Raw genomic sequence first — 1,153,433 nt, forward strand, 5'->3', positions numbered from 1 at the left:
TGCAGCATTTTTAGCACCTATATTTTGTATCTCTCTTCCCCAATCCAAAAAGTCACTGGGAGAGCACTGTTGTGGGGTGACTCTTTGTGACCCCATGGACCAGAGCACGCCAGGCACTCCTGTCTTCCACTGCCTCCCGCAGCTTGGTCAAACTCATTGGGAGAGCACTATGCACCATTAACTCAAAAAAAGGAAGCCGCGTCTGTGAAACATTGCCTTTTTGTTAATTAAGTCTCTTCCTGCTGGAGGAATGAAGAATCATTAACTGCTGATATTGCCCCAAGGGCATTGGACTGCCTGAGATCTCGAGGGATGCTACAGATAAAAGCCTGTTTATTTTCCTGCCTTAGTTTATCCAATTATTTCATGTAGGAAAATGCCCGAAGAGGATTAGTTGGAGTCAAATAAGGGAAAGATTGTGAAATTGTCACCCTTTTGAGGTCATCTGTGAAACTGACTGCTATTTTCACCCCCCTAAAACCTTCCAATTCAATGAAGTGCAAATGATGCTGTTAAAAAATTATTTTATGCAGAAAGCTAATAAAAGGCCTTTCTCTGTGTCCTAACAGATTTTTCTGGAGAGTGAGGTGGGGGGTGTGTGGAATCTAGTTTCCTTTAAAGGATTTCAATCTCCTTGGAGTGTGTCTTGCTGCAGAAGACAAGTCAGACTTCAGTTTCCTTGTGAAAGTCTTTATATGCATACCATAGTCCATTGATCCTTGGCAACTTATCTTGCTTTTGTGTGTGAGAGTGAGAGAGATGTTTCTGTAGGCAAATAAGAACAATACCCAAAAGATGACATTGAAAAAGATTAAGATGAAAACTCTCTGTAAGCCTTCCCCTTGATTAAGCTTGATTACTACTTTGGGTAGAAGGGGACTGCTTTCTCTATTTATGCAAATGAGGAAAATTGCAGATAAGGGAGTTCTGGGTCAGAGGGCCACAGGCTGCGATCTTAACCTATTCTGATTTTGTGGCTTATATTGCCAGATCAGATCTTGGCCTGCCCTGTGATGGCAGGTATACATTCATCCAGCGTAGTATTATCACAAATAAAATTAGCACAAGTACTGGCCGTGAACCTTACCTGTCCTATCTTATTTGCTGTAGGCCTCATGCCTCTATGAGCACTTCTCCAAAACAGGACAGGATAACAAGGAATATGTGCGAGCAAGAAACATCAGAAGAATTTAGGAAGAAGTAGTCGACCAGGTTTGCTGTGGTGGTTTGCAGGGTTTTTCCAAATGTCTGATTTCCTCTGATGAAAATAGGGATGTCCTACCATACCATCCAACATTTCTCTGGAAAAGAGGGATGTCCTAAGGAAAAGTGGGACATTCCGGGATCAAATCAGAAACCGGGATGGCGTCTGTAAATCTGGGATTGTCCTGCGAAAATAGGGATACTTAGAGGGTCTGAAGTTGTTGGGCCCAACCCAACTTTTTAGGAATGCAAATGAAATACTGTATAGTCAAGAACTATCAACATTTATTAATCATCAATCACCATAACTAGGGATTATAAAATGTAAAAAAAAACAAACTAATAAGTAGTTCTTATGATTGTGATTATTAGCAATGTGATCTCTGTCAATTATACTGCAATATTTATATGAAATCTCATCTTAAAAACAAGGTATCCCAACAACATTTTGAATACAGTGCCTTTCAAATTTTAAATTACAGTCTGCTCATACAAATTACAGAAAATGAAAAGCTCAGTGTTGTCCCTTTGTTTCCCAAACAGCCCCATTGACTTTCTCTTCTCCCTGCCCCCCTTGCCTTGGTCTTTTCTTGGTTTCTATTTGATTTTACAGCTCAGAGACCCCCATTCATGACCTTAATTAATAAAGGCCAGATACTGCCCTTGATTTGAGCATGACTCATTTGAAACCAGCTGGTGTTTCTTCAGTTGCTGTGAAGAACTGGGGGCAATGCAGGCTTTCAAATGTTCCCCTGCATTGCAGCATAAGTAGTCAGTCCTTGGATGATAAAAATTGAAAGGTGGCAACATTTATTTTCCATGTCTTTGTTTAATAACACCATAGGCGTACAATTGTACATGAATCCTTGCAATGTGGCATATGCTCTGCAGAACTGTAATGCAGAGATGGGTTCATACATAATAATGTTTCAAATGGAGTTTGGAAAAGATAGAGCCATAATCCACCTTGTGATTAGGTAGCAGAAACTGCCAAGGGCAGCCACATTTGGTGAAATATATATGGTTGTGAGAGCCTTTTTGGTGGTGGCTCTTCTCTTTGGAATGACAACACATACACCCCTTGAAGGCTGTCTTTCCCCAGCCTTTAGGTGCCAAGTAAAAACCCATCTTTTTGCTGAACTTTTAAAGACTGATGGGTTAAGCCATTTTTATGATGTTGTTAATTATATGTTATTAGATGTATTTCAGTGTTTCTGTTTGTTTTGTATTATGGATTGTATCCAGGGCTGTGTAAATTCAGTTCTGCTTAGGCAACTGGACTTTCCTCTCCTCTCCCTGTGTCCATCCCCATCTGTCCCCACAACCGTCTGGAGAAGATTTGGAGAGTGCCCAGGGGTCTTCAGGGGAGAGAAGGGGAAAGTTCTGTTGCACAAATCGAAGTCTGTTGTGCAAGCAGAATGGCAGCAATAGATTTAACCCTATGTTTTAATATTGCCTTAGTTTTGTAAACCACACTATGACCATTTTTGCTCAAGGATCATATAGTCGTTGCTTGGTTGACGAACATCTTGCGACTCAAACATTTTGGCTCCCAAACCCACAAACCCAGAAGTGAGTGTTCTGGTTTGCAAACGTTCTTTGGAACCCAAATGTCTGACATGGCTTCTGATTGGCTGCAGAAGCTTCTCCTGGACACGTGCTGCACACCCCTCATGTGCCAGATGCCACGCCCCCACAGGCGGCACACCACATCCCCAGAACATGCACCACACCCCTGTGGGTGGCGTAGCATGCCCTGGGATGTGCGCCATGCCCCCGGGGGGCACCAGCCACACCCCCGCCTGCTCTCTGCCCCCAGTAGTGGAGCATGCAGCTTCACCACTGAATGCAGGTTAAGTTTATTGAAAAATAGAGGCAAGTAACAAGGAAACAAAGAACCCACACCAAGGAGGTCGGAGGTTGATGGCTGAAATGTTTTTACATCGTACTGTTTTATTTTCTTTCTTTCTTTCTTTCTTTTTTGTGAGTTATGTGCTCTGTGTTTTCTTCTTTTGTTTTCACTGTGTGTCTGCTGTTGATTATAAACCAATAAAGATTGAATTTAAAAACCAAAACAAAAACACATGCCACAAATTGCATAATTTGTAGGGGAAAGTGTTGATGACACACTTGCACATAATCATCCGTAACCGGAAATGTAGCTTTAAGGCATCATTCCAATTAATACAACTTGCTTATTAATTGGGAAATGTAGGGAACCCAATAACATAAAGCCACTGCCACCCTCTGCCCACGCTGTCTTCTTCTTACCTCACTAGCTGGCAAAGTAAGGATGAGGGATTAGATGAGTCTGGGCATAGAGCAATGTTTGAGTTGCTAGGCACCATTTGCCTTCCCTGAGTGGGTGATGGCTGTGAAGGTAGGCATTGCTGAGTGACACTGATTATCAGGGCCCATTTCAGTCTGGCTTCATTTTAAGATGGAGCTACCTTGCTCACCACGGTAAATGATCTGTGCCAGGAGACCACTGTGGGAAAGCAGGATATAAATAAATGAAAACGTTTTATTGATCACACTTTATACATATAAAAAGAACTGCTTATATAAAGAAGGTACTTTCAAATTTGATGATCAGCTGGATATAGATAACTGAATATAGGTCAAGGTTTCTGATCCTGTCTCTCCTACCAGGCTGCTTCAGCTCTCCAGTCCTGTTGTGAGAAAAAAAGATAAAATTCAAATAGCTCCTGTTACAAAGGGGTGTGTGTGTGTGAAGCTCAGATGATGCCATACAGATATGCATGCTGGGAAGTGTCTCATTTGAAGGAAAAATGAGATTGCGAACGGCTCAAAGGGAGGACGAGTCTTTCAGAGTGTTAGAGAGCCTGCCGAGAGAGAGAGAGAGAGAGAGAGAGACGGAGAGACAGAAAGAGAAAAGCACCATGCGGCATGGGAAAACCATCCTTGTGCAAGCACATAAGAAAAGGAAGCCTGGCAGCCAGGAATGAAAAGGAGCATCAGTAGCCTTGGCAACATGCCTACTTGGGCAAGCAGTGGCGAGGGAGTCCCAGCAGCTGCTCACAAAGTCAACTCTAATTCTCAGTGAAATGCTTTTTTTGTTGGTTATATGGGGCTGGCAGATAATAAACCTTGGTTTGCTACCCCAAGACTCTCTCTTTGAAAAGGGTGCTTTCACAAACAGTGGGATTCAACCTCTCTCAGCGCTGTTGTTCTTTAAGCACACCTATTCCTGAGTTTCTTTACTGTCTCGTAATGTAGGTGCATGCATGCATGATGATGGAATGGGCATGCAGAGCACCACTGGAAAGGTTTACCTCTTTGACCTTTGGCTTGGCAGACAAAATGCCGCATGAAATCCACAGCTCTTGCATGCGCCGACAAGTTCCTTTGCCATCAGGCAATGCACCCATGCATGCTATCAGCGGCAACCCTGAAGGTTGTTTCAATATGCTGAAATCAAGGAACGAGCACCATTTGCTGCACACTTTTCTCTTCCCACTGCACACTATTTCACAGACAGATGCCTGTATTTTCCTCACACACATTATCGCCCAACCCTCCCCAGGACCGGATTCCTGGTCCATTTTGATTGTGTGGGCTGCATCAGCTGGCTGGCACTGTGGACTGGAGGGTTTTGGCAGGCAGGGCAGAGACTGAGCAGAGCAGCAACATGAGCAGAAGGGTTGGCATTGTGGTCCGAAACATTTGGAGGGCTCCGGGTTGATGGAACCTAGGCTATGCTTATCGTCACTTAGTATGGCTGCTGGAAAAGATATTTGGCATTAAAATGGCCATTGTTCATTCTAACCACCAATGCATTTCTTCCTGTAGAGAAGAGGCAGAGGTCTTTCTCTCAACAGATGATGAATGACAAACTGATACCTTTGCTATAATTTATTTAGTGCATCACATAACCTGTGGCTTAGAATAGGTTTTTGTTAAATGTCATTACTCAGCATGATTTCTAGACTGAAAACTAAGGAATGGCTGAGACAGAAGAAGCTCCTTAGAAAAGCAAAATGGCAAATTACTGGCTGCTGACAAATGTAGGCTATATATAACTCACTATTTTTTTGGTGGGTGGGTGGGTGGGTGGGTGGGGGAGTTACACATTTCCTTGTTTTATAATATGCTCTGAGGAAAGTTCCTGTTGCATATTGCATTCTAACATTCTTTTGAATTAAAAGGTGGAGGTAAATGCTTTGAGGAATCAATGTGCATGGAATGTGGGCACATTTTTAATCTCTGTAGCATGCTTTGTTGTGTTTAGGCACTAAGGACACAAAAAGATCCTTGCTGGGTTAACGGTCCATCTAACCCTACATCCTGCTTCTAACACTGGCCACAATATTCTTCTGGAAAGCTGACACACAGGTGTGGCACACAGGTATGAAAGCAGGTACCAGTCCCCGTTGCACATTCCCCACTTTGAACATGGAGGTTCTCTTCAGCTATCATGGTTCACAGCCACGGATGGACTTCTCTTCCAGAAATTTGTCTCAGTGCCCTTGAAAGCCATCCAAGCCAGTAGCCATCACCATAACTTTTGATTCCAGAAGTTAATTATATGTTGTGTGAAGTACTCCTCAGTCTACTGCCCATCAGTTTCATTAGGTGACCTCAATTTTTAGGATTATGGAAAGGCGGGGAATCGACCTCCACTTTCTCAACATTGTTCACAACATTTAAAAGCCTCAATCACGCCTATCTTTAAAAAAACCAAAAAACCAAACTAAACTTAAAAGCCTCAAAACATTCAGTCATCCCTCTGAGGGGAAAGTGTTCCACCCTCCTGTTTTTTTTTAGTTGCTGTTTTCTCTACCTTGTAGAGTGCTATAATATCTTCTCTCTTTTTTAGGTGGCACTGTACATAGTATTCAACATTAGTCATGGGTGAATTCTCCTTAGTCTCCCTTTTAAATCCATTAGGTGTTTGTTTTTTTTAAGTATCTCCCCACCAGAAAGCTAATAGAAGCACAAAAGCACATTCTCCCATCCTGTGCCAGTTTCCCTGTCTTGTTTCCCAAGCAAAAATACACCTCAATTTTAAAAAGGGGAATGAGCTTCTAACAGCAAGAAATGGAAAATACAAGCTCCAGAGCATTGTTGGCCCATCATTTACTAACAGGGAGTCATTTTCATTATTATTTGATTTATTTATTCTTACATTTATATCCAATCTTTTCTCCAAGGAGCTTAAGGTGGCCTGCATACATACTCTTTCCTTCCGCATTCATCCTGATGACAATCCTGTGAGGTAGGTTAGGCCAGGGGTCTGCAACCCGCGGCTCCGGAGCCGCATGTGGCTCTTTTACACCTTTGCCGCGGCTCCAGGGCGGATACTAGCGAGGGGAGGAGGCGCATTGTGCGCCCTGACACTCCCCACTGTGACGGGCGCTGTACTGGCTGTGATGTCGCATGGGGGCGGTGCGTGCGTTAGTCACGCACTGTCCCGACGTCACCTTCCCACCCGCTGTCAGATCGCGGCTCTGGAGATATATTTGTTTTAAATGTCGCAATGGTTTTGCGGCTCCCAGTTTTTTTTCTTCTTCGGAAATGGGTCCAAGTGGCTCTTTTTGTCTTAAAGGTTGCAGACCCCTGGGTTAGGCTATGTCCCCAGTAAGGATATTTTTCTCCTCAGGAAGAATCTAAGGCACATTCTGCAGGAACTGGTATCATTTATTTTGTCCTGTTCACTGTGGCTATATTTCCTCCCTTTTCTCTAATACTACATTTCTCTCTCTCTCTCTCTCTCTCTCTCTCTCTCTCTCATATCTATCTATCTATCTCTATTCAGTGCTAGGCAAGGCATATTGTATTAGTATAGTGCAAGATCACAGTCCCAAATGATTATGGTCATAATCCATGAATAGCTGTACTCCATGATATTTTTGACTCAAATTTGCATATGAGAAGGGAAGACACTCTCTCCTCTGTTATTTCTTAAGATGGTCTCCAGTTAGAATTCAGCATTTAAAATGGAATTTGGGGCTCGTTCCTTGTTCAACTTAAGCCCTGCTTAATTACTAGGTGGTCTCCTTTGATCAAGTTTCCTTGCTCTGAACAATAAATAGGCAATCATTTCCCCCTAGCTGGCCATGACTGAAGCTACTGCTTTATACAACACACCTCATCCAATGAGCTAAATGAGTAGGAATCTGCGTATCCGGTGTAAAAGGAATGCACATGTACATTTCTTTCCACACATAGCTTGTTGCAATTGGAGCAAAGGGAAGGATAACAATTATCTGATGGTACTAAAGGTCCTTAATACTGGTCTTGCATAGCCATGAGTTCTTATTAGTCAATACAGACTAACAGATATTTTTTCCTAAAGTGTATGGTTGGGGCTCCCTGAATATTCCAGCTCCCAAGGTGAAGAACAGGAAAAACATTTACCATCTGCTTTTAGACACTTAAAAGTCTCTCAAATGGATATTTTGGTGTTGCTGAACCACTGAGGGAAGCATCGCAACAGCTGAAGCCTCCTCATATTGGTATACTATAATGAAAAGGAAAGTTAGCTACCCATTATCCAGGGAGTGCATGTCATAAACAGCAGTGTGGCTTTTGTATGCACAATGGTCTGCCAGCTTTTTTTCCTGGGCGGATCCTTAAAAGCAGCATAACATGCAAATGAAGCAGTTCAGTGTCTTCCTATGAGCATCACTAAGGAAAAGTGAAGTGTAAAGTTCAGGTCCACTAGCACCAACTCCAGGGCTCCCACAATTTTGTTGTTGTGGGTGCTCAGGGCCTTGGATGCAACATCCGGTTCCCATCCAAGGCTTCAAGGGGCCTTGGAAATAGTGTCCTAGGCCTCACAGGGCCTCTGACGCCCCTTTTGATTCCTTATGAGGGCCTGCGGGGCCTGGGATACCACTTTCAAGGCCCTGCAAGGCCTTGGATGGGACCTCCAGTTCATCACAAGGTCACGGGGACTTTGAAAGTGGTGTCCTAGGAATCACAGCACCTCTGGCACCACTTCCTGGGGCAATGTCACATTATGTTGGCATTGCTGGGCGCTGATGATCTGGGGCCCAAGTCGGCGCCCCTGCTCAGGTTGTTGCTTGCTTTCAAAAGAGTGAGACTCGGTGAGCTTACTTCTGATGAAATATCCATTGGATTACCCTGCACATCTATGCAACTTTCTGCATGTCTTGTTAATGGCACAAGAGCAGCGTGAAGCTGATTTTTATGGATCAGCTGTAATCAGAAATACATAATTCACGTTGGACAATATGCACTCGTGGTTTTGGCTTAGTTTCCAGCACCTATGAATATCCCTTCCTGAAAGAACTGTGTCCTCTGTTAGATGATTCACACCTTTTAAAGCTTTGTCAGTACTTGGTGGAGTTTGTCCAATGAAGAGCTTTGTGGCACTTTAAGGACTAACAGATTTATTATGTTGTAACTTTTGTGTACTGGAGTTCACTTTAGCAGATTCATCCAACAAAGTGGGTTGCAGCAGAAAAGTTTATGGCGCAAAACTCTTCGTTGGTTTCACAAGCCAACAAAGTTATCCCCTCTTGAATCCACCCAGGGAAAGAAACCTTACATTCATATGTAGCTATGGTTGATGATTTACAAACAAAGCAGGATATTGAGCCATTGTTTAATGTCCTGGCTTATTTGTAAGCCATTAACCATAGTTTCTGGCTATAGAAAGCTACAGAAAGTCGAATCCTGCCTTGTACAGCGGCTTGAACGAAAGGATGAGTGAAATGGCTCCGAAGGATCGCCATACATCCATACACCAACTTGTTCATGTCTGAAGGCAGCCCTGTTTAGGGAAGTTTTTAATATTTAATGCTATATTGTTTTTAACACTTGATTGGGAGCCACCCAGAGTGGCTGGGGAAACTCAGCCAGATGGACGCGGTATAAATAATAAATTATTATTATTATTATTATTATTATTATTATTATTATTATTATTCTATCTGCCTTATTAAACCGGGAATTGCTCATGCAAACCAGGCCACTTTTGCTATCCTCTTTACTTGGATCATTGTCAGGATCTGCTAATTGTTTGCCTAAGAAAAGTTTCAGACATGAACCATGTTAGCTTGTATTGTCTATCCTCAGTTGTCTTCTTCTGATTGTCTTCTAGCTGCAGTAATATTGTTTCTGGTTTGTACACATTTCCCCAGAGTAATGAAAAGTTGCATAGATTAATATCCATGTTGAGTGTGAAAGTTGATTGCATTCTGGTCTGTTTTATGTGATTAGATATGGATGCATTTGATTCTCTATTTAGGCAGGTAGTAGCTTTGAATTTTCAGATGCAATTTTGATGATTTAGCAGTCACTGCCACTGGATAATAAAAGCTGGTAGTATTATGTCAAAATAGCACCAATATATCTAATGTGTTTAAAATGGGCAGATATGTGAGGTGGAACTAGAAAACCCAGCCTTTGTTATATAAAACATTTCAAAGAAGTTGTTGGGCTTTAAACAACACACAAGGGACAATGCTTGCCTCTAACCAAGAAGTGCTGAATTGCTAAAGATGGTAATGGCTCCTTAGTCATCCTTCCCCTGTGTATAGTCTCTGAGATTCCTATAAACAGTAACGTTTTAGCACTTGCTGAACACTTTATCAACACTTAGAAGGCGTGTAGCTATGAGGTTACAGCTATACACATCTTGCTGGCTGTGCAAATCAGTTTTCCCATCCTATGTTGGGAGTAAGAGAAGGAGATGGGAATGATGTTTAAAAATAGCAATTTGTTTTACTGAGGGCACCCTGTAAACTCATGTATAACTGTGATGTTATACATTGTTCTATAGACATTTTTAGCTCTCCGCAGAGATCTTGGCCTGGACACATGGGCAAAGGGATATATAGGAATGGGGTGTGTATGTTCGTCAGCCAGTGTCACTGGACACACCTCCTCAACTTCCAACCTTTGTGTGTCTGCCTCCTCCTCCTGCTTTTTCACTCCCAGAGATGTAGGAGACTGAGGCAACGGAAGCTCCCTTGATCATCTCTAAGCTCAGCAAGCTCAACCTACCTGGTGTGACTTCAGGACCCATGTATGGGTCAGGACCGGCCAGTTGGAGACATTGTGTTTCCTTTCATAATGTCTTGTGGTTCAATGACCTGATCACCGCACACACACACACACCCGACTCCAAACCTCATGGCTGAGCTCTTCCCTGTGATGACTCCTAGCTGATTCCAAGCTGAAAATGAGGCGGAATGGCTGGCACAGCAGTAAGTTAAACTGCAAACCACACCCCCTCCAAGCCACCCGTTCGGGTGCTTACCCGTGGGCGTGGTGCGCCAGCCAGGTGAGTGGGGCAGGGGGCGTAACGTCCCCTGCGTGATGCATAAATCGCGTCCCACCCACAACATCTCCCCTCTAGTATGAGGAGAGGCTTTCTCAGTCACCCCTGACTGTATGCTCAGAGACACTCTCTAAGAACTCAAAAGGGTTAGTTAGGTAGGACTACTCCTGCAAAAAACCCTAAGATCATGGCCAATGGTCCCATCACCTCCTGGCAAAGAGAAGGGGAAGAAATGGAGGCATTGAGAGATCTTAGTTTCTTGGACTCCATGATCACTGCAGATGGTGACAGCAGTCACGAAATTAAAAGACGCCTGCTTCTTGGGAGAAAAGCAATGACAAATCTAGACAGCATCTTAAAAAGCAGAGACATCACCTTGCCAACAAAGGTCCGTATAGTTAAAGCTATGGTTTTCCCAGTAGTGATGTATGGAAGTGAGAGCTGGACCATAAAGAAGGCTGATCACCAAATCATTGATGCTTTTGAATTATGGTGCTGGAGGAGACTCTTGAGAGTCCCATGGACTGCAAGAAGATCAAACCTATCCATTCTTAAGGAAATCAGCCCTGAGTGCTCACTGGAAGGACAGATCCTGAAGCTGAGGCTCCAATACTTTGGCCACCTCATGAGAAGAGAAGACTCCTTGGAAAAGACCCTGATGTTGGGAAGGAATGAGGGCACAAGGAGAAGGGGATGACAGAGGACAAGATGGTTGGACAGTGTTCTCGAAGCTACAAACATGAGTTTGACCAAACTGTGAGAGGCAGTAGAAGACAGGAGTGCCTGGAATGCTCTGGTCCACGGGGTCATGAAGAGTCAGACACAACTTAATGACTAAACAACAACCCCTGCAGAAACCATGCTGGTTTTCCTTCAGTAAGACCTGCTCTTGTTGCATACAGTGTATAGAATAAAAGGCCCAGGCAGAATACATAATGTGCTATAAATGTAAAGTGTGGTGCTTTGTGCTACTTTTCTTGGCCTATTCAGGAGCAGAATTGTTTCTACAGTGCTAAAGCAGTCTGTTTTGAAAATCCTTGCAGTTGTAGTGAGCTTCTTTTATTACAAATTATTGTCAAAGGATACTTGCCTGCAATCAAGGCGAGAGATGAAATGCTAGAGAATATAAAGAGCAGGCAGGATGCAAAGATAATTAGGGCCCAAAGGGAAAGAAGTCTGCTTTTGTGTGGTCTGCTAGGTCAATTGCATTTCAACAAATATAGCAAATGCATGTATCTTGCTACAAAGCAGAACAAAATCTCATTTCCTCTTGACCTTTTAGACAATAAAGATGGACCACTGTTTTGTCCGGAAGAGTTCAGGCTATTATTTCTGCATATTTATTGATATAGCAGCATATAATATTGTCATCTGCAGGTTTCAGTTTGGCTAGCCACTGTACCTTGTAATCCCATTATTAAATGCCGAAAAGAACAAGAACCAATGGTAAAAAAGACTGTGATGGATACATTTCCATCTAAAGAATGCAGCTCTCTGCAGATCAAGCTGGCAAAACATTGCCCTTTATAATATGTCAGCCTGTTTCTTTTCCCCAGAAAGCTGTTCATGCTTGAAATATCTACAATGAGGAGAGGATAATTTTCTGACCTTACAACAGTAGCCTGTTTTCTTTATTTGGAAATAATGGCTACTTCTTTACAAAATTGAAAGTGCTATTTTTATTTCTCTGGGCTTGTTTGATACACATAAGCTTTCTTTTCATTTAATTTTTATCTGCAGTTTGTCTGTGAATGATGCACTATATCTAAGTTCAACATTCACAAATAGGGTTGCCAGACACCATGGGGTGACCTGAAGTCTCTTGCTTTTCCAGCCCCCAGCCCCCATGTGGCAAGAGGAGGGCTTGAATCTCCAGGTGGGCAAGAGAACCTTTATTTTATATATATACACACACAGTGCATGCAACTGGTAAGCTTCAGCCTAGCAGGAGTCAGCTCCTGCCTCCCCCTCCCAATTAACCCCCATCTCTAGGGCTCAATGGTGAAATGGAGTGCAGAGGAAGAGCTGGGCTGGAGGAGCAGGGTTATGAGTGCACATGCGTGCCTGGCATGATATGTAGGGCTGCAGAAGTATGCAGAGCACATGAAGAGCACCAGCAGGAGCCGAGCTCTGTTTCCTCTGCTGCTTGCAGCAGAGATGAAGACAAAAAATATCTAAGGGAGACTAGAGTGCTATGCAACAGGAGTGGAGAGTCTGGACTGGAGGAGATATTTATTATTATTTCTCATTTGAAGTAGAGTGGAGGCTAGATGGCTCATTTCAGGGGGGAGTGGGTGGGGTGTGGGGTGCCTCGGAGGTAGAAGAAAAGAAAACTATGGATTGGAAAATTCCCAATCCCATTCCAGTATTCTCTCCTTCCACTTCCAAACCAAACCGTTGCTCCCTGCTGAAATAATCCAATTGGGAATGCTAGGAATGGACAGAGGAAATAACTATTGATATGGAGAAGAATGGAGAGGCGGAAAGGGAGGAAGCGTGTTTGGGGAAAATAGAGTTTTCTGAACTAAAATCTGGATTAAAGATTGTTTTTGGCTCCCCATCTTGTCTTAAATGCTTGGGGAATGAATTGTGTCCACTTCTACTGGATTGTTTCCCACTTCTGCCAGATTGCTTTACATGCTAGACAAGTAGACCTGCACAGTTCATCGTGTATATGTTGACATTAATGTTATATGTTCCTACGAAGTCTTAAATGTGTTTTCTTTGTTTTGTTTTGTTTGTTTTTGAAAAAGCAGGAATGTTATGTTGCACCTTAAAGAGTAACAAATTGTATAATGGCAGAAGCATTGGTGAGGGGGCGTGTTTAGTGTGGTCAGGGGAGAATTAAATGCATATAGTATTTATGGCAAGCAGCCATATTGTCAGCCAGTGCTTGTTATTTCTAAATCTCAACAATAAAGGTCCTATTTGGGGCAACTTCAGAAATGTGTGCCCAATACTGCTGATAGGTACAGAGTACAGTTCTTATTGTTACCCTCTTGTTTAAAAAATATGTGCAGTATATCCTGTAGGACTAACACCATGACCAAAACAAAAAAATTCCTTCCAGTAGCACCTTAAAGACCAACTAAGTCAGTTCTTGGTATGAGCTTTCGTGTGCATGCACACTTCTTCAGATACCACCATGACTTAAGGGTCAATAGACCCTTCAGGAAAATTTCGATTGTCTAAAATGTAGTTCAGGAAATCTTAATGTCCTCTCTCTGGTACATTGTGACCATCCCATGAGAGGCACTGAAAGAACCTAGCCTATTATCCGGACTTTCCATAAATACAGCCACAGTGTCCTAGATGCTATTTCCAAGACTGTGGTGGCACAGTTTTTATAGGTCACATGCTAGGCTCTCTGAGCAAAGTCCTTCCTTGGGTTGGTTAGCATCCCCAAGATAATATTTTAAATGTCTGTAGCATCTCTTTTGGAAACATAAACTGAGCCCTATGTTAAGTGATAGGGACACGGGTGGCGCTGTGGCTTAAACCACAGAGCCTAGGACTTGTTGATCAGAAGGTTGGCGGTTTGAATCCCCATGACGGGGTGAGCTCCCTTTGCTCGGTCCCTGCTCCTGCCAACCTAGCAGATCGAAAGCACGTCAAAGTGCAAGTAGATAAATAGGTACCGCTCCGGCGGGAAGGTAAATGGCGTTTCTGTGCGCTGCTCTGGTTTGCCAGAAGCAGCTTAGTCATGCTGGCCACATGACCCTGAAGCTGCTCCCTCGGCCAATAAAGCGAGATGAGCGCCGCAACCCCAGAGTCGGTCCCGACTGGACCTAATGGTCAGGGGTCCCTTTACCTTATGTTAGGTGATAGCAAGGCTTAAATCAGACCAAATTCAATTGCCTTGAAATCAAAGCAACATACTGTTTAGGCCACTCCAGTTCCAGGCTGGGGGTGGGGGGTGGGATGAGCTCAGGAAAGATAATTTCCCCTCTTCAGGGGGCTTCATCCTCCTTATTGCAATTGCTGCTACTGATTGCTTGCTGCTGGTTTACATAAGAAGAGTGCTGCAGCTGGATTAGACCAAAGGTCCATTTAGTCCAGATTCCTGTTTCCCAGAGTTGGAGCCAGGACGCCTCCTTGCTTCACTCCTCATGACATTTTTAAAGAATCAGTCAAACCACCATTTCAACCTGCTCTGGCCCTCATTTCTGTGTTGCTGTGTAGTTCTTGGATCAATAGCAGTAGTCTGCAGTTGATGCTGGCAATTTGAAATTTTTCCCAGTCTAATTTGATTAATAGTGCCAAATGCAGCAGAAAGATAAACAAAGGCTACATAAAGATTATTATTACTGTTCTTAGTATATTTTCTTATATTTTCAGGGTAAAACATTGATCAATGGTAGTGTGTCCTCCTCTGAACCCCACTTGTTCTTTTGGACTGTTTATAACAATGTCTAGAGCTTTCTAACTATGAAGGTGTGTGAAAAGGAAAAGCCCCAGACCAGGCCTGATCTGTTTTTGTTGTTGTTTTGTTGTTGTTCCTTGCTTCAATTGCTCGTTATCGCCTCTGGACCTCCAAACAAGTAGCAACAGGAAAAAGGAGGAAAGGTGAAGCCAGGTAATTCTGGGGTGCATGGAGCCTTTGGGGGCATGTCCCCAACCTTGCCAGTCCCTGATGGCAGCCCTGATTCAGACTCAATGATTGCATAGCAACAATAAAATTCTTCACCCTTCACATCTTGTTTTACAACCGAAAGCTGTGTTAGCAACCCCCAGCTGAGTGACTTGTCTAGAATATTCTAGCATTGGGCCCGTTTCCCCTAAAGGACACCAACTGCTGTTATCAGAGATGAGGTGACTGAGACTGCCTATGTGCAGGGCAGTCACAAAGTCATGTCTTCCAGAGGAGTAAGTTAAGTGCCAGGCCTACAATGGGGCCTTGTTGGTTGAGACAAGGGGTGGCCAAAGCGGCAAAGCAATATATTCACAAAGGCTAAAAGGAGTTTACAGAATAGTTCTTTTATTCTCTAGAAAAGTCAGAGGTTTGCTGGCTGCCAATGATAAACCGTCAGGCATAAAGCACGACACAGTCTCTCTATGCAGCAATATGGATTTATGTTCTTTAGCAAATGATAAGCTTTATGTTTGCCCATTAAATCACAGATACATCTAGGGACACCAGATCAACTGAAGGACAGGTTAAATATTCCCCTTCTTGGAGCGAAAAGCATATAATTTCTGTTAATACTAATATTAAGCTTTTATAAGGTTAACTGAGCTGGGATCACTGTAATTAATTGCCTGCAAAGTTCTTTGTGGTCATTGATTTATAAGTGCTGTGTAACTTGAACAGTGGTACCTCTGGTTACGTACGTATTTCGTTCTGGAGGTCCATTACCTGAAACTGTTCTTAACCTGAGGTACCACTTTAGCTAATGGGGCCTCCCGCTGCTGCCATGCTGCTGCCGCACGATTTCTGTTCTCATCCTGAGGTAAAGTTCTTAACCCGAGGTACTACTTCCAGGTTAGCAGAGTCTGTATCCTGAAGTGTTTGTAACTCAAGGTGTTTGTAACCCAAGGTACCACTGTATCCCAAGAACAATGTGGTCATGATGATGATGATGATTAATTGAATTTATATACCACCCTATACCCGAAGGACTTTATTAACCAGATGCCCTTTCTCAAGTTTTTGAAATCACTAAAGTGTGGGATATTTTCATTTCACCACAATGACTTGCAAGTGGCACAGGTCTCCAGGAAACCCCAGGTAGACTTCCAAAAACCAAAGTCTATAGTTGCCATTGCCATATTTTAGCTTAAAGGTATCCAAGAAAGAAAGAAAGAAAGAAAGAAAGAAAGAAAGAAAGAAAGAAAGAAGAACATAGGAAGTTGCCCTGTACTGAGTCAAACCATTGGGTCCAGTAATGTCTACACTGACTGGTAGTGGCTCTCCACGATTTCAGGCAGGAAGTTTCTCCCAGCCTTACCCAGATATATTGGGGACTGAACCTGGGACCTCCAGCATGCAAGGCAGTTTTAACACTGAATTGTGTCCTTTCCCCAGAAAGCAAAAGGGTGGGTAATCTTGGACAGCTGCTGCTTAAGTGGACATTATATGTAACCAGACCCTCCAAGTGTCCCTATTTTCCAGGGACATCCCTGATTTAGAGAAGCTGTCCCGGTTTCTGATTTGATCCCGGAATGTCCCACTTTTCACTGGAGAAATGTTGGAGGGTATGGAGTTATCCGACCCCGAGCCATCTGAAAGCAATCCTGTATAGGGAAGTTTTTTCTAATGTTTAATGTTGTATTATGTTTTTATATATTCTGGAAGCTGCCCAGATGAGCTGAGGCAACCCGGTAAGATGTGTGGGGTATAAATAGTAAAATTATCATTATGGAATGGGACGTCCCGATTTTCATGGGAGAAATGTTGGTGGTTATGCATAGCTAGATGGATGACAAATCATGTGAGCCGGTATAAACTTCCCATGAGGTTTTGTGCTATTAACAGCTGAATAACAGGCATTCCTGTGATGAATGTACCACACCTCTTTGCATGACCTCCAGCTGTTAAACACATAGTGCCTCTGTTGTAAAAAAAAAAAGGAAAAGAAATCAGGTTCATATGGCCTTCCTTGACAGCAAATAATGTTATGACTTTGGCTGTCTAGTTTTGCATAATATGGATCCTGGATCAAAGGAGGTTGGTAGACTTGAATTGCTTGACATCTTTCAACAGCCTTGCGAATGCCACAGCCTCCAATGAGTGGGAGGGACAGAGAAACACCCCCCTCCCATTTCAGTTTGGGCTAAGATTGGTGTGATTTTGTAAGCTGTTGGCTGAAGTCAAAGCACCCTTGAGATGCATAGAACCTGATGCATAGAATATAAATCTGGTTTCATCCAATATAATTTGTTGCAAATTAACAGATACAGTATTTCAAAAATACTGTCACCTTCCTCCTCGCTCCTGAGCGACACCTGTGTCCCTACAGCAAGGACTAGATGTAACTCCCCCTTGCTAACAGGGGCCTGGACCGTGAACTGGACAAGCACGCTGTGGCCCTACTGGGGTTCAGTGTTCACTCCAGTGCCCATGCCTAGCCCATAGGTAAAGGTAAAGGGACCCCTGACCATTAGGTCCATCGTGGCCGACTCTGGGGTTGCGGTGCTCCTCTCGCTTTATTGACGAAGGGAGCCAGCGTACAGCTTCCAGGTCATGTGGCCAGCATGACTAAGCTGCTTCTGGCGAACCAGAGCAGCACACAGAAACGCCGTTTACCTTCCTGCTGGAGTGGTACCTATTTATCTACTTGCACTTTGAAGTGCTTTTGAACTGCTAGGTTGGCAGGAGCTCATCCCGTCACGGGGATTCGAACCGCCGACCTTCTGATCGGCAAGTCCTAGGCTCTGTGGTTTAACCCACAGCGCCACCCACGTCCATGGGTGACCCCAAATCACTTTGCCAGCATTGCAGTGAAAAGTGAAGGAATGCCCAAAATGAGCCAGGAATTTAAGCCAAATGTCTCAAGTTTTACCTTCTTACTCTGACTAGAGGCCAAAAGAAATGCCACTCTAAACAAGTGTGACGTAGGTGAAAAAGAGGCATTATGGACCAATTAGGGTCCCCCCACCCCAGAAATTCCTACTTGAACTCTTCAACAGGTATCTAGTTGTTTTAAGGGAGGGAGAGGGCACTGCAAAGAAGAGGAAGAGTTTGGGTAGGGGCAGACTTATAAAGGAATCTCTCCTGGCGCCTTTCTTGGTCATTGGCCACAAACTGACCATCTCTAGCCCCCCACCCCCAGGATAAACCAACTTGAACCCTTCTTTAGAGGGGACTCTTTCCCACCCTAGAGGGGGAAAGAATTTGTCTGTCATTATGTGAAAAAATGGGAGTGTCACTTCCTACCACATGGGAAAATAGGATAAGCCTTTTGTGACTGGGGGCTGCCTAATAAACTCTTGACCAAGCCAATAATTTGACTGACCTACCAGGCTAAGCTGAACCACTATATTCAGACATGTTCAAGTCCCTTAGAAATAAATAGAAATAAAGCACCCAATTAAGCTATTAACGAAACAGCACAATTTCTTTTCTGTGATGTTGACAGCATTAGTGGATGTGGTAAGCACACAGTCTGGACTACCAGACCTTTCCTTCCTTTCTTCACGGCTGTCAAGTTCCCTGAGCAGAACAGGGGCATGGAAGCACAGTGAACCAGTTCACATGGCTATTGGAACATGGCTGCTACTGGAAATCCACGTGGAATGATTGCATCTATTGGAACAAAAGCACATGATCCATCAGCTGGGAAGTCTGTATGAGTCATACTATGATCCTGCTTTTAGCATTAGAAGAGCCTGCTGAATCAGGCCCATCTAGTCCAACATCCTGTTCTCACAGTGGCTGACTAGATGCCTGTGGGAAACTAGCAAGCAGGATTCCAGCACAGGAGCACTTTCCCCTCCTGTTGTTTCCAAAAACTAGTATTCAGAAGCACTGCTGCCTCTAACTGTGGAGGCACAGTATACACATCATGGCTAGAAGCCATTGATAGCCCTCTTCCCCCATGAGGGGACAATCACTAATTCCTTCATCAACATGTTTACTTGGAAATGAATCTTGCTGTGTGGAGCAGGAATTGCTCCAAAATAAATGTGCATACGTTTGCCCTTTAAATTTGCTACTTGTGATAACAAATAAAGGACAGCAACATGCATTTCAGAATAATTTTCAGAATACTTTCCTTGGAACTTCAGATGTACCGTAATCCTTGATCCACAGCACCAAGTGCATTTTTCTCTGCACTTCTGGACCTTTAGCATGTAGTATAGTTTTCTCTCAGCATATGAGAGCTATACCTATTCCTAATTATCTTCTTAATGTCTACTAAAACACTGCTTTAAGCACTTTTAAAAGCATACGGTGCAACAATTCTTGAGCTGTAGTGGTTATTGATCATTTGTCTCCAAGTAAAATTTCAGCCAAGACAAAGGCCCTCTGTTAAAGTGAAAGCTCATTTTTGCTCATTTTGTTTTGTTGCAATTAACACTTTGCTGTTTTGCATATAATTAACATGTACCCTACCTAAATACTCATAGCACCAGAACAGACATACTTAGGAGGCGTGGGTGGGGAAACTGTGTCTTCTGTTGCTGGACTACAATTCCCATAATGGCTTGCCATTGACCATGTTGACCAAAGCTGATGGGAGTTGGAGTCTAACAACTTCTGAAGTGCCCTAAGTTTCCTACCCCTGCACTTGGTGTTATGCCAGTCCAAACATCCACAGTTGCTAGTTTGAGCAAAGGTCAGCCAGGAGACAAGACCATTCCAGAGTGGATTGGTCAGTGCATGGATTCAAGAGGGAAAAGTGGCAGACACACTAAAAACCATCGGTCGAGAAATCAAGTCCCTTATGTTGAATCTCATTGAGATACATCTCTGGTTTGAGTATTTTCTTTTCCAAGCAGAGAATACTACATCTATTCCTCTTACAATCAGATTAAATCATTCATGCCTTCAGGCTTTACTACTGTAGTTTCTTCAAAGATGGTGTAGAAGCTAGAGCTGACATTTTGTTTATTTTTAAGCTACTATTTGTATTCTGGAATCTTACTGTAATAGCACTTCAGAGCTTGATCCAAAGTAAGCAGGCACAGGTTTGTAGCCTTAGTTTATTATGCTGAGAGATTTGTTTTTGTCTTACAGACAATTTTCTTAGAATCATCTCAAGGATCCTCTTTCCCCATATAAACCAATCTGGACCCTGCAATCCTCATCTGAGGCCCTTCTTTGTGTGCCTCCTCCATGAAAGATTCGGAGGGTGGCTCCCTGTTTGTGGAATGCTCCCTCAGGAGACTCGCCAGGCACCTTCGTTATATATCATTGGGCGCCAGGCAAAAATGTTTCTTCATAACCAGGCTTGATTAACATTTTATGTCCTTTTAAATGTGTTTGTGGAAGGGGGGAGTTAGTGGCTTGTTTTGTGTTTGTTCTTGTTTTTATTATATATAGTTGGGTTTGTATTTTTATGCCGTGAACTGTCCTATATTCTTCAGATGAAAGGTAACGTACAAATTTAATAAATAATAACAATAATAATCACCACTCCTTTAAGACTGGCACTGAAGTCAGCTGGAAATTTTACATGTGTCAAATTCAGGAGTCTGTCCAAAGTGCTTTTGAAAAATTCAGTGTGCTGTCATCTTTGTCCCCATGTTAAGTTGCAGTTTCTTCCTGTCTGGCACGAACATCAGAACATTTCCCTCCAGTTCACAGCTTTCTGGATCTAGTTTCTGTTCTACCCTTGGCTAGAAAAAGAAGTGTGACGATGCACTTGAGCTGTACTGAAAGTGTGTCTTTTGAAATCAATGTAACTGCTAGTTAAGCTCACCAAAGTCAATAGGAAGTAAAGGTTGGTTAATGGATCATGTCAGAAGACTTTGGCATCGACTCTGAAACCTAGAAATCTCTTATACCAGTGTTGTCTCTCATTAAGGGTGAAATCACCCAATCATTTTTGACAGGGAAACGCCACCATTTGGTGCACTGGTCTTAAACTAGTGCATTGGGAGCCAGTAGAACAGAGCTTTCCAAACTTTTCATGTTGGCGACACATGCTTTAGACATGAATCATTTAGCAACAGAGCAATTCAGCTTTACTAGCAAACCAGAGGTTAAACTAACCCCTTTCCAGCCACGGGAAGAGCATCAGGAGCGTTCACTCGACACACCTACACACTGCAGCTGAAACACTAACGTGTCGTGACAGACAGTCTGGAAAGCTCTGCACTAGAGGACCATGGCCTGACTCAAGTTGGATTGTAACAGGATTAAGCAGTGGGTCTCCAAAGGTATATTTGGCATAAAGGATGAGGCTGTGTATTCCAATCTCCTTTCTAGGACAACTGCATGTACTTACATAGGAAGCTGCTGGGTGAAACCTCTTGTCAATCTAGCTGCTATACGGACTGGCACAGTTTCTCCAGGGTTTCAGGCAGGGAATCTTTCCTAGCCATATCTGGGGATACTGGAGAGTGAACTGGGACCTTTTCATGCAAAGCAGCTGATCTCCCACTGAGCTCTAACCCTTTCCCAAATAAGTGAAAGCTACGACTCTTCCACTTATTATCGCACCTGCATGTTACTAGGTGCCCGACACCTATTGTTGCACATGCATTTGCATTGCAGCCCATGCGGCTGGCAGGGTGTTGCTGTGGTTCTGTACCAAATTATTCTGTAAATTCAACCATGGTTGAATTTAGTAGAGCTAGAAGGCATTACAGAAACTTATTTTTCACTGCAGTGGTAAACTTGTCCCCGGGCGATATTACTTCAGATTGCATGCGGCAGACAGATTGCAGATTGCAAAATAAAGTAGCAACCCTATATATAGAAAAATTAGGTCAGGAAGACTTGGCTTTGTTGTTGTTGTTTAGTCGTTTAGTCGTGTCCGACTCTTTGTGACCCCATGGACCAGAGCACGCCAGGCACTCCTGTCTTCCACTGCCTCCCGCAGTTTGGTCAAATTCATGCTGGTAGCTTCAAGAACACTATCCAACCATCTCATCCTCTGTCGTCCCCTTCTCCTTGTGCCCTCCATCTTTCCCAACACCAGGGTCTTTTCCAGGGAGTCTTCTCTTCTCATGAGGTGGCCAAAGTATTGAAGCCTCAGCTTCACGATCTGTCCTTCCAGTGAGCACTCAGGGCTGATTTCCTTAAGAATGGAGAGGTTTGATCTTCTTGCAGTCCATGAGTGGGATTTTATTTTATTGGTGTGGAGTATTGTTCAGTTATTTTGAGTTTCTACCTAAAGTCTGAATTCAGTTCGTGAAGGTTTGGTAGGGCATCTGTTTTGCACATAGAAGGTCCCGGGTTCAATCTCTGGCATCTCCGGGTAGGGTTGGGAGAGACTCCTATCTGGAACCTCAGAGAGTTGCTGCCAGTCAGTGTAGACAATATGCAGCTAGATGGACCAGTGGCTTCATTGAGTATAAGGTAGCTTCTTGCATTCCTGTGAGCTGGTACATCCCAAGGACAGGTTATTATTTCTCATCTGTCTCTAGACTTAAACTCAACTAGGTTCTGTGTTGCAGGAGGAAGAACTGAAGGAGGAATTGTATAACACACTTTTGCACATACAGTGGTACCTCAGGTTACAAACGCTTCAGGTTACATACACTTCAGGTTACAGACTCCGCTAACCTAGAAATAGTACCTCGGGTTTGCTTCAGGATGAGAACAGAAATCGTGCTCCGGTGGCACAGAAGCAGCGGGAGGCCCCATTAACTAAAGTGGTGCTTCAGGTTAAGAACAGTTTCAGGTTAAGAACGGACCTCCGGAACGAATTAAGTACTTAACCCAAGGTACTACTGTATACTGTAGTTCCTCATCCAGTTAGTTACATCGAATCAGGACGTGTGTTGCCACCCATTTCTCTGGGAAACAATAATTGCAGTGTGACCTACTTCACAAATTTTGTCATGAAAATGAATGTGAGGTCTAGTAAAGGCTTTCTGCTTTTTATAAGGTGCTATAAAATTATGAACAACACACAAGTACGGAGTGCTGTTAAATTGCCACTCAACACTAGCGGTAGCACAGTGTGGGTTGAATTTCATGCTACTTTGGCAAATACGTGTTCTAAAAGCCGAGATGACATTCTGATGGAAGTAAACCTTCAGGGAATTTGCTGGAAAACAGGAGTGAGGTGTGTCTAACCCACCCTTTGGTTGCCAGTGATTTTTCTCTCCGGCTTAACTAACTAACAACAATAACATCTTCCAGTTTTGCAGCCTGGCTGAGCCAAACAAAAATCCTAAGATTTTCAGGAGAGAGCTGGTGAGGAAGGGACTGCTCATGTCCTCCAGTTCTCTCTCAACCCAATCCATTTGGCTTACAGAAAGGGCTGGCTTGGCGGCAGCAAAGGAAGTGAATGGGAGAGAGCAGCAGCTTAGGACACCCCCCAAACCAGCTTACCTGTAACTGGTGCTGGCAAAGGGAGAATTTAAGGCCAGCCTGTGGGGAACAGCAGAGGGGGCAGCAATGGGGCTTTCCTTTTTGGTGTGTGATAAGGGCCAGGATAAGGGACGCGGGTGGCGCTGTGGGTTAAACCACAGAGCCTAGGACTTGCCGATCAAAAGGTCAGTGGTTCAAATGCCCACGATAGGGTGAGCTCGTGTTGCTCAGTCCCTGCTCCTGCCAACCTAGCAGTTCGAAAGCACATCAAAGTGCAAGTAGATAAATAGGTACCGATCTGACGGGAAGGTAAACGGCGTTTCCGTGCGCTGCTCTGGTTCACCATAAGCAGCTTAGTCATGCTGGCCACATGACCCGGAAGCTGTATGCCGGCTCCCTTGGCCAATAAAACAAGATGAGCACCGCAACCCCAGAGTTGGACACGACTGGACCTAATGGTCAGGGGTCCCTTTACCTTTACCTAAGGGCCAAGATATCTTGGGCCAATCTTGGTTAGGAATTCCATGTTACCCTTGCAGAATCTATCTCCATTTGGTATTGCATCATTTTGCACTGTTTGTAACAGCAACAAAGGAAGTCCAAGTGATGATGATTTTGAGTCAAATGCCAGTGGTCTGCAAAGGGTACTTGCTAATTGGACTGAACTAAAATCAAGAGTCTGACCAAACTGTGGGAGGCAGTGGAAAACAGAAGTGCCTGGTGTGCTCTGGTCCATGGGGTCACGAAGAGTCGGACACGACTAAACGACTAAACAACAACAAAAAAAAAATCAAGAGAACCCCAAGAAGTTTTAAGGTTGACATTGATTTCAAGTGGAGATTGCATTTATTTATGCTTTTATGTTTGTGTATTTTATCCTACATGCAATTGCCTATTCATACAAGCAATAAATATTTATGCTATCATGAGCAACTATTAAAGAAGCAAATTAGAGCGGGAATTTAGTCATTTTCAGCCGTACTATGCTAGAGATAGTTATCCCTTTAAAAATTACAACCTTTAAAATGGGCATTGGTTCATGGGTTTTCCTCGCAGCGTAAATCCCTGGCACATTGACCTTTAAAGCCATAACATCTGAATGAATGTAAAGCAGGGAGGGGAGGGGGGTCATATTTGTAGCTCAGTCACCCAAAGGTCAGTGCACTGGAGCTAGAAATCCCACTGCTTTGTATACATTCATCTGTTCTGCTTTGCAAGTGATATTTATGGAGAAATAATGGTTTGGAGCAGCTGTCATATGGAATCGCTTCTGAAAAATAAAACTGGCAGCTGAACAGGTATGATAGTTTTAAGCAGTGAAGAAAGTCTCGAGGAAATAAGAATGTGTGACCAATATCAGTCACTTTCTAAATGCCACTTTGAATGCACTTTCTTCCTGGGATGGCTTCAAGGCATTCTGACAACCAAATCAATGAAACCAATATAGCTGTAGTAGGACAGGAAGGTGAAATATATTTCTGAAACAGAGGGTCATATCCAAGACATGAGTTCATTGTAAAGTTGTTTTTAAATAGCCAAACAAACTTCAGCCAAGAAAACAAAGCTATATGCTATTTATTCTTATTATTCTACCTTACTTATACATTTTCCTTATGCAGCTGCTGAACAGAGACATGGTTGATTGGGGCTGCAATCCTATACACACTTAAAAAGGTAAAGGGACCCCTGACCATTAGGTCCAGTCGTGACCGACTCTGGGGTTGCGGCGCTCATCTCGCTTTATTGGCCGAGGGAGCCGGCGTACAGCTTCTGGGTCATGTGGCCAGCATGACTAAGCCGCTTCTGCCGAACCAGAGCAGCGCACGGAAACACCGTTTACCTTCCCGCCGGAGCGGTACCTATTTATCTACTTGCACTTTGAGGTGCTTTCAAACTGCTAGGTTGGCAGGAGCAGGGACCGAGAAACGGGAGCTCACCCCGTCACACGGATTTGAACCGCTGACCTTCTGACTTCGGGGTAAATGTATGGAGCTTATTGAGTCTTACTTCTGAGCAGCTACATATCATATTGCACCACTGTTGTTTTCTTACATGAACACGTCATGCACCTATGGACACACACAGTGAAGCTTCAGACCCTGCATAGACATCCAATGTCCCAAATGGAACTTCCCCTTCCATTGCTTATCCCTGCAGTCCCCCTGCCCGCAAAACATGGCAGGAGGAGGAGAGGAAGGGGAAGTTGTATAAATGGAAACCATTTGCACCATTGAGTGTGCATTGTAGTTAACGACAACAAACACAGGAAAGGGTAACAGATATTCAAAATTCTGGAATTATTTTTATTGGGAAAGTTTGAAGTGAAATTTGAGGGACTGTAGCCTGCTGAACCTATCAGATCTATGGCTATTCCAGTTGACCTATTTACTGAGCATTCATCCTGATTTGCTTGTGCGAAGTGTATGTGGATGTTAGACTTTATTGAACATTCATTCTGATTTGTTTGTGTGGTGTTTATACGTCTTCCAGTTAATAACTTCTTGATCCCAACAGCTTTCAATGTATTCCACTGTCACTTTCCTAACCTTTTCCCTTTTTTTTTAGTGGATCTGTTGTACTAGAGTGACAGAGCACTTCAATCCTCTTTAATTGCACAAAGTTAAGTTTTCTGGTGCTCGAATCCCTGCCACAAAATACTGACAGGATCTGGAGGTAAACCTAGGCTGAAGCAAATGGTTCAGTATTAAGTATCAATGCTTCATTGTTGGATTGCACTAGGTTGGAGACTACGGGCCTGATATTAGTAGACAGCCACTACTGGAGACCTTGTTCAAGGACAAGACCTATCAGTGGCTGCTTGCAACTCAATTTTTGCCTCCTGCTCGAAAGCAGAACTTTAGTTGGGTTACACTGAGGTGAATATGATACCCCAACATGGTCTAATGTGGAATGGTCTTCCTCAATTTTGGAATGTGGAATGGTCTTCCTCATTTTTGGTGATTGTAGCACAGTTCCTTTTGGTTGTTAGAAGCTCCCAGAGAGGGTTGAAAAGATTTTGGAGGAGACTGTGAAAGAAATCTGAAGAGCTCTGAGGAGAGTCGCTTGTGCATTGCCAAAATATAGGGCCTCATCCACTCAGAAGAGGTCAGATATATGCATAGTTTTTGCATATGCAAATATAGAAATAAGAACTATGATAGAAATTCAGTGCATCTCACCATAGTGGAGATGGCAATGACAAAGTCATCTGTGTGCTCACTCCTCTGTCCAGCTGTTAACTATTGAGAGGCAACTAGTGGTGGGTGTACTTAGTGGGGGTAGTCATTAAACATGTTAATTAGTCACATAGGCATGTAGGTGCTGGAAGTAATGAGGTAGAATGGGTTTGGTGAGCACTCTTAGGAACCTTTAAAGTTGAAGGTTGTGATTCTGAGATCAGGACGGTGGGGCCCACTTCCATGGTCAGGAAGCACCTTTGGGGTCAACATGTAAAAGCACCCTGGACCTGTGGGGTCCAGAAAGGGGTGCAGCAGGAAGGTCTCCCTAGTCATTTGAAAGGGTGGGGACTCTGAATTACCCTGTGTAGTTGCAATGTGTATCCAGCAGCAGGTCCAAAGCAAGAGCGTGATAGAGACTGAGCCCAGGACTATGTCTAATGAGAGTCAGTTCTGAGAGATACCAATCACCCAACTGTGGATAGCTAAATTATTGCACTCCATCCTTCTTCCTCTTCCTTTCTTTTCCTTTCTTTTTTGTAGATTAAAGGCATACCTTATCTGGCAGATTCATCTGAGTTGCTCCTTTTATACTTCATCCTTTCTTCTCCTCTTGTCAAATAAATTGTTGTTGTAGTCCATTTGGTTCAGTTGCTCAGTGGTTTTTCTTTACAACCTCCATAGACTAGGAGCACCAAACACTCTTTGGGGGCACTGGAATTCACCCTCCTACATCTCTCTGCAGCTTGAATACTGGTCCCATAGTTCCCCATACAAGGGTAGCTTCATGTAGGAATTGGGGTTACAGTTCTATTCAATTGGTCTATCTCCCTCTCTTAAAATTGTATTTTGAGAAAACTACATAGATGACAGGCAATTCAACAGATTTCATCAGTTATAGCAGAATGGCATTTTTCTTCCTTTGAATGTCTGACAGACTTGGAAAAGGGATTTCCAAGATTTATCGTCTGAGTTAATTGTTAACGGCTTATTCAGTCTCGAACTTCTGGCAATTATTGCTTTTTCTCACAGAAGAGAAGTTATGAACAATTGGAAAGGTGGCCCAAAATATTTGAAAAAAGAGATTATGATTAATGATTTATTTTGATCTATTTTCTTCTCCCTAGGACATTAAAGGAAAAGGGAAATGAGGAAAATCATTTCTTGTGAAGTGATGACTTAGAAATCTTGCCTTTTGTTCTTTGAAAAACTATTTCTTGCAGGGCTTCGAGCCTTGAGCATATTTGCGCCTCCAAAACAAAAGTAGGCAATGGTTTTAAGTGGTTCAGTTTGAGAGAAAAATCCCACCTATGCACCTCTGGGGCCATAGACAATTAAGCTCAAGGGAGAAAGAAGATATCGTCCGATTTAAAATGTGATCTGGAATTTAGCAAATAATTTTCAGACTTTCCATTCAAGATGAGGATAATTTGGGGAAAATGATGTTATGAGCCAGTGCAAAGCTTGCTGGTATGGTGGTCTGAGTTCAGCTGTGAAGGAAGGTTTGCAGAATGGCTGAAGAACGCAGTAGCTATTAGACCTTTATAATACATTTGTTTTCACCCTATAGAGAACCCCTCCAGCCTCTTTTTCCAGCCATCAGACTCTCCTCTGGTCACATTTCTCCCTAGCCTACTGGCCCTGCTTCACATGCTCTCCAGAGTCTTTGGCCTGGCTGGAATGTGTCCTTGAACTGGGATGAATGCCTCCAGCTTGCCCAGATAGAGGGGTGTCCATAAAAAGGCCTCATCCTTAGAACAGGTATGAGGAACCTGTGGCCCTTCAGATGTTGCCAAACTGCAACTCCTATCATCCATGGTGGCCATGCTGGCTGGGACAGATGGGAGTTGAAGTCTTGCAACTTATGGAGGGTAAGTTTCCCATGCCTGTTCTAAGGATATGGTCTGTCCATGGTAAAACAATTTTTGTTTTTTGGGGAGGAGTTGAGGATGTTTTTAAAAACAAAATATCAATGCATCCACAGCTGGATACTGTGGATTTCAGCCTGTTCCTTCAGTTAGATCCACTCAGAGGTTAAGCATGCAGGGTTTGTTCAGTAAATGGTTTGGGCCATTTTATCAACACATCCTGCGTCAGAAGCCAGGCCAGGCCAGGCCATTTCAGGGCAAAAGGCTGCAACATATGACACAGCAGGCCCAGCAAAATGTGCTAGTTGGACATGGATTAAAGCAATTATCGATGTAAGAATAGGAGTTTCTAAACACACACCCAATGCCTCTATTGTTATCTGTGAAATGATGGAGGATACAGATCTGGTGCTGATAAAATTTACATTTCTGACAGCAAATTTAATTCTCTTTTGCTTCTACATCGTATTTCCCTTTTCCATACACACTGGGCATTCTCTAGGCATATGGTACACGAACCTGTGTGTGTAATATCCGTTATCTCCACTCCGGCAATGTATAGCCAAGGGCAGTACTGACCGAAGTCTGCTTTATCTTCCCTGAGTTGTTAGTGGAAATTAAACGTTGCTTTCCAATAAAGTTACGGCTTCCCTTGAGGAGTGCCTCAGATTGCATCGGAAGCTACTGAAAATATGGCCAGTGCTGCGCTGCAGCGTAAACTGCAGCTTGGGGTGTAAAATGAAGGGCTATCAAAGTGCAGACTTTTAATGTTCTTAAGTTATAGGCTGGAGCATTAGGCTATAAAGACGGGAAGGCATTTGAGCTCCTGAGAAATAGTCATTTAAATGGGGGAAGTTGGTCGGCAACCTGAACACAAGTAAAGAAGAATGCCAGTTTTCAATTTTTTAACACTCACATTATTACCACTGGTATTGGCAGTATTATTTATTGAGCAGAATTAGCATTATTCACCGTGCTCTAATTTTATTAACAGCTGCCTGGAACGCCCTTTAGGTTCCAGCTCCCTCATCTCTCAGAATTAACATCAGCTCTTTGGGCAGCTCAATAGTGGTTAAATGATATATTCTTTATAGGTGGATTAATCTAAGTACTGTTGTCGATACTGACTGCATGGTACACAAGAAACTTGGTAGACGGAACAGCACCATTTCAAGTTAAAATTGATAGGAAAAGCAAGAAAGAGGAAAGATTTGTCTATAAATATATGACCCTTGGATCAGGGCCAGGTCACGTGATCAGATGTGTAGCCAGATGCTTCCCATTCTCTTTACTTGCCCGGATCGCACACTTATAATGCATCATGGGAATAATTGGCAAGGAGTGCAAATCAGTTTGTCATGTCACCACTCGTTTGGAATGATGAGCTGGAAAATTGAAAAATAATAATACACTCATGACAGAATAGGCAATCCACTTGCCAGAGGAACTGAGCAGCATGATGGACGGTGAAAGCACACAAGCTATGTGCAAAATTAGTTATGTGAACTGTCCTATTAGGAAAAGAAAAATAAAGTTAGGCAGACAATAGTGTTGCAAAGCCATTGTGGAAAGAACAATTTGGAGTACCGTATTTTTTGCTCTATAAGACTCACTTTTTCCCTCTTAAAAAGTAAGGGGAAATGTGTGTGCGTGTTATGAAGCGAATGCAGGCTGCACAGCTATCCCAGAAGCCAGAACAGCAAGAGGGATTGCTGCTTTCACTGTGCAGCGATCCCTCTTGCTGTTCTGGCTTCTGAGATTCAGAATATTTTTTTTCTTGTTTTCCTCCTCCAAAAACTAGGTGCGTCTTGTGGTCTGGTGCGTCTTATAGAGTGAAAAATACAGTAGTTAACAATGGAGGTCTGAGGAGGAACATATAGGAACATTGAGGATTATATGGGCTCTTTCTGTGACTATCACTGGATATCCACATTTTTTTTTTTTTACCAAGAATCTAACTTAGTGCAGGAAGCTGCCACACAAATCAACTGAATTCTAGGACGGGACAGCTAAACTTGTAGGAAACATCAACTTCAAATGGAGTTAGATGATGGATTATGTTACACCACCACATGTAGAAGTCAGCTTTTTCTTGCTCTATGTGGAAGCTGACATCAAATGGCAAACTGTTCACACACTGTGGGTTAAAAGGCACCTAATTACATGGATGTTGCTGAACTACAACTCTCACAAACCCCAGGAAGTATGGCCAATGGTGAACTATAATTCAGAAACATCTGGTGAGCCAAAGGTTCTGCACACCTGCCTTACCCCGCACTCCTCAGTGGCTCTGTTCCACACTGTCCCCGAGTGCTTTTGCCTGGTCGGAATGCATCCCTGAACTGTGAAAATGCTTCTTGTTTGCCTGGATGGAGATCTGATGTTTGCACAGCTGGAATGTAGCTTGCTGTACAAAGGTAACAATGCTCCACTTTCGCCACTTGCCTACCCACCGGATAATGTGGTCCTCTGCCTGAAAACATCTTCCCATCTCTGCTCTAGCCCTTTCATATAGATGAAGGGCTGAATCAGGCTTGTGCCCATGTATATGTTCAGAGGAAAGTGTAGCCTACAGGGATACAAGCTCTGTTAGTTTTCTCAGCACAGACTACAGTACTGCAAAAGGCCAGACACTACTGTCACTCTGTGTAGACTGAACACATGGTCTGTTAGCACAGTCCTGTTCTCTCCTCACCTGATCAGCAATGAGACTAGGTAATGTGAAAATGATTTTGACTGCACATCAGATGAGCATGAAAGGCCTCACAAACATTCAATTAATGCTATTTTTGCAATGGGACTATAGCTTTGCTTATTGGGTAGTGAACGAGAAGGTGGCAGATTTAGGCAGTAACAGAAAATGGTTTATTGCATTATCTCTTGTACACACACAGTTGCACACCCCTCCATATGGTGGCTGTTCTATATGAAGCAGCCTCAATCTTCAAAAGTTACTTCTACAAATGCTTTTCTGCTCAGCATTCAACCGCCAGTTTCAATAACCGTGTGTTGAAGTTCATTACTTTTACAGATGGGAAGGAAAGCCAGGCTTTTAATTGGGCATCACAATAAATGAACAAAATTGCATTGGGCCTCATCTTCTTCAGTGTGTCAAATTACATTGCACAGGAAAAACTAGAGTGGCATTAAGGGAGATAGCTTTCATTTACTCATGGCAGAAAAAGAAGTCAGCAAGATAGATTATAGTGAAGGTTGAAATTAAAATTCCACTTGCTGAGTTGCTTGTGCTTGATCTGAATCATACTGACATAATCATCAGTGGCCCTGGTCTCCAAGGGAGAGCTCTTGCAAAAAGAGGAAGGAAGTTGTTGAAGGATTAGAAGGGAAACAATCCAAAACAAAATATAAATAAGTCATTAACAAGAATCTTTTTGTGCCTTGTGATGTCCTGCTGAGCTGCCAAACTAGGAGTTTCAGAGCTTATGCTTGGGGTTTTTTGGGTTTTTTTTATCAAAGCCTTTAGAAGCAAGGCAGGTTATTCTACATATGCTTAAAGTAGGGTTGCCATATTTCACAAAGTAAAAACCAGCACACCCCCAAAGTTGTTGAGCCAAAAAACCACCCCAAAATGCAATTTTTCGATTTACTTGCCTAAAAGCACCACCTCCGTTACTGGTGGATGCAGAGAAAGCCTTCGACAGTGTGGCCTGGAACTTTCTGGTTCACACTGTGGAAAGTTTGAAACTTGGGAACAAAATTTTGAATGGTATTAAAGCGATTTATGAAAACCAGAAAGCTAAGTTAATAATTAACAATGAAATAACTGAAGAATTCAAGTAGGCAATGGTTTTAAGTGGTTCAGTAGGCAATGGTTTTAAGAGGCACCAGACAAGGATGTCCTGTATCCCCACTTTTGTTCATTGTGACACTGGAAACACTCCTAATAGCAATAAGAAAGGACCAAAAATTGAGATTAGTCTAGGTAATAAACTATATAAAGTTAAAGCATTTACGGACAATGTAATTATTACTACAGAAAATCCAGAAGAAAGTATACAAGAAGCCTTAAAGAAATTGAACTGAGATGGAGGTGTATCAAGCTTCAAGTTAAATAAAGAAAAATCTAAATTATTGATGAAAATATGGGGGTAAAGGAACAGGAAGAATTGGAAAGGGTAACAGACCTTAAAATCACCACAAAAGCTAAGTATTTGGGGATCTGGATTACAAATAAAAATACCAATTTGTACAAGGATAACTATGTAAAGAAGTGGAAGGAAATAAAAGGATATTTAAATAAATGGAATAAATTGAACTTGTCTTTATGGGGTAGGATATCCTTGATTAAAATGTCAATTCTCCCAAAAAATGCTCTTTCTTTTCCAGATGATCCCAATAATTATTGGGACAAAATGTTTTAAAGGCTGGCAAAAGGAGCTTTCTAATTTTATTTGGCAGGGTAAGAAGCCAAGAGTAAGGTTCAAAGTACTGATGGAGCCCAGAGAAAGGGGCATGTTCACGGTCCCAGACCTCAAGCTGTATTTTGAGGCAGCATGCATGATGCGACTGAAAGATTGGATGTTACTGACAGATACGGAAATCCTAGACCTGGAGGACTGGGACAAAGTTTTTGGGTGGCATGGCTACCTGGGTCATGATAAAATAAAACACATAGAGGCTTTACTAATCATTTGGTGAGAAAGGCCATATTTGAAGTTTGGGAAAGAAATAAAACAGTAGTAACAGTCAAAACTCCCTGGTGGCTATCACCTATAGAGTCATCAGCCATGCATAGAAATAATATGAAAGACAATTGGCTAACATATAGGGAACTCGTAGAAGAGATAAAGGATTGCCCGATTGTGAAGAAGTTTGAAGAATTAAAAGAGAGGGGGGTGAATTGGTTAGAATTTTTCCAATTAAAAACAATATTTGAGAAGGATAATAAAGGATAATAAACTTAAGGGGTTTGATAAAAAAAAATCTTGGTATGGGAAAAGGAAATCAAATACAACAACCAACAGACTCTCTCAAAAATATATATTGTTACAAAATGGGAAAAGGATGAAAAAAGTGACACTATTAAAAAATGGGAACAAGATCTGGGCCACTCAATTGAACATAATGAACGGGAAACACTGTGGACAAAAAATATAAATTTCATAGCATGTTACCTAATAAGAGAGAACTATATGAAAATGCATCATAGGTGGTACCTGGTGCCAGAAAGGCTGGCAAAAAGGAATAAAACATATACTAATAAGTGCTGGAGATATAAGATATAAGAAACAAAAAGGAACCTTCTACCATATGTGGTAGACATGCCCCGAAACTGGGAAATTTTGGAGCATGATTCACGAAGAAATAAAGAAAATACTAAGAATATCATATAGTAAAAAGCCAGAAGCATTCCTTTTAGGAATTTTAAACGATATTCCAAAAGACAAAACTAAATTTTTCTTATACGTTACGTCTGCAGCAAGAATCCTGGTGACTAAGTATTGGAAAGGGAATCAGTTACCCACTAGGGGTGAATGGTTATGTAAGCTTTCACAATATTTAGAATTAGCCAAACTGAGATATAATAAGACAAAAACCAAAAAGTGAAGTGAAAAAGGAATGGGAGTGCCTAAACGAATACCTTAAAAGCCAAGGTTCAAGGACAGAAATCTGGCTAAGTCTGGAATAACCTTGTGAAGTGAAAGGATAAGAAAGAGGGATTTATATCTAGATGCTAGGATAGAGATGATAAGGGAAACAGGAAGATACAATGAGAGGTAAACGAGGTGCTGTGGGATTGGTGGAAGTCAATGTTTTCCTTTTGAGTGTTTATATTATTAATTTGTAAGATTTGGATGTTTTTCATATGCTCATTTTTGTGTTTTGTGTATTGTTATTTTTCATTTTATTTTTGTAGTTGTGTGGAAAATACTAATTTTTTTTACTAATAATAATAAAAAAACACCGCCTTTCGGATATTCCCCCCTGGACGTCAATTCCACCTTTGAAATCCTGGTAATGTCTGTAAAAATCCAGACGTATGGCAGCCCTAGCTTAAAGGCACTCTCTTGTAATTATTAATTCACATGGTTGAGACATGAGAACATAAGAGTCAACTTGCAGAAGCCAATGGCCTATCTAATTCAGCATGATATTCTCACAGTAGCCACTCAGATGCCTATGGGAAGCCTCAAAGCAACAGCACTATCCCACTCCTGCAGTTTCCAGCCATTGGTATTCAGGAGCACACTCCCTCCAACAGTGAAGGTAGAACATAATCAGCAGGGTTGGTAGCCACCTGGATTTATCTAATCCTCTTCTAAAACCATCCAAGTAGATCACCACCACTACTGCATGTGGGAGTGGATTTCATAGTTCAACTATGTGAAGAAGTACTTTATTTTGTCTGCCTCAAATCTTCCCTCATTGAGTTTCACTGAATGGCCACAGAGTTTAGTATTGTTATGAATTTGTGGTGTTAAAACTGGGACCAGATCTGTGTGTTTTAAGACACTTCTAAATCCCTGGAACTAGTAAGTGTTAGAATTCAAGGCTTCTAATTCTGGGAAATGGCCAGACCACTATAATCTCTGGATCCAGCAAAGTGTTAGAATCCAATCAAGCCTTGGGCTGTTAAATAGAGTGATAGACTACTTTAATCCCTTTAATCTGAGTAATACCCCTCCCCACCTTCTCACTATATAGAAGGGTCTGGAAACTTCTGTTTCAGTGTATCTGAAGAAGTGTGCATGCACACGAAAGCTCATACCAAGAACTGACTTAGTTGGTCTTTAAGGTGCTACTGGAAGGAATTTTTTTTGTTTTAATCCTTCAATTCAGCAAGTGTTAACAGCTAATTAAGCCAAGCTAGCCTCCTGGTTGATGAGCCATTAAAAAGATAAAGCATCGGACTTCCGGAGGCGGCGCGAATGGTAATGGCTGCCCTCTTCTAACCGGGAGAGGGAAGCTCCGCTGAGAAAGGGTCGTCCGCTGCGGCGAAGCGGAGACCCACTTTGAAAAACCACAGGCGGCAGAAGCCTGTGGTCTCGGGACCCGGCGGGCGCCAGGAGCTACCTCCAAAACGTTGAAGGAACCCCGTAAGGGGCTCCGGATCGCGGAGGGGGTAGCGGCGCTGTGGGTCGTTTCGCAATCAACGGAGCGAAGCCGCGTTGCTGTTGCCGGTGAGCGCTGACCTCTCTTCCTGAAACTGCTGATTCGGAAAACAACAACCCGTGAGTAAATAAGGACTTTACAAAATTTAGAGGCTCAAAAACATTGAATTTGGCTGAAAGCGGAGTGACGAAAAACAGGAAGTCCGTCTTCCGCTAACACTGAACTTGAAAGTAAAGAGCTGGAGGAGTGGAGGCAAAGAGTGAACTTTTACTTAACTGATCTGGGCATCCATGGAAATTACTCTTAAGCAGAATAAGGACTTTAAGCAATTGATTTTATGACTTCCATCTGGACTGTGTTACCTTTCTTCTATTTGGATTACAACTCAAGCAAGAAACCCAGGTGCTGGAACTGCCTGAGTAACTGAGCAGCCAGTCTGCAGGGTTGGATACTTTGAACTTAAACTTTGAAACAATCTGAGGGAGTTTGAACTGGATACTTTGAAGCACCTCTTGGAATACCAGTAAGCACTGTTTGAAACATTGTGACTTTTTAAACACTAACTCTGCAAAATCTACTTTATTGAAGGTTCCTGGACATTAAATTAGATTTTATTAACTTTATTGGAATTGATCTCTTCCCTAAAGACATTTTAAGCTCCCCCTAGAGGATTTGGGATTTATAGCAGTGACATTGTTTTATTTTCCTTTTCCCGGCCTCCTGTTTGACTGCCACCATCTGGGCCGCTGTTTTCTCATGGGAACAACTCAGCTTGACCTTGACTTTTAGATAACTTTGGAATGAGTGGCGCTAGAAAAAAGGGACCAAGAACTAGACAAACAACTTTAACAACTTTAACCGCAGTCTCTCAGGTACGTAGATCATCTGTGCCTACTTTGCCTTCGGAGGAAGAAGCTGCTTCTCTGCCACGTGCAGGGGAGGGAGAAACTGAGGAATTACAATTGGAAGATATGGCCTCAGGAGCAACTGGCTCTATTTTAGAGAGAATTCTAGAAAAATTGGAGTCTTTGGATAGAAAAGTTGATCAGCAAACAGCTAAAATTGATCAAAATACAGAATGTTTAAATAGACTATCTGGACAAGTTGCACAGAATGCTCAAGCAATTGGAGAACTGAAGGAGGCTGCAGGTGAAAATCAGAAATTGGTTGAGGATACCAGCCAAAGACTGGGAGAGTTGGAAAAAGAGGTAAGACCACTCAGTAAACAAGTAGGTGAACATCAGACCTATCTTTCTATGATAGAGCTTCGGAACAGGGAGACCAACTTAAGGATAAGGTCGATACCAGAAGTGGAAGAAGGTAACCTAGCTGAGTTTTTGACTAAAGAATTCTCCAAGTTTTGGAACCTAGAGGAAAAAGACTTTAAAATTGTATCAGCTTTCAGGCTTGGAAGACTTATAAAAAAAGAGAAGCCCAGAGACTGTTTGATTACGTTGAGATCAAAGGAGGAAAGGGACAAGATTTTGGGCCTGCATTACGGAAAGTCACTGGACATTTCGGACAAAAGAATTGAAATTTACAGGGACATCCCTAAACAACTGTTGGACCCTAGATCTGATTATTTGGAACTAGTAAAATTGTTGAGGAGCAACTCAATCATCTTCAGGTGGGACTTTCCCCAAGGATTATCTTTCACTTTCAGAGGGAAGAAGATCAAAATTAGAACATTGGAAGATAGAGATAAGTTCCTGACTGCATACGGAGAGGACCTTCATAAAGGACTTGAACTACCCGCGGGGCCTGAACTACCAGGGGTACCTGCACCATTGGACCCTAAAGACCCGGAGAACAAAGTACCACCCCAAGGAAAATAACCAGGTTTATTCAGGATGTCTCTGCAACTTTTAAGTTGGAACATAAATGGCTGTAATATTCCGGAAAAAAGGAGGAAAATTTTTCACATATTAAAAAAGGAACAATTGGACATTATTTGTTTACAAGAAACACATGTGACTAGGCTCCACAGAAAAGTATTAATAAATAAAAGGCTTGGCCAGGAATTCATATCTTCGGACACAGTAAAGAAGAGAGGCGTGGGGATATATGCAAAAGAGAGTCTTTCACCCAAATTTCTATTTAAAGATGAACATGGAAGAATTTTGGCAATCGAAATACAACATCAAGGAGAGAAAATCCTGATATTAGGAATTTATGCTCCGAATGAAGGTAAATCGGAATTTTATAAGAAGTTGCATGAGATTATGCTGGACTATCTGGACTATAACAACATCATAATGATGGGAGATATGAATGGGGTCGCATCAACTAACATGGATAAGTCACAAAGCCAAAACGTCACAAAAGACGGAAGACTACCAAAGACCTTCTTTGAAATGACAGACAATATGGATTGGATTGACATTTGGAGAGTGAGAAACCCCTTGGGAAGAGAAGGAACATTTTTCTCTGAAGCCCAGCTGACTTGGACAAGAATCGACCAAATATGGATAACTAGAGGTCTGGCACCCAAGGTCAGAAAGGTGGAAATCTGCCCAAAGACCTGCTCCGACCATAATGCACTGAAAATGGATATGACACTATTACCAACCGGTTCGTTTAGATGGAAGATGAATGACAACTTGTTTAGAGATCAGGAGATCATTAAGAAGGCCCAAAAAACTCTGAAGGACTACTTTGAGATAAATATGAACACTACGGTGGAAAAAAGAACTATTTGGGACGCAAGCAAAGCCGTGATGAGGGGGTTCTTGATACAACAGAATGCTGTAAAGAAAAGGACACAAAATGAGAGGAAAGACAAGATTTTGGAGAAAATCAAAGAATTAGAAAAGAAGTTAAGATTAAATCCGAAGTCACAGCCGATTCTGAGAGAAATTAAACTTCATCAAGCACAATATTCTAATCTGATAAATCAGGAAATAGAGTGGAAGATTAAACTAATGAAACAAAAAACCTTTGAATCGGCAAACAAATGTGGGAAACTGCTAGCGTGGCAGTTGAAGAAGAGACAAAAATTAAATACAGTTACGAATTTGGAAATTGAAGGAAGAAACATCCAGAACCCCGCGGAGATTAGAAAATGTTTTCAGAAATATTTTAAAAAATTATACACTCAAGGGCCGCAGGATGAAGTAGAGATTAAACAATTTTTGGAAAAAAAATGGACTTAAAAAACTCTCACAAGAAAATAGATCACTCCTGAGTAGTAAAATAACACGACAAGAGATTGAACAAGCCATTCAGAACATGCAATTGGGCAAATCTCCAGGACCAGACGGGTTGACCTCCAAGTATTACAAGACATTAAAAGACTATCTGATACAACCACTGATGGAGGTCAGCAATGAAATTATAGAGGGGAAGAGGGCGCCGGAATCGTGGAAAGAAGCTTTTATCACATTGATACCCAAATCGGAATCTGAAAAGACACAACTCAAGAACTATCGTCCCATCTCCCTTTTAAATGTGGATTACAAAATATTTGCAGACGTTTTGGCAAGAAGATTTAAAAAAGTTCTAAATGAAGTAATCCATAAAGACCAGGCAGGCTTTCTCCCAGGTAGACACATGTTTGCTAATACAAGAAACATTATTGACATTTTGGAACTTTTGCAAACAGACATAAATATAAAAGCAGTCTTAATTTTTATAGATGCGGAGAAGGCCTTTGATAATATCTCTTGGAAATTTATGAAGGGAAATTTAAAAGAAATGGGAGTGGGATGGGGTTTTGAGAATGGGATTGATGCAATATATTCAGAGCAGAAGGCAAAATTGATAGTTAACAATGTGGTTACAGAAGAGTTTAAAATTGAAAAAGGTACACGACAAGGCTGCCCGATTTCCCCTTTGCTATTCATTTCGGTCCTGGAGGTGCTCTTGAATAGGATTAGAGGGGACCGGTTGGTGCAAGGGATTCAGGTCGGAGCGAAACAATATAAACTTAAAGCTTTTGCAGATGACCTAGTTTTGACCTTGCAGGAGCCAGAATCTAGTACAAAAAGAGTTTTACAACTGATTCAAGACTTTGGTCAGGTGGCGGGATTTAAACTAAATAAACAGAAAACCAAGGTGTTGGGGAAAAACTTGACAGATACAGAGTCAGAACGGTTTCAGAGAGAAACAGAACTAACTGTGGTTAAAAAAGTAAAGTACCTAGGGGTAAACATAACAGCAAAAAATCTGAGTCTATTTAAGGACAATTATGAAAAATGTTGGTCTGAAATTAAGAGAGACTTGGACAGTTGGTCAAAATTGAAGCTTTCTTTGCTAGGCCGAATTGCTGCTATCAAGATGAATGTATTGCCTAAGATGTTGTTTTTGTTTCAAACACTTCAAATTGTGGACAAGACGGAGTGTTTCAGGAAGTGGCAGAGAGATATTTCTAAATTTGTCTGGCAGGGCAAAAAGCCCAGAATTAAGTTTAAAATATTAACTGATGCGAAAGAAAGAGGGGGCTTTGCCCTGCCAGACTTAAAACTGTATTATGAAGCCGCAGCTTTCTGCTGGCTAAAAGACTGGCTACTTCTTGAAGACACTGATGTGTTGGATTTGGAAGGTTTTAACAATGCTTTTAGTTGGCATGCATACTTATGGTATGACAAAGTTAAGATCAATAAGGCCTTTAAGAACCATATTGTCAGGAAAGCAGTATTTAATGTCTGGATAAAATACAAAGACTTATTGGAAAATAAGACTCCGAGGTGGCTTTCGCCTCTGTAAGCTAAGGCCCGAAAAAGACCCAATATGGAAGCCAAATGGCCAAAATATTGGGAAATATTAGAAAAAGATGGAGACAATTGGAAATTGCAGAGTTTGGAGAAAATGAAGGATAAAGTGCGAGACTGGTTACATTACGCTCAGATTAAAGAAGTTTTTAAAAATGACAGAAAGTTAGGGTTCCAGGTGGAGAAATCGAAATTGGAAACAGAATTGCTAGAACCAAAGACTAAGGTACTATCTAGAATGTACAACTTGCTGTTAAAATGGAATACACAAGACGAAACGGTTAAATCGGCTATGATAAAATGGGCACAGGATATTGGGCATAACATTGTTTGAGAACTGGGAAAGGTTGTGGACCACTGGGTTGAACTTCACCGCATGTAATGCTCTGAAGGAAAATGTAATGAAAATGATGTATAGGTGGTACATGACCCCAGTTAAACGTGCCAAAATATATCATTTATCTGACAATAAATGTTGGAAATGTAAGGAAAATGAAGGAACATTCTTTCATCTCTGGTGGACTTGCCCTAAAGTGAAGGCCTTCTGGGAAATGATATATAATGAGTTGAAAAAGGTATTTAAGTATACCTTCACTAAGAAACCAGAGGCCTTCCTTTTGGGTATTGTCGGCCAGAAGGTGTTAAAGAAGGACCGAACTTTTTTTCTGTACGCAACAACGGCAGCAAGGATACTTATCGCCAAGAACTGGAAAATGCAAGATCTACCCACATTGGAAGAGTGGCAGATGCAGCTGATGGACTATATGCAACTAGCCGAGATGACTGGCAGAATCCGAGACCTGGGAGAAGAGAGGATTGAGGAAGACTGGAAGAAATTTAAGATGTATTTACAAAAACATTGTAATTTGTTTGAATGTTAAGAAGGATGCTAGATTATAAATAATTGGCCACCACTAAATTAAATCTGAATTTGATTATAAGTGAGGTTAAAGAAAACACAAACCTTTTGGAGAATTACTAGATTGCATTTAAATGAGTGGATATAAGATTGTAAACAAGTTGATAATTTGCTTGGAAAAACTTTTTAACGATGTAAGTGGGAGCGGGAGACGTGAGAGAGTCCAAAGAAGTGATGAAACCACGTTTTGATATAAGCAATGTTGTTTATTATATGGGTATTTGTATCAAAAAACCTTAATAAATATTTATTTATTTTTTAAAATAAAAAGATAAAGCATCAAAGAGCTCGTGAGAGATGGCAAATGGGTGGATAAAGCCAGTGTTTAGAGTAGAGAGTCAGAAGCAATCCGAGTTGGAATCTTAGGTTAGGAAGGAGTTATGTGACTGGGAAATGAAAAGCAGTAGGCAGAGCATGATGTTTCATGTCTGTTTGGATCCAAGGCTACACCCATGGCGGAAGCAAGGCTTTCTTGGAGTGTTAATGCCATGAATCCCTCCATTGTAGGCTCAGGTTGTACAGGCTTAGTCCTTTAAAAGAGGCCCCGTGGATACAGAGTACACATGTTTTTAAAAGACTCACCCTGTATAAATGGGTGAATAGATTCAGGTAGGTAGCCATGTTCGTCTGATGCAGTTGACATATATATAAAAATTGTCCGGTAGCACCTTAGAGACCAACTAAGTTTGTTCTTGGTATAAGCTTTTGTGTATCTGAAGAAGTGTGCATGCACACAAAAGCTTATACCAGGAACAAACTTAGTTGGTCTCTAAGGTGCTACTGGACAATTTTTTATATTTTTAAAATATATTTCATATGTGTAAATAGTTAGACCTTAAGAGGGGTATGAGGGTATGGCAGCGGTGGTCTTGCACAGACGTTTTATGCATAGTACTGACAACAGTACGAGGGGGGTAGGCAAGAATTAAGAGCTTTTGGTGTTTAAAATCACACCTACTGTTTCACTCTCAATATATGAAAGCACACTATCTCTATCTATTGAACTAATTTCCTTTTGTTGTAAAGGCAGTTGCACCTGCACTCTTAATCTCTCTCTTTGACAAGCTGCCTAAAATGTTCAAAGCCCTAATTCTTTGGGATTTTGTGCCTTCAAATCATGTTTTCATGTTACTGGAATAGAAGAGACAGAAAAAGGGGGAAAGCTTTCAGCAGCATCTGCTGAATATCCTGATATATCACATCAATGTTGCACATAACCTCTGGTTTCTCGCTCACATCAGAAATAACTCTTTATGTAAGAGCAAAATACAAGCTTCTAACTAAAGATTGCCTTTAGCGCAGAGTTATTGGCATATCAACATTTTAGGAGAAGAATAACTTGTGTTACCGCAGGAGAGCAATGGAGGAAAATTTGGATCACATCTAAATGTATACATGTTGTATTGTCCTATAGAACAATCCTAAGCCCATTTACTCAGTAGTCTGTCCCATTGAGCTTCATGGGCATTAAGCAACCCACGATAGCTTGATTTCCTTCTCTTAATGAAAGATACCATTTGTTCCAGTTGGAATGTTGTTCATACACTACAGAAAGAAAAACACTAAACATACTTTTGATGTGACTGTAACATAACAAGTTGTGCATTCAACATACAAAGTTTTTTTCTTCCAATGAAATACCCATCCATAGATTGTTGGTTTGGTTGTTTTTTGTTTGTTTAATATATAAACCAACTGTGACTAAAACTCACATTTGATAAAATAGATTTTTTAGGAAAAAAATGAAATCTAATTTGACCCAGAGACCCACAATTTTATATAAGATTGGATATATTTTATGTCAAAACATAATCACCCATTAAAGCTGGTGATGCAACTAAAAAGATACATTATTGCGATTGTTCTAAAAAAAAATAAACAGAACAAAAACTATAATTTATTATACTTCTGTCTTCATTCTATGCCAGGTGTTGGTGGATTACACAGAAAAAAATTAAGTTTTCTTTAAAAGTTTCTACTAAATATAATAAAAGAGCAATTAACATTTAGTTTGTTACATTGAAAAAGTGTACACACTTAATTGCTTTGTTAGCTTTACCTAAGTCTCTTCAGCTATAAAAAAAGAAAGAAAAAAACCTGTTGTTCATAGTCAAAAAACATTCAAATCAGTTGATACAACATTACAGTACAGCCAACTAACATTGTTCAAAATCTTGTCATTTTATCTCAAGTAAGAGAGTCCTTAGACCAGATTATGACAAAGCTGGTTTAATGTATTTTCAAGTTGGTCGAGTTAAGATTTTGCAGGACACTGTACTTTCTGTTGATGGCTTCAGAAGAAAGGGGTCATGCGACTTGTAGATCAAAGGGCAATCCCAGCCTTCCATTCCCCACCCCGCAATCGTTAGAACAGCATTGTTAAATTAAGCAGAACTAAAAAAAATTGGAAGCTAAGTGAAGCTGCCATTTGTGTGTGTCAAAACAATTGCGATACGCTATACTAAAAACATTTTGAAATATCCACCTGTCCTCACCACTCTGCCACAAAACCAGCAAAGTCAAAAAAATACAAAAGTCTTCAAACTTGTCACTTTTGCAGAATAAAGCAAAAAAGTCTTTGTGCTCCTTACTACCAGAAGCAAAATACCATCTGAGTTACCACATATAATAGCTTCTGGACGTGTCAACTTGAGTTGGCTTGGTTTCTGCAGTGCCCTCCTTGTCTTTTTCACTGTCACCTTCCCAGAGGTTAATAAGTGGAGGATATAGTTCATTCAGAGGGATGGAGGAGGTCTTTTGCATATACTTTTTCAGTGAATGGTGGTAGTTTTTCCTCTTAAACCTCTTAGCAACATAGACAGAAACAGAGGCAAGACTAATAACAGCAAACATGGATCCCATGACTGCAGCCAGAGCTGTGCTTGTTTCTTGGTCAGTAATCTCAAGGGAAAACGCTGCATTTTTTGTTGTAACGTTAACACAGGACTTTTGAGTTTGCTGATGGATGTTAGATACAGTGAGACAGACTTCGTAATCTGTGGAAGGTTGCAAGTGTGTGAGGTTGTATTCATGCACATCCACCGGGACCCTAGCAGTATAGGTAATGTGAGGATTATCAATCTTCATTGTAGCGGATGACCATTTCAAGTTGGACGTCATTACGTTAGAGTTAACCTTCCAAGACACCAAGATTGAGTGAGATTCTGCTTGTTTGACATATATTTTCAGAACTTGAGTACCGTCCAGCAGTGTTCCATTCACTCTAATTGTAGCTACTCTTGTATCTGCTCCTTCTATGTTTTGAGCCACACATGTGTACCTCCCTGAATCCTCGGTCTGAATATTTGATATTTCCAGAGTCCCTTCACTGCTAAGTTTGTATTTGTCCGAAAGGGTTTCAGCAGTTATTTTATTCCCAAGTGGAGTTACCCAATAAATTTCAGGTTCTGGCTCTGCCATAGCCCGGCAATCCAAGAAGACAGTCATGCCGATGTCCAAATTCAAATGATTTGGAAATGTGTCATGAGAAATCATTGGAAGACATTGCTCACTGGAATCCTGTATTAACACCTCCTTGACTTGCTGCCCTCTGTATTCTGGTGGCATAGCACAGAACATTGATAAGGGCTCCATGAAACGGATATTAGTCTTGTTTGAGTTTATCCAGTGGATGACACAGTCACACCTGAGGGGATTACTGTGAATGCTGATCTCACGCAAGTTTGGCAGGGATTCCACTGTTTTTTGGTAGACTGCATTCAAGGCATTATTGTTAAGCATCAGGCTTTCCAGAGCAGGAACATCCCGAAATGCTAAACGATGTATATAAGATAACTTTGGGTTGTTCGTTGCTTCAAGCTTGGTAAGTTCAGGAAGATTGTCTAGTGCATACCTGTCAACAGAGACCAGCTCTCCCATATTGTTGATTCCAAGTTCTTTTAACCGAAGCATGTTTTTGAAGTCTCCTTCTTGGATTTTGTGGATTGGGTTTTTGTTAAGATCCAAAAATTTTAAATTTGGAACTTTCTCAAGTGCAAGCTGAGGAACTTTAACTAATCTGTTGTCATAAAAGGAGAGACTTTCAAGACTATCCAAGCCTACTAGAGCATTTCCAGGGATGTCAGTCAGATACATACCAGCCAGAACCAGACTTCTTAAATTTGAGAGTGGCTTGAAATTCATATCTAATATCCCAATGACAGGATTTTCCCCAATCATCAGAATTTCCAAGTTGGGTGTAGAATCAAACCAGCGACTGTCAATAACTTTTAATTTGTTGGAATTAAGATGAAGTCTTAAAAGGTTCTTCAAGCCTGAGAACGCATTTGCAGAAATGGTACTGATTTGGTTATGGTTTATATAAAGTTCCTGAAGATTGCACAGATCCTGTAAGCAGTAATCTGTCATCTCCGTGATCTGATTCTCCTCCAGATGTAAAGTAGTGAGCTGAGTAAGATTTGACAGCCCCACATCTTTTATACTAGTAAAATTATTCTGCGAAAAATCCAGTTCTGTTAAATTGAAAAGCTGTTGGAGCTCATCAGTGGTCTTGGCAATGTTGTTGCTTTGCAAGAGAAGAACTTGAGTATCACTAGAAAGATTACTGGGGATTTTTGTTAAACGAAGATCGTTGCAGTCAACTGTTGTAGCTTCTCTATAGGTCGACTGGGGTGTAAACCACGGCCTTATCTCACAGACGCACAATTGTGGACATTCATTATTCGGTATGGAAGATGCACTAAATTGATTTATGAGTAATCCCAGAACCAAATGGCAAACCCTTAATGTAAAATTAATCCCAGCCATAGCGGTTTCCTAGTAGGTTCTTCTGGTTTACTACTTGCAAGTACTAGTAGATCAAATGCTTAGGCATTCAAAAGATGGAAGATGTTATTTTCTTGTGAACAGTTAGCGATGTGATGTCTCTTCACCAAGCCTAGTTCTTTCACTTTACGGAAGCTATGTTCCTCAATATATTGGGATACATCTGAAAAGAAACAAACAGATATGAAATGCATGCCATGTATTTCCTAAATTAAAGCCTTCTGTCTTCTGGAGACTTTATTTTCAGTACACTATCATTAGAGCTTTTCTATATGCAGCCAATATTGATTTAATGAACTTCTAAAAATGCCTGACTATTACAAATGTTCAAAATTGCCATTCAAATATTCAGTGGTTTTCTCTTAATCATAAACAGAACAGACAACATTTGGATTGGAGTTCAATGTCGTAAAATATTTCCCCAACAATGGTATTTCACTGGTATCTCTCCCCACACCGATTCTGGTCCCTCTTGACTTTGTTTACTCATGTAAACTGAACTGCTTCTTACTGCATAGGATGACAATTTTGAGTAGTCTCCAGTGACATGATTGGGGAAAGGGGTTGTAATTCAGTAACAACAGAGCATCTGCCTTGCATGCTAAAGTTCCCAGGTTCAACTCCCAGCATCTCCAGGTAGGGCTGGGAGAGAACCCTGCCTGAAACCCTGAAGAGCCACTGCCACTCAGTGCAGACAGTGCTGAACTATATGGACCAATGGTCTGACACTAGGAGCAGCTTCCTGTGCTAATGTTGTGCTTGCTTGAGCGGCCAGATGTTAACATATGGAGATGCATCAGATATATAACAACATGGAAGTTTCTATGGAGCTACTGGACCATGGATAAAGGAACCTCTGGTCCTCCAGCTGTTGCGGGACTTTAACTCTTCACCATCCCAGCCAGCAAAGCCAGTAGTCAGGGGTGATGCGAGTTGCAATCTGACAACATCTGGAGGGCCAGAGTTTGCCCATCCCTCTACTAGTCCATAGTTATGTATTTCCAATCCACGAACACACACACAGTTAATAAATACTGTACAAATGAGGGATGCCCACTGACAAAAATTCTTCCAACCCAATTCAGAGCATTAGAAAACAGTCTGCCTTGGTCCTAGTGCTTCATAGGTTGCCCAATTCAGCTTAGGGTCCATATCTCCATTTCCCTGCCTATTCATTCCGGGAAATCAAAAGACGGCAATAACTTTGTCAGGAGTGGATAACATTTACAGGAGTAGTAACACCGGTCTTGAAAGACCTACATTGGCTCCCAGTACGTTTCCGAGCACAATTCAAAGTGTTGGTGTTGACCTTTAAAGCCCTAAATGGCCTCGGTCCAGTATATCTGAAGGAGCGTCTCCTCCCCCATCGTTTTGCCCGGACACTGAGGTCCAGCTCCGAGGGCCTTCTGGCGGTTCCCTCACTGCGAGAAGCCAAGTTACAGGGAACCAGGCAGAGGGCCTTCTCGGTAGTGGCGCCCGCCCTGTGGAATGCCCTCCCATCAGATGTCAAAGCGATAAACAACTACCTGACATTCAGAAGACATCTGAAGGCAGCCCTGTTCAGGGAAGTTTTTAATATGTGACATTTTAGTGTATTTCTCATCTCTGCTGGAAGCCGCCCAGAGTGGCTGGGGAAACCCAGCCAGATGGGCGGGGTACAAATAACAAATTATTATTATATTATTATAGTATTCCTCCACAGTGGATAAAGCCAGCCTAATTACATGCAAATAGGTCCATGACCCTGTTTATGCTAAAGACCTTTAATTGTGAATGATATTATCTATAACTTCTTTATTTTTAGGTAGAAATGGATAGATTTTGCAGCCACTCACATCTTCAGAGGGAATGAATCCCGCAAAATTTCAGCTGGAGTGGTTCTCCCATTGCAGTTTTGTGTTGGTTTTAAAAAAAAGGAATCACTTGACCTACCCATACATTTTGTGGGCAATTGGTCTGAAAACTTCAGGCATGAGAGATGTGCCCCCTGGGTAAAGAACCTACCAAACTGCAGGCAAATAAGCCTAGTGGGGTTTGTGCTAGCCACCTTCAAAGCTGATTTTGGGAGGATTCATTTTCCCTGACCTATAACATCTGATTCTCCCTCTGCTTTCTCCTCACTTTGCTGCTTGCTGTGACTTCCCAACAACATCCCACGTGGGTGTGATTCTCTGTACAGTAAACTGCAAGAAATTACTATTGCTTCGAGCAAACAACTGTCTGCAGCATTTTGATGTCTGGATCATCAAACTTGTGTAACTTTTTACAGATCCCTCTTCATTTCTAGCAAGACCAAAGTCCCTCCAAGGCACTGTCTCAGGATTCAATATTTGTCCAGATGTGATGCACACTCTATGCACGTTGCATGTACACAATATTTGTGGTAGACTTAAACTGGCTATTTTGCTTCTACCCAAAAAGGAAATCAGCATCATTTTGCGAATTCAGTGCGCTCTCTCTCTCTCTCTCTCCCTCTCATCATCTAAGCCAATTCTCAAGGGTTCCATATTCAGGCACTCCCCACTGTACATGCAGATAAATTCATCTCATAAATATGAATGGAAAGCTTCTATAGATGTTGGGCGCTAGATGACTCCTAATAACTCTGTTAATCCACGAAGTATTTTTCTTCCTTTCAGATATCATTCACTAGTTTACAGTAATTGATTCCATGAATATAACTTCTATTCAGCAAGGAGAATGATTGTTCTCAATTATGTGCTTAAAACTGCTCTGGCTATATCTGTTTATGGAGACTTATCTTATACAAAGCCTATAGTAAAACATATAAAGCACAGCAAGGTTCAGGATAAGCCGCAAATTCAAATCGATTCTGGTGTTAATGTTTATATCCTATCAACTGCATATCACATATTGTGCAACTGTACATTTCTGTACAGAATAGCAATTATTAAGCATTTCATTATTTTTATGTCAATAATCTGAATACCACTTAATCACAGTCTTCTCTAAGCAGTGTACAGGAGACTCAAACGAGTTAAAACTAAGCCTGCTGGAATAAAAAAAAAATACTCAGTAAGTACCGGAAGTTCAGCAGGGAGGGAGCCTATCTGTCCCGAACCGAAAGAGAGTTCCACAAAAATGGGCCCACTCTGAATGTGTGGCTCCTTTTGTTTCTTAAAATAAGTGATCTCTTACAGAAGGAAAATGTAATTTTCTTTTAACTGGGAAAATGTTCTTTATGAATAATGTGCATACTAGGTTTTTTTTCCTCTCTCTCTAAACAATGGCTAGAAGTGATTGATTGTACATATCTATTAATGAAAGTCTGTTTCAGTTTTAACACAGTAAATTGCAATTACTTTCACATGCCGTGCTCCATTTTAATTTTTGCACTCAGGTGAACTGCAGTTTAGACTGGAGTGCAAAAGCAGTTTAGAAGGAGGAGAGTAAGTCAGAAATCGTGGGAGAGAGAGGAAAAGAAAGAAAAAAGAAGTGAACTCTACACTGGACTTTTGAGTACTTTTATAAGTGCACTTTTGAGTACTTTTAAAAGTGCACTTTTATAAGTGCACTTAATACCTTTTAATGTATTAAGTCTCTGGTCTGTAGTCTGAAATAAAAATCTAGATGCCAGTTTACCTAGCCAACTTTCATTTAGCAATGAGTCTATAGGAAGGAGGCCAGGTTTCACAAATACACTGCACTACAGATATGGCACCAAAACTTCTGCTCAGGATGATGCTGATCTGTGGCAGACTGCATTATGTTGTTTTTGTTATTTGTATACCACCCTTCATTTGAAGATGACAGGGTGGTTCATAACATAAAAATACAAAACGAGAACACAAAATGCATAATAAAACAAAAACAAAACATCTCCCACAAAGACATTTTAAGGGACATAGAATGTTTAATCAGCTAAAGTCCTGAAACGTTCTTGTCTATCGCCTAAAGATATGTAATGAAGGCACCAGGTGAGCCTCTCTGGGGAGAGCATTCCGCAAACAGGGATCCAATGCAGAAAAGGCCTGTTATTGTGTTGCCACCCTCCAGGCCTCTTATGCAAGGGGGACACAAAGAAGGGCCTCAGATGATGACTGCAGGATCCAAATCAGTTCATATGGGTAAAGGCAGACCTTGAAATAAGGATTTTGAAGGCAAGTGCATGCCTATCATGGTAGGCAGTGGTTCAAAGTGGATTAAAACATTGCTTTGTTGCAGAGTTGTTGCAAAAATCAAATGGGAAGAGTGATGCTGTTCTCTACTGTCCAAAAAGTGGTATTGTATTACTAGGAATCTCGTGGTATAAATAATAATTACAACTCTGGCTCAATGCGAGTAAAGGTAAAGGTAAAGGTACCCCTGCCCGTACGGGCCAGTCGTGTCCAACTCTAGGGTTGTGCGCCCATCTCACTTAAGAGGCCGGGGGCCAGCGCTGTCCGGAGACACTTCCGGGTCACGTGGCCAGCGTGACGAAGCTGCTCTGGTGAGCCAGCACCAGCGCAGCACACGGAAACACCGCTTACCTTCCCGCTATAAAGCGGTACCTATTTATCTACTTGCACTTGGGGGTGCTTTCGAACTGCTAGGTGGGCAGGAGCTGGGACCGAAAGAAGGGAGCTCACCCCGCCACAGGGATTCGAACCGCCGACCATGCGATCGGCAAGTCCTAGGCACTGAGGTTTTACCCACAGCGCCACCCGCGTCCCCTCAATGCGAGTAGTGATCTTCATAATGTAAATCTCACTTGACAGGAGGATAGGAGGGAGGAATACTTGGCCCCAACACTCATTGCTGACTTCATGGGGGGGGGGGGGAAGATTGATAAAGTCTGGAATGTGATCAACCAGATGCCACAAACAAGACACAAGTGTAACAGCATTCTTGTCACTTGTGATTCCTGGCAACTGGTATAAGAGGCACGCTGCCTCTCAGACATCTTAGCAAGTAGCCACAGATATCCTTAACTGCCATGGTATTATCTAATCATCTTTTAAAGCTATCGCAGTTGGTGGGTATCGCATCTTGTTTGAGCAAATTCCAGTGCACTGTTGTGAAGAAGTACTTCCTTTCGTCTGTCCTGAAGCTTCATTGAATGGTCCGAGGTTCTAGTATTATGAGAGAGAAAGACACCTCCCTACCCACCTTCTCTACATCATAATTTTACACACCCAAATCATGTCCCCTCTTGCTCACATTTCTCTAAACTAAAAATACCCAAGCGCTGCAGCCTAAGAGAACTACTCTTAAGATAATTGCTCCAGCCCCTTCATCATTTTCATTTTGCTTTTCTGAACCCTTTCCAACTTTAAAATATCTTTTTGGAGGAGCTGTACACAGTATTCCAAGTGTGGCCACACTTGTACAATGGCACTGGCAGTTTTATTTGTAACCTTTTCCCTAATGATCCTGAACACTCAATTCATGTTTTTCACACAGCTGCTGCACACTTCGTTGACATCTTCACTGTGTTATCTAGGAAGACCCCAACATTTCATTCCTTGTCAGCCACCACTTCAACCACAAGCGTATGTATGAAATTTCAATGGTTTTGCTCCAATTTGCATCTTTCTACACTTGCTTACAGTGAATTCTGCTTGCCATTTTACTGCTCATTTACCCAGTTCTTTAAATATTTTCAGGTGGATGCCATCCAGACCCAGTGATCTACCAATTTTTAATTTGTCAATGAGACCTAGAACTTTGTCTTTTGTCACTTCTATTTATTTTTGTTCCTAAGGCAGAAGTTAGCTCAGGTGGATCTGCCCTACGTCCTCTGCTGTGAAGACAGATACAAAAGATTTCATTCAGCTCCTCCAAAATCTCCTTTAGCACACCTTTGACTGCCCTGTCATCCAAAAGTCCATCTGCCTCTTCCTATCCAGCTTCCTGCCTCTAATGTATTTTTTTTAATGGTTGGTCATTCATATGTTCTTAACAGTTTGCTCTTTGAATTCTTTTTAAAGTATCCCTTATTGTTTCTTGAAAAGTCTTTTCCAATGTCTATGTTCTTTAATTACAGCAGGAACTGGTTTCTAACTGAAGAAATAAAAAGTTGAAGACTTCTCTGCTACTAAAACTTTGTCTTACCCCTGGTTGCTCTCAGGATGGTAGCTTTCAGGGACTAATTTATGTTTGCATATAAATGGCTGTGTCTTTCATTTTGTGGTACTTTTGAGTTACCTCACTTCCTCTGCATTATCGGAAATTAATGGAGAACCCCAGGAAGGAGTGGTCACGATCAGTGAGCTGGCAAGGGATAATAATAATAATAATAATAATAATAATTTATTTATACCCCACCCATCCGGCTGGGTTTCCCCAGCCACTCTGGGTAGCTCCCAACCAAATATTAAAAACATAATACAGCATTAAACATAAAAAACTTCCCTACATCTATACATTTTCCCCCATATAGACACTATATGATAATATTAATGAATACTATATGGCAAGTTTCAAACAACTGAAGTGGGCCATCATACAGTTAGATTTTGGCCACAAAATTATTTCAAAAGCAATTGTTTTGCTAGTTACCCATCTTTGGGAGAAATTTAAAGAAACAAGATAATCAGCTGCTAATAACCTCTCTCTCTCTTTTCCCCTGTACACACCACCAACCCCTAACCTTAATTAGAGCTTTGTAATTTGTTTTTACAGAACACACAGTCATAATAAAGAGTCAAAACCATCCATACAATAAATTATCAGCACACAAGTCCTGAGGGTTGCTGAGATTCTCAGTACAGGTACACACACAGGACCTGCCTGTGAATGGCAAGAAAGAAATAGGTCATTTCAAAACAGAAGAAACAACATAATCACAACTCCATGCAACATTCTACACAAATCCAGTCACTGAAATCACTCTTTGATTGCCACTTGCTCACACTTTGATTACACTAAATTAAAATACAAATATCAAAAAAAGGGAAATAAAGCAGCTTCAAAAATTATGTTAAGATATTGAAAATCTATCTATAACTGTCTGGTTAGAGCCCAGGATGAGGAAGTCTATATTTTAAAATATTATTGCATATTGTTTTATAACTCATAATATTCATTAAGGGCTAGGAAGAAAACAATTACACAAAAAAGGAACATAGTTTGCATTGGCTGCATTTGAAATCCAGTCTCGGTTTGCAAAGGCTAATAGAGTTTTCTTCAGGGGGATCATCTGTGAAATTATTAGACAATTTATTTGAATAATGGTGTATTATGCTAAAGAGTGGGAGTTCTGATGTTTGAACACTCTGGCCAACATGATTGTTAATGTAATTATTTGTACTGTTGTTGATGCTATTGAAATGGCCTCTGGCTAAAGCAATTAAAGAAACTGTATAATTTCACATGGCAGTTGTTTGTATCAAGTTGGTTTATGCAAGCCGATTCAGAGAAGCAATTACTCACAAAACAATGTATGGAACTGCTTTAACAGATTTCAGGAAATAAATAAGAGAAAACTCTTTTGTCTAAAAGGCTCTGAAAAGATGGATTTAGACCAAACACCACAAAATTGATCCCTGGGAAATGAAATGGGGAACTGCCTTTGCTTATCTACCTTTCCCTTCATCATTGTTTTCGAGGAAAGGAAGGAACAGATCCAATAATGAACTCAAAATAAACTGGACATTAGTATTTCCCCATTTATCCAAGAGAAAATTTAAGGATAGAATTGAAAACCATTACAAAACTGTATTTCTCTTTGTAATATCTGAATCAGGAGCTGCTGAGCAAGCCCTGGGCTGGTGTCCAGATACAGTGATGGGTTGGATGGGAGCTAATAAACTGAGTTTGAATCCAGACATGTCAGAGGCTCTGTGGATGAGTGGTTTTTGGGTCCAGGAAACTAGTACGTTGCCTGCTCTGGATTGGGCACACTTTCACTGGAAGAACAGGTCCATAATCTGGGGGTGCTCTTAGATCCAGCTCTGCTGCTGGAGGAACAGGATTCTCCAGTGTCTGGAAGAACCTTCTGCCCATTTTGGCTGGTAAAACAGGCATGGTTGTTTCTGGATTAGGACGGCATGACCACTAATCATCCATACATTGATCATCTCAAGGTTGGATTACTGCAATGTGCTCTATGTGGGGCTACCCTTGAGGGTGGTCCAGAGGCTGCAGATAGTGCAGAACTCAGCAGCTAGAGTGCTTGTGGGGGGGGGGGCAAACTACCATTGACATATAACAGCTTCCCCCCCTTTTTTTGCAAGATTTGCATGGGCTGCTTATCTGCTACTGGACCAAGTTCAATATAAGGCTTTATAAGGCCCTATAAAGCTCAGGATCAGGTTACTTGGAATACCACCTTATCCCTTATATACCCAGTACATCCTTGTATTCTGTAAGAAAGCTTTCTCCTTGGAAGTCCCAAATCAGAGGATTTTAGTGACCACTGTGAGAGAGCAGATGCTAGACAAGATTAATCTTTGGTCTGATCGCCAGGGCTCCTCTTATGTTAAAGCCTCTGTGTTATTACTTTTATTGGACCATGTAAGATTAATGTATTGTCGGCACAGCAACTTTGGTGTTTCTTTCTCTGCAGCAAGTTCTTATAACTGGAAGTCTTAAAATGCAGCTACTGCATACTGGCATTCTGCAAAAGTCAACCAGGGAATTGCAACATTGCTCCTTTCTGTCATTCTCTAGCTATGTATATGTCATTAGCAAAGCATTACCAAATCATCTTAGAAACTTAAAAAATAATAAGTGCTTGCAAATAATGGGCTGTCAAATTATCTACTATACCAGATTGCTTTTTGGTTTTGTTTTCAGTGGAAATAAAATATGCCCTTGTTTAAAGACTACGGGGTAAAATGACAAGACAAATGTAATTGTGTAATTGTTGACTTTACGATGAAGAACCACCTTCAACTATTGTGCTCTCTCTGTGCAATTACGTTATGGGCTTTCAAAACAGCATCTAAACAGGCCAAGAATTTCATAAGATGTTCTATGCAGCAGTGAGCAGAAGCCAGTTGATTAGGTGATAAATGCTGCTACAGGCTTCTTGAATTCTTCCCAACTCAAGATAGGACGTGGACTGCCATGCACTAAGAACCATCTTGAGAGAGGTACACAAAATGAAGCCTCAGCTACCCCTTCAGCTGGTACCCATTAAAAAGGAAACATATCCTAATTATAAAAGTTGTACCAAACCTTGAATGACAGGAAGATGGGTGCTGTGCTAGCTTCATGTTTCTTATATTGCTAGGTTCCAAGTGGTAGCACAGCTCACAATTTTAGCTATCAGATGCAATCAGGAACTCATTCTTTCCTATTGCACACAACCAAGAAAGTGCTCACTTTTGTGCCTTACTCTTTCCCACTTTAACTAACCAACATGATTCAAAGTGCAGCCAGTAGATGATCATACAGAACCACTCAATGATCATACAGTCCACTCAAAAGCAAGGAGACTCTGAAATATATGCGTTGTATTTACATGAAATACTGTAGTTTAAGTTGTGTAATGACCGGCTTGGATCTTAAATTGCTTCTCTGTTCACGTAAGGGACATGATTACCGTATTTTTCGCCCCATAGAGCGTACCTGCCCATAGGACGCACCTAGTTTTTTTGGGGGGGGGGAATAAAGGGAAAAAATCCCCCCCAGGCACGGGGCTGGGGCGGGGGATGCCCGAGCTTCCCCCGACCCCAGCCCCCAGAACAGGCTGCTATCCACAAGCCTAGGGAGCCCGGTGGGAAGTCACGCCGGTCTCTCCAGGCTTGCAGATATCTGTCCCCTGAGCTTGTGGGGCTGGCGCTGGGGAGAAGCGCGCTTCTCCCGGCACCAGCCTCCAAACCAGGTCGGGGAATAGTGGGATGGCGGCGCTCCAGGCTTTGGGATGCAGGCTGCTATCCGCAAGCCTTGGGAGCCCGATGGGAACTCCCGCGGAGCTCCCAAGGCTTGCGGATAGTTTCCTGAAGCCTGGAGAGCGAGAGGGGTCGGTGCGCACCGACCCCTCTCGCTCTCCAGGCTTCAGCGAAAACCTGCATTCACCCCATAGGATGCACACACATTTCCCCTTCATTTTTGGAGGGGGAAAAGTGTGTCCTATAGGGCGAAAAATACGGTAACAAACCTTTTCCAACTGCAGCAGCTCCTCCCCCGCAATATCTAAAATAATTTTTGAGTGTCCCCCAACAGCAGCAGATTTGGGGAGAGCAGAGGGGGCTGCAGAGGAAAGGGAAAGTCAGGAAAGCTTCATTGCATGGGTGTGTCCTCTGCACCACTCAGGGACAAAAGTATGAATCAAAGCCATTATGAAAAGGCAGATCCAATGTTTTCTGTCCTGTGACTCCCGTTGCAGTCACAGAAATGCCTTTTGTCCAATGTGTAAAAACTCCAAGCTGGGTTTTGTTTTCAAATTCTTAGGGTACAAGAGATTTTTTCTAAATGGATATTTGGAACCCCACAGACAATGCCATCTCCCTGATCTCAGAATCTGTTCCAGGATGCCTGATGCTTACATGCTACTATTCTGTTTGTAGTGACTTTCATTCTTCACTGCACTTTCTCTCCAGGGGCTTCCCCAGTGTCTAGGAAACCCTTTGCTAGGATGCTGGACTGTAAAATCAAATTTAACAACAGTTTCTAAGTGTGCATTTATTAAATTAACATATTAATGACAAAGGCTATCGAAAAAACATAAAGCTTGTGATAAATACACGTATAAACAGTTAATCCATTTTTATAGCTTTGACTCTTCAACAATACGATAGCAAAAATGAAAGCGCACAAGGATTTATACTGGTGGGGGACCTAAGTGTTTTCCCCAATATAAAGCCATGTGCCCTTTCATTTTTTGCAGAACAGCTGAAAATGAGGGAGGGGGGGGACCTAAATGGCTCTTCCTCTTATTTACAGCTCTTCTGCAATAAATTGGTCAGTATTGCAATTAAACATAAAATAAAATGGCAAATCGCAATTGCCAGAATTCGCTACACACTGGTGCAGTCACCAGGAGAGGAACTTCCTGTTGTGACCCATAACACTGGGCTCTGCTCCATGATGACACAGAGCAGGGCAATAGTGTAGTGTTCTGGAAATTCCTTCTGGTGCATATTAGATAGGTGCCAACCATTTGGGCACCTGTTGAATATCTTTTTATTACATCAGGCCTTCCCAGAAGGCTAATCTGGGCCTGGATGCTTTATTGTTTATATACTGTTGATTTTGAAACAGTATCATGCTATTTCAATAGGCTTTCATGTAGTTCTTAATCTACTGTATTGATCTGGTTCCTGTTTGGTATATTTGCCTTGAGGTTCTTTTGAATAGATACAGATTTTTAAAATTTGTTAATAAATAAAGATCCCTTGATTTGCTATAACTACATTATTATGGAAATTGTTATTATTATTATTATTATTATTATTATTATTATTATTAGAGGACTTGACTTCTAGAATTCAAGGTTATTTTGCTGGTTATTAAAAATCAGGTGAGTCAAAGGTGATGCCTATACATTTTCCCATTATCCGTTATTGAAAATAGTGGCAAGACCCTGATGTTGGGAAAGATGGAGGGCACAAGGAGAAGGGGACGACAGAGGACAAGATGGTTGGATAGTGTTCTTGAAGCTACCAGCATGAGTTTGACCAAACTGCGGGAGGCAGTGGACGACAGAAGTGCCTGGCATGCTCTGGTCCATGGGGTCACGAAGAGTCGGACATGACTAAACAACTAAACAACAACAAAAGCCTGCACCTTGTCCCATAAGTCGATGTGCAGTGTCATGACTGCCACACTTCCACAGCTTCCTTACATGACAGTTTATATCTTTTTTAAAAAATATGAATTCAGCTTCCCACAATCTACATGCTTTTGTCTGGAAAAGACCTGAGCTACCCGTCATCTATTGTATAGCTCTGTCTTTTAAAATTAATTCCTGATTGCTTGACTGATTGCTTGATTTTGGGGGGGATAATTTGTATATAACCACCAATTAACCCCATCCATCAACAAAGCTACCCCCATTTTTCATAGACTTCACCTGCACATTGTCCACCCACTCACCAAAGACTAATTTCTTTCTGGTGAGGAATACATGGTTGTTTCTGACTATGCACATCCTCTGCTACTTTACAAAAGCATGGAAATCTCCTGAGGTTCTCTCGCTCCCCGCCCCCTTTCCTACTCATCTCTTGGATTAAGATAAAACAGGTGAAACTATACATATTTAGCATACTTTGTGAAACAGGAGGCATTCATCACAGTCTTCCATGGAGGAAACAGGCACATGGTGATAAAGGTTTTAAGATTTAATACCAACCCAGATTAAGGGATAAACTGAAAAATAAATACATTACAAAGCGCTGGTAGATACATATCCTCTGGGCACACCTAACTCTATGGCCATGCCCAATGAAAGTAGCACAAGCCCACTGATTTCAACAGGTGTACTCAAGAGTGTGATTTCAATAGTGATTTAGTTCACTATTGTCCAAAGCTACGGTAAACATCAGCCAGGCATCCTGAGTATAATTAGGAAGTGTTACCAGCACAACTGAAACCACATTTGTTTTGCAGAACACCTGCATAGGTGTAAGTAGCACCTGTGTGCATCTGTCTGCTTCACTCATCAACCCTACCTTGCTTAAGATACTTACCTCCCTCCCTTCACACCTCACCAAACCTCCGAAGCTCACCTGGGCCTCCCGCCTGCCCACTCTGCCTTCTATGTCAGAACTTTGTAACTTTGCCTCCAAATTTTGTCTGAGCAAAGCAGGCATCTTGAACAGAAATTGGTACAAATGCTACAACCGAGGGGAAATGTCATGCCTGCTGTACATAATCAACACAGGCCAAATAATGCTATGGCTTAAACTGACGTCCTGGAGGAAGTTATTTGAAGAGGCCTTCTACCAGTGTGAAAATATTTACTGCTGCATTTTGCCACTTGCCAACATGGACATACACATCATTTGTAGGTTTGAAACAGTGATAAAAAGGGTATTCTGTGAAGGTAACAAACTTTGGGAACAGCACATACAACTGACAGTACTCAAGTTTAGTGTATTTTTCTTGTTTGCTTGGCTTTAAATCACTGCAATCTCCATATATTCTAGAAATACCCAATATAGTGGCTTACAAACCAGCTTAGCTTCATTAAGGTTTAAAGGATCTGGTCTGAACCTAGATGGGAGACCAGGTGGGAATTCCTGTTTGTCACCACCTTGAGTTTCCCAATGGAAGCAAAGGCAGCCAGGATATAAGTGTACTACAATAAAATAAAGTAAATAGACCTACTTTTAAAAGAGGCTATGTTCTGCAGAAGAGATCTATCATTAATCTTTTATACCAAGAAAACAGCACTTGCCCTGGGAGCTCAAGAGTAAAGGGGTGTATGGGGAGGACTGCCATGGCTATCCTTGTGCAACTTGTCTGTTTCACTCTACGTAATAGGGGTTTCAGCTCTGAATAACAACCCTGGGAACTGAACTGGAGATCTTAAAAAAACACACCACAAAAATACATTAAGCATTTTACCCTATGGCAGCCTTCCTCAACAGTGCCTCCAGGTGTTTTGGACTAGAGTTCCCAACATCCCTAAACATTAGCTATGTTGGTTGGGGCTGATTGGAGTTGTAGTCCAAAATATCTTGAAGGTACTAATTTGGGGAAGGCTGCTCTTTAACATGACTTGATTGTTTGCTGATGCTTAACACCTGATGCAACAGTGCAAACCTATTTGTTGGAGGACAGAGTTTTGTGTACCACATATCCTGGCCTGCACTCTGTAAGGTAGCCTGAGGTCCTCAAGTGTGGTGGATTACACTGTCCTGTCACCACAGGGAAGGTTCAACTGCCTGTCCAGTCATTCTCTATATGTGAAATGGGGGGTGAAGATGTCATCCTGTCCTTTGCTTTAGACAATTTGTGTGTGTGTGTGTGTGTGTGTGTGTGTGTGTGTGTGTAATGGTTCATTGTCATTCTGGGGGGAAAGTGATACGTGGGGTGCCACAGGGTTCTGTCCTGGGCCCCCTTGTTGTTCAACATCTTTATAAACGACTTGGACAAAGGAACTGAAGGGATGCTCATCAAATTTGAGGAGGACACCAAGCTAGGAGAGGTAGCTAATGTCACTGAAGACAGAATCAAGATTCAATATGACTTTAACAGATTGGAGACCTGGGCCAAAACTAACCAAATGAATTTCAATAGGGACAAATGTCAGGTTCTGCACTTAGGCAGGAATAACCAGCTGCACAAATATAAGATGGGGGACACCTGGCTTGCCAGTAGTACTTGTGAAAAGGGTCTAGGGGACTTAGTGGCCCACATGCTTAACATGAGTCAACAGTGTGATGCAGCAGCCAAAAAGCAAGAAAACAAACAGAAACCAATGCTATTCTAGGTTGCATCAACAGTAGTATAGTGTCTAGGTCAGTGGAAGTTACAGCACCACTCTATTCTGCCTTAGTCAGACCCAACCTGGAGTACTGTGCCCAGTTCTGGGCACCACAATTTAAGGAGGACATTAATAGGCTGGAATGTGTGCAGAGGAGGGTGACAAAGATGATCAAGGGTCTAGAAACCAAGCCATTGAGGGAACTGGGTATATTTAGCCTGAATAAGAGGACACTGAAAGGAGATACAATAGTCATCTTCAAATATCTAAAGAGCTGTCACATGGAAGATGGCACAAGCTGGTTTTCTCCTGCTCTGGAGGATAGAACCTGAACCAATGACTTCAAGTTACAGGAAAGGAGATTCCAACTCTGTCAATAGAGGTTTTTAAGCATCTGTCATGGCCATCTGTCATGGCTGCTTTAGTTAAGAATCCTACATTGCATAGGGTTGGATTAGATGGCCCTTGAGATCCCTTCCAACTCTACAATTCTATGATTCTATGCTACTTGCGTAGCCAGAGTCCTGATCTGACAATGCATGGCAGCACCTTACTCAATGCATGTCTACATAAGTCCTGTCCCTGGTTTTGCTGTTCTATCATTTCTCAGTAGTTGAGAAGCACTCCGGTGGTTTCACATTGAGGTGCCTTCACTTACAAAATTGGTAGCTTTTCATGAACCTTCTATTTAAACGTGGCAGTTACCTACAGCTGTCTACTTATGAAAGCATGTCATTACAGTTTCCTAACTTTCAAAACTCTTTTGGAAGTTATTTGGAGACCAGAAATAGTTTTATTTTCACCATGACGTAGAACTGTTTAGCTGTACACCCTCAACAAGGGACAGTGTGCAACGGTGTTGCCATGAAGTCCTGTTGGTTAGCAGATTAGCAAAGGTGTGCAATCAAAGACTACACCAAAGTTTGCACAAAAGACTGGATCCCTAGGAGCACCTGCACCACTTCTCCTGATCTCTGAAGTACTCTAATCCAAGCAAAGTTCTGCAAGTGCTGTTGACAAATGTTTGGTGTATAGTGCAATGCCACTTAAGGTGAAAAATGAAGGGCATTAATGACAAAACTGCCATTGATTTCATCCTTTTCAGTATTTCATTTCTTATACCTTTTAAAGGATCTCTCTCGCAAACAATCTAATATATGATATAGTGAGATAAATCACTTTATTGCAGGACAAATTATGTGACAGAAGTCACGAAGTTACACAACAAGTACAAGGGGCTGAAACAGTGATTTACGGTGTTCAACACATTTGTATGCCACTCCTCAGTTAGCAAGAATGCCCAAGGCTGCTCACAACAAAACAGTATGAAGCATGTGACAGATGACCCTTCCCTGCCTGTGCCCTCCAAATGTGATTAGACTCCAATTCCCACCATTCCCAACAAGAGGCCATACTTGACTGAGGCTGATGGGAATTGGAGGACACCAGATCGGGGAAGCTGGTGATCAGTAGAGGATGCTCACTCAGGGCAACATGGAGCTTAAGCTGAAACAAAAATAAAAAGCTTCTCCCCAAATAACGCCCTCCAACCCCCCCCCCCCCAGTTTTCTGTTCCCTGCATATTCCCTAGCTTTCCATTTGAACTGTTGCAACCATTTCCATCCATCAGTTATTTCCACTGCTCAGCCAATCCTAAAACAATATGTGCTAAATGAGAAGTAGTGATGAATTAGAGAAACATGTAGCTAAACCTGAACTGGAAATTTGTCTATCTAATGTGAAGGTGCTGCAAAACAAATTGTGGGCTAATCTAGTATCTTTCTGAAGGACAACTTTTGATAAAGGCATGCGCACTTCAAGCTTGTTACAGAAGCTGTGTTTCTTCCTTGCCATTGTCAGTAATTTAGTAGCTGCCAAATGAATGAATGGATATTAGACGCATGATTGGCTTGTATGAACATAAGCTTGACATCGTCAGCATCACTACTGAATTTGCATCCTAGGCTTTCTCCTGAAGAAGCCCGTGGTAGCAAGTAATGTAAGGATGTTACATGTAACCAAGACATGAACCAATACTACAAATCTTTCCTTGCATTTTAGCTGTAGTTCTCCAAAAGGCAGCTTGTTCGTGGACAGCAGTAAAGCAGCTGCGAAGGCACTTTTTTTTTTTTTTAAAAAAAGTTACTGTTCTTATTAAATATAGAAATTCCTCACTGGCGAGGGAGGTGCACATTGTATATGCTTTTTCTCTTTATTTCTGAGGCACACAGTTTGTAAGTAGGCCTCTTCTGCCTGCTTAAATCTGTATGAAGATGCTGTGGGTGACCTGGAATGGGTTGGTCCTTCATCTCTGTTATTTGCACATTTTTCTTTTCTGGAAGCCAACTGGCAAGAGTCTCATCTTTATACTCCCCACCCCCAAACCAGTGCACTAGGTAACAGAATGTTGATCGGGGACCATAATTCCTTTGCTATAGCCTCTTTGTATGGTGCTACTGTTGGGTAAATTACTCTCAGTATTTATATATAAAATTGTCTGGTAAACTTTCAAAGGGGTAACTATCCACCTAGCTGCCACCTACAGCAGAGTTGAAAGCCAGCAAATGTCTTGTTGTAGGATTGGGTGTTTGTTTGTTTGTTTGTTTAGATGATATACTGGCTCTCCTCCAAGCTTGTGGATTTGTTAAGGTGGAAGCACTGCTCTTTTCGTTTTGCTAAAAATTGCATGGTGGCCAACTTTGCATGGTTGTTGCAAGGATACACTTTGGCAAAATTAAAGTGCTGTTACAAAAAGCAGAAAGCTGCAGATGAGAACATTGTGTACAGAGCCTAAACACAGTATAGGCACATGGATTACACGTGGCTCGCACAACTCGCCCAGTCAAGCCTGTCCCAGCAGACATCCATCCACACATTGGAATTGCTATGGACATGCATGTAATATCTAACATGACTAGGCCATAATATCTTGGTTGTGCCCCAAATTATTTTTCCAAACCTACCCTCTCCTATTGCCTTCAAAAACAGGGCGAAACATGCTGAAGATCATCATCTTCTTTGCATTTATACCTCCCCTTTTCCTCCAAGGAGCTCCAAGTGGCACTCATGATTTTCCTCTTCCCAATGTTATCCTCGCAACAACACTGAGATGCATTAGGCTGAGAGACCATGTCTGACTCAAGGTTCATGGCTGGGTAGTTTTAACCCTGTTCCCTCAGATCCTAATCCAATTAATATCACACGACTTTACAGATTATTCTTTAAAATTAGATCTAGAAGTGAACAAGCTGGAGGAGGGGAATAATATTTTCCTATAGGTCTGGAAGTTTATGGGTTCTATGTGGCACACTTTGAACTGTGTGGCACACCACTGGCCCCATCTATGAGACCTCATAAGTCCTGCCTAGTTGCCTGACAAGGTCCAGCATCCACCAGTCACCCCTGACTGTAACAGAGGAATATGTGGGTATGCACATATATGGCTGGTAGTCAACAGCTAAAATCAGCTTAGGTGACATACTGGAAAAGGCTGGCCAAATGAATTGGTCTTAGTGACAACATAATCAACTTCAAGATACAGTGGTACCTCGGGTTACATACGCTTCAGGTTACAGACTCCGCTAACCCAGAAATAGTGCTTCAGGTTAAGAACTTTGCTTCAGGATAAGAACAGAAATCATGCTCCGGTGGTGCGGCGGCACCAGGAGGCCCCATTAGCTAAAGTGGTGCTTCAGGTTAAGAACAGTTTCAGGTTAAGAACGGTCCTCCGGAACGAATTAAGTACTTAACCCGAGGTACCAGTGTATTTCAAATGGAAGGTTGCACCATTACAAAGGTCCTATGATCCAGTCACAACCCACAGAATTTGCCAGGCAGGAGAACACTGAAGAGAGCTTTGAAGATTACTGCAGCATTCAAGTAAGAGTCCTGCAGGACAACATGGTGCTTGTTTAGAAACCTAGATTCTAAACCGTTTAAAACCTTAAAAGGTTAGCACCATCACTCTGAATTATGCTTGAAAATGGATTGGAAAACTGCACTGTTGTTTAAGAACAGGGAAGGTGAATTTCTTACAGGCAGGCCCAGTTAGAAACCTAGCAACTAACTACAGCTTCTGGGTGGAAAAGTACTTCAACAGGAACACCAACCATAGCAGTGGGAAGCTCCCTGAGAGCTTTCAGGATTTCATCCAGATGCATAAGCATCTGAAAGGATGGACAATTCTATGAAGTCTTATTACTGCAAGTCTAAACCTCAGCGGGAGATGATACATAATAATGGTACAGCTTATATCTTCCTGAAATGTGGGGATTTCCTGTTAGTATTATATTACTATTAAGAATTAGGAATCACCTTTCACCCTTGCTTTTGCCATACAAAATAAGTCCAAACATCATTTACAGCCTGGTGATCAAGAAAGCACCATTTTCAAATCAGAGTTCTTACTTTCAGCTAAAACAGGATATCATGCCCTACAGCCAGCGGTGGAGGAAGCCACTCAGGCACCTGGGGTGGTGCGCCCAGGGGCGGGGTGAGCCACCCATAGGGGCTGGGCGCACCGCAGGGCCTCCGGAGTCTGCCTTCCTCCTCTCACTCAGCCACCCTACAGCTGGGGGTGGGGGGAGGCAGTGGGTGGACCGTTTGGGCAACGTGGAACCTGTGCGCGCCCAACCACTGCGTCTCTCCCAGGAGAGACGCATGGCTTGGGCACGCTGTAGGCCCTGCAGTGAGTGTTGTCACCCCCTTCAGTAGCGACACCATGGCAGTCCGCACCCACTACACAAACCTTCCTCTGTCCCTGCCTACAGCCATCTTGGCAGTACCAAATCAGAACTGGATGAGATCCTGGATGAGGAGGCGGCTCTAATTACTTGCTATTTATGTTGCATTCTTATACACCTTTTTTCATTTTTTTTTTAAAAAAGGACCTCAAAGAAGTTTACAACACATCGACAGAAATCACGAAGACTTGATAGAAATATTAAAAACCAGCAATAAAACCGCATATAATTATAAAATGCAGAAAGACTAGAGGCTAAAAAAGTTAAGTCAAACAAAACACAGGGCGTACAAAAGCTTTTTAAAAAATCAAGTTAGTCTTCACAAGGCAGCAGAATCCCATCCATTTCATGACCATCTGTGCCTCCGTGAAATTCCAAAATTGGGCACCACCGTGGAAAAGGCCCTACTTTGGGTTCCCACACAATGGGCCACACATTAGCAACCCCCTCCTCTACTGATCTCAGGACTTGGCCTGGTTGATATGGGGAACAGCATCCCTAGTACTTAAAGAGGATGGATGGGGAGGTGACCACTACCATTAGCATTCCTGAGCCCACTACCCTGAAATATATCTGTTGGAGGATGTTTCAGGCTTGGAAGAACAAATCCAATCTGATTAGTCTCACCGCTGCCCCCCCCCCCAAAGTCCTGAAACTGACATATTGATTTTCCCTTCCACTGCTGTCAGTGGGAGGCTTCAGGAAAAACCCCTCACCACCCTTCCACCACCTCCCTGCTTGGAGCAAGCCAGCAGGCTTAGGAAGTGGCAGTTCTTCCACAGAATCCTTTACCCAAAACCTTAAGATTTTAAACCTCTGGGCACAGAGGCCAACCCCACTGTGTTCAGTACTTTTAATATTTTACTGAACAGGGAATGGAGATGGGTTGTGGGCAGGTGACTCTCTGTCACACTATGAAGCCAGGAGCCAAGGAGAGTTTTAAACCCCAATCCAAGTTCACCATTCCTTTTGCTGGACTATGCGACCTCTTGGGAGTCAAGTTGAACATTTCATATATAAATATCCTGTAAATCTTGAACGCCAGGTAAAGCTTACTTTGTGACACAACAGCATAAATCAGCCCCAGATTCCTGAGCCTACAGGACACCTGCAAACCCACATTAGTGTGGCAGCTTGCTGGATGAAGTGCTTAATTGGCTGGAGGCCTGCAATTAGCTTTTGTTAAACTAAAAAGGAGAATTGCAATAAATTAACATTGTAGAAAGTGAATTAAAGGGGGTGCTTTAAAAAAATGTTTAAAGTCACCCTTCCCATAGGTTTGTCCCCCTTGCCTGGCAGACATTTTCTAGGCACAGAACTGAGAAACCCTTTTAGCTTGGAAGGATGAAGTACCACACGTGTATTGTTCATGTAACTATGGTAACCTACAAATGACACCAGTGTTTCTATTTCATACACAAATGAGAGGACAGCTGTGGGGACCACATGCCTGCCAAAGAGTATTATTGGTGAACTGGGATGGCTCGAGTCTGAAAATTACAGTTTGTTTTTATTAAGAAAAGCTCCAAAATTAAAGAAATAATAAAGGAGCTTAAAGTAGCACTAGAGAAGACAGATTTTGTTACTACAAGTATCTTCATTATTTCTGTTTTTTTTCCTTTTCCTTAATGAATGTATATATTAAACTAATATTCTAATGTCCTTTGTTAAAGGTTATTCACCTGTTCCATTTCCTGTTCCCTTTCTTTAAAGCTATTCTCAAGCCCTGACCCTACCTTAATCCTTCCTGGTTTTTTTACCTATTCAGATTGCAAATACACATCCTAGGAAAACTAAATCCTGGTATGTGTATTTGCAAGCCAATTTCCTTAGAAGAAACATTCTCAGGACATCCTCCAAAGACTACTTGATCTACAAAGGGTTGCAGTGACACCTGAGAATCAGGTCCCTAAGGCTAACCAAAAGAACAGAACTAAAAAAATACAGGTGCAAACCTATACATATTTATCAGAGTAAATCTCATTGACTGCAACACCTCAAGCACCGCCTGTCCCCATATGAACTGACCTGGACACTGTGATCATCATCTGAGGCCCTTATTTGCGTGCCTCCTCCATGAGAGGTCCAGAGAGAGGCAACATGAGAACGGGCCTTTCCTGCAGTGGCTCCCCATTTGTGGAATGTTCTCCCCAGGGAGACTTTAGGTGCCAGGCAAAAACGTTCCTCTGCAACCAGGCCTTTGGCTGATTAACATTATATGTCCTTTTAAATGTGTTTGTGGAAGGAGATTATGGATTTGTTTACTTTTTGTTTTTATTATGTTTTATTATGCTTCAAAGCAGATATGCACTGTAAAACTGAAACTCCCTCTTTGTTAAAAATTTCAGGCATACTTACAGGGTTTTGGTTTTTTAAAGTTCTTAGTATGTGCAATAGATTTCAGTTCAGCTCTAAGATGAGCACAAAAAATTAAATCCAGATTTTCAATAATTTGGGTGCACAATGCTTTTAACTACATATTTATAAAATAATGGGGCCTGAAAGAATAAGGGACCTTTTCCTCTTTTTAAGAAACCTTGCTTCAGAAGTGAACGGAACAAAACTGCATTAAGGAAAATAGTTTCTCCTGACCAAATATGCATCTGATTATGTTAAAATTAATGCCTGATTTGACTTGTAAAGTTTGCTACTTGTCTTAAAAGTTTCAGAAAACTTAAATGATTTCCCACACTAAGCTGCAGTTATGCAAGTTGATTTACATTTAATCTTGCACTCGTAATTGTTTATTTTTCATACTTCTCTTAATGTTTGGACAGTTCTAATTATTGTATTATATTACACTTTACAACACAATGTATTAAGAGAAACAGACTGCAGAACAGGAAGTTTGTGGACTCTTAAATTGTCTTGATATATTGTACTAAATTACAATGCTATTCTAGTACTTTTAGCTTTGACTCACCTAAAGTACTGCTGAAATACACAGACCATCACATTTCTTCAACTAAAAGTAACAGCGGAAAAGAAATAGCAGGTAAAGCAGTAATTGTGACTACCAGCATTGAAAGTGTCTAAGCCTGTGACCTGGATTGTTAAAATTAGTCATACAGGCCTCTTACGAGCAAGTATGCCATCTTATTTTCATGAGCCATGAACGACATCTTCCAACGCAGGATTCTGAAGTCAAAGCAGATTCTATATGTGTGTAAGTATCAATGGTTCAGTTAGAAATTGGGGTACTTTAGGGGCAGAAAAGCCTACTTTCACATTGCTGCTCTACTGAAGAGCAAACACTTTAAAATTAAAGCATAAGTTGGGAACCGATGGCTCTCTAGATGTTGGTAGACTGCAAACACCCACCCTATCACTGACCATGCAGGCTGGGGCAAATGGAGCTGGAAGTCCAACCACATCTGGAGGGCTTCAGGTTCATCTGCCCTGGGTTAGAGACCATTTGTCCTGTTCTGCTGGGGCTTGGAGACCACAGGCAAAGTGAAAATTAATGCCAGAGCCACCAGCTCTGTTCCACTCCACTCCAGCCCAGCAGGATGAGGGAAATCAGAACCCTGGGCAGCTCCCAGGGGCTCTGCTGGCTGGGTTTTGCAAAGGTTTGGAGCCTTTAAAAGATTGGCAGGGTTTGACATTGCAATGGCTTTGCCACACCTGCCCCCCTTTTGCAATATTTAAAGGGGAAATGGCTCATCTAGGGCAGTTTATTCCGTTTCCCCATAGTTTCCCTAACAGATCTTTTCCCCATTGCACTTGAGCTTTCTCAGGATGTAAAAGCCACTTCTGGAAATATAGTGGAAAACAGCACAAGTTTAGCACTCTTTCCATGTTATTTGGACCCAGAAAAAAAACAAAAACTGTTTCCAAATGACATGGAAATGAGCACTAAATGTTTCGGTTAGGCATGTGAATACAGCCCAGATCAGTCAGGAAGTAAAGGAGAGGAGCTTGTGTGGACTGTGAAGAATCCACGATCCAGAACTCACCACAAACACTGCAAGCATAACTTTTCAGGCTTTCATAAAATATTGTTTGCAACATACTAAAAGTAGTAGGAAACCTCAAAAACAAGCCAGACTTCCAAACAGAGAGTCATCCATAGGGAGGGAGGAAATGCATCTTTATACAAGTTGTCACTTTTATGCCACAAATGTTGGATGCAGCTACATAAGGAGAGGTGGGCTAGTAACTTTTCTGGATTTATTTGCAAGGCTTTAACAAGAGGTATGTAGAAACCCTACATGGGATGGCTATCTTATGAAAAGCTTGTGTACACCATCACCTTAAAACAAAACAAAACAGGCCAATAACTTCAAATTCACAATTCACTGAAAGTATAAAGGCAATATCTGACTGCATGAAATAATAGCCCTCTTTAGATAGGATTCCTGCGAACAGGGCAAGTGTGGCACAAAGCGCTTGCTTCAGCCTACCATGGCTCTACTTGCCATTGCTGTTTGGGACTATAACTTTGAAAAAAGGGAGCCTGCTCTACACATGGGGACTCCACAGTTTGGGAAACTGATCATGAAGGATTCTAAATTGCACAGGAAGTCCTCAAATGTAGAGCAGATGTCATACTTCAGAAGTCATAGTCCAATGCAGCAACAACCGGAGTTGCACAGGTTTGGGGGTGGGGGCAGCTAAATGCAGCCACATTTACCCCACTAATCATCTTCTTGAAGGCAACCCCTGAATACGTATTTAAAAGCACTTCCTTTCCACTTTTTAATAAGTTAATGGATGCATTGAGTAGCGAAGTAATTTCACATGGGATCTCACAAAGAAGAAAATAACGTACAACCTAAAGAGTTTTCTGATGTATTCCTTGGCAACTCCCAAACAGTTTGGGGGGGGGGCTGATCATTCAGTGGTGATGTTTCTTTCTCCCACCTGCAAACTGTACTGCAAACTCTTCATTTGATTCTGCCTCTTTTTCTAGCCAGTTGCTCGCTGGGAAGCACGCAACGAACCGGCACTAAATAACTTAGCGAAACATGTAAAATAGCAGGCGAACATCTGTTGTCCAGCCCGAAACAATGCCAATACAACCAATACAATGCCTTCTTTCCCGCTAGCTCACTGAAACGCCTTCTTCAATGAAACCGTGGAACCCAAGGGTTAGCTGCTTTCTTGGTGAATGGGGTCTTTTGCTTTCGGCTATGCAGCTAAACAAAAGAGGAGGCAACTGGTGCCTGGCACACAAGGAGGTATATTCATCCATGCTCACGTGTAGTCCACACCACAAGTCTGTGATGAGGGCTCCACAAAGCCAGAAGGTGAAATGCGCCAGCTGCTGTCTACCAAACTAATGCCTGAAAGGGCAGAGGAAAGGGCATGCTTTGAAGACGTATAAATTGCCTTAGTATTTTCTAGCATTTCACACTGAACCACACTGAATGCTTTGTGGATGTGGTTTTGGTCCCCCGCCCCTTAAGCACTTCAAAGTCTTTAGAGGTGCGCACAACAATTTAAAAAGATTAGGTCACCATTAAAACCTACTGACTCAGGATCTTGTCTTATCTGGCCTGAAGGCAAGGAAGCTTAGTGAATCCTTTATTTGATGTCAATGTCATGAACAACACAGAGAAAAGGAGGGAACTGCAGTTTGTCTTTAAGAGCAAAGCTACATTCGGTTCAAACTTAACGGAAAACAAAGTAATCTCTCCCCTCTGGAATGCAGTTGGAGAGAAAAAGTTCTGAACATCTGGAAGGATATGAAAGAAGCAACTCTACCCTTTTACTTGAAGCTCTCAGATAATGATTGCACAGTTTTATATAGAACAGTAATATAGAGAGATAGATTGAACTCCTACTCATTTGATGGTTTCCAAAACAGGCTGCTTATTTCTGGAATGAGACTAGGCAGAAACTGAAAGACCTGGAAATAATATCTAAGGGTAGAGCCCTGCCTCAATTCATGACAGGAACATAGGAAGCTCCCTTATAACTGGTCCATCCAACTCAGTATTGTTCGCATTGCCTGGCAGTAGCTCTCCAGAATCTCCAGTGGAAGTATTTCCCAGTCTTATCTGGAAGGTCAGAGACTGAACCAGGGATCTTCTACAACTTTGTTAGGGCCCATCCCCAAAAGGATTACTACATTCCTCCCCTCTGGGTGCAATTCAGAGATCTCCTTCCCCTCACTGGAGAATGACTTCCTTCAGAAACCGGATTCTCTTGAGGACAGCTCTGTACCTCTAGCTTACTGGCTAGGTGACCTTGCAGAGGGCCTAAAGTCCTCGCTGTCTAAAACCTCAGTAACAACTCCAGGACTTTGTACTTTTGGATGCTCCTTCTTCTCACATAATGGCTCAGACACAGGCACACCAGTTTGTATGTGGATGTTGGTCTTCAAGTTGCCAGGCTGTCTGGCCATCAGTTTCAACAAATTTGGGGGAAGAAAAGCCCTTGTTGGATCTTGTATCCTACCTGGAATCTCGCGGTTGCAACAAACTTCTCCAGAGGGAGCATATTTTACCCTATCATGGTCAGATTACTAGAGACAGCTTGCCATATAAATGTCCAAAGAGCAAGGGGAGCTGGTGCAGAAGAGTGGGGTGGGGGAGCAAGCCTCACACTAAGCCTTTATACCATTTTCTTAAGGTCTATTGTTAAACTGAAGACTCCTTGTCTTTTCAAATTCCTTCATGTGAATGGATGAGGCAAGACATCTGCCAGGGTGCATTCCCATTTGCATGCAAATCAGAGATTTAGGGGGACACACAGCACCAGCCTCCTCCTCCCCATGAGAAATGGGAATCACAGAAACTTCAGCCTGGTACTTTTCCCATTGCCTGTGCCTTAGCAGCTCAATGCAGCAAGTCCATTAAAAATCAGAAGGAAGTAAAAAAGAAAGAAAGAGGACAAAGTTAAGTAGTAAAGTGTTTCTTAAGAGCAAGACAGAGGAAGGTAACAGAAGTCATTCAGGCATCAGAGGATATTCCAGAAAACATCTTATTGACTTTGACTATTTTCACACACATGCTTTTCTTCTTCTTTTTCTAAAGAAGAAGCCTCCCCTGGAAGATACACAAACACAGTCCCAAAGTCATGAAATAATCACTGGGCATAACTTTCCTGACAGCAACCAGTTCCCCAATGCAGAGCATGACAATTGCAGATTAAGCACATGCATCCCACTGAAGTGCTTCAAGCCTCTGCAGAAAAAGACAAGGCGGGGAAAGAGTTTCATGCTTTGGCTGAAACCACAAACTAGCAAACTGTCTGGCTCAGGTAAGATTTTTTTGGGGGGTGCAGATTTTCATCATAGCTGCTACCAGCCAGCATCCTCTTCACCCTCCTGCCTTGGGAGAGGACAAAGGACACTAGCTGGCAAACTTTCCATACTTGGTCTGCCTGGGCTAGATGAGAGACGGCAACAGCAAAACACACACACACACACACACACACACACACACACACACACACACTTTTTTGTCTTCTAGCCAGCTGGATGGAGTCAGCCAGCCTTTGGAATCAGCACACCTATTGCAAAAAAGAACAACAGCTAACACCCAACTGCTCCCTTCTCCCCCCCCCCCTTTAAACCAGGTTAGATCGACCTTTGTTTCTTCTTTCTAGGGTCTCCAACCGCAAGTCAACACTTAATAAAAAGAAATTTTGGGGCAAGGGGGAGGGGAGAGAAGACAATCGTCCCCTTGTTTACCCTCCTTTCCCCTTCTAACCATGGCCAGAAATCCAGGGCCAGAGGGCAGAGTGCTGTTTGCTCCATCTGTTTTGCCCATTGCTTATCAGCCTTCTGGACGCTCTCCGCTAGGCAACGCTCTCTAAGCGTCCCAATTCCCTGCGCAGCCTTTCCAAACAAAAGCAATCCCTGCTAGGTGACATCTCAGCCTCTGCTCCCTGGAGGGCTCGCTTATCGTTCTGCCCAGTGAAATGCCACCACCTCCCAGCCCACAAATTCCCGGCACTGGTGGCTTGGTGGCATGCTAGAGATATAGCATATATACTAGAGAGCATTTCTCTCCCTGCTTACTACTCCATAGCAACTTGGCTTCCGCTTTAACCCCTTCCCCGCCCAGGTAACCCATCTCCCTTCCTCCCCGCTGCCCAGACGGAGGACACACTTACCCAAAGAGAGGGAACAGCGGCCGCTAGGAACGAGCCTGGCTGGCCCTCCCCCCCATGCAGGACGCAAGAGAGGCTCCTTAAACCGCGCCCGGAAAGGCACAACAATCCCCGGTGGCGAGGAGGCTCGCTTAGCCAGGCTCCGGCAGCTCGAGTTTCAAACGCCACAAGTCTGCGGCCAGAAGGACGGCGGGGCGCGCCCCCCTCTCCTGCCGCCGCCTCTCCTTTCTCCGAGGCGACCGCGGCTGTAATTTCCACTCGGGGCCCCCGCGGCAAGGCGCGCGCTCTTCTTCTTCTTCCTCCTCCTCCTCCTCCTCCCCCCGCTGGCCGGGGGTCTCTTCGTGCTCGCGGGCGCCTTCCCTCCTCCCGCCGCGCGCACTTGCTGCTGCTGCTGCTGCTGCCTCCTCCTTCTCTCTCCTCAGCTCGGCTTTGCACAGCCCGCAGCCGGCGTGCACCTGGTGTAAGCAAAGCAGGTCAGCTGACGGGCTGCCTCGCCATTGGCCACTCGCCGCGCGCCCTCCCCCCCCCCCCCGCGTCCGCTTCGCAATACACCCGAGACCCGAGCAGGGCACCATCTGTAGGGGCTGCTAACAAAGGGGGAAGGCGAGGGAGCCTGTTCGAGGGGGCCGCGAGGGGCTTCTGCCCTGCTGCCAGGGCTGCTGTGGGAACGGCGGCGAAGGGTGGGGTGGGCGACAGGCAGCGACAAGAGCCCCCACCCCCGCCGCGTCTCGCAGACCCCTTTTCACTGGGGCCTGAGCAGGGGGACGGAGCGGGGAGGGAGGCTGCTTCTTTTGGATGCTGGAACCAGGCAGACAATGGGCGCACAAAGGAAACCGCTTCTGCTCGGCGGATTACCCCCCCCCCCCCATGGAAGAATGTGCAACACGTTAGCTCGGTCTCTCTGTCTGTATTTGCCTTCTTCTGAGCAGGTGGAATTGTAGGGCATTTGGCACTTCCCCTTTCAGTCTCTGCACCAAAGAGGTGTTTCCTATACATGGGTAGCAAGTCCCATTGAACTCAGTGGCGCTTGTTGCCAAGTAGGCAGGGTTGCGATGTTGCCTTTGTGTGCGTATCTGGCCCTCCTTTTAGGTCACGGCTTAAGGGTAGGCAATATTTTTAAAATGTTGAAAGCAAAGCAATCTGACAAAACCAAATAGAAACAACATCAGAGTGTGGGTGCCCGCAATAAAAAGCATGGTGGAATCTACCAGATCCATCCATCTATCTATCTATCTATCATCTATCTATATCTACTTTAGGAAGTGCTTAAAAGCTAAAGAGAAGAGGGGGGTAACTAAAGTTCTCAGGAGAATGGTGGGGCCACATCTAAAAAGACCCTTTCGTTGGTTTCTGCCAGTCTTAAAAGGTAAAGGACCCCTGCCAGTTAAGTTCAGTTGCGAACAACTCGGGGGGTGTGGCACTCATCTCGCTTTGCTGGCCAAGGGAGCCGACGTTTGTCCACAGGCAGTTTTTCTGGGTCATGTGGCCAGCATGACTAAGCCGCTTCTGGCAAAACCAGAGCAGTGCACGGAAACACCATTTACCTTCCCACCGGAACGGTACCTATTTATCTACTTGCACTTTGACGTGCTTTTGAACTGCTAGGTTGGCAGGAGCAGGGACCAAGCAACTTTAGGACCATAAGAACAGCCCTGCTAGATCAGGCAGATGGTCCACATAGTCCGGCATCCTGTTTGCACAGTGGCCAACCGGATGCAAATGGGAAACTCATAAGCAGGACTCACTCAAGTGCAAAAGCATCTGTGAGTCTCAGAAACCAATTTCTTACCTCATCATTCTTTGTGGTACTGCCTAAAGCAGAACCACCCCTTCAGCCACACTCTCCCCATTTGCAATGCCCAGAAACTTGTGTTCAAAGGAGAGGAATAGTGATGTTGCTCTTACCCTCTGCTCCTACCCTGTGCTCTTCCCCTCCTTGTTTAGGCCTCTGGGGTGTCTGCATAAATATAGGGCGTGCACTGCAGTAATGTGCAATGCAGTAATGATTGCTGTGCATTCAGCCTAATAATAAATTCTTCCACAGTTGCCTGTCTATAAATGTTTTTGCTTGCTTGCTTGACTACACATATCAATGTTAGTCATTTGTGAAAAGGTGTGAAAAACAACATCAACTTTTGTAAAGTTTCGCTGCTTGCATACCTGGAAGCAGTTCTTAACTTACCATACCTGGCCAGGGATGCAGCTATTCCCAAGTCTAATTTGGCACTAACAATGTGCTTTAGGGGGAAGTGCCATAACTCAGTGGCAGAGCATGTGCTGTGCATGCAGAAAGTCCCAGATTCAATTCCCAACATCTCTATTTAGGACTGGGAATGTCCTGTCTGAAAACTCATGTGATGGCTTGGGAATCTGATTCAGAGGCTGAACTTGAGGAATCCCAGCCTGCACAGGAGTCCCCGCCTCCACGGCTGGCTGAGCCGGGGCTGGGGCTTGAACCTGAAGGGCCCTCACCTGTGCCAGATCCTCAGGAGCAGACACCACCTGAATCCGCTCTGGCTGATCGAGGACCCATTGCCTGCAGGTGCTCCTCTCTCAGCCCTGTCAGGGGAAGGTGAGGTTGCCTCTGGGTCCAGTAACCCTCCAGCCTCTCTGGAGCTGCAGAGGCTCAGGGCAGAGAGGTGGAGGGAACTAAGTTCTGGCAGGAGGAGTGCTCGCCTCCAGGCCAGGAGAGGCGAGTCACCTGTGGACCGGGGCCACCCTATGCCTCAGAGGAGATAAAGACCAGTCAGCCCAGACCCAGGTTGCTGGAGCAACATCGTTGGTATCCTGTTCCTGCCGGCACCCTGACCTGCTCTCCTGAGTTCCTGACCACGCCCGACTCCTTGCTTTGGACCTCGCTACACCCCTGATGGACAGCCTCCTTACCCTCAACCTAGGACCGGACTTAGACCACGCTGTACGGTACACCCCCCCCCGGCCACACCTCAGGGAGCCACTGCCAATCACGGTTAAGGTAAGGTAAGGACCCCTGGACGGTTAAGTCCAGTCAAAGGCTACTATAGGGTTGTGGCACTCATCTCGCTTTCAGGCCGAGGGAGCCGGTGATTGTCCACAGACAGCTTTCCGGGTCATGTGGCCAGCATGACTTAACTGCTTCTGATGCAACGGAACACCGTGATGGAAACCAGAGTGCACAAAAATGCCATTTACCTTCCCGCTGCAGTGGTACCTATTTATCTACTTTCACTGGTGTGCTTTCAAACTGCTAGGTTGACAGGAGCTGAGACAGAGCAATGGAAGCACACCCTGTTGTGGGGATTCGAACCGCCAACCTTCTGATCGGTAAGCTCAAGAGGCTCAGTGGTTTAGACCACAGCGCCACCTGTGTCCCAATCACTGTAGACAAAACTGGATGGACAAAGGCAGTTTTCTATGTTCTCTCATTAATTTATTTAAAATATTACTAGTTCACCTCACCACATGCTTGTAGTGGTTTACAACAAGAGAAGGAATCTCAGCAACAAATGACTAAAACCTTATCAACTATAAAAACAAATATATAATTACAGGTTTGTGGGTGCCCTGCCACCCTCTAGGTTTCTGGGTGCTGAGGTAATCAAGTGCTGCTGGGAAGGAGGACAAGGAAATGGGCAGAACTCCATGCAGGGACTGAAGGGCAGAAGTCATTGCGGCCTGACTGGAACAGGCTGTTACAAAGAGGCTCTGAACGATGCTAGCTTTTGCTTTGAATCCGTGGTTCAGGACAATGCTGCTTGCTAGTTTGGATAGGTTGCTGCTGCGGAAGCTGGCTCCTTTTGGACTGTGAATGTACACCCTTCCATCCTACAGGCAGCAATCATTTTGTGCACATTTGATTGCTGCACAACAACTGACGTGTGCGCTGTTTTCGGCCCCAGAAGGGGGCAGAACGGACTTATGCGCACCCTACTGATGCACACGATGATCCAGAATGCAACCCTCACACAAACGGGGAGTTGCCTGTATATGTGTGTATAAAGACACCATGGTCTCCAAAGGAAACACAAACCCTGGTTAAATGCCAAGACCCTTAGAATCTTACACTGCTCAGGGATTGGGATGGCTGGTAACAATATTTTATAAAAGCACTAAAATTAGCTAAAGAGGTTAGCTAAAGGGCCAGTCTATTTGCTATGATAAACACACATCTTAAAAACTTGCTTAAAACACGTTTTCATGCCAGATCAGGGGCCCTCACCAATTTCCTGCTGAAAATTCTTCCCCTCTGTTTCTGCCCACTGGCTGCTGTTTGCTCCCAGTGGATGAGTAAATACTACTTTTGGGGGAAAATAGCAGCCTGGGGATGATTTTTAGCAGGGCCCTACATTTTTTTTCTTCCAAATAAAAGTGGCCAGTTTCAATGTGCTGTTAAAATGTATGCTTATTATAATGTGTAGCGTGGCTCTCAGTGTCACCAGGCCAATACTTAAAAGGCAAAATGCTCCTACTAGTCCAAAATTACCATTCATTACTTGCTTCTTTAGAGGTTCGCAAAAGTTCACAAGCACAGAAGAGTGAGGGTACGGCACAGGGCTGGAAGGTGGTTGCCCAAATGATGGGGGTGGTGGAGACGCTTCTTTATCTTTCAGTCCTGTGCTGCAAAGTTGTAGCGCAGCAAGGGAAGTGAGAGGAGAGACCCGTCTCAGCAATACAGAGACTCTTTCCCTGCCCCCCCCATCCACTCCCTAGTATATGAGGAAAGGAGGAGGGCTGCTCTGTAGCCTACAAAAGAGACTGCAAAGTTACCCGCATAGCCCTACTGAAAGTAGCAGCATCAACTAGGAAATCCTAAACCAGTGTCAGCAATAATTCAGCAGTGTAGCAAGGCTAGCCTATAATGACAAAAATTGTGTAAACCAAGTTGACCTTGTATTGTTTCCTAAAGGCTAAAGTAAATATTAATATGCAAACCAGTAACAAGAGATAATTCAATAATTTAGGGCTGCAGCTGATAAAGCCCCACTCCTGGTTGTGGATGTTGTGACTTTCCCAAAAGAGGAAATGTTCAATAATGCTCTATACAATTACCTTAAGTGGTGAAGGAAGGTTCATAATATTACTGGGCATATACAAGACACAGGAGTTATTTGGTCCATGCCTGGAAGATATCCAAACTGGTGCTATTTTTCTAGAAAATGAGGTGTGGGATCTCACCATGAATACCTCCCTTGCTCTCTTAGAATGACAATGGTGCCCAGTGTGGTGTAGTGGTTAAGAGCGGTAGATTCGTAATCTGGGGAACCGGGTTTGCGTCTCCGCTCCTCCACATGCAGCTGGCTGGGTGACCTTGGGCTAGTCACACTTCTCTGAATTCTCTCAGCCCCACTCACCTCACAGAGTGTTTGTTGTGGGGGAGGAAGGGAAAGGAGAATGTTAGCCGCTTTGAGACTCCTTTGGGTAGTGATAAAGCGGGATATCAAATCCCAACTCTTCTTCTTCATCAGAGATGTCCGGAAGTTCCGGATTGAAAAAAAGCCTTGCAGGTGATGCAAAATGGTAGTTTTTGCAGAAACCTGAGGAGTTCAGTGTTTTAATGTTTATAAATGTCACACACTGTTATCTTGCAAAAGCATGATTATGGTGTACCAAAAGATTTGAAGGGTGTATTGATTTGAAGGCCATAAATTCAGCACACTTCACAGTCCCCTAATTCACTAACCCCTGAGCCAACAATTTTAAAATTAATCAAACTTATTTTTTTGGAAGAAGTTAGGATGTAGTTCTCAGAAATACCACAATGTTTATAGGCAGCTGTTGCTTTTGCCATTGGAAAGATAATGAAATCGCCAGCAAGGTGCTTTCTAGGAACCAATTAGAGAAGAAAATCAGTTCACCACTGATATTAAGGAAAGTTCTTCCTTTTAATCAGATGAAGATAAATTAAATCCACAGCCAATATGGTCTTGGCTTAATTATGCCTCAAGCTTTGAGGCAGTATTGCATGCCAGAGCACCAATTTTATTTTTTGAGGTTTGAAAGGTTACTTGGGCTATGCTAAGAATGCACTGAATTTTAACACGTGAGCATATTGAACAGAAGTCATCACTGCCTTTCTGAATGCTGCTTTCTCTTCCATTGCCACTTGAATTCTCATCAGTCAGTCTCTGTGTTACTTTGCTACTATCCATCATGTGTAATTGGTATAAACGGATATCATATTTGAAGCTTCCTTTTGCAAAACCTTCTCTGTTGTGAATAGATTTTCATCCCAGGAGCTATCTTTTTTTGGATTTATTATACCATTTTTAATGGAATAAATTTCCCATTTCTGTCACAAAGCATTAGATGAATAGCATAACACTGCACTATTTTTTAGACCAAGAAAAAGAATTGTGTTGCATAGAAAGCAAAAGATATGCAATGCCAGCAAAAAGAAAGATGTTGCTGCTTCCTTGTAGACCTTTTACAGGCATTGCGATGAAACCTTTTTGTATTACTTTCAAATCCGCAATCTAAACATCTGGAAAAAGCAGCCCTATTTTAAATAATGCAATACATGTGTTTGTGTGTGTGTGTGTTTAGCAATCGGAAACAGCTGTCAAGCATATTGCTATAGGGGAAACACTGCACACATATTTGTTTTTAATGAAGAACTAAGTACTCATCTATGAAATCATTGGGGAATATGCATCTACTGAATTATTTTTTCTTAACTTTTAAATTTGCTGTGCAATACAGCATAATCTGAAGCAGCTCAGACAAAGCTCATATTAAATGGTCAAAACTGTTTTGGTAGGCACACAAGGAAGCTGCCATAGACCATCTTAGTTCATTGGTCCATATAGCTCAGTGTTGGCTACATCAGGAGAAGTCAACATGGGGGCTTTGGACTATATTTCTGTCAGTCCCAATCAACATGGCCAATGTTTAGGGATGATGGGAGCTGTAGTCCACAATATCCTGAATGCACCATATTGGTCTTCGCTAACTGGCATCTGCCCTCCAGGTGTTTCCCCCCAGCCCTCCTACCTGGAGGTACCAGTGATGAGAATCTGGGACCATTTGTATGCAAAACATAAGCTCAAATACCGAGCTAATGAGAAAGCCAGTGAGAAGGCACACTGCTGGCTACTACATTGAATTCATATTATTGCTCTCATAAATGTTTCTGCTCTGAACCCCTGGAGAAAAGCCCATTTACTACCATTCATTGGCTCCTTATATGCGACAAAAGACTCTTTACAATGGGCATTAATATAGCCAGCCTAGCTAGTACTCCTGAAAGATAGTTTGGATCTTTGCATGGGTTCGTAGTCAAAGGAATTTGCACACGAGATTTAGAAAGCGGCTCTTGCTTTTAATAAATTTCTGATGCAAATGTAATACCTACCAGTGGCTGGAGCGCTCATTCACACTACATATAAAATGTGTCTCCTCCATTTTCTCTCCTGCATTAACAGTGGTACTGTAGCTTCACACAAGAGATACTTAAAGTATAGTAAAGTCCTATGTGAGAGTGCTTGACGATTTCTCACCTTAAAGACTAATCTATTTCTTCTCCAACTTTCATACACACATTGAACTGGCCCAGGTCAGAAAGGTTGGTCTGTTAATCACAGTTATGAAATTAAAAGTCAGCCAATGAAAGGGCCACACAGGGCCCTTCACACAGGGCCACACACAATTCTCTCTTTCAGCCTACATATGGATCTGGGTAAGAGTCTTATACCTATCTTTGTAAAATCAACTCTTGGTATACTAGCAGCTCATTAGACTAAGGGCCACCTGGAATAGCTCATTCCCTGGGTCCCTTCCAGCTCCATCATTTTATGACTTTTTTGTGATTGGAGGTATAATAGTTGCTGTTGCATGCAGCTGTAACTGTCTGACACTTCAAAATGAGGAGGGTGTATTCGTAAGTATGTATGATGAAGGCTCTTTCACATATTGTACACTAACAAGCCCAAGTTTGCCATTGACAGTATGTGTAGTCAGCTAGGAGCAGGATCCAATCCCAGCTATCAGATGTGTGCCTCTGCAAAATACAGGGGCTTCCCATATTCACACTTAATATTTTTGGATGTTTTAAAAATCCATTTGGCATATGCCTAAACAAATGTAATTTGTGAAGAGGCCCCATGTGTTTGATGAATGAGGTGGCCTTTATGACCTCCAGATGTCTAAAACAAAACATGGCTCCAGTCATATGGATAATTTTTTTCTCTTTTGTGTGCGTGCTGGTGTTCCACAAGTAATGTTTGTGCAGAGTTCTATGCAACATAGAAATGCTGCCTCAACAAAATACCTCAGACTCTCTAATGAAGATGAGAAGTGGTTCTGTTGTGTGTTTGGTATAGTATAGCTCCTTGCCAAAACAGTGGACACTAATCTGCATAAAATTTGCATGTGCTAATTTATATGTATAGATGAAATACACATTTAGAAACAGAATTTTTAATTTAGAGTTTGCTGATCAGAAATTCTGAAGAAGTTATACTTCCCCCTCTCCTAGGCAGCCCCCTCATCTTCCCTTTCTACTGCTAGTTTCTTTGCATTATTACTCTTACTATTATCATTGCTGTTATTGCCACCATCATTTAACATTTTACTTCATTTGCTAATTTCCTTCAACACCTCCCTCTGGCCCTTTCCACTCAGAAGAGAGAGATCTTGCCTTCCTCCTCCCCAAAACTTCCCTGTCTCCTGACCACCTTTACCCAGAATGTAAAGTTGCTGCTGCTGGCCCTGATCCAACCAAAAGGTCTATGGCACAGATAGCTGGGGCAGGAAAGTGAGGCACTGGGTGGCTGTGGCACTGAGGCTGGCCCACAATTTGACAAACACTGGTCTAAAGATAACTACAGTGCAGCCATACTAACAAACTTACTAACACAGGCTTTTATTCTGCTTCAGTCCTTCTCATTTCACTTTCTATACCATACCATAAGGCCTTCTATATCATACCATAAGGAGTGTATCAAGGCACTCCTGTCTATTTAGGATCACATTTCACGACACCAAGTAGGACACACAGCAATCCTGTGGAAACTAGGAAATTGGTACATCCCAATGTACCAGTGTGGTGTAGTGGTTAAGAGTGGTAGTCTTGTAATCTGGGGAACCGGGTTTGCGTCTCTGCTCCTCCACATGCAGCTGCTGGGTGATCTTGGGCTAGTCACACTTATTTGAAGTCTCTCAGCCCCACTCACCTCACAGAGTGTTTGTTGTGGGGGAGGAAGGGAAAGGAGAATGTTAGCCGCTTTGAGACTCCTTCGGGTAGTGATAAAGCAGGATATTAAATCCAAACTCCTCTTCTTCATCATCCCAGCTCCTGGTTATGAGTCCCTAGCCAAGGCCTAGAAGTCACTTTAAGAGGAGTTTTCAAAGCAGTTCAGACAATTCAGGAAAGCATCATTATCTCTGTTCTATCAACATGCCTGAAGCTTTTCCTTCACCTGATGTTCCTATTCCCCAAACGAACATGGCCCTAACGTTTCATGAACAAACCCCATTTGACTCTATTAATAGAAACTCCATCAGCTCTCCAGATAGGCACTTAAAAACACCTAGCAACTTTAATTACAGCCCTATCTTTTAAATCTAAGAACAAAAGCCATGATAAACAGAGCATAAATGCTGCTTCTCCCTTGCGGACTCCATGTTCAGCTAGCTGAACAACATGCAAGCGATAATTTCAGCAATATATGGAAGTGGCAGTGATTCATTATATTTTGCCAAAAAAAGTCCATTTCTTAAATTTATTCTTATCATGAGGCAGTGCTTAAAGAAAGTAAGGCAAGTGACTAGCAAGTCATAATTTAAAGATGTGGAAATGAGGAAAGGGGGATCTGGTAGCTGGATAAACAGAGTGATTCGCTACATTTACCAAAGGCATGGCCACCTCATGAGAAGAGAAGACTCCCTGGAAAAGACCCTGATGTTGGGAAAGATGGAGGGCACAAGGAGAAGGGGACGACAGAGGACGAGATGGTTGGATAGTGTTCTTGAAGCTACCAGGATGAGTTTGACCAAACTGCGGGAGGCAGTGGAAGACAGGAGTGCCTGGTGTGCTCTGGTCCATGGGGTCACGAAGAGTCGGACACAACTAAACGACTAAACAACAACAACAACAACAACAACAACAACAAAGCATTAAAACTGCACAATGGAAACAGTACGACAGAGCAGGGATGAGTACTTTTTTCAATCCAGGAACCAATCTGAGAACCAATTCCTTTCTGGGGACCACATGCCACTGGTAGACAGGGCCAAAGCAGAGCAATGAATGCAAATATAACCTTTGTATAGATTCTACACAAGTAACCACACACACATACATCTCTCTAGTCTCCCTGCAGGCAAGCAATGGACATTATCAGAATCCAAGGACATATTACAGCACGCAAATAGCGTCAAGAACAGTGAAGCAGGATAGTCGTGGGTAGGTGGTCTGTGGGGGGAGGAATCCTGAGGAATGGCTGGAGAGGGCCTTATTCAGTTTGCAGGCCTGAGATTGGTGAAGCCATACTGGTTAAGTTTTATCTGCTGCTCTTTCCTTCCTTCCTCCTTCCTTCCCTCTGTTTTGTATACTGCCTTGTACTTGCAGGTCTCAGGGAGGTTCACAGGATAAAATCACAATATAAAAACACAAAATGCATAATCAAAATAAAAACAAGAACAACCCAATAACACACACACACACACACACACACACACACACCACACACAAACACACAACTTAACATGGTGTTGCTGCCAGGGGACTTTTTTGTGTAAGAAACAGAAAACCTTGCCTTGGATTGGTTTAAAAAAATAATAATCGGCATCTGAATTCCAGCAACATCTGTAGGGCTGTAGGTTCCCCATCCCTGCTCTGATACGTCCTTTTGTTGTCCTAAACCTGCTTTTATCGGTTTCAGTGTATTGCCCTGATTTTTTGTATTTCAAAGGAGTGTGGTGGCTAGGTGCATCCCTGGTTCAACTTCATCCTAGCCACAAACTCATTAGCTGCTCTTGAGTAAGCCACTATTCTCCCTGCCACTTCCTGACTCCAAAATGGATTGCGATGCTGTCCTACTTTACAGAGCTTTTGTAACAGTTAATGGCATAATATATATTTTGCTTACTCAAAATACCCTGTAGTAATTCTAAATATCACTTCTGCTTTGGTGCATCCATGACTGAGTGCCATCAGGTAATGGGGGGGGGGGGGGCAGAAGGAGAAAGAAGGTTCAGCCAAGGTAACCTGTGCCCGTTCATTGTGTGCCCATCACAAACATTGGCCTAGCCAGAGCTATCTTGGCTTATCTTGTGATGCAGTTTGATGGCTTTGTCTTAGAACCTGGACGTGCAAATACTGTCTGATTTCAAGCAGTCTAGTGCAGAATCAGAGACCTTTTGATATGACCTTTAAAAACTCTGTCCATGTGTTCCCTTTCAGTTTGCCATATTTTGGGAGAGCGGTTGACAAAATTATGCTACCTTATTTTATAGAAGTTTTATATAAGCGTTATATATTACGCTTTTGGAAGTTGCGGGAAATTCTAATTAGAGAAACAGAAATGGCATCTTGATTATTGGAGCTTTACCAAAATTGCAACTCTGAACAGGCTCTGACTCCAGCGTAGCTGCACTAAATACATAATACGATGCTGCGTTTTCATAAACAAACACCAAAACAAGCATATTTATAGTTTAAACACTATTTTGCATTTAATCCATCAGTCTGTCTAGGCTGGTATTTTACTTGTAGAGATAAAGCCAGCAAGCTGAGATCATAGCAGTCGTGTCCTTTAAAGCTTTATAGAAGGCTATTGCTTTTTTAAAATCCTCCTTTCCCTGTTATTTTCCTACCAGTGGGTAAATCCGGTGGCAGAGAAAGCTGGCACCGTGTAGGACAGCTGCGTAATGCTAAGTAGTCGGCAATCCTTCTGTTTGTACAATACTCAGCACACATTTTAAATGTCAATGTCAGCTGAGTGTGTGCCCTGCATCATTCAAAATAACTCATTAATACTCAACAGAGAATTACGCATGTGTGCGCTCACCTCTTCAGACCTCAGTATTAAATCAGAATGTATAATCGTACTTATCAAATATAGGTTAGGTAGGATGCTAATGCCACCCCCCAAAATGATGCCTCGTGCTGTATCACATACAATGGTTTATTTGCGATGGTTCTCAATCTTTTTTCTCTGGGTCACACTTTCAGAATAAAAATTTGCTCATGCTACACCAATTTTTTTATTGATAAGAAATACATTGGAAAACAAAAAGGAGCAATGGTGCTTGAATTATAACATAGAACACCACTGCTTTATAACACGATCATGGGACACCCAGAAAGTACGGTATAAAAAAAAAGGCAGTTACATAAGAACATGAACCAATCCCAAAATATAATTAAAAACTAGCCTCTTGAACATGTACCTTAAGTATATATACAAACTCAATGAGAGGCGTGAGCTTGGTTTTGCTGGGTAATATTATTTATATTAGGTCTGATTTGAGACAAGCAAAAACTCTCACCTCCTCATCAATTTGTCAAGAGTTGAAAATCCCTGCTTATAACAATATGTTGTGGAGAACTGTGGAAGAATAGCCAACGCTCTTGAAGAGAGGTGTTGATAGTGTTCCTGGTTGTATATCCACACTACATTGAAATGTTTAAATGCTTCTTTGTCCTTGAATCTTCCCACCTCACTTGCCATCCTCTCTTGCCACACCAGTGTGGCAGACCACACCCTGGTCGATGGACTTGTTATATGGATGATACCCTGCTTTTCCATCAAGAGCTGATTAACAGTTAGCATATGGTTCCAAGATGGTTGTTACATCTAGCTTAGTGGGAATGACCTGCTTTGCTTCAGCAGTAGTGCTGTGTTCAGATCCCCACAAGACCATGAAATGCGCCAGGTAACCTTGGACCAGTTCCTCTCTCTCAGACTATCCTGTACCTCACAAGGGTAATGACACATAACTCTGAACTCATTGGATGAAAGCTGAGGTGTTAAATATAATACATATCCACCTAATCTAACCTGATGTTTGTTACATGGGAAATTAGCTAAAGAAATACAGAAGCAGAACTTGCCACAATAGATTCAGACGGCGCTTCAGTGCAAATATGCTATTTTTAAAAGTGGAATTCTTAAATAAGAAATGAACTTCTTCTATAAATACTTGATTTAAAGCCAGTTTTATCTCGCCCTAATTTAAATATTAGGAATTCAACATGCTAAATGAATCCTCTAGGCTATGTGCTTTGAAAATAGTGAGTCAGAAACTCGGAGAAACTGCAGTCAGTTTTGGATTATATGTGTGTTCCTATGAAATGCAAGTGATGCCTTTCTGAGTGTTACAGCTGGCATTGGAAAATACTGCAGCTGCTGGTAAGTCTCTAAAGTTATTCCCTGAAAATTCCACTATCTGCAACAACAAATAGGGTTTTGAAATGACTGGAGAAGAGTTCACCATATTGTTAAATGTATTTGGTCCCCATGACATTTAAGCATGTTCATTTGCTCACTGGATTCCATTCTTAGGTCCAGTCATATTTTGAGGTCACGTGTGAAACTGCTTTAATGTCTCTAGTGACAAAAAGTGGTATATAAATATATTAAATAATAATAATAGCAGTGGCAGAATCTGGGCTTTAAAATTTCAGCAGCAAGCTTTGTGACAACAAAATTTGGTGCCCTCCTACCTCCCACCTTCCGTTCTAAGACATTGTTGCAGCACCCCCTGTGGCACCCTCTTTGCTCAGCAATTAATGTGGGCGAAGTAGTTGTGCTCCCTTAAATCCACCTCTGACAATAGTAGTAATAATAGGTATTAAATTCTCTTTAAGTTCAATGGCCATGCATTTGGGTTGGAGATCCTTCAAGAGGATTAATGCATCATACATGATATTCTAGGTCTTCTTCTTTGGAGATCACTCGTAGCTGAGTAAGATTGTCTTCCATAAACACGGTTTTAACAGTGAGTCCATAAGTGACTGTGGAGGCCAATTCTGGATCCACATGTCCTTCCACAGTGGGGACATTGGTTTCTGGGCAGGAGTTGATCACGGTGTGGATTTGCCAAGCGTGTCTTCCTCTTAGCTCATTTCTCCCTTGTGCCCTGAGTTTGAGTGTCTTCAAAGCCCACAACAACGTTGGTAAGGCTGTTCTCCAACTGGAGTGCTCGCAGGCCAGTGTTTCCAAGTTGTCAGTGTTTATACTACATTTTTTAGATTTGCCTTGAGGTATAGGTAACTGTGTACAGCTTCCATCATCCACTGGCCATGATAGCAGGGGCTGATGGGTACTGGAGACCAACAATATCTGGATTGCCATAGGTTGTCCACTCCTAAATTATCCCTTATGATATTTGCAATGGCCCTGGGAATGAGTAGTTTGGATTCAGGCCTCTTGAGTTAGTCTAATACGCTATCAACTTTCTTTATTTAATTCCATAAGGTGCAGAGTCAGAGCAGCTTGAGATCATGCCTTCGGATTATGCTATTTTTTTATAGATGTTATCAGTAAGGAACAATAACTGTTTTGAATGGGTTAATAAAAATAAGCTTTAATAGACCCAGGTTGAGAGTGACATATTTGTTTCAAAGTATTCCCTGGAGGGACATAACTTCTTGAGTGAATAAGAACAGAGCATGGTCTTTTAACCTAGAGCTGAAGGGAGCATCAAAGCACTATCCATTTAAGAATGTGACAACAAAAATATGTATTCTTTCAGCCATAATAATTTAAAACAACATTTTGTTTTCCTGCTTTTCCTGACTATACTTTTCTTGCAGATTGCCTGAGGGTGGCAGGTCCCCAGCTTTTCTCAATCACTTAATTTTTTTTTATCCCCCAGGGAAATGACTTTAAGCCTGGTGTTAGAACCTTCAAAGTCAGTATTTTACTATCAGTCAATCCATAGTTTATCATATTAACCAAAGGCCATAACAATTTCAACCATTACAATTTGCCACACTGCACATCATCACACACAATATACAGCAATTACATGAAACAAGGCATCCATAGCTTGAAGAAAGACAGTCAGAATTCATAAGTATCATCTGCTAGCCTATACCAAACTTAACTTCCATTAGACCTCAAAATGTTCTGTGCAACTTATTGCAATGCTGTCTAGCTCTCTCTTTCTAATCTGTCTTGCAGACAGAGCATGAAGTGCCACTATATGTGTCAAATCTGTTAGTATCACACACAAAAATGAACTGTTTCTGCCATAGTGAGCCTGCTTCCCAGAGTTAGCAATGGTTTCAAGAATCGATCTCTTAGATTTAAAGCCAGATCAAAAAGTAGCGTGTGATGTCTTCCATCTGAGGTTGGCTGCATATTCAGAGTCTGTCATCGTATGGAGCCCTGTTCCAGTGTCCATCTAAAACTGCTGTGGGCACGATTGGAATTGGAGCTCTGTGAAAGCATGAGTTTGGTCAAAAAACATTATCTGAAATGCTCTGTTTTCAGAAGTGGGAACCATGGCGAGAATCTAGAACTCCTAATTAATTGCAAAATGCTTTTGGATTCTGTCCAGAAGAGCCAATCCTAATGTTTGTTATTCACAGTCACAGCAGAATTCAGTTCTGAGATGTAGTAACTATCTATAAGGTTTTGACATATGGACTTCCTGTGTTGATTATTACCCTATTCCATATAACACAGAGCAGGAAAATGTTCAGTTGGCAGAGTTGCATTTTGTTTGATGCAATTTAGCTTGGCGCAGTCAGCTCTTGTCTTAAGTTTTGGCCACCCCAATTCTGAACATAAGAGAGCTCCTGTCTCAGCGACGTCTACACTGGCTTGGTCATGACCACAGGATGGAAGGTGGCAGGATCTCCAAGGACATGCTCTACGTGGAGCTGGCTTCAGGCACCAGGCCAAATGGCAGACCAACTCTGCATTCCAAAGATGTCTACATACGTGACATGAAGCTGGCAACATTAACCCTTGCAGTTGACCACAGTGCCTGGAGACAAGCAGTCAAGTTGTGTATCCACAGCAGTGACCAGAGGAGGAAGGACTGCTGGGAGGAGCGCAAAAAGAACAAACACCATAGTTTTTTTCTGCAGCAGCACAACTGGATACTTTCATCTGCCCCAACTGTAATAAAACACATCTTCACCCCTGAAGGCACACCCATCTACTGCCTCCCGAGGCAGACGAATGCCAGCCAGGAACCAGGAGCAGTCTGCCTACAACTGCGGAAGCAAAGCATAGCCATTGATAGACCTCCGTTTCCTTTCCAAAGTCTAACACCATTTAAAACTAAGGGACGTTTAATGCTCTGTATGCTCAGCTGCCTGTAGTCCAGGGCTGCTCTAGGTTGGAAGCTTGGCAAGGTCTCATCTTAAGTGGTGTCTTCAAGTCTCAACAGCAATGTGTATATCTCCTCCCCTGTCCAAATGTTTAGATTTTAAAATTACAATTGGGCTTTTTACAGTGGCAGCCGGCTTTTTTAAACAAAGCTACTCCTTTTGCCAGCATGCTCTTTCAGCATTCCTTGGCCTGGGTTGTGAAAAAGAAAGAAGCAAGCTGGCAAAGAACCTATGTTGCAGCTCACAATATGATGCCACCTATTGCTGGAGGTAGCACTGATTCTCAAGAGTGCTGGGTTTATGGTCAACTTTTTCTTATATTGGCTGAGTGCCAAGCTTGGCCATGCCTGGCTTATGGCAAGGGCATCATATGATTGATGCATACCACTTCAGACCAGGTCACAAAGACAGAAGCTTTTGCCTACGGTAAAAGCATCATATGACTTGTATCTGCCTGCAGATCTGTGTTCAAGTATCCCTGTGTGGTTTTTTTACAAAAATATTTATCTGTCATTAAGGCTGAAGTCCTATAGAAATGCCTGCCATGAAGTAACAGGGTTTGATTCTGAGTAGGTAAGCACAGGATTGTGTGATTAGGATTCTTTAATAAAATCTACACTTCTATCCCACTCCAACTTTTAAGACGTGAACTTTTAAAGTTTCCATTCTATAATCAAATGCCATTAGCTGTGATATTTCAAGTACAGCGTATGCTTCAGCGTAGACCGAACTTCCAGCAGAGACATTCATCCATAATGGTCTCGTATGACCTTTTTTATGATGAAAGAAAATGCCCGAGTATATAAAGAGGAATAGGAATTCAACACTTTGGGCAAAGCTCCATGCTCTCCTACTCACTCATACAGCCGCAGCTGCCTTTCGGCACATATCTCAACAAGTGGTATGCTTAATGGCAGTAGCCTGGTAAAAGGGCATTTGTGTTGTTTACCTGTGAGAAAATGATGGATTTTTGGCTTTGCCAAAAATATCGTCAGATTTTACATTAGGAAATGAGATGGAAAAGGAACTCCGGGGCGACACATGAACCGAGTTGAGCGGAGTGGGATGAGGATTGTTTAAGGGTCCACTTATCTTTAGCTCTGTCTGTCAGTTCCTATCCCTCCCCCCACCAAGTCCCTGTGCATTGTGTTTATGCTGGTATGATTTTCAGAGCTTTTGAAATGAATGCTTCCTGAAAGAAATATGTTTCCCTGGGGGCTTCGACTGCTTTCAGTCCTGCCTTTGTGAAGGTGAAGATCTCTGCTTTCATTTAGTATTTATGAGATGGGGCATTCGTATTACCCAGTGACTGGGAGATTGTGTGCACTTAAGAACCTGCAAATGAGAAGCAGCTCATTATTTTTTAATGTAAAGAGGATGGTTGCATATTCTTCAGCAAAGTTTACAATCAGAGATATCGAACTTGACTGCAAAATATAACCAACAACCTCCCTCGGCCCCCAATAATTCAAGTAGCCAGTGTGCGAGGCACAGTCTTCAGCTTGCTTGGCATTAAAAAATAGAGCTCCATTGCAATGAACATTGAACAGTTTTGTTTTGTTCTTGTTTTATTGCCAAACATGCAAGGGCTGTCGTTCAGTGATACAGCATCTGCTTTGCATGCAGAAGGTCTTTGGTTCAATCCTCCGGTGTCTGAAATCCTGGACAGCCGCTGCTACTCAGTGTAGATAATCTGAGCAAGTGGCCCAATGGTGTGGCCTAGGTCCCTTTTGTCTCTAACTAGTTTATCCAGTATGGGGCACTAGACGTATCCAGATGGCAGTTACATGAATGAGTGGCGGACTGATTTTGTAGCCGTTCCAGAGAAGTCGGGCTGCTCTGCAGCACAAAGCACAGCAAGGAAGCTAAATGGCTACTCTTGACGGGGGGAGAGGATGGGGAGGGGGAGTTGGTTCCGTTCACATTCAAAGGCGAATCTATCAAAGCTCCACTTTCTATCCACTTTCTAAAGCAATATGAGAACCACAACACAAACGTTCTTCAAAATCCACGTTTATCCAAACTCTGTGATGTGGTTCTCCAAGCAAGAGATGTTTACAAAAATGCAAATGTCAAGGGCAAGTGTGCATAATAATATGTGTATATAAGTGAAAACAACTTCTTAAAATGCAGTAAATTAGGGGGAATTGGGTACCTTAATAAACTGCATACAAAAATGTATTCATCAGGAGAAATTTGCACTAAAATGTTGACAAATTTTCAAAGAGGAGAACTGAATTTAAGATTGGAGAGATCATAAATTGAGAGAACCAAAATTAACAGATCCTTCCATCCCTTGATGAGAAGGACCATAGGTCAGTGGAAAGAAGGCGCTATGTATCCCAAAGGTCCAGGGTTCAACCCCTGCATCTCCAGTTTAAAGAGTCAAGAAGCAGGTGATGTGGAAGATCTATGTCCAAGATTCAGGAGAGCCACTGCCAATCTTAGTTAGATGAACAAATACTCTTGACTGGTATAAGGCAACTTCCTATGTTCTACTCAGTGCAGCTTAGATTGCATGGCTTCTCACTATACTGAAGACAAATGGGTCTCTGTTGCAGAATGGACGACATCGTACCAAAGACAACGGAAGCCTTCTCCACCACACACATTGCCACTATACAGTAGTATATTGTATATCAGAACCTACTGTGTGTGTGTATCTATCATCTATCCATCTGTATGTGTATATGCGTGTAGAGATGGTACAACAGAAAAGGAAAGAGTCCACCAGGCTTTTATTAAGATATATACAGAGGCTCTGTAGACTGTACATATCTCTATTACACAGACGTTGACATCTCATGTCTTGATAGATTAGGCAGGCACCGCCCGCTATATATCTTCCCTACTTTTCATTCTGCGGACAGTGCTAACACTGTGCCTTCTTTTCTTCCGCTGTACAGACAATCTTTTCTTTGGCAGAAGTGTCAACAGGTGTGATCATGTAAAGAGGGAGCAGTGGGTGAAAAATGTTTCCTACCACAGAGGGAAAATACAGATGTACAAAGAAACTATCGAAACATCGCAAACGATCAATGATTAGAAAAAAGTGCCTTGTTTTTTGCTGGGTGCTCTTAAAAATATATCTTTATATTGTGGCTTGTGCAAAGTTATTTTGTGTGCTAGATGTGACACATCCCTCACTGGAGAGGATCTGCACACTTCTTCAGATACCACATGCGTGCACACGAAAGCTTATACCCAGAGCAAGCTTAGTTGGTCTCCGTTTGGTCTCTAAGGTGCTACTGGGCAATTTTTAAATTTATTTTGTACTGTGTCAGGCCAACACGGCTACCTACCTAAATGGAGAGGATATGGTGGTGATGTGGTGGTGGTGGTGTCCAGGGCTTTAAAAGAAGCAATCGTGCATCCACTCCTTAAAAAGTCCAGCCTGGACCTAACTACTCTGTGATAGTTATTGACCAGTTGTTGAAGTGCTGGTTATTACCTATACAGCTTAGGTCCAAGCTCTCTGAAAAACCTTATTCCCTCATATGAACCCGCCTAAGTTTTGAGATCTTCAAGGGAGGTCCTTCTTTTTTCCTACCACCCTCACAATCACGCTTGGTGGGGACACGGGAAAGGGTCTTTCGATTAGCTGCTCTCAGGCTTTGGAACTGCCTTCCTAGGGAAGCGAGATCAGTTCTCTCCTTGTTGTTCTTCCTCCAGCAGGTGAAGACTTTTTTGTTCTTACAGACTTTGGGGAACTGACTGCTTTTAATGAAAGGGCTGGTTCCATGCTTATTGTAATTATTTGTATGGTTTTAGCAGATTTTATATATGAATGTACTTTAACTTCTAACAATGTAGAATTGTTTTTTAAATTATTGTTTGTTTTGTGTTTTTAGCAGTTCTCATTTTTATATGTAAGCCACCTTGAGTACTGTCAGGGGAAAAGGCGGGGTAAAAATAATAAATAGTAATAATAATTGTGACTACACTTTTTCTTGGGGAGATGATTGAGAGGGTTGTGGCAGAGCAGCTACAGGCATTTGTATAATGATGAGGATGTAAGTGCTCATGCCCCCTGCAAGTAAACAGGGTTTGCCTCAATGTGTTATTTCTGCATTAGGATTTCACTTTCCAGAGGTATCTTGAGAGATGAAAAGAGCTCATGGGAGCAATGGATTTCAGCAAAGAGCAAAACAAACTATTTTTATAGCACTTCTAGTGCACAGTGACTTATTCCCATTTTATAGATACGGAAATTTAAACAGAGACAGCAAGATTTTCTCAAGTTGAGCTGGAGAACTCATTGCCAAGAAAAAATCAAGGCAGTAAGCCTATGGGGGATGCCAAGCAGCTAGCTTCTAAGGAAGGTTCTAAGGCATACAGATATGTAAGAGGTTGCTCTTAGAAATGGCAGATTAATTACACCATTAATTGCAGTCCTGAGGTTACTCAGGGAGGCTTTTTTCACCACCTTGGTCTCTCCCCCCCCCCCCCAAACCAGGACTGTCACTCTCTCTAGGTTGGCTTTATAGTTTGGAGGACCTTTGGCCCTCTAGGTATTTTTGGACCACACCTCCTATCATCCATGACCTTTGGCCATTGTGGTAGGGGCTTGGCTAGTACTGCTGCTATTACTAAAACAATCAGATATACTCTTGTTGCTACTTCTAGTAGTGATAATTGAATGTTCATTCATATAGAATATCAGTAATCAAATTGGGCCAAAAATTCTATCACTATTCACTAGCATCCGCCTGGGAAAGAAATGGTCGAAACGAAAATGATTGAAAACATTCTGATTGGGAATGGCAAGAAGAATATAGGGAAATGGCTATTGGTACTTTGAGTTAATTTAGGACTTTGGTTTTACTTGTGATCTTTGAGATCCATGCATGGAAAAGGATTGGACCGTAAGTCACATTTGCTGTACTAATAACTAAAGTAACATAATTTTCCTGGCTCAACATAGCTTAAAATGATTGGGGAAATTATCAGGAAAAACCCCCACCCTATCTCTAAACTTTCTGGTAGGAATCTAATTTATCTTAGAATCCTTAGAAGACTAAAACAGCTTAGAATCATGGAGCATAAATTTATCCAGTGAAGCAGAAGGTTCTAAGAGAAATGGTTCTTCCAACTTTGACCAATAAAGGTATTCCACTTTGAAATCTGATACCACTTTTCCCACTTGGCACTAGGCTGATAAATGCAAAAATATTATTGTTGTGGGAAATTGGGAAAGAGACATTTGTAGTCATTTGGGAAGGAAGGAACTGATATCAAAGCAATCTGAACATTCCTTTGCCACTTCCAGAGTCCCATAACATCATTATATTTGACCTTGTGTCACTTTCTGCATTTTTTAAGTCCCTCGGTTGAATTGGATAAAGCTTTGTCTGCAATGAGCCTTATGAGGAAAGGCAGCAGATTGAAAATTAGAACAGGTTGTTAACTGCTCAGAGAAAAAGCACTACCAAACTGTAGTCTTCAGGTCAGTGCGGCACTTATTAAACTATTTCTTCTGAAGACATTTAAACTGTTAATCCACAAAATGTAGTTTGAGGGCTGAGCTTTAAGTAAAGGATGAGGCACTAATGCTTTCTTCTTTTTGATAACTAAAAATAAACACAAAATATTGCACCAGGCTGGTGATCCTCATTCTATGGCAAGAATTTCCAGAAGGGGAGCTGTGTCAGTCTTTTGCAGCAAAAACAAGAAAGAGGCCTACCGTGACAATCAAGGAGTACCTCAAGATACGCACACATCTGTTATTATGAGAACAGGGTCTCTTATTCCAACAGATTGCCCTCAGTCTGTGGGAACTAACCATTTTAATAGATTATCTGACCCTACAGGGGGACATTGCCATTGCCAGTCAAATCTATGGTCTCCATGATCATGAATTCAGCCCTACTTTGTTTTTTATACCTCAACATGTTGAATGTGGCCAAATTAAGTTGCAGAAAACAAATACCGGCATGCAGTAAACAAAAATCTCATTCATATGCACAGGCAATTCCATTTGTGTGATTGTTGAGCTGATGTGTCCCACCATGTCCAGATATTCTAAGCAGAGGATTGATTCAAGTGATTCTCCTGTGTCAAAAAGTAAAAGAATCCTCTGAATTTGGGTTATGCACAAATAGACTGTTTATCTGAAAGCTGGCTTTGTATTTTAATCAACCAAGTCTTGAGGCATCTTAAAGATTAAGAAACGTATTGTGGCAAAAGCTTTTGTGTCCATCAGATTTATTTGTTGGAAACTATTAGGAATCACCCAAAAACTTTTATGTACTACAGGCCAATTCATCAGATGCCCAAAGTGTTATCTTAAATTTCAGGATCTAGATACTTGTGGGGGGGTGTGTGTATTCCTGCAACTCATTAGTCACTTGGTTGGACGTTTGCTTGTGGTGAGTTGATCTTCTGTTTTCAAGGATGTTTTATTATTTACTTATTTCAGAATTTACAAACTGCTCTGCATTCAGAGAATCCCTTCTAAATGTAGACAGGGGTAGCTATTCTATCTGTCACAGAGCCTTGCAGTGCTTTATCCACTTTGCTAGAGGAGTGGCCTTTAGTCCACAATAGGTTGTGCCCTTTGTCTTTAAAGTACTACAAGCCTCTTTGTTGTTAACTGAAAATGGGAGATGGGGAAGGAGGCGGGATGGGCAGACAGCCGCAAAGTGATGAGTTGAGAACAAAGATCACAAATCAAGAAGCTTTACTTTCTTTTCGGTTTTGGAAGGCACACATGGTAATCCAATTCTTCAAGAATATGTGTGTTCCCCTTTTCTCAACAGCAGCAGGATGTTAAGTATTTAACTATATAGCTTTAGGCTGAGGAGAGGCCACAGGGGTGAGCTGTTCCCACTAAGGCCCTTAAACCTCCATGCTGAGACATAGGAAGTGTACTGATAAGTGGCAACAACTGCAGCTTTAGAGATAGGAGTCGGACTACCCCATTATATTTTTATTTCATTTCCCACTCATAATTCCGTCTTCCACCTTGACTGACGATAGGCAACCCCTCTGAGTTTCCCAAACAAAGAAGCACAATTACAGCCTCTGATTTAAAACAAAAAACCCCCTCCACAGCATGATGCTTGCAAATCAAGATAAAACATTTATCTGCAGCTCTTTGTGCCCTGGGGAGGTGGGGGACATAGGATCAATCTTGGTTCAGATTGTGAGAATATTTGCTTGGGTCAAGCTTTAAGGTCCAGATGGAGAAAGGCCGAGGCTAGTCCTGGATCTGCGAGTGAAGATAAGGGCTGGATTTACTGGGAAGGCTGAATTCAGAACTTGCCAATTGCCAGCTGCAGATAATAATACATTTCTACAGTGTCTAATTTAGTAACTGGTGGAATAACCAGGATTGATTTTAGGTGTATATTGTTCTAATATGTAGATTATTGGCCTTCTAGAGCTTTGTGTTTGGCCAGATATTAATTTCTAAGTACACAAACTGATATTTTTAAAAAAGATATCTAGTTCACATTTTACACAGGAGATGTACCATATTTGTGTTCCATGTTGATGGGTCCTTGTGGCACTTTCAAAAGTAGCCCATCTGTTTCATTGGTCACAATTAACAGGGGAATCTATCACTGTTTTTGTATTTATTCAGACAAGTACAAGTATAGTTACAATGATATATCCAAATTTTTGGTGAAGCTGTTTATGCAAAAAATATTTTACAGGGGGAAACCTATTGTTGCTAGTGTGGAAGTAAGATTCAGTGCTAGTCTACTGGAACTGGGAAGGGAGCATCTTCCCCAAATACCTTGTACCAGCTCTGATCCCACTAACTTCCATTTATTTTAAAATTCAGTAAATGCCTAAGGAAGCAATGGGATGTTTGCTGTCAATGCAAGAACATTTCTTTCTAATCAGATGGTTTTGGCAGGGGAATTTTTGCTTGCCTAGCTTTCTAGAAACAATAGAGCAGGTGATTTTTTAATAGGGTGGAGTCTTTTGCATCTATATCATTTGCTGAAATGCAGACAAGGCAGAAAAAGTGAGAATCATCTCTTGTCACATTGCATTAGTTTGATTTCAAAACAAAGCAACAATATTGTCAAATCCAATGTACAAAACACATTGCAGATACAAAATTCTGCTAAGTTATTCACATTTTCTGAAATCCATGGCTCTGTTTAACGATTGCTCTCTCTCAGAATGAAACTAAGGCCAACTAAAACAGACTGAGGTTAATAGAACTATTTGGGAATAACAGATTTCCAGCGTTTTATCTACAGTATTGGTGGCTACATGAACGGAGCTCCAGAATGAATTAAGTTCTTAACCCGGGGTACCACTGTACACCTGGGAGACAGCTTTGGTTCCATACAAGTCTAAGGTTTCAATCCTGTAATACTTACTTAGGAGTAAGCCTCATTGAACTCAGTACATGATTGTGCTATAAATTAATTGATGTTTATCTCTGTTAATGAAATAGAGCACACTGGCAAAAATAATCCAAATGACATTTTCCTTTTTTTAAAAAAGAAGGGAGGAAGAAAAGGCTGATTTTTGACATTTTCAAAATGCTATTCATCTTTACATTTTAAATCATTTGGAAAACTTTAGAAATGTCAGAACTATTTAACATTGACATTGTTAATTGGAAATTTTGCTTGCTGCCGTTTGTGGTGCCTCCAGACTATTTTGTGGGAGAGATTCAAGAGCATACCGGAAATTTAGGTTTGTACAGTTATAGTGGGTTAAAGTACTCTCTCTGCCTAGTGAATGCAGGGCTCAGTCCCAAGCCTTCAGATTTTGGTTTAAGATTCTTTATGCTAACACATCTTCGGGATATTTGACCCTCCTTCAGAAAGATATTTATGTTAGCTTCTGGTCCAAAGCTTTCAGTAATAAAAAACACCAGTTAGTCCTTCCTATAAATTTTCTTCATACTCAGGGCCATTGCCAGGCAAAAGTTATTCTTAGCCTCCATATTAAGGATACCAATACACTGTATTCCATGTCAGCTGCTAGTAAAATCCGCTCTCTTAATTCATCTTGGTTTGTCTTTTGACTTTTCTAAGGGTCATGTCAATTATTTGGATAATCTGAATCTCCCAAATATTGGCTGGTCTTTTCTAGGGCTAAATGTAATTGTATCTCTTCTCCCGCAATGGATGGGTGGTTTTAGGGTACTCCACATAATGAATGACTTTGCTCCGGTAAGGAACAGAAACGTTAATTCATACTCTTTTTGTATGTAACTTTAACAGAGATGAGAAAATAGATTTTTTTATTCCAAGCTAGAGGTTGCACCAATAAAATTAATACAGTATCTTTGCTACATAGTTATCCCCAGTTCACATCACATCAGACGTCAGAAGTTTCTCAAAGTCCAGCTGTGAGAGTTAATAGTGAAATTAAAAAATTGCCACATATAAATCTAATGGAAAATAACAGCGGTGCTGTGCATAGCTCTGTATCTTTTCAACATCCAGATACATAGATTTTTGTTCTTTGAAATAAAATGTCATGAAGATACTATTTCCAAGAATATTCATTCAATGAATGGCCTAGAATCTCTTAGTTGACTTAAGAGAAACAATCAAATCTGGGTCAAAGTTAATAAGTAAATAAAATGCTGTGCTGCCTAAAGAGTCAATAATACAATCAATAACTGGTCATTTGAGAGTCCTATACAATTATTAGAAGTTCCTGTGCTTGAATCACAAGAGCACTCACAGATGCAAGATAGAGTGATCCATATTGATACTTACTGTATTTCAAAATCACATTTGTCTATTGGCTAATAAGTATAATTGTGCACTTACATTATGAAGGAATTATATACATGCCTGCCAACCTTTTGTTCACTAATTTCAATAGAAGTCAACATCTTAAGTGGAAAAATAGATGGGCCCATTCTCTATTATGGATTGCTTCCTGTCTTGATATGGACAGATTTAAAGTGCGACACAAAAAGCCTCTTCCTAGTGGCAGGAGTTTGCTCCTTTAAATGCCTGAGAGGTTGGTATTGGATTAGATTTAAATTTATTAAATGTATGAATTGCTTTATCTGGCAAATCTCCAAGTGCTGAATCATATTAGCCTATAATAGATACAAAAATCACATAACATACCAAATTAAAATGCAATAAAATAATCCAATATTTTGAACACATAAGAAAAACATACCTCACTCTACAAAGATCTTCCACAGCTATGACAAGACAGGAAAGGGATTGAAAATAAAATTGCTGATATCATAAAGCTGTTGTACAATCCTTCAGTATAGCCACATCTGGAAAACTGTGTACAGTTCTAGTTGCTATACCTCAAAATAGGATATTGCAGAACTGATCAAGCTCATGGAGTGAGTCTCCTATGATGAGAGGTTACAGTACTTGGGACTTTTTAGTTCACAGAAAAGGCAAGTAAGAAGTGGCATTCTAGAATTTTCTAGAATTACGCATGGTATGGAAAAAGTGGAGAAAAGTTTTTTCCCCCTCTCCCTCTCCTAACACTAGAACATGTGGACATTCAATGAAGCTAAATGTTGGAAGATCCAGGACTGATAGAACTTCTTCACACAAGTGCATAGTTAGACTATGGAGCTTTCTACAAGAAGAGGCTGTGATGGCCACCAACTTGGATGGCTTTAAAGGAAGATCAGACACATTCACATAGGATAAAGCTATCAGCAGCTACTAGCCATGATGGCTGGTTTCCATCTCCATGGTCAGAAGCAGTAATGCTTCTGAATACCAGCTGCTGGAGACTGGAGGAGCAGAGGATGCTCTTGCGTTCAGGTCCTGCTTGTGGGTTTCCCACAGGCATCTGGTTGGCCACTGTGAGAACAGGATGCTGGACTAGATGCGCCCTGATCCAGTAGGCTCTTTTATGTTCTTAGTATCAGGAAACAGATCAGAAACAGGCTAAACAAAACTAAATCAGTTTGGGAAGGGTACAAGCAGATACTCTGACTCAAAAGTTTAGGATTTGGTGTTTATGCTTATCCACCTTTCCACTTTTCCCACTGCTTTCGCCCAGGGGAAAGAGCTCTTTTGCACTCAGAGCAAATGGCAATTTGGGTTTTCTCCAGATTTGCTCTGATTTAAAGCTAATGGATAGGTTTTCCCTGGGAAAGGAGTGGGGCAAGGGGAAAACTGCTTGGATCGATGCTTTCTAAGCACGAGACAAGTGGAAGAATGGAAGAGCCCTTTGTCTAAATGCATCCCGCTTTTTCTGGAGTATTCAAATCACCAGATGATCTCTACCATGGTTAGCTTTTATATGTCATAAACAAGTTGGCTTATCAGACAGTGAAGTGTTTAAGCACCAGCTGTTGCAGAAATGATTGTTTTCTTCCAGAGGGCAAAATAATTGGCAACCTTTGGCTCTTCTTTGAGTATCTCAGTAGGTTCAGAAAACATAAACAAGCTTGAGAGCTGAGAGATTCCCCCCTGTGGCTTCTTTCTTTAAAAAAACTAATAATGCAAAGAATGAAGGGAAGCATCCAGCTGTCTGCTACTCTAATGGGAAGTGGGTGAATTATATTTAATTAAAATACACACTTATTTGTTTGTGTTCCAACAAACATTCATGAAGGAAGACCCAGGTAACTACCGACTGGTGAGCTTGACATTGATACCAGGGAAGGTCTTAGAACAGATAATTCAACAGTCGGTCTGTGGGCATTTAGAAAAGGATGCTGTGATTACAGCATGGGTTTCTCAAAAAGAAGTCATGCCAGACCAATCTGATTTCTTTCTTCTTCTTCTTCTTCTTCTTCTTCTTCTTCTTCTTCTTCTTCTTCTTCTTCTTCTTTGATGGAATTACAAACTTGGTGGTTCAGGGAAATGCTGTGGACATAGCATATCTTTATCAAAGTCCCCATGATATTCTCATGAGGAAGCTGGTAAAATGTGGGTTGAACGAGCTCACTGTTAGGTGGATTTGTAGCTAGTTGACTGACTGAATCCCAAGAGTACTCATTAATGGTTCCTCATCATCCTGGGGAAAAAGTAGGGTGCTGCAGGGTTCTGTCCTGAGCCCGTTGTTGTTCAACGTCTTTATAAATGACTTGGATGAAGGGATGCTTATCAAATTTGCAGATGACACCAAACTGGGAGGGGTAGCCAATGTCACAGAAGGCAGAATCAGAATTCAAAATGACCTTAACAAATTTGAGAACTGGGCACAAGCTAACAAAATGAGTTTCAATAGGGACAAATGTACGGTTCTGCACTTAGGCAGGAAGAACCAGGTGCACAGATATAGGATGGGGGACACCTGGCTTACTAGCAGTACATGTGAAAAGGATCTAGGGGTTTTGGTGGACCACAAGCTTTACATAAGTCAACAGTGTGATGCAGCAGCAAAAAGAGCTAATTGTATTCTAGGCTGCATCAGCAGAAGTATAGTGTCCAGATCAAAGGAAGTAATAGTACCACTCTATTCTGCCTTAGTCAGACCACACTCGGAGTACTGTATCCAATTCTGGGCACCACAATTTCAGAAGGGTGTTGACAAGCTGGAACGTGCGCAGAGGAGGGCAACCAAGATGATCAGGGGTCTGGAAACCAAGCCTTATAAACAGTGTTTGAAGGAGCTGGGTATGTTTAGCCTGGAAAAGAGACTGAGAGGAGATATATAGCCCTTTTCAAATATCTTAAGGGCTGTCACATGGAGGAGGGAGCATGCTTGTTTTCTCCTGCTCTGGAGGGCAGGACTTAAACCAATGGCTTCAAGCTGTAATAAAGGAGATTCCGACTAAACATTTGGAATTTTTTTCTGACAGTAAGAGCTGTTCAGAAGTAAAACAGACTCCCACGAGAGGGGGTGGACTCTCCTTCCTTGGAGGTTTTTAAACAGAGGTTGGACGGCCATCTGTCATGGATGCTTTAGCTGAGATTCCTGCATTGCAGGGGGTTGGACTAGATGAGTGTTGGGTGCCTTCCACCTCTATGATTTTATGATTCTGTGTCTTGAATTCTGCTTCAAAAGAAATTGCCATGGGAAATTATTTGCTCTCTGTTGCTTATTTAACAGCCTGGGTCAATAATTACCGTAAATTTCGCTCTATAACACGCAGATTTTTTCTCCTAAAAAGGAAGGGGAAATGTCTGTGCATGTTATAGAGCGAATGTGTGGTCCCTGGAGCTGAAAAATCAAGCAAAAATCAAATCGCGGCGCTGCACGCTGCACGGAGAAGCGAAACCTGAAAAGAGGAAGCGGCTGCTTTCCTGCATTCTGCCTCAGGGTCTTACTGCCCACCCTCCTCTGTTTCCTTGCTGTGTTTGCTGAAACGGAACAAAGAGCAGGGAAAGCCCCTCCCCTCCAGGCAAGCTCCGGTGCTGCTGGGGGAGAGGGAGAGAGAGGGGGGAAGGGAGCGAGAGAGGGGGGAGGGAGAGAGAGAGGGGGGGAGGGAGCGAGGGAGGGAGGGAGGGGGAGAGAGAGAGAGAGAGAGAGAGAGAGAGAGAGAGATGGCTGGCTGGCTGGCTGGCTTGGGTGGGGGAAAACTTTTGCCTTCCTTTCCTCCCTACCCCTCTCCTTCATTCTTAGCCAGCTGCTTCTCTGCACACCCCTCTCCTGCTCCTTGTCCCTTCTGTGTTTTTCCTTCCCTCCCCACTTAAAATGTGGTTACAAAGCATAGATCCTCAGGATCTTTGCATTGGGTCACCCCAAATTCACCATCAGATCACATAGCATGTCCATGGCTACAGCCTGCCCCCCCCCCCCAAATCACGCACCCACTGTTGCCTGGGGCTGCAATGGTGCAAAAACGTGGTTAAAAAGCATGGATCCACATGGATCCTCAGGATCTTTGCATTGGGTCACCCCAAATTCACCATCAGATCACATAGCATGTCCATGGCTACAGCCTGCCCCCCCAGAATCGCGCACCCACTGTTGCCTGGGGCTGCAATGGTGCAAAAATGTGGTTAAAAAGCATGGATCCACATGGATCCTCAGGATCTTTGCATTGGGTCACCCCAAATTCACCATCAGATCACATAGCATGTCCATGGCTACAGCCTGCACCAAAAAAATCACGCACCCACTGTTGCCTGGGGCTGCAATGGTGCAAAAATGTGGTTAAAAAGCATGGATCCACAGGGATTCTCAGGATCCTTGCATTGGGTCACCCCACATTCACCATCAGATCACATAGCATGTCCATGGCTACAGCCTGCCCCCCCCCAAAATCACGCACCCACTGTTGCATGGGGCTGCAATGGTGCAAAAACATGGTTAAAAAGCATAGATCCACAGGGATTCTCAGGATCTTTGCATTGGGTCACCCCAAATTCACCATCAGATCACATAGCATGTCCATGGCTACAGCCTGCACCAAAAAAATCACGCACCCACTGTTGCCTGGGGCTGCAATGGTGCAAAAACGTGGTTACAGAGCATGGATCCACAGGGATTCTCAGGATCTTTGCATTGGGTCACTCCAAATTCACCATCAGATCACATGTCTGTGGCCACAGCATGAAGCCCAAAAATGATACATCCACTGTTTCATTCAGAATGTTTTTTCCCTTGTTTTCCTCCTCTAAAAACAATGTGCGTGTTATGGTCAGGTGCGTGTTATAGAGCGAAAAATACGGTACCTGCCATTTAAACTATTATCATTTGATGATTACCAGTACATGGGCAGCGTTTATAATAAATATGACAGGTGGGCGCTATATTTGCACAATATTGGAGTCTTGCCTGAATATGAACAGAACAGTAGCTCCAAGTTGCCATTATCCCAAATGAAAAGTTGTGGCATGATCTACTTATAAGTGGTGGTGACAGGCAACCATTTACCAAGAGGATCATAGGTTTGGAAAGGACCTTGGAGGTCATCTCATGCCCAAGGCATGATCAGCAATGCAGGATGCAACTACAACCTGTGTGATCCTTCCTCTTGTTGAAATAACCCTTGTGAAGGACAGCCCACTAACTGTTTAACAGTTGAACAGTCTGCCTTGAGAGGCAGTTTATTTCTTTTGCTGGAGGTATTTCAGCAGAGGCTGGGTCTATCAGGCATGCTGCAGTTGCATCAGAGATCTTGCTTTGGGTAGGGAATTGAAGCTCCCTTCCAATTCCAAAAGCCTATGATCTGCTTGGAAAATGGCTGTCTGTAGCCACATTATGTAGTCAATGCACAATTGCCATCTTACTGCATGTTTACTGCACACAAATAGCTGCTGTTAATATGGGCAGTGTCTGAAATGGAAAATGCCTCAGCAGAGTATAGTAAGGTCTCCTGAATCCCACGAGTACAACATAGCTTTCCAACTAAAGGAAGAGAGTGTTGAAATCCTTATTGGTTCCTCTTGCTGATTTAATGAGAATTACCACAAATTGATTTTCAGAAGCCACTAGGTTGCTTACAGCTCTTGGCTATTTGTAAAATATGCCAAGTCCTCACAATTGTACTTTAGTGAGCTTCTATTAGCAAGGCGGTTATTATTATTTTTTGCAATTCTTCAATTCTAAGTTATTTGACTTGTTCATAGCCTTGGATTAAAAGAAAAAGACAATTAAAACAACAACCTCCACCCCCCAAAAATCCAGACATTCAAAATATGTAATGGTTTATCACAATCAATGATAGGATCTCTGGATGGACAGATGTTTCCCACGATGCACTTTGATGTTATATTGATGTATGCAATGATCTGCCTGTACCAAAATAACTCCTGTTCCAACATTTACTCGTAAAATGTCACAGTGGGATCCTTTGTTTACTATTTCTCATTTGTTTGCATATAAGCTCACGCTCAGGAAATGAAATAAAATGAAAGAATGTGGGTATTTTTTAATTCAGCCTACCTCTGAAGACTCTTTTGGCTTATTTTCATGGCTGTCTTTCATTAATTCTGATTTCATGGGGATTTATTGCGTATCGTACCAGCACCTTTTCATGCAGTGAGACTTGGCGAGTGAATGTGCATAGTCAGTGATTCTTGGTGAACATGCCTCATCTTTCCTTTTGCCATGACTGGTCCTGGGTCTGCCTCCTGATGACCCAGCAACCAGTGAGAGCTGGTGAAACCATCAGCTAGCCAAGAGAGAGAACGTGGAGTTTGAAGTGAGATTCTGATAATTTAATTGTTAGATAGCCTGGTGGAGCCAGGAAGAGCTGGGCGGAAGGACTCTTCTGCTCCGTCCAACCCCTGCTTCCAGCACAGTGGACTGGGAGTGGGGTTGGGTTGATCTGATAGTACATTACATGTGAAGGCTTCCACTGTGCCCTAGAACGTTTGATCAAGGAACTGACCATTGAGGAATCAAAATGGTGGCAGCAGTGCTATCAAATTCCATCTCTATTCAAGGCACTACCGCACAGTAATATTTGACTTTGAAAAAAGAGAAAGTTCAAAAATAAATAAATATGGGAATTAGTCAGAAGAAAGCTGGAAGGGAAAGTCACAAGGCTCATAAATCTCCAGAACGCTTGGGATTCTTCAAAGCCACAATAACAGAAGTTCAACTGGAATATCAGGAGAGGCACCACTAAATGCAGGAGGATGCAAAGATGATTAAAATTTAGGGAGCGATTAGAGACAAGAAAAAAAAATGAAGTCTTGCTCAAATATGGATGGGGAGGGGCACAAACTTGTACCCCTTCACACAATTAATGTATGAAGAAGCTTATATTTAATGCACTGCATTGATTGTCCTTTGCATTCATGTCAAATCCTGCTATCCTCTGAGCATTCCTTTTATCCATGGGATGGCTACTTATGTTTGCTGTGCTGGCAGATAATATTGATTTATGTCTCAATGCAACAAAGTCTTCTTTACTGTCTTGAGCAAAGGAGCTGTGCTTCTTTTACACAGGATCTCACATGAGTGAAAGGAACAAGTCAACCAACAATACTTTTATACTGTTCACTAGTGACGATTTGAATGAAAGCAACACTAAGACCACCGTATTATGTGTGTGGACCAACTTGCCGCTAGGAATGTACACTTCGAACCTGCAGTTTGTTGCATTTGCAGCTTTGATATATGTAGATGTCAAAGCACACCTTGGAAAACAGACTCAGATATAACTCAGTGCACCTGTGCTTTCACGTACGGGTCTATGTAAGGCAATTGCCTATCTGGCAATTTTAATATGGTAGTATTTGACATAGCTGCAACACTATATTATTAATAGCACCCTCAAGAGCAATCCTTTTAATTTAAGGGCTTTCTGCATTGCAAATTCATTGTGCTGGCAGCAGGCACAATGTAGGGTACTGTGATTCACTTTTCTGTGGTGAACAACAGCTACTGATACACTGCTTAGATGAAAAGATCAATCACCAGTCACCACTGCTTTACATGCATGCTATAAGCATATGTGTTCTTCACAAGGTATGTTCTGCTAAGTGAAAAGGCCAGTTTAAAATTCACACCAGTGACTTCTTCCTATATACCAGTGAGAAAGAATAATGAATTTTAATACTACCACTAAATAATTTTATTTAGAAATGAGAGAACCGGCTGCTCAGGGCTATTCCAGAATTCCTATATCCAGCTGTACCACAATGTTTGTATAAGAACAGTGGCTTTCTGCAGCTCTTGAACTTCTTCCTTTTGCCACCATCAAAGTATTCTGGATAAGCTTAAAGTAACAATGAACAATGTTCCTTTCTGACCTTCATTAAGTGGAGGAAGCAAAAAAATGCCCATGTTAGTTTTCTATATTCTTTAGATTGGCACCCTCAAAAAACCTAACACCAGTGTACAAAAGCTTTTAAGGGAGAGGAGAACTCCTGGTGGTTTGAACAGCTCCATACAATTTGCTGTTCAAATCCTCAATTCCTTGAGCATCCTTGTTAAGGCTGTGTCAACAGTTATTAGTTCTATAAAAGGCGTCATTTCACCTATTTGTCCCTAACTTAAAGTGTGTGAAACTGCCCTTCTTTTGTCAAGACGGAGCAGCTGCTGACTTGCTGAAAGCCTCCCACTCATAACTGCCAAGTGTTTTACTAAAAATATTGTTCCCATTTTCTTTTTCACCTGATGACTCAGGCTAGCCTCTACACTTTGGCTCACTTCCGTCTGCCTTTGTCATCAATGGATGGAGGTGTTTTTTTTTCCTTTCCCATCACTGCTGTCCTGTCAGGAGAGTTTTTCAGTCCTTTACAAGCAGGTCATTGATTTTGATGGTCTAACTTGCAGCAAGAAAAGTCCTTGCTTATCAAAGTGACCTCTTTGTTTTGTTTGGGTCAGGAGGGCAAACTTTCCCATGGGAAGCTTCCTCATTAGCTTTTTATAAAGAAGGTAACATCAGCACTAATGACAGACACTGAGGTAGCTGGCAGAATATGGTGTTTGCTGAGGGTGTAAGGCTGAGTGAGCTTCCCGTTCAAGAAGTTAAAGGTTAATCATGCTCTTCAGTGGAGACACTTGAGAACTTTGTCATATCATGCGGTTAGATTCTGAATTTCTGGAGAATGGGTTTTTAAAAAATAATCTGCACTCCTAAGAACATATACTACAGTAGCCTCATTGAGTTCACCAGCATTTAGGGGAATGTAATCAATGTACACAATGTCACCTAGGAGGAAGGACACACTCTCATTAGCTGATCTTAATATCTCCAATGAATCAGAATCTGGTATTACTAGCACATGTCCAGATATCTATCAGAGACCAGGCTGAGGAGTACTGCGCTAATGAGGAATGGTGGGAGCCTCTCCCTCCCCCTGCTCCTGACCAGGATCTTGAAGCTGCCCAGGAGCAGTGGAGTGCTATAGATTCGGAACAGTGGTTTGCAGATGGGCATAGTTCTGAAGACAAAAGTTGGGAAGAATTGGGGGTGAACAGCAAAGTGAAGAAGAATAGGAAGAGACAGAGCTAACAAACACTCTCTCGCTGGAAAGTATTCAGCATATCAGTCCAAGATCACGTAGAGTAGATAAGGTGGCTGCACAAAAAGGTTGTGATATCAGGTTGCAAGCAGTGGTAGTGACTCGGGGGGGGGGGCAAGTGGATGGAAACCTTAATTGGGAGACCTTTACTCTGAGATGGACTCTTTGTTCTTGAGCTGTGATCATTAAAATCTCTTTAAATGGTAAGAGAAAAATGGAAGCAGGAAGAACTCTTGAGGAATGGATAATGAAGTTAACGGACTATGCAGAACTGGACAAACTAACGGGAAAAATAAGATACCAATGAGATCACAAGTTCATTGAGGACTGGGGAAATTTTTCAGAGTATTTGAAGAGTGTATGTGAGGAGCAAACAACGCTAGTGGGTTTTAAAGAAGCTTTGTGAAAAAAATAAGGAATATTGCAAGAATGCAAATATGTTTGTAAAGGTATCTTAAAAGGCAATACTAAATTTGGGGAATGCGTAGATAAAATTTAAATACGGATGATTGTCAGAGAAGCTGAGGGAAGTCCAAAAGATGAAAACATGTTATTTGGGAAATTGTTTATTTGGCGATATTTGTGTAAAACTTAATAAAAATCTATCTAAAAAAAATATTAAATGGTAAGAGACAATTTTTGCTTTGTCCTGCTTATCTGCGGCCAAAGTGGGGGAAGAAGCTGAGTCCCTGGAGCCTGGCAATACCCCATGGACATTCACAAAAACAGTCTAATTTGCAATAGCAACACATATTTACAACAAACTAGAGGACTCTTTTCTTTCAGTAGAGGGTAGATATTCCTTCTCTCTCACCTAAACTCCAGGACTTAATTAGAATCTCAGTACGTATTTAAGTGCCAAACTTGAGCACAACATCTCAAAGAAGCAAAAGCTATCTGAGCTTTGTGAAAAGTGTTGTAAGGCCAAAATAAACAACACACTGGGATAAGCATAATACTACTCCAAAATCCTTTCAAACAAAAACCTGAAATGCAGCTACAGGGATCTGTGAATGTGCTCAGGACACTGTAAAGTTTAGTTTGTATGTATGAAAATACGATAATGTCCCAAAGATAATCGTTCTTCTTTACATTAATAAATCACAAACCACTGCAGCTTGTTTGGGTATGAGTGCAACAAGTCTCTTCAACAAATCTCTGAATTGTCTACTTCAGAAAAGAAGCACAACCACAGAAATTCACAGATGACTGCAAAATTCATATCTGGCTAAATTTCTGCTTTAGAATCTGCTTTGTTTCTTTTTGGAAAATAATTTCAGACAGTGTGGTAAATAAAACTTGTTTCAGATTGTAAAAAGTTTAATGGGTCTTTCAGATTTAGGATGTAAATAACCTACAATTTAGTTTGATTTTTCTCCTACATTTGAAGGTAAAATTTCTATTTGTTTTTCTAGATGTAATCTCCTATAAATAACAGCCACAGTATGGATGAGTTTGTGCATAGACTCTAAGAGCGTGATGTGCATATTCAACCCTAATGCAAACAACTCCCGCTTGGTGCCAGTGTAAACAGATTAGATTGAATTTGACATTAATGTTCCAAAAAATCTTACTTCAAACATTAGGTGCTAGGAAAAGACAAATCCAAAATATTAGCAGACCAAAAAGCCATTTTATTCTCCCACAAAAATTTGGAAAAGTGAAAAAAAACCACACACACATTATGATGGAACACAGATTAACCAAACTCCAGTAAATGAGTTACATTTATGAGTTTCCTCAGTGTCACCCATAATATGAGGGTGGAGTTTCAGGTGAAGTTCCCAAATTACAATGGACTGGAAAAAAACATAGACCTTTTTTTTGCAAAAGAAAATGTGGCAAAATAATAAAATATGTTAGGATGCCTACTTTATTGGCACTCCTACTATATATACTTTCCCCCTCCTCTCCCTCTGTCTTTCCTCCGTGATAATAAATCGCGTGACCTGAATAATTGCATGTCTAGAGTAAACATCTTGATAATCACGCCTCAAGAATGGCAGCTGAATGCTGTGGATAGTTCAATCCATCCTAGTTTCCCTGCAATATCTCCCCTGTGTAGCACATTCTGTCCATTCCTTAAGGAAAGTACAGATTTATACCAGCATATGGTCAGTTTGAAATCAGCTTTAGGACTGTAAGAGTCTTAAATGGGAGCCTGGTGTAAGGCTTTCTGCAGGAAACACGTACACAAGAGCGAGCCTCAAATCTCAGGACAAAAGGCTGGAAAATTGAAAATGCTGCAGAAAAGTGGCCTTTAAAATGGTACTCACACAGGTATGAGTGCCAGTATGAGCTAGTGGTTAGAGTATTGGACCAAGTTTCCAGGGATATAGGTTTAATTCTCCCCTCAGCCCTGAAGCCCCCTGTGTGATACCCAGCTAGTCATTTTCTTTTAACGTAGCCTACCCCACTGGTTCTTGTGAGGATAAAATGGCGGGGGGGGGGGGAGGAAGCATCATATACACCACCTTGTGCACCTGCTGGAAGGTTGGAAGGGAAATTAATGAATAGTTTTGCAGAACCAGTATATTCTCTCAAACAGTAGGTGTTTTCAGGCATGGTCCATCACTACTGTCAGCCGTTGACCACATGTCATTTTGTCATTTTAAAATCTAATGGTCAGTTGGATCCTGGGCTGTGGGGGGGGGGGTACAACATCCTTCTGGTAGAGACCAGCTAATCACACAAACTAAAAGTAGTGAAGACCATATTACCACATCTGTAATTTATCAGCAGGGAGTGGAAAGACATTTGAGGACTGCGTTGTTTCCCTAAAGGCCTGCCTGTTAGCCAGTACTTTACAGTACTTAATATGTGGGAGTGAACTATTAATTCCAAGTAACCAGTTTAGCCAGCTGGATAATAATCATGGGGAATCTGAATTTCTACAGCCCTTGCTGCGCTACGTGGAGGAAAATAGATAAAAGGAATAAGAAAGGAATTTTAAAAAGAAAAAAGAAAGAAAAACACCCAGGATGGCTTTTCTGTAGCTAATAGGGTGAGGGGAAAGAGTTCATAGCATTATGAACATCACACATATAAGGGGTACTTTTCCTGGTAAGACACCTATGTCTTGAATGGCCACTTAATGCAGAAAATTCAGCAGGGAAGCAATTTACAGTGTAATCCTGTGCATGTCTATCCAGAGTTCAGTGGGGCATACTTGCAGGAAAGGGTGTACAGCAAGGGTAGCCAATATGATTCCATCCAGATGCTTTGGACTACATCTCCCATCATCCCTCAACATTGGTTGTCATAAAGGCACAAAACAGTTGCAAAGAATGATGTCTATGCACAGCTGGGAATAAGAATTAAGGAGAGGAGCCAAAGACAGTAGCAGATAGCGTTGAGGGCTGTACCCCTTACCTGACCTTCCTCTGGCTGAGTCGCTGTTGTATACTGGGAGCGACAAAGCAGCAGTGAGGTTAGTGTGGTGTAAACACACCAGAAGAAGCACTGGATCGGCTCTGCTGACATGTTTGCATTGCACCAACCTTGCCACTGCTTTACCCTTCCTTCTCTCCTGCAGTGACTCAGACAGAGGGAGGCCAGGTAAGAGGTGCAGCCCCACTGTGCTATTCAATATGGCTTTGGCTCACCTTCTTATCCACAACATAACAAAGCTTCAAGTACATGGCCCACATTTTTTCCTCCTCTCCACTATCTGTGGCAACCTGCCTGTACTGTTTCCCCCACTCTTTCCAATGTGCCATCTACTACTGGCAAAAGGCCAGGTGGAAAGGGCAAGTTTTGAGGACAGACTTAAAGGAGCAGAGAGAGGTAAGGCAATGAACTGGCTGTGCAATTTGTAACAAACCCCACAAGGGACCAGGGCTGTTGCTTTAAGAGAGACAAATGATACTATTCAAATACTACAATGAACTCTTTACTAAGGTTGCTGTGTACATTGAGCTGGGAGTAAGAACATGTGAATAAGTATACTCATTGAAGGAGAACATTTCAAGCTCTTTCCTTTCAGTCCAGTAAAAAGTGAATTGTTCAAACTTAAGCTTTAATAAAAACATACCTATTTTTAAAAAGGAAATATTTGTCCCAATCCTTCACTCTAGAGGGTTAACTGGGGCAATGAGCTCAGAATGTTGCTCTGTTCCCGTTTTTGCCATAATCCAAAATATATGGTGTCATTAATGAATAATTATTTTTAATCTCCATCACAGCAAGGTGGTAAAAACCTCATCACGCTGCTGCTTCCATCTGCACTTAATACTCTGCAAGTTATCAAGGGGTGAACTGAAAGTCTGAAAAAGCTTAGCAGCAGAGCATTTAATATGCTAAATAAGTGTTTCTTACCTTCATGACAAACCTCTGAGACAAGCTCCCATTATTCACATTTTACAGTCTTAGTTCTAATATCATCGCAAAGAAAGGGATTTCCCCCACATCAATCCTTTGTCCACAGTTCAGCATAAAGTTGTGTTTGAGTCTGTTGAAATAAAGGAACTTTTGTCAACTTGGATAATGTTGCATGCTGGAGTTCCATGTTCTACTTCACTATCAATGGTTTAGGAATTTTATCCTTCTCTGTATCTGGTTGCCCACTTAGAAGCAAATACCCATCTGCACCATATATTTAAAGAAATACCACTTTAAATAGCTGTGCCTTCCCCAAAAGAATCCTAAAAAGTGTATTTTGCTAAGGGTGCTGAAAATTCTTAGGAAATCCCTATTCCCCTCACAGAGCTACGATTCTCAGAGTTTGACCGTCAGTTCCTCTTACCCAGGGAACTCTGAAATTATAGCTCTGTATAGGGAATAGGGAGGTCTCCTAACAACTTTTAGCATGCTTAACAAATTATTATTTATTATATCATTTCTATACCACTTTATATTTTTAAGGAAAAAAATCTCAAAGCAGTTTTTAACCTACATTTAAAACATCAGGGAAAGAAACACACTCCAGAACAAAATATTACTGGGGAAAGTCAAATATAGAGTATACATTCAATGCAACATAATTAACAGGAGATTAAAATATTATCCTAAAGATTTCAAAATAAAATATTACTAAAGGATATCAAATATAAAATGCACATTTAAAACAGCATGATTAGAAAGAGAATAGACTATTATCATAAACTACTCTCCCCAGGATTTTTTGGGGGGAACCATGATTATTTAAAGTGATATGATACCACTTTAAATGTATAGTGCAGATATGGCCTAAACTTTTAAAACCATGCAAAAACCACTCACATCTTTATTGAGAAAGGTTGCCATACTTCTGTTTGCTAACACACAAGCACGCACATGGCAAACAACACTACACAGAATTTGGGAGAATGTAACCCTTACATTGTTCTGACATGCAATGAATCTGTACTGTTAACACTGATTGAATAAACCATTACTTGAGTTGTATTGACATCCAGAGGCATTTACTTCCAAGTCTAACATGTTTCATATCTGAGGGCAAAGCTTGACTTTATAGGTTCTGGACATGAGAAGTTTAACCCCAGTGGTTCTGCAACACGTCTGGAATGCAAGCTCCACTAAATATGTTGGCTCTCCATGTTGAAGCACATTTATCATTTCCTCTTGAAATTGCCAAATGCACATAATAATCTGGATGCCACAAGAGGTCCAGATGAAACATTAAACTCCTTTCATCTTCCTTTTTCACTTTTGTTCCACCTATGCGATCAAAGATACTGAACCCTTCAAAAGATGGACATAGGATTAACTAGACAGATCATAAAGTCTGTGCATACCTATATATTTCACAAGATGCTTTTAAAAAACCCCATCCTGCAATATGTATTAAAAATTGATCCTCCCTTGTCACATCAACAAAATATTAATACATTACAAAAGTCCTTCCTAGGAAGAATAAACCATAAACCTCTCTCTATTCTTAATTAAAGTAATTGGGAAAGATGATACAGAACATTCAAATGAACTCACCTGTTGTTCATGTCACATAATGCTGCCAATTTGTTCTTTGTTAGCTGTGCAATGAGGTATTGTTTATTCAGGTATATACACCTAATTCTACATAGCTAAACTACAGAAGACATAGAAGATCAGTGCAATTTAATAGCCCTCCTCCCCCAGCCGTTCTGTTACCACACTATGTGGAGCTAAACTATGGTTTGGCCTGACATTAACCAAGCTGTAACTGTGATTTGTTCTAAGTAAACTGCTTGTGGTTTGACATGGGGACATGAACCATGAGCCCAGATTCAGACATAACACAAAGCCAAACTATGGATTTATCCTAGATGGTGCAGCAACAGCTGTGGTTACAATCTTAAGTCTGAGGGAGCTGTAGAACGAAGGAGGAGGCAGAACAGCCTGTTTCATTCAGTCAAGTTTGTCAGGATCTGAGCTATGATGTTGAAAAGTCTCGTGGAACTTCTTTTCTCCTTAGGTTGAAAGATGAGGCGCTAGTGCTAAATTTATTGTGCCACCAACAGGAGACTTCACAACGGAGAAAACTAAGTAATGGAAAAAAACCTTGAGCACTTGGCCAGCTCTTTGGATGAGCAAGAGTTTACTGGTGTGTGACATTTCCCCCCTTTAAGTAACAATGGGATGCAACCCTTTCTTGAAGGAACATTGGAAGCTTTGATTTATTTATGTTCTCGGGGATACAGCAAGATGCTTCCTTACCCTTATGATTTGAGTAATGTGCTATGGCCTGTAGAATGGTGCTGTAGGATTATAAGCTGAGAATGTGCTTCCTTGAACGCTGGCTAATGTGCAACTGCAGAACATGTAATTTCACTTTAAAGGGAGCTGTTAAAAGATAAGGGCAATCAGTTACCAAACACAGATGGTACACTTGTACTAAAAACATTCTAGAACCAAGGAAAGAAAGACAACAAACATGATTTACCATCATGTGAGAAAAACAGATACAGTACCTTGGACAGATATATGAACAATTAGATGCCTTGTATGCATTCGTAGATGGTTGGAACATTGAACCCAGTTTAGTCTAGTCTTTTCTACTACCTTTTAACGGAAGGTGCCAGTGACTAACTATTCATGCACAAATGTATCCTCTCATTTATTATTAGTTAATTTATTTATTTTAATGTCAATATCTATTTCATGAATTAAAGGTGCAGCCAGACATAATCTGGAAATCCATGACTTGGTTCTCTTGTGCTTTTGCTAAAAGCTGAACCTGTAATATTCCATTGTGTCTAACCTCTTATCCATGAGAAATAGATTTTACTGATTCGTAAGGAGATCTTGATTCATAACACCCAGTCACATCCTTAGCCCATGTTCTCTGCCTATTTTGCTCTGACCTTCCCATCTCTTCCCTCAGCTACTGGGTCCTGCATAGGACAAACTTCTTAAAGCTAAATTTTATAGTTAATTAGCAGAATGCAACAATCCATTAAGTGTGAGGCATTGGAGCAGATTAATTGTGCCTCTTGGTTTCAATTCCACTTTGTTAAACTATCAGCTGATATAGTACTATTTTATGTGTAATTCAAACTCCTAGTATGCTAGAATTCTTGTGCAATCATTTCCACATGTATATGGTGGGGGTGTCATGTGTAGCTATGGACAGGGTTCCAGCAATGGCCTGAACCGTGTCGGGTTTTTGCATTTATTTGATTGGAATGGTGCAAGTAGCAATGTAGAATGAGCTATGCAGGAACTGCATGGCAGTTCATTCATCTCATGTTGAATGCTAAAGAACAAAAACCTTGTCACTTGACGAGTACATATTGACTTGTAATGAAAAGTAGTTTCAGAGTTTAGGTATCCATATTCATAAAATTCACTTTCAAAATTAAAACAGCCAAAGAGTTAATTACTGTGGTTTTCTGGGCAGACTTTTGAAGTAATAATAATAATAATAATCAACATTTCAGTAAATATGAAGGTCAATGTTAAGAATGCTCTTAATTAAGAATAAGTGGCACATTTTTGGCGACCTTGGTCTTATTCAGAACTGCACACATGTGAGAGGTACGCTCTGTTATTTATTTAAAAGACATCTGTCCATCCCTTAATCTGAAGATCTCAGAGCGCTTTATGTGGGGCTGCCCTTGGGCCTGGTCTGGAAGCTCCATCTAATGCAAAACGCTGCAGCTAGACTGTTTATGAAGACAGATCATCACCAGCACAAAATTCCAGAGCTCAAAAGTCTGCTCTAGCTGCCCATGTGCTACCTGTCCAGGTCCTTCATTATTTGGGTCCAAGATACCTTAAGGACCACCTAATCCCTGACATCCCTGCCTCATCACCAAGGTCTTCATGAGAGTCACAGTTTGTGGTCCTCCATGCATCCGATGCACAGGTCATATCCGCCAGAAGACATGCATTTAGCTTTGTGAGCCCAGTTTTATGGAACTCCTTTCCAGCTGAGGCCAATCAAGTCCCCGTCCTCTTGCACATTTATTCCAGCAGGCGTTTTAACTGATGTTTGACTTTTGACTTTTAATTCATTTTTATTTTTGTATCGTCTTTGGAAGCTACTTAGAGACTACTGTAGCTAGACCGTATATGTTGCTTTTTTAAAAAAAAAAAAAAAAACCAAGTGCATTTACATTTTATGGCTGTCCGATGTGGTCTCTTGCTCTCAAAAGGAAAGTTCTTCCCATTTGCTTCCTTCTTTGCTTTGACTGAGGCAGTGTTAGGGTACTCTGTGGACAGCTGGGCAGGTCTCTCCCTGGAAGCCTGGATGGATTAATTGCCCACATTAGCAAATGGAGCTCTGCAACTGTGCTAATGAAACCTAACAGCTTAGACCACAAGCTGATTGCCTGGGGAGGTCAGCAAAAAATACTCTCACCCACATATTGCTTACATGATTGCTTTACTTGTGTGTTGTCAAGGAACACAGATGTATTTATATCATTAAGTGTGGAGACTGCAGCACAACAATAGTGCATTAGTCTTTGTTAGCAAATTTGTATTTTTATTTTTTTAAAAATATATATCAGCCTCCTACAGCTCTTCAGCGGTGCTTGTTTTATCATTTTATTACCTTTTGTTTTCACTTTGCTTGCAAAAGAAAACTTTCATTGTTCCACTTCTTGGTTCCTCTATACACAGAGCTCCCAAAATAGCCAGTGTCTGTCACCGGGAAATAGCATTGATTTACATACTGGTGTTTTATTAGTAGCATCGACTGTAATGTTCCTACTAGAGATGGATGAAATCTGAATTAAGTTTGGACTGCTGGATAAATTGCATAATTATCTGCCTGCCATTTTCAGGCTCCTTCCACCACCCCAGCTTTGACGGATGAAGGTCCAGTGACATTGTTTCCAGTCAAAATGGGGTGACACACACAGGTGCTGGTTTGCCGGCATATGACACTCTTGCACATTGGTTGGCATGGAAGTGCGGTATCTGAGGGCTATTGAAGACCACCTCTAGTCTCACTAGCCTAGTTTTCTGCTTGTTTTGGTCTCCACCCTCCCACCCATTCACTACTGTGGAAGATTGGCTGGCTAGGTAAAGGTGAAATATGATTTATGTACTTGTTGCCTGCCATCCAAATTGGCATAGGGAGATTTGTTCTGCATACCTTGGGGAGATTGGCTATTAGTGCTGAGGGTGTGCTAGTAATATGAGAAGGAATCCAATCACAACAGGCCAGTCCGTACATGGAAGTCAGTACTAAGTATTGTCATTAGTGACCACACCAAGGGATCAGGATAGTGACTGGGGATTCTCTAGCACTTTGGGACTCCACTGGGCTTTGCCTGTTTCATATACCCATGAGTGTTCTTTTTGTCATCCTGGCTATTATAGTTTACTTGTCTCAGACTGGATGTGTTGTGTTTACCCGTGTGAAAGAGGTTCTTATAGCCCTATTTTTAGTATCTTTCAGCTTCTGGATGTGACTGCACGGGAGTAAATCAATAATATTAGATCAAAACGCCGGTTTCAATTTCAGAAACAGCCAACTACCAAGAATTACTGATTAATCAACATTTTAAAACAATTTACAGCCTACTATAAAAATAGCCACGAAACTAAATAAGCAGGAGAATTAAAACTCAACATTCTAAAACTTCAGCAATCCAAATAAAACTATCTTAATTAAAAGCCAGCTGAAACAGATGGCTCTTCAAGATATATATATATATATTTACAGGCTTGTACTGATGAGGACAGCTACACATCCTAAATGTCCAGATAACTCCCCCCACCAGTTTAAGATATTAAACAGTGCAGAGGACAGAAGAGAGCTCTGGGACACCCCGTATACCAAAGACCATAAAGCACAAATACCCCCCCAGAACCACCTTCTAGGACTGTCTCTCCAGGATGAACCAAAGAGCCACTATAAGATTGTACCTTCTAAGCCCATCAGCCTGGTAACCCAGAAGGAAACCATAGCTAAAATAGTATTGAGTTTCCTGAGGCTGGACTAGACAAACCTTTGGGTCCTTTCCAACTCTACAATTCTATGATTCTATTAATATTGCCAAGAAATTCAGAAGAACCTACAGGGCTGCATAAAGGGGACGCGGGTGGCACTGTGGGTAAAACCTCAGTGCCTAGGACTTGCCAATCGTATGGTCGGCGGTTCGAATCCCCGCGGCAGGGTGAGCTCCCCTCGTTCGGTCCCAGCTCCTGCCCACCTAGCAGTTCGAAAGCACCCCTAGGTGCAAGTAGATAAATAGGTACCGCTTTATAGCGGGAAGGTAACGGCGTTTCCGTGTGCTGCGCTGGTGCTGGCTCGCTAGAGCAGCTTCGTCACGCTGGCCACATGACCCGGAAGTGTCTTCAGACAGCGCTGGCTCCTGGCCTCTTAAGCGAGATGAGCACGCAACCCCAGAGTCGGTCACAACTGGCCCGTACGGGCAGGGGTACCTTTACCTTTTTACAGGGCTGCATTTCCCCCATCTATTCCCTTTTATAATTCACCCAGCAGGACAAACTGAGCAACATTTTCACCACCAAACCAGACCTGAAAACTGATCCAAATGCTTAGTATCCTCTAGGACCATGTGGAGTAGATATGACAGAAAATTATCCATAACTATCATTCCCCATCAACTGGAAGGCTTGTAAGGCCACTTGGGTGCCGCCCCCCCAAATCAACAGCAAAATGAGAAGAACTGCTATAAAGCTTGGTTCTTCTTTGCTTGCTCCAGCCAAAGTTTTAGTTTCCCCTTGCTATTCTAATGAAATCCTTTTAAAGACGCTAAGTAATGTAGGCATAGGTGCAAATTTTTGTCACAGTTGGCACAACTTGTTCTCTGAGCTCTGAATGAGGCTTCCCAGCTCAACACTGTCTCCAGTGAGTGTGTTTTCTTCCATTCTAAGCAATTAGCTTCATCCTTTGCGTCTGAGAAAAGGCTTTCTGAAATATACACCTTGTTGTGATTCTTAGAACAACTGGACATTTGCAGCATGCAGAAAGGAATGATTGATTTTGCTATTCTTTCGCCCTCTCTCTGGTGGGAGGGTGAGGTGCAAACAAAGCACTGATGGATACTGCGTTCAGCCACGGGTTGAGATGCACTGCCATCACTGATGCTCTGCATGGCTGGAGTCATCTGCTCGTCTGCAGTTTTTGAACTGGTTCCAAAACTCTTTCCTGTGCCTGAGATTATACAGCATTCTAGGTTGCCTTCCAGCTGACGCTATCAATAAACAGAATGTAACCTGAATGCAGCCAAGATACAGGCTTGAGTTTAGGAAAAACATATGCTGAGCTATTGGGGAGGACAGGGTCTATATTCCAGCTAACTGATATTTTACTGCACATTTAAAGGACTATCCAACTGATTCTGGCCAAAGATATAACCAGAGCTCCATGTCTATGGTAAAGAAGTACTTATGAATAAATGCAAATCGAAAATCAAAGGAAGATGCTGTATCTAAGCACCGGGATTCATGTTATTACAAGTAAAATTAAGACGTTAGTAAGATATAGCAATATCAGAATTATTATGGGGTGGAGTGTGTGTTTTGGGATGCAGCTGAGGTTTACCTCCATTCAGCTGAGCTTCACCAATGTGTAGGAGAAGCTCCACAGCAAAAAGCAAAAGGAAAACAACTGCCCACTACATTTACACTGGTTGAGCAGCAATGGCTCCACTAGTCATTCAGCTCTGCTATTCCCCTAGTCAGGAGTTACGTGAAACACCTTCCCTGGTTTTGTGTTCTTTTTCCTGAGGGTCAAAAAGTATCTTCAGCATCATTTGCATTTTTTAATAATAATAATAATAATAATAATAATAATAATAATAATAATAATACCACCATTAACTGCCATGAGTGTGCTTTTTCTTGATGATGTCATCTTCCTCTTTGCTGATGTCATGGATGCTTATAACCAAAGTCATATGGATTGATGCAGCCAAGTGGACTATAGAAAATCATGTGCTTCACAACAGCCAATTCAGTTAAAAGGTAACCTGGGTAAATGAGAGGGCAAGAGCAAAGAAAGAAACGGATAAAGAGGACCAAATTACTCATGATGCTATTTTTAAACAAATTGTAGGTGCAGTGAACCAGAGCTAGATCAGGGCCCTGATGTGTGTGGGGGGAAGCAGGGGGTGAGGGGGTTTTAACCCTCTCCCCTGGCCGTGGCCCAGATCCAGATTGGGTGGGTGGTGCTCACAGCTACTATTTGTATTATGGAAAAAGTTCTTATTCAATCCACTGGTGGTTTTTCTCCTGTGGAAATATCTGGCAATGAGGAGAGGAAATGACATGCTTTTACTAATGGATTAAACTATTCAAAATCCCTGTTGGGGCAGCCCAACTTGTTTTAAATTGTCAAAAGACTGCTCACAAACTTTCACCAGAAAAAGACATCTTAAAAACAACAACGGTCTGCTGGGGGATTGAATTTGTTTTATTTATGTATGTTTAGAGTGCCTACTTTACGGCAGCCCATTTGTTTGTTTACTCCCAGGCTTCCATGTGGCTGCTTTCAAAAATAAATCATTTCCACATTTCTAATTTTGAATATTGCACATAAAGGCTGTGAACGTCTATAAAAACTTCAATCGTGCATCTAAGCACTCAGAGCCCCAGCTATATTCCCATCGCTATAGATAATCTCTCTCAGTTATTTTTGACTCACAAATCCCCAATTCAAAATAAATTATTCAAGTAACAATGCCCAAGTAACTGATTTCCAGTTTAGATTGTGCGATTTGTTAAAATCATTACATTTCAATGGAAACAAGGCATCGTACAAATATACAAGTTGCCCTCTCCCAGAACAAAAGTACAGTTAATTTTAAACAAGCAGATAACAGGGGAACTATGCACCCAAATCACTGGATAAAGCAGGAGTGGAGACCCTCCAGATGTTGTTAGGCTCCAACTCCCATCAGCCCAAGCCAGCATGGCCTATGGACAAGGAGGATGGGAGCTGCAGTTCACCAACATCTGGGAGACCACAGGTTCCCAACCTCTGGCGTAAAGTAAGCCTTCCTGTTAATTAGGATGAATATCTCTTTAATTTTTTTAATAAATAAATAAATAAATAAATAAATAAATAAATAAATAAATAAACCCAGCTGCACCCTGTCCTTTCACCAAGGAAGTCACAGTGGTGTACAAGGAAGTTCTGCCATTTTATCCACAGAACAACTGTATCAGATAAACTAGGCTGAGAAAGTGCAGCCGATTCAAGGCCAGTCAGTGAGTTTCGAGGCTTGGTGAGGCTCTGAATCCATGTTGTGGTTGTTGTTTTTTGTTGTGCTATAATTTAAGAAAGTTTAAAATTAAAAATTCAAAGTACCATTTCATTGGGGGGGGGAGGGAACTGTTTTGTTTTGTTTTTGATGAGCAACCTTAGGCCCAGGGGCCAAACCCCGTCCATCTGACTGGGTTGCCCCAGCCTCCCTGGATGGGGGGATCAATCTGAGAGGAATGTGGGGCATGCTTCCCCCCCATCCCCATATGATCGCTAATTGCATGAGTGTTGATGACAGAACCAGGTGGAAAACTGTTCTGTGTCACAGGAGTTCACTGCATATCTCAGCACCTCTACCAAGTCAATTCCTGCATTTTTTGTCCTTTTGCTTTCCCCTTTTGTCTTCCTGTTTTTTGCTTCTTATTCAGCTTGTTAGCATTCTAGTTCCACTTTTACTCTTAGACTTGAAACATTTTTATCCCATATTTTGGAATGAATGTCCAAAACTAAAAGGAAGGAAATGGATCATATTTTGGTTTTGTCCCATTCCCTCCCTCCCCCCTCCCTTATTTCTCTCTTTTCCTCTTCACATTCTGAACATGTTATGTAAAATGAAGCTGTATTCATTTTGATAGCGATCACATTCAAACAATCAGAGCGCATTTCATCAAAGAAGCCTGTGCCCCAAAATTACAACAATGTGTGCTGTCTGCCAGCTAATTAAAAGACCGAAATTTGCTGTTTACTGTTCCCTCATTTGCAGGAGCTGTAAGTCACAAAGTAATTAGAGAGCTAAAACAATATCATGAGAAATTGATGCTTTCGTTCCTGTTCTGTGAAAACCTCATGAAATGGATCAATGTGTTTAAAGCATAATAATATGGCCATTGTGCTAGAGCAAGTTGCCTCTGATGGAGGAGAAAATAACTTTAAGCAGAGATAGATGTTGGGTGTTCTCCCCCCACCCCACCCCCCATGTTGTAAGTAACACTATAGTTCAACAGGGACGGATCTTCTGTTTGAGGCTATTCCAGCCAGAAATGAATACAGTGCTTAGCCAGACTAGAAGGGAGTGAAAAATAGGATTGTGCTGGAAAATAGAGAGCTACTTTATCTTTGCCAGGATTTGTCTCTTCAAGTCACAGTTAGGTCACACAAGAACACAGGTGCAAGCACCAATTAAAAGTTATATGGGGAGCAAGGAATAGCTTGGCAGCTCCCAGCCTTCGGCATCAAATTAAAGAGTCACCATAGAGGAATAAAAAAAATGTTCTGTATTCTGAAATCTTCCCAGAAGTGCTAAGGTTTTATAAAGCCCCGATCCAAACCACAGACATCCTAAGCTCATTGATGTTTGCTACTGTTTTGCTCTCCTTCTACAAAATTCTAGACAGCTCTTTCCTGGGTAAGTTTCCTGATATTGCTGCCTTCTTGGAATACTTACTCTATCATCTATCTATCTATTTCTATCTATCTATCTATCTATCTATCTATCTATCTATCTATCTATCATCTATCTATCTATCTATCTATCTATCTATCTATCTATCTATCATCTATCTATCTATCTATCATCTATCTATCTATCTATCATCTATCTATCTATCTATCTATCTATCTATCTATCTATCTATCTATCTATCATCTATCCTCTATCTATATCTATCTATCTATCATCTATCTATCTATCTATCTATCTATCTATCTATCTATCATCTATCTATCTATCTATCTATCTATCTATCATCTATCTATCTATCTAATCTATCTATCATCTATCTATCTATCTATCTATCTATCTATCTATCTACCTATCTATCTATCATCTATCATCTATCTATCTATCTATCATATCTCTCTCTCTCTCTCTCTCTCTCTCTCTCTCTCTCTCTCTCTCTCTCTCTCGTATCTCCCCACCTGCTCAAGCACCTTGTCCCCAAAGGGGAAATTTGCCACTGGATGATAATTATTTAGCATTTCTGTGTCCAAGGAGGTCATCTTAAGGGGGGGGGCATGCGCCACCAGCTCTTTCAAGGCAGATGGTATGTTCCCCTCCTGCAGTGAAGCATTGATCACTGCCTGGGCCCACCCAATCAACAACTAGTAGGTGCTCATTATAGGATTACATTGCACATGGCTGGCATCTTACTTTTGTCTAATGGTTGCCTCAGATTTGCTGCCTAAGGCAGCTGCCTTCACTTTGCCTAATGGAACGAACAGCCCTGATTTTTAGAGCTTCTTCCTATACTACTGCGGTTAGTAGCTGATTAGTAGCTAATATAATCAGATTCCAATGTGATTGATTGATTACATTCTGCATTTCTTTAACTAAAACAACCCAAAGTGGCTTACAAGCTAAATCTCATAAAACATCATTATCAAGCTAATTTGTACACAGTGCTAACAAGAATTAAGAGTACAAAACAACACATTTTCATTGAAATTAGCAATGGAAATATGTCACTGTTTGCATAAAGCAGCTTTAGGCTGCCATCTCATACATATTTCCTTGGAAGCAGGCTCCCTTGAACTGATGCTGGGGTTTACTTTGGAGTAGTTCTGCAATGGATTGCAGGGTTCAGATCATTAAGAGAACCATTGAATGTCCTGAAGAGGAAACGTTCTAATGGCACTTAGAGGTTTTGATGATTAAGCCTGTTAAATAAAAATAAATATTTTTGTTTTTTCTTGTTCCTGATGTTCAATAAAACCTTTTGAGGAAATAAAATAAAAAAAATGCTGCTGGAAATTGCTGGAGTCTGCAGTTCAGAGGCAAACTTGATGTTTACTAAATGTGGGTTGGGGAATGGCTGGCTTGTAGCTCCTCCCCATTTGGCCTACAAGGTTGCTTTGGCTGAGCCTCACCCACATGCTCTTCACAATACATGTCAGGAGAGGCCAGGTAAAGATAAAGATGGGTTGCCATACACCTGGAATTTCCTGGACATATCTGGAATACTGCAGTCTGCAGCAGTGCCCAGGTGGCAGCCCATGTCGGCAGTGTTGTTTTTGCTAATTTTCTGTAAAAATTGCTCAAAACTGGCATTCCCCCCCCCCCAATTGGCAACTTTGCCAAAAAGAGCTCAACAACTTTCTGGATTTTCGCTGTTTCACTGTGCCTAGATGATCAGCTGATTGCTGGGGTTTGCAAAGCGCCATACCTTGCACAGTTTGATTCTTCATAATAATAATAATAATAATAATAATAATAATAATAATAATAATAATAATATCTTTATTGTCATTGCCCCCTCTCGGGGACAACAAAATTACTTGGCTGCTCCATCCACCCAGGTAGGGCACTCCACTCAAAATCAGAACAACTATAAAAACACTAATTAAAACAATATAATATAATACAGCAAGGAAGATTAGATGACTTTCAAAGTCCAGGTTTCCCATTCAGGGCCGAGATCGCTCTGGAGAAGAAGCTGTTCTTGAGACGGCTCGTTCTTGTCATCATCGTCCTGTATCTCCATCCCGACGGCAGGAGCTCGAAGAGACAGTGACCAGGATGCGATGGATCTTTTACTATGTCCAGTGCCTTCCTATGGCACCTTGTGGCATAAATCTGCTCTAAGGTGGAGAGTGGGCAGCCAACAATGCTCTCTGCTGCCTTCACAACTCTGCACAACACCATCCTGTCCTGGGTAGTACAGCTTCCGTACCACACACATAAGCCATAAGTGAGCACGCTCTCAATGGCACAGTGATAGAAGGCAAGCAGAAGTTTCTGCGGAAGATGGTTTTTCCTTAGGATTCTTAAAAAGTACAGTCTCTGCTGCGCCTTCTTCACAAGCCCCCTTGTGTTGACACTCCAGGACAGATCCTCTTGTAATTCAATACCCAAAAATCTGAACGTTGTTACCCTCTCCACACAGACCCCATCAATCAGAAGTGGCTGGACATTGCTCTTCTGTCTCCTGAAGTCCACCACAAGCTCCTTTGTCTTCCTTGTATTTATGAGCAAGTTGTTAGCTCTGCACCACTCTGTCAGCCGCTCCACCTCATCTCTATAGTCCGTTTCACCCTCCCTTTCAGAGATGAGCCCAATCACGGTTGTGTCATCTGCAAATTTGACAACCCTATTACTAGGGTGAGCAGCGACACAATCGTACGTGTAGAGAATATAAAGGAGCGGACTAAGTACGCATCCCTGTGGTGTTCCTGTGTTAGTCTTAAGTGTATTAGAGGTATCAGGGCCCAACCGAACCCTCTGGGTGCGGTCTGACAGAAAGTCCAATATCCACCCACAAAGTGATAACGGGAGCCCCAGATCTTCCAGTTTAGACACCAGACGTTGTGGTAGAATGGTATTAAATGCCGAGCTGAAATCTAAAAAAAGCAGTCTGGCATAACCCCCCCGCTGCTCCAAATGTGCAAGAACGGCATGGAGGGCAATCGCCACAGCGTCCTCTGTCGATCTTTTCATTTTATAAGCAAATTGGAATGTGTCCAGTCCCTCTGGTAAACAGGCAATGACATAATTTCGTACCAGCTTTTCAAAGCACTTCATGATTATAGGTGTGAGTGCTACTGGACAAAAGTCATTCAGATCTTCCGGGTTAGATTTTTTTGCTATTGGAACGATAGTAGAGGACTTTAGGCAGGATGGAACAATAGCCTGGGCTAGGGATCGATTTAAAATCCCAGTGAAAACTCCTGCTAGTTGATCTGCACAGTCTCTCAGTACCCTTCCAGCTACCCCATCTGGCCCTGTGGCCTTCCTTGGGTTGATTCCCTTCAGCACCTTCCTCATCTCTTCTTTTTCCACAGAGACTACCACATTCCTTTGTACTGATGATGACGATGGTGGTGATGGTGGCAAAGCCTTCACAGGGAGTGGTGGTGGTGGTGGTGGTAAAGCCTCAGCAGGTGTTGCTGCAGATGTTACTTCAAAACGGGCAAAAAAGGCATTCAGATCCTCTGCGAGGGATGCCCCTCCCTCGTCTGCCAGGGAATCCTTGGATTTATACCCTGTTAATTCTTGTACGCCTTGCCACACCTGCCTGGTGTTGTTGCCTGGTGTTATGGCATCCAATGATTGACAGATTGGTGGCCCCTTCAGTTGGACCCATGGGAGTGAGTGGGAGAGATCAGGATCCACCCACAGGCCAGTTCCACTTCCCCACTCCTGGCTTAATATATAACATGGAGCTATGTATCTTATTTTTCTTTAAATTATTACAGGCACTGGATGGGGAATTCTTACTGAGAAGGAAGCAGGCAGGCAGGAAGGAGAGGCCAATCTACTGACTCCCATACTAGAGCTGGAAGAGAGATCACCCCCCCCCCAACCTCCATGCAGCTTAGCGGGGCAGGGAAAACCCGATTTAAAACAGGGCATTCCACAGAATAGGGCTCCTGTGGGAAGGCCCCACATACCTCTCAGGTAAGGGGACTTTTCATCAAAACCTCAGTTTATGATTCTGAAAGCTCAGTATGGGGAGAGGTGTTCTTATTAAACTAGTAGCTTCCACCACATTTGATCTCATTCTGTAAAGGAAAAAACCTTGCTCTGGGCTGTAGTTATGACCAGGTCGGCCAGGAAGATAATAAAGCATCACCGCTGAATGTGCAAAACAAAGACAAATTGTGTTGCTATGGGTTCCTAGGCAACACAATGCCAGCAGCCCGCAATCATGTGTAACACAGATTGCAGTAAAGCAGAGAGTATACATTTTGATCGTTGTCTGCAATGTTTTGTTGCAGTTATGCCGTGCCATTCAAAGCAAAAAAAAAAAAAAAAAGCCCTGAGGGAATTATACAAAGGAAACGAATTTCTCATTTTGTTAAAAAATAAATGAATCCTGGAAAGAGGAACATTTTAGCAGATTCCTGCCTGGCTGCTGGCAAAGCCAGCCCTGTCATTAGGCAGAAGGTGGCGGCTCCCTAAGGCAGTGGATGTACCGGTGGAGATGGCACAAAGTGGCAGCGAGGTGTTGGAGTGGACAGGGTCACATGTGCCTGCATAACATGCCCTGCATTCCCTAAGATAATCTGCTATGCTCAGGTGTGATGGAGAATTTGCCCTACCTCCAGTGCTGAAGTAAGTTTTGGTCAGCTTCTGTACAGTATGTGGATTGTCCTTTGCTTCAGGCAACAAAATCTCTTTGGCCAACCCTGATTGAACATTTTTTATTATTATTATTATTATTATTATTATTATTATTATTATTATTTGTATATTTCCCTATACCCGTAGGTCTCAGGTCAATTCAAAACACAAAATTACAGTATAGAGTATTCCACAGCTGTGGAATTTTTTATGGGTAAACCTAGCTTTAGTTGGGAGTTTATAAACTGGAGTTGAAGGCCAGGTGACTGAGTATGGGTAATTCAATTTTATGAAGCTATCATGTTTTTTTATTAGGGTGAACACACCTGTGCCTGTCCCCACCACATTAAAATCTTGAATTTCTCCATTCATTACAGTGGGCAATTCTCACTTCTGTCTCTGGGGGCATTTAAAAATAGCTTTTCATCCATATATGTACCATAACTTGACTTATGAGACAAATAAGGATTATGAATCAGCATTGATTTGGGGGAAATATAATTCTCCCTGCTGTCTCAAAAGCCGGTCAACGGTAGATATATGTTCCAATCTGATGGACAGCTCACAGCTTTGCTTCAGAGTCAGTCTTGATATATCAATATGCACTTGGGGCAACTTTTGGGCCTGGTAAGGATTATTACAATTAGCTTAATTGGTTGTTGCTACTTCTGATTTATGTTGTAGATAGATGGTGAAAACCTCTTCTTACTCACCCAGCATGGGAGTGCAGCATTGTGCCAGGGGAAGGACAGATTGCTTTTTCCTTCCTTCCGTGGTTTACTTAGTATCCATGCTTAGCAGGGAGAAACATGCTTCTCAATTTCCCCATGGCAACATGGGGGGTTGCTAAAGGAGGAGCAGAACATTCTTTCCCTCCTGGAATATGTAATGTAGAGCGTGACCTTATATCATTGGCCCACCTGGCTCATTTCTCTTGGCACTGGCTGGCTGCAGCTCTCAGCGGTTTGGACAAGGAGCCTTTCCTGGCCCTCCTTGGAGATGCTGGGGGGTTAAACCTGATACCTTCTGCATGCAAAGCATGTGATCCACCACTGAGCCATGGCCCTTCTCCATTCCTTCTCTAGCAGCTCTCTGCGCTGTTATGCTGGGCATGGAAGAAAAGGAGTCTCTTTCTCCTTTCCTAGCATGGAAATGCATCAGGCCGGGAGCTCACCTGGGTGATGTGGATGAGGAAGGGGAATGGGGCCCAGAAGATGCCACAGCTCTGGCCTGAGGTACAGCGGTTCCCCACACCTGTCTGAGTTCTCTGCTCGTCAATAAAGTCTGTTACAGACCTGGAAAAGGAGTTTTCCAGCCCCTGATTGAAGAATACTAGCACACAGAGTGCAATGAGCTTGAGTGTTTGTGGGAGGCAAGGAGGCTCAGTTAATTTCATTGTACACAGGTTGTGTACATTGACAATAAAGGTGTTGTTGTTGTTGTTGTTGTTGTTATCATCTTCCGCATGTAGGCCACCCTCTCTGGCCGAAATCAAATTTCCTTTTGTACCTTCGAGCCATGACAGCATCCTAGTATGGCTAGGGTTTGGTCATAGCTAGTAGCCAATTTGACCAGAGCTGGATCAGACCAAAAGGACCTATGTCATTCTCAGATATTCCTCCTTCCCTCCCTTTTGAAATCTGCTTGAATTAACAAGTGTCTGCCTTTAGTGGCTAGAATGGTATTTTAGCTCATTATTCATTTTGAAGAGGGCCCTAGAGATTAATGAATAACATGATTCTGGTGGTGCTGAGTGTCTAGACTTGCTCTCTGAATGTTATATGGACAAATGGAAATGACAAATACACTTTACATGTTTATTTTTGGACTGTTTTGTTGTTTAGCGAATATACAGTGTATGAGAGTGTGTGAGAGTGTGTTAAAGAGGCTTTTTCACATTAATCATTTTGGCTACCTGTGATTGTTTTTGGAATTTCTACCCTATCTCAGTGGCTGATGTCGGGAATGAACTGTTGAAAATATATAATCACTGGCATTTTAAAGAAATAAATCCCATGAACCTTATCAGTCAGTGTTCATACAGGGACTTCCCAGCTGGAAATATCTCAATTTCTAAAGAATGCAGAATATATACCACTTGCTATATTTTGATTAGCACCGGCTTGGCATGTGGAAATCACAGATCTGCTCTCAGATTTGATAACAAGAAGAAGGATGGCTTGACAATGTGTTGGGCCCAAACTGTTTTTAGAAAGTTATAGGTTTAGATTTGTTAGATTTGTATATCTCTTCCCACTAAGAAAGTCCTGAAGCCATTTACGATCAAAACTGATAGGAAACAAGTGTAAATATGGGAATACTGGAAGATGGGTGCTTGACTTTCTCGTTCACACATCCCACTGACTGTCACTCTGCAACAGGATGTGGAAAAACAGCAGAAACTCCACTCATTCCTTTATTACACAGTGTGACCTGAGCTCTCTACTTGTATGGCCAATTATGCACCTGTCTTTATGCAGAGTACAGAGTTCTCATTGAAGTGTGTCTGTGTGGTAGAGGCGAAGATGTTGCCATTGCTTGGAATGAACTAGTTCAATTGAATAAAGTTTACTGAACTACAGTAGTTCAAAAATCTCTGAAGTATACCTGAAAGTAGTTCCTATAATTACCAAGTGAACTAAAAGTGTATTATGTTCACTTTGAGGTAAAGCTTTGAATGATTTCTAGTTCATCTTCACATTACTTCTGCCCCCGCCTCTAAGCAGGAGGCCCAGACCCTTAACTTTCATTAAAAATAAATAAATCAGTCAATCCAATACCTAAGAAAGTTAGAAAGCAAACTGTGGAGACTTATTAGGCAGATGTGGAAGTGCTGCTGTTGCTAAGGATGCTTAGTCACTGTTGCTAAGCAACCAGTAGGAAGGAATGTGAGACATTTCCTGTATCTTTATTGCCGAAGAAATTTGCTTTTCTAGTATGCAAATACAACTGTGAGGAAACCTCCATCTGTTGCAATTCTGTCTGTCAGACATCTTATTACTTGCATGTTGCCCCAATTTAGATTTGGACCCTATGCTTCAGCACAGTGTCTCGAAACATTCTGAATGTGGTGTGTGTGTGTGTGTGTGTGTGTGTGTGTGTGTGTAGCCAAATATGAACTTTTTGAGAATTAAATATTTCTTCTGGACAGACATGAACTTTTGGATATGAACTTGAACTAGTTTTTTTTTTAAAATGAACTTTTCAAGCACTAGATTTTATACACTTCACCACATTATTGTAGCATGTATACATGCCTAACTACATCTTCAGTTCTCTACATTTCCAAATCAGTTTGCAAGGTTTTTTGGGTTTTTGTTTTTTTAAAATCCCATGCAAATTCATTAGCCTTTTATCCTAATGCACACATTTTTTGTATGCAGTTTTCCTTAATGTATACTTATTTACAAATAAAATTTCCCAATAGTTTGCTTTTTGTATATTATTTTCAATAACCTGTGCATTTTAATGTATAAGGTAAAGGTAAAGGTACCCCTGCCCGTACGGGCCAGTCTTGACAGACTCTGGGGTTGTGCGCCCATCTCACTTAAGAGGCCAGGGGCCAGCGCTGTCCGGAGACACTTCCGGGTCACGTGGCCAGCGTGACATCGCTGCTCTGGCGAGCCAGAACCGCACACGGAAACGCCGTTTACCTTCCCGCTGGTAAGCGGTCCCTATTTATCTACTTGCACCCGGAGGTGCTTTCGAACTGCTAGGTTGGCAGGCGCTTGGACCGAGCAGCGGGAGCGCACCCCGCCGCAGGGATTCGAACCGCCGACCTTTCGATCGGCAAGTCCTAGGCGCTGAGGCTTTAACCCACAGCGCCACCTGCGTCCCCATATTTTAATGTATACTTTACTATTATATGTGCATTTTTGAACACATTGCTTGGTTGGAGAACTGTACTGTAAAATTTGGAGAAGTGTGATTTTTGAAGGATGGCTGTGTTTTGGTCCATGTATGGTTTCAGAAAGTGTTAGTTACAGGTAGGTAGCTGTGTTGGTCTGCCATAGTCGAAACAAAATAAAAAAAAAATCCTTCCAGTAGCACCTTAGAGACCAACTAAGTTTGTTATTGGTATGAGCGTTGGTGAAGGAATTTTTAAAATTTTGTTTCAGAAAGTGTGCATGAGATAGATGCATCTTTAAATGTGAACTGAATGAATTTCTCCTCCATCCCTAGCAGGCACACTGGTCTTCTGGTACCAATATTTTTATTTTAATTATAGTAATTCTCTCTAGAAGTGCATCTCTATAAATTAGTATATGTTAATTCGTGTTCTCTTTCCCCCCTGTTTTTTTGTTGATGCATTTTTTCTTTTAAGATGATGTGTAAGTAGCCACACACATCTTGAATTTCAACTCCACCAAAACACATATTGTATATATAAATGCTTCTGAGGTTTTTAGCATTCAGAGAATATATATATATATATATATATATATGCAGGTTTTGGTGTCCTCGGGTGTCTTCCCGTGTAAAAGTTGGGGTGTCTAGGCGACGTTTCGACGAGGTCTCACTCGTCATCTTCAGGCTGGTGCTTTCGGCTTCTTGTTACTGGAACAGAGCGGGATCTCAATGTTTGAGTTCCTATAAATACTGTAGAGGGGGTGTGGTGTCTAGCCTCCAATGTTCTGGGCAGAGAGGAAGTTCCCAGGCTAGTGTGCCTTTTCTTCTTTTGTTCCTTAATTACTTGAGAGATACCTTGAGTGATTTCTTGAGTGATATCCTGAGTACCACTTAGGTGGGTCATTAGGTGTGGATTAGTTGCTAAAGTCTTTGTGTCTTGACCTCTTGAACTTTGTGAAGAGTTTTCCTGAGAAGATGGCTGTATTGCACTTAGTTGTGCTTTGGCTTGGCTTCGTGTATAGGGGCGAGCTGTGGTTTTGTGGCTTGTGTCAGCCAGATCTGTGTAGGGATTGCAGGGGGGTGCAGCATCCGGAGGTGCCACCATGGATTGGCTACTGGATGGTGTCAGTAATTCATCTGACGAATAAATGCACGTATCGCAGAACACAAGAATGCCGTCAAAAAAGAAGAAAAAACTTCCTCTCTTTTCCAACACATGAAAGAAACAGGACACGAAATTAATTTTGCAGATTCCAAATTGCTCTTTAACACGGAACATCACCACAAGAGAATAATCATGGAAGCCATCGAGATAGAGAAACACCCTCACAACATGAACAAGCGTGACGACACATCCCGCTTGCCAGACATCTGGAAATTAGCCCTCCCCACAAAAACTGACACCAGATCCAGAGGCACACAGAACGCCAACACCAATCAACCACACCAGACCCAAACCCAGACCCTCTCCACAGATGAATTACTGACACCATCCAGTAGCCAATCCATGGTGGCACCTCCGGATGCTGCACCCCCCTGCAATCCCTACACAGATCTGGCTGACACAAGCCACAAAACCACAGCTCGCCCCTATACACGAAGCCAAGCCAAAGCACAACTAAGTGCAATACAGCCATCTTCTCAGGAAAACTCTTCACAAAGTTCAAGAGGTCAAGACACAAAGACTTTAGCAACTAATCCACACCTAATGACCCACCTAAGTGGTACTCAGGATATCACTCAAGAAATCACTCAAGGTATCTCTCAAGTAATTAAGGAACAAAAGAAGAAAAGGCACACTAGCCTGGGAACTTCCTCTCTGCCCAGAACATTGGAGGCTAGACACCACACCCCCTCTACAGTATTTATAGGAACTCAAACATTGAGATCCCGCTCTGTTCCAGTAACAAGAAGCCGAAAGCACCAGCCTGAAGATGACGAGTGAGACCTCGTCGAAACGTCGCCTAGACACCCCAACTTTTACACGGGAAGACACCCGAGGACACCAAAACCTGCATATATATATATATATATATAAAATTTTAGTGGGGAAATTAAGACCCTGCCATGCTCAAAATTACCTTCACTCTTTTATAGATAAGTTTTCTTTTCTTTTCTTTTCTTTTCTTTCTTTCTTTCTTTCTTTCTTTCTTTCTTTCTTTCTTTCTTTCTCAAAAAATGTTTTTATTGGTTTATCAAAAACAATACAGGCAACACAGGATCCATGACTGAAAACAAAGCAATGACTGTAAAGAAAAACAATACCAGCCAAAATACAGTAAAAATTTGACTGTTTCAAGGAGACATGAAATAGCCACTCCATTGGGAGGCGTGAGTTGCCAGGAAGGCCATAGTTTGCATTTGACCTATTAATAAAGCTTAAAAAGGGAAGGCAAATTTTCCAGAATCAATTTTACAGAATCCCTCCCCCACAGTTTTTTTTTGTGTGTAAATGGTTTAAAAAAAGAATACCCACCCGAACTCCACATAAATGTCTTTATGACCTTATGTCCTAGTCAGAATTCATATTCACCAGCTTCTGCTTTACAGGCATATTTCCCCTTCTTGCACTGTTCTGCGCGTTTGAACACACTTTGATAACCTTTCATTGAATTGTTTCATTTCTTTCTCTTTGTCGTTAATGTGTGTTCCTTGACAGTTTGCAGGGCTTGTATAAATACTTGGACTCACAGCTGAATAAAGGAGTGTTCTAAAATGTCATCACTAGGAAGGAAAAATCCTTCAGCTAAATGAATTTTTAAAAAGCGACAGACTTCACATTCACCATTGATTACCGTCAACAAGTGAGAAGGGAATTGTTTTCTCTCCCCCCCTCGCTTCTTCTTCTTTTTTATTATTTCTTTCATTCCGCTATTCACTCCACTATTCCATTGATTTCCTCTTCCCTCTGTGCCTCTAAGCAGCTTCTTCTCTCAGGCCTGAAGGGCAAGTGAATTGCTTTTCCATCCTAGTTTTTTGCTTGTCTAAGAAGCAAATACCTCTGCCTAGGGTGACAGATTCCATTATCCTCCACAGCCGCTGAGTACATCACCTCAGTGACCTGCTCAGCTTCCTCTGCTCAGTGACTAAGCAATCCACAGGCCCCCCTTTTCCACATGTGGCTTGGCTGCACAAATCTTATTATGATTCGCTTTTAGAAAACTTTCACCAGGTGATTTGAGTGTACGTGCGATATGATTCCGCGCCAATAATGTATTCTGAGGCTGTGCCAAGCAACAGCGGTGTTTGCACCGTCTGCATCAAGGACTAATAGCTCGGCGCAGTTGTCTTTAAGCAGTGAGTGAAATTAGTCAGCTCTCCCTCAAAAGATCTGAAGAATAATTAGCTAGCAATTCCAAGTGTGTGTTAATTGAACAGAGCTGTCATATTATGACATGACGTTTTATGGGTACCGCACGCCTACGACAGAGCAACGTCCCAATTGCCCTATGGTGGAGCTGGGAACCTCATGCTCACAAGAGAAAAGGCAGAAAGAGAGGATGCTGAGCAGGACCTGCCCTGCCATGCATAAAGGTGAAGCAACCTGCTTCAGGTGGCACCAGTGGAAACTGGACCATTAGAGGAAGTGGGGCACTCCCCCACCAAACTCAGCCAGCCCCCTAACTGCCTAGCTTCTTACTTACAATCAGTCCGAAAGGTGGCACAGGCTTTCAGCCTCCTCCTTAGTGTTTATGTTTTCTTTATAGGACTCAGCAGAAAGGAAGCTGTTGCCTTCTGATTTCCCGGTTCCTTTGCAGAGCTACAATGTTAAAGCACCCTGAGAATTGTAGCTCTTTGCAGGGTATAGTCTCTCTACGACTCTCAGCATTCTTAACAATCTACCATTTCCAGGATTCTTTGGGAGAAGTGGTATAATTCTGATTTAAATGTATAATGCAGGCCAGGCTGTTGTGTCCTTTGTTATGTATCTTTATGAAATTTATGAATTTATCCATTAAGGGAAACACCATCTTTTTCTGACTACTCCCTTACAGATGGTATTGTTTGTAATATCCATCTATTTGCATATAAAACCCTCACAGCAGTGGCCATATAGGACGCTGTTTCTTCATGTTCTATTTTTAACAAAGCCATTCATGTAATTTAACAAGAAGAAAACAGAAGCTTGTGCGACTGGATATCCTAATAGTTTTTTCATTAGGTAGTTAAATTTCAGTGTTTTGCTCTTGCTGTTTTTAAGACCACTAAGTACATAGTGACTGCTTTAAATTTTAGCGCTTCCCACATTTGTAGCCAGCAGAATGACTTCACAATGCTACGCAGCCCATTCGAGTTGGCACTGAGAAGAAGCAACGAATCGGTGATCATATACTGAGCAGGATGACATTACAAAGACTAATCCTGGAAGAGGCAAAAAACAATGCAAGCAGAATGACGCAGAAGGAGCAATAAGACGCAATGCCGGTGAACAAGATTTCCCAGCAAATGGGATCATGTCATAAAAATATGTAGCTAATAATATTTAGTGAGGTGATTTATGTTACGAAGGACAAATCAGTCCTATTGAGATGAACGGCATGATAACTAAAGGAGACAAGACAGATGAGTAGGTGGATATTTTCATAGGCAGTCCATTAAAAATTGGCAAAAGAGGCCCTTCTCAACCCTGCCAAAAATGTCCAAATGTGCTAATAATTTTGACTCTGCCCTGAAATGACACCTTTAGGTGGAAATCCTAAAGGTGTGGGGAGATAGAGGAGAAAACTGAAAGCAATCAAACTGCCTCATTCAGCTCACTCCAATGGGGTGGAAATGATATATAGGAGTGGAAGTCTTGCACTCCTTTTACTTTTGTGTAGTTGTTTTTAACCAAAGCAATATCCCTCCCACCATTCCCAATAGGATGGAAATCCATACCCCAACTCCATGGTTGTTGTGTCCCCCCCCCCCCATTTGTAGGGCCCAATGGGGACTTTCCTCAGCAACCCACTGATACATTCCCTAGCATGCCTCTGTGAAGCCTTTTCCCACTTCAGAGCTTGAACAATGGAGAGGCTAATCCTGGGGAGGTTTCTGCAGTGGTGTGGAAGGGCCTTTCAAAGTCAAATCTCCTTTTACAAGGGGGGACTGCTCTTTCTGCCCTTGAGAGGGAAACCCAAAAACCCCATGGTCCCTGCTTTCTCCCCCCAGGGATCATAGAATTGCAGGGACCACGAAAAAAATAGGTGCTTTTTCTAATTATAAGTATAGCAAGTCTTCTGTACTGTGTGATAAAACATAGGAGACTGCAAAGAGCAGATTCCAACTGTTCTGAGGTTTGTTTGTTTGTTTTGTGGTAAAATATTCAATTAGGATATAAACAGGAATGTAAAAAAGCATCCCATACTCATCGTACCCAGCTCTGTTTCTGTTCTACTGCAGCTCAGCTTGGGGGAGGGATATCTCACTGTCTCACTACAACAAATTTTACATAATTAATTATGCAATTATTTATGTTAGCATGGCATTATTCCACACACCATCCATTTAAAAGCAAAGGGAACACAATGCAAATTAGAGGAAAAAGTCACGTGTCATTAAGTATCATTTGGGGACTGAAAACAGCAACAACAGTGAATACCGTACTAATCTTATTCACTGGATTGATTTCCATTCAAGACATGGGAAATTTCTGTTCCCTTTTCCATGCTGTTGAAATTCTCTGAAATCCCTAGATATGTTTAGAGAATAAACAATGGGATCTTTTTCTATATAGCTCCCCCCCCCCCAAAATATATATATATATCTCCAGGACCTCAGGATAAAATTAATCACAAAGGTACTTGAGGCATATTGTAATGGAACTTTCTTGGGATCCCTTGGTATGTAGTGCTAAAGGTCTGTATCCATTTACTTACTTTGCAATGCAATCTTATGCATGTCTACCCAGAAGTCAGCCCCATAGAGTTCAGTGAGAAATACTCACAGATCTGTGGGTATAGGATTTGCAACCTGACTTACAAGCTTTAGAACAAACATTTCCACCACTGAAGGAAGCTTTCAGTAAACAATAAAAAACCACTCTCCTTTGCAATAAAAACCACAAAACAGATACAAGACCTCTTGAAACAGGTAGTAAATGATAAATCATTCATAAGAAAAATATCAATAAAAATAATAATAAAGCTTGGACAAAGGAAGAACATTCTTTCAAAAGCAAATCTGCCTGGAGAAGATGTTCCATAATCCAAACCCAAGAACTACAATGGGATATCCATCGCTTCTTGACACACCAGGGCTATGCCACTGTCCACTCCGCAGCCTGGCTCATCTGGAGATATCCCTGCATAAATCCCTCATTCTGACTCAGCCAGCGAGCTGAGACCAATGAAGCTTATGATGGCATTAGCCCTGAAAAATGGGCTTTCTGGAGGATTGGCAGGGGTGGAACTGGGGGGGGGGGGAGGATGACACATATGCCACCAAATCCTAACTCTACTCAAGTCGTAACATGACCTGGCAACCCAGCAGAATTTACACCAGCAGAAAAGTCCAACTCTGTTTTAAAGACGCAATTTCCCTCTGCCAGGCTTTGGCTAACTCAGATGGTGGTGCTCCAGTTCTGAACAGAATTTGAAAGAGGGGCAGTTTATGACAGCTTAAGTGTCTGTCCTTAGAATTGTTTTGCCTAAAATTGAAACAAGCAGAACTACAGGAGTTAGGATATGGTGAGAGGATGACATTCTCAGATTATGTTTGTGCCAACCCTCTTGCCTCCATGCCTCCCCATTTGGCCCATGAGGTGATTTTTATGGAGGGAAGTCTGCGCCGCTTGCACATTACCTGATGTCATATGACACTAGGTGCTGGACAAGTGAACCTGTGCCACAAAATTATAAAGGAAGAATCCTTCCTGTCCAGTTGCAGCTTCAGTCCTAGCACTTCTTGAATTTGACACGTCTTTTGTCACCCTGCCCAGCAAGAGCAAAATGTGATAAATTCAAAATGTGATGAATTCAAGCCCAAAAGGAAGAATTGGCAGCATACTTAGAGTGATGATCACTCAGGTGATTGATAGTTGGGAGGTCTTGCTCACCTATCAAACTGGGTCATGGAGGATATAGGTCAATTTTGGATATGGTCCAGTGGCCGGATCCAATTCCCTATCCCTGCTCTTGGGCTCTGATGCCAATTTAATTCCCAACGGAAAACTTCAAAGAAGCAAAGATTTGCATGGAACATATAGTGGCATGCAAGAAAAAGAAAATCTCTTGTCAATTTTGCACAGCACCTGTTGGCCCCAGCAGCTGACGGGGCTGGCAGCCTATTTTAGTAAAGTGAGGAATGTGTAGCATATTTGATGAAATGGTTATTCTAGGAAACAAGGGCCAAGTGAAAGAGGTTACTGACAGCAAACCCAATGCCTGTTCACTGAGCACTTAAAATAAAATTGCCATTGGCGGGGGTCAGAGGAAGGGGCAGGGATGCAGGCTTAATATTGATAAAGTCTAAGAAGACCTGTAATACTGTATGTAATTAAAACTCCATTTATCATAGCTGACATCATTTAAATGAATTCTTTGTCCCAGAAATTATGAAGTTCTTGGAAAAGTGATCAATAATCAATTATAATGGGGGGCGCACACTCTTAATCTAAATATCAACAGCAAAACAGAGGAATCTGCCTAATGAGTTGTATATATTATTTCTTACGGGTGAACATAGTTGAAGTCATTTTTAATACAGTGGTACCTCGCAAGACGAAATTAATTCGTTCTGCGAGTTTTTTCGTCTTGCGAATTTTTTGTCTTGCGAAGCACGGTAAGTTTAACTTACCAAATGGCTGCAAAAGAAGTTATGAGTTGCTATGAATTGCTCCTTGAAGTCAAGTCGCAACTGCACCTCTTCAAGCAATGCAGCCTGGGTATTAATGGTTTTAAGAAAAAGGAAACAAACTTGCAAGACGTTTTCGTCTTGCGAAGCAAGCCCATAGGGAAATTCGTCTTGCGAAGCAACTCAAAAAATGAAAAACTCTTTCGTCTTGTGAGTTTTTTGTCTTACGAGGCATTCGTCTTGCGAGGTACCACTGTATCTATATTGCCTGAACTAAGGGGAGCTTGGAAAGATGTTAAGCATCTTGTCTTAAAAAATAATAATACTCTGCAGGCCATCTTTTTCTCTTTATTTTTCCCCTAAGGATCTTATTTGCTGTAAGAACATATGATTGCTTGTTGGTTCAGACTAAAATCTAGCATACTTTTTCCCGTGAGGTGCCTCTAGTTGGCTCAGTGCAGGGCATGACAAAGATACCCTTAGTCTCTTGTCTGTCTCATGCTCACAGATATTATGCTTCTCAAAGCAGAAGGTCTCTTTAGCCATTATATTCTCATACTATGGACTGCTATTGCAGTTTAATACTACCTAATGCTTTTTAAAGCCTTCTAAGCTAGGGGCCACTGCCGAATTTCTTGGTTAGTGAATTTTGTAAATGAATTATGTGCCGTCCATATAAATCATGACTTCTTGGAAGCGGCAAGGTGACTGTCCTTTCTGTTTAAATGCACAACTTTGGGCAGTTGGCATTATCTTTCTACACATTCCCGTTCCTGTCTACATTGGGTGCCTGAATTCTTAAAACAAGAGCAACAGGTGCCTCTCTACGGGGGAAACAAACAAATCTCTAAAGGACACCTTTTCTCTGTCTTCAAAAAACTCAGGAAATGTGTATTCAAGCAACTCTCATTCCACGTTAGCCTGCATGTTGATGTTCAGCCTACTTTTGTCTCACAGAGTTGGTGTGTTCCAGGGATATGGAATGAACTGGTTTGATCGCTTTAAAGTAACGGATGGGCTGCAGTTTTTTCCTGAGAGCTAAAAGCATTATTTTGCGAGATTAGAAGACTGCAACTTTACCCTCATGCACCAACACATAGAGTGATCTTTCTGCCTTCTGCATCAATGGAGAAAATAGCAGCACCAAACAGAAATCCTGGAAAAGATATGGGGATGTGTCATCAAAATATGAAACTATTAAATGCCAATTTAATATACCTTTGTCACTGGTACTCCCAAACATTGCTGTGCTTACTTGTCTATTGATCATGTTAGCAATGAATGCACCACAGAACGACAAGCTTCTTACTTTTTCATTTTTATTCTTCTTTTCATGTCCCTTTCACTTTCCTTACAGTCTGCTTTTTCAGTCTGCAGGAAGAAGTGATCTTATAATGAGTCAAGACCATTGACTCATCCAGCTCCACATTCTTGCACACATATGCAGACAAATGCAGCACAGCCTGGCTCTGGCTACAAAAGGTGGCATTTCAGGAGAACGCTTGCAGGGGAGATTACCTTTGAGTAATATATGGACCTAGTCCCTATATTTAACATAGGAACACACTTGTTTAACACTATGTACATGTGTGTACACTAAGGCCAAGAAGCCTTTCCCTCCATTCAGAACTGTAACATCTAGAGACCAAAGTAAAGGATCTGGCACAGGGCCAGATTTGGGATTTGGCTGTTTTGAAGAACGCCAGGGGTTTGTGTGCTGTTTTTATGCTGCTTTCCCCTCCAAGACTAAGTATGCATAGGTTAAAGTGGGCATTCTGCTAGTGTAGCAGTGATGTATATCTTCCCCTAGTATAACGAGGATATAGGATTGCTCTGCCCGATAACAATTCAATTTTATGAACTAAAAAAAAAAGTTAAAGTATTTTCTTGCCTCCTCTGCTAATAAAAAGCTAATGACCCTTTAACATATCTCCTCTGACAAGTATAGTGGGTGCCTATTATTGCATGTTTCCTGGTGATTTATCTAATTTACTCTTTACAAGGCCATTCGTAGTCTAGTAAATTCATCCCAGAAGAAATATAGTCCTTTTTCCTAGCTTGCCTCTTCCGATGCTCAGTTTTTCATCACGGGGCTTTTAATTATTGGGTTGTACAGACCTTTAAAGGTTGCTTCTCTCTCCCACCAAAGTAATTCTTCTCCAAGTAATTGCATAGATTTTGTCTGAGCAAAGATAACCAGCAAGAACGCAAGCACAGGCTTGGAAAGAAATCTTTGCTTGTGGATTTGTTAAATAGATGTAACATTTCTATGAAGGTAATGGGTGCTACAGTAGATATAACTTTTTAAAGACGTTAATTAGTGATCTTATTGGATTGTTGTGTGGTGTTCTTCTTTCTTGTTGCTTGCATTTTTAACTACATTTCAAAATAAAAATCCGTGTCCAGACGCTTAATAAATGGAACTAATTTGCATAGAAATCATTGTGTTTTTTTCCTGCCTTAGGACGCAATGAAGTACAATACAATAAAAAATATACATCTCTGTATGCAGTCATAAAAATAGAGACCTTTGTATATATAATGTTAATGAGAAATACAATATGTTATTTCAACGCAATTTTAAAACTTCTAACATTATATCACACTTCTAAACTACACTGCATTTGTAAATTAAATTATGCTGCTCTCCATAGTCACTATCAGTCAGTAAAGTATTTATACAGGGTTGTTGTTGTTTTTTCTTTTACAGCAGCTCTTGCAAAGTACCATATACTACACCCCATTCATCAAAGGCACCTGATACTGTATGGTTCATTGACACTAATTTTCATGGTGTAGAGGATCATGTTCAGTAATGAGTCTGGCGCGGGACTCCTCCATTCTAGAGTTCCCCATTCACATTTTTCTAGGATCATCAACGTTGCCACCTAGTGATGCACTGCAAATATATACACTGTACTATTCTGTGTATAAGACTGGGCGGTCGGTCGATTTGCAGCTATCGGCAGTGAGCGGGCAGTTGAATCCCCCCCCACAAAAAAAGCTCAAGAACTCTGGGCAATCCCCCCCCCCAAAAGCTTAACAAGTCTTGGCAATCCCCCCCCCCATTTTCTTAATTTTGAGTCCTCAAAAATAGGGGGCGTCTTATATATGGGGGCATGTTATATACAGAAAAATAAGGTAAGCAGCAGCCAGTAATGTGGGACATTTTCTGACTAAAGCTGAGTGTCTGGAGATGGTTGGAGGATGGATGGCGGCTAACAGATTGAGGTTGAATCCTGACAAGACAGAAGTAAGGTTTTTGGGGGACAGGGCGGGTGGGTGTGGGGGATTCCCTGGTCCTGAATGGGGTAACTCTGCCCCTGAAGGACCAGGTGCACAGCCTGGGAGTCATTCTGGACTCACAGCTGTCCATGGAGGCGCAGGTCAGTTCTGTGCCCTGGGCAGCTGTTTATCAGCTCCATCTGGTATACAGGCTGAGACCCTACCTGCCCACAGACTGTCTCGTCAGAGTGGTGCATGCTCTAGTTATCTCTCGCTTGGACTACTGCAATGCGTTCTATGTGGGGCGACCTTTGAAGGTGACCCAGAAACTGCAACTAATCCAGAATTCTGAAGCTAGCCTGGTGACTAGGAGCGGCTGCCAGGACCATATAACTGAAAGACCTACACAGGCTCCCAGTATGTTTCCGAGCACAATTCAAAGTGTTTGTGCTGACCTTTAAAGCTCTAAACAGCTTCAGTCCAGTATACCTGAAGGAGTGTCTCCACCCCCATCGTTCTGCCCAGACACTGAGGTCTAGCACCGAGGGCCTTCTGGCAGTTCCCTCGCTGCAAGAAGCCAAGTTACAGGGAACCAGGCAGAGGGCCTTCTCAGTAGTGGCACCCACCCTGTGGAACGCCCTCCCATCAGATGTCAAAGAGATAAACAACTACCAGACTTTTAGAAGACATCTGAAGGCAGCCCTGTTTAGGGAAGCTTTTAATGTTTAATAGGTTATTGTATTTTAATATTCTATTGGAAGCCACCCAGAGTGGCTGGGGAAACCCAGCCAGATGGGCGGGGTATAAATTATTATTATTATTATTATTATTATTATTATTATTATTATTATTATTTGCAGTGGTGAATGCATTGCGTGCAGTGGCAATTTTCTTCATGCAATGGCCATATCATAACATATTCAGGCTACATATATTCATAGTTTCTCATAAAGAGACTGGTACTTTGCAACCCATTTGTATCACTTCTCCTGTGATCACATTTAATTGTCACATAATAGAGATAACCAAGCACATAACATTTCAGATTTACTCTTATCAAACAAAGCAGTAGTATGAACATCCAGTTCAAGTGTGCAAAAAGATGATAATATTACATCCCCTCTGAATGGCAAATTCTTCCAAAGGAGGGCTTGTTAGCTTTCCTCATACACTGTGTAAAAGAATCATTTCAAATAATGACTGGCAGTGATGTGTAGAGCTCATAAATTGAGTTATTTCTCTCTTTTTTACATGATTTCTGTAAAACCATGTTTATCCACAAGGTCATCAGGTGGGCACTAATATAATGGGTCACACTGCCTATAACAAATATCTTTCTTCAGCAGTTTCATATTTTCTTTCACTCATATTTCTTCCATGCACTAGTCTTGCTCAATTCTTGGTGCAGGGATATGAAGCCTGTAACCCTCCTGATGTTGAACTCTGGCCCTCATCAGCCCCAGCCCATATCTTTAATGGGCAAAGATAATGGTTGCTGAATTTGTTAAGTAACTCTGTATATTGTCATATAAATCCTATCATGCACTGAAAACATGCAAGGGAAGGGGAGATATTGGGGTTGGACCAAACAATCCAATTTCATCAGGTATCCACACAACAAAATGTAGATACCATTTTTATAGTCATTGGCTTGTTGGTGGACAACCTGTTTGTCCTAAATCTTGAAGGCATTTCACACACATAAGAATATTAGGCAATATAATGAACATCTATAGCTGAGCTTCATGCCCAATGAAAAGTATTGAATCCAGTGGGTTTGGTGGAAGGGTCAGAGCAGATGTTCAAGAAGATGAAAAGGTTTGGGGGGGTTGACATTCTGAATGTATTGTTATTAGCATTTCAAAGCCCAAATGCCTTGTTCTCTTTCCCTATGCATTCACTAAATTGCTCATGAAGTAAGGTACTAGCTGGTGTGAATAAAGGGAGCAAAAATAAAGCATAAGTGTGTGCAAATGTTAATGGAATTCATGGAGAAAATGGTTAAAAAAAACCCATTATATTTCTGCTTTCTGTAATACCATAATGGGGTTGGTTTCTGATTAAAATAGGCAAGGGACTAGTCTGAGATGATAGATTGCATTGATGTGATGACTGCATAGTCCCAGTGCATGGAAATTGTCTTTAAGTAAGTTTTAATTTGCTAAGCCCTATCAAAAGGCCACTGGCATTATTGGAAATCTGTACTCTGATTGTTGTTGGCTTCGAATTTAAGTCCATATTGTCAGCACCTCTGTGTAACTCAGTGGCATCAAATTTATAATAATACCAGAGTGGCTTATGCTCCATTCAGCCTTCCCATTATGTTCATGGAAGAATTTTTCAAAGAGTAGCTTGATGCATTAAAAGTGATGACTCTTTTTCATTGCTTGCTTTGAAAAAGAAGAAGAAGAATACAGTTTTTCTTCCCCTCACAGACATGCACATCCAGCAAGACATTTTGAAAATGGAAAAGAACCATATTGATGTCTTTCTTAGGCGGTGCCAAATTAATGATTGATGTTTGCCATTTATAGATTTTGCAAGATTGCTGGGAGTATTAGCAGTAGAAAATGCCCTAATCATAACAGCTGCAAATTAGACCAAAAACATTGCATCAAAAATTGGACAGTGTTTGATTCCTGCCCTCCTGCTCACATTTTGCCCTTCAAAGGAATTTGCCTCTGGGGACCTGACAAATAATGATAAATTATCCCTCTGGAGCTTTCTTCCTGACTGAACTGCTGAAGTGACTAAATTAACTATATAAACTAAACATTCAGCTTTGGACACTAAAATCATGTGCATTACTCTTCTCTTTTTAATCAGGTAGCAGTATCTGTCGTGTTGAAATGCTCTTGTTAGTGCAGACATTAGTAATTTGGGGAGGTTTAGTTAAGATTAATCAGCTATCACTTTATATCTGTATGGCTGTTTGTTTTAAGTTTGCCAGTTTGATGGGTATTATTATTATTTATTGAATTCATTTATATATCGCCCTATAGCCAGGGGTACCTAAAACCAAAGATGGTCCCCCCTCCCCTTTCCCCATCCAGTTCCTACCCTCTATTGTGATGGAAATGTTACTTGATTAAAAATAGTCCGTTTTGAAAAATGTCAGTCTACAGCTACCAGAAATATTAAGGCAATCTTTCCCACTGGTTATCAATGTACACATCCTCCACCCCACCCACAAGAGCTGAGAAAGAAAACCAGTTTGTACTAGATGCCAGATCATTGTACTTAGATGGTTCCATGCTCCTGTTAAGCAGTGGGTCACCATGTTCTGCACCAAGGAAGTATTTAGGGACAGTGCCACCCAAAATATATTTCAGTGCTCTATATGTGAGACAACAAAGACGTGAAGTATAGTTGTTAGGCCCACAGCAGACTGAAGGGAGGCACACTTCTTAGTAGATTGCCAAAAGTGCTCTTGGCCACTGCAAAAATACAGCACAGTAATGGATCCAGGAAGATGCTGGAGCTGATATTAACCAGTTAATGCCAAATCACAACCACAGTCATTCTCAGACCTAACGAAACGCTAGATCGTGCCAATCATCTTCTGTCTAACTTCTCATTCAGCCATGTGGCTCCTATACAGTGACTCTTCACAACACCATAACACTCTGAAATGTTGTTTGACTTGCTATCTTTGACAATGAATCCAAACAGAATTCGGAAAGAATGAGATGATAAAGTGCCTAAACAATTTATAAGTTAACTTATACAAAATAGCATGCCTAAATCCCATCTGTTGGTGGAGACGTCTGCATATTTTTTGATGGAGATTGATTACTGAGCCATTTTAACTTTCTGCAGTGTTGTACTGTATGATTATTAGAATGCTTGAATTAGGGGTTTCTAATGAATGTTTTACTTCATATTATGCTGAATTGTTCTTTTAAATTAACCCTGTCCTTGGGCCCTGTAGCAAAGAGCAGATTAGAAATCCCAGTACTAAATAAATGTGCAATATGAGGGAAATGGATAGCCCAGATGATAAAGATCAATGAACTTATGGTAAGATTCAGTATCACATCAACTCTGCAAGCAAATAATTCATTTTAAATGACTACAGTGAATATTATTTCAAGCATACGTCAAAGGATTTTTGTATGAGCAAAAGAGAAACTTTAACCAATACAGTTTATTTTTGGAGAATCGACAGGATATTACAATCAACACACAGTGCAATTCTCCGAAGCAAGACCAACTGAGCTCAATAGCACTTACTGCCATATAAGTGTGTATAGAATTGCCACTATAGTAACAGAATAACGTTGCTAATTTTTCTCCTTTCCATCTCCATGCCTTATTCTTGCTCTTTTTTTATTGGGCAAGAAATCCCTACGCCGCTATCAAATCTCTGTGCAGCCCTGTTAAAAAAAACACACAAAAAACTGTTGTATGGTGAAACCCAAAAATGGTTGTCTTTGTTACAAGCCATTAGCTGGCAAGACATATATAAGGTTACTCACTAGATGCAACTGAAAAGATGTATGGAAATAAGTACATAAAAGAGTTATAAATCTTTCATTGGCCACATATTATATTAATGCATTTTTCATTTGAAGGAAGTAAAGAAGATGGCTCAGCGGTGTAATTGTTGGCCCTCCCAAAGATAATAGTTTCAGAGAGCTTAGTTTTATTGGCTGTCACAGAGTTTATCTCAAAGGTAGGCAGGATTAATGTGTTCCAAGGGAGAAGATAATTTGTGGGTTCTTGTCTTATTTTGTTCATGTGCAGCCACTAGTGGTCCAGAGTGGAGATGCTTTATAGAAAGAACAATCAGCATGTTCACTGGGGCCTGGAGGAGCAGGGCCGTCTTTACCCAGGGGTGCAAGGGGTGTAGGGCACCTGGGTGCCAAATTCTGGGGTGCTCCAGGCACCCGCCGCTGAAACTGCCTAAGCATATTGTATTGAACTGCTATGTGGCAGCTGACCCTGAGTGAAACATTGCAAATTGCATTTTAATTTTATCACTTATAGTTCAAATTTGTTTAGAGAAATTGTTAACAAAATAATGTTTATTTTCGCTAATTGTTAGTATTTTCTTTGACTAACTACTTAGGACTTAGGACTCTACTACACATGCGTTTCAGCACGCGATTTTAGTTTTCTGTTTCCGCAAAAACACGCCTAGAGCACACACTATGAATTCTACGAGCTGCATTTTTTCTTCATTTTACAACGAATGCTAAGCGAGAAACACATTTTGGAGTAATTAGAAATACATTCCAAAATAGATTTTAACAAGACTGTGTGCTTTGTAGCAGTAATTTAGGGGGGGAAAGAGCTCTCTGGAAAGTCTCACTCACCAAAGCCGGAAGGAGGGGGAGTGACAGGAAAGAGGGAGAGACAGACAGAAAGAGAACGTGCCCATCTAGCAATGGGAGTGCACACAGACTCTGGAACCTTCCCAAGAAGAACTCGTATATGCGCGCTTGCAAGGGCCCTCCTAGCTCCTCCAGAAATAAGGTTGCTCCCACAATGAAAGGCTGCCCAAGATGGCTCTCCCATACAGGTGCACAATGCCCGCCCACCTCATCTTTCAGACACCTCCCTATGACCGTAAGTGCATGCATGGAGCCTTTACACCGACTCCCAATGTGTTCTTTGTCTTCTTTAGAAAAGCTGGTTTTAAACAAACACACACACACACACACACACACACACAAAACTCCTTTTGGAGGCACGAACCGTACCCAAATCTGGAGTGGAGTTCCTAAGGTGGTTGGATGGCATATTGTCTGCCTCGTTGCAGCAACTCCAGCAGCCAAGCTGGTGCCAAACGTATTGCTCTGTTTTCCTTTCAACCACATCAGCGAGGCTGAGGGGGGGGGGAGTCTTGTCATCTGGGCAGCCCATGACCTCCATATACACTGCCCAGGCTTGTGCCCTGGAGAGGTCATTTTGGTGCTACAACACAGCAAAAACAACACAGGAGGCAGCAGTTACAAGCTACCAGTTTCTAGAGCCGCAGCGCACTTGACACTGTCTTTTGAGACAGACAGCTGCCAACAACTTGCAGATTTCCTGAACACTGTAGAATCCAACCTATGCTATCAAGTATGTTCTTGGGTGGGGGAAATCAATAAAGGTATCACCCTTTGAAGGAGCTGGTATTGCTCCTTTGGTAAATGGAACCAAACTTTTACACATGTGTAGACTGATGGTGGTGAAGAAAGTATGGCGGCGAAAGCATCCACGTTGGCTTATACACACACACTTCCAAGAAAGTGTGCAATAGGATTGCAGCAAGGTTCACATACATTAAAATACTGCCTATTTTAATGCTCTGTGTTTTGTTTGCTATTCTGTGGCAGACTTTTCCAACCTAATGCCCTCCAGATGTTTTGGGTGACTCCCATCAGCCCCAGCCATGCTGTCCAAAGGGTTGCCAGTCTTGGTATTAAGATACCTTACAGCAGTTGTGCTCCATAGAGGAAGAATCTGTAGACTTCTTAAGTTGAAGGAATGCACTGCAGGAATCACCCATCTTTATACTGAGGCCTGCTTCTGATATGTGGATCTTGCCTCTAACTGCTTGCTATCGTGCCCACTCACTGCTGCTGAGTGTTTCTCTTTCCCCAGCTGAGATATATATATATGAGTACATTTCACCACTACTGTGCCAGATACCTGGCAGTCGGTTGCTGTCTTCCAGCCAAAGGAAGAGGAGAAGGCAGAAAGCAGATGAGGAAGTTGGGAAGAGTAACAGCGACATATAGGCAGTTGATTCTCTGGTATGCTAGAGATGGATGTTAATATAAAAAGAGAGCGGGTGGCATATTCACAGCCCCATGAGCTCCTTCTACTATATTATGTCTATCTTCAGTCTTAATTATTCAGTAGCAGATGGATTCTTCTGGGTTAGTTCCCACAGGATTAAAGAGTTTGCTGCTGACATATGGTTTTTATAAAGTAGATAACCATTGACGCTTTCCTAATTCTAAAAGGGTGTGTGTGTGACTGCATACAATTCCAGCTCTTTGAAAATGTTTGAAGAATTATTCCGTCAAAGCGGGCATTTTATTTTTCTTTATGATATAACTACGTTCCACAATGAGATTTCCTTTACATTAACCTCTTCCAAAGTTCTGCCCTCCAAAACCTCTGGAGTCAATATATATTGTTGGGGAGCCTGTTCTGTGGCGTTGCTCCATGGCGTTGCAACCTTCTCCTCCTCTGCTGAACTACCTCAGGGTTTGTGGATATGGAAGGTCGCAACCAGGCAGGCCCCAACACAATCCTGACAGGTCTAGCCTAGTCAACTCTTGACTATGCATCTGCTTTTCTTAGTCTAAATCCAAGGCACTGAGGGGAGAAACAAACATGTAGGGGCTTGTAGGGAAATTATGTGGGCCTTCCTTGGAATTAATGCCCCCACATTTCTTTCTCCAGATGAACTTTATAGGAGGAAACATTACACAGAATATAGCCAAGAGAAATTGAAGAAGTTGGAAGAAAGCTACAGCCATGACTAAAGACTGACTGGACACATCTAGCTGTGTTGATTCCAACTCTACAATACAATGTGTAGCCCAATCTCAGAGTGGTTAAAAAGAAATCCCAGGATTCTCCACACATCCCTTAGCTTTGGCTTCTTTGAAATGATGGCCTCTGGAGGCTTCTGGTATTTTCTGTGATTTAGGGTTTTATTCACACACACACAGGCTGAGCCTAAGATAGAAGGTCTGCAGCATTAACACTCCCCGATTTAGTTTCTAGACGGGCTTCCCAATGTGTCAGCACTGGCTCCAGCACAGAGAGCAAGCTGGGCCTCTCCATCGCTTTTCAGCTCCGGTCCCAGTATGGACTGTCCAAAGAGCAGCCTGTGTGGTTGGGCAATGCTGAAGAGCCACCTTTCTGACACAGGATTGCTGCTGCTTATTTTGACAAGGCAACAATGAGCGTTGAGCTGGGAAGGGACCCTTGTGGCATCAGTGCTGTTCTTCCCACAGAGTGCTCATTCATTCCCAACTCCACCAATACTCTGACTTAACCCTACGCTGTCCAGGTATGAAGCAGTGATGCTGCTGTCAGGAGAGCAGCAGCACCCGGCCACACCAGCTGTTCCTAGGCTGTTCTTTGTTTTCTGTCAGGCACAGTTTGATAACACCAAAAAGCTTGCCCCCATTCTGCTCATCTTTCAGAAGGCTTCCCAGCTATTTGCTTCTGACACAATATATTGCCTTAGCTGACATTACGGAACTTATTTAACAGGCCTGACTAGGCTATTTACTTAACAAAGAAACTGGGATGACCATTTTAATGGTCTATCTCTGCGTGCCCCCCTCCTGCCAGAATCCAATCTTACAGCTTTAAAATCACAAGATTGGCAGGGTCCTCTAAATCCATTTAGTCTAATTTTAAACTAATTCTACTATGCACCTGCTACTTCCTGCATGTGTGTCCTGAAAGCTTGCGCGCTTGGTATGCTATCGGTTAGAACCATTCAATAAAAGAGTTTATATACCTCATAATGAATCATCAGACTATTCCAACCAATCCCCACTTGATTTTAAAACATCAGACTTCTTACTTGTAGATCTCCAATCAATGATGCTATCACGAATTTCAGTTTGGGGGAAAGAGTTCTATCGGAATATGCACATGTGGAATTTTAAAGTTCATATCTAAGATGAATCATTTGGTATTGAATATTGAGGTTATGTGGTAGATGTAGGCTTGTAATTAATTGAGTGTTGTGTCAGAGTGCATAAAGGCATGGTCAAATCAGCCTTAAACCTGTGGACTCAGTAATGACTGGATTGCCATGAATCTGAAAGTTTTAAGCATCACAAGGATGTCAGGTTTACAAAAGTCTAACTACGGGGCTAGGTCATGCTACTTAAAGTTTTTGGTCATGTTTTGTTTTGTTTTAGCCTTGAGATCTTCTTTGAAGTTGAAAACTAGAGGACAAATGGTTGATTTGTAGCATGAGCAGAAAGCTTTCTATGCTTAAATAAAAATCACTGGTTCATTTCCTCAGTGAGTGAAGTTGCCAGGAACACTTTGTTTTAAATTCCCTCTCTCTGCATCCACCCAGATTTCCACAACATGCCAGAGACATTTCTCCTACCTCCTCAATCCCTTTGTGCAAACAGTGTTATTCATACGTTTTTCAGCTTTCTCATTGTCTACCACTCGTATGAAGTTTCAGTCCTGGTCTCTGTGGCAATACAATCACCATAGCTATGTTTTTGTCACCTGCCATTGCAATATTTTATAACTGTTACGATATATTTGGTCTCTGCCTTGCCTGCTGATCTCTTGCTTAACATTGGGGGATAGAATTTGTACCTATAACACTTTGGGTTATAATTTATAACACTTTGGGCAAGAAAAAAAATATAAAGAACTAAGTTTTTTATATATGCAAATAAAGACGCAACTTTTCTGTGCAAATATAAGTTGCTTTAAGAAAATTTGTTAGTGAACAGATGGCCGCCAACTCCCATTCATATTCATGAGTGCATTTATTTCATTATGCCTTCCCCTGGGAAAATGCCATGCTTCAGCTTTTATAAGTTTGTATGGCCATCAAATTGAGCAGTCAAAAGCCCTCTGTCAAAAGCTGTGCTGCCGTAGAAATTGGAGGAAAGTATGTGAAAAGCCTTTTCCACTTTTTGTCTTGACTTTTATCGCCTCAACACCTGTTATTTTCAGATCTCAGAGATTTTTATCAGGCGTAATAAATGCTGCATTTTGATAGATAAGCAGACATTTTCATTTAAATGGTGCTGCTCTACCTCACATTCATGTGATTCTTCTAATTAAGTGTTAACAATTTCGGGACCCACATAGTTTGTCTGTGTTATATGATTCCCAAACCATCTGATGCTGCTCTCCAAAACTGCCAAATGCGTATTTTGCAGCGAGAGGACATTTCTGGGCACAGCTCCACAAACACAAGTATGATGCCCACCACAGATTTATAGTTGTTCTTTGCTTTCTGAGAGAAAGTGAGAAACCTTTTTTGAGGTGCAAAATGCAAACCGTAAATAAAACAGATCAAGCTAAGTATAAAGATTCAAAGCAAATAACTACAAACCAAATTGATTGCAACTTTCCTTGACAGAAAAAGAAAATGCACACCCAGATGAGCAAGGATAATGAAATTTTTAACATACAACAAATAGGTCTGTGAACATGATTTATAAAATGCAGTGGAGCAGATTGCATGCAGGACCCAGACTGTGACTTTGACTGTGACTGCTCCCACTTATTCTTCTTTCTTGAGCCCACCTAATGTTTGGAATATTTGCTTTCTTCCTTATTGTGCCCCCTGGAATATTGGGAATATTTGCTTCCTCTAGCAAACAAAAAGTGGTGTCCCATTTGTTATGTTTTTGGTTATATGAAGATGGTCCTCAATGCAGAAGAAACACTATTTTCCTTTGATTGCTTGGGTCAGTGCTGTGCAGACAAACACATACACATTCCTGCCCCCGCCATCCATGCTATCTCACTCCAGTTAACCATTTCCATAAACAGGAGGGGCTTTCAGTGAAACATATATATATATTATGGTTGCCAGATGTCTCTTTTCTAAAAGACTGCCCTTATTCCAAAGGATGTCAGTCCCATAGGCTATAATTGAATATAATGGGTGCCCCTTATTTTGGAGCAGCCAAGGCATCACAGAACAAAGACTGCAGCTCCATGGTGTCTTTTAATTATGAACTCTCAATCTGGTAACCTTAATTCACACACACAACTGTGTGCTAGACTATAGGCATATCATATGCCCCACCGCATCCCACTGAAATACAAAATATCTAACAGAGGCAAGCAAGATTTATTTTTCACCTTCTTTTTCTAAAGGTTTGCAGTTTAATACTGCAAATTTGGATCCGGCAGTCATTTCTCTGTGTATCTGTGGAGGTAGGAATTGCTTCTTGCATGAGTAGCAGTGACAAAGTTGAGCTTGCTGTTGTGACTTGAGAGGTACTGGAAAAAAATTATACAGGGGCTAGAAGGCTCACGGATTTCTACTGATTATAGTCACCTATCTGATCTCAATAGGATCTTTTACACATTATGGTTGTTATCCAGGAGCTCATGCATGCACTGAGGAATTTGTCATTTTCTTCTATAGGTGAGGAATTTTTATCCATGTACTGGATATGTGCATGTGGATCTGTAGGTCATTGTACCTACCCTGTTTAGTTTGCATCCCTGTATTTATTTCGCTCTTTAAGGAAAATGCGAAGGGAATAGTATGCAGCAAACAACAAATAGTAAAAAAGAATAGGATAAAAAAAATTAAACTCCTATTTTAATCTTTTAAAGGCCAATTAAGAACGTGTAAGCATATCATCAAGCAATCCCATAATGTCCCAGCTAATAATTTCGGGGAAAGCATCTTTCACCCATCAAGGAACAGAACAGAAATGTTTCTAAATTCCCCCTAAGAGTTAATAAGGAGGGAGATAGACACACTTCAAGAGAAAGTGCATTCCATAATTCAAGAGCCACCACCAAAAAGGCTCTGTCATAGGTCAATGTCACAGGTCCTCCCCTGCTGACCAGAGGGCACGAGATAGTTGATTTTGGGAGACCCACTCTTTCGCTGCTTGGGTTCTCTTTCATTTAGGGCTTTGTATGCATCTGTTGATATAATATCTTGTGATCAGCCCAGCAACACATCAGCAGACAACTCAGTGCTTTCAGTATGAGTGACACAGAATCCCATTGGACTGCCTCAGTTTTTACAGCACAGGGTGAGATTTCATGGTACTAAGTATTTTTCAGTCCTCACAGGCGAGCACGTATTCTGTCTTGGCCAAACTCCCCTAAAGAGGTAGGAAACCAATGAAATTAAACATCCTCTTTTAAATTAAACCAGCTTCCAAAGCTTAGAGAGATATGGACAGGAAAGCAGGATGACATTAAGAAGTTTTCTGCTGAAAGGCTAATCTGACATGAACTGGATAAAACACTGAAATGTTCTTTTGGGGAGCTTTACTTAAACAGAATCTAATCACAGCCAACATAATGTTACAATTAAAGCTGTCAGCTGTCTGAACAGAGTCTAAATTTTGCCCTTGGCAGTGAGCACTTGAGGTGAAAAGGTGCTTTATTATTCTATCCTGTTTTCTTCTTTAAATAAAATATAACAAAATATGGTTAATGTCTCACCATTTGGCTTAATTGACAAAAGAGTGCTTTTTAATTAAATAAAATGTTCACAGCTATAGTGCTTTAAAAGAAGAACTGTTAGATGAACGAGCTATTCCAAAGGGTGCTCAAAGGTTCATTTAATTTTAAGATGATTGTAGACTGAAATAACTTAAAAGGGAGAATGGTACATTTAATCAAAGAAGGTAGCTGCTAATATAAAAACAAATTGTTCGACCATGGAGAATGTAAAAGCTGGAGAATCTTGCAAAACCAGCAGGGAAAATACCTTGAATATAGGTCTGCCCTTGTCACTGTGGGTTGAGTATTAATATTATTGAGGATACAGCAGAGGGAGTTGCCTACTGACACAATGGAATGAATTCAAAGAGCTCTGGGAACAGGTAGGAAACACATCCCAATGGGCATTGAGCAGCTGTTGGCTCCCCCTCTCCCCAAGCTGTATCTTCTGTAGAGATGCTGGTGATGCTTGCCGGGTTCAGCCCTTGATGTGGGCTTACCTCTAAGAAGTGGCCTTTGTAGGAATCCCGTATTCTTCTTCAGCTTATATTAAAATCTGAGCCAAGGAAGAATTCCCAATTTACTAATGCACTAAGTGCCCACTGATTTCCAGCTCCTCTCCTGCTTCCCTGTAAACAATGCGTACCAGACAGGACTCAGCTAAACTGGTAAAGAAAAGGCGTTTTATATGTGTTGTATATGTGATATAACACTGTGACACCAGATGGCGCTGTGGAGTCCTGTCTTCCCCTACAGGATTTCCCTGTACGATTTTACAACGTGCTTAACTGAACCACTTATTTGTCATGTCTAGATCCAGCCTGTGGCAGCTGATCTCTCCTTCCTCTCTCAAGTGCACTGGTAAAGCATCAGAAAAAAAGGCCCCCCGTGAAGTTTTCTCAAGGTCAATTTCAGGAATGATGGTGAGTAACTCTCATAGTTTGATTGGCTTTAAATTATTTCTGATTGAGGGCAAAGGAATAGCTTGGAAATGTTTTGGGAGACTATTCCTTCCTAGTCTATATAGGGTGTTTTGTTCTTGTTTGTAATGTCAATGATTTCCACATTAAATTATACAAAGGCCATGATCCAACTGAGGGCACAAGGAGAATGGGACGACAGAGGACGAGATGGTTGGACAGTGTTCTCGAAGCTACAAACATGAGTCTGACCAAACTGCGGGAGGCAGTGGAAGACAGAAGTGCCTGGCGTGCTCTGGTCCATGGGTCACGAAGAGTCAGACACGACTAAATGTCTAAACAACAAAAACAAGTCAGTTGGAGAGTTAAATTTGGGCTGATTTTAATGGGAGGGATCTAAGTGCTTAACACTTGCAATGGGACTGAAAAGAGCTTACATTTTGGTAGATTTGTGTCCCCAATGTCCAGCTGTGTGCATCTTTTAATTTTAATTCACTTGCCCTTTGATCTTTGCTCAAAAGCGGGCTTACTTTCATGTCGGTATAAAACGGAAGCTTAACATATGAGATTCTTCCTCATTGGCCATTGTTTGAGAGCTTTTTCTGCACATTACGCTTCGTGAAATGGTTGAATAAGGTGGTAAAATTCTGGACTGTATTTCTTTGGAGAGGAAGTGAGAGGGATTGCCTTCATGCCCTGCCTATGGGCTACCCTAATGCATCTGGCTGGCTCCATCTACATTCTCATTCCACATAATTATTTACTTATTTTCCCCCTGCTCCAGTAGCATCCTCCGAAGTGCAACACAGCCATGGAGATGCTCCCTGACAAAGTGCCGGATTTACGTATAAGTTAAACAAGCTATAGCTTAGGGCCCCACTCTCTTAGGGGCCCCAAAAATATAAAGAAAAAAAAAACCTGGATGTATATTTCCAAAATATAAGATAAAAAACAAATAAAATAAAACAACAGTGTTTTGTGTTGTGTAGGCTCCTATGATGTAAGTAATGGGCCCCGTCTGCTAGCCTGCTCCCTAAAATATCACTGGTATGCTCATTTCTATACACAGTGATACCTTGGGTCTCAGACTTAATCCATTCCGGAAGTCTGTTCCAAAACCAAAGTGTTCCAAAACCAAGGTGCGCTTTCCCTTTGAAAGTAATGCAAAACAGATTAATCCATTCCAGACTTTTAAAAACAACCCCTAAAACATTTTATTTCACTATTAATAAACTTCTTCAACAATTACTTTGATAAAATACATATTTTGTTTGATAAAATACATACTTTGATAAAATACAAATGGCTTTAGATACCTATTAGCTCCATAAATTACCATATAGCATATGGTATCTGAAGAAGTGTGCATGCACACGAAAGCTCATACCAAGAACTAACTTAGTTGGTCTTTAAGGTGCTACTGGAAGGAATTTTTTTTGTTTTGCGTATAGCATATATTCAACACCAAAAACAGTGACAATTTGATGCTGACAAAGGACAGCTGGACATATAAAGGGCCCCATTACCTGCAGTAGCTTAGGGCCTCGTCAAACCTGAAGCCAGCCCTGCCCTGACACCAGTAGCATTGCTGCTTCCTGGATGGGGAAGAGGGACAGTGAGTGCAGTAGCAGAGCTGCATGCTCTGGCACCGGGAGTGGAGAGCAGGCAGGGGGGTGGTTGGCGCGCGTCCCAGGAGGCGTGGCGCACATCCTGGGGCATGGCCCATGATGGTACCCCCCTCCCTGATGGTGCCAGGGGCGGTGCACTCCCCCGTTCCCCATTCCTCCACCAGTGAGTGTCTTGCCCCACTCCAACTGTGTTCAGGTAAGCTGCAGCAATGCTGCAGTCAGTGGGTGGCTCTGCCCTACTTTTTAGCCAAAAAGGCTCCCAGAGCAGGCTTACAGATTAAACCCACACACCAATATAGTCCCTGTTCTCAGGTTTGCAATCTGAAAGTAAAAGAGATGGAGAGATAGAAAAACAGAACTCACATTTGCTATAAAAATGCACCTCAACGTTTTAAAGAAATATACACTGTCATATACCATGAATCACAAACTATTGGGATATTGTTCTAATATTATTCTAATGATATCGGCCAACTCCTGCTCTTTCTGCACTCTGCATGGACCATATAAATCCACATTCAGAAATGAAATCTACCTTAGGTCCCCCCCCCCCATGACTGCCTATGTATTGTGACCTCTTTAATGAGACTTTGATTTTCCAGACATTTTGGAATGATTGATTAATACTGAATTCACAAAATATTTAATTACTAAGCTCAAATCCACTTAAACTTTCCTGGCACACACACACACACCTCTTTAGAAAGATAATAAATGAGCTGGGAGTGAAGATTTTGCCCTCATAAATCAAAATATAGCAGTACAGTTGTTACTCTGCACAGATCAATAAACTGCCTTTTGGAAGTTAAAAGTACTGGAAGAGTCATAAAATGGAGCTGCCAAACCACAAAAAACCTGATGGTATTTATGTATTTCTCACCAGGAAAACTCTTAACACAAATGAGTCATAGTATTTATAATTGCAAAGTTAAGATGCTATTTGTATGCCTTGCATCCAGAGGTTCTGTTGAATTATGCTAATATTTCCAAACAACATGTTAACGGATATCTGGACAAGTGAATTTCATTCTTGATACATCACATTTTTGAAATTTCATGAATGGTCGAAAGCCGTGTAGTTAAAGACTAACAAATTTAATGTGGCATAAACTTTTGTGGGCCAGAACCAATTTCATCAGATGTTCTGTTGCGATAAGCATTCTTTGTCTGAAGCCTGTCTGATCATAAAATTCTTAGTCTTTGACAGGTTTCTTGTTTTTATTCACAGCGGACTGTTACATATGTCTACTCAGAAGTAAGTCCCATGAAGCTCAATGGGACTTGCTCCCATGTAAAATGTATGTACAGTGGTACCTCGATTTACATACACTTCAGGTTACATACGCTTCAGGTTACAGACACTGCTAACCCAGAAATAGTACCTCAGGTTAAGAACTTTGCTTCAGGATGAGAACAGAAATCATGCAGCAGTGGCGTGGCAGCAGTGGGAGGCCCCATTAGCTAAAGTGGTGCTTCAGGTGAAGAGCAGTTTCAGGTTAAGAACAGACCACCAGGACAAATTAAGTTCTAAACCCGAGGTACCACTGTATTGGATTGCAGCCTTATAGTGCAATCCTACCCCATGAAGTAAGGGTGGTGAAGTTCATTAAAAGTGAGCAAACGGGCAACTTCTGGAAGAGCTTGCACGCTCTGCCAGAAACCTGTCTCCTGCCTTATATGTGAGAGCTCACAATACCAATATGTCAGTAAACTTTTCACCCTGAACTTCCCATCACTGTTCATGATTTCTGAGATTAAGCTCATAATTCAGCTCGCTTTTTATACTGTATATTTGACCTGCCTGTGCACTCTTGTTACATTTAGGTGATGATTTGTTACCCTGTATCCTGCACTGGTACTACACAACAAACTTACAGAAGCGATAGATAGATAGATGATAGATGATAGATAGATAGATAGATAGATAGATAGATAGATAGATAGATGATAGATAGATAGATGATAGATAGATGATAGATAGAGATAGATAGATGATAGATAGATATAGATAAATAGATAGATAGATAGATAGATAGATAGATAGATGATAGATAGATAGATAGATGATAGATGATAGATGGATGATAGATGATAGATGATAGATAGATAGATGATAGATAGATAGATAGATAGATAGATGATAGATAGATAGATAGATAGATAGATAGATAGATAGATAGATGATAGATAGATAGATAGATGATAGATAGATATAGATAGATAGATGATAGATAGATGATATAGATACAAATTCTATCTACTTCTGTCAGCATTCAGCAACATGCATTACCAAAAGCAGAAAATAAAAGAAGTAAACAAGCTTTGATTGCTAAAAATGTCATGATGGCATGCATCTATTTCATTTATAACAATGCACACCATTTGCACCTATTATCCCTCATTAGCTATAATCTTATACTGAATTAGAAAAGTTTTGTATTAGTTTGAATATCTGAAACTTTCTTCAGAAAATATACTTTGTTTTTAGGAAGTGAATGTTTTTCCAAGAAAAGTCAAGGCCGATTAAGTGCATACTTTTACAAGAGTATATATTTTACATATTTTGTATTTGTACCTAAAACTTGAAATTGGTCATTTGATTCTAATTGTGCCATTATTCTCTTTTCCAATGCAGCAAGATAAGCTAACAATTATGTAAGATTCACATTAAATATGATTGAAAAGTTCCATAGTGCTGGTCATTGACTGAATTCAGCTCTAGGTAGACCTATTTAAATCAGTTAGTTGTGCACGTTAATTTCAAAAGATCTGCTCTGAGTATAACAAAATTGGATACAACCCAATGAATGGCTAACACTCGCAAACAAGTCTCGAAATTAAAAGACCGCTGCTTCTTGGAAGAAAAGCGATGACAAACCTAACAGCATCTTAAAAAGCAGAGACAGCACCTTGCTGACAAAGGTCCCTATAGTTAAAGCTATGGTTTTCCCAGTAGTGATGTATGGAAGTGAGAGCTGGACCATAAAGAAGGCTGATCGCCGAAGAATTGATGCTTTTGAATTATGGTGCTGGAGGAGACTCTTGAGAGTCCCATGGACTGCAAGAAGATCAAACCTCTCCATTCTTAAGGAAATCAGCCCTGAGTGCTCACTGGAAGGACAGATCCTGAAGCTGAGGCTCCAGTACTTTGGCCACCTCATGAGAAGAGAAGACTCCCTGAAAAAGACCCTGATGTTGGGAAAGATGGAGGGCACAAGGAGAAGGGGGCGACAGAGGACGAGATGGTTGGATAGTGTTCTCGAAGCTACCAGCATGAGTTTGACCAAACTGCGGGAGGCAGTGGAAGACAGAAGTGTGTGGCGCGCTCTGATCCATGGGGTCACGAAGAGTCAGACACGACTAAACGACTGAACAACAATAACAGTGGTGACTGGCGTCCCTTGGGTTTGGCGTGGTGGAAAGCAGGGAGCACCACAGTTGATGGAGCCAGAACCCAGAACAGGCAGAGCTACCTAATTCTAGTTATCGTACCAATCCTCTTCCATACTAAGTTCTACAAGGGCAACATTGAGCCATAGAGGTGGAATCTGATAAGCGGTGCCATCCCCTGGACAGGTTGTGAGTAAGAAGGCAGGCAGGAGGGAACTGGCTGAGGGCAGATTGAGGTTGGTGGGGCAGTGTCCCATTTGCCCTAATGGACCAGCCACCACTGTACATAATATCCCTTCATAAGGTGAGAAGTAGTTTTGGAAAGTATTAATCATATTTCTTGCTTTCTTTATGACGGAAGGATTTCATGAATTAAAAGTGTTTAGAACACTAGTCAGAAACCAACAATTGGAATGGATAAATGCAGCATATAGATTTGAGGAGACTGCTGTAATTTCCTCTCAAAGACAGATAGAGCATTGAAAAATACAGTTAAGAGAGTACACTATGCACACGCAGCATAATGAGTCCATTGTAATAATCTGGCTCTGATTTTTATTTCCTTGGCTGTCATGTATTGTTTATTATTAAACGGGGTCTTGGTTTTGCTAATTGGTTTAACGCAGAGACAGGCCATCCTTGTCATCGTTTCCTTACAAACTGTCCATGTTATGATATCAAGCTTGTTTTTGAGTGAAATTATTATGTCAATTCAAAAGCTCTCAGAATGATTTAATTAAAAATGATTTGTTTACTTTTTGGCGGGGAATGTATGGGTCATAAATATGAGATAACCTGCCATCTGCTCATTATGCATTCTTCAGTGATAAATTTGTGTGCCAAAAAAAAGCGCTAATAGAAACACTATGCATTCCCTATGCATGCTTACTCAGAAGTAAGTCCCTTTACTACTCCCAGATAAGCATCAAGGGGATTTTTTTTTAGCTTTAGTAGGTTTTGTCACCTTTCTATTTAAAAAAATAATTCAAATCAGCAATAACTAAAAACCAGATTGAAACACATGTCAGCATTTACCTGTTTGGATAGGCTTTACCAAGCAAAAATGTTTTTAGCAGACGCCAAAAAGAATACAGTAAAGTTGCTTGCCTGATGTCAATAGGCAAGGAGCTCCCAAGTGCAGGTGCTTATTTGATTTATTACAAATGTGGAATGAACATTACGTGCATGTGTAACAGTGCCAGTTCTACAGATCGAAGCAGATGAGCAGGTATATATGCGGTAAGGTATTCTCGCAAGTAAACGGGTCCCAAACTGTTAAGAGCTTTATGTAGCAGATCAATAACTGGTGCAGGTTTCTGAGCAGAGGTGTTATATGCTGACAGGGTCTCACTTCTGTCAGCAATTGTGCTGCAGCATTCTGCATTAACTGCAGCTTCTGGAAGGGAAGTACTGCAGAGCAGATTGCACCAATCCAGTTTTGAAGTAACCAGTGCATGGACTACTGTGGCCAAGCTTTCCAAGTCCAGGAACAGTCACAAGCTGTCCATGGAGAGCCAGTGTGGTGTAGTGGTTAAGAGCGGTAGTCTCGTAGTCTGGGGAACCGGGTTCGCGTCTCCGCTCCTCCACATGCAGCTGCTGGGTGACCTTGGGCTAGTCACACTTCTCTGAAGTCTCTCAGCCCCACTCACCTCACAGAGTGTTTGTTGTGGGGGAGGAAGGGAAAGGAGAATGTTAGCCGCTTTGAGACTCCTTTGGGTAATGATAAAGTGGGATATCAAATCCAAACTCCTCCTCCTCCTCCTCCTCCTCCCCCTCCCCTGCCCCTCCTCCTCCTCCTCCTCCTCCTCCTCCTCTTCTTCTTCTTCTTCTTCTTCTTCTTCACTTCCATGTTAGACTGCTGCAAAGCACTAAAAGCTGGCAAGATTCCTCCTCTGATTGGAAGGACACCACCCCCATCATGAATAGAGAAGCAATTTCTACGGCTTTCAGAATGGTGAGGTGATGCTTTGTAACATCTTCAAGGTGGGATAGGCTTGCATAATATTAAGGTCATGAGCTCTTGCCCGGTTGCTGCAAGTATCTGAGCCTCCTGCTGAGTTAGAACATAAGAAGAGGGCTGCTGGATCAGGCAAGTGGCCCATCTAATACAGCATCGTCTTCTCACAGCAGCCAACCAAATGTCTATGGGAAGCCTGCAAGCAGGACATGAGCAGCCTCCTCTCCTGTGGTTTCCAGCAAGTGATATTCAGAAGCATTACTGCCTCCAGTAGTGAGTATATGAAATCAAGTTGCACTTTCCAGGTGGTTTTTCTTTCCTGGAGCCAGAAATACAGCTTGGAGCCTGCAGATAGGATGACTATGTGACATTTAAAGCACAGAAGATTTTATATATTTTTTGGGGGGGGGGACAAAGGCTTTTTACATTTAAACTTTCTCTGCAGTGCTTATCCGTCCAGGGCAAGGAGGCTGACCATGTGAGGGTTTGATTTTTCCTCTTCTCCTTTTGCCCTTTAAATCTCATGCACTTGCCCCAAAGAAAGATGCACAGCTGGAGAACTGCAGCGAGAGCTGAGGGGTGACTAGGATGAGTGTTTGTTTTCTTTCAAAAGTGAAGCTCAGCTGAGAGGATTGGTGAGAGACTTACAGAGGCTATGTAAGGATTTTGTTTTGTTTTGTTGAGCAAAGAAAACCATCCGCCTTGTAAACCTTGTCTTGTAAACTGCCCTAGGAATGATTGATAAGATATATAAAATTGTTGTTGTGGTGGTTGTTTAGTTGTTTAGTTGTGTCCATGACCCCATGGACCAGAGCATGCCAGGCACTCCTGTCTTCCACTGCCTCCCACAGCTTGGTCAAACTCATGGTGGTAGCTTTGAGAACACTGTCCAACCATCTCATCCTCTGTCGTCCCCTTCTCCTTGTGCCCTCAATCTTTCCCAACATCAGGGTCTTTTCCAGGGAGCCTTCTCTTCTCATGAGGTGGCCAAAGTATTGGAGCCTCAGCTTCAGGATCTGTCCTTCCAGTGACCACTCAGGGCTGATTTCCTTAAGAATGGAGAGGTTTGATCTTCTTGCAGTCCATGGGACTCTCAAGAGTCTCCTCCAGCACCATAATTTGAAAGCATCAATCCAGCTCTTACTTCCATACATCACTACTGGGAAAACCATAGCTTTAACTATAGGGACCTTTGTCAGCAAGGTGGTGTCTCTGCTTTTTAAGATGCTGTCTAGATTTGTGATTGCTTTTCTCCTAAGAAGCAGGCGTCTTTTAATTTCATGACTGCTGTCACCATCTGCAGTAATCATGGAGCCCAAGAAAGTAAAAGAATTAAAAAGTAAAAGAAAGTAAAATCTCTCACCTATATTTAATAATAAGCAAATTACAGCACCATAACAAGAAGCAATCCACTGTGGGTGTTGAATGGGGGTGGGGGAGTCTCCCTTCACCTAGTCTAGGACACCTTTGTTGGCCTCAGTCTATGGAGTGATGCAGAATTCCCTCTTCTGCCTACCTAAAGTGATGGCAGGCAGAAGTACCACCAGTAAGCTACATAATGGAGCATTCCAGGGAAGGATCTGAGTCAACCAGGATCCACCAGGTTCTGAGCTATCCCCCCTGCCATCACCTGACTGCATTGGTCCAATCACAACTCGTGTGACAACTGTGCAATAAAACCAAACACCTGGAAAGATCTGAAACCTCAGAAGCTGCTTTGTGCCAAGTCAGGCCACTGGTCCATCTAGCTAGTTATCATCTACTCTGAATGGGAGGGGTTCTTCACAATTTCAACAGCTGTCTTTCTCAGCCTTACCTGGAAGTACAGAAAAATAACTCTGGGACCTCCAGCGTGTGAAGAATGAGCACTACAACTAAGCTAAGGAAGTTTTTCTTAAAGATTGAGTAATCCTGGGTCTGGAATTCTCATGGCTCAGGCAAGTGCATTAAAGTGCAGATAAAAATATGGCTCTGACGTTTGCTTATGAGAATTTAAAGAAATGGTCAACTACATACTGATTTTGAGTTTTTTATTACCCTTTTCTGAACTGTATGCTTGTGTCTACGTGTGCCATATTAGCAACTAGATATACAATCTACAATTTTGACCATGATTTAGATAGAGAAGCTGTGTGTGTGTGTGTGTGTGTGTGTGTGCGCGCGTGCATGCACCCATTTTATTCATCATGCCAGCTGTCATTTAGATATTTTTTTTTAAAAAAGGAAAGATTAAAAAATGTTTTAATTTAAGGATCAAAACAGAATGAAGCAAAACCCAGTCTGCCGTATCTATATGTTACTTACTTTGATTTTATTGTGGATAAGAGGGTTATGCTAAGACTTTGGAAAAGCTCTTCATTTCCGAACCAACACTGACTTAATGAGAGAAAAGCCTGCTATTCAACAAGGAAAGCAACAGGAAAGTGAATAATAAAATCTGGAGTTTTTACAAGAAGCTCGGTGAAACACCTACGTGAATGCTTACATTTCAAAATGGTCCTTTTCTCTGATACTAGAGCATTAAATTATGAAGTTTACATTTGTGTGGGTGAGTGTTTTCCTAGCGGTGAAGAAGAATTAGAAGTAATCTCAAAAGACATAGGGGAGGGCACTGAGGGACTGTGGTGGAGAGAGCCGAGGTGGGAGGTGGGGAATCTTTTTGGGTTTGCGGGTCAAATTTGATAGGTGGGAGGATCGCCTGTCAGGCATCTGGTTTCACACTCACATCAAGTGATTGAGCACTTTGAAGTCCCTCCATGGGGCTCCAAGTTAGCAAGGGTGGGGTTGATCCACAATGTTTTGGCTCAGCTGATAAACAGTAGAGCCCAAGCCCGCTTTCTGCAGGCAGCATATGCCTGAGGCAGTTCCCTATAAGCTCTCTTCACTTCCTTTTCATAACATCTGCTTCAGGTGACTGCCTCACTTTGCCAAACAGTAGGGTCGACACTAGCATTAACCTCTCTCACCTGCTGTCATGGCAAAATAAATCATGCCCAGGGATTTCTAAGAGTTTTGCAGATTTTCTCACACCCTCTTCTGAGTTTGTTTTCCTCTACGTCACCCACTTCCATATTTTTTGAGACTAGGAGAAGAAACGCACACCTCAGGAAGCCTGTCTTCCCAGGCTAATTGACTTTGTAAAAGGACTTCCAGACCAATCCTTTACACTGTTTTTAACATTTGATTAGGAGCCACCCAGAGTGGCTGGGGAGACTCAGCCAGAAGGGCGGGGTATAAATAATAAATTATTATATTATTATTATCAGTGATGGCCAAACTTGGCCCTCCAGCTATTTTGGGACTACAACTCCCATCATCCCTAGCTAACAGGACCAGTGGTTAGGGATGATGGGAACTGTAGTCCCTAAACAGCTGGAGGGCCAATTTTGGCTATCACTGCTTTACATGGTTGCTCCTAATTGTACCATTGTGAGCATATGATTGCTGCTTCAGCCACTGAGTCCAGCACACATTGATTTCCCACCACTGATATGAATGGGAACTGCTTCAAAGTAAAGAAATGAGTTATGAGTCTTTTTCCTTCCTGCCATCTTTCAGTTTATTGTCTTTTAAGGATTTTGTGTCAGGTGTGCCTTCAAAACATTTCCTAATTGGAATTTATTGTAAGCTGTTGCGTTTTGTGACTTCAGCCTTTATCTGACGATCTACACGCAATCTTTTTGTCTGTTCCTCCTTGTTTTCTTTGTTTGAAAAAAAGAAAGCACAACAGATAGATTGAAATAGCTTGATTGTGCTTGATTGTGCTTTTAGCTCAGCGCTGCGGCAGATGCCTTCATGCTGTAAGACAACTTCACTCCCTAGGGTGGCCTTTCAGTATATTTAGCAATTCCCTTTAGTTGACTCTCAAATAATGGAAGCAAGTTAGTGGAGGATGGCTGATTCCATCAATTCACAGAAGAATATCTTAAGACTGTCATTGTGAATGAGGCCTCAGGGCACCCCTCTGGGCTTTTCCAAAGTGGCACATAAGAAACTAGTTAGGAAATAGCAAGGATAAACAATGGAAAAGAAAACAAGAGATGGAACTAAAGCTCTGCTCAAGTATAGACACCACTCCATGGCTCTGTTATGTGGCTAGTATTTGCCTATATTAGGGTGGGTTTACAGCTGAGATTTCCTCTGCATATTATGCCTCAAGCACATATATAGCCTCATGTGAACTGCCCTGAGACCTCCAGGTATAGGGCAGTATATAAATTCTAAATAAATAAATAAATAAATAAATACTGGAAACATCAAAAGGAACGGCTAAGGGAGCTGGGCATGTTAAGCCTGGAGAAGAGGAGGTTAAGGGGTGATATGATAGCCATGTTCAAATATATAAAAGGATGTCAAATAGAGGAGGGAGAAAGGTTGTTTTCTGCTGCTCCAGAGAAGCGGACACGGAGCAATGGATCCAAAGTACAAGAAAGAAGATTCCACCTAAACATTAGGAAGAACTTCCTGACAGTAAGAGCTGTTCGACAGTGGAATTTGCTGCCAAGGAGTGTGGTGGAGTCTCCTTCTTTGGAGGTCTTTAAGCAGAGGCTTGACAACCATATGTCAGGAGTGCTCTGATGGTGTTTCCTGCTTGGCAGGGGGTTGGACTCGATGGCCCTTGTGGTCTCTTCCAACTCTATGAATCTATGAAAGTAGTTGAGAAACTGGATTAGTGTTGAGTGAATTTCCCCCTGCTCAACTGAGAATGTGTGTGAGAGAATAAAAAGCTGCCCCCTGCCATGATCAAAACCCATAAAATTCTAGCTGCTCAGAAGGCCTCTCCCATTGTGTTCCCAATGACACCACCTGAAATTAGAGCAAAGGTCCAAATGCCTTCCGGCCCTCAACCCCTTTCTGTTTTCTTAAGCAACCTGGTGGTGGTTTTGGCGGCAGCAAGAAGGTCCTCTCAAAATGTTATGTTCTGAAATGCTGCCTAGTGAAACCCCAGGAACTGGAAAGAAGCTATGGGTAATGCTATTCCTGCATAGCTCCTGGAGTCCTTACTAGGTTCTAAGCTAGGGAATCCATTTCCAAAATCCATCATTCTGAATCTCGCTAAACAAATTAGTGTTAATTCTCTCTTTGTATGGGAAAAGATGTAGGCGGTTATTAGATGCAAACCACTGCTAAATTAACCTACTTATTTTGAATTCTCAGCAAGCAGTCAATGCATATTTAATGGATTTTTATTGTTCAGTACTTCTTTATTTTGCCTCATGATTACCCTTTCTGAAAGTAGCATGTGTGATATAAGGTATAATTTTAGATGAATGGAGTGTTCATTCAAGCATGCAACCGTGCACATGATAGTCCTCTATGTAACTCTATAACCCCAGTGCAAAGTAGCTTTAGTGCCTTCATGTAAAAAAAAGGGGGAGGAGTCTTCACAGACACATAAAGAGCACAAATCAGGAAGAAATGCATGTATCTCGGTCTTGTAGGAACATCTGAGACTCAGTTTAAATGTTGAGACCAGTATGTGGTACAGTCCTCCACAACGTTATATAAAGAGGTTTAAAAGAAATCTAAAAGGAACCATGTCAACTTTCAAACAAGCAATGTGTTGCATGTTGGGTTGTTCTCGCTGAACATTTGAGGTGTGAGTCACATAAACAACTTTGCGTGTCGAGGTCCCCAATACACCCCAAAGGAAAACACAATTGACACTTAATTTTTCTTTAATTTTTTTGGCATAATTTTGGTCAAAACTTTATTCAAATACAGCAATGTGAGTGGTTGCTTAGGCATTGGTAGCACTAACTGCCCCCGCACAGGGACAGCTTTGACATTCGCACCCCCCGCGAAGTCAGGAAGGGTAAGTCACCTGGGGAGAGAGACAGGACTGGGAACCATGCCTCACCTCTCCCCAGAATGCTCCCAGGGGCTTGCGTGGCCTAGCCCCTTGCCAGGGGGTTTTGGACAAAAGCATGGGGGAGCCCCTGGGTTCCTTTAATGGTAAAACCCTTCAGCAGCAGCATTTTGGGGGGCAGGCACAGCCAAATCCATACCCCCCCAGCAACCAATTCCAGACCAATGCCTAACCGCAAACCTTACAAGTTGTGTCAATTTGCTACACGGTAGGCGAAAACCAAGTGGCACACACTAATCAGCCAAATGGCAAAATTCCTACCGGGCCCCTGCTCCAAAGCTGACGACCCCATGACAGGCAATAGCAAGGTCAAGCAAACAGCCTAACATTAGGGAAGGGAGGGCGGGTGATCCGAAGAACGCAGCGAAAGAGGACGTCCGTTGCTGCGTGCCTTGTATTTAACAAATAGGGCTGTCAATCACTAAATGGCAACATGTAATTTTCCCCAGTAACAGCCCGCCCCTGCTTACAAGTTGGCCAAACCATCTGCCCAGAAACAGCAAGGTGTCTTGGAATCCCCAACCGCAACACGTGCTCTCCGTGATGGAGAACACGCTTCATCATTTCTTGTCCTTTTATGACCTATTGCCCAACAATTTTCAGCTGAATGTGTCTTGACTGCCTCCACTGAAAAGCCTTTTGCTTAAGGTGATGAGAGTTGATATGAAAGTTCTTGTTATGACCTTTCAACCATGATGGCTGCTTCACTAAGTTATGAACATGTATGTGCAAAACCAGTTCTGCAGGTACACATCTGCAGGGACTAGATAACAGCAGATGGCTGCCACTTTTTAAAAGGCAAACAGTTGTGGACACCACTAAGGGCAATTTCATATAGTTTGTGTGGAGACAGATTAATGAGTGTACACTGGCAGGAATCTGTAATTTGTCCTGACTAACTGATGACTTTCCATTGTAGGAAACACAGATTTGCAAACACATTATGTTTCTTTCAAGTTTTACAAAAGATTACATAATGAAATATCTTATACGTCACTTAAAAAAAGTAACAGGTCCAATTCCATGTGCCCACTACCAATAAGCCTGCTATATTTGCTTAGGTATTGTTGTTTTATTATTAAACTTAATGGTTTTTAATAGAATATGCAAGTGCCTAAAGACATTTTTGTATTCGGTGACAAATAAAACGAATAAATGAATAAGGCCTGTGTTGACTATTGGGAACAATTGAAGGCTACAGTTGTTCACTCTAACTTATCCCAGAACTTAGTCAACTCTTCAGCTCTTGGTATGAAATCCAGAAGCTACCAGAACAGCAAAGAAGCTACAGAGCTAGGGGTCTATGGAGCTTGGACAATCCCTAGAGGAGTCCACCTAACCAGTCAAATTACTTTTCTAATTCCTTTCATCTCTCCTCAGATAAATATTTCTTTCTTTTTCATCTGAGATAGTTGCTGGTTTTAGAAGTGAGAAGGAAGTGCTATCCAGGTCAATGGGAAATACATTTGATTCACTTTACACTTACCCGATCCTTGAAAATTAGCACTTCCCTGAATTTTACAGAGCAATTCTCCAGCCAACTAATGGGCACAAAAATGTATATGCTGGGGTAAAGTGTGGGTAAAAATGCACATATTAGTGAAGACGGAATACAAAATGCATTACATTAGGGGGAAATGTGTATATTAGGCAAAATTGCATATAAGATGTATGCATTAAAAGAAATTCGCATCAGAAAGCTGATGAACTTAGGGCTTTTTAGTTTTATTTTAAAAGAAAACTGATGTAGAATTGTGCAGAACTAAAGTTTGGGGGAGGCAGAGAGAGAAACTGAAAGAAATCAAAATTGACAGCTTCACCCATCTGGATATCCAGGTTGATTTGTATTCAAGAGTTTCCAGATCAAAATTTGCATGTTATTTGGGTTAGGACTTGCTCAGGCTACTGCTGGGGGAAGAAGTGTTGTATACAATGTGCAGATGGCTCCATCCATATCTCTCTCTCTCTCTCTCTCTCTCTCTCTCTATCTCTATCTCTATCTCTATCTCTCTATCTCTCTGTGTAGCTGGAATTGAAATTTGTTGAAATTTGTCCTTCCTGTCTCATTTGATGTTCCTTCAGATACAATATGGTTTCCCTGTGTCAGGCATCCTTATCATCCTCTTGAGTTGCAGGGCTGCCAGCAGAGCTATGGATGTGCCAAGCCATCATTTTACCAAGGCAGGTGTTGACTGCTGCTCCTGCAAAAGCCAGTTCTCAGCCACTCAGCAAGAGCATCTGCTTCTGCATTTAACTCCCTGCAGCGTGTGAAGTTAATGTTCTTCATAAAAGCGCAAGAATTATTTTTCCCCTCCCCTGCCTCATCTGGGCCTTATGATATCTGACTGCATATTGTAAATTGCTGCTCATTCCCCAGAATCATAAAACTGGATGATAATTTCCTGGCTCGAAGGATCTGTGGTTGTTATTCCCCGCCCCTTACTTCATTTAGGGAGGTGATGTCAACCATTCACCAAAAAAAACAAAAAACAAAACCCTCAGCAAATGGTGTGGCAAAATAAATTTACCTGGAAGGAAAAGTACTGCTTTTGGCTAGAAGCCAGGAGTGGAATGAGCAAGCTAAAATGCCCTCTGACAGAACTGAATTTAAGTGCAAGCAAACCATGTCAAGGTGGTGTTTGCTTGTGAGTAGTGTAACTTATATAAAATGTACTTTTAAAGGTGGATTCCTGCTGTTCATGCTATCCTCCTGTTTCTGCTATTTCTGTTCATAATGAGTAATGGGGAGGGGGGGAGACAATTTAATGTGACCTGCAGTATATCTCTGGGAAGGAGAAAGGCCAAAGAAAAGTCCTCTCCTCTGGTCCATATTTATTGCCAGTGTTGCCCTTGTTCTTTACACTGGGAGAGATAAAGGGGGGTGGAGATATATAAACTCGTTGTTCCCTTTTAAATGATAAAAATTAGTGTTATTTTGAGCCTCAAACCAGTCCAAAAACAGAACTAGATAGGTGCTTCCATCCTTTGGTCATTGTCTGCCTCTGATACAGAATAGGTGCACATCAAAATATGTCCAAGAGATCAGTAAGTTCTTCATTTGCTGCTACTGTGACATGTGAATTTCTTCTTTGCTCTGTGCATAATAGTGGTAGCTTGAAATGCAAGGGGGGGGGAATACAAACCATGGGTACAAGGGGAAGGATCACAGTTTAGTGGGAGGTGGCAGGCTCTGAATGCAGGGGGACCTGCCCCATCTTGTTACCTTAGGCCAAATGGGAATTGTCACCATTGCTATGCCCTGCCTCTCGCTGAACTCAGCAGGATCCAAGGCAGTCCTCAGAGTGTTGCCGATCAGCTTCCCTCTGCTCTGAGGGAAGCTGAACAACAATAAACATGCAGGAATACCCAGGCTCTTGCCAAACTTGGTGGGAGCCAGGGCACTCCTCAGAGTGTTGCTGCTCACTCAACTTCTCTGCCCAGGCACAGGGAAGATGAGTGACAACGCTGTGCACTGAGACACCTTCCTTTCAGCAGCGGAAAGATTGGGGTGGGTGGAGTGCTGCCACTTGCACTTCAGACACCCAGTTTCAGACTTCTAAATTTCTTAACGAATTCCAAACAGAAGAACAGAACATCTATTCTGGAGCAGGTCAAAGGCCTATCCAGTCCATCATGCTGTAATTAACAATGGTCAACCAGCTGCCTATGGCACTTCTGCAAGTACAATCGGAGTGCAATAGCATTCTTTGGACTTGCAACTGGTATTTAGAGGCTTACTGAGTCCAATAGCAAAGGTAAAACACAGTCATCATTATATGAATTTGTCTCTTCTCCTCTCCTACAAATGGATTGGTGTTTTGGAAGATTCATTGCAGGGACCAACCTATGCTCATAAATTGTAGGACTACTTGCAACCTAGTAAACATATCTCTCCTGAACTAGGCTATTGGCAGAAATCTGTATTCAGGTAAGAGGACTATATTTGCTTGTAGGCTGCCTGCCATTGTTTTTAGAGAATTCAAATAGGTAATAGAAAGTCAAAGAACCATAGAGTTGGAAAGGGCCATGAAGGTCATCTAGTCCAAAGCCCCAGCATTGCAGGAATCTTTTTCCCCAACATGGAGCTCAAACCCACAACTCTGGGACTCTGAGATTCAGAGTCCCATACTCTACCCACTGAGCTATCCCAGCTTCTGATGTTCTCAACTGACTTGCATTAGACCAAGAGTCTAGAAGATCCACTGAATCATGGATCTCACCACAAGTAAAAATAGAGGTGCTGCATGTGTCTGAATGCCAGTTTCTGGTGAAAAAACAGTGGGAGACACCTACTGACTTCCAAGAAGCAAACGGCTATATATTTTTGGAAACAGAATGCTGGAATCGTCGATTCTTTGGTCTGATTTTTCAAGGTCCGTAAAAATCACAGCAGCTTTGTGGGTGTCTGTTTGTGTGTATGTTCATTTGGGAATAACTTATCAGGAGAGGCCATTGGCTCCTCTCTTTCTTATTACTCTGATCATTATATATGCTGCTATTACAGTAAGCCATCCTACAAGGTACATAAGGTAACAAATATAATCCTAAAATGGTCATCAGCTCTAGGGCTGTGTGACTTTTCTGCCTGCTGCCACCCTGCACTGACCACAGCACAAGAGAATATATTCTCTTGCATATTGGTATTTAATAACTTCATAAAGCTAAAACAAGAATAACGTACTTAATGAATTAAAACATACTTAGCTTAAATGACTAGAAGCTCCCAGTTAATTACTTAGAAAGGAAACTACAATCCAGTTTTTATAGGGACTCCAGGATGTCACACTAAAAAAAATGCTCTTTCAATCATATCCCCATTAAATTGGCCAAAGATCTCAAACCTAGCATTGGGAAATATGCTTTTCTTTGCATGTTATTCCAGATGATATCAATTATATGATTTGCTACCCATGAAAAACTTGGAGACAATAATACTTGTCAAGTAAACTCCCAATGAAATAGCAAAAAAATCCCCAAAATTGTAGCTACACAAGTCATTGAAAGTACTCCAAATAGGTCTTTAATGTGAAATGCCCCCATACTTCTCTTTCTATCCTTTAGGCCCTTAGGGTTTTTGAGGTGGTTCAATTTTTATGTAACCCCCACCACCACCACCGCTGCCGCCTAAAAAACACCCTATTCATTTGTCAACAGTAGGGAACACAGAGCAGTTTAAGCATGCAGGTAGGCTTAGCTCAGGGATGGGGAACCTGTGACCCTTCAGTTGTTGTTGGACTCCAATTCCCATCAGCCCCAGCCAGCATGGCCAATGGTAAGAGATGATAGGCTTTGTAGTCTAGCAGCAGCTGGAAGGCCAAAGATTAACTTCCTGGCTTGCAGGGTTGAGATGCATCAGCATAAGAAAGTAGACAAACTGGTTTATTGTTTGGAAATCATAACATGCTATTCAGTAAGAAAGAAGGCATCTCAAAATCTGGTTGAAAACCTAACTTTCTTTAGCCTAGGATAATATATGGGGGGAGGGGAACCTTAGCTCATTCTTGAAAGATTGCGATTTAAAAATCCACTTCCCAATTTCATGGCAAGTACATAAAACAGCTTCCATTATGCCCAAGTAAATTTATTGTGCTGGTTTATCCAGCCAGTCAAAACTGTTTCCCAGGGTGTGGCCATTGTCACATGCTGACAGCTTCAGCAAGACACAAGTGAGAGTTGAGTGCAGAGTGGGGACTAAAGCTGGAAAAACTACCCCAGAAGGAGCACATTCCCCACCATGCAACCCCAAAGTCTTGTCTTAGAAAATTCAGGCAGATCTTTTTGTCCTCAATCACATTGCATTCCTATGATTCAAAGAGAAGAAACACAAGGCGGGTGGTTAGTTGTCTCATTAGCTTCTAGCACCATAAGAGGATGATGGGAACCTCTAGTGCCATAGGAAAGAGGATGATAGACAGCTCACCATACCTCGCTGTCCTAGATCCCAAAACTCAGTGGGTGGAAAGATTTCGCACTTTTCCAACACCTGCTTGCTTTTCTGCCTTAGAAAGTCCCAACTATACTGACAACCATGAAATGAGTTTGGTCAGGCTTAACAGAGCTGCATCTTCTGTCGCTAGCAAAACAGCAACAACAATATTTTTGTGCAAATAACAGGATGCAATGTTCCATAGACAATAGTAAGTAGCCTTAAAATAGGAAAATACATAAAGGGGTGTGTGTGTGTTTTAAAGTTAGTTAAAATAATTGCATTTCAAATTGCAGTACAAAAAGCAAAAGGAAATCATGTGGAATGTGAAGTTTTAAAAAACTTAGACTGTTTTCCCCCCCAACCCCCCCCCAGTGTAGATTAAAGGGAAGAAAAGGTCCACAGATTCCCACTTGAAGCTGAAGATAATGATAGAAGCATCAGTATAATTGTGAATTACCTGACGTCCCACAGTTTGGGGAGACTGCTATGAGTTATCATTTATTCTGAAGGAAACAGTGCTTAATATTTTGGTGTTGCTAAAAAAAGAAAAAGAAAGAAATCCATTGTTGGCTCCCAAAAATAACAGAAGATCCTGGTGATACATCTTTTGTTCAGAGCAGTCAAAGATTTTCTGAAAGGACCAAAAATCAATTAAATCCTTTTGCTTTCCTTTGTAGCTTTTGTAAAGTCGGTAACCATGCTCTCTGACATCTGTAGCACGCTCGAAACTTTTATATATTTATATATATACACACACACACACACACACACACATTGTGAAGATTATGACCTGGTTTTCACATGCACACACACACACGTCAAAACCAAGTTACAGTAATTTCAAAACCATCTTCACAATTTTGGTTCTTTTGCTCAGATGTCTAAAAAAAAGAGAAAATAAAAATAAACTGCATATCAACATCAGGCTACTCACTATAGTAATTTCCACAGAAGGAAATGTGGCTGTAGTTTTCAAAGCATCCACCTAATTAACTGTCACAAATTTAATCTGTCATAGATTTAAGACTGCACAGTAAGACTTAGGGTTATGCTCAATGGGACTTGCTTTTGAGAGTATATGCTTAGAATTCTGCTGCAGGCAATATATTATCCAGTTATTATGTCCAAACAAAATGATTCATTCATTCAGAAAATAGTGCCACTGTTTTCTCTCTGTGTGTCCCCCCCCCCCCCGATGCTGTTTAAATTAGATTTTATTACCATTTATATTTTTTATTTATATTTCTTTTCTTTTTAAAAAGTCAACTGCCCTTTCTGTTAATGGGCAATATATAAATGTTGCAAGAAATAAATAAATAAAGTTAAATAAATAAAGCCCGTATCTCCGAACAGTCCATTGAACATGGATGTTCTTGTTGGCTCTCTTGGGAGAAAATGGAGGAGTGTGCCTTCTTGGGGGGGGGTGAAGTTAAACTGCTGGAGAGTTACAGCATCTGCTGTGGCTGTAGAGAGCAATACAGCAAAGACATGTTTTGTTGTAGCTGGGGCAGATGAAAGTGTCTGGTTGTGCCGATGCAGGTATACCATGGTGTTTCTTCTCTCTGCACTCCTCCCAGTGGTCAGAATGGAAGAGCATCGGTGCCCAGTGTGGTGGTACTGGCCCAAAATCTGCCTCTGTTAGGGATCCTGGATGTTTAAAGGGGAAATTTGATAAAAGGCAGATCCACACCCAGGGCTGGCTTCAGGTTTGAAGAGGCCCTAAGCTACCGAAGGTAATGGGGCCCTTTATATGTCTAGCTGTCCTTTGTCAACAACAAATTGTCACTGTTTTTTGTGTTGAATATATGCTATATGGTAATTTATGGCCCTAATAGGTATCTAAAGCCATTTGCGCATAACAAATAGGAGCCTACACAACACAAAACACTGTTGCTACATGTAGGTTTTTTATCTTATATTTTGGAAATGTACATTCAGTTTTTTTCCTTTAATTTTTTTGGGGGCCCCCAAGTGAGTGGGGCCCTAAGCTATAGCTTGTTTAGCTTATACATAAATCTGACACTGCTTTCAGTAAGATTTTTAGCCCACAGTGTGTCCTGTTGGAAAGATACAGAATATATTGTTTTTAAAAATGTTTAAAGAGTGCTCAGAATGGACGAAGCTGCCTTATAGTGCATGAGATTCTTTCCTTCAGTTAATGTGGTGGTGCCTATGATATTACTCACATGCAGACCTCTCTTGAATCCCTCACCTAACACTCAAGGCAATATTGAGTGTTCCAGCAGGCGTGCCAATCCTGCTGATTTCAGTTAAATTTACAATCCTGCCGGTGGATTAAGGATTGCAGTCATAATACATATGGTGGCTGGATATATTTAGAAAGGTCAGGAGCTCAGCATTCACCCAGCCAGCTGCAGCTCCTTTATCACAGGATTAAGGCAGATGAGACGGGATGCATGAGGAACATTGTATTGCCCTTCTGATTCTTTGAGTAAATGGAGAAATTTAAATTGCAGTAGCATTTATCCAAGCCATGTCTCAAACTGTTAAAATGAAGGACTAAAACAAGAACAGATGGGGAGGAGGAGGGCCAAAATGACAGGCGTTTATGAACGCAAAAGGAATATGAGCTCCGGTACAGGTGTTAACATGGAAAAAGAGGTTATCAGCAGAATTTGCACCGGTGAGCCGAGAAAACTCTCTTGGCTTGGCAAATGCAAAAGTGCTTGAGAGATATTTGAAAGTACGTGTCAGGGTTTCAGGGACAGAGAGCGAGGGGGAGGGGTCCCAGGGTGACGAGGAAGAGGACGACGATGACCCGAGGTTGTCAGTGAGTCCGTCAAGTGAATCCGAGGATTCCCAAAAGGGAGCCCCCCTGGTCAGGCCAAGGGGCAGTAGAGAGGGAAGCAGTCAGAAGCAGGGGAACGAAGAGGGAATTCCCAGTGGGGGTTGGAGATCGGGACCGGCCTCTCCGTCGGAACGGAGTGAAGGGGGTGGAGTTACCAGTGTGTCAGAAAGAGCAGAACAGGGAGCAGAGAGGGGAAGGAGTTCGGAGCAGAACGTCCTGCCGGAAGGGGAGGAGTGTAGTACCGAGAGTAGCGTAACGGTCGAAAGGAAGGTCAGAGGCAACGTACGCGCGCCAAGTTCAAATGTGGAGGCGCGCGGAAATGAGGAGAGCCCTGAGGAGGAGCCTGGTCCCAAAGCACGAAGGAGGGGGGAGCAGGTGTCAGAAGACTCAGCCTCGGGGGAGTCCCGAAGGGAGGGAGCACAGGGGGGCAGGAAGACCCTGCGGAAAAGGAAGGAGAGGAAAAGGTGGAGCAGTACAAGCCTCTTAAGCTGGTGCAGGGGCGGGACTGACTCAGAGGGGACTTCAAACATCTAAGGGTAACAGATGCTGAGCCACGGAGCTTGGATGTAACGACAACAATGTTCTTCAATAAAACCTTTTGTATATAACTTGGACTGGATTTTGGTCTCTTGTGAGCTGGGACCTCGGGTGGCTCTGACAGTACGTAACAGCAATAGGAACCGTACAAGGTTGCAGAACACATTTGCTTTATTTTGGGCTGTTTCCTTCCAGTAGTAGTTGGTATTTCTAGCAACAGAAATGGTTGATCATGTGATGTGTGGTTCGTTCGTTAGCATCCTGCTCAAGTGTGGCCCAGACTAAGTGCTCCATGACCTTCTTGGCTGTTTCTTTTCTGTCCTCTGAGGTTTTGTGAAACTACCCATACATTGTTAGTGTTGTTGCTCCAGTGGCACATTATACGTACTGCTTACCTTGAATGCTAAATAAGTTGAAGGTCACACACAGCAAGATATGATCAGAAAATGGATGCTGAAGCTATGGTTGAATATCCATTTTTGTTAGCGGTCTGGCTTTTTCTGTTGAAACATAAAATAAAAGAGTGTGGTGATAAAAGACATTTAAGGGACAGGGGGCTTTATCCGCACCCTGCTGTGCTGTAAGCCTGCTCTCTTTTTATACTAGCCTGGTAGGCACAGGTGACCAGGAATTTCATGCAGGTATGTGGGTGGACTTCCATGTGGTTGAGTGTGCTGGTGGCAGAGGAACAGATCACTCCGTTCCTCCTTATCAAGTCTGTTTGAATTCTATGTTAGCTGGAGTAGAAGAGAAGTTTGGCCCTTCACAACCAGCTTGAAAATGGTGTGGACTGACAGGAGAGATTTTATCCTTATTATTGATTTGATAATTCCATTTATCTCACTATAATTCTTTATTTTACCCTCTAGCTGTCTTGAGTACCATTTGGTAGAAAGGATAATAATTTAGTGAGCTAACAAATAAGTAAATGCAGGCAAAGTTAAGCACTTTAAAATTTCACAGATTTCAAAGGCAGGCACCCTCCCACTGAACTCAATGAGACTTAAAAGTGTTTAACTCTGGTGGGATCACAACCTGTCTCTCTTATTTGGGTCTGCAAATCTGTTTAGGCAGTCAATCGTGCATCCTAATGTACTCTACCTTGTTTATATATCAAAGTAGCAATAAAACAGAGTCAATTATAACTATATATTTAAGACAGGGACCCATCTTCAGCTCACAGAAGTACTGTAGGCACTGAGGATGTCCCTCTCCAGCAGTGACAAATTACTCCAGCAATCCTTCGATGAGCATAAAAGCCACAAACTCAGTAGGCATCTCTCCAGGCATGCTGTCAGCATCTGCTGATGAAAAAAGCTGAAACTGATTTCAGCAAGAAGGACCAAATGAGACAAAGGACACCTTCAACTCTCATTGTGGCATCTAAGTTGGGCTGGATGTGTGCAATTTTATGCAAAAAGTTTCTTCTAAAAGTGCAACAGCCTGTCACTGCTAGTGAAGCGAATGTAAGGAGAGAGAGAGAGATGGTCACTGCTGGTGAAGAGAAAGTGGGGAGAGGGAGACTCTTTACCAGCATCAAGCAGGCTCTGTCATGCTCAAGGATGCTTGCATCTGTAATCCAGGTATCTGGGACTGCAGAGCCCATCAGTGCTGGCTGGGGCTAATATGAGTTCTTGCACAAAACATCTGGAGCTCACCAAGTTGAGTAAGAGTGGTTTAGCTCTTGTGTTGAACCATGCTATTTTATTCTGTGATCTAACAGTTGCACAGCATAGCCTGCTAATTATAGATGGAATCCGATCTGATGAATTTATAAATGCCTTTGAATATGGTGCAGCAAAATACCTGTAATGAATTATAGCTAATTAGAACAAGGGCAGGAAAGAGGAAGTTACACTTGGCAAATGACACCATGAAAACAAGAAAGCATCCAATTGATTAAAGAACAGAAAGGAAGGGGAAGTGGGATATTAGGAGCTTGGGTGCTGAACGTAGACAGAGCAAAATTTCACATCAGAGGAAACCTTGGATCTGAAGGGTATTTGTCAGCCTTCGTTACTTTGACTGTGGGAATTCAGCTGCACTGCTTAACATGGTGTGCAGGTCTAGGTCAACCTGAGAAATATATTGACAATTATAAATCCTTTTATATTTAAATTTGCCTTCTTCAGTGAATGGAAACTACACTGTGGGAAGAACTGAGGCCCTTTCGGGCGCAAATTATTGAACCAGCTTCGGATGTGATGCAATTCAGCAATAAATTTTCTTATTGCTCCCAGGTTCAGAGAAACGTAACTTAGAAAAACTACTGAAACAATAACTTCTCCTCTGACAAGAATCAATTCTAGGCTTTCCCCCTTCCCAGCCACAACTATTAAAATTAGGGCTACTGTACTAAATGGAACATGGCCTGCCATGAAATAGTAAACAAGATTTCTTCATTGATATACTTGTATGCTCTTAGTGAGGTCATGTTTGCGGTGCAAAATGTTAGCAAGCTGTGAAATTGGAATTTAATTGTGATAAGATCCTCTCTCTCATTTCAGTGTGAAAGAGAACCTTAACACTGTTCTACTGGCAACTGGTTTTATTTTAATTAAATGCAATTACACACACAGCTGAAGTGAAGCACAGGTTGTGACGGTGGATTTGGCCCCCATCATATGCAGACTTACTTCATATATTCTGTCAAAACTAATAGTGTTAACTTGCACATATACTTAGAAGTGGATTCTTTTCTGCTGCTCATTTGGTTTTTTAAACCCTCCCTTTTTAATGTACATCACCTTGATAATAAAATGAAATCACCAGCTTTGGGGCTATGATGAAGCCAGCTAGGGAACCAATGGAACCAAATAATGACAGGGTTGCAAGGGTGACATAATAAATTTGATTTTCATGCTTTCTGAAATCTACTAATAACTTGGATCAATTGGCTCTGAAAGTTATAATTAGTGATATAGCTCAGCCAAACCCATAAGTATATCGTGTTCATAATCTGTGTGTCTCTAAATGGGGCTAGATTTTGCTTGGTGTAAAATCCTTGTCTCCCTCCTTCATGTAATTTGGCAAAACAGCTGCCTGACACCAGCTGAGAAGTTGGCTCTGTGCAATTTCTGTGCTTTAAAGCCTTTCTTTAAAATAAATAAATAAAAATAAGCCAGCACAGCATGATTATGCAAATCATGGAATCCAAGGACATTACTAAAAACATTTCACACTTGAAGTTCTTGGTGATTATAATCTGAATTCAGAAAACCAGCTTGAAACAAGGCCTTCTATTTCAGTAATCATTACATCTCTCATCAAGTTGTGAAGGCTTATGCACTGCTTAACAAGACTTGCTTCACTGTGGTGTTGAAGAAAACCACCACATCATCCGTTATAGTGAAATCTAACTTCTGTGTGCCTTCCCTTCTTCTCATTCTTCTTGAAGACGACTTTCAAAATGTGAATTGCAGTGTCTTCTGCTGCAGATGACACTGAAAAGAATTTTGTGAAATTTGGTGTGAATTCACTGGGGCATGGTAACATAGAGTACACTATATATTATGTGGCTAATAAGAAGTTCGACCCTAAGAGGAGAAAGTTCTTCAAATTATATGAACAAAACTGAAGGAGATACAAATAAATCAGACTAATGCACTAATGCTCCTGGTGTAGTACAGGGTCAGGTTTAAGGTGCTGGTTTTGACCTTTAAAGCCCTATGTAGCCTAGGACCCACGTACCTACGGGACCGCCTCTCCTGGTATGCCCCGCGGAGGACCTTAAGGTCCACAAATGACAACACTTTGGAGGTCCCAAGTCACAAGGTGGTTAGATTAGTCTCAACTAGGGCCAGGGCCTTTTCAGTACTGGCTCTGACTTGGTGGAACGCTCTGTCACAAGAGACTAGGGCCCTGCGGGACTTGATATCTTTCTGCAGGGACGGAGCTGTTCCACCTGGCCTTTGGTTTGGACTCAGTCTGACCCTTTTGTTTCCTTCCCCTTACTGTTTTGACCTAGGGCTACTTTAAAAAGAGGCTGCATTTTAAATTGCATTTTAACCTGTATTTTAAATTGCTTTATTTATTTTTCTATTATGTTTTTATTGTAATTTTATTGGTGTTAGCCGCCCTGAGCCCGGATTTGGCCAGGGAGGGTAAGGTATAAATAAAATTTATTTATTATTTATTATTAGAATGCATCATTTCTTCTTCATATAACCCTTAGGGGGGAATTTAATGTGAAAGAAATCAGGGATACTTTTCAAAATGATTGATGGACTGGAAATTGTATAGATTTTCTGAGTCAGCAAATGCATCAGTGTCATAAGAGGATTTTTTTTGGGGGGGGTGAGAAGACCTCTGAGTTCTTTGGAGGAAGGATAATATAATGTAGAAGAGATGTGTCAGCAAAACTGCAGCTATTGTTGAAAATAGCTTCTGCATCTCTTGACCCTTCCACCATCCTTCTTTCTTCAAAATATTACATGTTTTCTTGCCATCCCCGTCCCCCAACTGCAGACAGGCAATGACGCAGAGGAGGGGTGGGAAAATGCAAAAACATGGGAAGGACTGTGCCATTTAGTGCCATCACATTACAGAGAGGGCTATTGCAATTGGGAAACACAGATGGGAAGAGCAATTTTGAGTTCAGGTCCTGCTTTTGGCTTCCCAAAGGCATCCAGTTGGCCACAATGAGAACAGAATGCTGACTAGATGGGCCTTTGGCCTGATCAGCAGAGGTGTTCACATGTTCTTCTGGAAAGCCAAAGTTTCATCCTGAAATGTAGATTATCTGGTTATCAACTGGAAGCAAAAACTCAATTTTGTTTCAAGGAAAAATCTTGAAGGTTCCCCAGTCATAGAGTCTTAGACACTCTAAGTTCTAACATATGCAAATACACTGATTAAACTATCAGGGCTTGTGGATTTACTTTTAATTCAAGCATTTCTGTGTCTCACTGCTTTCTATAAAGGCTATGGACCTCTTACAGACTGATGCTACCATGTTTGCTCTGAATAATGGCACAGCTTTAATCAAAAAGTATATATTTGAAGTGACTGAGCTTCAGGAAATAATAGTTTTATTCTACACACCTGAGATCACAGGAGAAAACACTATTTAATTATGCTCAGCATTTAATGATATTTAAATGACTCAAATAGTTTCTGTAAATGAATACATTATAAGGTTCGTGTTCAAATACCACAATAAACTGTAATGGGCTTCACAGCTTATTAGTTCCATAAATGTCACCTTGTTATTAACAATAAAGGTAAAGCAATTTTACATGAGGTTCCATTATCATCTGGACAATGAAATACTGTACTTGACATGTGGAATATTTAGAAATATCCATTTACTATTAATGCATTTCTAAGCACAGCGCCAATAACTGTACATTGTAACAAACAGTAAGTTACAGTTCCCAGACTGAGTCCTGTGATAAATTTGCTAGCATTGTGCCTAGAGAGTCAACTGATCCTTTATTCCTTCAATGGACTAGCTGCGATTTGTTAAATTACATATATAGTGGAGGTTTTTTTAAAAAAGAAATCATTGCTGTAGTTAAAATTTGAGTATTCTATCATTATACACTGGAGGGTAAGAACACACTAGAAATCCTGAGAGCCTCTTGACATGGATTCTGTGCATATACAGTGGAATACTACTCCCAATTGCCTTTTTAAAAAAACCCACTGATAGGTACTGCAAGATGCTTTCTGTTAGATACTCCTGCTACAAAAATGTAAAGCCCAAAGGGCTTTGTGGAGTTCTAAATTTCATACCTAAGCCCCTTAGCTTTTCCACGCACCCTATTTGTATCTAGAAAGCTACCTTTCCTTGCCAGGAAGTGACAGCATCAGCAAAATCGTAAACAGGATGTTCTGAATAAAACAACTCAAGTTATATTTAAAAACTCACCTGGTGGCCTCAGGTGATCAGGAATTGCATGCAGGCAAGTGCAGGTCGACAGAGGCAGGATGTGTTTCCTTGGCCCTACTCTGCCAGCCTGCAGGTTGTTGTCCTAGCTGCAGAAGAAGGAAAGCAGGCTACTGGCCTATTAGCATGCTAGGGTGTTTCATTGTTTGATGATTGTGATGATTATCAGTAGCTGTGGGTGGGGTTGTGTGGGTGGAGATGCACGGCTCTCCTGTCTTCTGAATGCAGCGGATTGTTGTTTCTTACCAAGAGGAAGAGGGGCAGTGGCAAGGCAGTGGCTCATTCACAGGTGCTGGACAACAGGTAAGAACATTGACCATACCTGAAAGGGACATCATATCTGGAAGGGACAATGTTTCACTACCATGCAAGAGGGAGTAAGATTCTCTTTCTTTCCTCTTGCATGCTACCATAAGGTTAAGACTTTATGAAAGCACAGAAAAATGTGGTCAAGTGTGTGATATCGTCAGTTAATTAATATTCTGCAAAGTGCTCTGAAAGGGGGGGAAAGCACTAAATATCTAGTTTTATGAATACATAACCATGATCGATAAAAAGAAATCTGACACAGTTCACTGTGTTTCCTTGGGGATTATTCCCCAAGCAAATTAAGCAATGATATCAGATTTGATTCTCAAATTAATCTTATGGTATCATGGGTAGTTTTGGATCTACGCTTCTCAGAAATATTAAGCTTAAGAAGTCTAAATCAAACATTTAAAAGCCATTTTTTCTCAGAATGACGATGAAGGTCATTGTGACAAGTATCCTGTTTTTCTAAGCCTCATCTCAGATATGAATATATGTGTGTAATAGGGGTGAAAATACATTCAGGAAAAGCTATTTATTTTCTTGAAATTCTATCAGATTCCCTGTGAATAAGCTAGAAAGATAGATTTGGGGGGAGGGGGATGTGAATGGCACAGATAAGCTTTTGAAACTTAAGACTGCAAACCTAAACACAGTTACTAGGGAACCCATTGAACACACTTCTATGTGTTACTTCTATGAAAAGATGAATAGGCTTGTGGTATTAGGCTGTGAATCTAAAGAATAATTCCTGAGCATTTATACATCACTGTGGCTCACTACTGAGGAATATGTTTTGGAATGGGATGTTAGGATGCTGTAAAACCATAGCAGGTTCGTATTATGTTAGCATTTTTTAAAGATGAAAATGCATCCAGACATTAGAGATAATATGTGAACAGGAGTTTATACTGTAAGTCTTGGGCAGAAACATCAGCATCAGTTTCCACACATACCCTGTCCATTTTTTGGATGTGATCTGCGTCACAAGTTGATGAAAATTGTAGTCTGTATACTTCACTGGGCATAGGGATCATTACTGGCTGATGTAGCGGGGCAGGGGGAACCAACTCTTTAACCATTCGTTCAGCTTACACACAAAAAACAAGCCAACTCACAGCTCAGCTTACAATGGAGGCATGAATTAGCTTGGGATGAAAAAATAAAACTCTCCTCTGCTTTAAGGTAAAGGGACCCCTGACCATTCCAGTCGTGGCCGACTCTGGGGTTGCGGCGCTCATCTTGCTTTACTGGCCAAGGGAGCTGGCGTACAGCTTCCGGGTCATGTGGCCAGCATGACTAAGCTGCTTCTGGCAAACCAGAGCAGTGCACAGAAACACCATTTACCTTCCTGCCGGAGCAGTACCTATTTATCTACTTGCACCTTGACGTGCTTTCGAACTGCTAGGTTGGCAGGAGCAGGGACCGAACAATGGGAGCTCACCCTGTGGCGCGGATTCGAACCGCCAACCGTCTAATCAGCAAGCCCTAGGCTCTGTGGTTTAACCCACAGTGCCACCTGCATCCTCTGCCTTAAGTGCATATTAAATATGCACAGCAGCTCTTTTGTGCATTAAAAGCATGACAGTCCTATGTGATTAAAGGGGCAGCAGTTTTAGACCACTGACCCTACAATTCCCCAGCCCCCAACAGCAAAGAATTGAGAATGGGAATCAGGATCATAGCTGCCTTGGAAGTTTATTCATGTAGAGGTTTCTGTTTGTAGGTTTCTGTTTCTTAAACATCAATGCGCATGGATAGTGGGATGGACAGCTATGGAATCTCAGGGGTGGTGTGTTTCCACTACCCCTTTAAACCCCATGAATGGGGCTATGAAAGGGGCTATATTTAGGCTTGTTTGTTTCTTAACTCTCTTCCTAGGCATATATGGGGAATATATCAGTGAGAGACAATTACAGTAAGCATTATTTTTTAAAAGCATGATTAGTACTAGTCTCTTTCTTGTTTCAGGAAAGATCATGGCCCTGATCTTAAGTACTCTGGCTTCCATCACAGTGTTCCGTTGTTCCAGAAGCGGTTTAGTCATGCTGGCCACATGAACTGGAAAGCTGTCTGTGGACAATCGCCAGCTCCCTCGGCCTGAAAGCGAGATGAGCGCCACAACCCCATAGTCGCCTTTGACTGGACTTAACCATCCAGAGGTCCTTTACCTTTCCCCCCCTTTAAACAGGATTGTGGAATTTGAGGAAAGTGCCTATTCTTTCTTTGCTGTACCATTTGCCATCAAAAAAATTCCCACTACTGCTGTTGTTTCCCCTCAAGATTTTGTTGACTGTAGTTAGCACTTTCAGGTGCAAAGAGCAACAGTTCTCTCTCTGACAAATTGGAGGATTGAATTTCTGTTTGCAGCATTACCATATATGTCTTGAAGTAACGACACCTTAACATTGTGAATTTCCAATCCAATTGCAAGCACTGCAAATGTGAAGAGCTAAATTTGTAATACACAGATGCTAGTCACATAGCTACTGAAATCCAAGTTCTCTTAAAATATTTTGCATTTAAGAATTATTCCCACCACTATATCAGTGGTATAAATGCACTTCTGCCTAAAAAGGTCCCACCCCCACCCCCAATCTAAGAAACATAGATTAAATTATGGTGTATAGTAAAGGAGCATCATTTTAGCATTATATATTCTGAAGTACCAGGGAAATCAGTGGATTGCAATTAAGTTCTAAGCATGGCCTAATTGAGTTACACCTAGGGAAAGGTGTACAGGATTGCTGCCTCCTTTTTATTTTATTTTTAAATTTCAAATATTTATAACCTGTCCTTCACCCAAGGGCCCCAGGGAAGGGTACCTCAAACATTTTAAAATCTCAATAAACAATATATAAAAACCAAACCAAAAAAATCATAAGTCAACATCAGCAGTCACATAAAATGGCAGAATGGACACATAAAAATACAGCCCCTGCTTTTCAAAAACTTGCAGTTGTTTAGGGTCAAATAGATAATTAAATGCAAGCACTTCATTTCATCACAGAATTCATTGTTCATTATTCTCTTCTCCAGAAGAAAAAGCTTTGAAGTAGATCTGCAGGTGATCAATACCTGTGTGATCGCGTACATGCACATGGAGTCAAACCTGGAAGTGACCCAGAAACATAATAAAAGACATCACTAAAAGGGCAGAATGGGGTCAGGGCGGAGGCAGAGCAGGGGCAGGGTGGAGCAGCAGAGTGTTTCAATTGCACACTTTTTCGCAGAAGCTCACAATGACCAGGAACTGCACCCCACACTGATTGGGGGTTGCTTAGATTTTGTTGCATGTATTACATTGACTTTCCCTTCAATTACTAGAGTTGTGGGCTCATCCACATTTATCTTTCGCCTCGCATTTCCTGGGCACAGGTCTGTATCTCAGCATCTCTGCATCTCAGCACATTTTGTTTTCGTCCCGCCGCTTTCGCCAGGAAAACCTGCTCTTTAACGCTAAATCGGAACAAATGGCAATTCAGGTTTTCCACAGATGCCCTTTGCTCCAATTCGTCTGTAAAGAGTGAGATTTTGTGGAGGAAGTGCAGCTAGGTCACGGAGCTTTAAAGAGTGGACGTGTGTCTAGAAATGTGGCGCAAAAGGCAGCCTGGATGAGGCCTCTGTGTACATCCTCATTGGCATGAAAGAAATGATAGCTCTTCTTTAAGCATTGCCCTCACCAGTCCTGAACACAGTTGCTTCAGGTGGCAGCGACTGATTTTAGTAACACTTACTTCCGAATAATAATGTGCTTAGGACAGCACCAAGTAAAAAACGCATTTGAGGAAAGAAATCACATTTGCACAACAGGTAGCTGTGAACTAAGCAGCCGGAAACTCATTAGTAAGGGTTGTGCAATATGCACTCCTTTCATTTCTGTTTTCAAACTCATGGAGTCAGTGCGCCATTGCATATTTTTATCCTTGAAATGGAAATTTAAAATGACACCCTTGCTGTTGCCTGGAGCTCTCTCTTTCCCTCTCTGATATACAGAGATGGATATTGGATGCAGGAAATTGTGTCCACTCTGGAACCTGCACCCTGAAGCTACTGTTTCACATGTTGCTCCATGGCAACCCTGACTCACCATGGCCATTTGGACAAATACTGACTACCAAATGCAATCCTGTTGCTAATTTTTTTTTTAAGGAGTTATTCAAAGTGATACACTTGAAATGGATTTTTCCCCACTTAGCAACCTGGAATTCAACAGGAAATGACGTAATTGGGTATCATCTGTCTGCTTATTAAATGAAAACCATTTATCTGTTTGGAACAAAAGCTTGCAAGCTTTTCGCTTATGTTATCTTCACCTGTCAGAACAGCTGTCTAACCAATACTCTCTCAAACTGTGGAAAACTATGCCCGCCCATCCCCATTCATACAGAGAATTTAAGGTTTCAGTTACTGCTGTTGCCTGTTAATTTGCATGGAAAATGTATTTCATATCCCTGTGTCCCGTCAATTATACATAACTGATATTTTAAAATCAGATTGTTTTTGGAAAAAACCAAACAGTTTCTGCATCTTAATTACCTTCACTTCTGTAAAAAAAAGAGCTATTTTATATACTTAGCAACTTGATAAGAGGAGAACATGGCATTCCATTATTATATTTTAATGTATGGCTAACTCACAAAGGCACTTTGGTGCTGGGATTTATAATGTTAAATTAAGCACCTTTATTGTCTCTGAATTTAAATTATTTAAATGGATTATAATTTGTTGGGTATCCATGCAATGGGAATCTCGGGGGGGGGGACACCACTTTTTATTTATTTTTATTACATTTATATACCACTCTTCCTCCAAAGGGAGCCAAGAGTGACAAGCAGCAAGTGATAAAAAATAAAAATATCTTTAAAACAATTCCAATACAGGTGCAGACTAGGAAGCATTTCATCTTAAAAGGTTTGTTGAAAGAGGAAGATGTTCAGCAGGTGATGAAAGACTATAGAGATGGTGTCTAAAGAGACCTCAAGTTTTGTGTTTTTAAATCTCCAACAACCACTAGAAAACTTTAATTGTCTCTTCATGTTAGGCATATGGCCAGGGCTGCCACTTGTCTCTTTTTTTAACCTGGACAGAACAGGAATTGAAAATCCAGGTTTTGTATTCAGATCCAGCTACTCAAAATCCAGGGAAGGCTGAGAAGAAAGAGTCCTGTCTCCAGTCCAAAACATGTAGACAGAGGCTCTTGTAAGTAAGAGCCAGTGTGGTATAGTGGTTAAGAGCGGTAGTCTCCTAATCTGGGTAACTGGGTTCGCGTCTCCGCTCCTCCACATGCAGCTGCTGGGTGACCTTGGGCCAGTCACACTTCTCTGAAGTCTCTCAGCTCCACTCACCTCACAGAGTGTTTGTTGTGGGGGAGGAAGGGAAAGGAGATTGTTGGCTGCTTTGAGACTCCTTTGGGTAGTGATAAAGCAGGATATCAAATCCAAACTCCTCCTCCTCCTCCTCTTCTTCTTCTTCTTCTTCTTCTTCTTCTACAGATCTTTATCCAGGCAAGTAAACGACAGGCTCTGCAGCAGACACAGTGCTCAGGTATCACGATTCAGAAGTTCGGGAGCAGAGCAAGAAGGTCAGAACCAGGTAGAAGTTTTCCCATTTGTCCTGCCAAGCTTTCAAAGACAAAACATGGAGTGGTGGACTATTAAAATGGGAACTTCATCTCCTCCCTCCATCAGTCTACACACACAACCAAATTAGGGTGGTAAATCAGAATCCTGGTAGTAGAACGGAAAATATAATTACAGGCTGCAGATGGGAATTACATTGCTGAGTGCTCCTCTATGTAAAAACACCCTGCCATTGGGTTGTTGTTTTTTTAACATGCAATGACCTTTGTTTGATGCAACAACAAGGGAAAAAAGTTGGACTGGCTGAAGGATTGCAAGTGGTTGTAATAAAGCAATTTTAGAAACAATGGTGCCAGGCCAAACATTCCTTTTGAAATGCCCTGCCAATCTTAGCAGTAGCAGCAGCAGCAGCAGCTCTGCATGGTACCAACCGAGCTCAAATATTGCTGAACAGTGTGTCCTCCGGAAGAAAGTTACTGCTGCTTCATGATTCATTTGGCATCCTCTGTGAACACTCTGGTAACCTTGCACACTTCACCAGAGAGCTACAGTTAAACTGGAGGTCATTATTTCTGAAAGTGGTGCCCTTTAATTACCAGCCATTATAGACAGCTGGAAAAATCAAACCAAGCAGCTCGTGCTACTTTCATGCGAGCCCTAAAATTTACCATTGTTTCTGATAATGTTGCATCATGGTACATAAATTCTGTAAGGTGACCCATGAGTGTTTGCTGGAATTTACTTTAGGTTCACTTATTGTCGCTTAGCAGACTAAACAAGAATAGATGGCTCTTCAAGCAGTTATAGTAAATTATACTTATGGCAAACCCTAATGCCTCATTAACTTGAGTCAAGGTCTATTTCCTTTTTACAGCGTTAACCATTAGAAAGCGTTGTTTTTAATTTATGAATAAGGGTGTAGAGGAACCTTAGCTCTCATATTTACATAAACACAATGTACAATTAATCTTCTGTAAAATAACCAGAGCACCATTTGGAGAATAATAGTCTCCTTTGGAAGCCCATCTAAAAAGATGCTGGTAGGGAACTCGTATTAGTGTGTGCTTATGCATCAGCAGTAATTCGTGGGATGCATTAATATAAGAAGAATGAGCACTCATTCTTTGCGGGATTGTGTGCGGTGCTACAGTTCCCTGGGAACCTACTGGCAAATAGGGGCTGGCCTGCCTCTCGGTGTTAATTTTGGAGGTTCACGCTCAGCCTCAGTAATCAAGTTTCATTGCTGGGAGGTGGGGCCAGTCCCATATATATAAGGGGGTAGAGCCGACAGTATCCAGGCAGTTGGCTCTGGAGATTCACCCTCCCTACGTTTAATGTTTTCCTGTTTGCAGGTCAACTTTTTCTTCCTCTTTAGTGGGCGCTGTTGCGGTCTTTGACTGGTTGCTGTTGAAGGAACGGGAAGAAATTTTCCTGCACTGGCAGGTTTTGTCTTCCCTGTAGCAATTCATCACAACTTTGGTGGTTATGGCCTTGGGTGGAATCCTTTAGTCTTTTCTTCCCTATAATGGGGGGGGGGGTGAAGTGGTGACTCACCCCCCTGCGGCGGCGATTCCAGGGTCCCCTCTTAAAGGGGTTACATAAATGGGTGTCACTGACCATACACTGAAAGGTTGTCAGTGAACTACCCTGCGTGTGAGGATATGAGCTTGGCTGCCTGCTACACTTACATCTCGCAGAGCACCCCCATATATCATTTACCCTGATGAGCCCCAGTTCCCCCGGCTGGGGAGCTGGGAGGGATACATGGCCAAGGCCTAAGCCAAGGTCTTCCTAAATTCGGAAGTTTAATAAAGTTGTGGCCTAATTTTAATTCCATATATCATTGTCAGAGTCTTTATTCCTTCCTTATGATCCCTGGGGGCTGGGGCTGTTGCCGCCTGGTCGCACAATGAAAATCACCTTTAAAAAAAAGTGAATTGAAGAGCTGGTGGGGTCTGAATGAGTTAGGTCCATTTTTATAACCCCAGGTAGATGTTTTTAAGTAACAAGTTGCCATTGCCCTTAATGACTGAGTCATGCAATTTTGATTGCACAGACCCTTAAAGACGTCCTATTATTGCCATAGCGGATTGTGGTGGATCACACTCCCTTCTAGGGTGGTCACTTGTCCTACTGTACAGCTGTCAGTCTTCTTTTTAAAGGAGCCCTCTGTTTGAAGGGCTGCCGCATCTGATTTAAATACGAAGTACCATACAAAAGGAGCACTGCTGCCCTGAGGTTGTCACACAAACAACCGGCACCTGGACAACAGAGTGAGCAGGCACACAATCAAACTGGATGGCTACCAGATGAAATGGGCCTTCTGTTTTTCTCACTAATAGCCATTTTCCAGATCTGTTTTCCTACTTAGATACAGCATAGGGGGCAAAGTATAGGGAGAAATAGCATCCACTTTTTTTGATGCCTGGCTACATTTTTTAAGCCCTCATGAGAGAGGAGGGGGAGGGAATCTACACTGGCATAACTGCTCTGTGGAGAAATCAAAGATGGTCAATCCCAGTGCTACAGATCAAGCCATGGGCTGCTCTTTTCAGACTCTTTTGACCAAACTTTCTTGCCTTGCACAAACAACTAGCACGATTACAAGACACCGCAGTCTCTGCTGTACGTTATTCCACAGGAAACACGAACCCAATGCAGAAGTGTATTGAAAACCATGTTATCTGGCCAGGCTCTACATCATCATATAAGACCACTGACAAGATCAAGTCAGATCCCTTCCAAAGAAGAGCACTGATGCCATGAAATGTGCTGGGCCACAATATGTTGCTCTCAATGCCCCTTTAAGGCCTTTATTTTTCACATCAAAACCCATGACATGAAAATATTTTTTGCCTGTCTTCCGCAGAAAAGGTTTCAGATAGGGCTGTGTGCTTGTGTTGTGCTTTTTCAAAAGCTGCTTTTAATTACCACCACTGGTCGCTTAATCATTTTTCTTTTATAATCTGAAATAATTCCAGTTCATTCATTCTGCTTCACGCAGCCCTCGCCCCCATTTTATAGAATACATCACATGCCAGAGCTCTCAGCCTTGTATTGATTGATTCCTTGCAATGGACCTTAAAACTCCATTAAGGAAGGAGTTGGAAATGTGAATTAATTTTGCATTCTTTTATTTCCTTACTTTCTTTTCTTGTATGGCAAGGCTAAGAGAGGTTTGAAACAATTAATCTTACCTCAAAATACTTCTCTAACTTTAAAATCAACTTGAAAGCAAAGCAGAGGGTAAAAGTGAGGCAAAATAGATCGTTTTCCCCCTGCGTGCATGAAACTTTAATGCAGTGACAGAACAGTATTACCTTTTTTTTCCCCTCCCTGGTGCATTATGCTGATAGATAGCACCTTGCCACATTGCCTTCTGTAGCAAAATGAAAGACTTAAGACTGTACTTTAATAGATGAGGTATGTCACCAGGTTAAAACAAAAAAAACCCCCAAACAGTAAGACAATAAAATGTGTGCTGAGGTGACAGCATTGATCACATGAAACCTAATTTAAACCACCCAAAGCCTCTCCAATGTTAATTATCAACATTAATATTTCATTAAATGGCCTATTCACTCTCTGCTCCCCAGAACATCTCGGTCATAAAAAAATGAAGTTACAGAAACTTTAAACACAATGTGAGGTGCAATAGAAATTATATACGATAGTGCATGGCAAAAAAGGTAAAATTTCAACAGAAGGAAGTTCTGCAGATTTTAATATGTCCATTTCCATTCATGTCCCAGTAAAAGATTAGAGTGTTTAGTTGCAGGTAGCTCTACAGTTAATGATATATTTGCACATGTGTTCCTCCACAAGATTTTTGGAAGATGATGTCTTTTAAGAGGGAAGTAAAGAAGTCACAGAAGGGACGCGGGTGGCGCTGTGGGTTAAACCACAGAGCCTAGGACTTGCCTATCAGAAGGTCAGCAGTTCGAATCCCCACGACGGGGTGAGCTCCCGTTGCTCGGTCCCTGCTCCTGCCAACCTAGCAGTTCGAAAGCACATCAAAGTGCAAGTAGATAAATAGGTACCGCTCCGGCAGGAAGGTAAACAGCGTTTCCGTGTGCTGTTCTGGTTCGCCAGAAGCGGCTTAGTCATGCTGGCCACATGACCCGGAAGTTGTACGCCGGCTCCCTCGGCCAATAAAGCGAGATGAACGCCGCAACCCCAGAGTTGGTCATGACTGGACCTAATGGTCAGGGTTCCCTTTACCTTTACCTTTAAAGAAGTCACAGTTAGGGTGTTTGATTGGATGCTGCAGACATTTCGAATCACTATGGGAGGGGGGCAGAATCAACAGAAAGTATATGATCATAAAAGGCCTGAGTATCTAGAGGATGGGGGTTTTATTAGGGGGAGGTGGAAGCATAATCATTCTAGTTCAAAGATTTCTTTTAACAACAAATATTACATTTTCCCTCCACACTTCCAAACATTGAGAGCCAGTTTGGTGTAGTGGTTAGAGTGTTGGACAAAGAACTGGGAGACCAGGTCTCAAATCCCCGCTTGGTTAGGAAGTGACCTTAAACCAGTCACTGCCTCTCAGCATAAACAACCTCACAGGGTTGCTGTGGGGATTAAATGAGGAGGGGGAGAAGCACCTTGAGGTTCTTGGAGAAAAAGTAGAATATAAATGATATGAATAAAAAAATAACATCCCTAACCATTTTCTTCTCATGACAGTCCTGTGAAATAGCTTGCTGAGAGAGAGTGACTGGCCTAATATTGGACTCCCTGCCAGGGTGGAGATGTGATATATATGTGTGTGTGTGTGTGTGTGTGTGTGTGTATTCTGAACTCTTGCATCTACAACTTTTTAATTGATTGGGAGACATCTAATTTTAAATAGTAATACAGTAAGAAATCCCACATCTCATTTTGCCTTGTATTGTGTTTGTTTGGCTTCTATTACCGTTCCACAGTGGTGTGTCTAGGTTGTGCTACAGTTTCTCTGAGTTTCCATCTTCACTTGTAGACATCTATCTTAATTTTCCCCCTTTGTGAAGGTTGTGCATCCAGATTGGGTAGTGCCCACTAAAATACGGTAAGTGACTCAATGAAGCTAGGGAGACTATAGATGATGGAGCTTGATGGTTGGAATGGGATGAGGTTTGTGTACAAATAAAAGGGAATCTATGTTTGCCTTCTTTCCAGTTTATGCATTTAAAGCACAAGTAAAAGAAAAGCAAGGAAGTGGATACACTGGGATTCAATTCAAAATAGAATATTAAATTAAGCCAACAGGAATAAATCAAGTATAGATTTAACAAACTGTTCCAAAGCAGCAAATTTTAATTTCATGAGCTCTTTAGTATTATTAAATTATCCACATTCATCAAATAATCTGAGCTGGGTGAAATGAATTAAAAGCCAATACAATTTGCTCATCAGGCAGCTGCTGATTTGGATACCATTAGAAACAAAAAACAAAACAAATATGTGAATTGGAAATTTAAACTTTTGCAGTCTGAATCTAGGCTGTAAGGAAGTTCCAGGGACGTGTGAGATTCAGTTGCCAGGATGCATGCTTAGGACTGCAACCTTGGAAACCCGTTCTGTTATGTATGGCAAGCCACACTTTATGTTTTTAATCCATTGCAGCTGAGCAAACTCCAAAGGAAAAAAAAACACCACTTAAATTGGTCTTTATTTGCAATAACGACAAGCTGGGGTGACATCGTCTCTTTTGAAATAATCTAAAATGCTTAGAACTCTGTATTCTGGGGTTCTGAATGGAGTACTGATACCTTTAGGATCTGATATAAATTCCTTCAGAAACATTTCCTTTTGTTTATTATTACTAAGCAAGGGTGGACTATTGATTATAACAATGCTTCAGAGGTAGCGAAGCAAACCCTTAGCAAAAGAAGTAGTAAATCAAGCTGTTGATATTTCTTTGTGCCTAGCCTCTTAGCACCAGTATGCCTTAAGTATATGTGGATAGTATTTGAAATTGTGCTTCCCCCCTATCTGCAATGAGTTTCTTGCTCTTCAAACACAGAAGTGAGGGTGGTTATACAAGAGCTGCATTGCAGCATTCTGCAGCAGCACCTGCCAGCAGGACCCTTTGTTGCATCATCTATCGGCATTCGAGTAATTTGACCCTGAAGGTTTTCAGTGAATCAGACTCCCATTCAGATGTTGATATGGTTTAGAAGACAGCTTCGCCCTGGCCTGAATTTTGTGTGTGTCTGTGTGTCTCTTTTAATAAGATCAGCTTTTGGATCTAAATGAATAAGCCTGACATAAAACAGTATTAAACCTGTTAGACTGTCCAAGTTTTCTTTTATGTGCCATATCAAATTTTGTTCCATACTGTTAACCTTTGGTGAATTTTACAAAAGGATACTGTTTCCTTCCAGTTCTTATTTCATCAGTTACCATTTCACTGTGATTCCAGCGCAAAAGCCAGAGAGGTTTCAGGTGTTTATAATGAGGGAATAGATTACTAAATGGATTTGCCAGGCTTCAACCATTATCTCACTTACAAGTATGATCTAGCTGCACCCTGCAGTTGACAGCAGATCTTTATTTCACAATCTGGTTCTTATTTCTGTGAATCAAGTCGCTATTATTTAGAAGTTGTGGTTTGAGATTGGAAGTTCAAGGCGACAAGAGGCTCAAAGTAATCTTGGTATCTCATGAACAGCATTTAAATCCAGATCTTCAAGTCCAGAACACTCAGCAGGGCATTCCTAGGACCAAGTTGGCTGAACAGTACTGTTCATTTTTACTACAGAATTGTATAAAACTGACTTGTGACTAAAGTGGAATTTGGAGTGGTTCTAGAGATTATTCTCCCAAATGTTGAAGCTAGGAGGGTCTCCTCAAAATATTGTGCCTTTTTGCTGGGTTCTAGTAATTTTACCACCATTGGCTATGCTGGGTCTATTCCAGAGTTGCCAACAATTTGGTGACCTGTGGGCACAGCTGGTATTTTGAAAGAGTGCTCAGAAACCATAGATCTACAAATCTTTCTACGAACCAGCCCAAATGCTAAGATCCTTGGAGAGCACCTTCTCTTGGCCCCAACCACCTCAGAATCATGGTTGATGGTGATATGAGAGACCGTCTTTTCTATGTCTGTTCCCATATTGTGGAATTCCCTCCCTAGCGAGGTTAGATTGACTCCCTCTTTTATTATTCTTCCACCAGCAAGCAAAGAACTTCCTATTCAGACAGGCCTCTGAAAACTAAGGTGTAGATAATGCTGATCACTGGACTGCTGTCTGGGCCAACTGTTTTTTATTGCTGGTTTAAAATGTGTTGGATGTATTTTAATAATTGTTTTTAACTAGGTTTTTTATTACTTTACATTTCATAATGTTGCAAGCTGCCTTGACTCCCAGCTTGGGGAGAAAGGCAAGACATAAATACATTAAATAAATACATATTCTTTTTAATGTATGATAGCAACAAATTTGCAGGACACAAGTGACCTATAACTGGACAGAAGTGAAGTTACAGGGAACCAGGCAGAGGGCCTTCTCGGTAGTTGCGCCCACCCTGTGGAACGCCCTCCCATCAGATGTCAAAGAAATAAAGAACTATCGGACTTTTAGAAGACATCTGAAGGCAACCCTGTTTAGGGAAGCTTTTAATATTTGATGAATCATTGTATTTTAATATTCTGCGGGAAGCTGCCCGGAGTGGCTGGGGAAACCAGGCCAGATGGGTGGGGTATAAATAAATTGTGTTGTTATTGTTGTTGTTGTTATCATCTAAAAATTATCAGGCTCCATGATGAGTCATGTCTCAGACCCCTATCCTTTTTGCCATAACATTACTGGAAAGCACCAGATTACAGAAATTTATAGTTCAGTCAATGGAAACAGATGTTATATGTGATTTGATGGGGGTTGGGGTGGGGACGAATGTAAAAAAGAATTATTGCAAGATAATGTGTTTTATTGCATCCAGTATATGGCACACATGCTTTTTCTCCACCCCAATTTCTGTGGCACCCCTTCTCCCCCGCCTCTCTCCAATTGCTCTGCTTTCCTCACCCCAGTCCCCACACCCAAACCCCCTTTCTATCCTATCCTCTCTATTCCTGTACCTGCTGTTCAGCTGCTCAGGTGCTGATTTGAATATTGAAAAGTACATGCAGCTGAAAGAGGAAGTGGGGAAGGGTGTTGCTCTTCCAGCTTCTCTCTGTACAATACAATACAATACAATACAATACAATACAATACAATACTGTTTATCCTTCATCTGTACCTCAATTGTACCAAGACAACATGTACCTCAGCAAGTCAATGGCTGCTGTAGGGGCTCTGCACCACCCTTACAGCCACTGCTTCTCACAGGAACTTTTCCATATAATGTGCAAGAACTGGTACTTAAAGTAAGAGTTCAGAACCCTAAAGAGAATGACTTCATTGAAATTGAACGGGACAGACAAGAGCTGACTTATCGAGATTTGCTCAGGGTGAGTTGCCATGAATAATCCTGAACAAGTGGAGAAGGTTAGAAAGCTACCAAACTCTCTGTACTTTCCAGGTAGGTAACCACCTAATGAGAAAGATGGCAGTGAGTGGTGGATAGTGGAGTTCAGAGGCTTCACAAATGCTGCGGTTGCCACACTGCAGTCACTTCTAGTCTGAGCAGCCAATGTCATCCTTTTATGCCTCTTTATTGACACCACATCAAAAGGTGCAGCATGTTGACTGGATGCGGATGCAACATTAAAAGTAGACTCACAACATATTCTTTGGACGTGCTGTGAGACCGTCTTCACAAGTGGAGCCAAAGTAAAAAAATAACCCAAGCACCACCAGGCCACCAGAAGTGTGCAACTACCCACCAGGCCCACAATTGTCTGCCTGTCCACCATTGCTACTAAAGGCCTTAGCCCAGGCATCCCCAACCTGCGGCCCTCCAGATGTTTTGGCCTACAACTCCCATGAACCCTAGCTAACAGGTCCAGTGGTCAGGGATGATGGGAATTGTAGTCCAAAACATCTGGAGGCCTTCTTTAGCCTTTCACTGTTGCCTTCAGTGTTGTTTGGGAAGACTGGAGTTCACATTTGGTATTTTCCGCTACCGTCTCCCCTATTCCCAAGTTGCAAGCGATTTAACAAACCAGCTGAGTCAGAGGAGGAGTGATGGCATCCAGTAAGTACTAAATGGCGAGACACCAGTGGCTCCTTGATGTTGCCTCTCAGTGAAGAAAGGAGTCCACAGCTCATAAGTTCGTAATGCACTTTTTTGCATTAAAGCTCTTCCTACGCCGCCTCATCTCCTTTAGGAGGGTCTGTCATTTCACACACTGTAGACTTGAAAATACATTAGTGTTTGCAATGTGTTTAGCTGGGAAATGCTCACACCTCATAAGTCTGTAATAGGTTCCTACATTACAGCACTTTGCTTCTGCAGTTCAGCTGTTTTAGCCCCAATATCATTTCACACGCTGTCATCTTGGAAAACGCAATCGCATTTTCAGCAGCTGCTGCTGTTAGGACTTGTTCGTGTATTACGCGCCATCTAGTAGGACACCAGCTGAGATTACTGTTGAGCACATGCTTCTCATTGAGCACATGACTTGTAAGGGGATTTTCAGAGATGCCTCAGAGACAAACACTCAGCAGGACTGTGTTAGGGGTGTTGTCTCTTCCATATGCTTTTTAAATCGGGTCAGGTGAATCAAATCAAACCCAAAAGGTAGCTGTTAAGATAGATGTATTGCCCTCCAGGAACTGGGGACTATGATATGTTTAGATGTCATGCTGGGTGTAGAATATATTGATCGAAAAGAAAGAAACCATAAGAGCCATGCTTGGTTGGGGCTGGAATGTATTTTTGCTAACGGAGGGAAACTAATTCCGCATTCCAGTTCAGCAAAGCTTGTGCTGTAGGACTGTCCTACCCAGAAGCCTTCAGGGTGTTTTGGAACATGGGAGGAAATGCTCAGTAGTACTACATACTGGCCACTTTTTCTGCTTTATTGTGGCTCCACATTCTCTTTCCACTCTCAGAGTTTTTATGAGGGGAGGGGGTTTAGGCTGTATACCAGAATCTCTTCTAATTCCTGGATCCAGCAAAGGTTAAAATCTAATGGAGGATTCAGTTGTTGGAATAGCCAGGCCAGCTTCTTGGGCCTAAGTATGGGTCATTAGTATAAGAAAGGAAGCTGCTCTGTGCCAGAGGGCAAACGCGTGGACCCCCTCCCTCACCTGGCTGGTAGTGAGAAGGACAAAGGCCACAGTTGTGTGTGAGAGAGAGTTGACCTAGATGCAAAGATAGTTGGCCTCTTAGATGAAGGCAGAACTGCCAACTGCCAACGGCCACCTCCCTTCCTCATTCATTCTTTGTGAAATACATCTCCAATGCAAATACAATACAAAACGAACACCTACCATCTTTTAAGAATCCTGACTTGGGCAGTTCCAATACTACTGCATGTGTGGATCAGCAAAGCACTGTTGACCTACCTGACATGATGACATTGTGTGGGTAGTGATATCATTGGCCAAGGTCCATAGTTCTGCATTTTTTTGCTCTAGTTTCCTTAGTGCACTTACCAGTTTGTGCATGCACAGTTCACTTAAAACTTCCTTTGCTTCAGACCCTGTCTTCTTGCTGCCGTTTTGGGGAGACCAAGAAGTAGAGACACCTGTGCTCAAAGTTTTCCCCATACTCTTCTAATGAAAATAACACTTCAGATGACCATTCTGACTTTGGAGGCCAAATAAACAACTGTATCTATTTCTGTGCAAATAATCAATTAGAGATCTGAAGTCTTTATAAAATATCCAACGTCCAGTTTGGAGCAGTGCTCCTAACACATTACACCCAGTAGAGAATTCTCTCTCTCTCTCTCTCTCTCTCTATATATATATATATATATTCTTTAAACAGGAAAGCTTTGTAATACTGATGGGAAGGTCAAGCCTATATAACACTGCCAGAACTCTTGTGTTCTTGGAGCAGCTAGCTATTCCAAATCTGGTGAAAAATGATTTTTGTGAACATGCATCTTCAAAACCAAACAGTCTCCTACTACCAGCAACTGAAGAATTACATTTTTCTTGGAGTGGGGGTTTGGAATGAAGCCATGCAGCTCTGTCAATCCGCTGAGATGAGTTATAGTGCTTTCCTCTTTCAGCTTAACAAGAAACATGTCACACGAAGAACAAGGACATTAGGCACCTTGGATAGCCACTAGATGAGCGAAGGAGAGGGTAGGAAATTGCTCACGATAATTGTCCTAAGGAGGAACGAATTCACCCAAGGACAGCAGCCAGAATGCAATTCACACACTAGTCATGATAAACCCTGAGTGACAAAGCTCAAAATGGAAAAAATAAACTCTTTTCCGAGACAGTTTTGAAGCAAATACTTTATACTGTCATTGATGTCATGGAAGGCTTAGAGGGCACACCAGTGAGAAAGCTAGACATAAGCCTCCTTGTGGCTCTTGAGCCAGAACAGCAACAAGAAAGTCCTGCGCCCACATACTCCCTAGGTTGGGTCAAGCTGTGAGGGGATAGGGGAGAGATGGGCAAGGTGTAAAGGGGGGAAGAGGGGACCAGGTGGGGGGGCAGAGTTGGCAGGTAAGTGCATTTGGTAAGGGGAGCAAGGAGGATAGGCAGCCCCTGTATAAACATAAATGCATCCATCCATCCATCCATACATACATACACATGCACATTTAAAACCCTAAAAATATTGGCAGTAGCGTGGGGGAGGAAATTGTATGGTAAGCAAAGGATGGGGGGGAATGATTAACATGCAAAAAATAAAGTGGTTATGAAGGTGCGGAAAGTTTCATTAAAAGTTACACTTTCTGAGTTCCATCAAAATTTAATAAGCGATAATGTCTTCAGCTTCATAGAATTTAATTTTGTAGCTTATGAAAGGAATAATTAAAACATACCAAGCTATCAGTCATTTTGTATTTTATCTGCCTTCCAAGGTATCACTCATAAAGCAGTAAGATTTTTTTCTAAGGCAGTGGAGGGGGTCCCTAAGAGTTCCTTTAGTCAGCATATCAGCATTTATTAATCTAGAAGCCATGGGGATGGAGGCTGAGGGGAAAAAGAAAGAAAATGTGGTTGGCCTTTGGATTAACTTCATCAGATCTATCGGTCTGGAAACCGTTCAAAACAGGGAAATAATCTGTAGCTGTAGCTGATCAACTGGCTCAACAGGGAAGCTACTTCTCCAGTTAAAGCCAGCTTGCCTGTTCAGCAAGGTGATTGCCTCCGGTTAAACATTTCAAAATATCTGGATACTGTATGTGCACACTTCTTTCCTTCCTGCAAATATGGCTGCCCAGGGGCAGTGTGTCTTGCTTTGCAGCTTGAGGCAAAGCAGGACTTTCTGCCCTGTGCTGCTGTTACCACCAGTGCCACAATCGCCAGCACTGCCATGTCTGTTCCAGCCACCTGCACCACTCACCCTGACACCACCGCCACCACTGGTGGATAAGCAGCGCTGGCATGGGCACCAATTTTGGGCGAGATCTCAACCATTTTAGGTAAGATTTCGGTGATGTCAGGTGAGAGCTCTGCAAAATCTCACAGGATTTTAGCAAGATCTCAGCTGAAACCACCACCAAGATCTTGTTTGAAATCAGCACTGATGTCAGTGTTGCGTCTCCATCACTGGCAGAGGCAGCAGGGCAAGCAAAGTGCCTGTGTGGGGGTGTTGCTTCAGGGACTTCCGCCACCTGAGGCAGTGGTCTCACCCTGCCTAATGGCTTTGCCAGCCCTGTGACTGTCTAAGGACCAAGCCCCATGTTATCTATGTACATGCAGGGTGGATACTTGTGGGCGGGGAAGGGCAAGGCTTGATCCAGATTGTAACCCAAGCATGGGGGGAGGGGGTGTTGCCCTACACCTGCAAAGCAGTATTTAGGAACCAACCCAATGAGTTTTAAAACAATAAATAGCTCTTCACTAGGACAATAAGGACAATGAAAGGGACCACCTCACAGGAAAAACAATTTAAATAATTGAATTGCTGTTATATTAAGAATCTTTGAAAAGCTCATTGCTTCACTGTACTTACGACAACCGCATGGTAGACAGATGTGAAAACAATGCAGATTCAAATCTGTCTCAGTGTACAGAGAATCCCTCATTATAATCAGTGCCCCTGATGAATAGCAGTAAGTAACTCAAAGCACATTTGATTTCCAGAAACTATTTTTGTAATAAGCTTACTGCACTCAGTTGTGAGTTATATCTTTTTACTATTTAGTGTGTCTGTTTTGGTGTATCCATAGAATATATCTTTTCACATGGGCAATACTGAGGAGGATGTAAACAATTCAGATAAAGTTACGAATCCTTTGCTTTTCCAGTGCATTTATCTTTAGCTAATTCTCCAATAACCTGGTGAGGTGGACGAAGCTAGTGTCACAATATATTTAGCAACAGAGAAACCTGAGATCGACATAAGTTGCTTTTTTAGCAGAAGAAAGCACTGGAATTCATCACAGAAGAAAAAATGGTCCTGGCTCTGGGTTCCATAAAGTCACTGTCTCTTTAGATGGAAATTTCTCAGCACAGTCATGAATTCAACGAGTACTGTTGGGCAACCTGCTTTGTGCTTGAGCTCTACTTCTGCAGGCTGCCATTTTCTATAGCATGAATCCTGAAGGTTTTCTGTTTCCTTCCATAATGTTAATTGGAACACTTGCTGGGAACACCTGACTCAATTGCTGTGTGGCAATCTTTAGCATGGTGCTCTTGATTTATTTCCATATTCTGTTTCCTGAGAATTGGTTTGTCCTGTGTCACAGTTGTGGGGGAACATTTTCAGCTTGAGGAACACATTCTCTTCTGGGCAACCTTCTGGTAAGAAAGGGTAGGACCAGAGGTGAAAGTTGGTGGAGCAATTAATAGGTTTCAACACTAGTTTCTACACATACACACACTCAAACCCTCTGCCTTGCACTGAGGCAAGCAAGAGACATTATCAGAGTTCAAGAGTTACTCAAATCAAGGGCTAGATAGAGAGGTCCTGGAGGTCCACATTGAATCCCTGGGCCTCAATTCCCTACACTTGTTTTATAAGATTTAAAATTTGAATGGGGAACCTATGGCAGATTACGTCTGGTTGTTTGTTTCAAATGTTCTGATTCCAGGTCTCTCCACACCATACATTTAAAACATACTCAACATACATTTAAGGCAAATATTGGGAATTGTAGTTTTCCCCATATAGATACAATTCACAACACCCTTAACAAACTCTTTGGGAGACATCATGTGCTCAAAATGTATGCTGCGGATCTGCCCGCTATAGAGAAAGAGAAAGAGATGGAAAGAGAATGAGATAGAGAAAGAGAGAAGCAAATAGGAATCACTTCACAAAAGCCACCTCACCTCTTAAATAATGTGTGTGACAGGAAATTGTTTACAGATTCAGAAGGATTCTTTTCGGAACTGATCCCACAGCTAACACAACTGGTTCAGCATCAAGCATGTTGCTATTCAGATGTTAACTGTCAAGAACTTCAAGCTGTCACGTTACACTTGCGGCGAAGAAATTTCCTCCTACACATTATCAAAGCATTTTTTTCCTTATTATTTATCTTTCCAGTAAGTGACAGGTGAAGGGAATTTTGTTTTGGGATGGACAGAGGCTGTTCTCCACCTGATACCTTATTGAAAACATAGTTATAATAAAAGCAACACATTGACACCAGCTTGCTTGTTTTTTTAAATCAAGGCAGCAGGAAATAAAACCACAATTTGACAGACTTTGGAGGAGCTGCTCCAGAATGACAAAGTTGCTTTACTGAGTTCCTGAAATTACGTTATTATTTTCAGTCTACCAAGTGATTAAGGAGTTAGCTAGGAAGTGTGGACGTTACAGCCCACCGATTCCCCAAGGTCACCCAAGAATTGGCAGATGGGAGAGGTTCCATCCTGTCAACTTTCAGAATTGCACCCGGCTGCCTGCTTACTTGACAGAGCAGTGCTGTAGATGAATTCAGTTCACGCTGACAATACGCTGCATAGCAATCAGCCAAATCCATCAAATGAAGGAATTTTTTTTAATACATATATCAGGGAAGAAAATATATATTTTTACATATATCAGGGGGGAGGGAAGAAAAACCACCTCTACAATATGCTTTTTCCTTTTCCCATGAGGCAATCGATGCCTTTGTTTTCTTGTGGAAACCAAATCACCCACCTCTCTTTGCTTTTCCAGAAGACTGACCCCTTAATAAATGTGATTGCGACCTTTAGTAGTAACTTGCCTTTTCGCCACTAAAAAACTGTACAGCCCACATACAAGGATGGGGAATCTGTTGCCAACTTCCCATTCTTTCATGATAAGGGTGGAACTATGTGCCCCACACATTTAAGTATGGGGAGTTTGGGGAGGGCTGTAGCTCAGCGTGGTAGAGAATCTGCTTTGCCAGTTTCCATCCACAGCATCTTCAAGTCTGTCTGTGAGAGACTCACCTGGAACCGTGGAGAGCTGCTACCACTCAATGTAGACCAGGCATAGGCAAACTTGGCCCTCCAGATGTTTTGGGACTACAATTCCCATCATCCCTGACCATTGGTCCTGTTAGCTAGGGATGTTGGGAGTTGTAGTCCCAAAGCATCTGGAGGGCCGAGTTTGCCTATGCCTGATGTAGACAATACTGAGCTAGATGTGACCTGTCTTAGTTGCTAAGGAGCCTTTCCATGTTCCTATGCTCTTAGACTGTATACTGGATTTCTATATGCCAGAGTGTCTAAACACATGGTGCTGCAACAGTCTCCACGGTCTCTGGCATTATCAGGAAGCCCATTCCATTTTAAAAGTATAGACTGTATTAGGGGGTTGTTATGCTATGCAGCTGAGCCCTGCCCCAGACACTGCTCTCACTGGATGCACCATCACCAAGTCCCACATTTTGAGACTGTGGCAGCGGGTCCTATGCAGGGAGACCTCCTCCATGCAAAAATTGAGTTCTGATTAGTCTCAGATTCTTCCTTACACGGAAAAGGTCTTTGAATGTACATTGGTACATGCTGAATGTGCAGCTGGCCATCACTGTCAACTTTTCCCTTTTCTTGCGAGGAATCCTATTCAGAATAAGGGGATTTCCCTTAAAAAAAGGGAAACGTTGACAGCTATGGCAGCTGGTAAGGGTGAGGATAGCCTCTGCAGCCCTGCTTTTAGTGCATGAGGGGTTCATCCGGACCTCCCTTTTGAAACGGGGTATTCATATATCCTTATACGTGTACACCCATAATGCCTGGCGTTTTTAATCTGCCAACAGATTGCTGAATAATTTTCATTGCGGTGCTAACACTAATTTACATTATAATGCAAGTTTGCAGCAATTACACCAGCCTCCATTTACAAAGTGACCTCCCTTGAAATATGTCATGTCCTACTTCAAAACCCCTGATCCAACTTGTATCTGACACTGCGTTTACATTAATGAAGCTCATTTGCTTACTTAACAAGAAACAAAGCCGAACCCACTGAAACTACAGCTTCTTACTAACCTGGCAGATGGGGGGGGGGCTGTATTACTTCATACTGGAGTATGGAGCTCATATATTCTCTTCTATGCTAAATCCCCATCCTACAGAAAACTAGACATCAGACAGAGAGAGCTAGGCCCCATCTGCACTTATGCGTTTAAAGCAGTATCATACCACTTTAAACAGTTATGACTTTTCCCCAAGAATCCTGGGAACTGTAGTTTGCTACGAGTGTTGAGAGGAGACCCCTGCTCACAGAGGTGCAGTTTCCAGAAAGGTTTAACACTCAACCGCTCTTTGCAGATAACGCTCCCAAACAGCATATGGGATTGCAAAACACTGTGCGTTTGTGCATATGAATGTCAAAATGATCAGGAAAATCTGAAATGGTTAAGACCACATTTTGCAAAATGTTATTAGCCAAAATTGTTTAGGTTAACAGTGAAAACTGCTTTGAGGTTTTACAAGTATGTGTAAGAAATCAATAGAAACGTCAGGACTTGATTAAAATGCTAAAAGCATTTTAATACGCTTCACAGACATTATAGTACCTCCTGCTAGATGATAGTATGAAGTCAAATACAATTTAAACAATAAAGGGTCACACACACACCAGGTCAATGACTATGTGATGTGGTATTTTACAGCTCCAGCGTGGGGTCCATGCCATTCTCTGTGGCTGTTAATTATTATCCAACAGGCGAACTCATAAGTGCTAAGTAACGGCAGCAGGAAATCCCTGCAGAGCATCTGGCTCTATGTATTTTATTACACACACAAAAATAGCTGTTATTATAAATCAAGAAATTAATCTGAGGAAAGAAATATGAGGCCAAGTGGGAGAATGATGATTACATAAAGCAGATTATAGTTTTATAAGTCTCGAGGTTCTTTAAAATATGCATTCATATATATGTTGAGAGAGAGTTATTTGCTTGAAGTATTTTAATTGTATCAGTGAGATCATTTCTCTTCCATAGTGAAATGCAAAACTCTCCAGAAACCTGTGGCAGTTAACCTACTCTGACATTTATGCCCATTGGAACTCCAATTTATGCTGTCTTGTATGCCCGCGATACTGACATAATGAACTTGCAGCACATTTGTGTTTTCAGTTGTTGGACCACAAATTACGTATACTTCAGGATCCCTATGTGACATTAACATATGAGGCAAAATAGTTAAACAGGTTACCCAATCAGGACCCGGGGGTGGGGTCAGAGGGACTATAAAATCAGCTCTGGGAGGGGCAAAGGGAGGAGTTTGTTGGGAGGTTGGTTGGGGTGGGAGTGAACTGGGATAGAGTTTGTGGGTAGGTTGAGTTAGTGTAGCGAAATAAGCTGAGTCAGGAATAGTTAGGGGCTAGGAAGACATGTAAATATCTGAGAGGTGGTTTTGTGAGTGAGAGCAGGTAGCGGAAGTTATAGGTCTGGATTGTAATTCACCGATACTGTTTATGAAACCACACACTTGTTAAACTGCAATAAATAAACAGAAGTTTATGTTCCAATTTAAACCTGACTGGATTCAGTATTGTACCAGGTGGGTCCTGGGTGGTGGCAGCGAGGAATAAAGTGGTGGCACAAGGATCAATAGACAGTGAAATGTCCGGGTACCCTGTGTGATTGCCACACCCTCAAAGGAGGGATAATAGGCAGATATAAAGACGGCTGCCTTATTGACAACCTAGGGGCATGAGGAAAATAAATTGTGGGACACAAAACCAAATCTGACCCATAGTGCTATAAGCCACTGGTGGCAAGTACAGTGGTACCTCAGGTTACATACGCTTCAGGTTACATACTCCGCTAACCCAGAAATAGTGCTTCAGGTTAAGAACTTTGCTTCAGAATGAGAACAGAAATTGTGCTCCGGCGGTGTGGCGGCAGCTGGAGGCACCATTAGCTAAAGTGGTGCTTCAGGTTAAGAACAGTTTCACGTTAAGGATGGACCTCCGGAACGAATTAAGTACTTAACCCGAGGTACCACTGTAGCTGTAAAGGACATGGTCCAAGGTCATCCTAGTTACACTGACTGAAGAACATGCCATTTTGAAATGAAGGCTTGCCTTGTAGATTTACATGATACAGGTGTTCCAAGGGTGGAGAGGTGGGGAGGCTGAGCCAGCCTGGGATCTGCTGAATCCTAAGCCGGTCTTCTCTGCCATCAGAAACAAATTCAGGCCTGATCCAGACTTGAGCACTGTGACAGCCTTGGAGCTGGGATCATATCTGATTCTCCTCCTCACCACCACCTTTTGCCACAGCAGTGTCTCCACTGTTCTGCAAAGTCCCATTGGTGAGGAGTGTACACAGCCTAAGTGTACAAACAAGATGGAGACTTATCCTAACCTGGACAAATTGTAATATGTATAAGACTCACAGCAAGCAATGGAAAATGCATGTTGAGCTTTTCCATTCACGAGGTTGGTTGATAGGTGTGCCGGCTGGGTGCTGACCCATGCAGGGCCTTCTTGGTGGTGGTTTTCTGCTGGAGGAATGCTTTCCCTGGTGAGAAGCAACTATCTCCCTTACTATTAACAATTAGGGTTTTAAAACGGTTCTGTTCATCAAACGTTTGGAGGCTCAAAGATGCTGTTCCTGGCAATCTTGGTCTTATTAGCTTTGAGGATATGACTGTTTTTGAAAAATGTTTTTCGGTGCTCTTGTTTCTAAAGTTTTAACATGTTTTAAATATGCTTTCATTTTATTTATAATTGCATTGTTTTGCTGCTTGGTTGTTTGCCACCCTGGGCTCGTTTGGGAGGCAAACGGGATAGAAAAGTATCATCATCATCACCATCATCATTACCAATAATAATAGGAGGTTTTTCTCCTCCTCTAAGAAATACTGGAGCAATATTATGCTTAAACTCATAAAGCATAATCTGATTCTCTCTGACTGTTCTGTTAAAATGTTACTGTGTTTGTATTTCCCCCTAATAAAAAAAACACCCCACCTTATTTTGTAAGCCTGCTTCTTCACCACGGTATTTCACACACTATTTTCCCATACAAATCAAAGCGAGAGTTAGAAAAGGGGTATAAATTACTAAATGAGTTTACTGAAGACTTCATTGTGAAGTTCTCTCAAAACATCAGATAGGATTATCCCACAGGCTTTGAAAATGACAATAATACATGTCCTGTCTTCTGCTCAGTATAACTTTAAACATTTATGAATGCACATGGATTAAGTTTGAAAGAAAGCAGTAGTACCCACATCAAATGTTTCTGCAGCGAGATAATGCTTTTTGTTACGACTGTTGTCTTCTTGGAAATAAACTTGAGGGCATTGCTTTGAGAAAACCCCAATTTCTGCGAGCATAAAGCCTTATAAATCATTTGTAATCCTCATTAAATGAAATCAAATGTGCACCTATTCTTAAGTACTAAGGCAGTCTGTGACAGAAATGTACTCTGCAAAGACAGGAAGCAATTAATTCAGGGGGATATATATATATATATATATGCAGGTTTTGGTGTCCTCGGGTGTCTTCCCGTGTAAAAGTTGGGGTGTCTAGGCGACGTTTCGACGAGGTCTCACTCGTCATCTTCAGGCTGGTGCTTTCGGCTTCTTGTTACTGGAACAGAGCGGGATCTCAATGTTTGAGTTCCTATAAATACTGTAGAGGGGGTGTGGTGTCTAGCCTCCAATGTTCTGGGCAGAGAGGAAGTTCCCAGGCTAGTGTGCCTTTTCTTCTTTTGTTCCTTAATTACTTGAGAGATACCTTGAGTGATTTCTTGAGTGATATCCTGAGTACCACTTAGGTGGGTCATTAGGTGTGGATTAGTTGCTAAAGTCTTTGTGTCTTGACCTCTTGAACTTTGTGAAGAGTTTTCCTGAGAAGATGGCTGTATTGCACTTAGTTGTGCTTTGGCTTGGCTTCGTGTATAGGGGCGAGCTGTGGTTTTGTGGCTTGTGTCAGCCAGATCTGTGTAGGGATTGCAGGGGGGTGCAGCATCCGGAGGTGCCACCATGGACTGGCTACTGGATGGTGTCAGTAATTCATCTGTGGAGAGGGTCTGGGTTTGGGTCTGGTGTGGTTGATTGGTGTTGGCGTTCTGTGTGCCTCTGGATCTGGTGTCAGTTTTTACACCCCAAAATACAATTCACTATGGAAATAGAAGCCAACAACCAACTTCCCTTCCTTGACGTCCTAATCTACAAAAAACCTGATGGCTCCCTAGGACACACTATCTACCAGAAAAAAAACACACACCAACCGCTACTTACATGCACAATCACACCACCACCCTGCACAAATAAACTCCGTAGCCAAGACTCTCATCTCCAGAACCAAACGCCTGGCTGACAAAGACCACTTGACAACTGAGTTACAGAATCTCTCAAATGTGTTAATTGCCAATGGATACCAGCAAAACAGGATTACGAAGCTAATCCAAAAGGAAACACCCCCCAAAAACCAAGACACAGAAGAAAACAATGGCATGGCCCTCCTTCCTTATATCAAGGGCACTACAGATAAAATTAGCAAAATCCTCCATAAACACAATATCAAAACAGCCTTTTGCACCAACCAAAAAATAGCCAATATCCTCAGAAACCCCAAGGATAAAATCCAGTTGGAAAACCAAGGGATCTATGAAATACCCTGCAAAGTCTGCCCAGCCACGTACATTGGACAAACAAACAGACGAATAAATGCACGTATCGCAGAACACAAGAATGCCGTCAAAAAAGAAGAAAAAACTTCCTCTCTTTTCCAACACATGAAAGAAACAGGACACGAAATTAATTTTGCAGATTCCAAATTGCTCTTTAACACGGAACATCACCACAAGAGAATAATCATGGAAGCCATCGAGATAGAGAAACACCCTCACAACATGAACAAGCGTGACGACACATCCCGCTTGCCAGACATCTGGAAATTAGCCCTCCCCACAAAAACTGACACCAGATCCAGAGGCACACAGAACGCCAACACCAATCAACCACACCAGACCCAAACCCAGACCCTCTCCACAGATGAATTACTGACACCATCCAGTAGCCAGTCCATGGTGGCACCTCCGGATGCTGCACCCCCCTGCAATCCCTACACAGATCTGGCTGACACAAGCCACAAAACCACAGCTCGCCCCTATACACGAAGCCAAGCCAAAGCACAACTAAGTGCAATACAGCCATCTTCTCAGGAAAACTCTTCACAAAGTTCAAGAGGTCAAGACACAAAGACTTTAGCAACTAATCCACACCTAATGACCCACCTAAGTGGTACTCAGGATATCACTCAAGAAATCACTCAAGGTATCTCTCAAGTAATTAAGGAACAAAAGAAGAAAAGGCACACTAGCCTGGGAACTTCCTCTCTGCCCAGAACATTGGAGGCTAGACACCACACCCCCTCTACAGTATTTATAGGAACTCAAACATTGAGATCCCGCTCTGTTCCAGTAACAAGAAGCCGAAAGCACCAGCCTGAAGATGACGAGTGAGACCTCGTCGAAACGTCGCCTAGACACCCCAACTTTTACACGGGAAGACACCCGAGGACACCAAAACCTGCATATATATATATATATATATATATATATATCCCCACTTTGTGTTTGTATATATAATCACACAAAATCACACAAAGTGGGAGTTTTCGTGAACCTTATTAGCTGCATTCCAGTTGTCACAATCTTCAAGGTAATTTACCAAAGATAGCATCTTACAAATATACAAAGCAGCATCATTATGATTTTAATTACTTTTTATAATGTTTTTATAATGTTGTACTGTTTTAGTGTTGTTAGCCGCCCTGAGCCCGGCTTCGGCCGGGGAGGGCGGGATATAAATAAAATTTATTATTATTATTATTATTATTATTATTATTATTATTATTATTACAATAAAAAAGCAATCTAAAATTAACCATCAGAACAAAACCTCTCACCCAGCTCAAAAAGTTTTAGTTTTTCTAAAGGTTGACAGTGATGGCATCAATGAGCTCCATTGTGGAAGTAGTTCGACAGTAATGGGATTTCAAAGGGTGGGGGAGTCCCATTCATGCACAAGAGGGAAGCATGACTTAGAACCAGGCAGCCCCTAGACTTCCTTCTTCACATAATAACATGCCTGCACATAACATTAAGTGTTTCTCTAGCCCAGCACAGTGGTCTTGATAAGGTAACGCTGTAAAGATAGTAGAACTATTTGTTTTCCTTGGAGTGGCAAGCATCATTTGTAAAAGTGCTGAAATTAATGAAGGGAAGTGTAGGAGGCCCTTTATTAAGGCCTCCAGTCCTCACTACCTGACAATTTCAGTCAAATTATGTCACCAACTTGGCACCAAAGGAGCCATCATAAAAGGTAAGGAGCCCAAACATCTCTATCACATCCAACGCAAACTTCATATCCTTGCATTTGACTCCCCCCCCCCTCTTTCTGACCATGGCCTGTTGCTATGACATTTCTGCCCAAGAGTTTCATCTTGGCTGACCCTTCAAGTTTCTTCCTTTTCTTTTTCTAAAATAATTTTTGTACATTGTAAAACCTTGGAGTACTGCCAAGCTTATGAACAGCTCCCATTGCGTGTAGAAGTTGCTGTTTGGGCTATATGTGGACTACAACAGCACTGTAGTAACAGGGAAGCGCAAGATACACAGAAATAAATAAAATTCTAATTTCTCAACAATATGCGGCTCAATATTTACTTCAAGTAGACCATTCTTTACTGTAGCCTATTATTATATAGCTGGGAAGCTTACGGATCATGTCTCTCAGAACCTAAATGCTGAAGTAGACAGGTGAGACTACCTACTGCTGGGAACTTCCAAATATATCCATAATAACATTCTGTTCTGCTTTCTCAGCTCTGAGCTGGCTGAATGTTAATGGCATCAGAAAGTGTTTGACTTTCCACTGCTATATCTTCTTGTCGTCTTTGAGCTCATAAGCACTACCGGATATCTCCTGGATACAAAGTTTTGTGATTTTTTTTTAATAAGTCTTTGTAAACTGGGGAGAGATTGGAGTGGGAAGCTCGTCTAAAACTGCAGTGCTGTATCCTCAAGTTTCAGTTTAATCTCTCTATTTTTCCTCATACACACACACACAAGCAATAAGAAAGAGAGATCAGTTCTTATGAGATAATCTGATCTCTGGAGGATTGCTGACAGGATTTGAGTCTTGTGTTTAGCCATGTGCCCAGAAAGGGGGGGGGGCATCTGATTCCCTTGTGAAGCAGGTAATTTTGTGTGTGGTAGTGGTGGTTTTTTAAAAATACATTGTTCCGCCAGAAATAGTTTTATTTAAAAAGTATATTTGCATGCACCAATTCATCCTTTCCCAAACAAAAAGAACTGAATACTTTTACACATTGACTTTGATGTATATCGTTGCTATGTGTCAAATTATAAACCAGTGAAAAAAGGAATGAAATGTAAAAGTTGCTTACTGATACTTAGGTGTAGATATCAAGATGTACTGACACATGTATGTGTTTCTCATTGGACTCCACTTTAAAATACATAGGAATAGTAACTGGGCATATGGGGTAAGAATCTACAGTGGCCCTGTACTTTGCCTCTCATGAGTGACAAAGCAACTTACTTGGAGGGTGAAACCTGATTTCTTCATTGTTCCTCTCTGTTGGTGAGGACCAGGTCCCAGAGACATGGTCCCATTGTTGCTTCTTCCACCTTCTAAGAAATGAAATTGTCTTGAATTGTTGTGGCATCTTTACTATATTTTCCCCTAGGCTAATTAAATTTCTGTAGCATAAATGTCATGATTAATTCCATCAAATTTAGTGGACCAACTCTTTCTTTTTCCTTTCCCCCCAACTAACAGACCATCTTGGCTGTCTCTTAGTGCAGATTCAGGTCACTGAGCCTAAGCTTTCAAAGCCACTGCCCACCATGAACCGCCATTGGCAGGATTAGTAGCAACAGCAGCAAATATGTTCTATGCTTATGATGACATTTTATCCTCATGTTTCTAGTTACAGGTAGGTAGCCGCGTTGGTCTGCTGTAGTTGAAACAAAATTAATTTTAAAAAAAATCCTTCCAGTAGCACCTTAGTTTGTTATTGGTATGAGCTTTCGTGTGCACTTTACAGTGGTACCTCAGGTTAAGTACTTAATTCGTTCCAGAGGTCCGTACTTAACCTGAAACTGTTCTTAACCTGAAGCACCACTTTAGCTAATGGGGCCTCCCACTGCTGCCACGCTGCCGGAGCCGGATTTCTGTTCTCATCCTGAAGCAAAGTTCTTAACCTGAATCACTATTTCTGGGTTAGCGGAGTCTGTAACCTGAAGCGTATGTAACCTGTGGTACCACTGTATCTTGTTTTCTCTGCTCTTGCTGCAACCAGGGAAGGAGTAGCTTTCCTGGAGCCTTGACGCTCCATAACCCTACAGGCTTCCTTCTCTTGGCTAAGGTGTCAGCAGCATGGTGGACATTCTTCTCCCTCACCCACCCAATGACAGCAGCAACAGGGAAACAGTGACAGTGGAGCATGGGAAGGCCTGCCTGGGCTGCCCTCCTGCCTTCTTGCTCTGCCCCCCGCCCACTTGCTTGCTCCATAATCCTGCTCACACCAGTCTGCCTCCTTGCACACCAGGCTGCCAGTGTGACGACAAATGAGCGCAAATATAACACAAAGAGAAAAGTCAGTGTTAATAGTGATGCCATTTAGAGGCAGAAAGCTAGTTGCTGTAGCAATTAATAAAATCACTATGTTGAGTCTTATCCCAAGGTATTGAACCCAAGCTTATTACAGATGTCAGCATCCTGATTTATGAGGAGACAGTTATGTACGGATGGCCCATAAAAAGTCATTTTTTGAGTCCAGAGTAAGTTGATTTGTGGTTTAATGATTTTTATCAAAAATGAAATAAGCATTTTATCTTTGGATCTGATCTGCCTCTTTATGCAGCTGCTACTCTGCAATTACTTCAAAACAGGGCTTAAAGTCCGAGCAAATGGAGGTCATCTTTTTTCCATGTCTCATTGGATGTTCTGAAAATGCACATTTTCTTTGAAAGCCATGAAAACTCAGAGCATCATAAGCCATTTCCCCCAATAAAGAGCTGCATTAAAATTTATTGCGGCTGTATACAGACCTGCGGTGAGAATCAGTGTGGTCCAGGGAATAGAGTGTTAGACTAGCACCTGGGACACAGGGGTTCAAATCCCTAGTTGGGCATGAAAATCACTATGAGACTTTGGACCAGTCACTTGGCTTTCAGCCTAATCTACTTCACAGGGTTGTTGTGAGGATAAAATGGAGGGGGGAAGAAGCATACAGCAGAAAAGGTAAGTTATAAATGCAGGGGTGGCTTGAGGTGAAACGTTCTGCTGCTACCCCTGCAAGAGAGATGGCAACCTCCATAAGGTCTTCTCCTTGGGAAGCCCTTGTAGAGTCTCCCCTGCTTGGGGTCGGAAGAGAGCATTTCCAGATTCCCCATCCCACAAAGTGGCAGGACTTGAAACTAGCCTCTCCTTGCAGGAGAAAGCCCCACCACACTGCCAGGAGGACAACAAAGATCTCTCCCTCCCACACAACAGCTAAGCTGAATGGCAGAACACCTCCCCTTTCGCTGACTTGGCAGAAGGGGAGGCATTCTACAGAGCTTTGTTGAAAAATTAGGTGGATTTATAGTGAATGTAAATTTTACCTTTGTACAGTAGGCTAGTTTCTACTCAAATTCATACTATACAGTGGTACCTTGGGTTACATACGCTTCAGATTACATATACTTCAGGTTACAGACTCCGCTAACCCAGAAATAATGTTTCACGTTAAGAACTTTGCTTCAGGATAAGAACAGAAATTGTGCTCCGGTGGTGCAGCGGCAGCAGGAGGCCCCATTAGCTAAAGTGGTGCTTCAGGTTAAGAACAGTTTCACGTTAAGGACGGACCTCCGGAACGAATTAAGTACTTAACCTGAGGTACCACTGTACTCAGAGCTCAAGGACACTTTCCAGCAAGGCAAGAAGCCCTACGGGTCAATGAGGGGTGTGGTCTAGGGAGAGGGGTGGTGGCCTTATGAGAGTTCCAAGAGAAAAACAGAGGTGCCTGGAGGCTGCATTCAACCCCCAGGTTTGAGGTCCTCCTCCCCCCCCCCCCCGATATATAGCATACCTACTACTGCCAGCTTCAACCCAATTGTTTCATACTGCGCAAAATAAAAACAGCCGTGCATGTTTCATGCAGCAAACCATTTCTGTGAAAGGATTTTTAACCATGACGATTCCTCTTTCTGGGAATCTGTATATTGTATTGCATGTGTAGAATCACCCAAACGGTGCAGAGAGAAACCTGCATGCCTAACACGCCACATAGAGCTCTGCTCCTGCATTTCCATTCCAAGCAATCCCTCGCCCAGATGGCTGCCTTGCACCTTCTTCCAGTTTTTGTGTCAATTCAAGCAACGCCGAATTAACGGGAGCTAAATCCTTTTGACAGTTCTTGCAGACGTTCAGAGGACTGAGCTGTCTGAAGATTTGACCCCCCAACTAAAACATTCCGAGTCCGTCAAAATCCAGAAGGGAAATGGAGTTTGAAGTTGTGGCTGCAGGGTGAAGGGACTATTTCCTTGCTCACCAGGAGTGCAACAATTAAGAGCTAAAGCTTCCCTACTCGTGGCTGCAGAGTTAGGTTGTTCATCCTACCTAAATGAATGCCTATTAATAAAAACAGCTTCAGAAAGTGTTTTTGCAATAATATAGTTTTCTAATAGAAAGCCTCAACAGATTCTTCTGTCTGTGCTAGGAAGATAAGGCACTGATGAGGAATACTGTATACCGAGGATTTTTTGCACTGGAATTCTTGCCGTATCTTTAGCAGATAAAACCATCCTGCTCCTTAATTGAGTAAAATGAAACCCACGAGTGTTAGTCCTGCCATCTGCTCTTCCAGGTGCTCCCTTGCTTTATAGGAGATGAAGAAGGGATGTGACCTCAAATCCCCATTGCTTAACTTGGCACACCCCCAGAAGCCTTGAGTTTTATTCTCTTGCACGACACAGGATAACGGCGCTAGAACATATGCTTGTTGTATATGCCACTGAAAAATCCATATTTTAAAGTCTGTATTATTTACACCTACATCACTGCACAGAAACCTGAATAAATAGGCGGCAGAGAGCAGGCAATGAGCAGAGACTATTACAATGTATACCCAGCTTTCAAAAATAGAGGTAACATTCATTTTTTGGGAACTGAAGTTCTAAATAGAATGATCACATACATGATTTACACCTCTTTAATCTGTTAACTCAGAACCTAGTTTGGGTTTTAGTTGCTCCTATTTGTTAAAAGGACTGGTAATAGCAATGGATAGCTAAAGCCAAGCTGGCATAATAAGTACCTTCCATTTGTAGCTGATACAGACTAGAAAACAGGGATGGGGAATCTGTGACTCTTCAAATTTTGTTGGACTGCAACTCCTGTCCATCAGTTATGTGGGCTGGAACTGATTAGCGTTAAGAGTCCAGCAACATCTAGAGGGCCACAGGCTCTCTATCCCTGGGATATAAACTGTTATAAGCCTATGGAAAATATTTCCTGTGGTAGCTTCCAACACGCAAAGCAGACACACCGCCATTGACCTTTCAGCTGCAGCAAACCATGGCAAAATATCTCCTTCTGCATCTGCTCTCCCTGTCTCTTTCTCCATTCATCTTCTCACCCATTTTTTTTTCTGTTCCACATGAACCAATTTCTGTGTGCCCCCTTCTATGATGTCTATGCTGTTTGTGGCAAACCTTCTCCAACACAACGTCAATAAATACAATACAGACTGTGTCTTTATATTATTATTTTTTATTTTGAACTTCCAGGTGTTTCCATATATCCATTCTGATCCCATAACAAAAGCCAACAGTTAACGTATGGCGTGTCCAAAATAATTTTATGCAGTTGCATGAAAACTTCACACAAGCCCTACATAGTTAATGTCCTGTTAATAGGACTGGAATCTGTGGACCTGAAAAGGAAAACAACAGCAACAACAGCAACAACAATGTGGAGGAATAGGACTTTCAGCCATTTTGTGTTTGGTTTTCAGTTGTAAAATGTGGGTAGAAAAAGTGGTTGCTTTAGAGGCTCTTTGGTATAGAAGGGTTAAAAGTTCAAGTGAAAGTTTTGCTCAGGAAGCTCTGAACTGGAGGGTTAAAGATTCAGCCCAGGATCCTCACAATTATGGGGAAATAGAAACTTAATTCTGTATTTGTATATTTGTGAATGTGCCATACTGCTTCCAGTGGTGGAAATTGCAGTGTAGCGAGTGTTGAAGCAGTTGCTTGCATCTTGCTCAAATGAGAGTTTTCTCACATTATGTATCATTTGGACAAGGAATCTAGAAATTAAGGAAAAACAGAGACTTAACTAGGTGTCTACTCTCCTTCTGACTGAAAAGTTGAGAGAGCTGAAAATATTGCATATGCCAAGCCAGATAATTGGGTAAATCAGCTGGCTAAAATGGATGCTAAATCGACAAATCAAGAGGGTCAATCACTGTAGAATTCTTTGGGGTTACAAAAACACAGATTCAGTGAGAATGCATACTGCAGATCAGGAAAGGTACCACCAAGGTCAACTGGATGCCAGAATGGTTAACAAGCAGAGCCAAATAAGCTGTTTAGGGGCAAGGCGGCTTCCTTCAGCAAATGATCTATTTTAGTGGAGGCAACCAGGGGAGGAAAATATATTTTCAAAGTGGCAGGTGACATGAACAAATAAGAAGGATTGATTTGCCTGGATTACTTGCCTCTTTTCCTTCCCGTGTAGGTAGCTGCCAACCTGTGAGCTGGAATTCCAAAGTCAAACAGGTGTGTCCACTCTCACTCTAGATGGTGCCCTCCTTGGTAAGGTCTATTATCATGGAGCCAGAGCTCCAAAATCTATTTTTCTGCCCTCTGGCACAGCACTGAGAATGGCTGGAAATGGGCCAGAAGCAGCATAGACGCATTAATTTGATTTTGGTACCTTGGCTCAAAAGGTGCCACCAGCTATCAGTTTATTTTTAATCATGATAGCTACAATCCAGTAGTCAGTAGGTTCCATATCCCGCTGCTCTTGCCTGCTGTGGTTTTAATTGATTTTATGCTCTTGGATCTGTTTTTGATTATTCTGTTCTACTGGTTGTATTGTTCCCTTAATTGTATCATTTTGGGTTTTTTTAACTTGGAGGGTGTCTTTGAGGCAGGGGATGAGAGGCCAAAGGGAGAGTGGAAACTTATATAATAGAATATAATGTGTATTTATTTAAAGCATTTTCATACTGCTTTATATTTAAATATAAAATAACACTTCAAAGCACTTTGCAACCTCAAATAGAACATTACAAAACGTCAAAATAAAGCAAATTGCAAGTGAAGGTCGAACACATAACACACATTCAAGGGAGTGTGATGAAAAGGAAAACAAAATGTTCCCTTAAATGTTTTTTGAAAAAGCAGATAACAGCCAAATAGAAAAATATAACAGAATTCCACAAAAACAGCATAACTGGCAACTCAACAAAACAACTCAATTGAACTGCCCCCCTCAGATACAGTGACGTCTCCCAGGTACATTCTTAGCAATCTTCCACATATATTTTTTAAAAAATATATTTTATTTTATATATTTTATTTATTTTTATAAATATATTTTATTTGGGTTTTTAAACATAAATGCAAAAATAAAAACAGTATAACATATGTCATAACATCTTTTCTTAACATCTTTGGACTCCCTCACGCCTCCCGCTCCCATTTGCATTATTGTCAATTCTTGCCAGCAATTTATCATCTTGTTTACACTCTTGTGTCAAATTCATTTAAATATAATCTATAAGTTCTCCAATAGGTTTATAATTTTTCCTCAAATCTACTTATCATCTTAATTCCTTCTAATTTAGTGGTGCACAATTATTTATGATCTAGCATCCTTTCTTAACATTCAACCAAATTACAGTGTTTTTTTAAATAAATCTTGAATTTCTTCCAATCTTCTTCGACCCTCTCTTCTCCCAGGTCTCAGATTCTGCCAGTCATCTCAGCTAGTTCCATATAGTCCATCAGTTGCATCTGCCACTCTTCCAGTGTGGGTAGTTCTTGGGTTTTCCAATTCTTAGCGATGAGTATCCTTGCTGCCGTTGTTGCATACATAAAAAATGTTCTGTCCTTCTTTAACACCTTCTGGCCAACAATGCCCAGAAGGAAGGCCTCTGGTTTCTTGGTGAAGGTATACTTAAATACCTTTTTCAGCTCATTATATATCAATCTTCCACATATAAACCAACTGATAGCTGAGTTATAATGCAGAGCTCCCTATCAATTCATGACTCTTGTAGCACTTTCCCCACAAAACTAGAGAAGTATTCTAAGTTGTTATTTGAATCTGTAGTATTTTGATCAAACATAATTAAAAACTGATGGCCCCTCAATAGGTGTTTCAAATATTTTTGTAGGGGTGACCCCAAGACTTTGAATTACAGGCAACTAAATTCTACTCAGAGTAAACGAATTGAAATTAATGAACCTAAGTGGACCAACATTTCTGGGGCCATGAAATATGAACCAGTTATGGGGGCCCCTCCGTAACCAGGATTGTGGTCTGGGTAACCACTGTTGTCTTATTCAGTGCCGGTGTTCCACTGCAGAGCACTTAAAAAATAATAATTACTACATCTCAGATTTTGATTAAAATTGCTGCACTGGATTATCTCACTTGCCAAAGTCACTGGTGTGAATAATAATAATAATAATAATAATAATAATAATAATAATAATAAACCTTATTCAGATCTGTGCTACTGACAGACTTTGGGATTGTTGAGCTATATATAACAAAAAGATTCATTAATTTGACGTGTGCAGCTCAAATTGGGTCTACTATACCTAAAACTGTTAAGCCATGTAGACTAAAATCATGTTTGGGACCATTCTGGGATAAGCAGCCCTAAAGCTTAAGTTTTGTTAGTTTCATAGTAGAGCCTCCCCATAACATAAGTTAGTTGTGCCCTTTAACTTCAGTGGACATTGTGCTGCTCATTGGTACTAGATACCATGCTTTAATTCATTCATTCATTCATTCATTCATTCATTCATTCATTCATTCATACCCCGCCTATATGGCTGGGTTTCCCCAGCCACTCTGGGCAGCTTCCAACAAAATATTAAAATACAGTAGTCCATTAAACATTAAAAGCTTCCCTAAACAGTGCTGCCTTCATATGTCTTCTAAAAGTCTGGTAGTTGTTTTTCTCTTTGACATCTGGTGGGAGGGCGTTCCACAGGACGGGTGCCACTACCAAGAAGGCCCTCTGCCTGGTTCCCATGGGAACTGCCAGAAGGCCCTTGGCGCTGGACCTCAGTGTCCAGACAGAACGATGGGGGTGGAGACACTCCTTCAGGTATACTGGACCAAGGCCGCTTAGGGCTTTAAAGGTCAGCACCATCACTTTAAATTGTGCTCGGAAACGTACTGGGAGCCAATGTAGGTCTTTCAAGACAGGTGTTATGTGGTCTCGGCGGCCGCTCCCAGTCACCAGTCTAGCTGCCTCATTCTGGATTAGTTGTAGTTTCTACATCACCTTCAAAGGTAGCCCCACATAGGGTGCATTGCAGTAGTCCAAGCGGGAGATAACCAGAGCATGCACCACTCTGGTGAGACAGTCCACAGGCAGGTAGGGTCTTAGCCTGCATACCAGATGGAGCTGGTAAACACCTGCCCTGGACACAGAATTGACCTGCACCTCCATGGACAGCTGTGAGTCCAAAAAAGCATGGGGGAAAGGACAGAACCCTGAGGCACCTCACAAGTGAGAGCCCAGGGGTCTGAACACTCATTCTCCACCACCGGTTTCTGAACACAGCCAAGGAGGAAGGAGCAGAACCACTGTATAGCAGTACCCCCAGCTCCCAGCCCCTCTAGACGGTCCAGAAGGATGTTATGGTTGATGGTGTCAAAAGCCACTGAGAGATCCAACAGAACTAGGAAACAGCTCTCACCTTTGTCCCTAGCCCGCCAGAGATCATCGGCCAGTGCGACCAAGGCAGTTTCAGTCCCATGATGAGGCCTGAATGCTGACTGGAAGGGATCCAAATGTTCCGCTTCTTCCAGGCGTGCCTGGAGTTTTTCAGCAACCACTCACTCAGTCACCTTGCCCAAGAATGGAAGAATTGAGACTGGGCGATAGTTGGCCATATTGGCCACATCTAAAGATGGTTTTTTTAAAGAAGCGGTTTAATAACCGCCTCTTTCAGCAGGTCTGGGAAGGCTTCCTCACAGAGAGAAGCATTCACCACCCCGTGAAGCCCATCGCCCAGCCCTTCCGACCTAGCATTTATAAGCCAGGATGGGTAAGGATCAAGGAGACAGGTGGTTGGTTTCACTCATCCAAGCAGCCTGTCCACATCCTTGGAAGTAACAGATTGGAATTGATCCCACGCAACTTGACTAGACAGGACTCTATCACTTTCCTGCCCCGGCCCTTCTCCCACAGTGGTAATACCACCCTTACTTCCAGTGCTCTCCATAAAATACTTTCCCCAGTTGTTTCCAATTAAATTAGGATCCAGATTTCCTCCACAGCCCCAGGTCATGGGGTTAAAATGGCACAGATAGCAACAGCAACTAGGCAGGTGCACACACAAACAGACCTGAAAAAGACAAATGAGATGTTTTGCATTGGACTGGCCCAGAAGTGCACACAGGAGACGGAAGCACAGAGCACTTCCCACAAACTCGCACATGGAGGATTATAATTACAATGGCTCACCAGGCAAATATAAAGCTCCATATTTGAAATTCAAGTCACACCAGGAAGGATCACAAGTGCAGAGTGCACACAAACAAGCAGGATTAGAGAGGCTGTTGGTTCTGGTGGGCGGAGGGCAGGGTTGTCTGAAAAGATGTTAAACAGAAGTTAATCTACTTTTATATAATTTGTTTTCCTATTCTTCCCGAACTGGCTCACTTTGGAGACAGCTGCTTTCGAGGCTTACAGCATGCATATGGTTAGAAGGCATATCCTTGGCAGTCAACCCAAATGACAGAATAATGATGACTAACTGGGGAAAGGGTGGGGGAGAAGAGACGAGTGTATCATTTAGAGGCGATAGGGCTGTATCGAAGTCAGTGAAACATGAACAAATAATTTCTATAGTCAGATTGCTATCTGCCGTGAATCCTCCCTTTTACTACACGCTGCCTCTGATATTGCTACCAAGCAGCCGTGTGGAGCCACTGCCAAGTCAATGAACAGCAAGAGCCTGAAATGTCTTCCTGGTGAATCCAAGCAGTTTCACTCAGCCTATGTTCTAAGGGAGGAGATTCTAATAATGTTATAACACCACACAGGATGCTGGACTATGCATTGGGAACTAATAGAGTGTCAATGGGCCTTGCCAGAACACGCCATGGGAGCCAGCGTGGTGTAGTGGTTAAGAGCGGTGGACTCGTAATCTGGTGAACGGGGTTCGCTTCCCTGCTCCTCCACGTGCAGCTGCTGGGTGACCTTGGGCCAGTCACACTTCTCTGAAGTCTCTCAGCCCCACTAACCTCACAGAGTGTTTGTTGTGGGGGAGGAAGGGAAAGGAGATTGTTAGCTGCTTTGAGACTCCTTAGGATAGGGATAAAGCGGGATATCAAATCCAAACTCTTCTTCTTCTTTCTTCTAAATGGAACTGTAGTTCTTCAGCGGTTCTTGGTGATCTCATCATAGGGCAAGGAACTGTTGGCTGAGTGCAGCCCAACATCACACCTCTATGTGGATCACAGTGTTTCCTCCTTGGACCCACCCAGCTGCTACTCTCCTGTCCCTTCATTGGCTTGCCAGACATCACACTAATTCGAGGCAACACACACACACATATACACACACAGCTTTGTCCTCAGTGTGTGTGTGTGTGAATAAATATACGTTGGTACCTCGGGTTACATATGCTTCAGCTTACAGACTCCACAAACCCAGAAATAGTACCTCGGGTTAAGAACTTTGCTTCAGTATGAGAACAGAAATCGCGCATCAGCAGCAGGAGGCCCTATTAGCTAAAGTGGTACCTCAGGTTAAGAACAGCTTCAGGTTAAGAACTTAATTCATTCTGGAGGTACCACTGTGTGTGTGTGTGTGTGTGTGTGTGTGTGTGTAATTTTATTTGTATGCCGCATGTGCAAGGTTGCTTACAACCTGAAAAAAGCTGCATACTCACAAATGTAATGAAAGTAGTCATAAACAGTAGATAAAATGTATTTTTAATTTTTTTTAAAAAAATTAAACATATTTCACAAAATTATACAATATACTATATTACAAGTTATATCCCAGCCCATACAACAATTTTTTAAAAAAAGGAATACAAGGAAGGAATTTAAAAAGGAATACACAGTGTCATACTATTATATTATTTTCATAAAGCTTTTTGATAAAGAAATAATAATAATAAAGAAAAAAAGAAAAAGAAAATAGAAACAATAAATTTACATATATTATCTGTACATTGCAAGACTCATTCAAGATCTGCCATAAGGTTTTTGCTGTCACAGTAATTTTTTCCGATATTCTTTGAATATAATCCATTCTTGATTTACTTTTTGCATCGAATACGCTCTTACCCTTCCTGTCATTTTTGCCATTTGCAGGTATTCTAATTGTTTAGTTGTGGGTGAACATATCAGATGATACAGCGATTCTTCAAACAGCTCTTGTTTATTCACAGGCCAGAACAGAGCTGAACTGAAGGGTTCAGCCAGCCTGCTTATATAGAGCTCCACTACAATGCAACAGTAGCAACTTTATGTAACTATCCAATCACTGAACGTCACTTTCAATCCCTTATTTGCATATGTGGACCTGAGTGCAAACTATCTACAGTATCCCCCTGCTGGCCCAGGGTGAGAACTTCAGTACATAACACTAATAGTTTAACTTGCCATTCTGATTTTGTAGGCGTAATTTCATTTGTCCAATACATTGCAATTAAAATTCTGGCTATGGATGTTGCATACATAAAGAGAGGTCTTACTTCTTTTTTTATTTCAGTTGACATTATCCCTAATAAAAAGGCTTCTGGTCATTTTGTGAATGGGATTTTTAACATCTTTTTTAGTTCGTTATATATAACATCCCCAAACTTCCTAATTTTTCCACATTCCCATCACACACAATATGCATAAATGACCCTCTCTCATCTTTACATCTCCAACAATTTTCCGACCTACTCTTATACATTTTGGCTAATCTGGTCAGGGTGAGGTGCCACCGATATACCATTTTCGTAATATTTTCTCTTAAATTATAGAACACTGTGAACCTGATATCTTCTTTCCATAGCCTCTCTGTAAATAAAACTTATAAAGTACAGAAGCAAACTGAACAATTTCCACATAAAGTATAATAAGATTTAAAGTAAAGATACAAAATATTAATAGCAATAACAGCAACCTCCCTCCCAACAAAACCCCCTGGGCAATACCCCAGTCTGTTCAGCAGCAGCTTTTGTAGCTGGAGTCCATCAGGGCCCACCCTCCTAGGCCAGGTGGGAAAAGGCCTGCAAGGTCTACCTGTGCAAACCAACTCATTTTCCATTTTTTTATAGCTGTCTAACTTTATGCCTGAAGTTTATCTCTTTTCCCTAGCTTGCTCTATGATTTGCAGCTGTCCTGAGGACAGAAGAATTCTACACCATGTATGTAGGCAGTGAGACTGTAGCAAATATAGCCTTCTGTTTGTTCAGACAGCTTCAGGGACAGGCCCAAGTTGGACGGGAATTATACTGGGGGTGGAATGCAGAAGGCTTATGGGCATTTCCTTTGCCAAAATATCTCTCATGGAGCTTGAACATATTTTAAATGAGATGAGTGCTACCAGCAGAGCTCCTTTTCTGCTGTTGCTTTTCTTTTGAAAGGATGTAAGGAACCTCTTTAGAACTGAGTTTGAGAAGTCAAGCTCTGTTCAGGGGGTTAGTACATGCTACCTGCCTTCTCTGGGCTGAATTTTTCATTACTCAGAATTCTCTAGAGTTCATGTGCAGATGTTGATGCGTTTCACAGTTCATGATCCACTGGTCATCTTGGATACCTTCATGTTGCAAGTCCCAGGTGCTCTGCCAGATCCGTGTAATACATTTTGTTAGCAATGCATCTGTGCATGCTTTCAGAAATCTCAAACGAGATGGATGCTGGTGAAATACAAGCATCCTCGAGCACTGGGCTGAGTGCTGCTGGTATTGATTTCAGCCAGAACATTGTGCACAGAACAAAGTACAGCTTTCCACAGAGGGATGTGGGACTCCAGCCAAGCGTGGGAGTTGGTGAGGATGACAAACTGCAAGATTATTTAAGATGCAAAGCTAGAGTATTTTTATGTAGTTCCGCTTCTTCTAAATTCTGCCACTAAAAACTTTCACTCACAAATGTCTAAAGTCTCTCTCTCTCTTACACACACACACACACACACACACACACACTACATGTAGGGCAGATCCACACCAAACATTTAAAGTGCATCCAATGCACATTTAAAACACATGATGTTCCCCCAAGAATCCAAGGAATGCACAGAGCTAAAGTTCTCAGCACACTTAAACTACTGCCCTAGGATTCTTTGGTGGAAGCCATGTGTTTTAAATGTGCATTTTAAACAGTTCCTTAGTGTGCCATGTGTCTTCTGGTAAGAAATGCCCGTGGGACAAAAGAAACCTGGGTGGAATCTACACACATATAAAAAAAACACTCTGAAAATCCTTTTTTTAAAAACGTTTTGAAAAATATTTTGAATTTGTCATAGCGCACATCAGTGTCACATATGTATATTACATTTTAAAAGGTAAAGGGTAAAGGGACCCCTGACCCTTAGGTCCAGTCGTGGCTGACTCTGGGGTTGCGGCGCTCATCTTGCATTATTGGCCGAGGAAACCGGCATACAGCTTCCGGGTCATGTGGCCAGCATGACTAAGCCACTTCTGGCGAACCAGAGTTGTACACGGAAACGCCGTTTACCTTCCTGCCGGGGCCGTACCTATTTATCTACTTGCACTTTGATGTGCTTTCAACTGCTAGGCTGGCAGGAGCAGGGACTGAGCAATGGGAGATCACCCCACTGCGGGAATTCGAACCACTGACCTTCTGATCGGCAAGTCCTAGGCTCTGTGGCTTAACCCACAGTGCCATCCGCATCCCCATATTGCACTTTACAACACACTTAAAATGTTTTATTTGCAGCTGCATAGCTGAGTCCCTGCTCTATAAAATAGTCATACGGTATTGTTGCCTGTGAAGAGCTGAGTGAAGTCTGGAGAGAGAACAGTCATCAGTGTATGGCTCTGATGAAATTCATAGTTTATTCGTATTGGTACAGATGGATCAATTTATTTATTTATTTATTTATTTTAAGGTTTGGAGCAGTTTATCCTGAGTGTTTTTCATTCACACTTCATTTCCCTGCCCTTCAGCATTGTCCTTACAATTCCAAGCTTTCTGTACCAATAAATGGCTTTGGATATTATGAGCTTTTAATAAGCCATTCATTCCAGCCAAATGACACATCCGTACACACAACAAAAGAGAAATAGAAAGGAGCAGAAAAGCAGGACGGAAGGGAAATGAAGAGTGGGGAAGGACCAGATGGTTCTCCATATTGCTTCCTTTTTATGATGTGCATTTCAGTGGCGGAGCTTCACGCTCCGGCACCGGGGGGAGGAGAGCAGGTGGGGGCGGGGCACACCGCCTGCAGGGGCAGGGCGCCCAGTGTGGGGGAGGCAGCCATGATGGCACCCCACTGGGATTGCGCTGCCTCCTCCTCCTCTGCCAGTGGTGCATTCCATCCCTTTCTAAGTTGATGAAGTTTAAAGCAGGGGTGAGCAGAAAGTAGATCAGGATCTACTAGTACTGTACATCTACGGGTGGTTTTGAAGGAGATTGGCAAGGATTTCCAACTGATGGTTTGGCAGCAGTTTATTTATTTATCAGCAGTCCTTGTTTATCAATTTGATCCTTTTACATGGTTTTGCATGTTTTGTGGTATCTTATGCATCGTGATTTGCCATTATTATTATTTTAACTACAGTTTAGCAATTCTTTATTGTAACTGATAAGTGCAAAATGTTCGATTATTATTTGCTGATATTTAATTTTATTGTTTGCTTTTATATTCAAATGGATTATTGAATATTGTTTTGTTTGATATGAGTTGTTTATTTAAAAGCTATTTTGACATTTTCGTATTGGATCGTATTGTTATTAGGTTTGTGATCTTTGCTGACTATATCGTTGTTTCTTCAGCTTGTTGTTTCTTCAGCTTGTAAACCACCTTGTGGTACACAAATTAAAAGTGAAATGAAATGAAATGAAAATGAAATGAAATTTATTTATTAAATTTATATACCACCCTTCATCCTAGGATCACAGGACTCCCTCCTGCCTCTCCCTCCCCAAATAAAAATGAGAGAGAAAGTCAATTTAGTTTACATGGATGCACAAAAATGGATATATAAGCATGCATGGAAATGCAACAACAACAACAACAATCTTTATTACGGTCCAGAGACCCAACAAATCGTTACAAAGCAATACACAATTCATACAGCCTACCTCCAGGTTAAACAAGCATTTTGTTCAGAATATAGGGATCATTGGTTCTTGCAACCACCGATAAAAACTTTGCCACTGCTAATGTTCTAGCATTTGTCTGGTCTTCCAATAGGAACCTGACATAGTGAGCCTCTGATTTTCCCAGGAAAGGTACCAGCAAGGGTAGTATCAGTTCAGCCCTGGAAATGCATATATTTATGAAAACAGCATACAAAAATGCATTATATTAGAGGAAGTTGCTTTGCAAAAATGTAAGTGAAATTTATATTAGGAGAAATTCACATTAAAACACAGATGAATTTTCATGAAGTTTTTTTTTTTAAAAAAAAACCCAATAAGAACCTGATATGGAAATGTGGATAACTGAAGAATGGAGAAATAATTAGAAACTGGAAGAAACTGAAATTGATAAATTTTCCCCATCCCTACCCCTAAGTTATAGTGTTTAAATGAAGAAAGCTGAGGAAACTATGACTGAATTTTTGCATAGAAGGACTCTGAGCTCTGCTTAGTTTTGGAATTCAAATGAAAAAAACACGAAAATGTAATAGGCTGTATTATAACAATTGTAAAGTTATTTACTAGAAACTACTTCTCAAAATTAGATACAGCTTCTCATAATGTCAAAGTCAACATCGTGACATAACATATTAAAATGTAGCTTATTCATTTGACCACCAATTCCAGTACGTACAAAATGCAATTCCTATTTTGTCAGTCCCGTAGTACATTCATATTCTAATTTCTTCATTCTTCTCTTGTCTTTTTCTATCTGACGTATTCCTTAGAAGAGTACAACATTAAATCATTTGAACACTGGCACTGGTAGATTTTGACATTATGAGAAGCTGTATCTAATTTTGAGAAGTAGTTTCTAGTAAATAACTTTACAATTGTTATTATGCAGCCTATAATTTTACGTGTTTTTTCAATTGGATTTGCTTAATATAGGCATTCTAGTGGTTTTGATTTTAGTTTTGGAATTCAGCACAAATTCGTCAGCTCAAACGTCTTTAATTCTAAGTGCTAAGACTCTTGCACCAGCTCTCTGCAATGTAAACATTGTACCAACATATTGCCACCATGTTCCCTAACTGCTAGTAGAGGACTGTTGTTATCCCCCAGCCACCCACCCGCCACTAGTACCATAGTAAGACATAGGTTAGGAGAAATCCAATACTGTACTGCACAGTTGATATAAAACATGGATAAAATTGTTCTGTTAACAGATTACTGTTAGCATCTATTAAAAAAATGAAAATTTTACTCAGTGCAGGACATTTCAGGGCAGCAGCAAATTTGTCATTAAAATTCATCTTGACACATTAATTTTTCAAACTGTTTGCAACAGCCTTGCATGCACTCAGACATTCATAAATATTCCAATTTAGAATGCCTTTTTTCTCTTTTATTTTAAATAGCATCGGGAAATTAGCACTAACTGGTGGAGAATAAGAGGTAGTTTGTGGTCATTTCCCCTTCACTTGGATTACCTCCCAAATCTCATACTTTTAGATAGAGAAACTGAAGAATGCTATAGCGAGGTTGTCATTCAGAAACAGGTGAAAGCTAAAAGAATGAAGCACCCTGGGATTCTTTGCTGAATGCTTTTGGGTAGTGCAATGGAGGTGAAAACATTTCGTTCTTCTGTCTATACTACTCAGGATGCAATCCCATTGTCCTTGAGAGGTTCGTGGGTGGAGAAAGGGGTCTACCCCAGCAGGGAATGACTGAGGTGGCCACCAGGCAGCAGATGATGGGGAGGTGGAGAGCAACCATGAGATGTTGGAGGGAAGGGCTGTGTGTGACCACCCTGGAGCTGATGACAGTCATACTTCATGTTACGTTTGCTTCATGTTACATTCTTTCAGGTTACGTCCCGCGGCGACTCGGAAGTACTGGAAAGGGTTACTTCTGGGTTTCGCCCCTCGCGCATGCGCATAAGCGCAAAATGACACCACGTGCATGCGCATAAGTGCAAAATCACAACCCGCGCGTACGCAGACGCGCCGCTGCGGGTTGCGCTCTTTTCATGTTGCGAACGGGCCTCTGGAATGGATCCCATTTGCAATCAGAGGTACCACTCTACTTATTTTATTCTGGAGCAAGTGCTTTGAACCTCTGTTTTCTTTTAAAACAGTAAACCAGTGGATAAAAATTTAGGAAATGGTCAGGCCATAAGCACATCAGAAAGAATAGCTTAACTTGTCATCTGAACATAAGGCAGGGGTGGGTGAGTGGTTTGCAACCAGATCTCCTGCATCAGCCAGTTCCATGGTTCCACATAGTCAAATAGCCTCAGGCATGGGTACCTGACCATTGAGGGGACTGGAATTTTTTTTATCTTTCCTTACTATTCCAATAACAGATACTCTCATGTTAAGTCTGCATTCCCATTTTCCTACTATTCTGCTGATCTACATTTCTAAGAAGTTGGGCAGTTTCTGCAATAATTACCTAAATGCTTTCCGTTTTCACATGGAAAGTGCCTATTTTGTCACACTCTAAGCAAGGGACACTATTCAGAGTGGCATTGTTTTTGCCTTTACAGCATTATTTTCTGAGCCATCCTGGTGCACCCATTCAGTTCTTTTGTCTTGCTTATTTGGAAAGGCAATACACTTTTCCGCTTTGAGAACAAAAGCGGGGGGGGGGGGAGCTATTGATGTTTTGTATTATGCATTGGTTTCTTACCATCAGCCTTTCTCCTTTGGCAGCCACCTGCCGTCTCTTTCTTTTCCAGGCCTTCAAGGGGAGGGGGGGGGGAATCTCTGCCAATCACCTCACTTCGCACACAATCAGAAGCAGAATTAGTAGCTTCTTTGGAAGGAAGTGTGCTTTGAGCTGCTCTGTCCTACACCTTGGCATAATCGTTCTCCAGATGAATGATCCACAAAAATTGTGAGCTTTGTGGATTTTCAAGCTGGCTTCTAGCTATCTTGGTGAATTTAAGACCCCCGTAGGGCAGCACACTTTGTTATGTGATGCAAGGTTCTGTGAAACTTTGAAACAAATACATCTAAAAGTCTGTAAAATATACAGCAGTCAGACGACATAAAACGCCAAACTTAGGCTTAGCTCAAGATAGCAGTAGAAAGGACCGAGGAGGACCAAAGGGGCTGCAAGCTGCTCTCTGGGAGGCTGAGCCTTTGCACTGTCTCATGAAGCCATTGTTTGGCTCACTATGTCATGTGAATCCAAGCACTGCATTAGTGGACAGTTTGTCAGCACAAGGACATCAGGATGAAAGAACTTCCAAGGGGTGGGGGCAGGGGAGAAAGGAACAATCATTTATCTTTTCCTCTCTCCATGTGTGTGCCATGGCTGTTCCTGCATCCATTACCTGGTCAGGTAAGCTTCAAAGGGAGAGGAAAGAGGGTATTAAGGGAGAGAGAATCTATCAGGGAGAATGCTTTGAGGATCATAGGGGAAGGGAATCCAGGAAATATTCTTAGGCTTGGATTTTAATTGCAGTCGGAGAAGAATTCTGGGTTTTGAAGGACCCATAAAGGTCATATCGGAGTCTGGTTCAAGAGAACCGCATCACCATCTTGATTTGTGGGTGTAGAAGTCATTCCAGATTAATTCACAATAAAAAGTTGTTTTTAAACTGTTTTTATGCAGTGAAAAGGATAACAATCCAACGTACACTACTGAATGTTTAGAATTTATGTTTATAGTTGCAGGAATGTCTTTTCTATCATTACAGATAGATAGCCGTGTTGGTCTGCCATAGTCAAAACAAAAAAAATTCCTTCTAGTAGCACCTTAAAGACCAACTAAGTTAGTTCTTGGTATGAGCTTTCGTCTGCATGCACACTTCTTCAGATGCACCTTATGGTGCAACTAGAAGGAATTTTTTTTGTTTTTTCTATCATTAATTTTCATTATTCATTTCTTTTAACAAACCTGTGTTTCTGTGTATGCTGTGTTAAATAGAATTATGGTCCTTGTTTGAAAACTGGAAGGGTAAAGGATGGCATATTTTAGATACCTAAAACAGCACAGGTACTTACTTGATTAACTATTATGTCAATATTAGTGCAGCCGTTTCTATAGCAACTCTTTGCAACAAAAAATATGTCCTAACCATAAGTAAGAAACACTTAGGGTTCAGTTTTTTTCAGGCTGAACCAAATCATCTATTTAATCTTTCATTTAACTTTTCTTCCGAATTATCTTCCGAATTATCATGTTTGTTGCCTGAACAACATGGGCTAAAACTGAGGATATGGGGCAGGGGTACAAATTCATGCCTTCAGTGTCTCAGAACTCAGTTCCTGACCTTCTCTGTTTTGAGCAGGGACGGTCTACGGAGGGCTTTTATTCATGCATGCTTAAACGCGAGTAGAACAGCTTGTGTAATCCAAGACCCTGCTTCATCACACAGATGATTCTACTCCTGTTCAAGCGGATATGAGTAAAAATCCTGTGCAGATAAGAGGAAGGTTGGCTACTGAAACGGCAAGGTAATATACTGTACACTTGGACATTGGAATTGAGGCTCGCTGATGGTCACTAATTAAATCAACAAATGGATGATATCGTATGAATTATCACAGAACCAGAAGAGGAGGAAATTGAAATTGGCAGGTGGATCAGGAAATTAACTGAAAACAGATTTCTTCCAGCAGAACTCACTTAGCCAATACATGCAATGGTCCTCACTCAGGAAGAAACTATATACTTTTAAAGAGAAGTGCATTATTTTCAGTTTTGAGCCTGCTCTCCAGAGATCTTGGATTGGCAACATACAGGGCAGAGCAAAAATGGTCCTGTCAGGTTCACCACCCAAGTCACAAGTAGCAAACAGGGGTTGGGGGCATTTTGCCAAGTTTTTTTTCCAAGAGGCACAAAAGTTCCCCAAAGTTTTCCAGTGATGATGGCAGCAGCTTAGTAGCTTTTGCCACCTCACCACCACAGGCAACAGCAGTGATGAAGCTCCTCGTGATGTACCCTTATTTCAAGGGGAATTTTGGAGCCCAAAGAATGGCCATTGTGATGTAGCACCATTGTGGGACATGGAGCAGAGAGGCAGGTGAATGGCAGCTTCCCAAAGACTCTAAACTGGCTCCTGGTAGAAGCACTCCTCAGGTCCCACAGAGGATTTAAGACCTGGTTCTGCCCCTCAAACCACAGTGGTACTCCACTATGGCACAAAACCTATGCCACTCATTCCCTTATAAGCTCCCAATGAAGACACATTGGGTCCACCTACAAGCCACCAGCGATGCCAGAATTTGCATCCTCGTTCTGTTGCCCAATCTTTGTTCTTGCTGACTTTGAGCTAAGGAGAGGGGCTTGGCTTTTATGCAGGTCTGCTTTGCTCAGATGATCTCAGAACTCTTTCAAAGCAACATATTTTTTGTCCAAAACAGGTGTTTTGGAGAACTTTCCTTCTCCTACCCATTTAGATCATGAATGAGGAACCATGGATAAGGGGCCACATCCCCTTTGGTTTGACCTTCAAGGGCCACATCCCAATGGTGGGCAGGGCTAGAAGCCAAGAATTTGACAGAGCAATAAATGCAAATTTTATCTTTGAACAGTAGGCTTGTTTCTGCACACTCAGTCACCCCTCTCCATCCAAACAAGCAAGAGTTCAAGGACATATTCTAGGTAGGCAAAAACACTCAGGGAGGGTGTAAAGCATGGGAAGTGAAAGGTGTGGCTTGGAAAGGTATGTGGCTTCTGGACAGCTCCAAGAGCTGGCCAGGGAGGCCTGAAGTGTTGGCCACTCCTGGTTTAGATCTTGTTCTCTGGCTATAGCCTGCTACCTCTTGACTGGTGCCAGATTACCACTGCTATAGTAGAGCTTCATTAAAACCATGCTCAGTATCCGCCAAACTCTGGACCTGACCAGTATAAGCCAGCAATAAATCAGGCATGATAGATTCCTAATAAGTGTCTAGAATACCAGTGCATGGTACAGTGAATTAAAATTACTCTATGCCTTTGTAACCCTTGCAATTAAAAGATATCCCAACAAAAAAATTATACAGTTTCTAGAAAACAATCCACTGGTCATAAATCACAGAGCAAACAGAATCTTTCATAGACCTTGAAATATCTGGAGGGCTTTGTAAGGCCACTGAAGGCACTTTTCTAATCTATTGGCTGTCATCTGGTTATCAGGCCAAATTTTAGTAACGGAAAAGCACATTGCGCAAATTAAGATGAAGGAAGCAACATATATAGGTAGCTTTATTTCCTATCTGTTCTGGAACTATTTTCAAACATGTTTGGTCTCCATCTCAGCCCCATAATGACTTCTTCAGTTTTATACAACAATAATTACCTTCTGTTCCTTTGCCTGAAATGTTATAATGGCTGCAAACCCCTCTTTAAAACAACTGTTTGGAATTAGATTTTGTGGCAAAAAGAACAAACGAATTGTAATTGAGAAACTTGTTTCATGTAAAGGATGTTAAGTAATGTAATGCAACCATAGTGCCGTACATTTTGTTCCTGTATAGATAATATGAGCAGTGAAAAATACACAACCAAATAGAACTATTTCCACGTAATATTTTGAATTATTATTAAATCTGTGGCAGAAGCAGTGGGCGATGTATTCCTTGGAGGCCGGATCTGCTGTCCTTGGGATCCTGCCACCTGAGATGGTTGCCTCACCTCACTTCATGTGCAAAGGCTTTCCATTCAGTTCTGCATGAACAAAGAGACATGTGTTTGTGTGTCTTCCTTTTCCAAGATTCTTGTGAATGTGTGACCTCCATATATAGCTGGGAGCTGTTGTATGAATTAGAAAATGCTGGGGTAAACTGCATCTGTATGTTACAGTCTTCTCCATGATTGTCCCAAATCTGAGTGAAAACCTCTGGTGTATACTAAAGTTAACAAGGAATAACTTTTTATGGTTCATTGTGTATAAAGAGAGCCTCTGGAGCTTATTTTGCTTGCCGTGCTTTGCATCAGAGCTCCCCTATTTCGATTAATCTTCAGATTTACAGTTTTTCATAAGAACTTAAATTGCAGCCTGAAAGATTTTCTATTGGCTATTCTACCTTAGGAGGCTTTGAGCATATTTCTACTTCATTTCAGTAGTAGCTGAGAAGCTGTGAAACTTTGCCATAATAGTGCACATCTTCTTCCTTCCAAGAGCTGGGGGAAGCAGGGGCAAGGCACTTAAGTCAGAAGTTCTGCAGCTAGTTATATCAGTGACCCTCTCATTCACACATTATGTTTCTCCTGATATAGTCCTAGGAAATGCCACTGCAACTCATGTGGGAGAGAAAAAAATGTGTTGCATAAATAATTCCTAAAGGGTTGGTGAGGAGAAAATAAATGTTGGCAAACAAAATCCTTTTGATCATTTAATAATAATAATAATAATAATAATAATAATAATAATAATAATTTATTTATATCCCGCCCTCCCCAGCCGGAGCCGGGCTCAGAGCGGCTAACAGCAATAAAAGTAACACAGCATTCTAAAATCAATATTCTAAAATCAATTCAAAATCATATGGCAACCACTGGGCCAGAGTTCTACGAGGATCACCAAAGGAGGGGGTCAGACTGTGCCTTGGCCAAAGGCCTGCTGTAACAGCTCTGTCTTGCAGGCCCTGTGGAAAGATGTCAAGTCCCGCAGGGTCCTAGTTTCTTGTGACAGAGCGTTCCACCAGATCGGGGCCACAGCCGAAAAAGCCCTGGCTCTGGTTGAGGCCAGTCTAACCTCTCTGTGGCCCGGGCCCTCCAAAATGTTTTTATTTGAAGACCATAAGGTCCTCTGTGGGACATACCAGGAGAGGCGGTCCTGTAGGTACCTTAAACCTGATCCTGTACTCCACCGGGAGCCAGTGCAGCTGGTATAGCACTGGGTGAACGTGATCCAATGGCGAGGACCCCGTAAAGACTCTTGCCATGGCATTCTGCACCGTCTGGAGTTTCTGAGTCAGTCTCAAGGGCAGCCCCATCTAGAGTGAATAATAAAGTCTGGAGGTGACTGTCGCATGGATCACAGTGGCTAGGTCAGGGCGAGGGAGGTAAGGATCCAACTGCTTAACTTGTCTGAGATGAAAAAATGCTGCCTTTGTTATAGCTGCAATCTGCGCCTCCATGGAAAGGGAGGTGTTGAAGATTACACCCAAACTCTTAACGGACAGTTCCGGCACTGATTGCGCCCCTGCAAAAGATGGGAGTTGCCCCCCCCCCAATCCCATATCACCCCAGCCAAAGGACCTCTGTCTTTGAAGGATTTAACTTCAACCGGCTCCCACGTAACCATCCAGCCACAACTTCCAAACATCTGATCAGTGTGTCTGGAGCCGAGTCAGGATGGCCACCCATCAACAGATAGAGTTGGGTGTCATCAGCATACTGATGGCAGCTCAAACCAAAACTCTGGACAAGCTGGGCGAGGGGGCACATAAAGATGTTGAAAAGCACTGGGGAGAGTATCGCACCCTGAGGCACTCCACACACCAAGGAGTGGCGCGACAACAGTTCCCCCCCCCCAAGCGCCACCCTCTGTCCCCGACCAGAGAGAAACGAGCGCAGCCATTGAAGGGCTGTGCCCTGGATCCCCACATCAGCAAGGCGGTGGTCCAGGAGTTCGTGATCGACCATGTCGAAGGCTGCTGACAGGTCTAGGAGAATCAGCAGCCCCGACCCGCCTTGATCCAGCTGCCTGTGGAGATCATCTGTTAGGGCAACCAGAGCCGTCTTGTTCCCATGACCAGAGCGGAAGCCAGATTGGAATGGATCCAGAGCCATTGTGATTCATAATGTCATTGACCACTTTGATCCATTTCAATTATGTAAAACTATTAACTTGGAAAGCCCATTAAAGGCTCTATAAGAACTCTGTATATGACTTTAGAGATATAAAAGCTCTCAGCTAAACCAGTAAATTGTTTGGGGAAGTTGGGCACAGTGCCTGCAAACAAAAAATACCCTATTTGTAGCAAAATTGCTATTCGGCAAAGAGAAGAATTGAGTATCATATGACTAGAAACCTTAGGCACAGTTCCCCTTTTAGGAATATATTTTTTGTTTTCTAAAAGAAAAGGTGTGCTGCCCGGTTAAAGAAGCCAAGCAAATAGGAGCAGGAGCTAAAGCTATAAGATATTCAGCGCTGAACTGATGGATGGGGTTGTAGCAATGAAGAAGCAGAAGAGAAAGTGGCAATTTGGGAAAGCTGCAACAATTGCAGAGAGTAAATGTGTAATTTATCTCTCTGTTAGTCAATAAAGGTGAATTAATGGGAAGATGAGAACCGAGATTGCACATGTGTAACAATAGGATCAGAATATAGTCCGTGGCAATCTTGTATGGGTGCTATTGCAAAATGGCAGGCAGCAAGTAAATAATGATATATATTGGGATCTGCTTCTCTTGCCAGTGCTAGCAAGGTTTTGAGGCTCAGAGCACTCCTGGGAAAGATGGTCTAATATATGCTGCAAATTTAGACATCAGTGTGTGCTGTGATATGATTCAGGTAGGTAGCCGTGTTGGTCTGACGCAGTCAAAATATATAGAAAAATGAAAAAAAATTGTCCGGTGGCACCTTAGAGACTAACTAAGTTTGTTCTTGGTAGAAGCTTTCATGTGCATGCACACTTCTTCAGATACACGAAAGCTTCTACCAAGAACAAACTTAGTTGGTCTCTAAGGTGCCACCGGACAATTTTTTATATATTTTTAATATATTTCGACTGCGTCAGACCAACACAGCTACCTACCTGAATCTAGAACCACGGAAGGTACCACATTGAGCCGCATGAAATGGAAGTCCATCAACCTCACAAGAAACTTGCACAGGTACAGACTGATATCTCCTTTCTGGCTAAATGCAAGAACCTAAGGGTCTCAGAATTAAGAACCCTCTACAATCCACCTATCCTACTGAATATGCAAAGAAACTATGCCACTCTTTCTCCAAGAAGCTGCTCAAACATCTTATCAGTGTTCTGTACTCTAAACAGAAGCAAATAAAGAGGGAACTCTCTGTACTGGACAACTCTACAAGAAATCACCCATCTTGGCAAGAATTCCACAAGGAAAGACAAACCATTTACCACTCTCAACTGGAGTTGCTGAAAAAACAGAATAACAAAAAACTCTCTAACCTTTCCAACTTACAGGCTACGAATCAAAACAACAAGATCAACAATATTGTCAATCCCTCACAGCAAACACTCAGCCCAGCTGAGGAATCAGTCCTTTCACGTGGACTATCAGTCTGCCTTGCCAAATCCCCACACGATTCAGTTCTGTGGGGACTTGGAAGCATTTTTCCGCCATCTACGCCTGAAGGAGTACTTTCAACACACACAAGAACAAGACTAAGAACAACAAACAGCATCTTCACAACATCTCTCAACCTACTGGGGAACAGCTACCATCCTCCCAACCCACAAATGAACAGAACACTGACTACCAACTGCCATCTTCTGAAGAAGTGTGCATGCACACAAAGCTTATACCAAGAATAAACTTAGTTGGTCTCTAAGGTGCCACTGGACAATTATTTTTATTTTTATTTTGCTCTGATATGAACAAGGAGCTCCTCCCTTCCCCTTCCAGGCAGCACAGTGAGTATGGTTCTTATATGTTTTTTTATTCCTATAGTGACTATAAGAAGTAATGTCTCTTGGACGAGGTGACTGGCTAATGACGATTTGAGCCAATTTCCACACAGTACTAATCCAAAATGCCACACGCTGACTCTCATTTATTACAATGGGATGAGCTGAGGAACAAGGCAGGCCAGCCTCCTTTATTGAAATGAATGGGGAAGGCCATTCAGTGGCAGAATCATTCTATAGGAACTCCCAAGCATCTTAGCAAATTGCTTGGATCAGAGCTGATAATGAGACGGTGTCATATCACCAGGTTTTTCTTCACTTACGAAAGGTCAGGTTAAAGCCATCTATATTTTAGAAGAATTTTTTTTATTTTAAAAAAATGCCTAGAGTGGAATGGCAGTTAGTGGAATTTCTCCTGAGAAAACACCTGAACAGGTCGTGTCACTATCATAATCACTTCAGGAAACAGAGCAGTCAGCAGCATTTCTCTCCCTAGTGATAATTTAAAATTGAAATGGCATCTTGGTTTTATCTTCTGTGTCTTGCAGTGTAATGATGTGGGGAAAATGCCTCCCCTCCAGACGTTTTGGAAGGTAACTGAAATTCCTTTATCCTCCGTGCAACACTGAAATGCTGCTTCTCTCACTTTGGAAACTACAGGAGCATAAACGGCAGCATAAAACCTTATATGCATGGCCTCGTTTAAAAATTTCATTCATTGCCGTCAGTTATATGACTAATGTAAAAAGCACAGGAGATCAATCACTTGTGTAGCAGATTATGAGTTTTGTAAATTTCGCCTCTTTTGCCAATGTGGAGGATGTGCTTGAGGGCAGAAGACCATCTGCCATTTATTAGCCATTGGCAGGAACCGATGGGTTGTATCCAATGGCTTTGCACTGGTGGGAAATGCTGGTGCACGATGGAGTGTCCCGTTTTCTCCAGCCCCTCCCAGACTATTGCAGCCCCCTGCCCTCAGGGGCAGCTTTTTGGGAGGCTGAAGGGACTTGCATAGCAGTGGTTCTGGCAACTTCATTGTACAATTTTCAGCAAATGCTGAAGATGTACCTCTTTACTCAGGCTTTTGACACGCAAGTTGTTTATTTCAGGACCCACCCTATATTTTGTGGTTACACTGTATTGGCCTGAATATAAGCCCCACTCTTTTTTCCCCAAATTCCAACCATTAAAAGTTAAAGTGCGGCTTATATTTGCGACATTACAGTATGCAGTCAGGAGTGCAGGGCAAACAGTGCCAGGAGCATGACAAAGCAGCACCTGCCCTGAGCGTAGTCCCCCGTCCTGTCTGCCAAGGCTGGGAAAGGAGAGAGTGAGGAAGGGGAAAGGCTGCCGGCAACACAGTGTGGCTCCCCCCACCACCCAGTATGCAGCCAGGAGCAGTGAGGAATGGAACGGCTTATATTCGAGTAATAATAATAATAATAATAATAATAATAATAATAATAATAATAATTTATTATTTGTACCCCGCCCATCTGGCTGGGTTTCCCCAGCCACTCTGGGTGGCTTCCAACAAAGATAAAAGATACACTAAAATGTCACATATTAAAAACTTCCCTGAACAGGGCTGCCTTCAGATGTCTTCTGAATGTCAGGTAGGTGTTTATCGCTTTGACATCTGATGGGAGGGCGTTCCACAGGGCGGGTGCCACTACCGAGAAGGCCCTCTGCCTGGTTCCCTGTAACTTGGCCTCTCGCAGTGAGGGAACCGCCAGAAGGCCCTCGGAGCTGGACCTCAGTGTCCGGGCAGAACGATGGGGGAGGAGACGCTCCTTCAGATATACTGGACTGAGGCTGTTTAGGGCTTTAAAGGTCAGCACCAACACTTTGAATTGTGCTCGGAAACGTACTGGGAGCCAATGTAGGTCTTTCAAGACCGGTGTTATATGGTCTCAGCGGCCGCTCCCAGTCACCAGTCTAGCTGCCGCATTCTGGATTAGTTGTAGTTTCCGGGTAACCTTCAAAGGTAGTCCCATGTAGAGCGCATTGCAGTAGTCCAAGCGGGAGATAACCAGAGCATGTACCACTCTGGCAAGACAGTCTGCAGGCAGATAGGGTCTCAGCCTACGTACCACATGGAGCTGGTAAACAGCTGCCCTGGATACAGATTTGACCTGTGCCTCCATGGACAGCTGTGAGTCCAAAATGACTCCCAGGCTGCGCACCTGGTCCTTCAGGAGCACAGTTACCCCATTCGGGACCAGGGAATCCTCCACACCTGCCCACCTCCTGTCCCCCAAAACAGTACTTCTGTCTTGTCAGGATTCAACCCCAATCTGTTAGCCGCCATCCATCCTCCAACCGCTTCCAGACACTCACACAGGACCTTCACCACCTTCACTGGTTCTGATTTAAAAGAGAGGTAGAGCTGGGTATCATCTCCATACTGATGAACACCCAGCCCAAACCTCCTGATGATCTCTCCCAGTGGCTGCATGTAAATGTTGAAAAGCATGGGGGAGAGGACAGAACCCTGAGGCACCCCACAAGTGAGAGCCCAGGGGTCTGAACACTCATCCCCCACCACCACTTTCTGAACACGGCCCAGGAGGAAGGAGCGGAACCACTGTATGACAGTGCCCCCAGCTCCCAGCCCCTCAAGACGGTCCAGAAGGATGTTATGGTTGATGGTATCAAATGCCGCTGAGAGATCCAGCAGAACTAGGAAACAGCTCTCACCTTTGTCCCTAGCCCGCTGGAGATCATCAACCAGTGCGACCAAGGCAGTTTCAGTCCCATGATGAGGCCTGAATCCCGACTGAAAGGGATCCAAATGGTCCACTTCTTCCAGGCGTGCCTGGAGTTGTTCAGCAACCACTCGCTCAATCACCTTGCCCAAGAATGGAAGGTTTGAGACTGGGCGATAATTGGCCATCGTGGCCACCTCTAAAGATGGTTTTTTAAGAAGCGGTTTAATAACCGCCTCTTTCAGCAGGTCTGGGAAGGCTCCCTCACGGAGGGAAGCATTCACCACCCCACGAAGCCCATCGCCCAGTCCTTCCCAGCTAGCTTTTATAAGCCAGGATGGGCAAGGATCCAGGAGACAGGTGGTTGGCTTCACTCGTCCAAGCAGCCTGTCCACATCCTCGGAGGTAACAGATTGGAATTGATCCCACACAACTTGACTAGACAGGACTCTAGCACTCTCCCGCCCCGGCCCTGCTCCCACGGTGGAGTCTACTTCTTCCCGAATCTGAGCGATTTTATCTGCAAAAAAAATTTGCAAAATCATTGCAGGAGAACATGTGGCCCGTACTGGTACATTTTCTTCCCACCCCCCACCAATTTTAAAGGTGCAGCTTATATTCGGGTGCAGCTTATATACAGGCCAATGCGGTAATAATATAGTTTTTGTGGAATTATTATTATTATTTTCTCCTAGCTCAAAGCAACCATTGGATAGAATTCTATGAATATTTGAACTTTACACTTAGACAGTGCCTAGCCCAACCCTAAGCACTTGGTAAATAAATAAATTGGTTCCATCCCCATTCTGACAAGGCAAGCCATTTGCAAGAATTATAGAAGGTCCTGCTATGTCTATTCTGAAAGCCAAAATGATGCAGCAGCAGCTCTGAGATCCTGGGTACACATCCAAGTTTAGCTAACTTTGTGTGTCGATATCTCTCAACATTATAGCTCGTATTCAAAAGCACCACTGTTTAATCATGTCCAGGTGCATGATGGCATGAGAAGGCGTGTGGAGGGTTCCTTTGCCACAAACAGAGCTGGGCTCTGCCTGGGTTGAGGAGGTGAGCATCAGCTCACCATCTGAAGGGTCCTCCAAAGTCTGGTGCTAGCCCTGCTTAAAATATTCTAGTCCCAGTTGTGTCATAGGTAGCAAGCAGCACCTGGGTTTGGGAGTTAGCAAGAATTAAACAAGGCCAGAGTGATATTGTCAATGTAATGAGTACCAGAAATCATTCTGGCCACTCCATTTAGCAACAATTCAAGGGCTCTCCATTTTTTTAAACTGCTTTTAATGTTGTACTTGTACCCCACCCTGGGACTTCATGGTGAAGGGTGGGCAAGAAATCCAATATAAAGCAATGTAGAAAAGATTACAGTAATCTGGACTATGTGACTAAGGCATATGTCACAGTGACTGGACCTGATTTCTCTTTTGCTATGGCCATGTATTAAGCGATTGTCCTGCTGTGTAGACCATAACCCTTAAAATGTACCTAGCATTGTACTTCCTTTGTGCTGCTTTCTTCTTTGACAATTGATTTCCCAGTGCAATACAAAATGCACTGTACAGAATCGTTCAAACTTAAACATGAAGAATCACATGCCAATGTTTTCATCACATAACTTCACTTTAATATGTGTGTGCTTTCCTTTTCACGCAGTACATCTGTAAATTTTGTGTGCCAGGGCCAGCTATAGAAAATTGGCTATCTTTCCAATGGGGTTGTGCTCTCAGTTAGTCGTTTATGATGCAGGGCATGGGACTCAGCAGTTCGGCACCAATTAACAGCCCACCTTTTAATATATCTGCATTCCAAGTCCGCCAAGTTGATAATTACAATAATTAACTCCCAGAGCTCTTCATGCACTTTTGAACATAAATTTGGCACTTTCATCAGCATGGCTAAAAAGAAAGTTCACAGACCAGATGTGGATCATTTGAAATAGGACCATCAGTACCAACCTCAGGGTTACTAAGTCTGCACTCATTTGAGAAATATTCCATAAAAACCTGGATAGCCTAAGAGGAATTCACCATCTACACGACGCTTTTGCAGATACTAAGGGCGTGTGAGAACCGAGATTGAAAAGCTGGGAAAGGGATAGACATCTCCTTCTCTGTTCCCCAGCCCCTCCATGTTTAATGGTTTTAGTATTAGATTCTGAAAGGAATGGATGTAGTTTGGCAATGTAGCAAAGGAAGTTGCTGAAGCGATTTCAAACAACAAGGAAAGGGAAGGGGGAGTTGAATATATATGACACATTATATTAAATTACATTGTTACAGTATGTGGGGTTCCCCCTCCCCAGCTTCCATAATTTTGTAGTATGTCTTCACACAGTATGAAGAATAGTCTGATCACTCAAGAACGATGGTAAGATATCTGCAAATTGCTATTTTACTTTTCTTCACATTGTTTTGAAAATTGGAGAAACATTCCATCCACTGGGGGTCGGGAAAAATCAGTTATTGCTGTTCAGCATAAGGCACAAACTATTATGGTTCACTTAGCTATTCATATACATTAGAGTGCACTCTATGTGCTCCATCAAACAGATGGCACACCCTCTTATTTTTAAGACACTCTCAGCTTTTTTTACTATTCAATCTGTCCCTGACTGGGTTGAAGAATATCGTAGAAACTAGATTCTGGCCATGGGGAGGGCAACAGCTCAGTGGTAGAGAGTGAGCCTTGCATGTAGAAATCCCCAAGTTCAATCTCAGCATCTCCAGTAGGGTTGGGAGACCATGCCTAAAACCCTGGAAAGCCACTGTCAGTCAGTGTAGACAACAATAAGCTACATGGACCAATACTCTGACTTAGCATAAAGTAACTTGCTGTGTTTCCAATGCTGATTTTCTTATGCTGGGAAGTCTAAGCCTGGTTCTTGAACTGGAGATTGCTTGTCTGCAATGAATATTTACTTGGGACCTTAAATGAAGGAAAAGCCATTGAGTGTTCACTTGTCGAGTTAATTAAAGACCTCAGTTGATCGACTGTAAAAAGCATTTTCAGCTATGGGGATAGAGCATGAAATTGAGGAGGACTGAAGTAGTTAGGCTGGTTGAGGAAGAATGCAGGATCCCCCCCCCCCCCACTTTTAGACAAAGCAACCATAGGTTATATTCTTGGGTGATAGTGAAGTCAACAGAAATGCCCCATGCAAAGGCAAGCCTATTGCACACAATACATAATAGCACTCTAGTGGGGAAACAGGCGTGGGCCTATCTCTCAGGAGCCTAGAAGTTTCCTAACTTAAAAACAACAGTTTGAAAAAAGCATACACATAAATTATTATTGTACATCTAATTTGAGTCTACAGAACTTGAAGTACACTTATCGCTTGGTCCTAAATATGCTGAATGGAAAATGAGTCCCAGCAAGTTTAATGAGAGTTCCTTCTAACTAAGTGCTTCTGACATATTCACATCTGAAGTGAATATTAAAAATGAATGGCACCTTGCCCCTACTAATTTTTAATGACACACAGATGTAAAAGACAGGTAGAATACAGGGGCTTCCGGAGGCGGCGCCATCAGCAATGGCGGACTCCTTCTGAGTAGGAAGGGGAAGCTCCGCGGAAATCGGGTCTACCCGCTACAGCGAAGCGAGGACCCTTCCAAAAACTGCAGGCAGGTGAAGCCTGCGACCGTGGGACTCGGCGGGCACCTTTTGCGCTCCTCCCGTGTGTGAAAGGGCTCGGAAGAAAGCCCTGGAACAGGACGGGGGGGGACGCGGTGCTGAGAGGCGATCGCTACTTCCGCGGAGTGAAGCTGCGCAGCTGATGCCGGAGAGCGCTGACCTTTCTTCCTTTGAAAATTTGACTTAACAACAACCCGTGAGTAAGAACTTGATAAAAACGGGGGGGATCAAAGGGATTGACCTCCTTTGATCGGCACAAAACCTGAATTTGGCTCTGAAGCGGGAAGACGCTAAAAAGGAAGTCTGTCTTCCGTTTTGTAGGCAAGATCAAAGCAAAGACTTTGGGAGCTGAGAACTGCAAAAGTAGAGATATAAGGAGTATAATTCCAACATCTGCTGAAAGAACCCCACTTAAAAGTGGGGGGAAGAAGAAATTGGTTATTTAAAAAGGGAAAAAAGGGGACTTAAGACTACCACTCAATCCCTGCTAGCGGGCTGCCAGAAACAATTAGAAAAGTTTTGCACCGCTTATGGCTACATTGTTTGATCACTCTGCTTTTGGACTGAAAACCTGGTGAGACTCTCTTGTATAACTGTTGCCTGTGCTTGAAAATTGGGACTCCCTCTGTAACAGTTGCCTTTGACTGAAAGATCTACTGTATCCATTTTAAAGTGAACATTGTTGCTAAGCTCCCCTAGAGGAGGGCTGTGATATAACTGGGGTTTTTCCACTACAGCTGGCTAAGAAACTTTTCTCATAACAAAAGACTGGACTGTGTGAGTGACCTTGAGGGAGATAAAGTAATGGATCAACTTCAACCCCAGGATAAACCTCCAAGAGTAAAAACTAGACAGCAGCAGCGAAGACAATCAATTGTAACCCCCCCCCCCCCCCCGTGACAGAAAAGGAAGAATCTGGACAATCTGGAGCAAAAGGTGGGGGCTCTGATGAGACACTCTGATGAGCATTGGAAAAATTGTCAGCGAAAATTGACTTAAACACCACAACTATTAATTCTAATACACAGGCTATTGATAGGCTGCTGCAGGAATCTAAATTGACAAGGGAAATTGCAGAAGAAGCTAAACAAAAGGCACTGGACGTAGAGGGGAGGATCCAGCGATTTACTCTGAACAAAAGGCAAAGCTGATAGTGAATAATGTGGTGTCAGAAGAGTTTAGAATTGAGAAAGGGACACGACAAGGCTGCCCAATTTCCCCATTACTTTTTATTTCAGTCCTGGAAGTCTTACTTAACATGATAAGAAGGGACCGTTTGATACAGGGCATTCAGGTCAGAGTTAAACATTATAAACTTAAAGCATATGCAGATGACCTTGTTTTGACATTACAGGAGCCAATAGCTAGTACTAAGAGGGCCTTAGAAATTATCCAGGATTTTGGTCATGTGGCGGGATTCAAATTAAATAAGACAAAAACTAAGGTTTTGGAAAAAAATCTGACTCCGTTTGAAAGAGAAAGGTTTCAGAAGGAGACAGATTTAACACTGGTAAAGAAAGTCAAATACCTAGGGGTAAACATGACCTCTAAGAACGTGAATCTATTTAAGGATAACTATGAAAAATGCTGGTCAGAGGTGAAAAAGGATTTGGAAATATGGACAAATTTGAAGCTTTCCTTGCTAGGCCGAATTTCTGTTATTAAGATGAATGTATTGCCGAGATTGCTGTTCTTGTTTCAATCGTTACAAATTATTGATAAAATGGACTGTTTTAAGAGGTGGCAAAGAGATATATCAAGATTTGTCTGGCAGGGCAAAAAGCCCAGAATAAAGTTTAAGATACTTACAGATTCTAAAGATAGAGGGGGATTTGCCCTGCCAGACTTGAAATTATATTATGAATCAGCAGCTTTTTGCTGGTTGAAGGAATGGCTACTTCTTGAAAACACTGACATTTTAGATCTTGAAGGTTATGATAATGCATTTGGATGGCATGCATATCTGTGGTATGGCAAGGTTAAGGTACATAAGTCTTTTAAAAACCATATTGTCAGAAAAGTATTGTTTAATGTATGGTCGAGGTATAAAGATCTTTTGGAAAGGAAAACCCCAAGGTGGCTCTCACCCATGGAGGCCAAAGCGCTGAAAAGAATTAATATGGAGACAAAATGGCCAAAGTATTGGGAAATTTTGGAAGAGGAAGGTGGTAAATTGAAACTGCAGAGTTATGAGAAACTTAAAGATAAGGTGCGAGACTGGCTACATTACTTTCAAATAAGAGAAGCATATAATCAGGATAAGAAAGTGGGCTTCCAGGTGGAAAAATCAAAGTTAGAGACAGAGTTGTTAAGGTATTGTCAAAAATGTACAACTTGCTGTTGAAGTGGAACACGGAGGAAGAAACGGTAAAATCAGCAATGATAAAATGGGCACAAGATATAGGATATAATATTATGTTTGCTGACTGGGAGAAGTTATGGACCACCGGGATTAAATTTACGGCATGTAATGCCTTAAGAGAGAATATCATGAAAATGATGTATAGGTGGTACATGACCCCGGTGAAGCTTGCAAAAATTTATCATTTGCCCGATAACAAATGTTGGAAATGTAAAGAAACTGAAGGTACATTCTTTCACCTTTGGTGGACGTGCCCAAGGATTAAGGCTTTGTGGGAGATGATATATAATGAACTAAAAAAGGTACTTAAGTACACTTTCCCTAAGAAACCGGAGGCTTTTCTCCTGGGCATAGTCGACCAATTGGTGTTAAAGAAGGATAGAACCTTTTTTATGTACGCAACAGCAGCAGCAAGAATTCTCATCGCCAAACATTGGAAGACACAAGATATACCCACGCTGGAAGATTGGCAGATGCAATTGATGGAATATATGGAAATGGCGGAAATGACTGGCAGAATCCGGGATCAGGGAGAAGAGTCGGTGGAGGAAGATTGGAAGAAATTTAAGATGTATTTACAGAAACATTGTAAAATTTTTGAATGCGTATGATGTTGGAATGAAACGAAGGGGTACTAGCAATATGATTAGAAGTTAAAATTCGTGAGGATAATTAACTAAGGGTAAAATTAAGAAGATATGAATTTGCTGTTTAAATTTTTAAATGGGATACAAAAAAAGGGAGATGTGAGGAAGTCAGGAAAATAAGTTAATGAATGTTACGATATTTGAAAAAGGGATTTTTCTTTTCTTAAATTTTCTTTGTAAGTTTTGGTTTTGCTTTTGCTTTTTTATGTGTGTATATGTATTTTCTTTTTTGTTTTGTTTTTGTGAACCTTTTTTCTGTAAAACTCAATAAATATTATTATATAAAAAAAAGACAGGTAGAATACAGGGCTGGACCTGCCATTAGGCAGAGTGGGGTGGCCACCTCAGGCAGCTGATTTTGTGTATTAAGGAAAGACAACAAGTTGCTAATTGTTTATTTTTATTGTATATTTCCTCCCATTTAGAGGAGCTTGCTTCTCCCAGGGACACACCGTTTCCTGTTCTGCCTCTGACAGCAAAATGTCTTTGACAGGTCCTAGTAGAACAGCAACCATTATGGAATCATCTGCCAGTGCCCCCCCCCCCAAATTAAATCTTTCATATACTGCTTGCTTTATGGTAAGACTATGTTACAGTTCCCATATGGCACCTCATATTTAGCACAGTATTTAACAGAGAGGGGACAACCATCTTGTAACTAGTGTTAGGTAAAGATAAAGGGACCCCTGACCGTTAGGTCCAGTCGCGGACGACTCTGGGGTTGCGGCGCTCATCTCGCTTTATTGGCCGAGGGAGCTTCGAGTACAGCTTCCAGGCTAAGCCACTTTTGGCGAACCAGAGCAGCGCACAGAAATGCCGTTTACCTTCCCGCCAGAGCGGTACCTATTTATCTCCTTGAACTGCTAGGTTGGCAGGAGCAGGGACTGAACAACGGGAGTTCACCCCATCGCGGGGATTCGAACCGCCGACCTTCGAACCGCCGACCTTCTAATCGGCAAGCCTTAGGCTCATTGGTTTAACCCACAGCGCCACCAGCGTCCGTGTAACTAGTGTTAATTGTATCCTATTCTCAGGGATAGGTTTTGGGAGACTCCCCCTTTGCCATTGTTACCTTGTTGTCTGCTGTGGAAAACTACAAGCTCAGCCTGTTCTTGTTGACATGCTTAAATGCTTAACTGAGATAGTAGCCTAAAAATCCAGAATGCTTCATACAGGCTTGGGGAGAGCAAGAAGGTAGCTAGAGGGTGACATCACCATTTCCAGTTTGGGGAGAGACAGCGTGACTTGTAAAAGAGCCACATAAGAGATACATTTATCATAAATGGGACAATACTCCAACAGCACAAATAGATTCCTGTGTAACTCAAGAAAAATCGGCCGGTTTCAAGGTGGGTGAAACAGCTGACTCATGGCCTTTGACAATTTGTTATACCCTAGTTACAGCACAGCCTATACAGGAATTAAATAGTTCAATATCCAGCCAGTAGCAGTGTTAATAAAGTTAGTTGGAAATAAAGGTTCTTAGAAGTCCAAGTTGTAAAAGGCAAATAATCACCCCAGCAATCCCAAGTTAGCAATTATGTCTATTGTTATTAATTTTCAAAGAAATCAAACCAAATGATTCATTATCTCAATTCCTTAGCCTGGACTCACTGATCCTCTCTCCCTATTGTGTCTAATTCTCTGTAATATCTGACTTCAGTATAAAGATGAAGATTTAGTGCATTAGTGATATAGAATCATTATAAACAACCTCATTTATTGGCTTCAGTGCTTAATGGATTGGATGCTTTATATTACTTTATTGAAACAAATTATTCATTTTGAATGAATGAAAAGATGCTACGCTATAGAAGTGGCAATGGCTGGGCCAGAAACATAAATAAATACATTTTCCAAAGCAGGTTTATTTCAGCTTGGGATTTCACTTGCCTTCATTTAAGGCTTCGAAAATAAATTTATCCATTTGATGTAATGTTTGCTGAGCCTAGTCTTGACAACGAGTTATTTTGACAGATGAATCCTTGGAGATTAAAATAAATGTCTGCAGTTTCATTTTAGCTGTTATGGATGCTGTTATGGCTTTTTAAAAAGCAGAGTGATGGGGTTTCTTGAATTTGCATCCGTGCAACAGCGAGGACCCCATGCAATACTGTGGGAGCAATATTAGGGGGTTAAGATAAACTAATCTGTAAAGTGATTGTGGAAGACATATAAACTTAAAACTTTTCAGTGAGAATCAGGTGCAACGAACTTAGTCTGAAACTGACCTAATTTCTATATTAAAACCATAAATCCCTCCTTGATCAGACCAAAGGCCTGTAGAATCCAATATCCTGTTCTCACAATGGTCAACATATGAGAAGCCCCCAGGGACATGAGAGCCACAACACCTCTCCCCTCATGGTTCTAGCAACTAGCATTCAGAGGCACACTACTTTTGATGGGGGGGGGGGTAAAATGTAGCTATTTCTGATGAGTAAGCACTGTTAGCCAAAATCCTCCATGAATTTAGTTCATCCTTTTTTGAAGTCACCCAGTTGGCCACCCAGCTACATCTCATGGTATTCAGTCAGAAACTGTTGGAAAAGGGTGAGAGTGTTTCTACAGTAGAAAAGGACATTGCAGGCCCAGGCTGCACACTGCCCCACCCCCATCCCTCTGCTCAGGTGAGCTACCAATAAAGAAGACCACACAGCCAAATGGGATCAAATCAGGCCAATACTTTATTGACTACAAATGAAGTGATTTGGCGTAGGCATTTATTTCCAGGCTGCCTGCCAAAAATGACATCAGGGTCAACCCAGTAAGTCCTATGACTTACATTAAATGGGGGGTCACCACAGGGATCCCCACCTCTAGGAGCGCTGAGGCCCAAGCCCCCCATCTGGGCAAATGGGCAGAAGCAACTCCATCACAGATCCCTTTAATGGGATGCCCTATTTCTGGAGGGGAAGGTGAGGGTACAACCCCAGCTCCAACCAAGGCTAAGGTTGCGCAATGCCTAAACCGCCAAAGTTGTGATGATTGCTATAGGGTATGCCAAACCTCCAGGTCACAGCCAATTCGCCTGGTAGGGAAATCCCTACCCGGTCCCACAAATACGTCAACCACCGCAGCCATAGAATAGGTCAATTCAATGCGTAAATGCAAAAATTGCTGGAGTGGGTGGGTGGGTTGATCCGACGAAGAACAGCTGAGTGTTGGGGGCCGGCATGGGCTGTTTTAAATCCCCTGGGAGCTGACCTGAGGGAAGCCTGATTGTTCCCTCAATTCACCCCAAAGAGCCCAAACCTTCCACACCAGACTGACATTGGCCAATTCAGCAGGCTGACACTGAGCAGGATTTCAACCTGGGAGTGCGAGCCAAAGATCAGACTCCGATGCCCAGCCCTGCATTGTTGGCGGGAGGGGAGGCGCTGCCCCCCCCAAGCCGCCGCACCCCTAAAAGGGGGTAAACGGACTTGGGAGCTCTAACATAAAATAGTGATGAAGTATTATAGAATAATTTGATATGAAAAAATACCTACCATGCAACAGTTGGATATCAGGTCAAGGAAGAACCATCTAACATTACAAGATGGCTGTGTATACATAATACCTTAAAAACACACTCATTCCCTCAAAGAATTCTGTGTATTATAGTTTACTCCTCACAGTTCCCAGCAACTTTTATCAAACTACAGTGCCCAGAATTCTTTCAGGGAAAAGAATGTGGTATGAATGTGTTTTAAACAGGTATTGTGTACACAGCCAAAATCACCGTAGAAACAGAAAATAGTTAGTTACATATATTGACATCCAAATTAAATGCCAGATCAAGGTTAACACACTTGGATAGTTTATAGTGGAATTTTTACCCTTCCGTTAGAAGTATTTACTTTACAATAAAATATCACGTGGCACTCTAAAAACAGTGCACTTGTGATGATAGTTGACTTCATAAAATGGCTTCAGCAGCAAATGCCAGTAGGCAGAAAATATAAGAAAAAAGATGTTTTACGTGAGCCCCTAAAAGAACTTTCTTTCCTCCTGCTTTATATCAGCAGAAATTTCATAATTGTTAATGATCCTCCTCTCCCGTCTTTAAGGTCAGACAACACTTATTCACACTCCTGATTACAGCCAGTTGTTTTTAATCAAATTTAACCCACTGATGTGGCAATTTGGAATCTGCAAATTCTGGTGCATCTTAATTATGTTTCCTCTTTGCTGCTGTTTTGGCTTCTGCTTTACTATGGTTTGATTTCTGTTTTAATCTGACTACGAATAACATTAGCTTGTCTATAAAGTATATGTATAGGCTGATAAATAATATATTGCTTGTTGCATATTTAGAGTCACATGTATAGCTACTGCTTGATTCTTTTTGTCTCCTTCCTTGGCCATTTCATTCATTGTATGTGTGTAGAACTGGATTTGTTCAGTTTCAATATTATTATTATTGTTATTTTTAAAAGATTTTTTTTAAAAAAAAAGTTTAGAAAGGTAGCCAGAAAATTGTCAGGTTCGTGAAGTTATGCACTCTGTCATGGTTGTGTCACAGCATTTGGAGGCCTAATGCACAACAAACAATATGTCAGTGTTTGTTTCTTATGTCTGATCGTAGGATGTTGACTATCTCACATTAGTGCAAGCAGAAACACAGCAGCAACCATCTTAGATGGATCACAGAATCATATTATTGCTCTCTAAGGTGCCATAGCATTTTCTGTTACCTTACACTTTCCAAGCTAGCCTTTCCAATTGATTTTATGATATATATATTTTAGAACGCCATGGAATTGGAGCACATGGGACTGGCTGCAGTGCACTTTGCCCATCTAAAATGATGTAGCGAAACTAAAAGTATGAATAGTAATGCACAACCTTGTAATGTTTATAAAATATTTCTTTGGGGACAGTGTTACAAATCTGTAAATAGGCCTAAAAGCTATGCTTTATAAATATTCAGCTCTTGCAAATGAAGGCTTTCTCCCAAAGGCTGTTGCATGTAGTTTTAATGCCATCTTACCACTATGCACTTTTCCATTTCCAGTCCCTAATGATTAGATGCTCATTTTGTTGCTGTGCTCAGGATGACCTTTATTTCATGCACAGCTCAAAGTTGAGAGATGAGAAGCACTTATGTCATTGTTCCTGCGCACCTCCCATCTTTAAATTTCTGAAGTCTAGGTATTTCTGCTGTGACAAGCAAGCCTTTCAGACAGGACCATATTCTCCCTGGCAGTCCCCTCTGACATTACAGGCTATGTCTTTATGATATCCAGAGGTGGGTTTCAGAATCAGAACTATTAAATGGAGCATTTAATAAATAAGAAGACCACCAAGACAGCCCTTGGGACATTTCCTCATCTTGACCATTTAACCTTTCATCAACTGCTTAGAATTTTCCATCAGCCATACGTCAGGAATCAAAAAGATACTCCAGCGTTTAGTAGCCCCCATAGACCCACAAGCCATTCTTAGGTATTTTGAGACAATTCATTTATTTGCACTGGTGTGCTTGCATTCGTGCAGCAGTCCTGAATATGTATCGGAGTGGTATTTATATTATGGCATAAGCTCCTCAAACTGATCATCTAACTCGGTGCTTCTGAATCTTTGCCATAGTGAGCCTCACAGGATTAAGCAGACCTTTATCCACTTCTTTCCAAAGGGAATGCAAAATGTTTGAAGGTTTCCTGGATGAGCACTCTCTTAAAGCTGTCTACAGATGTGACAGAATAAAAGGAATTGCAAAAAACAACAACACCCCAACAAAAATCATGATTCTCTATTGACAATCCAACAATCCTTTCACAATGGATGCAAGCAACTCTATTTGTGCCAAGAGGCTCACATTAGGTAAAGGTAAAGGTAAAGGTAAAGGTAAAGGTGTTGTGACGTGGGGTTTGTGATTTCAGCTCTCTTGAAATAATATGCTGGAGACAGTTCTCTAGTGTTGTTGTTGTTTAGTCGTTTAGTTGTGTCCGACTCTTCGTGACCCCATGGACCAGAGAACGCCAGGCACCCCTGTCCTCCACTGCCTCCCGCAGTTTGGTCAAACTCATGCTGGTAACCTCGAAAACACTATCCAACCATCTCGTCCTCTGCCGTCCCCTTCTCCTTGTGCCCTCCATCTTTCCCAACATCAGGGTCTTCTCCAGGGAGTCTTCTCTTCTCATGAGGTGGCCAAAGTACTGGAGCCTCAGCTTCACAATCTGTCCTTCCAGTGAGCACTCAGGGTTGATTTCCTTCAGTATGGAGAGGTTTGATCTTCTTGCAGTCCATGGGACTCTCAAGAGTCTCCTCCAGCACCATAATTCAAAAGCATCAATTCTTCGGCGATCAGCCTTCTTTATGGTCCAGCTCTCACTTCCATACATCACTACTGGGAAAACCATAGCTTTAACTATACGAACCTTTGTTGGCAAGGTGATGTCTCTACTTCTCAAGATGCTGTCTAGGCCTGTCATTGCCCTTCTCCCAAGAAGCAGGCGTCTTTTAATTTCGTGGCTGCTGTCACCATCTGCAGTGATCATTGAGCCCAAGAAAGTAAAATCTCTCACTACCTCCATTTCTTCCCCTTCTATTTGCCAGGAGGTGATGGGACCAGTGGCCATGATCTTCGTTTTTTTGATGTTGAGCTTCAGACCATATTTTGCGCTCTCCTCTTTCACCCTCATTAAAAGGTTCTTTAATTCCTCCTCACTTTCTGCCATCAAGGTTGTGTCATCTGCATATCTGAGGTTGTTGATATTTCTTCCGGCAATCTTAATTCCGGCTAGGGATTCATCCAGCCCAGCCTTTCGCATGATGAATTCTGCATATAAGTTAAATAAGCAGGGAGACAAAATACAGCCTTGTCGTACTCCTTTCCCAATTTTGAACCAATCAGTTGTTCCATATCCAGTTCTAACTGTAGCTTCTTGTCCCACATAGAGATTTCTCAGGAGACAGATGAGGTGATCTGGCACTCCCATTTCTTTAAGAACTTGCCATAGTTTGCCGTGGTCGACACAGTCAAAGGCTTTTGCATAGTCAATGAAGCAGAAGTAGATGTCTTTCTGGAACTCTCTAGCTTTCTCCATAATCCAGCGCATGTTTGCAATTTGGTCTCTGGTTCCTCTGCCTCTTCTAAATCCAGCTTGCACTTCTGGGAGTTCTCGGTCCACATACTGCTTGAGCCTTCCTTGTAGAATTTTAAGCATAACCTTGCTAGCGTGTGAAATGAGTGCAATTGTGCGGTAGTTGGAGCATTCTTTGGCACTGCCCTTCTTTGGGATTGGGATGTAGACTGATCTTCTCCAATCTTCTGGCCACTGCTGAGTTTTCCAAACTTGCTGGCATATTGAGTGTAGCACCTTAACAGCATCATCTTTTAAAATTTTAAATAGTTCAGCTGGAATACCATCACTTCCACTGGCCTTGTTATTTGCAGTGCTTTCTAAGGCCCATTTGACTTCACTTTCCAGGATGTCTGGCTCAAGGTCAGCAACCACACTACCTGGGGTATACGAGACATCCATTTCTTTCTGGTATAATTCCTCTGTGTATTCTTGCCAACTCTTCTTGATGTCTTCTGCTTCTGTTAGGTCCTTTCCACTTTTGTCCTTTATTATGGAAATCTTTGTTTGAAATGTTCCTTTCATATCTCCAATTTTCTTGAACAGATCTCTGGTTCTTCCCATTCTATTGCTTTCCTCTATTTCTTTGCATTGCTCGTTTAAGAAGGTCTTCTTGTCTCTCCTTGCTATTCTTTGGAAATCTGCATTCAATTTCCTGTATCTTTCACCATCTCCCTCGTATTTTGCTTGCCTTCTCTCCCCCGCTATTTGTAAGGCCTCATTGGACAGCCACTTTGCTTTCTTGCATTTCCTTTTCATTGGGATGGTTTTCGTTGCTGCCTCCTGTATAATGTTACAAGCCTCCATCCATAGTTCTTCTGGCATTCTGTCCACCAAATCTAAATCCTTAAACCTGTTCCTCACTTCCACTGTGTATTCATAAGGGATTTGACTTAGATTGTATCTTACCGGCCCAGTGGTTTTTCCTACTTTCTTCAGTTTAAGCTTGAATTTTGCTATAAGAAGCTGATGATCTGAGCCACAGTCAGCTCCAGGTCTTGTTTTTGCTGACTGTATAGAGCTTCTCCATCTTTGGCTGCAGAGAATATAATCAATCTTATTTCGATGCTGCCCATCTGGTGATGTCCATGTGTAGAGTCGTCTCTTGTGTTGTTGGAAAAGCGTGTTTGTGATGACCAGCTTGTTCTCTTGACAGAACTCTATTAGCCTTTGGCCTGCTTCGTTTTGATCTCCAAGGCCAAACTTGCCAGTTGTTCCTTTTATCTCTTGACTCCCTACTTTAGCATTCCAGTCCCCTATAATGAGAAGAACATCCTTCTTTGGTGTCACTTCTATAAGGTCTTTTAAGTCTACATAGAATTGGTCAATTTCAGTTTCTTCAGCACAAGTAGTTGGTGCATAAACTTGGATTACTGTGATGTTAAAAGGTCTGCCTTGGATTCGTATCGAGATCATTCTATCATTTTTGAGATTGCATCCCAGTACAGCTTTCGCCACTCTTTTGTTGACTATGAGGGCCACTCCATTTCTTTTACGGGTTTCTTGCCCACAGTAGTAGATATGATGGTCATCCGAACTGAATTCACCCATTCCCGTCCATTTTAGTTCACTGATGCCCAGGATGTCAATATTTATTCTTGCCATCTCATTTTTGACCACCTCCAACTTACCCAGGTTCATGGTTCTTACATTCCAGGTTCCTATGCAATATTTTTCTTTACAGCATTGGACTTTCCTTTCGCTTCCAGGCATATCCGCAACTGAGCGTCCTTTCGGCTTTGGCCCAGCCGCTTCATCAGCTCTGGATCTACTTGTACTTGCCCTCCGCTCTTCCCCAGTAGCATGTTGGACGCCTTCCGACCTGAGGGGCTCATCTTCCAGCGTCATATCTTTTATATGCCTGTTGTCTTTGTCCATGGAGTTTTCTTGGCAGGGATACTGGAGTGGCTTGCCGGTTCCTCCTCCAGGTGGATCACGTTTGGTCAAAACTCTCCACTATGACCTGTTCATCTTGGGTGCCCTGCTCGGCATAGTTCATAGCTTCTCTGAGTTCTTCAAGCCCCTTCTCTAGTAATACTTCTTTATTAAAGCAAACAAGACTAAGACCTGAGGAGGGGAGAGCTACATTTATAGGGACAGGGAACTAGCTAGAAAGGATACATTTTGGAGGGAACAATATCAGGCAATCACAGTCCTGCCTTTTGGAGGAAACCAATAAGACAGAGGATCCAAATACAGCAGCTTAAATGAACCAATAGTAGCTGTACCCTCTGGAACCAAAAGGCAGTTACTTTACCCTAATGCAAATACAGACAATAATAATACAGATATAAAATCCTTTGACTCAATACACAACAAAAGATACCCCTGCCCTTACGGGCCAGTCTTGACAGACTCTGGGGTTGTGCGCCCATCTCACTCAAGAGGCCAGGGGCCAGCGCTGTCCGGAGACACTTCCGGGTCACATGGCCTGCGTGACAAGCTGCATCTGGCGAGCCAGCGCAGCACACGGAACGTCGTTTACCTTCCGGTTGGTAAGCGGTCCCTATTTATCTACTTGCACCCGGGGGTGCTTTCAAACTGCTAGGTTGGCAGGTCCTGGAACCGAACGACGGGAGCGCACCCCGCTGTGGGGATTCGAACCGCCGACCATGCAATCGGCAAGTCCTAGGCACTGAAGTCCTTTACCCACAGCGCCACCCAATTCTTATTTTTCTAGTCTTAAGCTCAATTTACAGTATCACATTTCTCTAACGGTTTTGCCTATTAAAAAAAAATCATTGTGAAAATCCACGCATATTCAGTGCACATTTCTCCTTACACACACACACACACACACACACACACACAAACACATATTTGTATGCAACTTTGCATAATATGCACACTTTTGCCAGTCATTTTCTGTCATGTAATGCATGTTGTTTGTTATATTGATGGGAATGTGGAGTTGGAAGTCATCTATAGGTGAAGGCATCCAGTTGTGTTGCTGCAGATGCAGCATGCCATTTCTTCTCTCTGAGCTCCTAAGGTAAAGTTAAGTCCAGTTAAGTCCAGCTGCGAACAACTCTGGGGTTGCAGCGCTCATCTCACTTTACTGGCTGAGGGAGATGACATTTGTCTGCAGACAGTTTTTCCGGGTCATGTGGCTAGCATGACTAAGCCGCGTCTGGCGAAACCAGAGCAGCGCACGGAAACACCATTTACCTTCCCGCCAGAGCGGTTCCTATTTATCTACTTGCACTCTGACATGCTTTCAAACTGCTTGGTTGACAGGAGTTGGGACTGAGCAACGGGAGCTCACCACGTTGCGGGGATTCGAACCACCAACCTTCCAATCAGCAAGCCCTAAGCTCAGTGGTTTAGACCACAGCGCCACCCGTGTCCTAGCCGTCATCTATTACATTTCATTTTTAATCTGTACCGCTTTTCTATCTTCTTGTGGTCAGGGTAGTTGACAACCCATAATAAATGTCGGAGTATACAAGAGCCATATTACCATCCTATGTAGAATGGCCATTCAAAATGGAACTAAAAATAATTTAACCAAAATCAAGAAACCAGTTAGAATAAAGATGCACAAGATAACACCAGCAAAGACTCTCCTCCCTGAAAGAGAGGGGAGTGGTTGTGGACGGGAGCCCGAACACCGCTCCTAGCAGGGGGCGTCGCCCCCTGCCTCCAGCTCACCTGGCTGGCACTCACGCCCCCCCGGTGGCCGTCCAACCAGGTGCCACGGGGGGGGGGCGTGTCCAGCAGCCTTTATGCTGCAGTGCCAGCCATTTCCCCGGCCTCATTTCTCTTTGTCGTCCTGTGCGAGTCAGGAGGATCCTCACCTCCGTGTTCCTGCATAGAAGCGGCCACGTGGAGCTAACTTTGAAGAAGACTTTTGAGAAAGGGAAGTCTTGCCCTCAAATCCTCCTTCATTACTTTTGCGATTACTTTTCCTTTCTCCTGGTCTTTAAATCCTCCTTCCTCCCCACCATCATTTCCCCCTTTACTTTTCACAGAATACCCCCCTAGTATCATCTTTGATCCTAAAGCCTTTTCGCTGTGTAGAGGGTCTTCCAGTGTGTGTTGTGGTGTGTCGAAGTGCTAGGTGTGGCCATCGCCTATGCCTTCAATGTCTAGGGGTATTCCATTAAAGGAATCTGGCGGTCGTGTATTCCGTCCGAAGCCTGCTTGGCGGGAGGCCATGGCACGACCCTCGGTGACATCAGGGGTGAGCCTATAGTTGGATTAGCATCAACAGGTGATGAACCCCTGGTGAATAAACCCACTTGTTTCGCGATCCAATGCCTAAGCCAATACCTTTTCATTGCTGTAATCAATAAAGTTGTGGCCTTTTCTAGCCCATTAACCTTATATCACGTGTCCCTGTGTCTTCATTTTACTTCGCGGGGGTCGGGTCCTCGAACCACAAATGATCAAATAATGAAACAAAGCCATCCCCATCCGTTACAACAGATCAATTACAAACAACCAAGACAACAGAAGCAAAAGACGCAGTCCACAAAATGCCAGAGACCACACCAAAAGAACAAATAAGCAGCTAGATCACATCTCTGTGTAAATAACTAGAAATGTACTGAATCCATAAACATTCCTTGTTATCTGCATTCACCCTTTGTAGTTTCATTTCCATAACTGTGATGTTTTGCTGATATTTTATAGGAGGGCGATTAGCCCATTTTTGCACTGGGGAGAAAAAGGCATCTGAGGCACAAGAACCCAAAGCCCCGAGGTCCTCAATGGAATTGCTTAATGGGATTTTAAAAGTAGTCAGTAAATAAATTTTAATGCTTAGATGTATGATATAAATCACTGTTGATTCCAGGGTCAAATTATAATGTCTATGAGTCAATTGTGATGGAGTTCCTTGGAAGGAGACCAAAGTGTGGAGACTCAATCTACATCTTATTACCTACTGTATCAACACGATCATTTTGTAGAGTCTGAAACCATTTCTAGGGTTCCCCCCCCATAACATATAATTGCAGTGTATATCATGTCATATTCTTCACGACATACTGTATAAAAGCTATAAAATGGATATTAAAATTTTATTATTTCCAGATTTTAATAGAAATACTCCATAACAGAAGTATCTCCTTTTTTAATTTAGCTTGTGAGGCTTCACTTCGGTAAATCTCTGCTTATTCAAGATGTCATTCTCTGTCATATGATAGGTTTCATTGGTAAATAAAAGCAGGAGATGCTAATGCCTCAATCATCCTGTTTTTCTTTATGGCAAATAATAACTCAGTTTTGAAAGAAGCCGAGACTCAGATGCTGTCATAGTGGGGTAATCATCCGACTGATTGCTTTACACAAATAGCCTTTACAAATGGTGAATCCCTAATTAAGATAATAGGGCAGTGGCCAGATTTTTTAAAATTGTGTTGAAATATATAGTCCAAACATACAGGCACAGCCCTTCTTCAAGCAGACCCACTGAACTCAATGGGATTTAAGTACTGACGTTAGTCAATGACTTACTTTAGCATCAGCTGATGCAAATGTTCAATCCTGCTTGATTTGTGAGTCAAGGCACACTGACAGAGACACCCCACCTATCAAGGTTGGCCCACAGGGAGTGTTAAGTATAATTGATTTAATTCACACTGAAATGTAAATGTAGATGTATTCATGAAGATTTAAAATAGGAAATGGCTAAATGTGCATTGCTAACATTCAGACTTTTCCACAGTGGACCCTGCTCTTGCTGAGTTTATAATTAACTAACTGACTGTTGCTCTCTGGTAGCTAACATGTCAGTGTTGTAACCTTAGATCATGTGATGAAGGTATTGTGTTGCAAATCTCCATTTTAAAGGGGAGCTGCCTTTAGTCTCTGTCTCCCAAGCTCCATGGAGTAAGGATGTAAATGTAGCTCTCCTGAATGGAGAGTAAACAGCTTAAGGCCAATGGAGGCTGGAAAGCAGGCTGTGGAGAGAGACAGACAGACCTTTGCTTATAGGTCTGTTTGCATTATTTCATATTTTGAAAGTTGCTGAGCCTGTGCTGGACAGCAGAACACATTGTATGGATATTTATGTTTCGTTTGGAAAAGTTATGCCAGTAAAGGTTTGAATAATATTTTCATGGGCATGGAAAATGCCCACTCCTTTCCCAAAGGGGTTAGTTCTTATGCTTCCAGTCACTTCAAACTGTGCAATATTAAAATCTGCAACAGGGAGGGGCGGGGCCAACAAGGTTTCCCATTAAACATGACAAATTCTTGGTGCACTCCAAGGTTTGTTGCATTGTATGTTCTCTGCCTCTCTTCCTGTGTCACAGGGTAATATAAATCTGTTCCCCAACATGGGCCAGTTGGCTGCTGTTTTAAAGCACCCATTCCAATGGCGTACATGGGCTCCATCCCTCTAGTACTCCTTGTCATGTGACAAAGGTCTTTGAGAGCAGAAGCAGTAAAGTGTAGAGTGTTGGAAAAATGCTGAAAAGTGCAGACTCATTCAGCTAGCTGACTTATTCTGACTCATCCTCTAGATGACTCATTCCTAGTACAAATATTGTATCAATTACAGGAAGTCACACTGGAACCAGGAAGGAAAAATACAATGAGCTCAGTGTGCTTCTCTAGTCTAGTCTAATCTTCTGTTTTACCTCGCTCTCCTCCATTATGTGTTGGTAAAGAAGTATGTTTGCCTTCACTAAAGTTTTATTCATTTACTGTGAAGACTCTGTGTTTTGACTTCGCTCCGCAACACTCTTTGCTATATGAAAGTGAAGTCTGATGTCAGTAAGCCTGCAAAGGTTCCTGCAAGCAGCTAGAGTTGCAAGGATGAGCAGCAGAATTAGGAATGAGAAGTTGCATTCCTCCAGCAGTGCGGATGCTAAGACTGAACTAAAATGCAAGCTGAGCAGCTTCTGGTTGAGACACAAAATGAGGGTTAATCAAATTCGGAGCATGCCCCAGCAGCGAGCCTGGACTGATAAATGCCCACCTCACAGGCACAAAGTAGGACACCGGCTAAAAATACATCTTGTTATCAATTACAAATGGAGTGAGAATGTCAGGATAAGGGCATGTGACTCATAATAAAAGCAAGTATTATGAGTAGTGAAAATACATATTACAAGGCCGTTATCTGTGAACTTTGTCAGCATCACTTGAGGAGAAGAAAAAGCACTGAAACAGCAGCTCACTGGTACCATGAACATCAACAAGCCAACATGCAAAAGAAGGTGGGCACATTTGGGGGAACATGTCAAGTCCCTGAAATGCCCCTTTCCAATCAAAAACGCTCTCTGAAGATCATTCAGTTCATCTGTACCAAATGCATTATGAATCAAAAGCAGTGGCTCAGATGCACAACTAGGAAACGCCAGTAGTTATGCATCCAGCATCATAAGCCCAATTTTGTGGAAACCTCTCACAGCTGGGATTAGACAGGTTCCCCTCCCTGCTGACCTTCAGGCGTGTGACAAAGGCTTTCTATTTCGGCAGGCCTTTGAAGGAAGTCATCTGTTTTAATGATTACTTTTAACTGACCTTATCCATTCTATACTTTTTCCTTTTTATGTACACTGCTTAGATACTTTGGTAATTAAGAGCTATATAAAGCCTATCCCACAAGTGTCCCAGAAAAAAACGAGGCACCCCGTATCCTGCGCAAGAGCACAGCGACCATTTTGGGTGCCGTGATCTTGTGATTTTGCGCCAAGATCTCGCTCTGAGGAAAGCTTGTCTTTTAGGCTCCATGATCTCGTGCAGGTCACGTGACTCACAAGGGAGCACAGGTAGGAAGATGCACGTCCCTGTTTGGGGACTCAGTATGTTGAAGGGTATGTATGAATAGCTTAAATTAATTAAATTAATAAACAAGGAATACATCTCTAGGTATTTGCTGGATAACCTCCCTGGGGTGGTGACTGAGATATGTGTGGTATTTTTCACCTTTAATTTTTTTAAAAATAAATAAATTAGAACTATGCAACATCATCTGTTCCAAGAAGTTCCTATCATTCTTGAGAGAACTGCATGCCTTAAAATGTTATGGACGCACAGCTCTCCATGTTTCCTGTCTGGTCATTTATTTTTAAAGAGTCCTGCTAGAATTGATAGAACCATTTGAAACTCATCAGACCCATCTCCCGTCACAGTGGAGCTATGAGCATATTGTGGCCTTTCCTTGCTCCAAGGATGATCAAAGGAATGTGTGAACTGGGAAGATGTGTTGTTGATGTTTTCGCACACAGGCTTCAGGCCACCTGCTGAGACCAAATGATGCCTTCAAGGAAGACCCCAATTTATCCCCCTCCCAAAGTTTCGCAGGAGCAATACAGAGATGGCAGGAGAAAAATTAGTCAATGTAGCAGGTTTTGTTTCCTGCTGAAATCTCTCTAAATATATTATTGGGGGGGGATTAACTGTGACCACAGGAATCTGGTTTGTTCTTTGGCTCTTTGTCAATATTTAGCATATGGTGTTTGTTGAAGTTCTTGTACTGTTCTGTTCAACCCTTCCTTCCTTCCTTCCTTCCTTCCTTCCTTCCTTCCTTCCTTCCTTCCTTCCTTCCTTTCTGATTAGCACATAATCCCAATTGCTACGAAGATTGAATTTTATCTCAACCCGCCATTCCCAGGGAAGCTTGCCATTAAATACGGCATAAAAATCTACCTCTGCCACAGTGGTGTTTTATCTTCAAGCATAAAAGTAGTGGTGTCTTTAATCAAGAGGTCTGTAGCATTTCATGATACAGACTATATATAACAAAACATGTGCAGGAAGGTGTATAACAGGCATACCTATAGATAGGTTGTGACTGAAAGGGATATAAATAAGTATGTACAGCTTGATGAAATTGAGTTTCTGGGAGTTTCTTGATTAAAGGTGAAGATATAATGTTTGTCTAGTCGTGAGACGGGATGGGGAGCACTCCCACTGCATTTAATTCACATGTCTTGAGCATGATAGACATATGAGGCTGCCTTATAATGAGTCCATCTGCACCAGTATTATTGCCTTTCTGCCCTTCCTACCAATGAGATGTTAGGAACTGACTTGAACCTCAAATCGTTGCATGCAACTATTGAGCTACTATTGAGCTCTGGCCCACCACTTTATCTCATGTCAAATTCTACCGAAAATGGTGGTAGAAGCTGGCTGTAGGCAGCAATCCTTGTAATTAACCAGCATAATTCACAGCAGCAAAATATGGCAAAGCATTCTGATGCATTTTTAATTCAGAGTACACACAGGCAGCTATTCATTTTGACCAGTAAATCACCCTTATTTTATTGCTAATAAGTACCATTAGGGGACGCAGGTGGCGCTGTGGGTTAAAGCCTCAGCGCCTAGGACTTGCCGATTGAAAGGTCGGCGGTTCGAATCCCTGCGGCGGGGTGCGCTCCCGCTGCTCGGTCCCAGCGCCTGCTAACCTAGCAGTTCGAAAGCACCTCCGGGTGCAAGTAGATAAATAGGGACCGCTTACCAGCGGGAAGGTAAACGGCGTTTCCGTGTGCAGCTCTGGCTCGCCAGATGCAGCTTTGTCACGCTGGCCACGTGACCCGGAAGTGTCTCCGGACAGCGCTGGCCCCTGGCCTCTTAAGTGAGATGGGCGCACAACCCCAGAGTCTGTCAAGACTGGCCCGTACGGGCAGGGGTACCTTTACCTTTACCTTACCATTATAGAAACGTAAATTTTAAATATGTTACAGCTACAAAGTTCCCCAGCTCCCTTTACCAGGCATGTTAGTGAGCCTGTACTGTTTGTGCCATTTCATGAGCCAAGAATATAAAGCTGGTGGGAACTACAGGCCCCATCAGCCCCAGCCAGCGTGGCCAATGGTCAGGGGTGATGGGAAATGTAGTCCAGCAACATCTGGAAGGCCACAGCTTCACCATCCTGAGTTGAAAGCAGGTGTGGAGTGCTGGAATTCTGCCTGGGTCAGAGGAATGTGCCACAGCGTAGGCACCGGCAGATATTCCTCGTCGACCTCCCCGCTGCTACTCCCGGCAGATAAGCAGGCGAGGTCTCGGCGATTCTTCCCAGATGTGTGAGAAGAACACACCGTTCCTTCTCTCTCCCCTTTGGTGTCCCCCAGGGAGGGGAAAGAAGCAGACAGAAATCTATTTACATCCTTTATTTCTGTCTCTTACATCAGTACAGAGAAACATGTCTGCACTCCACAGCAGTAAGAATAAACTCCACCCATGTACTTCCAGTACGGGTCATATGACACACACACTGAGCTAACATCCGGTGCTCAATACAGAATGGACTGCCCCTTTGTTCCCATGGCAACAGTCACAAACATCCTGTTTGGCTTTGCAGCCACCTGCAGCTGACTGAGCTGCTAGAGCCTTTGCTTGCTGCTGCATTGCTGCTTTATGGTAACATGGAGAACTTTAGGGGCTGAGGTTCTCCAGGGTGTGTGAGTGTGTGTAGAAACCTGTGTTTGCTTCTGGCCTCACCCACCACTGTCATGTGGCCCTCGGAATGTTGCCCAGAAGAGAATGTGGCCCTTGGACTAGAAAAGGTTCCTCACCTTTGCTTTATAGCAAACTACATCTAAACTGCTGTGGCATGTAAAGGAAGGTAGTGTTTTCCTCACAATATATTGAGGTTTCATCTGATACCTGCAGCTACGCAAATCGGCTAATTGGATGTCCCCGTCATCATAGTTCACTTTAAATATTCTTAATAACAGAGTAGCAGATGCAAATATTTACTCTTCCCAGGAGAAGGGGGAAATGATACTCACAGATTTCAAGTTTTCTTATTCATGACAGGCAACGAAATGAAAGGGATGCAACACATTTGCAGGTGAAGCCAGACATTTGATGGCTTTTGCAGTCATCCCCCCCCCAAAAAAAGGGACTGTTTTGTTCTTTTTCATTTGGAGCCTGGCAAATAACTCTTCATTGTCATTGCTTCATCTTATGGTGGCTGAGCAGCAGATCATTAAAATAAAATTATATTACCAAGGTCTCTTTGGAAACACCAGAGATGGCTTGTTTTAAACATATGGGGGGTATAAAAGACTACAATAGTAATTTGTTGGTGGCAATGGGTTTTTTTCTTTCTCCTGTACAGTGGTACCTTGGGTTAAGTACTTAATTCGTTCTGGAGGTCCGTTCTTAACCTGAAACTGTTCTTAACCTGAAGCACCACTTTAGCTAATGTGGCCTCCCGCTGCCGCCGCACCGCGCCGCTACCACGCGATTTCTGTTCTCATCCTGAAGCAAAGTTCTTAAGCCAAGGAACTATTTCTGGGTTAGTGGAGTCTGTAACCTGAAGTGTATGTAACCTGAAGCGTATGTAACCCGAGGTACCACTGTATAATATATCCTTTCTGGCTTATTCCCAATGGTGGACCACTGAGGTTGAATTGAACAAAAATGCCTGTTGAACACACACACACATACAAATTTATGACCACGTTGCAAAGCTTGGCACAGACCACCTCCACTTATGTGACCAGCTTTCATCTGATTCCAAGACTGGCCCTTCTAGGCCAGCAGGGTAAAGTAATAGGCTTCAGATAGCACCATAAGAGCATGTTAGATGTAGTCGGGAATTGGTATCAGAATAAGAACACCAGAACATAAGAAGAGGTTGCTGGATCAAACCAGTGGCTCATCGAGTCCAGCATCCTGTTCTCATTGGAGCCAACCAGATACGTATGAGAAATGCACAAGCAGGACCTTAGCACAACAACCTTGGTATTCAAAAGCCCACCGGCTCCAATAATGAAGGTAGAACATATCCATCAGGATGAGTAGCCAGTGATAGCCTTGTCCTCCATGAATTTGTCCAACCCTCTTTTAAAGCCATCCAAGTTGGTGGCCAACTCTGCCTCATGTTGGATTGAATTCCATAGTTTAACTACACAGTGAGCGAAGAACTACTTTCTTATCTCTGTTCAGAATCTCCCAACATTCAGCTTCATTAATAGCCATGAGTTCTGGCTCTATGAGAGAGAGAGAAACTTTTCTCTATTCAATTTATCGTGCATAATTTAATACACTTCTGTCATGTTGCCTCTTGCTTGCTTTTTTCTCTAAAGAGCCTCAAATGCTGTAACCTTTCTGCATAAGAGAGTTGTTCCATCGCCTTGATAATTTGGGTTGCCCTTTTCTGAACCTTATCCAACTCTAGAAGATCCGCTTTGAGGTAAGGCAAACAGCACTGCGCACAGTAATCGCAAGTGCAGTTGCACCATAGATTTGTATAAGAACAAAGTGATATCACAGGTTTTATTTCTAGTTGGTTTCTTAATGACCCCCTAGCATGGGACACCTTTTAGAGTATTGACCCTAGCAGTACTAGAAAGCGCAACATTTGGATTTGCTTCACCTTGTACTGTCTAGCTCCTTTTCTCCACACATCCATTGTTCTGTGGCTGTTTATAAAACCCGTCTAATGCCCCATTATCCACCTCCCATACACTTGCACCTGCTGGCTATTCATGAGATCAAAGGACCTTGGACTATGGCGGGAGGGGAGGCATTAGGTTTAGCATTTTGTTTTCATGTTTATGCTTTAACAAAATTTATATTCTGCTTGATAGTAATAAAACCGCAAAGTGGTTTACAGGAAATGTTAAAATTATCAATTAAAAACAAGCAATTAAAAGCATTTAAGTCAGGCATGGAGAATAGTGAAGCACCGGCTTTTACTGTTTTTCTGTGTTTATTATGATTTTAATGATAGCTTTATTATTGATTGATACCGTTATTATTGCCATTTCTGTGCAAGTCACCTTGGGCATCACTGCAAAGATAGCATAAAATTAATGATGATAGCAAAAGCAACAACGGTGAGAGATGACAACTGTAGTATCAGCCAGTTGAGGATTATGAAGGGGCATTAAAAGCGCTTAATTTCCGCTGGATTGTCATTGAACCCATGACAAAAAAAGCTAATGGAAATACAGAACACCAGCCATCTAATTTATAGTCACAACTAACCCAGTAGGTCTGCTCACACACCTTAAGTGAGAAATATATTTCCATAACTTGCTTTACCAGAATCTCATGAAACACTTGGAGGCATTTTACAAATGCATTGCTGTAACTAAACTGTTATTGGCTGGTTTTGAAAATGTGTTTCCTTCTTGGAAATGTTAACAGACCTGTCCAATAACCCGTCCAATGGATCATGCGTAATCAAAAAACCAGTCCACTTGATCACCTCTGTGGAGCAGTAAGCCAGATGTGAAGACTACATAATTGAATCTTTACAACAAATAGAGCCAAAACAAGCTGACCTACCATGTGCTCTTTCCTGTGCTGAAGCTTTAGCACTGAATAGTAAAGGATTCTTACTTAAGTCAATGACATTGGTAATGTGTGTAAATATACTACAATACTTTATGCTCTGTAGCAATGCTTTTGGCTTTCCTATCATTGGAGGTTTTTTCTAGACATTTTCTCTAGTATATGCCGCAAGCATGCCACTGGTTCTCTTGGCTTTGACTGCTGCCTCTGCTAAATTTCTTGTATTCTTTTCATGTTGTGGGAGGGTGTGTGTCGCAATGTGATAGACAAAACCCCAGCTCAGCCTGTATAGATCGGCTCCCACTGTGAGCGAGCAGCATGTAGGCTCAGCCCTTAACTGGAGGACTGTGGTTTCCACGATGCCATGGGCATAATAATTAAATTTTCTGGTTGTGTGTCCCTTCCCAGATTCAGCACATGTTGTGTACAGTGGCTGTTCATAGCTATAGTGGTCCAAGTGTGTGTATAGGATTGCAATGCTATACTATATATGAAAGATCTTTTAATGCAATTTATTTTTGCATTGAGTCTTTAAATATTCTACTTAGTGTGATAAGAAGAAGAAGAAGAAGAAGAAGAAGAAGAAGAAGAAGAAGAAGAAGAAGAAGAAGAAGAAGAAGAAGACATAATCAGACTCATACTATGCCCTGGCTTTCACACAGCAGTACAGTTAATGCATATTTTGTAAATTACCTGGCTCACATCTGGATACTGCCACATTGCTAGCTGTAATATTCAGAGCTCCTCTGATCTGAAATCACTGTCTAGCAGATTTCTTTTGATCCAACACATCATTGTGGGAAATTTTGCTAGAATCTTTCTGGCACTTCTCAGGGGAAAACCTGTTGTCAAACAACAAACGCATGACACGTGAAATATGCCATTTTGAAGCCTAACTCTCTCCTAGCTTTTCATCAGTGCCACTTCCATATCCTTTCCACATTCCAACTGCGCATATCCCATTTCTTCAGTATATGCTTTAGTTTCCTTTGTATTATTGTCATACATTTTCTTATTTAATTAGATGTTTTCCCAAAGTAACCCCATGAGACATAATCTTTCAGTAGTTTCTGGGACTGCCTTTGTTCGTTTGTGTCACATAAGTGGGATAACATTTGCAACAAAATTCCTAGATATCCTTCTTAAGTAACCTTTTAGCGGAAGAGAGTCTTCTCAAATATAATGAATATACCAAGAGAAAAAAAGTTATAAAAAAATATTGTTCCTTATGCTTCGTAATGAATGAAGTGATGATGCTGTACAGCTATAGAGCCTTTCATCTACTATTGGGACTTATTTTACTCCTCTTCAGTTCTATTTAACTATCTATTTCTTCAGGAGTCTTTTTTCCCCTTAATGAAACTTTGGGCATCCAATCCTTCTTGTTATTTTTCCCATTCTTCCTTCCCATTCTTAGCATTTGGTGTCCTTTCTCAATGCCATCCCATCTGATCTTCCTTCTAATGGTGGTGGAATAAAATCCTATTTCACCACCATCAGTCTTGGAAGGTTCCCATAAATATCTGTATACCTCATTCCCAGAATTCAGTTAAGCACTGGCTTAATCAGAATCACAGAACAAGATGTCCTTGTACAATGGAACGAATAGAGGTTCCCCCACCCTAATTTTCACAAAGCTCTGTATCCTTTCAGTACATGAAATCTATCCAAACCCTTGAGGATGGTGCGCTAGAGAGAAAAGTTAATGAACCAGCTTAGCTCCTAACTCATTGGGACTTCTTTTTGAACCTGTAATGATAAAGTTGCAAAAACAGTTGAAAGAGTTCTCCTTGGCATCTTATTTGAGACTTGTCAGCTACAAAACAGCAGATATCTTCTACCTGTGGAGCACTTGCTAAGTGAAGTCTTCTTGATTCTCATAAAATCACTGCAGGGAGATTTTAATCATGTATTTTGTAAACCTGGGGAGGGAAAGCATTCCCTTATTGCCTTTGGAATTAGTGCACTAGCTTTGAAGATAGCCTTAATAGCAATTACTTCACTTTTGCCGCAGTACAATGCATATTTTACGTCTGGGTCAGAAAGGGAATTGATCAGTCAACATCAATGCTGAAGTTCTAATGGCTGGATCATTTGTAAACTATTTTGAGGTTGTTGTTGTTGTTGTTTACAATCAAGCAGTGTATAAATTTTATGAAATAAAAGGAGTTGGGAATCATTGAGAACTCTTACTTTGGAATGTATTAATTCAACATCACTGAATGTAGAATAATGTAAAATTAAAAATAGAGTACTTCATGCTTTGCAAACTTGCACAACTTGTTTACATTCTTAAAGAAATTGAATCATTTTCTGTGGATGTGCACTATATCACAGAACCTCAGTCAGAATTTCATATGTCTGTTAACCCTGTTCATTTGAGCATCCCAAGTGATATCAGTTGAATGTATGCAAAAATAGAGTTAAGTGCTAAATTTGCTTATTTCTCTCCCCTATCTCTCTCCATGGTGTCATGTGGCAGCTGTTGCTGCTATATAAATCCCCCACATTTGTGTTGGAGGGGCCATCTCCTAATAACTGGATTTTCACCTTTAGACATTTGCAAATGTGTTTTTTAAATAGTAACAGCACATTTGGGAGAAAGGTCTGCTGAAAATAGACTGGTATCTGTGGTTTAGAACCTCATGCTGTTGACACCAGATTCTACTGCTACCAGCAATAGGGCAACAATTTAGGCCCAGTTTCCAGAGACTCATATTTTCTTAGCAAAGGAAACTCTGAATACATCTGTGAACCAAAATGGTAAATATTTAGAAAACCTATATCTAACAGTGTATATTATCTAGTCACCTAGCACTGTGGAATTTAGACTGTCTGTGCCCTTGCCACCATCAGTTTGCAAACAAGCAGACATGAATTTAAACTAGCTTAGTCCACTGACATTAGTAGGACAAAGTATCTGGAATCCTGGCTCACTTAAATTTCAAGGAAAGCAACTACAAGTAGAATGTGATTAGAAATTGTAAAAACATGTTAAAACATCCACTCAAACTTATTAGAATCATAGAAGGCAACCCAAGGATCATCTAGTCCAACTCCCTGCAATGCAAGAATCTCCAAAGATTATCTCTTGTGGGAGTCTGTTCCACTCTTACTGTCAAAAAGTTTCCCCTGATGTTTAGTTGGAATCGCCTTTCTTGTAACTTGAATCCATTGGTTTGGGTCCTAGCCTCCAGAGCAGAAGAAAACAAGCTTGCTTGATCTTCCACATGACAGCTATCATTCACCTCTAAGCAGAAAGGTTGACTTTCACTACTTACATTGAAGGCACATTTGACTTTCTAATGCATATTTTTTTAACATGATGGAATATTAACGCAGCAAGCAATGCACACAAGTATACAACCATGAGATTTGGGACAGATTTAGAATTGCCTAGATATTTAGAATTTGTCCCTTAAATTGAAGTGAACTGGGATGGGGGATGGATGGGTGGCTGTTGCTTATTTTAATTCTAGGACTAAATTAAGCAGTTGTTTTTGGCAAAAGCACTTTGCAGGGTGTGGGAGTTATCACCATCCTAATAATGGACACTGTTAACATCACCATGTGGAGAGTAATGGTATGCTTTCTCTTCCCTTGCCAGAAGACAGTCCCGGTATGGAAAAGGAAGCAATATCTTTCTCACCAACTAAGTTATACTCAGAGTAGACCCACTGAAATTAATGAACCTAAGTCAGTCATGCCCATTAATTCTAATGGTCTGTTCTGAGTAGGATTAACTCTGGAAACAATCCAATGGCATGCAGGAACCAACAATGCGCAAGTTTAGGACGGCCAGAGAGCAAGAGATATGTTGTGTTCCGCATTGTATCTTTTCCTATTTCCATTCCAACCCAGCTTCCTTCCTATTTGGAAAAACCGGGGGGGTTGTTAAATTTCTATATTGGGACCACAGGGCAATTTACAATATACAAGCACAAAAATATAACATAGTAATGAACAAAAAAATACCCCCCCCCTCCCACATAGTTTAAAAGGCCATATATTGTTTAATTACCCAAGGACTGGAAAAATAATACAACCTTGGTTTACCTGAGATCATGGCTTCAGTTGGTTTTTGGGGTTTTTTAGGAGTACGATTAACAAAGAAATTGGCAAGTGATATTGGGGAAAAGATGGGGGTTTTCTATTCCTTCTGCTCACACTAGGGTGGTCTTGTGTTCTCCTGTACATAGGACAGTCCTCTTATGTGAAGGAGTACTCTTTTTAAGGGCTGTCCAGCACAAGAACCATAAGAAAGGGAGAGCAGGGCGGTTAAAGTTACCCCATCAATAGTTAGCACCTGGGCAGCTGATCAGGCCTCCAGGTCATCTGGTCCTTTACAGTGTTGTGAGATGCAATGTATTTCCAATTAAATTACAGTAAGTCTTTCTATAGTTGCATGGGCACATATAAATTAGCAAATGTAAATTTAATGCCAATATCCATTTTCTCTTACCCTTTTTGTGTTTTCTCGATAGCAGCGCTGGGCTGAGTGGAGTGATTGAAGCCTCCTCACTCAGCTCAGTACTGCACCAGGAGATTCTAACCACAATTTATCAGCACTGAAGAGATGCATAGTTTTGTGGGGGGCAAGTAGGTCATGGGTCACCCACAATGGCTTTTTTTTTTGTCAGTTGCATCCCATGAGCCATGGGTCAGCTACCACTATTCTAGTCTGGGACACAGCAGACAGTTCAATAAAGAATAATGCATTCATTCCCTGAGCACATAGTTATCACTTGCATTTTATTCTTCAGTTATAACTGCTTTGTCTAAAATATGAGAGAACACACATATAAATTAAGGATAATTTCAATTGCTGGTAATCAACTATAGTCATAAATTGCATGTATCAGAGTCTTCATGGCTATGTGAGATAAGCAGCTTTTTATTTTTAAAATATATAATAACACCAAAGTCTCTAAGCAACTATAATGTTTCTAGACTAAACAAATATGGATTTTAGTACCTTTTCATTTGTTTTACAGGTTAATTTAGCCACTGATGCAGTTGGTTTCAATTATGTATGAAGAGCCTATGCATCTGAAGCCTATCCAGTTCTATTTGCAAAGGATCCTTTCACATGGGTGCTGAGTGTGTGGACCTCAGGAGCTGGGCCAATGCCACTACTCTCTGTACATTCAGTATATTGGAAGGACATGTGAACTGCTTCAGTTTACATGCGGACTGTTATTTCATGGTAACCAAGGGTACAAAAGGGACTACAGTGGTACCTCGGGTTACATACGCTTCAGGTTACAGACTCTGCTAACCCAGAAATAGTGCTTCAAGTTAAGAACTTTACTTCAGGATAAGAACAGAAATCATGCTCTGGCGGCACGGCAGCAGCAGGAGGCCCCATTAGCTAAAGTGGTGCTTCAGGTTAAGAACAGTTTCAGGTTAAGTACGGACCTCCGGAACGAATTAAGTACTTAACCCGAGGTACCACTGTATATCACACAGTCCATACATCAGTAATTGCTTCAGTCAAGCAGACAATTCTGTGTTTCTGGTAGATTTCAGAATCCAGAATATGGCAATCTTCATTTTCATCTGATGTTTCTAGCCCTTATTTCTGTACAAATCGACTTCAAAAAGAAATCTTTCTGCAGTTAGTAGAAAGAGTGTGGGATCACGCCTTCTATTTGTCAGCGAATGAGGCTTATGAGCTCTGAATAGGTACTTCCCTCCGGCAAGCAGAAGAATGAGAAATCAACAAACAAATGCAAATTTGGTTTCACATGCTTTCATAATTAATTGGGCTTACAAAATTGGATTTTCTCAAGAGAATTTGATTCTTTGTTTGGTTTTGCCTTGGTTGCTGCACGCAAATATTAAAAGCTTATTTTTTTAAAAAAAATATAAAAAGCTTATTTAATTGCCCAAATACCTGAATTTATAATATAGACGCTGCCTTCTCCTGAGTCATCTAGCTTAGTACAGTGGCACCTCAGGTTACATATGCTTCAGGTTACATATGCTTCAGGTTACAGACTCTGCTAACCCAGAAATAGTGCTTCAGGTTATGAACTTTGCTTCAGGATGAGAACAGAAATTGGGCTCTAGCGGTGCGGCGGCAGCAGGAGGCCCCATTAGCTAAAGTGGTGCTTCAGGTTAAGAACAGTTTCAGGTTAAGAACGGACCTCCGGAACGAATTAAGTTCTTAACCCGAGGTACCACTGTATTGTCTACACTGACTGGCAGCAGCTCCCCAGGATTTCAGACAGGATTCTCGCCCAGCCTGGAAATGCCAGAGATTAACCTGGGACCTTCTAGGTGCAGAGCAGATTCTCTGCCACTGAGCTATGGCCCTTCGCCATATTCAGTTAGCTAAAATGCAGTTCTGGTGCAACAGATACCTATGAGCAGCTCCTCACTTATAAGGATCCCTTTGCAAGCAACATGTGGGCCTCAACGGGCAAGGCCTAGCGCAAGGATGCAATGTCAGGGGCAGAGCAAGCTTTGTGGCCCCACTCCAGCTTCACTGTTGGACTGCTCCACATGTGGGTCGTGCATGAATAAGGGCTTGTGTCTCTTTCCAAAGCTAAGTTAAGAGCTAGGTGGGCAGTCTCCGGTTTCTAAACTCTGTGGCAGGAGAAGCTCTTACAGCCTGAGGGACATGTTCCCTTGTCAACAACCTCCCAGAGGCTGCATACTAGGGGTGGGTCTGCTGAAAAAAATCACACACACACTGCATCCAGGCAAGCAAGATATATTATCACAGTAAAAGGACACATCACAGACAAAGGAAATCACAGGAGGAGATTGCAGGGCTGGTGTCATATCACTCAACCGTGCCCCCAATGGCTGTCGTGCTTTTGCGGGGGGTGAAATTGGATGTCTAAGTTTTTCTGGGACAGTTGAGCGATGTGCTATGGCCATTTCTGGATCGGGATAACTTGACCACAGTTGTCCATGCATTGGAAACTTCACAGTTGGATTACTCCAATGTACCGTAATAGATGTGGGGTTACGCTTAGGGTTGATCCAGGGTCTGCAGACTGCAGCGGTTAAATTGCTTGTGGGAGCAAACTACCGCCGGCATATAACACCTTGCTTTCAGGATTTGAACTGGCTGTCAATTTGCTACTGGCATGAACATATACAGCTTGGGACCAGGTTACTTGAGAGATTGCTGCCTTGCCCTTTATACACCCTGCAATCTGTGGGAGAGTCCTCATGCATGTACCAGAGGACCTCAGAAGCCTGCTCCACAGTCACTCAGAGAAAGGCTTTTAGTGCTGCTGCCCCTGTTCTGTGGAACAACATTCCCATCAAGGTATAAGCACCCACTTCCCTAGCTGTTTAAATGGGCCTCTACCACAGTTTTGAGTTTGGTTTTAAATGTAACTTTTTCTCCTTGTGTTTTTATGTGTAAATCACCTTGAGATAGTGATTTAGAAGGCAGTTAATAAATCAGCAATAATGATAATGATTACGTACTGTAGAAAGGGTAAGCATGTTGCACTTGCACTTTATTTTTTTTTTTTAACTGCCTCAGCATAGAAGTGCTGAGGATGAAATTTCAGATGCGACTGGGAATTCTCACATTTCACATGATCTCATCAAGCAATGGGCCAGATAGGAGGAAGCTCTGAAGAAGAGTGGTGCTGTGTGTTAAATGAGGAAAGACTTTCACAGCTGCATTCTTCATGGCCCTTGTAGAAGTATCACGAGTATTCTGGGGTTTAGACAACCAGGCTCCCTTAACAATCTTAGACTTTCTTCTGGGATTAGATATCCATCAAAGCCGTCTGTGCCTTCTCTTGTAGCGCAAGGAATGTGTTACCAAATACAGCAAAAATATGCCAAGTCCTAAAGAAGAACTATAATTTTGGATTCATGCAAATAACATAGACAGAAAAAGTGACTGACCATTCCAAGTTCCTCTACCCAACTTTCTCACTATTTAGGCATTAACTCTCTCCCCCCTCCCTCCCCCCCCCCATATATAACCATAAAAATACAAAGAGACCATCCTTAATAATATCACCTTCTGGTGATATTCTCCTCCTGGAGAATTATATGGAGAAAAAGATAGTTGCTCTCATGTACCTATGGGAGCAGCCATATTTCCCCATAATATGTCCCTGGTAGCCTTAGGAGGAGACTGTATAGAAAATTATGGTTTTACCACGTACAGCTTCTATTCTTTCTATATTGAGGAGGCAGCTCAATTCACTATCTGAATTTCAGTACACAAATGCATATGGAGTTGTTTGCCTTTTTTCAAATGAGTCAAGATTCCAAGGCCATGCTAGACGTGGGACATAAATATGACTATATTTCATAAATAGCAGACCCAAGAATGCCAAACCTAAGGGGGAAAGAAAAGAGGGTTAAGCTATAAGCAGCTCATCCCACTCCTGAGTTATTTAAACAACGATTCACTGCAAAGTATCAGCTAAATATGGCAGCAGCGGAATCTGCTTTAACCCACACGAAGCAAAGGCATTGAGAGCAAGGAGGGAGACCTAGTCAATTGTTGGCCTTCCACCTTTGGCAAATACAGTCTAGAACATGGGTAGGCAATCTAAGACCCGGGGGCCGGATGCAGCCCAATCGCCTTCTCAATCCGGCCCGCGGACAGTCCAGGAATCAGCGTGTTTTTACATGAGTAGAATGTGTCCTTTTATTTAAAATGCATCTCTGGGTTATTTGTGGGGCCTGTCTGGTGTTTTTACATGAGTAGAATGTGTGCTTTTATTTAAAATGCATCTCTGGGTTATTTGTGGGGCAAAGGAATTCGTTCATTTTTTTCCTTCAAAATATAGTCTGGCCCCCCCACATGGTCTGAGAGATGTTGGACCCGCCCACGGCTGAAAAAGTTTGCTGACCCCTGGTCTAGAAACTCAATTGCTGCCACTAAACACACACACAACCAGGTTCATGCAACTCCAGAAGTAATAAATGAACTTTTTTTAAAAAAATGTTCCAAATTATATTTAAATGACACAGATCCGATGGAGAAAGTTGTTTCTTTGTCCTAGCTCAAGCAGCTCTCCCACAATTGGTTCAAACTAGTTAGCAGCACCCTTGCAATTGGAAAAAATAAATAAATAGAAGGAGCAGTGAAAGACATGAGTACTGGCACATCTCCAGGACCAGGTGCTCTCCAGCCAACTGGAACATGCTAAACCTTAACCTACTGCCCTTACGTTCTTTGAGATCTATAAAGAGGCAGGTTTCCTTGCACCATCATTCAAGGAATAATATGTTCATTGTTTCATACAGCATCCTTATCGTGTGCTGAAGATTGGCCGATTTCTCTAGCAAACATAGATTCCAAAATCTTGACAAAGATCCAACAAAATGAACTGGAAACTTATGCAAGCCATCCTTCAACCTTTTGGCCTCCCTCCCCGCTCCCATGTCTACTTCACCGACAGACACCCTTTGTTGTTGTTTAGTCGTTTAGTCGTGTCCAACTCTTTGTGACCCCATGGACCAGAGCACGCCAGGCATTCCTGTCTTCCACTGCCTCCTGCAGTTTGGTCAAACTCATGCTGGTAGCTTCGAGAACACTGTCCAACAATCTCATCCTCTGTCGTCCCCTTCTCCTTGTGCCCTCAATCTTTCCCAACATCAGGGTCTTTTCCAGGGAGTCTTCTCTTCTCATGAGGTGGCCAAAGTATTGGAGCCTCAAGTTCATGATCTGTCCTTCCAATGAGCACTCAGGGCTGATTTCCTTAAGAATGGAGAGGTGGACTCTCAAGAGTCTCCTCCAGCACCATAATTCAAAAGCATAAATTCTTTGGCGATCAGCCTTCTTTATGGTCCAGCTCTCACTTCCATACATCACTACTGGGAAAACCATGGCTTTAACTATACGGACCTTTGTTGGCAAGGTGATGTCTCTGCTTTTTAAGATGCTGTCTAGGTTTATCATTGCTTTTCTCCCAAGAAGCAGGTGTCTTTTAATTTTGTGACTGCTGTCACCATCTGCAGTGATCATGGAGCCCAAGAAAGTAAAATCTCTCACTGCCTCCATTTCTTCCCCTTCATGGATCACTGCCTTGCTGTGGTGAAGGGGCTTGAATAACACAGAGAAGCTATGAGCTATGCAGTGCAGGGCCACCCAAGATGGACAGGTCATAGTGGAGAGTTTTGACCAAACATGATCCACCTAGAGCAGGAACCGGCAAGCCACTCCAGTATCCCTGCCAAGAAAACTCCATGGACAAAGACAGCCTTTATGCCACACCTAATTCCTGTGTCAGTCCAATTGGCATTTGCGCACAACCCTTCTTTACAAAAGGAACACTCACTTTCTCCCCGTTCTTATTGATGTCTGGAAACATTGGCATGTGCCATTCAATATTCTAATGAGTTGAAATTTTGGTGTGGGGAGCACAAACTGGCTTTATCTATGCAGATGATGTAGTGGGCCATGTACGCGTTAAAGACAGCCCAATGCATGGTGCTTCAACACTGGAAGGAGAATTCAGTGTCTTCCATACAGTAATGGAGTAACGATTCACATTCCCTGTCCTTATTTGAGTTGGCAATGTATCCACATGAGTGCAAAGAACAGAAATATGAGAACATTTGGTCAGCTTTTCTTGTGACTTAATGCATCACAGTTGACAGTCAAGTAGGTATAATTGCCGAAATACCTTAACCCATGTCCCTTTCCTGTTTTGTCTTTCCCTTTTTATTTTTGCTTTGCATGTTATTGTAATTGTGTTGTTCAAAAACTGTAATAAAAATTCCTGTCTAAAGAAGTGTGGGGATATTATATGCTCTCAGTTGGAAGAGAGTGTGTGTTTTTGTTAAAAATAGTAATAATCCAGGTCTGTTACCTACAAAAGCTAAATTTAGCAACGGACTGGATAAAACGTCTTTTGCATTTCAAATAAAAGATTGCCCTGTGAGAGACTAAAGGTGAATGCATGGCAATACAGACTGAATCACTGCTAATCCTTGGCTATTCATTTTGCAAATGACAAGTCAATTAAAAAGAGAAATGTAGAAGTTTAAATTCTGTAGACTGATGATTCACTTTTATTTTCATCTGCTTTTTTTCTTTGTTTCTCTGCTCACAGTGGTGGGAAGAACAAGTTGCATTGCTGGTTTGACTGCTATGAATAATAGCAAGCAGCTGTGCCCCTGTGTCTGAAGCAGATGGGGCCACACGCAGAGACGTTTTGACAAGACCTTGCCATGCCTTTTAAAAGTTCTGGAAACAAGAAACCTACGTAAGTAACCAGAAATTATAAGTGGCACAGAAAACAATGAAAGAACATTATAAATGTAGGGTGGTGGGTGGTTTTTTTTGGGGGGGTCACTTTATTCCTCACTGAATTCAGAGGTCAGACAAGAAACTATGGAAGTACCAGGGAGGGGGTGAATTACAAAATCTGCTTTAATCATTGAAACCTGTGGAAAGCAATCTCACAACCTATATTTTTGTGCATATGCTCAGGAGCTTGTTCTGCTAATTGGGGAAAGACAGAAACACCTGATATACACATTTTCTATACTGGCACTGCTGTCATTCCAATTTCCAGAATCTATATCTGACCACGAGGAAAGCCCTGAATAAATGTAACTCTAGACTAGTCAAATATTCAGTCAACATAAAACCCATCCTTTATGGCCCAGCTAGTCCACTTTCGTCTTTGCCAGGCTTTCGCAACATGATGTCATCCATATGTTGTTGACTACGGCATCTAACAGCCTTAGCTAGCACAGTGGGAATTTTAGGCTGCATGCACAGAATACCTTTAAATCACATTCGAAGCATGTATTCCTCCTTATAGAATTATGGGCACCGTGGTATGTCAAGCATTGTTGGGAATTGCAACTCTGTGAGGGGTAAACTACAGCACCCAGAATTCTTTGAGGGAAAGACTATGCTTCAAGTGTGCTTTAAAGGTACAATGTATACATAGCCTTAGTCCAACAATATCTGGAGAGCACTAGATTAGGAAAAACTAGTCTTTTATGACAAACTACAGGGTTCCCATGATCCCTCACAACAGTCTTTGCCAACCCTGCTGTCTAAAGGGCTTTGAAATGGGGGGTTCCAATGATCAAACACACAAAATAAGTGTTTTGCCACCAAGCTACAACACTCCTCCTGCTTTACATTATGATTTGCTCTGAGCCATTCTGAGCAGTTAGAATGCTTCCTGAAATCAGGAATACATCTTGGTAAGGGCTGTAAGTCAGTAGCAAAGCATACGTTTTGCTTGTGAAAAATCTCAGGCCACGGCATCCCTGGTTAGGGCTCAGAAAGACTCCTGCAGGTCATCCTGCTGCAAGTCAGGGTGGGCAACAGGGGTGGACGGGGTGGGCAACACTGAGCTGGATGAACCAGTGATTCAACTAGGTGTAAAAAAGGGGTAGGGAACTCATGCCTGCTATTCAATCCCCACATTCATCTTCATCTGCAATGCACACAGGTGAGAAGCTAGAGCAGGATGAAAGCAGGACACAGTTTGCGTTACAGGTGGGGACAGGTGAATCTGTTAAACCTGTATTTGTTTTGTTGTTTAGTCGTTTAGTCGTGTCCGATTCTTCATGACCCCATGGACCAGAGCACGCCAGGCACTTCTGTCTTCCACTGCCTCCCGCAGTTTGGTCAAACTCATGCTGGTAACTTCAAGAACACTGTCCAATCATCTCGTCCTCTGTCGTCCCCTTCTCCTTGTGCCCTCCATCTTTCCCAACATCAGGGTCTTTTCCAGGGAGCCTTCTCTTTTCATGAGGTGGCCAAAGTACAGTGGTGTCCCGCAAGACGAATGCCTCGCAAAACGAAAAACCCGCAAGACGAAAGGGTTTTTCGGTTTTTGCGTCGCTTCGCAAGACGAATTTCCCTATGGGCTTGCTTCGCAAGACGAAAACGTCTTGCGAGTTTGTTTGCTTTTTTCCTAAAGCCGCTTGAAGAGGTGCAGTTGCGATGGACCGTGCTTCGCAAGACGAAAAACATTGCAAGACGAAAAGACTCGCGGAACGAATTATTTTCGTTTGCGAGGCACCACTGTATTGGTGCCTCAGCTTCAGGATCTGTCCTTCCAGTGAGCACTCAGGGCTGATTTCCTTAAGAATGGAGAGGTTTGATCTTCTTGTGGTCCATGGGACTCTCAAGAGTCTCCTCCAGCACCATAATTCAAAAGCACCTAGCAGAAAATCCCATTGAAGTCAGTGGGGCTTACTTCTGAGTTAGGGATCAGTGTAAATGTCTCTCTTGAGTTTCCCATTTTTCCAGTCTTTTACGTTCTGTTCTCTACATTTCTGCATCAGTTTGCATTTAAAAACCAAACCAAAACAAAGCCCTCAACAAAATCCATCAGTATTTCAGTATCGTTTTTCCTAGCATACACATCTGTATGCAGTTTTTCCAATATACACACTTTTGTCAAGCAATTTCCCCTAATATAATGCAGTTTTGTATGCTATTTTCACTAATATATGCATTTTTATGAACACTTTGCTTCAGCATATGCATTTTTTGCACACATTTCTTGGCTGGAGAACTGCACTGCAAAATTCAAAGAAGTACAAACTCCAAAGGCTGGCTGTGTTTCATTTTTCAGGTTGTTTCAGAAAGCGCAGTTCAGGTATACTTGTGTTTAAATGCAAACTGAATCTAATTTCTTCCCTCATCCCTAGAGCTGGATAGCTAATCTGTTTTAGGTCATCGAATCTGACCTCTGGAAAGTGTCGTGTCTGTAGCTGTGTCATTAGAACCTGGCTTCTTTTAGAGTCCTGTGCAAGAACTAATATTGCTAATGCTGCTCCAGTGACTGGGCACTTGGAAATCAAAATGGAGAAGCCTTTTAATTGCCCTTACTTTATGCTGCTGCTGATTGACCATGTGATGGCTAAATCCCTTTCTTCCCAAGCTAAAGTGGCATCGTATGAGAAAAGTGACTTAAAAGATTTGCTCTGGTGCCTTTCCTAAAACAGGAATGTTAGTTCTAGCCACAGACTCCGGTGGCCCCTTTGACAGATTTATCATTCATCTTCAAAAGCTACTCCCATGTGTGTGATCTCGCCAGGAAGCGGAGAAGCGAGGGTGTTTATCATTTTAAAAGATTTAATGAGCAGGAGTGAAAAGCGTTCAGCTTTGCTAACAAATAATTTCATTTACGGGCTGCACCGGTGGTGGCAAACAATCCGGATTTTAAAGCTATAATTGACTTTCTATTATAAGCTTCTCGCTAATACACACAGAGAGAGGTGTACCCACAGTACACTTGCACTACCTTCAACTTTCATGAGAGTCATTGCTTTTCAAAGGCTGAATTGTCGGCCTAGCTCACATTGGTTTTTAATGGCAATGAAGTTCCGTTTTTGCCTTTGGAAATTTCTCCCTGAGGAGCAGGAGGCTGGCGTTTTAATCCTCAGACCGCCTATTCCAGTGTTTCACTGATACAAACAAACTCCTGCTCATTAAATCAGAACTTCTGTGTAAACATACAATGGATCAAGCTGCATGTTAGCCAAGTGTGTAAAGGTTACAGGCAACTTCCCCCCTCAACACACACACACACACACACACACACACACATGTCTGCACAGAAACTCTCCCTTGCACCCAAACCTAGCACAAGAGAAAAATCACTGAGAGAGTATGAAGCAGGGACAGTGGAACCTGCTGACCACCAGATGTTGATGGACCAGGCTACCCATCAACCCATGCTGGCTCAGACTGATGGGAGTCCAACAACATCTGGAGGGCAACAGGTTCTCCAACTCTGGTTTAAAGTATCGACCTCTGGTGCAGACTGAAGAATCATGCTGGCCCTGTGATAGCTCAGTCGGTAGAGCATGAGACTCTTAATCCCAGGGTCAATGTGGGTCATTGCCCCGCACTGGGCAAAATATTCCTGCATTGCAGGAGGTTGGACTAGATCATCGTCATGGTCCTTTCCAACTCTTCAGTTCTGTTTCCATGCCACCTACCACATCCCAACATAGGCTGTGCATGGATTTCAAGCAAACATTCCGGCGTACCAATGAATACTGCCTCTGTGTCTATGTGGAAATATATCCTAAGATTTCTGAGACCCCTTTGCTTTTTTGTGTCAAGCCCACAAACTTTAATCAGTCAATTAACCTGCCATTTGATGCTATGTGAATTTACTTAGGCCAAAGTCCCCTGAGTCTGATGGGTCTTAGTAAGCAACCTGAATCTTTAATTACAACTTAAAATTTTAATATCTGCGACTGATAACAATAAAAGACTCTGAGATTTGGAAGTCATAAAGGGACTCTCACTGCACAGGCTGAATAGTTAAGTTGGTCCCTTCTTTCCTGCACCAAAAGTGATTAAGTTGAAGATTAGTTTTTTTTTCTTCTTCCACATGGTTACCTTCCAGAATAAAAGCACCAAGGTTTCCTTAGAAAAGTCTAGATAACACTGAAGCAGATGGTGCTCAGTTGAAGCCAATGTCAATGCATTTTTTGTATCTTCCGCTGTACTGCTGGCTGCGAAAAATTATTTTAATTCATTGTGGTATGTTACTATAATGGGGATTTGATCTATACTCCCCAAATTAATTAAATGTTATCATTTAGTACCTTATTTTGTCTATTCGGTTTGTATCTTGGAGGTCCACTTTGCATCCTTCCTTCTTTCTAGTTTGGTTTTTTACCTTCCCTTCACCACAAGATCCGAGGGCAGGTTTCAGCAGTTTTAAAATAGAATATTAAAATCTGTTATATTATTTTTAGGATTTATTTATTGAGTTATATTTGAAATGTCAAAAATTCCAGCGTAAAGTCATGTGTATGTAGCATGTAATGGAAACTATATCATGATGCTGCCATGTGCACATCTGTGACAATTATTCCTGCTTTAACCTAAATTGGTCTTCCATCTCTCTCTGTTGATATACTCATAACAGCTATCAAACCATCTCTCATGCTTCCTGTTTCCAAGTTTCACAGGAATATCTCTTGGTCTTATGATCTTGTGAGAGCTGATGTCCTTATTGTGGAAACCTCTTCCTGATTCAGTGCAGAATCTCTGCGTGGTTAATCTGGAGATGTATAAATGCATCACAAGCAAATCAAAATGAATCCTCAGTGAAGACCAGACATAGTCTAACATCTGCATAAGCTTTGTGAAAGGAAATCAGGATGAGTGTGCAAGAAAAGGAAGTCTGGGGGAGCCCTTAAACGTAATAAGAAATAAGGAAATCACCTTACTGGGCTTGCAAAAGAAAGCTGTAATATATGTTAATACATGAAATGCATGATGGCTAGTAATAACTGAATTTGCAGACTGCTCCCAAGGAAGATTCTGGGTTCTTTGAAAGTAGTTTTTGGCAAATAGGTGTCCTCTTTCATACGGTTATGCCACTTTAAGAGACAGGAAAAGAGCATGCAAATTCTGCAAGTGTCAATAAAATCATTTAATGCTACAGTAGCTATTAGGAGTCTCATTAAAATGCAATTTAGTGACAAACCAAGATATGTAATGCTACAGTGACATCATCAAAGGAACGCAAATCCAGATAAAGTCAGGTTTCTAAATTTGATTTCTGTGCTTTGAAATAAATCTTCAGAGCCTCAATTACTTTATCTGTTTTAAAGCAATTACAATCAGCTTCCATCATTTTCCTTTTTACACATTTAAATTGAGTTATTAATTCTTCATTTAAATGTTAGGATAAGAGGCTTTACCGACTTACTCCTCCTTCCTCTTGCTTCAGTATTTATTTTTTTAAGAAAAAGAATCAAAAAGATCTATGAAAGCAGTACTTGCCTTCTCTTTTAAGCAGGTTTTTTGGTGGGTGTATAATCAAGCACAGCAGTTGCGAGACAGATTAACAGATTCCTAGTGGTCATTACTGCATGGAAATTTAATCTGGGGAGTTCATTTAAAATTTTGTCTACATGACATTATCCTGGGTTTTTTAAAAAAAGAAAGTAGGAAGCCAACTTGATAGATCAGTTTCTAATTTCCCTTGAACCTGAGGGCAGTGCAGACATAGCCCACATCTCCTATTTAATTGAAAAATTGATTTCTATAGATCATGGACGTTTAGTCAACATGTTCAGAATTTGCTTCCATTCCCAGTAGCTTCTTCTTGGAATAATACTGCTCATTTGAGTATCTTAAAAGGACAGGCAGCTGAATAAATTTATCCCATCTCAGTCCTGCAACTGTCGAAGAATGCATGAATAGGCCCCGCCCCTCCTCCTGAGTCAATCAGGATTTACCCCTTATGAAGGCACTCTCCATCTATAAGCATGAGAACCCCTTTATGCGGCTACCATATGGTCTGTGCACATGGGCGCATGGGGGGGAGGGGCATGTGAGGTTATGCAATGCAACCCCCTCACACGTTCAAGTGAAAGGGCGAGGAAGATTGTGTATACATCCCTATCATGTATGAGATAAAACAGGTAAGGAAAGGCACAGTTATTGCATGAAGGATCTTTTCATTACTTTTTACTGTCCCCCTGGACTGGCGGAATGCAGAGGAGTGGTGGGAGGCATCAGTTGGGGAACCCCCAAGGGAACCCCCAGGTGAAGAAGGCTCAGAGCATGGGAATAGTGGTGGTGGGATGACAATGAGTGGTGGGAGAAGAGGGAGCAGACTGGGGCGAGGAGGAGGTGCCGGAAGCTGAAGAGGTAACAGGGTTTAGTGAGCAGGAAGACTCTGTGGAAGAGAGCAGCCCAGAATCAAAGGTAGAAGTGGAGGCTAGAGAGGAGGGGTCCAGGAGACAGAGAGGAGGCAGATTCCTGAAGAATCCATTGGGTGCGTTCCAAGAGAATGACTGCTCCCCACATTAAACAGGGGGCGCCCTTTGCGTGGTCGCGTGCAGCCCCTGGACCCTTTGCGGCTCCATTAGCACAGGCTTGGCTTCGCCTTCCCCCAGGTGGGATACCTGGAGGTCTCCGCCTACCTCAGTCAGTTGTCCAGTCCCGCCTGGGGAAGCGTTGCCAAGGAGACCAGGCCAGGCAGGCCAGACTACCTGTCCACACAATAGAGGGAGGATCTTACCTGGGAATTTTCAGTTGGCTCCAGAGTTGAAAATTGGACGTCCCACCAATGCACCCTGAGAATAATAGTAATAATTATTATTCACCCTGCACCCCCGCTGGCTCTGTCCAGAGATAAGTGAGCAATGCATGTGTATGGCCTTGCTGTGGAATTAATTAGTCGCCATATTCGGGTCCAGGGAGGAATTTGCCTACACACAATTTGGACCAGTCTGGGAATTTTTCCTTCCTCGTAGCAACTGTCACAGTTTTTGGTGGAAAAGGCACTGGGTTGGATCCTTAGTCTATGCTTGCACGGTTGTGTGCCCCAACCTCTGATCCAGGGTCAAATGCAGGCCACCCCAGTAAAGGAGTCTAGGGGTTGGGTTCTGTCTGAAAGCCCAGATGGGGGCAAGGGGCCATAGAACACCCCAAGTGGCGACCTGACAGCATCGCCCTATAGATCTGTGTCATGGGGGGATCCTTTACCCTATGATCAATCCTGATGGAGTATGAGCCTGCAATAAAACAGCATCTTGTCTTTCTTTGCTGCACCTACGCCTCCCTGGTGGCCTCTGGCCTGCTGTGCACGGGCCCTCCAACAACTTTAAGTTAGGGCCAGTAATTCATGTTTCGGTGAGAACTGCAACAACCATAGGAGCTTTGGTTTCTGGGCAAAGTTGGATAATTTATGAAAGATGTTACTTTACTTTTCAGCAGTTTAGATGGCTAGGTCTAACTAATCACCATATTGAAGGTCAAGAGGCTCCTTCAGACAGCTTGGCTGCCCGTCTATAGCAAGAAACATGGAAGGGGCTATATTTGCTTCCACCATTTAGACACTCTAGCACCTTTGACACTGTGCACCTGCTATCTTGTATGCTCTCGCTCCCTGCTTGTGGCACGCTACCATTTGGATGGCATAGATTAATCTAAGGCAGGTAGTGGGAAGTGATGTGTGGAAGACAGGGCAAGAGTGTGAGGTACATAACCTTCAGTCTCCTTGCAGTTTCTTTGTTGCTTTTGTCTGTTCAATATTTAACTAAATGAGATCATGAAAATGAAAGAAAAATTGCAGACAGAGATGCCGCCTGGCATGTGCATGTGTGTTACTCAACAAGAGACAACAAAGGGGAGAAGAGTGGCGGGAAACCCTGACAAATTATATTCATTTTCATGGTGCTTTGTTGAGCAACAGGGAAAAAAATTACCATGAGAATAATTAGGGATTTCCAGCTGTGCATTCTGGAATGGCACACATGATAAATGGTAAATCCTCAAACGCTCTTGAGAGCCAGCAAGGCACAAAATGGAAGGCACAAGTCCCAGAACTGGATGCTGAAAATCAAGGCTGGCTCTAGCTTTCCAGTAGGCCCTGGGAAGACTCGCCAGCAGGGACGTTTTGCCACAGAGACTGAAAGCAGTTGCAGTGTCAGAGCTCTGGGTGGCCTCCAGATGGCTTTCTTCCACCTCACCCCACCCCTGAACCTTTTGCTGTTGGTGCTTTTGGTACAAAGTGCAGCACCGATATGAGGGCTGCACAAGAGGACACATGGTTCTATTTGATAGCACCCATAGATGACAGAGAGAAGAGGTGAAAGGGAAGCACAGAACATCAGGCTCAACAAATTATACCTTGTTCCTTTATCGTTATCTTTTGGGGAGAGACTGTAGCTCGGTGGCAGAACATCTGTTTCACATGTACAGGGTCCTAGGTTCAATCTTTGGCATTTCCTGATAGGTTTAGGAATGTTCATTCCAAAATCTTGCAGTGTTTCTGTCAATCACTGAAGGGACAATAGTGAACTAGATGGACTAATGGTCTGACTCAGGGCTTATCTACGGACAAAGGTATGCTCCATTTCAGAGCATTTTGGATTTTTTCACCCTGCCCTGAGCTTCCCCTGCGAAAACCCACTCTTTGAAACTGAATCAAAGCAAATGTCAATTTGGGTTTTCCATGGATTGGTGTTTGCTCCAATTGAGCTTTAAAGAACGGGTTTTCACAGGGGAAATTCCAGTGCAAAAAAAGGGGGACACTCAGATACAGAGCTTTTAAAATCATGGAGCATGCCTGGAAAGAGCAGGGGAAAGGTAAGTGTGGATAAGCCCTCAGTATAAGGGCTTATCCTAAGTTTCTTTCTATATTAATATAATATAATATAATATAATATAATATAATATAATATAATATAATATAATATAATACACACACACACACACACACACACAGGCACAACCTCCTGCAGGATTTATTTCTTGGAAAGAAGCTGTGTGAAACCTCACAGGAAACAGGCTTTGCTGCCAAAAGAGATAAAAAAAAACCCCATTATAATCATACACTAAAACCGAAAGGCTTATCAAGGAATAGATACAAATAAATGAAGATCTAAGTCTCTGTCATTGCTTTTGAAGGAAAAATACCCCTGAGGTATCTCAGGCACTGCATTCTGTGTGACATTTAATCTGCTTCTTTAAAAAGCGAAAAAAACAAAACAAAACCCACAAACAAATAGAATTTGTAGCATACAAACTAAATGAAACACTCTTTCAGTTGGGGAGGGGGGAAGAGTTTGCAGGTGCGAGCAAGCATGAAATGAAATTCTACTAATGAGTTTCCATTTAGGAGCTAAATACATAATCAAATCATTTTTTTACCTGATGCACAGAAGCGAGAAAATCAATTTATTCATCATAAGTGTTACTTTGTGTATTGATGTTCTCTGTGTGTCTAAAACCAGCTACACTGAGTGAACACTTCGGTTTCAGTTATGCTTATACGCTGATGTTAGCTGAATAATTTTCTTAGAAACAAGCTGTGATTATTCCTGGACTAATACATATATATATCAGCATTTATCTATATGCTGAAATACGTTGCTTTATAACTAAATACACCAAATGCCCAAAGCTTAGTTGTTGGAGGTATCAATGATATCCTACTTCCAATGCTCCTGGGTCTTTTCAGTAAATACAAGAATAATGTAGCTTGCCCTGTTAGAGATCATTTCTGCACTGCACCAAAGATATCAACAACTGGATGCTGGCAGCATACCTCTGTTATGGTCATGTCCCCAAGCACTGCATTTCTGGCAAGCAATATGTGACAATAAAAGATATAACTGGGTGTGACATCCCCATGACACCAAAAAGAATTTTCTTACACGATTTAAAATGATTTTGATTTTATTTTTTTTAGTGGAAAGGATTTGGAATCGTTTTGTAAGCTACTGGCAGAGGATATGTTGGGCGCTCTGACGTGGTGCTGATCATAGAATCAGAGAATTTTATAGCTGGAAGGGAACATGAGTATGTGCTGGTCCCGGGGGTAAACCTTGAAACACGGTCCAGGACCAGTCCAGAATCCGGAGGTTCCACTAGGAGTCAGTCCGACACAGCCAACGCAGGATACGAGGCAGGAAATCAGGCAAGGACAGGTGCAGGATCTCAGGCAGGTTCTAGCAAACAGCAATGTTGCTCCCGCAACCTGGGATGGGGTCCATCAGCCTTTTATCTTTGTCGGGGTATCGGCCGGTCCTGATTCCCTGGCGACTCACCTCCCTGTCTTGCCCGAAGGTGAGCACTCCTCCCGCGAGTACTCAGGTCTCTCCTTCTCTCAGACTTTAGTCTCTGCAGCTCGGGAGACGTCGGTGGGTTACTAGACCCAGGGGCCGCCTCAGCCTCTCCTGACCCAACCTGTAGTGGAGCAGCTGTAAGTGATGGCCCAGCTGAAGGCAACAAGGTAATCCCCACATCTGGAGCCAGGGCAGGCTCAGACCCCTGACTCGGCCTAGCTGGTGTTTGTTGTAAGGGAACTTGTGCAGACTGGGACTCTTCAGGATCAGGCCCTAGACTTGGTTCAGATGATGCCTGAGGCAAAGGATTGGGTGCAGACTGAGACTCCTCTGGTTCCGAGTCCCAGGCCATCACTGAGTGTCATCTAGTCCACCCCCTGCATCACAGGAATCTCAGCTAAAGCATCCATGACAGATGGTCATCCAACCTCTGCTTAAAAACCTCCGAGGAAGCAGAATCCACAATCTCCCAAGGGAGTCTGTTCCACTGTTGAACAGCTCTTACTGTCAGAAAGCTCTTTCAGATGTTTAGTTGGACTCTCCTTTCTTGTAACTTGAACCCATTGGTTCGAATCCTACCTTCCACAGTCATATATTCCTGTTTTGCACAGTTTCCACATGATGTCATCCTCATCAAAACACTTTTCAGTATCATATGCCCCTTTCATCTGATTTACTATTGCCATGGAAAATCCAGTGTTAAAAAACAACTTTTTAAAAACCCTAACAAACAGTGAAAACAGTAATGTCCTGGGTCTCACTGGAATAAAGACTCGCACTCAGAAGAGAGTACAGTTTCTGCCAGAATCTTTAATGCTCAGATCAGTATGATACATAGGCAAAGGAAGGATCAAAGGTGCAGCAGGAGCTACCCATGTTGACCTAACAATGTTGACCTAGCAAGCAACACGTTTGCTTGCGTCCTTTTATATAGGAGTGGGGCGGGCACAACTTCAGTGTGGCAGACAGGCAAGTTAATGGGAACTCCTTCTGGAGGGTTTGACCTGAGCTATCTGTTCATATGCTGGTGTCTCCATGACCTAGGCAAGAGTGGCTGCTTTGAACCAGACTGAGTACCCAACTCGGCTCAGCTGGAGGGGTAGAAGGGTTGCTGAGATCAGAGATGGAGCTGGCACAGACGTCTAGGGTGCAACAGGTGCAGCAAAGTCTATGCTTTGGATGTAGAAGTTTACAGGTTCAGTGTCTGGTTTCTCTACTAAAATGTTCTCTGGTAGTGGAAATCGGAAATACGTCTGCCTGAAACTTTGGCGCTCCAGTGACAGCTGGAGTAGAAAGTTCTGGGTAAGGTGGTCAGTAGTCATCCTAGCCATGCCTTCTCAATCCTATATGTGTCTACCTGGAAGTAAATTCTATTGGGGGCCAGTGGGGCTCACAACCGGGTTGGTGGAAGTTTTCTTGTTGGTATTTCTTTTATGTACTCTTGCTGGAACAATGTTTTAAGTGTCAAAACTTTGACAGAGAATTTATTTTTGAAGGGTTGCACAAGGGGTTGTACACTGCTGCCAGAAAGGGGGGGGGGGACATTAAAATTGATTTATTGATAAATGAAAGCAAGTATTGTTTTTTGTTTTTGCAGAAATATTCATATGTGAAGTGATGCAGATTTAATAGCTTAATGAATTAATAAATCAATTCATTAATTTATGGATATAGTGCTAAAACCCATACTACAGACTGCTTTAGAGATTTCTTTGACTGGGTGACATCCTCACAAAGGCTAAAATTGTCTAGCACTGGCTTCTACTGATAAGTTTTCCATAGGACTATGATAAGCCTCTGCCCCCTGCTCCAAAATCCCGTACTGTGATCTGATGGGGTAGGAACCTAAACCCCTTTTACCTTCATTGGCCTAAAGTCAAACATATTCTTATGATACTATCTCTGGCTAGAACATGCAGGTATTTTAGGCTAGGATACAAGAAGGTATCTTGAAACTGGTAGTGGGTATGACAACTATTATGTAGCTCATTGAGATGGAAAGAAGTGATTTAGTGCTGCGTAGGTCTTTGTCATAGGTGATGAATGCATCTAGTCATGAAGGGCAAAGAAAATGAGAGAAATCCAGAGGCTACAAGAAGAAAGGCACTTCTTGGAAAAGATGACACAGGCGGTAAGCAGGTGGCAGAAAGCTTTTCATTCACAAAAAAATGAAGGAAACTTAGGGTCCATTTTTACTAGTGTGGAGAGTGTTGCTTTTTTATTAATAGACCTATAGTGAGGCAGACAGGTACTAAATAACAGAAGTCTCTGACCTTCAGGGGGCAATAGGCACATTTGGGATTTTGAGAGTGTGTTATGTGTCGTTACAAAATGACTGTGATCGTGAGTGTGGCCAATCATAAAAATTATCCCATTTCACAGAAGGCAAACTGCTGAGAGACTGGTAACTTGCCCCCAAAGCCTGAGTAGAATTTGAGCCTCAAAAGATAAAACTATTCATTTGAATCTAGTTCTCTGTTGCAACAGAACACCAGTTTCACCGGAGGTAAATATTATTTCTTTAGAAAGAGTGAGGTTTTTTCAAGAGAAGAAAACCACACAAGAAAACCCAAAGAATGAACTGAACTTTCCATTCCTGACCTCAACCTCATTATGACTCATCCATCCATATGTGATATCATTTTATTTTGCGTATTGTCTCCTCCTGAAAAAAAGCAGGGCATTTTGTGAACTCCTTGGCCAATTCTGTAGCAGGACGCTCCTGGTTGCATATATGGCTATGTCAATCTGTTTCTTTACTTCATTGGGCAAGTGCTATAGTTTGAAGGAAGTCCAATGTCAACTTTTCGTCATTTCTCCCTGGAACAGGGTGTGATTATATTGCATTGTTTTCCTTGTTGCAACCTGCTCTTGTCATATTAGTGCAAGAGTGGAGTAGACATAATAATACATTATCACTATCATTATTATTAGTAGTAGTAGCAGCATTAGTAGTAGGCATAGGTGGCAACAGACAATACACTTTGCTCTGAGTGGGTTCTGGAGATAAGTGTAATAAAGTGTGAGTTTCTAATATACAGTGGTGCTTTTGTGTTCCTTGCATAGATACACCGTGGTGTCTAGAAAGTGAATCTATGGCTTGATCTGTCTTTATAAGTATTTAGTCCTGCTGAGGCCCTGGCAAATGCCTGAGTGTGCCATGTGCTGGCTTTGGACATGTCATATGGTACCTAGGGTTGTCCAGTTTGTGCATTTTGGGTTGTGGCAAGAGACTCCTGCTCATGATTCCTGTGGTTTATATAAACACACTCCTTGTTGCTACTTTTAATGAAACAGACCAGTGTCCTTCAGGAATTTTGTACTTGTGTCTGGCAGTGGAGCTGATACCAGCCTCTCACCATCAACCACTGATTAAAGCAAAATCTCTGTTTTACTCTTAACTCTGTATATAATCTTTACTGGAGTTTTGAATGGATTCTCTTCCAGTTTGGCTTGTTGTAATTGATGAAATCCCAAGCTATAACTGAACGCGCTGCAGAAAACATGCACACACATGTACACACAAATAAACCTTCAAGCATCACTCATGTACCATGCTCTGATAAAAGCTTGAATTTTTGTAACCATATACCGATATATATATGTGTGTGTGTGTGTGTGTATCACATATATTAACTGATCTTCAGAAAAGAAAGCTTTCATTACTGGCAGCGTGCCTGCTGTCCTCTGGAAAATTGCAAGTGAAATGGCCATGAATATGATCATACTGATGAAATATAGCTTCATAGAAAAATGTTTTAGCAATATTATCTTTGTCAAGGGAGGTCACACAGAATATGCATTCTGGATGTGTTCTCAGCATGATTTACTTTGATATTGGCATCATAAGACAATATAAATGTGGGAAAATTCAATGCACTTTATTTCATCATAAAAATGTCAAGCGTGCAGCTCTATAAATCACAGTTATATTAGCAGCTGCCTAGTTTGGCCCTAATTCTATTTTAATAATGATTTTTTTGGTCTATGAAAGTCTAATTTTTCAGATTTTGTTTTGTCTATTAGAATATGTCTTTAGAGGAAAAAGATTCTGTGTCAGCATTCGATGAATATTCTGAGTCCACTTATTTTTCAAGGCCTGCCTTTGATAAACTGTTGATGCAATTTGCTTTTTCACTGAATGCTCCTTGCAATTATAGCCAGATCAGATTTCATTCCCTTCCGTAAAATGGTTGGATGAATCAAAAGCATGAATCAATCCCAGCAGCAGTTAAGATTTTCAGTGTTCCTTCTATTGCCGTTTAAACTTCCACGGCCTTTTTATTCCACAGCATTCACTTGAAGAATTTTAAATGACAGTTCAAAACTTTTGAGTTACATGCTTTCTGGCCCAGAAGCACTACTATTGCCTTCCCTCACAGAGTAATACGGCATACGGGAGTATTTACTATCAATCCTGCACCTACTTAGGCTGCTTACTTCCTATTGGCTTCAGCTGTGTACAGAAAAGGGACTGTAGCTCAGTGGCAGAGGAGATGCCTTGCATGCAGAAGGTCAAAGGTTCAGGATCAGGTAGCAAGTGTTGTGAAAGACTTCTGCTTGGCACCTGGAGGGGTTAAGCTTTAGCCTATTGCCAGTCAGAATGGACAGTTCTGGGCTAGATGGACACGTGGTCTTACACTGGCAGCTTCTGATGTTTAAGAGGGCTACCTTAGAAAACATCCCACTTTGCAAATTGCTTGGTAATATACCATGCTGTGAAACGTGCACTCGGTCCATTCACCAATTAACTATCTACCTTGACCCAGTCAATCCTTTATAAATACGCCATGTGCACTTACTGGATTATAGACCTGCTCCGTTTGCACAGCAGATGTGACTCCAAATTTACCTCAAACTTAAACTTGCTGAATAAAGAGCTTAAGCTGCCAATAAAGGAGCAGGAGTCTCTCATTAGTATTTTATCGTACTCCCTGTTTTTCTTTGCCTGAAGAGGGAGATAAACTGCAATTCTCAGCAAAGGGAGAGTAATTGGGTGAAGCTTTAATAGATGGACCATGTTTTTCCTTGGGGATCTCATTGATCAATTTAGCAGGGACGGTTTTTTCTTGTCATCCCAAATGGGCTGAAATTAATTAAAACAGACTACTTGGATTGAAGCCTATGTCTAGCTACTGAAGCCCCATTGGGGTTAATGGGATGAAGTTGACTTAATAATACGCACATAAAGAACTTCGAAGCTGAAAAAATTCACATACCTTTTTTTTGCTGTTGTCTTCACAAGCGTATAGAGTAGGTTAGTACTATCATCCCCATATTGTAGATAGGAATCTGAAAGAACAGTGACCACCTGGTGGGTCTATGGAAGATTCAGCCAAAGAACCTTGTAAATTAGAGTTCAGGATTGCAGTTGTTAGGTTACTAGCTGCACTAATGCACTGCTGGTGAAACAAGTCTTGATCTGTGTCCAAAAGGTAGCTTCAAACGCAGACTGATTTAAAACTCTCTCTCTCTCTAACACACACACATTTGCCAATCAATCCTCTGTATTTTAAAAATTGCTTTTCATGTAAATTTATTGAAGGGGGTTACAATATGGAAATTGGGGAGGGGCATTTTTTTGTGGCCGGCTGTTTGACCCCCCCCCCCAATCATTCTCTGACAACTCTGGGGGTGTCATCACTTTTCATCAATCTGAAAGCTTCTTTTCTTTTCTTTTCACCAAGGAAGAAACAAATATGGGTAGGCAGAGCTCGGTTCTGGTTTCTGCAGCCCTAAAACAGACTGTTTACTAGATTCCCCCACCCTCCTTTATTCTTTTATAATAAAATCAAGCATAGGAAAAAAATCATCACAGAAAACAGGTATGAAATATAAAAGTGGAGGAGGGGAAAGTGAGGCCAAAGACATCAATAACACATTCCAGACTTTTGATATAATAGACATTGTGGCAAGTCTATGAAAATATAAACACTATTAACATGGATATCCATTATTTTCGGGGGGTGGCGGCAATGAGTTGCATTTCCAGCAAACCTTACTTTGTGAAGTTCTGCCATATTCCTATTACAATATCCGCAGCCATTTATAGGCTGATGGGAGGGAGATTGGTTATGTTCTGCATTATTGTTTTACTTTTAAAATGAGAATCCTGGAATCACATCTTCCTGCCTCCCGTGGGCTGAAATAGTACTTCTCAAGTTTGGGCAAAGCAACAGTTTCAGCCAAGTTCAATACTGGCCCATGTCATGCACTGCTAGTTCAATTTTTAGTATAAACTGGAAAAGCACTAACTGGTACTAAGGGAAGGAGACAAAGACTATATTGTGTATGGATTGTGATTACTGAATTGTTTCCCTTAAAAGTGCAAACGTATACTGAACATCTGTTGGTTAAGGGGCCAGAGAATTCGGTGGAAGCCCCACCCACTCCTAATCTGTTGAAACGTTGGCCTTGATTGATAAGATTACTAGAAGTAGCAATGAGATCTAAATGAAAGTAGAATCATAGAATCATAGAATCATTGAGTTGGAAGAGACCACAAGGGCCATCGAGTCCAACCCCCTGCCAAGCAGGAAACACCATCAGAGCACTCCTGACATATGGTTGTCAAGCCTCTGCTTAAAAACCTCCAAAGAAGGAGACTCCACCACACTCCTTGGCAGCAAATTCCACTGTTGAACAGCTCTTACTGTCAGGAAGTTCTTCCTAATGTTTAGGTGGAATCTTCTTTCTTGTAGTTTGGATCCATTGCTCCGTGTCCGCTTTTCTGGAGCAGCAGAAAACAACCTTCCTCCCTCCTCTATGTGACATCCTTTTATATATTTGAACATGGCTATCATATCACCCCTAATGTAGCATATGCTCACATTAAAAAGGGCCACCGCAAAATTAATACTGGCCAGGAAAGGGGAGTGAACCGTATATGGTAGGGCTGCCATACACCTGGTATTTCCCAGACATAGCTGAGATTCGCCCATCCAAAATGACGTCAGGGCAGAATTTTCGGAAATCGGCTAAAATGTCTGGGGAAACCCAGGCATATGGCAGCCCATATCAGAAGTGTTGACCTTTTTTGGCAAATTTTCTAAAAAATAGCTGGAAATAGCTGGAAAACTTCCACAACTTTGCCCCCCCCCCAAAAAAAAAGTCAATAACTTTTGTGTCTGGATTTTCACTTTTTGAAATATAGCAACCCTAGTATATGGTCTTCAAACCTGACCACTTGCTCAGTAGTAAACTACTGATCTTAGGCTTGGTTTGATATGGATTGATATTGACATACAAAGCCCTAACAACGCGGGTCCCAAGTATCTGAAAGATAGCCTCCTCCCATATGTTCCCCAAATGTTCAGTTTTGTTCCTGTTAGGAGTACCACCACCCTGTGTGGATCGACGGTGTGTGTGTGTGCGTGCGTGTGTGTGCGTGCGTGTGTGTGTGTGTGGAGCCTTCTCAGTAATGGCCCCCAGGTTGTGGAATGCCCTCCCCTCCAAGGCATATCTTGTGCCGCCATTGTATACTGTTGACATTGACAAGTTAAGAGTCACCTCTTAACCCACACCTTTGGGTAAGGTGAGTGGAAGTTTCTTCTCTTGCTAGATTGCTATTTTGTTGCTCTGATGGTTTTGTCAGTTCTGAAATCTTTTAATTTAATGGAAGCTGAATTTTGTTTTAAGCTATGATATCTAATGTAACCCACCCCGGTACCATCCCACAGAGAATGGGCTATAAGTAAAACAAACAAATATTGTTAAGCAAAACCATCTTTAAATCTCATCTCCATTATTGCAACATCTCCATCTGCTTGTGAGCCATAGGAATTGTACACAGTCATTGTCTACTTAGATGGAAAACAGGGGGAAATGTCTCACAATTTAATTCTGAAGACATATGCGTGCAATTTATCAGCAGCGCAACTGGATCAAGGCCGCTCTGTCAATTAGGTTTTTATGTTGAACTTAGACACCTTATTTCTGTCAAGATGAATGACTTACCACAGCAAATTGTAAGGTATAAAAAGTATAGAAAAATCTGTAAATTGAAAAGGGAATTGACTGAGTAAATAACATCATTTGCACTTTGGGGTGCCATGAGAAATGGGGTAGTAAGCACACGTCTGTCAAACAGAGCGAAATTCCACTTAACCTATTCATTCACTTTTTTATATCTAAAAAAGAGATATTACCTTTCAGTAAGGAAAGAGACACAATATGATCCCGTGATAAATAATCAATATGGTACTTTCATTTGATTTACAGATGTGAGAAATTCATATAACATTTTTAGTGCCCCTTGTGGGAGGAAACCCTACAGATTTTGATTAGAACACAGAGACACAGGAAGGGAAAAATCAAACGGATGGTTATTCTTACATCTTTCTAGCTGCTTTCTGGGAACTACGTCTTTTGTACTCAAATGCTGCCTTGGTTGAAATTTATGCCAGATTACATTTCGAAATAGGGTATTATCCAGGCAAAATAAAGCACCTACATCAAATTAACGTTAACTATACCTGTTCTCTTTCTCACCTTCCTCTTTAAAAAAAAAATGAATACTATTAATAGGATGTGTTGGATATTAGAGAAGGGGCTGTACCTATCATGGAGGACATGCCATGTCTACCTTTGGGTCTCCACTCTGCACTCAGCTCTCACCTGTGGCTCCTAGAAGCTGTCAGCAGGTAACAGCAGCCACACCCTGGCTGGACAAACAGGTGAGGGTAGCCAACGGGTCTCAAACCCAACAGAGTTTTCCAGTGTGCTCAAGCCAATGTGGCTCTCGCTAGATTCACCTTGGATGGAGATAGAATGTGTTTGTGTGTTGCGGATGTTTTTTCAACTATTGCACTCGATGTTATCATTAGGGGGAAACCTAGGTAAATGAATCTATGAAATATATTGCAACTGCCTACCTTATTGTATATTTTCCAGACTAGATTTCTCATCTTCTATCATGTGTTCCTTTGGCTTAGCTTCAAACCTAGACAATAGCAAGTGTTTACAAGAAAATTCCATTTTGCACACATTCAAATAACATGCAAATGTACATGTACAGGCCTTTTTTGGAACCGGAAGAGGTGTGATGAGGGTGGAATGGGGCAGGTTTATATACACTCTGGCAATATGTGTGATGGCCCAGAGCATAACATACTGCTCTGGTAATGGGATATCCATAAATTATGAAAAATCAAAAGTCCTGGTGTTTGAGAAGAGATTTTCCCGAGTAAATGGGTACTGGATGGTCACAAACTAGAGCAGACCAAATTCTTCTGGTACCTAGGGCTTCTATTCTATCATTCCAAGTCCTGGAAACATCATTGGCAGATTGCCTATCAAAAGGCGGTGGTAAGCAAACTGGCTATACTTTGATTCTTTTATACAAGGGGAGGCCATTATGTTCCATCAGCCATTAAGGTATTTAATGCAAAATCTGTCTCTCAACTCCTCTATGCCTCAAACGTATGGTTCAATGGCTCATTCTCCAGGTTCAATGGCTTCCAGGCAAAGTTTCTCCGGTCCCTCCTACAAGTTCCAAATTGTGTTCCAAATACAATACTATTTTTAGAAACAGGTGAATGTCCTTTATCAACTAAAGAATGGGGGGCTGCCCTGCGATACTGGCTCAAGATTTCAGTCTTTGGCCTAGGGAAGGGGTTACTTCCATACCTAAACAATGAGGCATTTACCAACTCATGGATGAAAATTATGGTTAGAAAAGCCACTTCGATTGGTATACCACTTTCTCTCCTGTACCATCTAGGCTATGATACCGCCCTTGAATCTCTGAGGCAAAGGCTCTGGGACATATCACATAGTGATTTCCAATCCCAATCTCATGTTATCTGTGGCCCATTAGCAGTAGGAATCCACTATGGGTTCAATTTTCAGGCACCTGCATATCTTAGAAATTTGTCTGTATCAATATACCAGCGTCTTTTCACCAAAGCCAGATTAAATGTATTTCCATCAGAAGTGTTAAACGGCAGACTGAGAGGTATTCCTTATCAAAACAGTATCTTTGTGGGCTCTCAGGATGTCGACTGCATGAGGCATATTTTATTGCATTGTGACAATATGATCAAGAGAGGGAACTACTGATTAAACCACTATTGGCAAATCAGCCAGGTCAATCCGAAGCCTACTATATCAAATATCTTCTGGATGACAAGTCCAACGATATCACAGTGGCCGTGGCAAAGTTTCTTTCAGTAGTCATACGGATCCAAGATCAACACACCCATGACTAAACGAATAACGCTTCGGTCTCCCTTCCCTGGCGGGTTGTCTATACAAGTCTGTATTTTATTCTGTATTTATGTTATGGGTTGTTGGACCATAATAAAGATTATATATATAAAACTCCCGGGCCAGTCAGGGTTGCCTGTATTTGAATGCATTTAAAAGAATTAAAAGTAGGTGTTTGGGAAAGAGCTACAGTCTTTGCTAGTCTCTTGAAGAAAGTTGAAAACCCCAGCAGAAACTTTTTTAAAAATCAGGATAGACTGACATAGGAAAAAGAGGACTGAGAGCAATTTGGAAGTGGGGTATATTAAATTAGTGAACTTTATATGGCCTAACCCTGCTTTAAGCATTCAGAAACCTTGCTTTACTACATGCAAGACTTGGTCTTGCTTCTTAATTGTTCCCTAAAATGTCATTAAAAAGCTATAAAATGTGGCTGTGACAGGGTTCACTCTGCTGAAACTGCAGACATGTAACACAGCAGAGGTTTACCCCTGTTCGTCTCAGAGCTGCAGGGACAGGGCAACTATTTGTTAGGGGCGTGTCACACACACGCACACACACACACACACTTAACACATCCTTTTCCAAATGCTTCTGTTTGAAATGCTTATGGCACAACCCTTCTCTGAATAAGATGGCAGTGATTCAACATCTCCGCAAATGAAATGAAGAAGCATGGGCACCACCTGGTGGCTAAATGTTTGGGTGCAATCCCTTTATATTTTTAAATTTTGCAAAGATATAGGGAGCAATTCTATGCACAATAAGCTGGGGTAAAGCACCAGATCCAAACCCCAGATCCAAGCTCTGTTCAGCCGCAGGACTGCTGGCTGGCCAGCCTATGCCTAACAGAGGGAGAACAAGTCTTTTAAAGTGTTCTGAGTTACACCACCCTCTTGCTGACCTAACTTTCAGTGAGTTGCCAGGTCATATGACCAAGCTGATCCAGCCTAAATCGCATCCCTGGCACATCCCTTGAACACCACTTTTTCAGTGCTTAAACCAGTTCATGATCTGCTGGGTTCAGCTTAGCTGGCTGGGTTCTGGATCAGCTGGGATTTGGGAGATATTCTGCTATATCTTCAACCACCACATTGTATCCATATTCCATTTCCATATTCTCAAATTCTGAAGCCAGCTTCTACTATAAATGTGTATCATTCCATTAAAATAAATTCCAGATTATTTCTTTATAATTCACCACCAGTCTCTTTTTGTGAGTTGTTCTCATGTGGGGATACAAAATACAACTAGGTGATTTATTTTCTGCATTGATCATACCCCACCTTTCAATCCAATAAAATAAATAAAGGTGGCTTACGATAAAACACATTGATAAAAACAGTAAAATGTCATAAAAATATAAACATCAATAAAACAGGAAAAATTTGTTGTGGTTTAAAAAACTTACACCTGCAATTGTATGCATACTTACTTTGGAGTAAGATCCATTGAATACACTGGGACTTTATTTTGGGTAAACATAGGATTGCTCCACATATTTCCATTGTCGGTTTTTTTCTGCAAACTTATCGCACTATTTTGCCACTAACAGCAATTCCCTCGGTGACCTCAGTGATTGGGCAGGGATATAAGGCATCAAGCGGTCTCTTTTCTAGGAAATAAAATATTATTGAAAGACCAGACAATGCAAAATAGGCAGCTGAGTGCAGAGTGCGAAGGGCATAAAATTGTAACTATCAGGTTTAACAGCGTTTTAGTTCCGTGTGCAATAAAAATAATTTCTGCATTATGAGCTGATCATGTTTTATGATACATCCATCTCATTTATGCAGAGCAGCTGCCTCTGCTAGCTGAGTAGCTGATGGACTTCTGACGGACCCTGCCACCTAGCGTTTAGCAATAGGAACAGTAGACTTGTTGAATTTGCCAAGAACTGAAATCTGAACCCCCCCCCCCAAACTCTTGTCCAGTAAGAAGGTGGGAATATGCAGAGGAGGCAGGCAAGAACTGCAGCTCTGCCTGTCTTCTATCATGTGGTGAAGTTCATCCAAGAGAGCTACAGTTTCAAGTATTACTGATTTCTTCCCCAGACACCTGTCTTTTGAAAACAGGAGGTTAACTGGCCATTCTTGCAACCTCTACTGGCACTAGAGTTTCCCTTGAAACCTGCTAAACAAATAAGGGATCAGACAGACAGAAACAAGGGATCAGATACATCACAAAAGCACATCTGAACCACATCTGTGGCATATCCCAAGAAGCAAAGGACAATAACTCCTAGGCCTGCTACTCTGTTGGTTTTTTTTCTTCATAGTTTTGCATATGCTTTGTATGAAGCTTAATGTAAAAGAATAATGCGTGAAGGCCAGGTTCTCATGATAACATAGTGGGCATCATTTCCTAGTTACTGTAGTTCACATTTTCCGCATGAGATTCACGGCTTCTTTGATTACTTTTTATTTTTATTTTCTTATATTACAATACAACAAGAAACGGTATTAAAACAAAGCCCACCCTTTCTGAAAATGTGAAATCAGATTACTTCAGAGCTTACATCCCTTGTCATATTCCAATTGTGTGGCAGTTACAGCTACCCAAGGCAATCATAACAGCCAAAAACTTTAATAATGTGGAGAAGATCCCACATTCTCTTCTTCTGCATAGTACATAATAAATACAGTCACCATCACTGTATCTTGTTGTAGCAAATTGTTGAGTTATGTGTTGTATAAATAAGTATTTGATTTCTGAAGCTGTAAGTCATTTATATCATTATCATCATCATCATCATCATCATCAAATCTTTATTATGGTCATAGACCAGCATAAGTAAGGTGGGGGTACCATCATTTAGAATCTGTAAAACGTTTTGGAAAGCTAAAAAGTATTAAAACAGGAGGTATATCTAAAGGACTATAAGAAGCTATATGAAGGGTTAGGGGCATTAAACGTATGTGGAAGAGCATAAAAGGTTAGTATAAAAAAGACTACAACTATCAATTCAGAGAGCACTCTGATGCGAATTTCATTAAATCTAGTTTGTGGAACAGGTCATCATCCAACAAATTTTGAAAGCTGCTGTGCAGAATCTGGCAACATTATATGTAGCAGGGTTGGTATCTGAAAGCAGCAGGGAGGTATCGAATTGTCCTGTTCAGCTTGGGTACTTATGCAGTGATGGTAAGATGAGGCTAGTACAAATGTCTCTATAGTATAGGCGCTGGAGAAGCACATGCTCTATTGTTTCCATTTGACCAGAGCAGGCATAGGCAAACTCAGGCCTCCAGATGTTTTTGGCCTACAACTCCCACCATCCCTAGCTAACAGGACCAGTGGTCAGGGATGATGGGAATTGTAGTCTCAAAACATCTGGAGGGGCGAGTTTACCTATGCCTGGTCCAGAGTCACAGGGGCATTGTCTCTCTGAGTAAGCAATCTTACTGGTCATTTATATGTCCCGTGGCCAAAATAAAATAAAACAAAAGATTAAATATTGAAAGCTGCTTTAGAAGACAGTTCCATTTCTAAAAGAAAGGGAACAAATTATTTTTGTTAACTTGCTTTTTATCTCCAACAGGAAGTAAGTGAAGAAAGGTAACCTATTTCTCTAGAAAGTTTAACAAAAGGAAAGTACTCTGGAGGAAAAGAAAAGCATGGAAAGGCAATTTCCCACAAATAATTGTAGTCTTCTATATCACCTTTGGTTATTTTCCTGTTGTTTTTAATGGAGAACGACAGAAGCACCATAGATAAAAAACCTTCTAATGGTTCATTAGCACCACTGGCCTTCCTGTCTTCAAAGCTACAAGTCACACATAATTTCAAAAATTCTAGCATCCAGTGTGCTAATATAAGAAGCTATTTAAGCTGTATTATTTCAACTATCATCAGCTGATATTTAAACATAGATCATTCAGTAACTCAAGCTGTGATAAAAGTCTCTTGGTGATTAAAGAGGAAAATCATTTGCAGAAGTATTTGGGTTAGAATTAAAAACAGTAAATGTAAGAAGCTTTCATTTTCTGCAGTTTGATTGTATTTAATTCTGCTCGAGCCATCTACTCAAACAGAATATTTGATATTGCAAACTTTACTAGATCACCATGCCTTCCAACTAAGCTTCCTGCCAAACAAAGACAAAAGTTGACTTACTTGATTCAATGTCATTGTTTTCACAAATATCAGTGTTCCTTTAAATATTCACAAAGAAATGTGATAGAGATGCTAAATATAACTGCCAAAAAGCAACTTATGGTGCTGACTTCCGAATGAGTGATAGTCAAATAGAGCACTATTATTAGTAATATGTTGTTATTTCCTAAGACTAACATATTTCATGAATATATGTGTTGTTTGTTTTGTCATGTATATTGTGCGGGGTCTCACCCACTCACTCCATTTTGATTGGTGCTTAAACCAGGGCTTAGTTCAAATGTGGAAGAATGTGACTGCTAGATGGGAGGCCATGGTCATTTTGCTCCTTCTTGGTCATTCTGCTGCAGCAATGCACTGGGCCATGGTTTGGCTTAGTGTGTCATCCAAACACAGGCTCATGGTTTAATTATGTCCAGATTAACCACAACGTTTGTCTTACTGTTTATAGCTCCTGGTTTATTCAGGAGAGTTAGACCACAAGCCAGGTTTGGTCAGCATGCTACACCAAACCATAGCCTAGCTCAGCAGACCAGCAGAATGGTCAATGAGGACAAAGTAGCTTTGATCTCCTCTTTAGCAATCTGCACACTCATGCATCTGCACTAAGTCATGATTTGGCTTAGCATGACATGCAAACCAGGTCAATGTCTTACATAACAATGTTATTTTGCCTGTCCTCACTGCTCATTTTATGTCTGTTGAAGAAGGTTCTTAACTATGGAAGCTGATACTGAAGACTGATGCCACATAATTCTGTTATTCCACATCTGAAGTACACAGCAGTACAAGTATGTGAAGGACAGAATATAAAAAGCATCCATCCAAACCTCCCTTCTTATTGTAACTTCTTCCACCTTTGTTTGTCAAAGTAGTGACAGCTGAGATTGCCAAGTGCCAATGAGCACTGTAAAGAAGTATATGAAATGATTCAACCCTAAGACCTTTAAGATATAACATACCAGATTTCCTGGAAAATTCTGTGGAGGATTACAGCAAATACTAGGTAAGTAAAAACTCAATAGGTCTTGGGATAATAGAATCTTTGGAACTAATCAATACCTTTCAATCACATTGGCTCACAAGCTGACAGAAGAAGACATCTAATATCTTCCTTTCTTTATTATCCTATCTATATAATCACTCCACGTTGAATCAATAGTGATACAGAAAACAATGCAAGCTTTTAAAATGCAGAAAACTTCGAAAGAAACCTGCTTCTTGCAGCTAGTATTACACTAGCTGTTAGTAATGTTTACAATAACCCTGCAAGGAAAGTCAGTATTATCCATATATGGCAAACAAAAGTGGGCTAGATTGATGCTCACAGCAGTGACGTGGTGAGTTCATGGTTTCATGCAGAATTTAAGTTAGGGGCTTCCTGGCTCAGAGCTCAAACATTTTGGTCTTTTGCAAATCACTCATAGAGATTAAATATTCCTTCCTGGCGCCTTTTGAAAATGAGGTTTTCAGGTATTTAAAAATAAATAAATCTACAGTCTTTGGTAGTGGTTTGGTATCTCTATTTGACCCTTATCTGTCAAATTACCTTAGAACAAGCATTTCTCAGGTGAGGGATTAGCAATTTTGTTTTATATCATTTTGCTGTTGTATACAACGTCTGTCAGACAACTCACTGATCTGTCAGTCCTGAGCACAATAGATTCTGTACAGATTTAAAAGCTTTCGATGAAAAGAAATTACTAACTTGAAGCAATAGTTACAACTGGATTGTAACTGTAACACATGAGTATTTCAACAGTACCCATTCATAATTCGTAAAAATTATAAGAACCCCATTCCCTATGTGCTGCCTTCTTTCTTGTGATATATGAAAAGCATCAGGGAGTTTAGCCATCCAGCAGATTTTACATGCTAAGCTTCACCAATGAGAGTTGAGAATGAGAATCAATGTCCACCCATGGAAGGGACCATAGCTCAATGGTAGACCCCTGTGTTTGGCATGCAGAGAGTCCTGGATTCGAGTGTCAAGTAGCGGGTGATGGGGAAAGCCTGAGACATGGAGAGCCATGGCTACTCAAGCGTAGGCAATAGTGGGAAAGAAAGGCGATTTCCCATCAAAGTCTCATTCTCCATCCCTGTTGGAAGACTTGCAGTCCTGTTCGCTCCCATCTCCTATCTTTATACCCCTATTTAACACAATTTTATGCTCATTGTGAGTCCAGGTTCAGATTTCTGGTTTTTCATTCGGAGTTCCTAAATGTGCATATGGGGAACCAGTCATATGAGACAAGCTGGCATATCCATATATCACCATGCTGCACTTCCCACTCATAAGAAAAGCCCTGTTTGATTAGGACCAAAAGCCTATATAGTCCAGAAACCTATTTCACACAGTGACCAACTAGATGCCTATTGGAGATTCACGAGGCAGACCTGAGGACAATAGCTCTTTCCTACTGCCGTTTCACAAAAACTGGTATTCAGAGGCTTGTTTCCTCTGATCCCAGAAATTGCATAGTAGTAGCCATGGATAGCCTGATTCTTTCATGGATTTGTCTAATTGCCCTTGAAAACCATGCTGGTTGCTGGCCATCATCACTCAAAGCACCTTGTATTTTCAGTGGCATGTAAAATTACAGACAAATTCATGGAGGAGAGGGCTATTGAAAGCTACTAGCTACAATGGCTAAGCTCAGCCTCCAAAGTTTGAAGCAGCAATGCTGGAAACCGCAGGAGGGGAAAGGCCTCCTGTGCTCGAATCCTGCTTGCTGGTTTCCCACAAGCATCTGGTCAGCCATTTTGAGAACAGTAAGCTGGACTAGATGGGCCAGCAGGCTCTTGTGTTCTTAGAGGCTATACCTGTGACAGACTGCTTGCACATGCTTGCTACCTCAAGAGCACATCAGGAGCCTGGACTGAAAGCTGACTCCCTTCCAAGCACATGAGGGGTTCAAACTAGCTCTCCTCTCAAACTTCGTTTTGCCTCTTTTAAAAAGAAAATGTAGTCAACAGTTTGGAATGCTGTGACTTGTGGGAATGCATAGCAATAATTTAAATTAGTGTCTCTCTAGAATTGAATTGTTCATCTCTTTTGTAATTAGTTAGATTATAAACATGCCCGTCATCTAATATAGTCAAGAGGAGAAGCGCTGGCAAACCTAGCAGCTTTGTTGCATGGTTCTCAGTCAGTCAGTAAAGCATCAGGGATTACCTTATGTCTGATATTGCAATCTGTTATGATTAGGTCTGTTTACTGTTGCAATTTGTTTCATGTTTGAACACATGCACATGTTCAAACTATTGATGCTAATTAGCCATAGAGCATATTTTCTATGCGATGATTGCTGGATTTCTTACTAAATGAAAATGAGTGTTGAAAGAGTGTCTCAGTTTCATCTACTAAATGTCACTGTCCTCTTACTGAGATCCAAAATTCAGAAGATGACGGATACTATTCCCTGCTTGTAGTTGTAACAGAAAATACATTTTAAAAGCTATTAATTAACATGTTGCCAAATTGATTGCTATAATTATGGGAGACTATGTTGAAGGAGTTTTGTGGGTGCACAGGGACAATCTGAAATCTGCCCCACTGTGGGATTACCCTCACAACAGGTGAGACCACATAGTATTGGGGACAGCAGCAATCATGTTCCCAAGTGAACTGCTATTACTAGAGAATATTCTATTTTAGATGCCTGCTTTATTTCCTTCGGCCTCCCAAGATCCCCCTGAACATTTGGCTCAGGGGAATTATAGACTTGCAGAGTGGAAGAGACTATGAAGATCATTAGTCTACCCCTCCGCAATGCAGCAATCTTTCACCCAATGTGGGGCTCAAACCCACAACCATGAAATTAAGAGTCTCGTGCTGTACCAGCTGAGTCAGATCAGTGCCACAATGTCCCCAGTATGCATGAGGGATGGTATCACCACCCACAATGAACCTGTGGGGCAGTCTGCCCTTCTTGGGATTTCTAGCTAGTTGGGCTCTATGCCCTCTTTGGCAAACAGAGAGACACCACCTCCATCTCCACTAATCTTTCTACAGAGTTTGTATTTGGAAATATAACTGTATCTGACTGGTTCTTTCCATTCCATCAGGTTGTGCCCACTATATTTTTGCTCTCTTCAACGGCATGTCTACTGCAACATTTATAAAAGTATTTATATGCTGCCAGTTATAACAATATAGCATGATGGTGTGCAGCAATATATAGAGTGAAATATAATAGCAGTAAGAAATAGACTCTTAAATGACTGAAAAATCAAAACATTTGAACAGTTACATAAGTCTGTCTACATGATAAGGTCTTCAAGAGACTACTGAGGTCAAAAGCGAGGGTACCTATCAAATCTTTGCTGGAAGAATGACACTAAATGCCCAACTTCCAGTGGAGGCTAGCTGGGCCTTTATAACACAGGGGTCAACTGGCAGTGGTCCTCTGGATAATCACAGCGAATGATTGGAATATACCATCCAAGTGCACCTCTGGTAATCAAATGGCTTTGCCCGCCTCTGTCATCGCTCAGCACCAGGAACCCAGCAATGTACTCTATTCTCTTGCATGTATACACATGAAAGCATTCATAAATTGGAGTGATCTGCAAATACCAATGCTCAGACGTCAAATCCAGGCTTACATCCACAGAGCAGTTAGCTAAATATCTAGCTAATATTTGACTGGGCAGTTATGTGTGTAAAATGCTGATATATTTATTTGTGAGCCAACTCCCCCCACCCCACCCCATGCCTATTGATCTCTCTAGTACACAGAAAATGATGACACATTTTTTTCTTGGTGAGTTATTCTGGTCTATGTTATGTTAGAAAAGGGATGCAAAGCTAGCTTTCAAGTGACAAATGACATGGCAGGAAGGAAGGAAGGAAGACCCATATGTTTAGAAAACCAATGTGACAAGGCAGATGATATGCCTGTTACGATATGGATGCAATGCAGCTGCAAACTGCTAGCTTGAAAACATCACATGATGGAATGTTGGGACTGTTCCGTGGGAAACAGAGGGACAGTCAATTCACAGGGCAATGCACCGGAATTAGCTCAGAATGTAATATGAGCTCTTCCTCTTGCTCTTGTACAGGAAGTACAGGAAGTCTTTGTCACTCGACTGCTGGAGCTTGAAGAGAGCAGTCATGTTTTCTGTAATGCTTCAAAGACAGAAATAAAAGCATGTAAATACGTTTCTGTCTATCTCCTTTTTCCTGCCGGGAGTACAGGAGGGAGGGGGTGTGTTCTTCCCATGCTGAGAAGAATTGCCTATCGAGATCTAGCCTGGATCTTGCTGGGGAATGCAGCCAGGGAGGTCAACAGGAGACCAAGCCGGGTGCCTGGGAGTGTTGCCAGTTACTCCCGATATAGGCTTGATTTCCGACAATGCCTTCACTAATCTTCAACCTTTTTGGACCCAAGACCCACTTTTAACCCAAACATGCATTTGGGGACCCATTTCTTAATCTTTTACCAAATATTTGCATGGTGGTAGTGCTCCTGCAATATCTCATGGTGGGAAAATATGGTCTGAACTATTTTGAGTATCTGTAGCTAGAACATTAGTAAGGGGGGGGGACATCTATGCCATATACAGATTTCACCTTTGCTACCAGTAGTCCTTTAGTCCTTGGCTTACTACGCATGGAAATATAGAAAGCTGGTGTGCTGGAAATGCCTGTTCAGTCATCAGCTTCCTAAATAGCCACAGGCAAATCACCTGCCTTTCACTCAGCCTCAGTTCTGCATCTTTAAAATGGGAGTCTTAACCTCACTGCAGCAATGGCCACATTCCCTTCTGGGGCGCATACCAGTGATGGGTGGGTGGAACTTGTAGATGTGGTCAGAACAATAAATGTGTCTCCTACACACAGTTGCACACCTTTCTCTATCTATCCTCCATTCAGGCAGTCAGAAAGCATTTATCAGAGTTCAAGGAAACATTTGCTAGCCAGGCAAAAGCATCCAGGAGGGGCAGAGGTGGGTGTGGAATGAGAGCGCTGAGGTCAGAGTCGAGAGAACTGGAGGGCCACATTTGGCCCCTGGGCCTGAGCATCCCAACCCTGGCCTCACAGAGTGTTGGAGAGGATAATGAAATAGCTATTGAAGAAGCATGCTTCAGAAGCAACATAGGAAGTAATTGAACAATGTCACATTTAGGGTTTCTTCACTGTCCAACACCACCATCCCCAACACAAACACACTTGCCTTTTTGTGAGTTCCAGGAATTTAGTGGGCAAACTAGGGGAAGTGTCTCCAACGCGAAAAGCGTCCCGGTTGGGTTTCTGTCTGCGATGCAGTCTTGTAATGGCACAGAAGTAATACGGGGTGTGGGTGTGTAGCGAAGAACATTCCACAGACAGAAAAGAGTTAAGGGATTCCCTATGGGTTTGGTGGCTCAAAAGCACCACTTCTTTATATTTCTTTACAAAGGAAAAGGCCGCGCAGTGCAATGCCGAAACGTCCTCAAGCGCCCTTTGTCTTTTTCATTTCGCATCCCCCCGATTCCTATCGTAAGAGGGGAAGCGGGGATTGTCGTTTGGGAGCAATTTCTGCCAATGCTGTTGTGGAGCATTTCTGAGGAAGAAGCAGCAGCAAGGAAGGTGCAGCGCTCCCTCAGGTCGCTAGAAGCCGCTGCCGCCCCCGACGGATTCGCAGCTCCCCTTGAAAGGGCCGCCTCCCTCCCTCCCTCCTCGCGGCGCCTTCCCAGGCTCCTCTCCGGGTAAACAGAGATGGCCGCAGACGAAGGAGGCGGAGAACAGGATAACAACATGGGGAACCACTTGCAGCTCATTCCCGGTAATGGTCGCTCCCGGCGCACGGCGCGGGCGGGCCCCTCAAGGGTGGGCGGCGGGGGAGGCAGAAGGGCGTGCGAAGTCTCCCGAGATATTTGGGGGGCGGCGGCGCCTAGTGCGTGGCAAAAAGAAATGGGACGCTGCTGGGGGTGGGGGCAATAATACTCGGGCTTCCTGGAGGAGTGGGGTGAGGGGGCCGGGGGTTTGTGACAGTTGGGGGTGTGTGAAAAGGGGTTTGTGGGGACGAGAGGAAGGAAGTAGGGGAGTGGGTGTATCGGAAGCAAAGGAATTGGGAAGGGGGGGGCTCTTAAGGAAACCGCAGCGCTCGGGCTTTTAGAAACTGGAGTTGCTTTGGGAGAGGGCAAGGCATGGGTGAGAGCTGGCAGTTTCAGGAATTGGGGGAGGGAAAAGGTGTGGGGTGTATTGGGGGTGGGGTGGGGTGGGGAAGAGGTGGTGCCGAGACCCAGATAATATGGGGTGCTGGAGCCCTTGGCGTAGGCGGGGACAGGGACTGGGATGGGTGGCCTTTAGTTGGAAAAGTGGGGTGTGTCTGGAGTAGGGCAAGAGAGAAGCTGACACAATCCAAAGGCAAGGAAGGGTGAGACTGGGTTGGGAGGAATTAGCATCCCGCTGCCATCTGCCTGCATAAAGCTGGAGGAGCATCTGGAACCACTCCTGCCTGCTCCTTAAGCAACACAGCAAACAGGTGGACATATGTGTGGGTTTTTTATCGCAGGAGGATGCAAGGACTTTTCCAGTTAGGTTTCTGCCTCTCTCTGGTGCCACTAAAGACATAGGAGTTGTGCCAGGGAACCGAAGCTTCAATGCTTGGTTCCAAAGGTGAGTGCGAAGATGGAGATGGTGACCTGAAGGAACCGAAAGGGGAAAGTGCAAGTGTGGGAGCTGAGGCAAGGACCTGGGATGTTGTTGTGGATAGAAAGGGAAGGGTAGGGAATTGTGGCCTTGAAGAGAGTATTGGAGCCTGGAACTTGAGGTAGGACAGAGAACTGAAGTGTTAAGGGAGGGTAAGGGAAATCTTCCAGGGTCACAGATTAAGAAGAGTCTGGAGTAATAGTGAGGTATCCTATTTTAGCGAGGAAACAATAAAGGCAGGAAGATGGATAGGTATTTGTGACATTGGGTAGTGAGGGATCTGGCGTTTGGAATGGGGTCAGGTGGGAAATATTGTATCACTGGGGCAGAAAGAGAATATGCAACATGGTACTGGAAAGCTGGTGGAGGTGAGAACCAAGAACAAGAATAAGAATCAAAAGCAGCAGCCTGAGACATAGGCCATTAGGATTTAAGGAACTGGAACAAGGGGGGAAATGTGTAAGGGCTTGTGGTAAGTATTCACAAATATGCTGCTACTATATAAACAGTAGTAACAGTGCAGACTTGTAAAGTAGGAGTATTAAAATTTGCTTTTCTTTGTCAAACAGTAGTCAGCCAAATGTCCCCAAGTGATTGTGATATCTGTCCCCTGTGTGTCACCAAGGGTATATGGGCTAAGAAGTAAACCTTACACAATATTCATAGTGGAGCCCTAAGATAGTTGGATGGCGCCTTGTATGCCTACTTTTGGCAACTCATGCAGCCAAGCTGGTGCCAGACATACTGTTCTGCTTTCCCCCATCAGTGAGGCTGAGTAGGGGGTCGTGTCATTTGGGTAGCCCAGGACCTCCACACACACTTCCCAGGCTTGCGCTCCAGGGAAGTCACTTCTGCACTGCTATCACAACGATTTGTCTTCACACTTGGAGGCGCACTCCATTTTCTGCTGAAACAGATGGATGCCATTGATGTATCTCCAACAGGTCGGTCACTCTGAATTGTGAGGTGTTGTTTTAAGCTGCCATAACTAATCTCTGTGATGTTGTCTGTCAATGACCGAGAATCTAAATAGTCACAATATCCTGTGGCCAACCAGGACAGGATGCTGAAGTAAATGAACCTTTGTCACAACAGGATGGTTCTTAAATTTTAATGAGGGACCTAAATAATAATAATAATAATAATAATTATTATTATTATTATTATTATTATTATTATTATTATTATTATTATTTATACCCCACCCTCCCCAGCCAAGACCAGGCTCAGGGCAGCTAACAACCAATAATAAAAACAAGTTGATTGAAATACAACTTAAAAAAACAAGATTTAAATACAACATTAAAACAATTAAAACATTAAAATTAAAATGCAGCCTCATCACAGGAGGAGAAAGGAAAAAAGAAAGGTGGGGGAGGGAATCAAACTGATTCTAGATAAGCTCACAAAAGTTATCAGCCTGCTAAGAAGCTAGTGGCCTGCATTTTGACACATACAATGAAGGAGAAGTATTGTCCTATTAGTTGGGATTCAGCAGCCCAACCTCCCCACCCCCATTGCATTGAAATCTATTTGTTCTTTTGTTTTTGTGTCCAGTTTTGGGATAACCTCTTGGAACACTTTACATTTCCCCTTGAGTTTTCACCATCCTACATAAATTGGAATAACAAATCTTGGCTACCTCACTGCTCCCACTGAATTCAGATACTTTTGAAAAAGTTAAATAGCACTGATTGTAGTATTGTACAGAGCCTGGTGGTTTGCTAAGCGGCGGCAGCGAAGGAGTATTTCTTTTAATGAATGCAAGTACTCTTGGTACAGTCTTCATGTGACCATATTTTTTAATGTTTTAATATTTCAAAACGGCAGAATCTCTCTCCAGTTGGAAAATGCTCTCAAAAGAAAGGCTTTTGGTATAGGAAGAGAAACTGGATTGCTGTGTAGCATGGGGACTTTTGACATTGGAACAAAAAAACAATGTAGGCTTGTGTCTGAAGCAGCAAGACTATTTTGGAGAGAGGGAGATCTACAGCAGTAAGAAGCATGGTTACTCTCCTATTATTTCTGTAATAACTAGCACACAGTTTTATGTGAAGTTGAGGGAAAGGCCCCTGACAATGCTTTTTATGAGGTTAACGTTGTTTTCTCTAGGTAGTTCAGTAACTATTCCCATGTAATGGAAGCATCAGCAATGATAGTTTGCTTCAATGAATGTGTAGGAGATGGTGTGGGTATTCAGCTTCCAAAGAAAAAGAAGAGAAAATGTGTTTAGATTCAAAATGGCACAGATGGGCCTGGAAATCTTTGCAATTTGCCATGGTAAAGTGTCTTGGGCAGTAATGAATAAGTATTTGTGACACTGACTTAAGAGCCAACCCCAGAGCAGCCACCTTTTCTAGTTGGGCTTATCATGCATTATCAGGAATTTGCTTTGCTAAACGAGCAATTGTAACTACAGGGGGGAAGCCAACATAATTTATGCCAGTTTAAATTAAGCCAGCGGAAAGTATACCAGAGCCAAACTCCATCCAGGAGTGAGGCCACTGCTAGCTGAACCAGGCAAAGCCTAGCACAAAGAAAACAAACCTTTAAAGGAGAGTTTGTCACACAGCACCTTTTTCTGGTGTGAGTATTGCCGAGTTGCTAGGTCACGTAACTGAGCGGAACGGAGTTAGGCTCCAGCGTAAGTCTCCATCTTGCCAAGTCCTGCTGTATGCTCCTAGATTGTTCCTTTTGAAGGGCTTGCTCTGGCCTTGCCTGAGCAGGGATGAGGGATTTACACTAGCACATCTCTGGCTGTGTTGGAGATCCACCAGATCCTAACTCACTCATCCCAGCAGATTTTGGGTTTGGATTGGCTTCTTGCATATTACAGCTACATTCTACTTTTCAATATGGTTACATAGGTTCCCACTATCCAAACTCAGAGCAGGCACAGAGCTGCTTAGCTTTAGTATAATGGCAGACTGATGCGCTTGCTCTGGTTCTTCAGTTTGAGCACTGATAAACAGTGATTCTTTCTCCCTTCTCCCAGATCTGCTTGCAAGGTCATTTGGCAATTAATTGATGATTGTTTTGCTGTCGTGGCTATAGCTTCTTGAACAAGATGCTTAAGGGAGCAGACTAGTTAAATATGGATGGGATAGTGGCACAGGTGTTAGAGTCAATAAGGAGATCTTAGAAGGGCATCAGGAATGGGGGGGAAAGATTGATGATATATGCTAAGGAGTGGTTCACAATTGTTTTTTAAATTACTATTTATCATTTACAAAGCACCCAAAATGTTCTAGGTACTATACAGTGGTACCTCGGGTTACAAACATTTTGGGTTACAAACTTCACTAACCTAGAAGTAGTACCTCGGGTTGAGAACTTTGCCCCAGGATGAGAACGGAGGCCCTATTAGCGAAAGCATGCCTCAGGTTAAGAACGGTTTCGGGTTAAGAACAGACCTCCAGAACGAATTAAGTTCGTAACCTGAGGTACCACTGTACAGAGATTTAAGAACAAGAGTCCTGGCCTGTGGGCTTTCACTTTAATAGATTCAGTAAAAAAGGAATAGGGAGGGAAAGAGAAACAAGAAAATGAATACTGTATGCTGTTTCTTGAAGTTAAGTTACATAATTGTTCTTCTAGTGACCAGCTGAAATGGCTCCTGAGGAGATTGTTCTGTGATTAAAGAGAAAGTGTCATATGAGCAAAAGAGGTGCCATAAATTTGGCTGTGATGAATACAGGGTTTTCTGTAGTCAATATAAATTTTGATTCTGTTAAAAACAAAACCACAAACAACTAAAAGCCCAAATTGTTTAAAATATGTCTGTAGCAGGCCATATATATTTTATCTGAATAGCTTTCAGTTGGATGTGCTGTAGTGGTAAGAGAAGATAGCTTAGAGTAACAATTACTGGTTTACTTTGAGAAGACACCTTAGATCTGTGTTCCATTTACTAATCCTTTAAAATTATATGTGCACAATTTTGTGGTCATAAGACTGGTGGTTCTGTCACCCGAAGCAATTCAATTCAGGCAGCCTCTGTTAGGAGGGCACAGCTGAATTTCTGTGTGTTTCAAACTGAAAAATAAGAAAAGGGAAAAAATTCTGGCCACCTAATTGGAAAAAATAGACCATTATCTCTTTTCTTTTTGTGGAGATTAGTAGAAAACTACTCTTTGACACTCACACTCTGTCATCTGCAACAGTGATGGGGCTAGCTACTGACCATAGGCTGTTTGCTGTTTTGCAGGGCCTACCAGATTTCAGCTGAACACTGTACCCCATTTACCCCATTTGTACAATGTCATACCATGTAGAGGGGTGACAGCTGGGTCTTTTTGATGATGCCTCAATTATAAGCATCTGCTCATCTCAGACTTTATATTTTTCATTTTTGTTTAAGGGGTTTTTACTTCGCCACACGTTATTGATCATTAGCAGTAAAGTAAGCATTTCCATTTTTTTTTAAAAAAAATCAGGACAAGTCTAACTGCCTTCTGCTAAGTTTTTTGTTATGCATAATTAGTTATGAGGTGTCGAGCACAGTCAGATTCAATACATAGTTCACAATAAAATTATTTTCTTCACAGGTTTAGGTTACAAATCAAAACGATTCCTTGCTTATTAAGAACAGAATGATTCCTTACTATGTGTTAAAAACAAGTTAGCAATAGTAGTATATTATTCTGCTGAATGAGTCGCATTTCCTGAACAGCTTTCACTTGGAATATACTTCAGAGAGGAAATGACAAGGTGAGCAGCTGGGCATATTGGGATGGTTGCAAGAAAGTAAAGGTGAAAAGGAAATGAAGGGAGAAAACAGCATACTTTGCTTAGCCGTATGCAATAGGCTGGTTGCATGGATACTGTGGTAGGTGTTATCCTTAAAGAATGAAACTAAAAGAGGAAAGATTGTGACTAAACCTGTTTTTCCAGCTGTTTTCTTGTGATACGTTGGCTGCAAGATAATACGTAGAATTGATATTAATAAGACCTCTTAGTATTAGTCTAGTGTTCAGGGAGGAATGCTCAGTTTACATACTATTTGCATATGGAAAAATGGATTGCTTTTGCATAAAACCGTGGCAAGGAGTAAAGGCAACTTGGCTTTCTGTTCCGTATGTAATTTGACTTTATTCTCTGAACCATTTGTATTGAGCAAGTAGACTATTTTTGACTACTGGCACCCTTGGCATGGTGAACTTTGCTTTTCTCCTGCTCTCTGCTTATAGTGCAATTTAATTTGGAAGTTGGGTAACCATCTCTATAGATTTTGTTGCACTATCATCAGAGAGCAGGACGAAAGCAAACTTCACCATGCCATGGATGCCAGTAGCCAAGCAAAGTTTAATAGATAACATGGGAGATTCAGCCTTAGAGCAGATGATTTAATTAGAGCAGTAGTACCAGTGTTTTGGGATCTACTATCTGTGACCTGGGATCCACTTTGGGATCCACCTTAAGCCCAACCAGATGCAAGAGGTTGTTTAGCTGTTTTTCAATACAGTACATTTCTGTTCTTGCCTAAAACACACAAAAGAGTTTTAACAGTTTTGCTGGTTCTACCTGACTGTGCCCTTTCTGTAAAACTGTGACTTTCAAAAGTGTTAGACTCATAATTACTGTTCCCCAGTTATCCAAAGGAGAACTTCAGTATCACAAGACTATTAACAAATGAACTTCTTAATCCATATCCTGCAAAATATAAATGTTTCAAATATAAATAAAATATGTTGTTTTGCACAACAGCAAACCATACTGTACTGTGTTACCTGAAACATTAACAAATTGATCATGGCATAAGCCTCTGTGGTGAACTCTTATTTTTTGCTGCAACATTTAACACAGCTATCCCTCTGAAAATTATTTTGGATGTTTACCTTAATTTGATATATCTTAAAATATGTGTGTAATTTCACTTCCATCTTAAGATGATAGAAGGCAAGATGTGTGGTGTCTTCATCCATCTGTATTTTGTCTTGCATCTGAGAAAGATAGGCTAAAGTGATGGTTTTTTTCCATTGTGCCACTGCAGTAAGATGAGTCATCGCTCTTCACAGGCTTTAGGCTCTTTCAGCCAAAATGCAGCACAGTTAGGCTGCCACTTCTTTTTGTGTTAAAATAAGTGAAAATGAGAAACAGAAGAGTGCTTAACATGAGGTGGTCTTGAGAATGAAACACGACCTCATGCTAAAAGTAAATGGCAGCACATTTTAAAGGTTGCATTCACCATTTGATCAAGCTTCAAAGGAAAGCTTTACAATGGAATGTAGATAAAATTGCATTCTGCAAATGGGCCTTTAAAAATAATTATTGAAAGGTGACATAACCTGATAAACTATTTATGAAATGTGAAAGCTGGTGATGAGCTACTCTGTGTTCTAACAGAGTAGAGATGATGAGACCAGCATTTTAAGATTTCAAAAGCAATCTTAAGTATGTGACTATAGTTGCTTCTGCAACAGCAGTGCAGGCAAAGAAATGTCATTTTGACTGTCTTAAGATTTCAACACAGTAAATTTTAATTTACCTTGTGTGTTGAATGTATCATGGTATGCCAATACTGTTCATATTGATAAAATGATGTAGGAGTGTCATGGCAAGGTAGAATCATTCATCATCCTCGTGGTCTAGATCAAGGTTAGGTAATGTGGTGTCCTTCATACATTGTTGGACTTCCTGCATCACCTATAGTCAGGGATGATAGGAGTTGCAATCCAGCATTATCCGGACATTACCATATTGACTCCCCTTGATCCTAGGCATCTCTTGGAGTTTGGGGGCTGAGCTGTGCTCACCATGGTGACTTGTAGCTTGACCTACATTCTGGAGAGCAATGATTGCTGTTTCAAAGGGGTGAACGGACCTACACTTTATGATGTGGCTTTCTACAGCTTAGTCAAAAAATGCTGCCCATGTTTTATGATGCACTCCTACTGCTCCACACTGTGTTTCACTCTCCATCTGGCCTTGTACTATTATGGACTGTAGTTTTTGTGAAATAATTTGCCTGTTCACCTAACAGCTGAGCAGCTGTGTATTTTTAAATGTAATTGTGCGGAGGGGTTGTTTCCTTCAGGTTAATTTGCCATAACCCAGGGGATTAGAATGGAGGTAGCAACATGAATCACAACTAAACAAGCCCTTCAAATTAAATTCTGGCCAAAGAAGAAAGATATTTTTTTTCCAGTTTGTCTTCCCATCATCTGATGTATGGTTGATAGGCAGAAAGGGATGTTGGAATGCCCTACCTAAGAAAGTGTGCTTGGCCCCATAGTTTAGTTTTTGTCTGAGGTTTTCTAAACTGTGTATGGAATCGCCATGAGTAGAGGAGGCTCCCTGCTCCAGATTTTTGCCATCAGATTAATTGAAGGTGGTAATGATGACACAGTGGAGAGGTTTGGCAGCACACCTGTGTCTCCATGTTTGCCTGTGAGTAGAACTAACACCAGAATTGGGTTAGAGAGCTAGTATGGAGAGGAAAAATGTTAATGCACCCTACTGATAAAGTTTAGAGGCTACAAATCAGGTGCAAAGATTACGGTTTACATTATCTATGGTATTGAGGGTATTCTGTTTGCTGGGGTTTTTTTGTTTGTTTTTTAAAGGGACATACAATTACAGGAAACACTGGGAAGGTTTGCTAAAGTGGCATTAGAATATTAAAGAAGCATGAAAAGATGCAAATCATCATAATAGATTTCTGCTCTACAGTAATTTGTGAATGGGTGTCAGTGCCTTGACTACTCAGCTAGAGCTAGCCCAAGACTGCTGACCAAACTAGATGTGCTTCTTATAATGCAGTTTGGCATTTCATATCTACGTTTTGTTTAACAAATAGGTCAACTGGATATTCTGATTGGACCATGATGATTAAATCCTCTCCAAACCACCGCCCACAGGCAATATTCTAAATCCTGTATGCCCCTTGTGCCAGCAACATGTTAAACAAAGAACAACCAAACAAAACTAAACTGCACAATAAAAGTCATGTCTAGTTTGGCCCAGAACATCTTTCCATATCCATCTTATTTGGCACTCTGATTTTTTTATCAGAATCTCAAAAAATAAACCTGCATGGTTAGCATTTTTCTAATGGAGGTACCATAAAAACTAAAGTGGTATGGTTAATAAAGTACCATTACAACAAATTGATTTTGAAAGTGAGATATTGCTGTGAGAAATGTCTAATTTGTTTTAGGAGTCCAGTTGCTACCCCTCCCAGTTTGGTGTCTCCTGCAAATTGGATGAGCATCCCCTCAATTCCTTCATCCAAATCATTTATAAAGACCTTGAATAACAGGCCTAGGAAACAACCCTAGGGCATTCCACTTGTCCGTTTTCTCCAGGATGATGAGAAACCATTAGTGATCACTCCTTGCGTTTGGTTAGTCAGCCAGCTACAACTCTACCTAACAGTATCCTCATCCAGCCCACATTTTACCACGTTCTCTGCAAGAATATCACTGGTGACTTTGTCACAAGCCTTTTGCATATTAGCCTTTTGAGTCTGTCATGCAGAGATCCATATTGTTTTTGTAGAGCTCAGTACATAGAGCTTCTGTTCTGTTTTGTGGGTTGGATGCAGACTTTTCTCTCACTGTTTGCTGAAGAAACCAGGATCCTATGGGCTTCCTGTGGATGGAGGAAGCTCAGTGATTTTCTCTAATCCTTTCTTCCCACCACTACCACTTGCCTCACTTCTGCAGAGGGTTGTCCAACCCTCTAGAACAGTTTGTGTGGGCACGGAGGGAAGAGGAACTTAAGGAACCATATATCCAGATGGCAAAGCATATATTTTATGTTCACAAGAAAGTATTATAGATCAATTCCTTGGCATTTTATTTAACAAAACTTGAAAAGACATTTATTTAAGTTGGACACTTGTTTCTAGGTAATGTAAATGATATTTGGCTAGTCCAAATAAGGCAACTGCTTATATTCTCCTCAAATAAATAATTTGTCACAGTACATCACAAGTGATGGACTTTCACCATCATTTTTTTGTACATATTTCCCTGATATCAACTATTTTAGGCAATTTAATGCTTGTGGTACTTTATTTTTTTGACAACTTGTTTTTTGTTTTTTTAAAAAAACTTTCTTGGACTTCTTAGCAGAGAGTGAGGAAGAAGATGACGTTGACATGGAAGTTGAAGATCAAGACAGCAAGGAGACTGAAAAGCCAAACATCATTAATTTTGATACTAGCCTGCCAACTTCACATGTGGTATGTGTGTCATAGTGTTGTTCTTGCTTCAGCATCTATATTCCATGTTGGAAATTTAGAGCCCCAGGGACTATGTATATGGAACCATCAAAAACCATCTTCCACTCCCAAAGAGATTTTACTTTTTCCTGTGACTTCCAATTTTATCTCATGGTAGTAGCAAGAAAGTGAACCTAAATCCAGTCATGTTCTCCTACTAGAGCAACGTTTTGCCTCATCCTATTATGGAAAAATATCTTCTTACAGGGCTGTGCACTCATTTCCAGTTAGCACTATAGTCACATTGCCTAGTTTGCAGGGGTTTAGTTCCAGTGGTTGCACGTAGCCAAAATTACCTTTTCCTTAGCCGGCAAGGGGAAGGTGACTTCCCTGTGTGTCCACTGCCTCTTCTTACTTCATATGCCAGCGACCACCAGGCAGAAGGGAGGAGAAGGAGGCAGACAGAGAGACACAAAGGCAGAAGAAAAAACCTGGAATGGATCTGGAACAGAGGTGCAGCCAAGCACGTATGATTGAAATTGCATATGTTAAATACGTAGAAATGAGGCTCAATTGTACTGCAAGCATGGGAAACACTAGTGGCTATTTTTGTTTTTCTTTTTTTTTTAATATAATTTTTATTAACTGGCCAATCAAATCACATTAATTCCAAATCACATTAATTCCAAATTATACAGCCAGATTTTTAAAATTTTTGTTGAGGGTACCCATACATCAAGCTCCGAAAGGGGTCCAAACATCACTCTTGCTGCTGCTTTGATTAAACAGTTCTGTCCAGATAGTCTTTTTGTTATTTTCTTCATCTTCTTGTTGTTATCATGTATTCCTTTCTTTGTGATCTCTGATAATCTTCACAAGCGGGTGAAAGACAAACATCTCCTGTGTGGGTTTTACACTCTCCAAGAGTCATATCACATAAAGGACAGATGCCATTTCCACACCTCCGTTAGAAACATTCCCACAGTCTGTCCGCTGATTCACAGGCTTGCCAAACTATATCTCAGAGGGCCCTGCCAGGTCAAGATAACGTTCCGATAACCATACATTCACATTCCAGTGACCCTGGTCCTCCTCCTTCTCGTCCTCCTTAGGCAAGCCTGTCTTCTCGAAACTCGATTTATAACTGCGTCATAAAATTTTCCTTCCATTCCCCTATGTTTCCACCAGTCCTCTCTTTAATCAGTAATTCATTCCCACACAGTTCTTTGTCTCCTGCTTGTGATTAATAATAGCAACAATTCTTCTCTCTGGAGAGGAGGGTTATTGGTACTCACATAAGGCAAAAAAAGAAAAGTTTTTTCCTCCTCCCCCCCTTTCCGTTTCACTCCAACATACCAATCTTCTAGTGATGATTCTTCACTTGATTTATTGTCCCGCCCGTCGCTCCGCTCCCAGAGATCCCATTATTCAGCAGTCTTTACTCCCGATCTTCACTTGATGTATGTGCATTAGCTTCTTTCCAATTATAAATTTCCAATTATATATTTCGAGCTAATGCGAACCAGTGCGCTGATTAGAGACAGCGTCAGGGAGAGCTAACCTCCCTTGAGGGCTTCGTGCCAAGTGTCCACACCCCCTTCTTTCAAATCCGAGGGTGAATTATGGACACAGCTGGCAAAGGCAGTCCCCCCCATTCCCTTGGGGGGGGGGGCAGGGAAGCTGCATACTCCCATCACAGCCTCTTAATTACCTCGTGTGGGTCGGAGAGATGTTATTGTCGGCCATCTTCCAATGCGCCCCCTGGTGGCCCCCCTATTTTTGTTTTTCTTAGGGTTCCGTAGATCTAGTCCATTCATCCCAAAGCTCTGTTGTCTTTAATTTTTGCGTTTATAAACTGTGAACGATTCCAAGAACCCTCCCACTGAATTGCGACTTCTAACTGCTTTTTATTTCTTATTTTGGAAAGTATTTAGGATCTGATATGGAAGAGTTTCATGGAAGGACTGTCCATGATGATGACAGTTGTCAGACTATTCCAGTCTTACCCCATCTGATGGTAATGTTGATTCCTGGACAAACACTGCCTCTTCAGCTCTTTAGCCCCCAAGAGGTTAGCATGGTGCGGAATTTAATACAGAAAGACAGAACGTTTGCTGTTCTTGCATACAGGTAAATTAGTAAATAGAGTTGCAGTGATGTGAAATTTATGCCATATCTGTAATGTAGAATGTTCTTGATGAAGAGGTAATTCTGAAACAAGCTTACAGTAGCTTTTCCTAATATGTTGGTTTTTCTTCTTCTTAGCAACGTACTTGAAAGAGAAGCACATTTTGGAACGACAGCAGAAATTTATGCCTATCGAGAAGCACAAGAGTATGGAATTGAAACAGTCAAAGTAAAAGCAGTGGGAAGGCAAAGGTTTAAGGTTCTTGAAATAAGGACTCAATCAGATGGGTAAGGAAATAAGGAATGTGGCAATGTTGAACAGGGGAGCCTGTTTATATTCGGCAAAATTTTACAATCTTGCCAGTCTTAAATTTTCTCAAAATTCTCTCTTCACAGTTTGGTGTTGCTTAAAGAAATAGGTGGGATGTCTAAGTAATGAGTAATAATACCTTTTGTGTGTACAGGTGTATGGTATGAAGCCACTTCTCTGCCATGTAAATATGATTTTGGCGGTGTCATATTGTGAACTAACCCAGGGTGTTTGATGGTGTGCTACATAAATGCGCACCTTTAAAATTATGGGTTATGTCTTTTTGAGGCAGTGCATTTATTCTCTTTAGCAGTTCTGAAAACTATCGCTGCTTTTGTGGCACAACTGATATTTATTACTCCTTTTGTCCCTCAGCATCACAGACCTAGCAGAGGATGAACAATAATAAAATATTTATGTTGAGTAGATAATGACTCCTTTACAGCAAACAGCATCATAAATAGCAATAGGCTACTTAGTGCAGAAGTAACATTTAAAACTGTCTTTAACTTTAAAAAAAACAAACTCCTAAATAAAGTTCTTCCAGTTCTAAGATTATTATTATTTAATTAAATTTCCATACCACCATTCTTATGAAGACCACAGGGCACTTTACAATATATATAAACCCAACAGTTTAAAAGGCCATAGATTGTTCAGTTAGCCAAAGGCCTGGGAGAAGAGGAATATTTTTGCCTGGCCAACTATGCAGAAGGTTGGGAAAGGGGGGCTGTTTCCTGTCCTTTGCTAGATGGGGGTTTCTGAGATTATTTTTAAAGACTTGTTTTCCTGCCAGGGGGCAGTGGGGTTGTCCTTCCATAACTTGCCACCCTAAGAGCCCTCAGCAACTTTTAAATTTGGGGGGTTTCATCTCAAAAAAAAACAAGAGCCTGGGTTCTCCCCCCCAAAAAAATCCCACTTTTTTTTTAACCTGGAAAAGTTTTGAGCCATAGTTGGCCACTGTTGGACTACCTTCTGAAAAGGAAGCATTAAGGAAAATATATGATTAAGGTCTCTGTCTGTTTTGCAGAAATCTGTGTGTATAGAAAGAAAATGATTTAAAGACATGTTTCCTTCGTAATAAATTCATAATCCTTACTTGGAATGTAGCAATTTGAACACAAGATGGCGGCACACATTAATGTCAGAAACTATATGTCTTACGGGAATATTCTTGAAGCAGGGTGGTATTCAAAGAGTAGACCCGTTGAAGTTAATGGGCGTGACTAACTTAGGTTCATTAATTACAGTGGGTCTACTCTGAGTTGGACTTAGTTGACTACATCTCTATAAGATCGTTCTCTTCTGTAGTGGTGGCATTGTTTTTGTAACCATTCTACCGCCAGTGTGGTGCAGTGGTTAAGAGCGGTAGTCTTGTAATCTGGGGAACCGGGTTCGCGCCTCCGCTCCTCCACATGCAGCTGCTGGGTGACCTTGGGCCAGTCACACTTCTCTGAAGTCTCTCAGCCCCACTCACCTCTCAGAGTGTTTGTTGTGGGGGAGGAAGGGAAAGGAGAATGTTAGCCGCTTTGAGACTCCTTGAAGGGGGGTGAAAGGCGGGATATCAAATCCAAACTCTTCTTCTTCTTCTACACTGGGAGAGAACAAAGGCACCTGGAAAAAAGAGGAATATTGAGGAATAAAATTCTTTGTCTAGACCTGTCTTATGTTTTACATGTTTTTCAACTAAAATTTTCGTTATCATTGGATATTATCTGTGGAATGTCAGCTGAATAACACATATCAGGAGGAGACAGGTTTCACGATGGCAGCAAGCTTTGCTTAAGACTTGGAACTTGTTTGGTTTTAATATCTTTGCCCATTTTAAAAGAACACGCTTATATTCAGAAGCACGTCTATTGACCCTTGGGGTTTAACTAGCATTGGGGAAAATCCAACCAAATAAGTATCCATTATAGGCTGCAAAAGTAAAATGTGGAACTGAGATTTTTAAAATCCATTAAAATTTATGGGAGTTGCTTCTCCCCCCCCCCCCCCGATGTCTTATTGATGTAGCTAAATAGCCAGACAGACGCAGTTTTCATACCTATGTGAAATCTCTTTATCAGAATACAACAGGCAAAGGTGCAAATCCTCCCTGAGCGAGTTCTGCCTTCAACTATGTCAGCAGTGCAGCTGGAGTCCTGCAGCAGATGCCACATATTTCCTTCTTCCAAGCCTGCAGCATGGCAGGATCAACATATACATCAATGGCGGCAGAAATATCAAAAGGTCAGAAGCTAATGGTATTTTTATTTTTTACGTTTTTGGTATGACATTTCAAAAATCAATATAAATTCCATCTGTGTGTCTCTCCTTTTAAAGAAAGACGTGTGAAATGGGACGGTGCCTGTCAACCCCCTGCTGCTGCAGATTATTTGTGTGACTTATCAGTTCACCACAATGGGCAGCTGCACATTTTATATTAGACAAGTTATAATTGGTTCCAATTATCTTTTGGCTACTCATTTGAAGAAAAGGTCTTTTTGTGTGTGTGTGAAAGTGGAGGGGGGAGACTAATTTGAGAGGCTTAAGTCAAAGTGTGTGTTAAGCCGTATGCTGTATGTGTCATGCCTTATGGAAATGGAACAGATTCTGACACATTGCATGTGTCTTCAGAGTAATAATGCAGGATTAAAACAAAAAAATTCCTTCCAGTAGCTCCTTAAAGACCAACTAAGTTAGTTCTTGGTATGAGCTTTCGTGTGCATGCACACTTCACCTTGACCTCCTGAACCATATTGTGTGCATGCACACGAAAGCTCATACCAAGAACTAACTTAGTTGGTCTTTAAGGTGCTACTGGAAGGATTTTTTTTGTTTTGACTATGGCAGACCAACACGGCTACCTATCTGTAAATGCAGGATTAGTTCCTGCTTTCTTTCCTATCTTATGTACATGGTACTTCAGTTTAAGAACAGCCCTGTTTACGAACTATTCGGTATACAAATTCTGCAAAACTGGTAGTGTCCCGGTTTTCAAACTTTACCTCAGTCTAAGAATGGAACCCGAACAGTGGAAGGGCACTGATGGCGGGAGGCCTCATTAGGGAAAGCGCACCTCGATTTAAGAATGGTTTCGGTTTAAGAACGGACTTCGGGAACGGATTAAGTTTGTAAACCAAGGTACCACTGTACTAATAGCAAACATATTCTCGAGGTGTGGATGCTTATGTTGCCAAAATAGGTAAAAAAGTAAAGGACCCCTGGACAGTTAAATCCAGTCAAAGGTGACTATGGGGTTGCGGCGCTCATCTGGCTTTCAGGCCAAGGGAGCCGGTGTTTGTCCAGACAGCTTTCTGGGTCATGTGGCCAGCATGACGAAACCACTTCTGGCGCACTAACTGCATGCTTGAGGAAGCCCCAAGGATTGGTGAAGTACAAAAATATTGTGGGACTTGTGACAAGAACATCCTAGGAAGACTGTGCATGCTCATTTGGGCAGAAAATGAAAATTGAGGGTGGGTAAATGATGTACAGTGGAACCTCAGGTTACGTACCGTCCTCCTTATGAACACTTTGGGTAACGAGCTCCGCTAACCCGGAAGTAGTTGCTCCTGGTTGCAAACTTTGCCCCGGGAAGTCGCGCACTGGCGGCATGGCAGCAGTGGGAGGCCCCATTAGTGAAAGTGTGCCTCATGTTAATAATGTTTTCGGGTTAAGAATGGACCTCTGGAACAAATGAAGTTCGTAACCGGAGGTACCACTGTATCCTGGAAAAACAGGTGGGACCACGAGCAGGAACACACCGCACTGCAAAACTTGTTTGCAGGTTTCCCTTTTTCTAATTGTATGGAAAAAGTGTGTACTGGGGCTGGATCTAGACACATCAAAGAAGCATTTCAGTTTAAAGCATTGTTAATTTAAACAGGGAAAGCTGGTAGAGAAAAACGGGGCTCCACGTTGCCATCTGGTGGCACAATGTTATACCGCACACACAACGCATATAAATCTTTTTCTTTGCCAGTCTAGCTGAGTCCTGAGTCAGATTGGTTGATGGCTGCAAACTTTTTACTTTTAATGCGTAAGAACATAAGAAATGCTCTGATAGTTTAAGCTAAAAATGCATATAGGGCAGCACTCTGTTCTCACAGTGGCCAACCGGATGCCCAAATGTAGCCAGAGGTGCAGGTGCTTGGTGCAGAAGTCTGGGACCTGTTCATCAGAGCAGCCCCAAAACATGTCTTCTTCCCTTTCCAAGTGACTTGCCTGGAAAAAGAGGGCTTTCAATCTCTCAGAAGAAACCTGCAGGCACCTGAAGAGTACTAGATGAAGAAGAGCACAAACTAATGATGCAGCCCTGTTCAGATGGTGTTTTGGGTCAAATCTTCCAGTTGCTCAACATTATCCAAGTAAACAGGATTCACTGAGATGCTCTTGCCGTGGGGGCTATGTGCTGTGCAGTTCTTTTTCATTTGAAGATGAGCACTACCCTGTTATACCTGAATATCTTTCCTCAAACTTAACACCATAACTTTTCCTGAACTTAATGCTGATGCATGTTCAAGCCTTAGCAAGTTCCTGGCGGTTTTGTTGCCACTCTCCATAGTAAAGTACTTAATGAGAAGTAACTATTCAGTTGGGTGCAATTCAGACTAGTGAACTGAAGGGGAAATTGGTATGAAGACTTCTGATTCTTCATCAGAGGAAAGTGGATGCACTCACTTCTAGGTCCAGTTACAGTTCTAGGTTTGAATTCACTGCAACAGGTGTGAGCCATTTTATTTATTATTGGCATTTTGTGACCGCGTGGTTCTTCCATTTATCAGTAATACATCTGTTTAAACTCTCTCAAGTTCCAATTGATCTCTTTACACCTCTTATGGACACATAGTTCCTACTGCCTAGTTATTTGCCTGGCTAAGCTGCTTTCTGGAGTTCTCTATTCTGCCCTTATCTATTGCTAGCCAGGCCATTCCCAAATTTGCTTCACTCTCGGGCTCAAGCAATCACATCCTTCTTATTAAAGGAATTATTTTTTATATTAATCTTCACTTCTTTGGATACCTGCTGTGATAGCCTCTTTCAATGCAGAGCACAGGTCTGTTTATCATAAATGCAATTATTCCCACAAGCACTAGTTTAACAAAACTTTTTTTTAAAAAAAGTCTCGGAATAATCTCCCAGCACCAGACTTCTTCAGTGCTTGTGTAAAGTCACTCACATTTCCTCTCTTGGTATTAATTTGCTAGCTTTGGGGAAAGGTAGAATGTGTGGTTCATCCCCTTAGCACAAAGACTCCACATCTCACCCTCAAAATGAAACTTGCAGAAAATAGCGTTAGCTGTTTGAACCATTGCTCAGAGTAAATCTGATGTCTTTAAAAAGTCCTTAAGTGGGCGTTTATAACTATGGTCCCCAATTTTGGAGGTAACTTAAAATGACAGTTATATCTTCAAGGAATATTGTTAGCTTTCCTCTTCTCTTTTGTGATCTCTTGGATCCCTTTTACCTTTTCTTGAGGCTTAGATCCCCCCCAATTGCTGTGTTTCAGTTAATAACTGGAATGTATAGAGTTTTGCAGCTTCCTGATATATGCAGTGGCGTAGACACAGCTTCACTTAACCCAAGCCGTTTGTTTGAAGAGGTTTTCTGTGTGATTGCAGCAGCTTGGACCTCATAAATGCAAACGGACCAAGGTTGCTTTCACACTGATGAGAATGCCTTGCATTCCAAACTCATTTTGGCCTGCATCATTCACACAGTGGTGTGCTGTGAAAAACAAGAAGGAAATAGATGTGTGTTTATATCAGTTTGTATTCTGTTGTGGCTTTGTACGAAGCAACTCACGCAAAGGAAATATTCCATTTTTGCTTATTTCCCCCTACCTACCACCCATTTACAGTCCCTGAAAAGTTGTTCCAGAAGTGGGCATAGTTTGAATAATGGCTCAGAGGTTTGTAGAAGGTAGAACTGGGCAATATATCAATATATTGTTCAATACTGGTTTGAAGTCCTCTACTGTGATATCTGTTTCATAATTTTTGACCTGGCAATATATTGCGAATCATGATGCATGTATGTGTGCTCTGCAAAAATGACAATGTGGGAACAACCGTGAAGCCAGTCTATGCCTCTACATAGCTCCATCCTTATTTCAGACATTGTACATTGTGAAGTTTAGTTGGTGGTATAGCATGATGTTGAAAACCAGATATCACCCAGCCCTAGTAGGAGGATTGGCCAAAATTGCATGTCCCACCTTGCCTCACTTTAAAAAATAAAAATAAAAATCACATTTTGATATACCCATAGATTTTACTTTATTAGTTTAATCTGTAATTGATGGTGATGATGATGCCTTTAAAGAGTGAGAGTTGTGCAGGAACTTTCAGGGCTAAAAAAAACCTTCAGTGGTAAGAGGAGTAGAGGTTAACTTCAGGAACATTTTAACCCTGTTTTTACTTATGTGAGGGTACACTTTGGAACCATTGAATTGCTAGGCAGCACGATCCGCAAAGCAGTTGCAGTAGGCTATTTGGATTTTAAGTGATGTTTGCACTATTGGGGTTGGTGTGAATAAAATAAACTTAAACTGCAATATTTGGAATTATCGCAGTAGAAATATCAACCTGATGTCTCCAAATAAAAACAGTATTGGATACTATGTTTAAAGATATAAATAATGGGGATCAAGCACATTTCTATCTAATCACCAGGGTTTTCTGAGGTTCACAAGGTGTGTTTTGTACCTTGATCGTAACATAGTGAAACAAATAATTATGCTAATAGAGCATGCATTGGGGAGGGGAGATTTGCTTGATGAAATATTTATAGAAGTGTTCTCTTTCCTCTAGTAACTGAAGAATATAATTTATTACTTAGCAGTAAGGGTAAATATCTATATCTCTTTTGTCTTGCAGCGCAAATTCCACTGTGCTAGTCTGACTTCCTGGCCGTCTTGGTTGTATTCCTTATATGATGCTGTAAGTATTAATAAGGTCTTGCTCTTGGTTTTATCTCTCAATCTGGCATGTTCTTTTTGCCTCCGAGAGAACAAACCTATGTTTTAAAATGGTGGCTAACCAGTGAAATGCTACTATGTATTAGATATCTGACCTTCTGTCAGATATTGCCAAGGAAACACAATATCGCTGCCCCCACGGCCTATACCTAAACAGCATTGACAGGTTCAGCCACCTCTCGACCAGCATGCAGTCGTCTTGGTCGAGACTAACAAGAGTGGGAACCTCCAGACTGTACAAGTTCTGCAAGGGATAGATATAGTCTGCCAATACCCACTGGAATCCACCCTGCAATCAGGGATGACAAAGTGGCAGGAGCCAGGAGTTTGGTGAAGAAGAAACTGGATCATAGGCTAATTCAGCAGCAGGATTACATGGTTTTATTATGCCCTACATCTGCCACCCAACACACCTTCACCAAGGGGTGCCTGAGACTATCAACTGATAAGATTGATGATTGCTAATTGAATTGTATCCAAGGATGACTCCTTTCCATGAGTGGAATCCCCATGGTGAAATCACTGGATACCACTCATAACGTTTTAATATGTCACAGTTCCCTCAACCCTTACAGAGAGCTAATTGGTTGGCATACATATATTTAGAACAAGAAAGGTGTACTATGTGCCCATCTTGCCCATGGATAAAACAGTATGATTCAGGGGGGTCACCAAGCTTTTTGAAGTAGTGGGGACATTTTGAATTTTGAAAGAGGGCTGGGGGTGCCAAGCACAAAATGGCTGCCACAGAGAGGCATGGCAATAACGCAGAATTAATGAGACAACCATGCCTGAAAACCTTATTGTTATCATGGGAATTCAGCTATGTCCAACTTGTCCTGATTGTGGAGAAAACACACACACACACACCCAGAGAAAGAGAGAGAGAGAGAGATGCTGTTGCTATCTAACAACAGGAAGCATTCCTTGGTACCATGAAAAATACGCAAGGTAGCCATACAATTCTTATTCCATAGAAGCAGGTACCTGCACATTTTGCCCCATAACTTTATTTCTAGGAGGCCTAAATATTTTTTGGAAATGAAAGCTCAGAGATTTGGGCACCACTGTAAGACTTCAGCTGTGCCATGGCTTAACACCAAGCTGAAATTCATACAAGTGTGAATTAGACATTGATACCTGTATGGATTTCAGCTTGGTGTTAAGAAGCTGCACCTTTTTTAATGAAACTTTACTGCAAAAGAGACAGCCAGATATACTTTCTCTACTTTATTCTTCATTCTTATTTTTTTTAAAGAAAAAGGAGTTTGTATGTTTAAATTAGGTTTTTCTTCCAACACAAGGAAACCTTGATGGAAAGAGTCAAGCAGCAGCTGCACGAGTGGGATGAAAATCTTAAAGATGAATCGCTTCCATCAAATCCAATAGGTACTCTTAATAAATAACTTTTCCTTGAAAGTTGTGCTTGTTTGCTTCTCTCTGCGCTTTAACTGATATATTACATAAGTTAGAAGAAAAAGTTGCATTTGCCTAGCAAAGTAGGCTCTGATCAATGAAAGTTCATTAAGACACTACACATTTTCCAGTTCTCCATGGTGTAGGGGATTGGCCATGAATAGTGTGTATACAAGACAATAAGATTTAATTCACATCCCAGTTTAGCATTTAAAAACAACAACCTGATTTCAGTTCACAGTTATTCAGACACTGCCTAATTTGGAAAGTTTAAAGTTTAAAACTTTATGTTTTCACATGCAGGATTTTTTTTTTAAAAAATCTAACTTTTCTCTGTTTGACAGGGCATAATGGCCCTTCCTGGATGGATAAAGCCGGTCAAACCCTAGGGTTTTAGTTTGTGCTGGTCACCTTTTTACACACACACACACACACAGAGAGAGAGAGAGAGAGAGAGAGAGAGAGAGAGCACACATTTCAGAAAGCATTTACTTATCCTAGCCAATTGTTTTGTGGGAAATTTGCCTAAAAAGAGAATACAACAGAGAGGTATCCCTAGCTAAGAACCCTGCCAAATTTTGGAAAGATGTATAGATGTATAGTGGGTTCTTGGCAGTAGACACCGTTTTAGAGTTTAGATTTTGTAGGGAGAACTTCCCTTCCTGTGGTTTGGTGGGCAGCAATTTTATTTTGAAAATGGCATGCATAACAGGTGCTCCTAGAAAAGTCACCTGCTAATTTTCAAATGGAGAGACTAGGAAGTTATTATGAATAGTGAGGGGAACATCTTCAAACCCATTTTCTGTTCAGTTGACACTGGCATAGCAGAAAACCATAGAAAGTAAGTGCAAAGCTAGTTTGAGAGATGTGAATGTGTGGGCATGTGGCATAGCAGCAGCAGGACTTGAATGTTCAGCATTGTCCAAGCAGGGACTGCTGGGAGGGCTACTAAAAGAGAATGGAATAGGCACTAACTAATTTCTTCCCGATTAGAGGCTAGACGGTTCCAAAAAACAAACAAAAATACCCCTCCCTTCTCTCTCTCCACCCTGACATTTTCCTTATCTGGCTAGCTTTGGGAGAAAGATTTCACTTTTGACAAGCACATTGTTTCCCGTATTTATTTTACGAATCTCAATGCATAAAAGGCTTTGGAGATCCCTGCTTTATTTCAGAGTGCTTTGGCGAGATCCTACTTTGGTTCAGACAAATCGCAAATCTTTGGCTCAAGGTTCAGGACTTGTCTGGATCTAATGCACGCCCCTGTTCCCTCTGTACCTTTTAGAGTTGTCCGCTTTAAATAGCACATGTGTGCTTGCTTCTCAACATTGCAGATTTTTGGTGTGAAAGCCACAAAATTGTTGCTTTACAGTTTGCAGAATGCAGCCTGAGAGAGTTGCATCAAAAAAGCAGTATTGTCATCCTTTTGAATTTTTTTTTTCTTTCCAGTGCTATATGTAGTGCATTTTTTTTAAAGATCAGTCCATATGCATCTGCTAAAAAGCATGCGGCAGAAATTGCCACTTCGTTTATTCCAGTTGACCTGATGCCAAAAAAGATTGCTGGTAGATTGTGATTGATTCCTTGTAATAGTTATGCACTGATTAACTGGAAATTATAATGTGCTGTGTGTCTTATTGACCTTCTTTTAAATATATGAAATTGAATTTCTTCAGATTTTTCATACAGAGTTGCTGCTTGTCTGCCCATTGATGATGCGCTGCGAATTCAGCTGCTTAAAATTGGTAGTGCTGTTCAGCGACTACGATGTGAACTAGATATAATGAACAAAGTAAGTGTACTGAACTCCTTACAAGGTCTTGAAATTGTTCTCTTGCTTGCCTGGGAGCAAGTTCCCAGTTAAGACTTTTGAGTAGACACAAGGCTATCAATAGCTACTAGATACGATGGCTATAGGCTGCCTGCAGGATCAGATACAGCATGCTCCTGACTATAGACACTTGGACACAACAATGGTTGAGTGCTATTACACTCATGCCTTGCTTTTGAACTTCTAATTGTCATCTGGTTTGCCGCTTGTGGAAAATTGGGATGTTGAATGATGATGGCCAGAGGGACAGTCATGGATAGGGACATTGGTGGCTCTGCTCCATCACTGGGTCTAGTGTGTTTCCAATTTTGCGAGTCTTAGGTCTTTACAACTTTCAGTAAGGTTGTTGTCAACTTTATTACATTTAAAGTGTTGGTCTCTTCATTGCTGCCACAGAAAAAGAGTTTCAGGAAGCAGTTATGAAAACTTCTTAAAGGGAAAATAAGGTTCCAAGTGGCCTCCTTTTTAAGAAAAGTTACTGGATTAAATCTGCTTTGCTTGCAATTTAAAGTATTTAAACAAAATGTTTTGTGGATCTTCGTTCTGTTAGTTAAAAAGTGTTAGTTTCCCCATTTATGTTTGCTTTATTGCTTTTGTAGTGTACGTCTCTCTGCTGTAAGCATTGTCAAGACACAGAAATAACTACTAAAAATGAAATATTCAGGTGAGTTTGCAAAGGGCTTACACTGTAGAAATTGCCTTGAAATAAATACCCTCTTAGCTTCTAAACTGCATCTAAGTGGATCTCACTGATACATGTGAAAACCACTGAGAGTGCTGATGTTCTCTTATAGAAAAATTTTATTCTCCTGATGAGAAATTTTCACAGAAACATGTTAAGGCAATGAACCAATTATGTGGTTGTTGGCCAGATTGTTGAAGCAGATAACAAAATGTTTTGGGGCAGAGTGTTTCTTGAAATGCCATCCCTTGACCTCAGATAGCCTTGGCTGGTCTCCCCCTTACTAACTAACTATCATCTATCTATCTATCTATCTATCTATCTATCTATCTATCATCTATCTATCTATCTATCTATCTATCTATCTATCTATCTATTATCTATCATCTATCTATCTGTCTGTCTGTCTATCTATCTTTCTATCTTTCTATGTATTTTTATATTATTATTTCACCTATATACTACTGTATCATAAGAATATATTACAGCTGTTTACAATATAAAAACATAAAACCAAATAACAACATAATAAAAAGGTAACAATTTTTTAAAAAAACATTAAAAAGATAGACCAATTTATTTATTAAAAAAATTATAGCATTCACCTACAATTCCATGTTTCTATGATCTCCCCCCTCCCCCATGATGAATATTAATGTTATTTCAAAACAGTAATATTCCCCATGTCTAATTTCTCACCAGCCACCAGTATCTTGAGTTTTCGAAGTTGACTTTTAAAAATTTGTTTCTTGCAGTTTATCTCTTGGTGGGCCTATGGCTGCATATGTGAATCCTCATGGATTTGTGCACGAGACGCTTACTGTGTACAAAGCTTGCAACTTGAATCTGACTGGCAGGTCTTCCACAGAGCACAGCTGGTTTCCTGGGTAATAAAATGCCTCTCATTAACGCTAGTAGGTTTGGGGATTAATATGCTGTTTGAATGCTTTTGCTATTTACTGTATTGGTGTATACCTCATACATAGTGTATACCCCAAGAACTAGTAAAATAAGAGTACCTGGGAGGTGCCAAAAAAACCAAGCCCCCAGAATATTGAGCGTTGGGCAGGTGGGAGGGACAGACAGCCAAGACACCTTATTCAGGTGTGCAATATATTTCTTCCTTATCCATCACAAAGTTCCTTGTGGCTCATGCATTTCTTTTAATTTGCACTCAACATTCCTGCGTGCACATAATGATTTTTTGACAACTTCAGGGCATAGAAAACAGATATTCCTGCTGCTGTTCCGGTTCCAAATGCAAACTGGATTATTGCTTGTTTGGAAACACTCTCATAAGCATTACCCGTCAGGGAAAGGTTTCTAGCCTAAACATCTGAATACAGTGGTACCTCAGGTTACATACACTTCAGGTTACAGACTCTGCTAACCCAGAAATTGTACTTCAGGTTAAGAACTTTGCTTCAGGATGAGAACAGAAATTGTGCTCCGGCAGCGCAGCAGCAGGAGGCCCCATTAGCTAAAGTGGTGCTTCAGGTTAAGAACAGTTTCAGGTTAAGAACGGACCTCCGGAACGAATAAGTACTTAACCCGAGGTACCACTGTAACCTCTAAGCAAATCTGTTAACTCTTATTCTGGAAGCCACCCCTATAATTTTAGTTCATGCCCTTAAATTGGTTGGATTCTGCCTGGAACATGTGCAAATGATTCCTCTTGCTGAAGTACTATACAGTTGTACCTTGGTTTTTGAACAGCTTACTTCTTGAATGTTTCGGCTTCCTAACGCTGCAAACCCAGAAGTGACTGTACTGGTTTGTGAATTTATTTTTGGAAGCCAAATGTCTGGCGGGGCTTCCGCAGCTTCCAATTAGCTGCAGGCTGCATTCAGAAAGCGTGCTTTGGTTTTCGAATGTTTTGAAAGTCGGATGGACTTCCAGAACGGGTTCCATTCGACTTCCAAGGTACGACTATGGTGGCTTTGCTACTCTGAGCTCCAAGTGACAGTAAGGGCTATTGCAAGTAGTGATTTATGAGATATATCCTGCTCAAAAAGGCTAATACAATGCTGTCCACTCCTAGGTATGCATGGACTATAGCCGAGTGCAGAATCTGCGGAAGCCACATAGGCTGGAAGTTTACTTCAACAAAGAAGGATATGTCACCTCAAAAGTTCTGGGGATTGACCCGTTCTGCCCTGCTGCCAAGGATTCCAGAAACAGAGGATGAATCCGGTAAAAGATCACTGTTGCTTTGCCTGTGATCAGATAACCTTACCTTGGATGAATTAGCAGTCAGTGTCTTCATTAAAAAAAAAAAATCTGCAAAGTGCTGCATCTTATGTCTGATTATCTAAAAGGATCTGTACACCTGAGCTTTGTGCAGATAAAAGTACTGTTGCTTCCAAAGGCCCTGAAAAAATGACATTTTAAGATTTAGACTTCTGGAGGAAGACGTACCAAATGTGCAACGGAGATGAGAAAAAAAGCAGCCCCCCCCCGATTCTTTCATAAACACTGAAACAGACAGCTCAAACTTAGATTTGCCCTGTAATAATGCAAGAAGACTCATACTATCGGTGGGAAGATAAAACTGTGGAGGAGGAATGAAGACTGAGTGTAACTCAACTTGTGGATAATGAAACAGGTATAAGGTTTTGCCCACCGTTATATTTGCCTGTAGAATGTTGTGAATTTATAAGAAGCCCTGTTGTTTTTTAACTGTGTGAAATAAGCTTACAGGTATTAGTGTTTGCTTGAATAAGCCTTAAAAGAGGACAAGGCCTAAACCTCCTATAGGGGTTCATGTGATGACAGTAGGTCCCTCGTCACAAAGTGGTTGCTGGCAGGAGCCTGCTGCTAAAAGGACTATTATATGCAATTCCTTTGTTTTTTTAAAAAATCCCTATAGAATTGTTTTGTTGTATCACCTTTAGCTGACTTTGCTCCATTTGGCATGTCTGACTGATTTTTTTTTTAATTTTTAATGAAAACATAAGTTATTCATGAAAATGTTTAGGACTGCGATAAAGTGTAATTTTCTTCGTTAATATCTTCCGTCTACCATATTGCGATTGTGTATCTTTTTTACATGGCTAAGATTCTGTGGGGTCCTTGGCAGTGCCGTTTCTTTTGGCACTGGTAAGTTGCAGCTGTCTGTCAAAAGTTTGAAAGGGTGTAATTCAGTTATAACTTGCTCTTTAGAACAGGAACTAATGCTTCCCATTTGAGCAAGTTGGTTTTCAGGAGACGTGTGGGTTATTGAAATGGGGGCTAAAAACAGCAAAAAGGTGTGTGTGTTTTTGCCTTGTTTTCTTAGAATGCACTTTGGCAAGGAAAGTCTGCAGATGGCAGACTTATTTTACATATATTGGTATTCCCTACCCCTGCCCCGAGTCCATTTTTGTCACTGCACTTCTTCGGAATATATTGTTAGAGATCTCATTAAGGGTGGCTAGGTATCTTGTTGAAGTAACAGCATTGCTGATTTTATAGGAACCAATGTATTTATCTGTGGAGGGAGATAACGGCTTTAAAAAAAGCAAGCCCCCAAGTTTAGTGATCCTGCCATGGCTTCCGTCACTCTGCTGCTGAAAGCTTATTTTGCTGGCAATAAACGGCATTAGACACAGAAAGGGTGTTAGGAACTCAGTGTGCTTGATAGATAGGAACAAGCAACTCTGTAATTCAGGGTTGCTTCCTTGAAGTCGTCTACCTCTGTAGTACTATGTTTGTTTCTTTTTATTTCTCATTCCGGTCACAAATGAATGATCACCTTTATTTCGTGCTGCAGCACTGTCTCTTCGCTGAGCTGTGAAAAGCAATAGTAGCTAAAACCTCATTTTGGACAGAGTGAGATGTAGGTCGTTGTGTTAAGAGAGAGTATTCTAGCTTTTTATTTTCTCCAAAAGGAGCTTGTATAGGATTGCAATATTAAAACATTAATGTGAAAGCACAGGATTGTGATGACTGGCCTGTACTAAAATAAGTCAGGATACTAGAGAGCTTTCTCCTAAGTGGGAAAAATGTTGGAGCCTCTGTTTTGTTTTTTGTTTTTAAAGAGGCTGGAGTTTTCATTGCCATCAGTGGGATTTGCAGGTGGCAAGAATTTTGAAGGGGGGGGGGAGCCTCTGTTTTGAATGGTGGTGGGACATGACCATTTGCGAAGCTGGCATGTGGGTAAGTGGGGAGGGTGGATTTTGAACCTTTGCTAACAATAGTGTGATGGTAATATGACTTCTACATGTTAAAATCTCATCCTTCCATCTCTTATGTGATGAATGCTCACTGTAGCTGGTGCACCATTGCAAGACCTCTCTCTACATGCTGCTACCATCTCTTCACCTCCTAAGCATGATGAGATCAAGAGCAGGTCTGAGGTTCCAACACTTCTCTTATCCACCATTGTAGGAGGGGAGAACGTTTCCTCCCCCTCCTCCTCCTCCTCCTCCTCCTCCTCCTCCTCCTCCTCCTTCTTCTTCTTCTTCTTCTTCTTCTTCTTCTTCTTCTTCCTCCTCCTCCTCTTCGAACAGATCACTTTACTACCTCTTCCCCACCATCACCCCCACAATACTATAGAACAAACTTTTCTATCTCGCACAGTGTCATAGGATCAGGGAGGTCCCACGTTTTCAGTGAACCAATACTTTTGTTAAATTGCACAGAATCAACTATGCTTGTGTGCAAGCCAGCTTCCAATAAACAGAGGTTGTGTAACAGCAGTGTTTGATGAACTGATGTCAATATATTTTACTGGCTTTTGTTATGCAGTTGCCGCAGAAGAAGACAGACACAAGACGTCAGCAAGCTTAAAATTTGCCTATTTGGTGGAAATGTGTGTAAACATGGGGGGGGGGAGGTTGTTTTTTTTTTTTAAAAAAAGGGGAAAGAGTTATAGTGAGATCAACGAGAAATAAATACTCCACTAATTTCATTTAATGTTGACTTGTTTCTGCCTTCTACCCCAGTCTGTGTAATGGGTTTGATATTATCAAGCTCATAACATTTTCTAGCTTATAAACTAGTGTGATTTCAAGTAACTGCTAAAACCGTTTATTCTGGTGTTGTGCAACTGGATGTTGTACCCTCAATAGAGAATTCTTTATGTAGATTATATGCTTTCTGGTTCCAGTATAAAACCAATAATGCTTCTCTGTGTTGTCTGGGTTTTTCCTGTGCTCGTATATTGTTGGTTTTACATCAAACAACTGGAGAAAATGAAAACTCTCAGGGAGTTAAAGTCTATTATATCTTCATGTTGAAACAGATTATAAAAATGTCAGAATCAGTGTTTCCATCTGAGCACTAAATATTAGATAATTGCATTTATCAAAAACATCCCTGCTGTGCAAACCTATACATGTCTACTCAGAAATAAGCCCCACTGAATTCATTCCCAGATATGTGTGTGTGTTAGATTGCAGCCTTAGGCTTTACTCAGAGCAGACACATTGAAATTAGCATGTCATAAGTAAGATCCATTAATTTCAGTGCATCTACTCTGACCGAAATTTCGTTGAATTAACACCCTTACTGTTTAAAAGGTTTTTCTAAAATCATTATAGATCTTATTACAGATCTCACATCTTTATTTTCACACACAAATAGCTATACCAAACATTTTTTTCTTGTTACCGTTTATGTGGAAGTGCATTTCAATTTTCATGCAAAGCATTTTTAGGAGTGCTGTTTCTGTTCAGAGAACAATTCTTCGTTCATCCGGTGGTGGTTTTTGCCTGACTGTTGTTAAAACCGCTCTATGGAAGCTGCGGTAAGGAAAGCACACTGTGCTTGTAACTGCTCCTTTGTTTGCCTTTGGGAAGAATAAACTAGCAGGTAGCCGTGAGAGGTAGAAAATGAGAATCCCCAGTACAGTCAATGACCCATTTGCACAGGGGTTAGGTTCCTGGCCCATGTGTCACTGGAGTACACATAAGCCCTCTCCCCTCGCCCCATTAAGCCCCCCCCCCATTCTGTGCATGCATACACAGTCAAATGTCAGTTGGATGTGCAGAAATGGGTCATTGCCTGTACTCCCAGAACCTGTGCTGAGCGGGTCTTGCCCCCCAAGCAATGCGGAGAGCTTAAAAGCTTGTCTTGTGCCAGGTCCATTGGGTTACCCATCATGAAAAGAGCTTTTAAGCTCTCTGCCTTGCTTGGATTTCTGCTGGCCTGTAGAAGCTTAAATTTAAGCACAAGCTTAAATGTGTGTTAGATGTGATCATACTGCAGTTAAGCAGAGAAGACACACAAATATCTGATTTCCTTAAAATAAATAAATCAGAAATTAAGCAAATTTCTGCAGCGTCCTTGATTGAGCTTACTTGACAGCTGTTTCTTGGAAGTCCAAACTTGACCAGTTCTCCTACCGTCAGAGCACCACATTGCTGACATTCTTGGACTGTAAAGCATTTAAATCTAAAGTTTTCCTGCCACTTCGTGTTTCTACTGTAATTTTTAAAATTTTTATTTCCAATACTTTATAATATGCTTTTTGAATTTCATTTTTTGTTTTGAAAACACTCACTATTTGTTATTTTTCAAGGTCCTCCATAGATTTCAGCTTCTTTAAAAGGAATGTGTTTCTTATTTTAAATTCTGTGGCTGAGTTTGAAATAAGGTCTTAAGAAAAAGGAGAAATCATAAGTGAATTAACATAATCCTTAGGTTTTCTTTTTTAAAATGTTTGGAATGTCTGGGTTTTTTATGCATGTCACAAAACATTTTTTAAACAGCTCTTTGGAAGTTACAAAATAAATTTATTCAAAACATTTTCTCAACTTTGAAGATTTTGTTTTGATCAGTAGTTACATTTGTTAAATTAAGAATTTCACATTAAAGACAAACTGCTTTGAAGACCAGTGAACGTAGTTTCTTCATTCCAAGAAAATCTTATTGTGTTGTGCTAAAGATTCTTCGTAAGATCTTGAGCTGTTAAGACTTTCAAATTGTATGCTAAAATAATACTACATGGCCTATTGTATACTCCTAATCCACAACTATTTATTTAGTGCTTGATGAATATCAGTCTTTATTTCACTGGGATCTTTGCAAGGCTGCTACTTGAGACTCACTAAAAAGGAATGAAAATGACACTGTAAAGTTGCAGTAACAGAACTGTTGTCTAAAGTCTCTCTCAAAGAACATTGTTCTGGCTGGTCAACAGGCGACTTGAAAATGAGCCAGTATTGCATGCGTACGTGACTGGGGTTGTTAATGTTGCCAGTAACTGAAGATGATGAATCTAAGATTCAGTCTATAGGATCCAGAATTAGCCAAATGGAAAGTTAGTTCAGGTAAAATTAGAGGGTTGGTGTTTTTTTTTAATGCAGCTGGGCAAAATTGTTCAGACCAGTGAAGAAGTGAGCTTTTAGCACTTAGGTGCTAACTTTATTTATTGCCCCTCGAAACCCTTTGTTTTCTGGTTCATCCTTTTCTCTGGCCTCGCTACTCTCACTAAAATTTAGTTCTGAATTGAACAGCAGGTCAGGAAGCAAGACACCTGCAGAAATAATTTTTGATTTTTTTAAAAAGAGATTGGTGTATTATTAGGTGATAGTAGGGAGACATTCATGCAGGTTTCTCAGAAATACTAGCTGAATGGAGTAACAAATTGTGCATGATCTTCACACAGGTGCATTATCTTTTGGCCTTCCTTGACTTCTAGAAGTGCTAGTGGACTGGCCATCATCTTAGAGACATTTGAAAATGCAGCCTGCAGAAATCATCAATGGACTGGGCTTGTGTATGTTCATCAGCAAGAATGTGTGTAGAAATTAGTCAATGGATGATTGAAATTAACCTCTTGCGCAGATTCTTCGCTCTATAAGTAGTAAAGAATGAAAAGTATAAATGCAGAGCCATGTTCATTGTGGAAATCTAAAAACTCTGAGAAAGGTCTATAAACCTCATTAATGCAGCCTTAGAACAGGAATAATCTCATACTAGATTTATTTTCTATGCAACACAGAGCTACCACTTGTTTTCCCCCTTGATAGCAGCACCAGCATATTCACTGTCAGACGTTCAGGTTTGGAGTTAATCTGTAAGGAAAATTGCTCCCTATGCAGATTTAATCTGCTGCCTGAATTACTTTGTAATGAAATTTATGTATACCCCTTCCCTTCCCTGGCCCCTCTGATAATTACATTTACAAACCATTGTAAGATACTTGTAGTAGAAACCAGTCTGTTCCATTGACTTTCAGTTTAATGTTTTGCTGAGCCTCTCAAGCAGACAAATTGCATCTTGCCCCTTAATATGCGCATACCCTAATTAATATTGTATTAATATTGTAACAGTGTTTCCCTCACAAACATGCACAGGCCAGTTTGCTCGGAATAGAATCTTCCTGGTGATAACTACAGCTGGTTTGCGCTTCAATCAAAAAAACAAGTAAGTGGATCATTTATTTTTATATGGGAATGTAGGTCATTTTAAAGCATTTTGAATCATGGGTTGCCTTGCAGTTTATGCTGGGTTCCTGACAGACCATGCATACCGCAGACTACAGTATTTAAGGCAGAGGCCACTGACCTTTCTGGGCTCATGGGAACTTTTGCAAACTAGAATTGTCATGGGGATCATACAACACTCCTCTGCCAGCAATTAGGCTTACAAAAAGTGTTTTTGCTTCATTTCAAGCCTAATTGGTATGTGTGTATGATTTGCCTCCCTATGTGTATTCTCCAGATCACTCCCCACCCTGCAACAATGAAGAGGGTGGGTTTTTCTGGTGGAATTGGGGGTGGGGAGAGACATCTTCTATTGGAACCAATAGTAGGCTTTTTAAAAACAAACAGACAAACAAACAAACCCACCCCTAATTGAGGCAGGAGAGGGGTGATGGGGGGGCAGGAGTTATGGTAGGGAGAGGTCCCCAAAACTGCCACTCACCCACAGCAATTAGGCTCAAAAGAAGCCTAATTGTGTATCTCGGTAGGATATTTTTAGAAAGGGTAGTTAACCTCACCTTCCCAATTTGTATTTCAAAAACCATTGGCTACAATAGAACTGCCTTTTCATGCCTAATTTCAGCAGAAGTAGAGTTAACTGCGGGAGGCAGTGGAGGACAGAGGTGCCTGGCGTGCTCTGGTCCATGGGGTCACAAAGTCGGACACGACTAAACTACTAAACAACAACAGACTTAATACAGAAGTTTGAGGAGAAGGTAGCACAAGTTAGGCTTTTTAAATACAAGTCTCTAAACTTCATACTTAAGGGGCCTTGAGGAACAGACAGGTTTGGGGAAGAGTGTCAGTGTTTTGAGGGTTCTGGTTTGCTGTGCCTCTTAATTACGTTTGGCTTACATGAATGTCTCCCATTCCCATGAAATGACATGTTCACAATACATACCACAATATGTATGAAGTATACTGGGACCCATGTGCTCTGCAACTTTATCATAATTTACTGTAAGGATTGGTGCATTATTTTTTTTCAAATTCATCTTGCTAAATAAAGGCTTTGGGACATGTGTGATCATGAAACTACTGCCCTGTGACAATTCGATGTCCAAAAGTAAATGGCAGTAGGAAACATTAAAGTCTAAGACACAGAAGCCACACTTCTATCATATAAGAGAAGCACTGAGCCTGAAAAGATGTACATAGGAAAAGAAAGGAATTGCTTTGAGCAGCCTCCTTAGTTCCCTTAAACCGGGGAGTCTTGAACACTGTGCATGTCAGTAGATTGAGAAACAGCCCAGAAGAATTAACAAGGCTTTCTATAATACAAGACGTGAGACCTCCCTTCAATCTTGAAGCTTGTTGAAAAGTCAAAGAATCATTTTAAAGGTTGGCAGATGAAGGATTGGTGGCCAGGATTAAGCTTATACACCTATTAGCATTATTACCATCAAATAAATAATACAATTTTAGACACTACCAGATCTTGGGACTCGTGTAGTAAAACTGTCTTCAGCAGCAGCAGTCAATGAATATTTCCCTCCACAAAAGTCATTTAATGTGTAAATAAAAAACCCCTCTACAGTCTTCTTTGGCAATCACTCATAGCTGAATAAGATTGTCTTCCATGAATATGGTGTTAACGGTGTGTCCATAATTAACTGGAAGCCAATTCTGGATCCAGTGTATTTTGTTTGCAGCTATAAAGGTTCCTATGTACTGCCACCTAGTGGACAAATACTGCTGTCCTACCATTACCCAAACTTGCACTAAACAGAAAATTTGCAAGCTATTTCAGACTTTTGCAGCATATGATGCACGTAGGAGAGCAAAGCACAACTTAACACCACAAGGGCATTCTTAAATAGTTCAGTAAAAATACAAAATACATTTCTTACTCAGAAAATATAACCACACATAAGTAGAAGAACACAGAGCTGCTTGTGAAATGTTTTGCACTTTAATTGCTTTAAAAAAAAATCCATCAAAAATAATAATCCCGAAGATTCCAACAGTGCTTGAAACCCAAGTCAGTATGAACAATGGAATATTTACATGCAGAATTTGATACAATTTTATGTACTCAATTTACTTTACATTTTTAATCATTATTTTACACCTTTTTTACATGGCTTAAGAGTTCTTCCTTTCCCATCTGGTATCCACTCTTTTTCCACGTGTCCCGCAACTGCTGCAAGAGTATCCCGATTTCTTTCCCGGATGAAAACCCCATTTTTCTTATGTCGTGGCCACTTACAGGAAAAGAAGGGACAGACCACTGTTGCATTTCCTTCAGAAGAAGTCCTTCTCCTTGGTACTTCAGAAGCTCACAGATTCTGGATGCTAAGTCAGCCTCCCTTGACTTCACAAAACACATATCATAACATCGTGAGAGACCTGAACACAAGACATCTGCAGCAGCAGTGGGTGGTGTAGCGGGGCTGTGTTGCACACCTGACCATGCCACCGAGTCACTGCAGCATACCATGACAGACCAGGGCGCAGATATGGTGGCATGGTGCAAATAAACCAGAAGGGGTGCTAGCTTGGCTTTGCTGCCACATTTGCAACATGTTGATCTCACTCCTCTCAGTTCTGGTATGCTGCAGCGTCTTGGCTGAATGGTCAAATGAGCATTGCAGCCAGTCACACCACGCCGTATACACAACAATTTTTACTGAACAGCTATACGATACAATACGATATATTTATTGTCACTGTCCCATGCAGAACATTTCCAGTACAACACCAACAACTTAAAAAGCCTTTATTGGCTTAGATTCTAAGCAAACTTAATTATGGAAGTTTGTGTAAGGCCAGACCTGGGGAACTCTCCTGAATAATGTGTCAGAACCTTTTGAACTGCACCCATGATTCTCTCCGGCTCTAGCTTAGCCAGTGACATATGTTTCGACATAGAGCCTTCACAGCTAAAATTCAGGTAATGGTTATGTCTAAATGGGTATAAAGAGGTAGACAAGCTAAAGTGCACTCTCTGTGTATTTTTAAGAAGCCAGTTCCCATTTCCTTATTGCCTTCATCCCAACCAGTAGGTTTTATCTGCTTTGGAGAGACAATGCGGCACTGGTAGCTAACAGCAGGTTAATACAGTCATGCCTTGGGTTATAGCTGCTTCAGGTTGTGCTTTTTCGGGTTGTGGACCACCGAAGCCCAGAAGCACTGGAGTGGGTTACTTCCGGGTTTCGGCGGTTGCACATGCGCAGAAGCACCGAATTGCAACCTGTGCATGCGCAGACGCAGGTTCTGAACGCTGCGGGTTGCGAATGTGCATCCTGCACGGATCACGTTCGCAACCCGAGTGTCTACTGTAGTAATAAAAAAACCTGAAAAGTTGAGCACCTTTCAAGAAAAGCTTCTGGCGCAGTATTTTTTAAGAAATGTTTGACTTTTTTCTGTGTTTCATAATTTGTTGGAGGCTGCCCAGAGTGGCTGGGGCAACACAGAGCAGTGGCATGATGATGATGATTATAGTAATAATAATAGTAATAATAATAATAATAGTAATAATTATAATAATAATAATAATAATGATGTCACTTACATCTATAATGAACTCTTGATATGGTTTGAGTGGCTCTGTGGTGTCAGTAGCTTTGACCAAGTCTCTCCTGTGCTTCAGCAGAAACAGTGCAAGGTTTTTCTCATCTTTTGAAATTTTCAGCCTTAGGTCCAGTTTCGAGACGTCGTCTGGCACCTTTAACAGTGATGTTAGAACGGTCATTGGTTTTGGAAAGAGATTCTGAACATTTTTACAGACTGTGTCAAACTCCTGCAGGCTCCCATTAACAGGTAATCCTGAGGGAGACACACAAAAAAGGAACATGAGAATAATGAAACCAAGAAATCAGAAAAGCTGTTTAGAAAATGGCAAACAAGAATGCAGTAGCGAGTGGCATCATTAGTCCCAAACCACAACCGGTTGCCTTGCACCAGCACTGGGACAGGGCAACTGTTGGAACTACTGATGAATGATGTTTTACAACCAATATACAAGCAGGGCTGTTAATGTGAGTTTGGCTTAAGTCTAGCAGGCAAGGCTAGGCTCTTCTGCCTTAAGGGCTATTATAGTTGTACCTTGGAAGTTAAACGGGATTTGTTCCGAAAGTCCGTTTGACCTCCAAAATATTTGAAAACCAAAGTGCGGCTTCTGAGTGGCTCCTGTAGCCAGTTGGAAGCCCTGCTAGATGTCTGGCTTCCAAAAATAGTTTGCAAACCAGAACAGTCACTTCCGGGTTTGCGGCATTTGGGAGCAAAGATATTCGGGAACTAAGCTGTTTGACTTCCAAGGTACAACTGTATTATTATTTACTGAATTTGTTAGTCACTTTATCTTGTCCAGGGCAACCCAAGCAACTCACAAGCAAACAGACAAAAAATCCCACATTAAAACCAAGAGGGGGAAAACGTACAATAGAAACATCCCACCCATTTCTGAAATGCCACAGACTGTAAAAGGCCAAAGGCCTGGTTATAAACAATAGTTTTTGCCTGGTGCCTATCAGAGCAGTTTTAGATACACTGCATGGGCATAATAGTTAATGCAACACACCCACAGGAGTGCTATTGTGCATCTGTGAGAACAGAATGCTGCACTAGATAGATCTATGGTCTGATCTGACAGGCCCTTCTTGTGTTCAAACGAGGGACAGAGATATTCACTGCAGGTTATGTCACTGCAGGTTTTCCCCACTGCTACCTCTGGCTGAGATAAGCATTACTGCTATGTAAAACATAGCACTTTACCTATATAGCCAGCCACATCCAGTTCGTACATTAGGCGGATGAGATGATTAACATGGTTTCCAACAAGAATTTTTTTCAACTCCACCCAAATCCTCTCGCCCGATATTCCAGCCAAACCTTTGGCATTATCTTTGATTGCTTCCAGAGTGTCAGGTTCGTGGTGGCCAGGTTTTTCTGCAATCCGTCCATAAAATCTGGCGTGGGTGGGAGGGAAAAGAGAGAGAGAGAGAGAGATCAGTTTTAGTACCTGGAGCAAATCTGTTTTTATCAAATGTCAAGTTGGAATGCTGGTGGTCACCATTCCTCTTCAACCAGGCCTTTGGCTGATTATCAGTCTGTGTCATTTTAAATGTGTTTGTGGGAGGGGGTGTTATTGTTTTTATTGTGTATTTTATTATTCTGCATTTTATGCTGTGAACCGCCCTGAGATCTTTGGAGGTAGGGTGGTATACAAATTCAATAAATAATACAGGTGGTGACCATTTCATGCAACATTTCTGTTCCCGGCTCCCATTCTGCCCTCTTCAAGTTCCAAAAGCACCTATGTGTCAGTGTCATGCTCTAACCAACTGAGCTATCCTGTTGGCCAACTGGACACACCTAAAATGAAAAAAAATTCCTTCCAGTAGCACCTTAAAGACCAACTAAGTCAGTTCTTGGTATGAGCTTTCGTGTGCATGCACACTTCTTCAGATACACTGAAACAGAAGTTTCCAGGCCCTTCTATATAGTGAGAAGGTGGGGAGGGGTATTACTCAGAAGGGTGGTGGGAATGGGTGATTGGCAGATATCTGTGATGAGCCTGTTGACGACTCTTAACGACTGCAATAGGTCTTACAGGAAAAAGCAAGGGGTGAGAAGGTGAAAAATGGCTTTGTCATGTATAATGAGATAAGAATCCAAGGTCTTTGTTCAGACCAGGTTTCTCCATGGTTTTAAGTTTGGTGATAAGTTGCAATTCAGCAGCTTCTCTTTCCAGTCTATTTCTGAAATTCTTACTACAAAGGAATTTCACTGCCTGTAGTAAAAATAATCATTTTTGAAAATACAGACATTTGAGATGCAAGTACCACATACGGATATTGAGTAACCTGAAGAGAAAAAGGAAGAGAAAATGAACAATGCCTTGGTGCACTGTCTCAGTGTGGGTCCACCGCCCCCCTCGGGTGAGTGAAGAAGTGACGCCGTTCAAAAATACTTGTATACTGCAGTTTCATTAAAAATACCAAACTAGCTCCAAACAATTTTATATGCACCATTAAAAACACATAAAACTAAAAGCATGAGTCACCAGCTAACTTTTACAGAAATCGAACCCCAGCCAGCAATCTGCCAGCTGTGTTTTGGACCAGTTGTAGTTTCTGAGTTGTCTTCAACGGCAGCCCCAATAATCTAGTCTGAAAGCTACCTGAAGTATCGCAGAATTCTTAGGTAATCCTCTTGTATTCTCTGGTTTGCATGTCCGACAAATCTGACTTTGTTGTTTTTTAAATCATCATAGCCGTTGAAATAATCATAGAGTGTTCCATCTAAACCTACATAGCAAATAAAGGCATGAGTTTACTTCAGTTCACAAGTTTACTTCGTGAAGCATTTTTGATAGAGGTAGGCTGCCAGAAAGTTCAACCATGGTTGCCTACATGCCAAAATAACCTTCTCAACATGCAGGCCTAATGAAGCCAAAATGGCACCATGCGACAAGAGATGAATATCAGCAGACTTGAGGAATCCCAAAATATGCGGAAGTACAAAAAGACTTTAGGAGGAAGGGGGCAGGGAATAAAAAACAGCCCAGTGAGATCTGAGCTTGCTCAGTGGCCACAGAACCCCAAGAGTTTGTTGTGGGGAAGGGAGAATGGAGGAACAGAGATGGGAAACGAAATGAAGTCTCCTGGAAATGGGCAGGGCTGCTGTCTGAAACTCTCAATGTGAGCACTCCACACTGAAACTTTTGTGCTGGGTTCCAATTGTCCATGTCACATAAACTAGTCAAAGAAATAATAAATACTGTTTTTTGGTTACATTTATATCCCTCTCCCCTGTCAGGCAACTCAAGCTTGCTGCATATATAGTATGTGGGTCCCAGGAATTTTTCATTCTGGTCACAGACCAGACCCCCAATTTTGACAAGCGAGATGTAGCAATTGACTCGGACCAAAGATTTGTCCAGGTAAAACATTGTGTGGGTGGCCTGGCTTGAAACTAGAATGGCACATCAGAGGATTGGGAAGGGGAGTTACCTAAGAACATAGAATTGATTGTGAGATCTCTCCTCTCAGCATCTTTTTCCCAGTCCGTTGTAAATTCCACTTCCGCATGTCTCCCATCAGTAACCAGATCAAGTCTAAGCGTGGTAATTTCAAAGTTCTCCTCATGGAGCTATAACAGAATTTCGTAAAAGCATTTGTTCACCTTTTTGATAACAGCACCCCTTTTCATATGGAAAGAAACTAAATTATTTGCATGTCCCATTAGACTGCATGCAACCTGTTAACAGAATGTGTTTATTAACATTCTGTATGCTGAGCATCTGTCCTTAGCTATTAGGATATTCACAAACATTTGCCGACACTACAGTAGGATATCTAGTGGAAGGGTGGTGGAGATTCATAGATAACCACATTTAGTGCCTTACATTTCTAGAAACAAATTTGAAGTAAATAAATACATATTTATCTAGGAAAGCAGGTTAAAGAGCAGACTTTCCCAGCCTGGGACTTGCAAAATCTTCTTACCCTGGCAGTGATAGTTCCATGTTTTTCTCCTCTGTTGTTGATCATTCGGACACCTGCAGCTTGGAACATTTCCTTCATCTCAGTAGGAGTAGCAGTGGTGGCAAAGTCAACATCTTGTGGTTTCATTCCATTGAGCAAGTCCCTTACTGCACCTCCTGCTATCCTCAATTCGTACTTTGCTTTGTCAAATAATTCTGGGCAGTGGAGGGAAAAAACAATCATTAGCAAAACTTTTTTTAAAAAAATCTCGAGAGTAGTAACTGCCACTTGTACTAATTCAAGCCCACTAAAGTTGATGTGATTTCACTAGCAGAAATGATGATTCCATCTATCAGTTAATAAAACCAAGATATCTTGGGTCCATTTGTGCCCTCTCAGAACAGAAACAGTTTACTTCAGCTCTAAATGACTTTTCTTGTACTGAAATGAACCAATGCTGCTAAAAGGATTGGTGCAAACCCCTTCCCCCAGCAGCAAAATTCCCATTTCATATCTGATGTCTGTTATCACTCGTGCTCTGGGGGTTCTTCTACGCTCCTCTGCCAGCTGGGTCCTGAACAACCATAAAACCATAGAAGTAATAACAGAGAAACATTAGTACCTGCAACACTCTTCAGTCCTGGTGTGAAGAGGGACTGGAATTCGGAAGACTCTAGTTTCATGGTGCCTAAACACCGCCACAGGATTTTAACCCCTGTACTGCTGTGTGGGGAGAAGGGAACACCTGCTTTACAGCCAAGGAGCAGCAGGTGATGCCACATCTAAAGAAAAGGGCACAGGTGAGTATTTCAAATATTTCATTCATTTAATAATACTTCTATACCGTTTTCATAAGAGGCTCAAAATTCCCGACAGGCCACACTTGCTAAGCAGCTCAGATAGTTTGCTTCTGGGCGCATAATTTATCTCTTATGCTGTCCAGCATAAGAACACCACGGCATGCCTCAAATGGAAAGGAATTTGGCAAATGTTCATGCCCCGCTGAAGTGGCTAGGTTAACCCAACCCATGGGTATGCTGGAAGTACAATTTTAATCAAGTGTGCACAGTGTGCAGATGCTATCATGCACAGAGGGGGAGATGGGGAAACTATTGCCCTTCAGAGGCCTCTGTGGGACCGCATATTCCCTACTCATGATGTCTACTTCTCTGATGAGAGTTGGTGGGGGAGAAAGGTGGCCCCGAGTAAGAACGCAAAAGGCAAATTCTGGAAGCTACTGCTTTACATGCTCAGACCAGACAGCGAGGAAGGGCAGCGGGTGGGCGGAGGGTCCGCAGTGGACCCCCTTGGAAGGCATGTGGGGGACAGGTGCCTCCCTCTGACGTCAGCCCTCCCCACGCCCGCTCCCCTTCCCTAACAGAACTATGCGGAGGCCTGGACAGGCGAGCATGGATAAGGCAGCAAGCTCCGTGCGCGCAAAAGCTGGTTGGGATACAAGCAGGGGCGAGGAGGACCTGCGCAGCCTGCAGAATCTCAGGCTCGTGCATTTTGGGACGGAGCACTTCCAGCAGCTTAGCAAGAGGAGGGGGAGGAAGGGGCAGCCACACTCACCCAGGCGCTGGCTCGCTTGCTTTGCTCGCTTCCACCCGGCTAGCACCTTCCGTCGCCGCAGCTCCTAGCAGGAAACGCGTTGTTGGGCTTCAAAACGAAGCGACGGAAGAGGAGGAGGAGGAGGAGGAGGAGGAGTAAAAAGGTCTAGGCCGCGCTCCTCCTCTTCCCCGGAGGCGGGTTGGCGGAGCCGCTCCTCCTTCAGCCCCGGCGCTCCGGGTGGGGTCGAGCTTCGAAGTGCGGCCTTTCGCGCGCGGGTTTTTGAGGCGCCTCCGTCTTTCTACGAGGCTCTTCTGCGTTTAACTCCTCACCCCGCTGGCGACAGCGTGGCTTTCCTGAAGGGCTTGTTTATAGTTATTTGTCGCTTCGCACAAAAGGTTTGCGCCAAAAATTAGCTTAGCAGGGTGTTGCTGCTGCTGCTGCTGTCGTCATTATTGTTTATTTATGACCCCACTTTTTCCTCCGACAGGGACGCAAGGCAGCTTGTGGATAAAATTAGGGTTGTGATATTTCAAAAAGTAAAAGACACCCGCAAAGCTGTTGAGCCTTTTTTTAAAAAAAAAAAAAAAAACTACCAAAATTGTTAAGCATTTTTTGGCAACAAACCCAAATTGTTGAGCCCCCCCCCTTAGTAATTTTAAGCTTTTGGAGCTGCGTTTTTATCGCCGTTTCGTCAGAATTGCCCCCTGACCATTTTTACACCCGAAAATAAGGGCATGTCAGGAATTTTCCTGACGTTTGGCAAGCCTAATAAAATAACAGCTCTAAACATAGCATGTGGGGGCAATCATTTAAAAACAATTGAATCTGTATATATAACATACAGACTAAGCAGCAGGACACCAGCCCCTCATAAAAGTAAGTCAGTTTCCAGAAGGACGCACTTTGCTTCGTAATTTTCTAGAAGCGCTGGAGAGTTGCATTTTTTCTTGTTTTAAGGAAAGCTCAAAGAGTCTGGCATCCCCAAACGGACACCAAGTTGGCGACCCACGTCCTAAACAACCAGCCTCCACTTGCTTTAATCCGGGAATATCAGAAATGGAAGCTTGGTGGGAACTAAGGAACAAACCAAAAAGCTAGAATTCAACAATGGCAATGCATTGTTTGCATGTAAAAAATAAATGTAGCCTTGTTTCAACTAAATTTTACTTGAGAGTAGACCCATTGAAATGAATGAGCATGTTAGAGATACCTATGCTAAGTAACAGTTTAATACCACCCGCAGTATAAAAACCTGATGCAACACAATGCAACTGAGGGGAAACAACTATAAAGTTAGAAAGGAGGAAGGTTTCACCCTATTAAAGGAAATCTTATGTAAGATGTACAAATCTGTAATTAAAAAAAAAACCATCAAAAGTCATTATTAATACTCCCATTGTACATAGAAATGGAAAACAGTAAATGTAAGGGGGGTTATTAATTTAAATTTATAAAAGTTTCTATAGTGCCATGCCGTAAAATATCAATGTTAAAACACGAAAGACCATTTAAATAATAAAAAATACAGATAATAATTATGGTGACTGACTTACCGGTAATCAATATAAAAATTAAACAGCTGCAGAGGCCTGTTGAACTTGCAAAACGTGTTTCCAAATTCTGTTTCCAGGTTTTTGCATGTTTTGCTATAACTATGCAGGACATAATTCTGGTATTTATACAACCATTCCATTAAAAGAACACAAAAAACTCAGACAAATGCAATCATACAAAATCTATATAGCATTATGTAAAATATTTTTACATTTTCCAAATGTTTTGTAAGTTGTCTCAGATTTGATACTTCACACAGTGCAAATCTTCAAACTGTGCTGTGTACAGTATTAGCAAGGAACATTCCATATTGTTTTCTGAAATGCCTTGCAGAATGCTGTGGTGAAGCATATCGGGTATGAAAACCTCACATACTAGTTGTGCATTGCTGGCATGATCTTTAACCATTTTTTTCTGCTTCATAAGGTTCTCCTATGTAGCAGGATGATGAGCCATTTTTTACAATTGGAAGAGAGTCAAGGGTAATTTTTGATGCGGCATGAAGGGCTCTTGTGTACGGTACAGAGAAAAAACCAAAACCTTAGAGCTGCCTGCAGGACCATTCTAGATTGTACCCTGTATTTTGTCATGTAAAGCTTGAAAGCTGAAGATAAAATTATTCCTAAAAATTAGGCCCTCAAGTCAAATCCCAACTTTTAACAGCTTCACTTGAAGAGAAAAAAAGTAGACTGAAATGGAAGTGAAATGAAATTACATTTTCTACTTCAGGACCTAAATACTGTATAGCCATCCACTTCTGTGAATCTTTTCAGGTGCTGCTCATTTCTCCAGCCTCAAATTCACACACACAGCAGTCTTCTACATGCCTCAGTCAGTATTTCTCATGAAAATAAAATACCCTAAATTAAAACTTCAATAGTTTATACAGTATACTTGTTTACAATCTAATTATGGAAATTAATGGATAACTATCCATCACAACTACTTTCATGTACACATTTGTCTTTCTTTTTGAGGTGTGTTCCTTAGTTTTCTATTAACAACAAACCCTCCTGTTTATTGTTACCATTCATGAGGTTGTGACTTTGCTTTCTCTTTGTTTGCTGAATGCCTCGTGTGTTTTCATCTGTGCTGATCGATCTGTGTAACAATGCTCTTTGCTGATACATTCTTTGATGTGATCATGGTGATTATGGTCTAGTTTTCTCCTGGTTTACCTTGCTCCTGACATAAATACAAAACTAACTTTTAAAAATAGACTAGCACAGAATTTTCAGTTTATTTTTTTTTAAAAAAAAACCGAAGCAGCTTTTAGTCTCAGAAAGTTTTAAGTTGCTGTTTAAATGTATTTTTGTGGTGAGCATTCCCTTTTCTTTCTTTCGCCTCATTATTTATGTCCGCTTTCTATCATAGAGTAATACTGTCCCTGGCTGAAAAAATCCTTCAGAAATCCACTGTTACAGCTGAATTTTTTGGATGACTAGTCTGAGTTGCCATTAAATACAGCTCTCTAGCTCATCTCCTTCCTCGTTAATTCTTCATGTTGCTTACCAACTGTTCAAGTTGGCTTCCCCTCCCAGCAACTGTTGTTCATAATTCAATTTTCCTATAGTTTCAAGTATCAGCTAGCCCAGTGATGATAATTCTCCTTGATTGATTTAGAGCATGTGCATAGATAAAAATTTCATATCTATCACCAAAAAGCTGTAGTTTTGTGCATGCAGACTCAATGGAGATCTGAATGGAACAGAAAATTTGGCTCTCCAAAATGTGGACAGGTGTACACAATTTTCCTCTTTTCCAGGCTGGTTGCTATCTTTGGGCTTGGGGATGTGGAGTATGAAAGGCCAAAGGTTAAAAAATGATAGTTCTAGCAATAACAAACCATGCAATCAAGCATATTGAATATTGATTCCAAGAGGGCAACTTTTGCACAGTGTGTTTTCATGCAAAAAGCAGTGCCTGGCAATATTATGCTAGATGGCCTTATGGTTTGATTCAGGATAAAGCAACTTCCTATGTTCCATTGGTTTTCTTCGGAAAACCAGGGTGGTCCAGAGGATTGTGTTACAAATTGGAATTTGAAACATGAAAGATGAATTAGAATTTACTGTTGTCACTTTTCTGGTCTGCACAGCAAGACCAGCCCCTTCACAGTGTCTGTTTGCATTGTTACCCATGAAGTTATTGTCTCTCAGTTGCATATTTAGGAAATGAAAGTGAATGTTTTATGTAATGTGTCTGCTGTGATTATGAATGGTAATTTGAATATGCTTTGTCTCTGAAAGAACTATGAAAGATAAGTAATATCTTGAGTCAGTGTGCAGTACAAAAATACCAGTTCCCCAAATATACACAATAAGATTATTATAAAAATATTTTTGGAATCTGGTATGCCTTGTGGTCTTTTGAGCTTCTGGTGTGATGCAAACTCCTGTACTTTATAGCTTTGGTGGTATTTACTTCGCAAGCTTCTCCCATACAGGTGACTCTTACTGTAAAGGGCACAGGAAGGGCTTTTTAGGGGGATGGGGAAAGAGCAATGTAAAGAGTCATTTTTCCAAAGAATCTTTGTCATGCTGAATTTGTCTTTCCAATTATACAGGGTAAATTGTTGTTTTGACCATGACCATTTGTCACATTTGGATTATCATATCTTGGCTTACTAAACCAAAATATGAACAAGCTTTGCTTCTTTCTTTCAATGAGTGGGTTAACAAACTAGGAAATCTTCCATTAGCCATTGTTTCCAGTTCCATCTGTACTAGGAAACTGTGGTTTCTGAAACCATTCTTTGTAGTTGTGTTGATATCCTACCTTGTTCCAAAGCCATTCACTATAGTGTCTTGGCTCAGATGAACCATTAAACTTTAATTATAGAATAATTGTAAGTCTGCCCTGTGACTTGGAGTAGCAGATGCACTGCCGCATATAAAGCCCCTCCAGGGAGGGTCTTGCACCACATATCACCATAGTCTGCACCTTTGGTGGGTGAAGCAGGAGCTTGTGTTGTGGTAGAATCACCAGTGGAGTCTGGTGGAATAAGACCTCTGTTGAATCAAAACCCCTATCAGCAATTTAAAGCAAAAAAAGAAAGAAAGAAAGAAAGAAAGAAAGAAAGAAAGAAAGAAAGAAAGAAAGAAAAAAAGAAAAAGCCAGGCAGGGGAAAGAAACTCCAGGTGCTTATTATAAGCCCCATACATTTCAGGGGGGGGGGGGAATTCATTAGCAAAGGCATGCTGATAAACAGGAGAAATTGCTTTAAAAGTGCCCTTGATAAAGGAATTGTTCTGAAAGGGATTGGATGCATATTAAGCAATATTTTGTCCCCCCTCCCCCGCAATTCCCCCTCTTTGGGTCTTGATAGTAATAGTTCCTTGGTTTTTTTTTTTTTACTGTTTCCCTGGAAGGTTCATTCATATCTCAGATTAAGCCAGTTTATAATTGTCTGAACAAGCTCATTACATCACATGACCTTACCATTAAATTGACTAACCTTTTGTTTAGTTGTCATAATCATCATTATTGGGGTACAGTCTGCCAGTTAGTAGCTGTGAGTAATTTCCCCTTCATTTCAATAATGCTCATGGTTTATATTGTACATAGAACAAGTCTTCTGCTCCCGGAAGCGTTTTGCCAACAAAATAAAAACAGTACATCCAAATATTACATTTTCTATAAAAGTCAGTTATCTGAGCCTTTCTACCTTCCTTTTGTTATCCTTTAGGATAGGCAAGAAAACAGGCCTTAGAGATTAGTGCTTAAATCTTTTTGGATTGTTTTTAATTAAAGTGAAAATCAGCTGTGGAAAATTAAACACAGCTGAGTCTTGACTAAGGGGAACAAGTGTTAGCAATGTAGCAACTAGAAGCAAAAACCAAAACCCAGATCCCTGAACTCTGAGGCTGTATTATAGTATTCTATGGAAGAACACTGGATTTGATTTGCAGTCTTTGTGTTCCGAATTCTGGAGAAAAATGGCCTGGATACAGGTAAGTAGTTATAAATAAAAGTGTTACATCTGAAGGGAAGGAGTGTGGTGCACACTTTCCCATAATATGCCACCAATATCTTTGCTATTTGGATGGAACCACACAGCTTATTTTTGTGTGCCTTGATAATATTGTTAAGGTTTAGTCAACCAAGCATTGCGCTTGGTCAATACAGATGGTAATTGCATAGGAGAGTGTGTGGTGAATTATATCTCGGAGGATGTGGTGTAGCCTTAATATGTTTACCAGATTGCAACCTAAAATTTTGCATTATGGGTAAGATCCAACAGAGTTCAAGCGGACCTCATGCAGCAGGACTTTTCATCTCTCTCCTCCCCAGTGCACACCCTGAGAATGTGTTCCAGAGGGTTGAGTCACCCTTTGGAGCAGATATTTAGGGCATGTGAGGGGTCTGGAGAGGGGAGAAACTGGAAGTCCTATTGCATAAGCAAAACTCCATTTCATAAGTGGGTAGACACCATTAGATATCACCCATTGTTTTTAAAACAACTGTTGAAATAAATTAGTCAGCTGCTATCTCGAACTCAGTTTTTGTTCTTTATGATTTGACAGTCCTACTTTTTGTGATTTCTCATGTGGTGGTCTTGGATTCTTGCATCTCAAGAATTTAGTCCACCCCCTTCTTTCCCAGTGACTAAGGGATCATTCTTTTTTACAACCATGGATCACTCCTATGGAATATTTGTGTGTCTCTTTTTGCCATTTTGCCCTGAAGTTCAGGTAGTGAAACATAGTTGTGATTTTCACTATCTGATTGACTTCATCTCCTTTATTTCATGAGCATTATTTGTCAGAGGGTAATATCCATAGATTTCAGTGCTTTTTATAAAGTTTAAGCATCACTCACCTTATTGTACAGATGGAGACATTAGTTGGAGCAAACCCTATGCACTTATGTTATACAGTATTCAGGACAAACAAATTTATCACATTTGTTTCCTGCCCTTAACTCAGGTTGCTCAGGGCTCTGTGCATGAGATCTTTTTCTCATTCATGCTTTTAATGTCATTCTTAATGAACCCCACTGCTTAGAACCATTTTGATAATTGTGAAATGTACATTATATTTCTGTGACATTGAATCAAGGACTGGGGACACAATTTGTTCCCAATTTATACTGTAAACTGTTGACTTTCAGTTACCTACCTATAGTAGTTTAGGACTGAATCCAACTAAGTCCTTGGGCATTTCTCCCACCCCCACTTTCCTCACTCCCCTTGTACTATCCCCAAATGTGCCCTGGAGAGTTGAGGGAACACCCAGAACAGGTATTTTGGGGGGAGGGGGGAGAAGAGGGAGGGGGAGCTCCAGCTTCTGTGTGAGTGGAGTTCAGTGACTTAGTTGGGTACAACCTTCATCTTTCACCACCCGCCTAGAATAGGTTTTGTAAAAAGTTCTGAGGAATAAGATGCTGCTGTTGCTATTTTACTGTTGTGTAGTGACATTTTGTATTCTGACACTGCTATGATCATCAGCATATGACTTGGCTGACCAGAACCCTTATTTTTTTTGCGAACTTCAGTGATGTATGAATCTAGCCCTTGTTGAAATACACACTTCATAGATGGTAGGCATGGCCCAACATCATTTCCCTTATGTCTCCCTATGAAATATCCCCATCTTTTTGTAGCTATGATTATGAAAACCAGGTTTGTAGCAAAGCATCAGCTTCTTAGAGTACAATTTGGTACAAGTGAAGTGTATCAATGATGATTCTACTTTGAACTCCCTTTTTATCTGAAGAATAAAAGAAATATCTTTCGGTTTGTTCTCTAGAACCACATGAGTTTCAGAGGGCCCTGCATCAGTGAATAAAGTAAAGAAATCAAAAGCAATGCTTAGACCCTGGGAGTTAGTTTGAGGAGCTCCGCTTTCCTGCCTTGGAACATTCTTCAGTCTGTTATTAAATATGGATGCAGTTCAATGTTGAAACTGATCTCAAAATAAATGACAAAGGAATCCAACATTGCTTAAAATATTGCAATGGTTTCGTAACAAACCTAGCTATGTTCTATCAAGGAAGTTTTAGAGGTTGTTAATGTTAAAGACATTTCTGTCGTATACTGCAGCGGTATCCTTTGACCCAAAGATGAGCAAAATGTCACAAAGCTTTGTTCTTCATAATAATGCATTCCTACAAGCAAATCACTGAAGCTGTTACAATGAAACTGGTGGGAGATGACGATCCAAGAAAAGTAAGTCCCGACCCCCCATGTGTAAATTACTTATGGAATGTACTGCCAGAAGGATATGGTGATGCTCACAAATTGTAGAGTTGTTGTTTTTTAAATTGATTATGGTTCCATGACATAAGATTCTAAAGACCACCATTTAGCATAAAAATTAGCATGCTGAACCCCATCAAGTTTGATCCTAGTCTTACGTCTCCAGTTTCCATTAGAATTGCCCCCCAAAATAAAGCCTTGGTCAATCAGACCAAACATCCTCCTACTTTAGCATTGTACTTTACGTGGTGGTCAATCTTGATACCACAAGGAAATCCAAAATGACGCTTCATGGCAATCTCTGCCCCTTGCATGTTTGCTTCTGAGCACCATACCGCTTCCGAAACCAAGATGCTCCATAAAGCTGTCGTGACTAAAATGTAAAATTCCGTCCCTTAATTTGCCATTAAAGCCACCGTGACCTTTCAAATCATTTGTCATGTCAAATATTCCATAAGAAGTAATATCAGTGAAGGTTCCCCTTCTTACAGTAGAGTTGGCAAATCACAGAATGAAGAAGAGTCATAGCCCTGTTTCTGGTTTTCAGGAAACTTTTTGTTAAAATGAAATATATCCTTTCATTATTTATTTGTTATTTAGAATGAAAATGTTTTTATATCACCCTTCATCAGCTTTGGATTCAAAGTAGCTTATTAATATATAAAATATACTATTAGCAGATGCCTGCTGCCAAGAATATTGCATCATTGGCACCAGACACACCTCTATAGCAGGGATGTTTCACAAGAAAGGGAAATTCCACAAATCACCACAGTAAGTATAAGAAAGCCAGCACATGTATCACAAGGCACTGAAATTATTCCTTGCCAAGGGCTTTGAGTCTATGCCATGGGTAGGCAAACTAAGGCCTACCTGTGTAAACCAGGCTCTCTGTTTTTTTTAGAAGGAAAATTAACATAACCTTAGTCTCTATAACAGGACATTCGTTTGAAGGGCAAGTTATATAGGTAACATTTTTATTGTGCTATAAATAACACAAGAATACAACAGAGCTTATAATATGAATGCATTTTCATTTGTTTTGTGCCTCGGGATACCTTGTATGAGAATGCTCATCTATGTTGCAGCTGCATACCTATAATAGGGTGTGAGTTCGTATGTGCTCTAGTTGAGCTCTTGTGTTTTGATAAACATTTACGTTTGAAATCTTTTATCATGTAGTGAACAAGTTAGTCTCCTGCTAGCCACGTCCCAGACCCAAGCCCTATTTTTGATGCAATGTACACACACAGAACTTCTCACACGGAAGGGCTACCTGTATCCCTTTATGGCCACAGTTCACTGCTTCATTGGAATGAATGGGAAACCACTATGAACAGAAGGAGAAATGGTTTAGGGCTTAAGCTTCTGGTCTTGAGTCTCTACAACTCCTTTTCAGATACCTGTTACTGGGCAGTGGCTAGGCTTTATACCCTTTAATGCCCTCTTTTTCTGGAGCAAATTCAAAAGGCTAGCTTCATTTTTGCACCTTAAATATAGTTGCAAGGAAGGGAAAATGAAGTAATAAATATGCACCTGATCCACTTGCAGGATAAGCCTCTGCTTGTCTACTCAAGGGTCAGTCTAACTTCCATGGGTCTTGCTCCCAGATAAGTGTAGAATTGCAGCCTTGATGTGTCACCAGATAAATTGACAGCCAACCCAATAAATGGTGCATCTTGGCTAGTGAGGTGCTGAAGTTTGAACTAGGCAGTATTCGAAGTCCAGCTGTTTGCAGTTTCAGCCTTTGCTTCTTGGCACCTTGCTGTGAACTTCTGTAGCTCCGTCTATCATTCCCAAACTTAGGCTTCTGGATATTGCTACAAGCACACATACAGTTTCCAAGGATATCAGGACTACTTGGAAATGTGGTTCCTGCGGTTTCCGACATCCCCAGAAAGGGCACCAGGAACCTTTTAGCAGTGAGGGGTCACTAGTATCCTTAAAGACATCAGGAACCATGGGAAGTACATTTCCAAAGGTTCTTATGGTCTTGAGTGTCTAGGGTTTAATAGCACTCTGGCTTGCGAACCTTTGCTACTGCTATCCATAGTCAAGTTTGGAAATGAGGAATGCATGTGTGTCTTTTGGGGATTTCATTGCAGGGTTTGAAGGCAGCAAACCTCTAGCTCTTCCTACAATTCCAATTACAGCATTGGCATAGGCTCTTAATTAGAAATAAACATTTGTTTTAAAATTATTTTAAAATAATGTTGTTTTTCTTCTTTTCTTTTCTTTTTAATGGTGCCCATTCCATGTTGAGTTTTTGGAAATCTGTCCACCATTGATCCTGGGTGTTTTCACAACACAAACAGTTGAGATTAAGAGTGTAATGGAGTATTATTTTTTTTAACAAAGAACCACCACGAATGCAGGAAAAATGCCTATAAACACAGGAACATTTACAAATAACAGAATATTTATTACCAATAACTATAAAAAAGATTACATCTGCTAGATCACTGATAAATATCATTTACACTGGGGAGAAAAACTACAAGGCTTTTTTTCTTTCATTTTCTTTCTTTTGTGGGTTTTTTTGTTTTGTTTTTGTTTTTACATAGAAGTAACCATATCAAACTAAGAAAGGAACACAGCTTGAAATACTGACAATATTTCTCTGGTTAACACCCCTGACTTACACAAGTGGAATCCTGATTATGAGTTACTTAGTAAATATATTTTGAAAGTAGTTTAAAAGTTAGCTTGTATTGTTCTGGAAGCAAAACAGACAAGTTACAGGCAAATTTAAACTATCAGGAAGAACAAATTATAAACCTCTGCAGTGCATTTTTTTTTTAATTTGGAGAAAAGAATGAACAGAAAGCTTCATTGATGTCTTAATTATTATTGTTCCATCTGAGCATATGTACAAAATTTTACCCCAGTAACAAATAAATCTTTTGTATTAATATATTTTTTCTTTTTAAATTCTGGGCATGGTTCATATACCTTCCCAGACTCTGGTGAACACATGGAGTGGAGCTTGGATGGAGCTCTGCATGTGCAAGCTTGTGCAGAAGTTCATATGTTCTTCATTGAGAACCGGTATGCACACCCAAGTCAGTGGAGATAGTGCTCAACCCAAGCTTTCATGGAAATGGATGACAGCTTCATAGGAAAATGTCATGATGGACTGCAATCACTGTCACATTTGAATAGGATTTTATCAACATGCTAGATATGTATAAAGAGCTTGTCAAGAAAATTAAAGCTAGGTCTTCAGAACACTCTTCAGGTGTTGGGTTCTGTTCACTTGTGCTAGCAAAAAGGCAAGAGGGTTTGATATCTTAAAATAAAGGAGCTATTTGGAAGTGCATAGAGACACCCAGACATACATATAATTTTTTTTTAATGGAAAAAAGCCTTTTTAGGGAAGTATTCACTAGAATGGTATTTATTAGAGTTAGCTTATAACCTATACTCAAACAAAAATCGTATAAACAGATAATTTCGGAATTCAGTTTATGAAACCAAACTATAGAGAATTACAGTTAAACATGTACCTGTCAAAAGAAACATATGTTCCAACACAGAAATCAGCATACTTATGTTTCATTTAAAGTCTCACAGACGCACAGACTTCCTTATTAAAATGGTGCAAATCCAGAATTCCATGAATTGCTCAAAGGGTGGAATTTCAAGATTTTCACCGCATTCAGCATCTTGTCCTTTGCTATACCAACGTCTGGTCTACATTACTATAGGAGCGATCACGACTAAATGGAACGAATGTTCAATTTAATATTTATTAATTTTTTAGAGAAAACTCAAGTACATTCAAATGAAAATCTTTGCTATGCATCATTAAAATATTAGCTAGCTGATACTATGCAGTTGACTTACACAAACCTGAAAGCAAATGCATTGAAAGTTATTTTAGATTTGTCTTTTTTTGTAATTTGATCCAAGAATGAACACCTTACATGTCATTTAAACAAACAAAAAAACCACTCTAGCTGCTTTAAATAGCAGCATGGTCCATCTTCCTCCTTTGCACATATTGGGGGAAAGGATCCTGAAAAAGTATTCCAGTTAACCTTCCTCTTCCCTCTCCCAGTCCTCCAGCTGGCTGTACTGCTGGCACCAGACATGTATATCCTGTCTTTCATCTAGCAGCCCACTCCATCCCTCCTTGTGGAAGTTGTCTGTGCATCAGGGGCTAGGAATAGCCAATGGATAAGGCCCAGTGCCCACAAGTGCTGCAATAGCAGCAGCAAACCTGAGGCCATCAGGGAGAGGGGAGGGTAGACTTCATATAATGCCTGTTTGGGATCCTACCTGTGTACAGATAAGCCCAGGTACCTTGAAGAATGGATCGAGGTCAAAAGAGCTTTGCCAGTGCACTCTTGTAAAACTATACAATCAATTTGAAACCAGTGTACTGAGAACTTTCGACCTGGCTATAAAACATTCCAAAACAACGTATTTTTGCAACAGTAAATGCCATCAATAGCATTTCATAGCAGAGGGGGAAAGAAATTAATATCTACATCATATGTTAACTTTAAAAAAGTCTATAAAACACTAAATATATAATAAAAAATATGCATATAAGGACATATGTAAACTGCTTTGGTAACATCGTATTACAGATGTTTTCAGTGCATTGCAGAGTTTCCAAAGAAACTTCAGACAAAGCTATATTTGCTTTGAGGAAGTACTGTATAATGCCATTCCTAGAGAAGCATAAAACATTTTTTTTTCCAGTAGTAAGATGTACTCGAACAACAATATTACTTAGTACTGGGTGTCTTCAAAACAACTAGCTAAATGTTGCTTAGTTATATTATAAACAGGAAGTCCTTTAGATATTTTTTGTCATAAACTTGATCTAGCTGTGAGGGAAATCATTATTGTGCTGATGGCTGACAACGTACAAGCATTTGAAGTAGAAGCGCCCGACCCTCTCACATAGGCATCTAGGAAAAGAAGAAAAAAGAAATCACAAGGTTTGATATCTTGCAGCTTCACATACATGAACAAGTGACATAACATGCCTCACTTTTATGGTGCTCCTGCATTCAGTAACATGAAAGAATTACTTTGGCACTGATTCAAATGGAAAGCTTTTATACTGACAGGAATGCTAAGTAGCAGGAAGGAAAAACAGGGATTGGGGCTCTAGTCCAGAGTTTCAGTGTGCATGCAAAAATTCTGCATAAAAGTATTCCCAATTCCACTGTAATGCACCGAAGTGTTTTGACATACGTTTCCTGCCTTTATATCCTGCCTTCCCTCCAAAGAGCTCAAGGTGGTTTATATGGTTTCCCCCTATCTTTAGCCTCACAGCCACCTTGTGTGGTACATTTGCTGAGAGACTATAACTAGTCCAAGAAAGAGATGCGAAGGCCTGGAAAAAAACCTGTAAAAATGGGGGGGGGGGGACATTCTTTTTCTCTGGGGTTTTTTCCAGGTCTTCCCATCTCTAGTCTAAGGTCACACTCAATGAGGTTCTTGGCCATGTAAGAATTTGTACCCAGGTCTCCATAATTCATTAGCTGGCATTTAAGTTGCCACAATAATTTTTGGTAACAACAATAATAAAATATTGATATGTGAATGGAAAAACCCTAGTGTACACGGGAGCCCCATATAAACCTGTTGTGCTCTGTGTTGTGGGTAGTAGAGCTAATGACTAAAGCAAGCCTATTCTTTTGTTCCTGACTTAGTACTTGTTATGTGCCTGCAGGAAAACTACTGCAATGCCATAATTAACCTTTAACACAACTCCACTTTTGTAGGGACAATTTACTGTCATTTTAGGTGCACAGAGGGATAAATTCTAGTGCTTTGTTTGGTCACACAACTGAAAATGCCTATATAAAAAGAATCTCCCATTATGATGGAAAAACCATTAAGCAGAAAAGGAGGGCCTTTTCTTTTGCAAGAGTTTATTCAAAGAAGATAGTTACAAAACTGAGAAAGTCACCTTCTGTTCTAACTAAAGAAAATTTCATTCATTGCCAGGGCCAGCCTGAGACATTTTGGCACCTGAAGTGAAGCCCAAAATGCCATCCCTCCCTACTGGGTAAGTAAAGATCTACATCAGGAACAAGCGGGGCTGGGGAGCATCAGTTTAACTTTTCCAGACCACTGAAGCGGCAATCAAAGGCCATTGCAAGGCGAGGGGGTGTACTCTGAATCACTCTGGGTGGGAGCAGAGCCCAGAGGATCCCAGAGGGCAGCCCATGCCATTTCTTTCTTTGGGTGGGAGGAGACCAGGGCTTCCTATTTCCCAAAAGGCCGCAGTAGAGGCGGCATGGGGGATGCTCCTGAGGATGTAGCAGATCCAGGCTCAAAAGCAATGTGTGTCAGTGGGCAATGCATTCCTTGTGGGCTGGATCTGCTGCCTGAGGCAGTTGTCTCATCTTGCCTTATGGGTGGGCCAGCCCTGCTCTGGCTAATATGACCATGATATAGATACATAATTTACAAAACTGAAGAATTCTAAATACTGTCATATGGGTGACAGAGGAATCATTAACAAAACTTTATGTATAGTAAGATACTTCCTTGGTACTATTTATTACATTTTAAAAGCACTCTGCAATAAAGTTCTATGCACAGAGAAACAAATTCAGCCCTGGATCATTCAATGGGGGGGAAACTGAAGTATCCTCACATGGCAAAGAACATCAAGGGCTCTTACTTGATATCTTTGGAATTCGGATCTGCTCGCTGCTACTGCCATCTCCTCCATCACTGAATGGCTTTATTTCTATGATGTAATCTTCATCAAAAGGCAGCGAAAGCTCCACAGATGTTTTGTTAGTTTCTATAACAGATGTGCTGCTTTGTCTATTCCATCTGTATAAAACCTAGACCGTATTTTTAGCCAAGGGGAAGAAAGAAAGGAAGAAAAAAAAGCAAGAGCCTTAAATTTTCTATAGAAGTTGCTTCTATTTCTAGGACTTATATTAATAGCTAATCAACTCTTATAGTCCCTAGAAAAAATATATGCCTTGGCTTTTGAAAAGTCGTGTGGCTTTTTGTCATACTCTTGAGCATTAGGATGCATTACTTTCATTCTCTTGTTGGTTTTGTGAAGTCAGAGCTGTTCGTGTAGCTCTGCTCTCCTTGAGATCAAAATACCGTACTTGGTAGAATTGCACCAAAAATTTCATGTCTTATGATCTGCAAATGCCAATACATCACCACCATGCTGAGAAGCTGCTGTTGCACCAGTGTCACAATGGCTGCAACAACTCAAGCTCCCCATGCAAGACCTTGCCTGTATCAGATGAGCCCGGCAAGGAAGTGGACTGAAATATTAAGCAGAAGTCATCAGGATGAACAACTCCTTTGCTACTTGCAGCACTGCAGACATTAGTAATATCTCATGAGCCTAGGCAGCACAGCATTAAGCTCATGCTTTGTGGTTCTTTCTACAATCGAGCGGTATATAAATTTTATGAAATAAAATGGGGGGGGGGAATGCTCCAAACAGGTGCTGAGTAGGAGGAGGAAGCTAGGTAGCCTACATTGGTGCAAGTGCTAGTGGTGTATTTTGTCCTGGGATTGGGCCACTGCATTTTGAATCATTTAAAACCTGTGCCTCTCAGAGGCATTGGTTGTCAGTTCTTGATCAGTTTGGGTGATGCTTTAATGCCATTGGACTTGCTGGTGAAAAATAGTCCTGGTTTATTAGATTATCATCCTCATAATATACACTGCATAGTATGCATATTTACTGATATCACTGAAGTCTACAGAACATTATCAAAGTTGTTTAGATCATAGCCCATGTGAAGTTTATGTCAATTTCAGATCCCACTGAAAATTTTAAATGTTCACAGTTCATCCAGAAGTTAGGTAGTTCAATACAGCGGTACTGCTTAATGTCTCATAACAATGGAAAAGAAGGTTCGCTGCCCGTTACGTACTTTATATCCTTTCACCTCAGATTCATTATTCTGTGCTTTTACTTGATCCCAGTTCAGTATAATCTTAGAGTCCGATGAGTTCCAAATGATGTTTCCAGGGGGTTGACTTGGTGCTAAATTCAAGGTGAAGGAGAGTGAATGTTATTAAGGAGCAAAGTTTTCCTTCCTCTTTCAGTATAGTTTATGAGAGGCTCTTAGTGAACTCTTACATTTGCTTAGTTCAAGAGCTCCTGGAAAACATGTATTCCAAGTCAGCAGCAGAGCTGACATGGCAAAGTATTAGGGATGAAAAAGGGAATCAGATGGTAATTCAGTGCACTGGTGACAAGTAAGCACTTGCTTACTGAACAGAAAGACAAATATTTTTCTTTCCTGCCCAGCAAAGACTGCAGTTTTCTGTGTTCCCGTTAATAAAATTAGGGATGCTGGAATATTATGGGTACTCAAAAATGCAGCACAGAGTAGTACCATGTAGCAAAAAAAAAGAAAGAAAGAAAGAAAGAAAAAGTGCTCCCCCCACACTCACGTGGCTTTTTAGTTGTCACATTGACTACTGGACTGGAAGGTCCCATTCCTGCTGTGTTGTAAGCTTTGACAGCCATGTGGTACAAAACATTGCCTTTCAAGCTGGTGACTTTTGCAAAGGTTTGATTGGTAGCCGTTCTGATTCTTCCAGCCTGCTCTTCCTTATCCCCATGCCTCCAGTATCTAACCTGCACAAATGAAACACATGCTTTCATATTTAAACTCCACACCTGAATAGCCACTTTACAATTTGAAGTAGCTTAGAACAACCCAGCAAACCTTCATACATTCCCGCCACAGAGTAAGATTAGCTCTACAAAATCTGTCTCTGACCGAAGTTTCTATCATGCAGTTTTCTATTCCATTCCATTCAATTCAATTCCGTGTTACGTTTATTGGTTTCCCATGTAAATAGTAGATCTCTCATTGAGCCAATCCTGCTTTGGGCCAATCAAATGCCATAGCTCAATTATTTAAGGTTCTGCCCAGATGGAGGGCTCTAATCTGCCACAGTCACATGGCATCTTGTGGTTGATATCGATCCAAAGCTGCATTGATCGAAGCTAGTGGTAAACTGAAGGCCTAGGTTTTTTTATCTGAAACAGGGGTGCCACATTCCCGTGTTGTTGTTGTTTGTGTGTGAAATGACGTAAAGGCCTTGATATCATAAAACCTTTACTACAGAAAAAAGAATCGACACAACTTCGTTCTTGGAAGAGTTTACAGTATCTTTGTCTGGATTTTTGCTTTAGCAGTTCTCCATAAATCCTGCCATTGCCTTTATTTCAAGAGGCTGCACTGTTTCAAGATAACCCTTCCATGCGTGAAACCAGCAGTCAGCACATCTGACCACTGCAGTAGTCTCACTGATGGGCATGTTTATAGCCCTTAATAATAATGATAATGATAATAATAGTTTATGACATTTATATACTGCCCTATACCCGCAGGTTTTAACATTCCACTTAACTACACTGATCATAGAATGTTGTGTTCTTCACAGGTCCAAAGGAGGGGTTCCCTAACAGGAGCATTTCCCTATTTTTATTTCTAGTTCTATGACTTTAAATCTTGTATCAAAGAAGAAAGACATCTAAAATATAATATGCACAATAAACGGGCATTTAGGCTTGCACTGTGGCTGCGTGTTGTGTATTTTTTACTATATGGTGGAGCAAATATGGTGGAGAGCCAGTGTGGTGTAGTGGTTAAGAGTGGTGGACTCGTAATCTGGTGAACCAGGTTCACTTCCCCGCTCCTCCACATGCAGCTGCTGGGTGACCTTGGGCTAGTCACACTTCTCTGAAGTCTCTCAGCCTCACTCACCTCACAGAGTGTTTGTTGGGGGAGGAGGAGGAGGGGAAAGGAGAATGTTAGCCGCTTTGAGACTCCTTAAAGGGAGTGAAAGGCGGGATATCAAATCCAAACTCTTCTCAAATCCAAATAGCTGATAGTTCATGGAATTTGCAGAAACCTAAGGCCTGCATGAGGGCTTCCACCTTGCATTGCAACGCACTAAGACTGACAATCACGTTTTATTACTGCTCATTGATACCAAGTGGATTAGCATACGCTTAAGTGCATTAAGAGGGGGGGAGGGAAGGGAGATTTTCAGTTTAAAACAAAGTATTTGTGCACATAATACTGTTTCAGACTAAACAAGGATTGTTTCAGGCTAATTATGTCCCTTACGTTCTTACCTCGTAGCCCTGTATTCTTCCTTTGCTCTGGGTCTCTGGGAGCAAGGTCCAAAATACTTGTACTTCTGAAGCAGAAAGGCTTTTGGCAAAGACATGGGTTGGAGCTCTGGTGGGTTCTAAAAAGAAGAAACAGTGGTTAGATGTAGATTCACCTTTGTAGTCATAGCTATTTTTCATCCTACCTAACCAATGGATAAAGTCAGCTTTGACTCTGTGGATGCCTTAAGGCAAGTCACTATATCTCACCCTCAGATATAAATTAGACATTACTACAGATGTTGGTCTGCTAACAAAACAACAGGCCAATGACTAGCATCAGAATTTCACTATTTTGCAGGAATGCATGTTTTTGATAGGTTGAAGAAATAACGTGGATTTGGGCTCTTGTGCAATAAGATAAAATAAAATAAAATAAAAAATAAAATAAAGCCCCTCAATTTTTTGTGGTGCTGGAAAAATGCACTGTAAAGTATGGGATAATTGTGCCACATAGCCTCCCCATAAACAAAGCAGAATGGACGGTCAACTAACAATGATGTTGTAATAACTCTGTGCAAATTCTTTGCTGGCAAGTTGGAGTGAATGCTCAATAAACAGGACGTTGGAAGACTCCTCCATCTCCCCCACCCCCCAACCCCGCAGCAATACAAAGTGATACTCAGCATATGACATAATAATATCATGAAGAGATATTATTTCCTGTTCTCCAGAAGGAACAGGCAGTGAACCAGAGTGTGATGATTATGTCTCGAGCATCCCTAGGTTTGTATGAAGGGAGGAGCTGAAGAAGAACAGCCCAGGAATAAGGTAGCATAGGGTAGCTTGCAGGTGTCTCTACACATTGGGGTGAGGAACCTTTGTAGCCAAGTGGGCCAGAGCATTATCTCCTCACCCCTCCTGGGCTACGTTTGACAGGTAAGTAGGCTGCTCACCTGTCAATCACTGGACATCATGCAACCTTTTGGCCTCCGATTTTCTGCAGTGCTTTTAACGGGGCTTTTGAAAAGCTGACAGTTGTTCTCAGATCTTCACAAGCACCATTCAAACTGCTGTGGAGAACAGAGCTTTGAGAAGTGCTATCTTGCCTTGCACTTTGGAAGGGGTTTTGCAGGCACCACTGATTGGTGGTGCCTGCAAGCATCCTTTTGGCTGAGCCCTGCCCTTAGCTGCCCCACCCCTGGCTGAAACGGCCTCTCGGGTCAAATGGGGCGGCATGACAGGCCTAATTAGGTCCCCCACGCCAGCATACCTGTTATGGAGACCAGATTCAGCTGTTAAAAGGATTGTGTATAATCAGTAGGTGAAGGGAGAGCCAGGATTGTGGTGGCAGACCTGAGTTGGTAGTTCTATGTGCCCAGAGGCAGCCTGTGCCCAGTCTGCACAATCTATCCCACAATTGTGTGGGATAGATGCAACATAAAGTGTGCGCACAGCTTGTATGCATGTAGCCTCTGCCCTGAAGAATTGTCTGCATGTGGAAGTTATAAGAGGGCCAGCAACTGATGACTGTATAAGCCTGTTAAGCTCCACATTTTCAAACCTGCCTGGCAGCAGCTCTCCAGCATCTTAAGCAAAGGCCTTTCCTAAGCATTATAACCCAAGGCCATTTAATTTGAGATAGCAGTGGTTGGATTTGGGTCTTTGCATATATGAAACCTGTAAATGTCATGCTCTACAACTGAGCTTTGGCCCTTTTGTGTGGAATATCAATTCTGCAACAAATAATTCATGAAAAGATTTCTTTCCTAAATTTATTCAGTGTGCCATGTACTGATAACATTTAAGATAAATCAGAGCAGTTTCCAATTGGAGGATACAGTGGTACCTCGGTTTACAAACTTAATCCGTTCTGAAATAGAAACCGCTCTTAAACCGAAGCACGCTTTCCCTAATGAGGCCTCCCACTGCATTTCCATCATTCAGATTCCATTCTCCTCCTCCTCCTCGTTTAGTCGTGTCCGACTCTTCGTGACCCCATGGACCACAGCACGCCAGGCACTCTTGTCTTCCACTGCCTCCCGCAGTTTGGTCAAACTCATGCTGGTAGCTTCGAGAACACTGTCCAACCATCTCGTCCTCTGTCGTCCCCTTCTCATTGTGCCCTCCACCTTTCCCAACATCAGGGTCTTTTCCAGTGAGTCTTCTCTTCTCATGAGGTGGCCAAAGTATTGGAGTCTCAGCTTCAGGATCTGTCCTTCCAGTGAGCACTCAGGGCTGATTTCCTTAAGAATGGATAGGTTTGATCTTCTTGCAGTCCATGGGACTTTCAAGAGTCTCCTCCAGCACCATAATTCAAAAGCATCAATTCTTCGGCGATCAGCCTTCTTGATGGTCCAGCTCTCACTTCCAAACATCACTACTGGGAAAACCATGGCTTTAACTATACGGACCTTTGTTGGCAAGGTGATGTCTCTGCTTTTTAAGATGCTGTCTAGGTTTGTCATTGCTTTTCTCCCAAAAAGCAGGCATCTTTTAATTTCGTGGCTGCTGTCACCATCTGCAGTGATCATGGAGCCCAAGAAAGTAAAATCTCTCACTGCCTCCATTTCTTCCCCTTCTATTTGCCAGGAGGTGATGGGCCCAGTGGCCATGATCTTCGTTTTTTTGATGTTAAGCTTCAGACCATATTTTGCACTCTCTTCTTTCACCCTCATTAAAAGGGTCTTTAATTCCTCCTCACTTTCTGCCATCAAGGTTGTGTCATCTGCATATCTGAGGCTGTTGATATTTCTTCTGGCAATCTTAATTCCGGCTTGGGATTCATCCAGCCCAGCCTTTCGCATGATGAATTCTGCATATAAGTTAAATAAGCAAGAAGACAATATACAGCCTTGTTGTACTTCTTTCCCAATTTTGAACCAATCAGTTGTTCCATATCCAGTTCTAAATGTAGCTTCTTGTCCCTCATAGAGATTTCTCAGGAGACAGATGAGGTGATCAGGCACTCCTATTTCTTTAAGAACTTGTCATAGTTTGCTGTGGTCGACACAGTCAAAGGCTTTTGCATAGTCAATGAAGCAGAAGTAGATTTCTTTCTGGAACTCTCTAGCTTTCTCCATAATCCAGCGCATTCCATTCTTAGACTGAGGTAAAGTTCGCAAACTGGGACACTACTTCCAGTTTTGCGGAGTTCGTAAACCAAATCATTCGTAAACAGGACTGTTCTTAAACCAAGGTCCCACTGTATTCATTTCTGCTAAATATTAGTACATTCCTTCAGAGAAGACATACATGTAATGGAAACTATCAAATTCCTTGTTATGTATTGCAAACAAATAAGATGTGTTATTGCATCCCTAGTATAATCTCGGAGTAGAGTTAAACTCAAGATCAAAGCCCTGGTACTGGACATACCGCAATCCTGATAAGAGCCCCAACTACCCTGTGAGGAAGAAATGACACAGCAGACAAGAAGGGACAGTCCTCTCCACTCCCTGCTAGGCCAGGATCTTCTCCCTCCTGGAGATTTTAGTGCCAAATGCTTCTAACAAAAGGCAGCAGGAGGACCACTGCTCTCAGGCTGAGAGCATCAACATGTGAGCCTACCTGCTGCCACGAGAGCGGCAAGAAGCTGGAAGATCCAAGCTAGGCTCCAGAAGGCAAAGGCTCCCTATAAGGTCAGCAATTTCTGGCTGCATTAGGGACCTTTCCAGGAAGGCTGGGTTGATTGTGAGCAGCTTGTTGCTATGCAAGCTGGTCATTATAAAAACCTTATAGCATCAAGAATTGAGCCCGAGTTTTCTCATTTCGCTCTTTAATGTCATGCATTTCCCCCTCTCCTTTTATGTCATGTATTTTTAGACTGTAAACCTCGTGGCAGGGTATGTTGTGTTTATATATCCTTAAACCATTCTGTAATCCTTTCCAGCTGAAGAGCTGGGTATAAATTCTTGAATGGACAAATGAATGAATGAATAAAATTGCACAGTGCCAATAAACATCAAAATTAGAAATTAAGTTTGCAAAGCGTTTAGACATAAATGGCAACTTAAATGAATGACCTAATTCTTCTTGATGCACAATATTACTGTTAATATGATTATTACTAATTTAGAGGAGAATATATTCCAAAACTGGACACATGCTTATTTATTGTAAGCAGACCTGGACATCAGTAGAATGTGCCAATAATATATAGATGCCTTCTGTAAATGGCCAACTTGTCACATGCAATAGATTACTAGGCTGGACTTTACCTTCATCAGCTGAATAAACAATTGTGACGGGGCTGAAAGAACCTTCTCCTTTGTTGTTGTACACCCCCACTTTGACTTCATATGGAGAAAACGGTGGTAAACTCTCATTCCGGAACACGTATCTGGAGGCATCGGGAGAAACCACTACCGTCTGCATCCAACTTATTGTCCCAACTGGACGGAAGGCAACCACGTAACCAAACCCACCTCCATTTTGTAACTCTTCAGGCACTGTCTACATCAAGAAAAGAAATAATGGGAACAGCCCAATGTGTAGAATGGATTTACAAAGAGGCACAATAAAAATGGTCTCCAAGAAATTTAACGGATCCATATAGTGCAATTTGGAAATACACTCTCTGGCAGAGGAAATTAAACACTCAACTTGAAAAGCATTTTATGTTTCTGTGCTAATTTGTTCCAGCTATCTGATGTGGTTTTTATGGTCTATTTGCGCCTATGAAAACATGACTTATTAAAAATAGCATAAGAAGAAGAACCAACTGCAGCCTAGATATTATGGACAGCTAATAATCAAAGCTGAAGCATGTAAATGCCATCTGCAAGGCAGCTCTTAGAATCTGAATTTATCTAAATGGACTTAAATCCAAATAAGGACAGAATTACACATCCATCTGGAGATTTACTTTCTGTTTTTGCTCCCACCGTCTTCACTAATAAAGAAGAAGCCACTTTATAAGCTGTGTTTGCCACTTCCTTTAGATCTGAGTCATAAACATGTTATGAGTGAGATGCTCTGGTATTTGTGTAGTGGGAAAGGAAATGGGTTTTAACAACTCAGGGGAAATCAGTGTAGGAATGTGGTGTACAAGCATATAATAAAAGCTTCTTTGCAGAGATTACAGAGAGTTTCCGACTTCTTAAAAACCCTAGTGTCGCAGTTAAGAAAAGCAAGTGTCTTAAGTTTTCCAGTCCTACCCCTTTGTATTCTATAGGAACCACAGTTTTAAATCCACACTGGCACTTTCAGTTGCATGGGATATTGCCCAAACTGGGTATACAATAGAATGTTCACAACTTAACTGTACCACACGCAAAGACTCATAAAAATGGACCAATTGCCTCACTCGGATGTCCGCTATTAACTAATCATGTAAATAGTCAATTCAATCTATAGTATTGTATATACCCAAAGGCCTTCACAATGAACAACAGGGGGCAGAAGTAAGACATTCTTCAAAATCACACAACATAAGTCTACAACATAAAATTATAAAATCACAATGCATTAATATAACTGGAGTGAAGCTTCGTAGATGGCAGAACCCATTTGAGTTTGAAAACTACAATTGAAGCATTTCATAACCCCCAGTTCCTCTTTTGTTAGAGGCAGTAAATGCAATGATTTTAAAGCGGTTGAGATTACTACACCACAAAGACTCCATGACTTTTACCAATGTCCCTCTCTGTTCCCTTGTGTCTGTTCCTACCTTACCAGATGCAGTGAGTAGCTAGTTTTGAAGCAAAAGGGCACAACCTACTTTAAGTATGCTGTGAACTTCTATGTGGCAGGGAGTGCATGTTGAAGTGGGATGCAGACTAGCAGGCAAATGCTGTCTGATGTCAGAACCAGTCACATCACCACCAGGTCACTGGTGCACATATTGCAATTATCTAGTCTTGCATATTTTAAGCTTTAGCAAGGAAGCTAAAGAAATGAAAAACCGCATTCTAGGAAATGTCTGTATTCAGAACGCCACTTAAGCACGTTCTCAAGTTTGGCTGAAACCAATTGGATTAGCATGTGCTCAAGTGTTATATTTGAATTGGAAGAGCAACATGGTTTTCTCCATTCTTATGGGTTCTCACGGAGGGGGAGATTTTTGTGCACCTACAGTCAGGTCTTAAATATCTCCGATTTATACTTCTTGAAAATTATGGGTTATACTTTAGACACTGTACATTTTTTAACATTGTTTTTGTTGAAGGCATGGAGCAAAACTAATTAATTCCAAGAAAGGTGAACTTCAGCACATTAAGGAACGACACAAGTATTGGAAAACAAATATATTGCCTTCTAGTACATCTCAGAAGCAACAACCTGCTTGTCAAGCAATCCATGCATTTTTCCTTCTGTAAGGATGTGGAAAATGCAAATCAGAAATGAGAGTACTTTTCCTGACTGTAACCCACAGGGTCTGTTTGAAATTGCTAAGCAGGTAAGGCAAACGTATATTATGCATGCTTTCTCTTCCCAAAGAAATTATAATTTGGTGAGAATTCTTTGTTGGAGAACCCTAACCCATTCCCTTCTTCTAAAACCTCTTCTTACGTTTTACACTGGGAAGAGAGAACAATTCCAAAACCAGTTTGGGTATGTAGCAAGGGTGTGCTATCTCTGCCCTGGGCTTCTCCTTTCTTGCCATGTTTCAGCCCTGCAACCCATTCAGAGATCTTCTTTCCCTCTTGAAATTTGGAGTGGAGGCAGACAGGACTGGCGTATTATTTATAACAATACTACGTCCCTTCGCAAAATGCTGCCTGATTCAACACCCTCAAGTCAGTCTCTGGTAGGTTTGGCACAAAAAGGGAAACAGTTCATTTCCCTCCCCTTTCTTGCCCCGTGAATTCACAGCTCACTTACCTCCCAGGTTATGACCAACTCAGACTTGGTACCACCACCTCCACTGACATTAGCTGGAGTGACTTCAGGAACTATAGAAAAGGGGAGAAAAGTGACTATTACAAGGTAAGGATAGCTTGTTTGGTGTTTATACAGGGAAGATATATTGGTGTCTACGCTTTTAGCAAAGATTTAAAACAAAAACAATTTCTGGGTTTTCAGGAGAAATTGAAAATACAGTGGTACCTTGGTTCTCAAACGTCTTGGTACTCAAACAACTTGGAACCCAAACACTACAAAGCCAGAAGTTAGTGTTCCGGTTTGCAAACATTTTTTTGGAAGCCGAATGTGCTCTGAGTGTTACGATTCCGTTCTGAGTGTTATGGTTTGGTCTGTTTGTTTTGCCTTTTTGCGGCTCTTTTTTTGTTTGTTTTTGTGACTGTGTGGAACCCAGTAATACTGATTGATTGATTGATTATGCGACTGTAGTACATTATTGCTTTCATTTTATGGATCAGTGGTCTCATTAGATAGTAAAATACATGTTAAATTGCTGTTTTAGGGGTTGCTTTTAAGAGTCTGGAACAGATTAATCCATTTTGCATTACTTTCTATGGAAAAGCATGCCTTGGTTTTGGAACGGATTTCCAGAATGGATTAAGTTTGAGAACCAATGTACCACTGTTTTTTTAGATAACCTGTTGTTGCCAGATGTTTTTTTCTCCATTTTTGAACATTTTAAAAAATAATTTTTCACCTTTAATAAGATGAGTTTGCCATCTTTATGTAACATTTCATTTATGTGCTGTCACTCTTAACTATTCTGTCACTGAGATTTCAAAGCAAATTTCTTTTGGAAGTACCATTTTATAAAATGGAGAGGGGAGGGAATTCTAAATATCTTAATGTCTACGTTGCAATGTAAAAGAGAAGCATTCATCAGAATATTGATTAAAATGCTTTGCAGCAGGTTTTTATGATGCACTTTGAGAGCACGTAATACATAATTTTGAAAATGAGATGGCCAAACAGCATATTTATGAGCCAATTACCTGTTGCAAATAGTTTTAAAAATTATTTCCCCTATAACACATTTCATTTATTTATAATCATAAAACTGATTGCTACTAACTTAGGTCTACAGATTTTGGTAAATATGCAAGCAGACAATAAGGCTGAGTCAACAGTAGCTAATTTAATGAACTGGATATTTTATATGTCTTTGACTTCCCTTGCAGATATTAGAGAATTTAAGGTCGTACAGGCAACAACTAGTACCCATTCTTTACATTCGATTCTAAAACAACACTGTAGACATTATTATCCTTTTTTCATGTCAACACTTGAGTGTTTTTTCTGCAATCAAATGGTATATAAATTCTATTATTTTTTTAAAAATAATAGTTGTACCATGGAAGATTACATGGTATTGAAATTGTTTGATAGGACCTTTGTCCCTCCCACCCTACAAAGCATATCTTTTGTGGGGATGGGGTGGGGGGCACAGGGGGAAGAGAGGGAGAGGAAGGTCTTTTGCACAGACAAAAGGTGTTTCACTCACAATAGCTGTTTTCAACCTAAAGTAATACTGCAAGTGTAGCATGGGACATTCCACAGGGACTCTGTTTTGCATTATATTCCATTTGTTACTAGAGCCACCCCAGATTGCTGCACCACATAATAAGGAATATACAACGTTAGCAATAAAAGCTTTTCTCATCGGTTCAAACAAATGATGGCTTTTAATATAACTTGAGAGTCTTTAAAGCTCCCAATGAATGGGCAGATTAAATTTTGATTCCATCCAAATTGGGGGGGGGGGTGTAGGGTGTTTTCATAAAAATGAAGCCCTAGCACTTACGTGAGCAACACTCTTTTATTATATAACCACACAGGATCTCATTTATGTCACTGATGCCTTTTGGCAAACACTACCTTTTTTTGATGTTTACAATAAGTTTAGAGATTAATCGCCTTATACCAACTTGGAATAATGAACGGTATCTTATTGAGGATGCTGGAAAGTATATCTATGATGGGGAAACTACAGTTCCCATGATTCCCCCCCCCCTCCAAGGGTGATTTCAAGCTCTTGCCTCAGTCAGCAAGGCAGTAATTGGGGGTGATGGAAGTTCTAGTCCAAAACCTCAGGAGGGCCTTCAGCTTGGGAAGGCTGGGATATATGCGCTATAAGGTGTCAAAAAGGAAACACTGTACCTCCATGCCTCCTGTTATGAGCATGAGGAGGTGTGGACACAGCAGTAGTAAACTGCTAAAAATAAAGTTTGCTCAGTTAAATGCATTGCCTTCTTACACAGACAATTTTGACCAAGTAAATGTAGTTATTTAATGGAAGTGTCAAAGACTGATTGAAATGCCAAATGCAGCATTTCAGCTTCTACTTACGAGCCTCTTCAGTTCTCCGTTTCTCTGATGGTTTGCTTGGCTCTCCAATCCCAATAAGGCTGGCGGCAACTACCCGGAATTCATACTCAACCCACGGGTTTAAACTCACTACTGTTGCCGTAAATGTGTTTCCATCTATGACGTCGGGCACTAGGGGAGAAAAGCGTAGGTCAAGAATGTAAGAATGCCCAATGGTTACCGAATAATGAAATATTTGGATTAAAAACAAAATAAAGTGGGGGAAAGGACAGAAAGTAGACTCTAGAGATAAGCCATTAGTTGGCCGCTCTTTTTTCTGTTTGCTAAATTTGGGATGAAAAAATATTGAGAAAGAAATATAGATATAGATGTAAATGAGTTAATGATATGTTCCATTCAGTCACAAGAAGAGAACTGGATCAGACCAACACTGCTTCTTCCCCATAACCAGAAATCCCATGGGCTCATGGAAAACGGTTAAAGCAAGCTTCAGTGGTCATATTCTGCATGTTCTAAGATGTCTAGTTACCTGTGTTGACCGCTTGCCATCCCACAGAAAATGGGGTCCTTGCTTGAACAACGTATGTTGTAATGGGACTGCGATTATCTGCTCCTGGCCTCCAGGATACCTGAGCTGTAGTGTCTGTGATTTCATCAATTGTCACAGCTTCGGGTGGACCTGGTGGACCTGTTATGAAGCACACATAACACAAGTTTCAAATATCCTCAATAAGACATACCCTGCATGTAAAATATCTCACGTCAAGTATTAAGAGGTAACAAGACCTTTCAGCTCAAGGTTTAAGTTAATAGTTTTCAGTATGCAAAGAAGTCTTTTAAAACAGATCAAACAATGACAACTCTGGGATACTTTGGACAATATATATTTAATTTGAACCACTTATAGTTCCCTTCAGCAAGAATGAATTTCCATGATGTGCACTCTTTTTTTCTGAGTTTATTTTCGCACAGATAATCAAACATTAACCATAGTGGCTAAAGCTACATATTTTATAGTGGATTAAATACATGCATAGTTGCTTTTGCAAATGAAATCTGCTCTTGGACACTCACTTTTATCTCCTATAGATAGATGCTGTCTACTTACACATTTTTAATAAAAAAGCCTTTAGGAAAAGTAGCAGATAGGGACCCCAAATTGCATTTTGCCGTAGTTAAAAATATGAGGCTTGTGAGGCAAGGCCTGGAAACTTTGCGAGATAGCAGCTTCAGGATTATGTTAAATGAATGAATGTCAGTGCAATCCTATGCACATTCACTATGAAATAATCCTCAATATGTTCATCACGTTCAATTAAACATTTCAAAGATTGAAATATCATGATTTAGTCACCTATTTTTAATGCCTAACCTTCTAGCACTTGAATTTCCATTCAAACAGTTCAATAAAAAAAGTCACAGCCTGCTTTGCAACCCCAGAGTAAATTAAGTCATTTTAGAACCATAATTTGAAATGTAACCACTCCAGTATAACTTTACCCCTCAGCACTCTATGAAATCAGTTCTGAATAAGGTTGTACTGTGTGCCTCCAGCAAGAATACTTAGTAGTCCTTGCTTTCACAGCTGGTCAGTCTTCATAGATCTGCCAGTTCAAAGGCAGAATGGTGGGTTATTATAGCGTTACCTAGCATGATGTACTTTACAAATTACATCTCCCTAATGGTCAGTAGATGGAACAATTGATTATAGGGAAATATGAGACAACTCAAACAAACTATACTTTCATTTCAGAGCTTTCTCAATTGAATTCTTACTGAAATCAATTTTGATAAGTTTATCTTGTTCTGTAATGGATAGACCATTTATTTATTTATTTACTTATTTACTTACTTACTTACTTACTTACTTACTTGCTTACTAACTTACTTAACTGACAGCTAGAACAATATTTCGGGATGAGACTGCCAAAAATAGGATTTTTATCGAACAAGCAAGACTATATAACATCTAAAATGGCTGTTTGTGCAGCAACAGCCAGAAACAATCATAAAATGTTTTGGTTTTTTTGAAACGCTATAGTTTGCAATAACAGAGACTCTGATCTAAAGCTCTACATTCTGTGATAGCCCTGTCCATAATGGAATTTTCTGTCTTGTATTTTAAGCTCTGCTGCCAGCCTACGTTTAATAGTAGATGCAAAGCCTATGGTTTAAAATTAAAAAATGGACTGAGACTGAAGTCCTAAACACACTTACACAGCCACACTTATTTGTGAGTACACATGTGGAGGATTGTGCTGTGAGGATGGCAGTCTTCACACACCTAAGAGCAAGCCCAAATAAACACGTATAAGATTGCACTGTTTCGACCTTGCTATTTTTAAACCCTACTATTAAAGGTTAGAAATGGGGTGTAAAACACCTGCCTTAAGGCAGAACCAAGAACCTTGGAGGCCACATTAAAATTATGTCATTTGTGACTTTCTAACTGATCCTGCTTTAAAACTTTCAAAGCAAGAGAGTGGCTCATATTTAGTGTATGGGGCAGTGAAGATTCTTGAATTGTTAAAAATGGAATGTCTGCAGTAGAGTTCACCAGCTGAGTGCCCACATAGGCTTACATTGGTGTCCCTGGACATGCCCCACCCCAAACTCTGAGCTTTCATTTTTTTTCTATTCCTCATAGATAAGAAAGTTAGGAAGCAAAATGTACATGCACCCTTGCAAGTAATTTCTATGAAATGAGCCACCTTGGCTGCTTCCACCTGTCATTGTTTCTGGACAGAGCTGTGATTGGTAAGTGAGTTGTTTACACACCAGACACACTCTGGGGTCCTAAAGAGGTGCAGTTTTCATCTCCCCTTTAATGCACTTTTCCTGCTCTTGTCTTAGTTTGTAGTTTTTAGAGTCTCTGCAGCTTGTCCTTCCTTTTCCCCTAGTAATCAGGACACATCTAGCCTGTGGTTGGGTACGTCTGAGATCAGGTAGTCTTCTGCAAATATCACTACACAATATATGTGGATGATGTTAAATAATAGCAACTCCCTCTAAAAAGAAATACGAAAACTTTGCAAGGAGGCTTAGTCCAATATGACATATCATGGATGCTTTTGTTGAGATTCCAGAAGAAGAAGAGGAGGAGGAGGAGTTTGGATTTGGCTCACAATCTCCTTTCCCTTGCTCCCCCACAACAAACACTCTGTGAGGTGAGTGGGGCTGAGAGACTTCAGAGAAGTGTGACTGGCCCAAGGACACCCAGCAGCTGCATGTGGAAGAGTGGGGAAGCGAACCCGGTTCCCCAGATTACAAGTCCACCGCTCTTAACCACTACACCACACTGGCATTGCAGGGGGTTGGACGAGAAGACCCTCAAGATCCCTTCTGACTCTACAGTTCTATGATTCTCATGTCCTTCCTTTCAAAGAGTTTTGGACTCTGCTACAAAGGGCTCTGTAAAGTTCCTCTGGTGGTTGCATTTCATAGGTGGTATATCTCACCATTTTGGTTCAGTACAGTTGTACCTTGGTTTTCGAACGCCTTGCGACTTGAACATTTTGGCTCCCCAACGCTGCAAACCTGAAAGTGAGTGTTCCAGTTTGCAAACTTTTTTTGGAAGCCAAATGTCTGACGTGGCTTCCGATTGAGTGCAGGAAGCTCCTGCAGCCAATCAGAAGCCATGCCTTGGTTTCTGAACAGTTTCGGAAGTTGAATGGACTTCTGGAACGGATTCCGTTCAAGAACCAAGGTACGACTGTACTAGTTTTAAGGGATAAAAGTCGTAACTCTCCTTCTCATGGAGCCATACAGAGTGAGTCTGATACTTCCAAGTTCTCCTATATTTGGGAATGCAACTTTGATCATAACAGTTTTGCCATGTTCTGTCCTGAAAGTGGTTTCTGGCATCCCAAGAGGAGTGTCCACAGATGTGCTCTCCCACATGGCTTCATGGTGAAAGAAGCCCCACCAGCTTGACCAAGCAAAAGCTCTTCTCCCAGGTTTGGAGATACCTGCTAAAATATTCTGCTTCGACCTACATAAAATGTTTACTAGTTATTTTTTTAAAAAATGGGATACAATCCTATCACCAGAATCCAAAAGACAGGTTGTTAGAGAGATGAAGCAGAAGGTCATAGATGCTTGTGCTACCTTAAAACCTAGCTGATTTATTCGGAGGTGAGTTTCTATTGGCAACAACCCAAGAAATTCAGAAGCCTTATGCTAAGCCAAAGTGGAGAGAGATTAAAAGTATCACAGATCTCTTAGTTTTTGTCAACTGCCATGTATTTCAGTCAAATTCAATGATGTAGTGACAGTAATAATTTTATGTGTAGCAGAAACAGAATCATAGCTCTAACTAGTTTCCCCCCCCTGTTCAAGTCAAGTTCTAAGATAGTATTTGACTAGAAGGGCCATGTGCCTTTTCATCACTAGCTGTTATCAGCAGGTGATGTAAAAGCTTGATTTACTGATCTTTTCTCCTCTCCAGCAGATGGTGCAATGTGCAAAGAAAATTCCTTTTGGAAGAAGGAGGGGTGTGGGGGAGAAGGAAATTCAAAATGCAGGAATAAAGTCATTAGCAGAATTTGCAGGCTCCTTGCAATATATTCTCCTCTTAACAGACTCCTAGCAAAATTTAAGATTATTCCCTACAAAATGATGCATATACTTTCAGTTAAGAACTTCAAGTATTACGGATTTTAAATATTTAACAGCCTAATGTATTGGTATTTAAACTGCTCATTGGGCCTCGTCCTCATTAAATGGAGTGTGCATTTAGTGCAGCAACAATATATCTTGCTCCCATGAGGGAACAGCTGATAAACCACTGCTGTCTTCTTAAATGGACAATGATCACGTTTCCTATTCTCTCTCCTGGCAAGAGGAAGATGGCTTCTTCTCTGAATTTCAAGAGGTTTATGTACGGACCACAGTGTTCATATTCAGAAGCACAACACACTTGATCAAAAACATGAGATAATTAAGGATTAAGCAACTTAAATCTATATAAGGTGAGAATAAACTGAGCGAACTTTCCTTGCTTAAATGGCTCAATATGGCCATCGTACTGTATTATAAAATTAGTCCTTTCTTCAATATGTGTGGGATCCTCAGACAACCTGCTATTCCAACAAAACCTAAAATGAATGTGCTTCAGTCAGGGGTGTCCCAAATCACTCCCTGGTCCCAAACTGTCTTCAGGACTCTCTCGTGCTATATGAAACTGCCTGTCCAGAGGCTCTGATTCCTTGCCATCTAGAGTATGCTGTATTTTTTTTTTTTTTTTGGGGGGGGGGAGAGACACCGCTTTCTTGGTTGTGGTGCCTGAGCTGTGGAACACCAAACAATCCTGCTTAGCTATTTCACTCTGTTTGCCCTGCAGCAGGGAGTGTGTGGCTTTTCGGATAGTAACGTGGTCTGTGCTGAATGAAATCCCCTCTGGACTTTCCCTCCTCTTCTGTTAGCATTCTGTCTCTTGCTTTATACTGTAGGTGGGGGTGGGGAAGCTCTTGCTTGTAATCCTAAGTCATGGGTAGGTAAACTAAGGCCCGTGGGCCAGATCAGGCCCAATTGCCTTTTGGATCTGGCCCGCGGACAGTTCAGGAACTGCCAAGTGGATCACCAGCACGAGCGTTCTTTCCCTCTCTCTCACACGGCGGCGGCTCCTCCCTCCCTCCTCCTGGCTTCTCCCCGCCCTGCCTAGAGGAGGAAGGGGGCTGGGCTTTGTTGGTGCCAGCAGCAGCAGTGCTCAAGCGGCCACCATTTTAAGCAGCCCCTCTCCAGAGCCCTTTCACTCGCTGCTCATCGTCCCTCCGCTGCCAGCCCCTGCCACTTGCAAGACACAGGTAAGCAGCCACTGGGGCTTGTGCTCTTGCATCATCCCCCCCCCCAATATGGTCTAGTCCCCCACAAGCTCTGAGGGACAGTGGGCCGGCCCCCTGCTGAAAAAGTCTGCTGACCCCTGGCTAGTGGTCCTGTGAGCCAAGGTGCACCCGCCTGCCCTACACCTGATGTTTGGTGTGGAGTAGGAAAAGACATGGCTCTACCAAAATGGGGGTTCATTGATCCTTTGAAAGAGCTACCATGGCCCTTCCAGCCCTTCCAGTTGACTAGTTGACTGATTGACAGCACTGTGCTGTTGTCCTCATCGTTTGATTTAAATTTGTATGGGCAAAGGAAAATGGCTTTATGTCACATTACTGTGACATAAAGCGGCAGACAGGTGAATGGCCCTGCCCAGCTATCAAGGCTGGCCTTGTGGGATGAGGTGGGTGAGGATCTGGGCCACCAACAGGTTCCAGCTGTAGCTGCTGCACTTATGCTCCTGTTTGATTGTTTTTATCATGATATCCTTATCTGCCTTGAAGGTTTCCACTATAAAAGGCTGCAGAAAAATGCTTGAATAAATACTGTCACAGTGCAGGCTGTCTGGGGGAGGGGAAAAAAAAACCATTTCCAATAGATGGATGTCATGAAACGTTGGTCCTAACTACGGAACAAATATATTATACAGTTGCCATAGCTCCCTCAAAAGAATCCTGGGATTTTTAATTTAACGAGTATAAAGGATTCAGTATTAAGTATATTTAGTCTTTTCCACAGCACTACATTTCCCAGGGTTCGGTGAGATGACATAATTATCATTAAACTATCTTAAGTCTATCCTGTGTGTTATGCCCAAAGCCACAAATCTGTAAGCCTTCCTTGTTTTCTGAAAGGCAGCATGGGAATAAATTCTAACTAAAATTAGTAAATCTCATATCAAATGTTCACCCCATAACAACAGCCAACGTGAAAACCAGCAATAGCAGGAAATGTATTGGGGCACTCTGTATCTTGAAATCTGATTTCATTTTAGGGAGCAGCTGTCTCACTGTCCCAAGTCAAAATTGCTGTAACATTTCCAAAAATTTTGAGAACTGAATTTATTTTCTGGCCCCATGCCAACACTGGACAATGATAAAATTGCTGCCAGTTTAGCTTTCAACTTTCAGACTCCAAATCTATCTCTGTACTAATCACCTGTAACTGGATCAGTAACTGAGCTTGGCTACTTGAATGATCCAGGTGCAGCTGCTGAGCTGAAGTGACCAATGCATGACGTGAAGAGGACTGGTTTTTCATTTTCTGTGTAAGCCACCACCATTTGCAATGTACAGTGGTACCTCAGGTTACATACGCTTCACGTTACGGACTCCACTAACCCAGAAATATTACCTCGGGTTAAGAACTTTGCTTCAGGATGAGTACAGAAATCGTGCTCTGGCAGCGCGGCAGCAGCAGGAGGCCCCATTAGCTAAAGTGGTGCTTCAGGTTAAGAACAGTTTCAGGTTAAGAATGGACCTCCAGAACGAATTAAGTACTTAACCTGAGGTACCACTGTATAGCAGCTGTTTGCCAAGCATATTTAGCTGAAGTGGCCATTGCGCAGCACAAAAAAACCCCATTGGTTTCTTTTCTTTTCTGCAAGCCATCATTTGCACATTATTGCACATGTCCATTGCTGAGCAATGGTTAAACCTAGGGAGAAGTGAAAGAACATATGTAATTTTCAACCCTATCCTGCCCAACTAAGTGACCCACTGAAGTGTCACAGGAAGGCAGTATGTGCCTATGCAAATTTGTAAAAGGGCAAAACTTGCAAGCAAATTGCCACTGCCTGACCCAAGCTGAAATGCCATTCCCTCGTGAAATGCCATGAGGTGAAACTGTGTTCACACCAAGGGGTACAGGGAATCAGTACATGCACAAGGCCTCAGGGTTTTCAGCAAAGTACATTCTCACATAAAAAACTGCCTCCGTGCACATCCACATTCAGCAAATTAACACCGCCATCAACATTTCAAACAGAACTAAATAAATAATTAGCGCATGTTGTTACCATTTAAGGTTCGATAGAAGACACCCCCCTCCATATTTTGTACCAAATAATCAGTAGTACTTCATAAGCTGCTAGTTATCGAGCGTAGTAAACTCTTTCAAGCTGTGCTTTATGTTATTATCCATAGCAGCGGTTGGTGGGAACAGTAGTTTTACTACAACAACGGCAACAAAATTCAAATACCTCTTACAATCAGGTCTGCAGCAGCTGATAGCTTGTCCACACTTGTTTGCACCATGCAGACGTATTTTCCAGCGTGATTCAGCTGGATGCTTCTGATCATCAAATCACCAGCTGAATCCTGCTGATAAAGTAAGGGAAAGTGGTTACAATTACTTTTTAATGAGCTCTAAACATCATTATCACATGAAGGACAACTGTGGCTAATGGATTTATTTTACATCAGCTGATGAAAACGCTCATAATGCAACCCAGAACCTATTTAATATATGTGAGCTTTCCTTGAAGATAAGAGCTGAAAGTATGGTTGCCTATAAGGGACATAGGAGCTTCGGGTCAGTCAAATTGTTGCCGAAAATGTGATTTGATGGATGGGGGGGGGGGGAACGGTGGGCTGTGCTCTGCCATACTCCAGACATCCAGTTTATAGCCTTCATTGCTATTCAGATGTCTGCATTCCTCCTACATCCATTTAACAAGTGAGCACCAGCCCAAATTGGGACGCGTTTGTTAACAGCTTCCACAGTCTTTGTGCCGCAGCCAGCATTTCGATTGCCTGGCTTTTGTATTAAAAGGTCATGAGGACAGTGCTCTCGGAGGACAAGTGCATTACCTAGCATGAAAGAAGGATAATTTGTTTTTCCAAATGCCAAATGCTCATGTATGATTAGCAATTGCAGGTAACTAATTATGGTTCTGCATGATTGTGTGACTCGAAAAACGCACCCACCTAAACACATTTTCTCTGTCCACCAGGCACAGTGCTTAACAAGTTAGAAATCTAAGCATAAGATTGCAGTTGTAGCCTTTTAATTGAGAGATATTAATATAGTACATATTTTGGGGTTTGGGGATACAATTACGTGTAATTGCAAGCCACAGCTGTTATCGCCGCTGCTATGCCCCCTGCAGGGCAGAACATTTGAATGATTTATTTTATCTTCCACAGCTTTTCGCATTTCAGCACCTGTCCTGATAGTCAAGGGATGGCAGCTAATGTTTGCAACTGCAATTTCCTCTTCTGTTTGTGGAATGAAAACCAGTATGGCTCAGAGTTTGGATCTGGGATGGCTGGTTCCAGGTAGCACTGGCTTAATTTGCCTTGGGCAAATTACTAGCGCTTGGCCTCAGCTTATCTTAAAATAGCTGATGACCATTTTACATGAGGTAAAAAAAGAATAAAGGCAGAGGGTACAGCATTTTGAAAACAAAAATGCTTCATAAGTAGCAGCAACAGTGACTACTGTTCAAATGGCTTTAAAATGAACTACCGTATTTTTCCATGTATAAGACTAGGATTTTTTACAAAAAAAAATAAGGTTAAAAAGGGGGGTGTAGTCTTATACACAGGGGCAATCTCCCCCGATTTTAAAATATGGTATATGTTTAAAAAGCCTTGACTACAAGTAGGAGCAGGCAGATCTGTCAATTTCAATTTCTTTCAGTTTTCTCAATCTCAAATTCAGGATTTTAAAATCCTCATGAAAGTTTGTCTTCAATTTTTCATTCTATACCTATTTTCCCCAAAGCATTTCCCCCTAATATAATACATCTTCTCATGCTATTTCAAAATTCACTAATATGTGCATTTTAATGTGTTCTCTACCCTGGTATATGCATTTTTGTTGTTGTTGCATTACTTGCTAGGAAAAAATGAACTGCAAAATTTAAAGTGCAGATTTCAAAGGAATGCTCTATTTTGGTCCATGTACTTTTTCAGAAAGTATGAATTGGGTAGATTTGCCCTTAATTGAGAACTGAACCAAATTTCTCCCCATACCTAAATACAAGCTACTGAAGCCAAGCAAAATAGCCTGCTGTACTCCAGCTGTGTCACACTCATTTTCCATCTATATGTGTGTGCAGCTTAGCATGTAGACAGAATAGAAATTCGTATGGCGGTAATGCTAAACCATAGTTTACTGCCACATGCCTGTGCCTCAGGCTCATGTTTTCTCACCTCGTCTCTTCTGATGGAATAGTAAGGAGATCAAAAACTTTCACTTACCTTTTTAAACAAACCAGTTTCTCATTATGTTTGAATTCAAGGAACTCTGGTTAGTTTAAACTTGTTTGAGAACAAACAGCGGTCACAAACCAAGGTTTGATCACAGCTTTTTTTCTCAGGAACCACAGTTCCCCTGAATTCAGACATAATGAAGAATTCTGATTAAACAGGAAGTGGGGGCTTCTCATCTCATTCTTATGCCAGAGAAGAGGCATGGGAGCAAGCATACAAGCCAGAGGCTTGGTGTCGCTCTTGCATGTACTGCTAAAACTAGGAGAAACTCAAACAGCATTGCATAAATGCAGGATGGATATTAGACAGTAGCTAGGATCCAAAGAGCTGCTCATGAAAGGGGCTTGCACTAGCCCAGTGGAAACAGAGTTTTCTCCCATTTCAACAGCTGTCTCCTATGTCGTATCACAAGCTGTGTTTGAAGTTCCCTTTGATTATAAAGCAGTTTGCCATACATGGGGAGAGCAGGGAGGGGGCTGCTGTTTGGTAAGTCTGAGGGCTCCTTGTGATCATGAACAGTACCAGTTCTATAGCTCTTTGGATTCTGGTCCAAGTTTCTATAATGTTTCTGAAGCCTGATTCCCTTAACAGCCAGGGATAAGGGGGTGATTATGAGGATGGTTTAGAAGATGCTGTAGCAGCTGCTTGGATAATCTCTAGAGCCCAAAGCATGGCTGAAAGTCTGCATACACTAGACCAGGCATCCCCAACCTTTGGCCCTCCAGATGTTTTGGACTGCAATTCCCATCATCCCTGACCACTGGTCCTGTTAACTAGGGATCATGGGAGTTGTAGGCCAAAACATCTGAAGGACTGCAGGTTGGGATGCCTGCACTAGACAACTGCAGCAGCAGAAGGGATAAAATAGAGCCTGATTATGTGGGCAGGATTTATTGCAAGGCTGTAGGTACGTTTCTGGGCTCTGGTGGGAAGGGTAAAGACAAAGTCATGTGCAGCCTCATATGATGCCATCAGAGCTGTATATTCCCATACAGGAGCCTTGCATTCTATGTAGTATAGAACCCACCCATTCTTATTTCAGTTTCAAAGAACAGCTTGCTGTCTCTGCCATTTTGGATTTTGGTAACACATATACTAAATATAAGTTGATCTCCATTATATAGAAAAGGTGGCAATCTGCCTCTCAGACACCATCTGTGGCTTCCTGCTTAGCAGTAATGGGTGGTATGCAAATAAGTATTACTCAGAGTAGATCTGTCGAAATTAATTGACATAACATATTCGTGTTCATTAAATTCAATGGGTCCACTTCCGTGTAGAGCTTAGTTGAATGTCATCCAATTTCTTTTTTTAAGCTGTGAAGGGTGGTGACAAATAATGCAAATAAGGCTGGTGACAAATAATGCAAACTACTGGCAAATGCTTAAGACCTAACTTCACATTTGTTTCTATGTCAGTGCAAAGTTGAACATTTGTCATGATTTGCTAATGATCTGTAGCTACTGAAAAGCAGAGAATTCTGAGAAATTACTCTTTGGACAATGCAACTGAGGAGGTACAAAGATTACCACACTAGCAAGACAATCAGAAAGAATTAGGCTGCAATCCTGCCCCCAACTGTGCCTTGATGTCATTGGGGGGTGCGGGAGCAGGTAGGTTGTATTTCATATCCTCTCTGCCAGCTTTAGTAGTGCAGAGGACTACTGGTGATGGTGGAGTTTCACTGCAGCAGATGTCCCCAGCTCCACCTAAAATGGTAGTAAGCTACTGCTTGCAGTCCTCCAGCCGTCAGGAGAAAGGCCCTCAAACAGGCCAGTTCAAAGCAGTGCAGCAGGAACTTGGCATCTGCTTGATGCTAAGCTCCATGGATCCCATGAGGGTCTAACCCAGGGTTTTCCAAACTGGGTCTCCAGCTGTTTTTGGACTATAATTCCTATCATCCCTGGACACTGGTCCTGCTAGCTAGGGATGATGGGAGTTGTAGTCCAAAACCAGCCGGAGACCCAAGTTTGGAAAACCCTGGTCTAACCTGTTGGCCACTGAGCTACACCAGCTTGGAACTGATGGAGCAAAAGAAAAATGGTGATAAGGCCCTCCTCTCATCTCACTGGTGGCAGAAGATGGCAGGGTTTTGGGTCCAGCAGAGGATTCAGTGTCCCACTCTTCCCATGTCCCTTATTAGGAGTGGTCAGTTAAACATGGGTTTGTTTTCACAGCAGGTATATCTATTCAGTGCACAAATTTCACACTGATATTCTTAAACAGTACTGGTTTACACCGGCAGCAAAGTACTTCTGTTCCGATTGCACTGTCAGCTCAAGGGAGAGTGAACTGTACTGACACTGTAGACAGTACAGAAATGAAGCATTTCATTGCTGGAGTTATTATGTTGCATACTATTACAGTTTGAGTGTGTAGGTGTGTACACACCCAGTGTTGGAAGCTGGCAGAGGCTGCCTGCATACTATACCTTTAAAACACGTTCAAAGCACATTTCCCACACTCAAGGAATTCTGGGGAATGTAGTTTGTTAAAGGTTGCTCGGAACTGTAAATCTGTGAGGGGTAAAATGCAGTGTCCAGAATCCTTTGAGCGGAGGAAATGTGCTCTAAAGATATAAACACAGCTAGAGTTGTAGGTCTGTCCATAAACATATCTTGCTCATTGCTGAAATTCTCAGCACTCATAAAGAATTGCCTTGGTGGATTACTAATAGTGATACTTACCCCTCCAACTCTTTCAAAGTGATCCCCATCTTTTTCAAAGTCTATCAGGTGTCCATTAAATGACCAAGTAAACAGAATATCTAGCGGGTGATCATGAGATACCTGGCAAGGCAAAAGAATACTTTCGCCAGCAGTGACATCCATGCTGTTAGGTGCCACCATAAATCGTGTTGGATCTGCAGGTAATAAAGGACACCAAAGAAAGTAACTCACCTGATTTAAAAACAACAGTAACAACAATACACACAGAGAGAGTACAGCTCTTAAGTGGTCCTTAACTAGAGAAGGTTCAATGAGGTTTATACCAACAGTATGACCAGTAGTAAAAGGTAAATGACCCCTGGACAGTTGAGTCCAGTCAAAGGCGACTATGGGATGAGGCGCTCATCTCGCTTCAGGCTGAGGGAGCCAGTGTTTGTCTGCAGACAGCTTTCTGGGTCATGTAGCCAGCAGGACTAAACCACTTCTGGTGCAACGGGACACCGTGATGAGTGCCAGAGTGCACGGAAACGCCATTTATCTTCTGACCACAGCGGTAACTATTTATCTACTCACACTGGTATATCAGGTCACTGTACTGTTCCACACTGACAAGTGGAGAGTAAACTGAGCTAGTAGTTTGGTCAGTGCAGAGACAAGTTGTCATTACTATTGAAAGTTACAGCTTGAGTGTATTTATTGCTGTATAAATTTAAGTGTACCTCAAATTAAAATAATGATGGATTGACAAAATTGAGTTGTATGCAACATTAGTCTTTATTGAAGTTCATGAATATGGCTAACTTAGGTCCATTAATTTCAATGTGTCTATTCTGACTATAGCTTAGTTGGATGAAGCTTACTGTGTTCTTTTTTAAAATCGCTAGTTTAAATACAGGTGATAATTTTGATTTTAGTGTATTTCTCTTGTTTGTTTGTTTGTTTGTTTGTTTGTTTGTTTGTTTGTTTGTTTGTTTTAAGAAACAAAACCAAACGTGTCAACTTATAAAATCAGCAACCAGGAAAATCCAGAAAGGCAGTTATGCTCATAGCCGTATACAAATAAAAAACATGCTTCAGAACCATACAGAGTAAAGGTATATCTAGCCAGATTAAGCACTTTTATGTTTTCAGTGAAAAGCTAAGCATGGACCAATGGTCACGTAATCCAACCCCTGCAATGCAGAAATCTCAACTAAAGCATCTGTGACAGATGGCCATCCAAGCAACCTCCAACAATAATAATAATAATTTATTATTTATACCCCGGGTCCTATCCTCCGGTTCGGGTCCTATCCTCTGGAGCAGGAGAAAAAAAGCTTGCTCCATCTTCCATGTTACAGCTGTTTAGATATTTGAAGATGGCTATCATGTCTCCTCTCAGTCTTCTCTTATCCAGGCCAAACATACCCAACTCTCTCAACCGTTCCTCCTAAGGCTTGGTTTCCAGACCCTTGATCATCTTGGTCACCCTCCCCTGCAGCTAAGTAAGTGTTGAGCTGTTCTGCCTTTTCCCTGTCGCCCAATAGCATCTCTCCATTTTCACGTGCCCAACAAATTATTTCCTGACAATGCATTGTGTTTTGGTAGCAAGACCTCTGCGTTGTGTGGCGTGTGAAGTACAATTGTGGTTAAACTGAATTAAACAAGGTAAAAATAAAATATAACCAATAAATGTGTATTTTCAGTCTTTATAGAATTTACAGTGTGTTGCTGGTGACAAAGCAGTAAAAGTTTTTTAAATGGCAGATTTGTGCAACCTTAATCTGCATGATGATAAAGTATGGGCCCTATCTTTTTGAAACTGCTCTCACACACTTTGTTACATGTTTAAATATTATATTAAACCTTTACAACCCAGAAGCATATGGTAACATGTAGCAAAAACTGAATATTCTGCTCATATAAATAGTGAATTATTGTAAGGAGTGTCTAGTCTTAGAGTCTAAACAGAATACACTGCCATGGTTTCTCCAATAAGAATCCCAGGAAATTATTTTATTAATAGATACTATTTATATCTAGCCAGTAGACACACAACCCAGGCAGCCAATGATATGTTATAAACATGAATAATGCAAGTATAAGGGAGTCCCATGGACTGCAAGAAGATCAAACCTCTCCATTCCTAAGGAAATCAGTCCTGAGTGCTCACTGGAAGGGCAGATCCTGAAGCTGAGGCTCCAATACTTTGGCCACATCATCAGAAGAGAAGACTCCCTGGAAAAGACCCTGATGTTGGGAAAGATGGAGGGCACAAGGAGAAGGGGACGACAGAGGATGAGATTGTTGGACAGTGTTCTCGAAGCTACCAGCATGAGTTTGACCAAACTGCAGGAGGTAGTGGAAGACAGGAGTGCCTGGCGTGCTCTGGTCCATGGGGTCACAAAGTGTCGGACACGACTAAACAAGAACAACAAAGGGTGGAACTATATGGTCTAAAAAACTTATATCATGTTTTCAAAGTGGAAAAATGGGAGCTCTATCTCCAAATAGAAACTTCATGCCAAAATCTCCCTGCACAGTGTATAGTGGAATGAATGACATGGCCTGGTCATGTCATTAGGCTGAGCATCTCTCCATCTGCCCATCAATAGGCAGTGATGCAGACTGGGAAGAAATACACCATATAATGACAGAAGGACTCAAAGTGACTTGTACCACACCTTTCCAAAGTGGGTACATGACACAGAGCTGCTATTTCACCAGTACGCCCAAGTTCCTTCTAACATATTGTTCTCACCTATGGAAAGAAAGGAAGTATTTGATGAAACATATCAAGAGTCCTTGGGCCACCCTACTACATATTGACTTGATCTGTTGTGCTCAGCAACCCCTTCTAGGTTTGCTGGAAGTCTGCAATAGAGATGGCTACATATTACCTCCAGTATCAGAAGCAATATGCCACTGAATATTAGCTAGCAATATAGCATGCTATCTTATACCAAGGCAGACCTGCGGTTTGTCGGTAGTGTCTACACTGATTGACAGTGGCTCTCCAGCATTTCAGAGAGAGAGTCTCTCCCAGCCATACCAGGAGATGCTGGGGACTGACCTTGGAACCTTCTGCATGCTCTCCCACGGAGCCACTGTGAAAACAGAATGCTGAGCTAGATTGGCCTCCTGTGTATATAAGAAGTTCTCAGTAGGGCTTTCCTTAGATTGTTAGAATCATGCCATTTCTGAACATTTGTTTCCCCGACATCCCTTTGTAACGAAATACCATGCAGGGTTTCAGATAAAATTAGGACTTTTAAAACCTTGGATGAGGCAATTGTAAGTTCTACCGAGGACTTAAAAACTGATTACAGACAATTGGATGAGTTTCACTGTATTTACAAAGGAAAAGTACACCAAGGAAAGATGAGATTTGGGAGGCAACCAGCTCTTTCTTATCAGGGCCTCTCTCATCTATATGGGTCTCATTCAAGCCGAGGGAACTTTAAGGGCAGGTTTTCTGATGAATTCCAGGCGACTCACAGCAACCTCTCAATGATTTGCTGTATTGCTTTAGGCAAGTAAGTTAATTGCAATGCTCCTCAGGTTCTTTTTCAGCACAAGGAAGCAGCATTTATCCACTTGACGTAATTTAATGAGACCCGGTTAACAAATATGAACAGAGGAATAAGTTTCTCTAATGATTTTAGGAAACAGAAATGGCTTCGGTTAGACATCTAGTAGAGAAGAGGTCCAGAATTCACCACTCAGTACATGGATTCCAGGTATAATTCCTTTGTCTTTACAGAAATCCACTCCTTTCCCTACCCCTTTCAACTCTTTTCTTAATCAATACCAACAAAACTGCAACATCGACATGCTACAAATACTCAACAAAGGGGAAACTGTGCTATGTGCATTACATTACAGACTGAGTCCATCCACATTATCATTATCCTTTAACCACAGTCATTTGGAGAGCCAAATTGGCTACCTTAACATGTGATCTTGTGATAGGAATTTTATGGTTTTAGATATATGGCAACGTTCATAACCACATGTACATAGATCAGCACAGGAAAGCCAACCTGGAACCATTTTGATTCCTAAACTGAGCAAATGTTTCTCTGCATGGTCAAAATGGAAAAGTCTCCCCATTGTCTCTTTCCTCACAAATCCTGTCTTAAGGACACATTTAAGATACAAGGTGTGAGCCTGTGACCTGGCCCAGGAAATAAGTATTTTACCACTACAAAAGAATGGCCAGGCTCCCCAGGAAATCCAATCAAGTAACCTGCCAGACAGGAGATAAACAAGGACAAGAGAAAAACAACCTTTAAATTTCTGTGATGTAGGTGGGATGTATCTGAGGGGTGGTCTTAGGTTACACCCCTTCTGTGATGTATGCATAATGTTTCTGGGGGTGGTCTTGATCTACAGAATGGGAATTTCAAAAGTCTTTATAAGCCCTTGCACAGCAATTTTGGGGGTCCTCTTCCTCTCCTGCGTGTGAGGGGAGCACCCTGTTGCAACAGGTCAATAAAGATCAAGCTTACTAGCTGCTTTGCTTCTCAATATTCTCTGGTTGGCCTCTGTTATTTTCTCCTACCAATAGGGAACCTATGTAAGGACTCTATATGGGCTCTTGGATACCCCATAAGGGAAAAGGGCATATTTTTATTTACAACAGATGGCGACCACGCACGAAGGGACTTTTGGTTACCCGGATTCTGGAAGCGAGGAAGGACTGGTTATCCAGCGCGCACCAGGCAGTTTGCCAGGAGGAATAGCCAGTCTTCCATCGATCCCAGGGTCTGGAAATAACTGGAGGTTCAGCGGGGCTAACCAGAGGAAGCAACGCTTGATCAGGCCGGCCTTAAACAACCAGTCAAGAGATCGTGGGATCACCAGGAACAGCGCATGCGGAAGTGAGTATTAAGTAGGAAACACGGGTAGTGGGTTGGGTTCTCTAAACCACAGCAACCAAAATTCTTTAACTCTTCCTTTTCCTTTCAAATCTAAACTTTCTATTTTTTTCCTCATCTAAAAATTGTCTTCTCCTCCTTTCTGTCCCCTTGATTTCAACACCAGCCCTAGCCCTTCGGAGTATGCCCAGGCAAAAGTTGTGTGTGACTTCTTTCATTTCCCTTCTACAGTCTATATGCTGACCTATTCCTTCGGAGTTTTGCCCAGAAAAAAGGTCATGCTTTTTCTTCTGTACTGAAAACTATAACTCCCAGGTGCAGCCGCACCTCTGCCATGGCGATCTTTGTTAGAGATGACCTGTGAGCAGAGAAAGCAAGGGCACCTGATTCCTTTCCTTCTTTGTCATTTCTGAGTCCCAATCTGGCAGTGCGCTACGCAAGCGTCCAGTAGGGAACTCTCAGGTTAGATTGTAAGAGGCAGGAGGTTGCTGTGGGCTCCCTGGCTGAGAAATGACCAAAGGGGGGGGTTGAGATCGCTGACCGCACTGTTAGCTTAGTAGCCAGGAAAGGCCAACAGCTGTACCAGCCTAGTAAGTCAGGCCAGACGAACGGCGGTGTGTCACAGTACTAATTCTCGGAGTTGTCCAAATTGAGTCTACTGTGGGTTATTTATTGTGTTTCCTGAAAAGTGGGGATAAAACCCCGGCTGCAGTATAAAAGTAAAAGCTAGCGCTATTAAAATTCTTAAAATGGGTGCACCTCAATCAAAAGAAATGAACCTGCAGACTCCTGATGGGAAAGAAGCCCAGTTGGTGCTTACTTCCCGCCTGGACTCTGACAGTCCCCTTCAATTTGTGTTTAAGAAACATTTTTCCAGTGTTTAAATTGTACTTAGGTAACATCCAGCAGCTGCTTATCTTAAATGTGCCATCTAAAATAAAAATGCAAGCTTGCTCCAAAATTTTAAATCTAAGAAAGCCATGTTGGGCCTTATCAATCTTAAACAAGACGAAAATGAGAATGTAGTGTTTGTTATTTGTTATGTTTTATATATAGATAGATTATTAGATGATAGATAGATAGATAGATAGATAGATAGATAGATAGATAGATATAAATGTTTGTTATTTGAGAGAGGCTCAAAAGAGTCTTCCTCCTTGTATGTACTTCATTAAGCATATGCCTATGAAAGTATGGTCTTCCTTCTAAGAAAAATATCTGAGTCCAGTTTTAACTTTGATTTGGTTGGACAGAAGAGTTATTGTAAGGCTCCTGATATCAGTCTCTATAAGACTTCTTGGCCTCTTTTCTTAGAAAATGCCCCCCCCCGTTTCATTCTGTCTCTTTCAGGGGGTTTTTTTCTTCTTTTTCTGTGCCAGGTAAATTTACTCCCGAGTAAGCTTCCTTTAAAGGAAACTGCAAAAGGGAAGGGGGGCATAGATTAGGTTTACTATTCCTCTGCAAGTTCAGGAAAAATTGTCACTTTTGTATTCCTTTTAAATCAAATCTATGGCTGTTTTAACTATGCTTTATAAGAAATCCTATCCCTATCCTAGGAAAAAATGTTCACTTCAATCTTCCTTTAAAGATCATTTCTCTCACTCAAACTATCTCAAGATCTACTAAAAGGGTTCTGTATAAAGTTGATAGGCACATGGCTTGTGGTCTCTTCCCCAGTTGTGTCTGTGTACATAAGTATGTGCGTGTTTCTGGTAGTACAAATCTTGCTATGAACCCTGTATTTTAGGGTTGGACTAGATGACCCCAGGTCCCTTTCAACTTTCCCTTTCAACAAATTTGTGGCTGATGAGTTGAAATTTAGCCCAGATTTGCTCTTTGGTTTTTTTTAAAAAAGGTGAGAGGTAAAGGCCGTGATGTTTTGAAGCAGAACTGGTGATATCAGGCATTTAAGTGATTACAGTGTTTATCATTTTGTCTATTATTTACAAAAATCAGACTCAAAGTTTAAGCACATACAAATTCATATAATCAAGTAGAGTAGCCTTGACCAATCCTGTAAATAAAGGGCAGGAAAATTTTGTCTGCAAATGGTAAGGCTGAAATGACAGAATGTTAAAAGTCTTATGAAGTCTGACTCTCTGGCCATTTTTTCCCATATATAAGGGCGTGGCAGATTGTTCCGCGAATGGCCAGAGGGATATTAGCCCTTTCCTGTACATAAAAGAAGCAATTGTCCCTTTGCTTGGGCTGCAATTGTTAGCTTTGGTGAATACTTCAATTGCTGAGTTTCTCTTTTTTGTTTTAAAATCTAACCCTATTTTTAAAATCTACTCCTTACCCTTCCCTTCCCTTATTCAAATTCTAATTCAGCCAAAAGATGGAACATTTTCAATAGTATAAAAGGTTTGCTGAGACATGAACTCTGCACATGCACAGAGGCTAGATCAGCTTTAAAAAAAGAGAGAGGGGGGAAGGGGGGAGAGGTTTGCAGAGTGTGTGCTTGCAGGGAGAAACCTATCCAAATTTCCTTATGTAAAACCTGGAACCATTGAGGGAAATCACCCTTAATGTGTCTTTTGCTCCAAGGGCTACTTAATCAAGAGGTTGTCAAGTTTCAAATCTAACATGCCAAATTCTTTTCACAGGTAAATATCAAAGCACTCCCACTGTGAGTTCCTCTCTTGAGTAGTTTGCCACCCCAATGGGATTTAAATTTTATAACAGTTTTTTTTTGTGTGTGTGTGTGTGTGCCTATGCATTTTAGGAACAGCATTTCCTGACTGACTTCTCACATGAAATAATTTTCCCTTTTAACAGGATATGTGAACCCCATTAACAAAGTGTTTGTCCCTTCTTTTCTCCCACAGCACAAATGATAATGAGGGGATGCAAACAGTGATTTAAATACTCTATAAAAAGTAATTGCATTTGTATTTCTTTTTGTCTTTCTTCCCTTAAAGCCAAACAGTCACTCTCTTTCTGTTCAGCAAAACAAGTCTGAATCCCTGCTATATTAGTTGATTTCCCTCTATCTCTTTGTGGCTTTGACATTTTTTAGGTTACAAATAATCTGTTTTTCATTTATTAATCAGTTTTTCATTGGGTTGTTAGAATGCCAAAAACAGATTACTTCAGGTTACTTCAGGTTTCTTTAAAAATTGTGTGTCTTAGCATTTATTTATTTTTGGTTCCTCATAGGTCATTTTGTGTGTGTGTGTGTGTGTGTGTGTGTGTGTGTGTGTGTTTTACTTTGGGGACATGTTCATCACATGTTGAAAGTCAGTTTCATGAAGTTCTTTTATCAGATAGCACATGGTGAATTTTAAGTTATTTTCCCCATTGTTTTCCCATTTTTTCAGTCCAGTAGTAATCTGTGGTTTTGATAATATCTTTGTATTATTTAATAATAATTCTTTTCTAAATCTGATGTCTTTGGGTCAAAATCTGTTTTCATCTGACTGGTAATCTAATTTTTTTGCTTTCTTTTTTATTTTTTAACTTTTGTTGTATTTTTTACAGTTCTCTTTCTATATATGTGGAGTAATTTTTATTTAATAACATAAAAAAAAAACTAAGTGAAGGAAAACAAACAAACTTAGCAGATAATAACAGTAATTATATGAAAATGTGATAATATTAAATTGAGTAAAATGCTTAACATGCTAAGATTTTATTATTTGCAGCTAATAACTCAAGGAGAGTTACTTGGGGAGGGGGCTTTTGATCCTTCCTTTTGTCTTTTAAGTCCCCCCAAAACCCTGCCCCCTTACAGGATATCACTTCTACAGATGTGCAATGATGAAAAAGCAGCAACAACCCCTCAACTCAGTTCTTCGCCATCACAAGACCTGCAACAACAGTTTTCAAAATGCCCACAGCTATCTCTTTCAAAGTATATAGACTGACGGAGGAGTGGGGCTGACAAAGGGGGGAGGAGTTGAATTGCAAGGACATTTTGCCACTTTTGAACCTTAAAAACTGTGCTCCAGGATTGAGAAGATCACAATTGTCTCAAGATATGCAACTGATATTTAATTAGTTTTTTTTGTATTATGTATTATTACGTAGGAATGTTGAAATGTGTCTGACAGTATGTTATTTCCACAAAGGGGGGGGGGCTATTTTTGTGTGTAATTGTTTTTATGTTTAATGTCTTATTCCTTACACCCCAGTGGAGGAATCTCATACATTTTATGCGTTCTAATAGACCAGGCTATTGTATAGTCCAAGGTTTAGATTGTCCCACCTGGCACTATGCCAACCTTCCCTACCCATTTTAAAATGTGCTAAAACTCGCTTTACCAAGGAGAAGCTTCTAAGATACATGAAGGTGTATATGCTTTGGTTTAGCAGGAATGATCCCTTATAGAGTTAAATTGACTTATTTGGACAAGTGCCCTTTTTAAGAATGGTTTTCTTTTAACAAGATTGGTTTGAAGAGTTGAGAACCATGAGGCAATACAAATTCAAATTGGACTCAGTTTGAATTGGGCAAGTGTATCCAGGCTGCAATTAGCTTTTTGGTCCTTCAAGTGCAAGTGAGCAACTTCCCATGAGTGCAAGACCAACGCCAATAAAATAAAATCCCATAGAAAGGCCAAGGCAAAGACATCTCTCTCATGATATGTCCAAACCTGTGGCAGCCATGGTGAGTGCCAGGCGACATGGTTAAATGAAAGCCCCGAGGGGATTCAACAGACAGGATGTGTTGCTGTAGCACTATGCCGGTGTGAGACCACAGAAGAGCTAGCTTGACACCTGAGAAACACACAAAAATGGTGAAGGACAAAACACCAACTGCATTTTTCAGTCAGTAGTGGACCTTCCTGCTAAATGTAAAGCATAGCCACTATTGAGAAAATGTTTCTCCCAAGAGCTAGAATGCCACAAGTAATTTAGTAACAGAATGCAACATATGTTATTTTTATATGATATATTTATACAAAGGCATCCATTTACAACATACGATGTTATTATTTGTGGGGCAAAAATTTTTAAGAAAAATTCTAGCCCCAAAGGGGGGATAATGTGATAGGAATTTTATGGTTTTAGATATATGGCAACGTTCATAACCACATGTACATAGATCAGCACAGGAAAGCCAACCTGGAACCATTTTGATTCCTAAACTGAGCAAATGTTTCTCTGCATGGTCAAAATGGAAAAGTCTCCCCATTGTCTCTTTCCTCACAAATCCTGTCTTAAGGACACATTTAAGATACAAGGTGTGAGCCTGTGACCTGGCCCAGGAAATAAGTATTTTACCACTACAAAAGAATGGCCAGGCTCCCCAGGAAATCCAATCAAGTAACCTGCCAGACAGGAGATAAACAAGGACAAGAGAAAAACAACCTTTAAATTTCTGTGATGTAGGTGGGATGTATCTGAGGGGTGGTCTTAGGTTACACCCCTTCTGTGATGTATGCATAATGTTTCTGGGGGTGGTCTTGATCTACAGAATGGGAATTTCAAAAGTCTTTATAAGCCCTTGCACAGCAATTTTGGGGGTCCTCTTCCTCTCCTGCGTGTGAGGGGAGCACCCTGTTGCAACAGATCAATAAAGATCAAGCTTACTAGCTGCTTTGCTTCTCAATATTCTCTGGTTGGCCTCTGTTATTTTCTCCTACCAATAGGGAACCTATGTAAGGACTCTATATGGGCTCTTGGATACCCCATAAGGGAAAAGGGCATATTTTTATTTACAACAATCTCAACACATGTTGTGTCCCTAGATGGCCGATACACTTGGTCTTCTCCAAAATGTCAAATACTATAAATGAGATAGATGACAATAAAAACACTATGACTGTACTGCCATACCAATGGAAGGGTTTCTGATCCAGTGGGTGTGTCCGTAAGGGGGAGAAGATTTTTACAATTCCCCCTCTCCTGTAGCCCTCTTCACAGCTCCATCCAGAAAACCTGTGTGAGCTGCAGGAGGAAGCCGAGGTGAGGAAAACTCACCTCCACTCTACATCCATTAGAGAGCCTCCACTAGATTAATGACTATTACATGAACAGAAAAACACAATTGGCTGCAACCCTTCATCTTTACAAGGGCTACTTAAATAGTACACAAATTATTCATACATACTCATTAAATGCAACCATCCATTCCTTGGTTTGTCCTGGACTGTTGATTTCCTGAATTTTGGTAATATGTAGCCACAATCTTTTTGAAATTTTATGTTATAAGAAACTTCATTTTTACTAGTATCAGCCTCTAACTTGTAATATACATAGCAACTTTACATCTGGATTCACGAGGTCCCTTCCAATTCTACAATTCCATGAATGAAGTATTCCAACTTCATTGCAGCAAGCTCTATATTTTGCAACTGGAAGGTTTGTTTGTTTTTACTTCTTTGAGATGAGTTTTGAACACCTTGTCCAGCTGAACTCAACAAATGCACGATGTCTACAAAGGCATCAATTTTTTAAAATTCATTAATGTTTTGTAAAAGCCAGGCAGAGATAAAGTTTGACATATTGCATTTCTGTGAGTGGCTGAAACAACCTGATGAAAAATGACACCAGAGTGCAACTCTGATGAAACTTTTTCTAGTCGTATTCATCATGAGCTTAAGCCTTCTGCAAAGCAATTTACAAATCACCCCCAAGGAGAAAGCTTACCAATCTGTTTTCAAGGACTTGAAAAAGTGAAAGATATATTTAACGACCTTACTGTAGCAGCAAATGAAAAGTGCAATAGAGAAGTCAAATAAGGATAGCCAAGTGTGCCTGGGTGTTATGAAGCCAAATGCCAATCACACATAAGACATCTGCATTTGTCAAAAGTATTAGTAAGAATGAGCTATTTAATTATGGCATCTCCTTTTATGGAACCCAGCATCATTCTGGCTATCTTCCATTTTTTAAAATCGGCTACTAATATCAAATATTATTTTTTGCCTTGAGCTTTCCCGGCAAAAAGTCACTCTTTAGTGTGCACACTAAGCAAACATCAGTTAGGGATTTCTGAGGATTGCCATTTGCTCTGATTGAGCTTTGAGAGTGGATTTTCATAGGGAAAGCTCTGGAGCAAAAAGGGCTCTCGGACCTGAGCTTTAAAGTATAGTCCATACCTGGAAAGAGCAGAGGAAAGGTGCGTGTGGATAAGCCCTTAGACATTCTCTGTTGCTTCAGAAGATCTGTGAAACAATCTTCAGAAATAAACTTGCAGTGTAAATATTTCCCCAAAATGAAAGGTGGCATATAAATTCGTTTACAAATAAATAAATGCTGAGTACATCAGAAAACACTTCTGACTGCACTGTTCTTTTTTAATATCTTTATGTGGACTAGTGTATGGCAAGCTCCCCATTCAAATGTATTTGAATGCATAAATTAAAATAACTAATCTTAATCCCCTCTTTTACAAAGGCCTTTTATGAAAGCCCTCTTCTTATCTCCCAGCTACCTTAAACTGCTTTAAACCAAGGATATAACCAAAGAAGGAATGGTTCCTCTATTCCTCTTCCTTCTAAAGCAATCCTGGCAAGAGGGGTCACACAGCCAGCTGTAGCTATAATCTATCAAATTGTAAACTAAACAGGCTTTGCAGCTGGCAAAATTGGATCCCACCTGCTCATGGTGATGATTAGATATTCTGCCTGTTTACACAATTGCTTACCTTGGGAAAACAACTGTTTAGCTCATCTCCATCCCTGATTTATTGAGAAGCAAGTTTTCAAGAGGTAAACTGAACGGAGAGTTAACTCCTGGCAAAATAAAGGACTCTTGATTTACTTATCTTTCATCCCAAATAAATTACGATGTAAACAATGATAGGCTTGGTTAGACAAGCTGTTGCATTCCATAAAAGCACAAAATAACATAAATGATCCGTAAGTCAACAATTTGTGTGTGGGAGTAAAATACAGTGGAATTCCTTGCATTTATGATATATAATTAAGCTGGAGGAGGGGAATCAGAATCCTTAATTATTGAATTGATTTTTTGTGTGTGTGCATTTATGTCTTCCAGGAAATTTTATTTTATTTATTATTTATAAAAGTGTTGATATGCTGCCTTTAGGGGCATAGCCCACCCAAGGTGGCTGACAAAATTAAATATGTTAACATCCATAAAACTAAGCACACCAATAGCAGCCACATAACAGTCCATTTAAAAGATTTTAAAGCTATATACAACAGTTAAAACAAATATAAACAATACATGTGACAGCAGTATCAAGACTCAGGACATCAGGTGCGGTCCCTAGACAGGACGTAATTATTAAAAGCAATCCAAAAGGGGATTTTTTAACACTCACTTAAAACTTTGCAGCATCGGAGCCATGTGCAGCTTTGTAGGAACATTTAAAATCTTATGAACATACTTCTAAGTATTGCATTGTATACTGTTGTACTCAGTAGTCCTACCAGGGTGCAATTTTTGCCATTACTACTCAGAAGTAAGTACCATTGGATTCAATGGGGCTTCCTGCCAGGTAAGCAGAGTTAACACTCCAAGCTTAAACTGTAAGATTCCTAAAAAGCTTCCTTCGTTATGTGTCCCAGAACCAAACTGATCTATAAGGTTCCAGCTCTTCAAAAGAGACTATAGCTCTCTTAACTGTAGGTGTCACTGGAAGATCAGAAGAGTTTTGCTTCTGCCTCTGTCAGCAATTTCTGTATTGCAGCTCTAGTTCTTATCCAAAAAAGGAAACAACAGCGCTGTTTACGGAGCAGAGGATTTTTGCATTGCATGACAACAAAAGCAGCAACAAGGCATCTTAGCTACATTTTAACTCTCTCTTGGAATCTCAAATCTTCCAAGGAGACAATAGACATACATTTCACTTACTAAGCAAGAGTGCAATTTCTCTGCTGCAATAAATAAGCACACATGCAAGCCAGAGTTGAGAATTAACACTGGCAAAATGCTGGCCCTTATAATTGGCTCTAGCAGCTCCTGAATAATCAGACACACAGTTCCCGGTGGCTTCGTCTTCTCTCTCCCCCCAGCAACCCTCACTCCAAGGTGAGCAATATCTGAGAGGAGATAATTTTATGTGCCAAAGCCATTTCCTTCTCTTACCAATGCTTCACTCATTTCTACCTTTGGACAAAGCCTCAAGAAGAGATGTAAAGTACCTAATTTGTGCCATTTAATCCTCTTGTATCTGTGTTCTGACAGGGCTGGTGTCAGGATTAAGCCCTGTGGGACACCTGCTAAGGCACCCACTCCAGGGCTGACTGGGCATCCCTCTAACCACCTGGCTACCTTCCTGCCCCTTGCTGTCTGTGGTCTCCTGCCATATAAGCCATGACCAGAATATGCTTTGGACTTCCCCTCTGGATGGCTGGGTGGACAGAGGGTAATGAAAGCTAATGTGCACGGGTGAAGAGAAGATAAACCCATTCAGCTTGCCTCAATGTCCCATCCTCCAAAATCTTCATCCAGCACTTTGTTCTACTTTGCAGTTCTCCATTCTGGCTGATTTACAGGTGTATTCAAACTTCAGCAGTTATACAGCAGGACACCTGACTCTTGTTCATAAGAGAAGCACATTCCACAGGGACTATTCCTCCCTTGAAAAAGAACTCAGCAGCTAGTAGGATAGAATGAGTTAGGTGCAGATTACTTGGATATGCTTGTTATGTTTGTTTTACTCAAGCTCTTCCTTTCCAAAGCAAAAAGAGTTGGAATGGGTGACATTTGCTAGCAGCACGAACACTGCAGTTGTCACAAAGCTGCAATGATTTTCTTTTTTAGAATTACAAGCCACCCAGCTGCATAAGTCTGTGAGTAACAAATCATCCAATTTGAAAACAAAAAACCACCCTGGTTTTATATTGATTGTGTGTCCATTAGGAGGCATTGTTTAGAATAAGCAGCTCTGCATTGTCTTATTTGCTTGTTGTAGATCATGCAGAGCTGTGTTGTGTCATGTTAATCTGGAGTACATGGCACAGTGGGACACTTATCTGCTGGGGCCTGAAACCAAGCAACAGAAAATAAATCACAGCCTGGCACTCCAAAGGCAGGTGCCTTTTCAACTCCGGCTCCAAATGTAATAAAAACAGCTACAGAGTGAAACAGGCAAAAATAACAGAGAGAGTGCAAGAAGCAATTGGGCAATTTCAGAAAGTCCAAAATATCCACCATGATGTTATTGTAGATAGTTTTAAGGCAAGTAGTGAATGAGAGTTCCAGTTACAATCCAGGTTGCTTTTCTGGTTTGTTTCCAACTACAGTGGTACCTCGGGTTAAGTACTTAATTCGTTTCAGAGGTCCGTTCTTAACCTGAAACTGTTCTTAACCTGAAGCACCACTTTAGCTAATGGGGCCTCCTCTGCTGCCGTGTTACTGGAGCCCAATTTCTGTTCTCATCCTGAAGCAAAGTTCTTAACCTGAAGCACTATTTCTGGGTTAGTGGAGTCTGTAACCTGAAGCGTATGTAACCTGAGGTATCACTGTATGCAGAATCCACGGGGGGGAGGGGACGGGCATGCCTGTCAATTTAAATATACAAGGATGGTGCTTGAAAAGAACATCAACACAAAAGGAATGTGTTGAAACTCGACTGCAGTCAGAAATATTTGGGGCATAAGCACGTTGCGGGTAAGCATTTTTTAATCCTACTGATTTTAGGGAGAGACATCAGCATCATAGCCTCCAATGCTCCCATTTCAACTTTGACTATTAGCTGACTCTTTCTGCTTCTCAGCGTTCCTCGATGTCAGGAGTGAGCCAGTAATAAATCACACAGAGTAACTGAAGTTAACTCTTTATTAGAAGAAACAAGATCTGCTCAGGAGTGCCAGGCCTAATGAGCACAGCAACTCTTCTCAGTAGGTCTTACACCTGAGAGGCAGGTGTGGAGACTGAAGGCCTTCCCACAGCTGCCTAACTCTCCTCCTCCCCTGGGTCTTCCCAAACAATCTAAGACTCGGATGGCATGCCTGCCTTTGCTCCTCCTGCTTCATGCCTCTCCTGGTCCTGGGGGACCAGCAGGGAGAGGAGACACCCTGGCTTCTTCACCAGCCTGACTCATCACTGCCTCTTGGCCTCCCTCTTCTCCTGCTTCCACTTCTGCTTCTCAGCTTCTCTGTGCCACATACTCTTCCTGCTCACTAAACCCTGTTACCTCTTCAGCTTCTGACATCTCCTCCTCCCAGTCTGCTCCTGCTCCTCCCTCTGACCACTCATCATCATTCCACCGCAAATCCCTGGGCTCTGAGCCTTCTTCCCTTGGGAGTTTCCCGCTGGTTTCTCCCATCTCTCCTTTGTGTCCAGCCAGTCCATGACACTCAAAATAGCAGGAGCTGCAGCAGCAGAAGTTTGCAAGGCTGGCGGATTAAAAGAAGGGAATGCTTTCTGGCTCCCATTGGATCATACAAAGAACCCTCTGGATCAGACCACAAAGGCCTTTCTAGTTCAGCATCCTCTTCCCACAGTTGAAAGCCATATGACAAGGGAAGCCTGCAAGCAACTGTTGAGGGCAGTATGTTGAAATTCACTGGGAAATACATTGTAAGTCACCTGTGTAACAAGTGACCAACAAGTTCAAAAATAATAATAATTGCCCTCTCCTACTGTTGTTCCCCAGGAATGTCTATCTTGAAGAAATCCTGCCTCGTCCTAGTCCACCGTACGGTGAACTGTTTGAAAAATTGACTGCTGAAGGAGTAAGGTGAAAGGGTGCAGCCAAGAAAACTAAGAGCAGCTGTTTTCATATTCTACTTGTGGCACATTTGAATGTGGAGTCTCACTACTGCTCATGAGGCCAATAGGGAGATGCCAGTCTCTGTCACAAGCCCCAACCACATATGTGGAAGAGTGACCACGTTTTCAGCTATTTTAGCAGTTGTGGAGGACATGCTTAAGTCTCTGGCTGAAGTCAATGGGACATTAAAGCACTACATTTGGAGGTCTGTTCACATGACCATCAATGGCAGGATGGGCATGTGGAAAGTATTTTAAGCCTGCACATGCTTCCTAAAATGGTTCCCATTGTGAAATGGCGGTGTGTACTCTTTCCAGGGATAAAGCTTCTTCTATATAAAGCAGGCTTCACTGGCCTGATGCCATTCGTATGTTTTCGACTACTAGCTCCCATCAGTCACAGGCAGAATTACACACAAAGTATTCTGGAACATTTCTTTGGAGGAATCTTTAGGCTGAAACTCAAATGCTTCAGGTTTCTAATGACAGTTTGTTAGCCATCTTGCTTTCAGAAAATAACTCAATTTCTCATTTTATCTGAAAGGACTATTTCTCCCTGCCCTCAACACTTAACCGCAGAATTAGTATTTGAGGTGTACTGAAAGGATGTTGCATAGGCATTAAAGAAGTTCAAGGAAGGATACATTATGGCCAGACATGAGGAAGTGATGGTAAATGGAGTACTAAGGGTGAGAAGGAAGAAATGAGATTTGAGCACAATGTATTCATTTAACCAATGCTTAATGCTGTTCTCTTAACACTTGACAGTTTTGTTCCTGTGTGTGAGAGAGATTGTACATTGTGTGTGTGTGTGTGTGTGTGTGTTTTAATGGCCAGGGGCTTTACACTTGCTTCTTTTTGCTATCTTTTTGCAGTTCTATTACTTTTTCCTTATAAAAGAGGTTTGCACTGCCTTCAAACATTTTGATAATGGAAGCTACCAGAATTGCTAAGAAGGGTTCCAAAGCATTGTAGGCATCCAGATGGTTTGAGGGGGAAACAGCTAACCCAGGTTAATTGCCAGGCAGGTGACAGTGGTGGCCTATGGAACTGAAAGAAAAAGGACAAGACGGAAGTGCCTAGGATCCAGGGGTGTTGGAAAAGAAGTAGTCACTAATAAAAATGAAAATTGTACAGAAGCAGTAGCTGACTGAAGAAGCAATGACAACAAACTGGGTTGGGGTGGAGGAAGCTAAATTATCTTCCAATGGAAGAGATTTTCAGGAAATGTTTCCACCTCCCAGGTCCAAAAATCCCTATTTTTTAATCCAGAAAATGAAATGGAAAAACTATTCATGCAGGACATTTTCCCCATTATTCTTATGGAAATTTCAAGGAGCACAGCATTCTACTATGACTCCGATTTCTCTTCTCGCACTGAAGCCATTATATTGATATAACCCAGAGATCCTAGTTTTCCTGTCCTTCTACACCATATTTTGTATAATAACTAATCTAACTCTAACTTTGAGCAATTGCTGGGTTGAGCAACATCCAGGCAGAGAATGGGCAGACCTTCTGGTGGCAAATACAGCACTTAAGCCATTTGCTGTGAGCTGGAAAGGAATGATACCATGTAGGCCAAAGCCATTTCAGCACATGAGGGGGAAATGGGTTTCTACACTATGTGGTGCAACCGGGACCAGAATGAATAAGAAGGTAATTTCGGATTTAAGCATGAATGGCCGGGTGGAGAGGTTTATGTTTACCAGATGCTTCAAACAAGCAGAGCAGACAAAAGGACACAGAACGCTGAATCTAGTGCCAGTGAAAATGGACAGGACGCTCATTTACTCGTGGCCAAAGGAAACTTACTAAGGTAATATATATGGCTGACCACAAGATTTGGCAGCTTTTATTTGGATCAGTGGCTTTAAAATGTGTATGGTGGTGTGGTGAGTGGGAGGTGGAGATAATGATGTCATAAATGTGGGTTCTCTTTGCTAAGATTTTCATCCTTTTTTCTTCTTTACAAAAAGTGGCCCTTCCTTCTTATAGTGCAATATGAAGTAAGTGCTGTTAAAATGGTTAGGTTTTGTACTGGTGATTAGGAGAGAGCAGGTAGCCTTAATTAAAAATATTTTTTATGCTGATGACATACAGCTCTTCTCCTCCATAACATCTAAGCCAGAAGAGGCTCAGTATGATAGGGAACACTGTCTGGGTGTAGTGGAGGAAGGCCAATAAACTGATATTGAAGCCTGGAAAGACAGAGGCCTGGTAGGTCCCAATTCTGATCCCTCAGAGGACTCCACTTCCTACCTGTCTCCACTGGGAGAACTGTCCATTTATTCCTACTCTCTAATTCCTGTTACAGCTTCTGATCCACAAGAGGACCTCGACTCTTATCCATGAATGCTCAGCTTAATTGGGAGTCTTTGGTGAGGTATTCCAACAGTCTGTGTTGTTAGGGGTCAATGACTGATCTCAAAGTGGCTTGCAATTCATCAGAAACCACATAATATTTCTTTGGAATCTGATTAACCTTCTCTGCAAAATCCCCATCATTTCAGCAATGACAGCAGATTATTCCATTCTTGAAGAGATGGATATTGGCTAGCTTTAATCAATAGCCTGTAAAGGATGACACCTTGAATTCGCCGGGTTATCCATAATGCCTGCAACAGACACTCTTTGGGCTTGTCATCATGCCAATTTAATTTAAGGCACTCCTGAAATGATGTGTGTTCTGTTTTGCTGCTAAAGACATAGTGACACAGAACAGTAAAACTGTATACTTTGTTTTTATAGGATAATCAGGCAGCAGTGTGGTTGCTATAAAAGAGCAAATAAAAGTTTTGTCGAGTGACAAATTTTATTGTCATTTCCAGACCCCATTCCATATTATTCTTTTTGTGACATCGGAATGTGGGAAAACCAGACTCAATAAGATGGCAAGCTGTTTTATAAAGCGGCGATTAAAACAAACAGCCATTGTTGCTGTTTTTCGGGAGGGGACCCTATTTTTTTATTTTCTTTTGCACTCAAAGGCTTCCATGTGTTTACTCTTCACTACCATCGCTATGAGCATCCTTCTCTGGCACCGCCTGATGCTGTTCCATTTTCTAATGTGCTTTCAAATTTAAATTAACCTTCATTTATTATTCAGCCATACAAAGAACACATATTTCAGTGTGCAGAATTGCTGTCTAGTGATTGAATGCCTTGTCCCTTTGCTAGGAGACAGGAGGTGTTGATTCGAGGAGGAAGGCTCTTACATCAAGGGCTGACAGTTTTGAAAATCTGCACTACAGCTTCTATATTTACTGCAGGGCAGTGTGGTAATAGTATGTACCAACCTGGCATTCAAGAGAAGCACCACTAGCCTGGAGGGCTGATTGGCAAGGCAGCCCAAGTCTTGCCCGGTGGAAAAAAAACCCAGGAACCCCCTTCACCATAGCTCCCTTTGCCCAACAGGCACATAACAACAACAACATGAACAAAGCACACACACATTGCTGCTCTGTCATACAAACACAAACTCCTTGGACCAATAAAATGCAACTCGTGCACAAAATAGAAAGTGCATGCAGTGTATATGTGTAGTGCTCAGCAATCATAACCACAAGCAAAGCACAGTGGTATATCATATAATTTGTATGCAGAAAGTCCTGGGTTCGTTCTGTGGCATCTCTAGGTAGGACAGGGAATGTCCCTCACCTGAAGTCACAGAAAGCCACTGCCAGTGATTTCTGAACTCAATGGGCCAATTGTCTGATTCAGTATAAGGTTTCCTATGTTTCCAACTAACCAAACAACATCGTCATTGCTTTCACAGTAGATCTTATACAGACCCTGTCTTTCATCCAGGCAACAATGTTCTGTTCCTTCACCCTCTCACCTCTCACTTTTACCTTGTAGAACTGAACTAACCCTTTGCCCAGACTCTCACTCCAGAGAAATGCTAAACCTAAACATGTGAAGAAGAGAGAGGGAGAAAAAGAGAGGGAGGGGGAACAGCCTTGCTCTTGTGGTGTCCCAAAGAGTTGATGAGGATTCTGAAAAAGAGGCAGCAGAAGGAATACTGAAGACTAGGTGAATAGGGAGAACAAGGTCTTGATAGGGGGAAGCTGTAATAGTCAAGCCAGTTGAATAGTCTGGGATAAATGGAGGTAATTTAACAAGCTACTTTTATCCCCAAGACATGTTGTTGCAATAGATCTATATCCAAAGAGGTGGCAGTGAACAAGGTGTTCTCTAAGACCCAGCTTTGTAGAAGTGGTGAATTTGAGACTTCTGAAATCAAAATTGCAGGTAAAAGAAGACTCAGAGTAAATTAGAAAGACCTATGCAGCAATGGTTGCCAGGGTAGCGGGCAGTGAAGTATCCAACTTGGCACTCCTATTGGGGTGTAAGTATGTAAAGCAAGCAGCAACTGAGTGAAACGTGTGCCTCTAGGTCTCTTTGAAATTTAGGCTTCTCATCAGGGTGGCTGAATTTGGAACCTGAACATTGGATCTTTGTTTATTCATGCTATGACTGCCCAGTCCACTAAATCAAAGCAGATCTTAAGGTGTCTAAATGTAGCAGGATTTGTGTTTAAAGCTTCCACAATAGTCTCCAGAAAAATAAAAGCCTTGAAATCATATTTACAAAATGAAGATGAAAGAGCACTACCATTTGGCAGGGTTGTTGTTGTTTAGTCGTTTAGTCGTGTCCGACTCTTCGTGACCCCATGGACCAGAGAACGCCAGGCACCTCTGTCCTCCACTGCCTCCCGCAGTTTGCTCAAACTCATGCTGGTAACCTCGAAAACACTATCCAACCATCTCGTCCTCTGCCGTCCCCTTCTCCTTGTGCCCTCCATCTTTCCCAACATCAGGGTCTTCTCCAGGGAGTCTTCTCTTCTCATGAGGTGGCCAAAGTACTGGAGCCTCAGCTTCACAATCTGTCCTTCCAGTGAGCACTCAGGGTTGATTTCCTTCAGTATGGAGAGGTTTGATCTTCTTGCAGTCCATGGGACTCTCAAGAGTCTCCTCCAGCACCATAATTCAAAAGCATCAATTCTTCGGCGATCAGCCTTCTTTATGGTCCAGCTCTCACTTCCATACATCACTACTGGGAAAACCATAGCTTTAACTATACGAACCTTTGTTGGCAAGGTGATGTCTCTACTTCTCAAGATGCTGTCTAGGCCTGTCATTGCCCTTCTCCCAAGAAGCAGGCGTCTTTTAATTTCGTGGCTGCTGTCACCATCTGCAGTGATCATTGAGCCCAAGAAAGTAAAATCTCTCACTACCTCCATTTCTTCCCCTTCTATTTGCCAGGAGGTGATGGGACCAGTGGCCATGATCTTCGTTTTTTTGATGTTGAGCTTCAGGCCATATTTTGCGCTCTCCTCTTTCACCCTCATTAAAAGGTTCTTTAATTCCTCCTCACTTTCTGCCATCAAGGTTGTGTCATCTGCATATCTGAGGTTGTTGATATTTCTTCCGGCAATCTTAATTCCGGCTAGGGATTCATCCAGCCCAGCCTTTCGCATGATGAATTCTGCATATAAGTTAAATAAGCAGGGAGACAAAATACAGCCTTGTCGTACTCCTTTCCCAATTTTGAACCAATCAGTTGTTCCATATCCAGTTCTAACTGTAGCTTCTTGTCCCACATAGAGATTTCTCAGGAGACAGATGAGGTGATCTGGCACTCCCATTTCTTTAAGAACTTGCCATAGTTTGCCGTGGTCGACACAGTCAAAAGCTTTTGCATAGTCAATGAAGCAGAAGTAGATGTCTTTCTGGAACTCTCTAGCTTTCTCCATAATCCAGCGCATGTTTGCAATTTGGTCTCTGGTTCCTCTGCCTCTTCTAAATCCAGCTTGCACTTCTGGGAGTTCTCGGTCCACATACTGCTTGAGCCTTCCTTGTAGAATTTTAAGCATAACCTTGCTAGCGTGTGAAATGAGTGCAATTGTGCGGTAGTTGGAGCATTCTTTGGCACTGCCCTTCTTTGGGATTGGGATGTAGACTGATCTTCTCCAATCCTCTGGCCACTGCTGAGTTTTCCAAACTTGCTGGCATATTGAGTGTAGCACCTTAACAGCATCATCTTTTAAAATTTTAAATAGTTCAGCTGGAATGCCATCACTTCCACTGGCCTTGTTATTTGCAGTGCTTTCTAAGGCCCATTTGACTTCACTTTCCAGGATGTCTGGCTCAAGGTCAGCAACCACACTACCTGGGGTATACGAGACATCCATTTCTTTCTGGTATAATTCCTCTGTGTATTCTTGCCACCTCTTCTTGATGTCTTCTGCTTCTGTTAGGTCCTTTCCACTTTTGTCCTTTATTGTGGAAATCTTTGTACGAAATGTTCCTTTCATATCTCCAATTTTCTTGAACAGATCTCTGGTTCTTCCCATTCTATTGCTTTCCTCTATTTCTTTGCATTGCTCGTTTAAGAAGGTCTTCTTGTCTCTCCTTGCTATTCTTTGGAAATCTGCATTCAATTTCCTGTATCTTTCACCATCTCCCTCGCATTTTGCTTGCCTTCTCTCCCCCGCTATTTGTAAGGCCTCATTGGACAGCCACTTTGCTTTCTTGCATTTCCTTTTCATTGGGATGGTTTTCGTTGCTGCCTCCTGTATAATGTTACGAGCCTCCATCCATAGTTCTTCAGGCATTCTGTCCACCAAATCTAAATCCTTAAACCTGTTCCTCACTTCCACTGTGTATTCATAAGGGATTTGACTTAGATTGTATCTTACCGGCCCAGTGGTTTTTCCTACTTTCTTCAGTTTAAGCTTGAATTTTGCTATAAGAAGCTGATGATCTGAGCCACAGTCAGCTCCAGGTCTTGTTTTTGCTGACTGTATAGAGCTTCTCCATCTTTGGCTGCAGAGAATATAATCAATCTGATTTCGATGCTGCCCATCTGGTGATGTCCATGTGTAGAGTCGTCTCTTGTGTTGCTGGAAAAGCGTGTTTGTGATGACCAGCTTGTTCTCTTGACAGAACTCTATTAGCCTTTGCCCTGCTTCGTTTTGATCTCCAAGGCCAAACTTGCCAGTTGTTCCTTTTATCTCTTGACTCCCTACTTTAGCATTCCAATCCCCTATAATGAGAAGAACATCCTTCTTTGGTGTCACTTCTATAAGGTCTTGTAAGTCTTCATAGAATTGGTCAATTTCAGTTTCTTCAGCACAAGTAGTTGGTGCATAAACTTGGATTACTGTGATGTTAAAAGGTCTGCCTTGGATTCGTATCGAGATCATTCTATCATTTTTGAGATTGCATCCCAGTACAGCTTTCACCACTCTTTTGTTGACTATGAGGGCCACTCCATTTCTTTTATGGGTTTCTTGCCCACAGTAGTAGATATGATGGTCATCCGAACTGAATTCACCCATTCCCGTCCATTTTAGTTCACTGATGCCCAGGATGTCAATATTTATTCTTGCCATCTCATTTTTGACCACCTCCAACTTACCCAGGTTCATGGTTCTTACATTCCAGGTTCCTATGCAATATTTTTCTTTACAGCATTGGACTTTCCTTTCGCTTCCAGGCATATCCGCAACTGAGCGTCCTTTCGGCTTTGGCCCAGCCGCTTCAGGGTAGTCAGAGGATATAATAGTTGGGCAGTATACAACTAAATAAATGTGGAAGCTGAATGACTTCCGCTGCAGCAACATGGCCTTCCTCACCTTTCCTCTCCCTGTGCTGTCCCTAGATCTGCTCCAGAGGGTTAGGGGATTCCCCAGAAAGATTTAGGAGTGCACAGGGGGAGGAGAGAAGTTGTTGCACTCGAGCAAGGCACTACTTGGCACTACTTTGAATACAGCACAGTTGGTTCATGACACTGCCCTAGCCTGTTTCTACAAAACTTTCCTAAGTAGTTGAATAGTTGCATAGCGTATTCATATAAATCAATTAATGTAGATATTACCTCTATTTTGGGAATGGCTCTAGATGAAAGATATTAAAAAAATACAAATATTCAGAATATATAATAAAATGGATTTTTTAAATAAAAAAAATCAAATATTCAGTACACCAATAAGCACCAATATTTTTATTACTCTAAAACAGGACTTTCAAGAGAGCTGTAATGTAGGTTCACATCACATCACATGGTTTCAAATAACTGCAGTTTGGACACAGAGATTCTGTTGTCTCTGTGATATTCAAAAGCATCTCTCCCTTTGAAAAAGACTGACTAAACTTTGTTCTGCCCTCCTCCTCGCCCCATACTAAAATGAGTTTTGGTTATGCTCCATAAACTACTCAAACAATCCATTAAAAGAGCTCCAGAAATTAGAACAGTGGAATACCGTAAGTGACTTTAGTTATTCATCGGCTATTAATCTTCTCAGCTCAGGGTCATGTTTTCCCCGTCTTCAGCATTTTTCACAGTACCTCCCTATTGTCCAAAATAACAGAGGCCCCAGAAACTATGACAGGGATCAAACCAAACATTTTAAAAAATAACTGCACACCACTCATTATGTACAAATGTTTGGTTTGGAATTCTTCTATAATTGTCACACTCAGAAGAAAAGAGTTTGGACATATGTGTGCCTCTCAGGAGAGTTAGAATGGATCATAACCAATGAATGGTGCACTTAAGTATCATTGATATAACTGAGTATCATTAACTTCCATGTAACTTCCTCAGCCATGGACAACTGAGTCCTTTATATATGTTAGTTTGTACAAAGTAACCTATACGTGTTAAAACTAAGAAACTGCTTCACAAGTGATCTAATTTGATTTTATTCAAATGTTGCCAAAATAATTTTAAAGATTTTTGTATAACAAAATATTTAACACTTTGTATGCATACATCACCTTGCCAACAAAGGTCCGCATAGTTAAAGCCATGGTTTTCCCAGTAGTGATGTATGGAAGTGAGAGCTGGACCATAAAGAAGGCTGATCGCCAAAGAATTGATGCTTTTGAATTATGGTGCTGGAGGAGACTCTTGAGAGTCCCATGGACTGCAAGAAGATCAAACGCATCCATTCTTAAGGAAATTAGCCCTGAGTGCTCACTGGAAGGACAGATCCTGAAGCTGAGGCTCCAATACTTTGGCCACCTTATGAGAAGAGAAGACTCCCTGGAAAAGACCCTGATGTTGGGAAAGATGGAGGGCACAAGGAGAAGGGGACGACAGAGGACAAGATGGTTGGACAGTGTTCTCGAAGCTACAAACATGAGTCTGACCAAACAGCGGGAGACAGTGGAAGACAGAAGTGCCTGGCGTGCTCTGGTCCATGGGGTCACGAAGAGTCGGACACGACTAAACAACAACATGCATACATACATAATAAATGTAATTATCTCATTGGCTGGAAACTACAATTCCAGCCTCTTACTCAGATTTTTGTACTCTCCAATCCTATTCAGATATATGCAGAAATGTCAACAGAGTTCAATGGGACTTACTTCCAGGTAAGTTTCTTTAGAATGGCAACCTGCAAATTAATTCCTACTGAATGCAACAGGACATGCTTTCTCAGCAGACAAGCACAACATTGTGCTACACATCTCTTTCACATCTTAGTTTGCCCTACGTTTTGAGCCAAGTACGGCTGGATCTCGAATATCATTATCCAAAAGATAAGGAAATATTTAAAAAACCATTAGGTAAGTTTCATAGCCAATCTACTCTTGAATTTTGGAAGACAATCTCACCACGGTGAATTAAATGCTACTACAGTTTTCCTATGGGACGCGGGTGGCGCTGTGGGTTAAACCACAGAGCCTAGGACTTGCCGATCAGAAGGTCGGCGGTTCGAATCCCTGCGACAGGGTGAGCTCCCGTTGCTTGGTCCCTGCTCATGCCAACCTAGCAGTTCAAAAGACGTCAAAGTGCAAGTAGATAAATAGGTACCACTCCGGCGGGAAGGTAAATGGCGTTTCTGTGCACTGCTTTGGTTCGCCAGAAGCAGCTTAGTCATGCTGGCCACATGACCCAGAAGCTGTACGCCGGCTCCCTTGGCCAATAAAGCGAGATGAGCTTCGCAACCCCAGAGTCGGCCACGACTGGACCTAATGGTCAGGGGTATCTTTACTGTCAGAGCCACCCGAGGTCCCAGCTCACAAGAGACCAAAATCCAGTCCAAGTTATATACAAAAGGTTTTATTGAAGAACATTGTTGTCGTTACATCCAAGCTCCGTGGCTCAGCATCTTTTACCCTTAGATGTTTGAAGTCCCCTCTGAGTCAGTCCCGCCCCTGCACCAGCTTAAGAGGCTTGTACTGCTCCACCTTTTCCACTCCTTCCTTTTCCGCAGGGTCTTCCTGCCCCCCTGTGCTCCCTCCCTTCGGGACTCCCCCGAGGCTGAGTCTTCTGACGCCTGCTCCCCCCTCCTTCGTGCTTTGGGACCAGGCTCCTCCTCAGGGCTCTCCTCATTTCCGCGCGCCTCCACATTTGAACTTGGCGCGCGTACGTTGCCTCTGACCTTCCTTTCGACCGTTACGCTACTCTCGGTACTACACTCCTCCCCTTCCGGCAGGATGTTCTGCTCCGAACTCCTTCCCCTCTCTGCTCCCTGTTCTGCTCTTTCTGACACACTGGTAACTCCACCCCCTTCACTCCGTTCCGACGGAGAGGCCGGTCCCGATCTCCAACCCCCACTGGGGATTCCCTCTTCGTTCCCCTGCTTCTGACTGCTTCCCTCTCTACTGCCCCTTGGCCTGACCAGGGGGGCTCCCTTTTGGGAATCCTCGGATTCACTTGACGGACTCACTGACAACCTCGGGTCATCGTCGTCCTCTTCCTCGTCACCCTGGGACCCCTCCCCCTCGCTCTCTGTCCCTGAAACCCTGACATCCATCCCCCCCTCGAAGCCCCCCCTTCCCCCCTCCCGCCCATCGGGTGCAGGTTGTAGGAGCTGCAGCTCTTCGGAGGTGGATGCAGGATGCAGGTTGTGTACCTCCATTTCCTCTGCTTGCAGTTCGGTGTATGAGTGTTCGAATTCGGGTTCTTGACCCAAAGTGTTCTCTTCTCCCTCTTCCATTGGTACCTCGTCTGGTGCAGCCGGCCAAGGTCCCGTCAGCCATTTCCTGCGCCAGTCCTCCTCTGGTTGCTCGTCCCACCAATAAGAGGGTTCTGTGTCCACCCCTGAGCACAATCCCCTGGGCGGGCTAGATTCTGGCGTTCTCTCCTCGGCTGAAGAAAAACCCCGGAAAGTACTGTCTGAGAGTGTGGGCGTAAAGAGCCAGTCATCAAAGTACTTGGCTGGCATGGGTCTATGCGGGAAAAGGGCATGGAACTCGTCTTTTAGAAGAGGTTCGTCTAAAGCGTAGCCCGGCACCCAACCGTTGGCACTGGCTGGAGTGCCCTCTGTGGCTAGAAAGTATTCTACCCCCTCTTTCCCCCATCTCGAGTCCAGGATTTCTGTGACCTCGTTGAGTGGTTCGGCCCTAGGCGCCCTCTCCCTCTCCTGTGACTTAGTGTGTAGTTGCGGGACTGTTTCAGACTCCTGAAACCTGTGCGGTGCCTTGTAGGGGGTGAGCACCGACCTGTGAAATACCGGATGCACTCTGGAACCTTCGGGGAGGGCTAGTCGAAAGGCTACAGGGTTGATCTTAGCCTCCACCTGGTACGGCCCTAACTGCCTGTGCCCTAGCTTCTTCTTGGCCAACGACTTGGCTGGCATCGCTTGGGCCGCTAACCACACCCAGTCCCCCACCTGGATCTCCTCCCCCGCTCTCCTGTTTTTGTCTGCCTGCACCTTATATGCTTGCTTGGCCAGCTCCAAATGTCTCCGCAACTCTTCGTGCACCTCCTGCAGCTCCGCTGCAAACTGGTCGGCTTCTTGCGGCACCCCCTCTCTCGGTGCCCCGAACCCCGGGAAGGTTCTGGGATGACGACCGTTGTTCGCGAAGAACGGCGTCACCCCCGTGGACGCGTGCTTCGTGTTGTTATAGGCAAACTCTGCCATCGGCAGGTAGTCCACCCAAGCTGCGGGTCGCTGATTGGCGTAACATCTCAGGTACTGCTGCATGATCGCGTTGACCCTCTCAGCTTGGCCGTTGGTCTGTGGGTGTCTCGCCGACGTAAGGTTGATCTTGACGTTCAGGATACCTAAAAGCTTCTGCCAAAAATTGGAAACAAACTGGCGCCCCCTGTCGGACAGGATGGACTGCGGCAGCCCATGCACCTTGAACACGTGATCAATGAAGAGTTTGGCAGTCTGTTCCGCCGTCGCCACCTTTGCGCACGGAATGAAGTGCGCCATCTTGGTGAACAGGTCCACAACCACCAGTACCGCCGTCTTCCCTCTGGAGCTGGGCAGGTCAGTAACGAAGTCCAGGGCTACCCTCTCCCACGGTTGCTGTGGCGTTTCCAGCGGTTCCAACAGCCCCGCTGGCTTCTGGTGTACTGGCTTGGACCTTTGACAAGTGTCACACCTGGCGACGTAATCCGCTACCTCTCCACGCATCCGAGGCCACCAAAAGTCCCTTGCCACCAGTTCTATTGTCTTCTCCTTGCCGAAGTGGCCCGCACTGGGGGCGTCGTGCAACTGCTGCAGAACCTTTGCGCGAAGCTCGTCGCTTGGCACGTAGAGGGCACCTTTGCGAGTTAGCAGCCCGTCGCGTAGTTGGAAATCTTCGCCACTCTGCACACCTCTGCGCAACTCCTCCATTTTGGACTGTGCGAACTGATCCACTTGCAACGCGCGTCGCACCGCGTCCAGATCTACTGTGATGGCAGCGCACGACCACGCCTGCGGTGCGAAAATGTGCCTGGCTGCTACTGGTGTCGCTTCATCGAGATATTGCGGTTTCCTGGATAGCGCATCGGCTATAACGTTGGAATCTCCGGGGATGTACTCTATCCGGAAGTCGAAATCCGCGAAGAATTCCGCCCAGCGCATGTGTCTCTGGCTTTGGAGCTTCGCCGTGCACCAATACTCTAGGTTCTTGTGATCCGTGCGGACCTGTACTGTGTGCTTGGCTCCTATGAGGAAGTGTCGCCACGCTTTGAACGCTGCGTGAATGGCCAACAGCTCTCTGTCCCATATGGTGTAGTTTTGCTCCGCCTTGCTGAGCTTTCGGGAGTAAAAGGCACCGGGTCTCCAGTTCCCATGTGGATCTTCTTGCAGGAGCACGGCTCCAACCGCCCTGTCTGACGCGTCGGTCTCTACTCGCATGGGCCTGCCTGGATCCACGTGCAGCAGCTGCTCCTCGGAGGCGAAAAGGCTTTTAAGCTTCCGAAAAGAGCGCTCCGCCTGTTCCGTCCACACGAACCTCTTCTTCTTGGAACTCAGAGTGTCCGTGATCGCTGCTGTCTCCTTTGCAAAACCTCTGATGAATTTGCGGTAGAAGTTGGCGAAGCCGACGAATCTCTGGACTTCCTTCCGATTGCGTGGGCTCTTCCAGTCCAACACCGCGCGGACCTTGACGCTGTCCATGGCCAGCCCCTTGTCGGACAGCTTGTAGCCCAGGAAATCCACCTCCGTCACATCAAACTGGCACTTCTCTAACTTGGCGTAGAGCCTGTTCTCCCGTAGTCTTTGCAGGACTTCCTTTACGTCCCTCTCGTGGGCCTCTTCCGTCTCCGAAAAGATCAGGATGTCGTCGAGGAAACACACACATTTCTTGTAGAGGAGTCCCGCTAGCACGTGATGCATAAAGGCTTGGAATACGTGAGATCCATTTTGGAGACCAAACGGCATAACTCTGTATTCATACGTGCCCAGAGGTGTGAACATGGCCGTTTTCCACTCATCGCCCTCCCGGATGCGTATGAGGTTATACGCTCCACGCAGATCCAACTTGGTGAAGATCTTCCCCTTCCTCACGGTTGCTAGGAGATCATCTATCTTGGGCATGGGGAAGGCCTTGGGCTTGGTCATACTGTTTATGAACCTATAATCCACAATGAGTCTTTTTTGGGGCGTGTCTTTCTTCTTTACAAAGAACACAGGACTGCCCCCCACTGCTTTCGATTCCCGGATGAATCCACACTTCAAATTGTGCTCTATGAACTCCCTGAGCTCTTGCATCTCGTCCTCAGACATGGAATACAGTTTTGCAGTCGGCAACTGCGCCCCCGGCACCAGGTCGATGGCACAATCATAAGGTCTGTGGGGCGGCAACTGGTCAGCTTCCTTCTCGCAGAAAACCTCCAGGAACCCTTCGTACTTGCTAGGTACTGCCTGCACCATGCCAAGTCGCAGCTGGTGCTCAGCCCCCTCCTCCTGGCAGGACTGGATGCAATTTTGAGCACAGTACGATGAGCAAAAGGTGATCTGGCGTTGGTACCACGCTACAGCAGGACTGTGTCTCTCCAGCCAACTCATGCCTAATACTATAGGCGTGTCAGACAGTTGGGTGACATTGAAGCTAATGACTTCTCGGTGATCTCCTATCCGCATCACCATGGGAGGTGTCTGTTGCACAACTTGCCCTCCTAGCAATTTCCTGCCATCCACCGTGACTACGTTCAGAGGCGTTGTGGCGGGCAGAAGTGCTATGCGATGCTGCTTGACGAATTGCATCCCCACGAAATCGGCGTTGCTCCCCGAATCGATCGTGAGGGGCACTTCTAGGGTGGTCCCATTTGGCAACTGAAGTGTTGCAGTGAGCTGCACCGCTGGCTTGGGTGGTAAAGGGTCTGTGGGTTGCAAAGACGCTGGGGACTGTTCTACAGATTCGCCTGGCTGAGCCCCAGCAATCCTGCTTGCAGCCAGGCATTGTCGTTTCCCTGAGGTTCCTCTTCCTGGATCACTTCTGCAGCTACCGTCGCTAAAGCTGCAGTGTGCATCTGGAGCCTCTGGGGGCACTCTTTCGCCATGTGCAGTGCACTGTCGCAGATGTAACACTTCCTGGTCCCTCTAGGAGGCTTCGCCTTTACTGCACCGGAAACTGGGGCTCTGGCTGTTGCTTGAGCCTTAGCACCACCAAGTTCCATCGGCTCCTCCCCCTGCCTCCCTAGTGGCGAGGGATGTGACTGACTGAACTCCCTGGGGATGAAAGAAGACGTCCTCGCTGGTGGATGCACCTGACGTTCTTCCTCATTGTGCCAAGGACGTCCCTCGTGACGTATCCCAATCGCCAGAGCCCTCTGCACCACCTCCTCCAGGGTCTGAGGTCTGTCTCCCCTGGCAAGTTCGTCCTTTATGGGACCGCTGAGACCCTCCCAGAACAAATCCCTCACAGGTGTGCAGTCTTTCTCCCAGCGTAACGCAGTCAGTAAAGCAAAAAATCTGGAATGGTACTGACGCACAGTGGCTTTGCCTTGCCGCAGTCCAAATATCTCCCTGCGTGCAAGATCCAAATCTACGGTTGACTGGAAGCAGGCATCCATCGCTTTAATGAATTCATCAGAATCGCGGCGGGCAGGGCCATCTTCACGCCACAAATTGCGCAACCAGTCTCTGGCCGGCCCATGCAAGTGAGAAACAATAAACCCCACTTTCTCCTCCTCATCTTTAAAGTCATGACGAAGCAAGTGTAATGCATACAAAACGTCTGCTCTGAAACTGGGGTAGTGCTTCAGGTTCCCATCGAAGTGGGTGACTAGGCTGCCCCCCCGCTTTCCAAGTCCAATGCCCTCTGATCTGGACCCTGGGAACCCTTCCCTGTTTGCACGCTCCCACCTTGTTTGCAGGTCCTGGCAGCGCTTCTCCATTTCGTCATGCTTCTTCTGAGACGCAAGGACTGCAGCAGTGAGTTCGGAAACTGTAGTTCGTAGTGCTGTCAGCTGATCCTCCGCACTCATGGCTGTCACCGTTTGTGAGCTTTGCAAAAAAAAAATTTTGCGTTCTTTGGGAGGGGACTTACTGTCAGAGCCACCCGAGGTCCCAGCTCACAAGAGACCAAAATCCAGTCCAAGTTATATACAAAAGGTTTTATTGAAGAACATTGTTGTCGTTACATCCAAGCTCTGTGGCTCAGCATCTTTTACCCTTAGATGTTTGAAGTCCCCTCTGAGTCAGTCCCGCCCCTGCACCAGCTTAAGAGGCTTGTACTGCTCCACCTTTTCCTCTCCTTCCTTTTCCGCAGGGTCTTCCTGCCCCCCTGTGCTCCCTCCCTTCGGGACTCCCCCGAGGCTGAGTCTTCTGACGCCTGCTCCCCCCCCCCCTTCGTGCTTTGGGACCAGGCTCCTCCTCAGGGCTCTCCTCATTTCCGCGCGCCTCCACATTTGAACTTGGCGCGCGTACGTTGCCTCTGACCTTCCTTTCGACCGTTACGCTACTCTCGGTACTACACTCCTCCCCTTCCGGCAGGATGTTCTGCTCCGAACTCCTTCCCCTCTCTGCTCCCTGTTCTGCTCTTTCTGACACACTGGTAACTCCACCCCCTTCACTCCGTTCCGACGGAGAGGCCGGTCCCGATCTCCAACCCCCACTGGGGATTCCCTCTTCGTTCCCCTGCTTCTGACTGCTTCCCTCTCTACTGCCCCTTGGCCTGACCAGGGGGGCTCCCTTTTGGGAATCCTCGGATTCACTTGACGGACTCACTGACAACCTCGGGTCATCGTCGTCCTCTTCCTCGTCACCCTGGGACCCCTCCCCCTCGCTCTCTGTCCCTGAAACCCTGACATTTACCTTTACAGTTTTCCTGCCAGCCATTAAAAAAATTAAGTATCAAGCACCACTGTTAAAGCCAATGATCGTTGCACACTTTAAAACAAAAGTTATCTGTAGGGATGTCTGAAACTTGCAGGGGAAAAAATCCCCTTTCAGTTCAGGTCTCTCATCACAAAGCAACAGATCCATATAATAGAAAATCTGTCCATCTCCAAAGGAAGTAAGTAGCAGGTGCTAAATTTAAATTATCAATATTTAATGCACTTCAAGCTAAAATATGCTCTTTATGAGGGCTTATTTAGTTTAGTCAAAATGTCCCAATCCAACCATAACTGTGTAGCTCATGCATAAAGGTAATTTGTGCTTTTTCTTGCTCTCTGCTGGCTATGCAAGATGACTCTGGGTAAATCTGTCTGTTCAAATGTTGTCCTCAAGTCTACACTCTCCACAAGTTTTAAAAACATGTTTAATGGTGATGACTGGAATGTGGGGTTTGTTTGTTTTTACCATCAGCACTCTGGTATTACAGTGCTATAACACTGTTTAATTTAAGTCATATTTCATTAATATTTTAATAAATATATATATATATATATCTCCACAAAAGTGTTTTGATGCTAATTTAAATATTGATAAGTAAAAAGTGTAGTGAAACGGTGCCCACTATAAAAGATATAATGCATGGGTAGGCAAACTAAGGCTCTGGGGCCGGATCCGGCCCAATCGCCTTCTAAATCCGGCCCATGGACCTCCAGGAATCAGCATGTTTTTACATGAGTAGAATGTGTCCGTTTATTTAAAATGCATCTCTGGGTTATTTGTGGGGCATAGGAATTTGTTCATTCCCCCACCCCCACCAAAAAAATATAGTCTGGCCCCCCACAAGGTCTGAGGGACGGTGGACCGGCCCCCTGCTGAAAAAGTTTGCTGATCCCTGCCCTTAACCACAGTAGTATTCTTAACTGCAGCACTTTTCCTTTCATAGAAGTGAGTAGCAACCATTCTGTTATAAAGCAGAAAATAGAGGAGTGTAATTGTGAACGTTGCTTGGGTGCGACTAAACCTATTACCTAATACCCCAGTGATTCAAGTCGCCTCTTCCTCCTCCTTCCGTCTGCATAGCTCCTTCCTGGGTTTTGTTTCTTGATCACACCAGATTGTAAAGAACAGACTGATAATAGATAATAAATAATGAATAGATAGATAATAATAGATAATAAATGTATGCTACTTTCATACGGGTGGCTCGTAATTATTGCTCCTCCATAATAAGTGTTAATAAATTTGCATTTCTGCACTATTGGGAACATTTCACTTTTCCTGAAGGTTCCTCCCACTGTGTTCTGTCCACATAAGAGAGTATGCATAGCTGCTCTGGTGAGGAAGGGGAAAGACCATCCAAGAGGCCATTTGAAGTTCTGCACACACACATTATATCAGGGGTCAGCAAACTTTTTCAGCAGGGGGCTGGTCCACCCTTTTTTAAATAAAAGCACACATTCTACTCATGTAAAAACACCAGGCAGGCCCCACAAATAACCCAGAGATGCATTTTAAATACAGTGGTGCCCCGCAAGACGAATGCCTCGCAAGACGGAAAACCCGCAAGACGAAAGGGTTTTCCGTTTGCGAGTTGCTTCGCAAGACGAATTTCCCTATGGGCTTGCTTCGCAAGAAGAAAGCCCATAGGGAAATCTCCGGGGACCTCTTTTAAATGCTGGCGGTGGGGAGCAAAGCCTTTCCCCCCCCTCCGGCCTTCAGAAGAGGTCCAGGAAGGCCGGCGGGGGCCGAAAGGCTTTGCTCCCCACCGCCAGCACTTTAAAAGCGTTCTGGGATAGCAGGGACCTCTGGACCTCTTCTGAAGGCTGGCAAAAGTCTTTGCTCCCCCCCGCCTGCCTTCCCGGGGGCTTTAAAATCGCCCCGGGACAGCGGAGAAGTCCTCTGCTGTCCCGGGGTTTTTTAAAATGCTGGGGGTGGGAAGAAAAGCCCTTGTCCCCCCCCCCCAGCCTTCAGAAGAGGTTGGGGGACAGACTGTCCCCGGACCTGGTCTGAAGGCGGTTTCCATAGGAACGCATTGATTGATTTTCAATGCATTCCTATGGGAAACCGTGCCTCGCCAGACGAAAAACTCGCAAGACGAAAAAACTTGCGGAACGAATTAATTTCGTCTTGCGAGGCACCACTGTAAAAGGACACATTCTACTCATGTAAAAACACGCTGATTCCCGGACCATCTGCGGTCCAGATTTAGAAGACGATTGGGCCGGATCCGGCCCCCAGGTCTTAGTTTGCCTACACATGGTTTAGGGTCTCCTCTATCCTTGACTTTTTATTGGCTTACACACTAAAGGTCATAAAAGACACACATTTTGTTAGCATTCAAGGATGATTAAAGATGTATAAGAAATGTATAGAACCTCTTCCTCCTCAAGGGTCAAGGTAATTTACTTAATAATAATAATATACATTTGGTTACTCCAAATGAACTTCCTGTGTCCTGCTCTGCCCTTGCTATCCATAGCATAGTTTTATATATCATGCATTTATTCACTCTCCTCTCCTAATGTGAAAAGAGACTGGGACATACGTCACACACTAGGGAGAAGGTAATGGGAATATTATTCCATGAACCTCCCCAGGTTTGCCATAATGTATAACTTGGCCCTGGGACGCGGGTGGCGCTGTGGGTAAAAGCCTCAGCGCCTAGGGCTTGCCGATCGAAAGGTCGGCGGTTCGAATCCCCGCGGCGGGGTGCGCTCCCGTTGCTCGGTCCCAGCGCCTGCCAACCTAGCAGTTCGAAAGCACCCCCGGGTGCAAGTAGATAAATAGGGACCGCTTACTAGCGGGAAGGTAAACGGCGTTTCCGTGTGCAGCTCTGGCTCGCCAGAGCAGCGATGTCACGCTGGCCACGTGACCCGGAAGTGTCTCCGGACAGCGCTGGCCCCTGGCCTCTTAAGTGAGATGGGCGCACAACCCCAGAGTCTGTCAAGACTGGCCCGTACAGGCAGGGGTACCTTTACCTTTACCTATAACTTGGCCCTAACAATAGCCTAAATGCATAGGCAAGGACTACCGTTCACAACGATTTTTATTCTGCTATTCCAGATCCTGACATATGGTGACAAAAGAAACAACGCAATTAAAACTATACTAGAAACCTCATTATGGAAACCTGCAAATGAGGACGCCATCTCTGTCTCCCTTACAGTTTATTGATTTGATTTACCATCTTTTCAGTCAGCCTGAATTGGTACCAGGAGGTAAATCTTCTTAGTTGTATCCAGACTTCTGTCCACAAAAAGCTTTTGAAGGGGGAGTGACTTTTGCCTATTTCGTTTCCATGTGAAGCTTCCAGTGCCACTTCCACACTGTTCAAGAGGGCTTTCCAACCCTCCAGAGAAGCTTTTGGGAGAGGGATGTAGGAAGAATTGGCAAATGTTGCCTCTACTCTTCTCCTGGCATGAATGAATCTAGATGCAAGCTGCTGCATATCTACATGATTAAATAATTTGTAATAAAGAGGCTTGGCAGAAAACATTACCTGTCCTCTGAGGAGGTTGTTCCATTGCCTCACTGCACCCTGGTGTTGTCCCCTCAGGTGCAAGGACAAATTAATTTTAATTCCAATCTTAATTCAGAGAATCGTTTGTCAGCAGCCTGAACAACACTATCCTTTGCTTATATAATTTTCATGCATCTGCTGTATTAACAAATTCAGCCATCTTGGAAGCCAGAATGTACAACATCTTACAAGATGACCATAATGCGGGATGAGGAATGTTCCGTTATGATTCACGGCTTTAAAATGAGTTGTATGAAAACGTGAACATTCCACTTTTTTGGAAGCATTTCTAAAACACTTTTCAAATGGTAAGTGGACAATTAGGCTTCATTGATTTTTACTGCAAACCAAATTATCCATGTTGTTAAACAGCTTGAAGCTACAAAGAAATACACCAGATGGAGTGGAAAAGAAGGAGAAATCAAACCATTTAACATAGAGAGGTCCGCAGAGTTATTTCTTGTCGGGAGAGAAAATTACTATCGTCATTTTCAGCACAGACTGCTGTTCACGGGGAGATTTTGCCTTCTGGCTGGGTAGCAGTAGCATTTCCACTGGTGCCCTGCAACCAAAGTGTTCCTCTAAAAGCAACAGCTGCCCCTGTGTTTTATAATTAGGATGCAAGTATTAGAAGTGCTAGTTAAAAGTTCCCTTAGAGAGATGACTTTATAACAGCAATAGAATAGGCCATGGTCCTCAAGCTTCATTGATGCTGCATGGAAAGATGCTGGCTCACTGTGCTTTGCTATAGGGCGATATAAGATCTTTGGAACAACAGCATGAGGTCAGACTGAGCATACTCTCTCATACGGAACATATAACATTTGGCAAATCTTTAAATCTAGGTTCAAATCCAAGTACTGGAAGCTTGGGCTGTATAAAAACAAAAAAGCATGCAGCTTCCAAGTGGTATTAATGCTCTGGGTTCTAACTCTCTCAAACCACCTATATAGCCCAATATTCACACACTTGTTAAAGCCCACCAGGGCCATTCATCTCATTATACAATATAAAAAGTATGATGTTATTTTTCACTTGCTTTACTTCTTTTTTTACATTCTATGATTCCTAGTGGGGATTAACATAGACTCATTATGTATTTCTATTTCTAGAATTTATTTCATTTACGTTTCTAAGAGCTTGAGTTTTGGTCAACGAAATCCTTTAAATTTATTTCCCACCTTTCCTCTCAGAGGAGTCCATGGTGGCAAACAACAAGTAACGAAACAATAAAAACATATTGAAAGCAAATTCAGCAGAGAAATGGGAAATATCTCAACTTAAAAAGCTTGTGGAAGGTCTTAAACAGGTGACACAAAGATATGGAACCTATTTAATATTCAAGGGAAGGGAATTCCAAAGGGTGGGTGCCACAACACTAGAAACATGGTTCCTACATTGTACAGAACAGCCTCCCAATTGGATGGTATTTGCAGAAGGCCCTCCCCTGCACAGCACAGTGATCAACTTAGGATAAAAGGGGTGAGACAACCTTTCAAATATTCTGCTCCCAAGCTGTATAAGTCTTTATAAACCAAAGCCAGCACCTTGAGATTAGCCTAGTAGCTGCCTGATTGGCCACTGTGAGAACAGGATGCTGGACAAGATGGGTCATTAGCCTGACACAACAGGTTCTTATGTTCAGCAACTCTTAAATTTGGGAAGCCCTGATGTAGGGTAAAACAACATGTTTTGTTACTAATGTCTTGTTGCAAACTAGGATCTTTTCCAGTTTAGTCTGGCTATTCAAGAAAACAAGCACTGTCCAAATTGAACAGTATTGGGAATACGACTCCTATATTCTGAGGTATCTCAGCAGTTCCAACCAGAGTGTCAGAGATCTGCAGACCCCTCTCGTGCAGCATGAATAAGTGTATATCCTGTGTCTTGTCTCTGAACGCTGCATTGTTAGAACGTGCAAGCTCTGCTGAGATGTAAGTCTACAGTTATTAAGTAGTCCTCTAAAATTTCTAATTCATCACACAAATCAGTTTTCCCCAACCTTGTGCCCTCCAGATATTGTTAGGCTCCAACTTCCATCATTCTCAGCCAGAATGGCTAATAGGGATAATATCCATCAATATCTGGAGGGTACCACTTACATCAGAAACAGAGCTTCTTTCACCATTGGACTTAAGAACATACTGTCTTTTGCAGCTCTCAGGTACCCAATCAGTATGTGAGGCTTCATTCTCAACTTTGTTTTCCTGGAAACATCAGGAGTCCAAAGATGCTCTTAGCTGCTATCATGCAGCTAGTTAAATTAAATTGGGTGGGATCCAACTAACGAGTCCTGCAAAGCAGAAACCTGTGCAAAGATGTCTGCTGGTGCAACAGTACTTTCCACCCCCCACTTTCCCCTGCCTGTCCTCTGAAATTGGCTTGGGAGGATTAAGAGACTCCCCCCCCCAAAAAAAAAAACAAAAAAAAAACACCAGCATGTACTGAGGTGAGGGTGGATTGCTCCCTCTGGAAAGCTGAAATGCTTGTACTGATGATTGCCACACTGCTATGTTGAATTCCTTGCATTGAGAGCCAGCGTGGTGTAGTGGTTAGGAGTGGTGGACTTATAATCTGATGAACTGGGTTTGCTTCCCCGCTCCTCCACATGCAGCTGCTAGGTGACCTTGGGCTAGTCACACTTCTCTGAAGTCTCTCAGCCCCACTCACCTCACAGAGTGTTTGTTGTGGGGGAGGAAGGGAAAGGAGATTGTGAGCCGCTTTGAGACTCCTTAGGGTAGTAATAAAGCGGGATATCAAATCAAACTCCTCTTCTTCTTTGCTGATTTTATACCATTATATCACCTCTGTGTGCAATTGTTGCCTTCCCATTTTCCTCCATTCATTCTTTCTCCGAGTAATATTCTTTATATTTTGACTTTTGGTTTCATTAAAAAAAGAATTCTATCCAATTTCTCTCCAGGATCTTCCTGTGTGCTTAAGATTGCACAATTAAACTACACCTTCAGGATTGTAAGGATACTTCACAAAGCTGCGTACAATGCAGTGTGTATTTCTGAGAAGAATAAAAAGAGTCACCTTTCAAAGTTTAATTCCTAAAGTTCATTATTAGTAGCCTTTCACCATAACAAGTGCAATTTCCCCTTACTGCTAAAAAACATGTTAAAAATAGTGGGAACAACACCTCAAAATCGTTTAAAAGCTGAAGTCATTCAGTAAATGCACCGGTGTGCTGAAAAACTTTCGCCCTTTCAACCAAATAATTTAGCTGCAGCTGTTTTGTGGCACTTTCCCCTAGTAGGGAAATACCAGACAAATGGTAAGTACCTGTATGGAAATACAGCTATAAATATGGATTGTAGCATGATGGATGGATACCAGAACCTACTTTTCCATCCTGATCCTACCTGGCTTTGCCTCATCTCTTTCCCACTGTTTCCAGGAAATCTTGTCTGAATCTGCTGCCTCATATGCCATAGCTCAGTGGTAGAGAATCTGCTGTTGATGTAAGATCCCAGGTTGAATTCCCAAGAGCTCAGGGTAAATCTTTGAATGCCACCCTGTCTGAAATTCTGGAGGGCCTCTGCCAGTCAGTGTAGACGATGCCATGCTAGATGGAGGGATAATGCTCAATATAAGGTAGCTTTCTACATAAGGCTTAACACTTCTGGGCTCACTAGAGTCATCTGACGGGATGCTGTTGGAAAGAGGATGTTGACCTAGATGGACCTTTGGCTATCCCAGCAGAACAGTTATGTTCCAACCCTTGTTTCCTTATTTTCTTTGCAACTTGAATGACTGCCTAAATGGAAGGAAAGGATAATCTGCAAATTGTTTTAAACTTCTGAGCCTTTATATATATATGGGAGGTCAGGAGAAGAGCCCTCAGATGCTACAAAACCATTAGCTCTAGTCCCCACAAGAAAAACACTAAGAAATAAAAACATGAAATGCACACAATAAAACACTTGTTTCTTCCTGTGCAGAGTATTAGCTTTGTCAGATCTCACCTAGTGAAACAAATATTTAGGAACATCACATGGTTCTGTCTTTCTTTCCTTATTTATGTGAACAATAACATCATTTAAAGCCACTTAACTGACTAGAATGGTAAACAGCAAGGGAAATAAAATGTATTGAAAGTAAAAAATTTGTAGAGTATTTCAGTTTCTCGTTTAATCAGTTTTCTAAAGGCAAGATAACTGAAGGAGATGTTCAGAGCTACTAGATCCATTTTAATTTCAAAGTGTGTGTATACACACACACACACACACACACACACACACACACACACTTTAATAAAGCTAGAGATAAGCTGTGGAATGTCCAAGAATTGTAGGTCAGAGATCTATGCTTTTTAATATCTAGCTGCTCTTCAGTAAGCCTTTCATCACGTTAATGACTAAGTCATACTGATTGTAAAGCAGTTGTAATGAGGCAATTAGTAAGGCAAATGACAACCATGGAGAATGAAATGAACAAGGCTCTCAACACAAACCAGATGGATATCTTCAATATATTTCTTGTTATCAGCTTGTGGCTTTATGCTAAATTGCATTGAATCAGTACTCAAGAAAACCATTTGAATTGGTTAATAAAGAACAACAACAGGAAACAAAAAGATATCTGTTCCAAACTTAAAATTGTGGGGAAAGCACTACTAAAATAGACCTGGAGGTGGGATCATGCCCCAAGTAGCCTTCTAATTGGTTAAAGAGGCTGTCAGAAAAGGTCCTCCTGGAGCAGGACCTACTGAAAAGCAGGTTACCATGTCCAGGAATCTCCGAAAATAAGACCAGGTAGTGAAAGGACATAAATGCTGTAATGGTAATTGATATTGCTTTGAAGTTGGAAACTTTGCTGTGTAGACGAAAATAAGTTGCTACTACTTTAGAAAGAAAGAAAGAAAGAAAGAAAGAAAGAAAGAAAGAAAGAAAGAAAGAAAGAAGGTCTGTCTCATGTAATATAGTCAGGTCAATATAAATTAGTCTTCTTGTTCCTATCTGCTACTATATTTATGGCTTTCTAAAGGACAACTTAGGGATGCAGGTGGTGCTGTGGGTTAAACCACAGAGCCTAGGACTTGCCGATCAGAAAGTTGGCAGTTTGAATCCCCAAGACGGGCCACATGACCTAGAAGCTGTACGCCGGCTCCCTCGGCCAATAAAGTGAGATAAGCGCCGCAACCCCAGAGTCAGTCACGACTGGACCTAATGGTCAGGGGTCCCTTTACCTTTAAAGCACAACTTAGCATACATTTGACAGCATACAACCAATAATTCTTACATTATTTTTCATGTAACCAAGTGATATGAAGGGATTTTTACTTTTGGTAGTGAAAGCAATTGAACACTATGCCTGAGGTACTGTAAAAAAATGGGAAATGACTGACAAATTAATTTTTAAACACAGTTTCTGTTCTACACATCACCTCACAATGTTTGCTTGTTTGCCCCTTCTCCTGTCTACTTTAATAGATAGGTAGATACATTCATGGTTCTCATCAGAATCTTATTCAAAACTTATTCAGATTAAGCAGCAATCCCAAAATATGGTCAGATTTGTCTGGAGCAGTTTCTGATGGGATCCTATTTAAGGCAACCGAAGGGTAAAGTTAAAGTTAAAGGTACCCCTGACCATTAAGTCTAGTCGTGGACAACTCTGGGGTTGCGGCTCTCATCTCACTTTATTGGCCAAGGGAACAGGTATACAACTTCCAGGTCATGTGGCCAGCATGACTAAGCCGCTTCTGGCAAACCAGAGCAGCGCATGGAAACACTGTTTACATTCCCGCCAGAGCAGTACCTATTTATCTACTTGCACTTTGACGCGCTTTCGAACTGCTAGGTTGGCAGGAGGAGGGATTGAGCAATGGGAGCTCACTCTGTCCTGGGGATTCGAACTGCCGACCTTCTGATCGGCAAGCCCTAGGCTCTGTGGTTTAACCCACAGCACCACCCGTGTCCCTTAACTGAAGGGTACCTTTAATTATTTCTGTATGTTCTAAGACTACGTTTTGGCTTGTTGCTTGTTGCTTGGATGTGACTTGTTATAAACTTCATTGTATGTAGAGAAAGATATGATATACCCATAATGTCTGTGGACATCTTGCAACAAAAGGTAAAATAAGCCACTGGACTTGAAAAGCTCACATTCTTAAAGGAAGAACATTTAAAGTTGGGAGAAAAAAGTCTTCATTGTATTATAATTAATGAGGTATGAGAGCCAAAAGAAATATATTTTATGGTCAGAGAAACCTTCATATGATAAGTTATGTGTAGGCCACAGACCTGATTATTATTATTATTACAACTACTATTATTTATATTTGTATACTGCCCTATACATGTAGATCTCAGGGTGACCCACAACATAAAAATGACAATATAAAACACACAAAATACATAATAAAAACAAAAACAAAGACCACCCAATAATCCACAGCACATTTAAAAAAGTGGGCACCCAGTTATCATTCTATGGTTCCAGCCAAACTAATATACATCTCACTCAAGACACAGACCTATCCATGTAAAATAGGGTACTTTCACAGTTCATTTAGAGTTCACAACAGTTTTCTGCATTTTATATCTTTCATTATGGGACAGATTTTAGCACTGTGATTCTCAGGTTGCAGTTAATATCCATGTCTCAGCCCTACGGGTATATTCTCTGCTTCATGCACACATGTAGCTCCCATTAATACTAATGGGATTGACTCAGAACTGAGCACTAGGGAAAATAAAAGTACTTTTTAATGTCCCCTGACCTTATCACGAAGTGAAGGAATTCTTAAGCCACGTGAACTAACCATGAAGTGAAGTTTGTATCAACAAAGGCAACCGACACGCTCCTAGAGAAGCGGCAACAAAGTCTGGGGTTGTGTATGCACTACCAGCTTAAAATGCTGTGTTTCCAATCACATTTGTACATCATTGTACACATCAGTATGGTTCAATGTGTTTCCAAGTCGCTGCTGTCCATCCACACTAGTGGGCAGAGAGGGGGCGTGGATATCTTCATATGGCTTACATGTTCAGATCCGATCAATGCTGGTTTCAAAGGAAACCCATCCAAATGCAGTGTTTCTCATAACGCTACAGGATAGGCGTGGTTGTCGCAAACGTTGTGTGTACATGGCTCCACAAACTAAATGGCGAGAGAGCACTGGTTGCACAGTAAATGGGAGTGTGTACACAGCCTGAGATCAGCCAGACACTGAAATGTCAGTTTAGGAGGCCCTAATATGGCAAAACTTGTGAACGACAGGCCAAAGTGCAAGATGCATAGTCCATGATGCTTATACGAAAGACCAAAGAAAAGGTCCCACCAACAGCAGCAATGGATTTCCTATTGTGAATTTTATAGGGTACATCAGAGGGTCCTAGGTAATAAAGAAGGCTACAAAACAGCTAACACATTACAACGAAGGCCCGTTTGCTATAGTTTTAGTCTTGGTGTGTCCACTGGAAAATGCTATAAATAAATAAATAAATTCTCAAACTTTACAGTACTACAAGTGAAACTAATCCTTTCTAATAAATCTTCAAAAAGGAACACATATGTGCAATATATGCTTTCTTTTATCAGATTTCCTAACTCCGGCCTTGCTTCCTTCACTCTCACAGTTGATAAAAACTGTCATTTAAATACATGCCACTCAAGAAGACTTTGAACAAATATTGGCTAGGAAAGGCTGAAAGGCTGTGGCCATCTATCTCTGCTGGTGTTTGGCAGAATTAAATTGACAGGGTTAGAATGCTGTGATTGATTACAAAGCAATAAATCCATCTCTTTTGATCTATTTTCCAATAGAGGATTTTCCCGCCACAAATGAGAGAGAGATGAAAAGTGTTTATCAATGTTATAATCTATGTGTCTGTTGTGTAAAGTAATTCATCAGACACAAGACTACTCATAAAAAGTGCATAATTTAATTTAAAACATTTGTCATTGTCAGCACATCTAACAAATTACAACACCAAATGTTATTGCCGACATTTTATTATTACGTTTAATTTGGTGATAGAGAGTTTCTGGGCACACATTTCAGAGCCTTGAGATACATTTTTAAAAATGATCAGTGGCTAACAGTATTCAATCATGCACTGATTATATCTTGGGGAAAATATGACTGGTGTTGCAAGGGCAACAAGAATAAGTTACTAATTTTCTCTGAACATGACAAATTTTACTGATGCACTTAAAAATGATTTTTAATACCATCTCATTCACTGAGACAACAAGGAAATATATCTACCGCTGGGATAGAAAAGTCAGAGAGCCAATATTGCTCTTCAGGCTCAAACCACACTAACTATTAATTGTATGGCTAGCAATTCTTGTTCCGCATTTGTATTTGTATTTTTTATTTCTGTGAGCCGTACAGAAAACATATGTTATCCATTGTCTGTCCTATAATAAACAATGATGATTTTAAACAGGCACATAGGCAAACTCGGCCCTCCATATGTTTTTGGCCTACAACTCCCATGATCCCTAGCTAGCAGGACCAGTGGCCAGGGATGATGGGAATTGTAGTCCCAAAACATCTGGAGGGCCGAGTTTGCCTATGCCTGAAAATAGTAGCCATATCAGTTTTTTTTAAAAAAAAATAATTCTCGGCAACGTGTGTAGTTTTTCATTGTGTGTGGCTTCACACCACTGACTATGCAATTAATGTAATGTGTAGTTCCAATTCCTAGCTTGTGCTCAAAGTTTTGCTCACAGGTTTGCTACTTGTATTTCACTAGTGTTTTTAGCCCATTTTACAAGGTTGATCTAATGATCAGCGGAGGTGGGGGGAAATACTGTGCAGCGCTTTTGCCTACCAAAGTCACAATCCTAAACCAGTTCAGCTGTGCATAGGATTGTGGCATAGAGCTTGCTAAAAACAATTATTTCTTATCCAGAAGCGATCTCTCTCTTAATACTGTAATGGCATGATCTGCAGCTTGATAAATGATTAAGGAATCAGTATAATGATAGAGGGGGAAAAGGAAGGGGAGCCACACAGTGGAGGTGGTACTGGGGGAAGAAGCTGCCTAGTTCACTCTGCTTTCCTAATTGCAGCTATTTCCGCTAGTAGTTCTACTAGACGACAAGAAATGAATTTGTAAAACTGATGGAACTGCATGCAGCTCTTTGTTAGGTACTCTCATATAGCAAACTTTACACTTTTGTCTATAAAGTGCTAAATAAGCACGTATGTGGATAGATGTGCCCAGAAGCTAAAGGCACATGATGGAATATGTTTGCTGAATCTAAGCGATACTGAGACTGGGCACCAGCCCTTAGTCCTCTTTCGCTGTTTCTTAACACATGAAAGCAACAGTCTATACTTCTGGATGACTTCTTTACTGAGCATTCATCCTGACTGGTTTGCAGGAGGTTAGGCAACAACACCTATTCACTGAGCATTCATTCTGATTTCTTTGTGGGGAGGTTAATGACATAGTGCAAAACAACAAAACATGTTATCCCACACTTTACCTATTGCAAAAAATCTGATTTTGAGGAAGCAGGTTTGCTGCACATGAGTTGCAAATCAACTTTAATTGTGTGACCTGAATTTGTTGGTATAGCAACAGTTTGGATATGCCATATTTCCTTGCCAATCTACCCTGGGAGAGTAGTGCATGGTGCTTACCAAGGACAGCAGGTGGGCATGGGAAATGACCAGGGCCATGGACCAAATGTGTCCCTTGGGCCAGAGGTTTCTCATCCCTGCACTGTTGTGGTGGTTGTTGTTGTTTTTATATCCTGCCTTTTTCTAGACTGGGACTCAAGGCAGCTTATACAAATTAAAACAACACAGGTAAGATACAGAAAGCTAAAAACATATAAAGCGTAACAGTTAAAAGGTAGTTACCGTATTTTTTGCCCTATAGGATGCACTTTTCCCCCTCCAAAAATGAAGGGGAAATGTGTGTGCGTCCTATGGGGCGAATACAGGCTTTCGCTGAAGCCTGGAGAGCGAGAGGGGTTGGTGCGCACCGACCCCTCTCGTTCTCCAGGCTTCAGGAAGCTCTGCGCAACCCTCCGGAGCCCGGCGCGAAGTCGTGCCAGGCTCCCAAAGGTTGAGCAGAGCTGCCTGCATTCCGAAGCCTGGGGTGCGCTGAACAGCGCGCCTGGGCTTGGCGCAGCTCTCTGCAAGCCTGGGGAGACCGGCGCGGCTCCCTAGGCTTGTGGATAGCAGGCTGTTCTGGGGGCTGGGGTTGGGGGAAGCTCGGGTTTCCCCCGCGCCAGCCCCGTACCTGGGGGGGAAATAAATTTTTTTTATTCCCCCCCCCCAAAAAAAAAACTAGGTGCGTCCTATGGGGCGGTGCATCCTATGGGGCGGTGCATCCTATGGGGCGAAAAATACGGTAAACTATAATAGAATAAGAATTAAAAAATCTACAAAGTAAATATAGGCATGTAGAAAACCGTATGTGACTCTTAACTTAATAATAGCAATGAAACAATGCAATCTTTTGAAGTTTCCTACTTCAGACAATACAGGGGGATTTTGCAGGGCCAAACTGAGCTTTGCTGCTAAAATTAGAGTTATGCATTAGTGATTTTGAATGTCAAAAATCTGGCTCATTTTTCATTTCAGCAATATAGGGTCAGAAAGAAATTTCACACTTGGATATGTTAGTTTCAAGGGGAAAACTTAATTAGCTCAGCAACAAGTGTGAGCGCTAGGGTTTTGCTTTAGGAAAGCATACAGAAAACACTAAAATCATTCCCCCCCCCCCCGAAGATTCTGTTGCCTATGTTTGCAAGTACATTTCAGTACAGCAGCTAAATATAAATTGTAAAAACATAAATTGTAAACTCTTACATTCTGTTCATAGTGATTTTTTTTTAAGTACCTTTTTCCTTCCAGGAAGATCACTATGGCCATGGGGTAACCAACCTGGCTCCATCCATTGTACAGAGATTGAGCACCTGGACGGTGCTGCAGATTCCCTCTACATGAAAGAACCGTCTGCTCTGATTGCTATTTACGTAGGTCTTCAGAGTGGAAGGGAGACATATTCTTGCATCCGCCACCAGTCAGGTGAGCCATGGCAGTCAGGTGTCTTGTGCTGCACCCCCTCACCCCCATGACGAACATCATGGCAAGGGAGAGACCTATTTAGCCTTGTCCATTGACCAATGAATGAGCAGCAGTATCAAGTCTATCAGACTGCGACTGTCATATATACAAAACTCCAACTTTTTCAACTCAGACATACTACTGAGCAAACCATAAATAAGTATGAAATACTACACTCAGATACCTCATTTGAAACTTCCCTGCCCAACCCAATCCGAAAAAATCCTAATAAGTAACATATACCCACCCCTCTCTAAAATCAAACCGACCCGTATTCAACCAAACATATGAATGAAAACAGGAAAAAGGCCCATCAAGCTTAAACCTCACTATCCAACCAAGAGAATTGACATTATTCAGTAATATACCAAAAATATTAATGAGCACCAGCCTTAAAGAAAACATTTTTAAAATAAGAGTATAAAGGGAGGGATAAAGGATGAAAATAAATAATGAATGAGCTTGCTGAACTAATTTTTAAAGTGGAATACAAGAAAGGAAAGCGGGTGGAAGTAAGGAAAATAAAGTTATTGAAGGTTATTAAATTGAAAAAGAGTTTTTTTATGCTAAATTTTCTTTTTTTATGTTTTTCTTTTTTCTGTTTTGTTTGTATTTTTGATGTTTGTTGTTTTTTCTTGAGATTTTTGTTGATTGTTAATCTTCTGTAAAACTTAATAAAATATTATTTTTTTAAAAAAAGAAAACATTTTAATATTTATCAATGGTATATCACTGCCCAGACTGTGCTGAATATACAAGAATGATATGATTTGCTGGAGGTGCGTAAAAATTAAAGCCTGATTTTCTTCACATTTTGGAAGTGTGTCAAAATAAACTATGGTATTTATGAAACACTATGCTCAACATAGTATTGCTCTCGTCCATGGGCTCACCTCTTTATCTTAAAGTCAGAAGGAAGGAACAAGGACCTACACTTAGTCACAACTTTCTTGACAAGTGCAATAATCCATATAGCTTGGATTCATGCTAAATTTGGTGTTCTCTAAGTCTTATCTGCCAATGAAGAACTGTTAGTCGAAACACATCTTGCTGCAGATATTGGCTTTGGACAATGTTTGTTTCATCAGGTGCCATGTCACTTCATTTAACTGATTTGTATCTTCTTCTTCTTCTTCTTCTTCTTCTTCTTCTTCTTCTTCTTCTTCTTCTTCTTCTTCTTCTTCTTCCTATACTGCCCTATACCCGGGACGTGGCTGGTGCTGTGGTCTAAACCACTGAGCCTCTTGGGCTTGCCGATTGGAAGGTCGGTGGTTCAAATCCCCATGACGGGGTGAGTTCCCGTTGCTCGGTCCCTGCTCCTGCCAACCTAGCAGTTCGAAAGCACGTCAAAGTGCAAGTAGATAAATAGGCAGGAAGGTAAATGGCATTTCCGTGCGCTGCTCTGGTTCGCCAGAAATGGCTTAGTTATGCTGGCCACATGACCCAGAAGCTGCCTGCAGACAAATGCTGGCTCCCTCGGCCACTAAAGCGAGATGAGCGCCGCAACCCCTGAGTCGTTCGCGACTGGACTCAACTGTCAGGCGTCCTTTACCTTTACCTTTATACTGCCCTATACCTGAAGGTCACATGTAATCAGTTTGAATATATCAGTTTGAATATATCAGTTTGGAAATGAATATGTTGGCTATAGGGCTATGGTATTGTTTTTATTGTTTTAAAGCTGGTTTATGTATGCAAAAGATGCATATTTATTTCAGATGTTACCTTGACTTTTTATTTTATCTGTATAGTGTTGGTCAATGAACATATTCTATTTGTTCTTGATTACTCAGTCAGTAGCAAGTTCTAATGAGTTCAATGGGGTTTTCTCCCAGAGAAGTGGCCTTAGATTCTGGCCTAAATTGCCCTTTTTTTCAACAACAGATGCTTCATATTTAAAAATTCACAAGATCTAAAATAGAAGAGATCTGCCCCATTAGAACTGAGGAATCGGAAATGTGTGGGAAGAAATGTGTTACCTTTTACCACCAGGTTTCCAGTGCTGCTGGCTGCCCCAAAATGATTTGTTGCTATACATGTGTAGCTTCCTGCATCAGCTTTAGTAACATTGGTAATCTTCAGAGTTCCATCTTCCAAAATAGTGTGTCTGAAAAATAATGGAGAGATGCAGGTTAGAAGAAGAAGAAGAAGAAGAAGAAGAAGAAGAAGAAGAAGAAGAAGAAGAAGAGGTATTGCAGCACTCAACGTTTATTATTTACATTTCAGGGGGTTGGACTGGATGACTATTGGGTTCCTTCCAACTCTATGATTCTATGAATACAAACACCTGAGAAACCACTGCAAGTTACAATAGAAGTTGACTTGAGAGACTATTAAGGAGGCAGAAATACATTAATCCAACAGAGACAAATTCCATGAGTTCTCAGTGTCCCTGGACTTAATACTGAGCGGTGCCCAGGGCCTGGTGCAAGAAGTAAGTGTTGTCAAGTCAATTGCGAGCAGTGACCATACCACTATTAAACCAGATGTAGATGTAAATGGCCAACGGCCAAAAAAACTCCAACACAGTCACATTTCACTTCAAAAGACCCCAAATGAGGGGATTGGTAAAAAGGAAGCTGAAAGGCAAAGCCAAGAACGTCAGATCGCTCTGAAATGCTTGGGATTTGTTTGAAAACACAATTATTATAAGCTCATCTGGAGTGTAAGGGACGCAGGTGGTGCTGTGGGTTAAACCACAGAGCCTAGGACTTGCCGATCAGAAGGTCGGCGGTTTGAATCCCCGTGACGGGGTGAGCTCCCGTTGCTCGGTCCCTGCTCCTGCCAACCTAGCAGTTCGAAAGCACATCAAAAGGCAAGTAGATAAATAAGTACCGCTCCAGCGGGAAGGTAAACGGCATTTCCGTGTGCTGCTCTGGTTCTCCAGAAGCGGCTTAGTCATGCTGGCCACATGACCCGGTAGCTGTACTCCGGCTCCCTCGGCCAATAAAGCGAGATGAGCACCGCAACCCCAGTGTTGGTCACGACTGGACCTAATGGTCAGGGGTCCCTTTATCTTTACCTTACACCTGGAGTGTATAGCGCAGATCAGGAAGGCTAAGAACATGGGCATTCAGCAGAGTCAAAGAAGCTTTGGAAAGAGAGAGTGGTGGTGGTTGTGAGAATGAAGGAGAGAGAAACATCCCTCACCTCCTTCAAACCTCCAACTCCTTAGAGGAAATTGAAGGCATGCTTTTCTACCCTATCAGCCGAGGTGTAAGGGGGATGGGGAGGTGAGCAATACAAACACACACACACACACACACAGAGAGAGAGAGAGAGAGAGAGAGAGAGAGAGAGAGAGAGATATTGCTTAAATTAGAATAAGTTTCTTTTGTTTTACAGAGTTCACTTGTCTGAAGAGAACAGTAACCAAAGACTGCTGTTGCACAATCTCCATTGCTCTCAACTACAGAGTTCTACAAGTTCCACTGACATGCACAATTACAGCCATGGGTGTTTTGGACATAACACATCAGTATAGCAACTGAAGAATGAGCTGCATTAACATAAATGGCACTCTCTTACATGTAGTGAGATGAATCAATATGTTAATGATTTGTTGATAAAAAGTGGCATACAATTCTTGAAATAAATAAGGAAATAAACACTATCCAAACTTCAGCATCTTGATGACATATGTCAAAAAATAATAATCTTGTTTTACCCAGGTTTATTTTTAAATACTTCCTGGCTTGTCTTTTTCTCCAGCACCCAAACGTCCTTGCATTTTCTGCATTTTTTACTTTGTAGTGTAATGTTAGGCTGCTGATCACTTGAAAGGATTTGAGGATTTCCAATTCCAAGGAAGTGATGCTGGTAATTCTGGTATCAGCTCTCTGAGCCTCAAGGGGTTAGCATTACTTTACAGAATACAAATCTGTGCTGCTTCCATCTGTGAACTTGAGGTGTGAAGCTAGCTCTCTATAGCAAGTGGATGTCAGGAGGTATCTTGTGGCAGATATTAAAACTGTGAACAGGCAACCAAATCGTTTCATGAATCTGTGCAACCAAATTCTAGAACCACCATTCCTTTCAGTAATCTTCTTCATTTCATCCAAAGGATTTGCAATAAAACTGACAAATACCTGCTTAAGACAGCTGCAGGTTTTTGTTAAAATAAATATATCAGAGCCTTAATTTTCCTCTTTGAACTGTGACTCACTGATGAAAGGGATTCAGGGCGACTAATCTAACCATTCGTTTCTGCTGAAGGTGCCTTTTTTCTTTTTCTTTTTTAAGCCATACTTATATTTTGAAGCTGTTGGGGCAGATGTTAACATAAGTAATTATTCTAGCACTTTGAAATTTGTTAAAAGGGTGCTCAGGAAATAGGAATGACTTGAACTTGTTTGTGTTGCCTAAAAAATGTCCTTTGTAAATGTTAAAACAGGGGGAAAGGCCCTTTGAGGCTACTGAATTGCTAATTGGGTTGAAAGACAATGTCCCTTGATCAGCCATGCCAAGTGGCTTTATGGGAAACGTTTTGTTTGAAGGTGAGAAGTTCAAACAAATTAAGCATTTTCCATCTTACTGAGAATCAAATATGTTTCAGCTGACAGATTACATAAGGAATTTCAATGGGTCAGAGTTTGTTGGATAATCTCAAACTGGTCCTAATGGATGAACGGGGTTCGCTGAGCAAAAGTGTGCTGCAAGTTTTATCCAAAGATGGTAGAATACTATGCTGGTTTAAATAAAAATAGGGCTGTCACCAGATAAAGGAAGTGTTCAACTATAACCCTATGCACATTTACCTCTGAGTAGATGTGCACAGACTACATTGTTAGTCAACTGGTAATATGAACCAGCTAATTGAGCAAATCAATAAAATAAAGCTTATCTAGGCTCCATAGTCAAAATGTGTAAATGTTTACTGACGTTAGTCATTAATCTCTGTTGAATATTGTCTGCTAATATCTATGACTTTTGACAATACTTGACATAAACTAAAGATGTAAATCTGCTAATACTACTTGGGCTATCACAAATGAGCTATAACTGGGATGCTTTTTAGTCATACTGTAAGTTTTTATCAGCAAAAGGAGAGCAAGAGATAATTTTACACTGGGAAAAAATAAAGGTGATAAAAAGCATTGCTACGTCCCTATAGAGATAGGTCATCTTATCTTCCATGTATTACATTATCTGCAACATACAGCAGCTGTTGATCTTTGCTGTGAACAGACCCACAGAGATGAAGAACGCATCTGAGTTTAGAGATAAATGGAAACACTCTTTTATTAAAAGTAAAGCTTTTTATGTCTAAGCCTTCAAAAACTGGCGGGCACCTCAGTTCTAGAGATCTGTGTTGCTGAATCTGACTTCGTATAATTATGATTGGCTTCAATTTTAAAAACATAAACACTTAAAAAACACTTCCTTTAGACTGCTGAGCAAAGGAACTGTTTTCGTCTTTGAAAAATGTAATGCATCAAAGCATTTGTTGATGGTTCATCACTTTCTGTTTTGCCATTTGCAAAATGGAATACATAAAGCATCTGTAGAGGTTGGTCAGTCGGTAATGTAAATTGTAAGATGACTTGTCGTTAGGATTTATCATCCATAAGTATCTATACAAATGATTTAATGAAGCAATCCTAAAGTTGGGTCAGTGATTCACCTCACGCATAAACTTCCATAGATCTATAAAGACGACTTTCACGCAGTGCTTTTAAACTTAAATTTACTTTGATCTATTCCTGCTTGTCTTTGACCTATGATTCACTTTCAAAAATTTTACTTCGACCTGTTTACTGCGAGTGCGCAGCTACCAGCAGAATGTTAAAAATAAAAAACCTTAAGTATATAATAAGAAGGTGTTTTTTTTAAGAACACAAATCCACCTGAGGGACAGCTAGTCTTTTCTTGTAGACAAGGAAGGGTCTAGCCACAGTTAGGCATTCTTTGGTGACATTCAGACTGGATTACTTGGTTATGGGTTTGGGTGGTGGTGGTCAGTTTGAGTTATACCTGTTATTCCCTGCCAAACCTGTGTATGGGAGGCTAGAATCTATAGGAGGAAGTTTGCTGAACCAGTCAAGCCTGTTAATGTCTGTTAGCAACTCAGCTAAACACCCATCATACACATCTTAAAAGAGTAAGCTCCATTTCCATAGAGACAAATGGGTTGGCCATTTCTCATCTCACCTGGCTAGATGCCATATCATCCTAGGATGGAACAGCCAAGGTTTATAGCAGAGTTGTGTGTATGAGCTGGACTGATGCTAGAAGTTGGATACACAGAGACATGTCTGCTCTGTGCTAGACCCGAGGGTGTGAGGTTGGGGTTTCCCTAGAAACTCAATGAAAAAGAAAGATCTGTTGAGGTGTTAATACTGTGAACTGAAGTTGTATGTATATGTATATATACATACACAGCACAGTCTCCATCAGAGGCACAGCATGGAGGGAGTCCATGGGAACTGTGGCCCCAGAGGCAATTTTGTGAGGGGGCACAAACAGGCTCCTTCATCAGAGCCTGGTTCCAAGCGAGAAGGAGCTGTGTCTTGACTGGGTGCTCGTGCCTGGTCACAGCTCCACCCCCGAGTCAGGACTGACCTAGGGGAGAAAAGCAGGAAAATGGGTGGCAATGCCACCGCCCAACCTCCTTGGCCACAGTGTACCTCACACCTGGCCACAGCAGCTCCACCACTGGATCACATCTGACCTGGCGGCAGAGAGCAGCTCTCTTTGGCTGTGGCAAGGCATGCCTGGCTGCAGAAGCTCCGCCGCCAGATCAGGTTTCACCCAGTCAAGGAGAGTGGGCAGCAGCTTCCCCACCCCTCTCCTCCTCTGGACTGTGGTACCCGAGAGGGCACCCCCCCCCCCCGTTGGGTTTGCACTCCACGCATCTGCCCTCAGTAAGTGCAGGCATTCTTGGAATCTCCTGTTGCTCAAATGCTGTGGTTGCACAAGACACAACTCTATGTAGCATTCCTTCAGAAAGTTATCAGAAGCTACATAATGTGGCCACCTGAACTTTGATCGGGGTCAACCACAGGGAACATATGTCAGTTTTGAAAAAACTTCATTGGCTTCGAGATGGTTTCTGAGCCTAAATCAGGTTTGATCTTTAAAGTCCTAAACCTGTTGGGAATTCTATTACTCCTGCGCTGCAGATGTGTGGGATTGTTACATGTCACATGTCTGTTTACATTCCAGCACAGATTATTGGAGTCTTGTGAGCAGTACATCCGCTCTGTATTGCTTTTGTGTTCTCTCTCTCTGAGAAGAACGACAAGGAGAGAAACCATGTTTTCTTTGTCCTGATTTATGTACAATAAACGTAGACTAGTATCCAAGCCTGGAACCAGATCTGTTGTGTGTTTACTCTGCTGAGTAACGTGCTCATGCAAAAAACAGCATGAGTCACAGACGCATGTCGGAGGAGGATGACTGATGGATCTCCGCAGCGGCAAGGCTAGAAAGGAGACGCTCCAGCTGGGGCTTGTCCAGCTGGCTTTCCATCCCATGGTTCCGACGAAACCATCTGGGCCTAGGGTATCTTAAGAATTGCCTTTATTCATATATGAGTATCTATAATTTAAGAGAGAGGTGGGCTATCTGTGGTCCTCCAGGTGATCAAATGTCAGGAATGATGGGAGGTATAGGGTAGAATTTGATGTAACGATAAGTGGGGTGTGCTTGCATGGAATGAGGTCTGCTCACACAGTGAGACTTTCCCCCCTCTCCTCCCCACTTGTGTGCCCCCTGTGCCCAATATGGAGGTTCCCCCAACACTCTGGAGCAGGTTTAGGGGGTGCAAAGGGCATGCAGGTGGAACAGAGATCTGTGTAAGCAGATCTCATTTTGTGCACGCAACAATGTGCTCTGGCATTGATTTAAAGATCTTCTTAGAGCGTCTGCTCTGGGTTCCACAGCCATCAGATAACCTAGAACAGAACCATTTTGATAGCAGCACCAAAACTGTGGAGCTCTCTCCTAGCAGAGGTTTGCTCCACTTCCACTTCTAGTTTTCAAATAGCTGATTAAGGCAGCCCTTAATTTATTACTGTTTTTTGATACAAGGTTTGCAAACCACCTTGAAGACCTATTATATCAAAAAGCAAGCAGCACCCGTTCCACAGTCTAGCATCTCCATCCTATAGCTTTCTCCATAAGCTAAAGACTCACCTCTTTACTCTTTGAGAATTTTGTGGGAGTTTTGCTGGCTTTATATTGTTCTGTTCTGTCTGCAACAGTTTTACCCTATTTTATAACTGACTGTTTCATCTGCTTTTTATAACTGTATTTATTATGTCGTTGCAACCCACCTTGGTTTCGTATGGTGAAGGGGAGGTTAAGAATTTGTCTAAATAAATAAATAAATGAGGTAAAATTATTTTAACAAATACCGGTAAATTGAAGCACCATTCAAACACCATATTTATAATAGTGCAAAAAATAATTGTGCTATAAATGTGCAAATTAGTGCTGAAATAATTTGTAAATGCTACTTCCTTCGTAAGTTATAAAAGTAAGCATCCCTTATAAAAATTAGCTCTGTGTTATAGCACTGCATATGTTAGTAAGTGCAACATCTGTTGTCACCTGGACTGATAAAAGCTAATGGGTATTCTTCTGCCAACATCAGAGCTACATCGTGTAAGTCTGCAATCTTGTAAATTAGCCTTCAACCAGATTAGAAATAGTCTTATTTCTGTCATCTGAATTCGGAACACATGTACTTGGATAGATGTTCCTAACATCTAATGACAGCATCCTGGTGACTCAGACCCAAGGGCGATGGAGAGAGATATATAGAATTTATAGAACTTTGGGGTGGCTTAGAAGCAGATACATCACATTTAACTCACACAAACGGTTTTCTTCAGTGAAATTGCCCATTCTACTTTGCAGAGGGAAAGCGGGGAGGGAGAGCTCATCCAATTCATTCTCCTCCCTCCCCTGAGAATGGTACTTTCTCACAGGTAATGGTGGAGGAAATTCAGTGCAACTAGCAAACTCCAGATGAGAGTGAGAGGCTAGAAGAAAGCTGGATCTGAACAGGGCACTCTCATTTTTATTCCCTCTATCTCTCCTTTATGAACACACAAACAATTCAGGTTCCTGCTGGAAGGAGAATGGCAGACGCCTGGTTTTTTTTGCGAGCAGAGAAACCTAGAAATTGGTATATGGCTTAAAGTGTAAGTCTCTTATACTTCGAGCCTGGATAAATACCCACCATCTATTACACAGTGGTCTGGGGACCTTAGCTACATTCAAACATGTTTCATACAGGCATCAACTGTGTGTGGGTACCTATATTTGGACGTCTGGAGGACTTATATTAACTTATATGTTTAATTTAAGATTTGTGTACCGATGGTCACTGTATCTGCAATGTGAACTGATGGTGGCTTATTTTTATTACTATTATTTGTATATCTAACAACATCTGGGAGGACACCTGTGGCCTACCTCTCCAGAAGGAAACATTATTGTGCTGAAGCTAAATATCAGCAACATAATAAATTATGCTGCTACCTACTTGATATTATGAATACATCAATTTGCTAGCTGCAAGCAGATCTTACAGATTCTGATTGTTGATTAAGCATACAAGTCAGAAATATTTCATGCTTAGCTAAGCATTAAAAAAAAAATCCCAGGAAAGATTCTTAATGTTTTCTTTCATGGGTAGCAAGGTACTTAAAGCAAAAAGTTAAAGAAATGCCATCTATAAGCTTTTCGGCAACAGCTTATATAACAAGATGTTGAAAAGGGGGTGCACTGAGTATCTACCAATAACAAAATCTGTATTCTGCGAGAAAACACAGTTTAGCGGTACTTGCCGATATAATGGTCTTTACAGCTGTTTACCATTGATACCATTTGCTGTTTCTTTAAAAAGACACATAAGCATAATATGGGGAAATGTCAATGTTTAACAGATCATTTTGTGCAATCTCTACAGATAATGGACAGGGGTTTTTTTTCTACTACAGAAACTGATTCGGTGACTGGCAAACAATCTGGAGACAGCTGTGAAATCAACCAGGTAATATGCTCTAATGACTAATACGTCTGCAGGAGCTGATGAAACTTTTTTGCTCAAGAGATTAATCTTGAATGAAAGTAAATGCTTTATAATGACAAATATTTAAGGGAAATGGAGAATGAAAGATGCAATTCTAATTATTATAAAGAAATTACCAGTGATTTAGGGATAATAAATCTAAGCCTTTTGTTCACTTTAAATATTACCTGTGCACAAGAATATTCGTGCTTTCCAACACTGGATTAGGTACATAGTGCCCAGCACATGAAATCAATACAGGCTGAATCCAAATGTAGTATCTATCAGTATTACTTAATGATGATGATACTACACAATGTCATCAATTATCAGGGGAAATAGTGGGTGGTATTCAGCTTAGTTTTAATCAGAGTATACCCATTAAATTAATGTATCTAATATTAAATTGAATACAACCCCACATGTAAAATCTTGGCACCTGAAAGTATTTCAGGGCATGCTTGTCCTAAGTCAGGCATAGGCAAACTCGGCTCTCCAGATGTTTTGGGACTACAACTCCCATCATCCCTGACCACTGGTCCTGTTAACTAGGGATAATGGGAGTTGTAGTCCCAAAACATCTGGAAGGCCGAGTTTGCCTATGCTTGTCCTAGGTTTATCCCATCTAACTGTTTCCCCCCTTTAAAGTAATTGGGTCTCTAAGGAAGTATACAAGTCTGTCATGGAACCAGCTTCACTTTACTGATTTACACACAACTGATTCTAAAATCCGCAGAAATTACTGATAATAAAAAAACAGCAAAAATATTTTCAGAACATAGAGAACTTAAACTGAACTCTGCATTCTGCTGCGGCTGCTACTTAAGCATAGCCTCCCCTTTTACATCACTCTATGCATGCACCTTAGTGCAGAAAGATCTGGATTTTAAACTTCAAGCAGAATCTCATGTGGTAACTGAAAGGCAAGAAAATGTACTAGCCAACTACTCCCCCTCTCCTTGGAAAGCAACACTAAACAATGATACACAGTACAAAGTTTAAGAAGTGATTATGTAGATTATTAGGGATGCGGGTGGCGCTGTGGGTTAAACCACAGAGCCTAGGACTTGCCGATCAGAAGGTCGGCGGTTCGAATCCCCGTGACGGGGTGAGCTCCTGTTGCTCGATCCCTGCTCCTGCCAACCTAGCAGTTCGAAAGCACATCAAAGTGCAAGTAGATAAATAGGTACCACTCCAGCGGGAAGGTAAACGGCGTTTCCGTGCGCTGTTCTGGTTCGCCAGAAGCGGCTTAGTCATGCTGGCCACATGACTCAAAAGCTCTACGCCGGCTCCCTCGGCCAATAAAGCGAGATGAGCGCCGCAACCCCAGAGTCGGCCATGACTGGACCTAATGGTCAGGGGTCCCTTTAACTTTATGTAGATTATTCATATTGACTCCAAGAGAGGCAGCCATGATTTTCCAGTCAGGAATCTTCCTTCTTATGGAAAACCCCTGCATCAGGGGGCCATAGGGGAAAAACCACATTCCCTCCTATAAATCTGCCTGTGTTTTGGGATCTTGGCGGGGAGGCCCTTCTCTGAGTCCCATTGCACTCACAGGCAGAGGTGCCATTTTCTCAAGAAGATTGAGGGGGCCTGATGTGACGGCTTCACATCACATGCGCAACATTAGCCATTCTCATTTTCAGCTCCACTCTGCCTTGAGTCCCATCAGGGCAAATGGTGGTGTCTGGGCTATCAACTGCAACAGGTGTGCTTGCCTGTTAGATAAAGCAGTTCCAGACTAGCAACACATTTATGCAGGAGTTCTATTGAGATAATGGGCTTATTCCTTGGTATGTGGGTACAGACAGGACTGCAGCCCAAATTCCAGCCACAGTTCTACCTTCTTACCCACTTAGCAAGTGATCCTCACTTTGGAACTGACATCATATTACCAGTTATGTTGGAAGAGCACTGTAGATCACAAATGTGTGTGCAGCTTCTACTTCATTTTCAAGTGTCCTGGATTGAAATGAATAGGCTTATAATGTGCAAAACTGAAACATGGCTCCCATGTCTGCAAGCAAACAAAAAACACCTTCCATGGTGATATCTGGCGATCAGGATGCATGCACATTTTGCTATGCCTTCGCTTTGAAATGAAGCCCTTCTTCTCCTGAACACCCCCTCCCCCAAACACACACACACACTTCATCCATTTCAGAAAGGGATGGGATTAATTTTGAAATAGGATACAAAAATATAATTATTATAGGGGGATCCACTTTCACAAGGAATGATCATAAATGACAATCTAAAGGGAAGAACTGACCTTGTATAATTAGGAACTGTGAGTCACAATCACTCGGAAGAGCGATTCAATTTTGTAAGATGTAAATTGCTTAGAAAACTCAGAGGTGGATGGAATCCTGTGTGATTGGAAGAAAGGTGGCTCTGGGAATGCACCACATCCACAGGAGAAGAACAAAGTTAAAATAAAATGAAACTTCAGGAGGTCTTTATAATTGGCAATCACACTGAGCTGCATTTAGCCTATTGCATTTGAAAAATGGGCAATTAGATTTTTTCGTCTCACTAGTTCATAGCTAATTCTTAATATTAATCTCATACAGAATGTTAAATGTACTTCATTCAAAGAAGCAAATTGCTGCCTACAACCTATTTCCAATATTCTCACCAGGGACCTTATAACCAAGTCTGAGATAGGCACACGCTAGGTTTTGGGCAGGTTACAAATACCAAGAAGTACCAGAAAAGAAAACGCACAATTTGTTCTACTAAAAGTGTACTTCTTTCAGCTACTTCTTTTGCTTTAAGAGTTGTCCAAGCGAATATGCTCCATAGTAGTGTTTATTAACATTTGTGTACACAGGAACGCTATGCTTGATCTTCATTTGAACTTTCCCCCTAAAGTACAATTTCACGTCTTCAAGGCAAGCGTGAAACTGATGGAACATCATCTTGAAAGGGCTGAGGGGAAGTATTTATAGTTATTAATGATCTCCCTGTAGTTACAAGATTATTGAGGTCAAACCTGTATAAAAATATCTCTAGGTTATGTAGGAGGAACAACTAACTGCAGGTATATTGTTTTCACAGGCTACTGATAACAAAGGTAAAAAAAAAAACAGGTCAAATGACACTGGGAACCCCAAGGAAAATAAGTGGATACTGTTAAGGGGTGGGGAACATATAGCAGCCCTGTTGTCTTTGTTTAGGCAATTCAAGGAACAAATGAAAACAAATTTATTTTGCGGAAACTGACTCTTTAAGTGCCCTTTCATTGACCACTGTTGTCATGTCCAAACTTTGTCCAACAGTCCATAAGGCCAAGACCTTACAAAGTAGATATTGTTGCCATTATCCCTACAGGATTTATCTACGCTGTTCTTCCTTCACTTTTCTCCAGAAACTGAGACAGAAAAACAGTAATTTTGAGACATAGTGCTGCTAACGACCTGGAACAGAGATCAGAGCTTTGCAAACAAGACCCCTGGAAACTACCTAGCATGACACCTCCACCTATCAGTGTCATAAACCTCAGCAGTGTTTCTGGTTATAAACTTCAACACTGGGGAGATTAGAAATCTCTGTGTACACAGGGAGCTTAAAGGTATCGTTATACTCTTTGCCAGCCAGAATTGGCATGAACTCTGAAGACTAAACCAATATCTATAGAGCTACAACTTGGACAAAGTCCTGTGTGAGGCACATTTACTTGGCAACAGGAGGATTAACATTTTCTTTTTTTGGTTAATCTTAATGACTGAGAAGGGAGAGAGTCCTTAAGCAAAGCCATTTAGGACTTTAAAGGTCATGGCTGACACTTTGAATTGTGTCTGGAAGATCAAATAAGGGGAAATGGAGCAAAGCTGTAAAATATCCTGGCATGATCACGCATAGGAACACAGGAAAATAAGAAGCTGACTTACAGTGAGTCAGAACATTGGCCCATCCAACTCTCTCCATCACTTCAGAGAGAGTTCTCTCCCCTGAGACTTGAGAACCTGGGACCTTCTGCAGATAGAAAGCAGCTTGCTCTACCATTGAGCTATGGCGCTACCCCAAGTTGCACTGCACTTCTGCATAGATTTTAGTTGTCACTCCTCAAACCACTTCCACTTCAAAAATGTGCAGAGAAGCACATCTCTGTCATAAAGTGGGGCACATAAAATAACATTTTAGAAGCCTACTTTTGAGTTAAGCACTATTTCTTTATTTCCTTGGTTGTCCCTCGACACTCCTCTTTGCTCGAGCTTCTGGAAAATTTGCTTCTTTGTTCTTTGGCCGACTGTGGTTCCAAACTCAGGTGCAGCAGGCATATATATAGCTGGGACATCTGGCCGATGCAAAACTAGGGGACGGTGGAGTATCCCACCCTCCTTTGAGGCCAGCCAGGGGAAATCCCCAACAACCGCCTTCACGATGGAGAGACCTTTTGTTCTCTGGAGCCAAGGCTCTGCTATCACAAGCCACAACTGCCTCCCACCCAGAGACTGGGTAACTGGCCATTATTTATTTATCTCCCAGTATCCAATATCTATGTCTTTTCACCCAAAAACTCATTTCCCCAGCCAGCCAGCCGCAAAGGGAAAGTGTATTTCGTATCATGATCTCAGAATTATCTCTGTCTGGAGTCAATTGAGATTATTTGTTTATTTTAAAAGCCACATCACTGCCTGAAAATGTCAAAGTGGCGTACAACAAGATAAAAGCAAACTACAAAAAGTACGAGTTGTTTTTTAAAAAAGAAATAGAAGCACTCTAAAAACGTAAAATAATAGAACAATTTCTACAGATGTGCAATTAATATTCCATAAATGACTGAGTCACACCTTAGGGAATTTAGATATTATTATGCCTGTTTCTATGCGGGGGTAATTGTAACTAGAGGCACAAAGAAGCCAACTGCTTTCTTTGGAGTTATAAAGAAAGGCTACAAACACACGATGCCACATAAGCAACACCCGTAGTTTTGTACGGGTGTTTTAACAACTTTGCCATTGGAAAACAAGTACTTTCAGCAGGTAATTAGAAGAACATACACTCATCACAACTAAAAACTCTGAGAAGCTCAATATATATTTAGAATGAGAAAAATATAATACAGATTTTTCTGCGTGAATAAAGTGCTGACAGAAACCCATTTAGGCCCATTCTGTGAGATTAGAACATAAGCAGTAAATGCACTCTCAGCTTATTTGTTCTAGCTGATGCTATTTGAATAGAAGCCCAAAGGCACAATCTTTTGAGAAAATAAGATTACCCCCCTCCTTAGTTTCAACTAAAACTGCTCACTGTAAAACAACAAATTACCCACTTCACTAGTAATTGATATTTACACAGATCTTAAATATCTAGAGAGACATTTTAAATCTCTGGAAAACATATACATATGAAAAGTTCATCTAAAACATAAGAGCAGAATTAGAAAAGGTCTTTAGAAATGTCTCTTCCACCATTCCACCTCCCTAACATACTTTTCCTTAAGGCATATAATTATTGCCTAGCATTTAAAACTCATTACGTGAACTTCTCAGAGCTAAGGTTTGAATGTAAATTGATTGTCTTCTTGTTCTAATGAAGTAGAGAGCTCAGAAAAAAATATTTCACAACTACATCTCCACAAAATACCTATGATTTACGTCCTCTTTTCCTTTCTACTGGTAAGACTTGTTCACATGAACTTCTGTGTTATTCACACCGTGTTAAGACATTTGCATGTGAACCACAGGTATTCTACTGCCTGGCAAAGATTAATGCAGTAATATTAATATAATAATATTATAATTAATGCAGTAATATTCTTAGGAACATACCTAAGAAAACACAGTTACAGATAGGTAGCCGTGTTGGTCTGCCATAGTCAAAACAAAAAAAATTCCTTCCAGTAGCACCTCAAAGACCAACTAAGTTAGTTCTTGGTATGAGCTTTCGTGTGCATGCACACTTCTTCAGATACACTGAAACAGAAGTTTCCAGACCCTTCTATATAGTGAGAAGGTGGGGAGGGGTATTACTCAGAAGGGTGGTGGGAATGGGTGATTGGCAGATAGCTGTGATGAGCCTGTTGACGACTCTTAACGACTGCAATAGGTCTTATAGGAAAAAGCAAGGGGTGAGAAGGTGAAAAATGGCTTTGTCATGTATAATGAGACCAGGTCTCTCCATGGTTTTAAGTTTGGTGATAAGTTGCAATTCAGCAGCTTCTCTTTCCAGTCTATTTCTGAAATTCCTTTGTAGTAAAACAGCTACTTTGAGATCTTGTATAGAATGTCCTGGGAGATTGAAGTGGTCTCCTACTGGTTTCTCTGTCTTGTGATTCCTGATGTCCGATTTATGTCCGTTTATTCTTTGGCGTAAGGTCTGGCCTGTTTGTCCAATATAGAGAGCTGAAGGACACTGTTGGCATTTGATGGCATACACAATGTTAGACGATGAGCAATTAAATAGTCCCGAGATGGAATTAAAATAGTCCCGAGATGCAATTAAATAGTCCCGAGAAAACACAGTCACTATGCAATATCTGAATTTGCTTCCTGGCAACATCCATATTGTTTATCTTGCACTGTGGCAACAACTATATTTGCCTGACTGTCGCTGCTCCTCAGTCCTCAAATATATGCTAGTACTGAATGAAGCACCAGAGTAGGCATATAGCTGTGAAAGATTCCTCCCAGATCTCAGGTCATCATTTCATTTTCATATTTCCAGTTCCTGACACTTGCGGAGGAATGGGGGTGGTGGATCGCCCCCGGCACCATCGGGGATGGGGGTACCATTGCAGCCAACCCTGGACACGTGCCGTGCACCCCTCCACCGCGCCGGGTGCCATGCCCCCGCGGGCAGCACACCACGCCCCCAGGACGCACGCCACACCCCCGCCTGCTCTCTGCCCCTGGTGCTGGAGCATACAGCTTTGCCACTCGTTCCTGAGTGGACTTTTTATTCAGTGAGGGTTACTCCCTAGTAATTATGAACATTTAAATTTGTTCCTGCTCTAAAATAGTCGAAATAGGTGGCACTCAAGTTATTTCGCTTTTAAATACAAGGTAAAGTGCACCATTTCATAAACTTTTCGTCCAAGAACAATTTCAAATGCTGCAAGGCGAATTCAAACTTCAGACAGCTATTTACATGGTGCCGTTAGTCACTTTATCAGGGCAGGATGTAATGGTGAAAATCCATGTTATTCATTATTTGACCGTTTCTGTGCCTGAAAGAAATAGCATTATCAAATAAATGCCAGTTAGCTCCGTTATTTAGAGCATGGGTAGGCAAACTAAGGCCCGGGGGCTGGATCCGGCCCAATCACCTTCTAAATCCGGCCCGCAGACGGTCTGGAAATCAGTGTGTTTTTGCATGAGTAGAATGTGTCCTTTTATTTAGAATGCATCTCTGGGTTATTTGTGGGGCCCGCCTGGTGTTTTTACATGAGTAGAATGTGTGCTTTTATCTAAAATGCATCTCTGGGTTATATGTGGGACATAGGAATTTGTTCAATTTTTTTTTTCAAAATATAGTCTGCCCCCCCCCAAGGTCTGAGGGACAGTGGACCAGCCCCCTGCTGAAAAAGTTTGCTGACCCCTGATTTAGAGCATAGTGCTGATAACGCCAATGTGGTGGCTCACCATATGGGCCATGTGCATATTCCTGCATTGCAGGGGCACCTCAGGTCCATTCCAACCCTACAAGTACTATGATTTACATTTTTAAAGAAGAGATATAGGGCAACGATCCTTTTAGGGACCTTATCTCTCTCCCAAAACTTTATATTTGAAACATCTGTCAGTATAATTCCACTAGCATAGACTAAACTGAAGAAATAATGTATTTTTTTCTGATCGATGTCCTCTTTCACAGAACAATTAATCTGAAACATCTGGAGGGCTGCAGGTTGGGGAATGTTGCATTAGGTTGCCTAATGGATTATCCCTTTCAGGGAGCTTCAAATGGTCATGTTTACAATTAATGTGCATAGAGAGCCAGTGTGGTGTAGTGGTTAAGAGCAGTGGACTCGTAATTTGGTGAACCAGGTTCGATTCCCTGCTCCTCCACCTGCAGCTGCTGGGTGACCTTGAGCTAGTCACACTTCTCTGAAGTCTCTCAGCCCCACTCACCTCACAGAGTGTTTGTTGTGGGGGAGGAAGGGAAAGGAGAATGTTAGCCGATTTGAGACTGCTGAAGGGGAGTGAAAGGCGGGATATCAAATCCAAACTCTTCTTCTTCTTCTTATCACGATAGTCCTGGTTACCCAAAACTCCCATTATTTGGGCGGGAGGAGGAAGTGTACAATGTGATAAACTGATTTTGATATTGTTGCCATGTGGACTTAGATCTGTAAGCCACACATTCAGACCAAGGGAGCTATTCTGTGATGCGGATTATTCGGCACTGGAAGTTCAAATACCATGTATTCATAGCAGGTGCTTCTTTCAATCTTCTCTGTCTTTAAAGGGGCAAAATCAGCAACTTGTACTATTGCCTTGTAATAACTAAGCAGATGAAAGGAGAATAAAAGGAGGCGTCAGCCCTGAATAGTTGCCTTCAGGTTTTCATTTGTAACTTGCCTCGTTTCAAAACAGTCCAGGTCTATGCAAGAAAACAGCACTTACATACCATAAAGCATGTCAGCACTACGGTATAATGGGAGAGGCAAGTGAACTCTCATGAAGCTACTGAGAGCACCTAGCATATCTAGGTCAAATCATACCGCAAAGGTACGACATAGGCCTTCTTATATAGAGTCTTTGTATTGTTGCAGGTGTTGCTATTATATGAGTTCAGCTGAGTAGTATACTTTTATAATCTTTGCTGCAAATATAGGGGTCATTTAAAGCCTTAACAAAGTCAGACAAAGTCAGACTAAGCAGGGATACAAAGGAGGGCAAGTACTAGTAGGGTAAGAACTGAATATGAACAATAACAATGGGAAATACATTTTTCAAACCTTTTTTTTTAACCCCCATTAACACATCTGGCAGGAGACACTGGCTGAGAAGCACTAGGAAATGAGATTCTTTTGAGTGGGTGTTTTGAACAGTCATTTCAAGAAAACAAATTGGCCTACAGAAGAGGAAGCAAAGGTTTCTGATGGCAAAAGAGATACCTGACAGGACACTGTAGGTCTGAACAGAAACTATATGATGTAACGAGGGAAGAGATGAAAAGCCAAGGCAAGAATTAGCACGGGCATTCTGTAAATGAATTAATATTTGTTGTATTTTTTGTTATTAATCTGTACGAATATTTGCATTTAAATTTATATGTGCTAACGTAATTTCTCTCAAAATTTGAATTTTGCATTTTAAAATGCATTTTGCACCACCAGCTGCATTGGGACATTCAGGAAGTGCATAAGGCAGTGCAATTTGCACATTAGTCTGGAAGGTGTGCATCAAAATTCACAAAGATCAAATTCCTCAGGCACCCCATTAGAAGATAAGCCCTTTACAAAGGCAGTCAGTGTATAAATCAAAGTGCAGACTCCTTGTCCTAAAGAGATAGCTCTAAATCTCTTTATCTTCTGAAAAATCTTCTGAAAGTTAAAAGGGCGATTGCTACCTGTCATCCAGCTCCCTTTCCTGGCGGTTATAAAGATGGATCCTCTAAGAGGGCAGGCATAGCAACAATTTCCATATATTTTTAAAAAGAAAAGAAAGAGCTGCTAAAAATAGGATGAACAGAAGTGGGTATAATTAGCAGAAAAGTAAAATATAGAGGAAGGTCAGCAATGGAAGTATATTTAGAGGATGATGAGGAGTGGGCACCAACACAAGTATTCTATGTGTTCTTAGCATCATCATATGGAGGGCACCACCATGAAGGCTTCCAAAAGTGAGAGAGAATTTTAAGCACAATTATATAATATTTTGGGTGTACAGTGGTGCCCCGCAAGACGAATACCTCGCAAGACGGAAAACCCACTAGACGAAAGGGTTTTCCGTTTTGGAGGTGCTTCGCAAAACGAATTTCCTATGGGCTTGCTTCGCAAGACGAAAATGTATTGCGAGTTCCTGCGGGGTTTTTTCCTCCCCCCCCCCTTTTCCCCAAGCCGCTTATCAGCTGATCCGCTAAGCCACTTAACAGCTTATCCGCTAAGCCGCTTATCAGCTGATCCGCTTATCAGCTGATCCGCTAAGCCGCTAATAGCGCTAATCCGCTAAGCTGCTAATGGGCTTGCTTCGCAAGACGAAAAAACCGCAAGACAAAGAGACTCGCGGAATGGATTCTTTTCATCTTGCGAGGCACCACTGTATGTATATAATTTTTAAAAACATACAAGACAGGTGAAATATGTAAGCTATGTTGCTGAAAACTCTGATCACATGCTGACAAGATTGAATTTGAACTAAATTTTAAAAGGCCATGTGAAGTTGTCAGAATTTGGAAGAGACTAAAGAATTAAGTTTTGTGTGTGTGTGTGTGTGTGTGTGTGTGTGTGTGTGTGTGTGTAGAATGATGGGAGATATTGTGTCAATAGAAAAATGGGAGATATGCAAACTGGATGTTCAGGGCTAGAAGGAAAGTAGGTTTTGGATCATGGATTGTTCCAATTTCCTTAAATTGCTGGGAAAGGGGTTTGCGTAAGTTTGAGAAATGTTATTATATGGGAAGATATGCTCTTGAAAGTAAATACTAGGCACTGGGTATTCCTGAAACCCCAGAACTTCTGAATCAATGGCTGCCAGGGAGCTTTCTTTATTTATGAGGTTGAATTTCTAACATATATATCTGAATCTTATTCCACGGCAATACATAAGTTACCTTCTGGAGTGAGGTTTCTAAGCTTTACTTTGATGCAGTTATGCCTCCAAGAGAGGATTTCCATTATTATGGAGATGAAGTATCTTTAATGACTGCAATAATGTAATTGTACCCCAGGGCAAAATTCCTAATAATGCAATTGTATAGCTTTCAAGCACCAGTAAGAGACGTCTTCAGGGCAGGTTATTCATTAAGGGTGTAGTGTACAGTAGCTCTGCTTCACTGGAAGAGTAAGAAAGCTAAAGCAATAAAGCTCCCTTTTCAAGATAGGCTTTGCCTCCTGGGCAAGCATCTAACATCACACTTGGTTCTGCTTCGCAGTCAGTGGCAGCCTCCAGAGGAAGATTCCCAGCAGCCTAATAAGATCCACCCTATTACTTCTCCAGACACTCAGTCCCAGATACCACCTATTACGGCATATATCTCAAAAAAGATACTGACAAATCTTTCACAAAATAGCCACATCTCTAAGACTTTTGCCTACCGTAAGTCTCTCCAAAAACTGAAATGCATATGTGTTGTTTTATTTTTTGGGTTGTTTTTTAAATGAAAGATTACTTTTTTAAAAAAGGTAAGAAGAAGAGCGCTGCTGGATCAGACCAAACAGCCATCTGGTACAGTATCCTTTGTAAAGGACTTTGAGATTACCGATCAAGCGCTGTATAAATTTTATGAAATAAATATATCCTATTCTCATGGTAGCCAACTAGATATCTATGGAAGCCAAGGACCTGAGTGGAACAGCATTCTCCCCTCCTGTCCTCCCCAGCAATTGGGATTCAGAAGGATTACTGCCTTCAATACTCCAATACAATTTTCAGTGACCAAGCAGTGCCAAGCCCTGGGTTGACCTGGACTCTGAAAAACTTGTTTTCCAGGACTGTCCTTGCATTGTTTCTAACTTGGCAGGACAGCTTTCTATCTCCTGATGGACCTGGAATCAAGACATCTTTTCATCCAGAGCTGAAAGCCTGAATTATTTCCCTAGCTCCCTCCCCCTGCTTTTAGCCCTTGATTATTTGCACTATTGCTACAATCTACACATTCCTCTGTATCACCTCAATCCCCCGTCCCCAAACATGGCAGGCTGCAAATACTAGACAATGCTGCAGGGCTGTCACTATTCTAACTCAGCCCTCCTCCCTCTTCCCCTGCCATTGCAAATGACAAACTAAACACTGCAATTGCTAGTTGATCCTCAAATAATTTCTGTTTACCAGGACTCTCACAGATTGCAATTATCCGAAGGATTCTCTAAAATGGTATTTTGATAGCTATTCTCTTGAAGCTAGTCAGAACAAAAATACTGTTCTTTAAACTATATGAAGAGGCAGGTGATGTACAGTGAATTTAGGAATCAATAGGGTTTCCTTCTCCCTTAAGAGCAAACACCTGAGCTTTTCACAACAATCATTGTCAAACCAATATTCATGGGAGGTATAAAAACATTAGCAGTCACAAAACACAAGCAGTAGATTTTTTTTTTTAAAAAAGATTACCTCTCATTTTCTTTTAGGATCTCTTTTCCTTTCTTCCAGGTAAAGGTAGGCCTCGGAGAAGCTTTGGGTTTACACTCGATTGAAGCATCACCACCAACTTTGACAAAAGTTAATCTTTTCAAAAAGTTTTTTGAAAAATCTGGACCTACAGCTGAAAGACAATAGGTAAAAGGGCTTAGAATACATGAGAAGTATTATCCAACTCCTTTTCAATAGAGCTTTTTTTTTAAAGCTGAATTTCTGCATTACTGATCATGTACAGCACACACAAGTACATTTCATAATGGCGCCTCTAAAGCAGGGATAACCAACTTGGTGCTCTCTAGACTCCCAGCAGTCCCAGCCAACATGGAGAATGGACCGGAATGATGGAAGTTGTAGTCTAACCACTTTGAAGGGTACCACATCCGAGAGCACCATGTTGGCTGCGAGAGCAGATGTCTTAAGCAAACACATAAACGAAACAATGGCTTGCACCCCAAGATGCACTTCTGTGCAAGGAGGGAGCCTTGCTTTTTGCCAATTCCCCTACATGTTGCACCCCTTGTAAAGCTGTTCCTGAAGGAGGTCTCTGGAACAACCTGAAAGCAGTCTGAAGCAAGAAGGGAGAATCACCTCCCTCTAGATCCAAGTCAAATCTGCAGTATGATTTCACTGACGTTACAAATATTGGACACTATGCAAGATCCTCTTCTCATAAAACCTTTACTGTCTGTATGGCATCTTGAACAACTAGGGTACATTTATACTAGACGTCCTGGTTTGCAAAGGCACTGTAAGTCTCAAGTCCCCTGTCAACCAAAGGAGACTTATCCTGTGAAGACTAACCTGAACTCCACATCACCACTTAGAAAAGGTACAGCATGAGACATGGACATCTCCCTAGAAGCTTCATGACCTCTATGTATGTTCATCATACCATGATTGCAAATTTAAGTGGTAATCAGTACAAATGTCAATAAACCCCTCAAGTCAGATCACGCCCCCTATGAACTGTGTTTTTCCCCTGTAAGTCTGTGTACCTTATGGTTCTATGTCTTCCTCTATCTCTGTGTTTCTCTAGGTCCATGGGCTTTGCAAGAAGTGTGACTATTCAAAATGTTGCCTGCAAAGCACCAAAGTGCTCTGGATTTGTTTATTTATTTTGTTAAAGGATAGCAGCAGGGTTTTTTGTTGGTTTTGTTTTAAAAAAGCTAAAAGCTTAATTTAAGCTCTTTAATCTTAAAAACAAAAACCTGGAACTCTGCTGGCCCAGCAAACAAGATCAGGAAGGGGGAAAATACACACCTCAGCCATCTCTTAATTATTTTAAGATATGAAAGAGCAAGAGACAAACCCCCACTCTCCCCATGGGTTATGGAAGAAAGTGAATTCCTTTTATTTCATCTACAAAGGCTCCTAGATTTATTTATCTGTAATTTGGCAGCCTTGATCCATTGAAGAGGGGCTCCTGTGACTGTAAATTTCATCCACTTTGGCTCAAAGGGGAGAAGTTAAAGCCATTGTCAGAGTTTCTGTTATTGTTTTATACAGAACAGCTCAGAACCTGAAACAAAGATCAATGCAGGCAGAGCACAGTGTTTCAGAAACATAACTGATTTTTTTTTAAAAAAACACAGAGATACAAGACAAATTTTTGGGCCTGTGCACACCCCTAATAGCTATACCATATAACACCATAAAGGACAGAATCAAGGAACATTCAAAGTAATCTTGATAAACTGGAACTCTGGCCTGCAACCAAAAGATGTTCAACACACACACACAAAAACCCCATACATACAAAAAAAAATCATAGGCATAATTTCAGTCTGGGGGAGACTTGGCTTGACAGCCTTACATGTACAAAGAGTTTATGTGTCTTATTTTGTTATAAGCTGAACATGAGACAGCAGTGTAATGCAGCTACTACAAAAGAGAATAGAAAGCAATAGTTCTGCTCTATTCTGCTCCAGTTGAATCACCTCTGAAGTACTGTCTTCAGTTCTGGGTGCCACATAATAAAAAAGCACATTATCAAAGCAGAGTGTGTCCAGAGGAGAATGGCCCTAATGGTTTGGATACCAAGTCCTATGGGTAATTGTTGAAAGAGCTGAGTATGTTTCGCCTACATGAGAGAAGATTAAGGTCTTCAAATATCTGAAGGGCTTCATGCAAGGTGGAGGAGACTCATTTTCTTGTAGCTCCAGAAGGCAGGGCTAGAACAAATGGGTGGTGATTCCAGGGAAGCAGATTTCATAGTGGTGAGAATTGCTCAACAGTGGAACATGTGGCTTCAGTGGGCTCTCCTGTTTAAGGAGGAGTTGGACAGACATGTGTCAGGGAAGCTATAACTGCATCCAGCAAGGATTTGATGACCTTCAGGATACCTCCCAAAACTTTCCATGCTGTTGCAGCAGACAAGAAGGACATTTTGTTTGTAGTAACATTTTGGGCTAGTATTACCTGATACTCTGGCGGGGGTAGGGAGGAATCTAATGTTAAAGGACGGAAAGGAAAAAACAGGCCACAAATAAAACAATTATGTCAGCTGCAGAAGTGGTGGGAAAGGAGGCATAGCGCTGGGAAGGAGATCTGGCATTGGTATTCGTCAAGATGTTAGATGTGTGAAGGGGCAAGTCTTCTCCAAAAGGAGTAGCAATCTGGTCCGACTATAGGAATGGAACAAGCAGAATGAAGGAAGTTCCATAAGTGCTCAAAAAACGCAGGGCCAATAATGATGAGTGAAGCGGTGCCAGGCACTTCAGGGAAAGGGTAGAGTCATAATGAAATCTTACTCACTGAATTCTAAAAATAAATAATCATAATAAAATCCAATAAAATTCCACTGGAAAACTAGAGATCAACTCTTGTTTTCAATCTGGTTCCCTTCCCTGCACTGCAAGTAATCTGTCTGACCGTAATAGCATTTGCCTGCTACAACGGAAAACATATAACTACTGAACACCAAGTAGCAAACATGAGGTTTGTGAACGATACGACAGAAGAACATATTATCCAAGAATTATGATTAAGCCTTTATTTCCTGTCTGCATTAAAAATTATCAGTAAAAGGCAGGTACCCTTATTCCTAGTAGAGAATATAGCTGCTTAATTCAAAATGAAGGAGAGCATATTATTGTGTGAGCGCTCTAATTAAGGAACGTTCTAATTATAGCAGACTTAGCAATGCATTTGTTGGACAGCAATGCTTCAGCTTCGTGCTTCACTTTTAATATATTTAGGACATCTATCCATTCCACATCCAGTTTTAAGTCTCTTGGCACTGCAGTAACTTTTTGCAGAAACAAAGCATGCTTGGGTTCTTTGTCTGTTATCAGCACACAAAATACAGCTTTTTGAAGTATTCCTCAGATTAGAAAGGCATCACCCTCTGGGCCTAAGGAACTAGGTCCTTCATCTGGATCAGCACTCCTGTTGCATGACAACTTAAGGCCAGTTGATCTAGTGGAGGCTCCCATTGACAGAAAGGGGGGTGGTGGACATTTCAATCAATCCTTCCTTCTCCCTACAACTGAACACTCCACTTCCCATGCTGATTCAGAGTGTGGCCAATACATCTCCAGTATACTTTCAGGATGGGCAAGGTGCTGCACAGGAATCCCATTCCCATTCTGTCATCAACATAGTCCTATGAAACTCCTGGGATCTCTATATCAAAGTCAGAGTTTCCTTTTAATTAATGCAAAAATTACATGACCGTATTACATAAGAAGAGCCCAGCCGGATTAGGCCAATGGCCCATCTAATCCAGCATCCTCTTTTCACATGGACAACCAGATGCCTAAGGGAAGCCTGCAAGAAGGACTCTGGCTCACCAGAACTTTCCCCCTCCTGCAGTTTCCAGAAACTGGTATTCAGACACATTCTGACTGTGGAGGCAGAGATTAGCCATCATGGCTAGAAGATACTGACAGCCTTATCCTCCATAAATTCCCTTGATTAATCCCAGAACAATGGACAAATATATTCTTTGCAGGTAGACAGTTAATAGTGTTTCTCAGTGTCCTGCTCCTCCCTTTTGGCCAACCAATTGGGATGGACCGCTCTTGATAATGGTTAGTCTTCTGAGATTGTCCAATATCTGTTAGCTCTTATGGTTGACTGTGCAAGGGAATCCTGATGCATCCGTATTCCTTCTTTAGAAAAAATCCTTTCAACGAGCCTTTTAAGTATTGGAACTATTTTACATGTGGAACTATTTTAAAATGTTTGCCATGTTTTTATATATGGTTTTTTTAAAAAGAATTATTTTATATATGGAACTGTTTTTAATTGCTTTTGCATTTCCCGTGATTTATGGTCATTTTATGATGGTATGTTTTATTGCTGTACCCTGCTCTGGGACCTGGTAAAGGGTGGGTATGAAATCCAATGAATAAACAATACTGTATATGATTTCCTGGTTACATTGGCAGCAAAAGCAGATGGAACAGGTGCAGAACAGAGATTGTCCACTCCAATGGGCACATAGTAGTGGTGCTAGCTCAGTCCGTAGAGTATGAAATTCTTACTCTCAGGCCCTTGGGTTCAAGCTCCACATTGGGCAAAATACTCCAGGATTTCAGGGGGTTGGACTAGATGACCCTTGGGTCCCTTCCAACAATTCTATGATTCTATGAATCTAACATGTCTCCTCAATTTTCCAAATTCCACTTCAAATACAGCCCTGCCACAAAACGTCTGAAACATACCATCATCTACTGCCTTGAGAATAATTTTCCTTTGTACAGTGACTAGAGAGAAAAGGCCTGAATTTTAGTGACAGGTCACTGTCCCTGACAGATGCCTGTGCAAAATACCTCCAGTGCCCAGTGACCATTATAGATGTTTGGCAGCCTGACAAAGGGACAAAGCAAGATCTCACTGAGACTCTGGAGAAAATTAGGGTCACAGGGCATGGCAGAGAAGGCAAGCTGCTCAGCATTCTATGCGGTCCCTACCCTTTAAAAGAAATCCCAACAATAAGATTTGGTAAATTCTTAAGGTCTTAAGGTCTTAAGATACAGCAAACACATCCACTTTTTATGGAATATAGATATATATTGTATGAAAAATGCCATGTACCTCTGCTCATGTTCAGTGGATGCCTCTTGTTTAGTTTTAATTTTGTTTGTTTGTTATGAGGAGTTTCAGTCTGTTTTTAAAAAATTGTTTATTGGAGATGAGTTTTTCTTTTTAAAAACAGAACGATCAATCTCATGTACAGGCAAAAAAATACATTTTAAGGTATGATTACTTGTTGTTGTTACCTCTCCCCTCGTGCACAAATACTTGTTTAAATTATGTAACAAAGGACTCCCTATATAATGGTATTCCTGTTTGAATTTATTTTTAAACGTCCAGGAAAATTTTCAATATAAAAATGGTCGCAGGGAATTTAATAGCTGCTGTACAAGAATAAAAAGGCAGCTGCACAGATTGGGAATGCTCCAAATGTGGTTTGAAAAATGTTTCTTTATAAAGAGAACAGTTTGCATGTAAAACCAAAGTGAAACACACAAACATGCTTTACGGTTTTTCTATGTGTATGTGTGCTAGCATCTGAATGAGATGTGTGTTGTCCTAGTCATTCAGTAGATACACTTGCGCTGGTTTTAACCTTTAAAGCTGCATACGGCCTAGGACCCTCGTACCTACGGGAACACTTCTCCTGCTATGCCCCACGGAGGACCTTAGGGTCTGCAAATAATAACATCTTGGAGATCCCGGGCCTCAGAGAAACTAGGCTTGCCTGTCCCATTAAACTTTAATTAGTTTAATGTAAATGCCCAGTGCGCTTCCATCGTCACAAGTCCCACTACAGCAGAGTATTTCGCACAGCAGTTGAAGAAGGGCAGGAGAGGCAGTATCTTTTCAAAGAGGAGTCTTGGAGCATGCGGTTTGTAACTCAAAGATAAGGTTTATTTACAAAACAAAAAACAACCCTGGCGAAGAACCACACATCTCAGCAAACACGCCCAAAAAAGGGAGACGAGGGGAAGAACAAACACACAGGAGACTATTTATACAAACTCATGTTCCTGGAAGCCTAATGACCTCCAGCTGCTCAGTGATTAGAGCGTTTCTGCTACCCTTTAACCCTTTGATAGCAACACCCCCTCTCGCTCGTAACACTGAGCTGTACCAACCTTAATTCAAATTTAAACCTGAACAGAAACATTTATGAGATTGCGGACCCAAAGCTTTCGTAAAACCGTCTGCAAGGTTTTCTTGGCTTGGACAATACTTTAGTTCAATTAAACCTTGTTTTACACTTTGGCATACATTTTGATAACGGATATCCAAGTGTTTTGTGTGTGCCTTGAATTGACCTGATTTAGCTAGTTTAATACAAGGTTGATTGTCTTCCCACACTCTGATAGGTAGGGAACATTCTCCAAACAATTCTTGTACCAGTTGCTTATAAAATTCCAGTTCTCTACATACATCTGATAATGCATTGAACTCAGATTCAGTTGAACTTAAAGCTATAAGTGATTGCTTTCTTGATCTCCAACCAATTAGTGCATTTCCAAATTTTATCGCCATTCCTGACACTGATTTTCTATCTGGTCCAGCATCTGCCCAACTACTGTCGGCCCAACATTCAAGTTGTGTGCTGCCCTCTGCTGATAGTTTTAAGCAAAACCTTTTGGTAGTTTGGAGATAACTTAAAACTCTTTTTACTCCTTGCCAAGCATGCATTGATGGTTTTTCAGCTTGTCTACACAGCATGTTGACAGCATATGTTATATCGGGCCGAGTCCACTGTGCAATGTGGAGTAGACTGCCTATCGCTGACTGGTAAACCCCGGGATTACTGAACTCTGTCTGTTGCTCGGCTTGAGCATCCTTTATGTAACTTAGCTCCATTGGGGTTTTAACACCAGCACAGTTGTCCATTTTAAACCTTTCCAGCAACTGCTGGATCTTAGCTTCTTGGCTGAGCCAATAGTTCCCATTTTCATCTTGCTGAATTTTAACTCCTAGATAAACAGATACATTGCCTAGTGATTTTATCTGAAACCTTTCTCCAAGCTTTGTGGCAAATTGTTGTGCAAGTTTATCATCCTTTCCACTGTATAATAAATCGTCAACGAATATCAAGACTGCTTCTTGTTCACATCCCGAGCCTTTTAGATAAAGACACGCATCTGCTGCGCTCTTTCTGAACCCCATGCTCTCTAGAGCATCGTTTAAGCAGGAATTCCAATTATGGGCGGACTGTTTCAACCCATAAATGGATTTGTGTAGGCGCCAGACCTGGTTTGGCTTGTCTCCTTCAAAACCTGGTGGTGGTGTCATATAGACTTCCTCCTGTAAGTCTGCATTTAAATAAGCCACATTGACATCAAAATGAAACAGCTTATTTCCCTTCTTAGCTGAAGAGGCTAAAAGCATTCTTAGTGACTCTGATCTTGAAGTAGGGGCATAGATTTCAGAATAGTGAACACCTTTGCGCTGCGAAAACCCTTTTGCAACTAGTCGGGCTTTATATTGCAACTCCTCAGTAGTTGTGGGCTTTAAACGATATACTCATCGACAACCTACAGCTTGTTGCCCTTTCGGAAGCTCTGTACTTGTAAACACACCGAGAGACTTCATTGAAGCCATCTCTTTTTCCATTGCTTCCTGCCACTTAACGGCTTCTGAGCTTGGAAGCTGTTGTACTTCCATATAGCTATCTGGCTCACACTGTGCCATATTTACGTATACACTAGTCACCTTAAACCGCTCTGGCGGCTTGCCCTTTGTGGCACGATTTGACCTGCGCAATTGTTCCTCTTGTGCCCCCTCTGACCGTTGGCTGTCAGAATCTGTCTCAGACTTTATACCTGGATGCGCCTCTAGGGATAAAGACCTCTGTTTAGATACCTCCCTTGGGCTTGGTGTTGCAGGCGACCTGCTTCGCTTTTGCTGTCTGCTAGGCCTACTGACTGGCGATGTTGGAACACCCCTAGATTTTGGCCTTTCTACCTTAGGAAAAGGACCTTGTGCCTGGTCAGAATCTGCATCTGAACCATGTGCACCATCCTCTTCTGGCTCACTACTCTCTGGACTTTCATTCTCAGCATAAATGCCTAAATCATCTCTCAAAATGTCAGGGTTAGCATGTAAGTGAGTCCATCCAGATTGCTCACAAAATTCAGCGCTCCTACTGAGGACCACTCTTGTAGTATCCCCATTTGGGTTCACGAACCTCCAAGATTTGGCGTGTGGTTCGTACCCACAAAAGATGAGTTTCCTAGCCCTTGGACCTCCCTTTTTCCTTAACGCTTTTGGGATAAGTACATAGGCTGGACATCCAAACACCCGAAAGTAATTAATTTTGGGCTTCTTCCCATATAAAGCAAAATATGGGGTAGTTGCAATTACCGAATTATATACTCGGTTCAGAATATGAGTAGCCGCCTGCCAGGCTTCCGCCCAGTAACTTTGAGGGAGTTTAGCATCAAACAACAAAGAGTTTGCCAACTCTTGCAGAACCCTGTTTTTACGTTCGGCCACGCCTCCTTCTTGGGGGGAATAAGGTGTAGACAGACGATGCTTAATTCCCTTTTTCTTAAAGAAATTCTGCAACACAGACCCGGTAAATTCTGACCCTCTGTCTGTCTGAAAAGCAAGTACTCTAGTACCGAATTCAAGTTCCACTGCATGAACCCAATTTTTAACTGTTTCTGCAGTATCTGCTTTTGTTTTGAGAGGAAAAAACCATGTAACCTTCGTTTTGTCATCTGAGAGACACAGTGCATACCTCGAACCTCCCATGCTAGCAACAGGCATTGGGCCACATAGGTCCATATGCACAAGTTGGAATACTTTGTCAGATTTCCTATCTGAACTGGGATAGCTGCATCTATGAACCTTTGCCCTTTTGCATGCAGTACAATCCAAATACTTAGTACATTTGTTCATTTTGCACCCTTCTGATAATTCAGGTTGCCTTTTAACATACTGAAAATTAATATGTCCCAGACGGCGGTGCCATAAATGGACACAAGAATTATGGGTAGGCGTGTTCACACAACCAGCATGAACCTGTTCAACTTCATCTGGACTTGTCTCAAAATAATATAACCCATCTCTGCATTCCACCTGCAAAAGAGATACGTTATTCTTTGAAATAGTGCAAACCCCATTTTCAAACACAGTTTTAAACCCATTTCTATCAAGTTCTGACACAGACAAAATACACCCCTTCAATCCCTTTAGCACGTAGGCATCAATTTCTGTTTGCAAACATTTCAAGAACACTGTGCCTACGGTCTCTAAGGAACGTTTAGTTGAATCTGCCATTGTCACAACTTTAAGGGTTTGCAAATGTCTGCAATTCTGCAAACGGACACTAGATGGCGCCACCAGGTGGTGAGATGCACCACTGTCGATCAACCAGCGTAGATTGCTGCCTTGGCCACGCCCTTGCATCAACGCCATTACTGAAGCCATGTGCTGTGTGCTGTGGGAGTAGCCACGACCTCCTCCTCTTCTTCGACGTCCCCTGGAACTCCTTGTCTGGTAACTAGGGGTAACGGCCTTGGTGCTGTCTTGACCAGGTTCACGTGTGCAATTCCTAATTAAATGGGAAGGGGAACCACAGCGAAAACAGTGTCTAGCTGCAAAAGCATTTACTGTGTACTCAAACTCAGCATCAACACTCTTAGGCACAGCATAACTCCCCTTTAAAGACAAACCTCTTTCTCTTTGCCTTTTATCCTGTTCATCTGCAAGCCGAGATGAAATGTACTCAAGGGTTAATTCAGTTGAAGGCATAGCTTCCAAGGTTAGAGCTAGAGTCTCATAGCTTTTATCAAGAGAAGACAACAATATGTATGACTGCTGCTCCATAGAGAAAGGAATGCCCAGCTGTCTTAGTTGATTAAAGGCAGGCACCATTTTGGCAATATGTTCTTTCACACACGCTCCCGGTTGGAGACGTAAATCAAACAAACATCTTGTAGCATGGATCTTGGCCCCCGCAGTGTTTCTGGAATTTAGCCGCTGCAGAACCGTCCAGACCTCATGCGTGTTCTTTAACTCAGAAACATAAGGCATTTGCTCTGGTCCCACTGCCAAAACTAGTAGACCTTGGGCTTTCCTGTCACGTTTCTGTGAAGCTGCTGCTGTTGCTTTGTCTTCTGCAGACGCGTCTGCAGCTGCCTGTAAAGGCGGTGCTTCAGTACAACTCCACAACTCTTTTGCTTGCAACCAAACCCTTACTCTAGCCTTCCAATCTTGCCAATTTTTCCCATTGAGTCGCGTAAACGGGACAGAAAAACTTTCCTGGGACTCTGCCATCCTCCCTGGGGCTTAGGAACGATACTCACACACCTGTAGACCGTCTCCCAGCTGCTGAGGTGGCTCCTTGAAGAATAAGACGTCTTCCAGCGAGTACAAACTGCTCAGTGCCTGTTTAAAACTTTTCTAGGCACATTGCAGGACTCAAGCTGCTTTGAAAGCTTTCGTTGTCGGCAACCGCTTCTGACTTCGCTCCAGTCCTTGCATAAATCACTCTGAACTGCACTCCTTAGCTCCTTCTTGACGTACAAACAACCATAACCTGTCCCATTAAACTTTAATTAGTTTAATGTAAATGCCCAGTGCGCTTCCATCGTCACAAGTCCCACTACAGCAGAGTATTTCGCACAGCAGTTGAAGAAGGGCAGGAGAGGCAGTATCTTTTCAAAGAGGAGTCTTGGAGCATGCGGTTTGTAACTCAAAGATAAGGTTTATTTACAAAACAAAAAACAACCCTGGCGAAGAACCACACATCTCAGCAAACACGCCCAAAAAAGGGAGAAGAGGGGAAGAACAAACACACAGGAGACTATTTATACAAACTCATGTTCCTGGAAGCCTAATGACCTCCAGCTGCTCAGTGATTAGAGCGTTTCTGCTACCCTTTAACCCTTTGATAGCAACATTGCCTCAACCAGGGCAACCTGGTGGAATGCTCTGCCACAAGAGATCAGGGCCCTGCGGGATTTGACATCTTTCCGCAGGGCCCGCAAGACAGAGTTGTTCTGCCAGGTCTTTGGTCAGGGCTCAGCCTGAACTCCCCTTCCCTTTTTGTATAAGAACTAGTACAAAAGAGGCCTCCCAGCATTCTCACAGGCCCATATAAGAACAGTGTAAACAGTTGGGCATTTACTGTTCCCAACCCTAATCCTGTGGAAAGCCATCTAATTAGATTTTAATTTGATCCTGACTTGTTTTTAGGAGGTAATTTAATTGTTGCTTGATTTTATACCAATGTTATATCTTTGATGTTAGCTGTCCTGAGCCCGGTTTTGGCCAGGGAGGGTGGGATACAAATAAAAGTTGTTGTTGTTGTTGTTGTTGTTGTTGTTGTTGTTGTTGTTGTTGTTGTTGTTGTTATACTATATTGATGGAACTGGGAAGCAGCCAGAAGGTCACATTTCCTCTGACAGCATAGAAACATAAAAGTATTTCCTCCACTCTTACACTCATTTATTCAGAAACTTTCAAATACTCTGGTTACAGGTAATATACGTTACATGTTCTCTGGTTAATCTAGTACAAGACAAACTGGAACTCCTTGATTTTATACTATAATTTATAATCAGTGTGTAAGGCAGACTTCTATAGCAGCTGCTGAATAGCCTGAAGAAGCATCAATGCTTTCTTTTTATTTCTTTTATACAAAAGGTAACATCCCTAATAGATTTTGCCACTATGGATTCTAATTTGTTGAATGTTACTTGTTCTTTCCTCCAGCAGCAATAATTTCGGGGTGTTCCCCCACCACTATGTAGGCATCTATCCTTTTTAATAAAAAAAAAGCCCAGCAAAAAACAAACACTGGCTGCTTAAACCATTCTCTTCATAAGAGATTAAAATTACAATATTGAACATTCTCTTTGAACTATGTCAGAGACAATGCTATCTACTCACAAATTGTATTAAGTCTTTTAAAAATGAAATATCTATATTGATATAAATATCTATATTGATTCTCAAAAGGTTTCTTGAAGCAGTGCAAGGGAGCAAAACACCTGGTGACAGCAAAAAAGATAGTTTTGGTAAGGAAGGAGAGAGGGACTGGCAATTTGACATACTCGTTTTTGTAAGTTTTCTATCTTGATCTAAATATGTTATGTTGGCATTAGTTTTATGGAGAATTACATGGGACTAGCTTACAATCAAACAATCCCAGTGTGTAAATTTGACACATCAGAAAGTCTAAAAGCAAGATTTGTACTCACATGTTACGTTTAAACAAAAAAAATTCCTTCCAGTAGCACCTTAAAGACCAACTAAGTCAGTTCTTTGTATGAGCTTTCGTGTGCACATGCACACGAAAGCTCATACCAAGAACTGACTTAGTTGGTCTTTAAGGTGCTACTGGAAGGAATTTTGTTTTGTTTTGACTATGGCAGACCAACACGGCTACCTATCTGTAAATGTTACGTTTAGTGTGAACTAAAGCCTGCACATATCATAACATGATTCGTTCCAATGTTTTATGTGAACAGCAGACACGTGGCTAAAAATTATGCACGTTATCAAACAAATACTCAATTCAAGGTCAGTTTCTTGGTCATTGTTTCTTCTCTTGTATGGCTTAGCCTATACAGTCTCATAGATAAGAGCTCCTGATTACAGAGCAAGGTTATATGCTGGCTGTATTAAAAGGTTCTGTTTCTGGTTCACTGCAAGTTCATACTATGGTACCAAACCATAGAAAGGGCAGTGGAGTCATGCTGCTGGTTTCACTGACCCTTGGTTGCATGTTCGACTGGCCCTGCCCTCAACCTATAAACACAAAGGGTGGACTTCTGCAGCCTTTGTGCATAGATTTCAAGGAAGGTAGTCTCCTATGCAAGGAGAGAAGAAGAGTTTGGACTTGATATCCTACCTTTCACTCCCCTTAAGGAGTCTCAAAGCGGCTCACAATCTCCTCTCCCTTCCTCCCCCACAACAAACACTTAGTGAGGTGAGTGAGGCTGAGAGACTTCAGAGAAGTGTGACTAGCCCAAGGTCACCCAGCAGCTGCATGTGGAGGAGCGGGGAAGCGAACCCGGTTCACCAGATTACGAGTCCACCACTCTTAACCACTACACCATGCTAGCTTCCTGGATTCCTATGTCATCAGATGTCCAGCTCATGCGGAACCCTATGCAGACATCCTACTGCCCCTTCACCATGCAGAAGGAGAATTTTCAGCATGGCATGGGGGGGGGGCGGGAATACACTTCTGTGAAATTATGGGGGGAGCAGTGCTAATAGTAGATAAGAACACAACTAACCATAGCAGGGTAGACACTACCACTCCCTGAACACCCTAGAATAACACTTAGGTCCTGGGCATTATGAGGTGGGGGGAGAGGAAATGTCAGCTTCCCGATGGACGCTGTTAAAAGCAACTATGCCCCTGCCTCTGGCAGAGAGCTTTAAAAACTGTTAAAGAAAGCTAAGGAGAGAGATAATACTGATCTGCCATCCACTACAGGACTTTCTACAATTCCCCCCTCATATGGGCCAATGTAGAAGAGTGGCTGAGGACAAGCACTTAACAATGAAGGTCTTGCAGAGGTCAAGTAACACCAAGGGAAGCTGGGGAAAATGCTCACATCTTTATGTATTACATCTTTTCCCGAATTCTTCCTTACCAGCAACACACAACACATTTTGTACATAGACTGTTTTATGCTGAGAATTTACTTTTGAACAGTTAGAATCTTTGGGAGCATCTAATGATGCTCCCTTAACCAGTGGTTAAGGCATGAACTAACATTTTAGTGGGGGAGGAGGAAAATCTGAAGTCAGAACTCTGGCACCTTAAATCTACATGCTTCTGTCACATCAGAATAGTTCAGTCAGTAACTAGAGAGTGCACACTGGTAGGAAACCACAGCTCCTGTGAGGTAGCATGTGTGTGTGTGTGTGTGTGTGTGTGTGTGTGTGTGTGTGTTGCTAATTAGAAATACTGCTATCCTTCAGAAAAGGCTTACATGCTATGTGCTCTGAGATCTTAGGTCTTCTCTACTGGAGGAAGCTCCTCTGGATCTTACCCACAGCTCACCCATTTGTTTGCTTCTTAAAACCCACGTCAGCATGAAGCTATCACTACATCTTGTGGAGATGAATGCTGGACTCTGATCATGTATGAAGCTTAGATAGCCAGTGAATGCATGTCACATCCACATTTTTGCTACTGTGGAAGTTTCAGGAAACCCCACTAGAAAGGCATACCCACGGAAGAAGAATTTGGCCTTGATATCCTGCCTTTCACTCCCCTTCAGGAGTCTCAAAGCGGCTAACAGTCTCCTTTCCATTCCTCCCCCACAACAAACACTCTGTGAGGTGAGTGGGGCTGAGAGACTTCAGAGAAGTGTGACTAGCCGAAGGTCACCCAGCAGCTGCATGTGGAGGAGTGGAGACGCAAACCCCGTTCACCAAATTATGAGTCCACCACTCTTAACCACTACACCATGCTGGCTACAGATCATGGATCAAAGCTATGTTGCACTCTGTGTTTTTCCAGGATTTACAATGTTAGATTCCATGTGCGGAGAGACTACTGAAGACTTTGGATGTTTTGTAATATCCGTTTATTTTTTTCCAATATACAGACTGGCCAGGAGGGAAGCAAGGCGGTACCAGACCAAAAGCAGCATCAGTCCCCAGCAGATATAACAGCACTCTAGCCATCTCCCGTGGCTACTTCTTGCTAGCTGGTTGGGGAGGTGGGGACGGGACTATGAAATGCGTTTTCACTCTCTGTCCAAATCCAAACTGCTTCTTTCTGCCTCCACCACACATGCACATGTGACTTAAAGCACCTTCTACTGAACATTATTAGATAAAGAGAAATGAGCAGCCACTAGTGGCCATTAAGGAAATCCCTATGCTCATTATCTAGAAGGAGAGGGTCACCGCTTCTCTTTGGCCCAGCAGAACAGCATGATCCATAACAGGTGGAGAGATTGTGTTGTGGGGCATTCACTTTTAGCCCCTCTTTTTTATTTTAAAAAGCAAGGTAATTAGACTTGCAATCTTCCATGTTTCTTCAATAATGATTCAGTCAGTGCTACCACACTGTAATGCACAGCTGAGAGGAACTCAGACACCAAAGGCTGTCTTCTTTCATTTCACAAAAAGGCATAAGGAGGCTGGGATGGGAATGGAGTGCCAAAAGAGGACCTGTAGCAGTCAAGTACTGACTATGCTTTTAAAGCAAGACTCTGTGGCACAATTCAAGTTCTTAAAAATGTGAAATGCCCACATCAGAAGCACTAAAACTCAGGATCCCCTCAGTGTGTAATTACAGATTTACTGCACAAAAAAAAATACTGTATAGAAGGTACTAGGAGGTCTAGGAACACAGGAAGCTGACTTATATACTGAGTATAAGACGGATATTGACAAGCTGGAATGCGTGCAGAGGAGGGTGACCAAGATGATCAAGGGTCTGGAAACCAAGGCTTGTGAGGAACGGCAAAAGGAGCTGGGTATGTTTAGCCTGGAAAACAGAAGACTGAGAGGAGATACAATAGCCATCTTCAAATATCTAAAGGGTTTGCTTGTTTTCTCCTGCTCCAGATTCGAACCAATGCCTTCATGTTACAAGAAAGGAGATTATTACTAAACATTCTGGTGGTAAGAGCTGTTTGACAGTGGAACAGACTCCTTCAGAATGTGGTGGACTCTCCTTCTTTGCAGATATTAAAGAAGAGGTTGGGTGGCCATCTGTCATGTAGGATGTAGTTGAGATTTCTGCATTGAAGTGGGTTGGAGTAGACGACCCTCAGGATGCTTCCAACTCTACAAGTCTATGATTCCATGAGTCCATCTAGCTCAGTATTGTCTGCACTGACTAGCAGCTTGTCTCAAGGGTTTCAGATAGGAGACTTTTCCAGTCCTGCCTGAAGATGCCAGGGACTGAAGCAAGCTATAGCCCTTCCCTATGCTTAAGTTCCAGATGGACCAAACAGCTTGGATATGGATGCACAGGAGAAAATAAGAACCAGCTCTACCAAGCCAGGAAATCCTGGCCTATTGGACACTACTTAGAGAACTTCTTGATCAATCTGTTTATAAATTTTCCAAATTAAAAAAAAGTAATGCAGAATGTTCTATTTATACCACATACAGTTACTACTGAATGATGTTTATACTGGACAAAACTAGTAATACTAGCAATGGATGACTTCTGAATGATTTGCAACAGATCTGTAAAAGTTTCTAGCTGCTAACAAAGATGACTTTCTCCTTTCTTAAGTTAGGCTGCTGAAATTAAGAAAGTGTGGGTGCGGGGCGGGGGGAACCAGGAGCAGGACGTTCAGTATTGATACTGAAAATAATTTCCAGGGCAGAAAAAGTGCCTATTCTCTTCTTGCCCCCCCCCCCCCCAAGATTCTGTTGCACGTGAATCTGGCTAATGTGCCTCAAAGTTGTATTAAGATCTTGCAAAAATGAAATCTGTCTATCCCTGTCCTAGAACATTTCCCCATAATCCTCTGTAATATGCCTGTGTTCCCTGAAGTTCAAATCTGGGTCATTATTAGAATCATAGAGTTGGAAGTGACCCTGAGGCTCATCTAGTCAAGGGGTAGTCAACCTTTTTATACCTACCACCCACTAATGCATCTTTCTTGATGGTGAAATTTCCTTACTGCCCACCAGTGCTTGATGGAAGGAGGATTCAGCTTGTACCGTAGAACCCCCTACCACCCATCTAGAATCCTGAAACGCCCACTAATGGGTGAAAGGGACCAGGTTGACAACCCCTGATCTAGTCCAATGCAGGAACATGCAGTTGTCCCATATGGGGATCGAACCTGAAACCTTGGTGTTATCAGCACCATGCTCTAAGCAACTGAACAATCTGACCACCAAATTCTTGTACTAGACTATGCATAAAATCATCTATCCTCTCTCCTCCAAAGTATGTATTTGTAACAGCTGAAGCAAAATGATGGTGATAGCAAATATGAAGTGTTTATGACTTGTTCATGTATGCAGACAATCATTGTGACAAGGGCTCAAGCTGCTCTGAGTGGGCCTTTTGCCTAGACTGATATAAATTCTCATAAAAATAAATATTAGTTATTTGTGGACTTCATTAGAGGCAGCAAAACAGGCTAACATGTATTTTTCAGTATTTGTTAAGTAAAAGGAGCCCACCAATTACGCTCAGTTCTGCGCTGATATAGATGGTCCCATGTCTATTTTCTGCCACACACTGATACATGCCGGTATCCGATAGGTTCACACTGGTGATGGTGAGCGTCCCATGTTCTATCAAGATTCTTTCCTGCAAAATAGCAAAAGGCACAACACAATTTTGAAAAGCTCATATTTAGAATATATGCATTGCTGCAATCATATAATTTATTTTAACCTGTCAGGGGGAATCAATTTTGATGTTAAAAATGCAAGTTTATGAACAATTTACATGATGTCATCTATTGATAAATAATTTATATCGTATTAATTGCTGAATGGAGGAAACCAATATCGTAGTTGGTAAATGCCATTTAAACAGTATATCACCCCCTCCCCAATTTAGATTAATAGTATCTTCAAGTACATAAACTTGCAACTAATACTGCTTCTGTCCTGTAGTGTGTTGTGGTTTAATCATGCCAGGCAAGTTCTTCAGAAGATTTGGAACAGCAGAACTATTAGCTTTCTGCTCCCTTGAAGGTTAATGGGAACAGTAATCACATTCAGTGTTGCAAAGCTATTGTACGCAGTTCACTCCACCAGAATTAAAACAAAAATAAAAAACCCCTAAACCCTAAAGATGTAAATGTTAATCATTTAACGATCCTTACTTTAGTCTAATGTGATTTAAGTTCAAGACCATCTGCCAGTGACCAGCATGAAGCAAGTGAAATTAGCATGTGGAACAAAAGGACCCTGCAATCATTTGTCAGCCTACGGATATGGAACTCACATTATCAGTTTTAATCAGTACAGCATTGTGTACAATAGGCATCTGGGTGTATTTTTAACAACGAAACATATAACTAATATAATTTTTAAAAAACTGACCGACTTTCTACTTGGCTGTGGGGTTGCAATTTTATGTTTGCATAATCTTTATTAGAGCTTGATTGAATCTAGGCAACTCATCAAAGAGCAGGTTAAGAAAAAAAAAAGCTGGTCACTCTGATAACGGAGAGTGAATAATTTGCCTAGTTTGCCTATATAATTGAGACATTCAAGGCCTGAAAGGATCTCCTCTGGTGAGACATGGAATGGAAAGGGTGCTAATGAGATTTCCTCCTTTTCCATAGATCATTAATCTTTAGGCAGTTCATTCTGCCACTGCTAATGGTAGGTCAACTCCCTTGTTGTCAGTTCTTGCAGAGATCTGAAGAAGTTGAATGGGGTTACTATTACAGACCAGAGGGCTTGTTTACCTCCCATAAAGTTCAATTAAAAATCAGACAATCAAAAATGGAAATGGAGGGAAGGTGTTTTATACAGCCTGAGTAAGTATATTCCCATTCACTCTTTTCACAGTTCACACTTACACTTAACTAGCGTTTCCATTATTACTTTTCCTTCCCCTACAGAGTTGTACAGAGTGTAAAAATATACAGCCATTTTATGTACCCTTCTTCTCATAGCAAATGTCCTCTGGAAATGAGTCCCACAGCTTCTAAGTTCCAGTTGATTCAGAGAAACGCTTGTCAAAGGCAGAAAGTGGCACTTAAATGCCTAACTTTCATTGAACATTTGGCTGGGAATTAGGTGCCTGAGGGTAATTTCTGCCTTTGAAAAGTATGGCTTGAAGTGTCATTGTTTTAACTACAAGGAAAGCTCAAGGTGATTCTGTGACATTCACTCAGCAGGGAAGGAAGTCTGCAATGGGACAGATGGAATTTTAAGGCCACTCGGTTTCATTAATTTCTTTTTCTCAACAGCAACAAACTATGCAGAGATGAAAAAGGTCACCACTTCACAACAAATCCTTTCAAGTTTTGTCACCCAACTCAAAAGCATCAAGGACACCAAGCCTGAATATTACTCATACCTGAGGGAGAAGCAGTTCGCCATCCTTTAGCCAGCTGTAAGAAGGCTTTGGTCTCCCATTCGCCTTACATTCCCAGTATATGCTTTCTTCCATGGCCACATGAGCATCACTTATTTTCTGAATCCAGTTTGGAGGAGCTGCAAGGAGGACAGCAACACTCTTCTAAGCAAGTGTTTGTTTTCTGCGTGCCATTAACCTTCAAATGACTTTCTTCCTAACATACACATTTATATAATACTACATACAAATATCATAACATTGTTCTTGAAAGTGAATTGGATCTCGTCTCTAAACATTAGAGACACAGTAAAAGAAATAAGGAGATATGTTTTCCTTTTTTGCAAATATTAGTAGCAAGAATGTTTTAGCTGGATAGCTTCCCCCATTGCATTAATCCAGTGTACTCTGGTTTAAATGTGCTGAATTGGGCATAGACTGCCAATTTATAGTTATCCCCTTCTCCCAGGAAACCCTGAAACTGAGGGCTCCAAGGGTTTGTGAAAATCACAATTCTCAGAACTGGCACTAAGCTACAATTCCCAATATCCTTTGGAGAATCTATGACAGCTAACCTTGTAAACCATTTTTAGTGTGAATGTGCTCCTTATTTCTAAGGAAAGCTGTATGTTTCTTTAGCATAATAACCTGCCAGATAGGAGAATAAAAATGCTGCCCAGTCCTGGTATCAATTATGTTGTACCTAAGAAAATAAATTTATCCTGTATGCTTGCAAACTGCATGCATCAAATTCCAACCTGCAGAAACCATAAGCACTTAGGTCTACTCTCGAGTCTAAAGTGCTTCAATGTGTAAACTATGAGAAATCAGAAATACATTTGCCATCTTGTTCCACGCTCTGTAGAAAATGGGTGGTATTCAACCAAGTTATACTCAGAGAAGTCCCCTTAACTAAGTTAGGTCTATTAATTTCAATGGGTCTACCCTGAGTAAACCTTGAATACCATCCACTCAAACTAGGGGATAGAAACAGCCTAACTTCCCCATGCAACATATTTGAGAGGAAAATATATGAGCATAATCAAGCCAAAGTTAAGAACATTACGTGTCCCATTAATTGCAATGAAATAGATTTAACCACTTATTTAACTTGCTCGGGGAAATATGTGGAACTTAAAACAGTCTCCCAGGGGATGTTTTTTCCTCTGTAGCCTCCAAAGATATGTATTTCAAGTTTATAAGACTGCTATTACTTTGCTTTCAGATAACAAACACAAGTGACAGTGAATGTTCTGGGGACATCTCAGGCTGCCACATCAGAGAAACTAGACAGCTAAACTGTCCCTGGAATGGCAAAATACTGTGAGCCCCGTATAGAAGCTTCTGAGTCCAAAAGATAATTGAGCTTAATGAATAGTGACTGAAATCTGCACACACAATTGTCCAAAGCTTAAAGAAATATGTATATTCTATGCCAGCAGAGGTCTCTATGAACCTGGGTATTTTACAATGCTGTGTCTCTCTATAATCAGATAAAACAATTTCAGATTTCTTCAACAAAGGACAACCACTTTTAAAATCCCCCAGGGGTTTAGATGAGATCAGAGGAAGGTTTGCAAGGGTAGAATTAAGCAGCAAAAGCTTGATAAACAAGAAGTGTCAGGTTGAATACCAACATGATGCTGCTACTTTTAAATCCATCTCTGCTATCAGCATTACTTGCTGATAAACCCAACAAGGAACAAGCAGCAAGGATCTTTTTGAATAGTTCAAGCTCCTTTGGGTGAATTAATTGAAATAGGAACTAAAGTTAATGGCAGCTGAACGCCTAATTCCAAATGTACAGTACAGATTCTCCCAGATCTAGAAGAAAGAAAACAAGAAGAAAAGAAAAGCTGAAGAAACCTAGCTCAGAAAGTTATATATGCCAAGAAAATAAGACTTAAAGAGATTCAGAGGTGGGGTGAGGTGGGGAGGGGTGAGAGAGAAACAGATTGACAAACATAATAAAAAATAAATAGGATACGCCCCAGGTTTTTCATTAACAAGAAAGCAACACACTACAACTGACAGATTTAGCATTACACAAAGCTTCTATCACCTCACTTCTTCAGTATTATAAAGGACAATTCTAGAGACAACAAAAAAGATCTGCATAGAGCAAGATAATCTATGGATTCAAAGAGCTGCCTGAAGTTGCTTGTCAAAACATGCATTCTTGAGTCCGAGGCTATTTTTCAGCAAGTGTGAAGTGTACAATAAAAGGCATCCTTGTCTATAAAAGCACTATTACAACTCAAGTCCTTGGGTGCATAAATTAACTTTTATATAATGAAAAAATACGTATTCTCAGCTTCAGTGATTTTGTTTTTCCCCATAAAACACAACGACATATATGCCTTTGAGTCATACACCCCAAAGTTGTAAACATTTATTTTTATCATTATATATTTCACTTATTGCTGAATAAATGGAATATATAATTTCACTTCACTACTGAGAAGTCCTAAGAAGAGGCTGCTGGATCAGGCCCAATGGCTCATCTTGTCCAGCATCCTGTTCTCCCAGTGGCCAGCTGGATGCCTGTGGGAAACAAGGGAACAGAACATGAGCACAAGAGCCCTCTCCTCTCCTGTGGTTTCCAGAAACTGGTACCTGGAAGCATTGCTGCCTCCAGCAATGGAGGGAGAGCATAGCTATCATAGCTAATCACCATTGATAGCCTTCACCTCCATGAATTCAGAGTTGCCATATTTTGAAGAGCGAAAAAAGAGGATGCTATGACGACTCTCATTTTAAATACCCCTACTATTTGTAGGCTATAGAAGCTGTGATGTATTGCTAAGTGGGGCAGGAGAAGAGGAAAGCAAGTCTCCAGTTAGGTCTATGTCTCATCCAGAAAATATAGCCAGAGACATTTTGGCAAATAAAAAGAAAATCCATCCAGGTAGAAATTTTACCCCTGGAAAAGAGGATGTGTCCTGGAAAAGGAGGACACATGGCAACTCTTCTAAAGCCATTCAAGTCGGTGGCAATCACTGCCTCCTGGGAGAGCGAGTTCTATAGTTTGACTATGCGCTGCATGAAGAACCACTTTCTTTCACCTGTCGAAAGTCCTCCAACATTCAGTTTCACTGGATTTCCATGAGTTCTAGCATTCTGAGAGAGGGAGAACAACTTTTCTCTATCCGCTTTCTCCATGTAATGTATAATTTTATAAACTTCTGTCATGTCATCTCTTACTTGTCTTTTCTCTAAACTAAAAAGTCCCAAATGCTACAACCTTTCGTCCAAAAGCATGAAATCTAATCAAAACATTGCAGCAAAATCATTTCTTTAACCCATAAGAAAGCCTCAGGAAAAAATAACGAAAATTCTAGCAGCAAAAACATTTCCATCAAACAGGCCTAAAGATGTTCAGGAGATCAGCTGATAGAGGTGCCATTCAGAAACAAAGCAATGACAAACCTAGACAGCATCTTAAAAAGTAGAGACATCACCTTGCCAACAAAGGTCCGTATAGTTAAAGCTATGGTTTTCCCAGTAGTGATGTATGGAAGTGAGAGCTGGACCATAAAGAAGGCTGATCGCTGAAGAATTGATGCTTTTGAATTATGGCGCTGGAGGAGACTCTTGAGACTGGACTGCAAGAAGATCAAACCTCTCCATTCTTAAGGAAATCAGCCCTGACTGCTCACTGGAAGGACAGATCCTGAAGCTGAGGCTCCAATACTTTGGCCACCTCATGAGAAGACTCCCTGGAAAAGACCCTGATGTTGGGAAAGATGGAGGGCACAAGGAGAAGGGGATGACAGAGGACGAGATGGTTGGATAGTGTTCTCGAAGCTACCAGCATGAGTTTGACCAAACTGCTGGAGGCAGTGGAGGACCGAAGTGCCTGGCGTGCTCTGGTCCATGGGGTCAAGAAGAGTCGGACACAACTAAACGACTAAACAACAACAAGAACAACAAAGATGGGGATCAACAACCAAGGGAACCTTCTCCTTTAATGTCACCCTCAAACCGCTTGCAAGGGAACTATTCGGAAGAAGCCCTCAGATGAAGACCAAAGGGTGTGGGTAGGTTTCTATTGGGAGAAGCACTCCAAAAGATATTGGGGCCCAGAGCTGGTGCCTTTTGCCTGGTGGCTCCCTTGGGAGATTGGCAATTGTGTCTCTGAAGGGAATGTGTGTTTATCTGTGTGGGAAAGGGAAGAGGGGAGGCAATTTTAGAAAGACATCCATACCCACAGTGAATATATTGTGATGAGTTTGTAGAGGGGCCAGATCCCTCTAAATCCTTAAATTTAGTAAATGTTAGAATTTAGCTAATACTTGGAGTATTAAGGGAAAATGTTGGGTGCACTGTAAAAATACAGGCTGCACCTGTTTTCCTGTTCAGGAGATCAGCTGATAGAGGTGCCATTCAGAGTACTGGGCCGTTAAGGGCAATTGCCAATGCCAATATTGTCCCTCCCCTGGCTCTGAGGAGCAAGAGGCAGCCAGAGTTACAGGGGGCAGGAATAAGTGTCCTTTTGCAGGATGTTTTTGAAAAGAGTAGAAAAATAAAATAAAATAAAATAAAATAAAATAAAATAAAATAAAATAAAATAAAATAAAATAAAATAAAATAAAATAAAATAAAATAAAATAATAAAATAAAATAAAATAAAATAAAACAAATAAAATAAAATAAAATAAAATTTATACCCCACCCATCTGGCTGGGTTTCCCCGGGTGGGGGAAGAACTCCATGCAGACTGGCTGGGAGAGGCTGTACCCAGAGACTGGGAAGCATGGCTGGCTTCTGCTCTGAAGCCAAGCCTACTTGAGCTATGGGAGAAGCAACAGAAGACACTCTTGGGGTATGATGTCCTGCACTCTCTCCAACAAGGCTCAGGTATACATATGTGTAAACAAAGCCATATATCTTAAAGGCACTACAGTCTCTGTTGTGCCTCACTCCAAAGGAAACACAAACCCTGGTTAAGAGCCAAGACCCCTGGAATCTCACTCAGCTCAGCAGAGATTGGGGTGTCCCATAGCAATATGTTAGGATCAAGACTATTATTGTATATACAAGTGGGTGGCATATGCATCTATCTGGCTGTAGCTGGGAACAGGATGCTACACTGTGCTGTGTGTGCAGTCATCCAGCATGAGGGGTCTCGTGTGTGACTGTGTGTGAGAGAGAGATACGAGTGTATTACTCCATCTCTTTCTTTAGCTCTGATGAGCTCCCTTGCTTCCTAATGTTAGCAGGGGGAGAATGGATGCATCAACATGCATGTCTCCTGCTTTTGTGTGTCTATCTGTCCTGCTGGTCACGTGCCCTGCTGCCAATCTTTTCTTGAAAGGTGTTGTAGAGAGAGTGTGTGAAAGGCACTGACAACCCAGCGGCATCTTGTGTAGAGGGTCGATCATTGGAAGTTCTTGATTTGCCACTGTTGGGATACCAGATGCATCTTTGCTGTCATATAGCAAGTGAATTTGTATGCTGTTTCCTAATCATGACAGTAAACAATAAGATATATATCTCTGAATACCAGATGCTAAAGTATTCAGATGCTAAAGATGGTTAAAGTATTAACTGCTCTCAATCTGATAACTGATTGATAACTGATAACCTGATAACTGACATTTGTCCAGATTTAAATTTGTCTGAATTAATTTTAAGATGTATTTTAATTAATTGATGCCTGTTTTTATGTATACTGTGTTATTTATATGATGTTAGCTGCTCTGAGCCGGGCTCCGGCCGGGGTACAAATAAAAATTATTACTATTATTATTATTATTATTGATAAAAAATAGGATTTGTGCACATGACACCTTGAGCCTTCCTTGAGAAATAGTATCACAGTGTGGGGACAAAGGTAATCCAATGAATGCTGAGTTAATATTGTATTTGCATTTTAATAAATCTCAGCTTTACGTAAATGCAAACTTATGCAAAACTGAATTGATAGATTTGTTTGGTTAACTGAATAAAAATCTATTGATTCAATAATTAAAATTCCTTCAACTGCACTGCAAATCCAGTATTAACTGAAAGGGAAACTTTCACTAGATCCATGGATATCATCAGGAAAGCTTTTGGTTACTTCAGTAGAAATAGGTCTGCCAACAAAGTAAACCTACTAATAACCAACATTTTCCAAGTTTTGGATTGCTTCACAATGTCTCAGTCTATATGCATCTGTGTAAGCAAGGTAGGAAATTTCATTATACCAGTCACACCTCATAATGTTGCATACTCTTATCACACAAATGTTCACACCAAAGGAGGAATGAGCCACACTGACTTTTGTGAAACTACAGCCAGAGATATAATTGTTTCCTTTTCCCCTTTGGAATATATATATTTTAAACCACAGCAGTTCAAACGACTCCATTACTCTGATGCTGTTTTGCAAGATCAGGATCAGCTCTTTTAGAATTAGCTCAGATAGTTCCCATAAGCCTCATAAGGGGCTCCATTGTACTTCTAAATGAGATACAAACCTTTACTTTATTGCAAGGGATCACCAAGGTTAAATTCTGTGTTCAGGCAGACTAAAAATAGAGTTGAGGTTAGTGTACGTTTTTTTCAGATCTACAGTATAGATGAGGATACAAAGCTTTGCCTGCTTCCTTCCCTTTTCAGTTCAGACAGTTCAACAAAAACATATAAAAGGGAAGGGCAATATAAAACCATATAATTTGACAGTAATGGATCCTTACTATTTCAGAACATTAGGTTTGGTAACAGGCTGAGAGCTACAATACTTAAAAGGAAAATACTTTTTTGCAGAATCTCTGTGAGTGGGAACACCAGTCACAAAAATAATTTTGTACTAAGGACGTCGTTGACCAAAAAACTGAAGCAATCTTGAGATGGAGAAGAAAATGTTGTAATGATGGCTGACTTCAATTACCCTCATACAGAGACTGGGTAAATGCATGCTCTAGTTACAAGAAAGAGGTAGAATTCCTAGAACACCCTAAAATACGGTGTCTTGGAACAGTTGATTATGGAACTAACCAGAGGGGAAGTGTCCCCGGACTGAAGCCTAAGTGGCTTTTAGTTTGGAAAAAAGGCAATTGGTGCATGGTGTTGAGAAATACATTTCTCTCTCTCTCTCATAATAATAGAACTTGGGTCATCCAAAGAAACTGGCAGGAGATTTAGGACATATAAATTAAGCATTTTTTCATGCAACCTATAATTCATTTATGAAATTTGCTGCCACAAAGGTTGCTGATGGCTACTAGATCAGGTAGATTTAAAAGGGTATTAATGGCTTTCAACCAAGATGGTTATATGCAATATCTATGTTCAGAAGCAGCACCTTCTAAGTACTATTTACTGGAGGGCAGAAAAGGGGTAGGGCTATTGCATTCATGTCCTGCTTATGAGTTTCCTGCAGGTGTCTGGTTGCCCACTATTGGCAACAGGATACTGAACTTAAGAAGAGTGCTACTGGACCAGATTTACGTTCTTAATACTTTGAACTCTGTTGATAACATTACTAGTTATTGTGAGGTGCTAAAAGAAGAAGAAGGATACACATTCACAATTTAATTTCAAATATAGCCAGAAGTGGGCCTTTGAACTTTGCTGAAAATCTCACCTCCCCAAGTGAAACCTCTTTACCACCTGCAGAAATTTGTAATAGCAACTATGATTTTTAACAGAAGCAACCAAGGACATGAAAGAGCTCTAAGATTTGTCATAGATACCAGAGTCCTCTCTGTCTTTTAAGTGCTGCCTTCCAGGTGGCATTATATACCTTTTTTCGCTCCATAAAACGCACCTGACCATAAGACGCACCTAGTTTTTAGAAGAAAACAAGAAAAAAAAATTCTGAATGAAACAGTGGGTGTATGATTTTTGTGGTTCATGCTGTGGCCTCATACATGTTATGTGATTTGATGGCGAGTTTGGGGTAGCCCAGTGCAAAAATGCTGAGGATCCATCTGGATCTGTGCTTTGTAACTACGTTTTTGTGCCATTGCGGCCCCATGAAACAGTGGATGTGGGGTTTTTTTGGTGCAGGCTATAGCCATGGACATGCTATATGATCTGATGGAGAATTTGGGGTGACCCAATGCAAAAATCCTGAGGATCCATGTGCTTTTACCTCCCCCCTTCCAGGCAGCCTCCTTTATCTCTAGAGCCCCTTATCTCCCTCCCGATCCCTTGCCGATCAGCTGCTCAGCGGCTTTGTTTCAACACCCTCTCTTCCCTCTTTCTTAAAAAAAAGAAAGAAAGCACTACCTGCTTTTTGCCCCTGGGCTATTTGGCTCCAGGGACCACGCATTCGCTCCATAAGACGCACAGTCATTTCCCCTTACTTTTTAGGAGGAAAAAAGTGCATCTTATGGAGCGAAAAATACGGTATTTGCAAGACAATCACAGGGGATAAACAAAGCAGGTTGCTACATTTTCAATCAGGTCTGGGCCCTCTTGTGGCTTCTGAAGCAGCAGAAGCAAACAGGAATTTTCTTCCATCTTCCAAGCAGAGACACAAAAACAAAAGCACCTGGCCAGTCTTAAAAGAGTCTGTGCCCTCCTTCCTCACACTACCCCAAGGTGATTAAAGTGTACCAGTGTTCAATAACCTAACTTGCTTTCCCTTCACGCATGCTACTAGGCTAAGCTGTGAAACTGTACAACTGAGGTGGAGGAAAAGAGGCTGAATTGTTCACCTGTGTCAACCTGTTTAACCATACTGAACATGAAGCATGAAGCATGTTGATGCCACTGATAATATATATATATATATATATATATATGCTTTCGTAAACGTCGCCTAGACACCCCAACTTTTACACGGGAAGACACCCGAGGACACCAAAACCTGCATATATATATATATATATATATATATATCACAAAAGAAAACTAGAGTCAGCATAACAGCAACAAACAAGCAAACCTCTTTCAACAACTTTACTGAGTGCTGAATAATATGGTTGGTGACAAAAAAAGATAGTCTGGTTTATCTGCAGCAAGCAGGCAAATTTGAATTTCATCTTCCTTTGCTTCCTTTGCTATTCACAGAGGCAGATAACTCAGTTTAAAAGAGTAACACTGTTAGAGCCAGATTTTAATCTCCAGGGATGCATTATGATAGAACATTTCACAGAGAAAGGCTGTAAGTAAGTGACAAGTTTGATTTTCCATATCAAATACGTTCCAGTGTTCCTTTCTTTGAATGTGAACTTTTGACCCAGTAGAAACAACTTGGAAAAACAATGCCAGCATTGCAGTTTTCCCCCTCCCCATTAAATATATATATATTTCTTACATTAAAAAAAAGAAAGATTAAAGATGTTACCATTCAGCTTTTGTCACTAATGCAGGATATTATATGAGATCTTATGACAAGCTGCTTTCAGAATGACAGGTCTGGAATGGCTATTTTGATGAAACTTGGGGAACATTTTCGTGGTTTGCATTTTCAAATTTAAAAGGCAGCTGAAATTAAGTTATTTGTATAAGAGAACACTCCAAGTTAAACACTGATCACCTTTAACAGCAGGCTAGTGGGGCATCACCTCTAGACAAGGTTAACTTTTAAAAGTAAAATACAAGCTGAGACTGCAAGGGAAACATATTTTCCCATTTGTAAACCACTTGGAGGATTTTAAAGAAATATATACAATTAAAGTGTATATAAATTTTATGAAATAAATAAAATAAAATGTAGCCAGTGCTAATGTGAAATGTTAACATGATTCTGTTCTGGCCTACATTATTTTATTTTATTACCTTTATAGAATTAATCAGTTGCCTTTTCATTTAAGTACAAGCATGAACCAACTTACAAGTGTAAAAAGAAATCAAAGTTGATTAAGAAACAGATCCAAACCTTAGGTTTTCTGATGCTGATGAACTACAACCCCCATCACCCCTAGTCAGAATGGCCAATGGCAAAGGATGGTGGGAACTGTAGTTTAACAACATCTAAAACGAAAGGTTGGGAAAGGCTGATCTGATGAATGCTCAGTAAGTAGATTGTCTGGAGGGATCCTTAGATCAAAAGAGAAGACATTGTTGAGGAATCCAAAAGTGGCATTCCTACATGCACACTTATCTGGGTGGAGGGAGGTTAACCATCAGTGAACATGGTATGAACAACTTCTCAATAAACAATGTTCACTTAGTGGAACAGAGGAGGAAAGGGGGGGAAAGTAAGCCATGATTCAGAAAGTGAGAGAAAGGATAACAGGAACCAGCAAGGTGATAAATAACAGTAATATGCAAGTTAAATGGAGAACTAAGATGGTTCGTGGGACTGTCAAAAGTGGAAAACACACAAGATGGAGGAAAACACAGCTTAATACGCTCCCCCCCCCCCAGATACTGATCTGCCACAAGGAGTGGGAAAAGTTAAGAAATCCATTTGAGAAAAAACAGGATTAGTGGTATCAAGGGAAAGATATCGAAGTTTCTGTTAATGTGAATAAAGAAAAAGTATTAAAAAGGAAAAGGTCACAAATCACAGCAGGTTTATTAACTGCTACTAATAAACAAACCAGACACTGCCAAAACAACAAGGGAGACAGCGCAAAGGAGCAGTATGAAGCTAGGATTTGCAGAAATGATTAAAAGTAGAAAGATGAAAATAGCAAGCAGCATGGCTGATAACAATCAAGAGAAGCCCAGCAACGACAAACCAATTTTATGGCACCTCTGTGTTTCATAGGTCCTTGCTGTCACCATACAATCCAGCACATAGGTATCAAATGGAGGCCAGGAAACCTCCTCCACCTCTTCCACTGGTAGAGCAGGGTGGAGAGGTAGAGAAGATTCCAGGTGGCAAAGGAACAGGCTGCAATACCTAATGGCTTGGGAGGGTGATCCTGCAGCTGAGAACTCTTGGGAACTGGCAGAGACTATCCAGGTGCCGGAGTTACAAGAGGAATTTCATGTCCGATACCCCCACAAACCCAAACCCCACAATTGGCAACTCAAGGAGATATCTGCTGAGACTGATGAGGAAGAATTTTTCGGGTTTCAATCCTCAGAAGAAAGCGAGAGCAACACAGATGAGGGGGTCTTAGAAGGTGATGTCATGGGACTGCCAGGGAGGAGCAGGAACAGGAAAAGGGAGATGGGCAGGAAGTGGCGATTGAGGAAAGAGGGGAGAGCCAGGAGGCGGAAGGGCTCTCAGAGGCTGAAGCAGAGCCCCAGCACCGCACAGAAAGTTCTGGCACCGGTAGTGAGGCAATGCCTGTTCTGTCTGCCAAGGAGAGGAGAGAGTTAAAGAGGAGGGGGGAGAGGCATCACATGAAGCTTCCCAGCCTTTTCTGTTGGAGGAGAAGCCAGCGGAGGCCACTCCCAGAATCTGAACTGGAGGATTCAGATGTATGATTGTAATGCGCTGCCTGTAAAATAAAGAACTGTATATATCTGTGAGTGAGCAGAGGTGCTTATTGCGAAGAGCATACCAAGCCATCACACTATCCCAGCAACTTTAAGGAAACTTGGAACTGGCTAGGTCCAAAGAACTCTAGAATATAGTTATTTGCCTTTCTTCTGGGCCCTCTCATGCTAATTGGCATTTTATGGTGGCAGGACCTGGGGAGAAGGAGGTCTAGAGTAAAGATTTGCAGTGGGGTTTCAGTGATTTTTGGTGGGAAGGGGGCTGGGTTGCAGCAAAATATGACATTTTGTGGGGGGATGTTTTCACAGGAAAAAAAGGGAGTGAATCCATTGAAAAAAATTACCTTTGTTGAAAAATCATGATCTCTCTCCTTGTTCTCTTGTCAGGAGAGGTGAAGGGGATTGTGCTGTGAATTGCAACCTTTAAAGTAGTTGCAACAGCCACTTTAGAGGAGGCAATCCATTCTGCAATTGGGAGAGCATGACCCTACTTCTCTCTTGGCAAGAGGAGGAGGGCCAAGCTGCACATACTCAGTCTCGACTGCCTTCTCTAAAGCGTCTGGTGCACTGCTATGCACAACATTACCCTCAGTCTCCTTTCAAGAGAGGAAGAAGAGAACAAATCCTTAAAAGATCTGTAGCTATGCAAACTTTTTCAGTCTTATATAATCTGCAGGGACATATACAGAAAAATCCCATAATTACTGTTACACAAGAATGAGTCCCAAATTCAGTGTGATACAGAGGGGGGGGGAGGGGGGGCCATTGAGATTAAAAGCTAGCCAGAAATGAAAACTCTAAATCTGAGGCCAAAATAGCCATCGTTTTTCAGAAGAGCATGTGGTTTTTCTTCCAGATGCAGCAGGAGAAAGACAGATAAATTGCTTTACAACTGCGTTTTACATCTTCCAGACCAATCTCCTTCTTACAACGTACGTTTTCATTTCTCCCTCACTTCCCAGCCTCAATCAATATGCCGGTCTCAGAGGTTTTTATTTTATATAAAATTACACTTGCTGAACAGTCCTATTTGCAAGACAAATATGAAGAGAAAAATCAACATTGACAGTGCAACAAAGCATTTACCACATTTTGGCCTCAGCTATAATGAAAAACAGGTGAGTAAATAATCAGGGTACCATAAAACGTCAGCTGGCCTCTGGCCACGTTCTTCCCTCTCACATTTTCAGCCACGCATTCGTACAGGCCAACATCTTCCTGCTGAAAGTTTGGGATTTCAAGGATGCTGCTTGATTTGTGCCTCCGAGCTTTTTTGGGGATCTGTTTTCCATCGGCTCTTCTCCAGGTGATCGTAGGAACCGGGCTGTTTATCAACAACAGAAGGGAGAAAATCCTGATGGTAAAGGCTGCATTCTTTTAATTGTGCTGCTATAGACAGACAAGTTCATTTATATATATAACACATCATTGCAAATACAGCCACAAAATGACTAGCCCCCCCCAACCATTTGTAGCAATAACTGTCAGGAGTTCAGCCTCCACTCGAGTAGGACCCTGGCAGAGACACATGCTCGACTGTATGCGTAACAGAGCTCAGCAACCCAGCATTTTGGCTAATCTACTTTATTTACATATAAACACACACAGAGCACTGCAACATGGCTCCCTCTCTCTCTAGCATCAGACAGCAAAGATAAAAAGAACAAAGGACAATTGTCCCACTTTACGGAACACAGTAGCAAAAACATCCTGTCTCTGTCACTTCCCACTCTGTGGAGTCAAAAAATACACCGTCATGTTTAAGACAACAATCCCATGACTGCAATCATGGAGCAGGAAGCCTAAGAAGCTCTGGAAGCCTAAGGAATGCTCTCGTGAGATCTCGTGGGACAATTCAAGTCTCTGCAAGATCTCACAGAAGCATCCAAGCAAGCAGGCCTCTGCCCGCTCTTGTCCCAAGTCAGGTGGTGAGTTTAAAAGCCCCTTTTTCCACTGGATAACCCAAGTGGACCAAGCATGCAAAACTCTCCACTTTACTTACAGGGCAAGGCCCACTCAGCATGCCGGCTCTTGAGAGTGCTGAGGATGCTCTCTCTCCCCACAACCTGCTGGCCACAGGGCAGCTCCAAGGGTTTGATCATACACAATTTTTGGGTATACATGTTACCGTTGGAACACCCCCCCCCCCAATAAGATGAGTGATTACTGCATGCATTTATATGAACAGCCTTGATGGATCAACACAAAGATCTGTCCACCGCATCTTGTTCAGCAGACAGTTTGCTGTATCTAGATTTTCACAAGCAAATGTATAATAAAAGTAATGGCCTACACAGTTTACTCACACCAGTGGATACTTGGGAGTCACAGATCAATTTACCAGAATTGTCCCCTGTGGTCCAAATCTATACTACAGGTTGGTATAATGGCATTATGATACTTCCTTTATATTAAATACCTTCCCCACTATTTCCAACATTGAAGTTTCCTTTTTCACTGCTATAACATGTTGACTTTCCACTGAATAACTCACAATGACATCAATTTTTTGTTTTCTAAGCAGCTGCAGCGAAAGTAGGTATTATCAACTGATACATTAAGGTCCCCACCCCCGCTGGTGGGGGAGTGGGGTTGTTCCGAGGTGCATCAGATTCATGCACCAAACTTCATCAGTAGCTGTCCAAGTGATCATAATTCGAAGTAACAATGTACATGTGTATTTGGATAGCAAAACAAAATGAAAAGTCCACAGAGCATGACTGGTCAAACTGAGAGGGGCATGAATGAGCGCTGTAAGCCAAGAGAGACAACATCACAGTTAATGGAGGTTGTGCGAAGCAGAAAACCCACAATTTACTTGATTTTGCCCTAACAACCTGCAAACTGTTTTAGTACAGCAGAATGGGTGAATGGCAAAAACTTACTTTCCCAACGCAAAGCATTCCAGTCTCACAGTTGTTCCTTTCGCAGATGGAACCATTTCTGGGAACTGCACTTCTATTTTCGGCTCATATTCGCCCATCACTCCTGTGAACATATAATGGATGCTAAATTGCCTTGAATTCTGCATTACACATCCCCAAGTATGCCTGAGTTAACCCAGGGCAGTTTTGTACATCATTACGTGCCCAATTAATCTGTTCATTTCAAACAGGACCCTCGTCTCCAACAGCCACACACCGTGAGGCTCCCTTTCCCTATTTACTTCCAGAGGAAAATTTGTTTTGCAGCTCTCAGCCATCTGCCTAAGATTACATCTCATCATGGCTCTTTGCTTTTTCATTTTTCTGCATTCTTCTTGTGAAAGGAAAGTGCTAATAAAGTACAATCAATGCCTTTTGGAGAAAGTAATGCAGAGCAAACAACTCTTGATAAAGCACTGCCAGCTAACCAAAGCTCCTATTAACTTTTAGGGTGCAATATCCTCTAAGGCGCTACAGCGGTTGTGTAGTTTGCTTAAATTTTACTGTGTTAGTAATTCGACCATTACATCAAAGCAGTTGTTTTATTTTTCTAAAAAAATCGTATTAAATAATGCACATAAAAAGTCATTCTGTTTATACTAAATCAACACTTTTCTTACCAAACGAGTAGCTTCCATAAACCATTAAATACAGTCAAAAACATAAATATATATGGTATCATAATTCAATTCTTCTTTATGAACATTCATTCTTGCCCAGCTTCAATAAGACTAAATATTTATGCACGGTAGAAGTTAGGGAAGCCTGTAGCTATAAGAAAGTAATAGCTGCATGTGAATTAGATTCAGAATGACCACCTTTGGGAATGTAATTCAGTGGTCAGCTGGATAGCCTCTGGCTACCTGTGCCTTGGGATACGGTCTGCTATTTAGACAATGTGCTGCTACAGGTTTTGCCTAATTGCCCTCTCTTTGCTGGATGACTGGCTCATAGTCCAGGTGGCAAGTTGATGTTTCATCAATGGAAACTAATGACAGTAGAGGTAATATCGGTGGATTGCTCTCCTGCTGTTGAAATGAAATGCCAAGTCAAGTTTCAGGAGGCAATAGTCCTGCAGCTGAAGAATGGGGAGAACTAAAAGAGGCAGAAACACACAGAGAGGACTGACAGTTTCACAGATGGGTGTTAGTAAGAAACTGGGCTGCAGAAGTCGCAACTCTCATGCACTGTGCTTATTTGGGTATATCTCATTTCACAATGCTTTGCTTTGCTTTTATATGCTGAATCATGGTCCCACATTCAGGTACTTATAGCTGTTCTTACTGTCCCTTCCTTGTTGTGTGCATAGAAAAGAGAGCACTCCACATCGAATCCCAAAGGCGCTATTACATGGCTTGTAGTTTTCTTCTTGTTCTACTGCCAGTACTTCTCCAACAATGATGATGGTGATGGCGTCAACAAATTCCTACTGCTGCTACCACCGTGATTGACTATTGATAACAATAGCAAGCTAGATGCTCAGCTAAACAGACAATGGCATGATTCCCCAGGCAAGGAGGGGGACAAAAAGAGAACAGAAGCATCCAGCTAGTAACAGGTGAGGGAGTGACATGAAACAAGCAAGTTTAAGGATTTGAAGGAAAAAAGGCATGGGGCATAATGAATGGGGAAGAGAAGAATTTGCTGTACCTTGTAGCCTCCTCTCATAATCTCAAATGATACATTTTCCAAGTAAGCATTCAGAGATTCTCATTAACTGTTGTGCGTAGACCCCTGCTGCTGCACACGATGATCCGTAGGCTACACAGTGGTACCTCTAGATACGAACGGGATCTGTTCCGGAAGCAAATGTAACTAGCGACGGCACGTCTGAGCATGCACACGTCGCTTTTCGCCGCTTCTATTACTTCCGGGTTGCCGCGGAGTGCAACTTGAACGCGCTCAACCCGTAGCGCATTCAACCCGAGGTATGACTGTATCTGTATCTATAGACTATATCTGTAGGCAATCTTTAGTTGGGTATGGAAAGGAAATAGGGAATCCCTGATCCCCTCCTAAAATAATACACAGAACATGAGCGGGGGTGTGGTGGGAAGTACCAGCTTCTCCTGAGCTTCCTTCTTCCCAAACATGGTTGGGATTGTTTATTTATGCGATTTGCATGTGCATAACTAGAAATGAGTGCACAAAATCTATGCAGCCATAGGCTTCATACCACGGGGCAGCCAATGTATCTAGGCCTTCGCTGGTTGAGGAAGGAAGATTTCACTTGCCTCAGGATCCCTTCTTTTCCTGGAACCTTGAATAATTCGTATCAAGTATCCTGTGTTTAGTGGTGGACTTTGGGGTCTTCAATTTCAGTGGTGCCCTATGCGATGCCAAAATTCAGTGGACCCCTGCCTCTCGCCTTCCATTATGCATTATAGTTGTGGTGCCCCGAAGGCTCCGCGCCCAGTGCGACCAAACCAATTGTACTCCTCTAAATCCGCCTCTGCTGTGCTGCACTAGGGGAGACCGCTCCTAAGTTTTAGAACTGTCATAATTGCTAAATATATTTCCTACAACTCTGATATATAAAGTGCAATATAGATGTTTTCCCTCAAACATCCAGATAAGGAAATGCTTTTATTATAAACACAGCTTTCTCAGAAGGAATGTGGGTTGATGTTGATATGCATGCTACTTTTACTGTCTATACTGCTTCAACACAATAACAGGTTGCCTTTCCCCCCATTCACTTAGCTTCAAAGACTGTACGATATAAAGTGCAGCTGCCACATAAAATCAGTCATCTAAACAAACTATGCTAAGGATACTTGTATGGATTGCATTCTAAACAGCCAGGGAACACCAGTCACTGTCAGTATCCTGTTTCTTTCAACATGCTTTCCAAAGGCAGCATATGTTTCTCCAAGCTTTTCAGCATTCATCATTTCAAAGTATAAAAAAAAAAAGCAAGGGGGAAAAGGCGCCAAACCAGTGCTGCAAGCAAAACATGTGATAGCCCAACACAGACTTAGACTCTAGGAGCCTGCAGAGAGAGTGCTAACAAACAGGCCACATGGTTGTGGAAATCTACAAAAAATAAAAAAGAGAGCAAGAGATCAGATTATACACTGCAGTCTGCCTACTTGTCTATTCTCCCCTCCTAGCCACACAGCAGAATTCATCATGTTATGCGAGTGCTGTGAGAATGTGAATGGTGAGACCTCAATGATCTCTACAAACTGGGCAAATGGACAGTAAATAGTGAAATGCAAATTCAGTGCAAACCTAAAGTCATGTGCACTAGGGCAAAAAAAATAATTGCACATATATGTTCAGGGGTCTGAAGCGTGTGACCAGGAATGAGACCTTGGAGTTGTGAGTATTTCAATGAAGATGTTGACCTAGTAATCTGTGAAAAAGTTAAATTCCATGTTGGGATATCATTAGGAAAGAGGCTGAAAAGAAAACTGCCAATCTCTCTCAATTTTAGTGTAACAGAAAATATCCCAATGGCCACCCCCAGCAGCTTCATCTAGATATTGGCCTGTTTGCAAAGCATTTTGTGGATAAAATTGTTAATAACCACTGTTATTGCAAATGACTTTCCAGAGGTCTCCAGAACACCATCTAGACCTGTTGAGTTGGATGAATTTGAATTACCGGTAGTAAGGCTCTTGACTCTCATGACTGATAAAAACAAGCAGGGAGGGGATGCGCCAGTGAGGTGAGTGTTGTTGTTGTTGTTGTTGTTGTTGTTGTTGTTGTTGTTGTTGTTGTTGTTGTTATTATTATTATTATTATTATTATTATTATTATTATGCCACCCATCTGATTGGGTTGCTGCAGCCACTCTGGGAGGCTTCCAACAAATTATAAAACCACAGCAAAGCATCAAACATTAAAAACTTCCCTAAACAGATGCCTTTTGAAAGTCAGATAGCTGTTTATTTTCTTGATATCTGATGGGAGAGCATTCCACAGGGTGGGGGTGACTACCCAGAAGGCCCTCTGCCTAGGTCCCTGTAACCTCACTTTTTGCAATGAGAGAACTACAGAAGGTCCTCAGAACTGGATCTCAGTGTCTGGGCTGAACGATGGGTATGGAGCCGCTCCTTCAGGTATACAGGGCCAAAGCCATTTAGGACTTAAAAGGTTAGCACTAACACAGGTGCAGCAGTGGATGTGCTAGGCTGGTGTATGGCAGGATGCAAGCCAGTAAACTGAACTTTAAACCAGGTAAGTGTGAGGCACTGTTAGCACAATCAGAAAGTGCTCCTTAAAATCTATGTCCCCGCTTTAAAAACAAACAAAAAACCCAACTCTATTGATTACTATAGGGAGGTCTTTATGGACTAATTGAGGAGTGTCTGAAAGTATAAGGAGCAGATTGTAAAAGTGAAGTCCAAACATAAAGACAATTCTTGCTAGGAAAGACAAGTGCATAGAGTATTATTTTTTTTAAAAAAAGGAAAAAGTTTATACCACACAGATTGCCTTTTATATACTTCTCGTAACAATGAAATAAATACCATCTCTATAGAGGAGTTACAAACTGGCCTTATATTGATCCAGGGAACAAAGTCTACTTTTACCATTGCTTGGCTGCCCCCATTTATATTCCCTGCAGAGAAAATGCTACCTGGTATTGAAAAGGCTTGACCAATGGGTTAAGGAACATTTTCTGATTGTGCCATACAATATAAAGAAACAGCCCAATTTAAGGAAACAAGAGAATAAACTATTGCTTTCAGGAAGCTCTAAAGTAACATCTGAAGATTTATATTTTAGGAGCCTTGAGAGGCAACTTAGAGTGCACAACAGTTTGTAGATGTCATGCCTTGCACAAAGGCTGAGGTGTGAACAGGTGAGAAGAGGGGGCACACATTTAACAGAGCTATTGGTGTTTTACACAGCTTTCCACTGCTTCTTCTAGATGCCAAGTAGCTACTTTTCCAATATCCTTGAGGAAAATAACTAGGGGTGGCTTTCAAGTAAGTTTTGTTCAGAGAAGACCTACTGAAATTCATAAGTTTGACTAGTCAGGGTCATTAATTTTAATAGATGTAATCCAAGTAAAACTTAATTGAATACCAAAATATCACCCTATCTATCCAAAATCCCTACAAACTCTTATGCCAACATTGTACAGTGGTACCTCGGGTTAAGTACTTAATTCGTTCTGGAGGTCCGTTCTTAACCTGAAACTGTTCTTAACCTGAATCACCACTTTAGCTAATAGGGCCTCCTGCTGCTGCCGCCGCGCCACCAGAGAACGATTTCTGTTCTCATCCTGAAGCAAAGTTCTTAACCTGAGGTACTATTTCTGGGTTAGCAGAGTCTGTAACCTGAAGCATCTGTAACCTAAAGCATCTGTAACCTGAAGGGTATGTAACCCAAGGTATGGCTAAATTATAAGTTCCAAGCTGTTATTTGACATGGGACAAAAGCTGTCATTGCCACCAATGGCAGCTTCTCTGCATTGCTACATCACAGCTTTGTAGTGCAATTTTTCATTAGGGCCACGATGTGGAAGATGCCTCTAATCATGATCACACACACATATAACTGCTATTTTTAAAGGGGAAAAACATACAGAAGGACAGATTGGGCATTTAATGTAATATGCAGTCTAGTCCTTGTTCTCTGGGTAATAAAATAATTACATCTTTTGATACTTTAAAAGTTTCCAAATACTTGTGTTGTCTGTGGAAGACAGGGATGGAAAAAGATTTCTTCTGCCATAGAATGGTGTATTTTCATCAATAAATACCTTATGTGCCTTTGTTCCTAGACCTATTATAACGGAAATAGTTCTAAACTGCATGACTAGCACCAAAGTGATGAATTACACAGTTCAGTATATTTTACATTAAATGAGAGAGGAACATTATGAAATTTCTTTTTGTAACACTTATTCATGTAATTGGAACATTAAACGTTGATGAATTTGCCTCTTAGTGTGCTAATTTAATGATGAAATGCTCTAATGAAAATAATCTGTCATATATATTGAGATGTACTGGACATGTCAAACTCAATTTTTTTTTAAAAGGATCCAGATGTTCCTGTCAGCATGTTAGAACATGCATGCCTTGCAGTTTGCATTTCATTGCAACAAATGCAAACTGCAATTCGCTATTGAAAGACTGGGGCCTTGCCAGTTGGCCTCTCAATACACTGGAGTGTATGAATAGTCAAGTGTAAATTGCATTTAAACATGTGAGCTACCAGAAACGGGAGAGCTGGAATATGAAAATTATAAATTGAGGTCTCAGGCTGTTCTGTGACGAGCCTAATGCAAATTTAACCTGTCTTCAACGATACTAACACTTCAGCCTCAGGGAAACCTGATCATCTTGTGCTTAAATGAATGTTGCTGATCTTCCCTGTTGAACTCAACAGTGTTTCCCAGCACATCTATAATAAACAGTAGAATACACTTCAAGTACATTTCAAGTACATTTTACATGAATGACTTCAGTAAACATGCCAGAGTAGGCGCAAAGCATGAATTCCTAAGAGAAGCGCTTATGGGTAACTGACTTCAAAGTCACCACCGTAAGCAATCATTATATTAAAGCGTTATTTCCAGGGTTTCATCAGGTATGAGTCCAAGACTTGCTTCCTTTGAAATAAATGCTTTGCTTTACAGAAATGCAAGGGAAGACAGTGATTCTCTGCCACTTCCTTGTGATGTCTTATCACAGCCGGAGGCCCTTGTTTAATAATAATAATAATAATAATAATAATAATAATAATAATGTATATATTATACTGTTATTCTAGTTCATTTTCCTTTGCCAATGCCAGAGGAAGTGCTAGAGCTGCTGCCGCCAACATTCATTGTCCAAGGACACCACATGGCTACTACAGAGGAGGTTACTTCCCTGCTCTCTCATTCGTCTTAAGTGATTACCCCTTTGCTTTTGAATATTACAAGTGTATTCCATTTCTTGGGTGTGATATAGAATAGCAAGTCGCTTTGGGTTGCTTTGGGCAAGATAAAATGACTAACAAATTTAATAATGAACAATAATGACAATAACCCTAAGGTCAAAATTATCCCATTGGTCTTTCTTTCTAAGACTCCTTGGTACCTGTTCTTTGGTAAAAAACGCACCCATTACCTCTTTTTCCTACAAGGAAGCCAAACCTACTCAGCACTTAACAGGAAATCTTACCATCGTTTCTCAAGATTAAAGGTGTAGGAGGTCCCAGCACTCTGTTGTTAGTTACAGTGTTTGTCACTACACAAGTGTAATTCCCCACATCAGATTTCTCCACTTTAGCTATGTACAAATTTCCAGTCTCCTGAGAAACAAAACGGCGATTATCCTGATGCACAAAAGATGGGTATTCATTGAAGATCCAGGCATAGATCAGTTCTGAAAGGGAAAGGGGAGAAAGACTATTAATATTATTTTTTTATACAAATACTGCAAAACTATAATCTTGATGATATAATGGAATCACAGAAATGCACAGCCATTTGAAGCAGTTTCTATAAGGCCTATGGCCTTGTGAATCAACTCTGAGCTAGTCGAAAAATAATCAAAACTTAGCTTAGGTGCTTAAAAATATTAAAGGTTTAAGACATTTAAGAACACAGGAGCCATAGATCAGACAAAGTCCAACATAGTCCAGTATCTCACTATGACCAACCAGAAGCCTGTCTATAGGAAGCCCACATGCAAGGCCCAAATCCAAGAGCTCTCTCTGAATGCACTTTCCAGAGGTGTTGGCTGGGCAAGAAAATGTATCACATGTAATATGAGAATTTCCTGGATCCCAAGATCAAGGTTTGGTTCAAGTACTTTGGTGAGAGAACTCCAGCAGAGATTTGAAATCACAAAACATGCAGCGAAGTAAATCGTGGGAATATAGGCTGTTAGACCTTTAAAATATGCCCTTTTAAGTTCTTCCAAGGTTAACTACTTCCCCTAGTGTAGAAGAAAATTAAACACTTGGAAAGTTTAAAATGGATTCCTTACAAACTCTTCAAAGGTCAGATTCATGTACTTTTCCATACAGCATTCAGAAAATACGGGCAACCAAACATAGGTGAAAGTTCTTAAATCATTTGTATACGGACAAAAGGAATGGCTTGCTAGACACTGTAATGATACCTCTTATTGAATCAAAAGCTTGCAGCTCTTTGCTCCTCTCACCCCAACAGTCAGCCAGACCCACTATTTGTGATATGGCTGAGCTCTGCCACACCTGCACCTTCTCCTGAAATGGATGGGGCACAGCTACCCCTCTCCTCCCCCCACTCACAATGAGAAGGGGAAATGGCTGCTGTTTGTTCATGACTGGTTGAGTCTCTTTCTCCAGTTTGATGATCAGTCCTTCGTCCACCTTCCTTGTTCCCTGGTGCTCCAGAGTCTTGCTACAAGAATTCTCAGAGAAAGGTGAGCCTAACAGGCAGTGAAGGGATGTTCTGATGCAGGGGACAGCAACCTTTTTCAGCTGTTGGCCAGTCCACCGTCCCTCAGACCATGTGGTGGGCTGGACTATATAGTACATATATATATTTTGGGGGGGAATGAACAAATTCCTATGCCCCACAAATAACCCAGAGATGCATTTTAAATAAAAGCACACATTCTACTCATGTAAAAACATGCTGATTCCCGGACAGTCCATGGGCCAGATTGAGAAGGCGATTGGGCCGGATCCGGCCCCTGGGCCTTCGGTTGCCTACCCCTGGTCTAATGTATCTTTCCCCCTACTTAAGCACTGTTAATGGAGCAAGCAGGATCTCCGCACTGCAACCTGCAAAGTGTGCGGTTCCAGAATACGGAACAGGTGCAGGATTAATTACAGAGACTAACCCAACAGACCACGCCCACTTTTGGAACATCTAAAACATCCACCATTTCCCTAAATACACAAATGGAAACTGTTTGCATATATACAGACATCTGTTTAGACAGCATCTATTGACTGCTTGGAAATTTGCATGATTTGGAGATAATGTGCCCAGTTCCCTGTGGTTAAAATCTCCATCTGATTCTTCTAGTGAGCTCATCTTCTTGGATTAACAAAATAAACATTATTCAAGGCCTCTCCGTGCCTCCCCCCCCCCCCGCCCAAATCATATACAGATTTGGTTTTATATACGCTTGAGGGCAAGAGAAAAACAAGCCTGTATAGTAAATGAAGTTGTAATCAACTGAATTATGACTAATTATATAATACTCCCAAATTTATAGAATATATTTGGAAAATATCCAACAAGGAAAACAAGAATAGTGTTTAGGTTAATTTACTACAATCTCATGAATATAAAGCGAATACCCCGAACACCCTGGATAGACTCAGGAAATTAGAGAACAAGAAGATGTTGCCTCTTTATACGAAGAACACTAATTATAGTGAAAAAGTGTGCTCTTATTTTAATACTCTCTAATGAGTCATCATTGTAATTGACCTCAACTGTTGTGATGCAATTTGCGAATATATTGGGCTCAATCCAACACAATAATTTCCTGCAGGATCGACCACCATTCATCTCTCTGTGACTTGTGTGAGCCTATTATGTTCTAATGTTCCATTGTTTGCCGACATAAGATAAAGGCATGTAGATTGTTGGGCTTTTATAGTAACAAAAACCCCACAGGGCTAGAGACCCTCTTCATAGACGTGGGATTTTTTATAAAAAAAGATATGATAATTATGTTTATGTGGGACTATCTAATCATTGTATTTACACATGTGCATCTAATTATGAGTAACCCCATGCTGATGTCAAGAGGATACTCAGAGTAAACAAGGTAACACTTCTCAGCAGGCTTAAATTTTCCAGAAAGTAATTAGCATTTATTTTTTGTTTTAATTTACACTTGCCAAACAATTAACTAGTTTCTTTGTAATGCAGGCAGCAGTAAGCAGCCATTCCTACTTTCCTATGCACAGGGAGGTTTTTGGTTGTTTTTTTTAAGCCTTCATTTATTCTCCACAGACCCTACACTTCTCATCAGAAAACAAGGAAGAATCTGGGAACACAAACCTTCTCAGCAGTGCTAAAACAAGATAATTCGCAAGCACCTTTCACATGCTTCCCCTGCCATAAAGGGGAGCTATTCTACTATGGCACAATGCCATGCGGCAGAGGAGCTCCTTTGAAATCTGTGACCACATCAGTAGGGTCAAACACATGCCTCTTACCAATGAAACTGGCCTGCTAATGGGATGGAGAGTGATTGCTATGTAGGGCCTATGCACCTGGTTCTACATAGCCATTTTTTTATTCTTCACACATGTACTCCTTCAGTGTTGGGACACACTGCATTGAAATACAACCGATACGAGGCAGGGCATTTGGAGGTCGTCACATTCTGCTTCTGAAATGCAAAGTTGAGGAATGGTGTTGGCACCACAGTAAACAGAGCGCAAGATACTTGAGGGAGTGGATTTACATGTTCACACCGAGAGCATCCCCCATGTGCAGCATAGTGAGTCACTGCCGATCATTGTGCTTTATCACCTCTCATCTACATTTCTGTTTTAGAGTTTTTATCAAGATGAGAAAACAAGATCGGCTGTAATGGTGACTCAGCGCATGGTGACTGATGCAGGAGGTGATAAGTGCACACCCCATATGGATTAACGTTGCAAGAACTTCCTCATGGAAACGCTTAGTTTAAGGGTGTTCTTTTAAAAAGAATTGGGGTGGCCATCAATGCTGTCAATTAGAGCAAACCATTCTAAATCTGATGTGACAATCTGGAATTATTAAAAGAACGTGACTCAAAGTTAACATGCTCACTTTGTGAATAGTGTTGGCCTAACTGAAATTTTATAAATGGTTTTCTTTTGCCTCTGCTACCACAACACTGCACTATTTTTTAAAAATAAATAAATAAACTGAACCAACCAAGTAACCCATCCTATTCATTTCTAAATCATTATTTTTAAAAATCTGGTTTTTTCAAAAGCATTAGCCCATAGTATTTTCCTCAGTACTGTATAATCTGTATGGAACAAGGGTACCAAAATGATGGCTATTTATATTATTCTATCCATCTACAGGAATACAGAAACATATAAGTTATGACTGAATGCAGTAACAGCAGCATGTAAATATATGCTGCAAAATACTCATTTTGATTTCCTTAGAGATTCCCATGTGCTATTTGTGTCTGTTCAAACTTGACGGATTTCTTCTGATAAGGCTTCACATGCTAATTGCTCTGGAAGTGACAGGCAGTTCCTGTCCCATAGGCAATTTGTAACAACTGAGTAAACAGACACTTAAAATACAGCATGAAATGGCTTTTGGCTAGTCTGGCGAGCAACTGAAATACTATTAGAACTTATAACAACAAGGTGTCTGCCAGCGCTGAGGATGCAAGCACAGCAGCAAAGTAATTTAAGGCTTTTCAGATAGACAGCGCCAGATGTGAAGTAAAATTTCATGGAAAAATCTGGGAATTTTAGCCTAATAGAGTGTGTGTGAGTGTGTGTGTGTAGCAGAAAGGGTGCTTCTTGGAAGTAGCTGTCTCATTCATGGAAGAGCATTTGTGTATCTTCACAAGTGTGCCACTAGATTAGTTATTCACCCACACAATGTAGCATTCTTGTCATCTAGCTGTTATTTTTCCTTACCCTAGTCTTTGAACATTTAAGTGGTATGTATATTTAACTAGGGACGTGGGTGGCGCTGTGGGTTAAACCACAGAGCCTAGGACTTGCTGATCAGAAGGTCCACAGTTCGAATCCTCGCGATGGGGTGAGCTCCTGTTGCTCGGTCCCTGCTCCTGCCAGCCTAGCAGTTCGAAAGCACGTCAAAGTGGAAGTAGATAAATAGGCACCACTCTGGCAGGAAGGTAAACGGCGTTTCCGTGCGCTGCTCTGGTTCGCCAGAAGCGGCTTAGTCATGCTGGCCACATGACCCGGAAGCTGTACGCCGGCTCCCTCGGCCAATAAAGCGAGATGAGCGCCGCAACCCCAGAGTCGGTCACGACTGGACCTAATGGTCAGGGGTCTCTTTACCTTTATATTTAACTAACCCTTCCTTCTAGTCCTATGTTTTGGAACTCAAATTCTACATGCAAAACTATAATAATTATGGGGAAGAGCCAAGGCTCACTGCTAGACTGTACCCTTCCATTTACAATATCCCTGGTTCAATCCCTGTAGCCTATAGTTCAATCACTAACAGGGAAACCTCTAGTCTATGGGTCTAATTAGGGCTCCCCACTTTGTCTGTGATACAGTTTGATCCAAACCAAACCTACCTGGCAATCAACTAACAATAAATGATATCAGACACAGGACAGGTAAACTTATAGGGCCAAACAGAAAAGGAAGAATCAGGAGCACACTTCGCATTCACTCTGTATTCTTCCTTTCAAGCTGCTGGTACAAAATCAGCATTTTTTAAAAAATGGTGCAATATTCAAAATGTATCAAATTACAGCTTGGTTCAAGAAATGTGTGCAAAAGAAGAAGGGAAGAATCAGAAGCATACTTAGAGTGAGCTCGTGAGTCTTCCTTTGAAGTTGAATGACCTGATATCATGTGATTAACAGGTGGGCAGCATTGTTTGGATTTGCCCACCAACTCCTGAGCTTAAGGAATGCAACAAGGTGTGGTATGAAACAAGGATAATGGAACCTGCTTAGCCACAAGATCACTAGGTGACATTGGGCAGATCATCATTTGCCAAACTGACTTGATATAGGGCATTTGTCTGTTCTTGGTGGGGTTGCACTCTCTCTGAAAGAAAAGGTTCATAGTTTGGAAGGGCTCCTGGATCCATCTCTTGTCACTTCAGGCTCAGGTAGTCTCTGTGACTAGGAATGCCTTTGGTGGCTCCCACAACTATGGCTATTCTTGAATGGGGATAGCCTGGTCACAGTGTTTCATGCACTGGTAACCTCAAGACCTGATTACTGTAATGTGCTCTATGTGGGGTTATTCTTGGTCCAGATGGTGCAAAAGGCTGTAGCTAGGCTAAAAGTTTGCACAGGCTGCCCCTACATTACTGGGCCAAGTTGAAGGTTCTTGTATTAATTGACCTCTTGGACCCAGGATACATTAAAGACAGCCTGATCACTTATATCTCTGCTCAATCATTAAGATATTCAAGGGAGTCATCATTGGTGGTCCTCCATGGCTTGATCCTCCTGGAATCTCCTCTGGAGGTTGGGGGGAACTCCTAGAACAGAATTAAGGGGGATTGGGAGGAAGGAAAGGGGGCAAAAGTCCCACTGTGCTAGTGGTAAACCTTGCGCAGACAAGAACCTGACATATTGCTCTGCTGAATAAAACCCAAATAACTTCCTTTTTCAGCTGTTCACTATCATAGACTTTGCCCAGTGTTTAAACACAAGTACCTGCTTAACACCTGAATTTTAATCTGATTACTATTCTAGTTAGTTCTCTACTGTCCCATTAATATTTAAATTATCACTTTAACAGTTAATGGGCTGTTTCTCCCTGAACATTGTAGCTGCATGAACTAGAAGCGCTTCCCTTCAGCTCCTTCACGGAGCTGCGTGAGCACAACTTTTCTTCTATTCACAAGAGCTCCTTCCATTCACAGAACAATGCTGGATCCCACCTGATAAAATCAAATGGGCAGACTAGAATTTTTCACACATGTGCTGAATGCAGCATGTACTCTTGTGTATGGACATTTCACTGACCAAAGGGAATTGGTTTGCCCTAGATACCTCATTGTGAGTCTTTCTCTACATGCCCTGGGTACTCCGCTAAGCTTCCTGAAACACAACAAAAGGAAAGCAGATTTTGTCAAAGAGTTAAACTCTTTGTGCACAAGGTCACAAGGTATTAAAACCTGCTCCAAAGCTCTGGGGCAACAAAGCAGAGATGACACGGACATGAAACATGTTAAATTCCCTAATGACCCTCAGGCTCTCTGAGGGAAACCTGAACTATCCAAGCATTTGAAATCTGGTGAAGAGGAAAGAAGAAGAGGAGTTTGGATATCATATCCCGCTTAATCACTACCCTAAGGAGTCTCAAAGTGGCTAACATTCTCCTTTCCCTTCCTCCCCCACAACAAACACTCTGTGAGGTGAGTGGGGCTGAGAGACTTCAAAGAAGTGTGACTAGCCCAAGGTCACCCAGCAGCTGCATGTGGAGGAGCGGAGACGCGAACCTGGTTCCCCAGATTGTGAATCTACCGCTCTTAACCACTACACCACAAAGATGGTGACAATGCTATGGATGAACCGAAATACAACTCTACAGGTTCCTTTGGTGAAGGGCTGTAGCTCAATAACAGAGCATCTGCTTTGGAAGGAGAGTTCTCCAGGTTCCATAGCTGCCATCTCCATCCAGATAGGGCTGATAAATTCTTCCAGTCTGAAACCCTGGAGAGCCACTACAGACAATACTAAATTAGACAGACCATTGATCTGACTCAGGCACCATGCAATAGCACAGTGGCAGTCAGACCAGCTTGGGATCCAGGAGATCCTGAGCTGGTACAGTCCTGTCCCCACTTGAAATACCTCCTTTTGGAGCTTTTCTACTTGGTCCTGCCAGTGCAGATCCTAGCAGCAGGGCTCCTACCACCCCACTCATTCAGCCACTGGTGGTAGACTGGCTAAGCCGGAAGAGCTGGACAAAGGGACACCTCAACCTAATATCACCACCCCGCCCCACCCCACAACCTGGAATATGAGGGGCTTGGATTGCTCTGTAAAACAGGCCACTAAGTAAAATCACATTCTCAGTTTAAAACAAAATGAAAGATGTTTACAGTGGCTGCCTAAATCACAACAAGGAGCGGGGCAGTTGTATTTGCCAATGGAGGAAGTTTCACAATTGTGGGGCCACTACTGAAAAGGCCACACTTGTCTATTGCACTTACCAAACTAAATTCCCTTCCAGACAAGTCCATGAGAAGCCCCTCTGAAGCTAATTACACTTATCTGGCAAGTTCATAGGCACAGGATTTAAATAATTTGGTCCCACACCATTTAAGACATGGCTTGGGAAACTTTTTCAGTCTAAGACTCAGATTACATCTGAGCTTTCTTGCAATCAAGAGGCCTGATGCTCAAGGAGGATTAGAATCATATAGATTTATTATACATGTGTGTGTGTGTGTGTGTGTATGCATGTATGCAATGATATTCTAAAGGAACACTTTGAGGACTGACACTATTAAATAAATTAAAGATTTCTCTCTTATCTTTGCTTCTTCCCTTTGAGTCTATAGTCTTCTAACTTTCTCACTGGGCACCTGCTCCTTTTTATAAATCTTATACCCAAGCATGGTACAAAGACAGGTATAGATTTGGTTGGCTGTAGCAACTTAGATTTCATCATTTTTAAAATTAAAAGATGAAAATCTGCATTCAGTTGAATGTAGGGCCTCTGAATATACTCCTCAAACAGTACTGCAGCGTATTTCTGCATAAATTGAAGTTTCTATTTTAAAGAAAGTAAATCTGAATTCTGAAACAACTGGTTTCACTTGTGATGTGCAATGAAGGGAGAAGGAAATATCTAACCTAAGGTATAATTTTAAATAGATGGTTTGTCAAAGTAATGTTCTCAGATACTTGTGAGTCTCTTATATTCATTTACTATTCTTTCTTAACAAAACTAGTTCACACATGGGGTGGTACTCAGCTATATTTTCCTCAGAATAGATCGGCTGAAATTAATTAACATTACTAAGCTACGTCTACTCTGAGTAAAACTTAGTTGAATACCACCTGTGTACTCTTTCCCCACCATTTTATAACATGTAGTAAAATAACACATTTTCCATAAAACTAAGCAAATTTAAAAGGACTGTGATGATATGAAAAGCTATTAAAACACCATGATTAAATTCACTATAAAGCTAAATGGAAGACTCAAAATGTAAAAATTAATACCACCAACAAAAATGGGACATTCATAACTTTTATTAAAAATGGAATATTGCAATATGCAATTTTGGGTTTTACAAGGTCTCTTGAAGCAAAAAAGATAAATCAGCTCATTAATAACACCTTCAATCTGTAGTTTATCATCCCTCAATATTTTACCCCCAGTGAGTGGGGAAAAAATGATACCCTCTTAAACTGAGAAAGTTTTAGCTTTATAAAATATGAAATGTTAAGATGAAGCATAGAAAAACCATAGATGTAAATCAGTCAACCCTATTCTGTACCTGCCAATCATTAGTTTTGAATAATACCTGTTTGCCTTAATTGTGCAGAGGCTACTTTTTCTCCTTTCTCCCTTTGTCTATAATACAAAAGGAATTTGTTCTGCAACGCCAGGTCCTAGAAGGCCTAGTGCTGTTGAAATATTTTATTAATTTATGATATGAATAACCATGTACTGAAAAAAAGATAAATAGCCTCTCACAGATTTGTTCTAAGAACCAGGTTGGGAGGTTTGTTCCATATCACCCAACCATATATGGGCTTCCCCAAGGAGTACAGATGGCTGCAGCTTCAAAACTGTACTGACAAGACAGCAGCTTTTGTTTATGGAATACATAAAAAAAGCCAGCCTGCTTCTTATACACACCTATTGTAGCACTGCTGCAGAAAAATAGTTTCAAGGCTTGCCATGTCAAAATCTCTGAAGATTCTAAATAGGCATACACTGCTTTGAGTATACAGCTTCAGCGTTCAGGGACTTTACTTTAGGATTTCTTCCTCCAGGACTGTCAGTATTTCATTCTCTCATTGCTGTATTATGGGATCCTTATTTACACTCCATACTGCTGGAAGTGTGGGAGCGGAAACTCAGACAAGAGAACTTCCGTTCTGTGTGCTTTTGTTTTTCTGCCCTCTGTTCTCTGCTTTCGGACAGAGAAGACGTGTGTGAGAGACACTGCTCACACCAGCCATGGTTTGTTGTTTTGATCTGCTGTAAATTAAAAAATTTCGTGATGCCACATGCCTACACAGCCTTGCTTCTTGCTCAACTCTGATCAGCATGCATACAGCTCTATTGGATGTATGTCACAGTTCTCCTGGGTTTGAGGCCCAACAGCTACCCTCACCTAGTTTAGCTGGCAAGTCAAAGCCGTTCTCAGGTTGTGGCTGCTGTCACATGCTGACAGGTGCCACAGATGAGAGCTAAGTGCAGGTTGGGGACCAAGGGTGACAAACTATCCCAGAAGAAGCAGAATGTGTCCCCCCCACCAGAAGTACTACCCCTCCTCTTAACTCCCACAATAGGAGAGAAAATGGATGGTGCAGATAATGAACAGTGGGAGGATCCAAGTTCCCATGCAATCCACCACAACTTGCCTCTTTTCACACCCTGCCACTGCCAGAGCTTTAGGCCACTGTAACAAGTATGCCACTGGTATCATAACGGATAGGAGAGCCCACTAGAGTAGACAAGTCTATTATTTGGGCGTTTGGCAATGGAGGGACTCCATGTCACTTAGTTGCCACTCATGGAGTCCTCTCTTATACTTCACAGCCATTGTGATGGCAAAACTAAGTCTCAGCACACATCTTTCTTTAGGAGATAAACTGAAATGTTTGATTTAAAGGATCAACTTCCCCTTCACTAGCTCTGTTAAATTCTGCTTCTTCGGACCTCTAAACCTCCCCAGATTCACAGTACTTGGAGAGCAGATGGAGTTTTGACAGGTATATAAAGCTATGCACTCTACAAGTTTCTTGGGAGGTGTGCTTCACTTAAATCAGCATGGACGGAAAATAAGGTTTATATAAAGGATTCCTTGTAGACACTCCAGATGGAGGCATGGGAAAGACTGAAGTTATAAGGTATTCATTTTCTTCTCTCATATTACCTAGAATCAGATTTTGCAAGTTTCCTTTGCTCACTATGGATGAAGGAGCAAGGACACAAGTAAATTTATGGAGTTACTGGTTACCTTCCAACGATTTTCCTGAAATGGAAGGGGAAGAATTCGCAGCTAAAACATCAGTGTTTTGTTACAACATTTCCTTGCAGTGTTTAGTGTCCTAGATTAATAGTCCTGGGAGAGGGGGGACTTGTCCCACCTCCCCAGGTTAACACTGTTGTTGCTCTTGTTTGCTTTAAGCAACATAATTGTTTTGATTACAGTTGATAAGAGTGTAACTGTCTTTGTGTAGACAGATATGCGCAGCACCTCTATTGCCGTGCACCATAGGCAGTGGACATATAACAGCATTTGCCCTGATTAAGTGATGATTTCTACACTGTAGGAACCACATAAAAATGCATTACTGCTATCCACATTACAAAACACATGGCAGGTTGTGATAGAGCACCGTGCACTGTGCAGCAGGCTGTCAGGACAATGCCTCAAGGAGGCCAAATCGAACAGACCAGTGCTAGATTTATATTCAAATCTTCCAGCCATGGAGAATGGAAGACAGTCTCTTAGCACTGTACTTAACGCATCTACGTGTAAATTTCCATAGTAATTTCCATGGAGACTTACCTAACAAACTAAAAGGAGCTGGTATTTTGCCTGCATTCCCTAGCAGCAACGGGACATGTTGTATACATTCTAGACAGCTTCCATAGCATTCACTTTTTCCCCCTCTCTGTCAAGTACTGCTATTCTTCACTTTTATATCCTTACACCACAATCCATTTTGTTAGAGTATTAAAAAAGAGAGAGAGAGAAAGAAGTGACAAGGGGCCCAAAGCACAATGAAATAACTATCTGTCAACTTTCAGGCATTTGCTAAAAAAAAAAAGTCTATGAAACTACATCCTCCCAAATAGTCCCACTAAAGTCCTAGATTGCATCAAGTTACACCATCAAAATCATTACAACAGCATACAAGACAAGGGTAGGCATAGATCTCTGGGCGATCTGCAGTAGAATGGCAATGGCTTCTGACTACCAGGTTTTTATAGCAACAGCAACAACATAATGACTCACCACACAAATTATACTTGGGGAATGACTGAGCTGGGATATAAGGGTTCGTGAGATCCTAAGGTAGCTTGGATCTAAGTCAGGGCTTTGTATATGAATACAAGGACCCTGAAACTTCGCTGAACTTAGGGTTTTGGCAGGTATTTATGGGAGAAGACAATCTTCCAGGTAACCTGGCCCCAAGCTGTTTTGGAAGTGGCCACGTATCTGTTCAGAATTTCAAGCAGCATGATCATGTCTGAAGAGGTAATTCTAAAAATACCGTATTTTCCCGTGTATAAGACTAGGTTCCCCCCCTAAAATATAATGTCAAAAATTAGGGGAGTCTTATACACGGATACATCTCCCCCATTTTCTTAAATCTGAGTCCCCCAAACTAGGGGGCGTCTTATACATGGAGGCGTCTTATAGATGGAAAAATATGGTAATTACTTGGGAGTAAGTCACACTGGGCACTTCTGAGCATTCCTGTGTGCATAAGTCCCACTGAAGACAATATGATATATTTCCAAGTAGGCGTGTAAAGGATTGGGCTGCGATTCACGAGCAGACACAAACAAAATAATTATGTCATTGTTGTTTGGAAACAGTGACTTGCAGGTGATCTGTGTCTGCATGTATCCCGACAATGACACAGAACAATGTAAGTGTGAGTCAGGCCAATGGAAAGAAACAGGGAGGACTGGCCTTCCAACATCTCAAGCTCTGAATGTGAAAGGGCAGACCACAAATTGAATTGAATATTGGCAGTCTTGTCCACATACTGCACTGCAAACCCATCACATAGGGCATTAGATGTCTCCGGGTGAAGACATTCTAAAGTGTGGTGGAAGTGGTTTGAAGAAGACAAGGTGGCTGCATTCCAAAACTCAAGTGTAATGTGTGTTCAAATCACTCCCACAGTACTTTATAATGGCTGTCTGTCTTCATCCTTCGTCTCTAGGTAGAGACTGGCAGGATCCACTAGGATATTCATCAGCCATAAAAAGCTTCACTAGATGACAGATGAGGCGGCAGCAAAAAATAAGGATTTCATTGGCACAACTGCTGCCAGGGCAAAATATTTTAGGAACACTTTATGTGGTGACTGGTCAGCTTTGATGGAAATGCCTTGGTTAGTGTTTCTGCCCTGTAAACAAGCATTTTAGCTGTGATCAATGTAGTTCAGAAAGCATCTTTTCCTGTTTATCTGCAGTCTGAATAGCTACTCTTCAGCTGAGGGATGCATTTCTCTAGACTCCTGAGAGCCCCACAGTTTCCTCATCATCTCTCTTGTGGATATTATGGTGGGAGTGCATAATAATGTAAATTATTCATTATGTATAATATTTGCTGTGATCTTGCTTAGCTCATTTCTTTCTTCACAAATCACGCAAGAGCTGTTCCTGGCGTCTAAAAACTTTTCTTTTAAACAAAAAATTAATGCTCTTAAATATACAATAAATAATTAAGCAGAACAAACTGAATTCGCCAAACTACTCGCCTTGCCTTTCTCCTTCACGGAATATGACATGGGACACGAGAAGCCCATGGAAGTTGCTTCTCATTTTTTCTTTCTTAGGGAGGATATTGGAAGTGAAGTGCAAATCATCATCATCAAAATTACATTCACAGAAGAATAGCTTCATGTGCTAAAAAATAATTACATTTGTAGAAATACTTTTCTCTCTGTTTCCAAATATCCGGAAACAATGCTCAATTAGATAGACTTTAAGACATTCAGCTATACGGGGACTTCCTATGCATGAGCCTGTGTGGTTGGGATAACTTTTAAATAAACCAGCTACATGGGTGGGTTCTGATAGCATGCTACTTCCCATCAGCCTCCAAGGTAGAATTGGAAGGGACCCTGAGAGTCATCTAGTCCAACCCCTTGAATGCAGGAATCTGAATTAAAGCATCTATTACTGGTGGCCATCCCACTTCTGCTTAAATGAGGGAGAGTCCGCCACCTTCTGAGGGAGTCCATTCCACAGTCAAACAGCATAATGATCAGAACTGCAGTACAATAATTTCCAAAGCGCCACAGGCTCCCCATCCCTGCTAGCAGGAATTTGGTTTGCATTAAAAAAGAAACCCAAAACCTGACTACTCACATGTTTTTAAGGTCCTTCAAGCTCCCACCCACCCCATTTGTCCATTTTTTAAAAAAATAAACTTCTACTAGTATACTTTGTCCACACTTACTCTGAGATGCTTACCTCAGAGCGCTGGCCATAGGACAATCAGGCCCTTAGCCTCGCCCATAAAAGGTCAGCTGAATTTGGCCTCCCCAAAGCTGATGCCGTCTATTCTATGAATTGCAACCTACAACAGCTTATGACACAACAGTGCTTAACCTATAAATTAAACCTAACAAATGTTGCTAAAGATTATGATGACCTATAATATTCATCACATTACCCAGTCCTCATGCCAGACATTATAGGCTTGCATCAATGAATGCAAGAGAAGTGCACTCTCTACTAATTAATTCTTTTTTTTTAAATAAAGGCACCGCCGTTGTATTTTGGACCATTGTAGGGTGGCACATTGAAATCAGCTGTCTCTCCACTCTCTCCGAGCCTCCTCTATCTTTAAAACTGTTAAAGATTTGACAGCTGTTCAATAATTGCCCCGGCTTATCTCCTACAAACAGGTTCCCTTCCCAGTCAATTGCTAGCTATCATAGTTGCTATAGCAACTGTAAACATTAATGATTACCCCAACATGCTATTGGGAATTTCAGCACATTTTTAACTTAAATTGCCTTAGGGGAGAAAAATAGCGGCAGCTCCTATCTATGACAGGAGGAGATACTGCAAGACTGAAACCCCACTGTTTCTATATTTATGGCAGCTAAACCCAAACCTGTCTCAGGGGTGTCAGAAGGAAGCAGCCAGATGAGTTTGGTTTGAATCAAGTACGTATGAATCCTGTTAGTTATGGAAAACAAAAGGTGATTTGCTGCCCATAATAGAACAATTAGAAGACTGTGGGAGTTGGCATGGGATTGTGGCTAAGAGACAGCGCTATGAATTTTAAGGCCCTTCATTCAAACCTTGCCCGTTTGTGATCTCACTAGGTGGCATTAGGGAGGCCACTCTCTCACCTCCACAAAGGTTGTGTGATAAGGTTTGTGTGCGAAATGTTTTTAAGGCATTGTGTAAACGCTAAGTATTTTCATTAGAAGTGCAGCGCTATTAATCAAAGGAGACAGAGGTGCCACCTTGGGTCCAACACTGGAAGGGCTGGGTGCTGCGATACATGCCTGTGACATAACGCACATGGCATACACACACACAAATGCAAAGCTGGAAGAAGGCCAAGAACCTAGCCCAGCCCACCAAGCCTGGCAGCAGACTGGGTGAGCCTCCTGCTAGCTGAGGCTGTCATGGCCAGAGGGGGAGCTGCAGCAGCAGTGAAGGGGGAATCAGCAGTGGCAACGGAGAGCTGCAGCAGGTCTCTCTGGTCATGGGAGGGCTAGCCACTTGCAGAGCCACAGCCACTTCTGCAGAGGGCCTTGTGGAAGCAGCGGAGAGAGGTAGAGGCAGCAGTAGTGGCAACAGGGTGGCGTGGGCAGCGCTTCACTTAGCGCTCAGCCTCCTCTGCCCCCTCAATATTTGGGGGGGAGCTGAGCTCCCTGTTAAAACAATATAAAGAAGATTCCTCAGCACATAGTAGTTGGTGCCTATGAAAGGAGATATTCTAACACTGAGCTCTAGCCCTGCATTCCATCAGTTCAAAAGCACAAAGTGCAAGTAGATAAATAGGTACCGCTCCAGCAGGAAGGTAAACGGCATTTCCGTGCGCTACTCTGGTTTGCCAGAAGAGGCTTAGTCATGCTGGCCACATGACCTGGAAGCTGTACCCAGGCTCTCTCGGCCAGTAAAGCGAGATGAGCACTGCAACCCCAGAGTCATCCGCGACTGGACATAAGGATATTAGATATATCATTCTAAAACGTCACAGGGCATACTTGTAAAATAAGGTCTTTCTTATCTCTGTTTTTCCATCAATACACTGTCTCTCTACTGTTGGTTGCTCTGCAGCGCCCTCTGGTGTCACAATCTAATAAAGTATTATGAACATTAAAAGTAGGACATTATCAAAACCCTTCCTTAACGTTAAAAACCATGAGTGTAGATCTGCCCTGTGTTGCAAGCAAAGCCAAAGGAGCGAGAACTTCATGGTGTTGCTAGAGCGGTGTAGAGGAGCAGGTGGTCACATAGGAGGCTGCCTGGGGGTAGATGTGGAGGATCGTAGGGCAGATTATGTAAAGGAGAAAAGAGGGGAAGGGAGTGGTGTTTCTGAGCTGTCATTAAAAGAAAAAGGCTGCTGTTATGCTTAAGGACTTTATTTCCAACTATATCCCCTTTACCTCTGTTGGGGTTGCAGCATTAATTTCTTCCCAAATTCCCATGAGCACCCATAAGTACTGCACTTGGTATATACAAATCAGGTGAGTCTGCAAGCCTAAACACACTGACAAGGGAATAAATTCCATTGAACACGGTGGAACTTGCTTCCAATGAGACATGCCTAGGGATTGTAATGTCAGCCACTGGCTTCCTATGAATGAGTCGCCTTTTACTCTCACGTTTGATAGTAATACTCACGTTTGATAGTAATAAAGTGGTACCTTGAGTTACAAACGCCTCAGGTTACAAACACTTGAGGCATTACCTCAAGTTACCTTGAGTTGAGAACTTTGCCCCAGGATGAGAACAGAGATCGTGTGCCAGCGGCGCAGCAGCAGTAAAAGGCCCCATTAGCAAAAGCACACCTCTAGTTAAGAACAGTTTCAGGTTAAGAACGGACCTCTGGAACGAATTAAGTTCATAACTAGAGGTACCACTGTAATGCTCAAAACATGCAACTGGTTGGAACTAAAAAAACTCAGGAGCTGCAAAAGACATCTGAAACTGACTGGCCATTCTTGGACCACACTTGCTGATAGCATGCTATCAGACCTGGGCAGCTGCAAGCGGGCAGAGGAAGAATCGGCCCAATGGCTTAGACTAAGACAGGCTGCAACTTTACTGGAGCAATGCTGCATCAACTAAGAACAGTGTGGAGGAACTGGTTTTAATCCAGGGGTTCCCAAATTGTGGCCCGTGAACCACCAGTGGTCCGTAAGATTCATTCAGTTGGTCTGCTGCCAGGCTGTGGATTTGTGGTTGAAGACGGGAGATGGCACATCCATCCCATTAAATATTCATATTAATTTTTAATTGTATTTTTATTGCTTCTGTTACTTCTTACATTGCATTTTATTGTCTTACTTCTGAATTACTTCTGGAGTTACAACTGCTTACAACAGGCAGAAAAAAATCAATAAGTGGACTGCTAAGACCCTTTGCAATTTTCAAGTGGGCAGTCCTTGGGGAACAAAGTTCTAATCCTTTCCTCAGCATGTTTAGGGAAGCTTTTCATGTTTGACAGACAACTGTATTTTAATATTGTGTTGGAAGCCGCCCAGACAGATGGGTGGGGTATAATAATAATAATAATAATAATAATAATAATAATTTCCAAAGAGCTGTTCAGGGAAAGGAGCATGGTGAGCCAGCCACAAGGTCTGTGCAGGTTCTTAAAGTTTGATCCTGAGCTATACTTCAACTGGTAGCAAGCTGTCCCCTTTGTGAGACAAGGTTTGCCTACAAGCTGCCTAAAACATTGCTTCTTGGTTCAATCCACTTGTAGAGAGAACTCGGAGGTGACTGAAAAGGAAAATGAGTAATGACAAAGAGTTGAGAAGATGGACTGGAAACATCATTGTAAACATGAAAGCAGCAGAAATATAGATGATTGGACTCCTGCCGATTGCGAAGCATGGGTACCCCCCACAAAAATTCAAAAATTTATCATTTGGACTACATTTGGACTTTATGATGTGTATTGATATAATTTGGACTAATTGGTATGATATGTTTAATCTGGTAAATGGAAACTTAATAAAAATTATTTTTTTAAAAAAAATGCTTCTTGGACCCTAGCTTCACAGAACCACTTTGGAGACAGGGGCTGACTTTGGTCTTTCAAATTTCAGAGACTTACTGTGTGAGGCCAAAATTTGGCACCCTCTTGCCTTTTACTTTCCATTTTGCTCAATTCACTACAGCGTAGTTGTGACACCCCGAGGTGCCCCCTAGGCTTGGTATCCAGTGTGGAGGAACAAGTTGTGCTGCCTTAAATCTACCTCTATTTGAGCCCCTCCAGCCTCATTAGTGTCTTGCTTTTTCGTATCTGGCGCCTACTCTCAATATGTTGGTGGCATCCTCTGCTTTCTCAATGGTCCTTCAGACAAATGATGAACAATTGCGCAATGCCAAATTGAACCAAACTGAAGCAAGACTTGTAAGCCACATCCACAAGAAGGAATAACTGAGGAAAGGTGAAAATAACATATCAGTCTGAAATCCAGCTTTTGAGGTAATTTGTGGGGGTATTTTTTAAGGAAATGTTAGCTATAAAATCAACATCAGGACTTCAAATGTTAGTTTTGTTCACCTTGTCATTAAAAATATGAATTTTTAAATAATATGAATCATAAATATTGCACTCTGGCCCGATACCGACTTTATTTTCTTTTATGTTGATATGATAGCTTTGCCTAATCATTCCGAATTTATACAGAACTTTCACTACATGCTCAAAGTATATTATGCCATCAATTTTCAGGTCATTCGTCACTTCTGATTTCATTGGGAAGTTCTCCTCTAAACAAAAATACCCCAGGCTGACACCATCCAAGGAGCAGCATTGACAGGTTTCGAAAAACTACTCAACTCAACTGCAAAGCTGAGATAAGGTACCTCAGTGGCAGATCTTGTCAGCAGAAAAGAAAAAAGGAGATGTGACAGCAAAAAGACAGCAAAGAACAAAATGTTGCTGTTAATTACTTGATAGTTACACATGTCACAGTGGAACTGGTTCCACCGTTTAAAATACCCATATTCTATGATATAATTTAAGAGTTAATTACAATAGCAGCATTTTATTTTCATTTTAATATGCATATCATACTGAGATTGGGACATAGACTTAATCCACCTGCTTGCTTTTTTGTTTAATAGTCCAAGCCGTTAGCCTAAAAGCCTTCTTTTATGTTTGCTTCAACAAAACTAAGAGACCTCGCGTTTGTTTGGAAACATATTTCAATGTGACCCAGCTAATCCTTTAATACCATGCTTTTACTACACTTTGATCAGCCTTTCGCTACACCTAAAAGAGATTAGATCAAACTGGTATGTGCTTTTTAAAGTAATGTTTCTGAACGTCCCTTCTGAAGTGCATTAAGATTATGTAGTTAGCTCTTAAGGACTGAATGTCATCGAAGCTTGGATGTCCCTTTGAGGTATAACAGAGTATGAATAAACATTTAGTGTTCCTGACTGTAACCATGCCATTACTATTATATAACATAGTGTTCACTGGAACTGAACACTGTACACAACAGATTTTTTTTTTTTTAAGAAGCGAGATATTATACAAGGTTCATTATCAATTGATAATGTCTCAAAATGAAACATTAGCTGAAAAGGAAGAACAGAAATCTAATTAGACAGTACAGTGGTATCTCGGGTTAAGTACTTAATTCGTTCCAGAGGTCCGTTCTTAACCTGAAACTGTTCTTAACCTGAAGCACCACTTTAGCTAATAGGGCCTCCTGCTGCTGCCGCGCCGCTGGAGCACAATTTCTGTTCTCATCCTGAAGCAAAGTTCTTAACCCAAGGTACTATTTCTGGGTTAGCGGAGTCTGTAACCTGAGGCGTATGTAACCTGAAGCGTATGTAACCCGAGGTACCACTGTAAAGGGAATTAAGAAAAAGGGTGTTGTAAGTCGTGAATGTGAATGGGGCATATACAGGTTTGAACCAAATTCAAATTCTGTAATAATCAGAGTTTTACAGTCTATACTCACACATCACCACTGATTTCAGTGGGTTTTACTTTGTGGTATGTGTGTACAGAGGAGTTGCCTTTTGGATGAAGGGGGCTGAAAAGCTGTAAACACAACCCTTACCTGAGAGTAAATCTCACTGAACTCAGTGAAGCTTACCTCTCTCTGTGTGTATTATTTATACACACATATGGAAGGGGAGAAGCAATCTTTGCTGTACCTGCCTCCCCTATGCAGTCCTCTGTGCCTGCCAAAACCTGCTCCAGAGAACTGGGGAACCCTATGGAATGGCATGGGAGGCAATGTGAAAGGTTGTAGGGAAAAAGGCAGAATTCATGAAATTTCCATCCTTCCGCCTTCCATTCACAGAAGCTTCCACTGAATCAAAGAGCCACCCGTGAATAAATATTTCTAAAAAATAAACTCCTCGTTAAGAAAATGCCTGAGAGGCTCTTCAACTCCAAGATTATGGTTATTAAACATGAAACTACAAATTAAATGAGAATTTGGCATTACGAACTTGGAATTATATCACCAAGCTTACTTACTGTCAACTAATAGATATTGGGAACCCAAAACTAGTGATAATTTTCCAACATGGGCAACCTTCGAATATAAATATATAGCCCCTTTATTTGAATGGATGGCATTGGGATCAAAATGCACTAAAACCCGGGATTTGTCTGAAACAATTTTGTCAGTTAGAAAGATATGGAACATTCTGCTTAGTAAAAAGACATTTGACCAATTTCCCCATGCTAAACTCACTTTGTGGGGAAATACTACTTTAAAAATCGGGGCGGTGGGTGTGTGGAAATGGTAGCATGGAAGAACTGGATGGGGATATATAAAATCTAGACCAATTAATATATAAGAATGACAAATTCTTTACTTAAAAACAAAATACCAATTATTGGATTTGACCCAATGGACCCAGTTGCAATGTATATTAACATCTTTCTTTGAACCAGCAGCTTTTACAGAGTCTAAGATATCTGAGATATTAGAAGCATTGGCTAAATCTATCAGAAGAAAAGCCAGTGTTTGTCATTTATTGATATCTGGTTTCAATTAAGCCATGCGATGTACAAAATCTGAGAAATGAATGGTATAAAGAACTGGCAGTTCCAATTCTACCTATCCAGTGCAACAATGTTTTAACTTTGGTAGCTAATGTGCCATTACATTATAAACTATGTTTTATACAACAAAAATATTTAGAATTTATTGGACTCTGCTATATTTGTACACAAATAGAATAATAATAATGATAATAATAATAATAATACCCCACCCATCTGGCTTAGTTTCCCCAGCCACTCTGGGCGGCTGCCAATTGAGTGTTAAAAACAATACAGCATTAAATATTAAAAACTTCCCTAAACTACACAATGCTGCAGATGGAATAAGGAAAAAGCTTCTTGAAAGATGTTTTTGCAGCATCTGACACATAAGTTTTTGGAGGGAGAAAGGAGGGACATGATGTGTTATTAGTTATAAAGCTCCCGCTTCAGTTTAATTTTCCTGAAATACCGTCTTTGCAGGTAGTTAAGCAGCTGTAAGAAGAAAAATAAAGGTTCTGCATGATGCGGGAGCTCATGCCTTAATTTTTATTTTATTTTTGCATGCCACAAACTGTCAATCAGGAAAGCAACATAATTAACGGCATATTCCACATACTTTAAATATTCCCAGGGTCTCTGCAGAGTGAGGATAATATTAAAATTCCGTTTCCATGAATGCAGCATGAGTTACGGATGCCAGATGTCTTTCCCCTGACTGTCTGTCATGTGGCAGTCCAACTGGCATCTAAAGGTAAAATAGTAGGCGTTTGCTGGGAAGCTTGCAGTTTTCAAAGATTTAGTCAGTTATTAATGGGGAAAGTCTCTGGGTACTTAATGCACACGTGTCAGAGTTTCAAACTTTAGTGCAAATCCCTAGGGAAAGCCACAGTGACAGATGTGTTCCAAGACAGAATTGCAAGTGGGCTAAGCAGTCAGATGGAGATCATTAGTCAGTGTGACAAGTTACACCTCTTGAGTGATTAAATGGTAACAACCACCAGTAAAAATATGTAAGTTATATATGTTTTGGTTAGCACAGCATGCATTTTCATATATGTTATATGCAAAGTTAGAGGAAAATTGTAAGAAAGAATATTAGGTAGAATTGCTTAACCATCTCTGCTGCATAAATAGGTATAAATAAGGTAGGCAGCTTATTTATACCTATTTAAACCAAAGGAGCTGGTGGCTCGAAGAAGCCAAGGCAGCCAAATTATAACCTCATTGAAGACAATCAAAGCATGCAGCTGTTCTAGAGTTATGACTTTCAGAAGCCCCTAATCACTGCCATGTGGAGAGAATACAAAATTCAGCTGTTACAAAAAAAAATCAAACTAAAAAAAATCAATCAATTAAAAATAATACAAAACCAAGTTATTCTATAAACACTATGTGTTGACTGATAACCTCTATGAGACCCTATCTGTGGTCTCATGTAGATTATTTTATTTACACTCCAAGTAGATCTGGTCCAAACTTCTTTATAGGACACGGACATTATTATTGCTGAAAACTCTGCATTATGGCACAGATATTTGGTAGTGCTTTTCAGAGACATATCCTTTGTGGATGGAGATGGGGGGGGGGAGAGGCTTGTTTTCTAAGCATCAGGTGAGAACAACCATGTTTTCCTGGGCTTTCACCTGGCCGGGTTTTCACTGCTGCTGCTGGTTTCTTTTTATTTGTTTTTTAACAGTTCTCAAGGTCACTGGTGGCAAAGGTGGTGAAGATGGGGCAACTGTCAATGACCCCATTGCCTCAGGAGAACCACTACTGCTGACCTGTCAAGGCTGGATGCCTCTCCAGAACTGTTTTGAGCTTCTCCTTTGCATCAAATATGTTACTGAAGAGAGTGCTGCTATTGCAGCTTCTGTGCTCAGGCTTGCTCTCTGCTTCTGGGACTGGGTGCATAGGCATATTCAGGCTGCAAAGGTAATCCTGCATGTGCCTCACAAGGAAGCGAGGAGAACGCAGTGATATTACAGGAACAGCACAAAAAACAGAAGCATGCTCACTGAAGCTAAGGGGTGAAACTGGAGATGGAGAAAGAATTCTGAGTGCAGCTGGGCACACACAGGGCAGCATCTTGTTCTCACGGTGGCAAACCAGATAACTATTGGACACCTGCCAAGCAGGACTTGAGAACAAGAGCACTCTCCCCAGTTACGTTTCCCAGCAACTGAAATTCAAAGGGATACCACCTCTAATACTGGAGGTAGTGCAGAGTTACCACAGTAAGAAGCCAAGTATCTGCCTCCCACAGTTTGGTCAAACTCATGCTGGTAGCTTCGAGAACACTATCCAACCATCTTGTCTTCTGTCGTCCCCTTCTCCTTGTGCCCTCCATCTTTCCCAACATCAGGGTCTTTTCCAGGGAGCCCTTTTAAAGCCACCCAATATGGCAGCCATCACTTGCAGGAGCAAGTTCTGTAGTTTAACTATGTTGCATGAATAAGTTCTTTTATCTCCCCTGAATCTCCCAACATAGTAAACTTCATTGGATGTTCATGAGTTCTAGATGGGATAGCCATCTTCAAATATTTGTGGGGCTGCCACATGGAAGATGGAGCAAGTTTGTTTCCTGCTGCTCCAGTGAGTCCAAACCAATGGGGACTCATTACAAGAAAGGAGATTCTGACTAAACTTTAGGAAGAACTTAGGGGCTGTTTGACAGTGGAATGAAGTACTTCAGAAGGTAGTGGATTTAAAACAGATGATGGATGCCCACCTGTCAGGGATTCTTCAGCTCTGATTTCTGGATTGCAGAGAATTAGATACTAAATCAAGAGGCACAAGTCACAATATTGCTCTACAATCAAAGCAAAGCAAAACTACTGATTGGTCACTAAAAGAAGAGCAATAGGTAAGGATGCTGAATGGGTCATAAAGAAAATACAGCATGCATCTCTTCAAATTGTCATCTTAAACTAATATGCTAAAAAAGCAGACATATGTTAAACCACTAAAATATATATGTTTAAATGTGATGGAGACACCCTGCAGCTATTTTGATGGCTTCCTTGGGAGAATATCTAGTTAGAAATATACAGATTCTTTTCTATCTTATTAGCAGCTGCAAAATTGCTTATGGCACAATTCTGAAGAGGAAAAAAAGACAATGTACCATCAGTTGATATAAAAATAAATCAAGGCTCTGGAATAATGTAGTACTGTCAAAACTGACATACCTTATTAAATTTAGAGAAAGTAGAATGAATTAATAAATAAATTGGAAAAACTGAGTCTGGATAAGGTTATTACTTTTGGGGAAATATCAAAATATCATGTATTTGGTTACATACTACAGAAAAAAAGGAGAAAACATCATGAGACCACCCTGACTAAATCTTTTGCGTGGACAGGCGGAGTCCCCAGATCCCGAGTGGTCCCCCCCGTCATGTGGAATAACGACTCTAGACAACGTGCTATGGGATTAAATTGGCCACAACTTTATTAAATTTCAAATGTGGGTAGACCTTGGCTCAGGCATTGGGCGTTCTCCCTCCCTAGTCCCCAGCCGGGGACCTAGGGAGCATCAGGGTTATCCAGTGGGGGGGGGGGGGATGGGCCGGCTCTGGAGAACATATGTTCAAGCAGAGATAGCCGCCCCTGTTACGCCGCCGCAGGGGAGAGCAATGACGACCTTTCGGCGTACGGCCAAAGCCTCCCTTCAAAAACCCCTTTAACGGGGAACCCTGGTATCGCCGCCGCAAAGAGGAAGATGGACAAAAGGATTCCGCCCAAGGCCTGATACCGCCACCCGAGACCGCAAAGATTGCGGTCTCGCCGCCAAGCCTACCTACATCTGAAATCCCCTTTGCCATCCTCCAACCAGTCAATCAGGCCATGCCTGATGTCGCTCAGCCAACACTCGTTACCACGGTCTGATAGGTGCACGCCATCGGGCCGAAATAGCTCCTTCATGTAGACTTTAATGTTGGGGTGTTTTGCGACCCGACCTCCCATGCAAGTGATTGCAGAGCGCACTGCTCTATTGATTTTTTCAACGGTGTAATTAAGTCTAGTGGGTCCAATTAAGATCCACCCTCTATTGTGTGGGCAGGTAATCCCTCCCCCTACCTGGCCTGGTTTCCCTGGCAACGCTTCCCCCAGGTGGGATTGGACAACTCACTGGGGTAGGCGGGGACCTCCAGGTATCCCACCTGAGGGAAGGCAAAGCCTATGCTGATGGGGCCACTCCAGATCCAGGGCTGCACGCGTCCCCGCAAAGGGCGCCCCCCGTTTTAAGTGGGGAGCGGTCATTATGTTTGCAGCTTCAGACTATGAACCTTTTCAAACTTTACGAAATCTCAGCCTTCTGTCACCCACATTAGTATAAGGAGAAAATATCACTTACTCCAGAATAGACTATGTTTATTTGAACATGGCACTTTCCACCCTGACCACCTCTATGTTTCTGTCTAGTTGGTTGTTTTGTAATGCTTATATACAGAAAGGAACCTCAGATTATATAGACCCACTGAGTTGTCACTAAAAGACTGATAGGTAAGACAGGGGCAAACTTTAGTCTTTCAAATTTCAGTAGCGCCCTGTGACAGGCCAAAATTTGCCCCTCCTATTTCTCGACTTCTGTTCTGCTTAATTCACTATGCCATAGTTGTAACTCCCTGTGGCGCCCCCTGGGCTTGGTGGCTATAGCGCTGGAACTGGTTGTGCTACCTTGAATCCACCTCTGGGCATGGACCATGACATAGTGTGAAAATAAAGGCTAGTGATAAACAGTCTTCCTAACAAATTAATGACTGGTCAGGTATAGTAACAATACTGAACCTTCTGTTAGAAATCTCATGGAGCATTTGGGGGGCGGCAGTCTAAACCATAAAAAACAAGCAAAAGCAATAGCAAAATTTCTCCCTTTACCCTTAATTACTTTGCTATAGCTGGTAAGAACAATTGGGGGGGGGGAGATTATGGAAGATAAATGGTTGTCTTGCTCATTTTATCCTTATGAGAAGTGTTCAACATTGCATTCTCAATCATTTAAATTTTGGCTGTGGCATCTCATAAAATATGAGTGAACAAGCCACGAACTTTATAAAAAACACCATAACCCTAACCCCTCTGAATTTAAACATATGGTTTTAAATTCATAACTGTGGATTCCCCTACCTGCTCTGCAGACAACAGGTGTCTTAAAAATTGTGATGGCAACATTAATAAACAGGTCCTTACTCTGACATTTCTGACTGGATAATGTCATAATTAATTCTTTAACAGTAATGTTGTTTCCTTCCAGAACAACAGCTTCGATCCTGAAAACCATGAACAAAAGGAAATTCACAGAAAGGAATTTTCCATACTCTTCATCCCTACAGACACCTGTGCTCCCCAGAAAGCTCATCCAGGGGGCCAGGGGGACACACTAGGATAGGGCTAGTGAGGGAAATAAAAATGTGCAAAATCAGGGTGGGGCACTTTCTATGAAGGGAGTACATGGTTCTTAGGATCCAAGCCACGAGAACCTAGCAGTATCTAATTTTGCAAGTCACATTGATAATGCTAAACTTTATTGTCTTGATAAGGTTAAGACAGGCATAGGCAAACTCCAGCCCTCCAGATGTTTGGGGCTACAATTCCCATCTTCCCTGACCACTGGTCCTGTTAGCTAGGGATTATGGGAATTGTAGTCCCAAGGATCTGGAGGGCCAGAGTTTGCCTATGCCTGGGTTAAGCGATGAATTGTTACAAAATGCTTCTGAATGTCAAAGGAATTTAAACTCCTCCCCCTTACATCACTGCCTTATTCACAATGTGACCCTCAAATATTGACATTCTAGCAACTTCTGCACATTGGAAAGGAAACATTTCCAAGAATATTACTGGGAATGAACCCAAAATCACATTCTGTTAAGTTCCACATAGGCTGCATTCACAAATGGGGTTTACTGTGTAACAAACTACTTTGTTAGTTTAATTGATTATAAGGCTTCCCTTTACATTTTTTTAAACATTACTTTTCTGCACACCGCACACTCCTGTTTTGTCACATCTTCACAATTATACCATCAAGTTGCAGTAAATGTCATTCAAACATGTCATTCTTCCATGTCATTGCTATCCCTCTACATTCCAGCACTCTCCTAGGCTCCCTCCACCTTGTTGGCATGACTTTCTTTGCCATAATAATAGCACACTTTCTCATCAGACGAAAATAAATAAATAAAAGGTTCAAGCCATGAAATGGACAGAGAGAGCAGTGCGTGCCGGTGCGCTTCTCAAGGCTCATCACATGAGCAGCTGTGATGTGAATGCAGGAAAAAGGCAGGAAAAACATTGTAGGAAATTCCAGCAGTTTTTTGGGCTGAGAGGGCAGCAAAACATTTTCTCCAGAATCAAATAACATGGAAAGGAGCACTAGATGTGCACTATGTTCCACTCCATCCCATTAGTTTTTTAGAAGTGGCTTTTATGCCATGTGAAAGCTCAAATATAACGCACAAAATAGCAACAGTTGGGGAAATGTCAGGAAAACAGAATAAACTGCAGTGTGAAGGCAGCTGTAAAAGCCACTTCTGGAACTATAGTAGAATATTGTGCAAGCTGAAGGTTCATTCCCGTGTTATTTTTATCCGGGGGGGGGGGTCATTTTGGAAATAATATGGAAATGAATGCTAAACTTGCACTTTATTCCACTATAGTTACTTTTATATCATGTGAAAGTTCAAATATAATGTGGAAATTAACAGTTGGGAAACACTCCCCCCGGGGGGGAACCTGCCATGTGACTGCAGTCAAAGACTTTGACCAATTTGTGAGAGGTATAAGATGAAGAAGAAGAAGAAGAAGAAGAAGAAGAAGAAGAATAGTAGTAGTAGTAGTAGTAGTAGTAGTAGTAGTAGTAGTTTGGATTTGATATCCCGCTTTATCACTACCCAAAAAAGTCTCAAAGCGGCTAACAGTCTCCTTTCCCTTCCTCCCCCACAACAAATACTCTGTGAGGTGTGTGGGGCTGAGAGACTTCAGAGAAGTGTGACTGGCCCAAGGTCACCCAGCAGCTGCATGTGGAGGAGCGGGGAAGCGAACCCGGTTCACCAGATTACGAGTCCACTGCTCTTAACCACTACACCACACTGGCAGGTTTAGGAGGGCTTGACTGAGCTACATGTATTTCTTCTGGCAGCACCTGTACAGGTGTGTGTGCTTTTTATATATGTAAGCAGTTATCCACAAGCTAAACCTGAACATTCTGTATCAGATACAAACATATTCCTATTGCCAAAAGTAGAAAATCAGATAGTTACTTCATATTTAGCTTTCTTGAAGCTAGACTTCAACGCTAGCTGTACATTTCCCCATGATGTCCTTTGGAATGGGCCACCAGGTACCATTTAGGTTTGTGCTGTTTACCTATTTTATCTCTCACTCAATAAAGCAGAGAGCCGGAACACTTCCACTGTTACACATTTCACACATCTTGGTGAGTAATTGCCCCAGTGTCATGGCTGAAAGAATGCCCTTTCAAAGCAATGCTTAAAACTTTCAACTGTGCTAACTGAAGCTGTTTTAGTGATTTCTCCCAGTTTATTCATGCACAGAGGAAATATGTTGCTCGTACTTTCAACCCCCGTGAAGTAACATTGACATTCATTTGACAATACATTTTCTTGAAAGTAAAGAAAAACAAACAAATTTCTGCATTTATATAACCATGTATAATCCCATGCTGGTTATTTTCCTTCAGCTTAGGTGTGGATTTTTTTATGAGAGGACACCGCTTTTGGTTGCAATGTTTAATTAGTTACAACAGAAACCTATGAATATCTGTCAATTAAATTGGAACTAGGATTAACTGAGTAGCATTTTTTTAAAAAGGTGGGATTCAAACTTAGCACCACTGCTCACACTGCTAACCAAATCTGCCTACAACCTCAGCTGCCAGACACCCCCCCCCCCAAAAAAAAACAGCGTCTCCATTAGACCGGGGTGGGGAATCTTTTTGACTTGCACCCTGAAGGCCAGGTGGGGAGGCGCAATGTCCTCCACTATCAAGAGTTGCAAAAGAGTGTCAATCCCACCTACCTCCAATGCCCTTGGCCAACCCCTCCACTGCCTCCGAGTCTTGCCAACCCTCCCCTCCCCTTAAGGTAAAGGTAAAGGGACCCCTGACTATTTGGTCCAGTCATGACCTACTCTGGGGTTGCGGCGCTCATCTCACTTTATTGGCTGAGGGAGCTGGCGTACAGCTTCCAGGTTGTGGCGAACCAGAGCAGCGCACGAAAACGCCGTTTACCTTCCCACCGGAGCAGTACCTATTTATCTACTTGCACTGTGATGTGCTTTCGAACTGCTAGGTTGGCAGGAGCAGGGACCGGGGAATGGGAGTTCATCCCGTTGCGGGGATTCGAACCGCCGACCTTCTGATCGGCAAGTCCTAGGCTCTATGGTTTAACCCACAGTGCCACCCGCGTCCCATTTCCCTCCCCTTAGACCTCACCAAACTTCCTCTCCATTTGGACCGCTTCAATGGCCCCTGCTCACTGGACCTTCTCTCTCAAGGAGAAGAGAAGCAAAGGTGGGATGGTGGAATAGGGGAGTTGCAGAGAAACACTAATGACAGGCCAGAGCAGCTCCTCAGCAACTGTCCTGCTGAAATGGTTTTCCTGCTGAGGTAGGAGATAGTTGCTGAGGAGCTGCCCTGCCCTGTTGCAACTGTTCTTCCTTTTTTCTGCCTGCTTCAGCTGCTGCTACAGTGACCTGGCAGCTGTCAGAAGGCTAAGGTTATGCTGCAGTTTCACAGCGCCATCTGTCAGCAGTGAAGCGAACTGCTGCATGACAACAGCCTGAGGTAAATATAGAATAGGAGAAAGGAGCTTCCGCTCACAGAAGGACGTCTAATTCATTATTTTTAATAGTGCCAATAAAAACTATGTCAACCGCGATCTTAGAAGAGGCATTCCCCGTGTCTTTGAAGATATGCCTGCTGCAACACATGCCTGATTATCTAGAAAAAACCCATCCTTTTTAAGGCCTATTGTTTTATGTGAAAATATACCCTGAGCTAATCTATTAATTAATCGACTAAAACTCATATACCGTATTGCCCTGAATATAAGCCTCACTTTCCCCCCAACTTCTGACTATGAAAAGCTAAAGTTAATTCGCGACCTTACAAAAATTGGCTTTTACGATATCGCTGCTGAAACAGACATATGGTAAAACGGAACGGGCGTGAGTGCCTGAGGAATTTGAAGGGAGCGGCTTCTATTCGAATATTGTCTTTTTTCTTTTTCCCCCCTTGAATTTTAAAAGTGTGGCTTATATTTGGGCCAATACGGTAATTATTTGACTAAGGTTTATTTAACTAGGTGACAATATTAGCAATGAGAGAAGAGAAATTTGAGCTACTGATAACTAAACGTATAAGCAATTTAAGTGCAAGGCATAAATCTACAATCTAATACTGAATTGCACACACCTAAATTCCATTTGTTGCAATATGTGTACACAAACCTGTATTCAGGCAACATAAATATTGCAGCGTGGAGAGTATAGTAGAGAAGAGGATGTCAAAACTCAATCTTTTTGGGGTTGCATGGTTGAAAATGTTAAGCTCGTTTCAACATTTCCTAAGCTCACCCAACATTTCATAATTTCAGTATGTTGCATCATCATGCTGCTCAGCACTATGTAACACCCATGATGAATTAACTGACCTGACAAAACATTTATTCCCTAACGAAAATGCAGCACAACATATTGATGGGACTTTCCTATTACCTTAAAGGAGAAAAGCTGAATAATAATTTTGAAGTGCTTAGGAATTAAACAACAACGAAGTAACCTCACTGTGCGTTAAAATCCCACCTGTATTAACTGCATTGATCCTATTTCTTTTTTAAAAAACATTTTTATTAAAGATATCTTGGTTTACAAAAGTATGTACAATGTCTCTTTTTTCAAGTTACAATTTCTACAGGTCAGTTTCATTTGTTGAGACATTAGTGTTACATTAGGAAGAAAAGGGGGAAAGAGGAGGAGGGGGGCATGGTGAGTGGGGTGGATTGGGGTGGCAATGATTCTATTCTACATATTGTATGTGTGGGGTTTTGTGTCAGTGTCGCTTGTGCAGGTTCTCTTTACTATTCACTTGCGTTCCTTTGGTGGTGGGAAAGGTTGGGGCTTGGCCTAGGCTGTTGTTGTTTGTTTGTGATTGGCTGTGGTGAACTTTGTTTTCATGTGTGAGTGGGGTGGGTGGGTGTTTTTGAATCAGGTTAGCCATATTGATTCGTATGCTGTTGGCAGATTCTTGTCATTGTTTTGTTGGGCTGTGTATGTGAGCCATACTAGGGTGAAGGCATCTTCTATTTGTCCCCATGTCAGTTTCAGTTTATTGGCTAAGAATTGATTCTATTTCTGATGTTAAGAATACTTGATAATTTGGCCCATTTAACGTCAGCTGGCATTTTCAAAGTTTATCCCTGCCCCCATGTAGCAGAGCATTTTAATGCTGTACAGAGTGCTTTATAATTGGCCTTGAAACCAAAGTGAAGAGACTAGGAGTAATCCCACTGAGAATCGGTTGCATTCTTCACCAAGAATTCAAGAGTGCACCTTAAAATTTATTCAATAATAATTAAGTGTTTACACCTCATTTTTATAGTTGTTCATTTTCTTTCTTTCTCCCTTTCATTCTTTCTCCTTCCTACCTCTTTTCCTCTGTTGGTTTGCTTGTCTTAACTATTTTGTAATGTCAGCAGTGACACTCACAGGTTGCTTTTGAGAAAGTTCCCCAACCAACTGGGGAAAGTTCCCCGATTTTTCCATTTCCCCAATTGAGGCTCCATCTGCACTATATGTTGAAAGCAGTGTCATACTGCTGAAATAGTCATGGCTTCCCCCAAAGAATCTAGAGGAGTGTAGTTTCTTAAGAGTGCTGAGAGTTGTTAGAAGACCTCTATTGCCCGCACACAGAGCTGCAATTCCTGTAGTGGTTTAACAATCAATCCCTTTCCCCAGAGCACTCTGAAAAGTATAGCTCTATTAAGAGAATAGGGGCCTCCTAACAACTCTTAGCACCCTTAATAAACTACATTTCCCATGATTCTTTGGGGGAAGTGAAGATTCTTTAAAGGGGTATGATACTGCTTTGAATGTATAGTGCAGATGGGGGCTGAATCTGTCTATCACTGAAGCACTGCTCTCCAGCCAGGCCACCCAAAAACGTACCTTCTGAACACATTCAGCACTGGATAGAGCAAAATATCAAGACTAGAGAGACATGTCCTCCTATCCCACTACCCTAGTCACTCTGCTGTTACTGGAGCCACTGTTATTGTAACATGTTCTTTCATAAGAAGAGAATTGCAAAGCTCATTTATAAAAAAATCTGGGGTTGCAAAGAGTTGTCATCAAAGTTCTTTTAGTAAGAGTGATCATCAGCCGGTATAAACTGGCATTTACCCATTTGTTAACTTGCAGAGCTTGTCAAGCAGCAGATCAGTCCTAATACAATTAACAATATTTCTAATTGAATTTGTACTGTTTGAGAGAGTGGAATGATTACCAGCTAATTACCCATACAATAAGATGGGTAGCAAAAGGATCTCCTTCAAGGAAGATGGGTACTTATCTCACAGCCCTCATGTCATGCCAGCCTGGAGTGGGAGCAGAGGCACTGTTCTGGTGTTACCAAGCCATCGCTTGGAATACATTTACACTTAATATTTCCTCCTGCAACACTTAAACAAGAGCAACAACAAGAGTTCAGCCACCAAGCTCAATTTACACTGCACAGCTTTTAGCTTCAAAAATAGAAAGACATTTTCCTACCGCAAGAAAACCACAAGAACTAGAAATTGCTGGCTTCCTTTCTCTCGTGCTGGATTTATCCTACCACTTTCTTCCTAATGTACAATAACATTTCAATTACACACAATGACACCCCTATGAATATAGAGGGCTGTACCAGGTCGGCCTTAGAAGATTTCTGAACCCGTTCTCTTCATTTTGCAGGATCAACTCCCTGATAATTAATTAACAAAAATCTAAAATTATGATTTTTTTCTAAAAGTTGTCAAATGGAGACTAGACGATTATCCCATTGACCAGGTAAAATCTTCCAAATACCTAGGGATATTTTACCAGCCAAATTTAAACTGGACAACACACAGACGTCAAATGATTATTCAAGCAAAATGCACTACATCAGCGATTCTCCATTTTTTCTTCCTCAAAGGCAACCAGATGGTCCCTGCTGCAATAAATATCTTTAATGCCAAGGTCCTTCCTAAGCTATTGTAGGGTATTCCAATTTGGATGCAAACATTCAGTAGAGAAGCTGAACAAATCCAAGCGACCTTTCTTCGTAAGATCCTTGGTGCCCCTAAATGCATGTTATTTAACCTTATGTGCTGAAACCAGCCAACATCTGATGGAAACCAAAGCATGGCTCTCTGCAATCAAGGCCTGCCTAAAAGTCCACTTTAGAACAACATCTAACTTCTTCTTAACCTCTATGCTTGAAGACCACATCTCATCCAGATAGTATAGAGCAATTTAAGACAAAATCCGTAGTTTGGGCATTGCTCTCAAGAGCCTTGAAGCATGTGATGAAAATAACATATTCCAATTAATCAATGACCACGAAAGACAGTGCTGTTACCACACACTCCAAGACCTTGTTCTCCAGAGGCCTTAGGTATTACAACACCCTACAGAACCTGTGCCAAATACCTAAAGGATTTACTACTCCCTTCCCATCGAAGAGTCTTTATGCTCACAAGATTAAATGCTTTCCTTCTGCAGTGACTAAAGGCAGATTCACACACACTCCAAATCAAGCCCATTTGTGTGCCTGCAACCAAGAAGAACCAGATTCAATGGACCACATTCTCTTAGATTGCCCTTTACACAGCAGACCTCGCCAACTGATGCTGAGTAAAATGTTGGCTCTCTGGCCCACAACTCTGAGAAGAAATCAAATGAGGTTTCTCCTTGCAGATGCCACTGCTCTTGTAGCTTCCTTTTTAGCCACATTTTTATCTGAAAAGGTTTCCAACGAACCATCCCTTCGGGAAATAGACTAGGCGTAGCAGAATATCTAAGTGCACTTGACCACAGTGTGACCTTATAACCCTTGGCAGCTTCACCCTTGTCCCTTTAATTATCTCAGTGATTTGAAACGTTTTATATTGTGATGCCAATAAAGGTATGATTTGATTTGATATAGAGGGGTGTAAGTCTGCTACAAAATATAAACAAACATATAGGAGAATCTTGGGGCACCTTAAAGAATATAATACATTGCAGAATAACCTTTGGTGCGCACTTATGCCACAATTAACCTGACTTTCTGAAAATAATTTCTGCTGCTTTTCTTATGAACCAAGGTTAACTGGGGGATCAAAGAGGCTGAATCTGGTACTGCAGCTTTTGCTTTTCATTAAAATAAAATAAAATAAGTGGGAGTACAGTCAATGATATTTACACCAGTATATCATTTACACAACACTTTTTCTGACTATTTGCTATATTTTAAGTGCAGCCTCTCAGTAATCCTTACTGTCACCCTGTGAGGGGTGCTAATATTATTATTATAACCACTACATTGCAAATACCATGAGTGGCTCAAGGATCATGGCTTGTCCAGGGCTATTTGCTTAACCACAAAGCTACACTAGATACAAAACCTGCCATCCTATGTGGTGGAGAGAGATATTCTCTACCCCATGACTGGTCCAATGTTCAACTTGTTGTGAGAGTTGCCTTTGTTTTTCGGGGAGTGGGATCAGTTTATATTGTAATAATTTCCCTGCTGATTTTGATCTTGTGCTCATGAGAGCCTCGAACGGAAACATTTCAATGTGTACTTTTTTGTCATTTACACACACAAATCCACCTCCCCAAATAAGGCTTAAGCTTACCCTGTGTTTCAGGGACAGGGTATGGTGGAATAGGATCTGCTGTGGTCTGCAGCAGGGACTTCCGCAGAAGGAGCAGCCTCTTTTGGAGCTACTGACAGTGGCGTTTTGTAAGCAAGGTGCGCGGCAGAGCCCCCAAGGATTCCTGGCATGCTCACCTACCCCATTTGCTAGAAAGGGCCCTTCTACTGTGCCAGTCTGGCACTGGCATTGGTGCCCCCTTCCACTCTAACAGGAAGCAGACTACATACTTTCAGATGCAGCAGTGGCTCACCATTCTGACTGATCCCAAGACAGAGTTAGGGACAGAGTCTGCCCATGATGAAATAGTAAACAATGACAACAGTAAAAGTATTGTTGTGCAAATGCATTACAAAGGCACAATGTGTTCTTGGTTGAATCCTGACAGTTGAATTCAGACTCCACATAGGTATTAGCAAGTTTAATACTGTAGTTTATTACAAAGTTAAAGATAGTTGCCCACTGCTGGTCTTAGCATAAGCGAGGTTTCTCCTAGGCCAAGTGTACTGCGGATGGGGAAGTCTGTAGGATGCAGCATGCTTTAGGGAACAGTGCACAGATAATTCAGAGCATAATACACCACATACACTACTACAACAAACAACTTATCTGCTCTTCATCTGGATTCCCTAGAAATTTCCTGGAACTCATGAAAGAGGTTCATATAAAAATATATGAATGCTTGCTCAGTTGTTCTAGAAATGCTTACTTGCTGATAGCTTAATAACAGGAGTCTATCTCTTATGAATCTCTGAGGACATTTATTTTAGAAACCATAGTTCCCTATTCAGATGTGTTTATGTGAACAGAAAGCAAACTATCAGCATATCTTTAACATCAACACTGTAATTACACTGGAATAATCCAGCAGGGGAAGTAAAATACAAAACCAAGGAATTTTCGCCTAAAACTGAAAACCTGAAATGTTAGATGTGTGAATATTCTGATCACTTGGCAAATATTAGTGACTAAATACATTCAAAGGTGTGAGTTAGAAGTAAATGCCTGGAAATGAACACTTCTTCAAAGTAGAATAATTTGAAAAGGGAAAGATTAGTGTACAAAGAGAGTCGTCATAAGATAGGGAGAAATATGTTTTAGGGGAGGAAATCTTGATATATGTTGTTTCCTGTGTTGTAGCTTAGGTACCTCCGAACAGGAACAATCATCTTCCCCCTATATTCTCTAATCACTTTACATCCTGCTTTCCTACAAATGAATGACTATTGGTTCTCCCATTGTTCAGATCATCTTGTCACTATTACAGATGGGGACAGGATTCACTTAATAAGCCTCATCAGCAGAAGTCCTGTGCAAGGGGGTTTCCCCCCCTTTTCCCCTCCTGTACCCCCTGAAAGTTGTTTTGGCTGGGGGAGGGGGGTCAGGACAACCCCCAGAACAGCATGTCAGGGGGAGAAGACTGGCAAGCTGAAAAGCTTGTGCAGATGGATCATTCATCACAGCATGACATTGAATTCCTGGAAGCTTTTCACTTAACATGTAGCCTAAGGATTTCTTCCCTGGCGAAATTTGAAAATAATGTAGTCTCCGCTGCAATATTAAACTTAAAGCTGAACATTTATCTTCTAGGGGGTCAGGCCATTTGTCCACCCAATCCAGTATTTTCAACTCTGACTCTGAGTGGCTCCCAAGGCTTCAGAGATGGGTGTTTTGTAGCCCTTCTAACTAAGATCGTTTAATTACAGGAGAATGCTGCTGCACTCATATTTCACTTAGGGGCTTCTGTAGGTAACTTATTGATCATTGTGGGAATATAATGCTGTACAGTGGTACCTTGGTTTAAGAACAGCCCTATTTACAAACTATTCGGTATACGAACTCCGCAAAACCGGAAGTAGTGTTCAGGTTAGTGAACTTTACCTCGGTCTACGAACGGAAGACGAACGGTAGAAGGGCACCGGCGGCGGGAGGCTGTATTAGAGAAAGCATGCCTCAGTTTGAGAACAGCTTTGGTTTAAGAACAGACTTCCGGAACAGATTAAGTTCATAAACAAAGGTACCACAGTACCAGGATTACCCTTTAGGTCTGATTCCAGGTTCTTAAATGCTGATCCCAAAGTTTACCGCAGAACTTTCTGCAAGATTTCACAGCCATTTTGTGTTTTCCAAAGCACTGTGGTTTAAGAAGCTTCTATTTTACCTGGGAAGGTAAGCAAAGCAGGGGGCCTGACTGCACAGGCATGCCAGAGTCCCCCATAGGCTTTGCCTTTGCTTCCGCCCTAAATCTCTTCTTTCCTTCTGGAGTTACAGATCTTTCTCATCAGTTCCACCCCTGAGTCTGATTTCTAAAGTTCCTGCTTCCCTTTCATCTTCCCATTCCAGGGTTCACAAACTCCCAATTGGTTTGTGATTTTGCACCACTCCTTCTCTAAATCTGAAACATAAGAATAGCTCTACTTTCCTAAACATCTTCTTGCTTCCTCAACAAGAACTTCTACCCTGCACCTCACCTGAAGCCTGAATCTGCACCAGATGGCCATATTGTTTTACCCTACAACTCCTCCTTTCTCTCTTTCTTGGAAACTCTTATTATTTATTATTAATTTTGAATACAAATATAATTTCTAGAAAGGCCTCCCATGAATATGTTATGTGGGTGTGCCTCTCTTTATGGCCCATAGCTACCTGTCATGTGCCACATTGCAAAAGCCTCCACACGGAGCAACTTCAAGGAGCCCCTGTGTGCTTGCTGTTGATGTTTCATCAAGTTAGTTTAGCAGTATTTTCCATTAGGCATTTTTGTAATGTTGATATAGATCTTTTAAACCCTGCTTTTACATAATGACACAATTTCACATCATCTTTTAGGCAACAATGGAAACCAATGTTTTGTTATGCTCTTAACTATAATTGTTTTTGTAGAAAATCCTCTTTGAAACGTGATCATTTTGTTTGTCTCTTCATATTGCCATCTGCCACTCAGCAAACATTGACTTTTTGACTGTTGCTAATGCAACTTCCTTGTTAACTTCATTTTCTCAGCAGCAGCATCAATGAAATTGGCTCCAATTACGGAACAGGTTTTGATAAACATCCCATATCCCCAGAAGACAATGAACCATTTTACACTGTGTGAAGTGATTGGTTCATTTGAGTGAGAGACCTGGATATTGTTTTGTTTAAGTAGTTATATTTAGGATGTCAAAGGCATTAATGTTAAGCATGTGAACCCATCAATCATAAAATACCCTTTTATGAACTAAAGAAAAAGCCATTCTTTAACAAAACAACACCACTTCCTCTTAAAAAAAAGATCACATAAAAATGAACCTTCATACATAAATAGAGTCATGGAGACACAGTACATAAAATACAACATATTAGGAATCCTCCTAATAACAGCTATGGGGGCAGGAAAGTTAAGGGTTTTTTAAATTCTTAATGAATAATAAAGGCACGTCATGTGGGTGGGCCCCCTCAATGTGGGGGGGGGGGCAAGTCGACGCCCCACCAGCTTGTTCTTAATACAAAAGTATATTTGTATGAAGTTATTTACCTTAGGAATTAGGAACCTGCGGTCCTCCAGATATTGATGGACTACAACTCCCATCATTCCAACCACTGTGAGACGCGGAAGACCTGCTCCCTGCCTGGCAGGCCTTTTCCACCTGGCCTGAGAAGGCGGAACCATGACTCACTCCAGCTACAAAAGCTGAGGCTGCTCAAAAGACTCTTGGACTGGGATGTTATTTGGGGGTTGTTGTTGCTTCTGCTGCTGCTGCTGGTTTTGTGTACCTTTATTGTAAATCTTGTAATTTATGTGGAAATTGTTCCATTTATTGGGTAGTTTTAAATGTTTTATTTATTGTTTCTGACTACTTTTGTTTTGTTATAGTTATGTATTTTTTTTTCATTGTGTGAACTGTGGAAGATGTCATACAGATGTCATATGTATGTCTATGCTGGCTGCGGCTGATGCAAGTCGCAGTTCAACAACATGGCTTAGGGCCCTTGTATCTATGGGACCACCTCTCTTGGTATGCCCCGCAGAGGACCTTAAGGTCCATGAATAACCATAGTTTAGAGGTCCCAGGCCCTAAGGAAGTCAGACTATCCTCCACCAGGGCCAGGGCCTTTTCAGTGATGGCTCTGAACTGGTGGAATGCTTTGTCCCATGAGACTAGGGCCCTTCAGGATTTAACCTCCTTCCGTCGGGCCTGTAAGACTGAGCTATTCCACCTGGCCTTTAATTTGAATTCAGCCTGAACTTTTATTTCCCTTCTCTTCCCTCCCCCTCCCCTTTTATGAAGATCACCCACTCTGAGACCCCACAGCTAATTCTCCCCTGGCCTCCTCGATGGCCCAAGTAGGACCAATTCAGCCAGCTAGCCCCAGGGATTAACTAATGCTTATTTCCCCCAAATTGATTTTTGATTTTTGAATTTTATTGTTATTCATGTTTTTATACTGTATTTTATGCTGCTTTTATAATTAAGTGTTTTAAATTTGTTGTTAGCTGCCCTGAGCCCGGTTTTTGAACCAGGAAGGGCAGGTATAAATAAAATATTATTATTATTATTATTATTATTATTATTATTATTATTATTATTATTTGGAGGACCACAGATCTTAAAAGACTCTGCTTGGAAAACAGAGAAAAGGTGCAGTCTAAAGTAGGTATCATCTGCTCCTTTCAACCGAGGACTGACTCTATTCTGTGATTAGCTGGTTCAGAACAACTATTCTCACACTTAGATGTAGGCATTGAAAAAAATATTTGCTCCTGGTTTTCACTTTAATAATGAAGCAATTGTTGTAACTATTATTAAACAAAACAGATATGAGAAATATTTTGTTACCACCCAATAAAGTAAAAAAATGCACCAATGCTAATTATTATTATTTTATTATTAATAATCATTTTATTATTTATATCCCACCCATCTGGCTGGGTTTTCCCAGCCACTCTGGGCAGCTTATGGCATATCTAAAAACAAAATAAAAACATCAAGCATTAAAAACATGCCGAAACAAAGCTGCCTTCAGGTGTTTTCCAAAAGTTGTGTAATTCTTTATCTCCTTGACATCTGAAGGGAGGGAGTTCCACAGAGAGGACGCCACTACTGAGAAGGCCTTCTGCATGGTTCCTTGTAACTTTGCTTCTTGCAGTGATGGAACAAGCAGAAGACCCTCAGAGGAGGACTTCAGTGTCCAGGCTGGACGATGGGGGTGAAGATGCTCCTTCAGGCATACTGGGCCGAAGCCGTTTAGGGGTTTGAAGGTCAGCACCAACACTTTGAACTGTGCTCAGAAATGTACTGGAAGCCAGGGAAGATCTTTTAGGACTGGTATTATATGGTCCTGGCAGCCACTCCCAGTCACCAGTCAAGTAAGAGGTGATATAATAGAGGTTTATAAAAATTTGCATGGCGTGGAAAGGGTGGATAGCGAGAATATTATCTCCCTCACTCATAACACTAGAAATCATGGCACAGCAATGGGCACCCGCATGGCCCCACAGTATGCCAACATCTTCATGGCAGATTTAGAACATCAGAAATAGACTGGAAAGAGAAGCTGCTGAATTGCAACTTATTACCAAACTTAAAACCATGGAGAGACCTGGTCTGAACAAAGACATTGGATTCTTATCTCATTATACATGAAAAAGCCATTTTTCACCTTCTCACCCCTTGCTTTTTCCTGTAAGACCTATTGCAGTCGTTAAGAGTCGTCAACAGGCTCATCACAGCTATCTGCCAATCACCCATTCCCACCACCCTTCTGAGTAATACCCCTCCCCACCTTCTCACTATATAGAAGGGTCTGGTGACTTCTGTTTCAGTGTATCTGAAGAAGTGTGCATGCACACGAAAGCTCATACCAAGAACTAACTTAGTTGGTCTTTAAGGTGCTACTGGAAGGATTTTTTTTTGTTTTGACTAGAAATCATGGACATCCAGTGAAGCTGATTATTTGAAGGTTCAGGACAGCTAAAAGAAAGTACTTCTTCATGCAGTGCATAGCTAAACTATGGAGCTCACTGCTGCAGGAGGCAATCATGGCCAACAAGTTGGATAGCTTTAAAAGAAGATAAGAAAAGTTAATGGGAAAAGGCGCTATCAATGGCTACTATCCATTATGGCTATTCTCTGCCTCTATGGTTGAAGGCAGTATGCTTCTGAATACCAGTTGCTTCAAACTGCAGGAGGGAGGAGTCCTCTTCCGCTCAGGTCCCACTTGCACATTTCCCATATGCATCTGGTTGGCCAGTGTAGGAACAGGATGCCGGACTAGAAGAGCCAATCATTTGATCCTGCAGGCTCTTATTATGTTCTTATATAAAGGTGGCATATTTGCCATGATTCACTGTGGCAGCATGTGGATCTAGTTAAGGGATCACTGATGGCGCATATTTATTCCTTTGTAAATCCCATTCATCACAGTGGGGCTTACATGCAGTTTACTGGCATGCAGAACCCCAGTGCTCATTTGCAAGACAAGGGAGTTTATACTGATGACATTTATACTACTCACCGCCAGAATGTGGAGGTGGTCCACAAAGCAGAACCATCCCTTGTCCTTGTCGTACTGACACTGTACTTCTTGTCCTGGTTTTGAAATTTTCAAGATCTATTGGGAATAGATAAATAAACACATAATGTTATGGTACACATGTTATGGCACTCACTACCCAAATGAGAAGGGATAGGATATTGAGCCTTTAGATTCTCTAGAAGAATTTAAAGCGGTGGCATGCAGGAGAACTGCTGATGGTCAAGAAGGTCTATCCCCCAAGAATTCTACTGCCTCAAGGGAGTGAGTAGTGTTCAGGGTGCAACTTGGTTATCTCCATATTGTGCACACTCAGGATACATCTGTGTGAAACATTTTTCTTGGGGGTGGGGGGATAAACTTGCAGGGGCCTTATAGGCTATCTAATCCACCTGCCTTTCTGCTCAGTGCAGGAGATCCAGAGCTAGAGCATCTCCAAGATATGTCTTGAAGACTTTCAGAAGGAGACCACCAACCATCTACATAACTGGTCTCATTGTTGAACCATCTAACCACCAGGAAGTTTCTCCTAATGCTTAACTGAAAGCTATTCTCCTGGAGCTTGGTTCCATTTTCGCCTGTCCTGTCTTCTGGGGCAGAAGGTAACAAAACACCATGCATTAGCCCTTTAGGTATTTGAAAAATGCTCTCAAGCTCCCCCCTCATTTTTCTCTTCTCATGATGATGATGATTAACATTTATTAAAAAGTTACAATACAGCTTTGTCCCCTGCCATATTACAGAATTATCACTCCAATCCTCAATTCCACTTCACTGTCATGTTGGCTCACTGAATACCCTCAACAGGAGCTCAACTACTGATCTGGTTTTCTCTTCTCTAAACCTAATCCAGTTTATCTACTTTGTTCTTAAATGTGTGTTACCCAACACAGTATGCAGTGCTTCCGATGAAATCTGCTTAATATTGAATAAAGTGGGGTTTTTTAATTGTCAAGTGGTATGTGCGCATCAGACAGATTTAGTAGTAAATAGGACATTTCTGAGTCAATTCAATGTGAGTTACAGGCAGGCCTTATAGTGGGGATTTGCCCCTTCTTTCCCAAGTGTCCCTCTTCACCCCACCTGAATTTAAAAAGCATATTGAATGGAGCACAATGAGCTCTTAGGGAATGCACAAAAGGAAAAAAAATGGAATAGTCCACTCATGGACACTAAATACAACATTACAGTAATCATGTGGTCAAATATTTCACACAGACAGTTAAATGCACAGAAGACGTGGCCGAGATTAACTCTTGAATTATCTTGCGCACTGAACTTTCTCATCAGAAGTGTCCCAAGTCACTGGAATGACAAGAATTGAAAGATGGGGAGGACTCATGTCTGTGCCTCATTGTAAGTTAGACATGGGTATATTGAGGTTCATGAGCTATGGCAACTAAAATCCCCCTTTGTTTTGCATTTATCATCCCAACATTAAGTTGTGATAACAACCACATGAAGGAAAACTGCAAAATGGCCAATTCTGTCCCAACACCAAGCACTCTGAAACATTCTTTTTCTCTGCCTTGTGTATTACACTTAAGCTTATTAATTGCCAAGGTTACTATTGGTAACCCAGCCAACGGCACTAGTTATTGATCAGCAACTTCAGCTGCCAAGGGAATTCAAGGCAAATGCTCCAGCAGCACTGAATCAACTCAGGGGCTTTTTATCTTACATAGTTGTTTGTTTTTCCCAGGTTTTTATTTTTTATTTTGGGGGAGGGGGCTTTTATAGCGGCTGAGTCTTCATTTGCTGATCTCAAAATTGATGTTCAGCACAGCATAAAACCAAGAAAATACACAGGAGATAAATGTATTGAACAGCTGGAAAGTAATTATATTGTTATAAAGGTGATAAATTAAACTTTGATTTTTATCCCACTTTGATTTTTTCCCCATTCCTGTTAAGAGCACAGTTGCACTGGAAGTACTGCTTAGGTGTGCTTCTCACAAACCTGAATGTATTTTCCTCCTCCAATTAGGACAAGCTGTTCTTTAGAAATCTGGGTGAAATTATGCCGACAGTAGAATTCTTAACATAAGTTAAGGCTACAACCCTATAACCATTTTCCTTGGAGTAAGAGCCAGTGCAGTTACTTCTGAGTAGACATGCATACAGTTCTGCCCTTAAAGGTTTGAAGTTGAAACAAGGAATTGGGGGAGGGGGATAGCTTTGGGGAGGGCAAAAAGAGAGAAGTTTTAAATTTAATTTTTAGGAAAATAGCCAAATAATCAACACTTCCGATATGGGCTGCGATTCGCCCAGGTTTTTCCCAGAAATTTTAGCCACTTTTTGAAAATTACACCCGGACACCATTTTCAACAGACGAATCTTGGCTATGTCTGGGAAATTCCGGACGCAAGGCAGCCCTAGTATCTTCGAATAAAGAAATTTTACAAAGTTGTCAGAGCAGGATGAGCACAGGATGAGACAGAGAGAGACTAACTATACAGAGAAATGATCTACTATCTCTGAAAAGCTCTAAGAACTTGGGACACAAACACCCGAAATAAACTAATTGTAATTGCTGAAATTCCAGAATTAGCTAAAGGGACCTGTCTTATTAAAGGTGAGTGCTAGCAGTCTGGATATTTTCAAAAAAGTTGACAGATCAATGGGGACTAGGTTTATCACTGACTATTAGCCATGGCTGATACTGAAAAAAAAAAATCCTTATTCATAGTACACCTGTGATTATAAAATACTGTACTTTTGAAAATGTGAGCTTCCCAGATGAAAGTGGACTGGGTGAATCTTCATTTTGATAAAGGATGTGGGCCACTCTTTACTTCCGCCCTGCACTCCAATCATTTAAAAAATGACAATAAAATGTCCCTATTCCTGTAACAGGTAATTTTTAAAGAAACTGAGGGTTAAAAATATTCAGATCTTATCTTGGGCACAAGAGCTCATAAGACTAGATCAAGAGGCCATCAGCGCATCTTAATAAATGTATGTGTCTGATGCTATTTCTGCAGTCATCCCTCATAACATGCACTTGGTACAATTAGGAAAATAAACTCCACATCGTTAAACCAGCATTTATTATTATTAATTATTAGTATTATTACTACTGCTGCTATTACTATTTTTGCAAGAAAGGTCTCTACCCCAGTCTCTACTAGTGAAACACTGTATGCTTGTTCCACCAAAGTATCATGCTACCATTAATAATCCATTCATAGAATTGTAGAGTTGGAAGGGATCCCAAAGGTCAACTAGTCCAACTGCCTGCAATGCAGGAATCTCAGGTAAAGTATCCATGACCGATGGCCATCCAACTTCTGTCAAAAAACCTCCAAGGAAGGAGAGTCCCAAAGGAGACCGTTCCACTGCTGAACAGCTCTTACTGTCATAAAGTTTTTCCTGATGTTTAGTAGGAATATCCTTTATTGTAATATGAAGCCATTCGCTTTTGAGTCTTACACTCCAGAGCAGGAGAAAACAAGCTTCTTTCATGTGACAGCCCTTGAAATATTTGAAGATGGCTATCATATTTCCTCTCAATGTCCTCTTTTCCAGGCTAAACATACTGAGCTCCTTCAACCATTCCTTATAAGGTTGGTTTCCAGCCCTGATCATCTTGGTTGCCCTCCTCTGCACACATTCCAGCTTGACAACATCCTTCTTAAATTGTGGTGCCCAGAATTGGACACAGTATTCCAGGTGTGGTCTGACCACAGTAGAATAGTGTGGTATTATTACTTCCCTTGATCTGAACACCAGACTTCTGTTGATGCAGCCTAGAATAGTGTTAGCTTTTTTTGCTGCTGCATCACACCGCTGACTCACATTAAGTGTGGTTCACCAAGATTCCTAGATCCTTTTCACATGAACTGCTAGTAAGCAAGGTGTCCCCCATCCTATATCTGTGCATCTGGTTCTTCCTGCCTAAGTGTAGAACCTTACATTTGTCCCTATTGAAATTCATTTTGTTAGCTTGGGCCCAATTCTCCAATCTGTTCGGGTCATTTTGAATTCTGATTCTGTCTTCTGCGGCATGGAGATTATCAGCATTTGAAGATGTGCAGCAGGTTATATCGTTACCCTTTCCCTCCTCTCTTGTTCTCATATATAACTTTGATTAATGGTGGAAAAAGGAGGTGAAAGATCATCTGCCCTTGTTCCTCAAGTGCAAGGAGCTACACTTGAGATTTACCTGAGAACTAAATTGTACTGCAAGAAGCAGCTCTCAGATTGATGATTTAAATCTAGTCAACTGATTTCGCTCAAAGGTAGATTACAGGGCATAAATAAAAATGTTGTCGATTAATACTTCATGTAGTTTCTTATTAATAAAAGCTACTAGTCTCAAATTAAGATCAACACCTATTCAAAAAGCTGCTTCATGACTGTTCACAGCCACCTTTAATATTACACTTGATTGTTGCCCATGACTATGATATACTTGCATTAAAAGAAAGTATTGATTTCTTCAACTGACTTGTTATGTGACCTCGGGTAAGTCATTTAGCTTCATTGTGTCAAAGTTTGCTCATTTGAAATGATAAGTGCAATGATGCTTGAACTATCTGTGCTTCTGAAGAGGCCTAGTTAATTAATTTATGCTAAGAGGTTTGATGCTCTAAAACGAAAGGTACCAGATAAGTGCACGTGAGCCAAAATCCTCTTTTCAGCATGAACTTTGTTTTTCTCTCTAGTTCTGTGCTAACTTTTTAAAGTCACCTTCATTATGAAGCCAACACGAAATTCTCAGCAATGTCTGAGAAACATGCCAGCTGGAAATAGATTGGCCCCGATTAAAATCTCCGTATATCGTCTAAGGGAAGAGGAATTGCCAGCTCTATCTGGTACAATACATCTCCCATTTTCTCTAACTGCTAACCTTTTGTGTAGGATGTTCTATGACTCACTTCTGCAATATCAGATGTGTCACAACAGAAGCAGAAAAATCAGAGAAAGCGAAAAACTGACAACCCACAAGTCACGCCAGCATGCTAAATATGAACATTCTAACCTGCACCATATGGCTCTTGATGGTAGCACTGATCCATGTTTAGCTTGAATAAGCAATGTTTCTTCGCACATTTTAAAATTAAGAAGAAGTGCAAACATCAATATTTACAGTCTATGAGCATGGAATTGTATGGCAAATTAGGGCTGCATTATTTCCCACCCCCTCTCATTTATAGCCTACACAGCCAGGGATAATAATAATAATAATAATAATAATAATAATAATAATAATAATAATTTTTATTTATACCCGGCCCTCCCCAGCCAAGGCCGGGCTCAGAGCGGCTTACAAGCAATAATAAAAACAAGTTGAATGATTACAACTTTAAAACAAAATTAAAATACAACATTAAAATATTGAAACATTAAAATATTAAAATGTTGCCTCATCGCAGGAGGAGAAGGAAAGGAAAAAAGAAAGAGAGGGAGGGAATCAAATTGGCTCCAAGCCAAAGGCCAGGCGGAACAACTCTGTCTTACAGGCCCTGCAGAAAGAAATCAGATCCTACAGGGCCCTGGTCTCATGAGGCAGAGTGTTCCACCAGGCAGGAGCCAGAGTTGAAAAGGCTCTGGTTGAAGCCAATCTAACTTCCTTAGGGCCCAGGACCACTAGGGTGTTGCAATCCTGGCTCTGGTTGAAACCAATCTAACTTCCTTAGGGCCCAGGACCACTAGGGTGTTGCTATTTATGGACCTTGAGTCTCTCCGTGGGGCATACCGGGAGAGGCAGTGCCGTAGGTACGAGGGTCCTAGGCCGTGAAGGGCTTTAAAGGTCAAAAGCAGCACCTTAAATCTGACCCTGTACTCCACCGGGAGCCAGTGCAGTTTGAAAAGCACTGGGTGAATATGCTCCCATGGTGGAGACCCCGTGAGGAGCCTCGCTGCAGCATTCTGTACCCTCTGGAGTTTCTGGGTCAGCTTCAAGGGCAGCCCCACGTAGAGTGAATTACAGTAGTTAAGCCTGGAGATGACCGTCGCATGGATCACTGTGGCCAGGTCGGGAAGCAAGTTCAATTCATAAATTGGGACAGGATTAAAGTGCATGCAAATGTTACAAGAAGCCCCAGAACAACTGAACCTCCTCCTCCTCAAATACATAGACTTGATTTGTATTGTGCCGATTATGCTTCCATCAAAATCAGCCCACCCCACCCCCATGCTGGTCTTGTAGTTCAAAACATATCCATTTCACACATGTGCATAATTTCATGGCCCATATGTTACTAAACATTCTCAACTTGGCAGCAACATCTTGAGTCCACTCAAGGTAAAATGGAACCATGATTGAGAGAGAGAGGACAAAACAAAGTGATGATTTAAGTTGAAATGTGAACCCTGTGAGAATTCAATCTGCCCTACTTTGGGAGATGGACTGTCATTTCTTCCTCAAACGTTCTTCAGAAGCAACCTCTGAGATATACCAAATCTAACTGACTCCAATTTTCATCAGCAAGATCCAGGAACCAAAGGAATATCTCATGCGGTGGGGTGCAGCCACCAATCAACCGCCCTGTCACTGCTGAAAACCTCGTGCCCAAGGCAGCAACTAATCCCCAGTCCCCCCAATGCACTGTCCATGTATAAGACAACCCCCCATTTTAAAAGATTATTTTATAATAATAAAAAACCTCGTCTTATACACGGAAAAGTACAATAACTGCAATGCTATGAACTTAAGTCCATTCATTGATCAACTCATATTCCCCACTCACTCCATCCCAATTTCTAGTCAGGCATAATGCTTGTACATTTCATACCGAAGGCTTTTTTCTTCTTGTTGTTTTTAGCTACAATGTGGAAATAATTCAACTAGTGAACTCAATGCACCCTCAAAACAATAATGAATGCACTAAAGAATCCCTAGGGAGGCTGCTTGTCTCAGGTCATTGACAATTTGACAAAGAGGCCCTTATCTCTCATGAAAGCTAAGCTCTGTTTTACACTTCTTGTTTACCAAATGAATATTTTCATAGCTGTTTTTCCTTAGGCTTATTTTTTTACCCCCCAAAATAAAAATAAAATAAAAATTGGTTAAACATATTTTAAAATCAGAATGCTCTAAGGATTATACACTCAGGAGAGTTATTGAACATAAAAAAATAAAACAGCACTTTCCTTCACTGGTCTCGTCAGGTCGGGCTATAGCCTTCAACTGCCCCTTACATTCCAGAATCTCCTTTCAACTTGTAGGCAGCACACAATCATATATGTTGATTCAATTATTTTACCTTTAACTCGAATGGTAATTAACTTGGTGGGAGCTCATAATTTCCTGGTTATGGCTTGGATTCAGACTTTGCTTGCAGTGGCTGGAAAGGCTGCTGCCATCCCCTTACAGCCTCCAGCAATACTTTCTATCCTAGGGCCTCCAATGAGATGCCTGCAGGTTCAAGTTTTCCTGCCAATACCTCCTACGATGCCTGCAAAAGGTCTCAGCAAATACTCCTTCAAAACTGAACAATGCACGTGAGGCTTATGGCTCTTTCTGCTCATTTCATGAGACCATAAGCAGAGCCTACTGGATCAGGCTAATGGCCCATCTAGTCCAGTTCATCCTCTTGGCGCTCACGACTCTCCTGATTTGTGGTATGTACTTTTACCCTGGGCTCAGACTCTCCTAAATTAAACATGCACCCTCGAACGTGCCCACAGTTCGTTGGATGCCAGGACTAGATCCAACCCTCTTTTCTGTTCTGAGCACAGGACAGCTTCAAGGCACTTCTCTCTGTGAGCAACTGCAGTGGTGGTTTATATGGGTGCCTTTCCCTTCATTGATGGGAGCAGTGGCAACAATGCAGGGGCAACAATGCAGGGGAGTGTCTGTACCTTTTTGTAGTCCTGACCCTTTTTCTGCCCTTTAAGTTCTGGAAGCCATTTTTTAAATGTTACATCCCCACAGCACTTTCTCAAAATTCCAGATGTACCCATTGGCTCATAAAGGTTGATGACTCCTTTCCTGCACTAGACAACCCTCTGAGACTGTGTTGGAGGCAATGTAGGAGGTGGCAGACACCAGTGGGCGCTTTCCCCTCATTCAAACCTTGCTGAGAAGATAGTCCCACCTATACAAATCAAATCTGCATCCAACCCTAGATCTTGCATCTATTTATTCGTCCATTTTCTATATCCCAACATTCATCGATTCATGAATCCAAGGTGGGATAAAATACATAACACTCATAGCAAATAGACATCACCCACCCACCCACTACAGAATAAAAGTTTAAATATCAAATAAAAGTTAATGTCCTTTAAAAAATATATACATAATGCATCAAGAGTTTTCTAAATTTGTAAAAGAATTAAATGGCAGTGCAGAGAGTTATGTTAATGGTAAGTTAGCCAAAATAAGTGGCCACGGCCATCTTTAGATCTACCAGAATATTCTAAATTATTGGCTATTTTGAAATAATTAAATGGCTCTGATCCATTTATGCATGTGGATGTTGTATACAGATAATTAAGAAGCTTCGGTCATTGTCTGGGGGAAGCAGGAAAACCAAGACAACATCATTTGCACAATCATTTGTACACACATGCAGAGGCATAATGAATTGAGACCAACGTGTTAATGCAACTTTGAGTTACTTGAATCTTACTTATGAGTGTGTGTTAAAATTTAGTATTTATATTGTTTGTATGCTTAAAAATGAGATAATTATACATTGTGCTATAACCTAAGAGAATGCTGAGATCAATCAATTCTTCATACATTGTTAAATCCAGATTTATGAAAGCAAACATGATTAATTTTCTGGCTTAGAGCAGAAATATTAGATGCTATTACACTGCTACTTCTGACTGAAAAGCTGTCTCTTGAGGCACAAGTGGTTTATAATTGGTATGATGTGCAAAGAAACTGCAAGACAAAAATAGCTATGGTTTTGCTTTCTCAGGATATTCTTTGTTACCACAGGTCTTTGACTCTTGGTATTTGAAAATCTGTCATGAAAGATTAGCGGCTCCAATACAAGGCTACATGTTCATTCTGATGCTGAGAAGTGGTAGAGGCATACCAGTGCTGTGGGAATCATACAAATGCACCACCGGGACATGGAGTGGTAGTGGTAGGATTTTAAACTGTTGAATAGGAATTTTTCATATTCAGTAAGAAAACCTTTTTGTCAAACAGCATAGCAAGTAGCACAGAAATCAAGTACTTTTTATTCTAAGATTCTACAGGCTAATCACTGCTCAGGCAGAGCTGTGCAAATGTGTCTAAAGGATGACTTAGAATGCTCTTGGGAACTGTGCACAGCTCTGGGAAGCTCCTGAGTCTTGGAAGCAATAATCTCTAGCTTTGACCAAGCTCAAGAAAGTTCCTTAATCTGAGAGAGCAAAAGTGTGCCAGTGATGGGAGATGCTAGAGGTAAGCAGCTGGTGGAGCAAGAGATGTGAATCTGAGCTTTGTACAGTTGACTTATGTTCCAGTCCTGCAAAAGCCAGGAGTTTTGTACATACCACATCTCTCTGCACAGGCAAGCAAAAGGTACCCATCCAAGACCACAATTCAGCCAGGCAAAAGCACTTGAAGGAGGCATGAAGCACAGCCATGGATGGGTGTGGCCTAGGGTAGGCTTAACAAAGGTTTACCCTGTCTACTATTCATGGCAGCTAGGCATTTCTATTTTATTTTGCACATATGATTAATTGTAGTATTGTTAAACAAAAAAAACTATTATCTACCTGAGCAGAATGATGATCTGAGAGTGGTGTCAGGAAAACTTAAGCAACTGCAAATTGTATTTGGCTGGGCCTGAAGCGATTCTATGATGCTGCCAGCTAATCTATATATAGTTCCTTTTTGTACCACTTCTTGCATCTCCGTATTTACAGCAAAATCATGCTTTTCGTATCCCGGACACAAAACAGACCTGGCTGCATGTGAGAAAATAAGATACCCTCCACTGGCAAACAGCTCATCCCACAACCATCGCCATCAGCAGTTTTCATATTTACTCCTTTGTCCCATGAGGAATAGATTTAAAAAATGCTTAGGAAGATCTTTAGTCATAATAGCTAGTGACATCCTCGGCATATTTTTCTCTCTGCATCTTTCCTCTCCCTCTTTCCACCTCCTCTTCAAATACTGGGTCTTGCTCAGGACAAACTTATTAAACACAATACCCTAACTAATATAACACAACAGCAGTCATACAGCACACCTGGCTGCAAACGAAGAGGCGAGGCTTTAGCCCACTGCATCAGCCTCGCTTGGATTAGCTCCATCTCACAGAGCTGATTCCATCAGCATCTATTCTATATGGCTATAACAGAGAGAAAGGAGAGTGAAACAGCAGTGCCCCCTTTGTTAATTAAGGTAGGATCAAATGTGATTTGGTTCTTCCCTGTCCATAACTGTTTCCTGCACTGGTAAATATTTAAGTTAGTTATTTAACAGCATAAAAGTAGTAGAGTCTCTGTGTTGCTCATTTTCCCCTTCTCTCCTTATTCCTCCTTCCTTTTGTACCATGTACCACCGCTTGGACATTTAAAACAAAAATATACTAAGCAGTATATAATTGCTTTTTATAGGCCAAGTGGCATATAAATACTTTTAGATAAATAACGAAAGTCTATTAGCATGAGCTAATTATTTTAAACTGTAAACGACCTTGAGAACCTGAGGAAAGATAGAATGTTAAAAGCAAACAAATGAATCTCATTTGCGTTCTACAAACACTACCATGGTACACATTGTAAATTAAATTTTAGCACTCTTCAACTGTTTTCACTCTCCTTCCTTGGAGGTTTTTAAACAGAGGTTGGACGGCCATCTGCCATGGATGCTTCAGTTGAGATTCCTGCATTGCAGGGGGTTGGACTAGATGACCCTTGGGTTCCCTTTCAACTCTGATTCTATGATCCACTGTTTTGCTATTTAAACAATTGTTTCACTGATGCTGCAATATTGCTGCGATATTGCTTTTATTATACTTTTCATGCACAGCATGTTTTTTGTCAGAAAGAAGCATTCAACCTCAAAAATAGTCATCTTTCTTTCTGGTGTAAATCTGGGCTGGTGAAACAAGAGGATGACATGGAAAAGAACTGTGTAGTAAAAGTAGTAATTAAAAGCCTGCGGCCACAAAGTGGTGTAATTATGGGTGTAGACAGCTGTACAACTTCAGCATCAATTGTGAACCTTAAATCTGCCAGAGGTGGATTTTTTTTACATCCACACTTGTTTGGGACATATTTCTTTACACATTTCTGAACATATTCTCCATGTTCAGGGAGTAAGTAGATAATTTTTTTTGTTGGGGGAGGGGGTTATGCTGCCAGTCTGATGTTCTTCCCTCCAGCCCCCGGCACTATTCTTCACCTCAGAAACTGCACAAGATACCAGACAAGCATATCTGGTCTCTCTAATAATGTGGGACTGAGCAGCCAAATGGTCTATGAAATCTAATGGCTGCAAGGCCTTTAAATATATTAACAAAAATTATTACATGAAAAAGAGCTGAATTGTTTTATTAGAAGACGCAAAAAGGCAAGGGTACAAAAACCCTGAATAGCATATACACAAAACCTATGATACAATTACTAGGGTGGTTTTAGATTCAGACTCTTAGCTTATCAAGAATATATATTTGATAAATGTATACACTGACATTCTATGAAGGCACAGTTTTATGCCAACAAGTTTTCAGCCTGGGGACATAATTCCGCTCCTTCTTTTCATCTCAACAGCCAAACATAAAAACAAATATATAAGCATACCATTCTCCCTTAGTGTTGGGCCAAGGCTCACTATGTTGGACCAGGGCTCTATTGAGACAAGATTCAACAAACCCCTCAGCAAATTTAATGTCTAACAGACCACTGTATTTTAATACTTTGTTGGAAGGGTGGCTGGGGGGACCCAGCCAGATGGGCAGGGTATAAATAATAAATTATTATTATTATTATTATATTATTATTAAAGTACAAGCATATAGCTGGCATGCCATAAAAAAACTATTACTAACAGTCATCAGGTAAAAGCAATCATCATGAGAGTGATGATCTAAAGGGACACCTCTTTTGGAGTCACCCCTTCAAGCTTGTTATACAGCTAAATTTTCCTTACGCAACCTTTAGGCCTAATAAAAACCATATGGAATTAACTCTCTCACCTTTATGGCAACCTCAAGGGGGTATCCCAATGGGGAACTACAAAGGCAAGATCTCCTTTGGTGTGGCCTCTACTGAGGCAGTTCACCACACCTTTCGTAAGGCTAGCAGCCAGTCAATCTGATAACGGCCAGCTGCTTCCAATCTTTTCTATCTCCTCCTCCTGGATCTTTTGTAGCAGGCGATATCAAGAAGCTGAGGTGAGTTGAATACTGGGCAACAAGGAATACCGTACCTGCCATCTGAAACACTGGAGAGCTATTGCCAGTCATCTGGGATGATACTGAGCTGGATGGAGCCATAGTCTGCTTTGACATAAGGCCTATTTTCTTAGGGTTACCTCTAATATCCCTGACTTTTCCGATGTCTAAATGTTCTCTGGGTGATACTGAACACAAACATTTTAGATTGTCAAGTTATTCATATTTGCTGTGCCCTCATTAAATATTCCATATGCCTAACACACTTCAAAAATAAAAGTATTCAGTCAAATTAAATACAAAACGAGAGTTTACACTAAAATGATGTACACATTAGCAGCTTGAAACACAGTGAGGTTGCTTCCCCCCACCACTGTGTTTCAAGTCACATTCCTAACCTGTTGTGCAGATCAGAGAGAGGGTTGGGATATCTTCACCCAATACGCATTACCTGATTAGTTTCCTCATCCCAAACCCCAATTCACAGACTCAGTAAATTGCCCATGCACTGTTACTGGCATGTGTGCAACAGCTCCCTGAAATGTGCACTCTTCAGCTTAACTGAAGCTTCCATGAGGAGAAAAGCACACCACACAGGAGCATTTCTCAAGAAGCTACAAGATGCCTCGGGATTGTGGATAACCTCATTTGCATTTGACTTCAAACACCACCAGTGGGTGGGGGGCACATGGAGCTGGAATAAGCGGTAATGTTTGCACAGCCTAATTTTCAATTGTCAACAACATTAATTATTCTAAAACGACAACATCCCTGTGATTATCCTGTGACAATTTCACTTTCATCTCTGCATGATAAAGAAATTGATGGCAGTGCTCCAACACTGGTAGAGTATCTTCTTTTTCCAATATTTACTTGAAACTATCATTTTAAGAACACAACACTCCCTTGTGCATTCTCTTGCTGATTTGAAAGTATCTTCTTTGGGTGATATAAACTGAAACACATTTCCTGAGTATCAATGGGACTTTACATCACAAGACAATTATTTACAAACTCCATCAAGTCTTTAAGTAATAATGGTGCTCTTCTTATTTATAACCCTCAGGAGAAAACAGATGGATATAGATCCCCATCCCCTCTGCTTCTTTTAAAGTCTTGAGTCCTTCCATCACACTTGCAAGTACAAGATGCTAAACCTTTCATAGAATGTATTCTACTGTTTCATCTCAAATGCCACATTTGCAGTAGTGCAGAGACTGTGTGCTGATGTCAAACATATCCTATCACAGCAACAAAGATTAGAAGGTGTGAATGCATGCTTAAATGACTTCAGTTCTTGCCTCTTTATGGGATTGGTTTTGTAATTGTTTTGCTGCTTTGGTGTAAAACTGTATTTTAGGATTTGTACTTACAGTATATTGTTTTTAGTGCTTCATGTAGATTGCTCTGAGGGCACCTTGTGACAGTGTCCAATTTGTGAACTGCCCTGAGGTCTTTGGATGAAGGGTAGTATATAAATTTAAATAAATAACATCAAGAACCATGAGTCCAGTTAACAGCCTAGGGTTAGTTTAACTCTCGTCCCTGACTATTGACCATGCTGGTTGAGGATGATTGGGATTTTAATCTAACAGCATCTAGGGGCCAAAGACTGCAGAAGGCTAATATAAAGCATGACTAGTAAACTTATCACTGAATGGGGAAAACATCTGCTTAGGATCTTGAAGAGCAGCTACACTTCCAAGATTTACACCTGTGTGCACTATATGGGCTGTGGGGTCTGAAAACAAAAACAGAGCAGTCCTTTACTTTATAGCATCCTCTGAATGCTACAGAACACACAATCCATCAAATTCACCAGTGGAAACATCTAAATTAGCAAAACCACACACAAAACAAAAACTAAAAGGAAGATAAATATAACAATAAAAACACAATTAGTCTGAACACGTCTGAAAAGCTGCAGCAACTAACTGTGTCTGAGTAGAAAAATGTGTGAAGTATATATGCATGTTTTTTAAAAAATAAAATAAAAACCTGCTCTCACAAGCCAATTTAGTACATTCAGTTTAGCACAAAATATTTGTTATTGGAAAAGATATATAAGAGCTCCAGGGAATAGAATTAAATAGTCTTGACACAGGAAGAAGAGCTCTTACTGTGTCACTTAAGTGGCACACAATTCTTAAATCTGCACACAAGGGTTGCAAAGAGGGAAGGCAAGGAGTTCCTGGGCTGGTTTTATCAGGGCCAATTAGACATCTTGATTTTCAGCAAAACATTAAGCAGAGTGCAACTAGACATTGTGTGATCTACATTTCCCCCCCAAAACAGCGGTCCAATGTTAGTATTATTTTAAATCTATCTATCCATCTGTCTATCTAATTCATATTGAGTGACTTCACAGTGTATTATAATCGCATAAAATATAATTTGAAAATGAGTAACATCCACCAAAGGTACATTAAAACAGAAGAATATGCAATTCAATTAAAAAAATTATCCATGAGGGCACACATGAAGGTGTTGAAAGTAAGAATGTCTTTCTTCCCATACTTACCTATGTTGTAAACTTGTTGTGCCTTATGTTATCACATAAGGCATCTTCCTGTCTCTGCTAATGCCTTACCACTGACTGGCACTAGTGGAAAAATGCAGTAGTTTTTTTCATCCCTAACATAATCTGTTGTTACAGCCTTATCCAACCTGGCACCCTTCAGCTGCTGGGTTACAACTCCCATCTGGCTGAGGCTGATGAGAGCTGTTGTCCAAAAGAGTCAGAAAGCACACTAGAGGCAACACTAATTCAAAACAGAAATCTCCTGGTGATTTAATGCCTGTGATTTAGGCCTTCTATGCCCCAAACTCACAGTCTAAATCAACATGGTGATAGGGAGGTTATGTCTTCAAAGTAGGCTGCTGTTTTGGGATGAGGGTGGCGCTGTGATCTAAACCACTGAGCCTCTTGGGCTTGCCAATCAGAAGGTCGGCAGTTCGAATCCCCCGCGATGGGGTGAGCTCCCATTGCTCAGTCCCAGCTCCTGCCAACCTAGCAGTTTGAAAGCATACTAGTGCAAGTAAATAAATAGGTACTGCTCTGGCAGGAAGGTAAACGGCGTTTCCGTACGCTGCTCTGGTTTCACCAGAAGCGGCTTAGTCATGCTGGCCACATGACCCGAAAAAACTGTCTGTGGACAAACGGCGGCTCCCTCAGCCACTAAAGCAAGATGAGAGCCGCAAGCCCAGAGTCATATGTGACTGGACCTGTCAGGGGTCCTTTATCTTTTTTAGGCTGCTGTTTAGAAGCTAGGATGAACGTGACAGAAAGAAAGACCTGATAATGACCTAAATCCTGGTGGTTTGGACTTCCATTCTAGTAAACATACAAGAAAGCAAAGAAGTGAACAAAATGGGTCAGCCCCCTGGTTGATAAGAGACACTCCTCTGACTTTGCGATTGGAAACAGTGACACGTGATAACAACTGTTTCTTCTCTGAAGGAATGTGCTGGTTCCTAACATTCCATCTTAGCATAGCTTTTACTTAGCTCACTGAATTAAAAATGATTGTGGAGAAAGTGCTTTCAAGCATAGTTGCTATAATATTTACCGAAAGCATTTAAAAAAAAACAACCCAGAGCAAAACATGATGTTCACCTCCCCAGGTAAAAAACAAAACAAAACACTTCACAATGAACTTCCAGCAATACTGAAGTGGGTGATAGTTCACTGTTAGTTACATATTAAAATTATGAGTACATAAAACAGCAGATTCAGAGGTTAAATGTTTTACGGTTGAGCAAATAAAGCAAAGCTCTCTATAATTTCTGCTAATGTGCATAGTTTAATTCTAAGTGCTCAGCATCTGCATCTGTATATAAATTTGGGGCTGATTGTTTTTAAGAAGTTATAAAATATTTAACACTGAAATCTCTTATATAACATCTATAAAGAAAATAAAAATTACTACTTGGCAATATGGTTCAGAAGACTAGAGAGATGGTAATCTGTCCCCTTTGCATGATAACAGCATGTCCCAAAATACTACCATGATTATACTGAAATGGTCCTAAAAGGCAATATGGACAAAAATTCCCTACTGCAATTGCTCAGTCTTGAGAGCAGCTTCCCAAAACGGCAAAATTATAATCCCGATCTGCACTCAACGATAAAAACCTGTTGGGGGAAGTGACAAAAAGTCTGGGAAATGGAAGTCTGATGCAGCTGAATAATGTGTCACCACTGTCACAGGGATGATAAAGCAGCACAGTACTTGATGTTTTCAAAAAATGACACAAACCAACCTGATTTGCACCTGGCAGACTAATGGCCAGATTGGAACTTAATTGCTGGATTGGAACTTCCTAACATAGTTCTCTCTCAGAGAGAGAGAAAGTTGAGAAATGCATAGGCGCCGACTCCATGGGGTCTGAGGGGGCCCGAGCCCCCTCAAAAATTCGTTTGGGGGGGGCTCCGCCCCCCCAATAATTTAAGAGCGCAGGGGCAAAAATAGGCAAAAATCAGGCAAAAATAAGATCGGGCGGTAGGGCGGAGGGAAGGCGGAAGCTGCTGCTTTCCTGCATTCTGCCTCAGGGTCTTACTGCCCACCGGCTTCTGCTGCTGCGTTTGCTCAAACTCAACAAAGAGCAGGGAATCCCCTGCCCTCCTGGCAAGCAGAGGGTTAAGGAAAGGATCGAGTCCTTCCTTCTAATTCTTTCCTAGTCACACTGCGTGCAGGCTCCAGCCCACCACCTCCTCCTCTCCGTGCTCTAGGGATGCAGGTGGGAGAGAGAGAGGACTGGCTTGGGGGGGGGGACTTTTGCCTTCCTTTCCTCCCCCCACCCCGTTAAACTCCTCCCCTGCATTCTTAGCCAGCTGCTTCTCCGCACATCCCTCTTGTGCTTCTTGTCCCTTCTGTGTTTTTCCTTCCCTCCCCATTTAAAACGTGGTGACAAAGCATGGATCCACATGGATCCTCAGGATTTTTGCATTGGGTCACCCCAAATTCACCATCAGATCACATAGCATGTCCATGGCTACATCTTGCACCAAAAAAATCACGCACCCACTGTTGCCTAGGGTCACAGTGGTGCAAAAACGTGGTTACAAAGCACGGATCCACATGGATCCTCAGGATCTTTGCATTGGGTCACCCCAAATTCACCATCAGATCACATAGCATGTCCATGGCTACATCTTGCACCAAAAAAATCACGCACCCACTGTTGCCTAGGGTCACAGTGGTGCAAAAACGTGGTTACAAAGCACGGATCCACATGGATCCTCAGGATCTTTGCATTGGGTCACCCCAAATTCACCAGCAGATCACATAGCATGTCCATGGCTACATCTTGCACCAAAAAAATCACGCACCCACTGTTGCCTAGGGTCACAGTGGTGCAAAAACGTGGTTACAAAGCACGGATCCACATGGATCCTCAGGATTTTTGCATTGGGCTACTCCAAACTCACTGTCAGATATTAAAAATCTTTATAAAATAGAGAATTAAATACATACAGAATGTTAAATTTTCAGTTTCGAAATATTAGTACTAGTTTAGTACTGTATTTCTATATTACTATAGTACTGTATTAGTTATTTTCAAATACTTAAATATTTTTAGGGTGTAAGACCCAATTAAAGCCCGTTATTTACATACAGTATTACAGTATTTACATACAGTATTAGGCATACTGTATTAACTTTATTAACTATTAAAGCATTAACTTTGAGATATTATTTTTATTTAATGAGCCCTCAGCCTTATTCAAAGTAAGCTTAAATTAGCTATTTCACTTATTAATCAAAGTGCTATTACTGTGCGACAGCAATATTTTATGTTTTATTCTTTTAATGATAGTTTAGGATTTATTTAAATATCATTTCAGTCTTTTCAGAGCTATATATTCACTGCTCTGTAATAGTCTATAAGCATAATTGTTACTGTAAATTAAATTAGCTTTTTACGAAAATACCGTGCGTGTTTATGTTTTGTTTCTTTTTTCAAAGCCAAAAAGTGTTTCAGGCTTGTCGAGTTTCCCAGAGTGTGGAGTTATAGAGAGTCGAGTTTTCGGGGTTCTAATGTTGATCATATGACTCTAAAATACTTTTTTAAAACTCTAAAACTCACTGATTTTCATCTAAAATTTAGAAAACTTCCCGGGGCAGGACCCCGGTATGGGCCCCCCCAATATTTTTTATAAGTCGGCGCCCCTGGAGAAATGCATATATATATATTGAAATAAAGTAGTTTAGAATATTTAAATACATACACATTTCCATGCAGATTCCTAAAACACCACACCACAACAAAGGTTTTTGATTCCTGCATTGCAGGGGATTGGGAACACATGACCCTTGGGGGGTTCCTTCCAACTCAGCAATGCTATGAAACCTCAGACTGTGGCAATAATGAGATGGAATCGACTTATGCATGAAAGCATGTGAAAGGCATATGAACTAGGAATAGACTGTTTGGGCCACCACGTTACCATTTGAAATGCTTTATATAAATGCACCCTAAAAGCAGTCTTTTAATACTTTCTCAGCGTTTCATACAAGCAGCCCTATAATGTAGACCACAGTTATAATCTCCATACAGTATTGCAGGTGGAACGAGGCTGGGGCTCAAGCAATAATAGTAAGATTGTGGGAGAGGAGAGAATTTTTAGGGCTGTAAGAATTACAGCCTGTGAACCACATTTTTTTCAGAACCACATGGGGATATTTGCATGTCAGGGTTAGCGACAGTTGAGTTTGGGATTATTAGGGAGGCAGGAGAGGATATATTATTTAATGATATCCTTCTTAACTTGCACTAGCAAGTTCCATATTCTAGCAGAGTTCCAAACACCCCCCTTTCAAATTATGCAGCCATCAGCTTATTGCTGACTCATCTGAGTCTTACTATTAAAGATTCTTTCCTGGTAAAATCCCTTCTAATCCCTCTTAAAAAGAATAAACACAAGAGTCTGATTAATGTTAATATAAAAGTAGTTTCCTCACAGATTCATTCAGGTTACCCCTGAAGGCAGGCTTAGGTTACATAACAACTAGAACTATTCCAGAAAGAAGTTAGTCCCAAGTGACTGCAACTAAGCAGTCACTTCTCCAAACACACAGCAACATACAAAATAGAGAACACACACTGATCAGAACATGGAGGCCATGTGCTCCTCTATGCTAGTACAACAGACTACACCCTCTTCAAGTCACGCGTAGTGGAAGTCTGTCCCAGCTCAGGAGGAAACAGGAAGTCTTCTCCTGAGTGGTACAAAACACCTCCTAACATGTTCACTGTAGGAATGTTGTACTTGACTGCTATAAGTTTTACATCCCACAGAGTTGAGATCCATTTCCTCTTTCCTGCCCTTCCCGGAACAGACCAAAAGGTCTCAAATAGAAATTTTGGTTTGAGTCCCGTTCCCCCCCCCCCCCGCCCTCCAGCTTGCCTTTCTCCCCAATCTCCTCACTATATTATTATTTTTCACAGTCTTCAACGGCAGAATAAAACTTCACTTTGCCTGCCTGTTTAGAACCAGCATGTTTGTGATTGCTCATAGTCCCTGGTGCCACATACTGCTAGCTATGCAGGTCTCTCCTGGCATTATGCTATTAACTAAGTGTTAGATTTGGACTCCTGGTATTCCCAACGCAGCAGATTTTTCCAAACACAATTCATTCTCACATGCTCTTTACAGCTCCTTTGCTGTGCACATTTCACCTGTACCATCTGTGCTATCATGAGCTTTGCCTTTCCCCACACTTAATCTTCAAGATGCTTGTATGATGATACATGAATAATGAATAAATGCTAAATGAATGCCCCCTGGACAACTTTCTTGGGGAATATCTTACTGTAAAAAAAAACATTCCTGAAAACTTGTTTTCTCGCTACAATTTGCAGCTAGCAATATTTGAAGAGCAACTATTCAGCAGGGACTCGATCTTACAACAGTACCATGGTACCGCAGGACACAAACTTGTAGTTTTAGGGGTGCTGTCATATTTTACATTTTAATGCAGGTGAAAGGACCTAATTAAATGACAAGATAATTTGCAAGCATCTGGGAGGCTAGTCTGAAAAAGCTTGCATAAGCATGCAATGCAATTACCTGTATTTCTGCACTCACTTGAGTCTGCTTAGCTCAACTCTCCTGTTATCAACGTGAGATGGGTAAAGTGAAACAGGTGACCAAACTCTTCTCTACTATAGTGACTTGAACAATGTGCCCATGGGAGTCCCAACCTGAATTTCAGTAGGTTACCAAATTACTGGCTGATATTGCTAGAATGGAAGTTCACTTACACCAGTTAATTGATAGCAGCAGGATGCCCCAACACATAAAAAACAAAATACAGCTATTGCACTTTTAAAATTTATTTTCAAAATGCCTCTGACCAAAGACCATCATCCAGGAGTTTACATTCAGGAACAAGAACACTGGGAACAGATTGCCTTTGCCACTTCAAAATCTTTAGGGATAAAGGTGCTACATATTCACTTACTTACTTACTTACTTACCTACCTACCTATGTACCTACATTGGTTCTCAAATGCCTTGGTACTCAAACAACTTGGAACCCAAAAACTGCAAACCCGGAAGTAAGTGTTTTGATTTGAGAACTTTTCTCAAAAGTCGAACATGCTCCGTTTTGAGTGCCACACTTCCATTTTGAGAGTTACGCTGAGGTCTGTCTGTTTTTGCTATTTATTTTGCATTTTTGTGGCTCTTTTTGTTCTGTTTCTGTGACTGTGTGGAACCCAGTTCAGCAACTGACTGACTGACTGATTGATTGATTGATTGATTGGCTGCAGTACACTGTTTATTGTTTTCATTTTATGGATCAATGGTCTCATTAGACAGTAAAATTCATGTTAAATTGCTGTTTTAGGGGTTATTTTTAAAAGTCTGGAACAGACTAATCTATTTTGCATTACTTTCTATGGAAAAGCGTGCCTTGGATTGGGAACGCTTTGGTTTTGGAACGGACTTCCGGAACAGTTTAAGTTTGAGAACCAAGGTACCACTGTATTTCATTGAACTCAGTAAAGTGATCTCCAAACCAAGAATTGCCAAGACCAAGATCTGCATTGCTTCAGAAAGGTTGCTGAATTACAGTGGTACCCCGCAAGACGAACGCCTCGGAAGACGAAAAACTCTCTAGACGAAGGAGTTTTTCGTTTTCTTAGCCGCTTCGCAAGACGCATTTCCCTATGGGCTTGCTTCGCAAAACGAAGCTTGCCCCGCAAGCTCCGGGGATAGCGGGGAAGCGCAGTGCGTCTTCTCTGCTGTCCCCGGACCTCTTTTGAAGCAAGGGGCGGCAACGGGGAGAAGCGATCTTCTCCCCGCCGCCCCTTGCTTTAAACAGGTCCGGGAACAGAGGGGAAGGCGAGCGGCGCTTCCCCTCTGTCCCCGGACGGTCTCCATAGGAACGCATTGATTGATTTTCATTGCATTCCTATGGGAAACCGTGCTTCGCAAGACGAAAAACTCGCAAGAAGAAAAAACTTGCGGAACGAATTAATTTCGTCTTGCGAGGCACCACTGTATATGGCTTCAGACCATACCCTGGCATCCAGGCATCATACCAGGATGTGCCTGGCTTTTGTTTTCTGGTTGCTTTGTTACCAAGCAATCAGACAAGTGGATGCTAATTGTTTATAGAATAGGTGATTGACCAAAGGCTCTAATTCTTTTCATTAGAGATATGCAGGTTTTTCCCATTGGGGGAAATTTGGGGTGTACTTTTGTCCACTGCCCCCCGCCTCACAGCCTTGGGCACATTCCCTTCAGAATTGGTACTGTATTTACTGCAGTAGTTTTTATTGGTCTTTTGAAAACTATTTGGTCCTCGTTGAAGTAATAATTTTTCTCTGAAATAGGTTACAAATAGTTTAAGGTCTTACATTATGTTTCTTGAAAACACAAGTGATTTTTCTGGGCAATAGTAATGCATTTTGGGTTTCTTATTTTATTTTGTGTTTTTTATTATTAGGGTTGTTATTCAGAATGTTCCAGTTCTATATTCTAGCTGGCATTTGATTGGTCAAAGAAAATTTCTTCAATTGACTGATAAAATATTATCAAATAGTGATTAGATATGCAAAACATGCATTTATTGGAGCAACTGAAAAAAAAACAAAACTTGTACTAATTACAGAAAACGACAGTCACCACAGTTCAGTCCTGCCCAGTCACTCCTATAGTTTTTACTGCTGTGTTTTCTGTGAACCAATGGATGTTTATAAATTAAGTAAATCTTATTTTTAAACTTACTTTACAAGTTGCCGCCTGATTCTTTGTTAAGTGGGGTAAGACGGGGGAAGCCAGCTTACTTCATAGCTGGACTTGCTCAAGACAAAGCTTTGCAGCCTAATTCCTATTCTTTTGATTTTGCTGCCAAGGGTGGGAATTTAAAACACGGTTCAAGCCACACATGTGTGCACTTGGAAGGATAAATTTCGATTAATATATCCTCCCCTACCTCATAAAACCCATCCCACATTTGGAAATACCCTTGATTCCATGGCTGAAACTTCCATAGTTCCTGACTCACAGCTCAGCTCAGACAGCTTCCCACATCTATTGCTAGAACAGTTGAGGGCACAGTGAGTGCAGAGTTAAAAGGATGTGGACCCACACTTATCTTACATATAAGTACTCAGAGCATAGGGTGATTCTTTCAGATGGGTTTTTGAAGAAGCAGAACAGGAAGAGAAATGTATTTTGCAGAGCTGCTCTATCCCACTTGTATAATGAAAATAGGTAAGGTAGAGAGACTGAAAAACTGAAATAAATGCTGCATTAGGAAGAGGATGTCAAATTTTACACCTCTCCCTAGAGGAGGAAAGGGCATAATCAGGGATGCAACTAGTTTGTATGTTCAATAGTTTAGGAACAACATGCCCTTTGAATTGAATTCATAATAAAAGTATAGCTCAGGGCTTACAGAGATAAAAAAAACACAATGTATTTGCCAAGGGTGTAAATGGATAGTCTATGGATAAATTTAATAAACAGAATATGTGCAAGAGAAGATGCTGACTTGGCTAGCATGTTGCAAAGAGTCACATATCCCTATTATCTGGTCACCGTTATGCATGCCTAAGAGCTCACATGAATGGTCTCCTTCCACAAGCAGCATAACATATGCAGGGAACTCACACAACGCACAAATCAACTTCAGTGAACAAGACTGTCAAATTTATGAGCTCTCTCTGTTCACAAAAATCGATCTTGGTAACGCGTGACTTATCTCCTTGTACGCTGCACTACACTGAATAAAATTACTCCTTTCAGCTACTCAGTGAATCAACCACTGAAAATACATGAAACTACCCTAAAGCTAATCACATGTGGGAAGTAAATTATCTCTATCTATCTATCTATCTATCTATCTATCTATCTCTATCATATTTTTAAAACTTACTTTGCTCTTAAATGTAAAAGCTTATTTAGGATGGTTTGTGAATTTAAAGGAATTGAATTCTGGTGGTGGTGGTTAGCAGTAGCTGGTCTTCAAGTGTGTCTGCCCTCTGCAGACTCCATAAAGCCCAAAACCACACAAGAAGGACATGAGTGCAGTCGTACAAACTTGTGTTCCTTAGCCACTGGTATTCAGAAGCATATTGCCTTTACCAATTGAGATTATATATAGTTTGTACATGACCCATAACTAATGAGTAGGGTTGGAGTATTGCTTAGGGATTTTTGTTGGGTGGGGGTTGTTCTTATTGATATTAATTTTTGTATCTTTATATCATTATGATTTATGTGGGTTTTTTCCAATTTGGCTGTGTATTTCTTTGTTCTATGTATTGTTTATGACTATTTTTGTTAGTTTATAATTGTGTGTTCTTTTTCATATTGTAAGTCTGACCTATGGAAAGGCAGCATACAAATAAAATTATTAATGTAGGTACATTTGTAATGATAGCTATATCCTTCATATCCTCCATGAGATGTTTCATAGCATACTATATTGTTTCACACACCATCTCTGAGCAGAGTAGCTTTTACAGGGTCAGAAGACTTTGCAGGTAAAACAATGGAAACAGATTTCTACAAAAAGGTTTCAATACAAACGTACAGGATGAATATGTATGCAGTGAGAATACATGTCATGTTAGTCCCATGGCAGTCTTACTGCAAGAAAGCTGTTCCATCTCTACCTCACCCAGTCTCTTCCCCAACAAAACCCATCAACTCCTGATTTAGACCACCTGGGGGCATACACTCCAGTTGACGTGGGATGCAGACATCAAGATCATGTATGTGGGATGCAACAATCAAGATCATCCAACAGCCAGAACAAAAAAAATGCAACCAGAACAAGAATTGAATTTGGCAAGCCAATGGTTAGCTCAATGTTTGCTGAATATATTGGCAGGGTTCACTGCATGTGGGCTGGAGGCTGGCTTGCATGACTCTCCCTCCACTGCTTGAATGTCCAGCAGCAGCTGGGTGGGGTGGGGGTCTCCTAGCCAACTACTCAGACCCTTTTGCCAACAGTCTCAGCATCTCCTCCCATTCCTCCTCTCCCTTTGACACATACTGCCAGGACCGCCCATTCCTGCTTGTTGGACATTTGTGTGCTTCTTCCAATCCACTACAGCTCAGGGGTGTAATCCAAATGACCTAAATTAGGATTACAACATGACCCTAAAATGCAATGGATTATTAGGAGTCATTCCTGATGATCACCTCATACATCTCCACAAAGGAAACAAACAGTAGCAATAAGTGAATACTCTGAAATATAAGGTTTGACATAATTCTTTTTATGACAACACAAATATATTGACTGCCAAGCCAGTAAGTGAAGTCACTATGCTTATCTACTCTCCTGATCCATGTGGTCTGAGATTAATCTTTGTGCAGGGAAATGTAATTTTTCAGAGTGTCCCCAAGTCAGTTACCTAGCTTCTGAATCACACTAGTTTTAAAATAGTAAAAAGTCCAGTGGCTTTTTCAATCAATCAGTCCTTCAAATTCTGGCAGCTCAATAATATTGGTATGAACAACTGTCGTTTTACGGCAGCAACATCCATCAAATAAAATGAAGGATCCAATGTCAATCATTCAGGATAATAAAGTTGTTTCAAAGGTATCATTACATGGGATCAATATCTGCTGCATATCAAGTACATTTCACTTATTTTCTCTGAGATTGTATACTTTGGTTGCTTGTGCACCAGGATTCCTCTTCATCAGTACTTATGTATGAGACATACAAATTTTATCCTTCAGAACAAAATGCATAGTTATTTGTTTTTCTGTGTGAATTAGAAGGCATCCCTTAACAATAATGGCATTTGTTGATCCAGTAAATAAATAAACAAATGTTATGACTAACTTTTAAAAAGTATTTTCCTAATTACGGGTAACCATTTTTATTATTTATCTTTTCCACGGGGGAGTCCAAGTGGAGTTCACTTGGGAGGAATCACACAGCATGATCACTAGGTGTAGTATAACCATAGGGGATGCGGGTGGCGCTGTGGTCTAAACCACTGAGCCTAGGGTTTGTCGATCGGAAGGTTGGTGGTTCGAATGCTCGTAACAGGGTAAGCTCCCGTTGCTCTGTCCCAGCTCCTGCCAACCTAGCAGTTCAAAAGCACACCAGTGCAAGTAGATAAATAGGTACCGCTGCAGTGGGAAGGTAAACAGTGTTTCTGTATGCTCTGGCTTCCGTCATGGTGTTCCATTGCACCAGAAGGGGTTTATTCCTGCTGGCCACCTGACCCAGAAAGCTGTCTATGGACAAACGCCAGCTCTCTCGGCCTGAAAGTGAGATGAGCGCCACAACCCCATAGTAGCCTTTGACTGTACTTATCCATCCAGGGGTCCTTTACCTTTCACCTTTACATAGTATAACCATTTTCTGAAAGTAATGATGACACAAGTAACATTTGCAGTCCAAAAAGAGTCAACCAAACTTTGGGTTATAGACTAATTCTGACTATTTGAATCTAAAGGAACGCACCTCCCCACCACAAACATAGGTTTGTTTGGATGGTTTGAGTAGCAGGATGGCAAATGGAACCAATGGGTTAGTGCTACAACTCTCTTCAGGGAGAAAAGAAAATACTGTTGTAGACTTAAGAGAAACATAAAGGTAAAGGTAAAGGTACCCCTGCCCATACGGGCCAGTCTTGCCAGACTCTGGGGTTGTGCGCCCATCTCACTCAAGAGGCCAGGGGCCAGCGCTGTCCGGAGACACTTCCGGGTCACGTGGCCAGCGTGACAAAGCTGCATCTGGCGAGCCAGAGCCGCACACGGAAACGCCGTTTACCTTCCCGCTGGTAAGCGGTCCCTATTTATCTACTTGCACCCGGAGGTGCTTTCGAACTGCTAGGTTGGCAGGCGCTGGGACCGAGCAGCGGGAGCGCACCCCGCCGCAGGGATTCGAACCGCCGACCTTTCGATCGGCAAGTCCTAGGTGCTGAGGCTTTAACCCACAGCGCCACCTGCGTCCCTAAGAGAAACATAGAAATTAATAAATTCTAGGATTGTGATTATTTGGGGCGGGAAACGAGAAATATAAGATGCAAAGGGTAGCCTGGGTAGTCTGACCAAGCTAGCACCATTAAGGGAACAATAGAGAGCCACTGAAGGCCCATAGAGGGTCTTTAACAAGACAAGGACCCTGGAGATTTGGAAGGTTGCCAGGGTAACTGCTCTGGGAGAGGGCAAGGGGTTTCTGGGAAGAGGGGGGGAGGGCGGATGGGATCCATCTTTGAGGAAAGCAGCCTGAAGGTTACTTATGCTGCTGTCTCCAGAAATGTGCATGATGTAAGATCTGGACTTCCTCCATGAAGGCTGAAGGTGTAAATAGGCGAATAAACCCTATTTCTTAAAGCATGACAGTCTCCGCTGTGTCTTCCATTCTCCAAAGGGACACAGACCCTGTGTGTATTCCTGTGGCCCCATGTGCCCTTGTCATGGCTTGGGGGAGAAAGGGGCAGGCACCAGGCTTTGGAACAATACAAAACCCTCTTCAACTTAACTCTTGGAAATATTAGACCAAATTCTCTTCATGTCTACTAGCTGCAAATCATACAGAAAGAAAAAATACATTTCACATGAACATAATTTCTAAAACAAAAGAAGTTAGAACTAATCCTAGATGGCTGAGGACTTACAGGTTTACTGTATGTTTATTGGCTATTTAATTTCTATACCACTTAATATATTTAAAATATCTCTAAGCGGTGTAAACAACTAAATCAACAACGGTCAAGTTACCAAAATATAGCTACATAAAAGACCCTGACGTGGGGAAAGATTGAGGGCACAAGGAGAAGGGGACGACAGAGGACGAGATGGTTGGGCAGTGTTCTCGAAGCTACTAACATGAGTTTGACCAAGCTGCGGAAGGCAGAGGAAGACAGGAGTGCCTGGCGTGCTCTGGTTCATGGGGTTACAAAGAGTCAGACACAACTAAACGACTAAACAACAACAGAAAAATGTTACAAAGTTACACACACACACACACACACACACACACACGTATATTAATTCATTTTCCATTTGGCATACACTCCCTCTAAGCCTCTGGGTTCTCACCCAGGTTTCAAACAAACTCTCTGCTCACCCACAAATGTCTCACAATGAGACGGGTTCCTGGAAACAGTGGATATCACCCCAGTTGTTCACTCCAGGCTTGCTTTTTATGGACAGGCCCAAGGTGGATGGTACCTTCCTCGGGCAGTCCCTCTTCACTCTCCTCACCCAGTTCGAGATGCAGTAGGTTTGGTGAGTTTCCCAGAGTGTCCAGAGGATGGGAGAAGGGCCCCCTCCACTCACACAGTTCTTTCTTTGCCGCCTCCTCCAGCCATTGAGGAAAAGGCCACTGCCCATTTCTTATGACTGAGCTCTTGCAACTCACAGAAGCATGGCGTGTGCAGATGTTTATCTGAACCCCCTGCGTAAGCTTTCCTTCTTTTCTTAAAAAATCTATTCCTAAATCTGATTTAGTTTTGTACCAACATGAAACAAATTTCCACTGAAAGATTCATGAACAACTGAAAGCTATATGTGATCTCGTATAGCTTTAAAAAACGTAGAGTGGCCTGATGAATAATCATCACGAGTGATAAGGCACACAGCTATAGGGCCCCTGAAAGGCTTTGCTGCAATACTGCCACAATATACTAATTCCCATGATATTATGGAGCGACTTCCTCTAGCAGCCAAGAGGTCAGGCCAGAGCAAAACAAATTGGTGCTTCACTTTAAAAGCACTGGACAGCATGGAATGATCAAAGTGGGCTCAGAGCTCTCCCTTAACTCAAAACCAATCTACCAACAGAGCCTCACGATGAACTGCAACAAGCCCTTGTGCAACACAGCCAGGGAGGATCTTCCATCCCCCTCCCCCCCAAAAAATGTTGAAAGGTTAACCCATGCACTAGGAACTAAAATTTATGAGCAACCAGATTTTTTCATGGCCACAAGCACAAAGCAAACGGATCAAAGTGTACCAACCAACACCATAGGTGCCTGTAAGACAAGAAATAAATGTAATAAACCAGAAGGAGAGGAGGCTGCACAGCACTTTAGGAGATCAATTATTTATTTTGCTACTCAGTTATGTGTTAATAATTCATAGCTCCGAAGATCATCTTTCTGAATAGGATGAACAGCATATTGCCCACTTACAGATATAGGCTTAGTTCCTTGTTGATTTAGGCTGCAGTTCTGTAAACAGCTAGGCTGCTTAACGCCTGCTGACTTCGAAATGCTTTAAGTAGCCTAACTGATTGCAGAATTTTGTTTCTGAAAAAATAAATCAATGCTTGCATCCAGTTGTGTTCTTTCACCGATGGATAAATGTCAAAGGCTTCCATGAAAGGGGGAGGGAGATGATTTTTGCCAATTCTCTCTCTCCCCTGCAGTTTCTTGCACCACTATCACGCTGTTTGCTGTTCTGAAGTGTCCTCAACCACCAGGGACAGATGGCTAGAAAGGATAGGGGAAATCAGCAAAAAATGCCTCTGCCCTTTCCACTAATGGAAGCCTCCACCTGATCAAACAGCCTTCCATCAGTGGAAGAAGACAACTGGATACCACCCAATGCCTTTATGTCCTTTATTTAAGTTATCAAGCTAATATCCAGCAGAAAACAACAGTGCCATGCTAAGCTTCCCCATCCAGGAAAACCATCACAGCATAATCTGAATTACTTCATTCATATATTAATATTAGGGGCTATGCCCCTTCTCACTCAACTTGCCAAATCCCTGCCGCCACCCCCCACATTAAGTCCCTTGAGGTTTTCTTCCTCACCCTGTACAATTATTAAGCTTGTTTTTTCTTGGCCTCTTGGATTTTACTGCATGCAAATCCAGGATTGTGATGAAGCACTACAAATCCTCCAACAGGGGCTGAGTGATGACAACCTTACAATTTTATGGATATAGGAAGATTTAGTCAATGAGTATTTGACCATGCTATGAAGAATTAAATTCTGTGAATCTTTACAACTGCAAACAAAGGTGTGTGTTTTTTAAAGTATCATCAATCCACATCTCATTAGTTATTCCTTACTTTTGTATTTTTTTTAAAAAAAAGCATGTCAAGAAACAATGAGGAAAATTTGAAATGTTAATTATTATAACATATCAAGTATTTGAGGGCACATATATAGCACTTTTATCAAAATCAGTTTGTAACCTAAATACATATTTCAGGAATAATTGCTGATCCACTCTGACCTCCTCAAGAGCTTAAATAGCTACTTCAGAGTTTAATCTGCAGGGAATAAGCTAAATGAAAAATAATTTAGCCCTTAACCAGGAGACAGAGGGAGAGAGAGAACCAACATCTTTTAATGATGCCCTTGTATTCAAATTTAACCCTTGAGTATAATGACAGCCTTTTATCTCCAAGCTAGATGGGTATAATTTGCCACAGAAGTTAAAATGCAGCATCAGAGGGAAGAAAGCAGAGAGGTCATCAACAACATAATGGGTGGTAGAGATTAAAGGAGGAACTGTGAAAGGTGCTGACTGATAGACTAACTGAACCTCCAACAGTCAAGCTATAAATATCTTATAAATATAAATATATTTTCCCATGCTATAAATATCTTATAGTATGATGGAAATGAAGCATGGAGCAGCCGCTGAATCTACAAGTAGGTCAAGGGCTGCAAGTACGAGAACAGTCAATACAGAGGTCCCTGAATAGCAAAGTAAGATTCAGGATAAATACTATTGTACTGGCAGAAATAGAAACCCATGGAGCTACTGAAGTCAAATGAACCTTTTTAGTGGTGCATCAAATTATTAGTATGGGGGTGGTATTTTGAGATTTCTCCTTCACACAAAACCAAAAAGAAAGCATTTCTTCAGTGAAGGAGGGTTTGTGCTCTGAAATCAGCTTTGACGTTCATGAAGTGTCCATTACAGTTCATTTTATTCTATTAGAATTACATACATTTTGGAACTGAAAAGAATACATTATTAAAATTGATGCACATCTTTATTGCTTTTTAGAAGCAAATGATGTGTAATAAACTTAACCCAACAAGGATATTTCAAAATCTAGACAGTTCTGTTTGCCATCTCAGACAAAATAAGTTGATATATATTTTTGAGAAAAACAAAACAAATGAAAAAGCCCCCAAACACAACATGCCCCCCACTCCTTTCATCCTATTTCAAATCAAAATGTGAGTGATGTGTCTGACATTTACTTGATATAAATGTTAAGAAGGTGCTGGGTATGAAAGTCACCATTTGCCACTTCATTGCTAAAGAACAAACTTTGCTTATTAAGGCAACCTCCTTAATTAAAAATCAGTCAAGCCAAGCTTATGCTTGCTCATCTATCAAAGCTTCTATTATAGTCCAGATGTTTTCTTGGGTCTACAATGACATACCAATTAAACAAAACACATATTTTAATGTAGCATGCTCACAATCTTCAAAGTTCTTTCTTTCTATTACAAAACAAATCAACACACACAAAGAGCAAAATCTCCAAACCTGCCAAGTTCAGTAGTTAAAAGGGCACCTCCTATTGATGTCAATTCAATATCCCCCACATTTATTTTGACACTGGATGATTTAGCTATTTATTATTGCTCTTTAAGCTCAGTGAACCGTTTAAGTAAGTGGCCAAGTCCTAGCTGAATTAATGGCTTTTGCCATTTTATCATCTTCTGTGTGGCTTGAATATATGGTCAGGCTGGTGTGGAACTTTCTCACATGGTATGATGACAGCAAAATCTTTTCAAAGCAGTTGGCTTTGAATAATAATGTACCACTGTATAGAAACTTAGTTTGATGAATAGCAAACTTATTTGATTTGTGATGTCTGAGGTACTGGAGAGCACCAGGATTCAAGAGGAAGAAGAAGTATTTATGAAGCAATCTCCCTGACAAACCAGCATCTAAAGTTATTAGTCTCCAAGAAGCTGTTCATTACCTATGTTCCACAAGAAGAGCACATTTTCAGTCCTTGAACAAACACCATCAGTATATAAGCAGCTGATATTATACTGTAAATTATTTTGAAAAATATAATACTTTGTCTTCCCAATAGCTATTACTTTTCACCAATCATTTTTCAATAAAGCCCGACATAAAAATTGGCTTTTGTTTTGGTATATGTTTTAATTTTCAATTTTAATTTTCAGCATCAATATAATCAGCATAATTCAACTACATAAATAAAATGCTGGCCAAGGAAGAGAAACGGTGACAGGGCACAAACAGGAAGCTCACTGAAAAAGTATGTTCTATGAAACTTAGGAATGTTTCACTTAAGAGGCAATTATACACATCAATTCCAGTGAATATGCGTGCGCACGCACAAACAAACACAGGGACATAGGACAACAACCAGCTCTTTGTGTGTTTGCAAGCGGTGAAGCAAATGTCTATAATTGATTCATATACAGTATATATATATGTGTGTGTCTTACCTGAGTAATTCTAGCCTTTTATTGAAGGGAACTAAAACAGGATGTGCATGCCTGATGTTAAAAACATTTTAGCTAAACACTTTGTGTTTTTAATATCCTGTTGGCTGGGGAGTCCAAGCCAGATGGGCGGGGTATAAATAATTTATTAGTAGTAGTAGTAGTGGTGGTGGTGGTGGTGGTAGTTGATTTGTAGTTTAGATGTTTTTGTTTTTTTATTTATTATGTGATTTTTGCTTAACTTTTGTAAATCACCTGGTAATGAGTTCCTCCAAAGAGGCAGAGCATGAATGTGTAAAATAATAAATAATTACAATGATTTAAGAGCAGGAAGAGTGTCCCTGCCCAAATCCACAAGTTATCCAAGGCACACATGTCTATCATTTTTTTCATACTTTGGGAAATTATGAATACAGTGGTACCTTGGGTTAAGAACTTAATTCGTTCTGGAGGTCCATTCTTAACCTGAAACTGTTCTTAACCTGAGGTACCACTTTAGCTAATGGGCCTCCTGCTGCCGCCGCGCCGCTACAGTGTGATTTCTGCTCTCATCCTGAAGCAAATTTCTTAAACTGAGGTACTATTTCTGGGTTAGCAGAGTCTGTAACCTGAAGCATATGTAACCCGAGGTACTACTGTACTTTACAGAATACATGTCAAAATAAGACTATGATATCCTAAGCTATTTCTGCATCTTCATCAGATTTAGATGATGATGATTAGAAACCCTAAAACCAGGACAAGCAGACTTGAGGAAGAAGAGTTTGAGACAAAACCAAAACCTATCCCAAGGGTGTACTCTACAGCAGGGTTCTAAAACAAAACACAGCAAAACTTAATTTCCATTTCATGGTCCAATGCAGCCGTTCCAAACAAAGATTTGCCAAAATATTGTGCCAAGTCACATCCACAAGCAAGAATCTTGATATGAATTACTTCTAACTGCTAGTATCCTTTAAAACATAGTACCGAATAGATTAATACTGTAATTCAAACGGCTAAACTGAGCAGTATAAGCAATGCTTTTTACTAAAAAGAAAGAGGTAAATGAGTAATAAGATAGGTTTAAATACATAGTTTATTGTATGTTCATATTTATGTAATATCACGCGATGCTCTATAAAGTAAGGCAAATCAGAACAACCTAAGAGTACAGTCTTCAGTCACCTGATACCACAACCTCAGCATGCTGGCTCAGAAGTAATTACCACAGTTTTCAGTGGTGTTTTCTCCCTTGTAAGTATACATGTGATTCCAGCCTAAATGTCTTTGGGGCAGGGGTAAAAAATCGATTTAAACCTTTTGACTAATTAATTAACTTTGATAGACATATATGACAGCCGAAAACATGGGGGGGGGTGTCATCCAGGAGTTCAGTACAGAACGGACAACAAACATTTGCAGACAACTAATCTGGTTTTATGTAAGTGACGTATAAAGTTGAAGGACAAATGCCATTTTTCACAGTCAGCAGTGCTGAGTAATCTACAGCCTTTCTTAGATCTCACACTACACACTATAAAAAGTCACTGTAAGTTTTGCCTTTTTGAAGTTCTGAAACGTAAAAATGTTTTGAAAACTGATGCACTTAGGCTAACAAAACTCCAGTGTCGGGAGAGAAAGATGATCTGATGTTAGATTCGCCCCTCCTTGCTTCTGTGGACATCTCCAATACTCTGGCCCAACACCAACAAAAGAAGGCTGAGGTTCGAAAAACCAAAAAGGAGGCATGCCAATGGCAGCTCTGAAGATCCAAATCCATCATATGGGAGAGATCCAGGATAGCTCCAGGTAGATTTAAAGGTAAAGGTAAAGGGAGCCCTGACCATTAGGTCCAGTCGTGACCGACTCTGGGGTTGCGGCGCTCATCTCGCTTTATTGGCCGGCGTACAGCTTCCAGGTCATGTGGCCAGCATGACTAAGCCGCTTCTGGTGAACCAGAGCAGCGCACGGAAACGCCGTTTACCTTCCTATTTATCTACTTGCATTTTGACATGCTTTCGAACTGCTAGGTTGGCAGGAGCAGGGACCGAGCAAGTGGAGCTCACTCCGTCGCGGGGATTTGAACCGCCAACCTTCTGATCGGCAAATACTGGGCTCTGTGGTTTAACCCACCCCTCTTATTTCCCCCACACTGCTTACAATGGCAGGAAAACTTCACTCTGCAAAACAGTGCCGTGAACAAATGCTATTTTGCCCTCATTTCTGCACTGCTGATGGTCAACCTGCCTTTGGTTCCCTCTCACAGCCTTAATATTGCACAAATTATTAATAATTTCTCACTACATACACTTTTTTCCTTTTTAATTTCTTCTGTAAAACAGACCTATCAAAATGTTTACTTATTTACAGATTAAATAACACATCCTATGAATCAAGATACATTCTAAATGGAGCTATGTATATATGAACCTTTAAAGAGACATCAATTTAATAGCCCCACCCCAACATTATGTTGCAACAAAGTAATATCTACCATATGATATTGTTGCTACTTACATGCAAATTGTAGTTTAGCTTCTCGGCTAACAATTGTTCCAAATGAGTTCGTTGCTACACACTGGTATGTTCCAGCATCTTGAGTTTTATTGGGATTATTGATCAACAAGCTGCCTTCAACCACACTGTAGCGGTAATCCATACCAATGTCAACAATGGTTCCATTTAACTTCCACCTATGGTACAAAAGTGGAAGTGGTTGAATTTTGCTTGGGGGGTTGGGGAGCGAGCGAGAGAGAGAAACAGAACAAATGACCTTCTCTTTATTTCCTAAGTACCATGAAAACACATTTTCCTGTATAAATCTGAAATGTTATGTAACATTTAACTTGAGAAGTAATCTTACCAGTCAGTCACAAACCTGATTAATGTTTACATCACTGTTGTGGTACTGCTTTTACTGAAGCCGATGCTCTGGGTGATTACTTATTTTTACAGAATCTTACAGCTCAAGGGCTAAATCATCCACTCCAACACCCCACACTAAGGGAAGGTCTATTGTATCCAACACCTTCATTGATTACCTCTTCTTATTTAGATTATAATGTATAAACAGCAGAGGGATGGAAACATAATACAATAGAAACACAGAAATTCCTAGAGGATATGAAAAGTACCCCAAACTGATTTTCCCAGGGCAAAATCCATAAATTTCTAAAATAGGTCCAGAGTGGGTTTATTTCAATTTATGCCCTATAAATTGTTGTTGTTGTTGTTGTTTTGAGAACACTCATATAACAAAACATTTTACTTAAAATTTGTTTGGATTAAAACATTTTCATATTTATAGTCTTTGGTGGAGAATCTTTACTATTTAAAGCAGAATATAAAGCGAATGTAATACACATTTACACACAGCATTTTAAATCTGCTATTCATGCTATTATTTCAGTGTTACAATCTACTGACCATGCATTAACTTCCCTATTTATAAACTACTTTATACCCCTATATTAAGTCCAAAGATACTCCCTCACTGCAAAACAGATGCTTTTTAGATCTACTAATTTTTTAGATCTACTGCTCAGAATATCAACCTCATTTTTCAATAAACAAGTCTATTCAGACTATTTAGGCACAATAATTTTTTTCTTTATTGACCTTCCTTTTAAAGTCACAGAAAGAGAAATGTCCAGATCCTATTGTGCTTTGTTATCTCTTTCCTTTGTCTACCAAGTCTTCTTGCCTAGTCTCTTTTCTCCTCAAGAGATTGACTATAAGGCAGTATTCAAATTAAACAAATGAATTAAATGAAAATAAAACCCTTTTATCTCTTTCCTATTATTGCTATGATCATGTCACTCCTCTTATTAACCTTCTCCATTGGCTCTTTGAACATCACTTTGCCCATTAACTTTTAGATTTTAATTCTATGCAAAGCATCACAAGTTGTCACAAATTCAATACTTGTTAGGCATAAAATCATAGACTTGCAGAGTTGGAAGGGACCCCAAGGATCACCTAGTCCAACCCATTGCCATGCATGCTAGTAACAAACAGTATTTTGGCACTTTAAAGGATATCATTTATTGTGTGGCATAAGCTTCTGAGTGCCACAGTCTTCCTCAAACATGTGAAATCAAAACCCACTTTTACCTCCTTACGTAGTTACCCTGTACATCAGCCAAATTACACCCTAGTTTATGAAATCATTTGACACAATAAAAATGAGCCTCTTCACAGTCCCACAAGCTTTTTCAATGCTGCTATTGAGTGAATATGGCTGGTCCTTGGAAAGCAAAAACATTAATGTAGGCCTGATAGTTTCTTTTCAGTCTACTGGAGTTTTTTTCCTCCAACATGTACAGTGCCAGGATTTTTCTTCTCTTCCTTCATAGTAACAGAACATTGTGCCCCCCTCCAAAAAAAGTTGATTGATATGCAACAAACCTTATAGTTGGTTTAGGATTTCCCTTCACTTCACAGTTGAGTTTGACTTTCTTTTCCTCAGAATCCAGTGCAAAAACGACACTGCTTGGTTCCTGGATAAAAACTGGTCCGTGCAGCGTGTTATCATCTGTGGTATACATAATAATAAAATTCACGTATATTTCATGTAACTAAAACCAACCTACTATTGCTTATAAGGAAGACAATTTGAAGTGTAACATCCAATTTACATTCAGTTATGAGAGCTCCTTGGAGGAAAAGTAGAATGGATATAAATGGATAAATAAGGAGTAATCAAAATTAAAAGTATCGCTCCACCCTGCCTCAGTTTGAGGTTTGGAATCAAGGGGGAAGGGCGCCCCTAAAAACTAAATAAATCTGAACAGCCTGAGATTCAAGTATGTGAGAGAATGCCTTCTCTCCCAAACCTTCTCTCCATTTTTTTAAGCTCAGTTAAGGAGGCCTTCCTGGTAGTCCTGAAAATGGATGAGATAAGTAGTGCTGGGGCCCATAGCTGGGCTTATTCAGTGGCAGCTCTAAAACTTCCTACTGAAGTACACTTTGCCTCAAAGTTAAATCTTTTTAGAAGCAAGTTGAGGATGTACCTATTTCACCAGGCAGGTGGCAACGTGTAACCTGTCTGTGGTTAGTTTTGGATTGTGTCACTCACTATTTTATGCTTTCTGTCTTAGTTTATGCTGTGCTTGTCTTGTATTTCTGTTTTAATCACTTTTAGAATATATATTGATGTGTTTTAATGTGCTGTATGTCACCCTGTGACCTTATGGTGAAAGGCGGTAAGTAAATTCCTAAATAAAGAAATGGACAGATAAACCAATAAAAACCCCTAAAGAAAACAGAATCTGGGTCACAACCAGGATATTCAAGGTAAACACTGGATTTTATATGTGGGTCCTAAGCAAACCCTGCCGGGGCTGTCTGTGTGGGTGGCTGTCTGCTGGGACAGGTTTTCCTTAGTAGGTGTACAAGACTGAGTAATCCATGTTCTCATGCTACATATGGTCTTTGAACACTTAAGTTCTCAACTGAACAACCCTCCGTACCATCCTACTATTTGTAATGGTTGCCCTCATAACAACAGGAGGGAGGGGGATTTCCTAATACTGAAATGTCAGTCACATGATTTTTCTACCCTTGCACACATGGAAATCACTTTACTCCTGGATTAAGAGTGCCTGAGCAGTGCACAGTCCTGATTGGCCACAGAAACAGAGTCTGACTGAAATGCCGACATAAGCCTCAGTAAATTCATAGAAGTATAAAATGTGGGACAGGGAAGAGTAGTATTAGTTCACAGAAACGGACTAGATGCTATAAAATCAACTAACTAACTAACTAACTAACTAACTAAAGATGGTAAACATTTGCCATGGATGGTAATAATGTTAAGGGTCTTGCAAAGCTCACTTTTTTGATTGACGTGAGTTTGAGCCAAAACTTTTGGAGTTAAATGGAGTTCATTAATGGAAAAGGAGGAAGGCAGATCATTGCTTCGATATGAAGACACAGTTGGGAATAAATGGTTTTGAAATGCGAAAGTGATCTGTATGCCTTATTATTTTAGTGGGAAAACATGAGTGATTACTAGGCAACAAGAAATGACAAAAGGTGGAAGGCACTGCATATCGAAGAACAACAAAACCCTCACACAGCAGAAGTCACAGGACTGAGCATCCATGTTCCATAGTTCATCACTGTGAAAAGTATAGTATTCCTGAAGCTTCCAAGAGCAAAGGTTTTAATATATAACAATGAGATATGTTGCTGAAATATGAAAGTAGGTACTTTTTCTTTTAGTCAATGGGTCACAGAAATGACCACTAAGCTGCTTTTGTATGAATATAATAGTCCTGAAGTGGATCGAAAGAGATGTAGGAAATATAACAAAAACGTCTGTTGGAGAAAGGCTCAAGGTGATTTTGAGAAAAGTGAATGAAAATAACTGTTATCAAAACTGATCTGGATGTACTTCCACTCTTCCACTCTTGCTATGACCTTTGGAAGGATATTTCAGCAATGTATGAATATAGGACTAGAAAAGGTCTCAACACCACACCACTAACATGCTCTCTAATGCATACCTGGGAATTTACTTGGCACCATGAATGTTGCAAGAGGAGATACATCTTCCTGCAATATCCTATGCATGGTTACTCAGAATTAAATCCCACCATGTTCAATGGAGCTTTCTCTCAAATAAGTGTACACAGGATGCTACCTTAATCTTTAAGTTTCCACACCTGCTATCCAGCAGCATTCCCAAACTTATGTGCCACACTGCACAATTATGACGATACATGATAAGGAGAGGGGGGAATGCTGCAAATCCAAAAAGGTTTTTAGTTGGTGTGGTAAGCCATCACAATAGGAGATTCCCTATACAGTGGTACCTCATGTTACATACTCTTCAGGTTACAGACTCCGCTAACCCAGAAACAGTGCTTCAAGTTAAGAACTTTGCTTCAGGGTGAGAACAGAAATTGTGCTCCGGCGGCGCGGCAGCAGCAGGAGGCCCCATTAGCTAAAGTGGTGCTTCAGGTTAAGAACAGTTTCAAGTTAAAAACGGACCTCTGGAACGAATTAAGTACTTAACCCGAGGTACAGTACCACTGTATGAATTCCCAACAAAGGACCCCTCCTAGACTAAGCAACAAATAACTAGGAAAGTTTATGTGACTCGCCCCACCTAAGGGCTGCTTTATTCACACAGTCCCAAAGGGATGTGGGATCACCCCACAGTGAATATATGCGTGACTAGGTCTAATGTTATGATCCAGATACAGAGCTGAAGTTCCTCATAGCAGTACAAAAACAGGGATGTGTCATGATGAGCCCATGGAGACCTCTTGGCATGACTGGCCAGAGAGGAAGGAGGAATGGGATGAGAGTGCTGAGTTTGAGGGTGGGTAGTTCACCAGATGTTTCTGCCCTGATGATGTCGGACATCCCAGCAGAGGTGGGAGAGCTATCTGAACCAGTCCCCAAGCTGCCTCCTAATAGCATGAGTTCCATGGTAACTGGGGAGACACATGGACCCCAATTGTACAGTGGACTGGCTTCACAGACTTAGCAAAGGTCTGAGTACTCTAGGAGATATCCCATTGCAGGACATTTCAGCAGAGGTGGAGGTGTCATGGAAGCCTCCAATCACTCCACATTCTGTGAGCTAGGTTGCCCCAGCAACTAGGAAGGCACATGAGCCTGAGTTGAACTGTCAGCCGGCTAAGCAGAACAAAGTCCCATCTTCAAGAATATAGTGCCAGATGCACTACTATACAAGGATCCCCAGCCTACTCACAAGAAGACCAACTTGCTTTCCCAGTCCTATTGCTCAGGACCTGAAATGCACATATACCTATACCCACCCTAGTCTTCAAAAGCAGGGCAAAGGGATGTGTCTGTCAGGCGAAGAGGCAACACCCTAGCTTGTGTCTTCCCCATTTACCTTCGAGCTCTGCTTTGAACCACTGAACCATGTAACCTGAAATCTGATCTATGTTTAGACTGTGTGGTGATTTTTGGAATAAAACCTTCATTAGTAACAGAACTGCAATTTCAAGTACTGTGACTAGGAGTGGGTTAAGCAGGACTAAGCTGCAAACAGAGGTGGCATAATGAAGTCACGATAACTGACAAATTACACTTAGCAAGTCCTTGAATGCTTACACCTGAGGGTTCTAAAACAGCTTAAATCTGAAATTGTTGCAATTTTTAAATATGCAATTTATCTCTAAAATTGGTCTGCTTACTAGAGAGTTGGAAATCAGCCAACACCACATTTATCAGAGAAGCCAGGAAACTACACATCATTACATAAAGCTCAGGTACAGTTGCCAGTTGCTTTGTGCTTGCAGAGGTAAGGAGAGACACACAACATTTGAGGCTTTTAAGCTATGAAAAAAGGTAGAATAAGTGGGCACTGAAAGACATGCAGAAATCTATCCCTGGTATGGACAAAGTGGAGAGGGAGAAACCCTCATAATACAGTTGTACTGTGGATCCTGAATGCCTTGGTACACAGATGTTTTGGCTCCCGAATGCCGCAAACCCGGAAGTGATTCTTCCGGTTTGCGAACGTTCTTTGGAAGCCAAACGTCTGATGGGGCTTCCATGGCTTCCGATTGGCTGCAGGAGCTTCCTGCAGCCAATCGGAAGCAGTGCTTTGGTTTCTGAATGTTTTTGAAGTCGAACGGACTTCCAGAACGGATTCCATTCAACTTCTGAGGTACGACTGTACCAGAACTCAGGTCCATCGAAAGAAATTGAATGTTGGAAGATTCAAAGAAAGCACTTCTCACAGCACGAAGTTACACTATGAAATTTGTTCCTACGAGATGTAGCGATGGCCACCAATCGGGATGGCTCTGAAAGGGGATTAGACAAATTCATGGAGGATGGCTACTGGGCCATGGAGGATGGCTACTGGGCCATGATGGCTATGTTCTCCCTCCACAGGTGGGAGAAGTAGTGTTGAACACAGGTCCTGCTTGTGGGCTTCCCTTAGGCATCTTTTTGGCCACAGTCGCAACAGAATGCTGGATTAGATGACCTGACCCTTTGACCTGACCCAGCAGCATTCTTCTTATATTCTTGTGAATATAGGTCCTTTAGTTGTGTCCAGTAGTGCTGGGATTTGTCACTGTTACATTCAACAAGTTAGCTTGGGTAAGACAGAAAAAGTAAAAAGTTGCATAACACAGTGCAAAACTTTAGTGTAAACCATGCAGGGATATGGTTGTTTCTGACATGTCCATTTGTGTTTTCAATCCCCTCAAGAAATAGCAATCACTCACATAGAACTTGGGGTACAAAAAAGTATTAAGTTAATTAGCTTATGTCAAACATGTAGATTTTTATTGTTTTTTTGTGAGGGCAGGAGAAATTACATCAAAACGATGATGACAGTTCAGCAGTTCAGGTCACTATCTGCATTTGAAAATGCCAGCAACAGGCACCTTTTAATATTTGTCTTTTAAACAATGAAGTTCTTTCTCTCAGCAAGACAAAAAGAGCCCATTAAAAATATTACTAGGTTTGAAGAAAATTAATTACATGGGCTAAAGAAAATGAGAAATTCTGAGAGCAGCTGTCAGCATAAAAGCAGAACAAAGGGGGAAATGGGGAAATGACAACAATGCACAATTATCATTATTTAACTGGTTATTCTTCTCCCCTCCCCCCAGCCCTTTTAATTACTACCACTGTATAGCGGAGATAACCAAGTTCATAATCTGTTTAGTCGACAGCCGATACAGTCCTTTAGAAAGAAAAGAGCTTGTGCATTATTCTACCCATTTTGGGGTTAAATTCTCAGATGGTGCGAATCAGCACTAAATACAATAGTCTTACACAGTGCGCACCTGTTGGCCATCTGGAACAAATAATTCAGACACTTAGCTATGAATGAATGATACAATTTTTTTTTTGATGCCACACAGAGACAGAGAATGCATAGAAACTGCAATCCTGTGACCGCATATGTGTTTTATTTCCTTAAAAATTAAAATTGACAACTATGTGATGAACACAGTCAGTTTCAGCGAAATAATGAACACGATGGAAAAGCAGCACCACACAGCATAGAGGAAAGAATAACCTGATATTCAATAACACGACTAGTAAAAACATACCCATGTATCACAATATTTAAATCAGCCAAACCACCCAAATTATCTCCCCAGATTTTCTTCTGGTTATTTTGGAGAAAGACCTATTTCAGTCTGTGTTCTGAAGCCCCCTATGTATGGGATGCTTAGAGCACACTTCCTTTTTGGCCTGTCACAGGACAGACAAGAATTGGTGGTCTCAGGAGTTTCTGCAGTGGTGGTTCTGCACTCACCCTCCTGCATTCTACAATTAAGAGTGGGTCAATAGCAAGAGCAAGGAGGAGGCACAACTACCTCTCATATGCAGTATATTTTCCACCCACGGTCAGAAAAGCAACTGGGGCAACAATTTTGGGTAGAAAATAATGCTGCATGGGAAAGCAATAAGCAGTCCACTGGACTTTAACATCTGCTTTCTACTGGCATGTCCTTCAGACCACACCTGGAGACTGTGTCTTGTTCTGGATGGCACAATTTAACAAGGATATTGACAAGCTGGAATGTGTGCAGAGGAGGGCCACCAAGATGATCAAGGGTCTGGAAACCAAGCCTTATGCGGAAAGGTTGAGGGAGTTGAAATCAAATATCTCTAGGGCAGTCACATGGAAGATGGAGCAAGCTTGTTCTTTCCTGTTCCAGAGGGTATGACTTGAACCAATGGCTTCAAGTTACAAGAAAAGAGATTCCAACTAAACATCAGGAAGAACTTTATGATGGTAAGAGCTGTTGTAAAATAGAACAGACTCCCTCAGGGAGTTGTGGATTCTCCTTCATTTGAGGTTTTTAAGCAGAAGAGGCTGGATGGCCAACAGTCATGGATGCTTTAGCTGAGATGCCTGCATTCCAGGAGGTTGGACTAGATGACCCTTGGAGTCCCTTCCAATTCTACAATTCTATTATTCTATGGATGCTTGTCATTGAAAAGAAAAATAGACTAAGGCACATGTTTATCCTGTGGGGTCCACTTTAGTCATAAGTAAGGATTTCAGAGAACTCTGATGGGAATGGGAATGGGAATTGCTAGTGCTCATTAATATGTTCCATATCCAGAACGGATCTCAATCAAGTAAATACAATCAGTATTTGCTGCTGTTGCTGTTTTTGTGTTCACTTCACAAGCAGTACATAATTGGTTATGCCCCCCCCCCTTTCCATTTGAACTGAAATGAATAGGGTGGAATAAAGTAATGACAATGTCGTTTTGCCACAGTGAACACCAAGATGAATCAAATAGCTTTTGGTGGAATATGAACTGCAGTGGAATGGAAACAATGCTGCACACTCTGAATACAGGAATAATGGTATCAGGTGCCTTCTTACATCTCTATTCATAAAGGTTGATTTTATCTGGGACAGAGCTCTATAAATTGGAGCTGTTTATGAGTAAGAAATTATGCACACACATTTAAGACAGAGCAAATAGTCTTGTACATTTAATTCAGTCAAAACCTGCAGTGTGTGTGCACACCTACACACACACTAAAGCTCAGTCTTTAAATGTAAGTGAGCAGGTGAACCATTTCAGCTGTAACTCTTCGTTAGATGCACTGATTGATATTGTTAGCAAAATGAAATTTGGTTTATGTTAATTGAAAGTTATGGCCAATTTGAGAGAAGGCTTAATTGAATATTTTGCACTTTGGGGGAAAGCTAATAACTAAACTGAAGAATATTTTTGGATTATATCCAGTGTAAATGATTTTTGAAAGATGTCCTTGTGTTCTGCTCAGGGAATTTATTTTAGATACCTTTTTATAATATAAATTGATAGAAAGGCATATTGAATTGAAACTCTGGATTTCTGTAAGACAAAAATGAACCTTGGGAAGAGTAACTCTTCTAGAAAACTAAGAAGTAAAATGGTTAAGACAGCTGAAGGGCATCACTCATTAAAATTAGTGACTGTTTTTTTAAGACTAGTCAGCTACATCAAGTCTTCCAAATATGGAGGGTGGAAGGAAGAGAACTAAGGCTGCAATATCCTATCAATACTTACATGGGAGTACCATCTATAGCATTCACTGTGGTGGCACCTAAGCTATGAACTCCCTCCATTACAGAGGTGTGTCCAGACCCTTCGCTACACAGTAAGATCACAGCTTACATGGATTTTACTTCTGAAATTGCAACTTTACATATTTGGCTGAATTTTTTAAAAACAGGAGAGCACAGGACACATCAAAAGGGGCTGTCCAAGATCTCCGTAGAGCTTTCAGAACCTGCATGAATGCTTCCCAGAGCCCAGAAAGCAAGTCAGAGAGCTTAAAAAGCTCTTTCTGCATTGTGTTTTCACACCACAGAAAGAGCTGTAAAGACCTCCACCTTGTTCAGTGGGCTATGGGAAGGTCTTGCACAAGCTCAAAAGGCCTGCACAAGATCTTGGACAACCCCACAAGATCTTGCATCAGCTTCATCAGGTAAGACTGAACGTGTGGGGTCGTTCTGACTTTACATGGTTTACACACTATCCCACCAGAATATAACCCCTGTGCAAGATGTGATCCTAGTATATAGCTTTTGAAATGTGCTGAAGCCACACCTCTAAACCCTATTATTTGACGTGTATATATGTGGACCCATCCTATTTGTCCAACTGTAAATTATGTTAATATTGTACTTCTGCATTATTGTTACCCAACCATAACTCTTTGTCAGCATATTAACTTCCTAAATGAACCCTTCTGTTGCACTTCCAACAACCTTATGGTTAAAGGCAAGTAATAAATCTAATAAATAATCAGAGCAGCAGCAGCAGTGTCAGGGACCGTGCTGAGGGGGGCTGAACTGAGGAGGCATGGTGGGAGCCACCTGCTCTCCCTGCTCCTGCATCTTCCCAGAAGCAGAAAGACAGTATAGATTTGGAACAGTGGTTTGCAGAGGGGCATAGTTCAGAAGGCAGAAGCTGGGAAATACTGGATGTGGAACAGCTAAGAGAAGAAACACTGGAAGAGAGAGGGTTAACAGATTCACAGTCTCTGGACAGCATTCCTCCGCTCAGCCCAAGGTGGAGAAGAGTTCAAAGTCTTAGAACAGAAAGCACAGAGGGTACGAACTCAGATTACAAAACATAGGAGTGACGTAGTGCTAAATTGGGAGCACCGCCATTCTGGGTAGACACTTTATTTCGTCCTTCGCTGTGTTTATTAAAGAAACTAACTGGTAAGAATTCCTTTCATTTGATCTGCTCATTTATGGCCACATGGGAGAAAGACGATTTCCCAAAGCCTGACAAGCAGCAACAGTGCTCACAGTGGAAGTGAGATCAGGTACTATCACTCTTGCTTGGGACACATGCATCTGTAGGCTACTTTTCTGTGTTGAGGGAATAATCCCTTCCAGAACATGTATAACCCCAGACACAGGGTATGTGGGTTTACCTCTAATGTTGGAATCTGGTGGTGGGGGTGGAATTAATAAGACAAATGGGGTTTGCAATATCAAAGAGAAAGGATGTGCATGCACAGAGGCCAATTTCAGTGTGGGGGAAAACAATCCGGTAATATGCATCAGTTGAAGACATGCACACCCACTCTCTGGTGTGTGCAGCATAAAAACAACAACTTGAAATGTAACAGGGAGGGAGGGGGAAATGACCTTGCTGTGTTTTAAGCCGCTGATGTGTACATAGCCCTTAGACTCCATGAGAAGTAATCACCAACTTCCTACCCTGCTATTTAAAGAAGGGTTTAGGCAGAATCAATGTACAAATATTTGCGGATAAGAAAATAGTTGCTGCTAATTCTGTAGATAAATTGATGCTCCTGCTAGATAGAAGACGGTTGCAAATAATCAGTCTGATGAATTTCTCTGAAAAGAAAGGCCTGAAAACTAATTTAAGTGACAGCAGAGAATGACGGAAAACTGCATTTCATAATGTATGGTGTTCTTAAAATGCTTAATTTTTCCCCGTAGCTGCATGATGGTGGTACGTGGTGCCAAACATGGCATTCTGGCAGAGGTTGGATGGATGCTTAAGTTGACATTCCTGCATTGCAGGGGGTTGGACTCAGGATCCCTCCGGATCCATTCCAACAATTCTATGATTCTATCTATATCTATCTATCTATCTATCTATCTATCTATCTATCTATCTATCATCTATCTATATCTATCTATCATCATCTATCTATCATCTATCTATCTATCTATCATCTATCTATCTATCTGTCTGTCTGTCTGTCTGTCTATCTATCATCTATCTATATCTATCTATCTATCATCATCTATCTATCATCTATCTATCTGTCTGTCTGTCTGTCTGTCTGTCTGTCTGTCTATCTATCTATCTATCTATCTATCTATCTATCATCTAGCTATCTATCCCTCCCTCTTTTTGCAACCATCCCATTCTCTGCAGCCCCTTCTCACTCTCTTTCCTTCTTCCTATCAGCCCATTAGGTTATTTCAGGAGACAAAAATTCCTCTTGTGAGAGGTATGAAATGAAAGATTGGACCTTGCTTTTCTTGCTTCATTTGTTACCTTTGGATTTCTACCTCCCATCCCTGTCTCTCCCTCCAGGCTCCCCACCACCACTTTCCTTGGGGAAGGACCATAGTTCAGTAGGTCCCTGATTAAATCCCTGGCGTCACCAGTTACAGCATGGAAAGAGTTGAATGAAACCCTGGAGTGTCAGTGTCAACAGTGCTGATGGTCTGACTCAGTCTAAGGCAGCTTTCACTGTTCTTATTAAATTAGTCAAAGGGCCCAATGTAGCCTTTGGCCCACAGGTTTCCCCACCCCTGCTAAAAACTTTAAAGGGTAAATGACCTGGCATATTTTATTATGCATTTCAGCTTCCATGCATTTCTGCCTCCGTGTTTTCCTTAAGTATCATAATAGGATAACTGCTAAGCAACTGTGCTGACATTTCATACGATCTACTTGTCAAAACAGAAGAGTCCTCCTGTGCTTCACTTCACAATTAAAGAAGCAGGCTGCATTGATTTATTGATTTAGTCCCTTTATTTATACGCTTGCTATTTAGTTCCCAAATTTGTCTGCAGCTACAGGAGGCCCGGCTTTATAAAGTGATTTTTGCAGATGCAGCAATTTAAAACCAGATGACAATCTTATAACAGTGCCGGTGCACATGAGCAGTCATTTCACTCTGCTGCCAAATTAATAAAACCACCACAATCACAAACACTTTTGTGTTGCCTTGATGTGGCAATGTTTCTAAATATATGCAGCTTACCTTGGACACAGCATTTCAATCTTCAGTCCTCTGCTGCAGTTATGATCTGCTTTTATTCTCAAATTATAAAATAAACAACAGCCTTGTTCACACTTGTACCTTAACCTCAGAAGAATGGCAGAGTTACAGATGAAGTGTGAAAACAGAGGTAACCGATGCTTTTAATCAGTGATGTGTGAATTAATTTTCAGAAGGAGTTAAATGTAAGCATTAAGGAGAAGAGTTCTCAATCCTTACTCAGTTTTAATGAAGTTATGTCTGTATCTTAGGTCAACTCACTGATTTTATGCAGTTAAAAGATGTTGCGCAGTAAGAGAATGGGACATGTTGCCTCTTAACTTATTTCTGGGCATGAGTAGTGACACCTCCTTCCTTGGGACCAGGAGGCAGCAACCTGAAACTGATTTATATCTGAAGTAAGGGGCTTCCTGTGCTCAATCTGGAACCTGAATGGTATCAAGCACTGAACTCCCAAAATACAAATGGAACAAAACACACAGCAGGTGAAATCAGAAAGAATAGGTTGAGAATGTCCTTTTGGCTATGACAAGAGATGAGATACACCAGGAAAGAAATTCATCTGGCTGCTCTGTCCCTAGGCATGAATCTGCCACTAAATGATGCCATGTCATAGCTTTGTTCCGGGGCAGAATTCAGTGAGGTTGATCAGGCAACCATCCATCTCTGATACAATTCGAGGGTACATAAAAAGGGACAACCTGGCAATATACACACAAGAGGTAACAGTGAACTCTGTGAAAGCGGCTCCTTAAAAGTGGCTCAAGAGCATTGGAAGTGTGACCCTAATCCAGGCAAAAGCAAAGTATAGACCTTAACCGGTCTGTGCCAGCTTCTGCTTTGCACTATTCTCCTCCCTTTAACTGATAGGTGCAACCTCTGTTGTGACCCCTCAACCAGCCCCTCACACCTCCAAGATGAGGATACAGATGAAGAGTAAATAACAGGCTGCAGTTGAGCCCTCCTGACCTCTCTTACCTTTCTCAGACAATAGCATCCCCATCTCAGCCACAGAACAGAGGCCCCTTTCCAGTTTCTTTGTTCCACATCCCATGTGAGACACAATAATGGCAGGTGGAAGAGCTAGTCTCCTTACCAGGAGTGTGAGGACAGAGCAGCACAGTGGTGAGGTCAAGGTAGCACAGGACTACTGGTGGAAGCACTGACTGGCTCCATTATGTTGTCTTGACCTTTTTGCCACCATCTAGTCCCAGTAAATGGCTGAGGTGATGCTGTGGGGGTGCCAGCCTTGCAACCTTATTACTCCAACCACTCCAGCCCAGGAAAACAGGATGCCCACCCCAGCTGTTTTCAAAATGTTTGGGCAGCAAGCTGTTGCCTCTTTTCCATTCCAGCACTTTGTGTTGGCTCTCCTTCCTCCTCCATTCCTGTTTCAGACATAATTTTACTAGCACAGAGCAGATTAGCACACATATTGGTCTCTACTGAACGACTAAAGTTACTATTCCACAACACACATCCCCGCAATTATTTGGGGGAAGCAATGTGCTTTAAATTTAAGGAGTGGGTGTGACCATAGTGGAGACTACATTCTGGATCCAACTTACAGTGTGTCAGCTGAGAATAAGGCCTGGGCCAGAATTAGAGTTAATGGGCCTACAACAATTATTTCAATGTGCACAGGCTGATATTTGACTTTATCCCCTCATCTCACCCTAGTTCGGGAAACTAACAACAGCTGGATTCTAATAATTACCTAATTTTACCTAATTAGGTAATTAGGACACGGGTTGCGCTGTGGTCTAAACCACAGAGCCTAGGGCTTGCCAATCAGAAGGTCAGTGGTTCGAATCCCCGCGACAGGGTGAGCTCCCATTGCTCGGTCCCTGCTCCTGCCAACCTAGCAGTTCAAAAGCACATCAAAGTGATAGTAGATAAATAGGTACCGCTCTGGCGGGAAGGTAAATTGTGTTTCCGTGCACTGCTCTGTTTCACCAGAAGCGGCTTAGTCATGCTGGCCACATGACCCAGAAGCTGAACGCCGGCTCCCTCGGCTAGTAAAGCAAGATGTTCGCCGCAACCCCAGAGTCGTCCGTAACTGGACCTAACGGTCAGGGTTACCTTTACCTTTACCTATAACTGCATTAAAAAAGATCCTCGCTGAACAAAAATAGGTATAACTTTAAACTTCTAAATCATGCACCATAAACTGAGATAATTGGAAGAAAGTGACTTATTTTCACATCTTTCTTCCTGTCCGAGATCATATGAGTAGACTTTTTTAAAAATGTACTTTAAGAGCTACTCTCTGATCTTACAGGATATAGAGGAAAGAAATAGGCCAGAGAAAAAGCAATAAAGCTTTCTGTATATAAATCAATGTCAATGACCTATTTCCACCAGAACGTATATGTGGATTATTGTAAAATCACACAGTGAAGGTAGCCTTTCTGAATTTAAACCAGAGGTAGCCAAAGCAGTGCCTTCCAGATGTTGTGGAATACAATCCCCATCAGCCCAAGCAGCATGGTCATTAGTCAGGCATAATGGGAAGTATAGAAGTAACCCCCCCCCCAAAAAAAAATGTGAAGGCTGCTCTATACATACAGCAATCTGTATATGTGAAGTATGTGCAATCTCAGGAATTTTCACTATACCACTGTAATTCTTCCCCCCCCCCCACCTTTTAAAAAAGTATACAATCACATGCAAAAATTGAGAGAACTAATGAGGAACATTCAGATTAATTTCTTACCATATCATATCTGCCGAGTGCCCGAGGGGGTGGGGAATCCCATTTTTTCATGCAAGACTTTTATTTCATATGGCCATTTTTAGTGCTGCAATCTCACGTGCTCTTGTGCTGTGCTCTTGCCCCCTAAAAACCACGTCCCAGAAGACACACATCCCAGTTTTGGGTCTCCCAAAGTATGCCATATGCAAATATAAATGCAGTTTTGTTTTCAATACCTGACCATACTATGTTTTCAATACATGACCATGTGTTTTCAATACATGACCATACCATACATGTGTGAATTGGACATGAGGAGCAACGCAAACCATATCTAAAAACGATAATCTGTGTAACTGAATAATGAAGTATAAGAGCAAACAGTATAGGAGAACAATTGGGAAATTGATAAATCAAGGCATTTGCTGGGCAACGAAAAATGCCCTATCTGTAATATACAGTTAAAGCTGTATCATACCACTTTAAACAGTCATGGCTTCCCCCAAGACTCCTGGGATCTGTGAGTTGTTAGGAGACTCCTATTGCCTTCAGTTTCCAGAGTAGTTTAACAGTCAGTCCCTCTTAACAGGGAACTATAGCAGTTGTAGCTGTGTGAGGAGAATTGGGGTCTCCTAAGAACTCTTAGTGCTCCTAACAAGGGTTCTTGGGGGGAAGACAGGACAGTTTAAAATGATATGATATTACTTTAAATTGATAGAGCAGATGAGGCTTAATTTAAAAAAAAAATACATCCAGTGACTCAAGTGGTGAGTGAGGCTACTTATTCCAGGAATAGGCAAAAGAATAATTGGCCATCCAACCATTTCTTTATGTCTACCACTTGGGCTCTAAAGAGCAAATTAGACACAGTAATCATATTCCCCAAGGTTAATTTTGTATAGCCTCCAATCCCTGGCTGCAAAGGAATGAAGATATTCGAGTTCCAATATTTCAGAAGAAAATGCAAGTATTTGTTTTGCTTTCTAATATTCATAAAATTGACTAAAGTATTTTGATAAAATATCCATTAAGATAATTAAAAAGTCCTCCTGTGCAGTTCACAATCTGCACTTGTCATACTTGACTGAGGAGGAGAGATGGGAAATATTTATATAAGAAATGAATAATGGACATGTAATACATGACATGTACTTTGGCCACCTCATGAGAAGAGAAGACTCCCTGGAAAAGACCCTGATGTTGGGAAAGATTGAGGGCACAAAGAGAAGGGGATGACAGAGGACAAGATGGTTGGACAGTGTTTTCGAAGCTACTAACATGAGTTTGACCAAGCTGCGGGAGGCAGTGGAAGACAGGAGTGCCTGGCGTGCTCCGGTCCATGGGGTCATGAAGAGTCGAACACGACTAAACGACTAAACAACAACTACATGAGTAAACAGTGTAATCTTAAGCATGTTTACTTAAAAATAAGTCCTACTAAATCCAATGGCACTTACTTCCTAGTAAGTGTGTTTAAAATTGCACCTTAATACATTTCAACATAGGCAAATTAGCAAGCCTATGGATTTTACTAGTGCATTCCAAGAACTATTTTTCATAAGGTTCCCTGCCCAAGAGTTGAAAAAAGCTAAGCATTGTTCATGCATAGCATATCAGTAGCTCCCTATTCATCTCTAAATCCAGTTCAAAATTATTGCCTTGACTTACAAAACCCTCCACAGACTCTCTGTATAGCCAAACTCTCTTCTCAAAACCACCCATCTTCCCATTATCCATTCTGTATTATTTTAGTTTACGAATACTTCACATCAACAGCTTCAGCTATCTAAAGCTTTTTTCTTTTTTTTCTTTTTTTGAGCTACCAGATCATTTCTCTTTCCTTTAGTTTATGACTGACTATAGCATTAATCTTTCATTTGGTGCACTGCTCAACATTTCATTTGCATGCTATTGCAACAAGCAGAAGAGAGTATCTTCAAATGTAATGCTTCTGTGACATATGTTTTATGAATTCATCAGCAGAATAGGGAGCTTCAATCCAAACCCACTGTCAGGGTAATCCTTTGTCTACCAGCCTGTATTAGTAGTGCTCTTCAGAACTACTGAAACATGTGCTGATTTTTTAAAATAAATTAGATCATAAAGAATATAAGTTGTGTATATTTATCACATACATATTGACATTACAGAACAGTCTGTAAAGGAGCTTTGTTTGTACACATTAATTGTACACACAGTTTCACAAATAATGCTAGCAACCTGGTCAAATTCTTACAGTTAGACTTACAGCAAAGTCAAGAAAATGTTCTACCTACCAGAGATTAGCTGTCTCTAGACCTATCTGTTCACATCTGTGGGCTGATTGACATCTAGTGATCACTGAATAGAAATAAGGTTCACTAAATTCACTGGAACTTATTCGCAGGTAAGTATGAACAGGACTACAGCCTGAATATTTATTAACTTAAATAGATGAACACACAAAATGGTATATCTGTGTTCAGTATGCATACATAATCAGACATTGTACAGAAGTTTTTCTCCATTATGTGTATGCATAATTGTCACTAGCCACTTGGAAATATTGATAATCTGCAGTTCATGAAAGCTTATGAATGATGCAATACATGTGTGACACAGCAATCTCATGCCAGGCTTGACAGGGGATGGGTGGGGGTGGACTGAGTGGGTGGAGGTTTCCCCTTCATCCAGCTCTCCCAGCTAAGCCACCTGACTGCTGCCCACCGCCATATATATGCTCACTGTCCCATATATGCAAATTTCACCACTTCAATCTGTGTAAATGGCACTACAGGTTCCACATATTTGTTCCACACCTGTCAAGAGTTTTCGTGTGACAGCACCCACACTTTGGAACTTCAGGCGGCTGGCCGCCTTCACTAAAAACATTTTAGGCAAGCCTATCCAGACAGGTAGAAGCTGTCGTGTCTTTTAATATGGTTTCATCTTACTGTTGATTCTAGTTTTTGAATGTTTTAAGCATTTGTTCTCAACCTGTGTTTTTGTTTTCTTTTTACTGATAATTTTTAATAGTTTTATTCCTCTTGTAAACAGTTTTGAGGTTTCATTGCGATCAAGCAGAATATAAATGTTGTGAAATAAAGGGGCGACACAATTGTCACTTTACTGATGCAGCATTCTTCCTTCCACAATGGGTAGGCAGGTAAGTGGGGTTGCTGCTGGGCTGCCTGTTGCTGTCACAATATGGCGCTGGGCCCAAGCAAAGTGCCAACTCCAGGCAGCAGTAGTGTGATCTTGCTGCCCATCCCTTGCCTTGGTTGTCAGTGAAGGAGAGGGGAGCTTTGGGTTGCAGCCTAAGTCTTTAAACCAGGTGAGGAGCAACAATGTGTGGTATGCACACAGGGCCCATGCTATGCACACAGCAGCTTTCACCATCAGGTAGGGTGAGACCTCTGACAATCACAGCATGTGGCTTTGTTCTATGTATCTAGAATTGGGCACATCATTCTTTATGTGTTACATTCATGTGCAATATCCAGTGACCAACTACCCCAAGTGAAGAAGGTGAAAGGAAGGAGGCACAAGGCAGGGCCCTGCATCACCCTTCTAAAGAGACATTCCCAACTCAGAAGAATGTGCCACAAAGACAGCACAGCACATGTACTTTGGGCAGAGGTAATGGATAGATAAATGGGCTGTTAATCCTACAGGATTCTGCATGCAGAAGGTTGTAGGTTCAATGCCTGACATCTCCAGGTAGTTCTAGGAATGTGCCCTGTCTAAAATCCTAGAGGGCTACTGCGGGCAATACTAACCTAGATAGACCAATGTTCTGACTTGGTATAAGGGAGCTTCCTATGATGACTGATCCCTGCTTGCAACTTAAAGGGTATTACTTCAGCAGGACTGGGAGCAAGACTTGCAAAGCAGCCAGGGACAGTGGGTTCCCCTCCAACTCAAACCTAAACAATGGTTTCACACAGCAGATTCAACCTATCCATACCTGAAGATTTGTACCCATCTGAGATCACACAATTACATACCCTCCAACATTCACCCAATGAAAATAGGGACGTCCCATTCCATAATGATAATTTTACTATTTATACCCCACACATCTTACTGCGTTGCCCCAGCCACTCGAGGCAGCTTTCAACATAAATAAAAATATAAAGGTAAAGGTAAAGGTACCCCTGACCGTGAGGTCCAGTCGTGACCGACTCTAGAGTTGCGCGCTCAACTCGCTCCATAGGCCGGGAGCCGGAGCTTGTCCGCAGAGAGCTTCCGGGTCATGTGGCCAGCATGACGAAGCCGCTTCTGGCGAGCCAACACCAGCGCAGCTCACGGAAATGCCATTTACCTTCCCGCCGGAGAGTGGTCCCTATTTATCTACTTGCACTTTGAGGTGCTTTCGAACTGCTAGGTAGGCAGGAGCTGGGACCGAGCAACGGGGGCTCACCCCGTCGCGGGGATTCGAACCGCCGACCTTTTGATCAGCAAGTCCTAGGCTCTGTGGTTTAACCCACAGCGCCACCCGCATCCCTAATAAAAATATACTAAAACATTAAACATTAGAAAAAACTTCCCTATACAGGATTGCCTTCAGACCACTCAGGGATCAGATAACCATACCCTCCAGCATTTCTCCAATGAAAATAGGGACATCCTAAGGAAAAGTGGGACATTCCAGGATCAATTCAGAAACCAGGACAGCTTCTCTAAATCAGGGACATCCCTGGAAAATAGGGACACTTGGAGGGTCTGCGATTACATCACTCTTTCCTAGCATTTACAACTACAGCTGCATATAAATTTTTGAAGGGCTTTATACTCAAGTTAAGTTCAAAGTAGATTTTTTTTTTTTTTTGCTCAGCACAGCTAGCTAACTAGCAAGGTTATTAAGGTGTGATGCAAGCCTGCATGAATTAGTATTTACAGCAGTAACAAGCAAAGAAGTGATTGTGTTTGGCTGAACGGAGAGAGCCTCCTGCATCATCGCACCCCTGGGGCATTAAGGATAAACACAAAATAATTGTATCTCAGGAGATGAAGTGTAGCTAGTTGTTCCCTTGAGGAGATGCTTGTTTTGATGTTATGATGAAGGATGTTAAGTTGGGAAAAGCTCAGAAGATATGCATGCTGGTAAATAAAACCAGCTCACAGATAGGGACCAGATCATACATTAATGAGGGAAGTATGTGAGCAGACCCTGTGTGCAGGAGTTGGCATATTTCTTTGGAAAACAGATTCCAATCAGAGCAGCTTATTGTTTCAAAACAATGCCTTTTCATTGCCCTTGTAAGAAGTGTGTGTGTTTTGTTTCTGCGCACGGTGAATGTGGCCCTTGTGAACTAAGCTAGCAGCTAAAAAATGTATATGTGGAGGTAAATCAGCAGGTCTTTGGTTTCTTACCAGAAGTCACAGACTTGAATTTCAATAGATAGTAATAAATGTTATCCTTTGATGTATTTGAGTAGGATTAGCACAGGGGGAAAGAAACATTAACATGGAAATACAGCAAGAGAATCTTAATACAACAATGTTTCTGAATGTTTATGCCTCTGCGCAGTGCTTACCAGGTGAGCACAAGGCAATTCAACAACAACACAGTCTGGAAAAGAAAAGAATAGCATTGTGCTTTCCACCCCCCACCCCTACCTCCCATCTTTTAAATTACAAACCATGGAAGCTAAGAAAATGACTACTGAAGGCGGGGGGATATATAATCCTCCCTCTATTCTGTAAGGGGAGAGAAATCACAGTGGGTAATCAAACTATGTGTCCTGCTTCAGCAATTTTATTACAATTAAAATAATGGGTTTCACATATTAAAATTTAATGATTATGCTCAATTTGATGACACGCTGCACACAGTTTACAGACTAATTTCTTAAAAAACCTCAAATACATAAATACTTTTTTTTTTAAGATGGGATATGCATAGCAGCAAATGTGTGGTGTGCCCCCTTACAGAATGACTTATGTGCAAATAAACTAACACATTATGTCCTCTCTAGGAAGCACGCTACTTAGAAAATTCAAGAAGCAGCAATGTTTTAAAGGACACAGATTGGACGGAGCGGGAGGGGAAAAACTAGGCAAACCCGGAGAGCTACAGGTTCCTCAAAGAGGTTTAAGGACATGGCTGTTAACCTAGACCCTGATTTTATTTACTTCTTACAAATCTTATGATCTTAAAATAAGTTAAAACCCATTTATAATCAGGGGGATCTAAGGTGGGATCTAAAATCTATACATTTCAGGTATCGAAGTCCAGAAGAGCAGCATTTTCAGCATGTGACAAAAGTTATACAATGAAGGTGTCAGGGCACCTTTGTGGGGAGGGAATTTCACAGCTTAGAGAGAGACAGCCCTTTCCTTATCTACCACGGATGGCAGCGGGCCCCCTCTGCTGACCTTAGCACCTGAGAGTGTCTGTAGGAAAGAGCACAGCCTCTCAAATATTTCGGACCAACTTTGCCAACCTGGTACCCTCCGTCAGCCCAATCTACACTGGCCATGTTCATCAGTGTACTTATTTCCACCATGGGAAATAAAAAAGACAGGACATAAATTAATAGCACACTCCTCCTCCTCCTCCTCCTGTTCAGATGTAAAGAGATTCACAAACATGCTACAGGACCAGAATCAGGGAAAGCGTTCATCTGTTGATTACTGGGTCTTTATAAATCTGTACTTTTATGAAACATGACACTGAGGGATCATTAAGGGCCTGCCCTGCCAGCTGGTGTTTGCTCATATTTTAGGCTTTGCCTTGAGAGGACAGTATGTTTGATCTCTTTTAATTAAGTATGTCTTCATTGAATATTTGCATACAGAAGAAACAGGGTGTAAAAGGATCTTGAAAACTAATATAGGTATTTGATTACGTAGGAAAAATGCATCAACCCTTCAACAAACCGCTTCACGTCGCCATCTACACCAGCATCATCTGGGCGAAAGGAATGCAGGGACAGGCTTAAAAATGCATTCAAATGGCAAAGGGAATTCAAAAGAAGGTGTAATATAATCAAATAGAACATTTGCAAATGGCAAAGTATACCCAATTGGACTATAGTCAATAAATTTAGTAAGGGTCTACATATGAAGTGAAAACTTATTGAAATCTCTGACATTAAAGAAAAAGTCCATATCCCTTTTCTTGTTGGCAGAAATGTTCACTCCTCAATTACTTTTCAAGGCAGGAACAAGTAATTTGTGCCCCTGAAACAGCAGCTTGTTTGCTCCTCCTCTTTTCTTGAAATGGAGAGAATTTCTAAAAAGTGATGTGACTCGTCCTTACCAAACCATAGAAAGTAAATGGGTGAAACAAAACTGTGGCAACATGGAATGTAATTTTTTCGGTTTCCTCTTGGAATAAATGAATAGGTTGGAAGTACCCTGTCAGACTGGTGCCACAAGTGGTCACAATTTATTATGTTAAATGTATTGGTATTTTATTGATGATGGACATTACGTTCCCTGCTCCAAGCACACAAGGGCACAGTTGTCCCAAGGCCTTGCTGGGTAGCAGCATGGAGTGGCAGTTCGAGCAAGACAAGGAGGGATAACAGGAGGGTAGCATGGGGAACGTGAGACCAGGATGCGGTGGCTACAGGAGGCAAGCACTTCCTTATCCCAGGAAATGGAGTCAGAATGGGAGGGCACAACCAGGTAACCCAGGACATGGTGGTGCTCCCATTTCTGGAAACAGACACAGCCTGCTCTTCTCTGTAAGAAGCAGCAATACAACTAATCAGAGTTCAGGTGAGCAGCACTGCCTCCCCACTACTGTTTAAAATTAGTTTGTTTCCTCATCAACCAAAAAGGACTCTTTACATTGCTCAACAAGATAACATGTCCAGCTAAGCTTCACAAGATGATTGTGGCCTTCTAAACAAAGATGTGCTCTCCCAAGCTCACACTCCTGTCTCAGCGATATCTAAGCTGGCGTGGTCATGTCCACAGAATGGAAGATGGCAGGATCCCCAAATGATGTACTCTATAGGGAGCTGACTTCTGGCAGCAGGCCAACTGGCAAACCAACTCTGCATTACATGTCTGCAAACATGACATGAAGTACCTGGAGACAGACAGTCAAGTTGTGTATCCATAGAAGTGACCAGGGGAGAAATGACCGCTGGGAGGATCGCAGAAAGAAGAATAAGCATGGTGCATCTGCAGCAGCACAACCGGATGCCTTCATCTTCCCCAGCTGAAACAAAACCTGTTTCTCTCTCATCAACCTCTACAGCCACTGCAACCCTCCAACAGCTTGACGTCACCCCTAAAGGTGTACGCCTCCATTGTCTCCTGAGACAAATGCATGCCAACACTTTCAGTTGAACTCTTTTGTCGCAACTTACTTTAGCGGGATCAGGGCAAGAACAGGGAAAGATACCATTTCAGCAGCTAGTCTGCTGAAAATAAATCTGTTGCAACCAATCAACAGATAAAAATATTAATCTGCATAATTAGGAGTGGAGAAATGGACTTGATATTTATTCAGCAGCTCTACATATGCGACCCTACCCAATCCTGGCTGGCATCTTTCAAGGGGTAGCTACTTCTACAGTTCACAACACCGGTCCCATGTTGGGTTGATTTAATGGCGTATGAAAGTACAGTTAGAAAACTAATTTACTTTCTGTATTCCCCATAGCTGCTTCTCCCCCTTTCTATGCAGCTGATCCAAGTTCCCAGTTACAAAAGCAAAACCTCTTTAGAACCAAAATAAATACTAATCTTAAATTCAATGTACCCTGACAGCAAATAAGTTTGCTGTGCTTACTTCAGCATGAATAAAAAAGCCTGCAAGGAGACTCCTACATAAGAGTATATTTACAAGTTCCATTACCCACTGGAGAGATTGATGTTATAAACCTATAATAAAAAGCCTTATGTATGGATTTCTCTAATGTTTCTTATCAAGCAACTTGTATTATCTTGGCTTGTGTATTCAATTTAAAACAAGTTTTCAATAAATGCTTGGGAGCTAGAGGTCATTTTTGCTTACTTTTTTTTTTTAAAGACCTAAGACTCTTCCCTAACCTTAGAATCTAAAGCCCTGTTTATAGTTTAGGCATGTGCTTTAAAGTACTACCCTATATTAATCTGCACACACACAAAAACCCCGTAACCATTTGTGGGCTCCATTATGTGATTAATTTCTTACTACTAAGCATAGTAGCAATATTTCTACTAATCTTTGTAAACATAACCCTCTCCACCACTGAGAGGTCCCTGAAATTATATTTACTATTTATGGCTTTTATTAACTTGCCACTTGTTTGCACTTCATGTTGTTTGGCTAAAGCACAAGAAAAACATTTCTTACTACAGCTTAGAATGAGCACTTTTTAGGACACATGCATTTTATTGCAAAATACCAAACAACATACTTGTAGAAGATGCAGTAACAGGAAAAAGTAATATAGTTTAGTGGATATATTAGTAAAGGATGCTCGCAGAAACAAAGCGGGGGCTGGGAACACCATTTTAAATATTATTTCTGTGCCGCTAATGGCGATAACTGATTTTTCTGTTTGGGCCGAACTGCTAATTAGTAGGCTGCAGTTTATCTCAGAAAAATATTTGGAATGAATTCAACATCACTGAAGTAATTATTCACCTACTGAATAGCTGAATAATATTATAAATTGTACCAGCAGTAATCATTGTAAATTAGTCCTGTGATCTGGAATTGCTTTTCACAAGCTGAAACTTGTGAACACTGGCAAGGAAGGCACTGAGCAGAGGGAACATGCCTAAGCAGCAGGCAGCTGTGACTCTACTGCAGTTGTCAAATGTTCCCAACTCCTTCCTGTACCCTTGAAGGCATTTCACAGTAGCTACAATTTTATTATTTGATGGTCTACAACTACTCCACCGCTGGATCTGGTCCATCAGCTTCCACAGCTTTTCCTCTTGATCTGACAGGGAGACAGAATGCTCAGCTTGATCTCTGGGGAGCAATCTCTAAATAGCAGGCCAAGTGTTTTAACTCGCAACCTCCCAGGATAAAAATCTGTCTGCTACTTGCTCTTTTCAGAGTAAAAGGGGGCATTCCCTGCCACCCACACTCCACTGCTGGTGCAGCAACGGGCGGAAATGCTCACTTTTAATTTTAAAGAGCAGACAGAGAACTCATATCTTCAATCTTAGGAGACTGAGATGAGATATGATAGCCATCTGTAAATATCTGAAGGGCTGTTACAGGGAAGATGGAGCAAGTTTGTTTTCTCCTCCAAAGGATAGGACCCAAACCAATGCGTTCAAGTTACAAGAAAGGAGATTCCGACTAAACATCAGGAATAACTTTCTGACAGTAAGAGCTGTACAGTCTTTCTCGGGAGGTTGTGCACTCTCCTTCATTGGAGGTTTTTAAGCAGAGGTTGGATGGCTCCCTGTCATCTTTTTAACAGGCAGGAACTTTTTGAGCCATGGAAGGATTGAAACATATGGTTCTCATTTCTTTGTTGTTGTTGTTTAGTCGTGTCTGACGCTTTGTGACCCCATGGACCAGAGCACGCCAGGCACTCCTGTCTTCCACTGCCTCCCGCAGTTTGGTCAAACTCATGTTAGTATCTTTGAGAACACTGTCCAACCATCTCGTCCTCTGTCGTCCCCTTCTCCTTGTGCCCTCAATATCTCCCAACATCAGGGTCTTTTCCAGGGAGTCTTCTCTTCTCATGAGGTGGCCAAAGTATTGGAGCCTCAGCCCCAATTTGCTTTGGCAAATTGCGCCCTAACCCCTTTTCTGAATATGTGACTTAGTTCTATGTATAAGAGCAGGAGATGTAAGTTCCTTATAAGCTGCACGGAGGAAACAAAGCTTGGAGAGCAACCCTGCACTCCTAAAATAACAGGATTGCCACTGCAAGGAGAAAACTAGTTTTGTTTGTGAAGGCATATGCTGTTCAGCAAAGGCATCTGAAAGTCCCCACAGTAAGGGCCTTTTTGTACTATCAGCACAAAAAGTGACAAGCTGAATGTAGTATTGGTTAAATGAAATGAGCCACTGCATTCACCTATGCTACAATTACACAAAGCAGCATGGCTTAAATAACATAACACATGATGCATTAGTTTAGGTCAGATTAAATGAGACCTTTCATGTTTTTATAATAAAGGACCTTGTTTGGTGTGTAATAGCTTTCAAGATTGAAAAAGAAAGGGAAAAAGGATACTCAGGAGCAACTTTTAATGAAACATCTTGAATGAATTACAGCAAAAGATAAGTTGAGTCCTTGATAATTTAAATGTTATTTTTACCACTATTGTGAATTCAACCTTAGCAAATTAAAACAGGAAGAATTAATTGGATATGCAAATGAGATTATTCAGTATATAAATCTAATTACATCCCAATTTGCTTTAACAGCATGAAAAAAGAATAAATTGTTCTTTGTAAATTGACTGTCTTAACCACCTGTAGCACAAGGCAATGGTGTTGTAAAGCTGTATTTTAAAGGCAGTCATTTTGTTGACATTAATAATACAATGCTCTTCAAATATATGTCAGAAGAGGCAGCCTCCTTACAATACTGATTTACAATATTCCATTATTAGGCTTTAAGTATGTACTAAAACACAGTCAAACGGGCTTCACTTTTCTTTGAACAGCAGCTCGACTGAAGACAGTTTTTTAACAGAATACACTGATCTTTAAATCACTGAGTGCTCTAGTAGATAAAGCTTGGTTATCAGCTCAAAGATTTTTTAAAAAGACACGAACGTTACATTTTTTAAAAATTCAGTAAGAGATATACTACTGTTGTGCTTGGTAGTCTGAAACAGCATACAATGTCATTGGCAAGGATTACAAAAATAACATGGAAGATAGCTGGGATAGCTCAGTTCATAGAGCATGAGACTCTTAATTTCAGGGCCATAGGTTTGAGCCCCACCTTGGGCAAAAGATTTCTGCGTTGCTGGGGGTTGGATGAGACAATGCTGGTGGTCCCTTCCAAATCTTACAATCTTATGATTGTAAATCAGAAAACTTAGGAGAAAGAGAAATATGGACTAGATTCTGATAATAACTGCAAATGAAAGGATGGTGCCCATAGAAAGGGAATTTCTCTCTTGTCTTCCCTACCTTTTTAAAATATATCCATATTAAAGATTTTCTTGGTTTAGGAAAGTACATGCATTGTCTCTTTTTTTCAGGTTGTAAAGTCTTTTCTACAAGTCAATTACATTTGATAGGAGGCATTAGCGTTGTATATAGTATAAGGTCGGGGAAGGAGGACAGATAGGAGGGGGGGTGAAACTTATATCCTTTTATACAGTGTACGTGTGGGGTTTTGTGTCAATGACAGCTGGATAGGTTCTCTTTCTATTCTCTTGTTACATTTCCTTGGTAGTGGAGGGATTGGGGGAGCCCAGGGTGTGGTTGCTTGTCTGCAGTTGTTTGCATTTATGTTGTGGGGGAGGAAGGGAAAGGAGATTATTAGCCGCTTTGAGACTCCTTTGGGTAGTGATAAAGCGGGATATCAAATCCAAACTCTAAAGTAAGCCATATTGATTTGTATGTTGCCAGTGGGTTCTTGTTGTCTTGTTGAACTGTGCATGTGCTAAAAGGGAGCCATACTGAGGTGAAGGCATCCTCTTCTGTTTGCCCCGTCTCAGTTTCAATCTGTTGGCTAGCTTTTCTAGTAAGGCTGTTCCCCATGTGATTTGGTAACAGTAGTCCATGTTCACTCCTGACAGGGCTTTCCAGTGGCTATGCTGCTTCTGGCTGCTGAGAGTAGGTAAGTTATAAGCACTTTATAATGTGAGTGGCCATTATTATCTTGGAAAATGTTCAGTAGGGCTGACTTCTGCTCCAAAACACTGTTCCAGATGCTCCCTCTCGAACAAGGTGCCTCTGCTCAATTCTGGACAATTCCCCTCTCCCCTAACCATCCCCATGCCCATATCATACTTCCCCCAATCTTCAGGAGAGAGCTTTAAAGAGGCACAGAGCCTTTCACTGCTGCTTCTCAGGATCCAGCCCTACCTAAACTGTAATGGTGTTGTAAGCCAAAAATGCCTTATCTTCTGAGTTTAAGCCAATAAAACTCAGAGAAAAGAGGAGTTAGGAGTCCACTGTTGTTTATTGCTAGGCAATAGTTTACAGTCGAATTGTTTCGGAAAACTGCAAAACCACCCAAGGGTCAGGGTGGTGGTAGTTATAATATTTCAAACTAAGGATTTCAATTTTCACCAATCATGTACATCATTACCTCATTTCATGTTCAATACCCCAGCGCAATAAGCATTGCTAACTAAGCTCTGATTCTCACCGTGATCTGTTACATTACAGTATTATGTTAGTATGCATATTGAGAACCTGTGTTACGTGTAGCCATTTGACCATGTATCAATTTATGTTCCAGTTTATGAGATGTATATTTGTGATTCACATATTAGCTGTACTTCTGCCCCAATGGGGGCAGCAACTTACAAAATCATCAGTTTCATAACGCAATAGGTTACCATAACATCTCTATTAGAAGCACACTCAAGGATTTATAGGGGTTCACAATGGGACAAATAAATCCCCATTGTATCAAACACTCCCCCCCCCAATTAAAAGAAGTAGAAGTAAAGGAACTATAAAGACTTACTTAAAGAAAAAGAAAATGTAAGACTAAAGCTGGAAATTAAGGGAAAGGGTCTTGACTGTCCTTTGCAGGAAACAAAAGACCAGTATAGGCCCTCTTTAAGCTGTAGTCCTTGGTGGCAATGCACAATCATTTACTCTGACTTTCTACAGAATATCAAGGGCAATCATACACCCAGCCATGAGATAAAGCATAACTTTTATTACTGCAGACTACAAGGAGTAGATCAAAGCACCGTAGGCAAGGAACTTCAAAGACTGAACCCAAACAACAAACACTTCAAATAATATGCAGGCCAGCAAAAATCCAGCACTGTTTGCAGAACAATTAGATGTCAGATTTACTGAATCTACAGTTACTGATGTAGTGCTTTGACCCTAAAAAAAGAGCAAATCAAGGACCATCTCACTTCTTAGAATGTTAAAAGGAATAGTTCCCTTTCTATTTGTTTTTACTAAGGAAAGGAACGAGTCTCAGTTTGCATAGCACAGCTAATAGAATACTGAATTATATATTTGTGTATATAGTTTACATAGATAATATATCTCATATATATCTTAATATACAAAAAGTGATAAAATTCAAAATTATAATAATTTACGGAATCTTGGCCCACTTAAATTGTAAATAAAATAATGATTCTAAACGTGTAGTAAAACGTAAAACCTGTCTAAATAGATTTATAGTCAATAGTAAGATAATGGCTTTCACTTTCAGAAATTTGTAAAGGTCTCATTTAGGGGGAGAAACTCTGTTTATTGCACACTAATTATATACTTGTTAAACTTGATGGATGAGAGCACTAAATGGCTATCAAGCATCCCATGGATATTGTTGTAATACTGAGGGGGTGGCATTGGACAGAAGAAGGTTAATGGAACTGGTCTTACTAAATTGCCAAAGTTAATAGTCCTAGCAAAGTTGCTAAGTGCTTTACTTTGGTTAGTGAGATGAGGTTACCGCTCTCAGCAGCTGGCCTTCTGAATGGCTAGAAAATACCTGTAAGGGGGATTCCTCTCCCTCTACCCTAACTGAGCGTGGTATGCTCCAGGCATTTGCACACAAACAGCAGCTGGACTTGAAAGTCATGGAAACAGATCTGACTTTGGGCTCTGTAAGCTAGCAATATTTTTTTTGGGGGGGGGGGTGATTTCTTCCTAGAGATCAGATGTGGGAGCCTTGGAATTTGGAGAGTAAGTACAAGTGTTGAAGGTGAACCTCCACCTCTCTTCAACATGCTTGTTTGTAAATAAACAATCACAAATATTACAAAATGCCAGCACATCTCCAGTGATCTCCTTCCAGAGAAAACCAAAGCTGGGAAAGACCTGCAACCCTTCTTGCTGCTCAGAGAGGTGCATGATTTGGCTGCTAGGCGTGATGGCTAAATCCACACTGAATGCCTATGAATGCCAGCTGGTGGGAATAACAAAGGAGGAGGGTACTTTTGCACTGATGTCGTACTTCCTGGCTTCCCATAGGCATCTGGCTGGTCACAGAGAACAGAATGATGGGCCTATGGCATAACCCAGCAGAGCCCTTCTTATGTTCCCTGTACTGTTGCCATTGCAATGAAGGCAGCAGCTTAACTGAAGGGGGGCGGTGTATGTAGCTTTAACCCTTTGCCCCCAAGCCAGACATTCTCCCCATATGCCAGCAATTTCTATACAGAAAAAAGCTCTCATGCAGAATTCTCTATACAGAAAAAAGCAAATAAGACTTTCCCCTTGCAAAGACTGGAAGGGTAGGGTCCAGAATGGAAAAGCAATTAAAGCCCCCTAGCCTCCACACTAAGGGACACGAGTGGCACTGTGGTCTAAACCACCGAGCCTCTTGGACTTGCTAATCAGGAGGTCAGCGGTTCGAATCCCCGTGACGTGGTGAGCTCCTGTTGCTCAGTCCTAGCTCCTGCCAACCTAGCAGTTCAAAAGCACACCCAAAAATGCAAGTAGATAAATAGGTACCACTCCAGCAGGAAGGTAAACAGCATTTCCATGCGCTGCTCTGGTTTCGGTATTCTATTGTGCCAGAAACAGCTTAGTCATGCTGGCCACATGACCCGCAAAAACTGTCTGCGGACAAACGCCGGCTCCCTCGGCCTGTAAAGCAAGATGAGTGCCACAACACCAGAGTCGCCTGGGACTGGACTTAACTGTCAGGGGTCTTTTACTTTTACCTTTAGCTTCCACACTAGGTTCCCAATCTAGATCAGGGACCCTACACTATGAATTTTTGTGGGGGTGTTTTAAGCAGCTTGTATTTTAAAGGCACTAACACCATAGCTAGTTTGGGCCTAAGCTTCTACTAGCAACTAGTAACCTGAACAACTCATGAATAACAAAAGAAAGAAGAAGAACGCCCTCCCTCACCCTCTCCTTCCTAAAACAGAATATGTTTTACATGTTCACATAAGCCGTCAGACCCACTAGAGACATGACCTTCATTTCAGAATGACTGAACAGCAGACTGCCAAAAGATCTACAAAGTGCCTTGCAAAGCAACAACTTTCAACTTTCATCCTGTTTCCCTAAGGAGAATTCTATTTTATCCAAGTTAACGAAAATGAAGTTTCACCATAAATGGTGTTTATTATCAATGAGGAGGAGAGCTTAGTGTCACCTGTACATGGGGATTTTGAAGTCAGCAGCTGTGCCCGATGTCACATTTTACTTCTTTCGTCTCAGTGGGCAAGATGTCAGCACACACTGCTGAAAAATTAATCACTGCAGCATTATTTGAGAAATCTAACATAATCTTAAATATTGCTGATGCTTGGGGGAAAAGATAAGTGCTGCAGTGACTTAAGTAGAATGATTAAAGCACAGCTGGTTAAATATGATGACAACCCATTCACTTACCTACCTCGCTACCCATGCTTTTGAGTCTAGCATATGCACTGAATGTAAACACTTAACCCTGAGTCACATTAGCTGTCAGGTAGATCACGGATTTAACCTTATCTTTCTTCTGCTATTCCTGACTATTTCCATCAGCTTTCCAACATTACAGAATGTGGGGTATTAACGCACAGTCCTTCTACTTCATCCTTTCTCCTGCTTGACTTATTTCAAAAGGAAAGAACCATTCTTAAATTCTTTAGGTTGCTCAATATAAATTCTCAGATGTTAACAATGTTCAGAGGGGTAGCCATATTACGACACAACAAAGGCAGCAAACACAACAAAGAGCCTTGTGACATCTTAAAGACGGACGTTTTTATTCTAGCATGAGTTTTCGTTTTGCTACCGTCTACTGCATCAGGTACACAAAGTGTTAACCCAAGCTGCAGGTACTTATATACGTGTGTGTGTGTGTGTGTATGTGTAAACAGTAAGGTTAAAAGGAAATGAAAAACAGAAAGGCACAGATGGTGAAAATTACCTTATGTACACACATTCCCACACAAAAACTGTGTGCTGAATTGACAAGTAGTAGCATGGAGCCTCTTGATATATTGTAATTCCACTACTTCTCGTTGTACTTTCACTTTGAAATTATTTTGTTCAATGGCCACCTTAAAGTTATAGAGTGTCACAGAAGGTCTAAAATGTTTACCCACTGGCTTTTCTATATTGCCATTTCTCATGACACATTAGTGTCCATTTTTACTTTACATATGGACAGGAACTTCAGTAATGCAATTCTCAACTGCTTACATGTCTACAAATATGTGGCTTTGCCCATACAAATGCAAAATAAGTAAACATACGCAAATCTTCCAAGTGAAAAAAACAACAACAACCTCATTTTGGAGAAAAATTAATGATTAGCAATGGAAGATATGGGATGGAATAATGGTTCAACAATGTTAAAAGAAAACCAATTTTATCCGTCCCTAGGTTGTTTTGAGACTGAACCAAATCTATTCCAGCAGGAATCCTGAAGGAACACCATGGAAACCTGCAGAAACTTCAGGTTTCTGGCATTGGCTAGAAGTTCTTGTAGCTCCTTAACTACTAACAGATTTAATATGAAAAACAAAAAAAAAATTCCTTCCAGTAGCACCTTAAAGACCAACTAAGTTAGTTCTTGGTATGAGCTTTCGTGTGCATCCAAGAACTAACTTAGTTGGTCTTTAAGGTGCTACTGGAAGAAATGTTTTTGGTTTTGACTATGGCAGACCAACACAGCTACCTATCTGTAAGTAGATTTAATATGGTATTGGCTTTTCCAAACACATCAGTTTATACTGTTTAAAAACTGTTAAGTGATACAAAAACCTTTGTTTTGATTGTACACACACACATACACACACACACATATAGTCTCGGCCATGTTGGGGTTTTTTGTTTTTAATGAAATCCAGAAGTATTTGTTTCAAGCTTACTCTCCTTACAAATTGGGTTTATCGTTTCCATTCACCACCCTACATCCTGAAAGTGGGGTGTGTTGGCTGCAAGCAATTAACCTGCAGCTGACAATCTGGGATGTTTGTTTCAGGCCTCCTTCTGGTGACTTCAAAATCTTTGCTCAAATAAAGTGAAAGGCAGGATGAGAAACAAGCAGCAAGAAGACTTTTTTGTGTAAGGAACTTGTATTCATGGGCATGAACTTGCACTTATCCTGAATTTATATCTTGTACAACCTTTTTTATATATATTGCAAAGCTGAAGGTGACTAAACTACCAAGGTCACTGTGAAAAGCTACTCAGCACAGAGGCTCTATTACTATGACAACCAGGGGGCACAGAAGCAATATCCCGCCTGAGCTTTATTTCTCCTGTCACTTTCATGAACATGACCTCTTTGTGCCATTGCATCATTTTTAGTTATTAAAAGTTTAAACATAAATGGTTGTCCAGGCTCAAGCTGGTTAACCAATATAAGCCTTCCCTTTGGCACAGAGACCAGAATGTAAAAACACTCAAAACACCAATATAGCTTTATAATAGAAATTCTAAAAAACGGATTTAGGAATTTTAAGCAAGCCCAATCTATCAGTTATAAAATTGCCCCAACCTTCCAGGATATATTCTTTTAAAGAGGAGGGGGTCTTTAAAACTCATCAAAATAAATATATATTTTATTATTTTTAAAATATTAAATATGGTATGATAACTCTGAAAATAACTTTATACTGTTAGCTTGAATAAGGAACCCAGTAAACATTTGTTGAATGCAATGGTCCCTTTATGAAAGCTGTTTATGTGTACTACCGGGTGTATCATTTGTCAGTGTTTGTAAAACAAAAAGAAAAGGAAAGGGTTCTGACCTCCCTTTGTCTCCTCAGCCTGGTCCTCAGACCCTTGTCGGCATAAGAGAGTCCACAAGAAGAGTGCTTTCTGCTTTTATTCTTAAAAGTCTTTGTGCAAAAGCGACTGACCAACTATACACACAACAACACTATCAGCTTTCACTAACCAACCAACCCAACCAACATTTCTCACTCTCTATATACAACCCAGTGCGGGCCGCTGACTCATGCTGACCCAGCTTGTTTAAGTATTAAAGAAACAGCGGCCATTTTAGCTGTGACATCATTAAGGTCTGGGTATGGTATGAGGGAAAACACTTTGTTTCCCACAGAAAAAGGCACTGCTCCCCCCACCCTTTCTGTCTCCTTTGGCCTGCTCTGGTGCTTCCCCTCTCCCCTATTCACTTTTTTTGGGGGGAGGGGGGTATTTTCTTTAATAAACACAACTCAAACACATACCTAACTGTGGACCATTTTGGATGTTCTAAAGTAGCAGCAACAACTGAAGCAAGAATGATTCATACACCCTTCTCCCCTTGGTTCCAGGTCTTATGCACAAAGGGTAAAGGGGATACACGTGCCATATTTATTTACTTAATGTATTTACAGGCGGTGAGCATTTCATGTGGGGGCTCTGTTCCCAGCCCCCATGCACATCGGCATAATGCATATAAGCATGCCCTGCCCCTATTCTGCTCTCTTCCAGGTCCAAAAATACCTGCACGCCAGCGATTGTGTGTCAATTGGATGCACCTAAAATGATTGCTGCCTGTATTACATTTATAGACCACCTTTATCTTCCAAGGAACTCAGGGTGGTGTACATTGTTGTCCTCCTCCCCTCCCCATTTCATCCTCACAGCAACCCTGTGAGGTAGGTTAATGGCTAAGTAGGGATTCAAATCCCGGTCTCCCAGGTCCCTAGTCTCTAGCTATTTAGCCGCATTTGTTCCCAGCTAAGCTAGAGGGTTTTTGCTCCCAGCCTTTGAGACTGAGGCTTGGTGTGTTCCAAATGGTCTGACCATTCAGGTTTGGGAAAATTACGTCAGCCCTTATTATGCATATGTATAAAGGTAAAGGGACTCCTGGCCGTTAGGTCCAGTTGTGGACGACTCTAGGGTTGCGGCGCTCATCTCGCTCTATAAGCCAAGGGAGCCGGCATTTGTCCGCAGACAGCTTCCGGTATATGTGGCCAGCATGACTAAGCCACTTCTGGCAAACCAGAGCAGCACACGGAAACGTCGTTTACCTTCCCACCAGAGCGATACTTATTTATCTACTTGCACTTTGACATGCATATTCACTGAATGTTTCAAAGGAGTGCAGAGTCTGCTAGGTTTGAAGTTGCATTTTGTTGTTCACAAATAAAGATCCCCAAACTGATGTGACAGCTGTAAAATGACTTCACTTTCTAAAGCAGAGGGAGGCAGAAGGAAGACTGGTATCCATTAGTAAGTCACTGAATGATTTGCAATAGCTCAGCAGCTTCCAATGGTTTACAAAATTGATCACATTGCCCCTCCTCCTCCTCCTCCTCCTCCTCCTCCTCCTCTTCCTGGAATAGCCAGGCTAGCTTTCTGGTGAGGTGATGGTCTTTGGAGTATGGGTCATTAACAAAGGAAGAGTATCTGTGACGGATGTAAAATGGGTGCCCCCTCCCCAATTTGCTGGTAGCTAGAAAGACAAAGACCAAAGTTGAAAGTGGTGCTATGTGAACCAGAAGCTAGAAAGTGGCCAGCTGAGCAGCTGGGAGACAGAGTAATGCCCGATTTCTGCTGGAATCCAAGGTTGTGGCTATGGGAGAAGCAAGACCCTCTTGGGGTGTTAATGCTGTGAACCCATCCATCATAGGCTCAGGTTGTATATATGTGTAAATAAACCATATAAATATCTATCCTAAAGACACCATAGTCTCCACTACCCCTCATTTCAAGGAAACCAAACCCTGGGTAAGAGCCTAGAACCCCTTGAATCTGGCAGTGCTCAGAGATTGAGGTGCATGCAACAATATACAAGATATAGAAACAAAGTAAAAAGCAAGTCAATTATCCATATGATGTCTAAACAAAGCAAAACAGCCAATGTGTCTATAACACAGTACCATGGGCCTGTAAAAATATTAGGGTCAACATCAACAAAAGTTTATTTCCCAGACATCAATCAGAATAAAAATAAATAAATTACTGCAGCAGCCCATCGCCTGCCATCCAGAACTATCAAAAACCTGGAAGCAGAGGAAAGTTTTTAATATTTAACTCATTAAAAATGGGAATATTTGAGTTTTGTTCTGAATCTTATCATTCTTCTGCTACTCAGTTTCAAGGTGGATGAGGAATAAATTTGCACTCATGAATAACCTGTGAACCAGTACTTTCTGTCACTTAAAACCAAAATCAAAGAGAATGCAGCATTTACTTTATACAGCATTCATACTTCACAGACTAGTTAAAGTTAAGCATCTCATAAGTACCTTTGCCTACAAAGAAGAATGAAATATATCTGAATGCAGTGATGAATACATTTCCCTCCCTTTAACTCTGCTCTGACTACACAGTCAGTGCATATTTTGGCAGCACACACAACATACATTCAAGCACACTTTGTTTCTCCCAAAGAATACTGGGAGCTAGCAGTAGCTCTGTGAGGGGCAAACTACACTATAGGATTCTTGGGGGGGAATAATGTGCTTTAAATGTATGCTGTAGACACAAAATGGTTGCATTACTTGAGTGACTGCCCAGTTACTAATAAGCTTACATGAAATAGCGAGAAGTCAAAATAAACAATTTAAATCATTTTAAAACTACTGCGTTATTATGCTTAGATAATGCAGTAACCATAAGGAATAGTATATCAGTAGTAGAGTGTTACATCTTTATATTTATCAAGCAGCTATTTTTGCACCATAACCCTGAATTGCTGAAAATGCACATTTCCCTTTATATTTCATCATTGTCTCCTTCTTTCTATGCTTTTTGACAGCTGATATTATAGGGTCTATTTTTGCCAAAGGAAGAGAGATAGGTCAACAGACAATGCCACGACTCCTCCGAGTATCAACTATTACAGCTTTACACTGAAACACTTGTCTACACCCTGGCAAGCTGGAAATGTAATCAACCCACTGCTTCAATGAGTGGGAGGGGCTTTTATTTGAGGGTGGGGAGTTAGGTATAAGAAATATACCGTATGTACCTACCCTATGTGCAAGGTTGAATTAGTAAGTTGTTCAAGGAGATTGATCCATAAAAAAGAGCCAACACGATGTACAGAACTTGTTTATAATATTTTTGCATTGTTCACTACATCTGTTAAGACTTCAGTGTGACTTCTTTTCTCTTAAACAGCTGCTATGTCTTTACTTAGAATTTAGACTGATTGATGGTTACAAAAATGCTTCAAATATCTGGTATTTAAGGAGTGGATCCCTGCAGAGCCACTGATATGGTTTTGCAGAGTCTAAGATATTGACCAAAGCACTAAGTCAACATGTTGATGATTAAAGGTCAGGGGCGCTTCCAGACTGTCACTACATTCAGACAGGAATCAATCACATATTGGCAAATTCAGGTTGCACAATGAAACTTGATTTGGTGCTCTTCCACAACAAATCCATATCACCCCATCAGGAAGGTGACAGGACAAATGCACTGGAAAGGGTCTTGCTTGACAGAATGTTATGTAACCCCACCCCAAACCCGCAAACAAATCAGAATGAAGACTTAATAAATAGTGAACATTGTCCAACATCCTCACAGATGTTGCGCAAATGGAATCAGAACATATTTCAAACAGAGTATTTGCCAAACCTAGTTCTAAGCAACACTCCTAGTTTCCACTTCAAAGCTAAATGACGCACAACAATGTTTTCAAGAGCCATCATTGAGTTTCTGTGCTGGTGATGATGGTGATGATGGTGCTAGCAGGTAACTCTTAACTGATAGCATTTGGAGAGAGTATCACATTGCCTGGGCCTTAAGGTCTTATGTCTTGTGCAGGTTTGGACTGCGGAAGCTATGCTGTCAGAACTCTTCTGGATAAGAACTAATTTAGTACTTCATGTAAGTGGGTTGCAGTCAGGGTGGATAAAAATCAATGATTTCTTTCCAAAAAAAAATTGGATTTTTTTTAAAATTTAAATCGGATTTTTAAAATAAAATGCTTCTGGAGGAAACATCTTTCTAAAGATAGTTTTCTGTTTAAGTTACAATATACTCCAAAGGCTATTCATCAGGAAATAAGGATTTGTTTTAAGTTTATCATGTGTGCTAAAACTCAGTCTAAGGTTTTTAAAAAACAACAATGTTTAACCACATCAGTTAAAAAACATGGATACATATGCATTTATTATTGTTATTGCTTTATTGCTTTATTTATTTATTTATTATTTATTTATTTATTTATTTATTGTTATTGCTTTTATTGTGTTATTGCTTTAGTTAAATAAGTTGTTTAAATTGTTATTAAGGAAATGATTATTTTTCTCCTTCCAATAAAGTACAGCAGAAAAGTTGTCCAAATATAAACAGTTAACATTAAAGCTCACAATAATTTCATAATTATCTGTCTATGTATTTCTAATAGTATAACCAAATCAGTATTTTTTGATATGACTGTAAAAACTACTCTGAAAATTTATTATTCCAAAAATGAAAACTTCATCTGGTTCTAAATATTAAGATTATACCAGCAAGAATGAGTCTTTTAAATAAGAAAAATAGGAGCAACTTGTCTTGTGCGTTAGTATTCTTAAGATCACATTTTTAAGGCCTGGTGGATGCCTCTGAGACTGGGAAGTAACTTATTCTCAGATCAGCCTGGACAAAAGCCAGGGAAGGGAGAAGGGAGGGGAAATAATATATTAATAATGTGAACTACCCTGAGGTCTGTAAACAAGCAAAGCTAGTCATGCTTTTCCAGGCATGGAAATGCAAAAATAAATAAATAAAACAAAATACATTAATGTTTGCCACATTTGTGCCCATACAACTTAACATAAAAGCCACAGAAGTTGGAGTGTGGGGGCAGGAGAGGGTCTGATCACCTATTTCAACTAAGCAAAAATGTTCCTCACAGAGAAATTATGTAATCAGAAGTCAAATGGTACGAAAGTGGACCATTTAAAGTGCACACAGTTCCTAGCACCTTGATCATATATTAGAAAATATACAGTATTTTAAATAAAGCTATACTATAAATAACAAAGCATTTATAGAGGCTAAAACTTAAGCACGTGCAGCTCCCTAGAGACATTTCACAGAACTATTTTTTGGTCAGTCTTGACAAGAATAAGACTGTGCTGAAAGTTCAACTGAGGATGTGTTCAGGGTGAAAGGTGTGATTCCACAAAGAAGATGAAATCCCCACCCCACACAATTTGGGGGGGATGTTCATAGTGATTAGCAGCCATTCCCTCCAACACATTACTTCAGCACAATTTCCATGGGTCCTATCTTCCCAGCAGAACCAATCTCAGTCAACTAGGAAGCACAAGAGCTACTGTGACATCACAACAGCACAAAGCCAATCAGAATTTGGTTATAGGATTACGTCACTGAAGACAATTGTCTGCAACCTAAAAAGCAGTGTCCTTTCTCTTTCAAAGTCCTCACCCTCCACTGCCTAAAGTAGAAGGGTTGCCTCTGTTTAAAGTGTTTGTGCAAAGTATCCCCCACCTGTGGTTTAACCATAGGTAAGAGGGCAAGTATCCAAGCCGTCTACTTTCGTCCCCAAAACCAATTGCTTCTGCAGTGTTCATAAGCAGCATGTGACATTAACGAGCAGAAAAATAATCATGACTGTCCAGTCACACATTGCCGTTCATGACATAAGCAGTCTTGGAGGATATGCTGCAAAGGTCATTACAACAGTCCTTTCTCAAATAATCTCACTCATACAACTGACTGTAGGTCTCCTAAAGAAGAATTGCAATGGGAAAAGGGTCTCTATAGGTTGCACTCAACTAAATTCTACGCAGAATAGAAACAATTAACCTAAGTTGGCCATGCTCAGTAAGTGCAATGTGTTTGTGTAGGACTAGCATTGGCTACAACCCTTATTCTCTAACTCAAGAAACTGCTCTTTCTTAGTTAAAATACAAATTGTCACAACCATTAAAAGTTCAAGAGTCACATCTAAAGTGCTTTCTGGTAATTCCATATGTACTAAATTTTAAATATAAAAATACTGTTGTATATTTTATTCTCCACTTACGAAACACACACACATTCTTATGTATATGAATCTTTCAATTATTTACAACCAGAGACAACATTTTTAAAAATAATTTACATGCCACAGAATCGCTACATTCCTAGGAGGAAGATAGCCAAAGCTAGAGGTTAATTTTACCTTAAACTGGGGGCTGCTTCAGAACTATATATATGTATGTACAGGCATTGTGCTTGTGTTGCTTTTAACTCAACATATGAGCTGTTAATTCAGCTGCTGACTCAAAAGTGTAAGACCTAACAGAAGGCTAACAACCTTTCCCACATCAATTCTGAAATCTCCTTTGGCAGACATTTAACTTTGTGTGTCACAGAGGGAGGAAAAGTAAAGCTTTCAGAATGTTTTATGCATAGTGAAGTTATTTTAGAAGCAGCTTAGGAAGGCAAAACACCACTTCATTCTGAAGACCATTAGAAAAAAAAAAACAGAAGTAAACAAAAAAAATTAACCGAGTTCCTTAATTCCAATTCAACAGGACTCAAAGCAAGCTGTTAAGGAGATAAAATAGTAAAATGTTTATGGAAATGAACCAAAGTTTATTACTGACTTGGTAAACTTTTGCTTTGCCCACTCCTGCTGCAATCCATGCTGATATCTGTGAACATCATTGATCACACCATGAGATTTGCGAGTCCCATTTTGTCTGTTAAAACAGATTGTGGGGAAGTGGGAAGAACAACTCACTCATATCTGTGCAGTTCCCTATTTTTCCAAGTTACATTTGAATTTTCTTAAGAGAGGGGTGTTCTGTTGTGTGTGTGTGTGTTTTTAAGCCAAAAACAAGGATAGAAACATAATCCCTGATGGTCATAGTTATGCAGCAAAAATATTTGAATTCCTTCTTTACCCCGTTCACTCTGCTTGCTAACCCCCTGATATCTCCCCATTAAGTCCTTAGACTTAGAGCTATCCCTTCCCACCTCATGCAACTACTAAGCTCTGATTTCTGAAGCCGCTTCTCTTCTTTTGCAGCCCTGCTTTGCACCTCTGCTTTACCTTCACCCCCATGTCCATGCCCAGCTCCTTTTGTGCAACCATCCATCCACACCCATCCACCCAGTGGTAATCTTTTGCATCTTCCTTCTCCCACACATTGCAACTGCTAAGCACCCTATCCATCTTCCACCCAATTATAAAAGCACCCCCTCCTATTCTTCAGACTGTTTCATTCTCCTAGTCTCATCTTCAACTCCATTTCCCTATCTCCCACTCCCTCCTTTTTTTGCAACCCCCTATGCACCCCCCTTTCTTTTTCTTTCCAGCATCCTCCTAACTTTCCTCAACTCTCCCTTGCACACAGATCACTCCCATATCTATATGATTATGTGAAATCAAAGGCAATTACATGAATATAATCCTCAATTTGAGTCTTCCAACATGAAATCTTTCGGAGAGTTGGGCTGGAACTCCTTAAATCATTTCCCCCCTTTGTGGAACACTATATAGCTCCTTAGTCCAAGAAACTTTTCCATTTCCATTATCCCCCGCCCCCAAAAAAGCACTTGGTCTCACCTCTCAACTCACTGTTCTCTTTTAGTCTCCTTGCACCTCACACCCCACACTTAAAATAGTTTTGTTTTCAGTATGCTGGATGTTCAAACTCCCTTCTTTGAAGATCATCTTCAACTCTACTCACAAATCAAACCTGGGAAGAGAGTGAGAACATTTTAACCTACACCCTCTCCCTTCTTCTCTTCCACAAATTTGTTCAGGAAGAAAAAGGCACAGTACTACTAGTGCAATAATCTTGTTAACTCCAGAAGAGGTTAGAGTTTAACAGGCTTACAGGGAAAGCCTGCCAGAGTTTAGAGGGTTGTCAAGGACCCAGAACCATACCAATGCTTTTTAAAGAATTGTTTCATGGATCCAGGTTACTTCATCTAAATGTGCAAGTGTGCATTAAGGACTCATCTGGTAGAATCACAGAATCTTAAGAGTTGGAAGGGACCCCAAAAGCCATCTAGTCCAACCCCCTGCAATGCAGGAATCTCATCTAAAGCATCCATGACAGATGGCCACCCAGTCTCTGCTTAAAAACGTCCAAGGGAGGAGAGTCCACCACCTCCAAGGGAGTCTGTTCTACAGCCAAACAGCTTCTGCTGCCAGAAAGTTTCTCAAATGTCAGAATCTCCTTTCCTGAAGCCATTGGTTTGAGTCCTACCCTAACTAATACATATATAATCAGTCAGCCGCAACTTCATTCCATATACTCAAAGACCATTAGAATGGAATAGCAATTTCATTAAAATCAGTGTGTTAAAAGTAAACCCACAAAATAACAATGCACAAAATTTCAAAAGTAAAGCAAGAGCTAGCAAGTCATTAAACTTAAATACAAGAATCAGTTTTAAATGAAAGGACCATATAGCCATAGAAAAAAATATTATGGGAAAACGCATTTTGGATTTATATATGGGAAAATTAATGATTTTTCAAAAACAAGTGTGTAGTTTCTTAGCACAGCAAATAGAGCTACTACTGTAAATAAGTAGCATTTATCATCCAGTAGTTCCAACACCACAGCCTGGGGGGCATTTGGTCTACAAGTTGCTGGAGAATGGGCAATAGTATACCCCCAACCCCAGCTACATATAAAAGGGATAGAATAGCAAATAGCATACCAGATCTTGGATCTGTTTGCAATTGTTTGTTTTGCTGGTGAAATTTCTATATAACATCTCCCCAACGTAGGTGGAGGGCATCACTTGAAACCTGAGTTCTGCATATTTATTTGAAAATCACAGCCTGAAGGTAAAATGCTGCAGAATGGTTCGCCTTGAACTAGGCATACCAGGTGGAGAAAAACATCAAAAATCATGGTGTCCCACAGACCAATATTTCTCCATAGATAAATTATAAACTGGGGACATTATGTACTCTACTTTGTATAGGGGCAAAAACCTCAACGCCACATATAATTCCAAATGCAAAATTTATGTGAGGCATCAATTCTATTTGCATGTTTTGGAAGCTTCAGTAGACAACAGCTTTCAAACACATAGCACAATTCTGTGCGTGTCTACTCAGAGGTAAGTTTCTTTAAACTCATTGGGGACTTACCTCTGAGTGGACAGAGTTATGCTGTGGATTGACAAAAAGTAAACTGCAGAATCTTCAACAATGACGTATATATGCATGTCCTATTTTTATTCACATTCATATTTTTTAATTGAGGAAAAATGTGAAGTGAGATGCAGTCCTTAAAAACACCAGTTAAAATAAATACACATAATTTCCAAGACACTGCAATGAGAATGTTTTAATGTAGCAGTCCTTATGCACAATTCAAATATGATTTAGTGGTTGTTATTTTCAAAACAACATGAAACAGGAATGGAACGCACATAATGTTTCTTTTAAGACACAAAGCCTTTCATAATTTTAAAACATAAAAGAAAAATGATGGTACTTCGCCACAGAAGATTTCTGAGCTTAGACACCTTAGATGTTTAATTAAGTTGGAAATCACCAACTTCTTCTCAAGATGCTGACTGCTGGCTTGTTAATTAGTTCCCTCTTTTATTGATTAGCAACTTAAGCAGTACTCAGTTATAAATGGCTGTAATGCCTGCCTTGTTTCAGAGTCTAATTAATATGATATAGACTGTTTAACAATTGGTGCCTCCAAGTAATTTATTGTTCTAAATCTGTATATTTTATTGCTAATCAGCAACAATAGTGCACAATGAAAATAAAAAAAATCTAACTGAAGCACCATAGTCAAGATTTGTGTTTTGTTTTTATTATAATTTGTTTCTAAAAAAACCTTTTCAAAAGTTGGCATAACTGTGAGCCAGTAGAAAACCTATTGCTTCATTTCAGAATTGAGGTGTCACAATATTTGATGAACAGATTGATAAAGTAGGATTACATTATGTGAACTTCTTCCCCAGTAACCCTACTGAAAGAAGTGGCGGCTAGATAAGGGCATGTAGCTCAGTCACTGAGTATTGAACTAAAACTGAACGGAGCTCTACAAGAAGAGATTATTTATCATAGTCAAGCTCTTACTTGCTGTTTATAAAGCCTTGGAATTTATAAAGACTGCTCACAGGACAGGCCTGGGGCAGGGGGGACACCAATTCCTCCATCTCCCTTGCCTTCAGCTTCCAACCGCCCAGAAATTTGTTGCAAAGAGCTGGGGGACTCTTCAGAACAGCATGGAAGGTGGCACAGGGAGCTGCAGGTGTTAAGGGTGAATCAACAGACAGTGCCCCTCTCACCTTCCACCAGCGGGATCCTCTACTGGACTGAAGGGCATTGTGTGGATGGAATGGGTTGCTTACTTTTGCTGAAGAGCAAGTGACAGTGCGAGTCATATTGTTTGGTCTGGAAAGTATTCTCTTAGCATGGGTACAATTATAAACAGAGCACACCTAGGCCTTACAGAGTAATCCTATATAAAGGTAAAGGTAAAGGGACCCCTGACCATTAGGTCCAGTCGTGGCCGACTCTGGGGTTGCGGCACTCATCTCACTTTATTGGCTGAGGGAGCCAGTGTACAGCTTCCGGGCCATGTGGCCTTCATGACTAAGCCACTTCTGGCGAACCAGAGCAGCACACGGAAATGTCGTTTACCTTCCTGCTGGAGTGCTACCTATTTATCTATTTGCACTTCGACATGCTTTCGAACTGCTAGGTTGGCAGGAGCAGGGACCGAGCAACGGAAGCTCACCCCATCACGGGGATTCGAGCTGGTGACCTTCTGATCGGCAAGTTCTAGGCTCTGTGGTTTAACCCACAGCGCCACCCGCGTCCCAATCCTATATATGTCTACTTAAAAAATAAGTCCCACTGGGTTTTCTCTGTTAATAAATTATTTTAATAATATGAGTTTAAATCTTTTATTTAAAACAGGTGTATGGGAAGCCCACAAATAAGAGCTCAGACTCCAACTCCTGCCTGACGTGTCTTGTAAAGTAGGAACAAATTCCAAAACATAGCTGTTTTATTCTGTAACAGCAAAGAGCAACAAGGAGTCCTGTGGCACTTGAAAAATAACAAATTTGGTGTGCAATGGGCTTTTGTAGCCAGAGTCCATGACTAATTTCCAGAGTCCATGACTAAAGCTAGAACCACAATAAATTTGTTGTTTCCTTAGTGTTGACTGAATACACATGTTGAGAGCTATACACATCTCTCGGTTGTGCATGAAACCTAGAAGCAATGAATGAAGCTTCACTAATAAAATGAAGGACCTAGAACATACTACGTATTATTTTTATCAAAGCAAATTGATACTGGGTTGTGGTGGTGGACTGTTCCTCTATTCCTCTCCCCGCTGTCCCTAAATGGTAGAGGCACTAAGATCTGGGGTGGATTGTCTGGGAAGCGGAAGCAGCAGCAGCAGATGCTGTGTGTTATGACTCCCTAGTTTCTATAGTTTCTTATTTCCTCCTCTCCCACCAAAGACATTATCTTGCCTGATTCATAATAAATTATAAAGCTGTAAAGTCCTTGCTGGGGGGCAGGGGCACTGAATCAGCTTCAAATGAGAACACACTACTGGCAGTCTCTTATTACAGGAGTACACCGCCCTTCACTGGTTTCCATGATAAATCTCCTCTGGCATTTGCTGGTTTGGAAAGGAGTTGAAGCCAGTAGCTTCACCTCATCTTCAACCTACCTGCCAGAGTTCTCCACCATAACTCTTCTTCCTTCAGTGCCTGAGCTTAAATCTATCCATTTAGCAACTCACCCTGAGCAATATCCCATCTCACCTCCCTGAACTGAAACCAATCATGGACTATACATTACGCTTGCAGCTGTCACATTTCTCACTGCTTGCATGATGACTTCCCTTCCTCTGCTCTGTGTCTGTCCTGTCCTGTAACCTCTTCGTGACAGGGCTTTGTTAGAGTATTTGTGTAGTTCTCAGGAGAGTGGAACACCAGTTATTATACCTGGTAATATAGGGCAATGAAATAGTGGAGTTCTAGCCAGATAAAAGAATAAGAATGACTTAGATCCAGCCTGGGGCACTTTTTTTCGGCCTGAGAAACACATTCCTTTCTAAGCAACCTTACAGGCACCTGCCACTTGCACACTTATGGGTTTCCTGTGTGGAACTATACTTATTTGTTTGGGTGATGAAGTTTATCTAGGATGGTTTGGCCCTAACTGCAGGCAGGAGATTTCCTAACTGCCTGTTTAGGCACAAGTTTTCCACACTGTATTTAATAACTATAACCTTTCTACCAATACAGTGGTACCTCAGGTTACATACGCTTCAGGTTACATACACTTCAGATTACAGACTCCGCTAACCCAGAAATAGTGCCTCAGGTTAAGAACTTTGCTTCAGGATGAGAACAGAAATCGTGCTCCAGCAGCGCGGCAGCAGCAGGAGGCCCCATTAGCTAAAGTGGTGCTTCAGGTTAAGAACAGTTTCAGGTTAAGTACGGACCTCCGGAACGAATTAAGTACTTAACCTGAGGTACCACTGTACCTGTTGTTGAATCTTCTGAGTGTAGGACAAATGATGGATGTCCCTTACTATCATTCTGTCACATACTACAGCACTCCAAAATAAGGGGCTTCTACCAAAATAAGGAACTTCCACCAATCCTTGTTTCAAGAAATTTGATTCTTGACGAACCCCAGGTGAACAAATCAGTTCTCAAAAGTGACTTTTTGGGTAAGGAAAACTCACTTTGAATTCACAGGATGACAAGTAAAGAATAGATGAATAATGCAAATACAGTTTTCAGCTATAGAGGTTCATGTGAAGGAAAAGAAAAGATTCTGTAATGTGCCCTAAAGGAAGCAGCAAAACAAACATAACATATTGCTTTCTTTATGCTCTGTGCTTTGAAGTAGTGAAACAACAAAACTTTATCCCTGCTGCAAACTGCCAAAAAGGATCAAGGTGTAACACAGTCAAATTCTCACTTCCACATTACTAAATTACCACATTACTACTATTACTTTCTGCTCATCTTTATTCATTGCGGTGTAGCATAAACTTTCCACTCAGTCTGTTTCTCATTCATTGTGACTAGAACAAAACATTATGCTAGATTTAATTGGCATGTGTCCACATTTCTTTCTTTCTCTCTCTCTCTCTCTCACACACACACACACACACAGAGAGAGAGAGTGGGGGGGGGGGAGAGAGAGAGACTGCTTCCTTGAATGCATAATGAGATACCTCAAGACTGTTTCAGGCACTGATAAATTCCAAATCAATAATTCTGGCTCTGATACATTTACAAGGGCAGGGACTATCAGAGCCATTTTAGCATATTCGTTCCATTAATCTGGGCTCCATTTGGAAACACCAGACAAAATTATATGCATGCTTACTCAGAAGTAACTCCCATTATGTTCAACATGATTAATTTCAGGCAAATGTACATAAGATCACAGCAACAAGGTATCAGAACCCCCATCTGGTTCTGAAAATTTGAACTAACCGAAACAGAGGAGAAAATGATTATCGAAGGCAATCACCTCCTCGCTTGCAACTTGCTTCAACCTGAAGTTACCAGCTTGAACCATAAAAACCTTCCAGCTGAAGAGGTAAACTGTGATCTCTTTGTGGATCCTTTGCTTGGGAAAAAATGCTGCTGAGCACCTGCCACTTTTGTCCAGGCCGCTAGCCCTGGCATGAGGAGGAAGAAACTCTGGATAACCAGTAGTGTGTTGGCAGCTGTGAAAACAACAGCTTGACAACAAAAGTAGTTCTTATTCAGAGCGGGGAGATGTGTGTGTGTGTGTGTGTGTGTGTGTGTGTGTGTCAGAATTTGCATAAAATCAGTACCATCTGAAACAGTAAGAACACTGTGAAACGGTCTATGTACGTGCAAACCTGAACAGCAGGAAATTTCAAACATACTAAGTTATCTTTCAGGTGGAACTAGCCCAAATAGAGACAAGTGCTTGTTGCCTTTTCAGCACCCACTGAAGACCAAGACACTGAGGTCCACCTCTGAGGGTTTTCTGGCAGTTCTCCCACAGCAAGAAGTTAAGTTACAGAGAACCAGGCAGAGGGCCTTCTCGGCAGCGGCGCCCTCCCTGTGGAACGTCCTCCCACCGGATGTCAAGGAGATAAAGAACTACACAACTTTTAGAAGACATCTGAAGGCAGCCCTGTATCGGGAAGTTTTTAATGTTTGACGTTTTATCAGGTTTTTAAATTTTGCTGGAAGCCGCCCAGAGTGGCTGGGGAAACCCAGCTAGATGGGAAAGGTATTAATAATAAATTTATTATTAATAATAATAAGGCTTTAAAAATATTTTTACCTCAGTCTGTATCAGTACTGGATTTGAAATTCTTTATTATGTATGTTTTCATGATGTTTTCATTGTCAATTGCTTTGGGCTGCTTTATGGGAAGTTATTGCTAAATGAAGTAAATGAAGTTGTGATTCGACTTCAGTTTAGCAGCCTCCCCCCCAATCCAGCCTATTATTTCCTCTAGGCAACGGTCCAGCACCTGCATGGCTTCACCTGATGGAAATGACAAGGAGAAACAGAGCTGCATGTTGTCCACAAGCTGGTGACACAATAGTCTACACAGTGCCCAATAACCACTCCCCCAACAGCTTCAAATAAATGTTTAAAAGCTTGGGGGACAAGATGGAACCCTAAAAGACCTCACAACATTATTGCCATAGGACCATACAGCACCCCCCCCTTTCACTCTCTGAAAACAGATGTGCAGGTAGGAGGGGATCTACCATATCACTATGCCTTCAATTCACATAGCCATTCCAAGAGTACATCATGGCCGATGGTATCAAAAATTGTCCAGAGATCCAGGAAAATTGACAGTCACACTGCCCTCTCCTCCTGATGAAAGTCACCAGTCAGGGCAACCAAGACGGTCCCGGTGCCAAAACCAGGCCTGAAGCCAGACTGAAATGGGTGTAGATCAGTGTTTCCCAAACTTGGGTCTCCAGCTGTTTTTGGATTACAAAACTCAAACATCATTGAGCTTCCCCCCGCCTAAATGAAGCCTTAAAATAGAGTAGGGAACGCACCCCCCATATTATTTATGGCACATGGGTTAGCAGTTTCAGAATCAGAACTTACGGCAGGGGGGGAAACAAACAAAGCAACAAAAACCACTCAGCACTAATGCTGTAGCTCATCATTACCAAGGTCCCTGTGTTTCATATGCATGCTATGCCATTAGATAATTATATATATTTTAAATCAGCTCCACATTATACAGCTCAATGAAAAGATGTACTGCGTCTACCCTGTACGCTTTTCACTGTATGGCCTCTATAATTTCGTAAGAAATCACTTAGACTGTACAGATAAGTCCTTAACAGCCTTTTCATTTTCAAGAAAATGAACTTATTAAAAACAAAAGCATTATCATAAAATTATATGACAAGCTATAGCTCAGGGATCCATTTCCTCGGAAATGTCACGTGTGTATATTCACTTTCATTATGAACGAAAAGCAGACATTCAATTTTGCTTGACAGGTTTAGCAAATAGCTCTTTCTGAATAAAACCTGGTGAACCAACAATATTGAAAGTCTGCAAATGTGAGATCCTAGAAGACTTATGAAAAAATAAATAACCTAGATTCTAGTAGACTAAATGACAGACATGTTTTTAAGTAATTGGTTTTCTTTTCCTCCTCCTTTCTCCCTGACAATCGTACGGACTATGTTTGCATGTCACACTAAACAATGTTTTTAGTGCAGCATGCACAAGCTTGTGTACCTTCCACCTATAAGCCAGATGGAGTACAGTGGTACCTCAGGTTAAGTACTTAATTCGTTCCGGAGGTTCATTCTTAACCTGAAACTGCTCTTAACCTGAAGCACCACTTTAGCTAATGGGGCCTCCCGCTGCCGCTGGAGCACAATTTCTGTTCTCATCCTGAAGCAAAGTTCTTAACCTGAGGCAATATTTATGGGTTAGCGGAGGTTATAACCTGAAGCATATCTAACCTGAAGCATATGTAACCCAAGGTACCACTGTACTTGGGATGTTTTAACTTTCCATTTCCTTTAAATGAAGCCTGTTGATTCCTTCAGCTGGGAATAGTTTAGTCTAACTACGTTTAAACATGTTTTGAAGTTGCCTTGTTTTCAAACTGTCCGCATTCAGTGATAAACTACCTAGAAACTGATAAAAAATATTTCCCCAGAGCACTAGCCGTTTTGGTCTGTTGCAGCAAAAGCTACGAAGTGTCTTGTGGCACTTTAAAGACTAACAAATTTATTATATCGTAAGCCTTCAAGGACTACAGTCCACTTTATCAGCTGCACTGAATGTTACCCTGAGTATATGTGCAGCTGCTACTCAGGATAATACTTCAAGCATACCATAATAAATTTGTTAGTCTTTCAGATGCCACAAGACTCGCTGTTGCTTCTAAGGTCTTCCTCCTGGCTACACAGAAGGGATGAGGTAAGCAAGTGAACTTGAGGTTTGCTTCACCTTGTTCCTACTTGTGCTCCTCATGATGCTAACACAGCCACTGTCGTTATCTAAAACATCTCGTCAGCGTATTTAGAGCAGATAGGTCTCATAGCTTGGACTAATTTTCACTTTAGAAAATACATGCTTGCACGATATCACTTCCGATTCCTGGTGGGCAGGGCTGGTCAAGGCCATTTTGATGCCATGGCATTAACTAAAAATGCCACCACTTGCCCTCCTTACACCTGAGGAGCCCCAGGGAACAAAAAGAGGAGGGTGGCAGTATGTGGATTTGCTAGGTAAGTGGGTCTGGAACCTCTTGAATCTCACACTGGGCAAGACTACTTGATTGAATTTTAAGGGATCTACAACAGGTTGCAGCCCAACATAACTACCTGCCTTCAATGTGCTCCCCTATCAGACGAAGGTAGAGGAGCTTCCTCACAACCCTCACATTAACATGCCAATGAGGGCTTGCCAAATCATAACCACTTGGGCCTCACAGTTTTGTATGAATGAGTAGGGCAAGCAGCAAGTGGAGGTCCTGTCCTTTCTAGCCTAGTAGCTTTTTAAGAAACTTCAAGGAAGCCTCCCTTGACCTAACAGATGGCTCAGGATGTCTGTCAACATGTGTTTTTCATTTTTCTTCTCTTAAATATACATGGCACCTGCTAACATATCCTACGCTGGCAATCACTCTGTAGCCAGCTTCACACTCATGTTAAAACACACACACACACACGCACACACACACAAAAAATAGCCACCAGCAACTTTTCCAGTCCGAGGCAACAGACAAAAAAATTCCTGCACAGCCCTGCTAAGCAGCAACCTGTTCAACCTATATTACATAGTGGGCAGGTGGGTGGGTGCTGAGCCCAAGGGCAAAAGAGAGGATTTCGGGAGAAGAGCCAGGCTCCACTCTGCTAATTCTGCACCTGGTGTGCCAGTTTTGCCACAGCCAGGTCACTCTTTCCTATCTTTTGGGGCAAAGTGTCCCCCATGTTTACCAGAAAAGTGTGTGTGTAAATTGGCAATGGTTTTTTGTTTTGGTTTTTTTACAAAAATACAAGAGAATACAGGAAACAAGCAAACTCCCAGAGCGCACAGTTCAACTGCTAACTGATATAGGAATTAGATACCCTAGGTAAATTTTTATTATTTTAATAATGTTTCAGTGGTTCACTGTAACTGCATTTAACATTTTAGACTGTATTAAGCTTGATTTTTGTGTGTTCTGCATTTGTGAGTCTCCCCCTCTTATACGCTGCATTCCATCTCTCCTTATCTACCCCTGAAAGTGGTACAAATGACAGGATGTTTTAGCACCACAGTGTAAATCAGCTATCCTTGAAGCTATCTGAGACCCAGGAAGAGGATTTTATGATGCTCTTCCCTCACTGAAGGCTAGGTTGCCAGGGTAACACCAGACATCTGATACCTAAAATGGCCTGGGCACACTGGGGCCACTCCAAGGTAACTGCAGGGGTGAAGATACCAGTATGGAGCCATGCATGTTTTACTTCTCATGACTTGTAACCTTTCCTGATGTATGTGAAGATGTTTTATGACTCTTTGTTTGCTGTGTTTGAACTACTATATAAGCTTTTGTTTTGAAGTGCCTCAGGGCAGACCTTCTCAACTAGCATGTTGAGTTGAGTGAGCTCCGTCCTATTGCAATAGCTATAATAAATGCTGGCTCCCTAAATCTGCATGCTGAAGATATTTTCCTTGGTTCTGTTGTTTATTCCAAAGGTGGTTGTTCCTCAGCTGGGTAACAAATAAGGTGGTGTAGAGGTGAATTCTTACCACATCAGCCTGCATCAAATTTTGAAGGAGCAACACTTTGAGATTTTATCCTGAAATCCCAGATGAAACTCCCAAGACTATTGTTTTTGTTGTTGTTTTTTGTTATTTTGGACCCTATAGAATTTTTTTAAGCTTCTGATCACCTTTGCAATTCACACAAAATCATAATAATCAAGAGAGCCAAACCCGTCACTTTCCCAACTGACAGTCGCATGTATAGAAGATAAAACAATGTGGTTTTAAAAAATAAAGCAGTAGCTTTCAGAAAAACAACAACACTTCTATTATATTAAAGCATAATTAAAAAATGAGAGACATTATCACGGTTATTACAAATATGCTACCTTCTTTTAAAAAGAAGTCAGGTCAGGATTTGCTATGCAAAACCAACTGATCATTTAGAAAGTAGATTTCACATAGACCTTTGTTCATAGTGAAGTGAAGTGATTCTGAATGGTCACCACATGCCAAAGCTGTGCCCAAAGCACTAACTGATGTACTTGGACAGACTTTACACTGGAAAGGACCTATGCCGTTGCAAATTTCCTACTTTTAGAACAAAACAGTTTGCAAAGTAACTGCTCAGGTTGTTGGCAAAGAAACTGGACTATGATGCACAGAGCATTGGTTTGATTTAGCAGATTTTTAAATCTTGATAGGCCTTGCAGAATCTAAATGACTAGATCACAAGATGCCCCTCACACATTTTAAAAATCATACAGCATCCACAATACATCCTTCTTAGCAAAACCTATCTGCCTCAGAAAGTAGATTGAAAGCAGAAGGAGAGAAATGAAGGCCTAGGGCAGCCATGGCCAAACTTGGCCCTCCAGCTGTTTTGGGACTACAATTCCCATCATCCCTGACCACGGGTCCTGTTAGCTAGCGATGATGGGAGTTGTAGTCCCAAAACAGCTGGAAGGCCAAGTTTGGCCATACCTAGCCTAGGGAAACAATAAAGCCATAGTTAGCAAAATGTAGTGATACAAGTACCAGAGTTCTACATTCATACACATTTGAGTCATTTCTTAAGTGCATTCATTTTGTAACTGAACCACTTCTCACAAGTGGGGGACCTGCCACCTCAATAGAGGGCTCAATTGGACATTAAATGCTTTACATGAAAGAGGAGGAAAGTAGTGCTTCTTGTCAATGAAAAATGTTGCAAAATGGAACAGGTTAAAGTAGCTTGAACCTAGGTGTGGAAGGTACTACCAATATTAAAAGAGGAGGTTAAGAACATCAGTATAGTCTAGTTAAATACAAGCCAAGAAGGGCAGCTTTATTCACTACTTTATCATGGGCGTATGAAATTCAATGCCCTTTTGAATTAATGTATAATATTACAGTGGCATTTTAAAATAAGAAATAAAGGAAGGGGGAAAAGTTTTAAAAATGACACTTTACCTGCAAGGCACAACATGAATGATTGCAGTACGAGCAGTTCCCATAGCAACCTCATTTTCAGTTTCTGAGGTCAAAGGAGGCCCAACTCCAATATGTAATGATTAGAATGCTGCTTCGTTTAAGTTTTATACAATCTTTAATCTGTAGGGATACAAAGAGAAATATCATTACTATGAGATTCAGGATTACAGCTCCGTATGTTCTTTGAGATTCTCTGCCTTTCCATATGATCTAAAATAAATTCGCACCCGAAGGAATGCAGAGAAGCTGTTATTTTTAAGTCGGTGAGACAGGTAAAAATAAATAAATCATACCCTTTAGATATTATACTATATTTTAATGTGTGTGTGTGTGTGTGTGTGTGTGTGTGTGTGTGACAGAGAGAGAGAGAGAGAGAGAGAGAGAGAGAGAGAGAGAGAGAGAGGCTGTGACAGAAAGACTAAGTTAAAAGAAAGCCTACAAGTTGTGAGGAAAAAGCTCTTCTGAGTTAGATATTAGATCTTCCCACTCTGTCATCTTCTTTCCACAGCCTTATACAAGCCGTATTAACCTCACTGCCAGCTCACTAATCTAGTAATTATTATTTAGTTAATTGTACAAAACACCTTGAAGATGGCAGCCCACTAAGTGTTTGTCATCCTCTACTTTATCCCTTGACAACTTTGAACTTGCTCACATCGCAGCAAGTGAAATGGTAATAAGGGCAACCTACGGGTCCCTGTGGAGATGATAAATGCCCTTCTGTATACAAAGTCAGGGTGAGCCATTAGAGAAGAGCAAGACATCCCTTTTTGCCCAGGGAGCTAGGGCACAGTCTCCCCATTGCTCACGGCCTTCCAGCAGCACAGATAGCCCGAGATTAATTGCTGCACTGTAACTCAAATCTCCCGCATGACAGTGTGTTGTCTTCCTTACAGACCTCTGGAGCAGCTGGGGGAGGGGGGGTCAACAAGTTGGCAAACCACTTAAACTCTTTTAGCCATTTGACTGGAGGTAATTTATTTTCAGCAAAACACGACTCCATTCTCCACCCCTCCCCTTTTTAAAGGAACTTCCCTGCTCTATTTTGGCTTCAACAAAAAGGTTCTATCAGACTTGTTTCAGTATTCTTAATCTAAGCTCCGCTCAATCTAATATAAATTCAAACAGCCTCCCTTCATCTTTGTACTTTAAGTAGTTTTAGAGAACTAGTTCCACAATGTTTTGCCTGTGTGTTTGGGTGGCTGTGTGTGTGTGTGTGTGTGTGTGCGCGCGCACGCACGCATATTAAACACACACACACACATCTCTTCAAGTATCTATGCTAGGCATTTTTAGATTAAAAATAAATAAAGCCATCTAATCATATGTTCTCATCATTTATTCATCTTTCTGATGTCTGGAAGTTAAGGAGCCTTCAAGTTTACAAGACAAACGGCATGCCTAATAGAAAGTGAAGTGGTATCATTAGAGGTCCCTGCTTGCTTTTGTAAGTTAAAATTGTTCAGTTTCTAATAAAGTCAGGTTCAATGTGCTGAGAAGACTAAGAATCCCTATCATCTGATCTGCAGATGTTACTTGAAGGGAGTAATTGGAATATATTCCACAATTCTGACACGTTCAGTGATTAAGCTGACTGCAGATAAGCAGAAAAGTGTTGATCAATGGAACTGAATAGCATTTTAACGCAAATGATTACAGCAAACATTATTAATTGGGCAAGGAGCATGTCACAGATTCTGCTATGCAATGTTCAGCAGCTCCTGTCTTGTATCTTTAAAGGACAGTTCAAGGATGCACCAGGTTTTAGGGCCATATACATTAATTGTGCTGATGAAATTAAAGCTCCCCTTTTAAGCAAATGTAAGTAACAGCTGTATGGGGGACTGAACAGAATAGGAACCATGTGGGTGGCGAGGGGGGGTTTAACTCTTTCCATCTATGATGGTCCCAATTAACTACCCCTACCCTCAATCTATGTTTATCAGAAAGGAAGCCAATCGTGGCCCAATCTTGGGGCACAAATTTCATCAGGACTAGGGTGGTGTTGGGAAATGGCTAAATTGTCTCTTCCAGTCCCCTGTGGTTCCTGTGCTGTTCAAGGTTCTGCCAATAAGCAACCATGGCAACTTTGGCATCAGAACAGAAGGCTGGCAGGCAAGCCAGTAGCACAGGTGGAAGGTAGCCCGGGTGAGCTATTTTAAGGGGAGTGGGAGCATCTTCCGCCTCCTTTAAAAAGGGACTGGGGTGAGCTATAAGGGAAGGGGGTGGTTTGGGGTAAGACAGAAGGGTTTGGGGAAAGCTGTAAGTGGATAGGCAAAGGGGTAGGTGAGGTGTAAATGAAGAGCTCTTTGGTCAGGTGTAAAGGAAGAAGGAGCTAGGATGAGGGGAAAGGAGGCCCATCTTCCAGGTCCGCACTGCCATGTGAGATCACTCTTTTTTGAGCTGTGCTTTTTCGGGCGCAGCACCCAAAAACACACATTTGGGGTGCCCTGCCTGAAAAAAGTGCAGCCCGAAATCACCTGTTTTTACTGGGACAGTTGACAGGTATGAATGTCATCAGAACAATATGACAATATTTGAGTCCCGAAATATTGGACTCAAACAGCCTCAAGCTCGCAGTACAGCCCAGAGTGGATACCATTATCTTGAGTAGTGACATTGCCAACTGTTATCACAGTTTCATAGAGTTAAAACTACATGTAATGTTAAATACATCCTGGGGTAGCTCAGTTGGTAGAGCATGAGACTCTTAATCTCAGGGTCATGGGTTTGAGCCCCATGTTGGGGGAAAGCTTCCTGCATTGCAAGGAGCTGCGCTAGATTACATTTGTCAACTCATGGACTCTATGAGTCTACGATCAATTTTAACATGTTTATGGCTGTTGCTGTTTTTCTTGTGAAAAACAAATTGTATTTACTGATTTCGAATTTACCTTCAGAACTGTGTGTTTCTTTTAAACAGTCTCGTTCCTTTGGCAAACAGCATTTTGTGGGGGAGAGGGATTATTGACACTGTGGTGCAGAAAAACAGGTTGTGTACCATGTGCAGCCCCAATCCTGATCCACCCCACTCTCGGCTAAAAGCCAAAACAGACATTAAAAAAATGCAATTATGCATTTCATGTAACTTGTAATTGGTGCATGTACTTTATTTTTTTGTATTTCAAGTACTGCTTTTCCTAAAACATACTGACTCTCCTTAAAACTGCTACACATGCCAGGAAGGAAAATCTTTACCATACAGTTATCCAAAAGTTGTCCCCTTAACACTTCTGTTTCAGCTATGGGACTTCATTTTCTACTCCAGTCTTTGTGCCCCACTTCAAAAACTCATACAGGAACCCCCAGAACAGTTTGGGGAAGTGGGGATAGAGAAGATGGAAAGGAAATACCATTGTGCAGGTGAACAGGGACAGTTTTGTTATATACGACCCATAGCTACATTTTTTGTATGTTTAATAATTTCCAAAAAGCCCCAATTTAATACATGCATTCTGCCCTAATTTCTGTAATCTATAAGCACAAAAAAATCGCAGACTCTAAATGGCACCAAACATAAAGTAAATGTTTGCCTTATTAAAAAGGAAAAAAGAAAAAGAAAATTTGCATAGTCACAAGTGACCTGAAGAGATGGAGAAAAATGATATATAAATACAATTTGAATCTAATGCTGTTCTCACATTTGTGCTGATGCTTTTCTAACTTTACTTTTTGGCGATTCCATCCAGCTGTGGCAAATTGTTTTGAAAGGCACCTTTGTTCGTAATTGGATTTTGATAGAAAAAGTTGACTGTAAGAACTCTGAGCATGATAAGGCAAGGAAGAAGCAACGTGGGCATTGTTGAAAAAGTGTTTAGGGGCTCTTTTTCAGAGGCTCTCAGCAAATCAAATACACTGCTATGGGTACTCAGAACCTTTGGAAAACAAATTGTTGAACCTATGTGTTGCTTTGATGACTAAAAAGCAATTCCATTTTTCCCATTCAGAAGGAAAACAAATCAGTCTGCCATGAAGATGTTTGCATATAAAGTCCTATTGCTTGTACTGTCAATTTCTCCTGGCATCCCATAAAAAGTATGTTTTATAAAGTAACTCAGAGCCATATCAAAAGAGCTGCAAACAAGAATAGGCTTCTTTGGGAATTGTCTCACGTTTGTTTTTCTTCTGCCCACTGGTGTGCTACTGTGTGCCAATTCTGTTAAATGCCAAAATAAATCACCATTAATGATGTATGTTGTGCATGCCAGGCAACGACTGGCATTTTAATCACCTAAATAAAAGTCAAGCTAAAGATGAGCATAAAAAACAACTCTAAAACCTAGTGTAATGACTGTCAGAGTAATGTTGCAATGCTTTGCACTCTTCCTTCAGAGTAACTCAGTGGAAATTATGTGCAGGATTAGGTGGCATGTCTTCAATCATTAACATGCCAACATGGAACCAAATCCCAACAATATAACTTACTTCCAAGTAAACCTAGGGTGATTAAAGTCGGTTGCAGCACAATGAATTCAGTTTCAACTTTAAAATGATTGATTCTGTTTAATCCTATAAAAGTTTAAGAAGAATGCATACAGGAGATCACTAAAATAAAATTAGTTATGCTCGTCCTTAACTTTGCTGTTGTTGTTATAATACGGAAGCCTCTTGTACCAACGTGCTTAATTCAGCTAACACTCTCTGCATGCCCCTGAAGCTTTACTCTAGATTGCACAACGGAAGAAGCAAACTGTAGTGTACTTGACCCCATTGAAAGGTGGCTACTAACGCCCATGGATTTCTAGTGCAATTGTTTTAAGTCTAGCAGTGTTATTTTGTAATAACTGAGGCCTCTGAACTATCAAGGATGTTCCATGTACAATGCATTGCAGAAATTCAGACATGACAGCCCGGCCATCACTGCCTAGGAAAGTCTGTAGCTGGTACACCAGCAGCACCCACTGAAAGTGTTTCATGTCACTATGGCCAATTCAATTTCCAGAGTTACCTGTACTAAATGCTAATGTACCGTTTTCCACTGTACTGAAAGTTGAGCTCCAACAGACTCCTCTCTCTTAATAATAATAATAATAATAATAATAATAATAATAATAATTTATTTGTACCCCGCCCATCTGGCTGGGTTTCCCCAGCCACTCTGGGCGGCTTCCAACAAAGATGAAAAATACACTAAAATGTCACATATTAAAAACTTCCCTGAGCAGGGCTGCCTTCAGATGTCTTCTGAATGTCAGGTAGTTGTTTATCGCTTTGACATCTGATGGGAGGGCGTTCCACAGGGAGGGCGCCACTACTGAGAAGGCCCTCTGCCTGGTTCCCTGTAACTTGGCCTCTCGCAGTGAGGGAACCGCCAGAAGGCCCTCGGAGCTGGACCTCAGTGTCCGGGCAGAACGATGGGGGAGGAGACGCTCCTTCAGATATACTGGACCGAGGCCGTTTAGGGCTTTAAAGGTCAGCACCAACACTTTGAATTCTGCTCGGAAACGTACTGGGTGCCAATGTAGGTCTTACTGTCTTTGTAGCTCTGTAAGGGATAAACTACAACTCCACAAATACTTTAGGAGGCGGGAATGTACTTTAAATACATACTGTGTATGCAGTCTTCACCAGCTCTTCCAACAACTTTTGGATCCTCCTCTCATTGGATTTTATCTATTTGGGGTGGTCATTACAAGAACTTTGTAACTAAGAATTAGCGTCCAGGTTTGCCTTCCCACCCTACCAAGCCCTTTTCATATGCCACCCACTACTGGGCCAATAACGATACATCCAAATAATAATAATAATAATTCACCAATAACTACTTAACACAGACCACTTAATTTTATCCTAGAAGAAATAACTCCAACCTAAATGGTCTTACCAAAGAAGGAACCATTGTCTTTATTGCACACTACTGCTTCCCAAAGTTCTGCTACTGGAATCATGGGGGAACTGGTTGACCCACTTTGCCCTGAGCTCCTTGGAAAATGAACTGTATGTCATACATTTAAATAATTAATTTAACAGGTGTTCTTAGTAAGGAAGTATACTATTAAAAGCACTAATATCTTTCTTGCAGAACATGGATCTCCATTTTCAGCTTCTTCTTTTTTGAGCTACACACTTTGAAAGCTTGATACTTGCATAGTTTTCATGAAATATGTACAGTACCTCTAACTTCCCTGCAAAACATGATGCACTATATATAGCACCCAGTCCTTGTAAAAGGAATTACTTGACATTAATTTAGTCTTCAAGGAGGCATTTAGTGATATATTCCCAATGAAACTTATGCAAACGTAGTATTTCAGAAATCACCTTATTTATATTACAAGTGAAAGCAGACGAAATAAGAAGAGGGAAAGCAGTTACAAGAGGAAGAGTTATAGAAGCAAGATAGTGGGATCAACAAATGAACTCAACTCACCACTCATTCTTCCAGAAAACATGCCAGATCATGAAATGTCTCACATCTTCCTTATATGTCATGAGAATGACATATACGTAAAAGCCTTTGATATGATAAGCACCATGCAGAATACTTATATGCAAGCAGCCTACTGTACGAAGTTACTTTGTCAAATGAGGCTATTATGCATAATGTTCACAGTGTGGGATAAATGGAATTTAAATAGCTGAAGTACATATTGAGTTATTGGGTATCTCCTTGTCAGACTAGGACGTGATTTCATTTTGCTGCTACACTGAAGTCACACACAATAACAAAGCAAGAGCTCATCTCAGCCTAGCGATTCATACTTGTCAGGCCTCTTCTCTCTGTGGTGTACAGAAAGTCCCATTTCGCTGCAGCACATCCACCATCAGTTGTCATGAAACTCAATTACAATCTAAACAAAATGAGAGACAGTGGGCTCTGTACATATCTTTGTTATTTTGTCTCTTCCAAGTTCCTCAAAAACAATTCTGAAAATCTGACAGATTCCTCTCCTCTCCAATAAGCCCACCCCCAAGCCTGTAAAAGCTGCTTCGGACTGCCCTCCAACCCTCCAGAGCAGATTTTGAGGGGGTTGCAGGGATGAACAGATGAGGGTTCAGTCCTAGTGCATGAGTGGAAGTCTGTTCTGCTCATTCCTAGGTAGCATTAGATAAACTATACTAGTTCATATGAGAATGCTATTTTATTAAGGAATTCCTGGTCTGCTTAGACATTAATTCCTTGATAAAAAGCCCTTGCCACAGTGTTTTGCAAATTACATAGTGGCAACTTATGCAGCTGAAGCATTATTGGTTTTGGGTGAAGACAAAGGCAAAGTAGGTGTTGAGAAGTTCCACCTTCTCTCCTTCTTCTTTCCCAGTACAGTCATACCTCAGGTTGAATGTGCTTCAGGTTGAGCACTTTTGGGTTGCACTCCGTGGCAACCCGGAAGTAACAGAGTGCGTTACTTCTGGATTTTGCCGCTCGCACATGCACAGACGCTCAAAATGATGTCACGTGCATGCGTGGAAGTGGCAAAACGCAACCCACGCATGCACAGATGCACTGTCGTGTCTTACATTCCATTCAGGATGCGAACAGGGCTCTGGAATGGATCCCGTTCGCATCCCGAGGTACCACTGTAGGTGGAAGTGTGAAGAGGCAAGCCTCGAGCTGCTATGCCTTCTTTTCCAGCAAGGCATTTGCTTCAGGAGTAGTTTTGCACAACATCCTGATCCTATGTCTACTGTGAGACAGCACCCCGGGACTCTCCCTCAAACTTCCTCACTAAAGGCCCTCACAAATGCCTCTGTTTACAACCACAATGATAATGGTAATAATGGTATCATTTATCCCCCACCCATCTGGCTGGGTTTCCCCAGCCACTCTGGGCAGCTTCCAGCACATTAACAAATGTAAGTCCTAGTCACAAGTTGCAATCAGCTAAATAGAACTGCTACTGATTGTTAACGCTTCCCCCAATTTTTAGAGGAATAGAAGGCTACTGTAACGCACACGGACATTTAAATTATTGTGGTTTACAAAAAACAGAGCAGTATGTATACAACCAGTAAATCAGTAATGCATCAAACCATTAACACAAAAACATTTATAACTGATATAACTTATATTGGTTTAAACTTTACACTGTTAGCTGATCTGTATTTGTGTATATTCTTTCAACCTAAATGCAGGTTATAAATGAATTAACAATGCTAATAAGTAAGTAAATACATTTCTGACCAGCTACTAATCTCATCTCGTTCTTTGCCTGGAGTGGATTTCTAACCTAGAAATACTGTGCTCATAGTTCAAATATTTTTCATTGTTTGGTTAAGAGTTCACATTTCTACAAAGACTGAAAGGCCCATTTCTCTGTAGCTTATATTATCTGATTATTTAACTGCCTTTCTCCTAGCCTACAGATACTATCTTTCAAGGCTGCTTCACACTGTCCATTCTTTAAGTGAACAGCTTTTGCCTTCAACCCCAGACTTTTCAAACATAAGGTTAGGAGCTTAGTTCTTTATTACTCCTGTGATGCCATTAACGTTCCACTTGCCTCACACAAAAAGACATCCACCCTTAATTTTTCAAACTAATAGCATCTAGAAAGCTGTGTATTTTCTCTTACTGAGAAAATAGGCTTCCCAGAGCAATTGGGACTAGAAGTAAATTGTTGGAATTTATCTCCCAGCATCCTTTGGCATATCCATTGTGCACTGTTCAGCTGTAGAAGAATTTATGCAGTATCAGCTTTAATTCATTTTGGGCTGGACTGAACACAGTCTGCTAATTTAGCTCATCAAACAAATCTACATCAAAAACATACTATTAGTATGACTAATTAGTTCAGTGTTGGGAGTGTTAATCTGACTCAGTAGTTTGTAATTTAAGCAAATGTCAACAAAGTCCATACAAATATATATAGTTTAATGAAAAGTCCTGATGTGTGTTGTGGTCACTGAAAATATGTAACAGTAGATTTGAAAAATTTTGCTTTCTTTGATCAGAAAATAAAAATGATAAGCGTTTTAGTGAATGAAAGAAAATCACGGGAAGAAACAACATACACACATTTATCCAATTTCAAATTACATAAATTATTTTTCTTTAAAAGCTGTCACTGTTGAAAGCAATGTTTTAACTTTTTCCACCAGCCAGAGACTGGCAGATGACATTATTTTACACTTTGTTTCTTTTTATTTCTATGGTGAAACTTTAGCATCAAGACCTCTCTGTGTTTGGAACGTTCAATATGCCAGACTAGAAAGAATTTTTAAACTTGCATGGCTACTCATCATTACAATTCTCTAGACAGCTTACAAATGATGTTTGTGTGTCTGTCGATAGGCAGTATTTAATCTGTGGCTTAACTTCAATGTGACTATACGCAGAAGATAACACCAGGTTTATTGAAGGTGGTGTAGAGACACTTCAGATCTAAGACTGCAATTATATACACACTCAAACGCAAGTAAGTGTGATCAAACTCAAACTTATTTCGGAGTAGATATGTAGAGGATTATGCCAATTCACACATGACCTAGTGGCTTATTTTCTCCACATACACTTTCCCCCCATTCATGTCCCACGTATGAAACTGCATGGGGGGGGTATCAAGAGTGAAAAGATACTGCTAGTATACAGCTTAATGATATATCCATTTACTATCCAGATTTCACAGACATGTTCTTTATGTGATTCCACACATGAGGCAAGGTTGGGAAGAGAAAATGAGTAAACAATTTGAATACATGAATCAGATTATATAATCTTAAGAAGAAAGCAAGCTGGCAAGCTATGCTCCACTACTACACTACCTAAATGTAATATAGATTCATTAAATCCTATTCATGTATAGTCAAATCACATACATTAGCGTTTCTCACTCAGTTACGTCCTAGCATTCATCCATGTGAGCATCAGTCCTCACACTGGCCTTTTTTCAGCTGCAACACTAAACTATGGTTAGCATTATGGGAGGAAGCCTTGGGCTATAAAGACTCCCCTTCCCTTCTGATAAACTTCCTCAGCTTATCACAGTTAAGTATTATGTTCAAAACAGATCAACGACTAAACTTGTTAGCATCCAAGCTCATTTCCTTTGGGGATTTTATTATTTCTTTCAAGCAGCATCTGGTTGGAAATCAAAGTTTTTATTAACAACAAATGCCATACCGTGAATATTCAGTTTATCCTGTATTTATTTTTTTATCTTCGGCAGATGGTTGTAAAACTATTAGCATTTGTTCTTTTAAAAACATTCTGGAGGGATCAAATAATACAGACAAGTAAATACAAGGAGCAGTCAAGCAATTGTAAGTGGTTGATGAGGATACAAATAATCAGCTTAATTTAAAATTGGGCTTTACTTCAGCCCTGTAAGTGGGTAATGCTCATTTGGTGTATACCAAACCACAAAGCTACTAATCTCGCTACTTTCAAAATGCAAAACAAATGATCTACAGGTGCAGAGCAACAGGTTTTGAAAAAGCAACAGCTCACCGGATGTCAGTGGGAAGCTCCAGAAATTTATCAGAAGTTAGTACAGAGTGGCTTGGCAGCTGTTACTCTTAATTCAGTAGCTTCTGGGAATGCTGAAGCCCCATTGAGACAACTTCTTTTTTAGAGGGGAGTCTGCCCTATAGCTCCTCCTACTTCTTCAAACTTACCATTTTATATTTAGGTAAAGGTAAAGGAACCCCTGACAGTTAAGTCCAGTTACGGGCAACTCTGGGGTTGCAGCACTCATCTCGCTTTACAGGCTGAGGGAGCCGACATTTGTCCGCAGACAGCTTCCGGGTCATGTGGCCAGCATGACTAAGCCGCTTCTGGTGAACCACAGCAGCGCCATAGCTGTCAACCTTCCCTTTTTTGGCGGGAAATTCCCTTATTTCAGCGCCATTTCCCACTGCTATCCCGGATTGTTAAATATCCCGTAGACTGTCTCTGGGACAGGTGAGGCTGCTGATCCCTTATTTTCAAATCCGAAAGTTGACAGCTATGAGCAGCGCACGGAAACACCATTCACCTTCCTGCCGGAGCGGTACCTATTTATCTACTTGCACTTTGATGTGCTTTCGAACTGCTGGTTGGCAGGGCAGGGACCGAACAACGGGAGCTCACCCCGTTGCTGGGATTCGAACCACCAACCTTTTGATTGGCAAGCCCTAGGCTCTGTGGTTTAGACCACAGTACCACCCACGTCGCCACATAGAATTTCAGTTGATTCATAATGCAGACCATTATCAGGGAACCATTCTATCTTTTCTCTTATTATCCCAACTGTGTGACTATCCTATCAGAGGATGAAAACCAAAGATAAAGCAGTTTTGGAAAAGTACAGATCTTTTAATGGCCATAACCTAGTTCTTAACAGTGAAAAACCAATATAATAGGATACAGATTTGTAAACAAACCCAACAAAGCAAGTATTATGTTGTAAACATTTTTCTAAAAGGCAAAGTACTTGTATATCTTCTCTATTTGTGTGTAGATATGCACACTTATTTGGCTCGGCAATTTTATTTGCAACCTATTAATATTTTAATTAATATTTAATCAATTTAAGTAATTAATTTATTATTGTTGCTCATTTCTTTTATCATGGTCATCTCAGGACCCTGCAAGGTAATTGATAATTCATTTCATGTTGAGAGAACTATAAGCCACATTTATGTGGCAAGCAAAACCAGCTCTTCTATCACCTTCCTTCACAATGGTGACTACTCTTCTTACCAATGTATGACTATTGTTACCAAGGTTTTCTTTCTCGTGACTACTTCGCAAACTTTAAGACACTGAAGTGGTTTCCCTGGCATTCAATAAGAACCCCCTTGGAGAGTGTAAGAATAGATTTGGAAAACCTAAATGGCCAGACACCGTGAAAATGCTTATTGTACATTGTCTGGATTCCCCATATGAAAATCACTGCAGCAGTAGCACTCATGTGCCTACAGAGAAAACTGCACATGATGACATTTAAAATTTAACACCTGGAATGCTGAATCCACTGTTTCAGCATTTGGGTGTGCAGTAAGCCATCTCCAACAATTTTAGCACTCATCCCAGAAGATGGTTATTTATTTTATTTCCGTATGGAATGTATTATTCACTTTATATTCCAGAAAATCCAAAGAGATGTTCAGAAAGTCTTTATATGTAATTTAATGCTTGAAAATAGATAAGAAGCATGGCTGTGACCATCTCTCTGGAAAGGCTTGTCTAGATATGTAATAGGCACAAAGAGACCAATATGATTGGTGCCTATCTAATTTGTACAGGGTGGAAATTTCTATACAACTGGTACTGCAATGCTAAAGGTCTGGTTTTGACTTGTCATGGAGCAGATGTCCTAGGCACCATCGGAAGAGCTTCCTCTGATGAGCACAACTGTCCAACAAGTATATAGGGGGTGAGATTATCTTTCAAACGACCTGGTGTTGAATTGTTTCAGGCCCCTTGCTAAAACTTTATATTTGGTCCAGAGAAATATTTGCAGCTAGTGTAGGTTGTTCAGTCATAGTTTTATATACTAGTGGTAGTCTATTCCACTTCCACCTACCCTTTTTGCACAAACTTAAGCTTCCAGGCTAACCTTAAGGGCACCAAGAGTATTGAACTAATTGAGTATTGAGGTTAACCTCTGTGAACTTTGATAGGTGTCCATCACCTGGCATCCTGGTGACATCAGGTGGTAGACAAATGGGTGGTCCTGCCCACCTGTCAAAGCTAGCCCACCAGAAGGGGGCAAATTAGGGATGTGATTTGATCTAGTCCTCTACCCCCTGTGCACTTTTTAAAGATAACATTTTATTTTTGCTTCTTTTACATTGTGTGGAAAAATCCAATCATAATTTCCCATGCAACATCCAGTTAAGTTCTCAGTTTGACAAATGTAATTTGGTTGCTGTGAACATTCAGCAAAAACAAAAAAAAAACAAAATCCACCAGCCATACAATTATATGATACCTACATGTCCATGAACTGATTAATTCTATAGAGCAAATGTTTTCATTCTGTCGCTGTCCCCTTTCTCAGTAACTTCCCTGAATTGCTGAATATAACTGAAAATAAACTCTGAAATTAAAGCAAAGAAATTGCATTGCATTCAATTTATGTAAGGCATTATTTAGCTTAAAACTGATATAAAAACCCTGCATGTTTACAATATCCTAGCAGAAGGCTTGAAAGCATGAATGAAACAGCACATCTTAAGTATGTGGATTTTGTGGCATTATTGATACCAGCCCTCCCACCCTTTTTTATTTCCCAAGGAGTGAATTATAGTTGTATAAACTCAGCCTCACACTAAATGCTGGCTCCTGCTGGAAAGAAAGCAGTAAGACTGCAGAAAGCTCTTTCTCCTAGCCAGAGGCCATCAAGCTGCTAAAGTATTCAGCAGTCAGCTGTGGCATGGAAATGAGAGGAAACACCTGCAAAAGCAACATCAAGCCCGGGTAATACCAGAAAGATTCCTACAGGGGGCATCATGTGGGATGATCTGAAGTGCACAAAATAATCTCTCCACTAACCTGTTTGCAGACCCAAAAATGTAATTTTCTCAATCTGAAAGTGTTCATACTTGTCCTCAACACACTACTTTTGACCTACATTGATTCTGGACCTTGTCATCCACAAGAGTTGGTGAGGTTACTTGATATGTGTCTGAAAATTATCCCCTTAATTAGGTTACCCATGTCTTTTCCTCCCTGCACATGCCCCATGTGAATGAAGAAAGAAGCAGTGGTTGTGATCTCGGTACATGTCCACCCACAGCGCCATTGGACAGGTGTGGATACACACACACACACCCACTGTCAGGACCACCTGTGTTTTCAAATAGACACACTGCTGGGTAATGCAGAATCAATCTGCAATCAGCTTTTAGTTTGAATTCAAACCAGTTTCTCAAGAAGCACAAACATATGCAATAAATCTTGATTTTGTGTGTAGACTATGGAGAAAAAAGCAAGCACTCCATTGAGTCTAGAATAAAGTGTTGTGTGTACATAGCCCTTATGTGTTCTCTCTCATTTTTAAATAGAGAAGAGATATACATCCAACAGCAAAGGACCAATTTTGTATGCAGAAGGCCACAGGTTCAATCAAAAGCATCATCAGGTAGGGGATTTCATATAGTGTGGAAGGGAAATAACTCACTCTGCCCAAGATTATGGGGACCTGCTGACATTGAGATCAGATAGTGCTGGGTTAGATGAACATATGGTGTGACTTGGTATAAGGCATTCATTTATGTTCCTTTGTTCAAGTGGACAGAGCCACCACCAAAAAACAGGAAATTAATCTTCCATTTCATTTTCTTCCATTGCATGACTTTCACAGATACAAGAGGAGTAAAGGACTACTCAGCCAGTGTAAAAGAGCACCAGTATACTTCAAACTAATTCTCACAAAATCAAGAGAATTCTCTTAAAATCAAAACTCATCTATAACTCCTAAATACAGAAAAGGAAAAAGGGACCACATAAAAAGACAAAGACATGATTAGAATAAGGAACAACATTATGAGTATTGTTAAGTACCCAAATATCTCTTGATGAATAAGCAATTTTCAAAAAAAATATTAAGCAAACAAGTTGAGGCATTCTTGGCAAATGACCAAGAAACATGATCTTTCTCAGGGATGGGTTTGAGGGTTGGGGAATGGAGAGCTAATCTCATTTGGGAAAATTTCCTCCCATCCCCAAACAAGTGGATTAGACAAACCTTGGGTATGAAGAGCTTCATTCACCATGTTACTCCACTCATTGATGGGAGACAGCTTTCTTAGTCCTTTAAGCACCAGTCCAATGTGACCAATACCCCTGGAGCCATCTTTGAGGGTTCGTGTTTCTCTCCCCTTCCAGGATTACAAATAACTCTCACTGACTTCAGAGGGAGTTACTTGTATCTGCCAGGGGAGAATCATGATGGAGTGTGCAAGGAAGCATTCTGCCCTTAAAAATGTCAAAAATCATTAGGAGTGACTGCGCAGCATGAGCAGGAATCAATATTAGAGAAGACAGGAGTAAGCAAATGAGACAGGAAGTGGAGACTGTTAAAGGGAAACCTAGAAGCAAAATAGAAACCTGTGGGGGAGAGAAAGATATTGGCCTAGGGATAAAAATATACGCAGGGGGAGGAGGAGGAAAATGAAAATAAAGAGAGAAATGAGACACTAACAAGCCTCAGCAGCAAAAGAGGGGGAAGAAAATGGCCTTTGCAAGGGATTAAACAGAAGGAAAACAGATTGGATTATAATTCTGAAGCTACATTGTAGCAATGTGATTAGGATTTTAATTTATTTTTGTATGTTAATAGACAAGCACTGTAATATAAACGTATACCATGTATCATATTTACATGTGAAATTTGGAACTATATATTAACTATATATTTCACAGGTAACTATATATTAACTATATATTTCACAGGTAATGTACTATAGAGTTCCAAATTCAGTCAGTTTAAAGCATTTGCATACTTGGTTTTTGCTTAAGAAAAATTATTCCAGTTCAAGCAGCATTTAACCATCAACTAAAAAAGATTTTTTTCATATGTATACACTTCATACCTCAGCATTTAAGACCCACCACTTGAATGGGTTTGTCTTATTTCTACTATAAAGCACCGAACTACAAGGTGGTATGAAAACTCTCTGTTGTTGGTTCCATGATAGCCAAAGAGCACTACTGTATTTAGCAAATGCAAATCAATGCTAGATGCTAGATGTTGCTGCTCTATGAGATATTATATAAAAGTAAACTATTAACTAATGGAGTGTTACGAGAGGGGGTAATAGACTCCTTCTGGAGTAGTTTGTCCACCTTTGGTCCCCACTCTGCACTCGGCTGTGGCTCCTAAAAGCTATCAGCGTGAGGCAGCAGCCACACCCTGGGAATGGCTTCAACTGGCTGGCTGATCTTCCCCTGCATGTGGAAAAAAGGCAGCAGCGGATTCAGCAAACAAGATCAATAGTGGGGTCCAATGGTCAAGAAGGAGGTTTCTGCACATGCTGTAGAAGAAAGTGAGGAGCAGATGGGGCTTGTCAACCTGGGAAGGTAGCCCATCTAGAAGAAGGAAAACTATGCTCCTAATCCTCTGCTGCCTTGGGCGGGAGGGGGAGTTGGGAGAATAAAAGGCTAAGGAGTAGACCCTACACAGATCCAGAGTGGAGTTCCTAAGACAGCTGGATGGCACCTTTTGCACCTTCTTCCGGCAACCAAATTAGTGTGAAACGTATTGTTCTGCTTTCCTTTGGACCACATCAGAGAAGCTGGAGGGCGGTCTGGTCGTCTGGGCAGTCCAGGACCTCCATATACACTGCCCAGGCTTGTGCCCCAGGGGTTTCACTTTGGTGCTGCTAACACAGTGATTTGACTCCATCCCTGGAGGCACACTCCATTGGTTTTCAAGGCAGATGGATGCCAACAATAATGACTTTGGCTCTCCCACATTGAACCTGATGTGTTTTGACTCTATGTGGTTTCAGCTTTAAGCGCAATCCCTAGAACGTAATCCCCATTTAAACTGCAGGCTTACGGTATCCGGGGAGAAACTACAGGTTTCTAGATGGCTAAACCAGAATGAACAGATTACTTGCTGCAAAGCAGCTGTAATACTGCTGGATCACTTCTCCTTATTCTAAAGAAGAAAGACATTAAATAAAAGATATTTATGAGCTACTGAATGGTAAAGTATCTTTCCTGCCTGAAGAAAATATTAATGAAGCAGACAAAATTTAAAATTTGTTTCCTAGGACTTGGAATTAGTTCACAGAGCAGAAATAGATAGGAGTAACAGGAAGTCTTATCTCCCCCTCCCTCCCCCCCCATGTGTCCACATCATCTAGACACACTGGCCCACATTATTTTACTTAGGTATTTTGAGTACTGTAGTGGATTATTTAATTTGCAGCAACTGACTTTTAACAGCTCAAGCCTCACGTCAACTCAGTCAAAATCATTTTGCAAGTGAATGATCCTTTGCTGGTGACAAATCTTCTGAAAATAAAACCCCAAACAACCCTCTGGTAACACAAGATGCTCCATTTCCTTAAATTGCTATATAATGTGTTACAAGGCTGAGGGCTACAGGCTTGAAAAATTATGGAGAACATGATATATGTGACTTGAATCATGTATGTTTCCCCCTTTTCTTTTCATTGCTTTAGGTATATTTATTATCACTGCAAAAAGGACCAACCAACTTAGCATCCCCTAACATCAATTCCAGCTAAATATCCCTCTGAGAAGGCAACTGTCAAATCATCTCCCACAACTCAAGAGGCAACGGTTTTCTTCTTTTGTTCCATCTCCCTCTCCCCCACGTTTCTTTTCCACTGGCTAACTTTCAGCCTTCAGTGAGTAGAGTCATATCCAGCTCCTTTAGCCTCAAACAATAGTTCCAAAAAGGCAGTGAGAAATCAAGATAAGCTTCAGGTGGACCAATGGAAATCACATGAAACATTATACTATCACACAATATACTCCAAATATATTAAAGTAGTAATACCATGGAGGTGCACACCTTATAGTACCCAATCTTTCAATTTATGCTATGAACTGTAATTAAATGGCTAAATACACAGTCCTGCCATGGTTTCCATGTGTGATATAAACATAACAGGTAAAAAGAAACAATTGACATGAAATATTCACCTGTTAAGGAACCCTCAGTTAAGGAGCACCACACCTCAAAACTCACAGGCATTGTACTCAATTGTAGCCTTCAACATACCAAACTGAATACAAAAGGCTAAGTAAAAAAAGGGAATCACCTCCAACTTTCTCATGAACCCTGAGATGCAATCTACCAAGTCATGGCTTTCGGTAGAGGCCTGTTTTAGGATATCACTTATTATGAGTCTCTAGTACACAGGCATCTTTCTTCTTCACTTGCCGAGTTCCATTGCATCAGAATCTCTGGCTGTTTTAAAAGAAGTTACCTACTCAAACTTGTGTGCTTGAAAGGGTTAACCTGGTCCCTGAGCTCAAGTTACCAGTGTGAGTATGGCTTAGCGGGTTCTGCTCCCTCCTCCATTCTCAGACTTTTTCTCCTTCATGCAAGTGAACTGACTCTCTATAAAATGAGATTTTATAGCCTGCATCTTTGCTAATCCAAATACTGAATGATCTTTTGGTAAGGAAACCTAGTATTTTTTTTTCTCCTTTTAAATCATTTGGAACATTTTTCATCATCTTTTTCCTACTCCTAATGGATGATGACTTGTTTGCTGCAACTTCTGGAAACTGTGAGTAAAATATTCACTTATTTGTGAAGCTAAGTGTCTGTGATTTATTCTAGCCTAAGCATTTTCATGGAGAATTTTTATTTAAAGGTGGATGAGGACAGGTGTAACCCTAACCAAGTTTTAATATGCTTGGCAGCAATCACCATTGCACTTAACTCTCCTACTGGAGAGTAGGAATCTCTCTTCCAAACCTCTCTCCAACAGTAACCTACACTCAAAAGGGTCAAGCTGCTAGACGCCCAAGTTGAAAATGAGGGTGGTTTTCATCTGGCTTTGTCAGTCTGGCAACACTAGGATTGGGACAGGTTAATGAGCAAACCATATCTGATTGGGGCAGCAGCACACACAGAACTTCAGCCTGTTGCATGAACCTTGTGGGTGTGTGGGTGTGAAAGAGTAAGTGAGAGAGACGTGCAAAAATAATGACTATTGTATCAGAATAGAATTATTTTATATCACATCTGAATCTTGACAACCGAAATTTAAGTAAGCAACAGAGGCCTATCAAAGATTAGAAGTAAAATACCAGGACTAAAAACCTCACCTAGTGCTAAATTAGTTATTGCTTGGAGTGATTTTGCTTTGTATAATAATACGTTTACTATTCACGTTTCATACACCATAACCACAAAAATCTCACCCAAATCTAAGCACTTCATGGTAGTAAATCTTCATAGGCAGGCTCAAATAATAACTAATATTCCCCTTGCTATAACGATAGGTTTATTGAAAGTTTAAAGGAAGATTAATTCCTTCAAACATAGACAGCACACAATTTGTTGACTCAAAATACTTAGTGGTCCAGACTTTTTCACTAGGAAGTGATTTCCATGAAGCTGTAAAAGTGAGCATGCCTTTATCGAAAGAATTTTAATCATTGTATCTTTCTCCTTCCTACGACAGCTGTCATTGTGTCACCATAGCAGAAAGAAGTTAAATGTCACTCCCCAGCTTCCAAGTTGTCACTTAACAGCAATGAAATATGCATTGTTCCAAAGAGGAGAAATAAACATTTTTACTGAGAGCTTCAGGATGCACTGAAAACGTTCTAGCAAGCTCATGCATTTTGTACATGATGCAGAGCAGAAACAATTAAACACCCCCCCCAATAAACACATTGCACAATTGAAGTGTGCACAAATTACAGCATATCATATGGGCCAGGTCTTGGAAGTCATAGAATTGTAGAGTTGGACTACTGCTTCCTCCATGCTCCCTAAAAGGAGAGAGTCACTGTCATTGATTTGCTATCACACCAGCATCACTTTATCTTGCTAGATTCACATAGTCCCATTCAAGCCTCCTGCCTTTCTTGTTCTCTCAGATCTGCCTTCGTTGGGAAAGGATGAAAATCAAGCAGCAGAAAAGAAAAAGAAAAAGAACAAAAGAACAAAAGGCAAGCAGAAAAGTTTCGCAGAAATTAAATCAGTTATTCTTGTTTTATAAATGGGGAAAAATAAGGTATTGTGACTTGCTCAAAGCTACCAAGTATGTTTGTAGCTTAAGCAGGACACAAGCACAGGACCAAAGAATGTGACACCATTGGTTTCAAATGTGCACTTCCATTGAAATGTAACCCAAGCTACTTTGGGGGAATGTAGCTAAACAACAGAGATCTATCTTGTTTGAGGCAAGCCACAGAGTGGCTAGAAGTAGTTATCTTCTAACCAAGATTCCAGTGACCCACATTACTCTAACCCTTTCCTTCTGTGTATTCAAGAGCCACATGCTGAAGTTTCAAATCTAAAATTCTATCATTATCTAAAATTCAAGAGCTTGACTTTCCATTAAGGGCTGGCAGAGTTCATCTTTAAGATTCTCAGTCAGGGCTCTCAAAAATATGACCAGAAAAGTATGATTTCAACTATTGTCTTTCTATGAAATGAAACATCTGAACAGAGAACCCACAAGATGCAATGACAGCCACCAACTTAAAAGGGAATTAGACAAATTCATGAAGAAGCCTATCAATATCTATTACAGTCACGATGGCTATATATTACCTCCAGCATCAGAGGCACTAGGCAGCATGTGTCTGAATCCTAGTTGCTAAGGAACATGAGCAGGAGAGAGCTGTTGCACTCAGGCCCTCCTTATGGGCTTCCCATAGGCACTGTGGGGAGCATGATGCTGGACTTGCTAAGCCATTGGTCTGATCCAATAAGGCTGTCTTTATGTTCTTAAATCGGAAATATGATGGACTACAAAGGCAGGCCAGGCTGAGACTCAAGGCTGTATTTAAAATTCAGTCACAACAGAGGATAGCTTCTGTACTTTTATAAGCAGGTACTTTGCTTCACAGCTGAACAGGGCATACTCCACTGAGCGGGGCCCTATGGGGCCTTACATACTGCAGAAACTGTGGAACCCAGCACAAATGAAAGCTGATGTTTTCATTTTGTTCTTGTAGTAAGCGAAGGGAGACTAGCTAGATCCTGCTTCACTTTGTGTTTGAAGTGCTGTACCTCAAACCAACTTTAAGGAACAATCTGCATGGTAAAGAGCCCTGGAATCTCCTCATCAAGTGATAAATATATCTGGCAAAATTCTAACAGCATTTGTTTTTAAACTGGCTTTTCTGATTGCGAACCAGATAAACGTTCTGAAGTTATATAATGATGTCAGAGAATATGTTTTAAAAGAATTCTTGGATTAAGAAGACACAATGATAAAAGGCTTTGTGACTCCTTAAGGTTTATAGCAACGTATTCTACAACTGTAAAAAGACAATTATTGCAATCATAGCCTGAGCTATACAATACTTGACTGAAAACATGAAGAAAAGGTGAAGGACATTTATGGTTATGCCAGAGTTTTAGTTACATTTTTGCCAGTTTGTTTCCTTCCTTCCATAACGTATACAACCTGTACAGAAAAGCAATAATTACACTATTTCTATTTTTAGTGCAGAACACTATTTTGACCTACTCAGCAAGGCAATTCCTTCCTCCGCCCCCCCCACCCCCGCTAACCTTTAATGTCATTCTATCATTGTGCTGTTGGCTGAACACTCCCTGGCAGATGTGGGATGGGCCACTAGCTCTTCATTAACTGCAGCTGCAGCTTCTTTCTTTTCGCTTGAACAAAGTATCCAGAGAGCAGTTCATAGTCTTTAACCAGTCCTTCAAGTTAGATATCAATGCTATGTTGTGAAACATTCACCGGGATGTTGCCAGACTCGGTGGGGCCAGCATTCTCCACACACACACACACACACACACACACACTTATAACGTGTTTTCAGGAGTCACTGGTTCTTTGGCACACATGTAAAACACTTCTGATTTGCAGGAAACTGATATACAAAATAGCTATTTTGTGCAGTCTTTGGGTTGCATTTTGTGCTAAATAGTTTTGGCGGGTGTAGGGGACTGATTTTAATTTTTATATATGGTTCTCCAGTTGGTTTCAAGAGCAAACAGGAGGTGAAGGACTATAATAAACTGCATTTGCCTCATTTGAGTTGTGCTATGGCATGGAAAGGATTACCAAGTAGAACAGAACTCTTGGACTTTGAAACATACAAATGCAGCTGAACAATACAAGCTAATGATTATCTTTTTAACAATATATTCTATAGCATAGAGATGATAGGTAGGTAGGTAGGTAGGTAGGTAGGTAGGTAGGTAGGTAGATGATAGATAGATAGATAGATAGATAGATAGATAGATAGATGATAGATGATAGATAGATAGATAGATGATAGATAGATAGATAGATAGATAGATAGATAGATAGATAGATAGATAGATAGATAGATAGATATAGATTGATTATAGGAGCCAGCCTCAATGCACTGGGAAGTTGTCCTTTGTAAACCAAATTGAAATGAATGGGGAAACTTCTTAGAACTGCCCTTTCACACAAAAATATTGTTATCTGTGCAGATTCTACAAGGATCACTAATGACAGTAATTAAAGAATAAAAAGAAAAAGAAGAATTCAACAGAAATAAAATTCTTTGAGTCTGAAAAGTACACAAACATACCTTAAAATGCCACAATTTATGAAATTGCTTTTTGCTTACTGAACCAAATCCATTACCTTGATCATAAATAATCACATGCCTAATGACAAAAGGCATTCCAGTAAACCTCTGTGGTGCACAGATGTTTTAGTTTCATTTGAACTCTCAGAACTTATAAAAGTTAATACATATGACATAAAATAGTTTTAACAGAACATCTAATCTCTCATAGATCCTCCAAGGATATTATTTCCCTTTATAAGCATTGTAAATTTTAGTTATTGTAGTATCTGTACATATATGTGCAGCGAGCTACCTTTGTAACCACCCCTCACTAATTTCTGCTTGTTAAATAAAAGCTATTAAGCAAGCATTGCCTCACACAGTACCAGGAAGAGTGAATGCATCTAGTACTATTCTAAATACTTTCTATAGAATAGAGTTTGCTTCAAAGCTTGGGCAGTGATGCTATTAATGTGCTCAGTCATAATAAAAAAAGTTGCTAGAGGCAACAACATTTCTAAACATCCTTTTCACACTACAAGCTATTCAAGATTCATAGTAATTTATTCGGCCACTTACCAGCAAACATGACAGCTGCTCCTGAATCTGTCCCAATGTTGTTGATATTTTTTCCACTCATACACATCCTCTCCCCTCCTCTTCTGAAAACTGTTTCCCTGCATTTCATCTGGCCATAATAAGCCCAGGCTTCTTTTGCCTTATTTACATTTTCTTTGCAGTGTCAATACACTTTACTGGACAGCAGCAAGCATTCTGCCAGGCATTTGAATTTCTTCCCACTGATATAGTCTTCCGCCTGGTGAACCTTAAATCTCTCTTCCTGACTCTCCTTTGCCAGCAGCCTGAGATATCTTGCTTCCGTAAATTTTGCCATCTCCTCTAAAATCCACACCACTGCATTTTATGTCTCACCGTAAGAGATACTTTATTCCTTTGCAGCCCTTCTTATGCTTTCCTCTCAACATTAAATCACAAGATTCTCTTTCCTGACAAACCAACTGATGCAAGTACAGCCCCTTTTCTGTGAGAAACATTACCTCCAGACCTTCCCTCTCTAAGAAAGCAAGCATGTGAATTGCAAGGCAGAGGGGTTTAGCCTCCTTCTCAAATCCTCGTATGTATGTCCTGTTTGAGAAGCCTACCATTGGCTTATACCATACAATACAGCCATTTGGTACATAAGCAGAACTATTTGCTCAACAACAACGAATACCACAAACGGCCAGAGCTGTTAACTTAAAATGATACATTTGAGGTTGATGTGCAAGGCACAATAATTAACAACTTGAAATGCATCGAAGATGCAAGTGATATAATATCAACAACCACAAGACTGCCTGTGTAAAGGTATACTTTTCTTCAATTTAGAAATAAAATTCCAAGGCGGAGGGAGAGGAAACAATGACGGGGAAAGGGGACTAACTAGGTTAACCTGCATCAGTGCTTCCACTTAATTGGTTTGCTACTGTCCAGCAAATATATATTGATACTAAGGAAACAAAAGCAAATGATTTTCATATACTGCATTGATTCACATAAAATATTTAACTGTCTCCTGGCTCAATAGACTGTGGTGTGGATACTTAATGAGGGGCAACATTAGCCTCAGATTCTCATCAAACAGTGAGGAGAAGCAAAAAAAGAAAAAGAAAAGAAAAAGCCAAGTTCTAATAATTTCAGTAGTTTGTGTCTGGGGATAATCACATGGCACAGCATCATTATAGAAATGCAAACTATAAAGGGAATTAACATTCTATTTTTTTATAGTACTGTTGCATCAACACTAATTGCAAGCATGCACACACACAGAGGAAGATGCAGCACAAATGCATTCTCTGCCAGTTATTTAAAGAACAATCTTAAGCACATATACCGGTACTTGGAAAGTATGTCCCATTAATTTCTGGAGATTTAATTCCAAGTAAGTGTGCTTCGGAGCACAGCCTAAGGAGATATATCATCATTTCCACATGTAATGCATCAAGAAATAGGTCAGATATAAATATGCTTAAAATAAGATCTTATAAGAACCACAGGCTTCAAAGGATGCACCAGAAGTTTCAAAATCAATGTAACATGCAAAGCACTTCCTTAACATTTTGATTGAGTGCGAAAATAGTGTGCCAAATTTGTTTCTTCAGTGCTAGAGACAGAGTTGTATTCAATGTTAGTTCTACTTAGAGTTGACCCATTGAGATAACTGGCATGGCTTAGATCCAAGTAACTACTCAGAGTATGATTTAGTTGGCTATAATACGAGATGCAAAAGTATTCCCTCATTCACCCCAACGAGGCTTGATTCCAACTGGTTGTGAGCAAAACCAGGAGTGACTCACTTGAGGTGAAGCCATAGCAATAGCTTCTTGGCAGAAGTGCCACTGCTTCTTACTTTGTGACAGCAAGGTGGGAGTTGTCTGGGTGCACTGATAGGGGTCACCCATGCAGCCCCGCCCTTGCTGCCACCTTGCCCAGCAATCAGCAATGATGCTTCCGTTGAGAGGCTACTGCTGTAGCTCCACCCCACCTGGCTAGCCACTGATGAAAAGACTTGTGGATGCCTCCCTCTGAAGACATCTCTTTCACCTTCTCAGCCTCCCAAGGACCTACCACACTTAATTATTATTATTTTTTTCATTTCTTTTTATTAAGTTTCATATAATTAACCAAATAGGAAAAACACATCAGCAGTTACAAAAAAAAGAAAAAAATAGATGGACAATACTTTTATGTTATGTTTGGATATTTCCTATTTCCGTTACAGTTCTTTGTCTACCACACTTAATTAAAAGAGGGCTGGTTCAAGTTCCTTGCTGGTGAGTCCAAGTGCTTTCACTGGACGGAAAAGGTATGTTGAGGAGTTGAAGCTCTGCTAACAACAGGATTGGAGCCAAAATGGGGACAATGAGAAATAAACGGGAAGCATCAACATCCTTGGGTAAAGTCCCAGGTATGCAGAAATCCATTTAAAAAAAAAAATCCACAAGAGGATCCTCATCCGGTGGGAAAACACAACCACTCAATGGGAAATGAACATCCAGGAGCCACAGAATGTTGGGTGCCAGCCGGAAAAGAAAACCAGAAATCTATCCTAGTGGTGGGAGAGAGAAAGCAAGTGAATTGGTTTGCTTGATCCCTATGAAGCTTATATTGTCCTGGAGGGAGGCATAGCTGACTGGAATCCTTAACTGGTCGCAGGCCCCACCTGTTACGAGTAATAGCCGTTGTTAGACCATGTCTAAGGCATCTTAGCGGCTACAGCCATCATGACATAATGAAGGAGTATTCAATTTCGTCTGATTGTTGTGTGTATGAAGGAGCAAGGCGGATGACCTACATTTTTACTCTATTGTCTTTGTTAAGGATCTATATTCTGACAAACTCATTTATCTTCCCCCCCTTTGAGACACATTCTGTTTAGGCTCATAGCCTTTGTGAGCCAGTCACAACTCATTGGTGAATCATTACCAGTTTGAGATTGTATTTCCAGAATGTAAGTAGAAGGATATTACCTATATAGAAGGCTAGAAATATTTCTGAGGTGTGTGTGTGTGTAAATTTTTTAATAAATTTTCTGTTTTTCAATGTAGAATATTCAAATAAATATCAATGACTTTCCTTATTCTCTTCCCATGGTTCATTTTGCATATTATGGAAGATTTCTGAGGTTTGGAAGAGAGAGTGGCAGACCCAATCACTCAGTTCTTGTGTTCTGCTTCTCATGTAGATGGAGCCCGGTCATCCTAGTCTGAGTGCCAGTCCTGTACCTTTGCCATAATGCAGGGGTGTGTGTGCAAGGAATGAAGGACTGGTTAGCCCACCAGCCAATCTGCACTTCTCCCACAGGAGCAGAATTCAAGACTGGTTTGGAAAATGGCAGGTACGTTTCAGGTGGGATTTAATATGGGTGGTGTGTCATGCCTTCCTTCTACAGCAGACGCCTGACGCCAAACGTGTGTAATGCTTAATTATTTACTCACACTGTTTGCAAACTGTCAGCACAAGCTTCTGTTTGGTCCTTACTGGCCCTGATGAGAACAGAAACTTGCTCCTGAAGGACACTGGTAACTTAATGCCCATTTGCATCTTCTAAGAATAAGCCCAGTTCCCACATGGGACACTTCTACCAATCGAGCACAGATATGATATAGAGACTTTAAACAACTTTGTTCCAATTAGGACTGCACAACCAATTTGCTTCGCTTGCAGTGGCACAACAAACTCACATATTGTTCTGCTGTGTCCCTTCTGTCCACCCAAATCAAAATTTGTCTCTGGTGCCCTCTTCCCTCAAGAAGCCAGCCAGGTCTTTAGTCCAGCCTGTAAATTCTTCGCTACCCAGTTTAGTCCTCCTTGGATCATGCCTCAGTGAGACTGCTCCAAACTGATTCCGTCCACCCAAATCAAAGTTTGTCTGTTCCAGACTGATTCCCAATAAGCAGAAGGGCTTCAGCTCCCCTCCTTACATCTTCCACTCCATTACTATACAGTGGTACCTCTGGATGTGAACGGGATCCGTTTCGGAGCCCCGTTCGCATCCCGAAGCAAACGCAACCTGTATCCGCGCATGCCGCGATTTGCCGCTTCTGTGCATGATGTCATTTTGAGTGTCTGTGCATACGCGAGCAGCGAAACCTGGAAGTAACACGCTCCGTTACCTCCGGGTTGCCGCAGAGCGCAAACCAAAAATGCTCAATCAGAAGCTACTTCAACCCAAGGTATGACTGTACCTCTTTTCCATGTTTGTTATTTTCCTTGAGCTATTCAGGAAATTTAATGTCTCATGTTTCCACTTAAATAATACTTATCTGGGGTTGTTGTTTTGAACTGCATTGGGAGGTTCTAAAGAAACCCTAGCTGCTTACTTGGACATCACATGGCACGGGGCTAGAGTGTGACTTACAAAGAATGGCACTCCTTCAATCTCCGCATGACTGACACTGTCCTGAATGATTCGAAGTCTGCTTTTCAGTATTAGCAGACTGCAAGCAAAATCCACAAGACTTAGCTGATTATAGAACACTGCTATAAAGCCATGACCCTAAACACTTTGGTCACATTTTCCCTTTTATTTGAACCCAGATTTTTAAGTATCCATGGTATAGTGCAATACAGGCAACCCCCAATTTGCGCAGGGGTTGCATTCCAGGTCATCACATGCAATGGCAGAGTGCACAGAAGCCCCACCTGCCCTGTTGAGGCCCCGCCCCCTTTTCCAGCCACTCCTGGGTTGCCACAATGCGCATCAATTGGACGCATGTAAATCGGTCATTACCTGTTTCCCTGATGGCATACAAAAATTTCCTGATCAAGGACCCGAAATATCACACCTGTAATTTACCTTGCCATGTTGTAATAATAGGCTTGGTATCTGGGGGTGTGATGAGACTGTAATTTAACAAAGATTTCATTCTTTTTATAATTTAATACTGATAGATATCAATGTGATCAAAACAGAGAAAATTATAAAAATGCCGGGTGGATTAAACACATGATTGAGAATCAGAAGGCATGGCTTCAGTTTTCATTGTTATCATACTGAAGAATTGCCTGGAGTTTATGCAACTAATGACGATGATGAAATCATGAGAAACTAAATTGATACCTTGAAAAACAAGCAAGGGAGGAAAATGGGAAAAACAGAACATAAAGTCAAAACACAAGCTAAAAGGCACAAGATGAAAGTGCAATAAATATCTGCATTCCAAATCTACTACTCAACCCCCCCCCCCCCAGGATCTGCTTGAGTAAACATTGTTCTTCACCAAATATAAGCTCTTTGGTATTCCCAAGGCTAACCTCAATTGAAGTTACAACCTGAAACAAAAATAAGAAGGTGCTGTGCAACCTTTAAAGACTAGCACATTTAGCACATACTCTGATGAGCTAGATTCCACTTCATTAGATGCATCAACTGGACTCTAATCTACAAAATCTTATGCTCCAATAAATCTGCTAAGTCTTTAAAGTGCCACGAGATTCTTTGTTGCCTTTTTACTGCAGGAGACTAACACAACTACCTTTTTGTAAGTTGTCACCTGAATCAAATTCCTACTGCTGTTCTGACAGGGGTACAACTTGGTAATATGACTGTGCTTCTGCTGTGGGCATGTTTAGAAGCACTGGCTCAACAGCGTTCTTGTTAATTCCTTCTTCTATCCATTTCTGAGTCTGTGGATCCAATTCCAAACATTTTTTGTTTTACTTTATCTAACAATAAGGGTTTGCTGGCGCTCTCCAATGCCAGCAACTTTATACACATACATGCATAACGGCAGCACAGCTTTTAATCCCATCAGGGAATTCAATGCTTTCCTAGGCTGTTCTTTACACCTGTCGCCTATACAGTATCAGGTTTTCATTCACGTAAGAACAGAGGCAGTCAGAAGCTCAGATCTTCAAACTGTTTCAAACAACTGGAAACCCATGTAAACTTATTAAAGTCACAGAACTACAAATATTCAAAGTCTTAGTAATGACTGTGGATGTTGCAGTGCAACTCAGCAATATCACCAGCTCAAGCCTTTTCTCCTCCTCTACTCATTTAAAAGAGAATTAAAGCAATTGCTTTGACAAAATCATGCTTCCTGCAGGGACTTTAGATAAGTGTTTGGTTTCTACTGAAAAAAACACAGGTTCTTAGGAGATCAGGTCTGTTCACTACCAACACCAGCTTCATCCACCCACCCATTGCAAAGGAATACAAATGGAATTGTTCTCTCATTTTTTTAAGCCTTTATGTCTGCGTGTATATATTTGCAAATGGTTTGATAACTTAACTAAGGATGTTAGTTTCACTAATATGCCTAACAGAGCAATATCATATTCCACACCATACTTGCTTATGGCCATTATACAAATGCTGAAATTACAAATTTCCTGGGAGAATAAATTACTGTAATATCTCTATAAGCCTTCTGTAAAACAAGTGCTCACTGAAATAGCTTTTTTGTTTTGAAACAAAGGCTGACCCTTCTTTCAATTAAAAGAAAGTGCTTCTGGAAGCAGTTGCTGAAAACAATAAGATTTTTTTTTTAAAAAAAAAAAGAATAAAGAAATGTTTATTGATGCATATTTACTTCAGACAAGCCCTTTCCATGGATCCAGCCAGTACCAAGCTGAAATATCAGCATACTTCTGTAAGGCGGAATAATTCAGGTAACTTTGGAGTGGGGGGAGAGACTGAGAAAGAAAAGAGGCTACGTTGATTTCCTACCATTTTTTCCAGGTACAGTTTCTTTATTTTGCTCCCAATACCCCTAGGCTGCGTGGATGCTTTCTGTGCTACTGTAGGTAACCATCTATTGTGACATTCTCCCTTTTCTTTAGCCATTCACATCAACCACAGCTAATGAGAAGATACTCTGTCCTCAGCAGCGAGCCACTTTCATACCTAACAGCCTGTGGTTCTGCTCTGCTTTGAGACTTATTGCCTATTCAGGAATATATATATATTTGCATTCCAGTAGGTGCTTTCCACACCACATGGTTTCATTCAACTTGTGCAGCATGCCAGTTTTCAAACAGCGGTGCCTTAAAACTGCTTTGTCCTGAAACAGGCATGAACACTAGAACAACAGGCCCAAGGCCACCGTAATTCATATATTTTTGAAGGTCAGCTCTCATTGGGAAACGAATGAGGGAACCCCAAAATGTATGTTATGAGCCACACACCCTTTCAGCTGTCAATATGCAATGCCACAACTTGCTGCGACCTGTCATTTGCAAAACTCACACAGTACTACTATGATAACTCAGTAGTACTTTTGTGTCTATATCAAAGAACGAAGAGGTGTTAAATATTAGGGATTAACATACTGTGTTTTGCAAGAAAAATAATTCTATTGGAAAAACGCTGTTTTGAAAAATAAAGCCACATCAAATACATCAGTTGCATAATAGTTCCCAGTTTTGAATTCAATACTCAAATCATAAATAAAACATTTCAACAATTTTTAAATAAAACACCTGAACATTGTAAGTAATATTATTGTCCCTATTCTGCACACTAAGTTATGGACTACATTTGTCAGAACAACAAGTCTGCCACTACACTATTCCTTCCCCCAACACGACTTTTATTGAAATTTAAAAAGGTATAATGAGAAACTGTAAGACTACACCAAATTTAAAAAGGTGCTTTCTGATGGCACTTAGTAAATGCTGATTTGAAGAAATAGTACCCCCCCAATATTAGCTAACACAAAAATGATAGTTTAAAGAACACATCCAAGCCACACTTCAAAGCAAAATATCAAACTATGCAGCTACATTTTGTTAAACTCTCAAAGAAGAAAACCCAGTTTAAAAAGTCAAGTTATTTGTTTCCTTGAAACAATCATCACATGCCTGCATTTTAGATAGCCAAAGCAACCTGCAATCTGTAAACAGATTACCCTCATTCCTCCCTGTTAAATTCAGCAAAGAGCAGTGGAACAGAAAATTATATGTAGCTGGCAAAGTCACAACTCGCTCACATGCAACTACGGAAGAAAAACCGGTACTTACAGAACTGTAAGATAAAATATCCCAGTTTCTCTTTTACATTTTACAGCAAATCAAACAAAGATCTCAGCTCTCATCAAGTCACTGCTTCCACTGTACTGATCAGCCAGGCAGAAAAGGCCCTTATGGATTCCCTATGCAGCTGGGAGATAATGGAACCATATTCTCAGCTGGGACTAGAGAAGCCTAACCGCTATGCACTGAGCACTGTATGGCTGCTCACTAGCATTAATCAGGAAGTACAGTGCTCCACCGCTTTATGCCTCCCTTCCCCCAAGGACCTGCACAATTAACACATGAATCAAAGATGCACACATTGGGAGACCTTGTACACAGAAGGACATATAATCCCAGTTCAGGGATATCTGAACACTGGTTAATTTTGTTCACTGATCAAGGATACGAGACTTCTTTTTAATTAAAGGCAAACACACACATTTATGTATATGGTTCCTGGATTTAAGTAACACTGTAATCTTGCTATGACCACATAACAGATGATTGCATAAATCTCTGTAATTAAGCTGAATGCTTTGCATATACAGCATTGTACGCTGCTATAAACCCAGATTTCTGCGTCAGGTCTTTTCTGAAGCAGTTAAATTTCTAACACACTGGGTTGTGTGTTTTTATTTTTATTTTTAAAAAAGTCTCCACCTTTCCTAATCCTTAGGATGAGGGCAGGTAACAATTTTTTTAAAATATGAACCACAACACAGTATTTAAATATAAAGCACAAAAGTGAGTAACATATAAAACGTAAAGGCCACAGCTGAGCATCATGTTAGTAGATAGAGACTGGGGTCTGAGATACCTTTGTTTAAATTCAGGCATGGATAACTGGGTGGTCCTAAGCCTTGGTTATTTATTCCTCAGACTTCAGTTAAATTAAGATTTGACCAATTACATAGTGTTATCAGGGACAAACAGTGACGGTTAAATGCTAAACATAGTATAAATGTTTGAGAAATTATCAGTGGGAAATATCCAACAAAATATTTGCCTGAGTACAATGACTTCTGCTTGTGCAATAGGACTCCCCCCATGACATACCACCCCCAAATCTGCTGGGGGGGAGAATGTTTGCCTTATGGCTCTGCTGGAATCCCACCCATTAACAACAAGTAAAATAATTATAAAATAATTATATTGTTATTCATTATTATTATTATTATTATTATTATTCATATTAGTGGTCCCAGGCCCTAAAGAAGTTAGATTGGCTTCAACCAGAGCCAGGGCCTTTTCAACTCTGGCTCCGGCCTGGTGGAACGCTCTGCCTCATGAGACCAGGGCCCTGCAGGATCTGATTTCTTTCCGCAGGGCCTGTAAGACAGAGTTGTTCCGCCTGGCCTTTGGCTTGGAGCCAATTTGATTCCCTCCCTCTCTCTCTCTCTTTTTTTTTCTTCTTTCTTTCTTTTCCTTCTCCTGTGATGAGGCTACATTTTAATATTTTAATGTTCCATTATTTTAATGTTGTATTTTATTTTTGTTTTTGAGTTGTAATCATTCATCTTGTTTTTATTATTGCTTGTAAGCCGCTCTGAGCCCGGCCTTGGCTGGGGAGGGCGGGGTATAAATAAAAAAATTATTATTATTATTATTATTATACTATTATTTATTTCTCTCAAACAAGCAGTGTTTTAAAGATTCTACTGTGTAAACATGAGGTTAAATTAAGCTGCCATTGAGCACTTTCTCATTGCGGAAGATGTGTGAATAGGAAATGGGACAAGTAATCATCACTATCAGGACAACTTCCATAGACGCAGGGTGGGAGGTCTTGCTGTGCCTTGACAACTAACACGTTAATTATGGTTAAGCTTTCATAGACAAGAGTCAAATTCACCTGATAGAAGAATGGAGTGTCATCTTCAGTTGGCAGATGTACAGGTACACACAGAGAGATTCAGAGAAAAAGATAAGTGGAAATAATGCAGTTAAATTGCAAAATATGCATGGAGTACAAGCTGTGACAGTTTTATGGGAAGCTAAAGAGAAGCAAAGTTATCATTCACAAAAGCAATAAAGGTTTGGTGATAACTTCCAAGCATTCTTGAATCAAGTAAGCAGTGGGAAAGGAAGCTCTCGAGCCTTGGGTTGCACCATCAAGCAATTCACACTTCAGGTTCTTTGGGATTACTTGGCTGACAGTGGTACCTTGGGTTAAGAACTTAATTTGTTCTGGAGGTCTGTTCTTAACCTGAAACTGTTCTTAACCTGAAGCACCACTTTAGCTAACGGGGCCTCCTGCTGCCGCTGTGATGCCGCTGCAAGATTTCTGTTCTCATCCTGAAGCAAAGTTCTTAACCCAAGGTACTATTTCTGGGTTAGCCGAGTCTGTAACCTGAAGCATATGTAACCTGAAGCGTATGTAACCCGAGGTACCACTGTACAGGTTTTGGCATTGCTATGTTTGCCCAGCTGGATTTGTTCCCAATGGTTTTGGTGAACCAGTCATGATTTGTGTCACAATCACAGCTGTCTATCTGGGATGCCCTCAGACAAAAGAAAATAGTGACCACCAATCTACCAATGTCATGTTTTCCCTGGATTTTTGTTATGTTATGTTATGGTTTATTTGTTTGTTTGTTTGTTTAACACAGAAATGTCCAACTGGTCGATCACGATCTACTGGTCGATCGTGGAGTGTTCCTGATCAATCCTGGGCCAAAAAAGAGTGCTCAACAACTCTGATGAAGCCTCCCCAAAATAAGCTCAGCAACTCTGATGAAGACTCGCCCCCCCCCCCAAAAAAAAAGAACAACAACTCTGTGCAATCCTGGGTAGATCACTGCCAGCTTTTTATACTGGGAGTAGATCACAGTCTCTTGGGAGTTGGATGTGCCTGGTATAACTTTTGGGGAACTAAAGAGCAGAGAATAATATGTTTATACAAAATATACAATCAATCAATTTGTGATGCTTTACTCATTGTTCTGAAAGTAGGATGTTGGTTTTTCAATGTTGCCATACACGTTTTGTCTGCTTTCTTATGGAGAGTATGTCACTATTGTAGAAAAAAGCCTTCAGCATAGTCCATTATAATCTGCAGAGAGCTCTGGTTGAGTAGGGCATCCATTATTATTTATTTTTGAATGCTGATTTCTGGTATTCTGATTTCTGATAGAAAATGAAGCACTGGGCACTTTCTGATTCACACATGCATATAAATAACTTGATTTCTTTATATGATACTACTGACTGCTGAATGTGTGCAATAACACTACTGAAAAGCATTAAAGCAACAATGTGCTGTTAAAGTTCTGTCTGTTGTTTTTGAACTGAAGTGGTTCATTAATGCCTGCAACTTACAACTTGATATTGCAGTCATCAAGTGAACAATATATACTGTAGGACAGCAAATTACAAACATAGTTTATAAACAATATGGAACTGTTCTAAACATGAAAGCCAGGCTTGGGAAAAAATTTACAAACATTTACAGAAGAGCAATTAAAAACAATGTGGCAGGGTGGGGGGATAAAAAAAAAACCTCAGTCCAATAAAGTATAAGCATGTTCAGTGGCACAAAAGGACAGAGCTGGCTAGAAGCATTAAAAGGAGTACCCCACTGTGCAACGTTTAGCAGCTAATCCTTCATAGCAAATTCATAGAGATCTGAGATACTCTATACATTATAAAGCCACCTGCAGCATTCCAACCTAAAGACCACTTCCATTGATAAATTAAATCACACCTGAACCAACATATCAATCAAAACATTACCCTGTTCCAGAGGGCACGAAGGAGATATGAAAGCCTTTTTCACAATTACCATTCATCTCTACCCAGTTGTCAGTACTCTACACTTTTTGTTGCTGTTGGTTCCTCTGGCTATCCACGCATATGTCGGAAGGGCCATAGCACTGTGGCAAAAAATCGTGTTTTCTATGAAGAAGTTCAGAGATTCAGTCCCTGGTTGCTCCAGGTAAGGTTGGGAAAGACCCGTTTGAAACCCATGGAAGCTGCTGGCAGTAAGCGCAGAATAGCTAAAGGGACAAATGGTCTGTCTTGCTATAAGGCAGCTTAGCTATAAATGTTTACTTAGTTTTAAGCCCCAGTGAGTTCAAAGGAGTTTGCTCTCATGTAAGTGGGTACAGGGTTACAGTCTAGGTATAGTTTTATCAAAATATGTGTGGATTATAGAGAAAGCAATGTTGGAGTAATATTTTTTTAGACTTTCAGGTGTATCCCAGGAAGCTAGAATAACAAACTATTCAACTCAGTAGCAGGCAGTATTGTGGGGCAGCATCGCACAGCTGACCTCCACTTTTGCATCCTGCTGCTTACCAGGATGTAGTGTGGGAGAGATAAGCTTGATGCAACGTGATTTCACCCATGGGAGCACTGAATTAGCTCCACCAGTGTGTGTGCACGAGCCAGCTCTCTGCCTCCTGTTTGCCTCTCTGCCTCCTGATAAGTAGCAGCGATACAACTGAGCAGAGGGCACATGAGCTACTGATACAAATGTTCCCTTACTATAGCTTTGACAAATGCAGTTGGAATCCTGTTCTGTATTTGAATAAGATGTATAAGACATTGGAAGAAGCTGCAGATAATTAAAAACAATAGCATAATCCTATGCCTGTCTAGGGGACGCGGGTGGCGCTGTGGGTAAAACCTCAGCGCCTAGGACTTGCCGATCGCATGGTCGGCGGTTCGAATCCCCGCGGTGGGGTGCACTCCCGTTGCTCGGTCCCAGCGCCTGCCAACCTAGCAGTTCAAAAGCACCCCTGGGTGCAAGTAGATAAATAGGGACCGCTTACTAGCGGGAAGGTAAACGGTGTTTCCGTGTGCGGCTCTGGCTCGCCAGAGCAGCTTCGTCACGCTGGCCACGTGACCCGGAAGTGTCTGCGGACAGCGCTGGCTCCCGGCCTATAGAGTGAGATGAGCGCACAACCCTAGAGTCTGTCAAGACTGGCCTGTACGGGCAGGGGTACCTTTACCTTTATGCCTGTCTACTCTTAAGTAAATACCATATATTTCAACTGGATTCAGTCCCAGATAAGTGTAAACAGGTAAGATTGGAGTCTGAAAAGTATTTCACAGTGTGGGTTTTGTTGGGTAAGGCTGCTGTGAGTACTGTATTTGGATTTGTGTGAATCACACGGCCTGCGTCTCTTATTCATCTAATACAAAAAAGAGGAGCAGAGAAATTAGAAGCACAACTTGCCTGTTACCTTGTAAATATGCCATCTTCAGAGGCCTTCGCAACTATCGCATTAAAAAGAAACCCAAGCGTACTTACATAAACAGTGTGCCTCATTTCCTGTTTGTAAAATACAAGGCCATTAATCTCTTTCTGTCTCACTTACAAAATGGTTATAGCAATGATAATTACCTACTCCACAGGGGTGTATTGAGGCTTAGTTAATATTTAAAAAGCAATTTGGTATTTATGGACAAATGGTACTAAATATAGGTGTAGTTTATTATTGCAATTATTATTACTGTCACTTCCAGATATAGTTCATTCTGTGCACTGTGCACAAAATATCCTGTGTCTGATTTTGCAAACTGCATTTGAGACATATTATATCTAATAGCTATGGAGATAATGCAGTTCTCATATCACTTCACAGCTACAACAATGACTTTAAATGGTAAGCCAATGAGAGGCACAATTTGATGAATCCAGAATTCTACCATCAGCTTTAGTCCTCTTTGGATAAGGTCCCAAGTTAACCGAAACCCTGAGCTCTGGAAAAATAATAACCGTATGTACCAAGTACAAAATTCTTTTCTCTGGCATTCCTGGTAGGGTACATAATGAGGACTGGACCCAGGTAAATCCTTCCTGGAAGACAGAGGGAGAAAAGGGAGGCTGGACTGCATACAAAAAAAAAAAAAAAAAAACACACACACACACACAGAATAAAATAAAATATTGTAGACCCAGTGCTGATAAAGTGTATAGTTTAGGCCTGCCCAACATGCAACTCACCAAAATGAAATTAGCCCACCACACATGCATAGTGGCCCACCAGCTCAATAAACAATATATTGTGCCTCCTGCCTAAAGCCCAAAAGGCAGATTGCTTGTTAATCTCCTGCACCACAGTAATTTGCTGTGATGCAGCATCAACTCCTGATTTTCTATGCAAAAAGCAGCAGAAGACTTACCTGAAAATGTTAAAATAAGCAATAAAAAAGAGAATAACTCAACAAAAATAGACTCTTCAAAAGTATGAGAAAACTATGGTGTGCTTCAATAGCTTATTTGGCTAGTGTGTGGTGGGTGTGGATTACAAGTGGAAATCTCCCCCCTGGAGGGTACCCGGTTGATGAAGGCTGCATACAATACTGCAAACAAGTGAGCTCCAGAAGTTCTACTAAATAGTTTTGCACTAAGAAAACACACCAAAAGCCTAAATATAATGCAGAAGGTCCTGTATACATGAAGGGCAACATAACTCTCTTCAGATTATGATTCTTCGAATGTGATCCAATACAGCAAATTAAGAATGCTTCTGAGATGAGAGGTTCCACAAAATATTGTTAGCTGAATACTGCCCTGTACAGAGACAAATTTGCTTGAGGGATGCTCTTGTGAGCCAAGTGCTGGAGGCTATGTCTTGAACATTCTGCATCCCCATCACCCTAGATCTTACATGCTAGGTACATTTCACATCACCCATCATTTTCTTAGAAGATCACAAAGATGAAAAGCAACTGAAGAAACAGCAGCAACCAAACTCTTGCTGCAACCACCTGAAGCAATAGTAGCAGGGAATAAAGGCTCTATAATGTTCCCGCCTGGAAGAGAAGACTATGTTCTATTAATATTCCTTGAAAGAACTCTCCAAGGAGGAATTGGGCAAAGAAAGTCTTCTGTTCCCCAGGCCAGCTTAGATTCTGGGAGTTCATTTCAAAAGCAGAATGCCAGAGCATATATCCCCACCTCCTCAATCTCCTAGAATCCCAGATGACTAGATATATCATATGAAGCAGAAGCAGCATATAACTGGGAGATATGTGAAAAATAAGAAGAAGCTTGGTTCAGGTTAAGATGACATAACATCTTTTTAAATTGGCAATCCAGGGAAAAATCTCCACCACCACAATTTTTGGTAGCATTGGGAGCTTCTAATTTTAATTGTGGTGGTATGTGAAGATTTTTTTAGGACTGTGCTGGGGTGGTAAGAATTATACCTCTCCTGCCTCTATGTCATTTTAATGAATATTACCTAATACTGAAGGCGGGGGGGGGGGGGGAGACGCTCAGCTGTAGTTGCTCATAATGAAAGTAATGCCGTATTTACTCGAATCTAATACTCGGCTTTTTAAATTACATTGCAAAAATTAAGGTGTGCATTAGATTAGATGGTACGTTTACATTTGCCAGCAAATACTTTTGTTTTGGATTCAATGCTCTGAAAATTGGGGTGCACATTATATTCGATGGTGCATTAGACTCGAGTAAATGCGGTATCTAGAGAAGGTCTACAACGTGCTTGTGTGAGTCACTGAATACTTTGTGTGAATCTCCCACATACTACTAACATGGCAAGCTTTCCAAATGTTTTGCAAAGGTAAGAACATAAAAAAGAGACTGCTGGATCAGGCCAGTGGCCTATTTAGACCAGTATTCTGTTTTAACAGTGGCCAACAATCTCTAGATGGGTCTGGGCAATATGAATGGTGGGCAGAGCACTGAGAGGGGTTTGTGCCCACTCGTCCCTTGATGCTCTCTATGCCAGCCGAGGCAAACTTGTATTCCATTCCTTGCTACTGAAGTGGAAGAGGAAAGGTGTTGAAGCGAAAGGATCAGCTTAGCATGGCGAGTCTTCTACGCCCTGTCATTGAGACTGAGGAGAAATTAGCCTGGGACGTGCACCCAAATGTACACCCAAACATTGCCTGCTCTCTCTTAGGAGAGGGTGGAAGGTGAAGCATCTTTTATCCTTTCCAATTAGCATGGTAAAATAAATGACAAGGTCTCAACATTAAAATGTATGGATCTTCCCTAGCCTTCCAACAAAGATCATTGGGAAGGAGAAAGTAATTATCTTGATTACTAATTGGTCATCTCTTTATTGGGAGCTCCCATGAACTTTCAGTCTCTGTGATCAAGCCAATCCTATCAACTAGGGGCCCCTCATCTTGGACAGTATGTTTTAAGAACCCTGTCTGGAACCAGGAATTGATTCAATCTCAGTTTATAGACTTTCCTAGTGATATGGAGAAGCGAATTCTTGGATGATACATGAGCTGCTTGAAACAGCAAACTATTCACCCTTCATGGTGTGAATCCACTTATCAGCAGCCAAGGAGGAGGCAGGGAAAGAATTCTCAAGGATCTGAATTACAGTAACAATTTGCGCTTCATCAGATTTGATAGTGTCCCATACATAATGAAGGAGACGTCTTTGTAGGCCTTCATAATGGATGTCCAAGTATCTTGTGCCTCGGAATGCAGCACTGTCAGGATAGTCAATAAGCCATTTAAATTGTTGCTCCTCTGCATCTCCATCACAACTCAACCATTCCACATGTCATGTCAGAGGAAGAAAATAAGCTCGAGAAAGAAGTTTTTTAATCTGTTTCTAGGTGGTTGATACCTTTGGCACTCTGTGGTCCTTTATAGCTTTTCAGATGAGCTTTTCAGAGGGTTCCCTCAGGAGATCAATAGCTCATCATGTCTTCAATATGGCTTGTACTCCCTTGTGCCTCATGCCCACTCTGCATTAGCCCCCCCACACACTTCTTCTTCAAAATTTTGTCACAAATAAAAGATTCCTTTGTAGACTGGCCTTTTCTTTTTCCCTTCAGAAAGTAGGCATTCTAGCCATATTGACAAGAAGCGCCTCACCATTCTAATTCCTTACTTCACGATGCCTTTGGGGAAATCCCTAATTCTAGTTGAGTATAATGGTTATGCCTACAAATTAAAATACCCACAGAATATTGAAAGCAAGAGATGTTCTTGTTTATGACAATTAGCATTTATACACGGGGAAAAAATATTTTCATTCCATACAAACAAAGCTTTTGATACCCAAAGGCAATTAAATTTTATGTTAATTCAATTAAAGATCTACAACTCAGCATGTACATTTGTTGTACTTTTCAGGGGTTTTTTCCTCCTTGTAAAATTATTTTTTATTAGGAAGAGCAGAAGAAGATTATACACATAATTATTATCATCGCCCTGAGAATCCTACTACCTTTGTGGTAGCATTCTGAAATCAAACAGATAGTGGCAGCAGACCTTGCAAGCAGGCAAAGGTGAATGGTGAATGGTCAGAGATGATGCAGTTCAACAACATCTGGAGGCCACAGGTTAACTTCTCCTGCTTTAGAGGGTGGTATATTATACAAATAAAATGACATTCTGTTGCCCATTTAGTTGGATCTATTTCTTCAGTCAATTCAAATTCCCAGATTTGTTTTAGGAATTCCAAGAATCCCTTTCGTGATCTTAAGAGTACACATTCACAGAACTGAAGAGTCATCTGGTCCAACCCCCTACAATACAGAAATCAGAAATAAAGCATCCCTGACCGGTGCTTTTTTTCTTTTAAAAAAATGTTTAGGAGTACTCTCATTTTGACTCAAGAAAATCACCATTTTATAGTTGAAATCGGGGAAAATAAATACAGTAAATGGACAAAAGTAGAAAGATTCACAAAATGTTTAGGGGTATGCGTACCCCTGCATCCCCTCAGAAAAAAAGCACTGTCCCTGACATCTAAACTCTGCTTAAAAACCTCCAATGAAGGATAGCTCACAACCTTTCGAGGGTGTTTGTTCCACTGTCAAAAATTATAAATGAGAAATTAGTTCCATGGGTGGGGGTGGGCGGGTTTAAATTGTACATTTAAGAGTGAATTTTTCAAAGGAATTATTGGTCTAGTGCAGGCTTCCTCAACCTCAGCCCCCCAGATGTTTTGGGACTACAACTCCCATCATCCCTGACCACTGGTTCTGCTAGCTAGGGATCATGGGAGTTGTAGGCCAAAAACACCTGGAGGGCCAAAGTTGAGGAAGCCTGGGCTAGTGGTCTGCTGAGTCTGACTACTAGTTTCAACATCTTCAACAGTATAATTCAGACGATTTCTCTTTTCTAATTAACACTATATACTGATTGAATACAATCAGACGCTAATATCCAAGGTTGCCTTGGTTTAGACAGCTATAACATTTCACGTTATCTTCTCTACTAACAAAGATTACCGTTTTCTATGCAGTGATCAGGGTTGCAGTCACAATGTTAACTTAAGATACCCCTAGTCTAGCTAAGTTTCCATGTTTATGCTTCTGTGGTCCATATCACACAGTATTGGTCTCAGAGTTTTCAAAGAACATATCTGGAACCAACAAAGGTGCTAGGCCTTTTCATCCTTCCTAGAAGAATGGGTCACATTAACTGGTGTAGTTAAAACTGAGTACTGGGTGCAATCTGATATAGACCTGTGTTGTGGCTATGTTGTCCTGTAGTCCAGTGTTTCCCAACCTTGTGCCTCCAGATGTTTTTGGCCTACAACTCCCATCATCCCTGACCACTGGTCTTGCTAGCTAGGGATGATGGGAGTTGTAGGCCAAAAACATCTGGAGGCACAAGGTTGGGAAACACTGCTGTAGTCCCTTTGGAGTGGAATTTAGAAAATGACCGTATGTAAGGCATGATATACAATGGGATGAGAGGAAGGCTAACTTGCAACCCTCCAGATGTTGCTAAACTTCAACTCCCAGCATACTGACCATTGGACATACTTGCTGGAGCTAATGGAAGTTGGAAATGAACAGCATCTGGAGGGCTGCAGGTTAGCCATCCTTGCAACAGAATGAAGAATTGTACAAAATTACAGCTCTAATGTTTTACAGAATATAATCAGCTGAGAGCAGCAGATGAAAGAAAGAAGGCCATTGTCAAAATCTACTTATATTTACATTCCTGTTGTTCATAATTAGCAGAATTATCTTCTTCATAAAAGCCTGCATGTGTGGAGCTGTGAGTCTGAAAGAGTATCCTTCAAAGTATGTTTTATATTACTTTTCATGGTTCATCTCTTGTTGTGGAAATCATTATTGCGTTACTTGCTTAGAACAATAGGCTGTGAAAGCCATTCAAACAAAGCCCTATGATTATTTATTGCCTCGTAGCAATCTGCTGAAGCATCAATAGTAAATATGAAAGGTCAGGAACAACATTAACTACTAACCTTCTGAAAGCAAACCTTTCTATGATAGATGATGACAATGACTAACTTCCATGACTATTCGGCACTTTTCCTAGAGAATGTGCAAAAATATGTTCATTCTCCTGCTATTATTATCCATATTATTCACTTTTCACACAGAGAAGAGAGTCCCAAGCAACTTAGAGAATAAATGACATTAAATTTAATCATAAAACAATCATGAAGCATAATAACCAAGCACAGTACATACGGTATATAACAATTATTACAATTGATGTGTGCACTGATAGTTTTCTAGGGGTGCATCCATTTGTGGGTGGAGCTAAACAAAGTTATGTTGTGCAGTTATTCATCATCATCATCATCATCATTTATTATTTCTACCCCGCCCATCTGGCTGGGTCTCCCCAGCCACTCTGGGCGGCTTCCAACAGAAGATTGAAAATACATTAAAACATCAGTTATTAAAAACTTCCCTAAACAGGGCTGCCTTCAGATGTCTTCTAAATGTCAGATAGTTGTTTATTTCCTTGACATCTGATGGGAGGGCGTTCCACAGGGCGGGCGCCACTACGGAGAAGGCCCTCTGCTTGGTTTCACAACAGTATTCTGCTGATGTTATTGTTCTTTGTTGCTACAGAGGACAGACTGGAAATTGCGAGAAAACAGATTTTGGCAAAACGTTCAGGGACACTTTCTGGTGGCACGAGCTGTTCAACTGTGGAACAGACTGCCTTGGGAGGTAGTGGACTTTTCATGTAGATGCTTCATGCATAGCACATCCTGCAATTAGTACTGTGGGATATGGGGTGGTCTAAATAACACAAAAAAGTTCCTTTGAAACCCTAGGATGTGGTTTCAAATCTGTCACCCCCTCCCGCATTTTTTAAAAAAACCTTGTTTTAAATATACAAATTATATACAGAGCATCAGTATGCATACTGACATTCACTAATAATAATAATAATAATAATAATAATAATAATAATAATAAATAATTCACATGTCCATCAATCTGCCCAGTTTCAAAGAAATGCAAGAAGAATTAAGAATAAAGTACCGTATATACTTGAGTCTAAGCTGACTTTTTCAGCACATTTTTTTATGCTGAAAAAGCCCCCCCAGCTTATACTTGAGTGAGGGTCCTTTCAGGCTGCTCCTTCCTCCTTCTCCACCTTTGCTGCTGTCGGTGGCAGTGGAGGAGGAACGAGCAGCCCGAAAGTAGCCCTTTTGGGCTGCTTGTTCTTCCTCCGCCACTGCTGCCGCCACCAGGTTTGTGGTGTGGTAAACCGGCTTATACTCGAGTCAGTAAGTTTTCCCAGTTTTTTTGTGCTAAAATTAGGTGCCTTGGCTTATATTCGGGTTGGGTTATACTCGAGGATATACTGTAAATTTGCAGCGGTATTATTCTGTCATTGATAAGCACTCCAAACCACACACATGGAACTCAGTTGCATGAAATACTTTCCACACTCAGTATAATGGAAGGAAGAATTCTGCATGAACAAAGAGATGCACTGGATTATATAGAATATTGCTGCTAAACCCAGTGATGTCCTTACTGAGATAACCGAGTGACTGCCCACTACAGTGCAAACAAAATTCTGAAATGGCACAAACCTGTGCTTTGCATACAGCATAGACATAATGTCTCTGCCAAATCATATCTACCAACTTTGATGAAGTTTATCTTATAAATCTTCATTTCACATTCTTTCTTGCAAGATTTCTTTTTTCTTTTTTTAGGAAGGACAATTCTCACTGTTTTACATGCCTATGATTGCACCAGATCAGCAAATAACACAAAAAATATTTCAATTTCATAACTAACAGGAATATAATTTGGAAAAACAAAAACAAAATCTGGTTGTGTGCCAAATGAAAACTAATGCAAGTCAGCAACTCTCCATGGGGCCATGGTAAAATGAATGATTTGATCCCTTCTGTATTATTTATTATGCCTCTTTATCTATGAATTTTAAACTACCCATTACCAGAAATGATGCCTATTTAAATAATATTATGACAGGGAGTTTTTTCTTTTTCCTAAAAGCTCTTTGCATCGAATCTGCAGTTAATACCATAGAAGTTAAGCCTCCATACTTCTTCCAATTGTTGTCAGGCTGTATAATACCCTCTGTATTGTAAGGGATTATTTGCTTACTTGCCGCAGCATGCAAGAATGTGGATTGCTAATTGGTATCCAATGCATTTTAAATAATTAGTGATGATTGCTGTATTTGAAGTGTAAGCAATTGTAAAATGTGCTACTTGGCAAAAGTCCAGAAAATTAACACAGTATTTGGGATAATTATAGACAGTTAAATTGCTTTGGGTGTATTAATTGATAACGTACATAAAAAGTGAAGGAGAAGAGAAAAGTAAAAGTGTCTAAAATTCTGTGTGGGTCCATAGATTTGCTTCTTAGGTTCTGGCCTTATATTATTTGGAAATGTGAGTAATTTGGGGCCTACAATTATTATTTGATTTAAGTTATTTGGCCTTTACACTTTATTTATACTGACACTGTTAATAAAAAGAATCATAGCAGTGAGCAGCATAAAATCAACCATAAAATTACATCCACAAAACAAGCACCAAATACATCATGTTGTTTCAAATACACACATTTGAATAACCCGTAATAACTGTCTCCATCACTCAACAAACTCACTTATGGGATGTTTTCTTTTGCAGAATGTTAAATACGATTACATTTCTAATGAGGTTGTTCCCAGAACGGCACTGCAATGCTGGCAGCCCAACGATACCACTGTACTCCATTATAGCCTGAACACAGCACTGAGGAAGTATAAAATAGGGATGGAGGAAAACCACATTTTCCCTCAGTATTCCTCCATTCCTGCCTTATTCAAACCTCTGCCCATGTTTAAAATAGCCACTTCCCCCTATCCCTTCTCGCTCTCCCATTCCTCAGCTGCCCCACATGAGAAATGTCAAGGATGTGGACCCCTCAAATATTCCCATGATACTTTATTCAATCCTGTGTTCTTGTAATGTAATAATAATAATAATAATAATAATAATAATAATAATACTGAAATCGATTCCTCACCAATGTTTGGTGTTAGTATAAGATAGATTTCTGTAGACAGATAAATCAAATGAAAACAAATTTAAAGTGCTTAATAAGAACCTGTATCCGAACATCCTCTTGACTGGGCTTAGTTTCAGCGATTACACTTAAAGAATTTTTTTGCTGGTTTTCATTTGTCATATTTCTATTTTGGTAGCATTTTATTTCATTTATTATTGCATTTATATATTGCCTTCCTGCCAAGGCACACAGTACAGTTATTCAATATTTATCTATATTTTATCTTATATTTCCCCAAAGTATTGTTACTTTCTCTGAATCCTTGGCATGGAAGGAACTAACATAAAATGAATGAATGAATAAATGCTTGCAACATACAGTATTTGAAATGGTATTCTACCTTTTCTTTAGGAATTTGTCTATCAATGTTATTAGTCATGCTAGCTTAACTCCAGATCCAGGCACAATAAGCCCTAAATAACAGTTGTGGAGAAACAGTGGTTGAGTGCTGTTGCCTTCAAACCCTATCTGCGGGCTCCATGGAGGCATCCAGTTCCTACATTATTATGCTTGGTTCAGAAACAAAAATTCAAGAACCAACATAGAGCTCCTTGTGTTATATCCTTGAAAGCTATATAGCTGAACTAGTGTGAAGCAGTCATGTCATTAAAACCTTTTGATGTTGTAGGGTGTTTGTTTGTTTGTTTGTTTGTTTGTTTGTTTGTTTGTTTGTTTGTTGCGGGGTAAGGAATTCAGTTTGATTGAATATATATACATGCTAAATCCTAATCTAAAAATGCTAGCAGCCACTCAGGAAGCTGACATGGGTTTTTTTGGGGGGGGGGCGGGGGCGGGGGGCGGGACGCCGACACAGTTACAAGTAACACATTAACAAAAACTATTAATTCTGAATTCTTTTTAGTATTTTGACATTTGTGTGCACATGCATTAAAACAACAAATATTTTAAACATCCCAATTTCAAGACATTTATGTAATCTGCGTTCTCCCCTTCTCTCAGTAGACTCTGAGAGTGAGGATAATGAACTGGAAAGGCAGATTTCATGTCTTATGGGTGTGCATTACACATGTGCTTAGGCCAATGTTCCATGCAGGAGGACAGATAATCCTCTCAGGGATGGCTTGGTGGCTCTTTCCCTGCCCACAGTCAATCCTTTTAGAACTTATTTAAATGTCTGTCACAAGGAAGATGGAGCAAGCTTGTTTCTTCCCACTTCGAAGGCTAAGACCCAAACCAATGGCTTCAAGTTAGAAGAACGGACATTCCGACTAAACACCAGGAAGAACTTTCTGACTGTAAGAGCTGTTCAGCAGCAGATCAGACTCCCTCAGAAGGTGGTGGTCTCTCCTTCTTTGAAGATATTGAAGTAGAGGTTCGAGAGCCATCCGTCATCAATGATCTAGTTGAGATTTGTGCATTCCAGGGGTGGGCAAGATGACTCTTGAGGTCCTATCCAACTCTACAATTTTTTGATTCCAGTCACTTGAAAGCCCACACAGCCCAAAGCTGTTTGGTTTAGTTTGGATGACATGTTTAGCATCAGCTTTAAGATAGGCTTAGTATTGTGGCATCAGAGTTCTATAGAAAGTGAAGACTTTCAGCCAATGCCTTCTTTTGAAATTAATTGTGGTAGCTCAGGTTAAGAACTTAATTTGTTCTGGAGGTCTGTTCTTAACCTGAAATTGTTCTTAACCTGAAGAACCACTTTAGCTAATGGGGCCTCCCACTGCCGCCGTGCCACCACCGCACAATTTCTGTTCTCATCCTGAAGCAAAGTTCTTAACCTGAGGTATTATTTCTGGGTCAGCGGAGTCTCTAACCTGAAGCATCTGTAACCCAAGGTACCACTGTATTTTAAAAACATGATTATCCTGAATGTTTACAGTGTCATGAAACATGGTCTTACTTTCTAACCTTTTCATGAACAGAAAAGGTTTTAATAAATGATTACAGCAAAAAAAAATCCCTATTGATACAATAAACTGAATTTATTAAGATATCTGAGCAATCAGAGTTTAAGGTTAACATTAAGACTTCATTAATATACTCTAGTAAAACTAGTCTGGTAAAAAAAAGTAAGTTATGTATACATTAATAAATGACAGCATTTGTTCAAATTAATATAGTACAGTCTTGCTTCCATCTTTTGACCTGCGGTATTAAAGGCACAGGAAATGAGCTTTAATTTATGAAAATCAAGCTTTGCCTACAGCTGAATAAGGTTGCAATAATTTATTGTACATTCATAAAGTAACTGTTATGAAGCTCAAAACTGGCATTCAGGTGAGGTAGAATGAAGTACTGTACCAATGACATAGGATCTATCCCTCATATTATTAGTGGAGCTGCATATACACAAGCATTACCTAACCATTCATTCATGTAGTTGATACTAGCCAACATATTTAAATGCATTCCAGTTGTTGATGCCATAGAATAGCCTTAAACAGCTGTGCAGTGATATAAACAGCAATAATTCACTGAGGGATGCTGCTAGATCTGTGGCAACAATGACACTGATTAATCAACATGATATCACAACAGCAGCCTGCAATATTGTGCTCAGGGCATTTTCGTGCAATAGTACAATAAAGGAGGGGGAGGAACAGAATAGAGACCAAGGGGAAATGTAATACCTGCCAGTCTGAGTATATAAAAGCTGTTTTTTTCAAATTATTTGTTTTCTCCAAAATGGTTTTATTTTATTTCTGTAATACCATAATCTCTCTCTCTCTCTTTCTCTCTCTCTCTCTCTCTCTCTCTGTGTGTGTGTGTGTGTTTCTATTTTTACAGTGCAATATTTGTGTATGTGTGTGTTTTCAATCACCAGCCATATTAGATGAATCTCTGTTAAGTTCTGAGGGATTTTTTTAGTTTGATATTTAGGGCATTATATGTAAATCATATTATTTATAACCTTTATTTTATGCTCAGTGATGTAGCGAAGAATTCTTCTCAGTACTTTGTTTTTTGGTGGAAAAAAATTATTTTCATAAGTTTCATTAGTAACAATGAATGAATGCCAGTTCCAAAATCAATATTAGGCAAGCTTGGCAGTTTCAAAGTATTTATCTTTACTAAATGTATGTAAAATAAGAATGCTAAATTAGAACACTTTCTAACGCAAAGTGAACATTTTCTAATGCAAATTATCCAATGCAATAATTTGCATAGAATTTTTTTTCTATTCAAAACTTTCCAGAAACCCAGTATAACTGTTTATACTTTTAGCTGAACAAAAGAGATTATTTCCATTATGCAATGGGAAAATGTGGTATTACTACAGTAGTGATTACCAATGACAGCTAAAAAAATGATGCAAGTGTATCTGCTTGGCCTACCCTACAGCTGCTCTGTGAACTGAATGTTAGCGTATTAACTTCATATGTTAATTAGTTTCACTTAATTTTTAGAAGATGTAGTGCTGCACCTGTTGAATACATACATATGGGCAAACATAGCAATGCCAAAACCTGTACAGTGGTACCTCGGGTTACATACGCTTCAAGTTACAGACGCTTCAGGTTACAGACTCCGCTAACCCCGAAATAGTACCTCAGGTTAATAACTTTGCTTCAGGATGATAACAGAAATCGTGCTCCAGCAGCGCAGCAGCAGCGAGAGGCCCCATTAGCTAAAGTAGTGCTTCAGGTTAAGAACAGTTTCAGGTTAAGAACAGACCTCCAGAACGAATTAAGTACTTAACCCGAGGTACCACTGTATGTCTTTTAAAAACACAGGAGGTCTACTGGAACAACAACAGCAACAACAAATGAAAAAGAAGGTTAATTTTTGACTAAGCACTGTTAATTTTTGAATACATTAAGTCCTGATATTTAGATGAGAAGGACACCCACGGGAGATGTCTAGGGATAAATCTTGTAGGGATGAGCAATTAGATGTGTTAAGAAGAAAGATGAGCAGTGAAATCTAGACATGTGAAGAATGCAGAAAATGGAGTGCAAAGCCCTTTGGCAAAAGTTGACAGGCTATGATGAGACGGAACAAGGAGAAACGCATCAGTAGAAAACATAAAAGCATCACAGCAGGAGAAAGAACTGCATAGGTTCTGCATTATCAGACTGTGAAGAGACTCACCCAAACAATCACTCTCAGCTGTTGCTTAAGTCAGGCAGGCACATTACTTAATTGGCATGGCAGGTAGCAAAAGTGCTTTCCCCAAAGACCCCAGTATGGCACCATCATTAAAAATCATAGCCTAAATATTTAAAATGTTATCAAAATATTGCTGCAATGCCATGAATGCTATTTAATCAGATTTCTGAAAGCGACTAGGAACTGCGTTCTGGTAACCTTTCAGAGTAACATTTTTATCAGAGAAAACTCAGAGCTCGTAATGAGAAGAATAAAACACACACTAGAAGAACTCTGCCGTTTTAAGCTGAACATTTGTTCTTGCTCTTTCCACAACAGATTCTTTCTAATAAATATTAGTGTACCACTCAAAAATATAAATAAATCTAGAGCCATTCAATTATTTACTTTCCACAGTTTTTGTGTTCCTCAGACACTGTGGAACGTAGCAAGGTCCCTGGTTTACTTGGGAACCCCAGGCAATGAAGGCAGGAGTGCAAATTCCTGTTGTGATGGTGACTTGGCATGATCATTCTCTCCACTTTGTAGCAGTGGAAGAGGCCATGAAGTCCCGATTTGCAGCCTCAGTGGCCCAGGGTGTCCATTACCAGCTTTGGTGAGTTAGCCTGCTATAACTGTTCCTCAACAGGATTAGCCTTGTCATCATTGTCCGTGCACTGGTAACAAGTCTGGATTGCTGCAATAAGCTGTATGTGGAGCTTATGCATGATTTGATAGCTTCAACCAGTGCAAAATTCAACTGCTAGGATGTCTAGTTTTGCATAAATTACACTGGTAATGAAAAACCTGGTTCAAGGTTTGTTGTTGACATTTAATACCATAAAAAAGCCTGGCACCAGTTGCTGGAAACTTGGGTGGGTGGGAAGAGTGTTCTTGTGCTTGGGGTTCTGCTTATGGGTTTCCCATATGCATCTGGTTGACCACTCTGAGAACAGGCTGCTGGACTAGATGGTCCATTGGCCTGATTGCCACCTGGTCACAACACAGAAGCAGGATTTCTCAGTGCTGGTGCCCATCCTTCGGAATGCCCTTCCAGAGGTTGATTTAGATGTACAGTGGTACCTCAGGTTAAGTACTTAATTCGTTCCGGAGGTCCGTTCTTAACCTGAAAATGTTCTTAACCTGAATCACCACTTTAGCTAATGGGGCCTCCTGCTGCCGCCGCGCCGCCGGAGCACAATTTCTGTTCTTATCCTGAAGCAAAGTTCTTAACCTGAAGCACTATTTCTGCGTTAGCGGAGTCTGTAACCTGAAGCATATGTAACCTGAAGCGTAGGTAACCCGAGGTACCACTGTACATACAGTAGACTGCATGAAATGCCCCTTTAAAATATACATGTTTACTCAAGTTTTCCTGGATACTGATTCCTAACGCTTAAACTTTATTTACAGCAGAGCTTTCCAAACTGTGTGTCGTGACACATTAGCGTGTCGACTGCAGTCTGTAGGTGTGTCACTGAACACTCCCCACGCTCCTGCTGCGGCTGGAAAGGGGTTAATTTAACCTTCGGTTTGCTAGTAAAACCAAATCACTGTGTCGCAAAATGATGCATGTCTTAAAAATGTGTCACCAACATGAAAAGTTTGGAAAGCTCTGATCTACAGCATATACTTTTATCTACAGTATATCAGTTTTAAATGCTTTGTAAAAAGGTGTTACTTGATTTCCATGTGAACACACACAAGATTTCTATTTTTAGGTACTACATAAATGTTATAAATTATAAATAATAATGTACAGAATGCAGATCAGAGAGTCTAAAATAGATAATTTTCCACCCTTCAGTCATCTGAAATAGCTTTCCGATAGCAAAATCTAGCTCAAAAGGATCATTATTCCCCCCCATATATATATTCAGAGAGACCTATTATTTCTTCAGAACACAAAATGAGAGCCTTGATTTAGCTCAATAGCACAAAAACTAGACAAAGAGAATTTAGAAAGTCATTGATAAATTAAGGGCAGAAGGAAAAAGTTATCAGAAATGAGGGGAAACTATAAATAGAAAGGAAAAAAAGTCAAGTAATAGTAAAAAAAAGTTTTTTGTTTCTTATAAAAAGAAAAGACTAATGAAGGCAAGGAACATTTCTCAAAAACAAAGGAAGAAAAAAGAACAGGGAATAAAGGAAATGGAATTTTAAAAAGGCAAGTGAATACAGATTTTTAAAAATCCAGAAGACCCTGGAGACAATGTATGCATATGAATGAAGGGAAATATTAAGACAAGTTCTTGTACGAACAGATGTTTCTGGTGTAACTCTCTGCAAGCAGCATAATTATTTTAATCAATGCTGCACACTGTATCTTGCTATGAAGTTATCAGGCGTGGCCATCAGTATCAATGAAAAAAGGTTAATAGAAGAGGAACTCCTACATGGAGGACATCTTACAGAGATTAACTAATTCAATCTTTATACCAATCTCTACAAAGGGATACATTAAGCTTTGTTCTGTATTGTAAATTGTTGCAGATATGTCCAGCTTCACTAAAGCTGGGTTAGCATTTTTATGAAGCAAACACGTCACTAAAGTTAACTCTTTGTGAGGCTGCCCTTGAAGTCGACCTGGAAGCTGCAGCTAGGGCAAAATGTGGCAGCTCAGCAGCTCAACTTCATGTTACACTGCTGTTAATAGAATCACACTGGCTGCCAGTGAGTTAATTGATAGATTGATAGATAGATTGATTGATTGATCATAACAATTCATATCCTGCCCTTCCTCCCAAAACCGGCCCAAGGTGGCAAACACACCATTGATAAAACAGTCAAAACTTCTAAAAACATGAAAACAACAATTTCCCCCCAAAAGGTGCAGATTGGGAAAGATCTCTACCTAAATGACTTGTTGGATGAGGAAGAGCTTCAGCAGATGCGGAAAAGGCAGCAATGTTAGTGCCTGTCTAATATTTAATGGGAGGGACTTCCTATGAGTAGGTGCTACAGCACCCAAGGCCCGATTCCTATATTATAGACGTGCTTCTTGACAAGATGGTATTTGTAGAAGCACCTGCAGAGCACAGTAATCAGCTAAGTATATAAGGGGAGAGATGATCTTTCAATTACCTGCTGGTACTAGTGTATAAAGCCCTATACATATTTGGACCAGGATACCTTAAAAAAAGAAGTCTCATTGCTTATATAGCCATCTGATCACTGCACTCTGCAGGAGATACCATCTTAGCAAGAGGTTTATTTTACATCAGGCATAGGCACACTCGGCCCTCCAGATGTTTGGGACTACAGCTCCCATCATCCCTAGCTAACAGGACCAGTGGTCAGGGATGATCGGAGTTGTAGTTCTAAAACATGGGGGGCTGAGTTTGCCTATGCCTGTTTTACATAATGCTAGATTTGGGAGTTTAGCATGGTAGAACCTACCCTTGGGAACTCCCTCCTGTTATATATTGGTCAGGCGCTGTCTCTATTGCTTTTCGGCATCAGTTGAAGACTTTCCATTTTAGGCAAGACTTCTGAGTGGATTTTTTTTTATCCTAATCTGTATCTGTACTGGATTTGAAATTGCTTTTATATGCAATTGTTTAACTGGTTTTATAAATGTGCTTGTTTTTATATATGCAATAGTTTCATATGTGCTTTAAATCCATTGTGAAATCGCTTAGAGGTGCTTCATAGGAAGTGTTCCATAAATGAAATAAATAATAATAATAACTTTGTTGGTTTCAACCCAGTACTGTAGCAGTATTTCTGGAGTGCTTTCTTGTGATGGCTGTGACTTCATCAAGTCTTGAATTCAGGCTAGAAACTAAAAGTCAAATGGTGTAGAGAGACTTAAATAAGGAGATACAAACACTGTGCAATAATGTTGTGAGTCGAGGCCCCGCTCCCCGCTTTGTAATGAAATAAGACACATGAACACAAGTATTTTAGGTTAATGGGCTAAAAAACCCCACAACTTTATTGGTTACAGAGTGTGAGTGGTATTGGCTTAGGCATTGGATCCAAACAGACTATACTTGACTCCTGCCCGCTCTGCAGGGAGTCACACTGGAGTTAACAACCTGTAGGGGGAGCTTGTTGATGCGAATCAACTGGAAGCTTTCCCCTGGAGTAACCGGAGGGTCGTGCTATGGCCCTAGCCACCACCTGGGCATCAGACAGGAACCACGACCACCGGATTCCTTTAACGGAATACCCTTCAAGGGGAGGGGTAGGTGATGGCCACAACCTCTCCTCCGACACACAACACCATTTCCAATTCCTAACCGCCAAACCTTACAAAGCTGTGATGATTTGCTACAAGGTAGGCGAAAAAAACCAAGTGGCTGGCGCCAATCTGCCAAGTGGAAAAAAATCCTACCGGCCCATTGGACAACCAAGGCGACCAGCTGAAGTCCATAGCAAGGTCAGGTGCTAAGGCAAAACCTAAAGGGAGGGTGATCTGAGGAAGCCAGGAACAAGGAGGAGGAGCTCGTCGGCCCGCAGCCATTTTAAACTGCTAAACCACGCCCATCAGCCAGCCAGGTTGACTGGCTGAAGTGCATGATGCGGGCCCAGGCCTTCAGTGACACAGGGAGCCCAACCACGCCCCCCTGCGAACGCGGGAAGCGATTCTCGCTCACAACCCCTCCCCTTCGGGAGGAGGAGACGCTCTCCGTCAACATGTCATTGAGACTGAAGTGGCTGTTCCTAGCCTGTAGGAATGTCCCTGTCAAAAGGCATAGGCCCACAACTATAGATGTTCATATAGTATATTCCCTGAAAACGCTCTTTGTCTAATCAGCCACGTGGCATATGTATGAGCTTTTCCATATAAAACTAAGCAGCTAATTGTACTGCATTAATCGGACTGTATTTTATGGAGCAAAATAGAGCAGAAATTTTTGTTGCTGTTAAATTAAAAAGCTATTAACTAACATACAATCCTTTGCTTTAAATTCAAGATAAAGACACCACAACATTTATTATTGCTCGAACACATTTATTTGCACTACCGTCTTAGGCATGCATATTCTGAAGAAAGCCCCGTAGTAAATGCACGTAGGATTGCAATCTAATAATATATTGCATATCAGTAATGCTGTAAAAATGGTAACGTGAGTGTATTGCCATCATGCATTCAAATAAAAATTAGACAGGGGAGTGCGATGGTTTAGCAGCTCCATCCCAAAGTTAATGTAAAGCTGCATTAAACCTTTCAGTGTGCTGAGGAATTAGGACCCCATAAACTATGGAATGTGTATCATTCACAGTGCATATTTTTTACGGTTCTGCTAGTAACAATCACATATATACTGCAAATGCACAAAAAGCAAAGTGGAAAAAATTAGTCACTTCAGGAACAGTTTGACATAATGTGAATTTAAAATAAGTTTGTGGATAAAACTGATTAATGGAATGCTTACAGGTAGCTATGTGGCAATTTCAGATCAATCTATTTTTTTGCTTATGCTTGTTTAACATATGTAGGTGTTCGTTTCATCCTGCAAGTTTGGGACATGCTAGCTCTCTCTGCCTCCCTCCATCATGTACTTGCCACCAGTCCCCCTGCCCTCCACATGCTGAAGTGTGAAATAATAATAATAATAATAATAATAATAATAATAATTGTGGAAGATCTGACCATGTGCATACCTCTTTGAATTCAGCAGCATCCCTACTGCAGACATTTGCCTCCCCCACCCAATGCGGGAGGAGAAGAATGCCTGAACAGAGCTATAATTTGATCTGAACAATAAGCAATAAATACTGAAAACAAACAGAACAAATTTTATTTGCTTATTGTGGTAATACATAATTAGCTGTGAACTGGCCAACCTAAGGGGCTTGTGGCATGCATTTATATTAGGAAATACAAGGCAATGAGTTAGGGGTTTTTTGTGATACGTGTGTCCTTTAAAAAATAAAACCCATGAAACATACATAGATCAGAAAAATAAATAAATAAATAAATAATATTGTAACTTTCATAAATGCTGGTGAAAGCTATTGATGCCTTTATGAAATGTACTAAATAGAAAAAGTACATTTTAAAGCACATCAGACAATATATGCTTGTCTTATGCTACTGGCACACCTGCAATAATTATTACAGAGAGATTAGTGAGTCTATTCTATGCTCTGATAGCTCCATGTAGTGTTAGTTTAGTGCACTGAAGTGCATGTAATAGACTGAATTCCCTGGTGCTTCGAACAGACATCCAATTACAAAGTACTTGCACACTTTGTGTTTTTGACCTTGCCCATAACAAAATCTGAGAATGATGTACCAAGTCACTTTAAAATTGTGGAAAGCTAATAACAAACAGAATGCAGGAGCCTCCCTGAAAATGTTTTATGTTTAAGAGTACTCACAAGAATATTAAATATGTACACAATACTGAGCAGTAAGCACGGGCAAAAGAATGTGTAATGACCCCATGTATTCAATCGAATGTCTGGGCCACAATGGAAAAAGACAAAAGGTAAAAGGTAAAGGACCCCTGGACAGTTAAGTCCAGTCAAAGGTGACTATGGAATTGCGGCAATCATCTTGCTTTCATGCCGAGGGAGCCAGTGTTTGTCCACAGACAGCTTTCCGGGTTATGTGGCCAGCAAGACTAAACTGCTTCTGGCGCAACAGAACACCATGACGGAAACCAGAGCGCACACAGGAAAATGGTGGGGGATTTTCACCGGAAACATTAGTGCTTAGCATCTGATCATGTGCTTCCTTTGCTGCTGTAAAGAAGCCTACCGGTATATAAGACCTACCGTAAGTTAACATTTTTTGAGCAAAGCTCCAGTCTTGATTTTAAAGCAAATGCATTACATTGAAGTCTGTATGAATTTTGTGCACACCATGGATCTGCACCAGTGCCTTCCCAAATGCAACTATACTTTGCTGTTCATTATAATTTGTCGCAACAAGAGGAACACAAATGTTAGGAACACTGGAAGCTTCCTTATATCAAGTTAGATCACTGGTTCATCTAGTTCAATAATATTTAAATTGACTGGCAGTCACTGTCCAAGGCTTCAGGAAGGTTTCTCTCCCTGCCCTAACTGGAAATGCCAGGGACTGAAACTGGGACATGTTGCATGGCAAGTCTCCATCCATACCAACAAGCTATTTTCCCTATGGAGGGAAGGATTGGAAGTCAATGATGGCACAGCTGAAGTCATGGCCCAGGAGTAAATCCTAGTCCCACCCACTGGTCCCTCTTCCAGGTAGATTGGCTTCCAGGTGGATATGCACCTGAATTAAGTCAGGTACCTCCCCCTGCCGCACCCCCAAATCAGGGGCCCTGGCAAGCTGGGGCCCCCTTTTTACAGGTGAATTCTTAAGGTACAAAAATAATTTTTGCTTAAAAATATATTCTGCTTAAACTAAGTGAATAAAACATGCATTTCTCATAACTTGTTGAGCAAAACATAGTCTTTGATTAACCTGAGGCTGTGTCCCATTGGAATTGGGAGCCCAGCAACATCGTGAGTTGTCCCCCAACCCCACATCTACCTTAAATCATTCCACTGCATTCCATTCTATATGTGCCATGAATCTAAAGGTGTTCTAAATAAAACAAAAAGAAACATTTATATCAATGTCACTGTGATAGAACATTAAAATTACTGGAGTTTATAGTTTGCACAGATCTCATTAAAAGGTTAGTTTGTTTCTTGATTCCTGTGACATTCCATAGCAAATGACTGCCACTGAATTTCCTTCTTGAAATTGCCCTTGAATACATGCATACAGGAAGTAATATCTCACTCTGGATGCGAAGAGGAAAGCGTTAACACTCCCCTTGGCAGCTACAAGAAACAATGTAATCATTTAAGCTTATGCTGAGATTGCAATTCGCTTGCCTCAGGTATTAAGTGTGTGTAATTTTCTTAACCACGGGATATCCATTTATCAGACGTGATACTCAGAAGGGGGAAAAATGGTGCTGACACCCTATAGCTGATTCCAGAATGGCATTACCCCAATAAAGGGATTTTGAAAACAAATATCTAAAAATCACAAGAAATATCCAATTTATATTAAATAACCCAACATCCTGTGGAAATGTTATAAGCCAACAATAATGCAACGCCACCTTTGTAAACATTTTAGAAAAAAATTAGTTTACAGTGGTACCTTGGTTTTAGAACAGCTTAATTTATGAACAACTTGGAAATAGTACGCTGCAAGCCCAGAAGTAGGTGTTTCCGTTTGTGAACTTTGCCTTGGAAGCTGAATATGTTCTGCTTCCTGTTGAGTGTGTTCCATTTGTAAATTGAGTCCCCTGCTGCTAATCAGAGGCTTCCTGTTGAGTCTGTTGGCTGTTGAGTCCCAAGCACCCACACAACACAGAGGCGGTATTTGGAGCTTTTGTTTTTCCTTTTTTTGCGTTTTTGTTTTGTGGCTTTTTCATTTTTTTGACTGTTACCTGTTCTTTGTTTTATGGGACTGACATGTGACTGTGGTTTGTGACTTTGTTTTGTGACTGTGTGGAACCCAGTTCAGCTACTGATTGATTGTGTGACTGCAGAAATGGATAAAAGCCCCCCATCCAAACAATGATTATCATCAGTGCACATAAGAAAAAATATTACTGTCTTATTTATTTTATAGCACAGTACATTGATTATTGCTTTCATTTTATGGATCGATGGTCTTGTTAGATAGTAAAATTCATGTTAAATTGCTGTTTTAGGGGTTGTTCTTAAAAGTCTGGAACAGATTAATCCATTTTGCATTACTTTCTATGGGAAAGCACGCCTTGGTTTTAGAACGCTTTGGTTTTGGAATAGACTTCCGGAACGGATTAAGTTTGGGAACCAGGGTACCACTGTATTCCATTTTTAAGAAACTAAAGTACATTCTTGTGAGTGTTTTTTGTTTACTCTAATGCACATATGGTCAACTCCTGAGACCACATGCAGCTCTTGGAAGCCTTCAGTGCAGCCTCCATGGATGGGGGGGCGACGACCCCAAATTTCCCTTTGCCAGCTGCCTCCCTGAAAAGGTGAGAGTAGTGTGCAGGGATTATCCTCCACATATGCTTTCCTCCCCAGCCTGTCAAACAGGTGTTGAGGGAGCAGGATTGTTATGGGGGAGAGGCAGCATGTGAGGAGGGGTCATTCTACATGCCCCCTATTTGACTGGGGAGGGGAGATAGTGTGTAAGGAGGGGAAGGTTTAACCTCTTCTCGCCAAACACATCCTTCCATTGAGTGTGGTATGAATGGATGGGAGAGAAATTCAGTTCAGTCCACATTTAAAGGGCAGCTTTCTTAAGTCACACTTCCTGAAGGAATATTCAAACTGAAATGCAGCTGTCCCTTGAAATCCACACTTCTCCAAATATTGCAGTGCGGTTCTCCAGCCAAGTAACATGTACAAAAATGCAAAAACTAAGATAAAATATGTATCAAATGCATATATTGGTGAAAATAACATAAAGATGCCTTATAGGAGGGGAAACTGTGGAAGTTTATATATTAAGCAAAATTGTGTTAAAATGTGTACTCTAGGAGAAAGTCACATTAATAATAATAATAATAATAATAATAATAATAATAATAATAAATTTTATTTATATCCCGCCCTCCCCAGCCAAAGCTGGGCTCAGGGCGGCTAACAACAATCAAAATAATCCAACATTCTAAAAACATTCATTATAAAATTAATTAAAATCAAATTGATGGCAACCATTTAGCAAATTCTGTGCAGATTGCCAGAGGAGGGGTCAGGCTGCGCCCTGACCAAAGGCCTGGTGGAACAGCTCTGTCTTGCAGGCCCTGCGGAAAGATGTCAGGTCCCGCAGAGCCCTAGTCTCTTGTGACAGTGCGTTCCACCAGATTGGAGCCGCGGCCGAGAAAGCCCTGGCTCTAGTTAAGGCCAGCCTAAGCTCTCTGTGGCCTGGGATCTTCAGGATATTTTTATTTGCAGACCGTAAATTTCTCTGTGGGACATACCAGGAGAGGCAGTAGGTACGAGGGTCCTAGGCCGTATAGTGCTTTAAAGGTTAAAACCAGCACCTTAAACCTGATCCTGTACTCCACCGGGAGCCAGTGCAGCTGGTATAGTACTGGATGAATATGATCTCGCAGCGAAGACCCCATAAGGAGTCTCGCCGCGGCATTCTGCACCCGCTGGAGTTTCTGGGTCAGTCTCAAGGGCAGCCCCACGTAGAGCGAGTTACAATAATCCAGTCTGGAGGTGACCGTCACGTGGATCACAGTGGCTAGGTCAGGGCGAGAGAGATAAGGAGCCAACTGCTTAGCTTGGCGGAGATGAAAAAATGCCGCCTTTGTTATAGCTGTAATCTGCACCTCCATAGAGAGGGAGGTATCGAAGATTACACCCAAACTCTTAACGGATGATGCTGGCACTAATTGCACCCCCGCAAGAGATGGGAGTTGCCCCCTCAATCCCATATCGCTCCGTCCCAGCCAGAGGACCTCTGATGAATTTTCATGAGGGCTTAAAAAAAGGATATCACAAACTGTTGTGGAAATGGGGGGAACTCAGACTAACATTGGAAAAATGAGAATCTGAAAGAAATTGTCAGATTCATCCATCCCTAGTGGTATGTGAATGAGCCCAGGCCCTACCTACTGCCAGTTCTAGCCTTGCCCAGCTACTGGCTGTGATCCTGCCTGTGGCTGGGTCTGGTCAACCATCCATCTATGTCCATATATAACCATTATCTAGCCCTCATCAAGTGGATAGAGCAAAGGAGAGTTGGGCAATTAAAAACAACAGCGTAATTCAATTTTGAATTCCATCTGATTGTGCAAATGGAAAACAAGAGTAGCTGCTTTTGCCCAGTTCCTAACAAAGGAAACTTCAGCTGGTCCAATATGCAGCAGCACAGGTCTTGTTGGGTGCCTTCGCTTCAGAGCATTTGATGTCAATTTTTGCCATAGTGACACTGACTTTCCATTGACTTATAAGCACAATCAAAAGTGTTGCTTATTAATCCTAAAGCTCCCAGGATACCACACAGCCCGCCCTCTTTTAAATGCAAAGAAGGGCCCTGTCTGCATTTTGATGGTAGTTGACGTGTGACTCATTGGGATACTGGAGACAGCTTTCTGTATGGCTGCATCCAATATTTGTAATTCCCTTTTGCAGAAAGCTTTGTTGACCCCAAACTTTGGGGTCACCTTTGTTGTATTTGTTACAACAGCTATTTGGCCTGGTCTGTTGAGTAGTTTTAATAGATTGATGCCCGCCCTGTGGTTTTTGTTTGTTCATTTTATATTTATATATACTGCCCCATATGTAATTTTTTAATGGGTTTTGCGGGGGGGGGGGTTATATTTTGTAAGTCATCATGCGTATTGTGAGTGCAATGCAGGCCAGGAATGAATTTTCCAAATAAATATGTATAGGTGCTCTTTTCAGAATGTTTAATCCTAAGGAAAATTCATTAGCAAATTGCATGCTTTTCCATAGCATGTCCATTCCAAATGGCTATTATGAACAGAGCATAAGAAGTAGAAAAATATAATGGAAATAAATCACTTTACACTTAATGAAGATATCCAAGTACAATAAATATCTTTTACAATTAAGGTTGCTTTCTTGTCCAACAAGGAATGCCTAAATAATTAAAAACGATCTAAATAATGTAAAGCATGTATTTTTCAGATTATATATAATCTATTATTTGCAAACCCCCCCCTTTATGTATATTTTTCACAATTTTATTCATTAACAATTCATTATGTAAACTAAAATAACTCTCAGGGTGTTGTATTTTTCATGTATCTGCCTACAGGTTTAGATCATTATTAACTGAGTGAAGCAGTAGAGTATTTTCCTACATTATACCTTTTAATATATTTTAGCTAAATATTCTATTCCAGTTTATGTTAATTGTATAACAGGACTGGCCCTACCACCACCACCTTACAAAAATAAATTCCTGCATTAAGTGGGAAGGTATACATGGGGATTGTAAGCATATTGGCCTGTAAATAGGAAGAATAAATAAATCCCTACCTGTGGCCAGAAACTGAATCCACAGGGTTTCTGATTGCAGGGAAGACTGTAATCATGTTCAGTCAAATTCACTTACAATACTTCAGACCTTCCCACTCAGTGCAGGAAAGTGAGGGTGGTTTGTACACCTTGTTCCCCTTCCAATTTAAGCATTGCTGAATAGGACTAGATTGGAAAACTGAGAAAGTATAGAATTAAAGTCACAGATCTGTAGAGTTGGAAGGGACCCCAAGCGTCATCTAGTCCAACTGCCTGCAATGAAGGAATTTTCATGCCATGCTAAGCTCCCCATGTTGAATTTGTGCCTACTAATTCTTGCTCTGTCATTATGAATGTGCCCACAGTTTAAAACAAAAACCCTCAACCAGCCAAAACCAAAACAGAGGGTGTGGGAATATTTTTTAACATGTGTGTGTGTGTATGGGGCTTTGATTTCAATATACTGGTACCTCGGGTTACAGACACTTCATGTTACAGACTCCGCTAACCCAGAAATAGTTGTTGTTGTTGTTTAGTCGTTTAGTCATGTCCGACTCTTCGTGACCCCATGGACCAGAGCACGCCAGGCACTCCTGTCTTAGTACCTCGGGTTAATACCTGTTAGTACCTTAGTACCTGTCTTAGTACCTCGGGTTAAGAACTTTGCTTCAGGATGAGAACAGAAATCGTGCTCCAGCGGCGCAGCAGCAGCAGGAGGCCCCATTAGCTAAAGTGGTGCTTCAGGTTAAGAACAGTTTCAGGTTAAGAACGGACCTCCGGAACGAATTAAGTACTTAACCTGAGGTACCACTGTATTTCAATTTCTAGGAGACTTAAGAGTCTACTTTGCCAAAAACATGGAAGCATAACCTAAATTGGAAAGCTATGCATCACATTTGTGGGCACTGCTACAAGTAAATAGTTTGTTTCTAGCGCAGAAATGTGGAATCCGAAGGATTCCAGGTGTTACTGGACCAGATCAGCTTCAACCAGCACAGTCAACATTCAGAGAAAAGTTGCATATAAATGTTGTGAAATTAAAAGTAAATTAAAAAATCTAAAGAATACCTTAGAGAAGCCTTTCTTTGAAGTTAATAAATTTCACCCTGCAGCATTATACAGGTTTTAAATAAGGGCTCCCCATTCACATACCAGTACCGAAAAGCAAAACCAATTCCCGGGTTTTAGTTTCATCTCTTCCCCTGCACTCTAGTCATTCTCAGCCAGTTAATATAGTTATTTCTGGTTAATGGCCCTCTCAGCAGAGTCAGCCTTCAGGCAGAATTATACAATAACCTCTCATTAGACAAGTTATTATTGCTCTGTGTAAAAATCAATAATGCTGAATGATGAATAATGGTTATCAGCAGCTGATGACTTTTCCTTACTGATAAATAATTAGCGTGTTGTTTCCTGACCTATTTGTCGAGTGCTGCCCATTCTTCACAGTATTCAGCTCAATGAAAACGGAACATTTTTCTTCAAACAGAAAGAATACAAGGCCAGCAGCTTTACAGATTGCTGGGTATCCTTTCCTGAGTAATTGCACCATGATTTGTTTTTTTCCTATATTGTAAATTCCAGGCTTTATTTTTGTCTCTGTTGTGGAGACAGATATAACACATCCAATGTGTTTTAGCTGCTGCACTTAGACATCCCTTGCACACCAATCTGTCAGTATCCCATCTGATGACATATTTAATTACAGGATTAAAGTAATATATATTTGGGATATTTCTTTAGGGTCCTTGATCCTGTTTTTAGAGTGGTGACTTGAAAGGGAAAGTCGTTTCTGATTAATGCTAAGCCAAAAGAAGGAGTTGTTTTTGCAATCCTTTTCACTAGCATTTGCCTATTAACATATATTCCCTTACTCTGAATAGAGGTAATTTGCTGTCACTGAACTCTCATTGGCTAGGATCTTCCATAAGAGCAGTGCAGGAAACATTCGGTAGTGGCGCCTGCCCTGCGGAACACCCTTCCATCAGATGTCAAGCCAATAAACAACTACCTTACTTTTAAAAGACATCTGAAGGCAGCCCTGTTTAGGTAAGTTTTAAATGTTTAATGCTGTATTGTGTTTTTAATATTCAGTTGGGAGTCGCCCAGAGTGGCTGGGGAAGCAAAATGGGCGGGGTATTATTATTATTATTGTTGTTGTTATTATTATTATTATTACTCCGACTCTAAATCAGTTTCGTTTCCCCCTCAAGTGACGCCAGCATGTAACAAAACTTTTCAAGTTACAAAACATTACTGTACATCATTCTGATTAGCTGGCATTAATCTAAGTAGGGGAGCCTTAATCAGGAAAAAATGGTACAGAGGGGGCAGAGGAAACATCAACAAAGAGCTTTGACAAAGGTCACTTTTTAAAGGGAACCTTTGTCACATCATTTCTGCACAGAACTCCTGACAAATATTCAGACCAGGTTTGTTTGTTTGTTCCATGGCACTTCTAAGGTTTTGTACTATATTTGGCTTTGTGGCCATCATAATTTTGAAAGTGGAGTAGAGCAATCATGAATATTGCATGTCTGGATGATTGTGAGTCAGTGAGAAGGTCCTAGATCACTTGTTCTTTGAAGGGAATAAGGGAGCACCCAACTACTTCTCCACAAAGCACAGCTGGTTGTGACATTCAAGTTCACAAGTTTATTGTTCCTCGCTAAAGGTCTTCACTAATCTGCAGCAACGGTTTCAACAAAATAACACAGAACATACACCCACAATACAAGCCAAAACCCATGATGCAAGAGAGGGAAGACACTGGAGACACCAACAAGCTCAAATGCAGCTTAATTTCAGATGAAAATATTATAAGTGCTGTTGTTGTTGTTTAAATTTCTATGCTATCCTTCATCCAAAGATCACAGGGCAGTTTATAATATAATAAGGAAGTAATTAGAGATAAAGATTTTTTTGTTGACATGCACTAATAAAAATAACACAAAGGAACCAGGGGAGGGACAGGAGGGAAGTCAGGGGATACTAAGCATGAATATAGATGTTTTAATTGTTAAAAAAAACAATATAATAACACAAAAGTACGTAGGACCACTTTTAGCTTTTGAGTTACAAACTCTTTTTTCCATTTCTCTTCTATATATGTGCTCCATCAGAATACACACAATATAACAATATCCTGAAGAAACCGCAGTTTATAGTCCAGTTCCCTAAAAGCATGGAAATTATTCTTCCACATAATCTATGATTTCCTTCTTCTCCCCATCCTGGTTAGCTCAAATGTAAAACAATGGAGATGTTGATCTCTAACTTTGTATATTAATTTGCTTTACTGAATTCATAAAGGGAGTTCAGTGAAGTTAACAGAGTGGTACAAGACAGTTTTTCAGAAAGTTATAGTGATTTGTTACACAGTTTGATGATTTTGACATGATTGATTTTTGTTCTTGGTCAGTTAATTATATAGCTATAAATTAGTGGATTATTTTATCCTGGGAGATGCTTGCAGAAATTAGGTCACTGTCATATATCATTATAATATCTTTTCCTAACACATCTGATCTCTGCATCCATTTTTACTTTACAGCATTTCCCCCCCAGTTAACATATATTCTCAATAATTACCATGATACAGTGAATACAAGTTGAGCTGACAAGGTCTTATAAAGCATGAGGAATTGCTCTCCATTTTTCTCATCCTAATTATCTTCATTAAAAAAGTCTATAATAGGACTGCACTTTGTTTTGTTTTTACACATACCCATATAGTATTTGAGAAAAGTACGAAGTGATCATTGAAATTTCAAGTGTACATTAATATAAGGAGACTTTCTCTTTGGCCTGCAGATAAAGGCATAAATCATTGCTGTGCTCCGAGGTACTGTGGGATACCATAGAAAGTTATCAGTAGTTCCTAAATCCTAACTAAGCACAGATATTACTCAACCACTATTAATCAATGTCTGCAATATGCAGAAACAGGGAGTTTCTGAGTGTGCTCTACCTCAGTTCTAACCAGATGATGATGAAAGCCAACAGGCCTGACTCGTGCCCTGACCATGGGCCATAAAATCCTCAGATTCCATTAAAACCTACAAGGACATCCATTTCGGGAAAATTAGGGGATCCATGGTGGAGAGGTTGGAGCGCAGAGGTCATCAAATTACCTTCCCATAATTATTATGTCTAGAAGTCCCAGTCTTCCTCCAAAGTTTGTAGCAGAGAGATAATTCTAGTGGTTGATCTGTTCTTTGAACATATGTTTTTTGAATACATAGAAGTATGACAAAGCTGTAGAAACAATCCCGTCCCCCGTCCCCCATTTGCAAGCTCATAAAAGGTCCTGTGTCTCATCATGTTCACAAGAAAACAGAGCGAAGTTCCATATACCTGCCTAGTGTGATGCCTGAGCACTTGCCAGAATGGTAAGATGGGAACAGAGCTTGCTTTTCCCAGTAGTGATGTATGGAAGTGAGAGCTGGACCATAAAGAAGGCTGATCGCTGAAGAATTGATGCTTTTGAATTATGGTGCTGGAGGAGACTCTTGAGAGTCCCATGGACGGCAAGAAGATCAAACCTCTCCATTCTTAAGGAAATCAGCCCTGAGTGCTCACTGGAAGAACAGATTGTGAAGCCGAGGCTCCAATACTTTGGCCACCTCATGAGAAGAGAAGACTCCCTGGAAAAGACCCTGATGTTGGGAAAGATTGAAGGTACAAGAAGAAGGGGACGACAGAGGGTGAGACGGTTGGATAGTGTTCTCGAAGCTACCAGCATGAGTTTGACTAAACTGCGGGAAGCAGTGGAAGACAGAAGTGCCTGGCGTGCTCTGGTCCATGGGGTCACAAAGAGTCGGACACGACTAAACGACTAAACAACAACAACAATGACAGAGCAAGGAAACCGGCGGCATAATATATGTTGCTAGACTACAACTCCCATCACCTCTGATCACTGATGCTGCTGATTTGGGTAGAAGTCAAAAACATGTGGAGAGCCACATATTCACCAGCTCTGTCCCATGACCATGCCTGCACATGCAAATTGCAGGATGAAATTGCTGCTGTGCAAAGAATTATTCACATATACTGTTACTCTGGAATTAGCACTCAGGCAGGGGGTAAAGTATAGGAACTGTCAATAAACACTGCCCTGAATTCTACAGCTCAGTATCCATGTCCTGGAGTTTTTTTTAAATGAAGCTATAGTTCCAAACATAGTCAAAAAGTTGCTTGGTTCATGAGACAATCAAGTGGAAATCTGGCCTTTGTGCAAGTTTTCCAAGTTGTAAACTGCAAAGAAGAGGCTCTGTGATTGCTACCAACAAGATAATGAGAATTTAAAGTGTCGTCCTTGATTAAACACCACATCTAGGTCCTAACTTCATATTATGGAAATGACCTGATTAGCAGTCATGTTGTTTATCTTTTATAGGGAGGGGTGGGGGGGCACTGGCATTGCAGTCACACAGAGCAGAGGTTAAGCCTTCCCTCTCCAGCTTAAAGGTAAAGGTAAAGGTACCCCTGCCCGTACGGGCCAGTCTTGACAGACTCTGGGGTTGTGCGCCCATCTCACTTAAGAGGCCAGGGGCCAGCGCTGTCCGGAGACACTTCCGGGTCACGTGGCCAGCGTGACATCGCTGCTCTGGCGAGCCAGAGCCGCACACGGAAACGCCGTTTACCTTCCCGCTGGTAAGCGGTCCCTATTTATCTACTTGCACCCAGAGGTGCTTTCGAACTGCTAGGTTGGCAGGCGCTGGGACCGAGCAGCGGGAGCGCACCCCGCCGCAGGGATTCGAACCGCCGACCTTTCGATCGGCAAGTCCTAGGCGCTGAGGCTTTAACCCACAGCGCCACCTGCGTCCCCTCTCCAGCTTAGATATCAGTAAAAACCGCTTACTCAAAAGCACTTAGCATCAGGGAAAAACACTCCCCACTTCGCTAACTGCCACATGGCCAAGGTTTTTTTTACCACCATTTCATCTGGGGAAGGAAAATTGAAGCCTCCAGTTCACACACTACAGTGCCAATGACCAAACATTTCACTTTATTTTCAAAACATAATGGACCAGATCCAGCATTCTCTGGCCATCAGTGTAAGTGCTGTTGGACTAACGGGAATAATGGCTGCGCAATATGAAGTCCAGTGCAACAGTTGTGCTAACGGAAGCTTGTTCTGTAACTGGCTGTAAAACTGCTTGTGCAGTAGGAAGTAACAGTGCTACAGCACTCTGTTGTGTAACCAGCCACAAGGCTGGCTTTCTGTGCCTTCGTTTGTGCAAGCCATTTCGCTAACACAAGTAGTACATCACTAAGAGACTTTAACTTAGCAAGATACTGAATTCCTCCCAATGAAATGAAAGGGATGCAGTTTACTACCATTGCCTTAAAATGGCAGAATCTTAGAAAAGACATTAACGGCTGTTTTAAAATCTAATTAAATTTTAGAGTGCTAGTAATACAGCCATAAGGCTTGCATAAGCCATTATCTACATTAATAAAAATTAAAGTAAAAAATTAAAGTCAAACAATATCTGCACAATAGTAATGTACCTGGATTCAAGGTCACTTTAATTCCCTGATTATGTTATTCTTGTTTATAGTTGCCATAAAAATTATTGATTATTTAATCAAGTTTTCAGATGCATGTTCATTTGTTTTAACTTTGTTCTCCAAATGCACATTATTGAGACAGAAATTATGAAGATAATTATTTCTTTGCTTTATTTCTTTGCCATTACAAACAGAGTATGAATTTTATGAAAATCTGCAGAGATGATTGGGAAAGAAAAGTGTAGGGGGGAAAGAAAAGAAGAGATTTAAGATGTATTTCTCTCTAAAGCATGAAGATGTACAGAACAAGCATCACCAGTTAGGCGAGAATATAAACATAGGGAATGAAGCAGTCAGTATCCCTGCATAGCTCTGTAGAATATATACAACACCATGTGAAAGATGTGCTCTCTGTGTGTGTTAATATCCTCACGGAGGGTTCCAAGTTGAGTTAAACATTCAGGTAAGTAGGTGTGGTGAAATACCTCTATTTGATACCTTGGAGGCTCACTACCACTTACAGTAGGTAATAACGGCCTAGATGAACTATGATGATTGCTGTTCCAATAATTTAAATTTAATTTAAAAAGGTTGGATTATGTGAGTCCTAAAAAAAGAAAAGAAAAGGAAGAAACATAGGGGGAAAGTGCAGGAGAATGACTTTATTGTGGCACCCCCATAACAGATACTCCATAAAAAAAACAAGTGACTTGAGAGTGGCATGTCATTTGAAAATACCTGGGGGTGGGGTGGGGGGCTGGTTTTTGGAAAAGAAAAGTCTTGACTTTTACTCAGTAGTTTCATTTTAGATTATTTTTTATATCCCATTTTCCTACTAAAGTAATACCAAAAGTGGTTGTAGTAGATAAATACTATCCCAAAATGCCAGATGGGAAGAGCTGCATTTGCTTTATTAGCACAAATTTGCAGGAACTTCCATTATTCCAAAAGCCACTAGCTGATGAAAATAGTTAAGAGTTGCTGTTTTAATTTTCCCTGAGTTCCTGAAACAATGTGAATGGGCACTTTTCAAAGCTTTATTAGATTTTGGAGTGTAGCCAAAATATTAGAGTGGTGGTGGGAAGTTCAGATGTCAATCGGCTGACAGAGGGAAGATTCTGAGGTATCGGGCATGGTGATTTAGTATGCCTACACTGAGACAGTAAGTCATGCAGGGTTTGCAACAATCCTCATGCCAAACCAAATAGCTGTTCAGGGACCACCAAGATCAGTCTAGGTCAGCAATATTCAAAACAGCGACCCTAAACATTAGGAAGAACCACCTAAACATTAGGAAGAACTTCCTGACAGTAAGAGCTGTTCGACAGTGGAATTTGCTGCCAAGGAGTGTGGTGGAGTCTCCTTCTTTGGAGGTCTTTAAGCAGAGGCTTGACAACCATATGTCAGGAGTGCTCTGATGGTGTTTCCTGCTTGGCAGGGGGTTGGACTCAATGGCCCATGTGGTCTCTTCCAACTCTATGATTCTATGATTCTATGCTAATAAATCACCCTCCTAGTTGGTACCTCTCACATAGTGGACAGTTCTCTTTAACATGCAGGGGTGTCCATGCTTTTTTCAAAGAGGGCCAGATTTGATGAAGTGAACATGCATGAGGGCTGACCGAAGTTGTTGACCTTTCTTTAGCGATGAAGTTGTTAAGCTTTTTTTTAGCATTTTACCTCAAAGTTGTTTACCTTTTTTTAGGATTCAGGTTGTTGGCCTTCTTTTCGGATTTTACCCCAGGAAATAAACTACCACAGTGGCCAGATTAAGCCGAGGGGCCCCGGGCTGGACATTGGATATGCCTGCATTACAGCTATTTAACATTCCTCTCCACAAAGAAACTTTTATTTGTTAAGGGTGCTGGAAACAGTAGTTCTGTGAAGGGTGAATTAGAGTTCCCAGGATTCTTTTTGGGGGTGGGATGTGCTTTTAATGTAGGGTGTGTATGCAGTTACAGGAGAGACATAAAATAACTTGAAGGATTGAATAGGCTGCCATGCTTTCTTGTTTAAGCCCTGTAACGTCACTCTTAGTATTCCACTTTTAAGCTACTATGTGTTGGAAGAAGAGTGTTCCTTTTGTGAGTAGAAGTGCTCATTTTGCCTTTGTGGAAAGGACTGTGATCCAAAGGGTGCTTCAACTGGAGGAAGGCAGGGAGGCAACTTTCACTAATCTCTCCCTTCATCCCGTAGACCCCACTGTCAGCCCTCCTAAGCAATGCTGCAAGGGAACTATGATATCATCAAACACCATCTTTCTCCTTCCACTAGCAGGAACACCCTGTGAGTAGAGTTCTTACAGGAACTTTGGATCTAAGCTACTGTCTTTAGCCGCATGCTCCTTTTCCTTCAAAGCAAATAGTGGGTGATATCCAGTTGTGTTCTCTCTGCTTATTGAAGGCATCTATCAGCACAATAAGGACAGAGACAATTTTCAGTGATGCTTCTTCCACCCTGCAGCTCTGTGTGCCCCCACCCTGTGTGCTTTATAGAGTCTCCAAACCCTTCAGAGCAGATTTATTCCAAGAGATGCCTTCAAATCAGTGGAGGTAACACTATGAACACCACCCTATACTTTAGTAATGTGCTGCAAGAAGATCCTTATAACATAACTCACTTGTTTCTGATGGTCCCAAATTGAGTCTATATGCTGTAAGTCTGGTTCTTGCTATTTGAAAATAATCTTACAAAGTGCAGTGCAGTAAAGTACTCCAACACCCACTTTTCAGTGCAGGGATGAAGAACCTGTGGCCCTCCAGATGAAACCCAATTCCAATTCCTGCCATCCCCAGCCACCATGAACAATGGTCAGAAATGACAGGACTTAGTCCAACAAAATCTGGAAGGTCAGAGTTTGCGCACCCTTGCTGCAATGGTTCTTCCACATGAAGTACGTATCTTAACAAACCACATCCAAATTGCTTATCCTGTAAAAACCTAACTTTAAGAGAGGTATGTACATAAGCAATTGTAGAGATAGCTGGGAATGCTTGGTTTAAACAATGTGTGCAAAAGAAACCACTATCTATAAACTACTGTCTAGTCACTCAATTCCAGTTAATTTCTTCTAGCTTTTTCTAGTTCTTTACCACTCCTTTGCTCATTTTTTACACATGAAAGAAGTGCCAATTGCTGCTGGCTTGAAGAGAAAACAGATTCCACATACAGGAGGACCGTGCATATGGTGTTAAATGTAGAATTATGTCTTTCTAGGTCTTTCTAGGATACACACATTTTTTTCTCATCAAATTAACTTATAAAAATATGGAGAAGAAAATGCATACTTCAGGTGGCATAAGGATCATAGTCTACTTGAAAATGCATGTACTAATAGGAGCTAACAACGGTTTAGAGGAGAAAGTGGAATGAGAGAAATAAATAACCACTGCAAAATCCAACTAATAGCAAAACACGCTATTCAAAAATATGTGCAAAACCTACAATTTGGAAAATATTTTGACAGATTCCCTTACTCTGCCAGGGAAATATGGTATCATCAAAAACCATCTTTCTCCTTCCATCAGCAGGAACATCTGTGAGTAGAGTCAATTTTCAGTATTGTGTACTATATCTAGAACTTTCAAAATGAGTCCCACTAGTAGATTTATCTAATTTCTTTTTCTCTTATTTAAAACGACTGCTTCAAGAGCTTCACCCAAGACTTAAATGAATGGATGAATCACCATGAAAGAAGATAGTCTTAAGGCACTATTAAGAGGGCAGCCACATTGCTGCAGTTAATGAAGGGAAGACAACCAGAGAGAAGAGGACGGATGACCATGGATGTGTAAAATGGGATGGGGTGGGGGTAGGGAGAGTCCATGAAGCATGAATAGATCACAAGAAGCATTTGGTTTTGGATGACAAATTGTACTGCAATACCCTTTTTCTGTGCCTTCAGGATGGATAGCTGGTAATGGAGCAAAGTGTATCAATTACTCTGGGAAAATAGGTAGCACAAAATGCCTTTTGCTTCTCTTGCTAGTGCACAGAATAGCATTTTCAGTTCTATATTGTGTCAATTAGCCAAACAGGATGTGTTTGTTAAAAGAAAATGTTTGTCTCACACAGTGACCATTTTAGGATTTCTTCTCTCTCTCGCTACAAGATTGAGGTTGGGATGACTTCACAAGCAACACACCCCAACAAGAAAACTTTACCACAGGAACTGGAAACTTTTTCATCTCAAGAAGAATTTTATGTGATTACAGTTGTTTCTCCCTTTTTAAAATCTGTCCACAAGAAACCTTTGAAAATTATTCTATACCATATAATAATAATTATTATTGCTATTTTGTCAGTTATTGAATTATTCTCCTGTCCTCGCCCCCGAGATGCCCAGGGCAGCAAAATATCTACAACCAGTTACAGCTAAAAACATTCTTCCATCCAATTATTTTTGGGTTGCCAGGAACCATATTCTTCAGACACCAAATGGTTGGGTAAATAGGAATGCTTTCAATTTCCTCCTGAAAATTAATAATAATAGAGCCAAGTGAACCTCACTAGGGAGGGCATTCCACAACCAAGGAACCAGCACTGAAAGGACCCTGTCAATAGTCAATAGTCAATAGTCAGGTCAGAGGTGGTTGGTACAGTGGTACCTCGGGTTACATACACTTCAGGTTACAGACTCCGCTAACCGAGAAATAGTACCTCGGGTTAATAACTTTGCTTCAGGATGAGAACAGAAATCGTGCTCTGGTGTCGCAGCGGCAGTGGGAGGCCCCATTATCTAAAGTGGTGCTTCAAGGCAAGAACAGTTTCAGGTTAAGAACGGACCTCCAGAACAAATTAAGTACTTAACCCGAGGTACCACTGTATGGGGGAAGGCACTCTTTAGCATGAAGAAGAAGATTATGAAGGCATCTTAGCACTAAGACAGATAATGTTTACCACATCAGGGGAAAGACTTGTGAGCTTCCTAATATGGTACATCTTCAGATGTACACCAATGATTTTTATCATTAATCTCCCTGTATAGTTGAAATTCCATACATTGCTAAAAGGAAGATCTATTGTTGTATTAAGGCAATTCACTTTTGCTTTTCCACTGAACAAACATCTCAAAAACACCAGCTCATAGCATGATGGAACATAAAGGTAAAGGACCCCTGACAGTTAAGTCCAGTTGCGAACAATTCTGGGGTTGCGGCGCTCATCTCACTTCACTGGCCGAAGGAGCCGATATTTGTCTGCAGACAGTTTTTCCGGGTCATGTGGCCAGCATGAATAAGCCGCTTCTGACAAAACCAGAGCAGCACACGGAAACACCGTTTACCTTCCCACCGGAGAAGTACCTATTGATCTACTTGCACCCTGACATGCTTTCAAACTGCCAGGTTGTCAGGAGCTGGGACCGAACAACTGGAGCTTACCCTGCCGCAGGGATTCGAACCGTCAACCTTCCGATTGGCAAGCCCAAGGCTCAGTGGTTTACACCACAGCACCACCCACGTTCCTTAATATCTCAAAAGCACCAGCTCATAACATGATGGAACATAGAGAGGAGCAAATGAGCGCATTCCACAATATTCTGTATGGCCAGAGACCTATATACTAAATGTGCACCCATGAAACAAACATGTTTAATATTTGGTATTTAAGATCTTTTGGTGTAGCTTTCATGTGATCATTTTAGTTTCTGCCAGAGGCTCTTCCCATTTGTGTCCTTTTTTGTAGTTTCTTCTGACAGTTACACATTTAAACAAAAGGTTCTCTGTATGTGTGTATATATACTTTAATAAACTTTTCCCTTTCATAGGAAAGGTTATGTTGTCTTAGGATGAGTGAATAAAAGGTCTCAGAGCATCTTCTGTTTAGCCCGCAGAGGAGCTGTGAGCCTCGGGCAGAAGGAATTGCAGATTGCTAGCCGATTAGAATAAAAAATATTTTTTTTAATATTTTTGTATGCTTTATTGCTTTTTCACTTGCTTGACAGTTTCATCTACCCACTGCCATCGGCTATCTTCATCAGTGACTGATCTCTTTTCCCTCTCCTGTCCAACAATGCAGGAACATTTGAATTGCAGGACAGGCTAGAAACCTTTATTTCATATAATAATAATTGTTACAATAGAAAGTGACTGCTGTGCTCTGAACATTCTTGAATGTCACTTGACTCACATTTAAATATTCTCCTCTATGTCTCACTGTAACAAAGAAACTGAATACTAAACAATGGAGCCATTACCAATCCAAAATCTACATCCTTCTACTACTCGACAGTCAGTGGTCAGTAGGACTATTTTACCTACTGCCCAGATGATTGTAATGCAACACAGAACAAACATAAACATCCATGGAGAAATTTTTTTAAGGACTGAAGTCATATGTGGCATAATCTCTCTCTCTCTCTCTCTCTCTCTCTCTCTCTCTCTCTCTCTCTCTCTGGAAAATATAGCAGATCAAAGAAACTGGACTGTCACATTTAGGGGTCACCCTTCTGGATAAAGCGGGGGTTGGGGAGAGGATAAATTATATTTCGACAGCATTCACGTTGCTTGCATTTTGTACACAGATTCCACTGAGATGGAAAGCTGTCTCAAGTAGGTTGTGCAACATTTCAGAAACCACCATGGTATCACAAATTCTAAATACAGGCATATTGATTTGGTACATGTGTTTGGGTGTCTTCTTGGTTAACGAAAGCAAGAATTAATGCCAAACTTTATAAAGAGCCTACATCCACTGTTCAACTTAGTAGTGTGTCAGTTTTTTCATAAGCATCAACAACCGCTGACAGTTAATTTACTGTCATTTATTGGTGACTTCCTGGTGCTGGGCTATTGTTAATCTCGTTGCCACTAGACTAGTCATCTATGGGAGAGGAGGCTCATATCACCAGAGTGGGTGAGGGATGAAATACGCAGACTTTTCACCCTGAAGCATTTCATTGTGAAACTTTTTATAAGCCAACGTTCAACAGAGTCCTGTGAAGAACATTCACTGTTCTATAATTTATCAATAACTTTTCTGGGTGGTGGTTATATAAATTATTTTCTCATCAACCCTTTTACAAGGCAAGTTAAATGATGAGAATGAGGAAAAATCAGCCTTGAATAATTTCTAAAAAGAAACGTGCCAAAATCAACCAGATAAATTATTAAGGTAAAGGTAAAGGTACCCCTGCCCGTACGGGCCAGTCTTGACAGACTCTGGGGTTGTGCGCCCATCTCACTCAAGAGGCCAGGGGCCAGCGCTGTCCGGAGACACTTCTGGGTCACGTGGCCAGCGTGACATCGCTGCTCTGGCGAGCCAGAGCCGCACACGGAAACGCCGTTTACCTTCCCGCTGTTAAGCGGTCCCTATTTATCTACTTGCACCCGGAGGTGCTTTCGAACTGCTAGGTTGGCAAGCGCTGGGACCGAGCAGCGGGAGCGCACCCCGCCGCAGGGATTCGAACCACCGACCTTTCGATCGGCAAGTCCTAGGCGCTGAGGCTTTAACCCACAGCGCCACCTGCGTCCCGATAAATTATTAGCAATGAATAATTTGACCAGCTCAGTTAGGCTAAAATGTCAGCATTAGCCGCTGTCAGAAAAAGGTTAGCTAATCAGGTAAAATCATCTGACTGTTCTGTGGGACAAATTTTGATGATGATGATGATGATAATTAATTATTAATAATTAAATAATGAAGCATTTGTAACCTGAAGTGTATGTAACCCGAGATACCACTGTATATGGTAGATTGGCCCTGACAACTTTTAAATGCAAATCGGTGCTCTACAGCACTTCCAAGAGTGTTTCGTTACTACTATATTGCAGGCACAGAAGTTGGCATGTATGTTTAGGAACACAGTGATGGCAAAATTACAAAACACCATGAGAAATACTTAGGGATGGATGGAGACTCTTTTGCTGTTTTTAGAATTGGAATACAATCCATGGGGAGAGGGGGAGGATTAACTATGCCACGAATTATTAACAATTTGATATTAGAGGCCCAGTGACTAGAGTATATTTGGGATTCTAATCCTGGCCCAGCCTGACATATTTGGGCTGCTGCTGCTAAACCCAGCTAGAAACTACTTGCAAACTTTGATCACCAGGATTATGGCACAGGTACTGCAGAGTTGAAGAAAACATAGCCTGAACATAGAAAAGTATTTTCCTCTTCAGAGTATCTGAAAACTGACAAACAAGGAATGTATTGTATCATTCAGAAATCACGCTCACCTTTTTTTGAACCGCTTCTTAAACTGTCCATTGGTTAGCTCTTTCCCTGGTATTTATGATGAAGGGTCCCAAGCATGTGACACGCACCTGCATTAAAAAAACAAAAACAAACCAGAGGTCATATTTAGATCAGTGAAGCAGATAATGTAGGGAGGATAGTGCTGAGCCCATAGACCTAAAGAAAAACAGAGATGTAGGACATCATAGAGCTATAACACAGAGAAATGATAAGAAACAACCGAGTCACATGATCCTTTGTAGGGATGCTGATCCACCTTGTCATCTCCACCCATAAAAGCAAGCTCTGCCATGGGACAGCAAAGCAGCTGCATGAGAAGCCTGCAGAGGCTACAGAAAGAACTGTAAGAGTGGAGGGATGTCCTATTTGCCATCCTTGGGCCCACCTGGGAATATCACCAAACCTGCTATAACCTGGAACTGAATGTGGAGAGCCAGGAATGGCCCAAGACATTTTGGCACCTGAAGTGAACCACAAAATGGTGCTTCTTAGGCAAGGAAAAAAGTGTTGAATGAAGCTCTTCATCAGGAACAAGGGGGGAGGGGGTGCGGAATAAAGATCTACACTGGCACCTGTTGCCCCTGTGGATTCTGCTGCCTGAGGTGGTTGCCTCAATTTACATCATGGGTGGGCCGGCCCTGAGTGCAGCTGACTGCTGAATAGGGCATAATGTGGGAAGCCTGAGGAAATGCCATCTACCCTGATGGCAGTCAATAAAAACTGCCTAGAGAGAGTGATTAAGATAACGACACCAGGTTCTTGAAGCTCTCTTCTTTGTGAGATTTTGCAGGTGAGCTGTGAGCTTGTTTGGTCCCTGGGAGGGTGGATAAGTAGAGTCCTGCATAAAAGCCAGGAGGCTGAGAGAAGAAGTGTGTCATTAAAAATGAACTGGTAACGAGTCTATATTTGTATCAACATAGCATTTGCACATGTAAATACCATGTGTATTTTTGTAACATTTGTTGTTTGAAGTTGTCTGTGTTGGTATAGTTCACACACACACAAAAAAAAACACAAATATAACACACTATCCAGCAAAGGAATTATTGTTAAAACGGGTGTGTGTATATAGAGAGTACACCAAAGAATAATAACTCTTACACAGTTGTCAGTGGGTGTGTGAAATGTAGGAGCACAGGGGTTGGGTGAGAAGGAGCAAAGCACTTCCGGAGCCGGGGGCAAAAGAGTAATGGTGCTATGCAAGACATCTGCCTCTCTTATTTTTCCTGGAGGACAGAAAATCTTTTGTTATCAACTTGTTCAGTTAAATTACAAGCTCCAGTAAAGCCGATTACGTCCTATCCAGTGCCTCTTGCTATTCTTAATCATTTGACTATGACTTCAGCCGAAAGGAGGTGCTTTCTCTAGACGTTGCAGAGTTTTCAGCTGAAATAATCTAATTTCACTCTCACTTAAGTAAATCTCTAGTTCAATAGACACTGTTCCAATTGTTCTTGATCAAAGTTCTAATGCCCTGCTCTGGGGAGCAATAAAGCCACCCCCCCTTTACAAACAATATCACTCCATAGCCTCATGACAGCAGTATCTCCACATATGCAGGAGTAAGAAAGAGCAGTCAAGAGAGCATATCTTTTCACTCTCAATAAAAGGTTTCCTCCTTTCTGTCATTTCCCCCCATAAGAAAGCATCAAAATAACAACTTCGACTCTAAGTGGCTCGTATTAAAGTTGTGCTCTTCATAAGCCCATCTAAAAGACATTTGTTGCTATTAAGGGCTTCAGTTTTTGAAAGCCAAGCTACATAGTATCTATCAAAATATTTGTACTTGTCTGTAAACTGCTGGCTCAACTTTTAAGCTATCATTTCTTGGGTAACTAATCTCTTCTATGAAGTAACACCCTAGGATTATAACCATATTTATACACTACTAGATAAATCGCAGGATAAAAACATTTGAGGGTTATTTCAGGAGGAACTGGAATGTTCTGTGCTGACCTATTTCTCAGACTGTAATAGCTTTCTTAAGAGTGGATCATGTTTTATTGGGATTAATATTGACTTAAGGTGCCTAAAATGGATAAGTGTCTTCCCAGGTGCATCCTGGGGCTCTTTCAAATATTAGTCAGAGAAATAAGCTCAGCCGGTGTTTTGAGAAAGCACTTCTATTTGCTTAATTCAAATATATGTCTGGATGAGCATGATCAATGTTCATTAAAAAAAAACCTACCAAAGTGACAGGTACACAAAACAGCTCTGGATGTTTACACATTTAAGCTTTCAGAGTTTTAATGAATAAATGGACTGTGTGCTTCCAAACGCAGGAAGGCATCATCTATAACTTTATATATTTGACAGTTGATTACTCTTAGAAAGAATCTGGCTTGTGTGTTTGTTTCAAAACTTGCAAGGATGGTACTACTTAAAAACAAGCTGCAGGAAGCATAATCTTTTAAGATTCCAAGAAAAATGGAAGTGGTGATATTTTGGTGAAATGAAAGATTTATTATCTTCAATATTGCCACTATCTAATTTAATACAAAGTTTTGTTGAAAATAAAAATTGTCTCCACATGCTCCATAAGCTACTATTTCCTCTACCCACTTCAAATGTATGCAATATTTCTGAGCGATCTCTGCTATAGGGAAGCGGATTCCAAGTGACAAAAATGGACTCTTCTTAAAACTTAAATAGAAAAGAGCCCAGGTCATGAAAACCTACTGGATTTACAATTTAGCAGGATTAATAAAGGATGTAAAAATTTACTCCTGATTTCTCAAGGTTTGACTGGGGACTTGCTTCTGCCAGCCACAACCTAAACTGGAAAAAAAAGAAACATGACGGATAGACAGAGGGGAAGATTCTCACTCCCCAAAAGCTTGTACAGTGAGCACAAAGGCTTGTAATATTGCAGTCAAGCAGAAATTTACAGACCAAGTTTGCAAAGCAACAGAACAAAAAGAATACTTTTTTGTGATGAATGGCTTCCATCTGTGGAGTTCACAGGCAAAAAGAAACTAGATTTATCTAAAGCCTAACAAGATGAATACAGAGTCAGCTATATGCTCCAAAGACCGTGACTAAGGAATGTGTAAAGCGAAGCCTTAGACAACCGACACACTTTGGTAACCACTTGTGGGGTGGGTGGGAGAGAACTGTGATTCAATTATGTAAGGTGCACAAGGTTTTTTTAAAATTTAATTTTCCTGAGAAGTGATCCCTTGTATAGCAAATCTTAACCAAGGGACTGATTCAGTTTCCATCTGCATCCCCTATGTGTACTGGTCCACACACGAAAGTTTTCACCTGTCAACCTACCAGCAGCTCTCCCACCAGCACAGTAATGCACTTGTGGAATTGCTATGGATGTCTTGTGGCATGAATAAGGATTAGGCTTAAAATGTTCACTTTTTAAAAAAAGAAATCCTGGCACATTAGTCGCTCTTGTGCATGTAAAAAAACCCCCTGAAACCTTCTAAAATATTATCTATCCAATAAAGCCCTAGAGCTAAACTTGTAATTGTGGTCATTATACTGTTAGTGCTCCCGACTATAAGAGCAGCTTCACACCAGTTGGATACTTACAGCTGTATGCAATGTTAAGAAAGGTGCTATAAATAAAAGCACTTTCTACCTTTGAGAGCATTCACTTTTGGCATGCTAATTGCATATGTACAATCACCCAGAAGGCTGTAGCTCTGCCCCTGACTTTAGTTGTTTCCCAGTAAGGCAGTAACCACCCAGTGAAAGTAAAGTGACAGGCTTCGAGAAAGCTAGGACTACAATCCGCCAGTAGTCCTGGGACGTAGAATTACAATGCCACATGAGCGAAATGATCAAACATCCAGCAATAAGGGACCATGGAAGAGGTTTCTCTCCAGCTAACTATCTGTCAGGTCTTCAGGTACCCAAATACAGACGGTCTTTTACCCTCGCCAAATTTAACGTTCTTCCTTCTGCCTTACTTCAGGGCAGATTTGAGGGTAAACCATACACTGCACGGGTCTGTCCTTGTGGCTCGTTGGAAGTTGAAACTGCTTCACATGTACTATTACGTTGTCGTCTTTATGAGGATATACTTTTGACTTTTATTACACCTGTTTTGCAAAAGTCCAGGAAAGAATCGGAATACCATAGTTTAAAACTACTGCTAGAGGACAAGAATCCCAAGACTACATTAAATGTAGCTAAATTCTGTGCGTCTGCAATCAATCGCAGTAAGCAAGTGGTATCCCATAATGTTCAAACCCCTAAATGTTAATTACAGGGGACATGCTAACAATTAATTATATTTTTTATATTTAAAGCCTTGTTATGTTCGTGTTGTCCCTTGTATTTCTGATATTTTTTTATGATTTGTGATGTTGTGTGTGTTGATGCTGGTCTGTGACCGTATTAATAAATTCATTCATTCAATACTCAAGCTAGTGATTGCAAGGTGTGCTTACTGGCAGAACTTCTAGCTACAGGGAAGGTCTGAGGATTTTAATATGACATCACAGCTACCATTTTTTCCTTGTTACTTTTGCAGCTACAACAAGACATGGGCACAAACATCTCCTAGCTTGCATATGTCTCATCTTGCTGCTCTGGATAGGGCTGCCACTGCTGCAAGAAAAATGATGGAAACCTATAAAGAATTATAGCCTGAGGTGGGTGCTACATCTGCACAGCTCCTCTGGTTTTTTTGTTTGTTTGTTTTTCCTGTGCGACATTATCCTTGCCAGACTTGATGCCTTTAGGCAAACAGCTTGCTGCTTTACTACCCCTTTGATGAAACAAAACTGATGAATGGGGTTGGGTGTTTTTGCTCATTTGTTTTTTTCTCCTCATACTCACGTCTGTTCTGGTTTTTAAAACTGCAACATGTTCTTCTTATCTGTAATTAAATAATGCCCTATTTTTTATAAAGTGTGTTGAGGGGAGGCCCTATTCATTTTCTCTCACAAAAATGACTTGGCAAGTCTTCCTTGAGCTCAGAGTTGGCAGAGGACAAGCTGACTGAGACTAAGGCTATCATACCACCAGCTGGGTAATTGGACCAGGCTCCCATGGCTGGTGGATCAGAGTCCATGGAGCCCAAGGCTGGTTGTCCAAAGCCTGCAGCAGAATCACAAATGTGTACTTGCTGTTGGAATTGAGTGCCTGCATTTACCAGCCCTCCTACTACCATGCATGGAGATGCAGAAAAGCAAACAAGTGCAATATAATTTTCCAAACACCCCAAGAAAGTGGCATGCTTTCCTTTCAGATAGACCCTAGCCCCAGGTGAGTGGTTTGTTGTCTGAACCACTCACATAGCCCCCAATGCAAAGTTCCTCTTTCTCTTCCATCTAGACTGAAGCCTAGGTGAATATCTGAAAAAAGAAAACCTCTTATTTCTGACACACACTAGCTTCCCCCTTCCTGCTTTGCTTCCCTGGAAGTAATATCAATGTGAAATGATAGCCTGATCAAGCTGCACCGAAATAAGAAGGGTTTCTGATCCTGAGGCCACAGAGATCCGGCCTGACAGTGAGAGGATTAATCTTTCTTTTGCTATTCAACTCTGATCTAAACCTCAACCCAAGAATTTGCTGGTCACACAAGCTAGAATGTACCAGATATATTTGTGTAGACCTTTTGGTACAAGTGTAAACAGGCAAACTCTGCTGTAATATTCCACTATTTTTCCTGGGTGGAAGGGGTAGTATTATACAACATGGTTAAGACTGTATTTTTAATTTCAAAACCAGACTCCACTAAAAGGCCAAGTCTCAAGTACTTAAAAGCCATTCTCTAGAAGTCTTCAATGGGTGAAGACAGCCACGGATGTAGGAGGCTGGTGTCATGGGTAGAACTGTGTAAGGCACAGTAGCTGACACAAGCCTGAAAAAAGGAGCATTAGCAGACCTTCAGAGATGTAGTGTAGAGACTAAGAAATGATGCAAAAAGGAAAAAAAGAGGGAGGAAAACAGGTACTAAATGAGCTATCCAAAAGTTAGAAATGAATGAATTTTACAGGAACCTGGATTTTGCTTTCCCCAGGTGTTCCATGAATAAAATGAATTGGTAGCATCATAACACACATGACTTGGAGACACTGATAGATCGATTCACTATTGCTCTCCTTTCGCCATGAAGCAGAAAGCAAATGCCTATAACAGAGTACTGCGTAGTAGAAAGTAAGTCAACAATATTAGATATAGAGAGAATAAAAATGCATTCTCTGTTTTGTTCTTTGTTTTCATCAGTCACATCCCCCCCCCCCCCCAAATCCCTATTATAGAATTATTATGTCCCAGTTCACATATAATTCTAATCACAATTCAGCATGAATGAGTAAATATGAGCATGTTCAGAGTAAAATTGTGGCCACTTTGCTTCTCCCCCTGTCCTGTGGTTGTCATGCTACCTGCCACTAAGACATGGTTTGGCTTAGTATTGCATCTGAACCAGTGCTACAGCTCATAGTTTTGTTTGGAGCCAGGCAAGTAATAAACTTGGGTTCACATGAACACTAAGTCAAATCATTGTATGGCAGCAGCAGGACCAAGGGAAAAACAAAGCAGCTGTGGCTTTTCACAAAATCCACTCATATTTACCATATTTGCTCTTAGTAACATCCAAAGTTGCATTCTTTTTTCTTGCCTATGCTGTGTTTGTGCTTGTTCCTTCAGACAAGAAAGCTAACACTGAACACTATTGTCTCAAAGAGAATATAATGACTACCATATTTTAAATGTTATTCTGATACTAAAACATTTCCAAAACTCCACCCAAATGTTACCTTTATCATAAAGAAAAGATAAACCTTTTCATTGCCCCTTCCAGAAATGAAAAAGTAAATATTGAGGTCTCTTGTAGTAACATGTAACAACTAAAAGCCCACATTGTGAAAATTCTGTTTTGCTTTGGGTAGAATAATATAGAGTCTTGACGAACAAAGACAATCAATAGCAGTACAAATATGTTTGCTCCCTGGCATGGTCACTCACACCAGGAAAGGTTAAGTATACAAGGCCAGATAAAAGGCTCAACACTCCTGGCACAACATTTTATAAGGTAAAGAACTTTGACAATGTGATGTAAGATTAAATAACAGCTGTGCTATGTCTGGTGAAAAGCCATAGTGGTGCTACTGAAAGGTGAAAAGGGAAACATTCGCAGCTGTGTGGTCAAGGAACTGCCCTGCTCTTCTCTCCCAGCCAAGGTATTTGATCATTGCTTTATGCATAGTCCCAGAGAGATTTCCTGTGTTAGGTAGTGCACTCTCTTAGCATCTGATAAAATCAACAATGAATAGAGCTGAAGGTCATCAAAACAGGTCATTTCAATAGGTTACATTTAACTTGAAAAGAGGCACACACTGCTCTAGTTATCGACAGACTTGTAGGAGCTAGCACACTATACTTTGCAGAAAGAAATCCGATCCACAGTTTGTCTTGGGTTGTATCTGAATTGGTTAGGGAGTGGCTTTCAGTCTGAGCCCCGGCCAGAGCAATAAACTACAGCAAGATCCACTCCAGGACATACGGCATGCACTAAAGAGTCAACAGTAGGAATAAGGCTGCTTAGTACAGTATTACTGGATTAATCAACAAGCTCATGTGGCTCTAGGGAGCCATTGCCCATTTGCCAGTTGGCAAGGTCCCATAGCATTTATGGCCAGTCTTGAAAATGGGGGAAGAGGACATTCACTAGGGGGAGAGCTTGTACTGAAGTAAGTAGAGGAAATGGATTGAGGTGAGTTGAATTACACAATTAATTTTTTAAGTAAAACTCAGAGAAGCTATCACTGTATAAATCCATACAAGATACTGCATCACATACATATTTCTTCTTCTTCTTTTGAGCCCGATGAAAGAACAGCTGAGGCAACTGACAACTAAATGGAAAAGCTATAGAGCTATAAATGATTATGAGGCCTCTGTATAAATTGAGCTTGGGAATCTGTGGTTTCATCTGAAGAAGATGGCTAAAGGCAGTTAATGAGAAAAACAAAGACAAGATATACCTCCATCTACTTCCCAATTAATCAAAATTTAGTGGACTGTTAATAAGGTAGACTTTGCATAATTTCCTGACCCTTTCATATTTTCCCTCGTTCATAGCAGATTGTAACAGAGAACATAAACATTTATTCTCATTTGACAAAAACATACAGAAGAGAAGTCTCTTTCAAAGGTCAATGTTACAAATATCACACCTTCATTTTAAGACACTAGGGTAGACTGTTATATTCAATGATAAAAGCTAGAACTGATTCCAGCTTGTGGTGAAGCATTTACTAATACCATCAATAAAATTCAGGAGAAACAGCATCCTGCTATGATCAACAGTGGATCATAGTAAATACTGGAAAATAGCCTCTTCATTGTAAAACCATAAACAGCAGAAAGCACATGAAAGTGTTTTGAACGAGAAATGGATTGAAGATTACCAACAAAGTAGTTAGACTCTGAATAACCTGACAAATGAGTCTCCAGATAAACCTACAATATTAATCAGGCCATTCAGGAAATAAAGGAAAACTATTCTGTTGCTAACACAGGACCCAGTAATAAATGCGGATGAGATAGCATTTGCACTGCTTATTGTAAATTAAAATCAATGTTTTTGCAGCAATAAATATAAAACAAAGGTAAGAAAACTTTGAGAATATTACATCCAATACAAACTAGTGTGTAAGCCACGTACACACACTAAGAGAGAAAAGATCAAGTTGAACTAAGATCCCCTCTCTAGGTCCACCCCACCCCACACCCCTTTAGGGATCTACACTGTCAGCTTTGGCTCGGTCAGATGAGACCAAGCTAATCTAGAATGAGCATGTTATGCCCACATATTTTGGGTTGTGCCAGGGCTGGAGACTTAATGTCAGCTGAGCTGAATATCCTTTGCATCTTAAACAGCACATCCTGGTGAATTTTGCCATAGGACTGCCCTCTAAATAGGGATTTTCTTCAGTTTCTCACTGCCCCCCTTGTGACCCCAAAAAAGTAAATGGTTTCCCCAAGTCTGACAAAAAAGGAGAAAAGCTAGAAAACATGTGGTTTTTTAAATAGGGCAAAAATGAAAGGCTCATGGCCAAGATCCTGGCTGTCATGGTCAGCATTTTTTCCTTGTGTTTTTATTTTTAATTAAAAATCAAATAGAAAATATATCGGGTTGCAGAAGATGCACTGAAATCAATACCCCTGACTAATTTACATTCACTGATACTTCAGTGGATCCATGCTTAATATGACTTAGCTGAATACAACCCATTCTATTTATCTTTCTGTTATACCATTCTGAAACTGAGGGAGTGATAGGTATCCCAGCAAGAATAATAATAATAATAATAATAATAATAATAATAATAATAATAATAATTATTATTATTATTATCATCATCATTATCACTACTACTACCACTCAAGCTTTGTTGCCACAATGGCGCTGTTTTGTTTATTTTTAAAAATATATACCACTTGATTCTAAAAAACAAACAAAGCGTTGTACAATAAATACTCAAATAATCAATAAAAACAATGAAAAACAAATAATTAAAAACATTTAAAAGACAATTTAAATAACAGTAGGCTAAAAAGAAATTAAAACACGTCCATGTTTACATGCCTTGACAGGCTTGCCCAATCCAAAATGTTTTAAGCAAGCACTGATATGCAGACAAAATATGAAACACATACACGTGCAGTGGAGAAACACATGCATTGTTTATTTTGGTTGAATACCTACTGACTATCAGAAGCATCCCTGGGTGTCAAGGATGCATAATAGCCCAATCATACACCCACTCTGAATATGATAATGCAATCAAACATACTCCTTTGAACACAGCTCAGCAAAAGGACAAATATTTACCAAAATCAAAAATATAGCACATCACAGAATACTACACATTTCAAGAAATGGCTATCCGGCTTCATGACAGAATAAATCAGCCTGCAGTTTATAAAGGAAAATTCAGTTTTCTATCAATTACAACACAGACAAAGGAATAAAAAAAGTTGAAGCAAGGGAACCCTTCAAACTTCGAGAGGATTATACTTCAAAACTGTCATGAATAATACAACAAATTGTGTCTAATTTTCTATTTTCAGTGTATGATAAGGGGAGGCTGGATAAGTTTCAAATCACGTAGGACAACTGAACACTATTAAAAGGGGGCAGGTGGTTGTTGGGTTTGTTTTGCATTATGTTACAAATTTTACAAATCTTTGATGGATAATTATGATTTTGTGTTGCATTCTTCTCACAATGTGAAGTATTTTATTAGTCTGGATTAATTAGGAACCTCTTATGCTCTCTTTATACATTTATTTCCTCACAACAGCAGAGATTTATCACAGCTGTTCCAATTTTATTTGTCTTAGGGCAACATCTGTGTGAGCAACTCTATTCCAAATAATAAAGTAGCAAGAGTTAAGTGGCTAAATATATGCACTGCGGTGCCTCCTTCCAGCTATTATTTAATAAGAATGGGTTGATGTTATCGTAATCTCTCAGTTATTCATAAGCTTGGCTCAGTATAGTAGATGCTTTATGGTGACCTTTAGAGTTCTGCTTCACAATTAAGAGACCAGCCAGTCATTTTTCATTGCAGAGCAGGGCAGCTGTGGAAGCCAGCAGTGAATGGAACGATACAGCACTACTCCTCATTGTCAGCAGGGCCACGTATTACCTCAAGCCAGGAGTAGTTGCCATTGGACTGAGAGGGTCTAACTGCAGACAACTTGCCCTCAAGCATGTATTTCTGCATGCCACATCTGCACACACAAATGGTGAGGAGCTGAAATACTTGTAGACTGATAAATCATGGAGCTTATAGAAGCACGAAACAACTAAAATTTAAACAGCTCCTAGGGGCACACAATGGATTCAAGTGCATTTCTTCGTTAGTGGAAAGGAGGGAAATCAGAGAGATAGGTGGGATTATACTACAGTGGTACCTTGGGTTACATACGCTTCACGTTACCTACGCTTCCGGTTACAGACTCTGCTAACCCAGAAATATTACTTCAGGTTAAGAACTTTGCTTCAGGGTGAGAAAAGAAATCGTGCTCCAGCGGCGCGGCGGCAGCGAGAGGCCCCATTAGCTAAAGTGGTGCTTCAGGTTAAGAACAGTTTCAAGTTAAGTACGGAGCTCCGGAATGAATTAAGTACTTAACCCGAGGTACCACTGTACATCAGCCATGATGAAAATATTTCCGTGTGACTGAGCCCAAGGAGGACTCTTTCGCTGCAGTATTATGTCCAGTAGCTTAGGAAGCAGCCCATACAAGGTGAGCAGTAACCTGAAATTTGGTAGGTCACGGTGGTTCTCTCTAGACCCAACACTGTGAGGTTGAAAAGGGGCAAAGTATGATGGCATAAATGAGGGATGTGCAAAGTTCAGACTTCTTTTTTTAATAAGAACCCCAGGATGTACCAACCAAAGTCAGGTGCTTAAGACATACAGGTAGAATTAAACAGCAGGGTACCTCTAACACATTCTGAGTTTAGGAATTTGTTTTTTTGTGCAAAAACTGAACCAAAGTAAACAGTCCTTTCACGTAAAATTTAGGTGGGAAAAGAAGTTCTGGTAATATTGAATTTTAGGGCAGCTATTGTATGACTAAAAATCATTGGACTTGATGGCAGCCCAACATGCTATACATGATTAATTTCTAGCAGTTGTTCAATTTTATGGAGCTAAAGTGCCATAGAATGTCACACAGATCTTCTTTGCCATGTTCAGGGGTCCACAATCAGAGGATTTTCTAGTATGTCCATGAAAACTTCACTGTCATTGCTGACCTGCCTTGTGTACTGAACGAAGTGGGGACCGGAACAAAGGCATTTTGGAGTTGTATCAGGGACACGTTGGGGGACATTTTGTATCCACCATATCTAAACTGCTCTCATTCCACGGACATGCCCACAGAATTGGGAGAGGGGATATGCTAGCCCTAGAGAACCCCACTTCTCCCCCTGGAGTCAACAGAAGAGAAAATCTTAAAAGAGAAAGGAAAAAGGAAAAGTGTTACCTTCTAACTAGGGTCGGCTACTGTAGGCCTAACAGGGCTTAAGATGCAGTTGCTATTCCATCTCTGTAATAGATATAATAATAGGTACCACATGGATTCAATGAAACCCATCGTCTACTTGGACAATAATATTTTGTCAATAGTGTGGCAGATATCAACAATTGGGAAAATAAGCAGAATCTCTGTTAGCAGTCCCTGAATAAGAGATGTTTTAGTCAAACAATAAGGACATTACTTTAGGGCAGCACACTGAGTGATTGACAGATGACTGTGTTAAAGGATGTAATGGATTGGTTATTACAGGGCAGGTTGTAGAAACAGGTCTTATGCAAGTGTGTACTTGAGTCGCAAGGTGAAGTCCTTGGTGATTATTGGCTTGCTGGAGGAAAAGCTGCAAAAGCAGGTTCATGAGTTTAAGATTTCCATCTCTTGCCCCCTCTAGAGTCCTGCAGACCCTCTGCGCTCAAATGATCAGAAACCTAAATCCTAGATCTCATAAAAATTGTTCTGACAAAAGAAAGGGAGAATTGAGTATACTTCTTACATTTCCAGTCCAGTGGCTTTGATTCTCAAAGTTCACATGGATATTAGCATTCCTAGGCTGATAAAATCATTTTAGGTTTAAACAACAAGATATGAGCAAACTCTCCTCTGTTTACCTTAGATTCTGAGCCCTAAATAATTATTCAACCTAAGTGAATAATCTGGCAGTGATCACATTTTTCCACATAAAGGAATGCAAATTTACCCTTATATAATCTAATGTAGGCAAGGAAATACTTGATCAACCCATCTGTTAAAAATCAGCTACCAAAGGATTTTATTTTATTTTAAAATCCCGTTAAACCTCTTGTATGCTATTTAACTTTTCCCAGTAAGTCACTTTCTTAGACACTGTGCCCTACCACCATGTTGTATGTATATTGTAATTTTACTTGCTGCAAGTAAATACCGTTGGGAGAACTTTGATTTTATTCTGATCTGTAATCTTGTTGCTTTCAAACATTTCCAAGCATTGTTTGTTAAGGTGAGCAAAGAATGTAATGTTCCCTGCTGTATACACAGGTGGCATTATGTTCCAAACACACCTCGACCAATGAGGACGAGTGACGGGATTTTTAGTTCTTTATTGGCAAAGCACTGCTAACATGCAAGTGAGATAAGATGACACATCCTGCTAACTAGCTGTCTGGGCAATCTCTGGTTGCAGACCTGTGCACTGACCCGGACAATTACAGCAACAGCATAACCCCCCTTTCTTAAACCCCCTTGTCTGACGTGCAATGGCAGCTCTAACTGTTCCTGTAGCTTCAAGCCCCTCTTTGAGCTTGGAGACAATAGAGGAGGGGACCTGGGGATTCCAAAGACACAACTCTCTCTAGGAGCACCACAGGCTCTCCAGACTCCTTCTCCTTTGTCTCTGGTTGCCCGGTCTCCTCCTCCCGATTCCCTTCTTCCACCACCACTGGCAGCTACCTCAGGGGGAGCATAGAACTCCACAAATCATTGGCCCCTTCACCCTGGATCATCCTTCCCACCTGCCTCCTCTGTCCACACATCCCCCCACTCCTCGGGTTCCTGTTTATCTCTGACATATGATCACTTCTTTGTTGTTGTATAGTCGTTTAGTCGTGTCCGACTCTTTGTGACCCCATGGACCAGAGCACGCCAGGCACTCCTGTCTCCCACTGCCTCCCGAAGTTTGGATAAACTCATGATGGTAGCTTCGAGAACACTGTCCAACCATCTCTGTCGTCCCCTTCTCCTTCTGCCCTCCATCCTTCCCAACATCAGGGACTTTTCCAGGGAGTCTTCTCTTCTCATGAGGTGGCCAAAGTATTGGAGCCTCAGCTTCAGGATCTGTCCTTCCAGTGAGCACTCAGGGCTGATTTCCTTAAGAATGGATAGGTTTGATCTTCTTGCAGTCCATGGGACTCTCAAGAGTCTCCTCCAGCACCATAATTCAAAAGCATCAATTCTTCGGCAATCAGCCTTCTTTATGGTCCAGCTCTCACTTCCATACATCACTACTGGGAAAACCATAACTTTAACTATACGGACCTTTGTTGTCTCTGCTTTTCAAGATGCTGTCTAGGTTTCTTACAGAGGCAAAAAGTATCCATTGTCTGCAACTGACTATTATTATTATTATTATTATTATTATCATCATTATTATTATTAGTGTTAAAAATCTTACACAACTGCCCACTCAGTTTGCAGCACCTAATTGTACATTCTCCTAAACTGTGCAGAGAGCTTTCATCAGCAGAGAAGTCTCCCAGGTTTTCAGACCTCCACTCAATAAACCCAATAAAGGTGATGCACTTTGGGGCAAGGCTAACTTGGCCACTTCCCCCTCACATTTGTTTTCATGCAATTACAGCAAATGTCCAAACGCAATCTATGCATCCTTTGTAACCACATGAGCCATAATGAAATATTTATATAGTTAACTAATTTAGCAATGTAAAGTGCTGTTCTTAGAATTCTACCTTCAGACTCTCTCCAGCACCCTTGAACCCAGCTGCCTCCCCTAGGTTGCCCAACCCATCTGTAAAGTCATGTGAATTAAGACAATGGCAGCCAGTAGTTCTGACCCCTTGCCTAATGCAGCTTCAGTGTGACATATTATTGCCAAGAAGCTAATGGCTAATCTCAGCCGGAATGCTCTGAACATACTGGCTCCTACATTATCTACAGAGAATTCCCAACACAGATTTGCACTTTTCTAAGCATATGCTAAAATGGACCAGAAGGCCAGATATATGTGCGCTGAAATACCACTTTTGCAATCTTTATTAAATAAAGCCATAAAGCATTTTTAAACAGCAATTTTTTTTCAAAGCATTTCCATTAGCAAGGAACATGGTTTTTCTCCCCGCAAATGAGAATTAGAAATGATAAACCCAACAACTACTTCTATTTTGTAAAGCTAAATTTTCCTAATATTTAATTTATAAATAAATTCCCAGATGGATTAGTAATAAATGTTTGAAGGCGGCAGACAGGAATACAAGGAAGTATAATGTTTGCTGGTTACTAGGAGGCCTCATTAAAAAGGCATCAAGTGAAAGAAAAATAAAAACAACCCTGTGAACTTTTGTAATTGGTCTCAAGGGAAATGTAACTTTAAGGACATCAGTGTAGTCTCAGCTTGATCAAACATCCCAAAACTGAAAAGCAACATTCTATAGCATTTCAGTGTCACTTCTTGCTATGTCAGTTATTTTTAAGGTTTTTTTTATTTCCCAGTGTGAGCCCCTGCACAGCTATAAACCAGTTTCTAAACAAGAAGCATACAATTAGGATTTTGCTTTGAAATAAAGCAGAGGTAGGCTAACTTCAGACTTGCAGAATCGGTTTTGCTTGTTACTAGTACCCTGAGATATGCCTACTAGAATCAGTGCTAATTATTAAAGAATTCTGAGCACAGAAACTTATTTTGAGTTCCATAACTCAATTCGCACTTCACACAAAAAACCTACTCCAGTTTTCTTTCTTCTAGTATGGAAAGTTGCTTTGTTACTGCCACAGTTTATCAAGTGGGAACCAGAAATTATTGCTGATCAGTTTCCACATCCTCCTGAAACCTACCAGTAAATCTCGATTGACCTTCTAACCCCATCCCTAAAGCAAAGAACATTAGGTTCCTTTTCTTTTAATTACTTAGTTATCTAACAATGTTATCAGAGGCCATATTTGAATTCAACAAGCTTTTGACAAAGACAAATGATTAATTAGGGTAACTGTAAATTAAAACAAATGTTGTATCGGAACCTACTCTGCAATCTATTGTTTCAGCACTTATGTAGAGCTATGCAAGTATGCAGCTTATGAGTTTTTGATTGTTAAAACAGAACTACATATAGCACTCTGGCAAAATATGGGTTACAGCGATCAAAGCAATCGTGTTCAAGCAAGGAATTCCACTTCTGCAACATCACCTCCTCTTCCTCTTTTCCCACTCAATCTGCATAACTGAGATGCAGATTGGGTACATGGAGAAAGGAAGGGGAGAAGTTCCCACAGCACAAGTGGAAGTGATTGAAACAACTCTGTTGGATATAACCCTATATGTATATCCAAGCTACAATGCCCAATGTTTTGACATCAAGTAGAATGGAGCAGGTACTTTACTTCACTCCAAGAAGTGCCATCAATTATTTCAGGAGTGGTTTCCAAGAGTGAATCTATTAAACATAATCTTTTGCTTCTTTTATATGAAGCTGTTGTCAGACTGAATGGAGTGATTATTCCCCACCCACCCTGCAATACACTAATTGTACTACGGTTATCAACAAGTAAAGTGCTTTCAGGAAAATGCGTAGTCATTTGTGAGAATGTGCAGCTACTATGAGTACTGTATCCTTCTTCGCCGGGAACTTTACAAAGCTGCTATAGCCAGTTACAATACTCCTTGGCCAGGAATAGTGTAGCACTGGTGGAACTGTAGGGGCTATAGGGAAGGCAGGGACTGGCTACAACTCAGGGGCCAGTACTGGACATGACCATGTCAGCAGAGCAGAACACTTTGTGGCTTAATCAACTTTTAACAATTAAGGCTGCAATCCTTTACTCACAGAGCTAGAAGTAAGACCCATTGAACTAATTACAGATAGGTAGCCGTGTTGGTCTGCCATAGTCAAAACAAAAAAAATTCCTTCCAGTAGCACCCTAAAGACCAACTAAGTTAGTTCTTGGTATGAGCTTTCGTGTGCATGCACACTTCTTCAGATACACTGAAACAGAAGTTTCCAGACCCTTCTATATAGTGAGAAGGTGGGGAGGGGTATTACTCAGAAGGGTGGTGGGAATGGGTGATGGGCAGATAGCTGTGATGAGCCTGTTGACGACTCTTAACGACTGCAATAGGTCTTACAGGAAAAAGCAAGGGGTGAGAAGGTGAAAAATGGCTTTGTCATGTATAATGAGATAAGAATCCAAGGTCTTTGTTCAGACCAGGTCTCTCCATGGTTTTAAGCTTGGTGATAAGTTGCAATTCAGCAGCTTCTCTTTCCAGTCTATTTCTGAAATTCCTTTGTAGTAAAACAGCTACTTTGAGATCTTGTATAGAATGTCCTGGGAGATTGAAGTGTTCTCCTACTGGTTTCTCTGTCTTGTGATTCCTGATGTCCGATTTATGTCCGTTTATTCTTTGGCGTAAGGTCTGGCCTGTTTGTCCAATATAGAGAGCTGAAGGACACTGTTGGCATTTGATGGCATACACAATGTTAGACGATGAGCAATTAAATAGTCCCGAGATGGTATGTGTGATGTTGTTGGGGCCAGTAATGGTGTTGTCCGGGTGTATGTGGCAGCAAAGTTGGCATCTGGGTTTATTGCAGGCTCTGGTGACAGTGTCCGTGTTAGGTCTGGTTGTAGTATTATTGTGGGTTAGGAGTTGTTTAAGATTGGGTGGCTGTCTGTAGGCAATGAAAGGTCTTCCTCCCAGAGCTTGAGAAAGAGAACTGTCATTGTCCAGGAGAGGTTGTAGATCTCTGATGATGCGTTGTACTGTTTTAACTTGGGAGCTGTATGTGATGACTAGAGGTGTTCTGTTATTTTCTTTTTTGGGTCTGTCTTGCAGCAAGTTCTCTCTGGGTATCAGTCTGGCTCTGTTGATCTGTTGTCTAACTTCATCTGCTGGGTATTTTAGTTCTAAAAAGGTTTGCTGTAGATCTCTTAGGTGAGAGTCTCTGTCTGTAGAATTGGAACAGATGCGGCTGTAACGTAGTACCTGGCTATATACAATGGACTGTTTGGTATGTTTGGGATGGTAGCTAGAGGCATGTAGATATGTTTGTCGGTCAGTTGGTTTACGGTATAAGGTGGTGTCTATGCGCCCATCCTGTATTTTTATAGTAGTGTCCAAAAAATGTATTTCTTGCATAGATTGATTCATTGTTAGGTTGATTGTGGGGTGAAAATCATTGAATTTCTGGTGGAAGGTGTCCAGGGTCTGTTGACCATGTGTCCAGATGATAAAAATATCGTCAATCACAGGTACAAGAGAGGTTTGAGTGGGTAGGAGTTTAGGAAACGTTCTAAATCTGCCATGAAGATGTTGGCATACTGTGGGGCCATGCGGGTGCCCATTGCTGTGCCGCTGATCTGAAGGAACAGGTCATCACCGAATTTGAAGTTGTTGTGGGTAAGGACAAATTGGCAGAGTGGCAAAGTCCGCTGTGGTTTTATCTGAAATGGTGTTCCTTATAGCTTGTAAACCATCGTTGAGAGCTGGACCATACAGAAGGCTGATTGCCGAAGAATTGATGCTTTTGAATTATGGTGCTGGAGGAGACTCTTGAGAGTCCCATGGACTGCAAGAAGATCAAACCTCTCCATTCTTAAGGAAATCAGCCCTGAGTGCTCACTGGAAGGGCAGATCGTGAAGCTGAGGCTCCAGTACTTTGGCCACCTCATGAGAAGAGAAGACTCCCTGGAAAAGACCCTGATGTTGGGAAAGATGGAGGGCACAAGGTGAAGGGGACAACAGAGTACGAGATGGTTGGCCAGTATTCTCGAAGCTACCAGCATGAGTTTGACCAAACTGCGAGAGGCAGTGGAGGACAGAAGTGCCTGGCGTGCTCTGGTCCATGGGGTCACGAAGAGTCGGACACGACTAAGCGACTAAACAACAACAACAATTTATATAGCAGTTGGGAATAACTGGACATGGAACAACTTTTTAATACTCTCTCCAATGACGGTTAACCAGTCAGAAAAATTGACAGCTGCCCAAATGACTTTTGCTTCCTTGGGTTGCTCCCTGCTTGCCTGTTATTAAATGTAAACACAGATGCCACTTGCTAGCCCCCCCACCAAATATAGCCTTCCACTTCATACTGAACAGACTGCGAAATTCATACTTAAATCCAGCAAGTCCCAAGGGCTCTTTTCAGATACTTCCGGTCTTCCCAGAAGACTCGTGAAACTTGATTAAGCTAAAAACTGCATTTCATTTTCCAGTTTTATTTTGCATTTAAATGTAGAAAGTTACAGCTGGAAAATAACCATTCATTTTCCTATGCACTTCTACTCTAGCAGTGAACATTTACATAACATTCTCAGATGCTTTAAGTCTATATTTCTCCATGTTTTGGGCAAAAAAAGGCTGTTATACTTACGGTGAAAAGTATTTCTGGATTCCGTTAAAGCTGCAGCCAGATTGGGTTTAGGTTCAGCGCCACCTGGCAGTCAATAGGCAACATTTCAAGCTTGCAAAAATAAATAAATAATTCAAACAGGAAGCTGCTGTCTTGGCTCCTCCCAGCTTCTTCCTCCCTCAGTTTTTAGATAACAAGCCAGAAAGCGAGGAGATTTGGTATTACTATAGCATGGGAGGTGCCTTTTAACAGAAAAATGTTGCCTAAAAGATTCACAGACTCCCTGGTAAGGAAGATAGAAAAGTATGATTGAGGAACTATCAGAAAAGGCACACAAGAGTAGAGGTACCACAGAATAAACACAGAATAAAGAGTTGCTGATGGCCTGGGTGGGCTCTGGTGGCAGCTTTTATGGGATCTAGAAATACCTTTCATGGAAAGTATAATGGCCTTTTCTGGAGACTCAGTAAAAGCTGCAGCCAGATTAGGATGTACAAAAGCCTACTGAGCCATGAAGGGTGGGACAAATAGGAAGTTGTTGCTTAGGTGGTTGGAAGGACATACTGTAAACCTCCATTGAGGTGAGTGTGTGTGGCTCTGCCAATCTCTTCTGGAGGGGCATTAAGGGAGAAGGACGCAGGGGTGGCCGTGGGCCTGGTCGAGTGAGTCTTGATTCCAGTAGGTAGAGGGAAACATAAGCCAACGAGATGGATCCTTTTAGCCATCTAGCTTGGGTAGATGATGACACTCTTTTCCCCATCAAGGGAGAAAGAAAGGAGGTAGAGGCTGGTCCGACATATGGGTGGTGTACAATGGATGTAGACCTCCCATGTTCACCAAGCATCAAGGGACTGTCATGTCTACTGATGGATGCACCCTTAGCCTTTTTTTTTCTGCTGAAGACTGTCAGCTGAAGATATTTTGCCCCATGACACAAATAGCAGCTTAATACCAGTTGGCCACCCTCATGGCTGCTCTCTTTTTTGGTAACATTATGGAAAACTTGTTAGGAAAAATTCCGTATCTTGTCATACCCACTTTTCCTAGGAACTGCCACCTCTCATTTTAAGAGATAGATCTTGTGTGACCTTTGAATTAAGACTGACAGAATATCCATCTAGACAGAGGCATCTCCTATTTTGTTCAGCTGGATATATAAATTTAGTTGCCATCCAAGCTTCTGTTATTGTTTTTTGTCTTTATAAGACTGCAACTGGTTTTAGAAAGCCACATATACTCAGCCTGACTGACTCTTGGAACTCAAGACTTGGGTGCCTGTTTTTATACCCGTTCATGCTTGACTGGGATCCTTGCCCAGGCGAATCTTGCCATAGCTGTGGAACAACTATTCTTCCAGCCTTCTTTTGGATTCCCTTTGACTTAAGAGCCACAGTTTCCCTACCTCTTTGACATGGTTTTGGGCTGATTTATTCTCTCTCTTTCCCTTTCCAGCTTCCACCACCCCATTCCCTTCTTTCCTCCCAAATGCTCCAAGTACCACCACACAGCTGTTCTTGCAGTGATTGCAGGGTTTGCTTCTCTTTGCTCTCCCTCATCTGTTTCCAACACCCCTTCTTTATGAGACAAGCCTTCAGTAAGTTGCATGGAAAGTTGCATTTTATTTTTATTCCTCAATAAAGCTGTAAAAAAAAAAAGCTCTCATTTCTGACTGTGTCCCAGACACAAGGACACTCGTAGAGGTAGCTCTGCTCATAGACTGTACAGCTCTCAATAGCTAGTACAGTGGTACCTCGCAAGACGAATGCCTCGCAAGACGAAAAACGCCTCGCAAGACGAAAGAGTTTTCCGTTTTTTAAGTCGTTCTGCAAGACGAATTTCCCTATGGGCTTGCTTCGCAAGACAAAACGTCTTGCGAGTTCTTGCGAGTTTGTTTCCTTTTTCTTAAAGCCGTTAATAGCCGCTAAGCTGCTAATAGACGAAAGAAAGACGAAAAAACCGCAAGACGAAGAGACTCGCGGAACGGATTAATTTCGTCTTGTGAGGCACCACTGTACTTGAGATGCTTGTGTACTATTTCCAGAATCAGAGGCTGTATGACTCTTAACACCACCTTCCCTGGAGATCACGCGCAGGAAAGCACTACTGCACTCATGTCCTGCTTGTGAGCTTTCTATAGATATCTGGTTGGTCACTGAGAAGAATAATGCTGTACTGATCTAGTAGGGCTCTTCTTACACTCTTCGCTAGTTTTCATTGCAAGTGCTGATCTAAGATAAACGCAAGCAAGATTTTTCAGCTTCTCAGCCTTTCAGACTGAGAAGAATTGCTTGCTATTTCATAAGGTCAAATAAATCACTTCTTACAAAAATTATTGCAAGTGCTCACTAAATTGGATTCAGATCAGCCTTATTTAGGCAGAAACATAGGAATAAATTAGTTTCCCCTCTGAAGTTAATGTTATTGAACCATTGTTACTAGCAACCTCATCACCTATCTCTATTTCCATTCCCAGGAAAATTGTACACAGTGGGAAAACACTTTCTCATAAAGGCCAAAGTAGATATTACGTGGAGGGAAAGAGAGAGGGAGAAAGAAAATGTCTAAATATTTATTTAATAAAAGTGTCTGGAGTATTCTATCTTGAAAACACGATGTCCTCAAAACCTCAATGCTCCAATGAGCAAATTAAAGAGGAACATGTGGTTCTTTTCTTACTGTGTGTAGGGCAGTGCAAGTGCCATTAGCTTTTCAAAACTCTGCAACTAAACGGGTGATAAGAGTTCAGATGGAGAAAACACTGCAGAAAGCTGACAAGTTGCTCTTCCATTTTACTATGGTTGCCACGTGTGTCAGTCTCTTTTAGCAACAGGCCTTGAAATAAAATGCTGTCAAGGTGCAGGTGTGGTTACAACCAGCTGACATGTCAAAGACCTCATTTCCAGCTGCTTCACTCTTATTAGATTACAGTCAAGCAGATGTTCATTACTCCAACAGAAGCTCTAACACCTTATAGAGTTATAGCTTCATTTCTCTACAAAGGGATGGTAGGAAAGAGGTGAAAAGCCTACCACCATTTTATATCCTTAAAAAAAGAAGTATTTTTAGGATTAAAATTTTAACTCTCCTGGTATTTCCGAGGCACTGGTTGTGACTGGTTTTCTGTTAAGCTAAACAAAACTGTCACGCATTGTGCACTATATCTGCTTAGGCATGCATGATGAAGGAACAATATAAGAAATCTATACTGTGCCAAAATATCTTAAAATATTTTATCAAAAGTAATGTTAATCAATAATTGAAATATAAACCCCGTAGTTGTCGAAAAGACCACTCAGTGTTATTATGCACCTAAAATATACACCTAAACCTTAGGCGCTATGCAGATCTGCACATATTGCTTGCTGACAATTTTATCAAATGTATGTCTACGTTTTCCTTGTGAATGCAATCACAAGGAACATATCACATATACAATTTATTACAATTTGCAGTTTTATAATACAAATTTGAGATATTTCTGTCTGTGATTAGAAAAAGAGAAGGCAATAAAATGGGATTTTAGCTAATTATCCCCACTGTAAGCTTAATTTTGGTTTGCATGTGTCGAGTTGGAGGCCTTATAACTTTTAACAGTTCTTATTGCAAACCTTACCTTACGCACCACCTTTCTGAGAACAACTATGATATGCTTTTATCAGCAGGTACTGCAATCCTAGATCACAAATATTCCCTCTGCATAACCACATAAATTGTCTCTCTGCTTCCTTGTCTTGAAATGGCTTGAGACAGTGCTGGCTTATGCTGGTAATGACATGCAAATTACATTACTCATTAAGTGCCTGGAGGCCCAAATCTGTAAATTTGAAAGCCACCAAGTGAGCAGCCCAACATAATGAAAGACATTGAGCAACTCCATGACCCCAATGCCGAGATCTTCCAGCATATGCATGAGAGGTGCTCATGTACATACTGTTTTACCAAAGGATCACCTCTGCTGAATACATGGTCAGCACTGCTCACCTGTTGAAACAGAAGGGCAACCCATCCATCTCCCGGGGGAAGGTGCACTTGCTATCCATTTTGTGAAGCACACACACCAAGAATACTGTGTAAAGAGTTTCCCCGCTTCTTGCCTTATAGCATCATGTATCATACACAGGCTCTGCAACTGGAAAGTCAATATCCATGTTCAAGCTCCACATTTAGTTCTCCCATGCTGGGTGGATAATGTGCCTACTTCTTAGGTTTGTGCAAGGATGTTGAAGATAAGATTAATAAGTTTAATGGTGCTTGCCCCAAGGGAAATGGACACTGGAATGCAACCTTCAAGTTCCATCACTTTGATGGCTATAACCCATGGGTAGGCAAACTAAGGCCCAGGGGCTGGATCCAGCCCAATCTCCTTCTAAATCCAGCCCGTGGACGATCAGGGAATCAGTGTCTTTTTATATGAGTAGAATGTGTCCTTTTATTTAAAATGCATCTCTGGGTTATTTGTGGGGCCTGCCTGGTGTTTTTACATGCATAGAATGTGTGCTTTTATTTAAAATGCATCTCTGGATTATTTGTGGGGCATAGGAATTCGTTCATTTCCCCCTCCCCCCCCAAAAAAAAAAATAGTCTGGCCCCCCACAAGATCTGAGGGACAGTTGAAAAGGTTTGCTGACTCCTGTTAACCTGTGGCCTTCCAGATGCTGCTGATCAGCAACTCTCATCTTCCCTGATCATTAGCCAAGCTGGCTGGGGCTGATGGGTTGTAGTTTAGCAACTTCAAAAAGGTCTAGATTCAAGATGGTTGGAGTTGCTAGGAAATCTATTTTTAAAGACTGAAGGCACCAGGTTATACCTATAACACTCTGACGCTGTGCTATAATGTTGTTGCTGTTATTTGTTGCACTTGCTGTTGTTTAAAAAAACACCCTGAAAGCAACTTACAAAATATTTTAACATGCAAAACTGAAATTAAAGAAACTTTAAAACATGTCTGTAATGTGACCCAAAGTGAGTAGTATGTCATCAGTATGCTACAAACCGCTTGTTGACAATCCACCAAGACAATATGCAAAACTGTTTTTCTTTCGTGTCTTCTCCATGACTGTCTCAAGCACGAAAGACATTTTGAAACAAGCAAGTCAGTAACCACAGAAACGTTTATTTCAGCACAGAACATGATGCATTATAATATTTATATTCTGTCAAAAGTGACAGAAACTAATAAGAACAAATGTTCTTGGCTTGCTCAGTTTTAAATGTATTTTGTAAAACATTTCAAGGACTTTCATTCTGACTTTTTGAAGAATTTGACAGCATTTGTGACTAGCTATCTAAGACCCAAAGAAAAAGTAGTAAATCCCCAACTCCCCGCCCCTGGTTATTTCACCCCACTTGACTGAAAAGCTGAAGAGGAAATGGGATACTTTAAGTGAACTAGTTTATATTTAAGAATAATCATAGCATCTTAAAATTGTAGAGTTGGAAGGGACGCCAAGGGTAATTTAATCCAACCTCCTGCTATGCGGGAATCACAGATAAACAATCCCTGACAGATTTCCATCCAAATTCTGTTTGAAAACCTCCAATGAAGGGGAGTCCACTGGCTTCTGAGATACTGTCAAACAGCTCTTACCATCAGAACATTTCTTGTCATTTGAATTGGGTCCTACCCTCTAGAGCAACAAGGAACAATATTGTCTCTATCTTCCATATGACAGCCCCTCAGAAATGTTGAATTCCTTCCGAAGTTTTTAAGTCTAAATAATACAAACTTTCTTAAATTTACTATGATATTTTCTATTTTCCAAACTGAAAAAGAAAGAAAATCTGCTAAAGGGCAAAATTATATTTGCCAAGTTATACCCAATCTCTGAGATCTCCTGCTCTGTTCTTCTTGCACATTTGGCCTTACTATCACCCTCCTTTTCAGAAGCTTTCTGCCCTAAGAATCAGAGTTGCTACAGAGTTACACACACATACCATAAGCGAAAGGGACTGCCATAAGGAAATACTGCATCCCGTGTATGAATTGACGTTGTTGCTTTTTTGCATGCACACAGTCAAATTTGGATTCCAGTCAATGCATTTTATGCTCTCAATGTAGTAAAATTACTTTAGGTTGCTAAGGAAGTAAGTTCATTCTCATATATTTTAATTTTCTCAAAATGTCTATTTTTCAAATATCTATCTGTAAACATATCATCCTAAAAGTTTCAATGTTTTCTAGAAATGCTACATCTTTTACTTGTTAATCATGGCGAATGGAAATATTGTTCATGCATTTTTGCAACAGCATTATCGCACAGAAGAGTCTCCTGAGGGTTAAACAAAATATGACTGAATAATAATAATAATAATAATAATAATAATAATAATAATAATAATTTATACCCCGCCCATCTGGCTGTGTTTCCCCAGCTACTATGGGCGGCTTGCAACAAAATATTAAAATACAATGGTCTGTTAAACATTAAAAGCTTCCCTAAACAGGGCTGCCTTCAGATGTCTTCTAAAAGTCTGGTAGTTGTTTTTCTCTTTTACATCTGGTGGGATGGTGTTCCACAGGGCAGGTGCCACTACCGAGAAGGCCCTCTGCCTGGTTCCCTGTAACTTGGCTTCTCACAGTGAGGGAACTGCCAGAAGGCCCTCGGCGCTGGACCTCAGTGTCTGGGCAGAACGATGGGGGTGGAGACGCTCCTTCAGGTATACTGGACTGAGGCCGTTTAGGGCTTTAAACACTTTGAATTGAGCTCGGAAACGTACTTTCTGAGTACATGCATCACCCAGTCCTGTGTAGATGCAAGGATCCTTCCTAGACTGCATTTCTGTGTTCACTGCATTCCTATAAATTTTGAGCAATATAAGATGATCCAAATGCTTAGGGATTTAGACTAATTTAAAACTGCTGTCAAGTGATATAGGAGGAGGAAAATGAATTTGTGTCTGTGCATATCTAGATCTTTTAACCACAATATTTAGAGATATGCTGCGTTGAGTTGTGGTTCAATTTATTTTTCCCTTGTTGCAGTGGTTGAGGAGGAGGAGTTCCTAACTAAAGCATTTTCTAATTCATTCTGTCAAATTAAATTATGAAACACACCCACCCTAGAAATGACTCAACTTGAAAGATTTCATTATTAGCAAAACACCCACATCTAATAATTATCTTCAGAAGAAATACCACAGAGGTACCAGTATCATGTTGGTCCTTTCTGTGCCATAAACATATGGTAAGTTCACAATGAAAGCCTTGTTTCTTATCCTGATTGAAAGGCACTTCTGGTTTTGTTTTGTTTTGTTTTTATTCAGCATGCCAGGATTGCCAATTACTTTATCAAAATGCTAAAAAAGATTCTAAGAATTTCACATTTTCTTCAAGCATAAAAGGACATTTATGCTTGCATACATCTAAAGATTGACAACGAACTGTGGTGTGCTCAAAGGCTCAAGAAACAGAAAGGAAAATGAAAAAATATTTGAAACAGTAATTCTTTTCAGCTCATGGCATAATAGGGGACAAATTCAATGTTTGCTTTAATATTTTAGGCTGACAATCCTGTGCAATTATTTCCATATTATAGATGAGCATTGCATTAAAGAGAACAGAATTAATTTCTTTTCAAAACAGTGTCATATTTAAGACACATAGGTTAGAAAAGAGAACGTGGAAGCAGTCTTGCGCACACTTATTTGGAAAGTTGACCCACGGAATGCAACGGGGCTTCTGAATAGACATCTATTAGATTGTACTTTAAATTGCACTAATGCCAAGAATAACTTGAGATTCAGAATACATGAAAGCAAGCAGAGACTAGAAGATGGAGAACAGACTGATTAGCCAGGTTCACAGGTTATTTCCCAAATTAAATAAATTGGTACAAAACCTAAGAATGAACTAATATGCCTCAATCTTTAAAATTTATGAAAACTGCAACTTTCAAGTGATGGTTTGTTTTTGCCTTTTGTTGTTAATTGGAGATGCTAATGTGTACATTTTTGAACAAATGAGATAGATGGAGGTCCACTATGGAAACTCAAGGTGTAAAGTGAAAAACGGGATTATCCTATGTACATTTCTGGCCAAAGACATCCATGAACTGAAAAAATGGTATTCCTTGATGTCTGTGTACAACAAGATATGCACATAAATTGATGTTTTGATTCATGGTGTTAATTAAATGAAGAAATAGTATGCTAGTGTCCATATCAGAAAACAAATGTTATTTTGGAACAGGCAAGCTCTTAGGTTGAAGAGTCTATAAAGCAAATATCAGGACCAAGATTTGATTCTCTGCTTAGAATTCCATTTAGAATATCACATCAATGGAATGCCTCCTACAGGAGCAAACTAGTTAAAATTAGCATTATGAAGGCTATTAATTGAAATGGGACAGTTTATCATGTACTTAAATATCTCCCATTCAAATCAATGGGACTTATGAGCACTTAATATTGGATGTGCTACATCCTAAGTGTTTCACATACTTCTGGAAATATTTGTTTTATCAAATAGGAAACAAGTTTGTAAGATATGTTCTTATACAAAAGTAGACCCCAATGATTAAACTGAAAGTTGTGTTATTAATATAAACCTATCTAATTCAAAACACAGTGCCATATATCCATACCATACTGGATAACTGGTGCACAATATCAGATATTTGCTTTCCATGAAATGGTAGTTGTAATTCTGTCATTCTGTGTATGATAATATAGATTCTATAATAATGTAAATTGCTCCGAGTTTCCTTGCTAGCTTATTTCCTTTTATGTATAATTTATGAGATAGTCAACTATGTTTTCGGATTTTATTTTGCAGTGATGTTTTTAAAATATTGTTGCAATGTCTTACTGATAAACAAATAGGCTTGTTTACTTTCAATACGATCCTATAAATGTGTAAGTCCCACTGTAAACAAGGAGCTTTCCAGGAAAGTGGGTACAGGATTTTAGCCATTCTTGTTTGCCAATTCGTATGAGAAAGGGATAGACCATGCAAAAAAAGGGATGTCAGAAAACAGCTACGGTATGTACAATACTTCTTTCTTTTAGAGCACTACACAAGAAAACATAACAAGATCTCACAGCACAATCCTATACATGCCTCCTCGGAAGCAAGCCCCACTAGGTTCAATGAGACTTCATTTGAGTTAAATGGATATAGGATTGGAGCCTCAGACACCTATAACCCAGGCTATGTATACAAAACCATTTGAAAAGTTAAGCTGGCTTGTGAGCAAACCCAATTTAAATTCCAACAAAAAGCATCCCATGACAAAATGGATTGATAGACTGGTGACATATCTGGGCAATTTCTGTGTGCATTACCTGCATAAATGCACTGGAATTTACATCTGGAAAGTTAAAATAAATTTTCCCACATTTGATATTTAGGACAAAAAACCAAGCAAATTTATCAGTGATAAAAATATTTACTTACATTTATGTTTGACTGGTTGAAATATTCTTGCGCTTCAGCATAACTGGACTTCATATTGACTATTTATTTTCTTTTCCTCAAAAGTGGGGCAAAGCATTTTCAGCTCTTTGCTTTGGAACCCATTCCTCATGCAAGCTCACTCATTTCTTGATGCTAACCTTCTCCCCAAATCGACAAACTTTCTCCTTTTAAACCCCTGATGAAATCCATGCAAATTTCTCTTTTTTTACAGAATTTTGCAGATGGTGGGGGGGATTACTTCCTTACTTTGTGTTACATTTCGGAAAGTTTAGCAGACAAATATCCTGTTCCTTTCCTGCAGGCCACAAAGTGCTAAATGGTAAGAATTGCATTACTGCTGCTTCTTAGATTATGACTGATAAGGTGAACCTTTTACATTTATATTGAGTTCCGAAGAGCTGATGCTATACTGGTCAAATAGTTAATAATTCATGGCACCAAATTGCAACCCAGAAGGATGCAGCCTCTTTTACTAGTTCTTTCATATTCCACTGATTTATATGTGACAATGTGGAAGAACTGAACAAAGTGGGAGACAGGGAGAAAGGTTAGCTTTAAGATTTAAATTTTAAGTTTAAACAAGTATTTAGCAAAGTACTGTTAAGACGAATTCAAATGCTGCCTCTCTGCTGGTGAAAGACTTTGATCACCAATGTAGAGATCAAGGCAATATCCAGAAATTCAACCCACCCCACCCACTCGCTCGCAGCTCCATCCCCCCCCCCATCTGCTCCACAGGTTTGGGGTACCATTTAGAATAAGTGTGAAAGGTGGTGCAGGGAGGGGAGGCGGGAGTGCTGAAGATCACCACACATCTCTTGTTCCACTGATGGAAAGCTCTGCTGGGTCAAAGAGCTTCTCATCAACAGAGGGGCACCAACTGGATACAACCCCATAACTGTTTTTTTTATAAAATGACACTTTGTGGCAATCAACATCTGAAACACTGAAGGGTAAAGGGACCCCTGACAGTTAAGTCCTGTCGCGAACACCTCTGGGGTTGCGGCGCTCATCTCGCTTTACAGGCCAGGGGAGCCAGCATTTGTCCGCTCCGCTGACAGTTTTTCCAGGTCATGTGGCCAGCATGACTAAGCCGCTTCTGGCGAAACAAAAGCAGCACACAGAAACACCGTTTACCTTCCTGCCGGAGCGGTACCTATTTATCTACTTGCACTGAGTGCTTTCGAACTGCTAGGTTGGCAGGATCTGGGACCGAACAACAGGAGCTCACCCTGTCACGGGGATTCGAACCACCAACCTTTCGATCAGCAAGCCCAGGCGGCACAGTGGTTTAACCCACAGCGCCACCCATGTCCCTTCTATTTGAAACATTACTGTAGGTTATATAATACAAAATGTAGACTTGTATCAATGGACATGCTTGTGAAAGGGATGGCATCAGGTTGGATGCCACCTATCATGGATGCTTTAGTTGCAATTCCTGCATTGCGAAGGGGGGTCCCTTACAATTCAACAATTCTGTGCTTCTATGATCTGAGAGTTAGGAGATGTTCCTGACTAGGAAAGCGCAGGGGAAGGGGAAACTGGGAAGAGGCACCTTTCATGAGCAGAGCTTCCATTCGCGGAAAGCCCAATACCCAATTTTCAGCTACTTCTCCACTTCCCTCTCAGTTATGTACATACCCCACAGCTCATTGCATTCAGAAGGCTCCCCAAACACTTTGGAGAGATAGGGAAGGAAAGTTTCCTTCTCCCCACTGCAACAAGACATAGAAGAAAATAATGAACAATTGTTATTTACTCTAAACTGTGATTTATGTTACAGTTGCATGACTATACTTATTTCGAGTGAGCAATTTCTTGTCTTGTTAACAACTGCATAGTGAAGTAGATATGTTGTGACAGCAGTGGGCTTTCATATGCACAACATGGAAAAATCAATTTTAGCACAAATTCAGCAACTTTAAGTTGTGATAGTTATTAATTATCATTAAACTAAGCAGAAAAAAATAAGCAAGACAGATGAGTAAAAAAAAAAAGTTCATGGAAATAAAAGGCCTTACTTCCACTGGGTGCTGTGCATGTAATATGAGCACAAATGTGCCCTATGCTGTTACATGCACTGGAATGCCTTCTTGATAACTGGCCCTTAGTTAGGCATCCATCTGGGCAGGGTGTAAGGGGGGGCACTTGTCCACTCGGATAATGAAGGAAAATGTCCAGATTTCCAGGTTCTGTTTGTTTTTGGTTTTTTTAAAAAGTATGATTTTAGTATTTGTAGGTTAAGATATAAGACAAAATGTACAGACAATATTCTTCTACTTTAAATGGGGGGGGGGGAATTGTCTGCTCCCCATTCTAAGTGTTTTACTTTGCCCTCCTTCCCCTGCACCAACACTTGAAAAAATGCCTGTAGATGCCTAGAGTCAGACCCACTATAATTTATTTGTTTATTTCATAAAACTTACACACCACATTAAAAAAAACCCTCAAAGCAGCTTTAAAAAAGATAAAACAACACAACCAAGAAAAATTCACAACCATACATTAAGTAAAATGTAGTAAAAATACTACAAAAGATTAAAATTACCTCAACTTTCTAAGCATCTTGGTTGATTTGTCTACATGAGAATGTTTTTTGCAAGCACCAAAAATAGCACCAGCTTGATCTCAACCAGCCCACGAAATGATTTGAGTTCTTACAAATGTGGAATTAGTATTACGTGGCACCTGCAGTGACGATTCTGCCAATCAAAGTGGTTGAGTGGGCACATGTGGAGTAAAGCGATCTCTCAGTCTTTAAGGGCCTTATATGCTAAGAATAACACCCTGAACGTGGCCTGATAGCAACTTGGCAACTGAGCACAGGTGTTATATGCTGACAGGGCCTCACTCCTGTCAACAATCACGCTGCAGTATTCTGTACTCTGCAGCTTCCAGATCAAATGCAAGGTCACTGGAGTAATCCACTCTTGAAGTAACTGATGCATGAATTACTGTGGCAAGGCTTTCCTGGTCCAGGAATGGCCGTAGTTGTCGAACCAGCCGCAGATGGTAATAGAATGGAAACTTTACCTTAGCAGCCTGTCTCAAGCAGCTACACATGCACAGAGTCAATTGAAATCAAAGAGAGATTTCCATATTCACATCACATGCATATCGTATCAGGTTGCTCGAAAAGAGTACCTAATTACAAAAGTTTATCTGTCAGAGTGACCATGAAGTTGCAGTTTTGCTCCTTCTCCAGCATCTTGGAAGTTTCAATGAAATAAAATAATAGGTCAGCTTTGCTTTGGATTACTACTTAAATAACTGTGTTTCAAAGCCAAGCATCAAATGAACAAGATAGCAACTTAAAAACGAAACAAAAACTTTTTGAAAATAGCCATGTAAATGACTAGCATTTGGTTCTGTAGTATTACTATCTAATGCAAATCAGTACCTTAATTTTATCTATAAGCATACCCATGTAAAATTGTTCCACAGCAACACAGAGGCAAAATTCACCTGCCTAGTGCTCCTCAAGTCCAATAGCTTTATAGTTTGGAATGCTTCCAGCACCAAATTTGGAAATGTGGTAGCATCTTCCCAGGTGCCACTACCAGGAGCACAGATAAACTGTCTCCGCCACCACTGTTAAACAGCAGCAACACACACACACACACGGAACTGGTGTGCCCCCACATCATTGGTAATCTGCATACAAACCCCAGGAACATTTTATCCGATTTCAAACAACCCTCAAACTGGCCATCAATTTTAGAGGGGATATTTCAATTTAGCAAGTTCAAACTGAAATTTTTCAAGGGTATCTCTTTGGCTAAGCACTATATACAATACTACATTCACTCCACATTATGTAACTGCTGTACTTAAGTCAGCCATTAACAGCCCCAACAAGGCAATGCTCATCTACTTCACCATTTTTGACCTTTCCTCTGCAATCACAAGGACAAGGAAATGTAGAATACCAGGAATCCTATTTCTACTCTGTATCCTAGATTTTACAAGACACTGTACAACTGTAGCCATGCAGTGGACCAGTTTTCTATTTCAAGATCCATATGAAATAATACCTTCTCATCAGCCTGGTGGTATGTGGAATGGTGACGAATGTCCTATTTTATACGTTCTTCATGTCTGTATTGCCTCTTTTACAAAAGACTCAGCCACACTTTTGTGCTGCATTTCTGGGCATGGGTCTGGGCTTTCCAGATCTGTCTCTGAGAGGATTTTTATTTTTTGTCCCAGTACTTTCTCTGCTAAATGGGAGCAAATGACAATTAGATTTTCCATAGATTGCCATTTGTTCTGATTCAGTAATAAAACAAGTTTCCCTTGGTAAAGTGCAGTGACAAAGAAGGAGGAGGAGGAGGAGGAGGAGGAGGAAAGAAAGAAAGAAAGAAAGAAAGAAAGAAAGGAAGGAAGGAAGGAAGGAAGGAAGGAAGGAAGGAAGGAAGGAAGGAAGGAATCCTGCTTGGACACACCTGGAAAACCTGGACCTTTGCCTAAAACGTGCAGAGCACAGGTAAGTGTGGATGAGCCCAAAGTGGATGAGCCCAAAGCGTACTTCACAGACATTTATATCATGTTAAAGTCAAAAACATTTGCCACTTGGATCGTTGAAGAAGCATTAGGAATGTAGATTACCATGCTAATTAATGTGAGCCCTGGGTATCTCATTTATCTGTTTATAATCTGCAATAGTCTGCTCCTCTAAACAGCATAAAATTTTGTAACTCGGTAATGTTTATTATTTCCATGCCATTTTTTATATCCAAGCAGAAAATATTAATGATGAGATTTAATGTTCAAGTTCTTTGCTTTGTATCTGAATGGATTTAAGTGAAAGGCCCCTCCAAATGTCCTATGTATTGTGATTTATGATGACGATTTGTGCTCATGATAATCTCGGCGCTGTCATACACGATCCCATTTTAGATACTCTAGGCTGCATCAACAGAAGTGGGAATTGTGGGAAGCACAATTTAAGAAGGATGTTGTCAAGCTGGAATGTGTGCAGAGGTTGACCAAGATGATCAAGGGTCTGTAAACCAAGCCTTAAGAGAAGTGGTTAAAGGAGCTGGGTATGTTTAGCCTGGAAAAGAGGAGACTGAGAGGAGATATGATAGCCATCTTCAAATATCTAAAGGGCTGTCACATGATAAATGGAGCACACTTTTTTTTTCTCCTGCTCTGGATGGTAGTGACAGGGCTGGTGGCCAAATCCAGAAATCCAAGCCTGGGAAACTACATGACATAGGTAAAAAAAACAGCAGAGTCCACTTTGTGCAGAAAATAAGAGGGGGGCAGGACACCGGCAGCACAGTTTTTCAATAAAATTTTGTGAGGTTTAAAAGCACACATGAACTTATTGGATCCCCAGTAAGGCAAAATCTTTGCTCAAAAGCACATCCAGCTACAGAAGCAAAAAAAAATAAAAATACACAATATATACAAAAATGAAAATAAAGAAGGAAGGATGAACAATGCACTCAGTGGCAGATTTGTATCTTCCCGTCTCTAAGCACTGACCTTGAGTTCTCACATGACTCACAGCGAAAACACCAGCTATGGGCATGTTTGACTAGAAAGCACCAGAATGTTCTCGAAAGTTCTAGTAAATGCTGAAATATTCTGCATCCATAAAACTCCATCCCTGACAAGTAGAACCCGAAACAATGGCTTAAAGTTGCAAGAAAGGAAATTCCGACTAAACATCAGGAAAAACTTTCTGATGGTAAGAGCAGTTTGACAGTGGAACGGACTCCCTCGAAAGGTTGTGGGCTTTCTTTCCTTGGAGGTTTTGAAGTAGAGCTTGTGTGGCCACCTGTCATGGATGCTTTAGTTTAGATTCCTGCATTGCAGGGAGCTGGACTGGATGACCCTCAGTGTTCCTTCCAACTCTGTAGTTCTATGACTCTATAACAATCTTTGCCCCTGTGAAGTTTCGGGGACAGACATATTGCTTAATTTCCAGTAACTATAACTTCCCGCTGAAATCCCATAACTTTTCATAACACACACATTCTGGGGTTGATGATTTTTTTTGGTGCTGCTTTGGCAGCACTATAGCCTCTCCAGACAGCAATAATGTGATAGTGTTGGTAGAACAACTAATAAAGCAGAATAAATTTACCACTAATTGTGTCATTAGTGTTATTGTGTCAAGAACACGTTGCAGAATAAGCCTCGAATAAAACACTAGTCTGGGGGAGGGGGTGCAAAACTTTAATCCACTGACTTCATTGTGTCTACTCATGTGGGTTTTAATGTTGCAGTAAAAATGCGGCAAACACCATGCTGACAAGCTGGAAAAAAGACATACAAACAATTTTTTCCCCTACTACGGCATTCATCATGTCTGTCTAGAGAATAAAAATAATCTAGCAACACAGCAGTTACAAAGATGGTTTACCTTGGGAATTAGTTTGTTTTTCCACCTACATTCTGCTGTCTAAATGTGAGGTGGGATGGAGGGCAAGGAAGAATCTTGTTTTTCTTTGCAGTTAGTTTAACTTTGTTTTCAGTATCTCCTAAGTCATTTTCAGTTGACATAACTGGATAATTCAAAATGGGTATGCAAGGGCAGGACTGCTGCTATGGGGTCTTGCTCCACAGAACTTGTGCACATGTAAGTTGTATCTGTGAACTGCAACCCTGAATTTCACAAAGCTCCCAAGTGTTTGAAGAGAACCTGTGTGTCTCTCTCACATACCAACAGAAGAAAGCTCTCTGAGTTAAGTGAGATTGCATTTTTTTGCAGAGGCATGGCTTTTTCAGAGGGGGGCAAAGAGCAGTTCATTTACGTTAATTAAAACAACTCAGATTTCTATGTAATCTTGCTCCTCTTTAGGAAAATCAAATAGAAAAGTCAATGTGAAGAAAACAAGGGCACTGGGCATGACCTTTCTCATCCAGGCATCATCTCACAGAGGAGAAAGGCTGAACCACTGGAAATTTGTAATGCCGTCACACAGACAGAGATAGAGAGATAGAGAGATAGAGAGATAGAGAGAGAGAGAGAGAGAGAGAGAGAGAGAGAGAGAGATGGAGAAAAAGAAGAGACACATACAGTCAGGAAGGCACTGTGGAGGAGCCTATTAATGAGCTCTCTACATTAAGGCACAACTAGGTATTTATATTACAGATGCTCAGATAGTGAACTATCCACTCCATTTGGAGCCTATCAGATAGCAGGGCTATCAGGATAAAAAATCTTTATCTGCTGCATGTAAAAACCACTGGATAGAGTATCTGGAACTCAAGCACTACAGCAGTACATTTTTCCATTTTAGTAACAGCAGTAATGTGACACCCTATCTGCATCTTTCTCAGTAAAGGATGGACAGCCAAAAGGATAACAGCAATAAACTATATCAGTTCAACAAGCAGGAACGGAGGAAGCAATGTGGCTGGTACTGAGCAAGCTGTCAGGACGCCAACAGTGACTAAACAGCAAGTCTTGCAGAGTATAAGAAAGTTTCAAGAAGTGAGGTTCAACTATTAGGACTGACTTAAATTATAATGTACAGTACCCTCCCCCCTAAACTCAGTATCTTGTTTTTAAAAGAAGAGTGTTTCCTTGTTTCCCTTTTCTTCCATTGGGTGACCATTTTGTTCTACGATAATACCCGAGAAATGCTGCTACATCATGATGTGACAGGCAACTTGTCAGAGCCCTTACCGCAATAGCAAAACCACTGGAAAAATGGGGGGGGGGGTTAAAGAAAAGGCCTGCCTACACCACTTTTTAACATAAAACTGACCCTGGAAAATAATTTCAATTTCATACCCCCTGAAAAAAAGTGCTCCTTTACCTTCACAACCTCAGAATGGGGCCATGAAAGCTAGGAGGAATTTTCAGTTCAAGTATAGTACTGCTATACCTGTAGAAGTTAATAGAGAACATGCAAAATGCAAAACAAATCCCTACAACATTTAAAAGCACACCAAAAGTAAACTTGAAAAGCAGCTGCTAAAACTATATCAACACACCATCAAGTAAATTCTAAGGGTTCATTGGCAGAACTTAAAAATACTTATAGCACCAAAGAGCCTTCCTATAAAGGAAACTACTAACTTATTGAGGAGGCAAGAGAAACCTCTCCTGGAAGAAAGTTTCAGAGCCTGGCTGTAACTACTCTCTCTTGGTCCTAGTTATATAGTACATATTTCTGGAATATAGGGACTCCATTGATCATACAGTGGGCAAGTTCATATGAGAATATGTGGTCCTTCAGAAATCCTGGTCCAAAGCATAATAGGCTTTAGAGGTCACCAGCTGCATTTTGAATTGGGTCCATAAATAAATTTGAAACAAGTGCAGCTGTTTTAGTAATGAACTCACATGATCCAAATATACAGCCCTCATTAATCTTCTGGCCATCCCATTCTGGATCACTTGCAGTTTCAGGACATTTGAAAGACCAGCCCATGTGAAGCAGCTTGCAGCAATCCAGATGTAATTAACTAAGGTACATGCCACCACTGCGTAGATCTACCATCTACAGCAGGCACGTCCAACTCCCAAGAGACTGAGATCTACTCACAGTATAGAAAGACTGGCTGTGATCTACCCATTGTCATTGCCAGGAGTTGAGCTTTTTTTTGGGGGGGGGGGGGTTTGACCAAAGTTGTTGAGCTTGGGAAGGGGGTTGACCAGAGTTGTTGAGCTGTTTGAGGGGGGAGCTATAAGGAACACTAAGGTGGTCACTATACTTGAAACTGCGAGCAGCCTGCGACACCCCTGCGATCGACCGGTAGATCATAATCGACCTGTTGTATATGCCTGATCTATAGAAATGGGTGCTGTTTGCACACCAGCCTGAACTGCACAAAGGTGTACTTGGCCACAGCTTGACACCACACTATCAAGAGTTGCTTCAGGAACACTGTTTTCAAGATGAGGGCTACCTCATACAACACAGGATGAATCCTCATCTCTGTGTCAGCTCTAAGCAATCGAGAACACATATGCCTTGTCTGGATTAAGCTTCAGTTCATCTGCTCACATCCAGTCCATTAATCCCTCCATAAGACACCTTTTCTCGCAGCAAAAGAAGAATACTGGAATTTATGAGGTATTAAAATGACATGGTGAAAAACATATTATACATGTATGTGTACTCTTCTTGTGCTCTACGGAGAGAGGGAATCGGCATACGGCACATATTCTGCAAAATACTATCTAGTACAGGCATGTCAAATTCACAGCTCATTTGCTATGCTTAGCATAGCAGCCATATATCGCAGCCTGCCAGGTGTGTGCAGCAAGCTCCTTGTTTTAGTGATCTGCCTTGGACCGTAAAAACAGGGATTCATCAAGCCTGCTTTATGGACTGATCTACTTGGCTGTGTGCTATGTACACACAAGTAGTCACAATTTTCAGAGGTGTTATCTAGCGTAGGTTTTCCAGACTGTTGTTCTTCCAGAAAACACAAGGCCTGATGGTCTAAAATCTGTGCATTTTTTGAGACATGGGAAAAGTAAACAAAATTAAAATATGAAATGGTTTATCACATATCACAAGAAACAAATAATGCTTTTTTAAAAAAGAACATTTGAGTGCTAAAACAATAAACCAGTTTAATATGGTACATCATTTGTTTTTTTGGGGGGAAAGAGAGACAGCACCAAATAAAACTAGTTGTTTTTAATCTCAGGAGACTATAACAAGTTTGAACAATAATGAAATAATGTATTAATATCCCTTCTGAAAACGCCAACAGACTGAATCCAGTTAATCTTCCGCTTAAGCAGCCAATTCAACACCAATTCCCTCACTGCCTATCATTCCATTAGCATTCTGTTCCCTTTCCTAAAAATTGTGCAACAGCTTTCTGTCTCGTATTGTCAGGTGTGTCTATATTATTTCACATTCCCAGACTCTTGCCAATTCAGTTTCTGATCAGGGTATGTTACTGAGCTTTAGTCTTTTATGTTCACACAGGCCTTGCATTGAAACAGCATGATGAACAAGTGAATTTGCAGTTTTACTGTGTGCCGTGTGAATAAGTGTTTTTATTTGGCTATCCTGAATCTTTCACGATTCAGCTTCATTGGATGTCCACAAGCTCAAGTGTTTATGGGAGAGAGAGAAAATTTTCCCTATCCATTTTCTCCAAACCATACATAATATTATTCACTGCTATCCCATTGCCTCTTACTCGCCTTTTCTCTGAATCGTTCCTCATACAGGAGTTACTCCATCCCCTTGATCATTTGGGTTACCCTTTTCTGAACATTTTTCAACTCCACAACAGTGTGATGTAGTCACACCATTCATTTGCTTAGCAACATTATGATGGCAGTTTCGGTTTCAGCTTGGTGCATGAGATTCAAATAAAATCACAATAGCACTTGTGACAGTATTGCCACAATATGCGAAAGCACCCTAGGAAGGGCAATCCAGAATTGGACAACAAGCCAGTGGGATAGTAGTAGTGTCCTTGATGGGAGAAACTCACTGAAAGATTTAACAGCTATTCACAGCAGACCCCATATCATGGATTGTTAAGCTTTTCAAATCCAGAAATATACGAGCATGTGAAGCAATTTCCCTTACCACAGCTGGCAATGCAAACTGTGTTGTGAGCTTCAGGCTACTCTACTAAACTGTGGTCATGTACTTTAATAACAGTATTTATAAATTGAGTTGTATAAACATGAGTTGTGTTTTATATATATTGATGTGTACGAAGACTCATTTACATAAAGACTGACTTGTAGGTGTTGCTAAAGTTCTTGTGTGTGTGTGAAAGAGGATGTGTGCAAATATTTTTAGCTTACTTCTGTGTGCTGCAGAAATAGGTTAATGGGGGGGGGGATACTGAGCAATAGGCTGAGAGGCTAGATGTGTGGGGACCAGCTGTTCTTTTTCAACTGATGAATCTAGGTCAGACATAATTAGGACTAGGTGAACATGTGGACCAAACGAAAAGTATGTAATATTTCCAGGAAACACAGTAGCTCAGATTATTTATTATTTGCATACTTACAGTGTCTTTTTTAAATAAAAAAATACAGTACAAAATCCACAGCCTTTTGTTTATCCATCTGAAAACAATAAACTGAGGATGTGTTATTAAATACATGCCTGCTCAAAAATAAATCATACTGTGTTGAACGGGTCCTACACAGAGGTAAGTGGCTATAGGATTGCAGCCTTAGGCTGGACTCCTACCTTTTTACCTAGAAAAATGTCCCAAGAAATCAATGGAACTTAGTTCAGAGCAGACATGCAGAAGATTGTAGTGTATATTTCTTTTATAAGCTATCTGAATCTTGTACAGAAATAATGAAAACATTGGATAAGAAAGGTCTAAAAGTCTGACTGTAATACTTGTAAAGAACTGCTACTTTCTCTCAATTTCTGATAGGAATAACAGCAGCAGCAATATACAAATATTTGTACTAGTTGACTAGCACAGTAAATAAATAAAATAAATGAATTGCTTGAGAGTCTTTAAAGGGAATTGTTTCTGAAACAGTGTTTCAGATTCCTAGAAGCAAGTGCAGTTCTGAAGAACGTAGGCAGCTTCACTGTCCTGATACACTTCTGTATGACCTATGGATTCCTGCTGTTTTCAGATTAAAATACGACAGGTGCAAAGGTTCAGGCCTGCCTGAACTCATATGTTTTGCCCTGGAAATCTTTATTACTAAGCCACAGACCAACAGGAACAAAATGTACTGAGAATGTGATAAAGAAACTCTATACAAATGGACTGCTATGTTTATTTCTTTATTGGTTCCAGAAATTGAGATGAGGCCTTGTTAGCCATGACTAAAATTCTCCACAATGCTGTAACAGTAATAATACGAATTTGCAGGCAGAGGGTCAAGTTCCTAGATGTCAGCTTGGAGCAAGAGAGAGATGGCAGATTGGAGAAAGAGAAAGTGTCTGAAAGCAAAGGATGAATAAGTAATTTGGGCATATGGGTCGGGAAGTATTAGGAAAGGATTTGAAAATAAAACAGCTGCATTTGGAATACAATTCTGGTCACAATGGGCTTGGTAGCACACAGGCAACCAAGTTATGGTAAGCCATGACACTTAGCACTTTGATGGCAGCATTCTGCACTACTGCAGCTTCTAAACAATCTTCAATGGTTCCTTCACATAGAGTGGATCTAAATAATGAAGTACCAAAGCATGCGTTGCTGTGGCCAGGCTATTTTTGCCCAGTAATGGCTATAGCTAGTGAACCATCTGGAGCTGGGAAAATGCACTTCATGGCGCCACCTGATCATAAAGTGAAAATGCTGGATCTAGGAATCCTCTTAGACTATGAGCCTGGAGCTTCAAGGGGAGAACAACCTCATCTAGTACAGATTGTCTACCTACTTTCTGGGCATGTGAACTACTTACCCACAGGGTGTTCATCCTATCAAGATTTATCAGTTTATTGGTCTGATAGACCAGGACTTTTACATTCTTAATACATCCTGTCTCCCATGCACCCCCTATTTTGAACTTTACTCACACGAAAAGATTCCTCATTTCTTCTTTCTATTTTTAAGATCATCACTTAATTACTGTTGCCTGATTTCTTGCTGGACGACCAAGATTTTTCTAAATCATACCCAAAATCATTACTATTGATATTGTTGAAGGAAAGACGAGTAGGAAACATTTCTCTTTCCATATTACACTTTCAAACTTTTAAACTGTAAGCACAATGCCATATATTGAATTGCAACGAATCTCCAATAATAGCATCTATTTTCTCTCGGTACAAAGTTTGTCTTAATTAGGTTGACCTTTAAAGAGCCTTTCAAGCATTAGAGAACTTTAAATGCTTTCAGATACAATTCACTCAATGCTTTCTGCCCCAGTAGAAGGATAAAAGCTTTAATACACATTCAAACCTGGAGGCAATGAAGAATACAGGAAGGCACAAGAAATTTTTACTATTCTATGGATTCATATCAGTGTATACAGTCAGGGATCAAACTCCATGTGTATATATACATGAACTTCCAAATGTAGAATGCAGGATTCCACATACTTCTACTGTTTAAGCGGTGGAACAATGCAGACAAATGTAGAAAAAGCTGCAACTTTTTTTTCATTGTTTGTCCATATGATTGCTGCAAGTACAAATTCAAAGCAGCTCATTGTCCACTGCTGTTCCCAACCAAGTGGGAAAGTTATAAGCTTGTGGTCTATGCACATGTTCAGCTAAGAACACAGAGACTGGGAATGAAGATGGTGCCTATGATCCTGCTCCTTCTTTGTGTGTTCAGTCTACTGAAGGAGAAGTGCTTAGGTAATAACTGGTAACAGGTCTTGACGCAGATCACTGAAAAGCACTAGCTGAAGATACACACCGTACCCCAATAGCTGGCCACTAGGCATTTTTTATTGTAATGAATCACCAGCATTCTAAGCAGAGTGGTTCTATATAAGGCATTTAAGACATGAATGCAGACTATGGAAGTACAAGATTGTGGCTGTGTTCCTGCATAGCACTAAACGATAGTTTCTATGCTACGGGGTAAAGTCTCCACAAAGGCTAAGCAAAGCACAAGGCTTGAACATTCACTCATTCCTTCTCAGCAGCCAGGTGTACATCTGAGTTTATTTTCACTTAATTTTCACTTATTTGTCGGCCTCTATTAGAAGCTTTGTTTGTGTTATCTCATGTACTGCCCTCCATTATTGGGGTTGCATCCAACTATGTCGCACCCACTAAGTGAGTCCGAGTTAACCAGGTTCATTAACTTTAACGGGTCTCCTCTAAGTAAAACTAGCATAGGATGCAATTCTTGGTAATAGCTTTTTTATACTCCCTAAATGCTTAATACTGAATATTACTGAAAACATCATTAATGAAATGCAGGAGCTCCCTGTAAAAAATATGCTGAGCTGTGTCTCCTTTTTGAAATTTATTTTTGAAATGTTTTATTTTCCCTGCATATCAGTTACTGGGTGCCTCTTTTGTATGCTCAGAACAAAGAACTCTGGATATATTAGTAGCGCTGGTTTTACTAGACTACTTGCATTGATGGAAATGAAAAAAAGGGAGAATAAGCCTACAATACGAAGACACAGCAACATATAACTGGGCAATTGACACAGTTGGTACAAGTAAATAAACAGGCCATACTTTCAGAATGTGGAAGGAATGACCTTAACATTTTCTGTCTGAGGAATAGGTTATCATCTAATCAGCATTCAATACCGTTGTCTGGAGGAGGAAACCTGAGCTGAAGGGGCTTGGGGGAGGGGGTGGAGCGGAATTAAGGAGGGGGAGGAAAGCAGTGATGAGTGGGGATGTGGAAATCGGACTTGAGAGTATTTATTTTCCTCATGTTAAGTATTATTTCCTCAAATCAGCATTCCCAACTAATAAATTTTCGGCATTACATACCAAACTCTTAACAGAAAAGGTTATCATCTGGCAAAGAATAGTCATGCAAATAGGGCTTTATCACTTCTAGGAATGCCACAAAGAGTCATGAGCCTCATTCACACTGAAGTGCCTGCCCACCCAGGATCCTAACTCCATGGAGAGAATGTATTACTGATGTGCCTACTGCTTATATGGGCAAGCCGTTTTCGGTTTGCTGAAAAGTATGAACGCACATAATGCAAAATTCATCAACTGCCTCTCAAAACCCGTTGTTCTTCTCGGTCCTCATTTTCAGGAACAATACTCAGTCCTTAGTCTTGATGGGGTTGTCTCCCCACACTGAGAAAAAATATATATATGAACATTGACAGATACTTTTTTAAGTTGATGTACTGTCAAAATAGCTATTTCCTTTTGAAATCACACTTGTAAAGATGCTAATTTTGCAAATGAAAAAGCTCTTGTCTATTTTCAAGAAATAGAGATACAAAACGCACACAACCCAAACATTTCCACCAGGAAGGATTTCCTTTTGCTTTGCCAAGATTAAACACGAATGAAAGCAATAGGGAGCACACCCCATACCTCCACAGCAACATGCCTACTCTTACCCACTCACAGACCAGTCAGCTCTTTCAAATGTCATCAAACCTGACTACCTGGGAAAATATCATAAGATCACTGCTGCTGAGCTGCTCCTGACCCCATGATATTTATGTTTATAAAAGGATCCTTCAAAGAAGATATAAAAGGGGATTTCTTCAGCTTGCGTAAGCTTACAGAGCTCAGTTCTGTTATTTGAAGAGTGACTGCAACTCTCATTGACTGCAGACAACTGATAGTACCAAGCTATTCAGAGGATCATGAGCATGAGAGATGGGTTTCTATTTGAGGATAATTTTCTTGCAGAAACACATAAATGGACTCTTTCCAAAGCCTCATGTAAGAGAGTCCAGAAACAGATGCATATTTTGCGTACTATACATCACAAATTAATTTATCTTCTTTTTTCCCCTCAAGGCCTAATAATAATAGCATTAAAATATAGCCAACAGCAAAGACTAAGTTCACTTATTAGTGCTGGATAAGCAAAAGGCAAGCCAGATATGTTGTCTTCAAAAATATAATTGGAGAAGCATAAGGTAAAGGTAAAGGTACCCCTGCCCGTACGGGCCAGTCTTGACAGACTCTGGGGTTGTGCGCCCATCTCACTCAAGAGGCCAGGGGCCAGCGCTGTCCGGAGACACTTCCGGGTCACGTGGCCAGCGTGACATCGCTGCTCTGGCGAGCCAGAGCCACACACGGAAACGCTGCTTACCTTCCCGCTGGTAAGCGGTCCCTATTTATCTACTTGCACCCGGAGGTGCTTTCGAACTGCTAGGTTGGCAGGCGCTGGGACCGAGCAGCGGGAGCGCACCCCGCCGCAGGGATTCGAACCGCCAACCTTTCGATCGGCAAGTCCTAGGCGCTGAGGCTTTAACCCACAGCGCCACCATACATAACCTCTAAAAGCAAGTAGTACTATTTTACAAAACTCACAAGTCTCACATCCGCCTATTAACATATTATTCAACATTAAGCAGGTACATGTTACCTAGAGCTGTTTATTAATTTGTGGGAAGAGGCCAGACATGAATTGTTCATTGTGTGCTATCTTCAGTCACACTTTGATCAATCATCTTTCCCTCAGCTGCACTTGTTGGTACTTTGACATGGTATGCAACAACACAGTGCTCAATTAATAGTGTGAGGTTTTTTTAAAAAAATTGTCTGTTTACTTGCACATAAGAGAGACAGATAAGTGGAGACAAAAAATATTGGTTTTAAAAGAGAAACTGCGAAAAGTTACAGACTGAGAAAATTAGGAAATTGAAGACAAAGGAAAGCAGTTATACCCAATGCACTTCTATGAGGTCTTTGTAATTCCGCTCCCATTCTTCTGAGCAGTGTATTAGGACAAATTGTTTTATTACAAAACCAGTGAATTTAAAAAAATAATGAATGGCAAAATAAATTTGTCTAAGGATACAGATGCAGTTCATTCTGCACCAATATTTATTTGCCATCCTGGCATGGAACAGTGAAATGAGGGGTAGCCTTTTTGTCTACATCTTGTTGTCAGATTGGACCATCACAACACAGAGAACCAACATAATATAACCAGGTATCACAGAATTTGACAGAAAAAGTATTTATCAGCTACCCAATTTAAAAATTATTCCCTCTTCCAGTGGAGCTCAGGATTTGTGTTAGAACTATTATTTATTAACTTGCTTACTTAGAGTGTGATCCTACAAAAACCTTCTCAGAAGTAAGCCATATTGGGTAATATCCAACATTAGTCATACTCACAGCAGTCTCATTGAAATCAATGGATCTAAGTAACAAATCTCTTTATTTCAATGGGCCTACTGAGTGTATGGATATTATCCATAGAACTGGGTATCACACATATAACTGAATGGGACTTACTCCCAGACTAGGATTGCAGACTTTTGCTGCATTCAGATGAGGGGTTTATTGCAGTAGTTTTACTGGTAATTATGCAAGCGCAGGTGGCACTGTGGTCTAAACCACTGAGCCTCTTGGGCTTGCCGATTGGAAGGTTGACGGTTCGAATCCCCACGACGGGGTGAGCTCCCGTTGCTCGGTCCCAGCTCCTGCCAACCTAGCAGTTCGAAAGCACATCCAAGTGCAAGTAGATAAATAGGTACCGCTCCAGCAGGAAGATAAACGGCGTTTCCATGAGCTGCTCTGGTTTCAATGTTCCGTTGCGCCAGAAGCGGCTTAGTCATGCTGGCCACATGACCTGGAAGAACTGTCTGGGGACACATGCCGGCTCCCTCGGCCAGTAAAGTGAGATGAGCGCCACAACCCCAGTTGTTCGTGACTGGATTTAACTGTCAGGGGTCCTTTACCTTTACCTTTTTTCTGTTCTGATTTCTAACATTAATGTCACACTGTACTTATGGAACCGTACCACCACGTCACAGAAAATTCCAAAGGAAATAATTGTATGCCCCAATTTTTGTCATATGAGCAGTGGTGAGAGCCAGTGTGGTGTAGTGGTTAAGAGCGGTAGTCTCGTAATCTGGGGAACCGGGTTCGCGTCTCCGCTCCTCCACATGCAGCTGCTGGGTGACCTTGGGCCAGTCACACTTCTTTGAAGTCTCTCAGCCTCACTCACCTCACAGAGTGTTTGTTGTGGGGGAGGAAGGGAAAGGAGAATGTTAGCCGCTTTGAGACTCCTTAAAGGGAGTGAAAGGCGGGATATCAAATCCAAACTCTTCTTCTTCTTCTTCTTCTGGTGGCATGATCATGAAAACTATGGTGAAATTGCAATGCAAAACTCCTGAGACTTCCTGAGTTAGCGGGAATGCAAATTGATCCCCCCCCCCCCCCGATAACAATTAACATAAAAATGAGCGCTAAACTTCTGCTAGATTCCACTAGATTTCCAGAAGTGGCTTTTCCATTGTGTGAAAGATCACATAAAACACAAAAATTAACAGGTAAGAAAACACCAGGAAGACTAAATAGAGTGGTGCCTGAATATGGTCTTACTCCTGTATTTAAAGAATTTGCACCTTCTCTGTTAAAAGCAAACAAACATACATACAGACAGACAGACAAACAAACAAACACAACCAACTTCTTAAGTTTCCCACTTAAAGATTTAGGAAAATAAACAGGTTCTTTCCCAAAATTATGTCAGAGTGGCATGGGCATAGTCAGGTTTTTTTTTAGGTGGGAAGCCTTTTTTTAGAGGTTGGGCAGAACCTCAGATTTTTATTGATTTGGGGAGAACTGATCATATTCAGATTCCCTAGGTCATGCAGAAGCACTACATAAACACAATAATTTCACTGAAAAATCAGACTTAATGTACTGTAGATTTTGCCTCTTCAACCCAAAGGAATCACTTATGTGTTTGAAGGAATTGCAGAATATTTGAAGATGCTCAAGGCAATTAAGTGGTGATGAACCAATGAAATGCACACGTTTTTAACAAAAAACATAACCTCAAAAGGATGTGTATTCTCATCTGTAACATAGAACAAGCTGTTGCATTATCATGCTGTATTGATTCAGCTTCTGAGGGAACACACACATACAGTGGCCTGGATCCCAAGATTGCATTGTAGTGAGAAGAAAGCTCAGCTGCTTGAATGTGGGATGGGATGTGGGAATCCCCTATTTTCAGCAAATCCCCTTTCATCACCCACTCCTACTATATCACCAGTCATTCTGGAAGGTGTCCCCAATCTTCAGGAACAGCTTGCAGGGAGATGCAGAAGGAAAGGTGGAGTGTGGAAGTTGTATGATAACCAGCCTCATATAAACAAAATGCTTAAGTCTAATTAATGCATTAAGGGGTTAATGCCATAGAGTATGTTGTCTGCTAGTCGTAGCTAGGTCACTCACCCTTACCTTGGGAAGAAGGAAGGCGTCTATTGTTTATTCCACCTACCATGTGAACTCCTGCATGTAAAGAGATCGGAGCTGGTTGCTCCAAGCTCAGACCGCATTGCTTTCTTTCTACAAGCCCTCCTTGTGTTCCTATACAAATAATTTAGGAACTTTCAACGCTTTGGAGCTAACCTAAGTTTTGCTGCCTGGGTTGGATGCCAGAGGATGGATTGCCATTTGTCATGTATGATGTAGTTGAGATTCCTGCATTCCAGGAGGTTGGACTAGATGATCATCTGGGTCCCTTTCAGCTCTTTAATTATATGATTCTGTGAAAGTCCAACTGCTACAGAGGTACATAAGAGTTTGGCACAGGTACGAACAAGTACATGTTGCCTTGCTAATGCAAAATAGTTGATTTAATTTTTTTAAGTAGCTGAGACAGTTGGGAAGCATTTCACAAACTTCATGAGATATGCAGTGTTCAAGGGGTATCTTTGATAAATGAATTACCGTATTTTTCGTCCCATAGGACGCTTCGTCCCGTAGGAAGCACCTGGTTTTTTTGGGGGGGGGGAATAAAGGGGAATTCCCCCCCTTTATTTCCCCCCCCCAAAACCAGGTCGGGGAACAGCGGGATGGCAGCGCTGCGCCTCCCCGCTGTCCCCCGAGCATGTGGGACTGGCTGATGTCTGCCCGAAGCGTGGGGTGCTCTGCTTCAGGGCGCCCCGCGCGCCAGGCAGCAGGCTGCTATCCCGCAGGGCTCCCCACACTGCGGATGTCTGCCTGGCGCGAGGGGCGCTCTGCTTCAGGGCGCCTCACGTGCCGGGCGGCAGACTGCTATCCTTAGCGCGGGGAGCCCTGCAGGAACTCCCACAGGGCTCCCCACGCTGCGGATATCTGCCCGGCGCGAGGGGTGCTCTGCTTCAGGGCGCCTTGCACGCCGGGCGGCAGGCTGCTATCCGCAGCGCAGGGAGCCCTGTGGGAACTCCCGCGGGCTCCCCAGGCTTGCTGATAGCTTCCTGAAGCCTGGAGAGGGAGAGGGGTCCGTGCGCACCGTCCCCTCTCGCTCTCCAAGCTTCAGCGAAAGCCTGTATTCGCCCCATAGGACGCACACAGATTTCCCCTTCATTTTTGGAGGGGGAAAAGTGCGTCCTATAGGGCAAAAAAATACAGTAGTTTATAAACAACATTAAACAATATATCATAATTAAATGTAGTACCTAATGGCATCCTCCTCCAAACTATTAAGCAACGTAAAAATAATTAACATAAAGTTTTTAAAAACCTATTAAAAACTCTTTCCTAAATGAAATTGAATAGGAACAACTTGATGAGGTGTACACTGCTATTTACTGCTATTTGTCAAAACAACAGAGCCTGTCTTTAAATTACCATTATTACTGAATCAAATGGTACAGAACTGATTACTTATGTATGTGTGCCATCAAACTCTACAAGTCAACTATCAAGTCATTGTCACTCTTTGGCTTGTTACTGTACGTGCTGCCCACAAAACAGGAAAATTCTGACCCTTAAGAAAAAAGAATTATAAGGATTTGTTATCATGGGAGTGCTTCTTATAATAGGTCACGATTAGGAAAGTGATCCAGAAGTGCAGTTCAGAAGTGCTACGCATCCACATAAACTAACTGTTTGGTCCCAGTTTTCTCCAAGAGGCAGAATCCTAATTATATCTATGCAGAAGTAAGTCCTACTGAATTCAAGGGTGCTTTATCTCAGGTAAGTAGTGTGAGGATTGCACCTATGACACAACCAGTTCTTCACCTATGTGCTTAGGGTTTCTCTTGGGTTGGGAATAGCCAATTTGGGCTTGATACAATGAAACGTATCTCCAACTTTTAAATATTCTCTTATGTTGTGCTATGCATTTTGCATAGTTTCTCAGTAGTGGGTCAAGATGCTCTCTCTATAATAACCTTTGCAGGTAAGTCACTAGATCGATGCAGGTGGCGCTGTGGTCTAAACCACTGAGCCTCTTGGACTTGCCAATCAGAAGGTCGGTGCTTCGAATCCCCGCAATGAGGTGAGCTCCCATTGCTCTGTCCCAGCTTCTCCCAACCTAGCAGTTCAGAAGCATGCCAGTGCAAGTACATAAATAGGTTCCACTGTGGCAGGAAGGTAAACTGCGTTTCCATGCGCACTGGTTTCTGTCCCTGTGTTCCGTTGCTCCAGAAACAGTTTAGTCATGCTGGCCACATGACCCAGAAAGCCGTCTGTGGACAAACGCCAACTCCCTCAGCCTGAAGCAATATGAACGCTGCAACCCCATAGTCGCCTATGACTGGACTTAACCATCCGGGGGTCCTTTACCTTTTTTTACCTATTAGGTCGATGACATCCATGTGGCAAAAGAATGTAAATTCAGAGTGAATAAAGGAGTTTCAAATTCAAGTTTAAAAAATAAAATAAAAGGTTGGATCTGCCACTCTTTCATAGGATCAAGTAATTTGCTTTAGGTGTTCAGCTTATATTTATCCACAGTTGAACTCTGGTTGCTTCGCAGGGGAGACACAAAGACAGAGATTGAACTCATTGTCTGAAGCAAAGAAAATTTTCAGTACAGAAATACATGGAGCTATTCAAAGCTAAACGCTGTTAGAATAATAGGAAATAATGAGCAGGATGATAGGAATTCTCTATGATTTTCTTGTGAGCCATGCATGCCCTATTGGGTCATGGGTTGTGCCCTACTGTGCCAAATCTGCTTCAAATCGTACCACGAAGAGCTGCAAAATTATGCAGGGCCAAATAAAAGGTTTACAGATGACAAATCTGGAATCTTGCTTTATTATTTTTTAATGTGGTCTTCTTCCTAAAACATACACAATCAAATCACTGCCCATATAATGATTTCACATTATCGTACACCCAGTCAGGTAGGCTCATGGAAGATAAGTCTATCAATGGGTACTAGTTATGATGTTCTATCTCCACTGTTAATGGATGCTTCAGTATTCCAGTGGGGAGAGTATTCTTGCACTCAAGTTCTGCTTGCAGGTCTTTCATAGACGTCTGGTTAGCCACTGCGAGAACAGAATGCTAAACTGGATGGGTCTTTGGTATGATCCAGAAAGGCTCTTATGTTCTTAAATTTGTTTATGTGTAACTATCATTAAATTTAATCAGAGGGCAGAAAGCATTAGCTACACTCGGAACAGGCTTCCTGGTACACAGCAACTGAGTCTGGCTAGGATCAGAAATTGGAGTGACACCCCTTTCTCAAATCACTGGGCTAGGTAGTTGTGGGATTAAGGTTTGGAATAGCTACGTGTTTGAGAAATTTACCCCAGTAGTATCAGTTCTGCCAGCAGTAAATATTTTTTTTTCAAAATTTACGTCTCAGTTCTGTTGAATATAGCAACTCATGCAAAGTAGATAAAGACAAAGCAGATAAAGGCCACTCCCACTGATTTTAATGAAGCTTATTATCAGGCCTTAATGTTAAGCAGATTGATAAATCTTGCTTTATAAGAATTCTTGCTATTCTCTTTTTTGCTGCAAATCTGAACACTAGGTTAAAGAAAAAAGAGGCAGCTCATCTCAAGAAGGATTATGAAAGTATTTGGGGATTATGATATTATTACTTGCATGCCTGACTCCCAACCCCCTTTCAGTTCATTTTTTTTAATGGTATCTCAGCTCTTTATCACAGACCAAAGATTAATTTTGAATTTCTGCTGATTTTATTAACTTGAGACAATAAGTTTTAATATTCCCCGTGACATTCCTTAGCGTCCACTTCTCAAAAGATTTAATAGCTTTCTACTTGCTTTTGTTGCAATGAACTGTATTTAAAGGAACAGTTTGTCTTGGGAATATGTAATTTATCACTATTTTTTTCCTGCAAAATGTTTTTTAAGTCAAGGACTCCTATTCATAATTTGAATATACAAGTAAAACATAGACATGTATTAGATGTTTTCCCCTCATACAACTGAAAAGGCAGCATATTTTAAATAGTAAGTTTCTGATTATCAAAATGGCAATTATATTATGCTGTAGTGTATTAGCTTATGTTTGCATTGGAAAGATTTTCCTCTTGCTAACAATAATGTTCCATTCCATTTCACTGCTACATTCATTCATTATAGTAATGTTTTTGTCCATTGTTCTCCTTCTGTATCGATAAGCCTGAAAGGATAATTCATCAGATGAATCCTACCAGCCATTTGACTGATCCTCGGCTTCTCTTGGCTTTTAACATGGTGTATACATACAAAGGGATCATTTATTTGCATTGCTATTAATCCTCACTACCTTGAGGACAGTTTCTGCCTTGTTTGAAGATTATTGTAATTAACAATCTTCCCAAAAGGCCACACTCTTTTAACAAGAAAGCAGCAAACTTTCATCTTCTTGTTTCAAAGAGAAAGGTTCAAAAGTGGGGATTATGTTTGTTGCATGCAGCCAAGCCCTTGTTTTGGCCTTGCCTGCAGATCAGATAGCTTAATCACAAGCTTGGTAAGATAAAGATAAGGTAAAGGTAAAGGACCCCTGGACAATTAAATCCAGTCAAAGTCAACTTTGGGGTGCAGCACTCATCTCCGCTTTCAGGCCTAGGGAGTTGGCATTTGTCCGCAGAGAGCTTTGCAGGTCATGTGGCCAGCATGACTAAACTGCTTCTGGAGCAATGCAACATCATGACACAAGCCACAGTACACAGAAATGCTGTTTGCCTTCCCATCACAGTGTACCTATTTATCTACTTGGACTGCTATGCTTTTAAACTGCTAGGTTGGCAGGAGCTGGGCCATTGTGCAGATTCGAACTGCCGACCTTGCAATTGGCAAGTCCAAGAGCCTTGTAGTTTAGACCACAGCGTTACCCGCGTCCCCTTGTGTCCCAAACCATTGTTTAAGCATTGTTCAAAAGTCATGATGGGGTGACAGTTTTAATCAGGTTTTGTTTTTGTTTTTACCCAGAACTTACTGGAACTCAGTTCCGGCACCTCTCAGGTATGTGCCATTGCCATTCTAAGAGAACGAGGGAGGTGAGTTCCAGCACCTCTTTTTCTTGAAAAATAGTACTGGGTTTAATTATTTGCCCATGAAAAGACTATATTCACTGTACATGAAGACCTAATCTTAAATGGCTTCTGATCTTGACACACTTGGATCTTATTTTAGCCTACAAACTGCACAATGTTACAGTAGACACAATCCTTTGACTTCTTCCTAACAAAAATTGTATTAAAGAGATCCAATAACCCAATTGCCATTCCACAGAATAACACTATCCAATCTGCTTGTTTTGTACTAAAACAAAAGCTATCCGCTCAAAACTCTTGCTCAGAGGCAGTGACTGAGTCTCATGTAAGCATATTTAGGACTGCAGCAAGTGTAACACATTGCACAATTTTGAGAAAGTAAAATGAAAGGGAGAGAGATAACTTTGCATGTAACATTTGAACACACAGAGAGGGGGTGTGTGAAAAAGAGAAGTAGTAAGCAAGGTTTAAAAGGAGAAAATATTTTAACTCAATAAGTTTAAAAGGTGGAAATACTTTAGACTCAGAAACGTCTGTTCATAAGCCTAGAAATCTCCAATTTTGTGTCGGTAACACAATTGCAGTTACAAATTGAGTCATAAAAGTATTGAATTATTCAGATATCAACTAGAGAATGGTAATCAAATTACACATTTTTAAAAGTCCCAGTGTTTTCAAAAAGTCTTTTTTCTTCTGTGAACTCCCTCTGCCAAAATGAGAGGAAGCATATGCTCTGACAATTCCAACATTGCCCTTATGGTGTGCTAATGATATTCTTGCAATGCAGTTAATATAGCCTGAAGTTCTAAAATCACTAGCTTCTGAAAGGCTTCAACAATGTTGATGAAACTACTCTGAAGGATTTATCTCACTACATTTCAATAAGAAATGCATCTCATATAATGTATGTGTGTGCATATGCCCGTGTGCATATTGTTTTTTGTACAAAATCTTAAAAGTTTCTCTGCTCAGTAAAAAGCATTTGTGGATTCGATAAGCCAATCAAGCAGAAGTAGGAAGCCCAACAGCACTTTCCATTTTAAGATGTCTAACAAAGTAAAATATAAGTCAGCTTGTAGAACTCAGGCTGCAAAATGTCCAAAGCTAGGATACAGGGTAATCTCAAGGTCTCTTTTATCATTCACCCTTTGGTTTGGTCCCAGAAATCCTATTAACCTCTAAATGTACATCATCTTGGTAACTATGGTTTAAAGGTGGTATATGAAAAGAAATAATTTGGCTTTTCAATTATATCATACAGATGAAATAAAAAATTTAAGGTCTTATATATATAATAAATGTTCGTAAATGTACCAACCAAGCACGTACATGTGGACCACATGTCTGGAGCAGCACAGGAAGACCGCCCTGAAACCATTTTGACTCCCAAACTGACCAAATGTTTTCTCTGCAAGGAGGGAGGGGGTCAGGGAACCTTCCCATTGCCTTAGGAATTGGGAAATCACCATCTCAAAGGAATGGGCAGACCACCAGGAAAGGCAATCAGATAAGGCATTATCAAATAACCTGACAGACAAGAAAAACAAGAACATTCAAATTTCTGTTGTAGACCACCTTTTCTGTAGATATGATGTTTGTGGGGATGGTCTTGGGCTACACCCCTTCTATGATGTATGTATGATGTATGGAGGGGTGGTCTTGAGCTCCAGGGCAGGAAAATTAAAATGTCTATATAAGGGCAGGCACACCTTGGTTCTGGGTCCTCCTCCTTTCCTGTGTGTTGTCATGAAGTCCAATCCTGCCTTCATCATGACAAAATGCAAGAAAAATTATGGTGTGTGCAATGGAGAAGTATTAATTACCACAGCCTCCACCCCTAGCAAAACTGCCCCAGGTAAGACGGTTGAGGGCCATATCCTACCTATCATTATCCCACACTGAATTCAAGCATAAAAGAATAGACGTTAACACTCCTTGGCTGCCTCCTCTTGCCCTGTGGTTTCACATGATGAGTGATAAATATTAACTAATGTAATTTAACTTAATTAATTAATACAGATCAATTAGGTAAAAATGCGATATTTTTTTATCCTGCAACTTGTGTACTTTGGTTTGACATAAAGTCACACATGAATAAACAAACAAATACTTAAAACAGCATCCACTGAAAGCTTTTATAGATGTGGACAGGGAATGGATTAGGGGAAAGCAGACTATATGGCATTAACATATCAGGAGTGGGTTTTCTCTTAGGCAACATGCGAAACCCAAGATAGCTCACTTGCTTGTACCAGTGTGCCACTGACAATGCCAAATCAAAGCAAAAAGGAGCCCTTTGAAACCTTGTCTTCTAATATTTATTCTAACAATAATAAACCTGAGTCTGCAGATCTGAACACCTTCCTCATGGGATTTCAGGTCCCGCATGATAAATAACCAGTCAGAAAGATGGATTACACAGGAAGCTGTATCAGCAAGGAAGATAAAGGAGGTCATAAAATCTTCCAAGAATTTGTAGCTGGATGGCTTTCTTGAGGAATTTTATAAGGAAAGTGTGAATCGGATAATGCCATTTCATCACTGAAATGATTTCAGCTCACTACAATTATAAAGGAATGAAGGTACTACTGTCAACACTTTAATTTTCAGTACCAGATAAAGATGAAGGGAAGCCACTTACAGGCCACATTTTAACACCTCACTTAACTATAGTTTAATTCAACATGAACATACCACGGTGGCGATGGTAGCGGGAATCAGCAAACCTCAGCATGGCAGAGGAGTTTTGAACCTTCGACTCTCACTTTTACTTAGCTGCAGTTGATTGATATTGACTATAATTTCTTTAAAAGAAGACAACTTGAAACCATGGTTCTGAACTCAATCCAGTTGTGCTGGAGGCGAAGCTCACTGCAGCTTGTTGTGCTAATGCAGGTTGCGTCAAACTACATGGGGGTGATTGAGCTCTACATTGGGCAAAAGGTTCCTGCACTGCAGCGGGTTGGACTAGATGACCCTCGTAGTTCTCTCCAACTCTGCACTTCTATGATTCTAACCTTTTGTTCCTTCTAAAACAGCCACTGACCAACGGGGGGGGGGGGGGGAGGATCAACTGGAGTTGGAAAAGCATACTATTTTGCAAGCTGTCGCTGAATGCATGTTTTTAGAAAGAATTGATTTTGTAAACATTCCTGTTTAGGAATAAAGCAAACTTCATCTGAACATCTGCTTTAGAACTAATAAAGACAAGTAATCAAGAGCACTCCAATTTTCATATGATTTTTCTGCCATCAATCAGTGCTAAAGTTTGTGAACAATTCAACATTATATTGTCTCTTGATTTCTTATTCTATGATCTGTGTTGGAAAATGTGTTGTTTTCTATAGAAAATGTTTACTCAGGTAAAGCTCCACACACATAGGCCTTCTCTCTTCTGATGTTCATGCTTAATGCACAGACATCAGGGGGATAGGCCAAAGAAGCAAGCAATGGCTAGGACAGCATCGCCCACTTTACATTAAAAGCCTGAGGGGGGGGTGGTTATCAAGTCCATTTATACATAAAATAACATATTTAACGCTGCCATTCTGCTTACTTTCTAGATTAGGCGCTTTTGCAGGATGGCGCCAACATCCATCCCATCATCCAGCAAGGGACATGGGCGCAGAGGGTTTTCTTGCAAGCCCTAAATCGGCATTGTGCCAGCCCAGGAAGTAGATAACAGTCTGCCTGTCAATTGGCCAATCGCAGGCAGGTTATTGGATTGGCCCCACCCCTGGGGTGGATCAGATTGAGCTGGCAGGCTTCTCTTTGGTCTGCCCTTCTCTTTGGTCTGCCATATACCAAGTCAGACCGTTGGTCCATCTAGCTCAGCTTTTTCCTGCACTGACTAGAAACAGCTCTTGGTTTCAGACCAGAGCCTTTCCCAGCCATACTTGGAGAAGCTGGGGATCAAAGCAGAGACCTTCCTTCTTATATGATTTGTAATAGCCTTTACTAAGCTTTAGTCAGTCTCAGTAATCAGGTTGTTGTCAGGAACCAGCCGATTTAATCATGTACTGTATGCTAGTTTCACTATGTGCATTTTAATACACATTTTATATGCATTTTCCTGGTACACATTACTTGACGGGAGAAAACTGCATTGCAAAATTAAGAGACGTGACAATTTTGAAGGACAGCTATACTTCCATTTGTGTGCTCACCTTTGCATATGAACTGAATCAAATTTCTCCCCCATCTCTATTTGGGACATTTGATCATAAGGATTCATTCGTTCGTTACATAAATCCTACCTACACATTATTTTATCAGCTCAAATGGCTACTGCAAGTTTCTGATCTATGCTATCCTAAGGAACAATACTTGTTTTAAATCTATGAAAGGACATTTCATGTCATTGTGATTTTAAAAAGACACACAGAGAAAGTCTACACAGATTGAATATCATTCTTTCGCCCCATCTGTTTCTTTCATATGTCTGCAGAATCTAATCTCACTTTCTAAGCTGTCTATATATTTTATCAAAAGGAAAATGGTTTTCAGTTGACACAGAGAAAGGAGTAAAAACATTATCTTCATGAGTTACTTTCCTAAATTAACAAGGGCATATTATTTCTTTATTCCTGACAAATCCACAGAACTTTCATCTTTAAACAAATTAAATTTAAACCAATTAAACAAACGTTCACTTTGCTTTGATTTTTAACACTGCCTTCGTTGCACTATGAATGTCACCCCCTCCCTCCTTGAAACTATTTCCAATTGATCTCAGATAACCATGTTTTTCCCCCAACAGTGTCTCAAATACCAGGAATGTAGAGGATGCATTTTAAGGTGACAGTTCCTTATTGCAACTAAGGCTCAATAAACTCAAGAGAATATAACAATGTAAAAAGAGCTCTGGGGAATTAGACGAAAGGCCTGTCAAGTCCAGCATGCTATTTCTCACAATGGGCAACAAAATGCCTTTGCAAAACTCACAAGCAGATATAGTTTCCAAGGCACAATTTATAATAGTGTAAATGGGGCAACTGCACCAAGGCCCATGCCTGCAAGTACCGGTAATTTTCTAGCCCTACTGGCAGGAAAGTTATGAAACCAAATGCACCTTTCCAAAGTTATTTATGTGAGAGACACCAGCCTGGCTACTCCCACCTTTCAGTGCTTTTAAGGAAATGTGGACTTTTGGTTAAACTAAAAGAACCAAAATCTTATGCTTATGATACTAGCACTTAAGCCCCCTTTGCAACCATTTTATGCCTCCTTCTATATTCTCATAGTAGCCATGTGAAGTAGGTCAGGTTGAGAGTTGGTAACACACCCAAGTTAGTAAGTGAGCTTGGATTATTTCCACTTTTCTTTATTAAGGTTGCCATAATATTTTTGTTTATGTGTTTTGTATTTCTTTTGTATTTTGTTGACAGTTGTGAAATGCTCAGAGGGTAGAATTCAATGTAGCACTAAGTGAGGCGTGATGCACCAAATGAGCTCTACTTGAGCAATGGGACTTTCCATCTTCTCCTCTCCTAAACATGTTCTGTGGGTTCCCCCAACCTCCACAGTAGATTTAGGGGGTCCAGAAACATACAGGGGGACTCTATTTTACTCCATGCGTAAAAGAGGCACTTTCTTCCTGTTCAGAAACCATCATACTAACTATTTCAAATGTTATTGGTATAAGCTATGGTAATAAAAGTAAGATCCAGCTTGAGTTGTAGCATATGCTGTCCAAAATTAAGGCAGGGAATGACAGGAGATAAGTTCACCTAAAAAGCACTCCAAAAATTGTTGTCAATGTGTGTAGCCCTACTTCTGAATCTTTGCTCAGTCTGAATGTGTGAAGAGTAAGCAGCAAAAGAGGCCATGAGTTTACAATATATTCTTTTCGCAGTTACATCAGGCAGAGAAATACATTTCTCCCAACTTCCTGCTTGTATTATTTTATTTCTTAATTCCATAATACCTGGGTTTAAAAATGTTAATACTTAAAAGAGGAGATTAGGGAGCTGTTTTCATACAAACCCCACTCCCTCTCAAGTTTTCACCTCAGACTGTGTATTTCAGACTAGTGAAACATTGTCTATGCTACTTTTCGTAAGCTCCTTGCTAGGCTAACCTTGCTTCTGTGAGTGATCAATACACCACAAATGTCTAAGCTCAGGTATGTAGGGTCAAGTGGGTATGCAACAATCTGAGTGAGGTCATAGCTTTCATGGACTTATTTATATGAGTGAACCTGTTAGTTACAACTTCTATACTTGTGCAGAGTGTTAAGTGCAAGTACTTAGAACATCTGACTTCTAAGGAAGAGGGTGGACGTGCATCTGGATTAAAAGCAAAGAGGATGTGGTCTTTTAATATACAACTATAGAGGTTAAGTCACAGTAATAGCAAGTTATGAAAACTTTCTTTTTGTAAAGCAGTGGTAAGGAATGCTTCTGAAGCCAAGGGCTACATTTCCTCATGGGAAACTTTCTGGGGCACACATGCCAAAAGTGGGTGATGGAAGGGGTGTGTGTGGCTAGGGCAAGAGACAAAAAACAGGTGGAGGAAAAGACATGACATTTGCAGTGGGCAACATTCCAGCTGCACTGAAGTCACAGATTCTCTCTCTCTCTCTCTCTCACACACACACACACACACACACACACACACTTCTCCATCCTGGCAAGCAAGAGGCCATTATCACAGTTTAAGGATACATCCCAGTCAGGCAAAAGTACTCAGAGGAGGGCATGGAGCAGGACTAGTGAAGGAAGTGGCTTGGGGAGAGTCATATTTGTTCTCAAAAGCTAAAGTTTCCCACCCGACTGTAATAGAATAAATCTGCTCCAGCTATATGCATTTCATCATCATCATCATCATCATCATCATTATTATTATTATTATTATTAACCTAGCTTTTAACAAAACCTTGTAGTATGTATACAGTATATATCAAACACTCTGTCTTTCTTCACATTTCCCAATTGGGTCTAGGTAACTATCTTCTGCAAAAATGGAATCACTGGGCAGCCATCCCTTCCTCCTCATTTTGTAATAAAATGGTGTCTGCCAAGGGACTGCACTTGAATATCTATAAACAGAGAGTTGTTGACCTTAAAAGTAGGAAAGTCAAATGTCAATGTAAGTCAAAGCTCTGTGCATGTTATCTGTAAATTGAGACTGTAGTCATGGCTTAATGAGGAACAGTTACTGTCAGCTAAAGTGATGTTATCCAATGCATATAAATAAGCACTTGCTGGAATATTTCTAGGAATATGTTTTACTCAGACAATATTCCACAAAGAAAGGAAGAAGGATAGAAATTGCAACAAGAAAGCATCAGCATTTTATACCTCCAGTTTTATAATTTGATTAAAATTCATGAAACTACACTATCCACCGTACATTACTTTAAGGATTGGCATTAATCGCTGTCTTTCTAGTGACATCTAATCTCCAAGCAATATTTGCAAATGCTATTTGTTAGGTACTCAACAGCTTAGTTTTACATCATAATGACAGAATATAACAACACATAAAATTTATAATATAAAAACCTAATTCAATTGATAATTAAGGTACAATTCAAACTGCTGTTGAGGTGTTGTAAGTTGTGTTAAGCAAGATATAATTCAAAGTCAGTTGACTTACGCCATAGATAATAAAATGGATTGTGGAAGTTATAACTGCTGTACAGATCAGAAACTTATAGCTAGCTAACTGAAGCATAATATTGTCTCTGTTAAAAACAATGGCAAAGCCCTCAAAGATTGCTATTTGCAGATCTGACTTCTGGCACAGACAACTGAAGCCAAAGACCCATTTATTCAGAATTTTCCTACCCCAACACACTGAAGACAGTTAAATATGGGGGCACTTTCTTGGCTAGCAAGCAGGATATAAATGTAAACCATAAATACTGCAGTTTAAAAACTAAAGATGTGATTAACTCGTTCCTTGTAAACAGCTCAGTCAAATGGTGGCAGTATGGTTCCTGCAAAAAAAATCTCCTCATGGTAAGCAATTGAGCATAAACTCAACTATGTACTAGAATTGTACTAGCTTTCTAGGTAAGGTCACCACTCTCCGTTGAATGTCTCCGTTACTGATTCCACTTCTGTGCTGCTGATGTTCTATTTGGGATAGCACTGATCCAGCGAGCAAGTTTGTAACGTAGGTAAAGACTGCCACAACACACACACACACCCCAATACGAAAACATTATATGGCGCCAGCCACACCATCACCTCAACATATAAATTTTCAATCACATGCTGAAAAAGACGCTTTAAAAATATAGCAAATTAATTGAATACTGCAATATATCTGCAAATGTAGTTTGAGCCAAAAGTGATAGCCCATGTGGTGTATAAAATATAAAATAATAGCCTTGTAAGCAGAATAATGATGATGATGATGATGATGAATAGGATCTCTTGAAGCTAAACACAGAAACTGGCTCCTAAGAGTTTTCTTTCTGCTTATTCTTATACATATTTTTTTGCTGTCTTTCTTTTCAGTTGCCCTCTACTGTTTTTACTCTTAAAAGATGCATTCATTACTGTCATTTCTGTTAAGATGATTTCGGCATTTTATCCTACTGTTTTATTGACTGGTTGGTGTGTACTATTTTAACTTGATTCATGATATACAGTTGTATCAACCTAGAGCACACAAACCTTGGGGAACAAAAATATAGTGGTAGTTACAAAGAGTTTTGAAGAAGTGCTTGTAAACAATGAATGGGCAACACCTGATTTCCATGCCAGAAATAATCTTTAACCTTTACCATCCCAGTCTATCTGGGCTGTGGATTTTGTAGAAGAGATCTGCCTGAAAATTATGCCTCCCACCTTTCCAATCTGAAAAGTTCCTTCCACCTAACACTGGTATGTACATTTCTGGCTATGAAAGTCAAAGGTATAAATCAGACCAGCCAAATCTCCTCCCCAAACCAAAGTACACTAAAAAGGTGAGATTAAGGAGAAGGATAGTAAGCAAGAGGATCAGATGAAATCTGCCAGGAGTTTTCAGGCAATGCTTATTGTCCTGTAAAAAGCAAAACATTTTCCAACTTCTTATGCTCCCGTGAAGAGCAAACATTTTCCAACTGATATAACCTGTTCACAAAAGCATAGATATACGCCCAGTTCTACATTCCTTAAACCTCAGTGATGGCATTCACTCTAAGCTGGCAGGGTATGCACAACAGAGCAATTCCCACTCAAGACATTATCCCTAGGTGCACCCATTAAGAATTCCCAAAGGGCAATGGATTTTCTGCTTCAAGAAGCAATTGTTTGTTTATTTAAAAGGAATATGTCCTCTAAAACCTATAAAGAACTTCAGGGCCAAAAAAAATTGTGTGTGAGTGAGTGAGTGAGTGAGAGACAGACAGAGAGTTAGGCCTTTTGGGCAGAACTTGATTGCACCATCTATCTGCCATTAATATTCCACAGAATATCCTAATCTAGAAAGACATGCTAAAAATAAATCAAGATTGCAAGTGTATGCAGCCTGCCATGGCAGGAAAGTCCCACACCTAAACAAAAGCAATCAAGTAAATGCCCATAGTTTGATGCAGATTAACAGATGTTCCCCTTTCACCTCTGGTTGTAGGATGCTTTTCTCAAGCTTAAATAAACTAACCCTGTTTATTTATAATGTTTAAAGACCACTACTCATTAAAAAATAAGATAAGTTTACAACAGTCATATAACCATATAATAAAAACCATGTAACAATTTTAAAATAAGAGATCAATTAACTATTTTTGGACATTTTCTTAATTGCCAGCATAAGCCTGACAGCATAGAAAAGCTTTCAACAGGTGTTTGAAGGTTAGAAGAGAAGGTGCTTTATGGATCTCTGTTGGCAGTGTTCCACATGACTGGCCCAATGAAACTAGATTTCCTGTTGCTGTCAAGTGAGCCTTTCCAACTCAAGGAATGATCCACAATGCTCCTCTCTACCCCCCTACCATATAGGATCTCAGGGTGAAGGATGAGGGTTATAAAACTAATTTTGTGTCAAGCTACTGGCCTAGCCCAGAACTGTCTACACTGACTGGCTATGTCCCCTCTATGAACTATATAACACTGTGACTTAAGGGAGTTTTCCTACATCTTAGACAAAACCAAAATGTAAAGTCATACAACTACATGAAGAGAAATAAATGATACATACTTTCAAAAGTAAAATTTGAGGCTGTAAAATTTCAGGTGATTGCTTCATTAAGCAGAAATGGATTTTATATTCCAACAATATAGACTATTCCCACAAAAGGAAAATAAGGAAAGATCCCACCCTGTGAGATTTTTTTAGAATATGGGTGAAGAAAATGCACCCAATGGGGGCAGTACTGCTCAAGGATTAGTTTCCCTTTTCTGTGATGGGGCACCCATCTCTGTAGAGCATGGGTAGGCAAACTAAGGCCTGGGGGCTGGATGGGGCCCGCAGACAGTCTGGGAATCAGCATGGTTTTACATGAGTAAAATGTGTCCTTTTATTTAAAATGTATCTGAATTCATTCTGTTTTCTTCTTTTTCCCAAAATATAGACCAGCCCCCCACAAGGTCTGAGGGACAGTGGACTGGCCCCCTGCTGGAAAAGTTTGCTGACCCCTGCTGTAGAGGTTTCCTAGAGGATTGAATGCTCACTTGCAGAAATATGTGGTATGTCCTTTGGGAGTTTGAATGAGACCAAGACACATGAAGAAATCTTTGGGGAGACATTTGAAGGAGCTGCTCTAAAAAATGACCTTTAAGGAGGCACAACTCCATTATATGAACAATCTGATATATGTTTATATTAACTTTAGGTCACTGGATGACTAGAAAACAAGTCAAACGGAGGAGTTACAGTAAAAGAAAACAACATGAAGTGTCATTATTGTAAGGACATGAAGTTGGCAGCTGGGAAGTCACAACACTGTTGTGTAAGAGCGCTCCAGTTCCCAGAAGGATAGCTGCTCCTTCTGTAAAACATTAATTTCAGCTCAATTAATGCAAATATATTAATCTCTAACCATACTACTTTTCCCCCTTCAGGGTACCATGGGACATGTGGCATTTAACCAGGTCTATCACTGAGCAAATGAACAATTTTGTAACCAAACTAGATGGAATGAGAAGAAAAATTAATTGCAAATAGCTCTCATTATATTTTCTGAAGCTATGTTCTTTTTTAAATTATTATTTCTTGCATCAAAATTTCTATTGTTTCTTCTTTAAACATTAACAAGAATGCATGGTATGCATAACAGCAGTTCTGTTTAAGGATTTCATCATCCAAATGCTCAGAAAACAACATCATGGTGTTGCATTACAGATAATTTTCATTGAACCTGTACAGTTATGGACAGACCATATGTCAAAATCTTTCCTATTACAAATCCTATAACAACTGATGGAAGGCTTGCCTGATCCTAATCATCATGCTCTTCCTCAATAAGCCTATTGAAGAAATCCAAAGCAATACTTCGAAGTAGGTTCCTTGCATCTTAGCACGGAAACTAGAGAGTCACTAAATCTGATCTAACCAGTGTCGTCCATACATTCATAACATCCAGGCTAGACTCCTGTGATAGCTGAACGTGGGTCTGCTAATGCCAGCCTTCTGGAAACTTCAACTCATTAAGTCACTCATACAGTCACTAACGCGGGTGGCGCTGTGGGTAAAACCTCAGTGCCTAGGACTTGCCGATCGTATGGTCGGCGGTTCGAATCCCCGTGGCAGGGTGAGCTCCCGTCTTTCGGTCCCAGCTCCTGCCCACCTAGCAGTTCGAAAGCACCCCTAATTGCAAGTAGATAAATAGGTACCGTTTTATAGCGGGAAGGTAAACGGCGTTTCCGTGTGCTGTGCTGGTGCCGGCTCACCAGAGCAGCTTCGTCACGCTGGCCACGTGACCCGGAAGTGTCTGCGGACAGCGCTGGCTCCCGGCCTCTTAAGTGAGATGAGCACACAACCCTAGAGTTGGACACGACTGGCCCGTACGGGCAGGGGTACCTTTACCTTACAGTCACTAAACTGTTAGCTGGTTGACATGATCATATATCTATGACACTTAAACAATTCAGTGGTTGCTAACTTGCTTCTGGGTAGAATCAGAAGTGCTGGATCTGACTTATAAACCACTTATAAACCAGTCACTGAACATTCTGGGACTACTGTATCTGAAGGTGTTCCCAAATGTAGTTGTCTACCCATTAAGGTCTTCACTGGATCCCCATATCTGGACACCCCTACTTTCTTAAGTGAATGGCTATCAGAAATAGAACATTCTTGGTGATTCTGTGTCACCTGTGGAATGCCTCAGCACATCTACTTGACTAGAACCCAAGGCAGGCCCACCCATGATGCAAGGTGAGGCACCTACCTCAGGCGGCAGGATCCACAGAGGCAGCAGATGTGGCCTTCAAGGAATGATTTACCACTGCTGTTGTCACTACCACAGTAACAGCTGTAGTGTGCTCCTTGGAGGCCACATCTGTCACGTTCTCAGCAGCCCCCCAATGGCACCTCTGTGGTGGCCTCTCAGGAAACAGGAGGCACTGCTGGCTTCCTCCCACCTCTAGGGAGAACATAGTGGTCTCCTGGGCTCTGTACCCACCCAGTGTGATTCACAGGCCTCCATCACTACCAAAATGGTTTTCGACCATGGGTAAGGTTCAACAATCAGGTAAGGTTGATTTAATTTCCTGCCTTGTCCCAATGTAGATCTTCACATACCCCTCCTTTCATGCCCCAGGGCAGGGGTGGGGAGCATTCTGTGGTTCACTTCAGGTGTCAAACGTATGTCATTCATGCTACAAGTATTCATGTGTGCCCAGGCATTAAATGCCTCTTAAGTTTACTGATTAATCATTTGTTGTAGATATTTTTAGCAAAGAAGCCAATGAGGGGACCCAAAACAGATTCTGTGGAGAAGGTGCCAAGATCACTTCCTAAACCTGTGACCGAGGAAGATATTACTCTTTTGTTATTGGATCTAGAACCAGGTCAGAGCCAGCAGCTGGGATTTTGGACGCTGGTCTAGGTAAGAATGGAAAGAGACAGAAATGGGCTATATACCTTTCTAAGGAAGGGCTCTTTTCACAGAATTGGGTATAGCTCCTGCTTTGGTGTATGAATCTAGCTTTGTGCTTCTTATTACATTTGAAACGCTTAAACAAGTTTGGGCTACATGAATCTCCCTTGCAGTAACCTTTCTCACCAACTCAAGGAAGACTGGATCAAGTGGAGATCAGAATGGATCCTCCCAGGCTTTGTGAAGATACTTGAAAAAGTGATATGGGGGGGGGGGAAATAGGCTAGTACGATCGTATGGTCGGCGGTTCGAATCCCCGCGGCAGGGTGAGCTCCCCCATTGTACCCCCAGAACGACTTCCACTGGCACAATGAAACTTTCCCCCTCCTCTCCTGCACTCCCAAATATGCCCTGGAGGAATAGGGGAACCCTTGGTACATATTTGTTTGAAGGGGGCAGGGTGGCAGGGAGGAGAAGTTCTGCTGCATAAGTGGAATTCATTCCACAAGTGCAATGACTTCATTGGATACAATCCTAAACTGCCTCTGATGGTGACATTGTGCAGAAAGGCTCCACCAACTACTATTCCATCCATTTATTTTCCTAGTTTCTATTCCATGTTGTCTCAGAAGAAGTGAATGGCCTGTCCATTCTAATACAAGAGAAGGAAGTAGGCCTGAACATGGAAATTCTGTGTGAGCCTCAGCCACTCTGAAGTAGGGGTTTTTAGATCCCTCAATATTTTGGCATGAAAATACCATGGAGTGACTGGTCAGGTCTGTCTTGTGCTGCTGTGGGGAAAGAAGTTATTACGAAAGCCAAAGCATTCTAATCCCTTGTATACAGTGGTACCTCGGGTTACATACGCTTCAGGTTACAGACTCCGCCAAACCAGAAATAGTACCTCGGGTTAAGAACTTTGCTTCAGGATGAGAACAGAAATCGTGCACAGCGGCAGCAGGAGGCCCCATTAGCTAAAGTGGTGCTTCAGGTTAAGAACAGGTTAAGAACAGACCTCCGGAACGAATTAAGTACTTAACCTGAGGTACCACTGTAATTTATCCTAGCTACAAAAAAAAATAAAAATCTTTCTCTATCTTTTTAATGGTCTCTTTACTTGAAACAGCACAATAAGCTTTCTACTGGTTGCTAAGACAGGGCAAGCCTGAATATGTGTGGAGCCTCTCATCCAAGAGGAAGAATTAACTGGAAAAGGACCTTGTCTTTGATCCCCAGAGACAATCCTAATGAGCAGGCTTCCCTATAACCACCAGGGGAAGACTTTTCCCTTTGCTAGCTGGCTTTCACCAAGCTTGGCATCAAACTTTACACACTTACCAAATAATTGGCAGATTTTTTTTTCTGTCAAGCTAATACATCCTAGCTGACACTTGCATTGTGGAAAAGTCATTGGATTTGACACAGTTAGAGGCAATTATTGCTGTAGGACGGAACCATCTACTGTAATCATCATTGCATAAAGAAACTGGATTATTTTTACGTTGTCTGATATATCTCAGTTTTTCATTCATCTGTATATATATTTAAGGTAATTGGGTCTTAGCTGAAGCAATCTCTCTTAGAGTCAGGTGCCCTTTTATATAAATACTGACGATTTTTTATGTTTTCCAGCTAAAGCTACTTAAATATGATCTTTAAGGATCTTATTTAGATCTGTCACATAACATCAAGACTCTCAAAGAGATCATTACTAGACAGGAAGTGCCAGTTGCATTTCTCTTGAGACACCTCTCATGGAGTCATCAAAAAAACTGAAGATTGATAAAATTAAAATCCCCCTCGCCCCCGCCCTAAAATAAAAATAAGTTTTTGGGGAGCAGACAAATGCCATTCTGGATAACGACAGAGAACATACTCTTTCTCCCTGATGACATACCAAGCAGCCTAGCTGCTCTTTGTTCCTACAGACAATCGCTTAAACTGAAATTATTGCTGCTTTGCAATAAGGTCTGTTATAGACTGAAATATCATGTAGGAATAATAATCAAGATGTCCCCCATCCACAAACACATTTGCTCCCCACCAAAAAAAATTTCAAAATTATTTTTCAGACTTACAGCAAAAAAGAATTTGAATTTTTAATTCAAAATAAATATTCCATGCCACATATCCACCAGTGTAAACCACAGGCAAAATATTGTAACATGTTCAAGGTCATTCTCAGTTTAGTCCGGCAACCTTTGATAGCGAAATTTAAACAGAAACTGACAGATTTTGGATAAATAGGTAACTCTTCATCACTCTCTTGTGAAACTGGTTGTTGTGATTATGGCAAAGGGTTAAAAAGAAACCAGTATTCATACAAATATATAACTGTATGCACCAAATCAAGTGCCAATCTTCCACACAGGATACTGGGCTTTATTCCATCAGCAGAGATTACTTCTTTTATTTCCAGGACCAAAAAGGACAAACTCTCCTTGTCAAAAAACATTTCTACACTGTTCTCAGCATGCATGCAGTCTACATATGCAAAAGCAAATTCAGAAGTTACTTGCTAGTAAGCATGCCAAATCTGCAGTGTGTTATAGCAGCTTGGACACTTCCTATCTTGTTCCACATTCTTTTTACTAGAAAGTTTATCTGCTCAAGAAGGAGCTTACTATTTGTAATCTGTAGCTGGGACATCTATCTATCTATGCATTATTTTAGTTTATTAGTTTATTAAATTTCTGCACCACCCTTCATCTGATGATCACAGTGTGGTTTACAACACAAAAATGCATGCAATAATAATGCACAAAGACAATACCCCTCCACAAACACATACACAGTTTAACTTTAAGAGGCCATTGATTGCTTAATTAGCCAAAGGCCTGGGAAGAGGAATGTTTTTTGTCTGTAGTTATGCAGAGAAGGCGCCAGGAGAGCTTCCCTGAGGAGAGGATTCTACAAAGAGGGAGCCATCACAAAAGAGGCTTCTCATGTTGCCACCCTCTGACCTCTCATGGAGGATGTATACATGAAGAAGGGCCTCTGATGATGATCATACAGTCCAGTTTGGTTCACACTATTGCAATCCTGAGTCATTTAAAGCTTTATAGGTCAAAACCAGCACTTTGTAATGGGCCTGGAAAGTAACTGGCAGCCAGTGCAGTCAGACCAGGATTGGCAGTATATGCTCAAACTGTCTTGCCACAGTGAGCAACCTGGTCACTAAATTCTGCGCCAGTTTAAGTTCTGAACTATATTCAGAGGTAGCCCCATGTATAATGCATTTCAGCATAGATAACAGGCATTAGGATATTCCTGTACAGATAGGGGTGCAGCTGGCCCACTAGCCAAAGCTGATGTAAGGCACTCAGTACTACCTCAAGCGACAGCAATAGACCCAGAAATACTCCCCAGCTGAACACCAGCTCCTTCACAGGGAGTGTAACTCCATGAAGACCAGGCAACCTGCCATCCATCCAGTCTAGAGAACCACCCACTAACAGTGGCTGAGTCTTATCTGGATGGAGCTTCAGCTGATTTGCTTTCATCCAGTCCATTAACAAGGCAAGACAAAGTACCAGCACATTCACTGCCACACTTGCAGACGTAGAGGAGAAGTAAAGCTGTGTGTCATCAGCATATTGCTGTCAACGTATTACATAACTTCAAATAAACCCGCTCAGTCATTTCATGTAGATGTTAAACATGGAAGACAAAATCAAACTGTGTGGATCCCCGTGTTGAAGGCTCCACGGGACCAAAGAATACTCTCCAAGCATCATCCTCTGGAAACGCTAAGCCAGGTAGGACCAGAGCCACTGCAAAGTGGTGCCACCCACCCTTAACTCAGACATCATTCCAGAAGGATACCATGGCTGATGGTAGCAAAAAAATGAAAGCAACTAGTAATTGAAAGGTGTGCTATCCTATCATTGCAAGCAGCAAGATGGACAGCTTACCCTAGATTTACTTCTGAGAGCATAATTAGTTTGTCAGTTTACTCAATAGATTGGAATGCTTACTCACAAGTAACAAACTAAATTCCACATAAAAGAAGAAGAAGAAGAGTTTGGATTTGATATCCCGCTTTATCACTACCCTATGCTGTGGGTTAAACCACAGAGCCTAGGGCTTGCCAATCAGAAGGTCAGCGGTTCGAATCCCTGCGACGAGGTAACCTCCCGTTGCTTGGTCCCTGCTCCTGCCAACCTAGCAGTTCGAAAGCATGAAGTGCAAATAGATAAATAGGTACCGCTCCGGCAGGAAGGTAAACAGCGTTTCCATGCGTGGCTCTGGTTCACAAGAAGCAGCTTAGTCATGCTGGCCACATGACCTGGAAGCTGTATGCTGGCTCCCTCAGCTAGTAAAGCGAGATGAGCGTCGCAACCCCAGAGTCGTCCACGGCTGGACCTAACGGTCAGGGGTCCCTTTACCTTTTTTAAGGAGTCTCAAAGCGGCTCACAATCTACTTTCCCTTCCTCACCCATAACAAACATTCTGTGAGGTGAGTGAGGCTGAGAGACTTCAGAGAAGTGTGACTAGCTCAAGGTCACCCAGCAGCTGCAGTTGGAGGAGCAGGGATGCAAACCCGATTCACCAGATTACGAGTCCAATGCTCTTAACCACTACACCGCACCTGCTTTTCCCACTAATTCAACTATATAGTTTAGATTGAGTTAGAGTTGGGCATCAAGGATGGGGGAAAGAATGAAGCCTATAAACATCTGGCATAGATATACAAATGTTTCAGCAGAAATACGAAAGCTGAAACATTTTAGCGCTACTATCTCCTTTGTAGTGAAAAGCACTGACATCTCACTAGGATATAGGTTCACAGCATTGGAACATCAACAGTTTTAGAGAAATTACTGGCATGCTGTGTTTGGTTTACTGTCTACCACCTTTCATTTTTCAAACTGTATCAAAACACAGAGGGTAACCACTCCAATTTCTTTCACAGCAGCTATGCTGGGTGAGAAAATTTGTTAGGGATTAAATAGAATGAAGTATCCAGAGCAAATGTAAAGTGTGGCCACCTACTAGTACCGAATGACATTGCTGAGGGTAGTATGATAAGGATTTTTCTGGCAATCACAAGGAATGTGAGTTTATGGCAATGCAATTCAGGGCAAAATTACATACACCCAGCAAGAACAAATATAAAGTCTTGCATCTGATATGCCAGTATTTGCAGATAAAAACCACTATTATAGAGTCACACCAAATGCACTGTTTATTTTCTGCTAGGCATGCAGTTTATTCCGATGAGCTAACACTCTTCCCCATTTCAAGATAAAAACAAAAGCTAAATTTCTGTCATCTTTACAGAAATGAATGGCACTAAGCCAACTGAATATCTGAGTGCTTCATTGAAAGTGTTAATTTTGATTAAGTACTTTAGAAAAAGTGGGATGAAGTTAACCATTTCAATAACAATAATCAACATTTAATAACATTCATTAATAGCATTCATCATTTAACATTCAATCTTAAAAACATTTTAGCCCTTTAATTATCTAATTACAATTTTAAAAATTTACATATAAAAAATCTGCAAAATGGATAACAAAAATGTTTTGAAGAAATATTGAAGGGAGAATAATTTAACTTATTATTCATCCTTTAAAACTTTTTTCATTGCAGTATTAGATAAATAAAACATAACCCAAATAGTCTTTAAACCAAAACCCAGAAAACAAATCTACCCATAATTCACAGATTTATTTAAGTTTTGCTCTTCCCAATAAAAACTGGCTTCTACCCATTAATACACTAATAATTTAAGTTTACTGATCTATCAGTTTAACCAATTTGAAGCCCTAATCTATACATGTGCAATTTGTTTCCGTATATGTGGCTAAAATTTTATCATTTTAAATTCATGCTGTCTTTCAAAAGCCATACTGGTGGAGCCAACACAAGGCTTTTCAACTTTAAGGGCCCGTTATGAGGTTAGCCCTATTGGATAGACAAGACATGAAAAGAGCTTTATTCAAGTGTTTGTTGCATGAACTGCCATCACATTATACTGTACAGTGTATTATCGTCCAGCTAGGCACTGATGCTTTAGTCAGGAATCTGTCAGAGATTCCATTTAAAAAAAATCATTTTTGAACTCTTGATAATCCATCCATTCAAAGCAGCATTGAACTGAAACTTGACACAGCTTGTTCCTGGCTTATATAATGTATATATATGCACACTTTAAAGGGAAAATTCTTTAATGGGCTCAATCATCATCATTTAGATGATTTCACGTTATTATTTTTTTCCCTTTTCTGAGCCATTTTAGCAAGCAAGGGAGAAAAAACCTGCAGGGCTATTTAGGGCACTTGCAGAGAGTTATAATAGATACCTGCCATGAAACAGTTTTTATATTCAGCTGACCCATTTGATATGCTTAGATGAACAAACAATCTGTAGCTCCAAAGGTTGAGGGTCATTCTAATAAGCCATTGCACAAACTCTAAAGCTCCAATATAGCCATCAGTCATCTGCAAGCAGTACACTTTGAAGGGTAAGCTACTGCTGCTAAATTATCCTGTGGGGGATCCAACATTAACAACCGAAGAAAGCATAAGCTCCCTGTACTACTGATAGGAGCAATAGAAGCATCTTTCCCTGGCAGCTCTTCCTCCATGATATGACAGAAACTGCCAAGCATTATGCTGTCTAGCTGCTTAGTAAAGAGTTGTACAAGTACAGAAAATGAAGTAGCCGTGGTTTTCAATAAACCTGGATCTACATTGGAGGCAAATATGGGTGCAGCCTAGATATAGATGCCAAAGTATCATGGAAGTGGCTTGAACACATGTTCACTAAATTCTGAGGCAGAGTATATGAATATATGAGTATAGGAATATATGAATATTCCTTTAATTGACTTAAGTTTATTTTTTTATAAGTCATATTTTTACTGACTTATTTAATTTAGATCAGATGGTTATAGAATTATGTTCTTTGTTATATTTTGTCACTTCTATAGCTTGCAACTCACATACACAACTGAATCAGTATACCATTGCTTATCGTGCTATGGGTTACTTGTTAATAATGCTTTGTTACAATCCTTATAATGTAGCTTCTTTTTAAAGGGAAAAAAACCTGTCAAATATATCCTGAGTAGAGCTCAGATAATCTTTTGCACCACTGCAGTATTTCTTAAGAGTTTCAGGATGATCAGGAAAACAAAACATAGCGCCTATCAGTTCTGCTCTTGTATACAGTATTCTGCTAATGTATACAGTTCTGCTAATATATGCGGTGGAAGCATATTCCCTTGGTTTGTCTGTAAGTGTGCACAATATAAAAGAACTATGTGTAACATTTTATCGGAAGCAGCTACTTTTTCTTTTTCTTTGATTCATTTAATTCTGCACATCATTGTTGTTGCTAGTGGTAGTAATAAATGGATGAATAAATAAAAGAATACAGTTGTCAAATGCATTTACAACTGTATGAAGATGTTGATATAGTCCAGTATTCAGAATAATAATACTTTCATCTTATCACAGTTTAGGAGATGTTAATTGTACATCTAGGTAATGCACTGTCCCCTGGTGTTGCATTTTGTGGGTCATATCACACAATGTCAGAAAGAGGCTGCCTTTTACACTTCATTATTTTTCTAATTACCAAAGCCAGTCACGTGAGATCTAAATTATGCTTGCAACTGAAGGGAGATGATTAGTGTGTTTGCTTGTCAATAAAGACAATGCCCCTCTCCTGTACACCTTCTTCAGCAGAGAATGGATATCTAGAGACAGATAGATGACAGATGATAGATAGATAGATGATAGATAGATGATAGATAGATAGATAGATGATAGATAGATAGATAGATAGATAGATAGATAGATAGATAGATAGATGATAGATAGATGATAGATAGATAGATAGATGATAGATAGATAGATAGATAGATAGATAGATAGATAGATAGATAGATAGATAGATGATAGATAGATAGATGATAGATAGATAGATAGATAGATAGATAGATAGATAGATAGATGATAGATAGATAGATAGATAGATAGATAGATGATAGATAGATGATAGATAGATAGATAGATAGATGATTGATAGATATAGATAGATGATAGATGATAGATAGATAGATAGATAGATGATAGATAGATAGATAGATAGATAGATAGATAGATAGATAGATGATAGATAGATATAGATAGATGATAGATAGAGATAGATAGAGATGATAGATAGATGATAGATAGATAGATAGATAGATAGATAGATAGATAGATAGATATAGATAGATGATAGATAGATAGATAGATAGATAGATAGATATAGATAGATAGAGATAGATAGATAGATAGATGATAGATAGATAGATAGATAGATAGATAGATAGATAGATAGATAGATGATAGATAGATAGATGATAGATAGATAGATAGATGATAGATAGATAGAGATAGACAGACAGGCAGAGATACAGATCCACTAAAAGGAAGTCAGGAAGAAAGTAGAGCTGTTAAAAATTTGTCAATACAGGAATGTGGTCCAAAGATCCAATTTCTGTAGTTGGTGAATACAATTCCTCCCGAAAATCTTGCCAAAAACTGGCCAGCATTCAGCAAGTCTGGCATTTACCTAGCAAATGCAGCTGTCGAAAACATAATAAGTTACATCATATGGAAAATAGAACTTAGTCAGAAAAAAATAACTGCAGAACTGCTTGAAGGATCTTCTTACAACAAGAATAACTGAAGCTCATTCATTCTTTTTTAATGGGCTACATACAGTGCCCTCGGTCAATAGCCTAAGGGTAGCAGGGTCTGGGTGGGAGGAATCAACTTGTGGGGGAAAGTGCAAGAAATACAATAGAACATTGGTGCTTTATATAAACATATATATCAGACTTGGTTTGCTTTTGTCTTGGTCCTCCATCAATTAGAATGTGAGCTGCATTTTATACTGAATTGGCTTTCAAACCTTATTCTTGCTGTGACTAGTGCTCAGGGCATATAATCAAATTCAACACAAATCCAAAAGAATAAAACATAAGGTGAAGCTGTTAAAAGCAGCCATCAACAAAAAGGTCAGGGCCTATGGCAATGAAAGTGGGGGTGGAACTACTCCCCAGTTTTCAAACAGATTTATTCCTCAGGTAAAGAAGCACCATTTATTGCAAGGCAAAATTTTAAAACTGGTACTAAAGCATGTTACAAGCTTTCTTAATTCAATTTTCCCTGGCATTTATCGTGTTTAATAAAATACTCAAATGTCAACTGGATTTCTAAAAATGTATTTATAGCTTAATAAAAAGTGTAAACTGGATTATTCAGGAACAGTTTATATGGAGTCCAAGAGCCTAAAATTGATATAGATTTTGTTTGTTTTCTTCTCCCATCCTAAAAGTAATTTTCCTTTGCTTGCAATGGTTTTTACGGTAACTGGTACTTAAAGAGGAAAACAGTATTTTCTTTGCATTGCCATTCCTTCCCATGCATTCATTGTTCAGCTTCCATCTGCCTTCTTTTCATCACACTCAACCTTTATTGGGAGAAGACAGGCTGACAAGGACATCTTCGTACCTATTCATTGCCTCAGAAATATAACTGAGAATTCTACTATTGACATAACCTCCTAAACAATTACCCAGTAAGTCAGAGCTCAAGTTGAGTGGCCTAATGTGCCTACCTGGGAGGGTGAATACCACAGTCTAAGATATAGATTTTCATTTGTGCACTAAGCTTCAGTGATTAAGGAGTTTTGTTTTGTTTTGTTTTTGGCAATAAAAAGAAGAATCTAAAGTAAACAACACAACTTCACTCATGGAAGCATGCCAGAATCCAAGCCATATCTGGACTTAATGGAAAAGAAAATTCTGTTGCTGAAAGGAAGCTTTGGAACTATGCACATGGACTTCAACAAAACTATGGCTGGATTCAAGCCACACAGCCAGTGGGAAAGGAGACAGACAATAGATGAGTTTGTGTGCTAGTCAATCATGGTTTCAGTGCAGGGGAGGCCAGCCTATGCAGAGCTTGTCTGAGGCGTGGGATGGGAGTCTTGTTATAAAGTTAAAAAATAAAAAATAAAAAAGCAGCCAGTCCCTGACGGGCTTCTCCAACTAGTTTAGCTCTGCGAGGCCAATGGCAAGTGTACCCAGCTATCCGCTGCTCTGCATTGCCTGCAGGTAGCTAACCTGTGGCTATGCTAATATTGGTGGATATAATTTTCATAATCCTTAACCATTGGTGACACTGAATGAAGCTACTGTGAGATAGTCCAACAATATTTGGAGAGCTGCAGCTTAGCCACCTCTGGTTTTGTAAGACATTATAAGCCTGGCCACACAATACCCCTCCCTTCTTCTCTACCCACTCAGCCAGGAGAAGGCGTTCAGAAGCATCCACTTCAGCAGTTGGGTTGCTTAAAACTAAACATAGTTATTGTTACCCACAGTTTGTCATGTACGGACAACGTTTTGAAGCACATTTAACCGAGGGTGAAAATGAAATAATCTGAATCATGGGGAGGAGAATGAGAGAGCCTAGGAAGAGGCTAGGATTGTTTACATCTTGCTAAACTAAACCTTAGTTTAGCATAGCATCCAAACATGGCCATTAAGATTTCTCCCTCCAAAATGTTCAAGGTCTCATGATCATCCCTCATGATTTCATTCTAGTTTGCTACCCTAGGAGACCTGGTAATCATATTGCCTCCTCTCCTCTCCTCTCCTCTCCCCTGCCCCTACCCCACACTATCTGGAATTCGGTGAGTGGTGATTGGGAACAGGTTGTGGCATTCTGTCTGCAGGATGTGCTCCTCAGAGAGGTTCATCTGGCACCAATCTTGACAACATCTTAGCATGTAATTAGCAACATTGTATTTGCCTTGGCAGTTCAGGACCTAGTTCAGTCATTCTGCTGAATTTTCATGCCTTGGTCACAGGACTCAGTTATACAGTTGCAAATATAATGTTTTAAGTGCATTATACAAATGTGACACTAGAGGGCGATGGTGAGCTTATAGCAAATTCAATGCATTTTTCAAAACACTTTTAAAAAAAGCATTTTCACAGTTTTTTCTAGATGTGTTTAGATTATACCACATTTTAAGTTTCGTTTTGTTTTTGTAGTTTTTATTTGTTATTTTAGCATCTCTCCACTGTAAGTTTTTTTGGGGGGGTTTGTTTTTGTTTTGTTTTTTGCATCTAGGGAAGCACATAATTATCACAAATAAAACTAAGAATAGCCAAGCTGTTTTTGAACAAACATGTATGTTCAAGTGCAGCCTTCTAAAATAAAAGAGCAGATCGACATATAGATAGGTGGCAATAGATTAAAAGATGAAGAGTTAAAAATAGGGAAAGAGGAATTCTATTAGTTATAAACCAGGACCAAATAAATCTAAAGAGCTTAAATAAGTCAAAAGAAATAACACTTTCCGCCCAAAATTGCTGCATACTTCTTTCTGCTGCAATGGAGAATGTTCTGCAGTAGAGAATGATATTTCAGGCACTAAGAAACAGGCACTACTTAGGACAAGGATAGTAGGCAGGGCTGGATGAAGACAAAGTTCAAAGGAAAGACATTTAGTCTCAGATTCATTTTGTTCTGTAAGTGTGGTGCTCCAAGGCACTCTCCCCTTTGCTGTGCCATCTATAAATCTATTAACTGACATTGGAGGATATTGAGAGTGGTCTCAGACACAATGCAAGGGATTGTGTGCAGAAAAACAAAGTATGAAAACCCTAATGCAGCTAATGTTCTCCCAGCCAATGAGGAAGAACATTTTTCTCCTTCACGATTTAGGGTTTGAAATGAATTAAAGTTATATTTAATTCAGGTGTATTGTGTGTTAATTAGAAACTGATTGTATGTGGTTACAGTATCCAATCTTTTGTCTAATTCACAGGTTTCTGTGATTACACACCCTTGCTAAGTATCACATTAATTTCCATTTATGAAAAAGAACAACTTCTCTTACACTTAATATTTTTCAATTTTCTTCACTTCAGCATTTGGACTTCTGTCTTCAGAGAACTATAATATCTATATCACTGCATCTTATGTCAGCACTTCTAATAAATTTTAATGTTCTTTAGTGAGCTCCATAGTAAGGACAATGATGGGGAATAATCTATTCTTAACAAGCGTAACCAAAGCTTTTAAAAGTAATTAGCTCTACAAACTGAATTTGGGTACAATATCATTTCTATCTGAAATACATTTAGTGAACATTAAGATATCCTAGACAGCAGGACTACATGTTTCAAAACTATTAATGAATATTTCATTTTAAAACTGTCTAAACTGCATCACTGAAAGTAGTATCAACAAAAGTTAAAGCAGCTGACTGTCCCCACTGGCTTTTAATAGAGAATGGTTTTCCCTCCTCCCTCCTCCTGAAAAACTGCAAAGTATTTCTTTTAGTTTAGAACAATATTAACTTGCAATACAGTGGGCTTCTTCAATACATGAAAGAGCATAATCATCTCTCCCAGGATTACTCTTTGGCAGGAGTCAGCAAACTTTTTCAGCACGCCCCTCAGACCTTGTGGGGGGGGGGCAAACTATTTTTTTGGGGGGGGAAATATGAACGAATTCCTGTGCCCCACTAATAACCCAGAGATGCATTTTAAATAAAAGTGCACATTCTACTCATGTAAAAACACCAGGCAGGCCCCACAAATAACCCAGAGATGCATTTTAAATAAAAGGACACATTCTACTCATGTAAAAACATGCTGATTCCCAGACCATTCGCGGGCCGGATTGAGAAGGCGATTGGGCTGGATCTGGCCCCTGGGCCTTAGTTTGCCTACCCATGCTCTTTGGACATGACCTTGCAGATACGACTGGAGACACCACAACACAGTGCAACTGACTCCCACAGAGTCAGTCCAGAAGTATACTATGGTCAATAGTGTGAAGAAAAGTGGACCATCTCAATCCCCTCCCTTTCAGAGGAGGACAGCTACCAGAAATCCAAACTTCAGAAGTGATGTCTTCCCAAACACATCAAAATTTAATTGAGGAAGGAAGGGAGGTGGAGGAGGTAGCAGCAAGCACTCTGACAGATGTATGGAGTAATACTTTCTCCCTTCTGGTCTTGGCTACAAGTCCCAGAGGTCCTGGTGGGCGAGGGGAAATAAGCTTTAACTCATTGATAAGGTTTAGGTTTGAGCATTTAAAATGCATAAATCGTGACCAAGCTTTACTGTTTAATATCCTTGGCAATCACCAGGAACAGCACATGAACTCCTTTTGGGAGCCTGAACATTCCACGCTTGAAGTGTTGTGTCAAAAATTGTGATGTTGGTTGAATACAGTCTGTCCAAATCAAAATGCTAATTTTCAATCCTTTGCATAAAACTTATTAACACATGATTATTAGTGCATCCATTGTTGTTCAACCTCAATATTTATAGGGCCCTTTCATTAACATTTTATGGATTAGCACATTTAGCTTTTTAATGAATTTGCGTCAAACCAATTAGGATCTGTCACTGCTAAAAAAGCCTTTTTTTTTTTTTTTTAATCTATGGCAAATATCTCTTGGCCTTGCTCAAGCTTATAGGTTAGTAGACCATTAACTGCACTGTGAGAAGTGAGTCACTGTGAGAATATTGAACTGATTGTTTGCAAATGAGTCTTACTAATGTGATTGAAACTATACCACTTAAAAAATAAAAACAAAATCTAACTGAGTCATCCCAGTGGCTATTCTCTGGTAGCTACTGACACCAATGGTTGTTTTGTACTAACATGGGGAAATATTAATTTACTCATGTGGCTATAGGAAGTTTGTGATAAAGGGTTGGTCATTCTATATGGCTCAGCCTATCTTCTAGGTAAGAGACAAACTGAGTCACAGAAACCCAATTTAACAAAAAGAAAAGTAACGATGTAATCTTGTACAGAAGAGCAGATGAATAGAATAAACTGCAAATGATACAATGAATTACAAATAACACAAACCAAGGCCATGCAGGCTGGGGTGAGAACTCCAAGACTGTACCTTGTTTCATACTTCTTCAAACTCCAATTGAACAATATGCATGGACTGCAGTCATTAACACCTTATTGCCTCAATTATTCTTGCTTGATTTTTCTTCCTTTCAGGGAAATATTGTCCCTGTAAATCCTGCTAAGAGTCAGGTACATGCTCATGAGCACATGAGTACAGCCAAAGGGGTTGTAACTCCAAACGACTATGGCCCCAAAGTGAGGAATTTTTCTTCACAGAATTAGAGTGAGAATATAAAAAAGCTGGTATCCTCTAGGGATTAATGTGCATTACCCCTTTATTTGCTCAGTTTTATAAGTATCACTTCTGCTGGACCCAAAAGAATTTGTAGGACATTTATGATTATGAATAATCAAAAATGCCAGCAGGACTGTACTCTGGAGTAACTGCCCCTCCCCTCCCCTCCCCTCCATCTCTTCTTCAGCAATTGAAATCCAACATGGCCACACTGCAATCTTTGGAAGTGGTCTCAGTCCACTGCCCTTCCTGACCAGTCCCTTGCCACAGGTGTGGGCATTTCTTTGGAGAGAATATCCACACCCACAGGGTGTGTTACAGACCATGAATTTAAAGTCTTGTGTCAGGGACTGGCTGGATGAAGAGGAGTGGTGAGAGGCACGAGCTGGGGAATCCCCTAAAGGTAAAGGTACCTCTGACTGGTAGGTCCAGTCGCGGACGACTCTGGGGTTGCGTGCTCATCTTGCTCTATAGGCCGAGGGAGCCAGCGTTTGTCCGCAGGCAGCTTCTGGGTCATGTGGCCAGCATGACTAAGCCGCTTCTGGCGAACCAGAGCAGCGCACGAAACGCTGTTTACCTTCCCGCCGGAACATTATCTATTTATCTACTTGCACTTGATGTGCTTTCGTACTGCTAGGTGGGCAGGAGCTGGGACCAAACAACAGGAGTTCACCCCATTGCGGGGATTTGAACTGCCGACCTTCCGATTGGCAAGCCCTAGGCTCTGTGGTTTATACCACAGCGCCACCCGAGTCCCCTGAGGAATCCCCTAGGGAAGCCTTAAAGGAGGAAGGCTCAGAGCCCAGGGAGCGGTGGTGTGAAACTGTGAGGACAAGTCAGAGGGGGAAGGAGGTGAGTATTAGCTGGATGCTGAAGAGGCAACAGGCTTTAGTGAGCAAGAAGAGTCAGGTGCAGAAAGCAGTTAAGACTCAGCTGATGAAGCAGAAACGGAGGGACAGATGATGCAGAAGTATCTCATGAGCTTGCTGGTCCTACTGTACAAACCTCCACTCCCCCCTAGTCTCCATGCTATGCATGCAGTAGAACGAGCACATCTGGCATAGTTTGAGGCTGCTTGGATATCATCTGCTTGGATATCATCTGGCAGGGGAAGAGACTTAGAGGGAAGTAGAAGGTGAAGACTTTCAGTCTTGGCAACTGTTTCATAGGGACCAGTCCTGCCTTGGTGGCATTGGGCCTTGTATGCTGTTTTCTTGAAGAGAGAACCAACTTTTTTGCTTATCTTTGTGCCTTGAGTGCCGACCTGCATCTGAACTAGCTCTGACACACGTGCTGGGAACTGTAGCTTTGCCCCCCAGCACCCTTTGAAAACTATGGTTCGCAGGGCTCTTTGGGGTAAGCCTTGTGCTTTCACTGCCTTGTGCCAATCTTTTTAGCATGTCTACAGGTAGAGAATATCACATTCCATAATACTATTTTAACTTAGCAACCTCTACACTGAAAGTCTCTGATAGCTCTATTACCTACTAGCAAAGCATTTGATACTATTTGTGAGCCAGCACTGTAGCCAAACCAAGGGTACTGCCAAACTCAGAAAAATGAAGGTTCCTAGCCATCAAGATGAATTAATCATTAATATGAAGGTAAGTGGTAGGAGGGCAATGGGCCCTTGGAAAATGCTGAACTGTTTGATAGAGCAGCCACAGTAATATTAATGCTCATAGCATTTTTAAAAATGTAAGCCATTGTCTTGGATAATAATTAATCAAAACAGATCCATGGAGCACCTACGCTATGGGAAGAAAGAAACAGCACAGCATTTTTAAGCCTTCAGACAGTAAGAAACATTTGCCTTTAATTTCTGAATATGTTCATTATGGTGATTCTGTCTTCTTTAACCTAGCTGTAATATATGTAGTAGTGGAAAATGCTAGCAATAAACAGGCTTTAAGGTTATCAATCACACATGAGAGCCATTCATTTTCTCATGAAAATTACCTTGCCAGCATGAAAATGATTATCCCTTAAATACCAAGCGTCCATGGCTTCACTGCTGTATTATTCCCATAAGTGCATTCTCTCTAAATTGGTTCTCCTTGGTATGACATCAGAGCCTCGGCAAATCAAGATGAGCAGTACTCTAATTATGCAGAAACCTGAGTCTGCCACTGTTCAACTGTGATTTACTCTAAAAGTATTCCTATTAATTTCAACGGGAACTGCTGAAGTAAAAAATACTAAACTTGAAACTGTGGGAACTAAATGTTATATAAACGCTCTCCTTAAATTAGCAATTATGGTATGTGACATTAAAGTGTAGTGGGAATAGGAGAGCACTTTTCGTAAATATTGCCTCCTTTCACCAAAAGCGTATCTTGTGTGGAATTCCTCATGAAGCAGGAAAGCATTGGCAAAGTGGGACCATACTTCTGCTACCCTCAAATGCTGAACCAGGAACCAGCATATCTGCATGGTGGCATTCCAGAGTGAGCGTCATTTGCAGTCCCGGTGGGCTGCTGCTTCATGGCCAGTTTTTGCTTTAGTTCAATTTGGTTTCCTTCTTCCTCAGAACAGCACAGTAGTCAGCTGACTGTGTGACAACACTACCAAAGGGAAACACAGTTAATTCATACTGAAGGCAATATGATACAGGAACTGTAAGTTCTCTGTGAATTAACTATGTTTATCCTAATTAAAGTGCTCACATATTAAGTGAAATAATGACAGAGAAAGTTTAATAAATATGTATACAATTATGAGTTGCATGCAAATTATATTCAGCTATAATGTTGGTGAATTTTAATTTGCTGCAAGTCTAAACAAAATAAATGAATCCCATACCTTCTATAATTCTTTTTTTACTGCAAATATTGTTTGTGTAAGATAATAGTAAATATAATGGGCTATGGGGTTGCTTGTGCGTAAAGCGCAAACTGCTCTGAGCTGAGTAGTTTGGACAAAACTTTGCCCCCAGGCTGGACAGTCAGTACACCGTGACTGTCTCAATCACTGGAAGAATCCGTCAGTGGCCGTTTCCTGAATTTCTTCCAACATAAGAGTTCTTTCACACCCAATCGTCGTCTCCCTTCTCTGCGCGAAAGCTGTCTGTGCAGAGTGGGCGTCCCCAGAGGAGGTCCTGTGCTCTCCCCGCTGGTTTCACTGGCAGAGTCCTGGAGCCTTCTCTCCACAGCTACCTCGGACTCCCCTTTCTCCCTGGTGTCACCTCTATCTCCTTCCCCAGCGGAAGCGTCCTCTCTCCCTCTGCTGGTTCCCTCTCCAGCCTCATCATTTGGGAGCCTCAGCGCCACCCTTGGCTCCGATGGCAGTTCCCTGACAGTAAACATTCTTGATACAACCAGTACTAGATCATATAGACATATCAAGGATTCATTTTACATTATTCAACAACAGACTTTAAAGGTAAATGAACTTTCATCATTTCAGTGATTACTGTTTCTCTTACCACTTTTTGAAAAAGATTTATTACATAACCACAGCATATGAGTGAAAACACCCTTAAAGTTTGTGCAGAATCAATGCTTCCCATTACAAAGTTTATATGGCACAGCCATTTTCCAACATGTAAAAATTCCATTTTCCAACATGTAAAAATACCCAAAGCAAGGAAGCTTTGAAGCATAAAAAAATGACAAAATTATAGCTCTCTCAGTGTGTACAGATTCATCCCGCTCTCTTTCACCCATACAGATACACAAACATGCATACCCAGAGATTGGTCTTTATATAAAATTTATTTAAAATTATATTTTTGACTGAGCAGGAACTGATTTCAAGGTATTGGAATTCCTTGAATTCAGCAGACATAGGGTATAGTTTGTATACTTTCCACATTACAAAAATTGGTATTCTGACAGGCCAAATACAATAATTAATTAATAAACCTTAATTAACATCTAGTTAGTTCTAGGGCTGGGCAATATCAGCTTTTTCAACATCGCGGTATATTGGCAGCCAAACATCGCGGTTTGGCGATATACTGTGGTGTTGAAAAAACAAGCTGCACTGTCCTCTGCCCATGAGGCACCTGGTGAAACTGCCCCAGCTCTGACCTCGGGAAACTGAGGCGGTTTCACCCAGTCGCTCATGGGCTGGGACAATGGGTTGTGGGTTCAGCTCAGCTCGGGATTGGGAAGGTTCCTGCGCCCTAGCTGAGTCAGCCCCAGCACTCCTGCCGCTCGCACACAAGGGGCAGGATTGCTGGGGCTGCTTTGCGAAGGGGGAAGATTCAGCTCAGGGGTGAGTGGACAGAACATTGGGGCTCCTTTAACTGCTCGCTGCAGGAAATGTCAATCGCGCTCCCCTCAGCTGAATTCCTCTATTGTTGGTATGCACATCTTTTGTATGTTTATACCATGACTCTTGGGACGCGGGTGGCGCTGTGGGTTAAACCACACGGCCTAGGACTTGCCGATCAGAAGGTCGGCGGTTTGAATCCCCGCAATGGGGTGAGCTCCCGTTGCTCGGTCCCTGCTCCTGCCAACCTAGCAGTTCGAAAGCACAGCAAAGTGCAAGTAGATAAATAGGTACCGCTCCGGCGGGAAGGTAGACAGCGTTTCCATGCGCTGCTCTGGTTCGCCAGAAGCGGCTTCGTCATGCTGGCCACATGACCCGGAAGCTGTACGCCGGCTCCATCAGCCAATAAAGCGAGGTGAGCACCGCAACCCCAGAGTCGGTCACGACTGGACCTAATGGTCAAGGGTCCCTTTACCTTTTACCATGACTCTTATTCCATTCGCTCATTCATCTATGAACTTCTAAAGAATTCAGTTCAAAATATACATTGAAATACATATTTTGATGTGTTAAACCACCAAGAACTGTGCTTAGACTGCTAAGTTCTGAACTGTACCTTAGTCCAAGATACACGAGTCAGGTCATTCTGTAATGGAATTCACAAAGATCAGATTCCTCAAGCATCCTACAGTTAGGCTAAGCCAAAAGTTCTCTTCTCATGTGTGACTGAGGTCACTAATAATAGATGAATTTATAACATTTAATCAAGAAAAGGGCAGCAAGGGAGATCATTTTTCTTTTCAGGAATTTACTCCCAAGTACTTTACCTCAAAATGTTCACTATAATTGAAATCATATCTGTTTTTCCCAAGAGAACGACTTACTGCATTAAATAGGATAGAGTAGATATCATGGAAATGTACATTTTCACAAACACACACACAATATTTGAGATTGCTTGAGTTTTACTCATCTTTAATAATTTAATGCTTACATCCCCAAATTAGTGAATCAGAAAGCTATACATTCTTTAATCTGTAATTAATGTGGGAAGATCTGAAGGCTCTATTAGCTGTATTTATTTAGGGAAAGGTAACTTTACAGTGACCTCTTCTAACTCTTAGTCTCATTCTTGTGGTAATTTCCATGTTAGATCCTCAGCTGCCATATTACTAACATTACCAATATTATTATATTCTTATTAACTAATTGTTTATTTTACATTGTTGCTTTTAGTTTGCATATTTTGCTTGACAATATCAGATGTAGGATTTGAAAAGGATTGTGTTTCTTATTATGAGGACAAACAGTATTACTGAAGTCCAGATCCATCTTCTTGGATCTTTTGCCTGAGAAAAACAAAATTTCCATTAACTAAAGGATTTAGAGAATCAGGAGCCTTGAGCCTTGAGCTGATTCATTCTACCAATTTTTGAAAGACAGGCTTCTGAAAGGCTTCCCTTCCCTCTGTGTTGTCTGTTTGCTCTTCCCTTCTCAAGATAAGGTGTCTATTAAAGCATTTAACACCACCTGAGCAATCCCTCCCGTTAACTGAGCTTGGTTTGTAAGACTCCAAGATTTTGTGTTATTTTCCAACACCGTACCCTTTCTGCTTTATTTTTTTCCCTGAGAAACCTATCAAGAGATTCATGACAACTTAAATTCTTCCTAAAAGGGCAATCAGGTATATCCTCTAAGAGACACCACGGTCATTCTAAGAACAAGGCAGTAGTTGATGTGACTGCAGTGTTTCTTCCCTGGACAGCTGATAAAAAGCAGTCTATGTCACCCTTAGCTGAAACAGGAACTTAAATACACCACTGAAGTGCTTATTTTGTAAAGGAGTTTATAGTAGCCAACATCCAGGTATTCAGTAATATTTGGGTGAATCTGTGTGAATGATGAAGGTGATCATCTTCTTCTTTGGTGATCGTTCATAGCCGAGTAAGATTGTCTTCTATAAACACGGTTTTAACAGTGAGTCTGTAAGTGACTGTGGAGGCCAATTCTGGATCCACATGCCCTTCCACAGTGGGGACATTGGTTTCCGAGCGGGAGTTGATCACGGTGTGGATTTGCCAAGCGTGCCTTCCTCTTAGCACGTTTCTCCCTTGTGTCCTGACTTCAAGTGTCTTCAAAGCCCATGACACCTTTGGTAAATGCTGTTCTACAACTGGAGCACTAGCAGGCCAGTGTTTCCCAGTTGTCAGTGTTTATACTACCTTTTTTTTAGATTTGCCTTGAGACAGTCTTTAAACCTCTTTTGTTGACCACCAGCATTATGCTTTCCATTTTTAAGTTCGGAATAGAGTAGTTGCTTTGGAAGGCGATCATCAGGCATCTGCACAACATGACCAGTCCAATGAAGTTGATGTTGAAGAATTATTGCTTCAACACTGCTGATCTTTGCTTCTTCCAGTACACTGATATCAGTTCGCCTGTCTTCCCAAGTGATATGTAATTTTTTTCAGAGTCACCATGATCACCCTAGAACAGGTATCCCCAAACTCAGCCCTCTAGCTGTTTTGGGACTACAATTCCCACCATCCCTGCCCACTGGTCCTGTTAGCTAGGAATGATGAGAGTTGTAGTCCCAAAACAGCTGGAGGGTGAAGTTTGGGGATGCCTGCCCTAGAATCTGTGGAACGGAATGGATGCAACTGTTGCTCATCTTTTAAGCAGGCCTGAATATCTGCTTTAAGAGCAAAAATATCTCTGTTTGGCAGGAACATGAGAAACAGAAAGGTTGGCAATTCTTTAGTCAAACTGAGATCATGCACCTCTGCAAAGAACCACCGGTCTTTAGGGCTTGAAATTTTGGCTCATGAACAGCCCTGAGAGGATTGTTTTGCTTCCCTTATTTTGAGATACAGTTATTTCAAATATGTTTTTTTATCTGTGGGGTCCCCAAAACTTCACCAGTAGAGACATACCCCAAGGTACCTTCCAACTCCTTTGCTTCTTCAATTTATTGATTTTTAAAACTGAGTTTGGGGCCTTTCAGGAGATTGTTTGGTGGTGGTGGTGGTGGTGGGAATTCTGCCTCTTTTCTGCGGGGTGGACTGCTTTGTCTGTATTTTATTTTTCTTCTGATTCATCAGAGCTATTTTATTACTTGGTAGTCTTTGAGAATCGCTAGTTTTTCTTTTGTGAAATGGATATTTCATGGTGTCCATTGAAGTTGCTTAGATTTCCAAATATACCCCCAGGCCCAACAAGGTTGGTTGCTTTTGCTTTGTTCTAATATGCAAGAAATAGCAGTAGTTGGTTAGGTGGGGGTGGGATCGGGGTTAACCCCAAAAATCTAAGCCATTCAAAAGTGACCAGACCTATATTCAATCAATCAATCAATCAATCAATCAATCTAATTTCTATAATGCCCTTCATCCAAAGATCACAGAGCAGTTTACAATATAAAAATGAATAGCATAATAACAAACAAAAACAATAACCACACACACACACAGTTTAAAGGACCATATATTGTTTAATTAGCCAAAGGCCTGGGAAAGGGGGAATGCTTTTGTCTGGTGCCTAAATATATGTAACAAAGATATATTGGTTCTCAGAGAAGAATCCAGTTCAATAAATGTATCTAAGATTGCTTGAGTTAGGACACAGCTTTACAAGATCACAGTGTTCAATTTCACTAATTTTTGAAAGAAGTCAGTAGTAGTAGAAAATAAAACACAAAAAAACACTTCTGTTATAAATAACAATGAGAAATGATATAGCACGTATAAATAGCTTTCCTATTTAAAGGTAGCATTTAATAAGCCTTCACAACCTTTTTTGTTGAGCCTATTCGAATGAAGAGTTAAATCAGGGATGCACTAATATGCATTATTGCTTTGTGGGGGCAAAACACTTTTCTTTCTTTTTTTTCGCTATAAAAAAAATAATTGGGTCCGTAGTGACTTTGTAAATTAGAGCTTCCTTATGTGGTGCTGCTAATTTATGCATATCAGCTTTCTGAAAATTCCAGGCTTCCGTAGATGGAAAGATGTGCAATTTTGGCAAGTTAATACTTTGTCTTACTCATTTTTTACTCTTTCTTGATGGCTGCACGGCGACCCGCCCTACCAACAGATGCATGAATATGACTAGTTCTTGCATTTATTAAGTGGCTGAAATGTGTAGCAGGTAATTAATAGGAAACTAGACTCTCATTTCTTCTTGCCAATTATTAAAGCTGAGCACAATAAATCTCAACTTGCAATACATCAAGATTAATTTAGCATCATTACGATTTTCTGCTTGTATCTGATATTTGTCTTAGAAAGTTGCAAATACCAAGGCCAGAAATAATTTGTCACATGAACAAATGGTTAAGAAGTGGATCTTAAAACAGTTAAACTTCCCTAAACATAGAATGAAAATTCCAGCTTTAGGGTGAAATCTTATGGTCTCCAGGACAGTATTTCAGAGGATGTAAGAGATCTGCTCTATCCATGACACTGGAAACTGAGATCTGATGTTAGAACTCCCTCTCTGATACCACCAGCTTCTCTAAAGCATTGGCTTTCAAATTTCGGAAATCTCACATTGGGATGGTCAAACAGAGGGCGTGCACCTTGCATGCAAAACATTTCTGGCCCTGCACACACATCAATCTGTAGGAGGTGAGGTTAAAACCTGCTTCTGAATGTCTAAATCCATTGGAAACTGGCTGAAAAAAAACCTTGTAGGATGTATATTCTGTAAAAAAAAAAAAAAGTCTGAAGATGAAGAGTGTTTTTCCTAGGAAGTGAAGATTTTGTTATAATTGACTGTGTTTCCTTGTTTCCCAAGGCCATTGGTAGAATACAGAATATTACGTTTTTGTTTCCTTTAATTTTTTTTAAGTACATCTCAAGCACTGATCAAAATGTGCTCTTACCAATAAAAGCTGGAACCAATGAGTTGATTAATCCGTCAACTCAAAAGTCCATAGTCCTAAAATCTAGTTTTATATATTGGGTTTGAGCAAAAGGGGGGGAAAGAATGTGCTTTTCTATATACATCCACAGAATAGTTCCTGAAGTGCTGTGGTTCCGAAGTCATTTTCATGCTTCTGCAAGTGATGGGACTTTTTGCACCTCCCTTTCTTGTGCACCATTCTAGTATGAAGTGTAAAGCTGCCTTTCGGTGACGAGAAAACACTGGAAGGGCAGCTTTCAATAGAGTCCAAGGGAGAATGTTCATCTTCCATATCATATACACTATAGGAACACTTTCAGAAGTGTGTTTGTTAATTAATGCAACAGCACCAGCATCAAAACTGGCAAGTAGAGAAATAAATAATAAACCTGTAACACAAGTGAGTGCTTACCAAGCTTTCATTTAATCAATAGTTAATGTAGGCAGTGATTGCAAAACTTTACTACATGAATTTAATCAGATATGTTTTCTTGGCACGTTGGCGGATAATACACTGATTAATTAATTTCTTCTCCTGGAGTGAGGAAAGCTCCCAGCAGAGGAAATTTGAACAGTTCAGTGTCACTGTGAGCCATAAAACTCTGCCATAAAAAAATGTAAGTGGTCTCTTGCTTAAGACCCTAATACAGCAACCATGATCAGTGCTAGAACACATTGATGAAAAGGGCTAATGCCAAAACAAAGGTGAGAGTACAGTGGCTAAATATAATGATAAACAAGATACTGACAAAGATATAATTTTCCAAAGTTTTTTAGGAATTATGAGGGACTACTAATTTGATAACTTTTAATACTTCTCTTCAGCATTCAGAATAATAACATCTTTATAACTAAGTCAGGCTGATGGATAATGATCTAGGAAATGCTAACTACTGAATTTTTGTGGCTGGTAAGAGTATTGAACTTTGGCCCATCAACCCTATCCACACTAGTTAAGCTTCATTTTCATTTTCAATGTTATTCCTAAGAAAACGGGTTAAATATTTCCTCTTTTGATATATATTGAGATTCTGCCCCGCCAGTGTCATTTAAAGGGACTTTCTGAAATTTAAAAGATGTGATTAATTCACAGAGTTCCTGAACTCTGAACCCTGGGGTCTGCTTTATGGCCTCTGAACACATGCGTACAAACTGTACAAACTGCTAAGAGTTTTTAAAGGGCCTGCAAAAAGCTTTGACCCTTCTGTCATATGTGCCAAGAGGAGGTGTGCAGTTTCCTTTTCGTTTTCATGGAATGAAGCACACCCAGCTACTTCAAGGTTGTACTGTATCCTGCACATCAGCATAGCTTTACTGTAGGATTGTTTCAGCAAATTCAATTCCTGTAGAACTTACAATGCTTCAAACACTGGTGGTACCATTCAGTTTAAACACACCTGAAGTGTGTGATTCCACACAGTTTTCTTCCTGTTTCTAATAGGTGAAATTTCCTGGCTGTTGATAGGCATTTATTCTACCCTATAGACTTCGACGGCACCAATCCAGAAGTACAGAAAGGTGGTTGAATGGACATGCCCTGAGAGAACTTTGTCCTTTTGATAGTTTAGGTAGTGGTAATTCCCCAGCTAGCTATTTCCAGATTATGTGCTATTTCTGGGACCTCAGTGATCTTGCCTATTCCCTGTCAAGCAGACATCTAATACGTTATTATAAATTGGTTTTAAACTTCCTGAAGTGAGCTGCCAATGATACGGTATCCATCAGAGTTATTACTTCATTGTGACACAAAGAAAAGAAGTGTCAAGCCTTCTGTGTTTCTTTCACGATGCTTGCTTTATCTGCTGTCTTGTCCCACTTTCCCATGATTTCCTATTTTAACTTTTCAGTGTACAAGATTTTACAGAAGCCCAAGAAAAGTGATCAGAGACCCACTGTATCCTCTTTCTAGAAAGATACATATTGGGGAGTGGGGGGGTAGAAGAAACATCAGGGTTTCTTAAAATAGCGAAGATAAAGCAGAACTATGGTTTAAGGAACAGGTGAAGGAAATTGAGTTTGCCTTATTCAACCTATAATAAGTAATAAAAATGTAAAAACACTGATTCAAAAATTTGCCAATTAATGCAGGTGGCAAACTGAAATAAAAACATTCAAACAACCTCTGGTTATATGTGCACTTTTGTCAATTCTTCATTCATAAGAACAAACAAGAATTTGATGGGTTTTAAGCTGAACTATCTCTGAGAAATTTGGGAAGATATTTTCCATGATTAGGGGAAATTAAACAAAGGAATTATTTTTATCCAAGTGCGACATTGAGCCCCATGGAATGGGATGACAATTTAGTAAACAGTGCAGTCCTATGCTTATATTTTTGGGAGTAAGGCCCTTTTGCGTCAATGAGACTTACTTCTGAGTAATGCACAGGATTGCCTTCCCCATAGCAATAGACACAAATGTAGCTGATAAGGTGGAATCATTTTAGGCTAACATCAGGCGTGTGGATAAAGTGGTGCACCACCCCCAGCACAGAAGTGTGCAATAACAGGGTACCCCGTTGAGGGCTAGTAAGAAGGCTCTGTCCTAAAACCAAGACATGCAGCAGATGGGCCACAGAGTTTCCTGTGTCTTGCATAGGGCCCTTAATCCTAGGCTGGACCCTGTAATGCAGGCATCCCCAAACTCGGCCCTCCAGATGTTTTGGGACTACAATTCCCATCTTCCCGGACCACTGGTCCTGTTAGTTAGGGATGATGGGAGTTGTAGTCCCAAAACAGCTGGAGGGCCGATTTGGGGGTGCCAGCTGTAATGCATCAGCCATCCATCAGGGGGAGGAGATGTACCCAGTGCCTAAGTCAAGTCCAACCTACATCTGGAATAAAGTTGTGGCCTAATTTTAAATCCCAGAACATTGTCTTATCCAGTTTTGGGGGTTTTTTGCCTTCACAGATTAGGCCTTGTTCCCTGGGGCAGGGTCACTGTGAGTGGGTCCACAACACCTGCTTTTAAAAAAGGTTTAGTTTGCGGGGGGGATGGGGGACGGCCGGGAATATCACCAGGAAATTCCATGCAGATGTTTACATGCTGTAGTAGTTTTTAATGCCATTAATACCTGGATATCTTAAAATTGTATTTACACAAACCACTTAGAGATTTTCTTAGAGTCAAGCAGTATCCAATTTTTGTTAAATGAAATAAATAAAAATCCTGTGACCAAAGTAAAACTCTTAACTTTCTGTTACATGAAGAAAGCCTATGAGTTCATCAAAATTAAAGTCTACAGCAAGGGTGAAAAACCTGTGGGCCTCCAGATGCTACTGCACTACAACTCCCATTATCCCTGACTGCTGCCATGCTGGGTGGCGATGATGGCAGCTGTAATCCAAAAACATCTGGAGAGACAATGTTTTCCATGAGTGGTATATGAAAAGATATCATTAACATACTATTAATAAAAGGTTTACAGCATGGGGTATTGTGGTAACTGTCTTGCATAGCCTCTAACATACCTTTTGGAATATACAGCTGTAATCAGTGCTGTTTGTGTAGAAAAAGAGGTGCCGGAACCCACCATGACTCCTTCCTTGTTCTCTGATAATAGCAATGGCGTCCACCCAAGAGATGCCGGAACTGAGTTCGGTGAGTTCTGGCTGAAAAAAGGCTATGCCTGTAATGATTTAGGGCCACCCCACTAGACACAGCAAACAAGATATGCTTAGAAAAGCTCAGAGATGGAAATGAAAATATTTATATACAAGAATTGACTTGACCATCTTGCTCTTCAAATTGTCCCAGATGAACAGCAAATAATAATTTCACCCTTTGGCATTCATTTCAATAGCATTAATGATGATGAACCCATTTTGCTATTCATACAGATGTAAATTAGCTGATTTCTTATGCATGGTGACCTTTTGCAATCAAGATGTCCCTAATGGAATAATGATTATTTTATTTATCCTGGCACAAAGCCTGTGTTTAACACAATAATTTCCTACTTCTGTACATCTCTGTCAAAAACAATGCTCGTGTTAGCAATAGAAACAAGCTCAGGTCAATTTCATTAAGAACCCTTCTTTTGGTCTTTTCTCTGAGTCACAAATTTATGATGCCTGAGTCCAGCATAAACATTTCAGAAGATGTCATATGTATAACTGTCTACTTTCCCTCCGATCTATAAAAATGCCCTTCCTTTACAGCTATTCAATAAAGTTTGGCATTTCTTAAGCAGAGGGCAGTATTACTACAGAAAACAAGTTAAGCCATCTATAGCACTGTGAAATTTTACCTTTGCAGCATACAAAGCTTGAATATTGACTTAAAACTTATTTTTAAACTTTGCATGATCTTGGATATTCTCGGGATATCACGTAACAACTTTTCATGTCTACTACTGAAGATAACAACAGCACCGTAAGAGTGAAATTCTTTATCATTAAAAACTATGAGGGAAAATACCACTTAATCAAGCCTCATGGCCAGAAAATAGGAATGAGGGCACATTTTACATGTGTTCACATACAATTTTTATCACCTTCATTCTGGTTTTCTGCTGTTACTTCAGCTTCATGGGGAAAAACAGAATCACAATTGCTTCTTACAGTGATTGCCCAGGGTCAAATGGAAACAGCTTATAAGCCAGCTACTTTTTGTACCGGATTTTCCCTGTTGAAGCTGTTAGTCAGCAGGGTGATGCCATGAATCAGCAACTGTACTCTACCATTTTACATTTCAGAAAAAGGAATGTCATCCCACCAAAAAACAAAAACACAGCTGTCCTAGTCTTCTACATGAGTGAAATATTATGTATAGGAAACCATCCCCTGCCTACTGAAGAAGAAGAAGAAGAATTTGGATTTGATATCCCGCTTTATCACTACCTGAAGGAGTCTCAAAGCGGCTAACATTCTCCTTTCCCTTCCTCCCCCACAACAAACACTCTGTGAGGTGAGTGGGGCTGAGAGACTTCAGAGAAGTGTGACTAGCCCAAGGTCACCCAGCAGCTGCATGTGGAGGAGCGGAGACGCGAACCTGGTTCACCAGATTACGAGTCTATCGCTCTTAACCACTACACCACACTGGCTCTCTTTAAGCACCACACTGCTTAAAGGTGTACAGTCTAGCAGCAGATTCATCACACATGCATGCTGTTTAAGTGTTCAAGGGTTTCATATAAAACTGCTATATTGACAAGCTGGAACGTGTGTAGAGGAGGGCAAACGAGATAATCAAGGGACTGGAAAGCAAGCCTTGTAAGGAACGGTTGAGGGAATTGGGTTTGTTTAGCCTAGGAAAGGAGGGACTGAGAGGAGATATGACAGCCATCTTCAACTATTGAAAGTGCTGTCACATGGAAGATAAAGCAAGCTTGCTTTCTCCTACTCTGGAGGCTAGGACCCATACCAATGGATTCAAGATACAAGAAAGGAGATTCTGACTAAACACCGGGGGTGGGCGGGGTGGGAATTCTGACAGTTAGAGCTGTTCAACAGTGGAATAGACTTCCTCGGGAGGTTGAGAACTCTCCTTCCCTGGAGTTTTTTAAGTAGAGGTTGGATGGCCATCTGTCACAGATGCATTAGCTGAGATTCCTGCATTGCATGGGGTTGGACTAGATGACCCTTGGGATCCCTTCCAACTCTATGATTCTATAGCCTTCTTGAATACCTTTTCAACTATGTGTTACACACAATCAGTGCTTTTTTTTCTAAAATAAATATTTAGGGGTACTCTGATTTTGACTCAAGAAAATCACCATTTTATAGTTCAAATCAGGGAAAATAAATACAGTAAATGGACAAAAGTACAAAGATTCACAAAATATGTAGGGGTACGCATCCCTCTGCACCCCCCCCAGAAAAAAGCACTGCACAAAATTACCCAGATTTTGTAGAAGCCAGATGGCTAAAGGAGGAGAAATTGGAGTAGAGGGGACAAGGTGCTCCAAACTCCCTCCAGGCTCCTCCAACCCCAATTGTTTTCCAAACTTGTGCTTGCCAATGAAAATATGAAGCATTTGGAACCCCAGAGGAGGAGGTAAGCTTGAAGGGTATTGCCAGATGAGCTCCATTTTGTCCTCACTCTTCCATTTCATCTATAACTTCCTAGCTGGCAAGTTCTAGGCCTGATGCAAGACCAGTTGTCACTTTTTATTATCAGAGGGAAAAGCCAGTATCTTAACTCTAAGAGTTCTGGGCTGTGAAATTCTTGGATATGCAAATACCAAAAATCCCCTATATTCTAATACAATAAAGACTGGAAACAGACTAGGCAAACTGGTTGCCTTGATCAGGTGTGGCTACAGATTGCAGAGATCTGCCCCTAGCCTCTTTGCTGTAGGTGTCCTTCAGGGTGTTCTCTGAAGCCCCATTAGGTATGGCTAGAGAGGGAATACCAACTATGCTTACTTCGCTGCCACACACACACTGCTTGGGAAGGTATAGAAGTCCTGGATTTAAGTCTGTCCAAGGCATTGATTCAGAATACTGTATCCCTCTTCTTATTGAGAGAGTGCTTCCCATGGAACTCTGAAGCAGCTCTGGGACAAACTGACTGTCCCTGGGGTTTGGGACTTAGTCTCGAGGATACTGGAGATTGGAAATAATCTGGGCCAGGGGTGAAAGGAGGTAACGCGAAGCAACATTTATTGAATAAACCTTGATGGAGAGCTGAGCAGATGTGAGTCAGTCTTTTTTTGACCACTTTGCCAGGTGTGCCCCATGGAAGGCATGTAACACACCTCCTTAAATGTGCCCCATACCCAAAGGTACACCACACAGATACCCTGGTTTTTATTTTTCTAAGAACATAAGATGATAAGAAGAGCCTTCTAGATGAGGCCAATGGTTCTATATATCTATCTATTGCATTTGTACTTCAGCCAAAAGAGGCTCCCAGATCTGTTGCATGCATATTTGCCTGAAACATGTAATTAGTCCCTTGCTGTGATATGTATCTATGTCTCTTCATTCCAAGTCAGCAGCAAGAATAGATCACAAGCTTCCATTCAGCTTAATGACTCTTGGGTGTTTATCCTTCCAGCTTCTATATTTAAAAGTAGGAAGGCTGACACTTTACTGATACTCTCTGTTTCTTAACCAGAAAGCTTGAAAAGCCTGCTGGGAAATAACATTCAAAACCCACACCTAAACCTAAATCTAAAACTTTCCCCAATACCTTGACATTTCTGTAACATTCAGAGCCCATTTGCACAACGCAGGAAGGATGATAATGCTGAAGCCATTCAGTGGGAATGCATTATCAATTCCTAGCTGACATCTTTCACTAAATGGAACATTTAATTTGATCCTAGGCCAGTTCTGATTCTTTCTTCAGAAGAATGCATGAAAATAAATGTGCCTCTTACTGGTTTGGCACTCTTTGCAGGCTGCATTCTCTCTTTAAAATGAACTTTAGCTGTTTTGCAGTGCAGCTACAAGAAATGTTGAACTGCTGGTAGCAACACCTCATTAGTCAAAATACTCCACAGACTAGGCTGGTTGAATGCACAAATGGATTTAGAATTCACAACCGTACAGGGAAGGTGGAACAGAAATGAAAGTGAAAGTCATCTAAAAATTGGTTCCCAGCATAGGAGAAAATAAAAGGAAAAATGCAGCCCTTTAGCACCATCTCTGTATTTATCTTTTGCAAGTTACATTTTCTTCAAAACTGGTCTGTGTGTGCTATATACGTGAGTTACAGCAATGCCTGAAATACCCATATAAGTGGGGATGCAGTAAACAAAAGTCATTGTGTTCTTTAAAAACACACACACAAACACTGTTTTTGAAAGCTAGGTGTGTCTGGCATAAGACAGAGATAATGGCAACATTCAGATAAAACACAAAGCCATTAACCATAGTTCAGCAGGTTAGCCTGGATGTGTGTTGTTTACCTGTGCAAGCACCCAGAATGTTCTCACTTCACTTCATGCTTCACTTATACCTGGGGAAAGCAAACCACAGACTTGCTGGATCAGTGTCATGTCTGAACCAGCACTCATGGTTTGTTTCTTGCAAACAAGCTACTACCAGAAGGTAAGAACAAACATTGATTTCAGGTTGAATATCATGTTAACCTAGCCACCTCACCTAAGAGGGGAGTGAACCAAGAAAGCTTCGACTGTGCTCACCACCATGCAGCTTATGTGTAAGCTAATTTGCTAATTACATCCAAATACACTTTTCAAAATCACTGTACTTTGTTTTCCGGGTTTTAGTCTTCCCTGTGTGTGTTTCAAACTGCTAAAAATATGAATGTATGGCACTATAGTTTTCTATAGCTCTTACATATGTCATTACTTTCTTTTGTTATGAATGTTTCCCAACGCACATGTCCAGTCCAGTTACACAGAAAAGGGATTAGGGTAACCTAATCTGTCCCACTACTCCCATCTGAGCATTTGAAAACACATTTTATTGGATTTCTAAGCACACATGCATGCAGAGTCATATTGAAACATGAAACCAAAACACATCTGGGGAAAGGCAAGTATGGAGAAGTAATGGTTAAATCATCATAAAACCAACAGCTCCCCACACTTTGGGCCGATAAGTGTACAGAGAAGTTCTCTAAACAAAATGCCATTATCCAGCACATAGACATGGCATGTTTGAAATATTCCATTGTATCACTAACTCTGTGCTAGCGTGTATATTCATAAGAATATATAAACTCCAAGCATACAGAAACAAATCTGAATGGTGTCTATCACATGTCCACCAAACCAGAAGGGCTGCTTCACTGTGGAAAGAACAAAACAAATACCGAGAAACACACTTGAAGTTTTCAAATGTAAAGTAAAACCAAAGTTTAGCACTGTAAGGATGAATTGTAGCAATATTTGAGGTCATACATGAACCCTTCCCTTCTCCTCTTTTGGCATGGTTGTACAGATTGAAAATTTCTATGTCAGTTTTAGATTAATCATTGTTGAACTATAGGACAGACATAGGCAAACTCAGCCCTCCAGATGTTTTGGGACTACAACTCCCTTCATCCCTAGCTAACAGGACCAGTGGTCAGGGATGATGGGAACTGTAGTCTCAAAACATCTGGAGGGCCGAGTTTGCCTATGCCTGGTTTAGGGTTTGGATATAATCTAAAGTAAGGTTTGCTGAAACAAACTAGATCCTTAACGTATACAAGCTGCTATTAATAAACCCTGCCTCATACTGTGCTGGGGGCAGTAGAGAAATTTAATAAATAATACATGATTTAGTAGACATATTTTCACAAGCAAGCAAACAAAAAAGGCTTCCACTGAACTGAGTATACAGATTAGCAAAAAGCTGTACATATCTGGCAAAAAAAAGTTTAGGAAAATAATATTAATCGTATTCAAAAGCTAGCAGCAATCAGTATGCATTTGGCACAAAAGGTTTAGGAAAATATTATGCTTCTTCAAAAGCTTGAAGTCTTGCAATAAAGCAGAACCTTTGGGGAGCAGAAAAGCACATTTGTAACCACTGCATATTGTGTTCAGGATCATAAGGTCAAAAAAATAAGACAGTCTTGTTGACCAATTTATCTCAGACAACAATTCATGTCAAAGACCCTGAAGGAACTAAACCTATCTGGGACAGAAAAAATATAATCATTTCAAGGGATAAGCTGGGGAGTGGGCAAAGAGTGGGCAAAGAGAATTATCTGCAGATAACAGTTACCAATAACAAAGCCAAAAGGAAGGAGATGTAATTCTGAACAAAAAATTATACACATACTCGCACACTTCCCAACTGGTAGGTAATTTTAACTTGCAGCTTTTGTTTGAAAAAAAAGTCATCACAGAAACCACTGAACTGTGCTTGAAGATAACCTTGTGTATCAAAGAGCAAGGAGATAGAGTTCAGGCAATTTTGGACTATGTATTAACAAACAAAAAGGAGATAATTGTGATTTCAGAAGTGTTGCAAGATAGGATAGTGTTTGAATGGGCCAAGGCGTTTGATCCCTCATTATGCAAATTTCAGAGAGGTAGATGTGTTATTATTTGAAAAAATTAAATTAACGAAGAGAATCTTGTGGCACCTTGAAGACTAACAAAATTATTGTAGCATTAGCTTTTGTAGTCTATTGCTGACAAGTCATCACTGGGAGTCATGCTTCTCTCATGGGAACTTCACTGCATCCACTCAAAGAAAAAGAAATTGACCTCGTTAGGATGCAACGCTAAACTATGTAATGCTAAATAATGCAAAGAAGCCATGGGCTCTTGAATTCCTCCTCTTTCATCCTCCCGCATGGCTCAAAGGAGAAGACTGGAAGGCCCAATGAGCTCATTGGGACTCACCCCAGGTAACTGTGTATCAAATAGAAAATAAAGTTACCTCTAAATTACACTGTTGACTAAAAATAAAAAGGCAAGTAACAAAATGCAATGGGCAGAATTAAATGTCTAAGGAGATAATTCCAGCAGTGCAAACATTTTTGCTTGCCAGGTGAAATAATTTCCCCTCTCTTCCTCCCATGTACTGTTCCGGTGGTTCTTCTAACTTTCCTGAGTTGAGTTATGGAGGGTGTGGGCATGCACAGAGGAAGAGGTGGGGAGAAATCCCATTATGCTAGCTCTAAAATTCGTATTTACATTGACAACAGGGGGTTGCCCTATTGGTCAAACTTTGTTTTCATTTGAAGGGATGGGGCTAAGAGGGACAGTATGGTTTGAGGAGGAAAGTGGGGGGTCAAGAGGCCCACTGATTGATTGCTTGTGCACAAGGGCACCCTGTGTACCTGGAGCTGGCTCTGGCTGCTGTAGTGTATCAACAAATAACAATAAAGTGTTCCAAGCATTCATTGGAAATGCAACACATAGAGATTTATTTATTTTTTTGACTGAAAGCAAAGATGATTTGTTCCATTTATAAACCATTGCACCCTTATTTTATTGCTATGGCTAGCGGCTGATGCAAATAAAGATTCCTCTGATCTGAACATTGCACCCTGTATTACTGTCTAAATGTTGTGTAAATATAAAAAGTGTATACCATATTCAATATGCAGAAACAGTTTATTTGGGCCTTTTATCCTAGGGCCCCTAGAATAGCCTAATCACAAATTTCATTTTACATAAAATTATCCAAATTACACTCTGAAAAGTCCAAATTCCAAATACGAAACTGAGCTCTTCTCCTAAAGTGGGGTGGGAAACTCCATCGCCTCAAGTGCTATATTGTGACTGAAATGAGTCTTTGAAGTGTAATAATGCTTCTTGCTTGCCTAGAATGCAGATAGAGAAAAGGGCATGTGGATATAAACTTCTGCCTTTTATGTGGTTGAAATGTAGGCTTCTATAAAAACGTAAGAGTCTGATTCAGCACTCCACACATTTCCCTTCTAGCCTTGCCCACCACTGGAATATCAGACCCTCCAAGGGTCCTTATCTTCCAGGGACAGTTCTGTATTTACAGAAGCCACCCCCGTTTCTGATTTGATCCTGGAATGTCCCGCTTTTCCTTAGGATGTCCCTATTTTCATCAGAGAAATGTTGGAAGGTATGGAGTTATGTGGCCCCCAAGCCAAGAAGACAAGTAACTTTACAACCTTTAGAAGATATCTGAAGGCAGCTCTGCATAAGGAAGTTTTTGAATGTTCAATGTTTTATATATGTTGGAAGCTACCCTGAGAGCCCAGAGCAACCCAATCAAAATGGGCAGGGTGTTGTTGTTGAATAATAAGAACATCCCTATTTTCAGAGGAGAAATGCTGGAGTGTATGGAATGTGGCTTTTCACGAGGTTGTCCACAACATGGCCCTCGGATTGAAAAAAAGGTACCATTACCCGATTCTAAAGCGTAGGTGGATTGGTGGATATGTCCAGAGGTGATATTCTTACACTCTTATAAAAATTTATAGCATGGAAGAAGGGAGCATTGTGCAAAGTATAGTATTCAACACAACAGAAGCAAGCCAATAAATATTTTACTGCAGACACTGCAGCAAGCAATAGAAAGGAAACTTCAGCTGAACACGAGGCATGCGATAAAGCACTTTCATTCATTACCAGCCACTACATATCCCTTGGGAAGCAAAGGAAAATGTTTAGCGAAAATGTAAACAAACATTTCAAAGAGAGACAGATGGGGTGAGTGGATTACTTTTGTTTCATTTATAGTGAGTTTCATTCCAAAAGTATTGTTAGGTTTTTCATGTAGCACTGCTCAGTTTTCCAAGGGTTTAAGTTCCATGAAGAGAATTCTTAGGTGTTCTTACTGTGGAATCAGAATTGAGACTATTCTACTTAATCCAATGCAAAATCATGTTATTAAGAATCCTTTAGCTAGATAATAGTAATGATAAATTATGAAGTACAAAAAGCAATTAGGAGGAAAGTGGACTGAACAATAATGCTCTTGTAAGAAACTGGGCGGAAAGGCCACATACAGAGGCATGTTTGTTACATGCTGTAATTGTTCTTTAGTGGCTGATAGAAGGATTTCAGTTTTCTGAGGTTGTTTAGAAACCAGCTAAACGGTGGTGCAAATATAATACTTGTAAGTTGGTTTTTGCAAAGATGTGTTAGGTCAGTTCGTACTGAACATGTAGGAAGTTTGGGACTTATGATACAGCAGCAACTAGGCCATGTTACAAAAAGCACTGGAACATGTTTTATGAAGTTATCACTAATTCTATACTCTGTTGTGTGCAAACAGGGCAGTAGTTAGAACATTTCTGAATGGTTTTACAAAAGCTCATTATTAACAGTGATCTAGTTTGAACCAATGTTTACTCAGAGCAGACCCACTGAAATGAATTGGTGCAACTAACTTGGGTTCATTAATTCTAATCTGTCTACTCTGAATAGAACTCAGTCGGATACAACCCAGTACTGGAGAAAAACAACATTCATCATGATAAACCCAACTTGATGTGAGTCTACTCTAAGGAGTGAGCCGGTTTTTGCATGCTGCACAACTGAACCAAGCTTTGCCTACATATGGATTACTTGAGCACTGTTGAGATCATTCAAAGTGGCTGGTAGCTTATCTGAAATTTACACAGCATTCTACCCTGTAAAACCTGTATGGCCCACTATATTTATCATCCCCTTACTTTGTCAAAGAAGACTAACAGAAAGGGATCAGCAACCATATCCTGCTACTTTCTATATTTCTATAATTCAAAGAGTACCACAACAATTTCCAAGGCATGTAGCATGAATGAGAAAGTGTAAGTAATATGCAACCCTTTTATGATATTCCTGATGTTGCCTTTCACATTTTAAGCATGAACAGCAAGATCTCTTGCCCTCCATACTTTATGATGAAACATACATGGTGACAGTTGTCTACCTTCTGAGGCATTTGTTTTTAATGCAGCAAATATGGGTTGAAATTGTCAATATCTTTGACATCTACAAAACCACCTTGGACATTTTAATCAATACAAATCTTCTTTGTGGATACTGTCTTTTTTCACTGCAAGGCTGATGGAATGATGCTGTTAATTTTTATTTTTATTTTACTCAGCCATGCATTATTTTGCTGTGATATTTTAAGCACTATGTATTGTTTTATTGCATAGTATCTCTATTGTTTCGCTTTGTTCTTTTATTAATTTACAGTGGTACCTCGGGTTAAGAACTTAATTCGTTCTGAAGGTCAGTTCTTAACCTGAAATTGTTCTTAACCTGAAACACCACTTTAGCTAATGGGGCCTCCCACTGGTGCCACGCTAGGTAAAAGGTAAAGGTACCCCTGCCCGTACGGGCCAGTCTTGACAGACTCTGGGGTTGTGCGCCCATCTCACTCAAGAGGCCAGGGGCCAGCGCTGTCCAGAGACACTTCCGGGTCACGTGGCCAGCGTGACATCGCTGCTCTGGCGAGCCAGAGCTGCACACGGAAACGCCGTTTACCTTCCCGCTGGTAAGCGGTCCCTATTTATCTACTTGCACCCGGAGGTGCTTTCGAACTGCTAGGTTGGCAGGCGCTGGGACCGAGCAGCGGGAGCGCACCCCGTCGCAGGGATTCGAACCGCCGACCTTTCGATCGGCAAGTCCTAGGCGCTGAGGCTTTAACCCACAGCGCCACCTGCGTCACAGGTGCCACGCTGCTGCTGCGCAATTTCTGTTCTCATCCTGAAGCAAAGTTCTTAACCCAAGGTACTATTTCTGGGTTAGTGGAGTCTGTAACCTGAAGCATCTGTAACCTGAAGCATCTGTAACCCAAGGTACCACTGTATGTCATTCTGGGAGTCCTTTGGACCAAAAATGGAGAGTACTAAATAGAATAATGAAATACAGCTATAGATGTTCCAATGTTCCTGCCCATACTAATATGCTAAAGGAGGTCTAACAGAGTTTTCATCCCAAAATGTCAGTTTTTCATGAGTAGACTTATTTTATGTGAATGTGTCTGGCCTTGGAGTGTCAAACAGTACATTGTAGCAACAGATCCATCTCACTGGGTTTCTACTTGTCTGTTTCACTAATGTTAGAGGAAAAGCAGGTTTCCTCTCAGTCCTTGAACAAGTCTATGACAGAAGTCTCCCAGCTTGAACCCAGAGTCAAAAACTGGGCTATGCCTGCTCAATCAAGTGATTCTGCAGTTGAAAATTTCACATCTTAGAAGCTATATCTAAAATTTTGCTTTTGCAAAATACTCTTATCTCAGGGATTTCCAAACTATGACTCCCAGAACACCAGTGGCCCACAAGCTTCATTCAGGTGGTCCGTGGCAAGTCTGCATAAAAATATTTGCATGTGTTTTTAATTGTAATCTATTTTTATTTCTTGTTTTATTTCTCATTTTGTATTTTATTGTATTAGAATTTATAAAAAATATGACATGAGAAATAGAAGATGCAATAAAAATATAACTAGAAACCATACAACATCTAGCACAGTGCATTAGCATTGTTTCAACAGGCAGAAAAACAATTCAGTGGTCCACCAGAATCATCAAGTGGACTGTGGGAGGAGGTTGTGAACCACTGTTCTACCCTCAGGAAAGACAAATTCTCCACTATAGTGGTACCTCAGGTTAAGTACTTAAGTCATTCCGGAGGTCTGTACTTAACCTGAAACTGTTCTTAACCTGAAGCACCACTTTAGCTAATGGGGCCTCATGCTGCCGCTGCGCCGCCGGAGCACGATTTCTGTTCTCATCCTGAAGCAAAGTTCTTAACCTGAGGTAATATTTCTGGGTTAGCGGAGTCTGTAACCTGAAGCTTATGTAAACCGAGCTACCACTGTACCACATGGGGAAACAGAACAAACCAGAAGTCTGCCAGTACTGGAAATATCTGAGGATCTGTAACTAATCAGCCAAGCACCAAAAATGAACCGCTTTCTGTCATGAAAAATAATGTAATAGGTACACAATAGTTAAGTATTACTGAGGGAAGAAATCCATCCCCTTTCCCTGAAATGCTTTTCAGACTCAGTATCTCTCCACCCTTTTCCTTCTAGCACCCCAACATTTCATTTTTCACAATAGTGAACTTCTTTACAAACCAGGTCATCAAAAGCACTTTTCATGACAGCAGCAGCTCTTAACTAAAAACTCCTTACCGTCTTTTATTTACTAAAAATCAGTTTAGCCCAGAGCTCTTTATGTTTAAACTCTAGCCACTTTTGAACACATTAGAACTCTAGCTCCTTACTTTTAAGCAGTTTAAAAAGGCTACTTCTGTTTGACTTGCTTTACATTTGATTGTAATAATAACAAGAAGGAACAGCCTTAAAAACATCACTCACGAGTGCAATGGAAGTGCTTGGCTGCCCTTACATGTAAGCAATTTGTGACTGAATCTCTTTGGTGTCAGGACAATGCATACTTGTTTTTCCACTTAGCAGATTTTCTCCACAACTGATAATGTCAACTTGTTCAACAATTCTCAACAATGTTCACTTTCTCAACAATGCAATTCAGACTAATAGTTACAACATGAACATATTTGTTAAAGAAACTTCACTCGTTTTCCCCTCCTTGCAATGTTGGAACACTTAGATCAAGCATTCCCCTTTGCTTACATGTACACAACATTCTAGAATTAAAAAGTATGAAGAACAATTAAAAAAAATCATTAAAAGGACCTGCAGAATCAGGCCATTGATCTAGCCCAGCATCCTGTCCTTACAGTGGCCAACCAAATGCCTTTGGGAAACCTATAAGCAGGTTTTGAGCACAACAGCACAATCTTCTCCCATTGTTTCCAGCAACTGGTATTCAGAAGCATTGCTGCCTTCAGGTGTGTCTAATGCTCTTTTAAAGCCATCTAGGTAGGTGGCCATCATGCCTTCTGTGGGAGTCAGTTCCAGATAACTTATGTGCTGCATAAAGAAGCACTTTCTTTTATCTGTCCTGAATCTTCAAATATTCATCTTCTTCTTCATCATCATCATCCTTTCATTGTGAACTTTACTTAATATACATTTTTTGTCTGATATATGCAAAGCAATTTCCTCTTATATAATGCATTTTCATATTTTATTTCTATCTGTATACAAATTTTTAATCTACAGTTTAGTATATGCATTTTTCTGCACATTCCTTGGCTGTAGAACTACACTGCAAAATTCAGAGAAGTGTGGCTTTCACATGACATCTGTGGTTAAATTCATGAATTGTTTCAGAAAGTATGAATCTAGGATGCAGACTGAATTGAATTTCCCCCTCATCCCTACTTTTCTCTTATTTTTAAGAAGTTATTTCTCCATTAGATATCCCAGAATGCTGCCCGTCAATCATTACAATCTACTTACTTGTAGCTACAGCAGCTACAAGATGGAAGGAGCCATCTTCATTGTAGGAAAATGGTTAACCAGGAAGAGAAAATCAGGTCCTGAGATTGGGTAGAATAATAACCTTCCCAATTTAAATGCTGAAAAGACTGTGAATACTCATTGGGTTTTCAGAAAAACAATCCCCTGCAATTTCCTCCATTTTTTGATGCACTGAATGGGTAAGACAACATACGGAACACAAACTGTAGGTGAAAGGGAAGCAATTGACAGAACAACACAAACTGTTCCATGAAGAAACATTATTAAACTGGTGTATTTTGGCCACTTCTCAATGGATATGCCAGAAAACTGGCCAACTCACAGTGCTCTACATGAAGACAATTTTATACCACCACCATCATACTTAGTAAATGTTTCAATAAAGACATATTTAACACATGTCCCATTCAAATATGCTATATACAAAGCACACAGTACAATAGCTGGATATTTCACGCTATGTCTATCATCATGTGTTATTTTCATTTCAGCAGAAATTACATTGATAATACAAAATCCCTAAACCCACAATTGAAGTGGACAGATTGGAAGCCTTTTTTTAAAAAAAAAAAAAAAAATAATAGCCATTTGTGCAATACAGATTAAAAACTCATCACCATTATCAACTGCTGGTGACAGCAGTTTGTGGCAATGTTTATTTGCAGTCCATATTTAACTGAATTAGTTCTTAGCTTTCCTAGAAAGCCATAATGATCTCTATTCAGCATCCTGAGCTAAGTGCAGAAAAGTGGATTTGCTTAATACAGATTTATTTTTCTCCTTTCTAAACATGCAACGACACTTGCTGACTTAATAGGCACTTGGTTTGGTTTTTGGAGTATTATGTGCTTGAGAAACAAGAATCAATAAACAGAATTCAAGAGCATGTCATAGATGGCAAAATCGTCTGGACATCCTTCTCCAGTTACATCATCTCTAGATGTAGCATACAAGCTTAAATCCTGAAGGTTCCAGGATGCAGCATACAACAAACTATAAAGAAGCAATTCACTATTAGCCGAAAATATAATAATGCTGGTTAGCTCGCTGAGATCAGATGGTGACTTCAGTAGTGCTGCCCTGATGAGAACTCACACATACAAAAACTTGAATTTTGTGACAGAACTCCCACCTTACATTATATATCTAGCAACAAAGCACAGCAGCATCCAGCTTAGCCAAGCCTAATAAGTGACTACTTATCAATCATTTCAACACCATAGTTCAGTGTACAATGTGCTTTACATCTCTTTTATTCTCTCATCCCCAAATTGCAGCCCTATGAAACAGATTAGGGCATCTAATGTGATCCCTGGATAAGCAGAGATTTTATCATGGCCAAACATCACACTGAATCCATGGGAAACACAATACTTGGTTGTGTGATTCATTGAGACATACATGTGACAAAGCAGTCTATAGCAGAAACATTAAGGTGACTTCTGTTGGGTGCTTGTGCTCTTTGTTTAACCTGAGGGTATGTCTACACAATTTCTAAAAACTCAAGCATTTTCTCTTTCTCCCAGAGAGCTTACACTTTTTAAATACAGAAATCTAGTTATATGGGAGAAAATTAGCTGTATTTGATGTTTGACACTACTTCAGAATACTAATCCAAATAAGTATTGCATTAAAATAGAGAGTACTTGAGTAGAATTTAAATTGTTAAGACACAGGGAATGCCTATACAGTAACTATGTTATTTCATTAAACCAAATCACTGCAATGATACCACAAAGAATGAAGCAAAAGACAAGCCTATCACTGGAAGTAATAACTTCTATGGTATTAATGAAAGCCATTATTTGATGGTGGAGAGGCAGGGTGTCAGGAACCACGGGTAACTTCTGTTCTGTGTTGTCCATGTTTTTTTGTAATATCCTGCGTATAAACATCCTCAAACATTAAAATCTGCAAATGAGGCCTTATATGGGGAAACTTTTTTTGTGGGACATCTATTGCATGGAGCAAAGCTTTGTGTCAGTTGTGGTTCCAATCTAGCCAGAGGTCCTCCTTGGGTCACCACATAATGTAATTCTAAATAATGGATGAGAACATTTACCTTTAGGCTGGAAGGTTACCTCTAGTTCTCTCTCTCAGTAGTTCATTTGCTCTTGTTCTTTTAAAAAATCTACATGATTTTATTCTCTCATTTTTTGTGATTTAATTTATGATTGTACAGTTTTAACTTGAAGCCTGGTATAAACAACACCTGAAGCTTAACTTCCACATGTCTTCCTACTGTGAACTGCCAGATGTCCTAATGTGGTTGCAGCTTGCCCATTGGTCTGCAGGGGAAAATACAAATTTTCTACTTTAGATACTGGCTTGGCTCACACATCACATTAAACCATTGTTTCTTCCCTCACTCCTGTTACTGCCATGCCTCAGATCAAGAAGCATAGCCTGAATTGTTATCTCGCCTAACCTAGGCTCATGGCTTGTTTTCTTACAAATGAGCTATGAGCATTAAGCAAAGGAAAAAAACAACCTCAGTTATCTATCACCCATGATTTGTTTGGAGGAAACAAATCAAGTATCTTGGATCAGACAATACAGTGAACCAAAGTCTGGCTTGTTTTGTCTGAAGTATGGTAGGGGAGCAGCATTGTGTGAAATTTTGTTTCAAACTATGGTTTAATATAGCATCTGAATAAGGCCATTATAGGAAATGCTGGACAGCAGGTCAGTGTCACTGGTTTGCATATTACCTGCATCATCTCCCCAAACAACACCAAAACACTAATGAAGACAGCATATTCAGTAACCACAGCGTTTTGGTTATCAGCTGAAGGGGGTGGGTTAGAATGGTGATGTAATCCAGGCTGGCTTTGTGAACAGGAGCCCTTCACACTGCCACATTTTGTGCAAGCCAAATTTTGCAATTAGCCAAATTCTGAGTTTATATTAATCAGTTGCTAGGAAGAAAACAGCAGGAAAGTGCTGTCACCTTCATGCCCTGCTTGCAGCCTTTCTGTGGGAAGAAGTACGATAAACCAGATATTGTGGTCTGATCCAACGTGTCTTTTAAGTTCTTAAGGCCTAGTGCTATACAGAATGCAGAATACATAGTGCCAAGCTCACCAGAATTACCAAAAGTATCAACTAATGACCCAGCCATAAGAAGGGCATGTAAAGAAACACTGGAGAAGTTTTATTCTGGTGAATTTTGAATGTGGAAATGTCCTTACAAATCAAGCACAGCTGACCATAGAAAGGTCAAGGTGGTTTAAAAGGAATTATGTGGCAAAGAAACTGGAAAGTAAAGAAGGAGAACTGAGCAACAAAAATGCAAATATTGTTAATACAAGGGATTAAAAAGCCCAGCAGACACCACGTATACCATGGACCAAAGAATGGAAACAAATAAAGCTATGCTGAAGAAGAAACTCCTAAGTTCTCCAGGAGAACCAATAACACTAATCATTCATTAGGGAACAGATCAGAGTAGTTAGTGGATCAAATTTTATTTTAGGAAAGCATCCAGCTGACCCACCAAACATAAAGGAAATTACTTGCACAAGGACACAAATTACACTTTTACATTCCAAGGGTCACACACAATATAAAGTGAAACAGGGAAAGCCAATGATAGTAAAGACTTGTACTAAGTAAGGGGGTCAAGAATGGGGTTTGGTTTTTTTAAAGAATTTATCATACTTCAGCAGAACGTTCTTTGCATATTACAAAGTCAGCATAAAATGTCACATTTGCATTAAGGAATTATAGTAGGATTCATGTATGCTTGATGTAAGAATATAAATATTCAGCAGCTGCAAAATGATTGCAGAGAAGACTAAATGCTCACTTGTAAACCACAGTGCTACTCGTATATCATGAAATATGGAAAAATACTGTAGGCAAAAAAATGCCATGTAAAACAAATTGGGTTTGAACCATATTTGATTTGCAAATGAAAATGAAGAAGACAACACTAAACTATCTAAGAGAATCAGTAAACAGCAGGTTCACATACAGGGCACTTGTTCAAATATCCGTGGGTATAAGACCCTCTCCTCTTACCTTTTACTGGTATTCACTTGGAAGTAGAAAAGATTTACATGGAGAAATACAGATATTACTGAAACAGGTAATCATTTCAGGTAGTAACTTTCCTTAAAAGTTGCAAGCCTTCATCAAATTCTTTTTGAAAAGTCTAAGCACACAGTGTTGACTGGATCATCTTTATCTATATGCTCATTGACATTCAAAGAACTCTATTGTGCTTATTCTTGCAGACGCCATGCTGTTTTCTTCTTCAGCAAGACTTGTTCTTCTGTACGCTTGGTGATTCTATATTTAATGATGATTTCTACAAACTCTCCCGGAACAACCAACCTGGATCCCCTTTAAAACATTAACTAATAACTAGTTCTGAAATCTGCTCCCCCCCCCTCCAAATTGCTTTTCCTTTTGTGTCATGTAGATTATAAGCCTATGAGCAAGGACTGTCTTATTACTGATATTTGTAAGCCAATCTGGGGGCCTCTTTCATTTGAAAAGCAGGGTGAACATTAGATAGACAGACAGACAGACAGATAAGTGTTACAATATGAGCTGTGAAAATTTCCCAGTTCAAATTTTATATCTGTGCTATGAACGTGCTAGATGACATTCAGCCACCCACAGCAATATGGGGATAATAATACTGATCTAACTTGTAGGTCGGGACGCGGGTGGCACTGTGGGTAAAACCTCAGTGCCTAGGACTTGCTGATCGTATGGTCAGCGGTTCGAATCCCTGCGGCGGGGTGCGCTCCCGCCCCCGGGTGCAAGTAGATAAATAGGGACCGCTTACCAGCGGGAAGGTAAACGGCGTTCCGTGTGCTGCGCTGGCTCGCCAGATGCAGCTTGTCATGCTGGCCACGTGACCCGGAAGTGTCTGCGGACAGCGCTGGCTCCCGGCCTATAGAGTGAGATGAGCACACAACCCTAGAGTCTGGCAAGACTGGCCTGAACGGGCAGGGATACCTTTACCTTTAACTTGTAGGTCAACTGAAAGGATTACTGAGATAATGCATATGAAGAGTTCTCAGTGTGCCAAAACACTGCATCCAGCATTAACTGCAGAATTCCCAGCACTGCACTTCTTAGAAGAGAATCTAAAAATCCTGCATTAAATATAAAAATCCTTTCTTCATATTTGGAAATTGAAAACTGTCTAAACAATGCACAACAGAAGAGGGAAATAGAAAGAAGTGGGAAAATGTTTTGGAAAAGACATCTTGAGTTGAAACTGAATTGTCTGGTTCAGAAAAAAAATGTCTTCAATTCTCTTATTATTTCAAACAATAAAATAAGGTCAATTAGCATTCTCAACAACATGCTAGCAACCCAAGAGAAACATATGAATAATTCAAATCTGGAAAAAGGAGAACAATTGACAAAATAAATATTTTAATGATCTGCTCGTCTGCAACCACTCAGTAGAGACAGAGTAATAAAATCTGAGAGTAAAAGAAGAGCACTGGGGAAATGATTCAGTAGATTATTAATTGATTTCAAAATTTCAAAATCCCCTACATATTAGCTTTCAAAAGACGATTGTGAAGACTTTGTAGACTGCGCAAAATACAGAAGTAGCCTGGCACGTAGCTGCAGACAAGGATTTATCATACTTATTCTTAAGATGATTTTTTTTTTAGTAACAATAATAAAGTTGTAGCAGCCGTGGTTTCAACACTAGTTCGTCCCATATAGAACTTCAAGCTCAGCAATTCTGTATGTCTTTATAAACTACTGTAACACATAAACTGCTCATTAGATTTTTATGCGGAGTCTATAACTTCCCTTATTCAACATCCTTTGTGAACATCACATCAGCTGCACAGCAACAGGAAATACAATTCACTCATGCATCTCTCCCTCACATCTAAATAATCTGCAAATCTGCAATGAGCTGGATTCGAACAGATACTAGTGCATGAAGATAGCATATATAGTTGCACAAGGGTGGGTTCTGCATCTTCCACCCAACTTCACTCTTCAGTAGCAATCCCACACCTTTCTCAAGTGTCACCTGTCTCTCAGGAGACATAGGGACTACATTAGGGAACGAGCAAGGTAGTTAGGATTCAACCATCTTAGTGTAACTCGAAGGTAAAATTATCTTCACGTGAAATCAAAGTTTACTCAATTTCATTGAGAAATCATGGAACTGATTTGACACAATAACAGTTTATACAAGCGAGGAACACAGTAAGCTGCCTTATACCGATTCAGACTGTTGACCTAACTTCCTCATTATCATCTACACTGACTGGCAGGGGCTCTTCTAGACCTACCTACCTGGGGATCCCAGGGACTGAACTTTGGACATTCTGCATGTAAAGCAGGTGTTCTATCACTTAGTAGAGGACCCACACTTATACCAATTAGGACCAAGAATGTACCAATACTGCAATGGCATAACCTCCTTCAATATACTATGACTGATATAAGGAAACTCGTCTTTTAGCAAAGAATTGGCCTTCAAACTTTAGGCCCAATATATTTCCTCTTATTTTTAGGCATTTTACTGTTTGTAAATGTATTGTTGAGTGGGGAAAAAGAATGTGCTCTACATACTGAGCTACTTCAAAACAACTTTCTGGATTGGATCATGCCTATTCTGAAGTCACAGTATTTCAAAACTGTGCTTTCCCCCAAAACGTACAGATTTCATAAACTTTAGCCAAAAAAAAAAAGAATTTAGCTTGAAAGTATATCTAAGGTAAGGGACGCGGGTGGCACTGTGGGTAAAACCTCAGCACCTAGGACTTGCCGATCGTATGGTCAGCGGTTCGAATCCCCGCGGCGGGGTGAGCTCTCGTCGTTTGGTCCCAGCTCCTGCCCACCTAGCAGTTCGAAAGCACGGCAAAGGCTCGCCAGAGCAGCTTCGTCATGCTGGCCACGTGACCCGGAAGTGTCTTCGGACAGCGCTGGCCCCCGGCCTCTTAAGCGAGATGGGCGCACAACCCCAGAGTCGGTCACGACTGGCCCGTACAGGCAGGGGTACCTTTACCTTTATATCTAAGGAATTATTCTCTCATATTGCTCCACACTCCCAATGCCTAAGGTACCAAGTAGGGTCTATGTGAATCTGTCCAGAACTTCTGATTCACTCAGTGACTGCCAACCTCTAATTCAACTCAGTTCAAATTCTGAATCTCACATTGTAAGTCTGAACAAATGATAGGTTAAAGTGTTGTTGTTTTTTCAGAACTGATCTTGCCTCAGATGAAAATAAACAAGCATTTGTACAGACCCATCTGTCATCACAAGTTGCCATTTTTCAGAAGAAGCTTGGGACAAAATATTAAGAGATAAATCATTATGATGCGACAGAATAAGCAACAACACTAAGATACAAACTCTACTTACTTCAAGGCATGATACAGAGTCCTGTTTCAGTTCACCATCACCTGTAAGAACATATATGTAATGTTACCATATGTATTAATTAAAAAAAGTTATTTTACTAATTAGATTCAGCCTTCAATTTTAATAATAGTGAATATTAGCAGACTGATCCATTTCCCTTAAAATTGTTTGGAGGTGCTATTATGAATCAATACAAATTATAAAATTGAGCAAGCGTAATGTTTCTGTTGCTTAGAAACATTACACTATTCTTACAAGAATTAGCTTTCCTACGAATATTCCTCCTGTACACAAAAGGGATCTGAATATTTATCTACATGCACAAGGCTAATTTAGCATAGCAAAATCATGAATTAAAAACAAAAAATGCCAAACCGAGCACTCCCCTGGATTATTCCACTCTATGAATCACTGCTTCCTTCCTTCTACTTGAGTTACCTCTTTATTCTCTCTTGAGCAGCTCTTGACAGCTATGCGCTACTCTCAGGCCTCCTGTGTGCACAGCTCTCAATGCTCTGAGTTCAGCTATTCCACCTGTAGCTATTTGAACCTCATCATTCGGCAGCCTGGACTCAACACCCAGCTGTCCAAAACTGACTTCGGGCAGAACAAGCTCTTTTCAGCCTGCCAAGCCCCTCTGGAACCTTCCGCTTCTCTTGTTTGCCCAGATGCTCTCAGCGTGCCAAAGTCAGCAGTCTCAAAGCTGGAACTAACAGTCTCCAGCTGCACAAAGAATCTCGGCGTGTGTTTCCCTTAAAATGACCAGGGTCAAAGTGACTGGGTCCAAATTCTGGATTTAAAACCCAAAAGTGATTGTCAGGAGAGCCTTTATGCTGGATTTTGGTGCCTTTCATGGAAACTGGGATGGAATTACTACAAAAAAGAAGTTGCTGCTTAGGATGTAGTGAATATGAAAAGTGGGTGGTCATGAAGTTGGTACCACAGGAATAAGTGTGATTTTAATCCAAACTGGAGAACTAAGTCGAAATAAATTGAATTTTTTTTTAAAAATGTCCAGTAGCACCTTAAAGACCAATTAAGTTTGTTCTGCATGCACACGTCTTCAGATACACACGAAAGCTTATACACAGAACAAACTTAGTTGATCTCTAAGGTGCTACTGGACAATTATTTTATTTATTTATTTATTTCGACTGCGCCAGACCAACATGGCTACCTACCTGAATGGAGAACTAAGATTTTATTTTACTTTTTAAAGAAGATATACACTGCTTTTACCCATGTCCGTTTTCTTTTTTACTTTAAAATCATGCTGCTACCTCAGTAAATGTTAAAATATGAAGCACTTAACAATATTTGCATTCTACTAAACTTCTCATTCTAGGATATAGCCAAATAGATCCTAGTTCAGTGTTTAGCAGCAATGATGGGTTGTAATTGTTATTCCAGCAAATGGTTTTCGCTGTATGTTTATAATACATAAAGTTCATCAGACACACAACATGGAGACTACAAACACAACTCACAAAACTACAGTACAAATCAGCATCTAACCAACTACCTCGAGCATCAATTTAAAAACAGATCAAAGTATTTAAGCTGTTGCCTCCATCAAGTGGCCAGAAAGAAGATTTAGAATGACTCCTTTGACAGATCATGTAGCTGCATGAAACAGAAAGACTGTTCCATGAAGTGTTCCTACATTGTATTATTCCATTTCAATAAATGCATTGTGATCCTTTTTGTCCATTTCCTAATATTATGAAGTTACAGTAGTGTATCCAGGAGTAGAACAAACAGCTTGAGGGAACTGGGGGGGGGGGGCATGCACATCATCACACAAGGTCATAAAATCTGGAGATAAAATCTAAAATTCCAAAAAGGTGATTTTTTTTAATATTCACGAACACTTGTAGTTAACCATTTCTGTGAAATTAAATCACTGGAAAACCAGTAGAGCATAGTGGTTAGTGAGACTAGGACTGATGACACCAAGGTTGACATCTCATGTCAGTCATGTCAGCCAGTCACTATTTCTCAAACTAACCTATTTCTTAAGTGTTTTTATATAATTAATTATGTTATTCAACTCCATTTATTTTAATGCAAGGGAAACATAATGACAAGGGAGGCGGGAATTAATCAATTAGGTACCATTTGTGGAATGAAAACAACAATCACATTCACTGGATTGATTACTTCTCTGGACTTAAGCAAATATTAGCAATTTCCATTCCTGTTTCTGGTGGAATTCTCTGACATCCCAAGACAAAGCCATAGAGAACAGCCAATCTGCCTCTCTCCATATGCGAAGAAAAGAACACCTAAACCATACAGAGCAGGAAACTGCAACACCATTTTCAAACTCCTTCATTTCCCACTTGAATGCATAGCCTGTTCTGCTCCTTCATACTTGCCTCTCATTTTCTAGAGTTCTTCTTCATCCCTCGCCCCACATTTCCATGGACTTGCACCAGCACCTGCAGGCGAACAATTAGCTTGATCCAGTGCTTTTTTGGGTAAGAAATGGGGTGTCAGTACTTACATCTAGATAAAAGTGTCACGGCACACAATGGCTGCCAATTGTGGAGCGGGGAGTGATGGCATTCTGTCAGAAATAAAGCACTGTCTAGAGATCACTGGCCTCTTTCCCCAATCCCCTGCTTAAGATAAAAGATATAAATATAGGTTTTATACCAACTGCTCCTAAGCTCCCCACTGGGCTGCTGTTTTCTGAAGAATGCAGATGTTGCCAAGAAGTATGACAAAACCCGGATTGTACTCTGGCAGAGGAAATCATTGTGTTCACTGTGCTTTCTTCCTAGCTATTGAGAATGGATTGTTGGGTGTACCAGAATGAAGACACAGGAACACAGAATGCTAGCTTATACCAAGTCAGAGCATTGGACCATCTGACTTGGTACTGTCTACAATGACTGACAGTGGCTTTTCCACGATTTCAGGCAGGGTCCACTCTCAGCCCCATTTGGAGATGCCAGGGTTTGAACCTTGGAATCTTCATCATGCAAAACGGATGCTTTCCCACTTAAATAAAGCTCTTCACGGTCTAGGTATGAGTGCATACAGAGGAGAGAGCTTGCCTAAAAGCAAAGGGTAATGTGGTTTTGGTTGGCTGGCTGGCTGGCTGGTTGGTTGGTTGGTTGGTTGGTTGGTTGGTTGGTTGGTGGAGCAGGGACAATATTTTTATGAAGAGCTGCTAGGCAGGAGTTGCGAAAAAACAATACTGGATTATTTCTTTGTATGAAGGAGAACATGTTCTCTAGTTACATTCTGTCTACTTAAAAGGGAGGTGGGTCCTTTCAATTTCTAAAAGTAGGTTTCCATTTCTAAAAGCAGGGTGTCATCACTGAGGGGAGTGTGTGACAAAATGAGTTTTTTTACAATAAAAAATGGGTTCACAAAACTTTTTAGGAGTGACATGGTGGCTTAGGTGCCTGCAGGTTTCGCGCTGCCTGAAAGGTCAGCATGGGACTTTCGTGTGCATACTGCCTCTCCCTCAGCCATCCTAAAGCTGAGGGGGAGGCGTCGGAGAGGCTCTCCCCGCCCCCATGGGCAGCTCACCCCGCCCCCATGGGCTGATCTCCCCACCCCCACGGGCGCAGATTACCCCACCCCCATGGGCTGCTCGCCCTGCTCCCAGCTACAGGACACACACCTGAACCAGGCACCCGATTGGCTAGCTACGCCGCTGGGGAGAGGCTTGTAGTAGCCACAGATGCTGATAGAGAAGCAACAAGGGCTGTGCCTCCTGCTCTACAATACAGTCCTGATTTGGTTCCTTCCCCTCCCTCGCTCTCAGCGCAGGAATGAAGGGTTGAGAAAAGGCTAGAACAATTAATAAAAGACGAGTCACAGCAAAAAAAATGCAAGGAGGGAGGTATAAATAAGGGACGAAGAGGGACTTTAGCTTCTGCAACTGACTTGCTTATCTGATGGATGTGTCATGTGCTGACTCCTTGGCTACTGAGCAATAAAGTTAATTACTGAGAAGCAGTGTGTCTGTTTCTGCTTACAGCATGGGACAACAGACAGAAGGGCTTTTCTGGCAGCCTGACAGCACATCACCTGTGCATGACATTTGGCCCAGCTGACACACCCACCCCATACCTAATGCAATATGTGATGTGGAGCAAGTAAAGATGTAGTAGCAAAGGAACATGCTATTTACAAGCAGATTATTTTTTTCTGGGAACAAATGGCATGAGCTATATTTTGTGATGTCTCTGGAAGTGCATTTAGCTCGTGTGAAAGCTCAAATATAAGAAGGAAATTAACAGAGAAACATTGAGGAAAGGAATAAACTGCCATGAGAATGCAACCCAACGTGCATAGCAAAAAATAAGTAGCTATATAGAACTACCAAAGTATGTTTAGAAGCTATTCTCTTCCCCTGCAAAAAATAGAAAGAAAAGAATATCCTATTCCTTGCCTTTAATTGAACCTTGAAGTAAAGCTCCTACTGGATTCATTAGTCTACTCACTTACTTCCTAGCTTATTTAACAATTTTGCTAGCTATAATTTTGGAGGTAGAATTATGTGTTACGGTTTCAGAATGGAAGGGTTACAGCTCCATCATAACAGTATGTACTACGCACATATAATTAGACTAACCTGGAGACCAATTTTGACATGTCTTAGCCAGCACTTGTGAGTCATGTTCATAAACTCCAAGAGAGAGCAGCAGCCCGGTTTCTGGAGTATTAGTGCCACATCTTTTATTCTCTGCGCTGTTGTAGCTTTCATTCAGATTAGCTGGAGGGAAGAGTTTTCTTCCAGCTCAAGCATTATGGCTTGATCTGAAGTGTGTGGAATTGAGGCCTCTCAGAATGGGAATAACACCGAGGCTTCGAGAGACAGAGACTGAGCTCTACCCAAATCTGTACATAACGAGGGCTCAAGAAGGCAAATATTTGAGATTTTGTGTAATAGCTATGTAGACTTTGATATAAACTCTAAAGGTTCATACTACTGGAGGCAATTCATTTGAACACATATGTTCATATGAACCAATGTGATGAGGACTGATTGTTGTCAAGCAGTTTATAAAGCAAGCTAAAGACAAAGCTAGGGTTGCCATATTTCAAAAAGTAAAAACCAGGACATCACCAAAATTGTTGAGGATTTTTAAGGAAAACCTGGAAGTTGGTGAGCTTTGAGCTTTCAAAGTTGTCGATTTTTCAATTGACTTGCCTAAGATCCAGGACAAAGCGACGCCTTTTGGAAATCCCCCCAGACGTCAATTCCACGTTTGAAATCTGGACGTATGGCAGCCCAAGACAATGCTGTCTTGATGATCAACAAAAGGATCTACCCAAAGTATAACATGCAGGCTGCAATCTGGAACTGGGGTCCAAGGCTTTGCGAATGCTCAGTGGGATTTCTCCCTTTCCCCCTTTGCACAGACAACCACAAAGAACTCTTAGCAGTGGAGGGTAATCTGCAGAACAGCAACCTTCGTTTCCTAAGCCCTGCCAGCACTGGCTAAGGCAGAAGGTGGAGACAACCATTTCCCCCCCTTCCCCCTTCCCATTGCATCCAATGGGAATGAATTAATTGTGCCAGCTCTCAAGCGGCAGTAGTTTCCCACAAGGGAGCTGAGGATTCCATGGGTCCCTGGCCGCCCAGACATCTCCCCGGAATGCTCCAGTTTTGGCCCCATTACTGGTGGAGCACTACTGGAAGGCACCATGTCAAATCTCAGGGAGGACCTCCAGCAACAGACCTTCTGCTCAAGAACCCAAATACTGGAACCTCCAGTCATGCTACAAACTATTTTTGAACAAGCCTGCAGGTTCAAAAGTATTTTCCAAAGCAGGCATCCAGGAAGAAGGGCCACTGCTAGTCTAACACCAAAACCTGAAAACATTATTGGGCACATAATATAGTTGTGCAGTTCACTGAATATCCATAGTTTCTAAGACCTATTAGGCACTTCCATCATCCCAGATCTGAGTGGGAATCACTAAAAGATGCTATGTGTACAAAATAAAGCTAAAATCACAAAAAATAGGTTTTCAAGCATTCATAGCTTTGAAAACTCTATTCCCATTGCTCACTTATTCACTATTTCTAGTTTTTTACCCTTTCATCACATTAATTTGAGAAGTTCCATGACATATGGTGTTCATTGCTAATAGCACTAATAAAAATGTAAGTTTGTTGTGATTTTATTAGTGTATTTTGTCTGCTTTGATTTTGTTACTTTAGTAATATTTGTCTGTGCCTGCAGATGTGTGTTTGAACAAGAATAAATATACAAACCCTGAGACTTTTCAAAACCAAAAAAAAGCCTGAATTGAAGCTTATAGGCTTTTTTCTCTCTTTAGAAGGATCAGCTATAAGGAAAGATGAGGGTTTTTTAATTCCACTGCACTGAAAAATTAATTCACCCATCTTTCTTTGAAGTACAGTATGTGCCACTGTTGTAGATACACATTTGAGGTGTTTGTTGTTCTTATATTCTTACAGGCCACACAGAAACCATATTTCTACACTTAAAATCTAATGCATTTAAACTATGTTAACACCCAGTACTCAGCAAGTCCAAAGCAATTTCACTTTAGAACAAGTGTATGTCAGCTTCCGTCAACTCAAGTGCTTGCATCTTTCACAAGCAGAGATCACGCTGGGAGTCATAACTATGAAATTACCGTGAAACAAACATAATGCTCTCCTATACAACAGTATATAATGCATTACAGTAAGACTGTGTGAAGCTATAAGCTTCTCAGAAATTTCCGTAGCCATCCTTCTGTAAATGTCAAGAACAGTAGTATGACATTGGATTCAAAGATACGAGTGACATTCTTTTAATATGACTCTGCCCATCAAAACTGAGGTTTGTTCTCTCAGCTGTACCCAAAGAAAGATCCCCATTTCATATGAAATAGCGTGAACATCAATTAGGAAACACTTCATGGAGGGAGGGGGAAAATGTGGACTCCACTCCATAAATGTATCTTCCAATTGTTCTGTGTATATGTTAGCAATCTCAAAAGCCATGGGGAATTCCATCGCTATCCATTTTGACTTGGTACTAGAACTGTCTATCAAACAGAAAATGTTTTTGCATAAAGCAATTTTCGCTAAAGGCATAATAAAATGTGTAGGAGGTTTTCAAGAATCCTGTCTACAAAGAAAAACCTGCTCTATACCAATAAGTGCACTCAGATCCTGCTTGTGAGCTTCCAACAGGCATCAGTTGAACAGGATGAGAACTCTAGCACCATAAAAGGCTCAAACATGAAGAGTCACCAGTTTATCCTTAATTATTATTTTTAATATTAATATTTATTAAATTTGTATACTACCCTATAACCATAGATCTCAGGGCAGTTCACAACATAAAATAGTAGGTATAAAAAAAATAATATACATTATAAAAACAAAAACAACCCAATAATTCCCCCTTCTACAACACATTTCAAAAGGGTACCGGATGTCAATCAGCCAAAGGCGTAGTTAAAGAGGAACATTTTCTCCTGGCGCCTAAAGGTGCATAATGAAGGTACCAGCGGAACCTCTCTGGGGCACAAATGAAGAGCCACTACAGAGAAGGCCCGTTCTCATGTTGCCACTCTCCAGACCTGTTATGTAGGAAGAACATAAAGAAGGGCCTCAGAAGATGTTCTCAGGGTCCCAGGTAGGTTCATGTGGAGAGAGGCAGTCCTGAGCAATACTTCAAGGTAATTGTATGTATTTGCAATCCATTCAAAATCAGAGTTTCTGATATGAAATTCTATGAAGGGAACAAATGGATGATGATGAAGAAAACCCACATTAAGATTGTGAGCCTGGGCTGGAGTCTCTATCTGAAACCATGGTTTGCTTGAAAGTGGAGGATGTAGATTTCTTTATACAAGAACTAGAATGTGAAGATTACCAATGTAAAGACCACAGTTTGGGAACCCCTGATATAGAAAACTTAGGATGTATTTGAATCCAGTGAACTAACTGGGCATACTGGAAAATAAGCATCAAGTGGTAATATTTAATATAAAGTATGTTTAATAATATGATTATGTTAGTGATGTTACAATTTCAGGGCTACTAATGGTGAAGCCTACTAAAGTGCACTATTTAAAAAGTGTGTGGTACTATAGTTTCATTCCATTCCACCCCTTTCCACTACCAGAAGATGAAACTGTGATCTTGACAGGCCCGTTCCCTCCCATCCTAAGTCTACATGGGCCAGTAAGAGGAAAGCTGACTCTCTTGTGCAGGGAAACAGTGATTTTGCCCAAAAGGAATGCCATGTTTAACTCATCTTCCAGCTGTACTTGATAAATTATAAAGTACATCACAGCTTTTTGTCATACAATATTTGGATCACAGGCTCTACTCCTATTCATGAATTCATTCATTGTCATTAACACAATAGATTGGTGATGACAGCTAAACTGGAGAGTGAGACACTTTTGAAAACCTGAAACTTAAAATCTATTCTATACACATTTTAGGCATATTCACTTCCTTTCCATACAAACAATGTCTGACATCAGTCGAAACATGTCTGGTAAGTGTAATCTCTCTGATGAAGGAAGGTGTTCCACAAGCCAACTTTCAAGGCTTAAAGAGGAATAGTTGGGGTGATTTGTTCTGTAATACAAATCAGTATGAACTTGCAGTGTCCAGGTGCTTTTCCTAAATAAATTAATTGGAAGCAAGACTGTTGATTTTAGTATCTTAGCTAAGAATATGAACAGCCGCTATCGTGCACTCATACAACAAAGTGGGTTGTATCCAACTAAGTCCTACTCAAGAGTACACCCATTGAAACTAGTGGATTTAAATTAGTCATCTCAATTAACTTCAATGGTTCTGCCCTAAGTAGGACTAGTATGGGATGAAATCCAGGGCATACAAGGCAGGGCCTCTTCCAATACTTTGGGTATAGAATATGATGGTATAATCAAAGATACAGAGTGGCACATGTGTACAAATTAGCAAGGTCTGAGGATGGGGAAATTGCAAGCACTATGTACTTACTACCTGTGGTGCTGTAAGTTACTTTTTGTGCTGGTAAAATGAAGTCAATTCACAGAGTTATAGCAGTTCACTACCCACCAAGAAAAAAAAGTAAGATATCTGATCAGGGCACAGTCAACTCGCAACTTGTGCATTCAGTGTTCGCTATTGCAGATCTAAGTGCTTGGTGGCCAGCCAGGTGCAGTTGTACAAGTTAAACACACATGCTTACCAGGCTGTGGGAAGGTATCACATCGGCTCTGAGGGGCTTTCACAAGATTTTGGACAGCCCAGATTCTTGAAAGTCTGGTAGAGCCTAGTAAGCAAGGTGCAAAGCTTACAAGCTCTCCATCTTGCAGGAATGGGAGGGAGACCTGCTCAGCACACCAGCTTCAGAAAGGTCAGGATGGTTGCATGGGTGGGGGAGTTCCAGGCTGGTTCTGACTACTGTATAGACAATTTCACCTTTACCCACACACCCACTCCCAGAAGGTAGCCCCCACACATTGTGAGCCGACTGTACCTTAAAGCCGATACTCTGTTGTAGTTAGTACACAATTCTATGTAACTGAATGAGAGTTTATATGAGTGCTTCTAATTCTGGAATAAACAGTTTGAAAGTATCATTTATTTTCTGTTGGGGAAATACCTAGAGTTGGGATTAGTTAAATACTGCATAGTAAAACAAGCAAAAGCAATTTGCTCACCACTTCCATAAAAGTGAAAATTGAATCTCAAAACGTTACAAGATGATAACAAACTGAATGTATCCATCATTAGGGAACAGATTTATACACATCAATTGATTTTGGGGTTTGAAAATGAAATTTGTTTGATGTAATTAGTTTTACAAATGAAATGAACACTGACCTTCCTGGCTTTGTATTGACAATATCATCCTTAGATATCCGACCTATTTGCAACAATTGTCAGAAGTAAAGAAAAAAGCATGATTTACAGGCTTATTTAAAAGCCAAGGATATTAGTTGTTCGACCTTATCTTTTCCTTCCTATTTAATGTATGCTTTTCATATGCTCTAGAGAGAATCATCTGTGCACTCCAATGTATTAAAAATAAAGATACAGGATATATATGAAAAAATATGCTGGGAAGCAGCTTTCTTAGGTAAACGCAAGAGGAGTGCACCTGTCAGTGAAAATAAATGATTACTTAAAAATATAGTTCATACTATGACACTCCGGCATATTCATTACCTTTCAGCTTGAAATAAAACACATTGCAATTTGCTTTGCTTTCAGTTGATACACATACTGTGTTTGAACTGCTGATTAAGTGATTCTTTCCTTATTTGCATAGAATAAATCAACTACACCACTTATAACAATGTATAATTAACATGGCATGCCAATCTTACGTAGTTTTTGTTTTGCTTTTTTAAGTGAGGAAGCAATGCAAGTTTGCTTTCTCGGTGTCAAGTACATTTATGCTACACCTCTAAATCTTTTCCAGCAGGGGAAAGAGTGCTCTTGCACTCATGTCCTGCTAGTTTTACTTATTTATGTGTCCGCTTTGTTTGTTTGACTTTTACTGGCCCTTTACCATACAGGTTACAACCTTGGGCTTCTGGGCTTTGGAGCCCAATCTTCCCAGCCACCATCATCAAGTTAGCAGCCGGTAGCAGTTCTGTTTAGCTGTTTGCAGGCTCTGGAAGCTTGTGACTAGGACTTGTAAACAGCGTTTTACTGAGGCAGTTTGAGAGAGAGGTCAGGAGTGCTGTCTTTCAGTGGACATAGGACCACATGGCACAGCAGCTCCTTCATTGTCCATGTCCCTTGGTCATGGACAATGAAGGAGCTGCTGTGCCATGTTTGCCTTCCTGTCTGAGAATGCACAAAACTACACCTATAGCAAGTACAAGCTGTTTGCCTTGCTGGAAGCTGGAAGAGAAGATACAGCAACATGAGGCCCACCTATTCACTCTTCAAGCTATTGGGCAAGATGAAGAATTTATTGACAGAGCAGAGTGGACTGTCCTGAAACAGCAATGCAGGTGGGGTGCCCCCACGGAGGAGGAAAATCGGCCATTGCAGACATCAAACCTCTTGAGTAACGAAACACACAAAAACATGTCCATGCGGACTGGTGGTTGGCAAATGTTGTCCTCATTAAAACAAAACCTCTGGAGAATCAAAGAGTGCTCACAAATAGTTTCTCATCATCCTGGGGGAAAGTGACAAGTGGGGTACTGCAGGGTTCTTTTCGGGGCCCGTTGTTGTTTGAATCAAACCTGTTGTTGGAAACCAAGTCTTATGAGGAACAGTTGATGGAGCTGGGTATGTTTAGCCTGGAAAATGGAAGGCTGAGAGGAGATATGATAGCCATCTTCAAGTATATAAAGGGTTCTCATACATGGAAGGTGGAGCAAACTTATTTTCTTCTGCTTCGGAGGGTAGGACCTAAACCAATAGATTCAAGTGTGCCATTATTGCGAACATGTAGGAGAATCAGAGTTTTGTTCTGAAGTCAAAACCTTTTTACAGAGCAATTCACGCTGTTGGAAAGGTAAGAAACATAAAAATAAAACTTGAATTATAAATGACTGGACAAATCATGCAACTGTCGTTGCCCTTGATGACATTCATACAGCATATCCTCCAAAAGCATCTTAATAGGGTAGTCTTTTGGTTATGGTTACTTTGCAGTGTGCATCTGTCCATGCCAGGTGTTAAGGTTATTATCTTACTGCTTCAGATGGCTTCAGATGACTCCAATAGGACTCTCATCTGTAAGTTCTAATTCTGAGTATAATTTGGAGGAACGTTTTAAAGTGGCATGAAGGTATAACTTGGAAATAAGCATATTTTCATTACTTATTGGTACTCCTAACTCTGGGTAGTTTAAAAAGTATTAAGCTACAAAAGTAAAGAAAGGGCACACTCCTTCAAAATTATATTCATAAGGCCAGCTGAGACAATCAACGCACCCCACTCCCAGACAAATCACTTGGGAGACTGTTCAGTCATATGCATAATTATGTGACATGAAAAGTATTCATGTTTTCTTAATTGCAAGTATTTCAACTATGTTTAAATACATCATTCACTTTACAAGGTACAAATAAGTATGTGCAATTACATGCTAATTAGTTACAATTTAATTACTGTGTAAATACTGGTATGTAAGAAGATAATCAGATGGTTACTTGTGCAGTGTAAATTAATTGATAACAAGAGATTTACAATTGCAAATTAGGGCGATTACACTCTGAGTGCTATGTTAGATGTTAAGTGCAATGCATAGTTAATCACTTATCTATTATTTCACTATATTGTTGTATGATGTATTGAAATAGCAGTTTAGGTCTTATATCAGTGTCTGGAACTCACCTTTCTGAAGTAGGTTGATCACACGTTTGGATCTTCATTTCTAAAACAATTATCTCTAGCATAATTTCAATCATTATCCGTTATCTCAAAATGTTCCTAATGCTGTTGATAATAGGGTGCTTTGCTGTGATTACGTCTGGGGAGAGAAATGTCTGCCACCTTATCTTTAACTTGCATTTCAGATTCCCTGTTCTCTCCCTGCCTCACGCAGCACTCAATTTAGCTTCACTTCTGTGGCCATCTGGTGCTATAAACCTAAATTGTGTGCAATTTTATGCCTGAAAAAATGCTGGTTTGACCTGTATTTCTTTCATTATTTCACCAACATGCTGCGGAGAGATAAAATAATGGGGATGGCTGCTTTTGCTGTTTGCTGGAAGTTGTTTGTCCTCTTTTAAAAGACTTTTTGTGTGCTATTCCAGAATGCTAGCATGTTGACTCTGATTCTTGCTAGATAAAGGATGTCTGCAGTAGCTGTTTGTTGATTTTCTATTGACTTCTGTTTGAGACTGAAGGTGTTTCTCATTACTTTCTTATAATACAGTGAAGATACCAATTTAGTTACATTGACCTTGTAATGATGCTTAGTTCTTCTTTTATTAGTGCCCATGTTGAGCATACCTTTTTATTACTCTATCCATGTCTTTTCCCCTCAGCCTTTTAGATTACATGAAATGGCTTCTGTGCATAGCCCACACTTCCTCATTTCCCCCCGTTTTAAACATATTTTTATTAAAGATTTCTTGGTTTACAAAAGTATGTGCAATGTATTTTTTCCCAAGTTACATTTTCTACAGATCAATTTCATTTGTTCCTCCCAAACAAACTAAGGAAAATTCCCACAACACTAAAAAGGTACACACAGACTATGCTTAAAGCAGAAATAGGCAAACTGTCCCCATCCCCACTAATTCCCCTGGCACATCACCCACATCACGCAGCACAAAACCTCCAGATAAAAACCTGGCAAACCTTGCCAAAGAAGGATAGAACTTTCTTTATGTATGCCACAACAGCAGCAAGAATACGTATTGCAAAGTACTGGAAGACACAAGACTTACCCACTCTGGAAGAATGGCAGATGAAGGTGATGGACTATATGGGATTGGCAGAAATGACTGGCAGAATCCGAGACCAGGGAGAAGAGTCGGCGGAAGAAGATTGGAAGAAATTCAAATACTACTTACAGAAATATTGTAAAATTAATGAATGTTAGAATGATGTTGGATAGAAATTACGTGGTTTCCAGCTGTAATGCTTTAAGAGAATATGAAAAAAGGTTTAGAATTAGGTAAAAATTTAAGGGTAAGGATTTGCTGAACTAACAATCTGAATTGGAATACAAAAAAGGGAGGTATGAGAAGGTCCGGGAAATAAGTTAATGGAAAATAAGTAATGGAAATTCTGTGTGTTTTTAATTGTTTTTATTTTTTGTATTTTTGTTATTTTTTCTTTTTCTTTTCACTGTATTATTATTGAAAATTTTAATAAATATTCTATTTTAAAAAAAAACCTGGCAAACCAAAGGCTTATATCACCTAACAAACTTCTACACTTCCTCATTTTTTAATCCTGTAGGGAGTTTTCCTCCCTTGATGATAAGGAGGAACCAGTATAGGCTTTACATTAGACCAGAGACAGAATTTGAGGAGAAAGGCTACCTTGTTAACAGCAGGCAAAATTAAAACAAATTCCAAGCCATATGTAAATATTTAGGCAATCTCTGCAAAAGTCAAGTTTAGATGCCTCATATATTGGACAAAATAGCAATAGAATTGAATCCTATTGTTGTCATCAACCATTTCAGGAGAGGAAAGGAAGGCTCAAACCATGCCACAATAGCTAATCTCATTCAATGTATATTTGGCTCAGTTCCCATCTGTGACATGAGTGGAAGGAGTACCCTATAAGACAAGAGAGTGGAACTTTTCCCTTTCAGTCATTGTTGGAAATCCAAATCCTAACAGCCCCAGCTGGTATGGCCTACTGCATGGCCCCCAGACACAGGTTTTTCAAAATCTCTCATATGCTCACACAAGTCACATTGGGTTGAGTCCAACAATACTTTTACTCAGTGTACATCCACTGAAATTAATGGACATGACTAACTTTGGGCTATTAATTTCAATACATCCATTAAAATTAGTTTGTAGGAACTACATCCAAGGCTCTTATTTTATCCTGACAGATTTAATTATAAAAGAGGACATTTCATTTATTTAAAAGCCAATATTCTAATGTTTAATAAACAACAGGCATCTTGATAGCAGAACCAAACCTTGAAACTGCATGTAATAAAACTCTAGATACTTCTCCTTAACTAAACTTTCTGCTCTTTAAATGTCAGATGCTACAATGCAGATGAACACAACCCATGAATAGTGATACCACCCTAGGAAATGTTCAAGTCTTAGCAAAACTTTATTATGGTTGTTGTTGTTTTTTACACTTCATCCACAAATCCATGGACACTTTGCCCAAAGAGGAACCTCTAATGCTTTTTGCTTTGAAATTTTATCTTAAGCAAAACTCAAGTCCAATCAAGCTGGCCCACTGCACGTTTCTGTCAAACCCTTAACAGGCCATCCAAATGCTAATGAGAAGCAGATAGCAACAAGGTACATCAACTCAAAGTTTTTTATGGGGCCCTGAACTTGAACCTCAATAAGAAATACGATATGGTATATATGTGATAAAAGATTTGTTTCCCACAAAAATGCCAATTTCACCCAAGCAGGAATCTCCAAATTACCCCTGATTCATCAATGGCTGCTCTACTCAGGGGAGCGCTACACATGAAATACAATTTAGAAATATTGTCCACAAAGAACTTAATAGGGGTGACACCAAAGGACAAAGACTGAAGACATATTTGTGCCTCCGTTTTCCTCAGTGCCTAGCTGATTTTTGCAACTACAGTACACTCACACATATTTAACTTCTACACATTCAGCTTTACGTGCTTGGCAATTAAAAAAATAAATAAAAGAGTGGAGGGAAGGAAATGAGCATCTGGGGGCAAAGACTTTGGCAATCCCACCCATCAATGCACCCAATGTGTTTTGTCTAAACACTATTTTGGTTCTACGCAATAGCGTCAGAATGTAACCCCCACGTAAAATGTGCTTGCTGTATACTACATTGCTTGGAAATCCTGATTCAGGCCATGAAAATATTTAGAGACATACAAGGAGAACTTACCCAACAAGTGGGTCTACATAGATCTATACTAGAAGGAGAGTACAAAGTCAGCAAATGCAGGAAAATGCTAATGAAAATCAATCTGGAAGTGCAGAAAAGTTGAAGGGAAAACGGCTAAAAAATTTACTGCTTGACACTGGTATATTTTTGTAACGTTATTTTTTTCTGACTAGTGAATGTTTAGTTTAAATGATGCATCTTTTCTGCTGAAACACAGCCACACAAAGACAAAAAGATAGTCCTCCGCGGTTTTTATCCTTAGATCTTCCTCTAGTCTGGTAGAGACTTCTGAAAACAACTGTTTTACCCCGAGTCAGTTTTCTCATACTTAGGAAACCTAGATTATTTGTTTGCTTTTTCAAATAATAATAATTCTCTGTTCTAAAAAAAGTAGATGCTTCAGGCAGAATATATAAGATTTAGACAAGATATTTTCGTAACGTATCATACCTGTGCCTCAAGAAAAAACAAAATGTGGATGCAGAGAAAGGAAATGTGAAATTATGGTGACTGCCCCTGACTCCATGTGCTGGCCCTACACGTGTACAACTGTATGTGTCATCCAAGACTTTTGCAAGTGTGCAGGACCTACATATACAGCTGTGGATGTGTAAAGCCTGTTGTTCCACCTAAAGTGTGGAAGAGAGGGCAGAACCAGCTGGTGTTTTTCTGCTCCGCTCTGTGCATTGAATAAATATGTGGAACGAAGCGTGAAAATAGCTATATTTAACTATAGTCTTTCCCCCAAATCCTTTTGTAAGAACAGCCTTGAGTTCCTATAGTTAACCCTATAGTTAACATTAATCACCTTTTGTAAGAACAGCCTTGAGTTCCTATAGTTAACCCTATAGTTAACATTAATCACCGGCTTCCAGCAGGAGGAAAGGGTGGGAAATAATAAAATAAAATAAAAATTCAAGGGAATGAATTATGTCCCTCTTCTGGACTTTCAACCTCAGCAGGACAAAAATCAAGACTCTTATATCACCTACATAGAATTCAAATATAACACAACTCTTCTAGGACCGGTGGTATATATGACAACGCAATCTATTTCATTTTTTTATTACAGTGGTACCTCGGGTTACATACGCTTCAGGTTACATACACTTCAGGTTACAGACTCCGCTAACCCAGAAATAGTACCTTGGGTTAAGAACTTTGCTTCAGGATGAGAACAGAAATTGTGTTCTGGCAGCGTGGCAGCAGCAGGAGGCCCCTTTAGCTGAAGTGGTGCTTCAGGTTAAGAACAGTTTCAGGTTAAGAACAGACCTCCGGAACGAATTAAGTACTCAACCCGAGGTACCACTGTATTATCCTTGTTTATCAATACTAAACAAAGGATATAATTTTATTAACAGACAACAGAGACGTGGCAGACAGCTATTGATATTCCTATGGCTGCAAAATGAATATCTCAACTTCAGAGGGAAAAACAATTTGATTTTTCAGAAAGGGCTGAAAACTGAAGCAAATGAACAATTAAAAGTTTAGCACTTTGAAGTTAACCCTTTTGTGATATCACAGCAGTTCTACAATACAGCAATCATTTTCCAGACAAATAATGTTTCCATATCATAAAGAATGTTTGTTTTGGACAGGTTAGAACATAAGCTGAACCACAAACACAAAGTTCTGTTAAATTCTAATGTGCTTTTAACAGATAAAAGGGATATTTAACACCAGTGTCACTCAAAAGCAGCTCACAGAAGTTGACAAAAGGCTACTTGCTACACATCATGGGAAAGCTACTCAGTAATTTGATGAAACACGCAGTAGAAACAAGTTTATTAAGATACACGACATGTTCTCCACCTGCTAACAGATCAACTATGCATGGGAATAGGATGTTTTTTTTCTGTACTGCAATATTCTTAGTCAAGTGGGAATACATTTACTACAATGAAACTGAACACACAATTTTAAAAAGGGAAAGGTCCTTAGCTGTAATTCTACCATTGGCAGGCTAGAATATAAATCCAGCAGAATATACATTAGTCGAGTAGAATTTTTCCATTATGCTTGGCTGAAAACAGACATGGAAGAAGGGAATCAACAGTCACCATTACAAACCTAAACAAAACAGAACGAGAGTCAGAGTAGAGTTGCCACTGAAAGTTCACTACAGAGAAATTTCTTTGAATCAGATCTGAGGGTTTCTTCTTGGATTAAAAAAATATATATCTGAGAAAGTCTAAGGTGCTTTCCTGTGGGAGAAGTGGATAAACCAGAGTCACAGACAACAATGCATCACCTATCAACTGGCTATCTGAAAGACCATATTCCCTCAAACGAACCTGCCCAGGGTTTGAGATCTTCAAGGGAGGCCATTCTCTAGGTCCTGTCACCCTCACAGGCACACTTAATGGCCTTCTTGGTAGCTGCTCCCAGACTCCGAAACTCTATCCCTAGAGAAGCTACACTGGCTCCCTCCTTGCTGTCCTTCTGCCAGCAGGTGTAGACTTTCTTGTTCCAAGACTGCTGGTGCTGTGATGTTTGTATTGCAATTGTGGGTATATTTTAGGCATACTTTATACATGCATATGTATACAGTTTTAATTCCATCGATGTTTAATTATATTTTTATGATTGATTCTTCTGTGTTTTTAGTGGTTATTGTTTGTATCTGTAAGATGCCTTGACTCCTGTCAGGGGAAAAGGCGGGATATAAACAAACAAACAAACAAACAAACAAACAAACACTCTCAAGCAGCACTGTACCACACCTGCTTAGAGTTAAAAAAAGGAAAAGACAATTGTATTTTGTTCATCTGGAAATAATGAAATACTTCCTGTTTGCAGACACTGCAATACCAGCCCTTAAAACTCCTGACTTCTGGTGCCCATTTCTGTGCCCCCTTTCTCAAGCAATCTTTGTCTGGTCAAGCATAGCTGCATTCTTCTCTTCCTACCTCTTCATAACAATTTACCCTGATGCTAAGGATCTTCAGTTCACCATGTGTTTGAAGACAGTAGAAGTAGGGCAAGGTTTAATTTGCCCTCTGTTTCTCTATCGCTGCCAGCTTTCTGGCTCCCACCACTGCAGCCCCTTCTCCATATGCATCACCAAGCAGCCTCCTTTGACTCATTGCTATCTCATTGCCCTTTACATCTTCTATTTCTGGAATATTCTTCAATTGTTATCCCATACATTTTGATCTCTCAATAAAAGCTCCTTTCTCGAAAGGTTCTGTTCTTATTGCTGCACTACACAGGCACTCTGATACCACAGAAGGTGTTGTTCCTAAGTTACACATGCTGTATTTCAGTGTACATCTCTGTCAGCCTGACAGTAGCATGTCCTCTGGCAGAATAGTGCCGGGACCATAGGAATTTATTCTGTTTTCCCGCTATAATAATATTGAACAGGAAAAGTAAAAACCAGGAACCAACTACAGAAAAAACAGATAGCCAAGGTATCTTAATGCCTCTAATATTTTTATAGATACCTCAGGCAACAGTAGTTGGCAATAGCTATTGATGCCCAAGAGATCTTCAGTAGTGCTTCTGTTAGAAAGTCTATTCTGGATTTCTCCAATCAGTGGTTAAATCGTTGTTAAAATCTCTGAAAATGCCATAGTAATAACAGAGACAAAGAAGCTCACTTTCCTTTTAAAAGAATTTGTTCCTTCACTGAAAGGTTACAGCCTTACAAACCAGATCTTTATCTTAAAAGCAGATGCTTGTAAAGAAACTGAGCACATGTCAGAAAGGTCCCCTTCAACTCTCTGTATCATGAAAGGAGGGAAAAGGCAGAGACATAAGACAAGAGTCCTTGACAGTACTTTAGCAGCCACTGCAGCTCATGCTTATCTCTGGCATGGAAAAGAATACAGACTTCTGAGTTGTCACCTGAAGAGATAAATGATTGCGTTCTTTCTCTGTAAGCCAGGAGTAACCAATGTGTTGCCCTCCAGGTGTTATTTGACTTCAACTCCCATCAGCTCCAGCCAGCATGGTCAATGGTAAGGGATGCTGGACTTCCATCTGGAAGGAACCACTTTAGCTACCTCAGCTCTAAACTACATATTATCCAAAAACCACATGTGAAAAAGCATAAACCAAGATCTAGTCCATTTAGTTTTGTGAAAGTTTGTGAAAGCTGATCAGTATCTTCATCAGTTCAGGAGAACATGTAGGGAGTTCCTTCAGGCCATAAATCTGAGAAACAGTGGAGACTGCTCCATTAGGATGAGTAGCTGTCAGGGATGTGGCTGAATCAAATGCCTGGGAGTAGTCACTCTGGAGATGAAGGAATGCCTCTACATAGGGAGGCACAGTCTGACTCTAGAGATGAGGAATTGCAGCCACAGCCAGAGCTGGGCTAGTTCGGCCCTCCTTTGCCAAGACTTCCCAGACTCAGAAAGCTGAAAGGCAGAAGGAGGGGAAGAGATACCGTAGATGACATTGAGGGAGTTGCTATGCAACCAGGAGGGAGGCAGAATTTAGAGGGATCTTCATTTAATATCTTCATTTCCCCGAACCAGAAGAGCTGAAAGGGTTGAAATGCAACAGAAGTGTAAGAGAGAAAGGACTGGACTTTGGTGCCCTTCGTGCGGTGACAGGGCAGAGTCTCAGAGTGACCAACTAAGGGCGGCAGGACCGGAGCTGCTCTCTGGATTTAAATTGTAAATAAAAGTACATAAAACTGCCAGACTCATTAATTCTTATCGGCGCTTGCTTGCCTGCCTGAGATCATTACAGTAGCACCGCCCCATGAAGCTCAGTCTGCCCTCAGCTAGCCTCCATTTACCTACCTCCTAACTTAAAACCAATATAGGGGATGGTACTGCTGTCAGCCTCTTCCTCCTTAGTCTCAGTGTTGCCTTTGTTGAAGTCAGCAGGAAAGAGGATGGGGTCAAAACCAGAATTAGTTGGTTCCATTGCCTTAACTCTGCCAGTCATTTCCTTTGGCTCCCACCAGTGTTGGAATCCCTGCCTTCTGTCTTACCAATCCCCAAAGGCACCAGCCTCCCCTCTCCTGCTAATGACTGGTATGTCAAGATAGGATAGCTTTCTAAAGATTTAGATTTATTTTTAGGTCAGATATTGTCATTTTGGGGAGATAAGGTTGTTGTAGAAGATTCTGTGCTTACCATACCACAAGGTCCCTCCTCAGTTTTCTTGGCCTAGCTGTTTGCAGGAAGCAATCAAAAATAAATATGCATTGTTTTCAAATCACTGGGCTATTTTATTAAGCCATGGCCTAAGGCAAGCCTCAGAATTCAGAAAAGGCCAAACAGAAGCATTTCATTTATGTGTAGCATTACTTAAGATTGTCAAACAAAGGATGAGTTTTAAAACAAGAAATTAATATGATTTGAAAGGTCAAATCTTGCCTATTTCTTTAACTGAAAGGGTTATAGCCTTGTCAGATCCTTATCCACATGACACAGCTGTATGTAAGAAAATTGTCTTATTCTACACTGTTTGTTTTCCCTATTATGCTAATAATCAGGAGAATGGAGGGCTCTAAGGCTTCACCCCATACACATTAAAACAGAGAGAACCTTCCTTTACAGAGGATATCGGCACAGACATACTCTTCAAATAAGCCAGCTGCCTTTAAGCAACATGAGTATTACTGAAAAGCTTGAACTCCTTTAGGATTTTGAATGTCTACCTCTGCTATCACGTTGCCCTTACAATAAAATTACTATGTAGAAGAAATGGCTGTAGACTAATAATTGCATAGTTACAAATGCACCACGAAGTTATGTAACAGAAACCCATACTGAGATTTCTTGACAGAGTATAGAACACAAAGGGAAAACAGCAACCCAACATTTTGCCCACTAAATTTCAATGGGGCTTACTCTAAAGCAAGCAAGGCAGGGAACCTAGGCTGAATCAGAAAAGAAAAAAGGTATTTTGGAACAAAATGCACAGGTGTAAAAGAGCTTTGGAAAATAAGATACACCATATGCCAGCCTGCCTAAGACCTGTGAGGGAGGCCCTTATTATTGTACTGTATTGTATTATTAGATTTATATACCGCCCTCCATTATAAGATCTCAGGGTGGTTCACAGAATAAAATACAGGATAAAAACAGCCAAATAAGTAAACCAAAACAGCAAAACAATAACCCCCCTTCCCACAGACATATTTAAAAGGCTGTAGAATACAGTGGTACCCTGAGTTACATACGCTTCGGGTTACAGACTCCGCTAACCCAGAAATAGTACCTTGGGTTAAGAACTTTGCTTCAGGATGAGAACAGAAATCGTGTTCTGGCGGCGCAGTGGCAGCGGGAGGCCCCATTAGCTAAAGTGGTGCTTCAGGTTAAGAACAGTTTCAGGTTAAGAACGGACCTCCGGAACAAATTAAGTACTTAACCCGAGGTACCACTGTATTAGTCAGCCAAAGGCCTGGTTGAAAAGGAATGTTTTCACCTAGCAGCTAAAAATATTTAATGAAGGCACCAGATAAGGCTCGGGGAGAGCATTCCACAAACAGGAATCCACTACAGAGAAGGCCCGTTATTGTGTTGTGACCCTCCAGACTGCATGTGGAGGAGGCACACAAAGAAGGGTCTCAGACGATGAGCACAGAGTCTGGGACAGCTTATATGGGGAGAGTCTTGTCTATAAGCAGCCCTGTTCAGGGAAGTTTTTAATATGTAACGCTATATTGTTTTTAACGCTTGATTGGAAGCCGCCCAGAGTGGCTGGTGAAACTCAGCCAGATGGGCGGGGTACAAATAAATAAATAAATAAATAAATAAATAAATAAATAAATAAATAAATTAAATTACTATGGCTGAGGCATAACTGAGAGGAAAAGTGAGACAAGGCCTCCTCATGGCTGGACCTGAGTGGAATACCTTAATTCAGTGAGATCCATTTGTTCTCCTCTCTTACGATTTTTATTTTATTTCTTATTTATTTATATCATCTGTTCTCTGCTCTTCAGCTAAAAAGATTCCCGGAGCAGCTTACATAAAATCGAAACAAGAAACCCCCTACCTACAGGCTTACAATATAAAGAAGAAAAACCACAACAAACAAGGGAAAGGTAAGGAGAGAAGATGAACATCAAAATCAAAACTCAGGCACCAATTTCTAGACAGTTGCTTCTAAATTGACCAGCTTGCACAGTTGGAGGCAGGAGGGGGCTGATGGAGCTGGGCCTCCAGCAAAGCCAATGGGGTGAGCTTTCCTTCCTCTCTGTCCTGTTGAGACAGTCTGATGGAATGGTTGTCCCTAGATGACAGCTGAGAGAGAGGAGGCAAGGTTCTGGCAAGGATTTCCAGGTTGATGAAGATGATTGATATGGCAGACCTTTATTTTACATATACCGTATTTTTTGCTCCATAAGATGCACTTTTTTCCTCCTAAAAAGTAAGGGAAAATGTCTGTGTGTCTTATGGAGCGAATGTGTGGTTGATCGCTGGCTCCCTTTCCAGCCCCACCCCTTTGCCCAGGCCTCCATTGTTGAATGTTCTGCAGACAGAGGCTGTTTGTTTCCCCAGTGACATATGACTGGCTGATTAGATTATCTATCTGGAAACTGTAGAAAGGGCTCCTTTTCCTTTCCTAAAGAAGCTGCAGAACTGTGAGTTGAACCCCATAAAAACAGGATTTTTTCCCCTTTGCAAAGCAAGCTCAACAACTTTGAGTTGATCCTCAAAAAGGGGGCTTTCCCCCTTTGCAAAAGAAGCTGCACAACTTTGAGCTGATCCTCTGCAAAAGAAGCTGCACAACTGTGAGCTGATCCCCCCAAAAAAGGGGCTTTCCACCTTTCCTCCTCTAAAAACTAGGTGTGTCTTATGGATAGGTGCATCTTATGGAGCAAAAAATACGGTGTATATATTTTTAACATGCAGAGCTTGTTTACATTTTATGCTATTTTATCTTCTTATGGGACAGTTTTGTTGTTAATTTCTGTGAGGCACCAAGAGCACTGCAAAAGCCAGGTAGAATTCTTCTAAACAAAATAAATATATTCCATACAAGCGCAACCACAGGATGTCTACAGATGGTTGTGGCAAAAACAGCAGCTTATTTCTTACATGTTCTTAAGGGCAGCAAAGTTGATCAACTCAAAAGGTCCACTTAGTTCAGCATCATTGCCAGGTGGTCAGCCTGATATTGCTAGAAAGTCCATAAGCAGAGCATGAAGGCACTACCCCTCTCACACTGTTCTTCTGAACAACAGATATTCAGGATACTAGTTCTGGTTATCGTGACTTAACAGTTAACAGACTTAGCTTCCATGAATTTTTCAATCTTAAACAATGGCTACTTCCACAACTCCAGGGGAGGACTTTGCTATTTCAAATTTCAGTGGCACAATGTGTGAAGCCAAAATTTTATGCCCCCCTCACCTCTTGCTCTTCATTCTGCTCAATTCACTACGTCATAGTTGTGATGCATTGCAGCAACCTCTAGACTTGGCGTCCATTGCTGCAGAACCAGTTGTGCTGCCCCAAATCCACCTCTGACAACTTGTCACAGTGAATTCTATAAATTGCAAGTTATGTGAGTAAAAGTTCCTTAGCAAGGTTCTAGAGCAGGCACCCCCAACCTGCGGCCCTCCAGGTGTTTTGGCCTACAACTCCCATGATCCCTAGCTAACAGGACCAGTGGTCAGGAATGATGGGAATTGTAGTCCAAAACATCTGGAGGGCCGAAGGCTGGGGATGCCTGTTCCATAGTATCACATTGCAGAAGACAATTGTTTTCTTTAAGAGATCGAGTAGTGCCTGTCAATTGCCTACTGTCCTATAATACTATAAATCCTGTTTGCCAGGGGCTTTAGGTGGTTAATTCTGGTCCCTTCTTTCCACAGGCAGCAACTGCTTCAGTTCACATGTTTGTCTGTGGTCAGGAATGGAACTCAATTAAGTGAATATGAATTGGCATTTGCTCACAATGTTGTTTTTTAAAAAAACACAGCAAAAACACAAATTATGTGTAATTAATGACACTGGTAAATTGTTTTGACATTTCATTACATTGCAATTACAGTGGTACCTCGGGTTAAGTACTTAATTTGTTCCGGAGGTCCGTTCTTAACCTGAAACTGTTCTTAACCTGAAGCACCACTTTAGCTAATGGGGCCTCCCGCTGCCACCACGCCGCCGGAGCAAAATTTCTGTTCTCATCCTGAAGCAAAGTTCTTAACCCAAGGTACTACTTCTGGGTTAGTGGAGTCTGTAACCTGAAGCGTATGTAAGCCGAGGTACCACTGTAATGAAGCCAACCAAACAGGATTTAACCTTCCGCTCATCAAGTGATCGGCAGGGAGTTCAATCCTGTTTTCTGCAGGGCTGTGCTGCAACAGCAACAATAATTATGACAGAACTACAACAGAAATAAGATAGAAATTATGATGAATGCTACTATAGCAGTCATTCAGATGAATAAGGTAGTATTTGGTAGAAATCAAACTGCAAGGGAACAGAAAGAGTGCTGATTATGATGAATACAGGTCTGAATGGAAATTGCTGATTTCTTACATACCTAATCTGGTAGCAACCATGTTTGCTCCTGCTCCTGTAGAGTCTACATTTACATCCTCTAGGCCCATGTGTTCGCCGCAATATGTAAAGAGCTCAATCTGCAAACTCTGCAACCCCCAATTGTTACAAATAGTTTTCATAGAATTACAGCTAACAAAACGGACTTTCTATTGCCATGTTCAACATGTGGACATGAGGCAGGCCCAAAGTACTTGGGAAGAGGAGAGAGAAACCTAGAGGAGGGTGCGTAGTATCCACTTTTCCATCACATAATGGCTATATACCAGCCTTCTCCAACCTGGTGCTCTCCAGATACTTAGGACTACAACTTCCATAATCTCTTACCATTGGCCATGTTGGCGAGGGTTTATTGGAGAAGTCCAAAACCCCTGGAGGGCACCAGATTAGGGAAAGCTGCTCCGCACTGTGGAACAATGAATTAGTGTGTCTGTATATTAACCAGATTTGACCAAACTGCGGGAGGCAGTGGAGGACAGAGGTGCCTGGCGTTCTCTGGTCCATGGGGTCACGAAGAGTCGGACACGACTAAACGACTAAACAACAACAACAAAATGTTAACCAGAAAGTTGTTTGTTTAAGCCCAACCCAGGATGGCTGTGGGCAGGAAGCCTGCATTGCAGATGGTTGGACTTGATAACCATCGATACTCCACTCCTTCCATCTCTATGATTCTAATGCAAGTAGCAGAGAGCAAAAGGAAGGTAAGGCAAGTTTAACTGTTTTTTGTTTTTGTTCATAAGGCTGCATTTGTTTACCTTGAAATTTTACATTCTGGTTTGCAACCATGCAAAATAGTAAACCTCAATTTACATCTGCAGAAGCTCCAAAGAAAGCATATAACTCAAACACTAAAGTATCACACTGCAAGCCCCATTCCAATCAAGTTGCTGTTAGGTTTAGTTAAAGTTATAACAAAATACTTCAAACAGAAATAAATTTTTCTAGGCTCTAAACCCATCAGTGAAAGCTTGTTTATATGGTACTTTTTAATAACAGAAGCCCAGAAAACGCTATTGAAATTTCAAGCCAATGTATTTAGCAGGCTTCTACCACTGACAAAGGGTAGTCAGTAGGAAAATATAATGCTAATAAAATTTCACCCTAGCCAATTCAGATATTTAGAGCAGCACAAGTTATGACAGAATATGAATATTTCATATATGAACATCATCTTGTTAGGAAGCAAGATGCTTCTAGACAACGGATAAAAAGAAGCCCCAAGAGACACAAAAAGTCTTAATTTCAATCTTTCCTTGAGCAGCCTAATAGCAGAGTAACTTTTGGATGCTTACTGAGTTGCCCTGCTATTTTAGAAAGGCCAGAAACAAGTAGGTGAAGCACCAAAATCTCACCTTCCAATTTATAATAGAAAATGTCCATATATTTTTGTTTCTTAAATCTGCACGTGGTCCAGACAATATGCTTTCCTCAAGCAAAATAAACTATATGCTGGAAATACAATATGCACACCAGCATGGCATGCTTATGCTTTCTTTTTAATTTTTTTTTTATAAAAAATATAATATGCCTTGTATATTTAACAGATATGCAGTCTTAAGCAAAACTATCTAATTAGATTCACAAAGCTTGCATTCCGGACAGAAATTCTGCAGTCTCTCGGGGCAATCAAAATATCCATGAGATGTTAGCAGCAATTTCAGTACGCTTCTAAGTACTAGAGCTCTTCATAGGATTGTGACTTAGAACTCAGAACGGCACTTATCAAGAACTTTTACGTGTTTAGATTAGGGAGTGTGTTTTTAACATATTTATTGTATTGTAGTTTTAAATTGTTGCAAGCTGTCCTGAAGCAGGATATAATTCTTTATATAATAAATATTGTTTTACGTTTGGCATAGCTGGTTTTATCTGTGCATATGTTATAAGCCACCCTGGTACTGGCAAGAATGAAGGGTTGCATGTAATATTTATCTACTTATCTACAGTGTCTCCATCTGTGTTTACAAGCAAGTTCCAGTCAGTCAGTCAGTCCTGGGTGTTGCAATGTGAAAAGTTGAAATGGAGAAAGAGCTATTACAATCCCTTGTGATGGGAAGACAAACAAGACAAGGGAAGCAGACTTTGGGCATAAAAACAGAGCTTTTTGCCTTAGCAACTAAGAATCTTTGGAGCTGTGAAAGAAACTTTCCGCACAGGAACCCCGTCTTATGTTCCCCCTTTCCCCTTCTTATGCATTCTCAATCACTTTCTTCTGCTGGAGAGATACCCTCAATGCCAAGCTGCTTCCTTCAAAAATTAAAGACAGGTACTATACCTCTTCTCTCTCTTCAGTCAAATCTGCCCCCCCCCCCCGCGCCCCGCTAGCTTCAGTCAGCACACACACTTTCCCTGACCAATTTACTGCATCCAAGAGTTTCTATGTGCTTGCTTTTTGGAACTTTCATCTTGGAATGGTGATACAGAACAACAAACCCCTGTGTTGCAAACGTAACACAACAAACAACACAAGCAACACAATGAGCAGTATACTACATAGCACTGCAATTCTTATTGCCTAATATACATAATTTAATACAACAAAAACAAAATGTGTACACTTGTAAATTCTCTAATATATAGGCTTATTATACTTCTACGGACTTTCAAAGATTGACAGACGTTTCAAAGAGTTAAGTCTAACGTTAGTGCATTACTTATAAAAGTCACTGTCAATTGATTCTGTTTAACATCTTTTTAATGAATATGCTAATTCCCTTTTATTATACTAAATTGCTTGAATAATCCTCTGTGGTATTCTTTGACTCCATGAAGTGCTACTTTCGAGACATGCTCAGGTCTCAGTGTCAAAAGTTCCTGAAAGGAGTCTGAGTTGCATGTGTGAACTGCACATTTCATTACACTTCAAACACCCCCGTTCAAAACCACATCAGGGGGTTAAAGGTCATAACCCAGAACTTTAAATTTGGCCCTGAATGAATGGAAAGCTAAATTGTGTGGGCAGATAAACCTTTATAAGTTTTTTAAATAGACTTTGCATCACATTTAATTTAACTGAGTTTTAATCCTCTTATTAAGCACTTATTAACCTTCAGAAAATGTTTTTATATTCAGTGTCCACATCCAGCATGTTATGTTGTGAACTGCCCTGTGATCTTCAGATGAAGGGTGGTATACAAATTAAATAAATGATATAGAATAATCCATCTTGCAAAGGAGCTTGCTAGCAAGGCAAAATTGTTCTTCAGCCCTGCCCATGTGGTTCTGCACTGCGGAATATGACTACGGTTAAGTCTATGCTGCCATGTTGACAAATGTATTTCCTCCTTGCTTAGTGTTCATATTACCTCCTACCACTTACTATTTAAAAAAAATCTTGGGGTTTAAAGACTACATTTTAAAAATTACATTGGGAAAACATGTTATGAAACACTTTCCCAAGTCATTTGTTCAACAGAGGTCTCTTATACAGGGAGCAAACATTGACCCTGTGGCTGAACGTTTGAAATATTGTTAATAGCCTAGTTATGTTTTGAAGGAATATTGTTATTTTTCTTGATTTTGGTGATCTCATAATTTTGCTTACGTATAAATTAATATCCACAGTACTATGGAAATGGCATGCAATGGACGCTGTATCAAGGGTACCTGGTTACTGACTCATTTAGCATCTCTTGTTCACGAGATAGAAAAAGGCACTATCAAAACTAGCAATATGAAATGAGTGGTGGTGGACTCTTCAGGAATTAAAGCTGATGCACAATTTGACATGCCACTTCTTAACAAGAATGGGCTACAAAGGTTATGTTCCACAAATATCCAAGAACAGACTTTGGCTACAGCTTGTAGTTAGCATGGAAATAACTGGATCACAAACCCAGGTTCAGACAAGCTAAGACAAACTTTGGTTTGTGGTATAAGTGTAAAAAAGAACAAGGAAGATTAAAGCAGCTGTAAGCTCCTCTCTGAGGCCAACGGCATCAGCTTGCCCCCGCAACCATGGGTGCCCAGGACTGCACACTATCGCCGGGGCAAGCATGCACACCATGGGTTGCACGCGCTACATCATCACACCCCACAGCATGCTGACGTCACTTGCACACATAATGGGGCATGGCCACATAGCGAGCACACGCTAGGGGGCATGATGATGTAGTCTGCATATGACCCACAGCATGTATGTGTGGCCACACTACACTTTGTGGGTGCCCAGCCCCTCATTTAAAATGTGGGAGCCACGGCACCCCAATTCTTGGGAACTTGGTGCTATGTTGAATCCTGTATGTTCCCATGCTCCTGGCAAGCTAAAGTTTAGCTTTCCAAGATGTGCAAACCAGGACAAAGCTGCTCTTAATTAGTAATTGAACAGGAATATTCTGAACTGTGCACAGTTTTCAAATCATGGTTTAGAATAAATTCCTGGTTTTAAGCTAACAATAGTTTGTTTGATTCAGGTGTCATAGAAACCTATGGTAATCAGATCCCATTTAAGGCAAGAGAAAATCTGCTCTATAACAGAGGGATCAGAAGAGAATGCAGCATGTTCCTAATTTTGAAACCATAAAGGATTAGGATTGTGGCATCTAGATTATCTGCCAGAAAACCCAGAATTTAATTTCCAAATGTGAAATCACTGCCATCAGTCTTGACTTTCTGATAAGCATAATCGGATAATAAATACACTTGGCTGGTAAACATTTGTCTTATACATACCAGTGCAGATTCCCTACCCCACACCCCAAATGTGAAGCAACAGTAAACTCAAGGTGAAGGAATCTAATGCCTAGCTAAATAAATAAATATTTTAAAGACTGCATCCTCAAAAAGCCTAATGAACTTCCTATAACAGTTTACAGTGGTACCTCAGGTTACATACGCTTCAGGTTACAGACTCCGCTAACCCAGAAATATTACCTCGGGTTAAGAACTTTGCTTCAGGATGCGAACAGAAATCGTGCAGCTGCAGCGCAGCGGCAGCAGGAGGCCCCATTAGCTAAAGTGGTGCTTCAGGTTAAGAACAGTTTCAGGTTAAGAACAGACCTCCAGAACGAATTAAGTTCTTAACCCGAGATATTTACAAGAACAGATTATATACTGAATTTTTAAAATTAAATTAGAAAATTCATTGTGCAACCAATTCTGGAGAAATTTCTTTTGCACAGGGGTTGAAGAGAACCTCTTTTGCACACATTGGTCAACACTTCTTTTTTTCTTAAAAGACATGCACAGAAAATACATTTGGAATCTCTGCCAAGGTAGTGACAGCTGAAGGATGGATCAAATCTGATACCTGGAATACACAAGGATATTGTCTGAAAAGGGGAGGGAATGAATGACAACAGCCATGGGTGACACAACACAAAGGAAAATTAATCAAAACCAGGACATGTAGTCGATATTGTCTTTGCGTTCATTAGCCAGTACCAAAATGAATAATGGGGTTGCACCACTGTGACTCCATGGCTCGATATTAGTTGAAGCTCTTTCTACGCATGTCAATCCCTCTGGTTTCTCCAGATTAAGATGATTTTGTAATAAAATGCAGAGTAAGGTATTTATCACTATGAAAGTAGAGAAAAGGAAAATAACTTTTAATGTAATGCAAAATTAGCACCATCCAGATATTGTTAGACTATGGTTCCCATCATCCTCACCACTGGCATAGCTGGCTGGGGCTGACAGGAGTCCAACAACTTCTGGAGCAATACAGGTTTTCCATACCTATTTTTAAGGCATATCCTACTGTAAGAGGAGCTGAGAAACTCCAGTAAGGGGCAAACAATTAGCGTGCAACCTCTATGTAAGTGTTAGCCTTCCAAACAAAATTAGTATGTGTACTTTGGAAAAAGTAAGTTTACCTCAGTGGACTCTACACAGAGTCTCAGTAGCCAGGCTACCCAATTAAGGTGTGTGGGTTTCTTTTAATTAAAGTATAAACAAAACAATGATTTCCAGCTGGTTATAAGAGCCAGTTTAGCGGTGTTTGTCTTGATTTTTAGTCACTTCTAAAGAATAACAACAAAATAAAGAACTTTTGCTTTGTGTTACGAAATGCTGCATCACATTGTGACTTCACAGACTAAAAATGAATAAATCATGCTATGCTTGAGATATTTCCTTTCCCAGTAAAATATAGTCAAGTGTGATCCGCCAAGATGCCTCCAACTCAAAAGAGGTGATGGCCATAGTTTCTGGTTCGTCAAGCAAGCAGATGGTGAGGCAGGGTAAGATTAAGGTGTGAATTCAGGACCATGGATATGAGGACCTGCATATGAGGATGAACCCTGAGATTGTCTTAACATAATCGTGGAGCAACTGGCTGAGTTTTATAGCAGGGCTATATAATCACTGACTAGAAGTCCCACCTCACTCGGAGTGCTGCCTCCTGGCCTGGTACCTTCTTCTGCAAATGCACTGACCCCCACAACGGAACAGTGGACCAGCCATTAGAGCCACATTACTTGAGCAACCTATGCACAATCACATTTCATAACTGCACAAGTGGGGCAGACAAAATGGTTACATGGAGCAGTTCACTGCTCCAATTTTCTATTATCACAAAGATGACACCTCCCCCTGTCAACTGTAGGAAGTCCAGTCAGTTCCGTGGCTGCTTCTCTTGATATGCTAAACAAAAGCAGCTGTGTCTAGACTCAAAGGAAAATCCTTCCCATTCTTTTAAACACAACTTACAAACCAGTTTTTGAAACTAAAAATGCCATTCTTGACATTTCTAGATTTGCAGGCAAAGAATTTCAGGAAAATTTCAAATGTTTTTCAGTATCCCAGCCAGAAGTCCCCTGTCCAATGGCACACTGACGGTGAAGTTGTCAGTTCTTATATGCCACCAAGAACCCTGTGAATGTGTTGGTAGTTTTTCAACCACTGTTGGGCCTATGCTCCAAGCTGCAGGGACACATTCTACCTTCTCCTCACACACATCTTCACCATAAACAGAATATGCTTGTAATTACTATACGTTTAGAATTGCATGCCATGTCTTGCAGATTTGGGTGGCATATACTGCTGCTTCAGCTTCCTCTATATCATCAGCATCATCAATTTTTATTTGTATCCCGCCATCCCCGGCCGAAACTGGGCTCAGGGTGGCTAACATCAGATATATAACATTGGTATAAAATCAAACAATAATTAAGTTACCTCCTAAAAACAAGTCAGGATCAAATTAAAATCTAATTAGATGGCTTTCTGCAGGATTAGGGTTGGGAACAGTAAATGCTCATCAGGCTCAGGTGTTTATGCTGTTCTTATATGGGCCTGTTAGAATGCTGGGAGGCCTCTTTCATACTAGTTCTTATACAAAAAGGGAAAGGGAGTCAGGCTGAGCCCTGACCAAAGGCCTGGCGGAACAACTCCGTCTTGCGGGCCCTGCGGAAAGATGTCAAATCCCGCAGAGCCCTGATCTCTTGTGACAGAGCGTTCCACCAGGCCGGAGCCAAGGCCGAGGCAAGCCTAATCTCCCTGAGGCCCAGGATCTCCAAGATGTTATTATTTGCTAAACATATCCCACAATTTGCACACAGGGACGAACTTGTCTCTCCAAACTGAGATCTTTATTAATTCTTTTGAAAGAGGCCAGTGACACGGCACACCAACAAGGGCATATATTGCAGAAGTCTTTCTATGAAACAAGAAAAATTGTCATGCGGATGCCTTGATTTTTACCAACGGAATCAATGCATTGAGGGGACAGAGTGGCTTTGGTGCTCTCCTGGCAGCATTGCTGCTCAACAGGATGGGGTGACGTGATAGTGAGGTCAGGGGAGGTCAGGCTGGCAGCAGCATTATTCTGCAAGTGCGCGCGCACACACACACACACCTGAGAGTTGTTAATGGGCAAATTTAAATAGGCAAACAATATTGGAAAGGAAGAAAACACCAAGCTTTTTCACCAAGTTTATTATACAATGTTCAGGATTACCATTGTAGTAGGCTGCAATCCTAACCTTGTTTAGCAGAGACTCAATGGAACTTATTCATCACTAGACATGTCCTTAGATGTTCTTTGCATCAATTTGGGACTGCTGCCAAATCTAAATAATCATGTATCTCATGCTGTAATCTTCCATTCATATTGTTAGAACAATCTCCTTTTTTCTTCACCTTAGCCTTTTCACCTTCCTCTGAAGAGCTATCTGCAATTTCTCCATACGTATCTTTCACTTTTGCATAGCCTCAAGGCTCCTTATTCTGTTTACAGACAATTTAACAGAAAATAGAGCCAGACAGATGTGGCTTTATATCAGTATATAAAAAAGTGATTAAACAAAGCAAAAATAACCGCCCCACACACCCAAAAAACAAATATTGTCCTTTTGCCCATTTAGGGCCAACAGTCACATGCTGTGTCTTCATATAATCCTAATCTATGAAAACAATTCCAATTCTCATTCCTCCTTGTTAATACTGTTATCACTGAACAACCCTCTCTTATATAGAACTGGATGCATTAGGCTCACGGATACATGTGTGTTTATTGTATCAAGGTGCTTCTGAAAAAAAAAAGCCAGAATTGTTTTCTTTTACAGTGGTACCTTGGGTTAAGTACTTAATTCGTTCCAGAGGTCTGTTCTTAACCTGAAACTGTTCTTAACCTGAAGCACCACTTTAGCTAATGGGGCCTCCTGCTGCCGCCGCGCCACCGGAGCACGATTTCTGTTCTTATCCTGAAGCAAGGTTCTTAACCTGAAGCACTATTTCTGGGTTAGCGGAGTGTGTAACCTGAAGCGTATGCAACCCAAGGTACCACTGTACTAGAGTGAACCTGTAGGGCGTGTGGTACCCACCTGTTGCCTGCAAGAACTGCAGGAGCAAACCACAGGAAGCAGGAGACTCAGCAAGAGACAAGAGCTGTTTGTGCAGTCCAGGGGGGTACTACACATTGTGTTTGAGAACCAAGGCAGACCTTTCAAGCTAATAAAAATAGTGGGCAACACCTACTCTTCTGAACTGTAGGGCTGTTTTTTACATCACACTAATTACAAATTAGCAAAAGATCACAGAACAGTCAGCTTGAAGGGAGAAGAGCAGTTCCCTTACTTCTCAGTCCAAATAGATTAAGCAAGCTCCAAATCTGTAACTAAGACCTGGTTCTTAACAGTCAGGCATCTCTTCTTGCCGGGAGGTCCTTGCATTGGCACACATTTTAAATGAGATAAATCACTTGAAGTTGATTTCTGAGGATCATAAACTTGGATGGGAGTCTTCTAACCCCTTCCTGATGCAGGACACCCAGAGCTACAGCATCTGAAACAAATGATTGCCCAGCCTTTGCTTGCAAACCTGCAGTGAGGGAGAGCCCGCCCACCCACTGCCTTAGGCAATTGGTTCCATTGACCAAATACCATTAATTTCATCCACTTATTTCAACCACATCAAATGACATCTCACCATTGCCCTCATCTGTACCTGCTTGCAATTTGTCTAGATTCTTCTTGAAGCGTGATGCCAAGAACTTGATACAGCACTCCAGATAAGATTTGACTAGAATATTACATCCTATGACTTGGGAACTGCAGTTCTATTAAAATCATGCTACCATTTCTCTCTCCATCTTTTTTGGCAGAAACACCACTGTCAAAACATGTTCAGTTTATGATCAACTGCAATTTTTACAAGATCATTTTTACATGTATGACTGCCAAGCCTCATGCTATACGCTTGATTCTGAAATTCTCCTCTAAATCAGTGGTTGTCAACCTGGTCCCTACTGCCAACTAGTGGGCATTTCAGGATTCTAGGTGGGCGGTAGGGGGTTCTACAGCACAAGCTGAATCCTCCTTCCATCAAGTACTGGTGGGCAGTAAGGAAATTTCACCATCAAGAAAGATGCATTAGTGGGCGGTAGGTATAAAAAGGTTGACTACCCCTGGTCTAAATGAAGGCATGGGGACTAGGCACTCTCATGAATGGGGTTTGCACATGCGCCACTAAACCATTTTCAAGTACAACATTTTAGTATTGCAGGCTATGTGAGATACATCCTTATAAAGTATGGTGTCACTTCCTTTTAATTCTATGTACATGAGAGTGTCAAGTGAATGAAGCTTAGGATCCCTTAATTTCTTGCATGAGCTACCTTTCCTTGCAGCACTTTTCCAGTTGCCAAGGTTCTACAACAGTGATGGATGCAGAGACTTTTTCCACAAACCTCAGGTACCACTGTATTGTAAGAACTGTTCAGTAAGAACAGTTTCCTACAGTGCTGGACTCTCCTTCATTTCAAGTTTTTAAACAGAGGTTGGATGGCCATCTGTTAGGGATTCTTAAGCTGTGATTCCTGCATAGCAGGAGATTGGACGATGACAATTTGGGCCTTTCCAGCTCTATTAATCTATTATTCTATCCTACTCACTGGGTTAGACCTAAAGGAAGGCTCACTTAGGATACACTGCAGTAAGACAGTCTTGAGGTGACCAGTGCCAAGATCACAGTGGCCAAGCTATCTTGGTTAGGGAATAGCCACAGCTGTATTACCAACCAAAGCTGGTAAAAGGTATTCCTAGCTACTGAGGCCACATGTGCCTCAAGTGACGAAGACAGAACCAGGAGCACCCCAAACCTATGTCTAAAGGTATTAAACAGATGAAAGCAGTAGAAAAGAATACCAGTACCATTTAACTGCAAATATATGTGTTTTTCATGTCTTAAAATCGTGGAGTAAAATACTTTTGTTTACTACCTAACATGGATGTGAAAACCAAGCTTTGCATTAGAGCAACAATTAGGAATCAATATCTCCATTAACAGCATTTTCAGTGCCTAAGTCATCTAATAGTTAAAGAAAACAATCAGCATACTACAGACAACTATGCAGCAGAATCCTGCCAAACTAAATTACATGGCAAAATGTTGTCTGAAGGAGTCTAAATTACCAGAAAAATAAATCATGGCAGTAAAGGAAGGAAACCAGGGAGACTTTACAATCATCTTTCCATTGCTAGCAAGATTACCCATTGTCATACAACTGAAAATTAGTTTGACCTTTGCAGGATTCCAGGCCTGCGTTTTGTTTTTCCACTTGACTTGAGAATACAATGAAGTCAGTTTAAGCACATTGCTCCTCATTCTCAGATGTATCTGACTACTGGTTTTTCACCTTACATCTGCAATTACTAGTGACATATCAAATATTAAGCTCACCTCACCAATTCTTTTATCAAAAGTAGTATGTTTCCGGAATTTTATATGAAATGTGCTTGGCTGTATTTTTCCCTCCTGGTACCTGTGTGTTCAAACTGCAAGATACTATGTTCTTCTTCTATAAATAAATCTTTGGCACTCTGTGTTAACCATGACACCAACTTTGTTATTCCTCTGAGTTTAAAAATGAAGAGGGTGCATTAATTTTCAGATACATGTGAATAAAATATGAACAGGGAACATTCACTTATTAGAATACTGAACAATGGAAGTAGATGGTCTCATCAGTCAAACTGTTCTCAGATGAATGAGCTCTGGGTAGTACCACACATTTTACCTGGTATTAGTGCAGCTTTTTGAAGTACAGGAAAACCAAATCCATGGTTAGCTGAGAAAGCAGAGTTAGAGGTTATCTGATCCACTTAAAGGCAGGGGAGATATTTAAGAGAGGAGAGCAGGAACAAAGAATCATCAGTCAATCAGAAGGGGGGGAAACTAAGGTATGGAGGAAACAAACAGGTAATGTGTAAACTGTCCTAGGCACAGACAATAGAATGGGCATCTGTTTGCAATTCAGGAGCTTAGTGGCTTGCTGGACAGAGCTTGTATCAGGTAACCCTGCAGCTGGTGTTGAGGAACACCGAAAGCAGAAGCAACAACAAAAATTCCCAGTCATCTCTGGAAGATCTCTTTTTTTCATACTTATCTTCTTGATTTGAGTATTATCTCAAAAGCTTTAAAACATCAGTCTTTATCAAGCTGAGCAGACACATTACAAAAAGACATCTGGCTGAGATTATATTTTAGGAAATACCCAAGTTTCCGATAAATGCTTACAGTTGCCTTTCCTTGCTCCATAACCAAAATGTACTCTGACTTAATGTTCTTGCCACAAGATTGGATTGAAAAATTAGCAGCATCTGACAACACCCAACATGTGAATACAGAGCAAAGCAAAAAATTGAATTACTGGCAATAATGTTAGTAAACAAGGACTTGCTTAAAAAAAAACTTTTCTGCAAGCAATGTCTTCATCATGGCCACATTTTGAAAGCACCAGAGTAATACGTATCATGGGAACCTTGGCTTCATCAAGAACTGGCATGATTTGGCTGTTCCAAACAGAAGAAGAGAAAGCGGAAGTAGAAGATGGGAGAACAGAAAGTGGGCACCTAGGGAACTCTAGATGACAGAGGAAAGAAGCAGCACTGCCAGCTCTCTTCCCTGCCCTTCCTGCAGAGTGAACAGTCTTAGGGGTGAGGGAGAGAGACCTTGACCAGCCAGAGCCTGGACAGGAAGTGATGGTGCCAGAGCTGGAGGCAAAGGGGCAGAAGACAACCTTGTCACCAACATCCCATTGCCACCTTCATAGGTGGGATCAGAGGCATCCACCCCAACAGAGCATATGCGTGCAGCAGGCTCAAAGAGCAAGAGTCCTATAACTGAACCTACCAGTTGTCATCTTTAAAAGCTTGGCAAAAGGGACACCTTCATCACTTCTGTTTTTATGAACCTCTTGCCTTGGTCATGCACCTTGAAATCTTGCATTCTGGACCTTGTGTTTTCTGCTCAGCCTGGACGGCTATTTGCCTGAAGAAAGACCTCTTCCTTATTTGCAAGAGTCATTGTGTTTTGAGATGGAAGCCTGACATAAACCCTATTGACAGTGAAATCCTTTATCCTTCCTCAGAAACGCCATGGTGCATCTGCAGCAGAACAACACACCTTCATATGGCCCAGCTGCAACAAAACATGTCTGCCCCATACCTTTAGATAACATTTTAAAGGTTACCAGATTTTAGGAGAGAAAAGGGAAATCATAACACCTACTCATTGGCTCACTCATTCTTTGCTAATTTGGTCAAGTGTCCCTATTCCCAAGAGTCACATAAAGAACAACATGGTATCTGAAGAAGTGTGCATGCACACGAAAGCTCATACCAAGAACTGACTTAGTTGGTCTTTAAGGTGCTACTGGAAGGAATTTTTTTTGTTATAAAGAACAACATACATTGCTAATACTTCACTGTTGGACAATCCTGTTTCTAAATCCACACGAGACAGTGCAAGCTTTAGTTTACACAGCCACAGACCCTAGTAGCAACCAATTAAAACATCAAAATCATATCGGATCTAGGAAATCATGCCTCTACTCCACTCTATACAACATCTGAAATCATCTTCATCTCTGGAGGTCACAGCTCAAGTGCATGTTGGCAGTTAAGGTTTGTCTTTATCCCTCAGGTGGCGCAATGGGTCAGGGCACCTGGCTGCTTACCAGAAGGTTGGTGGTTCAAGCCCACACAGGGATGACTGTGGGCAGGATTCCTGCATTGCAGGGGGTTGGACTAGATGACCCTCAGGGTCCCTTCCAACTCTACAATTCTATGAAGACAGGAAGAGCTGAGGAGAACAGCAAGGAATGTGGTAAGATTTACAGTATGTCTGTTAATATGTTAACAAGTGACATGTGTGTGACAACCTGCATTATATATGTAATCACAAATACTGGCTGCATTAATTTGAAATGAAAACCAAAGCTGAAACATTCTTTTTAGACAGAACTTGAATAACTACATCTAGCTGAATATAAAACAGAATAAAGTTTTCCCGGATGGTAAAGGATAGCTATATAATGAAAATAACCATTCAAATATGCTAAAAATAATGGAAAATGTTGCAATTCAAAGTGACCTGCATTTTCAAATTACCAATCTGCTGCATCTATTTAAAAAACTAATTTGTATGCATACCTCAAGGCCTGGTTTGAAATCCTGCTTAAAATGTCTTCCTACAATCTGCTAAGAGTGATTCTTACTCCTTTACTTGCACACATGTTCAGCAGAGGGCATTCTGTAGCTGCGCAGTTAAATGATACCCACACAAGAGATCACTCCTATTAAAATCTGATGCATTTAACCCTTCTTTTTTAAAAAATGTGTGTTCTTCTGTTAACTACTAAACAAGTACTTTTTTCCCATGAGCTAGCAGCTGACTCATGTTCAAAAATGTACTTGAGAAGCTGAGAGAGTAAAACAGCAACTGAACTCTGCCATTTTTATTTTTTTTAAAAAACAAGCTTTTACCAATAAAGCATCAGTCAGCAACAGAAGTTGGTGGCACTATCTGCTGAAATCTGCTCAACAGTCACCAAAAATGGAAAGCAGAGTCCTGAGGAAATAAAGACGTAACTACTTAGAGCTTCTCAACTCTGTTGGAGCCATTAAGCATCAACTGCAGTTAAACCTAGACTATAGCTAAACGTAAAAGGAAGAAAGCTGGCATATCATTTTAAAGTATGAAAGCTTAAGTGCATATTTAGCTAAGTCGTATAGAACAAACTGAAGGTGTAGGTCAAAGGAGAAAAGCCTTAAAATGCAGATTTAGTCGAGCTTAAGATGGGTCAGGTTATGTTTCCACAAAGAAGCTCATGTGGCTGTTAAGTATTTCTACTTGGGATCCTGCTCACACCTGCCAAGTTGTTCATTCAATAACAGCTGCCTCATTTGTGTTTGCAAACTATCCACATCCAAGCACTTTGAACACAGCTGCCTTGTACTATTTCAGCCTTCTAAATAAACTCATAGAAGTTATTAGCCTGCTCTGGTACAAGTAAAGACCTTGGTCAGGATGGCTACAAAGAAAGACTCTCCTCCCTGCAAGAGAGGGGAGTGGTTGTGGGCGGGAGCCCGAGCTCCGCCCCTAGCAGGGGGCGTTAGCCCCCTGCCTTCACCTCACCTGGCGCCCACGCCCCTCAGCAGGCATCCAACCAGGTGCCTGGGGGGGGCGTGTTCAGCAGCCTTTTGCTGCGGCGCCAGCCTTCGCCCAGCCTCATTCTTCGTCCTCTCGCCGCAAGTCACCCACCCTCCACTCCCTTTAGTTAGGGCTTAGGTTATTGGCCTTGCTATGGACCTTAGGTTGGTCGCCCTGGTTGTCTAGGGGGCCTGGTAGGAGTTTTTCCATTTGGCATTAGGCCTTTTTGGTTTTTTCGCCTACCTCGTAGCAATCGTCACAACTTTTGTGGTATTGGTGGGTAGGTTAGGCATTGGAATAATGTGTTGTGCTGTGTCGAAGAGCTAGGTGTGGCCATCGCCTATGCCTTCAATTTTTAGGAGTATTCCGTTAAAGGAATCTGGCGGTCGTGTATTCTGTCCAATGCCTGCTTGGCGGGAGGCCATGGCACGACCCTCGGTGACATTAGGGGTGAGCCTATAGTTGGATCGGCATCAACAAGCTCCACCTACTGGTGAATAAACCCACTTGTTCAAGAAATCCAATGCCTAAGCCAATACCTTTTCACTGCTGTAATCAATAAAGTTGTGGCCTTTCCTTGCCCATTAACCTTATATCACGTGTCCTTGTGTATTCTTTCCACATTGCGGGGGTCGGGTCCTCGAACCACAACAGCAAGGTGGTCTAAGGCAATGGAACTAGAGAGTTAAGGGAAGGGGAGCATTTTAATCCTGCAGAGCTATGGGTTTATGAGTTAGGTAATTTTCAGGAAGTGGGTGAGTGTTCTCTAGTTGCACCAAACTTGCAGAGATTATATGTGCTGCTTAATTTTCAGAACGGACTGACGGCTATGCCTTCCGTGTTGTTAGTCTTTCTCCTTAATTCTGTGATAGTGGCAGGCAGCACTTGCTTGGACGAAAGAGGGCAGCACTCTGCATGGTCAGATGCTCCTTGCAGGCTTGTATAATTTTTATTATTACTTTCCTATCAAGCCTGGACATAACTTGTGGACCCCCAGGAAAAGATATTATGAAACAGCGGTATCCATGCCACATCACTATGATACAATGTTTTAAGCAGCTGACTCGATAATCTAATTATGACTGTGGTAGTAAAGCTACAACTAGGCTGTATAATTTTCAGACTGAAGCAGGGGGCTCTCAAAGGATAAGGACAAGTGCCAGTGGAAGCAGCAGAGGAAGAGAAGGCCTAGATCTAATTTTAGAAACTACCATCAATCCTGTTATGTTTATTCATTTTGGAGTCCCTCAAGAATGATTTAGTAAACCTTGAGAGATGGTTGTTGTGGCTTTACCATACCATCAATTCTAAAATGACACACTTTTCAGGTTGTGTACAAATGTATGGTGTCAAAAGCTGATAGACTGGATATTAAGAATAAACCACAAAGACTTTAAAGGGTTTTTATAAATGGCAGCAGAGTTTTAGGAGTACAGGTATTAGATTATTATAGATTCTGATGTCAACAGAACAATGCAGATGACAGTATACAATTTTGTTTTGCTGTTTTAAAAAATGGTTTGTGCTTATCTACAAACCTAGTGAGTTTTCTATAACACTGACTTAAAAAATAAATACACGTGCCTAGCTTTGACCAACTGCAAGCTACCTGATCAACCTTACACACGACCATGTGAAAATGAATTGTCATTCTAGGCAATTGTCATTCTCACAGTTCATATGCAGCACTGTATATTGTGGGGCCTTTCAGTAATTAGTATGGGTTGAAAAACAAATAATATTGACGTATAAATGCCTCAAAATTCAAAATTTGACATGAGGCAAACTCATATGAATGTTGTCTTCCATTTTTTTCCTATCTTGGCAATCAAGTATTACTTTGATTCAACTATGTTTTAGTCAGAGTAACCCTAATTTGTTCATTAACTTTAACAAGTAAAAATCTATTTTCTTTAATGCCTTAGAGAAAGCAGCAAGTAGTGTCAAACCTGCTAATGATACAAAAAACTGAAATTACAAACACTATAGTGGGGAGAACTAAAATTAAAAGTTTCTTACTTAGATTGGAATACTGGTTGCAAAACTAGTTTCAAAACCATAGAACATAAAATCAAAGTAAAGAAAAACCAGTGACTCGGGAGAAGATGATAATCACTCAATTTTGTGCAGGTGAAATACTGCACCCTGAAATAATGCATTTAGTTCTTACCATTTCAGGAAAAGTAGAGCAGAACTATAGAAGAGTCAAAGAGAAGAGCCATGCAAATTGGCTGTGCTCGTTTCATTTACAGAAAAAGATATGCAGGCAACAAGCAATTAATATATGGTGAATTAGACTTAACAGTTAAGAATAACAGAGTTGATAATCAAATAAATGAATTAACAGTGGTAAAGTATTTACGTCCATATTTGTATTTATCACTACAAATAACATCAAGAATGCCCAAAGTAAAACTCCTGGCAATTAACTTAAATTACAGTCAAAATTTGACATTGGTGTATTTCATATACTTCCTGTTGCTTGCTGATGTTTATGAGTACCGAGATGGCATATAATACCAACATTTGCAGGGAAGTGTTTCAAATACCTCTAGGATTATTGTTAGTCTTATAACAAAACACACTTAAGCATATAGAGATGTGCCTCTCCATCCATACACCAGCGAGACTAGGGCTGCAATCCTTACACACTTAACAAAAACTAAACCCCACTGAACACAGCAGGGCTAATTTCCAAGTAAGCATGCATAAATTGTGCCATATGGCTGTTCTGCATATTCTGCTTATGCTACTACAACTGTATTATTTTTCATAAGACTCCTCTAGAGTAAATATGATGTTTATCATGTTTTATATTTACCAGTGGTACTTAAGACAGATACTGCCAAGGCAATTCATTGCATAAAAATAGCATGCAAGATACCACAAACAACAAGGATTCCTATAAATAAAACCAAATAGACTCTTAATGTGCAAATTGCAGCTACTCACAGTGTTGCAGGGAAAAAAGTACCTTCTGAAAAACAGTGCACAGATTATTTATTCACTAAAACATAGCACGGGATGCTATGACATTTTCCCAGCAAAAATGTAATCTCAAGTATGATTGCCAGGTTAACCCTTGAGAGAGCTCCGAATGTGACTTTTCTTATGTAGTGCAAAACTAATGGAGAAGGATATGCTCTGTAAAGTATCAAATATGAATGGAACTGCAAGTACCTGTGCTGTAGAAGCAACATGGTAAACAGCAGACCAATAAAATCTCCCTCACAGACATGCACACAAACTGTAAAGGGCTACTTTTTTGTAAACACACACACACACACACACACACACACACGGAGGGGGCAAACCCTGCTATCTCCCACATGCAACCCCCATGCTAACATTAAGGCCATTAAGCATGTGTGAGAACTGTATATGTACACAGAGATAACAGGTATCTCTGAAGCAGATATTGTGATTGGTTTTGCTGAAACCAACTATGGTTAATAAACCAAGAACAAATCTTGCTACAGCAAGCTGTTGTTTCTTTGCAGCAAAATGCCCTCCGCAATCCGCAGTTTAGGCACAACACTAAGTCAAAGATTGCTATCTGCTTCTTCTGCACATTAGTAGGAAAGAGCAAAGCAGGCAATATCCATACATTCACACTAAATCCTTAACTATGGTTTGCTGCTACGTGTGTATAAGGCCAAAACATTCCCGACCACGCTTTCCTCAGGAACTTTTCTGATAAAGGAATTCCTGGTTTCTCCTCTAACTTCATGAGCCCATCACAAAATATGCAAGTAAACAAAAAGCTTGTCTTCATATCTTATAAATCTCAATTGTATGTGGTTTAATCCTTTATTTCCTAGATAGGGCCTAGGTGAGACATTACTGGAAATCAGGACTGAGAACTGACAACAGTCTGAAACCTTTGCTACACAGTAAAAAGGCATGTGGGAAGCTATAAAGCAGAATTACATGTTTGGGGAAAAGAATATATGGGTATAGTCTGTCCTGGACTCTTACGATTTTAGAGCTAAAAATAGAATGTACACTACTCCCAGGCATTTGAATAAATGGGATGGTCAGTTTCACACCTTTCTTTAGTTGATTATCCCTGAAGTTTTGTCTGCCAGCGTAGTGTGCTTTTAAGGCTATTGTTTATACTGTCTTGTATCACTGCATTTTTATTTTTGTATAAATATTTGTATATTTTCATCTGCTGTAATACTTCAAATAGTTGTTCTAAGATAGTCAAAGAGAGATTTCTTCAACCTAATAAATCTGGGAGTTTACTAGTCCTAATCAAAGCAGCTCTACTGAAGTTAATAGATTATCAGACTAACTTAGGGCCATTAATTTCAGTGAGTCTACTCTGAGTATTAATGATTCATATGCATCTTCATGTTCAGCAGACTAGAGAAGGGTCGGCAAGATTTACCTCGCTTGGGCCAGTTTGCGCCATGGGCCGGATTACGTCTGCGCAGACGCGATTTCCAGCACCACGGAAGCAAGTCCCCGCTCCGTGTTGCACTGGTTTAGCGCAGAGTGTGGGGACTCACCACATGGGCGGCTTGTGGGCCATTTAAACAACCCCTGTGGGCTGCTTGTAACCCATGGGCCACAGGTTGCTGACCCCTGGACTAGAGCAATGGTTTATAATCATTTGGGGCCCATGGGCACATTTGTAAAAAGAAAAAGGTCTTGTGGGCATACACACACTCAAACGCTGTAAACTATTCTACTGGGTGCAATAGAATACTCTATTTCAAGGCTAATTTTGGCAGGAGGAAGAGTGCCATAGAAGGCACACTGCAGTTGCCAAAGAAAGCCTCTGTGAGTGTGTGTGCACCTGCCACATTGGTGACCCATGAGCTAGAGTAGGTCAGCTTAACTTCAGTATGACCAGCAACCCCATCCCAGTTATGTGGTGTCAGAAACAAAAACTTAACATGAGTGTTATGGAAACAGTCTTGCTAGAAAAGCTGCCTATACTTACTCCCACTTTCTCCTTCCAAGCACCAGGCCCCTGACTCTCAGAAGAGGCTTTTTGGGGAACACAGAGGGATGCAATGGAGAGAAGGTAGGTAAGCACAGTTTTATAAATACAAAAATTCTGTATCCAGATCTATATCTTAATTGTAAACGTGGCATTATTGACTAAGAGAGCTAATGAGACTTGGGCTAAAAAAGATAAATGAATAAAAGCAAATGCCTTGTATTTTAGGCATGTGATCTTACATATTTATTAGCTTCAACAGAGAGCCTCCAAAGCGGAGCACACAAGACACAAAATCTACACTCTTCTCTATTCAGCTATGAGGGTAGGTGGACAGAGATACACATGGACTGACACACCCAGTGGACATTTGTTGGAAGCAGGCTCCAAATGTAGAACAGGAAAGAGACATGTGGCCAAGCTGTTTGCGAACATGTGGCTGGCGAGTTACCAATTGCAGTTATTTTCTCCAAAAAGGACAAGGCATGTACTTCAGCCATGCTGTCCTCTTCCGCTTCATAGGTACAAAAGGTATGCATTACAATTCCTGCTTTCAGCCAGAAGGCTAGACTCAACCAGAACAGTTATGACAAAAGGAGTGATTACATAAGCATAACCCAAGGGGATGTAGCAAGGGATATTCTTAACACTTTTGGAAAATGTTCTTAGCAAGAAGTGGGAAGAGGAAAACACAAGGGGCGGTTGCATGGCAAGACTTCTTGTTACACACTAGTTAATTCACCCGAGCAACTGTGGAACTCAAGCAACAGTTTTGGGGATACATGCAATTTTAACTCTGCTTTATGGGATTAATGGAGAATGAATGAAACCCCATATAAAAATGCACTCAGGATAGCAACCCCTCATCTGATTAATATGGTATCTTTTACTGCCTTGTGGCAATTATTGGCTACAGAAATGGCATGTGTAGCAACACTCGTAACCATGTTTCTGGTCCCATGAAACATATCTGAATAGACCCACATGCACACACAAGTAACTAAGGAGGGTGATACATGTAAATAAAGTTAAGTAAGTGCATAAACAAAATGTGTACACCAGCAATAAATGAGTCAGTGCAGTATGCAAGATTTATACCACTGTATTTGGTTCTGTGAAATGTGGGTCTGAATCATTACCCTGCCATGGCCCTGAGCAAATTATTTTCTTGGTCACAGTTCCACAGTCATAAAATGGGAATATTGTACATACTTCCAAGGATTATGTTAGGGCAAAGAGAATGAAAAACTGTAAAGCATGTTGCATATTAGAAGTGTGATATGACTACTAAACAGTAGATGTAATTATTGTATTATGCAGAAGGGTGTGCACCTCTAGCACTAATGTACCTTTATCCTTCCATTTCTTCAATCCTGTACAATATAATGTGTTTATACTCACTGGAAACAGATATAAATTATAGTGCCCATATAAGAATCAAGCTCTAGCTGCATTTAGTAGTGGCATCTTCCTTAACCATCCTAGAACAGCTTAAGCCCACAGGATAATGAACACAGTGAAATTGAGGCTAATACAGCACATGAGGAAATTAGAGGGGCTATTGTAAAGTCCTCAAATTCATTTATATCCAATTGATATTAAGGATAGTGGTTAACAATTTCCTGCAGAAAAAGCTTGTGTACTGCAGTCATATTATTTTGGGATGAAACCCAGGAATAACACCAAAATGCTGATAAGCTCACATTACTAAAAAGTAATAATTCTGAATTGAAATCTGAATTTTTAAAATTGAACTTGAAATCATATTGATCCATCCTTTAGAATGAACTGATTTTGCTACACTTATGTGCTTATCTTTAACTTAGATGACCTCATTCTTTCTGTCTTCCAGAAATAAAATTTAAGGACTGATATCTTATCAAGAAGCAGACATAGTGCTTCTACCAGTTGGGGGAGGGGAACACTGCTCAGTATTCCTGCCCAAGGCCCAAAGAGCCTTGCTCAGTATAGTTTGTCCACAGGCCTGAAAAGGTTAAAGAGCACTAGCAAGCACTTCTTCCAACTATTTTAAGCTACCAGCAATGCATTATTTCCCAACATCAGTCAAGCTAGAAAGTAATTTTGTCCACATTGCAAATGTTATACTGGATAGCTTCCTATGAATTCAGTGCTTAGGCCATGGCAAAGTCAATGAGAGTCTTTTAATTGGCTAAGCATCAGGTCTTCCATTATCCTATAAAATGCTTAGAGTACAGGTAGAATATTAGCATACACTCAGACAGACGCCACATGCTGCAGGAGAACAAAATCATTGTCTATTAAAGAGAAAGGGATTCCCGGAGGCTTCTGGTAGGGCTCTATGGAAGCAGGATGTTGAACTAGATGGATCTTTGGTCTGATGTACTAGAGCTCTTTTTATGTTCCCAAGTAGTTCTGTAGAAGATATAAGCGGTTATATTTAGGAATATTGTGACAAGCTGAATGGCCTAGCTTGAAAGCTTACAATGAGAAGGCATAGGGTTATACATAAGGAGACATACATTCCCTGAAGTGCAATATATATGAGATTATGGAAAAACATGGTGGTGGGAAATGAACAGCTATTAGGATGCTAAGGGTATCTATGCCAATGAATAGCAGGTTTAGATATTCCTGTCAACTTTAACTGCAAAATGGAACCAAGTTTTCTAATCTATGATGTTAACACCTACAGAAAAGCATCTGAATATGGTTATAGTCATAAACCAGATCAATGACCCAGTAAAGCTATTCATACCAGAAGTGAAAGATGCCTCATGCATCTGACAGCACACAACTGACAGCACACTGTATTTGGCCTGTGTGTACCATGCAACTGACAACTATTTCATCATCTAAAGTGTTTTAACAGCTTATAAATATGCCTTGCAATTTCACATTTTCAGTTTGCACACGACACAATTCCAACCACTGGTAAGGGAAACAGCACTTGTGGTTTGAGGAGGCACAGAAACAGTCTTGCTTATTTCCACAAGTGGCAGTAACTACCATTGTATTCCAATTTTAGACACTATACATGTGTGGCAAAGTACCACTGATTTCAATGGAACTTGCTTACATTAACTGTTTGTCTACAGCAGTCATAATTATCACTTCGGTGTTATAACACTCATGTCAAACCTTGTTGACTGGGTGTGTGTCAACTTATTCTTTCCTTACCAGCTGTGGCTTACAGCCTATTTCAGTTATAGAAGTACCCTCAGATAAACCACAGCAGCTGCTGGGTTGTTGTTTTTTTAAAGAAAAACATGCAGTAGTGTTGATCATGTGGTCCCCTAATATTAGGAATGAATCCAGATGGTGGCATTCAACTACTGTCAAACAGAAATGGTTTTGTAACTTGCATCCACAAGGCAAGAGAGATACTATGGAAATAACACAACTTCAAGCAATGATTGCCCATAAATTAACACAGGCACAGGCAGAGATTCTAAACTGCGCAGTTCAGCCTATAAAGAATGTGATGGAAACAAATGCTTCAAAATGCAGCAAAGCTGTTTCAAAACTACTTCCATTCCAACCCACTTAAAAATGTATGTCCACCTTCACCCCTGCTCAAAAGGTGGTCCCTGGAGAAGAAGCGGTAATTATTTCTAATTTAGTGTGTTTGGGGTGCCAAGCAATGGAATGTTTGTAGTTTTTGATTCACACTCAACCTAGCACTTTCAACAGCATCATTTATTATTCTAAAAGTAATAATTTCATTAAGGTAGTGCAGACGTTTTAACACAAAATCTATAACATTAAAAAACCCGAAACCCAAAAATGATGTCTGGATTTATACAGATCCTTTTAAACACATTTCAAAAAGTAGCTTATTGGGGTGGGGGGAGGGGAGATTAAACATAAATAAAATATATTTTCATGATTTTTGAATGACAGATCTCTAGGATTTTAGTATATCCTTCCCTACAGAGCACAAATAACAATAAACACAGTGACAGCTATCCTGCTTTCATTTACCTTAAATGAAAATCAGTATGTAAAATGCTAACTAGCCTCACTTGTTATGCAAGCAGCATCATTTCATTTGTAGTTTAGTGAGCAAGTCATTTCTGTCTGGGTAAGTGACACAACATGCTGCATGATGTTGCTCGCAACACAGAAAGCTAACAACCACCCTTGGGAAGACAGAATTTGAAAAGTGGAAAAAGGAACACTTGTTTGCATCCAGTAAAAGTTGTCCCAAGAATTTACACAAGATTAACCCAATAGTTGTACTCTACATTTGTGTACATGCACAAACAACCACACACATACACACCCCTGTATCACTTTTCTTATCCTTTTCCTAGGCATGTTTCAACCTACATACAGTAAGACCCAATATTTTAATTTGCATAGTAAATAAAAGGAATCTAGTTCCTTGTATTCAACACTGGAGGTGGGTGTGCAGTGGAAGAGCTGTTAACTTGCTGCTTGTAACACCCAGCTTCCTATTCCTGCAAGACATCAGTTGCTTTTGTGTTTGCTTGTTTCTGCTTCCAAAGACATAATTGAACATCTCTGGACCAACACTGGAGTACTAATAGGAGCTCAGGCAAAACCTGACCAGGGTTTTATCATCCAAATGTCTGTTTATCCCAGGATCCACCACACCACTGCCCAGACTCTCTCCTTTTTGCTCATTCCATTTGTTAAAAGACAAGAACGAGGGGCTGATACATATCGCCTGTTTGCCGTCTCTCTGCAAAGGTGACTGGAAAAGATAACTGCTATCTAGCAAAGTTAACCTCCGTATCTGTACTCCTCTGGGTAAACCTTGAGTGGGAATTGTGCAGAAGATAGACTCACATAGGAAGAAGGATCGAGTCTGATGCCCATCAGTTTGTTGTACCCTGTCGCACCATCACTACTTCTTTTCATAGGAGGAGGGGGGAGTCGCAATTTTGCATACCATAGTTCTCCCCTCCCCACTCCATTTCAGTAGGAAAATCTATTCGGCAGCAGCCCTTCCCTACCAGAGCACTCTCGCTCCTTATGCAAACTCTGTTTGGGTGGCAATCTCAGCCACTCCACCTTCTTCCACAGTCCAGTTCTGCATATTTGCTCAGAATCGGAGCATAGGGAGCTGCCTTACACCGGTCCATCGACCTCAGTAGTGAAAACACGGGCTGGCAGCAGTGAAAACACGGGCTGGCAGCTGCTCTCCCAAGGTTTCCCTGCCCTACCTGGAGATGCCAGGGACTGAACCTGGGACCTTCTGAATGCAAAGCTGTACCACTCTGAGCAAGTCCCACCGAGTTCAGCGGAGCTAATTTTACAGCCAGGTTCACAGAGCCCAGGTCTTGCAGCATCCGCTTCTGTCTTACCCCAGAGCAGGGCGCGGACAAACGTGCAAGGCAATTACTCTGAAGTAAGCGCGCGGCAAGTTTTTTTGTTTGTTTGTTTTTAAGCGGAGGCAAATCACGGGCCGCTACGCTTTGCACGACGGGGCTTCAAAGCAAACCGACCACGCAGCCGAAGTGCTGCAGGCGAAACTGCAAAACCCAGCAGACAGTTTGGCAAAACACCAGCCTCCACAGCTCGAAGGAGAACTAGAAGAGCCCGGGTCTTCGCGCCACCAATAAAACTTGTTGACTTGGAGCGGGGGGGGGGGGAGAGTGTCGCCCAAATCCGAGGGCCAAAATTGTGCATGCCAAGAGAAGCCCGGAGCCCACCCACTCACCCACCTCCCGGGAGAATAAGATTGAATCCATGCCCGAGCTAAGAGAAAAAGAGCTGGAGGCAGAGGCTGTGCACGAGAGGGGAAAGGACAGCCTGGGTGGGATTGATGGTGGTGCAGACGCTGCCTTGAATTGCTTCTCCATTACCCAAAGGACCCCCCCCTTTTTTTTGTGGAAGCACCTGCTCTTTCCCTTCAAAGGCAGCAGCGACCCACCACTGTGAAGCGAGAGAGAGAAAGGCGCCTTTTCCCGCTCTTTCCCCCACACCCGCCCGCGCGCCCCCTCCTCCTCCTCCTCACAACAAACACGGCGCTGCGCTCCGGGACGCGCAGCCCAACCCGAGCCTTACCTTGACGCGGGAAGCTGCCAAGAGGCTCCTCCGAGCGGCTGCGGGCAGAGCTCCCAGGCAGGCGAAGGAAGCAAGCAAGACAAGCCGCTGCCGGTGCCGGTGCTGCTGGTGGTGGTAGCGGCGCGCCAAGGCGGCTCTTCTCTCTCTCTCCCTTCCGCGCTTTATTATTTTTACGCTCGCGCCCGGAGAGTCCTGCTTTCCCGCTGTGGGGCGCGAAGCCTCGAGGGCTGCTGAGGAGCCGGAATGCCGGACGGAGGCGAATTTGGGAGCGCTGTGGCGGCGGCGCTGCTGGTGTTGGCGGTCGCCGAGAGCCAACCCCACCCTCCTCCTCCCCAAATCTACTCCTCGGCTGCCGGTGGGGCGGCGAGGGTGAGGGAGAGGCAGATAAAAAGAACGGCGAGGAAGAACACGGTGTCTGCCAACTATCCGAGCCGCTTCAGTGTTAGCTCCGCCTCCCCCCACCTTCTCCTTCTTTTTCTCCTCTCCCCTTTTCTTCACCCGGTTCCGTTCTTCTTTCCCTCCTTCTCTTGCCCTGCAGTAGAGATTGGGCGAAGGGAGAAAGAGCCGCACAGGTTCTTTTTAGCTAGGAGAGATTCTGAGGGGCGTGGCTAAAGGAGGGGAAAATGTGTGCGGGCACGTGCGCATCCCGGCTGCAAAAGCAACCCATAGATCTCACTAGACCTTTGGAGGGGAAGAGAAGCCTCTGTCGCCGCCGCCGCGCAGCAAGAGTATCATTGATTTTCATGGAGCGGGAATGGATTGCATACACATGCACGCGGGCGAGCTGGCGAGCCTGGATGCATCAACCCGCAAGCGCCATCTCCGGATGGGCTCCTGCTGAGGAGCACCAGCAGTCAACACCACCGCTGCTTGCTGACTTGGGAGGTTTGGGACCCACTTTATCTAGGCCATGTTCAGAGTTGTTGTTGCAAACGGAATCCCTGATCCGGACCTTGTGCAGAGCGGAAATGAATTAGCTCTCCACCCCGAGAACGGGTTTCGAAGCTTTAGACTGCAGAACAGTCTTAAAATAGTTGCAAATAAAAGTTGCAAAATACAAAATAGCACATTGTTCTAAAACAATGCAGTGCTGCCTTCTTTTTAGTCCTTAATAAATGTCTGTAGATTTACTCTCTCAGAACCAAGAGAGACATCCTGTGCAAGCATCTTGCTTCTTCAGGATAGCCGAGCTTCATTTCTACTGCTGCTGGCTCCAAGGACTGAGGAAGATGCTGAGTTCTTAGATTTTATGTCCTGTTGAGAGAGCTCTCAGCTTGTGTTTCCAGGATGAGTCATCAATCAGTCTTAAACACCCTCCTTGTGGCATATACCTAGAGTTTAACCTCCTGTCTAAGGCAAACTTCTCTTTGCAAATGCAGACCCTTTCATAAGTCTTCTTTACATCAATGCATCCAAACACTACATTTTATGCATATTAAACATATATCTTTATTAGGCCAGGGTCAGGGAACCTATGGTCCTCTGTTGCTAGACACCCAACATATGCCCCAGCCTATGTGACCCTATGTGAAATACAGGTTGCCGTCCAACTTATGGAGGGTCAACGTTTTCCCATCCCATCAAAATGATGTTGGACTCTAATGGATAGCTCAGTTGGCTAGAGCGTGGTGCTGATAACACCAAGGTTGCAGGTTCAGTCCCCATAAGGGACATCTGCATATTCCTTCATTGCAGGGAATTGGACTTGATGATCCCCAGGGCCCCTTCCAACTCTATGATTCCTATTAGCCTCAGAAGACATGGCCAGTGGTGAGGTACAATGGCAACTGCAACCCAGTGACATCTGGAGAAAAACGGGGGTGAAGCTGGTTTGGAAACTGCCTCAAACAGTAGTATTTCACAATGAAGTGCAACATACATATGCAGTTTGGGTAATGTAAATAACAACAACAACAACAAATCAATATGACTAACACACTGCGCCTGCCTTTCTTCACAGACACACCATGTACTGCCTGATTGAAGCTTGCAGACCACAGTTTGGACCTTGGACCACTGTTGGAGAACCCCTGTTCTAGTAGCTCTCCCAATCCCTGCTCTACCAAGAGGGAGAGAAATAATTGTGAATAGATGGCAACTGCTCCTCCTACCTTTGCACCCTTGATGGGGAGGAATGCATCCTGTCCCAAAACATCCTTGCTCCTGAATGTGGGAAGGTGATCTGTTGTTACTCAGTGGTGAGGGAAAGGCATCCTGCACAGCCTCAGAGGGCCTCACATGTTCCAGGACTCTGAGACATGGCCCTTGTGTTCAAAATAGAACCTAGTGAAGACTGTTTCAACAAGAAAATTCATGGTTGCCAGTGGCAAATGTTTAAATCTAGATAGATAGAAAATGGCAGGCTCCTACTTGCCTGAAAATCACACCTGGTAATATTGGCTGCCAGAAACTCTATAAATGATGTCATAGGACACTAGAGTGTGCAACAGAAGAAGTACTTTTCTTTATTTTATTTAGCCCCAATTTGAGGGGTTATTTAGAAGAGATGCCAAGGCACACCATTTTACTCAGGCATTTGGGAACATTTGATTACTGCTCATCACCTGTTAATGATTTTATTGGTTGTACTGTTGCTTTAGTAATTCATTATGTAATGTATGTTACTGTTTTATTGTTATATAACCCGCCCTTGGACCTTTGGTGAAGGGCAGGTAATAAATGCATATAATAAATAAATAAATTTAATATATTTTTAACACATCTTTTATCCAAGGAGCTCAAGGTGGAGCAAATGGTGTTGTTCCCCACCCATATTCTCCCCACAACAAATCTGTGAGGTAGGTGAGGCTGAGAGAATGAGTGACTAGCCCAAGATCATTAATTGAATTCCATTGCTGGGGTTTGATCCTGGGTCCAAGTCTGTAAGTACTACACCATGCTTTTAGTTGAGCTATGCCCTTTCCCCCCGATAATATAAAATGGTGGCTATTCTGAGTTTGTAGTCCTATGATAAGCCCTCATTAAAGAGAATTGAGACTCATTTCCAAGTAAACAACACATAGTATTGATATGTGGGTTTCTGATCCTCATTGTTACCAGAAGTGTTTTCTAACTAAGTGTTTTCTAACTAACTAAGCTATTTGTTTAGTTAGTTAGTCGCATCCCCCCAATTCCATGCTGCTTTTTGGTAAATAAGGGGGGGCATAATAAAATCAACAATATAGTTAACAATAATAATAATAATAATAATAATAATAATAATAATAATAATAATAATTATTATTATTTTTATTTATATCCCGCCCTCCCCAGCCAAAGCCGGGCTCAGAGCGGCTAACATCAAATGTGTAACACATTAACATAAAATCAGACAATCAATTAAAATACATCCTCAAATCAGACCGGGATCAGAATAAAATCCAATCAGATGGCAACCCGCAGATTAGGGTTGGGGATCTTAAATGCTCACCAGGCCCAACTATTTGTGCTGAACTTATATGGGCCTGTGAGAAAAATTGGGAGGCCACTTTCATGCAAGTTCTTATGAAAGGGGAGAGGAAGTCAGACTGAACCCCGACCAAAGGCCTGGCAGAACAGCTCCGTCTTGCAGGCCCTGCGGAAAGATGTCAAGTCCCGCAGGGCTCTAGTCTCTTGTGACAGAGCGTTCCACTGGTAACAATCCAATACAAGTATAGTACTGGAAGAAGCAAAGATCACCAGTATCAAAGCAATGATTCCTCGACATCAACTTCGTTGGACTGGTCATGTTGTGCGGATGCCTGATTATCGTCTTCCAAAGCAACTACTCTATTCTGAACTTATAAAATGGAAAGTGTAATGCTGGTAGTCAACAAAAGAGGTTTAAAGACCCTCTCAAGGCAAGTCTTTTAAAAAAAATGTAGTATAAACACTGACAACTGGGAAACAGTGGCCTGCTAGTGCTCCAGTTGGAGAACAGCCTTTACCAAAGATGTCATGGGCTTTGAAGACGCTGAAACTCAGGACAAAAGGGAGAAACGTGCTAAGAGGAAGGCATGCTTTGCAAACCCTCTCACTGCAATCAACTCCCACCCAGAAACCTATGTCCCCACTGTGGAAGGATGTGTGGATCCAGAATTGGCCTCCACAGTCACTTACGGACTCACTGTTAAAACCTTGTTTATGGAAGACAATCTTACTTGGCTACAAGTGATCACCGAAGAAGAAGGAGAAGACAAGTATAGTATAAAATAGGCAACAGCCAGAAGCAAACCAAACAAATAATCCAACAGAAGATAGGAATTAGATTCCATCTGTACTTGGACATATACAAAAGTATATAATTGAAGTCTAAATATTAGCAAGGAGTTTGGCTGGTGAAAGCTGTCCATACTCAGGGTTCCAGTAGTGGCTACCAGAGAGAACACATTGATCCTGGTAACAAACAACCCTACTCATTTGAGAATGTGGGGCTACCTGGAGCAGATCCCAACATAGCTTCATATATACCACCACTAGCAGAATCCTGTGGATCCTACTTTTAAGTCTTTTTAGTAACACTTGGAACACTCATCACTAAGCCCTTGATGGGCAATTACAGCTCAGTAGTGACAAAAGTGGCTACAATATAGGAATGACTTGCCTGTTTAGCCCTATATTATCTGCTCTGACTACCAGCAGTTCTCAAGGCTCTCAGGCAGAGGATGTTCACATGACCTGCTACCTGAGCCTTTTAACTGGAGATATTTATAAGGATTGAGACTGGAGCCCTCTCTATGTGAGCAAAGCATGAGCTCTCTTATCACTCTACCACTGATCTCCTTTAAAACCAGTAGACAAACTTGCTGTCAGTGCATCCCTTAAAGCACAAATGTTATATCAGAATATAATTATATGAATAACTAGTATTTCTAAATTTCAACTTCAGAATTAAACAATTTAGGAGACTGTTTTTAATTTTATAAAAAAAAACCCACCTGAAACCATCATCACTTTGAAAAGTGTTGCCTGTTCTTCTTCCATTCCATGTCATTTGGCTGAATTGTTAGCTGTTCTCAATGCAAGAACCCACCTCCAGGGCTGTACCACAAGAGATTCTCAGCAAGCTCCCTCCACTGTCAGGCTGTGTGCTTTTCATAGAATTGTAGAATTGGAAGGCGCGATTAGGGTCATCTAGTCCAACCCCCTGCAATGCAGAAATCTTTTGCCCAACATGAGGCTCGAACCCATACCTTCCAACATTTATCCAATGAAAATAGGGACGTCCCATTCCATAATGATAATTTTACTCACTCCCCATAGTTTACTAACTATAGTGTAAGAGAGTTTCCTGCTGCTTAGGACTACAAGTGCTAACCCGAGAGAAGCTTTTCAGAGGCAGAAGTATTTCACAGGCCTCTTCTACCAGAAAGCCTTTTAACAGAAGTAAGCTACTAGTGTGGCATTCAACATGCAAAGGGTGTGTTGTACCACTGGGATGTAGCTCTCCCTCCCCTAATTTGTTCATTTAGAAATATTCCATAAAGTAAACTACTTGTTTATATTGCTTTATGCCCTACATTGATTTAATAGGCATGGTACTTTTAATTTTTTTAATTTTTAATTCTTTTTAAAAAACAACAACAACAACAACAACACCCTTTTGTGAATGTGAACTGCTTTTGTACCTACTTGGTAAATAAGCTGCCAAATGCACTTATTTTGATTGGCACAATACTGTCTAACTTCCTTAGAAATCCGATCTCACAGCTTTGCTAATCTATAGTGAATGTTGACACTCTGAACATTTTAGTGTTTGGAGAACAGGGTATATTGCGGTTGGGGCTGCCAAGAGAACCCACCAGTCCCTGTGGACACTCTGAAGCAGCAAGAAAATACACAGATGTTCTGCATCCTTCCCTATTCCACTATATATACTCTATCACGCATCATACTCTTCTTCCCATTGTAGAACAAAATTAACTTCCTGCTTGCTACAGGCAAGTGATGGTGGTGGGACAAAGATGGTGGGTGATGTGATTTCTAGGGGGGGGTAAGAGAGAAAGCTGCATCAGCAGTTTCTTCTCTTACTCTCTTGGGGTTTTGAAAATGGCATGCATGATCTTTGGGTTGGCAGCTGTTGAAACAAATTTGGGCTTGAAAGCAGTGCCAGCTATACCATTATGCACAGTGAAGCGAATGATGCTGGAGCACATAGTGTCATCAAGGTTCTGGAGGACACACTTGTGTGTGTTGTGGCCTGCCCTGCACCATTTAAGCTAGTGTGGTAGAGGATGCTGCTCCATCAGCAGCATCAATATAAAATATAACTGTGGATCCAGTCAGCTTCTTTACAGGGGGTGTGGGAGGAGTACCATTTTGTCTGTCATGTCTCAGGACGCCTCTGAATGTAAAGCATGGACTTCTAACTCATAATAGAATATACAGTTTGAAGATGACATTTCGAAAATGCTCCTGCGGTTTCTGTAACTAATTCCTTGTGGGAGTGGCTCACTCACACATGAACCACTAAGAAGTACCACCAATCTGGAAAGAGACACTGGTCATTGCTTTTTGCTGTTTATATTGACCCGGCCAGATCTTAGTCTTCTGTTGTGCTTTTATTTACAATGCCTGTTCATAGTGTTATGGAAAGGCTAGGTGAGCTTCAGCATTCCACAAGCTATCAGTTATTTATGCTTTATTCTCCCACAGGCCCTAATTTTTACATACCCAGGGAGTCAGGCATCTCAATCTGATAAATTCAGCACTAATCCAGATAATTAATAGTAGTAGCTGTAGAAGAACAGCTGTCTCGGAAATTAAACTTGTGAGTAAGGAAAGGGGGGGGGGGTGACTATGAAGTAAGCCACCAACACACATACACACAAAAGGAAGGGAATTTGGATTTCAGGCTTCAGGGAAGAATTGGCTTTATATCTGAGTTGGGATCTCTCGACACAGTGTGTGTGCTCAGCTGCCATGCAAGCAGTGCCTTTAATGCAAACAGGATGTTCATCTGTAACTTGTGCATCTCCAGGGTTTGGAGGGATTAAGAGAAACACTTATTACACTTAATTGTCTCCAGTGCCACACTTGGTGCTAGATGCCTCACTTTATGGTTTAATAAGCTTCACATTGATATAAACTGAATGACAATTAACATTAGTGCAGGTTGAGTTTGTCTTTAATGCGGCTCACAGGTTTGCACTCCACGTGCCTGCACTCTGTGGTTTCATTTCACATATCAGCACCTCCTTATTAGAACAGCTCCTGGCGTTAGGAACAAATCAATGCTCCCCTCCACAACAGCGAAGATCTCGTGCATCCTGACAACAGTGCCGTCCCTTCAGATGGAAACCTCTTTTTCCCCACCCACCTCCACTGTGTAGCTTTCCAAGGAGAACTGGAAAGGTGAAGTTTAATTCCCTGTTAGTGGCAGAATGGTCTCGTAAAAGAATGGACTCTTGCAGAACTCGTAGCAGCCACTTCTGAAGAGAGTCATTTGAGGATGCAGTTTTTCTATTGTCTAAGGCAAGAATCATGTAATAAACAGCATCTTACAACACAGAAACACTTTAAAAATAATAATAATTGCACCTCTGTGTTCAGACAAGTGTGGGAAATGCTCCGTTCATGTAAATACTTCCAGATAATCACATTTACTTTTATAAAGTATGTGTTTTGTTATTTAGACACAAGACTTGAAAGTTTCATTTCCTTCGGTAGCTTTGGGGCAAGAAAGTAATCAGGTATTTCTGATATTCCTGGAGGATATTTCTAGAGTAATTAAGAAACTTAAACCACATAAAGGCATGGATGGACTACCAGAATAGTTATATTTTAAAAAATAATCTGAGACACTATTGCCCCACATGCAAAGACTGTTTAACAGTGCCTAAGCCATGGAAATATTATAGAATTGTTGTGATATTAAAACGAAGTAAAGACCCAGAAAATCCAGGATCATATAGGCCTATCTCATTAACTGGGCAATATGCAAAAATGTTGACGGGCATATTGGTGGAAAGAATGACAAATACATTCCCAAACATAATCCACATCCGCAAAATGCTGAATGCTGGGTAATATGTAAAAGCCTCAGGAGTACCTTGTAGATGCCCACAAGGCTTTTGACAAAGTTCATGGGAAATATTTATTCCAATTATTATTTTAAAAAACTTTGGAAGCGACATGGTATATATATATGTATTTTAAAAATTATATAGCAATAGCAGAGCAGTAGTTTGAAGCTGATCACCAAAGAATTGATGCTTTTGAATTATGGTGCTGGAGGAAACTCTTGAGAGTCCCATGGACTGCAAGAAGATCAAACGCATCCATTCTTAAGGAAATCAGCCCTGAGTGCTCACTGGAAGGACAGATCGTGAAGCTGAGGCTCCAGTACTTTGGCCACCTCATGAGAAGAGAAGACTCCCTGATGTTGGGAAAGATGGAGGGCACAAGGAGAAGGGGATGACAGAGGACGAGATGGTTAGACAGTGTTCTCGAAGATACAAACATGAGTTTGACCAAACTGTGGGAGGCAGTGGAAGACAGGAGGGCCTGGCGTGCTCTGGTCCATGGGGTCACGAAGAGTTGGACAGACTAAACAACTAAACAACAACAAGTTTGGGTGAATGGGCAAGACTCAGAATACCTAAACATACAAAGGAGATTAATTTTAATTTAAGAGTATAAAGAAGAAGGAATTAAAAAGCAGCTAGAGCAGTGGTTCAAATATCAATGGGTACCTCAGACCTGGGGCAATTTTAGGTCTCCAGGACTATCTACCCAGCCCTCAGAAGCCTCCTCAGACCACACCCCCTTCCAAGCAAGACCCCTCACCTATCCTGCTTTGCTTCATCCTTCGGATACTGACTCTGCCTCCAAACCAGTACACTTCAGGGACTCTGCTGTTTGGTTGGCCTCCCACTCCACTGAGCTCTGCTCGTTGTCGCTCAGCATGAGACTAGGAGACTCTGCCAATTTCTGCCCCTGGTCCTACTCACTGCTGGCATGTAACCTACTGGAAGTTTGTCCCAAAGGGATTAATGGACTATGCAGAATTGGACAAAATGACAGGAAGGATTCGAAACCTGTGGGACCAGAGATTTACAGAAGACTGGAAGAAGAATATGAATTATTTGAAGAGCAACTGTAATCAACAAATTATGCTAGTAGGACTACAAGAAGTTTTGTAAGGAGAAATATACGAAATGTTACAAAGTAGAAAAAGATAGAGATATTGGTTATGAGTTTGAAATGTAATAGGGAAGATAAGAAATGCATATTGAGAGATTAGATTGGAAAATTTTCAGACGGGATTGATGGAAGTCAAAAATTTGAATAAGATGTAAAAGTATGTTTAATTACTGTTGAAAATGATATGTTTAAAAAAAACTAATAAAAAATTATATATTTTTTAAAAAAGAAGATTGCCCCAAAGGGAATGTGGTCCATGGTCTGAAAAAATGTTCCCTACTGCTGATTCAGTATCCAAAGACAAACCAACTCCTAAACCCAGTCCTGTCTCAACTCAGCATAGATTTATTAGATCTATCTAGCCAATGAACTTAAACTGTTTTAACTATCATTCCATTTCCCCAGGAAATTCTGAGGAAAAGCCATTGAATGGCGAGACCTGACAACATTCTAAGAATCCTCACCATATGGGAGCCGTGCCTGGATAAAATGTAGCGTGGACAGGACTCTGCTCTGGTTCTTCTTGAAGTGACATTACGAGACGAATTGGACATTTTAACTCAAGCTGGAAATTGCCCCAGCCTTTGTTTGTAACCAAGTGCATTGGAAGGCAGAGCTTGGAGGATAACCCAGGGGAAATGAATCTAAGAAAGGCATCCTCCACAAGAATGTTTTCAGGAATTTTGCAAAGTGCTGGCCTAGCTGTATTACTTGAGGCAAGCTCTATTCCAGCTGGTGGCAATTAAGCGAAGAATGCCAGCTAAGATTGGAGGAGCCGCTACAGAAACTCAGTAGAGAAGAGATGGCTACAGGCAGCAGAGGTAGGTCTTACAGAACAGAAACAGCAACAAAGGCTGTCCACTTGATTAAGTCTGGTCAGCCAGGAGTCTGGAGCGGGAGGCGGGGGGAGGCAGAGGACTAGCCTAAGGTTTCTGTTCTGATCCGGATAAAACAGAAGTGGGAAAAGGCTGGTATCAAATATAATCAGATTTTGGACAAAGGAAAAAAGCAGGGCTAAATCAACCGGAAGGTTTTGGAAAAATATCCCTGTGATGTTGGCTAATGCGTGGTTGCACTAAGGCTCAATTCTAGTGGGGCAATGTTGCAGAAGTCTAAGACACAACCATGGAAATGGGCCAGCACTCCAAAACCAACCGAAAGCATCTCTGAATAGATTGCACAGGCAAAAAGTCAGGGGTGCCTTTCCATGCGAGATAAATAAATAAATAATTATGCAGGCTGTGGCATGAGCTGCATTGCTTTTGACAGTGTATCTGATTTCATAGTCCATCACTGAATGAATAAACAAATAAGATAACGTGTAGCATATGCTGCACCAGGCTGTGTTTGTTTCTTGTTCTTTAAACTCCGCAAGCCCACCCTTTTAGTTCTAAATGAACTCATCAGTAACATCAAAAGGGGAAGCAAAGGGGGGGATCACAAATCAAGGTCTCCAGATACATTTTTTGGATTTGGCCCATTTTGGGAGGAAGTCTCAAATAATTCCCAGCCAGAGTGATAAATCCAGCTCTAAAACTGAATTGCAGACTGTTTTAAAGATCAGTTGTAATAATAAAGCTGACACTTTGGACAAGGTTTTCCTACGTATTGACCTTCAAAAGCATGTTTTCTGTGTAATCATACTACATAGCCGACAACTGAGAGATCTGCTTTAAGAAAATATAGGCTTTACCTTGAGAAGGAACATTAATTAAATGCACCTGAATTGATAAAACTGCCCTATAGATTTTAACACCTGCAAAGGGAACAGGCAAATAACAGACCCTAGTTCTTTTTGAGTTCTTCATGGGAGTATGGATGGGACTGTCCACACATTCATTATCTCATTGCAGAGATTCTCAGTCCTCAGATCCAGTGTGTGAATGCTCTATATATCATTTCGAAAGTGCTTTTAGAGCCCAGCCCTACAAGCCACAATTAACAGTGGTAGTGCATGCAGCAGCTTGCTTGCCATAACTTAAGTTGGCTTTTTTCAGCCTGAAAAATGAGGTCCAGCAAATATCCTATCCACCCCATAATGACAGACAAAGCTGTGTGTGCAAGGTTGCATTGGTCCTTTTTATAGCTAGAAAAAAATTTGAAGCTAATTTAGTGCTGCATAGCAGGAACCTCCAGGGCTTTGTCTGTTTCCTGTCCCCAGTGCAATAATCCTTGAATGGCACTATGCATCACAACTGGCACTATTACTCCCGTCTAGTGTAACAAGTTTTGCCTGCACTAGTTCTGTTTGCAGTCTGAGTCCAGCCATCCACCAAATGTCATCAACTTTCTTTCTTTCTTTCTTTCTTTCTTTCTTTCTTTCTTTCTTTCTTTCTTTCTTTCTTTCTTTCTTTCCCCTGTGTCCCTTGTATCTTGAAAATGAACCCCCCCCCCACTAATACACGGAAATCTTCATTAGACAACCCTGTCTTAAGTTACTACACTAAAGTATCCCCAGGGTTTGCAGCACAATTTTGTTTGACCTTTAATTAAATACCAAGACCGTCTTTATTAGGAGAAGGGCATTTGCTGGTCCCTTGGGGGATTGTTTAAAACCAGGGTTCCATGTATCTCTTTTTGCTTTCTGTGCAGAAGGTTTTGGGTGCATTTCCTCCCCCCGCTGTCCTGTTCCGTATTGGTTAATAACACTGCATGAGTTTCACTTTATGTTCCACATGGAAATAATCCCCAAAGGCAAAAATCAGAAGCCCAGCGAAACAGTGATTTCAGAGCATTTCACATAAACAACATGGGGCATTTACCTCATTTTTCTTTTCATGGGAGGCCCGTTGCCTCACTTTTAGAAGACATCTGAAGGCAGCCCTCTTTAGGGAAGCTTTTCATATTTGATGAATTATTGTATTTTGCTGGAAGCCTCCCAGAGTGGCTGGGGAAACCCAGCCAGATTGGAAGGGTATAAATATTATTATTATTATTATTATTATTATTATTATTATTAGTGAAATGGAGATGTACAAAAAGAATTTCTAGACTTGAAGTAAACCTGACATAAGACAAAAACTACACTTTGCATGTTGTTAGAAACACAGAGCTGCTTCCAAAAGTGGCAGTCAGATGTCAGGTTTCTTCATAACAGCAGTATAACTTATCTGACATATTGACATTTATTACACTTTGCATTTTCCTGTCTCTATTCTACTTTTTTTTTTTAAAGCCAGCTACAAGTGGAAGAGGGGAGCAAGATTCTTCACACGATGTTATCTGAAAATGTGACAAATTGCAGGAGAACTCAGTGGCGTAGCATGGGTTGTCAGAACCCAGGGCAAGGCAAGTAATTTGCACCCCCTAACAAATGGATTTGTGCCCCCTAACCCGTGGATTTGCGCCCCCTAACCCTAACCCCCAGATGTTGTGCCCGGTGCGGCCGGGCCCCCCTGCACCCCCCACGCTACGTCACTGGGAGAACTGGACATGGGGGTGCTGTTTGAGAGTTCTACATTTTAAAAAAGTGTAAATATTCTATCAAGATATTATGCCGAAATATCTACAGAAGATCTTTGAATAATTTCTGCATCCTCTATTATTCTTGGCCAATGTTCAAGGGAACAGTTGTTATTTCACCTGCTGGAAGATATGTGAATTCCAGCTGTGGCGCTTATGTCTCTCTTTCCATGGGGGACGTAAGTGAATTGCACCCTGGGATGCGAACTACACAGGAAGTATGAAAAGGGAATGTGCTCTGCACATCGTATGCTTACACTCACATGGTTTAATTTCACTCACAGGTGGGCACGTTTGCCCACTTGTCACACTTATCTTGCAGGTGGAGATAAGGATATGACCTGCTAGCCAGATTCAGCTATGGCTGCCATATTTCAAAAAACCAGGAAACCCCCCAAATCATGATTTTTCGATTGACTTGCCCAAGATGTAGGACAAAGTACCGCCTTTCAGTAATCCCCCCTAGACATCAATTCTGCCTTTGAAATTTGGTTGGTACACCAGGTGGATTCTCTTTCTGGGCAGGAGAAGCTCCTGTGCATTCCTGACTTCCAAATGCCATACAGTTGGCTGCCTTTGAGAAGTTACTCAAAACCGGTCTGGCATGTTTACAATGGGGGCTGTAATTTGGGGATTGCAAAACTTTAATTGGGTCTCAACTGGTTTCTTGGCTAAGTACAAAGCTCTAAATCAGGGTGGGGGAAGTTGTGGTCTTCCAGATATAATTGGACTACAACTGCCATCATCCTTGATTACTGGCCATGCTGACTAGGGTTGATGGGAGTGGGAGTCCAAAAGGAACTGGAGGGCTGCAGGTTCCCCATCGCTGCGCCAAATGGCACGGTATAGGAATGCTTACTTCCATATAATTGTCCTGTTCCATGCATTCCATGCATCCATGTTCCATGTAGTCACCTTCGGAAGTAAGATGGTGACTACAAGCAATATGACCTCTTCATTACTGGCACACAGATGGCACTTCAAATTCATTCAGTTTTGGCTTACATTTCCTGGAACAGTGAAGACCATGGTATGGCGATCACGATGAGGAGATTTCACCCCTCCCATACCCAAGAATCTCCTGATGATCTCCTGAGGTCTCTGCTGACTCTACAGAGAGGAGGAGCTCTCTACTTAATTAGTCAAGTGAGTGTCTCTGTGTGTGTGAGAGAGTCAGTCAGTGTGTCGGAGAGAGAGTGCAAGAGATCGTGTTTATAGATAAGATTGCTGCTAAGAGCAGCTGCAGGCACTCAGAATATAGCATTGATTTATGCTCAGAATATTTAGCTCTGTATATAGTTTTGTATTATAGCTGTAGTTATAGAATAAAAGGAAGATACTCTACAGAGCTGCTCTCCGAGTGGTTTATACTCTGCAAGACTCTGCAAAACGCTGCTGCGCAACGACTGTATTATTGAGACAGTGAATCCGGTGCTCTCAGCTCCAAGCTGTGAGTCCACAGCACTGTGACCTGTTCCTGTGGGAAAGGAGGTCTCTGGCAGTGCTACCCAGCTCGCCTAGCCCAGTTGGGGCTGTAGTGCATGAGTCCAGTTGGTACACTGGCTCAAGGGCGATGCTGACATCGGTTATGGGCCCAGTCGTCTGACCAGTCGTTGTTCCAGTCATCCCAGTCGTCCCAGTCGCCAGAGGTTTCTGTTGCTGATCGCTGGACGGCGGAACGGAGGCTGCATGCTGGACTGATTTGTGGTGCCTAGAAGCAGAGCTGTGTTGGAGCAGAGTGCTCAAGCTGCCGCTGTTGCTGTTGCTGCTGCTTGAGGTATGTTGCTGACTGCCAAAGAAAGAAGATAGCATCCCTGTTTGCCTGTTAATTGCACTCTGAGTGGGAGAGAGAGTGGCTGAAGAAGTCCAAGGCTTTATCTGTGTTTGCACGAGGGAAGTGTCTTGCTCTAAGTAATAGCAGACATGGCCTGTGCACATTCTGGCCAGATGGCTCTATCCTTTCCCCTCCTCATGCCTGAAAACTATGCAGTTTGGCAAGTTAAGATGAAAGCGCTTTTACAGAGGGAAAATCTATTTCACACGTTAGAAGGTGACCCTCCAGATAAAGATGATGATGATTGGGCTGAGTGGCATGCTGCAGATATGAAAGCCCGAGGGACAATTGTTTTGAGTGTTTCAGACCACTTGCTGGTAAACCTAGAGGGTCAAGAGACTGCACAAGCTGTTTGGCATAAGTTGAGAGATATGCATCTGAGACAAAATGCTGGTTCCAGTGTGATTTTCTTCAAGAAGCTGTGCAGGTTACAGTTGCAGAAAGGTGGTGATTTGCCTAGCCATCTATCCCAGTTAAAGCGTCTCAGACAGGACCTTGTTCAGCGAGACCTGGCTATTTCAGAGGCTGTGTTTGCAATGCTGATGATAAATAGCCTAGATGAGTCTTATGATGGAGTAGCTGCCCAGATTTCTACAATGCCTTCTGACCGGCTAACAGAAGATTATGTGTCTAGCGTGCTCTTGAATGAGTGGGATCGCAGACAGGCTGTCAAAGAAAGCTGGGACTGTGCTGCTAAAAATGTGCGTGAAAATGTGCCTGAGTTTTCAGCAGGGGAAGGTGAAAGTGAAACTGCTGCTGTTAAAGCACTAAAGTTGAAGCGGTGCTTTTCATGTGGAGCACAAGGCCATTTGAGTTTCCAGTGCTGCAAGAAATCTTCAAAGAAGAAGGGAAACTTCAGAGGCAGAGGGGGAGGAGGACGAAATCCCCAAGCACCTGCTACTTCAAAAGCCTTGATCTCTCGCTGCTCTAGTCAACGTGGGCGGAGTTTCTTCGTGATCGACTCTGGCTGTACCAACCACGTAGCCAAAGATAAGGATTTCTTTGTTCAGCTTGAGAAGCAAGAGAAAGAAATTCATCAAGCAGATGGGACAGTTCTCACGAGTGAGGCTAAGGGAACTGTGTTCTTAAAGAGCCTGAATGCAACTATTAAGAATGTCCTGTATGCGCCTGATATTCAGGACAATTTGTTGAGTGTTTCCCAGCTTGATCATCAGGGTTTTAAGGTGGTGTTTGCTAAATCTCGCTGTGAAATTCGTCGAGATGGCAAGCTCATTCTATATGTAAAATGTGTAAATGGTCTGTATCAATTGCCTTTTGTTTCAGGTACAGGTACTGCAGAAGCAACTGAGAAAGAGTGTTGCAATTTGTCTATTGATAAGAATGAGAAGTTGCATGACCAATGTATTCATTATTACCACCGTGTTTATGGTCATTTGAATTTCCAGGCCGTGGCAAAAATGCCTGATTTGGTTCAGGGTATGAAGCTGAAAGAATGTCCCTACCACATGAAATGTGTTTCTTGTGCTGAGAGTAAGGCAAGGCAAGCTCCCAAAGCTACAGAGTCTGGGAGAGAGGCCAAGAAACCATACGAAGTCATTCATGCAGACTTAGTGGGGCCTCTAGCACTCTCTAGAGGCAATTCAAGGTTTTTCATGGTTTTGATAGACTCCTACTCTAAATATGCATGGGTCTATGTGCTGCAGAAAAAGTCTGAAGCCTTTACTAAGTTTCGTCAGTTTTGTAAATGGCTCAGGAATGTACATAATGAGAATGTACATTGTTTTTTCACTGACAGGGGTGGAGAGTTTTGTTCAGAAGAGTTTGAGGCTTTTCTTTCTGAACAGGGCATTGAGCATAGGACTGCCACGCCCAGATCGCCCTGGCAGAATGGTTTATGTAAGAGAATGGACCAGACCCTGCAGCAAGGAATCAGAACACTGTTACATGATTCGGGGCTGCCCAATCCTTTTTGGGCCGAAGCTCTTTCGTTTTTCTGTTACGTGTATAACAGGAGGTACCAGTCTAGTGTAAATTGCACCCCGTATGAGATGCTTCACGGAAGGAAGCCATGTGTGAAGCACTTTAAAATTTTTGGTTCGGAGGTTTGGGTGCACACCTCGCAGGGTGACAAACTGAGTAAGCGTGGAGAACATGGTGTTTTCCTAGGATATGAGAAAGGGTCTTATCGTGTCCTGATCACAGACACGAAAACCATAAGGCTGACCAGGAGCATTGACGACAATCCACAATGGGACAGAGTTGACGTTTTTCAGTGCCATCCCATTTGTGATGATGGTGCAAGAGGGACAAAGAAAGTTAAGAGGGAGGCAAGTTCTGATGTGATTGATAATCCTGATGCCAATGTAGATCCAGATGATGGCACAGATTATCAGAGCCCAAAAGCCTCAGGTGAATCTGACGCTGATTCAGACTTAGCAGCTTCATATACTTTAGCTCCCCATTCTCCCAAAGAGGAGGAAGCACCAGAACAAGAGGATCAAAAAGTTTTGCGCAGATCTGAGAGAACAACCAAGGGGGTACCACCGAAAAGGTTTTCTGAAGAGTTTGCAAAGGCTGCAGTCACATGCAACTCTGGTGGGGTTTTTAAACCTAGCATGAAGTGTGCTGAGAGTAATAGCACAAATCGCTGCATTTATTTCCTTACCTGATATTAGAAAGCAAGCGTGTGTTTGAGTACAAAAGTGGTTTGTTCAAATCTGCCTAATTAGAAATATCAATTTGTATCTGAGAGAAAGAAATGTGTGTGAAGATTTTTCCAGAAGCTGCTTATTCATTTGTGTATTCACAATGTGTATTTTGTGTAAACTACAGGTTGAGATTTATGTTTTAACTCTTTCCTAATAGACACAGAGTGGTTGAAGTAACTGTTTAATGATGTGATAAAGTGTCTTAGATAAGGGGGAGAGAGATACCTGCAAATATGTTACCAAGGTTGTAAGCAGAGAACAACTTTTGGAGTGTGTGTGCAAATTGCAGTTATGTTAAAGATTCTTGAATGGTCGGATGAAATGGGGGAGGATGAGGAGATTTCACCCCTCCCATACCCAAGAATCTCCTGATGATCTCCTGAGGTCTCTGCTGACTCTACAGAGAGGAGGAGCAATGTATTGCTCTCTACTTAATTAGTCAAGTGAGTGTCTCTGTGTGTGTGAGAGAGTCAGTCAGTGTGTCGGAGAGAGAGTGCAAGAGATCGTGTTTATAGATAAGATTGCTGCTAAGAGCAGCTGCAGGCACTCAGAATATAGCATTGATTTATGCTCAGAATATTTAGCTCTGTATATAGTTTTGTATTATAGCTGTAGTTATAGAATAAAAGGAAGATACTCTACAGAGCTGCTCTCCGAGTGGTTTATACTCTGCAAGACTCTGCAAAACGCTGCTGCGCAACGACTGTATTATTGAGACAGTGAATCCGGTGCTCTCAGCTCCAAGCTGTGAGTCCACAGCACTGTGACCTGTTCCTGTGGGAAAGGAGGTCTCTGGCAGTGCTACCCAGCTCGCCTAGCCCAGTCGGGGCTGTAGTGCATGAGTCCAGTTGGTACACTGGCTCAAGGGCGATGCTGACACACACAGGGTCCCCGGACGTTTGACGGTCTATTGATCCCTGTGCCACCACTGTGCTTGCTTCCCCGCTGCCACCAACCCATTACTCTTGGGTACACATTGAGTCCAGACAGTTGTTAAAATTGAACCAAATAAACAAGTTTATTTTATAAGTATTAACAAGTTTATGGTTTCTCATATAATTTTTTTTGTCAGCTTCTTAACTTTAGTTTCTTTACCAGCCTATACCATCCTAATACCTTCTGATTGATTATATCAACTGTTTGACTGACTCCTCTTAACAGATTCTCTCACTCTCCCACATCAGACTAGCCCAACCCACAGACTTATCCTCTCTGTCTCTTCTCTAACTCCTGACTGACTTCTCAACCACCCTAATTCTAACTCTAACCCCTTGGGTTCCCATTGGTTAGTCATTTTACAATTAGTTAACCCTTTCCTTATGAACCCAGTATGATGTCACGCACCTAGGAGGGCAAATGACACACATGGTTTTTGATAGATGTGGGTGTGTTTTTTTTCATTTCTGCTGCATTTTGGGGTGTGTGTGTCTGTTGTGTCTTGTTGCTTTGATGTATTTATGCTGTTTTTAATACATTGATTTTTGTGCAATCTGCTTTGGGGAACTTTTCTATGAGAAGGGCAGCATACAATTGTTTCAAATAAATACACAAATAGATCCATTAAGTCTGTTTACACACAAGTACAGTATTTTCTTTACCATTGCTTAAAGAAACAAAATGTGCACATTAATTGAAGGACACCAATCAAAATCATTTATATTAAAAAAAGGAAGGACAACGTTAGCCTTGAGTTCATTCAGTGTTTGCAAATGTTTAAATAAAGAGAGATCATTGCCGCATTACAAAATAAGTGCCTTCAGACAGATAATATTTACAATGCATAAATAAGCCACAACAGCTGTTTCTAAGTTGTTTTTTAAGCTCCCTTTTCAACAGTGGATCCTATCTAACAAGATTGCTTTATGATTGTGTTGTTTAGGTACCTCTGTCATGGTTGATTTTCCTTGCTTCTGTTGTCTGTCTTTGGCATCCTAGGATAAAGATTAATGTGGACAGCCTGTAGAGGGGTTGATATATGGGGTGGAATCTTGCCTTAGGACAGTGGGGTAGTCTAGATGATATTCAGCATTCTTATACCTGAAAAGACAGGAAACCTAAATCTAACATGCTAAGATGTCACTGCAGTGATGCTATTTTTCAATGGTGTTTCAAACTTTGTTCCAGTTACGCACTATTTATTATTATTTTTTTGCAACAAAAAACCAGAATCTAACCATGCAATGCCCTTTTAAAATGTGTTGGGGGATGATTGGGATTAATTTGTTTTTTATTTTGATTGTGTATTTCATGTTTTTATGTTGTGATTTTATCCTGTGAACCACCCTGAGACCTGTGGTTATACGGCGGTATACAAACAACAACAACCATTTTCAAATCAACTTTTGTGTACATTTATGTCTATGGGTTGTATAGGACCCAACTCTCGTATTTCCTTTTCCTTATTTTTAAACAGGATTTTATTCTACGATGAACATACATCTTTGTATTAGTTCAGATATCTGCTGCCATGCCATAACTCATCTCCAAAATTCAATCCAGATTTCTCTAATCTATTACAGTCGTACCTTGATTCTTGAACGTCTTGCGACTCGAACGTTTTGGCTCCCAAATGCCGCAAACCCGAAAGTGAGTGTTCCGGTTTGTGAACGTTTTTTGGAAGTTAAACGTCTGATGGGGCTTCTGTGGCTTCCGATTGAGTGCAGGAAGCTCCTGCAGCAAATCAGAAGCCGTGTCTTGGTTTTTGAACGTTTTCAGAAGTTGAACAGACTTCCAGAATGGATTTCATCCGAGAACCAAGGTACGACTTTATTTAAATTAGAAACCTACATTTTATTTCCATTCTACCATTGTCAGTTAGATTTGCAGGGGTGCAGCAAACTTCTCATGAAGTAGGGTGAACAGACAACAGAATGGCAAATGTGGTTCAGTGGGAATAAATGCAAACATATGTTCATTGGAACATGAAAATCAGATTTTATGTATACACTGATGCTATCTCGGCTGGCAGTAACTAATCACGAAAAAGCTATGGGGGCTGTGGTGCAGAAAAATATAGTGTGCTACAGGAGTGGAAAATACAGGGAAAGGGACTGAAAGAGAAACTGCCAGTGTCATAATACCTTTATACCAATCAATGGTGCAGTCACACTTAGAATAGTGTGTGGTTCTGGTAACCCCATCTTTTAAAAAAAGATATAGAGCTGGAAAAAGGTTGAGAAAATAGACAGCTAAGGGGGAAGCATAACAGAGGTTTATGAAATCATGCATGTTGTAGATCTTAAAGCCGGAACTCAGGGACATCCAATGAATGTGATTGGTAATGGATTCTGAACACAGAAAAGGGAGCATTTCTTGATGCAACGCATGATTAATTTATGGAATTAATAGCTGCAAGATGTGGTGTGGGCTGGTAAAGGGGACTTAAAGGGGATTAGGCAAAGACATGGAGGCTTGGTCTCTCAGATGCTCTTAGTCTTAATGGCTAAATGGAACTTGAATGCCATGAACTCTCAGAATATCATGTTGATGGGAATCCTGCTGCCATCATGTCTCTCTGGTGAGCTTTCCAGAAATGCTTAATTGGCTACTGTGGGTAACAGAATGCTAGAATAGATAGAACTTCAGGACTCTTGCACTCTTATATCTATATCTATATCTATATAATCTTCTTTGGGCTGGATGGGGCTCAATAATTATGATTTATCTGGAGTTCTGAAATGATTTTAAGTTTGTGTCACTGTGGGCAGTAGGAACATAGGAAGCTGCCTTTTTATTAGGCAAACCTCTAGGGCTTCAGTCCTACCTGAAGATGCTGCCCAGGGGTTGAACTTGAGACCTTCTGCCTGTAAAGCAGACTAAGCCCTTAAAACAGCTCTTCCTACATCACAGCAAGTTGTTCATTAGCAGTTGGACTATGTTATTTCTATGTGAGAAAGTAAGCTCTTTTTTCTGATTAACTCTTTGGTAAAGCATGGGGCTTCTTGACCTTTGGGGTTTCAGCTTTCCCTGGTGGATTTGTGCATCCCGTTGTGCCTTTTCTCTTTTGCTCTGGGAAACTTTGTTTCGGAGTTGAGAAGTTGGTGTCACCGTAGATAAAATGTCTTTACCAGAAAGACAGCCAAGCTGATGCATTAAGTCCTGAGACAATAAATCATCCAGACATATTTTTAAAGTGAATTTAGTGCTGGTGAAGGATGTTGGATTGACAGCCTGGAGAATGAAGCCTTGCAAGAAAACAATGGAATCGTTGCGTCTCTTGTGCAATGGAATTTGCACATCTCTCGTTTTCTGACGTCTTAAAACGTCTACCTTGGAAATTAAAGATAGGACCGTGTTAATTGAAGGAACAATCCTGGACACACCTTTATGCCTGTGCAAGTGGAACCTGCAATAAAAAAAATCAAAGTGTGGAGTGCTCCCTATTCAGACTGCAGTAACTTCATTCAATTCCCTCTCCTCACCTCTCAGTTCAACATTGCTGCTCTACCTACACTAACAGAGTGACTGGGAGTGGCCGCCGGGACCACATAACACCGGTTCTGAGAGATCTGCATTGGCTCCCAGTACATTTCCGAGCACGATTCAAAGTGTTGGTGCTGACCTTTAAAGCCCTAAACGGCCTCGGTCCTGTATACCTGAAGGAGCGTCTCCACCCCCATCGTTCAGCCCGGACTCTGAGATCCAGCGCCGAGGGCCTTCTGGCGGTTCCCTCATTGCGAGAAGTGAGGCTACAGGGAACCAGACAGAGGGCCTTCTCGGTAGCGGCGCCCGCCCTGTGGAACGCCCTCCCATCAGATGTCAAAGAGATAAAGAATTACTTGACGTTCAGAAGACATCTTAAGGCAGCCCTGTTCAGGGAAGTTTTTAATATGTAATGCTGTACGGTTTTTAACACTGATTGGGAGCCGCCCAGAGTGGCTGGGGAAAACTCAGCCAGATGGGCGGGGTATAAATAATAAATTATTATTATTATTATTATAACAGAGGAAAACCAAGTCTTCAGAATAGTGCTCTATTCCCATCCCTGTCTCATCCCCAGAACACTACCTTTTGGGGACTTACACTGGCCTTGGTTTTGGGGGACTTACACCAGGCTGTGGTTGAGCCAGGATAAGTCAGCTGCGCCAGCATATCTTCAGCTGAACCAGGATTAGGGACTTAACACTGGATGAGCTAGAAATCCACTGGCTGAGCCAGAGAACTGCTGCATCCTAAACTGCTTGTACTGGTGGATCTTGCCATAGGATTGCTCTTTAAGTCCTTATTGGGCTTTGGGAGTTTCTCATTCACCCCATTTATGGTAGTATTCTAATGCTTTTTTGTATTTACTATTGCAAACCTTGGTGTTCTACAGGCTATTCAATATATCCTGCTTGTTTGTTTTGCTTCTTCTTCTGAGCACTCTGTCCTGAGGATGCTGTGGATCCAATTGAGGTAGGCCTGCGTTTTGGTGTAGAGGCTGGGGGTGCTGGGACTTCCACAGCCATGATCCCAGCTGACGATGCCCACAATGTTCCATTGGCCCTGTTTGTACATCAGTAATCCTCTGCTGCCTTCCTGGCAGGTGTCAGTTCTGCCCTGATCACTTCCTTCACATAGCATCTTTTCTGGTAAGCCACTCCATTCTGCCTTGGTCACTCCCCACCCGGAATACTGTGTCCAGTTCTGGGCACCACAATTTAAGAAGGATGTTGACAAGCTGGAACCTGTGCAGAGGAGGGTGACCAAGGGCCTGGAAACCAAGCTTTATGAGGAACGGTTGAGGGAGTTGAGTATGTTTAGCTTGGCAAAGAGGAGTCTGAGAGGAGATGTTGATAGCCATCTTCCAATATCTAAAGGGCTGCCACATGAAAGATCCTTTTCACATGTACTGCTAGTAAGCCAGGTGTCACCCATCCTATATTTTTGCATCTGGTTCTTCCTGTCTAAGTGCACAACCTTACATTTGTCAGTCATGAAATTGTTAGCTTGCGCCCAGTTCTCCAATTTGTTAAGGTCATTTTGAATTCTGTCTTCTGCGGCAATAGCTACCCCTCCCAGTTTGGTGTCATCTGCAAATTTGATGAGCATCCTCTCAAATCCTTCATCCAAGTCATTTATAAAGGTGTTAAACAACAATGGGCCCAGGACAGAACCCTGCGGCACCCCACTTGTCATTTTTTCCAGGATGCCAACCTAGCAGTTTGAAAGCACACCAGTGCAAGTAGATAAATAGGTATGCTGTGACAGGAAGGTAAACAGCGTTTCCATGGGCTCTGGCTTTTGTCATGGTGTTCCGTTGTGCCAGAAGCGGTTTAGTCATGCTGACTACATGACACAGAAAGCTGTCTATGGACAAATGCCGGCTGCCTTGTCCTGAAGCAAGATGAGCACCGCAACCCCATAGTCGTCTTTGACTGGACTTAAGTGTCCAGGGGTCCTTTACCTTACCTTTTTAAATGAGTACTCTTTGGGTTCAGTCAGTCAACCAGCTACAAATCCACCTAACAGTTACCTCATTCAACCCACATTTTACCAGCTTCCTTGTGATAATATCATGGGGTACTTTGTCAAAAGCCTTACTGAAATCGAGTTTGTCATTCCATCAAAAAAAGAAATCAGATTGGTCTGGTATGACTTAATTTTGAGAAACCCATGCTGGGTCTTAGTGCTCACAGACTGAAAGTTGATGTGCTGATCCAGGGGGGGAGGTTACCGTGGGGCGAGGTCCAGGATCTGAGTCGAGGATCGGCAGACAGTCCTCCACGGGCAAAGCGGGATCCACAGCGAGAAGCCAGGCAAGGACAGGAACTCTGGGGGAACCGGACTGGGTGCTGGCCGAAACAGCTCTTCTACGATGTTGCTCCCGCAACCTGGGACCGGGCTGACTGGCCTTTATAGTCTCTGAGGCCAGGGGCGGTCTCAGCCCCCAGGAGACCCGCCTCTCCTGGCCTTAAGGCGAGCACTCCTCCTGGGAGAAACCAGTTCCCTCCGCCTCTCTGCCCTGAGCCTCTGCAGTTCAGGAGAGGCTGAAGGGTTCCCCAGGGGGAGACTCACCTGTAGGCACTGAGTCCTCAACCACCTCCGGAGCCAGAGTGGATTCACCTGGTGCCTGCTCCTGAGGATCCGGCACAGGTGCAGGCGCTTCAGAATCAAGGCCCTGCCCCAGTTCAGCCGGCCCTGGAGACGGGGACTCCTGTGCAGGCTGGGATTCCTCCGGTTCAGCCTCTGAATCGGATTCCCAGGCCATCACAGTTGAATTATCTGTTCTAGAACCTTCCCTGGTGTCAATGTCAAGCTCACCAGTCGGTAGTTACCTGGATCTTTCTTTTCTCCCTTTTTGAAAAAGGTGAAGAAGCTGGTAGACTCTTCTTCCTTGGAGGTTTTTAAGCAGAGGCTGAATGGCCATCTGTCATGGCTGCTGTCATTGCAGGTACCATGACGGTCATCTAGTCCAACCCCCTGCAATATTTTTGCACAATGTGGGGCTCAAACCCACAACCTTGAGATTAAGAGTCTTGTGCTCTGTCGACTGAGCTATCCCAGCTTCCATGTCCAAATGTTTGATAAGTCAGGTGTGGGTAGCTATTCTTGATTGTACTTGGCAAATTGTTGATGCATATATTTCTAATATATTTTGAAATGGAAGAACTGCATTCATTTACTCTGGCTAGGAATGTGGCCAAATGATACTTCTTTTTCATGTGAACATTCTCCCGATCCTGTATTCATTATCTTGGCAAAACCACTGTTGAAATCAGCAGGAGTTTTGTCTGAATTAAGGACTGTGAGATTTGACCATGAACTAAAGGTTAAGAACTAAATTTCCTTTTGCACATTCTGAGAAGTGTGAAATAGCTAGTAATTTGTTTTTTTTGCTCTTTTGCTAAAGGCAACTGAACTTTCCCCTCCTCAGAGGAAAAATGCTTCAGGGTTAAGCCATCTATGCAGCTTTTGAGCCTACAGCAAAAGGGAAAAAAAATATATGACTGAGTTACTAAACTCTGAAATTAGGAGTTTTTGAATAGAAATGATGAGGTAATTCACAAATGGTACTCTTATAATTAGGGACGCAGGTGGCGCTGTGGGTTAAAGCCTCAGCGCCTAGGACTTGCCGATCGAAAGGTCGGCGGTTCGAATCCCTGCGGCGGGGTGCGCTCCTGCTGCTCGGTCCCAGCGCCTGCCAACCTAGCAGTTCGAAAGCACCTCCGGGTGCAAGTAGATAAATAGGGACCGCTTACCAGCGGGAAGGTAAACGGCGTTTCCGTGTGCGGCTCTGGCTCGCCAGAGCAGCGATGTCACGCTGGCCACGTGACCCGGAAGTGTCTCCGGACAGCGCTGGCCCCTGGCCTCTTGAGTGAGATGGGCGCACAACCCCAGAGTCTGTCAAGACTGGCCCGTACGGGCAGGGGTACCTTTACCTTTACCTTTACTCTTATAATTATAATTGTAAATTAACACCTTGGGTTAGAAAGCTAAGGACAAAAAAATTAATGTTAAAAACAGCCCAGGAAAGGCCTGAAGTACTGTAGTTCAAGGGATGTGAATTATTTTCTAAGACAACTAAGATTTGCAAAGAGACATATACCTCAATGTTCTAGTCTTTAAAGTACCATGTTTAAACATAACTTTTTATTATCTACTGTGGATGTTAGAGATTATTATTTTTTCACATTGTATTCATGATTTAGCTTATTAACAAGAAGTTCAATGACATTTAGAGTTCAACACAAAAAGGCTTTCCTTTAAAAACAACAATAAAGTATTCTTTCCCCTCTAGACACATACGGGGAAAATTATAAACAAATATAGTTCATACAGGAGACACCAAACCCAGGCTGTATGGGCCTGATAAGGTGTTGACATTTATAAATGTCATGTGATTAGCATGAGAAAAAGACAGTCATTTTATAATAAAGGCTATTAAGTATTAACTAATAAATGTACAGAATAATAGCAATGAAGACATTTTTTTCCAAAAAAAGGCAAACGAAAGAATGGCTGTTACATTTTAAGATGTTTTTGCTTTCCAAATGCACATTGTGAACACTGTGATTGGTTGCTTTGACTAAATTAATCAGTACACCTCAAGCAATGACCAATTCAACAATATATCATTTTTTTTTGTTATAGCGTGGTGAGATGGCACTTGACTTATTTTATTTATCACAGATCATAGAATACACTACAGAAATTCCAAAGGGCAAATTGCACAAAATTAGCTAAAACCAAACAAAAACTATACATAGAATACCAATAAAGGTAAAGGGACCCCTGACCATAAGGTCCAGTCATGACCGACTCTGGGGTTGCGGCACTCATCCCGCTTTATTGGCCGAGGTAGCCGGTGTACAGCTTTTGGGTCATGTGGCCAGCATGACTAAGCCACTGCTGGTGAACCAGAGCAGTGCACGGAAACACCGTTTACCTTCCCACTGGAGCGGTACCTATTTATCTACTTGCACTTTGACGTGCTTTCAAACTGCTAGGTTGGCAGGAGCAGGGACTGAGCAATGGGAGCTCACCCTATCGAACCGCCAACCTTCTGATCAGCAAATCCTAGGCTCAGTGGTTTATCCCACAGCGCCACCCGCATCCCACATATAATCCCACAGAATAGTCCCACATATAGTCCCACAGAATACCAATGAACGCCACTAAACTACTATATTGTATATCAAAACTGGAAAACTAAATTAAAATTAATAATTAAATAGTTGCTACAGTGGTACCTCTGGTTATGTACTTAATTCGTTCCAGAGGTCCGTTCTTAACCTGAAACTGTTCTTAACCTGAAGCACCACTTTAGTTAATGGGGCCGCCGGAGCATGATTTCTGTTCTCATCCTGAAGCAAAGTTCTTAACCCGAGGTACTATTTCTGGGTTAGCGGAGTCTGTAACCTGAAGCGTATGTAACCTGAAGCGTATGTAACCCGAGGTACCACTGTATTTACCATTTTAAATCATTTCGGCAAACTTTCCCCTTCTGTTTCCTTGCTGTTTGGTTGAAATTGGTCAGGCTGTGGAGGCTGTGCCTTTCCTTATTTCATATGTTCTTAAATGTATGTGACAAATGTTTAAGGATATGTTACAATCCTATTTGGAGTGCATGGGGAAACAATTTTTTCAGGATCAATGGACTTATTTATTTCTTATTTTATTCATTAAATATTTCTATACCACCCTTCATCCAAGGATTATAAAAACATAAAGATATATAACATCGTAACACAGAGAACAGTACCCCCCCCCCCAGTTTAAAGCACCAGATATGTAATGCTAAAGTGCCAGGCAAACCTCCTTGGGGAAAGCAATCAATAAACAGGGAGCCACCACAGAAAGGTGCACACTAGAAGAAGGACAGATCCTTAAGCTGAGGCTCAAATACTTTGGCCACCTCATGAGAAGAGAAGACTCTTTGGAAAAGACCCTGATGTTGGGAAAGATTGAGGGCACAAGGAGAAGGGGACGACAGAGGGCGAGATGGTTGGATGGTGTTCTCGAAGTTACCAGCATGAGTTTGACCAAACTGCGGGAGGCAGTGGAAGACAGGAGTGCCTGGCATGCTTTGGTCTATGGGGTCACGAAGAGTCGGACATGACTAAAGGACTAAACAACAACAACAACATGTTGCCACCTCACATGAAGACGGTGCCTCAGATGATGACTGCAGGGCCCAGGTCGGTTCATATGGGGAGAGGCAATCCTGGCTCCAACTGCCAGTTACCTGGGACTGGGGAGCACAAAGGAAACATGGTCTCTGCCAACAGCTAGGGCATCAAAGGCCAGAGGGAGGTTGCACCCTTTGCTTTCCGGAAAGAACTGGTACCACCCAGTGATCACAGAGAGGGAGCAACTGCAGTGAGCTTGCTTCTCCTACCCTTCCAGAAAGAACATTCAGCTCTGGCCAACCAGTGCTCTGAGAGTGCAGAACCAAAAGAAAGCATGCTCTCACCTCACCCATAAGCAAGGCCGCTACCGAATTGTGTGTATCTTTGAGTGATGGGTTTTGTTTCTGTGTTATTTGTTGTTGCTTGTATGCCATCTTGTTTGAAAAGCAGGGTATAAATATTCGTAATAAAGAAATTAAGGCTGGTGATGCGCTTCGTAAGTTACGGATGCAGAATCCAGTCTTTCTGAATTCCAATATGAACTCACCAGATCCACACTTCCCGAATGAATGTGTGGATTGGAATTTGGTTATCCGTATGGCTTTTGCATGTCATGAAGCAATACACATCTCAAAGACATATCAAGATGTATTCCAAATGCAAAATAAATACATGCATCCCTCCTCCACCCCAAGTCAAAACTATACCAAATATCTCCTAAGCACCAGCATTCTGCTTCTAAGAGGCAATTGCAAATAATGAGGAAATTACAACTTTAAAGGAGTAGTGAAAATATTCCCCTGCAGTTTATGAATAAGAAATAAACCTTGTTCAGGTAATCATAGGTTGCAGATAGGCACTGAAGGCTACTAGCCTCTCAGCACCAAAGGAAAATGCACATATTTTTTGCTGCAAAAAATCCCATCCCAAACCCCAAAAGTATATTTTTCCCAGGTTCATAAACCAGATTATTGACAATAATTATATGTCAATAATAGAATCACTTCACTGTAGTGTCATTCTAAGTACAAATCTAAAATACTATTGTTGGCTTGATTTTCTGACATATTAACAAATACATGTTCTACTTCGTGTATCTTTCTCGCTTGTTCCCCATAAAAGAAATGGTGTCTTTGGCAAATAAAGAGAGGTTAAATTAACACAAGCTTTGAAGCTTTGTGTATGTGCTGAAGCTATCATATCTGCAGAATGATTAAAAGAAAAGGGCAGGCTATGATTTATCGTCTGTGTGATTGTTAGACCTCAATATACCCAATTTGCTGGTTCCTTTAGAAATCTATAAGGGATAGCACCTATGACATGTAGCATCAAGCAAAACATTCATTGCCAAAGACAAACAGAAGCACGGCACAAATAATGAGTACCTTCTCACAGTTGGAATCAGCCCTAACTGGTTGTATGCCAAATCCATTCTATACTTGCAGAGTAAGTTGGGAACTGATTAGTGGGCAGGTGGTAAATGATGCTTACATAGGGATAGTGCCACATCATTTCACCACATGATTGTCCTTCAAATGTGTTTCTAGATAAATTATGTATTGCACTGGTGTTAGGTGAGCCTAATACTGAGCCAACTTGTGTCCAATAGAAATTAATTAGTTTAAAAAGGTGGACCGCTGTACATCATTAAATATGAACTGAGAAATATTTATTTTATTATTTATTCATTCATTACAATTCTATACTGCCTTTCACCTGTAGATTTCACGGTGGTTCACAAAAATACAAGATAAACACACACACACACACCCCAACTGGAAAGTATCTCAGCCTATTTCTGAGCCAACTCAGATTTATCCCTTTGACCTCTCTCAAATACAGTGGTACCTCGGGTTACATATGCTTCAGGTTACATACGCTTCAGGTTACACACTCCGCTAACCCAGAAGTAGTACCTTGGGTTAAGAACTTTGCTTCAGGATGAGAACAGAAATCGTGCTCCGGTGGCGCGGCAGCAGCAGGAGGCCCCATTAGCTAAAGTGGTGCTTCAGGTTTAGAACAGTTTCAGGTTAAGTACGGACCTCCGGAACGAATTAAGTACTTAACCCGAGGTACCACTGTATCACTATTAGGGGGGATGGGGACAGATTCTCCATAATATATTTTGCCCTGGTCTGACATGTTGCTATTCAATTCTAGAGACAGGATGAAGAAGAGACACTCCTTCCTCTTTGCGCTTCTGACCATCACCAGAATACTACCATCATTCCAGCCTCATAAGTGGGGGAAGGAGGATTGGAGAATCAAGCGAGGTATATATGGCTTTCCTTGGAAATAAGCAAATATGCTGTGTGATTTTGGGGTGGGTTGATGGGATTTGGCTCTGTTTCTTTCCAAGTCACCCCAACATGAGCCAGAAGGGACTCATTCATCATGGAAGCTGACACATACCTGGTCATGTGACAAGTGTAGCTGGCTTATAATTGTCTACGCCGTCCTTTCTCAAACTGAAGTGAATTTACATACATTTTATTTAAGCAAGAAAAGGATTCTTTAGTGGAGAGATTTTCACTAAGAAAGTAAAAGCTTTAGAGGTTCTTTTTTATCCCAAAGCAAGCAAGCAACAAAAGAGCAGTCTCCTTGCAGCATTCATAGGAAGCAATGCTATTAATGCCACTGATGTATGTGCAAGGAAGGTGAGAGGCCCTGAACTTTAGCCCTGTATAATCCACAAGCTCTCTGGTGCTCATTGAATCAGTGTGTGAGCCAGCTGATATTCATTATTATAAAAAGGAGCAGAAGAAAATGCAGTCAGGTTGTGTGTGTGTTCCCCGCCCCTTGAAAGAAGCACTTGTACGGATGGAAGAAAGAGAGGACAGATTTAGCTCAAGAGAGGACAGATTTAGCTCAAGCAAATGAAAGCTGAGTTAACACAGTAAGTTGTAAGGAAGTTTTCCCTCTTTTAATGTCCCTCAGCTTTTCCACAGGGACGCGGGTGCTGCTGTGGTCTAAACCACAGAGCCTAGGGCTTGCCGATCAGAAGGTTGGCGGTTCGAATCCCCACGACGGGGTGAGCTCCTGTTATTTGTTCCCTGCTCCTGCCAACCTAGCAGTTCGAAAATATGTCAAAATGCAAGTAGATACATAGGTACCGCTCTGGTAGGAAGGTAAACGGCATTTCCATGGGCTGCTCTGGTTTTGCCAGAAGTGGCTTACTCATGCTGGCCACATGACCCAGAAGCTGTCTGCGGACAAACGTCAGCTGCCTCAGCTGATAGAGCAAGATGAGCGCTGCAATCCCAGAGTTGTCCGTGACTGGACCTAACAGTCAGGGGGTACCTTTACCTTTACCTTTAAGCTTTTCCATGAGAAGACAGCTTCCACATAAGCAGCAGATTGCATCCAAATGATGGGTAAAATACCCAAATGGAGAAGGAATGACACAAGAGAGACCTCAAATACTTTAGTAAATAGCAAAGAGACACGAATATTCTACAGATGAATTCCAGTTGTACTCAAAGCTTGCTCTTGTATGGACACTTCATTAGCCATTATTATTATGTAGCAGGCCATTTTTATAATGCCATGCAAGAGTTCATCTAAGAGATGCCATTTGGTCAACCCCTTCCCCTCGTTTTATATTTTCACTTTTAGGCTCAGACATGGCCCAATTTGCATGTAGTGTTAACCCAAACTTTGAGTTAGTGAGAATGAGCAGATGTGCAAGCTCTTCAACAGAGCCCCAGTCATTCTGCTTCCTTCCATGAAAACCCAGACTCATGGTTGAGCATGTGTGTGTATATTTATATATGCTTTTCTAGCCTTTTTTCTGTGCAAATACACTAATCATTATTGTTTTTGACATAGTTTATATTTTATGACATTAAAGAAGTTGATTCAATTAAGCTTAAATGCAAAAATCACCATGACCATCAATTAAAAAAGTGGGCCTTTTCTGCAGTTGTGGGCTTTTTCTGCAGTGACTTATGGAATGCTCTTCCAGGGAGGCTTGCCTGGCACCTTCTTTACATATCTTTAGGCACCAGGCAAAAAGATTCCTCTTCTCCCAGGTGTTTGGCTAATTAAACAATCCATAGGCGCCGACTCCATGGGGCCTGAGGGGGCCCGAGCCCCCTCAAAAATTCGTTTGGGGGGGCTCAGCCCCCCCAATAATTTAAGAAAATTATTACCGTAAATTTCGCTCTATAACACGCAGATTTTTTCTCCTAAAAAGTAAGGGGAAATGTCTGTGCGTGTTATTGAGCGAATGTGTGGTCCCTGGAGCTGACTCGCCGGAGCGCAGGGGCAAAAATAGGCAAAAATCAGGCAAAAATAAGATTGGGCGGAGGGAAGGCGGAAGCTGCTGCTTTCCTGCATTCTGCCTCAGGGTCTTACTGCCCACCCACTTCTGTTGCTGCGTTTGCTCAAACTCAACAAAGAGCAGGGAATCCCCTGCCCTTCTGGCAAGCAGAGGGTTAAGGAAAGGATCGAGTCCTTCCTTCTAATTCTTTCCTAGTCACACTGCGTGCAGGCTCCAGCCCACCACCTCCTCCTCTCCGTGCTCTAGGGACTCGCAGGTGGGAGAGAGAGAGAGAGGGCTGGCTTGGGGGGGGGGACTTTTGCCTTCCTTTCCTCCCCCCCGTTAAACTCCTCCCCTGCATTCTTAGCCAGCTGCTTCTCCGCACACCCCTCTTGTGCTTCTTGTCCCTTCTGTGTTTTTCCTTCCCTCCCCATTTAAAACGTGGTGACAAAGCATGGATCCACATGGATCCTCAGGATTTTTGCATTGGGTCACCCCAAATTCACCATCAGATCACATTACATGTCCATGGCTACAGTCTGTACCAAAAAAATCACGCACCCACTGTTGCCTGGGGCTGCAATGGTGCAAAAACGTGGTTACAAAGCATGGATCCACAGGATCTTTGCACTGGGTCACCCCAAATTCACCATCAGATAACATAGCATGTCCATGGCTACAGCCTGCACCAAAAAAATCACGCACCCACTGTGGCCTGGGGCCACAATGGTGCAAAAATGTGGTTACAAAGCACAGATCCACATGGATCCTCAGGATTTTTGCATTGGGTCACCCCAAATTCACCATCAGATCACATAGTATGTTCATGGCTACATCTTGCACCAAAAAAATCACGCACCCACTGTTGCCTAGGGTCACAGTGGTGCAAAAACGTGGTTACAAAGCACGGATCCACATGGATCCTCAGGATTTTTGCATTGGGCTACTCCAAACTCACTGTCAGATATTAAAAATCTTTATAAAATAGAGAATTAAATACATACAGAATGTTAAATTTTCAGTTTCGAAATATTAGTACTAGTTTAGTACTGTATTTCTATATTACTATAGTACTGTATTAGTTATTTTCAAATACTTAAATATTTTTAGGGTGTAAGACCCAATTAAAGCCCGTTATTTACATACAGTATTACAGTATTTACATACAGTATTAGGCATACTGTATTAACTTTATTAACTATTAAAGCATTAACTTTGAGATATTATTTTTATTTAATGAGCCCTCAGCCTTATTCAAAGTAAGCTTAAATTAGCTATTTCACTTATTAATCAAAGTGCTATTACTGTGCGACAGCAATATTTTATGTTTTATTCTTTTAATGATAGTTTAGGATTTATTTAAATATCATTTCAGTCTTTTCAGAGCTATATATTCACTGCTCTGTAATAGTCTATAAGCATAATTGTTACTGTAAATTAAATTAGCTTTTTACGAAAATACCGTGCGTGTTTATGTTTTGTTTCTTTTTTCAAAGCCAAAAAGTGTTTCAGGCTTGTCGAGTTTCCCGGAGTGTGGAGTTATAGAGAGTCGAGTTTTCGGGGTTCTAATGTTGATCATATGACTCTAAAATACTTTTAAAAAACTTTAAAACTCACTAATTTTCATCTAAAATTTAGAAAACTTCCCGGGGCAGGACCCCGGTATGGGCCCCCCCAATATTTTTTATAAGTCGGCGCCCCTGAAACAATCTATCGCCTTTAAAGGGACGCGGGTGGCGCAGTGGGTAAAACCTCAGTGCCTAGGACTTGCCGATCGCATGGTCGGCGGTTCGAATCCCCGCGGCGTGCTCCCGTCGTTCGGTCCCAGCTCCTGCCCACCTAGCAGTTCGAAAGCACCCTTAAGTGCAAGTAGATAAATAGGTACCGCTGTATAGCGGGAAGGTAAAAGACGTTTCCATGTGCTGCGCTGGTGCTGGCTCGCCAGAGCAGCTTCGTCACGTTGGCCACATGACCCGGAAGTGTCTTCAGACAGCGCTGGCCCCTGGCCTCTTAAGCGAGATGGACGCACAACCCCAGAGTCGGACATGACTGGCCCGTATGGGCAGGGGTACCTTTACCTTTTTATCGTCTTTAAAATTGAGAGGGGAGAAGGGGGTTACTGTTTTTGTTTGTTATTGTGGTATGCGTTTTTGTATTTTTATATTGTATATTGTATGCCCTGTGATCCTTGGCTGAAGGTGGTATAGAAATTTGATAACTTCTTCTTCTTCTTCTTCTTCTTCTTCTTCTTCTTCTTCTTCTTCTTCTTCTTGTCTTGGTTGGTAAATCTTTGCAAATCTTAGTGATGTATTACATTGTAATGGAGCACCTTCCTTATACCCAAAAGCTGATGAGCTGCATCAGAGAAGCACAATTGAAGATTTGGGCCTGGGATAAGACCAGTGTGTAAGGAAGATTTTCAGCCAGAGATCTAGTAAGAATAACCACAAACTGCATCAGCAAGATTCAACAGACATTGCTCCAGCACTAATCTTAATATTTCTATCCCTGTAGTATCACTGAAGCAATGGAGTACATGCCAGAATTATGTTAAAGTGCCCTGCTATTCTTTGGGATTGGAAGGCAGAGATTGTCGAAATGGGCGTTCATCAGGTTTTGATTAAAGTTGTCCCCTGTTCTGAATGAGGTCAAACATTATCTGAATACTTAGCCAGAGTCACTGTGGTATAGTGCTGTTAAAGGGCAGCTCCTTCCTCTTTGTTCAAATCTGGTAATCATGAGATCAGAGTCATCTCTATGACACCTCCTGTGATCTTTATTTGCCTAAGGACGAGCTTAAATGCTACACTTGACAGAGGCACCTTAGCATTACTGACATCACATTATACCTGACCAGCAGGCGCCAGGAACACCTACTTGGTAGGGGTGTAGAGAATTGTAGTGAGATAAGAATTATGGCTTTATGGCAGCATACCTGGAGTGAATGTAATTGTAGAGCTACTGTAGTATAATTAATATGCAGCAGCAGCAGCAGCAACAACAACGTATTAGTTGAACTGGTAATTTTTTTTGTAGGAAATATACCTGAAACTCAGAAGTAGACCTGTCTATCTTGGGGAAATTTCCTGCTGCCAAGACACTTATCAGTTGGGGATTGTCAACCTGAAACTAACTAATCTGCCTTAGAGAGAGTGCTAGTCTTGAAAATTCAGAAGCATAGAGACCACCTCTAAACTCCTCAATTGCCATGATGAACTGAGCCAGGTGAGTTTTGTGCTTCCCATTTCAAGAGATATTTTCAGGTCTCCCAAATTCCAATAGGCATTTCTATGTGTGTGTTTCTAAAGTCCAGCTGTTTCCGAGGATCAGCTCACAGCTGGAAAAAGCGTGTTGGCAACTTCCTTTATCGTAGGGAAATGGCACTGTGGAAGCAGCAGATCAGGACAACAATGACTTTCTAAGAGATGAAAGATTTGTGAACTAGTAGGAAGTAAGCAGGTTTGTGGATCTTTCTTTGCACTTCAAAACAGCAGCATTCTCATCTAAAATCAAACATAACTTGGTGCAGCACTACTCTCGGATACACCGTGTATGTTTGTTGCAGCATCATAAACCTGAAATACACATTGCTCCAGGCAGTGGTGCATGCAGTGCCCAATAAGTTGAGTACATGGAATGAAGTCTGTTTCCTTTCCCTGCAATTGATGTTTTATGATATCTGATCTCCACCCAAGTCCCTATCACTGCTTGAGGTCCTGTCTCATCTTCTCTGCTCCAATGGTCCTTTGCCAATCCTTGTCTTCCCTCTCCCCCTGTCGTAGGATAGAATTAGAGCCCTGGGAGACTCCAGGATGTACCTTCTAAGCCAACCCCAGATTTCAAGGTTTTGCTACTAGTTTCATAGCAAATTTACATATGACTAATGCAATTTTGCATATTGTATCAAAACTGCATCTAATGAACATATTCCACATATTCTGTTTCTAGGGGCTGCTCATTTTGCTCACCAGCTCCCCCACTCAATCAGCCCCCCTTCCTAACATCCCCCTAAGTACTCCTTCCCAAAGCCCCCTTTCCATTATTCCTTGCCCAAGCTCCTCTACCCACAGCACCTCCCCTTATTCTTTTCCATGCCTCTGCAGCTCACCCATGCCACCTCATAGCTCCTCTTGCTTGAACCTGCCTCACTACTGCAAGCCCACGTCACCCACCTCACTTGACCTGCCTTACCACCACAAGCTCAAGGTGCTTGCCTGCTCTGCCCACTGCTTGCTTGCCCATGTCACTGCACTCTCACTCAGCCCACCCAAGGCTGGAAGCCCAACTCCCTCTCCTACTTCAGACCCCTGGCAAAAGTTCAGCTCACTTGCTCACTGCCCCACTTGCTCACCACTCTGCTCATGCCACCCCTCTTACTTATCCTGCCACCATAAGCCCAGCTTACTTGCCTGCTGGCATACTCACTTGGCCACCATGCTACTGGTGCTTCTCTCGCCCTGGACTATGTGCTGTCCATTGCCAGTGTGATGATGGACTAATATGAACTGAGTATAGAGAAACACATCCTTGTTCTCAGATTGCTAGCTTGAACTGTGAGTCAGTTCTTGGAGGGAAAGGATGTACTGATCTAGAATTTGTGAGGCATAACTAATTATTTATTCTGATTGGTTGTCCAATTCCTGTTCTTTGCCTATCACATGTGCATAGCTTTTAGAAACTCTTTGGAAAAGATTTCTAGCACTCTATGTTTTTTGGACTGCAGGTGATTTGAGAACTATACAGTACCCATATTCTGGAAAAGTTCTTATTTGGGTTTTTTATGTTTTAGCCTTCTTTGTGTATGAAGCCTGTGAAGGTCATTCATGCAATACTAGAGAATGGCTCCATCTGTGCAGATGTCCACATTCAATAATTATGTGATGCCATGTTCATGTGACACACATATGAAGGGTGCTATTTTTGCAGCAAAAACAAGTCTAGATTCTGCATTTGAGCTATTGTGCATGCACACACAAAGTCAAAAGGAGCAGAAATAACTGGAGAACAGCTTATGAGCATGATAGTGCACTTTGGGCTCTACAGTTATTTACCTGTACCAGGACTGCTTGTTTGAGCATTCAGCAGCTGCTGTAAGCGGCAACATGGTGTGCTATGCATAGCCGTGCAGAATGTTTTGTCATTGTCTCGCCTCCTGTGCGGTATTTTTAGTCCTGCAGAATGTAGAGCAATTAACTCGCTTACTGTAGTTGTTTCCTTGCACACATGTGGAGGTGGTTCTTTTCCCTGCATAAGCCATTTCATGTCTCATTAAAAAAAAACCTTTGAAGTTGCCTTGTAATTTTACAGAAGGGTTAAGCAATACAAGGCCCATGGGCTATGTGGAGCACCCAGGGCAATTTCATACAGCCTGCAAGAGCTTCTTACAGTCCTGAAAAATCTGCCTTTTTATTTTTGCCTGCTCAAATTCTCACATCCCCTTGATTTCCTGAATAGCATTACCAGTAATAGTAGCAGTGCTGCTGATGGCAATGGCCATTAGTTGGATTCAGTTGAACATCTTCATGAACGTTAGACTGGTCCAGCTGGCCTTATTTGCATGAGTTTCAGCATGTGCAGTCCTCATGTTTGTGCAATTCTTTGTGCATGGTAATGCTACTGAGGGGCAGGTGGTAATGAGATATAGGAAGAGGCTCAGTTAACTGCTCATGTATCCTGAAAAGTCTTTCTAAGCTCAATATAACCTCTGGCATATAACCCTATGAACCATATGGAACAGTTATCTCCTAACTGGTTTGTGTGTTGCACCATATTGCACACATGTGTAGGCCTCTATGGATGCAAAGCAGGGAACTTTATAGCTAATTCTCTGCATCTGCTTTACATGTAGAAGCTCCCAGGATCGAACCCCAGCATCAGATAGGGCTGGAGAAGACTCCTGAGTAAAACCCTGGAGAGCTCCTGCCAGTCATTTTAGGCCAGAAGATCCAATGGTCTAACTTGGTGGAAAGCAGTTTCCTACATTCCACATCTAATCTCCTTGTCCAGTAAACTGCTCAACAGAACTCTGTGTATGGACATTTGCTTTGGAAGAAGAGAGAGCCTGTTACAGCCTTTCAGTATGAATTATTTTTTACAAAATCTTCCAATGCGTTATACACAATTCCTCAGAGATTCATTCACACACTAATCTTTGTCTTTTTAAGGTGAACGGATGATAGCAGTCACAAATAATGCTTGTTGGTACAGCCCTAGACAGCTACGGAGCTCACAGCATTTGAATTGCTTATTTATACATTTGAGTCACACTTCGTATTTCTGCAGTTACACATTCAAGAAATCCTTTCTGAAAAGAAGTAAAGTTGATTTAAATCTTCACTAAAATGTCTGTTGACTACTCAGGTACTCTTTAGAAAACACCTTGCTGGGGGAAAAATACAGTGTTGCTTGGGTGGTTATGGTTAACAAATATTTTAGCTGTAATATATTTCTTAGGTATAGTGCAAATGTAACATATAGTCCATACATGCAGTGTATGCTTATGTATCATTTGAACATGAGAGGTCAGAAGGATATGAAATGCACAGTAAACATGTCCAGACAGGGGGGCAGCTGGGCCACCAGCCAAAGCTGATGGAAGGGCCTGTGTGCTACCATGTCCACCTGAGACTCAAGTGACAACAATGGGTTCGGAAGTACCCCCAGCTCCTTCAGGGAGATTGTAACCACAACAAGAGCAGGCAACCTGCCAGCCTAGGGAACCACCCACTAATAGTGCCTCAGTCTTATCTGGATTGAGCTCACGTTTATTGGATCTCAGCCAGTCCAAGATCACCAATGAGATGGTTCCAAGGACAGATTGAGGTGATTGGGGCTCTAGTGCAATTTCCCAAATAGTATCCCCCTTCCCCCCAAAAGGAATGCATGAAACACGATACAAGAAAATATGTTTTCAAGTATCTTAAAGACTCACAAATTAATTATTACTTAAGCTTCTGTGGACTATAAAAATTCTCTATGCATCACAACTCATAGGAAAACTTTAATAAACAAAAAGAAAATACTCTGAGCATGTGCAGTTTCATATTTTGAAGTCACTTCTCATAGTTTCCCCCCTCACCAACTTGGGTCAGCTGCTTACTCTTGGCCTGATCTATATACTCACAAATACCATGTAAGGTTTGGTCAGAGCAGGGTGGAAGAAGAGTGACATAGAGCAGTCCAATGACCTCAGGACCCTCAGAACTGAATAAAGTAGAGAATCCCTAATAGCTGAAAAATTTGAGGATCTAAGAAATATCCTGTTATAGGACAGGAGCATCCTGATGGGGTTAGTTCACAGCACAAAGGAATGCAATGGATAGGCAGGACATTGAAATCAATTAACTCAAGGTCTTAGTTATTACAAGACATATCAACACACATTTCCCACTGCATAGTGGTTGGGAGGTCACACAGTGTCTCCAGCCAACCAGAACTCAGCCAACGGTTGACTGAAGTGTCCCTTGTGGGGAAAAGTGGAAACCTTTCCCAAGAAATGTAAGTGTTGACTTAATCCAATTACCAGTGGAAGATGCTTGCTGGAGGAAACCTCTTTGTTTCTTTCCCAGAGTTAATTAAAAGCTGAGTATGTTTGCATTAGACAGAAGAAAGGTTCTGGTGGCTAATTAGGCTTGCACTTCTGTTGAGGATAACAAAGTCCGAAGCAATGGAAGGAAATTTGGCAGGAACCCTTATTGCTCCTCTTAAGGGAGGGCATTTGGTTCAAGGCACTGTTGCTTTCTCTGTCTCCTTTACAATAGCATCACACTCATTGCTCTGTGCAAAGGCTCGTAAAAAAAGGCATGTGCAGAGTTCCAGCTAAACCAAGAATTTTAGTAACACCTTGTTCTTGTGCTTGGTGAATGTGTGAACATTGTTTTTGAAAGGGACAGGTGTGTCTTGCAAATAAATACAGTGTAGATGCCATATAGATCCATTACAATAAATGTTAAGCGGTAATACTATGTTAGATCCTACCAGCAGTGGCAGATTTATGGTTTGTGGGACTCTGTGCACAGTCTTTTTGGAAGCACCTATTCACCTATATAAGCATGGCTATGTCCACAAAATGATGACACTAACTGCATTAGAAAGAGTCAGAAAAAGGTAATCCTTGTTACTATCTATTATATTATTAAACATAACTTTTTGTTTCTAATTAATGATATATGTATATAGGGAGTTAAAAAGAAAACTCTTTTCTTCATCCAAAAATTAACTTTAAATGAAAATTCAAAGATTTTCATGAAATATTCATACATGTATAATGTTCTTGAAATATTGTAGAATCTAAGTAATTTTTTTTACTCTTTTAAAGGTGGAGGTAGTATTCTATCCAGTCAAAACACGACAATGAGCATGGGGAGACATGATTCAGAATTATGACTCTCAGAAATAAATGGCATGAGCAAGCTCAGAGTGCATCTGTCTCCCGTAAGAGGGATCTTTGTATTTAATAACAGTAACTTCAGTCTGAACTATAAACTCATTGGGTTGTAGCCAGTGCTAGTCCTACTCAGAGTACAGCCATTGCAAATAATGAACAAGGCTAACTTAGGCCCATCAATTCCAATAGGCCTATTCTGAGTAGGGCGAGTATTGGAAACAACCAATCATTGTCAGTCAGCCACATGATTGTGGAGTAAAATTCCAGACAGCAGCAACAATTCAGAAGCAAGTGGTTCTAGCACCAATAGGCAGGACACACTGTAATGTTAAGAGAATCCACTTACTGTTTTATATTTTCGACTTCATCAAAGCCCAGAGCAGTAAGTGTCCACTTTTTACAAAAGAAGTTGCTAGGCACATAGCACCCATTGCTAACCAAAAAGTAATACATTTCCCAGCTTGTATTGGAAGGAGAGAAGACAGCCTGCCTCTCACCCTTTCCTCTATTAAAACTGTGGTGATTGGTCGACTCAGCATCCCCGCCCCCTCCTAACTGCATGTTTTCTTAGGGTCAAAACCCCTAATTTAATGTTAGGGATGGCCTCCGAATCAATTTAGGGCTGTATCCAGGTGGGGTTGTGTCCAGATCAAATTACCAGGGGAGGCAGACATGCACAGTCCTGGGAAAGGCACAATTCAGTTCTTAAATAAATAAATAAATAAATAAGTCAATTTCTATATAAAAAAAAATTCAAGAATTTATGGGAGACACAAGGTACTGTCTCCTGTTCTACTACGTATTTTGCAAAAAGGCTTGTCTGCTTGCTATGCATTTGGCACATACTGTAACCAATTTTTGTGTTCTGGTTCCTGACGTCAAGAAGTGGATTTTCATCAATGTTTGGATACTGTTGAATGCCATGTGGAATCAAGATGGTGAACTGAATCTTTCAGAACATCATCATTGTTGTTTTTTATATAAAAAAAATTCTTAGAATTCTTAAGCAACGCCAGGTGCAAGATTGCTAATTATAGATATTCTGCATACACTAGCTGAATCTAAAAGACAGGTGGTTTATCATTAAGTAGGGATCTGCCAATAGTTAAGTATATTTTTGGAATAACAGGGTAGGAAACTATAGGTAGGAAATAGCAGGGCAGGAAACATCCTTTGTTGGAAATACCATTGTAAATATATATTCAACTTCCATTGCTCACATAAAGCCTCGACCAATATAAGAACTACATAGAGATTGGACCACAAACTAAGCAAGATCTATGCCAGTCAGCTTCATTCACTCACAACCCCAAATGATGTAATTTCCAATTTTATAGTTATTTATAAACTTCTTTCAGAATTGATTACAGATGTAGACTGTCTTAATTTCTTCTCTGGAAATAAATATTTTTCTTATGTTAAGCATGTTTCTTTCTAAGGCTTGTGCAACAGAACAGATGGGCGACTGGTGTAAGTTTTCACTCTGCAGGGAACATAATATGCAAGGAAAGGATGCACAAACCCTATATTTATGCATCACATCCATCACAGGCCAAAGAAACACACCAAAAAAATCATTCCCAGGCTCTTTAAAGCTCCAGATCCAGATTCCCCCAGCAGGAATTCATGGTGATAAATTATCACAGAGATACATTATACAGGGAGGCATAGCAGTAATGCCTATATTTATACTGTCTATTGCTTGCCATGATAAAATAATATTCTTCCACCTTTTCAAAAGAATCTCAAATGTTCCTATTGCTTACAGCAAGCTTTTGAAAGCACTGTCTTCAGCACAGAGTAAAAAGATGAGAGAAAAATACCTTGCTCCATGCAGTTCCATTCAACATCATCAGCAGTGGGACTGTGGGAGAAATTCAATGTAGTGCTAAGCAGTTTGCTCCATCAGTGCACACTTCTCTACTTGCCTGGTGGAACTATCTGCCCTCTACTTCTTCTGTGTGCTGTTTAGGGGATTTTCCTGACCCCCACAGAGCCAATTTGGGATGGGGCACATGGGGGGAGGAGATGGGGGAAAGCTGAGTTGTGCTAGCATAGGTCCTTGCTCAGGCTTCTGTTGTTAGTTAGTTAGGCTTGTTAGTTGACTACCACTCATTATCTTTAGACATTAACCTGCATCTTCAACGAGATGAAAATGTGAAATCAGTCACGTATTCATTTCTTTTAGGTCTATGTGAGACCTAAAAAGCAACTACTCTATTCCCAACTTAAGAATGGAAACCGAAATACTGGTGGACAACAAAAGAGGTTTAAAGACACTCTCAAGGCAAACCTTAAAAAATTAAAAAAATTAAAAAATCTTATAAGCACTGGCAATTGGGAAAGACTGTCATGTGAGTGTTCCAGTTGGAGAACAGCCTCTACCAAAGGTGTCATGGACTTTGAAGAAGCACAAACTCAGGACAAAAGGGAGAAGTGAGGTAAGAGGAAGACACACTTGGCATACCCTCATTGTAGAATCATAGAATCATAGAGTTGGAAGAGACCACAAGGGCCATCGAGTCCAACCCCCTGCCAAGCAGGAAACACCATCAGAGCACTCCTGACATATGGTTGTCAAGCCTCTGCTTAAAGACCTCCAAAGAAGGAGACTCCACCACACTCCTTGGCAGCAAATTCCACTGTCGAACAGCTCTTACTGTCAGGAGGTTCTTCCTAATGTTTAGGTGGAATCTTCTTTCTTGTAGTTTGGATCCATTGCTCCGTGTCTGCTTCTCTGGAGCAGCAGAAAACAACCTTTCTCCCTCCTCTATGTGACATCCTTTTATATATTTGAACATGGCTATCATATCACCCCTTAACCTCCTCTTCTCCAGGCTAAACATGCCCAGCTCCCTTAGCCGTTCCTCATAAGGCATCGTTTCCAGGCCTTTGACCATTTTGGTTGCCCTCCTCTGGACACGTTCCAGTTTGTCAGTGTCCTTCTTGAACTGTGGTGCCCAGAACTGGACTCAGTACTCCAGGTGAGGTCTGACCAGAGCAGAATACAATGGCACTATTACTTCCCTTGATCTAGATGCTATACTCCTATTGATGCAGCCCAGAATTGCATTGGCTTTTTTAGCTGCCGCATCACACTGTTGGCTCATGTCAAGTTTGTGGTCAACCAAGACTCCTAGATCCTTTTCACATGTACTGCTCTCAAGCCAGGTGTCACCCATCTTGTATTTGTGCCTCTCATTTTTTTTTTGCCCAAGTGCAATACTTTACATTTCTCCCTGTTAAAATTCATCTTGTTTGTTTTGGCCCAGTTCTCTAATCTGTCAAGGTCGTTTTGAAGTGTGATCCTGTCCTCTGGGGTGTTAGCCACCCCTCCCAGTTTGGTGTCATCTGCAAATTTGATCAGGATGCCCTTGAGTCCATCATCCAAGTCGTTGATAAAGATGTTGAATAAGACCGGGCCCAAGACAGAACCCTGTGGCACCCCACTAGTCACTCTTCTCCAGGATGAAGAGGAACCATTGATGAGCACCCTTTGGCTTCGGTCAGTCAGCCAGTTACAAATCCACTGAGTGGTAGCATAGTGAAGACCGCATTTTACCAGCTTCTTTACAAGAATATCATGGGGCACCTTGTCAAATGCCTTGCTGAAATCAAGGTAGGCTACATCCACTGCGTTCCCTTCATCTACCAGGGTTGTAATTCTGTCAAAAAACATGATCAGGTTAGTCTGACATGACTTATTTTTCAGAAATCCATGCTGACTATTGGTGATCACAGCATTCCTTTCTAGGTGCTCACAGACTGTTTGCTTAATGATCTGCTCCAGAATCTTCCCTGGTATTGATGTCAGACTGTGCGATCAACTTCTACCCGGAAACCTATGTCCCCACTGTGGAAGGACGTGTGGATCCAGAATTGGTCTCCACAGTCACTTATGAACATACTGTTAAGACCTTGTTCATGGAAGGCAACCTTACTCGGCTATGAGTGATTGCCAAAGAAGAAGAAGACAACTTTTAGGTCTATGTGTGGGACCAGTAATTTTCTTCTCACATAATAAAACTTCTGCTCTATTGAAGTTGCTGCCACCATTTGCAATACTTGTCTAGAACAGACTTTATTGGGGGTCTGTATGTTAAACTAACAGCAGAAGCTTCCAGCATTTCCTACTAAAGAGTATTGGTACAAATACCTCCCCTCCAACCCATTGCGTCCATGCTCCATCCCACTTGGCACCATTTTGAAAGAAGTGCCTATGGCTATCTTGCGTTGCTTGTAGGTTTGGAAAATGTTAGCAAATATTTATTGCTTTTACATTCTTTTATAAATAAGTACAACACTGTGTCTCACCCCTACTAACCCATACAACTTGCCCCAAGGACAGGCAATTGTAAATTCTGAGAAGTCTATCCCAGTCCCCAGTTATTCTGTGGAATTAAATTTATTCTGGAGGTACAAGCTCTCTTTACCCACGTACAAATGCTTATATGGAAGTGTCCACACTTGTTGATTTAGATTGCTCAACTATTGTGTACACACAGTGTACACTTGTTCACTGTTCCATGCAAAGAGGTATGACTGTCCCGCTCAGCTATTTGTGTACACAGATTGCATGCTCACTGAACGCAACACGTGAACATGTTACAGAAGGTAAGGGGAACATTCAAAATAATGCTGTCATTTTTGGCAGCAGACTGACACTTCTTACAATGTGTCCAAAGTACAGCATTTCAACAGAAATTTAAGTGAAAACAAGAACTTGAGGATATTACAGTGTTTTGATCTTTTCATGTCTGTTCTGGAGCTAGGCTGTATTCAACACTTGTAGCCAGAGATCTGTTTATTTATAAGGTGCCAAGTCACACAGTTGGTGTTGTCAAAGCTGTAAATATTAGAGAGAATATTTTAAACCTGAAGCCAGGGAGTAGGGTCACAGAGTTTTCCTAATTGTGTTCCATTTTGAAGTTGTTTTTGTACATCTTGCATCAATATTCTACATCAGCCATTACTGACTTTCTAATTAAGGAGGCACATCTCCTTCCACAAGCACTTCTACTTGGGTTTTAAATCAGTTCAAGTAAAAATAAGTTTGGGCTGAGTGGAGGCTGATAAATGACACAGCTTGCTAGCAAAATGTTGTACATTTTCACTTCCACCCACAGGTTCTGAGCCTGTGGAGATTCTCTGATCATGGTAATATTTATGCTTTTATGATCACACTGTTAGAAACATTCCTGAAGACACACCAGAAATGTACTACAACATATTGCAAGCCCTTCTGGGAATGATCTACTTGTACCTTGCCATGCTTACAGCATTAAGGAGTTAAAGGAGCAAGAGGAATTGCTTCTCTGATTCATAATTACCATTGGAAGAAGGCAGTGGTTGTTCCTGCTAAACGTCTGCCAGTAGGGAGTTGCACAGAGTAGGACTACCACATTAAAGCCTCAGTCCCCCACTGAAGGCCAATCAAATCTGAAGGGTGTGAGAAGCCACCAGAAGTGCCCTGTCAGAGGATTTAGAAAGATGAATATGGGATGAGACATTTCAAGACTGGATCTGAACTTAGAAAGTACCATAGGAATAATATTTTTGGTGGTTCCATCTATTAAATCAAGAGTGGTGTGCCAGCAGCCTGCAGGACTGATCTGGACTTGCCGATCGCATGGTCGGCGGTTCGAATCCCCGTGGCGGGGTGCGCTCCCGTCGTTCGGTCCCAGCGCCTGCCAACCTAGCAGTTCGAAAGCACCCCCGGGTGCAAGTAGATAAATAGGGACCACTTACCAGCGGGAAGGTAAACGGCGTTCTGTGTGCTGTGCTGGTTCGCCAGATGCAGCTTGTCACGCTGGCCACATGGCCCGGAAGTGTCTGCGGACAGCGCTGGCTCCCGGCCTCTAGAGTGCGATGAGCGCACAACCCTAGAGTCTGTCAAGACTGGCCCGTACGGGCAGGGGTACCTTTACCTATTGGGTTGTTGTTTTTATTTTGATTATATATTTTGTGATTTTATATTTTGTTTTTGTTCTGTGAACCACCCTGAGACCCCCAAGTATAGGGCGGTATATAAATGGTCCACAAACCACGTTGCTGGGCTCAGTGTCCATACAAGCTTCTTATCCTCCCTCTTCCAAGGCAATATGCCTTGAAGCACGCCTCTTCCCCACATCCTCTCCCAGTGCTGTCCAGGTCCTTCTTCCCCTGGTCTGTTGCTGGCTTGGTTTAAATATCCCCTGGGATGGTATTAGGCTTCCTGCATTTCACAGCCAACTGACCCACATTGTTTCCAGCCTCGCTTTGTTGGCATGCCTTCAGCCCAATGATCCAGCCCTCAGAGGCCTCTCAACAGCTTTGGACCTGCACAAATATACAACTGGATTTGATAGTGTCAAAGGAAGTAGCTCTTAAGCAGCTCAGTGTGTGTATGAGGCTAATCTTATAAAATATGCTAAAATATGTTTGCTTGGATATATTCTTGGCATGTGGAACTTTTTCTTGATCATTTAATAAACTGGGCATGTCAAAACTACAATAAGTTGGTGGGGGGGGTGATTATTGCCCAGGAGCTGAAACCATGACGAGTAATTAATAAGAAGATTAAACTTTAGCTTCACCTTGGTTCAGCCTTGGACCTTTCTTATGAACCAGAAAATGTTTGCACAGATTTGTTCATGTCGGCAAAGTTCTCATCAAAAATGTATATGAACATTTCTTGTCTCTCCAGGCAGCCGGGTGTTTTACGGTTGCTCTGTGATAGTGTGCAAAGAGTACAAACTGTGTTTTCTGGAAAACATCACATCAAAGAAGCTACATGATACATTGCACCGTATAGGAATAGCTTGTTTAGTTTGTTTTTGTTTGTTTGTTTGTTTTTACAGTCAATCCAAGGTTTCAAGGAATTTTTTCATATTATCAACAGCCAAGACTACTCAGAACCTTAAATCATCTTTTCATGAAGCCATGCATGCATCTGGATTATAATCCCAGTTGAATGAATATTGACATAACTCTCCAGTCCATTTTAATTCACAATAAATTAGCATGTCAATGTTGGGAACCTGGACTGATAAACTGGACTGGTGGTGGTGGTGGGGTTTGTCAGAGGAGAAATAGAGGTAAACATTTGACAGATCTAACTATCATCACATCAGGGAGAAAGGCAACAGAAGGTCACGTACAATATCAAAGTGTGGTTATTTCTCATGACACCCTAGATTTTTAAATTGTGTAGCACATGCATACATGGTGTTTGTGTAACATCTCATGCAATAAAAACAAACCCTTTCCTTTATCCTACTAGCCATTTCAGAAAGGTCTATGAACACAGATCAGTTCTCAAGACAAGACCACTGAGAGAGGAGAGGAGATAGCCAAGAATTTGTATCAGGAGAAGCAGTAAGAGAAGTAGAAGTGATCTTGCTGAATTGGATCACATTCATACAAATCTGAAAGGCTACTCTGGATTTAAAATAACTGCAGAAGCAGGGAAGGAAACAGCAGGATATGAATGCCCCCTTCCCCTTATTTCTTTGCAAAAATTGTGCTGGCTTTCACTCCAGATGAAAATTGGTATGCAGTCAGTGATACCATGAATTCAACTTGTGAACAGACCCATATATATCCCAAATTTTTCCCAAAATTCAAGGCCAGTACATTCCATTTGAAATGATGCAGGAAGCAGTGTGGCTGCATTTGATGCACATTATAAATTGTTAATAAAAGAAGGGCAGAATTAATTTTCCATTGTGTGTATGACTTGGCAAGAGCAATGGAAAACAGCTGGCATTGTTCCAAGCCAGGTAGGAATTTCTCAGCCTTGATTTAAATGTTATAGATCATTACCCTCTTTCTGATCTGGTCTGTTGTAAAATCAAAACCTCTCAATCCCAGATAATGCCAAAAATGTAGTCATTCATTGCTACGCCAATTTCTAGAGGGCAAATGCATAGGGTGAATATTAGCCAAAAACTTTGTTTCAAGAAGTCTTTGGAGGGGGGAACAGACATGTGACATCAAATAATCTACCTAATCAATCAAGTTTCATAAGTTATCTGGTAAAACATTTTGTCTTGAAATTTGGCTTACCACGAAAGAAAGTGAAGAAATCAATTTGTGTGGTAGAAAGCAGAAGGCAGCATCACTTACGAGTTTCCAACTGTGTTTTCTGTATCATTAAAACATTGATTCTTGGTCTCTGTAATTCTTCAGGTGCAAAACTGTCTGCAGCCAGCATTAGCAGCCTGTTTCTGTTCTTATTCATTATGTTGTTGTTGATAATTAAGAACAGAAGGAAAGGCTGGCTGGATGAGGCCAAAGGCCCATCTAGTCCAGCCTTTTCTTTCCATAGAGGCCAACCAGATACCTATGGGAAGCCCACAAGCAGGAAAGAGGTGCAATAGCACTCTCTCACTTGTGCAGCTGGTATTCAGAGGCCCACCTGACACAATCACCATGGTAAATAGTCCATGATAGCCTATCCTCCATGAATTCGTTTAATTCATTTTAAAGAATACATTTTGTGGGAGTGAATTCCGTACTTTACCTCTGCATTGTGTGAAGAACTATATTCATTTCTTTGTCCTGAATCTCCCAACATTCAGCTTCGTTGGATGACTTCAGGTTCTAGTATTGCAATTAAACAATAATTTTTTCCCTCCCTGTCCATTTTCTCTCCACCAGGCATAATTTTATACGCTTCTGTCATGCTTCCCCTTACTTTAGTTTTCCTAAGCTAAAAAGCATATTGAATCAAACTTTGTAACTGGGTTTTAATAGTACCACCATAGTACCACCATCACAATATTTATACTTTGATGTGAAGAGAAAATAGTTCACATCCCACACTTCCTTTTTAAATAGTGTCTCCAAAAGTTCATCTCTCTTAACTCTCTGAATTTAGCTCATAAGAATCTTATGACAGGGATCTGCCAGAATGCATTTTGGATTCTTCTTTATTCTTTATTCATTCATTCTGTCTCTCCAAATGGCTACAGTTTGATTTGCTTCTGCCTGCTTGGAATTCAAGGAATGCAAGGAAGTGTAATCACCTTCAAGCTCTGGCCATAATTCATCGCTTTTTAGAGTTGATAGTTTGCCCGCAGTCTGGATCCCGGGACTCATTGGGTGGGACTTAGTGATGTCACAGGTGGGATACAGTGATGAAATCTGACATTATAGTCTGCTAAACCTTAATCACAAAAGCTGGTTGTTCATCTTGACAGGGGTTGTTGCCATCCTTATTTGGCCCATTTGCAAATCAGAGAAAATAGCATGCTGGCTACAGTATAATGCTTCTTTCAGGTCTAATTTCAGTGGGGTGGAGAGTGGTGCGAGAGGGAACCTTGTGGGTACCAGGTATGGCCTCTGCACACCCATGGGCATCATGGTTATTTTATGTTTTCAAAAGTCCACTGCCAGTCAAGCCACTGCCCTTGTAGACAGTACTGAGCTTGATGGACCAACAATCTGACCCGTGTATAAGGCAGTTTCATGTGTTCATATGTTCTGTTCTTTGTGTCTGGGCTGAGTTATTAGTGCACCTTAAGATATCCTGGAGCCCTGTTGTCAAGAAGCCATTGCAAAACTGTTATCTTAGAAGCACAGGATATGACGATGAAAATACTATGTGTATTGCTGGGGTGGGGGGAATGTCTGGATGTAAAAGAGCAAGAAGATTGCAAGCGGTAGCTATGCAAAGAGAAAACACAGAAGAATAATAAGACAAATTGGGTCCATATGGTAAAGCTGAACTAGGCACCTTTGTATTGCTTGCCTAGCACTTACTCAGCAAATCTCCGATGCTCTTAGTGACCTTGGCAGCTTGCAACTTCACATGGATAAATTATCCAAAGCATTTTCTCCTATGCATGAGGGACAAAGAGGCTCCTTCCCTGTCAGGCTTGCGCTTGGACTGAAAGATTGCAACTAGTAAAGAGAACCGCCACTCTCTGGTAGTGATTGCATTCTTTCAGGCAGAGCTGAGCTGAAACAACTCTCCTTATTTGAAAGCGTGCTTTCATTTTTTTAATCACTTTTCATCCTTTACAGTATATCACCAAGTCAGAGAAGTAGAGATTTTAATTACTGGTGTCTAGTGACATTATGTCAGATATAGTATTGTTCTATCATCCTATTTACTATGTAATCCCTGATAGAGAAGTGGGGGGGGGGGGTTACCCATGTGACTAATTCAGGAAGGAAGAGACAAGGAATCAAATGAGGGGTAAACATGCCACCAGAGAAGCCCTGGGGTAGAGGACAATTACAGTTGTGCTGAAGGGGAAAAGTTGTACAATAAAATACCAATTAAAATGTGACATTTACCTAATTGAAGCCTTTGGGGGGTGGGGAAGTAGTGAACATTCTGAGCAGCCCTAGTTTTAAGGCACTTTTGTAAGAGACACAAATACCTAACGCCCAAGTATACTTATCATAAGTGGAAAGCTCCATTGAGATTTTGGTTGTTTTCTTGGAACAAAATCTCTGTGGAACTTATTTCCAAGTATAATAAGTGTACTTTTTCCTTCTCTCACTGGAATTACAAACTTCCACTTCCATGTCACATTTTACCTTTTCCTTATTCATTCAAATATGTTTGATTTTTTATTTTTTTAGGGGGTCAAGGATTAAGAGGCTGGTGGGTGCTCATGAAGTCACATGTGAATTGGCCTGTAATGGACGGGTGGTTCTGCCAGAGCATACATTGGCTTTTCTGTTAATTGACATCGCTAACGAAGGTAGCATATGTTTGAATGTGATCACTGAAAACGTGTTTGAATGTCATTGCAGAAAAGTCCTCTAGGCCCAGCAGCTCCTGACAAAGCTTTCATTAGCTCAAAACTAGTGCTGGAGGACACTCCAAGCTTTCTATTTGGTCAATGAGTCTCGTATCCAGCCTGGTTTCATTGAGCTGTCCATGGTCCTGATCATTTGCAAACTGACCTATCCTTCTGTATGCCTTTCCAGAATGCTATGAGCCCTAGCACAGCATGGGTAAGAAATGCATGAGCAGACATATTTGGCAATTTTCACATTTGGTGAGTGGGAATATGACTCTTTTGCCTTAAAAAAAGTGCATTGCCCTTTGGTCTGGTGGAGGAACAGTGATTATATATACTGTTGCTGTTACTACTAGTAGTAGCTAATCTCTTTATTGCTGGTGTTAGTTGGGATGACAACTTATCTTTATTTAGTATGAACAGTGATCTTTGAAAGACTGGATCTGAAAAGCATCCCAGCTATAAACACAAGCAGACATTCCAATGGGCCATTTATAATATGGCCAGCATGCTGAAATTCTCACAAACTCCCACTCTATATTTTATGCATATTTTCAAGTATTAAGACATTTGCCATACAGCACTGGTTCTTTTTATATGTGCTATAAATGGAAAATGGCTACCGATAAACAGATGAATGTTAATGCTGCACAGAGCAGTTTTATGAGAATAATTGGGAATCTAGTGTGGAAAAGGCTATCTCACCCAGCTCCAGCTAAGCCATTGGAACAAGTTTTCCTGAAAATTAAAAGCCATGGACATCTGCAAGCCCAGAGTGACATTTTCAACTCCAGAAAGTGTGTATGCTGGGATTCAGTGATGAAATTCCTGGATATGGACCTGGAGTCCAGATTGCTACCACTTCTGGGCTCACTATGTAGCTTTGGGCACAGCATGATTCTGCTTCAGTTCTGCACCTATAAAGTAGAACTACTAGCTGTCATAACAATGCAGGCAACAGCGCCATAAGTACTACTCAGCCATAAGTACTACACAGCTGCCACTGCCACTAAGCAGGAAGAATGCATTTCTTTAGGAGGGGGACTCTGCATTTTACATAAATGAAGCAGTATAGTCAGCAAAGACAAAGCCTTGCAGAATGTGTGATTATAGTAATCTAGCATCAAACATGTGTCCTACATGGACTTATTCTTGACAACCATGGTCCTGGAAGCCAAGTGTTGCATTATATGTATTACCTTAGACTATTTGATCTGAAGTCAACATGGCAGATTGCTACTGCCATGAGTGTGGGAAGGAAGACCATTCCCTGCTGCAAGGCCCATTTCCACCTGGCCTAGGGGGTGGGGCCCAGACTTACCTTGAACAGCTAAAAGGGGCTCCTGGAAGGCTGGAGGGACATTGCAGGAACAATTCTTTGTTTGGGGCAACTGGTTAAAATGTTTTAAAATGTTTTAAATGGTTCTAATTTTGGTCCCTCTGTTTTGTTTTTGTCATGTTAGTGTTGGTCAAATTTTTAGTTGGGGTTGGTGGTTATTTTAATTTGGGTATAACTGTAAACTGTTTGTTTTTGTTGTTTGTTTGTTTGTTGCTTGTTTTTTAATGTTTGATGCTTTTGTTATGTTTTTACATATGTTGTAAGCCTCCCAGAGTGGCTGGGGAAACCCAGTCAGATGGGCGGGATAGAAATGTTAAAAATTATTATTATATTATTATTTTTTTGCTGAAGCTAAGCAGGTCTGGATCTGGTCTGTGCCCAAATGGGAGACCACCTGAGAACCACCTGTACGCTACCTTAAGTTTAATAGTGAAAGGCAGGAGGGATATAAATGTTATAAAAAAATAAAAATGAACTATGTGGATACTTCTGCAGGCTGCTTGAAAAGAGTTCTTATGAGCAATGTAGAGTACTGCTTGTATTATTATTTTTTAAAGCTATTTGGGGCTCAGTAATTGATTTGGGAGACTGGTAAGGGACTTACTATGCACAGACTAATTTCAGCCATGCTCACTAAAGTCAATTTCTGGACTCCCAACTTCCCCGAGCAAAAGAAATTCCTGGGGCAGTTCTACACCAATTTGGCTTGCTTTAGAAGAGAGCACTGGTGGCTTCTTGGCATTTTTGTAATATTTGTTTTATTTACAGCAATATACGTAGAACAAAAGGGAAGGCAAATAGCATGTTATTCTAACAGGCAGAAAGTTTGCTAGCCCACATCAGCTCCCCAGAGAGCAATGCCTGCAGCCAGAAGGTGCTTTTGATTATCAACTATTTCTGTTGTTGTCTCTGTTCTAAAACTGATTCATTGTTGCTCTTCACCACATATACACATATGTTTGGCTGGGTGGGTGCAGTGGGTGTTATCTTCCAAGCTCTTATACCCTTCCCATTCAAAACACTCAAACAGCTTGCTATTGCCTAAAAATCAGCACTCCTCAAGATTGCCTATCAACTGAACCATCAAGGAAGGTCAACGTTCTTTGTCTAATCCCGGCCACTCAGCAGTCATCACATTTGAGGGACAGAGCCTACAGGTTATAGGAAGAAGAAGAAGAAGAAGAAGAAGAAGAAGAAGAAGAAGAAGAAGAAGAAGAGTTTGGATTTGATATCCCGCTTTATTACTCCCCTTCAGGAGTCTCAAAGTGGCTAACATTCTCCTTTCCCTTCCTCTCCCACAACAAACACTCTGTGAGGTGAGTGAGGCTGAGAGACTTCAGAGAAGTGTGACTAGCCCAAGGTCACCCAGCAGCTGCATGTGGAGGAGCGGAGACACGAACCCGATTCCCCAGAATACGAATCTACCACTCTTAACCACTACACCACACTGGATACAACTTACACAGGCTCCAGTACTTAGCACTAGTGCTGAACCAATAATTTCTCCCACTTTTTTTCAACCATTCTCTGTCAGCTCTCCATCAAAGCCATTCTCCATCAAAGCCATTAAAATATGTCCTTTCAGCAAGTCTCCTGAAATCCTTAACCTGGTTAGCATCTATCTTGAATTGTATCAATTTTACATATGTGCTGTTGTTGTTTTAAGATTTTTAAAAAAAATTTAACTGTTTAATCGTTTTTATCTATGCAAGTGTTTTTATATATGTAACTGTTTTATATTTGGGATTTTATTGTAAATAGCTTCAAGATGCCTTGTGAGATGTGATTCATAAGCAAAGATTGATTGGTTGGGAAAGGGCCATAGTTCAATGGTAGAAAATCTACTTTGATGCAGCTTCTATCCCTAGCATCCCCAGTTATGGCTGGGAGAGTCCCCTGCCTAAGACTCCCATAGAGCTGCTCCCAATCAGTGTTGACAATACTGAGTTAGATGGACCTGTGGTTTAACCTGGTAAAAGGAAGCTCTTTATGTTCTCATGCAGTGGGTAAATAAGTTCCATTTGAAAATTATCAGAGGGGAGGTAATATTTTGGTGAAATCCTCATGCGGGGGATGCAAGATACTTACCATACTTTTATGGTGGATGAAGGGTGTCTCTGAGTGTCCTTCCTTTCATTCTACAAATGTACTTACCGGCCCGCACTCCGAAGCCTTCCTGGGTGCCTGTGCTTCAATGAAAGCCCAGGTGAAGGCATCATGAGGGAACACTCCTCCCATGAAGCTTTTTTTCAGATCAGGAAGTGTGGGCAGCCAGAGGGGCTGCAGAGTGCTGAATATATGTTTTCCAGACAGGAGAAAAAGCCCAGACACACCTCCTGTGGCCATCTTGCAATGATAATAAATGCCCAAAACACTGCAACTGCAGAAATTCTAAAGTGCCCTCAGAATGAGGTGGGGAAAAGGATGCCCCTTTTGCAAGGGAAGAAACACCTCGAGCTTTTGAAGGACAGATTCAGGCACAGTGTTAGCTAGCACTTGTTTGGCACAAACTAAAGAAATGCCCTTTATAGGTCAAATGTCAAATGAACCTGCAGGAGCATAATAATAAAATACAACTGCTGAGTGTTCTTTGACAAAAGCATGTGAACAAGTGTTTTTGCCAAAAGAACACTTTTTTCCTTTTTTTAAAAAAAGAAAACCTGGTGCCTCTATTACTTTACTCTTCCATAAGCATTTTGTAGTTTCCTTCCTCTGGGCTGTCATTTCTGAGTGAGTCATGATGGCACAGCATCACACAGGTGCAGTAATATGTAAATATTATTTATCACTATTGCAGCTTTTCACAGAGGAGATGTATGACAGTAGTGCAGATACCGTATCTGCTTGATTTACTCCTTGGGCATATGCTGTGTTTAGGAGACAAGACTTCATGCTTCTCGGTGTGATTTATATTTAACTATATTAAACAGTAACCCATGGGAGACCTATCAAACAGAACAGAAAGTATGCAACATTTCTGATTAGCACCAGTGAATGGGCTTGCAAAACTGGAGCATGGGGTGCAAGTGTTAATCAGCAGAAGGAAACACAAATACCCTGATCTGAGAAACAATAAATATTCCTTTTGAATCAGGCACAGACAACTTCAGTGTTTCATGCTATAGACTGGAAGCCCCAGAAGCCTGGCAAGCAGCAATTAATCACGATACTTTATGCTAGTAGTAGTGCCTTTAGTACAGTGTATGTGTGTGTGTGTGCTTTGCATGCAGATCTCCTACATTCAACCCCAACATCACCAATAAGGCTGTTAAAGACCCCTGCCTGAAACATTGGAGAGAAGAAGAAGAAGAGGAGTTTGGATTTGATATCGCGCTTTATCATTACCCAAAGGAGTCTCAAAGCAGCTAACATGCTCCTTTCCCTTCCTCCCTCACAACAAGCACTCTGTGAGGTGAGTGGGGCTGAGAGACTTCAGAGAAGTGTGACTAGCCCAAGGTCACCCAGCAGCTGCATGTGGAGGAGCAGGGAATCGAACCCAGTTCACCAGATTACAACTCTACTGCTCTTAACCACTACGCCACACTGGCTCTCTGTTCATCAAGGTAGACCAGGAGTGGGGAACGTTTGGCCCTCCAGATGTTGCTGAACCACAGTGACTATCAGCCCTAGCAAGAATGGCAATTGGCCAGAGATGGTGGGAGTAGTAGTTCAGCAACTTCTGGAGGGCCATAGATTCCACACACCTGATGCGGATAATGCTGACCTAGATGGACAAATGCTTTGACTCAGTGTAAGGCAGTTTCTCAAATAAGCCTTGAGGGATGTTCCCTACAAGACATAGTCCATGTATTGCTAGGAGTTATTGCACACTTCACTATCATACTGCTGGCCTGATTTTGTCTCTTAGCAGATCTCTTAGGGAAACTCTAGTCAATAAATCAACTGCCCTTTTATTCTGCTTCCCGTTTCTTAACAAGCTACTGGTCCGTAGGATGACCTCTTTTTTCATTCCACAACTGGTAAGCTTAATCAGAATGTACAACCCTCTATGACACATTTATACTGCTCAGAAATGGAGGGATCCCACCCTATCTGTTGGATTTTGGGTTGTGGCCACAGCACCATGCTGCCACAATATGCACAGAACATAACTAGAGCACAGCAGGCCAAACCCATGAGGCACCATAGCACAGGATGAAAGCACACAGCTCTCAAGAGACCCCAGGCAGCCCATCAGGAAGGAATCCAGTACCACAAATACCACACACTGCACCCAGTGACTGCAGCTCCGGGGCTCAGTAATCTTCCCTCTGACAGCCCACAGGACCAATGCTCTCATTTCTTGCTAGGGGCACAAGTGGGCAACAGGATGCTGGACTAGATGGGAACCAGTCTCACACACAACACTCCTCTTGTCTTCTAACACATCCGTGGGACGAAGAAACCCAAATGTTCACATTATTATCAGGCTGCTAACCAGTTGGTTGAGTTTACTACAGCAATGGCCACTTAACCATGACAGGTTCCTCACTTAATAGGCTACACCAGAAGTCTGTTACAGACCTTAAATGCCCTGTCAAAACTGGGTCATGGGGGGGAATAGCAAGATTTACGTGCGCTCTCTCTCTTATAGGGGCACCCACACATGAAGTTCAAGTTCAAATGGAAGCTACCAACAAAGTACAGTGGTACCTCGGGTTACAGACGCTTCAGGTTACGCATTTTTGGGTTGCGCACCACACCGAACTCGGAAGTACCAGAACAGGTTACTTCCAGGTTTCGTTGCTCACGCATGCACAGAAGCATTGAATCACACTTTGCGCATGCGCAGAAGTGCCAAATCATGACCCGTGCGGGCACAGAGGTGGTGCTGTTGGTTGTGAACGCTGCGGGTTGCAAACGTGCCTCCCACACGGATCATGTTTGCAACCCGAGGTTCCACTGTAATATTTTCCAGCAGCTAATGAATAAATCAAACAATCCATAGTTCAAACAGAGCTACAAATAGTTTGGATTAGGAATTTTTTTAATGCCATTGTCATAAATTTACAGATTTGCTCTTATTTGATTAACCCCCCCCCCAAATAAAACTCCATCCCTATTTCAAGCAGTTCCTTTAAGAAGAAGAAGAAAACGAGTTTAAGACATATGGAGTGTTAACAGAGCAAAATCATGGCAAATTGCTCAGTGTGTCTGAAAAGCAGGCTCAGCTGAAATCAATAGTTTATTGAGCACATTGTCTGATCACCGTGGCCAATTCAGCTTCTCGCCCCACTCCTTCCAGAGTGACCAAAGCATAAGAGGCTGCATGGATGGACTTTGGACATGACATTTATGCTTGGCTTCTGGGAAGTTGATTCTCACTGGTTGGTCTTAAGTAGCAACATGTTTAAATAACAGTGTCCATGGGTAATCTCATGGCTGGGAGTGGGGGGATGACAAAGAAACAAATAAACACAAAACCCCTCTTTCCCACCAAGTAACATAGAAACATCAGGAGGAATATAACAAACTTTTTTTTTAGCATAGCTAACACTTGCATCTCAACAATATGTTGAACAAATGTTTCCTAATAAAATCCAACCATTGAGACAGGATGGAGCCGCATTCAGCCAGCCCAGATGAAACACTGCTACCATTTTACTCATAATTGTGACATACCATACTTTATGTAACTATTCCTGCCAAAAAAAGAAAAGAAACCTCAGAAAACATCCAAAATCTAGCAACCAGCCAAACCCTTCCTGCCATGATCAAATTTATCACCAGTCCCTCATTACTTTTGCTACATGCATTTCTTTGATCATCCAGAAATACCTTTTTTGATGATAAGGTTAGCTTCCATTTCAAATTTCCTTAAAATGTCTGTCTCTCTTCATGCTACAGGCAGCTTCCCACTGCTTTTTTAAAAATCAATCTTTAGTATGAGATGTTGAGGCAACTAGAGAAAAAAGATTCCAACTAGAGGCATGCCTGCATACACGCTTCCTGCACTGCCTGTTTTTCACATAAACAGGATAGAAAAGAAAGAGGCTTTGCAGGAATAGTTCCTGCGAAATGCCGTGAAAGTGCTATGGGGGCTTTCGCACATCAGCAGCATGCCATTGCCTCAATGGCCCAGTACACCCATGGTTCAGTCTGCAGTTTCCTGTTTATAATGTGGGCAGGGAAGCCTTCCCACTCCCCGCTCCCCACTGTGAAACTTGTCAGGGTCAAATAAACTGAATAAACACATCCATGATCTGTAACCCAATCTCCCCGTAAAGACATGCCCCGGGTCTCCAAGCATCAGTGAACCATGACACACTAAAAAACAACAACCTGTGGCTAGGAATCCTTTGATTTGCACTGAGAATCAAACTGCTCTTGATGCTTAGTGCGCACACTTCCTTGGCAGAGTTCTTCAATGCATGTTTCCTATTGATTTCTTTTAGCTAATTGGGTAGTTTTGCTGGAATCCTGCACACTGCTTCAGTGGAAACAAAGAACTTTAAGCGTGATTGCCACCATAATTAATGGGGAAGGGTAAATATTAGAGTTAATATGGACAGGGGAGATATTTTGAAGAACTTTAAGGGAGACAGCTGGGAGGCAAGAGGCAGCTTCATTTAAAAATTGAGGTTTAGGTATTAACCATCTAGCCAAGTTACCAGACCAATACTTTCAGGCCTACTTTTCATATATACCTGTCATAGATTACTGTTGTAATAATTTTTTTTACAACAAATTGTAAAAGACGTATATTCCTGATAATCAGCTATGTTTGTAGCAGTGGTTGAAGAGTTTTTGAGGACTATCTGGCAGGGGACTGAAAAAAATAATAACATATATTAAGAAAACAAGAAGAACTCTTATTGCTACAAGAATAATTTGTCTGATCTTATGCATGTTTATTCAGAAATATTTTTCACTGAATCCAGTGGGACTGACTTCCAACTAAGTATGTATAGGATTGTTGTGATAGTAAAATCTCTTCCTTGAATGTGACCCATTAGAATATATTGTCAAATGATATCTATTCTGGTCTTGTCTGCATATGCAGACCATGAAGGGGTTATAAAAGAGAAAGTCTTGATGCTATAGAATGCTCTAATGCATCATAGGAGAATAGGAAAACATAGCAAACTGACATACTGAGTCAGATTATCAGCCCATCTAAATTGGTATTGTCTTACTGGGGAGCTGGTGGGGTCAGTGGGTCATTTATCCCTTTCTCCCTCTACACAGGCCAAATGTAGCAGGGGGGCAGTGCCACCCACCTGCCAATTATATCACAACCATCATCTGCTTTGCAGATGATCAGCAGATAATTGTTGGGCCTCTAAATTCTGTAGGGTACATTGAGCTATCAAAGTCTCAACAATCAGCTTCACAGGCAAAACAGGTTGTCTGACATTATTTTGATTTAAGGTAACTGAAAGGTAGGCCTAACCCACAAGCCAAATTTGCATTGAGGGTGTTGGAGTGGTTTTTATATAGGTCAATGGCCCACATAGCTGGAGATGTCTCTAAAATGTGAGAACCATTTGACCTTTTTCCTTTACTTTCTATCTATCAGGGTGGGTTCTCTTTTTTTTGGCATGGTCTCTGTGTGTCTTCCTCTCCCTCTCTCATTTCAGAAATATAGATGCACCTATAAAGTACGGCATGTACCTATTATGATACTATGCACCTCCATTGTTCGGCCCGGACCAGCGGTCCAGCGGTGAGGGCCTTCTGGTGGTTCCTTCTTTGCAAGAAGCCAAGTTACAGGGAATCAGGCAAAGGGCCTTCTCGGTAGTGGCACCCGCCCTGTGGAACGCCCTCCCAAACTACCAAACTTTTAGAAGACATCTGAAGGCAGCCCTGTTTAGGGAAGCTTTTAATGTTTAATAGGTTACTGTATTTTAGTGTTTTGTTGGAAGCCGCCCAGAGTGGCTGGGGAAACCCAGCCAGATGGGTGGGGTATTTATGTATGTATGTATGAATGAATGAATAAATAAATATAATAATTATTATAGCAAAAACCTCCTGGCAGACCTTAAGTGATTCTTGTACTGTATAGACAATAAACTAAAGAATATTTCTCTGAAGGAAATTAAGGAAACAAAGTATAATAATAAGATACTGTGTAAAAACTGACAAATGAGACTTAGTTTTTTGAGAACAATCAGAAGTTTACTTTATCCTTACTTTCATTCTTTATTTTCTTTTCATTTCTCTTTTTATTTATTTTTTGTTGTATTTTTCTTTTTGTGTGTGTAGTGTTTGTGCATAAACTGTAATATGGCAAATTGTTGTTTAAAATGTGTTGAATGTTTAATAAAGATTTGTTTTTTTAAAAAAAGGACGGCATGTAAGGAGGGTAGAGAAGAGAAATGTTAATTAAGTGCTTCACAACTAGGATAAAACACATGAGCATCAAAGCCCCACCCCCAAGGAGCAGACAGTCAGTCACCTTTCTGCTGCTTACCAGGAGGTAGAGAGGGAGGGGTGAGGCAGCAGGGAGGTTGGTATGATGCAAATACACCAGCAGGAGCACTAGATTCACTCTACCAGTGTATGTAGCATGCTGACCTTGCCTGTCTCAGTAAGCAGAAGCAATGTGACCAACCGGAGGTCAGGTGAGCAGCACTGCCCAATCACATCATCTATTGCCCCACCCCAGAGTCAGTCTAGGATGTGGAGCTTCTCATCTTTCAGAGAAATGAGGTGAGCATAGCAATGCATAAGAGGCTCAAAGGCATATAAAGGAAATCAGGCAAGTGCTCAGACCCATAGCTGTCAACTTTTCCCTTTTCTTGTGAGGAATCCTATTCAGAATAAGTGAATTTCCCTTAAAAAAAAGGGAAACGTTGACAACTATGCTCAGACCTCATCTTGCATTCTGAAAATGGTGGTTCTAGATTTTCAATGAGTTGTTTTTGTTCCCTTTTTCGATCTTCATTTATAGATGGGGAAGACAGACAACACAATCAACACCTTTAGAGGGCATATGGAAGGTCGCCCTTGCAGCAGCTGAGTCTGTAAACAATGACAAAAATAGGTGATAAGTTTTCTTCCTTAAGATAATAAGGAAGTGTCTTGGGGGGGTCCTAGAGGGGGGGGGGGAGCCTACATGTTGAGCTAGGTTGCTTTAAGTGGTAGTCAACACATAAAGGCCAAGCACATGCAGCAAAGCATAAGCCTATTGGAGGCATAATTTATCTTTGTCATGTATCAATGGAGCTGGCCTTTATTTGAAAAGCAATCCCATTAATGATATTACTGGTGCTGAAGTTCTTCAGTACAGTCAAAAGGAATCTATAGAGTCCCCTGCATTGAAGGGCTCTTTTTTTGCACATTTAATATAGGTTCAAAAATACCAATATTGATCCTTCATTTATCACATTACTAAAACAAACAAGATAAAACAACCAAAGAACATAGGCCCTAGAGCTTTTAACAGAAATCTAAGACTTGGAAACAACAACCCCAAGCTATGGTGAAATGTTAACCAAAATATATTGTTTTTGTCAGGCAGGTGTTTTCTCTTTCAACAAACTGGGGGCGGAGGATACCTTTTTTTTAAAAAAAAGCAATCAGGTACTGCTCAAAAGCCCCAAAGCAGATTTTGTTCCTTGCTCTCCCCCTTCCCCCCTTTTTGGAATTTTTTCAACCCCATCTGTTTATTTTCTATTTAGCAATCATAGTAAAGCAGATAGCCAGGCTATAAAGATCCGAGAACAGGTGGAACAGGGAGATAATCTGCAAGGCACAATGTTATTATGTTCGGAAAATATAGCATCTCTGATTTGATAGCTTGATGGAAACCTAATTTGCCTGGCTTTATTTATGTATGTGTGCATTTGTTTTAATAGATATACTTTCCATGTCAGGGAAAATGCACATTAGTGGTCAAATACATCTGAAGGGAGCCTAGGCAGACCAAATGTCAGAGAAAATTATTATCAGCAGTTAACCATTTCCCGCCCCCACCCCCACCCCATACCCTCAATTTGTTGAAATGTTATAGTCTGTGAGTTTAATATATAGTGTCCAAAATGAAGTAGTATTTTTTTTTGTAGATTTGGCATACAACAGTTACTGTTTGGGGGATGGTTTTCTGCCAAAAGCTGTAGTTTTTAATTCTATTATTTATAGTCTGTAAGCATGGTTGGCTTGTGTTTAAGTGCATATTATCCTTAAAACAGGGCTATATTCATTGTTAGTCCTACTCAGAGTCTTCCCATTGAAATTAATGTCCAGTGGGTCTACTCTGAGTAGGCCCAATTAGGATAATGTGCACAGATAGCTCCTAAAGGTCTTCTTAGCTTCCCCTCACTTGCAATAACTCTGCTCCAGCTTGAAAGCAAGAGCTGCCATTGTCAGTGGCCTAAAGCTTGGAGAAAATTATATCCAGTATGTAATTGCTGTATTTCTGGAAGGTCCTATTCCCAGTGGAATAGGAATGGACAATGGTTTGAGATCCCTTGGTATGTTGATGGTGCTATAGGAATAAAACAGTAGGAATGCTAGTCAACGTTGCTCCAACCACAGTTACTCTGGCTAAAATTACCATATGGGGCACTGTATCCATAAAACCATCCTGTTAGCATAGGGCTTCTATGCTGAAACAGGGCTTCCTGTCCCTCTCCTCTTCCCATGTGTCTCCATTCCCCACAATATCCTCTGGAGGATTGAGGAAAACCCCAAAACAGATTGGTGAAGAGGGGAGAGGAGAGAGGAAATCTCATTGCTGAGGCAGAATCAGTCACACTACTTGATTCCTTAACTGAATACAATGCTATCTGGTTTGTTGTTGTATAAGATGCATTGATTTAAATCTTTTAAGAAAAGTGGGATTTTAAAATAAAAACAAATAATAACTAGAACAGCCCCTCATCCTTTGTTCTGAATATTCCTATTGTTAATGGATATTTTTAAGGTAGCCCAATAGTTATTATAACTGTGCTCATGTATGTTATTCAAAATGTAAACAACAAATGCTTATTGAAAATAATCATGCCACTGCCATCAACTAAACCCAAGCCAATTTTTGAAAATCAAAACAGCTAACCTGTGTTTTTTACAACACATTGTACGTGCTCGTTCCTGAAAACATTCCACTTTATTGGAAGCAATGTCTACCACCCACACATCCTGAATAAAAGCCAAGAAACCACTCAACTTCCAATGTGCCTGGTGTACCCCTTCCAAGTTCATGAATTCATTAGAAGGTCTTTGATTATCAAAAGTAGCAAACTAACTTGTTCTGTTGAGAAATGAGTGTTCGTCTGGTGTTGAGAACCTGCAAAGGATTCTCACAATTGGGCCTGTAGTCAAATGAAAATCTGAGTTGCTTCAACAGATTTTTTTTATTTTTTAAAATAGCATTTTTATGTTATACAGTGAAGAAACTGTTGATGACTAGATCAGTATGACACAATGAGCTGAGCGGCAGAATCTTCATGTGCAATTTGTATGACATTCCTATAATCTGTGATATCCTATTCCACTACCCCTCTCTCATTCTTCCTTATTGTTGATTTCCTTTGAGCTGGGCTAAGCTGAGCTGTTTCAGTATGACTTTGGAAGTTGAGTATTGTTGTATGTCATTCTAATGTCTGAGTGATGAAAGATTTCAAGAGCTTACCCCAGGATTCATGTTTCCTTTCAAATGAGGCACAGCAGAGACTGTGGTGTCTTTATGATATATGGTTTATTCACACACACACATATATACAACCTGAATCTATGATGGAGGGGTTTGAAGCATTCACAGCCTTGGATCCAAAAAGAAACCAACCCCTCCCCTCTCTCCGGCTTCTTCCAGCTTCCAGCTTCTAGCTCACATCACTCAACTTTTAACTCTGACCTTTGCCTTTCTAACTACCAGCCAGTTGGGGAGAGAGGACCATCCATCTGCAGCCTGGCACAGATCCCCTTACTTTGTTCCCTTAATGGTCCATTGCCTAGGCTCTCACCTCAGCAGGAATTTGAATCCTTGTTTTTAACACTTGCTGGATCCAGCAGTTAGAAGGGTCTCACCATACAGCCTACTCTCTCTCCCCCCTCCGTACCCCAGTATGTATTACATATCATTTTCTGGCTGCTTCCAATTCTATTATGGGGAACAGGAAAGCACAAACAGATGGGTAAAATAAACACTTGCAATACTCGAATGCACATTACATTTTAGTTGTTGTTGTTTTTAACCAGTTTTAGAATATCTGAATATCTGTGGATATTAAGGGTATGACATTCACACAACAGGGAATGGAAAAGAAGATAGTTTCAATGTGTATCTGGTGTTGCTTTCATGAGACACTATCCCCTCGGTATGCACCACATTATTCTTCAAGCCACATGTTAGATGCTGTGTAAAAGTGGTTGTTTGAATCTTCTTTAAGTGGAAACTAAACCTTTAAGGCTACTGTTCTATATTCATAATTACTTGGAGGACAAACTCCAATTAAAGTAAATAGGAATTGTTTCTGCATGCGTGCGCACACACAAACAAACATAGGATTTCACTATAAACTAATGAACTGCACATATTTATGGATTCCCCCCCCCCCTTATAAACAACCAGCTCAAGGTAATGTACACCAAATAAAATGAAAAACAGTTAAAAACATGGAAAGAGCAAATATATTTAAAAGAAAGCTAAAACCATACATAAAACCACATTTTGGTGGTAAAGACCCATTTATCCAGCAGGGAAAACCTCTCACAACAAAAATGTCTTCAATTGTTTCCAGATTGATAGTGGTGTCCTTGACACACTCCTTCATGAACAGGTATACCAGTGCTTTACCACAATTTCATTGTGGATTAAAAGAAAATAAAAAACCCAGGTGGTTTACTAGGATTTCTACTAGCCTGCAAGCTAAAATATATGCTGCAAATAATCTATAACTGTGCCAGTGGGATGTTGTTGTTGTTGTTATGGTTTTTGCTTATACCTTTTGTATAGCTCCACAAGAGAAACTAATTTTGGCCTGTTACCTTCAAGTGTCCTTGGCTAATCAGAGCAATTACCATATGTCTTCTGCACCATTGCCTTTCTTCTGATTGTTTTTCAGCAGGTCTGGTTCTCCGCTGACAACTCTCTGAACCTTGCATGGGAGAGAAGCATATGCATTTATTTATTTAATTCATTCAGATGCAGATACTCTGTAAATTCCCTCTTGTAATATTAGAGGAATTCTACTGCCTGGCGATTGCGGAAGGGTCTGTTTATTAGATAGGTGGTTCCTGCAGGAGTTTATTTGGTCCTGCATACTCATTTGGTCATGTGGTTTGCATGAGTTGCTTAGCTAAACCTCGGCTCAGTGAGACTACGAGGGCTTGGTGCTTGTAGGCATTTTGCTCTTCCTGGGCTATTTCACTGCTGCACCACACTAAGCTAAATCATGGTTGGGTTAGCATGTTGTCTGATACAGAGCCCTGGTTAAGCTCACTCCTCACTAGCTACAAGCTGTATCCAACGACAAGCAGATTGGGGAGTAGCAAAGTGGCTGTAAGCTCCTCCCTCGGGGTTGGCACACTCAAGCAGTCTCACTAAACCAAGGCTTTGCTTAGGGTGTCATGCAAAACAAGCCATTGTGTCCAGTCCAACCACTGGCCACATTTTTCTTGAAAGTAAGCTCCATTAAGTCCAATGTGACCTGTTTGTCAGCTATCTAGACTTTGAACTAGAATATTATCAGTTATTCAGATTGGCTGTTACGAGCCTAGATTTGATAGTTATGAGGACTATGAACTGCACTAGTGATACAAGGGGCTGTCCTTTCTCTTTATTTTAATCTATTAATGAGTGGGATTCATGAAATTCATGAATTTTTAGTTGGAGCTAGCTTGGCATGGAGCAAACATTTTGTTCACTCTTTTGGGACAGCATGTGGCTGCCTTCATTTTGAAATGTCTTAAAACAATGAAGTTTTTGGGGATCCTGCTGGTATAACACCTGGGACTTGCAGTATATAAAGGTGCTTGTTTATGGAATCTCTTCTATTTTTCTGCCTTTCCAGTATTTTCTTCCTTTAAAGTTTAAACAGCTTGTAAATGCTAATCATCTTCAAAATAATATTGTTAGAATAACAATAAAAAGGTAAAGTTAAAGGACCCCTGACAATTAAGTCCAGTCATGAACAACTCTGGGGTTGTGGTGCACATATCACTTTATTGGCTGAGGGAGCCGATATTTGTCTGCAGACAGTTTTTCCGGGTCATGTGGCCAGCATGTCTAAGCCACTTCTGGCGGAACCAGAGCAGTGCACAGAAACGCTTTTTACCTTCCTGCCAGAGCGGTACCTATTTATCTACTTGCACTTTGATGTGCTTTCGAACTGTTAGGTTGGCAGGAGCTGGGACCGAGCAGCGGGAGCTCACCCTGTCGTGGGGATTTGAACCGCTGACCTTCCGATCGGCAAGTCCTAGGCTCAGTGGTTTAGACCACAGTGCCACCCGCGTCCCAGAATAACAATAACCTACTTTAAATCACTGCTACTTCTATATATGTGTACCAAACTGTAAACACAAATAATACCATGGTTCTTCAAAAAAACCAACAACAACTTAAAAATATTTTTCGGCATTTTATAATATAGAAGACTTTGATCAGGGGATCTGTAGCCCTCCAGATTATCCAATCACCCCAGACCATTGACATAGTGGCTGGGGCTGATAGGAGTTAGCAGGGCCAGCCCAAGACATTTTACAACCTAAAGTGAACCACAAAATGGCATTCCTTTCCCTGCCAGGGAAGAAGTGTTGAGTGAAGAGCTATATCAGGAACAAGGGGGGAAATAAAGATCTGCATTAGGATCTTTTGCCTCTGTGGATCCTGCCATCTGAGGCAGTTGCCTCTCCTTGCCTTGTGTGGGCAGGGGCAAACCAAGGCGTCCTGACACCTGGGGAGGAGCGTCACTAAGTAGGGCACATGTGTGGTGTTGCTACGTACGCCGCATGCGCTGTATGTAGCCACACCACACATGCGCTGTACATAGCGGTTTGCCGGCTCCACCGCTCCAGTATCGTATGGATGGTGCCGGGATCCCTCTGTCGCAGCAACAGCCGTGGATGGAGAATCCTCTACATGTGGCTGCGGTGGCGCGATGCCTGCTCATGCCCCTGCGGGGTGCCTTCTTGTCACCCCCCCAGACATGGCACTCAGGGTGCATCACCCCCCCACCCCCATTGTGACCCCACTATGTGTGGGCCAGCCCTGGAAGTTCATATCTAGTCAAATGATTTTCCTTCCTCAGCAAAGGGGGTTCACATTCCACATCATACCAAGGAGCTCTGTCTTACACTGCAAGCCTGAGAGATTTATTATTTACTGTAGGGGTGGGGAAGCTACTGCCCTTCTGATCTACAAACATCAAGACCTGGGTTGTAAATGTATTGGCATACCTTTATTCTTACCTCCCAACTAAGCTTAAGGACTCAAAGGGAGCAAAACATTCCCCAACTGTTTCATCTCCCACTTTCTAGTAATGAGAGCATCGAGTGATCATGCTGGACAAGTTGTTTATAAGTAGTCACTGTTGTACATTTCTGAAATTTCAGGATAGGTTTGAAAGGGTGCACATCTCCTAAGCATTTATTTACTGAACCTCATGCAGCTCAGACAATACATATTGACTTTGAAATTATTTGAAATTAATTCCATGGGACTTACTCTCATGTTAGTGCCCATAGTGTTATTTATTAAACCATCAAAAGTTTATTAAACCACCACAAAAGTCACCCCACTTCATATTTCAGATGCAAACAATTTATTTCTTCTGTGTTTTCATTGGTGTTCTGATAGGACTTTCTAGGAGCAGGTAGGAAAATATGTTGATGAAAAAGGGAGAAGCAGAGTGAGTTTAGCTAAGAAATTGGTTCTGACAAGGACACATATGTTTTTATAAACACCTTTGAGCGTTTCCCCCCTATAATAATAACTTTTATGAAAAAAATAAAATTCATGTCTACCAATATTACTCCCAATGAAATTACATCCATCAACAGAGCATTTGGTAGTATTATAACATTATTAACATTATTAAAGCAACAGTTTATCTGGGTAAACTTGCTTGATATATTCCCGGATAACTTTCTTTTTTCATTGCATCTTCATTAGCATTTTAGTAAATGTTTCTAGAAATACACACACAAACAATGGTTTGCACCAAGGTCCTCATAAAAATAAAAACTTTAATTATGTTATACGCCAGCGGATCAATGCACTAATTGAGTGGCAGTGCTCTCCTTTTTCTTTTCTTTTTTGCCTTGTGGTAAGAGCTCACTAACTGACTGTGTGCTATGAAAATTTAATACCCAGCTTCTTTTATCTTAATTATGCCTAATGAGCTTCAGGTTTTAAGAAACCAACAAATTCCGATATCCTGCCTATATCTCACCTCACAATACACTATCATGTTCACAGATTTTTTTTCTCTCAGTAATTGGATGAGTTTAAGAGAGGCATGATCCATAAAGGTGCCCATTTTCTCTTTGAGGCTCTCATGGCTGGTGGTGACTTTTAATTTATTCACTTATTTATTAAACATGTGTCTCCCCAAGGAATAGCTGATCCCAATTAGCAGCTGTATTTCTAAATGATAAAACTAAGGATTTCAGTAAAGGCACTAATTGGCAAGTATGTTCTTTAAAGACAGCCATGAATTTGAATATTCTGTAACACCACTTGTATTAATAGCTACATAACACAGGACACGTAATTTCCCATTAGCTAGGTTTGCATTTCATCTCTTCTGAATGTCCAATGCAAATTTTCTTCCAAGTGCCTTGGCTAATGTAGGCTCATCATGAGCAGAATGGTGTTGCGAGAGGTTAACTCCAGAATGGGAAAGCAAAGGCAGTAATTATATACAAACACCAAATGACAAATAAACAGCTGGTAGAACAACTAAGGAAAAGTGACACCAAAAAATGAGAAAAAATTGCTAGGGAATGAACAAAGAACAAAAGTGCTGGGAACAGACTGGCTGGCAGGCTATTATGAATTTAAAGAGCAAACAAAATCGAAGCATCTGCAAAGGTGATAGGGCTGGAAAAAAGTTTTAGAGAAGTTGCAAAAGCAGAAGTTCACATTCATCTAGATACCTTTAATAATGCAAAGGGCACTTCTTCACTAATGACATTAGTTGTTATAATAATACTTAGAATGGAAGTACTTTTGGAGAATTCAAAGCAAGTCATCTACATCAGGGATGGGGAACCTCCAGATGTTGCTGACTACAGCTCTCACCATCTTTGGCCATTGCTCATGCGAGCTAAGGCTGATGGGAGTTGGTGTCCAACAACATCGGGGGGGGGCGGGGCGGCGGCGGCTACTTGTTTCACATCTCTCATTAATCCTTAGAACAACTCTACAATGTTGAATTGTATCCAACCGGTGTATCTTCGATTCAGCAGAGATTTCTGCCAACGAAACAGGAATCTAAGAGATCTTTGGCAATTTCCTTTCCACCTTGCAGACCCTCCACCAAGCTGTTCCAAAAGGCCTCCCCAGCCATCTGGAGCAAATTTTTTTTTGGGGGGGGTCATGGGGGCTGTGGGGAAGAAGAGAAATTACAAAAGATCTCCCAGAGAACTCTGTTTTTAAAATGCCACCAGTGGAAGGACACCTATTGGATATAACCAATAATCTATGGTCCCCCAAATTCCTCACTATGATCCCCACATTCTAGATATGAAGGGTTGCCTATGACTACTGAGTGTGTTTAGGGGCAATTCTCCGCTTAGCTGTAACACTGCACCAGCACATTGGACACAGTATAGGCAATCACCACTCAGTGCTTGCAAGTCAATTCTGTGCCAGAGAATACTTGAGGGATGTAATCCTAACTGGGGATATGAAGCATTCACAATGAGGGCTAGTTTAGTCAGATTCCCCTGACATCAGCCATAGGTTGCAATCCATTGTGGGAAACATTAGTATGAACATTAGTATACCAATCCAGCCCACAGCAGCTTCAGCATTGGTGCAATTCTTTAGGGTCAAAGGAAGATGTTCTCTTTATGGTTTCAGAAAGGAGACTTTCTTAGCTGTGCCTGGAAATTCTGGAGACTGTACTCAGAATTTTCTGCATGCAAAGCACATGCTTGGTTGCTGAGCGATGACACTCCCCCCCCCCCCGGAGATGGGATTATTTGTAGCTGTATCCATGCTAATATCCTATGATACTCTTTCTTCATATAATAAGTGACACAAACATAGTTAAGAAGTGGCTCCATGTGTCTAGGAGAAAGTTCTCTGTCAACTGGTTCTAACGTAGATATATGCAGAAGAGAGACTGTTAGCAAGTGTGCAAGAACGCGGGCAGTCCAATGCACCACAGTTCTTGGGTTGGAGCAAATACTGGAAGCAAACAAGGGACATAATTTATTTTTGCTGAAACCCCAGGGAAATGAATGGGGTTATTCTAGAGGACAATGTCCTTGCTTCCCATTCCAAAACCCAGAAAGCTTGTCACAAGTTTGCTAATGAGCTGGACTTGAGCAGCATTGCTTAGGTGACAGGTTGGCCATATATAAATGCAATCCTTTTCTATCAACCATTTTGAAAAACAAGTCCCCCAAAGGGTCGTTTGAATCTCTTTATTCCACCCATTACCTTTTGAAATAAATGTGAACAGCCTTTCCATTCATCAGAATGTCACATTATTTGAATGTTTTCAGTATCTCCAAGGCCAAGTAGATAAAAGAGGTTATAATAAACACCCCGTTTGTCATGATTCTGAAGGCCTTGGTCCAGGCTTGTCTTAGTTTAGCATAAAGCATTTCTGTGATTTTCTTGCTATATATTCCCCATCTCTCCTGGGGCTGTAATATTGAACAGCAGGTCTTAGGGGAATGCGCTGGTGTGTGACTGTTTTAGAACTAAAACATTTCTTATGATACTCCAGTTGTTGTGTTTGTTAAATCTTCTGTCTCCTCATCCCCAACCTATTCAGAATTTCCAGTACTAATAATACATTACACATAAACAGAAAGCAAGATATAAGAGAAATGTAGAAGAACAGAGGAGACTCAGATATGCATCATAACATACTCTATTTCCCCTCTCCCAAAGTTGCAAATAAGAAGGTATTGTAAACTCAAACTTTAATGATTACTATAATTTTGGGGTAAAGTGTATGATCAAGAACAATTTGATGGCATGATAGTCTGTGATCTGACATAACCCTAATTTGAAGCAAACAGGACAGACAAAGTGGTAAAATCCACCACAATGTCTTTGGTCAATTTTCATGTAGGTCTTATAATTAGATCAGAAGTTGGCAAACCAGCAGGACATACAGCATAATCACCCTCTCTACCAATTTATTTTCTGACCCTCTCCTCTCCTGCTTACCAGTTGACCAGCATATTGACAATCTTATGGGAAATTGCCATGAGGAAACAAAATGGTAAACCATTTGACACACAAAAGATAACTAAAAGTTCTATCTGGCTCTGAAAGGAGAATCTCTTCAGTCAAATACAGATACCACTTTTGTGCTAATTAAATTAATTAGCAGAACAATAGAGTTTTCTCCAAGTTCTTGACAAACAGTATCTACATAATTGTAAACAGGTTGGCATCACAGGTACCCACATCACCGAGGAATTTGTATGTAACCTTGTGAACTTTACTCTTTTTTAGAAGGTAGAAAATACCTTCCCATTGTACCTCTCATCAGCATACTTGCACACTTATGAGAATAAAAAGTATACTTAAAGAATAGTTTATAGCTTTTGCTCTTCGGCTTCTAGCTCTATATTTTCTTCTCACCTAGACAATGGAACATCTGGTGGGGAACATCTAGTGCAATGTGTGACAACAAGAGTCTTAGAGGCAAACAGTTCTTTCACGTAGTTTCCATCTCCTTCACTGCAGTCCTAAATTCAAAGCAACAGCACTAGCACAACATGCCCGGAGAGTAAAAATAGAAGGGGGGGGGGGAAATAGGCTTTGTTCTCAGATACCTCTAAATGAACAAGTCTCCTGGCTATTTGTAAACTAACCATGGTAAAACAGAACATTATCTAACTAAATCATATGCAGAATAGACTAATGACTAACTTGTTCATTGATTTCAATGTGACAACTCTGAGTATGATTTAGAGTAGCACCTAGGGCTGCCATACATCCAAGTTTTCCCAGAAATGTCTGGGAATTGGACTGTCAAAATGGCGTCCAGGCGGATTTTTGTCAAATCAACAAAATGTCCTGGAAAACCCTTTAAAAATAAGAAAAGCCCAAAGACACCCCCCTCCGATTTTGACTTTTGGGAACATGGCAACCCTAGTAGCACAACCATTACTTTCATTTACATAACACTCTCTCAATGTGCAAAATGCTTTAATATCAGTATCTTCTTCATGCTCATTCTAGGTGGATACACAGAAGCTTAGATACAGTAGTGCACTTCATGGAAAACTATGTGCCAATCTTCATGCTGAAAATTAAAGGGAAAGTCATACAAAGGTTGATAGTTTATTTCTGATCCTGCAGTGTAGACCCTGGTTTGAGGATTAATTGAGGCAGTACCTTGCCTTAGACCAATAAACAGATTAATAGTTAAGCACAAATTCAATCCCAAGCCTTCGTAATATCCTAGGGTGGCCATGTGTCCTACTGTACAGGAGACCATTCTCTATTTGAAAGAGGTCACTATCCGAAGAGCTGTCTGACACAAGTCTTATTTAAAGAACCACAAGAAAGCGGAATAGGGCCTTGAATTTACTCATCAGCCGTTAGCACCTGGCTAGCGGACTGGCTGGTACCACCATGAGGAGCTATTTCATCTTGTTAGCTACTGTACAAACTTAGTCTTATCCAGCAGCACTCTTCTTAAGTTCTTATGTTGTCTGTTGGCCCAAGTTTGGGGCAAGTACTCTTTGGTGAGAGAACCCCAGCAGAGATTTAAAATCACAAAATATGGCAAGGTTATGTGTGCAAATAAGGGCTGTTAGACTTTTAAAATATGCTCTTCTAAGTTTCTCCCAAAGCTTTCCCCTTTCTCTCTTCAAACTCTGGCTCAGTAAAAGTAAGCTTTGTTACAAAGTGGTTCAACTTTTTTCACACCATGTCCGGCCCCCCCACAAGGTCTGAGGGAGAGTGGACCAGCCCCCTGCTGAAAATGTTTGCTGACCCCTGATATTTCATCCCAAGATGAAGGAAGTGACATAGCCAAGCCTGGCAGGGCAGCTTACTCTATGGTATTAACTTCTTCATGCATTCTGTTGGCTCTATGTGGCTGGCTATCCCACACTGCCTCCCTTCCCCAGGTGGCCACATAGAGCTTCCAACCATTCCAGTTGCTATGGGAAGGACAGCAGTGGAATTGTGTAGAAATGCAGTATTCCGTTTGCCATTTAAGATGCAGTTCACATACAGCAGTGCAACTGCTTAGTGAATAACTAAAACTGATATCTTCCAGACTATGCAACTGACATAGTAACACTTTTTATCAAGTGTGTTTGTGTGCAGGATTCGAAAAATCCCAGATGTCTGCTTGCTCAGGTGCTTAAAATCGTAACCGTAGAACCTTAAAGGAGAATAGCGATGCCAAAAAACTTAAAAATAAATGTTGAGCCCTATAGAGAGGTATAATAAATTGCTATGGTTACCTGTCCTTCACCAATGAGGGGAAGTAACCGTATGTTAGATAAATATATTTTAAATGCAAACAGCAGTTGTTTCCAATGCATTGCCTTAAAATAATACTAATAATAAAGAGCATTGTGCAGTATTTTCAAGTTTCAGCAACAAAAGAAAACCTTTCTGCTTTATTCCCTCTCATTTTGTTTATGTGTCAGTAGGGGAAACTGTTAGCAGATTGAAATCCAGAGAATAGTAGACGAGAACATCCATAAAATATGGGGCGGGGGAGAGAAAAAGCAAACCTGTGTTGAATAAAGGATGGTGTGTTATTTAAAATAAGGCAAAGTGTAATAGGGGAGTTTAGAAGCCTTTTTACAAATATGACATATTTAGAAGCCTTTTTACAAATATGACATATTTTTTTTAAGTAGCAGCAACAACACATCAGGTAATGAGGAGTTACCTGTCAAGGGAGAAGACTGGGACAGAAAGGGAAAGACAGCTTTAGTCAATTCAACAGTCAATTCAAAAAGCAACTTTGGATTCAAGGTGCTGTATACATGGCCACCTCATGAGAAGAGAAGACTCCCTGGAAAAGACCCTGATGTTGGGAAAGATTGAGGGCACAAGGAGAAGGGGAACGCAGAGGACGAGATGGTTGGACAGTGTTCTCGAAGCTACCAGCATGAGTTTGACCAAACTGCGGGAGGCAGTGGAAGACACGAATGCCTGGCATGCTATGGTCCATGGGGTCATGAAGAGTCGGACACGACTAAACGACTAAACAACAACAAATACATGGCCACATGGTCCATGCCTATGGCATGAGCTCCCCTCTGGGATGCATTTCACCATGACCTCAATTTTGTTTTGTGTGCAGGTACACCTCTTTTTTTTACCCAAGTCCTTGGGGACAGGTGGGGTTCACTAGGAAATTATCCTGCCTATTCATCAGTCCAAAACTGTTTTAGAGCAATGGCAGCAACAGCTACAAAAAAAGTCAAGAGAGTACAAAAGAGAGTCAAAGATTTTATACTGTCCCACCACCCACTTCGCTCTGAAAGCATTTTTAAAAACAAAACCTTTGCCTGTGCTCATAACACTGCAGAGATCTCTGCAAGGTGGCTTCTAGCCTAATAACATTTCTTGGAATTCCAGCATGACCATGCAATGCCAGTACAGTGGTACCTTGATTTTCAAACGCCTTGGTACTCAAACAACTTGGAACCCAAACACTGCAAACCCGGAAGTAAGTGTTCCAGTTTGCAAACTTTTTTTTGGAAGCTGAACATGCTCTGTTTTGAGTGTTATTCTTCCAATTTGAGTGCCACACTTCCGTTTTGAGCGCTATGCTGAGGTCTGTCTGTTTTTGCTATTTATTTTGCATTTTTGTGGCTCTTTTTGTTTTGTTTTGTGACTGTGCGGAACCCAGTTCAGCCACCGATTGATTGATTGTGTGACCGCAGTACATTGTTTATTGCTTTCATTTTATGAATCAATGGTCTCGTTAGATAGTAAAAATCATGTTAAACTGCTGTTTAAGGGGTTGTTTTTAAAAGTCTGGAATGAATTAATCCATTTTGCATTATTTTCTATGGGAAAGCGCGCCTTGGTTTTGGAAAGCATTGGTTTTGGAATGGACTTCCGGAACGGATTAAGTTTGAGAACCAAGGTATCTCTGTAGTCATATGCAAGAAGCTGACTTGCAAAGGTCAGTACACTGCTGTAATGTGTATGATGGTAAGAACACAAGGACTCGACTGGGCACCTTGTATAATAAAAGATGGTAAACGCAGGTCACCCCCTGCCTCAAAAATAGGGCTGCATTTCTCTGAACTTTGCTTCCACCCTACCCTTTCGGAATAAATCTTTGCTTTACACACATACACACCCTTGGAAAAAATGGCAAATGGAGGTTCAGTCCAACACTAGTTTATTCCCAGTGTGCTCACTTTAACTCTTGTTATTTAATATGTTGATATGGTAACTATCAAATCACTTATGCTGCTGAACTTGTTCATTGCCTTGTGAATTATCACTTACTCACACCAATTAGGTTAGTATGAACAATGTGGCAAAATCTCTTTGACCTAACTTCTTCAAGCTCTATCATCAGAATATCTTGAGAACTTGTTAAATTGAAGGCCAGTGAATAGAATTCGTAGGCCATTTCAATCTAGGAGTGCATTTCTAGACAATGAACACCAGCAGAACACCAGGCGGTTCATAGGAAAATAATGGGAAATTATGTCTTAAACACAATAAAGACAGCACTGCTAAACAACAACTATAATTATATTATGGAGTAAAAGAGAAGCAATCAATCAATCAATCAATCAATCAATCAAAAAGCAAGCTTAGATGGCCAATAAAAGTCTTAAATATCATCAAAATCAACATTTGCAACTTTTCCACAAGCCTGGAAACTCAGACTCCCTCACGAAGGAGAGTCAGGGGTACCATTATGAAGGCCTTGGTATACAATTTTAAGTATAATATATTGCTCAAAACTCCCTTCAGAGGTAGTCCCATGAACACCACATTATAGTAGTCAAAATGTAAAAGTATAGGTGGTTCCCAGAAGAGAAGGCAGTTGCTGTTTCTAGATGGGATTGCATTTCCTGTAAAGGGAGCAAGTGCTGTATATGGGTGGCCCTTGGGCCTAGTCTGGAAGCTTCAGTTAGGCTGCTGATGGGGGCATATACTTGATAGCATGTAACAGCTTTGCTAAAACATCTACACTGGCAGCCCATATGCTACTGGGCCAGGTTAAGGTTTCTGCATTAATATCCAAAGGCCAGGACAACCTGGGTCAAAGAAGCCTTAAGAACCACTTGATCACTAAGATCATACAGAGGATGATTACACCCCTCCCCCAATATTACAGAGGTCTCACTTGCCTCCACTAGAAGTTGGGTGCTTAGGGTCACTGGTCCCATGCTGTGGACTCTCTTCCAGCAGAGATTCAGCAGGCACCCTTGCATTTGATTTTGAGGTGTCTCATGAAGACCTTCTAATGTATGCAGGCCACTGTATCTGTTTATATTAGTCAGTGATTTTAATGAGTTTTTCTTGCTGCTTTTATGCCGTGTTTTATTTTATTGTATACATCCTAATAATACACTGTCATGTTGTGTTGTATGAGTTAGTAGTAAGTAAATATGTTTTATAAATAAAAACAAAAGAACAGATACGGAACCAATTTTTCTGATTCCAGTTCCCACAAGTAAATGATAAGCTGGTTAAACAAATAGAGTGCCAAGCAACTGAATGAATTGAGTTCAACCATCGCATCTGCTGATATTTAAGGCCTATATGCATAGAAAGCAACAATTCATAAGTCAGTTGGCCTAAAAAAGAGAAAAATATGAGAGAAGCAGACCTAAATAACAGTGAAGCTCTCAGGACCATAGTGAGATCACTTGAGAGAAAGAGGGACATGACAGAAGGGGGAAGCTGTGGCAGAAGAGAGGGCCAAGGTCCTTAAGTGAGAAGAAATGAAACATGCAAAGAGACAGGAGAGAGGAAGACTTGATGTAGTAGGAGACCAAGAGGGGTGGTAGCAATGCTAGCAAGGAACATAGAAGAGAAATCAGGGTTTATTCTTACCTATCCACTCAGTGACAGCTCATACTTATGAATGGGGTTTCATATATATTCCTGCTATTTGCTGGTTGCCTTTCTAGTTTATTATAAAGTAGGAACTCATTTGAAACCTCTCATTTAGTGTTTTGTAATAGTGTGTCTCCATTGATTTGCTTCTTGTTTGTACCAGTGGGGAAACCTAACTGGGCAGTCAGTATACAAAAGTGTGTCTGTGCTTTCAGAAGTTGCTTAAAAAGCTTAATGGCTGCATAACAAGCTGATTTCTTCCCTCCTGCTCAGCTTTGCTCGCACAGCTCCAGAAGACAACTGGAAGCCAAATTAAGATAATTTAAACATATAGAAAACAAAACAAAAGTAGGCAATTCAAATACAGGTTGCTTTCTGCCAGACAGTGATGTTTAAATAGCCAGCAAGACAGGAGAGGTGGTCCCACAAATATAACCGGGGGTGTTTGGAAAGCACTTAGAAAAGGATGCTGTTTATTGCTGTTTATGGGTTTCTCAAAAACAAGTCATGCCAGAGGAGGAATCTCATCTCTCTGTGTCTCATTCTCTCTGTCTCTTTGATAGAGTGGATTAGAGGGATGCTGTGGACATAGTGTATGTTGATTTAATTAAGGCTTTTGACAAAATCCCCCATAATATTTTTGCAAGGAAGCTGGTAAAATGTGGACTGGATGAGGTAACTGTTAGGTGGATTTGTAGCTGGTTGACTAACTGAATTCAAAGAATGTTCACTAACGTTTCCTCATCTTCCTGGAAAAAAAAGACAAGTGGGGTACCACAGCATTCGGTCCTGGACCCGTTGTTGTTCAATGTCTTTATAAACAACTGGACCACAAGCTTGATATGAGTCAACAGTGTGATGCAGCAGCAAAAGAAGCTAATGCTACTTTAGGTTGCATCAATAGATGTCTAGTGTCCAGATCAAGGGAAGTAATAGTACCACTCTATTCTGCCTTGGAGGATGCGGGTGGCGCTGTGGGTTAAACCACAGAGCCTAGGACTTGCTGATCAGAAGGTCAGCGGTTCGAATCTCCGCGACGCGGTGCGCTCCCGTTGCTTGGTCCCTGCTCCTGCCCACCTAGCAGTTCGAAAGCATGTCAAGTGCAAGTAGATAAATAGGTACCGCTCCGGTGGGAAGGTAAACGGCGTTTCTGTGCGCTGCTCTAGTTCGCCAGAAGTGGCTTAGTCATGCTGGCCACATGACCCGGAAGCTGTACGCCGGCTCCCTCAGCCAATAAAGCGAGATGAACGCCGCAACCCCAGAGTCGGTCACAACTGGACCTAATGGTCAGGGGTCCCTTTACCTTTATTCTGCCTTGGAGTACTGTATACAGTTATGGGCACCACAGTTTAAGAAGGACATTGACAAGCTGGAACATGTGCAGAGGGGGGCAACCAAGATGATCACAAGTCTGGAAACCAAGCCTTGTAAGGAACGGTTGAGGGAATTGAGTATGTTTAGCCTGGTAAAGAGGAGACTGAGAGGAGATACAATAACCATCTTTAAATATCTAAAGCACTGTCACATGAAGGATAGAGCAAGCAGGGTCCTACCCTGCTCCGGAGAATAGCACCCAGACCAATGGATTCAAGTTTTAAGAAAGAAGATTCTTACTAAACATCAGGAAGAACTTTCTGACAGTAAGAGCTGTTTGACTAGAGGTGGTGGACTCTCCTTCCTTGGAGGTTCATAAGCAGAGGTTGGATGGCCATCTGTCATGGATGCTTTAGTTTTTGTTTTTGTTTAATGTATTTTTATTAAAGATTTTCTTGGTTTACAAAAGTATGTGCAATCTCTCTCTCTCTTTCATGTAACATTTTTACAGATCAGTTTTATTTGTTGAGACATTATGAAGAAAAGGGGGAAAGAGGGGAGAAAGGTGAGTGGGGTTGGGTGGTGATGTTTCCATTTTACTTAATATAAGTGGGGTTTTGTGTCAGCATCACTTGTGCAGGTTCTCTGCTGTTCACTTGTGTTTCTTTGGTGGTGAGAGAGGTAGGGGTTGGCCTAGGGTGTGGTTGTTTGTTTGTGATTGGCTGTGGTAATCTTTGTTTTCATGTGTGAGTGGGGTGGGTGGGTGTTTTGGATCAGGTTAGCCATATTGATTTGTATGTTGTTGTTGGATTTTTGTCATTGTCTTGTTGGGCTGAGTATGTGATAAAGCGGAGCCATACCGGGGAGAAGGCGTCTTCTTCTATTTGTCCCCGCGTCAGTTTCAGTTTATTGGTTAATTTTTCTAGTAATCTGTTTATGGATGCTTTAGTTGAGATTTTTGAGTTGCAGGAGATTGGACTAGATGACCCCCAGATTTTTTTGCTTTTAGGTGGGGAATATGATTGTGCAAGTTATGGATTCCTCCTAGGCTTATAAAAACAAGTCATGTTGAACCTATTTATTAATGTAACATAAATGTAAGTAAACAAGATCTATTTCACTCCCACCACAAATGAGCTTCTACCCACACTCTTTCTGAAGCTGACCAGTGAAGTGATGCTTTGCCAATTCATTCCCCCTGTAGCCACCCACATTAGCCCCCATATATTTCAAAGCATCTCACCCCCCAAACTGGGAATTTGGGGAGGGTGATGGAGGCTGTAGGAGGGAAGGAGAATACTCAGAAATTGCATTCCTTCCTCATTTCACTGGTATGTGAACTGTTAGGTTTAGCACATCTCTAACACACGACACAGCAAGCTGGCAGTTTAACTCCTTTAGCTTTATTTGGCAATTACAGGCTTACTCAAACAGAGCCTCCCACAGCTCATTCTTCACTATCAGAGTCAGTTGACCCAACTGGTCTCTGGCCCCTTCTAAGGCCAGATATACGCCAAGCCTGCCCCTGCTTCCAGCTGTTTCCTTTGCTGTAATTGCTTGCTCCACCTCCTACTTCTGGGAGACTCAGGTGCAGCCAATTCCTCCTCCTCTGGGGTTGAATCCAACCCGCTACTACCACCTGCCTCCTGCTCCTGTATCTCAGTGTTGCTTTGAGAAGTGAGAGGCAACCCTCTGTTTTCCTCTGCCTCTTCTTCCCCCTCTGCCTCTTCCTCTCCGTGGGCCATGACATCAACCTTCTATCATAGGAAGGACATTATTGGATATAACCCAAAACCCAAAAATTTTCATCAGAAATGGAAATCCATTATAACAACAGCAGTAATTGGAATAACTATGTGGGATATGCTATTGTCAATGCTCTTATTCTCATAGTCCAGAACTAGAAATGCAACTTCTGGGGAAGCCTAGCCAGATGGGCGGGGTATAAATAATAAATAATATTTTTAAAAACCCGTTGTTGTTGTTGTTGTTGTTCTACCCAATACCCACAGTCTTTGGGCAGAGTAGTTTCAAGCTTGGGCACTGGGTGGTGTGCATTCAAACTTTTCTGAAAATTTATCAGTGTAACAAAGATCCACTTTTTTCTGTTCTGGTTTAATGAGATTTTTCTTTCTTTCTTAACCCCCCCCCCAAACAATACTGTTAAATTGCACTTCATCATGACTTGCTATAGATAAGTCACCCCACCGTCCTTCCCCAACCCAGCACAAAAACAGGCTGGAACAATGCCATGATTAATAACAGATTTTACGACCACTGAGCAAGAATAGAAAAGGCTAGTCTCAAGTAATATCAGGGGGAAAGCTATAAAAAGGCAACAGTGGTTCCACATATCTGACCATAGAACAGATACAGAACATTAACTGAGACACAAAGAAGTACATATGTGACCCCTGGCCATACACCTACGGTTTTGCAAAATGAGTCTCTAAGGATTTTCTGAATATATCCATGCATTCATGTATCTCGGGGAAGCACTGTTACTATTTTAATGCAATCAATTATGAACTGAATGAAACAGAAGGACGGCTGGCTATTTGGAATGGATGTGAGTTCTTTCACAAAGACTATCAAAGAGGAATAGTTACTGATAGCTATCATAAAAAACACACACCAGGATTTAAGATATCAGAGTGTGAAATGGCAAAATAACAATCCATGGGAAAAAATGTCACATTTCAGGACTGTTGTGGCTGTTTGCCGACTTGTACACCTGATTATAGAGGGATTAATGGAGAAGCAAGACTGCTCAAATAAACAGTTCTCAGAAGAGATCCAAGCATGGGAAGGGTTCTAAATGTTAGGAGTTTCCCACACATTTTCTGAAGGCAAGAGAACCCCTGGAGTTCCTAGTGGGAGAGAGTGGAAGCTCTCACAGTGGGTCTCTCTCCTCTCATTTAATCCTCCCAATCACTATGAATTAGATTAGGCTGTGAGGCATGGTGGTTGTTCACAGTTGAGGGGGGGAATCCAAACCTTGGTTGGTCTAGTCTGGCATTTTAACCATTGCCCCATCAGTGATGCTGTCAGCACAGAACAGATCATATCATCACCCCTTTGCTTAAGCAAATGCTATGCATACAATATTTTGGCAGCCCTTGGGCAAGATGTCACTGCCCTTTCAATTGCCCTCTCCCTCTGGGTCAAATGCATATGGCTGCCATGAGGGAGAAAGTAAGATGAGCTTAAGCTGCTCCTCCTTCTCCTTGTTCCAGTTGCTGCTAATATATTATGAAAGGTCACGTGACAAGGCAAGAATTGCAAGCTGTAGCTGCAATTGAGTTAGAAGGCTCCTCAGCAAGTGCCCCCACCCCACCAGTGGTACAAATGTTGACGGTCAGTTTTTTATGCATATCCGTCACCACATTTATGGGATGTAACAATAGTTGTAGAAGTAGTGAGCTGGCCACAAACAATCATAATAATCACAACTAGCTCTAAAACAGGGGAGCAAAGCTCTGAGTACCTCTTGCCCTCTCTAAATGACATGTCCCCTAGATCTCATCCTTTATGTTGCCAATAATCATTGTTTTTCTGCTTGTTACTATTAAACACAGTACAAAAATATCACAAAACCACAGAAGTTACAGCTTTAATTAACCTTTTGTGAACTACCAAGCAACCAAGATTTTGTTTCCTTTAAGAAAGAGTCCCATATATAAAATGCATGTTGCATAGGGCTATTTTTAAAAAGTCATTAAAGCCACATTAATAACCTTTAGAATATATAATTTTGTGGGTGACACAGACACTATTTTTACAGCTGTTCTTCAGTGAAAGAATAAGTTTCTCTTCATTAAAGACTAATGAGTGACATTACATTTAAGTGCTCGCATTAGATATGCTTCTTTGAATTTAATGATGAAGCAATGAGGCCTTTAATTAAATAGTCAAAAGTCTCCACTGGGAGAAACAAAACAAATTTATCTGCAGCTTTCCCCTTATTTTCTAATAATAATAATAATAATGAATCAATTTGCTAGATAATCAATGCTGTCAACTTTCTGAAATCCATTTGTACTGCCAATCTGCCTTCTCAAAGTTTGTCTCCAATTTTTGAATTGTACCAGCATCATTGGATTAAACAAATTCTAGAGTATTATTGCATCCTTTTAATATATTTCTGTGAAAGCCAAATGGAAAGGTAAAAGGCAAGCATCTCTCTAGAGCTCAAGATAATCAATAAATGACAATCATTCAAGCTTGATCCTAGTCCAGTGTTTTGCTGTAGTCAGGGAACACTGATATGCAGAACCAGCTCAACAGCTCTACAAAGCCTTTCCTTTTTCCAATGTACTGCACGTGCATCTCAGCTGCTGCTACTATTGCTCATATAGCTTTGACATCTGACCTGTCTGAGTTCATACAGAACTTTGGGTGATTATTCTGTTCTGAAAAAAACCACCTTATTTTTAAGCAGCGTCTTGCTAAACAAGACAGGGCCAACTCAATACATTTTGCTGCCTGAGGCAAAGGACAAGACAAAGGCACTGACTTGAGCCCCAGAGTGTGGGTGCCCAGCAGGGCGCACATGTCGTGGCATCATGACGTCAATCACGCCATCACGTCATGTGTGTGCTGCTGAGCCTCTGCCCACCAACCGCTGCCTTGCCTCTGCTGGCTCTCCTGAGCCTCCTGGAATTCCTGTCTGAAGTGTTGGATAACATTTATGAACAGTGAAGGATGGGAGAGAGAGAGAGGAAGAGGGAATTGATTGGAGGCACTTTGGACCAGGTCCCAGGGCTGTAAAAGGCCAGTAAGAGGGCGTGTTAGTGGTTTTAAAAATGTGCACCAAAAAATGGAAAAAGAGTCAGAATCCCAATTTGGCAAAAACAATCACTATGATTTTTTTCAGATAAAGCACGTTTTTTCAGATTCTAGAGTCTACACCCAGACATTCAGATACCCTGTTCCCTGACAAGACCAAGCTACGGTTTATTGAGATATGCAAAGATCCCAATTTTGTCTTAAGCTTGACTATTGTTTAATGTGATAATTAAAAAAACAAAGCTACACCGTCAGCCAGAACCAAAATATATTAGTAGGGAGACAGAGAACTAACAGCTTTGCACCTCCATCTGTTCTGTCATTGAAAGCTAATTATTTTTTAAAATATCTGAGCAATTAAAAAAAATCATTAAGTCAGAGTCTGGCTAAAACACGATTTCATAATAAATAATGCAAATCAGTTACTATTAGCATATCACGGAGAAAATGATAAATAGCACATGTTCACTGAGCAAGGCCTGATTCAGCATGCGCCTGTCTACGCTCATATAAATAGCAGCATTCGTGAATGTAATATAATATTGAGTACTCATTTGCATGCCAGTTTTCTTACTCATACCAAAACAACTGCATGCATCACACACAGACAAGTTTTGTTCACCTTAGTAAGAAAGTTTCAACAAAGTATCTCAGCTGCACACAGGAAAAAACATCATGGAGGATCCTTATCTCTTCACCCTCAATCAAACCAACATATAAGCATCTTAAGATCCCATTACTACTTGAGAAAGCAATCGGAAACAGCCTTTTCATCACAGATCTGATGAACTATGTTCAAAGCAACAAAACCACCCTGAGCATTCAACTACAGTTAGAAGGGTAGGAAATAAAATGTCCTGAAACTGATTAAATAATAAAAGCAAAGCCTGTAACTCTGGAGTCATTCATAGGACCTTCTGTCTCTGCTTTTGTAGCCACAGTCATACTGCTTTCAAGGGATCTTGTTGAGCTAGGCCCTTCTCATCCACTTTGTAACATTACTCTTCCTCAACAAGGTCCATGAAAAAACAAAAAAAATTCCTTCCAGTAGCACCTTAAAGACCAACTAAGTCAGTTCTTGGTATGAGCTTTCGTGTGCATGCACACTTCTTCAGATACCATATCTGAAGAAGTGTGCATGCACACGAAAGCTCATACCAAGAACTGACTTAGTTGGTCTTTAAGGTGCTACTGGAAGGAATTTTTTTTGTTTTGACTATGGCAGACCAACACGGCTACCTATCTGTAACTGGAACTAAGGTCCATGAAGACAAGGTTACAGCAAAACTAGGGCTTCATGTTAGAAACATAAGGAAGTTCCAAGATTCACTAGGGAAGAAATGTTAGCTTTTAACTTTGAGATCCCATCAATATCTAACAACACATCCCACATATGAGTCCTTTGGAGACTTAAAGCCATCGCCATTGCTCCTAACCTGTAAATGTTGTTTAATAAGGCTTTTCCAAGTACAGCTGCAGAAACCAATGCCACCAACTCCATACTCCACTGCATACTCCACAATCGGAAGTTGCCCCATGGTTTCAAAGGACTATCAATAAAGCTGTTAGGGTGGCCAATATTAGGTTCACCATCTAGTTGGGCACTGTGAGAACAGGATGCTGGACAGGATGGCCTGAACCAGCAGGGTCTGAGGGTGGGGTGGAAAAGAGGGTACATTGACGCCACAGCCACCAAGGTTTGGGGATTGGAAGAGAAAGGTTCTTTTGTTACTTTACAGAACCATAAAAGAATTTAGAACCAGGTTATCACAGAGACCACCTTACAATTCATGTTACCAGTCACTGTGGTCATCAGGAGAAGCACAAACATCCTTCATGGATCACGTCTAGGACCAAAATACTTGACAGAGCAGTTTTTCCAGTATGTCTCAACACAGCATTTATGATTGGCAGGGTAGGCCTTGTTTGCAATGCCTGGTGATGTGGAGTAGGAGACCAACTCTGGAACCTTCTCCCACCAGAGATACAGCTGGCTCCCTCAGTGTTATATTTTATTAGCATTTGAAAGTGCCTTAATTCATCACTCATTCATTCAGGCTTTAGGAAGAAATTGATAGAGTATGCCATACATGGCATCCAGAATTTATTGAGATGTCTACTGCACAATATATATTTTACGATGCTTCAAGTTTGTCTTGCATTTATTTTTATTTTATGTAAAACTTGGTTTGCTCTTGTATACTACCTTGCAATTGTCAAATGAAGGGCAGTCTACAAATATTGATCATAATTGTATATATATTATGGTTGTGGCATGGTTGAAAGCTTAGTATATTTTGTATATTTTTGTATTGTGGGATCCCTTAAGAAATAATATAACATGCCAATCTTTCATAAAGACTAATGACACTATCATGCAGATTTGTACAAGAAGGAAATTAAAATGATACAGGCCACATGGAAGCATTTTGGGCAGATGATTATTCACTGGCTTTCTTTAACTATGTCTTCCTTGTTTATTGCTCATGCCAAGGTATTTTTTAAAAACAGGTAGACAGAAAAGTCCTACATTAAAATAAATGCTTCATGAGTTGCATGGTGACTTTAGACAGGGTTTGGGGCCAATATTCCTATTCAAACCTATTTCTCCTTTTCATTATATTAATTTCACTTTCTTAACGTTCTTTAAACATTTGCATTGGTTGTATAATCTGTGTGTAATAAATTAGGATCTGCTAATACAACCTTTACAGAGACCAGGAATCCATTAGCACAACTCTAAATATGTATTTACACTTCGATAACCTCAATATTTGCAATTCCTAATATCATTTTATAGCACATAAAGGTTTACAAGAGAATTCCACAGACAATCCAGTAATTTTATCAAATGATTATACTTTCTTCGAACCATTGCTTAATTTCTTAGAGATTTTGTTCTCTTTGCTGCAGTTTCTTGTTATTACCAAAGAATAAATTATGCCGATGATATACACAAGAAAACCACCTTTTGTTCAAGGCTTCCTTGTCTTAATTGTTACCCAATCACTGTTGCTTTACAACTCAAATGTCAAGTAATTGGTTTCTACATGCATGATAGAAAAAAAAGAGATTTTCATAAAACATCCAAAGAGACACAGCACCAGAGCTTTATGATCTGAACAAGACTACAGCTTTGATTTAAAGGTGCTTCGAGATTGTCCTAATTTTGATAAAGGATGATATTTTATTCATAATTTCACATTTTTATAGCGAAGATAAAATAAACTAGATATTGGCTCTGATACACTGATATATTCAAAGGGTGACCATTTTATGCCTTTTTGGCCTAATTTGTTTAAAATGTAAACGCAATGTCTAACATTTACAAAATCTACTTGGACAAGAGAAAGCATATAAAAGCATATAGTCCATAGATCCTAGAAGAAAATACATAAGGTTATTTCAAATCCTAAGGACTCATAAAGCAGGCTGTGATTCAGAGAATACATTAAACATTTCAATAAAATGTAGTTCAAAATCTGTAGACTGAAGATACCCTTCACTAGCTGACAGAGTTGTGAGATCACAGTTTAGCTTCCCAGGTTCTCCTGAGCACTCTTCTGGAATTATTTTGGGATAACTATATATGAATGAAAGGATAGGCCATGGTGAGTTTGTAATCTGATGACCTGATTGCCACCCATGTTGCAGAGGAAAACACTCTTGGATGCGAAGCAAAGGAGGTGGGAACAGAGGAGCAGGAGAAGGCTCTGTAGGTGAATTGAAGGTCATTTTACTTGCTCATAGGGGTGGGGTAGACATTTTATTCAGTACCTAATTCTTGCTTTCCAACACAACAGGAGAACTGAAACACATCCATAGTTCAAATTTTCGGAAGGAATTTAAGAACACATCACAAACTTATGTGGAAATGTGGAGAACTGAATTTAAGATGGGGGGAAATGGAGCGAAACCGTAACTGACCACAGTTGCCTATCACTACTGACTCAACCGTCATGTGCAGAAGGTAGAGATTGAGAACATTATTTCTTAGGGCATTTTAGCTGGGCCCCCAAAGATGTATAAAACAGGCTTGGATTTATATACTGATTAGCTACCCAGCCAGCAAAAGAAGATGCCTCTTGCCTTGGAATCCCTGCCCCTTAATTCCCAAAACAATTGAGACCTTAGACTTATCTATAAAAAGAATTTTAAAACACCCTATCGGAGCAAATAGTTAAAAATTAGAAGTACAACCCAGGCATCGTATAGGAGAATGTTGGGGTATGACCAAAAAGAAACCCTGTTTTAAATCAGCATGACTGTGAGTCATGGTATTTGTCCTGTTAGCACACCATCAATAGATATCATGACTGTACAGGCAACATTTTTGTTTTCAGAAATCAAGAGCCTAGCATAAAAGATTGAACCAAATGTCTTCAATTTCAGTGAAAATGTACTAACAGGTTTCACTGATGGTTTGGTTTTAGATGGACAGTTTGGCCATGTGAAAACACTGTGGTTTGTGTGCTTCCAGGAATACATCTGAATTTTTGCCCAGTGGGAAACAGCAAATGTTCACCAAATTTCTAAAGGATACCAGGCTGGGTCTTTTTAACCTTTAAAAATAGTGCTGCATTGAGAGACCAGCTGGTTTATTGTGTCCATTGTATATCAGAAACCTGCTTCATCATAGAAGGTTGTTGTCTGTGAAAACATGGTGCAACAAATTGCCAGACATTCATTCTACAAATGTATCACCTGCAGAAATGCATCCTGCAGAAATGAAATGAAAACAATAATTAAACTTCAACTAAATGAATGCATTTGGTTTATTATTATTTTTTTGGGGGGGTTCTCTTCAAAACCTTCATGCTGCTAGCTAAAGCATAAAGTAGCAATATTTGGGATAAAGCAGAATAGAATGAAATATAGGCAAATAACGAATGAGAGGAAAAAGCAGCGAAGACAATGTAATTAGAGTAAAAAACAGTAGGAGCAGAAGTGTGTGAAAATATGAACATCAGTTAACACTGAATATATCAGCACTATAACTTTTTCTTTTGTATTAATTTAAAGGTGATAGCTTTAAAGTATAAAAGTTTAAGACTTTATTGGAACCAATGGGTGTGAACATATACATAATTGGACACCTATTTTAGGCAACAAAAGACTTTCAGCACCATCTACCTGGAATTGCTGCTGTGCGGTTTCCATTCATTTAAATGGGTCATGTACAGGGTCTCTCTCTCTCTCTCTCTCTCTCTCTCTCTCTCTCTCTCTCTCTCAGTAAAGTCAGTAAAGAAAGTGCGTAAGGAGGGGATCTGTCCACACAAATGGTTCTTAAAAAGGTATTGCACAGCTATGAGTGGTCAAAGCATTCTAGATGAAACATATTGATCTCGCCAGTATTGGTTATTGGACTTAATCTGTGATTATTTACACAGTTACTTGGGCACATGCCCGAATATATTCAGTGGAACTTTAGTTTTCTTAGGCATGTATAGAAATATGCTACTAGATGAGAAAGATTTGGATTCATTCCAACAGCCATAAAGTAGACTAACTTTTTTTTTAGTAAATGAATTTTATTAGTATTTTCCACACAACAACAACACTAAAGATATCAAAAAATAACAATACACAACACACAAAAATCAACTTTCGAAAACTAAAAACAACAAGTGGACTAACTTACCTTGTGTAGTCACTATTCAAGAACTCAACCCAACTCTTTAGAGTTCTCAAGAGGATAAAAGGACTATGCATGTGGTTTGAGCTCTCTGGATGAAGGTCAGATAAAAGTGTTGTATATAGAATATATGAAGAACCTTAGCTATTGTAGAACAATCTCTCTCCATATGAACCCACCCAGACTCTGTGATCCTCATCTGAGGCCCTTCTTCGTGTGTCTCCTCCATGAGAGGTCCAGAGGGTGGCAACACAAGAATGGACCTTTTCTGCAGTGACTCCCCATTTGTGGAATGCTCTCCCCAGGGTTGGTGCCTTCATTATACACCTTTAGACATTAGGCAAGAACATTCCTCTTTAACCAGGCCGTTGTCTGATTAATATCCTACATACACATCTCAATGTATTTGTGGGAGGGAGTGGAGGTGCTTATTGGTTTGTGTTTCTTTGTTTTTTGTTTTTATTATGTATTTTGTGTTTTACCTTGGTTTTATTGTGAACCTCCCTGAGATCTAGATAAGTGTAGCATTCAAATTATATATATGTATATATATATAGAGAGAGAGAGAGAGAGAGAGAGCGTGTGCATTCATCCGGATAATTGTGGCAAATAGTACAGCAGCTAGGAAGTTTCTTTCAAAGCCATGTCTCCAGCAACACAGCACAAGTTATAATTGTAGCTGAACATGCAAATATCCATTGAGGGAAATATACAGTTTCAAAAAAAATAAAATTAAAAAATGCAACTGGCCAAATCAGTTATCGGTATATGTCAAAACACTGTAGACTTATTTACATGGAATACCAAATCCATAAAAAAAATCTGTGTTTCCTTTGAGTTTTGCATTATTTAACTGTCTCCATTTCTTTGACCAAAGCTACCTCATCATTTCTTTGACCAAAGCTACCTCATCATTTCTTTGACCAAAGCTACCTCATCATTACCATCCTTATCCCAATCTGTCCAAGTAGGTCTGTGCCCATTTGTATTTGAGATCACAGAATTCTGACAAAGTTTAACGTAAGTTTAATATAAGAATTTGCCCTTAGAATAAGCTTTTGACGTTAAATGTCTTAAGTACTCAAGTATTTAGCATGTCCGCTTCCTTTCAAGATTAATCTTTGATTCAAAATCCCCATTGCCTTAATAGGGCTGTCAGTCTGTCTGTTGCAGATGCAAGTTTCCTAATGTTGTTTAATTAATTAGAAAGAAAATAAAAACCTTATTAATAATAACAAAAGTAAGAAAAACAAGGTACTGTAACTGAAGCAGAAATCATTCCCCGAAGTTGGTGTTTTGTTATGTGTATATTTTTGAAAACCACCCAGGGAACTCAGCTGAAGGAGGGTATCTAACTCTTTTGAATGAATAAACAAATAATAAAACTTTCTAACTGGAAGAAATCTATCTTATGAATGCCAGACCTGGTGATGAAGAAGCGTCCTTTAAGGAGTACCTGGCCCTATTAAAACCAAGAAGCATATTTACATCAAAAGAAATGGGAATTTATCTTTGCTAATGAATTAGAGCTTCTTGGCAACTGAAATCTGATGCTGAGGCAACTGACAAAGCCATTTAGCACCTTTTTCAACAAGCTATATTAATCAGGCCTCTTTTCTTTTATACAATACAGTGGTACCTTGGTTCTCAAAGGCCTTGGTTCGCAAACACTGAAAACCTGGAAGTGAGTGTTCTGGTTTTTGAATGTTTTTCGGTAGCTGAATGGGTCCCACGTGATTGGCTGATTCCACTCCCCTCCTGGAGCCTGATTGGGCTGCCCCTGCAAGCCAATCAGGTTGCTCCTGCAGGCCAATCAGGTTCCTGGAGCCGGATTGGGTGACTCCTGCAGACCGATCAGGTTGCTGCCTATTGTTCTAGGATCCTCCCTGTCCTCCCTGCCTATTGTTCTAGGATCCAAGCTCAGTACATAACGCCTCTTCTCTTTGATTCTTCCTTTTCCCATTCCCTGATGACTAGCCTTCCTTCCAAAGTTTCTCTACAGCTCCTCAGTATCAAGGGTGCCATTTCAGCTTTCTGAGGCACCATGCTGTTTTATTTAAATAAGACTATGTATGGCTTTCAGACAATATTGTGCTTGAAGTGATTGATCTCATGAAGAATTCTGTGTTGTTTGATTGGTGATGCTTCTTCACTTATGCAAGAATAAATCATCTGATGTTGCCCCCATATAGCAATGAACACACCTGTATTACTTCATCCTCATTAATATTCTCTGCTGATGAAACTGTTTGCAGGAGGTAAAAACACTGTTATCACCCTGCTTTGACTCTTCTGTTTCATTTGATGTTTGTATTCTATTAATGGACAAGTATCTACTTCTAATTTGTTGGTTAAGTCGTGTGTAAGGATATTAATTTCCTTATTTTTCACAACAACCCTGTTAAGGTTGTCATTATTTCCACTTTAATGACTACAAACTCAGAATGAGGGGGAATGAACTTGCTCATGCTGATCTGTGATCTGGATTCTGGACCCAGCCTGTGATCAAAGTCCAAAACTATGTTCACCAGGACTGATTTTCACATTATGCACCTCATCAATTCCTATTGTTTTAAATGCAAGCGGTCCTTAGAAAGGCATCTTTCTCTCCCCCCACCTTGTGGAAAAGTGGAAAGCTGGCAGGAGAAAATCACTTTTGCTTGCCGAGCCAGTGACAGAAACAGATGCAGAGTACACATTGTTCATGGATAGTGAAGCAGAAGTAATAGGATGGGAAACTAATATAGAGATCACACACAATCTGGAGATTTTAAGAAACAGGAAATACACACTGCACAACTCCTGCTCAGAGACCAAACCAAAACAGACAAGCTGAAGGAGGCAAGCAAGCAAGCAGGCGACTTTAATCACTCCCTGTGAAGAAAGCTTACTGTAGACTTGCAACAGCTGTGGATATTTAGACAGGAGAAGATTGGCTGCAAAGAGGAAAAGCTACTAAGTGCATAAGAACAGAAGACACTGGGAGATAAATACACAAAGTCATGAATGATGAAGAACAGAAAATGAACTGGAAAAGGAGAAAGAAAGCAGAATGTTCCCATCAAGAAGCACAAATACTTTTAAAGGAACAGAACTCAAAACACCAGATCTATCAAGTCAAGAGGAACTAGATCATGTCACAGTTGAGGTTATAGATTTGCAGCTTTGGAACTGTATTCAGGCCAATAGCACAAATTATATAAGGGTTTGCAATGTCATCCTGCAAGCTCTTAATACACTATTGCACTTCCAGTCAGATAATGTATTTATTGGGTTCTTGACTGGCGCTCTGAAGATTCACAGCAGACCCTATGTTGTTTAATGTACCGGTAACTTGCTGAAATATTAAAGAACTGTGCTTCAAACTGTAATTATAGGAAAGATGGATAGTGCACGTGGGCAGGATATAACTAGTTTAAACCCGTCTAGGTTCTGAAAGCTAAAAAATCATGGGTAAAATGGATGGTTGATTAATGTAGATGGTCACTCTTGTATGGAGTAAGCTGGGCCGATACCTTCATTGTGTGGCACATTGTGACTGACACACACACAAACTGCAATACCATGTGGTGTATTTGTTGTTGCAGGCAGGAGGATACCATGGTAGAGCTGAAATTTTACACAAAGGCTAAGAAATCCCACCTAATATTTTGTTAGGAGTCCAAACAGGTACTGTATTATTGTTTCTTCAGACTTTTATAAAAGCTGTAAAGGTTACAACAACTCCTGATTAAAACATGGCAACCTAAAGCAAAATGCTACTAAATAAAAATAAAAGTTAAAAAATGATGTTTACTTGATATGTGAGTAAAGGCCGTTACAGCTTGTGCCTTCATATAGACATTTTGGAATACTGATCTCTCCCCCCCCCCTTTTTAAATGAAAATGTTGGATTCGTTGTTGTTGTTTAGTCGTTTAGTCGTGTCCGACTATTCGTGACCCTATGGACCAGAGCACACCAGGCACTCCTGTCTTCCACTGCCTCCCACAGTTTGGTCAAACTCATGTTTGTAACTTCGAGAACTCTGTCCAACCACCTCGTCCTCTGTCGTCCCCTTCTCCTTGTGCCCTCCATCTTTCCCAACATCAGGGTCTTTTCCAGGGAGTCTTCTCTTCTCATGAGGTGGCCAAAGTATTGGAGCCTCAGCTTCACGATCTGTCCTTCCAGTGAGCACTCAGGGCTAATTTCCTTCAGTATGGAGAGGTTTGATCTTCTTGCAGTCCATGGGACTCTCAAGAGTCTCCTCCAGCACCATAATTCAAAAGCATCAATTCTTCGGCAATCAGTCTTCTTTATGGTCCAGCTCTCACTTCCATACATCACTACTGGAAAAACCATGGCTTTAACTATACGGACCTTTGTTGGCAAGGTGATGTCTGTTGGATTCAGACTTCTGTAAACTCTATCAGATCTGGATTTTCCATCTCCCTGGGTGTCCCTGCCCAAATCTGTTCCAACAGGTCTCTGAAAAGAACACTGGAGGTAGTGCAAGAGGATGGAAGAATTAGTAAAAGTTGTATCCCTCTCTATTGCAGAAGCAGAGGCAGTTTTAGGGCAGCACAACCAGTTTGGCTGTACAGGGCACTGTGTTGTAGAAAGTGCCACAACAAAGCTGTAGAACAGAGTGCGACAAGGTGAGGGGTGCCAAAATTTAGTGTTGCACAGCTGAAAGTCTACCACTGGCAGAAGCCTTCTCTGGATCAAAGTTCCTTCAATTCACAAAAAAGGCCCTTTGGATCAAACTCATAAGATGGAATTCGTTGGTGGCCCATGTATGTATAAAAGCAAAGCAAGCTACAGTATTGGAGGGAATTTGCTTCTCTATAACAAAATATGAAGCAAGCAAGAAAACAAAACCAAACTATTTTAGGAGTATGTGGCTGTCGCATTTGTAACCTGGATGTTGCTACAACCCAGTAAGTGACTAAACCAAAAGTTCTTTCATCATTCTGCCAGGCATCTGCATGTAAGTTATTCAGCTTTGAGGTTCCAGCGAGGTATAAGACCAAGCAACTGAGACCACTGGCAAATTGAATTGGCTACTTGAGTTGGCCACTGGTTCAGATTATTTGTTCCAAGCATAGGTGCTTTACTTCCAAGAAGGACCACAGCACTGTTTGTAAGACAACTAGCAGCTATGCAAAAGAGTAGACATTACAACAGGGGTGGGGGATGTTTTTCAGGCAAAAGTTGGCAGAACAATAAATGTGAGATTTTCCTTTGTACGGTAGGCCAGTTTCTTCACAGTCACAAATCCTTTTGCATCCTCCATCCAAGCAAGGAAGAAGCATTATCAAGAGCACATTCTAGCCAGTCAAAAACAGTAAAAGAGGATCCCAAGAAGGGATGGGGAGAGGCGTGGCTTAGGAGGGTGTGTGGACTGGGGTGAAGGCTGCATCTGATACCCCCGGCCGGGTTTCCCATCCCTGCTGCACAGTCTACTAATTGCAGAAGTTGGGTATTTTTTGTCAGCTTCTACCAGGATAATTATTGTTATTATTCATTTCATTTCTATACCTCTTTATATTTTTAAGAAAAATCTCAAAGTGGTTTACAGCACATTAAAACATCAATAAAACAATCCAGAATAAAACATTACTGAAGGAAATAAAATATAAAGTAAACAGTCAAAGCAACATAATTAACAGGAAATGAAAATATTATCTTAAAGATTTCAAAATAAAACATTACAAATGAGGTCAACTACAGAATACATATTTAACACCAACAAAGGTAACAAAATAAATCATAAACATTTCAAAAGAAAACATTGCTAAATGAAGTCAAATGTAAAATGCACATTTAAAACAGCATTAATTAACAGGAGGGAAAAAAATATTATCATAAGCATAGAACATATGACAGATGGTGGGTTCTCCTTCCTTGAAGGTTTCTAAGCAGAGGATGGATGGCCATCTATCATGGATGCTTTAACTGAGATTCCTGCACTTCTGGGGGTTGGACTAGATGACCCCTGGTGCCCTTCCATCTCTAGGATTCTATGATTCTATATCTGCTGCTGCTGCCAGTCCTGCCAATGGTGGTTCATGGTGGCCAGGGGCTTTGGAATCTGAGGCTTGGTGGCCTGGGTCTGCACTAAGAAACACACAATATGGTCTCTGACCTCTTCAGCAGCCTCAGCTTTTGTAGCTGGAATCAGTCAGGACCCCGCCCTCACATACCCAGTGGAAAAAGGATTGCAAGCAGGGAGCAGTGAACAAATTTTGCCATTTGCCTAAAAGGTACGGGCAAACCATAGCCTGGGCACCACCACCATTGGCAGCTGTCCACTGAACCTCAGATGTTGAGCATCTGGAGAAAACATACCAAAGGAGATCTTTAAAAGCAGGCAAGGATATTCATTTTTGGACTTATGAAACAAATGTTTGGTTGAAATATGCAGATATTCTCTTTAGAATACTTGGTTGTTGTTGTTTAGTTGTTTAGTCTGACTATTCGTGACCTCATGGACCAGAGCACGCCAGCACTCCTGTCTTCCACCGTCTCCTGCAGTTTGGTCAAGCTCATTTTGGTAGCTTTGAGAACACTGGCCAACCATCTCATCCTCTGTTGTCCCCTTCACCTTGTGACCTCAATCTTTCCCAACATCAGGGTCTTTTCCAGGGAGTCTTCTCTACTCATGAGGTGGCCAAAGTATTGGAGCCTCAGCTTCACGATCTGTCCTTCCAGTGAGCACTCAGGGCTGATTTCCTTCAGAATGGATAGGTTTGATCTTCTTGCAGTCCATGGGACTCTCAAGAGTCTCCTCCAGACCATAATTCAAAAGCATCAATTCTTCGACAATCAGCCTTCTTTATGTTTCAGCTCTAAAATACTTACATGGAGCCTATTATTTCTGACAAATAATGGCAACCAAAGCCAGACTGTGATCACTGAGAGTTCTCACTTCTAAATCAGGGCTACAGTCTCACTCAACACTCTCCAGTCACAGTGCTTGGGGTTGGCAAGGTTCTAGAATGTAGGAAGTTCATAGTGTTTTGACTCTTTTGTGAGTTCTTTCTCTTGGAAGGAATTTGGTGAAGCATTTGTTCAGCTCTGTTCAGCTCCAACTCTGATTCTGGTTTGATTCTCAAACTAACTCTGACCTGCTTGGCAATTCTTCCAGTTCTGTCTTGACCCTTGGCCTATTCTGATATATTCCATCACATGCTTCCACCAAAATAATTGCTGATGCAACAACAGCTTTTTAATCAACTTTTTGCTTAAAACTCAAAGCTTGTTTACAAATAATATGCTTCTTTGATATCTAGAGCTTTCCCTCCCATCCCCTTGGTTAGGTGATAATGATATTTAAAATACTTCAAATGAAACGGGTTGGAAAATTTGATCAAATGTGACCTTATTCCTCTGAAATCCCATAAAAAAATTAACTTTCTTAGAGATTAAAGATAAAGCAAATCAAACTTAGATACAAAGAGCTAGAGATCATCCCCCACCTCTCAAATATGAAACACTACCTAGGGGCAAAACAATAAGGAGCAAGCTGCTTCATGATTTAGAGGGGAATTCTTCTCTCCAATGTTGATGGTTAGCATAAAGGAGTACCTTTGGTTGTGGAGGGAGTATTCTGCCACAATAGAGAATCTCAGCTGTACCCAAGCATGTAAGAGGTTACTGCTGGTGATTCTCCTGCCAGAGACAATGAGCATAGTGGCAGTTTGGGATCTGCTTGGTTCAAAGCCCCACAGCTCTCCTAAGGACCCTGATCTTTGGGACCCTGATCATTGAGCCCTTCAGATATACCAGCCTAGAGCTGACATTGTGAAAAAGGAAGCCTGTCTCCTACTTGCTTGTGTGACGAAAAGGACTCAGAATGTGTTGGTAGATTTGTATGGTTCCTATAATACATGATATAGGAAAAGGAAATAAAACTTTAAGTAAAGGCATACATAGAAGATTATTGATCATAGACTGAATTCATTTATTTATGTTTGGCATTTACTTGATGCCCATTCAACCAAGATCTCTGGTAGTTTATGATGAATATCTTAGAACTTGGCTTTGGCAAACTTTCCTAAGTAAATCTATCTAGCTATCAACATGCCTAAAAAGATAGATTCAGAAAGACCTTGACCACGTCTCTCTGAATTATATTTCCCTTGCCTTAATTTGTACCACAGTTTCGACAGAAACTCTTTTTAAAAAAATCACTGCAATGTGATGTCAACATTACTGTATTTGTGGTTCTTACTGTATTTATTCTTCATAGTCAGAAGTAGGAAATACACTGTGGTTAGCCAAGTGCCAGCTTGTTCTGGGCAGTAAATTTCCATTTGTAATAGAGGTTAATCGCTTTTCACTTTCTGCATTCAATAACTGTACAGCAAATACCAGATACACAGCAAGATTGTGATTGAATGAGTGCTGGGTGAAGAAAAATGGGTCAGAATGTGGGGAAACCTTGATAGTTCTTTGATTTTCTTTTTCTTTTTTTTACAGTAGCGGTTAGTAACTGAATATACCTGACATAAATTTGGTGCATGGGTAGAGCTTTTAAGCTGCATCGACTTAGAACAGCCAACACCTGATCTCTCTTGATGGAGTCCAGGAATCAAATACAGAAATACACAGCACAGTGCTATGTCAAAATCTGTGCTTTAATTTCTTGAAAAAACTTTATTTCCTGGGAAACAGGCTTCTGTTTTTCTGCCTCATTGCACAGGTACTTTAGCATTCAATTAGAATTTCAGTGGTTGTGGGTTTTACTCCCCCCCTTATTTATCAGACTTTCATCCCAAAGGATCCAAAGTCAGCAAAACAATAAAAAATACATTTTTAAAATTAAAAACAAAGCCAATACCATCACAGTTAATATGAATATTTCAAGTTTCCAGAAATAACATGTACAGCAATTTTCAGCCCCCAAATGCCTGGGTTAACAATAATGTTTTTAAATTCTGCTTAAACATTAACAAGGACAGATGCACCTCACCTGACAGGGCATTCTGTAAGGGAGGGGCCACTAATGAAAAGACCCTCTCATGGGTCAGTGCCACCTGGGTATTTCCCAGCTGCGGCAGCAGCAGCAGAATCAAGGCCTCCCTTGATATCTGATATGGCTGATGTTTGGGGGTGTGATCTTTTTGGTACTTGAATTTAGGGCTTAAATTGGGCATCAGAGCTCACTGGCAGCCAACACAGTGCTTTCAAGCCAATGGTACTTGCGGGTGGCACTGTGGGTTAAACCACAGAGCCTAGGACTTGCCAATCAGAAGGCTGGTGGTTCAATTCCCCGCGACAGGGTGAGCTCCCATTGCCCAGTCCCTGCTCCTGCCAACCTAGCAGTTTGAAAGCATGTCAAAGTGCAAGTAGATAAATAGGTACCACTCCAGCAGGAAGGTAAACAGCGTTTCTGTGCACTGCTCTGGTTTCGCCAGAAGCAGATTAGTCATGCTGGCCACATGACCCGGAAGCTGTCTGCGGACAAACGCCGACTCCCTCGGCCCATAGAGCGAGATGAGCGCTGCAACCCCAGAGTCGGTCATGACTAGACCTAATGGTCAGGGTTTCCTTTACCTTTACCTTTACCAGCAGGCTGCCTCACTCACCAACCAACCTGGCAGCCCATTCTGCACTAGCAGCAACTTCCAGACTGTCTTAAAGGGAAGTCCCATGTAGGGTACACTATTGGAGTCAAGACAGGAAGTCACTAAAGCATGGAGTACTGAGGCCAGAAAAGGCTCAGGCCAGGAAAGGCAATTGCTGTCCAATTAGCCTAAGCTGGGCTTAAGCACTCCTAGCCACAGAGGCCACTTGGAAAAATGAGTATTCTCAGGCTATAGACCTGTTCTATCAGGGGGAATGAAACTCCTCCCAAAGCATGTCATTCAGCTTATTCCCAGTCACAAGAACCACCCACCAACAGAAGCTCCAACCTACCAATTTTCAGGTTCCGTTTATTGAATAAACTTCTGATTACCATATCGCTGTTGGATGGCCAGCACTCTGCAGCCTCCTCTGCTTCCTGCATTTCCTGATCTGAAAACATGCCATGGCCTCCCTCCGATCTCTAACTGAAGCACAGAAAGCTAGGGAGCATGGACGTAGCCAGAGCAGTGCAGGGGGGTGCAGTGCTTCCCCCTAAATCAAATAAATAAATAGAAATAATTGCATCACATATATCATGGTTATGTCCCCTCACATAATGCCTGCCCCCCCAATAAATCCTGACTACGCCCATGCTAGGGAGGCTGATTTTGTTTTTCAGAGAAATGCTTCCTTTAAGCCTTTTAAAAAACAGCATCATTGATATCTTTAAATGTAAAGAGACAAAAAGCAAAATATTTTTTTTTCCATGCACACAGTAGGCAGGCTCTCCACCTTTCTGTTCTCACAGGAAAACCCAGCTGAGGAAATAATGGGGTTTTTTTTTTTAGGGAGTAAAGGCATCTGGGAAGGCTGAGCAATGCAGATCATTTGTAGATGCATGGATTCCCTCAAAAGCACTACTGTCATCATGGAAATTGCTGCAGGAATGTGCATGGGAAATGTCAGTTCACACTATGTCTTGTCACTTCATCCTTATATATGTAGATCTAGATGACTGGATCACATTGTGTGGCGGCTGCACTCATCTCCTGCTCCCCTTTTGTAGTGAGCAAATGCTGTCAAAATGCAGTCAACAGAGAATATACAAATGACATCAGGAGAAATCTGAGCAGGGTTAAAAGTGCATATATTCTTAATCCTGTTAAATGCAAAGTGAAATTAGAGATATCTGAAGTAGCACATCTGTATGGGAGACACAGAATAGATAAACAGGATGTACTGATCCCTGTAGACTAATCTGAATATTTCTCTATGAAGTGTACCACTGGAGGCTCTGGAATGGAATGGAATGGAATTCTACTTCCCAAATACTTATGCCTCCACTTTGTATACATACCACATTTCCCCCCATTTAAACAAAGTGATCATTTGGGAAAAGACGGGAAACACAAGAAAACAACAGAATCAGTTTCCTGTTCTTAAAAGGGTAACCTAAAAACCTAATTACTCTGTCCTGCCTCTTGTCTATATACAGCCTAATGGATTTGTGTGCTGGGCAACACATGAAAGGCATGTCTGCTAGTCTGAATTAGATACGGGCAAATAGCCGCTCATGTAGCTAAAGTGATGAAATTGGACAGTGAATGTGCAACCCAATTAAGCCAAAGTACTTGCATTTCAATTGAATTAATCTCATTTGTTTCAGTAGGATTAAATCTGCTTGTCCTGGGATGAAGCTTTATAGACTTCCAAGCTCATGCACTTCTTATCATTGCATCTGAGGTTCAGAGATCTTCAAATATGAAGGGTGTTGTTTGCTGAGAGTTATTGGGTGACCCTTAGTCCCCTCACATAAGTACCATTTCCAGAGTGGTTTAACAGTCAACCCTTCTACCCCGAGAACTCTGGGAATGGTAGCTCTGTGAGGGAAATAAGGGTCTCCTGACAACTCTCAGAGCCCTTAACAAACTATACTTCCCATGATTCTTTGAAGGAAGCCATGGATGTTTGAAGCAATATGGTGCTGCTTTTGATGTATAGTATAGACAGGGATGCGGGTGGTGCTGTGGGTTAAACCACAGAGCCTAGGACTTGCCGATCAGAAGGTCGGCGGTTCGAATCCCCACGACGGGGTGAGCTCCTGTTGCTTATTCCCTGCTCCTGCCAACCTAGCATTTCGAAAGCACGTCAAAGTGCAAGTAGATAAATAGGTACCACTCTGGCGGGAAGGTAAACAGTGTTTCCGTGCGCTGCTCTGGTTCACCAGAAGCTGCTTAGTCATGCTGGCCACATGACCCGGAAGCTGTCTGCAGACAAACGCCGACTCCCTCGGCCCATAGAGCGAGATGAGCGCCGCAACCCCAGAGTCGGTCACGACTGGACCTAATAGTCAGGAGTACCTTTACCTTTATAGACAGGGCATGACTGTTGTATCTTTTGAGGCCAGGCTTGCTGGTGCAGGTGCATAAGTCTTCTTTAGATGAGTAGTCATGGTTTAATCTTCAGACATGTCCATATTCTGTGGGGCAAGGGGGCACTTGCACATGTTTTGCACCTGTAAGGTCTCGGGTTCAGTCGTTGTCATCTTCAGTAAGAGATTTCTGCTTGAAACTCAGGAAAGCCACTTCCACTTGGAGCAGATGCTACTAGTAAGGTGGGCCAATGTTCTCTCACACAACAAGGAAGCTTTGCTGTTGTTCATGATGCCATCACATGAACAATATTATTTTGGCGTATTGTTAGAGCTGATATTCCTGAGGGGACACTCTCCATCTCCCTACTAGCACTACGCTACACAAACAGCAGATTATACTGCAGCTGTCTCTTTGGTTCAAAGACAAAAAAAGTATTCATTCCGATTACGATGTTATTATTATTTTTCCTCTCCACATTATTTGGCACTGCTTAATTGCGCATTTGTCTCTCCTTCTGGCTTGTGCTTCTCATCGCTAGCATAGCTTGCAGCTGTTTTCTTTGAGTTCTGTGTTTTCTCCCCCACTCCAAATGACCCAGCCGCTTGCTCCCATTAAAATTAAACTTTAAAATTAAACCTTGCTGTCCTCATCTCCTGGCATCTCCATTACCAGCAGTTGTGAAACTGTGGTAACTTCCTACCTGCCTTTTCCTTCACAACCTAGATTTTTGTTTTAAATCAGCTTTGCTTTAAATCAACCTATATTCCTAACACTATATTGCTGCGTGACTTTTGTGTGTTTAAACTCTGCTCTTGAGGGCTCTCTTCTGCTGGAGAGTGTGCAAAGCCTTGCATTTTGAATTCAGGCACCCGCCCAATTCTTTTGTTATCCACCCCACACATGTGGGTCACAGGGATTCTATTTTCTCTTTGCCTGCTGAATTTCTGATAGTCTTTAGCTGTTGATAGCACAGGAACTCTTCCAGTAAAAGGGAAAAAAGGAACTCTACGACACTGTAGCAAAGGTTTCTGATTATGGAATAAAATCTGAACCTAGCTGGAACTTTCCAAGGTGCTAAATAAGTTATTATAAAGTTGGAAATAGATATTTTGTTGTTTAGTCGTTTAGTCATTGTAAGGGTATTAGGGGGTTGCTCGAGAGCAATCAGGCAAATGCCTCCCTGGTTGGCTGTAAAGCCTTGTTATTGGTGCCAAAAAAACCTTCATGGACCAGAACATGCCGGGCACTCCTGTCTTCCATTGTCTCCCACCGTTTGGTCAAAATAGATAGAGAAATATATATATAAAATAGATATATAAAAATAGATGTAGATAAATAAAAAATAGAAATGCAGTCTTTGTTAAATAAAATTCTTTTAAAAAGCATTTTGCTAGTTGCTCTAGGATGTGCACCCTATCAGTGCCATTTACAACATGATCAATATAATAGCAAGAGGTTGTACAGAGTAAATGACAGAGTAGACTCATTTACATTAATGAACATGACTTACTTAGCTCAAGTAATTTTAGTGGATCTACTCTGAGTAGAACACAGTTGAAAAACAAACAGTATGCTAAAAACCAAGGGTGGTGTCCAGTAAAGTTTTATGCAGAGTAGACACATTTAAATTAATGAAGCTAGGTCTGTTTATTTCAGTGGGGTTGTGCTGGTTAAAGCTAGCTGAATGCCACCCCATGTTATGAAAATCATATCAAAGTACATTAAGATAGCAGGACCAGATAAAACAATTGTAAAAACACAGCACCATAAAAGCACTGCTGTAGTTGGCTGTGTGCAGTTCTATACAAGTGCTGAAACAGAAGAGACTGTTTTCATTTATGGCCTAATCAGATGTATCTGTGAGGCATCTAATCATAAGCCTGCATTTTTATTAAGGCTTGATCAGGGCCTGAATCTTAAAATGAGCTTAAAGATTTTCAAATGTTTCATGCCAGGCAGAAGACTAAAAAACATTGGCAATGTTTTTCCTCCTAAGACAAGGGGGCCCCCTGATTTATAGCAGAAAACAATTCTCAAAGTTGTAAAAAGGGAATTACAGGCTGAGAGCCAAGGTTACACTGACCCTACAAATTAAGGGTTGGTAAATAGTAAAATGAGCCATATCTTCTTCCTAAGGTTAAAAAGGCCAAGAGCAGTGAAAAAGGCAACTGGCTTGGCTGGAGAAGAAGAAGCTTCTTTCTATTTTTATTTTGAGGCTGGAAACTGTTCCTTCCTTTTCACTTTGAGAAGGTTTAATTCTTTTAAAAGGCTACCTATGATAATGTATTAAATATATTAGCTTAAATGTAATTATGCAAAGGATTTAAGAAATGCTAGATTCTTATTTCATAGAGTCATATTGCAATAGGAGACCAGAGGGGCAAATGAGCCCAGCCTCCTGCCAGACAGGAGACGCCATCGAGCACTCCTGATATATGGTTGTCAGGCTTTTTTGTTTAGACACCTTCAAATGAAGGAGATCTTTCAATGTTGATGTGAACTAAAGATCCTTGAAGATAAAAATTTAAGATTAACCATCTGTTTTGGAAGGCAATAGGGCAAGGAGGGCAAGAGGTGAGCTGGTAATTAAGATTCCTTGTTGAGACACATGTAAGATATATTACTACTTATTTGTCATTTATAGATGGAAGAATATATAGCTCTTTGTGTCCCATAAAAGGACAGAAGGAAATGGGTGTATCTTTTGTGATTGGTTCTAGCAAACAGCCAATAGGAATTTCAACCAGGCTGATTGGACAGAGGCAGCCAAAGGAGGAGCAAGGGGGCTGGATTAAGGAAATATAAGTGCTGGCCAGAATGGCAGGAGGCCAGGCCAGAGCTTGGTAACCTTATACCACTGTGCCTCTCATTTATTTGTCTGACAAATAAATTACTATTTTAATTTCTCTATTGCTGCGTTGAATATTTCATTCCAGCTAAGCGTTAACCACAAGCAGGGTGCTACATCTGGAGTGGACACCATTTATATCCAAGAGGGAGTTTGATGGTTAAATGTAAAACATAAATCTAGCAGTCTGCCACTGTGTTAATAGGAAAGCAATTATTCAAATTATATAAATTCTGCTGCTTTCTTCCTCTTCTTTTGAAACTGTCCTACTCAAGTACGTATATGACTAACTAAACCACAGAGTAAAAACATCTCTGCTTCAGGTTAAGCAAATGAAATATTGCACATCTAGTAATTCTTATCTGTCTGCAGGGGGAGTCTGAAAAAAGAACATCACATTCTAATCTATTGCTCTCTGGCAACCACCAAAACTCTATTAATTGGTAAAATTTCATCTAACATTCATTGCGAGGGCGGGAAGAGTTTATAGCTCACTAGAGAAGATCATTTTACCGAAGTCCATAAGCTCCTCATCTCATCTTTATTTCATTTAGTTGGCTCATTTTTACTGCATCGCTCCAAGTTGCATATGTCTAGCTCTTGCTATTATGTATTAGTTCTTGAGTAATTTTCTTCTTGCTAAGTAAACTTAGTTTTTCATAGTTGTAAATGATTTCAGATGCTGCCTTTGCAGTGCATTATCCAATCAAAGGGATGCCATTTTATTAACTATGGCACATCACTGTTGCTTCCCCAGCTGTATACATGTGTAAAATTAGTAAATTATAATTATGCCAGCTCTCAGCAGAGGCAGAGCTACCTGCTCCAGCATCCGGAGTGGCGCACATGCTGTGCACCCGGGGCAGGTTGAGAGTACCACGTGTCAGTGCTGCCCGCGGTGAGCATCCCAGAGGGGTGGCACGGTGAGCGTCCCAGCCGGTGGTACGGTGACGTCACCCCCCGTCAGGGATGACACCCGGGGCAGACCACACACACAACACCCCTTCCTCTGCCAGTGGCTCTCAAAACAAAATGTGGAGAAACTAATCCTACCCAGAAAACTAGAATGCTGTTTTGGATGCTGTACAGTGGGCTTGCCACTAATGTGAGGATTCAGTTATGAGGGTCTGCATGGAAACTCAGGAACCCCCAGAACTGTCCTCTTGTGAGGTGGAGAGTGGCCTTTTGCCTCTGGGTAGGATGAGTGAGCTCCGAAGCTGGTTAAGTGAGGACATCCATGGGACCCATTCTTTGTTAACTCACACCCACACAGCAGCCATTTTGTGACTAGTGCCCATGGCACTCTCTCAAAACTCCAAATGTGCCCCTGGGCCCCAGAAGTCAATCATTGTTTTAGAGGGCTATACATTTGTAAGATTAGCCAGTTTGACCCATGGGTTGCGGAGAAAAGTTAGCCTCACCTCTTATTCAGGAAAATTTAAGTATTTCTTTTTCAGTCTTCAATCTATCACTGGTTACCTATTTTCAACGGAGATACAGTAGTTCACTTTTTGGCATACATCAACTTCAAATTAACAGTGTTTTTGGAGGTGTACACGTACTGTTAGGCCTAGTTCTCACAGTGGTGGCAAATGAACCTGGTCTGTGGCACTCTAGACTACAAGTGAAGACTCACTAAACTGAATGCTTCTTCATAGAAAAACAGACTCTGTACACTGAAATATAGGCAAATCTCTGGATTAGAAAGCTTTAGGATGCAGTGTGTTGGGGAGATTGTGCCAAATGCCCCTCTCATCCTAAGGTGTTATGCCTCTCACCCAGCAAAAGGAATATTTTGTTTTCACCTGCAGTTGTACCTCGAAAGTCAAATGCCTTGTGAGTCAAATGTTTTGGCTCCTGAATACCGCAAACCCAGAAGTGAGTGTTCCAGTTTGCGAACCCGAACGTCCAATGTGGGTTCTGCAGCTTCCGATTGGCTTCAGGAGCTTCCAGCAGCCAATCAGAAGCTGTGCCTTGGTTTCTGAACATTTTGGAAGCCGCACAGACTTCTGGAACAGATTCCGTTCGACTTCCGAGGTACAACTGTATTTCTTACTGGACAATTGGAAGCCTTTCACTTTCCATCCCGGAATGTGACATCTCTCCACATTCTGGGACTGAAAGTCTGTGATGCAGTGATGGGCCAGGAGAATGTGGTCTTCACTATAAAGTGAACTGTTAAGCCATTCTGCTTCTTTAATGCACTATGCTGTTGTTGTTGTTTTTCATTCTGGTGTTCATTCTGCTCTCCATCAAGACTCTATGGAGCAGAACCAAGTGGTTCTGCCTGTCCCTAGTTCTGTTTCATCTTAACAACTTGTTATTTTACACAGATTTCCCCTGGGGGGATACCAAATAGAAAACACTTCATGCTGTTTGAGCTGTCACTTTAAGGAGAATAATAAGCAACTAATATGTTAAGATGTTACAAGCCAAGTTGTTAGAAAGGGAACTGTTAGGCTAGATGCTTTTTACAGGAAATGGACGAAGAACCTTACACGTTTTTAGATGTGCAAAGAAAAGATAAACGTGGCAGGGCAAAGAGGAAACAATGAAGGGGTTTAACAATGGGAAAATGTATTTAGATAACGATTTAGTTTGGATATGCATAATTTATTTGCATGTATGTATACCACTTTATCTACATTTCATACTTCTCAAAGCTTATGGTAATTTCCTGATTTCCTGGTTCATCTGTGAAATGCAGCTGACACTCCGACAAGAGATCAATCCAGCATGAAGTCCTCCTGCCAAGGAAAATTTCCAGGGGTTTGTGCCCTAAATTTGTAAATGTCATCATACACAATTTTATAAATGCTACTAACAAAGATGATGGCAGCATCACAAATCATATTTAAGCATACAGATGGGCTGCTTCTCCAATCCTCCCCACCCCCACCCCCTGTGCCTTCCCCAAACACTGGCTGGAATTATGCATCACTACAAAATTTGCTGCAAAACAATCTTGATGCTTTGCCTAGTTTTCTTGAGATATCATATTGTTATGGTAATTCTTCAAGGAAAATAATGAAAGTAATTATGTGGGAACAAAGGAGTCATAGAAAAGGGAAGAAGCTTGCAGGCATATCTGCAGAATTTTGTCACTGCAGAATCTCTTCACTGCTGTTGATGTGGCCTTGTGGTTGCATAAGGGAATTGTCCCTGCACTCTGGACACTAATGGCAGGTGTGTGGCGAACACAGGTATAGCTCTCCCATTGCACAGTAGCTTCCCTCTTTTCCTGGAATCCCTAACCATATCTGTCAACTTTTCCCTTTTCTTGTGAGGAATCCTATTCGGAATGATGGAATTTCCCTTAAAAAAAGGAAAACGTTGACAGCTATGCCCCTAACCCTCCTAAGCCTATCTGTCCCTGGATGAATTTACATTGATGGAACAAAGTCCACTGGCAACAGGGTAAAAAGGTCAGAGTTTAACTATGGGTTTCACACCATACTAGTGGTGCAAATCCTTATTATCTGTATCAGTTTCATTGTATCAGTATGTTGTAAGTTTTAAACAGTACATTAGAAGCAAAAAGAACTTGTTATTAAGGTAGTTGGACCATTGGACAACAAAGGAGCCTAAGAATGAAGGTCAGCAGAGACTGTGATGTCCACAACAGGGCTGGTCCTACCATGAGGCAACTATGTCAAGCAGCATCTGCTAGGAGGTGGGAGTGGCTCCCTTCCCCCCTTTCCCCTCATTCAGTTACCTGGACTCCTCTTCATGCAACAGGCACTGAGGAGAGACCCTGAGAGGGTGCAGAAAGACAGATACCTTGAGGTAGCTGGCCGAGGAGGTTGGCAAGCCAGGTCATGAGTGGGAGCAGAAAGGGGAATGCAGGCGGAGGAGGAGGAGGAGGAGAGAAAATTCATTCCTTCATTATCTCCATTTCTAGGAGAGCTACTCTACAGAGGAGTCATGAAGACACATACACCTGTACAACTCATGGGAATACTGACAAGAGCCTTCCTTTTTTTTGTGGGGAGGGAGGGAACTGGCACTAGGGACAAGTAACTCAAAATCTGCCCCCCACCCCCACACGAACACCCGCCTCCATTTCCCAAAACTGAAAATGAAGGTCTGTATTTGGTGAATAAATGTGTCAGAATCATTTTGCGCCTACATATTTCCAAGGGAATAGATATAGGTGTCTGCCCCAGAATACTGGAATTGTGAAGCTCTATGTTACTTTCAGTTTCTCTTTGCTCCCCCCCCCCCCCCCGCAACCCGCTGCCCACTTAACAGCCGATGTGAGCTGCAGGTTTTTCCAGACAATACTATGAATACTTGATTTTAGAATGCATCTGCTTCCCCTCAGGAGTTTTCAAAGTTGCCTTTCAGGAGATGAAAGTAAGACATGAAACATTTTCCAATTTCTAAAGACTCGCAATTCTTGTTTCTCAAGAGATTATTCCACTCAGGAGATAGGTGGTTTACACTAGGCGACAGCCACTTGTTTAAAAAAGGAAAGCAAAGGAAGAAAGGAGACTGATTGAGGTAAGGGAGGAAAAAAACCCAGAGGGAGGGAGAAAAGGAATGGCATAAAGCTAGATTCTGCATTTTAGTTAATCTGCATAAAATTAACATCAAGTTTAAAGAATCTTATGTTCCCAGGGTGGTCTGATAACAATCAATTACTGCTTTTTAATTAACATTAAAACATCAAGCGATCAACCCCGCTTTCTCCTTTGTGTTTTTTTTTTTGCTGTGATTTTAATTTGAAAAACTTAGCGAAATTCCTGCTGAACAAAATTCAGCCCTACCCCCTTTATTTTGGAAGGCCAGGGCAAGATGTAGAAAGTATTTGACTCTTCACTGAGACCTAAATAAGAAATGTAAATAGCAAATACCGGTACATTTTGAGTGGTCTTTTGTATGATGATAAATTTGGCTCCTTTGTAGAGAAGAACAACTGTATTATTCACACAAGTTCAAGGTTGTTTGAAGACATCTGTAGTGAAGGACCTACGTAAATCAATAAAGGACATAAATAGCAGGAAGAATTTCACAATGAAAATAGGAGGTTTCCTTTAAATGCAAAATTAAGCAAACAGTATTTTCGTATTGCTGCCTATAAATACTCAGAATTATAGCCAAATCCTTAAAATTATGGTATGAGTTTAGAAATAATGAGAGAAAATCTTAATTAATATGATTCTGATAGTTTGCCATCTGTTTTTGCATTGACCCTTGTTTGTAAGGAAATACATAATTGACTGAACATTTGCTTTCAGGGCAATCAGTCTTTCAAATAACATGATTTTTAAAAATTATTATTATTACTTGAAAGCACAAATACTGGGCATTCTGTTTGGACGGCATTCTGAAGTAGCCTGAGCAAACAGAGAAGTGGGATCTGCAACAAAATGTTGCAGCTTAGACTGTTCCTGTTCAGTGCTTCAGCCAGCCAGCCAGCCAGCCAGCCAGCCATGCCTTCATTGATGAATACCCCATTCTTGTTCCCATTCAGTATTCCCAGTCAGCCCCAAAAGCAGTTACCACTCAACATTTGTGACCACTGAACATGTTCAGTTCTTATTGGGCTGTTTAGTCAGGGATCACCAACATTGATGCCTTTGGGCGCCAATGTGTTCACCAGGAACTCCTATGGTACTAATGTATTCTGTACATGAGAAACTGTTTTAATCACAAACACATATCAGATTCCAGAACTGCAAGCTCATCCTCCCATCAGTTTTGAACAGAGGAGAGAGGTGTGAAGAGCTTCTCTGTGTGAATGAATATGGCAGTGGCTGATGTAGGTGCCTTTCCTCTCATTGACGAGGCAGCTGATGGTGGACATATGCTCACCATGTTGTGCTCTTGTCTCTTTTCCTTTTTTTTAAAAAAGATGTGGCAAACATTTTCCCATGCCCCCACAGCAGCCATTTTGTGATATTTTGTGGCAGACATTTTGTGACTGGCATCCATGACACTTTCTCAAAATTCCAAATGTGCCCACTGATTCCAAAAGCTTGACAGCCCCTCCGATAGATTTACATCAAGATAGGCTGCTCTAGTTTCCTAAGTTCTATGTAAAATACAAATGAATCTGTATGCAAAATAAAATTAAGCCAAGCTAAAGATGAGCGCAGGACTAGACATGGTCAGCTCAGGGAGAAGTCAACTGGAGCACATTTGAAAGAGGAATTTGTTGTTTTGGTAAACATAAATCCTATATCTTCCATGTATAATTTTGTTTCCATTCTAAAGTTTCAGCAGTCAGAAAGAAGGTCATGGGTCTGCTAAGGTACCGAGGGAATAACATTCAGCATTTTTTTGTGATTTTTGAGGCCTGTCATTTTGTGCTGCTATTTTATCAATCACTCATCAGTTTTGAAATCTGTCATTGTGGTGGCAGAAACTTATATCTCATCTTCTGGGTGTTTTCTTTTTCAAATGTCACTATGTGTCTCCTGTTTTCAACAAATTCCAAGAGAGGCTGACAGTAAGATTTAAAAAAACAATTAAGAAAAGCATTTATCTAGACAACGTGAACAGTGTGCTTTTAAGAATTGTACTGGTAAAATGCTATGTTCATTGTAGATCTTCTCAGCTTTGAGCCCAGTAAAAAGACTTCCCTGTATTTTCCACTGTTTGGGTAAATAAATGCTACTAACACTGAGCAAAATACAATTGTGCCCATCTGCCAGTGGAACAGATGCCACTGGAGCAATGTATTTTCCCCTGCAGTCTTCCATGTGAAAACCTGCCCTGGAGTATTGGGAGACCCTCTGAGGCAGATTGGGAGGATACAGGGTGCTGTGGGATTGGAGAGGAAGTTGAAGTAAACTTTATGGCTAAGTATTTGAACTCTGGTCTCCCTGGTCTTAGTCCAATGCTCTACAGGAATCCATTATCAATGGGAATATGATAAAGCTAACTAGTGTGTTAATTTAGGATGTGGTTGCCGTGGAGAGCCAGCATCATGTAGTTGTTAGAATGTTGGACAACTACTGGGGATACCCAGGTTCAATTCTCTAGTTCAGGGGTCAACAAACTTTTTCAGCAGGGGGCTGGTCCACTACCCTCAGACCTTGTCGGAAGCCAGACCACACACACACACACACACACACACACACACACACACATATATGGGGGGGGGGGAGAGAAATGAACGAATTCCTATGCCCTACAAATAACCCCGAGATGCATTTTAAATAAAAGGACACATTCTACTCATGTAAAAACATGCTGATTCCCGGACCGTCTGCGGGCCGGATTTAGAAGGCAATTGTCCCGGATCTGGCCCCCGGGCCTTAGTTTGCCTATCCATGCTCTATTTGGCCATGAAGATACTCATCCAATAGATCTCAGTCCAGTTTACTTCAAAGGGTGGTTGTGATGATAAAATGGGGGAAGGAAGAACAGTGTATACCACCTTGAGGTCCTTAGAAGAATGGAAAGTTGAATTTAAGAAATAAATAAAATAAATAAGTGTTCTGCTTTCCTTTGGACCACATCAGTGAGGCCGAGAGAGGGGTATTGCTGTCTGGGCAGCCCAGAACATCCACACACACTGCCCAGGCCTGCACCCTGGAAAGATCACTTCAGTGCTACTAACACAGCAAAAACATGGGAGGCAGCAGTTATGAATTACAGGTTTCTGCAGCCACAGCAGGTGCTGTGATTCTCCAGCAGTTTGACTTCACCCCCCAGAGGCACGCTCCATTGTCTTTCAAGATGCCAACAGTCCCAAACAAATATGAGATCTAAGATGGCCCAAGAGAACTAGTTACTGGATGGATTAGCAAGTTTTTACATAGTATAGTGTAGTGCTGAAAGCGTTACTTCTGTTGACTGCTATGTAGAGGATGTGCCATCTCATCAGTCTTAAATGTCAAAACTCATTCTGGGGAAATCAGAGAAAGCAGCTTCAAGAGATACTGGAAACAAATATATTGGGTGGGATTCAACTAATAAGTCCTGTTCATGGAAGCTCTGCATAGCAGCTTTTACTTGTGAAATGGAGTTTTTCCCTCTCTCCTTCCGTCATGTGCCCCTGCCACTCCTGGACTTTGGCTAAGGGTATTAGGAGAATTCCCAGAACAGCATGCATCTGGTAAGCTTGTAGTGATTGAACAATGGCCTTAGCACAATGTTGCATCCCTCCCGTGATTTCTTCTGGATTATCATCGATAGGACTTTTTAGGTTCACTCACAATTCCCCACAACATTGGGCATTGACGGTGCACTCAGCTGTAATAGATGCTGGGGGCACTTCATAGAGGAGGAATTTAGCTTTCATGTTTTTGAACTTAGCCTCATGGACTTGTGATAAGACTAGGAGTGAGGAAATCCAGGTTCAAATCTCCACTCAGCCATGAAGCTCACACACTGACCTTGGTCAATCACTGTATCACAGCCTGACCTATTTCATAGTTTGGATGATAAAAATGGGTAAGAGAGAGTATCATGTATACTGGCCTGAAGTCCTTGGAGGAAAAGCAGGAAATAAATAAAAATTATGAAGCTGGGGCTAAAGAGCATCTTAAAATGGTAAATTGTTTCGTTGTGTCCCCGTGACACTGGTAATTTATTTGCTGCCATTATAGCATCTTTGTGTTTTGGCACTGAGGGCAGTACAAGCTACATGTCAATACTTTAGAGAAATCCTATGATGGTGTTTGTGTCTCTCTCTGGGTTTGTATACAAGTGACAGAAATTTACACTTCCATCATCATTTGCAGAACTAGAAGAAGACGTGTTGCTAATGTGATTCCTTCAGGGTATAAAGAAAAATATGGCAAGATGTTCTGGGACTCATAGAATGAGATAAACTAGGGATAGAACTGCAGCAATGATACAAACAAACGATGAGATTTACTTCTTGACAGTGGGTATGTCACTATCTAAAGGATTCTCACATTTCCTCCCCACACATTTGGAAGAAATATTATATTTTGGAACATCTACAGGAGAGATAATAAATGAAACATTGTCTAATATTTATGTACTTGTTCTCTGTTGGTATGCCAACCCCCAAATCTGTAAGAAACTTATTGTTATTTATTCATATCCCTTCTGCTCCTCTTATATAGAGTCAATTGGAGAAAGTTTTATAGCATAAGGAGCTCTTATTTTCAAGAAAATGGAACAATTTTCAAGTATCTATGCTTGGAGAGTGAAGCAAAGACACTTCTAATACAGCAGAAGTGAGAAAATAAATGGGAATTATTTGGAAAAACCCATTTCATCCTCATGATGGTGAATTCAGGTGAGTAGCACATTCTTCCATCAACAGTAAAAACATTTTCTTTCCTCCCCCCCCATTTTAAAATGCACAGGCTTGTGCTTTTAACATTTCCATGCACATGTTTGAATCTTTCAATGGCTTTCTTATTTCTTTCTGTCTGGTATCAGATTATAGCAAAATGAATGTGTGTGAGAGAAAAACTATTGTGTCTGAAAGATGCAATTTAAAAATAAAATAAAGGCTGACCTGTTTCAACTCCCTTTTTAAAGTCAAGCCAGAAGGAACCATCTATAACACCTTTTCCCGGGCTAAGTCAATCCTCTCCATGACTTAGCTGTATAGTATATGAGAGAAGGAAAAATATATTTAGGTTAAACTTCTTTCTAGGTAACTTATGTACTGTCAGAAAGTGAATATCATCTTCAACATGTGCATTGGTTTCAGTGGGTCTACTCTGATTAAGACTTGGCTGGATATAAGTTATAATTTTTACACAAGGACTATATATATTTTTAATAATCACACACAGTAAAAATCTATTTAGTAACTGAAATAACACCTCTTCTGTGTATGATATCCCGCTAGTTCAAGACAATAGCCACCTCATTGCTATCTGCAGTCTTTGATACCCGAGGGTTGTTTGATTTGTGAGTGATTTGTGAGTGGAAGACTTTTACCTCAGTCAGAATGTCTTTTTTGCTGACAGCATAAGATCTTTGCATGACAGAAGGGAATGGAAATCCTGAGGTGTCCCTGGGGTGTAGTGCAATCTCTTGCCCATGGATTCAGATGTGTGTTAGCTGGCACAAGGAGCTGCACACTCTTTTTCACAACGTCTTAGCAATGTTAGCCTGAGGACATTCACTTGATCTGGCACAAATGTTCACAGAACAGCACCCCTGCCGCCCAGAATTCCACCCACTTGTTCACCTCTGGATCCAAGTTCAGGTATATTTTAGCACCCACAAAACACTCTGAGCCGCACAGCAATTTTTAAAATTCACAGTATGGAGTATTTTAAGCATGTGAACTCTTAACCTCAGCAAACAAAAGAAATCAGAGATGGGAAATGAGACAATGGCTGTGTAAGGGTATCTTTGAAAACTCTGTAATTATTGAGACAACTTATTTAAGGATGTGCTACATTTTACGCTACTGGGAGATTTTTCTCCCCCTTGATCTTTTTTGTAAATGCGGCCCTAAAGCTCTTCTCAGCAGGTAATGATTCTGTATGATTTGTGTTCATCTGGAATTATCTAGAAAGGTTCATTTTGCCTCTGATAAATAGTTTTGAATATATTATTGTTCTTTTCTTCAAACATGTCTGTAAAATGTCAAGTACCCTTTTTCTTTTCTGACTTATTAAAGTGGGTGGAAAGGCCGTGTGACAGTTTATTTTATATACTAGTCTCATGCTAGAACTACTATGTGTTGCATATAGCTTATATTAGGAAGCTATCTCAAGCATTTGTAATTTAATACACATTGTTTTCCCCTCATACAGTCTTTGGCATAATGTCCTTATATTTTCACGATAACAGGGTCACTTAATAAAAAGAAAATCAATGTTAGCTCTGATGAATGGTTAATTAGGTTGGCTAGCATTCAGTAATGTTAAGATCTAAATTTAGAAATAAGATATTAAGGCAGGATATTCTTTTTAAGTCTCTAGTGTCAATCATTTCAAACTATACTGATCCTTACAGAATTATGGGTGGTCCAGTTAATATAATAAAATGTGTACAGGATTCTTTGCCCCCTTCAGCTAGGCAGAAAATGATGGGTGTAAAGGTAAAATACCCTTTCGGTGCCAGCTAAAAACATTCCTGTTTAGACAAGCCTACCAATATGCTTTGAAAGTTGAGGTAATTTTAAACTGTTTTAGTATCTTAACTATTGTATATTAACTAAAGTATGGTTGTGAATTTGTCTAGATTTTATGGTTTTATCTTTTTCTAAACTGCTTTGAGGTATGTGTTTTTTTACACTCATGCGGTGTATAAATTTTATGAAATAAGAAAGAAAAACTCTGCAGTCACAGGTTCAGATGAACAGATGCACACAATTTACAGAAAACATATTTACTCAGTCTTCGTTTTACTTAGGTATTACTTTATTCACATCATTATTAATACTCATGTCAGAAAGGTGTATGCATAGCTAAGTTGCCGCTCTCTGGACCTCTTGGGGAGGAGACACATGAAGAAGGGCTTCAGATGATGGTTCCAGGATCTGGGGCGGTTCATATGGGGAGAGGTAATCCTTGAGGTTTTGAAGTCCTGAGCCTGTTAAAGAATTATAGGTCAGAAACAGTACTTAGAATTGGGCCTGGAAACTAATTGATAGCCAGTGCAGTCAGACCAGGATCAGTGTAGTATGCTAAAACCGCCTTGTCCTGGCAACCTAGCTGCTGAATTCTGCAACAGCTGAAGTTTCTGAACTGTCTTCAGAGGGAGCCCAGACTATAACATGTAGAAGTAATTTAACCTAGAGGTTATATAATAAAGACACCACAGTCTACAGTGCCTCATTCCAGAAGGAAACACAAGTCCTGGGTAAACACTTGGAGCCCTTGGAATCTTGCATTAATTTCCTTTTGAAATGGAATGGAAAAAAACAAAATGGAAAACAGAATTTCTGTTGCCAGTTGAGCCACACATAAACGATAACTCTGTAGCACAGAGCATATATCACCTTCTGGAGAGCCAGTGTGGTGTAGTGGTTAAGAGTGGTAGTCTCGTAATCTGGGGAACCGAGTTCGCATCTCCGCTCCTCCACATGCAGCTGCTGGGTGACCTTGGGCCAGTCACACTTCTTTGAAGTCTCTCAGCCCCACTCACCTCACAGAGTGTTTGTTGTGGGGGAGGAAGGGAAAGGAGAATGTTAGCCGCTTTGAGACTCCTTAAAGGGAGTGAAAGGCGGGATATCAAATCTAAACTCTTCCTCTTCTCTAACTCATCAGACAGAAAGACAGACATAATTTTATTTGTATGCCACTTTTCCACATTTCAACCATTTCTTACAAAGCGTGTTCTCCAATAAATGAGATCACGTGTTGCGGTGTGGGCCGCCGGGCCAGCCCTATTGTTGCCAGGCAGGTTAATAGTTGCTGCCTGCCATTTTGATTGGATAACTGGGTTGCCGGGGCAAATTGTATGTTGCAAATTGGGTGGGTGGGACCATAGTCTTTAAATATTGGGGCACTCTGGTTTCTCTTCCTCTTTGCAGAGTGCATTGGATCACCCGCCCTCTTTTCCGGTTGACCTTGCTTTGCCTGTCATGGGGTCGTCTGCCTTGGCGCAGGGGCCTAGTAGGAATTTTGCCATTTGGTGATTGGCTGTGCCATTTGGGTTTTGCCTACTACTCAGCAATTCGTCACAACTTGTAAGGTTGCGGTTAGGCATTGGTTATAATATGCTGGTGGTGGAGGGGTCAGGATAGGCTGTGCCTGCCCCTCCTATTGCGCTGAAGGGAATTCCGTTAAAGGAATCCTGGGGCTTGCCACGATTTCGTCCAATCCCTGTCATGGGACCAGGGCCGGCAGCCCTTCGGGGAGCTGCTGGGGTGAGCGGCGTGGGTCCGATGCTTAGCTCAAATGACCCCCAAGTTTGACTTTCCCTTCTACTGGCTACCGATCGGACCTTGGGATGTCAGTTCTGTCCCAGGCGGGGGGACAGATAGTCATAACCAATGTCTAAACAACCACTCACTGATTTTGTATTTTAATAAAGTTGTGGCCAAAATAGTGCCCCAAAACCAAAACTAAAATTACATCTTATGTGTGAAGTTATTTGAGGGGTGGCCTGGGGACCTACACACACAACATTAAAAAACAACGAAAGTAGTCATAAACAATAAACAAAACATCAAAAATACACAACTAAACTGAACAATCCCCACATAAATTGCAAGATCTAAAATAAAGATCCAAAACACCCCAACAACCCCAGCACCTCACCCCCAACTGAATATAAAAAAGGTAAAGGTAAAGGACCCCTGACAGTTAAGTCCAGTCGCGGACTACTCTGCAGTTGTGGTGCTCATCTCGCTTTACAGGCCAAGGGAGCATGTGTTTGTCTGCAGACAGTTTTTCCAGGTCATGTGGCCAGCATGACTAAGCAGCTTCTGGCGCAACAGAGCACCAAAACCAGAGCAGCGCACGGAAACGCCGTTTACCTTCCAGCCAGAGCGATACCTATTTAACTACTTGCACTTTTTTGGCGTGCTTTTGAACTGCTAGGTTGGCAGGACAACTGAATATAAGAATGTATAATTGAGAAATTGTAAAAATGGGAAACTGAGAGAGTCATCTATTCCTACTTACAGTCAGACTCAATCTCATGGAGTTCCAGAACAATGGTTATTTCCGGCAAGTGGGACGAGGGAGCTATTGCTCTTTCTGCAGAATATGGATTGGACCAGGTTGGGTATCTCCTCCATGTGAGGTTCTCTTTTGGAAGCAGGGAATGCAGTTGCCCAAAGACCGTTGGTCCTATGACTGAACTGTCTGGGCCAGAAGCTGCTTCCCTTCTGCACTGTAGTCTCAGGAAAACACAAAGTAACTTATGCACCATTTGTTTCTGTGGAATTTTCCTACTCAGGTGTGCTCTGGAGTGTTGCCTAAAGAGGTATCACCTTCTGCATGGTGTGCTATTGCTCCTGGCTCTTTATAATTGTCACCAATAGTGCTGCCCGTTATCTCAACCGGTCTTATCTGAACTTTGGAACCTTCAAAGCCTAGATAAGCATGATTTGACAATTTTTGTTCTGACCTTGCGTAATGATGCAATGGTTTATAATGATTGAAAATGGGGGCAAAATATAGAATTTGGAATGCAGCCAATTTGCAGATTCTTCCTCAAGCTTATCTGTAGCAAACACATCCCTGTAATAAAAATGAACAGGAGGAAAATGCATGAGTAAGCTCTCCAGCTGTTGGCTGGAAAGAGGAGAATTCTACCAAACTTACAAAATATTTTTTTTCTTCTGCCCTTGGCTCTAATTGAGGAGACAGAATATAACACATGTGTGTCCCAGGGTACTATAAACTAAATTGCAACGGAAATAGCAACCAGCACTACTAGTTTTGTGAACAATAGAACGGGAATAAAAACTTCTATTCCTTTGATTTACTTCTTCATAACAGAAGAATAAAAAGCTTTCTCTAGCATAACAACTGCCTCTTTAAAAAATGCAAAAGGAACAAAATATCTACAAGCAGAATGTTAACAGTGTACTGTTTCATGGCAGGGACATTAGTAATTTTGGATTAGAAGGTAACCAATCAGCACGTTCTGTTTGTAAGTTTATTAATAGTGCAATCCTATACAAGTGTACTCAAGGTAAATCTCACTGAATTCAGTGGAGCTTATTCCCAGGTGTTTGTGTAGAATGGCAGCATGGAACTCTAAAACAAGTGGGGAACCTATAGCACTTCAAATATTGTTGGAATGCATTTCCTGTTATCCCTAAACCATTGGTTATTCTGGCCAGAGATGATGTGATTTGGAGTCTGACAATATCTGGATGACTGCAAAGTTCCCCACCCCCATTGTGGATGACCACTGTTCCTGCAATAGATTTCCTGAATACTGTTAAGATTTGGTAGGCTTTCAATGCCACTGCATTCCAATAATCACCTCTTCCTCCAAGACTGTTTCCTCGTTAGTTTCCCCCCTCCCTGTATAGTTTCAAAACAATTCCAAGAGGTAGTATTTTATTTGACAAAGATAAAATGATTTTTAAAATCCATGGCTTCTGAAAAGGAAGGGCCCTTTGAAGAAGGAATTGGTAGGCTTCTACCGTCTCTCTCTCTCTCTCTCTCTCTCTCTCTCTCTCTCTCTCTCTCTGGTACACTAAAATAGAAAGGAATTACTTTTACTTGCTGCACTGGTCAGTTGCCCTAAAACACACACACACACACACACACACACACACACACACACACACCCTATACTTATTTGAGAGTAATTTCATGAAACAAGTGGGGCTTACCTCAGAGCAGACATGATCTGAACAGAGCTGGGAATTCTAATCTGAAGTTGCTATGGTGAAAATTGAAGCAAGCCAGTCTTTGTTCCAGAGCAGTTGGAAGCATCCAGCTCTGCCTCTCTTTGGTTTTGACTCCACCCAGTGCTGGCATCCCACCCTTTCTTCAGGAACATCAGGTTCCTCACTGGTCACTCCTGACTAGATCTGTCCATTTTAACCAGGAGATCTAGTCAGATCTCCTGACTAGAACGTGTCCATTTTAACCTAGATTTATGAATAGGTTAAAATGGACACGTTCCAATATAGATCCTTTGAGACTCCACTTTTACATCCCACATTGAGAAAACTATCTATTTATTCCTGGTCTCTGCTTGATGTTACGTAACCCATTCCTGATCCACAGAAGGACCTTTCCTCTTATTCCATGACTGCTAAGCTTACTCAGGAGTCTTTGGTGAGGTACTTTGTCAAAAGCTTATTGAAAGTCCAAGTACACTATGTCAACTTAATCATCTCTATCTATATGCTTGTTGACATATGCAAATGTCCAATTCCTCAAGCATCTCTACTTTTCTCATAGCTGGATAGGTTTAAGAGATATGTCCTTCATGATCTTGCCATGATGACTCTGCAGCTTATAGAATATTCATATGCTATCAGGAAGCACACATTCAATATACAGAATGGATGCTGTGAAAAGACATATGGTGCTATTGGAGGCAGATGCTAAGATAGCCAACTATACACAGAACAACATGATTAATCCTTGTGATGAGAGTGACACCTAAACCTTTGGTTAGTCACCCATTTGGGTGATCGAGTGCAGTTTGTGTAGGGGAGGCCTACAAAACCTTCACAACCTATCAACCTGAATGAAGCTAACTAGCTATCCCTGGCTGATTACAATACATGGTTGCTGGGCTATTTTTAGCTTGATGAATCAGAAAATGTGTAGCCCTGACCTACCATTGCAGTGACTGGTGACTATGATGATTCACATAAGGAAGTTAGGATAACAATAAATAATAATAATAATAATAATAATAATAATAATAATAATAATAATAATAATTTATTTATATCCCGCCCTCCCTGGCCAAGACTGGCCTCAGGGCAGCTAACACTGAATATAAATACATAAGCAATGAGACTAATGTGTCCAATTGCTTTTCAGAACCCTTTTAGAAGATCTGAGGTTTGACTTCAAACAGCTGCTCAGTGAATTACCTGCACAGGAATGAGATGTTGGGCTTCAATATTATTGCAGGACCCTTCCGCTCCCTGTTTTACTTATTTACTGAATGGCCTGAGTGACCATCAGTCTGACATAGACCAATATCCTGGGTCAGGGTATCACCAGCACTCCACGCATCTGCGTTGGTGACCACACACTTAAGGAGGTAGACGATTTTGACCACTTGGGCTCCACTATAACCAGCAACTTCTCCACTGATGCTGAGCAAGACAAGCATATTGTCAAGGCAGCTATGGCAATGGCTCACCTCTCTAAAAGGGTATGGGAGAATGTCATGCTAACAGCCAGACCAAGATTGAGGTCTACCAAGCTTGTGTGTTGAGCATGAAGTTAATCGTGGGCAACTTACACCTGCCATGAGCAATCCCTCAACGCCTTCCACATACACAGCATTAGGAAGTTTTTAGGCATCAAATGGCAGGACAGAGTCTCAAACTAAGATGTGCTCTCACAAGCCCACATTCCCAGCATATTCACACTTCTGCCTCAGTGACATCTATGCTAGCTTGGTAATGTCCACAGAATCGAAGGTGGCAGGATCTCCAAGGATGTGCTCTATAGGCATCTGGCTTCGGGCACTAGGCCTGTTGGCAGACCAACACTGTGCTACAAAGATGTCTTCAAATATGATAAGAAGGTTGGCAACATTAACCTCACTGTATGGGAATCCCTTGCAGATGACTGCAGTGCCTGGAGAGAGTCAGTCAGGTTGATCCACAGCAGTGATCAGAGGATGGATTGGATTGATCTTTATTACAGCCATTGGCCCGTTACACGACAGTTTCCCATACCAACATATTATATTTAAACCTCCAAATTTAAAATCGCCAAAACTTACAAAAGACAAACAGTAACCGAAGCAAAACAAAAACAAAAACCACCATCATAGATTACAATAAATTTGTAACCTATATATCGCCCTTTGCTCATAAATTAATCAAGGATATCAATGGTGATATCGCCTAAAACATAGATCATGGTTTAAAGGGGTTATCCGAATCACACAGGAGACCGTTTCTCTTCTTTAGGGATAGGACGCTGATCAGGAATCTGGCAACCATGAGTGATTTTAGGGGGTCATCATCAATTAGTAGATATCTCAGTTTGGCTTCAATCGTATCATCGGCAATTCCCTTAAGATATTGAGCAAGAAACTTGTTCCTGGGCAGAGGATGAATGAGCGTTGGGAGAAGCATAGAGAGAAGAAACACTATGGTACACCTATAGCAGCAAAACCGGACACCTTCATCTGCCTCACCTGCAATAAAACATGTCTCTCCTATATCAGTCTCTACAGCCGCAGCAGGCGCTGTAGTTTGCCAGTGGTTTGACTTTACCCCGCAAAACACACATTTCCATTGCCTCCTAAGACAGACTAATGCCAACAACAACTATTACTACTTGGAGACTTTGCATTTTGAGGGTTACAGCCCCTCCAACCACTAGATAATGTACAGTTTAGCTTTAATGGACTCTTTGTGTCTAGAACACCACCCAAATTTATTGATGAAGGTAATATTCAGTTTTAGGGTGACATGAGTGACTTTTTAAATTCTGAAAAATTTGCATTCAAGTAGACATGCCATAGTAATTTCACTTCTGTGCATGGATTTTCACAGAAAACACCAGGGAGGAAATGCATCTCTATAAGATATCATGAACTAGGCGCACATGTGCAAAATGAGAAGAAGAAAAGAGAGAGTTTTTTAAAAGCCTGTTATGAGATATTGATAAATGGGTGGATATGTGGCAAAGCTAGTTTCAATCGATTATTAGAAAATAAAATCCTGGATAATAATAATAATAATAATAATAATAATAATAATAATAATAAATATAATAATAAATAATTTATCCCCCACCCATCTGGCTGGGATCATAGTAAAAAAAGAAGAAGATGCTGACTAACTTGCAAATTGTTTACTCAAACTGCTAGCACTAAGGTTTGTAGCAACTATGTGAGTACTAATAGTGGACTAGAATGTAACAGGAGAACACTGACTGGCAAGTTCCAATTACTAGCAGCTTCTGTTAGAGCAATCCATGAGAAAAATGGCTGGTAGGGACCTGTTTACGATCAGGATGTAAGTAATTCTTAAGTCTGCAAAGCAGAACACCCAGCACTAATTAATAAATGACACTCATCATGGGATGATGCTGTAGGGACTTAATTTCTGATAATCTCTTGAAGCCAATTATGATGTTCTCTCATTAAAGCTAGTTGCATTCCTCACATCTCTTGTTTTGCAGATTCAAGAATGTTTGCTTTTTGCTCTGAGTATGCCGCAGGAGCATGATTTATTTATATTATAGATCCAGTGAGAACCTGGTAGCAGGCATTATTTTGGGGGCTCTCGCATACTTGTTATAAATCTGGGTCATGAAAGATATGGTCTTCCTGACAGGGACAATACGCAGCCATCATTCTATAGTGCACAGTATACTTTCCCCATCCAGCTATCAATGGCTGTGAAAAAAGTATGGGGATTTCCAAGGGGGATTCAGATTAGGAGTGTCTTGTTATGAGCCAGCTTTAAAGCTTGCTTTTCTGTTCTCTGCTCCAAAGAGCTGTAGCATGAGTGAGTGCATGTCAGAAATACAGGTGGGAGAATATTTCAAAGCAGAGGTTTTGAAAATGTGAGCACCTCTGCTTTAATTCAAGCAACCCCAGATAGCAGAATGAAAACAAATGGATTTGAATGTTATTCATATTCATATTATTATTATTATATTTAGATTTGTAATTGTTGGCATCCACCTGTCTTAGGAAGAATGTACCTTCAGGGATAGACAAAACCATCTACCACCTCAAGCGTGTAGTCACCAATGCTGACGTGTGGAGTGCTGACGATGTTCTGACCCAAGATATTGGTCTTCATCAGGCTGATGGTGAGGCTGAACTCTATGTAGGTTTGGGCAGAATGGTCAATAAGTCTCTGTAGAGCTTCCTTGGAGTGCTGTGTCAAGGCTGCATCATCTGCAAACAGCATCTCTTTGATAAGGATCTGCCACACTTTTGTGTTGCCTTGGAGACATGCCAGGCTGAACAGACCCCCATCGCTCCTTGTATGGATGTACACACCATCTTCAGCCGAGCTGAAGGCATAGGAAAACAGCAGGGAGAAGCGAACACCAATAATACTAATACTAATAATACTAATAAGGGACGTGGGTGGCGCTGTAGGTTAAAGCACAGAGCCTAGAACTTGCCGATCAGAAGGTCGGCAGTTCGAATCCCTGCAATGGGGTGAGCTCCCATTGCTCGGTCCCTGCTGCTGCCAACGAGCAGTTTGAAAGCACGTGAAAGTGCAAGTAGATAAATAGGTATCACTCCAGCGGGACGGTAAACAGCGTTTCCATGCGCTGCTCTGGTTCGCCAGAAGCGGCTTAGTCATGCTGGCCACATGACCCGGAAGCTGTACGCCAGCTCCCTCGGCCAATAAAGCAAGATGAGCGCCACAACCCCAGAGTCGGCCATGACTGGACCTAATGGTCAGGGGTTCCTTTACCTTTACCTTAATAATACTAATACCAATACCAGGTTTTTTTTCTGGGGGGGACGCATACCTGTAAACATTTTGTGAATCTTTGTACTTTTGTCCATTTACTGTATTTATTTTTCCTTATTTGAACTATAAAATGGTGATTTTCATGAGTCAAAATGAGAGTACCCCTAAACATTTTTTAAGAAAAAAATGCACTGACAAATACTAACACTAATATTATGGAAAGAAGCAGGCCAGGGTCTGTACCCAGCTTATGCCCAGCTCTCACAGCCAAAACTCGAGGGAGAAGGACAACCCATATGAAGAGCAACTCTATTTATTTACTTCAACATCCCCCTTTCCCCAGAGTACTGTGGCCTTGGAAAACAATTCACCAAAATAAAAAGCTAGACCTATCTGTCAAAATGGAAGATCCTCTCATTTCTTCCCTCTCATCTCCTCTCTCTCTTGAGCTCTGGCCATTTCTCCAATTAGTTTGGTTTTGCTAGTCAGAAGCAACAAAGCAGGGGAGAAGGTCATGTGTACATTTGACTTTTTGGTACAGCTGATGCCTCAAAGTGACTCACTATCTTAGCACATCCCTGATTCTTGTTTACAAGCTTCAGCACTTGCAAAGCCCAGTACACAACACTTTGCAAGCCCAGATGGTCAGGTGATTGCCTACAAATCCTGTTGTGGCTCAGCCATGTCTTTATCTGCCCCACACCCAACATAATTAACTGAATGCTATCAAATGAGATTTAGGGTTATACCCAATACTAGTCCTAATCAGAATGCATCCATTGAAGTTAATGGACATTGCTAACGTAGGTCCATTCATCTCAGTAGGTCTACACTGAGTAGAATTTAGTCATATACAGTCTATAATCTCTGTAAACATGCATCAAATTTCACTCTTAAGCTGTTCTAGTTAAGCAGCATTAAAAAATTGGGAATTAGAGGTGTTGTCTCTGTATAATTTTGTGCCTATCTCTGCTTCATGCTAATGGCTACCTGTTTCAAATCTAAGCAATGCTCAACAATGGCCTTGGAGAACGATGATAAGTCAGGTAAATCATAGCCTATTCCAGGAGTTTATAATAGCTGTCAGCAAGCTGACTGACAACCTGGTACAACGGAGAAGCCGAATATAACTGTGAATCAATAAGGAAAGTGAGGAAACAAACTGAATTTATAAGCCCCCGAGGCTATAAGGAAATAAAGTGTTATTTGGTACTGATAGAAGAGTAGGTTTGATGCTGAAATGACTGACATGCTGGGCCATGCCCAAAAGGGTGCTATTAGCACCTGAAATGCAGCCACCACGCCCTAAAGTGAAACCAGTTTTTCATATTGTTTTGGAGGCAGATTAACCAATCCACAGCAAAGAGTTTGCTCTTATGTCTCTATTATCTACAAGTTTCACCCCTCCTTTTTATGGATAATTATTTTGAAATGTGAATTATTGCTATTCATATTTCACAACTTTGTACTTGTTTGGTATTTTCTTCTTTTATACAGTTAGACCTAGGCAAACTTCCTTCCCAAATCTCATAAATCATGATCAGTTATTCAGGAGCAAAACCAGAACAGAAATGATTCTGCTTCCATTTTTCTTTCTTTGCTGATTCAGTGTTTAATAATCTTTGTGGTGAACCCTGCCTATTTTCTACCAATTGTCCTTGATATATGGGGTAAATGGGGTGTTAGGGGAGGGGGTAGTACCTCTGATCGGGGACAAAAATTGCTCCTTTTGGGGTAGTTTGTCCATTTTCAGTCCCCAACCTGCACTCAGATCTTATCCGTGGTTCCTAGGAGGTTTCAGCATGCAACGTCGGTCACATCCTGAGAAACAGCTTCAACTAAAACAGCCGGCTAAACCAGGCATGGGTAGCCAATGAGTCTCAAACTCAGTTAAGGACTTCCCCTGCATGTGATGACAGGTGCCAGCAGATGGAGGGAATGAGACCAATAGTGGGTCCAATGGTCAAGAAGGCAATTGCTGTACATGCTGTAGAGGGAAATGAGGGGCAGATGGGGCTTGTCAACTGGGAAGGTAGCCCATCTAGAAGAAGGAAAACTCTGATCCCAAACCTCTGCTGCCTTGCAGCTACACTCATTCATGAGAAAGACTTCAGGGGTAAACCCTGAGGAAAAATCTGTAGCTGTTGCCTTGTGGGATATCTTCAGGATAAGGAAAGGCTCAGGAGTAAACCCTACATAAATCTGGAGTGGAGTCCCTAAGACGGTTGGATGGTGTCTTATTGCTCTGCTTTCCTTTGGGCCACATCAGTGAGGCTGAGATGTGGATCTTGTTGTCTGGGCAGCCCAGGACCTCCATACACACAGAAGAAGAAGAAGAAGGGTTTGGATTTGATATCCCGCTTCATCATTATCCAAAGGAGTCTCAAAGCGGCTAACAATCTCCTTTCCCTTCCTCCCCCACAACAAACACTTTGTGAGGTAGTTGGGGCTGAGAGACTTCAGAGAAGTGTGACTAGCCCAAGGTCACCCAGCATGTGGAGGAGCGGAGACACGAACCCGGTTCACCAGATTACGAGTCTACCACTCTTAACCACTACACCACACTGGCTTGTGCCCTGGAGAGGTCACTTAGGTGCTGATAACAGAAAAAAACAATATGGGAGACAGCAGTGTTGAGTTACCAATCTCTGCATCCACAGCAGGCACTGTGATTCTCCAGCAGTTCTCACCCCCAGAGACACACTCTATTGTTTCTCGAGACAGACAGATGCCAACAATAGTTGTGTCTTTCAGATTTTGTCCTTGCAGCCATCATTTAGAGCTTTGTAGCCTCCCTGCTATACTCCTGAAATGTGCTGTATAACAAGCTCCCCTTGAAGGCTATTCATAAGCTTCAGCTGCTAGATAATACTGTGGACCTTCTCCTATGTAATCGTTGAGTGCACTGTTTAGTAGTCTATCTAGCATATCTGCAGAATGTTTACATCTCGGGGTGCATTGCTCCCTATCTAAATAAGGCAACCTCTTTGTAAAAGCAGCAGGAGAAAGTAGTCAGACAGCACATACTTGGAGCAATGTGGCTGCAACTGATCTTCCATTTTGTAATAATATAACATCAGCATTCACTAGCCTGCTATTACAAAACTGTCATTCAGATACAATTTCTCCAGGAATAGTATTCTAACTTCAAGACAATATGAGCTGTAAGGCCAGGCCTAATTTTCCAACTGTTTATGCCAGTCTTGGCTCAAGCTCTGGGTTAGTTTGGCAACAAGCTTGTAAGCAGAGACCTTTTTTTATTGCTAGGTAATCTTGCTTGATGTACTGCTGAAATGATAAAGCTGTAAAGGGACTTGTCAGAGATTCATGAGTTAGTTTTGGTCCCTCAGATGGAATTTGTGCCACATACTTTCAGCTGTCTTGATTGTAATAGACAAACACATTTTAGTTTATTTGTTCATTATCAATATCAGTAGCTCAGTGGGCTGGCTTCTACACATTTCCTCAAATGATATACTTACCACATCAGTTACGTGCTTTCCTCCCATCCATAATTCAAGAAGTGATGAAGTTGTTTAGAGGTGTCTTTAATTAGTATGTGTTCTCTTGTAATCAGTATAGTACTACATCACCCTTAACTGTATCGCTGTGTTGCTATGGAATTTCTACTCATCCAGGGTAATGAATAACGTAAGTGTGGATCACCCATTACAAAACATAAAACAGAATGTATTTCTGCAGTGTTGACTTAGCATAAGTTGTATTTTATTGATTTGTGATACAATTATTAAATGGGCAGCCATATCCTGGGGGAAGGCGAGGAGTGAGTGGGTTGGAAAGTAAGAGCCTTGGTACGTGCTCAGAACTCCTGAAGGAGATGCAAGATAATTACCAATGTTTCCCCGCCCCTCCATATTAATCAGGAGGATTGTTAAATAAAAGCCTCACTAATATAGCAAAAGAAGAGCAAAGAACCACAAAGAACGAGAAATGTGTTTTTTTTTGTAATAGAGTGTTTTTACAATAGAAATTGCAATGGTCTGCATTTTTGGCTTTCCATGTGTAGTCATAAAATACAGCTATAAAACACATTGCTGATGTAATGAGGACAAAATTATAATGACTTACGAAAAATTCTGTTTGTAATACGAGCTGGGGCTTGCATCTTAACTCATAACATCATTCATATAAGGGAGAGGACAATTTCTACCAAATCCTCTTCCATTTGCAGTCCTGTACCACGTCACCCAAGGGTTGCCCAACTGCCAGGATTGAGCAGATTTTGAGTGGCTGTTGAGGAAAGCCTGGTTTTGTGAACATGAACTCAGTTCCATTCAAAGGTGGCATCCTAGGTGTGGCAAAGTAGATGATTCCAAAGGCTGAGAAATTGAAGTATATGCATGTGTCAGAAACATTTTCTTTATGACATGCCAGGAAAAATCCATTCAGTTTTCAGCATGTCTAGGTGACTCATTCACTGCTCAGATTCTGGGGGGTAGGCTTTGTCTCAGCACCTGGTATCTCAAGGCAGCTGCTCGGGCCTCAGTGCACAAGGAGGGCCCACCAGCATCCTCCATACTGGACCTTTGTGAGCCTCTGTTTTAATTTCCTACAATATTTCAGGATGAGACTCCATCAGGTGTATTGTGGGAAATTAAAATGGCAGCTCCATGGAGTGCTGCTGCTAATGTCACAGTCAAGTAAGCTTGAGGGGGATCATCAACACAAGGGGCTCACCAGAAAGCATTTTGCCTAGTGCACTCTTCAGTCTGGAGGAATGTGGGAAATGATAGGCCCTTACTGAAATTCACAAGTTCCATATTCATCTTCTTCCAGTTTTTTTGTTGTTTTTTAAAATCACATTGTTTTCCAGTGGCCAGCTAGACTGGTGAAAAACAGCCTGAAGATTGTGCCAGGTAGTGAGGAAGATTACTGATACATCCCTGGTGGTCTCTCGGTCTCTCTCTCTCTCTCTCTCTCTCTCTCTCTCTCTCACACACACACACACACACACACACACACACACAGACCCACATATGTATCATATCTGAAGCTCTGGTAGTTCCAGCAGATCTCATTGCCTAAACAGACTATTTTGTAGAAGTCTTGCATCTGATCTGGCTTTGTGATTCATCAGGTTCCAACTGGGCTTTTAAAGCCGTCTCCCTTTGCCAGATTACAGCTCCTGAGCCACTTGGTTTCTGTTTCACATTCTCTTAAGACCATTGAGTGAGTCATAGAAAATGATGATGGTGTCAGAATGGGACAAGTGGATCTCCCATATTCTATTTCATTATTGTTCAACTGAATACGTTTAAGGTTGCCTAGATGTCCAAAATAGCAGGGCTAAATTAGGATGGAGAGAAATTTTGTCTGCATCCCTTGTTTTGATGGACCTCTGCCACTTGGCCAAGGAGGCTTGATCAGCATTGCTGAGCCGGTTAAATTCTTTGCTCCTCTCATTGCCTCTTCATTGGCCTCTGGTGTTCCTTCATCATTACAAAATGTTTGTGAATGTTTTGGCTCCAAGATAGTAAAGGGAAGTGAACTCCCTTTGCTTTGGTTCCGTACTGTGCTCCAATGATCAGCTAAGGGTCACTTGGTGATAAAGCTGGCTGAGGCCCCTGGCATTCCTAATAACAACCACTTTGGATATATACAGGATGCTTATTTAATTTAATAAACTGTTTAACCTGCCTTTTGCTTCTCTCCCACCATCACTCCTGGATCACAGGGATCACTCTTCCAGTTGTAGTTTAACTAAATCGATGGTGTTAATTACAATTCAGATGGGAGCTTGCATTTGGCAGGCTAGAGAGCAAAGAGAGATCATTATTTTTAATTTAAAATGGATGCTTTTCATATGTGTGGCAAGAGATGGAATAAAGCGTGGGGGGAAAGCGAACCTGGAGAATACTGCTCTTTAGATTTGTCATATTTAAATATGCCCTTCTCATGTCAGTGTCTAAAGGTGTGTGCACCAAAGTGAGGGGTTGAATATTTGAAAAGATGCAGTAATTTTCATGATCTTGAACTGCTTACCATATATGGTGATGGTAAGCAGTTCAAGATCATGAAAATTACTGCATCTTTTCAAATATTCAACCCCTCACTTTGGTGCATATATAAAATTCTTGCAAGTTTGTTTCTTGCCAAGTATGTAAGGATTTCATAGGAAATGACCTCAGTTCCATTAAAGATAGCTATACTTACATCCCATTGAAATCTAACTAGGCACATCCAACACAAACCACACTGATTTCAGAGGGACTCTGAGAGGACAGCTGTCTTAAAATGGATTAAGGCCAAGGTATGTAGACTTCTATAAACTCTGTTTTAACTCTGTGCATTGTGCTTATATAATATCACAATGGGCCTTTTCTTTTTCAAAAGTGTGGCTGATGATAGAACACATATTTCAGAGTTGACCACTTATTTCCACCACGACACTTGTAAAATAGATGCCTTCTTAGCAATATCATGTTATATAAAATATGATCATAGGTGATCCCTGGTTGTTGCAGCCTTTTTGCACAGTGGAAATCCACTTGCACAATGGGAGTTCTGGTTTCTTGACTTCTGCATCCATTGGGTTTGGAGGGCAGGGATTCTGGAGCATAAAATCAGGAAGGCTGGAAGCGGTATTGCCAATGGACTGCAATGTGTGGAAAGAAATTGTGTTATTCCAAGCCTTAGCTAAAGCAGCAAAATAGTCTAGATGAGGTTTAGACTGGTGTGTTTTTCCATGTTATTTTCATATTCTAATTGCTCCTTTGGTTAACTGCTAAAATGGTCTTGACATCTGTTCTCTCCTTGAGCTATCATCACAATAACTGTTTGCTTAAACAAACAAACAAACAAACAAACAAACAAACCTTTAATAGAAACTAAATTTGTTCTGGGTCTGGTGCCTTGTTTTTCACTTCACTCCACCCAGTGTGGTGAGTAGCAATATTGTGGGAATGGTTGTGACTTCAAGTTTATTTGTTGTTGTGCCCATCCTGGTCATTTCAGCCAAAAAGAGGAATGGTTGCAGAATAACCACAGGTATTCCTGGATGAGATTGATGGTTCACAATGTCGGTTCAGACCTGGCTTTGGAACGGAATCAGCTTTGAGTGCCCTGATGGATGACCTTTACCATGAGAGGGAAAAGGGGGAGTGCGACTCTGCTACTTCTGCTCAATCTTCTCAGCCTCTTTTGATATTGGTCATGGTATCCTCCTGAGCTGATAGGTATGAAAGGCATTGTACTATGGTGATTCTGTTTGAACTTTCTGCTTGTGTTAAAAAAGCTGGCGGGTGTGTTAGTGTGATTCCTCTGTTTTGCTTGCAAGTGCCCATGCTCTTTGCACAGCCACCTGCAGAACAAAGTTAAAGGCATGATGAAACATGCTCAGGGTGTCTGGCCAGACTGGGCTGCTATCCATCTAGCCCACTATGGCATAGCTTTCAGGGTCTCTGACCAAGGTCTTTCATATCATCTGATCAGTTTTAAGTAGAGATGCCAGGGATTGAATCTGTGACGTTCCGCTTGCAAAGCCTGTTCTCTATCACTGAGCCCTCCATGGTTTGTTCTTCAGCCTGAGATTGCCCAAGACGCAGCTTAAGCTGTATTCCACTTTCCATAAAGGCCCTAAAAGTAGCTGCTTACAATTAACAGAAATTGCCGGTAGCAAGCTACAATGCTAATAAATGTCACAAAGCCCTTCTCAATAAGGGTGTGTGTGTGTTATTTTAAATATTTATTTAAAATATTTCAAGGGTAAATTCAGTAGAGAAATTTACTCAAAATGACACCTTAAAAAAAAATACTCCAGGAATCCTCTTTGGTAAGTGACTTTGTGTTTTATTTATGCTTTGATCCAGCATCCCACCCACCTTTGTGTGTAGCAGCCCATAAAAGATTTTTACAACCATTGTACTCAAGTGCCTTTTAAGATGATCATTTGGGTTAAATGCCCGATTTCATATGCATGAAAACTGGCAGGGGAGCTACCTAGGGTGCACATGAGCTTGCGGTGGAAAAAGAAATGCCTGTACGAGAGCTCTTTGCACTGAAATGAATCCATGCAAGAGCTCTGATTCTCCCCCCTCTCCCTGTGGTATTTGTGCCAAGGCTGTGATTTGGAATTCATGTGGAATCCATATACAAATTATAATCTGTAAGTGGCACCTGCAACAAAATGCTGCGGTGCATTCTCACCCCTACCAGGATTCAACCACCCAGCAGGCATTTCTCATTCAGGACAATATAAGCTACAGAGAGCTCACTCTTCCTTTCTCCCTGCTTCTCCCCTTTTCCTTTTCCATTTGACATTCGGTGTTCTATGAAGGCCACTAAAAATGTCCAGTCAGCATTGGGAGAGGGGAGTGATCCTCTTTTTGGTTTATCTCACTATTCACGAAAGCCTGTAGCCTTCTTAGACTGCCTGCTCCCTGTTCTCTCTTGTTTCTTGCTAGCCCCATTTGGCTCCATCCCTGTTCACAACGAGTCATCTGAATTCACTATGAGATGGAACAAGTGGAAACCCACAATACAATATCACAGAGTATTTTGGATCATTTTTGTAAGTGGCATTGGAGTGATAAGGGTCAGGCTGAGATACTGTGTTTGTATCTCACTTTTTCATCATGCCAATTGTCCTTTTTATAAAAATGCTTTGAAAAAATGTTTTCATTGTAATGTTTATATCCTGTATCTGTCTGTGTATGGTCTTGAATTGGATTTGGGTTGTGGCCAGCTATTAAAAGCAACAGTGGAAATGTCTTAGAAAAACAGTCTTACTCTCTGAGAGTTCTGTGACGTTTCTCATAACTGCCAGTTTCTCCAGCTCTCAAACGTTCTTACCTTCCAGTTGGTCTGCTGGTTATTCTAAGGTGGCAATTGTTGTAGACAGAATCTCTTCTCTGTCCCTTTCTATCTCTGTAGAGCTAGAACATGGCTATGGTAACATTTCCAAATGACAGAGACAGTAGAAATATGCTTCCTGATACCCTTAGAACAGACATTATACTGAGGGAGGAATTCCATGTTCTGTGGCATCTGGTACCTTGGATGATCATGTCACAGATTTCCAGTGGATGGATGAGAGAGAGAAATACCATGAAGTGGGGTGAGGGGGGGGGGGGAGAAAAGGAAACAGAGAAAGAAAGAGAAATACTTCTTGGAATAGGAAGGAAGAAGAAGTCAAGGGAAAAGTGATCTCCTTCCACACCTTTGCTCCCATCACTACAACCATATCACTAGCAGCTGAATGAATGAGTGGGATGGCTTCTTGGATTAACATCTGAGTCAAAGAAGAACTAGGAGCTATGATGCTCACCTTGCAGTGAAGGCGAGCATTGTGTGACTTGCCCATGGTTGTATTTTGAGCCAAAGAATTAGTGGAAACAGTTTGGGAGTGGTCACTGGTTGGCATCTGACCATCTCTGGAGACAATGGAGGGATGCTCCTTTGGGGGTGAAGTCAAACCGTTGGAAGGTTACAATGTCTGATGTGGCTGTAGAGATTGATACAGGAGAGACATATTTTACTGCAGGTGGGACAGATGAAGGTGTCTGGATTTGCTGCTACAGGTGCACCATGGCATTACTTCTCTCTGTGTTCCTTCCAATGCCTCTGCTTTCCCAATGCACTCCTCCTCTGGTTACTGCTATGGATGCAAAATCTGACTGTCTTCAGGCACTGCAGTTGTCTACAAGGAATTCCCGCATGGCAGGGTTGATGTTGCCAGCCTTCATGTCATGTTTGCAGCCATCTTTGTAGTACAGAGTTGTGCCAGAAGCCAGCTCCCCATAGAGCACGTCCTTGGGGATTCCGCCACCTTCCATTCTGTGGACATTGCCAAGCTAGTGTAGATGTCACTGAGACAGAAGTGCAAACACACTGGGAATGCAGGCTTGGAAGAGCATATTTCTGCTTGAGATGCTGTCCTGCAATGTGATGCCCAAAGTCTTTCTGAGGCAGCGCATGTGAAAGGTGTTGAGGCATTGCTCCTGGCAGTTGTAAGTTGCCCATGACTCACTTCCATAAAGGAGCAGGAACCTGGTAGACCTTCATCTTGGTATTGGCATCACATCTTAGATATTAACATCCAAATGCAAGGACCATTTCCCCCTCAATCTGACTATTTGTGAAGAATATACCTTGAGGCAAGTATATGACCACATAATTGGAACAGTAAATTGATGACAATTAGCACATTCGTCATTGAATAGCAGCAAGTGATAGCCTTAATTGACAACCCAGTGGTTAGTAATTGATGTTAATGACACATAAGGAGAAGAGAATAGCACCTAAAAACTGCAGTTTTTTACTGCTTTCCCTGAACATAAGGAATGCACAACTTTTCAAGCAGGAATCAAAATTGTCCCGAGGAGAAAGAGAGGCCATAAATGATTGCACTCAGCCAGGACACATGTAAAGATAATTCACCGAGCGAAGGAATTCAGGACATTATAATGGATTTTTGCACAGATAGGGCTCCAAGTATAGCTTTGCACAGGTTAATAAAACAAGTTTTAAATGGTATTACGCTCCACTACAAGAAACTACTGATAGTGTGCTCTCCACCTGAGTGATTTATAATTCTCAGAGAGATACTGAGAGAATTGTTTTGTTACAAGGTTAATAGTGCAGTAATTGAAATGAGTGCATGTTCCATCATGAGGGAAGAGGGTGGGGGAAACCCTATCTTATTAAAATGTGAAAATGCACAGGAAACAAAGAATCACTTGTGAAATGTGATGCTCGTGTTCAGAGAGAGAAGAAAGAAAGAAAGAAAGAAAGAAAGAAAGAAAGAAAGAAAGAAAGAAAGAAAGAGAGAAAGAATCAAGATAGCAATCCTGCACAGATGGTAAGCTTATGGAGTCAACATTCATTTCCAGAAGTGTGTGTGTGTGTGGGGTGGGGGAATACCAACTCAGTTCAGGCTTCCTAACCTAGATGTGTTGGTTAACAAAATCTTCTATAACCAGTCTATGCCTATGTGTATGGATCCTTATGATCTTATGTGATGGATACGATTAACATGATGAATATATCAGATTTTTATTCCTTCCTGTCCCAAAGTGCTAGAATGGGTTCCAAAGAACATAGGGTTCCAGAGAACATCCTTTATACTGAGTCAGGCCATTGGTCCACCTAGCTGAGTATTGTGCACACTGATTGGCAGCAGCGCTTCAGGCTTTTAGACTTGGAGGTGCTAGGGATTGAACTCAGAGGCTTGTAGATGCAAAGCAGGTGTTCTACCAATGAGTTGTGGCCCTATGGTTTTGATACTGACCTATTCAGAATCTCCAATATGGCAATATGAGCAGGAAATTTTTTTTCATTTTCAGCAGTAGCACAACTTTTTTGTTAAACCTCCCAACCCACATTCAAAGTGCTGTTCTGCCTTTTGCCAGAGAATGGGAACTCTAAGCCCTTACACCTCTCACTCCCAGGAAGCTTACAGATAGCTCCAAGGAGTCAGTCTCTCCCATCCATAATACCCTAATGCTGTAATATTATCGTTTCTTGCCTTGTGGTATTGTTGCCATATCCAGTATTCAGCTATCTCCCATATCCACTTTCCAGAACATACCATGCTACAAGTAGCAAGAAGAGTATCTGTCCTTTGTCATCAAACACCCTATGATGTATATACCATCGACTTGGGCTTAAGCTATGATATAAGCCAGTGGTGGCCAAACTTGGCCCTCCAGCTGTTCTGGGACTACAATTCCCACCATCCCTGGCCACTGGTCTTGTTAGCTAGGGATCATGGGAGTTGTAGTCCAAAAACAGCTGGTGGGCCAAATTTGGACACCACTGATATAAGCTATATCATAACTGTGATGGATGACAAAGTTCGGATCCGGGTTATAATGGAGTAAATACGGTTGACCTGATCTTACCCTACTGCCCAAAATATAACTTTTTCTGCCATGGCTCCCACAGTCTTCTGAATTCAAGTAGATTACTGCTTGACATATGACCTACGTTGAACAGTTACAAGAGCAGTGTCCTAAACCCCAAAGAGTTCACTTGCAAAAGCCATAGTTGCTGGGCTCATGCTTTTATGAAAGCTTCAGATATTTACCTAATCCCAGATCTCTAGGGGCCACTCCAGTTTTTCCTTAGTGGAAAAGCAAATGTACTCTGTGCTTAGACTCTTCATCACCAAATCTTGATTAAACACACTTTGGTCTTTGACTTGGGAAGGACTTGCTCAGATTGATCCCTGAGATTTTAGGTTTGAATCCATTTTAATAGACTGAAATGTTAAGGTTCTAGCATGAATCCAACCGAAATATATCCCTGAATAGCCCTACCATTAGGCAGAGTGAACTGGCCACTTCAGGAAGCTGATTTGGGATGTCTTGTTGATGTTGTTATTAATTGTATTTTTACTTGCAGGTAGATTGAGAAGTGCTTGTCAAGTTTTCTGTCTCAGATGCCAAAAAGGCATGGGCACCATGCATTTGGGCTGGCCCTGCAAACAACCTAGGAATATTCTCCCCTCTTTGTCCTTCTTGGAAGCACCCAAATGTATCTAGGTGGCTTAGATGAAAAAGACCTTACTTTTATCCAACAGGGTAGTCTTACTGCCCTAGGTTGTGTCTTTGGAGAGAATATGATGGGTGACATGGCTCTATAATGCATGTGACTGTAGTGTAAGTATTATAACCTTCAAGGAGTTCATTTCTGCAAGAGTTTGAATGAAAAAGATCTCTCATAAATTTTAAAAGAAACTCAATTCTCTTTATATTCCTCCTAGAATGCTCATTACTTTGACACAAATCATGGCAAGTGTCTGTCTGCAGCCTTGATCTGTCTTTCCATGCCTGGCTTTTAATCTCCGCAGTCACATTCTCAACATGGGCAAATAATCATCACTCTCCACTGAAATAAATGGAACTGTGGTCAGCTTATATGATGACATTGTGGCATGTAGTCTGTAAACTATGAATGATTTCTCCCACCTCAAGCAACAGACAGTTATTTGTTTTTACAACCCTCCCCCCAAAAAACTTTCATGAGGTAAATATGTGTGTGTGCGCGCGCTGTCCTGCTCTTATCCCCCCCCCCCATGTCCACACTGTATTATATTGACACCCAGTCTTGTATGGCATCTTCTATTGAAGGCACTGATATATATATAGATATATATCATCAAGATATCATGTCCCAAGCTATTTACAAGTCTGCTGGTGATTGTGTCCGCCATAGTTTGTTTTCCTTAGGACATACCATGAGCTCTGCAGAAATTTCAAACACAGACTGACAATGGCATTAGAATTGTGGATGCCTATATCCAGAGTAGTGAACATGGTGCCCTTCAGATGTTGTTTGACCAGAACTCTAGTCATCCCTGACTATTGACCATGCTGGATAGTCTGATGGGAACTGAAGTCTAAAAACATCTACTGGGTACCACATTGGCTATCTCTGGTGTTTATGTTTCTGATATTGCAGAGTAGTAGGAAACAGTGGGCATGTGTTTTGAGGACTGTGGGCTGCGAAAGGGTAGAGCATTCAAATCTGGAATGAACCCTACTGGAGTTGAGGATTGATTCATATATTCTTTTGAAATGCTAGTTCCAAAATTACACAAGCCAATTCCAGGGGCGGGGGGGGGGGGGGGGGGAGAGACATGCTTATATCCCATTGACCCTCTGAGAAGAACGTAACAAATTAGTCACAACCAGCTCAAATCCTATGGATTTCAATAGACATTAATGTGAATAACGTCATCTGGGTTATATGCCTAGGACCACCAGAAGCGAATGACTTGCATCTGTTCCAAGGTCATGCTTCTTTGTAATAACAGATGTGACAATCAAGGAAGGATTGGGCACTTGGGACCATGTTTAATGGGGAAGTTTGGCTTGCCCTGGCAGATGCAGTTTGTGGCTCATTGGTGCTGTGGAAGTAACACATAGGATACTAGTGCTGGGTGAAAGGAGGCCACAGCTTAATTGTGGAACATCAGGCAAGTGTGATTGGCATGGCAGTGGGACAAGGATCAAATTCTATTCTGGAAGTCTGTACTGATGAAATGGCATTTGGGATTGGGAAGCACCCAACAACCACCATAGGGGTCAGCCAGTGTATAGACCCTAGTGTGTTGCAGGCCAAGCATCCATGATCCAACTGGGCAACCACAGGGAGAGTTTCCACCCTTCCTGAGCTAAGGGCGTGCCTTTGGGTCAGTCCTGCAACTAGCCCCCTATTAACACCCTGATGCTGCCCAACGCCATTCCCACATAAAATTGTGCCATAAGCATTGCTAATGTCTAACATGAAGAAGCACTCACTGGGAGGAAAGCAAACTCCACCCTTAAACCTGGAGCCAATTAAGTTTGGGAGGGGGAAAATCCCTTCTTGCTTTGTTAACCAGTGACCCAGGGAGCCCAATAAGGCTCTAGCAAGGAGGGAGGATGGGTGGGAAAGTTTTGATATGCAAAATGGCATCAATTCTGGTGAGGTGGAGGCTTTTACAGCCTCATCTCCACATCCTTCTTACAAAATCCCACAGGGAAGATCTTCTTGCAAATTCCTGTAAGAGCATCAAGGGGGCAGAAATCCACCTCCCACTGGTTCCTGAGCTACAGCAACCAATGGGCAAAGGTGCTCCACTCACAGGGCAATTGGAGCAGGACTTTTAAGGCATGAGCCATTCACAGCTGACAGCACCGCACATGCGTTTTACTATTTAATTTAACTCTTTAATTTATCTTTTGTACCAGTTTTTTTAAAAAAAGAAAAGTACACATCATCTCTGATTGCTCCTATTTAAAAATACTTATTTAAGACATAAGTACTTAAAAAAGGAATAATGGTAGATGTACTATTAATAGGGTAATGCTAAGTATAAGAAATATTTTCATTCTAACACTGGCTTGCTCTGCTTCTCAATAGGAAAGAAATATGCATAATTTGGTTTTACCTTTAGAAATTGAAGTCAGATATTGCAAAACTTTCCCAGGGCCATTGGGAATGGACAATAAGCTCCGGATTTCAGAAAATGCTTCCGAACCCTAAGAATCCTTCAACAGTGGAACCAATTGCCCATGTAAGCTCTGAAATCACATTCTGTAGATGGTTTTAACTAGGCAGCAGCATTAGCATTATTGGATAGCACAAGTCTAGGGAATCCTTCTGTTACTGCATGTTGCACTAGGTGACTGGGTGAAGCCTGCTTCATGATTTGGAGGCAAAAAATCCCAGACGCCTATAGTTCCTCCATAAAGAAAATAAAATGCATTCTACTAAAAGAAGAAAGGAATTCACCACCTGTTTTTTTCTCATTCCATTTTTAGTTCGTACTTTTGCCCATGGCAGAGAGACCAACAATGAAAAGAAAGAAGAAGACATGGAAGAGATAATGGTGTTTTTTTTTTAATGATTCCTTCAGCAGCTTACAATACCTCTTGGTTTGTAATTCATTTCCCCTAGCCTTCAATTCACAGCAGTGACAGATAATTAAGAAGGATGAAATTAAAGGGATTAGGTGCCCCTTGGTAATCTCAATCTGTATTCTTAAAATTTGGTCCAGACAAGATAGTGCCTCTTTCAGACATCATGATCTCAATCTGTAAACCACTGTCCATCAGACCAGTGAGAAGTTGTGTGGCTACATGGTTCTTTGTATATCCAACTTGCCAAAAACCCTCTTGGTTTCTTAAACAACAGTTTTCCATAAATTCAGAACCAGGAAATGGTAAATAGAACTGGGAAACTATAGTTTAACACCCTGATTTGGAAGGACTCCCTGATGACAATGTCCTAGCTCAAACGACACAGAAACTATAGTTTCATAAGCCAAACACGCTTTGCTGAAATGGAGCATTCCAAGGAACAAAGGAAGGTGAAATAACCAATCACACTGCTGCCTTTTAGATTCTATTCAACTCAGTACACAACAGAAGGGTACACATGAAAAGAGAGCACAGGCTGCTGTCATGACATCTGAACCAGGCCTATCATTACCAGATATGATGCATACAAAGTGAATAAAATCCTTATCCATAATGGTATATTGTAATTTTTTGCCTATTCCAAGTGCTCGCATTGAGTTACGCGACAAGCTTCAAGGGTCTCAAGGAAGCCAATTCACACTTCCTTTTGCCTGGAGCGTGGGGCACAAATATTGAAACATATCATCCTTTTCTGACTCTTTTGTACATATATCAGTTTTGCTCATCAGAGCAATGCAATCACAGAGTTTGTTTGGTGCATTAGTTTGGGCTTTAAATTATTCATTGGCTTTGATCTTTATACCATTGATAGTCCTTAAAAAAAAGAAGCAGCACAGTTTGCTTACAAGTAGAGTTTTGCAAACCTCATACAATTCTATTATGAGCCCAGCTAATTACTGCATTGATTGTTGAGTGAGAAGAAGAGGCATTGTGCGTTTCTTAATTCAAATTACATCTTTGTTACATGGGCTCTCTTCCTTATTCACTAACTGCCCGGCAGTGCTAGGATTCTTTGCAGACAGGAAAAAAACAGCCTCATGTACAAACGATAGATACGTCCATTCTTTTGCCATTTCCCACAGGTGCTTGGCTATTATACATTTTAGCATTCATTCATAGTGCCTATTAGAGATCTTTATATGCTAACTGGTTTCCTCTGTTGAATATTTATAGCTTTTATGAGACATTTATGAGGAGACCCAACAAGAATTTCAGAGGAAATACTAGGGAGGGTACTTTATAACATCATTAATATACTGCCCTTTGATGATAACAGCCATAAAATGTCATCAAATTGCTACACTCATTGTTTCACTTCCTCAGCTCATATTGATAGGGAAATTTGCAGATCAATCCTCTGGTCCCACTGCCCCACCGGTATTAGTGCAAAGTTTGCATAGCATAGTTGGGATTTTATATACTCCCAGCAGAGAAGTTGACATCAAGGTGATATCACTGTGACCTACACAGAACACTGTGACAGATACATCCTCAGCATCTATGTTAACACTAGTGGTATGCCCGAATCCTGATGCAGTGTAATGACAAGAGTGTGCTGGTGTCCTCATATCAGCTATGCATGGAAAAAGCCAATTCATGCAATGTGATGGACAGAACACACTCATGTTGTCACCACATGCCATCACAATAAGAATACCACAACACCCTTCACAGTGTGAACCACGATGGCACACCCAGCACATGCCTTGTAGATTGCACAGTGCAAAGTACTATAGTTTGCAACACACTGGACCTCTAGTTAGATGCTCAGCACGAGCTCAGGCCACGAGCTATTGACTGAGATATGCAAGTACCACTTAGGTGGCTTTACAAGTCCTTTGCCTTCAATTCCCTCCACTATTGCTGGCATCTCTGCGGTCTACGTTTGTAGATTCACTTGTTGCAGAAGACACTGTTGCCATTTGAACACATCCTCTTTAGCAGTGATGGCCAAACTTGGCCTTCCAGCTGTTTTGGGACTATAACTCCCATCATTCCTAGCTAACAGGACCAGTGATCAAGGATGATGGGGATTGTAGTCCCAAAACAGCTGGAGGGCTAGGTTTTCCCTGTAGGAACTTGAATAACTTTGCAGTGTTTCTTTGTCTTGCATAGCTAGATTATGATGCCGTGAGGCAAAAGCAGTATGATTCTTTGAGCAGCAGTAGTAATGGATGGTGTGGAATTCTGAGTGCTTACCAAGACTCATAACTGCCATCACTAACAACAGTGGGAACTTGTCAGCTTATGGGGTGTCCTGGCTAAGAGGGCATACTTCTGCTTCACCCTTCCTCTATTTCCCCAGTGTGGGAAAGACTACTACAGTGGTATCCCGGGTTATGAACTTAATTTGTTCTAGAGGTCTGTTCTTAACCTGAAACCGTTCTTAACCTGAGGCGCACTTTCGCTAATGGGGCCTCCTGCTGCCACTGCACGGTTTCTGTTCTCATCCTGGGGCAAAGTTCTCAACCCGAGGTACTACTTCTGTGTTAGCGGAGTTTGTAACCTGAAGTGTTTGAAACCCGAAGCGTTTGTAACCCGAGGTACCACTGTAATACCATTAGGGAGAGGGAGGATAGTTAGGCCAATATAATAACTCTCCCATATTGCAATGACAGGGACAGGAAGAGCCTTATTTTGAGGAATAGAATAATTTTACTCCCTTGTGTGAGAGCCCTTTCTTATATCCCTAGTTGGAGGTGTAACAATGCAGTTCCTATTCAGTGTTTCTGTCAAGGATTTTAATAAGACAAGTTTTGAGAATACAAATGTTAGCAAATTGCTCTCCCAGGTTGTTTATGAAAGGGTGCCACAATCCCATATACCATAGTTCGTATCACTAAAGTTCCTCTTGTCAGCTCTAAGTTTGCTTAATATGAAGCCGGAATGATATCGCCTCAAGCCGTACTGCCTATCATGAAGTAATTGTGCTGTGATATGCCCATTTTGACTGTGTTTTAACTTATGCTATGTATTTGTAAGTATACTATTACTCCATCATTGGGGACAAATATAGGGCCTGAAGTAGTTTAAAATCCCAAATAAATTGTTCTCCTTCCCTAGCCCTCGCCCCCCGCTGCTTACTTCAGCCCCCGATTTGGCAATGGGGTTACAATGGCATAATGTTAGTCCAAGCTTAGTATTTTCAGTGTCTTTTTAAACTATGGAACTCATGCCCACAGGAGGCAGTCGCCGCCGCCACCAACTTGGACAAAGTGATCAATGGCTACCAGCTATGATGGCTATATTCTACCTCCACTGTCAGGGACAATATATCTATTAACACCAGCTTCTGAGAATAAGAGGTGGACAGAGTGCTGTCGCATTCATGTCCTGCTTGTGGGGTTCCCACAAGCATCTGGTTGGCCACTGACCTGATCCAGTAGGCTCTACTGGAGTCAGGATTTGCTGGCACAAGTTGGTATTCTATGACCTTTTGGAATACAGTGGTACCTCGGGTTACATACACTTCAGGTTACAAACTCCCCTAACCCAGAAATAGTGCTTCAGGTTAAGAACTTTGTTTCAGGATGAGAACAGAAATTGTGCTCCGGTGGCGCGGCAGCAGTGGGAGGCCCCATTAGCTAAAGTGGTGCTTCAGGTTAAGAACAGTTTCAAGTTAAGAACAGACCTCCGGAACGAATTAAGTACTTAGCCCAAGGTACCACTGTACCTGTATGTATGGTCCTTCAGCTACCATTCACAATAACCACATTGAGTCCAAATACTGTATTGTTATGTTGGCATCTAAGATTGCATCCTAGACGTACTTTTAAAGAAGCAAGTTCCACTAAACTTGATAGGATTTACTACATGCTTAGAATTAAGAGTAGCTGGAAGTTATATACAAGGAGACAAATTCTAGGTGTAGGGATGGGGGAGAATAAGAACTATAAGGATTTCTTTGTGCAAAGTTAAACAAGCAATCAGAATTACACACACACACAATTTTTAAAAATCTACCTCATATTGTGTGCCAATACATTTTTCAGACAGGACAAAAGAAATGTGGACTCGTTGCATTTCTTTGAAACAACTTCATTCAAAATCTACAGGTAGTTTTTCATGTCCCTTAAAAGAATAGTGACTCCCTGTTTCAAGTTGATCAGGGCTGCTATGAATGTGAGGGGTGCATGGTTTCTACGGTTGTGCTTCAAGGGTGCTTTTCTGTTATCTGCTATATCTGCTGCTTGCTCGGTTGTTTCAAGTTCAGCCAGATGTAAATAGAATTTTATTGACTTCAAATAATGAAGTAGACTAACTGTGGCTTTGGGATAGGATGAAAGCATACCTTTGGCAAGCACCATAGCTTCCCTCCCTAAGGTAGTATTCAATTAACCTGCTCTGTCAGCGCCAGGATTTCCATTCGCACAATGGATTCCCCTCCTTCATCTCTTCTCCCCCCACACCCTGTGAAAATATTTTTTTGGGGGGTGTAGTGGGGGGAAGAGAGCTGGAGAACATTCTGTTGCATAAGCAAAAATACCTTGCACATAATGCGTCATTGGATTCCAATATTCCCAATATTTGGATGCTTCATTGGCCAACATTTAATGGACATGCCTCTTATAGTACTAGTGTGCTCAGTTGTTCTGAATGATCTTCAAGTTCCTGACAATGGCCAACACCTTACCCAAGCTGTTGTGAGCCTTGGATCTTTCATCAGCCTTCTATTGGCTCGGCAGCACACATTACTGATGTTCATAGCATACAAGCACAAATCTCTTTTCCTAAAATGAAGCACATGGCCTTCCATTTACTTTGCAAAAGTATGGAGCAATGGTTCCAAAAGCTTCCAAAGAGGAGGAGTTGTTGTTGTATTGGGGGGGGGGGATTATGAGCATGTTTCAGGATTTATATTGGTGAGTTCAGTAAAGAATTATTAGGAACCCAGTTGACTCTCAATGCCTTTCAATGGCTGAGATAAAGACAATGAATGAAACATCCAAACAAATGCATCTCCATTATTTCTCCTTGTAGATCCTGGTCTCACATACTATGTGGTAGCTGATGCCTGTAATTGAAAAACTTCCATAGAAAGTCTACAAAGTAATATGCTTTGATTCATTGCATGAAAAGTGAGATCTGCTATGCTTATAAGCTAAGGACAACAGAATTCAAAGGGCACTTGTGCTTCATTATTACGGCTGGGATTGGGCTCTGCAAAAGCGTATGTGTGCTTTATAACTCTGCTTTGTAATTGTGAGAATTGTGCTTTGTCTCTGATAGCCGTGTGTGAGGTTTAATAGCACAGGCTGAAGATAACACAAACAGAGATAAATATCTGTAATGACACTCTGAAGTACAATGAAAAGTGGTGCTTGCTTAGCATTCCCTAGAAATTCTTCCTGCAATAAAGCTGATGTTTAATTTTATGTGAATATACCACAGTCTTTCAATTAAGAGGAACATTTTTCACTAGCCCCATATTATAGAGTATAGCCGTTACCTCTTGGACATGATTCCAATGGAGAAATCTCATGTCTTCTCCTTCCTGCTTCTGGAGCAGTCAGAGCATAACCCAGATGGAGACATGGGCCACATTCACTATGCATTTAAAGCACTTGGATGCAACTTTAAACAGCCAGGGCTTCCCCCAAAGAATTCTGGGAACTTGAGTTCTATAAGGGTGCCAAGATTGGTTAGGAGATCCCTATTCCCCTGTTTGAAATTGGCATATAATTTACAAAACAATGCTCTAATATGCCAATGGAGTAGTTGCATTAGTTCACAAAAATATTCCCATGTCATGCGAATAAAAAGATCATATTAATGCACCAATCACATTTTGAAAATGACATGCAGAACTGTGGATATGATACATATGTCTTTTCTAATATGCTTGCAGTACAGTACTAAATTCTTCTACAAAGGGTAAGAAATACATGTTTAATTGAAATCAAATTGTATGTGCATATAGACATTAATTAACAGCTTCAGGTTATGAAACGGAAAGTTTCTTCTGCACCACCTCTTAATAGGAACTACAAATGACTGCATTATGTGAAGCATTTCAATTATGCACTTTCTGCAACAGTTCTAAGTTTTATTTACGACATGCATCATTGCATTAAAAATTACTGTTCTCCTGTTCAGGACTATGAATGGTTACTCAATTATTATCCCTGATTGTGGCTTTTCCAGGAAATGATTGCGGTACTCTTGTAATTAGGTACATTTGCCAGGATGCTTAGACAGAATGTACTGTATTCTATGTATGTATGTATGTATGTATGTATGTATGTAATCCATCTTGTGGGAAATATTTAGTGCTATGCATGTGAAATAACGAGATAAAATAATAATAATCCTGACTATTTCCACATTGCCTTGCACTCCTTTGCCTACATTGTGAATTAACTCTTTTTAAAAAATCATTTTTATTGATTTTCCAATAAAAACAGTCAATCAGCATATCCACATCATAATCCAATTAAAAACAATAAGCTAAAATAAAAAAAGACCAAATTACAGTCCAAATTGTTAATTATTAATTTTTCCGGGCTCCCCATTGTCTGGACCTCTGAAGAATATCTCCAGTATCTTCGTTCCTGCCACTTCTCGCGTGAATTAATTCTTGATCCCAGAAAGAGCACCATGGTTTATAAATAGGAACAAATAATCACATTACCTTGTAGCATATAGCAGTGAGTACAGGGAACATGTCTTTCTAATTGGTGGTTCTCTGTTTTCATTTGACAGCTGCATTAGCATATTTAAAAGGGGATTTGGAAGGTTGGTCACTGTGGTTGTCCGTTGGGAGAACAGGATGCTGACTAGATGGGCTACTGGCCTCATCCAGCAGGCTCTTCACATGTTCTTGTGATGTATGAACTACACAAAAACCCCAAAGTGTTGCCAATTAGGAAATGAAAATGCTGCTGTGATGATCAGATGCTGTGTTGGAGCTGTCACAAACAACAGGAGCACCATTCTCTAGGTACAATCCATACAAATAATGTACGTATGCAAAACAAACTGAACACAACACATCTTCTTGGAAAACTCTGAGCTTTCACCAAATACACACTAAAGAAATTTACAGTGAATGATCAAGTAGAAAAGTCAGAAGAAACCCCCTCATCGCTACTTAATAGGTCACTATTCATGATGTATGATAAGTATACTGTCTCCAGAATCTGAGGCACCATGCCTGTGAATGCCACTTACTGAAGAACAGCAAAAGAGGAGGATTGGACTAGACAGGACTAGCAGGGATCTTCTTGTTTTCTTATGGGAGAAAAGGTGTTCCCTCAAGTGTCAAGCAGTTTTTAACCTTGTTCATGTATTCTCTTACTGTAGATTATCTACAGCTTGTAGAGTCTCCCTGCACTCTGAGTCAAGAACATCATCTGGGACTATCTGCAGGTTCAATGGTTACTTTTATGGCATGAAAGTGTGGGACACAGAGTGCATTTTTAAATCCATTTTTCTTTTAACCACTTGCTTTGCCACATTGGTGATCAGAAGCATGTTTGTTGAAACAAACCCATATCGTTCTCTACAGCCACAGCAGGCGCTGTAACTCTCAAACGGGTTGACTTCATCTACAGTTGGTAGTTTCAGTCATCTGGGATAATAAGTCAACCATCTATTAAAAATATGATAGGGTATATGATAGGGTGTAGCTTTAATTTAATCTTTATAACTGAGAGCTGGCTGCATTATTTGAATGTTCATATTCCTCTTATTTACAAGGGAAGCCACAAGTTTCAATAAGGTAAGCAGCATATCTTGTGGAGCCTTAGGTTAGGCACATGCCCTACTTTACAGAGGACTGTTCTCTGTAAATTAGGTCATGTAGCCAACCTAAGCCTCCCTGGTGTATGTTGCTCATCTATATGTTGCTGTTTGGTCCAAGTCCAGTTTAAAGAACTAAAGAACCACAAGGCGGGAGAAAAGGGTCTGTCAACTTGGTACCTGGACAGCAAGCAAAACAGGTACATCAACTACCTATGGGTTTTTTATATATATTTAAATTATAGTAATTAGTTATATTATATTATATTATATTATATTATATTATATTATATTAATCCATATGCAAATATTAAAATGAACACATGCACCTTTTATGTACACTTTTGCCATATTTTAAAGCGGTGAATTTCTTTTTTTTTTATAATAATTTTTATTAAGGTTTTCCAAATTAAAACAAATTAAAACAAATTAAATCCAATTTATAAACTTTTTGCCAATAACCAGGACTTCCCCTCCCTACCCCCTCTTGTGTTCCAAATCTTCCAAATAAGCAATTAAATTCAACAAGTTCTTATCCCCAAATTAGACTCATCATCAGTAACCCAATTTATCCAAATTCCCATCCCCTAAGATCGATCTATTCCCTTCCACGAGTTCCCCCCTTTCAAACATAGTACAGATGGAAATAAAATAAATATGAATAGTGATTTTACAACCTTTGGATTCCAACTTTCCCTCCCCTCTTTCCCCTTTGCGTTTCACCTATCCCTCTACTTCTAATATCTTCCTGGAGTTCCCACATTACACTATGTCCCTCAGGTTCTTTGCCAGTCTTTAATTACGAATGTCCAATCCTAGAAAGAGTCTATCAAAAAAGGGGCCCATTTCTTCTATCCAGGTTTTTATATCCAGGAGTAAAAACTCCAATTTTGTTTCCATAAGCTTGTCAAACCTGGATATCCCAAATGTTCCCTCTCCCAGTTCTGTCCAGTTCTTGTTGTTTCCTTGTTCTTGTCAATCATTCTCCTCCTTTTTGTTTCTCTGTTCTCCCACAGAAATGTTCTTTTTCCAAAAGTTTCTAGTGTCTCTGCAGAGGCTTGTTATTCAGGAGCAAAGCATTGCATCATGTTCCTTTCATTTTCCAACAAATAGTTCCATTGTTTCCTGTAGTGTATAGACCTCTGTAGACAAAATAATGTTCCATTCCTGCAGTTTCCCAGGAGATTAAAAGTTCCATTCAACTGTTCAAGTTTCCTGTCAAAAACACATGCAATATCCCTCAGCTCCTCTAGATGGATTACAGTAGCAAAGTTCCCTTCCAGAATCACATCCACCAGTCCAAGTAGCTTGTTAGCCCATATTTAAAACAGTTTATGTTCAATTTATAACAAATGTAACCGGCAAAGTCCTCATAACAAAGTCTCTATTTTAATCTTCCTTTTTGACAGCTCTTTGACAGCTGTCAAAACCTCCATTGCTTTTCTCCAGGCAGTTTCACGAATCGCTCCAGGGATTCCGGGGGGGTTTTTGCTTTTTTAAAACAATTCCACTTTTCTCCTCCAGCTCGATCTTATAATTTTCCCTCGCGAAGTTGCTAATTCGGCGAAATAAGGTTACACTCGATCTTAGTTGTCCAGTCCTTTGTTTTGGCTCTTCTACAATTTAGGGGTGGGCTGACTTCCTTTTTTCCGCCTCCCCCGTTCGCTCCAAATTTTAAAAATTTATCCCTTTTTTTTTAGTCCATATTCCAATTACTCACGGGTTCTTCTTTAGATCCAAATTTTCAATAGAAGTAGTCAGCGCTCTCCGCCGGATGGCATGCGGCTGCACTCGGCAGGGATAGCAGAGAACTCAAAGCACCACGCTTCTCCCCGGCACCCGATCCGTAGCCTTTAAAAAGGCTCCTTCACGAGTCGGGAGAGCGCTAACGGTGCCAGCCGAGTCTCCATGTGCACGGCCTCCTCTGGCCGTGGTTTTTAAGGGTCCCCGCATCGCCGGTGCGGTAGGACCCAGCCCCTGCCAAGCAGGCTCCCTCCGGAGCTCGGAGGGAGTCCGCCATTCGGCGATGGCGCCGACCCGGAAGTCTAAAGTGGTGAATTTCTTTTCCCTTTTTATTTTGGTGATTGCAAGTGGCCACCCTAGAGAGGTTTCATATATCCTTATTGGGTATAATACAAAACTGTCCTCAGAGGTAGTCATTCATTCATTCAGTCATTCAGTTTATATTCTGCCTTTCTCCCAAAGGAGCCTAGAGTGGCAAGCACATCAATAATAAAAACATTTAAGTCAATAATAAGGGAGACAGATGCACCTCACTAAGGAGGGCATCCCACAAATGGGGAAGTGCCCCTGAAATGGCTCTGTCATGGGTCAATGCCAACCAGGCAACCACCGTGACAGTATCATTGTGAAAATACCGGCAAGCTAAAATAAGAGTAGTGAAAATACATAGTGGCTTTAAATGTGCTATATGAATGAGCATTAGTAATGCTGCACAATTGAGCTTTTTACCTATAGCACACACACCCTTTTCCTTTTAAGACACTGTATGAGAATCTGTCACACATTGATGAAACCAAAACATAAGTCTGTCATATCTGTTTTGCCATATAATTTTCCATTTTTCCCTACAGTGACTCCCTCCTCTTGCTCATATGTGTAGTTTTTGCAAAACCCCTCTCATTATAGTTATTGGTTTTCATTACATCTGTTGTCATGGAAATCTGAGAAACATTTTTTTGCGGGGGGTGAATTGTATGATCACAGCAGAGCAAAACAAGGAGTGTTCAGAAACAAAGCTGGAAGTTTGTTTTGGTTGGAGCAAAGGCAGCAAATAATGACTTTGCAGTGGAATAACAAAAGTCACCTTACTTGTATGAGGTTGACTCCATTGTTAGGAGAGAAAAACAATGGGAGGGGTATTGATTGCTTTCACACTCATCTGTTTTATATTTTGATTACTGTTTCATGCTTCTGAGATTTGACCTATATCTCACTAAGTGGGGAGTTCCATTTAAAATTCAAACACTGCGGCACAAACCACATAGCTGTGTTTTGGAATGATAAGCATATTAAAAAATGTTTTAGTCCACTGCAGAAAAATCACAAACTACTTATTTTCCCTTAAATATTATTTTATAGTAATTTACTGTTTCAGTCATAGAGCAATAATTATTAAACACATCATGAAATAACAAGATAGATAGATAGATGATTTAGATATCACACACACACACACACACACACACACACACACACACACACAGAGCCTTCTAGATTCATGTAGGTAGCCATGTTGGTCTGACACAGTCGAAATAAATAATAAAATATAAAAATTGTCCAGTAGCACTTTAGAGACCAACTACGTTTGTTCTGAGTATAAGCTTTCGTGTGCATGCACACTTCTTTGGATAGACTGAAACAGTTGCTGAATTACAACTTATTGCTAAACTGAAAACTATTGAGATATCTGAGTGAACATTGCCTCCCAATCAGAACACAGGGATAAACCATGATGTTAATATTTTCTTCTGCCAATATTTGTGGTCTGGGCCCTGTCAGTGAATCCTGGCATCCTTGCCCCTTTCCTAGATATGATGCATCACCATGTAGCTGTGATAGCTGCGGCATGCTGCATGAACAACACTGCTGCTCCTGTGGCCACAGATTAGCAACTGCAACTAAGATGACGGCTTAATTTTTTTCCAGAGGTATACAGTATGTTAGCACCTCTCAGAGCACTTAGTTTAGAAATCGCTGCAACACAGTGTGGAATAGGCTTCTGATAACTCTTCTAGGCTTCCGTGAACATTATCTAGATGTGCTATTTCCTTTAATTAGTACAGGTAAATACACTTTTCAATAAGTTTGTTTATGTAGTAAATAGGACCTGAAAGATCCACAATGAATGGGAAAAGTCTGTTTTTAGTAACCATGTATGGGTCTTCAAAGAAAGTCATTTCTTATTTGGGCTTTGAATTCTGTATATCTGAGAGATTTAGCTTCTAAGGGGAAGGCACTGGTTTGAGAATTGGACACTGAAATAGCTCCATATTCCATTGTGTTCTGGAGGCTACTATTTTGTCCTTTACAGAAAAGTCAGTGACCATGAATGTAAATAATAAGCAAACTCTTATCTGATAGCGTGGGCTTGTGCTGTCTGTAGCTAGCTTGGTACACCTCAGGAATTGCTTTGGGGGTTATTTTGGAAACTATTATTTCCTTAATAAGTATTTGATTTTTAAAAATGATTGTAAGGTTATCTTACATTTGATACATATGATCTCTTGGCACTTGTAGCATTGAACTTCATATGCCTCTTCATTTCTGACACCAATGGCAGTGGCCCATGGAAAGGCAGGGTGCAATTGGCGTGATAGTTAAGCGAAAAGAGATACTTAACGGACCATGCAAGGGAAATTTACTTCACGAAGGAAACCGAATAGACCAATGTAGACCCAACTAGACCCCTGTGTTTTCTGTGTTCATTGCACTACACATACATTGTATGCACACATTATGCATCATCTGTATGCTTACATGTGTATATGTGAGCACACAATTGTAATTGTTCATATTTTAACAAAATTGGGGGCGGGAAGAAACTTGCTTCTAATAGACCAAGGAGTGAGGTGGAAATTGGTGGTGGTGGGGGGAACAGGACTACTTGACGTAGAAGTTTTCAGAAAGTTCCAGCCCTACCTTCTCTACTTTCCACCGAGCCCCAGCTCGGGTAAATGGGGTAAGAGTTTGGTGAGTTTGGTGGTCTGGCAGCAGCTCACCTGAGATTGGAATGGGAGGCTCTATGCAGTGGCGGAGCTCCATGCTCCGGCACCAGGGGGCAGAGAGCAGGTGGGGAGCTCCCCCCGCCCCTCTTCCTCCGCCAGTGGCTCTATGTAAGGGCTGCTGAAGCAATATGTCCTCTTTTTCCAGGATACGTCCTCTTTTTCATGGATATGTAAAATGAGAGTCAACATAGCGATCCATAGTTAAAAGCAGAAGTTGGCAAATGTGTCCTATGCTCTTCAAAATACAGCTGCCCTATTAATCTATTAATGCTTACCTCATGTGGCTATCCATAGCTCTGCAGAGGGGTGAAGTGGGAATGGATGAAGGGGTAGGAAAAGGGAGGAAACTTTGTCTCTTCTTTGTCATCTTTTCTTCCACTTTTTATGCCGTGCTTTCATATTAACAACAGTGAAATTAATGTGCGTCGATCAAGGTGCAATTACGCTTCATTCCACCCAAAAACAGATGGGTTGCTGCTAGGAGAAATCATATTTTTATGATTGTGTTATTGATGATTAGGACCAATCATGCGATACTAACTTTGACTGTAATAGTATACCTATGTCTTCCATTTCTCTGCTCTGTTCTCTTGACTCCTGTATAATTGAAAAGATGCCTTTGCATCTGTAGTGACCTGTTCATATTTTTACCTTCCTTTTTTCATAGACTTGAATTTTATGCAAATATAGGTGTACGGATATCAAACATCATGTGACATGTACTCCCCTTTTTTTGTATCTTCACACCTCTTCAGTCCTGAGAATAGCTCAGCCATATGCCGTACGCCAGGTCCCCAACATTTCCTGGGCTACTTATCTTCATGTCACATATATGTCACTCATGAACAAATATATGGGTATGGTGACAGGCTGCAGTATATCACACATTTCCTATTTTAAGAGGTACATTGGCGAACCTTTTCTGACTTGTCAAAGCTGTTGCTGTGGAGCTTAGGGGCAAAGCTTCTCCCCTCCCCTCCAAATACATTTGGCCAAATAATACTGCTTTTCCAAGTGATCAGACCCTAATTTTTTGGTGGGGTGGGGAGCAGCAGCAGTTTTGTACTAAATATATGTATGTCAAAGTGAATGCCTCACCTCTTCTATTATAATTAATTATTAAATGTGCTTCTATGAATTACCAATTCTCCTACCACTAAAGTAATGGCAATCAGCTTAGAATGTGGGCAGCCCAGCTCAGCTGATACCATCAATCAAATTGCCACTTAACTTTTCAAGTCAGATTTATAATGTTACGTTTCCCAGTACCAGACCCGACTCCCTAGGTCGCTGATTCTTATATACATACCGCTTATACATCCCACAATACCCCCCACACTTATAGTCCTGTGAAGATTCAGATGCTGAATAATTTGGAAAACATCTGGGAGCTTTCACAATACAAGAAGAGCCTGTTATTTGTGGAACCATGGGGAAGATTATCTTGAGCTATCCATGTAAAAACTGTGCAATTATAAAATTTGATCAACTTCAAAATATATATTGTCTTGTCTATAATAGCACTGTAGGTAGCCTGTAATTACAGAGCTCTTTTTAAAACTGTAATTACTTTTTTCAAACACATCAATAGGACACATAATTCTAGATCGCGCATTTCACTTATAGTTGCTGTTGCCAACTATAGAACTTGAATGTAAGTTTCTTGTGAATATAGAGCTGCGGTTTTTTAAAAGATTTATAAGGAGGAAGTAATTCAAACGGATAATTTAATAACTTTAAAGATGACCTTGTGCTTGTTAATACAAATGAATCATCCTGCACCTCCTTCTCACTACTTATTATTAACGCTGAAGAGTGGATCTGAAATATACTGCATAAGAAGAAAGACTATATGTGGGCATATGGAAAAGGTCCTATGGCTATTGACTAGTCACTCCTTTTTCAAGCGGTTGGCTGGCTAAATAGCCCAGAATGGACAGCAGCTTGCTCTTAGTGGGAGCTAATTGTTAGAAAGTATGTTGAAATTGATATTACGGTGGTACCTCAGGTTACATAGGCTTCAGGTTACATACGCTTCAGGTTACAGACTCCGCTAACCCAGAAATAGTGCTTCAGGTTAAGAACTTTGCCTCAGGATGAGAACAGTATTTGTGCTCCAGCGGTGTGGTGGCAGAAGGAGGCCCCATTAGCTAAAGTGGTGCTTCAGGTTAAGAACAGTTTCAGGTTAAGTACGGACCTCCAGAACGAATTAAGTACTTAACCCAAGGTACCACTGTATTATCTATAATATATTGGGAGAAGTAATCTCCCAGATTAAGAGGAGTGACAGATATAAGGCATGAAGCAGAAGTCATTTTGAAAGGGCCAGACTAAGGACCAGACTACATGAAACTCGAAATGTGTCACTTTTAAGTTGCACAACTGATTTCTAAAATGAAAACAACTGTGTGTGTACGTGTGTGTTATTTGTTGGGACCTCAGTGCTGGAGCAAATGGTTAATTCTCCCTTCAGTAAAGAGGTCTGGGAAGCATACAATGTGTTAAGAATAAGCTCTCATCTACTTCTCTAAGTGGACTATTGTCTCAAATCAGATTCCTAGACACATACATGGCCAGCATACATGGCTCTGTACATCAAGATACCATATGTTTTTCTCTTTGGCTGGATCTAGACATGTCAAAGAAGTGATTCAGTTAAATGCGTTGCAAATTCTTATAGGGAAATCCAGTAGGGAAAGACGGGACCCCACAGTGCCACCTGTTGTCACAGTGTTATGTTGCATATAGGTAAAGGTAAAGGACCCCTGACAGTGAGGTCCAGTCGTGGCCGACTCTGGGGTTGCAGTGCTCATCTTGCTTTATTGGCCAAGGGACCTGGCATACAGCTGGTCATGTGGCCAGCATGACTAAGCCGCTTCTGGCGAACCAGAGCAGCGCACGGAAACACCATTTACCTTTCCGCTGGAGCGGTACCTATTTATCTATTTGCACTTTGATGTACTTTCAAACTGCTAGGTTGGCAGGAGATATTGCATATACAATGCACATAAAATACTTTTTCTTTACCAATCTAGCTGAGTCCTTACTCTCTCCCCTCCCCCCACCCCTCTGTCCACCTGCAGAAGAGAAGGCTGCCTGCCAAGAGATAGAGTTATTTTAGCGGGTAATTCACGAAGTGAAAGCCATATCATGACTGGACTTTCATATCATTAGCCCATGTGCTTTCAGGACTGTCCTTTCTGTGGTAACATTATACTTCCTAACAGAGTATCTCTGGGCCACACCTATGTGTGACTGAAACCAACTTCAGTCTTGGAGAGGGAACTCACCAGTCAGGAAATCTGAGGTCAGTTGATGCAATGAAGAGATTAAATACAGTATGCAGAATTATTTGTTCTGTTGGCCAGGTGAAATCAGAATATTGCCTAATATTTATTGCACGACTGGCCTATTCAGAAGCTTTACACTGTCTGCCAATAAGAAGAGCACTCTTCTAGACCTATTTATGAATCAATAGTACTCTGATTGTGCATATTTAACCCACTAGGTTGAGCCTTGGAGCCTAATATTCCAGGATACAAGTCTTGAAATGTTTCACACTTTGTTTAGCTTATTAAAATAGATTTTTTTTTAAAAAAAACAAAACCTCAAAGGAATTTCCAAATGTATAAAATTTTGAGTAGGAATGCCAGAACAGAATCAATTCATAAAACACAGCAGTATCTGAGAAAAAATGCATCTATTTTGTCAGTTCTACTTTTCAGTTTTGCTAAATGTAAGGACATTTTATTGGAAGTATTTTGCAACAATCTCAGGAAATGATCTTTTAAGTCACTGGCAGACTTCTTTTATAGACTTTAAAGTGTAATCAATTGAACCTTCAAACAGATCTTTCAAAATGTGCATGTTTCTTTTGCCTTTGCAACCTGACTTACAGATAACCTACAGTGTTTAAGTAATAGTCCTTCCTTCAGTGTGGATTTATTTTCCATTCATGTCCTATTCAGTTCTCTCAAAGGAAAAGTTACCTTCTAAATTAGTTTCACAAAGATCATATCTATAACCCATTAATTTTTTTTTCAAACTATTGTCTTTACTTGGACAAACAGACTTAGGTCACCAAATCCACACCCTCTGAATGATTTTTCCCTAACACGAATGCACACAGAGAAGAAGCTCAGGGAAATGTGAAACCCCATTCACACCCTTTGATGCTCAGGGTAAATGCATGGATGAAGATGGTTGTGAGGATGGTGCATGTCCTGAGTTAGTTTTGAATTTATTTATTTACTAATAAAATGTAATTGCCAAAAAGGCACAGAAAATGATCTCTTTACACTTAAAGGCAAGTTTAAGATAGTGCTCTGGACGCAATGCAACCTCTCCTCAGAGGCCATGTTCAAATGTTCAGAAAAAGCATGCTTCTTCTTCTTCTTCTTTGGTGATCACTCGTAGCTGAGTAAGATTGTCTTCCATAAACACAGTTTTAACAATGAGTCAGTAAGTGACTGTGGAGGCCAATTCTGGACCCACACGTCCTTCCACAGTGGCAACATTGGTTTCCAGGCGGGAGTTGATCACGGTGTGGATTTGCCAAGTTTGCCTTCCTCTTAGCTCATTTCTCCCTTGTGCCCTGAGTTTGAGTGTTTTCAAAGCCCATGACACCTTTGGTAAAGGCTGTTCTCCAACTGGAGTGCTCGCAGGCCAGTGTTTCCCAGTTGTCAGTGTTTATACTACATTTTAAAAGATTTGCCTTGAGACAGTCTTTAAATCTCTTTCGTTGACCACCAGCATTACTCCTTCCATTTTTAAGTTCGGAATAGAGTAGTTGTTTTGGAAGACAATCATCAGGCGGATGCACAACATGACTAGTCCAACAAAGCTGATGTTGATGAATCATTGCTTCAACATTGGTGATCTTTGTCTGCCTGTCTTCCCAAGTGATGTGTAAAACTTTTCGGAGACACCGTTGATGGAATCTTTAGAAGTGGTCCATGTTTATAAGATGGCATTTATAAGTGGTCCATGTTTCATAAGTATATAGTAAGGCTGGTAGTAGAATAGCTTTGAAAACAAGCATTTTGGTTTCCCTGCGAATGTCCCAGTCCTCAAACACTCTGCACTTCAATCGGGAGAAAGCCGCACTCGCAGAGCTCAGGTGATGCTGGATTTCAGCATCAATGTTGGCCCTTGTGGAAAGATAACTGCCTAGGCAGGAGAAGTGATTGACATTTTCCAATGTTACACCATTGAGTTGGATTTGTGGTGCTGCAGAGGGGTTATTTTGTACTTGTTGGTGCAGCACTTTGGTTTTTTGGATGTTGAATGATAGGCCAAGCTTTTTGTAAGCTTCTGCAAAGATATTTAGGATGGTTTGGAGGTCATCCATACAGTCCTGGACTACGTTGCTTTAGGATGAATGTGAAAGATGGCATGCTGGCTTTCCCAATAATTGTGAATTGTTAAACATACTAAGGACAAGAAACAGAGAATGCCACAAGTGCATTGGTGGTCCAGAACATTAGACAAACATTTTAAAGTTTGAAAAGCCATAGGTATTAGTAATAATTATTTTTCCAGTTCATTCAGTTTTCAAATCCAAATTGATGTTGAGACTCACATCACTTGTGGAAATTTGAATTTTGAATTACAGACATATTCAGCATGCTTGAGGATTTGTTATTCTGCACACATTTTGTTTCCCCTTCCTTTTAAAACTACCAAACATCCCTTCACTGACACCTCTCCACAACATTACCACCCTAAACTTCATTACTCTAATACAGATGAATCCAGCAATAAGGAGAAAAATCACACCCTCAATGATCTACCCCACAAGCATTCTGCATCCAACAAATAAGGTAAAACACACACCAAGGGTGGGGATGTGCAATGACATTTTGTTGCAGACTCCACTTATTTTCTTTTAATTTGCGAATGAGTTCTCCTGGATTCTCTAGTCTTTAGGTAATGTTTCCACAGTCATGATGGAGCACTGAAACATGATCAATGTGAAGTCTCCAGTAATTGCTGTTGTAGCCACCAAATTACAATCTGATAAGAATAAAATTAATCCGTATCACTGTTTTAAGTGGGGTGCTTACCCTTGGGAAGATGGGTAGGCCAGGTATGGAAACCCTAGACCACCTTTCATTCCAGCAATCTATATTAGTTTGATTAAAGTTAATAAAGCAAGGAAGATTTTGCAAATGGAAATAATGTTCAGAGATAATTTTTGACTGCAATGAATGACTAAGAGATGCAGAGAAGTAATTATAGGAATCTGCTAAAGACCTCTAGGGTGAAATGAACATGACCAAAGAACACTATATGAGGAAACAGAACAAGCAGCAAGACACTGATCATAATAGGATATTTTAATTACAGAGAAGGAAATTGGGAGCGGCCTGTGATATTATTGCCAATACGCTTATAACGATGAAGAGCTAACAGGATTTTCTCAAGACAATTGCTAAGCTATGGCCTACTGGGATATGGGAGATGAGCTAAATGCTTCTCTAAAAAGGGGTTTTGAACAGGGCTTTGATAGTCCAGCCTTCTCCTGCTATTCAGTAGGAAAAAAGAAAAAGAAAAAAGAGGCACAATCCAGCTATGGGACTCCTCTCCTGAGCAGGAGAACCCTCCATATGTGGGCCTTGGCTAAGTGGAGGCTGACTCTCCATAAGACAACTGAGATCTAGTTTTCTATAGCAAATCTTGTCTGCCTAAAAGAGAGAGAAAAAGAAAGGCATATCCTACCATGTCAAAGAATGGATTGCACCTTAAGTCATGAATATGCTCATCATACTTACCAAAACTAGGGTTGCCATATTTCTAAAAGTAATAATAATAATAATAATAATAATAATTTTTATTTATACCCAGCCCTCCCCAGCCAAGGCCGGGCTCAGAGTGGCTTACAAGCAATAAAAAAAAAGCAAGTTGAATGATTACAACTTAAAAACAAAATTAAAATACAACATTAAAATATTGAAACATTAAAATATTAAAATGTAGCCTCATCGCAGGAGGAGAAGGAAAGGAAAAAAGAAAGAGAGGGAGGGAATCAAAGGCCAAAGGCCAGGTGGAACAACTCTGTCTTACAGGCCCTGCGGAAAGAAATCAGATCCTGGAGGGCCCTGGTCTCATGAGGCAGAGCGTTCCACCAGGCCGGAGCCAGAGTTGAAAAGGCCCTGGCTCTGGTTGAAGCCAATCTAACTTCCTTAGGGCCCGGGACCACTAGGGTGTTGCTATTTATGGACCTTGAGGCTCTCCGTGGGGCATACCAGGAGAGGCAGTCCCGTAGGTACGAGGGTCCTAGGCTGTGAAGGGCTTTAAAGGTCAAAAGCAGCACCTTAAATCTGACCCTGTACTCCACCGGGAGCCAGTGCATCTGGAAAAGCACTGGGTGAATATGCTCCCATGGCAGAGACCCCGTGAGGAGCCTCGCTGCAGCATTCTGACCCTCTGGAGTTTCTGGGTCAGCTTCAAGGGCAGCCCCGCATAGAGCAAATTTCTGCTGGTCCCGGGGGAAAGGTACCGTTACCTTAGTCCGAGTTCACAAGATGGGAGGCGAGGTCCGAAACAGGGAGCCGGGCGGGGAACAGGAACGCTGGAAGGTCAGAAGCAGGAGGCCGGGCAGGGAACAGGAATGCTGGAGGGTCAGGAGCAGGAGGCCGGGCAAGGAACAGGAACACTGGAAGGTCTGAAGCCAACAACGACGTTGCTCCCACAACCTGGGACCGGGCTGACTGACCTTTATCTTCTTCTAAGGCTAGGGGCGGTCCCGGCCCCCTGGAGCCCCGCCTCCTCTGGCCTTAAGGCGAGCACTCCTCCTGGGAGCAACCAGTTCCCTTCGCCTCTCTGCCCTAAGCCTCTGCAGTTCAGGAGAGGCCGAAGGGTTACTGGGCCCCGGAGGAGGCTCACCTGTAGACACTGAGTCCTCAAGCACCTCTGGGGCCAAAATGGTTTCACCTGGTGCCTGCTCCTGAGGATCTGACACAGGTGCAGGCTCCTCAGAATCTAGGCCTTGCCCCAGTTCAGCCGGCCTGGAGGCGGGGACTCCTGTGCAGGCTGGGATTCCTCTGGTTCAGCCTCTGAATCGGAATCCCAGGCCATCACACCATCCCCCCTCCCAGGCCCCCCTCAATCGAGGGTTCGGACCCGGCTTGCCGAGGTACACCGCATGGAACTCTCGGAGGCAGGCAGGCGTGTGTACGTTGGCCGCTGGTTCACAGGAACGGTCCTCCGGTCCATACCCCTTCCAGTCAATGAGATACTGCAGCTTTCCCCTGCGGTATCGGGAGTCCAGAATGCGTTCCACCTCGTACTCAGGCTCTCCCTGAACCAAAACTGGCTGCGGTCGGGGACGGTTCGGGTGGAACTCATCGGGTGGGGCCACCGGACTCAGAAGGGACCTGTGGAAGACCGGGTGAACCTTCAGGGTTGCGGGCAACCGGAGACGGAATGCCACAGGTGAGACTTGGTCCCCGATAGGAAACGGGCCGGTGAAACGGGCGTCCAACTTCCGCGAAGGTCGAGAGGGGTGGAGGTGGCGAGTGGAAAGCCATACCAGGTCACCGACGTGAAGTTCCGGACCCACCTGGCGGTGGCGGTCGGCCTGGGCCTTGCACTCCTTGGCCTGGTGCAGTTGCTTCATCAAAAGCTGCTGCTGGGACTGGAGCTCCTGAAGCCACTCCGTCACCGTAGGGACCGCGGATGCCGGCAGCACATCTGGAAACAGCCGTGGATGATAACCGTAACTGGCCTGGAACGGGGTCTGCTGGGTGGACGCATTCACCGCGTTGTTGTAGGCGACCTCTGCCAATGCTAGGTGGTCGACCCAGTCATCCTGCTGGTAGCTACAGTAACACCGGAGGTACTGCTCCAGCACCGCGTTCGCCCGTTCCGTCTGGCCATCGGTCTGTGGGTGGTAGGCTGACGAGAGACAGACCTCTGTCCCGAGGGTCTGGTGCAATGCTCACCAGAACCGGGATGTGAACTGAACGCCCCGGTCGGACACCACACGCTCAGGTAGGCCATGCAGGCGGAAGACATGCTGAAGGCACAGCTGAGCGGTTTCCTTGGCTGTGGGTACAGATGGGCAGGGGGCACAGTGCACCATCTTAGTGAAATGCCAAGGACGTGGTGGAACTGGTAATGGCTGAAGTAGGCCGGGGGTTCGCCCGGTAGGGCCCTTGGCCCGCCGGCAGACATCACAACCAGCAACGTAGCAAGCCACGTCAGCCTTCAGGCGGGGCCACCAAAACTCACGGCTTACCAGATGGGTGGTCCGATACCGCCCAAAGTGCCCTGCTGCTGGGGCATCATGGGTCATCCGGAGAACCTCAGCCCGCAGTGGCCCTGGCGGGATGTACAGGCGACCATGGTGCAGCAGAAGGCCCTGATGCAAGACCAGCCCCGGATACTGAGGGCTGGACCCTTCAGCCAGCTCCCGGAGTCGTTCCTGGGCCCAAGCGTCGACCCGCTGCTGTTCCCGCACCCGAGCCTGCAGTGGCTCAGCCTCCTGGGTGGCCAGGAATGCAGCTGGTGGTAGGATCGTGGTGGGTACTGCCTGCTGTACCGTGTCTGCGTTGTCTTCAGGTTTCCGGGACAGGGCATCCGCCTTCTGGTTTTGGGAGCTAGGGATGTAGCAGATCCGGAACTGGAACCGGGAAAAGAACAACGCCCACCGGATCTGCCTTTGGTTCAGCTTGCGGGTGGTCTGGAGGTGCTCCAGGTTCCGGTGGTCGGTTCTCACCTCCATCGGGTGTCGTGCCCCCTCAAGATGGTGGCGCCAGACCTCAAAGGCCACCTTGATGGCCAGTAGTTCCCGCTCCCACACGGTATAGTTACGCTCCGCTGGAAGGAGCTGGAGGGAATAGAAGGCACAGGGTAAGAGTGGCGCTTCAGGTCCATACTGCTGAGACAAGACGGCACCGAGAGCCGTACTGGAGGCGTCGGTCTCCACCACAAAGGGTCGAGAGGGGTCAGGATGTTGCAAGATCGGCACTCTCTGGAAACAGGCCTTCAACCCCTGAAACGCCTCCTCTGCCTCCTTGTCCCAGGAAAACGGCGTCCTGGGACGCAGTAGCCGGGTCAACGGGGTGGTGCGATGAGCATAATCTGCAACGAAGGTCCGGTAATAGTTGGCGAACCCCAGGAAACGCTGTAGGTCCTTGCGGTTCCGAGGTGCCGCCCATTCTCGAACCGCTGCCACCTTCCCAGGATCCATCTGCACCCCATCTGGAGAGAGCCGGTGACCAAGGAAGTCCACAGACCGCTGATGGACACACTACTGCTTCCTTCAGCTCCCCAGGGAATGTCCCCATGTCAAGGGACAAATTGATAATTTCAACCAGGGGGGTCCGCGCAACATCTGGACACTCCCTAATCAGCTAAGATGGGCATGGATCAAGGAGGCAGGTGGTGGGCCTACCAACTTGGAGAATCTATCCACATCAGCAGGGAGTATCCGATCGAAATGGTCCAGTACTGGACCTGAAGTCAGTCGAGGGGCCTCCAGTTCAGTCACTGTATCTAAATTGGCAGGGAGGTCACGGCGGAGCAACAGGACTTTCTCCACAAAAAAGCTCGCGAATGCCTCACAACTGTGGGTCGAATTTGTGCTTAAATTCCTAAGGACGTTATTGACCTAATTATTCTAAAAAGTTGTGCCGAGCGAGAGCTAGCAGATGCAATGGAAGCTGCAAAGTAAGATTTCTTTGCAGCTTTCATAGCCATCTCATAGGCTTTCATAAGCGTCTTATAAGATGTTCTTGAAGCTCCGTCACAAGTCCGTCGCCATACTCCCTCTAGCCGTCTGAGATCCTGCTTCATTTTCCAGAGCTCCTCAGTAAACCAAGGTGCCCGGTTTCGATGGGGTCGCAGAGGGCGCTTAGGTGCAATCTCATCAATGGCTGCCAAAAAAGCAGGACACCCTGAAATTGTTGAGCTTTCTTTAGGCAAACCCCAACGTTGTTGAGCCCCCACCCCCCCAAAAAAACGCTAGAACAACACAATGCTTAAGATCCAGCCTTTTGGAAATCCCCCCCCGGATGTCAATTCCACCTTTGATGTCCTGGTAATGTCCGAGAAAAGACAGACATCTGGCAGTCCTAACAAAAACACATAGGGCTGTTCGATAAACATTTAATAAACATTAAATGTATATTGAATCATATTGGAGTTGAAAGGGACTCCAAGGGTCATCTAGTTCAAACATCTGCAATACAGGAATCTCAACTAAAGCATCTATATCTATCTATCTATCATCTATCTATCATCTATCTATCTATCTATCTATCTATCTATCTATCTATCTATCTATATCTATCTATCTATCTATCTATCTATCTATCTATCATCTATCTATCTATCTATCTATCTATCTATCTATCTATCTATCTATCTATCTAATCTATCTATCATCTATCTATCTATCTATCATCTATCATCTATCTGTCTGTGTGTCTGTATAATTTTAAAATGATGTTAGGGTGGGATTCACCTAACAATGGAGCAAGCTTGTTTTCTGCCGCTCCAGGGGGTAGGACCCAAACCAATGGATCCAAATTACAAGAAAAGAGATCCCAACTGAACATTAGGAAGAACCGTCAGACCGTAAGAGCTGTTTGATGGCCGAATGGACTCCCTCGGAAGGTGATAGACTCTTCTTCCTTGGAGGTTTTTAAACAGAGATTGGATGATCATCTGTCATGGAGGCTTTAGCTGTGATTCCTGCATCACAGGGAGTTGGATTATATTATATTTATTTTTACAATTGTATCCTACCTTCCCTCAAGGTGGCATACATGGGTCTACCTCTTTCCTTTTTATCATTCCAGCAACCATGTGAGGAAGGCTGGCTGAGAGACTGACTAGCCCAAAGTCACTCAGTGAGATTTATGGTCTATTGGGATTTGAAGTCTAGTCTCCCATATTTTACTTCAGTCCTCTAACTACTGTACGATAACTGGTTTCTTTCTCTTGGACATCATATTATGGGATTTCTAAAGGTCCTATTCTGTCAATAATACTATTTAATATGTATAAGAAACTCCTAGTTGATATTGCCCAGATCAGAGAAAGTGTGGCTTCAAGTGCTCCTTTCAGGCAACTTTTCATTCTGGGAAACCGTAGCAGGGCTTTTTCAGTGGTGGTATCATAGTTTTGGAAAGGCTTTCCCAGGGAAATGCTCTAGACAAGAGCATACTTAAGTTTCAAGCACAGTTCAGATGCAGGGATAGTTCATATGCCCTACATTAGGGATAGCCAACATGACCGTCTCCTGTTGCTGCTTGGTCAATAGTCAAGGATGATGAGAATTGCAGTCCAATAATTTTTGGAGAGTACTGAGTTGCCCCTACATGATCATCCACAGAAGTGTATGGAGCTGCCCAGAGTCTCATCACTCTGTAGTGGTATTCCACATGCATGCACTGCGTGATTCTGACAGTGCAGAAAATAACTGCTTCTTTGTAATCCTGACCAAACCATAAGATAGTGGCCCAACAAATTCTAGCAAACCACTGCACTGGGACTTCCTAACATCTGAAAAGGGCCTTGGAAGATTGATTTTAAAAATATCTGTTCAACCAAGATTTTTGGGGTGGATTTTTTGTGACCCTCTTGATGCTTTTAATGCTTTACTGATTTTATTGACAAGATTGCTTTTTAAGCTTTTTTAGCTGTAATTTTTTGGGTGCCTTTTATTTATTGTAGTGTTACTATTAACTAAGTGAAGAGATGTTTGAACACTGTCTTAGTCACTTATGTGGGGAAAAGGCAATTTAGAAAAATTGTAAATAAATAAAACATGCAATAAATAATGAATAGTATGCCCTTACATCTTATTTTCTATCTCCCAACAGCTTTGTGGCATTTGGGAAGCTAGCACAGACCTTTATAAGACAAGCTCCTGGAACTATTTTTAGCCAGGAACTGATGACACTAGGCTATTTCTTCCCATTAATATAGTGTGAGATGCTGTTAAAAGTTCATATTTCCAGGGTCTTTGCTGAAAGCAAATAACACAGCTGGAGAAAAAAGTTTAGCTCCCTGGTGGTTTATCTGGGTGATCTTCTCGTCATCTTTTAGCCATAAGCCAAGAGGATATTGGCACACACTGTTCAGTGCAAAATAAGGTAATAATCTTTATAAGAATGTCTATACACCGATATAAACCCAAAGGGCCTTAAGAACTGCAAAGTGATTGTGAACACAGGTCTCCTGGGTTAATAGCTGGAAATCAAATGCATTTGGAAGTCCAGCTGGAAGGTGCTGATAAGAGACTGGCTTTGTTTGTTTGGATACAGCAATACTTAAGGTAGAAGTCAAGTATGTTTTTAAAAGTGTGCCCACACATCCAACACCACAATAAAGATGTATGGAGAATGTTTAACTAACTGGGAAAGCATTTATTTTTCACAGGTATTCACTAGGGGAAAGTATTTTGTTGTCGTCGCCACTACTATGGGTAATGGCTCGATTTAATAATGAAATTGCCATCTGCGCCGATAAAGCAACACTTCTGAATTCTTACCTGAAGCGGTCCAGTGTATTTAACAAACAAACCAGCCCACGTGGCTTGCTTTTGTTGTTGTTTTGTGGGAGTTCTTTCAGCTCAAAGAAATAGTATGACCCAGGCTATGGTTGGCAAAAATCCTCCATCTACTACTATGACTGATTTAGCAAGGTTTTACATCACAGTGAGTGAAGAATGTTGGAAACAAGTGAGCACTGTCACTTATAACTTATAATATGTCACCGTAGGCCTTTACCAATAGCTCAAAATGCAATCTGATAAACACACAAATATCTTGGGTGTGTAGTGATCAGAAGTGGCTTAGTGCATGGGGCAGTGTGTGTGTGTGTGTGTGTGTGTGTGTGTGTTTGCAGGTCTCTGTCTGTCTGTCTGTCTGTCTCTGAAAGAGTTTTATACATGGTAATAAGGCAGAATGTTCCGTTCATTGAAAATGCAGTCACTCAGAACTCTTTACAATTTCCCTAGTGCCTTTCTATACTATTGTTTTTATAAGTATTATTGCTCATTCCCTCAAAACAGTGTTCAGCTATTATGAAAGTATGCATTTATTCTTAGCCTTTTAGTTGTTCATGCACTTGGATTGATTTTTTAATTTGGTTCATGAAAGTTGAGAATGCCAGAGGTTGGAGAGGCAATGCAATCACTTCCACTGCTGCAAGCTATGGAAAAACAATTTGATTGAAGGCAAAACAGTTGGTTTGACTTTTCTGTTGGTGGGCATGTATTTGAGTCCCTTTCATTTCTGTGCTCTTGAAGTGTGGTGTGCTTTGTTTTGTAGTAAAGCATGAGGCATAGTTAAAATTTTCATATGAGAAGGCTATGGGAAAATTTCTGTGGTGTGTGTGTGTTAGGATAATTGAGGTAAAGTAAATTTAGTAATACTTGAAGGTGGTGTGTGAAATAATAGAATTTTAGAGCTGGAAGGGACCCCTGAGGATAATCTAGTCCAACCCCAATTTCAAAGGATATTTGCTGCTGGGTAACAAGAAAATCTGGCTTTTCTCTAAAATATCACCAATTGGTTTGCTCTGTTGTTGCAGCGGAGCTAATACTATTGACCTCTTCATCACAAGCATATGTTTATTTTACAGCTGGCATCAGACAGATTTCTTAGTCATGAGGGTGTAGGACTGGCCTCCTTGCTTAAGGAGACTTGGGTATTTGGCCTCATGGAGGCTGCAATATGGGGTTCCTCTGGGTTCAGTTTTATTTCCTGTGTTGTTTAACATCTATTTGAAACTGCTAAGTAGGGTTATCCAGGATTTTGGAGGACATTGCCAGCAATGCTAACAGGCCGTAGCACCATTGTTTGTATGGTGCTACAGCCTTTGCCATCACAAAAGGGATTCAAGCATATCCTGGGATTAGGGATGGGAGAAAAATTCAACTCAGTTCACATTTAAACCCTGATTTGCACTTTACAAAACAATATGAAAAACAATGCATGGTCATCTTCTGAAATCTTCACTTATTTTATTTTTGCAAGGTATTTCTCCAAAAAAATGCATGGGAATTGAAAAAATATACATGAGCGTGTTAGGATGAATTTGCACTACAATGTTGATAATTTTTCAGGAGCATTTTTTTAATAAATCACAAACTGATGTGGAGAAGTGAGCATAAGGTTCGAAAACAGAGTAACTAAGAGAAATAAAAAATGATAAATTTGCCCATCCTCACATTGGATGTGGGTGTTCCTACAAAGTTTAGATAAACAGTGCCTTATATTGCCACAAACAACATGTAGTCTTGGAGCTATATAGATCTTGTGGAACCAATGCGTGGCAAGTCCCCTCCCCCCATGTGAAATAAAGACACGGACACTTTAATTAAGGTTAATGGGCCTAAAAGGCCACACCTTTATTGATTAAAGAATTGAAGGTATTGGCCTTAGGCATTGGCTCCTATTGACTACCCGGCATGGTGACCGGGAAGGGTTGCACACAAGCCGTGGGGGTCCTGTTGAAGTACGCCAACTAAGATCCCACGGGTGTCACCGCTCGGGGGCGTGCCGGGGGCCCTACCTTCCAGGTTGCGGACAAGGCCACGCCCCCCAGAGTCCTCTAACGGACTACCCCTTCCATTGGGGGAAGGTGATGGCAGTTCCTTCCCCCCCGTCCATTTGCATAACAATTAACCCCTGCCAATGCCTAACCGCCAATACCAGGAAGTTGTGACGATTGCTACGAGGTAGGCGAAAAAACCAAAAGGCTGCAAGTGTGCCAACTTGGAAAAATTCCTACCAGGCCCCATGCGGCGACCAACCGGAGTCCATAACAAGGTCATGCCTAACTAAGCCTAAGGCTGGGTGGGACGGGAAAACCTCTCAGCTGGTGAAGGAGGGGCAAAGAGGGAGAACCCGGGGCGTGCCTGGCCTTAAGTATGAATTGGCCACACCTCCTCGCCCCGCAGATTGGCGGGCCGATTTGAAGGCCCGCCCCGGGAATTCCCTGGGTCTCGCGGGGGCAAGGGGCCAGCCCCCGCGAGGGTGGGAGGGGGTTCTGCCCGCAACCCCCTCTCCTCCTGATCTCGGAAATGGCTTTCTCGTAAAAGGATCCAACATACTTTAATTGCTCTGCCTGCTACTCAAATAGCCAGATTGTTGAAGTCAGCTTTTGTTGTGGTAATTGATGTGTCCTACCATGCCATATTATAAGACCATGTTTACCAGAGGACAGCAGAATGATATCAGAAACTATATTACCATATTTGTGAATTGGCCCTAGATTATTTAATTGTGGACTTCTTGATTTGGGTCCCAAAAATCAGTTGGCTCTCATATTTTGTGTTACTTCCCAAGATCAGTAGTTGAGTATTCATTAGCTATATTTTCTTATACTGCATCCTCTAATATTCCATTTTTGCTATCCTTTTTTAAAAAAAGTAATTTATAATTTATGTGCTTGTGTTCAGTGCAGGAAAATGTGTTTTGCCTAGTGCCTTTGTATTTTCTTTAATATGGAAAGTTGCCACCTTGGAAACCAAACTAAGGGAAATCAATGCGTATGTAATTGTTTAATAAATTGGTCATACATCATATTAAAGGCAATATTAAATGGAAAAGCAATTGTTAGATTCCAACTGTTAGAGCTGTTTACATTAGGTGAAAACACTGAATTAGAGAGATATGAATTGGGCAAATAAATCCTTCTCGCTCCAAGGTAGCCAAGTGCCCTACTTGAAGATGGTAGCTCTGCTTGGAGACATCTTTTACTTGAAGGATGTCCAGTTTAAATGCAAAGAACACTAAGAAGGGAGAAGTTCCTAGCACCTAGAAAGCAGACAGAGCAAGCACATAGGTCACATGGCCATATACTTACTTGCTGTGGTGAGATACATTATATAGTAATTAGTGCCTTAATTTGCAGCTGTACATCTACGTTAGCATATGCACATTTTATACAGATATGTGCCCTTTTTGTCCTCTCGTTTCCAATGCTTAAGTGGTCACTTCCCCCTGCCCAAATAACCTGCTCTTATCACTTTATTATTTGCTTAATTAATGCTATGCATGTGTATGGCACTTTACAGTGTACAAGAAGATATGTCTACAGGAGCACAAGGAGACAATAGAGGAAGGGAAGGTAGAGCATAAAATATATGTTGGTTGAATTTCAGGTTCAATTCCCGGCCTGAAACCCTGATGAAGCACTACCAGTCAGGGTGGACAATTCTGAGCTAGATGGAGAAATGGTCTGACTTGGTACATAAGCCAGCTTCCTATGTTTGTGGCGCCACTTCTATTATCTGATGTACATTCTTGAGGGGATTTTTTTGGGGGGTGGTGGTGGATTTTAGTATTATATGATTATATGGTTGTCCCCTGCTCCTGGACCTTATGGTGAAGGGTAGATGAGAAATCTCTTAGATGGATGGATGGATAGATAGATAGATAGATAGATGATAGATAGATAGATAGATAGATGCAACGTTACTCCCTTGTCCTCGCAGCAGTTAACGTGCATCTCTTCCCGGGGAACCAGTGTTGTCGACTACATTCTATTGACGCCGGAGCTATTCTCAATCTCTACAAAAATGGAAGTGGCTGAATATTTTGGTGGTGACCACCTTCCATTGACTCTATTGTTAAACCTAATAGAGCCATTCTCAGTCCCCTCAAACTATAGTTCCACGGCACAAAGCTACCCTGTATACAAAACAAAGAAATGGACAAGCCTCAGCTCCTCTCTTGCCCTGGACATACAAAAATCATTTGATATGCCTGCAGTTCTTTCTGACTCAATTCTGCCCGCTGACCAATACCGGAAATTAATTGATGCTTTTTCAACAACTTACATAACCACCACCTTGCCTACCCACCAACGCTTCTTCTCTGAACCACCTTGGTTTGACAAGGAATGTAAAGCCCTAAGAAGGCGAATTAGGAAAATGGTCAGAATCATCTAATTTTCCAACGACCCCCAAACCTGTGCAGAGCTTCTAGATATTAAAAGGACATACAGAAACATGATTCATTGCAAGAAACAGCAACACATCCTTGAGGCTTGGTCCACTCTTTGTTCGGCTGTAGAGAGGCATGACTCCCGCTCCTTCTGGTGCTTAGTTAGGCCTTCGGCACCATTCAATTCAGCTACCCTGATTTCCGCTGACGAATGGATCGCCTATTATTCAGCCAGTTTCGCCTCTCCAAATCATCTTACAGATCACCTTCAATCCCCGTTGGACCTCTGTTCCTGTTCTCTTAGTACCACCTTCTCAGTAAATTTTACCTCAACCCGCATCTTCAACATCATAATGTCCATGCGAAGGAATAAGGCCCCCGGCCCAGACATGGTCCCGTTGGACCTTTTCCTGACTGATCCTCTTTGGTGGAGTGAACAGTTGACTCCTGTATTCACCGCTATCTCCTCTGCCCTAGACATCCCCGACTCCTGGAGAGAAGCTACAATAGTTCCGATTTTCAAAGGCGGCCAGCCAAACATCCCTAGGAACTATCGCCCCATCAGTTTACTATCTATTCCGGGGAAAATATTTGCCGCTGTTTTACTGGAAGAACTTCTTTCATGGGTCCATGAGAGAAACATTCTACCGCCAGAACAGATTGGCTTCCGGAAGTCAGCATCAACCATGGACCACTGTCTAACTCTCTATCACCTTGCCAGTAAATACACTGCACCAAGGCAAGGCCACTTGTTTGCCGCTTTCATGGACCTGGAGGCCGCCTTTGATTCCATTCCTAGGCAGAGATTATGGTCCAAACTTGCCCATCTGGGAATTGATCCGCACCTCCTCTCCCTAATTATTTCCCTTTATTCAAACACCACAGCTCGCGTCTGAATTGGTCCCAACGGCTCCCTTACCTCTCCATTTCCAACGGCCAGGGGCGTCCGACAAGGTTGTCTCTTGGCCCCTTTACTGTTTAATCTTTATCTTCATGATGCTCTTTGAAGCTAGCAACTAAGTATCCTCCTCACTTAGCAGGCCACCCCGTTGCTTCCCTTTTCTATGCAGATGATGCCGTCATCTTATCCAGAACAGCTGCGGACCTAGCAAATGCAGTTAATGCATTTATCGCCTATTGTAAGGCGGAAGCTCTTAATATTAATTATAAAAAATCGAAAGTCCTCCACTTCATTCGTTCCCGCAAACTCAAGCTGGAGCCGCTTAAGATCACAGGTGGCTACTTAGAAAAGGTAAAAGCCTTTAAATATCTAGGCTTAATATTTACTTATAATCTCTCCTGGACCACCCATCTACAATCTGCCTCCCTTGCTGCAACCACGACCTCTAATGCCATTGTCCGATTTTATCATCAGAAGGGCGGCAAACACCTTCCAGCAGCAATTCAAATATTTAATGCCAAAGTTGTCCCTAAATTATTATATGGTATGGACCACAGCAATATCAGGTAACTTGGATCGCCCACTTCACATGTTTCTGAGATCTCTTTCCGGCGTCCCGAGATGTGTCTCAGGTGCAGCCCTACGACTTGAGTTCGCCCAGCCCTCAATTGTAAAACGAGCATGGAGTCGAGCCATTTCCTATAGCTCCCACCTACTAGCATCGGATGCTCGAATTAGAGGTGGTTTCTCCAATCTGATCCTAAGAGATATTCATAATTCTCCTTGGAAAACCGCAATTAATCTCAAATTCCGCTCTCTTCTCAATTTGAACCGCAAAACTGTTTTTAACTTAGAGTGTATTAGCCCGGCGGCCCTACCTCCAATCAAAAAGAAGCTACAGCAACTTGACTTCTCTAACACAGCTTCCCATGCAAGAGGGCCGTGTTCAGGCTTAGCCCTAGCTATTCCACCCCCTGAAGGGATCCCTCTATACTGCCTCACATTTCCTTCAGAGGCTAAGCGAAGGGCCTTTACCTGTGCCCGTCTCAACTGTTTTCCTACAGCAGTTCTGTCGGGTCGTTACTCCAGAGTTTCCATCGCAAATAGAACATGCACCTGCAATGACACGGCTCTGGAGACTATGGAACATGTAATGCTCTTCTGTCCCAACTGGACAGATGAAAGATCTCGGTTTCTAACTCCTCTCGTGAACAAGCTTCATCTCCCAATCCAGCCTTGGATAGTGTCCCTTCTTCTGCAGGATTCTGACTGTTGGATTACCGAGATGACAGCTAACTTCCTGCTTAGTGTGATGAAGAGGAAAGCGGCACCAACTTCTTCTTTAATACCACAGATGTAGTCGATACACCGCACAATCGAACCTGTTTTTGTATTCTCTGTCACTCGATGTTTTAAATCCCTTGTTACTTTTGTTATCCCCATTTTTTCAAAGTATTCGCCCAGGACGACATCCACTTTTATCTCCCCACCCCCATTTTATGTTGTTATTTCTATGTATATTATGCTATGGCCACATGGCTAATGCAATAAAATCAATCGATAGATAGATATAAACAGATGGTGTGTAGAAGTGATCTAGCAATGAATATTTCTGGGCACCAGTGTTGGGTGAAACAGATGAAAGGGTTGGGGTCATGAGAAACTTCTATTCTCAGACGAGCCACAATTCCGATTTTTGACAGTATGACAATTCAAGAGCTATATAGCAGAGTGATTTGTTGAGAGGTAATTATATGAGTATAGCAGTCAAACTCATCTATTTTGATTCATAGAGGAAAGACACTTTGCAATCTATCGAAGTGCCCCAGTTCTTAGGTCACAAATGCTTAGGTGCATGGTGGGATGTAAGAATACCTAGCGATCCCTTGTGTTCCTCCTAGAGTAAGACTAATATCAACCATATACTTCAAGTGGTGGAAGGTCACATCCCTAAAGCTGAGCAACCATTTCTCAATGCCAGGATGAAATGTGTCTCTGCTGTTGCTGTTCCCACCCCAGAGATTCTATGCCTACCTTTTGCCAAACCACATAAATCAACAATTACCACATTAGTCCATCAGCACTTTTCAGCCTTCCCTGCAGCAGGAAAAGGAATCCATGGCTTTCTGCATTCCTTTGTCTTCCAATACTGCCGAAAAGATAACCCTGAACCAAGAACCTTCAAATCTGCAATGTAAAGAATTCCCCCCCCTGCCTTGTAGCCTATTCATAAATAAAATCCTGACTTTTGTTAATGGTCGCAATAATTTTTCTACGAAAAAGATTTATGCACCCAGCAATGTGTGTGTGTGTGTGTGTGTGTGTAGACAAACACACACATTCCACACATATCTCTTATGTGTTTTCAACACATGGCCCATAGTTATGAAATATACACAATGTGACGCATGTCATCAAAAATTATGCATGTCACCCCAGAAATAGAGGGAATGTGACAAGCACCATTAGCACGCGTCAAAAATCATCAGTCTCTGATTCCATTAGGACTCTGAAGAACCTGTGTGTGTGTGTGGGGGGGGGGAATAGGCTAATCTTTTTATCAGCACAATTCACAGTTGGTATATTTTTACATGGTTTTATATGGTCTACTCTACGGGTGTAACATTGGCATGCATTTCTAACTCGGCTTTGAATAGTGATCAGTGATATATGCTGGTGGCCCCTCTCCCATGCCCACACCTAGAATACTGCAGCTCTTTTCTCCCCAGTGCCATTTCAGAAATAATGGCATTGAAGAAACAAGTTTCCAATAGCACTTGGGATGATTTACCGATGGGATTTATGGAAAATAAAATGCAAAGCAGGTTGATCTTCTAAGTGCTATTCTTATAACAGAATGAAACCAATAGTGTAGTAGAAAACCTTTCCGTTCAAGTTTCTACTTGAAATATTTATCGCTTACACCCTGCCAGTATTCTGACCTGCTCCAGCATGTACATGGGGCTAGGGATGCAAAATGGATCTTACCCTTGACTCAGTGGTGGCTGATGCCCACTGAGGCTGGCACAGAGGAAAGCATGGAGACCAACACGAAGTGGAGCCAGAGCTACTGACTGGCAGAGCCAATTAATTCTATCCACCCACCCGGCATCCTTCTCCCTGCTGAGGTCTACAAAGACTAAGGAGGAGGAGGAAGCCAAAAAGCAGTGCCACCTCCTGGAGCAGTTGCAAGTAAGATGGCAACAGGTAGCAGCTGATTGGAGGCAGGCTGAAATTGGTGGGACACTGGGACAGTGTCCTGTTTCCCGCCTCCACTGCCTCCTCTTCCCTATAGGCTTGGATGAAAGAAAAGGGGATTTAAGTTCCGACTTTATTCTCTTCCTCATGCCCATGTGTTAGAACATTTGCCTGGCATCTCACCCCCCTATAGCTGCTGACCTCTTGAATGGGTTCTATGCAAGGTGCACATGTCTACCATAGTCACTTCCTACCCCTTTGCTAAGGAAACCTGAACCAAAATTGCAGTCACTAGAGTAAGTTCAGAATTAGCTGGACATGTTAAAATGCAATCATCAGGGCACATTAAGCAGTAGTTGCTTTTTTTTTAAAAAAAAGAGTCCATAGATATCTGCACCAGGTTCGGAAAAGAAAATTCCAAGTATGTTTGAGAGTCAAAGAAGACCATGAACATGATCCAGGCCAAGCTAAGCATGCATTTGTGTGTGTGTATGTATGTATGTATGTATGTGTGTGTGTGTGTATATATATATATATATGCAGGTTTTGGTGTCCTCGGGTGTCTTCCCGTGTAAAAGTTGGGGTGTCTAGGCGACGTTTCGACGAGGTCTCACTCGTCATCTTCAGGCTGGTGCTTTCGGCTTCTTGTTACTGGAACAGAGCGGGATCTCAATGTTTGAGTTCCTATAAATACTGTAGAGGGGGTGTGGTGTCTAGCCTCCAATGTTCTGGGCAGAGAGGAAGTTCCCAGGCTAGTGTGCCTTTTCTTCTTTTGTTCCTTAATTACTTGAGAGATACCTTGAGTGATTTCTTGAGTGATATCCTGAGTACCACTTAGGTGGGTCATTAGGTGTGGATTAGTTGCTAAAGTCTTTGTGTCTTGACCTCTTGAACTTTGTGAAGAGTTTTCCTGAGAAGATGGCTGTATTGCACTTAGTTGTGCTTTGGCTTGGCTTCGTGTATAGGGGCGAGCTGTGGTTTTGTGGCTTGTGTCAGCCAGATCTGTGTAGGGATTGCAGGGGGGTGCAGCATCCGGAGGTGCCACCATGGATTGGCTACTGGATGGTGTCAGTAATTCATCTGTGGAGAGGGTCTGGGTTTGGGTCTGGTGTGGTTGATTGGTGTTGGCGTTCTGTGTGCCTCTGGATCTGGTGTCAGTTTTTGTGGGGAGGGCTAATTTCCAGATGTCTGGCAAGCGGGATGTGTCGTCACGCTTGTTCATGTTGTGAGGGTGTTTCTCTATCTCGATGGCTTCCATGATTATTCTCTTGTGGTGATGTTCCGTGTTAAAGAGCAATTTGGAATCTGCAAAATTAATTTCGTGTCCTGTTTCTTTCATGTGTTGGAAAAGAGAGGAAAACACACACCAACCGCTACTTACATGCACAATCACACCACCACCCTGCACAAATAAACTCCGTAGCCAAGACTCTCATCTCCAGAACCAAACGCCTGGCTGACAAAGACCACTTGACAACTGAGTTACAGAATCTCTCAAATGTGTTAATTGCCAATGGATACCAGCAAAACAGGATTACGAAACTAATCCAAAAGGAAACACCCCCCAAAAACCAAGACACAGAAGAAAACAATGGCATGGCCCTCCTTCCTTATATCAAGAGCACTACAGATAAAATTAGCAAAATCCTCCATAAACACAATATCAAAACAGCCTTTTGCACCAACCAAAAAATAGCCAATATCCTCAGAAACCCCAAGGATAAAATCCAGTTGGAAAACCAAGGGATCTATGAAATACCCTGCAAAGTCTGCCCAGCCACGTACATTGGACAAACAAACAGACGAATAAATGCACGTATCGCAGAACACAAGAATGCCGTCAAAAAAGAAGAAAAAACTTCCTCTCTTTTCCAACACATGAAAGAAACAGGACACGAAATTAATTTTGCAGATTCCAAATTGCTCTTTAACACGGAACATCACCACAAGAGAATAATCATGGAAGCCATCGAGATAGAGAAACACCCTCACAACATGAACAAGCGTGACGACACATCCCGCTTGCCAGACATCTGGAAATTAGCCCTCCCCACAAAAACTGACACCAGATCCAGAGGCACACAGAACGCCAACACCAATCAACCACACCAGACCCAAACCCAGACCCTCTCCACAGATGAATTACTGACACCATCCAGTAGCCAATCCATGGTGGCACCTCCGGATGCTGCACCCCCCTGCAATCCCTACACAGATCTGGCTGACACAAGCCACAAAACCACAGCTCGCCCCTATACACGAAGCCAAGCCAAAGCACAACTAAGTGCAATACAGCCATCTTCTCAGGAAAACTCTTCACAAAGTTCAAGAGGTCAAGACACAAAGACTTTAGCAACTAATCCACACCTAATGACCCACCTAAGTGGTAGATTTTCACGGGTACAGGAATGCAGGTTTTGGTGTCCTCGGGTGTCTTCCCGTGTAAAAGTTGGGGTGTCTAGGCGACGTTTCGACGAGGTCTCACTCGTCATCTTCAGGCTGGTGCTTTCGGCTTCTTGTTACTGGAACAGAGCGGGATCTCAATGTTTGAGTTCCTATAAATACTGTAGAGGGGGTGTGGTGTCTAGCCTCCAATGTTCTGGGCAGAGAGGAAGTTCCCAGGCTAGTGTGCCTTTTCTTCTTTTGTTCCTTAATTACTTGAGAGATACCTTGAGTGATTTCTTGAGTGATATCCTGAGTACCACTTAGGTGGGTCATTAGGTGTGGATTAGTTGCTAAAGTCTTTGTGTCTTGACCTCTTGAACTTTGTGAAGAGTTTTCCTGAGAAGATGGCTGTATTGCACTTAGTTGTGCTTTGGCTTGGCTTCGTGTATAGGGGCGAGCTGTGGTTTTGTGGCTTGTGTCAGCCAGATCTGTGTAGGGATTGCAGGGGGGTGCAGCATCCGGAGGTGCCACCATGGATTGGCTACTGGATGGTGTCAGTAATTCATCTGTGGAGAGGGTCTGGGTTTGGGTCTGGTGTGGTTGATTGGTGTTGGCGTTCTGTGTGCCTCTGGATCTGGTGTCAGTTTTTGTGGAGAGGGCTAATTTCCAGATGTCTGGCAAGCGGGATGTGTCGTCACGCTTGTTCATGTTGTGAGGGTGTTTCTCTATCTCGATGGCTTCCATGATTATTCTCTTGTGGTGATGTTCCGTGTTAAAGAGCAATTTGGAATCTGCAAAATTAATTTCGTGTCCTGTTTCTTTCATGTGTTGGAAAAGAGAGGAAGTTTTTTCTTCTTTTTTGACGGCATTCTTGTGTTCTGCGATACGTGCATTTATTCGTCTGTTTGTTTGTCCAATGTACGTGGCTGGGCAGACTTTGCAGGGTATTTCATAGATCCCTTGGTTTTCCAACTGGATTTTATCCTTGGGGTTTCTGAGGATATTGGCTATTTTTTGGTTGGTGCAAAAGGCTGTTTTGATATTGTGTTTATGGAGGATTTTGCTAATTTTATCTGTAGTGCCCTTGATATAAGGAAGGAGGGCCATGCCATTGTTTTCTTCTGTGTCTTGGTTTTTGGGGGGTGTTTCCTTTTGGATTAGTTTCGTAATCCTGTTTTGCTGGTATCCATTGGCAATTAACACATTTGAGAGATTCTGTAACTCAGTTGTCAAGTGGTCTTTGTCAGCCAGGCGTTTGGTTCTGGAGATGAGAGTCTTGGCTACGGAGTTTATTTGTGCAGGGTGGTGGTGTGATTGTGCATGTAAGTAGCGGTTGGTGTGTGTTTTTTTCTGGTAGATAGTGTGTCCTAGGGAGCCATCAGGTTTTTTGTAGATTAGGACGTCAAGGAAGGGAAGTTGGTTGTTGGCTTCTATTTCCATAGTGAATTGTATTTTGGGGTGTAAGTTGTTGAGATGTGTGAGGAAGCTATCCAGTTTTTCCTTCCCGTGTGGCCAAATTACAAAGGTGTCGTCAACATATCTGAGCCAAAGTTTGGGTTTGTGTTCTGACTTGTCTAAAGCATTGGTTTCAAAGTGTTCCATGTACAGGTTTGCGATGACCGGTGAGAGGGGTGATCCCATAGGTGCTCCTTCTATCTGTTTGTATCTTTGTCCATTGTGGATGAAGTACGTGTTGGTTAGGCAGTGGTTGGTCAGGTCCAAGATGTATTCGGGGGGATTGTATTTGTTTTGAATAGCTGTCAAGGCTTCATTAATGGGCACTTGTGTGAAGAGAGATACAACATCGAAGCTCACAAGTAGGTCATTAGGATGTAGGTTTTGCTTCTTTATTGTTTCTATGAACTGGAAGGAGTTTGGTACGTGTGAAGAGATGGATTCTGCATAGGGCTGAAGTTGCTTGGCGAGAAATTTAGCGAGATTTTGTAGAGGTGAGCCTATGGAGCTGACTATTGGTCTGAGTGGTGTTCCTTCTTTGTGTATCTTGGGGAGGCCGTAGAGTTTGGGGCATCTGGATGATTTTTCTCTGGGGATGATTCTTAGCTGGATTTCTTCACTGATAGGAGAGGCTTTTATTTTGGATTTGGTGGTTTTTTCCAGATAGGTGGTGGGATCTGTTTTTATAGGTTTGTAGGCAGGATCTTGGAGTAGCTTTGATAGTTTTGCTTGGTAGTCCGATGTGTTCATCACCACTGTGGCATTACCTTTGTCTGCTGCTATATATGGATTCAGACTGTCTGTCTGTCTGTCTGTCTGTCTGTCTGTCTATCTATCTATCTATCTATCTATCTATCTATCTATCTATCTCTATCTATAAGACACCTGGACCTGAGATGTTATGGGCTCTGTGTGTGTGTGTGTGCGTGCATGCATGCATGCATGCGCGCGCACACACACACACACACCTTGCCCAAGAATGAAATATTGCAGATGGTCTGGAAATCTAGTAAATATGCAGTTTACATACCAAAACCTTATATTGCGGGAAATAAAATAAAATCTCTTTCTTTGTTGGGGAAGATGTTGAAAAAGGAACTACTGGAATTTCCAACATTCTCTCAACACTTCAATATTTCAAGCATTGCATTCCTTGAAATGTGTCCCCATTTCAGTCCTCCATATCCATTCATTTAAATTTGATAAACACTTTTTTGAACGTTTTAAGCAATGCTGGGGAAAAATCCTTCTATTTTCTGGATGCCTTTGAAAATAGAGGTTTCAAAATAGTTACAGAAATGTGTTGGAATACAATGCAGTTTGCATCAGGGATAAAGCAAAGGGGTGTGTATTGTGCTATGTCAACTCTGTTCGTCCAAAGGCTTGACTAGCAAGCTTATTTTCAGAGACACATAGCACATCATGTAGACATTGCTTTGGTGAAGAGTATTAGAAAGTAAGTTTCCATGTGATGTACAAATCATATCACGTGGGTCAACAGACGCAATCTGATTTGACTACACAATACCATTGTTGGGTTCAAATGAAGGCAACTGAGAGCAATGGAGAAAAGCCTCCATAAGGATCACAGCTTCCTAAAGATGGTGGCCCAAACGCCAGGTCTAAGGATAGGTAAGGTCTATCTGGCTCACGTGGCCAACATGACTAAACCGCTTTTGGCACAATAGGACACTGTGACAAGTGCCAGAGCACATGGAAACACAATTTACCTTCCTGCTGCAGTGGTGCCTATTTATCTACTTGCACTGGCATGCTTCCGAACTGCTAGGTTTGCAGGAGCTGGGACAGAGCAATGGGAGCTCACCCCGACACAAGGATTTGAACCGCTGATCTTCTGATTGGCAAGCCCAAAAGGCTCAGTGGTTTAGACCACAGCACCACCTGCGTCCTTTACATGCTGGCCACATGACCTGGAAGCTGTATGCCGGCTCCCTCAGCCAATTAAGCGAGATGAGTGCCGCAACCCCAGGGGTCCCTTTACCTTTACCTTTAGCTGAGCATAGTCTCTCTCCATTGCTCAAAACTTGTACATGTTTTGGTATTCATGCATATGTGTAAACACACATACGTTCACAGATGGAACCTAGAAATGGAGGGGAAACTGACATATTGCTGAAAATATAGGACAAAAATATGCATCATGCTCTGAGCCATATGAGGGACTTTTCTGAGGTTTTCAAAAACAATGCTCCCCCGCCCACAAATATACCTATTTGGATATGCCTACCGATTTTGTAGAAGTGTGTTATTTACCCAGAGGACTCCCACAAATCATTGCCATCTGTTATGGTTTACCAGGCTATCTCCATGCAGCTTCTAGAGCATTGTTCCAGAAGAAACAAACAGATTCTTTAGAGACACGATAGTCTGTCACATTGCCGTCGCAACTATACCAGCACTCAAGGGGCTTAATCCTGCTCTACACAGCTCAAGCTCTATTGATTCACCATGTGAAAAAAATGACTTTCTTCTACATGTTTATGCTTAAAATATTTGATTTTTCTAAAGTTATATGCTGTTGGGCAAACCCTAGCACTTAACATGAATAGGTGGATTCTATCGTCTGGCTGCCATAAATCTTGATTAAGATTTACTGGAAAGGCCAACCATCCTTTGAACACTCACTTATATACTATTCTGTCTTTTGTAACATTGTCAAATGGGGCTTAGCCTTGTTATGGACAAGCTCATTTCCTTTTCTAGTTCAGCTCCATTTTGTATTTCAAGATGTGTGCTGTAGTAGTAGACATATTAGACCTTTCTCAGTCTGAGTCCTCTGTGTTTTGATGATAGATTGTCTGGAATCTGAAAGTCCTGGTCTCACATCTCAGTTGAGTTGCAGATTTACTGAGGCCACAGCCTTCAGGGCTGCCACCTATTTTTCTGGCAGGAACTCTGTGCCTGTAAAACGATGCATGTCAGAAGAAGTTAAATAGGCTATATGGTCTCATCACTGCATCTCCACAGTGGAACTAGCTGCATCTGAAGCTGCCATACAGCTTTGAAAGCTCTGTGGTTCCATCTGCACACTCTGCCACAGTCAAATGAGGTTATCCGTGTATTTCTTACAGAGAAAGTTTGCCCATGTGGAGATAATGTGCCTGAAGATTTACCCCACTATTTCCTGATTTGCCCAAAAATGAGGACTGAAGAGCAACCTTGTTCAAAGATTTAAATCTCTCCGTTGGTAGATCAAGTGGGTATTTAATTAACTTTTTCAGAAGTGTAGGGAGACCTGTCTCCTAATAAAAAGTGACCAGCTTTGCTTTTAGAGTGGCAATTTTAAGGAGAAGGGTTTGTGGGGATGATAATCTTCAGGGGAACAAGCTCTTTTCTGACACAATTTATGGTTTTAATCATTATTTTAACTGTATAATGTATTTTATTCTGTTTTATGTATTTTATCTTTTATAATGGCTTCAGCTATACAAATAAATAATATTTGTATTTGTACAGCTGTTACAAATACTTTTCCAGACAAAACTTAAGCAACTTTCCATTGGCAAAATGATCCTATGAAAATGCTCACCACAAGGTTGTCACTACAAGAATGACTCTGATAAAGATTGTAAAACACTGGCAGCTTGTCCCATTGCTTTTCCTGATGTTGAATGAAGTTGTCCCAGCAGTACACATGGGAGAACCAGGTGCCACGTTAAAGCTACCTCAGTGACTTTCCAATGGAAAAGTCAACAGCTCAGACTAGAAGTGAAAAAAATTGTTTCTACGATAATAAAAAGTGCCATGACAGCAGAGGTGATGGGGCCTGAAATTGGTTGCCTTTCTTTTGTATTTGAGGTTTTTCTAAGCATTGGGTCTGAGTTGGCACACATCCTTCAGTAAAGAGTAGGGACAAGGAAGTTACTACAGCATAAAGTAGTAACTAAGTAGTAACTTGGTAGCAACCACCTAGCTTCAAACCCTTAAACCGGGTTAGGACTTTCTTGAAGAGACTTGAATCCAGCATATTGCAGTCCTTCTCCAGGCCTTTGTCACCCATGAGCCTTTATCCCATTTCACAAAACCTCTGCACGCAAATCCTATAAAAGCATTCTTACAAAGTCACGTGACTGTTCAAACAAATTATACTTCAATGATGATGAAATCATAGCGATAATTCTAGCAGTGCTAGAATGTGGACTTAAGCAAAAGACTTTTATCTGACCTAGATAACATACAAGGGGGAAAATCCGTGCCCTGTAGAGATAAAAGTAACAATGCTACTAAGTCTTGTGGGACTTCTGACTGCATAGAACTTTCCTGCTGGCCAGTTAATGAAAAATAGATTTAATGGTGATATTTTGTTACTTTCCGAGCACATCCATATTTTTGTATGTGGCAAGAATATGTTATGAAAGTCTGTGTTAATTTTTTTTTAAAAAAACATTGTAACCCTGAACATTTAACAGCCACTTAACTAACTAACTAACTAACTAACTAACTAACTAACTAACTTTTTGGATTTCACCCCATGCTATGCAGGCATCTCTACATCAATCAGTGATAGTCCCCCTGATAATGCCACAGGCCAATCAAGGAACCCTTAAAGCACGCTGGGGGAACCTTTGTAGTCTGAGAGCAGCGTACTCTCCTGACCGACCTTCCAAGGGCCACATGAATTAGGTAGGGCCAAAGTGGGAAGGGCAAAAGCTTGCAAACAAATCAGGTTGAATGCTCAATAAGCAGGTCATCTGAAGGGGAATGAACTAGGAACAATTAGTTGAATGTTGATCAAATGACAGAAGTGAATCAGATTCAACTATTTGGATAGTCCAAAGTCCAGAAACTTTTATTTTCACTTGGACTACTAGCTTGCTCTTGAAGCCAAGGTATCTTTTAACTCATATACATTCACCTTTGCCATATGTTTTTTCACCAAGCACTTGGGACCAACATCTTTTGCTTCTGTAAATAATGTGATGCTGGAAATCAGCCAATAATGTAGATTCACTTGTAAAAATATCCTCATTAACAAACAAATTGATGGTAATGCTAGTGAGGGTGCCATTATAAATATACATCGGGACTGCAGATAGTTTAAGCTCCTTTTACTTTACAAAGTATACCAATGAACGAATATAATTGATTTCTCTGTGTTGCAATTTTCCGTGCATTAGTTAGAATATATAGTCAAAATTGAAGCTGTCCATCAAATAAAATGAAAGCATGTTTTCTCATAATGTTTTGTGATTTCTATTATTAAACTAAGAAAGAGGAAAAACCGTTTTTCTTTTTTCTTTTTTGCATCAGATGCAACAGCAATATAAATATTTCAAGTTCTGAAGCAATAAATAATAAACTCCAAGCAGCCTGATACTTTATGTCGAGCTGGCTAAAGTTCTGAAGTTTAAGGAGCAGATAGCAACATTTGAATAAGAATGAAGCCCATTATGAAGCTTTCATACACACTGTGCTTCTCCTTCTCTCCCTAATAAGCCACAATTTCTGCTGCTTTTACTTTTTCTCTATGCACAACATCCCAAGGGGTACCCCTACCCTATCACATTATGGTTCTTCCTTCATATATTTCTGAGAATCTCCCTGGGGGTCCTCAATTTCTTTTCCTTGGCAACTAGACCACGGCTACTTACCACTTCAGGGCAATTCGTATGAATTTTATGGCCTTATTTTTTACTTTAAAGCCAGGGGCAGCCACTTTAGTGGTCACACACACCCTGCCCCACTGCATGTCCATTCACATTTTCACTGAGTTGCTTGTATCAGAGAAGAGGTGGGGATATCTTCATCCAACAAGCACAAACTTTTTGGTTTTCCTGGAACTCCCCTAGAACTCCTATTCATTAAACTGTCATCTGAGCTTGCATGAGCTCATCTGCACCTGCGTGAAGACTGCTAGGGTATGTGCACACTACTGCTTACTCTGTCTCCAGTTTTCTAAGTGGATTGAATCTGGTTTGAGAAAAAGAAAGCATCAAACAGCAGTATTTGTCAAGAAGCTGCAGGAGCAATGTGGCTAACGTCCTGCGAATGCAGATTCAAAAATTAGTAGTGGGAGCACATGCAATGTGGAGCCGTAATGTGGACATAACCCTAACTGGGGGATATTGGGAGCCCACTTTGATAACTGATACTGCTTTCTGCTATTGCAATGTAGAGCATGAAAGGGTATATTTCTTTAACAGCAAAAGTCCTAGAATACACCCTTGCCTTTGTTTACAGGTTATTAAGCTGGAGATCCGTCCTCAAGGCCTACTCCTTATACACAGTCACAGACTTGTTATGTACAAAATGGTGATAAGTGTTTCACAATGGCGATAAGTGTTTCACCCACTCCAGGACTTGCCTAGTATTTACATATTAAAAGCCTGATTCCCTTCCTCTCCTCTCTCCACCCCCTGCCCCCCCCAATCTTGTTCTGGAAAAAGAACATTATAAACCCTGTAATATCAATAGCCGTGAAGTATATAAAAGGCCTGGAAATAACTTGAATTCTCATTAGTGTCAATTAAAAAGGATCCATTTAAAACAATCTAATGGGGTCTTACTGTGAAACTGACAAGGTACTTGACAGGAATGATTTTAATGGACAATATTTCTGCCACGGTCCAAAATTGTCTATTAATAGCAGCCGGCAAATTAATACCTGCGGTTTTCCATCTTAAGTGCTTCTTGGGATAGCTAGAGATTCCAGAGGTTTGCATACCCAGTACTGCCTCATGCACCACATGCACACTACCTTGGGTTCCATGGCAGAAGAAAAGTGGGATAGAAATGCGATAAAGGAAAATATTTTTTAAAAAATATCATCTATTGGGGCATCTGTTTCAGAAGCTGCTTGCTTACAACCACCAGGAATGATGCCTCAACACCTTCACATGCACTGCATCAGGAGGATTTTGAGTATCACATGGCATGACAGTATTCCAAACAAAGATGTGCTCTTCCAAACCCTCATTCCCATGTTCGCACTCCTGTCTCAGCGACGTCTACACTGGCTTGGTCATGACCACAGGATGGAAGGTGGCAGGATCCCCAAGGATGTGCTCTACATGGAGCTGGCTTCAGGCACCAGGCCAAATGGCAGACCAACTCTGCATTCCAAAGATGTCTACATATGTGACATGAAGCTGGCAACATTAACCCTTGCAGTTGACCACAGTGCCTGGAGACAAGCAGTCAAGTTGTGTATCCATAGCAGTGACCAGAGGAGAAGTGACCGCTGGGAGGAGTGCAAAGAGAAGAAATGCCATGGTGCGTCTGCAGCAGCACAACTGGATGCCTTCATCTGTTCCAGCTACAACAAAACATGTCTCTCCTACATCGTTCTCTAAAGCTACAGGCTCTGCAACTGTCCAACCTCACCCCCAAAGGCCAAACTTAGATTCACAAAATGTTTAGGGGTATGTGTAGTCCCGCGTCCTCCAGAAAAAAGCACTGCAAACAGGTACAGTGGTACCTCGGGTTACATACGCTTCAGGTCACGTACGCTTCAGGTTACAGACTCTGCTAATTCAGAAATAGTGCTTCAGGTTAAGAACTTTCCTTCAGAATGAGAACAGAAATTGTGCTCCGGTGGCGTGGCGGCAGGTGGAGGCCCCATTAGCTAAAGTAGTGCTTCAGGTTAAGAACAGTTTCAGGTTAAGTACGGACCTCTGGAACGAATTAAGTACTTAACCCAAGGTACCACTGTATTTAAATAAGGCAGAATGAATTGTAGCAGAACTATCCATGGTGCTGAATGGCTGTTATTTTCTCAGTCATAAAGCCAACTCCTTCCTTTCTCAGACCATTTTTATTTTAAATTATAAATTATAAAACACAGAAACAGATGTTTGAAACATTAAAGCTACTTGGGGTAAAAGCAAAGAAAAAACAAAAATAAATCGATTTATCTATAGCATAGAGTGCTGTACATATGTCCTGAAAAGAGAAAAGGCAAGGCCTTTGCACCAGAAAATCCACAACACAGAAGTTACTACAGAGTAATTTTTATTGGGCTTTACTGAGTAGAAGGAGAACAGGGGTAGGGAGGGACTGGTGCTTTGTGTGGAACATCGATTTCCAAAGGCAACTTGCTGGCAATTGCTTGAAACGGACTCCTAAGACTAGTGGGTCTTAGGGCAAACAACACTTGTAGCAAATGCATAATGTGAAGCTCTCTCTCAAACCAATTGCAGATGCAGGAGGGGGGAATCTAGTTGCTATCAAAAGCACCATGCAGAGAGCCAGTGTGGTGTAGTGGTTAAGAGCGGTAGACACGTAATCTGATGAACGGGGTTCGCATCTCCACTCCTCCACATGCAGCTGCTTGGGTGACCTTGGGCCAGTCACACTTCTCTGAAGTCTCTCAGCCCCACTCACCTCACAGAGTGTCTGTTGTAGGGGAGGAAGGGAAAGGAGAATGTTAGCCGCTTTGAGACTCCTGAAGGGGAGTGAAAGGCGGGATATCAAATCCAAACTACTACTACTACTACTCTTCTTTCTTCTTCTTTCTTCTTCTTTCTTCTTCTTCTTCTTCTTCTTCTTCTTCTTCTTCTCTCCTCTCCAGATAAGACTACCTCCCCCACCAGTCAATCACTCCCTCCAATATAGTTAAGGGATTTAGTAAAAAATAATCTGATCAGTCCCACGGGAAACTGGTTTTTTAAATAAGCCTCATTACTGTGTAGGAGGAGCAAATCTTTGGAGGGTGGGGAAATAATGGAAAAAGTCTCTTCCAAGTGCCCTGTGGTCCCAATAATAATCCACCACCCTTGTGGCTGTAATTAATTTAAAAATATAAGAGACATAATGGAAGGCCACATTCAAGCCTAACACGTGGTTTGATACCTAGATTTCAGAACAGCCATGGTGGATCATAACAGTCTGCTTCTAATTAAAAATGACTTCAGGCTGTGTTCAAACATAACACCAACTAGACCACAGTTTAGTGCTATGTGAATGAGCCCTCCCTCTCCTTCTCAAGCAGTAGCCACAGTAAGGAGACCAGAAGTATCTCCTAGTGTTTTTAAACTAGCCACTGTATTTATTTATTTTTTGTCCAAACTTGGCTAGTTAAACTCTAAAATAGGATTTGTCTGAGCAAGCCTAGATCAATCCATGGTTTCTGATCCTGGTCTGTTTAGATCAACTGTAATTAAAAGTAACCACAACTGCTTTAGATTAAATGACAAATCGTGGTTAGTTGAAAATAGAAGCTGATGTTTCTGTTGTGCATCAGAAGAGGAGAGGGAAGGGGAAGCATGCTCTGTAACACTAACCTATGGTTTAGCAGAGAAATAGCAGATTTCCAGATGTTGTTGGATTCTGATTCCTATTAGCTTCATCAACCATGGGCAATGGGAATCATAGTCTGGCAACATCTGGAGAGCACTAAGTTGGCTACCCCTGGCTTAACATTATGTCCAAGGCAGGTCTATGTTACAGTGCTGGGCGAGTGCGTGATGAAGTTCATGCCTTTGTTTTCCACAAACTTGAGCATCCACATGGTGCCTCCTGTTCCATTCAGGGAGTCAGCATTGTTCCTGTCTTGGAAACCTGCCTATGGAAATGCAAAAGCCAAATGCTGGTTCTTGCGAAACCTCAAAGGGAGCATGACATTTTTGTTTCAAGCAAAATAGACAGATATTATGATTTATGTGCTTTCTAACGTGCATGAAATAATACTCAGATTTTGTTTTAAAATGGGAAAATCCATTGTTATCGGAGCACAGGGTTCAAGAGTTTCAATAGAAGCTAATTTTAATCAATCAAATGACAACTTTTAATATATAAAAATGATTCAAGCTGGTTGAGACGATCCTCCCCTCCTCCCCAATGCAATCAGATGAACTACCAGAAAAGACAGAGAACCTTTTCTTAAAGTGGTTCCTCTGAGTAGTTCAATTCAGCTTCTCTTCAATATCTGACACACAGTAGCTGCCACCCCAAGGAACCAATTTCTATGTATATGAAATGCCTGCAGGATGAGAAAATCCCCACTCAGCTGCCAGTGGCAGACTGGAGAGACATACTATTCACCTGGTTATTTCGGTGTACACATTAGGAAATGACAACGCACTGCAGAAATTACTAGATGTATTGTATAGTAAATTGTGAAATTCTTATGCTCCAGAACACCTTATACAATGAAATCATCTCGTCTCAGTTTCAGCTGTTGAAGTAACAAATTGTCTTATGCACTGTCAATAGGTTACTGATACAGTGGGACAACTATATACAGTGTTATCACCCACAAGAGCAGGCTGTGTAAATCTTAACAAGTGATAATGGTAAATATTTATTTCAAGCCTTTGTTGCACATAAATCTATAAATGCAGACATAAAATGCGTAAATACAGAAGTATAGAGATTCTTGAATTGTTAGCAATCCAAAGCCAACTTAGATCAGTGAGGGTAAAATCATCGGGTCAATAATGGTTATGAAGCATAATACAGTTTCTGTACTAATCCAAAGTCTTTGCATTTATTAGCCACACTACTACAATGTACGATAAAGCATGGGGTAAGCATGGGTTAAATAAATCAATCCCTAGGAGTTTCCAGTTTTGACGTCTTTCCACAGTGATGAATGACAAATTCACTCTCTGGAATCGGTCTTCTCAATTGGATCAAATAAATAGACTGACACATAAGTTACTGATATTATCCTGCCCAATCTGTTCTGTTCTGTTATTTTGGTTCTTCCTCTGAGTGAAGTAGGGATGGGCAAATCTATCAATTCTGATGTCTCCCGGTTTTGCTAGCTTTCTAGTCTGAAATGCAGTTCCACACGTTTCCAAATCAGCTTGCAATAAAAAAAAAAGTCTCCATGAAACTTCATCAGAATCTCAGTGCATATTTATCCCAATACACACATTGGTGTATGCAATTTTGCGTAATATACACATTTTTGCAACACATATTTTCCCTAATTTAATGCATTTCATATGTTATTTCTGCTACTATCTGGATTTTTATTCGCATTTTGCCTTAAGGTAAAGGTAAAGGTACCCCTGCCCGTACGGGCCAGTCTTGACAGACTCTGGGGTTGTGCGCCCATCTCACTTAAGAGGCCAGGGGCCAGCGCTGTCCGGAGACACTTCCGGGTCACGTGGCCAGCGTGACATCGCTGCTCTGGCGAGCCAGAGCCGCACACGGAAACGCCGTTTACCTTCCCGCTGGTAAGCGGTCCCTATTTATCTACTTGCACCCGGAGGTGCTTTCGAACTGCTAGGTTGGCAGGCGCTGGGACCGAGCAGCGAGAGCGCACCCCGCCGCAGGGATTCGAACCGCCGACCTTTCGATCGGCAAGTCCTAGGCGCTGAGGCTTTAACCCACAGCGCCACCTGCGTCCTGCATTTTGCCTTAATATGTCATTATTATTTTTTTGTACATCTTACTTGGCTGGGGAACTGCACTGCAAAATTTAGAAAAGAGAATTTTGCAGAGTTGCTGCTTTACAGTGTGCATATTGTTTCAGAAATTTAAATATTATTTAAATATGTTTTTAAATGTGAACTGGATATATTTCCCCCTCTAACCCTTGTGTGAATAAATGAAACTGTTGTATCATTTCATGTTCTGTTCTTTGCTATAAAACTGTAGTTTTCTGGGGGGGGGGGGTTGTTTTGTTTTAAATATGCTGCACTGACCAGAAATATTAAATATTCACAGGAGGATCTAAAGTTCAATTTGGTACTTGAAAATGAGAGGCAAAGACAAAATATGGAAAGGAATAAACCTAACAAAACCAGGAGAAATGGAAACCCAGGGCACTACTCCCCTTATCACTGGCCATGTGGCTGGGAGGGGCAGTTGAAATAATGTATATTGAGGAGAGTTAAAGAGAGTTAAGCTGTGATTCAAACCAACTTTTGTTAGCAAGGTCACTTAAATAATGCAGGCAGAGACCAGAGAGAAGTTACATTCTGATAACACTTTACTGAAGAAAACCTAACAAAAACAATGTGTAATCTGAGGAGGGAAATCTCGTCATTCTTATTCAAGCCTTGTATATAGCTGGGAGACAGTCAACCAAACATACAGAGGAAAAGCTCCCTCGGAAAAGTACAACCAATTAGGGCACCTGCTACTTCAGCAAACATCATGTTACTCTGCCTGGCTGCATGAGCAACAGTTCCACCCACCCACCCACCCACCCACCAGCCTAGTTGACTTTAGCACTAATAAGTTGCAAACTGAATGATGCTCCTCTGTCCAGTTCTACCATCCACCAGTCTTTGCCTCCAGAATGATGCCAGCATCACTCCATCAGGCAAGGCCTTCTTCCACCTGCCTTGCCCCACCCTCCAGTCTCTGCTTATTATTTTGTATTGTATTATGTTGTGCACTGTGGTGTGTTGTTGTTTTATTGATTGGAGTTCAGAAATTACTTATTGTAATTGTTGAGTGGATTTCTGTTTAATTTTGAAATGCTGATATTTAATATTATTCTATATTATTTTAATGAATGTTGAATGTTATTTTATTTGCATATTGTATATTGTATTATGCATATTGTCTTATTTATATGATGTTAGCCGCTCTGAGGCCGGCTTTGGCTGGGGAGAGCGGGATACAAATAAATTTTTTTATTATTATTATTACTTGGCTGGTGTCAAGCTCTGAGCAGGGTGATCTGGAACAGGGAGGGGCTCAATCTGGCTGGGTCATGTTCCTGTTAGATGTTAGGGAGCCAGCATATGATGGTCTCAGGGTCCCTGCCCACTCCAGACCAAAAATTATGTAGTAGCTGGTAAGTGTGGCTGGTAGCATTGTGGCGTGTTGATCCCCGGATCACTTTGTGTCTCCCATCTCTCATTCACCCACGATCCCCTTCAGGACCCAACTGCAAGCCTAAAGCAGGCAGCACAAATAGGGGAGCACATGGACTGCTTGTGAAGAGTTAATTTTCACTTGCCATAATTGCAATGTTTCACGGCCAAATCACAACACTAAGACAGATAAGAGGTTTAAATAATTACTAACTTTACGTATCAAACTTCTCATTCCTTCTGAAAAGTGTGCACTTAATTATTACAGTGGAGGAAAAAAACCATATGCAATAATATGATTATAGTAATCTGCACCTTATTTGTACAAAGATCAAGAGAAGCATTAAGCAGAAATGGACTAAAAAGTCTTCATTACATCAAATAAACACGGAAATCAATATCTGTCTTGATATGTAGAGCCAGACATGTATATTGTGTTTGAATTTCGGATCTTTACAAATCTGTTTATCCGCCTGTCTGTCTAGCTGTGGGGCAGATTATGCATGACCACTGAATGGATGAAGGATGAGTCTGAGGAAGAATACTAAAGAAGCAACTCACCTGCTATTTGCATGGGCACTTCAGCATGAATCCATCAACCTAACTGTCTCCTTAGTATTTGCAATCAGTTATGTCCTTCATTGCAGAGAGTGCTGGAAACTCTAAAGACTATCACATTCTCACCTTGGGTGGTGAAGGCCAACTGGAGGAGAAATCCATATTTTTATCTCACCTTTCCTAAAGGTCTCAAAGTGGCGTAGCTTCCACCACACATGCTAATAAGCAGGATTCACCTCACAAACTCAGTCAAGTGGAAGCTCTGGGCAAGGGTTTCTGTTTGTACAATCAGGCTTTCTACCCTCTCCTTCCCATGCGTGCTCCTCAGAATTGGCTTTGAGGGGCTTGTTGGGAGAACTGGCAGAACAGAATGCAGTGGGGAGGAATAGTTTCTTCTGGGAAGCACATATGCTTGTGCAGGGGAAATGTTTAACATAACATGATGCTGAATTTCACCCTTAATCCTCACAAGAAGACAGTGAGGTAGGATAGGCTGAAAAGTTCTCCTTGCAGCTGGAACCTGCGAGGCACTGTTTGGATTCCATGCTATCTTCAAGTTTTGGAGACAGTACAAATAAATCTACACCCTCTTTTAGATGTCTGCCATTGACTCCTGGGACAGTGGTTAGGCTGGAGGCTAATATATGACAATGATATCCAGTAAGATAGCACAGTCAGTAAAACATAAAACTCTTGATCTCAGGGTCTTGGGTTCGAGTCCCAACTTGGGCAAAAGATTCTTGCATTGCAGGGGGTTCAACTAGATGATCCTTGTGGGCCCTTCCAACACTACAATGAGCCAGTGTGGTGTAGTGGTTATGAGCGGTAGTCTTGTAATTTGGTAAACCGGGTTCACGTCTCCACTCCTCCACATGCAGCTGCTGGGTGACCTTGGGCCAGTCACACTTCTCTGAAGTCTCTCAGCCCCACTCACCTCACAGAGTGTTTGTTGTGGGGGAGGAAGGGAAAGGAGAATGTTAGCCGCTTTGAGACTCCTGAAGGGGAGTGAAAGGCGGGATATCAAATCCAAACTCTTCTTCTTTATTATTTATTATTTATTATTTATTATTATTATATTAGCCACTTGTCACTCAGAGAATCTACAAGTGACTTGCATGGGGAGGGATACATAAATACATTATACCATATAAAATGGCACAAATCATATGATACATTAAAATTATGTACAAAATGTTGACTCAACCCCAAAAAGCAACTACCCATCCATAACAGTGATAGAAAACCTTGACATCCTTCTAGCAACAAAGAATGGACTGCATTCTCACCCACTAACTAGCAGATAAAAAGCAAAGCTCAACACTGACATCCCCTCCCTAGCCCAAATATCATTTATGTCAACCCAGCAATATATATATATGTGTGTGTGTGTGTGTTTCCTAATGATTCAATTGCAGTTAATGAAACCTCATAGGCTTCCAAAGCTGCTTGAGATGCTTAACAACATCTTTCTGCACCTGAATTGTTGACGATATAAGAGGGTTGGGAAAGGAAAAAAAGAGGGCAGCTTCACATACAAAGGAATGCTTCCCTATTGGTGCCTGAATGGAGCACCAATCGATGCTTAGGAAGAAAGGGCAGCTCTTTCCACAATTGATTATTCCATAACACCTGTTAATATAACGTATAGAAATATATGCATACCAAATATTCATTAAAAAATACTTCTCTGTCTGTCTCTTGCAATTCAATATACCTGCATTTGGACTTTTATTGAATGCCCCCCCCCCCACGAATTTCCTTTTCACCCCTCCTGAAATATTTGATGCCTTCATGAAGCTGTGCCCATGGCAGCCTCAACCTGGAGCACTTTTACTTGCGAGTAAGTCCCAGTGAATGCAGTGAGACTTCCTTCTTGAGTAAGGAAAGAAAGGCTTGGGCTTCACATCCCACTGTGTTCATTAAATCTCCCCACTGCAGCACCTGCTCACACACGATTTCCTGTGACAGCCGCACAGTTGAGAAAGCGATTTCTAAATAAAAATAAAACCAATTTGCTCCTTTCCCCCTTTACTTTAGCAGTTCGCATAACAGCCAGCTTCCTCAAAGCTTTCCATTGCAGTTGGTTAAACTGCTAAAAAAGCAACACACCATCAAAAATGTATGTTAATGCAACACTGAGTGTTAATACTCCCTAGGCAAGCTCTTCATAGCAATTTCACTGGCCCTTTTTATTTTATTTTATTCTAACCTCTCATTTTTTGTAAGTTCCCAAGGCCTTTAGCGGTCTATAATGCTGTCAGTGCTGAATGCTCCTTTTTCTGTGCTCCTAACCAAACCTTTGTTTTGCTCCCAAAGGTTTCCCCACCTGCTGCACTTTGTTGTTGAAATACCATCAGAACTTTCTCAAATTTTGAATGAATACTAAGTAGATAACGGAGAGGAATGAAAAAGAAGCTTAACCCCAAAGCAGGGACTTCGGCAGCCTAGCAGCCTTAAAATCCATTTCAAAGGCCACAGCTGACAATCTTAGCGATGTTCATGTCCCCGCTCAAATCAGTCATGTGGGATGCATGTGGTGCTAGTGGTTAGACTGGGTTTTGACACAGAATTGTGTTCTGAGTATTGGGTTTGCCATTGTGGGCTAAGTGCTATCAGCTCCGTTCTATGGATCAGCATAGGGTAGACAGACCTAGCACAATTGCACACTATTCTGAGAATGACAGCAATGCGGATTTGGGCAGAAGTTATGACAAATGTGGTGGATGGAAGAAGCTGCTCAAATTGAGGTGGAGAGAAATGTAAGACTCTTGCGACTGTGTTTAGCCTCTTCATGCAGTGGGCATGGAGGGATAGAGCCCTGCGTCTTTATGAGTTGAACCACAGGGAGAATTATTTAGCAGGCTCAACTTCCCATCTGCCACGGACTGCACTATGGTGGTTGTAAAAGCAGAATCCAGCATGCCCTTTCCGCACAAGTCTTTATTAAGTGTACAATTGTTGTCAACATGGTGAGGCATTTGGAAAATTCCACCAGGTTCAGACCAGCAAGGGGTGAGTTCCTCCAGTCTCAATTCAAACTCACTATGTGGGCTCCTCCGCGGATTTGATGGACTACAACTCCCATCGTCCCCGACCATAGGCTGTGCTGTCTGGGACTGATGGATGTTGGAGTCCAAGAACATCTGGAGGGTCGCAGGTTCACCATCCCTGTGTGAGATGTTTCAGGCGTAGGTTAACAAGGGAAAGTCACCGTGCACATTCATAGCTGAGCTATCTGCATAAAAAACAGGAATGAACCCCAGTTACTCCCTCCACCCAAATTCATCAGGTTATTTAAAAGTATACAACAAATCTGTGGGTTGATACCTGACCACTGTACCTGTGGGTGGTAGAATTAAATAATAGAATGTAAATAAATTAAATTATTATTTATTAATTTATCCATAGAATTGGCTATTTATATTTGTCAAGAATGTAATACATTTGAGAATGGGTTTGCCTTCAGGCTGTTATTATATGTTATTATTGTTGTATTTTAATTTCAAAAAGGGGGAAAGGAATAGGAGTATAATTTGAATAATCACCTTGTATATCTTTAGATTTTGCATATGTCCATAGTTTAAAATGCTTCTCTCTCTCTCTCTCTCTCTCTCTCTCTCTCTCTCTCTCTCAAAAAGTGGCCTTATTGGCTCAATTTTGTCCAGTGCTCATATAGATGACTCTTGCAAAAAATATTCTTGAGCATAATATTACCATTAGGAAGGATTAAGTGTGCTTCTTTGATATAAGAGTGAAGACAAATATTTTTATTTCCTTCCACATCTTAATGCTAGCAGATGAGAACAAGATACTTAGATAATTCATCTTTTAAAATGTAGGAATCAACACTTTCTGTTGAATCTTTATAATTTAGTGGTAGTTGCTCTTACTTAGTATGCTGTGTGGTATACTTTGTCAAATTCTTCACTATTCTTGTGCTCTTCTTTTTATAAAATGTGATTTTCTTTTGGTGGGAGAACTCAAAAGAAATTAAGAAAAACAATACAGTGGTACCTCAGGTTAAGTACTTAATTCGTTCCGGAGGTCCATTCTTAACCTGAAACTGTTCTTAACCTGAAGCACCACTTTAGCTAATGGGGCCTCCTGCTGCCGCCGCGCTGCCGGAGCATGATTTCTGTTCTCATCCTGAAGCAAAGTTCTTAACCCGAGGTACTATTTTTGGGTTAGCGGAGTCTGTAGCCTGAAGCGTAACATGAAGCGTCTGTAACCCGAGGTGCAACTGTACTACTCCCCCCCCCCAAATTTTGCAACAAGTTGTTCAAAAAGTACAGATAACAAAGCAAAATGCAGCTGTTGAATACCCAAACTTTTACAATATGCCCCTCATAAATATGAGATTTAGTTAAAACTGAAATATCAGGTGACCTCACATTTCCCCCCCTTTCAGCTACCAATTCGGATTTGAGATTGAGAAGCTTGAAAATCCAGGCGCTCATACCATATAGGAGTGGTTCAATTTCAGAGCTTTGTAACTTTCACAAAGATGCTGTAATTGTCTTTTTCTCTCTCATGATACTCAGACTATTCTACTTAAAAGGGTTTTGTAAATGGAAATTTTGGGCCTTTGTCACATCAAACTACAAGGCTTCAATGGGAACTAGATGGAACGAACTCTTAAGCTGTTCAAACTTGCGGTTCCATATACACCAGACCGACTGCAGCCTAGCTGGCTGCTTTATATAATACTAAGTAACTTGAAACAGTAACAACTCACAACTAGCTAACCAATCAGGAGCGACAGTTTTTAATCCTTCATTTACATACTGGTGGCCCTGAGTGAGAACTGCAAGTTAATCTTAATACATCGCAGAGAGCAAATAGAAAGGAATGATCAATAAGCATGTAGGGGCACTAGGAGCAGGAATCTATGTTTGCTTTCCCACTCCAGTCCAGTATCATCTTTCTGTTCCTGAAATCTGGGACTAGTGTACTCATGTAGTAGAAATGAGGTGGTAAACTAAGTAGTACTGGATTAGACTACACCACTAAAGAGTGCTGGTAGGGGATTAGGGGTGGGAAAAATTTGTCCGGTTTGCCTGCTCCCTGAAAGTAGGTACTACTTCAACTCTCCCAGCCCACCCCAATAGTGGGAATTATTTTGGAGAAGATTGAAAAGTTGAACCAGTTTGCCTAGTTCAGGGGATCTTGTCAGAGCAGAGGTGGCAATGGCTTCATTTGCTCTTTGTAACCCACTGGTATCTGCCATCTCATGTGGCATCCATTTTCAGACCCTCCAAGTCTGTGCCTATTTTCCAGGCACAGTCCTGGATTTACAGAAGCTGTCCTGGTTTGTGATTTGATCCACGAATGTCCTGCTTTTCCTTAGGATGTTGAAGGTAAGTTTTTTACATGTTTAATGCTTTATTATGCTTATATATATATGTTGGAAGCCACTCAGAGTGGCACGAGCAACCCAGTCAGATGAGCAGGGTATAAATAGTAAAATTATTATTAATATTGTTATTATGGAATAGGACTTCCCTATTTTTATTGGAGAAATATTGGCAGGTATGCATTTTACAGCTCCCCTGCCTTCTATTTTGTTTCTGGGCACAATTCAAAGTGTTGGTTATAACCTTTAAAGGCTTCAATGCTTGGGGTACATATTTGGAAGCAACCCATGGATATTGTCGATTCTGACCTGCCCCCCCCCTCAAACCCCTATAACAGTAAGTTCATCTGGTCTTCTCCCTATTTTAGTTTTCTACCACTTACTGCAGAAAAAGCCGTGATCGTTTCTGAAATCATTACCATCATGTCTGCTTACAGGACTGGGCCATATCTTTTTTTATAAAAGCTGTATCTGAACTAGGTTTAGGGCTGTCGCGTATTCCACGCGGCGCTTTCAGCAGAGACACTAAGAGTTCCAGGTTTTCCAGTGCAGACTTTTTAATGTGAGTTATATACAGGCATTTATAAAAGAAACAGTCCATACAGAGTACTTACAAACGAAGACTCTCCACTACAGCACAACCACCACACCAACCACACCCACTGTTAAACAGGCTTTCCTTTTTAAAACAGGTGATGGCCAAACCCACTAATCACACTCCTGCTGAGTCACTCTGACTCAGCAGAGTATTGCATCATCCTGTTGAAGCCTGCAGACTTATCCAGGATCCTGCGAATCCCAACACTCCTCCTTAAGTCAAAGGCTTGAGACCTAATAATTCTCTTAAGTCTCGAAATTTAGGAGCATCCAAACATTTTGTATACAAATCTGCCACATTACATTTTGTGTTACAGTGCTGTACCTTTAACAAATTTCTTTCCAAAGATTTTTCACATTTCCGTATCTTATAGCTATATGTTTACTTTTGCTTTTAAAGTTCTGTTGGTTAGCAAGCTGTTGTGCAGCCATGTTGTCACTTAGCACAGTGATTGGCATTTCAGAAGGTATTCCAAGCTCCTTTGTTAGGCAAGCAAACCATTCTATTTGTGATACACATTCGCTTATGGCTGAGTACTCTGCTTCACAAGTACTTGTGGCAACAAATGTTTGTTTCTGGGATTTCCACTGAACCAGGGCATTTCCAATATATATGGCATAGCCAGTAGTAGACTTTCCATTTTCTCTGCCCCCCCCCCCCCCAGCTGGCATCAGCGTATGCATACACTTGCTGATCATATGCTGTATCCAGCACCAATTTGTAATCTTTTGTGCCTTTCAGATACCTTAGGATTCTTTTAAGTGCTACCCAATCTCTCTGAGCCGGGTCTGCACTTCTTTGGCTTAACATGTGCACTGCCAATGTTATGTCGGGTCTTGTCCAACAACTTAAATATAACAGAGAACCCAACAGAGAATGAAATGCTGTTGCATTCTCACATTTTTGCCCTTCTGGTTCATTTTTGTACTGGGTAGTTATGGGAGTGTCAGCCTCATTTGCCCTCTCCATTCTATATGTCTTCAGTAACTTTTCAATTTTTTCCTTTTGACTCAGAGAGTAGATTCCCTCTTCATTTCTCTGAACCTCTACTCCTAAGTAATTCTGAATATCTCCCAAATACTTCAGTTTGTATTTGTTACCTAGGCTGTTTATAAACCAAGACACTTGCTTTTGTGCAGTTGTTATCAGACAGATATCGTCAACATACAAAAGTAAATAACAAACACTTCCTTGCACCATTGCTGAATATAAACAGGAATCAGCCAGGCTTTGTTTGAATCCCATCTTTTTCAAAGTTGTGTCTATGCATTCATGCCATAGACGTGCACTTTGGTGTAAACCGTATAGTGCCCTTTGTAGCTTTAACACCATGCTGTCTTTTTCCAGCTCATAACCTGGTATTTGCTGTAAATACACCTCGGCGTCAATAGGAGCATTTAAATATGCTGAGACAACATCAAAATGATTAACTTTTAACCCTCTCAGACTTGCCATTGCTAAAACTGATTTTACTGTTTCAGCCTTTGCTGTTGGGGCAAACACTTCATCATAATGTATCATTTTTCTTTGTGTAAAGCCCCTTGCAACCAATCTGGCTTTCCTCTGATAGCTACCATCAGCCAGCTTTTTCACTTTAAAAACCCACTTACAGCTTATGGGCTTTTTACCTTCAGGCAATTCTGTAGGGACAAATTGTTGTTTAGCAGAGAGTTATACTCTGCCTGCATTGCCTTTAACCACGCCTCTTTCTCTAGAGTAGGTAACTCTTGCACTTCTTCAAAGTTTTCTGGCTCAGTTACACAAACCTGGTTTATGGTGGCTGGGAACCCATAACGGTCTGGAGGCTGACCTTTATTACTTCTTGCAGACCTCCTTGGTTCATTAATCTCACCCCCTGGGCTACCTTCAGGACTGCTTTTGGGGTGGATTGACTCTGGAGATCTACCTCCTCCTGTCCCTGTTGCACTTTCTTCTCTCCCCTGCTCCATGCTAGCAGCTGGAGAAAAATGCTCAACCTTTACCTCCTCCCTTTCAGCTTCTCTGGGAGAGCTGCCAATTCTTAGCTTTGTTTCAACTGCCTTATCAGGTACGCTCGGCAGTAAAACTTTTTCTGGCAGCAGGTTTGCATGTATCTTGGGCCAATTTCTTTGCTCATTAAAGCTGGCTGATCGACTATAACTCAAAAGATTTTTATCATCTTCAAACCTGTAGGCTTTCGTACCACTTTCATACCCAAGAAATAGCAACTGCTGTGCCCTTTTCCCACCTTTTCTTCAGTTCTTTACAGGTATGTCAACCCACGCCTTTGTCCCAAAGATTCTCAAATGTTGCAAACTGGGACTTTTGTTATAGAGAATTTTATAGGGTATGTCATCTAGTACCCTTGACCACAAGCGATTCCCAATATAATTTGCGGTCTTAATGCTCTCAGCCCAGTACTTAATTGGGAGATTTGCATCTGCTAACAATGTTTTCATTTGTGTCTGCAGGACACCTCCCCTACGCTCTGCTACCCCGTTCTCCTGAGGCGTCGCCACATTGGTAAGCCTATGTTTAATCCCTTGGGAACGCAACCAGTTTCTTAGGGAGCTTGCCATAAACTCTCCTCCCCTGTCTGACTGAATAGAGCACACCTTTTCACCAAGTTGCCTTTCTACCCTTCTTACCCAGAACTTCAAAGTTTGGGCAACGTCAGATTTTTGCTTTAATGGATAGACCCAGCCAAATCTAGAATAGTCATCCACTAGAATCAAACAGTACTTGTTATGGGAGACACTTGGTGGAAAAGGACCAGTTACATCAGCATGAATCAACTCCAGTGGTTTTTTGGTTTCTCTTTGGCTTGCTCTTGCTACTGGGCAAGCCCTGCTTTTAACCTCCTTGCAGATATTGCAGTCTAAGTAATTATCACAACTTTTAATGTTTTTCATTCCCCCACACAACTCCAATGTTTTGTTCAGCACCTTATAGCTAGCATGAGCCAGACGCCTGTGCAGGAGATGAATACACATATCATGGGTTGGGACATTTTGCACATTAGCAACCTTAGACTCACACTGCAGTACATACATATTAGTTCTAAGGTTAGCATTTGCCAACACTGCCCCATTTTTCTTTATCTGGCACTGATCTCCCACGAAGTTTACTTCAAAGCCTGCTTTTGCCAAGTCAGGAATGCTCAGGAGATTGTTTTGCAAACTAGGCACACACAACACATTCCTGAATGTGTGTCCCAGCTGTGGGAACACAACCTCCCCCTCACAAACCACATTAGCTTTCTGGCCCGTAGCAAGACTTACATGTTTTTTGTTTGAAGCCCTAGCATCAGTTAGCAATGCTTTTCTTTTACAAAAGGTTTGAGAAGCTCCACTGTCCAGAACCCACAGCTCTTCATTTTCTTGACCATCTGCAGACACCCAAGCGGTAGATTCTCTCTGCTGCCTCCTGTGCTTCTGCTGTTTTTGTTGTTTTCTCGGGCAGTCCCGAAGCAGATGTCCACTGGACTTGCAGCAAAAACACCTTTTTACTTTGTTGACCACCAGCTGGTCTGCAGCAGCTCCTCCTGGCTGTTTCTCTGGCTCCTGACACCTCTGCTCTTCCCGGCTGTTGTTCCCTCTGGGATGCTCCAACAGCTGGGCTGAGGTCATCTTTCGCTCTGCACGCCTGTCCTCCTCTGCATACAACCGTCCGGTAACGTATTCCAGAGTCAGCTTATCAGTCTCTACCGACTCGAGGGAGTTGACCAGCATATCATAGCTGTCATCAAGGGAACTCAGGACTATAAAGACTTTGTCCTCTTCCCCCACAGGCCTCCCTCTTAAGGCTAGCTCCTGGAAACAGCCTGTTAGGAATTTTAGGTGGTTTACCAGGGAGTCCCCCGGTTTCTTCCGACACCGGTACAGTCTCCTGGTCAGTGTTATCAGTGAGCCAGCTGTCTCTCGCACATGGACAGCCTTGAGCGCATTCCACGCCTCACTTGCCGTCACCTTATCAGCTACGTAGACTAGCTGGCTGTCGTCCACTCCAAGGATGATCGTAGCCAAAGCTTTCTCATCCTTTTCAAGCTGGGCCTCTGCTAGTGCCAGCTTTTCATCGTCGTCCTCATCCTCCTCAGGGGGCTGCGGTGGAGTTTCCACCACCTTCCACAGGCCCTCACGCTTGAGGAAGTGTTGCATGCGGACCGACCAGATGCTGTAGTTCGTGGCCGTCAGCTTCTCCAGCAACACACCACTTCTGGACTGCTCCATCCCTGCAGCTCACCTCCAGCACCCACGGCTAGATAACTGCCACCTGTACTCTTGCGCAGCGGAAGCGTGCTGGGCCCATAATCCTGTCGCGTATTCCACGCGGCGCTTTCAGCAGAGACACTAAGAGTTCCAGGTTTTCTAGTGCAGACTTTTTAATGTGAGTTATATACAGGCATTTATAAAAGAAACAGTCCATACAGAGTACTTACAAACGAAGACTCTCCACTACAGCACAACCACCACACCAACCACACCCACTGTTAAACAGGCTTTCCTTTTTAAAACAGGTGATGGCCAAACCCACTAATCACACTCCTGCTGAGTCACTCTGACTCAGCAGAGTATTGCATCATCCTGTTGAAGCCTGCAGACTTATCCAGGATCCTGCGAATCCCAATAAGGGCTGCTGCAGAACTAGGACTTCTTCTACATACAAAGCAGAATGAGATGGTAAATGGGTGGAAGACAAACTAACATATACCACACCCTTCTGTTACAATGTAGAAGATGGTTTACAACATGAACACTACAACTTAAATTAATAGTATCAACAAAACAACACATCACAATAGAGATACATACAGCAGAGATAAATATCCAATGGATTTCAGTTGCATTAATATAGCAGCCCTGTAGGCCATGATTCTGCCAAACCATATTTAGCAACTTGTCTAGTAAAGGTAAAAAGGTAAAGGACCCCTGGACGATTAAGTCCAATCAAACATGACTATGGGGTTGTGGTGCTCATCTTACTTTCAGGCCAAGGGAGCTTTCTGGGTCATGTGGCCAGCATGACTAAACTACTTCTGGTGCAACGGAACACCACGACGGAAACCAGAGCGCACGGAAACACTGTTTACCTTCCCACCAAAGCGGTACCTATTTATCTACTTGCACTGGCATGCTTTCAGACTGCTAGGTAGGCAAGTGCTGGGACAGGGCAACAGGAGCTCACCCCATTGTGTGGATTCGAACTGCCAACCTTCTGATTGGCAAGCCCAAGAGGCTCAGTGGTTTAGACCCTCTAACTTGTCTGGTAATTTTGCATTCTTCTAGTTAATTTCTGAGCCACACTTTTAATCCAGTACCCTAAAAAAGAAAAGAAAAAAGAACTCTGGATCCCATGGTCCAGATAAAATCTCTGCAGCCACTACTCAAGGACAGACCACTATAAAAGAAACGTATTCAATAAAAAAGGTTCAATGCAATAGTTGATAAGATTTTAATTACTTTTTAATTACTCATTTACATAAAAGAACCTTTTTTTAAAAAAAATAGTGAAGACTTGTCAAAGGAAATAAAAAAGTGGAAGGGCCCTTTTTTCTTTTAATTAAAAAATTATGTGGTCCCACGCAGATCATTCATTGTCACCCTCCACTACAAATTAAAAACAAGCAGAAGGCCAGCAGGGTTAACTTTCAGCTTGACAAGCAGAATGTTAAGCAAGCAGCAGTAATAAATCCACTTTTCCTCCTTGCTGGACTGCAGACACTGACTCTGCTTAACCTGCGATGCAGCAATCTCTTGTTTTTCAAGAGGTACAGGCTGATCCTTTGCAGAAAAAATGCAACAGCTTACGTGTGCCTGCATAGGACCAGGCACATCCAAGCCTTGTTCAATCTCCACAGGCCGAACCTCTCACCAGCTCTGCTCTGTGTCCCCATCAACTGCTTTTGCTTCACTGGAATGAGTTATTGAACTGTGTTAATGTCTCTTGCACTCCTCAATGATGGATTGAGAGATGTATGTATGTATGTATGTATGTATGTATGTATGTAGCATTGCGCCCACATTTGCACCCGGCCCTAGCCACCACTGGCCATGCAGCCCCTGGTTTGGAGAAGTATGAAGGGAGAGGAAAAATCAGATTATCATTTGGCAACTGATGTTGGCTTCCATGCATTGGTTGCAAAGTCTGCTCATGGCCTATGCACATATCACCCAAAGATGCCCAAACTTTGGTACCACAAGCATTCAAGGCATGTTCAGGCATTTGCTGTAGCACACAAATGATCAAACTGTATATGCTCTCTGCCCTTTCCTCACCACTGGTGGTAGTTCCAAAACAGGTTGCATCTTTGGTGACTTTAGCTGGGGCTTTCATGTCAACAGAGCCTCCGCACCCCCAGCTAGCCACCAGCAGTGGAAGGACACCTTTGCCAAATCCCACCTCAGCAGTGTAAATTAAGGGTTGGGATTGCTGCCTTGCTTCTCAAGAAACATGAAAATCACACTAAATTGCTACAAACCTGCACATGGCTGGCAGTATAAATTCCACTGAATTTTGTAGAAAAAAATGAAAGCAAATTTACTACTTTTATGATTAAAGCATGCATGCATCTTGAAACTGCTTGCATTGTCCAAAATTCACACTGTTATTATACCTAATTTACATAGCAAATTGAATAGATTAGGCTAATCATTGAACAATGCCGTTTCTAGTTATCCAGTGCTTTCAAAATGAAATTACATTTTATCTTCAGTAAGAATACACACATTTATGTCATTTAATGACTAGATCAAGTCGAAAAGGACCTGACTGGATATCCATCAGGGATCATATGCATAGTTAATTAAGCTTGAAATAATAAATTCCCAATTTCCACAGGATAAGGTAAACAGCCAATTAAAGCCGGATGCAGTCATTACCTTCCCCACTCCTTATTCAAAAGCATAAAGTATCTGCACATTTCTTAAATAATTTACTTGTATTAAAATAAAGTAAAATGCTTAGAGCATTAATAGGGTGCTTTACAACGGAGTAGTCAATAAGGCACTATATCAGGTCCATGTAAATATTTTATGGTTTTATTAAGTAGATAGGTATGCAGCTTTCTGTATTCCAGAAAACCCACCACAGAGGTCTGCTAGGCAGCTGGCCAAGTTTTTCCATGTAAGGGCACAACTTCCATGAATTTATTTCCTTATTTCCTCCTAAACAGGAGCCAGATCCTGTGCAGTGCTAGGTCTCTAATGCCAATTGCTCAACATGTTGTCTAACCTGTGACTTGTTTTCCCCTCCAGTTTTACTCCTTGGCATTAAGACTATAGTAAGGCATAAGTATATATCAGGTTTGGAGGAAATTAACACCCTTGTCACAAAAGGAATGGATTAAGGAGTAACTTTGTTCATAACAAAGGTTCTGTGTGCTTAGCAACAAAAATTCTATGGTTGTAGCGTTTCCTGGTAGCTGTGGGAAAGATAGCAAGCTTATTTCTTTTTTTTTTTTAAGCAGACACAGCTGTTAAAAGAACAGAACCTGCAGTCAGTATTCAAAGCAACTCTGTTCTCCAATAGTATGTAACATATAAGAAGACCACATGTTAATGTGGCATAACTTTGTGTATCAATGCAATCTTATCATTCACCAGAACACTTGGAATTGGAACTACCAGGTTGTTTTTAGTTCCTGGAGAGATAGCTTAGAGTTTAGGAGTAATAAATCATCATTGCTCCTTGAGATATTTCTGAGCTCTCATTTGGCTCCCCCTGGAGCCTTCTGTTTAACAATATAACCTTTGTATCCTGTATCTGGAGCACAGCCTATCTTTGAGATTCTCTTGGAGTTTCAGACCTCCAACTATGTGCTACAGAATCATAGAACTGTAGAATTATTATTATTATTATTATTATTATTATTATTATTATTATTACTTTCCAAGTTTATACATTTCCACTAATTTCACAATCATTTTGACATTTCAAAACTTGACTTCCTTCCCCCTCTTTCTGCGGTTCCTTAAATTTATTTTTAATATCTTCTGCATGTCTAAATTAACTTAATTTGCTCATTCATTCATCTGATTTAAATGTATGCTCTTATGAAACTGCAGGTTACTGCAATAATCCTGCCAATGTTTTTATCTGTTTACAATTTATCTGTAAATATTCAATAAACCATTTCCATTGTTTTTTTAATATATAAAAGTTATCTTGATTTCTTATTCTTCCGGAAAGTTTTGCCATTTCTGCATAAGTTTTTTGTATCCATTCTTCCTTTGCTGGGACTTCTGGGGCAAATAACAGAGGCGAGAAAGAACTGTAGAATTTGAATGGATCCCAAGGGTCAACTCGTCCAATCCCCTGCCATGCAGGAATCACAACTAAAGAATTTAGGATAGATATAGTAATGCAACCTCTGTTAAAAAACCTAAGAAAGTAGAGTCCAGCACTCTCGAGGCAGTCCATTTCATTGTCAAACATCATCAGAAAGTTTTTCCTAATGATAGTCAGAATCTCCCTTTAAATCCATTGATTTGGGTCCCTCTGGAGCTGCAGAAAACAGATATTGGAAGATGGCTATCATATCCCCTCTCAGTCTTCTCTTCTCCAGGCTAAACCAGAGACCCAGAGTATTAACCCGAAGAAAGCTGTGCACAAAAGAGGATAGACATGTCAAACCTTTAGGAAACACTGTTCTTATCTTAGATGGAATGAAGGAAGTCTGGGCTTTAAAGACTTTGTTAGCCCAAGACTAGAAAAATAGTAAACCTAATAGCATGTTAGAAAATAAAAAAGCAATGATTAACACCAGAGAACAGTCTTTATAAGGAATAACCCCAAAAAGTGGTTTGATATTGGAGGGGACAAAACTTGATGCATTGTTATTATTTTTATTTTTAAAAAGAGATCCTCTTTATGTAGACCTCCTTGAGATTCTCATAGGAAAGTATAAGAAAATAAAAATAAATTGCTTATGATGGAGGTACAATTGACTGCAAAAACATACTTATAATATGCATTTCATCTGTATAAATACCAAGGTGGAGTAATATAAAATAAATAATGGTAAAATCTAACAACAACATTATTGAACAAATAATAGGAGCAGATTAAAAGCTATATATATATGTATATTTAAATTCTGCCTCCAGGTCAAGAGGTAATACGAATTGCTTGGGAACAACAGTGGGAAAGGACCTTTGCTTGTGGGCTTCCCAGAAGCCTCCGGTAGGAAATAGGCTGCTGGCCCTTGGTTGGATCCACCAGGGCTCTCCTACTCAGTTTGCCCACTGACTAAATTTCAGGACCAGGTATCAGGAATAAATTACACAGAGTAAGTTAACTCTTTATTAGAAGAAACCAGGTTGGCTCAGGAGCGTCGGGCTTCATGAGCACAGAAACTCTTCTGATCCTTTTAGATTTGTCAGCAGCCTTTGACATGGTCCATCATGATCTTCTGGACCACTGCCTCACAGACGTGGGGATACAGGGCATAGCTCTTTTATCTCTGGTCAGGGACAGAGGGTGGCACTAGGGAGGGAAATGTCGTTGCGCCACTCTTCGGTGTGTGGAGTGCCGCAGGGCGCAATTCTCTCCCCGATGCTTTTTAACATCTTTATGCGCCCCCTTGCCCAGATTATCCGGAGCTTTGGGCTGGGCTGTCACCAATATGCTGATGACACTCAGCTCTATCTGCTGATGGATGGCCACACTGACTCGGCCCCGAACACACTGACCAGATGCTTGGAAGCTGTGGCTGGATGGTTTCGTGGGAGCCGATTGAAACTAAATCCTTCGAAGACAGAGGTCCTATGTTGGGTTGGGATGGCATGGGGATGAGGGACCAACTCCCTTCTCTTGCGGGGGCCCAATTAGTGCCATTGCCTTCCGTTAAGAGTTTGGGTGTAATCCTTGATGCCTCCCTTTCCATGGAGGCGCAAGTTACAGCAACAGCCAAGGCGACATTTTTCCACCTTCGCCGCATGAAGCAGTTGGTCCCTTATCTTTCCTGCCCCGACCTGGCCACAGTGATCCATGCGACGGTCACCTCCAGGCTTGACTACTGTAATTCACTCTATGAGGGGCTGCCCTTGAAGCTGTCCCAGAAACTCCAGCGGGTACAGAATGCTGCAGCGAGGCTCCTCACGGGGTCTCTGCCATGGGAGCATATTCACCCAGTGCTTTTCAAGCTGCACTGGCTCCCGGTGGAGTACAGGGTCAGATTTAAGGTGCTGCTTTTGACCTTTAAAGCCCTTCACGGCCTAGGACCCTCGTACCTACGGGACCGCCTCTCCTGGTATGCCCCACGGAGAGCCTCAAGGTCCATAAATAACAACACCCTAGTGGTCCCGGGCCCTAAGGAAGTTAGATTGGCTTCAACCAGAGCCAGGGCCTTTTCAACTCTGGCTCCAGCCTGGTGGGACGCTCTGCCTCATGAGACCAGGGCCCTGCAGGATCTGATTTTTTTTCCGCAGGGCCTGTAAGACAGAGTTGTTCCGCCTGGCCTTTGGCTTGGAGCCAATTTGATTCCCTCCCTCTCTTTTTTCTCTCTTTCTTTTCCTTCTCCTCCTGCGATGAGTCTACATTTTAATATTTTAATGTTCCATTATTTTAATGTTGTATTTTATTTTTGTTTTTAAGTTGTAATCATTCATCTTGTTTTTATTATTGCTTGTAAGCCGCTCTGAGACCAGCCTTGGCTGGGGAGGGCGGGGTATAAATAAATAAAAAAATTATTATTATTATTATTATTATTATTAGGTCTTGCCCCTATGAGGCCGATGTGGAGTCTGAAGGTCCCTGCCATCCCACAGCTATCTCCTTGCCCAGGTCCTTCCTAAGCAATCTGAGACTATGCCGATGGGTCTGTCTCTGCTCCTCCCTCTTCATGCCTCTTCTGGTACTGGGAGACTGGGTTGGGGGAGTTTGTCACAGCAGGAGGGCAAGACACCCATGACTCTTCACTAGTCTGACCCATCTTTGCCTCTTGGCCTCCCTCCTCCCCTGCTTCAGCATCTGCCTCTGATTCTGGACTTCTCTCTGCCACAGACTCTCCCTGCTCATTAAACCCTGTTACTTCTTCAATTTCCTATACCTTCTCCTCCCACTCCCCTCTCTCTTCTCCCTCTGACCTCTCATGGTCATCCCACCACCAATCCCTGATGTCTGAGACTTCGTCCCTTGGTGGTTCCCCAGCTGGTGCCTCCCACCATTCCTCTGTGTGCAGCCAGTCCATGATTCTGAATATCTGTGAGTAGCAGACTCTCCCGCTCTGTGCTGTAGAAAGACCTGCAGCTGTGGACCAAGCCAGAATTAAGATTGCCGGAAGAAATATCAACAACCTCAGATATGCTGATGACACAACATTGATGGCAGAAAGTGAGGAGGAATTAAAGAACTTTTTATTGAGGGTGAAAGAGGAGAGCGCAAAATATGGTTTGAAGCTCAGCATCAAAAAACTAAGATCATGGCCACTGGTCCCATCACCTCCTGGCAAACAGAAGGGGAAGAAATGGAGGCAGTGAGAGATTTTACTTTCTTGGGCTCCATGATCACTGCAGATGGTGACAGCAGCCATGAAATTAAAAGACGCTTGCTTCTTGGGAGAAAAGCAATGACAAACCTAGACAGCATCTTAAAAAGCAGAGACATCACCTTGCCAACAAAGGTCCGTATAGCTGAAGCTATGGTTTTTCCAGTAGTGATGCATGGAAGTGAGAGCTGGACCATAAAGAAGGCTGATCGCCGAAGAATTGATGCTTTTGAATGATGGTACTGGAGGAGACTCTTGAGAGTCCCATGGACTGCAAGAAGATCAAACCTATCCATTCTTAAGGAAATCAGCCCTGAGTGCTCACTGGAAGGACAGATCCTGAAGCTGAGGCTCCAATACTTTGGCCACCTCATGAGAAGAGAAGACTCCCTGGAAAAGACCCTGATGTTGGGAAAGATGGAGGGCACAAGGAGAAGGGGACGACAGAGGACGAGATGGTTGGATAGTGTTCTCGAAGCTACCAACATGAGTCTGACCAAACTGCGGGAGGCAGTGGAAGACAGGAGTGCCTGGCGTGCTCTGGTTCATGGGGTCATGAAGAGTTGGACACGACTAAATGACTAAACAACAACAACACTACAAACACAGGGGTTCTTGTTACTTTGACCTTTGATTGATGGCTCTGATCAACCCTAATAATTAAGATGCCCTAGATATTCATTCCAAAGTTGCTTTGAATACCTAGGTCACAGGCATTCTGTAGACTAAAATGAAGGACATTTTCACTGTGTTATTTGTTTATTTATTAACTGCTGCTGAGGGTTGTATCCAGCTAAGTTGCACTCAGAGCAAACCCTTTGAAATCAATGCCCTTCAGTTAGCCAGATTCATTAATTTCAATTGGTCTACTCTGAGTGTGATTACCATTAGATGCAACCCTGTATTTTTGTTGTTTTCTCCATGACATAACTAGAAAAAAAGAAATGCTATCTGGGGCACAGCCATCTCGTTGGATGAAGTCAATTTTAATTCTACTATTGAGCACACCAAATCCCTGATAAATGTCAACCCAAATGGGAGATCTGGATATTCAGAAACAACAGGGTTGCATTTAATTTCTGGATCTAGCTGAGCTAAATAAAAAATGGGGGAGGGGTCCCCCCACCACCAAAGAAACCCTGCTCTCCAGAAAGTTGTTTTTCAAACAGAATAACAGTTGGCAGGTGGGAAGTGGTGATTAGAGAGGCTGCAAAATAAATCAGTGCTGCCCCCCCCACCCCTCTTTATTATAGGAAGGTAGCGAATGATACAACTTGGCAAGATTCTATTTGGGTCATCAACCTTTAGAGCCAAATTCATTCCTGAAATAAACACAGCAAAATGGGTGAAATTAGACAAGTAATGCTGGTTTGCACTGTTTTCAAGTTAACTGCTCTGGCTTTCAAGGGGAAAATCTATTACTTAGACATTTATTTATGCCTTAGGTCTTACATATCTTAGGGAAAGCTATTTTGTGATTTTCTTTTCTGGATGAGTTTTAGATTTTTGATGGGCCCTAATCACAATAATAAAATTAATAATAATAAAGTTGGATAGAGACTTACACTTTCAAAGTGGGTAAGGAAACAGGCTGTGGTTACACAAAGGGCAGCCGATTGTGTGTCTTTATGTGTTTATGTACAGGTATTCTTAAATTAGCATAACCAAGCTTTTAATAGCAAAAAGGAAGACACCTTATTTAATAGAATAAATCTGTGGAATATATTTGCTGGTAATTCAACCTCCCCCTTTTTCTTTTGGTAGCACGGATCCAGTGATTACATGTAGGATAAGCCATTCAGGATTGGCCACAAGCAAAACAATAAGTGTTTTTTTTAGAAGCAGTCTCTTATTCTTCTCTTAGGCGATCACTCGTAGCTGAGTAAGATTGTCTTCCATAAACACGGTTTTAACAATGAGTCCGTAAGCAACTGTGGAGGTTAATTCTGGATCCACATGTCCTTCTACAGTGGGGACATTGGTTTCTGGGCGGGAGTTGATCACAGTGTGGATTTGCCAAGCATGCCTTCCTCCCTTGTGTCCTGAGTTTGAGTGTCTTCAAAGCCCATGACCCCTTTGGTAAAGGCTGTTCTCCAATTGGAGTGCTCACAGTATACTATAGTGGTCAGATGGCAAAAAAATCAGACAGAAGATGGATAGAAGAGTGAAACAGAGGGCTTATCCACACTTACCGTACCTTTCCTCTCCTCTTTCCAGGCAAGTCTGTGATTTAAAGCTCTGCGTCTAAACGCCCCCTTTTTTTTTTGTCCTGGAGTTTTTCCTGTGAAAACCTGTTCTTTAAAGCTCAGTTGGAGCAAATGTCAATTTGCAGAAAAACTGAATTGATGTTTGCTCTGATTCAGCTTTAAAGAGTGAGTTTTCACGGGGAAAGTTCGGGGCACCCCCCAACCCCCCCCAAAGCTATGCTCAGACATGAAGTGTCAAAGCATGGACAAGAGTGGGGCAGAATGTAAGTGTGGCTAAGCCCAGAGTTGAACAACATGGATCATATCAGATAAAATCAGAATTTGTGGTCAGATCCCGCATGGACATGCATATTTATTAATTAATGTAGCTACACTCCGTATTTTTTACAACTCCTCTCCCGAAGTACTACTAATAAATTAAAAGCAAAAACAAAAAAGCCTAAAGAAAATCAAAGCAACATAGCCCTGGCAACATTACAAAGTGGCAGACGCGATCTATAACCACAACCGCCAAAACTCTTTGGGAAAAGTCATGCTTTGAATAGGCAAGGAAAAGAAAGCAACGATGGAGACAGCAGACTTCCCTTGTGAGGGCATGGTACAAATAAGGAAAGAAGGGCCATAGCTCAGTGGTCCATAGCTCTGCTTTCCATGTAGAAGGTCTGATCCCAGAGATCTCCATGTGAGGCTGGAAGACACCTCGACCTGCAGTCCTAGAGAGCCTCTATCAGTTCCTAAAGGCAATGCTGAGCTAGATGGATAAGTGACCTGACACAGTACAAGGCAGCTTCTCATTTTTCTAGAGGCCCTCTGACTGAAAATTTGCAGTCTTTTATTCCCACTTCCCAAACTTCAGACAGCAAGGAGGCATGAAACAGGATCTCTGATGTTGACTTGAGTATATCGGAGGGTACCTGCACAAGGAGACAAGACTTAAGATAACTTGTTCTAGGATGATTAGAATTTCTAAGCCAAGAACTGGAATTGTTTTATAAACCTAGGGATGCACTGAATAAAGAATTGTTAATTTACTGCCAAGCAAAATGTAGTGGCAAGTTCTGGCAACTGGCTGCCCAACAGCTCCAAACTCCTTACAATTGGGAATCTAATATTAAGTTTATATGATGGATCTAGTCCATTATCCTAGTCAGCATGGCAGAATGCCCTAAGTTAATGGCAAGCTAGTCCATCACAGCTTTGTAGCAGATCAACAGAACACACAGCACCGTATTCTGCAGAGAAAAACAGGGGATTGTTTTTGTTGTGTTAATATACAGCACCTGAGTTGTGATATTCCACAGTTTGTTTGGTCTCATAAAAGTCAAGCATCTTATTTCCAAGCACTCTAGTAAACGGAGAGATAGCACTGGTGACAAGCAGCATAAAGGACTTCCAACACAGAGAAAGAAAACAAAACAGATGAGAAGGAAAAGCAGAAACTCAGAGAAAATGATTCACAAAGCCCAGTACTTTTTTCACATTACTGAATTCAGCAGCTTTCGCAAAGAGGTCACACTTCTGAGAGAACAACAACAAAAGCACACTTTCCTATCTCTCCCACCCCTACTGGAAACCAAGCTTACACCACAAACTGATTACAAAAGGGAATGTGGTCTCAGTCTGCTAGCCCACAACAAATAACTGGTCTCCTCTGCTGAAATCTTTCCATTGCTGCTCACAAAGCTTGGCCATTTGTCTTTTTAGTCTGTCCATGTACAGCCACCATTTTACATACTGAACCAGAACACCATTAAAAGTCTGGCCAGAATCATTTTGAGCCTAGAAACCTAAGACATTTAGCCAGAAATTTGGTATATCTTTACAACACCCCCTGAAAACTTTACAAAGATGATTTTTAAAAACCAAATATGAAATATTTTTACTCATGTTTTCAGTTACCCATTTCTCATCTTTAACACATTCCTGAATTTTCTGTGCATTAATCTCATTGTATCACAGGACCTAGATATGAATATTGGCTTCAAAGGTTTGAAACTTGGTTTCTTGTGTTGAAAGAAGATGATTTCCCACACCACCACTAAATGTGCAATGCTGCTGTATTTTACAGATAGTAAAGTACACCACATTTTCAAACCAACTTTATATAACAAAGAATAATTGCTTAGGAAAAAGCAAAGATAGCCTCACCCAATATTCTAAGGCTGCAATCCTATAGACATTTACCTGAGAGAAAGTCCCCACTGAACTCAATCAGTCTTACTTCAGAGTAAGCATGTATAACATTGTTCTGTAAACCACAAAAAACCCTGGCTTTGAATAGCACATGCACAAACAAACAAACACACACACACACACTCACAAGCATATAAACAAGGGAAGCACATGAGCAGGAAAGAGAAGGGACAGATGATTACTGGAGTACCTCTTTATGCTGCCTTACACAATTGTGGATTTATGGGCTTAGATGAGAGCAGAGATTTTATCAGCCAGGATTTTATCGGCCAAATATAGGAGGTAAATTCTTGGATGATTCTCATACCAGATACCACCATTCAAGTCAAGGAAATATGAGAAAGGCAGTACTTTGGGAGACATAATCTGAGAATCGTCTGCACTAGCCAAATCTGCTTTGCCATCCCCAGGGAACAAGGATTGTAGCCCCTGAACTTTATCCAACTGTCTGAGCTCAGCAGTGTGTTGATAGCTATTCTGCTACTGAAAGATACCATTTCTTAAAGAAAAACAGTTTCCCAGCTGCATCCACTGGCAAGCCTAAGGCTCATCACTCTATAACTCATATTTATAGCTAGGAAAATATATAGAAACATGGCATTTGGATAGAACGGCTTTTTACATTTCTCAGATGTTGAAAACAAATTTTCATCAAAGTTGTAATAGAAACTGAGAAACTGGCATTTTGCCTCTCCTTATCTATATATTAACACATGCACTCAACTGCAGGTTTTAAATATTTTCTGTTTATAGAGAGAGTTCCTAAGATTTTTTTATTTTAAAAGAAGTAAATATTCACCCATACATCCAAGGCTTTGTGTAGTTTCAAACTGAGAAAAAGTAAGTTTTAAAATGGGTAATTCAGGCTAATAATGAATTTCAACTCCTATGCTTGCAACCTTTTACTTACACTGAGTAATTACCCTGTGTTTCATTTGCAGTGAATTTAGTTTGCTTGAACAACTGTATGTAATCATGAATGCAAAAAAACACACTTCTACAAAATAGAATAGTGTAGAAATACAGAATACTTTGAAAGTGCACCAAAGCAAAACCTGCAGTTCTGCCATATGGAAGAGAAATATATTAACACTAGATATTACTGTGGGGGATTTGATGCTGCTGCATGGATGGAGAATGGGAAGGACCACTGTTCAGTGACAGAGTATCTGCTTTGCATGCCGATTGTCCAAGGTTTAATGCTCAGCATCTCTAGACAGAGCTGGGAATGTCCCCGTCTGAAAACCAAGAGAGCCGCTACCAGTCATTGTAGACAATGCTAAGCTAAATAGAGCAATGCTGTGAATCAGTATATGCAGCTTGCTGTGTTCCTTTCTATACCATGGGTTGGAGAACCTGTGGTCCTCCAGATGTTGTTGGAGTCTAGAACCCTTCAGCCCAGCCAGCATGACCAGTGGCGAAGGACATAGATGGGAGCTGTAGACCAACAACATCTGGAGGGCCACAGCTTATCTATCACTGGTATAGAATGTGGTGATATACAGTGGTACCTCGAGTTAAGTACTTAATTCATTCTGGAGGTCCATTCTTAACCTGAAACTGTTCTTAACCTGAAGCACCACTTTAGCTAATGGGGCCTCCTGCTGCCGCCGCTCTGCCGGAGCACGATTTCTGTTATAATAATAATAATAAAAATATGGAGGCCAAGGCACGTAAGAGACCTAATATGGAAGCCAATTGGCCTAAATATGGGGAAATCATTGAAAAGATTGGAGACAATTGGAGGTTGCAGAGCTTGGAAAAACTAAAAAACAAGGTGCGAGATTGGTTGCATTATGCACAAATTCAAGAGGTCTTCAAAGTAGATAAGAAGGTTGGATTCCAGGTGGAAAAATCGAAACTAGAGACAGAATTGTTAGAACCAAAAAGTAAACTACTTTCGAGAATGTATAACCTGCTGCTTAAATGGAATACTCAGGATGAGACAGTCAAATCCGCCATGATAAAGTGGGCGCAGGATTTGGGGCATAACATTATGTTTGAAGACTGGGAAAGGTTATGGAACACCGGAATGAAATTTACGGCATGTAGTGCCTTGAAGGAAAACATTATGAAAATGATATACCGGTGGTACATGACCCCAGTCAAGCTTGCTAAGATATATCACCTGTCTGATAATAAACGCTGGAAATGTAAAGAGGCGGAAGGGACATTCTTTCACCTCTGGTGGACCTGCCCGAAAGTGAAGGCCTTCTGGGAAATGATCCATAATGAACTAAAAAAGGTACTGAGATTTACCTTACCTAAGAAACCAGAGGCCTTCCTTCTGGGCATGGTGGACCGGAGAGTGTTTAAGAAGGACAGAACTTTTTTTATGTATGCTACTACAGCAGCAAGGATTCTGATTGCAAAATATTGGAAGACACAAGATTTACCCACACTGGAGGAATGGCACACGCAGTTGATGGACTATATGGAACTGGCCGAAATGACTGGCAGAATCCGAGACTTGGGAGAAGAAACATTCGAGGAGGATTGGAGAAAATTTAAAGACTATTTGGAAAAACATTATAAGTTGTATGAATGTTAAAAAACGCACCCTCTAGGAAATTCTAGCTTCAGTAATGTTAAATTAAAGAAATGGAAATTAAGGTACAAGGAGTCAGAGATAGAATAATGAAACAACTTTATTGTGTTAAAATGAAAATGTACATGATTTGGGTTATAATATATTTGAAATTGGGTAACATGATAAAAAGGAAGATATAATAAGTATTGAAACAAGTTAACAAATTGCAGACGTTATGCATCACAGAGAATGCAGGGTTGGGAGGACGTGGGGAAGTCCAACAGATTTGGAAAAAGGAGTAAGAAAAATTTGTAACCTTTCTTTTTTACTTTTATAATACGTTCTTTATTCTTTTTTCTGTATTATATAAAACTAATAAAAAATATTATTAAAAAAATATAATAATAATAATAATAAAAATTGATTATTTATACCCCATCCATCTCTTTGAGTTTCCCCAGCCACTCTGGGCGGCTCCCAATCAAGTGTTAAAAACAATACAGTGTTAAATATTAAAAACTTCCCTGAATTTGGCTGCCTTCAGATATCTTTTAAAAATAGGACATCTGCTTATTTCCTTCACATCTGAAGGGAGGGTGTTCCACAGGGCAGGCGCCACTACCGAGAAGGCCCTCTGTCTGGTTCCCTGTAACCTTACTTCTCACAATGAGGGAACCACCAGAAGGCCCTCGGCGCTGGATCTCAGTGTCCGGGCTGTTCTTATCCTGAAGCAAAGTTCTTAACCTGAAGCACTATTTCTGGGTTAGCAGAGTCTGTAACCTGAAGTGTATGTAACCTGAAGTGTATGTAACTCGAGGTACCACTGTAATTGGTACCAGTCAATGGCACAATACTACACCATCTCCATATCATTTATTATTAGGAGTTCAGGAAACCTCAGAGCTGTTCAGGTGCCTTAATAGATCTAAGCAACCATCCATTGATTCACAAGTGACATAAACAAGAGAATCCCAATCAACATTGTTTCACCACATGGTTTAGGTGTGATTCTGTACACACATACCTGGGAGTAGGTTCAATTGAAACCAGTGGACCTTACTTCTGAGTAGTCATGCACAGGGTTGTGCATCAGAACAGTGGTCTTCAAGGCAAGCAAGTTTAGAAATTGCTGTATTTAACTTTCTAAACTATTTCTGAAGGAAGATATATATAAAAAAAGAACGGGCACCCAGGAAGCTTTAGCCATGCATCTCCATCCTAAAGCAGCCTTAGAGGTATGATAAGGTTGGCAGAAACCTAAATTAAATTTGGGATCCAATTTCAAACAGAATCTCAACCTCCAGAGTAAACAATAGATGGAGCTTGCCCATTAAATCATCATCTTTTAATTAAATTCTTTGCAGCTTGTGAGTTCTTAAACAGAGCTGGATGATAAATGCATTGTAATTTTAATAGGGTTATATTTTGTGCAAAATGCACATAGAGCAGTGACAAAAGATATATACTGCACCTCCACAAAATACTGCATGGTATTGTGCTGATAACTACGCAGTTGGTTATATGACATGGCAGCTTCTTGGAGGATATAAAGGCTTGAGTAAAAAGAGTATTCTGAGTCCCAGTTCCTTAGGTTTATTCTTCAAGCAGCTCAGCTGAATTTTGCTGAGGCTAGAGAATGTCGCTGGGCTTAATGTCTGACACGCACTGCTTTGTATGCACTGGGTTGAGTTTTCAGAGAGGAGCATGGTTCATTTCTCTCATGGAACTGTGCCTCTCCATTCACTGCCCCTGAACTAAAATCTCTCTCTGCTTGGGCAATGTATGCATGGCCCACAACTATCCTGAGATGTATAACCCCAGGCAAAAGTCTCATCAACATACCTTCCCTCATAATTGACTGTATCAGGTACTCTTTATTTCTATCTCACCCTTCATGAGGCTCTTAATCTCTTCATACAAGGGACGTGGGTTCAAGCCCCATGTTGGGTAAAAGATCCCTGCATCTCGTGGCCCCTTCCAACTCTACGATTGTATGATTCTGTGATCACACTGAAATTCTATGATCAATCTGAAATTGGTCCCATAACAAAGATATAGCTCAACAGTTATACAGGAAAAGTGCACTAAATTATTGCTACGAATTGCACACACTGATTAGCTTATGAAATCACTTCATTGTGCCATAATCACAGCAGAGAGGAGCAGTCATTTGCTGTTTTCAGGCTTGTTCACAGCAGCCTGGTTTTAGAAGTTGCACAGTGTCTGGCCCTTGAGCCAAAACAAATCCCACAGGGTGTCATGGTAGCTCAGTAGCCAATGTGATTCAAAGGATAATCCATTTCAGTGATGGAATTTACAATGCGGTTTGAAGAAGATGTTATTGGTCAGCATGAGTTTCTCAACAGGAAATAATATGATCTCTGTCTCTTATGACTGCTGTAGTTGTGAATTGTATTCCAATTAGCAAACTGAGACCACCTCCAGGGAGCAGCTTCTTCCTCTGTTCTTGGTATCTGTGTGCTAAATTCCAGAGTGATAGACATATTACATTGCAATTCTATATGCACTTACCTGGAAGTAAGTCCCATTTTACTGAATGGCATTTACCTCTGAGTAGACATACACGGGACTGCACTGATAGGCAGCCACACGAAAAGGTATACTCATTTCACCTTATTTTATTGTTTGATTTATTGTGGCATACATTTTTGTGGATTTAGAACCACTTCATCAGATGCATGGAAGGTTATCTTCAGTTAGCAATTTGAATATACTGAAAGAGATCTAAGGGCTGTAACCAGATGCATCCCTCCATTTACAGAAGGTTCTTGGATTCCATTGAGACTTCTGGGAATGATGGAGGGGAGCAAACAGTTTTTTGCTGTTTCACCTGCCGAAGTTTGGATTTGATATCCCGCTTTATCACTACCCGAAGGAGTCTCAAGGCGGCTAACATTCTCCTTTCCCTTCCTCCCCCACAAAAAACACTCTGTGAGGTGAGTGGGGCTGAGAGACTTCAGAGAAGTGTGACTAGCCCAAGGTCACCCAGCAGCTGCATGTGGAGGAGCAGGGACGCGAGTCTACTGCTCTTAACCACTACACCACACTGGCTCTCTAAAACACTTCTGCAGTCCTTTGTGGCTCTCTAAAACACATTCTGGAGGGTGTGGAAATCACCCCTCCCCCCTTTAGGAAGCTGCAGTAAATAACCTTCCATGAGAGGAGAATAATTGTATTAGATATATGTATCTATTGCTATGGAGGGGCGAAATGTAAACAGCTGGGGGAGGGGGGGCAAAGATAATAAAATGTCTATGACAATGGGTCAAAATTAGTACTCCCTAAAAAAGTAGGACTTGCACAAACCTAGGATATAGGATGCTTGGCTCACTCTGGCGAGGAAATTGCTGCTGTCCAAGTACTGAACTACCACAAGGTGGGATATCAGGACAGAATGAAGGCACATCCTAACCCCAGGGACTGGATGTACAGCTTCTTTCACAAGCACTATGGCAGACTTCACAAATCTTATACTGGCAAGGGCTATTGGGAGTTGTAGTCCAAAACATCTGGAGGGCACCAGGTTTCTGAGGGATGTATTGTGGGCATGTCTATACCAGTCTTTTTAAAACTTCCCTATATAAAAGTAAAATCAGACATCAAAGTTTGAAATCACAGCTTGATTTCCAGGTGACTTTCAGAAGGGTTCCAAGGCAAACTGCTGTAGCTGGCCCAGTACCAACTACTATTCTGCAATGCAATGCAGTTGACTGAGACCTTTGAAACAGAAAGGAAACATAACAATGAACACATGATCAGCAATGTTAAGCAGGCATTTTACGGAATGTCATGGTAAGATGAAATAGTGGACTTAGCCCTACGGATTGCTTTGAGGACAGTTCTGAGGTTTCAGCCTGCCATTATTTCCAGTGATACACAGTCAAGTTTCTTAAACGTAAATATAATGAATTTCTTATGGGGGAAAGGGGTTTTTCCTATTAAAAAAGAGGTTATTGATTATTCAAAAACTTAAATGCAAGTTACTGTGATGATTTGGTAGCAGCTGCAATAGGATGAATATAGAAATTTCTACCTCTTTTCTGACTAACAACCAAAGCTTGTGAAACACGACCTTCAGGTGAAACAAAAACCAAAATAATGTAAAGCAGTGTATTTGAAATTTTTGTGACAACTCATTTAGCATATTCTTTGTTCTTCTACATTGTGTGTTTTCTTACTGTGTTGAGATGAGTGACTTTCTGCTGAAATCAAATGAGCTGATCCCCTCTATCAGGGCTCTGTTGGGGCCAATAGCTTTGTGAGCGAGACCATTCCTATATGGGCCAGAGCAGACCAACAAAAGGACAAAGCCCAAATGAATGATTGTTGGGCTTTCCTTTCAGTGGTTTGTCTGCAATATAGCATGCCCCTGTTGACAGCTTTCTCCTGGTACAGGCCTGATAATTCCATTTGGCTAGTGGTTTAAATAAAGGAAATGCCAAATGAAAGAAATGTATACGCGAGCCCAAGAACGGCACTATTATTTTCAATAGAGTTTTCTTGGCATTAGCTGCAGTAAAATGAATCACATGGAGCAACATTTTTCATAAACCCCAATCATCTTACACTCACGTAAAAACTGATGTATATAAAAAATGTTCACTGGGGTGTAGAATGGGAACAATGAGGGTTTCAGACATACAATTTGTCATTCTGGTTTTATATAACAGCAGGATATAAGAATATACATGGATGGTTTGGCAGGTGTAAAGTAAAATTGCCAAGAGAGAGAGAGAGAGAAGGATATTGTTGCTAACTCAACAGTTGCTATATTGCCAAAGGATTCCTATGCCACATGAAACTTGAATTATGAATATATTGGGGGGAAAACCCATCAGTTTGCTCTCCATTATAATAAAGGCAGAAAAAAAATGGCATAAGCTGATTTTCTTCTGATCGTAACAGGTGATGCTAATAGTTGTGATCCTCCTTTTGAAAACTTCTACATGAACATTTCTTTAAGCATAACTATTGGAGTCCATATGGATCTCCTCCTACAGAAATGCATGATTCACTCTATGGGATGATAGCAACTAGCAGGATATTTCTGGAGACATGAATGAGATATGGGATTTTCTCTTTTGTTTTCCAAATCGCATATGATTATATGTTCTTAGTATGCAAGGAACTGTTCTTGTGAGCAAGTGATAAGTGGGTAAGTTATTTTGCTGCTGCCTATAGAGGAAAAGAAAACTCCAGGAGGAGACATAGTGCTCCATTATACCTCACTCCAGAGAACAGTCTATCATTTTGTTTGTGCAGTTATTTTTGTGTGACTCCTAGTTCATTTATTTGCTCTTTGGGACAACTTACACCAGTGTGGAATTTGTGAATTAAAGAAAGAGTAGGTAGATGCATAGTCAGACAGTGGAAGACTAGCTTTTTAAAAAGAACAGAATCATCTGTTTTAAAGTAGTTCATGAGGTTCACAGATTCTTGTTGACATATAACAAATTAGTAAAATTATTGGGTGTGTGTGTGTGGAATCAAACAATTTGGTAATTTGTCTTTGTGACAAACAACAAAACCCAGAAAACACACAAGCAACAAACCCAACAACCAATGTGAACATTAGACCTAGAAGAAATCCCCTAAAAGCAACAACTCTGAAACCAAACATTCTTCAGAGCTTTGTGGGATCTTCTAAAGGCAGAGAGAAGGTAAATAGCACTGTGTCCCTGCATTCATAAACTCTTATGCCATTGCTGTGAAAACATTGTCCCATTGATTTTACTTATTTCTCTGACAGAAATAATATTGAGAAGCATTCCCCCTCCCCAAGTATTATGTCCTGAGACATCCTAAATTGCAGAAATATGGGTTGCATCCAATAAAATTCTGCTCAGAGTAGACCTATTGAAATCAATGGACCTAAATTAGTCATTGTATGTTTTTGAATCAAACCTATCCATTCTTAAGGAAATCAGCCCTGAGTGCTCACTGGAAGGACAGATACTGAAGCTGAGGCTCCAATACTTTGGCCACCTCATGAGAAGAGAAGACTCCCTGGAAAAGACCCTGATGCTGGGAAAGATGGAGGGCACAAGGAGAAGGAGACGACAGAGGACAAGATGGTTGGACAGTGTTCTCGAAGCTACGAACATGAGTTAGACCAAGCTGCAGGAGACAGTGGAAGACAGGAGTGCCTGGTGTGCTCTGGTCCATGGGGTCACGAAGAGTCGGACACGACTAAACGACTAAACAGCAATGGTTTTGAATAGAACTTAGTTGGATACAACCTCCAAACAAGAATTGAGTGGGTACCCAACACAAATACTGTAGAATATGGTTCCATTTCCCTTAATCAGTCAAATTGTAGTCAGTGGCCATGTCTCAACCAGCTGAAGCTTCCAATCAATTTCCAAAGGCAGCCTAATGTGGAATCTGCTACAGTAACAGAGTAAAATAATAATAATAATAATAGGAATAAGAATACTGATGATGATCTTGGAATCATGGAAACCAGGTTCTTGCTTTTTAAAAAAGGATGGATGAAGAAGAAGAGTTTGGATTTGATATCCCGCCTTTCACTCCCCCTCAGGAGTCTCAAAGCAGCTAACAACCTCCTTTCCCTTCCTCCCCCACAACAAACACTCTGTGAGGTGAGTGGGGCTGAGAGACTTCACAGAAGTGTGACTGGCCCAAGGTCACCCAGCAGCTGCATGTGGAGGAGCGGAGACATGAACCCGGTTCCCCAGATTATGTGACTGCCGCTCTTAACCACTACACCACACTGGCTCTCAGGATCAGCAGATAATATATTTATCTAGTCACTGAGACTGAAAGTTGTGTCTGCGACGATCCCAAAGCTGAGTACCTGATCTGAATTCTCAGCCAACGTAAGTTCAGATTGTCCATGTTCAGCTAAAGTTGACCATTGCCTCCAGATGCAGATTCAAAACCATGGCTGCTGTTGCTAGGTAAATGGAAAACAAAGCTATGGTAAAGACAATTTAAACTAGAGATTTCATGGAAACATAGTAAAAGTGTGTGCGGGGGAGAAGACAACACTGATCCTTGCAGGACACCAAATGGCCAATTCCAACTCCCAAGATAAACTAGGATTCCAATATCCAGCCAATATACTTGTGCAGATAGAACATTTGTAATAGTTGTCCTGAATGCATTGTCCTGAATTTTCCAATTTAGTAGAAAACTATAAGCCCCAGTGAAATCAGTGGGATCTACCGCAGAGTAAACATACTTAGGGTTGCTCTGTAGAGGTCCTACTATGATCCAATGCATAAAATGCCACATAATAGCATGTTCTCTCCCTATTTCCACACACATATTTGTACATGAAATGCGTACGCACGGGCCAATTATTGGATTCAGTTTGTTAGGTGGATATGGGAAACGAGAGTTGCTTTGAAATAATTGTCATCCGCGGCTCTGATTTATTCCTCAGATGGGAAAGATGAAAGCATGAAGTATGTGCATGTGTGTAAGAGAGATTTAGTATAGGCAGCGATTACTGGAAGAGACATTAAGCATAATATTTTTACAAGGGCTGATAATGATAATAATAACAGAAGGAGAAGAATGTGTAAAATCAACAAAAACCATTAAAGCAGCATCACCATATCCAATGACAGTTAAGCAGGTTTACACTAATGAACTTAGAGTGCTTCACATGGTAATAAGAAGATAATGAGTATATCAAAAAGAGCATACATTAGCATCTGAAGTTTATAAAAAATCAATGTATTAAATGGTTCCCAGATGGCTCTGTGTATAGGAAATGGAGTGATTGGGAAATGGCTCAATCTATTGTGGACAAAGAGTGCAAATAACCTTTAACAGGATGCATAGATGATGACAAGTTTGCATTATTAAAAGAAGTAATAAATGTTCCAATTGAAAATTTGGAGAGAAAAAAATGAGCTTGTTTTGAATAAGCTTCTTGCAGCTGAGTTGCTAGGATACATCACACACATCCCCCCCCCCCCCGGCTTCTATATTTACTAGCATCCAAAACAGGTTAGCCTTTAGGAGTACAGTGGTACTTCGGGTTAAGTACTTAATTCGTTCTGGAGGTCCGTTCTTAACCTGAAACTGTTCTTAACCTGAAGCACCACTTTAGCTAATGGGGCCTTCTCCTGCTGCTGCGCCGCTGCTGCATGATTTCTGTTCTCATCCTGAAGCAAAGTTCTTAACCTGAGGTAATATTTCTGGGTTAGCAGAGTCTGTAACTTGAAGCGTATGTAACCCGAGGTACCACTGTATAGGGACGATAAACCCCAAACCAAACCACCTTCCGTTTTAGAGTGGATCACTATTGGCCAGGGAAGCGGAGTGACACAATCTGACTTCTATCCACTCTTTTCCGAACAAAACTAAACACTGTGAGTTTCCTCATTTTTCATGGATTACCAAAGCTAGGTTATCAGTGGGGCAACCTTTGCTTTATCTAACCTTCTGGCACCTTAAAGATCCTCCTGAAACCACTTCAGAAGTACATCCACTTCTTATTACTGCAAAAATGACATTTAAACCCCAGAAATGAACTTTAGAGAGTTCGGTTTCTGTTACTGGGAAAACAGCAAAACCCCTACTGCAGGCTAGCGAGTTTATTGTGGCATATGTTTCAGTGGCTGGAGCCAATTTTGTCACAGGCAGATATGAAATTAATAGTCACCATCACACAAGCTATGTTAGCCTTAAGGTATGCAAAGCATTGTAGCTTTAACGCTACCCCAGCTTGCTACTCCCAAAGTTGTGATCTAATTCTGAGAAACAAAAGGTGAGGTGGAGCTTCCCTCACTGGTTCCCTCACTGCGAGAGGCCAAGTTACAGGGAACCAGGCAGAGGGCCTTCTTGGTAGTGGCGCCCGCCCTGTGGAATGCCCTCCCATCAGATGTCAAAGCGATAGACATCTACCTGACATTCAGAAGACATCTGAAGGCAGCCCTGTTCAGGGAAGTTTTTAATATGTGACATTTCAGTGTATCTTTTATCTTTGTTGGAAGCCGCCCAGAGTGGCTGGGGAAACCCAACCAGATGGGCGGGGTACAAATAAATTATTATTATTATTATTATTATTATTATTATTATTATTATTATTAATATTTTGAGTTAGATGAATAGTTTTGATTTAGAAATTTTAATAAAGCTCAATGTGTTTTAGATTTTGTCTTCATTAGAGGTGCTAGAATTCAAATTACAAATACAAAATTATTTGCAGATTCAAATTATACACAATATTTTCAATATCTATCATCTATCTATCTATCTATCTATCTATCTATCATCTATCTATCATCTATCTATCTATCTATCTATCTATCTATATCTATCTATCTATCTATCTATCTATCTATCTATCTATCTATCTATCTATCATCTATCTATCTATCTATCTATCATCTATCTATCTATCTATCTATTTATATCTATCTATCAATATCTATCTATCTATCATCTATATCTATCTATCTATCTATCTATCTATCTATCTATCTATCTATATCTATCATCTATCTATCATCTATATCTATATCTATCTATCTATCTATCTATCTATCATCTATCTATCTATCTATCTATCATCTATCTATATCTATCTATCATCTATCTATCTATCTATCTATCTATCATCTATCATCTTTCATCTATCTATCTACCATCTATCTATCTATCATCTATCTATCTATCTATCTATCTATCTATCTATCTATCTATCTATCATCTATCTTTCTATCTATCTATCTATCTATCTATCTATCTATCATCTATCTATCTATCATCTATCTATCTATCTATCTATCTATCTATCTATCATCTATCTATCATCTATCTATCTATCTATATCTATCTATCATCTATCTATCTATCTATCTATCTATCTATCATCTGTAAGGGTGCTTTTTACCAAATTCTGGCATATGAAGGGGGGCAAAGCAAGGCTTCAGAGCCTTCTCTAGATAATTCACTGTGCCCAGTATTAAAGACTGTGTTGGAAAACAAGTGCAATGATGTATAATTGCCAACAATAATGCCTAATTGGGCATTTTCCCATTGATGAAATTATTACTGTGACGAGCCTTTGTCTCTGTTCCTTTGCCCAAATATTCACTATTGTTTCCCACTATGGCCATGGAGTATTCACTATATTTTAGCTAACCTACAGAAAAATCCTTTGGCAGTCATTTTAAGGTGCTGCAGTGAAAAGTCTTTGACTGAATGGATGTTCATAAAATATAAATATTATGACCCAGATCAATAGGAAGCTGTTATTGCTTAATGACCATGAGATGATCTGTATCTTATAGTTTCAGGAATTGGACGCTGAAAGAAATTGGCTTTCCTCTCTCTCTCCTCTCTCTCTCTGTCTCTCTGGAATTTCTGAAAATTCTGCTTAAAGCCAATGATCACAATGTTTTGAAAAGGAACAATTCTATTCCTTGAGCAATGCAAAATAAAAGACACTATATTTTTAAATATCTGAAGGACTCACAATACTGATAGAGGAGGGAAAAACAGGTAAGGTCATACTAGTGAAAACTTTCACCATCTCCCTGCTCTGCTTTTGCTGCTGCTCTCCCCTCGAGGAGAGAGGCACCTGCAGTAGCCACCCCATAATGATATGCAGTAGCTGACCTTGATGTGGGACTTCTGTATGGGTTGGAGAGATGAGGAAAAAATGCAAGTTGATGTGAATTATTTCTGGGCTATGAAAGGTGTGTTTCTGTGTTGAGTTTGATTTTTATCTGCTGGCTAATAGGTGAGAGTATTGTTTTGCTGTTGTTTTTGTCCATGGAGTTTTCTTGGCAGGGATACTGGAGTGGCTTGCCGGTCCCTCCTCCAGGTGGATCATCTTTGGTCAAAACTCTCCACTATGACCTGTTCATCTTGGGTGGCACTGCACGGCATAGCTCATAGCTTTTCTGAGTTATTCAAGCCCCTTCGCCACAGCAAGGCAGTGATCCATGAAGGGGGTCTCCCTGCTTATTTAACTTATATGCAGAATTCATCATGCGAAAGGCTGGGCTGGATGAATCCCTAGCCGGAATTAAGATTGCCGGAAGAAATATCAACAACCTCAGATATGTAGATGACACAACCTTGATGGCAGAAAGTGAGGAGGAATTAAATAACCTTTTATTGAGGGTGAAAGAGGAGAGTGCAAAATATGGTCTGAAGCTCAACATCAAAAAAACTAAGATCATGGCCACTGGTCCCATCACCTCCTGGCAAATAGAAGGGGAAGAAATGGAGGCAGTGAGAGATTTTACTTTCTTGGGCTCCATGATCACTGCAGATGGTGACAGCAGTCATGAAATTAAAAGACGCCTGCTTTTTGGGAGAAAAGCAATGACAAACCTAGACAGCATCTTAAAAAGTAGAGACATCACCTTGCCAACAAAGGTCCGTATAGCAAAAGCTGTGGTTTTCCCAGTAGTAATGTATGGAAGTGAGAGCTGGACCATAAAGAAGGCTGATTGCCGAAGAATTGATGCTTTTGAATTATGGTGCTGGAGGAGACTCTTGAGAGTCCCATGGACTGCAAGAAGATCAAACCTATCCATTCTTAAGGAAATCAGCCCTGGGTGCTCACTGGAAGGACGGATCATGAAGCTGAGGCTCCAATACTTTGGCCACCTCATGAGAAGAGAAGACTCCCTGGAAAAGACCCTGATGTTGGGAAAGATGGAGGGCACAAGGAGAAGGGGACGACAGAGGACGAGATGGTTGGATAGTGTTCTCGAAGCTACCAGCATGAGTTTGACTAAACTGCGGGAGGCAGTGGAAGACAGGAGTGCCTGGCGTGCTCTGGTCCATGGGGTCACAAAGAGTTGGACACGACTAAACGACTAAACAACAATAAATTGTTTTGCTTAAAGCAAGCATGCAGCCAGCATTTTCTATCCCTGTGAATAATAACAACAGTACTTTGAATTGGGCCTGGAAAGAATAACCAGCGCAGCTGATATGAGAAAGGTGTGACATATGCTGACCACCTTGCCCCCAATGGGATTCTAGCAGCTATGTTCTGAACCAGCTGAATTTTCTGATCCTCAATGGCAGGCCCATGTAGAGCATGTTACAGTAGTCTCATCTGGATGTGGCAAGAGTATGGATCACTTCAGTTGGAGGCATTGGCCATGGAATCTCTGTAAGCAAAGTTTATTTCTCCAGAGCTCCCGATCCTTCTCCTTTGGAGGGCTTAACTCCTACAGACCACCTAGTGATGAGAAGCTACCTGTTGGCAACAATCTAGTATAATGCTTAACAATGCGGGAGGGCTGTTTTTCTAAGACATATATCTCTGTGTGAATATGTGTAAGAGATCTATACTTCTGACTGCTTGTGTAGAATGACAAACCACTTCATAAGGGATTTGTTGGGAGGGGTGAGGAAGTCCCACATTAAGCTCCTGTTGAAGGAATCTTTTAAAATATCTCCATTCCTTCCTTGGGAGACTATAAGAACAATAATAATAGCTGTAGGGTTTTTGTGTGTGTGTGTGTTTTGGTATCTGTATACAGTGGATTATCTCTGGGGAAAACTCATCTTGTTTCTATTTTGATTACCAGCTGGTTGTATAAACACTATAGAAATGAATAATAAATTGGCATTAAAATACCCCTTGCAATAACAAGTCAGTTTAAGATATCCATGAGATTGCTTCGCAGCATGCTAATCCTTAATCATGTTAAAGTTGGGATTACAGATATACATGTTTAGTGGAATTAGCAAATGGCGACCTAGCCACTTTGGGGCCAATGGAATATTTATATTTTTGATTTTATGCATCTGTTTTGCCCATGCATTTTCTCTCTCAAATAATTGGATGAAATATTAATTAATACATTGCCCAAAAAGTATTCTAGAGAGTTATTGGGAATAAACACTGGAGAAAAGAAAACTCATTTTGATGGAATTAATCCTCCTAGAAATAAGGAGCAGCAAAATATTTAATCATGGCATATGCAACATAATGACATTTAGAGTCGTCCGGAAATTGAGCTTATACAACTTCCTTAATTTAAAGGACAGTATAATGCTTAAGCATTTAATCTCCTTAGGAATGATTCAAGCTCCTGAAAAGTTTCAAGGGGACTTTGCTAATGTTAAGAAATTCCAAGGATGACTCACAATTTGCTTTCTCTCATACACCTAACTCCAAACAGAAACTACCCTAAATCAATCTAAATTTTGTTTATCTCTAAGATTTGGTGCTCTGATAGTCTTGAATACTGTACTGTGAAAGATGCAAGAATTTATAATTATACAGTAAGTACTTTAAACAGACTTGAAATATATGGAGTGCTTAAATTTAAATTCTCAGTCATATTCACAATTACTATAATACCGGAAAAGTTTGGCTTTGAGAACTGAGGAACTTCCTCATCGATTATGTTGCCAGATGAAAATACCTCAGTTGGGACAATGTTATGTTTTCAGAAAATATTTGGGATTTTCTTTATTCATTTAAAATATAAGAAAAGGTTTGTTGGATGAGACCAAAGGCTCATTTAGTTCAGCATCCTATTCCCTCAGTGGCCAATCAGATGCCTATGAGAAACCTTGGAGCAAGACACCTGAACCCTGCCCTTCTGACTGGCTTGCCCCAGCCACTCTGTGCAGCTTCCAACAGAATAGAAAAAAACCAACAAAACACCGGACATTGAAAGCTTCCCAATACAGAGTTACCTTCAGATGTCTATGGAAGCTTGTACAATTGTTTAGCTCTTTGACATCTGATGGGAGGGTGAGCACAACCTAAAGAAGGCTTTCTGCTTGGTTCCCTGTAACCTCCTTTCTCACAATGAGGGAACTGCCAGAAAACCCTTGAAGCTGGACCTCCATGTCCAGGCTGAATGACGGGGGTGGAGACGCTCCTTCAGGTATACAAGGATGAAGCTGAATTGTGTTTGGAAACACACTGGGAAACACATCTTCACTCAGCTATCCACCACATCTACACGGTCTTATTCCTGGTCAGTCACTGTCAGCTCAGATCCCATATGCATATGTGAAGCTAGGAATTTTTTTGTCTCAACATGCATGACTTTGCCCATTCCTTACATGGAATTAAAAAAATAACAATCATATCCATTCACCCTGCTTGGAGAAACATTCTTAGAACTACCTTTTTGTTCTTACCACCCTGGAAAAAAAATAAGTGTTTCCCCAAATATAGTCATGGTAACTGTTAAAATTGCTTTAAACCATAAGTGAAAATATATTGTTTAAATCTGTCCGGGGCCTTGGTATTCACAGAATCATAGAGTTGGAAGGGACCCCAAGGGTCATCTAGTCCAACTCTCTGCAATGAAGGAATTTCAACATCTCCTCCATCCAATTCCAAACTGTACCAGACCCTGCTTAGTTTTTGCAAATGTGTTAGCAGTTTTATTGCTGCCCTTACCACACTACCCAAGACTATGATTTGGCTAGGTCAACAAGTAAGTTCCAGAAGTGAACCGGCTCTTTGGTGGAAGTATGTGGGAAACAATGATATCCACTGATGGCAGTGGTAAGGACCAAAGTAGTGGTTGGGTTAGTTGGGTTGTTAATCCTCCCTTCTGTTCCTGGCACAGGCGTCCTATTAGGAATGTGTAAATCTGAATAGACCAAATGATGCATATATGAAATTTGAGGCAGATATTTAGTTCAGCTTCTACTACCACAGTATGATATCTCATTCATCAAAAGAAATGTTTGTCTGAATGGCATTTTGCAGAAATGTTTTCCTGCTATATTTTCATAATATGCACTTTATGGAACCCATAAATATTTTTCAAAACACCTTTGGCAGGCATGAATCAAGCACAAGAAATACAGTTGAAAGACCACAAAAAGTCAATATAGTCCTTACCACAAGGACTAATACCTACCACTGTCTCAAAGAACCAACTGCCTCTGCTCTGTCTTTCAGGCAAGACACATTCTTGCTGTGGTGGATGTCGTTACAACAAGCATTACAGATTAAGGTGATCTACAATTTCAGGGTATAACATCTCCTTTTTTGTAGGTTGGGTAAAATCACATAAAGACCCACTGACATGAACAACAGGCTTCATTGCATCAAAGTCTCCTTTGCCAGTGAAGCTTTGCCAGCATTACAGTATACCCAATAACACTTTGATCTTGCTAGATTCATTGGAAAGGAGTGGGTTATAAATTTTTCTGTTCCCCTTGCAATACTTCCCCACAAAAAGTATAAAAAAAATAAATTGAAAGAATAAATTTCAAGCTCATCTAGGCAGATAGCTTCCGTCCTAAAGCAAATCTAGGGACAGGTTTAAAATTAAATTCTTTGTGGAATGCAAGTCAATATAATAGCAGTCTGTAATGTGGTTTCTATTAGAAAATATAAATCATACTCAGTTTCAATAAAATCACAATGCAAGATATCTGATCATAAAGTATTGTTTTGGAACATTGTTTGAGAATGTGAAGCATTCAAATCAATGACACCAAACCTACTCTGACTTCTCCAGTCCAACCGTAATATACCTTCTGTCCACCTATATATTACATTTATAGGCTATATAGTGTTTCCTTCTTTGTGAGAAGTCTGGCCATAAGGTGAGAATATATCTAGGCACAGACCTAAGGCTGGGATTAGTTGCTCTATTTTGATAAGAGTTGCTAGGATTACCTTGATGAGGTAGGCTGAGGAGAGCTCATGAATCTTATGTAATATCCACATACTGAAAAAGTTCAATATCGTATTTTTTGACTGGCAACTCTCAGGAGTCTTAAAAGGGAGTGTTTCTCAGCCCTGCCATCTGAGGTCCTTTTAAATGGAGAGGACATATCAAGGATGTGTTCTACCAATGAACTATGACTTCTCTCTTATTTAGGCAAGAAATCCATACCATTGTTTCAGTAGGTCTTTAGGCAGGAGACTGGAGACAGTTTAAGCGGAACGTGGAAGTTAAGAAACAATACCTTGTAATAAACAAATGAGATCCTGTGACAACGGTGGTCAGGTTATGTCTAGGATGCTTGGACTCACATTCAGGACTCAGTTCTAGTAAGTAAAATTAGTCTGTGAAAGAAATATATTGAAAGAAATTAGAAAATACATTTCTTTTAACTTATTTTATCTTTGTGACTTTAAAAATAATAATACAATCCACTCTGGGACCTCGTGGAGGTTCTGGCTATCAGTTCCGGCTACCCATGATGGCTATGAACTATTTCAAGTGTGCGGGGCTGCATAGCCCTGGATACCAGCTACTGGGATTCACAAGTAGTGGGAGCGCAGTTGCTATCAGGAGAGCCAGTGTAGTGGTTAAGAGCGGTAGACTCATAATCTGGGGAACTGGGTTCGCGTCTCCACTCCTCCACATGGAGCTGCTGGGTGACCTTGGGCCAGTCACGCTTCTCTGAAGTCTCTCAGCCTCACTCACCTCACAGTGTTTGTTGTGGGGGAGGAAGGGAAAGGAGAATGTGAGCCGCTTTTGGATATCAAATACAAACTCTTCTTCTTCTTGCTTCATTAGCATCATCCTGAACGATTTTTTTTTTTAAATAAAGAAACTAAGGCACAGCTTCCAAACATATGAGAATATATATATATATATATATATATGCAGGTTTTGGTGTCCTCGGGTGTCTTCCCGTGTAAAAGTTGGGGTGTCTAGGCGACGTTTCGACGAGGTCTCACTCGTCATCTTCAGGCTGGTGCTTTCGGCTTCTTGTTACTGGAACAGAGCGGGATCTCAATGTTTGAGTTCCTATAAATACTGTAGAGGGGGTGTGGTGTCTAGCCTCCAATGTTCTGGGCAGAGAGGAAGTTCCCAGGCTAGTGTGCCTTTTCTTCTTTTGTTCCTTAATTACTTGAGAGATACCTTGAGTGATTTCTTGAGTGATATCCTGAGTACCACTTAGGTGGGTCATTAGGTGTGGATTAGTTGCTAAAGTCTTTGTGTCTTGACCTCTTGAACTTTGTGAAGAGTTTTCCTGAGAAGATGGCTGTATTGCACTTAGTTGTGCTTTGGCTTGGCTTCGTGTATAGGGGCGAGCTGTGGTTTTGTGGCTTGTGTCAGCCAGATCTGTGTAGGGATTGCAGGGGGGTGCAGCATCCGGAGGTGCCACCATGGATTGGCTACTGGATGGTGTCAGTAATTCATCTGTGGAGAGGGTCTGGGTTTGGGTCTGGTGTGGTTGATTGGTGTTGGCGTTCTGTGTGCCTCTGGATCTGGTGTCAGTTTTTGTGGAGAGGGCTAATTTCCAGATGTCTGGCAAGCGGGATGTGTCGTCACGCTTGTTCATGTTGTGAGGGTGTTTCTCTATCTCGATGGCTTCCATGATTATTCTCTTGTGGTGATGTTCCGTGTTAAAGAGCAATTTGGAATCTGCAAAATTTGGAATCAGCCTTTTGCACCAACCAAAAAATAGCCAATATCCTCAGAAACCCCAAGGATAAAATCCAGTTGGAAAACCAAGGGATCTATGAAATACCCTGCAAAGTCTGCCCAGCCACGTACATTGGACAAACAAACAGACGAATAAATGCACGTATCGCAGAACACAAGAATGCCGTCAAAAAAGAAGAAAAAACTTCCTCTCTTTTCCAACACATGAAAGAAACAGGACACGAAATTAATTTTGCAGATATATATATTTGCTTTCGTAGATTTTCACGGGTACAGGAATGCAGGTTTTGGTGTCCTCGGGTGTCATAATACAGCCATCTTCTCAGGAAAACTCTTCACAAAGTTCAAGAGGTCAAGACACAAAGACTTTAGCAACTAATCCACACCTAATGACCCACCTAAGTGGTACTCAGGATATCACTCAAGAAATCACTCAAGGTATCTCTCAAGTAATTAAGGAACAAAAGAAGAAAAGGCACACTAGCCTGGGAACTTCCTCTCTGCCCAGAACATTGGAGGCTAGACACCACACCCCCTCTACAGTATTTATAGGAACTCAAACATTGAGATCCCGCTCTGTTCCAGTAACAAGAAGCCGAAAGCACCAGCCTGAAGATGACGAGTGAGACCTCGTCGAAACGTCGCCTAGACACCCCAACTTTTACACGGGAAGACACCCGAGGACACCAAAACCTGCATATATATATATATATATAGCTTTTAAACAAGAAATGGTTGAAGTCATCCAGCTAATCTTGGATTAACTTGGAAATGATTCGTGTTAAGTCCCCAAAACCAAAATCAATTTCTGAGGCATTCTGATGTTTGTAAATTGCTTCCCATTGAGCAGCCAATCTCTCTCCTTCCCACCCATCCAATTCCCAATTCCCTGACCTCACTCCCCTTTCAATACAACTTAGCCATATGGGACATTAGGAGTGATCCTCTGAAGTCAATAGAAAGTAACATAGGAGGAATGGTATTTTTCTACTCCTTCCCTCTGATCTCTAGCATATTCACTGATAGAAGGAAAAGCCCCACTATCTATTGTGAAATGTATCCCCCCAACAACAAATGCTATAGTAGTGTGAGGGGTATGTTAGTAATGTGAATCACCCCAAACATGTTTTAGAACTTGAATTCAGAAAACTTGATCAGCATCCCTTTTTAAACAAATGTGTGCCCAACATTTGTGCCTCCTGTTTTTTAAGTTACTTAAATGGAAATCTGCAGGGAGATTTTCAACTTTCAGAAAATAGATAGTGACTTTGACCTCAAAACATTCCAGATAGTCTCCCAAAAGAGTGACAGATGGGTTTAGGAGAAAAAAAAATGTATCTCAGAGTCAATGTTTTATGAATGTTTTAAATGCCACACACAGATAGTTAAAAAGAGCTTTGGTGAAGAAAGATCAAATAGAGAGTCCTAAAGGAATCATGTTCCATATGTTTCTTCCCTGAGAAGAGGGGGGACTTCATATGTCATGTGTCGGGCTTCCCCATCACTGTGATTGGCTTTCATGTTGCTGCGTTGAATCTCATCTGTGGATGCAAAGCCCATTCTTTGTCAAACGTTGCAGAAGTAAATTGGGGGTTTTTTTTCCATATAAATTTTTATTGGTTTTCCATTGATTATACATATATACAGTCTAGATTACATAAGTTGCATATAACATAGCTGTTACAAGAATCATATATACAGTACACAGTTATTTTGGGCTCCGCTGAGCCTCAGACTTCCCTTCACTTCATTGGTAAGTATCAGATAATTTCTAAAGTTACGTGTTTTATCTCCTTTACATATTTGCCAAACACTGTTAGAGTTGTTCCAACCCTGCCAGAGTCATCGAAGTTCTATACTTATCTCTTATATACATCAGATATTTGTTCCAATTTTCATGAAACTTCTGGTCATCCTGGTCTCTTAGTCTTCCTGTTATTCTAGCTAGTTCAGCATAATTATCATCTTGATCTGCCAGTCATTTATAGTAGGTATTAATTACATTTTCCAGCTTTGAGCTAACATAGTTCTAGCGGCCATTGTGGCATATAGAAACAGATTTTTTTCCTCTTTTTTTGATTTCCTTGCCAACTATTCCTAGCAGGAAAGCTTCAGGCTTTTTGGGAAAAGTATACTTAATTTTTTTTTTAAGTTCGTTGTAAATCAGTTCCCAAAAGCCTTTTACTTTACTGCATGTCCACCACATATGATAGAACTCACCACCCCCCTCTCCACATTTCCAGCATTTCTTAATCTTCAGTTTATAAATCTTAGCCAATTTCACTGTTGTGAGATACCACCTATAAATCATCTTCCAGAGGTTCTCCCTTAGTGCCGTACACGCCGTGAATTTCATATTTACATTCAACAATTCTTGCCACTTTACAAAGTCAATGTTGTAACCAATATCTATGGCCCATTTTATCATGGCCTCCTTCACCTCTTTGTCTTTTGTATACCAATCCAGTAAGAGGTCATACATGCTAGATAATTTTTTGTTTTTACCTTCTATGACTTCCACATTAAATTTAGATTTTGTATCTTCAAATCCCAGTTTCTTTTTATCATCTTTTAACAGATCATTCACTTGATGGTATTGCAGCCACCCCGTGAGTACATTCTTTACCTCCTCATAGGGCTTGAGTTTTATGCCCTGATCTGTTTTATTGATAAGATCTTCATAGGTAGCTTTTGTATCTTTGTTTTTCTATGGGTTCTGGAGCCAGCTTGTCTTTTTCTTCTTTTTCATGGACGCTTATTCATTTTTATACCCCAAGATATTACCATAGGAGGATGAAGTCACATCGCTTTTGGTTTTCTCAGTAGATATATTTTAAACTTCGCTTTCACAGCAGATTTGCCGCTGTTTCTAAAAAAAAGTGTTTATGAGAACACAATGAGAAGAAACTACGTGTCATGACACATATTTAACTTCTTTCGAACAGAGAAGGTTGCTGAAAATTACAGACAATACACGATGTGGTAATGTTGACGGCAATGATTAATTAAACCTTTGTGTCTTGTTTTATAAGTATCTTAAATGTCATATAGTGATTAATTTAATGTATGTAGGACACAATTCTCTCTTGCAGTACAAAGATACCAGATATAGCACAATTACTCACCTGCTTTTAGAAGTACTAACCAAGAAGCTAATAAAAGTGGTTTTGTGGTGAAGGTAATTCACTGTTGCTGGATTTCTAACTCACATGTTGTTTAGGCAACCAAAGGCCTAAGGCTTTCTGCTCAAGCACATGTATTTTCAAGAAATGGTATGGAGAAAGTGGACGGAGGAAATGTTTTCTCCCTCTCCCATAACTCTCCAAAGAAGGTGAAAGTTGGAAGGTTCAGGACACACAAGAGAACGTACTTCACACAGCACACAGTTAAGCTATGGAATCAACTCCCATGACATCCAGTGATGGCCACAAACTTGGAGGATTTTAATAGAGGTTTAGAGAAGTTCATGGAGGATGAGGTTATCAAGGGCTACTTACCCTGATGGCTATGTTCTACCTCCATGGTTAGGGGCATTATGTTTCTGAATTCAAATGCTGGTAAAAGCAGAAGGGGAGAGTGCTGCTGCACTCAGGTCCTGTTTTGGGGCTTCCCATAGGTATCGGTTTGGCCACTGTGAGAACAGGATGCTGGACTAAATGGGCCAGTGGCCTGATCCAGCAGCTTCTTATGTTCTTAAGCACATTCCATTTCAACTTTTCTACCAAGGAAACCATTAATGTCTGTCATGAAATCACTGTTTAATGCAGAGGATTCTTGGATATGTTGTAGGGCACAGAGTTCGTACTGTTGTGCCCGCTTGCCCCATAGGAACTGAAAGTATGCCCCCAACGACAGCCCTCTCTGCAGCTGCAGATTGAGGAAAGAGTGGTACTGGTTGGCAATGTCCCTCATAAAAGGTTGACTGGTATTATTCATGTTTTTAAAAAGAAACTTGAGACTTGAGTTCCTTAATAAAGAGTAAATATAGAATAAAAATAATTAGTGTAGTGCGGGGATGGGGGATCTCTGCCCTTCCAGATGTTACTGGACTACAACATCGCTGACCATCAGCCATGTTGGCTGAGGATGATGGGAGTTGGGCTCTAGCAATTTATGGAGGACCACATGTTCCCCATCTCTACTCTAATGCGTGAGTGCTTAAGTTGGCATAGACCAACAGCTATGGTTATGCAACATCTCAAAACATTACACCACAATAATGCCATCACAGTAAAATTATATTGCTGTCACAGTCTTTGGGTGTTCTCAAGTCTATACCTTTCTGCATATGCCTGAGGAGAATTTCAAAATCCAGTCAGTTCTGGATTATTCTATCTACTCCATTGCTGGCCTCTCCACAACATTTCAAGAATTTTCCTTCTTGCACATAAGAAACTATACACAAACTTTGGCTTCTATCTTATTACTGTAGGAACAATGACTTCCCCACCATTGCTTCTCAAACAGTGAAGTGTTTCCTCAAACGTAGAGATATACTGAATTAAGTATAACCCACAGGGTCTCTTCAGTTGTTCGAGGAAACAGGATACCAATCCAATGTCTTCAATTTCTAAGAAAGTGATAAAATGTTTATTGCTTTGTAGCCATAAGCCATTGCATTTAAAAAAAAGTCTGAAACACAGACATCCAATATGTACAGTTAAATTACTAATTCACACCTAGCAGACAAAGCATGACCACCACCCTATTTAATTCCAAATGCTCTACTTAGTTGGGGGTTGGGGTTTTGTTGTTGTTACTATGTTATGTATTTTTGTGTTTTTATATTGCAAATTGCCATGTGATCCTTAGATAAAGGGCAGTATAGAAATTTAATAAATAATAATGGCAGTTCAGATTAAGCCAGAATTTCCTGAATACTGATGGAGTGGGGGCAGGATCATGCCCACCAGTCCTGCTCCCCATGTCCTGCTCTTTGGGCAGCAGTTGGGCTCGTCTTCAGACTGAAGAGGATTTGTAGGCATGTTCAGTTGAATAATAATAATAATAATAATAATAATAATAATAATAATAATAGAGTTAATTTTATAATGAATGATTTTGGTATGTTGTACTATTTTGTTGTTGTTGGCCACCCTGAGCCTGGCTTCAGCTGGAGAGGGCGGGATATAAATAAATTTTATTATTATTATTATTATTAATAATAATAAATTTATAACCCACCCATCTAGCTGGGTTTCCCCAGCCACTCTGGGTGGCTCCCAACAAAAATAAAAACACAATAAAACAACAGACATTAAAAACTTCCCTAAACAGGGCTGTCTTCAGTTGTCTTCTAAAAGTTAGATAGTTGCTTTTTCCTTGACATCTAATGAGAGACCATTCCACAGGACGAGCGCCCCTACTGAGAAGGCCCTCTGTCTAGTTCCCTGCAACCTCACTTCTCACAGGGAGGGAACCGCCAGAAGGCCCTTGCAGCTGAACCTCAGTGTCCGGGCTGACATAAAGTGCTTATAAATCTCTCCAGAAATGTATGATGAGGTGACTGGCCTCACATAGCTTTAGCAAATCGCCTTGACACCTGATTAAAACAACAACAACACTTTATTTGATTTGTCCATCTAAGGACCGCTTGTGGAAAAGAGACTCCCCCTCCCAACCAAACATTATAGCTTTAGCATTTGATAGTTAAAGACTGTAAAAACATAATATAGTAATAATTGTTAAAAGGAAACAAGACAATATAAGGGTAACATGCTTACAGCTGTGAGTTCTTTCATGAATGAGCAGGATATAAATGTAAAGAATAAACAAATTAGTAAAATTAGATTAATCTTCTAGCCCTTAGAAGGGGAGAAAATAATAAAGAAACAGTTCGGCTAAAACTGAAATCAGTTCATCAGTTGCTTAATTTATTAGTATTTTGATTTAATGGGTAGATAGAGGGTGCTATTTTCTGTTCTAATTATTTTGGGAGAAAATAAGAGCAAAGCTAAGGAGTTTCACAGACATTATATGAAGAATAAGAAAGTTGCAAGTGCTTAGGATTATGAACAGGTCTCTTTCCCAATCTTCTCTATGCCAGCTAATTGCCAGAAGTCAACAGAAGATTCTTCTGGAGCTTCTTTTGAAACTCCAGTCTTGTCCTCATTTGTAGTCTGTTATCCACATTCTTCTGAAGTGATTGCATGCTGCATAAATACAGCAGATTATTTTTCCTGCCAAACCATCCCACGATCATGCTGATTCAACTAACACCTTTGTGGTTTACATGTGGTTTCTGGGTTATAGCAAAGTAACAGAGCAGAACAGTGTAGAAAAATAAAATTCTTGATTTTTTTAAGACGGGTAGCACACAGGAGGAAGAAAAAAATGGTTTTCATTTAATATCACAAGACTGTAGGTACGAAAGCTACAGCAAGTGTTATTTCCCTGAAGGTTAGTCTTTTAGGAGCACTGTCTGCCAGGCCAGTTTCTGCCTTCATCAGTGTTACCTTTCTTTCTTCTGATTTTATTTTGTCTAATGCTCCATCAGCCTCCTCACTCAAGTATTTTAAATCCCTACTTCAATAGGATGGAGCGATTGCATACCTATGATTTAGGAGAATGTTGTTTTGTCCTTGAAAACATATGCAATTTCAATTTAGTACTCTTGTCAGTGCTCAAGCTTTCCCTGGTTTCCTTCAGAGTTAATTAGTAGCGGCATTCCTTGTTGACCCATGGGTGCTGCCATCACTTTCAATGCTCATATTTCAGTCTTCATAAATGATCACACACACACACACACACACACACACACACACTGATGCCTCTCATGCAGATTAGGTTTGATAAAGGATGCAGAAAGAACTTAACATGCATTTATTTGGTTCCTATCCCTGCAGTTCATTGCAAGCAGGTTGCAAATTAAAAGTGCAAAACATCGGCCATAAAAACAATAGCCTAAAAAGAGAAGCACGTACAAGACAACCAAAAAAGGTCATGATGTTAAAGTCTGACGTTAAACACCAACGAAGGCGTGAGCAAAAAGCCAAGTCATTCACGGTGCCAGGAACTTAACAGCTTCAGTGCTGGTGAGAACTCAAAGGGGAGGGGGCTCCTAAGCTATTGTACCACCACCAAGATCAGCAAGTCCTCTTCTCCTAGAACTGTTTCCATTCCTGCTGCTGCTATACAAACTTTGGAGCTAAGAACTAGTGCTGTAGTTTGTTTTCTCCCTTCTCAGTCCCAATCCCTTTTACTTCTGTGTTGTGTCATTTAGATTGCAAGCTTGAGGGTAGGGGCTGTCTCATTATTGAACTTTCTATCTCATTCTTGGAGCCTCTTTCAGCAGAAGTATGGGTAAAAATGATTCAAGCAAATAAACTTGCTTTAACAGACGTTTCTGTGCTGCTTTGAGAGCCCAAGGAAGGTCTGAAGGGGAGGATAAAATATTTTAATAAATAACTATCAAAATAACAATTTCTATCAAAAATCCTGCCCATGAGCTAGAATGGGTGGATGGACAAAGTCGGCCTTTCAAAGACTTCCACAAAACAATATGGCAGCAGTTCATAGCTACCTGTAACTATTCCATTCTTCAAGCTTCAAAAATAAGAATTATCTTAGTGATGCAAAAATGAAGTCACAACCTAATTCTATTTCTCACAGAAATATTTCAGTTTTCATTTTCAGTGTTTTTAAAAACACACTTTTTATCATGAAGATGAACATTGCTACCTCTGAAAACCCAGAAGAGATAAAACTGAGATTTTTATATGCCATCTTTTTAAAAACACACATAAACACGCACCAGAATGACATTTACATACCCTTCAAAACCCACATTAGTTTGTACCATTTATTGAGAAGAGTCATTATTTATTTTGGATTGAAGGCTACCGTTGAAGGTCTGATATATCCCTAGACAAAAACAAGACTATTTTTCAATATTTTTTATTCCTCTGTGGTGTCATTTTGAAGCACCACTTACATATATCAATCACACCAGTGTTTATGACTCAACGCTGGAATTATACAAAGAGTGCAAAGCAGGGCTGTATATTCATCCAAGTCTTCGCAGTCATGCATTAAAACACTCTTAACAGTTCAGTATACAAGCTCTAAGTTAGCAAATTTTGTTTTAGAAACTTTTTTGCAGACGTTTTTGAATAAAAAGCAGGTTAGTTATTCTGAGGATATGCAGCTTTCTTTTCCTGGAGTGATTTCTATGTTGGCAAATGACCTTTATTACTGTGTATGTGTGCACACACATGCCCTTGCTGGAATTTTCCGGATGGTAACTGGTGGCACTGTGCTTCAGTGGTTCCATTCCTGCTTACAGAGGGTGGCTCTAAGTAATGGTCTGTTGGCCTCTCGCAGTTGTGTTGAAAGGCCCACAGGCTATCATCTTGCCTTTTCAACACTTGAGGCTGCAAGGTGTGGCTATTAGGAGATTTGGAGCAAGGCGTCCACCGTACGCTGGTGACACTCACCTCTGTTTCTCTGCCGTGTCTGAATCAGGTGAGGCTGTCTTGGATCAGCATTTGAGGTTGAGATTGATGTTGATGAGGAGGAATGAACTGGATCCTGGCAAGACAGAAGCCCTGTGGTTGAGCAGCTCTCAAGTTCAGGCAATTGGCCACTAGCCTCTTCTTTATGTAGTTTCACTCTCCCTGAAGGAGCAGGCACGTAGCTTGAGAGTGCTGGAACCTTCATTGTCACAAAGAGGTGCAGGTGTCCTCAGTGGTCAGCAGCACTTGCTACCAGCATTTGCTAGTATGCCAACTCCCAGTGCTCCTGGACTGCTGCAATATTCTATTATATGCTGGTGATTTATAAATCAGTGATATAACTACTAGTGGCATAACAAGCTGGACAGTTTTGTAGGGCTCATGTAAGCTGCAATCTCTCAGCACCCAAACCCCTGCAAAATGGCAATAATAACAATGGACTTTATTGATATTTGCATTGGCAGGGACAATGTGTTAACAACATTTTTCACATGAAAGAAGAGCGGTGTATTAAAGAGTATGAGCTTCCCTGCTCCCTTTAGTTTACAGGTGAATGGGCTACCATCTCATCACAGCTATACAAAAATGCAATTTGTGTACACATTACTTGGGTGGGGGACTGCACTGCAATGTTTGGAGAAATGTAGATTTAGACCAACGGCTGTGCCCCATTTCCTGTATTGTTTCAGGAAGTATGAATAAGGTAGGATTGCCTTGAATTGGGAACTGTACTGAACTCTCCACTCCCACCCCTAGCCTCGGCTCCACTTCTGGGGGGGGGTGTGAGTGTATACAGGATGGGGCATGTGTACCCTATTGCTCCCATGTCCCTTCCCTGTACATTTTGAGAACAAGGCTGTTTGCAGACTGGAATATATTCAGAGTCGAGAGTGCTTTTCATGCTCTTTATTCAGATCATAGTGGTGAGGAGGAATGGAAGTTCCCCCACAATATCTGCTTTATATACATTATTTACACAATGGGCTGCAAGTGATTGGCTAATTCTGGGATTCTCCTGTAGGCCAATCAGGTTGTGGATTCACTTCCACCTGGAGCTGGATTGGGTGCCTCCTGCGGACCAATCATACTGCTGCTGCATTGGTCTAAGACCAATCAGACTGCTGCATTCTGAATCCTATTGTTCTAGGACCAATTAGACTGCTGCATTTTGGATCCTATTCAACTCAGTACATAACACAGACAGTAGCAGGAAATGAAAAATTGGTAGGAAACAATGTTGTAAAAATGTAAAACACGACACCGCCATGGTGATTGGTGCTGCTTCTTCTTTGAAAAACCCTCTTGGAAAGCAGCACCTTAGAGGCCTGGTGCAGGCAAAGTCTGGAGACCTTGGGAAATCACTGGGGGTGTTAATTTGCCAGCTCAGGCCCAGCTGCTGAAAGTTTGCCTTGCACACAACAAGAAAGACATTTGTTTTGCTGACAGCTGCTTCCCACACAGCTGTCCCTAGAAAACTTTTTTGTTTTGTTTTGTTTTACCACCCAGAGCCAATTAAAGCCAAGAAAACTGCTTCCATTCACTGTCGTGGGCCCTGAATGAGGCAATAGCTGCTCATCCTTGAGAGAGAGAGAGAGAGAGAGAGAGAGAGAGAGAGAGAGAGAGAGAATGAGCAAGATCTTGCATGTGTGTGAGTGAGCTAACAAACAACATTTTGCCCTACTCAGACTGTAGTCTAAATTCTCACTGTCCTACTAAATTTGTACCACTCATGAATTACACATATATTGTTACACTCCCCCCACTTCTGCAAGCAGGTCCAAGGATGCAGCACTTACCCAATCTATGTTTCCTTTAGAAATATGTTTGGGTGCGTTGAGTCCAGTGGCATGTAAGCACCTAACCCTTTCTATATAGGGGACCAAGCTCCCAGGACAGTACAAGCGCCCCTTTATGAGCCTGTTCCTGTGGCTCTGTGGCTATGATCTTGCTCTCTGGCGATGGATGCATTGATTCCATTGCTGCTGCCTGCCTTTCTCTTTCCACAGCTGAGATATTCAGCAGGCAGGCTTTTCCTTGTGAAAGTCACATTTGCATTTCTGAGGAAGTACACTCAAATCCCCATAGCCTGTATATCCCGCTACATTGCTTTTTCCTCACCTAAGCTATAGGTTGCTGCTGTCTCCATGACTATGTGGCCCCCATCCTTCTTCCTTTCAAATGGGGTTACTCCATCCACACAGGCACCAATCCAAATGTGTATTAATTTCCCTGCAAAACTTGGTACCTCAGTGGGACTTAAGGCCTTGGTTTTAGATTTGTCTCTTTTGCTTGTTTCAGTTACAGATAGGTAGCCGTGTTGGTCTGCCATAGGTAAAGGTAAAGGTAAAGGTACCCCTGCCCGTACGGGCCAGTCTTGACAGACTCTGGGGTTGTGCGCCCATCTCACTTAAGAGGCCAGGGGCCAGCGCTGTCCGGAGACACTTCCGGGTCACGTGGCCAGCGTGACATCGCTGCTCTGGCGAGCCAGAGCCGCACACGGAAACGCCGTTTACCTTCCCGCTGGTAAGCGGTCCCTATTTATCTACTTGCACCTGGTGGTGCTTTCGAACTGCTAGGTTGGCAGGCGCTGGGACCGAGCAGCGGGAGCGCACCCCGCCGTAGGGATTCGAACCGCCGACTTTTCGATCGGCAAGTCCTAGGCGCTGAGGCTTTAACCCACAGTGCCACCTGCGTCCCTTGGTCTGCCATAGTCAAAACAAAAAAAATTCCTTCCAGTAGCACCTTAAAGACCAACTAAGTTAGTTCTTGGTATGAGCTTTCGTGTGCATGCACACTTCTTCAGATACCTATCTGTGTTATATATAAATGTGCAGCTCAAGATAACAGGCTTTTTAGGCTTCCTAGTGTAGCCACAGCACTCATACAATACTTCACACAAATTATGGTACCATCTTTAGCGCTGATGTCTATCTACTTTTTGATGCCAGGGCTTTGGAGCCAGAATGCTTTCTCAGAATACCTTAGAGCCATCATTTTAATGCTGTGCCTTGTTTAAAAGCAGAAGAACTGCAAGCTTTGGAGAAAGCATTCTCCTACCCTATTCAAGTATCTAATTGAAAATTAATTTACAGCCACTATTTTCTAGGTAATGGAATTTGTCAGAGAGTTTGATATCCATGTAAACCAATAAGTAAGTTTGTCCTGACCATTTTATTTATTTGGTGCATTCATACCCACCCCACTCTTCGGCCACACAAACTGCCAGAGCAGTGTACATACAGTCAACACAGTCCTTTCCCACAGGTTTACAATCTAAAATGAACGACACAAGAGGAAAACAGGATGAGGAGGGAAGAGGAAAAACTGACAAACTCAGGCACCATTTCTGAAAGCTAAATAGCAGCTCTTATAAAGCCTCGCTCCATGCCCAACAAGTGCAGGATGCCTTTGCCCAGCGGTGCCATGGCCCATAGATTGCAGTAAAATACTAGGCAAGGTTTTGCCCCATGTTGATGGAGGGGCATAAAGGATTGATTGTATATAGGCTCAATTTCATGCAGGCCATCATATTGGATTGTCTGTATATCACGCACTAATAGATGGAGAACACTGGATACAGCCCAAGAATTCTAAAAGATTCATATAAACATTTTGATGTTTGTGTTTCATATAGTTTATTGCGATCTCTTTCCTCTCCCCAGTGTCTTCAAATCAAGCACTGAGCAGGCATCAGCACTTGAACTCTCTATGCCACCCTTTTATTTTTGGAGGGCCGAAACACTTGTTTTAATGGAGAATATTCATAACAACCCCCTTTTTGACTTCTGGTTTTCCTCTAGCTAAAGCTACTCATGTGAACTTAATGTCTTCTTTTATCCAGCTTACACTGAGGTCACCGCTGTGAGATTTATTTGATTTCACAGTTTGGCTAATTAATTTGCTCATTCTGAGCATTTGCCATCAGTGTTGCTTTTGGAGAAGTACTACAAATTTGCACGGTACAGTGCATCTGGAATAATTATTACCCCACTGAATTGTTATTATTCAAAATCTGAAGTGAGAGGCGAATTCCCAACTGTGATAAAAGGGTTCTGTTGTGGTTTTATCAGTCGAAAACAACCACATGGAGTAAATTGGGGAGAAAACACCCTTAAAATGTTAAACAGCACATAGCCCCCATGCCTGCTTTCTTCCTCTCACCTATAGCAGATTGATTCTTAATTTTATTGTCAAAATAAGGCAGAACTCAGAATTGAGCCATCTCTCTAATGAGAGCTGGCTAGCAACGAGAGATAGGGTGGGAAATGGGTCACTATTAAAATATATCGGTGAATTCCTGGTACTTTTAAACACCAATATGCAAAATTCATCTCTTAAAAATTAGACTTCAGGGGGGAAATAATAATGTTGAGTCAGAAGCTGGAGATCTAGTATCTCAGAGGATCAAAAGAGCTAAATAGATATAATTTGGGCCAATAATGTATGTGGAGAGATATTAAACCATCTAGAGGGCATGAAAAATATTAACAGGGTAAGAAGAAAAAAAAAAGGATAGGGAAGCTTATCAAGAGTTACCCAGCAGTGTATAACTAGGATTAATGAGGTGAAAATGAATAAAGACAATTTCCGGGTGAGCATCAGGAATAACAGCTTCATGGTGAGCTCTTAACTTTGGACTCCAGCTGTTTTCCAATGAAAGATTTGGAAGCTTGACATGTTTTGCTCTTTATTGGACCAAAGAGTAGATGGTAGGCAACTAGGAAAAAATCTTAATTGGTAGGGTGGGGAAAATTTGGGATCTTTATAGCTTGTGCCTCTGTCCCACGTTTCATTTAAGCCATTCATGTTTTGGATTCAGTCCTATGTCACATTCATCCGAAGCTTCATTTCTTGGCTTCCTCTTTTTCACCCAGATTCCAGAATCACTTACTTGTCCCTGGGAAGCAAATGATAATCTTACTAGAAAGTGGTAGGAGAAATTTATAGGCTATGAGGGCCACCTGGCTTCAAAAGGCTTGTGATAATTAACATCCCATCTTGGCATTGCTTTCCTGTAACTAATTACTCATTACTCTTTTCCCTGTTGAATTATATTCCTAGTGAACCCAAATAAAAACCCAGTAATTTAAGGGGGGGGGGGCTACCACTATTGCCATTAACCAGTTACTGTAAGATGAATTTAGAAGTAATTTCTCATCAAGCCTTGGAATCCAACAAGAATAATGTTGCTTGAATTTTGTATTTCAACTTAACTGAGTTGTGGTTCAAACTTACATTTACAGCTTTTTTAAAAAAATCATTACAGTACAGTGCTACCCTATCTGTGGCCCACCTATGTTAAGGAAGGCAATTAGACCAGTTGAGCAAAGAAATCCTTTCCAAGATCAATTCTGAGGGTTCGTATGTTTTGTTCATAAAATGTACAGTGTGTTATGTATGGAAGTTAAACCTTATGTCAATAGTTGCAACCACAGTGTTCAGACTGTTGGTAATGGCAACACCCTAGACTGCAGCATATGAAATCAAGTTATTATATTTCCTTATGTGTAACAAAGACTGTTAACCAGAAAACCAAGAAAAAAAAGGCTTTTCTCATTAGGACTGATAGATGAAAGGAAACGGAAAGTATCAGTTACCAAGACATGCAGCATGCTTTAAAGTGAAGGGAGAAGTATTGCAGGTAAAACCGAAAACAAAGGCTTAGTTTGTTGTGCACTAACAACTTAATCATATAAACAAAAGCACAATATCCACATTAGATCACCACATGTGACATGTAGGGAGTACAGACATTTATAAGTCAAAGGTGAGTTTCAATACCTTTTCAAAAGTGGTTATGTGCATAGGGAAGTTTTTGCATGACATTAGAAGTGGACCACATAGCTTTTAAAGTGCAACAGAGAAGGTTGCACTTTATGGGCCTCTGCAAAGTGGGCCACAGCTGTAGACGGAACTATTAGCAGAACCTAGCAAATCCAACCAGCATGGGTCCTTCAAATACCATTTTATTCATCTGAGTGAGCATCTTAAATTGGGCTGTCTCAAACTGACAGCCAGGAATGGTGTGACATGGCCACACTGAGCTCTGCTGTCCAGTAACTGCAGACTCGATTATGCACTAACTGCAACTTCTAGATAATCTTTAACAACAACAACAACAATTTATTATTTGTACCCTACCCATCTGGCTGGGTTTCCCCAGTCACTCTGGGCATCTTCCAACAAAATATTAAAATACAATAGTCCATCAAACATTAGAAGCTTCCCTAAACAGGGCTGCCATCAGATGTCTTCTAAAAGTCTGGTAGTTGTTCTTCTCTTTGACATCTGGTGGGAGGGTGTTCCACAGGGCGGGTGCAACTACTGAGAAGGCCCTCTGCATGGTTCCATGTAACTTGTCTTCTCGCAGCAAGGGAACTGCTAGAAGGCCCTTGGCGCTGGACCTCAGTGTCCAGGCAGAACCATGGGAGTGGAGACGCTCCTTCAGGTAAACTGGCCTGAGGCCGTTTAGGGTTTTAAAGGTCAGAACCAACACTTTGAATTGTGCTCGGAAACGTAATGGGAGTCAATGTAGGTCTTTCAAAACTGGTGTTATGTGGTCTCAGCATTGACAGTATGAACGGGAAAAGTTTAGATATTTTTTGACTACAGTGGGCCACTGATCACTGGCTGCATCCATTGGAAGTTGGGAGTCAAACAACTGATGAAAAGACCCAGGTTTCCCTACCCCTGCTTTAAACTTCTAACAAACACCGGGCAGGTTTGTTCTGTGTGGTTTTATACATACAGAATATTAACACATTTTCTTAGAAGGGGCAGTCTGATTGACTACAAAAATGCCCTCCCCTCCTTTTACATTAGAAGATGACACTGAAATGTGTTGAGCCTGAAATAGATCTTTCGTCAAGCATATGAAGTTCGTTCCACTCTTTTCCTGTGCCTATCTTTCCTCAGTAAAGCTGAGGTATTTTTGCACAATATCTCTAGATACAAACAAGTAGCATTATTTTGAGTTACATCTCTAACAAGTAATAGAGGATAGGCTTTACTAAACATATTGCGGCAGGAATCATAAACATACAGGAGAATAAAATTCTATTTTGCACAAATAAGTACATCTTTCATAGAGACAGTTTTAATTAAATTTCTTCTTCATCTGATCTTAGCGTTACCGTCCACTGAATCCAATTTCATAAAGATCTGATGTATTTTTGATAATAATCTTTTGGCCTTTATTGGCCTTTAACTGATCTGTTCAGAAGCTTCTAATCCCTAAATATCCCTTGAGTCATGTAGAATATAGGCCTGTAATGGTAAGTACTGCAAAATAGGAGGGATATCATTTGCCCTTATTGCAATTCAAATATCTAACTGAATTGTTCAATATTATGCCAAACAAGAGTTCTGTCAGAAATAAACCAATAGGCTAAAGCTAATAATGGACTCATGATGGTATTGAATGATAGTTGAAGATGAAAATATCATTAAATGTTCTAATTTAGAGCATCATTCTGCATCATGCAGGCTCCCCCCTCTAAATGATAAATTTATCAAATTTAGTTTGTACATTGTTTCTCTTGGGACAGCAATAAGAAGAGACAAAGGGTAAAGCAAAACTTGCTAGCCTGCCCTTGTAATGCACTTATATATTTCTTCTGAGCTACAAAACTTGAAATAAGATTTTCCTTGGTAAACAAAATGGCTTGGTGCGGGGAGTGTACTGTGTTACCACAGAAGTCATGGAAAGAGAATAGAATGCACATGCTGGGGGGGAGGGAAAGGTCACATGTGCACACACACAAGCGGAACATGGGGTTCTCCTCCCCTGCCACCATCAAATCACAGGGCTCATGTGTCTCACTGACTGAACCATAGATCCAGTGCTTTCTAGCTATGTGCTTGTATAGCAACATGGAGCTAAGGTACAGGTCCTTATGTATCCTCATCATTTTTGTATGGGATTCCATCAAAACGACCATGAAGTTATAGGTCACTCTGGGTACTGAGATGTATTCAGTGATATGTTTGTGGCTTTGTTGTCATCTTACTGAAATATCCATGAGCATCCAGGCCTTGCCCTGGATTGTCATTTTTGTGGTGTTGAAAATCTCCAAATCTGTGTCTCCAATCGCTTGAAAAAGCAAAGTGTGTGTGTACTCTTTCTGCCATTGGTAATGGTATTTTTTAAAAAATTGTTTGCAAATAATATAGAAATGAGTGCTAAACCTGTACTATGCATATTCCAATACAGTTCCACTGTATTCCACCATTGTTCCAGAAGTGGATTTTACAGTGTACAAACTCAAATATAATGTGGAAATTAACAGATAGAGAAATGTCGTAAAAACAGAAACATCTGCCGTGTTAATGCATCCTGTGAAAAGCAGATATTTATCTTGCTTGCTTAGAATATTTTGAGGGAAGCCACAATTGGTTGTGTAAAAGCCATCAGTATCATTCTGATGTGCATGTATCAGTCATGTGCCTGCTTGAACTATATAGCCAGCACATGTCCTCATGATCTCTTCCAACTCTACAGTTCTGTGATTTTGGATTGCTGAACTCTGTTTAATGCGCCTTTTGTATGCTGCTGCGCGTGAACCTATGGTGTGTGTGCCCGCAGCTCTGCTGAGCTGAGGGTGGCAGGGTGAGATATAACAAAGCCATGTTTGCAGATTGGAGTGGCTGTGGGAATTGCTGGTAAAACTTGAGACTAGCCCCGCAATGTGGCCCAGATCCTACATCCAGCCACATCACAGAAATCTTTAATTATGCTTATAAAACAAAGAAATTGCTCTAATTTCTGATCCATATTCTTGTTTCTTGCACAACCAATAGCAAGCCATGGTTGCAAGCTTTAACAGTTATATAATCTGAATGCAATGTCTTGCTCTTTTTGTAGCAGAAGGTTTTTGAAAGCTTAGGTATCTGGAAAGGGCATGTTATTCGCCATATTAACTCACACTTTTCCCTAGTTCCATCTCATGCCTTTGGTAGAGAAACATCCATTAAAGTTAATGCAGATGTTGAAAGCTTGTCATTTTTTTAATGTGTATTTGACTCAATGTAGTGTATTAAACATATGCTTTTAAAGCCCAGCTCTGAATATTGGGTAAAAATACAACATTCCAGTTGTATGGATTTCAAATGAAAATGCATTACCTGATAATGAGATATACAATTATTATCTCTCTCCTACCATTCCATTTCCCAAAATCCTCAGAACAGAATGCCGCCAACTTATTATCACACAATATGGCAAATGGACAGTGTAAAATGGGTTGGGATAGATGTGTAGTTTTTAACAGTTGTCACCAACTGAAACAGCATTCTTGATTTACAAAACAAATGGAGCTTAGGCAAAGTAGACTAGAAATCATAGGTATATTACATGGAGGAGCAGCATGACAGGGGAAAAAAAGGAAGGGTAGGTCTATCCAGAACTTTGAAATCAGTAGCTTTGATTCCATATTTGTTTTGTTATGTATTTATTGTTTTTATACCCTGCCTTTCCTCCAGTCTGGAGCACAGGATTGCTTCACATAAGGAATTATTGTTAAGAAGGATATTGACAAGCTGGAACGTGTGCAGAGGAGGGCAACCAAGATGATAAAGGGTGTGGAAACCAAGATTTATGATGGACAGTTGAGGGAATTGGGTATGTTTAGCCTGGAAAAGAGGAGACTGAGAGCAGATATGATAGACATCTCCTAATATATGAAGGGCTGTCACTTCAGAAATGGAGCAAGCTCGTTTTCTGCTGCTCCAGAGGGTAGGACCTGCACCAATGGATTCAAATTACAAAAAATGAGATTCCAACTAAACATTCAGAAGAACAGTTATGTTTGACAAACCTTGCTCTCCTGACTTCTGACAGCAGCTTCTCTTAGTCATGTTTAGCTCCTCATAGGGCTCAGCATTACTTGTCCATACTGCTCTTCAATCTGATTGGGTGGGGACATTGTAAATGACGTGCTGACCAGCTGACACATCCAGGCCAATCATGATGAGATGCATATTCAGCAAAGATGTATATACAGAGATGCATTCACATCTACATTGACAAAAGGATAGGAATACCCTGTGGTTTCATTGGACAGATTACAGACATTTGCTGATTTGTGTTTGTTGATCTGACTCCCCCTCATTGCTCTGTTTTTCTATATGGAGTGGTATTGCCAGTCCAGTTGGGCATTGTGAAATGTGCCTCTCGCAGTGTAGATTAGTAGAATTGTTCATTTGAAATAAACTTGAAGGCTCAATATAGCTCAACCAGAATCCATTTAAAGGCATTTAAAAGCAACAAACTCAATTAAAATAATGTTGTTGACACAATGCTATGCTGTACATGCAATATTCCTACTGTATGTGTGAAGCTAGAATTGGATTAGGGTACCAGTAGTGTATCCGTAACAACAAATATTATTTCACACTGTACACTTGTCATCTCCAAATTCAGTTCAGGTCATGAGTAGTTTAACTTATACATCCATGAAATCTTTGATCTGGGATTGCAAGGTTTCCCAGGAATCAGTGTGACATTGCTGATAACACATATGAAGTAGGGCATTCAGTCACATTTCTTAAAAAATGACACAGCCCATCATGTCCCCTTTAATGGGTTTTCTAGTGTAACACATATCTAGGATCTAAATACATGATCTGGGACCAGATAATATTGCTACACTGGAAGACGGTCTGGGTATCCTACCTAAGATGCTCTTAGGGTAGAAAAAAGATCAGTGTATGAGTGCAATTTTAACTTTTGGTTGGCAAATGCAAGAATTCCAGCTATTATAAAATAATAATAATAATAAAGCTTTAGCAGGGGTAGACAAACCCCTGTTTGCCCCAGTTCCCCATTCCAGACTAAATCACATTTCCTGGTGGATTTTTAATAGGAAGTTATTTGAGAACTGCACAGATACATTAATTTAAAACAAAAACAAAACACTGCCACCACACCAATGGAGGCAGTCATATTTTTTTCTGCAAATTCCCCCCTGAGAGTGATAGAAATAACCTAGCTTTGCTGCTTTCCTGGAGACTTGTTGTATGTGCATTTAAAGTCCATGGAGGCACCGAGCCCCACATGCTAGCCACTCTAGGCTATGGGTAGTTAGATGCACTTTGTGTGTAAAGTTTAAAAGGCTATCATCTATTTATATCTATCATCTATCTATCTATCATCTATCTATCTATCTATCTATCTATCTATCTATCTATCTATCTATCATCTATCTATCTATCTATCTATCTATCTATCTATCTATCATCTATCATCTATCTATCTATCTATCTATCTATCTATCTATCTATCATCTATCTATCTATCTCTATCATCTATCTATCTATCATCTATCTATCTATCATCTATCTATCTATCTATCTATCTATCTATCTATCTATCTATATCTATCATCTATCTATCTATCTATCATCTATCTATCTATCTATCTATCTATCTATCTATCTATCTATCTATCTATCATCTATCTATCTGTCTGTCTATCTATCATCTATCTATCTATCTATCTATCTATCTATCTATCTATCATCTATCTATCTATCATCTATCTATCTATCTATCATCTATCTATCATGTATCAGATCTGGGACTTCCACTGTGTTTGTGCAGGTGGATATTAGATTTTCTATCAAACCGTTCCCATCATGAATATGAGGATGCTGCAGGGGTGTGTGTTGAGCATGCTTTTATATATGCTCTATACAGCTGACTGTGCCCCCAAATACCCCAGTAATAATATCATTAAGTTTGATACAACAGTGGTTGGTTTAATCACGGCTGGAGAGGGGGAGGCAGCCTATAGGAAGGAAGTTGAGAAGTTGGGGGAGTGGTGCAGGAAAAACAACTTACTCCTTAACTTAAAGAAGAAAAAAAAGGGACGCGGGTGGCGCTGTGGGTAAAACCTCAGTGCCTAGGACTTGCCGATCGTATGGTCGGCGGTTCGAATCCCCGCGGTGGGGTGAGCTCCCGTCTTTCGGTCCCAGCTCCTGCCAACCTAGCAGTTCGAAAGCACCCCTAAATGCAAGTAGATAAATAGGGACCGCTTACTAGCGGGAAGGTAAACGGCGTTTCCGTGTGCTGCGCTGGTGCTGGCTCGCCAGAGCAGCTTCGTCACGCTGGCCACGTGACCCGGAAGTGTCTCCGGACAGCGCTGGCTCCTCTTAAGTGAGATGAGCACACAACCCTAGAGTCAGACACGACTGGCCCGTACGGGCAGGGGTACCTTTACCTTTACTAAAGAAAACAAAAGAGATTATTGTGGACTTTAGGAAATGTAAATTGAATATTCAGCCATTCATTATAGAGGGGAAGTGTGTGGAACAGGTCTCGGTGTTTCGATTTCTGGGAATGGAGTTGAGAGATTACCTAACCTGGGGAGAAAACAGTAAAGACCTGATGAAGAGAGCACAGTAGAGGTTATATTTTCTGAGAATCCTCCGGAAAAATAATCTCTCAAAGGACTTGTTGATGGCATTTTACCATTGTACTGTTGAGAGTATTAACTTATGGTCTCTGTGTGTGGTTTGGGAGCTGCACGGTCAGGGAAAAAACCAATGCTGTCCAGGGTTATAAAGACTGCCGAGAGAATAATTGGGTGCACTCTTCCCAACTTGGATCAAATTTATGCTTCCAGGTGTCATAAGAAAGCTGCAGAGATAGTGCAGGATTGTGCGCATCCTGGAAATGATCTCTTTCAGCTTTCAGTTGTTGTTCTGTATGGGACAATGACAATAAAGATTATTGTATCTATCTATCATCTATCTATCTATCTATCTATCATCTATCTATCATCTATCTATCTATCTATCTATCTATCTATCTATCTATCTATCATCTATCATCTATCTATCTATCTATCTATCATCTATATCTATCTATCTATCTATCTATCTATCTATCTATCTATCTATCTATCTATCATCTATCTATCTATCATCATCTATCTATCTATATCTATCTATATCTATATCTATCTATCTATCTATCTATCTATCTATCTATCTATCTATCTATCTATCTCTATCATCTATCTATCTATCTATCTATCTATCTATCTATCTATCTATCTATCATCTATCTATCTATCTATCTATCATCTAATCTATCATCTATCTCTATCTATCTATCTATCTATCTATCTATCTATCTATCTATCTATCTATCATCTATCTATCTATATCTATCTATCTATCTATCTATCTATCTATCTATCTATCTATCTATCTATCTATCATCTATCTATCTATCTATCTATCTATATCTATCTATCTATCTATCATCTATCTATCTATCTATCTATCATCTATCTATCTATCTATCTATCATCTATCTATCTATCTATCTATCATCTATCTATCTATCTATCTATCTATCTATCATCTATCTATCTATCTATCTATCTATCATCTATCTATCTATCTGTCTGTCTGTCTGTCTGTCTGTCTATCTATCTATCTATCTATCTATCTATCTATCTATCTATCATCTCTATCTCTATCATCTATCTATCATCTATCTATCTATCTATCTATCTATCTATCTATCTATCTATCATCTATCTATCTATCATCTATCTATCTATGTATCTATATGACAACCTCTGATCACCTCATAAAGTAATCCACTGGACTATGGATTTTGAATTGAATTACTGATCTAATCTGGGTCATGATTAACATGGATAGGATCAGGTGACTCTGCTTTAGAATCTGTATAGAGCAGATTCCTTCCTTCTGTAATTTTTTTCCTGCATAACAGGGCCAGCTCAGACATTAGGTAGGGTGAAGCTGCTGCCTCAGGTGGCAGAAGCCCCCAAGGCAGCATCCCCTTGGGTATCCTGCCTGCCCTACCGCCTTGCCATTGGCAGAGAAGCCACACTAGCATCAGTGCCAATTTCCGGCAAGATCTTGCAATATCTTGTGCAGCATGAAACCTTGCCGGAAATCAGGGCAGTGGAGGTGGCAGGCCAGGCAGTGCAAATGGCAGCAGCAGCAGCAGTAGCGGGACTGGGTGGCACTTCCTGTTTTGCCTCAAGTGGTTAAATGGGATGTGTTGGCGCAGATCCACATAAACACTCATAGCACAAGCTTTTACTTGCAGGGGCAGATGGTTTAACCTGGGACTTTCTGCATGCAAAGTGTGTGATTATCAGTGAGCAATAGCCCCTTCTCCTTTTAAAGGTGCACCCTCCCTCGCACACAAAGCTACCTGACCCTCTCATACATGCATGGTAGTTGCATCAGGATTGCAGAGAAAGGACCAGAGCATTAGAGCAGTGTTTCCCAACCTTGTGCCTCCAGATGTTTTTGGCCTACAACTCCCATCATCCCTGACCACTGGTCTTGCTAGCTAGGGATGATGGGAGTTGTAGGCCAAAAACATCTGGAGGCACAAGGTTGGGAAACACTGCATTAGAGAATAGAAAAGAATTCCCCAGGCACCACTAAGGCTGTTGCTAAAGTAACTGAAATGATAAAAAAAAACTTTGGTTGTTTCAAACCAAGATGCCACTTTAATTTGAGTGGTGAGTAGATGTTCTTACACGTTGAAATGCCATTTTTCTAATACACAATAGTGGGAAGGGAAAATAAAGTCTGGTCTTGATCGGTTACAGATTTTTCCAGATGTGTATTGAAGTGCTAGAGCCTGTAGCCTGAGATTAATTTTGGGGGGTAAAAAAATATTGATTACTTACATTGATGCATAGCAGGATTAAGAATGCCTTAGGCAAGCAATTATCCATTACATTTCTACACTGACACAGAAAATAGCACATTTTCCCTCAAGTAACATAATTCCTACAGAGAAAATTAGGTGCTCCTCATTCACTAAACTTCAAACAGAAATATCAGAATTCAAAAATCATAAGGTGCACAAGCAGTATTCAGAACTAGGCAAAAATATTGCATTTCTAAACACGGAAGAACTGACTATATCTGGACAAGAAAGGTTTGTGCACTGGGGTCTAAGACTTGTGTTTTCCAATGAAACATCCAAAAACAAGAACTTGTGAATGGGGAGAACAGGGCTGAACATCTAAAACATAAATTATGAAACTAAGTTCAATGGCAAAGCACATTATTTATTCGCAGAAGGTCCCAGCTTCAACTCCTGGCATCTCCAGTTAAAAGGATCAGGTAGCAGATGAAGTCATAGACCTCTGTCGGAGGACTCTGGAGAACAACTGCCAGGCAGAGTAGATTTGCTACATAAACAAAAATGGAGAAACTGAGTTAGAGGATGCATTATAAAGCATCTTCCAATTTACAGTACCACTGAGGAAAACATTTATCTGTAAAGGTCAGCCAAATTCTGTCCAGGTGGGGATCAAGGGACAGGGAAGAAGGCAGTCATTCCAGTAGGGGAGCCATACTTTGGAGAAAATGATTAGGTAGCTTGAATACAAAGATGGTTCTTCTTTTAATGGACACTTCAAGCAGCTAGGAAGTGTGACACCTGTCACATGCTTTCAAAATGGAGCTGCAGATGGTCCTGGGAATGGTACCATGTGACATGATGGCATATAGGGAATAATGGCACTGTATGAAAAAAAGAGAGGGCAGCCCAATTAAGGTGATAGTGAGGTGACACTTTTGTACAGCAATGGATGGGGTTGTGCTGCTTCTGAAAGATTAGGTTTGCATTTTGGGATCTAGTTTTGTCACTTGAGGTATAGTCATCCTCAGTGGTATGGAGTCCTTTCTACCAGTTTAGCCTAATATACCAAGTACGTCCTCACCTATGCAGGGATAGTCTTAGCAATGGTAATCTCTGCTCTGGTAACACCCAGTTTAAACTACCACAATTCATTGTATGTGGGGCTGCCCTTGAAGTCAGTTTGGAATTAGTTCTGAATACAGCAGCCAGAACTTTAATTGGGACGTCTCATTGGGTACTTATCTCACAAGGTTTGAGGGATCTATGTATACTCTGCTGTTGCATTTCCAACAGGAAGAATGTCCCTGCTGGGGGAAATGAAGCAGTTAACAAGTAGTTGATTTTCCCATTAAGGTTTGTTTGTTGGCTTGCTTGCTTTTGTCTTTTAGGAAAGCCAATCGAATAAAAGTTTATCAACTCCATATGGGGAATGTGTACATCACAGAGAATTTGAAGAAAAAGACCTTGTAGGTAACATTTTCTTAGACAAATTCTATCTATGGAAGCTTCATACCTCCATATTGATTCTTTAGTGTACTGATAACTGATTGTGTGTTTGGCCTCGTGACCCATAGTACAAGAAATCTCTGTTCTTCTTGTTTATTATTTTGGATGCTGGAATCCTTGAAAGCCTGAAAAAGAAATTATTGTTTTTTTCCCACTGCCCAGAATGACTAGTATTTGGTTTCAAACACACCAACTTTTTTCTAGGTACTATTTTCCAAGAGGGTTGATGGAGCTCACCCAATTAAGGCTGGGGTTGGTTATTTACTTTATTATAGTTTACCATTCTTTCGTATTAATTCAATTACTAAATTAGTATGAAAGGATAGCATTTCTGCCTCTTTTGTCTGTTACCTCTGGTGATACACACACAAGAAACCTGGGGGGGGGGAGGGAATCCACCCAGTTGTCTCATAAATCCAGATTTTAAAAAGAGTTAAAAACATAGGCATCAACAGTTTTATTTTTCTCAGGAGGTTCAGTGGAAAAGAATGTTGCTATTGTGCCTCTTAACATAAAGCATCAAAATGGATGCCGCTGTTATATTATTCATTGCAACCTTTACAGGAAATGAATGGACATTCCCAATAGCTAATAGACAAAATGACAGATTTGTAGACCACAATGTAATTGTTGCAAATGAGGATTGCAAGTATCATTTCCTGATACCATTCACACAATCAGATCCAGTCAGTCAAGCCAAAGCTTCAGGCAGAGAACATTAGATCTAACTCTACTTGAATTCAGTGCAGCTTAGCAGGCCTGCAATACTGTGGTCTAAAGTGCTAAGATATTAACTCCTGAATCATCACATACAGTTTGGTCCAGTTCTCAGGGAATAGCTAAACCCCTGTCTGGTCAATACTACTTCAGACTGCTGGTGGAGATTCACATGACTGAAGCTGCCATAGGAAAAAAAGATGGTTTGATAGAGAAACATATCCAGGAGGTTAGGCTATGCTTCTTCCAGTTGTGCTCGTCTTCCATGTGCACTAATCTCATGCATCAGTCAAGCATGCTCCCACTTTCAGTATGAAGCACATGCTTACTTGGGTGATAGATCTCTATACACGTCAGAAACCTGCTCTGTGTTCAGGTAATAAGTGCTTCAGGAACATGAATGATCCAGTTTGTAGAGGGGGATGATTACTTGAGTGTTTGCATATCCTGCAAGTGTCCCAGAAAACCTGGGACATCCCATTTTTTTATCATAAGAGAATGGCAGCCATTTTGGTTGCTGTAATCTCACATGATTTCGTGGCATGTAACATTTGAAAATTTCATTGAAGCTAAGCAAGAGCAGCAGGTGCCTAACAACTGATAATTAACTGTATCTCTGCTACATTTCATGTAGTGTTTAACTTGGATCATATGAGAAAGGTATTCAGTTGCACATCTCCATTTTGTGAGAATTGGTCTTTGTTCTCTCTCTAATGTAGCCAAATAGAAAGGTTTGCAAATAATTCTCTCCAGCAACACAGCCTCAGGCTGTAATGGAGGCTGTGGGAAAAACAGAGCTTTGTTTTCAGCTCATATTTATAAAATGTTTAACCCATGCTTGGGCAAGCATATTTGGATGTAACAGTATTGTTTTGAGTGTCTGTTTTGGGACAAGTTGTGGTAGTAAAGCTTTTGAACCATATTTTTGGACTGGACAATTTTTATTTCAAGAAGAGTCAGCTTGTATTCATCCTATTGTTTCCAAACGTGTAATATTAATAACCACAATGGTGGGGTTAATGGAATTTCTCCCCAAAAATCTCTTGTTTTAAGACATTGATATTAAAATGCATTATTGAGTTGTATAGTGCCGCTTAATTAAATGCATATATTGTGCTGGTCAAGAGGTCATTCATAGGCAGAGTATATCCGCAGACTGCTGTTCCATGAGCAGCTATGCTTGGGGATCATGTTTTGCAATCAATCCATCAATGAATGACCAGTATTCAGAAAGGAACTTCATCCAAATATATATAAAACAATATGAAACAAAATAAAACAGAGAACCATACCAATACAAATAACTAATAACTGTATCATACCATAGAATGCCAGAATTAGAGAACAAAAATGTATGTTTGATTGATTCGTTGCTTTTCACAGGCATGATTTGTAAACTGGAAAAAGTAACAAGTGGCTTGGCCTTCAGTTGATAAAGAAAGGGGAAAAACAGAATTCTGCCCAACTCTTTGTTAGTTGCTTGGCTACCAGGCAGCAGACAATAGAGGTTTGCACAAAGTGAGTCAGTTTCATGGTTAAGCAGGAACTCAAAGAATGATGTCTCTGGTTCAAGTGCATCCACCTATATTCACAACACTACATTGGCTCAGAATCTTCATCTAGTACAAAGGAAGACGATAAAACAGAGCTATTGCCCACTGAAAGTACCCAACTTCCCCATATATACAATATATACAACACAGGTTGTACATCAACAATAAAGGTATTATTATTATTATATATAAGTAGCCTTATGCTATGTGATTTGGGTGTTTCTGAGGTTATTCCATCCCCTGCCATCATGGAGAATTGAACTATGCCTTCAATCACTTCTGCAATATGATTCTGCCTTCCTCTATGTCATCACTCTACACCCCAGATTGGAATTAAATCTCCCCATTTACACAAGTCCCTATGAATACATCTCATTATTTTTTCTTCTGGGAAGAAGGCAATCCTTTTGATTGGTATCTAGGCAACCAATAGCATAGGACATAATTATATTTTCTCCATTCCTTTACCAATTGAGGGCCAATTTACTTGTTACATCCCCCGCCCAAACGAGTGAGAAAAAGAATTTTCATCTTGCATCGTATCAGTTTCGTTCCACCCCAGACACCATACTTTTCAGTGAATCCATTCCCATATTCAGCCAAAAGGCATCATGTGTCAGATTAAGGAAGGGCTAAGCTAGAATAATATAGGGAAGAGGACCATGGGTCTGCAGATATGCATAGCCTTCCAGTTTGTGTAAATTGGCGGGCAGAATACTGTTGTGCTAATGTCCAGCTTGCAGGCTTCCTACAGGCATCTGGTTGACTACTGTGAGAACAGGATGCTGTGCTAAATGGGCCATTGGCCTGATCCAGCAGGTTCATATTACGTTCTTACCTTTGCATTCCCTATTAATGTACACGTCTCTGTAATTTAGCAGCAATAACTCTGGGTATATACTACAGCCATTGGCAGACTGTTCCATCATGCCCTATCATGCTGCTGTTCTGGAGCAGCTTTCCCAGCAACTCAAAGATCTTTGTTTGTTTGTTTTCTTTGTAGTCTTGTCTAGCAAATAAACCCTGTTAAAATGCAAATTAGCATAGCTGTCAACATTTCCCTTTTTTCAAGGGAAATTCCCTTATTCCAAATAGGATTTCCCTTAAAAAAAGTGAAAAGTTGACAGCTATGAATTAGTGTTTCCTTTATTGCCTAACTGAATCCAAAAAAAGAACCCCTTGACCATTGTCAGGAACCTTGTGTCAGCTATGCAATACTGGATTTGTATGACTGGGTTGTTTACTAATACAAGCTGCTGCCTCCTGCTGCTGAACAAAGCACGTGTCACTTCCAGAGTCTCAGCACAAAACCCCAGTGCCCAGGCTCCCTGGACTTACCTTCCACCATGGCAAACTGTGATATGAGTCAAATTTTAATGCCAGAACAAGAGGCTGAATCACTCAATATATCTCTAAAATTAACTCATTATTGCAACACTGGAAAATAGAACATTGATCCACCACATATGGTTCGCTTTTATGGTATTTTCGGATAATTTACTGTAAGGTTTTTCCCTTTTAATCTACAAAATAAAGAGTTGCATACTGCTTACACAGTCATAATAAGGACTTTTTTAAAAAAGAATAGAATGCAAATTGACACCAGTAAAAAACTCAGTAAAAGTAACCCTTGCTCAAATTATTTACTCATCAATATAATATATTGTCATAGCTGGATTTTAAACCTGGTCACGGATAATTAACAGATAAAAATCTAAACAAATACCTTGGCTCCCAAACGCTGCAAACCCGGAAGTGAGTGTTTGGGTTTGCGAATGTTCTTTGGAACCCGAATATCCGACGGGGTTTCCATGGCTTCCATTTGGCTACAGGAGCTTCCTGTAGCCAATCAGAAGCTGCGCTTTGGTTTCCGAACGTTTTGGAAATTGAACGGACTTCCGGAACGGATTCCATTTGACTTCCAAGGTACGACTGTACACCAAAACTTCCCACATCCATGCATCTTCATATATCATAACAACACACTGATCAGAATTAAAGATTGGTGGATCTGTTGGTTTTGATAGAGAGCAGAATGGTGTGATTGCATTACTCCAAAACGCCAAAGCAGATAGTGCAAGCCAGAATTGCTCCTGCAGTTTATTCTGGTACAGAAATGGAGAGAAGTGTAAATAGAAAGAGGTTGCACAACTTTCTACCATGGCTTCTTTAAGAATCAGTGGTGAGACAGACAGGCTATCCATCGTTTTATGTCATTTGGAGTGCTGACTTCAACTGTGCCCTTAATATATCTTCAAAATCATTTTGATTGGTTGTTGGTCTATTTAGTTTCAGTGTTGATTTTCGACCCATGACACTAGGTTCGATCCAGATTTGCATTTCTGCAAACATAAGGGCTCTTTCCATCTGCCACCTTCCATGCTGCTCTAGGGGGACCCCCAGCCATCTGGATCATCTTACTGGTGTGGGAGTAGCATTCTGGGGATTGCAGAGGAAAGGGAGAATTAGAAAAAGCGTGTTCTCCAATAAATGAGAGCACGTGTTGTGGTGTGGGCCACCAGGCCAGGCCTCTTGTTGCCAGGCAGGTTAATAGTTGTTGCCTGGCATCATGATTGGGTAACCGGGTTGCTGGGGCAAATTGTATGTTGCAAATTGGGTGGGTGGGACCATAGTCTTTAAATATTAGTGCACTCTGGTTTCTCTTTCTCTTTGCAGAGTGCATCAGATCACCCGCCCACCCGCCCTCCTTCCGGTTGACCTTGCTTTGCCTGTCATGGGGTCGTCTGCTTTGGAGCAGGGGCCTAGTAGGAATTTGCCATTTGGTGATTGGCTGTGCCATTTGGCTTTGCCTACTACTCAGCAATTCGTCACAACTTGTAAGGTTGCGGTTAGGCATTGTTTATAATATGCTGGTGGTGGAGGGGTCAGGCTGGGCCTGCCCCTCCTATTGCGCTGAAGGGAATTCCGTTAAAGGAATCCTGGGGCTTGCCACGATTTCGTCCAATCCCTGTTATGGGACTAGGGCCGCCCAATCCCTGTTATGGGAATCCTTGTTATAGGACCGGGCAGGCAAGCTTTCGGGGAGCTGCTGGGGTGAGCGGCGTGGGTCCGACGCTTAGCTCAAATGACCCCCAAGTTTGATTTTCTCTTCTACTGGCTACCGATCGGACCTCGGGATGTTAGTTCTGTCCCAGGCGGGGGGACAGATAGTCATAACCAATGTCTAAACAACCACTCACTGATTTTGTATTTTAATAAAGTTATGGCCAAAATAGTGCCCAAAAACCAAAACTAAAATTACGTGTTATGTGTGAAGTTATTTGAGGGGTGGCCTGGGGACCTACACACGCAAATCACCTGCCTGGTTCCACCAATGCATGGGTAGGCAAACTAAGGGCCGCGGGCCAGATCAGGCCCAACTGCCTTCTGGATCCGGCCCGCAGGCGGTCTGGGAATCGCTGTGTGGATTGCCAGCACATGTGTTCCTTCCCTCTCCCTCACACGGCAGCAGCACTGCCTCCTCCCTCCTTCCTCCTGGTTTCTCCCATCGTGCCTAGAGGAGGAAGGGGGCTGGGCTTTGTTGGTGCCAGCAGTAGCAGCAGCACTCAAGCGCTCATCCCCCCCAAAAAAGAAAAGATAGTCCAGCCCCCCATAAGGTCTGAGGGACAGTGGACCGGCCCCCTGCTGCAAAGTTTGCTGACTCCTGCACCAATGGAAGAGTCCTGTAAACAGAGTCCTGTAAACAATTCATTGGCCAGAGAATGATATTCAATGAAGCTAGTGATAACAGAACTCTGACAAAATATTTGATTTTGGATAAATACTCAGCAGATTGAAGGCCCAGCTTCCACATACATGCAAATGAATGTGACTGGGTTGTTCTTTGGAATGTTGGTATGGATCCCTCCCTGTGAATTATGAAAATGCCGTGTGATCTTCAAGGTCACAACATCCAGGCTGAAACTGTCAAAACGTCCCCAGATTCTTACTGGTATGCTTCTATCATTTTACAGTTTATGACTTTTACCGCTAGGAGTATATAATGTATAGAGGAAGACTTTTAAAAGTTTCAGAATATTATGTCACATAAATACAACCATAAATCAGAGCCCTCTGATCTGGAAAATGCCCCCATCTCCACCCACTGTTACCAATGATGATAGGGAGCTAAAAACTTCAAAAACAAGAACAACCTTGCAACAGACTTTCAACTTGTCAGGTGGAAGGTTTTATTTTATGTTGCTCCATCTGCTTTATCTGCATCTCGTGTGTGTGTGTGTGTGTGTGTGTGTGTGTGTGTGTATGCTATTGTATTTAATAGTACAGTATACAGTATATGTGTGTGTACCCACATATAGATTTGCACACAGAAAGATAGAAATCATTACACTGGGTAATTTTTAAATTTAGTATAAATTATTATTAGTTTAAACACCAGTTTTTAAAAAATTAATGCCTCCAATTCTATTAAAAAAAATTAAACAAAAGAAACCACTACAAATTTCTACTTCCTGAAATTAATCTCTGTTTTTCTGGGCCTGCTCTGGGAAATCATGACTATTATCTGGTATGTTGAGTCGTGTTATCAAATCAGATGTCTGTGATGAATATCTAGCATTAGGTTACATTCATTAAACTCATCCTAGTTTCCTTCATTGCTTTCAGCAGGCCATCATATATTGCTATGGGTTTGGAGTTATTCTCAGTTTACCACCCCTCATTTTATGGACTATTGTTTTTCACTTTAGAGTCCAGCTGGAGGTGATATCTATATGCTGGGAGTTATATGTGCATTTAATTCAAATGTAATGACAGTTTTCTTTCACGGTGCATTTATCGAAGTTCAACCCACTTTAACTCATACACTACAATGGCACGTAGGCAATGTGGCAGCAATACATATGTAGTAACTCTATTTCCACTAGCACAGTAGGAGCATCTGTGAATGCAGTTTCAATGTTCTGGCCAAGCATAAAATGTGAATCTGTGAAACATTTAAAAGGGAAGACCTAGAGAGTTTCATTAAGAATCCATTGCAAACTCCAAGTGACACCTCATGTATTTGAACGTGATTTGTGAGCTGGGTGTTAGAGAAGTGTAAAATTATTCCATAAATTATCTATGAAAGTGGTAAAATGTATGACTCCTCTGCTCTCACTTATTTTTAGATCCTCAAATGCACAACAGAGAAACGGTTCTTGAGCATCAGAATGCTGGCAATAATGCAAAATAAAACAACAAATTAAAGCTAGCTTAAATCTTGCTGGAAACTGGCATCCCCAGGGGTGGGGAAAGAAGGTATAAGCAGGGCTAGATTAATGATTATGCTAAGCATGCTACAATATAGGACCAGAGTTTAATTGGGACTGTAGCTATGGTCTTATTAGATGGGAGGTCTCAAAAGAGGAATATTACTAACTTAGCTTGGCAGTGCTTGGATTTCTCTGCATGTCGTCATGTGGTGGCATCCTCCCAAGGAAGATGAAAACAGAATTATACCAGTGCTTAAAGGTAAAGGTAAAGGGACCCATGACCATTAGGTCTAGTCGTGACCAACTCTGGGGTTGCGGCGCTCATCTTGCTTTATTGGCCGAGGGAGCCGGCGTACAGCTTCCGGGTCATGTGGCCAGCATGACTAAGCCGCTTCTGGAAAGTGAATTTTAAGGGACTGGGGGTTGGTATGGATAGCTTTGGGGGGAAGAGGGAGGGTGGCATTGATCGGTGGAGTAAGGCTGAGGATGGTTCTGCTGCTCAGATTTTAATCCATACTAGAAGAGAATTGGAGTTTTTAAAAGGATCGCCTCTTCATCTGAAGTGGACTTTTACAAGCCCCTACTTTTCTTTCTAAGCTCATGCTTGCAGATTTGGCCTGAATACCTAGCTTTGAGATCAGGTCTTCCTCATTCAAGCCCAACACTCTTTACAATATATTATGGCTGGAACCACAGAGCAAAGTATGTCTGCATGTGTGTAAGTGCATGTGTAGTATATGGGAGCACTAGTCCCATAAAGTGACACACAATATAGAAATAAGATATGGTTTGTATTTCTTCTTCCATTTTATAGTCTAATTTTGCTTTCATTGAAAGATTACATTTTTAAATCTTTACCTTTGAAAAAACAGCAACACTTGAATTAAACAATTAACCAAAGCAAACAATTAACCAAACTTTTTGTTGTTTAAAAGATGCAGTTCCCACTTATTGACATTTTTTTATCTACAGTTGAATTTTAATAAAGCATATAATTGTCTGGAAGTGAATAGATTTGGGCTGATCTTGTCACATAGATTACGCCTGCTGCCTCCTAGTGCCAATGTCCTCCAGTGCAATACAATTATACTGACCAGATTGCTATAAAAGCAAAACGAGAAAAAAACAAAACAAAAAAACCAGACAGCATCTTCTCAGATGGCTTGACTTCATTGCCTGTCGAAAGGGACCCATCTTGAATAGCCAGGTTTCCAACTGTGGAACTATTATTAATTAGTACAACAATACAAAAACTATTATATGTGAGTCCATTATTATTTTCGCTTCCTTCACACTCTTCAACCTTGAATTTCAGACTGAGTCAAAGTCCCAAGCCTCATCCCTCTGTAAAACAGAAACATGTGCAGGGCCGGATTTAGGTCTGAGGAGGCCCTAAGCTACTGAAGGTAATGGGCCCTTTATATATCCAACTGTCCTTTGTCAACAACAAATTGTTGCTGTTTTCTGTGTTGAATATATGCTATATGGTAATTTATAGACCTAATAGGTATCTAAAGCCATTTGCACATAACAAAATATGTATTTTATCAAAGTAATTGATATAGAAATGAGCAAACCAGTGATATTTTAGGGAGCAGGCTAGCAGACGGGGCCCATTACTTACATCATAGGAGCCTACACTACACAAAATACTGCTGCTGTATGTAGGTTTTATTTTATTTGGTTTTTTATCTTATATTTTGGAAATGTACACCCAGGTTGTTTTTTCCTTTACATTTTTTGGGGGGCCCTCAAGAGAGTGGGGCCCTAAGCTATAGCTTGTTTAGCTTATACGTAAATCCGGCACTGAACATGTGGATTGTTGTACACATTGCCTGGCTAGATAACTGCAATTCTAAATTCGGAGCAGTGGACATTCTGAAGGATGGCTATTTTTTGGTTCTCATATTGTTTTGGAAAAGGCGAATTAGGTAGGTTCACCTTAAAATGTAAATTGAATCACATGTATGCCCCAACTCTTTATGTAACCTTACTATTTTTTTCTGCAACATCTATCAATGGAATTCTATTTGTCTCTTACTAAGAACTCAAAAAATCTAATTTGCCTCAGTTATGATCAAAGCCGATTCATATGGCCGTCCTTGGCAGAATGATAATGGATTTTTGAAAAATAGCTATCATAGCTCAGTTGTCTTGGACAAAGCGTTCTTAAAATAAAATAAAATAACAGTAACCATCAACTAAGCCAAGTTAGTGGAAGGTGATAATTATGTATTATTTATTTATTTCAGGCACTTAGAAGCAGCCTTCTCTCTCAAATGGCACTTGAAGCTGAGTACAATCGAAACAACAAATAACACCATAATCCAAGCATTCATAAAACATTAACACCTAAAGGGATTCTAGGAACCATAAAAAAGCCAGATTAAAACAGCACCAGGTTATAAATATTCCACAGGACAACCATCAGTTAGTTCCTCAACCCATTCCACTTGATCACTGCCTACTCAAGTGATTTTGTGAGGTATCTGCATATCACATTTTTAAAAACAGATACAGTTTAATGGAAGACAGTATCATGGGACCCATTATGCCAAATTGGGCTTTCAGGTGGCTCAGAACAGTTGCCAAGGCAGTTCCAACAGCTCACCCAACTACGGTGGGTCCCAGCTACAACAGGAATTACTGTTGTAGAGCTGACTGAAGGACTCTCTAGGCAAATTCTGCTTCAGCAGAAGCAAAGGCATTCATTTCATAATGCCTGGTGAAAGGACACCTGGCATGCCACACCGCATATTTCTAGCAAAGAGGCATTTGTAGAAAAGGCAGTGGAAGTTGCCACTGACCTCGTAGAGTGAGCGGTCAAGTGTCTGGAAACAGGTAGCTTCTGTGCCTCATAGGCCAGAGAAATACACAGCTGTATCCATCTCGAAAGTGTATTGCCCCAGGGAGGTAGGATGAAAAGAGACAAAGAGAGGTGTAGTTGGTTGTATGTCCTTTGTATATGGACCAGATACACTTTCAGGCCCCTATGAACACTGGGATTTTTAGCTATGGATGACAGATAATAGTTTGTATAGGAGAGGAAGAAGTATAGCCTTATCTGAGGATGGAATTCTTAAAAAGTATACCCACAATCACCACAGCCTGGTATTTTCCCTCACAAGTAGGCATTTCCACACCAGAAGGCAAGTGTAATACATTATGGCATCCATATGGAACCTGAATCCCAGACATTGCAAATATTTTATCAACGTTGTAAATAACATATAACAAGGGTAGCCCGTATGGTACCCTCCAGATGTTGCTACAACTCCCATCATGCCTGGCCATTGGCCATGCCAGCTGGGGCTGATGGGAGTTGTAGTCCAAAAACAATAGGAGGAGCATCAATAGGAGTATAGTATCTAGATCAAGGGAAGTAATAGTGCCACTGTATTCTGCTCTGGTCAGACCTCACCTGGAGTACTGTGTCCAGTTCTGGGCACCACAGTTCAAGAAGGACACTGACAAACTGGAACGTGTCCAGAGGAGGGCAACCAAAATGGTCAAAGGCCTGGAAACGATGCCTTATGAGGAACGGCTAAGGGAGCTGGGCATGTTTAGCCTGGAGAAGAGGAGGTTAAGGGGTGATATGATAGCCATGTTCAAATATATAAAAGGATGTCACATAGAGGAGGGAGAAAGGTTGTTTTCTGCTGCTCCAGAGAAGCGGACACGGAGCAATGGATCTAAACTACAAGAAAGAAGATTCCACCTAAACATTAGGAAGAACTTCCTGACAGTAAGAGCTGTTCGACAGTGGAATTTGCTGCCAAGGAGTGTGGTGGAGTCTCCTTCTTTGGAGGTCTTTAAGCAGAGGCTTGACAACCATATGTCAGGAGTGCTCTGATGGTGTTTCCTGCTTGGCAGGGGGTTGGACTCGATGGCCCTTGTGGTCTCTTCCAACTCTATGATTCTAACAACTAGAGAGCCAGCCTTTAGTTTGTTGTATTGCTTGTCTAGGCACTTGGCTGGAAGCCAAAATCAAACAAGATAATTTTGACTAGCCTTCTGAATCAAACTATGGATCACTGGCAGACTCCTCAATCAATCTCTTTATTACTACAGATGAAAAACAATGTCCAGAAGCATTTGTGAGAATTGACCCTAAACTACTAAAAAAAATAAGAACAAATCTCTATCCTCAAACAACAGCAACAAAACACATTATCATTTTAAGAGACCTGAGTGACCCTCCATTTTTTGAATTCCCTCTCCTCACAATCACTTCACATATAATGTTAAGGCTAGTTAAAAGTCTGTGTTTAGAGTTATTCATCTACAATCTGTTTTGAACACAGAAAACGAATGGATGGCATTTCTTTCCCATTAAGATAAACAGTGCATTTTCCCTATCACTTCAGGGAATATATTAGTCAAGTGCTACTCCCCCCCCCCCCACAACTCACTCACTGTTTATAACATTAATAGCTGAGCTATAAGAATTTTAGTATTGAACTGTCAGGAATGATTTGTTACCAGATGTTAGCATAATTTGCCAGCTGTCATCTTTTAATCATTTTTATTTGCTTAAAATATGACACTTAACTTTTGTGGTAAATCAAGACATATAGCAGAATTTATTCGATGATACAGCACCTAAGAAGGGAATATAAAACAAGTGAATCTTCGTGATAATCGAAACATTTTGGATAGTCAGGGTTGAGAAGAGCTGATGGAAAAATTGCAGTCAAGAATATTTCTCAGTTAGGGGGCTATTTGATTTAAAACCATAAGCTTGCATGCCCAATGACTACATTTGGATTCTATCTTTGATTTCAGCCATAATTTGAATTTATGCCCATACAAAGGCTTTTGTCTTGATAAATGCAATGTAGAATTATATTCAGAGGTCATAGACTACAAATAATAAAAGCTGCACAACAACATAATGGAAGGCCAACCACCCCATCTCATTATCCTTAGTGTAGATGCCAATAAATGGGATTAAGTGTTCCATAATTTAATTGAAGAGAAATGGTATACAGCTAAGCAAAGTTTGGAGCAGTGGTTGTTCTAACCCACTACTTTTTGGGATAAAAAACTATATATATTGTGGTGCTGGTACACATATCTTAATAAAAGTCCCATGGTTACCAGTGCAAAATGGCTGCCATGAGCGGCAAAAAAGAGGCCATGGTACTCCATACAAGTTAGTTTCATCACAAAAAGCACCATTCTAACCCATTTTAAATATATACTAACAGAGGGTTCCTTACCATATCTTCACAGAGGGAAGTTCTATTGAATTGAATGGGGTTTATTCTGAGGAAAGTGGATTTAGGATTGTAGCTCAGCTCTGAACTATTTGATTATGTACAACCTATTGCCCTTGCAAGGAGAGGTTGGTATGATATAATTAGTCTAGCTTGGAAGAGAGCCCTTTACATTGCAAACTTACATAATTAGTTGGAGAACCAGCTAATCAATAGTACTATAAACAGTGAGCAAATCACCATCTGTCAGGTTAACATATCATTGGTTCAAGGATAAAACGGAGTAATTTCTGTTGTCCTGTGTTCCTTGAAGGAAATGTAGGATAAAATGTGGACACATAAATAGGGCTACACTAGAATTATCTGAGCTGAAGTATTAAACAATGAGAACATCATAACTCTGTTTGAACACTTGATTTCGTTCCCTGTTTGTTGATCTATTTCACAGATTGGGAACCTGTGCCCTTTCAAATGAACATTGACCATGCTGACTGGGGTTGATGGGAGATGGAATACAGCATCTCGAGTGCCACAGATCCCAGATCTATATCATAAATGATTTTTCTTACGCTGCTCAACTCATATTGAGGGAATTGCAACATTCATGGTTGACTTAAGATCACAGTTACCCCCCAAAGCAATGTAAAAGATATAAAAGCCATTTATGAATGTACAAAGCAAAACAACATGTAAAATGGATGTGATATATCTATGTCTTCCTAAACACATAAAAAGGTAAGGCTATTATTGCACAGCCCTAATCAGGGAATTTATAGGGCCACATCACAATATTGAATTTGAGTAAGAAGGGGGTAACACTGAGAGGAAAAGAGTGGTAGTTTAAAACAGCAGCAAAAGTTTGAGTAAAGCAGGAATGGAGAGAAAATTATAGGGGGAAAGGACAGAGGTTTTAGTAGAGTGAGCAGGGGTGACACAGAGGGGGAGTGGTAATTTAAAACAAGATTGTGTATAGTGAAAAGGAAGTTGGGAAAGGCTATATTAGCTTTTTGGTGTTAGCTTCTGTATTGCACCCATCTGAGTGCTCTTCAGCTGCATGGAGACTTCACTGTGGGGTTTCTCAGGGATCTATTTTATCCCCCATGCTGCGTAACATATACATGAAAATGCTGAGTGGAGTTTTGGAGTACATTGTCAGCAACATGCACTGCTCTACTTTACATATGCAGATGTGGCAGTGGATATGCTAGACCGTTGTCTTGCCTCAGTAATAGACTGGGTAACAGCAAGCAAACTGAAGCTCAATCCAGATAAGATGGAGGTATTGTTAGTCCCCTAGATGAGATGGGTGGGAGGTTGCTTGCTCTTGATGGGGTTACACCACTTCTGAAGGAGTGGGTATGACGTTTGGGGATACTTCTGGATCCATTGCTATGTCTCAAGGCTCAATTGGCCTCAGTGGCATGAAGTGCCTTCCGACAGCTTTGGCTGGTGACTCAGCTGTACCCCTACACACACACACACACACACACACACACACACACACACACACTTTGATAGCCACTTTTGTGTGACAAGAATTTCTCCAAACAAATTGTTTCATCAGACTTCTGGAGGCGGCATGAACGACAATGGCTGCCCTCTTCTAACTGTGAAGGGGGAGCTCCGCAGAAACGGGTCGTCTGCTACGGCGAAGCGGAGACCCACATCGGAAAACCACAGGCAGTGAAAGCCTGTGGCCGTGGGACTCGGCGGGCACCAGAAGCGCCCCCCGAAACGGTGAAGAGACCCCGTAAGGGGTTTCGGAACGTGGAAGGGCTGGCGCGGTGCTGTGAGTCGATCGCTCTTTCTCTGGAGTGAAGCCGCGTAGCTGCTGTTGGTGAGCGCTGACCTTTTTTCCTGGGAACATCCGATTCGAAAGCAGCAATCCGTGTGTAAGAAAAGATAGAAGAATTGGAGGCTAAATTACTGTTAATTCGGCTAAACGCGGGAGACGCAACCAGGAAGTCCGTCTCTCGCCTCTGCTTAAGATCTAAAGCAAAAGACTTTGATGCTTGGAGCCTTTGAAAAGGCGCTAAAAGCAATCAATCTGTACATCTATCTACTGGAGCTGTTTCTATGGAGATCTAGGATTTAATTGTTTAAGTGATCTACTTTTTAGTATGGACTGTGCTTTACCTCTTCTGCTGGAACTACAATTTTACAGAGAAACCCAGACAGTCGGACTGCCTGTTTGACAGAACTGTCAGATTGCAAATTTTGACACTTTGTTGCTTTGGTTTGCTACAAGTTGAGTGTTATTTGAACTGTTATATTGAATCATCTTTTCTGGCACTTGCTGGAGACATTGTTATGTTTTTAAGACCAACTCTGCTAACTACAGGAAAAGTGAAGGTTCTTTGGAGACTAATGGCTGTTTGGACACTGTTTTAGAAGTATCAGAACTTTGATAGGACTGGAGTTTTAAATAATTGATTTTAACAATTTGACTTCTTCCCTCAAAACACATTTGAACTCCCTCTAGAGGATTTTGGACTTACAACTGCATGTGACTCTGCTTTCTCTTTCCTTTCCTCCTATCTGACTGTTTACCCTCTGGGCTGGTGGATTCCTATGGGAACACACTCAGTTTGACCTTGACTAGCAGACAGAATTGGAATGAGTGGCACTGGGAAAACAAGAGCAGCTAAAGCTAAAGCTAAACAAACAACTTTGACTTTAACTTCACAGCTGCGTAGATCATCTGTCCCTGCTGTTTTGGAAGTGGAAGAAGGAATTGAGCAACCTTTGCTGGAAGATATGGCAGCAGGAGGATCCACTTCAGTACTAGATAAAATCTTTGAAAAATTGGAGGCTTTGGACAAAAAAGCGGATGAGCAAATGGCTAAGATTGACCAAAATACAGCCAGTGTTAATAAACTAACTGAACAAGTTACTTTGAATGCACAATCAATTGGCAAATTATTTGAAGCCACCGCAGAAAATCGAAAATCGGCAGAGGAAGCCAACCAAAAAGCTGAAGAATTGAAGCAGGAGGTAAAACCATTGCATAAGCAAATTGGAGAACAGCAGGCCTATCTGTCTATGATAGAACTACGGGCTCGGGAAAATAATTTGAGATTGAGGTCAATATTAGAACTTGAACAAGGGAATTTAATTGAGTTCCTGACAAAAGAATTTTCCAAGTTTTGGCCTTTGGAGGAAGAAAAGGACTTTAAAATTGTGACTGCTTTTTAGACTTGGAAAATTAACAAGGAAAGACAGGCCCAGAGACTGTTTGATTACTTTGAGATCTAAGGAGGAAAGGGACAAAATACTAGGCCTACATTACGAAAAGTCACTTGAAATTTTGGATAGAAGAGCAGAGATCTACAAAGATATCCCAAAACAACTTCTGGACCTTAGATCCACCTATACTGAGTTAGTAAGATTGCTGAGGAGCAATTCAATTGTTTTTAGGTGGGAATTTCCCCAAGGATTATCTTTTACATTCAGAGGGAAGAAAGTGAAAATTAAAACAGGCGAGGATAAAGAAAATTTTTTGAGTACCTACGGAGAGGACCTTCAGAAAGGGATCGAAAGACCTTCAGGGTCTGGACCATCGCCTGCACCTACACCTACACCTTCGGGGTCTGAAGACCAGGAGAAAAAGATACCACCACTAGAGGAATAACAGATTTGTCCAGGATGTCTCTGCAACTTCTGAGTTGGAACATCAATGCCGCCAACTCTCCGGAAAAAAGGAGAAGAATATTTCACATATTGAAAAAAGAACAATTGGACATTATTTGCCTGCAAGAAACACATGTGACCAGGCTCCACAGAAAAGTGTTAATAAACAAAAGATTAGGCCAAGAATTTATCTCTTCGGACCGAGTCAAGAAAAGAGGTGTGGTGATATATGCAAAAGAGAGCCTGTCACCAAAATTTTTATTTAAAGATGAGCAAGGAAGAATTTTGGCAATTGAGATACAAAACCAAGGAGAAAAGTTTTTGATATTAGGAATCTATGCGCCAAATGAGGGGAAATCGGAATTTTATAAGAAGCTGCATGAGATAATGCTGGACTATCTGAACTATGACAACATCATCATGATGGGAGACATGAATGGGGTGGCATCGACCAACATGGATAAGTCACATAGCCAAAATGTGACAAAAGATGGCAGACTACCTAAAACATTTTTTGAACTGACTGACAATATGGACTTGATTGACATTTGGAGAACAAAGAACCCCCTGGGAAGAGAAGGAACATTCTTTTCTGAAGCCCAACTGACATGGACAAGAATCGACCAAATATGGATAACTAGAGGTCTGGCACCTAAGACTAGAAAAGTGGAAATCTGCCTAAAGACCTGCTCCGACTATAATGCCGTAAAGATGGATATGAGACTAACTCCAACCGGCTCTTTCAGATGGAAGATGAATGACAATTTGTTTAGAGATCAGGAGATTACTAAAAAGGCCCAAAAAGCTTTGAAGGACTATTTTGAGATAAATTTGAACACTACGGTGGAAAAAAGAATCATCTGGGACGCAAGTAAAGCGGTTATGAGGGGGTTCTTGATACAACAGAACACTATAAAGAAAAGAACACAGAATGAGAAAAAGGACAAGATCTTGGAGAAAATCAAAGATTGTGAGAAGAAGTTAAGATCGAGACCGAAGTCAAAAGAGATTTTGAGAGAAATTAAACTTTACCAAGCACAATATTCTAAATTGATAAATCAGGAAGTGGAGTGGAAAGTTAAGCTAATGAAACAAAGATCATTTGAATCGGCAAATAAATGTGGGAAACTGTTAGCATGGCAGTTGAAAAAGAGACAAAAATTAAATACGGTCACAAATTTAGAGATAGAAGGAAGAAATATTCAGAATCCAATGGAGATCAGAAAGTGTTTCCAGAGATATTTCAAACAATTATACACCCAAGGGCCGCAAAATGAGGTTGAGATAGAACAATTTTTGACAAGGAATGGTCTACCAAAGCTGTCTCAAGAAAATAGAACAATCCTGAACTACAAAATAACACAACAAGAAATTGAAGAAGCCATTCAGAACATGCAATTGGGCAAATCTCCAGGGCCAGATGGGCTTACCTCCAAATATTATAAGACATTGAAAGACTATCTGATACATCCATTAATGGAGGTGTGCTGGTCCCGGGGGTAAAGTACCGTGGGCGTAAGCAGAGTCCACACGAAGAGGGGCGAGGTCCGAGGCGGAGAGCCGGGCGGGGAACAGGAACGCTGGAACAGGAGGCCGAGCAGGGAACAGGAGCACCGGATGGTCAGGAACAGGAGGCCGAGCAGGGATCAGGAACACAGGAAGGTCCAAAGCCAACAACGACGTTGCTCCCGCAACCTGGGGCCGGGCTGACTGGGCTTTTATCCTCTTCTAAGGCCAGGGGCGGTCCCGGCCCCCAGGAGCCCCGCCTCCTCTGGCCTTAAGGCGAGCACTCCTCCTGGGAGCAACCAGTTCCCTTCGCCTCTCTGCCCTAAGCCTCTGCAGATCAGGCGAGGCCGAAGGGTTACTGGGCCCTGGAGGAGGCTCACCTGTAGCCACTGAGTCCTCAAGCCCCTCTGGGGCCAGAAGGGTTTCACCTGGGGCCAGCTCCTGGTGCTCTGCCACAGGTGCAGGCTCTTCAGCATCTAGGCCTTGCCCCAGTTCAGCCGGCCCTGGAGGCGGGGACTCCTGTGCAGGCTGGGATTCCTCTGGTTCATCCTCTGAATTGGAATCCCAGGCCATCACACCATCCCCCCTCCCAGGCCCCCCCCCTCAACCGAGGGTCCGGACCCGGCTTGCCGGGGTACGTCGCATGGAACTCTCGGAGGCAGGCAGGTGCGTGGACGTTGGCCGCTGGTTCCCAGGAACGGTCCTCCGGTCCATACCCCTTCCAGTCAATGAGATACTGCAACTTTCCCCTGCGGTAACAGGAGTCCAGGATGCATTCCACTTCGTACTCAGGCTCTCCCTGAACCAACACTGGCTGCGGTCGGGGACGGTTCGGGTGGAACTCGTCGGGTGGGGCCACCGGACTCAGAAGGGACCTGTGGAAGACCAGGTGAACCTTCAGGGTTGCGGGTAACCGGAGATGGAATGCCACAGGTGAGACTTGGTCCCCGATAGGAAATGGGCCAGTGAAGCGGGCGTCCAACTTCCGCGAAGGTCGAGAGGGGTGGAGGTGGCGAGTGGAGAGCCAAACCAGGTCACCGACGCGAAGTTCCGGCCCCACCTGGCGGTGGCGGTCGGCCTGGGCTTTGTATGCTTCCTTGGCCTGGCGCAGTTGCTCCACCAAAAGCTGTTGCTGGGACTGGAGCTCTTGAAGCCACTCCGTCACCGCCGGGACCGCGGATGTCGGCAGCACCTCTGGAAACAGCCGTGGATGATAACCGTAACTGGCCTGGAACGGGGTCTGCTGGGTGGACGCATTCACCGCGTTGTTGTAGGCGAACTCCGCCAATGCCAGGTGGTCGACCCAGTCATCCTGCTGGTAGCTGCAGTAACACCGGAGGTACTGCCCCAGCACCACGTTCGCCCGTTCCGTCTGGCCATCGGTCTGTGGGTGGTAGGCTGACGAGAGGCAGACCTCTGTCCCGAGGGTCTGGTGTAATGCTCGCCAGAACCGGGATGTGAACTGAACGCCCCGGTCGGACACCACACGCTCAGGTAGGCCATGCAGGCGGAAAACATGCTGAAGGTACAGCTGAGCGGTTTCCTTGGCTGTGGGTACAGATGGGCAGGGGGCGCAGTGCACCATCTTGGTGAAATGGTCGGAGAAAACTAGAAGGCAGGTACAGCCACGAGACGGGGTAAGTCCACTACAAAGTCCAACGAAACTGTGTGCCAAGGGCGTGGTGGAACTGGCAATGGCTGAAGTAGCCCGGGGGGTCACCCGGTAGGACCCTTGACGCGCCGGCAGACATCACAACCAGCAACGTAGCGAGCCACGTCAGCCTTCAGGCGGGGCCACCAAAACTCGCGACTTACCAGATGGGTGGTCCGATACCGTCCAAAGTGCCCCGCTGCTGGGGCATCATGGGCCATCCAGAGAACCTCCAGCCGCAGTGGCCCTGGCGGGATGTACAGACGACCGTGGTGCAGCAGAAGGCCCTGATGCAGGACCAGCCCCGGATACTGTGGGCTGGACCCTTCAGCCAGCTCCTGGAGTCGTTCCTGGGCCCAAGCGTCGACCCGCTGCTGTTCCCGCACCCGAGCCTGCAGTGGCTCCGCCTCCTGGGTGGCCAGGAATGCACCTGGAGGTAGGATCGTGGTGGGTTCTGCTTGCTGTACCGTGTCTGCGTTGTCTTCAGGTTTCCGGGACAGGGCATCCGCCTTCTGGTTCTGAGAGCTAGGGATGTAGCGGATCCGGAACTGGAACCGGGAAAAGAACAACACCCACCGGATCTGTCTTTGGTTCAGCTTGCGGGTGGTCTGGAGGTACTCCAGGTTCCGGTGGTCGGTTCTCACCTCCACCGGATGTCGTGCCCCCTCAAGATGGTGGCGCCAGACCTCAAAGGCCACCTTGATGGCTAGTAGTTCCCGCTCCCACACAGTATAGTTACGCTCCGCTGGTAGGAGCTGGCGGGAATAGAAGGCACAGGGTAAGAGTGGCGCTTCAGGTCCATTCTGTTGAGACAAGACGGCACCGAGAGCCGTACTGGAGGCGTCGGTCTCCACCACAAAGGGTCGAGAGGGGTCAGGATATTGTAAGATTGGCGCCCTCTGGAAACAGGCCTTCAACCCCTGAAACGCCTCCTCTGCCTCCAGGAAAACGGCGTCTTTGGGCGCAGTAGCCGGGTCAACGGGGTGGTGCGATGAGCATAATCTGCGATGAAGGTCCGGTAGTAGTTGGCGAACCCCAGGAAACGCTGTAGGTCCTTGCGGTTCCGGGGTGCCGCCCATTCTCGAACCGCTGCCACCTTCCCAGGGTCCATCTGCACCCCATCTGGAGAGAGCCGGTGTCCAAGGAAGTCCACAGTCCGCTGATGGAACTCGCACTTGCTGAGCTTTGCGTACAAACGGTGCTCACGCAAGCGCTGCAGCACGGTCCGGACATGTCCCTCATGGCGAGCCGGGTCATGGGAGTAAACCAGTATGTCATCCAAGTACACCACCACGTACTTGTCTAACAAGTCCTGGAACACGTGGTTGATGTAGCGTTGGAACACAGCAGGCGCGTTGCACAAACCGAAAGGCATAACCAAGTATTCAAACTGCCCGTACCGGGTCCCAAACGCTGTCTTCCACTAATCCCCGGCTCGGATCCGAATCAAGTTGTAAGCCCCCCGGAGGTCCAGGTTGGTGAACACCTGTGCCCCTTGCACCCGCTCCAGCAACTCCAAGATAAGGGGCAAGGGGTACCGGTCTGGGATGGTAATTTTGTTCAGGGCTCGGTAATCATGGCAAGGGCGGAGTTCCCCACATTTCTTCTTAACAAAGAGCACTGGTGCCACGGTAGGCGAGGTGGAAGGCCTAATGAACCCACGCTCCAGGTTCTTGCGCAAGAAGCCCTCAAAGCCTCGCGCTCTGGCTCTGTTAGAGAATATAAGCGACTCACTGGTAAGGGCGCTCCGGGCTGGAGGTCTATGCTGCAGTCAAAAGGCCGATGCGGCGGCAGCTGGTCTGCCCCCCGTTCCTCGAACATGTCCTGGTAGTCCTGGTACACGGCTGGGAGCGTGGGTGCTGCCTCCTCCGTGGGCGCGGCCGCCAGCGTCTCGAATTAAGCATGGGAACATGCGTCTGGGAAGTGCACAGTCCGTTTGACCCAGTCAATCTGAACGTTGTGAGCTTCCAGCCAGTCCATCCCAAGCACTAGGGGGAACCGGGGCATAGAGGCAATGTCCAAAGTTCGCAACTCCCGGTGCTGCTGGAGACACAGGACCAGGGGCTGGGTCTCCTGAGTAACGGCACCTGAACGCAGAAGCCGTCCGTCAATTGCTTCCACCTGGACCGGTTCTGGCTTGTTCCGAAGTGGCACTTGATGATGGGCAGCAAAAGCAGCGTCCATATAGGAGCGGGTTGCTCCTGAATCTACCAAAGCATGGGTAAGAATCCAGGGCCCACCTGGAGGGTATAAACGTACCGGAACCATAAGATGTTGCAAGTCCATTGGTGCGGGCCCATTCTGCGCTGTTTGGGACCCCCGGTAGCTAGGGCCATCAGCTACTGGGGTTGGCGGTTTCCCTGCGGCTGGCGTTTCTCAGGGCAGGACTGAGCGTAGTGTCCACTTCCGCCACAGTAGAGACATAGATTCCCCTCCCGACGCCGCACCTTCTCTGCGGGGGAAAGGTGTGGCCGCACTGCCCCGAGCTGCATAGGCTCCTCCGATAACTCAGTTGTGACCGTGGGGCTGCCGGAAGAAACTGGTGCCGAGAACTGGAGGTGTCGGCGGCCCCGGGCCTGGCGACAATCCTCCAGCCAGTCGTCTATCTGTAGACTCCGTTGAATGAGAGTGTCTAGCGTGGTGGGGCGTTCCATTGTGGCCAGCTGGTCCAGTATCTCGTCCAAAAGCCCTTCGAGATACTGGTCCCGCAGTGCCGAGTCATTCCAGGTCAAATCCTGTGCCAACAGCCGAAACTCCGTGGTATATGCGGCCACCGTGGACTTGCCCTGTTTCAACCGCCGAATCGCCCGGTTGGCTTGACTCCCTTTCTGGGGGTTGCCGAACGCGGCCTCCAAAAGATTGCAAAACCCCGTATAGTCTGCCAGCAAGGGTGAGTCTTGCCTGAGTAGCGGCAATGCCCACTTGGCCGCCTGGTCCTTTAACAAACTAATCAAGAAGTGCACCTTGGTGCAGTCGTCAGGGAAGTTTCGGGCTCGCCCCTGAATATACAGCTTGGCTTGGGCAAGGAACATGGGAAAGCTGGTCGGGGCCCCATCAAATTTCTCGGGCAAAGCCACTGGGTACTTGCCAGGAGCCGGGGCGTCGGCCCCAGGAGCCGGTAGGGCTTCCAAGCGCTGCTGAAGTGCCGTAACCGCGTCGCTGAGCTGCTGCACGGTGTGAGTCAAGGCCTGGTTCTTCTGGGCCAAAGCCACCAGCGCAGCCGCCTGGTCAGCCATGGCCCCTGGCTCTTCCCGAACGCACCCCAACAAAGGGGGAGTGCAGGTGTGGCGGGAGCAAACTGTGCTGGTCCCGGGGGTAAAGTACCGTGGGCGTAAGCAGAGTCCACACGAAGAGGGGCGAGGTCCGAGGCGGAGAGCCGGGCGGGGAACAGGAACGCTGGAACAGGAGGCCGAGCAGGGAACAGGAACACCGGATGGTCAGGAACAGGAGGCCGAGCAGGGAACAGGAGCACCGGATGGTCAGGAACAGGAGGCCGAGCAGGGATCAGGAACACAGGAAGGTCCGAAGCCAACAACGACGTTGCTCCCGCAACCTGGGGCCGGGCTGACTGGGCTTTTATCCTCTTCTAAGGCCGGGGCGGTCCCGGCCCCCAGGAGCCCCGCCTCCTCTGGCCTTAAGGCGAGCACTCCTCCTGGGAGCAACCAGTTCCCTTCGCCTCTCTGCCCTAAGCCTCTGCAGATCAGGCGAGGCCGAAGTTTACTGGGCCCTGGAGGAGGCTCACCTGTAGCCACTGAGTCCTCAAGCCCCTCTGGGGCCAGAAGGGTTTCACCTGGGGCCAGCTCCTGGTGCTCTGCCACAGGTGCAGGCTCTTCAGCATCTAGGCCTTGCCCCAGTTCAGCCAGCCCTGGAGGCGGGGACTCCTGTGCAGGCTGGGATTCCTCTGGTTCGTCCTCTGAATCGGAATCCCAGGCCATCACAGGAGGTTTGCAGTGAAATTATGGAGGGGAAGAAGGCACCGGATTCGTGGAAAGAAGCTTTCATCACATTGATACCTAAACTAGAAACTGAAAAGACACAACTTAAGAATTACCGCCCCATCTCCCTCCTAAATGTGGATTACAAAATATTTGCAGACATTTTAGCAAGCAGATTTAAAAAAGTTTTAAATGAAATAATTCACAAGGACCAGACAGGCTTTCTCCCAGGTAGACATTTGTTTGCTAACACAAGGAACATTATTGACATTTTGGAGCTTTTGCAAACAAATATTAATACAAAAGCAGTGTTAATATTTATAGATGCGGAGAAGGCCTTTGATAACATCTCATGGAAGTTTATGAAGAAAAATTTGGAAGGGATGGGAGTGGGACGGGGATTTGAGAATGGGGATAGAGGCAATTTATTCAGAACAAAAGGGGAGTGGGACGGGGATAGAGGCAATTTATTCAGAACAAAAGGCTAAATTGATAGTGAACAATGTGGTGACGGAAGAGTTCAAAATCGAAAAAGGAACATGACAAGGTTGCCCTATCTCCCCTTTGTTATTTATTTCGGTCCTGGAGGTGCTCTTGAATATGATTAGAGGAGACTGGTTGGTGGAAGGAATTCAGGTCGGAGCGAAACAGTATAAACTTAAAGCATTTGCAGATGACCTAGTTTTGACCCTACAGGAGCCAGAATCTAGCACGAAAAGGGTATTACAATTGATTCAGGAGTTTGGTCGGGTGGCGGGATTTAAACTCAACAAGCAGAAAACTAAGGTATTGGAAAAAAATTTAACACCTTTAGAATCAGAAAGGTTTCAGAAAGAGACAGAGTTAAACGTGGTTAAAAAAGTAAGATACCTAGGGGTAAACATAACAGCGAAAAACATGAGTCTATTTAAGGATAACTATGAAAAGTGTTGGTCTGAAATTAAAAAGGGATTTAGAAGTTTGGTCAAGATTGAAACTTTCCTTGTCAGGACGAATTGCTGCTATAAAGATGAATGTATTGCCAAAAATGCTGTTTTTGTTCCAGATTTTACAGATTGTGGATAAAATGGAGTGTTTTGGGAGGTGGCAAAGAGATATTTCCAAATTTGTCTGGCAGGGCAAAAAGCCCAGAATTAAGTTCAAGATACTAACTGATGCTAAAGAAAGAGGGGGCTTTGCCCTGCCAGACTTAAAGCTGTACTATGAATCAGCAGCTTTCTGCTGGTTGAAAGACTGGCTGCTTTTTGAAAACACTGATGTTTTGGATCTGGAAGGTTTTAACAATGCTTATGGATGGCATGCATATTTGTGGTATGACAAGGTCAAAAGTCATAAGGCTTTTAAGAACCATATTGTTAGGAAAGCAGTGTTTAATGTCTGGATAAAATATAAAGACTTATTGGAAAACAAGACCCCAAGGTGGTTATCACCAATGGAAGCTAAGGCCCGGAAAAGACTCAATATGGAGGCCAAATGGCCGAAATATTGGGAAATAATAGAAAAAGATGGAGATAATTGGAGGTTGCAGAGTTTGGAGAAACTAAAAGATAAAGTGCGAGATTGGTTACATTATGCTCAGATCAAAGAGGTTTTCAAGTTGGATAAAAAGATAGGATTCCAGGTGGAAAAACCAAAGTTGGAAACGGAACTGTTAGAACCTAAGACTAAGGTACTTTCAAGAATGTATAATCTGCTGCTAAAATGGAATACACAAGATGAAACGGTTAAATCGGCTATGATAAAATGGGCACAGGACATTGGGTACAATATCATGTTTGCTGACTGGGAAAGGTTATGGACCACCGGTTT

At 41.3% G+C, this 1,153,433-nt stretch overlaps 4 protein-coding genes and 6 long non-coding RNA genes across 24 annotated transcripts; 5 read left to right on the forward strand and 5 right to left on the reverse strand.

Annotated features, from left to right (window-relative positions):
- Window positions 1–42,810: 42,810 nt before the first annotated feature.
- Window positions 42,811–73,525, reverse strand: LRRN1 (leucine rich repeat neuronal 1). The gene is made up of 2 exons (XM_083723805.1): window positions 73,063–73,525; window positions 42,811–46,099 (listed from the first exon to the last, which is right to left on the reverse strand). The coding sequence occupies exon 2, from the start codon at window positions 45,916–45,918 to the stop codon at window positions 43,768–43,770; it is 2,151 nt and encodes a 716-aa protein (XP_083579931.1). The 5' UTR covers window positions 45,919–46,099; window positions 73,063–73,525; the 3' UTR covers window positions 42,811–43,767.
- A 41,289-nt stretch (window positions 73,526–114,814) lies between these two features.
- LOC310838288 lies at window positions 114,815–127,248 on the reverse strand. The gene is made up of 3 exons (XR_014560892.1): window positions 127,106–127,248; window positions 116,652–116,781; window positions 114,815–114,876 (listed from the first exon to the last, which is right to left on the reverse strand). It is a non-coding gene; the product is annotated as an uncharacterized lncRNA (long non-coding RNA).
- A 183,878-nt stretch (window positions 127,249–311,126) lies between these two features.
- CRBN (cereblon) lies at window positions 311,127–339,878 on the forward strand. Of its 2 annotated transcripts, none has more exons than XM_083724797.1 (11): window positions 311,127–311,402; window positions 321,346–321,458; window positions 323,365–323,567; window positions 323,703–323,852; window positions 325,944–326,106; window positions 330,738–330,800; window positions 332,143–332,227; window positions 333,931–334,046; window positions 334,685–334,749; window positions 335,523–335,654; window positions 336,809–339,878. In XM_083724797.1, exons 1-11 carry the CDS (start codon window positions 311,336–311,338, stop codon window positions 336,987–336,989), a joined length of 1,338 nt encoding a protein of 445 aa, XP_083580923.1. In that variant the 5' UTR covers window positions 311,127–311,335; the 3' UTR covers window positions 336,990–339,878. The 2 variants fall into 2 exon arrangements, with proteins under 2 accessions (XP_083580923.1, XP_083580924.1); XM_083724798.1 differs by having other exon boundaries at window positions 311,269–311,402; window positions 321,349–321,458.
- A 5,192-nt stretch (window positions 339,879–345,070) lies between these two features.
- Window positions 345,071–352,384, reverse strand: TRNT1 (tRNA nucleotidyl transferase 1). The gene is made up of 8 exons (XM_083724892.1): window positions 352,181–352,384; window positions 351,231–351,390; window positions 350,630–350,823; window positions 350,135–350,273; window positions 349,303–349,429; window positions 347,895–348,088; window positions 346,693–346,946; window positions 345,071–345,492 (listed from the first exon to the last, which is right to left on the reverse strand). Exons 2-8 carry the CDS (start codon window positions 351,388–351,390, stop codon window positions 345,244–345,246), a joined length of 1,317 nt encoding a protein of 438 aa, XP_083581018.1. The 5' UTR covers window positions 352,181–352,384; the 3' UTR covers window positions 345,071–345,243.
- A 42-nt stretch (window positions 352,385–352,426) lies between these two features.
- LOC310838181 lies at window positions 352,427–360,702 on the forward strand. Its single transcript, XR_014560770.1, has 3 exons — window positions 352,427–352,554; window positions 357,182–359,882; window positions 360,590–360,702. It is a non-coding gene; the product is annotated as an uncharacterized lncRNA (long non-coding RNA).
- A 1,611-nt stretch (window positions 360,703–362,313) lies between these two features.
- On the reverse strand, window positions 362,314–871,447 carry LOC310837225 (contactin-4). Of its 13 annotated transcripts, XM_083723377.1 has the most exons (26): window positions 870,863–871,447; window positions 820,039–820,079; window positions 707,447–707,533; window positions 631,835–631,975; window positions 579,718–579,844; window positions 577,828–578,003; window positions 543,118–543,213; window positions 502,110–502,313; window positions 494,941–495,043; window positions 493,195–493,379; window positions 480,725–480,861; window positions 478,864–478,993; window positions 461,734–461,884; window positions 441,462–441,589; window positions 391,916–392,091; window positions 387,212–387,332; window positions 379,718–379,876; window positions 379,210–379,359; window positions 376,825–376,895; window positions 374,220–374,454; window positions 370,024–370,139; window positions 368,325–368,511; window positions 367,799–367,911; window positions 366,565–366,733; window positions 364,793–364,834; window positions 362,314–363,631 (listed from the first exon to the last, which is right to left on the reverse strand). In XM_083723377.1, exons 4-26 carry the CDS (start codon window positions 631,887–631,889, stop codon window positions 363,606–363,608), a joined length of 3,057 nt encoding a protein of 1,018 aa, XP_083579503.1. In that variant the 5' UTR covers window positions 631,890–631,975; window positions 707,447–707,533; window positions 820,039–820,079; window positions 870,863–871,447; the 3' UTR covers window positions 362,314–363,605. The 13 variants fall into 13 exon arrangements, with proteins under 13 accessions (XP_083579503.1, XP_083579501.1, XP_083579492.1 ...); XM_083723375.1 differs by having other exon boundaries at window positions 362,314–364,834; window positions 387,212–387,329; XM_083723366.1 differs by having other exon boundaries at window positions 362,314–364,834.
- Window positions 494,331–505,750, forward strand: LOC310838242. Its single transcript, XR_014560842.1, has 4 exons — window positions 494,331–494,432; window positions 496,289–496,537; window positions 498,538–498,652; window positions 504,893–505,750. It is a non-coding gene; the product is annotated as an uncharacterized lncRNA (long non-coding RNA).
- On the forward strand, window positions 640,967–649,902 carry LOC310838170. Of its 2 annotated transcripts, XR_014560758.1 has the most exons (6): window positions 640,967–641,211; window positions 641,962–642,055; window positions 644,021–644,151; window positions 645,785–645,861; window positions 648,277–648,432; window positions 648,914–649,902. It is a non-coding gene; the product is annotated as an uncharacterized lncRNA (long non-coding RNA). The 2 variants fall into 2 exon arrangements; XR_014560759.1 differs by lacking the exon at window positions 641,962–642,055 and having other exon boundaries at window positions 640,987–641,211.
- A 189-nt stretch (window positions 871,448–871,636) lies between the features above and the next one.
- Window positions 871,637–873,579, forward strand: LOC310838165. The gene is made up of 2 exons (XR_014560751.1): window positions 871,637–871,747; window positions 872,823–873,579. It is a non-coding gene; the product is annotated as an uncharacterized lncRNA (long non-coding RNA).
- An 18,493-nt stretch (window positions 873,580–892,072) lies between these two features.
- Window positions 892,073–919,732, reverse strand: LOC310838321. The gene is made up of 2 exons (XR_014560925.1): window positions 919,651–919,732; window positions 892,073–892,219 (listed from the first exon to the last, which is right to left on the reverse strand). It is a non-coding gene; the product is annotated as an uncharacterized lncRNA (long non-coding RNA).
- Window positions 919,733–1,153,433: the final 233,701 nt, after the last annotated feature.

The sequence above is a fragment of the Podarcis gaigeae genome, assembly GCF_964106915.1.
Source record: "Podarcis gaigeae genome assembly, chromosome: 2".
Taxonomy (NCBI): domain Eukaryota; kingdom Metazoa; phylum Chordata; class Lepidosauria; order Squamata; family Lacertidae; genus Podarcis; species Podarcis gaigeae.

Coding starts and splice junctions, on each gene's coding strand:
- LRRN1 (XM_083723805.1), bottom strand. CDS start 45,918: ATGGCTGGGATTAATTTTACATTAAGGGTTTGCCATTTGGTTCTGGGA.
- CRBN (XM_083724797.1), top strand. CDS start 311,336: ATGGCCGCAGACGAAGGAGGCGGAGAACAGGATAACAACATGGGGAAC. Junction 311,403..321,345: donor CCACTTGCAGCTCATTCCCG/GTAATGGTCGCT, acceptor TGGACTTCTTAG/CAGAGAGTGAGGAAGAAGAT. Junction 332,228..333,930: donor GCTTCCATCAAATCCAATAG/GTACTCTTAATA, acceptor GAATTTCTTCAG/ATTTTTCATACAGAGTTGCT.
- TRNT1 (XM_083724892.1), bottom strand. CDS start 351,390: ATGTGGCATCACCTGCTGCTCCTTGGCTGTAAAGCAGGTGTTCCCTTC. Junction 349,430..350,134: donor AATCAATTCTATGTTCTTAG/GTAACTCCCCTT, acceptor TTTGCTATGTAG/GTTTAGATGGAACACTCTAT. Junction 346,947..347,894: donor GGATGTGGCTGGCTATATAG/GTAAAGTGCTAT, acceptor TGTCTCCCTCAG/GATTACCTGTTAATGGGAGC.
- LOC310837225 (XM_083723366.1), bottom strand. CDS start 631,889: ATGAGGTTGCTATGGGAACTGCTCGTACTGCAATCATTCATGTTGTGC. Junction 543,214..577,827: donor AGCTAAACTACAATTTGCAT/GTAAGTAGCAAC, acceptor TATTCCCAATAG/ATCTTGAAAATTTCAAAACC. Junction 441,590..461,733: donor ATCCTAAAAGAAAATGAGAG/GTAATCTTTTTT, acceptor ATTATTTTTCAG/ACACACTATTTTGGAAGATG.